At 40.7% G+C, this 1,153,433-nt stretch overlaps 6 protein-coding genes and 2 pseudogenes across 18 annotated transcripts; 5 read left to right on the top strand and 3 right to left on the bottom strand.

Moving 5' to 3' along the window:
- Window positions 1–137,795: 137,795 nt before the first annotated feature.
- Window positions 137,796–170,084, bottom strand: CAND1 (cullin associated and neddylation dissociated 1). Its single transcript, XM_004583004.3, has 15 exons — window positions 169,776–170,084; window positions 160,381–160,524; window positions 157,186–157,340; window positions 156,431–156,554; window positions 154,842–155,098; window positions 154,654–154,759; window positions 153,324–153,469; window positions 148,715–149,007; window positions 146,908–147,049; window positions 145,095–146,588; window positions 144,381–144,476; window positions 142,278–142,447; window positions 142,027–142,191; window positions 140,489–140,596; window positions 137,796–139,327 (listed from the first exon to the last, which is right to left on the bottom strand). The coding sequence occupies exons 1-15, from the start codon at window positions 169,841–169,843 to the stop codon at window positions 139,103–139,105; spliced, it is 3,693 nt and encodes a 1,230-aa protein (XP_004583061.2). The 5' UTR covers window positions 169,844–170,084; the 3' UTR covers window positions 137,796–139,102.
- Window positions 170,085–330,077: 159,993 nt separating this feature from the next.
- GRIP1 (glutamate receptor interacting protein 1) lies at window positions 330,078–937,005 on the top strand. Of its 12 annotated transcripts, none has more exons than XM_058673299.1 (25): window positions 725,045–725,085; window positions 726,101–726,400; window positions 766,345–766,425; window positions 797,075–797,210; window positions 799,875–800,020; window positions 807,673–807,756; window positions 811,104–811,179; window positions 813,464–813,609; window positions 842,739–842,886; window positions 844,552–844,721; window positions 850,278–850,433; window positions 851,053–851,205; window positions 863,237–863,423; window positions 864,003–864,148; window positions 873,584–873,664; window positions 882,735–882,804; window positions 884,355–884,500; window positions 895,472–895,616; window positions 896,702–896,841; window positions 897,008–897,202; window positions 907,331–907,487; window positions 908,700–908,811; window positions 913,390–913,623; window positions 923,199–923,345; window positions 935,636–937,005. In XM_058673299.1, exons 2-25 carry the CDS (start codon window positions 726,148–726,150, stop codon window positions 935,864–935,866), a joined length of 3,540 nt encoding a protein of 1,179 aa, XP_058529282.1. In that variant the 5' UTR covers window positions 725,045–725,085; window positions 726,101–726,147; the 3' UTR covers window positions 935,867–937,005. The 12 variants fall into 12 exon arrangements, with proteins under 12 accessions (XP_036348216.2, XP_058529286.1, XP_058529282.1 ...); XM_058673298.1 differs by having other exon boundaries at window positions 851,050–851,205; XM_058673304.1 differs by lacking the exon at window positions 935,636–937,005 and adding an exon at window positions 926,975–927,113 and having other exon boundaries at window positions 851,050–851,205.
- Window positions 937,006–944,991: 7,986 nt separating this feature from the next.
- HELB (DNA helicase B) lies at window positions 944,992–979,964 on the bottom strand. Its single transcript, XM_058673580.1, has 13 exons — window positions 979,631–979,964; window positions 978,256–978,666; window positions 977,043–977,215; window positions 973,660–974,538; window positions 966,066–966,243; window positions 964,654–964,795; window positions 962,478–962,632; window positions 959,671–959,752; window positions 959,293–959,352; window positions 957,548–957,761; window positions 956,391–956,534; window positions 949,597–950,088; window positions 944,992–945,230 (listed from the first exon to the last, which is right to left on the bottom strand). Exons 1-13 carry the CDS (start codon window positions 979,818–979,820, stop codon window positions 945,126–945,128), a joined length of 3,225 nt encoding a protein of 1,074 aa, XP_058529563.1. The 5' UTR covers window positions 979,821–979,964; the 3' UTR covers window positions 944,992–945,125.
- Window positions 969,605–969,810, top strand: LOC101516099 (DNA-directed RNA polymerases I, II, and III subunit RPABC5-like; annotated as a pseudogene).
- Window positions 979,965–1,000,462: 20,498 nt separating the features above from the next.
- Window positions 1,000,463–1,057,509, bottom strand: IRAK3 (interleukin 1 receptor associated kinase 3). The gene is made up of 13 exons (XM_058673789.1): window positions 1,057,123–1,057,509; window positions 1,042,514–1,042,696; window positions 1,037,790–1,037,891; window positions 1,037,322–1,037,323; window positions 1,037,153–1,037,207; window positions 1,035,180–1,035,331; window positions 1,030,691–1,030,755; window positions 1,021,628–1,021,742; window positions 1,020,463–1,020,581; window positions 1,002,535–1,002,733; window positions 1,002,225–1,002,287; window positions 1,001,972–1,002,136; window positions 1,000,463–1,001,050 (listed from the first exon to the last, which is right to left on the bottom strand). The coding sequence occupies exons 1-13, from the start codon at window positions 1,057,373–1,057,375 to the stop codon at window positions 1,000,577–1,000,579; spliced, it is 1,947 nt and encodes a 648-aa protein (XP_058529772.1). The 5' UTR covers window positions 1,057,376–1,057,509; the 3' UTR covers window positions 1,000,463–1,000,576.
- Window positions 1,057,510–1,067,470: 9,961 nt separating this feature from the next.
- On the top strand, window positions 1,067,471–1,081,124 carry TMBIM4 (transmembrane BAX inhibitor motif containing 4). The gene is made up of 7 exons (XM_004583001.4): window positions 1,067,471–1,067,663; window positions 1,073,334–1,073,442; window positions 1,074,381–1,074,486; window positions 1,076,959–1,076,992; window positions 1,078,508–1,078,625; window positions 1,080,304–1,080,349; window positions 1,080,857–1,081,124. The coding sequence occupies exons 1-7, from the start codon at window positions 1,067,567–1,067,569 to the stop codon at window positions 1,081,061–1,081,063; spliced, it is 717 nt and encodes a 238-aa protein (XP_004583058.2). The 5' UTR covers window positions 1,067,471–1,067,566; the 3' UTR covers window positions 1,081,064–1,081,124.
- A 4,132-nt stretch (window positions 1,081,125–1,085,256) lies between these two features.
- LLPH (LLP homolog, long-term synaptic facilitation factor) lies at window positions 1,085,257–1,091,763 on the top strand. 2 transcript variants are annotated; one of them, XM_058673788.1, is made up of 3 exons: window positions 1,085,257–1,085,270; window positions 1,086,394–1,086,605; window positions 1,091,409–1,091,763. In XM_058673788.1, exons 2-3 carry the CDS (start codon window positions 1,086,401–1,086,403, stop codon window positions 1,091,585–1,091,587), a joined length of 384 nt encoding a protein of 127 aa, XP_058529771.1. In that variant the 5' UTR covers window positions 1,085,257–1,085,270; window positions 1,086,394–1,086,400; the 3' UTR covers window positions 1,091,588–1,091,763. The 2 variants fall into 2 exon arrangements, with proteins under 2 accessions (XP_058529771.1, XP_004583057.1); XM_004583000.3 differs by having other exon boundaries at window positions 1,085,257–1,085,284.
- Window positions 1,091,764–1,095,208: 3,445 nt separating this feature from the next.
- On the top strand, window positions 1,095,209–1,095,366 carry LOC118757641 (U2 spliceosomal RNA; annotated as a pseudogene).
- The last annotated feature ends 58,067 nt before the right edge of the window (window positions 1,095,367–1,153,433 follow it).

Genomic DNA, 1,153,433 nt, shown 5'->3' with positions numbered 1-1,153,433 from the left:
TGACCTTTGGGGATTGGCTCATTTTCCTTAGCATAATGTTCTCCAGTTGGGTCCATTTGACCACAAAGAAGTGTATTTCATTTTTTAAATAGCTGAGTAGTATTCCATAAAATAGATGAATCAAAGTTTGCTTATCTAGTCTCCTGTTGATGGGCATTTTGGTTGCCTCCACGTTTTTGTGATTGTTGATTGTGCTACCATGGACATAGCAGTGCATGTTGCTTTCTCATGTAACAGATCTTTTGAATATATTCCTAGAAGTGGTATTGCTGGGTCATATGGTAGACGCATTTTCAGTTGCCTGAGTATTCTCCATACGGATTTCCATAGAGGTTGTACTACCTGAAATCCCATCAGTGGTGGAGTAGGGTTCCTTTTTCCCCACATCTTCACCAGCAGGTGTTGGTGGTGGTTTTCTGTATGCGGGCCATTCTTCCTGGAGTTAAGTGGTATCTCAGTGATGTTTTTATTTGAATTTCCCTTATTGCCAGGGAGCTTGAGCATTTTTTTCACATGCCTTTTAGCCATTTGGATTTGTTCCTTTATAAAGTGTCTGTCCATTTCCCTTGTCCATTTCTTGACTGGCTTGTTTGTTTTGTTGTTATTGTTGTTCTGGAGTTCTTTGTATTCTGGAAATTAGCCCCTTGTCTCCTGTGTAGTGTGTGAAGAACTTCTCTCTTTCTGTTGGTTGCTTCCTTTGCCGTAGTTCCATTTGTTTATTTTGGTCTTGACCTTTGCTTGCTTTTGATGATTTTTCTAGAAAGTGCCTACACCTATATCTTGCAGAGTGTTTCCAACTTTTTCTTTCAAAACTTTGATGGTTTCTGGGTATAGGTTTAGATCTTTTATCCATATCACTCAAGCCTCGCCCCTATTCCTGAATTAAACTGCTGCTGACCTCCACCTGGTATAACCACACTCAACCCATTAAAAGTATCCCTACTTAACACACCAGTTTTATTAGCTTTCAGTGTAATAGCCTCTAGTTATTGCAGGCATTTGAAGAATGACTCAGTGAAGGAAAGATCAGTCGCTCTCTCATACACCTCTCTTTTTCTCTCGTACACCTCTCTCTCTCAAATGAATAAAAAATAAAAGAAATAAAATGTTTAAAAGGACATTAGATGATGTAATTACTATTATTATTGTTGGTTTATGACACAATTCGATAGGCTCTGGGATTTCCCATACCTCTCCCCAAATTTCCTCCCCTCCTCCATTAATTCCCCCTCTAGTATTATAACGGATGTCCTTCATAAACAAGCATAAGTCCACCATTGCTGTTATTGAGGTGTTTCCTAACCTTATGGGCATGGACAATGTCGGAAAGTCCAGTATCCTACTGTCAGGATATTTTCAACTGTTCCACTGAGTGTCCGTCTTTGGTCTGTGTGCATGGAGCCATACTGCACTCTGTCTGCACATCTGAACATGTCAGTCTCCACTATACTTCTACCATACATCACCTTAAATACAGAGTCAGTGAACACATTCCACAACAGGGAGAAAAACAACATGCTTTCATAAACATGAAGTTAAAAAACATGCCACAAAAAATACCAATGCATTGCTAGAGGGATGAAAAAGAAAATCAAAAGCCATCTTGTAGAAATTGATGCTACTACATGATCCATGTGGCGCTAAAGAAATGACAATAAAACCTAGAACACCATTACCCATGAGATGTAGCAAAACACAGTATTAAAAGGGATATTTATAATCTCAGGTGTTTAGAAGCAATCAAGAAATCTCTTGTGGATCATCAACTAATGAATGATAAGAGCGTATTGAGAAAAATACAAATACATAGGAAGTGCGAAAAGGTAAAATTCACCACAAAAAGATCTGACAATGAGGTCAGTTTTTAAGGAAAGAAATCTGTGAGTATTTAATACAGGGCTTCTTAGTTAGAGAATCTCAAACAGGTTACTTAATTTTTGTATTTTTTCTCTACAAATGAGAGAGAAAACCAAATCACCGATTTCATGCAAAAGCTTTGTATGAAGCTCATACACACAATGTGCTTGAAGCTATCTGTGGGCTCACTAGGGGTTAACTACTCTTTAGGGTGGGAGAAAATTCTAGTTCACCTATTTTAGGAGATACTCTGGAGACTCCACTTAGTTCCTGGGATGGCCATAACAAACGCCACAAGCTGAGTGGCTGCCACCACAGAAATGTCTTGTCTCAGGGTGCTGAAGTTGGACGTCTGAGATATATATATCAGTTGGGCTTGAGACCAGGAGTCCCCACGTGTTCAGCTGGCAGTCCTGGTCTCCCCTTCTTTTAGTGCAGCACCCTCCACTGCCTTCATCTTCACCTGGAGTTCTGTGTGTGTGTGTGTGTGTGTGTGTGTGTGTGTGTGTGTCGCGGGAGGGAAGGTGAGGTCCAGTTTCTTCTTATGTGGACACCAGCTAGAGTGGATTAGTGCCTCCATCCCACCACCCCTGCCTCCTCACCTCCCCCGCAACAACTGGCCCATTCAAGCATGAGTGCATCTTAACTAATTATATCTACAATGATCCTGTTTCCAAATAGAGTCCCCTTCTTGAGGTCCTTGCTAAAAGGAATTCTGCATTTGGATGTGGGGCACACAATACTACTCAGTTCAGACACTAGCAGAAATAACATCTGTAAAGGGGCCTTTACACTTTTGCAAAGCATATGAAATGTAAGCCTCATGGCTCTCCCACAGAAATACTTCTTTAAGCTTTCAGCAACACACCTCTGGGTAGCACACAGCTTTTACTTGCATGGTACTCCTGACATAGTTTTGGGAAAAAATATCGAGCAGAATTGGTCCAGAAAATATTTAAAGTCTCTATTCATGTTCTCTATTCGGTTCTAAATCTGTTCCCAGTCATTTTTTCCTTTTAACCTCAGAGAATAAAGTCCATGCTGGTTTCAAAAGCTGACTCATAAAAGGAGTCACAGCAGTTTGCAGACTTTGAATACAAAGGTGTTCCAAAAATTCCATCGAAACTAGAATTAAACAATAAACTCACTTTGCTACGAAAACATTTTGAAAACTTTGAAATTTGTATTTGTTTCTTGTGACATATTTTTTCATAAATTTTTGAAGGACCCTGGTATAAGGTGCCTCAGAGGATTCTTCAAAATGTTCATGGGAATGCATATTTTAAAAGCTGTGCATGGATGTCAAATATTTTTGGAACCAAAATAAACTTAATTTTCAATTCCACTTCCCATGAATCTTTTCAAGCACTCTAGTAATTGCTTGAAGGCAGGTGCTTAATGAAATTTCCCCCAACAAGCTGAGTCATTTCGTGGTGACGCTAGTTAAGACAGAGAATCCAGCCCTTCCTCATGGGCAGGTTTGTGCTGTGTTCTCTAATCCAAAACCCAGATGTTTTCTTAAGAGGTGATGTTACTGCATTTCCCTGGACGACTCACAATGACATTAGGCTGTTCATGCCAGAACGGCCTTTAGGAAACTAAAACAGCATGGTGCGATACAACACAAACTCTGAAGTCCAACCTCACAGGTATGTCTGTGAGGTGTTAGGAGAAAGATATCAGCCATCTTCACAAGTAGCCATCCTCACCTGATAGAGTTGCTATGAAAACTGAGGAAATCTAGGAGACAGAACAGTGTAAAGAAACAGAAGCTCACAAAAAAATTACCCCAGGCAATTATTTCCTTTTGCATTGAGAAACACAAAAATCATGATACCAATGAACACAACCATTTTCAATTTAGTGTATTCAGTTCTAGCTCCTGAGGACACATATTGTGAATGTGATTTTGTGCAAGACCCTTTCAGTGTTAGCAGTTTATGGGTCCTATACAGTTGTGCTAAATGATCATATCAGATGCCATTTTGTTAACATACCAATATTACTGAGCAGTTTTCTTATAGTTAAATACTAGGATTTTATTTTGCTTTGTTTGTTTGCTGATATTTTGTCTACCACTGACTAATAATATCTTGCAAAAACTGTTTCATCATTAAGACAAACTCCCGTAAACCTCTGCCTAAAGATCTTTGCAGCAGGGTAACTGTCTTCCCTGTTGATTAAACACAAATTCCTTTCCTCATAATCTACCCCTCCACTGATATGTTCCCCAAACTTTAGCTATCGCAGGTAGATCTCCACCAATGAATCACAGCTTCCATCTGCAGATGGCAGGCTTTCACTCTGTGCCATTCATTGTCCTGCCAGTTAGGATCTATTCATTCTCCACCTGATACCCCAAAGAACTCAACATCCACTTTCAAAGATACCAGCTGAGGGGACTGCCATGACAAAATCATCGATATTCCTCAAAGAGAATCAATGTAACTCTAATCCAAGCACACTTCCCATTCTTGGCCTGCCAAACTCCTACACAACCACCAACACTCATCTCCAATGCCACCAACCCCTGGGAAACTCCACCCTTGCCCCAGGCATAGCTTACTGCTCCATTCTTACTGTTCCCTGGTGCACTTGCCATATAGCTGAGTATTCTCAACAGCTAACAGTGATTACACATCGTGTAAGCCTAAAAGGTGAGTAAGTCAGTCACGGACAGATTTGTGCTCAAGAAGCTGAGAACTGTTTCAGATATATTGAGTGGGTTGGAAAGAAGAGGAGTAGTTAGCAGCAAGGACTTTGGAGTCAGACCGATCTTTATTATTAACTCTACTGTGTACTAAATGGGAAACCTTGGGAACCATCCTATGTCAACCTCTGGGAGACTCAGTCTCGTCATCTGCACAATGAGATAATCTCTGTCATCAGTTTTCTTGGAGGATTAAAATGAAGATCAAATGGGACAATTGACATAAAGCACATTTATGTGAAAGCCAAAAAAATGCAGGAAAAAAATAACTGGCCAAAAGCATTAATCATCATTGGATTTTTGTCAATATGTTTCAGGTTCCTACCTTTTAAGATATAAATGAGGGCAGTACCACTAGCTAGCATGAGCCATTAGCCCATGCCTCCAGTGAATTTCTTATATTCGTGTTGATGACTTCCACTATACCAAGATGCCCAGTTGCCATAAACGGTCACTCAAGGCTTGCCTCTCCCTGTCCTCTGACTCTAGCCTACCTCCAGACTTTTTTAAAGTGTTCCCACTGCCTGTGATTCATCCTATTTCAATCTTCTACTGTGAGTTGAAAATAGTTTCTATCTAGTCCTACTAGAAAGTGTGAATTCAATGTGTGATCTGGAACAGTTGATATATCAAGTCGTGAATAACCATAACTAGGTGATTTTAACCAATAACTGTAACTAATCTGATAAAGAATTACTGGCCTTAGAAATTTTTATGAGAAAGAGAAACAGAAAACAGAGAGGAAAGAAGGACAATCCAGATGAAATTCCCAAAATGTGGCCCTGCACAGTCATAGGGTAATGTACTACATGCATCTTTCCAGTAAGAAAAGGAATATGCAAATGGGCATGGGCCAGAGAGACAAGAAATAGCCCATAACAAATTTTGCTAGACATCAATCTTTTGTGTATATTGACACTGATTTGCAAGATTAGTGAATGGGATGCCATCTCCAGAAAGAGCATAAAGAAGACAAGACCATCTGTGTCCAGTTCAACTCACAGCCCACCATCAGCACAGGGAACAACAGGGCTTGTGCCAAATGTCAGACTGTCCAGGGGTAGGTAAAGATGTCTTCACGGGCTTTAGGGAAGCTTTTTAAAAACTCAGCTCTGCATTTGATTAAGGCACATGAGATGTAAAACAGAGTATTAAAATATAAGAGGTTGCTAAGGAATAAAACTCAAGCAATGCCAAAGAACCTGATCTAAATGCAGAGACAAAATAAAACCACAGCTTTGTTTGCTTAGCCCAGATGTCTGGAGCATCTTGAAGAAATGCACACTTCTGCACCTGAGCAATGTTAATTTTGATTTTTAGACAGAGGTAAAATGAACATGGAGACTACTGAAAATGATTTCTGACTACTATTAAACATTCCAATGAATCAAATATTTGCTAGAAAATTGCAATTTGGAAGAGATAACCACAAAATAATGATGATGCCAGAAGCATCTAACTTCATTATTAAATAAGTGCTTTATAGCTAGCTTGAAACTTCTCACACGGTACTGGATACTGGTCTGCAAATACTGTACAGTGCGTGCCTTCTGCTTTCACAAGCTTATCGCACAGTGAGCAAAGGAAGGTAGACACACATATAACACAAAGGCTGTAACAAAGATAATAAAGGTAGAATTCTCAAGAAGAAGTACAATTTACAATGGACTTTGAACTTTTGATAGCTGGAAGTGTAAGATAGACATTTCAAGTGAAGAAAACAACATGTACAAGGGCCAGAAATAGAAAATTGCAGCATGTGCTCAAACAATAAGTAATACAGGAAGGGTGGGTTGTGGTGAACATCTGCTACTTTTTTTCCTACTCGATATTCACTCTGTTCTCTTTGTATCAACAGCTCCATTCTTTTAGAGAAATCCATCTATTTCTAGTGGAGTTGACCCCATTCCTAGATTCAGAGTAATAACACTTGATCAACTTCCACCTCCCTGAATGCAGTCAATCCTTTAAGAGTTGGGTGTATGACTCAAAAGTTACCTAATGGGACAGCATGTTGGCCCAATTAGCTAATCTTCCACCTCCAGGTGCAGAATCTCATATGGGTGCTGGTTCGTGTCCTGGTTACTCCACTTGCCATCCAGCTCCCTGCTTGTGGCCTGTGAAAGCAGTGCAGGATGGCCCAAAGCTTTGAGTCCCTGCACCCACCTGGGAGACCCAGAAGAAGCTCCTGGCTCCTGGTTTCAGATAGCTTAGTTCGGGCTGTTGTGGCCGTTTAGCGAGTGAACCAGCAGATGAAAGATCTGTCTGTCTCTCCTTTTCTCTGTAAATCTGCCTTTCCAGTTAAAACCAACTGGCATCAATTGGCTGTGTCTATGTGGATTTATTTTTTTTTTAAAATTACCAAATGCACCAAGACTAAATCCCTGGAATTCCTTTAGAATTTCCGGATGATTCATTCACTCACTTACCATGCAGTCTTTCCTTCTTTACCTATAGAGACAACTGTGAACATGACATCCAGGCCAGAAGAAGAGATGATAGCCTCTTCCCAAAGGCTATTATGAATCTTCATGGTTTGAGCAGTTGTCTGTTGGGGAAATAACAGACTTTGGACTCTGACTCCTTCCAAGTTTCAAATCCTGGTTCTGCCATTCAGAACATAGGATTTATTGAACCTGTTCTTGCCCCAATTTCACTTTCTGTAAAACTGAATACTATAAGCCTGGCATTCCAAGGGCTCTGTGACTGCCATTGAGAAAGAAATGACACAAATATACATACCTGGATCTTGTCATGCTACAGGACAGGACGTATCTGCCCTTTTCCTGAGTGGATCTGAATCAATTTCTGACATTTATAACCAAGAGAATCTTTCTGCTCTGCTGAGGCCAGCCTGGAGACAGCCTTGGGAGCGACATTATTGTATAGTTCGTGAAGATTAGCATCACAGAAGATCTTTGGAACGTCATTGATTTTGAGATATCACACCAAAAACAATTTGAAGAAAGTGTGGTAGACAGGGAATGCTATGAAGGCAAAGCCAGTGGTAAGAATTATTGATCATCTGTAAACTCCCGTGGTGAGTGACATAAACTCAAGAGTTCTCATCATTTCTGAAGCTGGCTTTGCAGTGGAGTACTTGTTTGAAGCATTGCACACACATTCATTCCCTTAGCAATCATGGCAACCCTATGAGAAGGATCCTATGATTCTCACAAGCTGCAGTAATTATTCACATTTTGCAGAAGATAAAATTGGGGCATGAGCAGTTTAGCAAATACCCAGTGTCCTACCACTAACCGAATGGCAGAGCCAGGACTTGCAACCTGGGAAGAGTCAAGATCCACAGTCCATTCCCAAAGAAGATATCTGCCAACACCATGAAGTCCCCCCAAGGTCCTGATGGCCTTTGTAAATCACCATCCTGTCCTCCACTGGACTGTATGTCCACTTGTAAAATCATTTCTTTACCTTAGAATGAGTAGCTGAGGACGTTGTTTCTACAAAACCACTAGCACATTGTTGCTTCAGTAACAATATGGGACACTACTAGCACTTTCTCTTTGAAACATCACCAGAGTCTTAAAAGGGGCAGGTAAGCTTTTCAGAAACAAGTGCAAGGGACTGAGGATACTGGGGCACTCTTCAGAAGAATGACAAATCTCCCGGGAGCTGGCAGAAGGGAACCTGATGTGGGAGTGAGAAAGAAGGGACACAAAGAGATTTTTTGCTGTACAACAAAATGTCTGTATCTCCTTCAAAATGCAAACTTTTGCCAAAATTCCCAAAAGCACATTCTTGCCATGCTGAGCATACTTCCATAAATGGCCCTTGTCTGCGTTGTTTCAGTCAGTCCTTAGATACAGGAAGATGAAGTCAGGCCTCTCAAGCACCGTCACTGTCAAGTTCCTTCTCTGTGCCAGACCTTCCCACAGCCCCAGATGGTCTAGCTTCTCCTTCCCTGTCATTTCCTGAGGGAGTGGGAGAAGATACAGAGAAAAGAAACAAGAAGCATAGAATTTGCCAGTACTAGCCCTGGCTCTCATACACCCACCAGCAGAGCTGGTGCCAAGGAGACCATTGGTTGGGATGTGGCTGAAGTGGCCCTTCCACCATGCCTCACTGCTGCCCACCTTCCACTTTGGGGCACTACCTACTCTTACACTCCTCAGGCTACCATCCTCCAAAGTGGTCATCATCACTTCTTTATTGTATTCTCAAATCATTGATTCATTGTGGGATTTTATCCTAGTGAGGAAGGCGAACAATAAACAAAGCAATAATAAATATATAAGCTGGTGCCAGATGGTAAAAGTGCTAAGAAGAGAAATCATTCTACAGAAGGGGGGCTGGAGAGTAAGGGGGTGCTAATTTGCGAAGAGCTGTCAGGAGAGTTTTCTCTGAGGAAGTGGAGGCAGCAGTGAGTCAAGTGAGAATCGGAGGAAGATCAAATCCAGCTGGAGGAAAAGGAAGAAGGCAGAGTCATTCTTGGCATGACCTGGAGACAGGAAGGCCTGTATGGCTGGGCCTGAGTGAACAAGAGAAGAGGCACAGGGAGTATGGCTGGAAAGGAGGCCGTGGGCGGATTTGGGAGTTATACCAGCAGTTTTCACAGGCATATTGACGCAAAGGCATATTGACGCAAAGGCCTTAGGAGGTGCTTGAGGCAAGTGCAGAAGCAGTGAGACCGGTTGACCCAGGTGAGAGACAAAAGTGGTAGTCTGGAACAGAATGATAATAACGATGATCGCAGAAGTAGTCAAGATCAAGTTATATTTCAGGAGCTGGCTCCCTGGTGTAGTAAGTTAAGCTTCCACCTGTGGTGCCAGCATCCCATGTAGGCACTGGTTCATGTCTCAGCTATTCCACTCACGATCCAGCTTGCTGCTTATGGTCTGGGAAAGCAGCAGTGGATGGCTCAAGTGCTTGGGCCCCTGTTTCCACATGGGAGACTCAGAAGAATTTCCAGACTCCTGACTTCAGCTCAACTCCAGCCATTTTTGGCCATTTGGAGAGTGAACTAGTAGATGGAAGATCTCTCTCTCTCTCTGTCTTTCTTTCTCTCTGTCTCCCCTTTTCTCTCTGTAACTCTGCCTTTCTAACAAAAATAAAATAAATTTTTTTTTTTAAAAGGATGTATTTGAAAATAGAGCCTTCAATCTTATTTTTTGTGGCCATGTAATGGAAACACCCAACCCTTGCATAATCTATCTTTGGTTCACCTCTGATTTCAGCCACATTTCCTAATAAGCAATCTCAAGGTGCTGACGTGTGCATTTTCTCCAGTAATAAAGTTAGCACCCTAATCCTGCCAGCAAGACAGCCAAAAGTACAGATTGCCAACATCATTATGCCAGGAGTGTTCTTCAACCATCAGGGAAGTAGGTCTCAAGGCATATGTGCTCCAGCCTCCTGTTTTGCAAGTAGAAGATTCTGGAAGTTATGCCATGTGCTTTGAGGACAGCCAGCTCCTCTCATTGACTTGTCCTCTTTCCCCACCTCACTATTTCCATGCTCCCCCACTAACTTCACTCAATTCCTCCCCTTAATCTCTGCTTTTAAAAAATTTGACTAAGGTGAAGAACCTGCCCATTCTACCTCATTGTAATTTGCCATAATTCACTCTCCATGCCTGAGGTTATTGAGGGAAGTATACAAGAGATAAAATCCTCAAGGACCTATTGACCTTAAAAACAGAAACTGACCTTACCTTCTCCAAAACAGCCGTCATCAGCCACAATTCAATGATTGGTATCTTCAACCCACTTCATGGAAATTCAACTGGAAAACAGTTGTACAACAAAGAAAAAAGTCATCTGAGACTTCTTTCAGGCAATGGACCATGGGATACTATTAATAAGTTATAATCTCAATGTAGTAGAGGGCCTTGTAATGGGACCTGAACGGACATATGGCTAAGTTTATAAATGATGAAAAGACAAGGCTCAGTGTAGAATAATGATTCAGCTGGAAGATAATACTCTTAACTGAGACTTGGCAAGAATCAAAGTGCTTAGGCTGGTAGGTGCTGAATGTTCTTTATTTGAAATAACAATAGATTAAAGAGATATAAGACAAGTGAATAATACAAAGCAGAAGAAATCCTTAAATTGCAATAGACATTTTAATAACTGTGCTCTAAATAAATTCCCCCAATGAAGTCTTCTGATTTTAACAGCTGCAAATAAATATGACACCATGAGAAACTAATCATAAAGTTTAATAATGCAGGAACACAAAGAGCAAAAGGCAATTTACAACAGCCTGTCTTCAGTCCCTCCAGTCCTCTGGCTTCTCATGCATCAGCACTCTGACTTTCTGCAGGCTAGACAGCCTTCTAGCTAGACCAACGGAACCAGCCAGTCTGGGTTTGAACCTCAGCCCTGTTGTATTTCATCTATGTGGAGCCTTCCAAATATTAGTGTTCTTGGCTATATAGTGGAACTAATCCACCTGATGGACCTGTTGCAAGAATTAAAGGTGTTCATCTAGTACATAAGAAGACAGAGCGGACACTCAAGACAAGGCCAGCTCTTTGTTCTTGCTAGATTGCTAAAGGGACAGCAGAGAGGTAGAGGAAAAGAAGAGAGAAGAAAGTTCTCTGCCAGAACACAAAGGGGAAGCATGCCCTGGGGACGACTTAAAGTTTTCTGTCTGAATAGGACCAAAATTCAGGCAGTGTGCCCAGACAGGTTCACCAGTTGGTCTTGGTATAGATTTGTGAGTGTTCATGACCCAGCTAGTTGATAAACTGTGAGTTTCACCTCTGCCTTGGCTTATGTATTCTTCAGCCTCAGAGAATGCACAGAATGCAAATCTTGATGATCCTTATAGAAATCAATATGGCAGCACATATCAATGAAACTGTTAATATGTTATCTCATTCCTGGGCATTTACTCAAACACATCAAAATAGTAAGCTGCAAACAGACTGCTGCCTATGGAAATGTTACCTAAAGATCAAAATCCCATAATTAGGCAAAATGAACAGCAGTGGAAAGGTAGCTAAATAGTTGTCATCCATTTCCTCAGTGGAACCAGTATCCTATTAAAATTATAGTTGACAATGGAAGCCCTTAGGAACATGTTTATGGTACAATGCTCAACAAAAATTTCCCATAGAAAACTGTGCTTTTGGAGAGAAGTGATTAGCCCAGTAGTTAAGGCACCAGTTAGAATGCCTGCATTCCACATGGGAACACCTGCTACTATCAACCCCAGGAGGCAGTGGTGATAGCCCAAGCAGTTGGGTTTTTGCTACCTACATGCGAGACCTGAGGTGATTTCTCAGCTCCTAGCTTTGGCCTGGCCCAGCCACTGTGCCAGGAAGTAAATTAGTGGATAGGAGTTCTCTCTGTGTTTATCTTTCCCTCTGTTTTTGAATAAATACTTTTAATTAAAAATTTAAAAATTGAAATAAGTATTCTGATGTGGTCCTGACAAATTTCCATATGATATATAAAAATCACAGGTGAGTAGGAATATGTACAAATGACCAAAATTACTACTTTTCTCTGTTGTCAAGCTATTAAGGTTTATTACAAGATTTTAAATATTAAAAGGGGCTTAAAGGGGCAGGCATTTGGCTTAATAGTTAGATATTAGTAAAGACATCTGTGTTCCACATCAAAATGCCTGGGTTTGATATCCGTCTCCAAATCCCAACACTAGCCTCTCGCTTATACAGACCCTGGCAGTTGGTGATGGCTTATTAGGTTCCTGCCATCGATACTATGTGGGAGACCTGGAAGGAGTTGCTAGCTCCTGGCTTTAACCTCAGCCCCATGCCAGCTGTAGCAGGCATTTGGGGAGTGACTCAAAGGATTAAAGCTTTCTCTCTGTGCCCCATTTCTCTCTTCCTCTGATTCTCAAATAAATTATAATCTCTTTAAAGAGGTGGTAGTGCTAGGAGTTAAAGTCCATGCTGAGAGACAGGAAAGCATTCACCTTGCAGTTATCTTTCTCCTAGACACCATTTAACCACGGGGTGAGGAGGTGGCTTTTGGACAAATAAAGAAAAACCTCTTCTCTCCAAGCACACCTTCCCTAGGATGCAGACATTCTCTTTACATTGAGTGCTTCTCAGAGCCCTCTCATCTTCTAGGGGAAGCCCAGGAGGACAGGATTATTCAAGGAATATGGTAACAGGATTGCCATAGGGCAATTACTATAGATCCAGGGATTGATTAATCTAGGAAGCATGCAGATGAGAATTAGAACAACACCAGTTGAATAAACAAATATGGCTAGCAAAAAAAAAAAAAAAAAGCTGAATTAGATAGTAATATCTCTCACCCTGACACCAGTAAATCATGTATTTCTAAGCATTCCTCTCTTGACTACTAAAACTACTTCTAGGCTAAACCAAGAAGGACATTGCACTCCAGATCCCACAGAAATCTCATGATCTGCATCTCAGAGGTAGAACAAAGTAAACTTTACAAATCATACTATTGTTTTACCAGAGACAAGAATTTTCTAGGGCTCTGACGAAAGGGAAAAGACTCTAAGACGCTGTGTTGAGCATTGGAACCAGGAGGCCTGGGTCTGTTGCAGTTGGCGGCCCATGAGATCCCTTCATGGCCACATGCATTGAAGGAACACCACACACATCAGGGTGCCTGTGCCTTCCCAAGGAGGCTGGAATGTGGGAGCATGCTCAGAAATACACAAACGTTTTCAATCAGAAGGAGCTTTGATACTTAGCCCCCAGTAGTCAGGCACTAAGTTTCTTTTTTTTTTTTTTTTTCTTAAAAGATTTATTTTATTTTTATTACAAAGTCAGATATACTGAGAGGAGGAGAGATAGAGAGGAAGTGGAGCTGCCGGGACAAGAACCAGTGGCCATATGGGATCAAGGCGAGGACCTTAGCCACCAGGCCACGCCGCCAAGCCCCCCAGGCACTAAGTTTCTAAAGCTGTGCTCCAAAAACACTTGAGCAGCGAAACCACTCCTGTGTCCTAAAGAGAACTGTGTCAAGCTTATTTCTGCTACAAGTAGAGTAGTTGAAGTTCTTTCCTCCTGGTATGGTTATCACACATCCTGGTGTCATGGGAATTTGCTGAGAAAGCTATGCGGACGCTCGTGTGGAAGCCACTCCACCAGAGTCCAGTGAAGCTGCTCTGGGACTTGAGTTCAGAACAAGTGCTCACAACCCAAATCATCTCTTCACACCCTTCTGCTGGGACGTAAGAGCAATGACCTCCCCTGAACCCGAAGCTGTGATTCTCTTGGGTGACTTGGGGTTCATGCCAAGCAAAGCCCATGAGCCCCAAGGCAGAGCAGTGCAGCCCTGGGGAGAGGCTGCTTTAGTTGAGTTGCTGGTTTCTGAAACCAGCAATGCAGGATCATCCAGACTTCCCTGTGATCTGCTCTGCTCCAGCTCAGGTTACAGTGGCACTGCCCCTGCTGACAGGCAGAGTCTCTCTCTGTGCCTCCCAAGCTGCACCATGCCCAAACACAAGGCTAGGAGGGTTGCTGGAGGGCAGGCTCTGTTCCAGCAGCCACAGGCCATGTGTCACAAACCTGGTGAGTTCTTTCACTTTGGCACACCTACGTTTTAGATGTTCTGGAATAAGCCCACCTCTGTGTTATGGTTTGGTAAACAGAAGGCAGTCTTCAGGAAGGCATTAATATAAATGTCAATGTGCACGTCACTCCCCCAAACCAACAGCAAGCCTGCTCAAATGCCAGAGGATATCGAGAAATTGGTGAGGAGATGCTGGAGAGAGAAGCCTTGTTCCTTCCTCCAGTCATGCTGCAGATAGCTTACTGTTCTGGCTGCTCTCCACTTCAGATTCCATTTCTGAATGCACTAGGTGGCCAGGCTGCAAAGCTGTGCTCTCTGCTCATTTGGAACACGTTTGCTCCCTGCTTTGAAGGGGGCAGCTGTAAATAGAGGCCTGGCTGGCACTTCCTGAGCAGACTTCAACACATTCACCACTCCTGCTGTGAAAGAGGGAGCTGTGCTCTGAGAGGTGCTTGTGGCTGGTGGTTTAACGGTAAATGTGTCATCACTAACTGACCCAAAGGTTTTATTCACCATAATCCCCAACTTAGATGGAGCTGCACAAGGCACTGGCGGGGAGTCGGAAGATGTGCTGGTGATAGGGACGACTCAACTAATTTCTGTTCCCCAGAGGACATGTACGTACCTATCCTCATGGCCAAGTCCAACTCTCCCTCTAAATTTCATAGTTTTATGTTGGTCAACTGTCGACTGGGAGACCCCTTGTGATCCTAAGAGACTCTGTGTCATCACTGGACAATCAGCCCATGTGGGAAGAGGACAAGTAAGACGGGGAAATTACACAGCCCAAGGATGGCACTACCATGGAAGCAATTTCACCTGGGGGGGTGGTTCAAGCAGGTCACTAAGGCTGTTACACCAACCAAATCCTTCCTGGCTTTCCCTGGGCATCATAATCGTTCCATGTTGTGTTGTCTCAAAGCCACCTAACGCAGCAGCTCACTCTATGATACTCCCCACAGAATGCTCGTTTCCCTTTCCCACCATCCCTCCTGTTTTATTAACAGGTCTCCAAGGTTACAGACTTCCTATGAATCAGTGACCTAGTAAGTGTGGAGTGACTGAACTGAATATATTTTTACAAAAGTGACTATTGTCTACCTGACACCAAGTGATCAATATGCAGTTAAAAATCTCCTTCGGACAATCACAGAAGCCAGAACATACTTACTATTTTATTAACCTATTTGCACAGAATGCAAAAGCACTGTGTCCTGACAGTAACTAGCAAAGCCAACACAGTCATGAAATGACCAGCTCTAAGTACTGTGAGGCGGTGCTCCTCAACTGCTCACTGTATTCCAGTCACCTGGGAGGTACCCTGAGAACATTCCAGCTCTGACAGAGCAGTGCAGGACAGAGGTGCTGTGTTGCAGAGTTCCCAGCTTCTGTTGCTGCATAGACTTCCTGTACAGGAGCCAAGACTCTGAGGGGAATGAGCTGGGATTTTGGCAGAAAGCACTATGAGAAGACTTTCAGAAGAGAATATGAAAATAAGTTTACTCTGATAACAAAACCTTTAGAATCTCTGCATTAAAGGGATTTTCTGAAACTGTGTGAAGGGCGAGCAATGTGGCACAGAGGGTTAAGCCGCCTTTTGTGATGCCAACAGTCCACATTACAGACACCTTAGCAGGGAAGCTGGGTGGCTAGTGGAGCAGCCAGAAGTGGAACCAGTGGAATTCCTTGCCTGATGGCACGGCAAGGGCTTAATGCACAGTGCCACAGGGCTGGGCCAGATTTTACAGACATTTCTCTGATGATTTTGTTCTCATTTTTAAAAAGCCTATAAGGCTTTGGATTTCTAAGTTAATCAATGGGTCTTGTTCAAAACAGATTTACACTTTGTTTAAGTCAGGAACATCCCCTCAAAAGTAAGATCAGAAAAAGAAAGGTCTACATTTCCTTCATGTTGTGAAAAATCTTACATCATGCAAAAATGGCAGTGTTTTAGGAACTATCCCCTCTAATGGCACCATGTTCAGAAAACAGGTTGTGTGGCCAATCTGCCACACAAAAGCAGGCACTGGGAGTCACAGAAGGATGACATGTTTCACGTCAAGCACATGAGTGACGTGAGTGTGGCGCCAGTTTGTCTTCATTTCATTAGCGCACACTTCTGGACATGCATGGGGAATACCAGGAGACTGTCATCTGTGGTTCACATATATGACAGACAGAATGCTGCCCCTGCCTCCAGATGCCTACTTGCAAATCCTGAACCTTGTGAATATGTTGCTTTCTATAGCAATGGGAGATATTGTTACATGAAAGATCTTGAGAAGGGACAGTAGTCTGGGCAAATTGGTGAGCCATCAAAATAGTTCTTATAATAGGAAAGAGTGGGAATCAGGATGAGAAGGCCGGGAGAAACAACCAGAAGAGAAAGAGGAAGAGAGAGAAAGAGAGAGAGGAAGTGTGTGATGTATGAAGGCAGGGGAAGGAATGTGGGTGCCTCTAGGGGAGACCAGGACACACAAACATCCCCAGAGCATCCATAAGGTAGCGCTGCCCACACCCAAACCGTAAGAAAATATACCCATGTACATTCAAATCATTAAGTTTATGGTCATTTATTATAGTATCACCAGGAAAAGGACACAAAGGCAACCAATTACAAGGTAACTCTGTAGGAGTTTGGGGATACAGTTGTTTCACAGCCTATCTCCAACTGAACAGGCTGCCATTAGGGTTATTGAAATAAAGTTATGATTAGTTCAAGATCCCAGAGTACTAGTATCTTATAAATCAAGATACAGCTGGAATTTTGTGCCTGAAAGTTAAATATGGGGATAGCACTGATGCATCCCACCTGTAGCGCTGGCATCCTGTATGGGCACTGGTTCATGTTCTGGCTGCTCTACTTCCGATCCAGCTCCCTGCTTATGGCCTAGGAAGGTGGCAGAGAATGGCTCAAGCCCTCGGGTCCCTGCACCTGTGTGGCAGATCCAAAACAGGCTCTTGGCTCCTGGCTGCAGACTGGCTCTGCTCTAGTTAATTTTTCTCTGATTCTCCTTCTCCCCATAAAATTGCCTTTCAAATAAAAATAAATAAATCTTTTAAAAAATTTTCATCTTACCCTGCCATGCAGATATTGATGAAGTATAGCACTAAATACGTTCTTAGTGGCAAGATAAGCAAGCTCCCTCATTCCCAAAGAAATTTTGAGTATTCTTTGGTCAACTTCTTCCCAAAAATTCAGTATGAATATGATATTAATCCAATAGTATGCCTTAAAAAGTATCTATCTTTCCCTTAAGAAATTTGGCATTGGGCACAGCGGCGTGGCCTAGCAGTTAAAGTCCTCACCTTGAACGTCCCGGGATCCCATATGGGCGCCGGTTCTAATACCGGCAGCTCCACTTCCCATCCAGCTCCCTGCTTGTGGCCTGGGAAAGCAGTGGAGGACGGCCCAAAGCATTTGGGACACTGCACCCGCGTGGGAGACCCGGAAGAGGTTCCAGATTCCCGATTTCAGATCAGCGCAGCACCGGCCATTGTGGTCACTTGGGGAGTGAATCATCGAATGGAAGATCTTCCTCTCTGTCTCTCCTCTCTGTATATCTGACTTTGTAATAAAAATAAATAAATCTTTCAAAGAAAAAAGAAATTTGGCATTGCCTTTGCTTTTTTTTTTTATTTCTTACCAATCTTCTGTCCTTATAAATCTCTTCAAACAAAGCAAAACACCTTTCCAGAGGATGAATAACCAGCTATTATTCACCAGAAGTGCCCCATCAATACCATGTCCCTTTAAGCCATTCTGTGCTAGGAATCAGTTCTATTTTACTTGACAAGTGGAAATTTACTTCTTCAAAGGCGTCATGATGTGGATACTTCTCCTGTACCATTAGCTGGATAGGCTGTTTGTGCTTCATGTGTTCTTGTATAACACAACTGAAACAAACAAACATGGAAAATGTGTGGTTGGCTGAAACAAATTCAGGTTTGGGCCTGGGTGGTCTTCATGAAGACAGTCTAGAGTTGAAGGCCTGTCTTCAAGGGACTGAGCTGCCAACCAGAACCCAACGCGTCTTCTCTTTCAAAGTGACTGGCAGTAGACCAAAACTTCTGACTCATAATGGAGAGAAGGGAGCTGTCTGTCTGCTTCCATCTCTGCCCGGCAGGTGGCCAAGATGATGATGTACTGCTTTTCCACACTGTAGTCTCTGAACAGACTGCAACATGGGTCCAGCACTCTTAGAGGCCACATTCTATGCTTGAGTTTTTTTTTTTTAAGACTTATTTATTCTTATTGGAAAGTCAGATATACATAGAGGAAGAGAGACAGAGGAAGATCTTCCGTCCAATGATTCACTCTCCAAGAGACCGCAACAGCTAGAGCTGAGCCAATCCGAAGACAGGAGCTGCTTCTGGGTCTCCCACATGGGTGCAGGGTCCCAAGGTTTTGGGCAGTCCTTGACTGCTTTCCCGGGCCACAGGCAGGGAGCTGGATGGGAAGCAGGGCTGCAGGTTCATAAGTCAGCAGCCATATGAGATCCCAGCGTGTGCAAGGTGAGGACTTTAACCACTAGACTGCTGCACCAGGCCCAAGCTTCTATATAGTTAACTCTCCTTTGGATTTCTAGTGACAGATGTTCAATGGAGCCAGATACCTGAAAAATATTATTTTATTCAACACTGTGTAAAGGATATTCTAGGAGACACTAACTCCTCTCCTCAGATTCAACAAGTTTTCCAGGAGAAAAATAAATACTCTGTCTTCACACAGATTTGGGGAAATGAGGGTTAAAATTCAACTAGTTTCAGCAAAAAAAAAAAAAAAAAAAAAAAAAAAAAAAAAAAAAAAAAACCTGTAATAAAATGGGTAAAAGAAATGAACAGACATTTCTCAAAAGAACAGATTCAAATGGCTAACAGACCTATGAAAAGATGCTCAGGCTCCCTAGCCATAAGAGAGATACAAATGAAAACTACATTGAGGTACCACCTAACTCCAGTGAGACTGGCCTACATTCAGAACTCAACTAACAACACCTGCTGGTGTGGATGTGGGGAGAAAGGCACCCTCCTTCACTGCTGCTGGGAGTATAGACTAGTACAACCACTATGGAAATCAGTATGGAGAGTGCTTGGAAAATTGCAAATAAACCTGCCATATGACCCAGCTGTCCTGCTCCTAGGAATATACCCAAAAAAAGTGAAATCTGCATGTGAGAAGGGGACCTGTAATCCTATATTTATAGCAGCACAATCTACAATAGCAAAGACATGGAAACAATCCAGATGTGTGTCCCACATTGATGCAAGGACCTGAGGTTTTGGGCCTGGCTGCTTTCCCCAGACTATTAGCAGGGAGCTGGTTTGGAATTGGCACAGCCAGGACATAAACTGGTACCTATATGGGATGCCAAGCTGCAAGCAGAGGTTTACCCTGCAACTTGATAACACCGGCTACTATGGCTTATAAATCTTAATTTGCATCCAAATATGTTTCCAAAGCCTTTGCGCTTAACCAGTAAGCTTCATTTGTTGTAGTCCCAATGCACTTTAAAATATTGATCTTATAGGACAATACATTGTACCCCAGCATGAATATATACTTTCCATATCCTATGAACTGTCATTTTTCTCTCATTCTTGACAGTGAACATTGTCACACTAGGTTGCGGCCACTATCAACCAAAAAGCAGGTAGGATGAAAAGCAGGTGATGTATGTTGTTTTAACCTTGCAGCTTCTTTGTTCCACACATGTGTACGTATCAAGGGAATCCCAGTACCTATGAAATTGTGTCATGTAATGCAATGTAATTAATGAATAAATGAATATTAAAAAAAAAAAGAAGAAGTGCCCAAGTAATGATGGTGGATCCTCAGTAAAGAAATCACAAAGGGAACCAGGCTGGGTGTCAAGATGCAAATCTCACACTGTCTTTCTAGTGAAGAAAACAGAGAGTAATGTCCCAGGTCATTAGACCATGGTAGAAATCCCTCTACACATGAAGAGTATTGCTGTGGTCTGGGAGAAGTGCCTGATCCTTCTGGAATTCTGGTCAGAACCTGGACACGGCCCAAGGCCTTACGAAGGTGGGAATTGCTAATGCTCCTCCACAGAAAGTCCCCTGCACTTCCGGAATGGCTCCCTTTTAAGGGTTTTATCTCAAGCATTCATGAGTCATCCCCATGCTGCCACATGTCTCTATCCAGTACCAGCACTTGTCCATCTCTGCTCCACTGCAACCTTCTACATAGAGAAGCTGGCAGTGCCCACCTCTAACTTATTCAAAGAGGAACTTCTGCTAGAACCAACCTAGAGCCATGATATCATGCTTCATGGAATGCATGCCCAGCCAAGAAATGGTCCATCTTAGGAAATCTTGAAAGAAAAATTGGTGACCATGGAAAATATAGTTTGGGGAACTCCAGCTCATCCAGATTCTTCTCTAAAATGCCCCCACCTCATTTCTATTCAAAGGAGTTAGGACTTTCCCATACATACGTGAGTATTGTCATGTAACAAGCCAGCCTTAATATTTATTATTTATTATTTATTATTTATTATTTATTATTTATTATTTATTATTTATTATTAAGTTTGTGGGTTGACTGGGTTGTTCTGCTGATTTGACTAGGAGCTAACTGCTGTTAGCTGGTCAATGTTCTGGCTGCTGCCTCTTCTAAAATGGCCTGGTCTTGGATGACTCATCTGCACCCCAGGTGGCCCATCTGCCTCCAGCACAGCCTGGAACTCATTCTCTTAGTGGTTTCACGGGTCAGAAGACAGGAAAGAAAGCAAAAGTCCATGTTTGAGCCCTTTTAAAGTCTCTGGGTGTGGCATATTTGCTAGCATTTCCATGGCCAAAGCAATTCTCATGGATGAGCTCATGATCAGATTGGGAGGGAAAACAAAGATACAGGGAAAAGTCAAGGGCCAATAAAGGTGATGATGTCATCAGTACACTGGAAATGCAGCTCAATTGGCTCATGAATCAGGTCATGGCAGGTGCACAGGTCAAAATATGGACCACTTCTACTATATTGGGTGCTGAAATAAGTCAAAATGTCTCTTATCTTTTATTTCAATGCCATGAAAAGGTGGAGTGAGAAGTGGCAGCTAGGTTAAACAGAAAAAGAATTATAGCTTAGGTCCTTTGGCAACTCATCATTTGAAAAATAATCCTAGGACCAGGCCAAAGTTCTGGAATCTCTTTGTCCTACCTTGAGCAACTGAAAGAATGCAGAATAATGCTATTCACAATGGCCAAGAATATGCACACAGTCAAGTACCGGTCATCTGGTGAATGGATAAAGAGAATGTGATACATACACACAACAGAATGTCATTTAGCTCTAACGAAGGATGAAACTCTGTTATTTGCAACAATGTGGAGGTTATTACATGAAGTGACGTAACACAGGCACAGAAAGACAAATAGTTCATGTTGTCACTCACACATGAAAAGCTGATCTCATTCTGAGAAAAGAGCAGTGGATACCGGAGGTTGGAGAGAGCACAGGCTGGGAAAATGTTGCCTAATAGATCGTAAGTTATAGTCAGATAGGCAAAAGAAGTTGTGGTATTTTATTACACAGTATTGATAACAGTTATTACACACACACACACAACATTCAAAGCTAAAAGAAAACAGGAAAGTTGGGGCTCAATTCTCAGATTTGTTCCCAGGTTCTGATTTCCTGTCACCAAACTAGGAGACCTGGATTGAGTTCCTGGCTCCCAGCTCTAGCCCTGGCGTCTATGGGCATTTGTTGAGTTGGTGGATGGGAGATCTGCATGTTTGTCTCCAATAACGACAACAACATCAAGAAAAGGGTTTTTTGGGGGGAGGGGGTGTCTAGAAGAGAGGATTTTGAATGTTTTCATCAGAAAGAAATGACAAACACTTGAGGAGATAGATGTTTAGCCTGGTTTGAACATTGCATAATACATCTATCAAAACATCACATGGTACCTCATAAATATGTGCAATTTTTATGTAATGGTTAAAAATTTATTAAGTTAAAAAGAAACAGCCTGAAGGGGATCAGGATATGCCACCCCCAAAATATGTGAATTTGGCACAAGAGTTATTATATGCTGAAGACATTTGAAATTCAACAGATACAGAAAGAAACCTTCTTGGAATTTTCTTTATCTGAATAAAAGCAGAGATTTCTGAGAGATGAAACAGCCATAAACTGCCATTTTGAAGCCGGTCTGATGCCAGGAAAGACAAAAATAAACCCATCATAAATCCTTTCAATGAGGGAGCTTTATGATCCTGAAGGAGAGAGGGAATACTCATACCTGCATAGACAAACATCAGCACAAATCATATCTCTTGTTCTTTTTTTCTCCCAGAAACTTCTTTGTCTTTTAGAAAAATACCTGTTTTTTATTTCCACAGAAGTCCCCCGTATAACCTTTCCCCCTGCTTTGTTCCCCTATCCGTTGATGTTATTAAGCTCCAAATTCTACTCATCCTTTTGGAATTACTTGTCACTGAATGCTCCATACTGTATATATGAGCATTACATACACAAATATTTTTTTGTTCAATTAATCTGCCTTAATCTAACTCACAGTTCCCAGCCACTCAAGGATAGAAGAAGGGTTGGTTCTGTTCTTTGTTCCTGCCCAATAGTCCATCCCCATGAGGAACCACATGCTAAGTATGATCTTATTAGTTAAGCCATTTAATCTTTGTTTACAACCAATGGCATTCTAACAAAATAATTGAGCATTGTGCTTGAACTGCCCATTAAATAGCCAAAAAATAAATAGACACACAAGTCTGCCTTAGGGGTGAAAGGTCAGGACAGGGAGCAAGGACATAGTGAAGCCACAGGCTTGATGAAATCACTTTGTCAATGCAAAGGAAGCAGGAAAGAGGGTCCAGCACTGAGTCTTGATGAATCTCAATATGTAAAACATTAAACAGGGGGGAAAGGAGACTGAGAGGTAATGGAAGCAAGAGAAGGAAAATAAGAAAACTTCGTGTTACGAAAGTCCAAGTAACGAGCGGGTTTTCAAGAGAAAGGGGTAGCCGCATTGTGCTGGATTCCTTGAAGGAACGATGCTCCTCTCTTGCCAGCCCTCATTCCTTTGACCTCCCTGCTCCCAGTTCCTAGGTTTGCCTCTGTCCTTTATCTCTAGGCAGTGCATTCCTGTGCCTCTGTGGCTTCACCATCATCTAGCTCACTCTCCTCTTCACTCCAGGTGTCAGCTCACATACTGCTACTCCAGACTTCATGGTAAGGCCTGTTCCCTGTCAAAACACCAACTTGATGACAATTCTTTCAACCCTCATTTGGCTATAAATTTCACAAGGTATAACCTAAGCAATGTGTGTGCTGCATCTCCCATTATCTTCAGCACACAGTGCACAGCAGCAAGTGGTTCTGGGCTAAATGGATGAGAATGCACATGCAGGGTCTCCCTCTGCTGTGTCAGGCTAAAGTGCTGAGTGAGACAAGACTAACCACCCACTAGAAATTCTCCTCCCAGGAGTGTTCCTGTTGGGAAGATTAATAATTTCTCATCCACAGGAGAGAAGCATAGTGTAAATGAAATTATAGTGTAAATGAAATTATAGCCTTAAAAATAGTTTCAGTATTTTCAACAGAGGCCAAAAAATACCATTGTTATCTAATCTACAGCTTAGTAATTAATTCACTAATCATTTGTCTTGAAATGATGCTAAAATAGTTATGAAAATGATGAAACTCCAGTCCTGAGAAAACGAAGAAACTAATAAATGGAATTCTATTGCTGCTTTGTTTAGCAAATTCCACTTGTACACACAGCCTCCAAATAAAAAGGAAAGAAGCTGTTGAATTGTTTAAATCATGGGTCACGATTCTGAATTTCCCATTCTTTAGGAAAAACAAAAGGCCTTGTGTTAAGACACTGTCTTTTGATGTACGTGTAATACTCCAGCAGAGTATGATTTATAGATTTGAAAATGCTATCTTTGGAAATAGGAAGTCAGCAGTGATCTAAATATATATTCTTCCCCTTCCTCCCTGAAGATCACACATACACATGTTTCTAAAGACACAAAAATGACTTAGAAATATAGAAAGAAACTTGCTTTTTTTAGGCATTTCATTTCTAGGTTTTCCTAAACTTTAAAATGTGTTAGGAGGGGGGAAAAATATCAGCTTCCAACTGTTCACTGGTGTTAACCCTTCAAGGGTGAATTTCACGTTTAAGAATTTAAAAATACTAGCAGTATATGTAAGGGAAGGAGGCATGGGGTGTGAACGACAAGGGCCAGTGAGAGCACCACCATGCAGGAGTTCCCAGCTCACATGTTCCCAGATGGCTGCCTGGGGCGGGATTTGGAGACTGTTCCCTGAGGGTGGCCTGAGTGAGGCTCCGGAATGTGTAAGAAATGGGCTGACAGCAGTCCTGGCTGGCCTAGACTGCATTAACCGTAATGCTCAAACAGACCCACCCCAGGCTGTTCCTCTTTCCAATGCTAGGCGTGTCCAGTGGAAAAAATAGTTCTCAGAGGCAGTACAGACAATAGCTCTGGCTCAAGAAGCAATGCAAGGAGCCAATTCCCAATACAACCGAGAGTGTATGAACAGACAGATGCAGGAAAAGAAGAGAAAGCTCTGATCATTGTTTCAGTTTTTTTCTTTTTTTAAGATTAATTTATTGCAAAGGCAAAGTTCCACAAATACAGAGGCAGACAAAGAAAGAGGAGAGAGATCTTCCTTCTGCTGATTCATTCCCCAAGCAGTGACAGTGGCTGAGATTTGGCAAAGCCAAGTCCAAGAGCCTAGAAAGCTATCTGTGTCACCTCTGTGTGTGACAGAAGCCCAAATGCTCCCACAAGCTATCCTTCACTGTTTTCCAGGCCTATAAGCAAGGAGCTGGATCAAAAGCAGAGCAGATGGGTCTCAAAGCAGTGCTCAGATAAGTTGCCAGTGTCCTAGGCAGTAGCTTAACCCATTCTGCCACAGGTGATCATTTCACTTTCAGAATAGCCTTAAGGCACCATTACTTAGACTCCTTTAGCCCTTGACACATGTGGAGATTTGTGGATGCAGGCTGTTGTGTCAGTGAGCTCTTATGATACTGTATAAAGAAATAAATGAGACTCCAAGCTGTGACAGGAGCCTAAAGTCAGTCATTTCCAAAAGGAAAATGGGCATGTACAAATGGAGCCCTGGGCACTTTGGGTGTAGCTGCTTTCTTCAGATTTGTTGATAACAGGCCCCAAGGAAAAATCCCTGGTGAAAGTCAACGGGTAACAAATATTTCTCCTTTTGGCTGCTAGTCGTTCTTTAAAGTAGTACCGCCTGCAGTCCCTGAATTAAGGTGTGTGTGGCAGGAAGCATGGGGGATTCAATTTTGTTATACCACTGACACTGATGATGGGCATGATGCCATCCATGAGTTGAGAATGAATGAAGAAGCAATTTGAAGGCTCTGTAGTTGTAGAAACAGAGGAAAGGACATGGGAAAGCAATGAAGACAATGGTGTAGTGTTGCAGTGACCAGATAACCCAGTCAGTGAGCGGCAAACTGAGGTCCACCGGTGGCCAGAGCTCTACCAGCGGCCAGATGGGAAGGGGAGTTCCTCAGGAGCTCAGCAGGTAAACCCAGGCAAAGAACTGCCTATCCTGCTGATTTGTTTGATTCAACCAGGAGCAGAGAGCAGCAGATCCCAAAAAAAACTGTGTGCAGACAGGGTGGATTTCCCAGCCCACATCACCACCAGAACCACTTGGGTACCATTTTGTGTAGGGAGGCAAAGGCTATTGGACAGAACTGCTCATGCACTAAGCTGGGTTGCAAACTCATTTCTGGCTCAGTGCACTACACCAATGAAACATCCTACAGGTTCCATCCAAAATAAGTCCAGGCAGGCTCCAGACCTAATGGCCAACAGATCCAGAACTTTACCAATGGCACATAAACACCATTTTGTACAGGATGGCAAAGGCTATGAGACTCCAGGGATAACACTGAGCTGCGCATGTGCTGTGCTGGGAGCAAATTCACTTCCAACTCAGTGCATTGCACTGATCCCACAGGGAAAATAATGCTGACTTTGACAAAATAGAGGTCAAAATAGGTCCAGGTTGCCCTTAGATCTAATGGCCAACAGATTCCAGCAAGATCAGCACCACCAACAATTTCACTATTTAGTACTCCTAGTATCTCTTTAATCCTGGAAACTGCTTGAACCAGAAGTGGCAGAAAGTTTGTACAAACAATAGTAAAGTCTCAGCAAGGCATCACAGGAAGTAGAGAGTCATGAGCCAGGAGTTGGGGCTACAGAGACCATGGTAGAAGTCTAACACAAGAGCCCAGAACTGAAACTCACTGGAGGGAGTGGCACAAATGACTGCAAAGAACCAAGTACCAAAGGCAATCAGTAAAATCAAACCATAGACCTGTTGGTGACACAGCTTAGAAACCTGCCCCAAGGAGAAGAATTTGATGACCAAAAGTACAATGACCAAGAGCAAAAGAAGAGACAGAAGCACAATGAATATTACCGAAGACTCCCCTACAAAGGAGCAAAAGCTTTTGCCAATCTCAGAGTTGACTAAGGATTACATCGCGAATATGGGGTTTACAGAATTCAGAAAACTAATTATAAAGCTGCTTCTCAACAAGAAGCACATAAAGCAGGTGTTCACGGAATTTAAGGAATAATTCACACAAGAAATAGCAACACTGACAAAATCAAGCTGAATTATTGGAAATGAAGGGTGCAATACAGCAAATAAAAATTCAGTGAAAAATCTCAACAATAGAATGAAGGAGGCAGAAGAAACAATCTCAGATTTGGAAGATATTTCTTGTCACCATGGGGAAACAATCGAAAAAGCTGGAAACAGAGCTGAGTCAAGCTAAAAAAAAGTGTTCAAGAATTAAGAGACAATAGTAAAAGGCCAAAATGTAGGAATTGGGAAATAACATCCAGGAGGGGCACAAAACTCCCACCGGGGCTGACCAAAAGCAATCTTCACCACAACACATGATGATCAAGCTCTCTTCAGTCGAACATAAGGAAAAGATCTTTAAATGTGTGCACAAAAGAAGACCAATTCATACAGGAATGGCAATCAGACTCACAGCTGACCATTCAGAGGAAACTGAGAGAATGGAGTAACATATTTCAGATTCTACAAGCAAAAAAATGTAGGCCCAGAATAACGTACCCAGTAAAGCTTTCCTCTGTCTTTGAAAATAAACTCTTCCTCAGTAAAGAAAAGTTGTAAGAATATGCCTCTTTCAAACCTGCCCTACAAATGATACTTAAACATGTTCTCTCAACAGAGAAAATGTGAAGAACATCCCATTAAAATAACTACAGAAGATTAAATCGAACAATGAGCAATCCATGGCTGCATGACAGGACCAAATCACCACTTTTTCATATCAACCCTGAATGTAAACTTGAACTCATCAATCAAATGTCGTAGATTTTTTGACTGGATCAAAAAATAAAACACACCCATCTATCTGTTGCCTACAAGAGACACATCTCATCAATAAAGATCAGTGGAAACTGTATCTCATGGATGTTGATGTTTTTATTTTTAGTTTTTCAATAGTTTTTCCCCTCATTAAATTCTTCACTTACTCATCTGTCATACAGCAGCATAATTTTCTTCAAGAAGATTCTTGATTTTCTTTTTCATTTCTTCAGCGACACATTAGTCATTCTGTAGCATGTTATTTAACTTCATGGCATTGTAAATTTCTATTTTTCTTCCTGTTGTTGATTTTTTTGTTATTTTATGGCTTTTCATTTAAGGGGATGCATAGTAACTGTGTAATGGAGACTATCATATCCAGATGTGAGGATACAATGCAGTATGCATCTCTACTTCCAGATCAAAGATGGACTCCCAATCAAACTGTTGAATATATCTTGACAGTAGGATGCTGGACTCTCTGCCATTGTTCATGTCTGCAATAATGGACTTATGACTAATTGTGAGGAAATATACAACTGTGATAATATGGGGGAAATCAGTGGGAGGAGGAGGGGATTTGGAGAGGAGGTACGGAAAGTTCCAGAGCGTATGGAACTGTATAAAAAATAATAATAATAATTTTTAAAAATTATTAAATGTCATCTACAGGGGCCTGCACAGTGACAATGTTGTAGCTTAAATGCCTGACATAAGAGACAAGGTTCAAGCTAGCCCCTTAAAAGGAGGCTTGTACAGGGATCCTGTTACATAAGCTTAGACAACAAGAAACACACTTAGGTCCTGACCCTAACCCGTAGGTGGCATGACCTTTCCTTCCCTGCACTGGATAAGGACCCTTAGCATTCCTCAGGCACCTGCAGGCTACCAGTGTGTGTGCACATACTCTCTGTTTTGCTCTCTCCTGTGTTGCATTCTCTCTCTCTCTCTCTCTCTCTCTCTCACACACACACACACACACACACACACACACACACACACACACACACCAGGCTTCAGTGTCAGTGTAGTACATTGACCACAGTTGATAAAAAACAGTGATCTTTACTCTTCTGTAATCTGGGCCCTCTGCCTTCTCCTCATGCATTGAGATTATTACTTATTTGGCTTTTGCTTATGTCTGATAAAAAAGAATTCTGAGAGACTGGATCCTGCTCAGCTAATTCCCCTTAGGAAATGAATCACAGTTTCTCATTACAGCACTTCAACAACAGTCTGCAGTTTTGACTTGCTCTCAGTGCTTCCCCATGGTGGGCCTCAATGTCTCCTTCTCTGTGGGATGAGAATACAGTGACCTAACACAGAATTGTGAACTCTGAATGAGAAGAAACGAGGTATGTAACAATGTTCTGTGGACTGGAATGTATCACATCAAGGACCAGTCACTACCTAGATTTATTGAATAAGAGCAAATGGACACACATAGTCATGATAGAACACATCAAGCCACTGCCTACAATACCAGTGTTACATCTGAGCTCAGTTTCAAGTCCTGCTGCCTCACTTCTGAGCTAGCCCCTGCTAACACATCTGGGAAAGCCTTGGGCTCCTTCCACCCATAAGAAAGACCCAGATGGAGTTTCAGGTTTCTGGCTTCAGCGTGGTTCAACCCCAGCCCTGCATCCATTTGAGGAGTAAACAAACAGATAGAAAATCTCTCTCCTTCTCTCTCTCTCTCTCTCTCTCTCTCTCTCTCTCTCTCTCTCTCCCTTCCTCTATCTCTCACCCTGTGTGTAGTTCTCCCTCACAAATAAATAAATACATAAATCTTTTTTCAAAGGCAGGGGAGAGTCAGGAACATGCAGTTTTAGCCATTTTGTAGTTTTTCTAGTTGTGTTAGTTAACGTCTTCCAGTCTTAATTTTTTTTTAGCTATAGGATTAGAAAATAGTACCTATCCTTACAAGGCTGTGACAAACACTAAAATTATACCATATCACTCTTAGCATGGTGCTTGACATAAAGTAGGTGCTTTTAAAATGAGAGTTATGCTGTTGGGTTTACCCAGAGAACATACTTACCACTGGGTTACCTCCTTCTTCCCCAACTCAATTAAGTGTTCTTTCTTGCTGTAGAGTTGAATACCTCCCTCCGGTATTGTTAAGAAGGAGCAAAGGTGGCATTAATTGGACTGATGGCCTGAGCGCAAAAATAAACGGACTGCACTTTGTATGCTTGGCTTGAATTTCTGTAGGTTATTATTGCAATTTCCTATGGTGAAAAGCAAAATTATCAAAGAAAGCTAAGAACCAACCAAACAACTGGACATCCTACTAGGGTACTGGAAGTTTTTCTATTAGTTCAGTAAAAGGTTGGGGTTTTTATTGACTCACAGGAAAATAGAAAGAAAAAAAATACTAGATTGAGGCCTACCAGGTAGCCACCTTAACTTTCAAATTTTAATAAAGGAGACATAAGATGATTTTTAGATCCATAGTCTCATCTGTTATGAGACGGCAAAACAAAACAAAAGAAATAGAGAGTGAGAGAGAGCAAGATTGAAGAGAACTGAAAGAGACAAGGGAGTAATCCTCACCTAGGGAACTTGTAGAATACAGTCACATGGCAGGTGTTAGTCAGGTGAGCTTCCCTTGGCACTCCACACAGGAATAGTCTGCAGGAGGCACATCCTCACCAGACAACCACATTAGGGCTTGGGTGAAAGCGGTTAAATACATTTCTGCTTGCATTGAGGATCGCAAAGAAGATCACAGATTCCAAAAGCAGAGTCAGTCATCTGTGACTGGCAATAGATTCAACTGTATCCTCCAAAGGAAAGGCAGCTGGTTTTGTCGTGAACTAGCAGAAGGCAAAGGAAACAGGAATTAGAGTACCAAAGGGTTAGAAAAAGCTGTGTGTCTTATCCAATCCTAACAGGCACAATCTGTCTCTCTTTCTGCCTCTTTCTCTCCCTCTCTGAAACATACAATGCACACTTAAACATTACATAAGAGGAGACTTTAAAAAATTTGTGGCAAATGCATGCGAAAAGCACACATGGATATCAAAAACTTTTGCAACACAATAAACTTCTTTTCTCATCTTATTTTCCACAAACATTTGATAGTATCCTCATACACTCACTCTTCCCTGCAGTGTCTTATTTGTGTGCTCTTTCATAACCCTAGGTAATATAGCAAAGCTGGAGAGAAATTGGACAGTTGGTCATCAACTCTAATTTTATCAACTGGTGGGGTGCTGCCAAAGCTTGTCCCCAGGACCTGGTGACTCCATGCCCAATTTAAGTGTTTCTATTTTAAAAGCTTCGAATGGAGCTTTCTTGCTTGGTAGTTTGCAAACAAATGTATTGAAGAGATACTGCATATACATCTCGCCTCTCATTCCAATTTTGGCCAGTTGGATTCTTGAGTTGGAAAAGGTTTCCAAGTTTGGCAGCAACATGATCTAGAAGAGATGCCTACAGAAGCATCTGAAAGCGGGAACAGTGAGACACAGGAAAAGTATTTGCCGTCTCTGAGCTAAAATTGTATTAAATAGACATGCATGAAATAATCACAAATGGATCGCACTGGAGTTAGTTTCACCTAAGCATGTTGCCGTCTGTCACATGTGCTTTTTCAAGCATCAACCGCTCCTTGGGTCACACGTTTGTCTATGTTCAAAAAGATACTGCCTATATCTTTTTTCACATTAGCCCTGCCTTAGTTCTGGTTTCTGCACTATTTTATTTGGATGCTGTTACATTTTCCATCATTCTCTGGGTCTTTGTATAATCCTACTTGAATTACAGTGCTGGGTTGGGAACACATCTCAGACTAATTGGGAAAACCAATGATGTTCTTAAAATCTCATGTCGTACTTTGCTTTGTTCTTTAGTCATGTATTCATTATATTTGAAAGGCAGAAAGATGATGGAGAGCTCTCTCATCTGCTGGTTCATCCCCCAAATGAACCGTGACTTGCCACATCCCCAGCCAGGCCTGAGTGAACCCAGGAGCCAGAGACTCCACGTGGGCCTCCCACATGGCTGACAAGGACTCTGCTGCCAGGGCCATCTTCTGCCACCTCTCGGGATTTGCATTAGCAGAAAGTATGAATTGAGTATGAAACCAACACTCAAATTCAAACTCTCTGAGATCTGGGGTGTGAACAAGCCAAGTGGTGCCCCTGTGCCATCGCCACACTTGGCATTTCTTATCAGCCATTTAACTTCACTTGGTTCAATTTATCCTTTGCAAACTTAACCTACTAAACAACCTTAAACCTCTGCCCCAGTGCTCCTTGCTGCCTCCATTCCTCACAGTAGTGATTTCTTTTAGGTCCCTGCCATTAAAATAGTTCTGCGGCCTTTAAGTCCTTTAAGAGCACAGACATGCCCAAACAGATGCTAAATCTGTGGCCTTGCTGACTAGAGAACACTGGCCATCTGGCTCCTATAGGCACAGCAGCTGCCCTGGCCATCAAATCCCTCTGATGTCTTCTTACGTCTACCCTGCTTTCCCATGATGAGAGTCAGAACACACCAACCTCCATACAGTCCATAGATGTCCTTCAGAAACTGACCTATTTCAAACACTCCCCCTACCTTCATTATAACCACTACTACCTCTGCAGGAAAATCCCCTGTGGACTTTCAGTTTTTCTTCATGCCCTTGCCTTCCTTTGGACAGAAAATGGGCCGCATGCAGCTTCAGCCCCTTGCTAAGGCTCCCACAAATACAAGGAGCCAAAGAGGAAACAGAACAGAGATCTGACAGGTGATGAAACACCTCCCTTTGTGCCAGAGTCGTGCCTGCTTTCCATCTGCTGTGCTGCTTGGCCACGGGCATCAACCACACGCTGCCCCTTGCACACAGCAGGCCCTCAAGGGATAGATGCTATTCTTCCTGGAAACTAGAAAGCAGATGTAGTGCATGCATTTGAAATGGTAGAGGTGAAAATAAAGTAGTTTAGGGACATCAACCTGTTCCTTCACAGAGATCTAACTGCTAGGATACTCCCTTTTTGGCTCTTTCTGGTACTTCTATTATGAAAAATGGTCACAACCACCTGGATCATCACTACCGCCAGAAAAAATTAGGGAATTTCATGAATGTAAGAGATAATGTAGGCACTGGCATTGTGGCTCAACAGGTGGAGCTGCCACTTATGACAACAGCAATCCATATGGGAGTGCCAACTCATGTCTCGGCTGCTCCCCTTCAGAGCCAGCTCCCTGTTTCTGCATCTGGGAAAGCAGCAGAGGGCAGCGCAATGCACCCAGAGGCATCTGGCAGGCAACACGGACAGTGTGTTCTCACATCCAAGATAAAACAGACTGAAGACCCACAGAGATACAATTTGGAAGTGGTAAGAAATCTGATACTGGGAGAGAAATTAGATGGGTTTCTCCCACCAAATGCATGCGTACTCCAGCTTGTCGTATAATATCTTACTTCTCTTTCATTCTTTCAGCCAATATGGTGAAGTCTTCAATCCCCATGACTGGGTTAAGTCACTATAAATAGACCTTGGAAAATCTACTCTGACTTTTAGACCCTGGCACTTACATTCAGGAATTTCCTTTCCGAAATTCAAAGAAGAAAGAAAAAAGCTTTGCATTTTTGGTCTCTGGGTTTCTGAGTTAGACTTTCCCTTTTACATAATTTCCAGGACATGTGAGGGAAAATCTGTAGGGAAAAAAAAAGGCGAAAGCAGAATGGGATCTAGTTTATTAAACTGAACAGAAGTGAGAAATGCTAGGACACAGAACTACTGAGGGACCCGGAAGCCGACCAACAATTTTGGGCACCAGCAGGCAGCAAACCTCGGGAAGTCCTCTCCTAATGACTGTCTCTTTAAATTCATCTGTGGTATGCTTAATTGGGCTTTCAAGAAACATCTTATTCAAGTCACAAACGAATAAATGTAGAAGCTTCATCGACCCTCTCACAGGAGGCACCTGGGGGTTTTTGGGAAACACAACTGATTTTAAATGCCGCAGAGAGCTACCTGGATATGTTGCTTCCATGCAAAGGAATGCAATCCAAATACCACCGTCCTACAGCCTGGTTCTAGAGATGCCCAAACTGATTTTGAAGGAAGAGTGACATCTCAGAAGACACCACTACTAAACCAGAATTCAGATCATGAAACCTGAATTTTAAATACAGCCACTTCCTCAAACTGGTAATGAATTATAATTTTCTTTATAGGCAGTAAAACTTACTGCTTCCACTTGGTAATCTTAGTCGAAGGAACGCTGCAGTTAGACAGTCATGTGTGGACCGTATGTAGAGATAGAATTATACTCCAGGATTCCTAAACTCAGAGCCTCACTGAAAGCATGAGGTCCTGTTTAGCACAAGGTAATTGATTTAGTGAGATTTAGCCATGTTTGTGTGTGAGTGATTGAGTGCTAGACTGTCAACTCAATGAAGGTAAAATATAATTTACATTATACAATCTGGACGCAAAGTTTCTCTTTTTTGATGCTAACTGGAGTATCTTCAATATCTTCCGTACTTCTCCAAGTAAAATCTTTATTAAGAGTTGTCAGGATGTGGACAAAATATCTTAGCTTTCTTTTCATTTCAGCAATTACTAGTAGCAAGATAATCAAGGTTAGTCAGTGGAACAAGCTCTGGATTAAGCAATAAAGATTGGAAAGCAATTCTTGGGGATGATATAAAGTGATGCTCAATACAGTAATGGACCCAAGGTTGGTAGAGCACAGGAGTGGTGTTTTGCAATAAGGCTGAACTACAACCACAACTCCAGGATGGGATATATATATGAATTAATTTTGTGTCTGAAATGAAAGTGAGTCTCCACTGAGGATGGTCACCAAGCTCTAGGATAACACAAGAAATGTCTATGTGCTTATGCACAAAGAATGCTAACTGCACACTCCCTTGAATACTCAAGTCTCAGACTTGTGAATGGAATGAGATACTTCCATGCCACCAGACCTACAGCCATAACTGTAATTGCTACCCTCGTCACAGCTTGTGAAGTATATGATCATGCTCTCTCCAAATACAGGCTGTCCTCTTCCTGTTTGTTCAGATCATGTCCGACAGGGTACACTGCTCAGCAGCAGATCTCTGCCATGATCTCCTGTCTGTCCTTGGACTCCAAGGGACTTGAAGTCAAACTGGGCAGTGGCTTCTCTTGGCAAGTCTTGCTAAACAGGAAGAACGAGTCAAGCAAAATAAATAATGTTCCCCCTTTCCAGGGACCACTTTAAAAAAAAGAAGAAGAAGAAGCATTTACTTCAAAGGAGGCCAAGCCTCCTTCCTTCACTCTCTCCCAACCCCACTCCAACCACAGTGATTTCAAGTCTACACAAATAGCCTGTAAAGAGCAGTTGGGAAATGACTGTGATGCCTAGCATTGTGGGCTGGGACCCACTCATTCTGCAGAGCTGGGAAAGTCCTGGTGGTTGGAAGGTTCTCAAAAAATCTCATGGATCGTGCTGTTGCCACCAACATTCTATTTTAAGCTAACAAAGAGCCACTACCTCAATTCGCATCAACCATCATTACTGAAGTCCAACCCTCACCTCTCATTTAATATTTCATCCCAGTGACATCATGTCAGAAATCAAATTCTCGCAAATTCCCTTTTAAATGTCAGTACCACAATGCACTTACAAAGTAATTCAAGTCAATCAAATCTTGAACAAATACATACGTTCCCCACTGCAGACATATTCTGTAACAGCTAAAATTTTATTTATAAAAATGTGAAGTTGTCATATACCTAAAAGCTAGTATTCACATCAGAATCCTTTCTTAAATACGGAAATTCAACAACACCCCCACCAACAAAATAAGTGACTTGCTCAGATCAATTATCTCCAAAATTAATAAAAATTGAGAATCTGGGTTCCTATATTCCAATTATTCTTTTTTGTGAATAGGTGAAAACAGCCTCACTGTGAGTTCTTAGCTTCGTATGACAGTTGAGGGAGTGGACAGTCTTCTCACATAGGGAATTGTCCTGCTGTAGAAAGAGAACCAAGAGAAGCTCAAGCGTTTCTGGAAATCCATGAATCAGAGAAAAATTGGAACCAGCCCAGTAGAGCGATTCTTACCCAATGTTAAACGTGTGCATCTCACAGTCCAGAAACTCTTGACTGTGGAGCCAGTCAACTACCAACCTCGTCTTGCTCAAAGTGACTCCCGTCTCAACCGTGATGGTTTCTGGGTTCTTACAGGACTTGGGAAGCAAAAAAGGAGTGTAAAATTACTCTGGGGACACTGAGCATGTGAAGAAGGTAAGAGTGCCATCCTGGCCGCTGCTCTCCCACCCCAGTCCCCTCCCCCACTCCCAGAACCTGGCCTGCTAATTGAATGGTCTGCATTCAGAGATAGGTGCAAAGAGCACTACCAGTGGTGATTTTTTCCTCTCATTCCCAGCAGCCACACGGAAGAAGAAAAGCTTCTCATTGCAAAAGAGGAGATAAAATCTGTAAGTAGGAATCACTGTGCTTTTTCTTCTTGGAACTTCCTGACCTTTCCCCCAGTGGGCAGAGGTATCCACTTTGTCGGAAAAAGAATTAGCGTTGTTATGACTGGAAGGCCAAGAGAAAGGAAAGGTTCTTTTTCAGAATGTTTATTTTCACCAGCTCAAAACAAAGAGCAGATCAGAGAATTTATGGTAAAACAAAGCACCATAGGCGGCCAGCACCAGGGGAGGCCTGCTGCAGGTCTGACTAGCTCCTGTTGAAGGCACCTTCGCGTGGGTAAGAGGCCTCCCTGACTTGATTCCTTGCATCACCTGGTTGTCATGACAACACGCCAGCCCTGCCTCCCACTCCTGGAAAAAGAAGGTTGAACCCTTGCCCCAGCAGAAGCGGGTGTTCCTGGAGAGGGAAGACCCAGGAGTAGCAGGTGACTGGAGCTGGCAGTGGGAGTAGTAGGAGTTTCCCTTCTCATCCCAACAACAGCAGTATTTCTTCGTTAGTATCCCAGGATTCCAGAAAGAGGTTGGCTGAGTTGCAGTCAGGATGGTGTGATGTTTGGTGGTGGCCTCCATGAGCCAATCTGTCCAAGACAGACCCTGCAAAGTTCCATAACATAAATTCGTTTCATTTTTACATTAATCCAGCAGGGTAGATATTATTTCATGGATGAAGAAGCAGATTCCAGTGCTTTTGACCTTAACCGCCAGGACTGCACCACTCACAAGAAGACAGGACAACGAAGAACAAATGCAATAAATGTCTTCAAATAGTCTATTTTCTAAAATACACCTGTGTTTAGAAGAGGTTCTATTTTTAAACAAAAATAAGAATCCTAGTTTCTTTTTCTTTGGAACTTCCATTTATTTATTCATTTTCAATTTATTTGAGAGGCAGTTCACTCCCCAAATGCTTGCAACAGCTGGGACTGGGTCAGGAGAAAGCCAGAAGTAATGAATTCAATTCAAGTCACCTACAACCATGACATAGATCCCAGTACTTGGGCCCTCACCATTCGCTGTCATTAGGTCATTAACAGGAAGCAGACATCATGAGAAAGTGCAGATTAAATTCATACACTCCTATGCAGTTGTCCCTCCACCTGCTACACCAAACACCCACCCCTAGAAAGCTGTATATTTGAGACTTCAAAGTCTAAGCCAGCTGAGCTCTCTCACTAAGAAAAACATAAAAGCTAACCATATTCAGTTCCTAAATTGGCTGATATGAGAATTTCATCCAACTTTGGCCCAGGAAGTGTCTCCATGGTTACTCAAAGACAAGTTATGTGTGAAAAGACAGTCAAAAACCTTTCTTTCAGAGAGTGGTCAGAGACCAACAGCCCTAGGTCCTGACCTCACTTGCAGGACTCAGGGGAGCTGCTTTTGTATCCCCTAGCCCGCTGGCCCCTGCTCTCCTCCTCAATGCCCACTGGAGCCTAGGATGAAGATAAAATGAGGTTTTAGAGAGCTTTGCCCAGTGCCAGAGAGTTGCAAGATTTGCACCCTCCTTGGTGTTTAGGTTCTTTCTTTTCCAGGGGATTTTGCAGGGGAATTCCCTGTACATTCCATAAGTAAAAAGGGGAGTTCTTCATGGGACTCCCTCGCATTTCAACACAGTGCAACAGAACAAACCAGTCAACAAACTGACTGGATTCTAAAGGCTGATTTTAGGAGGTTTGGGGTCTTTTCAGATTAGGTTAATCAGTTCATCCCCCACCTCTGGCTTTCCACGTATGTGAAGCATCATTTTTCTGCACCATTTAAGAGAAAATGAAATAAGTCCACATGAGCTGCCAACAGCTGGCTGACAACCTTGAGCCATGGGTGTATTGGATTCAGTCCAGACTTTGCATAAGGAGTTCATTTGGGGTTAGTCAAATAAGAGAAGGACTTGGCCCAGACCCTGCTCCACAAATTCAGGAACGAGGCGTTGAGATTCCCTGCAGAAAATGCCAGGGGTGGCTCTGCAGGTCCATTTGTCAAGCACTGTTTGACATCCGCTCATTGCCCTGCCTGATCCAAGAGGCCCTGTTAGCGATACAGCTTTCCCCTCTGACAATCAATAGTTCAAGGCAGCAGTGAGATAGCACAAGGGCGAATTCCCCTCTTTACCATTGCCATTCCATAAAGATCTATTATTTCTGCAGATGCCGGATTCTTTCAGGTATCCTTTTCTTTTCTATCATGAATCCTATTCATCTTTGCTTTGAGTCTGATTAGACTGAAGCTAAGTTTACCAGCATCGCAAAGAGCCTAATATCTGTTAAAGAATGACATATTCTTGTTTTCCTAGCCTGGTTCTATTTTTCACAGTAATAGAAGTTTTCATGCTTCAAAATACTAACAGCCATTTCTTATTTCAAAGCAAACAATCCATGCAAAAGACAATGCAGAAAAGTATAGAGAAAAAATAGCATGATACCCTCCAGTTCTAACCATTCTGATTGGCATCAGGTTGGATGAAATAAGCCAAGCACAGAAACACAAACAGATATTTTCCCTTGGATGTGGGAGCTAAAATTTAAAAGATAATCATTTTCAAAATGCAAAATCTATCAGTTTTGCTCCAAGTACATTGTTTTACCAAACTTTGCTTCGCATTTTCATCAAAAAATTATACTGCCATATTTTTAATGATTTTGTTAGTTTCGAATTTGAAGTTGAATATCTTTTTATTTAATCATTGTCCATAACCCTTGCCTGTTTTTCTGATATGCTATACCCATTTTAGTTTTTGTCAAACTATTTAGTAGAGTCATTAAGTTTTTGACTATCTGTAAGTTAAAAATGTCACAATAGCTCGACAGGCTAGTTCTCTACCTTCAAGCACTGACATCTCATGTGCTCACTCGTTCCTGTCCCAGCCGCTCCACTTCCAATCCGGCTCCCTGCTTGTGGCCTGGGAAAGCAGCTGAGGATAGCCCAGATCCTTGGGCCCCTGCACCCATATGGGAAACCCAGAAGAAACTCCTAGCTTCAGATCAGCTCAGCTTCGGCTGGTTCAACTATTTGGGAAGTGATCCAGTGGATGGAAAATGTCTCTTTCTGTCTCTCCTTCTCTGTAAATCTGCCTTTCAAAATAAAAGTAGTAAGTCTTTAATCAAAAAAATTATATAGCAAACTAATTTTTTCTTACTTACATTTTGAATACATATTCATGGGAACATAGTAGACCATGTCACTGCTTTAAGAGGGGCACAGTGTCACAGTGCAAATGCACATGACTAATTTGTTCTAATAGGGCATTTTTGATGAGGAAAATAATAGGACAATGAACTGTTTTGTTCATACCTTATACTCTACTTCTCCAAGTTCCTCATTGTGGTAAATTGTGCTTGATCAAACCACTACGTTCTTTCAACACCTTTCCTAGTATTACCAAATTCTTTCAGAGAAGTTGTAATTTTCAAATTAAGTCTTTTTTGTTTTAACCTCACTGACTTTGTAAGGGTATGTGACAAACCCCCTATTTTCCTATTTAGCAGATTACAAATTGCTAGCACCTTGTTATTTTCCCTCCCCTTGACTACTAACCAAGTAGAATGTGTTTTCACACGCATGTAGTTGCTGGAGTCTTTTATTCTTTAAGTTTTCTCCTGTGTTCATGTTTCACTCAAACTCACCTTCATCTCCCTGATTTGTAAGAACTCATCTCATACGAAGATGACTTCTAGACTGGATTTATTGCCCGAGGAGTGTTCATGGGCATGCTAAGTGTGGGGGCAGGGAACAGAAAGAGGGCTCTGGTCAGCTATAACATGGCATTTCCTAAACTTAATTGACCACCGAGACTTCTTTTTGTGTGTGTGCACAGCATCAGCATCATTCAGCACCCTGGTGCTCGGGCGATGATTTGAGATGCAGTTCTGTAACGGACATCAGTGCTTTATCTGTGGCCTGTTGGGCATGATTTTTCTGCTCATAGCCATTTCTTTTCTGTTCTACCAGATTGCTTCCCACGCATCTTTTACATCTCCCAGTGTTTTCCTTTGCAGTTCAGTGATCCAGAAGTAGGGCAACTGTAAGTGGTTGGTTTTGGATTCTGTTATGACCACTGTGGGAATCGCTCAGGGTCTCAGTTGTGTCACCTGGGAAATGGGGTAGGTAGTAGAAGAGCAGAACGTTGTCATGAGACTCACACTGCTTCCTGCTGGGAAAACACCAGGTCTGAGCATGACACAAAGTATCAATGTTGATGATGACAATGATGATGGTTACTTTTGGAGGATACTAAGATCTTCTTATGTTGTAAAAAATAACATTGCCCAATTTTTCTTCTGGTATTTTTGTGGAAATTCATATTGATATTAGTGACAGAGTAAAGGTTTGGTTTTCCTAAAGCCTTAGTTGGGTTTTTCCAGCACAAATTATTAATGGATACTCCCTTTTTCATATTCCTAGGTTTTGCTCTTCTGCTCAATCTATTCTAACTGCAAGATCCCACTCTCCTGTTCCTCTTCAGGAACCTCACAGCTGTATTTTCCTGAATCAAGAGCACATGTCCGGTGCTGCCATTACAGCATAACCTGTAAGACCAACCCTGCGACCCTGGCATCTCATGTAGACTTCACTTCTGATCTGGTTCCCTGATAATAACTGGGGAAAAGTGGCAGAAGATGGCCACATCCTTGAGCCCCTGCACATATCGGAGGAGACCTGGATGAAGCTGCTGGTTCCAGGCTCTCAGCTTTGACCTGGCCTGCCCGAGCTGTTACAGACATCCCGGGAGTGAACCAGCAGATGGAAGATTCAGTTCGTCTCTTCCCTCCCTCTGACTATGACTTTTTAAGATTTTTTTAAGATTTACTTTATTGTTTGATTGGAAAGTCAGAATCACAGAGAGAAGGAGAAGCAAAGAAAAGGATCTTCCACCTACTGGTTCACTCCCCAGGTGGTCGCAAGGGCCAGAGCTGAGCTGATCCAAAACCATTAGCCAGGAACTTCTTCCGGGTCTTCCATAAGGGTACAGGGTCCCAAGGTTTTGGGTTGTGTTTGACTGCTTTCCCAGGCCACAAGCAGGGAGTTGTTTGGGAAGCGGAGTAGTCAGGATACAAACTGGCGCCCATATGGGGTCCTGGCACTTGCAAGGTGAGGACTTTCACCAAGCTACCATGCTGCACCCAAATAAATAAAGCCTTTACAAAAAAAAAAAAAAAAAAAAAAAAAAAAAAAAAAGCACATGTCAGAGCTCCCACTTGAGTTGCCTCAAAAGACACATGGTGGAGCTGAAGGGCCTCCAAGATGCAGTTCATCTCCCTTTCTGCTGCTGGTGGGAAATTCAGAGCCACAGACTGGCTTCTGGCCATCACTGCGTCCAGTTCTTGCCCGCATGCTGATGTCTGGGGATTCCCTCAGGGACATGTGAACCCTGGTGGTGCTCACTGTATCACAAAACACTGTGTCATCAAAAGCCATCTGGCCCCTCCACTCTAAGCCACATCAATTAACTGACCTTTAAATTACTAGAAAAGATCAGTGGCCAGATGGACGGAGTGGTGAGCCGACTTGTCACAAACTGTGGGAGGCAAGTCAACAGGCCACAGCTGACAAGAAAGTGCAGGATCTGTGAAAGAAGGAAGGGCAGGAAAAACATTTTGTTGTTGTTGTTGTCTTTTCAAGATGTATCTATTTGGGCTCAGGGTGATAGCCTAGTGACTAAAGTCCTCTGCTTGCAAGGCCAGGATCCCATATGGGCACCAGTTCAAGTCCCGGCTGCTCCACTTCCCATCCAGTTCCCTGCTTGTGGCCTGGGAAAGCAGTCGAGGATGGCCCAAAGCCTTGGGACACTGTACCCATGTGAAAGATCTAGATGAAGCCCCTGGCTTTGGATCTGCTCAGCTCTGGCCCTTGCAGCCACTTGGGGAGTGGACCAGTAGGTGGAAGATCCTTCTCTCTGCTTCTCCTTTTCTCTGTAAATCTAACTTTCCAATAAAAATAAATAAGCCCTTAAAAAAAAGATTTATCTGTTTAAAATGTTGAATGGGAGAGAAATAAGAGATCTCCCATTCACTGTTCACTCTCCAAATGACCACAGCAGTCAGGGCAGAGCCAAGCTGAAATCAAAAGGCAGTAACTTCATCTGGGTCTCCCACATGAGTGGTAGGAATTCAAGTGCTTGAGTCTTGAGCTTCTGCTTCCCAGGTGCTTTGGCAGGGCACCGAGCTGGAAGCAGAGCAGCTGGGGCTCAAACTTGCGTTCTCATATGGCAACTAAATTCACCGTGTCACAGCACTCACCCCTAGAGCCACCTTTAAATTTCTTTTTTTTTTTTTGTTAATTTATTTACTTTACAGATTTTTTGTTTTTAATTTTTATTGGAAAGTCAGATATACAGAGAGGAGGAGAGGCAGAGGGGAAGAGCTTTCATCTGTTGATTTACTCCCCAAGTGGCCACAATAACTGGAGCTGAGCTGATCCAAAGCCAAAAGCCAGGAGCCTCTTTCGGGTCTCACATGCGGGTGCAGGGTTCCAAGGCTTTGGGCTGTCCTCAACTGCTTTCCCAGGCCACAAGCAGGGAGCTGGACGGAAAGTGGAGCCACCGGGACTAGAACTGGCACCCATGTGGATCCTGGTGCATGCAAGGTGAGGACTTTAGCCCCTAGGCTACTGCACTACTAGGCCTCCTTAATTTATTTTTATTTGAGATGGAGAGACAACTTCAATCCAAACATTCAATCCAAGTCTCTCCCTTGAGGTGTGGGACCCAATAGTCTAAGCTATTATGTGTTTTATCCCAGTGTGTGCATCAGAAGAAATCAACAATCAGAAATGGGATTTAGACTCAAACCCAGGCACTCCAGCATGGCATGTGGGGTCCCCACTGTTGTCTTAACTGCTCCATCCAATACTCACCCCCTAGAGCAGCTTTAAGGGTGTAAGCTTGGAAAAACAAGGAAGCCATGGAGCTGAAAGTATTTGTGAGGCTCAACCCAGTCTTCGCCTCCTCTGCACCCCTTTCTCTTGTTCACTGTTTCAAGCACACAGACCTCCAGGGTGTTTCTCAAATATGCTCCCACCTCAGGACCTTTGCGTGTGTTTCTTCTAATCAGGTAAAAGACTTGGTTTGAATGTCACTCTGTGATGTCATCCCTGACTGATCTACTTAAAGATAAGGCCAACCCTCCCTGCCCTTTTCCTGCAGGATTTTCTCTGTACGACTTACCACTGGTGAGTTGTCTTATTTACTTTGTTAAATTATTGTCTCCACCCTAGAGCATGAGTTTCCTATGGACCTACATGCTATTTTGTTATGCTAGCACCTTGAACCCTGCCTGGCATATATAAGACCCCACTGTTTGTAACGAAACCTCAAGTGAGTGCATCAGTCATTTTACATGCCTTATGTAATACTTTTTAATACTTTTTTTAATATGTCAAGGTCTGTTAACAATAGCACATTACCTGAGAAAAGTGGACAGAAGGAATGGATTTTCTGGCCAGCTTCTTCACTTGATCTTAGCCAAAAGGCTGAGAAGTGATAAGGCCAGCTTCTTCAAAGACAATTTCCTTGTAGAGGGGAGAAAAGCCACCTTTGTTAAAATGAACACAAATGCAATAACTTCCTGCATTGGGCACCCTAGCTCTCCACCTAGGCTAACCCAGAGCTACTCATAATGAAACACACATTAAAACCGCAGTGAGATGCCAGTACACGCCCATCAGGAGGGCTAAAATGAAACTATAGAAAACACAAAGGTGGGCCAAGATGAGGGAGCTGCAGCTGCCATGTACTTTGTAAAACTGGCAGCACCTACCAAAGCCGAGCACACTACCTATGGCTCAGTATGCCTACTCACGCGTGACCCAACAGAAACACCTGCCTGCCTCCACACAGAAGACAAGTAACACAACACCCACAACCACACTGCATGGAGTGGCTTTTGATTTTGTTAGAGCCAAAATAGTAAAATCGAGTTTTTATTGTGGTACATTCATAGCTATTTTTTTAAAGAAGCAAAAATGGAGCTGTATAATAAAATAGATCTTTTAGAACGTTGCATGTTCACACATATATAACAAAGTACCTGACATACACAGCCTGCAATCACACACATGACATGAATGAATTGCACAAATATAATGACAAACAAAAATGAGCTACAAGACAGTGTGTCCTGGGCACTTCCATCAGTGTGAAATGGACAAGCAGATCAAATCAGTCCACATGGCTAGACACTTTGACAGTTATTCCAGAGTATCCTGCAGAAGCTCTGGGCTCCTGGCCACACAGGAATAGCTACCTTTTGAAACGTCATCCAGCCGCATGTGTGTATGTTGCCTTTTCTGTGTGTAACAATTTCTGGAGGCCAAGTCCGTGCCAAAACGACTGGTCATTAAAAGCCAACACTCTTCAGGAAGTACTGACCAGCATACAGGAACAGGATGGATACAGGGAGGAAAGGCCAGGCATCTTATCATGTCCACAGTGCACCTCCTAGAAGCTGCAAGAATGATGAGTGAGATGCAGTGTGGAGGGCAGAAAGGGGCTGGTAAAGTCTCAAGCACCTGCTAGCTGAGATCTTTGATGGCTTGCAGGTAAACATGGCCTCTTCTGTCAAGAGCAAACAGAAGCAAGTTCCCAAACCAACCTTTCAGGTACCACAACTGCAGCATTGTGTAGGTCCCACTTCTAACCAGCTGGCAAGGACAGGCACTCCACTCACAAACCAAATCTGGAAACTTTGTCGGAGAAATCAGCCAGAGTCTAAGACAGTGGGGAGGCAAGACACAGACGACATGGATCTTCAGTGATATTCTGAGCACCTCTGGCTGACAGATGAGAGATGACCCCCTTATTTCCTTCGATTAATAAAACTAAGCAGGAAATGAACCGAGGGAAATTCAGGAATTCCAAGGCCTGGAGAAGGTGCTGACTGCATCCTGACCTGCAGGCTTTGCAACACATGTGTCTGTGGCTCCAATAAGCTATAAAGACCACGCTGCTAAGATTGGGGAGGGTGGGGTGTCCAGAGTGGTGGTTCTTGAAGAGAGACTATTCCACAGCATTTCATTGCTGGGGAAGGAAAGGAAAAGGCAAACATCGATGGTTGGAGAACAGCCTGTCTTTGGAATTCCAGAGATAGAGATCATTTGAAAAAGGTGGGAAAATAATGAGTCAGCCAAGTGTCTGTGTTGTTTCTGGCATTCCAGAAGGGAGCTCATGCTAGCGGAAAACTCCAGCCCTCCGCCTTTGGGAGAAACCTCCCTCAGTATCGCTGGGATGGAGGACCTTGGCTCCAGAACTTCCGAGAGTACAAAATCCATGGTTGCTCAAATCTCTTGCATCCAGTGGTATGGGAGTTGTGAATGAACTTTGTACATTTTAAATTATCTCTAAATGACAAATGTGATGTTATTATAGTGCAGTATTGAAGAGGTAATGACAAGGAACAAATCCGCACATGTTTGATATGAGCAAAGTTTTAAAAATTGGCTGAATTCACAAGTGCAGACTGTATGCAGCTGGTTGAATCTGTAGGCACAGACCGTATTTGGAGAGGCTGAAGCACAAGAAACCATGAGGGGAGGAGAAATGTTGAGCTACGCAGTACTTGTTATAGAGTCTTTAGCAACATTCTAGAGCCAACACCTGCAAACTCATCCTGACATGAGATGCTGGGGCCTCCCGGTTCCCCTTCCACATGAGAGAGAGCTGAGGAGAAAACAGGGTTTAATATGGGGAGGCAGTTGAGAACACAGAAGACTTGAATGAATTTATTTATTTGAGAGGCAGGGTTATAGAGAGAGGAAGAGAGACAGATGGAGAGACCCTTCATCTTAGTTCACTCTCCAAATGGCTGCAATAGCCAGAGCTGGATCCTGGAGCCAGGATCACCATCCAGGTCTTCCAAATGGGTGGCAGTGGCCAAAGGATTCAGGCCATCTTCTTCCGGTTTCCTAGGTACATTAGCAGGGAGCTGGACTGAAAGTGAAGCAGCCGGCACTGAAACCATATGGGGTGCTGGCTTTGCAGACAGCCAACTTAACCCAGTATGCCACATTGCTACCCTCTCTTGCATTTCCATTCTTGAGATTATCCCAAGCAGTTTTGTCCCTGAGTACAAGAATCTGAGACTAGGGAGAACATTCCAAGCCAGGAGTCAATTGTGTGCCCTCTGAGAGAGCCATGTGCACTGTTGATGGGCTAAGAATCTTCTTCTAAGCAGAGAACTGTCTAGAATGGAGATGCAAGCTATGCAAAGAAAATCTAAACTGTGCTATGACTTCTGAGCTTCAGAGCACATGAATCCTGAAAAAAAAAAATTCCCAATGAAATTTAGAATTGGGACGATTGAGAATTCCCAATTCTAAATTGACATCATCAGAAGCCTAAACCCAAATCCCAGGTTCATTGAGCCCAACTATTTACTAAAGACATCATTTCTCAGTTATCAGTTCAAGAAGCAAATCTATCAGACCCCTACTGTAAAGGAACTCACAGAGACACCTCTGCTGCTCGGTGAATTCCCAGCTTTAGACCATGACCACAAGGCATCTTGGGAGTCCTAGATAGTGTGTAGTATTTAATGGAAAGGATGGTTGTTGATTTGAAGTACCCAGTGTACAAATTTCCTTAGATAAACCACATTGTACTTTATAAAACCCCAGGGCACATGAAACACTCTTGTTCAAAGGTCAGAACTGACTGAAAGAATCAGGACCAACATTATTCACTTTCAAGTGTAGGTTATACTAGATATACAGCATCATCGTGGGATAAAAATAGAACCAAAATAGATCTTATTCAGTGCCTGTTAGATGATTCCCCCAAAATCTTACAGAACCAAAAACCTGTGGGTTCAGGGGACAGTAAAGGAGATTCAATGACAACCACGACAACAGGACAAGCCCCTTCTCTGACTTGACCAAGGTTATCAAACCCAAGATAACGAGAAAGGGCCCAGCAAAGCCACTCCATGGACAAAGGAGCTCCTCAGGCCCTCCACCTTGTCAATAACGTTGGAAACTGATCAGGCAAGCTCTGTAAGCTGGCACATTAGACCCCACTGACTCCTTTCCTGCGGTTCATGCTTTTGGTGCCAGCTGATGCCAGCCAGACCTCTAGGCTGAGCATGCTGACTCCTCTATTTTGAGTATGGTGCTGTGCTGTATCAGGAAAATGTCGCTAATTTAGCACAATACTGCTGGCAGGAGCTTGAACTATGTGTGTTCCCAGTACCCTGTTGGTAGAATATAGCTGTTAGTTCTAAGTTAAGCAGGGAAACAAAAATTCTGAGTGGCGTGCACACTTCAAAAAGTGCATGTGAAAAATGTGCGTTCAGAAAAACCTCAGCATGCATTTTTAAATCGCCTGCACCAAAATAATCAATCTTTCGATTCCACTTTTTCCATGAAGTTTTCAAAATACCTTCAAAAACAAAATTCAAAGGATGATCAATAAGAGCCCTCTACCTCAGGGCTACCTATTGCCATGTGAGATACAGCAAAGCAGTAGCAGGTGGCACTTGAGGTCATGATGGGTGGTAATAACGGCTGTTGATGGACTCAGAGCTGCATGTGGCTCTTAGGGTCTATAGGAGCAGAATACTTAGAGCTTCCCAAGATGAAGCCAGTGACAGCTGTCAAATCTGTGGCTCTGGTGAATACAACTACTCCGCCCGAGAGGGACCCAAGGGAAGCTCAGAATAGGATGTGGTCAATGGAAGAAATCTAGGATTTCCTGTTGGACTGGAACTGACTTTTCTCCAAGTGAATATGACATTCTTGTTGGCATTAGTGAATGTTGCTTAGTGGAATATTATGAAATGCTTACTTAATAATAATTCAGTGATTGTTTCATAATAACTTAATAATATCTAATTATGATCATTTAATAGCTATCAAATGTAGAATGTTTTCTACAAAAAAAAACACATTTTTCCTGGAAAGTAATGCAGTGTGGCTTTCAGAACCTTCCAAAGCTCTAGGTGAGAAATATGAATATGAGAACACTCCTACCTATTGGAAATCCTTAACTAGAGGACAGAACATTGATGGGGTGTCCACTGACAAATCCCACTCTGACTTCAAGGATACTTTAAAAATGAATTTAAAATCATATTCAGTTCTCCAAACTCAAATCTTAAAAGTCTGAGACCATTCTTATCTAGGAATGTGATCCCTGGGCCTGTTGGTTGTACTTCCTGGGAGCCATAGAGAAGCCTGCTGGTTTCCAGGTGAGGGTTACAGTAGTTTAGTCCCTAACAGCTGCTTCCATAGCCTGCCTCCCACCTGCCCATCTTTCCCAATAATGATCTTCTATTCCCATCAAACTCCAGCTTTCCATCTCATCAGTGTTTCTTGCCAAACACGCTTCTAGATCTCCAAAAATATCTTACCAAGAACACATGACCAAATTTTTAAAATTTATTTTCATCCTCCAGCTCATTCCCCAAATTCCCACTTCAGCTAAGGATGGACGAGTTCAAAGCCAGGATTCTGGAACCTCATCTGGATCTCCCACATGTGTGCCAGGGAATCCACGTACTTGGACCACCACCCAGTACTTCCTAGAGTGTGCCTGAGCAGGACACCAGAATTGGAACTGGATGCGAGATTTGAATCCAAGCCTTCTGATAAAGCATGTGGATGTCCCAAGTGGGGTATTAAGAGCTCCTCCCAGTCGCATCATTTGAAAACTCTAATTCCCTCTTCATTTCCACATTCTGCTTTTGACTCTAAGGGTGAATCTAACTTGCACATAACCTGTGTTTCCTAGAATCTCTCTAGCTTGGGGTTTTAAAAGGATTATCCACAGTTCTCCTTTCTTGCTCCCCCTCCCTACCCTAATCCAAGAAGAGGAAGCATGGTGGGAGGTGGCTCAGGAACAAGAGGCTGCCCTCTGGCTGTTGTAGAGCTCTCCTGCTGTATTACAATCACGTCAAATCAAGCTTTCAAATAGAATGGATGACACAGGGAACTTTTTTAAAATAATGACACTCCCTGCCAAACAGCAGTGGAAGATGCCCAAGTGTTTGGGCCTCTGATATCCATGTGGGAGGAATTGTGGATGAAGCTCTTGGCTTTGTACTGGCCCCACTGTAGCTATCGCAGCCATTTGAAGAATGTGCTAGCAGGTGGAAACTCTCTGTCTCTCATCCCCTCTCTGTAACTCCACACTTCAAATGAACAAATAAATCTGTAAGAGAAAATACAGATACTAGTAAGACACTTAGATGCAGCAAGTTGCCACTTGGGACTCCCACATCCCATGCTGTAGTGCTTGGGATACAGCCCGGTCTCTACCCAGCTTCAGCAGATTGTGAACTGATTAATTGGGTTCTTGACACTTACATAGGAGACCCAGATGGAGATCCTGGCTCTTAGCTTTGGCCTGGGCCAGTCCCAGCTATTGGTAACATTTGGGGAATGAACCGGTGTATGAAAAATTTTGCCTTCTCTGTCATTCTGCCTTTCAAACAAATACATGAAACTTAAAAAAAAAAAAAAAAAAAGATTGATACCTGGATGCTATCCCACACCAAAGTAGTCAAAATCTTTGGATGAAGCACTAGGGCTGGAGTGTTTTAAAACTCTGTAGATTGTTTTATTGTGCACTCATGGTTGCCAGAGTTAGTGGTGGGCTTTCAGGAAGCAGTTCTTTGTGGCCAGCCCACACAAGCACGGTGTGATAGAACAGCACAAGGCTTCTCCAGCCAAATCATTCCAACTGTCCCACTCGCGGCATTTGCTTTGCCTCCACCTTGAAGCAGCACTTTTCTTGTAAAACAGCTCCTGACAGCACATGGCTGTTCTCCACCCCTCCCATGAACTTTTGTGCAAATCTCTTAGGAGGTAGCACTTTGATCACTCTCACTCATTCAGAACATGCAAATTAACTTTGCATTGTGAATTCATCATTTCCCATTTTCCCCAAGGTGATTCAGAAATGTAGAGCTCACTGCCAGGCAGTAGGCAGGTATGTGGGCCAGTGGAATTGTCTCCCCGTCCATTAATGGCAGAACACACTTCACAAGGCAACTGACAATTCCAACAACCAAAATCAGTATTCGTGCCATTTTAAAGAAATAAAGAGGCTTGTTTTGGAAAACACAGCTTGGCTTATTGAGATTTCAAGCAGTGTTGAAACGCACAGTCACAGCTAAACTCGCACCAATCCCTCTTTCCAGAAATCACACACTTGTTTGCAAAGCACTGGGTTGGAGCATTCTGCTGCTACATGGAGACCTTGTCAACTGTTAGACTCGGGTCAGGAAATGCACAGGCACATGAAGCCCAGGCCATTTTAACTTCTGCTAACCAACTGATAAGTACATAGGAAGGACTGTGCAAGAACAGGACAGAAAACCATCGTGTTGACAAATGTTCACTTTCTGAGGATCCTCACCTTTTGAGGTTATTTCCAGCCATTTAAACTGAAGCGCACTCACTCATTCATGCGTTCAACTCACATTTTCTTGTCCTCTAACTGTTCCAGGTACTAGACTGAGTTGGGGCTAGACTAAAGAATAAATTGTAGTCCCACATCTTAAAATCTACAGTCTGCAGCCAATCATATATAAGCAGATAATGATCTTTGCAAATAGCATTTCTCTCCAAGTTCTCTTCTCTCATCTTTCTGTCTGGTCAAATTCTATCCAACTCCTTAGATCTTGGGCAAGATATCTCACCTGGAACCCCTCTTTGACACTTCAAGTTAGAGTTAAGTGTTCTTCCCTTGGACTTTCATACCACACAATACTTACTTCCACCCTAAGGCTTTGAACTTGGCATGTCATGCCCATCCAGGTATCTCCAATGGCTAACAAGGTGCAAAGCACATGGCAGTGACTCAGTAGATAACAATTAACTAAATAAGTGAATCCATGATACAAGTCTGCACAGGAAGTGAAGAAAACCCAGGAAGGAAACAGCTAAAGAGACTTCCTGCAAGAGGTGGCTACTGCGTAAAATCATAAATGTAATGTCTGAGTTATCCAGGCTCATGCTAATTAGTGAGAAAGACATTTCAAGAGAAAGCGCTAAAAGAAGTCTGGAGAGCACAAGAGGCAGGGTGTATGCCAGAAAGCCACCAACAGCACTGAGTTGATAGAGTACAAGGAGGAAGACTAAACTGGAGAAAAGTCACTAGGGATCAGAAATCTTTCCAAGCCATGCACGCCCATTCTCTGCCCTACTCCCATCTAAATAAAAGGACACAGCAGCCCCAGAAACTTATCTTCAAAGGAGAATTAGACCGATTCCCAACCTGTGTGTTTGTCTCTAACTCACAAATCGTGCTGAACTGTCCTGATCCAGGCACCACTCCTCACACTGCACTGTGAGGTCTCGTGTATGGAGTCTCAGGGGAAGCTTCCAGTTACCGCATCATTCACTCCTTGCAGAAAGTTGATTACAAATGATGGGTGACACATCTTGTTTAGTGTGGGAGGCCCAACCTCTCCCATGACCAGCCTCTTCTTCTTCTACCTGAACAGAATATTGCCTCATTTCTCCCTCCTCCTCTGTTGTGTTTTTTTCAGTCTGAATTTCAGTGGTTCCATCATTTTCATCCATTATGACCAATATCCATCACATGAAGGTCACCTCATTGCTGGCATTGTAGCATAGCACACTAGGACGACTGGCTGAGAGAGGTCTATGGAGGGTCATCGGCCACCCCTAACCTTCTTGTCTACAGTCTCCCTCCCTCTGGAGAACTATTAAAATTAATGAGAAGCAGCAATCTAAGGTGTAAAATACTATTGAACACCACACTTCTCTCCCTAGAACCATAAGAAGGACTTCATAAGGATCAGTGTGGTGCGGGGTAGACTGGCCCGAACCATTTCTGTGGCTACAAATAAGGGAAGAGACCAACACGTATGGAACAGAAAAGGGGTGAACCGAAGAATGAACCCGAGCATTTAGGAAAATGGGGAGCAAGCTCACAATTTCAGTGTGTGAGTCCTGCAACACGATGATGGCTTTAAACAAATTAAAGCAAGGCACTTTCAGGAGTTCTAGTAACAAACATCTAGCCACTAACCGGCAGAGCATTCAGGGTTCCTGGCCATGGCTTTTGGCTGGCCACCACGTGTCATTAGTGACCTATTTTCACTGCAGTGAGATCAGCCACGACTGAAGGTCCCTGAATCAGCAGTTTCCCCTGTGCTTGCTGGCTGCAGGCTGCCGGAGCTGACACCAGCATCACAGAGCATGCCACCCCCTGCACTCTCCCCAGAGGTACAGAGAGCACCGCTTTGCAAGAAAGATGTTGGCTCTGACCCGAGCTTCCTTGAGATCCCAGCTGTCATGCCTCCTCCATATAAGCTGCTGAACTCAGAATTATCTTAGCTGAATAATTAATCAGGACTAAAAATAGCTCCAAACTTCCTGGGTTTTGCTTAAATGCTACTCAGGTGGAAGAGGTAGTTACAAAAGAAATCTAATTACAAAACCGTATTTTACATCAAATATGGAAATAACTGCAATATTGCAGTTGGAGAGACAATTTGCAATTAATTTTGCTCTCACGTTTTTTTTTAATATGAAACATCCTTCTGCATTGAAAGTCGATTTGAAATGCTCAATTCTTAGTGAGTGTTTAAATAAGCTAGGAATTGTACTCAAAATCTAAGAATACCTTCCAACCCAAATCCGTAAGGAAAAAAATTATATAGCCATTGGTTTCAAGAGCTACAGGACAGCCAGTTGTTACTAGGCAGGTTAGACACGGACCAGAGTCCCACGAGAGGGCGCTCTCTCCACCCCTGGTCCTCCAAGCTGAGCCCTCAGCCTTCCCTGCAGCCCTGGCTGCCCCCCTTGCTTTGCTCTCCTGCAAACAGCGAATGCGTGTTTTCCTGGGCAACACCGCTCCGTGAATGCTTCCTGCCTGAGATCATCAGGCCAGGGTTACCACTAGTGCGTAAGAGATGCAACTTTGAATGAAGGGAAATTCAACAAAACATAAAGAATGAAGGGGGGAAAAAACACACATGCATCTCAATTGACTTCTCAGTGGTTTGTCCTGGTGTGTCCACTTTCATAATACATTCATGAAAAGAAAGTGTAGAAGGGAATGAAAACACGTTCATCATGCTAATTCATGTCCAGCCCCAGGTCTCACGAAAGTTGCACCAACAGGCACAACACCAACCACACAGTGGCAATGTCAGAGCCAGGGGTGTGTTAGGAAGCCTTAGACGCTCACTGCTATTTCTTGTCTTCACTGGGCACAGCCCCCCTCATAGTCGGCGACCCACCGAGCAACCTCCTTGAAGCTGTCTCCCTGCTCAGACCCTCTCCCCTGCATTCAGACTCCTGCCTCCTGTTTTCACCCCTTTAAAGTCATTCAGGGAGCACCAGCTAGTGAACAAAAGAATAAATTTGCTCTATGTGAACATGAAGGAAGAATTATAACAGAGAGGAAGAACTGATGCTTGACTTGAATTCAACACAGAACACTGAGCAGACGCCAGAACCTAAAGAAAGGACTTCTACTCCCGCCTCCGACACATGCACAGCCTATGATCCAGGTCAGAGACCAAGTCCCCACAGGATGACAGCGGTCATGCAACCAGTCATGCAACCCTGTGGGGCACAAGCTTCTCATCCAAAATAAAGGCTATATCAAACTATCAGCTCCACTGCATGGGGCTGAAGTAAGTTGAATGTGATCCTATTTCCACGATCCTACTTCTGCATGAATATCACGGAGCTATAGCAATGCAGCCTGTGCTATCCCAGGAGCTGCTCAAGTGTGGATAGCACGCTTGTGGCACACAAGGGAGATAAGAACAGTGAAATTAGGTATTACTACTAGCTTCACTGTCACTATTTACTGATCCTATCTTAGCCAGTGGTGATCAGTACACTTCCTTCTGAAGTGACTCTAGAATTCTCCGAATCTGTCTCTTCTCTGGACCCAAACTGTCCTGGAACCAGAGCAACATTGCCTATCGGAACCGCTTATGGACTCCTTGCAAACATTTTACTATGAGAGCTGTTCAATGCATTATTTTTTTTTTAAGATTTATTCATTTTTATTACAAAGTAAGATATTCAGAGAGGAGAAGAGACAGAGAGGAAGATCTTCCGTTCGATGATTCACTCCCCAAGTGAGCCGCAACGGCCAGTGCTGTGCCGATCTGAAGCCGGGAACCTGGAACCTCTTCCAGGTCTCCCGCACGGGTGCAGGGTCCCAAAGCTTTGGACCATCCTCGACTGCTTTCCCAGGCCACAAGCAGGGAGCTGGATGGGAAGTGGAGCTGTCGGGATTAGAACCAGCACCCACATGGGATCCCGGCGCATTCAAGGCGAGGACTTTAGCCGCTAGGCCACACCGCCGGACCTTGTTCAATGCATTATTATGAGAGATTAGAAATGTTAAATATCCTACACAGTGAGGTTTAATGGTAATGGGTTGTTAGGCACCCATTAAAATAGCATTGAACGTATAATAGTGTGACAGTAAACACCATGGAGAAGAGAAAAACAGTATATCGATCATACGCATTTGGTGGACTGACATTAAAACACATTCACACTGCACATAGCATGCATGTTGACGAGCCCGGAAGAACACGGGACAGCAAGCATGGCTACAGGAGGGTCACTGAGTCAGTGTTCAAGACAGAGTTGACCTCATTTTATCCTTTTGGCTTTTATTTACATCTCATCGTTCTATAGGGAATGCATGCTATATGGGGTGATAATTTCCCAGTTTGTGCGATAACTTCCCTCTTTGGGGGAAACTTATGGGAGGAATCTGTGGCCAGGGGTTTTCTAAGATGCCCTCATCACAGCTACAGAAGAGGAGGGTCTGGGCCCAGAGCTCTGACCCAGCAGGGTCTTAGTGGGAACTTGAGCACAGCACTTAAGAAGACACTGCTTACCTAAGTTTCCCAATCCCAGGTCCAATTCCACTCCCTCTTCCGGCTTTCTGCCAGAGCAGCTCCTGGGAGGCAGTTCAGGTGACTGTATTCCTGCCAGCCCAGTCTGAGTTCTAGGTTCCTGGTTTTTCCAGTTGTTGTGGGCATTCAATCTCTCTCTCCTCTCTCTTTCTCTCCCCCTCGTTTCCTCCTCCCTCTAAAAAAGTTAAATAAATAAACAAGCAATACTAAGGTGACACAGGACCTTTCTAATCAGTGAACACTATTGTACTGACTTGTCAATGAGAGGTCTGAGTCAAGACAGAATTGACCTGTGTGGCCTGTGTGTGAAAGCAGAAATTGTCCCGAAGCCTGGCAAATCTTTGGTGTCAAGTCAATAGGGGACCCGTGAGTTACCCAGCACTGCACTGGTTCCCTGAGAGAGGGCCCATAGAATACAGCCAATTCATTCACTCCCCATGACATGAGCTGGCCGCAAAGCGCAAAGATCAAGAGCTGAGCCACAGCAGCTGGTGCTGACACAAACTCTACTCAACTTGTAACTCTCACCTCCTCCCCATAAATATTCAATAGGCTTTTATGAAAGCATTTTTGCTATTCAGTATCACTGGTCAGTGTGTAATGAAAGTGCTGAAGATCACAGCATGAATTATTAAAATTCTAGCAGGTATGCCATGTCCCGGGCTTGGAAATGCATGCAAATTTCTTCATTTGAATAATTGATTTAATATTGTTAGTTCCACCCCATATGATCTGGTTAGAGCTTGGATCTGTGGAAGGCTCACAGCTAATTTTATTCCTTATGGATTTATTAGCTTCAGAGGAAGGCTATTCCCACAGCCTTTTCCTAGGTTCTCAACCTAGATGCATACAGGACTATGGGATATCCTAGCTTCCAAGAAAAACACCTTAAATCCTTATCTCTCTGTAATAGTAGCTCATATTCCTGTAAACACAAAGTCCTGGTCATCTTTTATAGAAGTATCCAAGAAAGGCTACTAATCTTAATTTGGCAAAAGTGATGAAGAACAGGAGAGGTGGCGGGGGAGTCTGATGTCTCACTGGCTACATGACTGAGGATCGACTCAACAGGCAGTGACAATCCATGAGCTAGGGCTCTCCAAGAGGCAGGAGAGAAAGAAAAGGCAGTGGAGACACCTCAAAATGAGACCAGAGGTTTTGAAGGAGTAGCTTTCCAGCTTCCTTCCACTCGGTTCCCCTACACCTTCTGTTTCATTCCTATCTAAATACTTGTCACCAATGTCATTCCTGCCCACTTATCTCTACCCCGAGGTAGATTTCAAGTGCCACATGGGCCACAGCCATGGTTAGCTGGTCGACAATGGTGAATGGACTCATTACATCCCCTCAAATCTGTTACACTGTAGGTTTACAATAAATACTTCCTAACATAAGCCTTTAATGGGTAAAACCTGATGCATACAGAGATATTCCCAGAAGGGAAGACCAATATGCGATGCATATGACCCAGAATGTGGAGCTCAGAGTCAGGCCCTTGGGAGGACTTCACAGAGAGGCTGAAACCCAAGAGGCAGGAAGAATCAAGGCATTGCCAGCCATGAGACAAATACGTTTCTGTGATCGAATCAGCTCAGAAACCTTGTTTGTAGACACCCACTTAGCGGATGTGTTTCAGTGTATTTTCGTCTTTGTACTCATCTTTGAAATTAATTACATGATAAATGTGATCCTGTGTATCTGGAACACTTCCAGAGGTGGTGCATATATGAGGAGGACAGGACTGTGGAAAGCCATGCTTCTAGGCAATTCCTTCTAGGAGAATAAAATGCACTCTTGGTGTTCTACTGCCAGAATAAGGGTAACTCTTAATGGTTAGGAAATTCCTTCCCTATCTGAAGCCTGCCTCTCTTTTTCCTGCGTCACTGACTTGCAAAGGCTCTTTACTCTACTTCCTACTCCTGTCAGTTAAGCACATCCATTAAAACCCAGGAACCTGGGGGCAGACATTTAGCACAGAAAACAATGCTTGGGACTCCCAAGTCCCATATTGTAGCGCCTTGTTCAAGTTCTGGGTACTCTACTTCTGATCCAGCTCCCTGTGCATCCTCAGAGGCAGCAGATCCAGCAGTTAGATTCCTGTCACCCATCTTGGAGATCTACATGGAGTTCCAGGTTCCTGACTTCAGCCTGACCCATCCCTGGCTGCTTGGGGGAGCATTTGGGGAGTGAATTAGTGGATAAGTGATATCTTTCCATATGTGTTTCTCTGTGTTTCAAATAAGATGAAAATAAAGAAATTAAAACAGATGAAACCAGGAGTCTGTTCCCATATACCCAGATCCACTGGGTTGTTCCAAACCAGGAGTCTGTTCCCACGTACCCAGATCCCCTGGGCTGTTCCCAGTCACAGAACCCAGAGGGCCAGATTTCCTTGTTTCCAAATGCACTACCCAAGGCAGCTTTCTGGAGAAATGACCAACATAGACACCCTCTTTTGTCAGCAATTGAGTTGTTGACACATAAAGTTTTCTGAAGATACAAGAAAAACTTAATTTTAGATTTTGTTGTGTTAGATCGGGGTCAGCATCAAAAGCTACACAGACTCTGTATAGCATGAGGCACTGGAGACAGCTACTGCAGAGTGTAAAGAAAGCAGAAAAACAAGACAGGGAGGGAAGAAGGTCGACTGTGTAGTACACACAGTTCCTCCTTACAGTGCAGACCTGAATGTTAGTTGACCATTGCTTGTTAAGTAATATGAACATCAAATTTTTGAAATTCACAGGGTCGTGGAGGTCATTACAAGTCATATTGCCTTGTTTGTGTTCCTTATACCTCTGTGCAGACAGCTCTCTACCCCTAATCCCATGTCAGCGAATCTTAATTTGGATTCCCACACACAAATATCAAAAGCAAATACTTCCTGAACTAAAAATAGTGTACACATGAAAAAGTTTGTTTAAACAAATCAGTCTTCCTTGGAAGCTGAAATGGAGCAATGGACTATGGGGCTGGTGGCAAAGTGGAGCCTCTCTTTGATCCTCTGAGAATTACTACTGAATGACATCTCTCTCATATAACTCTGCCTTTCAAAGAAACAAATACATTTTTTAAAGGTCCCTTTCTGATCATCATTGCAATAGAAAAGGAGAAAGAGAAAATAAACTCTGGCATTCACGACCCTGTGTGTGAAGGTGGCCCAAGTAAAATGAAAAAAAAAATGTGCTCCTGAGAAGCAGGGCTGCCCACGGCCCAGGGAGAAAGCCATTGGATGACCGAGACTCCAGCTCCTGAGAGGAAATGCAGTGACTGTCCCCGCATGTAGAACTAAGTGAGCTCCTGGGAGCTATGAGAGTGCCCATTTTTAACAAATTTTATTTTTCACTTCTTAGAGGTTAAATGCCACAATGATGCTGGATTTTGACCCAGAGATGCGAGGGAAGGAAGCAACAGAACAACACAACAACAACAACAAAAGCAGCAAACAAAAACAACTTGCAAGTGGCTTGCATTGTCCCCAGGGCTCAGTCCAGAGAAGTGAGTTGGAAAAGCCTCTGCAGCATGCGGCAGGGAACAGTTTTCTGATCTATTCAGTGCAATCCCATCGAATTCCTGACCCTACTCAACCAAGGTCATGAACAAGCTGGTCCTTTTAAAATGTTCATGAAAGAAACTGCTGTGTGTTTTTCTCCCTGGACTCTTTCTCACTCAGAATGCAGATGCAGTCTGGCCCCTCTGGGATTGCGTTCACAGACTCCAGGCATGAGCACGGGGCTGCATTCCCGATGAGCTGCTGCCTCCATCAGGATGAGTAAAGAACACCGCTCTGCAAATTTCAACAAATACAATCCTGCCGGGATGCAGTGACTTCAGCTCAAATTGTGGCACAGAGGAGATGGAGAGGGCCACGTTTCTTCTGCTACAAATTTTGATGAATGTAACATTTCTCAAATTGAAACAATATATAGAAGCAAGGTAGATGGAGCTGTCTTTGGGGTCAGGTAGATATTGGATGTTAGACATTAGATGTTAGTCTGCCACCTGCAGAAGCCGCTGTGCTCATTGACCTTAGCTAGAAAATGACAACGGTGCTCTCTACCTCCTAGGCTAAAGTGCCCCAGCCTCAGTCATAGCATAGTCCTCTTTAGTCACATCAGGCTACTCAGGACTTACTCTAAATTCTCACCCAAGGTCAGGTTCCTACACCCAAGAAGAGTCCCCACCCATGCCCCAAGCCCATTATCCAGGCTTACAGTCTCAAATCCTTACAGGCATCCCTTTAGAAAATACTACTTCCACAGCACGGGGGTTGGGGGTCTCTGACAGCACCACCTCTACTTAAAGTCTAGGTGGTGTCCCCTCGCATGAGGCCAGAGACTAGCACACATCCCATCAATGCAATGGGCCAGATGACACCCAAGAGTGCAAACTCTGGGCAGAGGTCTCTGTCAGGTTCTAATTGCAGGATGTCGTCAGGGTTTGTTACAAGATCAAACACACACGAAACACCCTACTGTTAAATCAACTGGTCAAGGTTGCTGCTGAGACAGTATCCAGATGAATGTTACTGCACTACCTGAGAAACAGGTCATGATAAAGCACTATGTCAGCTGCTCTTCCCAGCAGCCGGGTCTGACCCTCACTGTTGTGCCGTTGTCTTGCCCCATTTATTCCAGACCCTGCTTTTCTATGCAGCAGAAATTCCAGATTTCCTTGCTGCCCACTCCAGCTGGAGTCCCAAGCAAAGCTTTATGCCTGCACCCTTCGAGTCATCACAGATCCAGCAGGCCACTTCATCCTGTTTCTACCAGGTTTCACTTAATACAGTGCACAAGATTCACACTAACTTGCCATCTTTGAAACCATACAGGAAGTGATAGTCTTATTGGTCTTTAATGAAGAAACATTTAACCCAATTATTTTTTGTTCCTTTTTCCTGAAACAAGCCTGATTTCTGAAGGGTTCTTTTGGAAGGGGACAATGTATTCACAGCACCTCCCTAAACTGAAATCATCCCATGCCTTCGTGTCATTTCACTGTGTGATAGGTCCCTGTCTCTTCCTGTTGGTCATCATCCAGACAAACCCCTTGAATGGGGACTTGTCCCTTCTCGTGGCTCTAATAAGAGATTCTGTGCAATTGACCACATTTTAATCAAGTTTTTAGATCCTTTATTCTTCAATGTGTCCTCACAAAGGAGTCGAAGTGCCCTGGTCTTGTCTGAGCAACTGCAGTAACTCAAAGACCCAACAACCAGTTTGCCTCTTACTAAACTTCAGTATGTGCCTTGCTTCTGATTTTTTCTTTTTTTTTATTAAATAAAGCAAACATTTATTAAATTGTGATAAAAACATTCCATCAAATTACAAAACCTGAGTAAGAAAAACAAACGGCACATGCTTAACTGTAGTTGACATTCAAATAAAATTTGCATTCCCAAAATATTATACAGTAATTAGAAAATACCAGCCAAAGTAATATTAGGATACTTTTACGTGCAGTCTCAACAAATTTGAACAGAAGCAAGTTTTAACATTAGCGTGAGAGAACTATCCTAAAACATGAACTTTCCTCAGAGGGCTCCTATTATGAGTATAAGCTTACTTCTAAAAACTATCATCTTTTCACAACAACTCCATAGAGCAAGGACATCAAGTTTTTGAAACCTCATTTCCACAAACGAAAGACTTGATCTTGGTCAAGGAGTCCTCCCCTTCCCTCCCCAGGGGAATCTGGGCCATTTGGCTAAGGGATCATAAAGGGGCTTCCTGGAGAAGTTAGCAATGAGAAAAGCACTGTTTCCTTGAGTAGTCCAGCCCCCATGATAGGGGAACGCAATGTCACGACAAGTGCTCTGGGCCTGGGGGCTGGAGTACGGCTCCTCTTCCCTCAACTTTTCTTCACCTCAGTATTCTGATTTGTGCTATAACAATGACAACAGTGAAGTTATAGAAGAGTTAAAACACACAGAGTGGAACTCAGCAAGTATCTCATATAGTTTTGCTACAGCTACACTTGGTTTTCCCACCAAGATAGATAGCTCTATTATTTTTCTACTTATATAACAAATAATTGTTGAAGTAAACAAATACACACTGGCAGACATCTCTGGAGAGCAAATCCCAAGATAGCACAGCCTGGAAATATTTTTTCTAAATGACTCATGAGGAAGCCCCAAAGTAGAGTCCAAAAGAAAGTTGACTCCTCAGGAACTTTCAGGCCACATGTGTCCAGCAGGTGCAAAGGATACTTCTACTGCTGTCTCAGCATCGTAGCTAAAGTTCCTCCAGCGCACTTTCCCAGTTTTCTATTGACCTCCTGGACACCAAAACTCATCTTTTAAAAGTCCAACCTAGTCTTCCAACTTCAGAACATGCAGAAGATAACCTGAAATTCTTTTACAACTTATTGAAAGGAATTCCTGAGTAAAATGAGCACTTACCTATTCTCCCATTTTCATGGAATAACCTCACATGTGTCCTTGAAACCTTGAGGACAAGCTGAACAGAGCGCATCATATACCTCCTACTGTGACTCTGTAAAGATAGAAGACTTTCCAAGAAGGCAGATGAAAACAAAGGGTGCGTTTTCTTGGTGTGGTGGAGCCTGAAGCGTACATCCCCATGAGTTTGGTGGGTACCATGAAGTGTCTCCAACACTAGAAGCAGAAAGTGGGTCACACACAGAAAGGCTAATGGCCTACTTGGGAAGGAGGACAGCAGAAAGTCCCAGTGCAGAGGATCCACAAACACACACGATGGAAAAGTGCAGCCCACAGTCTACCACCTTGGCCATGCTAGTCAAAAGGGAACCACAGACAGCACAGCTTCCTGCCCCCCACTCTCAGTCCTGAAGAAACCAACGGCTTCAAGGAGGAGTAAATCAAGGAAAAGCAAACAGACCCCACGGCCGGACACTCCTGTCCTGGTTTTGGATGCTCAGAAGGGTGAGAACACCACTGAAGTGAAAGAGGCTATGACTCAGAGTTGAAGTACTAACTATGCTTTAGGTGTCCGTCAATCATGGACTGCCCTGAGGCCTGAGACCACTGCTATCAGTGACACCCATGGCTCAGTCGATTCAATCTGCTTCTACTTCGAAGGAGCAACAGCGACATTTTTATTTTTGTTTTTATGTTTCTAGTCCCAGAGAGCTTGGATTTTTTTTTTTAATATTGAGTAATAAAGACATAAAACCTGGCTGGGAAAGAAAGTCATTTAAATACCTTTCTCTCAAAATATAAAGCCTTCTCTCAGAGAAGCACTTTTAGAGTGCTTTCTAGAGGACCCAAGAAAGAAAAAGAATAATCCCTCCTTCCTCCAAACACTGGAAGTAACCATGATAGACACCTGATATACTTAGAAATATTTGTGAAAATGAAATTGAAAGATAAGTTTGAGTGGACATTCTCTGGCATAATGGTTAAGACACCACTTGGGGGCTGCCGTTGTGGCATAGCAAGCTAAGAAGCAGACTGTGATGCAGCATTCAATATGGTCATTTGTTCAAGTCCCGCTTCCAATCCAGCTTCCTGCTAGTGCACCTGGGAAAGCAAAGACTTTGTCCTCTGTAGCCACCTGAGAGACCCAGAAGAAGCTTCTGGCTGCTAGCTTTGGCCTGGCCCAGCTCTAGCCATTCTAGCCTTTTGGAAAATAACTTTTTCCTTCTTTCTCTGTGACTTTGCTTTTCAAATAAATAAATGAATATCAAAGGGAAAAAAAGATGCCTTAGAAATGACCACATCCTGTATCAGCATGCTTGGATTTGAGTCCCAACTCCACTTCTGCTCCAGCTTCTTGCTAATGTGCATCATGGTGGCAGCCACTAAGGATTCGAATAGTTGTATTCCTCTCTGCTGGAGTCCTCACTCCTGGTTTTGGTCTGGCCCAGCACTTGCTGTTGCAGTCATCTGAGGACTGAGCTGGTGCATTGACGATCTCTGTCTCTATCTCTTTGCCTTTTGTAAATACACGTATTTTTAATTAGCTTATTTGGGTTCAAACAACTTATGAAACACAATTTTCACAAACGTATTTTCTACTAACATTTTGAAGATCTTTTGTATGTATGAATTTCAAAATTTTTGAACAAAATAAGCCCATCTTTTAACTGCATGTCTCTGTAAACTTTCTGCAGTATCCCTGCACATGGCAGTAAATGCCAGGCACTCGCTAATTGGATGAGGACGCCCGTTTCACCTCCTTTCTGCTCTCCTACTCTCCCTTTCTGCCTCCAGGACAAACTCCAGTCCTTTCTCATCATTTTTTCCATCTTGTTATTCATCTCACCATGCTTTGAAAGCAAACCCTTGTGTCAGCCACTTCTCTCTTTCACAAAGACCCAGGGAAACAAACAAATGCAAATTCCAGGTGGATGGCAGAGGAGTCACGTGGAAAGCCCTAGTCATTTTCTTCCAATTTTCCACTCTCTTGAAAGCTTACGGTTTGAGAGAAATTCTGACTTCTCTTGAAGTCACTAGGAAAAGCACAGCTGGAATAGCAATATCTAAATTAAAATGTTGCTGACCTGCTAATATTAACCAGTCTAAAAATACCACAAAGCATGTGGTTTTCATCATAGCAACAAAGCCACTACAGTAAGGCAGGCAGACTCTTTCCCTCATTTACATGCTATTATGTTACACATGGAGTTGGACTCTTGGGTTTAAAGAAAAATAAGAGTTTGACACCAAGAGGTGAAAGGAAGATTTAGGCATTCGGCCAATGGTTGAGACTACACAGACATGATTTGAACTAACGGTCACGCGATCCCTCTCAATTCAGCACTCCAGTCACGCAATGGTTTGTCCACTGTCCTGGAGTTTTTTTTACTTGGTTCTCACAGGAAATTTTCAAAGAATTGGGAATTTTTCTTGATCAAGATCACATCTCAGGCAATACTTTTGTTAGGACCTTCAGCATCCATGGAACTCTTACTGGTTCCAATGGGAAGAAGGCAGACTGTCCATCACAGAGCTGGGATTCAAGCCCAGCTGCTCTCTCCTGAAGCTGTTTAATCATGGGTGATTTTTCTGCTTGCCACACCTCGATTTGCTAGTCTGTGAAAAGGGTCCTAGGTATTAGGAAGATTTCTTACTAGCATTGTATTCAAAGCTAGCCTGTGTTGCATGCTGGTGACAGGCCAGGGATTCTACTCGATGCTATTCTGTGCATTCTTCTATTTAATACCTGAAACACCTTGACAAGAAAAGTACTGCTGTTCTCTTCGGTACTCATCTGAGGACACTGTCCAAGAATCTAAGTAACCTGTGAAAGTTACGTGATGAAGAGGGGCTGAACTGAGGTTTGAATCTGCATCTGACTCAAGTCAAGAATTGTGTTCTCACCTTCTGGAGTTCACAATCAACACCACAACATAAAAAAGAGCTAACTGTATCGAGACACGGGCTTTGAATTCCATGACTTCATTGTTGACCCCTCTTTGGACCCGATTTTTCTCATCTGTAAAAAGGGCATGATAACAGCCCCTGCCAAACAGAATAGCTGTAAGGTTAATGGGTTTCTGTGTGATTGGCCTGTAGATGAATGACCAGCATGCGGTAGTTACTCTGCAGATGCTTGCTATATTTACTACTCTAAAAGAGCTGAAATCGAGGGAGCTGCAGTAAGAGATAGAGGCTAGGAGGCTGCCAAATGACCAACTACTCTGTGGGCTTGTGTCAAACTCTCATAGGGAACTTGCAGAGGTGACCAGTGACACTTTCAAAAGGGTTCCTGCAGATGGAGATGGCGGGATCTCAGAGACAGCCGAACTTTACCATATTCTTCATGGTTTTAGGTATGTAGCTGATAAAATAGAAAAACATGATTAAGAAATGTAAAGCCAAGCATCAGGCCTCTTCACAGTAGCCTTGCCTTTTGAGGAGTGAAGAAGCAGGTTAGAGCTGGCTCCCTATAATAAGGCCCAGTCACCCTAGGAGGCACGCTTCCTCTCTGATGACATCACTGTTTGATGACATCATTTCACTACATGAAGTCACATGCTGGTCCTGGCAGACAAGCCAGCTGGTGCACAGGGATTGAACAGACATGATTGTTGACAACTTTATAAAGTCATTTTCACATTATACCTATTTTTAGAAGGTTCAAATACAATTTTTGAAAAGCTCAATGTGTTACACCTTTGTATCAGAACTGAGACTTTGTAGTATGGTTTACAAATTAGAGAGTGACATTGCAGGGCAGCTGCTGGACAAAGTGTTCAGGATGCTTCCTGAGACACCTGCTTCTCCTGTCACAGTGTCTGGACTTCTTCTCCAGTTCTGGCTCCTGACTCCAGCTTTCTGCTAATGCAAACCCTGAGAGGCAGTGGTGATGATGCTACCAGCTGGGTCTCCATCACCTACCTGGGAGACCTGGACTTGAATTCCCAGCTCATGGAATTTGTCCCCTTGCCCTCCTCTGAGAGTCATTGCAGGTGTTTGGGGAGTGAATCTGTGAATAGAAACACTCAAAATCTTTCTATTCCTTTTCTCCCTTCCAAATAAATAAATACAAGTCTAGAAAAATAGAAAAGAACATTGACCCAAGGAGATATATAAGAATAATGAAGTATCAGATAGAAAACGCAATTCACTTCCAAATGCCTTTGGAGTTACTGTCAAAGTTGAAAATGTGAGGGTTTATCGATTCTCTTTTCCCAAGTAAGATCGGTAGCTTCAAGAAATGATGGAAGAACAAGAGGGAATGTGTAGGATACACAGGCAGAGACAATTTCATCCTGAGTGGGTCCTGAATTCCATTTCCAAGTGTTAGCTTCTGTGGGCAGCAAGCATCTTCTTCCAAACTCTTCACTCCTTCCACATATTGGATGCTTACTGTTGTAGTATTAATGTCTGACTCCACTTTGCCCACAATTTCCTGGGAGTTAACACCTATGGTACTTAAAATATTGTCTTTTTTCAGAAAGCAGAGTAATAAAGCTGTGTGGGGGAAAGGATCTTTTCCTCATGAAGAAGGAATATATAGTGATTTACCAGAAAGGTTGCAAAGAGTGTCCAGGTAATTTTGCCATAGTGAGACTTATATGTCTTCAGTCCAAGATTTTTTTAAAAATATAAGCTTACTTGGCAGTGCTACTAAAATAATGCTGATTTGTTACTAAAATCCACATATGATGCATGCTTTAATATAGCAAAACATTTTATGTTAAAAAGTGTTGATGGTGTTTCTCTTAATAGAATGGTGTTATTTGCTTAGCCCTGTGCCTGAAGGACCATCTGTATGCAAAAAAAAAAAAAAAAAGAAAAATTCTGAGATATTGTTCAGAAAAAAAACCTCATCCGAGGTAAACCAAAGGGATGCGTAGTTGTTTGCATCAGAATAAAAAAGAAAATCACAGACAAGATTGAGACATTAGGGATGGGACAATTTGGGAGGCAAGAAACAGCAATAGAGTAAAAGGGTCCGGGAAAATTAAATCTGGAAATCCAGGAGAAGAAAGCTACAGTGACATTATCCTTAACAAAAATTGAAGCAATTATCTTCATTTAGAAATCGGTCAAAATATCCCATATTTAGTTTTAAAGAATTTGCTATGTTCTACAACAAGATACTCCCATGTTTTATCAAACCAACTATATAAATGCTTTTTCTAAGGGAAAGTTAAGAAAAATGAAGGGAAATAAACCAAATGATTTCATGTTTGAGTGAAGAAAAGCGCAGAATGCTAGATAGAAGTGGTATGAAAATGTTGCTAATGAGACCCAGCGTGATGGCTCAATGAATAAATCCTTGACTTGCATGTTCCAGAATCCCAGCTGTTTCACTTCCCATCCAGCTTCCTGCCTGTGGCCTGTGAAAGCAGTAGAGGATGGCCCACAGCATTGAGACCCTTCACCCGTGTAGGAGACCCGGAAGAAGCTCCTGGCTCCTTGCTTTGGATCAGCTCAGCTCTGACTATTGCTGACATGTGGAGAGTGGACCAGTAGATGAAAGATCTCTGTCGCTCCTCACCATAACTCTGATCTGCCTTTCCAATAAAAATAAGCAAATCTTTAAAAATGCTTCTAATAGGAGAAAATCTTCACATCTAGTCTTCCTTGGTTCCTGGAAGCTTCCACAGTGAATGGATACCCTGGTACTCTGGGTTTCCATTTGCAGATGGAGTGGAATATGAAGCCCTTTGTATTTGAATATCAACAATTGAAGTGATCAATAAGGTCAAAACAATTGGGAAGCTCTCAGAAAGAAGAAACTTGGGTATGTTAAACTAATGTTAAAAATAAGCATCACCTTCCCTGATGGAAGATTAGGAATCATCACCACCTTTTCTGAAACCACCACAGCAATTGGAATAGTCTCTAATCATTCAGAAAGCAGCTGATAGAACACAAAGAGAGCCTTTACAGCTGGAAAAGCCGTTCTGTCTGAGAAGGAATTGCTGAGGATACAGCTGTTGGTGGACAATTTCCTCCTTGGTATACAGAGAGAAATTTCTTATCAAATTTTGCAGTAGTGATGCAAACAGGAGGAACTCCATAATGCTTGGAAGTCCACAGAATCTTGACAACAATTTGACTTTAAAGGGGTGCTTGACTTCCTCTTCATATTCGCCTTCATGTTCTGGGAGGGACACCCTTGAAAGCCAGAAGTTTTAAAGACTCAGGAAACACGACCACCAGCGCTCAGCTTCAGGGCTTGGGTAACTGGGAAAAATATGTTTCCTTGGGGTTTCTAATGAAGGGATGGTAGGGTTGCTACAAAAATTCTGAAAGCAACCGTGTGCCAAGTGGCTCAGCTACTGTCTCAAGCAGACAATTGTAAAGAATTGCTTTTCAATATGCTCTTGAACCGAGCTCTGCATCCGTCCTCCAAAAAGCTTGCCTTAGCTCTCGCCAGGAACTTCGCTTACAATATATCTACAGAGGCATGAATAAGAGACTGGGCAAAATGCCTCCCCACCTTACTGTCCACCACCCACACACACACCCACACACACCCACACACACACCACACACACACCCCCCCCACACACACACACACAATATGAATGTGCACATTGAACCTGATAATCACAGGGACTGTACCCTCCACAGGGTCATCCTAAAAACATCACATCGGGTCTTGCTTGGATTATCTCAAGGAATGTCCCTGAGATGCCATATTCACTTAGTCATTTGTGATTTCATTTTCATAGGAAACCACAGCTTTGGATGGAGCCTCTCTTGATGTTGTTTTAGCAGATTCCACTAGGTGATGAGGAGTTCTGAGTAGGGCCTCACCAACCTTCTCTGCCCCAGTTACAACACCCAGAATAGGCAGTATAATTAAAGTTTTGAAGATTTATTTATTTGTTTGATAGGCAGAAACACACATGGAGATAGAGACAGAGATACAGGAAAAGAAAATGTATTTCCTATCTACTGACTCACCCCCCCTCCACAAAAGCGTGCAGTGGCCATGGGAAGCTGGGGCCAAGCACCCAATCCACATCTCCCATGGGAGTGACAGGAGCCCAGTTACCTGCACCATCACCTGCTATTTCCCAGGGTTTGCATTAACAGTCAGCTAGAGCCAGGAACTTCAACAGGGACTCAAAACCAGAAACTCCAATGTGGGACACGGACAGCCTAGCCAACATTTCAACTACTAAGCCAGAAGTTGCCCTGGCATAAATAATTTGTGTTATCAAAAAGAGGAAACCATGCTTCTTGCATTGGACATCTTTCACAGCAACACGCCATGCTGCACTCCCCACAGCACTTCCACATGCCCTTCATGCTGCAGTTGCTCTGTGGAAATGCTGAGTCAATTTTTCCTCGAATACCTGGGAGTTGGCAGGTAGCAAGTACAACAGGCTGGCCAGTGGTTTCAATAGTGTTCCTGTGGGATCCTATTAACATAATCCGTGAGATATATATTAGTCTATCATAATGTGTCATCATAATGGCCTGAGAGTTGAATATTTTCACTCTTGTTGACCGAACTGCAGGTTCCTGGAAAGCAGAAACCATATGTCATCCAACTTTGTATCTCACTGAATTGTACTGGGTGAATAATCAATAAACATTGGTGAAGAGATGAAGATAATTTGAAGGAGATCAGAGCATGCCACTCCAATAGATGCCACTTTGGCATAAAGAATAATTATTTTAAGCTGAAGACCTAGACGTTCAATAGATGGACAGAGTAGGCTTTTTAAAGATCCCTTATCTGACTAAAAGCAAGAACTTCTTAGAAATAATGACTTCAGGAAATATCCTCTTGTCAAGAATTTTTAAGGCCAAGAAGAAGGTGGGAAATTGGCACCAGGGTGGACCCAGAAGAATAAATCTTGCCAAGACAACTCTTCTAGCCCTTAGGGCCCTCAAACCTTTTTCAAAACCCTGTCTTTTTGGCTCCGGAGTTTCTGGATCTTTGTGGAAAATGGTAATATAAACTCACAGGCCAGGAGGATCCTGGAACCAGTGCCTCACAGATATCAAGGAACATGCAATACAATATTATGAAACTCCTAACAGAAAGCAGAACATTTACCTTGGATTGCTGTTCACAGCAGACATCTTATCAGTTCAGGGTATAAATGTTGATATTATAAAGTGATAAACACATGTCACTGCCTTCTTTCTTGACTTAACCCCTATGGTTAAAAACAAAGTCATGGTTGTTAAGCAAGTGTGATATTTCTGTAAACAAAATCTTCCATGTAGAACATAAGATGTGTTCCAGATGATAAATAGTTTGGGGATTAAGGCAGTGCAACTCAAAGAACTACTGTCACTAGTATTCATTTTATCAAAAGCTATGGTCAGAATAGCTGTGTTCTTAATTATATAGAAGTGGCTTGTACTTTGTTGGGTGAAGAGGAATCAGAAGGCTGACAAAGCATCCCCCTCAGTTATTCCACACAGATTGTAAAAGAATTACTGATTCATTCCTAGTTAATAGGAGCAGACCATTCACCCACGCTGGTAAGGTGCCTGATGGAAGAAGACCAATGTGGAGGGTAAAGAAATCCTCTTTCTCTCACCATGTGAGAGAATTGTTGTGTGTATGTCCATTACAGGACATTTTCAGTTTCGAGTGACAAAAACCCAATTCTAACAGAGTCCCTCGTCCAGCGAGTGAAGCTCCAACACAGGTGCTTGCTCTTATGAGGATTTATTGAAGGACAAACTAATTATATAACATAACAAAACAAGAAATCCACGTATAATACAGAAGGGCAGTAACTACAGCATATTTACAGGCTTCCTCTTCTACTACTACTACTACCACTACTACCACTACTCCTCTTTGTTCTTCTTCTCTCCTTTGTTCTCTCTCAAACTTAGGTTAAAACCCTATCAACAGCCAATTGCAACAGGGCTGCTTGGCCACGCATCAAACACACCAATCACAGCCTTGATCACGCACACACACACATACCAATCACAACTCTGATCACGCGCACACCATGCAGACTGCATGAGACCTTGAACCAATCCTCTACAACTTCCTAAAACTTGTTTACTACCTTTTTGCCATGAGAAGACAATAACAAGCGCCATCTTGGGGCATAGTCCCGCTCTCCACACAATTCAAGTTAGTTTGAGCCAAGTGGAAATGTATTGACTCTTGGAACTGAAAGTAGAATAGGTTTCTAGTTTAGTTATGGCCAAATACCAGATATCAGATGCATTAAATTGCAATTGCTTCATCTTCACCTTCACCTCCAGGCCCTAATTTCCTCTTCCTTAAACAAGTTTTATCTATTGAGCAACACAAATATATTGGTTTAGATTTATTTATTTATTTGAAAGACAGAGTGACAGAGAAAGAGAGGCAGAGACAGAAGCATCTTTCATCTGCTAATTCACTCTCCAAACAAGAGCAATGAGCAAGACTGGGAGCCAGGAACTCCATCCTGCTCTCCCACAGGAGTGGCAGGAGCCCAAACATTTGAACCATAATCTGTTACCTTCCCAAACACATTATCTGGAAGCTGGATTAGAAGAGGAGTAGCCAGGATTCAAACCCCAGCAATCATATATGGAATGCTAGCGTCACACAGAGCTAAACCTGTTGATCACAACACTGGCTCCTACAATTTCAGATTTAAGTTGTTCTTTAATATTGAATCTTCAGAAGGCCCCACACCATTGCTGCCAGAATGACTTTGAATGGCTGTGTTGAGGTTAAGTGCCCACCCTGGCATAGATCATTCTGTCAGGGAGGGTGGGGTGTGACTGTTCAGCCTGGCCCAGACACTCAGACATCATGGGAAGTGGCCCCATGCTCAGCCACTCCAACCGACACTGGAGGAGGATTTTACCCTAAGCACAACTGTATGTAGTATCTTATCCACCACCCCAACCTACCACTTGTCACTTGTGGCCTAATCTCATACTTTTTCCTGAAAAGGCTGAAACTTTGTGTCCTAGATCTCTTAGCTCAAAAATGAAGTAAAACAAAGCCAATAGAGGTCCCCGAAAGACAAAAGAAAATATTTATGGTTGGAGAAGCCATGAGGTTCCAGGCCCTGTACTTTTGGATGTTCAACTCTCGCAAATGACTCACTTGACCTCCGTGTCTTGCTTTTGCAAAAGTGTATTTTTTAACAGATTCACCTCTTCAAAAAAGGTGGAGAGTCTAAGACAGGATAATGTAAGAGTTGCAAAAAGCCAAATAACAATTGTCATCAGGACAATAGAATAGCATCCATTCTCTGGTTTGGACATCACCCAAGGAAAACCATTCCCAAGCAGTGACGTGTGAAATAGCTGCTTCAATTTCCTGTGGGAGATCATTTAACAGTGTCAAGACAAAGCATGCCAGTTCCCACTGGTTGTCAAAATGTCATCATAAATACAACCCTGGCAAACACAACCAACTCCCATCGCACATGTCCCCACACCTCTGCTGGAAAATGGACACGTCTGTTAGCTTAGCAGAATAAAGAAAAGGCTATTAATGAGTATAAAGATTCTTCCCCTCACCCAAAGAAAAAGCAAAGATTAACATGAGAAAAGCATACAAATCTAATGTGATACAAGTTCTGTATAAAACAGAAGTGCTTATAAGGAAATCAAGAGGAGACAAACCTGTGTATTTTGATGCAGGGTTTGAGAGAGAATCGGATGATTGTGAGGAAGTACAATCATGGGAAATTGTGATAAAACTTGAACAAGTTCAGAAGAACTGAACAAGGCCTGTTCTGATTCTACTCATGTTCCTGTGGTCATAAGGACGTCCTTTTTCTCCAGAAACAGGAAGGGCATCTTTCAAATGAAGGGGTGTGACTTTTTTCAGGAGAAAATAAAAGAATTTGAAAGCCCGGCCCAGCGTGACGGCTCAGTAATTAAACCTTGCCTTGCATGCACTGGGATCCCATGTGAGCACCAGTTCATGTCTCACTGAAGTTATGAAAAAGAATAAATAAGTCTTTTAAAACAGTATTTTCTAAGAGCCATCCTCCAGCCTCCACTGTTTCCTTTAATGTCAAAGGACCTTGTTTCTGTAGTAGGGACTCAACTCTATCAGTGGAATAAAGAAAAGACAGAAGGGAGAAGAAACAGAAAAAAGAGAAAGGTGACTCTAGCCTCAGCTAGAAGATAATAGTTAAGAATACGAGTATTTTGTAAATGTACAACCTGGTAGGAAGTAGGTGACGAGTCAAACGCCGAGCTCCTGCTACCTACATGGGAAGCCAGGATGGAGTTCCTGGCTCCTGGCTTCAGCCAGACCCTGTTCATGCTGTTGAAGTGAATTGACATATGGAAAAATTTCTATCACTTTCCTGTTAAGTAAACAATTGTTATTTTTTACATTTTGGAATCAAGGGTGCAAGACCAACATCAGGCCCTGTCACCTGGCAGTTATCTGTGTTTGACCCCTCACCTTCCCCATGTCAGAGCTTTCGTGGGAAACACAGCAAAAATTTACTAGTCCCAGCCTGCAAGAAGTGCTCTGGAAGGAAAGTCTGCTGTCTTCATAGATTGCTCAGTTTTATTCCTTTGATTTCCATTTGTCAGCTTTAAAACAGCCTGAGAGAAGTCCTCAGAAGCCTCTGTCTCTCTTGTGCATAACAAGGTGAACTGGGATCACAGCGCATCCTGGTCTGACACAGGGCGAAAGGGAGCAGGCGTCAGCTGCATCCCAGTTTCCGGAGTCTGGAATTTCACAGAACACTAGAGGTCCCTCTTGGCACTGAATCTCCAAGCCCTGATGCTGTAGGATTCACAGTGACAATTTTTCTTCTTCAGCCCCGCTAGATGTCTCTTCAATAAAGTGTAAAGAAAATCCATCCCAGCATCCATTCTATGTCAAGAATCTTAACACAAAAAGGGCCATGGTTTTAAATAACAATTCGCCTCCCATACGTAATAGTATAAAATCTACCCTCTACTGTCATAAACACACACACACCCCCCTAAACCAAAATGTCCTCTGGCTTTCAGAACATTATCTGCTGTCAGTATAATATGATAAGGTAGTAGTGATACTATTATTTTTTTTTTAAAAAGATTTATCTTATTTTTATTGGAAAGTCAAATATACAGAGAGGAAGATCTTCCGAATGCTGATTCACTCCCTAGAAGCCTCAGTGGCCAGAGCTGAGGCAACCTGAAGCCAGGAGCCAGGAACTTCCTCCAGGTCTCCCACAAGAGTGCAGGGTCCCAAGGCCTTGGGTCGTCCTCAACTGCTTTCCCAGGCCACAAGCAGGGAGCTGGATGGGAAGCGGGGCTGCCAGGATTAGAACCAGCGCCCACATGGGATCCTGGCATGTGCAAGGCGAGGACTTTAGCTGCTAGGCTACCACACTGGGCCCAACAGTGATACTATTTTGATTAATTAGGAGCCATACATGGTACTCAGAAGCCTTTGCAATGCTGTCTTTTAAGATTTTTTTTTAAGATTGCACTCTCAATGTTAAATCACCAATAGAGGTGTTAGAAACATGAATTATTATAATGAACAGATAAATCAGGTAGGGGCCAGAGCAAGACCTAGCTCCATGCTGTGGAAGAAGCGGAGCACTCAGAGGAAAGTGCTGTTTCTGTTGACACTCCATTCAATCTGCAAGGGAGGAAGAGGGAGGCGTGGTGGCTAGTGCTCACCCAGCAGATAAAGGGGTTCCCAGCCCTGGTCCTGGGCAAAAAAATCCCCAGCAAAGGGTTGGAGCATGGCAGAAGGGGTACTTTTTCTCTGCCAAGGATCATTTAAATATTTGTAACCTCATTTGCAGGCCATACACAATTATCAACTTGAAAATGAGCCTGCTATAGATCGAATTTGGAGTCCCATCTAAGTTGCCTTGGTAGGCCAGGACCAAATGATTTGATGGGTTTCATACTCCCCACAGATTGGCTGTTCCCCACTCCTGCAAGGGAACCTGAAGGGCCTGAGAAGCCACATCACCAGGTTCCACGCCTGCCTGCAAGGCTGTGAGTATTCCTGGAACCGTAGCTCTCGCCCGCCAAGAAGCAGAGAAGACAGCACTCAAACCACACGGGGAAGTCCTCTGCCCTACAGCAGGTCGATTTCTCATGCTGAACTTTATGTCTCCTGTTCTGGCATGCTCTTCAATCTTTCCTAAATCATAAAATGTGAGTCAGCTTTCCCTAAATTCGTGAGCTCCTGGATATTGACAAGACAGAGAATCTGCACCCACCCCCACCTCCATGAGGCTCAAAATCACAGCCCATCCTCGGGTGCATGCCCTAAACTGGTTCTTCCTGTGAGACATTTCTGTAGCTGTGAGCTAGCTCCAGCAAACGTCTCCTGGAAACAAGTGACCTCCATGTATTGGTTTCCAATCTACCAGAGTCCTGCATGTATTTTGTTGCTATTTAATTGTTTTTTCAGCTTAAGCAAAGTCTGTGCGTTGTTAGGCACCAGGTCTCCATGACAGTATTAACTGAAGAACTTTCTTGGAAAGAAATTCTAAGGAAGTATACAATCCATGTAATCCATGTAATTCAGGGCTTTCTTTTTATTGAACTCTGAGCAAGTGCCAATGCTTAAATAGTGATGACCAAGTTGACCATTACTTGGAGTCTTTGTTTCAGATGTTGTTGAATTACGGATGACGCAGTGAATTACAATGCAGGTTTCTGGAGACTCTCTCTCTCTCTCTCTCTCTCTCTCTCTCTCTGTGAATATATATAAAAAATAACTAAAGTGCAGAATGTGCCCCATCAGTTTGCGTGCACTGTAGAAAAACCAGCAAGGAAGGAACCCTGGAACTACAGGTGGCGATGGAGTGATGAAGGTGAGCCATGCTGAGACGGTGACAGCAGGATTTCCACTTGCAGGCAGTAAGAGTATCAGCCATGTGCTTTTCTGGGAGAAGAAAATTCCAGGCAGAGAGGAGAACAAGCAGAAAAGCCCCAGATAGAAAGAATATAAGGAGAGGAGGAACTCGACCAAATACTCCAGCATGGCTGCAGTAAACAAGCATGGTACACACAGACGTGGGGCTGGCAGTGGAAATTTGACCAAGGAGGATATTTTTAAAATGAAAACATAACTTCTACTAAATAATGTACACACTAAGGTGTGCATTGAGTATAATGGTTAGGATGCTAGCTCAGGAGCTCAAACCCACACCTGCAGTATCTAGGTTCGAGTTGTAGCTTTGGTTCCTGATTGCATGTGGGAGAACTGGATTGAGTTCCTGGCTTCTAGCTTCAGCTAGGCCGACTGAGCCACTCCCAGTGTTTGGAGAATAAACCAGCAGACGTGGAACTTTCTCACTCTCGCTTTCATCTTTACTTTCTCTCTATTCGTCCCTCAAGAGGAAAACAAGTGTTTTTCTTACTTCACAAAAAAGCTTGACTTTTTAAAGATTCATTTATTTATTTATTTTATTATCGGAAAGGCAGATATACAGAGAGGAGGAGAAACAGACAGGAAGATCTTCCGTCTGATGGTTCACTCCCCAAGTGGCCACAGTGGCCAGAGTTGAGCCAATCTGAAGCCGGGAACCAGGAACTTCTTCCAGGTCTCCCATATGGGTGCGGGGTCCCATTGCCTTGGCCTGTCCTCAACTGCTTTCCCAGGCCTAAAGCAGGGAGTTGGAAGAGAAGAGGGGCAGCTGAGACACAAACCAGTGCCCATATGGGATCCCAACGTGTGTATGGCGAGGACTTTAGCCACTAGGCTACCACGCCAGGCCTGATACTGGGATCCCATTATTAGAGTGCTTGCTTGAGTCTGCACTGCTCTACTTGCAGTCCAGCTCCCTGCTAACATGGTACTGGGGAGGCAGCAGACAATGGTCCACATACTTGGACCCCTGCCACCCATGTGGGAGACTCCATGAGAGCCATTTGGGAAGTGGACAATAGACGGAAGGTCCCTCTATCTACCTTCACCCCTATCTGTCTATGTGTGTATGTGCATTTGCTTTTCAAATTTAAAATATCTTTAAAAAACAAAGAAAGCATGATCATTCATGTTAATAGAGCCATAAGTACTAGTAAGAGTTCACTGAGGAATGTCCACTTGTACACATTAGGAGACCATATCATACACCGTATCTATGTGGAATGGGGTCATCGCTGCAGTGACAAGCTCTCTTCTGTGGCTCCCCCTCCAAGTGCTTCACTGCACATCCCGGCCAGGCTCTTTGCCCACTGTCCTATAATTACTTGTCTGCTGGTCTGCTTTGCCTCAAACTGTGAATGCTTTTAGGGCAAGGATTGCACTTATAATTGTGATTTCAGCTCAGAGGAGAGGAATCTGATCTATTTCTTCTCACTTAAACTGAGCCAAATGATTATTTTGTATTTTGGCAGTATCTACTCATTCCCTTAGAAGCCCTTAGTATATTTTTTAAAACTTTGAATTTTGTGTCTATAGCTACCTTTAGGGAAAAAAAGGCATAAATAACTGAATCACTTTAACAAGCACAATACCCAATACTCTAACACAGTAATAACATGTAATAAGTAAAGCAGACTTTGGATTCATGAACTGGCCAGAATGTTGAAGACTGAAGTTAGAATACCAAGGTGATCGGTGATCTGGTTTTATTTCAGGATGGCTGATGACATTCCAAGACACTAATGGGTTCCTAGGGTTTACTACATGTCCAAGCAAAATCAACAAAATTTGCTTACCAATAGCATTTGCTTGAATACCAAAACATCACTGCCATGCCTCTCTGCACTCCAACCAGCCTGGGTTTCATCCCAGGTCTGTTATTTATTAATTTAACTCAACTTTGTGCAAGTTACTGAACCTCAGTTTCTGCATCTGTAAAAAAGTGGTAATAATGGCAACATTCTGACAATGCTCTTGAGTGTAAAATGACGCAACCAATGGCGCCTGGCACGATATCTAACAAAGCATCCACCAGGAGCTATCATAATAGATGCACAAACCAGTATTTTTCTGTGCTCTCCTCAGTGCACAATGTTGATTTCCAACTTCCTTTTGCCTTTCTCAATTTTGATAACTGTAACTGTTCTTTGAAAATTTGTTTTAAGGAGCCCTGTAGATGAAAATATAGAGAAACATTCTCCTGCAGGTCCATTATGCCTTAGCAGTTCTAAAAACATAGAAATCCTTATAAACTCCTATCTCCTTCTTCAATTATATGAAACACAACATAAATCACGAGGCAATAAACTCAAACCAGAAATCATGGGAAGAAAACAATGTGATTAATCTCAATGTGTCCCACATTTTGTGAACATCCATCATTTGGCTACAGAAATTTTCATGAATGCAATGATGAGTTGTGGTTTTGACATTACTCATGGTGTTGCATGGTGGAAAGTCAAAACTCTGATCTTGAAATACATCTGGTCTCAGGGTGTCATATAAGAACTTGTGGCCTGAAGACTGGCAAAACAGAGAGGTGTGTGCTGTGCAGTCCTCACGTGTTAGGATTGACAAGAGTTGCTGCTGCGGGTTAAGCAAAATTCAGCTCCTGAACTCATGCAAGTTTAAATCCCAATGTCATAATATTAACAGGGAAGAAAAACTACCCAGGATGATGTGTAGAAAGAGAGCGTCGAGGCAGGTTGTTAGGGAACTGCATCCAGCGCACACTCAGACGGCAGTTTTTGTCCTAAAGCCCAGGTGGGGCCAGCCTCTCTGCTTCCTGTCTCATCATGTGATCCCTCTCCTTCATCGTCTGCCACCCTCATCAGAAGCCAAACCAGCGGGATCATCAAATCATTGAGGCAAATCATCAAAACCGTGAGTGGAATAACCCTTTCTTTGTTACAAGGCTGGTTTTCCTGGGTACTCCCCTATAGTGATAAAAAGCTGACAAACACAGCCCTCATTTTTCAAACTGTGAATTTAAAGGCCCAGATTCCAAATTAGCAAAAAAAGTTAGACTTTTGACTTATTGTTAGCAAAAGCTCAGATGCTGTCCACAGTTGCCAATCCAAGTAAAGAGAACAAGGTTGAGGATAAAGGTGCGGGGGAATGGTAAAGGTATTGATAGATGAGAGAGAGAATAGGCTTTCTGAGTCTCAAGAACTAACACCCTGTTTAATGATAGTGCTTTGGGGATTTTAAGGAGACTACAAGAAAGGGAGAGTCAGGAATCAGAGGACCAAAGAATAGAAACTGCTACCTGTTGGCCTCTGGCCAGGCAATAAACTGGTGATTGGAGGCACAACGGTTATTTGGTCTGGTCACATGTTCAATTAATGCCCCAGTTCCTTGTTGGTCAGCATTGCCATGGTCTTCCAACAACTCTTATATTGGCCAAGTGGACTTCAGTACTTTCTTCCCTGGGCCATAAATTCCTCTGACTGGACCTGGAAGTCCCCATATAGTTCCATTTGGGATAATGCCAGTCATCACGGTACTGTCTACTAGAGAAGAAAATGACCTCATTATTCCAACGATGAAAGCTTTGTAGGGCTGGTTGTATATCCCCTTCACGTAGTTTATTTTAATGTTATCATAAGGTAGAGCCAAGAGAGGGAGGCTAGCATTTTGGACCTGATGGCAACTGGCATCTGCATTGAAGACACTGTTCAAAGGCTTGCCTTCAGTCTGAACAGCCAACTTCCTCCAAATACAGAGGCAGGAGGCCTTTCTAAAGGAGGGCAGGTTGTTATAATCACGCCTAATCAGATCCACATCATATGGATACCAGTTGATTTTCCCAGGAGATATTGAATACTGGGTGACCCCTACAGGAGCGGCTTCTTAAATTCTCTGGGTGTAATCCTTGACATAAACCAGATCAACAACCTCCCAGCAGATAGTTTTAAAAGTAATATGCTGTATAAGGAGCTTGGAAGCTCACAAACCCACCTGGCATGTATAATCAGCAGTTACCCATTTGCCTAAATGGATTATGCATTACCTTGTGGGCGTAATAATACATTATGGTTGTCTTGCCTGAAAAAGAGGAGTATTCCAGTAAGAGAATAAAGGTCATCATAGATGTGCAAAATGAATGCTTTGAATACCCATCTTATTGCTTGCTATTGTCTTAGACCTGAGCTCATTTGATAATGTTAAAATCCTGACCCTTTTGTCCTGAGACAAAATTTTTCAAGGGGAGGAAGGATGTATTATAAAGAAAATCATTGAGACACTAGATAACACTACTATAAGAAGGTTAATTTGTTGATTTTGAGAACTGCTCTGTGGCTGTGTGAGAGCTGCCTTACTTTTAGGGAGTAGACACTGAAGTATGTGATGGTGAAGGGGTGTCTTACTGAAGAATGTGTCAACAGCAGAGATTGATTTGGCTCATGGTTCAGCAAGCCAGGAAACCCAAGGCTGAGGAACAGACATCTGGCAAGGGAATCCTTGCTGGGCTATCTGAGAGAAAGAGAGAGAGAGACAAAGAGAGAGAGAATATTAGCCTTGCTGTCTCAAATCCTTTTTAAAACCAGCATTGGTCTATTCATAAGATGATTTGCTCAGGATGCAAAGACCTCCTCTCACAGGTCCAGTGGAAGGTAAGTTTCTAACACATGCTTTGGAGGGAACATATTCACACTATAGCAACAGACAAAGATTTTTTTAAAAAGTAAGCAGATTACTGTGTTTTGCTCCAATCTGTGAAATAAACATCCTAGTAGTAGGTCCTGGGAAAATATGCATTTGTAGGAAATAAGTTAAGGGACTGTCAGACACATTAACACTTTGACAACTTTGTTCCTCAAAAGGGGGGTCTGCACAGGGCAGCCCCACCCAGGAGCTCGTTAGAAATAAGTGTCTACGGCCCCACACAGACATAGAGTCCCAAGCCTGCATGTTTAGCATGATTCTCAGGTAGCTGCATCTTCAAGCACATCTTCTCTTGCACACCTGCTGATCAATGACATCCATTTCCAAAATAAAGAACGCTTTTCCTCACTGCTCCCTTTGTTTTCCCTCAAAGGTCAGAACAAGCACGGTGGATGGAGAGAGCTGAGCCTTTGCAGACAGAGCCCCTGTTTCTGGTTTCTGCTGTGCCCCAGTCAGCTACAAAGGCAACATTGCCACTCTGCCAGAGATGCCGCTGAAGTCCGTCAGAGCGGCACACCCTGTTCTTCCTTTCTGATGCACTGCCTGAGCAGGGCATGTTGCCCCAGACAAATCCAAAGCACCGCTTCTCACAAGGACACTCAGAGCTGGCGCTGCCAGTCTCAGCGCAGAGCTGGGACTGTGTGCTCTGTCGGGTACAAGGGCTGCTGATCCTGATTGCAGAAACGCACTTAACATTACAGCAAAATCATCTTCTGGAGAGGAACACAGTATTCCAGGACTCAAAGCAACACAAAACACTTTCTCTTACTCTGAAATAGGGGAAGCAGATCCTACCTCTCCATGCTGGTAGGAATTTCCCAAAGAATGTGTGCTGGAGGCTGTGAGGCTGTGAGGCTTCTCTGGGCATAAAGGAACCCGACACTGAATAAATTTAGGAGTCACTATATTTTATCTCCCCTCTTGGAAACTGAATTTGCATGTTAGCATCTTAAATGCTCTGAGAAGCTCTGTACTGGAGATAAAGCAAATCTTATTGCTGTCTAGTCCCATGTTTCACATATCAAATATTCTTTGATAAGTTCTTTTTTCATTGAGTATCTCCTAATATTTTTCTAGCATTAAAATATTAAGCATGGGGGGGGGGTGAGGAAACACCACAGAGAAGAATTTGTTTTCTAATGGAGAACTCATTTAGTTCCACAAACGGAAAGCTAAATGGAGAAAGAAGGGCAGTTGGAAAGGGTGTCTAAAAATATCAGCGGGGCCTCCATTATCTGCCAGGAATCTGTTGGGGGAGAAAGAGCCTCCTCTGGTCCTGAACAGCACAGCAGCAGCATTCTTTGTCTTCCCCAGTGTGCGATGTTGGGGTGATTCAAAGATCTCAGTAGTCACTGTTCCTTTCTTCCCTCCCTTTACAAGAAATTCCACTTTCCATCCTCAATCGCTCATTTCTTAGCCTCAAGAATCCCCCCTCCCAGACTCAAGTTACCTTAGCTACAACAGTCTACCAACTGGTGCTGCTCTACGTGAGTCTGAACATTTATTTGCCCATAAAGTCCATGTATTAAAAGTCCTAACCCCCAGGTGACAGCATTAGGAGGTGGACTTGGGTGGTGATTGGACCATGAATGTGGCACTCTCCTGATTGACGTTAATGCCCTACATAAGAGGCCCCCAAAGGGTCCTCTTCCCCTTCTTGCCTTTGATGGTGCAGGAGAAGATTGTCAATGAACCTTGAAGCAAGACTTCATCTGATCCACCTGATTTAATCTTGGACTGCCCAACTCCCAGAACTGTTCTTTATGAGCCACTCAACCTATGGAAATTTCATTACAACAGCCAGAATGGAGTAAGACATGCCCCACCATGTATCACCCACACCGCAGCAAGGTGATCTGGAATCAACCAATTCACACTGCTTAAATTAAAACCTTCTGAAAGCTGGCCCTTGCCCGACAATGTCTGCCTAGCCTGATATCTCCCACCTCACTCATCTTAATTCATCTCCCAATCCATACAGTCTGCTGATGTATGCCTGGACTTCTTTCCTTAACTTTGCTTATTTGTCCTTCATATCACTTGGCAAAAATGATCGCTGGGAAGCTTTCTCTGAAGGTCATAGCTATTTAAAGCGTAGTCACAATCCAGTGATGACCTACGCACTATCTGCAATGTAGTAGGTGCTAAAGTTAAAAGATAAACACCCATAATATTTGCTTGGCATGCAAACTTGAGATGAGGAGACTCCTCTAGCTGTACAGTGTAAGGAACAGTGCAGGTGTCATCAGACTCCTAAAACTAGTCCCACAGAGCATGATCTGCGTGCTAGGATCAACCTGCAGCAGACAACGGGGAGGGTTGTCTTCCAGCCTCACCAGTGTGAGACCTAGCTGATCTAGGTCCTGTGGTTGTGTTACACACACTCAAAGCACTTATTACAAGTGGTAACTTTTCTTACATTCTTGTGAATAAGTTTGGGAAACAATATATTTTTAATTCTACACAAGACTCCTAGCTCCTTGAGAGCGGAGACCAAGCTTGTGGTTCTGCCATGTTGTGTTCCCCTAACCTAGCACAGTACCCAGGCCCTAATTGGTATTCACCCTGTCTAGTTAATAATTATGTGGGAGAAGAATATGTACTGACATGTGTTACCAGTGCTAATCCTGAGTCATCTTACACCTTTTTCAGTACTTACTAAGTCACCTGTGATTTATATGAAAGGCTGGGTGTGGCCACCTAAGAGATGAGGAAATAATTACTCCATTTCATGAACTCTCTACCAAACCTTTTTGGATCACAATGCTGTGATCTAAATGGGTCTGTGATGAAAAGTAGCTAACGTGTGAAAAAAACAAAGGAACTTTTTTACTTGGGGAATGTATAGTCAATACCTTCTGTCACACACCTCAGGTGTTTTGTTTGATGTTGATGCCAGACTCTAATTAGACATCATCAACTATAACTGCCCTTACAGGAACAGAGCTGACCCAACAATGTTCAGCAATGTGACGTTCCCTTGCCCAGCTCTACCCCACGTCTTTGTTCCCAGCTGTTTTGCTGATAAAATGGAAAGAAAGAGAGCTGGTATTAAGCTGACAGCTTGGCTTCTGGCAGCTGCTGGGCCCCAGAGCCTCATTTCTTCCCTGTAGGTTATCAGAATCAAACACCCTCAACTAATCAGAATTTCAAAGGATGCAGATATCGAGTTTAATTTAAGAGGATTATTCCAAAACAGCTCTGATGAGGGCCTGTGGATTCTCAGCCCCCTGTTTGCTCAAGCAGGCATCAGAGGCATCTGGCGTCTTGAAGTCCTTTTTTTTTTTAAGAGAAGAAATTTTAATATAGTGAAAAGAGCAAGCGATGGTGTTAGGAGTTTTCAGCTCCAGCTCTGGGAAAAGCAGCTCCTTGCTTGCTTTCTTCGCATGTTGGAAAAGAGGATTTGACCAAATGACCCCTTAGATCTCATTCAGCTCTGAAAATGCTGCTACTGGAATCTCCAAGGCTCCATCCATCCCCAAAATTAGAAGCGAAGAATGCACATTCTTCTAGAACACCAAGGAACTCAGGACCTGTGCTCTGGCCTGTTTGGTGCTGAAAGAGATGGCAAAGAACTTTCCACCTGCTGCTTTTTTTTTTTTTTTTTTTTTTTTTGCAAAGTCCACAGTACAAAGTTTGCCTCCTGCTCAATATTAAAACATTCACGGAAAATAGAATTTCAAAGTTTATTGGGCCTGGCATGATAACCTTGTGGCTAAATCCTCACCTTGCATCCACCAACATCCCATATAATAGCTGGTTTGAATTCCAACTGCTCTACTTCCCATCCAGCTCCCTGTTTGTGGCTTGGGAAAGCAGTAGGCTTTGGAACCCTGCACCCATATGGGAGACCTAGGAAGAAGCTCAGGTTCCTGGCTTTGGATCAGCTCAGCCCCAGCCACTGCTCAGCTCCAGTCATTGTGGCCACTTGGGGAGTGAAGCAACAGAAGGAAGATCTTTTTCTCCATCTCTCCTCTCTATATATCTGTCTTGCCAATATTATAAATAAATAAATGAATCTTTTTTAAAAATCAAAACTTTTTTGAAAAAAATGCAAATTCTGCAGCCTTAGCCCAGATGAACTGCATCCAAATCCTTGGGAAGTGGAGTCCAGGAATCTGAACTTTACCAACCCCTCCCTCCAGGCAGGATTGGGGAACCCCCACTGGACAGGTTATTAACATTCCAGGAATATTAGGAATCTGTGAGGCAGATGATGTCATATTGGCAGGCTGAAATTGGCTGTGGTGCAAGTATTTACACCATGGAAAGTGGCAAATGCTACAGTTTCAGGACTTTTTGTTTTGCCCCAGAAATCTGCCCATAAACCATCACGTCCAGGTGATCCTTACATGGCAGAGTTTGGAAACTACTGATAATCTAAGTGTAATAGCAGAAAGTATTATGTGTGAAAAACGTGAAAAAATTCTAACCACTAGTTTCATCATAATTATCATGATCTCAAGAAAAATGTGTGTATAAAAAATTCCTTGCATTTTCTCCTTAAAATTAGGTAGGAATTATCTAAGAACATAAAATAATTAAGCAGTATCTGATTATGAAGTGGAAACTTTTCCTTTATAGAATGGTTGCTTTCAGTAAAGTTTTTATTTTTGACAATGTTTTAAAAACGGGCATTTTGCTTGCAAAATTAATATTATGTTTTATTCAAATGATTTTAAATGTACCTGTACTTTTACATCATGCAATAATCACCACCGCTGAGATAATTAACATATGCAGCACCTCACCCAGATACCAGTTTGTGTATGTGTGCTGAGAGCACGTAAGATCATCCTCCTCACAAATTTCAAGTACACAAACTCAGGATTAGCTGTACTCTCGGTCCTGAGCATCGGATATCCAGAACTCGCATCTAAAACATTGCACCATTTGGCCAACATCCTTCCTTTTCTATCTTCCAATATCCCGGCAGCTACTATTATACTTTTGTGTGTCTCTAACTATTTCAGATTCCACATACATATGAGCTCATGCAGTGTTTGTCCTGCATCTGGCTTCTTTCACTGAGCATAATGTCTTCCAGGCCCACTATCTTTGTCTCAAACAGCAGGGTTTCCTTAGTCTTTAAAAACTGAACTCCTTCCATGATATTTTCCTTTCGTATAACCTTTGTGAACAGTAATATTGAAAGGCCAAGCTGACAGGAACAGCTTTATTATGATCCATTCTTTTGCCGCCTGGAAATATAAACTTAGAGGTGTGAAAATATTTTTTAACATACGAACTCATCTTCTCTGCCCCATTTCAACCTGAAAAGAAACACCTCTGGGACTCGGTGTGATTTGGGCCAGGCCCTTTGTCCCTGGGGTGCCATTAGGTAGATTAATACATTGTTTCTTTCTTCCAGGGGGCTCCTTGCTCAGATCTGATCGCAGGTCTGATTTCATGTTTAATAGGAAACACAGATCCCGGTGTGATCCTGCAATCCTTTCTTTATTTCCCTAGTTCCAGCGAAGTGCAAAGCCTAGTGACAACCAGAGACTCAAGTTAGAGTTTGCACTTAACGTTTGTCCATCTGTTCCCTCCAAGGGTAGACATTGTCAAGGTCACTGCTGGATTACGTGCGGTTTTGCTTGAAGGGTTTATCTGGCTTGGACACACATCACCGTGTTCTACCTCAGGTCACCGAAATCCTGACCCACCAACAAGAAGAGCTTAATCTTTTGAGTTTAGCAGTGACCTCTGACAGCCAAACGTTATCACGTTGCCTGTCTCTTCTGCGCAATGCCAGGTGACAGATGCTCAAAGTCACATCCCTTTCCTTCCCACTGCAAAGTTAAGGTGTGTACCTGAGGGCAAACAGGGACTGTGGGAAGACAAGAGGGACTCTCAACGTTTATTGAATCCTGACATTGTCAAGTCCTAGCCAAGCAATCTCTCCATTATGTGAAGCCAATTTCGCAGCATCCCTGAGAGATGACCTTCCCCATCCATTCTTTTCCTCTCTTGTAAGCTGAAGGTCAGAAACCAAACGACTTTGGGTTAAAATTGATAGGATAAGCAAATGAAGTAAAATGACATTGGAGTGCTGTAGTGTATGTTTGTGTTCTTCCGAAACTCATAGGTTGACTCTGACACCCCAGTGTGGTGACATTAAGAAGCTGGAAACTTTGGAAAATCATTAGTTCTTGAGGACTCTGCCCTCATGAATGGGGTGAGTGACCTTGTACATGAGGGTGCAATGACAAGACGGCATCTGTGGAGTCAAGCCCAAGCCCTCACCAGATCCTGACTAGCTGCTGGAATGGTGAGCAGCAAAATCCTATCGTTTATAAATTACCAAGTCCTTGGTAGTTTTGTAATAGCAGCCCAGACTGAGACAAGGCACAACCATAGCTTGCCTCAAAGACAGGAAGGAATGGCACAGGCTGTGTCAACTAATGAGCAAACATGCTGCGTTCCAAGAGGAACCTGGCCTTGGTTGCTGTGTGAAATTAAAGCCTAATGTATCATTTTTAAAGAAGACTTGAAATCTAATCTTCATGATAATATCTTAAAGTTTTAAATACAGGTAAGCAGTTCAGATAAGAATAAAATTCTGTAGGCTAAGGAGCATACACAGTTAGTTGGATCAGATCCACAAACTATGCTTGTGATGGAGTCCACCCAACCATCCACCACTTCTTGGAGCCATAGAAGAGCAGGCCACAAGCAGTGTCTGTTCTAGCCTGGGACCCTCAACTAGCCCCATTTGCAGTTTATACCATAGCTTGGCTATTTTTACAACTGTTTATTTAGTTTTGTTTATTTGAAAGGCAGAACAACAGAGAATCTTCCATGTGCTGATTCATTCCCCAAATTCCACAACACTGAAACTGAGCCAGGTCAAAGCTAGAAGCCAGGAGTCCCATGTGGGTCTCCCATGTGGGTGGCAGAAGCCAAAGTGCTTGAGTCATCAGCTGCCGCCTACCAGGGTGCTCATTGTCAGGAAGCTGGCCTCAGAAGCAGAGCTGAGACTCCAAGCCATGCCCAGCTCTCCCAGAAGGCTGGCCTCGCAAGTTTCCTTCCGCCACCAGCACTGGCCAGCTCCTCCCCAACTTAGCGGGCTGATGTTCCTCATCAAGATGACCGTCTTCAACCTGGGTCTTATGCGACTTCTCCAGACTTCATGGTGGTGCAGACAAAAATAAGCTCTACACACATTCCCATTTTTAAGAAGTCAATAAATATAATAATTTGTTTCAATTTTGCCTGCCTTTAAAAAACCAATGGTTAGCCTCTGAATGTGAATTATGTAGGCATAATCTTCAGTTTATTTCTTCAGCTTAGATGAGTAGGCTCAAGACTCAACGAATGGGCTGTGTTGTTGGCGGATATTTGCACATCCCAAACCACCACTGCCATGAACTTCAACACTGTACACTTTCACATTGTGTCTATTTTTAGTCACAATGTCTATTTTTATTTATGCAATCTTTTTTTTTTAAAGATTTATTTTATTTTTATTACAAAGTCAGATATACTGAGAGGAGGAGAGATAGAGAGGAAGTGGAGCTGCCGGGATTAGAACCAGCGGCCATATGGGATCAAGGCGAGGACCTTAGCCACTAGGCCACGCCACCGAGCCCTATTTATGCAATCTTAATGAATCATTGGTTGAAAAAAAGAGACTTGAAATTGACGTAAAAGTGGAGCTATAACATTGTATTTTGTGACCCATAATACATATATGTTTAATACACGTTATAGAATGTTTGATTTGATCAAAACATTAAACACTGCATCAAGATGTCTCTAATACATTAAAATATAAATGTTAAAAAATAAAATATAGTAACTATTACATGCAATTTGACTTTTATTTCAAGGGAATAGAGATCTTGCATTTCTGTAACCAATTCTTTACAAACACATGCTTATAAATGACAGCCAGAGACTTTCTCTCGTCAGATAATTAAGGGCGGGTTAGAAGGGGAAGAACTTATTTTAAAAATACCATCAACCTCCAAATTTAAAATGTTAAGAAACTGATTATAATATTTTAAAAGAACATTTTGTCTATCTCATGTCATAGGTTAAATTTAAATTCAAACTTTAAAAAATGTTTGCTCCTTAAAACATAAAATTACTTTAAAATAGATAGACCTCCCATTATATTTTTACATAAGTTGAAGAAAATTAAACATCTGTGTCACTTACAAAATTGGAAAAATAAACTATTTTTGTGTAAACGAACATTATGGGTTATTTAAAATTCACTTCAAAACACGGTCTCTCAAATAGTTTATAGGAAATACTTTATGATATGCTACACAAAATAATTTCTTTCAATATTTAAAAGACATTCTCAAGATTAAAAATTAACTTAAAACGGATTTAGGACTTCAAACCATTTCCAACTGCTTTTGTGTAAATTCCTGTGACATGAAACATGTTCTTTAAAAGCTTGCAACGTTGAAATAAGAACCCAAAGAAATGATTCCTAAATGATAAACAATTCATAATATGAAACTCTATAGGGCATTGTAAGCCTTATTAAGTTTCATCCAACTATATGGATTTCATAAATGTTAACAGTGAAGTTGGAACTGACTTACCCATATTGTAAACATAGGATGCCAAAGAAAATACAACCTATTTGTGTATGGGGTTTACAAAGCAAATATCAAAAACTATGATGTTTAGATGCTTCACCAGTTGAGATAGGAAAATAAAGGATTTATAGAGAAACATTTTTGAAAGAGAAGTACTGCCATATCATAACTGTCATTCCCACTCTCCACCCCTGTCCTCAAGGCTCCACCCGACCCTGACAACCTGTGCTCAGCTCATCAGGGAGGCAGGCAGGGGAGGCATAGAGGAGGCATAGAGGAGGCTTCTGGAGAAAGCCGATAGGAAACCATCCCTAGGACTTCTGCAAAGAATCCAACAACAACAACAAGAAGAGGGGCAAGTGTAGTGTCTACTGGTTCCAGAAGGAGTGGAAAATGACTACTCAGATCCTGAGAGAGGTCAGCAAGTTGTTTCCAAACAGGGCCAGAGAGTATATGTTTCCAGTTTTAAAGGCAATGTGGCCTATATAGCAACCACTCAACTCTGCCTACAGCACCAAAGTAGCCCTAAGCAATCTATAACCAACAGAGTTGGCTATGCTCCAGCACCACTTTATTTACCAGAACAGATGGTGGGTTGGATGTGGCCTTCAGACTGGACTTTCCAAATTGTGTTCCTGGTGTGTCAGCCTAAGGTAAAGGAGAGGGAGAGTGGAGCAGCGTCCAGCTATGGAGGGTCCATTAAGGTCAAATTCACTGTTTACATCCTGCCAAGCCTACCAAACGTGACTCGAAAGCCATCTTCATTTCTCTCTCCTGTTTTTTCTCCCTCTATGACCTCTGCTCATTTCAAAGAGAGGTAAGAAGTCAGACAGTGAGTGGAGTGGGAGGGAAATGAACCAGCAGCAGCCACAAACCACCGCACACTCTTTCCCAGCAGCAAGTCTCCAGCCAGAGCAAGACAGAGGACAAGACAGAATATTCACATTAATTCCAGTTCTGTGTCCCTGGACCAGAAAGGCTCAGTTTCTGAACCGAGGCTATATCTCTCAACTTTAAATGACCACAGATAGAAATGTTTATTACCCAATAGAAAAACAAGCAGGAGAAGAGTGAAACTCTTTCTATTAAATCAAGCTTGCTTTTTCCAAATACTGGTTACACACACCGCTCTGAACATCATCATTTTCTTTTCTTATCTGAAGACACAGGCCATAATGGACAAATAAGTGATGTCATGTGCTTCCACCCCTTTTGGGCAACTCTGGACACAAGCAGCTTGCCCGGAAGACAACTGAGCCATGCTGGGGTCCCTGACTCATTTGTCATATCCAGTGGTCCTTAACAGGTATTTAATTATAGAGAAAGATTGAGATTCAGTTTTGCTTCTGCAAACATCATGACTAATGTGTGCCTTCCCGTAACATGCACACACCCACTCAGAGGCATTAATTCTCTAGCAGAGAAGGGCACAGCTCGGATGGGAAAGGAGCAAGGCAGACCTCTGAAAAGCTTATATCCGAGGCTTACACAGGTCACAGTCAATGCTTAATTATGAGGAAAGCTGGCGAGTTCATTAGGCGCTCTTGAACCACTGCCTGTTGAAGGTCAAGTGAACCAGCAATTTCTCTTACTCTAGGCCAAATAGTTCCTGTGGAGCTTTTCACAGAAATCAGCTGGGACTACTCAAGCAGAAAGTCTTACTCATTCACAGTTTTAAGACCACAACAGCTGACATTATGAGAATATAACTATCCTTTGTTGAAGAGGCAAAGTTTTGTGAGTTTGTTCTTGCTTTCTAAGCTGAAAAAAGATCCCGCTGATCTTAAGGATTTTGTGCTGGGTTATGATCCAAGGCAATCTCACTCTTGCTGTGCCTGCACTCTCCAAAGTGGGGGACCTGTCCAACTTCCTAGTTTCCAACTGCTGTCATATGGTAAATGGTGGTGCCACAGACATCAGAGAAAGGAAGTGTTCTTAGAAGAAAGGAATAGCCAGTTTTGTGGAGACACCAAGGAAGATACTGTAATCCATAGCACCAAGGTCACTGTTGAGTAACACAAGTCTTAACAGAGAAATGGGGTCAAAAATTCATTAAATGAATGGAGTCTGAGAACTTGAGTCACTTAAGGCATTTCGCTAAGACTAGAGGCTGAGTAAGCTGAAAGGAGTTGGAGGGTAATTATTTTTTCCAAAACTCTTCATTGGGCAACTACTTAGTTGAAGGATATCACATTAAGGACTACTGAGGAATAGAAATACAACATGGTATCGCACATTCTAGAGAGCTCACAAAATGTGACGAAGCTCTGGCAGATTCACCCTACTTACACGCATTAGATATCTATTGCCATACTAATGCGGCAAACAGCCCTGCTGTGGGTTGGATGTTGAATATCCCTCAAAGGGATTAGACCCTGTCAAAGGTTTAGACCCTGTGGTAATGTCACTGGGAGGTGGTGGACCCTCAGGAGACAGAGCCTAATCAGGATGTCTTAGCATTTTTGGAGACATGCCCTTGCAAGGGGTATGATAAAAGTTGCCTTTCCCACCTTCCCATTCTCTCCTCTTTGGCTCATCATGTGATCATTCTTTCATACACACTCCGCTATCCACCACGAGCCTCTGCCATGGCCTGCATCATGCCAGAGTTTCAGCCTCCAAAATTGTGAGCTATGTAACTGTTTTAAAAGTTAGTCTCCTAGGCATTCTGCTGTGGCAATGAGAGTAAGTTCCAATACAGAAGCATAAGGATTTGTGATTGCCTGTGAATTTGTTGGGCAGCCCGGTTGATCAGTTTGGCTTAGATAATTCAAACAGGGCTGCTCACTTTTTGCCGGAAGTCTTCAGTACAGAATCTTGGGGAGGGAAGGCTCTTGTCTACTACAGTTGAGGAGAACAGAGACCATCTATCCATAAAGAGAATGAAGCCAGCATAGAAAGAGAGATAGAGACCATTAGTAAAGAGACTGAACAATACTGTTAAACTTGAACCCAGACAGACCAGGAGTCTTCCAATCTTTGGCTTCCAGTCATGTAAACCAAGATCTCCCATTATGTTTTTGGTAGTCTTGGGTGGCTTTTGTTACTTACAACACAAAAAATTCTGATGAATATATCCATGGTAGAAATTTGGGACCTTAGTGAAAAAAAACAGATATCCATTGATGATGTAATCCAAGAGGGCTTTTAAAAGGAATTTGGGAAGATTGGTACTCACAGAGGAGAAGACATAAGAATTTGCTGAAATGAAATCCAGCTGGCCATCATTTCAAAATTCAGTTTTCATGGAAAAAAAAGGAGGAAAATTCCGTTTCCCTGTGGCCCGAATGATGCTTCACAGATCCACATGGTCCGTGCCAGCAGCCATTCTGATCGATGATACCCACTCCTTTTGATGGTTAAGTCTTCCGGTTATCATGCCTGCACACATCTGTATTGCAATATATTGCCAATAAAGTGAAATGGTTAGAAGTATTTTAGAATTCTGTTTTTTGCCTGCCTAGGATATGTGACCTCAATTTCTTCCACGAGAGATATCAAGATACAAGAGAATCAATTTGCCGGGGGCTTGACTGAACTTACTTCCTAGGAGAGCTCCTGACTGCCTTAACTCTTCTCCTTCAACCTGGCCAAGCTGAAATCATCAGAGCCCAGCCAGCCAGAATGCAAATGGAAAGAACACAGACTGTCACCCACAGGAAGCTGACCTCTGGTCACAGATGCCAGACGCAGGCAGGCAGGGAAGGAGCCAGAGACATGCCATAGGGAAAACGAGAATCTGAGAAATTAACAATCTCTCTAGAAACATGTAATGTGTCACTAGACCTATCTGAATTATCAACAAACCCAGGAGGCCAGTGTGTGAGAAATACGCAGGACAGGAAAGTGGCTGCTCCCTGACCCTACACACCTCCCATACCCACTGGCCTCTGCTCACAATTCCCCCAGACCAAAATTTTTTTTCATGTCTAAGGAAAACAGCAAGCAGATGGGAAGTGATTGAAGCTTATTTTATAATAACAATAAACCAAAAACAGCCTCCAGGGCCAAATGTAAGCAGTTTGTTCTCACTGGCTATAGCAATTAGGCTGCAGTGCACAACAATAGGGTTCTATAATTCCATTAGGCCCCAGCTGTGTCACATGTCACCCCTATCCGCCAGGGGACCCGTGGGACATTATCAGATTTAACTGTGCATATTGCTTATTTTGAACAAAGTCAGTATTGTCTCCATCAGGAAGAAATAGAAATGGATACACAGAAGCAACTTACTGCATCTACCACAAGAGTTAAACAGCTTGCCATGAGAGAGTGTAGGGGTCAGGAATGGTGTAGCCATGGAATAGAATACTTTGCATCTGTCTGTTGCTATGATGAAATTCTACATGGGGCTATAATAAATGATATGCTTACACTGTAGGTGGCTGCATATCTGCGTGTGTCCGTGCATCTCTGGTTAAATGCATAGACAAATCTATGGAAGAATATATAACAAAGCATTCTGTATAGCTATTTCTGGAAGATGAGACTGAGGAGTGTCAAATTCTACTTTGTGATCTACTTTTCACTTAAATCCATTGCACTGAAATCACAGACTTACTGGTATGAAAATACTAAGGAGTGCTAGTATGATAAGTTGGTTAGTTGTTTCCAGATACTCTAAATAGAACCACACTCCAGACAAATTCATCAAGAGCCTCATTAAAAAGTCTGCCCACCATGATTTCACTTTAGCAAGGAAAACCCATCAAAATGCGGAAGCTGTTCTCCAGTGACCAGTTTTTCTCTTGTTAAATTGAATTTTTAAATACTAATCCCTGGCTTGAAATGAGCCTAATGTGGTAAACTTCAGAGTTTATCTAATCACTTTATAGCAATTCTTCCTTCTCTAAAATCATCCCAGTCTCTAGGGGTGGCATCCAGCAGATCTTTATCTCAGGATACAACCCAACACTGGCCCTCAGTTTAGTGGTCTGGGAATGATGAAAGCTGAGTAAGCTAGAAAAGTTGCCTCTCTACAAATTTGTAATTGCAGTAAGAAATAGTTCATTCGTGAGTTCAGCTAAATAGTGAATCTGGAAGCTGATGTCTACCATATTCCACTAAAAGAGGACACGGTTGTGTTAATGAAACAATAGAGCAGATGCAGGTACAGAGGAAGAGCAAGAGACCACAGAAAGCATCTCCTAGAACCCCAAAGCTTTCCAGTTGTTCCTTGTGGTTTTCCTATGGCCCAACAATGTTTTATTTTGTTTAAAGATTTATTTATTTTTATTGGAAAGTAAGATTTACAAAGACAAGGAGGGACATAGAGAAAGATCTTCCATCCGCTGGTTCATTCCCCAAATGGCCACAATGGCTGGAGTTGAACCAATCTGAAGGCAGGAGCTTCCTCTAGGTCGGTGCAGGGTCCCAAAGCCTTTGAACCATTCTCTGTTGCTTTCCCAAACCATAAGCAACGAACCAAACAGGAAGTGAGGCTGCTGCAACACAAATTGGTGCCCACATGGGATCGCAATGCTTGCAAAGTGAGGATTTGGCCATTGAGTCAATGCACCAGGCCCAACCCAGCAGCATTTTAGTCTTGGATTCCTAAAGTCACTCCCTTCCTGGTATTAATTTTATTTTTAAACTAGCTCAATACATAACTTGCAATAAAGTTTTTATCTACTTGCTTTACTTGGTAATGGCATACTATAGAGATGAGTATTCAAGGCCCTCAGCGATGAATGAAGTCATTCTTTTTCCGCCTGCCATAGTTCAGGCACATATAACAGCTTTCTTTGCATAAAGGAATCCATGGCACACAATGCATTTACACATGCAGATACATTAAATTTTTTTCTTTATTAAAATGAGGAAAAATTTCCCAAACCCACTCTGGGGAAAGAAAAAAAAAAACACTTTGTAAGATTATTTACAACTTCCTTCTGGGAAGAAAAATTGCCATTTCTGAACAGAAATGCTTAAGTAATTTTCTGATAAACTTAATTAGATTAAGACCTCTTCTGGGAACTTATTATCTACACCCTCAGCCCTGTCATGAGCCTAATGGTCCTTAAGCAGACATAGCTTTTTACTATTTCCAGTCAAATCAAGATTTTCCAACCATACCCAGCCATCCTCCTTTCCTATAAGCCATCCTCTCCACCTTTAAATGGATTTGTGAATTCTCTTTACTTGTAACAAGTATAAAATAAAATTTTAAAACAGTGAAATTGCTTGGCATTTGTAAATGACTGTTGATTTTATAAAGACCAATTTTGGTTGCTACTCAAGTTTACATCAGCCACCCGATCTTGACATTGACTTACACTGTTTTCACAAGTTGTTTGTAGATATAATCAAAAACATTCAATTTAGCTTTGGTAAAGATTAGGGTGTCTGCTGAACATTGAGAACTGTTCAAAATCTCTTTTCTAGATCATTTTAAATGCTTCAGTATCATGTTTAAAAATGTTCCCATCTGTAGCTCTTTCTCACCTGGAATTTAGTTTGCATCTGATATAAATCACATGTTTCTCTTAGAAAAATCCTTTGATAGTGTCTCTTAATGACATGTGTTTTTAAAGAATTGACAGAGACAGGGAGACAGAAATTTCCATCCACTGGCTCATTTTCCAAATGTCCACAACAGCCAGGGCTGCTCCAAATCAAAGCCAAAATCTAAGAACTCCCTCCTGATGCTGGTCCCCCACATGGGTGACAATGGATCAAGGACTTGAGCCATCATCTGCTTTCTTCCCAGGAACGTTAACAGTAAGCTGGATCGTAGAGAAGCTGGGACTCAATCCTACACTCTGAAATGGGAAGTTGGCATTTCAGGCAGAGGTGTAACTTAATGTGCCACCAAGCCCACTCTCTCTAATGCTTCTTAATTCTGATTGGCAGACATATTCAGAACTACTATTCTCATCGTTCTCTTTGGTCAATTCATGTACATGCATGGCCATTCCTTAGCTCAGCTCCTCATGAGTGTTGACTGTGGACAAAGTATTCCGTACTTCCCCCATGTGCAGAAACATGCTTGGTGATGCAGAAAGTCAAGCAAATCAGTAAGTCAACAAATCCTGGTTAACAGGTCCCAGAATTAGAATGCACCTAATCAGACCAGATGACATTGGAAAGAAATTTATACATTCATTAAAAATTTTCAAAATAGTTCTGGTGTGTCTGAAGTTCCTTTCCTCATCATTCCAATTTTTATGCATATCTTTTTTTCCCTTCATATCTTTTTTTCCTGAAGGAATTCACTCTTTTTTGATCTCTCCCAACACCTTTTCCTGAAATCAACATCCCACCTGAACCAGCTCTTTCAGGAGTAGCTCCAGGTCCTACCCAGTGCCCAAGGTTCTTTTGAGCCCTCGTAGCTGTGTTATCCTGCTCAGCACAAGCCAAGGTCTGGAAGCTGTTCCCCAGCCTCGTGTCCTGTCTGTTTATTAGGGCACCAAGGAGAAAAATTGTTGACAGCCATGTAACAAAAATTACTTCAGTATTGCTGGCAGTACCGTGATGCAACATGGGAGAAGGACCCTGCTTGCTCATGGTGAAAACTTAGATTCTGACAAGGTAACTCTCTGTCAACTTAGCTCAGGAAGCTCTATCCCTGGTGACCCTCTCTTTTTACTTACTTCGGAGAGTTATGAAACAAAGGCCTACTATTGAAAAATAAAATTAAAATGTTAAATTTAGATTTCAAACAACAATCACTTTAGAACATAGCAAAATAATGATGCCAAACTATGAAACATTGAGAAGTATGAACGGTCTCCTAAGTGACTTGTTTTCATCCAGTAGCTCTTGGTTCATCTGAAGAACCCGGATCTATCATCTGGAATCTCTTTCTTCTGTCAGATTAAAAGCAGAGGAGGTCAAAGACACAGCTTCCTCAGAGACACATTGCCCTTAGAGGAACCTTTCATCAGCAGAGTCCAACTCAAGAAGACTTGAGTGAAATCCGGCGAGTCATCCGGCCACCCAGAAGAAAGCTCAGTTTGCAAGGAAGGGTGTGTAGCATAGAGAGAGGGAGAGGCCTGACCTTGCCTTGCACTTGGCTAACAGGAACAAGAAGAAATCTGCTAGAAAAGCTTGTATGTTGTCTTCAGCACTGCTTTGACCTTAACCTGATCCATTTTGATCTTTGAAGTTGCACTATTAGCACTTCCATACTATACCTTAAACTCGCACGTTGGTATCTTAAACTCACATGTTGGTATCTTTACAGTTGCTCAAGAATGAGCTCTTCAAAAAATTCATGAAAAAAATGTGTATTAGAAAAAGGACAATGCGTAGACTTAAAATTTTTGCACCAAAACAAAATTTCCTAATTCAACATTTCTACAAATACTTCGAAGCCTCCTCATAAATGTCAAGCCCCTTGGAATCTCTAGGTCTTATTTGCATCTGGGTGTGCCATTTGCATGGCAGGGACCCAAGCATGTAAGCCATCTTCTGCTCTCACAGGCACATTAGCAGAGAGCTGAATCAAAAACAGAGCAGCTAGTTTCACCATTCAAAGCACGATGAAATTGCTCCAGAATCCACTGGCTGACATAGTCCACCTTAGAGTCTTTGTTTGCCCAGATTTTCACTGCCAACACATGGCTGGGGTAGATGATCGATTTGTTCTGTTTTCTGTCCTCTATTGTGGTACTGGGTGTGGCGAGACTGGCAGCAATTCAGAACTGTTGATCTATCAAAACCATTTGAGCAGTGCCCTTGGAGCATGCCCCACATCGGGGACCCTGGGATGGGTGGGAAGCTGGATGGGGGTTCTCCCTTTATCTCCCCATTTATCCCAGATACAGAAAATAAATAAAAAAAAGAGAGAGAACGTGGAAACAATGGTCTTGCCCACTTTCCTGTCGCCCTTGACCCTTTGTGCCTTAATCAATTATGTAAAGATTATCAAAATAAAATAATAAAAAAACATAGATAAATTTTTAAAACAAAAGCAGAATAGCTGGGACTTTGTGTAACACAGGATGCTGACTTAGCTTGCTGCACTACAATACCTTCCCCATGTCTTCTTAAATTAGTGATTCACTCTCCTATGCCTCTGTTACCTCTTGAAGAGATCTTGGTCACGGCAGTTAGGATTTATGTCTTAATTATTTGTGTGTCTTTCTGGTCTGTGGGTTCTTTGAGGCAGCCGCTTCATTCATCTTTGTGTCTTTACAGGTTGTGAGTTTTGTAAGGGCTGATCAATCAACTGAAGCTTCAAAAGAAAGACTACAGATTTCTGCCTCCAACTATTAACCTGTGGACCATCGAGATAAGGAAAACTAGATGTAATATGACATGACATGTTGCAGTTTTTTCCATCTACCGCATTCTTAAGAGTCTATAACAAAAATTTGTAAGGAATTTGTGCACCAATAGAAATATCATTGGTGTCTTATTTTCCATTTAATACAGAGAGACTATAAAAATCAAAAATTTTCTTTCCTTGAAGGGTATTTGAGCGGACTTAAACTCCATAAGCAACATTCAGAACCCTCCAGAGTCCACTCATCCAAGCTGTGTGTTCTGGGAGGTCTCATACAGCATGAGAACAGTGATGTACAAGGTTTATACATAATTGGCAGTGTAAAAATTAAGAAATGAAGCCCAGAACCACACGAATGGAATTAGGGTCCATGAAGCTACCTATTTCTGTGAACATTCACTAGCTAACCCGAAGAGACATGTTGCAGTGTGATGGGAATTTATTTACAGTTCAAACCTGACCTTTTTCTGTGTTAAAGGCAACACTTTAGTGGGCAATTTAGAGATTCATCACCCCTGTTCAGTAACAATGACATTTCCTGACCCTGGGCTGTAGAGATCCTTCTAAACTCAAACACAGAAACCCTGACCCTCTTATTGCTCCTCTGCCTTGGGGTGGATATCTCAGGGCAAAATATTAATAGGTTTAAAGGAGGTGGCTTATTGGAGGAGAATGAAAGCTTAGGAGCCAGTCTCATAACAAACACATGGGCTGCCTTGTCACGCCCCCATAAACATCAAAACATGAAGTCCAAGTAGACGTGGGTCCCTGAGCCCCTGCACTGTTAAAAGGCAAGTTACAACTACAAGGAAGAGAAGTCACAGCAGAGTGAAGCAGGGTAGCGCCCTTCCCCGCTGCTTCCTTTGGTGTCCCTACACTCCACATCTAGCTCACAACACTACAGTCTGCACACGAGACAAGTGACTCTCAAATTGGCTTCTGCAACTCTGCTACAGTCTCGGGTCATCTTAAGCACACACTGAGCAAAGCACTAAACAGTTCTAAATTTCCTAGGTGAATTTTAAACTTCCTTTCGTGAAATCGTTTTTTCTTAGTTCTTTCATCTTCACCATTTCTTTTTTTTTTTAAAGATTTATTCATTTTTATTACAGCCAGATATGCAGAGAGGAAGAGAGACAAAGAGGAAGATCTTCCGTCCGATGATTCATTCCCCAAGTGAGCCGCAACTGGCCGGTGCGTGCTGATCCGATGCCAGGAACCAGGAACCTCTTCTGGGTCTCCCACGCTGGTGCAGGGTTCCCAATGCATTGGGCCGTCCTCAACTGCTTTCCCAGGCCACAAGCAGGGAGCTGGATGGGAAGTGGAGCTGCTGGGATTAGAACCGGCATCCATATGGGATCCCGGGGCTTTCAAGGCGAGGACTTTAGCCACTAGGCCACACCGCCGGGCCCCATCTTCACCATTTCAATAAACTCTGGGATTTTCTTAAAGTATGATTTTTATTTGTAATAGAAACATAAAAACTGCATATTTGTGGGGCACCACCTGATATCACAACAAAAATATACACTTCATAATGTTCAAAGCAAGATTAAATGTATATATCTTCAAACATTTTTATGGAGAAAAATCCTAAAATTTTCTCGCCTAGCTTTTACAAATATGCCTTATTATGATTGTGAATTGTTGAAAATATTCTTATCTATAAATATCTCTAAGAAAACTTAAACTTTTCAAAATTTAAGCTAAGATAACATGAGTTGATAATTGTGATTACCAAAGCCAAACGTGCCCATTAAATATTGAAACTGAAAGGAACACTTTAACTGAAATAGCCATTTGCATCAAATTCAGCATAAGTCATTTTAAGCCACAAGTCTGTTTGGCTTCATTAGATTCAGAGATAAACATCATATACAGCAATTAATTGAAAGAATGTCAAATTTTGCTATTGAAATGTCTCCCATCTGCAATGTGTATCATTTATCATGGATATATATAAAGCTCTGAGATACAAATGGACAAGAGTTACTGTGGTCTTCCAACCATTTTTATTCATCTTACAAGCTACTTCTAGTGCTTTCAATTATAAAATGAGAAAAGTGGAAGGAAACCTAGATACCAAACTGAATGCAGCTCTTGAACCATTTTAAATTAGAGAACCCAAAGAGAAGCCCAATCACCAAAACAAGTAGGCATGGACTATCTTACTGGAAGGTCATGGCGATCCCTTTTTGTGGCACCAGCTCCCTACTTTGTTCTTGCCCTGACCCCCAGTTCAGGCATCAAGAAGGATATAGAACAGAATCTTTATTTGTAACAGCTTGAAAGCTACTAGTCTAGAAAGAACATCTCATCTTACTATTGAGAAAAATAAATTCAGTATGTTACATGGTGTAGTGGGTGAAGGCATGGGCTTGCAGCTCCTGGATCCCATATGGGCGCTGGTTCAAGTCCCAGTTGCTCTACTTCTGATCCAACTCCTTGCTAATGCACCTGGAAAATCAATGGGAAATGGATCAAGTGCTTGGGCTCCCACACCCACATGAAAATCCCAGAAAAGCTCCCAGCTCCTGGCTCCTGGCTTTGGACTGCCCAATTCCAACTGTTACAGTCATTTGGGGAGTGAACCAGCATATGGAGGGTATCTCTCTGTCTCTTCCTCTCTCTGTAACTCTGCCTCTTTATCTCATCATCTGATATAACAGATAATGAATATCAGTTTCCTAGCAAACTGCAATCAAGGGGGTTCTTCTCTTTAAAATGGCACTCCTAGCTTTATAGTGAACCACTGGCTAGAAGACTGCTCTCTCTCTCTTACTTCCTCTTTCTCTGCTCTCTGTCATTCTGCCTTTCAAATAAACCAATCAAACTTTGACAAAGAAATATAACAAAACTTCTACATATTTTAATTATTATATATGTAATTACGTGTGTGTGTGTGTGTGGGTGTGTGTGTGTAGAGAGAGAGCGCCATGTATTTTAGAAGCAAGAACCCGAAGATAGTCTCCCTGAAAATATGGGAACCCATGATTTTTACTATCTGAACACTATGTGCTCTGTAGGCATTCCTATCTCAGAATATCATCAATGCAATGTCATGGATCAAACAGGACAGCAACGATTATTTTGGGGCGAGGTGTGGAGGAGAATACAGATATACAGAGAGGAAGATCTTCCATTTGTTGATTCACTCTCCAAGTGGCCGCAACGGCCAGAGCTGAACCAGTCCAAAACCAGGAGCCTGGAGCTTCTTCCGGGTCTCCCATGAGGATGCAGGGCCCCAAGGCTTTGGGCCATCCTCAACTGTTTTCCCAGGCCACAAGCAGGGAGCTGGATGGGAAGCAAGTCACCAGAATACGAATCAATGTCCAAATGGGATCCCAGCGGACACAAGGCGAAGACATTAACTACTATAGGAAGTTTATTTTTCCATTTCCATTAACCCTGCTACTGTTCAATTCAACTTGTCTTAGGGAAAAGAGAAAAGAGAGAAGTTATTTCCAGAGTGGCGTAAAGGGACTTAGGCTAATTAAGTGAGGGAAGAGCTAACTGATGGATTAGCCTTTCATCCCATTAGGCCACAGGCATAAACCAAAGTTATAAACAATGAGTAAGTTCTTTGTCATTTATTTTAATGCTTTTTAAATGTGCTAAGGAGAAAAAAATTTATGATATGTTTCTACAGTATTCTGGTTATGAGAGTTCTATTCATCAATAACTAATTTATTTTTATAATGGCATGCCAGTTTACAAAGAATGCTTCATGTAACAAATGTGAGAAATTAATGCAGAAGCCTCTAATTATTGACTAATTCAGTCAAGAATATAAGTAGCTGCTGAAAATATATGTACTGAATCCACAAAAAGGAAGAAAAGCATTTTAGGTATTATAGGGGGAAAGATTACACACACATAAACACACACACGCACACACACACACGCACGAGGAGCAGGCATTTTCCCTGGCACTTAAGCCACTAGGTAGGATGCCTCTATCTCACATTGGGGTGCTTGGGTTTAATACCTGGGTCTGATTCCTGATCCCAATTTGTCAGTGAGGCAATGAGGATGGCTCAGGTAACTGACTCCTGCCACCCACATAGGAGACCATATAGATTGAGTGTCCGACTCCTGGATTTGGATCCGCAGTCCTGGCCCACGTAAGTATTTGTACAAAGAACTAGCGGATGGGAACTCTCCTTCTCCCTGTCTCTCTCAACCTCTGGCTCACTTTCCCGCTCTGTTGCTCATGAAAAGCACACAGATTCAAAATGTCTCTCTGAAGATAGAGTTTCAAAGTTCACCATTCACTTACTAAAAATTTAAATTCCAGTCCAAAAAAAATCTCACACTGAAATCATTGTAACAGAATTTAAACATTACTAAAACCTACTTATTATGTAGAAATAAGTAACTCTATTTGGCCTAACCATTAAGCCATTGTTTTTCCTTAGAAAACCTATTAAGTCAAACATACTCACTTCACTATAACATTATAGTTCTAATAAATCTGAATTTTCAATATCACCAATAATTTGCCTAAAGTGGTGATTAATCCAAAGCTCAATTGTTGAAAGTACTCAGAGATAGAAATTACAAATAATTTCAAATAATTTGCCTATCTCTCCTTGAGTATGTTGCCTTAGCTTGGCCCCGATTAAGCTCCTCTGTTTAGCTTATGCTGGCTGCCCTTGCCTGAACTCAGGTGTAGCAGATAGCTGAGCCTGGCAAACATTTTTCTTCTCAGTGACAAATGGGTGACCCTTAAGCCTGAGCACACAATGTCTTTGCCATTAACATCTAGCTCACTTTTGTTACAGAATTTATATGGCCAATATATCCTGACCAAAGAAAGAAATGTAGAAGTGAAAAGTTTTAGATTTTTACTGGGAAGTGCTATAAGTACATATAAGTTTACTGCTCAACATTCCTTTATCGCACAGGGCTTCCAGTCTCTGACCTCCCACTCCAGGCAACATAAAACACCCTAGCAATGCCATGAAGCAAGACACTCCTTTCTCGATGTTTGCTAAATTGGATATATGGATGGTTTCTGGTTAAAGATGGCTCAGTTTACAGTATCCTGACTTTACAATGGTATAAGCATAAGGTGCATTCAGTAGGAGTCATACTTTGAATTTTGAATTGTGACCTTTACCTAAACGAGCACCAGGTGTTATGATAATCTCGACATTGGGTAGCAGCAGGGAGCACAGTTCTCAGTGGGCTTGAACGACGGCAAACTGACGGTACCATACAGAATGTTGTATCACTAAGCTATGATACTCATAGCTTAGGTGTATTGAGCAGGTCTATGAGTTATCAAAGGTCATCTTCCTCTTGTGATAAAGCTAAAATTCTATAGAACAGTCTGAAATAATATCTACAGTTGGTGGTTGCTACAAGAAGTTTGCAACAGGTAGAGCTGGGACAAATTATGAAGGAATGTTAACTTTTTATTTTCAGCACTTCTGTGTTTAATGATTTTTTACAATAGGTTGCATTAATACATCACTTACAAACATTTAAAAATTATTTCTTAAAGGAAAATTTTAATTGCTTTGTCTCATTTTTTTTATTCCATTTTCAGAAAGTTTATTAACCACGATTAGTTCCTATTTCTCATGGCATTTTCTTGGTTTTTTTATATACATATATTTTTTAATTCATTAATTACATTGTATTATGTGACACAGTTTCATAGGTACTTGGGTTCTCCCCACCTCTCCTCAAACCCTCCCACCATGGTGGATTCCTCCACCTTGTTGCATAACCACAGTTCAAGTTCGGTTGAGATTCCCCCATTGCAAGCATATACCAAACACAGAGTCCAGCATCTTATTGTCCAGTCAAGTTCAACGGCTTCTTAGGTATACCCTCTCTGCTCTGAAGACAGAGCCAGCAGAGTATCATCCCGATCAATTAAAAGCTCCAACATACCATCAGCAAAAATTTACATCATTATGGAATTAATTGACATAGTAATGAGTAACCAATATGTTAAAAGTAAATGCGAGTTCTTAACCACCTTCTGTGACCACCTCACTTACATTTCAATTTTAGTTTATACACAACATATAACATACATAACATAACATGTTATACATAACATCATATCATCTTAAATTAAGGCAAACATGTGGTATTTAACCTTTTGGGATTGGCTCATTTCCCTTAGCATTGTGGTTTCCAGTTTGGCCCATTTGGCCACAAAGAACTGCATTTTTTATTCTCTATTCATTTATTCATTAATTACAGTGTATTACATGACACAATTTCATAGGTACTGGGATTCTCCCCCCTTCACCCCAAACCCCTCCCCCATGGTGAGTTCCTTCACCTTGATGCATAACCACAGCTCAAGTTCCATTGAGATTCAGCAACAATCCAGGTACGATGAGGCTGGTGCAGAGTCCACTGATTGACATAGTCCATCTTAGAGTTTCCCCTTGTCCAGTTTTTCGCTGCAAACATATAGCTGAGGTGGTTGATTGATCTACTCCATCTTCTATCTTTTCTTGGTTAATGTTTTGATTCCTCCATTTTGTTCAGGGGAATCCCCAAAGAAACTTTGAGGTGTTCCCAGTCCAGGCTCCTACATGCACTACTAGTAAGCACAGTGCCCGCCACAGTCCATCACTCCGATCAGCTGGTGGTTGTAATCCCTGGGTTGGTTCTATTCTGAGCCCCGACCACCATTGGAACCAATGAGTATTGCAGCTCCTCCCGGCTCTGCCCATCACACACTCGTCCCTCACCTAAACCAGTGGGAGGTGTGTTGGTTGGGTGCTGCATTCCCTATTGGCACAGGCCATTTCACCTTGGCATTTGGTGTTTTGTACTGTTTTTTTTTATCGCAACCAAACCTGGCCAGGCCCCCACACAGTTCCAGTACTCGGATTTGCCAGTGGATGACGTGAACCGACTCAGCCTGGTCTGCCCCCAACCCGAGCCAAATGTATGCCAGTGGGTCACTTTCCAAAGCCTCTTCTGGGTTGTTTACCTCCATACTTCCTGCGTTTATTTCTAGGGTCAGTGTCCTGTCAGAGGAACTGTTCAGATTCCTCCATCAGACCCTGAACAATAGCTTTCTTATCCAATCCTCTGTTGATGGGCATTTTGGCTGCTTCCATGTTTTTGCAATTACTGATTGTGCTGCTATGAACATAGGAGTGCATGTTGGTTTCTCATAAAACAAGTATTCTGGATATATTCCTAGGAGTGCTATTGCTGGATCATACGGTATGTTGATTTTGAGTTGTTCGAGTGTTCTCCATACTGATTTCCATAGGGGCTGTACCAGCCTGCAGCCCCACCAGCAGTGGAGTAGGGTTCCCTTTCCCCCCCCGGCCCCCGCAATCTCGCCAACAAGTGTTGTTGGTGCTTTTATTCATATGGGCCAGTCTTACTGGCATTAGGTGGTACCTCATTGATGTTTTAATTTGGATTTCCCTTATTGCCAGGGAACTTGAGCATTTTTTCGTATGTTTATTTGCCATTTGGGTTTGTTCCTTTGTGAAGTGTCTGCCCATTTCCCGTGCCCATTTCTTGAGTGGCTTTGTTTTGACATTTTGGTTGTTTTGTAGCTCTTTGTATATTCTGGAGATTAGCCCTCTATCACCTACGTAGTGCGCGAAGATCTTCTCCCATTCTGTGGGTTGCTTTTTTACTTTGTTGATTATGTCCCTTGCTGTACAGAAGCTTCTTAGTTTGATGAGGTCCCATTTGTTTATTCTGATCTTGATTTCTATTGCTTTTGGTGTCCTTCTTAGGAAGTAGGGACCTACCCCTAGATCTTGCAGAGTATTTCCAACATTTTCTTCCAAAAGTTTGAAGGTTTCTGGATGTAGGTTTAGATCTGTTATCCATTTAGATTTGATCTTAGTGTATGGTGAGACATGTGGGTCTATCTTTTTGTTTCTGCAGGCTATTAACCAGTTGTCCCAACAGCATTTATTGAACAGACCTTCCCATTTGCCTGGATTGTCGTTTGTCTTTTTGTCAAAGATTATTTGGCTGTATCTGTGTGGGTGTTTCTATTCTGGTGTTTCTATTCTGGTGTCTATTCTGCTCCATTGATCTTCCTCTCTATCTTTGTGCCAGTACCAGGCTGTTTTGATAACCACTGCCCTGTAGTATGTCCAGAGGTCCGGAACTGTGATTCTCCCTGCTAACTTCCTGTTCTTCAGGATGATTCTAGCTATCCATGGTTTTTTGTGTTTCCAGATGAACCTTTGGATCATTGTTTCCAGTTCCATGAAGAATGTTTTGGGCAATTTTAAACTAAAACATAGTTAAAACTTGAAACTACCTTTTTGGTTTAAAAAAAACAGTAAAATACAATATTAACTTACTTAGCACAGTCTTTGCTGATTACAACTTTGTCATATTAACTTTTGATGAGCTAAAAGAAAGTGCTTCCTGAGATGAAATCATGTATTAAAAGAAAAAACAAAACTTACATTCACAAGAATAGCAATCTACAAGAATTAAGAAGTCTAAATTTCAGAGCAAATCTGCCATTTCCACTGTCAACATAGAACCCTTGCTTCAGAGTTTGAGACATGATGAAAAACTAGCCAGGAATATGGACTTCAAACTGTTCATTGGAGCTGACATTTTATTGGATACCAAACCTCAAAGTAGGTTCACTGTTTTTCCTCTGATTTAACAATGAGTACCAGATACATGGAGAGTTATATGACTAGCCCCAGATCACACAATCCTTGCTGGTGAACCCAGATCACTTGGTGTCTTAGCTCTAATGACATGTTGCCAGGATCAATTTTAGATCAGAACTCTCACCAGTTCCATAAGCCTGGATACAACACTTAATCTCTAAGCTGCAGCTTCTCATCCATTAGAAGACAAATGAAATGAAGTAACACACAAGAATTATTCAAAAAGTTCATGGAAAACAAAACCAAAAGATAAGTTTCTTTGGGTGAAAAAAAAAACCTGTGAAATTTAATCAAGGGGACCTTCAAAAAGTTCATGAGAAATGCTTGTGATGAACCAGGAAGCATGAGAGGAGGAGAAAGTTCAACAACCAGCATCTGTGGAGGGTCTGTATGAGGTTATCAACAAAAGATGGAAACATTTTAGGCAATGCTCAAAATATTGACTGAACAATGAGGATGATTCTCTAGGGATATATACAGATATAGATATCTTAGATATAGATATATAGATAGATCTAGATAGATAGATATCTTCTTAAAATATAAAATGGGTAAATTTTTGAAAATGCAAATTATACCACCATAAATATTCCAACTTCCTGTGACATACCATAATGTGACAGAATAGACTGGGCTGGAGGGAACGATCAGGATGTTTTGCTCCTAGTGCAGATCAATATTGTCTCATGAAATTTTTCAATCAAAAATGTGTAACTTTTAGCAATACTACCCAAACTGATCTAGAGATTAGTGCAATCACTATTAAAATCCCATGTGCTCTTTTGGGCATAGATTGATACACTGATCCCGAATTTCATATAGAAATATACAGGATTCAGGATGGGCAAAATAATCTTTAGAAAGACCAACACTACAGGAATTTATTTCCCAACTGCAAAACAATACAAAATGACAGTAATTAAGACAGTGTGTTGAGATATGTGATATTTTTTAACAGAGCTTGTACGTCGGATAGCATTACCTAAGGCAGCAACAAAAATCAAAATTCTGCCAGTGCAGTTATATAACTATTCTAGAAAGCAATTGGCATTCCATCTTCAACTACTATCAATCATGTTCAGATGATATAACAAATTTATTAGACAATAAATGGTCCAAGTATATAATAGTGAAAGTAGTCAAAGAGATTACATACAATTAATACTTCAGTTATGAATACAATAAAGCTAGAACTATCTAAAACACAAGTAGTTTTGGAAAGCAATGCTAATGAGAATTGAAATTCTTCATTTTAGAGACATACTACCAAAGAACAACTTAGTATTCAAAGCTGGGATGTGTAGAAGTGGTTGGAAAGACAATGTGCAAAAACATCTTGTATGGCTTTTTACTTTAGTCCCCATTTCAATCCTCCCTCCTCTCTGCCTCTGTTTTATACATAAGCTTTGTTTTCACTACCAGCAAACAGCATCGCATCTGGTATACACCAGGTCTTCAGAAGAATATTTTTTGGGTAAACCTTGCCTTACCATGTATGTTTACTTAGCACAAGCTTACGGCTTACTATAGACAGGAGTCTGATAGCGACCTGCTAAGATTCCATTTACATACCAGTACGTCTTAATCTGTTGCTTTTAGGACAAGGGCCAAGCTCTCTGATTCCCTAGCAGCAAGCATAGCACGTACAAAATGAGAGCTACAATGACTTGTCAAGGTCAATAGTCTAGACTCTGAAACTGATTTTGCTGCCTATTACCACTGATAATATCAAGGAAAAGTGAAAATCGTCTTAAATCAAAACTTTCCTTTGAAGAATTCATGTAATAACAATGATTAAGACACTACCTGATCTACTAGATGCTACCTATATAGTATTTCTCATCCTAAAAACATGTTTCTAACAATAAAAGCCACAAACCAGGAGAAAATAACTGTAAAACATATATCTAACACAGACTGGTGACAAGAATGCCTAAGAACTGTGATGCCTATAACAAGAAAACAATTCCATTTTTAAAGTGGGCAGGAGGTTTGAGCAGACATTTCATCAAAGAAGATACACAGGCAGTAAATAAACACATGGAAAATATTTAATATCTTTAATCATTAGGGGGATACTAATTAAAACCACATTGAAATACTATTACACTCTCACTATAATGTTAAAATTTAAAAGACTGATCTTATGGACAAGAAAACAGAGCAACTGAGATTCTTCCACACAATCAGTGGAAATACTCTTTATAAAACAATCGTTTGTAAAACAATTGTTACATTAGATATATGAGGGACCTTCAAACTGCTCATGGAAAATGTTCATTATCTTTTTGCTTTGGGAAGACAGAAACAGAGAGACCGTCAGAGCTCTCATCTGCTGCTACTCTCTCGGAATGCACCCAACAGCTGAATCTGGGCCACGGCCAAAGACAGGAGCCGGGAAGTAACCTGGGTCTCCCAGCAGGGCAGCAGGAACCCAAGCACTGCTGCCTCTGAGTCAATGACTGGAGTCAAAGGCTATAGTCGGGATTTGAACCCAGGCACACCGATGGAGAATGTGGACACCGGAACTGCTGTGCTGAACACCTGCTCTTCATGTTTGTAATTCTTTTTTTCTGTGGATTTTTTTGAAGTTATTTTGTGTACCTACTATGACCTAGCCATCCCACTTATAGGCATGTAACCAATGATACATTTCTACAAAGACTTATACATGATGATTTCATTCATAATAGCTGAAAGCTGGAAACAGACCAAGTGTCCATTAAAATTTTTTAAAAGCAGATTGTGATATATTAATAAAATATATTTGACAATAGGAAGAAGTGAGTCACTGATGCACACAAAATGGAGAAACTTCAAAATAATGGTTCTAAGAGAAGCCAGATTTAAAAAAAAAACACAAACTGCATGATTCCATTTCTATGAAATGTTAAAATACAAACTTATCTACAGTAATATGAAGCAGATTACTGACTGCCTGAGGATAGGCCTAGAAGAAGAGGAGACAAGAAGGGACAGATGGCGGATATTACACAGGAACAGCAGAAAACTCAAACGGAGAATGAAAATTAACTTCTGGGTGTGTAATAAATCCTTCCACAATACCAGGGGCACAATACAGACTCAAGTAATGTTTGCTAAATGAATAAATTAAGAAATGGCAAGTATAAGTGGTTCTTCCAGAACTTGATTGTTAAGGTGAAAGAAATCATAGAATGATAACTAAAAATAAAGATGTATTATTTATGCATTAGCTTTTAAAACTGCAATGAAATACTTGCGGCATGTTACTTACGAAAAAGAGAAATTTATTAGCCCACAGTTTTGGAGGGTCAAGGATGCGGTGCTGGGGTCCAGCACAATGGCTTAGTGGCTAAATCTTTACCTTGAATGCACTGCCAGGATCCTATATGGGCACCGTTTGTGTACCAGCTGCTCTACTTTCCATCCAGCTCCCTGCTTGTGGCCTGGGAAAGCAGTTGAGGACAGCCCAAAGCCTTGGGACCCTGCACTTACATGGGAGACCTGGAAGACGCTCCTGGCACCTGGCTTCGGATCAGCTCAGCTCTGGCTTTTGTGGCCTCTTAGGGAGTGAACCAGCAGACAGAAGATTTTTCTCTCTGTTTCTCCTTCTCTCCACAAATCTTTCAATATATAAGTAAATAAATAAATCTAAAAAAGAAAAGGATGAGATGGTATCTTAAGTCTCTTGGGGAGCAGGGGTGCTTCATGGCTGCATTATATGGTGCACATGCATGTGGCTGCAAGAGATTACATCTTGATCCAGGATGTAAGACAGGGCTAGCTAAGAGTGTTTAGAAGAACACTCTCTCAAGAACTACCAAGGGAACATGTAATCATTCCCTTAAATCTTTCTGAAGAAGGCTCTTAATGACATGAGGACCTCCCATTAGCTCCCGCTTCTTAAAGGTCCACGCCTTCTCCCAACATCATCACCCTAGGAACTAAACTTCCACACAAGATGTCCTGGAGAATACCAACCCGCATATAAACCAGACAGATACATTTGTGTGCTCGCTCATGTGTGTGCATATATGTTAGGTAGTGGTAAATATTTCATTATACTCTCAAATGAAGGAGAAGTAAAGATGTTGAAAAAGTGAGAGAATAGATAACAGAATTCAAGAAGAAAAACATTTTGGATCATAATTTTGGACAGAGGCACTATAAGAAGCATACTTTTAAAACAAGCAGAAGATTTGAATATGAACTGTTATTCAACAATATCAACAAATCATTCATTTTGTTTAAATGTATTAATGATATTGAATGAGTCACTTTTTAAGATATAAAAACTGAAATACACAAGATGAGGGCCCAGCAAGGTGGCACAGCGCCGAGATCCCACATGGGCGCTGGTTCTAATTCCGGCAGCTCCACTTCCCATCCAGCTCCCTGCTTGTGGCCTGGGAAAGCAGTGGAGGACGGCCCAAAGGCTTGGGACTTGTGGGAGACCTGGAAGAAGTTCCTGGCTCCTGGCTTTGGATCAGCGCAGCTCCAGTTGTTGTGGTCACTTGAGGAGTGAATCATCAGATGGAAGATCTTCCTCTCTGTCTCTCCTCCTCTCTGTATTTCTGATTTTCCAATTTAAAAAAAAAAAAGTCTTAAAAAAAAAAAGAAATACATAAGATGAGAAGACTTTGTGATCTGGCCAAATTTAGTCACTGTTGAGTCTGAGTACTATATCGGTTCTCTCTATGTATTCAAACATATCTGTACAGTTTCATAATGGTTTTTGACATATTATTATTTATTCCTATCTCGCTAGAAATAGATTCCAACAAAGAGACAATAGAAAGAACAATGGACATAACATCACAAGAACAGGGTTCAAGATCAAATCTCACAACTTAGAAATGTATGATTCAACAGGAATCTCATCTTCCTTACTGCACAGCAGAGATAAATAACCGTGGACCTACCTTAAGTCATTAGGCTACTGCAGTTTCAGTGAAAATTGTTGATTTTCTTAAATTGTTTATTCATTTGGGAAGAGAATGTTTGGCTCTCAACTAATTCATTCCCCAAATTTCTGCAACAGCTGACAGATAAGCATGAGCAGGAAGGCAAAGCGAGGAGCCAGGAGTGCAACCCAAGTCTCTCGTGAGAGTGGCAGGAGCCCAACTTCCAAACCCAATCTCCACTACCTCCTACGGCGACCGTTAGCAGGTGTCAGGAGCTGAAGCCAGATAGGAAACCCAGGTACTCTGATGTGATGTACGAGCAGCTTGACCACCAGGCCCATCTCCCATCTTCATTGTAATTTTTAAATGAGATAATGCCTCTAAGGAAATAAAAGATATAAAGGACTGTGTCCCTGCTATACTAAGCTAGACAAAGATGCCACCATCTTCATGGTGTCTCTGCAGAGCAGAAAAGGGGACTCCATTCAGGCAGATGATTACAAAATGCCCCCCTCTGGGCTGTCAGAGCCCACAGTCTTCAGACTGGGGACAATAGGAGCCACGAGCAAAGACAGCAGCAGGGCATTGTGGATCAAGTTCAGCAGTACTTCTGCACGCCCAGTCTGTGACTCTAGATTTAATCCGGTCCTTTTCTCCTACCCAGATGGAAACAGCCTCTTTGAGTGGGAGAGCATCTGAATGAAAGAAAACAGGAAGGGACAAACTTGAGTCAGTACCTTTCTACTTGGAGTCTTCCAAAGAGCTTCAAATGGCAAACTCATGGATTTCTTGAGGGTTCCTCCTAAAGGATTTGAAAGGAAGCATCAGTTGATGGGACGGGTCCTGCAAGGGGACCAGTGCCTCCTTTCCTTGGCCTGTCTTGGGCAGCTGCACTCTTACTCCACTCTGTGCAGAGCTTCTCAGACTGTGGGGAATAAACCTTGTGGAGCTGAACCCGAGGCAAGCCAGTGAAACAGGCCAGACAGGTTTCTGTTTCCCCCCTAAATTAAATCTCTCCAAATCACTAAACCAAAGGCCATTATCTCGACATCATAAACCTTTATTCTAATTAAGATGATCTATGCCTCTTTCAAAATTACATATTCCAATTAGCAGAGAATACGGTTATTCCTAATGTGCACTGTTACACTGAAAGTATCATAGAAAAAAATAAAATATTACCTCAATTATACGAAAGTATTGCTCTCTTTGCAGCCTTGTTCTGACATATGAGCCCTTCATATCCCACTTAATGGAAGCACAGCTTCATTAAATGTGTTTGCTTATAAAAAATACATTCTCCAAAATTTTGACAAACCCATCTTTTTGTAAGATTTGTTTATTTTTATTTGAAAAGTAGATTTTTACAGAGAGAGAAGAAGAAAAATGGAGAGGTCTTCTATCTGCTGATTGGTTTCCCAAATGGTTGCAATGGCCAGAGGTGAGTTGATCCAAAGCAGAGAGCCACAGGCTTCTTCCCAGCCTCCTACGTGGGTTCAGGTGTCCAAGGGCTTGAGCCATCTTCCACTGCTTTCACACACCATATACAGAGAGCCTCATCAGAAGTAGAGCATCCAGGATACAAACCAACACCCATATGGGATATCAACTCCTGCAGGCAGAGGATTAGCAGGATGTGCCTCCGCAGCAGTCCCTTCTTTGTTGTTAAACAGCATCAAATATATACACTGATTATGAGTACAGCCTGTCCTATCCCACATGCATCTAAGGAATCTCCCTGGCATTGTTACACAAGATAATTTTGCCCCAAGAAAGACACACAATACTTAATATCAGATATTCTTTAATATGTCTCAATCAAGTAATTAGCACAGTGTTCTATAGAAAGATGAACTTATGACATCATACTAGCAGTATTTTTCTAGACACAGGCTAGATGAAACTCAAAACCACAGTATCTAAAAATATAGAACTCATAGAAGATGCAGAGAACAAGAGGTAGAACCCAACGTCTCCGCTTACTACCTAATAATCCAACTACTATGGATTTAGGCTTCATTATGACAAAACAGGTTGATAAGGAGATCAAGAAAAGAATAAAAAAATAGAATAAAAAATTTGATCACCTAACAGGTGCTCAATAAATGACATCAGCTTATGACCAGCACAGTATAGTGGCTTAATAAATATCCACTCCGTTAGTTGCGAATGTAGTTGCAGGGATGTTTTTACAAGTTTTGCAAATCTGGGATGGTCTTTCCAGAAGCAGTTAAGGTTCAGTCAGCAACTGGAAATGATCTGGGCAACATTCCCAGTAAGCCAAGTTGGCCTTTGTGCCTTCCTAGCAATGTCATGCTGCTTGCATGTACCTTGGCACTTCTCCCACCACTCCACAGAGACTGGGGAACACTGGCCTTTGCTGCGTTGTGTTGTAATACCCGAGAAAGTTTAGGTTCCCCAGAAAGCAATCTGATTAATTTAATTCTCATTTGGCAGAAGCTGTCTAACCTACCCAGAGATACTTGCATTTTAAAAGGAAACCCAGAGTGTTAGTTCAAAAGAAGGACAATTTGGCAGAATTTCAGGCAGCAGATCAAACAGCAGAAATTCTTTTGTATGAGAAAGATATCAAGGCATGGGGAGAAATTTACAAACAAGACCCCTTTAAATGATTGCATTGAGGGTGTTCCTGGAGTGCCCGTTGGCCCAACAGGCAATTAACGTGTGTGGCTTCTCCCATTGGAGGGACATTGCTTGTTTTTCAAATTTTTTACTTATTATTTTTGTTTATTTCAAAGGTAGAGAGAAAGAAAGACGTCGTCCATCCACTGGTTCACTTCCCATGTGCCTGCAACAGCCAGAGTGCAATAGGCATCCAGGATCTGAATCTAGGTCTCCCCTGTGGATGGGAGGAACCCAAGGACTAGAGTCATCATCTGTACCTCCGCAGGTGCACACTGGCAGGAAGCTAAAATCAGAAACAGAGCTTGAGGCTCAAATTCAGGCACTACAGTATGGGATGTAAATGTATCAACCACTATGCCAAATCCTAACCCTAAGAAATGCCTGCCTAACCCTAACCCTAAGAAAGAAATTATTCTATCAGAGCCCTTCTTTGGAAACCTTTTGGCTTGATAGTCCTGTGCTGCAACACCACATTTCAGCCAATGATGGGCTTTGGTCCCATGTGGTTATAGTAGTGGTGGGGTAGGCTTCTTGGCATAGCAAGTTAAGCACCCAGTTATGTCACCTGCATCCCCTTTCAGAGTGTTTCTTCAGGTCTTGTCTACTCCGCGTTCTAATCCAGATCCATGCTGATGTGCCTGGGAGGCAGCAAATAAAGATTCAAGTACTTGGGCCTGCTGCCAGGTAGGAGATTTAGATGAAGTTCTTAGATTCTGGCTTTTTGTCAAGTCCTGCCCTTGCCGCTGTGACCAGTTGGGAAATGAACCAGCAGATGTGAGATTCTCTCTCTCTCTCTCTCTCTCTCATTCTGCTAGTCACATGAATTAATAAATTCTTTTTAAAAAAAAATAAGGGCAGATTGAAATGGAGCTGGAAACTTCCTGCTGTTAAGTGTATCTTCTGAGGACTGTGGCTGTGGAAATGTTGCAACACCACGCCATACTCACATGCTTGTGTTGATCCTGGAGTAGACAAACGTGCCTCGCCAACAATCTCATAAAAGCCCCAGAGGACTTTTGGTCAGGGTCAGAGGACCTGAATCCCTTTAGATGAAGTCAGATGAGGCCTTCTTCTTTTCACTTCAGAAGTTCTTCCAGGGACATTCCCAGTGAGTAATCATTAACTCCTCTGAAGCCCAGGGAGAATTTGTCCACAAGTCACCTGATCATAGCCTCACCGACGCCCTCTGACACAAAGGGTTCTGGAGATCTACCACTTGTCCACACCCAGAGTGCCACCAGCAGTGCTGGTGCCAGACCCTGTAGACAGTGTTAACGGCAAGAATGACCTCCCTGAGAGCTTGATCTCCCAGAAATATGAATTAAACACAGCAGGTTTGAGGCAGCCAGAGCCTTTCACAACCAAGCGAATGAAGGGGACTCTCAGAGGAATACCCCTGGGCTGTTTTCCTCACCATGTTTCCCCACACTCCTATGACAGTCCTGACTTAACCATCAGGGCCAGACTTGTCTCACTTGTTTGATAACACTCCTTGATTTCTATCTCGCTGTCTACACACAAATCCATGATGGAAAGAAATACCGAGCAATTGGGTTGGGGCATTGGGCCGGGGGTGGGGGGTCTTCACTCGACGGCTTGTGGAGGCTCAGGAGTGGTGGTGGTGGCCTCCTGACTTTGTTAATACCAAAACTGCCTCTTTTTGCCCCATTCTTCACTCTCCCCACACATCTCTGACCAGTTTCAGTAATACATACCCTCTTCTTCTTGGCATGGGTTCTGTTTTCTTTACTGGACCATGACTAATGGAAAAATAAATCATAACAAAGGGTACATGAGTATTTTATAAATATTTGCTGGTGTTTGAAGACTAGATAGTCCCTTCCTGCTGCAATAACAAAATTAACTTTAAACTGTATAATTAAGAAACTTATTATTTTATTTGAAATGCAGAAAAATGATGATCTACCTATTGGTTCATTCCCCAAATGGCCACAACAGTGAAGAGAGGTGATGCTGAAGACAGGAGCTAGGAACTCAATTCAAGTCCCGCAGGTCAGTGGCAGGGACCCAACTACCTGCTGTCTCAATTATCAAGAAACTAGAAATAGAAGAACAAGCCAGGACTCGAACCCAGGTCCTTCAATATGGGATATGAACAACCGATGTGTCATCTTAATAGCTTGTGCCAGACACCTGCACCACAGACACCTGCATAACAGAAATGTGTTTCTCCCAGTTCTAAAGCTTGGGCAGTCCAATATCAAGGCCCAGAATTCAGTGTGTGACGTCAAGAGAGGCACTTGTTGTAGCATCATCCGCATGGCCAAAGAAACAAACAACTTCCTCTCAACCCTAATCTTACTCATGAGATGACTGCCCGCATGATTGAACCATCTTGCAAAGGTCCTCCTATGGGGAAACCTGGCAGGAATAAGTGAGCTACACTCACAATTTCTGCACAGGCCTCGAGTTACACTGCATTATGCTCACTACCCCATGATGCACCTGTGTCTTACCCAGGAGGGAAGAGCTCCACAATGGCCAAGCGGAAGTTAAGCACTATGTGGAGATGGCGTGAAATTCCCAGGAAGCCTCATACACCAGCCTCTACCTGTTCAGGTCTAAAATGAGAGTATGCCCCTCCATCTCATAGAAGAGACTAATAATATGACAGCAGTCCATTTTTTTTGCTTTTGGTTTGACAGACTCCTAATGGATCCTTCTCCAGTCTCTTCTTTCTCTCTTCCCCAAAGACAACCAACCCTCTGGCCCTTCATGACAGGTGTCTGTCTGTAGGGGGCAGCCCATCCTCACCAGTGAATGTATATTCACTCTCCCTTTTGAATAAATCCTGCTGTCATATACGCACTGCATGTATGCCTCTGCTTCAAATTCTGTAAGAAGCTGCAATACAATTAATGCATACATGTCCATAACAGCCCCACATCCTAATTGTTAGGCTCAGCGGCAGCAGGATGCTGGCCTGAGGCAGTAAGAGTGGGTCCTTATTCCCTCAGCAATATCTGGAATGCCCTACAGGAACCACTCAGATTTTTGTCTCAGCCCACCCTGCTGAGTACTCTGTGCCACAGGTCTCCTGTTACATGTCACGAGCTTGCAGGAACCTAGGAGCTGTTGCCTTCTCGCATCCCCCATGCCTACGATGTATTAATGGCCCAGTGCTGTATATCCTCATGCAGCCACTCTGCCATGTGGAAGTGGTCCGCAGTCCGTCAGACTCTGATTAATAAAAATCTTCGCCCGAAATAAACACCTCTCTTTAACCTAACACTGATACTGTCACATTCTTAAGTTTTATCATATGAATGTGAGGGAGTGGGGACATATCTGACATTGGCTACTATAATCTGGGATCCCAACAATCTCTATCAAATCCCCAGATTCTCCACTTACTTCTTTTGGTCTAAAGCCTGTGCTACTTTTCCGGCCTCAAAGTGCCTCCAGATTCCCCTCCGGGGGCACATAGTGACTGGGACCTCTAACACCTCTCTCCCTACCACCAAACCACACTTCGTATCCACTCAAGTGCCCTCTCATCTTTTGGAGTGGTACCAATTTAAACACAAACTACCTGGAAGCCTGCAGTCTTCCCCGGGTACTTGTCTGGCGGGAGATGAAAACCTTTTTCTACCCATGTAGGGTCCTCTGATGAGGCCCAATAATTGGTCTTGCAAAAAATTAATAAGAGAAAAACAAACAGCATTTTACTATGCACATGGGACCACACAGTGAGGGGAGCTCATCAGAGACAGAACTTGGGTTTGTGTAAAATCTTAGACTAAACAAAGGAAAGAGGATTTGAGATCCTGGGTTGGAAAGCTGGTTATGGTAAAGTAGTCAAGCAAAGTATAGTAAACAAGGGTTGTTTGTAAATGTTTGTTATGAAGAGTTAAGCCTGCTCCAATGAAATGAGTCAAGAGTCCTCCTTGACTGCTATGGGGGAGAGCCTTTCCCCACTGACTCTCTGTCATGGGTTGAATTGCATTTCCCAAATTTCCTATGCCAAAGTGCCAACCTCAAATGTAACTTCATGTGGAAGTGGGGTGAATGCAGACTTAATTAATTAAGAAGAGGTCACGCTGGTGGAGTGGGGAATCATTATTCAATAGGTCTGCCATTCCTATGAAAACAGGAAGGTTGGAGACAGAGAGCTATGACAGATGTCCACGTGAAGATGAACGAAAAGAAATCAAGGAGCGGGCCTGGTGCAATGCCTCAACTATCTAATCCTCCCTTTGCAAGCACCAGGATTCCATATGGATGCCAATTTGTACCCCAGCTACTTTACTTCCATTCAGATCCCTGCTTTTGGCCTGGGAAAGCAGTAGAGCATGGCCCAAAGCCTTGGGAACCTGCACCCACATGGGAATCCCTGAAGAAGCTCCTGGCTCTGGGCTGCAGATCAGCTCAGCTCCATCCAGTTGCAGCCCTTTGGGGAGTGAACCGGTGGATGGAAGATCTTTCTCTTTGCCTTTCCTTCTCCATAAATCTGCCTTTCCAATAAAAATAACTAAATAAGAAAGAAATGGACCCGGCGGCGTGGCCTAGCAGCTAAAGTCCTCGCCTTGAACGCACCGGGCTCCCATATGGGCGCTGGTTCTAATCCCGGCAGCTCCACTTCCCATCAAGCTCCCTGCTTGTGGCCTGGGAAAGCAGTCGAGGACGGCCCAAGACTTTGGGACCCTGCACCCACGTGGGAGACCTGGAAGAGGTTCCTGGTTCCCGGCTTCGGATTGGCACGCACCAGCCCATTGCGGCCACTTGGGGAGTGAAACATCGGATGGAAGATCTTTTTCTCTGTCTCTCCTCCTCTCTGTATATCCAGCTTTCCAATAATAATAAATCTTTAAAAAAAGAAAAAAGAAAAAAAGGAAGGAACGAACGAAGGAAGAGAAAGAAAGAAAGAAAGAAAGAAAGAAAGAAAGAAAGAAAGAGAGAGAAGAAGGAAGAGGAAAGAAGAGAGAGAGAAGAGAATAGAAGAAGAAAAAAAGAAACGCAGGAGCAACAAAGTCTGCAAACACCAGGAGTTAACTAGGAGGGAGGCATGAAGCACACCTGAGAAGGAACCAAACCTGCCAACAAGGTGAACACACCAGTCTAGTGCCTCAAATCTACAAACAATGCGTTTCTATTGCTTAAGCCACCCAGCTATATGGCACTTTCTCTCGGTAGCTCATCAAATTAACACACTCCCCTAATCTACATTAGATTTCTAGTTCTCTCTCACATTACATCCTTTGTGCTAGTTAAAATTGTAAACATTTTTCCTGTTCATCTGTCTGTATAATATCGGTGTCCTCACATTTTCCAACTTCAGTGAGACACCACTGTCTGTTTAATCCACTACTGTCAATCCAATGCCTTGATATACACAGCCATTCTGTGAGCACTTGCTGACCAGTACATGGGCTGTCCTGGTATAGGAAACAGAAATGTGACCACCTAGAATCACACACATTATACCGAAGAGGAAAAATCAGAATGTCTCATGGTATACTAATAGCAGCCCTCCATAAACAAAGTTAAAGGTAATAGTTTTCTACCACCTCTTTGGAACTACCGTCTACCTTTTTGGCATGGACTTGTTGTGGCATTAACTGGCTGCTACTGAGCAGAGAGAAGCCTGAGTTAAACTGTACATTTGAACCATGTATCCTGCAGACAGCAAGCCTAGAGAGAGATCCCTGTGTGTATTTGTGAAGACAGTACACGTTGTTCTTGCACCAAGCCCTAGGCAGTGGATAGAGCCAAGCAGAAAAGTGAAGGAAAACAGGCAGAAATGACCACAGCAGCTCCCACTTACTCTGGGCTAAGCGCTATACTGGAGGCTTTCCTTACATTCTCTCATAAAATCCCCACAACACACTCCCCGGTAATTATTTATTATTCCCCTCTTGCACAAGAAAACTTAAGTGCAAGGAGTTTAAACAAGTTGTCCAAAGCCATCCAATTCATCAGTGATAAACCAGAAGTTAAAATTAGGGATATTTTACGAGAATACTTTCCCAATTTTGTAATCTTGCATACAGCTGACCTTGAGGGGTTTCTTTCATGCTGTGATTACTAAAAACTGAAAACCCACATGATTTAGAAAACATTCTTTGCGCGCACTGAATGCCTACTTGCCTATCTCTAACAACTAGAGAACAAGCATCCTGAGATAGCAGGACTGACTCCTCTGCACCTGCACAGCAAACACTACACTTTGCATCTGTCCAAACTGATGCAGGACCTTCAAGAGCAGGGGTCAAAATGTTTGTACTAGGAATTAAACAAGCAATAATAAACACCCATAGGGCCATCAAAAGAAAGGAACATTAGAAACCTTTAAGTCTGAGAAAGAATAATTCCTAAATATTTACAAAGTTCCTGCCTGGAAATAAACACTTCCTCTACTCCACTTTCCAAGCGTGCAATGCTGTGGTATACTTATCTTTTGTGACTAAAGAAGTATTTAGTGCTTCCTATGAGAAATTCACATCCCATATTACTAAGCTATCCTTCTCTAAATGTTTGGTTTTTCCCTTCCTTTAGCATGTCAGCTCACCTCAATCCTCCATTGGAGTTTATCTACATACTTACTCTAACTTTGCTTTGGGATACTTATGCTAAATCAATAACTTTTTATTTTAATAAAACCTTTCATCCAACAACAAATGTTCTCAAATTAGATTACTCTGAAAGGTCACTAATCCTAGGATGGCAGCTATTGACGAAACTCAAAAATTACTTCCTCTCTTTGCTAATAAGGAAGTCAGAAATCAACTGGTGGGTAGACGAACAGGATACCAAATTCCCATTACCCAATGGAGATACTATGAAACATTTTTTGCCAAATGATCTTTCATTAATTTTTCTTGATCTTATCCTACATGGAGAGGTAATTGCTCCCCTCCCCCAAAAAAGCCATTTGAAGAGCATTATACAAAACGCTAAGCATAAATTAATGAGGAATTTCAGGGGATATTTTAGCAGTCTCTAATGCAGCCTACCATATAGTCACATTTCTAGAAAACAAAATAGCTGTTACATTGGCTTATGGGAAAAGTAACAATCCTAGGTTGAAAAATCTCACCTACAAGAAAGTTAGCAAATCACAGCATCTTTCAACTGAAGGCCAATCTGTTTAATGTTTCCTTTACCCCATGACATAAATCCAGAAAATGAGACACTCGGTAGAAAATAAATATGCAACTGACCTGAAAGTACTTCTGTCCTCCCTTCACACATGACATAATAGTCAAATATTGCACTGAAATACCTATTCATGACTCAGCAACTCACATTGGTCATGGGCTCTTTACCAGGACACCTTGAGGAGCAAAAACACTTGCATTTTGTCTTTAATATTCATGATGTTATATCGCCATCTCCTGGAAGAAATGGCCAAGAATACCACAAGAGGTGCTAGGATTTCATGCCTCAAGAGGAAACAATCCTCTTCAGATCTCAAGAATGATAAAGATATTCTGCAGCCCCTGTATCCATCACATCCAGGAAGAATTAGCATAATGTTGGGCAAACAGAAAAGCTAAATGGCAAATGTTCGGAACTCTAGCCTGTTACCCAGGAGCAAACAGTAGGATTAACCTAATGGGTGAAGAACCTGTAGAGTCTCCACGGAAGATCTAAGCTCTCACTTATGAACAGACAGGAGTTTCCGTTTTCAGTTGTTGATGGGTCTGCAGGAGAATGGGGAGATACCAAAGAAGAATGTCCACATTTAGCTTTGAAAAACCATCTTCATTAGTTGAAGTTGCAGAATTTGGCAAAGGATTTCTAAAGATTTTAAGATTAGTTTCCTAGGCTGTCATCGTGGAGTTAGTTACAAATGTGGTACAAGTACAGCCAAATGCATTGAAATTTTTTTTTTTTCTGCACAAGATTCTGTGTCTTTACTTCTCAAGCTTTGGTTTGCATAACAGCAAAGGAACACTGTACAACACTTTAAACATTAAAATGCTTTTATTTTGACTTTTCACTATGACGCTGTCTGTCCTACCGGCGTCCTCATGCAAAGAATCAAAAAACAAAATCATAAACTTTGGAGTAGGAAACATTTCCACATTTCCATCCAACACATTTCCATTTCACACTCCCAAATCACACAGTGAGGAGGAGAAACTGCGGAAATCAACCGCCGATAATCCTCTACTCCCTTCCAGGGACCTTCTGCACAATCTGTCCTCCCTAACCATGTCACCACCTCTCGCCTCACTGCACAGCACAACAACCACCAATGCCCCAAACTAGCCCGGGATTTTCGACTTCCTTTCTAAGTACCCTGTTCTTATTCATAAAGCATTGACCACAGAACACAGAACTCAGGGTTCCAGAAGTGAATGTCACCTTTTATCACTGATGAGCAGTACTTGGCGATACCGTGGTTGAGCAGGGCTCTCCGACATACGTGGAAACCAGTAACACACAGTGACTTTTGAGAAAGGAAGTGCTACCTTGTGAGGTCCATCAGAAAGAAGACGAGAGGTGAGAGCTTGTCTCCCTGCTGCCAACCGGAAAGGCTGGCAAGGTTTGAAAAAAATTCATCTGTCTACCTATTTATATAAGGTAGACAAATATCACATGTTTCTCAACACAAATTGAGGAGCATAGTGATGCTTCCCATCCCACTCTGTCTTACCCACAATCCCTGCCCACCCTCCTCCTTCCTTATTTCTTTTTCTTTTTTTTTATTTTTTTAAAGATTTATTTCATTTTTATTGGAAAGGCAGATATACAGAGAAGAGGAGAAACAAAGCGCAATTTCTTCTGTCCCTTGATTCACTCCCCAAGTGTCCGCAATGGCCGAGTCTGAGCCAATCCAAAGCCAGGAGCCTGCGGCCTCTTCCAAGTCTCCCATGTAGATGCAGGGTCCCAAGGCTTTGGGCCATCCTCAACTGGTTTCCCGGGCCACAAGCAGGGAGCTGGATGGGAAGCCGGATCACCAGGATTAGAACCAGCGTCCATATGGGATCCCGGCACATGCAAGATAAGAATTTTAGCTGCTAGCATACTGCACCGGGTCCTTTTTTGAATTTTTACAATGGCATACTTTCATTTCACTTTGGAATCACAAGCTTAGCAATCCATTAGGTAAAGATATAGACACACAACAAGTTTAAATTTTTTTAAACTGTTATTCCTCAGGAGTGTGGACAAAGGCTATATGTGGAGAGCGGGACTATGCCCCAAGATGGCGCTTGTTATTGTCTTCTCATGGCACAAAGGCAGTAAACAAGTTTTAGGAAGTTGTAGAGGATTGGTTCAAGGTCTCATGCAGTCTGCATGGTGTGCGCGTGATCAGAGCTGTGATTGGTGTGTGTGTGCGTGATCAAGGCTGTGATTGGTGTGTTTGATGCGTGGCCAAGCAGCCCTGTTGCAATTGGCTGTTGATAGGGTTTTAACCTAAGTTTGAGAGAGAACAAAGGAGAGAAGAAGAACAAAGAGGAGTAGTGGTAGAGTAGTAGTAGTAGTAGTAGAAGAGGAAGCCTGTAAATATGCTGTAGTTACTGTCCTTCTGTATTATACCTGGATTTCTTGTTTTGTTATGTTATGTAATTAGTTTGTCCTTCAATAAATCCTCATAAGAGCAAGCACCTGTGTTGGAGCTTCACTCGCTGGACGAGGGACCCCGTTAGCTATAAACAATAATCAAATCACAGATGTCATACTTGTGCATGTAGATTGCATTTTTGTACTCTCTTTTATTTCACCAAGCAATATGGTTTCTAATTGTATCCATTTAGTTGCAAAACACCATATTTCATTCATTTTTATGGTTCCACAGCATATAAATGTCCCATTTTCTTTATGCAGTCATCCACTGAGGGGTCTCTGGGTTAATACTACATCTTAACTATTGCTGGTGAGGCTTTAGCACCAGATCTTCTAGGTCAATGGACCAGTCAAGTCAGTTGCTAAGAGCTCTGGTCAGAGGGATCCGTCTGGTCACGCCCTGGTCTCTTGGGTTCCACAGAGGAAATATTGATCCTTTAAGGCTGAAGGCTTCCTTCTCTGAGCAGGCTCAAGTTCTGTGAGTAAAAGGCCTGTTTTGGGAAGTTTTCTCACAATCACAATGCCTCAGGTACTTGATCCCACTAGATATTTCTGATCTATGATGATGGAGCCTTAATCTGTGTGCTTCTAGAGATGGAGAAGGAGTCACACAAAAAATGGCCTGCCTGCAATCACAGTGCCCGATAGCCTGTTTCGGAAGGTGGGAAGCTGGAATTCAGCATTGAAATACGTAGGAGCTATTGTTTCAATTTTTCCAGCTTCCCCTGAGGCCCTCCTCTGGAACCTGAAAGTTAACAATTCCTATCGCCCAAAAAGTCAACTACAGTGTGAGAATTTGGCATCCTAAGCCAGCCACAAAGTAGAAGGAAAAGCATGGTGGCTAAAGAATACAGGATGTGTGCTCCCTGATGTGTGCCCCCAAGCCACCTTCAGCCCTAGGCTCCACCTCTCCACAATGTCCCTCATGTAGCATGACCTATGACCTTCAACAGAGCCGACTCAGTAAACCCCTCAGCGCTCTGGGAACATTTTTCAAAGCTGAAGGCGCTTTTATTTCTGGAACTCTTCTAACTACATAATAGCCAAAATGGTACCGCTAAACCCACATTGTGTGTGAAAAGTTCGTTTTTCATATATACCCTGAAACTCAGAAGGCTGTACTGACTAACAATCAAACGCTGGAAGTCCCTTAAGTGTCTCCTCTGCTCCCCTGCACGCTGCTTCCTCACCAAGGATCCTGCTTGCTTGAATGCTGTTGCAGTGACAGAAAATTTTTCAGTTCTTTGCCAACTAAATGATAAATTCGTGTCGCTAAGACCAAGACTTGGATGCATAGGATTTGATAGTCAATGGCGCAATCATCTTTGAAGCTCCTGAAATCTCCTATCAAAGTGAATAGCCATGTTACAACCTGTCCATAAGAGTACATAAGAGAAAATCAGGCTGTTGATATAAACACTCACAGATTGGCCATTTTTCATGAAATGTATTTCAGAAATTTCAAAAACATATCTACGTTGCCACTCATCCTTTCACTGTGGCTTCACAAGTTTCTAATGAGTTGGTTTGGGGATAGGTTGTTACCTCTCACACTCCCAACCCAGATTCAGTTGCCAGCACACAGACAATTTCTCTAAAAGTGCCTCAGTCTCCACGCTCCACTGATGTTCTTTCTTCTACGCCAAATTCCTTTTCATGGTCTAGGGGACACCTACTTGTCCTCCAACTTCAGCTCACAGGTTTCCTTCTCCTATCTCCTCAGGTATCCCATAGCTCCCTGCCCCTACAAGGTGCTGTTTATAACTCCATCAAGTGTGTATCATGTGCTAGTCAAGATTTATCCTCTCTCCAGCCCTAGATCAAGCTCAGCAGGAATGCAGACTGGGCCACATGCTTGCCAGGTGGCTGACCCTTCTGATGGTCAGACTTCAAACAAGGTGCTGTCTGCCAGTGGCACATGCGGCACTATGAGCAATCAGGCCATGGTTTCTGTTCCAGAGTACTAGGGGACAGACGGACACCTGTTCACTTTGTCCCCACCCTTTCCGGATATCTATCTGATGTTCTAGCAGCCCCACCTCCCCACTAATCAATGTTTTGGGTCTATCAAGAATCAGCTTTGAGAATTAAGATGGCAAAATAGGGTACGGACACGTTTAAACAGACAAAGAAATATTAGCCAGTGTGAAGTAGAGAGGGCACATTCCAGGAAATAGGAGAGGACAGAACAACAGCAGAGGGGTACCTGGAGACTGACAGACCCAGCAAAGCAGCTGACAAAAACAGCGTGGTGTTGCAGTGACTGATACCCCAGTGGCATTCTGCTAACAGCATTCTGAACTCCACCAGCAGCCGAAACTCCGCCAGCAACAAGGTGGAAAGGGACGTTACCTGGGAGTTCCAGAGGTGAACCCAGACAAAAAACTGCTCGTCCTGCTAGTCTGATTTGACCAGGAGCAGGCACAGTGTGGCAAGTTCCAGATGGGCAGTGCAGGAACAGGGTGGATTTGGGTCACTTTTTCATCTACATTATGCCCATAGTACAAGGGTATTCGCAGCAGCATTCTTTAAAGTGACATGTTGAAAAAAACTTCAATGTAGGACTAACCACACAAATTATAGAAAATCTATGCAGTGAAACATTATGGAACACTTTTTTTAAAATGAAGCATTGGTACTTCTAGTAACATGCAAGATTCTCCAAGCTACATTACTAAAACAAAAACAACAAAAAGGCAGCATGTTACCATCTGGGTAAGACACTGTCTACAGACATATTTGCATATGTTTAAATAATTTCTTCAATGATACCCAAGAAGCTTTAGATCAATGCTGCGAGAAGAGAAACTAGGAGATACTAAAGGAGTGATATTCTTTTTGTTATATGCCCCCTTTGAAATGCACACTTTGAGTTTTCCATGTATATGTTACTGATTCAAAAGAAAATTTCAAACTTTTTTGCTGCTTTAAAAACAGGAGCCTCAGGTGGGGCTGTCACAGGTTTCTAACAACAAAAGGACTATGAAAATAACTCTGTCCAATATCCAAATATTCCACTTTTGGAATATCCAAAAGCACTGAAGTTCTTCACTCGGCAAATATTTATTGAGTATATAGCATATGCTTACTATAGGCTAATTATGTAACAGTGAATTGTTGGATAAAATTCTTGCCCACACAAATCTTATACTATATGGAGGAAAGCAGTTAAGGAACATAGACTACGTGAATTATATCATACATTTGAAGATATCACATGATAATATTTGGAAAATAAAAGGCAATGGGGACTAGGAAGGGAAAGATGGGTGGCGTTTGAGCAAACCCTGGAAAAGCAAAAAAAAGTGATCCATGTGATTGTCTGGCAGAGTCAAAAGACTCTGGTGCACAATGGTTTATGCAAGAAGAGTCCATGTCAGTGTCTAAATCAAGTGATCAAGTGACAAGGCACGCTGTAGCAGAATGAACAAGGCAGGAAGAAGTTGAAGATGAAGTCAGAGACCAGAGCGTTGAGCATCTTCTAGGCTGTCTGTAAGAACTTTGGCTGTTCTAGGAAAAATAGAAGGTCAGTGCAGAGTTTCCAGTATGGAATGGCATGACCATCTTTCTTCTAGCAAGAATTCTGTTTGTCCTGGTGAGATGAGACTAAAGGAGAGCAAATAAGGAGTCGGTGAGGATAGTTGTGAGTTTACTGACACATTCCATATAGGCAAGGGAATATGACAAACCAAACTAGACTGGTAGCTTAGATACCCAAAAGTGATCAGAGCTATGGATATATTTTGAAGATAGAATCAAAGGAATTTGCTCACAAACTATGCCTGGTGGATAAAAGGAAAAAGAATCAAGAACACCTTGGAAGCTCTGGATGAAGTTATTGGAGCTTCAGATTTCAGTGTTAGATCATTCAAATCTGAGATGCTTATGAGAGCTCTAGCTAGAATTCCAAATAAGCAGTTCGATATATAGACTTCAGGTTTAGGAGAGACGTTCTGACTAGAAATATTAGAGCTATCAGTATATAGATATTTTAATCATCAGGACTTGTTGCCTCCACTGATGGAGTGAATGAATGTAACTTATGGAAATCCAAGGTCTTCTGGCGTACGCTAATGATTTGGACATAGTTTGGGTATTCCTTAAAGGTTTGTGTGTTCAAGGCTTGGCCCCAGTGTCCTGGAAATTTAATCTCATTGAGGTATATGAAGGTGGAGACTCTCAGGAATGGTTAGGTTTAGGTTGATCAAACAGTGGCTTTATAAGCAGAAGCCACAAACATGTCAACAACGGTGTGCTCCACTCTGTCGCTTGACTCTCCGTGTGATCCTGTTAAGCTGCACTCTGCCGTTGCTGTCACCTCTCCTTACCCATGGGACCTGCTTAATCCTAAAACTGTGAACCTCCAAAACCATGAGCCAAAATAAATTTCCTTGCTACTAGAATATCTTGTCTATAGTGCTTAGCATAGTAATAAAACTCTAACAGAGGTATTCCCATATTAGCAAATCACAGGAGAGTAACAACAAATACTCTTTCTTAAGTGGGTGTAGTTACTTTTTGACAGTCCAGAGTCATATACTTATGACTTTTCTTTGCCCTAATTATGGTATTCTTCAATAATCTTTAGCCCTCTTCCTACTGTCCTGGATTAAAAAAAAAATTTAGAGGCTATACTGAATCTTCCGTCAAACATACAATGTTTGCTTGGGGAAATCAAGGCATTTTAAAATGTGTTTTGGATAAGAGTAAATGTAGAAATTATTTTTAGATAACAGGGCTTTTCAACAGATACTTTCTGTCCAAGCCTATGCTGTCCGTTCCTCTGAAGAGCTAAAAAACAAACAAAAACTTCCCAAGCTTGTAAGGCATAAAACTCATAAGCAGATAGAAATACCATTCAGAATTCTGGGTATCAGATAGGAATAAAGCCATCTTGCTTTCAGTAGTTGGTAAATGTTCCACTTCCTTTAGTCAGTCACTTGTTCTTTCCCCAACTTCTACCCGCTTGTTTCCTCCAATATATTCCTAGAGCCCATCTTTCCCTGTCCTGTTTGCTAAAACACTAACAGTAAATCCCAAGACTCATAATAGGTAAGGTAATAAAACCCAGACAGAGAATACAAAGATTCAGATATTTGTGAAGGATGAGGAAAGCAAAAATCCTTATTTTCAGTTTTTGAATTTTGGTCTGTAGGCTCTGCTCTCCTCGGACAGATCAGCTACCTGTCGGAGAATTGTGTCATTTATGCAGCCAAATGGGCCCTTTCTTAACTTTGATCTAGTGAGGTTAGGCAAATTGGGTCCCAGAATAAAGAGTCCTAGGCACCACTTTGATCTGCTGCCATCCCGAGAGACTCTTCTGGCAAGGGATTTTAAGCTGATTTTAGTTTTCTATCTTTTTTACCATATTGTGTTGGTTTTCTAGGTGTCTAATTATGTCATCCACAGAAACGTAGCTTTATTTATTTCCTAATTCATATCATTCATTACATTGTTTTCATTTTATTAAAAGCTCAAAGATAATGTCATACAATAATATTGAATGTTAGTCTAGTTTCTGGCATTAAATTTTTTCTTAATTAATGATACTATTTGCTAATGGGTTCTGATAACTAATCATCTTAACATTTTTATTTATTTAACTTACTGATAAATCGTTGTTCTATTTTTTTCTAATATCAATCCATTCAATGATTCTCAAAATACAGTGTAAGCCCTTCCCCTCAGTCTACATTTTAGCATCTCTACTCCTCTCAGACAAACCAAGAAATCACCAATGGGAACATAGCATGCAAAATGTAAGATGGGCAATTAAGCTTTTATAGATAACCACTTATGAATGAAAACTATTTTTGTTCATATTACCCTTCTTAGCAATCCTTTGAAGTTATCATACATAACTATTTTACTAACAAAGAAACAACCTAGACTACATTAATTATTTGTCCTATGTTCCATTCCAAAGAAGTTGTACACCAGACTTGAGCAAAGATTTAAAGCTTGAGTTTTTAAGATCATATTACAATATTCTCAGTAAAGCATTACAGAAGACCAAGAAACAACAGAAGCTTCAAGATGGTGGACCACTCTCATGTGCTTATATTTATTCAATCTCAACATTTTACTGAAATGACAATAAGCATTTGTAAAAAGAAACAAATCCAAAACAATATATAGAGCAGGAGGAAACCCCAAAGAATGGCAAATATTCTGACACATTTCTAGACAAAAAGCAAGAGTCTTCAGATAAAGGTTATCAAGCAAAAGAGGTGGTGTTGTTTTCAGTCCAGCCAAGGCCTAAGATAAGACTTCAAACAGCCTTTAGACACCAAAGGTGAGACTGCAAGCATTCAGTATCTTGAAGCACTTGCTATAGCTGATTCAGTCAGACTTACCCACACCTTTTCCTCTTCCATAACCAGACAATGGCACGGGTAACAAGTGAGCAGTGGCAGTATCTACTCTAAGGCTATGTTACTCTGACAAGAAATTTCATCACGTTACATGTTTGGGAATATAATCAGGCTCTCAACATGAAGTTGGCCTCAAAATTACCCTCTTCACTTGGCAGCAGTGTGGCTTCCTGGACTCTATCGCCCAGCCTACAAGACAAATGACAGGCAGCCAAGAAAAGAGATGTCAAGGCATTCCATGCTGAAGGCAGACCTTGACTTTGAGCAGATATGAAGGCAAAGAACAGAAAGGACATGTTTGTGACCACAGAATAAAGGCCAACCAATAAAGACAGATACTGCAGCATACAGTAACCCAATCTGCAGCTACTGTAGGGATGAGAAATCCAGATAGCCATCTTGGCAGTCGTGTCGTTCAGTGACTTGGGGGTAGAAGCTTTCTGGGTAACCCAATGTAGTGCTTGGCAAAGTGTGGTCTTGAGTCAGTAGCAGGACCGAGGAACTTCTTGGAAACACAAATTAGTCATCCTACCAAAAGCTAGGAGCCAGAACCTCTAGGACCAAGGACCAGAAATTTAATAGACCACCCAGATGACTGTGATGCCTTCCCATTTAAAATCTATTCCTCAAAAACCTCATTTCTCCAAACATTTCATCAACTCCATAAAGTGTTTCTGTACCATGTAGTATGACCATGCCCTCAATTATCATCCCTACATATACTTCTCATATAATCTACACTGGTTCCTTACAGCAGTGTCTTCATGGGAACCAAGTTTCTTTACACCAGGTACTGGCTCTTAACCTGTTTTTGTACCCCAGCAGCAACTGATTTGCTACATGAATGAACACAGAAATAACAATTAGAAGGAATCTGCTGCAGTTCAGTCAGTAAAAAATGAAAAGAGGTCTTGAGGCAACAGTAGGGATGAATATAAGAGGTATTTATGAAATAAAATGGGCAGAATGCTAGTAACAGCTAACAACTATAAACAGTACTTGGTATATACCTGGTATCAGCTTGTTACTAACAAATATTTCTACTTAATTTTTCCAATGACCCTACGAGGTAGCTACTTATTTATTCCCATTTTGCAGACAAGGAAACAAATAAAGTAGTTCACTCAAGACAAATGAGTAATAGCCAGAATTTAAATCCACGTGATGTCTGGCAGCAGTTAGAGTGCTTGTTCTTTATCCTATTCTGTTTTCTAACTCATGCTAAGTGGGGCTGTCGAATAATTTCCAACTTGAATGGGTGGGCAAATATGGCAGCATTAGCAAAGACACCAATTCAGGAATAACTAGGGGGAAAAGTCCATGAGTCCAGCAGTAGATATGCTACAATTCAGCCTTTGTCTCCTGTTCAGATATAGTAGTCTAAAACATGGGTATAGGCTGGGGGCAGATAAATATTAAGAAAGCCAAAACACACAAGCCACCAGAAAGGATGAGCTGAAAGGATTACATATGAGGTGTGTGGCCCGGAGGATATAATCAATACTTAAGGGAAACTTAAAAACAATAGTGACTTTTCGCAGCTAGGGTGCTAGAAACTAAGGTAGTAGGTTGCTTCAACAGCATTGATAACATGAGCTCAAGAAAAAGAAGACTGATTCAAGTACAAAAGGAAAAGAAAAAGTCATGTTCTAATCTCGAAGACTTGACAAAATTGTTCTACAGCACAATAAGAGGATGAAAGCCAGGTTAGGTTATTTAAACATTTAATCTCTTCAGAAAGAAAGCATCTTGACAAAGATACACAAAGTATATTTTCAGAGGCCAGGCTATCTCATAACACTAATCTGTCCACCTGTGGCATGGACAGCCCACATGGGGACTGGTTCCCGTCCCAGCTGATCCACTTCCCATCCAGCTCCCAGCTCACATGTCTGGGAAAGCAGCAGAAGACGGCCCAAATCCTTGGGCACCTGCGCCCACATGAGAGCGCCAGAAGTTGTTCCTGGATTCAAATCTGCCCACGTCTGCTGTTTGGGGAGTAAACCAACAGATGGAAGATCTGTCCCTCCCTCCTGTGTAATTCTTTCCAAAACAAACTTTTAAATAAGATTTCAGCCTTTAAAAAAAATTTTTGAGTGCAATAATTGCAATGAATGAAGCATTACTAAAAACAGCTGTAAACAGACCAGTTTAACCAAGACCTGGAACAGGTGAAAAAGAAACACTAAGATAAAAAGGTTGATTTTGAGCTAAGTAAACACAACTTAGCTTGAGACAGGCTCATACAGTTGAGAACAGACTTAAGCTTTTAGGTAGAACAGAAATAAAAGTTTAACAATTACTGATAACAGTGAGTTACTATTATCATTTAAATATACAGGGAATGGAAGTAACCTGAAAGGCAGCGAAAGGACAGATCATGGTATGAGTAAGTCATAGTATTAACCTGGTGTTGAGGAGAGAAAACACTGAGAAATAGAGACTGTAGCATACAGGAATTTAATTTCTGGATAAAATTATTCCAGCCATAGCCCTCAATGTGGTTGGTTGAAATAGTGGGTATAAAATTTGTTAGCTGTGAGGATTAAGTCTTTTTGCAATCTATTGCACAGCATGGCAATTATTAGCTTAATAATATGTACTCCTAAAACTCTAAAGCTGCTGAGTAAATTTGAAATGTCATAAAACAAATTGAGGTGACAGATTTAACCATGTTGCATCACAAGGGGATTTCAAAGAATTCGTGGAAGAATGGAATTAAACCGTTAATTTACAACAAAAAGCGATTTTTAAACAAGAGGGACAGACTTATGGAAACCAGAATTCTGGGGCTGAGCTACCAATATGAGCATCTACCAAAATCCATGTAACAAGCATCTAAACTGCTGGCACCTTCAGGGATACTGGCATTTTTAAAAATACACTTGATATGTGCTAAAAACAAGTGCTTGAGGTAGATGATCCATTTCCTGCAGCCCTTGGTGCCAAAGCTTCAAGCGGAAACAACTCTTGTTACTCTGGGAGAGGGTGTTGCTGACCACAGGGAAGAAAAAGTAAGGAGGTGGACAGACGGGGATAGTTAGGCAGGCATTTGGCACAGACACTAAGCCATTATTTGGAACACCCACACCCTCTATGAGAGTGACTGGGGCTGAGTGCTTGCTCTGTTTTCAAGTGCATACCCTGGGAAGTAGGTGATGACTTGAAACGGGTTGGGTTGCTGCCACTCACATTATTGAATTGCAAGCTCCTGGCTCCATCCTGGACCACTGAAGGCATTTGTGGAGGGAATCTACAGATGAAAGACCTATCTCTCCTCCCTGAAAAAGATTTAACAGCAAGCAATTTGAAAATTTGAAAAACCTGCCAGCAGGGTGACTGAAAATAACCTGAGTCCTTTGTAGCAGTGTGCAATGTGACCTCTTCTTCTACTTCACCCCAAAGCAAAATCACTCAGCCCCACTGGGAGCTAACTGTGTTAAGTACAGCGGTTACTGTCTTCGTGCATTTCAGGTAAAAGAATCAATAGCCAGATACAGTTCACTGCTCACTTGCCCTCTGCCACAGTGACCACCAATGTTCCAAATGGTGGCTCCGTCACCCTGGGTCCCAGGTAAGATGCTGGGAAGCTGATACTCCCCATGGACATACAGACTCAATCTTGTCCTAAGCCATCTACTTTACAGCCTGTGTTATTGTATAATCACATATTCTTTCAGTAAGTTTTTTTGCTGCATCCTGCTCACTTTATCTCAAACCGGACTTCCACGCCAAACTTATGTTGGTTTAGCTGATCAACTTCTTGCCTGTATTATCCTATTAGTACCTTAACTCATTAGCAATGTATAACCTTATTTCCAATCCATTTTCTGAACTGCAGGTGCTTCCAAAAATACAAACCTGATCACACCACTACCTTGCTACACTCAAACTCAAAGTATCAGACTCAGATGTGCCCTTCCCAGCTTCTGATTACTTTTTATAGTCTAAACCACAGCCTTGTTCAGCTAAACATAGCAAGCACCCCTGCCTCTCTGCTGCCAGTTCTGTTGCTGCTACAAAGAATGCCCATTTTATTTGATTATCCTGAATCCTAGAACAGGAATCTCTGCATTACACTTATTACAATACCCCAGTGTCAAGTACTAAAGAAGAGTTAAGTTAGCAAGGGAAGGAATGAACATGTAATTGATGATCTACTTACAGAAGTGGAAAAGTGGTAGTAAGTTTTGGGTAGTTTTTTGTTTGCTTGGTTTTTTGTTTGGTTTGGTTTTTGCCAGGCTTGCCCTCATACGCAGAAGTCGGTGAGGGCTATGGCACTCTACAGGTTAGCAGCAATGTTCTGAGGCAAGAGACCACCTGTGGTCCTCTGATTATTTAGGATTGCATTTGGAAGAAAACTGATGCCAAAAGACCTTGCTGTTACTCTGTTGGATCTAAAATCTATGCACACAGATTTTTTAGCCACATGGAAAATCTTTTACCAAACTCAGTTTTCCAGTCTTACTCAAACTTCTATTCCTAAGCCTTATTAATATTCAAGTAACATTATTTGAAAGGTAATTAACTCATCGTCGCTTATGCTTTTCTCCCATTGGGACCCACAGGGTTCAGAAGCTTGAGACACTACACTCATTCAATGGTCATTTCAAAGAATGGACAACTGGTGGTAGACTATCTGCAGCCTACCTACTACTAATCTTTGAAACCCCACAAACGGAATCAAGATCACACAGCGGTATTTTATTGTCTCCAGTCACAAATTAATCCTAGAAAAATAGCAAAAATTTGTGATAGCTTACCTTTAATAGTTATTTGCTGATATATGTTTTAAAAGTATAGAGAATACTACTGCCTGGCTTATCGTTAAACACCACAGTTAACAATCATCTCTATTGGGAAAGAAGCCATTAATTCAAGTAAAATGCTTGGTTGCTCATGGCTATTGCTCCTGAATTTTCTGCAGTACAGATTTCAAAGCATGCAAACTGCCTCATACTCTTCTTTATAAACAGCTCCTTTATAATCACATTTTGCCAGAGAAAAATAGGCTAAGGGATTTATTAAAGACCATCCATTAAATCAGTTATGGTAATATAGAGGCCTATATTCACTAAAATGATAGTAGCTTTAATCATACATTAGAAGAAATTTAGTTGCTTAAAAGCATTATTTAGGAACATGAAAAACTCAAAGGTCTGAAAACTTCTTGGCATGTAAACAAAATATTTATCTTTATTTCTTCCAATGAGATCCCTGTAATATAAAACTTAGCTGCTAAAAACAAAATTCTTCCTAAAAAATGGTGGCTCTTACCTGGGACAACCCTCACCCCCTTCACTCACATGGGGACACTGGGCAATGTCTGGAACATTGCTGCTTGTCACCACCAGGGAGGAGGGAAGGTACCAGCAGCATCTAATGGATAGGGGGCAGGGTTGTTGCTATTATCTCACACCCAAATGACACACACAAGAAAAAGTACCCAGTCCAAGATGTCAACAGTGTCCAGATCTCAAGTCCTAATCCAAAACCATGAACATAAATTTCTACACAGGAGGGAATCTCAGACCCTATGGAACTATACCATAAAATTCAAACTTAGAAAAAAATTATATGCTGAAGTACAAATTCTGGAGGGAAACATGGGTTTGATTTTCAGAATAATCATCTAGGAGTTTATTTCTAGCCCTCTTAGGAAAGCCTAACATAATTCACGCAGGGTAATGACTACAAGCAAACACGTGTGTTTTGAAAGTACAAGACTAGGATTACACTCACTAGCACCACACTCATTTGCTGCCCTTATCTAAGCAAGCAGTGGGCTTTATCAAGTTTGCAAGTGAAATATCTGTAAAACAAATAAACAGCTTTTCAGAATAAAGGATTATTACAAACTACTAAAATATGGGACTAACACAGTATGTTATATGGTTAACCAGTTTTGATGCACAATTTTTTATAGATTTTTGAAAAGTACTCTAGAGTTAAAAAAAAAAGTCACACAATGTGCATCAACCATTCATTACTGACGATGGCTACATACAATAGTTCTAATGCTTCTGATTCTAGAAAAAAAATCCATCTTAAATGATGTAAGCTTTTTCTCTTCTGTGACCTCAGCAAAACCAACACTGATAAGTCACCTGCGGCCAAAAACACACAAAGAGGCCAAGGTTTTAAGATTTCAAAAAGAGAAATCCAGCTACCAAAACTCTTTCTGAAATCTGATACACTGAAATTATTGGGGTCATCACACAAAATTACATGCATGACTAACTACCCTGCCTCGGTCCTTTATTAATTGGTTTTCTGAATACCCTTTGAAAAGTAAATTCCATTTTGGATTCAGAGCTAAATTTTCCAAGTTAAAACAAGCAAAGCCATGTTACTAAATCTTAAAATTATCATACAGGTGGCTCTCAGCTTTTTCTGGTATTAACAGAAAACAAAACCCAACTCCTTACTGTATCAGAAAAGAAAACTTATTTTCATTTAGCATTTTTCATAACAGAACAGCTTTGTCTAGTGAGCTTTTGGTAAGTTATAGCCAAATAGTTCCAGTATGTTCCATTTTTACAACCTAACATAGAGGAATTTTATCTAATTGGAAAAGACCAGCAAAAAAATCAGAATCTTTTCTAAACAGTAAATGAGCTGCTCACTGTACCGTCAATTTTCCATTCCATTGAAGATTAAACAAAATCTCTAAAAACATGTAGGAATCTGGATCTGGCAGTGCTGTAAAAATTAGGTTCAATTTAAAAGAGCTAGAACTCAAAACTTTCAGACTCTTCAGCATCAAAACACTCACCAGATAAGACACTGGCAGTTGATTTTACTGCATTTTCAGAAACATTGAAAGTGGGCAGAAAATGTTACTTCAGTTAGTAAGTATGACTGTATACTTTATCACATGACCCTCTGAAGTTTATTAATAAGTACAAGTAAAATTCTTCAAGGGCTAAGGATTTTGTAAACTACATCATTTTGAATCTTAATCATGACTATACTTTATATATCCTATATCTGAGAGACTGAGCTAAATATAAAGGTTTCATTGGTAAACATAGCCCTACTTTTTCACAATTGCCAAGATAAAAAGACTAATTTGGCTGCCTAATTACAGCTACATAAAAACTATTAAGATACACAAAACACTTGATGAATTCACCATATTCCAACATTTTAAGAATTGTAATCCCTAATGGTTAGGCAAATTTCAGACACCATTAAAACATATGACTAATATTTTTGAATTGCCATTTAGTGCTATTGATTCTAGAAGTAACTAGCTTAGGCTCAGCCATATTGATTTCTACTTTGTAAAATTTTAAAACGCAACCCCACACTGGGCGCTTGTTTAAAATAAACTAGGTAGATCTACACTAACTTAAACGTCCTTGTGACAGTCAGCAAACAGCACGTTTGTACTACTGACTTGGAGATGTTACAAAGGATCCTCTGTGTGGGAACTTGCTAAGCACAACATACCAAGCAGCAAGCATGAAGGGAGGAACAGATCTGGGACTCCATGCCTCCCTTGCTCCTTCCACTCCAGAATGTGGTTCACAACACCACCATGGAGTTCATCTGCTTGATTCGGTACTTAAATATGGAAAACTGTTCGGCTACTCGTTTTCATAAGGATGCGTATGCACATAAACACTGAAAGTAAAGTTATCCCTTCAGTAACAAGAGAACACAGTTGTATCAACAAAATGATCTAGCTTGCAAGTCAAAACGAAAACATGCATTTTTGAAGTTAAAAACAAAACAAAAAATCCAACCCAAGAAAAGTACTTGGATTTAACTAGGCAATTAACTAAGACAGTCACAACATAGCACATCAGGCTCCTACTCCGTCCTAGAACCTGCAGTATTGTCATTTATTGTGAAACCAAGGAATTGAACTTAAATATATCCACAACATCTATACCACAGTAATCCATAGTACATATACTAACAGCTTAAAATAAATTTCTATTAACAGTTTTATGTGCATTGTAGTATAAGATTATTACCTGCCATATTCTGAAATGGCACCAAATTCAGGTAATGTTTCATCTCAAATGTACTAATGTCTTTACTAGTAGCAATGTCTTCTGCATTATCTGAATTAGAAATCAAGCCAACTACAATGTTATCAATTAAAATCGCTGCAGATTTGGATGTTAAAGCAGGTGAGTAGTACAGCAGAAAAAGTCTAATTCACAGTTTCAATAATAAAGGGTGCAGTTTCCCAGTATCTGACTCTTGCAATTGGTCGCTCAGTTTAACAACTGCCTCCTCCAACATGTAAACTCTACTTGCACAGCATTAGGAGATGTCTTTTATTTCAGAAGTTAGTTCTCACTGTTACAGGAGCACCACAAATTTGAAGGAAGAGGCTACAGTGAAAAATGAGCTCACTCAGATATGTTAAATAAAATTTTAACCACAATAGAAGGTACTGCAAAAGCTTTGTTCCAAGCACAGATCCCTTAATCGGGAGTAGTTCACACTTACCAAACACAATAGGCAAATCCGTTCTACAAGAGGTAAGGAAAAACCTAACTTAATTAAAAGATACCAGCAAATGGAACTGTGAAGGCTAACTTAAAAACCTTCCTAAAAATAAAATTCAAAAGCATACACACAGTATCTGTATCCCTTGACAGGGAATGCAGACATCCATAGGAAATGAGAGAAAAACCCGGCTTTAGGAGTTCGCAGGTGGAAACGGGCACACACAGCTGGGCAACTCAGGAAAACTAATCAAACTTTGACATTTTAAATATGTAAGAAAATTTATAATAGAAAAAAAAGTGGCAAATTGTTATTGTGACTTGATTTGCTTAAAGCATCTGCAAATTCACACTGGCATTAAGAAAACCAAAATTTCAAAAATTTACTCCTCTCTCTCCAAATATGTGTTTTCTGTGCAAAAATAAATCTCAAAATTGCACTAATACTTGTTTTAACTTTTGTATTATGAATTATCTGCACATGCTGCTTACAGACAATACTTATTTGTAAATTTGCTCATGCAAAAATTAGTGTGTGCAACAGGGAAACTGTTAATCCCCATACTTTTAAAAATGAGACCTTATTTTTTAAAACCGTTAAACCCTCTGAAATGTAACAAATCTTACATGAATATTCTTGTCTGTCAGCTAAAAATCTACTTATGTCATTGAGACTAAAAGATATACAAGAAAAAGAAACATGGTTTTTGTCTTGCAGAATTTTTGATTTTTAAAATGAGAAAATTTATAAAATAAAGAAATTCATGGTCACAAAATTTTTAACATTTTAATCCTAAACATTACAGGGTAGATAGATATTGGACCCTAACTTGACACTCCATAAATCCTAACTTTTTCAGTTTTCATCTTAAATGTTGCCCCAACCACTAAGACATTAGTGGTTTTACAACCTTTGGATTATGTAAATACATATTTCTGGAATAAATGCTACAAAAACAACAATGGAAGAAAGCCAACAAACTGCCTCTGTGAAGGAAAAGAAAGTGGAACATTCTGAAGCTTTTCGACACTTCTCTCTCCGTGTCTTATGAAGAACCTGTCAATTCAGTGCATCATGTGGTCAAATCCAATGGTCCCCATGCTGAATGAAAGTCTAACTAGTGTCCATTGATTCCAAGTTAGTGGACGTTGTATCTTTTTGGATACTTTCAAAGATGGCCGCCAACTCAGGGTTAGAACTGATCTGTGACTGGAATTCACTCATCAGTGGACTCTTTTCTGCTTCTGGAATGGTTAGCAGTGCTGCTACTGCTCTCATGGCCGATCGCTTTAATTCATCTTGCTTTTCAAATTCCTGCTTTACTGAGTTTGCCTTTACCTATAATGGAGTAAATTCAGATTACATGCTGTAAAAGACAACTCTTACGTAAAAAAATGACCACACGGGACTTTCTGGTAAAGAAAACAAAGTCACTCTCACACACCAAAAGAACATTAAAAAGATAATTTTAAAAACTGGTGAAATGAAAGCATTTCTGAAATCTTGATAGCTTTTTCCATATTACATGTTTTATATACACTTTTTGAAGATAACCACTCCCTTTCCAGCACCATATATGCTAGGTTCAACTGTTTAAAAGTAATAGCTGTCTCCTTTAAAGGGAAAGTTTTACACAATGATCTGCAGTAAATCACAAACTCCAGACCTACAGGTCGACACGCACACAGGGGCCCAGGGTGTTGTCTGCTTACCAATTCTGCCTCCAGCCCCCACCAAGAAACCAATCCCCTAGCTCCTGTTTATTTCTCATTCTTCAAGCATATTCACACCTTTACTCATGTAGTTACTTTGGTATGAAATCCCTTTTTCACTTCCTTGGCCTAAAAAATCCTTGATTTTTTTATCACCTTCACTTGAAACATTCCATGCCTCCCTTCCTAACTGGGCCCTTAAATTTTTATTTTTGGGCCCAACATGGTAGCCTAGTTGCTGAAGTCCTCACCTTGCTGGGATCCCATATAGGCAGCAGTCCTAAGCCCAGTGACCCTGCTTCCACTTCCCATCCAGCTCCCTGCTTGTGGCCTGGGAAAGCAGTCGAGGATAGCCCAAAGCCTTGGGACCCTGCACCCATGTGGGAGACCCGGAAGAGGCTCCTGGTTTCGGATCAGCGCAGCTCCAGCTGTTCCATCCACTTGGACAGTGATTCAGCGGACGAAGGTCTTCCTCTCTGTCTCTCCTCCTCTCTGTATATCTGACTTTCCAATCGGGAAAAAAAATAAATCTTTATAAAAAAATTTCTTTTTGTGGCTCACATGTTATGCTGAAGCAGTACTTCAAGACTCATATTGTTAGAGTGAAGCAAAGACTTCAAAACAGGAATAAGTTTTGTAACATATTATTATTCAACAAATTAACTTTTAAAAAACCGACCACTACTCATCATACTGGCATGAATAGATTTGGAAAACTAGAAAACACAACGGGAAACAATCCTGCACACACCAAGTCTGACCTAAAACAAGAGTAATCATTGATTACCTTAGTTGTACAAGTGGCACGTAATGGTTCAACAAGTCGGTCCAACCTCTGTAGTACTGCACTCGGACAAAGAGTAGACAGTCTCACCAACATCAAAAATGTTAGCATCTGTTAGGAACCAAGAAAAAAAAAATCAAATTTTCTAGAGATAAAACCCCAAATTCCTTTAAAGAGGAAAGACTGGCATAGAAAATAAAACCTTATCTAACCTTAAGACTACAAAGATTCCTCTGTAACATGGTCCAAGATTACAAATTCAGAAAAGCAATTTTTTATTCTGAGCTTTGCTTTGTAATTACCAAGGGGGCTTCAGAAATATAACCATTCCTCAGTCCAATCCCCAAAGATGCTGTATTTTTCAAAAAGCTTACGTGCACCAGTAATGTGGCATAGCAAGCCAAGTGCCACCTGCGACACGAGCATCTCACATGGATGCCAGTTTGTGCCCTGACTGTGCCACTTAAGATCCAACTCAGCTGAATGCCTGCAAAGGCAGCATTTGGGCCCCTAACACCCACGTGGATGACCCAGGTGAGGCCCCTGGCTTTGGTCTGGTCCAGCATCAGCCACTGAGCATCTGGGGAATGAACCAGAAGATGGAATACCTCTTTTGTCTCTCCCTGTCTGTAGCTTTCAATAAACAAGTAAAAATCTCATGTATACCAGAACTGAATCATCATGACACCAGAAAAACATCCAACTAGAAGAAAAGCTTTAGAGTAAGTTCTTACTATTTTAGTAAACTTCTTGGGGGGAAAGAAACCCACTATTCAGATTAACCCATAACTCCTTATCTTGGACCACAAAACTCACAGAACTAAACAGGGTATTTACTATCATTGTCATGTGGAGCGCTCTTTGAATTCAATATGGCTAAATTACTGTTTAACAACTACTATTGTATAAAACAGTGAATGAGGAAAAAAATGCAATTATTATCTTTCAAACTATCCTTGTACTGAGTTAAAATGGAAATGAGCAAACAAAAAAAACCCCAACAATTATAAGCATATTAATGGTTTTAAACCTAAAAAATCATCTTAGGTTTAGAAATCACTTCTTTTTACAGACTGCCTTGCATATCTGAAAATAGCTTTTCAATGGCGTCCTCTAACATGATTCTTAACATCAGATACTGGAAAACAAAAATCCGTCATTCACAGTCCAAGAGGCTTAACACTGAGAAACTCAAGAAATTCCACAAGTAGCACCTAAAAATCCCAAATCAACAGAAGCAGAAAAGAGCACAGATTTCGACTCCCAACATAAACCCTGACTAGACAGCTTCAAGGGAAAGGACTCCAGGATGGGATGATTGCCCAGCAAGCCAGCACAGTACCCTTCCATTGTTGTCTCCAATGAAAAGGGTTTTGGAATTTTCAACGTAGGTCAAAGATGTTAAACTGCCTCATCACTAATTTTCAATACTATATAATACTGAAATTCTGACAATACAATTTTTTCCTCACTTATAAATTCAAGGTCGCAAGGTGCCATGGAAAAGTCTTTAAAATATTCCATAAACAGTCACATCTTACCTTAATATCATAATGATCCTTCAAGCCATCTTCAACATGATTTAGAAATTCAAAGATATCTAGCCTATCAAGACAACTGTCTAGGAGTGTATACATACACTCAAAAGCTGCCTTTCTGATATCCAGACCGTCATCAACTGTGTGTTTAAATGGACCCATTTCTACCTGTTAAAGCAAAAAAGATAAGTAGGTATATAATTCTACAACAGTAACGTCTGACAAGCTTAGGTATAAACTGTAGTCGACTTCACCTCTCTTATGAGTTCCTTTCTAACTTTTGTTTCATTGTAAAGATGTGGAAGAACAGTATCCAAAAGATCCCTGATTAACGATGGCTTGTTATGCGCTGCTGAATTGAATGTGACCAAGGCAACTCTTCGTACATTCAAATCTGGATCTTCCAACGTTTTGAGGAAATCTCCTGAAAAAATGCAACATGTAAATTTAAAATATATTTTTTTTCCTAAATGCCTTTTTCCTAAGTGAATCGTAAAGTTTCTACCACCAGCAGCACAACTACCACTCATGAAGCGGAGTAGATTTTCCACTGAAAGCACCTTGATGCAGTGGATACACAAGTGCAACCATACAGTTCTTCAATATTACTTTTACAGATACTATAAAAGGAAGTTAGTTGCACAAAGAAGTAATGGGACCAGTAGCCAGTCTAACAACTTGCACGATTTTGTTTAGAGTTCACTAAAAGCAACAAAAAATTTTCCCATCAAATTCAAAACGACATAAGGTGCATAAGAGAGATGGAATATTATTAAAAAAATATTTACAATTCATCAAATAGCAAAGAGAACTGTACCTCCTAAAGCTCTATTTTATTTCTATATTCACCAAGAAATACACAAATTTGTGCCAGGATAATAATATAAAAGGAAACCACAATCAAAAATAGAGCAAACGCCAAAGAAGGTATCTAGGTATTCTTCAAAACAGATTTAAACCTGCTTGTTTCTTGCAAATATGGAGGAAAAACTGTAGTGCAAAGCACCTTTGAAATAATATAGATGGTGACTCAAATCGTGCCAACAGTTAAAAACATAACTTTGGGTTAGTTTAGGCAAGAGTCTGTATTTTTCAGCCACTGTAACTGGAGTCATACTCCGCAGTCTGTACCATGTTAAAGTGTTTATATCACACGCCAGATGTGCACATACAGCATTCATCATTATGTCATCTCAATTCAACCCCGAACAATCTTTTACCAAAGGCAGACAATGAAGGAGAGGTGACGGAAGACTTCAGTGTGAAGTTAAAATCATTTAAATGCACAGACTCATCGTCCCCATCCCTTTACACAGCATTACTAAAATGGCAGGTTAGAATTAGAGTGTGTATCTGCTTTTTAGTAAGGCACTTAAAATGTAAAATACTCTTAATATCAGACAAAATGGTATCAGATACAAACATCAGAGGTCTGGTATTCCTTAGTCCAGGAAGACAAACTTTTAAAAAGCTGCATGGGTGTAGAAAAATAAAAACTAGAATGATAACCTAATCAGATTATTTAGCTAATGATGTGATTGTATGAACTGGCTAACTGTTGCAAACTCGGAAAGATCTCACGTAACACTCCTGTTCTATCCTTTTTTGTAGAATACCAAAACAAAAATAAATATATCAAAGCAAAAAGTTAGGAAGGAAATGGAGGCAAGAATCTTCTCATGGAAATTTCAGTTACATTATTTATTTCTAGGTCCCAGCAATCTTTCTACAGTCCCAATTAAAAAAAAAAAAAATTATCATCTAATACAATGCAGAATGGCGAGAATTACAGTTCCTTTGCTATGAACCATCCCGAGCTCCTTCTGTGACGCTGGACTCAGATTTCCATCCCCAAAAAAGCACCACACTAAATTCTGATAGTTTTTGGCTTCCACAAACCAATGATGCAGACAATAAAACACAAAGTTATAAAAGCATAAATAATCCTAAAACTAACAGAGCGCAGTTTTTCTTGATTACTTCCTCTTAGTTCTGAGAATAAGCTCTATTTAACATTTTCCTTCTGCAGTTATGACTCTCTTAACACATGGCAGTCTTCTCAGACCCTGGAAGGTGATGTGCTGTAAGCAGTAATTGAAACCTAAGACCCCAGCGTCTCAAGGTAGATTCATTTACATCTGGAATCAAACTTCTGACTGGACAAATCTATAATTACCACTTAAATTTATCCATTTATCCTAGGTCAACACGAAACCTGACCATACACAAGCAGTTGACTTTAAAGACATTCTGGTGTATTTACTAACTCCAATTATCTGCAAAATCATCTTGGTGAACTTGAGTTTGATAGTAAATCGATCTTCCCACAAATACTCAGTGCATTTGTTTCCACTTACCTATGCAATTTTTTAATAGTGGATCAATAGGTTGAGGATGGTCAGAAATAGTAAATTTAACAGCTGTAACCACCGAGCTTCGAGCATATGATGAGCCTAGTTAAAAATAAATTGCAACACTATTGGTATGTAGTCCACTTAAACCCTAACATCATTTCCAAACCATTTTACATTAACAGCAGTGTTTTCAACTCTTTAAAATTCACAGATTTCTTAATTGTTCTCAGAATACTAAAGGAACAAAGTTTACTCACCACTCACTTTACAAAAACAAATCCCACTGGATTTCAAGAGAAAGTGTCTTCTAGGAAGGATGGAATCAGGGCAAAGGCAGTAGAGGACCTAGCCCTCATAACCAGGAATTAATTAAACCCACAAAAAGTTTATAAAATCCTCAAATTTTGTAAACTAACAAATTCTAAGTACTTCCACAAGGTCTTCAGACTGCAGTAATTTAAAAGTCATCCCTTCTCCACGTTTTAACACAAACCAGTAACATTAAAATGTAGTCATTATGAGGAAACAGATTTAACCATTACCTCGTCACTCTATCCTTCTAAACAAAACACCACTTTAATACAGCTCCACATTGTAACACAAGGTTCTACAATTTTCCTCATATACGTTAAAGAAAACACAAAACATGGTTTGGCTTCCTCATTAAACATCTTTCAAAAAAACCAAATGCCAATTAAAAAACATGTAGATACTCACCTGATATTAAATACCCCTTCAGGCGTGGAAGGAGAGTTTCCGGATCAATGAGAGTGAGTTTTCCTAGACATTCAGCAACAACATTTCTGGTTCCTTCCTCTGCACACTCACAGTGCTTTAACAATAAGGCCCATATGTTTTCAACATATGGTTTAAGGCCCAGCACTGATGCAGAGCTAATAATCTCCTTCAAGGAATGAAGCAGAAGGTACTGCCGCTTGGGTTGACTGGTTATTTCTTGCAGGACGAATGGCAGGTACTCGGGGAGGCTGCCCACACTAATGCTGCCTAAGGCATGGGATGCGGCTGATTTTACTTCCTCACTAGGAGACGAAAAGGCTTCTAATATTACAGATTTCAGTTCCAACTGCCCACTTAAGTCAATATGATGCCCAACTTCTCCAAGAGAAAGCAGAGCTAAGAGACGAATGGAATCTGTAGATCTTGAGTTCTTGACATCTTGAATGAACTGACCTACGACAGCTGGTCCCTCCTTAGGGCACGCTCGAGTAAGGGCAGCTACACATTTGGCAATGGAATAATAAGACTGCTTGTGAGTAAGAGCCGTGCTCTGAGAGTAAACTGGACCAGTCAGCATGCGCAACAAATCCATGTATCCTAAATTATTTGTTCCAGTGACAACCAGAGCTTGGAAAAAGTCTAACATGGCACTGAGAGCTCCCCCCTGCAACAAGGGTGATCTCACTAGTCCAATAAGTTCATTGAGGATAGATCCACTTATCTTTGAAAGGGAAGAGGGATATACTTTTGCCAGGGTAGTAAGAAAACTGATAGCCATCTGAGAAACATGCATATCACTTTCACTGATAAGAGGCGGGAGCTCGTCCAGCACTGCGTCAATCATGGCAGCTGTCAAGCTGTCACTGTAGTTTTTAATTAGAATATCTAGGGCAGAAAGGGTACCCAGTTTCAAAGCTCTCTGGTTTTTCCTGAGAAATGAAGCAAGGATAGGAACCCCTTCTCCCAGGACAGGCCTCAAATCTATCTTTAGTGGTGACCCAGCAATCAGTGTCAACGCTTTCACCGTAGTTAAACGGGTAATTTCATTCTTTAGTCTCTCCAAGAAAATCTGAAGTGTGTTAGGCAAGTCAGAACCCAAGTTGTCTCCAAGGTTGCAAATAATTTGTCCCATACAGGAAATAGCCCTTTCCTTGACTTCCTGATCAATGTCGGCTGCTTTTAACCTCTTAATGGTACAGGTAAACAGATCTTTGATGTAAGGAGTTGCATCAAACGAGGAAGGCTGATCTAACGGACGGATTACTTTGACAAGCTGTTGAGTAACAAGAAGTGCTTCTGAAGTAATCTTATAAAATGGGTCTCCAACACACGCCACCACAGGAGGGACCAGAGCCTGAACATGAGGATGGAAGACTTGAGGAGAGTGGTTACACAGGATTACATAAAGGCATGACAAAGCATCAATCTTCAAATTTGATGAACTTGATTTATCATTCAGTGAGAAAATGATTCCTAAAAAGTAGACAAAAATTAATTATTTCATGCAGTTTCAAGGAAGGGGAAAAAAATTAAAAACTGTCTCCTCCACCCTAATACACATTATCGCAAAGGCAACAGATTTCACAATCTGTAATAAATATTAAGGCCAAAGATTTGGCCTCATTTTTTAAGTTGCTTTCTACCTAAAGGTACCCTCAAGACAGATAAAAACATTAGTTCAATGTACAAATTAAGTAGTCACAAATTTCTCCTTTAAAGGAAATGATCATTTAAGCTTAGTCTTAACAAAAGACCTTTAAATCCCTAAAGAAATACACCACTTCTTTCATACCTGGCACAAGTACTGGAATGTGCTGTGTTAGAGCCCCAGGTAACACATTCACCAGCTCCGTTAACATGTTAAAGCAGCACTGCCGCGTCTTCACACTCTTCTCTTTCATCTGCTTATGCAGAGCTCTCACAATGTTGGGAACCTGAAATTACACCACACTCATTACTATGGCTGCATCAGTACACTTAACACGATTACTAGCAATGACAGAAAAGGAGAAATTTACTTCTTCACTACATCTTTTCCTGTTGGGTATTGTGAACACAAATAAGGTTGCTGAACACAAAATAAGTCTGTTGTATATTCTCATATATAGAGAAAAGCTATCATCTATACAGAGAAGCAACAAAATCAGCTTTTTCTTTGTTAACTTCGATTAGAAAACGTATGGGCTGACACCAGGGTGTGGCAAACTGGCCCTCTGCTTGCAGTGCCAGCACCCCGTTTGGGCTCTGGTTTGGGTCCTGGCAGCTCCACTTCTAACCAAGCTCCCTGCTGGTAGTCTAGCAAGGCAGCAGAGGATTCAAGTCCTTAGATCTCTCCACCCATTTGGGAAACACAGAGGAAGCACTTGGCTCCTGGCTTTAAGACAGGCTCAGCTCCAGCTGCCACAGCTAATTGGGGAGTGAACCAGCGCATGGGCAATCTCCATCTCTCTGCAACTCTGCTTTTCAAATAAAAATAAATGAATCATATGAAAAAAGATGCAGTTTGAAAATACATCCCTCCATCTTATTTCATGGCTGTGGACATCTCCAGCCCGAGTAATTTAAAGTACACTAAAAACAAACAAAAACAATCTTATAAGGAGTATGACAAACGAAAAACAGCAAACATGAGCAAAAAGGAAATAAAGACACAGGAGAACAAGTATAAACCAGACCTGTTTGCTTTCAGTTTGTTGTTAAAATCAATCACATAAAATACAGCTTTCAGCAAAAGGGATATGATTCAGATACTTGCTCTAAACTTCTAATGTCTTGTTAGAAAAATCTAAATAGATTGTCTACTGAAAAATCTCATGGACAGATGCCTGGCAATAGAGCTTCTAAAATTATTCTAGAGCAAAACAAATTAAAAAGCAAAACAAAACAAGAAAAGCTGAAAGTATAGACAAAGCAGTAAAAACCTCCAGCAACAATCCTGCACAGATAGGGCTAATAATCACAGAACAATGACTCAGTGTCATGTATACATACTACTTCAAGACAAGATAATATGGTATATGTACATCTTTGCTTTAGTTCAATCCTTTTGAAAATCTGGTAATGATTAAAAAATGGACATAATAAATGTGTACTTAATACATATAGAGTAGACTGAATATTAAATAAATGGAGATATGTTTAGGCCAGGTCTAATACGCAGGAACAAAGGAAAAATGCCTTTAGGTGAAAAATATGGGTTTCACTAAGAAGCGGCACTTATGAAGTACTTAGTAAACAGTAGGGAATACCCAAATACATAGATAACTGTATCCCTCCCTATCCTTGATGTGCTATTACTGAGCAAACCCCACTTGCAAACGAGACTGGCTTTAACGAAACAACCAATGAACGCAAGTGGTCACATTCTGCACTTTGAAGACTTCTCCATTAATCTTAAAGATAAAAAAAAAATGAATGAATCTTAAAAATCATCTAACATTGCTCATCAAAAATAACCTTGATTAAATGCATTAACTTCTACACAACCATACCCTAAGATTTTCTACAGATTCACCTAAAGACATTTTAGAACTCATATTTCCAAATAAAACCAATTGTTTTTCAAACATCACATTTATCATCACAACTTCCAACCCCACCTGACTCTGAAGCATGGTGAGAGGTGTTTCTCCCTGTTCCATTGCATCAGGGTCACACAGCCAACTTTGCACAGGACGGGTTTGCTTCAAAAGAGAAAGGTATGCATGAAAAACGTCGGCTTTCACATTCTCTTCACGCTCCTTAAATCTGGATATCAGTGCAGGAGACACGGTCTTGTAGAATTCTGGGAGCATTTCATGTCTTGTGCTAACCACAGCATCCAAGCACTTGGCAGCAGCTCGTCTCACTTTCCAGCTCATGTCATCATCGTCACTGTATTCATCATCACTCCCTAAAGGGAAATAATTTCACACAGAAGGTAAACTCTAATATTTCACTAACATATACATACACAGGAACAGTTAAGATTAGAAAGGGCTACAACTTAAATGTATACAGAATTTCTCACACAAATTAATCCCTAGAGGAAAATGAGCATGACTGCAGTTTCAACAGTGGATAGAGATCTGCTACTTACTTATATCCCTTTAAAATGAATACATTAAACTTATTTATAATATAAACTCTCACAAAATCGTCAATTCTTCAGCCAGCCTTAAAGAAAAATTCAAAGGACTCACAACACTACAGGAAAATAAGCAGCAGGGGAGTTTATAAGGTAAACTATGAAATGGATTTGTAGTTACAGATGGCACGGTAACAAGAGCGGGCGCCAATCCCAGGACATGCTGGAGAGCTAATTTTCTGGGGGCCAACAGAATCCTAATAACAGTTTTGTAGTAGTGCTTTTTAATAGGTTAAATGGAACATCCATAACTCTACCTTTTCCCATTCTGTCTTAAAGAACTGTGTAACAAGAAAGTGCTGCCTACATAACACATTACCATTTTCTCCAAACTCATAATGGTAAATCTCAAATACTGTAAACACCACTACTAAGAACCACATCCCACTGATACCCAACAGCTAAACTGCGTAGAGCTGTATGTGTTTGTACTCTCTAAATACTTCCTGCTACAACACTAATCAAGCTGAAGCACTTGAATAATACAAAATTAGGAAAGTATAAAAGATAGTTTAAAATTACTTAATAAATTATGCTTAAATAATATAACCCAAAGATGTTTCAGTGGGTGGAGCTGGAAGTACGATGGGATGATAGGTCTTTACTCACTTATATTCCCATTAATTATTATAACTGCTAAAATAACCAGACAGACCTTAGAAAATCCTAAAATACAGATTTTCCAATCTCAAAATGGTTCACTTAATTTCATTCACATCAGTACATTACACAGGAAAAATCCAACAAAAACTAATCACAACACTTAAGTTAAAAATAAAAGATACGAGAGAGCCTTCACCTTTTTTTTTTTTAATATTCACTTATTTATTTGAAAGGCAGGATTAGAGAGAGAGAAAGAGGGAGAATGCTTCTACCTGCTGTTTTACTTGCTAGATGGCTGTAATGGGGCTAAGATTGGGCCAGGCTGAAGCCAGGTCTGGTCCTACATGGTCCTACGTGGTCCTACTTAGGCCATCTTCCATTGTTCTCCCGGCCACATTAGCAGGCAACTGGATCAGAACTGCAACAGCCAAGCCTCGAAGGCAACCTATGTGGGATGCCAGCACTGTAGGTAGTGGTTTTACCAGGTACAACATAACACTGGCCTCAAGGGCCTTCATTTAAAACAGATCAAATACAGAACTGCAGGGATACAAGCTGAGGCCATCACCCATTTGGGAGACACAGGTCAGAGTACCAGACTTCTAACTTGGCCTAAGTCAACCCTGGTTGTTGGGGGACATTCAACATATTTTAGAAACTGCTTCTCAGAAATTTAAGCTTTTCCTCCTCGCTGCCTCTCCTCCTCTCTGCATATCTGACTTTGTAATAAAAATAAATAAGTCTTTAAAAAAAAAAGAAATTTAAGCTTTATTGAAAATAAGATTATAAGAAAATGAACAAACGTTCCAATCAGTACAATTACATTGATTTTTATAATTTTAATTCATATAACTTAGAACAGCTGGAGGACTTATTCTATTAGCACAGCAAAAACCACCATTCACTGCCACTTATATTAAAAACAGAAGTTTTTGGTTTTGTTTGGTGCTATTCCTCTTCTTCAAGAAAACATCTTGAAGTATCATTTGCAGGGCAGGTTTGGAAGAGGTAAATTCTTTTAACTTTTCTTTACTGTGGAAGAATTGTATTTCATTTTCAAAGACAAAACAAAGTTTTGCTGGGTATGTTATCCTAGGCCATCTATTTGTTGTCTAGAAGAGACACATTTCACCAACAAAAATCAGTCGAAACTATAATGTATGGGTTTTGTTGTTTTCTGTTCGTTTCATCTCTTCAAAACACTTTCCTCTGATTAAATTCTTCAATGACTCATAAATCATACAGTAGCATCATTTTATGCAAGAAGGTTCTTGATTTTTTTTTCATTTCTTCAGCGACACATTAGTCATTTAGTAGCATGTCATTTAACTTCATAGTGTTGTTAATTTCTTTTTTCTCCCTGATGCTGATTTTGTTTTGTAGCTTTTCATTTAAGGGGATGTATAGTAGCTGTGTAATGGAGACTGTCATATCTAGTAACATGTTATTTAACTTCATGGCATTGTAAATTTCTATTTTCTTTCTATTGCTGATTTTGTTATGACTTTTCATTTGAGGGGATGTACAGTAGCTGTGAAATGGAGACTAACATATCCAGATGTGAGGATGCAGTGTAGTATGCATTTCTGCTTCCAGACAAAGATGGACTTACAATGAAACTGCTTCTATATCTTGACAATAGGATGCTGGACTCTGCCATTGTCCATGCCCTCAATGATGGACATATGACTGTGTATGAAGAAATATATTTTAGTAATGATATAGAGGAACTAGGTGGGCGGGGGGGATTTGGGGCGGGGATAAGGGAAATGCCAGGAGCCTATGGAACTGTATCATAAAATGATAATAATAATAAAATATATAATGTAAAAAAAAACCCAAAAAACAGAAGCTAAGGTTTCCCTTCATTAATGGCATACATTGAGTCCACTACATGTCAGGCACTGTTTTAGGCAGTGGTAACGAAAATTGCTAGGTTTCACAACGCTTACATTTCAGTAAGCAGAAAATACTCATTTATAACAGGTCAGTAAGTAATTAAGCATCATAAGTAAACAATGCTGGAAGTGAGGGAAGAGCTCTGGTGTGGAAGAGAAAGGAATCAGGTATCTCCTTAAAGTTGTGGCCTCAGAAACTAAGATGGAACTATTCTGAGATGGCTTTAACAGGCTGTAAGAAACAGTTATTTTGGGTTGCTAGTACATTGCAATTAAAGCAGAAACCAAAAAGAAAACTATGGGTATTACAGAATAAGTCCAAGGACTGAGTCCAGTGGCCACATATATGAAGAATCACCACGGCAAGCCAACAAACAGTAATCACAATGACAGGGCTAGACTCAGACAAGCAAGGTATCCTGGAAGCTAAACAAAAAAGGGTGTTGCTGGAACCGACTAACAGAGCCAATCATTTGCAGTCATTTGTAACCCTGTACATTAATGGGAGCAATGGGCTTAAAATAGAAGGAACTCAACAGCACTGTTTAATGGAGTCCTACCATACTAAAGACATTTAGCTAAAACAGCACATCCTTTAACGAACTCCTGTAGTAGTTTTTCAAAACACATAAAATTAGACATACAAAATATTCCTTACACAAATTCATTCAAGAGTCAAACTGAAAATAGAGAAAAAAACAATAGGAAATTTACAACTCATACTTATCCATCTAAATATCTCTATTATGATTCTCCCAACACAAAAACAAACAAAACGCTGTTCTTTTCCAGGATAACCACCACAAATGATAATGTGATAACATAATTTCAGGAGCCTCAGAAATATTGAAGCTTAAGGAGCTGGTGATGCAGCATTTCGGGTTAAGCTGCTGCCTGTAATGCCAACATCCCATGAGAACACCAGTTGCTCTGCTTCCTGCCCAGCTCCTGCTAATGACCTTGGACAGGCAGCAGAGGACAGTCCAAGTACTGGGCCCCAACCATTCATGTGAGAGACCTGCCCGGAGTTCAGGGTTCCTGCACTGCCTGGCCCAACTCTGATCCTATCTCTCCCTCCCTGGCTCCACCCAGTGCCCCCAACTTTCAGTCATTCTGCCTTTCAAATAAACAAAAAATAAAATCTTTATTCATGAATGTCAAAAAGGATTACAGACAATATTTAAAATTTTTGTGAACTTTGAGTATAAGCAAACTTTTAACTAAACTACTGTGAATATACAAATCCACACATGAACAAATTATATACAATTTCTATCCAAGAAAAAATGTCTAGCAATTTTTTTATTAAAAATAAAACAGACATAGAAACCAATTTTTGTCATCAAAACAGTATTAATGTATTTTTTAGGTATTCTGAAGTGTTGCATTACTATAGTTTAAAATACACCAACACTTGCCTAATTTACTTAACCAATTTGCTATGATTAATTACTGAAGGTCATTTTCATTTTTATTATTACTGATTAAAAAATTAGATTTTGTGGTAAGAATCACCTCCATTTATAACACTAGGTCTTTTATGAAAATTTAATGGATTCCCTTCTACTTAATTTGAAATACCTTGATCATCGTCATCACCACCATCGGCATCCATAGCATTTTCATCTTCATCTTCATCATCATAATTATAATTTGGATCATAGGTAAGATATTTTAGACAAATATTTATAATAGTAGAAACATGAGGATATACTTCCTTCGGACATCTGAAAACAAAAACTGCTTTGAATATTTTTCTCCTTGATTCAGAGTGGCCATAATTTTCCTCATTTATCAGCTGTTACCATAACAATGACCCTTGATAATTTTTCTACCAAGGACCTCAGACTTTACACATCCTAAATCAATATTAAGAACCCCTTCCCGCACAATGGTTTAGCTATATTCTGGTTAATGTGGGACAGCATAGATGAAAATCAGTCTATGTTCTATCTTCTCAAGGTGTTACCAGAAGATCAAGTCCAAATGAAACGTGTGCTTCCAGCAACCAGAATTATCTGTGACAGTGCCAGTGCCCATTTCCCAGGGATGGGCTTCCAGGTATACGTGGAAAAGACAGAACAAATAAATGCTCACAGGGAGAATAAAGGAATCTTTTTTTCCAACTAAATGGAAAGAAATGAATCCCACAATTGATTTTAAAAAACTGACATTATAAATCTTCTCAAAATTATGGCTGCAAGAGATAATAACCAGTTATAACAGTTGCATAAAATAACCAATGCCTAAGACACTGTACTACCACACTCACCAAAGTCAAAACCAACCAAAAAGCAAGCAAAATCACCCCCCCCCAAAAAAACCCTGTTATTCAAATCTATACTGCCTTTTAGTGTATTTCAGAATATTTCAAAAAGTTCATGGGAAAATTGAGTTAAAACTTTATTGTGACACAGAAAAACAAATTCACACATAAATTTTTCATATGTACTTTTCAAGAACTTTTTGAAGAATCCTATATATACACAATTTTTATTAACTATGAAATAACACATTAGAACCAAGTTCCGAAGTTGAGAACCATTGTTCTAGCAAAAGTACACGAAAACCTGAAACACTACTAAAAAGACAAGCTCACTCTATATTTGTGACCAAGATAAACATTATAATGCTAGCATCTCTTCCCTTCTAAAGAGGCAAAAGTAAACTGAAAGTAATTCTAAATATCTTTCCCAAGTTGTTTGTTTGACATAGGAACACAATAAAGTGATCACAATATTTCTACAATGACAGTACTTCCAAATATTGTACTGGTTATCAATTATTGCTTAATAATTGAAATGCTGGAATTAAAAAAGGTCATTTATTTTAAAAGGCCTAATCTAGATGTCAGTTATTATTCTAAAGGAGAAACATTAAAAGCCAAAAGACAGAGATCTAAAAAACTTACCTTCTCACAAATGATTCAAAGGCTTGAATGCAATACTCTCTTAATTCATCATCATCTACATTACAAAATTTTACCACCAAAGGAATTATCTTCTCAAGGTATTCACCTGAGAAAAGCATACTGGTTGTTAAAAACATGTATCAGGGTTTTTAATCAAAGGAAATTTCAAAACAGTTTAAATGTCTTACCTATTCTATGGCCAGCCTGCCTACTAATAGCAGCAATACACTGTATGTAGGTTCTTGTTGTTGACATGGAATCATTTTTGGACAACTCTGATAACAGATGTTCGATAAGATCTACAAAGACTATATTTCCACAGCTCATAACCAGATGACCAAGAGCAATAATGGTTCTTTTCCTCACTGCAAGTCTAGGGCTGGTCAACTGGGGGAGCAGACAGGTCAGGATTGAAGGATGGAAATTAACAAGAAGTCCTCCTTGCCTTAAAATAAAATAAAGAAAAAAGAAACAAATGAATTAAAGATGTCTGAGTACTGCTAAAATGCCTGTCCTCTCACCTCAATGTAAATATTCATTTGAGATTAATCCAAACTTAAAATGAAAAGAAAATTTGTACTATCCCAACCAATCCAACTGGAAAGCTAATCTAAGTGAATGCTGCTTTCAATCAGAAACGCGGCTCCTGGAATCTCAATATGTCATCAATAATTACAGGATATTCTACCAACAGGTTTGGAAAAGCAACAAGCAATGATCTTGTCATTTTTGAGATATTTAAATCATATTTGTTAAGTATAGTTTCTTCAAAGTTTCTCAACATTCAGAAGCTTAGCACCTCTTCATTATCTACTAAATTTCACTAGCCCTGTTGTCTCAACATATCTTTTAAACTATCTCACAAGTACAGTTCAGTAATTCAACAGCACTCAAACATCCATACTGGCCTAGAACAACACCAGTGATCAAATCACACAGGACAGAAAGTCTGATTAGATTTCACTGCCGATCAAATTAAGTTTCCAATTCATCAAATCATGACGATAACCTATCATAATGATTTTCCATTACTTTCTATTCATACTACTTATGCAAAAGACACTAGGCATATTCACCTATTTAAGTGCTACTCTTTCTTTAAAAATATTCAAAGCCATATTGTCATTAAACAACTTCCTTTGTTCTTTTCCACTATAAACTCCAAAATATACTATGTTCTTAGTTATTCAAGTCTGCATGTCTTATAACCATCTTTCTTATTCATACAGAAAAAGTATTTTGTGTGGTCGGCGTTTCTGATAGTTTTTCACTTCTCACACACTCAACAAAAGCATCTGATTAAAGAGGAGCTAAATTAGTCACCAATAATACATATACGAATTGTGACAATCTATAATTTTTTTAACGACCAAGATCAACAATTTTAGTTGAAACGTCCTTTGTCTTCTAGAAGTTGCTCAACCTTCCAAAGTCTCAATTTCAAAGCAAGTGAGATGGCGTGTGAACCACAGGCTTTTTGCTTTCTCAATACGTATGATAAACATGGCTACTCAAATTGCCAGCAGTTTTTTGAACTGTAAACCATGTAGCTCCAAACTGGCACATATCCATATCTAAGCAGATCATGCAGAATATAAAACAAAATAAACCATTGAAAATTCTTAAATCGTAAATCTTACTGCTTTTCAGATCTACAAAATACATATCTGTAACACAATATTACTGCTAGCAGGCTTATTTCTTCCTTCACTCAACCATACACCTTCATAAAGCATTTTTAGGAATTTTTCAAGTAATAGAACACAGGCACATTTACCTGCTCAACATATCTGCCATAATATCCAAGGCTTCTAGCTGCACAGACACGTCCTCCTGCTTTGCTATTGCACTGGTAAGCCGTCCAGTAATCTTTTTACAAACATTAGCAGCTAATGCAGAACCTACATGAATAACAAATCAATAGTAATTTCAAGGCAAACATGCTGAGTTCCACCATGGTAGTTACTAAACACTCAACAGTTCTACACTTGATACCAAGAATCAAGAGATTAGTGCCAGGAAAATGTATTTCAAAACAGGCTGCTTTTCAATAAAATAATTTATCAGAGAAAAACATGAATTGCAAAGAGTTATAAAGAGTAAGAGAGAAAGTGAAAACAATGTAGATTCAGCCAATTTTACTGGGTAACTATTTCCATGCATTAGAATGAATACTGGCCACAGAACTGTGGTAGCCATGGTACCAGAAAAATCCTTCAGAATTGGCATTGCATAGATATATAATAAAAATATTATAACATATTGTGTAACCATTATGGAAATATATTTATATAGTATATTCTATATAGTGAGATAATATATATGAGATAATAATGTTCCCATATATGGTAATATTACTTTACTAAATTTATTTTAAAAATAATTTTCCTAAGTTTTTAAGAGAGATATCAACAAAGATATCTTCTAGCACAGACACTTCTCCCTTTCCCTGGCCAGGAGAAAAAAAAAAAAGATCAGAAAGAAATATCTCCATTTAAAAGAAAACAGGAAGAAAACAACACTCCTGCTTACCACTAGAAGCTGGAGGAAGCTCTCCAATGACTGTTTTAAGGCCAATACTTGAAATATCTCGAAGCTGTTCTTTGTCAGAAAGCATATTAGTACAGAGTGTGTCCACAATTGTCTCGACTTGGTATTCTTTTACTTTACTCACTAAAGGGCCAAGACTATAATAAAGAAAAAATTCTTAAAACCCAGATAAGCACAAAAACAGAAAAATGCATAAGGAGTAACATTAAACATTTTAGCAACTACCAACATCATGTATATGCCACATCCTGCATCTAATAATATACAAATAGGGACATGCAAGAAATTCTTGATGATGGATAAACTCCTTAGTTTTCAAGTATCTCCCACTGATGTCCAACACAGTGAAAACAACACCATACTCCTAATGCCTGATGTAGCTGGATTATCAGGCCCCAGTTTCCTTCCCTTGGTTTGCAGTTCCTCCACCACTAATTGTGACAATTACCAGTCAACTCCCTACTAAAGATTAACTCACTAAATTAACACTAGTACATGGGTCAGGACAGCACCAGATATCTCAAATCACAATTATGTGTAGTAGAGTTGACATCCTAAAACCAGAGTCCATTTTGAGACACTTCACAGGAACCAGACACTCTGATGAAACAAAGCAGTAACAATCTACCCAGAGACTGCAGACAGAATGAAGCCCAGGCTGCCATCACAGCATGTTCAGAACATGCCTTGAGCATTGTAGACTAGAGAACTCTACACAAGATGACCACAAGCTTCAACTCTAATCAGTGAGAATCAATGCTCTTTACTCTTCAACATGTTTAGGAATACAGCAATAGCTGGCCCAGTGCGGTAGCCTAGTGGTTAAAGACCTCGCCTTGCATGCACCAGGATCCCATATGGGACCTGGTTTATATTCCGGATGCTCCATTTCCCATCCAGCTCCCTGCTTGTGGCCTGGGAAAGCAGCAGAAGATGGCCTTGGGACCCTACACCCACATGGAAGACCCAGAGGAAGCTCCTTGGCTTCAGCCCAGCTCCAGCCATTGCAGCCACTTGGGGAGTGAACCAGCAGACAGAAGATCTTCCTCTCTGTCTCTCTTTCTCTCTATAAATCTGACTTTCCAATAAAAATGAATAAAATAGTTTTTTAAACAATAGCTGCCCAACTGCCTGCTCCAAGCATTGCATCATAAACTATTTTCCTCCACCACCCACTGTGATTCGTCTGCTGCACATCAGATGAGCAGGCCCAATTTAAGGGCCCTAGAACAGTATAAGGAATCAAAGACACTTTGCATTTCTCACTCTTTACCCTTAAATACCACAGAACTTTTGATAACAAAAATGCTACTTAGCAATATGCTTACAACACAAGCTGCATCCAATAACAAGAGTTCGATGACAAGAGGAAGAACTGGGACTGAAAGGGTCCGTCAGTCCTCAAAATGATTCATACTGGATGAAACCATGAACAATGAAAGACAAAAGAAATTCCAAAAATGAGTCTGAAAAATTCCAGGTTCTAGAAATGACAGAATAGCTTTGCTGACCTAACATTTCTGAAGATATCAACTCTAAAACAGATCAAACTGGGGCCAGAATCACGGAGCAGCAAGTCACATCATTGTGCCACTAGCATCGTATATGAGCAATGCTTCGCATCCCAGCTGCTCCACTTACGATCCAAATCCTGTTGGCACATCTGGGGAAGCAGTACCAAGTGCTGGTTTCTGCCACCCACATCTGACCCTGGGGTGGAGTTCTGGGCTCCTGGCTTCAGCCTGGGCCAGAAGTAACTGTTGTAGCCATTTGGGAAATGAACCAGCAGATTTCATCCCCTCTCCCTTTGCAATTCTACCTTTCAAATAAATAAATAAACCTTTAGAATAAATAAATAAATAAATAAATAAATAAATAAATAAATAAGTAAGTAAGTAATTAAGTAAGTAAAGTCTCTAAACCCATGTTTTAGAAAATTTAGTAGCAGGGGCCTGGCATGCACAGGATCCAATATGGGCACCGGTCCAACTCCCTGCTTGTGGCCTGGGAAAGTAGTCAAGGATGGCCCAAGGCCTTGGGACCCTACACCAACGTGGGAGACCCTGAGGGGGCTCCTGGCTCCTGGCTTCAGATTGGCTCAGCTCCAGCCATTGTGGTTACACAGAGTGAATAATCAGACGGAAGATATTCTCTGTATGTCTGACTTTGCAATAAAAATAAACAAATCTTTTTAAAAAAATTTATGATTATTGGAAAGGCAACTTTTTATAGAGAGAAGGAAAGACAGAGAAAGATCTTCATTCACTGGTTAATTCCGCAAAAGACTGGAGTGGCCAGAGCTGAGCTGATCCAAGCCAGCAACCAGTAGCCTGGAGCTATGGCCATGTGGGATGGTGACATAGCAGTAGCTCTCTAGCCACTACGTCATAGCACCGGTGTCAAGATAAACAAAATCTGAAAGAATTTTTTTATTATCAGACCTATACTATAAGAACTGCCATAGAAGTCCTGTAAAGAAAAATTAAACCAGATAACTTAGATCAATGCCAGGAATAAAGAATACCAGAAACAGTAACTGGGTGCATACATGAAAAGCTACTATAAAGGACTACGTTTTCCCCTCACAACAGTAAATACTACCATATTTGGAAACACATATACACCTACATAATGGTACCGCAGAAAATGATAATAACAATAAAAATACACCCCCCCAAAAAAAAAAAACAAAAAGAAACCCAACTGCCAACATCATTACTAATAAGCTTCTATCGTTTTTATCACATGATACAGGCATTCGAATTTCTATAATTCTTAGGAAAAATTCTTAATAACCACCGTATGATCAGTGTTGCTTTGAGTTACCTATGGTTTTGACTTGCTATTCTTCAGGAGTTTTATTTTAAGTTTTTATTTTTCTTAATCTCACTACAATATGGAACACAGGCAAAAAGGCCTTTCAATATAGCTTAATAGTCAAGCAATGCCAAGCCAGGAACAGAACCACTGATTCTAGTTCTATACATACGACACAAAAAATACTATGTAGGGGTACATTTAGTCATGGATATGCTATCACAAAGTATATCTACTTAAATACAAGCACTAAACATTCACTAATAACCTAAACGTTCTAATCCAAAACTCTACACAGTATTATCAGTTTTTAAAAAAGGGTGGAGGGTTGGGAAGGAATCAGCAAATAAAAAAACTTACCATTTCACAGCTAAATTTTGTACCTCACCATTTTTATCTTCCAATAACTTCAAAATCATTTTCACTACTTTCCTTTCACTATCATCATCCAATTTAATGGAGTCTTTCTGCAGTTCTGTCATCAAATCATTTGTAGCCATAAACCTAAGAGGAAAAAATTCAATTCTGTCAATAATTTAACGAAAACATAGTATTTCAAACTCAATACTACAGCATTTACACAACAGAAATATACTATATTATATAATTTATTCACTCTTTAAGTGATCATAGATTTAAACTAAAAGCTACCAATGGAAAGGGTAATAGAATGTGCTTAAAATGCACTATATTCACACAGACAGGTACTTTTAAAGTCCTGATAAGTGCTTTTATAAGATACCATTAACTAAGTCATCTTTCCCAGGTTGGTCTTGATCTCAAATTTACTGACAAGGTCTCAGTAGCACTTGCACGTGCCCTTAAAGGAGAGAGCACCTCTTCTGCACTCGTGCTCTGCACTTCTACTTAGGAAGCCCACAAGCACAAATGTTTCAGAACATCATTCTCGTATGGGGGTTGGTGTCCACATTCCAACTGTCACCACCACTTCTAGCTCCCATTACTAGGTATCTAATGAATTCTGAAAATGGTGGCTGTTTTACACTTTATCTCACTTCCCTGTTAAGCCACTGCCAAAGGAAGGTTCAACACTGGCTGGCCTGAAAAAATCTTCATTGACTGTCTAATTTCAGTTTTGAATGAAAGGGTTCAATACAGGATAAGAACAGTCCTGTCTTTCCCAACCTCCCAGCTGGATCCATTCTTGCCTCCCAGGACACTGTTTTACAAGTAATTTCTCAGACACAAGACGTAAGCACATTCAAATAAAGATATACTTAAAAGCAAACAGTTTTCCAATATTTCTTGGCTCCTTTCCACCTACGGAAATAATCCAACTTAAATAATTATTCAATGCCTTTTTTTCCACTTCACTAGAACTATATCTAGTTGGGTAAAAATCTAATCTCATATTTTATTCAGAAATGTCAAAACCATTAATTAAATTAAATCAAAGGCACAACTATTGACAAAACCAATCCTGTAACATCAGCAACACACCATGTGGTGAAGATCAGCAAGACAACTGAATAATCTAGAAATTCATTATTTATAAGGCAACCTGAAGGATAATTCCCAATAACTCGTGTTTTCATTTAATGCTGACATGACAACGTTTTGAACCTCAAACATGCAGTTCAACTCTTACCAAGTTCTGTTAAACTGTTTAGAAAGCAAAGCTTATATTCATGTTAGGGAAATACGTAACAAATTAAACATGTACTCAGTGTAGATAGTTTTCTTAATGGGAAGGTCCCGTTTGACGACAAAAATTCCACTAATATTCTGAAATGTGGAAAAAACACTGCCTGGTATATGTGTACAGGCCCTTCCACATACACAAAACACTGAAAAACTTTTCACCATCATACTTGAGTAAAATTCATTATTAGCTATTAGTGTCATAACCTTTACAATGTTAGCTACTTCAAGAGATTGTCAATTCAAATTTTTTAAATCCCAAATAAAAGGTTGTTGTTTTATGGTTCTGAAGTAATTCAACTAGCACATGGATTCATTCTTGTGTTCTTACTTGCTTGAAGCCTGCACTAGGAACTAAGGAAGCATTAAGATGAATCATCTTTGGTTGCTGACCTCAAAGGGCTTTCATTGCAATTAAGAGGTCTACTGACTTTCAAAAAATCTATGATTAATAGCCAGATTGTTTTTAAGTTGAAATGAGAACCCAGAAAAATTAGCAAGAGGTAGTTTTACAAATCAGGAAAACTGAGTTGAGACCTTTGCTACTAAGGGTTTTCGATGGGGACCCTGAAACAAAAAGTCCTAAGAACAACTGCTAATTTGATACGAAAATTTGTACTATAAATCTGCTTATAAAAAAAAGTTGTTTGACCATTTTGAAAGCTCTCCACACCAGATTTAAAAGCTCATTTGAAAATGTCTCTGTAACATTTACTATTTCAGGTAGGGAGGTAAGGCCTGAGATGATCTACTGGGGCAGACAAGTGAATAATCTCCATCTTGTAAGGTTTGTTTGGATCGTTTTTTTTTATATTCAAGAACATATGGAAATGCGCACATCAAAGAACTGACCGTTGAACAGGAAACTGCATGGGGACATTAGCTTGGGATTTAATTTTTGTTCTCTTCTTTTAGTGGCAGGGCATCTTACAGAACTGTGTAGCTGGAGTATAGAAACCTAATAGAAAGTGTAAGCTGAGGTCAAATGGGAAACAGCTCAGACCATTATCTAATGAGAAACTACTACGTACAAGGCATCCTACTAGCTGCTCCGGATACAAAGGTTAGTCAATGCAGACACAATTCCCACCTTCTTAGATCTTACATGATGCTGCATTAAAGCATATTTTTAAATATATTTTTAAAGATTTATTTATTTTTATTGCAAAGTCAGATATATACAGAGAGGAGGAGAGACAGAGAGAAAGCTCTTCCATCCGATGGTTCATTCCCCAAGTGACCGCAATGGCCTGTGCTGCGCCGATCCGAAGCCAGGAGCCTGGAACTTCTTCTGGGTCTCCCATGCGGGTGCAGGGTCCCAATGCATTGGGCCGTCCTCGACTGCTTTCCCAGGCCACAAGCAGGGAGCTGGATGGGAAGTGGAGCTGCCGGGATTAGAACCGGCACCCATATGGGATCCCGGTGCGTTCAAGGCGAGGACTTTAGCCGTTAGGCCATGGCACTGGGCCCGAGCATATTAATTTTTAAGACTATATAGACAGGCATCTATTTAAATATGAACTGTGATAAACACTGCTAAGAAAAAGAACGTGCCATGAAGAAAATACAATCATGTTAACAAGGAATTCTAGTCTGGATTCCTAAACTGGATTGGGTTCTGTGCTTTAGAGAGGAATAGGCAGATCAGAGGTGAACTATGGACCCCATACCAGGAGCAAGGGCCTGGACTTGGAGATCAGTCAGTGATACCATGATCTTACCATAGGAGCTACTGAGAAGAATCTGGGGCAGAGATGAGGAGTAAATGGGAGGCAGATTTGTATCACACAAACATTACTCCAGCTACACATGGACAGCACTATGAAAAGAACCAATCTCCATGTGGCCAGACTGCATGGAGATCAACCAGTAGAATTCCTGCAACAGTCTTGGGGTAATGGCCAACAGTGGAGTGGACGGGGGTAGGGGGAATGGGACACAAAGTTAATCCTCACTGTTTACAGATTTACTGACTCATTAACATTTATCTGTAACTTAAACATGAATACTCTCAATTTTGCACTTTTTTGGCAAGTACGTCAGTCTAAAGCGATAAAATATTTGAGTCACCCAAAACCCAATTCCCAGCTGCAACAGCTCTGCCTCCGGCCTCCTCTTGGAATACAGGCCATGCCATCTTCTTCTTGTTTATCTTTTCTGCTGCTTAATATTGCCCTCAACAGTTTTGCTAAAGTGCTTTTTTAAGTACAAGAAGGCTGTATTGTGCCTTCTGGAAAAAAACACACGTGCTAGAAGATCTTCCTTCAAGCAGGGGCATAGCACTACTGACTGGGACTTTAATGTTAATGAACATACACCTTAAATACGTTATCTTGTAAACTGGATCAACCACCGAAAATGCTGTAAGTCAAGAGACTCACAGGAACTTAGCCTTGTAATTCCCCTGGACGTAATGGTTCAGCATTTGCTAATTCAGTGTTTAAGATGACTTCATAGAATGTAATCGCTAGAAATAATTAGAATTTACTCTATTTCACTCTCAAGGAGTAAAATGAACAATTTCTCAAAATGAATTAAATGTGGAATGACCAGGGATGCGCTAGCAGGAAAGCCCTTGGCGTGCAAGTCAACTGATGCCTTCGGCAAGAGTCCTAATCTTATTGTAGATATGGTTCAACCACTTATCTGACGCCAGGAGACAAAATTCAGGTTCAACTACAAACAACACTAGATGAATACTCTTCTCTATCTAATCAACAAAACCTCAGTTACTATAGTAAAGATAATGCGTCATAAATCAATTTCCTATAGACCAATTTCATGTGCTCTTGGTCAAAGTGGGGACCAAGAATGAAACAAAAAAATCATTGGGGTTAACATAAGTCCTGACAGGTAAGACTGCTGCCTGCAACACCAGCTTCCATACAGGTGCAGGGCCAGCTTCTCATCCAGCCCCTTGCTAACGGCCTGGGAAAAGCAGCAGCAGGTGCTCCCCCCCACCCCTGCTTGCAACCCTGCCACCCACAAGGGGGACCTGAAAGGAGCTCCTGGATCCTGGCTTTGCCTGGCCCAGGCCTGGCCATTGGGGCCATCTGGGGAGTAAACCAGCAGATTAGCAATCTCATCTCACTCACTGTCTTTCCCTCTACCTGCGACTTCCAAATAATCCATACATAAACCTTTAAAAAGAATTTTTCAGCTGACCCAAACCTCAGCTGTCACCACAAGTTGATCTGAGCTTCCAGCTATAGCACTTCGTTGGATAATAATTTCGTATGTATGGCCTTCTGTCAGTGAGCAACACCAAACACCAGGTACTATCCCCCTTATTAATTACGTGAATGCTACTTTTTTTTTAATCAATAACAACTTTCACGTGCTTAGGTCTGCCCTTCCCATAAAATCTATTAATTCAATAAATCATAGGACTTTCCTCACTTCCCATCAACATCTAATGTAATGCAAAGTACTGCCTCATTAGCCCCATTTCCCGAGACACCCTTACAGTAACGATAATCAACCCAACTGTGCCAGGGACGACCACATTAGAGAAGTTCAAGAAAAACATGTTAAGCAGTGCTTAAACAGTAGATAAACGAGCAAATAAAATAACCACTAGATCATTTATGCCAAGAGATTGTTAAGGATTTTAGGGAGAGCAGTTTCAGTGAGCTCAGGCAATTGCTAAGAAGTTTGGAACTTGTCTTGCAGTTAATGGAATGAGCAGGCAATGACCATGTATAACATTCAGGAAAAAACTAACACCAAGAGTGTAAGCAGCCGACTGCATCAGGATGAGGCCTGTGACAGAGGAACCCATTGGACAAATTCTCATGGCAAACTAAAGAAGAAAAGGAAGGTAGCTTAGGACTGACATCAGATAACAGGCCAAAAGTAAGACTAAAGAACAAGCTAAGAGAAGGGGAAGACAAAAACTCTAACTTCCAGATGCCTAGGGATGCAAACTAGAGACAGAGCCACCTCACTCATTTACTCGATAACGAACTCTGGGGTACCAGAACAAGGAACTGTGTAAACTCTGCACAGTCATTAACAGGACAGCCACATCCAGAATTTGCATTCCTGGTTTATTCTAGTGGACTAAAATTTCTTGAGGGGAGTACTTTCCATCTTCAATAAGTCCAACATAGAAAAGCAGAAACAACGGTATAAGCCAACACACTGCCTGTACTGAACACCAACTTCTCCCACAAAAGCACAACTGTACCCTTGCCTCCACCAGAATCCGGATGAGCCAACTGCATTAAAAACCCTGAACACACACCACTGCTTTCTCACTTTCCTCATGTATTCCTCACAGCGTCATGATCTGCACTACTCTTAACATTACCCATACAAGTAAAAAATAATCTGTACTCGTCTTTCTTCCCAGGTTCCTCAGTGGGGTCCCTTTCCCATTTTCAGTGGTCACGTGACCAGCATCAACTTGTCAAAGCACTTAACAAGTACTCAGAAGTCACCTTCTTAATCTCCACAAATTTCTTTCTTCTGATTAAACAAGCTTTTCTCCAAGCACAACTGATCAAAATAATTTCACCTATTCTTTCCCGTTATGTGATTGAAAGAGCTTCCAATGCTTCCGCGTTGCAACAGGACCCCTAAGCTCTGAAAGAGCACGGTGCCCTAACAGCCGACGATTTACATTCTAAACAGTTTCGAGGAAAAAATGTGGCACATTATCCAAAACACCTAAATAAATCCAGTATCAGAAACTACCCTCCAGTTAGGAAGGTCCTGCCTCCTGCAATGTTGTAAATTATTTCTCCATGTCCCTCTCTTTCAAGTAAAATTGTTTTAAATAAAAACATAAACATGCTGAAACTTCAATAAACTATGAAGCCTGCACTCATTTTTTTTTTAAAGATCTATTTATTTTTTTTAATTGAAAAGGTGGATATACAGAGAGGAGGAGAGACAGAGAGAAAGCTCTTCCGTCCAATGGTTCACTCCCCAAGTGAGCGCAACAGCCGGCGCTGCGCCAATCCGAAGCCAGGAGCCTGGAACTTCTTCCAGGTCTCCCACATGGATGCAGGGTCCCAAGGCCTTGGGCCGTCCTCAACTGCTTTCCCAGGCCACAAGCAGGGAGCTGGATGGGAAGTGGAGCTGCCGGGATTAGAACCGGCACCCAAATGGGATCCTGGTGCGTTCAAGGCGAGGACTTTAACCACAATGCTATTGTGCCGGGCCCCTGCACTCATTTCTTTACAGTCCCCATGACTATGTATAATCTGCAGCCCCAAAACATTAGGCTTTTAAGACTTTTTGTAATGACCCATTCACAAGCTTCTTACAAGTAAATACACAATCGCAAAGGAAGTAACCTGGTCCAGATCTCACTGTTCATGCTGAAGAGACACTCAGCACTGGAACCCAGAGCTGTGATCAGGGCAAATTCTCTTTGGTTTCTACCTTCTACCAATATTTTTATTTTTGGTAACACCATTTTCTTCTTCTCTTCTCCAGACAACACAAAGTCCTTTTCAAGTTAAGACTTTCCATTACGGTAATTAACTTTGCCCTCAAGATCCTTTTTGATCTTTAAAATATGTTATCACCAATTATGCTATTTATAGCAAATGAATTTCTAACAAAAACCATTTGTTAAAAGGAATATATTAAGCATACTGAAAATATGCAGAAAAATCTACAAAACTGTTTATTTCAAATGTTCACTACTTTAATACTTAAATCTACAACTTAACACAAAGTTCTCCCAAAATCCTATCTGTGATCTGAGCCACTATAACACATTTAAAAAATTAGCCATTTACGGGCCCAGTGCAATAGTGTAGTGGCTAAAGTCCTCACCTTGCACATGCCAGGATCTCATACGGGCATCAGTTCTAATCCCAGTGGCCCTGCTTCCCATTCACCTCCCTGCTTGTGGCCTGGGAAAGCAGTGAAGGACCGCCCAAGGCCTTGGGACTTTGCACTCATGTGAGAGACCCAAATGAAGCTCCTGGCTCCTGGCTTTGGATTGGCGCAGCTCTGGCCATTACGGCCGCTTGGGCAGTGAATCATTGGACGGAAGATCTTTCTCTCTGTCTCTCCTCCTCTCAGTGTATCTGACTTTGCAATAAAAACAAATAAATGTTTTTTTAAAATAGTATTTACAAAAGAATTAAACTAAAAAGATCTCAATGGTGCCAAGTTGTTGCAAGTTGCTCACTATTCCTTCATAAGGCTTCTATAACATTCACCAAAAAGCAAACCATCAACGTCCTGCTACTCAGTCAAGCAATGTCTTCATTCACTCCAACTCAGATCAGTGCAGAATTCTTAGAAAGTTCAGCCGTGACTACAGATCAGCATCAGATCACTTTCTTCACTTAGTTTAAAAAATAAAATGAAACCAACCAAAAGACCAAACCCATGCACATAATACCTACCTACAGGTATTCAAAAAGTCAAACCACGGAGGATGCAGATTTTGGAAAGAACTATGCACGTATTTAAAAAAAATTTTTTTTGCAGAATAAAACTGCATTTTAATTGTTTTCCAGGAACTTGAAAGTATCCTGATACTGTTTCCTTTGCAAAAATTGAAGCGAGGAGGTGCCAATCAATACTACCTGTACAGTACCATCACCACAGGACATGGCCTCTTAGCATTTCTAAACAGATTATCTGCTCAGGATTTGGTAAAGGTTAACTGCACAGGGAAGCGTTACCTTCCACTGCAACTAGAAACAATCAGAAGCAGCCCGACTGTGGGGAGTGCGAGGAGCTGCAGGCCGTGGCTGCAACCGGGAGCCGGCAGAGTGCCAAAGGGAACCAGGCCGCATCCCAGGGCTACCTCTTAAAACACAAAACACTTATTTTCCCCCAAGAATCCTGACTTTGCCCTGAGAAATACACATTTCAAAACCCAAAATGCCCCAAGCAAACACCTTATTTCAAAAGAGTGGCAACACTAAAACCTTTCAGATTAACAAACCCACGTGTAAGTTTCAAACACAACACACTCTGCAGGCAACAAAACTTTTTATCACGTGGTTTTTTTAAACTCTCAGAACCAGAAATGTACTCGAGTGACCATTTTCACTTGACAGTACATCAATTCAGCAGGAACAAGAGCCTTCTTTCCCATGGTTCTCCTACCGCAAGTCAGAGTCTGGGTATACTTTAATGTGTTCAGCTATACTGTTCAGAACACACACAAACTAGCCACCAATCAATTGAAGACTACTGTTCTTTCGAATGGACGCAAACTACAAAAATAAAACTTAAGGTGCAAAGAAATAAAAAGCTTTTTGGTTACATCCAGAGCATTTATTTTTTTAATTTGTAAAGGAATGGGAGGAGGGAAATAACAAACGCTGTAGAGTGCGAAGGGGAGAAAAAAAAGTCAAGTAAGATGACCGATCTGTGAAGACACAACAAATCTTGCAACCCGCACAGCACCAGCATCGGAAACCGCGAGCTCCAGTCTCCCTGCTGCAGTCAAACTTGGCATGCACCGGCTCCGTGTACCACAGAACTCGCTTTACTGGCTCGGTTTAAGGCTCAGCCACCCACCCCTCTGGCCAGAAGGCTGAGAAGGCACCCGAGGCCCCGCGTCGGTTTCACCAGACACGGGGAAACTGACAAGAGATGCTGGCGGGAAAACCCTCCCGAGCCAAGTTTCCACCCCTCCCCCTCCGCCCTCCAACACCCAGAAGAGAAAAATGCAAAAAAAATTAAAAAAAAAAAAAAAGTAATGTGACCCAATCAGCCAAGGGCTGAACCCCTCTTGCACACGGCCAGGTCCCCTCGCACCTGCGGCCCAGGAGGAGAGCGCGGGGTCCCCGAAAGGGGCAGCTCGGGCCGCGACCAGCAGCACGGCGTGGCTCGGTCCACACAATGGGGGTGCCTCGGCCCCTTCTCGCTCTCCGGGGACCAGGGCGTGTGGCCGGGGAGCGGGCAGCGGAGAGACCCGGGAAGCCAGAGGCCCGGGGGCCCAGGCCTGGAGCAGAGGCGGAGGAAGCAGGGGCACGGCAAGATGGGCGCGGGGCTCGGGGGCCCAGCCGGGAGCCGGCCGAGGCACGAGGGGTGGGGCCGGGCCTGCGCGAGGGCCGGGACCGCGGGCGGAGGGCCCCGCGACGGCGCGGGGCTGGGATCTCGGGCCTCACCTGAAGTCCTTGTCGCTGGATGTCATTTTTTCCAGCAAATTGGAAATGTGGTACGAGGCGCTCGCCATGTTGACGGCCGCAATGCCCGCCCGCCGGCGCCGCGGGTGCTGCTGCCTGCTGCCGGGGCTCCTCCTCCTCCTCCTCCCCGGGGGACAGGCCTGGCCTGACGACGCCGAGGCTTGGCCGAGCGCGCACTCACGGCCGGGCCTCCCCGGGAGCCCAGGCACTCGGAAGCGGGCCGTTCAGCTCCCGCTCGCTCCGCGCTCGCTCGCCGGGGCCCGCGGCCAAAACCCGCCTCCTCGGCTCCCCGGGCGGGGCGGCGGACCGAGAGCCGGGGTCAGAGTTCGCCGAGGCCGCCCCACGCACGCTGCAGGGACGCCCGGGAAGGGGCCGCTCTGTTGGCTGAAGCCCCCGTCACTCTCCCACACGCCGCCTCTCGGAGGCATGACAACGCCTGCCACTCTCGCGAGACTTTCAGTGACGGTTAAAGGACTCGGAGAGAAAGCGACAGAAGGGCCTCCATCTGGAGCTAATTGGATTTCCTGGTCTGTGTGGCGTGAAGAGAAAAAGCTTTCTATTTTCAAGACGTCTAGTTCTTGGAAGTGATGATCGTGAAGGGGTTAGTCCGGAGAGGGAGTGTTCGTTTTGAATCGGACGCGTGGCCTAGTGCCTTAACCACCATGGAGCGCCCTCGCCAGGTGAGAACTACAAGTCCCAGAATTCAACGTGCGGGCCACTGAGTCGGGATGCGATTGGCTGCGGGAACCTGTAGCGTTCTCATTGGTTCCCGCGGGAGGAGGGGCTGCTGGGATGTGCAGGCTGGCAAGGCCGCGTTGCTTTAGTCAGCAGGTAGTGGGTGCGTGTGTCCGCGCACAGGCTCCTGCGGAGCGGAGTGTGCTGCGGCTTGGACAGGCGCATTGCGGAACGGCCCGAGGTCCTGGCCGGGGCCCAGTGGCGGTGTCTCCCGGGAAGGCAGCGCCGCGTCCTTGAAGGCTCCTTCTCGGGGGGGTCGGGGAACTCGCTCGCTCTGACCGCTCCCGGGTCTGTGAAGGGCTGACGGGGCCGCCTCGTACTGTCCAGAATAGACAAAGAACCTCCTTCTGTCAGTTCCTGTGGACGTACGAACCGATCAGAGCTTTGTATACTCAAGTTTTCCGTCAGCTTCCTGTTTGGTGTTTTTCACTCGCGTTTTGCCTGCGAGGAACCCACGCATGAAAGTTGGCCACGAGTGGTGGGAGGGGTCGGAGATGGCTGGCAGGCCTTTTCTAAAAGGAAAGAGCACAAGAGACAAGGAACGTTCGGATGCTCCTGTCAACAGCCTTTAGCGAATTCCCTATTCCCCAAAACCTCCAACCTGAATTTGTCATATTTCTTTACCATTGTTTCTGACTTTCAGCAAGTGCCACCCAGTATCTTTCAGGTTGGGCACTGTTAGACGTAACAACAGTTAATAAAGCATCAGTTATGTGCTCTTGCACCTCAGGTGCCCTTCAGTGTTCTTGCCTGCCTCATGTATACAATATTTATTCCAGATGTGTATAATAGGTAAAGTAAATGCAATATTTTTCCTGCTTGGACTGCCATATCGCTTACTGTATTGTAAGCTGCCATTGTTAGGACCTCCTTCATCAGGCTTGTCTGGAGCACTCCACTTACAGTCAGTTCCCTTCTGCTTCGAATCACTTTTCCGTGAAATTTAATGCATCACACACATCACGCAGGTCATTTTCTTAGGCGGCCTCAAGACTGGAAACCTCAGACATCTGGTAATAATCTTTTCTGTTAGCCTGTGTTCGACCTGACAACAGATCATGGTTTGTCTTTTTAAATGTGTCAATCCTTCTATTTCTCTCTTTCTGACTGAACTGTAGCATTCAGTGTAACTTATCCTGATGACAGATCATGTATACGCCATTGACTAGCTATCTCAGGCAGTTCATTCTAGTCCTGGAGAACCTCAATGTCTGTGGGTCAAATGATCATCAGATCATTAACCATGTAGAGGGGTTTTTAAAAAATTATTATTGCTGTTTTGTTGTCTTTGTTTTAAAGATTTATTTTTATTAGAAAGTCAGGGTATAAGAGAGGAGGAGAGACAGAGGAAGAGCTTCCATCTGATAATTCACTCCCCCAAGCAGCCACAACAGCCAGAGCTGAGCCAATCTGAAGCCAGGAGCCTTTTCTAGATCTCCCAGGTGGGTGCAGGGTTCCAAGGCTTTGGGCCATCATCGACTGCTTTCCCAAGCCATGAGCAGAGAGCTGGATGGGAATTGGGGCCACTGGGATTAGAACCTGTACACATATGGGATCCTGGCTCATGCAAGGCAAGGAGTTTAGTCAGTAGGCTATCGTGCTGGGCCCTGTTTGTTTTTACAGAGCTATTTGTTGTTGACTTGAAATAACAACAGAGACAGAAATCTTTCATCTGCAGGTTCACTCCCCAAAGAGGAACAATGACTAGACCAAGTCCAGGCCAAAGTCAGGAGCCCAGATCACCCTCCAGAGCCCACATGTGGGTGCCATCATCTGTTGTCTTCCCAGGAGTTGGATCAGAAGGGACTTGAACAGACAGAGGCTTAATCTGTGCCACAGTGCCAACCCCATTAGGGTTTTTGGAAGAGTTGTATTAGATATGCCACTTGAGTATGCTTAGTATATTCCAGCAGAAGTGAGGAATATATTTTTCCGCCAAGGGCATCTGAATGAAAAATCATTTTCAGGTCATACAAAATTACCAACTTAAATATTAACTTGTTATGGGGGCTGACGCTGTGACATAATGGGGAAAGCCATTGCCTGCACTGCTGATAGCAACACCAATTCAAGTCCTAGATGCTGCACTTCCTGTAGAGCTCGCTGCTGATGTGCCTGGGAAGGCAGCAGAGCTTGGCCCAAACACTAGGTTCCCTGAACCCACATGGGAGACTCAGAGGAAGTTCCTGTGTCCTGGTTTCAAATTGGCCCAGTCCTAGCCGTTGCAGCCATTTGGGAAGGGAACCAGTGGATGGAAGGGTCTGTCTCTTTCTCTCTGCTTCTACATTTCTCCCTCTTTCTGTAATTCTTTCAAGTAAAATAAATCTTTTTTTTTTCAAAAAGGCACAGTTTTTTCAATGCTAATATGGGTGTGTCAAGTGTTGTGTCCCATCTGAGGTTACCTTTGGCAGAGCCAGATGACGCGATGTCATAGGCAAGGCATTCCCATCCTGACCTGGAGCATAACATAACTGGGTTTTTTTGCATACTTACAAAGGTGCAGAAAAGGACCTAATAAAAGTTATCTATCATTACTATGAATATTTATTTGTCCCTATTTTATTTGTGCAAATTGTTCAATCCAGCCACTTTAGTGCTACTTACCTATTTGAAACCCTCAATGACTTATTGGTAGAGAACAGAGTCAGTGTTTTGTCTGAGTGATCCCTTTCCTCTGTCCCTAATCTTTCTGATCTTTCTGTCACTGCCCTCATATAGAAGAGCTCCCATGAAAACTTCAAGTTCTTAGAAGTAGCTTCGCCATGTCAATGTAAATAATAATGTTAGTAACAATAATATAGATGTCCTTTGGCTTACAAGGGGGCCACATCCCTTCAGACTCCTCATACACTGAAAATGTTATTCCCCCAGCTGTGAACAATTGCCTAGATTACGTTGTACCTAGGCTAGTGCTACCTTGCTGGAAGAAAAGCAACTAATAGCAGGCAGGCATCCTGTACTTGGTTAATGCCATATTTGTGTTACTGACACCAGTATGCTAGCATAGTTGTTTGTTACACATATATATTTAAGATATGTAGAGGGTAGATGCCTGAGCACTGGCAGACAAGATCTAGGGAGCCACACGTGAGTGTGTGGGGCCCTGGATAGTCAGGCAGGGCCCCAGACTGGCACGGCACATCTCCAGAGGACCAGCTTGGGGATCTGTGTGCTGTGGATTGCTCGGGGAATTCGAGGTGTGTGGAAGAGAGCTGCTAATGGAGAACGTGACAGGCAAGGAGCCACTTCTGAGGGACTTGAACCAACCAGGCTACTACATTTGCAGGAAAACAATGGGGCTGAGACTAGATGATTTAGAGGAGGGAAACTGGAGTACCTTTTGGGGCCAAACCAAAAACACCTGCCCACGGGGGAGACCTGTGCTGGGCTAGATGTTATTGACCACTGCACACAAAACCAGGGCTGGGGGCCTAATTGGCAGGAGTCGACCACAATACCTGCCAGTAAGTGTCAGGGCAGAGTGTGGGTCATGTTAGGTTGGGCCATACATTAGCCAGCTCACAAGACAACTGGTCTGGGAGCAGATTATATGGGGAATATTGTGGCTCACCTCTGTGGACTGCCATACCAGCTGGTTTGCTCAAGGGCTAGGGGTGATGATGGGCTGAGGCAGGCATGACCACGGAATTCAGCAACACTCATGGACACTTGGGAATAGACCAGGCCGATGCAGGATGCAACACCCCATGGGCACACCCAAGCACTGGGTGTGGGGTGGGCCTGGCCACAACATCCACCAGTTCACACAGAGGCTGGGGAGCACACTGTGCTGGGTAAGGGCTTAGCACCTGCTGGCACAGGTGAAATCTGGGTCTGGGAGTGGGCCTGGTGGGGGACTCCCCTGGTGAGCTGTCCACTCAGTAATGGAGAAATGCTTTCCTTTAATGATATGTCAGTGCTGAATTAGTTCTGAGTGTTAAAGGATATAAGTCTAACTAAAGACACTTTAGAGTTTTCTTTCTGATCAGTGAACAGAATAGATAGTTGGAATAAGGGATCTGAGAAATTTTAAAATGAAGTTCTTCAATCTGCTTTTAAATTCTCCAACATTAACTAGTAGTTTAGTTCACAAACACACTATGCACCTACACTGTGAGACACAAAGATGAGCAAGGCATGTTCCTGAACCTTAAGAAACAACCTTGTTGATCACATTCTAAATTTCATGTAAAAAGTGCTGCATTTTAGGCAAAATCAAAGAAAAAGTACACTATGGATATGGAATGAAAATAGTTATATATGTATATTTTTGCAAAATAAAGGATAGGTCCTAAAATTGTCTTTAAAGTGCTTAAATGTAGTAGAACTGATATATTAAAAGCTAAATGTCCATAAAAGGATGGGCAATGAAAATTTTGTATAGCTGATATGTTAAATATCAGTTGTTGGGTTGCCAGCCTGAAATATTACTTTTCATTTTTCAAACACATTCTGTGACAACTTTCCATGACCTTTAGTGGCATCCTGAGACATAACTTCCCGGATCGTTTGAACTATCAGAGGTTCAATCTAGTTGCTCTGACTTGAATGCCCCCTCCAAAACTCATGTTAAAATTTAGTGACCTTTAAGATGGAAAGTGAGGTGGGACCTTTAAGAGGTGACTGGATCACAAAGGCATTTGCACCATTATCGTGAGAGTGGCTTCCTGACAAAAAGGAAGGATATGCTAGACCTGAGTTCCTTCATGCACATACATTGATTTACTCGTCTTCCATGTCATGTAGTAGCACAAAACTCTTACCAGGGATAAGAACTTTTTTTTTAACATGATGTTGAAACATGAGCTGAGTAAGCTTTCATTTTTTTTAACCCAGACAGTGGCATTCTGTTATAGCAACAGAAAATAAATTAGGACAATAATTTACTCCAATGTCTATTCAAACATCCCATTCTGCCACTAGGTCTTTTAGGGCTGGGCAGACAGCAAAAAGGAAGAGGAAAGCTTCCTTTGTTTTGTTGCGCTGTGGTTATTACCTCTTTACTGCTCATGCCCTCTGTGGAACAGTTCAAAATGGACTCTTGTGAGGGATGAGGCTGTTGGCTCCTTGACACAGCTGTCAGAGGCTTCAGCACACCTGACGTCTCCACAGCCTTCCCAGTGCACTCAAGCCCAACTGACGTCAAATGAATGTGTCCATGTTACCCACTCAAAGCCCACACATCTCCACCACCAGTGGCGTCACCCCTACACCGGAGTGCTGCCGCTTCTTCCCTCCTCCCTTCTCAAGTAAGTAGAGATCAATGGATGGCCACCCAAAGAGTCAGTGGTGTAAAGTTGCCCCGCCATTAGGAAAGATCTCTGGTGTTTCAATCACTGCTTTCAAAAACACTCTGGCAGGTCCTTTTCTTAGCTGTCACATTTCTAGAATGTCATTCTTCCTGACATCTAAGGCAGCCTCTGAAGCTTTCCAGGGCTTTCCCTTCCTAGAGAGGCTCTCATTTTTTTCCAAGTGCTGGCTTTCTGTTTACTTTTGTTCTGGAAGTGAGTATAGGAGGAAAGCCCCAGAACTTCCTGCAACATTCTATCAGAACTCTCTCCCCATAGTTCTCTTAAATAGATTGGAGGACCTTGGAAAGATGGCAACAAGTCACTTCGAGGAGTTTTATCTGCCTCTCCTTGGATTAGTCTCTTTAAACATATGAGCCTATTTTATGTTTGGAGCTGTTAGGACCATGGGGATCATTTCACACATGCGTGGAGGGGATGTGAAGAGAATGTGCAATCTCAAGGAAGAAGAGCAGCTGGGGAGTGAGGACTCCGCTGTAGGATGACAGGAGCTCTGAAGTAATATGTAAAAGAGAACGCAATTTTTTCTCATTGGTGGTTGGTTTTGATCAGCATTAGGTAGCCCAAAGCAGTGGGAGAGGGATGCTATTGAGTGCAAATTCACCCCTGTGCTTAACTTTATTGGATCTCAACCAGTAAACCCTAAATGCTGTGTTTCATATATTTGTCTCATTATTATATGTAGTGCAAATGTGTAATGCTTGAAAGGTCCTGTTGTGCATGTACATTGCATGTTGATATGTAACATCTGTGACAGTTTTAAAGGAAACAGTAAAAGTGAACTTAGCTATAGATTATTCAACCTCTAACTAACTTTCTCATTTGCTTGTCTGCCTCATTAGGCATTCAATTATTCATTAGCACCTCTACTAGAAAGTAAACATGTAAAATAGAAGTAACCAGAATTGAAACCCTCCAAATTTTCACAAAATCAGTTCTAATATGGCACAGGAAATGAAAATATCAAAACTTTTCAAGGGGGAAAAGACATGTAAGGGCTTTATTTGGGTTTCTGACTTTCTCCCCTGTTATAATAAGGAGACTCCTCCAACAGCATTTCCCAAGTTATGAACTGCAAAACACAACTCCAAGTAAGGTAGTGATAGATATAAGTAAAAACAGATAATAAGATAATAGAAACTAGATAATAAGATTAATAGAAATGAGACTCTTGAATCTGGGACTGTGTGCATGTTTGGGTGGGTATGTTTTACAGAGAGGAAGTTTGGACCAGTGTTGTGACACAGCAAGCTAAACTGCCTGCTTGTACACAAGAATTGCATACTGGAGCACTGGTTGGAATCTTGGTCACACTGCCTCCAATCCAGCTCTCTGCTAAACCTCTTGGTAAAGTAACAGAGAATGCTCCCCAGAATTGCTCCAATACCACCAATCTAGGGGACTCTGGTGGTGCTACAGGCTCCTGACTTTGACTAGAGTCATCTGCACAGTGAGCTAGGAGATAGAAGATATCATTCTCTCTCTCTGCTCTATCACTCTGCCTTTCAAGTAGAAAGAGATGGAGAAACAGACAGCAAGAGAAGAGGAAACAGAAATATGCCTTCTACTCACTGGCTCACTCCTTAGTGGCCAAAATGACCAGAACTAGACCAAGACAAAACCAGGAGGCAGGAGCTTCTTCTGAGTCTCCCACGAGGGTAGCAGTACCAAGTACTTGGGCCATCCTGCACAACTTTTTCAAGCCATTAGCAGGAAGCTGGATCAGAAATGGAGCTCCTGGAACTTGAACTGGTGCACATATGTGATGCTGGCATCGCAGAGGTAGGTAGGCTTTACCCACTACACCACACAATGCCAGCTCCAACTCTCTGAAATGAATTAATGGTTAGAAGAGAGAAAAAATGCAAAAAAATATTTTCTAGCTGTAGTATGTCTCAAAAACTTTTAAATGTTAGATATATTGTGGTCCCAATGAAGATTATGTAATTTTTTTGATACATTACACAGATCATCCTAGAACTTAAAGTCATAACTACCAAAATCTAAAGGAAAGATGGTACCATAAAATAAATTGGAGACTGTGGGCCTAGAACTGTAGCCTAGTAACTAAAGTCCTTGCCTTGCAAAAGCCAAGATCCCATATGGACGCCAGTTCACATCCCAGAGGCCCTGCTTCCCTTCCAGCTCCCTACCTATAGCCTGGGAAAGCAGTAGAAATTGGCCCAAGGCCTTGGGACCCTGCACCTGTGTGGGAGGTCTGGAGGAAGCTCCTGGCCCCTGGCTTTGGATTAGTTCAGTTCTGGTTGGCTGGTGCAGCCGTTTGGGGAGTGAACCAGCAGATGAAAGATTTTTCTCTGTGTCTTTCCTATTCTCTGTGTATCTAGCTTGCCAATGAAATAAATAAATCTTTAAAAAAAAAAACACTGGATACTGTTACTCTATCGATAATTTGTTTAAATTGAATGCTCAATTGATGATGGGGAGGAGGAGAGATTTGGTAGGAAAGAAGTTTGATATTTATTTTACAATTAGCCTCCTGCCAAAAAAAGTGTGGAGTGTGCCCAATTTTGGCATTTGCTGTAAATTAAATTAAAAGGAAATAAAGAAAATGGTGCTATATATAGGCATCCCGTTATTAATATTTGAAGCATAATGAAGTCTGTTGAATGTCAAAGCTGATGTGTTGGGAGGGAAGGCAAAGGGCAGTTCTGATCTGTGTTTCAGGGTAGACAGCTTCACACGAATCAACAGACACACCTTGCTTCCTGTTCAGGACCATTTGTCAATACTGCATTCTGCTGACTTGCAAAAAGAAGTAACTGCTAAATAAGGCTAATATCAAGCAGTTTTATTTCAAGTTGATGAGAAACAGCCAAGCAGTTGCAGTTTTTCATATGATTTTCTCTGAACAACTGCAAGAAGTTCTTTGTTAATTTCTAGTGATGTTCTAAATCAGATTTAATTGTCATCTTGTGAAGGGATTATTCTTTTAGAGTTAGAAACACGTTTGCAGCACATTAGGGAAAATTACAAAGATTATTTATGTCATAGAGGTGCTTCCTTTGGTATGTCTACCATTTAAATCTCACCTTTGACATTTGCAATAACATTAGCCATGATCTAGCATTTAAAAAGCATGGCATTTCTGATGTATATTGACAGGAGGACTATCAGAATTTTTCAGGCAACTAAAAATATCACTTTATAGATGTAAAGCTGGTTATCGGTTTTGGCAGAAGGATGAGGAAATGCTAGAATTCAGCAAGAGCTTTATATAAAAATGCTGTGCTGAGCAAGCCGTATCATGTCATCGGAAAGGTGTTCTGCTAACTACCAGCTGCAAGTTTTGATTTTTAACAAAAGATGTTCAAAAGTAATTGAAAAGAAATTATGAGCCCACAGGATCAGGGATTCAAAACAACAAATACAATGATACTGGGAAAAACAATGATTTTGATCAAAATAAATGTAATGAAATGAAGATGAGATTTTTTTTTAATTTAAGATTTATTTATTTATTATTGGAAAGTCAAATTTACAGAGAGAAGGAGAGACAGAAAGAAAGATCTTTGATCTGCTGCTTCACTCGCCAAATGACCAGAAAGACTAGAACTGTGCTGAACCAAAGCCAGGAGTTTCCTCTAAGCAGGGGAGATAGTAAGAGTACCTACTTTATTATTTTTTTGTAAATATTTTATTTTTTATTACAAAGTCAGATATACAGAGAAGAGGAGAGACAGAGGGGAAGATCTTCCATCCGATGATTCACTCCCCAAGTGAGCCGCAATGGCCGGTGCTGCGCCGATCCGAAGCCGGGAACCAGGAACCTCTTCCAGGTCTCCCACGCGGGTGCAGGGTCCCAAGGCTTTGGGCCGTCCTCAACTGCTTTCCCAGGCCACAAGCAGGGAGCTGGATGGGAAGTGGAGCTGCCGGGACTAGAACCGGTGCTAATATGGGATCCCAGTGCGTTCAAGGCGAGGACTTTAGCCACTAGGCCTCACCGCCGGGCCCAAGAGTACCTACTTTAAAGAGTTTTACAAGACTTACCTGAGACAAACAGAAAAGAACTGGAAATTATCTTGCAAATATCCCCTTTATTACTGAAAATCAAAACTATTTTTCTCTGAATAAATTTTTTTCTTCCCTTCTAGAACCTTTCTTTTCATACAAATATCCTTAGGTTTGGAAATCTTGGGAGAATATTTGAACTTTATGTTTCCTTTATTATCTATATTCACCTCAACCTAACCGCATCAATACCTGGGGATGGGGATGGGGATGGCCACCTGATAGCAACCTGGGGTCAATGATGTGGCGCATGCTCCAAGGGTTCTGTTCAAGTGGTTTCAGTAGTTCTCAAATGCTGTTGATTGTGTCACTGGAAGGATGAGGAAATCCTTCCAAGGTCCATTGGCTGACATAGCCCACCTTTGATCTCCATTCACACAGATATTTGCTGTCAACACTTCACTGGGGGTGATTGACCAATTTGTTCAGACTTCCATCCTCTGCTGTGGTAGTAGCTGTCCTCTGCGGGCCCCAAGGGACTGTCATATCTTCCATGTGCATCTGGGCATGCCATTTATTGCACTGTCTTCAGCAGCTGAGGAGGTCCAATTCTGACACATGCACCCTACGGTCAGACCACAGATGCTGCGATTCTCCCCATGTGTGGAGTTCTGAGTCCAGTGGTTCAGTTGGGGGGAATCCCCAAAGAAACTTCCTCTGAGATGAACTCAGACCTGACTTTTGTGTGCTAACTAGCGCGGGGTCCAGCTCAGCTCATTACCTACATCAGCCTACACACACACACTGGTGGTTGCAGTTTTCAGGTCAGTTCTGTCTCCAGTCCTGTCTCTTATGTAAACCAGTGGATGCTGCAGCGCGACTCTGCCCACCACACACTTGGCCCTCATGTACACCAGTGGGAACTTGAGCCCATTGGGAGTGACCCCCACAACCTCCACCAGGCTTGCCTCCAGCCATGGTTCCTGTGCATGCTGGCATGTACAGCAGCTTGCTCCAATCTGTTTTACATCCCATTCAGCTTTTGTGTACACCAATGGATGCTACAACCTAGTTCAGCCCAACTGACTCCACGCTGCAGCCCATACTTAAGTTAGCAGGTGTTACCACCTGTCCAGCCAGGTCCACCCACAGACCTGGTTCTGCTACTCACTGGTGAGCTGTAGTCCATCAGAGAGGTGCCCACAATTTCCCTACTAAGCCCATTCCCAGCCCCGGACCTTATACTTTCCAAGTGGTTCTGCAGTCCTGGACAGGTCTTGCCCCATGCCCAGTACTTGCCAGCTGATACTGCAGCAAAGCCCAACAAGCCTGCACTTGCTCTGATACATGCATGCACCAGTGGATACAGTCACTTAGCCTAGCCTGGCTCTCCCCATAAACCAGCTCATGTGCAGGCCAGTGGGTATTGTAGTTCTGTGTACCCTAATCTGCCCTTAGTCCCAGTTCTGTTGTTCACCAACAGAAGCAGTGACCCAGCAGGGGAGTCTGTGCTGCCCATTAACAGGCTTCATCTTCCCACCAGGGTCTTACATGTGCTGGTGGGTACTGCGGCCCAATCTGGCAGGACCTTCCTCAACTTGGGATTTGCCAGTGGGTGCTGTACCCTAGCCTAGTACAGTCCTGGCCCTAATGTTAACTGGCTGGTGCTGCAGCACTACCTGGCCTGTCCTCACCCCATCCTGGTTCTCAAATCTACCAGTGGGTATTATGAACTGGGCCAGCCTGGCCTGCCCCAGACCTGACCCACATGTTTGCCAGCAGGTACTGTAATCTGGCCTGGTCTGGGCTGCTCTCAATCTTGATTCTTGTGCTTACCTGCAGGGACTTCATCCTGATAGAGGAGTTCCCCAAACTCTTCTATCAGGTCACCACCCAATGGCAGATCTCATGTATACCAGTGGGTCATTGGCCCAGCCTGGCTTGGCCCACCTGCCATCCTGGCAGGAACAACAGCCTTACCCTACCAACCCATACCCATTCTGGCTTTTAGTGTTGGATGCCACAGCCCAGCCTTGCCTGGTCCAACCCTAAACCCAACTCTCACGTGGTTCAGTAGGTACTGAGATCTAGCCCAACCCATTCAACACCCACCATTGCTCTCATAAAGACCAGGGGAAGATAGAGTCTAGCCCAGTCTAGCACACCTATGCCAAGGGATATTGTAGCCAGTCCAGCCCAGTTCATTGACCCCATTTCAGCTTTCATGCTCGTCAGCATCCCCTTAGCTCCCTAACCAGGCTTGCTCCCAGTCACAGATCTTGTGTGTGCCAGAGGTTGCTCTGACCCAGCTCAGCATAACCAGCTCTGTCTTGGCCTTTGCCATTGGATGCTGCAGCCTAGCCTGTTACAGCCTGCCCCCAGTCTTGCTCTCACTGGTGGGTGCTGCAGCCTTGCCTGCTCAGTTTGCCCATCCCTGGCTTTCATGCAAACAGGTAAGGGTGATTGCCTAGCCTAACCTGGAATAGATCACACCCCGACTTGGTTCCTGCACATGGCAGTGTACTAAGATTTGACCTAACCCTATCTGGTGTACCCCTGAGAACCAACCCACACACTTGCCAACAAGTAGAACTGTCTTGCCTGGCCTGAACAATACCCAACTGACCAATGTGCTCAATAGAGGGAGTGGCAGCCCACCAGTGAGAGCAAGAATTCCCCACACCAGGCCCACTCAAAGACCCAGATTTCACATGTTCCAGGGGATGCTAAGCTTTTACTCAAAACAGTCTGCCCCCCTCTGTCTTGGTGTTTATGAACTGGTGGATGTTGCGGCCTGGCCCACCTCACACCCAATTTTTGGGTATGCCTACTGGTGCTATAACCTGTACCAGCCCGGTCTGTTTCCAACTCCAGTATTCATGAATGTTAGGAGGTTCCATTGCCATGTGTAGTATAGCCATCCCCATTCCTTAGGTCCCCTGTGAGCCTACATCCCCAGGCCACTACGAGCCTGGTCACACCATGGTAGAAGCCAGCTAAAAGGTTATTTATTTATTTATTTGAAAGACTGAGCAACAGAAAGAGGGAGAGAGAGAAAGAGCTCTTCCATGCACTAGTTCACCCCTCTAATGGCCTCAAAAGCTTGATTATTAGGCTGAAGCCAGAAGTCAGGAAATCCATCCTTTCTCCAGCAATTGTGACAGGGGCCATCATTTACTGCCTTGCCAGGTGCAGTCCCAGGAAGCTGGATTGAAAACAAAGTAGCCATGACTCAAACTCATTTGTGCCACAATGCTGATCTTTTTAAGGTTGCTGTAAGAGTAACTGACAGACAGGAGGTAACCCTTTTACCCACCTAGTTCTCCAGGTGGTGTTTGCAACTTAAAACCCTTTAAATGTTTTCAGTTGCCATGTCTGGTAGAATCATTGGTTCTACTTTGTTTCTTCAACAAATGCTGTTGGGACAATTGGATGGCAGCCTGCAGAGGTAACAAGCAAAACCCCCCACCTGTCAGCTTATATGAAAAACAGCTCTAAATGGATCAGGGACCTAAATCTGCACTGAGAAACCATTTAACTATAAGAGGAAAACATAGGAAGCACTCTGCAAGATATAGGAATTGGAAAAAACTTCTTAGAAAAGTTACCAAAAACATAGGCAGTCAAAGCAAATAAACAAATGGGACTGTATCAAACTAAAAAGCTTCTGTACAGCAAAGGAGATGATCAACAAAGTGAAGAAACAACCAACAGAATGGGAGAAAATGTTTGCACACAACACAACTGATACAGGACTAATACCCAGAATTTACAAAGAGCTTAGAAACTCAGCAACTGCAAAATTAACAAAAATGTGAAGAAATCAGTGAAGGAAATGAACAGACATTTTTCAAAAGAACAAATTCAAATGAACTAATAGACAAATGAAAAAATGCTCAGGCTCCCTACCTGTCAGGGAAATACAAATGAAAACCACATTGAGGCTTCACCTAACTCCACTGAGATTGGCCTAGATTCAGAACTCCACTTAACAATACCTGCTAGAGTGGATGTGAGGAGAAAGGCACCCTCCTTCACTGCTGGTGGGAGTGCAGGTTAGTGCAACCACTATGGAAGTCAGTATAGAAAGTGCTAAGAGAACTGAAAATTGATCTGCTCTGCGACCCAGCGATCCCACTTCTGGGAACATATCCAAAGGAAATGAGATCTGCATATGAGAAAGGGATCTTTAGTCATGTACTTACAGCAGCACAATCGGTAGTAACAAAAATATGGAATCCTGATGCCCGTCAAAAGAAGAATGGATAAAGAAACAGTGCCACATCTACTCCATGGAATATTACTTAGCCCTTATAAAGAATGAAATTCTATCATTTGCAACCAAATGGTCCCAACTAGAGACCATTATGCTCAGTGAAATAAGTCAATCCCCAAAGGACAAATACTCTTAACATTGCCATACATGTCCTAAACTTTGGTTTTTATTGGTTTGCTACTGCCTCCTCTACCTTCAAAATATATTGAGTGATACCAATTGAACTTGAAATCATCTAAAATGCCTTGTTAACATGTGCATCGCCAGGTTGTATCTCAGGCTAATTAGATTTTAATGTTCAACTGGCACTGAGAACCCCAATTGTATTTTTTTTTGTTTGATTTGATTTTGTTGTTCTTTTTGGCCCTGTTTTGTTTGAGATCCAAGGGTAGATTTTTGTTTCCGTATTTTATGATCTTTTCAGATCTTGATTTTTATGTTGAGACAGGCTAACTACTGAGTTTCTGCAAATTTCAGCATCATGTCTGAAATGCCCTTAACCAAATCACTTGTTTAAAAAGGTAGCAAAAAAAGACAGTAGCATACTCCTGAGAAAATCTCCATAATTTCACATTAATTCATTCATCAGCACTTTGAGGTATATCATTAATCAAATAGTCTGATTACAAATCCACAAAATTGTACTTAATGATACTTCTTACTTTGCAACATCACCTCTTGTAAATTTTCTACAGAGACAGAGAAACTGTCAAAGCATCAAAATCAAGATATTCCCTGCAGTCCTATCTAAAAATATAAAGTTTATGTGGCATATTTTTCTCTGTAAACCTGTCTGTTTTCTTCTGGTCACAGATCACTTTCTCAGGTCCTAAATACTTCACTCATCAGCTTAAAGTTTTACTAGGAGTCATTCCAAACTCTCAGTCCCACAGTTTGGAGCAAACATTACAAAAATGCACTTATTTTCCAACTCTGGACTTTAAGTAACTTTTCATTCTCTCCAAACTCTCAAAGATTATCAGTAGACTGTGTAACATCATCAGCTTTTTGATAGATTAAGATGCTTGTATCTGTTTAATATCTTGAGATGCTATTCATTCAACCCTTGAGATAAACTAGAAAAGGCAATTTTAAAAAAACTATTTTATTCTCATGGGCTCCAGTTTCTTCTCAAAAGTATTTGTTTTTCTCTTCCTAAATGATGATGAATCTTACCAGAGTAGATGTGAATTTACTAAAAAAATTAGCTGAGTATAAATGTTGTGTACAGATTTTGACAACCCCAGAAATCACCAGGAGTCTGAAGTCGATCCTTGTGCAGGATGGTTTATTCAAGCTCAGCACATCCGAGCCTGGGTTCTTGGTTGAGAGCAGGCAGCTGGCTGACTGACTGGCCAGTCAGCTGGCCAGGACCAACACCATTACCAGAATGTGGCCTTGAACAGCACATTCACAGGGTTTTTACAGGGGCAGTCCACAATAGCTTGAAAAGGGGCAATTCACAATGGACTGCAAGGTGATGGAGAAATACCACACATTCCCTACCTATCTTGGTTGGACAGCCCATGCCTCCAACAACTAAGGGAAGCACCCACTTAATTACTTGGAGCCACTTGTGAGATAACCAGACTTAGGGGGCCCTTGATTCATAAGAATTGGGGCCCATGAGTGCTAAAGGTCACATAGGCCACTAATGGTCACATAGGCTGTTTGGCCTGCAAGTTCACACAGTTTCTTAGTAGCAATGAGCCAGGAACAAATGGCTGGGATTTTGATACTTGAGGTTTTTCAAAAAGAGTAATCAAATTTCTCTTAATTTCTTGTATCCAGTAGCATTATGCTGTTCACCACAAACAGTAACCTTATCCACCGTTCTTGTGTTCTTGTTTCCTTAACTCATAAATGGGTAATTTTTCTTGATATTAATACTTTTCACAGGCTTCAGAATCTTTTGAGCTTTTAGCCTCACAGACAATTTTTCCATATATTCCTCACTATTGCCACAAGTTGTGAGAAACAAAAACTCAAAATTTTCAATACTTTTGCACATGAACCTGCTGGTGAATTCTTCATGATGTTACATCGTCATTGTATGTACCTTCCTCTTTTTCCTTCATCACTGATGGCTGCCCAGGGCACTGGAGGTGAGGGGCTGGATCTGCTCCAGACCCGGCTGGTCTCCCAGGCTTCAGTCTGGAACGGGAGGGGCCACAGGAGCCAGTTATGTCATCAGCCTGGTGGGATTCCAGCCGACCAATGGCACACCTAAATGGGCACAGGAAATAAAAAGTAAATAAATACATAAATAATTATAATAATAATAAGTAATACAATTAGAGAAAAAGTAAAGGCAAACCTTGGAATAGCAGTTAAGACTCTGGTTAAAATGCCCACATCTCTGGGACTGGCATCACAACGTAGCATTTTAAGCCTCTGCCTGCAGCCCTGGCATCCCGTATCCACGGAGACCTTGAAGAAGCTCCAGGTTCCTGGCTTGGAGGGACCCAGCTCTGGCCATTGTGGCCATTTGGGGAGTGAACCAGAAGATGGAAGGTCTCTTTCTCTCTTTCTTTCCTCCTTCCTCTGTAATTCTTACAAATAAAATAAATAGCAATAAATATTATATTCATTGTATTTATTCTGTGATAATAAATAAATAGATATATCTTTTTAAAAAATGCCTACATCCTTTTTATAGTATCTGTTTTTCAGTCTTGGCTCCATTCCTGATTTTAGCTTCCTATTGATGCAGCTTTTTAGGAAGTTTTAGGTAACAGCTCATGTATTTGGGTCAATGTCTTCCACAAGAATTGAAACTAATCTGAAAATGAAAAATGTGAAATGCTCCAATATCCAAAATGGTACCAACATGTGCCACAAGTGCAAAATTCCACATCATGAGACTTTGTCCATGCACGAACTTTTAGGGACGGATGTTATAATGCAGCAGAGTAAGCTGCCATGGGAACACACCTGTCTCGTGATGGAATACCTCGAATTGAGCCCTGCCTCTGCTTCGGATGCAGCTCCTTGCTAATGTGTAACCCTGGCTGAGGTCCTGGGATCACTACCACCTGCATGGGAGACCCTAGATGATACTTCTGGCTCCTGGCTCTGGCTTGGCTCTGCCTCAGCTGTCCCAGGCATTTGGGAAGTGAACCCAGTGGATGGACTCTCTCTCTTGCTCTCTCAAATAAATACAAGTAAATAAACTTGTGTGTACATGAAACACAAATTAATTTTCTGTTTAGACTTTGGTCCCACCCTTGGTGCCCAAGTATCTCATTTTGTAGAAGCAAATATTTCAAAATCCCCAAAATCTGGCATCTGAGACACTTCTAGTTACAAACCTTTTGGATGAAAATACTCAGCCTGTAACACAAATGTTATTTTTATGGCTACACAAGGAATTTTATACATTATACATCATTTGTACCGTGTCAGCCACGAAGTTGAAAGTTTTTACTAAGTTTATTGACTTCAGTAAAGCTTGCTTTAATTTCATTTTAAGTGTCATACTTGAAGATATGATCAATCGCTTAGGTTGCGGAGAAATTGTTACTGACCTGTGCATACAGTCGCCAGGAAAGATTTAAAATGTTCTGTTTCCAAGAATTAAGTTTATTGAAATAATTGCTGTTTAGGGAATTTATAGACTTCAGTGTAAGGCCAAGCCAGCCTGTGCTGGCAAGTCTGCACCAATCACATGCTATGCACGTGTGTGGCAGAAGGGGCAGTGGGCTGTGCACTCCAGGAATCAGCTGTCCAAGACAATCTGCGAGAATGAGCAAGCAAATAAGAACTTTTATTTATGTTTCTTTTCTAAAGCCTATCTGGTAATTCACATTTTTATTAGTTGAATTACATATAAGGATACTTTATAAAGTTCATGGAAAATGAAGTTAAAAGACACATCCTTTGCTGTAAAAAATTTGAAATTCATGTATATGAACGGTCTTCAGGATATTAATGAAAATTTTATTATAAAAGAAATATATATTCACAAACTTTTATATTTTCAATTTTCCACTAATATATTGGACTATTGCCATATGTGACAATTTATAAGTAAATAAATCAGCAAATGTTTAAAAATATTTTTTAAAAGACTAATTTATTTTATTTGAAAGGCTGCATGACAGAGAGACAAGGAAAGAGTAAGAGAGAAAGCTCTTCCATTTGCTAGTTCACTCCCCAAATGCTAGGCTGCAGTCAGTTGCCAGGAATTCTGTATTAGTTCATTTTCATTATTTTAACTAAAATACCTGAGTAGGAGCATCTTTGGGAAAGAAAAATATTATTTCAACTTAGAGTTGGAGGTTACAGAATTGGATGGTTCTTTAGTCCAGTTTTTGACTGAAGCTAGTTATGATGGTTGTAGTGGTATGATCTCCTAATGGGACAAGAGAGAGAGAGAGATCTCACCTAGTCTGAATTTGAACTCAAACAATAAAATCTCTTGTGAGGCCTGACTCAAGGACAAAAACCACTGGTCTCACCTCTTGTATTGTAAACTAAATCTCCACCCTTGATCAATCAATCATTAATGTTAAGACACAGAATTTAAATACCTTGCATGAGTTTTTGGGAAATAAGTCCTAGTCAGTTCATAACAAACTCCACTGGTGTCTTCCATAGGAATCCAAGCACTTGGCCCATCGTCCAGCAGGCAGTTTGATTGGAAGCATAAAGTAGCTGTGATTCAACCCAGCACAGCAATATAGGGTACAGGCATCCCAAGAAGCACTTCAGCTTGCTGTGCCACAGCACTTGGCCTTTTCAACTATTTTAACTCCTAGCAGGGCATTTAAGCAGCTAAAAATACATGAAAGCACTGTTTTGGAGTGAAACAGCTCAACGTCCCCCTTCTCAGCTCCTACAGGCTAGGATTGCTCAGAGGCCATTTCAATCCAGTGTCCTTGGAGACCTGCACCCTAGGCATCATGTCAGGGTCTAATATAAAACAGGGGTCATCCAAGCCTGTCTGCCATTCGGCATGGCCAGGTACTACACAGACTTTTGACCAGATTAAGACTTTGGTATATACATACCAAATATGTAGATATAGATACAGATATAGATATAGATATATGTACCTATATATAATGGTAAAGCAAATAGCACCCAGGAAGGGTATATAGTGTACTTCATTATACTAAGGGTGAGGCAATCTCTTTTTTCCTATGTAGATATATTTTATTTTTTTTCTATTGAATTTTTTTTTATTCATTGATTACATTGTATTATGTGATACAGTTTCGTTGGAACTGGGAATCACCCCACCCCTCCCCCCGCCCTCCCCCCATGTGCAATATTCCACCTTGTTGCATATCCACTGATCAAGTACAGTTGAGATTCCCTCTTTGCAAGCATAAACTAAACATAGAGTCCAACATCTTAGAGTCCAGTCTAGTTCCTCAGCTTCTTGGGGAGACCCTGTCCGGTACGAGGGCAGAACCATCAGATTATCAACCCAATCAATTAAAGGCTCCAACATACCATCAGCAACAATTAGCTTCGTTGTGTAACTAATAGTTATAGTATTGAGTAACCAATATGTTAAAAACAATTGCGATTTCTTAACCATCTTCTGTGATCACCTCATTGTCAATTCAGTTTTAGTTTATACACAACATATAACATAACTATGTAGATATATTTTAAAAAACAAGAACTGCTCTCTATATTTGTTGGCCCTGGTTTCTAAAGGGAAACACTTGCGATTGAAGATAACATGTAATTAAGAATAGCTCCATAATAAAGGTAAGTGTTCTACTGTCGTCTATAGAACAATTATGATTCTCACAGGCAACACGATAGAGAGTGAAGGCCATGCCGACTGACTGCTGCAGCTCCCGATGGACAGGAGCATCAGCTCAGAGGCAGAAGCTTTTCACATGCAGAGCCCCAGAACCTTCCCACCTGCCTCTCCTGCCAAACCCATCTGCGTCTTAGCACGAGACCCTGTCAATTACAGAGCTACTTGGTTTGATTTTTCACTTTTCCTGGCTGAGTTCTCATGAATCTTTCAAGAAAATGCTTAACCAATCCTTATTTTAAAGATGACTTTGGGTGCTCTAGTGTACTTCATTATACTAAGGGTGAGGCAATCTCTTTTTTTTTCCTAATAAAGACTCTTGTATGGATACAGGGTTACCATTCTTAGCAACTTCCAGTATCTAGAAGTGTAGCAGTAGGAGATTAAGCAGTAGGAGATTAAGGTCTATTGACCTAAAAAAAAAAAAAAAAAAAAAAGAACCTGACCATTGGGAACAATTCTCACAAAATACTTAAATTGACATCACATGCTTGTCATCTATCCCTGCTCTGAAAGTAGGACAGTGGCAGAACTTTCTGGTTAAATTGAGGACTCTTCATCCACTGATGAAAGGGAGCAAATTGCTTTTAGTCTAAGCAGTGCTTTGAGTAACCAGTGCCCTAAGAAGTAATTCCAAGAGAAACAATTTTTTTTTTCCCAATGAAGCATTTTATACTCTTCCTGATCCTATTTTCTAATTTTTCTCTGGAAATTTAGCACTGAGGATTCTCAATCAGTGGACTCTGCACCAGCCTCATTGCACCTGGATTGTTGCTGATGGTATGTTGGAGCTTTTAATTGATCGGGATGATACTCTGCTGGCTCTGCCTTCAGACCAGAGAGGGCCTCCCTAAGAAGCCGTTGAACTTGATTGGACAATAAGATGCTGGACTCTATGTATGGTATATGCTTGCAATGAGGGAATCCCAACTGAACTTGAGCTGTGGTTATGCATCAAGATGGAGGAATCCACCATGGGGGGAGGGTTTGGGGAGGGGTAGGGAGAATCCCAGTACCTATGAAACTGTGTCACGTAATACAATGTAATTAATGAATAAATTTAAAAAATTTTTCATCACCAGAGAGAATATGTGTCGCTAATACAAAAAGTAGCAAAAGATCTTACAGGCTCAGGGGTCTGGACAGTGTCCATGCAAAGGAAATTGGTTTTCTTCCTGGTTTCCAGTTTCTACCAACAGATGCTGTCGGCTTTGTTTTCCCTAAAGACCTCACTGCTATGGTCTGTTTGATCTGCTAGATGGAAGGGTTGATCATTCATTCCCAGTAAGACACCTAGTACCTGCTTAGGTCTGTTCTCAGAGCTGTGACACTCGCTTCTAGTCTTTTCAGAAACACTTGTACTTTGAGCCATAAAATCTCAGGTTGCAGTTTCAGTACTGCTACGGCACTGTTTGAGAGTTAACTGACACTAATCTTCCCTAAAATTGTTTCTTGAAGAGGGAGTCAAATCTCAGCATGAACAAATCACCTGAAAGTATTTTTCTAAGAGTGGGCACTAGTGGAACGGTAAGACAATACTAGCGTGAGAATATGAGGTACATCCTAAAGATTTTGAGCACTGTTAAATCTATGATACATATTTCAAAGACCGGAAGAAAGAGAGAGTCCATATACTGTTTCCTCCAAAGTTGCCTCCCCAGTAAGCAAGGCCATAGCTAACATCCAGGAGTTTAATATAGGTTTCCCACATGGGTGACAGTAAGCCAACTACTTAGTGTATCACTTCCTGCTCCCTGGGGTGTGCATTAACAAGAGGCAGAACTGAGCCAAGCCCTAATCCAAGGTACCCAGGACACAGGTAAACCACAGGAAAATTGCTGTGCCAAACACCCCCAACACTGCATGCATTTTGTGTACCCTACGAGTAATATGTACAAGACAGTTTTTTAACGAGTCCATAATTAAATTTAGGAATGTCATGACTTTTAGGTAAAAATTAAAAATGTCAGTTTGTCTTTAATTTACTTTGCAATTTCCAACCTTATTTTGATAGTTCAGTGTCTTATAGAAATAAAGCACTGAATCACTGCAGGGTTGAGTAGTGTGACAGTATTAAAACTTTGGAGTGGAATAGAAATTCATGAATTAGAAAACAGGTCCAGTGGCAGCACCTGCAGGTTAAGCTTCTGCTTCAAGTCCCAGCTATCCCACTTCTGACCCAGCTCCCTGTTCATGGCCAGAGAAAGCAGCAAAGATGGATGGTCCCGACCTTGGGCTTCTGCACCCCAATGGGAGACACAGAAGAAGCTGCAGGTTCCTGGTTTCAGAGCAGCCTAGTTCTAGCCGTTGGAGTGAACTAGCAGATAGAAGATCTTTCCTTCTCTTTCTGTAACTCTGTATTTCAAATAAACATAAATCAATCTATTTTTTAAAGAAAGAAAGAAAACAGGTCCTAAAGATTGGACTTATTTAAAGATAACAGACACCAGTTCCTAGTTTTGTTGAAAGACAAATTGGAAGCGTGTTTGCGTAGGCCCTCGCCCAGCTCATTATGGGTGAATAAGCCTTGTATTGGAGAGAGCTGTGCGCTGTGAGTCTTTGCTAAACTGCACTGTCTTCTCCAACAGTGAGAGACGCTTTGTGCGGAACTAATGATACCATTTGTATTTTGAACAAAGCAGCTAATTTTCCTTTCAAATATGTGCTTGCTTATCGGTAGGAATGTTCAGTCCCAGAAATGGAACAAACCATTCTTCAGAAGCTAAAAATGTTTTATTACTGTCATTTTACAGAACCTCTGAGAAGTCATACTAAGCAAGGTTGATTCACTATGTTGAATCAGTTGCAGAATTCATCTCTCATAGGTTTTCAGTCTCTCCCAGCCTCTGTCCAGGGTTTAGCCCATTCATTGCTTTCTCTATCATAACTCATGGTAAAATTATAAAGACACCTAGCCTATTTGTGTTCACATTCAGCGTGTCTTTATTCCTATCCCTACCAAACGATTTCACAATCTCCATAACAATGCATTTACACTTATAATAAAATAATTCATCTACCAAACTTGTATTTAAATGTAACCTGTCAGGAAGGATTATCTCTTGATAATCCTGTATCTCTATTTACTTGCTTCATTAGTGATAAAGGATTTTTTACATATTCCAAATAATTCAGTGTGTAAATAAGAGAAAGAATTGGACAATGATGTCCAAAAGAGGAACAGTTGAGATGTCGTTATCATCTCTTTTGTACATGAAAGGAATTTAATTCCTGTCCAACTAAAGATACTGGTAAACTTAAGACATGGAAACAGGAGGTATAGTATAAGAGGAGCAGTATTTACAAGAGGAAATTTCTGCTGCAACACAGGTGTTTAAATTGACATTTAGAGTTGAAGGTCAGTAACATGAGTGGTTCCAAAGTCTTTAAAGTTAGGATCAGTTAGACATGAGTATCAGTGATGGACTTAGCTGTGCTTCAATTTGTTGTTTTGGGCCAGATAAAAAGCAGTATGAGATAATTGCTTCTTGACTTAGCTTAATAATGTCGTAGAATTTACTATTCTTTGCTTCTGGACCAATACCAAGTTACTGAGTCCTATAAATCAAGTCAGCTGCAACGACATCTTAGATACCTCAACATTTCCATTTTATTTAAAAAAAAACCCTGAATTATCAGAAAAGTGCACTACATGCCTTTAACATGAATAAAGAATTGAAATCATGTTTGTCCAGATACATTGGTAGTGTGACTCTATTAAGGAAAACATTTTAGGGCAGACATCTCCTGCGTGGAGTGCTGGCACTACACCGGTTCAGGTTCCAGCTACCCTGTGTTTCTGATGCCGCTTCCTGTTACTGCATCTGGGAAGCACAGATTGATGGCTGAAGTACTTATGATCATCTTCATGGGACACCCAGTTGGAGTTCCTGGCTCCTGGCTTCAGCCTAGCCTGCTCTTGACTGTAGTAGACATTTGAGTAACGAACCAAAAGATGGAATGTTCTCTCTCTCTCCCTGCCTCTCTTTCTCTCCCATTCTCTCTCATTCCCCCACCCTTTCTGTCACTCTATTTTTGAAATAAATCTTTTTTTAAAAAGCAAGCTATTTTATAACATAACCCAGCTCAGGTAATTTTATAAATACATGAGAAATCTTTTAAAGGTCATGGAAAATGTATATTATGAAACTGTGCGTGGGTTTATACTTTTTACACCAAAATAAACTTTAATTTTTAAAAAAAGGCTTATTTTATGGGGCCGAGGAAGTACAACCATTTGGAGAGTGAAACAGTAGATGGAAAACATCTCTGTCTCCTTCTCTCTGTCAATCTGCCTCTCAGATAAAAATAAATAAATCTTCTAAAAAATTTATTTATTTATCACAGAGAGAAAGACAAAAATTTTTGATCTGTTTGTTCACTCCCTGAGTGGTCGCAATGTTGGGGCTGGTCCAGGCAGAGGCCTGGGTCTCTCACATGTTGGTCCAGTACCCAAGCTGTCAGGCCATCTTCTGCTGCTTTTCCTGGGACATCAGCATGGGACTGGAAGGGAAGTGGAGCATCTGAAAATTGAACCAGTGCCCATATGAGACACCAGCATTGCAGGTGGCAAGTTAATTCAGTATGCCACAGTGCTTGCCCCTAATTTCATTTTTACATGAGACTTTGGAAACAACCTTGTATAAATCACAATGGAAATACGCACAAGCATTTGGAAGACATTTTCCAGTTCCCATTAGATCAAAATGTCTTCTACTGGGCAGGGTAGGGCAAGATGATGAGAAAAATGAGCAGTGTGAATTGTATTTCAAACAGAAATGACATTCAAAGCATTGAATGAATTTGAAAGTCCGTAGAAAAATGGGCAGATTTTCCATGAGTTTTACAAATGCTGTATTTACTTAAAAGACAGAAGCAGACATTTGCTAATTTACTTCCTAAACACCCACAATGTTTGTGGTTAGACCAAGCTGAACCAGTAGCCTAAAATTCAATCGAGGTCTCTCACTTGGGTGACAAGGTCCCAGTCATTTGAGCAACCAACTGCTCCCTCAAAGGATATGTATGAGCAGAAAGTTGAAAGCAGAGCTGGGATACAGGTTTGACAAGCAACATCTTTATCACTGTGCCAATGCCCATCCGTCCTTGAATCTCAAAAGCCACTGTGTATGGGCACAGATTTGTGAGCACAGTTATATCTGCTTACACACTCACATACAATGTGAAACAAACATTTAAAGCAGCAGCTCTTACTGTGAGCCACGCAACTATTGTTTTCTCTTTTTTTAAGGTTTATTTTATTTTTATTGGAAAGTCATATACAGAGAGGAGGAGGAGAGACAGAGAGACAGAGAGGAAAGATCTTCCATCCATTGATTCACTTTCCAGTTGGCCGCAATGCCCAGAGCTGCACCACCAATCTGAAGCCAGGAGCCTGGGGCTTCATCCGGATTTCCCACATGAGTGCAGGGACCTACGGCTTTGGGCTGTCCTCGACTGCTTTCCCAGGCCGCAAGCAGGGAGCTGGATGGGAAGTGGGGCTGCCAAGATTAGAACCAGCACCCATATGGGATCCTGGTGCATGCAAGGTAAGGGCTTTAACTGCTCTAACTTACTTTATTTCATATTTCCCAAGTGCTGGGGTTCTCTCATGGATTGTGACCTACAGTTTGAAACACCCCCTCATGAGACTCCCTGGAACTTCTTCCTCTTTCCGAGAGGGTGCAGAGTCTGTCCCTGTCACACACAGGGCCAGGCCACACCTTCTTCTAGCGGGGCTTTCCTGTAATTTTCGTCTCTCAGATATAGGAAGCAACTTTTTTGTTACTTCAACAAGGACAAACAGGCTTGGGAAATTAGATCTGAGGTCCATTAAACTTTCTTCACACAATCTTTGCATCAATACTTGACCACATTCTGATGTAGTTGAACCTAATGTGAGTTACAGAAGACAGTTGGGGGTGGATTCAAAATCCAATTGCCCTGTAGTATCCATAGGAGTTTGACTTCAGGAGCCCCAATATGAGACACCAAAAACCAGCATGTGCAAGTCTTTTACATGAATGGCATAGTATTTACATATAGCTGTGATTGTCCTCCTGTGTACAACACTAATGCACTGCATATTATATGTGAGTAGTTGTTATACTTCATGGTTTAGGATAGAAATAGCAAAAAGAACATCCTGAATATATTCACGCCAAGAGCCAGGAAATCATTTGGAGTTTCTCTTGTGAGTGAAAAGAACTCAATCACTGGAGCCATCAAGTGCTGTCTCCCAGAGTAACAACAGCAGGCAGCTGGCCGGGAAGTAGAGTGGCTGGGACTCAAACGAGGCACTCCAATGTGAGAAGTAGGCTTAGCCTACTTACCAGTGACTTAGCCTGGTGTACCACGTCACCCACCCCACAGATCTGTGGTTGGTTGAATTCACAGCACAAAATTCCCTGGTAGGGAGGGCTAAAGTTATGTGTTGAAAATCGATTATTAACTCTGATCCTTCCAGAGTAAGAACTTCAATATTATGTTCATGGCAAAAGAAAAATGTCTGTAACGTGGAGGAAAGGATTCTGGTCCTTTGTTTGATGTCAGCTTCACAGAACAGTAAAAAGTGCACAATTTTTATTTTGTCTTTCCATAGGCAGGTTCTGCAGTAAGGCTTGTTTTTTAAAAAAAAAATTCTTAGTTGTACTTTAATCTTGCAATCTATTTGCAGCCCATCGTTGGAAATAGATATTTTTTCTTTTAGCTGTGTATGCAGTTGGCAACCAGAACTGAGGAAGAGCTTCTGTCTGCCACAGCAGAATTATGGAGAGACAGATGTTGTAGGCCTGGGGCAGCTTAGACTGAGGAAAATCTGGTTTTCAGGTTCCATTCCTTGTGAATTACAATCCCTGAGGGGGGAAAAGTTTTAGCTTCTCTAAGACCAAGTTTAACATCAAGCATATTGAGTAACTATTGAATGTCAGTCTATATGCCTAATTTCAAAAGGCAAAGATGACTAAAACATAGCCCATACCTCTGGGATGGAAATAATAATACCAAAGTGTATGCTCATGGAGTATTGTTATCAGAATGAAGAGAATAAGAACTATCCAGCATGTTGTTGCAGCCACGTTAGGATTGTCAATGTTTGTATTCCTAGCTATTTGATTATGAAACGTAATACAACTTTAGAATAGCACAAAAGCATGTATGCTCACCTAACTGAATTCTAAGAAGGAAACATTTATATAACTCACTCAGATAGACAATTGATAATTACCATGATTTTATTAAAGAAAAACCTGAGATGACCTCAATTTAACAAAGTTTATTTGAGCTAGATGAAAGTTCTAGAATGACATGGGATCCTACTCCACCACGTGAGCAGGTTGTAGGAGGTCACTCCCAAGTGTGGGAGAGCTGAGTAGTGTCGAGGGGTGTAGCCGTTAAAATGCTGCTTGGGATGCAGGCGTCCCATATTATTCAAGCCTAGATTCCAGTCTCAGCCCTGCTCCTGGTAGCAGGTGTTGACTCAGTGGCTGGGTTCCTGCCACCGATGTGGGAGATCCTGGATTGAATTCCCATTTCCTGGTTGTACCATGGCAGGCATTTTGAGAAGGAAAGATGGAAGATTTTTCTCCTTCCCTCTGTCTTTCTATTTCTCTCTGCCTCTCAAATTAAGCAAATAAATACAATCCTAAGGCTTGTGGACAAGGAAAATAAAAGGTAAGCTTATTTCAATGCAAAAATTGCAATCCATGCACAGTTTTTAAAAAAATAATATGCATTTCTATGAACTTTTAGACATTTCATACATGCACAAGCTTTAAATTATTTTGCACCAGAATAAATGTACCTTTTAATTCCATTGTCCACAAACTTTTTTGTTTGTTTGTTTGTTTTTTATATTTACCTGTTGGCATTTTTTTGCAGTCATTGATTTTTTTTATTGTTCATGAATTTTTAAAAATATTTTATTATTGCTATCATTTTATGATACAGCTCCATATTCCCTTATCCCCTCCCCAATTCCCTCCCCCTCAACCAAGTTCCTCTATATCATTACTAACATATAGTTCTTCATACTCAGTCATATGTCCATCATTGCAGGCTTGGACAATTGCAGAGAGTCCAGCATCCTATTGTCAAGATATGGTAAACAGTTTCATTGTAAGTCCATCCTTGTCTGGAAGCAGAACTGCATACCACATTGCATCCTCACATCTGGATGTTAGTCTCCATTTCACAGATACTGTACACCCCCTTAAATGAAAAGTCATGATACAAAATCAACAATAGAAAGAAAAATAGAAATTTATAAAGCCATGACGTTAAATGACATGTTACTAGATATGGCAGTCTCCATACACAGCTACTATACAACAAAATCAGACGTTTCATACATGCACAAGCTTTAAATTATTTTGCACCAGAATAAATGTACCTTTTAATTCCATTGTCCACAAACTTTTTAAAGTATCTCCTATCTATAGCAAGAGAAAAAGAAGTGACATGCAGAAATAACCTGATAGGCTGCAGCCTGTACTTGCCAAGGATACGGGCATGTAGTAATAGTACTGTGTGGACATGGTCTGATCAGTGGACATACTATTCATGACTGGATCTCAGCTGCCATAATAGGCTGAGACTCAACTGCTACTACAATAAATTAATGTTTATTTGCACTTGACTTATATACTAAGCTACGTTGCAGTTTGCTACACATGGAACAGTTTGGAGCCAAATTTTATATCCCAAGTACAAAAATGGATTTAGACTAATTTTTTTTCATTGGAAAGTCAGATATACAGAGAGAGGAGGAGAGACAGGGAGGAAGATCTTCCATCCGATGATTCACTCCCCAAGCAGCCTCTACAGTTGGTGCTGTGCCAATCCGAAGCCAGGAGTCAGGAACTTCTTCCAGGTTTCCCACGTGGGTGCAGGGTCCCAAGGCTTTGGGCTATCCTGGACTGCTTTCCCAGGCCACAAGCAGGGAGCTGGATGGGAAGTCGGGTCACCGGGACATGAACCAGCACCCATATGGGATCCTGGCACTTTTAAGGCAAGGACTTTAGCTGCTAGGCCATGGTGCTGGGCCCAAGACCAATCTTATTAACATCCCCCAAATTCCTACTTGCCCTACCCAAAGACAACTCCCTTTCTATATAAAGGTAGTCACTGTCTAAGCTTGTATACTACCACTTTGTTGCACAAGTGTACAAACCACACACACAATATATGCAATCACATAAATATGCATCCTAAACATCTGTTTCATTTAGCCTGACATTGAAGTATGTATCAATTTGTCCTAACATCTCCTACTTATTTAAAAAATTATCCACATTGTAACTAGACTTGTGTGCTTAATCCATTTCTATTGCTTCATAACATTCAATGAAGAGATATGCCATTTTTTCCTTAATCCTCACTACAGTTGATAGACATTGGTTTATTTCCACTATTTGGCTACTTCACAAAATAATGTCATAAAAAAATTCTTGTGTCTGTCTTCTTGTATTTCTAAGTTTGCTTTTCTGTAGAGTAGACAAGAGAAAAATAATCAGGGAATATAATATGGGTATCTTCATTTCTGTTGTTTCGTGTTAACTTACAATATAATCACCAGTGCAAAAAAGAGTTTCTTTTGTATAACATCTATTTGCTTTTCATGTGCATTTTGAAACACGTGTATGCTGTAGGCTGTCCATAACAAAGCAACAAGCATATGTAGCCCCTCATATACTGTATACTTTATTTACGTTTTTTTGTGCAGAGAATACTTAAAATTTTTTCTTCCAGCAATTTTCAAGAACACAATGCATTGTTATTATAATCACCATGTTGTACAATAAATCTCTTGAACAGATTCTCTCTAATTTAAATTTTCTAGCTTTTCACCAATATTCCCCAACTCACTCCCTCAACCCCTGGAATCCACTATTCTACCTCACACTTCTGTGGGTTCAACTATTTTTTAGATTCCACATACATGGTATTTGTGTTCTGTACTTATTTCACATAGTGTGATACCCTCTAGTTCATCCATATTGTTGCAGGATTTCCTTTTAAGATTTTTTCCTTTGTCTTTACTGTGATGTGTCAGGAATAAATTTGTTTTTATTGTCATAGTCCTTTGGGTTCATTAAACTTTGAAAACATTTGACTTGATGTCTTTATAAGGTTTGCAAACATTCTAAAATTTCTTTGTAGAAATTGCTCCTGTCTAGTTTTCTATGTTCATTTTTCCTAGGACTCTAATTATTTGTACATCATACTGCTCACTGTAGTTCTTGACTGCATTTTCTACTTATACATTTTTGATGCTTCATTCTAAGTATTGTTTTCTGATAAATCTTCAGTTTACTATTTATTTTCTAAGATATATTTTAAAGATTTATACACTTTTACTGGAAAGGCAGGTTTGCAGAGAAAAGGAGAAACAGAGGGAAAAATCTTCCATCTACTTGTTCACTCTAAAAATAGCCACAATGGCCAGCACTCAGCTGATGTGAAGCTGAGAGCCAGGAGCTTCTTTTGGGTCTCCCACTTCGGTGTAGGGGCCTAATGCTTTGGCCCATCCTTCCCTGCTGTCCCAGGCCGGGATATGAACCTCTACCCACGTGTAGTGCTACTGTTTACACACAGAGGTTTTGCCAATTAAATCATCACGCTGGCCCCTCAGTTTATTATTTTTCTCTGCAGGTTTATTTTATCTGCAATTAAATCTATGAGAAGTTTTTTTTTCAGTTCTTTGGAAAAATTCAAACATTATTTTGTATCTCTCTGGACATATCATACACAGCTATTATGAAGATTATAATGGATGACTATTAACATTTTTCTCTGTGGATGTTTCTGTTGCTATTATTTATCTTGTTTCTGGTTTTCCTGTCTTGCATCTTCAGGGGTTTACTTATATTTTATGATTTGCAGAATGTTATACATGTTAGTCATAAAAATATGACGTTTAGAAAAATACTATCTTTCAAATGTAGAGGGAGGAAAGGAAGGGGGTGGGGAATCCCTATAGCTTCAAAACTGTATCATGGGAAGTAATAACAATTTAACATTTTTTATTTAAAAAGAAAAATATTCCTTAAGAATTGAAATGCATTTGGTTCTGTGGGCAGTTAGACATGAACAAGACGGATCATCCTAAGCCAGTTTCAAAAGTCTGGATAATTTTAACTTGGCCTTTAGTCCCATGGAGGATTCATCTACTTCTAGCTTATCCTTATGCCTACAAAATTGCCTTGCTGAGTTTAGACCTTGCGTTTAGATATTTCTTCTTCCAATTCCAAGAATTGTCAAAATGGTGCTCAAGGTCTTAGAATCCCTGCCAGAACTGGTAGAAACACTTCCAGGTTAAGCAGCACCAAATGTGAAGTTTAACTGGATTTCTGTCTTGTGAATAAATATTGTTTCTAAAATTTTTGCTCTTTGATAAGCCCTCTGATGCTTTAAAGAAAACACTTTTGAAATATTTTATCCATGACTCCCATATCTGTTCACTGTGAAGACTCTACTGAGTTGTATTATTATAGCTTTCCTCATTCTCCATTCCTGTCTACATTTTATCTTCCATCCAAGATTGATTTTCTTCTTACTGGAGAATTTTCTTTAGAATTTGCATAAACAGAGCTCAATTACTTGTGGGTTTTTGTTGTTGTTGTTGTTGTTTGTTAATTTACAATGAGCTCACCAGCAAGAGCACTGGGGTGAGACCAGTGTGGTGGTCAGTGTGTAGCATACAAGGAGGCCCTCACTCAGAGGGCAGTGCTCTGGCTGGACCAGCATCACGGAGTGAGACCCCTTGTACAGTGTGTCCCCCGCAGCCTTGCTTGCTTGCCTCCCCGAGGCTGTGGCCCTGCATTTTGTTTTCATTCTTCAAAGTGATTTTACTGGGTATCAGTTGTAATCTAGCAGCTTTGTTCTATGCAGATATTATTATATTGCTGTAGTTTTTCTTGTTGCTGAGAAGACAGCTGTCTATACAGTTGTCATTTTAAGGCCATCTTTCTCTCTGGATAAGGTAGGGTTTTTCTTTGTTGTTTTAGCTGTGTTTAGTATGCTCAAAGCAATACTAGACAAGAATGACTCAGGGAACTAAAACAAAGCATTAATAGAAAATAAAAAATTAATGACAGCTTCATTATAATACAGCTATATGTGAGTCTCCTTTCATTTATGTTGCCTGTTATTGGCTAGACTTGCTAAATCCGTGAAACTCTGCTTTTCACTAATTTTGAACATTTTTATGGTATATCTATCCACTAGGTGTCTTATCTTTACTTTCTCTAAAATTTTTTCCATTTGTGATCAATTTTTGATACTTTTATGTTTTTCAGTCCACTAGTTCTGTTTTTTGTTGAAGTCAGTCTACTTTCTTTGAGTTCATAATTTTTGTTAGCATATGTTTAGGTTCTGTAAATCTTAAAAAAATGTTTTTGCTACATCTTCAGTACAACTTTTTACAGTTTCAAGTTTTCAGCTGAAATTTTCTAACATGGTTTCCATGCGTTTGAACATGGTAGACATACTTGGTTTTTGGCTTTGATGGTTCTAGTATGTAGAGGGTTTTTTTTCCCCTGCATTTACCTCAATTATAGTGTATTGTCCCTTTTTTATGTTTTTTTTAGCCTTAATGACGAATTATTCATTCGATTTGAAAATTGGTTTATAACAAGATTTTTCAAGACTGGGATAACCACATCTTCCATCAGAGATAAAGAACTAGCAGGCAGTAATACCCTTCATCTATTTTTACATCTCAAGACACTGAGCAACACCTAGAAAACCAATACCAGACTTTTCATTTCATGTGAGGGCTATTTGATTTCCATTTCATTTTTACACAGAGAGGAAGACCCAGATAAAGAGAGGACAGTAGCTGTGTCTGCAGCCCTGAGGGCCTTGGGTTCCCAATTTTGTTCACATAGATTGTCCAAAGCACTACCCAGAAGGTAAGCCACCGTCTCACATTAGCAATACTTTCAGAAGACCAGACTCAAATCCCAGGGGTATAGTTCAGAATTCCTTCAATGCTGAGAAATTGGCCCAGTGGTCCATCACTATCTGATTACCTTGTTAAAGCCACTAAGTAGAAATAATCAAAAATGTCCTCTGGCTCATATTAGCTGTATCCAGTAATTACCACGTCTGTAATTAGCAAAAGTGGAATCACACTGGTAAATTTGCTTTAAAAGGGTTTAAATAACACTATGTTTCAGACACTATTCTAACTACATAAGAAATTCTGGTTTCAGTTGTGGTAACAGTTCTAAAAGAGCAGTATTATTGCCCCTCAAGTTTACCAAATTAAGAGAGAGAGAGAGAGAGAAAGAGAGAGAGAGAGAGAGAGAGAAAGAGACAGAGAGAGAGAGAGAGAGAGAGTTTACATAATTTTTTAAAAGTCTCACAGCAATCTGGCACCCGATCCTGCCGCACTACAGTCACCGTGCTTGACTCCTTTTCCCGATATTTGTTATCTTGGGATGTTCACTTTTGGTCTTCAATCTGATTGGATTAATGAATAACAGGAAAAGCGTTCTTTTTATTATTCAGCATGTTTCCAGAGGAGGTGAGCATATGATTCACAGTGGACTGGGCGGGAAGATTTGCTTCCAGTTGAAATGGGCACCATTCATCTGCTGACCCAGAGGTCAGAATGTGACTCGAAGTCTCCTCCCTTAGCTATCAGAATTCTGGACTTTCTGGTGTCTGGACTGTAAGATTTACACTGGTAACCACTTCACTATGCTTTCTGCCTAGAACTGGAAATTAACATGATTAATTTCTTTGTTGTTTTGGTTTTCATACATGGCCCAAGACATAGTTCCACAACCTCTATGGACCAACCTGAAAATTATCTGGCATGAAACTTCTCAGCCACCATAACCACATGAGCCAATTTCCTAATAAATTCTCACTCATCTGTTTATACATAAATGGTATTGGTTCTGTCTCAAGAGATCTCAAATACAATTGATTTAAGTCTCTCACTCTCTCCCCATCTTTATCTCCCTCACTTAAAGATGTGTTTATTTGAAAGGTTGAGTGATAAGGAAAGAGAGGGACAGAGAATCTTCCATCTATTGGCAAAATCCTCAAATGTTCACAACAGCAAGGACTGGGCCAAGCTGAAGCCAGGAGCCAGGGCTCCCACCCTGGTCTACTACACAGGTGGCAGGGACCCAAGTATTTGAATGATGTTCTGCCTTCCCAAGTGCACTAGCAGGAAACTGCATCAAAATTGGAGTAGCTGGAGTTCTACTGACCCTCCAGTAGGGGATGTCAGAGTGCAAGCAGGAATCTAACCTTTTGCACCACAATGCTGATCCTAAATAAGCCTTACTGTTCTTGAAAATGCAATGTACTCTAAAAAGGATGTAGATATAACGACCTCAGCCCTGAGGATTCTACTCCAGTCTCCAGGACTAATCTGACCACAAGCAGAATTTCAGCATCAAAAGAGACTTGTTACTAGAAAGGGGAGATGAGAAAACAAATTTACTTAATTAGTAATTGTGCTTGGATGGACCTTTGGTTTAGAAAGAGACAAATTTGGGCCCGGCAGTGTGGCCTAGCGGCTAAAGTCCTCGCCTTGAAAGCCCTGGGATCCCATATGGGCGCCGGTTCTAATCCCGGCAGCTCCACTTCCCATCCAGCTCCCTGCTTGTGGCCTGGGAAAGCAGTCGAGGATGGCCCAATGCATTGGGACCCTGCACCCGCGTGGGAGACCCGGAAGAGGTTCCTGGTTCCCGGCATCAGATCAGCGCGCACCGGCCCGTTGCGGCTCACTTGGGGAGTGAATCATTGGATGGAAGATCTTCCTCTCTGTCTCTCCTCCTCTCTGTATATCTGGCTGTAATAAAATGAATAAATCTTAAAAAAAAAAAAAAAGAAAGAGACAAATTTAAGAAAGGTGTTAAATGTCAATGCTAATAAATCCAGGAGAATTCAATGTTTGTTTTTGTTTGTTTGATTTGGTTTGGTTTGGTTTGCTAACACTACAACTTTGTTTTCTTTAGATTGAATTATTATATGAGTAGGGGACTTTCAGTTTCAGTAAAAGATCATCTGAGTACAGGGGCATTTTTAGGAATCAAGGCAGTCTGAAATATGCATTTGTGGTAGAATTATTTGCATGAAAAATAGAGAAACTGGAACCAGTGGAAATCTGCGTTATTGAGTTACACTGAGACACTAAACGTAACCTCACCTTGCTGGAGCATACTTCTTGTACGCTGTTAGTCTGTAGGATGAATTTCCATTGATGATGTTCAATAGTGTCCAGGCAAAGTTAAGAATTTCCACTTGGGATCAGATTTTTTTCTTTTTGGTTTTTACAAGCTGAAAAACAAAATTTAAGAGGCCAGTGCTGTTATGTATCAGGCTAATCCTCCACTGGGTGTGTCAACATCCCATATGGGCACCAGTTTATGTCTCAGATGCTCTACTTTGGATTCAACATCTTGCTTATAGCCTGAGAAGACAGCAGGGGATGGCTCAAGGCCTTAGGCACCTGCACCCGTAAGGGAGACCCAGAGGAAGCACCTGAGCCCTGGTTCAATTCTGGCTGTTACGGCCATTTTGGGGAGCAAACAAGCAGATGCAAGACCTCTGTCTGACTCTCTTTCTCTCTGTAACTCTGCCTTTCAAATAAAATTAAAATAAACCTTAAAAAAAGAAAAATGATATTTAATTCCTCTTTAAAGTAGCTTACCCTTAAAATATTTTTGTAATAAAAACTCATTCTTTTTATAAGATTTATTTATTTTTGATGATTTTTACTATTTGAGTAGGGTGCCAAGAGTCAAGGGCTACAGGCAGGTGGGTGAGACCATTATTTACACATTCTCTTTTTTTTCCTTCCTATGTCTGGGGGGAACAGGGCCCCCAGTCCCGACCCTCAAGTGAACTGCCTTGTGTTGTGCCCCAACCAGGCCCAACTTTCACTCTGTTCTAGTGCTCGGATTTGCCAGCAGGTGACATGAACAGGCCCGGTCTGGTTTGCCCCTAACCTGTGCCAAATATATGCCAGTAGGTACCATAACCTGGCCTGGGCTGGGCTGCTCCCTATTGTGGTTCTTGCACTCACCTGCAGGGACTGTGTCCCAACAGAGTAGTTCCCCAAGCTCCTCCATCAGAACCAGATTTTGTGCCCATCGGTGGCTCCATGGGCCAGTCCTACTTAGTCCACCTCCTGTCCTAGCAGAAACAATGGCCTTTCCTGACTGGCCTTCGTCCACTGTCGCTCTTGTTGTTGGGTGCTACAACCCAGCCAAGTCTGGTCCACACCCAGACACAGCTCACATATGGCTCAGCAGGGGCAGAGACCTAGCCCAGCCCATTCTACACCAACCCTGATTCTCATGAGCACCAGTGGGTACTGAGTTTACCCAGTTTAGTGCACCTTAGACCCAGTCTACACTTGTGCCAAGGGAGACTGCGGCCATGTCCAAACCAAATCACAGCCCCCAATCTGACCCTCACACACACCAGTGGGAACCACAACCCAGGCAGGCTGTCCTCTTTGCTCCCCAGCCAAGCCTGTTCCCAGGCATAGACCTTGCATGTGTCAGTGGTTGCTTTGACCCAGCTTGGCATAGCCGCTAACCTGTCTTGGCCTTTGCCTTTGGATGTTGTAGCCTGCCCCCAGTCCCAACTCTCACTCGTGGGTGCTGGAACATGGCTCTGCTCAGCCTGCTCCCATCCCTGCCTCATGCAAACTGTTAGGTATGACAGCCTAGTTCAGCATGACCTGCACTACAGCCTGGATCCTGCACTTGCCGGTGAGCTAAGGTTTGCTCAGCCCTTCCTGGTCTGCTCCCTTCCAAAACCAGCCCACACATTTGCCAACAGTTGCAGCTACCTTGCCCAGCCAGCCCAACCCCCAGGCCTGTGCTATGACCCATTAGAGGAGTTTTCAAGTTCCCTGACTCGGCCCACTCCCAGACCCAGCTCTCACGTATACCAGTGGATGCTAGGCCCTTGCCCCTCCATCTTGGCCTAGTATGACTAGGGAATGGTGCAATCCGGCCCACTTCACACCCTGTTTTAGGCTGCACATGCGGGTGCTGGAAGCTGAACCTGCACAGACTATTCTCTGTCCCTGTATGCATGAGTGTTGGCAATTTCCATGGTCACACCTAGCTCAGCCCATCACCAGCCCAACTCCTGAGCTAACCAGTGGGACTTGTATTTCCACAGGGTTTTGCCCACATATCCCCCACAAAATCCACACCCAGACCTGGTTCTCTTGTGTGCTGGTTAGTATCATGGTCCTATCTGATGTGACCCATTCCCTGTTCCGACATTCAGTCAGGTACTAGTATCTAGTCCTGCTAGACAGGCTCCCAGCCTTAGCTTTCATGTGGACTGGTGTCTGGTGGTCAGCAATGTTCCATGCTAACAAATCCAACTCAAGACTTCCATGTGGGCCGGTTCATGAGTCTGACCCATACAAATCTTCCAGTTTCTCCCCTCCAAACCACTAGGTCGCAGTCCCCTTGCTTACCTGCAAGTGCAGTGGCCCTGTTGTTGGCTGTCCCTCAGTATTCATTCCTCACTTACACGTATAGTGGCCATACCCATGGATGTACCTAAGCAGTAATTACATACCCCCAATATCCTAGAGCTCGCTGCTGCCCAGCCTCAAGGCCAGGATTCGCCTACCACGTGGCAGCGGTGGACAGGGAGCTAGGATCCCCAGCAGGAAACCTGGCTTGGCAAGGGTTCTCCCAGCCACAGCCACATGGCTGCGAGATTCAGACACCCACGCCTTTGAGCAAACTTACCTGGACTCCCTGAAAAACTCATTCTTAAATACTGCTGCTCATCATCTGTTTTTTGCACTTAATGTCCATTAATCACTGAAAGCACAGTAGGAATAACTAATATGCAGTGTTTGTCCAGCCACTGTTTCTGCATGCTGTCGTATTTTAATCATACCCTTCTCTATGTTCTCTAATGCTAGCTCTCCACATTGTGTTATACTTTATCTAGGTGTCTCACTGCCTATGCTCCTGGAACATATGATCCTGAGGAACAGGGTCTATGTGGCAGGTATCTGGTGCAAGAGTGCTTCTGAAGTGCATATCACTTCTCAGGGTGTTCATTTCCTGGTTCTCTTTCTCATTCTAGCTTGCTGAGATGCGCTACCCTATGAGGAAGCAGGCAAGGCTTGAGTCATTGGACCTCACCGCTCATGGGAGAGACCCACACGGAGTCCTTGGCTCCTGGCTCCAGCCTGGCCCTGCCTTGTCATGGGTATCTGAAGAAATCAGTGGTCAGAAGATCTGTCCATTCTGTGTCCTTCTGTCTCTTCGCCTTTCATAAAAAACTGATTTTTAATCTTATTTTTAAAAATAGAGTATGCATTTATTATCTCTACTCCACAGTTGTTGTACCAGTAAATGACATGATTGAATTTTGAACACAGATCTCTTTACTTTGTTCTGTATTCATGAAGACATAAGAAAGCAGTATGCCAAAATGGTTGTTGCTATTCTTGGTGCTCAGAGTAGAATCCTTTGTTGAATTTGGGCTTCACAGCTTGAAACGAGGAAGTCTCATATGGCACTAGCTAGGTGCCAAGCACTTTGCATATATTCATACAGTTTATACTTATGAAGTTGATATTGTTATCTGCATGTTGCAGAATGATGCTGGGGCCCAAAGGTTCTAAGTACAGTTTCTCAAATCACATAGACTGTGGGTAGTAGAGACAGACTCCAGACCCAGTTGGTCAGGTTCTTGAGTCTAAGCTCTTGAACATTAATGTCCTGAATGCTAAAAAAAAAAAAAAAAACTTTAAAAAGGCAAGGTGAGTAAAATAACAAATATTCATATGTCTACTATAAGAATAAAACATTGACAAGTAATGGTCTCATTCTCTTTCATCTTCCTTCCACTTCTCAAAAGGAATCATTCTCCTGCACTTGGTGGTTATAATTCCTGAGCATATTTTTAAATTTTCCGTGCATGCAAGGTCATTTCAAAAATTCATGGAAAAATGGAATTGAAAGGGTAAATACTGGAGTTGGCACTTGAGTGTCACACATCAAGCTGCCACTTGTCAACATTCATTATCAGATTGAGTTCCAACTGCTGTGGTTCCAATTCAGCTCCTTATCCAAGGATTCTGCAGAAGATGACCCAACTACTTGGGCTTCTGCAACCTTTGTAGTGTCCAGGATGAAGTCCTGGCTCCTGTCTTTGTCCTGGCCTGTCCCTGGTTAGTGTGCCATTTGGGGAGTAAACCAGTAGATATCTAATCTCATTCTTTCTTTCTCTCTTTTACTCTCTCTCTTTTCTCTCTATTTTGTTCTCATTTTCTCACTGTCTTTAAGATACGTAAATGTACTTTATTTGTTTTGATACAAAACATTTAATGCATGATCTTTTCATAATACATATTCCCATGAATTTTCGATGACCATTTTTAGATACAAAAAGTGCATAAAATATAAATGTATATGTCCCATCAAGATACAGTAATTTTCCATGCTATTATCCAAATGGTATCCCCCCAGAAAATATTAGAGTGTTTAGTAGTATATGTCAACCACTCTTTCAAATGCAAAGAAAACAACAGCAACAAAGTAAAATCCTGCTCTTATGCAATTTAATTCTTGACTGGGGAAACAGACAATACAGCATAAAGAGTGCGATACATATTATACCAAGTAATATCAAGTGAAGCAAAATAATGCACAGTCAGGGATGGAGTTATGGTGCTATTGAAAAAGGTGAAGATTTTCCTTTTTATGAAGAGATAGTCAGAAATTTAAATGTATTTAGAGAGGAATGTCTTACATTAGAGCAAAACCAAAAATATCTGCTCTTAACTTTTGCCTCTATGGAGAAGAGATGGCAGTGAACCAAGAGGGGAAATAGCAAGCTGTCTTGTGAGAAATCTAGATGAACAATAACAGTGGCTCCAGCTGCTAAGGGAGGGGATGGGTGGTCTGATTCTGCTGGTATCTTGAAGGCATCGTTTATACTTAGGAGAGAAATGCTCTATAGTTTTCTAATATTGCCTCTATATTTCTTGGAATAAAAAATTTCTTTGGTTTCTATCTGAGCAGCTTTTGCCCCACTGTTGAGACAGTGATTCTCACAGGGAACTACTTCTCCATGACACACTGATAGGACTCCACAGAGAGCTTTGCAAGTCTGAGATGATCTGAGAACAAAAGGAGAAAGAAGTGCTGTTTCTTTTTCAGTGTTTTCTTCAAATTATTTTTTTTTACCATTTCATCTAAGTTCTCAAATCTATTAGCACATGTATATATTTGTTAATAATATTGTATCTATATTTTTAAAAAAATATTTAAGAGAGACAAACAGATGGACAGACAGGGTTTGTTTCCTCTGGTTTACTCCCTAAACTCCCACAGTGGTCAGTATGAGGCCAGGTCCAAGCCAAGAGCTAGAAATTCAGTTCAGGTCTCCCGTCCGGGTAATAGGAATCCAGATACTTAACTCATCATTGTTGTCTCCTGGGGTCTGCATGAACAGGAAGCTGGAGTGGAGGTGGAGCTAGGAATTGAATCCAGACACTCTGGTGTGGGATGTGGACTTCTTATTTTTATGTTTTTATCCATGATACAGTTTCATAGGCTCAGGGATTTTGAACCTTTCCCTTCTCCACCCCCCTCTGGCCCCTGATTTCCCCTATATTATTATGTTAGTATAGTTCTTCAACAACAGTCACAAGTCCCTCATCCTGCTATTTAAGTGTATCATGACAGGATGCGGATATTTTATTTGATTTTTTCGTAGCAAGTTCACGTTATCATTTACTTCCATTTCCCACAAGTTTTTGAAGCTCCATCCACATAACAATGCTTGCTCTAGATCCATCCTTGCTATAGGCCACTGCTACCATGGTGGTCCCATAAGATTCTATTGATGTGTAGCCTTCTTAGCTTGAGTAAGTGCATTCTTTGATGCTTGCACAATAATGAAATTGCACAGAACACATCCTCATTTTTTTAATGATGTTTATACAGTTGATCAGGGTGGGAAGGATCCAGGGTTAGGGAAAAGTGAGTGTGATCATTCTTTCCAAACTTTCTATTTCTTCTTCCCATTTCTGGGGGTGGAGGGGAGATAAGGGGACAAGCCACATCCAGCCTCCCAAACACCCCAATACCCGGGGATGGGGAACAGCCACCCGAAATCAACCCATGGTCCCAATGTGGCACATGCTGTAAGAGTTCTGCCCAGGTGACTGCAATAGTTCTGAAATGTCGATCTCACCCATCTGTGAAGGAGGAAACCCTTCCAGTGTCCATTGGCTGAAGGAGTCGACCTTAGAGTCTCCATGCATCCAGATGTTTGCAGTCATGGTTTGGCTGGGGTAGTTGTCTGCTTGTTCTGTTCTCTGTTTTCTGTTATGGTACCAGATGTCCTCTGCAGACCCCAGTATCCTCCATGTGCGCCAGGGCCTGCCGTCGGCATCATAGCCACTAGGACAAATACCAGTCTTGTGGCTGCATTTGTATTCCTTTTCCCATTCTTATTTTACTTATTTTTTCTGTATTTTTCTTTTTTGTTTATTAGTCTTGTATTATTGTTTTTTTAAAAAAAACTGCTCTAGAAGAGTTTTTTAACCTAATTTTAATTATCTCCATCACTTTTGTGTTCCATAGCTTTCTTTGCCTGTGAGAACATAAGCAGCATTTCCTGACTCTTCTTAGTGTTGTAGAATACTTCATACTTTCTCCTTCTTCCATCTTCTTATGTCTGATATGCTCACATGGCTCAAAAAAACAAAACTATGAAATGATTTGTGGTGCAAACCCCAACTTGTCCTCCTGTGCTCAGTTTCCACCTCTGAGTTTCACGTTCTTCATTCCAAAGTTTCTTTCATAAGAACTAATCCAGTTTTAGCTTCCCACGTTTTTGTGCTAGTTTGCATAAAAGTCCTCATCTATACCTTCCTTGTTCAGTTCATATATTTTATAGATTTGTCATTAGTACACAAATCGCTTTATAGAATTTTAACACATAATCGTTTGTGCTTTGTTTAGTTGTTCTCCATTTTTGGGGGGTTTCTTCTGAGCTTTCATTGATATAAATATTTGTAACAGATGCCACTTGGATATTGTCAGCCTCACCAGTGTCTTTCACACTGTCTCTCCACGAGCTGTGGCTCTAATCACCAGCCCAGCATGGGCTCGGTGCAACCAGAGGCTGCCTCAGGGCTTCCTCGGTGCTACTGCAGAATCAGATGCCCCAGAAAACACTTAGCACCTGTGCAGAATTACAGTAATTTTGATTATTGTAAAGTGAATGTTAGAGAATAACAGAGAGTGAATCTTAGAACAAGGAGACATAGGAGAAGTCGTTTTTTCTGCCCTCACCACCCAGCATATATGGAAACAGTGGATTATAGGCTCCTAGGATCCTGCTTGATGAATTTATGATTTGTCCCTGAGATCAGATGGCAGCCCGCACAGCAGTGTTCTTTGAAACAGCTTTCCCTAGTTTCCTGCCTCTTTCCCTCCTTCTTCACTCCTATCTCCTTAGACCTAGACTCTTGAGTTAAGTAGCAACATCAGCTTAGGTTCTACAGTCTGGAGAATCCAGAGGAAGAGAGCTGGAACTGAAGATAACCCTTTACTATGGGCATCTCAGGATGAGCTCCTGGAGTGTTGTTTCCCTCCAGTCTGATGCTGACAGAGAACCTGCTGCTGGCAGAAAGTAAGAGTGGAAATAAGTCCTGCTTGTAGTAGCATAAAATAATTAGGGATTTTCATCTGCAGTTTGTGGGACAAAGAACAAGGGGAAACTTACATGTACTGCAGTTATAACACCTCTCGCATCTCAAGGGACATGGGATATTTATAAACATAAAGGTATATGTTCTGTTAATGGTATTGGGAGACCTATATAAGGCCCTATGGAGCCCACTGCCCATGTAATAGTCTGAGAGACATCATGCTGATTATTCAGTCGTTGTTTCTCTACTCCAGTACTGCTTTTCTAGACATCCCTTTGTGAATGCCTACAAACAATAGCTGTGTTTGGCAACTGGCTCTTTGTTGGGCTTTTCCAAAAGAGAACACTGGAGCGAGACTGAAAGCCTGGAGGAGAAGAAACAGCCATTTCCTTGTCTCTTCCAAGAGACTGGTTTCCAGCAGCATCCTGCTCAGGGACCCACATTCCTGCTATGTGGAAGCTCTCCAAGCTCTCAAACAAGTCCAACTTCTTTTACTGCCATACCCCTGGGATGGTAACCTCTTTCTACGGTGTTATTTATGTAACATATCAAGCTTTTCCTTTTTCTTTTTGCTTTCTGTTTAACAAATTCTTTGTAATATACTGTCTCCGCTACAAAACCAGATCGAATTTAATATGTTGACATGGTCGTTCTTTTCAGAGGTGATATATGAAACATGGTGCTATCTTGCACATATAAAATGGTTCTCAATTGGTAGGAGGACTTGGATTCGATGGTGGCCCACATTCTTTGAGACACATATGTGAAGCTTTCTCCACATGCTGCAGAGGGAGACATTTAGCGGTTTCAGAAAGGGGGATGGCAAAGTGGATTGAATCATAAGATGCCTGTACATTAACCCTGGAGATGCATCCCCATCCTATCACCGTGGATCCTCAGTGAATACTTCCTTTAGTGAGGGAAGCATCAGGATCATAGAAAAGCCCGGTGGCTGTTGTCCTCTGTAGGTCAGGCAGGATGGAGTTCGATGCTTCCATGTCATTGGATTCCCTGGTCTCAGTGGAGGAAGTTGGAACCTTGTCGTGGCAGAACCACATGGCAAGAGAACAGTGTAGATGCATGTCCAGTAGTAGGCATCAGACATGAGGAGGTAATCAGAATGCTTGGCCAACAGCTTCTGAAATGAAATAAACATTCTAATAGAATGATACCTTATCCCTATCACAGGATTAAAAAAAAAAAAAAAACCGGTCTTAGGGCCAATATTGTGGTGCAGTGACTGAAACCACCACCTGCAATGCTGGCATCCCAGCACTGGTTTGAGTTCCAGCTGTTTCACTTCTGATCCAGTTCTCTGCTAGCATGTCTAGGGAAGTATAGGTGATGGCCCAAGTACTTTGGACCCTGCATGCACAGGGGAAACCCAGATGTAATTCCAGGCTCCTGGCTTCAGCCCAGAATAGTGCTGGACATCTTAGCCATTTAGGATGTCAACAACGAACTGAAGATCTCTTTCTCCTTCCCTCTTCCTCGGTAACTCTGCCTTTCAAATCAATAAGTCTTCACTTGATCTTAGCCAAAAGGTCAAAAAGCGATCAAATCAATAAGTCTTAACAACAACAATAAAAAAAACCCTCAAATCTCACGAAAAAAAGCTAATCTAAGTCACCACAATGGAGAGCTCAAGCTTCTCATCTAGTCAAAAAGCAACAAAGAGGGCCTGAAGCAGTGGCCTAGTGGCTAAAGTCCTCACGTTGAACAAACCAGGATCCCATATGGGCATCGGTTCTAATCCCGGCAGCTCCACTTCCCAACCAGTTCCCTGCTTGTGGCCTGGGAAAGCAGTCAAGGATGGCCCAATACCTTGGGACCCTGCACCCGAGTGGGAAACCTGGAAGAAGTTCCTGGCTCCTGGCTTTGGAACGGTACAGCACTGGCCGTTGCGGTCACTTTGGGAGTGAATCATTGGATGTAAGATCTTCCTATCTCTGTATATCTGACTTTCCCAATAAAAATTAAATAAATCTTTTTTAAAAAAGCAACAAAGAAAAACAAACTAAATCAGTTGATGAACTCAAGTCTCTTAAAAAGTATTCTTCAACTTGACCTCAAGAATGTAATGCAAACCTTCTTCATAGAGAATGTACCTGGCCCAGCGTGGTAGCCTAGTGACGAAAGTCCTTGTGCTGAATGTGCTGGGATCCCATATGGGTTCCAGTTCTAATGCTGGCTGCTGCACTTCCCATCCAGCTCCCTGCTTGTGTCCTGGGAAAGTGGTAGAGGACAGCCCAAATCTTAGGACCCTGCAACCAGGTGGGAGACCTGGAGGAAGCTGCTGGCTCCTGGCTTTGGATTGGCTCAGCTCCAGCCATTGTGGCCATTTGGGGAGTGAATCAGTGGACAAAAGCTCTTCCTCTCTGACTCTCCTCCTCTCTGTTTAAATAAATCATGTATAAATAAATCATAAAAATTATAAAAAGGAGAATGTACTGTCACTTACCATCATAGCTATTAACAAAGGGAAAGCAAATATCCGTTGTATAACATAATATATTCATTGTATTATATAGTCTCTATGGTAGCTTTTAGGAAAATTCTCAACTCCTATAGTTACAATGAAGAGTGTGCTAAAAGCCAGGGCCTGGCTCTGATTTTAAGGGTGACTTACTGTGCACACTAACAGATATTCAATGTAAAAGACAAAGGCCTTAAAAGAAAAAGGATGGAGACATGAAATCCTGGAACTGAAACACATAGGTAAATGAGACTGGGAGTTTGTAATATTTAAATTATTCCAGAACCCCTTATTAGCAAAGGCAAATCTTTTCATATGCCATGAAAAGGGGTCTTCCTGAATACGGAGACTATGCAGGAATTCCAACTGTAACAAGCATCTCATTAGATGAAACTTACAATTAGCTTAGTCTCCTCACTTTTCATTGGTTCAGGCTGAAAACTATGGTTGGAATTCATGTCTAGTATAACATGAATGAAAAGGTACTCTGCTTCTGTTAGGGGAATTAAATTGTGTGGATCATACATACAAGAATGAAGCAGAAGAATATGAATGGGCCTGGATTCTGAGAATACTGTGCAAGGGAAGGATGTGAAAAGCAATATTAGGTAGGGTAGGATCTGAGGACACTCATCTATGGCTCAAACCTTCACAGTCTTCTGGGTTGGCTTTTGGGAATTTGGCTATAGTGGTATCTTGCAGTAGATAAAGCAATGCTGTCCCAAATATCCTGCACATGATATTGGAAAAGGTTTGGAATCCTAAAGAATATTGGAGTGTTAAAATAAGGATCCATCACCTACCAGATCCTGAGAAGCCCCAAAGGACACTCCCTTTCTAAAGACAAGCAACGAATCTGTGAAGGTGTCACCTGCATCTTTAATAAGGTTTGTGCTTGCTCTCCTGTTTAGACTAGAGCTCATGGTGAAAGAAGCTGCCATGCAACTTTCATCTTTGAATTCACGAGGATGAAGGATTTAAGAAATGCCAGAAGCCAGGTGGCAGCACCGAATCATCAGAGGGAAGTAGATCCTATTACCATAATGAATAAGGTCAACATATGTCATAGTTTTCCCAGGGCAGTTTTGCCTGTCATCTTGGCATAATTATTAATAGTACCAGGTTTCACACTCAAAAGTGTCCTGGTTTTGACAAGAAATCTTTGGTCGTCCTCATAATGGACAGAAAGAGTGCAGTGACAATAAGGTTGTCTTGATCCACAGGGATCTAAGATGATTATTATTAGCTTATGTTGTTTCTATGATCAGAGTAGGACAGTGGACTAGGACGTTACCTGATTTATTTAACAATGACAACAACAATGTTTGTATCAAATGAGAGCTGCAGAGTAGTGTGCCAATGTTAGCCATGATAATAAGACTTGAAATTGTTCATTTACTTTTCACGTTCAGGTTAGTTCCCATACCCAGAGCCAAATGATTAAAGCAGAGACTGAATGTCCTTGAGGAAGTGTCCACAAAGTGAACATTTCTCTAGCCTTTTCTCAAAGAGGCCCATGAATTTTTTGGGTTTTTGCTTTGTTTGTTTGTTTCACTTTTTGAGGGGCAGTGCACACTTGTTGATAAATGCAGCCATGACTCATATCATCTCCTAGAGAAACCAACCAATGAGTCTGTAGATTCATGTGATTATTTTCCTGGTTCTCACTACATTGTTGGGATAAATATTCTTGGCACCAGAAGGCTTTTACATTTGTTCATAGATTTGTGAAGTAATGTCTGAAATGGAAATACATCAGGTGAAAGTCCTTGAGACTGCCACCCTTCCTTAACCAAGGTAGCGAATCAGATTAATGTCATCTGAGAAACATATCAAGTTTAATTCTCACATCTGCAAAACACACACACATATGAACAATGGATATAATTATCATATAACATAGCATAATATGATACAATATAATGTTAGGATGCTATATATGTCAGAAGATGCAGCCCTAGTTGCAGTCACCATGCCGAACATGGGAGCCTTGTTGGAGCAGATCAACCTGAATAGATGTACCTAAATATATAGGCAATATGCAAATGTATAGTGCTTCAACTTTTCTCCATCTTGAATTCAAAACCAGAGACTAACATCTAAGACTAACATCCCATCATTCAACTCTATTTTTCTTTCAGATTTGTTTCTAAAAGTGTAATATATAATTTTGGCATCTATTGTGACCATTAAGTTTCCTGCTTGTTAAAACTCTCTCTACACAGATTGCTGTTGACTTACATTCTTTTAACTTTACAGCAGTGCATTATCGATAAGAATCTGGTTTTGTTTCTTTTTGAGTGTTGATGTCTCACAGATGAGTGTAAGTGCAGCTCTAAGTCAGGTTTGCAATCAGAGGGGAAATAACTGTTTCTCCTCAGTGGACTCTGCTGCTAAGCTATGAAATTTAGTCGATGTATGGTAAATGCCAATGGGCATACTAGTTCTAACTGTAGTCCCACTTAAAGTCAAGGAGCATCCTTACTCCTGGACACTGATCTGCTTTGGGAAGTTGATACTCTTCAGTGACTAGACCAGTTAACCACACACCCAGGTCCTGTTGACCTATTTGCAGGTAACCAGTCAGAGGTAGAGGCATGATCAGTATGCCTTTCATTTGCAAGCTTCTGAACTCTTTTATTTATTCAACTTCTCAATGTCACCTCTACATTTCACTTTGAATATAGTTTTCTCAGCTTCCAAGTGGGAAAGATTCATGTAGGGTGTATTATTTTGATCAATTTTCTTCTTTATGGTATTTGTGGCTCTAGCAGCAATTGCTTACTATATGCTAGAGAAAAAGTACAAGGATGATAAAATAATCCCTTTCCCCTCCTTGGGGGATTCATTTAAGACTATAATTTTGTACAGTTGGCAGAAACTCCATGAGATTTCTTAGCCCTTGGGACATGTGTAATTCTTGGACCTAGTAAACAAACTCATTCATAACTCATATGTATACACTTTAATAGGACTGCCAAGGAGTGTTTGCCTGGTTATGAATTTATGCACACAAATGACAGATACACAATACAATTTTTTAAATTAGGAAAATGCACTGAGGATTTTATACTCTCACTTGTTTAGCAAATGGGGACAGCAACTGAAATGGAAATTTTAAAAATACTGTACTGTAGATTGCAGAGTAGTCAATGAAATACTGCTAATCAACGTATGACATTAATTCATTCATCTATAAAACATACATTTATTAAAGGATTCAAGGCCTTGGGACTTGCTTTTTCTTCTGTCTAGAATACTGTTTCAAGAATATCTCCTTTCTCTCTGTAGGCGTTAGCATGGAGTCTAGTACCTCACAGAGGCTCCATGTAGTGCCGTAGCTTGACAAGTGAAACAGCCTGAGTTCCTACAACGTGCCAGGCATCACCTAGCTAAGTACTCTTGGTTTACTCAGAATCTGACTCAAAGATAGACAGACTTATACATAGCAAATATTAATGACATAATAACAAATAAATAACAATAAAGTTAATTGTGATGAATATTAACAATGCAACATACAAAGGTGTGTGCATGGTGCTTTCAGAACACGCACACAGAGATCACCTGTCTCAAGTATCTCAGTACTCACTCTACTATTACTGTAGGTCAGGTAACTCTTTGTGACAGGAGGCTGTCCTGAGCATTGTGCAGCACGCAGCAGAATCTATGGCTTCTGAAAACCAGATGGGATAGGACTCAGCCAGTCCTAGGTGGACACCTAGCAATGTTTCTAGACATTGTCAAATGTCTCCTGGGTGCACTATTGCCCTAGGTTGATAACTGACTCAACTTAGTCTGCAAAGTAAGGGCTTGAAGAAAATTTATTTTCCCAATTATCAGCATATAATAGAAAAATTCGAACGGTACAGGAGCAAACAAAAAATTTCTAATTTTATCTGATTTCTCTTGATAACCATTGTTTCAGCATATTAACTTATTTATTTTGTCTTGTTTAGCTCTGTATTTTTTTCTTTTCCATAGATGAGAACACACTCTAGATACTCACTCTTGTGTAATATAACATTGGTCTAACATCACTGTCTTATAATTTGAAAAATCTCTCTCTTTTCCTTTCAAGTAGAAATTTTGGATGTTTTGTCTTTTCCCTAAAACTAAATCCATTGCAAAAGATATTTGACTTGAAGGTTCAGATGGCCACATTCCACCAGGCTCTGGCTCCTCTCCCAAGCTCTGTGCTAAAGCAGGACCTGCCTTCTTGCTAGGTCAGTCAGAATAACTCAAGTGACTGTGCTCCTGCCACCCACACAAGAGACCTGGATTGAGTTCCTTCCTCCCAGCTCTGGCGAGACTCAGCCCCAGCCATTGCGGGCATTTGTGGAGTGAATCAAAGAGTGGAAGCCGTCTCTCTCCCCCTGACTCAACTAAAAATAAATAAATAAATAAACAAGAGAACACAAATCACTGTCCAGCTTTAGTCTGAGCACACTCCCCGTTCCTATCTGTAAAAGAATCAAAGTCTTAATTTTGATTTTAAAATATATTCCTTTTCTATATCCCTCTTTGCTTCTCACTTTAAAAACTAAATATTTGTGGGTAAGGGACAATTTCAGTTTTCTCAGTGGTTTGACTATGTCATTATAAGATAAAAAGGCAAGTATCTTTCAGTTCTGTGATAGCATGGTAAATTATTTTTAGAAAGCAAATTGAAAATCAGTACAAGGAAAGAAAGCCGAGTGATGGTAGCATTTTTAAGACTCAAAAATTCTCAATAACAGGAAAGCAGAGCGCTGAGCTGGCTGCACTGGCATCCACCTGGATGTTCTTGATAAATAATTCACAACTAATTTGCCTGTTTGAAAGATTAAAAATGTATTCGAAGGGCCATTTACACTCAATCTGCCTGGTGTTGATCTAAGCAGTAAAGATAACAATGGAAAATCTCTCAAGAGATCATACTCTGCAGGAGGAATTTTGGGAACTGGCATGAGACCAGCTTTTGTCCAGGAACTTAAAGTGTTTCCAAAATGGAGCCAGTGGAGTGTTACAACTGTTCCCAGTTTCTTTCTTGATGTGTTCAATATAAAATTGCTCTCGGTACTTTCATCCAAAAGATGTATACATCTGCCTCTCCAAGATTAAATGATGTCTGTTGACAAGAAACAGGCATTGTAGAAGCACATTTAATGTGAAAAGACATGTTTTCTTTTCATGGGCTGCTAAGGGAAGGGCATAGCATTAGCATTCTCCTGACTTGTGTGAAGCTATAAAGCAAATTTTTGTCCTTCAATCCAAATCACAGGAGACAGGATGCTTTGATTAACAGGAGAGCAGAAGATCAAGGAAAATATCTACCCTGCTGGTCCAGTCACCTACTTAGAGCCATTGCAGTGATGAAACAATATTTGATCTAAAACCACACAGTGCTTCTAAACAAGCAGTAGATAAGATGCATATTTCTCAAGGGATATTTCACTCCTTTGTCCATTCCCAACTAAAATCCCTACACCATCTCAAGCCAGGAAGACAGACAACACTGGAAGTAATTAACAAGACATTTCAATCAGCAATTCCTCTTATTTCAGGCATGTCTTTAAATTATTCAAACGGATTTGCCTTGTTTTTTTTTTCTATTTTCTAATTACATATCACTTCACTTTTTCATTTCTTAATTGTTGGAGAAAATATAAATATTGATAAAATTGGAATGAATGTTTTATTTATATCTTTAATCATAAGAATTGTGAGATGATTTTAATTCACTTAAGTATTAATAACATCGAACATTTCAGCAAAAGCCTCATTAAAGGTGACTCTAACGTCCTACACTGGGGAGGTGGAAAACAACAAGTAGCAGGAAAATGTTCGTATATGAAAACAGTTGCTTTTGGGCAGCAAGACTGTTTATTTCTTTATGTTTCAGAACCCTGCAGGAAAGGAAGCCATTGCTTAGTTTTATTTATAATGTACTTACTTAACTCAATGGAACCATCGAGTATCAGGAAAGAATTCTCAACAGAATGTGCTCATTCTGCGAAAGGTTTTTCTGATAAGATAGTTTCTGGTTAATTTCATTACAAAATAGGAGTTCTCTGTGTGTGTGGTGGTGGTGTGGCATGCTAATCCTCCACTCTATGGTGTTGGTATACCATATGAGCAGTGGCTCATGGCCCAGCTGCTGCACTTCCAGCTCTGTGCCTATGGACTGAGAAAGCAGCAGAGGACGGTCCACATCCTTAGGATCCTGTACCCATGTAGAAAACCTGGAAGAGGCTCCAGGCTCCCAGCTTCAGAGGAGGTCGGCTCTAGCTGTTGGGGCTATCTGGTGAGTCATCAGCATATGGAAGTTCTTCTTTCTCTGTCTCTCCCTCTCCCTTTGTAAAATCTGCCTTTCATATAGAAATAATATACAAAAATAAGTATCCAGTTGAGTCTGTGTATCTTAGTTATCATCATCAGTCAACAAGTATAATATGGTGGGCATTTGGTTCAGCAGTTAAGATGCTACTTAGCGTGTTCATATCTCCTACAGAGGTACCTGGATGTACTTACTATTCTAATTTCATGCTAATGTGCACCCTGGACAGCACCAGGTGATGGCAAGTACTGGGATTCCCACCACAGGACAGCGATCCTAGTTGAATTTCACTCCTGACTTGGGTTTGACTCAGCACTGACTCTTGTAGGCATTTATGAAGTGAATCGGAGGATAGCTTATTTTCTTTATCTCTTTCTGGCTGTTTTTTTTAAATAAACAAACAATAAAGTAGTGAAGTTTTGAATAATATTAAGTGTTACTATCCTGAAAATACTAGTTAAAATTGACTACCAAAATAAATAATAGAATCAAATTTGAGATCATGAGATGGGTAGGTGATACAATCTATTCTAAAACTTTTTTTTTTGGTAAATTTTGTGATTTGTTTATTTGATTAGTAGTATTTTTTTCTTTTGCTGTTTATATCAGGTTCATTAAGTTGTTCCATTTTTATGATTTGAATATTGCTATGGCAAGTTATTTATATTTATCCACATTTATATTCTCATCCATTTTTCTTAATTTTATCCATTTCTGGTTACTTTTTGAAACAGAATATGGATACATTTGTCAACTCAGAAAATTCTCTTGATGCTTTACAATTTTATTGTTTCCAGTACATTTGTTATTGAGTCATCTAGACTATTTGTTTTTAACCTAGCATACTTTTTCTCTGCTTATATTTTCTTATTTTATTTTCCTGGTTTTAAATAGTCAAGACTCCCCCCCCCCCCATGTTCATTCAATAAATATATTCATTCATTAAATAATTATGGTTCCACTTACATTTTATTACTGTTGACTCAAAATTTTAGTGCTCAGATATATAGATATATACATTTTTAAACCAAGTTGAGAATTAGTCTTTCTTTTCTTCTTTACCTTCTAAAGGTATTAATTGGGGCAAACATTGTGACATAGCTGGTACAACCACTGCCTGCAGTCACAGCATCCGATGTAGGCAACAGCTTGTGTCCCAGCTGCTCCACTTCTGACCCAGCTCCCTGCTAATGAGGGGCCCAAGCACTTAGAACATCTTCCTCTGTTTTTCCAGTCATTTTGGCAGGAAGTTGCATCAGCAGTGGAGCAGATGGGAATGGAACCAGCACCCATAGGGGATTTGGGTGTCACAGGCTGAGGCTAAGCATGCTATACCACAACACCAGAACTTTTGGCTTAAAATTGTAAAAATACGATGTTACTAAACACGATAAGGTTGTTTTGCTTTCATTTCTAAACAGCATGCATTTCATCTTTCTGTAGAGTTTCCTGACTCCTTGCTCACTCTTGATTCTTGTATATCAGCGCTTCCAGTTCTATAAATGTATGTGTTTACTTAATTGGCTGTAGAATTATAATTTAGTTGTTTCTGCTTCAGAACTTTACAGATTTCAATCTATTTTCCTGAACAGGAACAATTTTTAAAGAATTATTTATTTTTATTTGCAAAGTCAGATATACAGAGAGGAAGATCTTACGTCTGATGATTCACTCCCCAAGTGACCGCAATGGCCAGTGCTGCGCCAATCCAAAGCCAGGAGCCAGGAACTTCTTCCAGGTCTCCCACATGGATGTAGGGTCCCAAGGCTTTGGGCCATCCTCAACTGTTTTCCCAGGCCACAAGCAGGGAGCTGGATGGGAAGTGGAGCTACCAGGATTAGAACCAGTGCCCATATGGGATCCCAGCGTGTGCAAGGTAAGGACTTTAGTCGCTAGGCTACTGCGCTGGGCCCCGTGAACAGGAATAATTTTTAGGGATGATTTTGTAGAATTTCCTCTTTATTTTATGTTCTATAATCTTGTTGCAATGTGTCTGGATTTGAACATTTAATGTACATGAATATTGATTCCTTTTGATACATCACAGATGACAAATTTTGCCTGAGTGTCTTTAGCACTGAGGAATTTCAGGAACCACCTCTTGTAATATTACTCTGTACCTATTTCTCTGTTCCTCATTGTGGTGCACCCATTACAATCTAATAACTACATTATATTAGTGCCACAGCTTTAGGTATACAGAGGTACATCGGTGCAGTATTTTTCTCAATGATTTTGCTTCACTTTGTGATTTTTAGTTGATGTCTTGGCTTCTGAAGCATATATTTCCCTTCCTGTATTTTTCAATTAATAAAATATACTTGAGCAAAATGTGGGAGTTTGACTATCGACACAATTCACTAGCCTAATCTGGAAGTTGTCAGAATTTTTTTTTAAAGACACTGGAAAAAGAAACAGAAGTAAAATTAAGAATTTCAAAATGTTACATTTCTACAAACACATACTCAAACCCAATTTCTATTTATTTCTCTTCAGTCCTAAAAGGAGAAAACAAAAATTTTAGTTAAGTCATTCTATCAGTCATCTTTGTATTACATGGAGTAATTCCCTAAGCTTCAACTGCCTACTTGTAATGAATGAAAAAGAAAGCTTCGTTATGATCCTCCTCAAGCAAGCTATTCTACTTAACTCACCCCCCTTTTCTAATACAGTACATGTTTCTACTTTGTCATGTCAAGAGAAGGAAAAAAGCACAATCTTATAATAGCATTGGCCTGTGTAACCAACATGGCTTTGGATAAGAACAACACAAGGTAACGGGTGGCTTTGGATGTGACAGAAAGCAGGAGACTAGAAGGGTGTATGCCTGAGAGCTGGGAATTCCAGCCAAGGATAGGAGAAAGATTTTTAAATTATTGCCATACTTTTGGATCCTCCCAGGTAGACTGGTAATAACAGAGATTGTTGCCATGACAACCTACAAATGATGTTAGAGTCGTCTAACTCATGAAGCACTTACATCGTCAATAACAAAGCTTCAAGGAGGCAAATTCTAGTCTTTTAGTTCTCTTAACTAACTTTTATCTTACATTGTCCCCTGGGCCATGGGCGTATGCACTCATATAGTAGTTTAACTCCAGGACAGAAACAAAATATATTCAAACAGAAACTAGGTGACTCACGAAAATCTCAGAGGGAGTTGGAATAAACCCAGAAAGGGAATTTGATGGAATGGAATCTTATAGCACTTAGACCTTCCCCATTCCTGGTCCCAAGATTAAGTTCCGGACCTAAGACTCTTGTGTCATTCTAGCTAAATGTACTTTTTAATTATCCCTGAAGTCAGCAAATTCAGACCCCTAAAATTGAATATTCCTTAGCAGAAGAAAATAGGTGATTGATTAGCTGCCCTTCTGTTCAGATAATTTTCAACAGATAACTAAATTAAGCTAATAACCCAGACAGCACTGAGTGAAGTACATATTTAAAATCCTAGTAACACATTCCTGGAAGATAATTTTTAGTAGGATGGTAGAAGTTGTAGAATCAAAGATAAAATCCAAGGTCAGGGGCAGGCATTTAGCCTAGTAGTGCCTGTTAGGATGCCTACCTTTTGTATTGTTGAGTTTGATTCCTGGCTCCAGTTCCTGATTCCAGGCTTCTGCCAATGCAGACTCCCGAGGTAGTGATGATACATGAAGGTAGATGACCCCCCCCCCCCGCCAAAAAAAGGAGCCTTGGATTGGGTTCCAGGTTCCCAGGTTTAGCTAGACCCAGTCTTGGCTGTGGCAGGTACATGGGAGAATAAACCAGTGGATAGAAGAGATATCTTTTTCTATCAAATTTTAAAAACACAAAACCCAGTATCTTACTCTAGTTTAACATCCATTTAGATGAGCATTTAAAGATCAGAGATTTGAAATGATTTATCCAAGTTCTAGCAATTTGTGGGCTGTGCCAAGAACAGAAAACCTGTGCTCTCTGCTCCTAGAGCAGTGGTCCTTGAATTGTATGACACTGAATGGGATAATTTCTTCCCCTGGTACAATCAACAGAGCTTCATGGATCATTATGTGGGTGGGAGTGAGTAATTTGCTGTAGTAGTCATCCTCTTCCTGTTGTCATATACAGAACACAAAGTTCAACTTTCCTGTACTAAAAGTAACATAATAATTAAAATGAACTCCAGTGAACATTTGACACATGCTTAGTTTCATTGTGGCAAGTCATTTCATAATCTTAAAATTCAGACTCTAAGGGAAATAGAAAATAAACTATTGGAGTGACTTGAATATTATTTCTCAAGAGGTTAAATGAAAATCCGAGAACATAGCCAAAACTATTACCTCCAAGTGACCTTGGGCATTGGCAGAGCCGTCAGCCCCATGTGGGGGATGCTCCTCTGGCAGCAGAAGCCCGGGCTGCGGCAGCTGAAGTCTATGATCTGACTCAGCTCTTGATGATGCTCTCTTGCAGCAAATATCTCATTTCCCGAGGATGATCAACAAGTAAGAGACGCCGCCTTGCAAAGCTGTTCCTCATTTTTGCAGCTTTTGTTTTTCCCATTGCTGGCTTTCAGTAAACAATTTAAAGAGACAGATTTAGCCTTTGCACTTCACTCTGATCACCTGATGAGTCATGGCACATCGAGAAAGGAAAGATGTCAAGGATGTTTAATTAGTGATGATTTAAACAGGAGACTTATTTGTGGGAATTAACAAAATCAGCATGCTCATTGCTCACGTGTGATTTTCCTTGCTGGTAGGACTAAATGAAAATCAAAACCCAAAGCAGTGGAAGTCTTTCAGGTTCAACTCATGCTGCCAAAGTGAAGAGGCTGCCAGAATATGAGGCTGAATCACCTCCTATGCCAGTTACAGCTGTGTTTTTTAGATTTATGATGTATTTCTTCATTCCAATTTTTTTTTCTTGTCATCTGAAGCTTTATTCTTATCTCCAATCCTCCACCCCTTCCCTTTCTCTCCCTCTGTCTTCATTCTTAGGTCCTGACTGCCAGGCAGTGAAAGCATTTGGTATCACATCAATTGGGCCTGTCCTAATTTAGCCTTATGTAAACATCCTGGGGTAAAATATTCTGAAAGAGGACTGAATCAATGCCCAGTGATTCTTAGGGAAGTCATCAAAGACAAGTGGGCCAGAAAAAGTACTTAAAACTATTAAGACAAAATATGTTTGGGAATAGCTATAAAATTAAAGTGTGGATTTTTTAAATCACTGGTAAAAGTACAGATGATACAAGAACTGACTTAACTTCCCTTCATGGAAGAAAAGCCGGGCAATTTTATTGACTAAAAGTTTGGCTCAAGCTGCAGGCACAGTGCTGCAAACTTGGGCTGCATGATAAGAAGCATTGGGTCCATGACTAGGGTGTTAACAATCTAATTCTCCTTTGTGGTCATCATGATATCTGGATCATTGTATTCGGTTCTGAGAGCCAGATTTTTGAGTAATTCATGTTTCCTGCTGGTGTTCTTGGTTAATTCTATGTGCATTTAATAATCATACGGTGTGTCTATATTTCAACCCATCTACTAAAAACTAGTAGTACTAAATATGCATGAGGAAAACATCAAACAGAATGTGAACAGTATTCCATGGATTAGATGTACCACAGTTTCTTTAACCACTCTTTCTTGGACGCACATCTGGATTGTTTGCATGTTTTTGCTATTGTAGATTGTGCTGCTGCAAATAAAGCATTACAGATCCCCTTCTCATATGCAGATTTCATTTCAATTGGGTATATTCCTGGGAGCGGGATAGCTGGGTCACATGGAAGATTTATTGGTAATTCTCCAAGCACTGTCCATACTGATTTCCACAGTGGCTGTATTAGCCTACACTCCCACCAGCACACTTCCCCACATCCATGCCAGCAGGTGTTGTTAGTTGATTTCTGAATGTAGGCTAGTGTCACTGGAGTTAGGGGGTTTTTTTTGTTTGTTTTGTTTTCGGTGTTTTTTGTTTGTTTGTTTTATTTATTTTTTTACTGTCTCTGGGTTTCTGAAGCTCTTTGTATTTTTTTCTGTATATTATTTTGTATATTATGTATATGATTCAGCTATTAAGAAGAATAAAATTATACTATTAACAACAGGGTGGTCCCAACTAAAGACCATTATGCTCAGTGGAATGAGTCAACCACAAAAAAACAAATACCATATGTTCTCTCTTATATAAGAAAATCAGCATGGAAAGAGTAGCTTCAATAATCCCATCCATACTGGTTTTTTTTTTTTTTTTTTTTGGCTGCATCCCATGTGTTTTAATGATTTTTATTTAAGTTTTGCTTATTCCAAATAATTTCTTTTCTCTTGTTCATCACTGGTTCATGGATTACACAGTGGCATCATTTTTCCCAAGACTCTTTTGTGTTTCCTTTTTATGACCCATGTGTTGGTTACTCAATGGCATGTTTTTTCATGGTGCTGTAATTTGTTTTTGTCGTTGTTGTTGTTGTTGTTGTAGTAGTTGTTCTAACTCATACCAGTTGTTGACCTTGTTTCATGGCTTCTCATTTGTGGAAATGTATAATGATAGAGAACTGGGGTGTACCATATCCAGATGTGGGGGTACAATGGAACATGCATCCCTGCTTCCAGACGAAAAATGGATTCCCAATGAAACCGTTGGAAATGTATAGACAATGGGATGCTGGACAGTCTGACATTGTCTGTACCAGCAATGTTGGGGTACACTTAAATAAGAGACTGATGGAAATGTGATTCTTTATGAAGGACTACACCATTGTAGTAAAATGGAGAAAATCTGTCAGGGGTGGGAGTCTGGGGGGAAATCCCAGTCTATATGAAATTGTACCACATAATTCAAAAATTCAAAATAATAAAAAAGAAAAAAACAAAATGTAAAGAGGAATCTTATGATAGAAAGGTGGGCCTACCTCAGCTCTGATGCAATGAAGCCTGTGATGTCTCAGAACTATCAAAACTACTCAAGTAACACCCTCAGAACACTCTTTCCCACATCAGGGTCTCTAAGATGTCAACAAATGGTCATTCTCCCATCCTTGGGTGCGGTTGCATGACAGCGAGGAGCAGCCCCCTCTCCTTCCCCACCAATGGACACAGAAGAAAAAAAGAGAAGAACTGAACATTTGTCCCTCCCACCTCCCTCCATGTCTCCACCCTTGCACCCTAATCAGAGACCAGCATAAGTGTGCATCCCTTGCAACTAGGTAAACAATATTAAAAATAAAGTTAAAGGGCCTGGCATGATAGGCTAGTGGCTAAAGTCCTCGCCTTGCATGCGCCGGGATCCCATATGAACACCAGTTTTAACCCAGTGGTCCCACTTCCCATCCAGCTCCCTGCTTGTGGCCTGGGAAAGCAGTTGAGGATGACCCAACACCTTGGGACCCTGCACCCACGTGGGAGACTCAGAAGAAGTTCCTGGCTTCGGATCAGCTCGGCTCCAGCCGTTGCAGCTACTTAGGGAATGTATCAATGGACAGAAAATCTTCCTGTCTCTCCTCCTCTGTATATCTGACTTTACAATTAAAAATAATAAAAATAAACTTAAAATAAAATTCAAATTAAGAAAGAAAACCCCAGTGTAAATTATAGATAGCCAATTTCTTCTCAAGCAAATGTCTCCTTCAAGATCACTGAGAAAAATTGTAGTGGAAATGAAGTTCACCTTTAGTGTCTCGAGTAATGCTTCAGACGTGACTTCTGATCTCATGAATACAAACAACATTCATTTGTTGATTAGGATGGAAACAATGTGAGAATATCAGAGGGATAAAACACAGGTATAGAACACCTTGGTTGGAATGCTCTTTCAGTATGTGTAGGCACAGCTAACTGTGTGTTGTGGTGGCTGGAAGAAGTGAAAGAGAGAATACTAGATCAAATCATTTGTTGTGTGCTACTATTTATCAGAGCCACTACACTTTGGACAGCATTTGGCCTTGCAGTTAAGGTGCTGGCTAATGCACCTGCATCCTATACTGTACTATTTGGATCTGAGTCTTGCCTCTGGCTCCCAGTTCCAGCCTCCTGCCATTGCAGACCCTTTGAGGCAGCAGTAGGGCTCAAGCAGTTGAGTCTCTGGATTCACCTAGGTCACTTGGATTGAGATCCTGGCTCCTGGCTTCAGGCAGGAAATTTCTTTAAACAGAAGAAAAGAGAGGGAAAAGAGAATGTGGCATTTTGAGAGTTTCAAATGAATGGGGGGGTGCAAAGGTAAGTGCCAAGTGATGAAGCTGGACAGAAAGAGAGGCAGACGTTGGGGCTTCATTGGCTTTGCTGAGGAAAATGGGCTTTTAGCTTGATGATTATGGAAACCATGTATGTGTTTAGGCAATTAAGTGATTTGAATTAGAGTTGCAACTTAGGAACACCATGTTCATTTGAATACGGGGGAGTGGGCAGGACTGGGCAAGCAACATAGGAAGCACAGAAGGAAACAGAAAATCCTTCTAGCAGTGCGGTAAGTGTATTGGACGTTGCCCGAGTTAGTAACAATGGTGACATAAAGTAGTGGAGAGAACCCAGAGAGTTTGGTGATATATCCCACAGAAATGGGTGAATAAACTGACTTTTGGAAAAGGAAAAGAGAGTTAAGGTTCCCATCCTAGTACCACCTGTCTCGGACAGTGAGGCAGAAGTTGGCTTTACAGAGAATTGAATAAACATGGCTAGGGGAAGAGGCAAGTTTGGAATGGGAAGACAAAGAAGATAAGTTTTGTGTTGGATGTGCTGAGTTTGAGGTGCCGAAGGACTTTAAGTGGAGATGTCTGATAGACACTTGAAAATATGCACCTGGGGCTAATATTGTGGTGCAACAGATTAAGCTGCTGCCTGCAGCACTGGCATCCCCTAGTAGCACCAGTTTGAGTCCCAGCTGCTCCACTTTCAGTTCAGCTCCCTGTTAATGCATCTGAGAAAGCAGTAGAGAATGATCCAAGTGCCTAGTGCTTTCTCATGAGAGACCCAGAAGAAGCTTCTATGTCCCGACCTGCAGGACACGACGCTCAAACCCTGAGGGTGGACTGGGAATGCCAGGTTGCTAGCCCCCGGGCTGCTGGCCCAAGAAACACAGCTACACACGGACTTGGTGGAAAAGAGTGCCTCATGCTCTTTATTTAACTCCTCATATATATATATATACCATCTTCTCTAGGGAAAGAGGAGAAGGGGAGGGGTTTCCTGGAACTAATTATCTTCATTGAAGCAGGGAAGGAACTAATCATCTATATTGAAACAGGGGAGGAACTAATCATCTATATTGAAACAGGGGAGGAACTAATTATTTGAACAGGAATAAAGGTGGAGGTTCTGTTCCGATTGCTTTGCACGGGATGAACTGGCCACAATATCCTGCTTGCTGTGGTCCTGCTTGCCCAAGGTAGGTTTTGCAATGCAACAGGTTGCCAGGTAGGCCAAGTCTAAGGCTCGTAAGTCTGTGGCTCCTAACACTCCTGACTCCAGGATTTGGCCTTGCCTTGCCGCTGCTACAATGGCCATTTAGGGAACCAACCAGTGGATGGAAGATGTCTTTCTCTGTCTCTCTCTTGCTAAGACTTTGCCATCCAAACAAATAATAAATCCTTAAAAAAAAAGAAGGAAAAAAAGAAAAGAAAATATACACACAGAGGTCAAAAGAGAGAATGGGCATATGGAAGTTCTCAGTATATATCGGTGTCAGTGAGAGCTAGTAGAATAGGTCAATTTACTTCTGCATCATAATATAGAACGAATAGAAAAGAAAGAAGTGAGCTTATCCCTGGGGAAGTCAATTCCTTAGGGTTATCAGATGAAGGAGCCCATGAAGGAATCGAAGCAGGTGCAACTCGAGACAGAATTAGCTGAGTATGCCAAATACAGGAAACAAGGTCAGCAGCAGAGGAAGAAGGAAGTAGAAACCAAGACCAGACATTTCTGAGAGAGTAAGATATGGGTTAACAGGGAGAGAAAGGGAAGAAGGAACAGATGAAGGGAATATCATTGTTGAATTGTGTCTATGAATCATATTGAACCTGTATAAAATTACAATAAATATGAGGGCTAAAATGGTTACATTGTCAGATACCAGTGCAACACAGCAACGGCTTCACCCGCAGGCTGCTTACCCTTTATGTGGAACTGCCAGAAAACTGAATATAACAAATACATGGGAAGAATTAATAGAAGCATATGAATATGGAAATTATGATATAAATATGTATACATATAAAATTGCAGTGGTTTCTGTTCATTATGATGGAAAGGCTTAAAAACAGAACGTCAATAGAGTTTGATTAGAGGGTAACAATTTGTCTTGATATTTCTCTTATGGGAGAAATGGAAAATTGTTTCTATTTTATAAAGTTTTGTGGGGTTCTGAATTTGCTTTGCATATTTCATATATTCAAGGTAAAAATCGAAACTGGCCATTTTATAGTGACAATTTATCATATTTATAATTTGGATTCATTGGCATGTTTATATGCAAGAGTTTTCTCCCACTGCTCGTTGTTTTCAAGCTTAAGGTTTTTATCTTATTCTTCATCATTGGAAAAACAGGAGAGAAAATTTACTGATGGAGGATTTTAATTCCAATAAACCCCTGTGGAGAGAACATTATTATTCCCCTTTTACAGGTGAAAAGTTAAGGTTTTAGGAGGTTAAATAAATTGGCCAAAGCCATAATGAAGTCAGGCTCTTTCTAACAGGTATTACTATTGTGCATGATCTCCTTATCAGGATTCATATTTTGAAAAATTGCTACTAAAATGTGGGTATACTGCCACACTTTCTTCCTGAAAGTTTGCTGATATTTCCTTATTCAATTACCATCATAAATCACTGCATTGAAAATATTACATGTCGGACCCGGCAGATAGTTTAGTGTCTAAAAGTCCTCGCTTTGCACAGTGAGGATCCCATATAGGCGCTGGTTCTGATCCCGGTGACCCTGATTCCCATCCAGCTCCCTGCTTGTGGCCTGGGAATGCAGTTGAGGACGGCCCAAAGCCTTGGGACCCTGCACCTCCATGGGAGACCTGGAAGAAGCTCCTGGCTCCTGGCTTTGGATCAGCTCTGCTCTGATCGTTGTGGTCACTTGGGGAGTGAATCATCGGATGGAAGATTTTTCTCTCTGTCTCTCCTCTTTTCAGTGTATCTGACTTTCTAATAAAAATAAATAAATCTTTTCAAAAATTGTATTTAATATATCATGAAAAACATGAATTTCAGAGTCCTTTGCTTGATGGTAATGTAAATAATTAGGATAATTATCATCATTATTATTACCCCTATCATTGCTAATACTATCATGCTGGAAAATTTGCTCATTCACCCAGAAAACATAAAATCAAAAAGGATGTCCTTGCAAAAAAACAGTAGGGGCAGGTTTTTGGCCTAATAGAATAGATGTCTGTATCAGACTTCAGAGTACTTGGTTCAGTTCCAAGATCCATATCTGAACTCCAGGTTTCTGATATTTTAGAACCTTGGAGGCAGTAGTTATGACTCAAGTAATCAGGTTCCTAGTACTCAGTTGGCCGATCTGAATTGAGTTCCTGGCTCCTGACTTCAGGGGCCATCTGGGCACTTGGGGAGTGAACACAGCGAATTCTCTCCCTTTGCTTGTCTTTGTCTCTTTGCTTCTCAAATTAAGAATAATCATAATAAAAAAGGTACAGTCTATGTTCTGTACTGTAAGTGGCTCATGACAGCATGTTTATTCCTCAAATAGCACTCCAACCTTCATGTTTATGTACTAGTGTTTAAATTTCTATTAACAGGAAATGAAGGCTTTCATTTCCCAAGAGATAAGACTTCAAGAACACATGCCCTTGGACAGGTAGGAACTTCATAGATAAAGTTTAAAAAGAAACTGTAAGGCGTAAAGTACTGTTGTGGTTAGATACAGATGACGGGACTAGACACACGATGTCACCTCACAACTCAAGTGTTGACAGTTCCAGGATGCTACACAAGAGGGCTAGGAAATGAGAGACAGAGGTGACCCCAGTGCTCAGCTGTGTACTTTTGCTTAAAGGCCTCCATTAGAAAGATTAATGTGTATAATTCTTTCTTCCAACACTTTCTAAGTGGTGGAGGTGGTGCTTTTCTATAATTCTGAAGCACACCGCTTCTTTAGCAGCTTGCCTGTGGCGTCTGCCTTCTGATTGATCATGTGTTTCCCTGCTGGTTGACGTATGCTTCAGCGTGTTACCTTCACTGATGGTTTAAAGTAGAAGTGCTTGAAGCCAGGAGCTAGCCACCATAGCGGAAAAGAGTTGGTGTATAATAATTATAATAATTATCTCCTGATGCAGTGTGAAAAATGGAAGCATCGGTCTCTTGATTTCCTCTCAAACAGGTTTCAAAGGTTGGGAATATAATGTAGCACTTTAAGCTATTTCAAACAAGGAGCAAAGAAACAAAAAATAAGGGGGGATAGGTCTTGGATGAGCTCAGAGGATTGAGATGAGTGATATGAGGACCCAAATTCTTTTTAAGTAGGAGACATGGTGTTGCTGTTGTTTTCACTTCTAGAATTGCCAATGTTTGGACTTTACCCATTTAAATTTTTTTCTTTTTATACAATATTTGATGTGCTTTGTATATTCACTTCTGAATTATGAACATTTTATTTATCATTAAGTTATTAACTCAAAAAATGTCATTTGAAATGTTCCCTGAATGAAAGCAACCAGTATATTGCAGAAAGGATTTTTAATCAGCACATATCAAAAACCAGTGTTTTTACGTTTTCCAACTTTAGAGACACCTTAATAGAATTCATTAGATTTATGATAAGGTACTGGAGCTGTATTTCCATTTGTCTTGGTCAAATGAACACAGTCACTGGTTCACCAGCCATAAGAGATGCTCTCTTGTTTGGAATTTCTCCAAGGAGAACTTTTTGCAGTCAGCCCAAATAGGGCTTGCAAGAGAAATAAGCATAAAATAACATGGCCTTGTTTCAAACCAAACCCGCCATATCCCATTGCTATTTCTATTCCTCCACCATTTTACTTCATCTTCCATTTTTTCCTGGTTACTATTTGCTCTACAACTGGGTCTTAACATCAGATTTGGAAAGCTGTTTTTTTATGGAGAAAGGAATGAATGAGTAGACAGCTTAAGGCCACTTACATGTGGAATTGAAAGTCTTTAAAACTTCAGGAATTTCAACTCAGCCCAGGGTTATTTGGTACATATTATGGAAGGAACTGTAACCGTTTTTAAGTCATTATGTTCCTATTGATACAGCCAACCTTAAGCTAGTTCAATAGTGGATGAGGTTCAGAAAATACATATAAATGAAATATAGCATATTATTTCTCTGTTAGGAGCAGAATTTTGAAATAACAAATTGCCTTGTTAAACATGTTATGAACCAAGATTACTGAAAAAAAAACTTAGTTAAGAAAAGAATCTGAGATGATGCATTTTCACAAACAGTAATGAACATCATGGAATTTAAAGGCTTCTACTAAGAATAACCTTTGACACAGAGTAGGGAATTGAAATGAAATGTTGAATCTGAAACACAGGCCTGGGAGTAACTGACATGACCCAAGCATAATTGGCTAAAGCTGACAAGTACTTTTTAAATTCAAGAATCAGGGAAAAAATAAGAGGTGAAGGAAGATAAATTGCAGGTCATTTTGACCATCTGAAGAATAACATTCATTTTGAAGAAAACATTCTATTAAAACAACTGCAAAATAGATTCATGAATTGAACAGCTGTGCCTCACTTCTGAAAGATTCCATGGAGAATTTATTAGTATGCATCACATCTAAAAGCTTGGAGTTTAATTATACAAAATTATTAAAGAGGAAACTTGTGGTTTTTTTCTCTTTCTTTCAATGCTTAGTTGGAAATCTTCAGTGTTTTTCCACACCGAGTTGGTCTTGGCCTGTGCGCCAACACCAACCTCCACCTTTCAGGAGCAAAAATATAGGATGCTAAAATGCAATACAGCATGAGAGTGGTCAACAATCTCCATATCCACTCAATCCCAGTTAACATAACATTGGCCCTATGATGCTGGAGCCTCAATCAGATCAGAATTCAAACTCCCCATTGTAAATATAACAACTAGATGGAATCCACCCTTTGTTATCCTCTGCATAAAGGAAAAAATAAATATCAAAACTATGACATTATAACTCCACAGTTAAAAGTAACTCCTATGAATGAGTTGCTTTCATACTTCCAAAATGTCAAAGTGAATTCAGCAGATCAAAATGTTCAGAGCTGTCCAGGGTGCTGACCCCATTTATCAACAGCTCTGGTCCTCTGCCCCTTCCTAGTGTTTCTCTTCTATTTTTAATTTTTAAAAAGATTTATTCACTTTTATTGGAAAGGATGATTTATGTAAAGAAAAGACAGAGAAAGGGAGAGTGAGAAGAGACAGAGAGCTCTTCAGTTTGCTGGTTCACTCCCCAAATGGCTGCAACGGCTGGAGCTGAGTCAGTCTGAAACCAGGAATCTTCTGAGTCTTTCACATGACTTCAGGGTTTTAAGGACTTGGACCATCCCCCACTACTTTTATAGACCCTAACAAGGGAGCTGGATTGGAAATGGAGCAGCCAGAACCAGACCAGCGCCTATATGGGATTCTGACACTTGCAGGTGGAGGCACCTGTTGAGCCCATGAGGCACTGTGCTGGCCTCCTAGTGCTTCTCTTTTAAATAATTATCAGGAAGTGGGTATTGTGGCATAGTAGGTTAAGTTATTTGGAATGGCCGCTACCCACATGTGAGATGAGGATGGAATTTTGAACTTCTGCTTTTGGTGTGTCCTAGCTCTGGTTGTTACAGTCATTTGGGAAGTGAACCAGGAGGTACAATATCTCTCTCTGCATCATTCTGTCTATCAAATAAATGAAACTTTAAAAAATTAAACATAATCAAGGGGTAGATGTTTGGTACCACAGTTAGGATTCCATTTAGAGGGCCTGGCATGGTGGCCTAGCAGCTGAAGTCCTTGCCTTAAAAGCGCCAGGATCCCATAAGGGTGCTGGTTCTAATCCTGGTGGCCCCACTTTTCATCCAGCTCCCTGCTTGTGGCCTGGGAAAGCGGTCGAGGACAGCCTAAAGCCTTGGGACCCTATGCCCATGTGGGAGACTTGGAAGAAGCTCCTGGCTCCTGGCTTTGGAATTGGCACAGCACTGGCTGTTGCGGTCACTTGGGGAGTGAATCATCGGATGGAAGATCTTCCTCTCTGTCTCTCCTTCTCTGTATATCTGACTTTGCAATAAAAATAAATAAAACTTTTTTAAAAAAAGATTCCATTTAGGGTGCCTGGTACACTAGCCTAGTAGTTAAAACTCTCACCTTGTACATGCCAGGATCCCTTGTTAGGCACTGGTTCAAGTCCCTGTGGGCCCCACTTCCCATCCAGCTCCCTGCCTGTGGTCTAGGATGGCCCAAAGCCTTGGAACCCTGCACCCACATGGGAGACCCAGAAGAGCTCCTGGCTCCTGGCTTTGGTTTGGCTCAGCTCCAGCCATTGTGGCCACTTGGGGAGTGAATCAGGAGACAGAAGATCTTCCTCTCTGTCTTTTCTTCTCTCTGACTTTCCAACAAAAATACATAAATCTTAGAAAAAAGATTGCACTTAGGAAACCCATGACCCATATCCTATATCAGATTGCCTGGCTTACTACTCAGTTCTGCTTCTCATTCCAGCTTCCTGCTACCTGCTGTTGTACAATGGAGGAGAGAAAAAGAGGCAATGGCTCAAGTACCTGGCTCCCTGCCAACCGTGTGGGCAACTTGGATTGAGTTCTTGACTCCTGGGTCAGCCTGGTGCACCCCAGCTGCTGGGGCATTTGAGGGAGCAAACCAATTGATAGATATCTCTATCTTGCTCTCTTTATCGTCCTGCCTTTCAATTAATAAAATGAATAAGCACAAGTTTAATATCTATCACAAATTTGTCCATAAGTCTTTCTCTTTAAATTACAAATGCTAATAAATCTTCATATTTCTGTGGTAAATGTGATGGTTTATAATGATTTTTAAACTCTGGATATTTAGATTATTATTAAAAATGATTTACATTCACACAGCTAATTTTGCAGAAGTTGTTTTTTTAAATTCTGTAACTTTATTCTTAAATAATGCAACTTCTGACCTGCTTAGTATTCAAAACCAAAAACTGAAATTCTCTTCGCTCTTTGCAGTCTATTGATTTGAGAACTACAGCTGCTGAAATTAAACTTTATTGTTAGCATAGAGCTTTCAGCTGAGGAAGCAATTTCAAATTGGTTTCTTTTCTAGCTGAGCTTAATATTAAATAAATATGTGCCTATAAGTGTCTCTAGCAGATTATTACCTAAAGTGGGACATTCAACTTTGCAGGTGCAGTTCTGACGAATTAAAATCTACTTTGGTGATGGATCTTCCTACCTAGTGTGTAAACATCAGTTTTGAAACAGAATGCACCGTCAGTCTCAGAGTTACAAGAATGAGTGAGATCGCTTCATGTTTAATACACCACACTTTTTTAGAACCCTAAGCTATGCTCATACAGCAGTACAATTCTCACAATCCTGTCCTTGAAAGGATCCCTGCTTAAAGAGAAGACAGAAGCAGGTATTATGATATAACACAGACATGAGTAATTATAGAGATTTGCACAATGTATAATGGGAAAGGATTCTTATGTTTAGGGGCAGAATCATGATTCCAGGGGAAATCAAATAGCAACTGGTGAGATGGTCATCTTTGCTTTATTTTTTAGAACAGAAAGTTCAATTTCCAGGTTCAAGAAAAAGCTCCTATTCTCTAAAAATACTAAACTAATGTTCCCCCTGCTGGCATAAACACTAACTGAAGTAGCGGAAATAATAACCCATCATTTCATAGACATTCCAAAAGACAAGGGAACTGATGAATAGAAGAAAATCTGAGAAATCACACATTTTGAATAACAAGATCAGTAAAGATGTTACCTATTTTGACTTTAAATCCAAAATCAGTGAAATTTTTGAAACTAGAGGAAAGAAATGCAAAGTCTTTTTGTGACCAGAGCATTCTTTAGAAAACATGGTGACTTGCAAAGTTATCCCTTGAAATGGGAGAAGAAAAAGATGCAGAAATTTCTCTCAGGAATTAATGAAACGACTTGGTTTGACATTGTGATGATATAAACTTATGCCTAAAATCAATCAGATCTTCCTAATAGAAAAAAAATGGCTTATACTCTAAACAAAGAAAAATCTGTACCCAAAAAATATGTCAACTCACCTGCTGTTATACAATTTTTTTCCAAAGAGGTGAGACTGAGGGCTTTGAATGAAGCTGTTTGTCAAAGACACTTTTATCCATCAATGATGAAGTACAAGGAAAGTGAGTATAAATTACATCCTCTATTTATAAAGCAAAAATATGAATGACAGTTTGTCATTTTGCCATGTGGTTTGACCAAACAAAATAGTAATCTGAATACTTGAGTTCAAAAGGCTTGACGGGGGGCGGGGGGCTGAGACTTGGTTCCATAGAGCCAAGTTCATGTTCAAGAGTATAGAGTAAGAAGGAAAAGCAATGGTGCTCCCCACAGACCAAGGAGGAAAATAGTAAATGGTGAAAAAATCCAGGGATGATTTCATCCTCTAAAAAATATCCATGGTTATGCCTCACATATATTCATATTTAGATACAAGGTAACCATCACTACCACCACCACTACAATGAATATTCTGTGCCAAATGTTATTCTGAAGTTCACAATTTTATTATTTTATTATCCTAAATTATGCACTTTTATTATTTCTCTGCAACACCGCGCAGATAAAATCTGCTTCCTTATTTCATTGCATCTGAGACTCATGCCTTTAATTTATGTACCGCCAAAGGAAAAAAAGCATTAACTATAATGTCATTTCCATTTTAAGCACATTTTTCTGAAGTTTTAAGAGAAGAGGAAAAGAAAGGAGAAGAGAAAAAAGGAGAGGAGAGCAGAGGAGAGGAGAACAGGGGAGCGGACAGGAGAAGAAAGGAGGGGAGTTGGGAAGGGAGGCAAGGAAAAGAAACAGATTTTTCTAAACACCCATAATGGCCAAGCCTGGCCTGGGCTGAAGTGGGGAACTCAATACCCATTTTCCCAGGAATTGGGTCATGTAAGTCATCACTCCTGCCTCCAGGGTCTGCATAGCAAAGAAAACAGTCAGGAGCCAGAATCAGAAACCACATACAGGCCCTCTGATACGAGATATGTGCATCCTCAGCAGCATCTTAACACTCCCTGCACCTGGGCCTTGAGCCAAACTTGGATTTCAGAGTGAGTGTGAAGTAAGTTGTACTTTGGTCTCAACTAAATTGAAGAAAATTACCTTGTTTAATAAAGGAAAAAATGATTGTTCAAAGGCATTCAATAACTTACCTAGCATCTAGGCCAACAGAGTCATGGAATGAACCTTGGTCCAACAAGCGCCTGGAAATCAAGGGGCTTCTCCGGAATCACAGCTTACCTGTATTTCCTGCAACAACCAATGCTTGTCTGTGCACCAGCCTCCTCACCTTTTGAGAAAAAGTCTTCAGTGTTCAACTAGATTATTTCTAAGGCCCCGTTTAGTGTTCACATTCTCAGATTATCTGTCTTCACAAACAGGCAGTTGTTTGGAATGTAATGAAAAAAAATGACACTGCATAGCCTAATTTTATTACCATGGAAATGAGAATGGGCCCTGAGAAATAAATCATGACTGGGTGCAGCACAGCATAGTGACAGCAGGAAAGACTTTTGAGTCAGAAAGATCTAGTTTCTTGTGTCAACATGGATTCCCTGTTAACCAGGATACCGGGTGATATGTTTAATCTCTTTGAAGAAAAATTTCTTTCTTTAAAAGAGAATATGCATACTTCAAAGGGCTGTTGGGCAGATGAACCATAATAATAGAAGAACAACCCATGGCATGGAATAGTTGTTCCACAAATACTACTTATCCATACTCCATCCAAATTAGTCTAAAATAAAAGTAGGTCTAAGTTCTTGCATTGGATATTTCCTGACTCTAAGTGTTCTCTTCTTAAAGATGTCATGTGACAAGGGAAGTGTTGAAGCATGGAAAGTTGAAAAGGATAGAGTTAACTGTACAGTGCACCACTAAGAGATGGGCATTTTACAATGTCACAGTTATAGACGTTTGCTGTTCTACACCTGCCCAGAATTTTCTGCAGAAATGTCAGGATAATCACCCTTTTCTGCTTTCAGTCCATTGCTTTGAGTGAGATTGACAAAACACCAAACTAAATAGAAGAGCAAGAGATTCAGGCTTGGGAAGTCAATTATACCATCAGATCTGCTGAGATTCAATCTGGGAACTGAAGCCATAGATTTCCATCATGCTGGCATAAGTCTAAGAAATCATAGACTTTTGTTGAGAGTTGAGAGATGGAGACAATGTCCTCATAACTGCAGTCTATGCCAAAGCCATCAAGGACCCCCATGAGGCCGTATCCTTATTTGGTTGTACGTGAGCTACTTAGTTCCTTTCTTGTTTAAGTTACTAGAAATACTAAAATGTTCTAAGCAATTGCAAATAAGACAAAACAATGTGTTTACTTGAAGGAATTTGTCAGGAAGAAAAATGATTTTTAACCCCATCACCTAATTTTTTTCCTTGGAAAGATTCAAGACAATCATTGTCACTTTGCAACCTGTTTCACTTGCCAGACTCAATGTCAGGAAGGAAAGAATCATGACATCTCTTCCTCTTTCCTTACATGTGGAAAAACCACACCTATGCTGCCCCTAGAGCCACCATTTGGTTTCTTGGATGCTATCCTTTAAAAATCGAAAGACACATTCAAGAGATCACTTTGAGGTTTCTTCTCCCAGTCTTCTGGAAGAACTGGTAAGCGGGTTAGTGTCAGTTCCCTTTCCACTTTGTAAGTGTGCTGACACAAGGGACCAAAGCAAATGAAAAGCAGGCTGCAGGAGAAGGACAAGCCACAGGACTGGAGTCAGTTAATGTCAGATCAGGAAAAACGTCCTGAGGTGGGGAGGATTGGTTATCCAGAATGCAGTGTGAACTGACTTAGAGGTAGTGCTTTAAAATCAGACACTTTAAATTGTTTCTACAAGAAAATACCTGAAGCAGTTAATTTTATAAAGAAAGACATTTATTTTGGCTCACAGATCTCTGAGTTCACAGTCAAGGATTGGGTAAGCCTCGTTGTTTTGAACCTTGCGACAGTGTTCCTGCTGGCAGCTCCCCAGGGTATTACAGACCGCCACATGGCAAGAAACATGCAGATGTCTGAGTTTGTCTAAGTGGTTCATTATAAAACCCACCACAATTTAATCACGAGGGCCCACTTGAATGCATTTAGTGCAATATGATTACTGTACCCCTAAGGTTCCACGCTCTCTGCACTATAAACACAAGACTTTGGGGACCAAACTCCTTAGTTTGAGAAAGGAAAAATATTCCAACGACATTCAAGCAATAGCACAGGACATTCATTTAGTGCTGCTGTAAATCCTACTTAACAGTTTGGATAAACTCTACATTCCTTAACTTGGAATATAAGGCTCTCCATCATTTGACACCAAACGGGTTTTGGAATTCCTTGCTGCCTGCTTGCCTGTACTAAGCAAATATTTTAGCTAGACCTACTCACCCCCACATATTGAGCACATTCAATGGTTTCCCACTGCTGTGGTTTTCATCTGACCATTTCCTCTCCTAAAAAAAAACTTTTATTTGCTTTCAACGTTTCTAAAGTACCACAGGAAGCAAATCTGTTCTCTCATGTCATGAATCTTCCCGACTTCCTCAGTCAAAAGAGGCTTTTTTCCTTCTTAATTCTTCAAGCCTTCGTTGTCCATTTCTCATTCTAGCTACACTTTCATCCTGCCTTGCACTACTAGCTGTTATTAGATGTGCCTGCATTTCATTTCCCATCTAAATTATATGTTCCTTGAGGTCAAGCATAATTTTACCCCATGTTTCACAGTAAATGTAGTAGCACCTGGTACAGTGATTTGTACAAAGTGTTCAAAAAGCAATTTGTTTGTAGATTGAAGATTGAGGCTAAATAAAATGCTGCCCTGGGCATGCTTCTGCTAATAATTCCTATTGAGAACAGAATTAGTAACCGGATGTCATCTGAAAAGAGCAGAAATGCAATGTTTGGGAAAGAAAGACAGATGCCAAAATATGAAATGAGAGCAGATGAAGGAAGAGATTAGGTTACTAGAGTTGAAATGAAGTGTATATGATAACAGAGAAGAAGTCTGTGGAGATGCTGGAGAGCCACAAGTTCCCCAAACAACACCCAGAGATATTGCAACATGGGCAAGATCAGTCCCAACATTTATGAGCGGAAAATTGTTTAGTCCCAAATTCCCTGTCCTCTTAATGTACCACAACTCTCTATAGCGCAGAAGGGATAGTGAAACACTTATGAGCAGAACAATAGTTCAACTTTTAAAAGATAAAGTATGAGACCAACATTGAGGACATAGAGCACAAACTTATTTTAGGCACAAACACTGCCTGGAGTGAGGGGAAGAACTGAGCTGTCAGCTGTGGGACTGGCGGTAGTTTACAGAACATTTGGAGATTCCATTTCTGCAGCTGTAGAATCTAAGACATTCTTAACAGAGATTGTTGACAGCTCAGGCAATGCATACTCTTCTCTCCCTAAAAACCGAAATCTCTGTATTGTTGGAAGCAGAATATGCTGAGTCAAAAGCCCATTTCCCATCCTTCCTTATAGAGAAAGATGATATCACAGTTCCAAAGCCCCCCAATTTTTTTTAATTATCATGAAACAGAACTGACTCAGCTCTGATGTGCGCGTTTTTGCAGTTCAGCTTCTTGCTTCCTCTTCCAACCTATACCCGCTAGACATGTTGTCTTCAGGTAAGACAGCCATAAAGTAATCATGAGATTGAAAGCCATTCACTAAGTCTGATAGAGAAGTTGAGAGAAGTGTGGATCGCTGACAGCCATGGAGCTGACCTGGAACCCACTACCATGAACTTCTTTTTAACTTGAGGGAAAAGTAAACTCCCTGCTTATTTAATCCCCCTTTTCGTGTGTCACTTTTACCAATAGCCGAGTGCAATCCCTAGAACACAGATTGAAAGTACATTAAATGAAACAATATGTATGAACTGTCTTTATATATATGCTGTCATTTCTTCGTATCATTCATAAATTACCTAACCCTTGATACTACTATGTACAAATGGATTAGCAAGTCATTTTTGTTACTTTAGAAGCAGTCTAAGGCTCCTGCCCTCTGTCCTCCAGCTGCAATAATGTCTAGCACAACCTCACGACATCAGGCACAGAGATCTCTGATTCCTGCATGCTTCATGGAATTTAAAACTATTTTGTTTTATTTAGAGCAGAAAAAAACAGTCAACTAGTTTTTAATAAAGAATTTTCATCTGAAAACTAGAAGTGCTTGTCCGATGAGCCTGATACACTAGAACAAATAAATACAATTCAGAAGAACCCAGAGCCAATGTGGAAAAAAATTACTAGGCTGGTCAAGAGCCATTTTCAAATTCTTGGTTTCCATGAATGAGCAAAGAATTCATTCAATCTAATCAAGGAGCCAGATCATTGAAAGCCAGTTCTTTCATACCTGTCAAAGGCAAAGGCTGAGCTACTCAGCCTGGAACAATCCTACATGTGTATGTTTAAAATGATCTCAGGACATCCAAGCCAGAACAATGACTATTTCTGCCAATCACAATTCTCAATTTCCACTTTCCTTTGCAATCTTGAAGCAAAATTACTTTCATTACAATATGAGTGGAAGATCACAACAAAATGGAATACGAGTGTTTAAACAATTTTTTTTAAGATTTATTTTTATTGGAAAGGCAAACACAGAGAGGAGGAAAGACAGAGAGGAAGATCTTTGTCCAATGGTTCTCTCCCCAAGCGGCCACAATGGCCGGAGCTGAGCAAATCCAAAGCCAGGAGCCAGGAGCTCTTCTGGGTCGCGTGCAGGGTCCCAAGGCTTTGGGCCATCCTCGACTGTTTTCCCGGGCCACAAGCAGGGAGCTGGATGGGAAGTGGAGCTGCCGGGATTAGAACCGGCGCCCTTATGGGATCCCGGCATGTGCAAGGCAAAGACTTAAACCACTACGCTATTGTGCTGGGCCCTAGTGTTTAAAATTTAAGGATGTATAAGTAAATAAATAGTAAGAGAGATTCAAAGGAAAGAAATCTATTTCTAAATCTTATAATTAAATAAAATTGGCAGTAAGCTAAAAGGTAACTGGTATAGGTTGAGATTTCTCATTTAAAAATCTGAAATTCTAAATGGTTCCTGGCTCCTGTCTTCAGACATGTCCAGGTCTGACCATTGCAGCCATTTGGGAAGTGAAATAGCAGATGGAAAACCTCTCTCTCTGCCACTCTAGCTTTCAAATACAAATAAATAAATCTTTTTTAAAAATAACTTTCAACAGATTTCTATACATAGCAAAATAATCTTTAAAGAGGGATGAAAAAACAGACATTTTCAACCCAAGAAAAACTGTCTTCAAGAAAATATTTAAAGCGGTAGTTAAAGCAGAAAAAACATTTCTAATAATAATAATAAACAATTTGAGGTGCTAGAAGAAGTGGAGAATAAGAAAAGAATCAACTGTAGGAGTTTTATAAATGACCGCTAAATGTTCTTAACTACAATAATAACTTTGCAGAGTTGAATAAAGTGGAAGAACTGAAATATATTAAAAACAGAATAGAATCACAGTAAGCATAAGTGGAACTGAGGCATTTCAAGGGTCATTGACAAACGTGAAAGTGCCTTTATGTTTTTATAGACGCAGGTTGCAAGAAATCTACTATAACAATTAAATGAACCAAAATAAATAACATTACAACCTTGTAGAAAAAAAAGATTACAATAAAGCAATATAGAGTGAAATGCCAAATAGGCAGGATAGTTTTTTTAAAGAATAAAAAAGCCCTAATTTATCTGTAAATGCTCTAAGGGACAAAGATTGACAAAAAATGTAATTATGTGTTGATTACTGGAAAAATAGCTGAGACATAAAGCACAGAAAGGTTAAAAGTAAAATAATTTTAAAATGACATGCTGTGTGCTCACTTCAGCAGCACATATATTAAAATGGCATGCTGTGTGATGGCTCAGTGGCCAAATACTCACCTTGCAAGTGCTGGGATTTCATATCGGTATTGGTTCAAATCCTGGCTGCTCCACTTCCCACCCAGCTCCCTGCTCATGACCTGGGAAAGCAGCCGAGGACGGCCCAAAGCCTTGGGGCTCTGCATCCACTGAGAAACCTGGAAGAAACTCCAAGCTCCTGGCTGCAAGTAAGCTCAGCTCCAGTCGTGGCCATTTGGGGAGTGATCCAGCGAATGGAAGATCTCTTTTTCTGTCTCTCCTTCTCTCCATAAATCTGGTCTGTCTATCCAATAAAAATAAATATTTTTTAAAAAGTGATACGTTGCTAAGATCCCATGTCCTATTTCCCCTCCACAGTGTTATCAGGATAATAACATAATACTACATGACTATTTTAAATTTGTATGAAATATATAGCATGTGAAAATTCATGAATCAAAAATTGATTCACGAAAATGGATTCAGTTATGCTAATGATCTGAGTTTTTCAACACTTTTAGTTTTTCATTCCAGAAAAAAGCAAGAAATAATATAATATGGAAATAAAAAATGTGAACAATGTTTGAAAAAATGTGAACTCTTGACTTATACATAGAACACAGCATCAACATCTGCTGAATACATGTTTTTTAGGCACAGAAAGTTCATGAAACTGATTACTATACTATCAAATTACAAATATTACAAATCATATAATGATCTGACTACATTCTAATTCATCTAGAAATAAACCAAGAAGAGAACTAGAAAATCTTTGGAAATTTAAACAAATGTTTCAAAACACTATATTGATGAAAGTGGCAATCTTAATAGAAAATAGAACATATTTTAACTAAGTGACAATAAAAATGCCATATATCAAAAATTGTGGCATATAGCTTAAACATTATGAAAGAGAAAATTTATATTCATTAAATACAAGTATTAGAAAAGAAGATTTTCTGATACAGTAGCGTGCTAGCTCAAAGCTGCCTACTGGAATACCGGCAACCGACATGAGTCCCTGGTTTAAGTTCAAACTGCTCCACTGGAATTCTGTGCCCTTTTAATACACCTGGGAAGGCAGTGGAAGACGGCTCAAATGCTTGGACTCCGGCACCCATGCAGGTGACATGGATAGAGACCCTGGCTTTGGCCTGGTCCAGACTTGGTTTTTGAGGCCATTTTGAGTAAAGCAGTAAATAGTAGATCTCTCTTCATCTGCTCAACCCATGTCTTTCCCTTCCAAATAAGCAAATTAACAAATTCATGAAAGGTAAGTTTACTTTGGTGCAAAAAATTGAAATGCAGGGCCCGGCGGCGTGGCCTAGCGGCTGAAGTTCTCGCCTTGAAAGCCCCGGGATCCCATATGGGCGCTGGTTCTAATCCCGGCAGCTCCACTTCCCATCCAGCTCCCTGCTTGTGGCCTGGGAAAGCAGTCGAGGACGGCCCAAACCTTTGGGACACTGCACCTGCGTGGGAGACCTGAAAGAGGTTCCTGGTTCCCGGCATTGGATCGGCGTGCACCGGCCGTTGTGGACAGAAGATCTTCCTCTCTGTCTCTCCTCCTCTCTGTATATCTGACTTTGTAATAAAAATAAATCTTAAAAAAAATTGAAATGCATGTGTTCTTATATGTGTATATGGGAAAATTGGCAAGGTGATGTGAAATTGATAGGAAAGTGAAAAGCACTAAAGCTGTCATGACATTTTGAAGAAGAAACACACAGTAGGACTTGCTCTTTCAGATAGCATGACAGCATGCAAGGAGAAAGACAGACCAGTGGATAAAATAGAGCCCCCAAAGAGTTCAAGTATATAAGGATATGCACTCCTGATGTATGGCATGTAGTACTGTAAATTGGAGGGCATGGGTGGAATAGTGAATGAATGTTACTGCAATATGTTACTGGGAAAAAATACAATTAAACTTCTACTTCAAATCATATGTAAATTAGACTGGTAAAAATGATATCACTTTTTTTTAAAGATTTATTCATTTTATTACAAAGTCAGATATACACAGAGGAGGAGAGACAGAGAGGAAGATCTTCTGTCCGATGATTCACTCCCCAAGTGAGCCGCAACGACCAGTGCACGCCGATCCGAAGCCGGGAACCAGGAACCTCCTCCGGGTCTCCCATGCGGGTGCAGGGTCTCAATGCATTGGGCCGTCCTCCACTGCTTTCCCAGGCCACAAGCAGGGAGCTGGATGGGAAGTGGGGCAGCCGGGATTAGAACCGGCGCCCATATGGGATCCCGGGGCTTTTAAGGGGAGGACTTTAGCCGCTAGGCCACGCCGCCGGGCCCCAAAATGATATCACTTTAAACTTTTGAATGACTTCTTTAAGTATATACAAATAGTTAACAATCATCATAAAAGAAAATAAATGCAACTGTACTAAACTTAACTTCTATTGCCAAAACCCCATAAAACAATTAAAAAGACTGCAGAGTAGGAAAATACAATTACAAGACACATAATGGAGGAAGATATAAGCACAGATTACTAATCATAAAACCAGTTCAGAAATATTGGACAGGCTTCTATGGTGTGCAATTTACTAGAGTAGGCTATAAAAATACAGTGAACACAGACAATAGGTGGACAAGTAGAGGTAAAATACGTGTAGCATATTAAACAGTGATTGGTACCTTAGAGAAAAACAGCAGACATATGCTCTACTTGTCATCTGTAACAATCTATCGTGTCATTCATTGATTGGTGTGTGTTCTGAACCCAAGGGAACTCTGGCCACCCCTAACACTTACATAGGTTTCTTCTTCCCTCCACCATACACTCCCTTGTAAATACACGTAATATACTCCATACTCGTGACTATATGAAACTTTTACAACAAAGATGAAGCTTTTACTTTTAAAATGCAAAAAAAAAAATGTCTTACAGAGGCGACACCGTATTGGATTTAATTTCGAATTCCACATCTTAGGCTTCCTCTTGAGAATATATGGAGAGAGACAAGTAAGAACTGATTTCAGGAATTGCCAGCAGCAGTGGAGAGTGAAGAATGAGGGTCTGTAAAAAGCAAATGCACATGCACTTATCTTACAGTTCCTAGATACTCAGCAAATAAATGTTTGTCTCATGGCTGGGAGAATATGGTGTGTTCTTAGGGGTAGGATTGAGCTCGAGCTGAAGTGTGGCATACAAATTCCCACCAAGATCATCTGAAATGAGAGCTTAAAAGACACTGTTGGGAACAAATGGGCAGAGTGGGAGAGTGTCTTAAGCCATTTTGGCTACTATAATAAAATACTGTTACAGGCTGGGTGGTTTGTTAAGCAATAGAAATTTACTTCTCACGGTCTGGAAGGCTAGAGACCCAATGGCAAGGAGCCAGCAGGTTTGGGGTCTGCTGATGGCCTTCTTCATAAACTGACATCTTTTCACTGGGTCCTCACATGGTGGAAGATTTCAGGAATATCTCTGGGGCCTCTTTTCCAAGGGTAATAACCCCACTCACCTAATCATCCCCAAAGCCTCCCTCCCTGCACAACTCTAACAGTGAGAATTCTACCACAGGGCCTTGGGAGAGTGGTGGAAGCATTCAATCCACAGGAAGCTTTTCTGCAGCCCATTCATGTTCACAGTAAGGAAAACCTCAGACTTGCCTCCTGCCACTAGCTCATATGCTAGTCATTCTCCATGAGGATGGATTACAAAGCGATCATCTCACGAAAATAGTCTGCATGATGCAGAACAGGCTCAGCTGGGGCTGGAATTGAGAAGTCTCTACCATGAAGCTGGGAAGAACTCGATTTTTCAACAATTTCATTTAATCTTCTCAATAAAACACTATTTTTATAAATAAACCAGAATTGGTGTAGTTAGTTCCCTCCAATTTCCAAGAGATCCAGAATGTAGAGTTAACAAGAATGTAAAGTTGCAAGTGAGCAACCAAAATGTGCAGAGGCCAGGAAGCCAGAAACAGGGGATCTTACTGAGGCAGGGAAATTCTCATTAGAGAAATTTTGGAGCTTAACATTGGCTTAGTAACCACTCCTTGGTCTTGGAAATGTTCCCCATTTTCCTGTATTATGTTATAAAAATTTTTGTAAGCCATGCATTACAAAGGATTCTTTAAAAGTTCATGTAGGAGCCGACCTCGTATTGCAGCTGTTTAAGCTGTGGCTTAGGAATCCCAAATCCTACAGTGGAGTTAGTGGTTCAAGTGCTAGCTACTCCAGGCTTCCAATTCAGCTTCTTACTAATGTGCCTGGGAGGAAGCAAGTGATGGGCCATATACCTCAAATTGGATTCCTGGCTCCTGGCTTCAGTCTGGCCCAGTCCTGGCTGTTGTGATCATTCAGGGAGTGAACCAGCAGATGGAAGATATCTCTTCTTTTTCTTGTACTCTTTCCTTGTCCCCATCCCTCTACCTTACAAATAAAAAATCTTTTTGAAAGTTCATTAAAAATATTAAGAAAAGACTAAGTATAAATTAAAAAAATTTTTTTCTTTAGGCTTTTTTCCCTAAGATTTATTCATTTTTATTGGAAAGTCAAATTTACAAAGAAAATGAGACAGAAAGATCTTCCATCCACTCCCCAAGGGGCTACATCTGCTGGCCAGAGCTGAGCTGATCCAAAGCCAGGAGCCAGGAGTTTCTTCTGGGTCTTCCACGCAGGTGCAGGATCCCAAGGCTTTGGGTCATCCTTTACTGCTTTCCCAGGTGGTAAGCAGGGAGCTGGATGGGAAGTGGAGCAGCTGGGATACAAACCAGTGCCCATAAGGGATCCCAGCACACCCAAGGAGAGGACTTCAGTCATTAGTCTACAACGCCGGGCCCTTCTATAAGCTTTTAAAGTATTTTCCAAATAATTCCAACTCCAAATGAAGGTAAATATGTGAGATTGGCATTGTGGAAAGTTGAAATAATTGGGAGCATCCTGTGTTTCCCCCTACTTCTTATAACTGCGCCATCACTCTTCATTTCTGGCAGGAGCAAGATCACCCAAGTGGATGCTGACACCAACTGGCTGGAAATCCCTAACTCAGACAATTCGTCATCATAAACCTTCTGTTTTCTTGAAACAAGAAACTGTGTGACAACTGGTTCTGAAAAATCTGAGAGCTTGTAACACCTGGTACCTTTCCCTCTTGCGTTACTGTAAGTACATGAACGTGGTTGCAAGCTCAGCACAGGGTGTTCACATTTCCTTGGTATCAAGCTGATATATTTTCTTCTGTTTGTAAAATCACTCTACTGGATAACTGAATTGTTCTGTGTAAACATTCGGCCTTCTCAAAACAAATTCAGTAATAGGAAGTGGACATATAACAATAAAAAATCTGCAATTATTTTTAATTATTTTTCCTATAAATTTGTAGCTTATGATGGAGAGCACTGGCTTATCTGGATAGCTTTTAGTAAATCCTTGTTTTTCAATCTCGTATCATTCCTTCATCATAGGCATAAAAAATAAAACCCAGTTTTGGGGATGGATAAGCCAACATTACGGCAATCTTTCTCTGTGATTGTTTCAAATCTTTGATCTCTACAATCCTTTCATTTGGAATTTTTATAGAAAACTGTCATTGACCTTGGAAGTGCCAGCCGTCCTTTTGAAATATGAGAGTGGTAATGATGACATACGGCACTGATAATAACAAATGGTGGTTCATATTTCAGCCAAGTGGGGTTTTTGTGTTCTGCTTTCAGAGTCCAAGTATTCAGTATGAATAGAAAATACAAAAATGTAATTCATCTGGCTGGTATCTTTCTGTCCCTATTTTTTTTCTCTTACTTTTCTAATGTGTTTGTATATTTTGTTGCTACCAAGAAGGATATCTGGAATTAAAACCTACACTATATGTGTCCAAAAATCAGGACAGTTCTGGCATCGTGGTTAGTAGACTATTTTATTTGTTTATTTTTTCTAAACAGTCTGAATTACACTTTTAGTTTCCCTGTGTTTGGTTAGTTACTTCTTTTTTAATAATTTATTTCATTTCATTTCTTTAAAAAATTTATGTTTAGGGCTCAGCAGTGTGGCCTAGTGGCTAAGGTCCTCGCCTTGATCCCATATGACCGCTGGTTCTAATCCCGGCAGCTCCACTTCCTCTCTATCTCTCCTCCTCTCAGTATATCTGACTTTGTAATGAAAATAAAATAAATCTTTAAAAAAAAATTTATGTTTATTGGAAAGGCAGATTGACAGAGAGGGCGAGATAGAGAGGAAATATATCCACCTGTTGATTTACTCCCCAGTGGCCACAATGGCCACAGCTGAGCCAATATGAAACCAGGAGCCAGGAGATCCTTCCAAATCTGCCACATGGATGCAGAGAGCGGCCCAAGGACTTGGGCCATCCTCCACTGCTTTCCCAGGCCATAAGCAGAGAAATGGGAAATGAAACATCTAGTGCCGGTATGGAATGCTGGCACTTGCAATGGAGGATTAGCCAATTGAGCTATTGTGCCAGCCCCTATTCTTTCTTTCTTTCTTATTTATTTATTTAAAGATTTCTCTGTTTTTGTTTGAAAGACAAAATTACAGAGGAAGGACAGAAATCTTTCTGCTCCCGATTCACTTCCCAGATGGCCGCAATGGCTAGAGCTGGGCCAATCAGAAGCCAGGAGCTTCCTCCACTTTCCCGGAGTAGATGCAGGTGTCCAACGCTCTCCTGTATTCCCAGGCCACCAGCTGGGAGCTGAATTTAAAGAAGAGCAGCCAGGATTCTATCCGGAACCCATAAAGGATGCTGATGCTGCAGGCAGAAGCTTAAGCTGCCATGCCATGGTGCCAGCCCTAGAATTCTTTTAAAGTGAAGATTTGATGCCCTTATGCAGGGATATGAGAATTTTTATCCATGATGCAGACAGTTCTTCCAGAATATTCTTTGTGTCATAAACTGTAGTGTAAATTCACAAAAGCCTGAACTCTTACAGATAAGAGACATAAACAAAGTCATGAGGTATATTGATGTGTGGGGGGATTTAGGATTAGGCAGTAGATATTGTGGATAGGAGAATATGATGGTTAATATTATACATAAACTAGACTGGCCGTGGGATGCACAGAATTTGGTAAGATATTCTTGGTGTTCCTCTGAGGACATTTTTGGATAATAGTAACACTGAAATCTGAGACTTAATGAATCAGATTGCACTCCCTAGTGTGAATGGGCCTCAGGGAGCCATATGAAGTCTTGATTAGAACAAAATTGATTCTTTCCCAGGTGAAAAGGGGTCTTTCCTATCCGAGTGCCTTCAAACTAGGGCTTTAGCTTCTGCCAATTCAGTGTGGAACATTATTGCTTTCCCATCTCACATCTGTTGTCTTAGGGCTGAGAACTAACCTGCTGGTTGCCAGCTCAGGCTATAGAGCTCAAAACTTGAAACTTGAGAATTGGCACCTGCCATAACCATGTGATCCAGTTTCTTATAATGTCATGTATCATGAACATGTCCTGTTGAACGTGTTTCTCCGGAGACCGCCGACTAATGTGCCAGGGACTGGGCAGGGATGGGGAAGTGATCTCAGAGAGCCTTGGAAGAAGTGAGATTCCAAAGACTCCAAAATTGACAGGCAGATGGATGAGAGAAGTCAACTCACCTGGGTGCATAAGCGCCTATGGGTCAGCAGTGGGAAACAGTAAGAAACAGAACTTTCTTTTTAAGCCCTTCCTTTTGTCAAAGTGGCTCTTTCATTGCTCTTGTGTTGAAGAGCCTTACTAACCATGCTTTCTGCTGCAGTTATGAGAGCCCTCCACTGACTCTTGCTCTGCAGTATCTCCGTGTTCACCTGCAAGCATTCCTTTTCTAGCAGCTGAAGTCTTCAGTAAATTCACCCCATCTGAGAATGCCCTTGGGCCATTGCAGTAGCATAGCATGTTGATCCTCTGTCTTAGCTAACATCCTGTGTGGTCACCAATTCTAGTCCCAACTGCTCAGCTTCTCATTCAGCTCCCTACTAGGGGCATGGGAAATTGGAGGATGGCTCAAGTTCTTGGGAGCTTCATCCATACAGGAGACCTGGAAGAAACTCCTGGTTTCAAGATTCAGAGCAGCTCAGGTCCAGCTGTTGTGACCATTTGGAGAGAGAACCAATGGAAGGAAGATTCTGCCTCTGAAACTTTGCCTTTCAAATAAAATCAAAATAAACTAAAAATAAAAAAAAAACAGAGAAAAAGAAAAAAAGAATGGTCTTTGACAGACGTATGAGAGTAACTTGGCAGCAGCGTATGCCTCTTGTTGTATTCCATGTCCTGGTAGTTCTTAAACCTGCATTTTCCTATTAACATATTAGTTAATCAATACCATGTCAATTAATGCCATAATGTTGTAAATGGTTGGAAATATTATGTTGGGGCTTTTAATTGATTGGGATGATACTCTGCCGGCTCTGCCTTCAGACCAGAGATGGTCTCACCAAGAAACCATTGAACTTACCAGGACAATAAGATGCTGGACTTTATGCTTGGTAAATACCTCCAATGAAAGAATCTCAACTGAATTTGAACTATGGAAATGCAACAAAGTGGAGCAATCCGCCGTGGGGAGAGGGTTTGGGGAGGGGCAGGGGGAATCCCAGTGCATAAAAAAATGTATCACATAATGCAATGTAATTAATTTTTTAAAAAAGGAAATGCAATAAAAATATATGTTTAAAAAAAAATAAGTCACCTCCTTACTATTGGATCAATGACTGATCGGCTGCAAAAGCTAACATTCATGTTTCTTCAGATGTACTCCAATTTAGGGAAAAACCCCATGGCATCATCATTAGAAACAATTGACTTTTCAGTTACCAATTATCTGAGAAAGAAAGAATACAGGAAGTCTTCAACCAATTTACAGGGAATGTGTATTATGGATGGCAGACTTTCTTGCAACAGAATAAACTGATGTTCGATTCCATTTTCCTCTAGCTTTTTAAAATACACTCACACAGCATGGGTTACCCCACAAATATAAAACACCTTTGATCTTGTATGTTGAAATAACTGATTAATGTTTCAATGAGAGGATATAGTCCATTAAAATTTTTTTAAGGTATTTATTTATGTGAAAGGCAGCCTTACAGACAAAAGGAGAGATTGATCTTGCATCTGCTGGTTCACTTTGCAAATGGCAAACAGTGGTTAGTGCTGCATCAGGGTGCCAGGAATTCCATCAGGGTTCCCCCCACCCCGGCACTCCATGGATTCAAGGGTTCAAGCACTTGGGCCATCTTCTGCCTGCCCTGCCTGGTCTGCCCCTAGTTCCAGCTCTCACATTCACCAGCAGGAGCAGTGGCTCAGCAGTGGAGCCCCAGAACTCCCCTCCTACCAGGCTCAAACCCTCTGGTCTCCCACGTGCTGGTGAATGCTATGGCCCAGTCTGGCGTGGCCTGCCTCACCTTGGCATTTGCTGACAGGTGCTGTAGCCTGGTCTGGCCTAGTCTGTCGTTGTTCCAGCTTGCATTGTATTCTGGAAGATGATGTGGACATTCTAACCAGCTTCTTAATAGCCAGGTCAAAGGCTTCCCCACCCCCACTCCTGCACACAATTGCATAATTTAAATATTATATAAAATAATAAGATAAAAATGAGAAGAGCCATTGATATGAAAAATGAATGATTTAGAAACTGCTCATAAAGCCAAGCCACTAAAAGACCTTTTTAAATAGGTGTAAACAACACAACTATGAAAAAACTGAATGAGGAAATGAAACCGACTCCTGCACTCAGGTTAAGAATAAGTAACTTAAAAAAAAAAAAAGAATAAGTAACTTAACTTTCTGTGTTTTTTTTTCTTCGCATTTGCATGATGTATTCTTTTGTTTTTAGTTTGTTATTTTTTTTTAATTTTCATTATCATAAAGAGAACAGTTTTGATGTATTGTAAATTATATTCTGCACTGCTTCAAAATTTTTTATTTATATATCAAATGATTGACTTACACTTCTGACTTCACTTCAAAGTATTGGAGAATTAAGGCATGTTCATTTGTATTAAATGAGAAAAAAATCATTGATATATGCACATCATGCATTGAAATTTCCTTTATTTTCCATCAGCTGAGTTGCCAGTGCCAATCATAGGTAAGAAGTCTAACACGGTGATTACTAATTGACAAGCTACTGTGTGACTGAGCCAACTGCTCAAGGTTGCAGGTCAGTACTGGTCCATAAATGTAAGAAGACTGGCTCTTGGATTTTCTTTTAAATATACTACTATTTAATATCATTCAAAAGTCTTTATATTACTCTATTTTGTAACTTTATCTCCAGGCTTCATTCAAACTGTGTGCCAACTCAAAGGTTAGAATTTTTGAGCTCCTGGAATAGATGATTGAGTCATGCAGTGCTTCTAGAATTGAGTGATCTATTTTTTTTCATTCTAAAGTAAAAGCCAGACTCACAGTGATCCACCCCCTGCACTTTGTCTTATATTATGTTATTACAATGCAAAAGAAATGTTCACATGCTGTATTTAAGTGTGTACAAATTCAATAATCTAATAAAAAGCAAATTCATAAATTAAACACTAACAAAATTGCAAAACCACTGAAATTCAACTTAACAGTGGCGCTGCAATGTAACATATGACATTGTGTTACTGGAATTCCATTGCTGATATTAGGCTTACCACACAAGGATGCAGGTTCAGAGCAGATTCAGCATGTAACTATGAACAGCTTTTACATTTTTACTTCCACGATACTAATGGTAGAGAAAATAAATTTTCTCCTAAGTGGGATTTTATTTCCTAACTTAGGTTAGCTAGACTTTGTATAAAAGCAAAACTTTTCCTGTGAATAATTTTCTTACAGATTTTCATGAAATGTCAACTCTGAGAATTATTAAAATTTAATACTGTTGAATTTACGAAATCTATGCACAGGCATTTAATCCAATTACCAAGGCAAGGAATACGTCAGAGCATATTTATTGTTAATGATTTATTGCTTGCCAGAACCTGAGCAATAAACCTTCTTGGAAAATAACCAGCATGCAGATGTTGTGAATAACAAGATTTCTTCTTTCAGTTCTTTATTTGGAGGCCAAAAAGATAAGAGGTAGACAGAGAAAAAGGAAGACAGCTGCCACCTGTTGGTTCATTTCCCAAATGTCCGCAATGGTCTGGTATAGACTTCTTCAAAGATGGGAGCTGGGAATTCAAAAGAGGCCTCCCTTGCGGATGGCAGGAGTCCACTACCTACACCATCACCTGGGCCTACCAGGACATGCAGCAGCAGGAAACTGGAATGAGTAGCCGCGCTGCAACTTGAAACCAGGCACTCTGATATGGGTACAGGTGCCCAGAACGCCATTTTTTTTAAGATTTATTGATTTTCATTGGAAAGGCAGATTTGCAGAGAAAATGGGAGACAGAGAAAAAGATCTTTCCTGAGCTGGGGAGTGAAATCAGGTGGCCACAACAGCTGAACTGAGCTGATCCGAAGCCAGGAACTTCTTCCGGGCCTCCCATGTGTAGGGTCCCAAGGCTTTGAGGCATTCTCTGTTGCTTTTCCAGGCCACAAGCAGAGGGCTGGATGGGAAGGGGAGCACCCAGGACACAAACCAGTGCCCATATGGGATCCTGGTGCTTGAAAGAGGAGAATTAGCCAGTTCAGTCATTGCACCAGACCCCAGGGCAGCATTTTAAACCTTATTGCAAACACCCTTCCTGAACATTTACTGTTAAATCTCAAGTCTTCTGATGGTGGACACCAAATCGCTAATTATTTTGATGCAATACTGTACGTCCAAAATTTTTGAAGTTATTAGTGAAACTACTAATTTTCCAGTAGTTTTTTTTTAATATGCAAGAGAGACACCATGGCAGAGATTACTTACTATCCACAAAGAAGATCTTATTTCCGTTTCTGTAATATTGATTTTTGAACAGTGGCATAGTGGCTGCCTGAGTTGGATCACATTTCTTAGCTCCACTTTATATCTTGTTGAGTCCATGTGAGTACGGGATATGAATGGGAGTCTGTGTGATGCTTCTGGACCAGGACTTTGAGACACAATACATTTCCTACTCTCACTTCCCCCATCTTCCAGCTGCATTAAATGACAATGGTATGATAGCGGAAGATGTGTCAGCAAGCTTTTTCTGTAAGGGTCAAATAAATTTGAGGTCATAATATTTCTATGGAAACCATTCAAGTCTAATATTACAATGCAAAAGCAGCCATAAACAGAACATACACGAATAAGCATAGCTATGTTTCAAAGAGACATTTGTTTACAAAAATGAGCAGCAGGCCAGATTGGGTTACGGGCTGCAGAAAATTATGAAGCCTCAATAGTGAAGGACACCATTTGGAACAGAAGACCCTGTCAAACAGGAAATCCACCTTGGACAGCTATTGAGTGAGGAATACATTGCATCTATGTTTTTTAGGGACAGGTATGTGGTACACACGTAAAGTTCCTGCTTAGAAAGCATAATAATTACCCATTTTTCCTATATTGTGCTAGCTTCATATTGTTTAAAGATCTACGATACTGTTATCTAAGTGTTGTCACAGATTGTTAACAGATTGTTATGTTTATAAATATATATATATATATTTGCAGAATTTGTGAAACTTTATAAGCCATTTGTGCATGTACAATGGAATTCCTGTTTATAGACAGGAAAAATATATGTATCACCCCCCAAAAAAGCATATGTGAGAATGTCTGGAGTGGGGTCCTAGCTACTCCGCTTCCAATTCAACTTCCTGTAAATGCCCACTTGGATAAGCAGGAGGTGATAGCTCAGGTGCTTGGATCCCTGCCACCTGTGTGGGATACAAGGATTGAGTTACAGCTCCTTCACTTGTGTTTGGCCCAACTGTGGCTTCTATGCATATTTGGGGAATTAATAAGCAGATAGAAGAACTCTCTCGCTCTCTCTTTTATCCTGACTCCTCACCTTAAAATAAAATGAAAGCAAGAAATGAGAAGTTTTAAAATGTATGCTTTAGGGCCCGGCGGCGTGGTCTAGCGGCTAAAGTCCTCGCCTTGAAAGCCCCGGGATCCCATATGGGCGCCGGTTCTAATCCCGGCTGCTCCACTTCCCATCCAGCTCCCTGCTTGTGGCCTGGGAAAGCAGTTGAGGACGACCCAATGCATTGGGACACTGCACCCACGTGGGAGACCCGGAAGAGGTTCCAGGTTCCCAGCTTCGGATCGACGCGCACCGGCCCGTTGCGGCTCACTTGGGGAGTGAATCATCGGATGGAAGATCTTCCTCTCTGTCTCTCCTCCTCTGTGTATATCTGGCTGTAATAAAATGAATAAATCTTTAAAAAAAAAAAATGTATGCTTTAAAAAAATCTACTTCGTTGCAGCATTGAGCATCATCCTATCCAAGAATAATCGGTAGAAATGAGTATTGTGGCACAATGGGTTAAGCCACTGCCAGCACCCCTTATCAGAGTGCTTATTTGAGTCCTGGCTTCCCTGTTTGCGATTCAGCTCCCTGCTGATGTGCCTGGAAAGCAACAAATAATGGCTCAAGCACTTGACTCCCCACCATTTATGGGAAATACCTGGCTAGAACACATGTACCCCGGCGTCAGCTGGGCATTTCTCAGGATATTGCAGCCATGGGGGGGTGAAGCATCAGATGGACAATTTCAAATCTCTTTCTCTCTTTCACTCTCTCTTTGTCTCTTTCAGACTGTCTTTGAAATGAATAAATAAGTAAATGTAGGAAAAAATTGGGAAATTGGCCTGTAGTGTTACCACATCAAAAAGAAAGGTGTAATATATGGTACTGGCTTAGAGAGCAGACTGTGGACAAGAGGGAAGCTGATTTCTGACACTAGATTAATAAATCTATGAGGACAAAACATTTGATAAAAACCATCTTCTGCAATAGCTTGAAAAGAAAAGCTTGAGTCTGCAGCTCTTGGTGGAGACTGAAGAGGAGAGGAGAATTGGAAAAAAAAAAAAAAAGCAGAATCTTATTATGTGTTTGCAGTTGCTCGCTGCTGCATCCAGGAAGATACTGCAAGAAAATGATGAGCTCAGGCAAACAGTGTCTAATTGGAGAACAAGACGTAAAAGGGAATGGGAAGAATCCAGAGATGCTGGGCTTTTCAGTGAGTGCATCTGGATTCTAAACAACAGAAAATATTCAAACAAGACTGCAGTGACAAAGGTCCAATGAGGTTCCCCAGTCAACGTGATTTGGTCTATAGCAAAGATACAGTTGAGTGTGGCATCCTTTCACACAAGCCTGTGGCTTTGCAAGATCCCATTAAATTAGGAAAGAGAGGCCTAAGGGTAAGAAGTAAAGAACTCAAATAGGACGGAATCTCGATGTGGTTATACATGGAACTGATTGGAAGTAAATTGGTCAAAGCCTGGTTAGTTCCTGAGTAACACATATTGCCTAAGGTAATTTTATTATTATTCCATCCCTGTAAAATGACTATTCTACTATGTTTACTGTCTTCAGACTTGCAATACTTCCATGGGAGAGCAATGAACCGCTCTTCGCTAATGATAATAGATGTTGCCCAGGAGCAAGTAAGCAGAAGTGAATGTCATCGTGTCCTGTCCAATGAGTACAGAAGCCCTAGCATGATTGCACTGATTCTAGGTAGCAGTTGACCCTTCACCCTGGACTCCAGAATCAAGAAATAAAATTGCAAAACTGTTTCTGGGTTCTGTATAGTCGACAACTAATGCAAGCAAAAAACAAACTTTTCATTACTGTAAGCCACTGAGATTTTGGTGCTGAACTTAACAGCTGAGTATTATGTTAAGAAATTATACTATTGATCCAGAATATGTGACAATGTACGCTTTTAAGATGCCAGACCATAAATTCAATGAATAGAAAGAGGACAGTGGAAGTTACACGACTCCAAACATGGTATCCTCCCAAAAATGGTTTGTTTGTTTTTAAAGATTTATGTCTTTATTTATTTATTTATTGGAAAGGAAGATTTACAGAGGAAGATCTTCCATCTGCCGATACAGTCCCCAAGTGGCCACAATAGCCACAGCTGAGTTGATCTGAAGCCAGGAGCTTCTTTGGGGTCTCCCACGGGGGTGAAGGTCCCAAGGCTTGACTGCTTTCCTAGACCACAAGCAGGGAGCTGGAAGGGAAGTGGAGCAGCTGGGATATGAACCAGTGCCCATATGGGATCCTGGTGCATGTAAGGCAAGGACTTTAGCCATTAAGCTGTGCTGCCGGGTTCCCCAGCATGTATTTGGATGTGACCAAGAGGACAATAGACAGAATCTCTAGAAGAGAGCCCAAAAGATGAATGAGGGAGCTTCGGCAGAAGAATAGAAGCAGGACTGATAGAGCAAGTTCCCCATTTTTCAAGTATAGCTTCTTTTTTAAAGATTTATTTATTTTATTGGAAAGGCAGATATACAGAGAGGAGTAGAGACAGAGATGAAGATCTTCCATCCATTGATTTACTCCCCAGGTGGCCGCAATGGCTGGAGCTGAGCCAATTCAAAGCCAGGAGCCTGGAGCTTCCTCCAGGTCTCTCACATGGGTGCAGAGTCCCAAGGCTTTGGGCCGTCCTCAACTGCTTTCCCAGGCCACAAGCAGGGAGCTGGATAGGAAGTGGGGCTGCCAGGTTAGAACCAGTGCCCATATAGGATCCTGGCACGTTCAAGGAGAGGACTTTTAGCCACTAAGCTATCATGCTGGACCTAAGATACAGCTTCTTAAGAAATAGCTGCCTACTAGCATTTCTTACTGTTGTGGTCCTGTGACTGCTACACATTTTCCACTCTTTATGCAAAATAGAGCTAATTGCACATAACTGGTCTCTGCTCTTCCATTTCATGCTTTTTTTTTTCCAGTTTACTGGTTTCCATACTGAGAGACCTTACAGATATGGTAAAGAGGGCCAAGAGATCATGCAGCTTAAGGTGGCTGCAGAAAGTGGATGATTCTTACACTCAATTTTCCTGGTGTGCCACATGTTTGCTAATAATGGTGAGCATAGAAACCTAGCGTTTAGGGGTAGCCCATTTACAGAGTAGGCTGAATGTGGAAGTTTTCACTCCCCCTTCCTGGATATAAAGATATTCCCAGGAAGTTACAATATTTCCTCATCTCTCCCTTGTTACAAGGTGTGGTTGTTCTCATCAAAGCAATGCTTGTGAGATAGTTCTTACATCAAGGTGACTACTTTCCAACAAAGGAATGTTTATGAAAACCACATTTGTCATTTCTGGGTCAGAACTTTTAAGAATTGAATGTGTGTTCTTTTCCTTTCTACTAGCTGGAAGTGGATAAAACACTATGAACACTTAGAGAATGCTGGGATCAAGGAGAGAAGGAGTTGCGCGCTGATCTGAAACCCTGCCTCGCATTGATCCATGAGTGAGAAATAATCTTCTATTGTATGTAAGCCATTTTTCACCATTAAGACTTTTTTTAACAATAGCAAAGTTATGCTTGTTCTAAGCTTCTACATCACTGGAAGGATTAACTGAGATAAAGCAGTTAGTACAGCTGAAGAATACATCAACGGCTCAATAAATACACATTCATTTATTTCTTAGTGTAGAAGTGACATTGTCTTCTTTACTGCTCTCTTACTTCTGCATGCTTTTATTTCTAGTAATTGAGTCAGAGAATATTTGCTCCAATCTAGTTTCTTTACAGATACTCCCTGCACACATAATAATACACTAAAAACTTATTCTAACTCACCTCAGCTCTTTGCTTTTGACTCTGGAATTCATCCAGAACATATTACGGTGCATCGATCCCCATGCACAAATCTTTATTGTCAATTTGCGTCACTTTGAAAGTTCCACTGGGTACTCTACAGCTCGGCTCCTGCTTTTTACTTCAATTTTTGGTTTTTCATGTTGACATACATTGCACCTCTTGGACATGTTCATGATATTAGTCCACTGGTACCATGTGTCTCCACTCCAACCCTGTTCCACACTGCAGCCCTGCATCCCATGTCCAGTTGAATTCCTCAGGAAAAGGAGATTTGAGGATTTCAATGGATTTAAAACTGATGCTCTCCTAATTTTAGGTTTTTAATGGTATATTCAGGTACATTATGCAGCTTTGTGAATCATGCCCTTTTCCAGAGAACACAAATGCATGTTTGACCCAGTGCCACTACTGCACAAATGAATAACCACCCTCTGCTGAGTTGTATATTGGGAAACCTGTCCAGATTTGAAGAAATTAATGGAGTCTTTTATTCACTTCCTTATTCATTATCCTCAGCCTTTCCTCTTGAAAATATTAGACACTTGAGGGCAGAGACTTCGGCTTGCTTGTTCTTTGTTTCTAGAAAAAAAATAGCCTGGCACATAAATATTTGTTAAATAAGTCACTGAAGAGCCATGTATTCCCTATTTCCTCTAGCATGAAATTCTACTACTGGCAGAGCACAGACTTTCTGTAATCTCTATGTTCCTCCTTCGTCATTCATGAAATGCTATGCAAGGTTCAAATCAAAGAGGCAGGAAACCTTCTGAATATAAAATACAGTGAATAGTTAAACTCACTTGCTCTTCTTCTTCTTTTAATACCTGGCTTCCAGGAGAGCAAACATACTCACTCTCATCACTCAAATCCACAGCCTCCCAAGAATTCAAGTGTGGTAGTGGTCCCTTGAGTCCTTTGCCTACTCTCACAAGTAACTTGGGGCTTGCTTAGGACTACTGTGATCTGGCATGAATGTCATTCAAGATAACTAACTACTCTTAGTAATCTTTACTATAGATTAGTTTTGTGAAACTTTGGCCTTGTAAAGGTATAATTCAGAACATCTTGAACCATAGGTAACAAAGAGTAGTGCGTGAAGATGGCTTCATGGAGACAACTCAGTGAATTGATATTCAGTTATGGCAATATCCCTGTCCCCTTCCAGTGAATTCTAAGTGGGATAATCCGTGATTGCTATATGAGAAAATTTCTCTATGTGTATCATGTTCAAGGAATCCTTGATTTGTAGGATTTTTACCGTGGTGTCATCTCACCAAAAATGAAAAGCACAGTTTAAAGAACTTCTTGGTAATACTGCTGCAAATAAAACAAATTGTCCAAAGAAGACAGTTCAATTGTGTCAGAGAAAATGGTTGAAATTTTAATGTGTGAACGTCCTACAAACTCAAGATCTTCAAGTTATCCCAATACTGTTTTGGTTATAGGTGATTTCTGAAATCTCATGACCATTTACCTCTCATCTCTCTAAGCCAATTGACAGAATACTCAATCCCTTTATCCCGAGCCCATTTAAAATGGGCTCAAATTAACTACATAAGTAAGCAACCTGAGAACAGGAGTCCATTAGTTTAAACTGTCGGAATTTCTTAGACTTGGTCTTATGTCACCCATTCAGATCAACGATTCAATTTTATTCCTTAGCTGCTGCTTGAATTTATATCATTTCAATAGAATAATCCAGTCTGGCTAAACCAATGTTTCCCTCAAATCTTGAAATTTATCTTCAGGCACTAGGCACCTTGGTAGCAACTAAATCATATTTTCAGAACTTCATGGTGTGAATACTCTATCTTTAGATAATATTCCCATCAAGGAAGGTGCTGACCAGATGAAAACTTTATATAATTTATCATTTCCAAAAAATGTGTTGGAAATTCTGGTGTAGCTAATCTTTGTTTAGATTCCATCTCTGAGCATTGGATAGTCCTCCAGGCACAGACTTCACCAGCCCCGCATGGAAACACTGACCCTTCCTTCCATCTCCGAACAGCTCTTCCTTAGACTGGTCCTACTAAGTCATAGGATGGGGAGGAGGGAAGAGGGGAAGAGAAAGGAAGACAGTCTTTCTATAGCTCAAATAAATGAAGTAAAAGATGTTGGAATAAATTTCTGTATGCCTGCCATCAAGTTTCAATGTAGCGAAATCCAATAGAGGGAAGATCCTGTATAATCTTCCTTAGCTTCTTCTCCCCAACCCTCAGAGGTGGTCACTGCAGGATATCAACACCATCATGAACAGACTGTAATCACTGCTTATTGTCCCAATGTATTTTTATGGCACTAAACACCAGTTTCTATTATCCTTGATGCTTCCCATGCAATCTCAAGCTGACAGCCATCACTCTTGTTTTACAAACCTGTCAGAATAGTTAGTGTAAAAAAATCGTTGTTTTTCTCCTTTTCATTCTCATTCCTCCTAGTGATTTGTTTAATCCCTAATTCTTACTGTTTCTTATTAATCTGAAGCATAACAGCAGATATGAAAAAAAGGCTTTCTTCATATCTGTAGTAATTCTTTCATGTAATTTGAAGACATGCTTAAAATTTTCTAAGCAAATATCTCTTCATCAGTCTAGGTAAGTAATAAATATGATCACTCTGTGTTTTATAAAAATGGAATGCAAATCAAATTAATTATATGACTACAATATTCATAATAAAATCATGTGCTTTATTCATCCAAAAGAGAAGTCTATGTGACAGAATAAAATGCTAAGTTAACAGAAATATGAAACTCAAATACTGTAGCTAAAAAATAATTGAAATAATTAAATAATTTAGTAATAAAATTAATACAAAACTTAAAACATAATCATTTAAATAATTAAATAGAAAAGTTCCCCCCTCTGGGAAAATAATGTGGAAAAAACATCTAAGTCTCATGTACGCATCATCAAAAATCAACAAATACTGTTAATGTTTAAGTATTTTTGCTCCTGTCATAAATTTAATAAAGGAAATCAAGGGTCTGAAATGAAGGTGACGTTCTGCTTGTCTTTCCTGCCAGTTCAAATCTCTTTCTCTTTCCAACTTCTGGATCAATGATAGTGAATGTGATGCGCATCCATTATGCTTTTGCTTTCACTGCATTTACATGCTCTGTTTTGTTTTGTTTGTGACATACATAACTGCACTAAAATGGGTTGTAACTTCTTGGATGCCTTTTCTTTGCCGTCATGTTATGGAGGTCATTGATTTGACTGGTGTAGATCATTGTCACTCACTTTAATTGTTGCATGGTTTTTCACTTCATAAAATTCTTACTCACTGATGGGAAGTTAGGTTGTTTCTAACAGGCGGTTTTGAAAACTAGCAGTTGACATACTTGACATATCTTCTTGCACTCCTATGCTAGAATTTCTTCAAAATATATATCTCAGAGAAATTAGATATCAAGCTATTCTGGATATTACCAAAGTACTATCCATACCAGGTTTGTCAGTGACAACTCCACCACAGAACTCTTCTCTCTTTGTATCCTCTGATGTGGTGGGAAGCTTTTCTTCTGCCAAGGGCTATTTGTACAATCATAACATCACTTGTGGGGGCAGCACGGTGGCATGGCAAGCTAATGATCTATCTGCAGTGCTGGTGTCTCATAGGGGTACCGATTCATGTACCAGCTGCTCCACCCCTTATCCACCTGCTTGCTTATGGCATGGGAAAGCGGTGTGGAGGATGACTCAGTCCTTGGGATCCCTCACCAATGTGGGAGACCCAGAAGAAGCTCCTGACTCCTGGCTTTGAATCAGCTTAGATCTGGCCATCACAGCCATTTGGAGAGTAAAACAGGATAGAAGATTCTCTCCCCCGTCACTCCTTTTCCCTATAAGTTTGCCTTTCAAATAAAAACAAATAAATCTTTTAAAAAGTCATTTGTAGGCTATAAAAGCTAACATATAAGATTATCCTCTAGGGCCCGGCGTGATAGCTTAGTGATTAATGTCCTCATCTTGCACGTGCTGGGATCCCATATGGGTACCTGTTCTAATCCTCGCAGCCCCGCTTCCCATCCAGCTCCCTGCTTGTGGCCTGAGAAAGCAGTCGAGGATGGCGCAAAGCCTTGGGACTCTACACCTGCATGGGAGACCTGGAAGAAGCTCCTGGCTCCTGGCTCCTGGCTCCTGGCTCCTGGCTTTGGATTGGCTCAGCTCCAGCCATTGTGGCTGCTCGGGGAGTGAATCTTCACATGGAACTGTTGGACTCAGAACTCCAACCATGAGAACTGCAGAATCAGGGGACTGATCATAGAGTGCATTTGTCAGAACTGGGCCTCCTTGATGGCTTACATGGAACAGTGGCTGGCATTCCCAGATGCACATGGAGGAGATGGCAGCCCACTGGCACCTGTAGAGGACATCTGGTGCCAGAGTAGAGGCAGGAGGACAGAACAAATTGAAGAACCGCAGCAACCAAGCGATGACAGCAAATATCTGGGTAAATAGAGACTCTAAGATGGGCTATGTCAGCCAATATGCCTGGGAAGGATTTCTTATCAGGCTGTGAGATCAACAGCATCTCAGGGCCATTGAAACCACCTAAGCAGATCCCTTTGAGCATGCTTCACATTGGAGACCCTGGGTTGATAACGGGTAGCTGTTTCCCATCCCCAGGTACTGGGTGATTGGGAGGCTGGGTGCAGTTTCTCCACTTGTCGCTCGCTTTCCCCAGATACGGGAGGAAGAAAAAGAAACTTTGGAAACAATGATCTCACCCACTTTCCCCTGACCCTTGGTCCTTCCCATCCTGGTCAACTATGTAAATATCATCAATCATCATCATCATCATCATCATAGATATGTAAGTAAGCAAGTATATACACATATATTCATGGATGAACTGCACAATGGATACTAGTATACCAGGAAATGAAGATACATTGCAGTATGCATTTCTACTCCTGAATAAATGGAGAACTCACAATGAAACTGTTATTTATCAATTTGATATTAGATTTTGACAGTTTGACAAGTTGATACTAGAATTTCTACCTTTGCCTATACCTACAGTGCCATGATACACTCAAATAGCAAGATGTTAAACTTATAACTGTTATGAAAGGACTGCACTACTATAATAAAATGGGGGGCGTAATAGTAGAGAAAATGAGAAGGAAGGAAGGCGGGGGATTCCCTAGTCCTACAAAACTGTACCATGGAAAAAAAATAATAGCAATTCAAAGAAATAATTGTGTCCACCCTACAGTGTTGTTATACAGATTAAATGAGGAAATACTCCCAAAGTATGTTTGGATTGTGCCTGGCCTATAGTAATGAGTAAATGTTAGCTATTATAATCTACAACAATTCTACAATCTTTTTCTGCTTAAACTGCATTGATTTCTATAGGTTGCAATTATAAAATTATGTCTGATCCATTAAAATAACTTTATTTTTCTTAATTTGATGGATGAGAAATAGTATCTTACAAATTTTATTGCATTTCCTTCAATACCAGTGAGTCTGAGTCTTTTTCTTTTCAAATATCTATGGATCATTTGAATTCCATTTTCTGTGAATTGCTTGTTAGTATTTTTTGCCTATTTTGTATTGGGTTCTCTTCTCCTTGTTGTATTGTGTGCTGTTTCATATGTATTTAGATACTAATCCTTTGGCTGCTTTATGCATTGTAAATAGCTTCCCCAAGTCTGTCAATTACCTTTAACTTATTATTTCTTTTTTCATACTGAAGTCTTAAATTTTGATGTGATTCAATTTATTAAGCTTTTTCTGTACCAGTTAGGCTTGTTGCACCTCATTGAAATTCCTATCCTGAGGTCATAAAAATATTACCCTATTTTTTCTAAGAGATATAAAGTATTCTTTTTAACATTTCCATGTTTATTCTGTGTTGAACTGCGATTTTTAAAAATAAATTAGGAAAAGAACTATAGCAAGAATAACTTCTCATTATTTCCCAGCTGCCAGCTTACCAACAATGAGTACAGCAGAGCTGCCGGTAAGAAATTGGAGAGCCATTTCACTAAGACACGGGAAGCAAAGGAACAACTGATGATACAAGATGCCGCATCTAATTTTGCGGGGTCTGATCAAAGCGCTTCTTAGATGCAACATCCTGCTTGTTTTACCCAAATTGTTTCTAATCACAGACATACACAACCAATACATTTTGCACACCTCTGTGTAGCTAGGCATCAGCAACTCAGAAGATGACATTTTTGTCATACTAAGGTTGGCTTTCATTTTACCTAAGCAAGTTCAAGGCTGCAAGGGTTAATACGGGTTGAAAGAGCAGCACAACAAATCCGCAGGAGCTCAAAGCTGCCAGGCTCTCCTCCCAGGCAGTGTGGTGATGTTCTCTAGCCAATGCATCAGTGCTCTCGGCTGAGACTCGAAATGGATTGTGTCATTTTAAATTAATCATTTCCTACTTTCCATATCTGTTTTGGCCCAGAATAGAAGCCTGGCTTTGCAGATTCTTTCTATCACTCAAATAAAAAGACTATTTTCATTTGCTCCCACATTTCTCCCCAGGGAGTCCATATAAAATTGGATTTTGTGCATATACCATATAAATATTCATTTGCTTAAAAAGACATTAGTTTTGCTTGGTAGGGGTTTTGAAACTGGTGGAGGTTCTGTGGTGTCAGAGGAGAGGCACAGCCGGGACACTTGGATCCCTCTGCATGTGTGTTGGGCCAGTCTGCCCTGGGCTTGAAGTCTTTTAAAGCTTCAGTTTTCAAAATCCATGGTCTACAAGAAACAGCTGGAAAACTTCTGAAAGTTTAGATTCTGAGCCTCATTCCCAGCGATTCAGACTCGGTGCATCGGGAACAGAGATGCCAGGGTGTGCACTTTGACATACACCCCGGACAACAGCCTATCCGCATTTCTTTGAGAAAATGTAGGTTGCAGTATTTTGTTTCTAGGAACTTTCTTTTGAATCCTAAAAATCCCAGAGTAAGATAGCACATTATACATTAATATGGATCAATGACCAGTTTTCTAGTCATCTAAGAACCATGAGGAAGAAGAATATGGGCTAATATATCTTTTGTTGAAACACAAAGCAAAGATTGCCTGGAAAGCAAACATCAAAGTGGATTAAAAAGGTGAAAATTCTAAATAACTGCACGAGTTACACGTGGTCCTTGTACCCAGAAGCAGAATTGTGCCACTGCACAGCACTCAATACTCACTTGCTAATTCAGACTTTCCATATATACTTAAGCATGACTTGGCCTTGAACTCCCACTTTAAAATGAGTGAGTTCTATGATATATGAATTATATCTTTATAAAATTATTCAGTGTTTGTAAGAAAACATTCTAGTGTGTAAAACATGACATTAGGAACTCATAAATCACACCAACAGAAAATGCACAAAATAAAGCACAAAGAAATTTTTAGAATAGATGTGAGTACAAGAGCTATATGGGAGTAAGGCACACTTAATATACATATAATTAGAGTCTTACAAAAAGCAAAGTGAGGGACTGTGGCATATTCTGAGAATAACTAAAACCAATAATTTATAGATTCAGAAATCTCATTGAAGCAAAAGCAATGCAAATACAAAGACAACTACACTATGGCACATCATCATCAAGCTGAAGAAGACTTTAAAAACTCAAAAATACTTAAATGTCCACATGTTCATTTGGGACTTGTCTGGATTTTGCACATTGGTTTTAACAGCAAACGAAAGGAGAAGAAAAGGTATGCAAGCTGTTTTTAATGAAGTGTTGACATTCTTTTCATGGCTGGTGACAGGTCTGGATCTGTCCTGTTTGAATAGAGGTTGGAGCAATGAGAGCAGAAGAGCAGAGCCAAATTGGCATTTTCCCACCTGTCCTCTGTAACAGCCAGCCTCAAGGGCCTTGTGGATGTGAGCTTACACTGCGTGTATCCTATGGACATTGGAATTCAGTATAAGGTCTACTACTAATGATGGGGTAAGTAGCCACAGGAGTGGAGGTAAGGTTTAGCTCCTCAAGGTTGCTACCTGACATACTTTAATAAAACTGCTGCCTTAAACGTGGAAGGCAAGGGAATACAGGGGGACACACCAAAGCTTGAATTTTAGTTCTATCACTGATTATTTATGAGACCAAACTCTGTTTTCTTCATCCAGTAAATGAGTAGAGGGATATTCGTTTTGTATATAATAATATGTTGAACTATCCCTGAGAATATTAGAGAATATGTATAAAAGCACCTGTATATAGACCAAAACAGCTTAAAATATATATTATCCTGGTGAATGGATGGTTTATAACATTAGTTTCCCTTCAACTAGAAAAATAGCAGTGTCTACATTCTCAGACTCCAATTTCTACAACTGTACCATGATGACAGAGCTGTTAACATACATAATAATCACTATTTTTTGCTTTGCTTTGTTTTCCAAAGATACATTCATTCTTATTGGAAAGGCAGATTTACAGAGAGACACAATGACAGAAAGAAAGCTCTTCCATCTGCTGGCTCACTCTCCAGGTGTTGGTAACAGCCTGGGCTGACAAGATCTGAAGCCAGGAGCCTGGAGCTTCTGGGTCTCCCACGCGAGTACAGGGTCCCAAGGCTTTGGGTCATTCTTTACTGCTTTCCCAGGCCACAAATAGGGAACTGGATGGGAAACTAAAGCAACCAGGACATGAACCAGCACCCATATGGGATGCTGGTGCTTGAAGGGTAAAGGATTAGCCAACCAGGCTGCTGCGTCAGGCCCATCACTTCTGTTTTAAAAGCGTTGGTGTTTTTTGGTTTTTGTTTTGTTTTGGTTTGGTTTTTGCATGGTTAGGTATTTCATATTCATCCTATCTCCCAGAGACAAAACTTTTTTCCAAGTTAATTTAAAATTGTTGGTTCTATAACCATTGTCATGCTTAAGGGTATTATTTAGGAGGATAATTTTAATTTTGGGCATAGCCACTGAAGCAGAATAAAGGCCACTTGAAAAATTATTTCTAATTACTTCTTTTTCAAAAGAGCAAGGAGAAAGCAAAATGATAAAAACATGTAATCAAGAGTGGATTACCTTCTGGGGTTTGATTTATATGATAGAACTTGACCATCACTTACTGTCATTTCAGTTTGGTGCATAATATAGAGTTGCTCAAGACTTTTACTTGCAAACTCAAGTTTAAACACCAATAATATTCCTAACTCAATAGAAATTCAAATAGTGCTTCTGAGAGCTGAACTTCATTCATTATAAATAATGTTTAGGTCCATTTCAGAGTTATAGATACTTTGGATACGGTCTCCACATCATTTCAAGAAAATGCAAATCTGAATGAGTTTCTCTTAGATGACTCAAAGATAGTTCCAGGTCACAGGAGCTATCCCCGTGGCATTTTCTATGTGTTAGATGTTATCACTTTCCTCTTAATATATTATTGGATTTGAGAATTGATTTCCAAGGATGTGAATTTTCTTTTATATGTTTCTTTTTTAAGATTTTTTTTTTAAATGATCTTCCATCCACTGGTTCACTTCTCAAGGGGCCACAGCAAGTAAAGCTGAGCCAATCCAAAGCCAGGAGCCAGGAGCTCTTCCGGGTCTCCCATGCGGGTGCAGAGTCCCAAGGCTTTGGGCTATCCTTCACTGTTTTCCCAGGCCACAGGCAGGGAGCTGGATGGAAGTGGAGTGGCCAGGGCATAAACTGGAGCCCACATGGGATCCTAGCATATGCACGGTGAAGATTTGGTCACTAAGCCACTGCACCAGACCCTCTTTATATGCCTTTTAATAAAGTTGTCATCAGATTAAGAAACCATTAGAGGTAAAAATAAACATGTAAGATTAGCTTTTATACTTCCTGGATTTAGGAAATTATTGAGTCCTTAAGCTCACTCAACAATACTTTTCCAAAATTTCCTTCGCAAAATTTGGTTCAGACACTAACTGCATAATTGTACCTGGTTGATTTTTTTCACCTGTAATATGTTCTCTATAGTTAACAAAGCAAGGGCTAGTTGGATTTTTTAAAAAAAATTCTTAATATTGTAGGATTAATGATCAGCTTTTTTTCTTTGTCATCACCATGGAAGATCCCATCGTGATACATGATTCAGCAAACATATCAACCATCATGGTATTTAACAGTCATACAATATCTTCCTCCTGGGGAATGTTCCAATCACTCTAGAAAGTTAAGAGAAGTAATAAACAAACCTCAAAGATAACAGCACTCACTCTTGAAATGCTGTGACCACCTGGGGTGAAATTGCCACTGCTTAATAGTACAATGCTATTTCTTGTTGTTTAGAGGAAAGAAGCAAGAAGAGGCCAAGGCAACCGAAGAAGAATTTCTTATATTTCATTAGTATCTAAGGTATCAGGCTATGGCTCAGGTCTTTGTCATTATGTTCAGTTGACATGGCACGGTAGCTCGAGCTAGCAGAACAACAAAGCTATAGATAAGCAGGCTTTTCCTAATACATGAAAGCTGAAGTATAGTCAGTATCCAGAACAGCAAAACAAGGTTCATTTCCCAAGATGAACAGAAAGGATAATTTGCATATGAAAATAAAATTCCAAGTAAACATTTTCTTGATCTAGTAAGTCCGAAGACAAAACACTGTCCCAACATAAAATGAAATTATAGCACAAAACCAACATACACTTACCACACCAGGCAAAAATTTATGGTGACTTCTAATGACGCCTACTTCTTGATGTTAATTCTTTTGTATAACCTCCTTTCTGACTAGTCAGGATTTGAAACATGCTTCTAACTGATAGAGTATAATAGAGGTGATGGGATGTCACTCCTGTTCTACATTGTGTTGTAATGCTATGCAATAACACAGTGGTGCTAGACTCTATTGCTTTGAGCTGGAAGAAGCGGATTTGGGAGAATCTCATACATCAAAAAACTGAAGGTATCTAGCTAACAGCACCTGCACCCAGACTCTAGGCAGGGGCCTGTGAAAAGCTGGGGTCCTCATTCATAAAGTAAACTGAATGATTCTGGAAATAGATGCTGTCCCAGTCAAGCCTCAAAGAACAACTCAGTGAAATCTTACTGCAACCTTGGAAGGGTGAGAAGAGGACTGAGATACATTGAACATTTACAACATAGAAACAGTGTATAATACATTCATATTGCTTTCACACCTCTAGGTTCCTGATGCCTTGTTATGCAGCTGAAGAATACTAATATTTTGGATGAGTGCAATGGCATAGGGAATATCTGTGGTGGCTACATGCCGTTTGGATGTCTTCATAAGTCCTGGCTGCTCCGCTTCTTCACCTGCAGAGGATGGGAAAGCAACAAAGGATGGCCCAAGTTCTTGGGCACCTGTACTCAGTTGAGAGATCAGAAGAGGCTCCTGGTTCCTGACTCCTGAATTTGGCCTAGGCCAGAATTAGTCATTGTAGCTATTTGAGGAGTGAACCAGTGACTGGTAGATCTCTCTAGCTTCCCTTCACTCTCGATAACTCTGTTCTTCAAATAAGTAAAAATAAATAATTAAAAAAATAAATCTAGTATCCCTACAAAACTGAAAAAAATAAAAGACAATACTAAGTGTTATCAACAATGTGGAACTACTAACATTTCCATATAATGTCAGAGAGGGTGGAAGAAGGCTTCAACTTTGAAACACCATTTGGCAATATCTTGCAAAATTTGTATCTGTAGCTGCATAACCTCTGACTCAGCAACTTTACTCCTAGATATGTAAGTGTAAGGAATACATACTTTCAACTGGACAGCCTAAGAAAGTCCTTTGTCATGCTACTTGTGACAATCTTCAAATGGAAATAACTGAAATATCTGTTATCAGCAAGATGAAGGCTAAGTTGTGACTCATGCATAAATAGAATGATTTTATACCATAATGAAAGAAATGAATCATAGGTTCATCTTTAAACAGCTGATAGTTCATTATTAGCCTTAGTTTGACATTCAGTTTCACCAGAATTGGGCAGTGGAAATCTCTTCATGCTGCCTGTGACTTTTCGACAAGCTTCATAATTTATTCAGCACTTCTTAGCTTTCTCACACAAGGTGAAGCATATTGAATTTCTCCAAATTCAGTCATTTCTTCAAGCTATCTTGGTTTCTCTTAATGGAACTAACATTTGGATCCAGGAGGTCATGTATTAGCTATGTGCTATGGTTTGAATGTGTGCATCCATTCAAAGTTCACAATGACTGTTCACTGCCAATGTAATGCTGCTAAGAAACAGAGCATATAGAATGTGAGTTTTGAGGGCTTTTCATTATGTGAAGGACTAGTGCTCCTGAAAGACTTGAGCGAGAAGTTTGTCCCTTTCACCCTTCCACCACGTGTTAACACAACACTCATCCCTTCCTCCATACAACAATGTGGTATGAAGGCATCATTTGGAAGCCAACATCAAGACCTTACCAAATACCAAATGTACCAAGGCCTTGATCTTAGATTTCCCACCCTCCAGAGCTCTCAGAAATAAATCCCTTTCCATGCTTCCTCCGACTAAGGTATTTTTTTAAGAGCAGCCCAAATAGACTAAGGTCTTCACTATGTGTATAAATGACACCTAGAAATTAGAGTACAGTTATTATCAAACAAGAGGAGTTGTACTCGGTGCCAAAGCCTCAGTGGCTGAGTGCCTGAGTCCTTAACTTTGTTCCAGCCAAGTCCTCCCGCCATACAATAATGCATTTATGTAGCAGTTAATGTAGGAATTTTTATTCCATGAGACACTTTCACAGGCATTATTCCCATTGATATATAAACCTCCCTCTGCTACTGCAAAGGCATTATCATTATCACCAGTTTGCTGATGACAGAACTCTTAAATGACAGATGAGTATTTCAGGGTCCCACTGCTACATCCAGACCTGAGATTTCCCAATCTGGTAGTATTCTTATTGTTCCTCTCTTTGCATTGGTGAACATGGCCAGACACTTCTCCCCACTCAGCTAGCGCAGAGAGAAGTCTGGGTTTCCCTCCCTTCAGGTTGGTGTGACTATTCAATCCCCAGCTTGCCTCACATCTTTATGTGTGATGTGCGAGGACTGAGCTGTTGGATTGCCTTGTTTATTGAACACTGTAGCCTCTCTGCCTTGATTACTGTTGAAAATAATGTGGCAAGTAACACTCTGAAACCCATCATTTTGAAGATAAATTACTTTGGGTTTAATGAAAACATGACATAAGCGTATATGAAAACAGTATGCATCTTTACATAATTGAATCAGAAAACTTTCAAGTCTAATCATTTATCAACTTGAAAAAAAACTGGCCAGAACATTCAAATTATGAAAGTGTTATATTTTGAGCATATTGTCTGATATTTAGGAACAATAATTTCAGAACACACTGCTCTTACAAAAAGTGCATGTATCTGTCTTACCTAACACCATTCTCTGTATACAAGTCATATAGAATAAAGTCATCTCTATATCCATATTTAGCTGTACTTTTATAACCTTGACATGTCTATGAAAGATAGAATTTTATGTGACAGTTGTGAAAAACTATGCTTCTTACATTTGCATCACATTTCACTTAGGAAAAGATCTTCCAGGAGCATAGAAAATTGATTTGATTTATCTAAATTATGGGGCAACCACAAAACCCCTCTGAGCTTCTTTTACAGAGTAGCTTTGTTACAGGAGTGATACTCTGTTCTAGAGAAAAAACCCGTCCCTTTAATAACCCACATACCTGTGCTCCATGAATGTAGTCTGGTCTGTGACATTGTGGATTGGCTGTTCTTCCCACCTCTAGTCTACAGGGCATGTGTCACTACTTTCTTACTCTGCAGCTGTGACAGACATTAATAATAACTTTTTTCCTACCATTGATCATCCTTTCCATCACTGTTAGCTCGCCGTGCCCTCTTAGTTTATAGAGGCAGGATTGTTCACGAGGAAACGTATGGTATTAGGAGTCTGGACACCTGGATGATGTATCAATTTTATCTGGAAATGTGTCTGTGACTGTGAGCTAGTCATTTCATTTTTCTGGGCTTTAGTTATTCTCCAGCAGCAGCAGCAGCAGCAGCATCCTCTTCATCATGATAATGTAATCCTTAAAGTTCCTTTCAATTCAAGTTCCTAAATTCTGGCTTCTACTTCAGATGCAAAAGCATGTGCTCTTTTAGCAGAAAGTTGGAGTCAAGATCTCACCTTTTAGATTATTTTACTACAAAAACACAGGGCACAATGGGCAGAAGCGAGCGAGGGAGACAGTGAGAAAGAGGAAGCCCTATGCCTGCAAAATTGTAAAACAGAGTAAAAACAAACAAAAAAAGTGTTCTTTCAATAGCAATAGTTTAACAAGAGGAATGAATCCTCCTCTTTACTTGATTCTCGCATGTGCCATTGTGAACACAATGATGGTACTCAAATAAGGCCAGATATTACTATTTCCACTAAAGTGGCCAGGGAGTACAAATAGGAGCTCAATTCATTTAGTCATCAAATATTTATTGAGATCTTCCAAGGGTAATTTACTCTTCTAAGCACTGCAGATCCAGCAGTGAGCAAGACCACTAAAAGCCCTGTTCTTGTGAGGCTTTCCGTTTCAAAATGTGTGATAGGATAAAAAATAAGCATGTAACAAATAAAAAGTGAGGGGCATGCATTGTAGCACAGTAGGTTAAGCCTATGCCTATATTGCTGGCATCCTCTATGGATACTGGTTCAGGTCCTGGCTACTCCACTTCTAATCCAACTCCTTGCTAATGTTCCTGGGAAAACAGTGGAGGATGATCCAAGTCCTGGGCCGCTCTACCCATGTGGGAGACCCAGAAGAAGTTTCTAGTTCCTGGCTTTGGACCAGGCGAGATCCAGTCATTATGGCCATTTGGGAAGGGAACCAGAAATGGAAGATCTCTCTTTGTCTCTCCCCTCTCTGTAACTCAGCCTTTCCAATAAAAATGAATGAATTTTTTTTAAAATGGGCAAAAAGGTAAAGCAGACCCTTGGGATGGTGTGTGGCCATGTACTTTGAGACGAACCATCAAGTAAGGCTTCTTTGGGAAGACAACAGCTGAACTGAAACCTCGGGCCAGCCAAATCAAGGACCTGCAGCAGGGCTTTCACACCAAGGCACAGTAGGTGAGACAAAAGGTTTGCCAAGATTGCTTCATTCAGCCAAGGAGGAGAACCAAGGCCATGGTCACTGCAGTGTAGTGAGCAGTGGGAGAATTATATTAGTGTACATGAGGTCAGAGAGGCAAACTGGGCCGACGAGGCGTCCATCTCAGCAGAATACGTTTGGCAGGAGGCAGGAAAAACTCTTTCCGGTCAGGGTCTATCTCCTTCAGAGGCAGACAAGTGCATTTTTAATGTAAAATCACAAGATAGCTACCATCAGATCAGATGGGAAAATCATTAATTTAGGACTTTTTTTCCCCCAAAATCCATTATGGCTTAGTCGAAGACATTCACCATATTTTTGTTCTGAAAAGACCAATTAAATTCAGCAAAGAATACCTCATGAGAGATTGATTGATGATGATGATGATGGTATATAATTAATAATGACTGGTGGATAGATATGACAGAGGAGAGAGAGAATACTAACAGGATAGTTGATGAAGAATTCAATCCTGCAGGCCACTGGAAGGCTGGGGGAGGTACTTTACCTCTTTTGACACATGTTTTGACAACCATAAAATGAAGATTTAGACAAGGTAATCTTTGTGATCCCTTGCCTACTCTAAAATGGAACTGTGTGTAATCCTAGCAGATTTCTAAGATAATTTTTCTTGCATATTATAATTATTCTGGTATATTATACTTGATCAAAACCAAGTAGGAGCTTTTATTTTAAAAAGTATATGTACTTACTTGAAGGTGCAGAGAGAAATAGAGACAGAGAGATCTTCCAGCCGTTGGCTCACTCCCCAGATGGCTTCAAAAGCCATGGTTGAGCCAGGTTGAATCCAGGAGTCAGAAACTCCTGTCAGGCTTCCATGTAAGTGCAGGGGCCTCTTTTGGTGCTTTTTCCAGGCCATCAGCAGGGAGCTGGATCAGAAGCAGAGCATCTGAGACAGGAAGGAGTTCTCATTTAGGATACAAGGTGTCACGGGGCTGACTTTACCTGCTATGCCACAACACCTGCCCCTGGGCAAGAGTTTTTCTAAAGCAAATTACACTGTTCCCAATCTTTTACATAAACAACTGACATTATTTAGATGACTTTTTTTCCATTAGCACATACATTCTTTAAATTTCATGGTGTTTTCTTGAAATCCGTATTTTTCAACATGTTTAATTGAAGATTGCATCCTATAGGATTTCACATTACAGGATTCTATGGGATGTTGACACTTACATATGCAGAGCTGAGAAACCATTTTTCTTTCCAGGGCCATTTGGATATTTATAACATCATTCGTGGACCATATAAAATTACTGCTTTAAAAAATAACCTGCTGGGCCGGTGCAAAACTTCAGTAGCCAAATTCCATTCTTGCACTTGCTGGGTTCTCATATGGGTGCCATTTTGTGTCCTGGCAGCTACATTTCCCATCCTGCTCCCTGCTTGTGGCCTGGGAAAGCAGTCGAGGATGGCCAGAAGCTTTGGGACCCTGCACCCGTGTGGGAGACCTGGAAGAAGCTTCTGACGCCTGGCCTCAGATCGGCTCAGCAGTGGCTGTTGCAGCCACTTAGGGAATAAACCAGCCGAAGGATCTTTGACTCTGCTTCTCTCTGTAAATCTGCCTTTCCAATAAAAATAAAGATTTATTTTTATATGAATTTTGAAATTTGAATACATTGAATTTTGAAATTCAATAAACTTATTGAATTTCAAGTCGTAGCTATGATTCCCTTGGACAATCCAAGTAATTTTGCAGGCCTTATGTGCCCTGCAGGTAAATGGAATCTATAGCTCATTTATTACTAGTGTTCAGGAATCGTTTGGATTTAACTCTTCTTGCCCTCTCACTTTTAAAGCTGAAACATTTACCAGATTGCAGCTATCCAGGAACGTGCATTCTGTAAAATTCGTTCTAGATCAGTAATCTTGCCCATAGTTGTAGTACCTTAACAATTCAATGAGTCTTTGGGGATCAAACCCACCTGAAAGGAAGCTCTGTGAAAACTGTGACTCTACATGGGATTTCAGACTTCCTACCAATTTATAATTTACCTATACAGTCTGGTCATCAGTCTGAATCTCAGGGGATACGAAGCCAAATCAAATATTCCCACTTTCTCTGTCAGATCTAATAAGAATGTCCATTATGATTTTTTTACGAACTTCAACTGTTTCTGGCCATTTACCTTCCTCATAGTGCAATTTGGCTCATGCCATTCTTTATTGCTTCTTAAATATTTGTTTTTCTGTTAATTGTGTGCATTTCAGTGCTGTGTTTGGGGAGGCGAAGGGTATTGAAAAGGCAATTCACAAAAGGAAACGACAAATATGGCAACTATGGGAATGTGTGGTTCACCCAATGCTAGTGAAAATAATGCAAAATAAAGACAATAATAATACAAAATAGTGTGTATAGATAAGGACAGGGGAGGAAGCTCCTTTCTTATTCTGCTAGTGGGAAAATAAAACTTACATAATCTGGCTGGGAGGCAACATTTGAGCTATATCTTTAATTTAACTCTTCCCTTTTAAATAATGTATCCAAAGAAAACAATCAACGAAGTGTTCAAAGTTATGTCTAGAAAGATATTTGTCAGAAGACTTAATTCAAAACAGTGAAATTTGCTCAACATCAAGGATTATAAATTAAGTGAATTATGGTGTATTCACTTTGTAGAATTTGACAAACTTGTTAAGCTTCTTCACTTATTTATTTGTAAGGCAGAGAGACATGCAGACAGACTTCTCATCTTGTGATTGCACAAGGGCCTACAGTAGCTGGGGCTACGCCCAGCTGACGCAGGCTGCAGGAAACAGGCCAGGTCTCCCACAGGGGACCTCTGCACTTGAGTCATCACCTACTGCCCCATGCGAAGGAGACTGGAACTGGGAGTGGAACCTGAACTTGAACCAGGCGCTTGTAGAGCTTGCAAGCATCACAAATGGCATTTCAATGCTTATGGCATAAAACTATCCTGCCAAATAAGTTTAAGAAGTTGTTATAGATAAGTATCTAATGATGGGAAGATGTTCATGGCATATGAAACACAGATTGTAAATCTACATTTATAGTAATATCCAGTTTTATGTATCTTTCATACATGTATAAATCATCATGCATACACGCATGACCTACACTTATGGATGTTTATGAGCACACACATGCACATGAGGGTACTTCAGACGGCCATGAAAAGTTGCTCATCTTCTTTTAATTTCATTTAATCAAAAAATTCATGGACAATATGAAAAAACATGCACGGATTTCAAAATCCTATTGTACTAAAACAAACTTATCATTCAAATACGTTTCTACAGCATGCTTCTGCAGTGCCTTCGTATCAGTCACAGCCTTTGTAGTAGATGATTTTATTCGCCCATAACACCCACTTTCCTTTTTCTTATCATAGAATCCTCACTTCGCTTAATTTTCCTTCTTTTTCCACATAACTACAGTAACTCTCAATTTTTGTCAGTCACAGGAGCCCTATTCTCTCAGTTCTGGACAGTGTCTGTGAGTATGCAAAGGGGTGCATCTAGGAAAGAATTTCTATACTTAAAGAATAATTGTGGGCCCAGTGCAAGAGCCTAGTGGCTCTAAATCCTCACCTTGAATGTGCCAGAATCCCATATGGGCACAGATTCTAATCCCAGCAGCCTGCTTCCTATCCAGCTCCCTGCTTGTGGCCTGGAAAAGCAGTTGAGGACAGCCCAAAGCCTTAGGACCCTGAACCCATGTGGGAGACCGAGAAGAGGCTACGGGCTCCTGACTCCAGGCTCCTGGCTTTGGATTGGCTCAGCTTTGGCCATTGCAGCCACTTGGGGAGTGAATCATCGGACGGAAGATATTTGTCTCTCCTCCTCCTTTCTGTATATCTGACTTTGAAATAAAAATAAATTAATCTTTTTTTTTAAAGAATAATGGGATAGGATGGAGCCTTTCCAGTATATTTTGTCCCTGTAGATAGTCAACATTTTGTAATAATTTATATGTAAATCCACATTTCTGTCTAGAATTACTATGTTTTGCCCCCCCCAAGTAGTTTCTTTAGCATTGTTAATACTGTAGGTTTGCTAGAGATGAATTCTAAATTTTGTGACTCTGAAAATGCTTTATTCCGACACAAATAAGTCGCTTCTCAGCCTGTTGGCTAAGATTAAGTGCACACACTAATAAAAGATATTTTTGTTGAATGTAGAATTCTGTGTTGCAATTCTCCTTTAAAAACTTTTACCCCCATCTCCTCACATACATTGTTTTTTATTAAGTAATCTGTCATTCTTTTTTTTTTTTTTAAAGATTTATTTTATTTCATTTTTATTACAAAGTCAGATATACTGAGAGGAGGAGAGATAGAGAGGAAGTGGAGCCGCCGGGATTAGAACCAGCAGCCATATGGGTTCAAGGCGAGGACCTTAGCCACTAGGCCACACTGCCAAGCCCGTAATCTGTCATTCTTATCTTTCTTCATCTGTACATACTGTGTATTTTTCCTAGGATTGTTTTTAAGATTTCCTTTTTATCACTGGTGTCGTACAAATTCGTAATGATGTCTGAGACTGCTTATTTTATTGAATCTGAAAATCCACAGTTTTCATGAAATTTGGAAAATTTGGCACCTGTACAAGAAGTAGACCTCGGACAGATAGAGTTTTTTTTCCAGCCAAGTTGAAGTTGTGTCGATAAATAAAGAACTCTCCTGGAGAAGTTTCAACATGATACATCAAGCTATGGATAGTTGATGAGCTAAGATAAGAGCAATGGTGGACTGTAACGCTAAGTGTTAAATGATACATTGAACAGTGTACTTTCCACAGTGGTCTAGCCCACAATGTTATTGAAAGTTAACTAACAATAATTCCTTTAGTAAAATGCTCTATAAACAGTAGACCACAAAACAAAATACAAGGTGGTTATGATGTGTTGTGAACGGATGAAAGCAGGTTGAAAATTCTTACATAAAGTATGGTGTAAATTGTGTAACCAGCGAAGCACAGTACTTGCATTAAAAGGGCAGAAAGATGTACATCAACCAACTAACCGTGCTATCTGCAGATTATTTTCTTTTGTGATTTTCCTTGCTTTCTACATTCATCTGCAATGAGCATCTACTTTGTAATAAAAATAAAAAATAAAAATAATTACCATATATAGTCACGATTGAATATGTCCTATTTTCCCCTTCCTTGATTATCACAAAATAATTTTATTGCTGAAAAGTTGTAGCACTTCTATTTTTAAAATTTTTGTTTTGTTTACATACTTGTGAGGGAACTGTGCTCACATGGGTCTCAAATTATGGTGGGAGGGTTCAGGCATAAAGGAAGGTGCGTGGGACAATGTTTCACATTTTTTTTTCTGTGGCCATTGGTGAGGAAGGAGAGGGAATCATCCTTTGCGGTCAACTCCATCAGCACTTGGGTCAGTCATTTCATGGTGCTCTGGCTAGTGAGTGTTGCAGCCTGGATCAGTCAGGCATGCCCCGACCCTATCTTGGCTTTTGTTTGTGCCAGCAGGTGCCGTGGTCTTCTATGTCTAACTGATGTTTATAGACTTTTTTTTCCCCTAAAATGTCTTATAACCGTCTCTTTCCTTTTATTTACATTGTAGCTACCTAGACATTTATGGATCATCAGCATATTAGCTCTAGAGACAATAATCTCCCTGCTTATGTTATTTGCTCCTTAAATCCATTCTGTACAAACAACTTTATGATATGAATCCTCCTAATGAGTCACATAAAGGCAAGAAACAAGAACTCTTGGATGAAAATTTGAAATTTGGGAACTAGTTTCCGCTTTGGTGCTTACAATTGTGTAACCTAATGAAAATCACAAATTACTTTGATATTCAATTTCCTCCGCTATGACTTTAAGACCAAGGCAAGATATGACTACACTCAAGTAGTGAAGAGTAGAAGTAGCATGGCTGGTAACTTTCTCTTGCTCCCTTTGATCCTAGAATCTGAAGTAGCAAGCACCATCATCAGTGACTGAATCCATGTGAGACACACTCCTATCCCAACACTTGTGAGAGTGAGCCAGTCTTACTGCCTGTGTGCTGCAGCTTACTGCCACGTGATTCTTCTGAATCACTTGCTTCCCCAACTTCGAGGCCATCTAACTCTTCCCATTGTCCATTCACTCATTTACTTAACAAATATGTATTGCGCGCACGTGCATGCATCACAGGCTTTGCAGGGTGATTAGAGAGAAGTGAACAAGACTGACATGCTTCCTACCTAAAAAGAACTTAACAAGGAAGAAACACAATTGAAGAAACATAAACCTGTCTCAATCACCTGCCCACTCACAGTTGCCTTTCCAATACGAACTATAAATTGAAGCTGGAGGAAGGTGATGTGCCAACCAGATTGTCCATGAAATTTCTCAAATGACTTGATTAGATTATGTAATTCAAGCTCATTAATAGTGATATTAATCAGCCTCTTATTCTGATACATTATTCATGTCAATTAATTAATATAATTAGTAGTTCAAAAGTTTGTCTTTCCACAATGAACTCAATGTCTCTTTTGACTTTATTCTTTTTACTTATTTGCATATATCCTCTTATTTGTAAATAATTATCCATGCCTACTTTACTCATGGACAAAACAGCACGTTAATCTTCACTGGTCATTAAGTGGACTCTTGTTTTATAAACACTCCCCCCAAATAATCTCTACTCTTTGCCATGCTCTAATACATTGGCTATTTTGGCAATTATTCTTGATATTTCTTCCTACAAAATGCCGATAGTCTGAAAGTCAACATTTGGTTATTTTTCCTTTCCTTGTGCAAGAATTCATCCACCTTGAAAGCATTTCAACTGGTCTCAGTAATAGACTGAACATTCTCTTTGGTAGAAAGCTAGACATTGACCCAGCCTGAGGCAATTTCAGAATTTGATTTTGAATTTATATCAAACTGTGACTCCATCACTGTGTTAGCTGGAAGTCAGAGAAATGTTTAACCCACCTAAGTCTAGAATCATAGAAACTAAAATCCGCTTTGAATGCCATTGTCCTTCCCTCTATTTTTCATATATCTCAGCAGTATGCTATCTATAGTTCCCTTTTTCTTCCCAAGTCTATTTCTGCTTTCGCTTTTTCCCTCCCTTACAAAGGTTCTTTCATTCCAACATTACCTAGTGCCCTGTAATCTCAGACTTCTGTAGTCCATCTGGTTTAAACTTCTGTCCAGGGCATCAATTTTGCCTCCACAAGTTATCAAAGTATTTTACGGTCTTTGCTTGGAATGTTCTAAAATGAGAAATGCATGGCCTCATTACAAAATATCTAAATACTTCCATAGAATCCAAATCTGTTGTGAACTCCAACTTCTGAAATTTTTTCTCATTTGTCAGTTTATTGAGGATGGGGACCAATAGTAAGAACCTTTGTGAGATTCTGGAAGAGAGGTTGAGTTAAGCAACCTTCCCCCAGGACGGGTGAACCAACAGGGAAAAAAAGGAAGAAAGGAAATTGTGAGAAAAAGCACAGCAAACTTAGCTGCTGGTAGTGTGCGGAGCACATGCCTTGCTCCTCTACCAATGACCCAAACATGTGTGTCTCCCAGAATTCACATGTTGAAGGGAGTAGGGCGTTTGAGAAGTAATTAAACCTAAAGGACAGAGTCTCTACAGTGGGACTAGAGCTCTCACGGAAGAAGCCCACAAGGAACTTGCTAGTCCCTCACACCATGTGAGCACCCAGCGAGAAGCACCATCTCTGAACTAAACGAAGGATTTAAATGAACATATCAACTTGGATTTCTTTTTCTGGGGGGGAGGGTTTGGAGTTCAACAATCTGATTTAAGAGCTTGCTTGGAGGTTAAAACAGGGATGCACAGCTATTCCTACATCCTTGACTGACGACTGACCCTCTTCTAGTGGGGTAGATTGTCCTCTTCAACTGAGCATGCTGCTTCAGCAGGGACACGTATGGAATGGTAAGGGAGGAAAGGGACACCCAACTAGCTAGCAAAATGGATCGAATCAATCTAGAAATTAATAGGTGACAAGTTGTAACAGCCGAATCACCCTTGCATACATCCTGATTTGTTCATTAGCAAAGTTATTCAGGATTTGCAACATAGATACAAAGAAGATGCAAAATGATTATTTAAAAGTTAATGTGGGGGGCGTGGTAGGGTCCTAGCTGCGGCTTAGTGGATAAACCTACCATTTGCAATACCTGCATCCTGTATGAGCATCAGTTTGTGTCCTTACTGTTCCAAGTGCAATACAGCTCCCTGCTAACGGCCTGGGAAAGGCAGTGAGAGATGGTCCAGGTGCTTAGGCCTTTGCTTCCCACATGGGAAACCTGGATGCAGCTCCAGGCTTCTGGCTTTGGCATGGCCCAGTACTGCCCCTTGAAGCCATCTGGGAAATGAACCAGCAGAAGAAATATCTCTCTCTGCCCCCCTCCAGAATTCTGACTTGCAAAATAAATAACTTTTCAATAAAAGTAAAGCTCAGAAATTAAATTTAACTTTAATTTAGCAGTCATTTAAATATTTCAAGATAGCAAATGGGGAGTTACAGATTCCCAATCTAGATATACATGAAACATGTCTACTTAATCATACTTAAGAGTATTTATTAGAAAGATAAAATATTAAGCTACAATTAATGAAATACAAACATGATAAAGACGAATGACAAAATCTATGGAAATTATTCTGAGACTGTCTTGTGGATATTGTTTGATAGTCCAATTAAAGAGGAGTGAAGTATGTGGATAAAGTCTTGCTGATCTGACATAAAGTGACTGACATCAAGGAAGAGATAAAATGAAACTCATGATATGCTACCATAATGAAAACATTAATGACAACAGGCTAATGATGACATTAATTCAGAGAGAACTGAAGATTAGCCACTGCCAGAAAAAGCTGGAAATGCTCTAAACTCTCACAGCTTAAGCATAAAAGTTAGTCTATAGACAGTCTTCAATTCTCTGACATTAGCATTTCTAAAAACGTACCTGGTATTGTTCACAAAGTATTTTAAAATGGAATATGTGCTTCTAAACTGTGATAATGCAAACTTAATTTTATTAACCCAGTTGTTGCTATATGAATAGGCGATCAAGGCTGAGCTCTTGGTCTAGTTGTCAGTTAGGAATCCACAGCTCACATCAGAGTACTCGAGCTAAGTTTCCAGCTCCAGTTCCTGATTGCAGCTTCCTGCTAATGTAGCAATGCTCTCTCAATATCTTTCCCTTCTCCCTGCCTCTCAAATTAAATACATATTAAATGTATTAAATATATTAGCAAAATGTAATATAGCATATAGTACCCAATTAATAAAATAGATAATTAATTAAATATATATACACAGCTCTTGGTTGCTCCAAGTGAAGCCGATGACCTATCCCTGGTCCAGAAGGAGACAAAATGTTCTAGAGTTGAGGCACAGGAGAATAACTGCCTTCCAGAAAGATTCTTCTGGGCAAGTCAGGAAATATTCAATTCCCTGAGTTCTTGTATTTCCTGTAACAACACACTGTTGTCTCCGCCTCATTTGGTGGTTAGATAAACATCTGCTACTAAGTGTAGGACTACAAATGCATTGAGTGCTTTACATTGCCTAGATGCCTTGCAAGATTGTGTGTGTGTTCCATCTTCACACGTGTCATTATTGCTGTTTTAATGACAAGAAAATCAAGTTCAGGGAAATGATAAGTAACTTCTCCATGTCACACACAGGAAAACTTGGACTTAGACCTGGCTGTCTGACTCGCATAGCTAGGCTGCTTGCGGTTTCCACTTTGTAGGGGCTCAGCTTTTACAAAATGAATCCTGGAAGAATATTGGGCCTGCTTCCCTCTTCACGTTGCCTCTGAGATTTCAGTATGGGCACTTCATGCTTATATGGCTGTTGTTTTGTTTGTCATCTCCTGAGGATGGCAAAGGTGTATGGATTGTACTCTGGGGATTTGCCGTAAGTGCTGCTCTATGACCTTGCCCCACTTGAGATAACACCTGTTTTTATTGTGTGTGTGGGTGTGCATACCTGATGCTTGAGCTCACACATATACACCTCTGACTTGCTGTCTGAACTGACATTGCATGGGGTGGCTGAGATTTCTGTCACAAGTCGAAACAGAAAAGCATTCTTCTACACTGTTTGCATTACCTCATTTCTTCCAAGAAACCCTCCTGAATAAATCCAATGGATTTGTTCATTGCAACACGGTGGCTAAGCAGGATGCTTTATCTTAATTTGTAGTTATTGTTTTATTCTTCTTATTTTATATAAACACATGTTGTCTCCCTAAGTGAATTAAACAGTCCAGAAGTAAAAGTCATTTTTTCATGTTGTTGGCATCCACTCTGAATCCTAGAGGAGCTCATTAAATGCTGTCACTTTTGAAGTTCTATGTTGGTGGTTGGGGAAGGCAGTGTGGGGAGAAAAAGTGATTAGAGAGCTGGGGCTTCTGAATGCAGGCAGTGAAGCACAAAACCTGTGTTTCTGTAGGCTACAGCAACAGCCTAAGGGAGACTAGGAAAAAAAAACAGAATCGAGAGGCTTCTTTTTGTATTGAGAAGAAGAGAGACAGAGAGCTCCTATCTGCTGACTCATTTCCAAATGTCCGCAAGGGCTATGGGCTATGCCAGGTCAAACCTGGCAGCCGGTAACTCCGTCAAGGCCTCCCACAAGAATGGCAAGGCTCCAACTGCTTGAATTATTGCCACTAATTTCCAGTGTCTGCATTATCAGGAAACAAGGCTTTGAAACCAGGCACTCCAATATAGGATGTGGATACCTTAATCCATGACTTAACCATTTAGTCAAATGATTGTCCCAAGATAATTGTGTAAAACCACACATGTGTGATCTGATTTCTCCAGAGAAATCAGGCAGAACCTGTTCGTCTTCACAGATCTCTGTGATGGCTGAGACAAATCCTCAGAAAGTGTATTGCAACTTGTGCTCTCAGATTCCCACCTCCTGGCCATGACATGGCACCTTTGACCCAGGTTCCCCAGAGAACTTGCTCAGGTATCAGATTGTTGTGATAACCTGACAAGTGATCATGATTCACATAACCTTGGCCACGGGCATCCCAGGTAGCCATCCTGCTTGGCATCACCAGCGTGTAAGGTGCCAACTGCCTTCAAGCTAAATTGCAGCACTCAATCTACCTCCCACTTGGTTTGTGTTCTGTTACAGGACCAGGGGCACACCTGTGTCTTTCAGTGTTGATGACTAAGATCATGTAGGACACTCCCCCTTTCCACCTCTGGCACTGGTTTTGGATGCAACCAGCGCCAAAGGGAAATCTGAGCAATATAAGCCCTTGTCAACCTCAGCATTGCCCCTCCCCTCTGACAATGACTCATTGCCCCTAGACTAAGTTTGCACATCTCAACCAGCTTTATGGGATGAATTGCTTCCCATTCATCTTCAAGTTTCTGGTAGAAACTGCCTGCTTGTGGAATATCTGGATTTGCAGACTTTCAAACCTTTAGGCCTTGCTCGAGAGCCGTGCCACATACAGGCTCCTTTGCACAGTGAATTCTAGTGAATGCTTCTGTGTACACCTGCTGCTGCTCCTCAAAGATTACTACTCACTCCCTTAGCCCATATCAAATTCCAAACCTGGGTTTAGAATTTTTTACAGGTTAGAGTAACAGGGTTCCTACTTAGAAAAATACTTCATTCCTTGATTTTTTTTTAAGATCCTAATTTTTAACTTAAAAATTATGTTAAAATTAAATTATATAAGCATCCAAATTTCCACATTGAATCTATTGGGTCCGTTTTAACTATTTCATTCCCAATACATGTAAAATTGAAGTGTATCTCATTTCTAAGAAATTTGCTAAAGAATTGGGAATTTAGAAGTCAGGAATCATCAGAAAATTTTCATTTTTTAGCTTTTCTCTTTGGGAATTGATTCCTTAGCGCCTATTTGCAAACCTTGCACATTTCTCACAGCTCAACTTATGCAGATTGATTGAATTCTTTCTTTATTAAGGTCAAAATAAAAATTGGGCAGAAGACAGTTATTCTTCAGAAGTTTTTTTTAAGAAAATCTCCATTTTAGGAACTCTATTGATAGAAAAAACTAGATTTCAATTGTTTCTTCCATATGCTTATATCAATCTCAACCGAAAAAAAGTATTTAGAATTGTTTCATTGATTAAAGTTTGTTTGTTGTTCACTTTGGGGTATTTAGAGAAATTTGCTTCAACTTCTAGGATACTGAAATTAGTTTGTTGGAATCTTGAATGCATAATCTCAGCTGTTATAATGTGGCTGATTTTGGTTAAGCTTGTAATGTGTTGTTCAGACAAAGACAATCTTGTCCGTTCTTATCCCCAAAGAGAAGTGTGTCATCAGAACAGTCCTGACCGATCACCAAACCAGGGGCCATCCAGCCTCCCAGGGCTTTGAATTTCCTCACTACTCTCTTTCTGACTCCTGCAGCTCTCTGGATTTGGATTTTGTCTCTTTATTTTAGATCTTGAAATAGTACATAAAAGTGAATTATCATTTTTCTCATTTTTAAAAATCATTTGATATTTTTATTGACCTAAATGCAACAGACCAAGAGAAAAATATGCAGGTTGTGTTTGTTCCAATGGCTTAGAAGATATTACCCCATAAAACAGTGGAGCAGGACGACTGCCACACGGTTGTGACATTGTAAAACAGTGGAAAAACAGGAATGTGAAGGTCTGATGATCACTCAGGCCGACAGAGTGAGATGGAGGCATGCTGATAGCAGTTGATGAAATCTAAGAACTGAGACTGCTAGGTGGAGGAGCATTTCATTAAGCAGTTATTTTAAATAATTTATGCAAATTTGACTGTGCTTCCTTAAGAAAGAAATAGAGCAACGTTAAAATAACACTTGTCTGCCATTCCCTGAAATGAACCAGGAGTGAGACAAGAGGCATATCTACTGTGACCCAAGTTTAGCTTAGTTCTCTTGGGAGCATCCTGCCCTATTAAAACATTTAGGGAGCAAGCGTTTGGTGCAAGAGGGTAAGATGCCACTTGGGTCACCTGCATGACATATCAGCGTGCTTGGTTGGAGATCTGGCTCCTCTTCAGATATTTATATACATTTATATACATTCTAGAAGGCAGTAGATGGCAGTTCAAGTACTTGGGTTCCTGCCAATACTATAGGACACTCAAACTGGGTCCTGGGATTCTAGCTAGGGCCTGACCCAACCTCAGTTGTTACAGTTATTTAGGAGAATGAAACAGTGGTTGATAGTTGCCTCTCTTAAGCAAAGTAAAAATAAATAAATAATTTAATGCATTGAAAAAGAAATAACCATTGTGCCCCCTACAATGCAAATCAAATGTGTTATCTTGTATTTAACTGGATTGAAAGAGAGAGAGAGAGAGAGAGAGAGAGAGAGAGAGAGAGAGAGAGAGATGTACTCCAAGCTAAAAGAGAAGCTGGTAATATGAGAAGCTTCACTGACATGGCTGGTTGGTCAAAAAGAGCTGTCCCTCCAGAAGAACTTGGAAACATGATTTTAAACATCTTCACTTTTTTAGACTGATTTCAAAATATCACCCCTGAAAAATTAGCTGCCTATGTGCAGTCACCTTTTTCTGTTACCCCATTGGTGTCCCCTTCATCTTGAAGAGAAAGAGGTCAATAGCCCCTTAATCTCTGCTCCAAACACATTTGCTGTAAAACACAAGGCTACATTGGAAGGAGTGGGTGAGTGTGGAATGTATGTCACCAGAACTCTTCTCGGTTGGGCCTTGGTTCTACATCCCCTTAGAATCAGGGTCCACATCTACAATGTGCATGCACTGGATACTTCCTGGTCCTGCTGAATGTCATCCGGTTGGAAACGCAACTCCAACTTCTCTAGTCAGACTCTATATAGTGTCACTTGAAACTTTATAATGCCTCTTAATTGATTCTGCTTTTCTTCTTTTTTCCTCATGACACTGAACTTCTTACTTGTTTGACAGCTTCATCCCTACAGTATGATACTGTTATTATGTTTATCATTAGGTTTATGGTATGCAACCTGTTTCCCCTTCTATTACATAATCTCCACAACACAGAGATCTTTTTTTTATTATTAATTACATTGCATTATGTGACACAGTTTTTTAGGTACTGGGACTCCCCCCACCACTCCCCAAACCCTCCCCCCATGGTGGATTCCTCCACCTTGTTGCATTACCACAGTTCACGTTCAGTTGAGATTCTTTCATTGCAAGCATATACCAAGCATAGAGTCCAGCATCTTATTGTCCAGATAAGTTCAACAACTTGTTGGGGAGACCATCTCTGGTCTGAAGGAAGAGCCAGCAGAGTATCATACCAATCAATTAAAAGCCCCAACATAACATCAGCAACAATTTATAACATTTCAGAATTAATTGACATAGTATTGAGTAACCAATATGTTTAAAAAATGCAAGTTCTCTATCTGGACAATAAGATGCTGGACTCTATGCTTGGTAAATGCTTGCAATGAAAGAACAGAAATTGTTCTAGAGATAGTTCTGGCTTGCAGTAAGCATTAAGTCTGTGACTTGATGGCCACTTCCTACATCAGGCAGCCCGATTGTAAGTCCCAGTTCTGATTCCTGATAGTGCACACCTTGGGAGGTGCAGTGGACGGTTCAAGTACGTGGCTCCTGCCATTCACTGGGCTCCTTGTTACAGCTGTTGTGGGCTTCGGGGAGTGAACCAACAAATGGAAGATCTCTCACTATTTCTGCGTGTGTGTGTGTGTCTTCCATACAAATAAAATACAAAACATATCAAGAGTCATTTGTAAGATTTCCAGAAGTTATGCATCAATTGCTAGAATACCATAGAGAGAAGCACAATGTCCAAAACAATTGATCTTTTGACAATGGTCAAAATTCATTACTGCAATTAGATTTGAAGCAGAAAACTATATGATGGAAATCCCTAAATCTAGCCAGCGGCCCATTTATTTTAAATTAGGTTCTTATCCACAAAATTCAGCTACAACAGAGTGATTTAAGGAGATTCTTCATTTTCTTGTTAATGTGACTGAGTATTAAGCGGGTCTCAATTAAATCATTTGATGAGAAATCTGCATCTTTTAGACCAGAAGAGTCACTTAAATAAATGACACCTTCTTAAAGTCTGCTATTATAAAACTCCTAATATTGTTTTTCTTCTTCTAAAGTGTTTTAAGTAGTGAGGTAGACAAGACTTGAAATTTTTGCTCTTTAATTAAAATGTATAAAATTTACTTATGACTGGGAGAGAGCAAGAGTAGACAAGCTCTCGTATTCTTGTTCACTTTCCAAAGTGACACATTGCCAGCAGTGACTAGGACCAAGCTAAACCCAAGTCAAGACACAGGAACTCAATCCAAGTCTTTCACAAGGACAGCAGTGACGTAACTACTCAAGCCATCATCTCTGCCTCTTAAGATACACATCTGTGAAAGGTGGAATTGGACTGTGGAGCAGCTCAGGCACACTGACATGCAATGTAGGCATCTCAACCAGTGGTGTAACTGTAAAGCAAAATGTCCATCCCATGCCTCCTTAACTTTTATCTGCTGGTGTCCTCAAAAGACAAAAATATAAAGTTTCAAAGACTTAATTAAAACATCCATTCTCTTTTTCTTTATGCTTTGAAACTTACCAGTACCTGTTGTATGCAGGTTTAACCATGCTGCTGTATCTGTTGACTTGAATACCAACAAATCAATGAAAGGCTATTTCAGCACCATAGGTTTTATGTTCAACATTCTTGTGGAAAAACCCAGCTAGTCCAGATTTTTTTCATGCTCAACCATTATAATTCATAAAGATTATTTGAATCAGAAAGACACGGAGAGCATATTTTCTGTGGCAGAAAAGAGGTAGTCTACTAATATTTTCGTGACTCAAACAGCATTAGAAGCCTGAATGTGTCCCTTCCAAGCTGAGCCTGACTTTAGGCACAGTCTAAATATCCTGAGCCCCTCCGTTTATACACAAGCACTCTGGGTAAACTTCCAGGATGGAAGGAAGTCTTCTATTTGTGTTTGACATGAAGACACAAAAGTGCCTATGTGTTATGATAAATATGCATGAAGGTATATTACACCATAAATCATAACTATAATTGTAACCATTAATTTTTCTGCCTTGACTGTTTATTCAGAAATTTCATAAGGATACAAAGCCTAAATCTCTTCTAAATTTGCTGCTTCCATTGCAAATATTATGTGGAGTCAGTGGTGTTCTCAGAAATCTAGGTAATAGAGTGATTGTCCTTGTAGGTCCTTCTTGCCTGACATCCCAGAGGTAACCTTGACGTTTTAGGAGGCCCAAAATCACTATTTGTCTTTGCTTATGCAAAGAGATATGTAGGGCCCGGCGGCGTGGCCTAGCAGCTAAAGTCCTCGCCTTGAACGCCCCAGGATACCATATGGGCGCCGATTCTAATCCTGGCAGCTCCACTTCCCATCCAGCTCCCTGCTTGTGGCCTGGGAAAGCAATCGAGGACGGCCCAATGCATTGGGACACTGCACCCGCGTGGGAGACCTGGAAGAGGTTCCAGGTTCCCGGCTTTGGATCGGCGCGCCGGCCGTTGCGGCTCACTTGGGGAGTGAATCATCGGACGGAAGATCTTCCTCTCTGTCTTTCCTCCTCTCTGTATATCTGACTTTGTGATAAAAATAAATCTTAAAAAAAAAAAAAAAAAAAGAGAGATGTAGTGGTTTCTATCTGATAAAGAGTTGTATTATACAGCCCGGTGCAGTAGCCTAGCAGCTGAAGTCCTCACCTTGCATGTGCTGGGATCTCACATGGGTGCCAGTTCATGTCCCAGCCACCCTTCTTCCCATCCTGCTCCCTGCTTGTGGCCTGGGAAAGCAGTCAAGGACAGCCCAAAGCCTTGGGACCCTGCACCTGTGTGGGAGACCAGGAAGAAGCTCCTGGCTCCTGGCTTCAGATCAGCTCAGCTCAGGTCGTTGTGGCCACCTAAGGAGTGAATCAGCAAACAGAAGATTTTCTTCTCTGTTTCTCCTTCTCTCTGTATATCTGACTTTGCAATATAAATAAATAAATCTTTTTTAAAAGACTTGCATTATACGCCTCAGAAAGCATGTTGAAGTCCTAACCCCAAACTTCTACATGTGACCTTATTTGGAAATAAGACCTTCACAGTTGCTTTAAGACAGATAAAGTTGTTAGGATGGGCCCTAATCCAGTGTGATCCTGACTTTACAAAAAGAGAGAAATTTGAACACACACACACAGACGCACAATTCCATGTGTGTAGCTTGTTGTGATGATGAATATGAATATGCTTGCCAAGGAATGTCAAAAGTTGCTGGAAAAAAGCTAGAAGCTGGGAGAGAGATATGTAGCAACTTCTCCTTCACAGCCTTCAGAAGGTAGCGAACATGCTATTACCTGTAGGTCTGGAGGGCTCTGAGCTTGGACTCTGTCCTTATTTGGCAATTTAAATAAGCTAGGACCTCGTTTATTGGCCCCAATTGGGGAAGAAAAGTATGTGGAAGTTCGAGAAGTCTGTGGAAATGCTGCCAAGAAAGGGAATGGTGACAAAGAGACTTACACTTCTTTCCCCACCTCAGCCCATGCAGCCAAGTTGTGTCATCCTTGGGCAGGAATTTGTTTTTTTCACTTCTCACAGAAAGCAAGCTTCAAGCATTGGTCTTGCCCACAAGTTGTGTAATCTGAGCTGCACAGGTGGTCTTTGATCAATTAACACACTGGTCCCTCTGGGTAGCCTTAGCGAGCCAAGCACCAGGGGCGCTAGAACGAAATCCTTGCTTTCTACCTCCTCACCCCAGAATGTACCTCATTCAGACCTTTTTTTTTTTTTTAACGCAAATGGGAAGTCTTTTTTTTTTTAATTTATTCATTTTATTACAGTCAGATATACAGAGAGGAGGAGAGACAGAGAGGAAGATCTTCCGTCCGATGATTCACTCCCCAAGTGAGCCGCAACGGCCGGCGCGCCGATCCAAAGCCGGGAACCTGGAACCTCTTCCAGGTCTCCCACGCGGGTGCAGTGTCCCAATGCATTGGGCCATCCTCGACTGCCTTCCCAGGCCACAAGCAGGGAGCTGGATGGGAAGTGGAGCTGCCGGGATTAGAACCAGCACCCATATGGTATCCTGGGGCGTTCAAGGCGAGGACTTTAGCTGCTAGGCCACGCCGCCGGGCCCTATACCTTTCTTGGTTATGGGGCCAGCAGAGTCACCAGCTCTTCCTGCTTGTCCTTGAGTTGGCCAAAGCAGTGCATCCATATGATACATGCACACATAAATGTATAGTTTCTAGATCATGTCTGTTACCAGTAGTCATAACGTATCGATGGCCTAGTATGTATTAAGCACTTCAAAAAAGGTTGTTTAGTTATTTGTAAAGCAGGGAAAGAGAGAGGGAGAGAGAGAGGGAGGGAGAGAGAACTACCTCTTTCATTTGCTGATTTCATTCCCCAAATGCCCAAACTGAGGATCCAGAAACTTCTTTCAAGACTCCCACATGGCGGGCAGGGCCCCAACACTTGAGCCTTCACGTGCTGGCTTCCCAGGAGCATTAGCAGGAAGCTGGGTCCTAAGCACAGCAGCCAGGATTCCAATTGACATTTTGATATGGTATGCTGGCCTTGCAAGTGGCAACTTTATTTGCCTCACTGCAAGATAGGCCACTTTTCGAGGAATTTTATATGTACTATTTAACACACACTCATTCAAGAATAAATGAAAGACTACTATGAAACTACTGAACTGGATGCTGGAGTAAAGATGATGAACAAACTGGATACCATACCTTTATTGAACACCATTTCATACTTATCAATCATCCACACTATCTTTCTTCCTTAACATATATTATGCTAAAATTACACTCTCAGTCTCTTGTGCAGCTGGGAATTGCGAGTAGCCCATTTATGGGTTGACATATATGAATGCTTTCCTAATAAGATTATACAGATGAGGAGCAGGCATTTTTTTAAAAATAGAGTTTATTTATTTGAAAGGCAGAGTTTCAGAAGAAAGGAAGAGATATATAGAACATTTTCCATCTGTTGGTTCACTTCTCAGATGTCCACCAAGGCCAGAGATAGATCAGCCAAAGCCAGGAGAGCAGGAGCCCAAGCACTTGGGTCATTTTCCACTACTTTTCCTAGGCCATTAGCAGCAAAAAGGATTGGAAGCGGAGCAAGTGAGACATGAACCAATGCCCACATGCAATGTTGGCACCACAGGTAGCAGCTTTACCTGCTGCTACACACGTGAAGGTCAAGAACGTTTTGACACAGCTTAAACTGCCGTTTGAGACACTGACAGCTGCTACTGGAAACCACCTGGAATCTTCTCTCTTCCAGCTTCCTAGCCTCGGCTGTTGCGAGCACTTGCATGGTAAACTAACAGAAGGAAAATCTCTTTCTCTCCTTGTCGAGCTATATAAAAGCTAACAAAATTACATTTCAAAAATAAGTAAAAATACAGTCTTTTATCTTGATCTCTCCTTTTTTTTCCAACTTTGATTTACATGTGATGGGTGAAGCTACATCAGTCACCTTGAGCCCAGGAAGTAAAAACTAAAGGATTCAGGGAGAAAGCTACTACCAGCAACCACTACCTCTGAACTTCTCATTTAGATAAGGAAAGTGAATTTCTGTTTGTTTAAGCCGCTGTGTGTCAAGTCTTCTATCACTTCTAAGTGAACACACTTCAGAATGATGTAAGCACCTTCATGAAGTTTATATCTTTCTGGGGAGACAGGTGTGGCCAATTTATTTCACAGTAACTATTTAATTGAAATTGTGACAAGTGCTATCAAGAATTATATGATAGTGGAACCATGTACAGCAGCTGTGTGTAGTAGCCAAGTTCACACTACCTAGAAATAGACTTGGGTAGAATTTAACCTTTTTATTTTGAGAGCAAATTATCTCTTTAAATCTGTGAAATAAGGACTATAGTATGCATTGTCTTTCATTGGGTTTATCATGAAAATTAAATGACAAAATGCTTATAAAATGCCTTTCAAGTTCTTGGTACATAGCAATCACTAAGCAACTCATCAATATTGTATTATATTTATTATTTATGTATTATTGTATATGACATATATTAATATCACACATGTGTATTATTTTATGATTATGGTAGGCATAATTGTAACATTATCCCACAAATTCCTATCCCTTCAGTTATAAGCCACACATAATCTTTTTCCAGGAATGTCAGCAGAACTTGTGAAAACAATAATTTATCCCTCCAAGTCATACTGTCTAAAATGGGAAAAGGGAGTTTACCCATGGTATGCCTAGGTAAACTACACAAGGCATTTTCTTCAGATACTAATAGAGAAATAAGCCAGTGATGTACTTCTATTGATTTTTTAAAATATTTTTTTATTGGAAAGGCAGATTTATAGAGAGAAGGAAAGACAAAGATCTTCCGTCCACTGGAAGTCCCCAAGTGGCTGCCACAAGCTGGGAGCTGGAAGGGAAATGAAGCGGCTGGGACACGAACTGGTACCCATATGGGACCCCAGCACATTCAAAGCAAGGACTTTAGTCACTAGGCTATGGCACCAGGTGCTCTATTAGTTCTTAAGAAGAAATAACAGTGCCTGGTGAGGTAGCCTAGTAGCTAAAGTCCTTACCTTGTACGCGCCAGGATCCCATATGAACCAGTTCATGCCCCTGGAGGCCCTACGTCCCATCCAGCTCCCTACTTGTGGCCTGGGAAAGAGGTAAAGGATGGCCCAAAGCCTTGGGACCTGGCATCTGCATGGGAGATGGGGAAAACAGGCTCCTGGCTTCAGATTGGCGCAGCTCTGGCCATTGCAGCCACTTGGGGAGTGAATCAACCGGTGGAAGATCTGCCTCTCCGTCTCTCTTCCTACCTGTATATCTGACTTTGTAATAAAAATAAAATAAATCTTTTTTTAAAGGAGAAATAACACTAGTGTTACAAGCTACCTCTTAGGATCACAACACAAGGAACCAGAAGTGATCACTGACCCACAGCTAGCAAGAATACAGGAATTGTGCCCGTCTGTAGCAGCAAAGAATCCCCTATGCCAAAAAGATACACACTTAGAAGACCCTGACTCTTCCGTGAGATTACAAGCCTGGCTGACAATTTGATTTCTGCCTAGAGATATCCTTGGCAGACAACTCATCAGAGCTTGCCCTTCAGAACTGTGAGATAGCAAGCAAGGCTTATTCGAGAGGACTATGTATTGTTACTTGTTATACAGCTACAGAAAACAAATATAATTTTGTATCTACTACATAGAATGATATATAATAGTATCTTGCATTAAGGCAAAGTCCCAAACAGATCCAAAACTGTAGTGGATAAAAACAATTTCATATGTGAGGAATTTAGCTCCCTCCCTGACTATGGTCTTAAAATGAGCGGGATGGGTTCAAGGACGAGTGAAATTTATGCCAGTGTTCAGTTGCTCAAGGTTCTCCTATTTTGTTATCAGGCAAATCCATAAATGAGCTCTGTCCTCATCTGTGTGGTCAAAGATAGGTCCTGGAGACCCCGGGAAATGAGAGAAAGGCCAGGTCCCACAGAATCAATTTCATTTTAGCAAATGGTTCAGAAGCAGTATCCATTGTTTTATTCAGATGTTACCTACAGGAGTTGTGTCCCATGAGCACACCTAGTTCAAAGTAATTAGGGAAAGACAATTGTAGGGTGAAGTGCAGCATAGGCCCAGAAAATGAGAGTGAATTTTGGTCAACGATTAGTCGTTTCCCCAGCAAAGATTTTGTAGTAATAGGACTCGCTATGATATGTTGCCAGATTAGCCTCCAACCTCGCTCTCCCACTAAGCACTTTGTTCTGATTATTTCAGAGCAGGCCAAACCTAATTGCAGAGGAAGCACTTCACAATTTTGTAATGCTGACTCACTCATTCACCAGGCACCGTTGACCTCTGCCAGGAGCAGAGGTAATATTAATGGTTATGATGCTCACTGCTAATTGTTGCAATTCATAATCAGATGTCCTTTCCTTTGTGCTTTGAAACCAGCTACACATATGTTCCCACTGGGGGATTTACTCACCTACACGTCTTTTACCGTGACATGGTACTGAACAGGTTGTGGATCATTGAAAGGCAGAAGACCGAGCATGGCTTACACACAATCTGCCTTGCGCTACCCGCGTCTTTCCCTTTAAAGGACTATGGGAGAAAGCATTGTGCGGAATACGGGCCTTTTCTTTTTTTTTTTTTAAGATGTATTTATGCTATTTGTAAGTCAAAATAACAGAGAGAAAAAGAATCTTCCATCTGCTGTTTCATGACCCCAAAAGGGCCACACTGTCTGATTGCTTTGGGCAGAATTCAGGAGCCCAGAACTCCACTAGGACTCTTGCACGAGCCCAGACCACCTGGGCTGTCTTCTGCTGCTTTCTCAGGTGTAGTATCAGAGAGTTGAGTCAGACACAAGGACCTAGCACAAGATTCCACCCTCTGGGACAGGATGTTAATATCACAAGCAGCAGCTTAGCTTACTGTGCCACAGTACTGGCTCCAGAATATGGGCTGTTTTTGCTGGGATTTACTCAAGGAGTAAAGATAGATGTGTAGCACTGAGAGCTGTCTTTCCTGTGCGCAAAGGCCATGAGGACAAACTGATTTATTCTGAGGATTAGGTTGACTGAAAGGTCCCTTTGCTCTGACTCCTCCAACATTACAGGAAGACAGATGTTTTATAGGGATATATAGAACAGTGAATTTTACATTGTTGACTGAATAATTACTCAACATGTATTTGCTTTTAAAATTCTAGTTGCCCATTTGAGAAGCAGAGACAGCTTCTATCTGCTGCTTCAGGCCCAAAATGCCTGTCATAACTGGGCTTGGTAACACTGAAACCAGGAGCATGAAACAGTCCAGATCACCCACATGTGTAGTTAACTTGAGCCATTGCATGATCCTTCTAGGGTCTGCAATGACAGGAAACTGGAACTCAACACAGGTAATGGGATAATGTCTGTGCAAACTCCTGGGACTAACCCATTCCTCAACAACTATTGAATAATGGCTACAAGAGCATATGCATACAAAATTACTCATTTTAAGAGAAAAACATATTCTTACCACAGAAATCTTACTCATTGTTAGTTTACTTTCCTGTGATACCAGAACTCAGCTTCTGAGGCTCTTTTCAAAGTATTGTACATTTTGCTAAATCCATAATGCCATACCATACAAAATTAAAAGCCTATCACTAATTCTTTTTTTCTCAAAAATATAATCTGGCAATACGCCAGGCCTTGGGGAAAATGAACCTTCTAATACGATTTCTATTGAGCAGAAAAAGTTCTTAGATGTTGACTTTTTTTAAGAGGAATTCAAAGTATATCCCATCTTTCAAGTTTCTTCTTTAATGCTGTTCTACATAGCAAATAGCAGTGTTTAGTGTCTTTCCCTTCCAAGTATCTTTCTCGAGTAGCAAAATTCATCCATTTCAAATCGACACACCACGGTAAGTTATCAATTCTGCACTAGCTTCCATCCTACAGAGACAGAGAGCCGGCCTTCATAATCACGGACCGGAGTGTCCTTACATAACATGGACCCATGCAATGATTCAAGAATAAATGGACTCAGGATGGGGAGCCTATAAGGTTTGTAAGAAGGAAGTATGAAATGTTTTTCTGATTTCTATCTCCTTCCTACTATATCTATTCCAAGGGCTAGTGATGTATCTGTGTTTTATTAAGCTAATAGTAATGATTCTGGCTAGGAGGATTTGCTGCCATCCAAGTTAGGCAGATACACACAAAGAAGAAACATTCTAAAACACAGGACTCAGTACTCTCCAGGACTTAGTATATTTCCCATCACACTTCGGATTTCATCCAAATCTCTGATGAACTATGGAGGTAGGTCTACTTTCGAATTAAACTAGCAATGATTTGAATTTGGGGGCTGCATGTAGTCTTCATAGTTTTTTCATGTATTTTATCTCAAATGTTTATGCAGTAATTAATGAGAATAATAATAGTAATGAGAGCTCTGTTACTGAGCATACACTGTGTGCCAAGTATCTCATGTACTCATTTATTGACCCTTCACAGAAATCCTAGGAGTTCATTTTAGGCTGAATTCACAGAGGTTTAAGAAGTTGAGATAGCCAGGTTTGCACAGTGGTGAGTGATTGAATGCTAGACATGGAACCTACCTGACACCAGAATCTAAATGCTAAGTCACTGTAATTTGAATGACCAGGAACCAGTACCATTGGAATTAAGAGCTATTTGCTTTGCTTCTTTCTAATTCCAGCATCCTGCTGTTGAAGACACTCAAAGATTTTTATCCTCTGGATGACCTTTCTTGCCTTGGTCCAGGGTGGCTACGTTTTGCTCCACTGTTGTTAATCAGGAATCAACGTTTGTCCAAGATCAAGCTCAGTACTTGAAATCTTTCATTTCCTGCAAGCTGACATTTTACGGTTTCATAGTTCCCAAGCCTCCTGTGGCTTTTAAAAGAGTGAGTTCAGATATCCACTCCTCACAGCTCAAAGAACAATTCATTTCAATCTTGGGATATTGCCCAGAATTCAGGAAAACTAGCATGATACCTCCAGCCTGGTGTTTCACTGCATTTATTGTCTGAAGCTCTATCTACAAGCACCAACTTCTGTGTAGGGGCAGGAAGGCGTTTGGTGTTTTAGATGAAATCTATGTGGTATTTTGTGTTGGGAAAATGAATAGCACAGGCCTCTATGTGTTTCCTATTTATCTTGATGCTTGGGGACCATGCAAACCCATATGATTTTGTCACCATGTAAAGGACAGTACTGCAAATTCACCCAGTAGTTTAATCGTAGTTTTAAAAATGGCTCCATAAATCTAAAATAATTATTTCCATCAGAGGAAAACTTTATTTGAAAAAATATTTATTCATTTCTATTGGAAAGGCATATTATATCAACAGAGAGAAGGAGAGACAGAAAGACCTTCTACTCACTGGGTCACTTCCCAAAAAGCCACAGCCGTCAGAACTGATCTGATCTGAAGCCTGGAACCAGGAACCCAGAGCTTCTTCTATGTCTTGCAGATGGATTCAGGGTCCCAAGGCTTTGAGCCATCCTCTAGTGCTTTCTCAGGCCATAAACAGGGAGCTGGATTGAAATTGGAGGAGTCAGGACATGAATGGTGCCCATAAAGGATCTCGCACTTGCAAGGTGAGGATTTAACCTTTGAGCCATCACACCAGGCTCAGAGCTCAACTTTAGAACATCAATTTTAGAGCCCGGCATGATAGCATAGTGGTTAAGGTCTTCGCCTTGCACGCCCGGGATCCCGTATGGGTGCTGGTTCTAATCCCGGCAGCTCCATTTCCCATCCAGCTCCCTGCTTGTGGTCTGGAAAAGCAGTCAAGGATGGCCCCAAACCTTGGGACCCTGCACCTGCATTGGAAACCCAGAAGAGCTCCTGGTTCCTGGCTTCAGATTGGCTCAGCTCCCGCCGTTGTGGCTGCTTGGGGAGTGAACCATAGGAGGGAAGATCTTCCTCTCTGTCTCTCCTTCTCTCTATATATCTGCCTTTCCAATACAAATAAATAAATCTTTTTTTTAAAAAACAGAACATCAATTTTATGAAAGAGTCTGCAGTGATCTTTTGAAAGCCTAAAAGTATTTGTAAATTGAAAAGAAACAGAATCGTCTGTGGCAACTTGGCTTGAAATGAACAAAATCTACAAATTCTCTTGGAAACTTATTCTTAATGTGATAACTAAAAACCACTTTGAAAAAAAAATGCTGAAGGGGTTACAGAAATGAACATTTATTTCTCCTAATTTGTAAAACTCTGTGACAATGGGTTGGGATTATGACTGGGAAGAGACTGGGTAAGGTATTATAAAACTTTGACTCATAAACTTTTCATGAAAATAGCTCTTTCCCAATGTAGTTTGCACAGGTTCAGGACATGTTTTTCTTGGTGTGTGAATGCCACATGCTATTAAAACCCTAGGGTTCTATGCCCTGTGATAGCTGGCTCCTGTTTTCCTAGGACCCCAGATGAACACAGGCAGCTTGGAAGGGAGCTGTCCCTGCTTATTTTAAACATTATAGTCTACAGTTCCTTTTAGATGGCATTTTCACAATAATGCTTGAAGTTATGTAAGACTCTGCTCATTTTGTAGATAATCAATGTCCAAACACTTGCCAGAAGCAAGCAAATTAGGAAGACACAAAGCAAGGACTTAATCCAGATGAGCTTGTCTCTGGAGTCCAAGGCTTTCCCGCTGAATTCTGCCTCTTCTTCTTTCTGCAACATGCTTGGTCTCTTCTGCTGCTACCGGGACAAGGGATTAGCAGTTAAGCCAGAGTTGGGAGGGATGCCAAGGCGAGAACACGAAGAGAGTAGAACAGAGGCATTTGCCTAAAGACTCACCCCAATTCCTCGTTAGTTCAATGAACTGGCAAACAGAATCATATGAGAAAAACAAAAGGTCTTGAATCCAGAGTAGGGTTCAAATTCCATCTCATCCATTACTGAATGGTGTCTACTGCAGGGATTATGCGATTACAAGCAACATTGAACTCCCAGCAGACCACATAATCAATGAGCCACATCGTTTGCCCTAAGTCTACTGCATTGTCACCTCTGTGCTGAGTATATGCTATGACACATAGACTTCATCCCAGCTCTAGCTCTTCTGCACACCTGGCTGGTTGCGAGTGACTTCTGACCCTTCCTTGCCTTGCCAGCCATAACAAGTTTTTTTGGGAGTAGTCTACCATAAATTACTCAGTTTTCATTTTCACTCTTTTGAACTGCCTGATTGGGACTGCAGACTCCTCTCAGGAATCTCAGGTTCTTGGCCTCTCTGGTTCTTGGTCCTTGGTCTCTGCTTCTTCTACAACAGCTTTTCTCCCTTCTCGCTGATACACCAAGGAACCACCATCATGTGCCAGGGCTGTGCGTCTCTTGCTGGTTTCCACGAGGCATTAACAGTACTCTTCATTTTAACATCTATTATCATATTTTCTGGAGTTTTGCAGGCATCGGGAGAAGAAAGGTAGGTTAAGAGCATCACTAAGATCCTATGCAGATATGCCATGTAATAAACTACAATTTCCAGAGCGAGTTCCTGTTTTGACACTGGGATTCCCATTGAATTTTTGAAGAAGTTGTTAGAATTATAGACTCCTCTGAACATTTTATTGTGATTATCTAAAATACATATAGCAGTGTACACTAAAATATAATAAGCTACCATGTAAGTGTCACAACTTCACTAATTGTTTAATGTTGGATAATTTTCTTTTGTCTATATCCCATCCATATCCCCAAGTCCTGGTGACCCAAGGTTTATTTCACTTGATACACAAATATTTCATTATAAATAAATAAATAAATATATATATATTTATATATATAAGACAAACACACTTAAAGCACACTTTCCCTAAAACAAAAACAAAAAACTCTGGAATTGGCGTTGTGGTGCAGTGGGTTAAGCTGCAGCTTGTAACTGCGGTCCTGCCACTCATTTAGGAAACCGGAATGGAATTTCTGATTCTTGCTTCCACCTGGCCAAGACCTACCTGCTGCGGCCACATAGGAAGTCAATTTGTAGAAACAAGATCTCTCTCTTTTTTTCAAATAAATAAATATTTTTTTAAATTAAAGCCTCTGATTGCTATTAAACCTAAAATTAATAATACTTGAATTTTACCAAATTTTACTACATCCTCAACTTTCAGATTTCTCTAATAATTTCATAAGATAAAATCTGTTAACAACCAGTAGCCAAAATTTATATGGTATCCATTAATATGTCTCTAAAATCTCTTGTTTCATATACATATATAAACATATATATATATATAAAAGGAAAAGCAAATATAAATACATATCTATAGATACAGATACTACGTAAGTTTTCCTTCTTTGTTTTTGTTGCAATTTGTCAAGAAAAGCAAATAATTTGCCTTGTGGGATTTCCCACATTCTAAATTTTTGTGTTTGCCTTCCTGTGACATCTTCCATCTCCTATAAAGTTGAGAATTAGATCTAGAGACCATGGTAAGAATCCCATTCCATTTTTATAAGAATATATCATAATGTTGCAGATTTTCTTTTATGTCGTTTGAGGAGACTCAAAGTATGTGGCTGTTTCCTTTGTGTGATATTAAATCTGATCACTGGGTTTAATATTGTCAACTTGATCCAATATTTAGAAATGAAGTGTTTTAACCCAATGGTGTAAAAGTTACAGGTGGAATATGACACAACGGCTCAGTTGGCTCATCCTATCCCTGCAAGTACTGGGATCCCATGGGAGCAGTAGTTCATGTCCCAGTTGTTCCACTTCCCATCCAGATCCCTGCTTTTGACCTGGGAAAGCAGTAGAGGATGGCCCAACGCCTTGGGACCCTACGCCCGTGTGGGAGACTAGGAAGAATCTCCTGGTTGCTGGCTTTGAATCAGCACGGGCCATTGCTGCCTCTTGGAGTGAACCAGCAGAGGGAAGATCTTTTTCTTTGTCTCTCTTTCTCTCTGTAAATCTGCCTTTCCAATGAATATTAATAAATCTTTTTTTTAAAGTCACTGATGATTATTACCCAGAATTTTTACTTCATTAGGGATTGCAAAATGATATTTAGAGTCTATTATTCCCTCCTTTATTTTTAGCTGCAATTCATTACAAATAAAGGTTGTCATCAACTAGTTTGTAACTGAAATACGATTCTTAGAGGCAATCATGTTAAATGCTCAGCCTCTTCTTCTGTTCCTTTTTTTGTTATCAGTTTGCAATAGTTACTAGTAGATATTTTAAGTGTCATTATGAACATTACAATACACAGTTAATACGTTTCATCAAACTGAATGTTAGACTACAGATATGGAGAAGCAAATATGAGGAGACTTAAATGGTTCCTGAAAAATCAAACTAAAGATAAAGCATACTTTCCATGAAATGTTTGAAGTATACTAGGAAGACCATGGAAAGGCAGAGCCTATGTGCTAATCTAATTAGGAAATTTATGAGAAACCAGTGGCACAAATTTTATCAAGCTACAAAGGATAACCAGAAATACACTGAAAACATTGAAGAACAGCATAAAGACCTTTAACTCTTCAGGGAAAAAAGGGACCCATTCAAGGGACAACGGAATCTTATGATTGATGGGCATACTGAAGAGAAGGCAGAACCACTGAGTTGGATTTTAGTAACTGCAGTAAGGGCATTTAAAAACTGGAAATAAAGTAGATCTGAGATCCAGAGATGAAGGCCTGAATAAGTTGAGTATCAGAGATGTGAATTTAAGGCCACTGTGTCTGCAAGGCATGTGAGAGCCAGGCTCTAGGAAAACCTAGAATGCCTCCCCAGGTCAGGTTGCTACATGCCCTATGAGATTGAGAGCAGGGACTGGGGATGGGTCAGACCAGGGACCTAAACAGCCAGTGTTTGGGGGCTCTTTGATTCAGGTCGCAGCACCTTCTGTGGTGAGATACTACTCTGTTTTGACATGAGCATGTACTTTCACCTTACAGCCTCGGGCACATCAGGATCTCCCCGCCTCAGGTACAGCAACCTGTGCGTGTGTAGTCTGGTCTCAACACACATGTCACATGATCAGGCCATCTAGGTTGCTGACCTTCGTGAGAGGGAACTATTAGAGTTCTGAACCCGAGATAGGAAAACCCTATGTCCCTAATCAGTAAGAAACAACTACAGAAGAGATAATGAATCTACACCCCTCAGTAACAGAGTAAGAGTCAAAAGTCTTTAAGGGAGGAATGACGGGACAGGTAAGCAGCTAGCTCAGGGTCACATCATATGCCAGAAGCTGCACTCCTCCTGCTCTTGGTAAATCTGACCTGCTTATCTATCAGTCAATGACCCCTTCCCCAAGACATACTTCCCCCTCACATGGGATCTTGGGTGGTATCATGAAACCATTCTCTTTCCCAAGATCAGATGAAGACTGGCAATGTGGAGGAACAATCTCTCTCTGCCTGTGGACACAGATTGGAAGGCGAACACATTCCCCCTCTCTCACCCTTCCACTCCCGATCCCCTCCACCCTCAAAGATGCCCCACATGCACCTGTGAGCTCTTTCCCTTTTTAAAAGGGGGAAAAGATGTGGGTTTAGTTAATAGTTAAGATTCCCATGACCCTTTTTGGAGTACCCATCTTTGATTCCTGATTCCCTCTTCCTGGTAGTGCAGAATCATCAAGTACCAGTGATGTCGCATGTAATAGGTGTCTGTCATTCATGCGACAAATCTGGGTGATTCACAGGCTTCCAAGTTTTCCCCAGTCTATTGCCAGTCACTAGGGGACATTTAGGCAGTGAATCAGAGGATGGGAGGTCTCTCTTCTCTCCTCCAAGCACATGAGTGAAAACAAACCTAGAATCAAAAAAAGGAATGTGAGCTGGCAAACTCACAAAGAACATTCAGGGACAGCTTTTGCACCAAAGCAGGGAGTTAAACCGCAGCAACCCAATTTAAACAAGAACTACTCTGCTTCTGTATGTTGACACACCACACAACTTGTGTGTGCTAACATGTTCTCACTTCTGTTTTTATTCAGTCTTGTTGGTACCAATCTTTTCTCAGGGGTATTAAAAGAAGGGAGAGCAATACACAGAAAAAAGGTGATTCCTTGGGTTTAGGGATATAACACGGAGCAGGAATTTTTCAGTGCTTTCTTTGTCTCAGGTACCATTTCAAAGATACTAGGAAACATCCTTAGAAACACCCTGAGATCTGCACTACCCCTCCAGGAAGGCATCACGCAGGTAAATATTTCTGTATTCTGTCTTAGGCTGAAATAACACTGTATATTACTTAATCATTCCTAAAAATTTTCCCATTAATTGAAAAGAATGCCATTAAAAAAAACCACCAGAGATTGTAAAATGGGAAAGGATCTTAAAGGCCATATAGTTGTAGTTCAAAATGAGAATATTGAGACGACACTCTCATTCCATTAAAGAAAAGTTGACATTTAGTTGAAAAAAATCAACAGAAGACCGAGTACTTTCACCTCCTGGGCATAGAAGTAAATAATAGTTTTATGACAGAGTTTTAGTTCTAAAAAGTAATGAGAAAAACAAACAACTAGCAACCATTGTAAATGTCTCTTGCAAAGGGACATTCTCATGTTTGATGAAATTGGAGCTTGCCTACTGCAGTGTTGGTAGTTATAAGCCAACTTGCAAAATATTGACACAAAGACCAGGACTTAGCACAAACATGGAAGTATTTTCTTTAACTGAAATAAAAAAAATTAAACATGAATTGGAATAAGGTGATATTTCCTTGGTAATTTTTCTTTTTATCAAATATGGTTTTATTTATCTTTAAAGGGAAATATTTTAAACAGCTTATTATGTTTTACCTTCTTTTTTCTTTTTTCTTTATGTTGAAAGTACAAATCAAGGAGATTACCAGACATAGTATATTTCCATTTAAAACATTGTGAACATGTGTGACATGCACTGTGACAGAATGGTCTTAGCCTTCATTTCAGCCTGTCATTTCGACTTTTGAGCTGAAAAAGGGAGTACCTCTTCCAATACTGCCTCCATAAAAGTCATATTTTATGCTTAAAAATAGAACTTTATCTTGAAAGTGCTTTCACTTTCCCAGCAAGGTAAATTCTCCCCAAGAAATATGGAGTATTTTAGCAAGAATTCACATATGACTTTGGAGTTTGCATTTCACCAAGATTTTTAAGGTATTGTTCTTCAAGGAAAAACTATAGAAGATCAATAAAAATGCACAAATTTGAAGACAAAAAGAATTAATTTGAGACAACCATTTTGATGAGTATCTCTCTCTTTTTTTTTTAAAGATTTATTTTTATTACAAAGTCAGATATACAGAGAGGAGGAGAGACAGAGAGGAAGATCTTCCGTCCGATGATTCACGACCAGTGTCTCTTAAACAATGTTATCTTTTCATACTTGGGGTGTGTTTGTGTGTGTGTGTGTGTGTGTGTGTGTGTGTGTGTGTGTGTGTTTGCCCCAGGTGACTCCAAAGTAACCATTAAATAATTCTTGGAGTATTATTTTCAGAAAACAAAGGTAAAAGTTTATAATTAGTCTCTCTAAAACTTCCATTTAAAACTCTTTTCTTCCTTACAATAATTTTAAAATATAGTTATAATATCCTAGGGAAATATGTATGAGCTTAAATGCTCTGCATAGTATGTCCTTGAATTATGTGTCAGAAGATTAAGCCACAAATACTAAATATTCCTTCCAAAAAGAAATAATACTCAAATTTTGAATACCTCATTGTCCTTATTTTAACAGCAATAATAATATGTTTAACCAATGCATGGGAATGGTGAGTCTCAATGGATGTTCATTTGAGTTTACTCTCACATCTAAAGTATATGACATATTTATACATTAAATATTTGATTTCATTGTTGATTTTTTGAAAGGCACACCCATGTGGTGGGTTAGGGAATGAGAGTCAGAGAGAGAGAGAATTTCATCTGCCTGTGAATCTACAACAGCTGGGGCTGGGTGAAACTAAATTCAGAAGCCAGATCAATCCATGTCTCCCACTTGAGTGACAAGAACCCAACTGCTTGAGACATCTCTCCCATCTAGAGCAAGCGGTAGCAGGAAACTAGAATCTGGGCTGAATTCCAGACTCACCCAACACTGACTTGGACATTCCAAGTGGTGTTTTAAATACTGAACCAAACATCCTTCACTATATACAAAATACTTTAAGTGTTGTAGGGTTTATTTATAGAAGAAATGACTACTAATTACCTGAATTCCATCAGTGAGTTTTGCAAGCATGTCTTGATACTGTGGCCACAGTTCTTCTAAAGACTTTAGTTACATTGTAACCACCAACCTTCCTATATGCTAAGGGAGGGAGCTAGCACTCATTATACATTGCTTACTCTTGGGACAAAAAATAGTTACATTCTTTTTCAAAATAGAACTGATGTGGAAAACTTGACTGACCTGATTTAAATAAGACACATTAATTGTTCCAAAATGTTCTGAAATTTTTGAAGTCAAACAAAATAGGTAGACAGGGACAGGTGTGCATGTGTGTGTGTGTGTGTCCTGAAAGTTTACTTTGTACCATAGGGTTAGCCATTCTAAAGAAAATAGCTTTGTGTTTCTGCATAGGTCAGTGATACAGTCATATTTGACTTCTTGCAGCACACTCACAATACTAAAAAAAAATCCAAGTTAAACTTGCCATTCATTCCTAAGTAAAACTGACATTCAGATTATTATCAGAACAAAAGCTCAGTAAAAAAGTTTTTGAACCATGGAACAAATAACTCCCAATATCCAAGTTGATAATGATTTGTTTTTTTTAAAGTGAATGATAGTTGTTTGCCATTATAACTTGTTGCCATAAAAGCCATTATATCAAAAAGTAAATTGCATTGAAACAATATGTAATTGTAAAAATCTAATGACACTTAGCAGATGAATATTTTTATGCTCTATGAAGTGAGTTCTGATGTTATATCTTTTTTACAGTTTAGGAAACTGAGATCAACAAAGTTCCCTGAGGTTTCACGGGCAGTAAATGATGGAATTTGAGTCCAATCTAGTTCTACCTGGTTCTACGCTGTTAACTGCCATGCTGTTTCTTCAATGCTTCATGTAAGAATTCCAAAGGTAAGTTTTTATTCCCTGCCTTTACGCTTTTTCAATTTATTAAAAACAGTTTGGGAAAAGGGTAACGTATTGTGGGGCAGGATTTATTATGGGCAAGTGAGATGGCTGTCAATTTTCCTTGATCCCTTAAACTGTTTACCCTCAAGGTATTCCTCTCTGTTACTCTGTGAACTTTCAAGGAAAATAAAATCTTGTCATTAGAGATGTCAGCAGATACCAAAAATGATCAGGTTACTAATTTTCAGCATGATCCAGATCCTAGCAAATGCCAATAACCTTTATCAGATTAAGAAGTCAGACAGTTTACTGATATCGTTCTTGGAATCAAATCCAACTTCAGTTTAAAATAACATTGCAGGGGAAAAAAAAGCAATGTAACGCTGTCAGTGTGAATATTTGGTCCTTTTTGGTGCAGACTTCAGCCATTGTGTTTCAAAGTTGGTTGGCAACAGGAAGCTCAGAAGAGTCGTAAGAGATGGGGTTAGCCTCCTGAGATACCCTTCAGCAAATGGTGCTTTCTCATTGCCAGACTGGTAAGTGCCTTACAGCTTTTTCATATGTAGATTTCATTTCCTTTGGATGTATTCCAAAAAGTGGGATTGCAGGTTATACAGTAGATCAATTTTCTGTTGTCTCAGTACTCTCTATACTGACTTTCAAAGTGTCTGTACCAGCTTACACTCCCACCAACAGTGAAAAGGGTTACTTTTCTTTCCATGTTCATGCCAGCAGGTGTTAGTAGAGTTCTGAACGTAGTTCAATCTGACTGCACTTAAGTAGAAATCTGCAGATGAGAAAGTAGCTTGTAATCTTATGTTTACAGCATCACAGTCTACAATAGTGAAAACATGGAAACAGCCCAAACAGAAAAGGATAAAGAAACTGTGGTGTATCTACTCTATGGAATATTATTCAGCCATTAAAAAGAATGAGGTTCAATCCTTTTTAACAAAATGGTCCCAACTACAGATCATTATGCTCAGTGAAATAAGCCAATCCCAAAAGGACAAATATCGTATGTCCTCTCTGAAATAAGGCAATCTTCATGCAAAACACAAGATCAATAGATATGTAGGTAAACATGTATGTACATATATTTATCTAGAGGAACTATATCATAGAGGCAAGTATGCTGTGAAGTAGAGATACATTGCAGCATGGGTCTCTACTTCTGAATAAAAAATGGACACCCAATGAAACTATTAACTATATCTTGACAACAGGATTCTGGACTCTATCATTCTCCATATCTACAATATCAGGATATACTTAAATAGAAGAACGATAGACTTGTGACTGCTGTTAAAGGACTATACTATTGTTATAATACAGGGGAAAAACAGTTGGAGGGGGAAAGTGGGGAAAGATAGAAGGAGAAATCCCTGAGCCTATGGAACTGTATCATGAAAAGTAATACATATATTTAATTTTTGAAGTGCCTTCTAGCTGCTTATCTTGGACCTTCTTATCCTTCATTGTAAGTGCACTTGCAGAAGAACAGCTCCATGTCTGGCTTCTACCACTGCCCTAAACTCTTGCCAACTTTTGCCATCTGAACTGGTTACTAGTTGGTTAAAATGTGAATAAAGCATCTTTGATTATGCAATGACAGATAGTAAAGAATTAGAGTATTGTATACTCCAACTGTATTTTAGTGTGAACTGCAGGGACACCACGGCTTGTCTCAATAACTCTTTCAGAAGCAAAAATGTAATCTCTTTAATACAATAAAGAATAACACCGCAGTGACTGAACAGCTTGCAAAGGTAAATGTAGGTGCAGAAAAAATATTGCTCATAAAAGAGCACCAGTTCAGTGCTTAGGTCAGATGGCTGGGATTAATGAACATGTAGGCACAAAAACCAGAACAAGACTTACATCTCCTGACTCTACGCTTGGGTTGTTTTCCGCCTTTAAAGAATGCAAACTACTGTGAATCTTTTGAAAAAGTTCTTCCCCCCTGTTTTGATGGCTCCATAAATCTATATTTGTAGTAATATCATAAATAAGAAATGCTTATTCTTGGCTTAGCAGATATAGCTTAATAAATTATATTCCTAATGAGCAACCATTGTTGCAGTAAACGTTGCTAGTCTTCCATTTCCACTGAAAGCCGTCCTCCAAACAAGTTGTTATAACATGTTCAGAAATGTCTACTATGGGAAAAGAATAATAGGACGAACTGTGGGAAAGGAAGGTGGAGGTTAAGGTAAAGGGCTATACCTCAGGCTGGCAAAACCACAAAATGAACTGGCATCCTGCCTTGGTTTGGGTGGGTATTTATTTTGCATTATATTCCTGAGTTTTCCACAGACTTTGATAATAAAACTGAAACAGCAAAGAAAGAAGTTTACAAGTTTAAAGGAGAGTTGGAGAGTTTCTTATCTGTGGTATCTCCCTTTAGGATGACTAGGTTCTCAGTAAGAATGCAATAATCAATTCAATTAGATAACATATGCATGGAACTGTATTCCACACAAAATGCTGACTTCATGAGATCACTCATGTTCTATTACAGAACAGCTTGTTGACCTAAAAAATGTACTATGTAGTGTATACTCTTATCAGACAACCATACTGATTTTCAGTGATAGCCAAGACAATCAATTTGCCAACTGTATGACCATTTAATTTACTTAGTGCTTCCAAGGTAAGACTTGCTAACAAATGTTTCAGCAGCAACAATTTCTCACTGTCCTATGCTTCCAGAGGACTGCTGTGCATAAGACTGGCTAGCAGCATGGTATACTGGAAATAAGTTTTGCAACACCATGAAGGTAAGGATCAGTCTAAAGTAAAAGAATTCAGAATTCAGAATCAGCCATGAATATTCAAAGAAGAAAATATGCTATCTCTTTGGAGTAGCAGTAGTAGATGAAGATAATACAGAAGTGGCTATTCTTTTTTTCTTTTCTAAAAGATTCACGTATTTTTATTCGAAAGGCAGAATTACAGAGTGAGAAGGAGATAAACAGAATCTTCCATCCACGGGTTCACTGCTCCTCCCTGCTGCCCATATGACTGCAACCGCCAGAGCTGAGCAGATCAGAAGCCAGGAGCCAGGAATTTCTTCCGGATCTCCTACAGGTATGCAGAGACCCAAGGACTTAGATCTGCTTCCCCTGCTTTCCCAGCCACAGGAGAGCTGGATTGGAAATGGGGCTGCTGCAACTTGAAATGGCGCCCATATGGGATGCTGGCTCCATGGGCAGAGGATTATTAGCCATGAGGCGGCACCGGCTCCAGACTGGCTATTATTAAAATCTCAATGTTCACAAGACTTGAACAAGAGAAAATTCTCAATGAATTATCAATGGGTATAATCAGCAGGACATAGAGATTTATTTAAAAAACTTGACAAAGACAAATCATGTGATGATGTTTTTTATTGCCAGTATTTGCCCTTTTTTTCAGTTTTAGCATCATTTTGTCTTACAAAAGATATTTCTTTTAAAAAATCTATTTTCAGTATTATTTTCCATGGTACAGTTTTATAGGTAAATGGATTACCTCCTCCACCACCCTTCCTCGCCCACACCCTACTATTTCCTCCCCACCCCATATTATTACAATAGTATAGTCCTTCAACAACAGCCATAAAATAGGCTTCTCACCCTTGCTGGCGGAGTCAGCTGCTACCCCCGCCTCACTGCCCATTATTTGCCACAAGCACGATGGTTTTCTCTATAATGAATGCAAGTCTGATATAAAAGACTTGAAGTCATTTCCATTGCCCCTAAAGTTAATCAAGTTACAAGTTGTCAGTTAAAGATTGTTGCAAAACATGCAAACCTATCTAAATAACTCTGACATTTTGTGTTATGTCCTTAATTTTTTTAGGAGAAAAAAATCCCAGAAAAGAGCAGATTCTAAAATGCAGTGGTTCAGCTCTCAGATCTCATTATTCTGTCCTCACAACGTGCCTCACAGTGAAATGACTAAGAACTTTGAATACAAGTAAATATAGAAGCTCTATGTAAATGTGCCCATCAAATCAGGAGAGAGCAAGACAGAGCTCTGAAGAACTGTTTATGCTTTCCTTCATTTGAAGTGCCATTTTCACTGTACATCAGATAACTTATTGATTTTGGTGTACTTCAATTCTCAATTTTCCATAAGGCATAAAAACCTTAATGACTTCTCCAAAGCTCAAGTGAGAAACAATCTATTAATTTTCCCAGTAGTTCAATGCTATCAAAATTAAAGTACTATTTTAATGAATTTTTCAGATATTTAGGCTCCACGTGGCAGCAGCATAATATTAAAAATGCTTCTTTTTCCACTGTAAAAATTTTAAATATATACCAATTAAATTGAGAGTTCAAACATTTTGACCTTTATTACAGGCACAAAAATGCAAGTCGTTTTCCATGGCATTTTTTCTAGGGCTTAACCTAAGGTAGATTTTACTGCAGTTCAGAAAAAAGCAGTTACAGCGTCATCCATAATATAATAGTCAACGCATAAGCTACTACTCATGTGACACCATTTCTCCATGTTTTCTTTTGAGAAGTAGAGAAGAGAGAGAGAGAGAGAGAAAGAGAGAAAGCTGTCTTATTTCTTTCTTACTTTTCTTAGAATTCCCTCTACTACTGTCATCTCTTTGGGGCAGAGTTGTTTGGAAGCCAGAGTAACAATTCCAGAAAGGAAAAAGAGGCCTGTTCACTAACATCCTTTCATTTGCAAAATAGTGACTAACCATTCATTGGCTTCAGCACCCATTGGTGCATCAGGTTAGTTAACTGTCTCTTAGCAAGCAGAGATTACAGTTGGGGCAGGTGTAATTTAGGGATGGTGAAGTGGTGGGAAGGACTGTATGTTGAAATGACACTCAGCAGAGAGCAAATACTGATGAAAGGAAGTCTTGAGAAGGGGTTGGATTTGAAAAGGCTGGAGGGAACTTCAAAGCTGAGAAATGAGTTAAAAATAGAACTAAATAGCAGGCAGATAGGTCATCCTAGTCTACATTTCCAAAGTGGAATGTCTTGGACTGACTTTGGGTAGAAGCTCAGGCAGACTGCTAGCTTGATGACTTTGACTTTGGGGCCTGAGAGAATCCACTGTGATTCTGAGACCCCCTCCCAGGCGTTTCATGCTGAGCCGGCTCAGGCTGTTCTGTTCTGTTTTTGTTTGGGATTCTCTGCTTTGTTTTTCTTTACTTGGAGCATAATGTGAAATTGACTTAATGACTTCATGAATTTAGGGAAGCTGTCTTGAATCTTCTTTGGCTTGTTTCTAATTTTCTCAAAAGACTGGCTCTGTTACAGTTGCTTCAGGAGAAGGGGGCATTTTCTCTCACACCATTAAACACAGTAAGTTGCCATTTGGCCTATTTCTCCCTAGATTTTAAGGAAGCTGTAGATTATCACATTTCTTCATGTTTACATATGCATAAATCCAAACAAGTTCATGGAAAATGAATTTTAAAAATAAGTTAATTTGTGGGGGAGGGGGCAGCACGGTGGCCTAGTGGCTAAAGTCCTTGCCTTGCATGTGCCAGGATCCCATATGGGCACCGATTCGTGTTCCCTGTGACATCACTTCCCAGCCAGCTCCCTGCTTGTGGTTTGGGAAAGCATTGGAGGACAGTCCAAACCTTGGGACTCAGCACCCGCATGGGAGACCTGGAAGAGGTTCTGGGCTCCTGGCTTCAGATTGGCACAGCTCCAGCTGTTGCAGCCACTTGGGGAGTGAATCAACAGATGAAAGATCTGGGCCCGGCGGCGTGGCCTAGCGGCTAAAGTCCTCACCTTGAAAGCCCCGGGATCCCATATGGGTGCCGGTTCTAATCCCGGCAGCTCCACTTCCCATCTAGCTCCCTGCTTGTGGCCTGGGAAAGCAGTTGAGGACGGCCCAGTGCATTGGGACACTGCACCCGCGTGGGAGACCGGAAGAGGTTCCAGGTTCCCAGCTTCGGATTGGCGCGCACCGGCCCGTTGTGGCTCACTTGGGGAATGAATCATCGGACGGAAGATCTTCCTCTCTGTCTCTCCTCCTCTCTGTATATCTGGCTGTAGTAAATGAATAAATCTTTTAAAAAAAAAACAGATGAAAGCTCTTCCTCTCTGTCTCTCTTCCTCTCTGTATATCTGACTGCAATAAAAAATAAAATAAATCTTTAAGAAAAAGTTAATTTTAGGAGCTGGCACAGTGGTTGAACAGGCTGATCCTCCTCCTGCAATCCTATCATCCTAAATGGGTTCTGGTTCTAGTCCCAGATGCCTCACTTCCGATTCAGCTCTCTGCTTATGGCCTAGAAAGCGGCAGAGGATGGTCCAAGTCTTTGCACCCAAGTGGGAGATCTGGGAGTTCCTGGCTCCTGGCTTCAGCTGCAACCATTGTGGCCACTTCAGGAGTTAAGTAGTGAACAGAAGATCTTTCTTTTTATCTCTCCTTCTCTCTGTAGATCCGCCTTTCCAATAAAGCATAAATAAACACATCTTCAAAAAGAGTTCATTTTGATGTACCCCCAATTTGACATTGTACATAATTTTTCATAAAAATTCATTTTCCATTTTAATTTTTGGAGACTTTTGTACGCATGGATTTCATACTTTCTGTCACAAAAAAAATACGTATCTTTTAATTTTGCTTTCCATAAATTTTGTAGCCCCAATGTAGTCTATTATTACCTATAGTTTGGAGTTAATTTCTCTGCCTACCTGCTAATACCCATTGATGAGCAGAGGCTTTTGTGGTCTTTCTTTCTTTCTTTTTAAAGAGAAGGACAGACAGAGGAAAAAAGTCTTCTTTCGGCTGATTCACTCCCCAACTGGCCACAATAGCTGGAGTTGAATTGTTCTGAAGCCAGAGGCCTGGAGCCTCCTCTGGGTCGGCCACAGGGAGGCAGGGTCCCAACACTATGGGCCTTCCTCCCCTGTTTTCCCAGTGAGCTGGATGAGAAGTGAGGCAGCCAGGACACAAGTGGCACCCATGTGGAATCCACGTGCATGCAATGTGAGGATTTAACCATCAGGCTATTGCATCGGTTCCTCTTTTCAAATCTTTAATAGATTGGAACACAAGAACACCAAGTGCACTGCTAGGGAAGCTTTCAGGTGAAGCCCTGGGACGACTTCTCTTTACAGAAGGCAGATTGGTGCTTTGACGAGGAGGCTGACCTGCCTCATGGCTTCTGGGCTGGCTCTTACCATTCTAACCTGGTGCAGTTGTTTCTCCCACCACCTTCATTCCCAATACATCTAAAGCTCAGGCGACTGCGTGGGTGGGAGAGTGGAAGAGGCTGATTATCATTCAGGGCATAAATAAAAATCAGGAGGCAATCCAGTCACCAAGTGCAAAAAAGAAAATCACATCATAAATCTTGCAAGTTTTTTTCCATTTACATAACCAGCAGCAAATATCACTTGTAGTGCTTAAACGATGTAAATACAAACCAGGACTGACTATATCCATGGATCTTCATGAAACGTCGTATATAATAAGTATGGAATAAAAAGGCTCATTGAACAGATTTTTTAAAGTCAAAGAGAATGTAAACAAATGCTCATACATGCATAATATGTATGTGTCAGGCACATTGCATTCATTGCTGGGACTATGTTTTTAGGATATAAAAATAAATAAGCTTACAAATCCCATTGGGACATTTTGTTTTTTAATATATCTTTTGGTATATGAGAAAAAAAACTTTTTTGAGGTTGGGGTTCGTGGATAGCGCAATGGATTACCTGGCCTTGGGCTCCCAGCTAGTGTGGAAATAAACCCTGCCTTGTGGAAAGTTAAAAGCGGATGGTTCTGTCTTCACAGAGTCCCTTGTTCTTACTTCTTATTTAGACTGTGTGCAATTATGATATCATCTTTGTATTTCATTTCAGATGCTCATGCACTGCTACTTTGAAGTAGGCAAGAGAACGTTATCGTGTATTTCTTACACAAGGCTGTGGGATGGTTCCAGAAAGACCATACCAATTACAAACTGCCAGGTTGGCAGAAACATGAGTTAGAATCAAACAACTCTACTTCAGTTTTTAGCCTATCCACAGTAAAACTGCTCAAAGATAAATCAATTCCAGGGTAGCTCAAAAATATTCCCATCCTTGTTTTCAACATCGTTTTTAAAAGCAACATTTCCTAATATTTTTCCTGTTACAAACCTCATGGGGTGATCATTTGGTCTAGCATTTATGACACTATTTATGATGCCTAACTTTGTCTCACATTGTACCTGGGTTCAACCCATGGTCCGGCATTTGATCGCGTATTCCTGCCCATTCTGCAGTCCCTGGGAGGCAGCCGTGGTGGCTGCAATAATTGGATTTCCGGCAACCTGCATTAAGAAGTGGACGGAGCTCTGTGCTCCCTGCTTCGGCATCCAGCACTGGCCCTTGCAAGCATTAGCAGTGCTCTTGGTGCCCCGATTGGGGTCCTTCTACAAACATGTTTTATCTTTCATTAGGCTTCAACGTGTATTCTGCTCATATGTGTTATAACAAACTAGTATGAATTAATTTTGGTGGAAAAATTTACATTCATGTGTAATTTTTTAGAATATGCATTTTCCACAAACATCTTGAAGAAGTATACATATGGCCACATACTGTATAATTATATCTGGTTAAAAACAAGCTAATACATAATTCTGGTCTAAGAAGGTTATAATGAAGCTAAAAATTTCTCTTGCCTAGTAATGACATAGCCTCATAGTGCTGAAGTGCAATGCAATATTAGCATGCGCTATGCACATTTGTAGTGATGTCAATGTAAACAAACCTACTGTATTGTCACATGAAAGCATCACCTTTAGCATACTTACCTATAGCACACAATACTGGAAAATGATAGTAAAGAGTGTATTAGTGCTTTATATATTTGTCATATCACACTTTTGATGATTGCTTTAGAACAGATTCCTTCTATTTACAAAAGGTTTGCAGTAAAAGAATATGTCATGTTACACATGCAGCAGCTTCATGTGTCTCATATGAACCAAGTCTCTTGACTGCATATTTTCTTTTATGCGTGATTTAATCTTACCTTGTTTTCTTCACCCTAGCACTAGAAGCAATATATAATCATATACACATATCATATATTCAGTTTCTGTCTAAGGATAATCTGTGACGTTCACAGAATGTCAAAATCAACTGTCAATGTAATCCTCAACACATATCCCCCCAGCTTCATTGTTTAAAAAAAATTGAAAATATAAAAATGCATGAAAAGAGAAGGCAATAGCACACAATGGTAATACAAGATGTTGAGATCTATTTTCTTCCCTCAGAGGTTTTAGACTACACATCCATGTTGTTTTTCATTAATCTAGAGTAATATCTGTGTCAACACCAATGGTTATTTCGTACTCTATAAAAAATAAACAGGAGAAGGGCAAAAAGAAAAGGAAGATAGAAAGGAGGGAAGGAGGGAAGGAGGGAAGGAAGGAAGACAGGCAGGAAGGAAGGAAAGAAGGAAAGATGGAAGGAAAGAAAGAATTTTGAACCACCAAGAATTGTTATTTTACAGTTGTTGGAAGAAATCCTTCAGACACAGGCAGTATTAAATATATTGAGCTTACATGAGGAGAAGATAAGCAAGATTGATTGGCTAGGAATTACCAAAACTTTCTCACATTCAAGTTTCAATTCTTATGATTCATTCTATGATTCAGAGTTTCTGACATTATTGTTTTTTGAACAATACATGCTGTTTCGGCTAGAGTATGGATAATGCAGACTTTGTCTGTTATTCTGCTATTGTCTCAAAAAGTTGCCTACAACTTGATATCCCCTATTTCCAAATATGAATAAACATTATAATGCAATGAAAACAGAAAAACATGATTTTATACACATAAGAATATTAAAAATTATGCTTAGAACCTATAAAATACAAAATATAGTATATATATTTCTTACTGGAAATTATATCATGCAAAATTGCTATTGTTTTTTAAAATTGCAATACTTAGGGGTAGTTACTGATAGTGTGGCAGATAAATCCACCACCTTCGATGGCGGCATCCCCTGTGGGCACCAGTTCAAGTCCCAGCTTCTCCATTTCCGATCCATGCTAAGATGCCTAGGAAAGCAGCTGAAGATGGCCCAACTATTCTGCTCCTGCACTCACATAGTATTCTTGGAACAGTTTCCTGGCTTCAGATTGGCCCAGCACCTGTCAATAGGGAGTGAACCAGTGGATGAAAGATTTTTTTCTCTGTCTCTCCTTTTCTCTTCACAAATAATAAACAAATCTTTAAAAAATTAAATTGTGATCTTTAATGGCTATATAATCGTCAATATTTAAAAATCTGCTGGGGACAGTGCAGGATAGCACCCTAACCCGCTGTTTGCAGTGCCGGCATCCCAAACGGGTACTGGTTCAATTTCTGGCTGCTCCACTTATGACCCAGCTCCCTATTTATGGCATGAGAAAATAATGGAGGATGACTCAAGTCCTTGGTACCCTGCATCCACGTGGGTGACCAAGAAGAAGCTCCTGGCTTCTCATCAGCACAGCTTTGCCCATTATGATCATCTGGAAAGTGAACAAGCAAATGGAAGGCCTCATTCTCTGTCTCTCCTCTTCTGTAAAATCTCCCCTTTAAAAATAAATAAGTAGGGCTCAGCAGTGTGGCCTAATGGCTAAGGTCCTCGCCTTGATCCCATATGGCCACTGGTTCTAATCCCGGCAGCTCCACTTCCTCTCTGTCTCTCCTCCTCTCAGTATATCTGACTTTGTAATAAAAATAAAATAAATCTTTAAAAAATAAATAACTAAGTAAAAATCCTTCTTGAAAAAGTCATTGTCCTGCCATTGGACATTTAGAACCTTGCTAAATCATTACCATCAGGAATAAATATGTGCCAAATATCATTGGATATATATCTTTGACCTAATATTCAATAGTTTTCTAAAGACAGAGATCCAAAACCAACACAAACAGGTGGAATGATTTATAGTTCAGTTTCTTCATATTGCCCAGTTGCCTCCCAAATGATTATATGAATCTGTACACTAACAACCTGAAAATGTGCACAGAGTTTTCTAACTAATATTTTTTGCTACACATTGCCAGATAATAAAAGCTAAATTTTGCCTCTTGACCAACCTATACTTTCCTGCTGTTTCTTTCTTTATTTTTACTTATCATTTGCCAACATGATAAATAATTCCTTTTACTGTTTGGTATTTGCTTCTGAACTGATCCTTTGAATTTTCACCAGGAAATCATTGTAGCCAATCTATACTAGATATAACCAGCTATTTTAAATATTCCATCTGAAGTCAGGTTCCTTAATCACTTCATTGCTCTAATTTTTTAGACTCTCATGAGACTAAACCTGAATTCATTAATAGTAGGTTTTTGTCATCAAAGTAGAATCCACCGATTTAATTTTCCTGATGAAATGCTTATTTGTGTCTATATTCTAGTCAATTACTTTTTTTTTGCTCCTGTTAATAACAGTCATTTCTGTCTATTCTGACCTAGAAGGTTTCGTTTAGAAATATTATCAGGTGTTGTTGAATCAAGTGGCACTTCCTTCTCTAATTTATTAATAGACCACATCTTCCTAATACCCAGAGATTTATTTAGGGAATGAAAACTATTCATAATATTTAACCTTTTACCAAAACTATATCAGGCATTCTGGATGGCTATACCAATGTCAAGTAGCACAGGGGACACCCTTGACCTTGTGATAATAATAACAAGAACATTCATTTTTTTCTCTCTTATGTAAGACTCAGGTTGAAATGCTGACATGAGCGCCTGGTGCAAGAGCCTACTGACTAAACCCTCTCCCTGCATTTGCCAGGATCCCATACAGATGCTGGTTCATGTCCTGCTGCTCCACTTCTCACTCAGTTCCAGGCTTGTGGCCTGGAAAAGCTGTAGGGGACGGCCCAAAACCTTGGGATCCTGCACCCACGTCGGCGACCCAGAAGAAGCTCCTGGCTCCTGGCTTTAGACTGACCCAGTTCTGACTGTTGCAGCCACTTAGGAAATGAACCAGTGAACAGAAGATTCTTCACTGTCTTGCCCTCTCTCTGTATCTCTGCCTTTCCAATAAAATAAAATAAATCTTTTAAAAAAAAGAAATGTATTCATGGACTCATTGAACTCACTTAACAATGTGAGATTTGTTCTTTATTACAATCATGGTAGAGACAAGGAGATAAAGGCAGAAAAAAAGCCCATTATGATTTGTAATAATAATGCAGAATTTAAACCTCAATGATGTGACTCCAGAACTGTCTTATTTATACATACATTGCTCCAGAACTTTGATAGGGTAGATAGGACTAAACATAAGCGACAACAAAATATTGTCAACAAGGAGATATGGTAGTTCAGGAAGGTAGGCAAACAAGAAAAATCAAGATCATGGATGAGGTAGAATAAGATTCTTGGGTAGAAATGAAAGAATGTTGTGCATAAATGCAAGTGGTTGGTTCAGTGCAGAGTAGAAAAATAGTACATTTTAGAATCCAACACTTCTGGGTTCAAACTATTGGTCTAACATAATGTAAGGCAGCTTCTCTTAGTCTCAAGGACTCAATCTATTTCTGTTCTGAAGAATAGTTAGACAAATATGTGAACAGTGTTATTTAGCAAATAGAAGTAATAGACAATGGGGAGGTCTCACAAGGAAATTGAAAATGGTTCAAGGGAGAGAGGAATGGTTTGCTTATGTGGGGAGAAATTGTGACAGAAGACACAATGGAATATGCATGAAAAAATGTGGAAGAATTAAAGACAACAGAAGTGTAATTAGAACTTTTACTTGAAGAGAAACAATGATGAAATTGATTACAGTGGTGCAGTTTGGAGTCAGGACAGAACAAACTGGTGGACCCGGGGAGTCTGATGGGATTATTCAGGTGAAGACTAGTAAGTGGACAGATTCGAGCAACGCCCCGGGAGGTAAGGGGAGAGATCCCAGGGTTATTGCAAAGGTAGATTTGAGAGAATCTGGTAATCAGTTGAAGATCTGGGACTGAATCAAAATCTTCCTTTCACCTAGGAAAACAAAATGCTTATCTTTGTCTTTGCAGCTAGGTTAGATGCGAATCAGAGTTGAAATCTTAGATGTCAACAGAAAGATGACTTTGTGAAAAGTTCAAATGCAAACTAAAGTGAGAGCAAGGAGTTTGAGTATCAGTCATCTTAAACTTCAATTAGGAAGTACAGCCCTTTTAGATTAAACCTTAGTTTTACCTAAATCAAAATCTAATTATATATTACACAGTCTTTTTCTCATATTTGTCAGAGATTTTTATTCTCTCTTTGGATTAAGTGTCCTTTTCAGAATGGATGAAAACTAAGAACTTTGCTTTATCATCATCAAGTGTGTACATTGGGGGATTATAAGCACACATACAAAATTTTACATACAGTTTTAGGGTGTTCTTGTATATTGAGGAGCCCACGAATCCCAAAAGCCTTCTCTGCATAATTTCATTAGAAGTCAATGTATTTTCCATATTTAATTAACTACACATCAGGTACTGTGCTAAGTGCCTTGCCTGTATTAGATTCCTTAATCCTCACGCAACATTGCCATGCAGGTACTACATTGTATCTTTTTACCTTTAAAACAGGATATTTTATTTGAGAGGCAGAGAGAGGGGAAACAGGGGCAGAGACAGAGAAATCATCAACCTCTTATCGAAACCTGAACTGTCCATAACAGCCAGGAACGGGCCAGCACCAGGAGCTCAGAATTCAGTCCAGGTCACCCATGTAGCTGGAGACTTGAGTTATGCACAAGAGTGCATAAGAGTCATGTCTGGAACCCAGACACTCTTGTTAGGGAATGTAGGTGTACTGAGAACCATTGCATACGTTGTACCAATCATCTACTCCATTATTACGGTTTAAGTAAGGTGAACGGAGTCCTCCAGAGAAACACATCACTTGGATGGATATATACAGAAAGATCGTATGTATAAGGAATCAGGCTGGGGTTGTGGAGTCTGACAAGCCTCACACTCTGCTGGTAAGTCTCAGGAGGGCTGAAGGTACATTTCCTGTGTCAGTCCTGAGAACAGAGGCTTGAGAGCAGGAAAGCTAATGGTATAGTTCTAGTTCAAAGGAAACAGACTTAACAGCCGGAAGAATGGGTGCCCTATTCATGTCTAGAAGCAGGAAAAAGTGTATGGCCCATTCCGAAGGCAGTCAGGCAGGAGGATTCTCACCTCCTTTAAAGATAGTCAACCTTTTGTTCCACTGGGTTCTTTAATGGATGGGAGAAGGTTCATTCACATTGGAAACAGCAGCCTGCCTTACTCATGCAAATGATTTAAGTGTTAATTTCTTTCAAAAGCATTCTCACAGACGTAACTAGAATAAGGTTTGACCAAATATGTGGGTGCCTGGTTGGCCCAGTCAGAATAGACGCATAAAATTCACCACCACATCCTCTTGGACTCCAAGTGCTATGCCCTGTACTGTCATTTTAAAACACAGCTTAGGGATGGACAAATCACCTAGTAGGTAAAACTTCCACAGCTCGTTGTGGAACATCTAGGTTTGATACATGCCTCAAGATCCTGACTCTGATTTTATGTCACATAGATTTTGGGAGAAGCTTTTAGGCCCTAAAGCAAAATTCAAATGTCATTGTCTCCCTATCACCCATGTGGGAGACCTGGATTTTGTGCCTGGCTCTTCAAGTCAGCCCCGGCCCGCGCTTCTGAAATAAAAGAAAAATGTAGAAAACCACACTGGGTGGTTTTTAGCTGAGCTTCGCTGATTTGTTTTCTTCGACACTGTCTATTTGAATTATTCCTGTTGGAGCTGCTTTCCACATCACCTCTTTCTCCAGTCAGGGTTTCTTAATAGAAGCATTAGTAAAAACAACTTGGAGTCATTCTGTTTGTTTTCTGTTCTCTTCATTTTTTTCCCCCCAAGAAGGTAAACTATCCAAGGAAGCGGTTTCTTCTTTCATTTTAGATGTTCAAAGATTTTGCAGGTAAAAATAAGTGAACAACATCTGAAAGAATCCATGGTTTCCCAGTATGAGTGCATGCCAGGTGTTAAAAGAGTTTCCAAATTCGCTGAATGCCATTGAAAACATGTGCTAGGTTTTGGTTGTGCTACTGAAACTCTCAGATGCCTGTTTAGTATGCAGCGTGTATGTTCATAAAAAGTCAATGCACAATTAAAAAAATATATTGTGGATGTTTTTAGGCCCTGGAGCAAATCCAAAATAACAGCTGGGATTTTACGTCTCCTGGGGGAGTCCTGCAACTGGTGAAATTCAGTCCCAAGAAGGCATACCGTTCTGTTCTGTTAGAGTGAAGGCCCTGCGAGCTGCAGTTTGGAAGCTCAGTTGTCAGAACACAAAGCAAATGAATGGAACGCTGCTTCTGCCACACACACTTCCAATGCTTTAATGGACTGACAGTAACCATGCAAGTCTGAAAAATAAAATTACAACTTTTAGTTTTCAGGATATTTTCTTTTCTACCAGGTGAGGGAGGCACTCGTGGTAAGAGAACTACATCTTATTTCTCTTTAATTTTGAAAACTGCACATGGAAGAGGACATCAAGAGCAGCCACATTTAGAGTTTGTCCCTAGCTTTTGCAATCAATGATGTATACTGATTAAGACAAGCAAAATTAAAATTTGAATTTCCTACATCCTGGTTATAGAGCCACTGAAACTTGGACGACTTTATGTTCAAATAAGAGCCACACATTCTTATTCCAAGCGAGATGATGTGCAAAGATAGTGATTTCAGTTCGAGTTGCAATCTTTAAAGGAAATTGACTTTAAATTTAGCAAAGTAGCAAAATATATCTTATCTACTGGTGGGTAGACATTTTCCTCTTTCATGTCCATATGCAATTTTCTTAGAATAGATGTTTATATATAATGCTTTGAATATTAGATGACAACAATGAGATTGAACATTTTGACTCAATTCAAAAAAAGATTACTTGAAAGAGTGAAAGAGAGGGGAGAGAGAACGAGAGTGATAATGAGCGAGCTTTTCTGTCTGCTGGTTCCTTCCCCAAATGCCGACCAATAACCATGTTCATGCCAGGGCAAAGCCAGAAATCAGGAATTCCATCCTGGTCTCCACATGGGTAGCAAAGGCCCAGGTACTTAAATCGTCCTTAACTGCCTTTCCAGGCATAGCAGGAAGCTGGATCAACAGGGAATTACTGGGGGATTCAAACAGGCATTCAGATATGGAAGTATTGGCATTTCAAGTGGTGATTTAAGCCATTGGGCCCTGACAGGCCTCTGAACTCATGAGTTTAAAATGATTATTTTGGGGGGTTGATTTCATTCATTAGTATCATGGAAAGTCTTCATCAAGGGCCAATTTTCTTGCAGTAATTAGATGGGGCAGTCCAAGAGAGGTTTAATGCCATCTTTGCCAATCATCATGAGTGCTTACCTCCACTTGCACAGGGGATATGAAAGGGTGAGCCACATATTTCCTCCATACAGCTCAGCACCTATTGGTGAGTTAAATGTACACATAGATATGTGCTATTGGGCCCAGTGTGATGGCTCAGTGGCTAAATCCTCCCCTTGCATTTGCTGGGATTCCATATGGGTGCCAGTTAATGTCCCAACTGCTCCACTTCCCATCCAGCTCCCTGCTTGTGGCCTGGGAACCCAGTAAAGGATGGTCCAAAGCCTTGGACCTCTATACCTGCATGGGAGACCTGGAAGAAGTTCCTGGCTTCAGACTGGCTCAGCTCCAGTCATTGTGGCCACTTAGGCAGTGAACCAATGGACAGATCATTCTGTCTCTCCTTTTCTAGGCAAATCTGCCTTTCCAATTAAGAAAAAAAGATGATATGTGGTGTTTTGTGGAACAAGTTTACACAATAAGTATGTTAAGGTGGAAAGATATGAATTCATGCTTAAGCATTCCTTTATCAATCTTAGTTGTATAATTAAACATACAATAACATACGAGAGAATTAGTGATTTGATCTTTTACTACTAAGCAATGATTTTTAAAATCTTGATCCTTTGCTTTTGGCCCTGAGCCTAACACATGGTAGTGATTTTGTCTCCCCAAGTTAAAAAAAAAAAAAACAACAACAAAAACAAAGCCTATGAACAGGTGTGAGCTAGAACTCCTTGTCCACCCATAATCTTGGCAGGACAGCTGCACCATGGATTGCAACTAAACTGCTTACGTTTCAGTACATATAAGGCATTTATTGAGTAAACCTTCCAAAAGTTTTCTTGAAGGAGTAACCATCACATATGTACCTAAGATGCTGTTAAGGTAGTACCTTGTCAGGACCTAGCTTGTTAGTTGCATATGTATACCCACCATCGTGGGTAGGGCTGCACTGGCTTCTGTTTTTGGAGAATCAATAACACATGCCTTTCTCCACCTACAGTAGATGAGACTAGACCTTGAAACAAGCTTAGAAAAGATGAGAGTACCTGAGAAACGCTGCTTATTTTAGGGTAGAGGGAATGACACTAAAGGGAAATGGGTGCATTGTTAATTTTGATTTTTTTGGTTTTACTCTTCAAAGAGTCTACAGAAAGGTTTGGGGCCAGGTTTGGTGGTTTAGCCTGCTAATCCTCAGCCCGCTAGTGCTGGTATCCCACATAGGTATCAGTTCATGCCCTTGCTGCTTTGCTTCGGATTCAGCTCTCTGCTTATGGCCTGGGAAAGCAGCAGAGGATGGCGCAAACCCCTGGGTCCCTGAACCCACGTGGGAGGGTGAGAGGCAGTTCCTGGCTCCTGGTTTCAGATCAGCTCAGCTCCAGCCATTGCAGCCATTTGGGGAGTGGAAGACCACCTCTCTGTTTCTCCCCCCCCTGTAAAATCTGCTTTTCCAATAAAAATTAAAATCTTAAAAAAGAGGCTTGAGATTGGATTGCCCCTGGTAATGCTTGGGATGGTTTGCCCTTCACTGGGCCCCTCAGCTCCTCTCACCCTGAAGCTTCTGCACCTGTGCCTGTCCCCTGCTTGGAAACAGGCACCATTCGTGACAGCTGGGAAGCCCTGCAATGACAGACAGCTGCCCTGACAAGGGGCCGCAGCAGGAGCACACATCTCTGCCTGATAAGGCGCTTATGCAGTGGCGGAGGAAGAAAGATTCTATCTTCAGTTATTACATTTCTTTGGCAGTATTATTGTTTCTAAGAGAAGGCTTGGCATGGGTCAATGTCCTCAGTTTGCACCAGCCAACTGCAGTTTCTTTGGAGGCCAAAATAAACTGCAGGACACGCAGAGAGCCCTAACATTGTAGTGCCTGGTTCCCAACAACTACAAACCAGTAGTCACAACCGCAGGGGCCGCAAATTCTGCAGGCCACCTCAGTTCAGAGGGGGAGGACACATGCAGTCATGCAGTCAGAGCGGCAGAGCCTAGAGGTGGGTGTATGCCATCCTCCTGCAGGGCAGGCAGGTGCCAAGTGTCATCTCAAGTCTTCTGGCAGCATCGACAGCACCAGCAAGAGCCCCTACATAAGGGCAGAATCTTCTAGGCTCCACTGCAAAGCAGTCTCCCTCCCTCTCCTAGTCATCCCCCTCCCCCATTTTCCACGAGCCTACAATGAGAGGAAGAAACTAATCATAAAACCTTATCATAAAATCCCTCTTACTCTTGAAGGCAGCGATTAAATATTCACTCAACCAAGGTCTCCTTGCATGATTTAAAACAAAAGAGCTCTGCTCCTGCCTTCCCCACCCTAGTCGGAAGCGTGTCCCCGGGACCCACCCGCGCTGACCAACGCGAAAGTTGCCATCGCCTTCCACCGAGGGCGAAGTTAGCGAATCGGAGGCTGTGACTCTCAACTCGGGGGAGGGGGCGGCAGCCGAGGAGGGGGGCGCGCGGCGAGGAGGAGGGACTAGAGGGAAGGACACTGCCCCCTACTCTATCGAGGTCGTCGCCCAAGCCGGGGAACCGCCAGTTGGGGCTTGGAGAGGGAGCGGTGGCCGTGGAGGAGCAGGGGTGGGCTCCGCACCGCGGCCGGGCGCCAGGCTCGGTACCTGGCGGGCCGGGTGCACCTCGCAGGCCGACGGCCCGGGGCGCGGAGGGTGTGAGCGCGCGCGCCCCCTCCGTGCCCGCTCAGCCTCGCGCGCGTCTCGGGGGAGGCTCCGGCGAGCTGCGCCTGGGGAGCCGGCAGCCTCAGTCCTGCCGCCAGCCGAGCTTTGTGAGGCGGCGGCAGCGGCGGCGGCGGCGGCTCCTCTCAGTCCCACCTGCTGGTGGCGAAGACGAGGAAGGGGAAGCAGGACGCCGAGGAGAGGAAAGAGGCGGCGGCGCCAGCCCGCTGCTCCCGCCGGCGCCCACCTCGCGGGCGCTCCGCAGTGCCCCGCTCTCGGCCTGCGCCGGCCCCCGCCCCCCGGCCGGCCTCGCCGCCGCACGAGGCCGCCGCAGCTGCAGCCCCTCAGCCCTCCCCGGCGCGGCCGCCCCTGCCGCCCCGAGCGCGGGCGAGTTTGAGGAGAGCGCGGGGCGCGCGGCGCCGCCTCGATGCTCCCGGGAGCCGCCTCGGCGCCCCAGCCCCGCTGAAGAAGCCCTGAAGTGCGAGGCGGGAGAGGAGGCGCGGCGAATCCCGGAGAAAGCGAGCGAGCGAGCGAGCGAGCGAGCCCCGGAGCCGACACCATGCCAGGCTGGAAGAAGAATATCCCCATCTGCCTGCAGGCGGAAGAGCAGGAGCGAGGTGAGTGGGGCGCCGCGCGGGGCGAGGCAGGGCCGGGGGTCCGCGCCGGGCCGTCCCCGGTCCCACCAAAGGCCGGCTGCCGCCGGAGCTGGCCCACGGCTGCGGGGGAGGAGCGCCGCGCCCTCGGGGCCAGCGTTCGAGTCCAGGTGGCGTCGCACGAACACGGTGAGGCTTGGGGGGGGGGGGGGGGGCTGGAGTGTAGGGCCGAGGGGCCGGGGAGCTGTGCCGCAGCGGGGAACTTTGCGCCTGGCCAGGACCCGGGGCGAACTCGGGTTTCTCCCGGGCCCGCTCGCACGTGGAGCCCGGGCGGCCGTGCGTGCGGTGGGCATTGGCGGTGCAGGTGTGCTGTGCCTCTCTGTCAGGAGTGGGGTGGGGGCAGGGGCCCTGCCTTGCTTAAAAGTGACTTTTCAAACTTTCCTGCTCCTCCCGCGGCCGCCTTCGCGGTGTCCCCGCCTCTGGCTGGGCTGCGGTGGTGCTGCCAAGCCCAAAGTTGCTGGTGGTTCCTTAAAGGGGCTTGGAGGTGGGGCAAGGGGACGCGGCCGCGGGTTTCTGGAGGAGGAGGCTGACCCCGGGCTCAGGGTCTGAGGCCGGGAATTACTACCTGGAAGATGAGTTATGCCCGGGCGCAGTCCCAGCTGCCTAGTGCATTCCGCAGGACTGCGGGCTTTTTGTAATTACTGTCTGTTTTCTTTGTGAAAGGTGCTTCTCCTTGCCAGGTGGCTTGGAAACGTTTTGTGCTTCAGCCTCACAAGTGTTCTGGACACGTTGTTCTTAAGAGAGTTGCGGCAGGGTAAAGTTGAAGGCCTTTTGCACCTGCGAGACTTGGTTCTGTGGAGGTCATTTCCTGGCGTTTGGGTTGTGCGGAGGTTGGCCAGGAGTTCAGCTCGGTAACCTGGATATGCCGTGCACAGTGCACCAGAATTTCCTATATAGGCCCAGTGGGGCTGGAGGTTGTGGGTGTGTGGGTGCGCGGTGCGGCGCTCTGCCAGCCTTTGGAGGTACTCTTGCTGCCCCTCGACCCTGGGGTTGGACCAGCTTCGAAGTAAAGGCGTTAAAGGATTGGATGGCTTCAGGATTCTGGGTCGGCCTGGATTGTGGCAAAGAGTCGCTGCTGCGTGGAGGTTCGGTACTGCTGGTGGGTGCAGGAGACCCAGTTGTCAGGTGAGCATACTACAGCCGCCTGGTGAGCTGGTGGTGAACGCAGGGGCTTGGCTCTTGGGCATGCCAAAAGTTTCAGGCTTTTGAAGTAATGTGCACCATGGAAAAGCCAATGTACAGTTTCCAGTTTTTCTCTAGGTGGCACAACCTGTCTTTGGTTTATATCCTGTTTAATGACTCAGGGAATTTATCCCTTTTAAGCTACTTCCTTATTAGATTTGTGCATTCATTTCTGCAGCACACTTTCTGGTCGGTGACCTCACATTTACCCACTCACAAAGGCAGCTCTGCTTCGGAAATGCTATTTTTTCCCTTCAGTAAATAGTATTTTAAAAGTTGCAAATAGTGGTACCCATCATTTATAACCAGGTAAAGCACTAAATGAAAGCATTTTGCCAAACATGGAGTGTTTGTTCTACCAACTAAATGTCACGAGGCACTTTACTGGGGGGTGGGGGAGGGAGAGACCACAGTGCTGCCATCATGTTTTATAGGAGTGTTAATATGGGGAGATTTTGGGTTGTAACGACGTGCACTTGTATGCCTTTCAGAAATATATGGTAATTTTGAAAGATGATCGCCTAATCTGTTTGGCAGAGATAAGACCAAAATTCCACTGAACATAACAACCAGAAGTAGTTTTCTGCCTTTGCTCATCCAGTAGGGAAACGGGGACGGCTGATTGCTTAGTGGCTTTTTTCATACTAAAGGTTCTTAGCCTCTTGCTTGTATTAGGAGATACTTTTCCAAATATCAATGTGTTTTGTGACATTTATTTTCAAGAACTTTCTTTTAACATGTGTGTGATAGCTGTGTTGTGTTGTGTGTGTGTCCAAGTACATTTAAAGGATCTGTGATGACTACATGACTTCTCATGTGTAGGTCAGAGGAGACTGCTGAGGTTTGGCAAGTCCTTTTGCAAGAATTTTATTGCAAAAGGAAGAACAGTTTCTTATTTGCATCTGAAGCCATCTAGTATATAGCTTTTTCTTCTGTGGAATTTAAAACTTGAGGTGATTCATGTAGTGTTGACTTGGGTCCTTTTAAAATATAAACAGAATGAATAAGCTGTAGATTGGTTAGGAAAATAATAAATGTGAAACAAATACGTTTTTAATTTTGTCTGGGGATAGCATGGACCAAAAGGTCAATTTCTAGTATCTTACTATTAGATTCTAGGGTTGATTATGCACAAAAACTATTATTCTGTACACACACACACACACCATTCCCAATTTACATTTAAACATTGTAAAATCCATTATGAAGACTACTCTAGCATAAAATTTTTCATGTATGCTTTATTGAGTTAAGCCTTTTTGAAATGTAATGCAAATTAGCACAAGATGCCAGAGCTTTAGTGACCACATATTTGAAAAGTATATGTATGTCTTAGCGTAATTCTTTAATAAAATTACTGATCTCAGCTCAGAGGTTGAGGGAACAATGCTTATTTAGTGATGGTGTTATAATGTACAGCAAGCCTTAGCTAATCTGTACAGTTTCCTGCGGTATCAGCACAGCATTCATAACTTGGGCTCGTCTCTGAGGTCTTCTGACAAGATGGTACCTAGTGAACTGCTGCTATTGTAGGCACTGCTGAGTGGAGGAAGTATAATATACACTTGTAGAATGGCATATGAAGAATTGCCTGTGTGAGATGTCATACTGCTAAAATTCAGTTTTTTCTCTGTCTTCCCTCTGAGTTTTTGCTTGAACTGATGCACTCAATTCATGTAGACACCATGTCATAACTTGGGTAAATGTTTAGGAGAGGTATGTTTCTGAAGATTCTTCTGTTTAATATTCCTCCCCACCTAATCAGATTAATTTTTTTTATCTTATTGGCTGATTGTGTGTATGAAGAATATTTTTTGAAGAAAATTTCAGTGTGAAAGAATAGTGCGTTTGAAATTAAGACTGCATTTCTTTGGGCTTGTAAGTTTCTCTTATTTGTGCAGCTTTTATTAGTAAGTTTTCACTGTAGGTTTAATGTGTAGTTACAGCGTGAAATCAAATATACAGCTTAGGAAGACTGCCCATCTATTTCTGCAGACACATTTTTGATTTTTTTTGAGGAACACATGAAGTGATATTTTCTCTTATTGTTATATGGGCTTAATATGAGTGTTACCTAATTCAATAGATATGATAACTGAATCTCGCCTTACCACGTATAGTCACCAGGGAAGATTTATGTATTTATAACCCTCTGCATCCTTTTCCTTTTGCTGTTCTTGTGAGATTTGAAGATCAACCAGTGGACTTGAAAATGTCCTATTTTTACTTCTCTTGTAGAAATTATTATGTCTTAATGTTTGCTTACATTCTGGCATGTGAGACTATGTGGATAGCCTCAGATTTAAAGAATTAGCTTCTGTAAAATAGCCATGAGAAAGCATAGATGTTACAGTGAGTTCGCATTGCATGCTTGATCTGTCATTTTCGTCATGACCAAATCTGATGACTGTATCCTACAACCTGCTGAACACAAATTTCCATTTGGAGTTAGAGGTTTGATCAGGGTACATTATGGGGAGAGCAGAAGAGGTGCAGCCCATCAGTGGTCAGCCTTAGGCCCTGCAGGAGATGTCTTGTAAGGGTTGGTCCGGATGGTGCTCACCGCAGGTGAGTGGTGTTATCAGAAAAGACTGAGAATCTGATTCACAGGTGTGCTTGGGGTTGCAAAGCCGAGGACACCACACAGCAAGTCCTGAGCTGAATGTCATTGCACTTTATTGACATTAAAGTCTTAATGTGTTTTTGGCAGAATTTTAATCAACTGCCAGAAAAATCCTTATTTATTCACTTATGTTAGTTAAATGTACTGGGAAAACGCTTCTAAGGTGAATTTTGAGGTTTTGACTTTGTCAGATCATTGTATTAACTCACAGTAAAGGATTGAAACGTCAACGTGTTTCAGTAGAACTATTTAACTAAAGGAACTCATTTAAGTGAATGACTCTTTCCACTAAGACATTATTACATGGTGTTCCTGCTTTCCAAAGAGTATTTACCATAAAAGCAAGAAAGAACAAGAATTGGCTGTTTTCCTCACTGTGATGGACTGGAGACTATTGCAGTTGTTAATGGCCATTGTGTGTTTGCTCCTTTGCCAACATTTTATTTAATTAAAGTCATATATCGAGCCTTCAGTCTGGCTACCTGACAGATGGCCCAGTAGCCAAAGAAAGGGAGCTCAGATAATGCTTTGTTCTGCAGCAACCAGATTGGTTACTTTCCTTCAACTTTAGCGTTTTGTATTTGAGAGAGGGAAAGAGAGACAGACAGGATGAGCTCTCTCATCCACTGGTTCACTCCTCAGATTCTGCCATAGCCCCCCTGGCAGGGCCAAAGCCAGGAGTCTAACTTGGTCCAGATTTCCCACATGGGAATCAATTACTTGAGCCATGATTGTTGCCTCCTGAGGTCTACATTAGCATAAAGCTAAACTGAGGAGTGGAACCAGGATTTGCACCCAGGAACTTCTGTGCAGGATTCAGGAGGCCCAACTGTTGGAAAAGGCTTCTTTGATGAAGAAAAAGGAATACCAGTTTATATTAAAGAAAATTGAAAATTGAATATCGTGGATTATAAAATGATTGAATTGAATGATATATGATGGTAAGCTTTAAGGCCTTTGAGTCTTAGTGCTCTCAGGCACTATAATGTACAAAAGTAACAATGATACAAAGTAACATGCCTTGACAGAACACTGCTCGACCACAAAGCTAAAACTTGGCATTTAATTTCATCTTTCATTAAAGTTTATGTATTTTTAAAAATAGGGGCATGTGTTGTTACATAGTGAGTAAAGGCTGCTACCTAAAAATGACAACATCCCATCTAGACTCTGCTTTAAGTCTTGGCTGTTCCACTTCTGGTTCAGCTGTCTGCTAAGGCTTGGGAAAATGACAGGTCATGACCCACCCACAACCTTGGGCCTCTGCTCCCCTTGTGGGAGACCTAGAGGAGGTCCCAAACACTGGCCTGGCCCTGCCCTGAAAGTGGTGGCCATCTGGGGAGTGAACTAACGGATGGAGGATTTCTCTCTCCCCCTTATTCTCTCTGTTACTCTTTCAATTAAATAAAATAAAATGCAGTATATATGTACTTGAAAGAAAAAGCAACATAGAAGTTTAGTTTTCTTAAATTAAAAATCTGTGCATCAAAAATTTGATACAAATTTCCTTATTCAAAAACCCTGCTGTTATAAGTAAATCAGTGGCCACTGGTAGTGGTGTTATCAGTTTTATTGGAATGTTAACATTTGCTGAATGTATTTGCCCATTAAAATGGGCTTGTTTAATTTCTTCCCCCCTTTGAATAATGATTAAATGTTAGGCACCAAATCAATTGATGAGTAGAATGTGAAGAAGATATAGCTTGCGTCCTAAACAGATCTCCCAGCCTCTGTGCAGTGGGTTGATAACCAAGTTTTGGATTCAGACACATTGGGTTTAAATTCCCTTCAACACCTGGCAACTCTGACTTTTTAACCCCTCAAAACCCTTAACTCTCTTACTAAAGAAGAGGACAAACAACATTTGTCTCCTGCAAGGATTAAGTGAAATGAGCAAATGTGTAAGAATGTAGGGTAAGATGTGTGATTCAGTGCTCAATAATGCCAACTGTATTTTATGGTGTCTAGATCTGTCAACAGTACAGGGTAGCCTGATGATAAAATGATTCATCTTTATTCTTTAAACATCTCATAAACTAACTTTGAAAAAGTTCTGTTTTGTGAAAACCTGCAGTGACACAGTGCTTTATGAGGCCAAAGTCTGATATAGTCTACTCTGACTTGCTCATGAAGATGAAGAAGCTCCCGTGTGGGGGTAAATGCGCCCAAGGAGACACTTAGCCAAGTTCACTGAGCACTGACCGCCAGCATGACTGTGGGGATGCTCACAGCGTGTGTCCAGTTGTAGTTATGGTTGTATCAGTGTGTCCAGTACCACCTCCTTATACTCTGCAAAACGCTGGTGTCAGGGAGTAGAGAGGAGGGATGGGCTGTGCTGGGAGTTGGAGTGAAAGAAGTGCCTGACAACAGCTGTCCAGAGTGCCAGAAAGTGATGGATGGGGAGAAGATTAGGAAGCTGTGAGGGGCTGTTATTTCATCAGAGAACATGGTGTGTTCCAAAGCATTTTGGGATATGATACTTCAAGAATATGAACACAAATATGGAGGATAGAATATAAGTATTCATATCTCCCATGATATGGGAAAATTAGATGAACATGAGACTGGACAGGGCCAGATTTGGAACTTTGTATGCCTGTGTAAAGAGTTCAGAGTGTATCCAGCAGGGGATGAGGCATTAATTAAAGGACTTCCAGCAGAGGAAGGAAAGGAGCAGATTTTTGGGAGGATTTTGTATTTATTATTTTCCATGATATGGTTTTATCAGCGTAGAGTTCTTTCCCTTCCCTTCCTCTATTCATCCCCAAGTTATCACAGAAGCACACTCAGTTCATTGTTACAAGCTTTATTTTCTGATATATAAATGTATCATGACATGGTAAGCATAGCAAAAGGTAGGAAACATAGTATTGTAGTATAAAGGTATTTTTAGAAGAATTAATTCCAGTCCTATTATTAGCCGGAGTAGAGATTCATGCTGTATACATCCATTACTTCCCAGTATGCTAATCTCTCTTGCACAATATACTTCACACACACACACATACTAGTTTGTGTGTTGTTGTGTGTTAGAACATATGAAGGACAGGGAGGCTGTGGAGAGAGATGGAAGGAGGACAGGTGACTAGGTGAAAGCCGGGAAAATGGAGGCTGTGTGTGTATTGGGTCAGGTGCAGACTCTTGGTGCTTACAGTTCTCAGGTAACTGCAAGTCAAAACAGATTTTACAAATGAAGCACAAGCAACACTACTCACATAATTAAAAACATCCAAATGAACTAATTTTATTGATATCATTTACCTGAAACTAAATTCTCTCTTACAGCATGAATACTGTTCTTGTTGTTAGAGAAGACAACAGCACTACTTCCTTCTAGTGAAACTCGAGTGGGCAATTGGCTTTAATGTGCTGATGTTTCTTCGGTGTGTCCTGGGCCTTCATCATTTACATGTGAAGTCTTCAGTTTTCATTGGTCTGTTTTTGTCTCATTGTGATCCTAAATGCTAAATGTAGAATCGGCAGTGAAATTAGTGACACACTGAGCTACATTGGCGCTTCTTGGACTGTTAGTGGTAAAAGGCTGTTTTTGCCATCTGTCACAGGCTGATAGGCGGTTTGAAGGCACAGTGCACTGTGTGAAACTCACTGCCTGAGTTGGACCACACCTGTTCTTATCTATACCATATCCAATGAGATGAGCTCACTAATCACAGATGTGGATATCAAATTATCAGATTGTTACAAGAATTTGTAAACATCTATCATCGTTATCTAACCATGGGGAAGTGATAAATGGTTTCCTGACTGGCACAATCTACAGACCACACTTAGAATAGTGCTAGGTAGAATCCATATTAGCTGGGATTGAGAAGAGCTCAGAAGGATGTTTGTGCAAAAATTTGGACACTATTTGAAAAAATATTTATTTGGAAAGCGGAGTTACAGAGAGAAAAGGGAAAGAGATGAGAGAGAAAGAGACAGTGATAGACAGACAGATATGGTGGGTGGAGAGACAGAGAGCGAGAGGGCGAGCGAGCAAGCCCATCCATCCACTGGTTCACTTGCCAAATGGCCGCAACTGCTGAAAGCTGTGGGTCAGGACAAAGCCAGGAGCCAGGAGCTTCTGGGATTTTCACGTGGATTTACAGGCCCAAGGACTTGGACTGTCTTCCCTGGCTTTCTCAGCCCAATAGCAGGGAATTGGATTAGAATTGGAGCATCTGGGACTTGAACCAGTGTCCATATGGGACTCTGATGCTGCAAGTGATGGCTTTACTTACTGTGCCACAGCCCTGAACTTTGCACTTTAAATAAATATTTGCTTATTTCAAAGACAACATAACAGAGTGGGAGAAACAAAGAGAAAGATCTGGGAAAGTTTTGCCTCCCAGTTGCTTGCTGGGCAAAGCCTAGAGTCAGGAATTCCGCCCAGGTCTCCCACATGGGTGATAGGGGCCCAGCAGTTTCCATTGCTTTTCCACGTACGGTAACAGCCATATCTGGCATTCTGATGTGGGTGTCGGGGATTGCAAGCAATGCATTAACTTGCTGGACATGGAACCATCTCCTGCAGATTATCTGAGATAGACAAATGAAGCAACTTATTTCCTGTAATTACGTTTGACTTTATTCAAGCTTAGATTCTAACTGAAAATGGAAAACATCAATCTTCAAGAGCACCTTTTTCTGTGGTTTAAACGTTTTTTGATTATTTTTGTAATTTCTCAAGTGTATTTTTTCCTTGTTTCCAAGATGAAGGGGCAAGCTTGGTTTCCTCATGGTACTGGGTAAAGGATGTTTTATTCATTGTGTGACTTTCCTTTTGAGCCCTGCTGTGGACTTGGCGTGGTTGGTGACTGGGCATTATGCCCTGTTACCCACTGGTATTAGAATGTTCCCATTTGGTCATTTGAATGTCATCCTGGCAGCTTAATGGGACTTCTTGGACCTTGACTTTGTCTATTGTGTGATTCTTGCAGTCAGTGACTGCCTACCCAGATTTATTCTGGGTACCAGTCTTATCAATGTATCTCTGACTTCCTGGGAGTCAGAGAATGCTTCATTGTTTGTGGGTTCTTGAATGGTATCCTGAGCTCCACCTGTCTTAACCACCTCTTGTGAAAGTTGTCACCCTTTTGGTCCTGAGAACCGATGTATTTCTTCTCACTGTTGGTAGTGTAATTGTAGTGTGCATTTTTTATTAGATGTTGGAGTGTTTTAAAGGGTTGTTTGAGTTTTGAATGAAGATGCTAACAATAGGTCACTAGATGTACTCTGCTGCCTATGTGAATGGATGTTAGGGTTAGTCAATCTTTTCTGTTGAAGTGTTAATTTCCTTCGTTTTTATAGCTGTTGAATTAAACAGAGAACATGAAAATCTTAGACACAGGCCGGAAACATAAATTACTAGAATTTATGTCTGTAAGTATAACTCATCATTTAAGAAAGATAATGATTTCAGTTTTTACCTGTATGTACATCAAAGAAACAACACAGCAGTATGAAATAATATAGACGAACAGATAATGATGTGGTAGGAATTTATTTTCCTTGATATAGTCTGATATCTAGTATTTATGTTTCAAGAATTCTGTGGAAAAAATTGATGTGAATATGTTATGAAATCAATCAGTCATCCTGATATCTACATTGCTCTCCTCAGAAGTTTCAAGATTGTTGACTAAAAGATAATGGCATTTAAAATTTTTTTTCAGATGAATTCAAGTGTTGCTTTTAAATGTCTAATTTTCCAGTATGTGCATGGCACATTTTCATTAAGTGAACACCTTGAACAAGGCGATATAATTTTATTTCTTTGTTACCATTTCACTTCCCTCCCCTCCTGTAGTTTTAGTTATGAAGATAAAAATTTGCCAGGCAGGAGTCAGACGCTCAGTAGTGCTGTTTCTGCAGAGAAAGCCCCTCATCTGGCTTTGTTAGCAAACTCAAATGCTAATACTCATGTGAGAATCTTACTTCCAAAAAAGAGCCCTAGTTTTTCTTGGCCAATAATCACATAAAATTATTGTATACTTTAGCTGTGTATTCAGTGACTGTGTTTACTTAAACTCCCACCCTCCCAGATTCTAATGATCATAATAAAAAAAAAAGATAAAGAAAAAGGGCCGTATATTATTCTTCTCAGCTACTGTAACAGAATACTGTAGACTGGGTCCCCTAAATAGTAGAAGCTCATTTTCTTACAGTTCTGGAAGCCGTGAGGTCATTATCAAGGTGCCAGCATGATTGGTTGCTGGTGAGAGATATCCCCCTTGGGTAGCAGGTGGATTTTGGTGGTGCATGTGCATGGATGTGCACACATACATACAGAGAGTGAGAGAAAATGTGTGCTCTAGTGTCTCTTATATGAACAGTAATCTTGTTGGACCAGGGACCAACCTTATAGCTTCACTTAGCCTACATTACTTCCAAAGAGAAACCCCCCACCCCACCCCAATCTTCAAATATAGTCTAGCTGGGGTTTAAGACTTCCGTATGAATTTTGGTGTGAACTGAAACATTCAGTGTATAACAGACAGGAATAGAAAGCCACTCAATGTTTTGCTTATATATTTAATTTCGTCTTTCAGATTTTGAAAATCAGTCATTTTGAACAAAAGTTGATCTTGTTTTAAAATAATTGTTGATAGTTTTCCCATTGAGTATCCATGTCCCATGCATTTGAACCCAGGTAGATTTGTGGCTGTCTTAGCCCAAATGTATAATAGAAGGGATATGTGAGTTCTGAGCTGTGATACAAAAATCATTCTGGTTTTCTACTTTTTAGCTGAAATACTTGCATCTGGACTCCTGAGCCAGCATGCAGCTCTTTTTTTTTCCAACTACCCAGATGTCACCATCCTGGAAGGAAGTCGGTTCACATGAGATGATTGTGCGTTAGAACTCTGATGGGAGGCCTGGTCTTCTAGTCTTCCTTAATTGGGCACCAGGCTTGTAGGAAATGAAGCTTGAGCTATCTTAGCCCCCAGCTGTTATGTCATCCCCAGTTTTGGGTCTGCATAGATGATGTGACAGACATACCATGGAACAGAGAGAAGCCATTTTCATTGTATCTGAATTCCTGACTGTAGAGTCCATGAGCATGAAAAAATGGTCCTTACCATAGATTTGGTTTATTATATAGCAGTGGAACTTGCAGCATATCATATGGCCTCTGTATTAGCTTGTGGTTCCTACAACTAAATGTGTAGATATGTCACAAAGAAAATAGGCTTGTTTTGGCTCATGATTTGGGGGATTTTTAGTTGAAGATTTGGCAGATCCCATGTTCATCTCTAGTGAAGCATTCATGGAGTGTAAAGCAAAGATCACTAAGGCAAACGAGGAAGCAGAGAGAGAGACATGAAGCATGTTTATCCATATCTATGGGATCTCTTTTAAAGCCAACCTGATTTGGTTATGAGGGCTCCATCCCAGAAAGCTAAACCAATCTAATCAATTCCCAAAGGACCCACCTCCAGATACCATAATTGAATTACGTTTCTACCCTTAACTCATTAACTATTAACTTTAATCTTTCAATCATCAACATAAGACTTTTGGGACAAAGCTCTTAACAGAGGCCATTATATATATCCAAAGTAATATTTAAAGCACGGCAGCCCATTTTGAATGTTTTATATTTCTCTCTTGGTCACTTCATGCTGTTGTATCAAAATACCTTTAACTGGGTAGTGTATAAACTATAGAAACATGTCCTCATGTGACCCAAGAGCAGAAGGGCACAGTGCACTTGGGATCCCGCTGAACTCCCTTTAAAGACCATTAATCCACTCATGACTGCTTTCTTATCGCAAGGTCCCACCTTTTAAGACTATCATGTTGGGTATTAGGTTCTAGCATTGAGATTTTGGAGGTACATCTACACTGAATCTATAATAGCTCCCTTCCACTCTACTCTGTGGAACTTGTGGTCTCTTATCAGAAAAATACATTATATACTCAATCTCCTCTGTTAACTTCCACCTCACTTTCTGGCTCTTAGTGAAGCTTGACTCTCACTTGGATCTATCAGTTTCTTGGCTTCTCATTTGATGTTGGCCATATCCTTAACAGTTGTTGCATCTGTCATTGTGTGTAGGGGACTTAGTTACATTGCAACAGCCCAGAACAGGAGTTCTCAAAGTGTGGGAAGAATTGTAGGTGTTTTCAGAAGGTCTGTGAGATCAATACTACTTCCATAATAATGCCAAGACATCGTTTACCTTCCTTTTCCATTAGTGTGCACTCCTGTTTAACAGAGGCTGTGCAAAATGTTCTGATATCTTCATTCCGGCAGCTAAAGGAATATGGACTTGGTGTCTGTCCTTATCTTCCTGTAACTGCCCCTTCACCCCCTCCAAATGTTCTGACACAGAAACTCCCACGTTGCTTCTGCTGCTTAGTCCATTCTTTGCTTATAGGACTTGCTGTCTCACTTTTTTCAAGTGTCTCCATAAATGTATCTTTCTTGTTAGTGTGGACTTCCTGTTCTTTTTTGAAGTTGTAAACTCCATAACATTCCTCCCCTTTCCAGCTGTGTGTGTTTAAGATTTATCCAAAAGGTCGAGTTACAGTGGTGTGGGGAGGGGAGAGAGGATGAGAAAGATCGTGGGTGAGAAAGAGAGAAGGAGAGAGATCCTCCATCTACTGGTTCATTCCCCAGATGCTTGCAGTGGCTGGTGCTGGACCAGGCTGGATCCAGGAGCCAAGAACCTCCTCCGGTTTCCATCATGGGTGCAGTGGTTCAAACACTTAGGCCATGAGCTAGTGCTTTTCTCAGGCCATTAGCAGGGAGCTGGGTTGGAATTTGGAGCAGCCAGGACTTGAACTAGTCCCTATCTATATGAGATGCTGGTGTTACAGATGTTTAACATACTATTCCATTTTTGTCCTTATGTGTTTTTTTTTTTTTGAGAGGCAGTGTCACACAAACACATGCATACACATACACACAGCTGGATCTGAAGCATGGAGCAGCTGAGATGAGCCAGACACTCCCAACGGGGGGTGTGGATGTCACAGCAGGTATATCAATAGGCAAATTAGGCCCTGCTGTACCACAGCACCCACATCATATTCTTTTTTCACAGCACCATATGACATACTATTTATTTTGTGATTGTATTTGTTTAGTATGCCTGTTGTTTATTGTTAGGGGAAGATCCTTGAGAACAGGATTGCTAGCTGTTTGGTATTGCTATATTGCAGATACAGAGTCAGTTGACTCATAGTAGGTGCTCAGTGGTGATCTTTTCAGTGAGGCTCTTGGGTAATGTTACGTAAGAGCAGCAGTTATGATTTGCAGATGATGGAATGGTTATATTACGATATACATTTTCTTTTGTTTTCAAGGATTATGTTGAGTAAACCCTGATTTGAGAGAAGGTAGAACCAGCAGTACATTAGCACAATATCATTCTTGGTCTCCCCTTTAGTTCTGGATAAGTATTGAGAACGTGAATCAGCTTTGTCCCAGAGGCAGAGAATGGCCGAGCAACAGGGACTTTCCCTGCTACCACACACCATTTTTTAAAATGTTTATTAATTTGAAATACAGAGATAGAGACAGTGCTTCCTGGAACTGGCTCATTTCCCAAATGTGTACAACAGCTGTGGCTTGAAGCTAAAACTGGGAAACTGGGAATGCAATCCGTCTCTCCCATGGAGGTGGCATGGAGCCAGGTAGTTGAACCATCACTGGTGCCTCTTAGGGTGCTGGACTCATCACCGAGCCAGGACTTGAACCGGTTGCTCCGATGTGGGCTACAGGCAACCCAAGCAATTCTTTACCATGAGACCAGCTGCCTTTGCGAAAAACTGCCTTTTACTGTCTAAAGCCATGCATGCTGTCTGCCACGTTATAACTGTTGATTGCACAGTTGGATTTAAAGCAGAAAAATAGTTTACATATTTCCTTATCTATACTTTTTCACTCTTGATTCTTAGAACTCAAAAAACTATCTTTCCAATAGCCATCTTTCAGTCTTCAGATTGGTTTTAGCAGTGTATAATGTCAGAGAAATAGATGGTTAGTATGTTTGCCCCATTATTTTCTAAGCGAATTAATTAGATTTTAATGTGGTGAAATAAAAAAAATTACCTTTATGTGAGTAATTTATTGTGGTATTTGTCTTTTCCCAAGTATCAAACATGAGGAACAAATAATCAGCTTCTTCCTTATTATGGAAATCAAAGAACAGCATAGTTACATGATAATACTATTAAATAGTTTTTATATATCTGTTTTTAGGAAAGCATTTAGGATGTGATATAGCATTGTCACTTTATCTTACAGCCTGTTTCAAATGTGAACCATGCTAGCCACCTCATACTTTGTTTCTGTACGTTTGAATGATGGATCATCTCAAACCTCATTACAACCACATATCATACTTAGGGTAAAGCACATAGTTTCGTATACTAGTGGTTTCCTCTCAAAGCAGAACTTTAACAAGTCTTTTTTTTTTTTCTAGACAATTAGCACACGCAAACTGTCATTTGCATGTGTCCCAGTGCTTTTTTTACCCTCAAAGATTGCTTCCCTATTTAATTTTAATGTCCTACCTTATTTCCTTGCCAGTTTCTAGGGACCACTCCCATCTCCTAGCTTCTAAGATTAGAATAATAATCCTACTGAACTGTTTCTGGTGGGGTGGTGGGGCCGGTGGGGGGAACTGCTTGGTACTAGTGTCAGATAGTCAGGTGATCCTTGCTGATTGATCGAGCTGAGCCCCTATCCCTCTAGCAAATTGTTTAATCATGTAACTAGTTTAATTCTCTTCATCATGTAACTAGTCAGAACGTATGCAGTGGATGAGCAATGATTATTCATTGATAAAATTTTTACATTCTGTTATGGGAAAACAGTCTAGGAAACTGGATACTGCTGCAAGATAGAGATTTAGGCTTTTAGAATCAGAATTGTTTTTAAATGCTAACTTCTTCACTAAGGGGACCTATGGCCTTGGACAAACTCTTCAAGCTCTTGATTGATGCCTTAGTGAAAGAATCTTAATATCGCCTGCTTTATGGCTGTAAGGAAGAATTTAAGATTTCTGTATCTATAAAAATACCTGTCAATGGTGAGTCCTTAGCAATGCTCTAAATATAGAGCAGTGGAATTTAGATGAGAGTGCACTAATTACAAAATTACATAGCAGATGTAGACTGAATTTTCATGTTATTGTTTGGGATGCTGCTACCTGAGGTGGGTGGGTGTTCAGAATAAAGGGAGGGAACTCATAAATATCTGTAGCATGGTAACTAATTGATAAAAGTATTTGCAAAATAATTATGAGCATAACCCAGAAATGCGTGCTAATTCATGTCAGAGTTAAGGCCCCTTCTTGCTGTAAACTACATTTCTACATAGGAGGGTTGATTTTCAAGCCATAGGCCTCCCTTCGTTTGGTTGCTGCTACTTGATTCAGCCTGATACTGACTTTTCAATCACAGTGTTCCAGTTCTTTTCCTGTCAGTGATTTCGTTTGAAGATAGCTTTGTTCAATGTGAAGCTTTTAGTGTGTTACGCCAAAATATAACAATGCCAGCTAAATTATTATCTTTCAGTTTTGAAAATCTGTAAAGTTGTGATGATTGGATTTAGTTTCAGTAGTTCAGTCAGTGGTGTCCAGGTAACAACAAAACAAGGCAACAACACAAAGTCTAGCAACCTTAAATCTAAGGTTATGGCAAACCAAAGACATTACGAATCTGCTTTAGCATCCGAACCTTGTGTTCTTTACGGCAGTCAGGCACTGCCTTGCTTTCCAACCCACTGCACCTAGTCTGCCTTTGTGATCTCACTGTGCTCAGGGTTAGCCCGTTTCAGCTGTCTCTCCACATTCAGCATATCTCGAACCCCTGCCTAGGAGAATGGAAGAAGTTGATTTGTTGCTGAAATCAGCGCTGATGGCCTCGTGCAATTGGAACTTACTTCTAATCAGAATGATTAAGGAATCTGCTGCCAAGGTAGCAGCCTGGAGAAGTGCTATAGTTCTCTGAAACATGTCAGGAACATGCTGGGGTTTGGCTTAGATCTTGGAGGCTGGTATTGGTGTAGCTGTCCTGACCCTGTATTCCATCTTCAGGTTCTGTTTGCATCCCCGTTTTGCGTACCTATTCCTGTGCTTGATTTTCCAGGATTTTTGACATTTGACCATGCCTTTATGCAGGCTGTCATGCCACATCCTTCAGTAGCTTTGCTTTGTCTACTTTTCCTGTTCTCTCTGTGTGCTTTATGCATTACATGCCTGGATCATGAATGCTGACGTTAGTTCATTACAAGGATCCGGCCTTTCAGTAGGACTCGCCAATGTGTCAGAATACTGTAGACAGACTCTGATCTTAGCTTCTTTCCTGCCTTCTGTGAAAGCGGGTAACTGGAATTTCTCAGTGTTTATTGCAACAGTTCACTGCTGTGTATTTAAGCTGAAAAGGAGCAGTGTTAGCACGTTGACTTGCTCACAGGCCTGCTTTGCAGTTGGACACTTAGAGGAAAGTTCAGAACACACTCAAGAGAAATGCTGGAGGGCCCAGTGCGGTGGCCTCGTGGCTAAAGTCCTCACTTTGAACGCCCCGGGATCCCATATGGGCGCCGGTTCTAATCCCAGCAGCTCCACTTCCCATCCAGCTCCCTGTTTGTGGCCTGGGAAAGCAGTTGAGGACGGCCCAAAGCCTTGGGACCCTGCACCTGCGTGGGAAACCTGGAGAAAGTTCCTGGCTCTGGCTTCGGATAGGCGCGCACCGGCCGTTGTGGTCACTTGGGGAGTGAATCATCGGATGGAAGATCTTCCTCTCTGTCTCTCCTCCTCTCTGTATATCTGACTTTGTAGTAAAAATAAAATCTTTAAAAAAAAAGAGAGAGAAATGCTGCAGAAGAGATGGTGATGTTGGGGCTCGAAAAATGCCTTGAGATCAGGTGTTACTCTCAATAGGGCATCAGTATTGTGGAATGTTTGATTCTGAACTTCCTTGATGTTTTCTTGATGGTTTTGTAGTACCATTCTAATTAAAATAGTTCCTATCAAGTGTGATAGTTGCTGAGCTTGCCTTTCTTGATAACTCTGTTTTACTCAGCAAATTCAGCTTTTCTGTAGGATCTACTCTATGTTATATGCTATGATACTTGATAGAAATACAAATATAAATATATAAATATAAATTATTTATAAATATATATAAATATAAAGCTGGAGCATAAGTGGAGCAGCCGGGATATAGGCCGTCACCTGTATGGGATGCTGGCATTGTAAGGTGGAGGATTAGCTAGTTGAGCTATCATGCTGGCTCCTGGATAGGTTTTAAAAAGCATTTTTATGTCCAAATTTTGTGTAATAAAAATTTATTTCTGGTTTAAGTTAAAAAGAAGAAACCATGAAATTTAATTGCTATTATTTATTATATGTTTGCGATATTCTCTTTAAACAGGAAAATAGGAGTTTATGTTTGAACAATGATGAGAATTTAATGGATCTAATTATAACTACCAGACTTGTGGTTTTATTGAGCTCCTAAAACATCTTTGGCTTTACTGGTATGTTTAAAGCCTTTAAGATGCTGCTTTCATTAGAACACTTGTGCAGTAAATGGTAATTGTATATTGAACAGATAAAAACTTACACGCTGCAGATCAAGAAGTGCTGCACAATGTCACTTTGATTAGGTAAATGCAGATTTAACAGCTTAGTAATTCTTTAGATTTCCTATTTTAAATGCCATAGAGTGCAATAATATAATTAAAATTTTGTAAGTGGTTATTTAGGATAATGGTAATTTTTTTCTCTTTTCCTTTTTTAAGGCTAGATGAGGGAATTAAAATTTCCACACGTGCATTATATCCTAGAGCAAAGGATCCCACTACTGTGATTCTAAGTAAACTTTAATTATATTTCTTCATATATTTATTTTGTGTAATTGGGTTGTGGTTTGAAATGTTATATACATTCCCTTAACTTTAGGAATTGTTTTTATATTTTGTATTTGGATAGTTGGTTTAAATGTAAAGATTTCAGTAAGTGGAATATGTTGAACACTGGTCTGAAAATTCTGTTTAAGTTGTATCCTAGGTAATTTTGTTTTATGTAAATGTACTTCAGAATTTAATACTGGGCCTGGCTGAATCCTGGAAAATTTAAAAACCAAGGCTCAAAATCATTCAAAGAGCAAGAGATAGGTGATGTCAGTGTTACCAGTAGAACAAAAAGCCCAGCCAGAGAACTGGAGCAATGCCAAGAATCTCTTGCCAAGCAGCTTCCCTGTCAGTCAGGTGCCATCACAATCACTTTCCCAGGAACGTTTGTCGTAGAGATCATTGGATTTTCCCATAGGCATGAGCTGGGCTGGAGTTGGGTGAGGAGCAGCTAAGACTCTTCTGCCTCCACGCTTGCTACTGTTTGCACCAGACTGTGCCTATTTCTGGCCATTCCAAGTGGGGCAGGAGTGAGGAGCTGTTGGCTGGTGAGTTCAGTCTGGAAGTGCAGGTCAACCAAAGAGGACTTCTTTTGGTTCTGGTTTTATTGGAAAATAAAATAGTGGCGATCCACCACCACCCCACCCCTCTTCTCATGAGAATCGTGTTTTTGTAAAGCTGGTCTCATCCCTGTGGTGTGCTTCTCTTATGCATGTTTAAATATTTATATGGAAGGCAAGCATACAGAGGGAGGAAGGACAGAGGCACACACAGCTTCCATCCACTGTTCGTACTCCAAACGGCTACAGCAGCCAGGGCATGGAGCCCTATACTAGGACCATCTTCTGCTTTCTTCATACATTAACAGGGGGATCGTTTGGAAGCAGAATAGCTAGGACTCAAATCAGTGCTCTGGTATGGAACGCTGGTGTTGTAGGTGGAGGTTTAACAATTGTGGCACAGTGCCAGCCCATGGAATATGCTTGTGACATAATTTGTATCTCAGAACTGGTAAGATTTATTCTCTGTGTTTTCTACTTTTAAGGAGTTCACCTCTCTTCAGACCTAGCAAGTGAGATTTGTTCCTCTAATGGTTGCAGGTGTATTTGCTGTCATGTTTTGTGGTTGAAGTGTGAACACTCTGGTGCTGATCTAGTATTTGAATGGAGCTGGTGTCATGGACAAAGCACTAAGTCTATAAGAGCTATCTAACAGAGTGACCTAGGCTGCTTTATGGGCACTTCAGGGCTCTTTCAACTCAGGCATTTTCTTACGTTGAGTCCAGCTGTGAATTGAGACATGTTACTACTTCCTTAGCTTGTGTCAAATTTCCTTGTCTTATGTTTCTTTCCTCTGATACTATCAGTGTATTGTTTTCCCCAGATTCAGAAAGGGTGCAGATAGCTTCCTTACTCCTCAGGAGCTAACATGAAGGGATGAGGCAAGCCTTCATTATGGCCTTTATAGGAAAGCTGCCAACTTAAACAACTATGCCATTGGGTTGGAAGGACAACACACACAACCCAGCAGAAAGGAATTGTTCTCAAAGGATAGAGCATTTCCTGTTAGCTTATTTTGGTTCTAAGCTGTATGTATAGTGATCAGGATTTTCTTTTATTGAAGACTCAACAAAAGTAGAAGTAGAATCTCATTCTTTCTTCTTTCTCCCCTTTCTCTTCCCCTTCCCCGTCTCACTCTCTCCTCCCTTTCCCGCGGTCCTCCTCCACGCCCTCCCCATTCCTTCTCCCTTTCTCTGCCCCCCACACGCCCCTCACTTTATATCCCTACCTTTAACATGACACGGAATAAATATTGTTTTACTTGAAAATTAACCATTTTAATTTTGCTATTGGAAAATCAGTGAGATAGACACACACATACACAGAGATTATGAAAGGGAGAATGAACAAATGCTTCCTTCTATTGGTTTGCTTCCCAAATGCCTGCTACAGCCAGAGTTGGGTCAGGCTGAGCTGGAAGCTAGGCACTCATATGGGTGGCAGAGACCCACGCACTTAAGCTATCACTTGCTGTCTCCTAGAGTGCACGTTAGCAGGAAGATGAAATTGAAAAGACAATGGGACTGGAATTCACTGCCCCTGCTAATTAATTTTTAAGGCTTATTTATTTTAAAAATCACAGAGAGACAGAAAACAAGAGAACGTGTTTCTATCCAAAGGTTCACTACTCAAATGGCTTTAACGACCAGAGCTGGGTCAGGCCAGAGTCATGAGCCTGAAACTGCATTTTAATCCCCCACATGGGTGCAGGGGTCCAGGCACTTAGGCCATCTTTTGAAGCATTTGCAGGCCCAATAATTCACAATGGAATGTCTGGGATGTGAACCAGCACCCATGCGGAATGCTGACATCCAGGTGGCAGCTTAATTCACTATGCCACAATGACATGTCCTGCTACCTAATTTAAACAAAAAGAAATGAGAATAAAATCACCCGCTCTGCATAGTGTAAACACCTCTTGATTGTTTCTTAACAGCATGGTTTTAATGTGCTTTCTGCTGTGGGGCTGTGAGCACAGGCTCTGCAGACAACCTGTTTCCACTCTGATTCTGGCCCTGCCACTTATCGCCAGCTTAGGGAAGTGTTTGATGCCTCTGCACCTTGCTTGGTGAGTGTTTAAGTGCAGACAGTTATTTTACCTTCTTCTTTGGGTGATTGTGAGGATTAAGTGAACTGATATTCCTACAAGTCTTAATGCATAGTTTAGAGCTCAATAAGCATTACCAAGGTGCTTGCCATCTCAGTCTTTTTTCCTGAAATTGTTTGTTGCAAAAAGCAGAGACAAATTACCGGTATGTGAATTGTTTGTATAGTTCTTTGATTTTTTTTTCTTCAAGGCAAAGAACATGTGATATAACTCCAGGTCAGAATCTGTTTAAATTCAGAAACAGAAATATATTTGTTGCCAGAGAGAATTAGAATTAGCTGGTATCACTTGAGCATATCCCAGTGAGATCAAGAGAAATTGTGAAATGTAATACATCCTGGGAATCAATGGACATTTTACACTAATTAATATTATGACAACTGTTTTACTGAATTTTCACAGCAGCTTTTTGTTTGAAAGATTTTCAAGGGAAATGTATAGACACTTAACAAAAATCTGTAAAATGTAATTTTAATCACTTTTGTTGTCTGTAGAAGGTGAAAGTGAGCAAGAAAATGGTTTAATAGTTTTCCCTGGGGGATAATAGCAGGTCAGTGAATGGCAAACCCAAGCATCTTAATTTCTGATTTGCTATTTTAGTATCTACAAATCCTAGTTCTCTCAAGGTAGGAGCAATTTACATGTGAAATTTAGACAAAAAATTCTTAGTATACTCTGTAGCTGAATGTCACATGGTTTCTTTCTGCAAAGATATTTGATAGAGAATATGCCCATACCACCCACATACTCGACCATATCTCCCCCAGGAATAGAGTAATGGAAATAGCTCTTGGGAGAAATTGAAAGCACCATTAACTTTTCTTTAAGCATTAGTGTGTTTTTCTAGTTCTTTTAGAATTGAATATTTAGAATTAATAGGCAAATCTCTGAAGATTAAAACTCATCACTCTATTACAAAAAGTTATTTCAGGGTCAGCTTTACCTCTGGGTGAAGTGGGCTCTAAATAAGTTATTTCAATTCAACTGCTGAGAAATGCCTTTGAATTCCCTCCAAATAGCTTCTTTATCTGGTCAGTGATTGAAACTCCATGCTAGAAATTCGCTTTAAAAAAAAAAAAAACCTTCAGGTTTTGAATGGTTTGTACAAATGCAGATATCCTAGGTACAACTGAGTAATAACATTCAGCAGCGGCTCAGTACTGGGCAATGATATTCTAGCTATAAATTAGTAGTAAACATACTCAGTAGTATCAGTAACTTGCTACAATGTTTCAGTGGATTTATAACCTCTTGTGTATTATGGGGTTTTTATTTGGGTTTAAATGGTACTAAAAAGGGAGAGAACACCATGAATTTTGGTTATTGGGAGACAGTGGAAGAGTAAGATGATAACTTTCCAGGTGTGAGAATGAAAAGCTGTGTGACAGGAAGCCTAATGTCACTGCATCTCCCTTTGGAATATACATACACCTTTCATGCCCCTCCCCTCATGCCTGCAGTAAAATGGTGCAGAAGCCAGGAGCTGTGAACTTAATCCAGGTCTCCTGTATGGGTAGAGTGCCTAATTATTGAGCCATCACTATAGCTTTCCAGGGTCTGCATTAGCAGCAGGTTGGAGTCAGGAGCTGGCGCCTGTAGTTAAATCCAGGCACCTCCAAGTAGAATGGCGGTGTTTTAAATACTCTATGAAACCCAATATCCACTCCTTAGCTACCTTTCTTAAACTTTGAGTAAATGGAGAAAAAAAATCTTAGACTTTAAACCTCACGACTTTTACTGGTATTTTCAGAAAAGGCGTATTACTTTCCTTTGATTTGGAACTTAGAAAATATTTGGGAACTGCCAAGTTGTAACTTTAGTGAAACAGAGGATTAAAAAAAAAATTTTTTTTTTTCCCAAAGTCTTTCTAGCAGGCATTAGGGCTTTTTCCAGAGGCTAGCTATTCCTTTTATCAGCAGGCTCAGAATGATCTGTAATGAAGATGAATACTTAATTTATGGTTCTTGGAGGATGAAAACCAAAGGCAGAGTTCAGACTGTATCCATTTCAAGTATGGCAATAGAACTGCCAGGGCTCCCCAGAGAACCTGGCTCTCACCTGCTGCCGTTTGCACCTGCAGAGCCAGGCTTGGCTTCTGCCACTGAAGAACACACCTGCCAAACCTTATCTACCCACACTAGCCAGAGCATTTAAGACCTGGATAGTAGGCAGATGGTGCTACCCTGGGATCCTTTGTCATTCCAAATTGTGCTGTGGTGTGAACAAGTCCATTTGTCCTGTGGAAGGCTCTTTGCCCTCTTGCTTGCAGCTTGCGAGGAACCTGCTCCTGCCCACACTGTTCCTTGAAGTTCGGTCTTTCTTCTCACTTTCAGTTAGATTCTGATACTGTGCTTCGCTCCATTTCAGCTCCTGCTGCTTCGGTTCTCGCTCAGATTCATGACTTGTAGTCATGGTACACCTCCTGCCATTCACATTGCTCGCTGCAGCTTTTGCTGCCTACCTGGTGCTGTCCGCACATGGTTCTCACTCCTAATTTGTCTTCAGGCTTGGCACCCTGATGACTTCCTTCGTGGCCCTCTCGGAAAATTGTATTTCTGGTAATTAAATAAACTATTTAAAGCCCAACACCAGATAAGAGATGAAAAATTTAGGACATGAACAAGTAAAGAGATAAAATGCTTAGCAGAGAAATACAGATATTTATAGCCTGTGACTTGAAATAGATGAAATTATAGGGTTTTGATATCTCCTTTGACCTTCTGCTAAAGAAAAGCATGGAAAGAGATTGTGGAAAATTTCATGTTTCAAAAACTTGAAGCTGCTGTATTACCTTGTATAGAAAAAGGATTTTCATTTTCTTATGGCTTCATAAGCAAAATCCAGTATTATAAATATATACCTACTAGATCAGCAGGCAATGGATGAGTAATCATGTAGTTAATGTACTGTAGGTTGCAGGTGTTTGTTCTCAAGTAGCTTGTAGTCAAATACATGAAGAATTATAAAACAGGGCCCAGCACTGTGGCCTAGCAGCTAACAGTCCTTGCCTTGAATGTGCTGGGATCCCATATGGGTGTTGGTTCTAATCCCGGCAGCTCCACTTTCCATCCAGCTCCCTGCTTGTGGCCTGGGAAGGCAGTCGAGGACGGCCCAAAGCTTTGGAACCCTGCACCCTGTGTGGGAGACCTGGAGGAAGTTCCTGGCTCTGGCTTCGGATTGGCCAGCACTGGCTGTTGCGGTCACTTCGGGAGTGAACCATGGGAGGGAAGATCATCTTCTCTGTCTCTCCTCCCCTCTATATATCTGCCTTTCCAGTAAAAATAAAATAAACCTTAAAAAGAAGAAATATAAAACAGTTTGCAAACTGCAGATTTCTGGCTGTGGCCTTTATGCTTAATAATGCAGACTGAAGGGCCCCATGCAGTGGCTCAGTGGCTAAATCCTCACATGACCTGGGATTCCAGGATTCCATATGGGCACCAGTTTGTGTCCTGTTTTCTTTGCTTCAATCCAGCTCCCTGATTGTGACCTGGGAGAGCAATGGAGGGTGGCTGAAAGCCTTGAGACCCTTCACCTGCATGGCAGACCAAAAGCAGCCCTCTGGCTCCTGGGTTCAGATTGACTCAGCTCTGGCCATTGTAGCCATTTAGGGAATGAATCAATGGATGGAAGATCCTTCTCTCTTCCTTTCTTTTGCTTTGTAAATCTGCCTTTCCAATAAAAATAAATAAATCTTAAAAAAAGACTGAATAAGTTGTCGTTGGTTTATGATACTTATGAATGTGTCTGGGGTTAAAGTTTTATAAGAAGATATACCTGTCTTCCCTCTGATGTCCTTTGGGGCTGTTATATGTTTTTTGTTGTTTGCTTGATTTTTTATTATTTCATCTTATGACACAGTTTCATAGGCTCTGGGATTCCCCCAACCCCTCCAAAAAGCCCTCCCCCTATATTGAATTCCTCCATATAGTTATAATAGTACAGTTCATAACCAGTCATGATTCCTTCATTGCGGGCATGGACTATAGGTAATTGATTTTGTTGTGAGTCACATGTCTGTCTTGATGAAAGAAGTTTAGGGAAAATGAAGCTTTTAATCCTAGCTCTTTGGTGGTTGAAATTAGAGCAAGATCAGTGCATTGGGTTTAATAGAGCAAGAATGATGAGGATTTAAATGATAATAGAAGTAACCTTAATAGAGTTCCCCATAGTAATAAAAGGATATTCCAAAAAACTTAATGAAAAAATAAAAAATTTATTTTGATACAAAAAAGTTTTGAAATAATTTCAGAGGTCCAAATGTCAATGAGGTGGTCACAGAAGGTGGTTAAGAACTAGCATTTATTTTTAACATATTGGCTACTCATTACTATGTCAATTAATTCCATAATGATGTAAATTTTTGCTGATGGTACGTTGGAGCTTTTAATTGATCGGGATGATACTCTGCTGGCTCTGTCTTCAAACCAGAGAGGGTATACCTAAGAAGCCATTGAACTTGACTGGACAATAAGATGCTGGACTCTATGTTTGGTATATGCTTGCAATGAGGGAATCTCAACTGAACTTGAACTGTGGTTATGCAACAAGGTGGAGGAATCCACCATGGTGGGAGGGTTTGGGGAGGGTTGGGGAGAACCCAAGGACCTATGAAACTGTGTCACATAATACAATGTAATTAATGAATAAAAAAAAATTTCAGAGGTCCTCAGAAAGCTACTTGAAATGTCCTACAGGAAAAAAGTAAGGATTTAAAAAAATTTTGCACCAAAATGGAAATATCCTTTAATTTAATTTTCCCCACAAAATGTGTTTGTGTTGTATGTTATTTGTCCATCTAAAGAGATTGATTTTTGAGGAATTGAGTTACAGTAGATTGTGGAGACCTGGTGACTTCATGAGTGAAAAATCTAATGGGCCAGGCCTTCAGATAGAAAGCCAGCTCCTGTCAGATCCAGTCTTGGCTCTTAAAGTGTTCAGTAGATTGGCCGAAGCCATCTGCATTAGGGAGGGTGACCTGTTTTCCTCCAAGTCCAACAGCTTAAATGCTAGTTTCTACCAAAAACACCTTTACAGTAACACCCAGAAAAATACTGACCAAACACCCAGGCACCATGGCTCAGCCAAGTTGATTGAATTAACCACCATAGTAATCAGTCTTCACTGAGCATATTCTGAGCACCAGGCCTTTTGTTAAGTTCTTTCTTAACATTATTTTATTCCATTTTCCTATGATGTCTGTCAATTGTGTGTCCCCATTCCACAGCTGAGGGGAGCCTTAGAAGTGAAAGAAATCAAGTTACCAACTCAAGATCCTAAGGGTGATAAGTGGTTGAGCTAGAATTCTTATCTCTAATTTAAAAGTGAAAATGACAGCTTGCTGTGGGCTGTTGAAAGTGCCTCGAAAAGGATATGCTTCATGCTCAGGTATGTTTGTTTATTGAAATTGTTTTATTCCACAATAGTGACTATGATAGGGGTTTATGTCATTGTGGAAAGGATTTCAGGGCAAGGCTCAGAAAAAAATGACAAGAAGCAAAAGTATAAGGATGTATTTTGTGTGTGAGAATGAAGCAAATGCTTTCTCTCAATCAGGAGTTCTTTCAGCTTCCTGGAGTAGGGATTGGCCACATGCCATTGGAGTCCACTCATTGTGCCTTTCTGGAAACTACAGTAACAAGGAGTAGCATCTTTGTTCCCCATAATTATTTCAACTCTCTGAAGTTCAGCTCAGAACACGAGTGTGTGGAAAGTGCACACAGATGACATGAAATTCATGGATTGCTGACCCTGGCTTCTGAGGGTGTAGCTGTGTGAGAAGCCTTCAGGAGGGAGTGAGCTGAGCAGCAGTGTTTGATTGTCAGTGGAAAACTTGAGAGCTGTTAGCAATGGTAGCTGATTGGCTGAACTTGGAGGGAAAAGAAGCTGAATAAAAGCTAATACAAACCCAAAATATACCACAACCAGCATCCATTCTCATAAATTAAAACATCTATTCATACCAAAGACCGTTTGACACAAATGATAAGATTTGTTTATAATGAGCTGCTGGAAGAGCAGGCTGGATTTTTAAGCACTCTAATGAAGAAAGTTCAGAATTATGTAGTTATTTTAAAAGGTCTGCTTGGAAAATCAACAAGATGTTTCAGTGTTTAAAGATTAACCCTTCATTTACCATGAAGTTTTTCCCATAAACATTCCAGGCTCCTAGGGGTCAGGTTAGGTGTTTTTATGAAGCAATAGTTACTATTATGGGCCCTTTCAAAGTCCTCCCCTTGATACAGAACCAGAGCTGCTCTTGGAAACAGAGGTTTTGAATTTCATTGACTTTTGACTGACACTCACATTGCTTGTGATTTAAACAGAAATAGAGTCCAGCCATGCAGATTTCATTTCGAAGGATAGGGCTAAAATTCTGAGAGAGTGGCTAAACTGTTTTTTATTCTGCTTGAAATAAACTTATTTTCATTTTACATTCTTTCAATGGAAGAATCATGTTTAATGTAATTTTTTTGCCCATATCTGATAGTATGTCACATGTCAAATACGCAAGCAAGACCTGCTTCCTTTTAGCTAAACATGTTCCCCCAGTGTCTGGGAATAAGCAGTGTGACTTCATTAAAATGGTGTGTTTATCATTTGTGTCTTTTGATGAACTTATCAAAGAGTCAAAAATGTAAAATCCTACCTGACCCTAAATACAAATCTTTTTTAAAAAAATATTTATTTTGATTGGAAAGGAAGATCAGATTTACAGAGAGAAAGAGAAACAGAAAGATCTGCTCACTGCTTTACTCCCCAAGGGGCTGCAATGGCTGGAACTGAGTCAATTTGAAGTTATGAGCCAAAAGTTTCTTCTGGGTCTCCCAAGTGGAGCAGGGTTCCAAGGCTTTGGGCCATTTTGTTGCTTTCCCAGGTCTTAATCAGAGAACTGAATTGGAGTTGGAGCATCTGGAACACAAACCAGTGACAATAAGGGATCCCAGCTCTTGCAAGGCAGGAATTTAACCACTGAGCCATTGTGACAGGCTCTCTAAATACAAATCTTAGACCTCTGACTTCTACTTTATACTAGAGTTATTTCTAAGGTGTAAGTTTGGGGGACTTGTGGCTTTTATTTTAAAATTGCTTGTGAAATAATTGTTAAGAATATAAAAATGTGATTACCTTTGCAGTTATTTCTTGTTACATGTTTATGGGGATTTTTGAGTTGAGTCATACTGCTGTTGTATGTATGAAAGCCTTGCATGGGACTTTAGGGTATGTGTGTATAGAGCCATTCTACATGACTGTGAGTATAGAGTCATTCTACATTAAAGTATTGATTTGACTGTATTTTTTAAGTCTATAGAATTAGCCGAGTTAATGTGTATTAATAGGAATTGAACTAACACCAAAGGGAAGAATGCCCTTTGTATTTGTATAATATTTGCTAAGATAGAATGGTCAGCTGAGTAGTATAATTTCCAGTATATTCTCTCCTAAACCTTCTCTTTCAGAGTTGTCTTTTGAGATTGCATAAAGTGCTTTGGCAGAGAAAACACATTGGGCTCGTATATGCTTATAGAAATGTGTATATGATTGTTTTTGAAAAATGGGCTCTGTGGAAAACTAATTCAAATGCTGTTTAGTAGACATTTTACTAAAGCAAAAACAAAAGCCTAAAAAGCCCTCCTCTATTGGTATAATATGTTTCAATAGTTCTTGATCATTTTATATTAGTGTGAACTGTGAAATGCTAAGGAATGGGTCTGTTCTTTTAAAAAGTAAAAGTCTTTATCCCAAGCTACAGTTACCAACAGGAATTAAGTTTAAAAGAGGGCATTTATTGTAGGACAGTACCGTAGGATTGGCTTGGGAAACCTTCGTGATCGTGGCCCGTGGTCTTGCCTTGGCCTCTGTCAGTGCTTCTGCTCTTGCTCTTTGCTGCCTCCCTTGTCGACCTTTTGTGGTGACTCTCCTTGGAAGCCCTGCTATTAAGCAATATTGGAAATTTTGAGAGTCATTAGCCATTAATGAGTCAGGTTCCATATTAGATAGTCAGAGACAGCAGTCATAGACATCAGGCGGCCAGTGTGGATTGTACTGATGAGTTTATATTTGTCTTCAGCTTAAGGATTTAGAGTTGCTGCTTAGCTTTTAATACTGTTATGATGCATTAGCTTCTCATCACCATCAGTAAGATGGCTGAGAGAAGCAACTTAGAGGCAGAACGTTTGTTTTAGCTGAAGATTTTGGAGGTTTGCAATCTAATATGGGCAACAGTGGCCTCTGAAGAGGGTGGTGGTTGATGGGCTGCCTGAGAAGGACCTCATGGTGAGCCAGGGAGCAGAGAGACAAAGAGCTCCCTCATGATTCAATCTTGAGGCTCTACCCTTCCAGCCTAGCTCCTTGCAATCACTTCTCAAAGGCCCTCCTTTAAGGCACCATACTTGGATTATTTTTTCCTTTAATCTATTAGCCTGTGACTTTGGGGTTTATGTATCTTCAGGAGTTGGGGAGCCAAACAATGTTAAAACTACAGAACGGTATATTTAAAACAGTGTATATTTAAAATTATTTAAAAAGTTTGCAGAAGATTTGTTTATTAACTTGGCAGAGTAAGAGAGACTGATTGATTGATTGATTGATTGATTCAATATGCTGGAATTGGACTAACCAAAGCTGGAAAGCCTGAAACTCCATCTTGGTCCTCCATATGGGTGACAGAGCCCAAGTACTTGAGCTGTAAACTGCTGCTTTCCGAAGCACGTTAGCAGGGAGCCACAAGAGAAATAGAGTAGACAAGACTCAAATCAGCACTTTTATATGGGATGCAGGCATTAGAACTGGTTACCTAACCCACTGTGCCACAACGGTGACTCGTTAAAAGGTTAAGAAAAGCATGTGTTCTGTTGTGAGTAGCCTAATGCCTAGTGACCTATATCAAGTACATGTCAGTGTAGGTTAATGTTCCACTGAAAAACTGAAGTATTATCCACAATAACTTTTATAACTCTAACATTTTGTTTGAGAATAAACGGTTGAACAAACTTGCCTGATTATAAGCCATAATAGATGTAATTGTGGATATAAACCCCTGTGATATAATTTCATCTTTCATACATAAAGCAATGCTGAGTATCTAATTTAACTCATTTTTGCTGGAGATAGATTATAATATGTCTACTTTGGTTTACTTTGCATATCATAGCTCCTATTTATCAAATGTAATAAAGTTCTGTTCATTCAGAACTCAAGAACTTAAGCAATCATATTCTCTTTCTATGGAAATCTACATAGAAAATCAGTGCTGAAAGTAATGCCCTCTGGGCACCGCAGGAATTGCTTGGGAATCTCCAAAGGAAGATCATATTAAGTTGGTTACACTGTTATATTCTTTTTCATAGAACATGGATACATTATTGAAGTATGTGTTCATATTACTGAAGCCATGCTGGTTTACACGTTCATTGAATTTCTACAGGCTTTCATGCTTCCAGAACTAAATAATGGTGTTTACGTAGTTTGCTTATACATATAGTTTTGTATTTTTATGACTTAGAAGAAATGTAAGAGGCTCTGGCATGGTAGCCTAGTGGCTGAAGTCCTTGCCTTGAATGCTCCAGGATCCCATATGAGCACCGATTCTAATCCCAGTGGCCCTGCTTCACATCCAGTTCCCTGATTGTAGCCTGTGAAAGCAGTTGAGGATGGTCCGAAGCCTTGGGACCCTGCACACACATGGGAGACCCGGAAGAAGCTCTGGGCTCCTGGCTTGAGATTGGCTCAGCTTCAGTCCTTGCGGCCACTTGGGGAGTGAATCAGTGGATGGAAGATCTTCCTCTCTTCCTCTCTGTATATCTGACTTTGCAATAAAAATAAATAAAAGAAGTGTAAGACCAGGAGCAGGAGATGTGGGGAGGCAGTTTGAAAACCTTATCAAGAAGTCAAATCTTTGAGACTTAAGGTAAAAGGAGAAGCCTGGATTGGCATGTGGAGCAAGTAACTGTCTTCAGTAGGTGGAGGAGATGATGTTAGAAAAGATATTTAATTATCTGACTTTGTAATAAAAATAAATAAATCTTTAAAAAATATTAAATTTACAAAAGATTCTTAAAAATATGTTTTTAAAAAAACTTTGATACAAAATATATTTATAAAGGTTTATAAAAGATATTTAATTTTGATGCCACAGTGGTGGTATTGTAAGGTAGAAAATGTTGATATCTTTATTTTATATTATGATTCTGTCTATTAGAATATAACATAAGCCTGATAAAAGAGTAATACCATTGCATAATACTTACTCTCAAAGAAGTAAGAAATACATTGAAATGTGTAGTTGTTACTGTTTTTCATTAGTATATACTAGCTCTGTATAAGCTTTTGGAAATGTCACTTAGACATACCGAGCCTTCACTTCCACTGAAGAAGTGATAATGAACTTGATGTCATTCAACTGTAAATAGTGATTTTAAGTGAAAATTTTAATTGAGAATTCATATTTATGTTAACTGCAGTGTGTACTGTAATTTATTTCTAAGCATTTATTCATTCAGAAAATAATGTTTGAAACCCTGTCATATGGGTGAATTTGGCACTGTTCCAGCATTAAGGACACAGCAGTATTTATGGTCTTTTACAACTTGCACACACACTGTTGGTGTTTTAAATATTATATATATTTGTCAGTGTGAGTGCTGTGTGGCAGACAGACTGAGGCTATACTGTAGGAGTGGTTAAAGAAGCTAGTTTCTAAATTCTAATTGGAATCCAATTTATTCACTCTTTCATTTTTATGATATTTTTGGTGCCTCCTTGGCAGCCTCACATTGTTGCTAACCTCTTTGCTCTGTGGAATCATTTTTTTCTAGCATACACACCACGAGCACTTATTTAAATGCCTAATCATTGGCAGAAATGCAGCTGTGTTCATCATTGTCAATTCTGATTTGTATGATGTTCCCATCCAAACATACCTCCGGGTACATTTGCACATTTAATTACAACATTAAAACTAATAATAGGCTGATAAAGCACCACTGAGACAAATGTCTAAGCAAACAGCTGGCTGTTTCATTGTGTTCTGAAGGACAGCAGCGCAATCAGACTTTGTTCCCTAACTCAGGGCTGAATTCTAACTGCAGAGTTTCCTTTGTGAGAGCCCTGCACAGAGAGAGAGAGAAAAAGAGAGAAAGAGAATATGAATGAATACGGAAGTATCCATTTCAAAAGTGTGCCCACGGATAAACGGGCCGTCCCACACCTGCCTTTTGTGTGGTCACAAATGTAGACTGTGACTAACATCAGGTTGATCCACAATACGTCACAGTACTGATGCAGGATGCCATTAAAATACCAGTGTTTTTCTAGAGCTCAGAAAATTTGTGTAAAAACTTTTTGAGGAAATGAGGCTGGAAAGTAATTTAATGATACTATTGAAGGGGTCATTATTGTTATGTGGAAAACAATGACAAACTATTTGCTGGAGTGCTTCTCTTGTGTTTCTTTTGAGAGAGAAGAAATTTAGTAAAATTGGTTTCATTTTACTGACACAGCGAGCCATCCTATTATCCAAATCAGGAAAGGAGTAATATTTAGGAAATAGACATCTGTCCTTCTTCCCATGATAGGTTTCACTGCAGGGAGAAGGCTGAAACTGACCTAGATGGTAGGGAATTCTTTGTCTAGGAGTGAAGTTCTAGCAGTTTCTGTTTGGTCAGGCGGATTGAAGCTAATAATTAAGTCAATGTTTCAAGAACCAACGGAGCTTAAGAAGAAGTACACCTCTAGGAAAACCTAGGAATTGTAAGAGTTGTCCTTGTTTGAAACGTGTTAGAGATGCCACAGTCTCCTCTTTAAATTCTTTAAATAACAATTTAAATTCTTATGAGCTTTGATAGATTAGGCATAACACTATTGAGAGGTAAATGGATTAAAATAAATATTATAGTTGATTCTTAACTTCTTCCAGTTCTATAATATGCTACACTTTGAGATTAAAAAAAAAAAACTACAAAATGCCAGGCATTTTGTATGTTTCAATTCATTGAAGGCAATTGTCATAGAAATGTTACGAGGAATTCAGTGGTTTCACTTCAGCTGTCAATCATTGAAAGTCAGAGCTGGTAGAGCTTTGTAGATTGGGTTTTGGAACCAAAATTTGGAGAACTTGAATTCTGCCTCAGTGTAATGGATTGACCAAGGAAAACTTGAAATCAGTATTTAATGAACATAGCTTTGTTTCCATGTACACATGAGAGTTTGTTGTGTGGAGTATCAATGTGCAGTATTACTGTGGTGAAAATTTTGGGTGTGGGCAATAAATAAAGCTGGCATCTCCATGTATGATCTGTATAATCTAATGATCAGATGTACACTGAATTAGCCCAGGGCATACAATAATTATCTTAATCATTTCTCAATTTTCCTAGTTTCCCCACCCCATTCCATCTTATAGTTTTGCTGTTGTTGTTACCACAGATCTTCTGTCATCCATCTTTTAGAATTTTCTCAGTTTGATTCTGAATGTTGCCATGTTTGGTAATATCTATAAATGAAAAACAGACAAAAGTTTTTGTTCATCTCAAAAATGACTTTTTCAGCCCAGGGAAAATTGTCTAGATTTTAATTGTTTGGTACTGGAACCACTAGTCATGTGCTGTTAAGAAATTGAAATGCAATTGGTTTGTGAGCAGATTGTTGTTCCTAGGAAAAAATACCAGGTTTCAAAGACTAGTAAAAATAATAATTCAAACTATTTAATCATTTTTGAATATTGATTACTTCTTAAAAAGATTTACTTATTTCGTACTGCTGAAGTTGAGAACTCTTGGTGTATAATGTCAGAAAACAGAAGTAGGAAAGGCAGATTAGATTTATGGAGAGGAGGAGAGAAGAAGATCTTTGATCTGTTGGTTCACTCCCCAAACAGCTACAATGGTTGGAGCCGGGAGCTTCTTCCTGGTCTCCCACATGGGTGCAGGGTCCCAGGCCATAAGCAGGGAACAAGATGGGAAGTGGCCATAAGCAGGGAGCTGGATGGGAAGTAGAGCAGCCACTACTTGAACTGGTGCCCGCATGGGATCCTGGTGCTTGCGGAGTAAGGATCCAGCCATTTAGCTATTGCACTGGGCCCTTGATTACTTCTTGAAATGCTATTTGGTGTATATGGATATGCCAATATATTTGGATTACTGGGTCAAACAAAATATATTGGTAAAACTAAAAAATTTAGTTTTTCATGTTTTTAATATTGCATGTGTTGCTTGTGTCTGGTTTTCATTGTGTGCTATATGATAGTGCAAGTTGAGATCAATGGTTCTCAGAGGCAATCCCTCAACAGCTGTTTCCATCCCCCACTGCTTGTGTTTGGCAGTGTGTGGAGACATTCTTGGCTGTTGTACCTGAGCATGTTGCTGCATGTGGTGGGGAGAGGCCAGAGATGCTGTTAAATGTCATATAGTCCAAAGGACGACATCTACACTATCAGCTGAGAAATATGTGCTTCAAAATGCAAGTGATGGACCTGGCGACGTGGCCTAGCAGCTAAAGTCCTCGCCTTGAATGCCCCGGGATCCCCTATGGGCGCCGGTTCTAATCCTGGCCGCTCCACTTCCCATCCAACCCCCTGCTTGTGGCCTGGGAAAGCAGTTGAGGACGGCCCAAAGCTTTGGGACACTGCACCCACGTGGGAGACCCGGAAGAGGTTCCAGGTTCCCGGCATCGGATCGGCACGCACCGGCCCATTGCGGCTCACTTGGGGAGTGAAACATCGGATGGAAGATCTTCCTCTCTGTCTCTCCTCTCTGTATATCCGGCTTTACAATAACAATAATAAAAAAAAATCTTAAAAAAAATGCAAGTGATGCTGAAGTTGAGAACTCTTGGTGTAGAATGTCAGAAAACAGAAGTAGGGAAAATGGAAAGTAAAACTCATTTCAGATTTGATTTGAAATATCAAACACACCTTTAGAAGCATTAAAAAGAGCTTTTGTAGGGACCAGTGTTGTGGTTTTGTGAGTAGAGCAGCTGTCTGCAATCGTGGCTACTGCACTTCCATTCCAGCTCTTTGTTAATGTGCCTGGGAAAGCAGCAGTTGATGGCCCAAGAGCTTGATCCCTGCACAAACACTGGGGTCTGGAAGTAGCTCCTAGCTCCATTGGTGACACAGGACAAGGTAGAACTTGAATGCTTAGTCTCTGGGTTTCACCATTAGGTTATTGACGGCCTTTTGTTTCTTGTTGGAAAACAATGTGAGGATGTAACAGACTGCTTCATGTGGTCCCCGACTGCCCCAGAGCCTCTACTGAAAGATCAGGCTTACTCCTGTGACATTCTTTCTCCTGGATCATTCATTTATTCAGCAAATGATCATCAAACATGAATGCACTCATTGCATTCTTTCTGCATGATGTGGTGGTGAAATATATACAAAGAAAAATAATCTCTGTCATTTCTAGTCTTGGCTCAGAACACAGAGCTAACAAAGCCATTGTTTGAAACAAACAAAAGACAGGAGGAGGTTGTTGGTAATTATGTTCCTAACCTAGAACTGTGCTGCTCCCTGTGTTTCTTTCTATTTCTTTCTAGTTTCTCACAGACTGAGTTGGCAACCTGAATCAGAACTCTGGTTTCATTCTATTCATGCTTTTGTATTACAGCCCAAGGGAGAGTGTTTTTGATAGAACAAACATAATAGAAATGATGGAGGTGAATAGAGCTAAAAGCTGACCCCAACATGACCACTTTTTCATCCTTACCAGCAAAGTATTTTTAAAATTTAATTTTATGTGCCGATTTCTGAAGATTTGGTGATGGAAGAAACTTAAGTATTTCCTTTTAATATTTACTATTGAGGTGATCTGGGAACTAGCTAAGTAGATATTTGCAAATGAAACGGAGAAGTTAGTACCTTTAAAGTACCATTCCGCACTGGAAACTTTTTGCCATGGGATGTAAGAACCATACTAAATGGTTATTTTTCATGTTTCCTACATGTGTCTCAGTGCTCCAGTTGTGGTACCACAGAGATATGGGTACTTCTGTTTCTGTGCAGGATGGAGATGTTTGTGGGATCTTCCTAAAGCCTGTGGAAAATTTGTGTTGTAAAGAAATTTTGCAAGAATTTCATATTTTTGCACCCAAATGAACATTAAATTTTGGAATACACTCATATTTTCAATTTGTCATAACTTTGTCAATGTTATTGAGGATAATTTTTATTTCCGTACAACAGTTACATCTTGAGGGCTTAGGGAAAGTTTATGGTGAAATTCTAGGTAAGAGTATTAGCTTCGCTATAATATTTTTATAGGAAATAAGTAACTGACAACTTATAAGCAGTTCACATTTGGAGAGCTTGAATGTCATAAAACACAGATGTTCAAAAATGCCAAAGTGGAAACACTGTTGTCAGATATTGCCAGTGGTAGAAACAGCTCAGGTTTCAGTCAGCTTGACTGGCATACCTCAGCTATGGCTTGCTTTTGAAGAAAAAAAAAAGCTCTAAAATGGGCGATAAAAGAAAAAAATAAAAAGCTAGTGATCTTAGATAACCACAAAAAAAAAAAAAAAAAAAGATAAATGGAAAAGTCAAAGCAATGCTGTATGGTTGCCAGAATTTTAGTCTGGTAATGCAAATATCTACTTTTGGATGTGCTAAAAAACTCCACATTTTGCCTTAATTAAATTTTATGTAAACTTATTTGTACTGAAGTTTAAGCTTTTATGTGTATGAAATGACAATTCCAATGTATCATTATTAACTTCATTTTGAGTAAGTCTTTAGCACTAACATGATGCAGTAATAACAAGTATGGAAATTTAACGCAATTTACCGCTACTATTTTTCATGAATGCTAGGGCTGGATCAGGCTCAATCCAGAAAATAAAAATTCAATCTGGGTCTGTCACGGGGTGGCAGGAATTGAACTGCTTGAGCCATGATGTGCTGTTTATAGTGGGTGGTAGAATCAAAAGGGAATGAGGACTTACATCCAAGCATATCAGTGTGGAATGTGGGCTTCCTGAGCAGTGTCCTAACTGCTATGCGGAGCACTGGACCCCAGCTTATTAATTTAAAACTAGAGAGATAATAAACCACAGTTTTCCTAAAGTTTCAAAGTTGTTTCCTCCATAGTAGATTGACCATAAGGTATGAGATAATCTTAGAAAATATGTTGTTTGCTTTCTGTAACACTTGAGGGGGTGTTGCATGTGTGAAACTACAGCTTGCTAAACAGGCTGTCAAGAAGGATGAAGAGTTAGTATTACAGAGTTGAAAACCTGAAAAGCCAAGTGCAATAAAAGTATGGAGGGGCTTTGGTTCAGTTTATGATTTTCAGCCTTTCAGTGGTTAAAAAAAGTAATATGTATTCAGTATAAACCATACTTAAGAGTTTGAGTAACTTATAGTTTATTTTATTTGAGAGTTATTATACATACATACATACACATATACAAAGAGAGGGTGCTGCTGTTTACTGGTTCATTCCCCAGATGCCAAATATCCCAAGTAGCCAGGAATAGATTGGGACCAAACCTGGAAGCCAGGAGCTCAATCTAGGTTTTCCACATGGGTCACAGGCACCTAGTTACTTGAGCCATCCATACATCTTCCCAGGGTTTGCATTGGCAAGTAGCTCTGGGTATCAGTATTAAACCCAGCGCCTGGTATGAGACGTAGATATCCTAAGAGGAAACATCTTAACTGCTAGGCCAATTGCCTGCTTCCAGAGTTTGAATTTTGACCTGTTTCCTGGCTAGTGCTGTGTGGTACAGTACTCTTTCAGTGTTGGGCAGCTGCAGCCACAGCTTCATTAGCTGAGTCACCATGAGGGAAAATAACTGACACCGTCCAGTATACTGTGTTGCTCAGCTCTGATTTCTGTAGATGACTAGTTTTAGAAACATTACAATTGTGTATCTATTTTAAAGGCAGGAAAAATCAGATACATGGAAAGAAAGATTGAGATCCTGTGCTAATTCACTTTCCAAATGCCTGCAGGAGCCAGAGTGGGTCCAGGCTGGAGCCAGTTTGGAGCCAGGAGCTTTGTCCAGGTCTTCCATGTGAATGCAGGGTCCAAGTCTTTGGGCTGTTTGCATTGATTCCTCAGGCACAGTAAAAGGGAGCTGGATCAGATGGAACAGCCAGGACATGAACTGGGATCCATGTGGGATGTGGAGTTACACGAGACAACTTTACCTTGTGTGTCACGGTGCTTGCCCCTGTTAATAATTTTTTAAAAATTACTTATTTCGAAGACGGCGTGGCCTAGCGGCTAAAGTCCTCGCCTTGAACGCCCCGGGATCCCATATGGGCGCCGGTTCTAATCCCGGCAGCTCCACTTCCCATCCAGCTCCCTGCTTGTGGCCTGGGAAAGCAGTTGAGGACGGCCCAATGCATTGGGACACTGCACCCGCGTGGGAGACCCGGAAGAGGTTCCTGGTTCCCGGCTTCGGATCGGCGCGCATCGGCCCGTTGCGGCTCACTTGGGGAGTGAAACATCGGACGGAAGATCTTCCTCTCTGTCTCTCCTCCTCTGTGTATATCTGGCTGTAATAAAATGAATAAAATCTTTAAAAAAAAAAAAAAAAAAAAGAGTAAGATAGGGGAAAGGGGAAAGAGACAATGATTGATTTATTGTTTGTCCTCAGGTTCTTCCCCAAAATGTCCATAACGCCTGAGGCTGTGCCAGAAATCCAAAAACTGTCTGGGTCTCTCATGTGGATCATAGAGACTTGAGTACTCGGACCGTTTTCTCTTGCCTCCCAGGTGCATTAGCCGGAAGCTGGATCAGAATGAGAGAAACCAAGATTGGAGCTTGCACTATAATGCCAAAGTTTTCAAAGCAGAAAATGAACCTGACAACAAAAATTCAAACAAAAGAAAGTGTGTGAAATAGAAAACAAAAATTTTGGGGAAAAATGACAGAAAAGACTTTTAATGGTGTTCTTTGGATAGTGAAACACGGCATGGCTTTTATTTTTTCTTGTGTATCTTTCAATATTTTAGAAAAAATAGAAACAAAAACCACTTTTTAACAAAGCGCATAGTTGACAGAGTTTCTAAGGTTTCCAGTAAATGATCCTAAAACAAATAATGGAAGTTAAATGATATTAGAAGAAGTATTCAGGGAGTTAGACAAGAGTCAAGTAGTCTAGGCCAGAAGTCATAATTTGGAAAGCAGAGCCGAGAGGTTGAAGCCGCTGAAGAAGTTCTATGACTGTCCTTTCAATCTTTGAGTTGGGGGGAGAGTGAAAGGGAAGAACAACATTAACATGTTTAAAAAATATTTTTGAGAATTCGGATTACAGTGGTGAGAAAGCACTGTCAGATACAGTAATTACAAGTTGCTTAATGATTAAGGCTTATAATTTTAATAACTCGTTAGTTTTCGGTAGAATGTACACAGTTATCTAGATGAGATGCTCCTTCATTTACCTATACTTGGTGGTCAGCTTGGCTGACGGTCCTTTCCTTTGGGTTCCAAGATACCACCTGGTAGCAGGGGTATTAATTTCAAATTAAACCCTGGGAAAAATAAATCTGTGATAGTCCAGTCTTAGAAATCAAGTCCATGTGGAGTCACTAAAAGGCTCGAACTGACTGCGATTCACATTTGTTTATTCCTCATTTTAACAGAAATAGAATGCTAAAGCTTGCCTAGAAGATGGCATAATTATAAATTCAGATGGGTATGGAATTTTTAATTCCTTGTTGTTTTGATTTTATGTTTCAGGAATTGCAGATATTTTCTGTAGACTTGTGATTGCTTTACTTTCCTAATATGTTTCCATCGTCTTTGGAAGAGAGAGAGTGCAGAGAGACATCTTGCTCTGCTAGCTCATTCCCCGATGGCTCAGCCAGCAACTATTGGTTGTCTATTGATTCTGTTGGTTTGTCTCCAGAGTCAGGTTAATGCCAATCAGTCCTAGCAGAGTTCTCTGCCCCGCCCACTCTGTAGAATTTGACAGATTCTAAAGTTCATATCCTAATGTAAAGAACTTAGAATAGCAGCAGATAATGTTAAATGACTAACATTAACTAATTCTAGCATTTATAATAGCCCTGTAGTAATCTAGGTATATCAATATACAGAAATATATCAGCAAAACAGAATGGGGAATCCTGAAATTAGCTCATACCTTCATAGAAAATTTCTTATTGCTAAGGGTGCATAAAGGCAATTTGGTAGAAGAGATAATATTTTTAACAAGTGTTGCTGAAATTCAGATATCTGTATCAACATCTGTCAGATGTGTTCAACTAATGTTTTTAAAAAGATTTATTTATATATTTGAAAGGCAGAGTTGCAAAGAGAGGGAGAGACAAAGAAATATTCCATCTGCTGTTTCATACTCCAGGTGGTTATAACAGGACTGGACCAGACTTTTCCGGGTGCAGGGGTCCAAGAACTTGAGTCATCCTCTGTTGCTTTCCTAGGCACTTTGACAGAAAGCTGAATCCATTTAGGTCTCTTGAATGTGTCAGGAATGCAGATACTGTAGCGTTGTCCCTTCCCAGGTACGTTAGCAGGAAGTTAGATCAGAAGCACAGAATAGCCAGAGCTTAAGCCAGGTACTCTGACAGTGGAGTATGGGAATCCTAAATGGTGGTTTCAATGCTGTCTACAAAGCTTATTTTAAATAGGTACAGCCTATTATCTGTCAGTAATACTTCATAAAATTGAGAAAAAAATATATATTTAGTTTAACCCCTGAATATCATCTTACTCATACTCGTTTAAAATATGCTTAAGTGTCTGCCCTTAGAGGAATACCTTCTGACAATATAACTTAACAACTCCTTTAGTGTTAATGACATTTAAGTGTTTTTAGACATCAAATGTTGTATGCAGGTTTAAAATGACACAGACGTTTAAGGATCAAAATTCCTGAAATACAGCAAGAAGGATGAGTTAATAAATAGCGTTTCTCTGTGCCTTATAGAAAATACATTATATATGGTTGAAATAGCTTATACATTACAAATTACAAAATACATTGTATTTTTTATACTGTTGTCAAAAACTTCCATGTTTTTATTTATTCCTGAAATATGTATTAAACATGTTTTTCACTTAATGTATAAGCACAGAAAATGGTAAAATGAGAAATGACTTCTGGGGGAGTTCGCGTCTTGTTTGCAAAGATAAGGTCTGTGTATTTAATCAAATTAGTAACTATTTAAAACAACCTAAAACTGAGATCCAGAGCATTTATTTTTTCCTAGAGCTTTCAACTTTTTAGGTATTAATTCAGGAATTCAATTTCTTCTGCAGAAAATAATGATATTTTCTTTTTTTCCCCCAGGTCTTTGTACTTTCTGTCTCTCTCTCTGTCTCTCTCACACACACACAAATCTTATGATCCACCCATGTCTTTATTTCAATAATTCCATGTAAGAATTACAGGAGAATTTCCTCATGCTTTGATGCTCCTTTTGAACATACTTACTGAGACTTGATTTGAAAATTGCTAACACTATTTCTGGCCTAGTCATTGTCGCTTGAATGACAGTGACAGTGTTCAGGATTATTGGCATTTTTTCTAGGCGTTAGCTCTGGCTGTGAAGAGTTCCTAGACGACTCCTGTGCTGCTTAGACACTGAAGGGACTTTCTGGAGAAGCATGTGCCTTTCCTATTTTCCTTAGAGTGGCTTTGCAGTGGTGGCTTTGCCTGCTGTGTGTCTTCTTACTTGCCTTCTTCCTGTTTCCATTTTTCGGTATGCAGCTCTGTATCATGAGGACCAGACAAGGTGCTCAGTAAGCCTTGTGTGCCTGGGGCTCCCAGTGGAGCTGGTTGCGAAGGAAGGAAGCAAAGACGGGTCTGTCTGTCTTTCTTTCCATCACTCAGGCTTCCTGGGGTAACTGACAGTGGATACTTGCAGTGTGTAACTGCTGACCGGATTCCCAGACTGGCTGCTTTCCCTGAAGGTGTGGGTAGTGGGTGTCAGCCAGTTGTGGGCAGAACTGAGAGGAGGACATATGCCTTCTGAGCCTGAACCTTCGTTTTTCAAATCATATCTCTCTCTCCAGCCTAGAGTCCTTTTTTGCTCATTTCCAGGTTTATGTGTTTTGTGTTCTGTTTGCTTTATTAAAACCTGCTTTGAAGTGGGTAGGTAACTCTTATTAGCTCTGCTGAAAGTGAATTTAAGTTAATGCTCCCTTGAGGTATCTGCATTGTAAATTTTATCTGAGTATGATGTGAAAAGCTTTTCTTTCCTTGGATGGATTTTACATTTTGGAAAATAAAGGGAGAGGAGGTCTGTTTGGCGGGGCGGGTAGAGAGCTGGGGGTCAGGGACTTTCCATCATTTTTGATCATGTATTCCTTTCTGTTGAATCTCAGTACATAAAATTGGTTTTCAACACTGAGGCTGAGGGAATGGCCCTTTAGCCTGTGAATAAGCACCCACATCTTAGGCTTTTGTCTGGGTTCAATTCTGACTCTGGTCCTGACAATAGCTTTCTGCTAAAGCAGGTCCTGGGAGGCAGTGGTCATGGCTCACATAGCTGTGTCCCTGCTAACTACACAAAAGACCTGGATTGCATCCCCAGATCTTGGCTTTGGCCATGGTCCAGCCCTGGCTTTTACAGATATTGGGCAGTAAACCAGTGGCGGGAAAACTCTGTATTTGTCTCTGCTTGATCTTTCAAATAATAAATACCAATTTTTTTGCAAACAGAGCTTGTTGTCTGAGACAGTAAGGAAGGTTTCAGGGATTCATTCATTCACTTTGCTGCTGTCTTGCCTTCAGGGCACTCTGCGAACCTTCTGTAGTTCCCTGGCTGACAGTTTAAAAACTGACCATGTGCTTCTGACTTCTGCCTAATATGTAGAAATGTGATCCAAAGGGAAATATCAAAGAGCTTAGCTCTTCTTGAATGACTGGGAAGCTGAGCTTGCAGGAAAAGAAGCTTAAAATCCAGGAAAACTGGGATCCTCCAAAGACAGATTAAATGCAGGTTGCCTAGACTTATCAGCTGCTGAGAGAAAATCAGGGCCGCCCTAGAGACAGGTAAGCGGAGTTCCCATAAGTTTGTTAATAAATTGCTAATTGCAGAATGTAGGACAGCTTGAAAATGCAAGTCCCATTGAAGTTGCAGACAGAGGGAAGTTTGTACCCACTCAAGGCTTTCCTCCATACACTCACCAGGAAGCCTGCGGAAACGGCAAGAAACCCCAGGAAGTCTTTTTTGTTGGCATAGGCCTTTAGGAAAGGAGAGAACTGTCTTGGGCCCAGACTTCTGGGTCTCTACCACCACTAGAAATGGACTGAATCTCCAGGAAACCACTCCCACCCTGCCCTCAGCTCCAAGACCCAAGAGCAGGGTTTTCTTAAGGCCGAGGTTGAATAGCCGAGAGGGCAGACAGCAAAATATTCTCTCAGAGTTTGGCAACCTAGGCAGCCTGGGCTGTTGTGCTTTATGTATTGTCTCTTGATACTAAAATAGCCACAATGGCAGCCACTTAATGGTGATGGCTGAGTTGGGGATGCTTGGAGTCTTGCCTCTTTTGTTAGCTTTTGGGGTTCTTTTCAAGAGCAGAAGCAGGTACTTATAGGCCATTAAGATCAGATCTGGAACTGGCATGGCCATGTTATCTCCAGTGCATTCTACTGGCCGAGGTAAATTACAGGGCTAGCCCAGTTTCTAGGAAAAGGGAGTCTGTGTCTTGAAGGATTGAACAGCATACATACAGAGGGAAGTGAAAAATCAATGGCAACCAACTTTGTAATTGCAGATATTGACCATACTTATTTTTTTGGTGCCATTTCCCTGCCCCTATCTTTGAGTTTCATGTTCCTCTCTCTGTTTCTTCCAAAATCTCTATTTTTTATACTCCATCTTTCATGGCCAACCCTAATCCACCATCTTCGTGGAATAGATGATTATATAATGAGGGCCCGGTGGCATGGCCTAGCAGCTAAAGTCCTCACCTTGAAAGCCCCGGGATCCCATATGGGCGCCAGTTCTAATCCCGGCAGCTCCGCTTCCCATTCAGCTCCCTGCTTGTGGCCTGGGAAAGCAGTCGAGGACGGTCCCAATGCATTGGGACACTGTACCCGCATGGGAGACCCGGAAGAGGTTCCAGGTTCCCGGCTTCGGATAGGCGCGCACCGGCCCGTTGCGGCTCACTTGGGGAGTGAGTCATCGGATGGAAGATCTTCCTCTCTGTCTCTCCTCCTCTCTGTATATCTGAATTTGTAATAAAAGTAAATCTTTAAAAAAAATATAATGAATCATCCAGTGTAGGACACTTCTGAGTAAAGAAGTCACTGAGAAGACAACAGGCAAATGTGGGATTTTTTTGGACAAACCAGGGCATGAAACAATTCTGCATGATGCTCTCTCTGGTATTTCCATTCATGAGTGATCTTTCTCTTAATTTGTTCATATTTCTGATTGAGCGCATTCCATTCTTCCTCGTATCAAGAGTGCACCCAATAACTATCGAAGCTCTTTTCAATTGCAGATTCCAAGAAAACATTTGTATTGTCTTAGTCATCTTTTCCAGAGCCTTTGACACACTGTGTATGTAGTAAGCACTCAATTGTGAATTGAAGAAGAGAGTGGAGTGGCAGATGTTGTGGTGCTAGTTAAGCTGCCTCTTTGGAGTGCTTGCATCCTGTGTCAGAGTGCCTGGGATTAGTTCTTGCTGCTGCTTGCCATCCGGCTTCTTGTTAACATATGCTGAAAGGCACACAGAGATAGTGATTCAAATACTTGAGTCCCTTCTGTGTGTGGGACACCCAGGGTGAGTTCCCTTCTCTTACCTTCAGCCTGGCCCAATCCTAGTTTTTTGGACATGTGGAGAGTGAACCAGTAGATGCTTTCTCTCTCTTGCTGTCACTTTAGCTTCCAAATAAACATAAATAATTTTTAGAAATCTAGCTTATTTAGATTGCTTCATATCGGAAAATTATACCTGGGCTATGTCCAAAGGAGGCCAAAGGACGTGGTATAGGGAAAAGTGCTTTGAAATACTGTATGTTGAAGTGCCTCTAATCCAAGGAAATACTGTTGTTTTAATTTATGTCTAAAAAGGGCAACAGTTTAGTGGCTGGAAAACCACTTCATTCATTGTTATGTCATTCTTTTCTGTGAAAGCTCAGACTTTGATTTTCTTTTTGTGAGGCACTTAACTTTGGTTAAGATAAGATAGAAGGAACAGTAGGTTAAGAATAACCAGAGGCAAGTCTCAGGCTAGCCATTTCCATCTGTTGAGCTTGTGAGGAAGTCACTTGGCTTCTGTAAATGTGTTACCATGTTTGTAAAACGAAAGAAAAACATCTCTGTTCTAAGGCTCAAATTAAGTGCATGTGAAAATGCTGCTTAAAAGGATTCGAAGGGTCCTGCCTCAGTGATCTCAGAACACTGTTTTGTTCTGTGGCTTCCTGGCTGATACCTGTTTACCTGCTGCTTTCTGCAGTGCCCATTTGCTTGGTCTCTTTTTCAACCTTGGAATGTCTCAATGCTTTTATCTCCTGTGCTTGGGAATCTCTTTTATCTTCTTTAGAGCAAGGAATCATTTTAACCTAATTTCTTTTTCCCTAAACACAAGCTGTGAAACAATATTTTCCTTGTCTTCCCTTAAAGGATAGTATCATACACATCTCAAACAAATATGACAACAGTAACTACTATAGTAGTGCTAATGGCATGAAAGGCCTGAGACCTACATGTAACAGATCTAAATGGCATCGGATTTAAGTAGAATACTTCAGTGTCCTTAACTCCTTGCCCCAGCTACTTGGGATTTCTCAGAGGCACATAACAGCGGCAGTACTACTGGTTGAGGGGTAGAGGGAGGCCAACATTAAACTACAGCCAGGTCTCACTGTGATTGTCCGGTCAGTTGTATATCTTGCTCTAATGCAACTTCATTGTTGCCTCTATCTAGAGGATAATATGGTTTTGGAGACCCCAGCAATGTTTTCTGGGTTCAAGCCACATCTGCTGTGTTCAGCTGCTAAAAATCGTACTGAATGATGTGTCCATCCTCCTGGAGAAATGGAAGCCAGGGTGCTCCCTTGCCTTTCCAGCCTGGCTGAAGCTGTAATCTGGATGGCTTCCTTTCAGCATACATCCCTAAACTGTTTCTCCTCTCCTGTGGCTTTTGGTATTTGATGCCCTGGTCAAGCCATGCCATCACCCTCCTCCTTTTTCTCAGTTTCAGATGCCGAACATGGAATTGCTGTCAAAAATCTTTTAAGAGTGCTTCTTGAAAACTCCAAGGACTTCCCGTGTTATATGAATTCACTAGACCTCACTGTAGTGAAGGTGCCAGTCTGTTGGCTGTAAGCAGGATTTATTTTAGGGCACCTCTGAAGTTTTTTGTTTTATTCCACTCAGAGTCAAGAGAACTCCTCTTGGGGACAGTGAAATATGCCCTGGCACATTTCTCTTGAGTACGTGGTTATATTTCAGCCTGAAAGAGCCCCTTAGCTTGCTGAGAATTTATATACCACAGGTTGCAGTTTCTCAAGTCCCCTGTAAAGTCATTATGGTTGATATGACCTCTGGGAGAAAGCGCTTCTTAAAGTGCTGCAGAATGCCAGCTCTACACATTTCATGATCAGTGTAGGGTTCCACTAAGATGTGATTACTGATGTGCTCCTGGGCATTCTTTCCTAGCTTTTGTTGTCTCCTACATGATGCAGTCATACTCAAAAACTCATGGTGCCTTAGAAAGTGCTATTTGCCATAGCAAAGTGTTTTCTGTATTCATGAGTTTAATTAGTCACTAGGAAAGGTGAGTTTTGTTTATTCATTGAAATTATTTCTCATGTAACAGTTTTAACTGTCCTGGGAGAAAATTTTTCTAGAATGTGTTAAACGGTTTTCAACTTTTTAAATCAAAGGCGTTAAATATCAATTGATATTTTTTGTTGAGAGTCATTAGTTATTGACTTTGGCTTTTCCCCAATTAATGTTGTAGAATAATTGACTATTATGAGGTATCTTCTAGAAAAAAATGATTCTATGTGAACAAGTAAGGTGGGAAAGTGCTGGGTGAATACAGTCAAGCCATTTTGTTAGTTACTTGGTGTCTTTACTGTGTTAGTATATATTTTATATCTGAGGGAAATTTTAGAATGGAACTTTTCTCAAATACAATGGGCTGGAGAACTTTTATTACAGTTTTCCTATTTCCTAAAGTTCTCAAAACTTTTTGGAAGCAAAAACAAGAACTCCTTTGGTGTTAACAGCCTCTAGAGCTGTATATATACACAGCTGCACCCACATGATCTCCCTCACTCAGGCTGTTGCTTGAATTTTTGTCTGTTTTAAAAATAGGATTTCTGTTTGTTTTTGTTTTTATTCATTTTCAGTGTCGTATTGTGTATGTTTTGGTCATTCCTGTTTACCTGAGGCTCTCCTCTTATCCCACACTGGTTATGATAAGTGTGTTCACTTATCATTCATGCTAAAATACTTTCAGAACGGAAAGGGAAATTCGGTTTATTGTTACATTGGGGCCGTAGTTGTAAACTGTGACTCTCCAGGTTCAACCAACGTTTTTATGGATAATATAACATCCAATACAAACTAATGTAAACAATACAAGAGCTTTATTGTGCTATGTCACCTCAGAGGCTGAGGTGCCATTCAGTGTAGCTTAAGCTGGCTTTATTGACCTGTATTCATATCTAAGGATTATTCTTTGGGCTTTCCTTCATCATCTGAACTGATTGCATTATTTTCAGGTTCTATTCTGGTATCCAGTTGCATAATTTGTTATTAGGGAAGAGGTCATCAGGTGTTGGTGTTGTGGTATACCTGATAGAACTGCCACCTGTGTCATTGGCATGCTGTGTGGGCACGTGGGTGCTGATGCATGTCCCAGCTGCCCCACATCAGCTGCTTGCTAACGGCCCAGGAAAACCACAAAGGAAAGCACAAGTATTTTGGATCTTGCTCACCCATGTGGGAAGTTTCTGACTCCTAGATTCACACTGGCCCAGCACTGGCCATTGTGACCATTGGGGAAACGACTTAACAGGTGTGATCTGTCTGTCGTCTGTCTGTCTCCCTCCCTCCCTCTCCTCCCCCATCTTCCCCACTCTACAATTGAGTTTTAAAATAAATATTTTTAAAGGGCTTACTGACTTGGAGGTGTTGCGGCAATACTATGTATTCTAACGATATTACTATGGGTGCCAGAAAATATTCCTGGAGGTGGGACTCAATCCCAGCCAGATGAACAGTTCTGGTGCGTTGGAAGGTGGATAGAAAAGCTGTTGGGAGAGTTTACTACATTTGTCTAATAGATATGTTGTCTTGTTGTTGTTGTTGTTGTTTTTCCTAACTCTGTAGGAGACTTGGCAACCAGCTGTTAAAGTTTACTGGAATTCCCTATAAAGTGATAACAGGTGCTCAAAGGGCCCTGTCATAATGAATGTGTGCAAATTCTGGATGTCACATCTATCTGGATGATTCAGAATTTTTGGTTTATTTGTATTTGTTGTTTTGCTTTCTTCCCAAGTCTTGGCTGTGCTTTAGATAGATGAAACTGAATGAGCACATAGATGGAGTGGTTAAGAATAACTTAGCCCAAGATTTATCGAAAAAATATAAACAAAATATAGCACCCAATCAGGTTTTTTTTTAATATTAATTACATTGGACTATGTGACACAGCTTTATAGGCACTGAGATTCCTCCAAACCCTTCCCCCATGGTGGATTCCTCCACCTTGTTGCGTTACCACAGTTCAAGTTCAGTTGAGATTCTTTATGCTTGGTATATGCTTGCATTGAGAGTCCAGCATCTTACTGTCCAGATAAGTTCAACGGCTTGTTGGGGAGAACATCTCTGGTCTGAAGGTAGATCCGGCAGAGTATCACCCTGATCAATTAAAAGCCCCAACATAACATCAGCAACAATTTACAACGTTATGGAGTTAATTGATATAGTATTGAGTAACCAATATGTTAAAAAAAAGATTGTTTTTGATCAGTAGTAGAATGTTATTGTGCACATACTGTGTAAGTTCACCATTAAATAATAGAAAAATTCGAGGGAATAAAGAGTATGTGTAATTCTACAGCTATGACTTTAAAACTGAATGAATTTTTAATGATGTTTTGAAGTAGTAATTGCTTATTTTTTGTAAGCGTTTTTGTATAAAATCAGAACATCTACTACCTTTGAAAATCAGAAGAAGCATTGTTTATTCTATATTGCGCCTGGTATTTTCTTTCCCTAAAACTGTTAGCCAAATTATGTGATTTAGTAATTTATAATGTTGTTTGAGTAGTATTTCAACTACCAGTTTCCCTTCTGTGAAATACAAATTGGAAAATAATAGGTTTTTGCACAAAGGTGAAAAATTCTTCTTTTAGATGTAAATTATTTTCTATTTACAAAGCTGTTACATTTATTGTGCACATCTCAAAAGAAAATTATTTAAAAAATGACTGTCTCAAGGCACACATTTGTTCGTTCTATAAGAGCCGTATAATAAATTTGATGCAAATTGCTTTTTATGAGAGTATTATCCTTCAGTCCTAAATATGTAGGCATTGGGAAGGGAGAACTTTGTTTACCTTCTAAGACGTTATGATTCAATTTATAAGATAACGTGACAGAGGATAGATTAATAGGAGAAAAATTGCAAATTTATCATGTGGGTGAGACCATCCAGTGAAGCAAAAGTGAATGTTCAAAGACCTGTTAATCTAGAAATTTAAATACACTCTTCGTATCTGAGAGGCAGGGAGATGCAGGAAGGATGGCTGGGCCTTCAGGCGGATGAGTGGCATGCTGTGGCAAAGACTGTGGGCATCCGGTTCTTCCTGAGTTATAGGTTCATCTTCCTTGATTGGCGGATTCCTAGTGAGGAAATTTGAGAGAGTCCTTTTGGAGGATTTTTCTGTAGGGCAATAAGGGAAGTTGAGAAAAAGCCCTTGTGTGCTGCGGCTGTTCTCCAAATATCCTTATATTGAAATCCAAAGTGGCGTATTTTGGATTAATGTTTCCTGAACTCTTTTGAAGATCATGTTAGGAATTGAGTGTATTTAACTTTGGGGCTTCCAAGTGTGATTGAGAAGAGTCTGGTGTGGCTGAGCCGGACTCTGGACTGCTGGGTTCTTACCATTTGGCTTTCTGTTTGGTTCCGCTTTTTCACCATCACATCTCTAGTGTCCTAGCTTCATCAGCGGCAGAATGAGGATGGTGCCATGTAAGCATGAAGGATTGTTTCAGCAACTAAAGAAGTGATGGGATACAAACCTTTTTGTCACAGGGTAGCAACTTTATACATATTCAATCACTCTTCCTGGGCACAAAAGTATGATCTGGATTTTTGGAAGGCATCTTGGAGGTCTTTTGGTGTTTCCTCCTTTCAGTGCAGAAATCCGTTATGGATCATTCTTGGTACATGGATGATTGTGTCTCATTAAATACTCCAGACTTCGCTACTTCAGAAAGCAACAGCTAATGCTTATTTATGGCCTAATTCTAAATAACAGTATTTTGCTTATGGTTCACAAAATGTTTTCCTGTGTATTATTTTAGCTCTGGTATAATAATCCTGAAGAACTAGAAGGACTTTAGGCTTTTTTTTTTTTTTTGCCTTATGTTGGACCCAAATCTGTTCATAACTTACTGGCCTATAGAACTGCATGGGGAAATTTTTGTTATGACAGTCCTTCAAATTATATTGAGTCAACAACTACATATTTTGCAGCTAGCATATGCCAGGCACTGTCTAGCAAAGATAAACAGTAAAATTGTCTTGTGCCTTTTTTTTCTGGCACTTAGAGTCTAACTTAGAGGTCTGTAAAATGGCAGTTTTTGCTTCATATCTGGCATACTATTTTTGCCGATGAAATTTTATTGGAATGTGGATGTGCCCATTCTTTTGTACTGCAATAGCAGAATTGGATAGTTACAACACAGATTGTATGACATGTTAAGACTAATGCTGTTTTGGTCTTTTACAGAAAAATTTAGCTGCTCCTTGGCATGGTGAATAAGTTAAATATTCCCCAATGCATCAATAAATGTGTGTCATTTCAAATTTCTATAGTGCAGGAGCTATGAAAGAGAATAGAGAGCCTAATCTTAATTGAGCATTGCCTGAGGTCTCTTTGAGTAATACTTTGCCTGGGCCTTGAAGAGTAGAAAAGCAGGGAAATTGCAAAACCATGAAGGGCAAAAAGAAGGGCAATTTGCATGAGGTCTTGCAAAAAGAGAAGAGATTGGCATGTTTGATAGACTGAAGGAAGAATAGAAATGTGACTGGAGCCATGTGAGGAGTAAAGGTGGGTGGTTTGAGAATAAGCTGTGACATAGGCGGGCAAAGGCCAGGTTAGACAGGGCCTTCTAAAAATACTGCTTTCTTCCCCCCAGGACATCATTAGGGACAACACTAGGACATTTCCGAGGGACATCACTTAAAGTAGATTTGTATTTTTAAAGCAGATACTTGCAGGTGGAAAAGAGTGACTACATTAACTGTTTACATTAACTGTTTGCTGGACCCCTTGCTTCCATGTCTGAGTAAAGCAGGCAGGACGTTTATGAAAACTTCCAGTATTCTAGTTTAAGAAATAAGATGAGTGGAGTTGCCATTTTTTGTGATAGAAAGCCTTGTGGAAACAGGATTAGTTGTGATGATGACGGTTGAGATTTCGAAGTTGAATTTGAGAAGCCAGTGCGATATCTTAGTAAGAATGTCAACAAGCCCAATTGAATATGCACACCTGGAACCTAGGGAAGAGATAGGCGGTCAGGATAGTTTGGAATTCATCAGCTGTTACAATTCTTTGAAGCCATGTTCCTGAGAGAGGTTGCCTAGGGATATAGTAGAGGGAAGAAAGGGTACTTGGCCCAAGTTTTCAGGACTCAGATAATTAGAATCTGGTAGTAGGATGGGGAGAGAATCCATCAGTAGAAACAAACAAACAAACAAACGAAAAAACCCTAGGGGAATATAGAGAACTGAAAGACTTGCTGGCTCATGCTAAGGAGAGAGCGTTTTGAGAAGGAAGGATGGTTTCATATGCCCCATGCTGCTGCTGATATAAAGTAAACATTGAATAACTGTTAGAGTAGGAACCACACAGCTCACTGGTGACCTTACTTAGCAAGAGGAGATTCCATCAGGTGGTGATGGCAGAACCCATTATAGGGGTGGTTGGGAGGTACATGAATAAGAGATGAGATAAAGGAGCAGTTTTCTTCAAGATGTTTAGTTGTGGAACATAGGAGAGAGGAGCATCAATTGGAGAGGAGAGGATACACAGAAGAGTTGTTTTATTTGTTTTTAAGAAGTTTGAGCATAGCTAGAAAGAATAGTGAGAGGAGTGAAGAATTACATGGTAGTTGATTATGCCTGTAAGAATACTAGAGAAAAGTCTTGAGCTTATATAACAGGAGGGCACTTAAAATATATATATATATATAATTTTTTATTGGAAAGGCAGATTAGGTTTATGGAAAGGAGATCTTCCATTCACTGGTTCACTCCCCAAATGGCCACAATAGCCGGAGCTGAGCTGATCCAAAGCAAGGAGCCAAGATCTTCTAGGTTTCCCACGTGAGTGCAGAGTCCCAAGACTTTGGGCTGTCCTCTACTGCTTTCCCAGGCCATAAGCAGGAAGCTGGATGGGAAGTGGAGCAGCTGAACATAGCTGGCATCTATTTGGGATCCCGGCACATGCAAGGTGAGGATTTAAACACTGAGCTATCATGCAGGGCCTGTGGCACTTCTTGTGTTATAACAGAAAGAAAAACAGCCAAGAGACAGGCAAACACCATCAGTAGGTTTGCCCATGCATTGGTAGCAAACAGAGTATTCCATGGGTGGTTTCTGTTTTCTCTGGGAAGTGTGAAATAAGGTCACCTGCCACATGTGGGAGAAGAAACATGTCAGGAATAAAATAAGAAAACAGAGAATGTGTGACATAATTTTTAGTTGTTACTGAGAGAAGGAAAAAGAAAGTAGTAGTATTAGTCATTGAGGTTGATGATTATAACTTTAATATAAGCTAATTTCTGAGTTTGTGGTGTTTTTTCTATAGGTGAGCTCAGATATTTGACCTCGTTGGTTAAAGAACAAATGGGTAGGTTAGAAAGCTAAGACAGGAAGACAAAGGACAAGACAACTTGTGGTGTCTCCTAGGGAGCTGTAATGATGAACAAGGACTCTGAGTAAGAAGGCTAAGGAATATAAGAGACAGATAAGGAAAGGGTGATCGCTGGACTAAAGGTGACTGTGAGATAGACACAAATAAGAAAATACATTTACACGCATCTCTACCCCCCGAATCAAAGATGAACTCCCAATAGAACTGTTAAATATATCGTGAGAATAGGATGTTGAACTTTATACCATTCTTTATACGTACGTCAGTATACATATACACGCTAGACATGTGACCTGTAGTGACTTATGAGCTAGCAAGTTGGAAGAGTAGTAGCCTGGGCAGAATAGGGTGTTTGGATTGCTGATTTCAGTCTTGATGTGAGTAGAGTCACTGTTCCAAGGTGAATGGTGACTGACTTTATTAGAAAATATGGCAGTGCCAACCCAAGGCCAAACTACTCTCTGTGCAAGCCCTCGGGAGCACCAGAGGTGTTGCTTGTCCTCCTAGCGAGAGGAGGTGGAGAGACCACAGAAATTACACATGAAGGAGAACCTCTAAGCCCTGAATAAGAGGAGAGGATTCTTTTTAAGCTCATTTGCTTTGAAATAATTTATTAGCAGTAGATGGCTGTCTAGAGTGTTTCACTGGAGAGGCTTGCATCTAGGAAGTAAACCAAGAAAGCATAGGATGAAAGGCATCTTGTTGGACTTGGAGGTCATGTTCTCCTTAAGAGAGTGAACACTAGGACATCATGTGAGTCACATAAAAAGTTAGGATTTTTGCTTTGGGATCGCATATTGTCCATTTTTGTCCTCAATTCATGGATTAGTTACGGTTAAGAGGTGACCTCACCACCACTGTCTGTTGTTCTGAAGCGTTTTCTTCTGGCTAGACACTTTGATATCCTTCAGTCGTTTCCCTGACGTGCTTGTCACCTTCCCTAGGTGCATTCCAGCTTGTCGCTGGCATTTTTACATGTGGCTATGCTCACAGATTCCTTGTGTGGTGATAGCTGGGGCCTAATACAAAATGACTATTATGTTTTCTCGCTCTCGGCATTATTCTTTCAAATGTAACTTCAGATTGCTTTAGCCTTTGTGGGGAGCCACAACGCTGTTGACTCGCATTTAGCTTGAAGGCAACTGAAATGCCTATGTCTGTTAGTCGCTCATTTTTGAAAATGCAAGTTACTGTCATGTCAGATTGTATACTTGTGCAGTCAGTTTTTTGGAGCTGGAATGGAAGTCTGTGTTTTTGGCTTATTTGTCTAACTTGCAGTTGCCATTTTGGATTTTTTTTCTTTGTAGTATTCTCTTAGCTTTGTGTTCTCTACAGTTTTGATAAGTGTACGTTCTTTTACCTTTCTCTGAATCCCTGATAAAAAGTATGGAGAAGGAGACAGCCCTGTGGCATGCCCACGGATGCCTTGTTTATGTTGACAGCAAGTCATGGCAAAACACCCTCTGAGAGCGCAATTCACCTGCCTGGAAATATGTCATTGCATTCATTACATCCCACTCTTTAGTGAAAAATTGAAAGGAGATATTCTTTGAAAGTCAGGAGAGAAATAACCTGGATATACTGAGAACTGGTGAGATGCCCTTCCCATCATGGCCCTGGTGTGTGTGTTGCTTAGCTAACATTTGTTCAGTATGACTTCAAAATGTGGCCTCAACTGTTTTCAAAGAGGATAGCATTCAGTTTCCCCAGGCCTTATATGTTTCCTTTTAATGGTCATTCTTTCAAAATATGCAACCTTCATGGAGTCCTATAGTATGTCTTGAACAAGGGTCAGCCTTTTTGATAGGATGTTCAGAATAAGGAAGGACCTTACAGCAGTCTTTGAATGTATGTATGTCAGTCTTTGAATCCATAAGGAGGGATCATTTTAGTAATCAAATGATCAAGTGTAATTGAGCATGGATCACAGATGATGCTGCTTTGTTAATGGTGAGTAGAATTCTGGGGTGACAGTAAGCAGGAATACAAACTTGGTGGAATGAATTCCATTCCTGTACAACGCAGCTGTCTTTTAGCCATTTTGTCTTTTAGCAGCATCAAATAACCAGTGCAAGTTTGAGATGAGCTCATGCATGCCCTGCTGTCAACGTTAATTGAAAGATAAGCATCTTTCTCTACACTGTTGGCAAAGCAGGTGAGACCTTGACTAATTAACATCAGAAAGAAACATAAATAATCCCCTCTGTCAAAATCTTTCACAGATAGGTATGCAATATCAATTTTTTTCTTGATTCCCAAGGAAAAGAACTTGTGGCTAATTCACTCTGGGAGCACAAATGGTTGCAATTTTTTAAAAAAATTAAAACTATAACTAAAAATTGTCAGCTGGTCTTGTTTCAGTTCTTAAAATACTTCAGATTTTAGGAGCTTATAATCACTATGCTTGTTTTTGCATATTAAATCAGATTATTTTTTAGAGTAGTCAGAATGTGAATAGTGATGTATTGAGTGATCCACTGTTAAAACGAATTCCTAGTCTTATTGTTGGATTTCTTTAAGTCTTTGTATGTAGCTTGGTGAATGGACTTGAGATTTTTTTTTCCGAATTCTACATTTTCCCCCCAATGTTTGACTATTTCTCCATATTTCCTTTGCTTCCATTTATTTCTGCATATTAAACCGTACTTCAAACCTTGAAAGGGCAGTGTCTCTGTTTTACTCCCATGCCCTGCCACGCATAGGAGAGGTAGTGGCAAGTGTCAGTAGTTAGACTGGCAGTCACTTGCCAATGAATATGGAGGGATTTGATGGTTTTCTGTTAAAAGTTTAAATACATACATATTATCCTATGTCATGGAGGCCTTTTTTGTGATTGATTTGTTCTGAAGCAGTATACTCTGCAGATGTTTAATTCATGATTTGCTATTTCTGCAAAAACTCTGTGAGCTCCTATTTCTTTTGCCTCAGCTGAATATGCCATGATTTAGGTTTTTTGTTGTTGTTAAATTCATTCCTAAAAAGGCAATATTATTTCTGAGATGCTGCTGCTCGTTGCAGACCTAGAACACAGCTGTTTCTAAAATGTAATGACTATTGACTGCAGTTAAATTCCCATGAGTTGATGGTGTGTGCATCAGAAGCATTGGTTTGCAAGAGAATTCTCTTTGACTTACATGAAATGACTGCTCCCATGTCATGACTGTAATTTTCCTGTGGTAGCAGGGGTATGTGTAGGTAAGGCCCTGGAAATAAGTGGCCTGTGACCAATGATGATGGCAAGAACAAGGTCGTATTGTAAATTCAACTAATACATTATAAAACATTTCCTAGTGGTGTAAACAATTGCTTATGGAAATCTTTGCACCAAGATATTTACCCATTATTTGTGTTTTATTTGCCTCATTTTTTGGCAAGGATGGGCGGTGTCTTTTCATTATGCTTTTTTCTCAGACAAGAAAAGTGATGGAATATTGCAAATAGTGGAAGAGGACTGTCGGTTGTTTTTACTTTTCATAAATATTTGATATCACTTTCCCAGTTAAGTGCTTAGTAAATTTCCCTTTCTCCCCCATATGAATTTTGCATTGGATTTTGACATTTTATTGAACACTGGTATGATATGTTTATAGATTTTGTGTATGTGTGTGTGAAAGAGAGTGAAAGATGAAAGGAAACATCATAATGATCTATTTAGAAATATAAGGCATGTTTGCCCTTCACCTCCACCCTGTCACCATTGTGTTTCCCCACTAGGGTTTTATTTTCCACTCTACATGTTCAAAAGGAACCAAAGGTGAGTAGAGGTTCATCTAATGTTACTGGAGCTCTGAAGTCACAAGAATAGATGGGATATTGCATATGTGTATTCAAAGACATTTCAAAGTTTTGAAAATGGAATTATAAAATAAGTTGATTTTTTTTTGGCTCAAGAAAAGTTAAAACCATGCATATGAGGAGTCTTCAAACTAGTTCAAGACTTTTGTTTATAGGACTCTTTTTAATTGGGCCCAGTGTGGTAGCGTAGTGGCTTAAGTCCTTGCCTTGCACACGCTGGGATCCCCTGGGTGCCTGTTTATGTCGTGCCTGTTCTACTTTCCTTTCAGCTCCTTGATTGTGGCCTGGGAAAGCAGTTAAGGATGGATCAAAGCCTTGGGACCCTGTACCCATGTGGGAGACCTAGAAGAAGCTCCTGGCTCTTGGCTTTGGATCAGCTCAGTTGCAGCTGTTGTGGTTCCTTTGGGAGTGAGCCAGCAGATGGAAGATCCCTTTTGTCTGTCTTGCCTTCTCTCTGTGATTCTGACTTTCCACTAAAAAGTAAAACAAATACACTCTTACAATAAAAGATTTTTTAAATTTTAAAACAGGGAGGAAGAGACAGAGACATTTCCAACCAGCTGTTTCATTCCAAAATGGCTGCAAAGCTAGGAGCCAGAAGCTTCTTCCAGGTCTTCTGCATTGGTACAGGGACCCAAGGACTTTTCCAAGGCCATTAGCAAGGAGCAGGATCTAAAGCGGAGCACCCAGGACTCCAACTAACACCCTTATGGGATGCTGACATTGTAGAGGGTGACTTAATCCACTACACTGCAGTAGCAGCCCCAAGTCTTCAAAATTTTATGGAAAATGCATATTATAGAAACCCATGCATGACTTTCAAAACTTTTTGTACCAAAATGAACTTCTTGTAATTCATTTTCTACCATCTTTTAAAGTCCTTTCATATTTTCTGTGGAAATCAAGGGGACAGGTTGTCTTTAATAAGTTACAGATGGTATATGAAAAAAAACACATACATTCACTTTTTTGTTTACCTCTGCGTTGGGCTAAATTACTTCTTCACTTCTTCTATTCTGTTTTTGGATGCTTCTCTCTCTCCTCTAGGTTTGCTCCAGTCAGTAGCTCAGAAGCACCGGAAGGTCCATCCAACAGAGGCTGCCAGTGTGGCTTTGTCTGATGCTGGTGCATGGGAATTATATTAAGTAAGATGTAATTATTACATTAATAAATGTGCTCTATCTTAGATGAAGTCTGATGAAATTTATCACATAGTTCGTGTTCAGTTGATTTTCTTAAAAGACAATTTCATTGGAGACTCAAGATGGTGCAATAGGGTAAGGACATGCTTGAGCAGATGGAGAAACATCTGTCAAAGTGAAGCAGAGAAGGCACATTGCAGGAAATAGGAAAGGACAGATGGACAGCAGAGGGGCACCTGGAGGCTGATGGACACAGGAAAGCAGTAACAGTGTAACAGGCTTTGTAACAGTGTAACTTTATCCCATTCACCAAATGCCTTAGTTCTGAAGTACTCATTCTGAGAGGCTTAGTTTTATCCATTGATGAATTTGTTATTTTTATCAATCCACTTTGCTATGTAGATGATTTTCTGGGTAAAGAATATTGATTCAGCTTCTAAATTCTAGGGCAACTGGTACACATGGGGTCTCCCCCTGTCAGTGGGAATGTGGTAGCAGCAATATGCTGATGAATTGAAATATGGCCAGTAGCTTGTTGGTGCTTTTCAGCTAATTAAGACATTTTACATGTAGTACTCTATTCATCTTGCAGTACATTGGATAATGGCCTCACTAAGAGATCAGATCTTTATTCCTGTAACTGTAAATGGTACCCTGCTTGGAGAGGTCTTTGAAGGTATAACCAAATTCAGGCTCTTGAGCTGAGATTACTGTGGATTAGCCAGGTGAGCCCTACATAGCATTCACAAATTTTCTTAGAGAATAAAAGAGAGATTGCATCAAAGCAGAAGAGAGGAAATGTGAAGATGAAGGCATACATTAGGATGATGTAGCTAGAAGCCCAGGAGTGCTAGGGTAGCTACTAGGAACTGGCAGGAGCAAGAAAGATCTCTTTCACAAAGCGTCTGGAGAGATTGGTTCCTGCTTGGTTTCAATCACCCAGCCTTCAAAATCGAGAGAAAAAAATTAACAGGTGGAAGATGAGGAAGAAATGTAAGAAATGATCATTCTTGTTATGTCAGCACTTATTACAGAATTAACAGCGTGGGTTGGTATACTCTAATCAGAATATTATAAATAAAATGTCACAATCTAAGTACAGTATATCTGCTAGCGGTAGTTGGACATCTAGAATATAAAACTGTTTAAGAAAATTGGTGTTTTGGGTTTGCGGCAGAAAGATGGGATTAGCTGAGGAGGAAAGAGTGAGATGATACATAAGTAGTATAGGTTACTGAAGGCTGGTGTTTACATTTAGAATTTGACTCTTTAAATTTAGAATTTGACTGCTTTTTTCAGAGTTTAGCACTCAGGGGCAACAAGCATAGGTGCTGCCCTGCCAGAACCTAGCTGCCACTTGCTCATAGTACACAGCCTCTAGAAGGACCCAGCGCCTCCCCTGAAACAGCTGGAAAGACAGAAGGCAGAGAGTGACAAAATCCAGGGTGCCAGGAGCAGAGGGGATGTCAGAGCCATGCTTGGCCTGCTTTTCCAAACACACTTACCTTTAATGGCAAAAACCCGCTGTCATTCTGACTTACCCTGAAAAGGACCAAGGGTGCTCTGCTTGAAGTTAAATATTAAAAGCAAAGGGAAATAGAGAAAGAAAAGAAGGAAGAAAAGCATAATAATATGGTTCTACAAAATACCTGTTGTTGTAACAATAACTCCATGTCTCTAAAATGGGACAAGGAAATTGTCCTGAATCATGAGCTCATTTAACCCTATGTGGCTGTTACAAAAGAAAATATCTTTTGTTTCTTTAAATCGTTTAGAGAAGTTTAATCTGTTTGCACAGTTGTCTTGTGGAAACATTCAGTATCCTGTCTGATTTAGCACCTTGGACAACAGGACCTTGGTGGGAAGCTGTGGAATAAATGTGAGAGGATGTGCTGCAGTTGCCTTGGATGCTCCATTCTCTTCTGTTGCTGCTGTGCAGTGTTTACCGCTCCTTCCATGGGTGTATTCTGTGTTGTGTCTCATTTGCATTCTCTAATATGTAGGTCAGTGAATTTCAACATAAGTATTTGCTGATTTGAACACTTCGCTTCAGGTTATCTTAAATTTTTGACAGATTGTACAATGCACAAACATTGTATTTTCAGCAGGGAAAATAGTTCTGCTGTTAAATGAGAATTGGTTGAATCTATTATTGCTAAAATAATAGAGAAGCTATCACATTTGTTCCAGATGAATCTGAGTCTAATGTTGCTCATTTAATATGCAGTACTTCCAGAATTGGAAACTGCAATTTTTTTTCTTGATTTATAGCTTGGTACAATTTTTCCTTGGGATAGTTTTTGCTCCCCTTGTGTGTGTAACATTCTCTGTATTATATCGGGATGTGGGTAAGACAGGAGCCCATGTGGAGTCTTTGAGGCTTTCAGAAACACATGGATGCTTTCTCTAGACAGCTGCTGCTATTGGCTCTGGTTCATAGAATAGAAATGTGCAGAGTTTCAGAGGTGCTGGATCCTGGTTGTTGTTCAGGTGATTAATTGAAGACATTGTTAAAAACCACCAAGGATTGCGCTGTGTGGACATATCATCCTGTGACATTGAAACTTAATGGAGCAAATGGACAACTCCATGGTGCCACAGGAAAGATTCATGCCTTACATTTATTGCTGTCTCCTCAGTGACTGCTCATGTATTTTGCTTTATTCCCTTCTCTTTCACTCCTAGATCCTGCAAATTTAGATTATTTAGATTCTAAAGAATAAATGAAGAATCTAAAGAATCTTTAGATTATTCACAAGCTCTCGGGGGAAACACTAATTGGAGCCGTGGATCTTTAAGTCAAAGAATGTTGCTGATCAAAATCTGGCAGGAGCTCAAGTATGGAGTTGCCGTTTGATTGCAGAGTAGTTAACAGGGCACACTCTGTAGGAGACGGAGTAGCTGGAACTTAAACCCACATTTGATTTGGGGTGTGGGCATCTGATGAAGTAACTTCACTTGATCTTAGCCAAAAGGCCGAGAAGCAGTGTCCATGTGCAGTTTGACCTGAAGCACAGTCCCTTTAATTTCAATTTCCGTGATCTTTCCAAAGTCCCCTTGTATTTCTTCTTTCTCAAGTTTATCCTTCATCCCTATCGTATTTTCTTTTGAGTAAAACCCCTTTTATATTGCTTCTGCTACAAATTTAATTTGTTCTGCACTTTCATTTTCCTGTCCACTTCTCTTATTCTGCCTGTTCGTATTTGATAGAGATAATATGTCCTTGAATCTTGGTGGGAGCAGAAAATAAATGCCCTGTGTACCCATTTATTTGCCCTCTTTTGAAAGTGCCTGAGAAGAATTTTGTATTAAATTGCTAAAGAGACCTCATTCCTATAGAGCAGACTTTTTCAAGAGTTTTCTTTCTTTAAAAATTATGAGTGCTGGCTGAACCCATGAGGCCTGTGCTGGAAGTTTAAGGATTGCCTCTTTTCTCTGTCAGACTGCCTGACTAGGAACTGCCAAGTTTATCTTTGTAGGGTCTCTGAAGAAATTTCCACACTCCTGGGATGTGAGAAGTTAGGCTACTTTCACTTTTTAGCATCAATTTAGCAGCCTCCATCAATTCCTTTTCAAATGTAAGAGGGCTTTCTCAGGGTTTGGAATGAAGTGTGTGTTGGGGGTAGTAGAAACCACTTTTACTGAAATTTATAGAAAACGTGAAACAAGGCAGAGATGATTTCTGGAGAAATACTCATCTCACTGTACTCTTTCTTCCAGGATGAATCAGTCACTTGTTAGTTTTTGCCTCTGTGGTTTCATAAGAAAATTCCAGGAATTTAGATTTTTGGGGGGCTGGAGAGTAGGAGGAGTATAAATATTTATTTGAAAGGCTGGCTTATAGTGAAAGAAGAAACACACACACACACACACACACACACGTACACACATGCGTGCGCATGCCTCCCCTTCCTCTCCATCCCTATCTCCAGAGGGAGAGCAAGAGTGAGACAGGTTGATTGATTAATCTTATGTTCACTGGTTCCCTCTCCCAGTGGCGGCAGTAGTTGGGGCTCAGCAAAGCCAAACTGAGCCTTGAGCTCCTTCTTGTCCTGATGTGTGTGCCTGGGACCCAAGCACTTAGGCTGTTATCCACTGATTTCCCAGGTGCACTAGTGGGAAGCTGGATTGGAATTGGATCAACTGGAACTTGAGCTAACACTCATAGAGGAAACTGGCATTGCCCATAATGGCTTAACATATTACACCACAATGCCAGCTCCTGCTTTTGGCTTTTCTGTTCACTCATGTATTAAAGAAACTATGAATGAGTTTGGGGTGGTAGTGGTATAGAACTGGTGATCTTGTTATTCCGAGGCCTTACATGTTTCACCTTTTAATTATTAGAGTTTCAGATCAGTTACTCATATTTTCTGTAACTTTATTGAAGTATTTGATAACCCATGTATCATACAATTAACTTAAAAGTGTGCCTACTCAATGAATTTTAGTGTATTACGAGTTATATAATGATCATCCACGATGTTTTAGAATGGTAGTTTAGTTGTTTCTCAATTAAAGAAGACCATGCCTGTTGGGTCATGCCATCATCGAGGCTGTTTGAGCCTGGAGAGTTTTTAAATTAGTAACCAAATTTCTTGTTATAAATCAACAGGATTTTCTTTCTTTTTTTTTTTTTGAGATTTATTTTTTTAAATATCAGATTTAGAGAGGAAAAGACAGAGAGAGAGAGAGAGAGAGAGAAAGAGATTGATCCATCTTCATCTGCTAAGTCACTTACCAGATGGCCACAGTGGCGAGGGCTGAGCTAGTCTGAAGCCAGGAGCTTCCTCTGGCTCTTCTCCCAAGGCTGACAGGAGAAAATGCTTGGACCATATTCTACTGCTTTTTCCAAGGCCATTGGCAGGGGGCTGTATTAGAAGTAGAGCAGTTGGGACACAAACTGTCACACATTGCAGCTTAACCACTATGCCACAACACCAGCTCCAAATCTGCTTCATAAATCAGTTTTGATATCTTTTTAAGAATTTGTCTATTTTGTCTACATTCTGTGATTTGTTGTCATATAGGTCCCCAAACCCAACCGTGTATCATTTGAAAGGCAGAGAGAGACAAAAATCTTGGATCTGCTAGTTCACTCTGCAATAGCCTTCATTAGCCAGGGTTGGACCAGGCTAATGCCAGAGGGCCAGGACTCAATCCAGACCTCCCACATGTGTGGTAGGAACCCAGATACTTATGTCATCATTTGCTCCTTCCAAAAGGGTATATTGGGAAGCTGAATAGGGAGTGTGCCAGGACCTAACCCAGGTCCTGTAATATGGAGTATGAGCCTCTCAGTTTAAGTGATACTTGGTATACATAGCTTTTATATTTTTTCTTCATAATCCATTTTATTTTGGTGTTGGTAGCATGCTTCCTCATTCAGATATTTCAAGGATTTGAGTCTCCTCCTATGCCTTGATCAGTCTAACAAAACTGTGAATTTTGTTAATATTTCCAAAGATAAGTTTGATTCTGTTGATTGTTTTAAAAAATTTTATCAATGTCTCTGCTAATCTTTATTTTCTTCCTATACTTTCTATGGTTGTACTTTTCTATTGTCTTGAAGTGAAACATTGAATTATTGATGAAATATTGCTCTTTTGACATAGATAATTCTAGCTATAATTTTTCCTGTAAGCACTGCTTTTGCTGTGTTTAAATTTGTTGCATTTTCATTCCTTTCAGAGTATTTTGTAATTTCCCTTGTGAGTTATTTTTAATTCATTAACTTGAAAATGTGTTTTTAGAAATTTATTCATATTTGTGAAATCCCCAAATTTCTTTTTGTTACTGATTTCAAATATCATTCTCTTGGTCAGAAAAATATTTTGCATAATTTCAGTTTTTTTATATTTTAGCCTTGTTTTAAGGCCTAACATATGATCTGGGCTGAAGAATATTCTTTGAGCCCTTTAGATTATGTATTCTAGTGTTACTGGCTGAACTGTTATAAATGTGGGTTAGGAACCATTAGTTTAGTTTATACATGTGTCTTGTCTTAAATATTTGTTGAATAGATTTGTCAAGCTATTTAATTAGGACTTGTAGGTATTTTTGTGTTTCTGAATGAACTGCCTATTGATTGTACTTTTCTGAGTTAATGACATGTATCTAAACAGATTAAAATTAAACTTATTTGAAAAGGAAAGCTGTATTTTGCCTGAGAGGCAGGTAAGGGGGCGGAGGCCACTTTCCAAATGTCTCCACTAGCCAGGCCTGGATGAGACCAAGCCAGGAGCCAGGGACACAATCTAGGTCTCACATGGGAGACCTGTGAGCCATCACTTGCCGCTTCCTAGTGTGTATGTATCCAGGAAGCTGGAACTGGGAGCAGAGCCAGGGACAGTGATACTCAATACAGCACCTTAATTGGTAACGCACTTACCTCCAAATTTTTTTTTCTTTTAAGAATATTTAAAATTATTGTTCATTGTAAGCTGTAAATATCTATTGCAGCCTGCTTATTTATATTCTGTATTGAATTACATCGAAATCAGTAGTCTCACTGCTTTTCTAAGCACCAGGAATATAAATTCATAGCTGTACAAGAGATTCACAGATTTTGGTGAATGTGAATCACACTTTGAGTTTCTGCAATTTTTCCAGATTTCCACATTGGCAAAATACTGCCATTCATGTGGATGGGATTCAGAATTAAGTGCAAAAATCCATGTGTTTTGAGAAAACATACCCACATATTTTGAGAAAAAATACCTGCATTATTCTTGGAAATTTGAAGATTAGTAGCAGTATCTTAGCACTACCTTAAATTTCTGTGTAATCAGCTTTGAGTGGTGTTTGAATGCATCCTGTTCTGTTGGAAGCATTTTCTGAGTCATGAAATGCTTAAATTGAGGCCAGTATTTTCCATTATTGTTGTTAACATGGAATCCAAATTGAGATGGTCTCTGGATATGTAGGTACACTGTGGGAAATTTAAGAATTGTTCAGTCTGGGGCCTGGCTCATGGCTGAATGCTTGTATTGTGTCCGAGTGCTCCAGTTCCCTTTCAGTTCCTTGTTTTGGGCCTGGGAAGGCAGTCGAAGGTGGTGCAGAGCATTGGGTGCCTGCACCTGCATGGGAGACCCGGGGGAAGCTCCTGGCTGCTGGCTTCAGACAATGCTCAGCTTTGGTCGTTGCGGCCATCTGGAGAGTGAACCAGTGGATGGAAGATCTTTCTTTTTGACTCTTCTTCTCTCTGTAAATCTGCCTTTCCAATAAAAATAAATAAAACTTTAAAAATATCATTCAGTTTGACAAATACCAATATTCTTGCTCACTGATAGATTCCAACAATTAGAATGTACTTATTGGAGTCAGCACAGTGGTGTAGCAGGTGCCTTCTCCACATTGTGACACTAGCATCCCATAAATGGGCTGATATGGATGTGCGTCCAGGGAGATAGCAGGGATGGTTGAAGTACTTGGGTTGCTGTCACACATAGAGATCTGGTTAGAGTTCCTGACTCATGACTGGTCTTATCCAGCTCCAGTTATTCCAGTATTAAGGGAGTGAAGCAGAGGATGGAAGAACCAATGAAAGAGGGATTTCTCTGTTTCTTTCTCCCTCCATCTCTATCATTCTTTCAAATAAGTAAATAAGCATTGAAACAAAAAGTTCATGGGAGGGGCTGGAAGAGTGGTATAGCAGGCTAATTCTCAGTCTGCAAGTGCTGGCATTTCATAAGGGTGCTGGTTTGTGTTCTGGCTGCTTCACTTCCAGTGCAGCTCTCTGCTTATGGTTTGGGGAAGCAGAGGAACATGTCTCAAGTTCTTGAAATTTGCAGTGATGAGGTAGACCTGGAAGAAGCTCCTGGCTCCAAGCCTCAGATCAGGGGAGTAAGGGAGTGAATTAGTAAATCAAAGATATTTCTCTCTCTCTCTCTCTCTCTCTATGTAAAAAATCTACTTTTCCAATAAGGATAGATAACTCTTTTACAACTATTCTTTTTATCACTAAGTACGTTTTGGAATGGATTCAGTTATTTTGGCATATGAATCACCATTAAATAGTCAACTGACTCTACATTGTTGTTAATAAATCATTTGCCTTTCCCAATATGAATTCAAGAATATGTTGCCCATTACTGAAAAATTTGTTTTGCCCCAGTTGTTTTCACCTTTTTCAGCACTCTTTGAAATAGTGATTATTTGGAGAAACACATGGTATTTTGATTAATAATTCCATATTTTGGTTTTACCGTTGACATTATGTATAGCTATCTGATTTCCCTTAACTCAGCTATGTGGAAGAAACGCTTCTCTTCTCCCCTGTTCCTGTGTCCTGCATTCTCCCTAATTTACAAATGAAGTCACTTTTCTCCATTCATATTGACTTCCTCTTATAACTTCTTTTCATACTCTACATAATTTAAGTTAAAGTTGATTATTTTAGAATTGTCTTTTAATCAACCGTGTTGTCTAGGTTGTGTTGTCTTCAGAGAATAGACATAGTGGTTTTAAATTGCAGCTAACCATGTTACTATGTGATATTGGGCAAAGTATACATTTCTTTCTGTGCCATAATGAGCTCTCTGTGAAAAGGGACAAATGCTGCTGTCACCAGGTAGAGGTGGACATTTCATCAACCCCATGGTGACAAAGTGCCCCCGAGGTGCCTGGTAGGCAAAATACTCAAGATTGTTAGCGTCCCTTTTCCTACCTTTGTTTTTTGTCCAGTGGCAGATAAGCTTCTCTTTAGTAATAACTTTTTAATTACCTCTGTATCTTTCTAATCTGGCTGCATTCCAGTTAATATTAAATATATTATTATTTTTTTAAAGATTTTATTGTTATTGGAAAGCCGGATATACAGAGAGGAAGAGAGAGAGGAAGATCTTCCATCCGATGTTTTTACTCCCCAAGTGAGCCGCAACGGGCCGGTGCGCGCCAATCTGAAGCCGGGAACCAGGAACCTCTTCCAGGTCTCCCACGTGGGTGCAGGGTCCCAAAGCTTTGGGCCATCCTCGACTGCTTTCCCAGGCCACAAGCAGGGAGCTGGATGGGAAGTGGAGCTTCCGGGATTAGAACCGGCGCCCATATGGGATCCCGGGGCTTTCAAGGCGAGGACTTTAGCTGCTAGGCCACGCCGCCGGGCCTAAATATTTTATTTTTACAACTGTTCTCTATGTAGTCAAAAGTCCCATCACACTTTTTAGATTTTGAGGCAATATTTCCCTCATTGTTTTATGGGAGAGGCTTTTGAAGTTTTTTTTTTTATTAATATCTTTTAGAAATAATTTTAGTGATAAATATGATCTAGGACGGAGAAGAGAAGGGAAAGGGGGAGAGAGAAAGACATCTCACTGATCCTAGAGTTGCGACCCAAGTACTGACAACAGCCAGGGCCAGGTGAAGCCCTGAGATGAGGTTAGGAGCCCGGAAGTCAGTCTGGGTCTCCCACATGGATGCAGGAACCCAGACACTTGAACCTTTGCTTGGTGAAACAAGGAGCACAGGTGAGAGAGACTCAAACCAGGCACTCTCATACAGCGTGTGAGCGTTCCAAGCAGCAGCTTAGCCGCTGTGCTCAACTTCAGCCGCTAGGGCCTGCCTCTTACTGAAGTGTCCTTAATCTGTTGCTTGTCAGGAATAGACATAGAAATCTTAGAAGCAGTATTAATACTTTCCTGTGTCTTATTTCTGCAAAATTTCACCAAGCATTTAGATGTTTGGAGCTTTACTGTTTTCCTTTGGAATTTATAATTTCCTTTAAATCATTTACACATTTCCTCTCTGCGTCCCACACTGTAGCAATCAATATAACTGACTGTATGTATTTCTTGGTTATAACTCAAATGCTGTGAAAGATTTTGGTGCTATCAGCCATATCAGGTTGGAACCAGGGATTGCATTCCTAGTAACAAGCTAATACATCCAGTTACTCTGTTTCTTGCATAGTGACAGTTTTTACTGCTGTTGCAAAGCAAATCTGAAATCTACCTTCAGAAACACTGTATTTTAATCTGCCTATATTTGGTTTAGTAAAAACTCTGTAAGTTATCTAAAAGTTTCGTATGTAATGCTGATTAATACCCTAGGTATGCGTTTATCCCAGGAACTGAAGATAATTCTGCCATCAGATTACTTGTAAAAGGATACAGACAGATGGATGTTACTGCAAACCCAGAAGACAAACAGACCAGGTACCCCTTTTGTTGCCTGGGGGAAGATTTCTATAGCCTTGGTTCCTCCAAAGGACACTTTGATCTTTACTTAGGAAACAACTACACTGGATAACTTTTCAATAAGGCATAAGTAAATAAGCGACCCTCACTGCATTCCTTCAGTAAAATCTTCCTAGATTGTACCTAGATGTACCAATCTTACCTAGATGCAAAGACAGATTCTCCAGTCATTATGATTGTGCTTAAAAAAAAGATTTGTTATTTTTTATTTGAAAATTGGATTTGCAGAGATGAGATTTACAGAGAGGAGAGCGAGAGCGAGAGAATGAATGAATCTTCTATTTAGTTGATCACGCCCCAAATGGTTGCAGTGACCAGAATGAAGTCTAAACAAAGCTGGAAGCAAGGAACGATTTCCAGGTCTCCCACATGGTAGAGAGGCCCAAGGATTTGAGCCATCCTCTGCTGCTTTTCCAGGTCATAAGTACGGAGCTGGATCAAAAGTAGAGCTGCCGGGACATGAATTGGTGTCAGTATGGGCTGTTGAAGCAGCATGCAGAGCCTGGTAAACCATCATGCAAGCCCCACAATTGTTTATTAAAAATATTGTTTCATCATCATTTTGTTTAAGAGGCAAAGAGTCAGAGCTCCGATTTGCTGATTTATTTTTCAAATGCTAGGAGTGGCTGGTACTGGGTCTTGGTCAGGCAGAAGCTGGGAGCTGAATTCTGGACTCCCGTTGGAAGTGACAGGACCCTAACTACTTGAACCATTACTAGTTTCACAGGGTCTACAATAACAGGAAGTTGGGATTGACAGCACAGCCAGGGCTTGACCCCAGGCATTCCAATTTGGAATATTGGCAATCTGTTGAGCCTACACTCAACATTGTATTTGCATTTTTGATGTGGAACTGCATCAAGTGTATACTTAAGGTACCAGGTTAACAAAGAAAGTTATAAATATTAGAATGTTTACTGGAAATTGATTATGACTATTGAACGGTGCCATATCTAGGATTTTGTGATTCACAACATGGTCTTCTATAGCATCCTGTCTCCATCATTTTAGTTCCTAGAGTTAAGTATGTTAACAAATATCACAAACTATAGGGCTTGTGGTGGTGGTCTAACGGCTAAAGTCCTCGCCTTACACACACCAGGGTCCCATATGGGTGCTGGTTCGTGTCCTGGCAGCCTCAATTCCCATCCAGCTCCCTGCTTGTGGGCTGTGAAAGCAGTGAAGGGCAACCTAAAGCCATGGGACCTGAACCCACATGGGAGACCCAAAAGAAGCTTCTGGCTCCTGGCTTCTAATCGGCGCAGCTCCAGCCATTGTGGTCACTTAGAGAGTGAATCAATGTATGGAAGATCTTCCTCTCTCTCTCCTCCTCTCTGTATATCTGACTTTGCAATAAAAATAAATAAATCTTTAAAAAAATCACAAATTTAAACCTGTTATTATTAAGTAGCCAAATCAATCTGTGCTTATTGAGAGTATATCAATAAGTGCTTAGCTACTTGAACTGTCTCTTGAATAACCTGGATAAATGAAGCCTAGAATCCACCAGAATTTGAAATGAGACCCTAAAATGCACAACTCAGAGGTCAAGACTGAAGCAGATATAATTCAAAAACTTAAGTTCTGGAGCATTGGAGAAGTAGTCCAACTTTATGCTTATGGTGATGTCTAGTAAATATTTATTTATTGATCAAAGAAATAAGTGGCACTATTAGTTTACAAGAGAGAATTAACTGGCACCATTATTTTTACCATCAAGAAAGATTATAGCTTGAGTCCATTCTTAATTACTTATTGATTCAAAGAATTTGTGTCTAGAAGAGGCTATTAAATTTATCTGTTTTTAAGATTTAGTTTTATAAATGAGGAAACACAGGCCTTGAGATGTAAGTAGATCCTTAGTGACTGAGATAGGCTGGAAATCAGATTAGACTTGCCAAGGGCGTAAGAGAAGAGAAAATGTCCGTTGCATACCCTTTCATGATTTAAGTGCAGCAAGTGTTATTGACTGGGCATTCCTGAAAGCAGTGATGGTTGTAAGACTGGGGTCTAGGAGGGGCTGTTTTCTTACATAAAATATTTTATTAATATTTTTCTGCAAATCTAATTGCTTGTTCCCTTGAAGTCAAAATGTCAGAACTCAATTTCTTAAGAAGAAAAAATGACTTCCAAAGTTTTGCTTTGTGATCTACCTCAGTATGGATTTTTCCTAGGTAATCTGAAACTCCATGATTAAAAAATAATTACTTTGGATGAAGGAAAAACTTCCTCACTTGTTTTCACTGGGCCCAGTAAAGGTAGCAGATGAAAAAGTAATACTTTTTGGTGTTCATTTTGATTCTGTTAAGGAAAATCAGCTAACACCCAAGTTGTTTAAATGGCCAGGCTTGGTGCAGGTATTGTGGCACAGTGAATAAGATGTATGAAACTGGCATCCCTTATGGATGCCTGTTCATGTCTCAGCTGCTCCTGCCATCCACATGGGAGACCTGAAAGAGGTTCCTGGCTTCAGCCTGGCCAAGCCCAAGATGATGTTTTGACCATCTCCGGAGAGAACCAGTAGATGGAAGATCCTGTCTCCAAAATCTCCCTCTCCCCGTTTCTTCTTCCCTTCATCTGTGTAAGTCTTTCAGTTAAATAAATCTTTAAAAATTTGTTTTAAAAATAAATAAAATGGCTAGAATTCTATAAATGCTTCTTTCAAGATGAGGGGAGGTGGAGGATGTGGAGGTACACAAGCAGTTGCACTGTAAAGTACTCCTAAATGTCCTGTGAATACACTTTTCTCTCAGGCTGAAGGGCCCGTGTTCCTTCACATTTTCACCTTGGAGACACAACTGTACCTTGTAGTTTTACAGAGCTGACATTTGTGCAGGAGAGAGAATGAGTAGGTTGATAGGAAAGCAACATTTTCAAGGACAGTGTTTGCTGTTGGAAGAGTAAAAGCCTGAATCTCATTGTATTTTACCCTCAAGCAGTATCATTCATTCACTGAACAAATACTGCTTGAATGTCTGCTCCCTTTCAGGTTCTGTTCTAGGTGTCCGCCTTATCACAGTGCACAAACCAATGATCATTGTCCTCCAGAGCTTTCATTCTGGCAGGATGAGGCAGAATGTCAGATTTCTCCATTCCCTTAAATGCTCCCTTGGGATCATATTCTCTAGATTTTTTCATCATTCTTTCTTAAAATCTTCCTCTGGCTTCCATTGAATTTCACCAAAAGCCAGGGCTCCCAGTATCATTTTGAACCTTTTATTTGCCCAAGAGTTCCTATTTGATAAAGCTCTTGTAGAGTATGAATTTGATTTGCATGTGTCTGAGCTTCTTGGAATGTTTCATTAGAAATTCCAAGTATCTCCAGATCATTTTCCAGTAAGATTTTGCCAACATATATGTATCACCTATTTGCATTGTGTGTGTGTTTCTTTGTTGGGAGTATAGAAATCAAGATTTGTGATTGAGTGAAGAAATTTGCAAGATTTGCATCAGTTAGAGGATTGACATTTTAGCCTGGGAAAGAGTGAATGAATCTCAGAGGTTAAAGGGATGAGGAAGAGAAAAAGAAAGAGCACTTAGAAATCACCCAGTGTTAGATACTGAACGTACTGAGTGCTTCTAATCACAGTGAAATCAATAACTGTTTCTGAGCATTGACCTGAAGCACACGGATGGAGCTGTTTTCTAGTGTCCTGAGTGAAGATCTACAAATGCCATGCAATTTGATAAAATAAACCAAGATTTTTATTCACAATGCTTTTTTAGGACTGGGTGAAATGTCTCAGAAGTAGTGGGTATTATTGAAATATTTTTCTTTGAAAGCCTGTGTGGTAGTGCTAATGCTTCTACTTTAACAGAGGAATTTAATCTTTAATGATATTCCTCTAATCATTCCCTTTAAAAGGTCAATTTAGCCTCAATTTTAGTACCCAGGAAGTTGAAATGGGATCAACATGTTGTAAATCAAAATGTCTTAGAGCTCTATGACAGAAGGAAATTATAAAGTGAAAATTTTACTTTATGTGTAACTGTATCATGAAAAATAAAAATTAAAAAAATGTTACTGGCTTCTAATCCTCCCAGCTCCAGCTACTCTGGCCATTTGGGGAGTGACCAGTGGATGGACAGACTGTTTCTGACTTTCAAATGAATAAATACATCTTGGTTTTAGGAAAGAGTATACTCTGGGCCATAGCCTCGTAGCTAAAGTCCTTGCCTTGGATGTGCCGGAATCCCATATGGACCCTGGTTCTAATCCCGGCAGCTCTGCTTCCCATCCAGCTCCCTGCTTGTGGCCTGGGAAAGCAGTTGAGGATGGCCCAGAGCATTGGGACCCTGCACCCACATGGAGAATCTTGAAGAGGTTCTTTGCTCCTGGCTTCAGATTGGCTCAGCTTTGATCATTGTGGCCACTTGGAGAGTGAACAAGCAGATGGAAGATCTTTCTGTCTCTCCTTGTTTCTGTAAATCCGCATTTCCAATAAAAATAAGTAAATCTTTTAAGAAAAAGAGTATACTTTTAAGGACAAATAGAATATATTAAATGTAAAGCATGAGAATATTAGTTTAACATAAATTCCCAGATTGCTTTCCAAAAACAATGCACTGAAATTTATTTTCATTTTACATGCACTAACATTTTTCATTTAGTATTTTTGCCACTATTTATAACACAAATGAGGGGAAGAGAAAATTTAAATACTCCTGAGCTGTATCGAGTCAGAAGTATATTCACACTACTGTACAACCATTCTCCAGAATATTTTTAATCTAGCAAAACTCGACCTTGATATTCTTTTTTTTTTTTTTTGTTTATTCTGAGTTTTTTTTTAATGTTGCATCCGCATCTTTTTTTTTCTTTAATATTCATTTATTCATTAATTACATTGCATTACATGACTGGGATTCCCCCCCTTCACCCCAAACCCTTTCCCCATCATGAATTCCTTCACCTTGATGCATAACCACAGCTCAAGTTCCGTTGAGATTCCCTAATTAAAAGTTTACACCATACAGAGTCCAGCATCCCACTTGTCCAGTTCAAGTTCAACGGCCTCTTAGGGAGGACCTCTCAGGTTTGTAGGCAGAGCCAGCAGAGCGTCACCTCGATCAATTAGAAGCTCCAACATATCATCAGCAACAGTCCAGGTATGATGAGGCTGGTGCAGAGTCCACTGATTGACATAGTCCGTCTTAGGGTTTCCCCTTGTCCAGTTTTCCGCTGCAAGCATAAAGCTGAGGTGGTTGATTCATCTACTCCATTTTCCATCTTTTGGGAGGCTGAGTTTTGGTCGGGTCACAGTTGTAATCCCTTGGCACAAATATCAATTCGGTTTTGACGCACCATGCCGGATTAGACCACAGCACAGTTTGGTGCTCCGGAGGACCAGGATAGACGTTGGACGGGCTCGGCCAGGCCTCAACCCCATCTGAGCCATATATGAGATATGCGTGGGTATGGACGAGCCGTGGCTGGGCTGAAACTCTCAACAACAGGAACCAGAATGGATTGAAGAGCGGAACTGGCCGAAGGACCTTGATATTCTTTAAACAACTTCTTGTCATTCCCTCCCGAGTCTCTGACATCTTTAATCTACTGTCTCCATCCTTGAGTTACCTCATGCAAGCAGCATTAAGTATTCGTCTTTTTGGTGGACTTTTCCACCTAGTATGGTGTCCTCAAAGCTCACCCAAATACAGCCTGTCAGGATTTCCTTCCTGTATTATAAGGCTGAATAACAATCCATTATATGGATGTTGTTTATCCATCCACAGCTTGATGGATGTTTGGGTTGGTTCTGCCTGCTGTGAACAGGGATTACAGATAATCTGTAAGACCATACTGTTCAGCCTTTTTTCTTAAAGACGAATTTATTTGAAAGAGAGAGAGCGCGTGAGCGGGAGAAAGAGATTCCATCTGCTGCTTCACTGCTCTAAGGCCTCAGTGACTGGGGCTGTGTCAGACAGAAGCCAGGAGCTGGAAGTTTCCTCAAGATCTCGCAAAATAAATAAAGCAATAAAATAACTCATGAAGTAGTTATTTACATTAGAATATTTTTGACAACCCTTAGTTTCTTTATCTTGCAGATATATAGCTCTAATGCCATAATGTGATAACATGTCTTCCAAAGATAGCTTCCCCAGTATACTTAAACCATAATCTCTGGACAATACAGCATTCTTCTGATTTATTCTTGGACTTTGTGTCTTCTATTTAAACATGGGCCTTGTTTGCCACAGCCTTGACTGGTAGTTTTAACTGCTGCTGTGCAACTTCTGAGGCTTAGTGATATACAAATGCTGTGTACAGCATGCTATGAGGAAATGTACAAAGATATTGGCTGGGAACCCAGATAACTAATATCAACTGAAAGAGTGAGGATTTTTTTTTGTAATTCAGTCATTTTTATTGGAAAGGCAGATATATATTGAGAGGGAGATACAGAGAGAAACACCTTTTCATCTGCTGGTTCACTCCCCAAGTGGCTGCAATGGCTGGAGCTGAGCCAATCTGAAGCCAGGAGCCTGGAGCTTCTTCAAGGCTTTGGCGATTCTGTACTGCTTTTCCAGGCCACAAGCAGGAGCTGAATGGAAAGTGGAGTATCCAGGAGTTGAACTTGTGCCTATGGGATCCTGGGGCATGCAAAGAGAGGACTTTAGCCACTAGGCTACCACACTGGGCCGGGAGTGAGTTTTTAGATGATCTTCACCTTCAGGCATTGAACTGCCTTCCTCCCAACAACAACTGATCATACATGCAGGAAAGAGGAGCTTTTCTCAGATTACAGACTCATAAGCAAAATAAAATGATTATGGTATTTTTAAGATAAGTTTGGAATAGTTTGCTTCACAGTCGTGGATAACCAGAACATATAATAGTAGAAAACTGATATACTCTTTTTTTAATTAATATTTTGCATTATGTGACAGTTTCATAGGCTCTGGGAATCCCCTCACCCCTCTCCCTCCCCTCCCCCCTGGTGGATTCCTCCACCTTGATGCAGTATTACAGATAACTGATATACTCTTACCTACATAAGTCTGATTTTAAAATTAAGAGGCGTTGCTTACTTATTTTGCCCACACTTACACTCTAACACCCACACAGTCCGTGAGTTTTTATCCATGTGTTGTGGATGTGTTTGTAATGGTGTTGAGAATAAAACTGTCTTCTCAGCTCTTAGATCTCCTAGTTTATGGGCAAGCTATTTTAGAGCATTTGAACCCACAACAGATTATCACTGCTAAAAACACGCAGAAAGCTGTGAATTAAATTGTGTGGGTCATCCAGTGGCCTTTGCTACAGCCTATGATTTTTCTTAGTAAGACGTTCTGATGGCAGCACTTAGCCAAAGGGGAGATGGAGATCATTATAGTTCAGGCTGGATCTTTCTCCCTTTGCCTTGCCTGCCGCTGGGGTGTCTGAGTTACGTTGTAGGTGCGGTAGAGCTGTGTTCCTCTGCTGATACTCCTGTAATGCCGTCTTTAGGTAGAGACTAGAGGCTTGATTTTCAGTGGATTCCTAAGCTTTGCTTCTCTTGGTTTTGTTCTGCAGATTGCTGGCCATGGTCACACAATGCCATGTCTCTAACTTGATATCCTTGTCTGTGTTCTCTTTGTGCGGTAAAGATAGGAGTAGAATTTTAGATCTCCCCTCGTGGGAAGAGGGGCTTCCGTCCCTGTTTGAAAACAGCTGCATCATTGTGCAAACACAGATACTATGATGTTTCTTGGGCACCGCCATTCAGGTAGCCTTCACCACAGCAGTGACAAGGGTACTGTTTAATCATATAATGCACAAAACCTAGTAGGTTCCATAAATGACATTGGCTGAGCAGATGTAGGCATTCGATTTAACTTGCTTCTTATGGGATTTATATTTTAGTTTGTGTGTAAATTATTTCAAAAGTAGACACAGCTCTTATCAATTCCATATAAAGCATAGGAAAATGTTTTAAATTTTATATTGATTTTATTGTTGAGTTAGCATAAAAGAAAAAAGCTTCCTTAAGAAATTATTAAAATAATCACCTATAGATACTTTTAAAGCTTAGTTTATTTTTTTGGTACAAAAAGGTTGTGAGGACTTAAAGTTACAGAAACATGTCTGTTGTCCATCATGACTCCTGATATCACTGTTAAATAACAATACTTTGAGTTCTTTAAAAAATATTGATTGATTTTGTATTTCAATTTCTTTTTAAAAATGTACTTCATTACACCTCAATAGATGGAAAAGAAGAATGCTTTTAACTTCCTATTTTATAGAGAAAGCTGGAAAGACATATTAATTAGAATCACATTTAGCAATAGATTACAGGACTCGGGTTTTTTTTGTACCAGAAATATCATGATGAAGGCAGTGCAGGGCTGGAATGGCAGCTGCCTACAGGAAGGTCCTGGCTGCCTGTAGGCTTAATGCTCCTGGTTGCATAATGACACCTCCAACTTGAGACAGCTCATTCACATTTCAGAAAGCAAGAAGGGGGAAGTGCTAAATGCTGCTGAAAGCTGATTTTGTCCCCCCCCTTTTTTAAGTCAGGAAGTAGTAGCGTTTCCAGTAGTTGTTTCACTGAGCTTCTGCCTCCATTTCGTAAGTCATATGACTCCTGCTAACATCAAAGGCATTGTGTTGGTGATTGCTGCATAACAAATTATTCTCTCTTAGAGGCTTAAAAACACGAACATTTATTATTTTGACTTTCCTGTGTGTAGGTCAGGAATTCAGGCACAGCCTTACTGGGTGCTTCAGGGTCAAAAGTCGCTCACAAGGTTGCAGTTAGAGCCTCAGTAGGGGCTGAAACTTCACCTGGACGCCTAGGAGACAATCCATTTTTTTTAAAAAATTATTTTATTGAGAAGGCAGATTTACAGAGATAAGGAGAGAGAGAAAGATCTTTATTTGCTGGTTCATCCCTCAATTGACCCACAGTGCTAGAGCTGAGCTAATTGAAAGCCAGGAGCTTCCTATGGATCTTCCATTTAGCTGCAGGGTCCCGAGGTTTTGGGCCATCTTGAACTGCTTTCCTAAGCCACAAGCATGGAGCTGGATGGGAAGTGGAGATGCTGCAGCCAGGACATGAACAGAAGCCAATATGGGATGCGGCGCTAGCCAGTTGAGCCATCATGCCAGTCCTGAGAATCCATTTTTAAAAAGACTTCTTTATTTGTAACCCAGAGTTAACAGCAAGAAACAGAAAGTAATAGATACCTTCCCTCTGCTAATTCACACCCTGGATGGCTGCACATCAAGGGGTGAGCCAATCCAAAGGCAGGAGTGAGGAACTCGATGGGATTCTCTCATGTGGGCAAGAAGCCTGGGCCATCTCTGCTGATTTTCCTGGGTCATTAGGGAACTGAATCAGACGAGAGGCAACTGGAACACAAACCAGCACCTATTGGGGATGCCAACATCACAGTAGTTCGTAATGCTAGGCTTAGGAGAATCCATTTCTACTCACTTCTGTAGTTGCTGGAAGGATGAAGTTCCAAAAGGGTTATTGTAATTATAGGTTTAGTTCCTGGCTAGCTGTTACCCAGGCTTCTCTGTTCCCACCAGCAGGGCCTTTTTGCTCTTCATGGGAAAAGCCGTATCTTCAGTATGAGCACAAGGGAGTAGAACAAAGTGGAAGCTACAGGATTCTTTAAACCTGCCTTTGGAAAATGCTGTCACAGTGTGTTTTCCTTGTGCTCGCTGCTGCGTGTATCACAGGATCTGGCCTGTAACTCATGGACTAGGATCACAGAGGGACGTGAATAATAGGAAAGGGGGAGCAGGGGAGTCCAGAAAGGTGCAACTTACCATTGCACATGAAATCAAGAAAAGGGGGATGAATATTGGGTGTGTAACTAGTCATTGTTTCAGAGAATGGATACACAGTACCGAGTTGGGAGATAGAAGGAATTGAATTTGAGTCATAGGATTGGCAAATGTTAAATGAGTTAATTTACTTCTTCCAATTTGGACAAAGTCACAAGATCATTGTCTAAATTAAATGAAATAGGATAGCATAAAAGTGGGCTTTGTAAGTATTAAATGAGCTGTGGCTCTTCTATTGCAATGGAATGGAGCTGGAGCTACTATTCAGTTTTTCTAAAGGGAGTAGCCATGGTTTTCAGCACTATGACAATTTGTAGCCCAAGCATAATGAATCCTCACATCTAGGCTATTTAATTTTTTATTTAGAAATTACCTTTTTTTTTTGAGTAGGCTATCTTACCATTTGAGCAAATGTTAAGGAGCTATGTACAGCAAAGCTGAGTCTTTGCAGCTATGCTGTTCGAATACCAGCGCCAATGTGATGGTGTTGCAAGCTAGTCTTCTCCCTGTGGCGCTGGCATACCATACCAGCCCTGGTTTGTGTTTCTGTTTTCCAATTCTGGTCCAGCTCCCTGCTTGTGGCCTGGCAAACAGTGGAGGATGGTTTAAGTTTTTGGGCCCCTGCACCCACATGGGAGACCTGAAAGAAGCTCCTGGCACCTGACTTCAGATTGGCCCAGTTCCAGCTGTTGTAGCCAGCAGAGGAAGACCTCTCTCTCTCTCTGTCTCTCCTTCTTTCTGTCACTCTGCATTTCAAATAAAAATAAATATATTCTTTTTTTTTTTTTAAAGATTTATTCAGTTTATTACAAAGTCAGATATACAGAGAGGAGGAGAGACAGAGAGGAAGATCTTCTGTCTGATGATTCACTCCCCAAGTGAGCCGCAACAGGCCGGTGCTGCGCCGATCCGAAGCCGGGAACCCGGAACCTCTTCTGGGTCTCCCACACAGGTGCAGGGTCCCAATGCATTGGGCCGTCCTCGACTGCTTTCCCAGGCCACAAGCAGGGAGCTGGATGGGAAGTGGAGCTGCCGGGACTAGAACCGGCGCCCATATGGGATCCCGGGGTATTCAAGGTGAGGACTTTAGCTGCTAGGCCCTAAATATATTCTTTTAAAAAGCATTGAAACACCAAAGTACATGCTCCCTAGATCTTTGAAAAAAGCTTTTGTTTCTAAAAGGAGACTTTATTTATTTATTTAGCCTTTCTTTGGGTTAGATGAAGGTATGTTAAGAACTTGTTGCAAAACTACATTTGTTTTGTTGTTGTTCAATCATTAGGGTAAGTTACAGTTTTTGTGCTAGATGGAAACTGATTCTTTAGGTGAAAATCATTTATGTTGAATAGGCAGGGAGTGGGGGGTGGGGAAGGGCTACATTCAGATGCAGCTTTGGGAGCAGGGCTTTTCCTTAACTTTCACTATTGAAGCTATAGAAATGGTGTACAAATGAACTCTTACCCAGAACCCAAACATGTGAAACAGATGTGTTGCTCGTTTTCTTACTATTAATTTTGTTTCTAAGTCTAATGAGCAAAATTTATAATAAAAAATTTAAAAGTTCTTTTATGTCACTTTGAGTGGATGAAATAATCTCATTCTAGAATTCAGTATATTATTATAGTATAATCACTTGCTTAATAATACAATCATTGGGCCCGCTCTGTGGCCTAGCAGCTAAGTCCTTGCCTTGAACACACCAGGATCCAATATGGGTGCCACTTCTAATCCTGGAAAACCTGCTTCCTGTCCAGCTCCCTGCTGGTGGCCTGGGAAAGCAGTCAAGGACAGCCCAAAGGCTTGGGAACCTGCACCCTGTGGGAGACCTGCATGAAGCACCAGGCTCCTGGCTTCAGATTGGTGCAGCATCGGCTGTTGTAGTCACTTGGGGAATGAATTATCGGACGAAAGATCTTCCTCTCTGTCTCTCCTCTCTGTGTATCTGACTTTGCAATAAAAAAGTAAAATAAGTCTTTAAAAAGTATAGTCATATATTTCTTATTCTTTCGACAATTATATGATGAATATTTGCAATGTGCACGGCAGCAGTGAATTTACTGTGGGGTAGTCAGACCTAAAATGCAGTTTTGACCTCAACGAATTTATAATGCAAAAGGAGAAAGCATCATATGAACATATATCATTGTAGCCAAAAATCCTGAAAAAATCACAAGAAAGTGAATGGTAAAGAACATGCCAGGGAGGGTGATCCCTTCTAGCTAATGGATCCTGGGCAAGCCACTCTAGGGCATGGCCGAGTCCTGATCAGAGATGGTGCGCACTAAGCATTTAAAGGAAGACCTGCTGACATTGTCACCTTGTCTGCTTAAGTGCTTGGTTGACATAAATAGGAGCTTTGTTTCCTATAATATAATTGGAATAGAAGGCCTTCTGAATCAAAATACTTAACCTTGCTGCCCTAGGAAAAGTAAGAAGCATTGCATTTGCAGGAAGGACTTGGCCCTGCTCTCTGTGGGCCCTTTATATTGCCTGTTGGTAATTTAGCTAATGCCCCAAATGCGGTCATGAAGAACAAGTCAGGAAGAAGAGAGGAGGGTGAAAGACCCCGAGTGGAAGCAGTACCATGGATAAGCTGAATAGTGGAAACCTCATCGAGTATGAGTCTATGGTAGAGACACTACTGAATGCTAGTTAAGCACCATGGTCCTGGAGTTAATCTGCCTGTAATTGTTAAGCTGTTCTGTTGCTTCCTTCTACATATGAATTCTTAAAGGAATTAGCTGGTACATAATGAGCCTTTAGTATTTGTTGGCTATTATTGTTGTGGGAAGTGTGACAGATTTCCAGGATGTCAATTTTTGGCAAATAGAAGTTTAGGGTTGGGCATTTGGCTGGCCTAGCAGTGAACTCTACTTGAGAATATGTATCTCTCATCCCAGTACTTGAATTTAAGTCCTGGGGGGGTCTATTCCTGATTTCAGCTGCCTTCTGGTGTGTACCCTAGGATTCAGATATTCAGTTGAGGTTATTAGGATGGGCTGTGACTCAGGTACTTGACTCTGTCACCTGTTTAGGAGACCTTGATTAAGTTCTTGGTTCCCAGTTTTTGCCCGGCCCAGGGTGGGTCTGTTGCAGGCATTATTTGAGTGAGGGAGCTGTTACGTCTGTCTCTCAAATTAACAAAAAAGAAAGAAAGAAAAGGTTCTCAGAGGCAAATCAGTGAGTTCTTTGTTTGTAGCATAGTATTTCCAGGGTAGCTGAAAATTGAAGTTTCAGTGCATGATATTAGATTGTGATTATTCTGATTTCCTAATCTTATAGGAGAAGGAGACAGGGTCCTATCAAGGCCTTTTTGGTACTCTACTTAATTTAGCCCTCTTAGAGTATTTTTTCCCCTAAGGCTGTAATCTGGGTGAATTAGAATAATGAACGTGTAGGCCTTTTAAATCATGGAATTAGAATTCTATAGTCCATCTTTCCTCTGATTCTGGACAGAATCTTCCCTTAGCTCTTTCTCTTATTTCGGCTCTCCGCCCTCAGTATCCCTTGGCTTGCATCTGCATTATGGCAAGCTCTGCCTCTGTTTTAACATGGGGTGTGTGTGTGTGTGTGTGTGTGTGTGTGTGTGTGTGTGTTTTACTTTTAAAAAATAAGATTTATGTATTTCTTTGCTTGAAAAGCAGAGCGAAAGAGGAAAGAGACCGGGAGAAGGAGCTAGCTAGCTAGCCATGTTCCATCCAATGGTAACTCCCCAAATGGATACAACATCCAGTTTTGTGCCTGGCTAAAGCTAGGAGCCAGCAACTCCACTAAGGTCTCCCTTGTGGTTGGCAGGGGTTCAGGTATTTAGGCTGAGTTTTCTGCTTTCCTAGCAGGTAACCAGGGAGTGGATTTAAAGCAGAGAAGCTGACACTTAAACTAGCACAATGATATGGGATGTGGGCCTTGCAAGTGGCAGTTTCCCGTGCTGCTCCGTGACACCAATCCAGAGTTTCGTGTAGCTTTTTATTCTTTAAAGACATAAGTCATATTGGATCGTATCAGATGATGCATCCTAATGACTTCATATTAACTTGATTGAGTCTGCCAAAACCCTGTTTACAAACAAGCTTACATTCTCACTTTATGTATGGGTATGTGTCACTTGGGAGGACATAACTCAGTCATAACACAGCTTTCAACACTGAGGTTTGAAACTCAAAGGGGCTCCAGAAATGTTTAAAAGTTTATTAATACAGCAGCTTTAGAGCCCTGACAAACATTGTAGTATGGCTGTATAAGCTTTGCCCTGTATGTTAGGTTGCTAAGTCATTTCTCTCTCCAGGATGGATTCATTGAGCTTGTTTCCATTTTGTAAGTATCTATGATTTCATGTCAAAGCAAGAGTAATTCTGGAATTCCCTAGTGGTTGACAGTTGGCTCTTTCATTTTCTTTCTTTTTCATTTATAGAAGCTTTATGGCCTAGAGATATTGCATGTATCCTCAGTTAGAGTCCTGGGGATCAAATTGTTTCAGATTTATTGCTGTACAAGAAGGGTAATGTATTTTCTGTTTAATTCCTTGGGAAGAGTCACACATGGCATCCCAGCAGGTTCAGTAAATCATATGTCCTGGGGGAGGAACCCAGATGGCATGAAGCTACTGACCTAGTGCAGAGGGTTGAGGCTGCTGAAGGCATAAAGCTTGGCCGCCTCCTGTTAGCTTGAGCTGGGGTTGTGTCACGGTCTGCCACTTTGCCATTTGTCTCTTTGGATCCTGAAAGCTGAAGATAAAAGTTTCAAAGGTTTAGCTGCCTGTAATTCACGAGTGAACTTGGTTAGAAGTCAGATCAAGTAAAAGAAAATGAAAATGTCATTGCACAAGAGAAAAATGAAGAGTCTGGTAGAAGTGCAGTATTTTCAAATAGAGCTTTTTGTTTTCCTTTAGTTACTTTTGTTTTCTGTCTAGCTTTTTAAGACAGTGCGTTTCATTTTAGAACTGATCCAGTAACATTTACTGTTTGGGACAAAAAATAGAAAATAGCTAATCTGAAGCTTCTGAAAGAAAGGAATGCTGCACGGGGCACCATCGTATTCATCATAGTGATTCCTTCTTGGAAAATTATGTTTGTAGAAAACAGACTGTTGTAATAAGCCAAACAGGATGATGGGGGGAAAATTACATAGTTCTAAGACAATAGAGACGTCAAAGTCATGTTCTTTTGATGTGATAAGCAGTTCACATTACTTATACCTTGTTTCTATAGAATTGCTCTTAAATAAAACTTCCCCAGAATTTATAGTGTAGAATCATGCATCACAAACTTCACAAAGGTGAAATTGATAATTTTAAATAATTTTAAGGGACAGACATGGTGATACTGACTATATCACCTAACAGAGTGCTGGTTAGACTTCAAGTAACTACCACTTCCAATCCAGTTCTAAGACCCCTGGGATGCAGTGGGTGATGGCTCAAGTGGCTGGGCAGCTATTCCTCATGTGGCAGAGCCAAATAGAGTGCTGGGCATTGATGTCAGCCTGGTTCAGCAGTAACTGTTGAGTCATTTTTAGGGAATTATTCAGCACATGAAAATTGGGTTTTTCTCTTTTTTCTTTGTATATGTTTCTCTGTCATTGCCTTTTAGGTAGGTAAAAACAGTTTTGTAAAAGAAATAATATAAGATATCCATGTTTTTATTTACAATACACATCTATGAATTTTTTGAAGACCCTGATATGCGTTGATTTCAGGTTGTTTTTGCATGAAAATAGGCTTATATTTTCCCAACATTTATTTAATTCTTTGAAGTACTTTCCAAGAGCATTTGTGTAGTTACTGTAATAGAATTATTTTCTTGCATGTGGGTGAATATACATGTTATTCTACCCAAAATCCCCTGAGCTGAATTGTTTATTGATTCTTGCTGCGATGCATTCTAGGTTTGGGTTGAAAGTCTAAAATGTAAAACTTTTTGAAAAGAAAACCCCAAATATGAAGCTGACTTTAGTGACTGAAGTAAGTCAATCCTAAGTGGTATATTAAAAAATTAAGATGTTTGAGTTATTCTTATTACACGTAACAACATAATAATGAGGAAAAAAACAGTAAAATTTTCAGCATCATAGTAATCAAAGAATCACAAATTAAAATTTCACATTTCAGATTGGCAAAGCAAAAAATTATGGTAAATAATGCTGATAAATCTTTATGAACTGGGAAACAACAGGTGATGGTCTGAAGTCATCTCACCTTTGCCACTTCTGTGGGAGAGCTAGATGAAGATTTGTTCTGCTGCCTTTGCCATGGCCAATCCTGGCCACTGCAGGCATTTGGGGAGTGAACCAGTGATGAAGGATCTCTACTTTTCAAACAAATCAAAGTAATAAAACTAATGAAAATATATGTAGAGAAAAATGGACAAGGAAAGTGAAAAAAAATACAGCATTGTTTTAATTCCACTTATACCAAAATGTCTTTTCCTATAGTTTTAATGCCTGGTTTACTATCATTGGGATGATAGTAAAGAGAAACCACAACTGCCAATAGCTGATCCACTCTTAGTTGATACATTGTCTTGGGAAAGTCAGTAGGGTACTTCAAAAATTATTTCAATGTGATGTTATCCTTGTTCTTTTATTGAATGTTAGAGTGAATTGCTTTTTAAGGTAATGTAATTATCTTTCCTGGAGTTATTTAAAAATAGGACAAATGCTTGCAGGTCTGTCATGTTTTGATTTAGGCCAACAGAGGTCAAATGATTTGACAGACCACAGGGCCTTTGATTTAGTAGTATAAAGTCATTCAGCTTCAAAAATCTCAAAAAATACTTGCTGTTTGGAGACCAGAGTTTCTGAATCAAGGGAGGTCCAAATGGTTTACCAGTGTGTAAGAAGGATTTTGAAGTATAGTTTCTTTTTTCCCTAAGTTTTCATCTCAGAGAAGGAAAAAAAAAACAACCTTAAAAAATGAATGAATACTCCTGAATACCTTCAGAGTATTTTTTGATAATGAGGAAATGCTTTATGTTTTTTAAAAAAATACTTTTTAGGAATGGTTCTGTTGAAGAAAAGCAATTGCATATGACACGTAAATTATGAAGTCTTCCCATTGTTCATAACAGGAATCTAGAAGACTTATGCTGTGTTATAGAAAGAAATTGAAGCAACTTTTATCTGTTAATGCATAGGTAAGATTGAAGTAGAAACATGACAAGGTGGCAGGGGTTAGCTTTCATCTCAGCATCTAATTTGTTGTGTGATGTTTCAGAGCTCACCTTAACACAACTTTTGTGTCCTGTTTCCTTTTATCTTCTCTCACCAAGCCCTCTTTTGGGGATCAGGAATTTGAGAATCTGAAGGCCAGTTATGTGACCTCAAAATGTGCAAATATAGAAACGATTTGCATAAAAGTTGAATTACATGGTTCTAGAAATCTTCTGTGGACCTCAGCTGTGTGTGAATCAATGTGAATGTGTCAGTAAGAACATGGAAACTACAGGATATGTTGAGTGAACAGTGGGTCCAGCATCTCAGCATGACTAGCTGGACCACAAACACTGTGAGAGCAGCCCAGTAATGAGCTGTCAGACATAACTGAGCAACTGTTACCTGGAAGAGTCAGTTTATTCCAGCTTGTTTCAGAGCTAGGTTGTCTGAGCCACCACAGGATGCAGGTGGATATATGTTAAAATTTAATGAAAATAAAGATGTAGTGATGCAGTCAGATGCATTTCAGGTGCTCTGCAGCTCCATGTGGCTAGTCAGTGGCTGCTGGCTGGGACAGCACAGACATGGAAGACTTCATCATTGTAGAAATTTCAGTTAGACCAAGCTGCTCCAAAGTTCGAATTTTAAGAGGAGTGAATTACAGGAAGAAAGGTTTCAGCTCATTGTGAAGAAAAGTGTTCTATCAATCTTTAACAGTCTGGGACCTATTCTGTTGATCTGGCTTTGAGCAGTGAGCTTTCTGCCATTGAAAGGGCTCCTGCAGAGATGGAAGCCTCCCTGTTTGTCATGTTGGAAAAGAGAGTCTACACATGGAACCTGGGGTGTTTATGTAGGAAGAGGACTCTGCAACTCAACAATTCTCTTAAGATGGATGTGGACAGTGACTCAAAGCGAAATGATTTTGCCCGAAGTTTTACCATTGTTTAGGGAGAAAAATGAGGTACAATAAATCCTAGTTTAATACCTTGTCCATTCCACTTAGTGACTAATGTTTTAACAACAAGGCCCTTTAGGTTTCTTTTGAATAACATATTTCTAATTCTGGTATGTGCCAATTTTTCCATTATTCTTACTATTCTTCAACAGCTACATCACTACAGATACGCTGGATTGGCTACCAGTGGAAGACATTAATTTTATTCCCACCTGCATATCTTTGCCATTGTTATATACTTTATCAAAGTGACACTTCCTAATTCTACTTGTTTCCAAACTTCTGCTCAGCCCAGAGTACTCAAACCATACTATACCATTCCTTCTCTTTACTGAAATATCTTGTCACGTGTATGTATGTGTGTGTGTGTATCTATGTATCTCTCTCTATTACATTTTGTCTTGTTGCCCTAAATGACCATATTGGTATGTATGCTTTTTCTGTCTCCCTCACTAGAATACAAAGTCGGTGAGGGCAGGGGCCTTACCTGTCTTACTAAACACCATATCCTTACTGTCCAGCACATGTCGTAGTACTGTAATAGGAGCTCATTAGACATCAGTTGAATGAATGATAAATCAAGTTTCATCTTCCAAAATTCTTGGTGCTATGATAGGCTTTTTATGAGTTCTTAATATTTTTTTTAGGCAAACATTTGTTTTTCTAAATAGCATCATTGGCCAGGGCTGTACCAGGCTGAAGCTTGGAGTAAGGAGCTTCTTCCAAGTCTCCCATGTGGGTCAGGGGCCAAGCAACTGGGTTATGCTCTTCTGCTTTCTCGGGTGCATTATTAGGCAGCTGGATTGATAGTGGAGCAGCTGTGACTCAAACCAGAGTCCATATGGGATGCTGACACTGTGGGTGGTCGCTAACGTGTCTCACTGTGGCCCGGACACCAACAGTGGATTCTTGGTACGAACAGAAGAGAGGCCTTAGGACAATTAGAAGGTGATAATGGAGACAAAAGGAGACACCTTTTTGGGGAAGCCTCTGGCACCTACATTTGCAGTAAATGTTAAATACCCAGCACAGCATGTCTGGCTTTCAACATATAACTCCAGGCATGCTTAAAAGTCAAGGGAAAAGCACAGTGTAAAGACACAAAGCATCAAAATCAGACTCCAGTATGACACAGATCTGAAATTACCAGACATAGAATTTAAAATAACTGTGATTCATATGTTAAGTGATCTAATAGAAAAATACAGAAGGAAGAACAGATGGATAATATAAGCAAAGAGATAGAAAAATCCAAGAAAAAAGTGAAAAGGAAATGCTAGAACTAATAGACATTAGCAAAAATGAAAAAAAAAAATGCCAGGAGATTGGGCATGGCTCAGGAAAGGCACAGTAAGGTTGAACTTAAGTCTGGAGAAACATTGCAAATCAAAATGCAAAGATAAAATGTAGTGGAAAAAAAAAAGAAGGATATGAGTAGAACATTCAAAAATCCTGGCATAGTTTCAGAAGGGCAAAAATATATTTGAAGACTAGAAGTTGAAAACAAAGGTGGGATGAAATGAAAGATGTTTGGGGATGTGCGTGAAGGAGCGGTTCCTGATACTTTCTCCAAATTAATGACGAATAACTAACCTTGAGTCCGGGAAATTCAAGGAAAACCAAGGAAGATGAATATCCCCCTCCCCTCCAATCTATCGGTATAGGATAGTCAGACTACAGGCTGAACAGAAAATGTTGAAATTAGCTGGGGGGATATGTTACTTTATCTACTGGGAAATGAGAGTAAGAATTAACCTGGATTTTTTCATCAACAAACCATGGAGGTTAAGTGACACATTTAAACTCTTGAAAGGATAACATTCCCACAAACTTTGGATCTTTTATCTGTGTAAGTGATCCTTTAAAAATGAAGACAAATAAACCTGAGGAAATTCATTATGAAAGAAAAATACATAATTCAGTTTCTGAATTCTATATTGAAGAAGTACATCAGAGAAGAAAAAGTAAATCCTTTTTCTCAGTATTAATTGATCTGAATGAAAACTATTTGAAGCATCAATTATTGTAGCCTATAGGTGATAACATAGAGAAGTGAAATAAATGAGAGCAGTGGGACAGTGTTATTTGAAGCTGAGTCTGGATTAGTTTAAATGTGTATTACAAACTCAAGTAGAACCACTAATATATTAGAAAAAATATAACTGATGTTCAGAGGAAAAATGTTATTACATAAAATGTTCAATTAAAGTAAAAGAGGACAGAATCGGGGAGAAAAATAGAAAGCGTTACAAACACGATAGGTATTAATTCAACTAAAATAGTCACTTTGTGATGTTTAAATATACAGTCATTAAAACAGAGATTATCAAAGTAAGTTAAAAAATATCTAACTATGTTGTGTATAGGAAACCTAGTTTGTATATGAAGTCTCAGGTTCAATGAAGAGAAATAGAAAGAAATATATACTATGTTGATAATTGAAGAAAGCTAATATCACTACCATAATTTACAATAAGTAAACTTCCATAGAAGATAAGTTATTAGGAGGAAAGAGTGACGTTCTAGAATGATACAGAGGTCAGTTCTCCAAGAGGTAATAAAAGTCTTAAGCTTTGATAGACCCAATAACAGCATCAGAATATGTGGGGGAAAAATGCTGATGACTTGCATAAGGATATAAATACATTTGCTATTGTAGCTGTATGATTTAATACCTCTGTTTCAATACATGGTCAGACTACCAGAAAACTGATCTGAACAGTACTCTCAGTCAACTTGACCTAACAATTACATAACACTCCATTCAACAAAGGAGGAATCCATATTCTTAAAGTTGCATGGAAAATCACAAAGATAGAATGAATAAACTTAGTGTATCTATACAAAAATGATTTAAGTAAATGGAAGAGAAGAGATAAACTTCCTTTTATGTTCCAAGTATTTTATGTAGATACCTCATTCTCAAGAGGGTGGAACATAATATTCCACTCCTTAAGTGTGGGCTGTGTGTAGTGACTTGGCTGCAAAGATTGTAGTATGAAAAGGGGGAAGAATGTAATTTTACCACACTGTGTCACAGAAGGTAGAGTATTTCCAAACGGACCTCAGCCGGATAATCAAGAGTGATATCCACAATGAGAAGGGATATTTAGATTAAGTGTATGATGGGATAAAAATTGTACCTTGCCTGTTCTTCTTTCCACAAACACATTATCCAATCTAATTGTTCAAAGCCACAATCATAATGTGGACAGGCTGCCAGCACAAGGACTCACAAATGTCAAAGTTGTAAGAAAATGAAGAAATTCCATGGAACTGTGAAAGTATAGAGGAGCCCAGAGAAACATGATAGCTAGTGAAATATGTTATCTTTGACGGAGTATTAGAACAGAATAGAAAACTAGGTGATGCTGAAAGAATATTTAGTTAGTGGAAGCAGACATTGTGAGCCAGTAAGTTAAGTCACCATTTGATGAAGAAAGTCACAACTTGTGACTGCTGCATGCTAAATTGAGTGCTAGTTTGAGGTCCAGCTACTCTGCTTCTGATCCAGCTCCCTGCTAATATATCTTGGAAGCAGCAGGTCTTGGCCCGAATGATGCAATTGCTGCCTGCCCTGCAGGAGACAGGAAAGGAGGTGCCAGCTCCTGATTTTGCCCTGGCCCAGCCCTGGCTGTTACAACCATTTGGTGAGAGAACCAGCGAATGGAGGATCTCTTTCTCCCTCTTGGTCACTATGCCTTTCTGATAAATATTTTTTTTAAAAAATGATGTCCATTAAATTGTGGAGAATGCATGCTTATGGCACTAATAAAAGGGGAAACTTTCCAGGGCTATGGGAACTCATTATACTGTCTTTGCAATTTTTCTATCTATAACTTTCCTAAAAATATATTTAAAAAAATCAAAAAAACCTTACATATACAGTCATTTGTAGAATTTCTACCCAAGGCCATATGTTGCAGGTTTCAGTATTTCTGCTGAATAAAAATTTGATTTTTGGGCCCAGCGGCGTGGCCTAGTGGCTAAAGTCCTCGCCTTGAACGCCCTGGGATCCCATATGCGTGCCGGTTCTAATCCCAGCAGCTCCCCTTCCCATCCAGCTCCCTGCTTGTGGCCTGGGAAAGCAGTTGAGGACGGCCCAAAGCTTTGGGACCCTGCAGCCGTGTGGGAGACCTGGAAGAGGTTCCAGGTTCCCGGCTTCAGATTGGCGCGCACCAGCCCGTTGCGGCTCACTTGGGGAGTGAATCATCGGACGGAAGATCTTCTTCTCTGTCTCTCCTCCTTTCTGTATATCTGACTTTGTAATAAAATAAATAAATCTTTAAAAAATTTTTTTTATGCTATTCATTTCTGCAGCACATCAGTTCTTTTATTTTCTCTTTAAACATATATAAAACACAAAATATCATTTAATTGTTAAAATCCCATATCTTCAATATATTTTTGTTTCAATTGTTATATTGTTGTTTTAGAAGTTGTTGTTTACAAAATTTAGATTCACAAAAAAAATAGAGAAGGAATGTCTTTCATCTGTTCCCCATTTCATCATCATGAAGTGCCAGTGTAGAAAAGGCATCACTTTGGTTGCTTGCCAGAAACTGCAAAACTGCATTTTGCAACAGTGTCGTCCAAACTCTGGGCAGCTCTGTGATTCAGAAGTCTCCCTGGTTCATTCATGCATTAAGGCGATGAGCTTGCCACTTCCTCATCCTGATATGAGCATGTTGCTATGACAGCTGTTAGAAGATGTGGAGATGCAGTTAAGGGCATCCATCATGAAAAGAGAAAACAGCCTAGATGTTTACATCTCATGATAATGTACGGCATAACATGTACGCATTCTCAGAATGCGTCTTGGAAATCTGTTAGCATCAGTTTAGATAATGCTTCACACACACACGGGATATTCTGGAAGTTCTTGAAAATGTATGGTATAAAAAACACTGTATTTCAGTGTTTTGCACCTAAATATACTTGTTTCTATAATTTCTTTGTTCATGAACCTTTTGAAGTCATCTCGTACAAATATAGTGCTCCATTTTTAATAACCCAGAGCAACATGCAGAAAGATTCGCTGAGTAAAACCAATCATAAAGTTTTCTGTCAAAATTTTTAAGTGTGTGTTTTAGAAGGGGTTACTATAAAGAAAAGAATTTCCAAAAAGGGAGATTATTTGTTAAAAGGTGATTTTTCCTCAAAACCAGTGAAGATGACTCAGAATTCAGAAAGACTCATCTCTTGTTCCAGAGGAAAAAATAGATTGTTTCCATTTAAAGATGTTGATAGAATACTTACTGATTGCTAAAGGATATAATAACTTAAAAGTTTCAGATAATGTGAGAGTGGCGGTGGCTAGGGCCATAGGTAGAACAAGATTGGAGGTGAGTTGATACAGAAAATGAAGATTGCTTTGACCCAAATTGTGCCCTTTCAGAATTCTTGTGTTGAGCCCTCATAATGTGACGGTACGTAGAGGCAGGGCCTTTGAGGAGCTGATGAAGTTCTAATGAGGTCATTAGGCTGGTCCTCCATTCGACCTGGTGTCCTCATAAGAAGAGGCAATGTGGACACACAGAAAACTAGGGTGAAGAGGATGGGAGCATTGAAAACCAAAGGAGAGTGCTCGTTTACTGGCCAGGAAGAGAGGCATGGGAAGGAACCAGCCCTGGAGTACCGTGGTCTCACACTCCAGCCTGCACGTGCTTGAGCCACTTGGTTTGTGGTGGTTGGTTGTGGCAGCCCTAGCAAACTGAATCACAGAGTTGTAGCAGAGATAATGTGCTTGTTTTCTGTTGTCTTATAGTTTAGAAAGAAATACAGATAAGTGATTAGAGAACAACAGTGAACTCTATTAGTGCTCTACAGAAAAGTTGAAATTGTTGCAGAAAGCTGGAAGTGATGGGTAACGAAACTGTGTCTGAGAGGATTGAGAGAAGTTGTAGGGCAGGTGACGGTGGTATCCCAGTGAGAAGGTAGTGGGAAGCAAATTTTAGTGGACAGCGTGTACAGAGACCTGAATATTAAGTATGGGATCATGGCATGTTTAGGAAATTAAAAATAATTCAATAGAGATGATGCCTGGATTATGTTTGAATGAGGAAGTAGTAGGATTTGCATCACAATAGTAAACTCTTACAACTCTTACCGTTGTCTAATATACAAACACACATATATGTGTATATGCATTTTGTGTAAGGTCAGTCAGTTGTTTAATTACCTAGAATACTGCCTGGCGAGTATAATGTGTTCAGTATCAATGAAAAATTGCTGAGTAAATCACATGATTTGGGGGCTGGCTTAGCAAGCTAAGCCTCTGTGGTGCCAGCATCCCATGTGGGCACTGGTCCCAGCCCTGCCCGCTCCAACTCTGATGTAGCTCCCTGTTAATGGCCTAGGAAAGCAGTGGAGGATATTTCAAGTTCTTGGGCCTTTGTACCCATCTGGAAGAAGCTCCTGGCTTCCAGCTGGCCCAGCTTTAGCCCTTTGCAGCCATCGGGGGAGTGAATCAGAGGATGGAAGAGTCTCTCTCTCTCTTTCTCCCCTCTCTGCTCTCCTTTCATCCTCCCTGTCCTCTTTCTGTGAAACTCTGCCTTTTGAATTAAAAACATTTAAGAAGTAAGAAAAGCTTGTATGATTTGTTCTTTAAAAGTGTCTGTGACAGTGACAACAGGAGCCCAAGCACTTGAGCCATCCTTTACCACCTTTCTTTCCCAGGCCATTAGCATGGAGCTGCATCAAGATGGAATAGACAGGGTCCAGCACGGTAGCCTATTGGCTAACATCTTTGCCTTGCTCATGCTGGGATCCCATCTGGGCGTGAGTTCATGTACCGGCTTTTTCTCTTCCCATCTGCTCCCTGTTTGTGGCCTGGGAAGGCAGTAGAGAATGGCCCAAAGCCTTGGGACCCTGCACCCGCGTGGGAGAAGCGGAAGAAGCTTCTGGCTCCTGGCTTCAGATCAGCTCAGCTCAGGTGAAGATCCCTCTCTGTCTTTCCTTTTCCCTGCAAATCTTCCTTTCCAACAAAAATAAATAAGTCTTATATATTAAAACACTTTGCTTTTAAAACTTGAAAATCGTAAACACTAATCTTCCAAACAAGAAATTTTAAAAATGTATATTTAAACTTAAAAACCAAAGTTTAGGCGGCAGTGTTGTGGTACAGTAGGCAAAGCTCCCTACAATGCTAGCATTGTATACAGGCTCCAGATTAAGTTCTGCCTGTCCTATTGCCTTTTTAAAAAAAGATATGTTCATTGTTATTGGAAAGGCAGATATACAGAGAGGAGGACAGAGAGGAAGATCTTTCGTCCAATGGTTCACTCTCCAAGTGGCCTCAACAGCTGGAGCTGCACCAATCTGAAGCCAGGAGCCAGAGGCTTCTTCCAGTCTCCCATGTGGGTGCAGGGTCCCAAGGTTTGGGCCATCCTTGATTGCTTTCCCAGGCCACAAGAAGGGAGCTGGATGGGAGGTGGAGCAACCAGGACAGGAACCAGTTGGCGCTCATATGGGATCTTGGCACTTGCAAGGTGAGGATTTAGCCACTGAGCCATTGCATTGGGCTGGCAAAATTAAATACATGTGAGAATCACAATTATTAATACAGCATCTGATTACTGATTCTAAATTGTAAACAAAAGGATGCCCAACTTTAAAGTATTATTAATAAAATACAAGAGTGAAAGTATGTTTGCAATTGAATAATCCTGTTGTTCCAGTCTTTACTGTGGCTGTGTTGGCAGCTTGAATTTATCGAAGTCCTGACATGTGTTCACTGGCTCGTTAAAGTATGTGTTTGTAGTTTTTAATCTGTTGTTTCCTTTAATCAACATCTGCATGATACATGCTAACTGTGGTGGTGTCCAGTCCTAGCAGTTTCACCTCTTTTCAGTACAGAATCTGTTTTACGTTCCGGTAGCCTTCTTGGGTCTAAACACCACTGTTGAGCTGAAAGACGGGCATGTTGCAGAGACCTCTTGCTTGAATTCCTTGTGAAGCACTCCCCTGTGAATATGTTTTCCTAAGCAGAAACATCCCCTCTGCTTGGCCCACTTTTGCTGTCTTAATTCCAGTCCCTTTTGAAGCCTATTGTGGAGATGTCTTTGCATGAAATTGCATACTGTAATGTAGTAATCCTGTTAGTGAGTTTCTGTGCATTTCAAAAATTCCGCACTTCGGTAGATTTCCTTCTATTATCAAAGGAGAGTGGCTGTTTTCTTTTTAAGTTCTAAAGCTTGGTTTATTTTCATCATCCACCATCACACCCATGGCAAAAACAGAGGTATTTTAATATCCCAAAGGGAGGAAGAAAAGTTTAACTGCAACTGTATACTCACAGAGGACGTTAAAATGTTAAGACAGAATCAAAAAATAAGTTTATTTGGCACAGAACTTTAAAAATCTCAGTTTTTTCTGGACAACATTTTTCATGAACTTTGTGAACCTGAATATGTGTGTGTGTGTGCATACACACACATGTGCTTATATTTTAGTGTACTGTATCTGTAAGAAAATCCCAAGGGTAAGCTCTTAAGCAACGTTGGCCTTTATACACATGACCTTTCTCATTTAAAATACCATATTTTTGCCAGGCTTTTTTTGAAATGTGTGCATGGTGATTCTGCATAGAAATTCACTTTTGAAATACATTAAGTATGTAATCCTCGTTCACCCAATAGTTGGTAGTTTTGGATGCCAGAGTAGCAGTTGTAGTTTCTTACTATGCACAAGACTTAGTGTTTGAGGGGGATAAACACAAAAGAAACAGTATGTATTCATAAATATTTGATTAACAAATGAGCTTCAAAAACATTGAGGTTAAAGGTTATTTCCAAGAAACAGGAAAACAGTTTATTTTTAAAATACTCTACCAGAACCTTCAAGAACCTTCTGGATTCATGGTCTTTTACAACTTGGACTGTCTTTAGTTCCAAAGATGCTACAGGTTAAGTCGGTTTTGTCTTTTTCTTTTAACTTCGCTACCTCTCTTAACATTGTCTCATAGGAAAGATACACAGAAAATTCCAGATGACAAAATTTCTGTGATTATTTCGGGTACTGTATATTTTTAATATGACTTTCTGTTTTCTTCTTTAATTTTTACTTACCTAGTTATTTTTTAATTTTTGAGGTGAAACTTGATTTACATTAATCAAAGGCTTAATGCTCTAATACATGAAGAGTTCAACAAATTAAAAGTCTGTAGTTAGTACGGATATTAGGCAATGGCTACAGACAATAATCGACTGAAAAAACGTTTGATTTATATACAGTAAATTAGTCTATGGCCATGCCACCCTGAACGCACCCGATCTTGTCTGATTTATATACAGTAAATTAAAATATTCCCAAATCACTAAGGCATCTTGGCATATAATTCTTAATTTATTTGACAGAGATTTGAAACAGAGTTTGACAGCGCTATATTTTAAGGAAAACAGAAGTATCCAATTCTTTTTTCGTCCTTTTTTGATGAAAAATATTAGCTCCCACATTTAGCATTCGTGTCTGTATCTGCCTGGAGGAAAACGGGCTTTCTTCTTTTTCTGGAGGGTCACTCTTCCTTTTTGCTACCCAGGTTTCCTGCCTCTCACAGTTCTCCTCCTCCACCATTAGCCCCATGAAGCATGAGGGACTCCAGAAAGCTCATGGGAAAATGAAATACAAAGATTGAATTTTCTGCTGAAAACATGCTATTTTGATATTCATGTATGTTTTTTTCCTAGTATGTAGTGTTGGTAAGCTTTTTGAAAACACCATATATGTGTGACTTTCCAAATGCTTTGTGCTGCAACAGGCTCATGTTTTCCTTGAATTTGTATGTGAAAATTTGAAGTGCCTTGTAGAGATTTTCGGGGTTGTGACTAGAGCTAGGTATTATTAAGAAGCAGTAAGTGTTCACTGTCTGCTTGTATAAACAGATGCCTGTTTTGTAGCCTGTTAAAAGCTAGAAGAGGTAGGAAAGTATTATTAGCAGAAGTGATGAAAAGTGTTTCCTGTATGAATTAGACTTGCAGCCACTTGGATATTCACTACTTTGTTCTGTAATAGCAACCTGAAAGCACTGTTACTTACTGTTTCGTTTTTCAAGCCGTTACTCGTGTTTTCTTTGAAATCTCTCTTTCCTGAGTATTGGTGACACCAGGCTGTGCTGCAAGTGTTCCATCTGGGGTCCTGGTTCTTCCTCCCAGGCTCTGTGTCTCACTCAAGCAGAGTTCCGCAGAGTCCTCATTTCATCGCACTCCAGATTTGCTTTCTCAGCACTAGCACCACTTTCTTTTTTGCCTGGGTCATCTTTGCATCAATGCCTGTCTTATGCTTTTGAGATGTTAGGTGGCTTCCCTGGCTTTTCTTTGTCAGATGTCCCTAGTTGTGACAATTAAAATTGTTTCTAACATTGTCAGATATCCTCTTAGGGGTCACTGCACTCTCTACTCCCAATTAACAACTTTGGTTGGAACTCTCTCCCTGAGTAGCTCATTCCTACACTTGGAGTCTGTTATGTCTTACTTATTAATCACGGTCGTTATATGGCCTCAAGTGAGATGTTGTTCTGAGCTGCAGTGACATGTGTCCTTGGATGCTTTAAAGGAACAGCAGAGCCGGGATCCAGAGCTGATCTTCCTACCACTTGGCTGCTCCTGATAAGACTATCATCCACACATTTCCTTTAGGAAATACTTCTGATTAGTCCTGAGGGAATGATCATTTTGCATTTTGCATTTCAGTTGCACCCCAGATCTGTTCCCTGTCCTGCAGTATTCAGCCCTACAGATAAAATCAATGAGCCTCACCCTGAACATTAGCAACTTTTGCTTCCCATAAATCTATTCTCTGTATCACTCAGGAGCTTATGAAACAGTACCTTTGAACTAGTCAGCTTACATATGCTTCCATCTGCCTTAGGGTTAAGCACCCTGTGTGATCTGACCCCTGCCTGCCTGCCTTCCATTTCCTAAACCATCTTTCCATCTCCTATGAATTTGTATAATAGTCTAACAGTTCGTTTCTTTAATAATAGTTACTCTTTCTTGTTTTTAAAAAAGATTTATTAATTTTTATTGGAAAGGCAAATCTACAGAGAGGACAAGACACAGAGAAGAAGATCTTCTGTCCATTGATTCACTCCTCGAGTGGACACAACAGCTGGAGCTGTGACCATCCAGAGCCAGGAACTTCCTCCAGGTCTCCCATGTGGGTGCAGGGTCCCAAGGCTTTGGGCCGTCCTCGACTGCTTTCCCAGGCCACAAGCAGGGAGCTTGATGGGAAGTGGGGCTGCCGGTACTGGACTATAAGATGTTGGACTCTATGCTTGGCATATGCTTACAAAGAGGGAATCTCAACTGAACTTGAACTGTGGTGATGCAACAAGGTGGAGGAACCCACCATGGGGAGGGGGTGTGGGAAGAATCCCAGTTCCTATGAAATTAGAACACAATGTAATTAATGAATAAATTTAATAATAAAAAAAAGAACCAGCTCCATGTGTGATCCTGGTGTGTGCAAGGCAAGGACGTTAGCCACAGGGCTACCATGCATGGCTCAATACAGTTAAATTGCTGTTTAAAAAAGTATACTGACATACCATGGAATAATAAAGTACTAATAGAAAAAGGCATTCTGTTCATGGCTATGATATTCATAGACCGCTCCTTCTCCGCTTCACCATTCTGGCTATTTCCTATCAATAGGGCTATATAGGTATGCATTTCTCTCCTCATTTGCAGTTCCCTTAGTGCTACTGTAATGAAGATAGTACTGTCAGTTCCATTTCCTGTGTGTGTTTCTTTATGATAAGGAAATTAAGCCTGACAGCACAAGTATATAGGTACATTCTTTTCTAAAAATGAGAAAATTGCATTGGCAAAGCTATGAAACCAGCATGAGGAATCAGAAAGTGGAGACTGGATTATACATACATATATATTAAATTTCTAAAAAATGATATTTCCTGTTTATCAACTTTTGGTATGTACTTTCTGCTTTTTTTTTTTTTTTTAGAATATATCAAGATGTTTGAAGAAATGCTGTGGTACCAAAATGTACAATATCATAAAGATTCAAAAGAAGATAATTTTTGGCTAGTGAGCCAGAGATGTGTATGAGTCATAAATTAAACCCGACAAACCTGTCATAAAATATAAGTTTTAATAAAAGCATAATCTGGGCTTTCATGACTATGTCAGAATAAATAATATATCATCAGTTTTTTTCTTGCATTGGCTCACATAATGCTGGAATGTGAAAGTAAACAAATTTTACTCTGTGACCAAAACTGTAAAATGTAAGTATGACTTAGAAAAAAAACTATAAATTAGGACAGATTTTAGAATATGAAACATGGAAAACCATTGTTAAAAAAGAAGTCGGTTGGGCCTGGCATGGTAGCCTACTGGCCAAAGTCCTCGCCTTGCACACTCCAGGATCCCACATAGGCACTGGTGCATGTCCCAGGTGCTCCACTTCCCTTCCAGCTCCCTGCTCATGGCCTGGGAAAGCAGTGGTGGACTGTCCAAAGGCTTGGGACCCTGAACCCACGTGGGAGACCCGGAAGAAGCTCCTGGCTTCAGACGGGCTCAGTACCAGACTTTCTGACCACTTGGGGAGTGAATCAGTGGATGGAAGATCTTCCTCTCTGTGTCTTGTTCTCTCTGTAGATTTGCCTTCCCAATAAAAAGAAGTAAATCCTTAAAAAACAAAAAGGAAATCAGTCTTAAACTAAGTCAGACAACAAGTGATGAAGTGAAGTTACAACTGAGAGTAGGGAGACAGATCTTTTGTCTGCTGGTTCACTCCCCAAATAGTGGCCACAGCCTGAGCTGGGCTGATCTGGTGCTGAGAGCCAAGAACTTCCTCTTGGTTTCCCACATGGGTGTAGAGGCCCAAGCACTGGGACCATCTTTCTTTTCCCTGGGAGCTGAATCGGTAGTGGAGTACCCAAAACTCAAATGGATGCCCACATGGAATACCACATGGAATAGCTTAGGCTGCTATTCCACCAGTGTCCTCTATGTAGCACTTTTTAAAAAGTATACCAATAGAAAAGTGAACAAAGAAAAAAAATGAAAAAGGACATTAAAATGGAGAAGAAATATTTGAAACATTGTTCAGTGTACCTAGGAATCAGTTATAACTACGAGGAATGTATTATCCTTTATATTGGAAATTATGAAAAATTAACAATGGAACTGAAGTTGGGGAGCTTTTGAGGTAATGGACACTCAGACTGTGCAAGTGGAACTTCACAGATCCCTTCAGACCAAGCATCAAAGGCCTTAGACACGTTATTCTCAGTCTAGGAATGCAACCCCAGGAAGCAGTTTGTATGATTTTATATCAAAAAGTTCAAAATAGTTTGTGTTCACTTTGGCAGCACACATACTAAACAGTTTAAAATAGTTCTATTTAATGTCCAAACATATAGAAGCAGTATCATAAATATCCGCCAATAGATAGTAAGAGTGTTTATCCACATAATGGAATATTATGTGGTTCCAAAAATGATCATTCAAAATGTTTATTCACATTGAGGAAACCTGTAAGATGAATTGTTTGGCCAAAAATGTAGGATAAATCTAAGATTCAAATCTTTGTTCCTGATACTGTTTACTTACGAAAGGACCCAGGTTTGCCTTAGAGAAATAGTTGATTGTGTTACTGGTGGGGAATTGTATGCCTGGTGGGAGCATCTTGTAGTGCCAGAAAGAAAATTATAAAAAGTTAAAACAAAACCACAACGAAACCTATGACGACACAGTATTTCATTCAGAGGCACAAGAACCAAATTGAGAGAACTCCCAGTGACCCAGGCTAGGAAAATTTGAGCAACAGAATGTACTGATACTGATTTTAACCCAAAGTATGAAGCAAATATTCATGAACATGTGACTTACTAGTAAATGATTGAAACAGTAAGTAGATGAGAGACAAGAGGCACATTTTGCCCTGTAGAAAGATTCCAAATACTGTTATGTGGATACGGTTCTCTGAAGCAGGTGGAGTGTAGCTTTGCACTAGTGTGTTGCTTCCAGAGCATGCATTATGGAAGGCAGAGTACTTTTACACTGGAGATGGCTGATAAACACAGGCATAGCGTGTGTTCAGGATCACCGTGTTGGTTTTATGTACCCTTGACATACAAGCAAAGAGATGCTGAACCTCTGGCTTTTCTCAGTGAACCCAATCTAACCGTGAGAAAACCCCTATACAAGTCTCAGTGGTGGGGCTTTCTGCAAAATGCATGGTTGGTAATCTTTGAAATGATTTAGATCATTAATATCAAAGACATGTAAGAAACTGTCATAGCCATGAGCAGCCTATTGAGATACACACACACAGACACACACACACTGTATAATGTGTCAAGTGGGTGGAGTATTGAACCAGAAACAAAACAAAACAAAACAAACCACCTTAGGTGAAAACTAAGTCTGGATCAACTATTGACTTTAGTTAATAATGTATAAATATTTGTGATTTTATTGTAATTGTTGGAAGTCTGAGGTCAAGGAGCAGCAAGATTCTGGCTGAGGACCACAAGATCTGTCCCAGACTTCCTCCTTGGTTTATGACTGGTTGTGTTCTTCTGTCTTTGCATTGTACATATTTGCATCCCAATAACTTCTTCGAAGGACATCATATGGGATTAGGGACAACTTAATGACTTCATTTTAGTAAATGCTTCTTTAAAGACTGTACCAAATATGATTAGTCAGCTACTGAGGATTAAAACTTCAACATACAAATTTTGATGGTGACAAAATTCAGCTCCTGACATCAGATTTCTCAATGCCAGGGGAGGAGCTGAAAAAACACAGAGTTGTGCGATTACTGTGTGGGAGATATTGGGGTCATTGTTCATGTGTATGCACACACACAGTACATACATGCAATGGATAAAACCGATTCTGTTTTTAACCTGTGCAGGACTTTTTACTAGCAATTAATCCTTTATTGTTAAAAAAAAAGATATATCTGTAAGTACACTTCTACAATCTAAAGTGTAATAGAAATTTTGCCTTTAAGGTTTAATTAGATGGTAAGTGGAAATATTTGGATGGGGTGCTGTTATTTGAAAGAGGAAGCTTATAATTTAGACCGTAAATTGGGGACTTGGAGACAGAAAGGTCTTTCAGAAATTACCGTGGACCTTAAACTTGGCGATTCTTAAAAAGGGCTTCATGGTAGCAGCAGCAGCATGGCCTAAGAACTTGTTTTCAAGGCGGATTTTCAGGCTTAACCTGTCTTGCCAAATGAGAATGTTTGGTGATCAAACCTAGCAACCCGTTTTAAAAAGCTTTTCTGTCTCGATTCACAGCATCCTTACCTGTCAGATGTGAACAGTTGCAGCATCAGCTTCTGCCGACTTATGCAGCAATGTGCGTGGCACAAGCCAGTTTATCAATTTTTTTGAACATTATAAATGATTCAGTACAAGGTTTTTGTGAAGAACAGATGTCATCATTCTTACCTTTGAGTATCTTTTTGGCCAGTTCTTTCACTTCTTTTGGGGTTTTGCTAGAATGGCACTTTGTCAAGGAGGTCCTTCATGACTGCCCTCTTTGTAATTAAAACAGTCTGTTCCACTCCAGACCATAGCACTTATCTTCTGATAGATTACATATTCATTATTTACATTTTAAAATGCTGGCACCCTTTGATGCACTGGATCTTCCCAAGATCAGGGCATCTTTGTACCCCCTGTTGTAGACCAAGTGCCAGAGTCAGGGCCTGGTACACAGGAGGTGCTTAGCTAATGTGTCCACAGTAAGTGGTGGATACTGCTTTCTAATGAAAATGGATTACACATTTTTGTTCAAGTACTTTAGAGATTTGCATTTATTTAACTTAATTTGGTAGAAATTTCCATAATTTGATTGTGCTTTTGGTACTGACTGCTAGTCACATCTCCCAGACAACCACCCAAGTGGTACTGCTGTGATTGCGGCAGGAAAGGGGTCCTACTCCATTTGACCATACCAGACATTAACCCTTCTCCTGGACGACTGATCCTAAGCGGCTGAATTTTGAGAGAAATTCCATTCCCAATGGACTGGGAAGCCAAGAGTTTGAAACTCACTTTTCTATACCATTAAGTTAGAACGTTTGTTTTCCCAAATATTGCTCAATGCTACAGCCATTTATTATTGGTTAGAGTGGCAGATAAGAGCATAAGAGCTGTTCCTGGCAGAAGAAACGATGTTTAGATGTCAGGAAGAAAGAATTATAAGAGAGGAGACAATACAGAGGGGATTTAGATGGACCAGGAAGATGGGCAGAGAGTGGTAAATGAAGCAGCAGAGATGGGAGAGGCCAGTCACCCATGGAAACCCAGCAAGAGAAATGTTAACTTTCTTCAGGCCAGCTAACAGAGAATTCTAAAAGAGTTGTTGTGACAGCTACGAACGAGATGGATTGGGGCAATTTTAAAAACTGTTTTAGGTGTCTGGAAGCACTCCTGTCACCAGCAGAGCTAGAAACCAGATTTTTGAGTTGGAAGTTTTGCTATAGGAGTAGACAGAAGTCAGATCCTCACTGTGTTGTAGATTGTGTGTGTGTGTGTGTGTGCGTGTATCTCTGTCTCTGTTTGGTCTGCTGTTTAGTAGGTAATGCAGGGTTACCAGGTGCTATTCAATGTTTGCTCTTATTCTTGCCTCTGTTTCTTTTCTGATCCATCTTAGTTTTGCCTTTTTAATCTGTCATCCTCAGTGAAAAGGGTCTTTACAGGAAATCACTGATACCTGTGAGCATCAGAGCAGGGACCAAATTGTATTCCCAGTTTGGTGATGGCATTGCTTTTTTTCTTTTAAGATTTATGTATTTGGAAGGCAGAATTGGGGGTGAGGAGAGAGAGAGAGGGAAGAGGGGAGAAGGAAGGGGAGGGGAGAAGAGTAGGGAGAGAGAGAACAAACGAGAGTGGAGAGTGGTCTTCCATCTGCTGGTTTACTCCCAAAATGGCCACAGTGGCTGAAGCTGGAGTGTCCAAAGACAGATTTCAGGACCTTCTTCCTGGTCTCCCATATGGGAGAAGGGGCCCAAAACCTTGAGCTTCAGCTTGAACAGGATGCTGATGCTGCAGGTAGCAGGTTAAGCCACCATGTCACAATGCCAGGCCTGTGATAGAGTTTCTAAAAGTTTTCCTTTTGTATTATTTTGCTCAGTAGAATTTAAATTTTCTTGAACTCTCAGGCTAACCAGTGTGAACATTGTGATTTATGTGAAAAATGACTAAACCAAAATCAAAACATCTTGTTAAGCTTTGACTTCCTTGTCTTAAAATGAGTCACTGCAAAAACTATTGAGATAATCCCACTGGAGCACATCGCCTGGGCCTGGGACAGTAATCATCCCTGAATGAGTGACACCTGCTGGTGTCCCTGCTTCCGTGTGCATCCTCTGACTTGCCTGGGCTGTTAGGCAGCTCTGCTCTAGTGGTTCTTCTCATTCACGTCGTCTTGGCCTGATCGCCGTTTTCCTCTCTCATAGAGTGTATTTGTCCTGTTCTGTCCCAAATACCCCCACAAGTGGTAGATGCTACACAAATACTGACAAAGTCAATCACCAAGTATGCAGTTATTTTGAATTTAAGGTTAAAAGACATTCTCCATTCATTGGTGCCTAAATGGTCTCTGTGGAGATATGATTGAATTTCTGTGCTTTGAAAATGTATTCTGGTGTAACATTTCCCCTTGTGACTTGAGTTATGGCTATGCTCTACTGACTTTGGAATTTAGACATCTATCTGTGACCACAGTGAAGCAGATTATTTATAAAACTCCTCATGCAACTCTAATCATAAACTTGAATAGTTTTGCAAGTATGCACAATAAAAATGAGCTAAAAACAGCATATGTTTACTCATCAGAATCATGGTTCTTTCAGTATTTGAGGGCCTGTATCATGTATGCAATTTATGAAATCATTCATCCAGCAGCAAATAGAGAATGTTTTTTAATGAGATGTCAAATCAGATTGAATTGTGGTCATAAAAGATATTGAATGTATTGAATCATAAAAATCTGAAGTCTACTGAGATGAAACATGATATTTTGTATCAAAAGGTGAAACTAAATGCTTATCTGCCATCTATAATTTTGGTTTCAATCCTTGTTTTACTATACTTAAGCATAAGATGGTATGTGTGATTGTGGGAGAAATGAATATATTCTGGTGATGGTGTATTTATTTTTATTGTAAGAAGAGATTATTGTTTACTTTGTCACTGATCCTCAATTTTTTTTTACAAAGAATTATGCATTTGAAAGGCAGTGTGACAGAAAGAAGTGAGCCTGAAGTTCTATCCAGTGATTCACGGCCCAAATGGCCACAGCATCTGGGGTTGGGTCAAAGCAAAGCCAGGAGCTTTAGCTGAATCTCCCACAGGGGTTCAGAGGTGCAGACTCCTGGGCAGTCCCCTGCTGTCTCCCATGTGTATTTGCAGCAGACTGCTGGATGGGAATTGGAGCAGCCAGGACTCACACCAGCTGCTGGCATTGCAAGGCAGCCGTTTAACCTGTAATTTAACCTCAATTCTAAAGCATTTGTAAATAATAATAATAGATGTGATGTTCATTTGTAATCTGGGGTTTTGAAAAACTCAACATTTATACCTGAGAAACATGGTACTTTAATATTTCTTTCTTGATCACTGGAATCTGACACTATCAGTATTCAAGGTCTAGACGATGTTTTAATCCTCTTAGTACTAGAATCGAACATTCTGCCTGCTGGCTTCTTGAAACTGTCACTACGTCTTGGCCAAGAGTTTTCCTTCACATGTGCTGCTGTGCTTGGCTAGTCATCCCTGAGTTCCTCAAGGCCGAGTTTGACCTTTGCCTCTTCTCTCCTTTTTGCCTCCTTCGCCTTCTGCCTTCTTTCCTCTGCTGTCTCTTCTGTGCTGCTGTCACCCATTTCTTGCACTTTGTGTTAATTCCAACATTTGAATATCCTGCTCAGACCTTTGTGTTAATTCCAACATTTGAATATCCTGCTCAGACCTCTGCTCTGAACATCAGGTTGACCTATCCTACTCTTCGCCTCTGAGATATTTCTCTTGCTTAATTTGAAGCCTTTTTCCACATTCATTTGGATCCGTAGCAACCTGAATGACATTCTGGCAACACCTGTTTTATTCGTGTTTTCCTGTCTACTCAGTTACCTGTTTATTCCCTAATAGCTGTTGAATCTGCCAGCTGCATCCCTAGTGCACCTAGCCAGGCACTGGGTTAAGGCAGCAGAATTTTTCACATGGGCTGAAATCGGGGTTGCTGAGATACACTACAATATGTATGCTTCCTCATACTCATTAATGTTCCCTATGTAACCGCTAACTACATTGCAGCTGAAGTAATCATTTTTAAAACAGAAATTTGATTATGCTGTCCTCCTTGACAAATAGTCAGTTGTGGGCATTTGAGGCAGCAGTAAGATTTCTTGGGACAGGTCCTGGCGCAGTAGCCTAGTGGCTAAACTCCTTGCCTTATACAAGCCAGGATCCCATATTGATGCCGCTACTAGCCCTAGCAGCCCCACTTCCCATCCAACTCTCTGCTTGTGGCCTGGGAAAGCAGTCAAAGACAGCCCAAACCCTTGGAACCCTGAACCCGTGTGGGAGACCTGGAAGAGGCTCCTGGCTCTTGGCTTCGGATTGGCTTAGCTAGCTCCTACTGTTGTGGCTGCTTGAGGCGTGAATCATTGGACAAAAAAATCTTGCTCTCAACCTCTCCTCCTCTCTGTATATATGACTTTGCAATAAAATAAACATTTTTAAAAAATTAACTGCATTATTGCATTCTTAAAGAAACAAACTGTTAGAATTTTATACAAACTCATAGGAGATGATCTGGGTTTAGACTCCACCTTTCTGATAATGTAGACCTTAGAAGACAAGCAGTAATGGCCCAAGAAATTGTGTCCATGTCACCCAACTTGGGCGTTTTGGGTTAAATTCCCAACTGTTGGCTTTGACCTATTCAGCCATTACCATTGAATGATTCTGGGCAGTGGACCCGTGGATGGAGTATTCTTTTTCTTTTTTTTTTTCCATTCTTTTCAAATAAGGAATAAAACTTATTTTTAAAAAAAAGTTTATTGAAAATGGAGTTAAAAGATAAGTGTGTGCATTAAAAAGTCCATGGAAAATGTTAACTATAAGGAAGCTACTGAGATTTTAAATTTTTTGGAGCACAGTATCTCATCTTTTAAGTCCATCTTTTTTGAAGAGATTTATTTGTGTTTGACTTTAGCCACTAGTCTACTGTGCCCTGGCCAAGGTTTATTTGTATTTGAAAGATTTACAGAGAGAGAGAGAGAGAGAGATCTTCCACCACCTGCTAATTCAGTCCTCAAATGGCCATAATGGCTGGAGCTGAGCTAATCCAGTGCCAGGAGCCAGGAGCCAAGATGAAGAGACAGGGAGACACAGAGGTTCGTTCACTGGTCTGCTTCCCAAGTTGTCATAACATTCAGGGCTGGGCCAGGCTAAGGTCAGACACCTGCACTAGGTGATCCATTCTGGCTTTCCACATGGGTGACAGAACCAGGGGCTTGGGCCATCTGTTGCTGCTGTCCCAGGGGCATTAGCAGGAAGCTGGATTGGAGGCAGAGCAGCCAGGACTTCACCTGGCACCCTCATCTAGGATATTCGCATTTCAAGCAGCAGCTTACCCTCTGTGCTATACTGGCATCCCTAAATAATGATGTTGTTGAAATAGTGTTTTTACAAATTTTGAGACATGACCCACTGTAAACACAGACATACACTCCTCAGGAATCAATATTTTCCATTGCTTTGGGCAGTTTGTTGTATTGGTTTTTATTCTGTCTCCTCCGATCTTTTCAATATTATGATGTTCTGCTTATTAAAACTGACTAGAACTCAATTGAGTATTTCAGTTTGGAAAAGCTTTCTTTTAATAAAATGTTTTATTGTTTTGGAGTTATGGATTCCAATAGATAAAAAGGTTAAAATTAAATGGTTTAGATTGGAGATATGTTTTATTTCTAGTCAAAAAATCATTTTGAATACAGAAGGGAAATGAGTTTTAATTGAATCGCTTCATGTTTTTTTCAATTTTTTCTTTTGTAAAAGATGTTACTGTTTATTGTTATTTTGCACGATACAATTTGTAGGTATGGGGTCCCTTCTTTTTCCCTCCTCCCCATTTACCCTCCCCACCACTTCCCCATATATTATTACAATAGTATAGTCCTTTAGGAGTAGTTACAAGTTTAACATTCTTGTATTTGATTGTATCATGGCATTGTAGCTACAGAGAGTGGTGGAAATTTCAGTGTCAAATTGTTAAGATATATTTAACAGTTTCATTGGGAGTCCTCCTTTTATTCAGGAGTAAGAGGTACATGTTGTGATGTGTCTTGAATTCCTGGTATGCTAGTCTCCATGATACAGTTCATCTATGAGGAAAAATGCACACACACACACGTTTACATCTGGTTTTGCATTTTGTATGAATGTTGCCTAAAGTCAGAAGATATGATGTTTGTCCTATTGGAATTGGCTTATTTCACTGAGCGCAGTAGTCTACAGTTGGGACCATTGTGTTGCAAATGGTAGAATTTCATTCCTTCTGTGTTTATGTAGTGTTCCGTGGAGTAGATGGACCACAGCTTCTTTATCCATTCCTGTTTTCATTGCTTCTATTCTATTGCACATATCAAGGATTTACTCTGTTATGGGCAAGTAATAGTTCATTCTGTATACTAAACAGTCCATTTTCTTATTCCAAGTATCAGCTAATGGACATATCAGTTGCTTCCCTATTTTATTTAGCAAGTGTGACTTGAGCTGCTGTGAACATGGGAGTGCTGATGTCTCTTTGACATGCTGATTTTACTTTCATGCAGTTTTAGCTTTTGCTGGTTCTCTGCAACTATTATCTGTAAAGTGTGGGAGGTCCCATCTTAGCCAGAGATGTGCACTTACCCATGTAGGGGTTCAGAGCTGATGGTAGGCAGAATCCCTAGTTCACTTTTCAACCTAGTTGTTCTGAGTATAACTGTAACTGCAGAATAACAATTTTATGATTCTTCCAACTGGAATATTTATACTTTTTCTGTTGTTTCAAGAGTCATTCGTTTTTATTGAAAAGGTGGACTTGGAGAGAAAGAGCCTGCATCTGCTGATTCATTTCCCAAATGGCTGCAACAGATGGTGCTGAGCTGATGCAAAGCCAGGAGCCAGGAGCCTCCTCCAGCTCTCTCATGCAGTTGCAGGGCCCAAAGGCCAACTTCTACTGCTTTCCGAGGCCATCAGTGGGGAGCTAGATGGGATGTGGAGCAGCTGGGACATGAACAGGCATCCATATGGGATTCCAGCACTTGCAAGGGGAGAACTGGCCAACCGAGCCATCATGCCACACCATGTCCAGGTTGTTCGTTCGTTCGTTCTTTCTTTCTTTCTTTCTTTCTTTCTTTCTTTCTTTCTTTCTTTCTTTCTTTCTTTCTTTCTTTCTTGATTGGTGGTGTTCTTGTTGTTTGCTTCCTTTATACAATACTGCAAAGAAATTTTCTCTGGCAACCAGGTGCAACTAGGTTAATGTATTAATGTTTTTGCACTTTCTTTTTAATAGTAAATTATGGTTTGATGGACCTATGTGTCTCCAAATATCTGTCTTAAAGCTCCAAAACACACTATACAAAAAGATTTTCAACAAAACTTTAGTAGCATTTTAATTAGTTTAAAACACTTTAGTTTTTTTCTTTTCTTTTTATTTATTTTTTTTTACCCCGCTCAAAACACTTTAGTTTCAATGAAAGATGACTGACTTGAAGAGAAGTGTCTTTTGCCCTTTTTATTAATTTCTTCTCCCTGTGAGGTCCATTGTGTTTTATTTTATGCTTAACAGCTGCAGCATTTTTATTTATTTATGTTTTGTTGAAAGACATAGATAGTTTTCTGCTGGTTTTCTTTCTTAAAGTCCAAACTGCAGCAAAAGTGGCTGCTTGTAATTCAAGATTTTCCAAATAGGTTACAGGGACCCCAAGTGCTTGAACCCATGGTGTTTTGCAGGGACCCCGCGTGCTTGAACCCATTGTTTGTTGCTTCTCACAGTGCTCTCTGGAAGTGACACTGACAGGAAGCTGGGATGGGGAGTGGAACCGGGCGTGGAACTCAGGCATTCTGATGTGGGTGTCTCAAGTGCATCATAACCGCTATGCCAAACATGTGCGCATTACAACAGTTTCCCTAGCACAGGCTTAATGTAGAGGTGAAAATAGACATAAAAGGGAATTTTAAAATCTGAACAGTTTCTGATAGGAAGTTAGGAATTCGTATTGGTGGAAACTGAAGAAAAGGTAGAACTTGGAGCTGTTTCCTTTTCTTTCCTTCCTCCACCTAGTGAGGTGTCCTGGACAGCCAGCTCTAGGTTTTTGTTGTGGCCGTCTTCATTTCCCTAATGCTTGCCCTTCTTGACATTCCCAGTATGTCATATTTTTCTTCTGTCTCTGAGGCCTGTTCTGAGGTAGCTGATTAGTCATGTATCTCTCTCACCCAAGAACGTAACTTCATTGCAGACACCATCACTTACTCATTTTATGGCTCTTTTGTTGTTGCTGTTGTTGTCTTGCAATACTGTCCTTCAGATGCATTATCTGCCCTAAAATTTGATGAACTTTCATGTCAAGAGTTCTGAAATATGATCATGTCCCACCCAGCCCATTTAAGTAAATGAAGTGGAGAGGAATGAAGAGGAGAAAAAACAAATAAATTCCTTGTAAACTCAGTGTCTGAGGAACTGGCTAAAGCCAGTTCCACCAGAAAGACTAAACATTGCAAATTGAAGTGACAGAATATTTGTAAAATACTAGAAAATTTGGTTTTTAAAAATCATTCTTTTTAATGAAAACAAATGTGACCGTGGGAATGAACAGATCGCCTACTTTTGTAGTTTTTAGCTTCCTGTGCGACAGTGAGAGCCTTGTATCTATGTGATCTGATATGGTCACTGAGCAGGTGAATCCACTTTATAAAGGGGTCTTATAAGCTCTCCGGTCCTGTACCCTTAGAGATGTCTCAGAATTATTAAATATATGATGGAGGCAACTGAAAAGAGGAAACTCTAGGCACACTTCCTTTTTCTACACTGAAACTTGAGGATTTTTTTAAGATTTATTTTTATTGGAAAGGCAGGTATACAGAGAGGAGGAGAGACAGAGAGGAAGATCTTCCGTCCGATGATTCACTCCCCCAGTGATTCCAACAGCCAGAGCTGAGCCAATTTGAAGCCAGGAGCCCAGAGCCTCTTCCAGGTCTCCCATGCAGGTGCAGGGTTCTAAGGGTTTGGGCCGTCCTTGACTGTTTTCCCAGGCCACAAGCAGGGAGCTGGATGGGAAGCAGGGCTTTTGGGATTAGAACCGACACCCACATGGGATGCTGGTGTGTCCAAGGCGAGGACTTTAGCTGCTAGGCTACTGCGCTGTGCCCATGAGGATGGTTTTTTATTTTCACCTACAAATGTTTACCAATCCTGTAACTGTATATGGGGCTTTGTGTGTCATTCTCAGTTATTGATAAAGTTAGCAAATTAAGGAATCCTGCAGAAACAGTCTGTGTCAGGAGAAATTTCAGCCGTAAAATGCTAACAGTGGCTGAAATTTTGGTTGCAGTTCTCATTCACAGTGACTTGTTGATGGAGTTCTGGAAGCAGCCATCAAATCAGAACATCAATCTTTTCAGTGCCAGAAGTCACCCATCTGCCACCTGCTCAGAAGAATATGAAAATCATTGTCACATCTAAGCCTAAACATATGAGCTGCGTTTGCCCTATCAACTGTTTCCATCCCCTCAAACTTTACAGAGTCGGTCCCTCCAGCATTCTGGAGTAATCAGCAACAATCACTGTGATTAAAGGGAAACCATGAGGCTGGAAAATGAGCGTCATCCTCTGAACTGCTTCACATTTATAATGTAGGGCCTGAGCATTTCCTTACAGTTATATGATGGCAGGGGCCTGGAGGGGATGATTAATATGCAGACCATAGGAGCTCTCGCTCGGTAGTTCTTACAGGAAATAGAAGTAGAATCTGTGGGAACAGAATGATTCATCACCATGTGTGGGCTGAAAGGGGACAGGTGAAAGTATTTACTACCTGTACCTTCAGCAGAACGCTCCGGCCATTATGTTACTGAAAGCACTGAGATGCTCTTCCTGCCTTCCTAGCTGGAGGGGAGGGGAACTTGTGTTAAGCTTTGGTTCTTAAAGAGGCAGAATATTGGCAGCCCCTGGGGTGTGTGTGAACTGTGCATTTCCAAACTGCAACCAGAATCCTGGAGACAGAGCTCAGAAATCTGAGCTACTCTGCTCTTCCGCTGGTTCTGAAGCTGAAGTTTGTGAGATTCACTGTATTAAAGTGTATAAGGAATAATGCAATGCTGGAAATCATGACAATGCAATTATTATTTATGATTGATGTCCATCATTTACACAATATATGTTACAGAATATGAGAGAGATCACACCAGACAAATTGGAGATATATTAAGAAGTCTTTATTGACCAAGCTTGGTGGTGGCAGACCCACTAAACATTAGCAAATGAAGTCACTGTGACAATCCAATCTGAATAGAAACTCTGAGAGGTCATTATTGTGAAATCTGTCTGTTGAACTGAAGACCTATGTTCCAGATTCTCCAGCAATGTAAATTATCCTAAGAGATATGCAGTGAACAACCTGACGCCTTACAAAGCTGCAAACATTGACCCTTTCCTGGCGTCTCTGTTCATATTCCATTACTGCTAGGCTTCACCTCTTCTGGAACTCTGGAAAATACATACATTAGAAACACAAAACATCTTCACTGACTTGCCCAAGCAGTGAACAGAATGTGTGGAATACAGGCATACAGGGCCCATGTTCAGAGGCTGCCTCTATCCTCAGAATCTGTCCACAGGAAGCAAGAGAAAAAGGGAGTACTGGGGAAGACCAAGAACCAAGGAAGCATGAGACAGAGAGTGAGCTCCTCCCTGTCTGGGGCCTTTGTGGGGGGCTTGAAAGAGGAGTGGTTATGTAACACTGCAGTGCCACCCCTCTCAGGTTCCAGCTGATGATAGGTGCCACTGACTCACAGATGGGCAGAAAGGACCACGCTGTTGGGGAAAGTGTGGCTTCCAAGCTTGTGAGCCTGAATTAGCTGCCTAAGACCACAACATGCGTTTGTAACAGAAAAGTGACAGTATCTCAAACTACAACCACTATATAAAAATTGCTGATCATTTTTAAGGAAATGATCTGTAATCTCAGTCTTGGGTTTTTGTCAAGCTGAGCCTGGAATTGATTTTATAAAACAAGCCTTAAGAGAACTGAGTTGCTCTAAATGATGGGGTGAGATTATTTAGAATTTTCCTGGATGTTACGGGAGTAAAAGGGGAAAGGAAGGAGAAAGGAGTAAATAATAGTACCCAGGTGAAATGATTCAGTGAGAGTTCTTGGCAAGGAGAGACACGGGAAGGCTTCCTAGGAAAAGGTTAAGGTGTTGGTGGGTCGTGCTGGGCAGTAGCCATTCCTGTTGCCTGTCAGTGTTTTCTAATTGCTCTGCCAAAGCAAACTCTGTGACTCATTGTGTGGCAGGAAGAAGGGTGAGAATTCAAGTTCCACCTTTGGATCTGTGCTGAGATTGGGGAAAAGAATAGTTATTGGGTATTGAATATTAGAACTCAGCAGAACTTACAACTAGGAGCAGAACAAGTAAGCCTCCAGAGTTTGTTGAAGTATAGATGAGGCTATTCATTTTTTTTAATGGATCTGGACTGAGAGGTTAACTCAGACTTTCCTGGAATTTTAGAGTGTTGTGGTTAAAAGTGGCATTTGTACTCCATTTTCATTATTAACAGTTTGGTGAATGTTTTGGTAGTAAAGTTTGAAAAAAATCACCTTTACCTTATTTAAAATTGGTGTGATTTGACTTTGAAGCTTTAGATGAGAAAAAGTTATGTGAAGCTCAGTCATGGCCTTCTGACCTCCTAGGTCATGACCTTTTCTTTCCAGATCCTTTTTATCACTCTTCTTTCCTCTTTGACCCAGCCCCTCACATCCTCTGCTCATCAGACCACAGCACTCCCTCATACACCTTGGTTCTCTAACTACCATCTTGTTATTCAAATTCAGCCCCTCTCTTTTCCCTTCTTGCTTCCAGTGAATACTCACAGATTGACATTCTGTTCAGCCAAGTGCCTGTCAAAAATGCAAAGTGCTCTAACAAAAATGAATCAGTATTCCACTTTATCAACTTGAGTTTCAAACTGCATGTCACATTTACTTAAAAGGATACAGGTTAGCACAGAAAGGGTACACTTGATATAGTAGCCTCAGGCACAGGTTTATGGTCATGCTGTTCCTCTGTAAAGAAGGAAACCAAGTCATCCACAGTGCACAGAATCAGAGCCTATGAGAACCAGAGTGAGGAGGGCCTGTGGGATGAGAGTTCCTTCAACCACACATCAAAAGCCACAGGGGTAAATGAGCTGCCTTGGCTTCACTGAATGCATTCCGCAACTCAGTAGTCTCTCAAGGTCTTTTCCTGTCAGAAGCATTAAGAGTAGCATAGAACCCTTGCCCACAGATGTTTGGCTTGAAAGAAACCGTGGCAATATCAGAGTAATTCAGAAGCCTTTGCTTGAAACACCTGCATATTAGAGGATCTGGGTTCAGGTACTGGCTCTGTTGCTGCCTCCTGCTAATACTTGGCAGGTAGCATGTGATGGCTAAGGTAGGAGAATCCGTGACGCTTGGGAGACCAGGACTGAATTCCTAGCTCCGAAATTCAACTTGGTCCAATCCCAGCTGCTGCAGACATTTTGAAAGAAAATCAGTGGGTAGAACGTTCTGTATTTGTCTCTCTGCATTTCATATAAATAAAGTGAACATGAATTTTTGAGTTAATGAAAAATGGAACTAAAATTAAGTTAATATAGAGCAAATTGAAATCCATGCATGGTTTCAATTTATGCATTTCTGTGGACATTTTGCAGGCCCCTCAGTGCATGGATTCCAATTTTATTATTTTTCTAAGAAGAACTTTTCATTGTGTTTTCGCATTTTGGGGGGGTATTTTTTAATTTATTTCCATTTTTATTTAATAGGCAGTGATGGAAGGGGGAGGGAGGTAGGGAGGTAGAGAGGGAGGGAGACAGGGAAGGGGGAGGAAGAGACAACATGAGAATTGGTACACAAGCCAGCCACAAGGATATTCCACTCACTGGTTCCTGGGTCCCAGCTGCCCTAAAAGCTGGGATTAGGCTGTGTCAAACCAGTAGCCTAGAACTGAATCTGGGTCTCTCATGGGGGTAAGGAGGCAACCACTTGAAGCATTATGTAATTCCTCCCAGGATGTGAAGTGAGAAACTGGGTCAGAAACCAGGATTCCTCCCAGCTTCCCCATCTCTGGCCTTTTGCTATGAGGGGTCTCTCCTGTGAAAGGATCTTTTGCTGTGTAATGTGTTTTATTTCCTCTCTGGGATAACTCTTAAGTGTCTTTCAGCTGTTACCCAGAGAAACCCAGGATGGATTCATTTTAGATATGCCAACAAGGATAATGGTTTGAATCCAGAGTTAGGAAACAAAATTATTGGGAAAGGCATGTCCCAGAATTTCATATTTGTGCCTGTCTTGATCTGTTTGGGCTGAAGCTTATTTAAAATTGATGTGATTTCACTTTAAAGTTCAGTAGTGGCCCTCTGACTTCTCCATCAGACCACAAAACTCCCTGATACACCTCGTTTCTCTAACCACCTTCTTGGTCTCCAAATTCAGCTCCTCTGTTTTCCTCTTTGCTTTCAGTGAGTACTCAGAGACTGGCTGAGTGGGAGTACTAGACTGAACAACTTAAACAACCAGTGTTTACTTTTCATAATTCTGGAGGCTAGGAAGCACAAGGTCAAGGTGATGATAGATCTAGTTTGTGATGAGCATCCCGCTCCTAGAACGTGTCTTCTTGTTAAGGGCATGATTGTGTTGGTGGGGCTACATCCTCCTGACTTAACCACATCCAATTTTGGTTCCATATGGGGTTAGTGTTTTAGTCTAGGAACATAAACAGCCAGTGTAAAGTATTGCACTCACTGCACATTTATGTGCCCACAATGCACCAGCAGCATTGTTATGACACATTGCTTATCCTGATATGTCCTTCATTCCCTACAGGAAATAAATGAAATACAGCTTAGCAGCCATAATTAGTAACAGATGCTTTGAAGTCACATAACCTCCCTGTCCTCTGAGCTATTTTAAATATACCTCATTGTTTGGGTCAGGTGTCAGATTAAAGTTACAGTGCCCATTTGCTGACCATGGTAATTAAGTATACAATGGAGAGGTAAAGGATCAAAGAAAATGGAAACAGGCAAAACCAGCAGTGTTTAACCTAGCAGTCATTGACGTACTAGTATGAACTTGTGCATGAAGGAAACCTCACATTAGCTAGCCAAACAGCAAGAAAAAGAACAGAATAAAAGGTTGAATCTAGAAACTTCTTGCTTTGGAATAAATCTCTGATTCCCTGGTAGCTGTTATAATGAGCTCGAAGCTCTTGCAAAGGTTTCTTGGATACTGTGGGACTCCTTGTCTCCTTATCAGAAAGTGCTGATCACAATAGCACCTACCTCAGGTGATTGTGAGGACTAAGTGAATCCAGATGTGCAGAGCACCTCCTGCTGTTCCAGAACACCATCAGAGGTACCGCAGCTGCTCATGTGCAGAGTAGACTTCTCAGCATAGTGCCTGCCACGGACCCACTCTAGGACAGAATATATCATTGATGTTCCATAAAGATTTTTTGTATAATTGGATAAATTGGCCTTTGAATGTAAAAGATGAAGGGGTTGAATAACTTTATTGACCCTTTCATACGCACACTCTAAATAATCTTCATGGAATAGTGCTGGATGTTTCAGAAACATGTATAAGTCAGGAAGAACATGGTTATATTTCTGGCTGTCCTTTAATCTTTCAAATTAGCAGTAGGTGTGTGATTCAATGTTGGATACATTAGGGGTGATGTGAAACGAAAATCAAAAGATGACATGGAGCAGTGGAAAAAAACGAACAAGTTTTTGGAGATGATACCTTGCTGACACCTGAGGCAGCGCCTCATAGTAAAAATTGAATGGCATGAAGGAGCTTGTAGATTGGAGTAGAGAAAACTGTGTAGGGGACCCATTCTTTTGTGGCAGGTGATTAGATATCTGCTGTGGCTCTGGTTGTGGCCTAGCGGCTAAAGTCCTTGCCTTGAATGTGCTGGGATCCCATATGGGTACCGGTTCTAATCCTGGCCGCTCCACTTTCCATCCAGCTCCCAGATTGTGGCATGGGAAAGCAGTTGAGGATGGCCCCAAAGCTTTGGTATCCTGCACCCATGTGGGAGACCTGGAGGAAGTTCCTGGCTCTTGGCTTCAGATTGGCGCAGCACTGGCTGTTGCGGTCACTTGGGGAGTGGATCATCAAAAGATCTTCCTCTCTGTATATCTGACTTAGCAATAAAAAATAAATAAATCTTAAAAAAAAAACTGCAGAGAATATTTAGACTGGTGGTAAAGAGGGTATTTCTGAAATGGGAATGGTGACCTCAGGAAAGGGGTGAGTCACTGGGACTGTTGGACATGAAATACGTTCATGTTGTGGATGCTGTTGATTGGATTCTGGTGTGTTGCAGTCTGGCACTGTGTAGTCTCCATGGGGACTTTCAACATTGCTATGTTAAAGGCAGGGAGATGACTCTACTGATTTGAGACTAATGTAGCTTGGACACTTGGGGAAATTCACTGCTAGGCCACAGCTCCGGCTGTAAAGCACAAGAGCTGGGGCTGGGGCTGGACTGGGCCAGAAAAGGCTGCAGCACCAATAGGCATAGTCTCGGCTTTCACTGGCAGGTGTTATAGCTTGGCCCAGTTGGGCACAGCCCGTACCCCGTCCTGGTCCTCGTGTATGTCAGCAAGTGCTGTGGCCTGGCCCAGCCTGGCTTTTCCTCTAACCAAGGTGAGTCTCAGAGATGAAAAATCCTTCCTTCAAACACACACACCGGTTGGTGTCATTGTCATCTTTCCCTTTCCTGGGGTGCCTTTGAAGAAATGGTTAAAAAAAGCCTGAAAAGTATACATACACTGTTTTTCTGCCACTGAGATTTTTGTGTTTCATGTTTTGGAAAATAATCATTCCAAACATACCATAAGATATTTTTGAAGAGAATCAGAAAAATCTAATAAATGTCAGTCTCTTACAGCCATCAAGCACTTAAAGACTGAATGTATGTAGCATTTTATGAACCTTTTGTTTGCCACAAAGATGTGTAAAATCTTTTTTCAAAAAAAGATTTTTTTTTTTAATTGGAAAGGCAGATTTATGGAAAGGAGAGAAAGTTCTTCCATCCATTGTTTCATTCCACAAATGGCTGCAGAGCAGACCTGATTGTGAGCTGGGAGCCTCTTCTGGTTTCCTCACGTGGGTGCAGGTTCCTAAGGCTTTGGACCATCCTCCACTGCTTTCTCAGGCCATAATCAGAGAACTGGCTGAGAAGTGGAGCAGCCAGGACATGAAGCTGCACCCGAATGGTGCTAGCAGGCATAGGATTAGCCAATTGAACTGTTGTGCTGGCCCCAAGATATCTAAAATCCTGTCACAGAATATTTGCCGGTATTTTTTAAGCATTTGAGTGATATATCTTTATACTTGGAATGCAAGATTGGAGTATGTTTATAAGCTCAAGGTTATTTTCCTTGATACCTAGAAAGTTCTTAGGGTTTCATGGCAAATACATTTGTTTGCCATACAAAAGCTCTAATGAAGGCATGGCGCTTTTCAGAGCTAGACTTGAAGCTGTGCTGAGTGCTGTGTTTCTACAAGTCATGCTGCAGTTGGACTGGTAAAGTGTGTGTCTAATTCTTTGCTCTGACCTCAAGGTCAAACCTCTAGTCAGCTATGGTATTTGTCAGGATATATGCTGGAATGTATCCTTTTTTATAGACTTATCTTTTTTACCAGTCTAAGAATAATTTGAAGGCAAAACTTATTTTGTTTTGTCCCTTGAGATGATTTATGGAGTCTCTAGTAAATATTTGTTGAATGAGTACAATTGATAATAAAAATAAAACTATTTTTTGACGATTTTTTTGAGACCTAGAGATAGCAAGGAAGAGACAGAGGGTGGGTTTCTATCTGCTGATTCACTTGCAAAAGGCCCACAATGCGTGGGCCTGGGCTGACACCCGAAACAGCATAATCAGTGGGAGACAAATTGCTTGGGCCGTGACTGTTACCTCTCAGGGTGTGCAGGAAGCTGAAGTCAGAACTCAGAGGTGAGGCGGGAACCCGGGTGTTCCAGCAGGAGATGCAGGCCTTAGCTTGTGTCCTAACCACTAGGTTAAATGTCTGTTTTTAGTTAACATTACTTCACCTCATCTCCCAGAATTAAGTTAACCTTCATTGGAGGAATTGCTCTTAGATTCGGAGCCAGTTGGGAGACTGGCAGTCTGCCTCTGACAGCTGAACGATACCGTGTTCCGCACCAACTGCGCACCTCTGGTTACTTCTGAGACGGCTTTCTTGAATGCGGGCTGTGGCTCCTGGTTTTTGTTTTACTTTGTTTTGTTTTTTAAGTCCTGAGGATGCTGATAATCAAACCTGCAGAAATCTTTCTGTACCCCTTGAATTCTTCTGTGTCTGCATTGCCAACAGAAAGTGAATGTTGTGCTCATTTGTTGTTTAAAATTTTTTCATAGCCACTTCGAAAGAGCAAAGAGAAACAGATGAAAATTTTAATTATGTTTAGTTGGGCCTAACATACCCTCAAATGATCTCTTTAATGCATAATTAATATAAAATAGTTAGGAAAACATGCCTCATTTATTTGTTTTAAAGCTTTGAAATCTGGAATGAACTATACACTTTCATAACATGACTCACACTAGTCACATTTCAAGTGCTCAGTTGTTCCTTGTGCCTTGTGGCTGCTGTATTGGAGAGCTTATTGCACTCCTTTGTCCTCAGAAATTTCTCAGTATTTCATAGTCTTTCTCCTTTTCCAATTGTTCCTTATAATATTTGCTATAGTCGATAAGATATATTTTTCACATTGCTGAATTACTGTAGCATCCATCTGCTGTACGGTCTTCTCCTGACCGCTTTATCTGCTGTCATATTTGAAAGCCCTGTGAGAATCTGTGATCTTACTATCTCTTAAGTGTCTTATCCACATCTCCACTGAACCCATCGTCACTGTCTTTATTCTTTGATCCCAATTATCACTTTAGACTCTCTTAAGCTTCCTGGTTCCTTTTTTTGGACTACAAGTCCTCACATTATGTTATTATTTATCCTTACAATATTTCTCTTAATTATTTTGTTAAATTTTGTGGAAATAATTTTTTAAAAATTATTCCAAGTATGGTGAATTATCATTGGTAATTCCATGAGATATTTACTACAGACCTACTGTGGTTCATGTACTTTGCAAAGTGCTAAGGAGAAAGCAGTGAGTGGACAGATAGCACAAATTCCTGTCTTGTGAATCCCATTTTGTACTGGTGGAACAGATGAGGAATAACCATTGCCATATGGAATGTGTCAGGCAATGATGAATGTCATGGAATAAAATATAGCGGAGAAGGGATATACAACTTTATACAGCTGGTAAAGGATGCAAATTTGAAATTACAATTATAAGGTAATGTGACCAGTAAACATAAAAAAAAAGAAGTGAATTTTTTTTCTTTAAACTCTGAAGGAAGTTAGCCACATATCGCCTAGGTGAGGGGTGTCCTGGGGAGAGGAAACAGCAAGTACAAGGTCTTCAACCCTGTGTGCTAATCGAGTTGGTAGTAAAAGAAGCTGTTGTGAACGCGAAGATTATAGGGGAAGATCATCTGGGGCAGGAGGTAAACATTAATTTTTCCAAGTTGAGGATCAATGAGAGCAGTATGAAAAAGGGGAATTATAGAAAACACCGAGGTTATCCTTATTAAATTGACAATCAGAACAGATATGTGACTTTCTCAAGATCATAACTAAAGCATGTTGAATATGACCCTGGATCCAAGTTCCCTGATTCTAAACCTGCTGGGTTTCTTTAAAATGATTATTCATGTTGAATAAACATGATGATTGGTTACCAGGGGAGAGTAGAAAATGCAATTCTGCAATATCGTCCTCATGGTAACCATCCCCTATAGTTGGCACAGAGTTCCACAGAATAAATGGAGTCCCCATAAGAGATACTTTTTAAAAAAAGGTTTATTTATTATTATTGCAAAGTCAACAATAGAGAGAGAGGAGGAGGAGAGACAGAAATATCTTCTGTCCAATGATTCACTGCCCAAGTGATCGCAATGGCTGGTGCTGGACCAAACCGAAGCTAGGAGCCAGGAACTTCCTCCATGTCTCCCACACAGGTGCAGGATCCCAAGGCTTTGGGCCGTCTTTGACTGCTTTCCCATGCCACAAGCAGGGAGCTGGATGGGAAGTGTAGCTGTCGGAATTAGACTGGCGCCCATAAAGGATCCTGGCGCATTCAAGGCAAGAACTTTAACTGCTAAACTATCACACTGGGTCCTGGAGACTGGAAACTCAATCTGGGAGTCTCATATAGGAGGTGAAGACCCAACTAATTCAGCCATCCTCTGCTGCCTCCCAGGTTCCACACTGGCAGGAAACGAAAGGCAGGAGTCAGCTCTAGGCATACGCCCCAGGTCCTCCACCAAGGGAAATGGGCTAGAGTACCTAGCAGGGAGCTGGATGGAAAGTGGAGCATCTGGAATACGAACTGCTGCCCATATGGGATCCTGGCGCATTCAAGGCGAGGACTTTAGCCGTTAGCCCACCGCCCTGGGCCCCACAAGAGACATTGTTACTTTTTCTATATATTTGTGATTTCTCAGCCAGCTGCTCTTCTGATGAACTCTACAAATTCAAGGATTCTCACAATCACATCAGGTTTGATGATTGAACAGAATGACTCCCAGAACTCAGGAATGCATTATGGTTATGGTGGTCCTTTTTATAAAGAATGAAAAGCCTAAACGTACAAAATGAAAACAGAGGATCAGGCCTAAAAGGGTCTTAAGCAGATAGCTTTCAAGTGTTTCCCTTTGGATTCACTGCCCTCTGGGTACATTAATGTGTTCACCTGACTACAAGGGAGCTTGCCTGAGGTTACCATTCAGAGCTTTTGTTGGGGGTTTTAATTACATAATGTGATGAATGAATCATTGGCCACATAATTGATCTTGATCTTTAGCACTTCTGCTTTTCTTAGAAGTCCGGTAAATATCATCTGGCCAAAGCCTCTCTGTTTACATAGTTGATCTTTGGGGCTTGGCCAGCCTGAAGTTATCTGGAAATCCAACACCAGTGGTTCCATTAACATATACTTATTGGTGATCTAAGGCTGTACCGTGAATCACAAAGACACTTCCATCAGTTGGAAATTCCAAGAGTTTAAAAGTTCCAATCTGGGACTTATAGGACAAAGACCATACTCATTGTTCACACAGTAGAAATTTAAAAACTGCTTGGCTTATGAACATTATTGCAAGATGGTTATCAATTAATTGTGATAGGAAAATAGCAGTTATTTGAGGCAACTAAGTCCTGAGTATGGAGAAATTCTGTACAGTCAAAGCTCAAGTTCATCTCTCTGTGAGGGGCAGCTACTAAGAATACAAAAGAACCATAAATGAAAACGTGTTTAACTCATCTTTTTCACCCAAGATTCTTCTGGAGGACATGGCCTTGTAGACAGATTTAAATAGTTCAGGATACAGTTGATGTCACCCAGTCCTTAGCTTAAGGGCTTTGGCAATTCCCTTCGCATGACTTCATAGGTGAAGAAAGATCTTTGCTAATGAAGTTCTTTCTGGAGTCTCCTGGGCAGAGGGTAAATCTCAACAGATATTTATTCATTTGCTTACCATGTTTCCTCCATCATCTCCCATGATCCCTGCAGTACTTTGCAACTTTAAGCGAGTGCTTACTTGTGTTTGATATATAGTTAAAATGCTAAATGACTGTGTAGAATATGCTGAGAAAGAAGAAAAGCATTGGGCTGAATCAAAAAATATTCCTTGGTTCAGAACATTTAATAATTTCATGTCATTTTTACTCTAAAAACTGTTGCTATATATGTACATAACTCATTCACATTTTATTCAGCAGACATGGTTTTGAATATTTTGGATTACGCAAACATGATCTAGAATAATATCATCTTAGATCTGCAAGCACATAATTGCAATGCAATGAGGTAAGTTGTTGCTTACATACTGTGAAGCACAGAGATAGATCATTTAGAATGCCCTCAGGGAATAGAGATACAGTGGTCAGGGAAAGTTTCTTGGTGTGGTGAACATCTGAGCTAAGTTTTAAAGGATGAATAGATAGATGTTTGCCTGGGAGAAGATGGTCCAGTATTGTTGCTGACAATGGGCAAAATCTGAGTCAAGCCTGGTGACGAGGTATAGGTACTGTCACAGGGGAAAAAAGAAAACAATTCTTACGGAATATAATGGGAGTTATAAGGCTGACCTGAAAAAAATTGCAACTGATCACATCTTATGCCATGTGAGTAGACCTTGGAGGTCTATTGAAAGAGAAAGACAAGGACAAGAATATGCCATTCAAAACAAGTGCTCTCATACAGGAGAGAGAATGTTTTTCATTCTCTAGGAGAATGAGTAATGCTGTTGTAGAGGTTGGTAGGCTTAAGGATAAATATAAAAAGCCTTTGTTAAATATAAAAAGGTTGTGATTCTACTAAGTAAAATAACTTGTAGGTACAAAACTTCTACAGAATATATAGATCTGAGTTATAGTTTAATAAGGAGATTACAAGTTTCAAAGTACTGTGTTGGGCCTGATGTAATGACTCAGTTGGCTAATCCTCCCCCTGCAAGTGCCGGAATTCCATGTGGGTGCGGATTTGTGTCCCAGGTGCTCCACTTTCCATCCAGCTCTGTGTTTATGTCCCAGGGAAGCAGTGGAGAATGACCCAAAGCCTTGAACCTTACACCCATTTGGGAGACCTGGAAGAAGCTCCTGGGTCTTCTCTGTGGTTTGGCTCAGCTCTAGCCCTTGCGGTCATTTGAGGAGTGAACCAGTGAGCAGAAGCTCTTTCTGTCTCTCCGCTGTCTTTCTAATAAATATGAATAAATCTTTTTTAAAAAATGAAAAAGTGATGTGTTTAGATCTCTGATACCACTTAAATAGATCCATTTTGAAAAGGGAAGGTGATTCCACTTTGAAGTTAATAAACGTTTTTTTTGCAGTGCAAATGAGGAATCTATGGGACTCGGGGGAAATGCATGTTAGGAAAAATATGCATGAATTTCAAGAATATTTTACACTAAAATCTCTTAGTTCTATTTCTTCATAAACTCATGTATGTGGGTTGTATATCTGTGGGCATGGTTTGTATTTATACAGCTATCCACTAAAATCTGAATTCCTTAAGGGAGCTTTGTTATTGGGTCCATTGAACCTAGAACAGTGATTAATATAGATTAGCCTCTCCACAAAATTTTATTGGATGAATTAAAGAAGAATTTAAACCCACTAACATATTTGCCTGGGTTAAATTATGTAGAGGAATAAATTTACTAATAGATTTTATACATTTTAAATAGTAAATCAGTCTCAAGTCAACAAAATAATGAACTGATTTCACCCTAAGCCTAGAGTTATGTTTGGGGAAAATGTCAGCAGTGTCTTTCACATAAGACTTTATTTTTAGTTCAATTACGCAGAATGAGCTCATCTTTTAATGTAAATTTCTCTGGAGAATTAATGTGTTGATGATCCTGAACTCTTGTGCAGCTCCTCTGGGGAGATAGCTACCCAGTCAAGCCTTTATAATGGCATAAGCCTAGAAGACTAGTGCTGGGTACAAACTGCTCAGTTTACTCAAGGAAAAACTTAGGTCATACCAACAATTTGCTTTGGGAAGTGTATGTTTAGCTAATAAGTCAAGTGTCTAGGAGAAAAATTACATCAAAGACTGAAAGGAATCATGGAAAACATTAATAAACGTAGAAGTTTCTACTTACAGAAATGGCATCATCTCTTGCTAAATTCACTGTCATTCAGCTGCACTCATGATTTGTGAGTCTGTTTCTCCCACTGATTTTGACTGCTTGAGCCAAATGTGTTGGCCATAGTCTATGCAGTCCTTATCCTCCTGCTCACTAAGGTACTTGAGGTGAGTGAGATGAGGTTTCTAAGATACTAAGAGGTGATTGCCAACTAAGTCTAAAAGTCTGGTAAAGAGGGACCATCAGCAAATTCTTGTTTTAGGAGCAGATATTAGGCAAAATAGTTGAAATACTGATACATTGGGTGCCTGTGTTTGAGTCCTGGTTCCACTTAGGATTTCAGCTCCGTGGTGAGGCACATGCTGGGAGGCAGCGGGTGATAGTTCAGTGTTTGGGTTCCTGCCATACGTGTGGGAGACCTGACTTGTCAGCTCCTGGCTTCAGACTGTGCAGCCATGACTCCTGCAGGCATCGGGAAGTGAACCAGTGAATAGAGGATATCTCTTTACTTTTTTGCCTCTCTTTCAAATACATGGATAAAATTCAGGAAATAAATTTTTTAAAAAATATTTATTTTCATTCCAAAGTCAGATCTATAGAGAGGAGGAGAGACAGAGAGGAAGATCTTCCATCCATTGACTCACTCCCTAAGTGACCGCAAAGGCCAGAGCTGAACCAAGGTGAAGCCAAGAGCCAGGAGCCTCTTCCTCCAGGTCTCCCACGTGGGTGCAGGGTCCCAAAGCTTTGGGCCGTCCTCCACTGCTTTCCCAGGCCATAAGCAGGAAGCTGGATGGGAAGTGGAGCTTCCAGGATTAGAGCCGGTCCCCATATGGGATCCTGGTCTTTCAAGGCAAGGACTTTAGTCCACTGTGCTGGGCCCAGGAAATAAATATTTTAAACAATCCTATTTTCTGTTTAAAAAAGTTAAAATATGGAAGCAGTAGGTGTGTAATTCTGGTCTTTATGGGGCAGAAAGTAGTTGTTAGAATGGTAAACTTTCTAATTCATTCTGTTTCTCACATGGCTGATGATATAAAAACGCAATCAGACGGATAATAATGGTTGGAATAAGAGTGATGGGGTATCTGCTTATTTAATCTTTTTAATTTTTGCTTCTCTTTTTGGGGGGTTATAACTTCGAACTAAGACAGATGCCTGATATACAAGATTTGCTTATGGTCAGGATCATCACTATTTAAGTTATTTTCTTATGAAGATTTATTTTTAAAACTATGGAAGAATTTCAGCTTTATTTTCTTGTAATCTGTATGTTAAGTGAGTGTTCCAATGTCTAGCCATTAAAACATCTACTTCATTGTTTTATTTATTTGTGATACCTTCAGCATTTGGTGTAAATCTTGTGGTCAGTTTTGGGGCCATATGATAATTCAATAAAATATTAAGAACAGGCAAAAATTCTGTGGTGATTTTGCACAGTTAAGAAAGAAATATTTGGTTATAGTATTCAAAAGATCATGGCTCTTGAGGCATAATGTTTCTTTTCTGAGACTTTATGCATCTTGATTTCTCTTTGCTGGTCTTGAATTACTGTCTGTTCATTCCTCTTGTGCCTTGTTTAAGAGAATTTACTCAATGGTCACTCTCCATATTTTTAAACCCTGAGATAGTTTTTCCAAATTGAAAAAGCAATTATACCTATTTCACTTAGAGGATTAAATAGTGCTTGCCAATTTTAATATCTGCAAGGAATTTAATAGAGGAGTACTATCTATTTCTGCCATGCATTTCACTGTCAATCTTCCTCAACAAGCCTGCCCTGCTTTTTCATTCTTCATCATTCTACTCACTGCTTAATCACCTGCCAGAATGATATTTTTATCATCCTCCCGCAATTCCAAGAACACCAGGGGCCTCCTAATCATGCAATATTCATTCTTCCTCCTTGATGAAATCATTGACATTGTTGGTCACCCCTTTGCAGTGTTTTAGTCTTCACTGCCTGAGGTCGTCCTGCGACAGGACATGGTTATCATTTAGCTTTTACATAATTGCTTCTCTCTTCTTCTCATCCTTAAAGTTGACAATTTTTAGGTTTAGTTCTTGGCCTCTTGCCTTTTCTTCCTTTTCATTCTGTGAAAAGACTTTAATTTTATCCTCCTGACTTTCAGTGTCCATGTGGATGTAATAAATCCAGGAAACAGCAGGGCAGAACATAGTGTAGAGGAACTTGGGGAATAGTTCATTGCATCTCAGTAAAAATTTTGCCCTGGGATGGAATTTCAAAGTGTAGCATGAACTTTCGATAGATTGAGGAGATCCTGGCTCCGTCCACCTACACTGCTTGAAGTAAGGCTGGATTCTGACAGCCAGGATGGATTTGGCACAACAGCCTTCCCTTTGTCTTATGTTAGTGGTTAGTCTGCTCCTTGGTCAACAGGGCTGAGAACTCTTTTCAGTCACCCATTCAGGCAGCCCCATGAGTCTGTATAGCACTCCTTTTTCTCTAGAATAAGAACAGGGTATCCTACATTGGGGACCCAGGAGATGGAAAAGAAACACCAAGCCCAAAGATAAAAGAAAAAGAGTACTTTCAAATATTATTTATTGCAAGAAATAGTATGTTGCTCCAAATAGCGTGTAGGTGTCCTAAGTTGATTACAAAGAAGCAAAGGTTCAAAGGCAAATGAAAGCATGCATTGAAGTAGAAAAGAGAACCTGAATGACTTGAGCAAAAGATGGTAAGCAAAACAAGGCCTAGGAAATGTCCAAAGTAAAATTTGCATTTGATGTTTAAGAGACAGAATTGACAAATGTAAAAGAACTCAGTCATGGATAGAATGGTCTCAGAAATGTCCTTTGGCATGTGGAGGAAGGATGCTGAACAGAGCAAGGCAGAGGAATGCGTGATGGGTCTGAAAGCCTGGGGTCAAAAGTCCACCTCTGTTGTTATCTGGGAGTGTGAGTGTCATTAAGGCAAGTTTCCGGTTGTCAGTGTCCTCACTGGTGAGTTAGGTACTTAGATCTCAGAGAGACCTGGAAGACATGAGGTGTGCACTCCCCATAGCATGCATAGTGCTGGAGCGGGTGAATGTGGAGGAAAGTTATTCTAGGGGAGTACCCCCTGGAGACAGATAAATGCAGTGTGAAGGATTCACTACTATTCGGAAATATTTCTCAAAGTCCTATGTGTGAGCCTTCAGTCTTGGTGTGAGCCATGAACAGGAAAGGAGATCCGTTGTTCTGTGGAGATTATTTTCAATAGAAAGAAAGCTGGACCATACATGAGTCAAGGAATTCATCAGTAAGGTAATTTTGCATTGTAACATGCTGTACACGGAAAACATGCCAGAGATACTGTGAAGAAACGGATTGGAATGGGCCACTTTAGATAGGGTGGTCAGGGAAGGACACTTCTCTGAAGTAGTGATATTGAAGAAGGAATGCAAATGATAGCATGAAAAAGAGGAGCCTTCTAGAGAGAGGGAAGAGTAGGAAGTAGGAAGGTGCTGAGAATGGGCATGTTCAGGGGATGACCCATAGCCTGGAGTATTTTTTAAATTTTAGGTTTTTTTGTTTGTTTGAAAGAGTTTCCATCTGCTAGTTCACTCCCCCAAACAACTCCAAGCGCTGAGGCTGAGCCCAGCTGATGCCAGGAATGAGAAATTCAATCTGAGTGTCTCATGTTGGTGGAATTGACCCAGATCCTTGAGTTATTACTGCCTCTCCCAGTGTACACGTTATCAGGATGCTAGAATGCAGGCAGAACCAGGACTAGAATGTGGTCACTCAGACTGGGTGTGCATGTCCCAACTAGAGTCTTAGTCACAGTCCCAGACACCGACCTCAGCGTCCTGTATTTGATTAGAGCTGTAATTGTATTTCTAGTGTGGGTTGTTCTTACAAAGACTTGAAAGATGCACTTGGAAGGAGTACTGGGTTTGAGAGAGAAGGATTTGGGTTCTGTTTTCAGTGCTGCCAAGAGCTACCTTCAGAACTTTAAGTTAACCTCAGTTCTCAAATCTGACTTGAGGGTAATGATCTGCAGCTGTGTGTTTGTATGGGCTTAACTGCCCATCCCAGGGGATTCACAGTGGCTTGTCAGTAGAGGTCAACCCAGAGCCACTGTACTGATAAGCGCTGTGCAACTTATTGGGCTATTAATTTGACTTAACAGTTAAATAAAATTATTTGTTAATACTGTTGCACATTAAATGCAAAGGCTTCCTTGCATTTTTAAGGTTAGAAACATCAAATGCCAACATATTTTTGATTTTGACAAGTCACTGCAGACATTCATGAAAATACTTCCCACATGAATTTTGGCGGGAATATTTCAAAAACATTAATCTTCATACTCTCTAAGGTTTTTATCCCAGCCAGGACTCTGATTCATGATTCTTTTGAAGGTTTTTGATTCTTGGATTATTTATTACAAACCTCGTAACCTCTGTGAATGAGTGAATTATCCAAAGTAGTGGTCTGTGTTGCTTTTATTTTGAGGGAACTCCAAAGCAAGAATTTTAAAACAAACATACTTGTAAATCTTCTGGAGGGTAGCAGACAGCAAGTTTAGCAAGTGGGAAAAGGACTTTACAGCTATTTGTGATAGAGTTGTTTTCCCTTCTAACAGCCATCACAGATGCCTTGCTCTACAACTGGATCTGAAAGAGCTGTGCAATCCTCCTGACCAGAATTAGCATGTAAAAGGTATTAGCATGTAAAAAGGTATTTTTCCTTTCTCTTAATTTGCATTTAAACCATGATCTTCTAGAGGCTCGTGTGCTAATGTACTTTTAGCCCTAAGTAGTAAAAATGCTCTCCCAAAGTGGCATAAACAGTAAATAAGTCTGTTGCTACATGTGACTGAAGATCTGAGGTTGATCAGTAACAGATTTCTCTTTCTCTGGAGCCTCAGCTCTGTGCTCTTCCGTGAGTTAACATGTTCCTCAAGTTGGTCTCCATCCTTTGAGGAGATAATTGCCACCAGCAACAGCAATTGTCCCTAACTGTGGTGGGAGGAAGAGTTTATGCTTCATTTACAGGCTAGAAATCCTCTCCTCCTCTTTTGGGTCAGAGATTTACTTCTGAGCAGGTGAGAATGATTGACTCTCTGGATACAGTGCTGGGTGTGGCGATAGTATTGTTTTCCTAAGGATGTATTGTATAGGAGAGGGAAATCTGAACTGGAACCAAATCATGGCTCCATTAGGAAAGAGAGGGAAGATGGATACTAGGCAGGCAGTCTGTCCATGGAGTAGGAATCTAGAAACTACCAGAGAAAGCTTAGTGAAGAAGTGTAATTTGTCCTTTGCTGACTGCACCCACAGTCCATGGAGTGGTGTCCTTCTTGTTAGGGGAAACAGGTGCTGCGATTTTTTTTTTACATTTTATTATTATTGCTATCATTTATGATACAGCTTCATATTCCCTTATCCCCTCCCCAATTCCCTCCCTCCCCACCAAGTTCCTCTATATCATTACTAATATATAGCGATTTTTAATGTAGAAAATATTTACTGAATTTCAGTATGTTTCAAGAGATTAAATTCACAGTCTGGTTGAATAATAGCAAGATAATGAGAGCAGTTGTGATGGACCAATGCTTAACACAAGATACAGTACTGATCTTACTCATCTTTATATTTGTTTGGCTTAACTTTCTAATCATGGTGATATTGTTCACGGCTTTGTTCATTATATATTTTTAACACCTACCACATTGCCTGGCATGTACCAAGCCTGTCACACATGCTGGTTAAAATAATGGTTCTTGGGGGCAAAATCAGTGATTTTCTGAAGGAATAGTGGAAGCAGGTGCAACAAACTCAGTAACTGGCTTGAATACTTGGTTGGTTCTGTAAAGTAAGAAGCCTGAAGAGATAAGTTAACTCCTTTCCCTTGGCGGGTATAAGGAGGTAATAAAGGACTTTTGATGTTAGAAAGCCTGTGAAACCTTGCAGAATGTGACAAGTTGGAGTGTTGTCTATGTCGGAGAGGCTGTTTTACTCAATGAGAATATTTCGCAGAGGACCTAACACAGAACATGTTCAATAAATAATTGATGAATGAGTGAATGAATGGTGAGCTTTTTAATTAGATTTGGTACAGTATCATGATTAAATAGTTCATATCCCACTGTGCCAGCATGCGTTTATTTTTCTTTGCCTTTAGTGGTATGATTTGTGATAATATTAGTGCTTTGTTATTTTAATTGAGTGCTGTATTTCTGATGGGAAAATGTAACCTAAGGAAATGTGCTTTGACTCGATATTGCATGCCACATGGAAGTAGGCTTATTTATAGTGTAGAGGCATACATAGATTTTGAACCTGACTAAATTGGCTTCTTAATGTCTTAAAGGAAGTAACTTCAAACCTAACAACCAAAATTGCAGATAGTAGCTACAAGTGTAAAGAATAAGTTGATGGCATATTTGAAAAGGACTTGAAAGATTCTCTTCTTGTGGATGAGAAAACATGAGACTAGAGACTGGTTTGGATATGATTTGAATTTGTTCCCTAAGGATCATGTGTTGGGAGGTTAGTCTGCCATGTGGTGCTGTTCAGAGGTGAGGCCTCTGGGAGGTCCTTGGGCCACTGAGGGTGTGCCCTCAGAAGGACCCTGAGTTGTTGCAAAAAGAACAAACCTAGCCTTATAAGGCCCTCTCGCTTCCTGGTTCTTAAGGATGTAATGTCCACTTCCTGCATGTGCTTCTTGAGTTGTGTTGCCGCGTGACGTGAGGGCCTCTCCACAGCCAACAGGTGCTGACATGTCCTTGAACCACCATACCCTTGAGCCGAATAAATCTTTTTATATATACAGTTACCAAGCCTTGTATTTTTCGTTATAGTAAGAAAAAGTGCAAGGAAGCAATTTGCTAATTCAATTCTGGCTGTGGGAGAGACAGAATTCAAACCCTGATTTCTCAACAGCAGTACTTCACCATGTGAAGAAATAAAGGATGATTGAGAGCAACAAGCTTATTTTAAAAGTTTGATTTTAGGCAATAACTAGCTTTCAGTTATGGGTGTCTTGCAAGCCCTGAATAGACCTTTATTTCACTAATGGGCCATTTGGAATAAGAAAAAAGTGAAGTAACAATTGCCTTAGGTGGCACAGAACATTATTACATGTTAAAAAAAAAAAACCCTGAAGTTATTATTAGAGGAACTGGTAACATTGATTGTAGATGCTAAGAATTTTAAACAAAAACTCGTTAGTGACTCCTTTGAAGTATGCTGCAGGGTAATGACTTTGCTCACACTGAGAAGAGGAGCATTCCTCTAAGGATGCTTTGTTAGCTGCCTATGTTGAGGGAAATCTTATGTGTTCAATACTTCGAATTTACCATTATTCCTGTGTTAAAATGCCTAATAAACACGGTCTGTGTATTATCTATCACTGCCTATATTTAGTGTTGCTCCTCTTTATTCAGAAACTTTATTAGAAATTTATTTTCAGGCTGGAATATCCCTGAACTGTGTCCCTCTGTAACTTTTCAGAAAGAAGGATACTGAATCTTTCCCCCTTTGCACTGTGTGCAGTGCGAGGGGTGTTTGGTTAGACCGCTCATGGGCCATGCCTGTTCAGGCAGGTGTTTTCATTTCTCTTTAGCCTGCTCAGCACATTGTTCTCCTGAACTAATTCATGAAAGGTTAGAGTCATTTGCATGTTGTTTGGCAGACTGTGATAGCCCCATTTCATTGGTACATCTACATTTTGTTTTGCATATAGATTTTAGTATGTATGTGTGTAGGTCTTTATTTATCTAGTAAAAAAAACTCCAGCTTCTATATATAGGATGCATTATAAAAGTTCTTTTGGAATTATTCTTTAACTTCTCTTTGGAGTTCTGTGGAATTTATTTACTTATACTTTCTGCCTATGAATATTATCTTCCCAAGTGCTGTTAGAAGAGTAAGTCTTATTATTTATTTAAAAATGACATCCAACTAATCATTTGTCTCTGTTGGTGATAACATCTTGTATCAACTTTTTTTTGAAGATTTATTTTTATTGCAAAGTCATATATATATAGAGAGAGAGAGAAAGAAAGAGAGAGAGAGAGAGAGGGAGAGGGAGAGAGAGGAGAGACAGAGAGGAAGATCCTCTGTCTGCTGATTCACTCCCCAGGCTGCCACAATGGCCGGAGCTGAGCCGATTGCAAGCCAGGAACCTGGAGCTTCTTCCGGGTCTCCCATGCAGGTGCATGGTCCCCAGATTTTGTGCCATCCTCGACTGCCTTTCCAGGCCACAAGCAATGAATTGAATGGGAAGCAGAGCTTCCGGGGTTAGGACTGGCACCCTATAGGATCCCGGCGTATACAAGGCAAGGAGTTAGCTGTGAGGCTGATGCGCTGGGCCCTTGTATTATTTTCTTTTGTGAAATCTTTCAATATTTTCTTCATTAACCAGTGCAGCCCAAACTCACTGTTTAAATTAGGTGCATTTCTGTACCCAGTGTTCAATGCTTATACTGTTGTGTGTTGATATACCTAGAAAGGCAGAAAGGATTGGAGGGGCGTGATGTCTCTTTTAACTGTTAGTGCAACTCAAGAGCAGACACATAGTCACATCTGTGTCTCAGGCTTGATGCAATCTGTCAATACTGTGTTTCTAAAAGTTTTTCCTAGGTGGGGAACTTGTTTAAAGTATTAGTCATTCAGAAAAAAAAATTCTCTGCCCACTGCCTGCCAAGCTGTCTGCCCTGTGTTGAACGTGACAGCTATGGTATGGAGTTAATTATAGCATGCACTGCCATTGTTGCACTGCTTCCTGGGTTTCAGGCATTGTGTTGCATAGACTAAGAAGTATCTCATTCAATTTTTTCAAACCTTATGAAGTGAAGATTTAATAATTACGTTTGCAGCTTGGGAAATAAAACTCTGGGCAGGGGATTTCTCTGCATGAATAGCAGAGCTGACTGTCAACCAGGTCCTCCTGCGTCAAGTGAGGGCTCTTAAACCACACCAAGGCAAAGAAGGGTTGTGGAGAGAGCTGTGGCGTTTCCTGCCTGGTGGGTTTTATGTGTTTTTCTGAAGCGGAGGATGAGCCCCTCTTCTGCAGGTGGCTGGGAGCGCTGGAGGCTTGGGGAGCTCTGAAGGGTTCTTTCAGGGTAGGTGAGTGAGGCGGTGACCAAGTGGGGATGCTCCTTGCTTGCAATGCCTGAGTTGATGCTGCAGACCATGAATTAGTGGAAGATAAAACTGCCAAATAACGTTCAATGTTGCAAGACATTTTTGTAAAAGAAGTCCAACAGCCTACTTATTTTTAACAAGAGGAATTAGGTTCAACTGCTGGCAATAGACATCACAGGTTTTCTCAAGTTTAAAAGAAGTCATGGATTAGAGAGTGAAGGGGTTTTTTTTTTTTAGCCTCTTTATGATTATCTTTGGATCCGCTGTTTGTGTTTTAATGAACTACTTTGAGAGGGAGAACAGAGTGAATGAGAGCACTGTGATGGGCCAAAATCAGGAGGCAGGAACCTGACTCAGCTTTCTTTGCATGGGAACAGGAACCCAGTCACTTGAGACATCACCTGCTGCTTTCTTAGGTGCGCATTAGCAGGAAGTTGGAGTCAGGAACAGAGCTGATGCTCAAACCTTGTCATTCCGGTATGGGATGTGGCCATCTCAATTGGTGGGCACTCTTTAGTATGAGGGAATTCAGCTGTTGTGGTCTTGTTCTTTAACCTTGTTATCTTCTAGTGTTTTGCAATATAGGAGCTTGCAGCAAATAAATAAATAAAAGCAAAAGCAACACCTCCCCCAAAACCCTTGATACTGAGTAGAACAACAAAACTGCCGTCTCTACAGCTTCCTGCTCGAATCTGCTGCTCACCAGCATGTGGAAGCAGATGGAGAGTAGATGGCATTTGCTCACGAGCCCAGAAACCATGCCACTGCTGTCTACTTGAAAGGAGAATGAAGCCTCCTCTCCCAAGGTCCCCAGGGCAAGTCTTACATGGCATAGGTTGGCTCGGGTCTGCTAGTGTGATCTATAGGCGGGAAAACTGGGTGTGTTAAACCAGTGTTAGCTGTTGATTGTTTTGTATATTTGTTAGTAGGTTCTATTCATTCTTAATCTCAAAGAGAATTTAGCAGTTGTTAGTCCTTGTGAGGAAATCATGAGTGCAGGAGCAGTTCTGTCAGTGGGCCAGAGTATAGTAAGAGCCTGGCATAACGACCCCAGGAAACTGAGGTTTTCATAGTTGATGCAGATTAATCCACGTCTGGCATTTTTGGAGAGCTTTATTTTTTTCTTGTGTCATCCAAATTGTAATAATCCTCATATTTCATGATTCAAATCAATTTGCAGTTGCAAAAAACTGCATTAGCAATCTTTCACATATATTTCTTTGATTTGTTTGTTAAATATCATCTCCCTTATACTATTGATACTTGTTTTTTAATAATTCTAGTTAATTACATTTCTTATATGAATTTATTTATATTCATTGTACAAATACATATTCCTACTTATAAATCTTTTAATTTTATCAAGGTAAAGCCTAAATCTGTTTTGTATATAAGACTTAAAAATCCCCTGTTATGTTTTCTGAACGTGCCTGCAGCACTTCATGTGTTTGGAGGCCCACTGTATGCACCTTGTTGGTTGTGAACTCCACCCATTGCACAATCTTCTGATTTGTCTCACACTTTTATTCATTGGAAGGGATCACTGAGATGATTTGCAAGTGGGAAATCAAGACCAAGCTGCATATTCACTTCATTTCTCTGATGTCATTGGCTGCCTCCCTTTGTTTCATTAGGAAGCAGACAACAGTCCATTATGTAAGGTCATGATACAGAATGATGTCATAGTGAGTGCCAGCAAGTCCCTGTGTTGGCAAGGAAAATAAGGTTGCAGAGTTTTTCTCCAGCCCTGCCCAGACAGCAGGTGATCTGGTTGTTTTTGATTCTTCCTGCCCTAGACAAGAAAGTATCTCAGGAAAGAGTGGAGCAGTTCCTGGGCTGATTTCTTCCTGCACGCTTCTGTTAGCACTAGGCCAGCAGCCAGTTCCTAACTTTGCTTGCAGGGGAACTTTGTCCTCCCAACCTCCTGGAAGGACAGGCCTAGTGCAGATATCTCCCAGATCCTTTAGTGAGACAGGATTTTCCACTTACACAGCTGCTGATTTGGGCTTTAAAGATTTCTTTGTTAGGTTGTAGTGATTCTGGTGTACTAACGGAACTGCTTTTCTGAAACTCTTGATGGGTATTCAGTACGTGTTTTCCTTTTTGTATGTTTAAAATTCTTTCTAACCCACTCAGGAAAATTTAAATGATAAAATTCTGTGACATTTATATTAGTTTATTCATGTAGCTTTCATTTTCATAAACCATCTTTACCTCGTGGAATTAACAGTGTTGGGGGATGGTTGCCAAATGATGTTGGTATTTTTTTTTAAGTGATCTTACTTAGTTGATTAGGGTACAAAGGGTCAAAGGCTACAGGAAAGTGGGCAATGCCATTGTTTCCACACTAATATTTTTTCCCTGTATCTGGGGTCAGGGGAGAAACAAAGGGAAAAGCCCCACCCAGCCTCCTACCCATCCCAGGTCCTTGATGTGAGGCACACTCCGAGGGTCCTGCTCAAGCAGTTTTGATAGTTTAACAGGTCTGAATTGCTGCCAATCTTCCCGCCAATTGTGATGAAACCTATTCAGAATCCACTAGCTGACATAGTCTCTTCATGGTTGGGGTTCTGAGATCAGCAGTTCAGTTGGAGGGATCTCCAAAGAAACTTCATCTGAGATGATCCCAAACCTGATTCTTTCGTGAGTTTGCCAGTACAGGGTCTGGCACAGTCTGTAGCGCAGTCGGCTTATGCACATGCTGGTTGTTGCTATTGCTGGGTCAGTTCTGTTTCCAGCCCTGTCATCCACTTGAACCAATGGGTGTTGTAGTCCAGCTCGATCCTACCCACTGCATACTTGGCCCTCACGCAAACCAGTGGGAGCTGCAGCCTAGTTGGGGTGACTCCCCATAACGCCCACCAGGCCTGTTCCCTACCATGGTTCCATGCATGTCAGTATGTACTGCAGGCTTGTTCAGTCTGTCCCACAGCCCATTTAGCTCTCATACTTGTCAGTAGGCATTGAAGCCTAGTTCAACCCAACCAACCTACTATCCAGCCCACACATATACTGGCAGGTGCCTTTCTGTGTAGCCACCCCTTCCCTGTGTTGGTTTTCGTGCTCTCCAGTGGGAGTGGTAACCTAAGAGGGAGGTGCCCACTATCTCCCAACTAGGCCACTCCAACTTCTGGATTATGTACTCTCCAGGTGGTTCTGGCATTTAACTTAACAGAATTGGCCCCCAGTGCCAGCCTCTGCCATCTGATGATGTGGCAAAGCCCAACCAACCCTCACCCACTCTAATTTTTGCCTGTACCAGTTGAAACAGTTGCCAATCTGGCCTTTCCCCAGTCTAGTTCACCTGAGGCCCACAGGTGTTGTAGCGCTGCCTGGTCTGGTCTGCCACCATCCTAACTCATGTTCTCCAGTGGGAGTGGTTGTCCAGCAGGGGACCCCACATTCCCCTGCCAGCTTTGCCTCCTCCCCCCCCCCCCCCCCCCCCGGTTTTCACGAGTGCTGTTTGGGCACTGCAACCACATCTGGTACGGCTCACCTCACTTTGGCATTCCTTAATCTGCACTGGTATGTGTTGCGACCGAAACTGGCCTGACCCACACTCTATGCTGATGCTCGTATTTGCCTGCAGTGGCTTTCTCCAGGCCCAAGAGATGTTGGTATTTCAATGTAGCTTTAAAATTTCTATTTAATGTGTCTTGGTGATAGTACTGGTTTTTTTTGGGACAGAATTTACATAATTGGGAACCCTAGAGAAGGATCAGCAATCTTTGACCTGAGAAGAAAACTGATTCCTGAGGATTTTTTTAAAAAATGTTTAGAAACACTTTAATTCTCTAAAATTTAGATTGGCAAATGAGAGGAAAACTTAGAGGAACGCGAGTATTTCAGAATCACATTTACTGCTGAGGTCGTTATTGTCATTTGCCTCTTTAGCTGGGACACAGGGTGGCATTTTAGTCTGTGTTGTTTTTGAGGAGCGGAAGATGCCCTGTGTAAAATGTAGCTGATTGAGGTCCTGAATGCAGGGGTAGGAATGACACTCCCCCAAGTCAAATAGACATGCTCTTACCTTCCTCTTTATTTCCTGCCTTCAACTCTGTATCAGACACTGTCTGCTTGGATCTCAAATGCACTGGCCATTGGACGGGAACCACTTCATTCACTCTTCTGGTTCACTGGGCCTTTGACTAAACTGAGACTAAGCCATCAGCCCTCCAGGAGCTGCATCTAGGGACTTGCAGCTTCTGACGCTTGTCATCCTCTGTAATTATATTGAAGGTCAATCTTTCTCTGTGGCTGTCTCCCTCTCTTTCTGTAATTCTGCCTTTCAAATAAATAAAAATAAATGTTTAAAACTCACAGTTAAAACTGTAAAATAGACTTTAACTATATGGAACGCAAAAATAGCCTTTAACTATATGGAATGCAGTTTAAGGGTAGGCTTATTAAGCCCTCTGCACTTTAAATTTAGTAAAGTCCCAGAATGTGTTAGGGACCACTGGGAAATAGATTGTACAATTTTGAGCATTTCTAAGGAAAGATTACTTTCTGGGTTACTTCCCTTATGAGAATAGCTTCCTAATATAGTGGAGATATCTACCTTGTATTGAGCAAAGTTAAACTTTTACAAAGCAATGGGAATACAAGCAATTTCTCTAGGAAACTAAGCCTAGAGGTAGCGTAAATGCCTTTTGGTCCTAGGCAAAAGGGCAGAGTTCAACAAATGATCTTTGTCTTAATTGTGTTTCCTTGCTCAGAGCTTCATTTGATGGATTTTCTTGCCTCTTTTTTCTTACTCTGGCTCCTTTAAATATTTTTATGAAAAGAAAAAAAATGTGGACAATTTTGCTTATTTTGAAAAACAGTTCTAAAACTTTGCATTGGAAGATCTGCTGTTTTTTTTTTTTTTTTTTAATGTGAAAGGCACTTCCCAGCATGCTGGCAGCGTCTGAAGGGGCTGCTGGGAGGGGAAGTGCTCCGACTGTTGTCCTGTTGTCTGTACAGTCAGGACTCCCCGGGGGAGTTGAGCTCTGCATGCCTAAACCTGATTAGCTCTAAATGTGTGTGGGTGGAGGGGAGCATGAAAGCAGGCTTCTCCCCTCTGAGCTTCCAAGTAGGAACATCTCATTCTCTCAGCCTGACACTCCTGTTACCTGCAGGGCCACTGCCTCAAGTAGCAACGTGAGACTCTTTGGCCTTTAATAATGCCTTTTATAAAAACTGTTTCATTTATCATTTTTCTTTTTAGCAGGCTTTCTTATAAAACCAATTTGGATTTCAGGCAGTGGTAGCCATAGTTAGGTCTCCTGGGTTCCACGGTGTTCACCGTCTTATGTGTGCAGACCTGCACACACCCATGGTATCACAATGTTGTACTGAAGCTTCATAGATCCAAAATACACCTGGTCTTGCCCCCTACAAAACTTGTTCCAGCTTTTCTCCAGGGGACTTTTGGCACATCAGTTTTTCACAGAGCACACCTGTGAGAATAGACTTCTTATCCTATCCTGTTGCCTTACCTCCAGTTTTTATTCAACAGCGCAGGGATCTTCAGGGTCGACCTCTTTTATCCTTGGTCTTGTCTCCAAAGTCTCAGCCAATGTCTGGCCCCATTCCCACCTTGCTCATTAGGTTAGGTTAATGAGATGCAGAGAATAATCCTGAATAATCCTGAGAGGTTAAGCTGGAAGCTTTGTGAGTTGTTACTCAGCCTGTGATGTAGCCCATCCTCATTCATGACACCGGGCAGTTTTCTCCTCAGCTGAAACCCCAGGTGAAGCAGCTTCCCAGTGTTGAGGGTGGGTAAGTGCTATGCCGCTCTGGAACCTAGCTAGCAACAGAACACCATGACTCATGCTGGAGACCGCATTCATTCTGTGTCACTGTTAGATTCCCATCCACATCAGATGCCTGCTGAGCACACAGGAGTTGTGCATGAGGCCCACCTCACTCTTCTGAAGTGAGCTGGCTCCCTGTCTAGACAGGTCCTCTCCATCGCCAGATGGCTTTGTCTGGGAAGCCCATAGACTCCCACTATCACTCTAGGATGCATTGGCAGTGATGCTAGTCTAACTCTCATGGACTGACTGAAGTTAATAGGCATTTGCCAAGTAAGAAGACATGTGCTAAAAAGAAAATGACACAATTTTTCTCACTTCAGGAATTCTCTGGATTCTTTATTCCTTTCAGTGGCAAAACACTTTGACATGGGATGTTGGGATAGACATCTCAAAAATAAGATTCTCAGATGCTAATTTTCTTGCTGGACTTTAGTTATCTGCAGGGTACCTGGGTTTTAGAGATAAATTTTCCCCAAATGACATATATTAGGAGACACAAAACTGGGGCATTTTGTTGTGGAATTTATGTCTCATAAGCTAGGAAAGCTTGTTTCTGTCTTTGCTTTAGTCTGATTTTAGTCCAGCTTTCTGATTAGACTCACCTGAAGTGTGTTCATATTTATCTTTCTCCTTACAGGAATCTTCCAAATTCTTTGATTTTAAGGAATCAGGTTCTTTAAAACTTCATGTACTCTGTGGAGAGCAGATCTCTCATCAGAGAAAAGCTGGACTGAGAAGGTTTGTCTCCTAATGGCAATTTTTTTTTAAGATTTATTTATTTTTTATTACAAAGTCAAATATATAGAGAGGAGGAGAGACAGAGAGGAAGATATTCAGTCTGATGATTCACTCCCCAAGTGACCGCAATGGCCGGTGCTGTGCCGAGCCAAAGCCGGGAACCAGGAACCTCTTCCGGGTCTCCCACGTGGATGCAGGGTCCCAAAGCTTTGGGCCGTCCTCGACTGCCTTCCCAGGCCACAAGCAGGGAGCTGGATGGGAAATGGAGCTGCCATTAGAACTGGCGCCCATATGGGATCCCGGTGTGTTCAAGGCAAGGACTTTAGCTGCTAGGCCACGCCACCGGGCCCGTAATGGGAAAATTTTTAACAGGCAGTGTTAACAAACTGTAAGGATTAATTAATTCTGTCGTGTACTAAATGCAGTAACAGGTGCCCTCCGATTTTCTAGTAATTTCCTTTATATAGTTTAGATTCATATCTATCCCTGTAATCACGCTTACTTTGCTGTATACTTCCATAGATGGAAGGGAAGGAAGAAAAGTGGAAATGAGCATGTTCTATATGACTAATGAATCTACTCTGGTCACTGCTGATGAGCTAGTAAAGTTTTTGGCAATTGACATCTATGTTACTATGTACATCACTGTTGTGATGAACAAAATCAATTAGAAAGTATACTATGAACATGATGTAGGTAAAATCCATGATAATATGTTTTTCCATTAAAATTTAGAAGCCTATAAGTTATATATTGCCATTTGAAATAAAATAATGTATGATGCTTGTTCTTCAATCATTATGCGTTTTGCTTAATTAACTTTTCTTGTGGAATGGCATTTAGGGAAGAGACAGGTTTTTAATTCTTTAAAATAACAGCTGCGTATATATTTTCATATAAGATGACAACTTAAGGTCTTTTCATTTGTAGCTTCAGGATCCATATGCTTATGAAGTGGTTTTATAAATATCACAGAAAAACTCCTGTAGCACTCTTTGTTTGCTTCATCACACTTTAGCTTTATCAAAAACTTTTAGAACCTGTTATATGTGAGCCTCATCTCCCAAATGTGTTGTGAAAATCAAACTAAAAACCATGAGTACACAGTTTGAGTGAATCAAACAGATAAATACCTGACCAAGAGTATTTGCCTTTTTTGTAATGTATCTAGAGTAAGTTACTTTTTTGATAACAAAAAAAGGGTGATTTGGATATTTGAAAAAGCTGGAAGGATTTCTCTAGTTAATCTTGCATTATTGATTACTTGATAACCACAATATTTAGAGATGGGTATCTTAGAGCAAAATAAAAACTATTTCTAAGAATTTGCTGCTTCCTCAGTGGAAAAGTGTTTAAAACTCAGAGATACTGTTTTTCTATGGATTGTAAATCTTTCCTCATTGGTTAAATGAGGGTGGCAATGCCAACTTCATCAGGTTGTTGTAAGAATACAGTGAATTTACGTGAGTTGACCATGACATACAGCACAGTATGTATTGGTGATTATCATTATTGAACCCAGGCTAGCAATAATTTTTCGAAACTAGAATTAAAAAGTTCTTTGATGACAGGAATGAAAAGGAATTATCTTCTGACAGTAGTTTTCACTATCAAATGGTATAGTTTAAAACTCTCCTTTCAAATTATTTAATCTGATTATTGTAACTTTCAGATTTGTGACTTGGATAACCTAATAGAAAAACATTTTTCTTTGAACTGAAAACATTGAATTTCTGTCTTTGGATCCATAAAGCAGCTGTTCTTATTGTCACATTATTGTCTTATGGAGAAAGCTAATAATGAGCTCCGCCAAGGCCGTTATTATTTCGTTAATAATCCTCCAACGGTGATATGCCATGCCATCCCAGAGCCTGATTCCTTCAGCAGTCTGGGGGTATCTCTTAATGTTAATTTCCCTGGGAGATCTTTGAGGAGTCAGATGTGTTAATGGAATAGCTCTGAGGATTTGTTTTTGGCTGAGCTGGTGATACTTGTTTCTAGAATATTCAGATTTATGTCATCTCTGGTTATGTTTTCCAAACTACGTCCCATGCAGCTTCGGTTTTTCAAGATGCTCCAAGGAATGGAGGCATTTTAGTTAAGTTCACTGCATACTCCAGATCCACTTTGGCAGTTGCATTTTATATATTAGCTACCTAAAAGCTCTGAGTTTTTCAGAAAAGACAACCATGGGGAAAAAGTATTCTCATTTATGACATTTGAGGTTTCCACCAAGCACCCTGTTCAGATATTACAGTAGACCCAGTGCTGTGGCCTGCAGGACCAGAATCCCAGATAGGTGTTGCTTCGTGTTCCAGATCTTCTTTTTCCAGTCCAGCTCCTTGTGTATGTCCTGGACAAGGAGCAGAAGATGGCGCAAGTGCTTGGGCTCCTGTCCCTACCTGCATGGGAGGTCTGGAAGAACTCCTGGCTTCAGATCAGCTCAGCTAGTGCCTCTGTGGCTATTTAGGAAGTTGATGAGCAGATGGAAGATCTCTGTCCCTCTCTTCCTCTCCTTCTCTCTGTAACTCTTGCCTTTAAAATTAAAAATAAATCTTTCTTTTTTTAAAAAGTGTACCAATTTCTTATGGCTGATTTCCAGCCTAGGTGCTGCTGTGTCTGCCTTATGTAAGAAAAGATCTCTTATCTCAGTGAGGATTATAGGAGGTTGTTCAAGTTCTGTAAGGGAATTCTAATTTTACATTTCAATGTTTGGTACCTAACATTGTTGCTGCAGGCAAAAACACAGGAGTGTCTGCACTTTAGACTTTTTGCTTGAAGATTAAACTTGAAGTACATTAAACTTCTACTTACATATATCCTGTTACAACCATGGATGAGGAGGGGAAATAGTAGACATGCATTTTCTCTCTCTTTTTAAAAGATTTCCTTATTTGTATTGGAAAGTCAGATATATAGAGAGAGGAGGCGAGACAGAGAGGAAGATCTTACGTCCATTGATTCACTCCCCTAGTGACTGTAGTGGCCGGAGCTGCACTGAACCAAAGCCAGGAGCCAGGAGCCTCTTCCAGGTCTCCCAAATGGGTGCAGGGTCCCAAGGCTTTGGGCCAAACTTGACTTCTTTCCCAGGCCACAAGCAGGGAGCTGGATGGGAAGCGGGACAGGTGGAATTAGAACCAGTGCCTGTATGGGATCCCAGTGTGTGCAAGGTGAGGACTTTAGCCACTAGGCTATTGCACTGGGCGTCATGCATTTTCTCTTAAGTCCTGTTAATTAATTAATGATCATGGCCTGTGAGAAAGCTATATTCCTTAGCCTGCTAAGAATACTCCCCTTATAAATACCCTTACTGTGGGGTGAATGTTTGGAACAGCAGTTAAGTTGCTGTTAGAATGCTTGCCTCCCGTTATTAGAGCACCTGATTCAGTTCCTGGCTGTTGTACTTTGAGTTTGTCTTCCTGCTGATACATATCCTGTGATGTAGCAGGTGATGGCTAAGATAACTTGAGTCCCTACCACTCCTGAGAGATTTGTATTGAGTTCTGGCCTCAACTTGACTGTTACGGGCAGTTGAGGATTTCTCTACATCTTTCTTTGTATCTTTCAAATAAAAATGAAAATTAAAAAAAGTGTCCTAAATGACATTCATATTATTATTATTATTATTATTATTTAAAGATTTATTTATTTTTATTACAAAGTCAGATATACAGAGAGGAGAGACAGAGAGGAAGATATTCAGTCTGATGATTCACTCCCCAAGTGACCGCAATGGCCGGTGCTGTGCCGAGCCAAAGCCGGGAACCAGGAACCTCTTCCGGGTCTCCCACGTGGATGCAGGGTCCCAAAGCTTTGGGCCATCCTCGACTGCCTTCCCAGGCCACAAGCAGGGAGCTGAATGGGAATGGAGCTGCCGGGATTAGAACCGGCGCCCAAATGGGATCCCGGTGTGTTCAAGGCAAGGAATTTAGCCACTACGCCACGCTGCCGGCCCGACATTCATATTATTATACCTAATTTTATTGAAAGTCTATGCAATACATAATTATTAGTATTATTTTTCAGTCTTCCATTGATTATTTTTGCTGAAGGCTTGGTATTACTAAATGTCCCTTGTTTAATTTTTCTTGATTAGTTCTTGATAAATTCCATTTATAATTTAGTAGTAAGATGTTTGGTGTTTTTCTATAAGCATGAATATTTTATCTCATCAGATGAATCAAATACAATTAAGTATCCTTTCATGTTTTCCTTTTTTTGTTTAGGCTGCCAGAACATCAAAGTCAAAGTTAGTATACATCATAATAATAGCTACGCATGCATTTCTTTGAAAAGAAAATAGGCTTAAATATTATTTTAATTCCATTGGAAGCAGGTGGTGCTTTGGATTTTATATTGAGAGTGAGATACTTTTATGCAATGGTATGTTCTGAAAATTAATCTTCACACCATTTCTTTAAAAAGAATTTACTTGTTTATGTGAAAGAGTGACAAAGAGATGGAGCCCAGTAGAGAGTTCTCCCCTCTGCTAGGTTTCACCTCAGATGGCTCAGTAGGCATGTCTGAGCCAGGTGAGGCCAAGAACTCTGTCCTGGTCTCCTAAATGGGTGGCTCAGGTCAGGGGCTTGGTCCGTTCTCCACTTCTTTTCAGGAGTGTTAACAGGAAGCTCAGTGGGAAGCGTAGCAGTCAGGTAAAAGTGGAACTCTGACATGAGATGCCAGTGTCCTAAGTGATAACTTAACCGCTGTACCACAGGGCTGACTTTTCATTTTCACAGTTTTAAATATTCCCATGAAATGGGAATTATACTTAATCATGTGGGGGGATTATAGTTTCTTAGCCCATTATATAACTAAAATCCTGTATTTCTAAAAATTCTGGCTAAAATATTCAATTTTTTCTTACAAAATTAGTATGTAAAGCATTTTACAATGTTTTAAAACTTTTTAAAAGCTTCCATATTTGAAAGGTGAAATGGCAAAATGTAATAAAATAGGCACTAGTCATTAAATCTAAAAATGTGGATAATTTTACTTTAAAAATATATCATTACTTTTTATGGAATATGGTGAACATGGAGTTTTATTCAGAGGAAACTAAGAATACTTTCAAAAATTCAAGGAAAAATGAATTTAAGTGACTCATGTATTTTGGTTCCAAAGAAATGAAGCATCAGATTTCATGTTGTCCATAAACTGAAGATTCCTTATGGTTGTGGGCAACCTGTCTGTGATGATGTACCAGGGGTTGATGGAAGGTTATGGTACACCATGTTTCCTAGTTTTGTACAGTGCATTGAAATGTGTATTGTTAATGAGAAAGAACACATCAAACATGTCATGTATTGTAACATCAGTAAATGAGTTTTATGTGTTCCTGTATGTTTTTGAGCATCTTCTAGAATTAATTTTAAGCATTACTAATACAGAAAAATAAGCTTTAATGATCTGTGGTCACATTTTGTTATTTGTCATTTCACTTATATATTTTTCTTAATTCAAGCATAACACCAAAGGTGCTGTTTAATTATCCACATAAAGCAAGATTCTGATGTAGGAGGAGCTGTTTCTTCGAATATGTCTCCCAGAAATTATTACACACAGTTGGAGTAAATAACCATGCACTTAACCATACGGCTAGCCATATAGCTGTATAAGTGAAGTCTGCATTCCCAGAAACTGAAAAGCTAATAAGGAAAGGGAATGATGACTGAATTCAGATCTTTTTCAAGGATTTACTTTTATGTATTTCAATAAATGCAGAGAGCGAGGAGAAAGAGATATCTTTCATCTTCTGGTTCACTCCCTAATGGGTTGCAGTCGTCAGTGCTAGACCAGGCAGAAGTTAAGAACTAGGAACTTCTTTGGGTCTTCCATGAGGGTGCAAGGACCTAAGCACTTGGGCATTTTCTGTTGGAACGCAAACCAGTACTCAAATGGGATACTAGCATTGTATGCAAAGGTTCAACATGATATGCTACATTGCTGGCCCCTAGTTTTTTTTTTTTAACTCTGTTTATTTGAAAGGCAGTATGATAGGTATTGTTCATCCACTGGTTCACTCTCCAAATGGCTTCAACATCTGGTCTGTACTAGGCTAGCACAAGAGCCTGAAACTCTATCCTGATGTGCCACATGAGTGGCAGGGAATCAAGAACTTGTTCTTTCATCTGCTGCCTTCCCAGGTGCATTTGCAGGAAGCTGGATTGAAAGTAGAGCAGCTGGGATTCAAATTGGCACTCCATTTGTATAGCATGCCACCATCACAAGGAAAGGATTAATTTGTATTACAACACTGGCCTTAAATTCAAATCTTAAAACGTGATCTTTGCCAGGAAGGTTAGAAGACTAACTCTGTATACGTAATTAGAGCCAGTGAGCTAAAGTGTTAAAACATGGATTTCAGCTAGGGTACAAATAAAGTATATAAACAGGGATTGGCGTTTTGAGATTTGATTGTTGTTTCTACTCTGTAGGAACACGGGTTTTTCTAGTTATTACTTTTTGAATGTTTTAGTGAAGGGATGAGCTTATGACTATAAATACATTGAAAGTATGTTACTATAAAAATGAAAGGAAAAATAAGTAGAAAGAAGAAACATTGAAGTGATGGAAGGCAGGTTGTAGGTTGGGAAGTATTCTTTTTAAACTGTATATATGAAATACACAAAATTTATTCCCTTTATGTTAGAAAGTAAATAAAAATAAGTTTTAAAAAGAATGATAAGTATTACAAGTAGATTGAATTACCTTGTAGAATTCCCTGATATTGGATATATGTAAAAGAGTTACAAAGCCAGTTTGCAGATTGTAAAGCTCTTACTTTACAGCCTTTGGCTGTCTCCACATGTCCAGGGAGCACACAGCGTGGTGCTTAACCACCTAGCACACTGCAGGGCCCATAGGTTGGTAAATGTTGAATGGATACATGCATGAACACCTGCATGGAAGTATTTGTGTTCAGATCTTTAAAATGTTGTTTTCAGGTCATGCACTCTGACCTATCGAAGTCTGTCACAGAGACCCAGTATGGAAAGTTTAAACCTGGAGATGCTCTGATTGACTAGAGTTCTAAGACCTGGAGACTCACAGACACTGTCTTGCAGTACCTCTGATGAGACTCTGGGCTGCTGTTTCAGACTCTGTTGTTGACACTGCGATTAGATGAGCAGTTCACTTTTTGATTTAATCATCACTTCTTTCAGGTGTTCTGTGTGTCATTTGCCTACAAATTGTTGTGCTTCCATTCAAAGTGCTTTATGTGGTTAAGCATTAGATACCAAGTTAAGAGTGATCAGTGCTTGTCTTTACTCTCATATAACTGGATAAATGAACAAATGAATGAATTAATTCAGCAGGCACTCAGAAAACACTATTTGGCACAAAAAGGAAAAAAACATAGTAGTGTAGAGGTATGTCTTTCACTGTTGGCAGTAATGTTGGGAAAAATAAGCCTCCACATCAAACATGTGATCCTCTGACGGAACATCCTTGTTGCATTGTCTTTAAGCAAAGTTTTAGAGTGAAACTAGTTAGACATAGGAAATGATTTTCAAGTTCCGTAGTAGTCTTGAGCAGGTGAACAACCTATTTTCTGAAGCATCCTAAATATAGCATCCACCCCAAATTGTCTGCTGTACCTCCATTGCCCTGTCTCTCATAGGTCATAGAAGAGCATTGGAACGGTTTAATGACTGGTGTTAAAGGAAGAAGGGTGTAATAATTGGTGTTAAAGAGGCCATTTGAGGTAGAGGTGAGGACAGTACCATGAACTAATGCCATTCAAAGCTAATGATTTATCATGTGCTAACAGGGCAAAACAGTCAAAGAAAATTAAAGATCAGGACAGACAGAATAAAATAAGAATAAAATAATGTAACATGGGAAGCAAAAGTAAAATATCTCAGTAAACAGTTAAAAATCTAAATGAAAGAAAAATGAAAACATTGAGAATTGTGCTCATTAGGAATGGTGGTTAGCACTGGTGCTGTGTGAAGGCTAAAGAAGGCAGCAGAGAAACAGAGTCCTGTGTCCCTGGCAGCCTTGATGGCATCCCATGCTTCTCCCGACTTCTCTTAGATTTCTGTTTGCAGGAAAGAAATTTGAGGTGAAGCAACTGCAGACAGACATCCTGTAACCACTTCTCTTGGGTCTGCAGTAGAGACATTACAGAGCTGAAAATGATTGTAGCTCCTCTCATCATGAGAGGAAAGACCCCTTCTTATGACTTCACATCCCTGCCAGGGACCCAGGGCCCTCCCTAGAAATATCCTCTACTCCCTGTGTGTGGCATCTGCTTTCTGAACTCACTGCTTGGCCACACACACAGAAGAGGGTTTCCATATGGAACACTGGTGCCCAGATCACGTGTGTTTGTCAGTATATTTTTATATAGTGTTGATCCCATTACTGTTTTGAATAGAACTCTTAGTTTCCATAATGCTAGTGAATTTGGGAAAAAATGCTAAGTCTGTATTTTCAAAGATCTGTTATTTTTGTGACGTAGTTTGGCTGAGGCCCTAAGCTTGTCGATGTGCAAGTAACTCAACACTGTTACTGTCACCATGCATCCCTGATGCTCATGTAGCTCTCTCAGGGGCTGGCATGGCCTCTTGCTCCAGCCACCTTCCCACCAAGTAACTCAAACTAGGGGGAATTTGTTACAATACAAATGGTGCAGGAATCTCAATCTACTGAAGTTTCTCATCTTGAGGGCAATGGGCAGCTCCTTCCCTTTCTCTTACACTGCCATCACGTGTAGGGAGTCAGCATTTGAGATGCTAGAATGTGACCCATTCGCAGTTTTGACTCTGAGTCTTGGCAGGTGCTTTTTGCCGTGACAGCACACTGTTGCTGTTGCTCCCCCTTTCACGTGGCCACTCATGACGATCACTTGTACTCCAGCTTATCCCATGTCCTTTGAAGAATCTTCCAGATCGCCATGCATGAACTCACATACTGAATGTACATTCTAGTTCTCAGGATGCATTTGCCGTGGTCTGTTCAATATCTTATGGAACACTGAAAGGCAGAAGCCATTTCTGTCTTGTTCAGACCTGTATTCCCCTTGCCTAACATTCTTCACATTACTATAAATGTACGAGAAACTGAACAGATGAGATAAAAAATTGGCGTAAAGCCCATTTTGTTGTTCTTGATCCAGTTTGAACATTATCTTTTTAAGAAGCCCCCTCACCTTGGACAAAAATGTAAGTCCCAAACTTACACATTTGGCTAAAGTTCTTTGAAAGTTCACTAGCAAATTGTCAAGGTCATGAAGCCGAGGACGTGGATTCCTAGCCCCTGGCAGTGTTAGTCTATTGGTTGCTCAGTAAATAGCAAATTAATTTGTCGTCGTTTGCTCCCTGTTTGACTCTTTGCAGTTTGTGTTTCCTGCCTTCCCTTCCTGCCTTCCCTTCCTGCCTTCTCTAGCCACAGCTTGGCTGCCGCAGGGAGGGCCTGGTCCCTCAGTGGGTGTGCTCCAGAGGCCGCGGACGCTGTGCTGCAGACCACCTGTGCTGATGGTTTGTTTTCATCCTGACAGAGTAATAGAGAAGAGAAGCTATAGAGAAAAGGGAACTGAATGGGAAATCTGACCTCTTTCTAGCTTAAATTGAAAGTTTTGCTTTACCTTTGGATTTAAACTTTTTATTGATATTTTCATGCCAAGATATTCCTGTCAGTTTTGCAACTGAGGATCCTTTTCACTACCTGCCCCCTCCCCTACCTTATTTGATGTATTAAGTGCTCATCATCTTTTTACTAATGACATTTCAAGGTTTGTTCAGAAAATGGCCCTACAACATTTCTTAAAGAGGTGAGACATTTCTATCCTAATGCTCTATGGGAGAAGTAATCCATATTATGACTTTTATAAAGATAGCTTGAAAAGCTTGGCAGTCCTTATGAAGCACCGCCCCCCTCAACATTCCCTGGAGCACTCTAAACTTAGTTCATCACTTTAAAATGACTAATATCACATGTAATTAGTAAGAGCTGTAATGAGACCTTCAGCCTATTTTCCTTTTTACTGTGGAGGTATAAAATTACATTGAAAGAATGAAAGCCATCCAAATATTTCCAGTGTGAGCACAGATGAATGGTGTGCTGATTTATAATCGAAAGTAACACAATAAGGGTTCTGGTCAAAATTTAAGTTATAAAGATTGTGCCTCAAAGATATATTCAACCAGGGCTGTCCACTTCAGGTTTTTATATATGGCATATGTAGTGGGTTGAAATGTTTGGTCACTAACTGAGGTGTTACAGAAAGATTGAGGGCCTCTCCATGGAGATTCTACTGCAGTGCCCTCTAGCCTAGGAGTGGGAAGAAAGATGTCGCCCTGCTATTGTGTTCATTTCCGCTGGCGCCTTGTTAGTTTTGTAAAGGGCATTTATCTTCAATACCATGCAAGTACTTTTCCTTACAGAAGACATAAAGCTGCTTTCTCAAGGAGTTGCTGCCTTTATGTAGAAGAAATGTCCAGTATCTCAAAGTGTCAGCAGGGGTAGAACCCCCTCCCCCCACTGCCCACTGCTGTGTCCAGGAGTTACCTTGATTGGTTGAAAAAAAAAAAAGTAGAGATGAACTCAGCTCCTCATCTTGCTTCCTCATCTCCCACTGAAATGCAGTAATCCATAAATCCTATTCTTGAGTGTGATAAAGACAGGCTTCTTAGAGTTCTAATTGTCATTGATTCCTCACTCGTTCTTGTCTGTCTTCCTTTGTATCATTTTGGGAAGGAAAATGATCTATAGATTTGAGTCTTCTTGTCCATAGTAAGTTCAACAAATAGACTTTAATATTTACTACTTCCTAGAATCTTCCTTGGATTCCTCCTCCCTGTGCTTTCCTTCCCATCTCTCCTTCAAAGCAAAACTATGGAAAAATAAAAACTTAACCCCAAGAATTTGACCAAGCAAGGTCTACCATATATTATTTTCAGAGACTGCTTGTGAAAGGTTCTTTATCTTTCTTTAAGAGCTCTGAATTGTAGGAGTAGGTGAACAATAGAACGTAATTTATTCTGTTCTGTTACTAAATAACCTTGATATATTTTTAAAAGAAGGCAACCTTTTCTTGATAATAGAAAACATTTACTGGAGAAAAGTACTTCAGAGGTATTGTGGAAACAGACTTTTTAATTTAAAAAAGAAAGTGCAACCCATTAGCACAATGCCGTAAAGTACAGTAATGAATAATTAAAACAGAACTAGAATTGTCAAAATAAATGATAATCTTGGATTAGAGTACAGTGCTTTTATTTTCATGCTTGTTCTTATGCTTTTTTTTCTGGTTGATTTGCATAGATAGTAATAAGCAAAAAAACTTTTGGGCTTTAAGCAAAAACAAAACTATTTAGGCACTAAGTATTTTAATGGCTATGTTGGTCCTCAGAATATTTCCGGTTATTTTAATACCTTTGTTTTACATTCATTATGGACAAAATATGGAAGCATTTGTCTAATAGTATTTGAAGATAAACAGATCAAAACTGCATGGTTTGAAAAGTAAAATGGTGATTTTTTAGAGATGCAAAGCTTTCCCCAGTGCTCAATCCTGAGTATTGAAAAATGAACATTTCAGATGGAATGTATATCTTGACTGTGGCACATAATTCAAGAGCAATAACCATATATACTTCATATACACTTATGAGTCTATATTTTATTTTGAAATACAGACTTTTAAAACAACATTAATATTTCTGTGTCTATATCCAGATATATATATAAATGATTTCTAAATGTTCAGAAAACTGCCACCATTTCCTGTTAGGTTGTTGGTCTGGAAAATTCCAGTTCACTTTCAGTTTCTCCCTGTATCTCTTTTGCAACACAACAGAACGCCCTTACCTGGTGATTTTAGCGATGAACTGATGAGGAGATTTGATGATTTTCCCAATTTATCTCTTGGCCTAGAGAAAGGATGGGGCACAGACTGCCGCCCAAATTAGGGAGTGTGCTCAGGTGACCCGAGCGTGAATGATGGTGCCGATCATATATCCCTGCGCTGTCCTGAGCTTGATATCTGTGAAGCTGGCTGTTCCTTAGAGGTCTGTGTGTAATGTCACACTGTGAAAGAACAAAGTTTTTGTTCATGTTTGCGATGTTATTGACTTGCATTAAACTTACAATGTACCAATGTGATTAAATTGTATTATAAATGTAAACTTAAATTCAAAATAACTGCACAGAGGGGAAAAGAGGGATAGCGTAGGATGGTAGGAGAGAATGAAAGAGCCCAGCATTGTTTGAAAACCCACTTTGTGCCAGGTTTAAGATGATATTATCGCCCACCGCCAACTAAGTTGTATCAAAAAACAATAAAAATTATTTTTGAAAAATGATGGCATTATCTTCTTGGATCACAACATCATTATGAAGAACTAGTTTCACAGTTTGTGTGGTGATAATGCTGATTAGTTTACTAGTATACCCTTGTCTAGCAAATCAGTTTCTGAATTCCTGATATTATGATTTTATTTCTGACATCCAAACGTTTTGACTTTAAACCTTAGACCTTTTTCATATGTGTACATGCTCAAGAGGTTAGCTCTGCAAGAAAAGAAATGCTTTTTTTTGGTCATCAAACGAATTGCAGCTTTGAGAAAGTTTCATGTAGAGCAATAGTCTCCCGGTGTTGTCCATACAGTGATGAATCTTCATGTGGACTTTTTCATTGTTGTGATAAATTGGCAAGGAATAAGGGTCTTTGCCTATTTCTCCATCTCTTGTACAATGCCAGATTATTCTGACATCAGCTGTGAGACTTGGATTCATGGATTAGATGTTCTTTGCAGAGCAATAATTTTTAGGGAGAATGAATCTTATACTGCTTTGTGTGTTTGTAACAAAATCCTTCAAGCTGGTAATTTAAAAAAATTTTTTTACTTTATTTGAAAGGCAGAATTTAAGGGGCTGAGGGATAGAGAGATAGAAAGAAGGGGAGGGAGAAAAAAAAAGAAAGAGCTGTTCTATCTACTGGTTTTCACCCCAGAAGGCTGTAATGGCTGGGACTGAACCAGGCTGCGGCCAGGAACCAGGTGCTTGTGAATTTCCCATGTTGGTACAGGGACCCTAGCACTTAGGACGTCCTCCACGGCTTTCCCAGGTGCATCAGCAGGGAGCTGGATCAGAAGTGTGATCAGAAGTGGAGCAGCATGGATGCAGAACAGGCACCGCAATGGGAAGCCAGTACTAAAGTTGGTTGCTTAACCAAAGATGTGTAGTTAATAGTGACAGGTTACTTAGCTTATATTACCAGAGGGGCAAGACCTTGGTGTTGGCATCTACTCAGCTCCACGTGAAGGGTGCATGCTTTCATACTTTATGTATGGTGGGAAAGAATAAGAGCATGCAGGCCTTGTAAAGAGTACACATGGCAAGAAAGAAAGAGAGCGAGCCAGCCGAGGAAGCCAGCCTGCTCTCGGAGTAACACCCTGAGTCTCTTACATTAATTTCTTTTTGACAGTGGATCCACCATGATCTGAGTATGCCTGGAAGTCCTACCCCTTTTCCAGTCCACTAAATTGTGGTTCAAGCCTCAGCATGATACTGGCAAAGAAAAATCTTGTTCAAACCATAGCAGGATGTCAGCTCCTAGTTGTAACGTTTAATTCAGGTTCATTAAAACTAGTGTATATCCCAGGCTTCCTGAGATAGTCTTGTTAAATGCTTTTAGTCTTGGCTGGAGAGGTGGTATCTTAAACGTGTGCCATGTTACTTTTAAAAGACTGTTCTAAATGTTTTCACTAGAGAAAACTCATTGTCAAACTATATAATCCGAATTTTATATTTGGATATTTAATGTACTCATAGGGTACCAGGAGGCATACTCATAATATTGAGAGTTGCCCTTTCCACCCAATATGCCACATGTAGGGTTGAATCTAACAATCAGTTGTGTCAGTAAGAGTGTCAAATCTTAGGCTTCATTCTGTTTTCATTTTTTCTTTTGCTTATTGTTTAAAAAAAAAAGCCACTGAGCCTTTTGTTGTTTTCTTTCACTATGTGAAATTGCAGCTACTTATTGGTTCCATTCATGAGTTAGCTACTCCTCTAATGGATGACTTTTATTTTTAAAATGAAGAAGTACATTGCAATTTAAATCACTCCCTCTGATACAATAGAGCTGCTATTTTGTTCATACAATCAAGATTTCTTCTTATTTTAAACTTCAAAATAACCTGAAAGGTATGAGTGATCAACAAATTCTCATGCAACTGATTTAGATGTCCTGGTGTTTTTGATCGATGTCCCTTCATTCCCCGTGGAGAAGTGGGAAATTAGGCAAATATTGATTCCTTGCCTTCCTGCCTTCAAAAAATGCAGGATTTAAGGGCCAGGATGAAAAATATTTTGTTTTAGCTTTAATATGGAAACTGCTAGTTAACTGTCCGATATCCTTTCCTCCCTTTACTCATGGAAACTTGTTTTGCATCTGCCCTTGTGTCCACATTAGGACTCATTTCAGTGACATTAAGCTGAAAATCTTGGGTGGATTTTCAGAAGGCTTTGCAGAGCAGGCTGACTCAACTGGGAGACGCAGCTTTTGACCTTTCTTCCCTTATTTCTCTTCTTTTTACTTGTAATATCTGCTTTAGCTCTTGAGGATAGAAGTTGTGTACGCAGAAAGGAAGGATTTGTTGTCCCTGATGACCATGGAATTGTGACAACAACATGTAATTGTGTATTAGTTCCAGCAAAGACTAGGTAGCTTCAACAACAGAAGTTACTTTTATTGTTTGGGGGAACGGAAAGAAGTCCCAGATGGAGCCACCAGCAGATTCCATCTGTTGAAGGTCCATTTCCTGATTGATCATGGTAACGTTGTTCCCGTGTCTTCACACCAAAAAGCAGAGTGGACATGGATCCAAAGGCTGTGTCACAGTGGAAATTGTGATTTCAACATTTGCATTTTGAAAGGACATCAAACCATTCAGCCAACAACGAATTTTTATATCTATGTCTTACTTATCTGAATGGGGCGATAAACTTTTATCTTGTTTAAGCCACATATTTGTGGTTTCCTTAATACGTAGGCAAGCTCAATTATAACTGGTACCTTTTATTCAGCTTTCTCATGCCAGGAGACCTATTCCTCTTCCATCAGTCTCTGATTTCTTCTAACTTCCTCCTTTTCTACCTTTCACTCGAATTTAAAAGGACTGAAATGCTTCCCTCAACATCACATCTACAGGCTGCTTCTTCCCAGCAGTGTAGAGATTTTTCACAGTGGCACTCAATGCAGGTGTGTGGGAATGTAGGATAGGGCAGCTGTGTTGCAGGCATAAACAGTTGAGGTTTATAGAGCATTTCCTGCAGCTGAAGATGAGCTGGGACTGGTTAGACTCTCATGTGAGACAAGAACATGATTTCTTTGCAATGATGTCTGTAGGAAGTATGCTTTCTTGTGCCAGTGTTTTAGGAACCATTGAACGAAGGAGTATTCTGTGAGTCCTTTTGGGATCTGGGGACCCTTACCTGTCTTCCTGGAAATTTTCTGTGGTCAAATTCAGCCAGGGGTAAATTAAAAGGGTTATCAGGTGGGGTGTACATGGACATAAATCAATAGAGTGGGAGTGTGTTATTGAGGCATGAACCCAAAGAGATGAACAGGGATGCAACATATCAGAAAAGGAAGACAACCTGATTGCTTTCCGTGACACATGCCCTTGCTGAAGGGAAAAATACCGATGCTAGGTTTGTTGCTGTCTCACCCGATGCTGTCAGGATCCTCGATATGCAAATCATGCATAAACTTTCCTCCTCAGCAGCCCACTGCACACCAGTACAGTGTTACTGCACCGTGCATCAAGGCACTTGGCATGCTTTTAGGAAGTAATTTCAAGGTACGTTATAATTGTTGACAATAAGCAACACTACGCTAGGAACAAGCTGGACTAAAAGAATGTCATAAAGAAATTTGTAGTGATAGCGGATTTTAAGTTTATAATGAGTATCCTAACAAGATAACACTTAATAAAATGATGTATCTTCCTCTCATAAGAGAACTGAAAGGAATTATTTCAGCTTTACCAGGCATGAGAATGTACACGTGTAATATATATATATACTGTGAGAGCAGCCTCAAGGATTTGAAATAGGTCCCAAAGAGAGCAAATGCAATTCTCAATAGGTTGCAAAAGTGAGCTTTTAACAAAAGCTTAAGAGTTGATGCATTGAGCCTGGAATAGAAGTGATTTAGTAGCTGTTAAGAGCTGTTACTAAAGAGGACACTGACCATATTCTCTCTCCTCACAGGGTACCTGCATAAAAGGAATTGTTGAAGTAGAAGAGAAAGGAGGAGTTTAGGCTTAATATTGGGAAGAATTCCTTGAAAGAGAGGATCACTTATGAAATATTTCCACAAGTTATAACCAGTTACTGAGCAAGGCTGGGGATTTTGTATTCTGTGCTGTTAATGTTAACTGAAGCTCTAAGAGCACATTATGAAAAACTAGTTCTTGCCTCAACTTATGAGCAAAATGGTCTATACAATTTTTTCACTTTGTAGGTATTCTAGGGGTTGTGACACATGGCATTTGAGGGAGTAATGAGGAAGTAAAGGTAATAAGTAAAAATTACTTTTTTACTCAGACATTATTGGTTATTTTACTTCATTTGGGAAGGGTTGGACTTGACGATCACTGTTTGGCTTTGCAAAGCTATGACTGACTGGTGTGTGAGTGTGTGTCTGTGTTGAATTCAGACAATGAACAAAGCAGTATAAGAAAGAAGCTTCAAAATCAAAGGAAAATGGATTGTTACAACAGACACACACACAATCACTGGCCCAAACACTGTATGCCTGAGGCACAACATTAATTTCCCTGTTTTGCCGTAACTGAATCCGTTCAATTTACCAGGTTGTTTGTCATTTTGTCAACTGTTGGTGAAAAACTGTGTAGGGAAAACCATGCTCCATTTCCTCTCACGTACCTCCCATCACTGACTCACTCTCATGCCTTCCTGTTGGCCTTTGTAGCCTGTTTTCTGAGTGGCTGCTTGCCTGCCCGGGCAACTCTCTCTGGGTGTTAATTAATTGGACTGATGGAATTTTTTTCTCGCCCACATGCTAAATAAGTATGTGTATTTCTCTTTTTAAAAAAAGAGTTATTTATTTGAAAGAGTTATAGGGGATAGTGGGGAGATAATTCTGTCTTCTGGTTCACTAGCCTCAGTAACAAGGGCTGAGACATGTCAAATCCAGAATCAAAAGCTTCCTCAGGTTTTATGTGGGAGTGCGGGGGCTCAAGTACTTGCACCATCTTCTGCTGCCGCCCCAGGATAATAGCAGGGTGCTGCATTGGAAATGGAACATCTTGGGATGTTGGCATCCCTGGCAGCAACTTTACTTACTATGCCACAACGCTTCCCTTTTGTGCAGTTCTTAAAGTAATGTTGATTTTCCAAATTGCCAGTGGCTAATAAGAAAAAAGCAGAAGCTCAAAGTTGTTCTGCTTTGACTCTGAGCTCCTTGATAGACTCACAGCTTTCTTTCTTTTTATGGGAGGGAGTGTGGTTCCTAGTTCTCTGGGTAGAGCTGTGGGGTGCTTTCTTTTATTAAAGAGAATGTTAGCACATACTGAGTGCCTGATGGGTACTTGGTGTCAACCTAAGTACAAATTCTTGCCATCTTCATATTGTGAAGCTGTTACTGTTGTTCACGTTTTACAAATAAGAAGACAGACTCAATACAACGGATCTCTACAAAGTTTGTAGACAAATATTCTTTGGCATGAAATATTTTGGAATCTGTGCATTTTCCCCTAGTATTAATTTGCTAGGAAATATTTGAGGAATTCTTATGTAAGAAACATATCCAAGATTATGCAGCAGGCAGACGACCAAGCTAGTATTTGGTATCAAGTGAGCTGGTTTCAGAGACTCCCCCAGTAAACACCATGCTGCCCTACCTATCCCTTTGAACAGTTTTGTAGTAGAGCAGGAAGTATCTGAAAAAATGACACAACACATTCTAGCTGTTTCTTTGTGGTAGGAATGTTTTTGAAATTTTGGAACCTGAAAACTGAGCTACCTCCTTAATCCTTGTTTCTTGACACTTAAATTGGAATACAAAACTTATTGTGGCTGGTTAACATGGAACTCTTGATTGTAGCACAGCTCTGACTGAACTCAGCCAGAGCTGTTCTTTATAGCTGTCTTTAACCCCTACACGTCTTTCTATGCTTCACCAAGCCATTAGTTTACACTACCTCTTTGCAAGGGATATCCATTCACATGCAAATGCATGCCACAGCAGACAGTTTAGAAACCTTTCTTTGTTTGGATTCACAAAACACTGCTTAAACAGCCAGTTCAACATCTAGTGAGGAACCCAGCCCACCACAGGCTTCCCCTCCCCCCAAAAAATTCCTAATAGGTAACTATGGGCCTGAGCTTTAACTTCCACTGAAAGATTGTCCTCGCTTGTTGTTCTTTCTGCTCTGTTACAGACCTGTATGTGGTCCCCCAGTGTCCTACCTCCAGCTTACAGATGAGTCATACAAGGCATGGTTAGTTTCAACGACTTTAATGAATGTTTGGGATTACAGGGGACAGTTAGTCAATATGTCACTGCAACACAAATAACCTTGAGCTGATTTAGATGTCATTGTTCTTAAATGTTCCTCCGAGCACATTCTGATGTTACCCTTGGAAGTAAGCTGTACCTCACCCCATCCAGTCCTTCTTGCAATTTAAATTGTTTCTTTTTTCACCTGTTGCAGAGTTGTTCCTATTCAAAATAACATCATTATAGTCATAGAGAACAGAGCAGTGATTGACTGGGGTTGGGGTTGGGGTAGGCTGTACTCACAAAGTAATAACATAGTGAGCGCTTTTGTGGTGATGGGACAGTTCTGTATCCTGAAAGTGTGTGTGTGTGTGTGTGTATTTATTTATATAATAGCATTTCATGAAATTATATAGCAGAATTGGTTTTCTAAATGATTTCATTAGAAATGAGACTACTACACTTAATCAGTATAAAAGCTGATGATTCCTGAGACCGTGCTGGGATTGATGGCTTTGCAATGGAGCAAAATTCAGAGAGCTGGAACCCCCCACCCATGACCACCGGTTTCCCCACTGTGAGCCCAGACCAGAGAAAAATGACCACTGTAAAGCCAAGTTTTCGGAAACATTTTTGAGACATGTCCATAACCTGACCTTTGCCGTACCCTTGGGTTCTTGAAAAGTCCTGAAAGGGGAGTGAAGCCACTTGTCGTTGCAAGATGGTGTCTTATTCTGGGATGAGATCTTGCTTTTCTTTTATAGCTCAGGCAGTTAGCCAGTGGCTTCAAATTGGTTTCTGTGCATACAATTAGAAGGACCTGTTTGCCTGGTTCTGTTGTTCCCTACTAGGCAGGGTCTGGACCTTACCAATTGAATAGTTTAAAATGCATGATGCTTAAACTGGGTATCTGTGTTCCAAGTTGATTGGAAAATTTTGTATCGTGCACTGATACAAATTTGGTTGGTTAGTAGGTTGGTTTATAGCATGTGCTAGGGCACTCTTAGTTGATTGCATGATTGAATGCAGCTGATCAGAGCTACTTCCCTCTTCCTCGTGGAAGGGACAGTCCACTGGCTGTTGCTGACCCATGAATAAAGTCTGAGCTTCTGAGAGTCCGCCTCCTACTCATGTGTGAGACAGACTTGGACAGCTCGCAAACATTGCTGTGTTGCAGCCTGCTCTGCATCTTTTATTTGGTGCTGATCTTGGTGTCTGCTGCCACTGTGACTGCTCCATAGTGAATCAGCGTGCTAACCTCCCCTGGTGACGTCATAGATTTCCTCCTCTTTGTTGTTAGGCTTGTCCTGAGCCTCTGCAGATCTTCACTTTGGCAGTTTGAGCTGTGTTCCGCCACCCATCAGGAAGGATGGTCATGTGCACCATGTGATTTGAACTAGAATTTCCCACTATTTGCCTCTGGAGGTGGAACAGGTCCTGTTCTGCTGCTGCCTGCATTTTCCAGACACATAATGGAACCTTTGTGGAAGTTTCTAATTCATTCATTTATTCACTCATTCATCTTCCACTCTTTTCTTTCTCTTTTTAAAAAAAGACTTATTTTTATAAGAAAGGCAATAAAAATAAATTTTTACAAAGAGGAGTAGAAAGAGAGGTTGCTCCCAAGTGGCCACACTGGCTAGAGCTGAGCTGATATGAAGCCAGGAGCCTGGAGCTTCTTCTGTGTCTCCCACATGGGTGCAGGGTCCCAGAGTTTTGAGCCATCCTCTGCTGCTGGGACATGAACTGGTGCCCATGTGGTATCGTGGTGTGTGCAAGGCAAGGCCTTTACCACCAGACTGTTGGACCGGGCCCCTGCTTTCTTTCTTTCTTTTTTTTTTTTAAGTGAAGATGTACTTATAGATTTGTTTGAAAGGCAGTTTGAGAGAGAGGGAGAGAATAGAAAAGGGAGAGAGAATCCTTGTTCTGCTGGCTCATTCTCCAAAAGGTTGCAGCAGACAGTGTTGGAACAGGCTGAAGACAGGAGCCTGAAACTCAGCACAGATCTCCTATACGATGGCAGAAATCAGCATCCGTGGCCTTTCCAGATGCATTGGCAGAAAGGCAGATTGGAAGTGAGTGCTCCAGCACAGGAGCAACATTTTGGTATGAGATGTGGGCATCCAAAATGACAGCTCTGAGTTGTATGCTAACATCTGTACTTCTAATCCTAGTTCTCCATTCATGGGAGAAGAATTCACTGCCAGCATGTTTTGCAATGGGATTTTCTCACCTTCTAGCTCTTTCCTGAGGCACATTTGCATATGAGAGAAAGAAGTAAGATTCTCAACATCAAAATATTTCCCTTCAGAGGGATCCAACTTTATGATAACATTGATCTCTATTATGTCACAGGAATGTGCCTGGCTCATTAATCTGCAGGGAAAGTACCAGACAAGTCAAAGTCCCTCAATTTCCATCCCCTGAGATGTACAAAATGAACATTCATTTCTGGCTGCCCACTCTGAGTTATTCTATGAGCACACCAGCCCACACGCTTCCAGTGCATACTTCTAGTGGGAGATCAGTCCCTTCTTGTTGGGTCCTGACTACAGCCAGACCCTCTTACAAAGTTCTCACAGTTCAAGATTCTGTAGCCAGTTTATTTCACAGCTCAAGATTCTGTAGCCAGTTTAACTGTTTCAGCATGTAACTTGTAGCTGGCAGACACAAAGACATGCAACAGTTTACAACGTTGTTAACAACAATGTTACAATGTTATAACGTTGTTACAACGTTGTTAACAACAGTTAGCAAGGTAGGGCTACTAAAAGAAAAATCATTTGGAGGGAACACACCTACTCCTCCTTAGCAAAAAGGTGCCTGACCTGGAGAGGCCTGCGTGCCCACTTACCATGCATAAATGCTTAACACATTCAGGGCTTCCTGCCCCTATACTGGGCGCAAAAACAAATTCCAGCTGAAAAAGGCAACAGGTCAGAATGAAAAAGGAAAAATATGACAAAATTAGCTGGCAAAGAAAAGTTAGGTGACACCACATGCGCCCTTAGTCTGATGACCTAGGGATCCCGGACAGATGAGCCCCCAGATGTCGTGCCGGATTTTGATATCCCCAGAAAATCATTGAGTCTGAAGTCAGTGCTAATGCATAAAGGTGGTTTATTCAGGTTGCCTAGGTCTTCCAGAGGGGTGGCTGCAGCCGAGGCTGCTGCAGGATCAGCAGGGTGGGCAAAAGAGAAGGAGAGATTCCCCCAGGTTGAACAGCGCAGGATCCATTTCAGGCAATTAATTATGCAGTCATGATTTAGCAGGCTTCTATTGGTGGGTTTGAAGCAAGCAACTTTCAAAAAGTACAAATGATGAGCCATAGGGTAGTGGGTCTTATCAAACAGCAGGTACTTCCTTCCTGAGGAGTGTCCTGCCTAGGTGACCTGCCAGGTGTCCTGCCTGGTGTCAGGTAGGCTGTCAGGCCTGGAGTTCACACAGCCCCCAAGCCAAGCAGTTAAGGCAGAACCACAAAAGCAGAAAACATCTAGGTTCTTCACCAGGACCCTCCAATGTTGCATTTTCTCAAATGTTGATGATGACTCTGTGGCCACTCAGATGTGAACGGTTTTCCAGGGCTGACATATCTACTTTGTCCTTGATACACGAAATTTACACTAGGTCCTTGGATGGTTCTGGACCAGAGAGTCACAACTGTAACCTATTTCTTAGTAACATTATTGAAAGCCTTGGATGACTTTTGAGTTCATTGTTGGTGTTATTTCAGAAAAATGGTAGGGACTTTTGTGACTTATTCTTTTCCAAATGTAGTTTTTAACCTCTACATGGGGAAATATAAATGTTTTAACTTTCTTTGAGATCTTTTTTGGCTTTGTTTCATCACAATAAATTCTCAAAGTATACATGGTTTCTAGATGTATTGTAATAAAACAGTGCATCAGAAAAGCAACTATGTGATTTTTTTTAGAGCACCACAAGCACATAGCAGCACTTTATTGTTTTTCCATCTCTCTGCTACCACCAATCCATAAATTTTCTATAATATTTATTTTTCCCCCATATGTCTTTGTAATTTAACTATTGTTTAATGCTGATTTGAGTCTGTTGTCTATGAATTACCTGTTATGTTTCTGACAGGTTATACTTTACGTATTTAATATACTTTACGTATTTAATATACTTTACGTATTTAATATACTTTACGTATATTTTTTATGTGTGTGAGGGATACACCATAGTATCATCAAGCATCCACTGGTAATTCTGCTCGATGAATGATCTAAAGCCTTTGTTTCAGTTCTGGCACAGATGTGGTCCTTTCTTGATGTGACACACTATTACTCTGGCATATTCTATGTCCTCTTACTAAAATTTCTCTTTACGTAATATCTTTTCTGATATAAAGATGCTTGACCCATTGACATATCTAATAAACTCATTTGTATTCCAGTTATAATCTTCTGAATTATTTGCATTTATTAAATATCCTTTCAGTGCTGCTTTATCTTATTTTATATTCTCTGGTGTTCAAACACAAACATAGAATTTAGTTCTAGGTGTATAAAAATGATGGGTGTCTCTTCTTTTGTCACTCAGATAAATTTAGGTTTCTCATGGCAAATCCACTCAGCCTGCCATTTTGTTTTCTTTTTAATTCCATTTTTTCATGAACATTTCAAAATGTCCTTGTAAATATACGTATGGCTTTCTGTATCCCTGGGTTCCACATCCATGGACTTCACCAAACATAGAGGAGAAATTATTTCACTCAAAATTGCATCTGCGATGAATTCATTGTGCAGCATTAGCACTAGTGAGGACCTTTAGCCATATTAAGATTTTCACTGTAGTTTTTGAAGTCTAAATTATATTTAAATTTGATTTACCTAAACATTTTACTATGAATTATTTTTATAGTGTAAATGAAATTGAAGTTAGGTTTCAAATAAATTAATATATACTGAATGTTTGCATTCTTGGATAAAATATTTTTTAAAAGATTTATTTTTAAAATTAAAATTGTGGGGTTTTGGTTTGTTTCCTAGATTGTTTTTAAAAAATTATTTTATGATCCAGTTCCATAGGCTCTCAAATTTCCCCTCCTCCTCTTCAAATCCACCCTCCCCACTGATTTCCTCTATTATTACAATAGCATAGTTCTTCATAAACAGTTAAAAGTCCATCATTCTATTTAAGTGTATCCTTGTAGGTATGGACAATGACAGAGAGTACCCTTCCAAATCAAGGAAGATTTACTTATTTTGATTGGAAAGACAGATTTACAGAGAGAAGGAGAGACAGAGAGAAAGGTCTTTCTCCACTGATTCACCCCCCAAAAGGCTGCAAATGATTTGAAACCAAGAGAGAGGAGCTTTTGCAGGGTCTCAAGGCTTTGGGCCATGCTCTACTGCTTTCCTGGGCCACAAGCAGTGAGTGGAATGAGAAAAGGAGCAGCCAGAACGGTTTTACAAATGCCCATTTGGGATCCCAGTGTGTGCAAGGCAGAGATTTAGCCACTGGACTGCTGCTCCAGGCCCTAAAACTGAATTCTTATATTGCCATCAAATGTCTGTGTTTATGAACACTTAAGTTCTTAATCTCAGTTTACTATCTGTGAAATGTATATTGTAAATGTGAAGACCATATATGTAAAACAGTAGAGTGCGTGGTGGAATTAGACACCAGATAAATAAGTGGTAGTATTGCCAGAAATCTAGTCCCAAATTTAATGATTGGAAATAAAACATTATTATACTTGAAGACATTTATATTACACATTAAAGCCTTAAAATTAAATAAATTAGGTTAATTATAAGCTTATAAAATTAGTATTTTTATGAATACTTGAGAATCAACTGTTTTTCTGTCCAATGCAAAGGATATATTTAACTTAGTTGACTAGTTAATTTGTTATAGACATATTTTTAAATATCAGGTGTTTCAATACTTACATCGTGTGCATTTTTAAAGTATAGTTCCACAATAACTGTGAAACTCCTAAAAAAGCAAAGAATACTTATGTGCACCACAGCGACATAGATCATCTCTTTCCAATAGGGAAAATACAGCTTGTTAGATCTGAGACTGGCTTATTCTCTGAAGTTAGTATCTTTATAAGTTTTATTTTATGATTTTTTTTGAGAGGTGGAGGAGAATTATGCCAAGAGAGGGAGACAGAAGAGAGAGTGAGCGAGTTTCTGTCTGCTGGTTCACTCCCCAGATGGCTACAACAGCCAGGGCTTGGCCAGAATGAAGCCAAGAGCCAGAAGCATCTTCCAGGTCTCTCATGTGGGTAGCAGGGATTGAAACTTTTGAATCATTTTCTGCTGCTTTTCCTAGTCCATTAACAGGAAGCTAGGTGGATGTGGAGCAGCTGTGACTGAATTCTTACAAACTAGTGCTTATATGTGATGCAAGCTAGTAGCTTCACTCACTATACCGCAATGCCAGCCCCTCCGCAGTCACATATTTAGAGCTTGAACTTTTTTTAGATCAACTGTTTTCTAGTATTTTTAAATTGATGACCCATTGTAATTACCGAAGACTGACTTGTTTACTCAGATGTAGTCTTTAAGCAAGTTTAGAGCACTCTTACTCAGATCAGAAGTTATTTTGATTTACTTAATATTTGATTTATTTGAATATGCATGTGAAATTTGATGATAACTAGGTTGTTCATTTGAAAATACTGTAGACATATTATACAATTTTAGGTAGAAAACACCAACTGGAAATCTTTAGGCCTTTGATTCTTTTAAAAAAATTAGTTATTTGAACATCAGAGAAACAAAGATGAGCAGAGGTCTTTTATCTGTAGGGTCATTTCTTAAATGCATGAAACAGCTGGAGCTGGGTTGGGTGGAAGCCAGGAGCCTGGAGCTTAATCCAAGTCTTCCATGTGGATGGCAAGGACTCAGGCACTAGGGCCATACCTGCTACCTCCTAGGAGGTGCATATTAGCAGGAAGGCAGGATTGGTTGCAGAGCCAGGACTGGATATTTTACTGCTAGCTCCAAATGCAGAGCTCTAGCCAATGATTGTTAATTCTATGCAGTCCCATAAACTAGACAGTCTTTTACATACGTCACTTCTTGGGCTCATACTCTGATCAGTTGAATCAGAATCAGGGTGTGGAGTCTGGGCTTGTGCTTGTTAAAAGCTCTTCAAATCCTAGCTTATTCTCATGCACATAGAGGACAGAAAACAGCTGACTTGGGTCTATCTTTATCTAAATTAAATTCAGTTTTAATTAATGTAACATTATTCTCCTCTGGCAGAGAGGAGCATCTGGGAATAGGTATCACCGTGATTCCAGACAAGCATTAGGATATGGCAGTCACCTCTGTGCATCTTTCAGTAAAGTGAACTTGAAAGTTTACAGTCATAGTCCTATCTTGGTAGTCAGTTTTTCAAGAGACTTTGTATCTTTTTTTTTTTAGGATTTATTTTATTTTTATTACAAAGTCAGATATACTGAGAGGAGGAGAGACAGAGAGGAAGTGGAGCTGCCGGGACTAGAACCAGCGGCCATATGGGATCAAGGCGAGGACCTTAGCCACCAGGCCACGCTGCCAAGCCCGAGACTTTGTATCTTAAAATAGCAGTCCATAAAACGTAATAGTCCAACGCACTGTCATAACCTGTATAGGATTTTAAAATTATTTAAAAGGAAAAAAATACCTGTTGCAAATATTTTTTACATCTAGGGAAAAAATATCTAGATGTGAGATATCTGTGGAGTTTATTGTTTTATCATTAAACATTGTATTGCTACTAACATTAGTGAACCCTTTGGGTAACAGGCAGTATACTAACTACCTTATGGTAGAATCTTTTTCAATCCTCAAAATTTGCCAAGTGGATAATATTCCACTCCATTGACATCGAGGCACAGTGAGAAATTTTACTTTTGTACATCAGAATTAATCATGATTTGAACTCTTAAGTTAAACTTTAGCAGTTTTTATTTCCAAATACTGCTAGCATTTAGCATGCTGACTTTTATTAAATATATTCACTCCTAAGGCAAAGCCTGAAGGCAGAATCTTCAAACAATTGATTTTCTTATGCTGACATAGCTAACCGGGACAGAAAAGCAAAGGATAAACTCAAGTTGTTCTCACATTGTTATATTAATTTATTTGATTTCTCAATTCCCTAGCTTTTCAGATTTAGTATTCATGTAGTTTCTCCGGAGTGAAATGGGGGAGATAGTGGAGTAGAAAAGGAAGAGCCCAGGGAGACATAGGACTCTAGCTTAGATGTGTGATCTTCGAAAAAGCTCAAACCTGTTGAGACTTTGTGTACAGTATAAAACAGAAATAGCAGTAGATATTCACAGAATATATAGCAACAGTACTATCCACCATTACTTCTTGGCAGTATTATTGTCACAATCAAGTGAGATATTTGTCAGCATGTTATTTGCTGTAGCATGTTATGTAAGTATTGGTTTTTATTATTGCCCCTCACCTGTTACTATGACTATTGTTATTAATTTGTTTTTGCTTATTATTATCCTAACTGAAAGTGGTCTCATTCATCCACATGACGGAATAGGATGAATGGGAATCCCTCCAACTGAACTGCTGATCTCAGAACTCCAATCATGAAGAGAAGTGCAGGTTCCATGGTCTGACCATGGAGTGCATGTGTCAAAGCTGAGTCTCCTCAGAGGCTCAGACGGAGAAGTGGGCAACATATCCAAGTGCATGTAGAGGAAATGGTGGTCCCATTGGAGCCTGCAGAGGACACTTGGTACCACAACAGAGGATGGAGGACAGAACAAATCAATCAACTACCCCAACCATGGGTTGGCAGTGAATATCTGGGCAAATGGAGACGCTGAAGTGGACTTTGTCAGCCAGTGGGTTCTAAGAGATTTCATTGTGCTTGGAATGGTGAGATTGGCAGCAATTCAGAACTGTTGAACTATCACAACCAATTGAGCAGGACCCTCAGAGCATGCTCCCAGGGTCGGGGACCCTGGGATTGTCGAGAGGCTGGGTAGAGATTCTCCCTCTATCTCCCCATTTACCCCAGATACAGAAAAAAAAAATATTAGTGATGTGGAAACAATAGTTTTACCCACTATCCTGTAGTCCCTGACCCTGTGTGCCCTAATCAACTATGTAAAGATTATCAAAATAAAATAATAAAAAAAACCCTCTATTATATAAGACTTGGGAAGAATATTTTCAGGACCAGCTTGGCTGCATATCAGGCTGGTCCTCTGCCTGTGACATATATGGGCACCAGTTTTTGTCCTGGCTGCTCCACTTCCAGTCTTACTCCCAGCTCCTGTTTTGGAAAGCAGGAGAGGGTGGTGCAGGAATTGGGCCTTTTTACCCACGTGGGAAATCTTCAAGAAGCTCTTGGTTCTCAGCTTTGGACCAGTTCAGCCCTGACCATTGTAGTCACTTGGGGAGTGAACCAGCAGATGGAAGATCTTTTTCTCTGTCTTTCCCTGTCTTTCTCTGTAAGCCCAACTTTCAATTGAAATAAATAAATCCTTAAAATTGTTTTCTTACCAAAGTGATTCTGTATCAAAATTTATATTCAGTTAAGAAATTAATTCAGATTATTCACTTAAGCGTATTTTCAGTCCACTTGAAAGAAAAAATCTGCTAGAATATCAGTTATAATATCTTGTATTTATATAGGCTAAATACCTACACAGAGGATGCAGCAAATGCTAAACCTTGAAAATAGAAATAATCTTACCTCCCAATATCTATATATTCCTCCTATATCCCAGAAACTTAGTTTCTTAGGTATTATGAGATATTAGTTAGGGACTTGCATGTTCTTAGTATCCATCATATCCCTGATTCCATTCTTAACTCTCTGATTCAGATGTGGCTGGGACTCAGTCTCAGTTCTGCCATTGTTAGCTATATTTCTTTGTACAATTTCATTTAACTCTGTGAACTTGGATAATAGTATCTATGCTTTAAGATTATTGTGAGAATTGAATAAAGCATGGGTTATGGTAGAGGGAGGTGTAGGAAGTCCTTTGTATATTTAGCTACCTCCTTTCTCCAATTTTTCCTTTTTTAGTAAAGAATTAGAATTTTCCTAGTAAGGTAGGAGTGGAAGTAAATTTTGCTCTATGTTGAATCAAACTGTGTTTCTGATGTTAACTTTGATAACAAACATGCCTATCCATCAAGTTTTTGTAGATTGGATATGTAGTGCAATGGAGGATTTCAAATTTAGAGTCACATTTGTAACTTTTTCTCCTGAGTCCCATGTGGCCCTTGAATCTCCTAGTAATTTTTTCATGCAAAATAACAAGATCAGTTTTATTCAACTCTATCTTCTCTCATATAAAGACATAGCTTTTCAGCATTCTTTTTGCTCCCATGTGGTAACCAATCCTCTGTTGGAGACAGTGAGACCCAGAGGGTTGGAGAAAAGGCAGCTAACAGACCCAGCGACTTTCTCCTGGTTCTTCTGCCCTTTTCAGATGTCTCTCCTTGCTTGAGCTTTGGGCACAAGTCTTGCCTTGCCGCAGACCACCTGCCTGGATGCATGTGATCTGGTCATGGCACAGGTCTGACTGCAGACCATACCATCAGTCCTGGTGCTGTTTTCCTCGCTGAGGACCAGGCACATCCTTCATCAAGCCCTGATTTTGTTCTTTTCAAAGCCTTTGTTGTAGATTGTTTCTATCGTCAGTAACTCCTGAAGGTAAAGAAAGAATGATGTATTCAGTGGGCCCAACTTAGGTCTTTTTCAAAGACCCCAGAATATTCCGGCTCTCCTGCATCCTCTACTGGTGCCATGGAGAACTAGCATCAAGGCAAGTAGGAGCAAGTTGGCCTCTCTCTGACTCTAAATCTGTGCACTGCCAATTCTACTGTGTTGTAGCATCTGTGAGTTTATGTGTGGCACTTTAAGCATTTTCACTGCAAAAGGACCATGGGTTTTTTCAGCTTATGAATTCTAAATCTCTTTGAAGATTCCCTGTATATGCTTCTGAGGTTTGATCTCAGCGGGTCGAATTCACCAGGCTAATTGTAGAATGTGTTATCAAGTTGTGATACTTATTTTTTTTCCCTTTAAAAAACGTAAAAGAAGTATTAGAAAAAGAGATACAGCGTTTCCACCTGCTGGTACACTCCCCAAATGGCTGCATTGGCCAGAGCTGAGCGGATCTGGAGTCGGGTGCTTCTTCCAGGTCTCCCATGTGGAGGGGCGGTGGTTTCCCAGTCTGTAAGCTGGGACATGGAGCAGAGGTGGAGCATTTAGGACTAGAACTAGTGCTCACATGGGATGCGGAGATTCCGGCTCAAGATCAACCTGCTGAGCTACCCCAGGAGTTGTGATGTGTAAGGCACATCTTTAGAGTCCAGGGAAAAATATAATTTTTAAGGGAGTATTAAGATTTACATGATCTTTTAAAAAAGCAGGTTCACATGAAAATCCAAAGTAGGCAGCAGTTTATGTTTCTTGCTTTGCTGTGCTGTCTCTGTTACAGCACAGCTGCCTCCGTTTAAAGGGTGATTAACTTAGAGACAAGAATTGACAGGAATAACATTTTAGAGGATATTTAAAAATATTCTGTCTGCCCAATATTCTGCTTTTTTTCTTCCATTTTTCAGTTGCTTTCTGCTTTTCCTTTCTGTACAAGCAATTTTAGATTAGTATAATCACTGGGCAAGCATTCATTTTAAGACTTAGTTTTTACTTTGTGAAATTTTCAACTTTTTTAAAAATCCATTCACATTTTTAGAAACCGTTTGCTTCTTGGAACTTCTCCGTTGTTATTCATTCCAGTTGGTGTCAATTCTGTTAAATAGTAATATTTCAAGCTGCCTTTTATGTTCAAAGACATTTCTTTCCTCCATTCTTTATTCTTGAGTATTCTTATTCTGAGTTTTCTAAAAGAAACATATCATTTATCCTAAGATGATTCTGGAGAGTAATAGGCTCATTTTCTACTCTTGCCTTCCTGTACAAATTATAGATCCTCAATGATATGCTTGATGTAATTGTTAGAGTTGGAGAGAGGCAATTTCTCACATAGCACATTATTCCTTGTGGCTGGAAAATGTTGTAGTACAGCAGTGGGAGGTGTGGCTCTCAGGTCCCTGTTGGCAGAAGCACCAAGTGGTCTCAGTTAAATTATTAACAAAATATACATGTCAAGCAGGCTCCCTTTTACCTGCTGTTTTTCATTTTTTTCTACCCTTTTTTGGCACGTATTTTTTTCTTTTAAATTTTATTTTAATTTCTTTTTAAATTATTATCATCATTCTATGATATAGTTCCATAGGCCCTGGGATTTCCCCTGCCCCCACTCCCCCACTGCATTCCCCTATATTATTATATAATATAGCCCTTCAGAAACAATCACATGTGCATCATTGCTGGCATGGACAATGGTAGAGTCCAGCATCCTATTGTCAAGATGCAGCTAATGGTTTCATTAGTAGTCCATCTTTGATCTGGAAGTAGAGAGGCACACTGTACTGCATCCTCACATGTGGACATGATAGTGTCATTCTTTCCCTGTTTATTCTGATACTACACAAAAGGCATTCATGTATGGTTTGATTGAAAAATCTTAGACTAATTTGTTTGCCAGAATGTGTTAAGAGAGATAACAGTAACTTTAGTTTTTTTTTCTTCACAAATATGTGTGAGCTGGAATGATCAGTTTCTCTGTTTTTGATGATTTGAGAAGCTAACATAGTTGTGTGTGTCTCAGTATGCAAATGACTTGCATGCGTCATGTCGTTGAGTCTTCCTAAGTAGATGCCCATTTTGCAGGTGGAAGAAAAAATTTTAGAGAAGTTGAAACAACTAAAGCTGGAAGATATAAGCTTAGATAGCATCTGTATTTACTCTACAATGTGTTGTGTTATCTAAACGGAGATGGCTTTTCACATACACATACATACTCACAAAGAGACTCACGGAGAAAATGGACACTTCCATCCTCTGGTTCACTCTACAAATGCCTGCAGTAACTGGCTTGGATCTGGCCAATGCCAGGAGCACTTAATCCAGGGATCCCATGTGCATGGCAGAGCCCCATGTACCATCACTTGGTATCCCCCTAGATCTGCACCAGAAAGAAGGTGAAACTGGGAACAGAATCTGGATGGGCCCTGGGCACTCCTGTTTGGACATAGGCATTGTGACTGCGACACCAGGAACCTGCCACAGGATTTCTCCTGAAGTGATGTAGACACTGTTGCTATTCACAATAGGAAAACAGTTAAGGCCAAGATTACTATGTGCAAAGACACAGGTTCACCCTGACAATAACCCTTCTTGATGAAGATCTTTCTGTAATTGAGATACCAAAACACGACTGAGAATTTCATGTAAGATCGGAGAGTCCTGACCTTGAGTCAGATTGAATTTTGTCCCAAAGAATGCAGTTTTCCATGAATATGTCCACTGAGGTAGTTCTATTTACAGGCAGGGCTAGCGTTTCTCGGCCTTTTTGGCTAAAATCAGGTGTAAGCAGGCAGGGCTGTACCCTGGTCTCTCCATGTTTAAATGAAGGGGTTTCTGTTGGTTTACCGGGTGTGTATTTATTGAGAATTTGTCATAGGTTTGGTATTTTGAGGGATTATTGGGGGGAAAAAAAGGATGAAAGACACAGTGCATGCTCATGCAATTTATAAGCAAGTGTGAAGTCTGAAAGCAGCAATGAAGACTAGGATGAGCATTGTTGCAAAGGGACAAGGCTGCATGGATTCAGTGGAATCATGACTGCCACCATCTGTCAGGGCCACCCAAGGGGAGCCCATGGAGGAGAGAGACACAGTAGACTATTTTTTTTAAAGATTTATTTATTTTTATTGGAAAGGCAGATATATAGAGAGAAGAGGAGACAGAGAGGAAAATCTCTGTTGTTTCACTCCCCAAGTGGCTGCAATGGCTGGAGCTGTGCCGAACTGAAGCCAGGAGCCTGGAGCCTGGAGCCTGGAGTTTACTCTGGGTCTCCCAAGGGGCACAGGGTTCCAAGGCCTTGGGCCTCCTCAACTGCTTTCCCAGGCCGCAAGCACGGAACTGAATGGGACGTGGGACCACCAGGATTAGAACCGGCACCCATATGGGATCCCGGTGCATGCAAGGTGAGGACCTTACCCACTAGGCTGCTGTGCTGGGCCCCACATTAGATTATTAAATGGAGAATGTCCATGAAGGATGAGACCCTAAATACAGGGTGAACATTAATTAATTATTGCAGTTCTCCAAATGAGAAGTGATGGAGGCAGTGACAGTAAGAATGAGGTGGAGAGAACAGAAATGGGTGAAAAAAGAGAAGACTCATGCAGTGTTAAGGTGAGAAGAAAAGATCCTGCCTCCTAGCTTTTGTTTTTTTTGGCTGTTTGCAATTTTTTTCTTTCCCATTTGTGGAGTAAATGTCACTGATGAACGTCACAGGGAATGGCAGAGTGGAACAGGTATTTAAAGAATCCTGAGATCCTTTGTCTGTGAGGTGGAAACATGTGAAACCAAAAGGAGAGTGTGAGGAAGGTCCCTGCGGAGCCGAAAAGCCAGCTACGAATGAAGCATAATGCCATTATTCTGATCAGTATTCATGAGTCTAAAATTTGCTCGGATTGTATCTTGAAAAATGCAGTGATCATCATGGTAGCAGTGGTGGATCCTACCTTAACACTGAGTGTGTTCCTGACACTGGTCTCCGCATCAGGTTTAGCGACACATTGACTTCTCCAGATAGCCTCGTTGTACGTACAAGAGAAGTGAGTTACAGGGAACTTAGTTATCCAAGGTCACAGTTATTTAGAGGATAAAATGGGCTCTGGCCTAGGTCTGCTGAATCTGCTTGCTTCTTGTTCCCTCAATACCACAGTTGTCAGATTTCAAGCACAAAATAGACACAAATTGCATTTAGTTTGTCTCTGATGGTTTTGGTGGTTTCCTGCTCAGGTATCCTGTCAAAGTTACTAGCACGGTGGTGTCTTAAATGCTCCGCCATCTGTGACAGAGTGCTCTTTAGATGATGCCTGCCTGGAGTTGTGTTTGCCTAGAGAGCACAGGCAATAGGAACCATTGTTCATTTTTAATTTTTAAAGGGATTATTTGTTTTCGTTTATTTGAAAGGCACAGAGAAAGAGCTTCCCTCTGGTGTTTCATGCTCCAACTGACTTTGAGCTATAGTGAAGCCATTAGCTGAGAACTCAATTGGGGTTTCTCATGTGGATGACTGGGACTCAAGCAGTGGATGCATCACCGGCTGCCCTCCCAGCTTGTGTGTTAGCAAGAATCAGGACTTGGAAAGGAAACTAAGGCCTGAATGCAGGCACTCTAATGTGGAATGCCAGCATCCCAAGTGGTGTCTCAGCTGCTGCTCTCAACACCCTCTGCTCCAGTGGTAGGTAGTGGTGAGGGTCAGGGTCTGTCTGCTCTTTCTGCAAGTTCCCAGAGGAAGTGTTCACCCGTGTGTTGCTAGGATGCATAAGAAGAAGAGAGTAGAGAAGGGAAAGAAAGGATACGCACATGGCAAAAAGAAACATACAAAAAGGAAGAGAAGAATAAAGTGAAAGAATAGGAACTGAAAATAGAAGTTAGCACTTTTGTGATGGGTGAAGGAATCAGTGGATGCAAAATTAAGTCTTTGATGTGTACCAACCATTCTTTAAGGCCTTTTGTCATTAACTATCCCTGTTAATCCTGGCAGCCACTCCACTTTTAGTTGAAGAAAATGAAACCTGACCATTTTGTTTCCATTGAGTTCTTACTTGCTTTTTATTACTGATGGCTCATGGCCACACTTTGTGATTTAAAATTTTTATTCTTGCTGGTTCCAAGGCTTCTTGAGTAGAAAATTTTGCTGGAAATTTTCAGGTTACTCAGCCGTCCATAACTTGTGCTTGTATCTTGCCGCCCCCCCCCCCCCCCCCCCCGCGTTGTAATAATGTCTGAGTTTTGTTTGGGCAATCCTTGGATTTTCTTAACAAGACCTTCAAAGGTTGTAAAGCACGTGATGGATGAGGCAGGAATGGCAATAAAAAGGTGAAAAAAACACACAAAAAACTCAACCCTAACTGGTTTTATAAAGGAAAAGGTACAAAATAATGGGTTAAATGGAACTCTTCAAGTTTTTAAAGTCACAGTTACATATGCATGTAATTTTTAGCACAGGGACTAATTTGCATTCAGATCATTAGAGCCAATTAGCAGCTTCAGCTTCCCCAGCTATGCTTTTACCCTTTATATCTGATGAATCCCAGATCACAATTGTATAAACTGAGGCTCACAATTGATCTCTGCTATTAGTGTCCAGAGAAAAGGCAGTTCTATTTTGCACCCACCTTTCCCCGAGCCCAACTTACCCCTAACCAAAATATTTTCTCTCTTTTGCAGTGCTGTAATGCAGTATAAACTTTCATCTTGTTTTTTTTTTAATTCATTAATTACATTGTATTATGTGACACAGTTTCATAGGTACTTGGGTTCTCCCCAACCCTCCCCAAACCCTCCCACCATGGTGGATTCCTCCACCTTGTTGCATAACCACAGTTCAAGTTCAGTTGAGATTCCCCCATTGCAAGCATATACCAAACATAGAGTCCAGCATCTTATTGTCCAGTCAAGTTCAACGGCTTCTTAGGTATACCCTCTCTGGTCTGAAGACAGAGCCAGCAGAGTGTCATCCCGATCAATTAAAAGCTCCAACATACCATCAGCAAACATTTACATCATTATGGAATTAATTGACATAGTAATGAGTAACCAATATGTTAAAAGTAAATGCAAGTTCTTAACCACCTTCTGTGACCACCTCATTGACATTTCAATTTTAGTTTATTTTTTGTACTTTATTTTAATTTTTATTGGAAAGTCAGATATACAGAGAGGAGGAGAGGCAGAGAGGAAGATCTTCCGTCCTTTGATTCACCCCAAGTGGACACAATGGTTGGAGCTGAGCCAGTCTGAAGCGAGGAGCTTCGTGCAGGTCTCCCACAGGAGTGTAGGGACCCAAGGTTTTGGGCCGTCCTTAACTGTTTTCCCTGGCCACAAGCAGGGGGCTGGAAGGGAAGTGGAGCTGCCGGGATTAGAATTAGACACATATTGGATCCTGGTGGATGCAAGGCAAGGATTTACCCACTAGACTATTGCGCCAGGCTCAAGAGTGTTTATTTCTTATGGGTTTGCCTATGTAATCATACAGGTAGGATAATCAGCTCATCTTTTTTTTTTAATTCTACTTGGCTAATAATAATTGGGTATACATATTTTGCCATGTCCCCACAATTCATTTTCAGTCACAGGTGTTTTCCTGTTCTTCTGTTGTCCGGTTGCATCATAAACTCTGAGTTGGAGGTAGTACTATCATTTTTCTTAATATTAGCCATTAAATCTTTGCAAGTATTTTAAATCTACTCAAAGTAGTCCATCATGTCAACTCTGGTTGTCTTCATTCTCTGCCTATTCCTGCAATCTCTGTATTTCCATATCCAAGTACTGAGCTTACTGGAAACCTCCCAGTCATGATGGTGAGCCCTTGGGAGCTCTGACTAATAAACTCAAAGATTTGCCCCAATTGCCTCTTCAGTTTTGTCTTGATATGGATTCTACCATTCATTTTCATGGGTTCTTAATTAACCAACACTATTTGCATTCTTCTCAGCCTGTCTCTTAGCAATGATGTTACTAACCACAGTCCTAAAAAATGTGAGATTTTCATTTGGATATTTATCCTAACAGTTAAGGTGTTTATTAGGATGCCTCTGTCGCATGCTGGAGTGCTTAGGTTTGAGTCCTGGCTTATCTGCTGATTCTAGTTTCTTACTAATGTAGACACTGTGAAACAGTGGTAATAGCTCAAATAGTTGGATCCCTAATGCCATTATAGCAGATCTGGGTTGAATTCCTGCTGTCTGGCTTTCACCTGGTCTGGCTCTGACCATTGTGGATATTTGACAGGTGAACCAGCAGATGGAAACTGTATCTTTCCCCCTGTCCTCTCCTTTCCCAGTGCATCCTCCTCTTTTTCTCCCCACTGTTCCTCTAACCCCCAGTTGTTTCTCTCTGTGCCTCACAAATGACCAACAATTTTAAAAACCAGAATATGTGAAGATCTTAGAATCTCCTTGCCTCTTTACACTCTGGATTCTTGGTTTCTCTATTCTTTGCCTGGCTGATCATTCTACATTGATGCCCAACTTTTGCTTTGCCTCAAGTTCTGTGGCCTTGTCCAAATGACCTAGTGTCTCTATCTTTTTAAATAATGTGTAAATAAAAGATAACACTCGTTTCCATGGAGTGGTTGGTTGTGCGGATTAATGCAGCTCTTGCGCAGAACTTATGAGTGAACTCCATGGAAAATGGAATAACATAAGTTTAGGACAAACATTTGCCCTAATGATTAAGACACTAGGTAAAGGTACCTGCATGGGAAGAGAGAATGCTTGGGTTCATGAGACGCAGCAGTGGATGACTGTGAGAAGGGACTACAGGAAGGTCACTCATAGCTCTTGGTAAAGAGTTCACAGCTCTCTTAATAACTGTTAACTAACAGACACTTCAGTTGGCAAAGCCCTGAGGAAACTTTAAGATCGTCTGTAGTTAAAATTATGGTGCTTTGTTGTAATTTTCTGAATTTCTACAATCTTGACACTCCAGTGAAGAGTAATCATTTTAATTGCATACAATTTCACACATTTTCATTTTATTGTTTCTGTTGTAACTTCATTCATTTTCTATAGATAAGCTTGGTTTTCATTTAAAATGGATTTATAAGCATAGCCTCACTCAATTCTCTAATCCAGCTGACTTTCTGCCAGGTGTGTGCTATATGTGAGTTAGGAGGAAAGGGGTATATGTGAATTGCCATTTTCTGCCTCACAGATTGGGAGAGATGTTTCCTATTATAAAATGTGCAAATTAAAGTATATCTAGAAACATATATGTGTTCTGTGAGTAGTAATGCTGAGTAATAGTAGCATATAAATAACTTATGATTTGTGGCTATAACCACTTTTGTAAAGAAAAATCACTGATTATGGCTTTATTTTATAGGATTAAGTAGTGTCTTCAAATCATACAAAACCTGATGGCTCACGAAATCCCGAAACACATTTTTTAGACACATCAGAACTACTTCAGCCTTTTCTGACAGATATATCATCTTTAATAGTTCAAAAAATATTTCGCTGTACCTGGTGTGGTAGCCTACCTAAAGTTCTTGCCTTGCATGCCCCGGGATCCCATATGGGCACTGGTTCATGTCCCAGCTGCTCCATTTCCCTTCCAGTTCTCTGCTTGTGGCCTGGGAAAGGAGGTGAGCAAGGCCCCAAGCCTTGGGACCCCTCACCCACGTGGGAGTCTCAGAAGAAGCTCCTGCTCCTAGCTTCGGATAGGCTCAACTCTAGCTGTTGTGGCCATTTTGGGAAGGGAACCAGAAGACAGAAGATTTTTGTCTCTGTCTCTCCTTCTCTCTGTATATCTGACTTTCCAATCAAAATAAAATTAATTTTTTAAAAAAAAGAAACAATTTTTGAACAGCTGAAGTTTAGGTAGTAATTATGAGTAAAACATGGAACAGCTTCTCTTTTGGTGAGAGGGTCCCACTTCTTTCCACTTCTGTGTCCGAAACTTGCCTACCAAATATCCACAATCATGGCCCAACTTTCTCACAAACACCTAGGCTGCTCTGTAGTGGTTGGTGCTACAGTTGCAAATTTGTCTCTTGTTTCTATCACCTCCTTAAGGAATTTAAGAACCTAGAAGTTTCAGTCGGCTAAAACTTTTAACATAACTAGCTACACCTCTAGATACTGAGTGATCTGACAGCTTAGTTATATATTTAGCACCTAAGAGCTATTGTCAGAAATGTCTAGATAGCTAATTACAAGGGAAGGTGGAATTAGGTGACTAGGGCTGGAACCTGTCCCTTACCAGGTACAAGCAAAAAAAAATCTGCAATAGTTAACCTTTCTTAGCCTCAGTTTTTTCACCACTAATCACGGGCAATAGAATCAGCTAACTTGGTGGATTCTTTTGAGGATTAAAATGTGTGTGTGTGCATGTGTACACTTGGAATGTGGTGTTTGTACTTTTAAAAAACGTTTGATGGGCCTGGTGCCGTGGCCTAGCAGCTAAAGCCCTCGATTTGAACGCACCAGGATCCCATTTGGGTGCCAGGTCTAATCCCGGCAGCTCCACTTCCCATCCCGGCAGCTCCCTGCTTGTGGCTTGGGAAAGCAGTCGAGGACGGCCCAAAGCCTTGGGACCCTGCACCCGCGTGGGAGAGACCTGGAGGAAGTTCCCGGCTCCTGGCTTTGGATTGGTGCAGCACTAGGCTGTTGTGGTCACTTAGGGAGTGAATCATCGGACAGAAGATCTTCCTCTCTGTCTCTCCTCTATGTATATCTGACTTTGTATTAAAAATAAATAAATCTTGATAAAAATATTTGATATATTTGGACTTTTATTGAAAAAAATATGTATTTAGAAAGCAAGCTTGCAAAGAGAGGACTAGAGAGGGAAAGAGAAATGGAGATAGAAAGGGTAGGGGGAGAGAGGGAAAGAGAAAGCAAAGGAGCGAGAGAGGGAGGGAGAGATTGATTGGTTTTCCATCTGCTCATTCACCCTGAAATGGTCACAGCAATGACTGGGGCTGGGTCAGAGCAAAGCCAGGAGCCTGTAATTCCATCCAGGTCTCTCTTGTGGGTAGAAGCGACCCAGACACATCTGGACAGTTTTCTCTTGCCTTCCCAGCACATTAACCTGTAGCTGCAATAAAGCGGAGCGGACAGCACTCAAATAAACACCCGCATATGTAGGATGCTAGAGTCATAAGCATAACCCACTACACCACGCTGCTGGACCCCAAAGAAAGCATTTCTTAAGAACAGCTGTGCAGGGCCCGGCGCCGTGGCCTAGCAGCTAAAGTCCTCTCCTTGAAAACACCAGTATCCCATATGGGCGCCGGTTCTAATCCCGGCAGCCCCACTTCCTATCCAGCTCCCTGCTTGTGGCCTGGGAAAGCAGTTGAGGACGGCCCAATGCATTGGGACCCTGCACCCGCGTGGGAGACCTGGAAGAGGTTCCTGGCTCCTGGCTTTGGATCGGCACACACTAGGCTGTTGCGGCTCACTTGGGGAGTGAGTCATCGGATGGAAGATCTTTCTCACTGTCTCTCCTCCTCTCTGTATATCTGACTTTCTAATAAAAATAAATAAATCCTTAAAAAAAGAACAGCTGTGCAGATAATGATAAAATTCATGACAACAATGAATAGTTAAACTTGACATAAAATCTAACTTCTTTAGTTTTAAGTTGCTGAATCTTCTAGTGTTCTTTTTAGTTTGATGCTCCAACACAAATATTTCAGTGTTCATGCTTCTCCTGTTACCTGAAGTTTAGATTGTTTACCAGTTGGATATTGGTCTTCACTGATACACTAGAGGGAGCATACATGACTTTAAATGAAATTGTGTTAATAAAATTCTTTTTTCCCCCCATTGGGAAAGAATAAATATCTAAATTTTGTTACATTGCTGTTTTTTTTTTTAAAGATTTTATTCATTTTATTACAGCCAGATATACACAGAGGAGGAGAGACAGAGAGGAAGATCTTCCATCCGATGATTCACTCCCCAAGTGAGCTGCAACGGGCTGGTGCGCGCCAATCCGATGCCGGGAACCTGGAACCTCTTCCAGGTCTCCCACGCGGGTGCAGGGTCCCAATGCATTTGGGCTGTCCTCAGCTGCTTTCCCAGGCGACAAGCAGGGAGCTGGATGGGAAGTGGAGCTGCCGGGATTAGAACCGGCGTCCATATGGGATCCCGGGGCTTTCTAGACGAGGACTTTAGCCACTAGGCCACGCCGCCGGGCCCTACATTGCTGTTCTTAAAATAAGATATTCCCCTGAACTTTTGAAGCAACTGTTTTCTGAGAACTTAGCTGCCGTGACAATATTTGCAGTAACACATACATTCTGTATTAATCTCTCAGTAGTTTTCTAAGTTAAATGCATTTTCATGCTTGATAGGATTAGAGTAGTCTAGGAAAATTAGTTTTCTTTCCTTATTACTTTTCCTGTTTAATTTGTAACCAGTTAAAGTAGCACAATATGATGGATGACTGATCCTAGCAAAACTACAAAGTTAAGGAATAATTGGCAGACTTTAGTGGAGCAATGAAGTCTTCCACTACCTTTCAACAGCCTTGAAGACAACCTCATTATTAAAGTGTACATAAAAGTAAATTTCTGGATGTGCATGGAATTTAATTACTGACTAAGTAGCACCAATACTCAAGCTTTCTCTCTGTGGCAGTTGTCTGGTTTTTGCGAAACAGCCTGTGGGCTGGGTGAACTCTGCAGAGAATCTTGAGTGACAGTGAGATTTTGTAGCTGTTCACTACTTTCACTTAATTCTGGCTCCTGTAACTGGCCGCTTACACTGCGGAGCTTCCATTTGTTCAGTATCATCAGGAATTATTCCTGTAAGTCTAGCTTGGATTCAGATATTTTGGTGGTAGAAATGAAATAATTTCTGATGATTATAAGACAGATGTAAACAGTTTGTTTTTAAAGGAATTAGAATTCTGTTTTTATCAAAGTGTGGATATTATTTTATTTATTTTTAGGATGAGCCTGGTGAAGTGTATGAGATAGTGAATGAACAAGACAAAGTGACTAAAGAATCTTGTCGTTCTTTCATGTGTTCAACCATTGCAGCATTTTATAATTTATTATTGGATATCTGTTCTATGCACGGCACTGTGATAGGTGAAGGAAATGTCAAAGACATGGCCCCACCTTCATGCACCTTAATACCGATTCTGATGGGGTTTGCCTGTTTTTTAAGCACATGAACAAGAAATGTAATGTCTTAGATTATGAATGCAATGACCATACACTGGAACAGAATTTTGAAAGCCTAAAATCCCAGTTAAAGAGAATCAGCACTGTAACACATGAACTGTGTGTTTGTGTATGTGATATGTAGTCCTAAGCCTCTGGTCAGTAGACATTTGTACCGGACTGGGGATCAGCGCGTATGAGGTCAGCTCGCGCATTCTGTTCACAGTACACCATATGTCTTCCTGTGAAAGAAAGAGTATTTCTAAGGGTACTAGCTTTCAGATGTTGTCTTTGCAGTCATATAGTGAAAACTTTTAAATTTGACACACACACACACACACACACACACCACTGATGTGCTTGTATCTTGAGACAGTGTTTATCTGTGTGAAATCACATACTGATGAGTACAAATGACCTTCAAGAATCTAAAGAGAATCTTTGTAGCAAAACTTGTTTCTGCCTAAAAAAAAGATTTCAGTGCATCTTTTGTTGGTGGTGTTGAAATGTAGACAAAAGTAATTGAATCTTTCAAGGAAATCTCGGCTGCAATGATCTGCTCCGTGAGTATGATATAAATTACCATGCCGTCATCAGCTCAATCTTGTGTCTATAAAAACAGAGAAAATGCATGAGCATCATAAAAACCCTTTTATCAGAATGGCTTTATGTTCATGTTAGTGCTCTGAGAACAAAAATGTTTTTTTCAAGTGATCTTTATTTTGTAGGGGAATTATAACACCATGGACTTATGATAAGCTGGAAGAAACTAACAACTGTTTATTAATGAGAACTATACTCAGAGATTTTGTGCTCAAGGTTTAAGTAGCTACCAGATTTTTCTGGATAGATATTTTATAGTCAAATTATGTACAGACAGAAGAAAAATAGAAAGCAAAATTGAGAGTTTCAGCGTATCTTTTTGAGATCTGTATCAGATATAGAGTATTAAAATAGCATCAAGTCCCAAAGTATTCTAGCAATCTCAGTTACCAACATGGATACTAGAAATCTTTAGGATAAATATTTTGTTTCAAAATCCATTTTGTCAGAGCCAACATGATGGCTCAGCTGGCTAATCCTCCACCCTCAAGTGCGGGCATGTTATATCAATGCCTGTTCATCTCCTGGCTTACTCTACTTCCCAACGAGGTCCCTGCTTATAATTTGAAAAAGCAGTAGAGCATGGACAAAGCCTTGGGACCTTGTACCCATGTGTAAGCTCCTGGATCCTGGCTTCTGATCAGCTCACCTCCAGCTATTGTGGCCATTTGAGGAGTGACCCCACAGATGGAAGATCTTTCTTTCTGTCTCTCCTTTCTGTAAATCTGCCTTTCCAGTAATAAAAAAAAAAACCCAGAAGCTAAAACAAACACACACACACACACACACACACACACACACACACACACACCCACCCACCCACCCACCCACCCCCCCAGCTTCCTGCTTTTGGACAGGAAAAACAGCAGAGAATGGACTTAAGTCCTTGGAATCTTGCGCCCACTTGGGAGACTCAGAAGTGGCTCCTGACTTCAGACTGGCTTAGCTCTGGATGTTGTGGTCAATTGGGGTATGAATCAGCAGATGAAAGATTTATCTCTCTCTGTCATTCTTTGTATAAATCTGCCTTTCCAATAAAAATAAACACACCTTTAATAAAGAACAGAATCCAATTTGTGTAACTGTATTTTCCAAAGATGGACACAATAGTAACTATCACCTCACATGCTTTTTTATGATGAGATTTGCTAGTTCTTCCTTAGGAGGTAGAATCAAAACCTTATCTTCTTGGACTGTTCTTGTAGCTGCCTTGACCAATAGAGTATGTTAGATTGAGTTATCACCTTGTGACTTTAAAGAGGAGTCATGAAAAGTAATGTGGCCCTTTGGCTTAGTGGCTGAGATGCTGTTTGTAGAGGCTAGCCTTTGTGCTCCAGGGGATTGAGCTGCTGCTTGCGATGCCAACATGCTGTTGCGTCCCAGCTGCTCCCCTTTCCATTCAGTTTCCTTCTAACACACCTGAAAATGCTCCAGCAGATGGTTCAGGTACGTGAGCCTCTGCCACCCGTGTGGAAGAACTGGATGGAGTTCTTGGCTCTGGCTGTGGCTTGGCCCAGTTTCTGCCACTGTGATCCTTTGGGGTGTGTGCCACTAGATAGCTTGGGTATAGGGGCTCAAGCACTTGGATGTCTTCCACTGCTTTTGTAGGTCAACAACAGCCGGATGGAAGTAAAATGGGTGGGACTCGAACTGGTGCCCATATGAGATGCTGGCACTGCAGCCGAAGCTTAATTTGCTATACCATGGCAGCATTCCCTAAGATTAATTTTTTAAAATATTAATCTACCTTCTCTTTTACTGACTGAGATGCTTGATCTTGGCCTTGAACTGCCACAGAATAAATCTGATTATATTGTGAGGAAGCCAAGATACATGAAAAAGCCACCTGCAGCTGCTGTAGATCTGTTTTTTTAATCTTGTCAGTAAGGTAGCAGAGTTGATCAAATAACATGGATTTGCTAGGTGATCACCCACCCTCAGTTATACCTCACCCTTCAGGTCTTCCCTGCCGAGATCCCAGATGTTGAAGGAGAAAGAAGACATTGTCATTCCCTAACTTTCAGGCCCACTGTATTTGAGACCATAATAAAATGACTTTTAGGTCTCAAGGTTTGTGATAGTTTATTTTATAGGATAGTCAACTGGAAAAATTACTCTGAAGTTGAACTTGACAGCATAATGACATTATGGCATTATTGTTAATTGCATAATCATGTCTAAAAACAAAGTCATTCCTGCTCTGTAGAAGTGGCATTTGCTAAAGAATTAGGAAGCTTGCATGTTTAGATGTAATTATAATAGTAAGTGTTATTTTTAGGTACTATATATATAAATGTTACTAAAAGAGTAATATATCTATATATTTAAGTATGTGCTTATATATGTTGCCTAGAGTGTTTGAAGCCTGTACCTTCTTTACTAGTAGTTGTGTTGTGCTGGATTTTGAGATCCCCAGAAAATCATTGAGTCTGAAGTCAGTGCTAACACATAAAGGGCAGTTTATTCAGGTTAACCTAGGTCTCACAGCCATCTCCTCACTCCCAGCCCAGCAGGAACAGCAGGACTTAAACAGGAATAGCAGGGCAGAAAAAGAGCGAGGTTGAACAGCACAGGGATCTTACATTTCAGGCCAATTGCATGTAGTTATGCAGTCATGATTGGTCAGTTTATCTGTTAGAAGAGCAAGTTGGCAGGCTTCTGTTGTTTGAAGCTTCTATTGTTGAAGGCTTCTATTGGGTTTGAAGCAAGCAACTTTCAAAAAGTACAAACTGATGGGCTATAGGACGGTGAATCTTATCTAACACCAGGGACCTCCTTCCTGAGGAGTGGTCTGCCTACATGACCTGCCAGGTGTCCTGCTGGGTGTCAGGTAGGCTGCCAGGCCTGGAGTTCACAGAGCCAAGCAAGTAAGGCACAAATCACAAAAGCAGAAAACACTTGGGTTCTTCAGTTGCAGCTCTTTTGTTTACTAGGATGTAGCAGGCAAGATTTTTAGCTGAAAGGAATGCAAAATGTTGGCTGATTAACCAGAAAAGGATTTTGCTGCAGGGATGTCGGGTAGCTCACAGAGTTGTGAGGAGATCTAGAGTCAAAGCAAGCAAGAACAATCAAGTCTATCTAGCCTTGAAGAATCAGATCCGGCCTGATGAGAAACTTAACTGCTGCTTTTACGTGATGAAGGCTGGAGGAAATGCCTGTGCTGATGGCCTCTGTGTTGAATGCCTTTGCTGCCACCAGTGCAGCATGATGGAGTCATCCTAAAGCTTATCCTAAGTTGTTTCCAGCTCAAAAATTGAGGGACCGTGACTGACTGATAAAACTAACTCCAGGACCCTAGCTTTAAGGGAATCTGTAAATTTGAGTTTTCTATATTTTGCACTGAGGAAGCCAGAATCATAAGACTGAAAATTTCCCAAGCATGGAGCAAGGTTTGATAAGCTCTTGGCAGCTTGAAGCTATTATAATTGCGCATGATATGAAATGCACTTAAGATAAACAAAAGTCTGACTGACCATAATTAAGTTCTGTTGTTACACTGATGGTGCTGAGAAGGAAAACTAGAGATAGCTGGAGGAGTACTCCGGTTTGCCTCTAGGCTAAAAAGTTAAACCTTTAACCAGATCATATAGGTCAAGAAAATGCTTTGCTCCAGCACAACATTGCTTGACCTTATTTTAGGTATCTCTCAGCAGAACAGCCTCTTGGCATAACATGAAGATGGAGGAGTGGAAGGGGATACTATCAGATAAGATTAGATCAGTTACCTTTGTTCTGCAGTCGTTACACTTTTGTTTGGGAGGGGGTGTCCACTGTTCATCTGATCCGGGTTCTGGGGGTAATGGAATCCTGTAGAAATGATGATGATGTTGATAGCAACATTTATTGGCTATGTGTATCAGCAACTTTTTCAAGTGTTTTATGGCTAATATCTTACATTCTTTTAACAACTTTATGAAGCTAGTAATATTACTATCCAATTTTAACATTTAAGAAACTGAGGCAGATACTGACCACACAAGTGTTTACTGAAATTTGAATCTAGGAAGTCTGACACGAATTCCTTCTTAATCATTGGTGGGAATTTTCTTAGGTTTGTTGGTGTTTCTGTTTTCCTTCCATGTCCAGTTGTATGCTGGGAATATATAGCTCTTTAACTAGAGGAAAGTGTTTTCAAACATCCTGTTTTAGATTTTCATTAAGTGCTCATATTTGAAATGGAATCAGACAAGAAAACTGCAACATTGACTAATGCTTTAAAATTCTGCTGTCCAAACCCTAGTGGCCCAATGTTTTATCTGTAAGATTTAGAGTAGTTATTTTTTTCACCCCATAACCTGCATGAGGGATTGGCCGTGAAAACCTCTGTTTCAGGCCCAGCACAGAAGCCTGCCAGCTAATGTCCTCACCTCGCACTTGCCAGGATCCCATATGGGCTCTGATTCTACTCCCGGAGGCCCCGCCTCCCATCCAGATTCCTGCTTGTGGCCTGGGAAAGACTGGAGGATGGCCCAAAGCCTTGGGACCCTGCACCCAAGTGGATTGGCTCAGCTGTGGCTGTTGTGGCCACTTGGGGAGTGAGTCAGCAGATGGGAGATCTTCCTCTCTCTATATCTGACTTTCCAGTAAAAATAAAATAAATCTTTTTTTTTTAAAAAAAAAACCCTCTGTGGGCTCGGCGGCGTGACCTAGTGGCTAAGGTCCTCGCCTTGATTCCATATGGCTGCTGGTTCTAATCCCGGCAGCTCCACTTCCTCTCTATCTCTCCTCCTCTCAGTATATCTGACTTTGTAATAAAAATAAAATAAATCTTTAAAAAAAAAAAAGAAAAAAATGTCAAAAAAAAACCCCTCTGTTTCACGCATGAAATCATAAGTATCAGAAATTTAAGGCTTTGAGTACAAATCCCATGTTATCAGCTATTGTGTAATTTGTAATGTTAAAATTTCAAGGGAAATATATACAGTGCAACATAGCCTAAAAGGCTGTAATACAACAGTAGCACAGAGATCAAATTCTTGTGTAGTCTTTGGAAGTAGAATGGCTCTTCATGAAATGCCAGCATACACAGGTCACTGATGAACAGTTCCCAACCTATTGATCATGCATTGATCTTTCTAGCCAGATACTGCTTGTTGCCAATAAATGCTATTAGAACCCAGTCTCTACCCCTTTTCCATCTCCGTGTATATATCCCACATGGGCTAACCTTGTGTGAGAAACAATTCCTGTAGTCATTCTTAGATGCATTTGGTGAAGATAAGTAGGAATAGAAGTTTCATTTCAGAACCAGAACTGAGACATACATCTGATTTCAGCTTAGTGTGCTGTATTGTTGCACCAGATGTTGTCATGTAATGGAACAACATTGGCCTCCAAGAGGCTCAAAAAGACAATACGTGGTGTTGGGGATAAATTTGTCCACACTTGATTTGGCCAGACATTCCTTCAGGCTGTTTTCCTTAGCCCTGATCTGTAGCCTGAAATGAAATGAAATTTACAGGTTGGCAACCTGTTTAATGATAGTTATGTATATTTTTGTCTCAAAAACATATCTTCCTCTAAGCCTCTTCTGTAATTCCGTGGTTTGCAAAGATCTGCATCTTTGTAGTGGTTATCTCATAGAATGCTTCTTTCCACCATCTGCTTATCTGATTCTACCTTTAGCTGCAGTCTGTTGAGCTTTTTTAAAGCAGTGTTTCTCAGCCAGTTTTGTATCTCAGGACATTCACTATCTGGAGACATTTTTGCCTGTCACAATTGGTACAGTATCATTGGCATCTGGTAGGGGAAGGTCAGGGATGGTGTTAAATACCATGTAGTAAATCAGACAGCCACTCTGACTAAGAATGATTTGGCTCCTATGCCAGCAGTGCAGAGTTGAGGACCCTGCCTCGAGGATCTCTGTGGATCCTTTCTTGTTCATGTGTTGTTCTTCAGGAACAGTGACAGAATATGGATTCAATACAAATAGAAAATAATAGATACTGTTTTTCCAACCCTTGCTTGATACTGAAGTATCTTAAAAATGTCCGAGTTTGATACCTACATGGCTTCCTTAAGTCATTACTAATGGCTTGGATTCCTTCCTCATGTGATGCTTCATGATTAAGTCGTACTCATATTCAGTGTCATACATCTAGCACCTTTCACTCCATTCAGCCTTTTGCCATTTACCTCTCCATTATGCTCATCAACTGGTACTTTCTTCTCTATAATTTGGAAAACCTTATGGCTTCATCACATAAATGATTCATATATATTTTAAATGTTAATTGTAGTGGAGAACTTGCTCACTCCTTTTCATTTAGAGATATGATACATTTATCCTTTCCTTTTCTTTATAGGTTTAAACCAGTTTTCTTCCCTTCATAAGTCATTTCCCTAACCAAGTGCAGTCCACTTGGCAAGGTATTGCTCACAAGTCTTAGCTACATACTGATCTCGCCATCTCAACGACTTTTAGTAGATTAAGTGAAACAGTATTTCCTCCAACAGAAACCACAGTTGCCTTTCTGCCCAAGAGTAGTGCTTGATTATGTGATCAGAGGGTGAGCATTGTAAGTACTGGTCAGTGGACAGGTTGCCAGTGAGTATAGATGGATAAGAAATAACTTGTGCTAACCATCGTAAAATCTTGTTAAGGGTGATAACATATGTGCATAAATCACTACGGTGAAGTGTACAAGAGATACAGTCTTTATGGTGCTTTTTGAGCGTGACACTTGTAGTACCTGCCTTCCAGGCAGCAGTGACAGTTAGGCTTACTGATCTAGATCTCCAGGGCCTGTATGCTGCAAGGAGTCATGATGACGACCCTTAGACTCTGCCTAAGGAGCAGTTCATAGATGACAAGTTGTGTGTTTCGGCTCTGTATTCCACTGTTCTATCCTGAAGTTCCTCAAGGCTATGCGATGTCTTACAACCGTTCCTGGTGATTTATTTATGTCCAACGTGTCAGGCCCTGAACATCATGTTCTCTTTACATTAATTCAACTTGTCTACTTCAAAAGATCCTTTTTTCATCAAAATTTTTTCTAATAATGTCTGTAGAAGGGATTCAAATACATTCTTTCTCTTTCTTTTTCAATTTCCATGTCCTTTAGTTTCACTACCCTAGCTATTTTGCAGGCTTTTTTAGAGGTGATGTGATAGAAACATAAACTTTTAGACCAAACTTGATAGCATTTTGGAGCCATACAAAACTGGATCTGAACCCTCACTATAATTTTGTGTCTTTGGGTGGCTTTTCTAACTTCACAGCCCTGTGATTTCCTCATCGGTACAGGATAGACAGGATAATAATGTCTACATTTCATAGTTTGAAGAGGCTTATCTAAGATCATGTACAAAGTAGTCACTGAAAGCTGCTTCCGGAAGTCGTTTCCCGTCCTGATTATCTGAGAGAATGGCTGCCCTCCTTCCCTGTCTCAGTAGTGCCTCTGCTGCCTCACTGGTTGTTGGTACAAACATTTCCCTTGTCACTGCTTGGTCTTTCTGATTAGTAGCGTATAATCTTGTTCCTCTCCCACCTACTACCAATTTCTGGTAAGACATATTTAAATGTAAAATGTTGATCTGTTTCATATTTTACCACCATCTCCTTTGCAGAAGTTAAGTGAATGGTGTGTTCGATTTTTAAATAGTTTTCCTTCAGTACTCCATGTGTGGAGGTAAGGTACAAGATAACAGTTGGCCTCCATATGCTATGGTTTGAATATCTCCTCCAAAACTCAGGTTGAAGCGTCATTGCTGCTGTTGAGTGGTGGGAGCTCTGAGCAGTGATTGGGTTCATAGGACCCCGTCCTCACTCGTGGGTAGCTGCTGCTGTCTAGGGATGGGGGTAGTATCCTGGCAGGGTTATGTTAAAACAGACATTTCCCTGTTGTGTTTATCCTCTTGCTTTCTTACCACATGATGTCCTCACCATAATGTTCTCTTCCTTTACCCAACGCTGCCCTCATGATCTTTGGCTCCTTACTTTTTTCTTTCTTTTTTTTTTTTTATTAAAAAAATTTTATATGGATGAGTTGCAGAGGGGAGAGAGAGCAAGAGCAAAAGTTAGAGTGAGTGAGCGAGCGAGCAAGAGGTTGAGATTTCCATTCACTACTTCGCCCCCCAAATGGCCCCATTGACCAGAGATGGGCATGTCCAAAAGCAGGAGCTTCTTCAGGGTCTCTCGTGTGGGTCCAGGGTCCCAAGTACTTGGGTCGGCCTTTGCTGCTTTTACAGGCCATTAGCAGGGAGCTGGGGGGAAAGTGATGAGCTGGAACTTGAAATGGTGCCCACACGGGATGCAGCTCTGCTAGCAGAGGCTTAACTTGCATGTCACAGTGCCCAACCCAATCTTTGACTTCTAACACATGTGTGAGGTACAAAGAATAAAATAGCACTGTGAACCCATAGAATTTTAAGATGTAAACATAACAAAAAAAACTTGCGGATGGTAGATCTTTCTGTATCTCCTTCTCTGTAAATCTGCCTTTACAATAAAACATAAATGTTTTCAAGAAAACCATTGTGGTCATTGGAAAGAAAGTTTCATTGTGAGGATTTTAAGCAGGAGATGAAAAGAGCTAAGAGAATGTAGATGATGGACGAATAGCTGGATGGACATAATGAATAGAATGAGCTGTGGCCTTTTTAAAAGTGTGTGCAATGTGGCAGGTGTTTGGCTAAGTGGGTAAAATGCTGCTTGTTATACCTGCAGTCCATATCAGAGTGTTGCGTTTGAGTTTTAGCTCCTCCACTGCGTATCCAGCCTCCTGCTATGCTGTATCCTGGGGGACAATGTTATAATAGCTCAAGTAGTTCGATCCCTGCCACCCATGTGGGACAACTAGAACGACAGATTCCTGGATTTAATTTGGTCCAGCCCTTGCCATTGTAGGCTTTTAGGAGTGTATCAATACAAGAAAAATCTTTCCCCTGCATGTTTTTGTCTGTCATCTCTGCCTTTCAAATAAAATAAAAATTAATAAAAATGTTAAAACTTGTATAATCAAGTGAAGGGTGTCTTTTGACCCAAGAAATGAATGCAGGTCTGTGCGGTAGCAGCAGATCCAGTGGACGTGTGCAGGTAGGAGGCACTTGGGATGACTGCACCCAGCATTATTGAGTGTATGTTCTGTCAAGTCCTGGCTTCACTGTGCATTCCAGCTTCCTGCAAATGTACATCCTGAGAGGTGGCCTGGGCCAGCTGTGGCTCTTACAGGTGTTTGGGGATTGAACTAATAGATGGAAACTAGTGAGTGAATGTGTTCTCTGTGTGTCTCATTACTCTTCAAATAAAAAAATTATTATTTTTATTAGAAAAGGAGATCAGGCTTATAGAGAGGAGGAGAAACAGGTCTTCCACCCACTGATTCACTCCCCAAATGTCTGTAATGGCCAGAGCTGATGTGATCTGAAGGCAGGAGTCAGATGCTCCTGCTAGGCTCCCAATGGGTACAATGTCCCAAAACTTTGAGCCACCATGTACTGCTTTCCCAGACCACAGACAGGGAGCTGGAACATGAACCGGTGCCCATATGGTAACATGGCACTTGAAAAGTGAGGATTTAGACATTGAGCCCTTTGCCAGGCTCTCAAATGTATTAAAAAGTTACAACAGAGGCCAGCGTTACAGCACAGAGGGTGAAGCTCTTGTTTATGATACCAGCATCTCTCATGGGTGCAGGTTTGAGACATGGCTGCTCCACTTCCCAGTCCAGCTGCTTGTTAATGCACTTGGGAGAGCAGCAGAAGACAGCACAAGTTCTAGTTTTCTGAACCCATGAGGGAGATCCAGAAAAACTTCCAGATTCCTGGCTTTGGCTTGGCTTACACGATACCCTTCCTCCATTTCGGGGGTGGACCAGCGGATGGATCTTTATTTCTTTGTCTCTCCCTTTGAACTTTTCAAATAAACAAGTAAGTCTTTAAAACAAAAACAAACTCACTTCAAATTTCTACTCCAAATAGTCCTAGGATTTTTCAACTTCAAGGCATTTCTCCCCCACCCCCTTTCTTTTTTCTTATAAAGGAGAAAATTACTTTGAGAAAATACTAACATTTGGTGATCAGAACTGTGCTTGTTAAATTTTGTGTTGTTATTTATTTTAAAGGCAGATTAGAAACTTCTTCAATCTGTTGGTGTGCTCCCTAAATGCCAGCAATTGCCAGGGCCATCCTGAAGGCAGGAGGGAGCCTGAAACTCTGTTTGGGTTTCCCACATGGGTGGCGAGGACCTAAGCGTGGAGTGATCCCCTGCTGCCTCCCAGAGTGTACGTTAGCAGGAAGCTGGAGTTGGAAGCACCCTGGCACTCTGACGTGGGCTGTGGCATCTGCAGTGGTGTCTTAAATGCTGTGCAAGACACCTGCCCCAGAAACTGGTTTTCTTTCTTTAAGAAATTTCATGAAAATAAATCCTGGTTCTCTTCAGAAATATAAATGCTCAAGAATATGCTTCTAACTCTGTTCATAGAAATAAAGTTAATGTCTTTATAAACTTTTTCATTTTGGATTTCAGAGCATTAAAGTTCCTTCTATGCTTCCTTGAACTGCGATTTTTAAAGCCAAACATATCAAGTTGCTGCTGGCTTTTTTCTTATAGTTCCCAATTCCAGATGTTTAATTATTCTCTTACTGATTTAGCATAGCAGATCATTACTTTTAATTTGAAAATTAATTATAAGTTTGGAAAATATACAAACAATGCAGTTACTTGGTCCCTGATGTTTTAAGGGAGCATTTGGATGTTTCAGTTCCATAGATTTAATTGTATCTCAGCACATTTCATTATGAAAGAGATCTGCAAAGCAGTAAAATGGTAACAGCTGTAGCCAATAAGAATTAAAAATCTGAAAGTTTTGAGGCAATAATATTTTTCTGGATTTGATCTGTGTAATAACAGGGTACTTGGTCAAGGTTATCAGTTTCGAAAACGTCATAAATATTGCCTTTTAAAATTGTTTTTACATACTCAGATCATATTATTGATACTTGATCTTACTATCATGTTTTAAAGTAAGTTCAAGAATAGTTTATTCAGTGTCAAGGTAAGATGATAAGGATAGCATTTTACAGAACAGTTATCCGATATCTAGGAATTTAGCTATTGGGAGAGATGAGGCATGTGTCAAAATCATAAGAGAGCGTAGACTAATACTATGAAGAGTGTATGAGAGAGAAAGGAGTAAAGAGAAAGGAAGACAATAAGGGAGATGGGAAGGGAGAAGGGAAAAGGGAACAATGGAAAGAGGAAGGGTATGAGGGAAGGAGAAGGAAGGTTGGGAAGGAAGGCAGGTGGGCAGGAAGGAAAAGCTCAGTTGCGGTAGAGCGGAAGCCGTGGCAAAGGCTCCTGGTTGAAGATTTTCTGAATGGTGGTGTGGTTCATGTCCCTGAGCAGGATCCTGTCCAGCTGTGGAGGAGACGGGCACTCCAGTGCAAAGGAAGCATGTGGCCTTTGCTCAAAGCTTTTAGGTGATTGCACAGCTCCCTTAGGAGGAGAAAAAGCCAGCGCTGTGGTGTAGCATGTTAATCCTCCTTCAATGCTGACATCAATATGGGCACTGTTTCATGTCCAGGCTGCTCTGCTTCCAAACCAATTTCCTATCTATGGCCTGAGAAAACACTAGCATATAACGCAAGTCCTTGGGACCCTGAACTCACGTGGGAGACCCAGAAGAGACTCCTGGCTTCAGATAAGCTCTGCTCTGGCTGTTGTGGCCCCTTGGGGAGTGAACCCGTGAATGGGAGACTTTCTGTGTATCTTCTTCTCTCTCTTAAATCTGTCTTTCATATAAAAAGAAATAAATCGGGCCCGGCGACGTAGCCTGCTAGGCTAAAGTCCTCGCCTTGAACGCCCTGGGATCCAATATGGGTGCCGGTTCTAATCCTGGCAGCTCCACTTCCCATCCAGCTCCCTGCTTGTGGCCTGGGAAAGCAGTCGAGGATGGCCCAAAGATTTGGGACCCTGCACCCGTGTGGGAGACCTGGAAGAGGTTCCAGGTTCCCGGCATTGGATCGGCACGCACCGGCCCGTTGCGGCTCACTTGGGGAGTGAATCATCGGATGGAAGATCTTCCTCTCTGTCTCTCCTCCTCTCTGTATATCCGGCTTTCCAATAATAATAAAATCTTTTAAAAAAAATAAAATAAAAGAAATAAATCTCTTTAAAAACTCATCGGACTGAGTGGGATGTAATGGAGCCCCTCCTGCATGATATTCAGTGTGTTTTGTAAGTCCGCACTGGGACTTACATGTATTGGGTTAAGCCTCAAAAACAATGATTTAAATCATTGTTTTTCCTTTCAAAGTTGGTTCATTTGGGTATTTCATTAAAGTCACACAGGGTTCACCAATACTAACGTTCTTGTTTGGAATCCGCCTTGATACCATATGGTCATGAAGAATTCTTTTCCTAACCAATTTCAGATACTGTTTTTACTGGTATTTCAATCACAGTGCGCATTTTGTCTTTTAATTTTTGTCATCATGTGGTTTAAGAGTTTGTCAGATATTCTGTTTACCTCCCTTGAAGCTGCAGTCCACTGGAAATTCCTACAGATGTGCATGTGACAAAGAGTCAGCCTTAACCACTGTAGGTCTGGAATCCAGGGTACAGGCTCCCGTCCCTCACAGCTGGGCCCCCTCAGACAATACACAGCTCATGAAATTTTAAAGACAGGGTCATCCCTCTGGGTGAGGAAGGGTGGGGGGGTGGGGAACAGCTTGGTAAAGGAAAGGAAGGTCAATTAGCCTGGGCTACTGAGGATACCCTGGCAGATGAACTGGCTGGAAAATCTGCCTCCGCCTGCCCTGAGCTCCCATTCCTGTTGGCACCTGAATGTAACTGAGGGGGAATGTCTCGCTCAGGGAACCATTTTCTTCTTTTGGCGCATCCTAGTGTGGAGAACTTACATAATTAATGTGCCCCAGAAAGCTGCTTAAATTAATTATGAAATTGACCCCCAAGAACTATCCCAAGGGAGGAAGTGTTTAGGTATTTTAAGCTTGGGTCTGGGAATTCCAGATTCTTTTCTTCCTCACCATTAGGACTTTGTGACCAAAGGCAATCCACTTAATGTTCTTCTAAAATGCGTATGAAGTACCTTATTGATTTATATTTTATTCATACCTTCCAGTTCTGAATCTTAGAAGAGCCTCAGTGGAGCCACTCTTAGAGTCACTGAGTAGAAATGAATGCTGTCCTTTGAGACCCAGCTGCTGACAAGAACAAGATTATATTTATTTTCTAACATCTCAGAGTAGATACTTTATAACATTGGTAATCAGTATTGAATGTCAGGTGCAATCCATATGTCTACTTAATTTTTTTAAGTTGAAAGTTTACCAAAATCTAAAAAATCTAGTTCTTAAAACTAGACTGAGTGCTAATGCCAGTGCTATAATACCATAATTATAGTGTACATTTTCCTTGAAGGGTATCAGTGAGAATGATTTACCTAGCCTAGTGTCTTTCTTACTTAACCTTTGTTGTCAGTTTACGCTAATGAATTTTGACCAGTTTTGAGGATTCCAAAGTGAACAAGTTTAGGCATCTGTTTAAGTGAACATCTGTTCAAGTGAACTATATTAGGAATTTGTAGTTTTACCTTGGTTATAGCTATTTCATGTTAGTGAGGAATGCTAAAAAATTATATATACTAATATTTTACTGAGAAGACTCATGCAGAATCTGGTTTTGGCTCCAAACCAGGTTTTTCTTTGGGAAAAAGAATCAGGGTTTTGTTCTCCACAGTCCAGGTGGGATTTCTGTGTTGTCTTTGGTTATGCAATGAAGAGCCAGTTTTGATCAAACTGTGCTGCTTTTCTAAACAAAGGAGCATAGGAGTTATAAAATCATCTTGTCTGCAAACAAGCTAGCACAGAAAGGTAGTAAGTTGCCTTTGTTTGTGTAAATCTTCTTGAAACATTGCAGAAGTGTTCATGTTGTTATTCCTGGAAGGCATCTTGGGTATTTTTCCTCTTGCATGTCAGCAGCTGGTCAGCAGATGGCACTGTGTAGTAACTGGATGATATAGCATACTTTCATTAATGTCTACATTTCTGTGTATATTCTATATATTTTCTGTATTTATAAATAAGCATAGTAGTAACATTGTCGTAGAAGGTTGACTCTTTTAAATGCAAGTTATTAAATGTCATTCATAAATCTGTATCATATATATTACTGTGTACTGTTATTTCTCTAGATATTTAGTGAAATAGTTAACAGAGAAAGAGAAAACTCCTTAAGAAATAGTTGATATTGGATTTTACTTACCAGCTTGCCCTAATAACACAGAAATAGATAAGTTAATAATTCTCATGCCTGATGTGATGGTGTGTTCCCCTACCCTTTGTGTTCTAGAAGGGACATGGTTTAACTTGGTGTATTCATTCTCAAACTGTTGGTCACAAACAGCTTGTTATTGTCACTTCCTGGAATATTGTGGTCAACACAAACCATGGATTGGAAAAGATACTGGCACCCAGTCACTCCCAAGTGTGGTTGAGGAAGCATGAATCAACTGGTGCTTGTCAGAGGTGGAATATCCAGGGACTCACTCTAGACTTAACGTATTAGAGTACACTTCTAAGTAAGATTCTCAAGTGATTTGAATGCACATTAAAGATTGAGAAGCGGGCCCGGCGGCGTGGCCTAGCGGCTAAAGTCCTCGCCTTGAAAGCCCCGGGATCCCATATGGGCGCCGGTTCTAATCCCGGCAGCTCCACTTCCCATCCAGCAACCTGCTTGTGGCCTGGGAAAGCAGTTGAGGACGGCCCAAAGATTTGGGACTCTGCACCCGCGTGGGAGACCCAGAAGAGGTTCCAGGTTCCCGGCATTGGATCGGCGCGCATCGGCCCGTTGTGGCTCACTTGGGGAGTGAATCATCGGACGGAAGATCTTCCTCTCTGTCTCTCCTCTCTGTATATCTGGCTGTAATAAAAAAAAAAAAAAAGATTGAGAAGCACTGACAAGCAAGTGTCCCTGCTCTCTACCACACATCAAGGATTGCACTCAGTTCTTGGGTTGCACAGATGGTCAAGTTAAAGCACCTGCCATCAGAGAGCTTGTATTAGTGAATGGACAGAGTGTTTATAATTGTGCAATTCAGCACTATTGGTGCTAAGAGAGGCATGTGCTGTGTGCATTTGTACGTTTGGTGGCATTCTGCTGAGGTTCACAGTTAATCGTTGAAACAATTCACACGAGAGATGTTACTGTCCCAGAAGATCAAACTGCAGTCATTCGCACAGCCAGGAAATGGTGACTTAAAGCTTAAACCCAGCTGTCATTCTGAAGCCCAAGTCATTTCAGAAGTTGCCTCCTGTAAACCCAGGAGTTATCTGACTTTATAACCCCTGGGGAGGATAGCAAAACAACGAGTTGATTTCCAGACCAAGAATCGAAGACTTTCCTTTAAAAAGTGCTTTTTGCAAAGTTTGTAAATGAACTTCCTAAGCTGAATTCCCAAATGAGGGTCATGATCACTTTGGTATTGAGTAGGCATCTTATGTACTTCTGTATCAGGATGTCTGGGAACCACAGGGAACACTGCCTTTATGAAAAGATGGAAAGTGAGTGCAGATTGGAGACCTTTAGAAAAAGATTTACAGTTAGAATGGGATTACCATAGGGGCCAGTGGAGTGACAGCACACTCAGCCTCTGCCTGCTGCACTGGCATTCCATGTGCCAGTTTGAATCCCACCTGCTTTGTCAGTGGCCTAGGTTTGCAGTTTGAGGTTGGCCTAAATCCATGGAACCTTGCATCCTTGTGGGAGACCTGGAAGAGGCTACTGGGTTTGGAACAGCTCAGCTCCAGCTGTTGAAGCCATTTGGGGAGTGAACCAGCAGATAAAAGATCTCCCCCTCTACCTCTGTGTCTGTTTCTTCCTCCCCCTCCCTGAAACTCTTTCAAATAAAATAAGTAAAATGTTACAAGAGAACAGTATTATAGCCAGTATTCCATAACTATAAATTGCATATCCATAGCTATAGGCATTTAGTCAACCACTAACAGAATATGTAGCTAGGTGTATGTTGATTTTGTCTGAACTGAACAAGTGAAATTTTGTTGTTGTTGTTGTTGTTGTTGTTGTTCTCATTCATTGCTTCCTAAACAATAAAACATCTATTTAAATGGCATTTAGATTGTACTAGGTTTTATAAATAATATTATTTAAAGTATATGGTAGCATTATATAGGCTATACTCAACAAATACACAGCACACATTACCAGGAAGTGGAGCAACTGGCATCCGAAGCAGCACCTGTATAGCATGCTGGCATGCCAGGCAGCAGCTTCACTTACTATACTACAGTGTTGACACTTTGCTCATTAATGTTTTGTTAGTATTTATTTTCATCTACATCAAAAGCAGTATGACATGGAAGGCTTTCATCTGTCACTTTCCTCACAAAATACACAAAACAGGCAAGGCTAGGATTGGATTGAAAAACCAAGGCTAGGGTGGATTGAAAGCAGGAGCTTAGAAATTCATCTGGGTCTCCCATAGGGGCAAAAAGGTTCATATATTTGAATCATTACTGTTGTTTTCCAAGTTGCCTTAGCAAGAGGCTGGAGTGGAAGTGAAGTTGCCACACACTGCTTTATAGGATGCTGGTGTCCGAAGCAGCAGCTTGGCTTGTTACAACATGGCACCCATCACTGGACCAGTTTATGTAGGGGGATTTTGAGCATCTATGACAAGGGAGTCCTGTTATCAGGCCCTTGTGGATTGTCAGGACCAGCTATGTATTAATGCTGAGCTCAAGAAAAGTAAGCATGTATTCTTTCCCAAATATTACTAGATATTGCCTGCAAGACATCATTCATCAGGGTGTTGAGTGACACTGAGCTATGCATGGCCCATGAGGCCTATTTTTAGGACTTGCCAGGACTGACACAAAATTCTTCAAAATGATTTTCAGGGTTTAATGTAGTTATAATTGCCTACACTTACATGATCTAGTTTCTGTCTAGTTTCCCATAGGGAATGCAATTGGATATTTCACTTAAAGAAAATTGTATCTACTTTCTGTTTCTGAGTTAAAATGTACAAGGATTGTTGCTCAATCTGACAGTTATTTCACTTAGAGTGTTTTCCTCTATTTGTATAATCATTTATTAATTTACGTGTTGTACATATCTTGAATCATGTTTTAGAAACAGAATTATTTGTGTTGAATGTTCTCTCTAATATAAGGAAACTTCCTTGCAAAATACAAGGTCAGTATCCTTTTCAATACATTTTTTCCCTGCATCTCATGGGTTTTGATAGTTTTGTTTTTATTTTCATTTCTTAAAAGTTTTATTCTCTTATTAAATTCTTCACTAATAGGTCATACAGTAGCATCATTTTCTTCAAGAAGATTTTTTATTTATTTTTTTAAATTATTTATTATTTAACTTCATTAATTACATTGTATTATGTGACACAGTTACATAGATACTTGGGTTCTCCCACCCCTCCCCAAACCCTCCCACCATGGTGGATTCCTCCACCTTGTTGCATAACCACAGCTCAAGTTCAGTTGAGATTCCCCCATTGCCAGCGTATACCAAACATAGAGTCCAGCATCTTATTGTCCAGTCAAGTTCAACGGCTTCTTAGGTATACCCTCTCTGGTCTGAAGACAGAGCCAGCAGAGTATCATCCCAGTCAATTGAAAGCTCCAACATACCATCAGCAAAAATTTACATCATTATGGAATTAATTGACATAGTAATGAGTAACCAATATGTTAAAAGTAAATGCGAGTTCCCAGCCACCTTCTGTGACCACCTCACCTACACTTCAATTTTAGTTTATACACAACATATAACATTCATAACATAACATGTTATACATAACATCATATCATCTTAAATTAAGGCAAACATGTGGTATTTAACCTTTTGTGATTGGCTCATTTCCCTTAGCATTATGGTTTCCAGTTTGGCCCATTTGGCCACAAAGCAAGTTATTTAACTTCATGACATTGTAAATTTTCTGTTTTCTTCCTGTTTTTGATTTTGTTTTATGGCTTTTCATTTAAGCAGATATATAGTAACTGTGTAATAGAGACTGTCATATCCAGATATGAAGATACAATGCAGTATGCATCTCTATTTCCAGATCAAAGATGGGCTTCCAATGAAACTGTTAAATTAATTTTGACAATAGAATGTTGGACTCTGCACCATTGTCCATACCTAAAATACCAGGATACACTTAAATAGTAGAATGATGGAATTGGTGTAGTTTTGAGTCAAAATTTTTTCAAAACTATATAAGTAGAAAAGTAGTTGTAGTTCAATTTTTGTGACAAATTCTAAAAATCTTCTAATGTTTCTAGATTAAAGTTTAAAAGAATAAATAAAAGTCATGTCAAGGCATGCATTTAAAATACAGGATATTTATTTAAAATTGTACTTGAAAGTCATTTTTTCACTTTAAAATTGCAAGTTAAAAATGCTCACCTTAAAAACTCTACGTTAAGTTAGGTGTTTTGCTAGACCAGTGGTAGCAATAAAGTTGAAAGTACTGTGTCAAACACAACAAATTGATAGTTTGCTCAGAAATATAATAGATATGGGTAACGATAGAAAGGAAGTATGGTGATTGATTGACAAGATCAGTTTACTGAGATGCAGAATAGAGGAGTGGAGGTGTTTGTACCATTAATTTTCTATCCCTGAGTCAGAGATCAAGGATAGATAATGCATTACGGTTGATGACCACATTGGGAAAGTTGTAGGGGTATCTCTTGGAAAAGGAGCAGTAGGTGGAGAGGCCTACTATCTAAACTCAGCGTCTTGAGAAAAGACTGAAGAAGGAGATTATCCAAGAAAGAGGAGTGATGAGTTAGTAGCAAAGACTAGAGGACATTTGAGCTGAGCCTTCAAGGACAGGAACGAGTTCAGTGAGTGTGCAGAGACTAGTACTGGGTAGTCAGTGTGAATATATTTCACAAACTTATTAGAAGAATGCAGAAATAATCTTACGATACTAGCATACCCTGGAACTCACTTTGAAAAACACTGTTGTTGCAAAATTTTATGGTTCTGTTCATGTCTCCAGCACACTTAGAATCACTTACGAGTATTGGGGTTAATGAAATTCTATTTTCTTAGAAGGATATGGTATAATCTATGTTGAAACGATAACTACCTCAGATTCCTTGATGTGTAAATGTTTTGACCATTGAAAATATGCTGTTAATGTTTCCTATTTTTAAAGACAAGAAGGCAAAGAATTAAGTGATGTGAATCAATGGGCTTAGACCGCATGGGACTCAAAATTTCTTTGACAGTGTAACCGTCATGTCTTTGCTAGAAAAGGGGGTTAATGAACTCTTGAAGTGGGAACAGAGGCATAGAACAAATGAATAATGGAAAGGCATGGTTCTGTTCTGCCTGCTTATAGACATAACAATCTCAGAGCTATATTTTTTCTTTAAAAAATAAAGATGTATTTATTTTTGTTGCAAAGGCAGATTTATGGAGAGTAGGAATGACAGAAAGATCTTCAGTGTGCTGGTTCAGTCCCCAAATGCCCACAATGGCCAGAGCTAAGCCAATTTGAAACCAGGAGCCAGTTCTTTTGGATCTCCCACATGGGACAGGGTTTAAAGACTTTGGACCATCCTCCACTGCTCTTCTGGAGTAGGTGGGACATGAATTGATACCCATATGGGATCCCAGTACTTGGAGGTAGAGAATTTGCCAATTGAGCCATTGTGCTATATCCAAGCTTTTTTTTTTTTTTTAAAGATTTGTTTTTATTACAAAGCCGGATATACAGAGAGGAGGAGAGACAGAGAGGAAGATCTTCCGTCCGATGATTTACTCCCCAAGTGAGCCGCAACGGGCCGATGCGCACCGATCTGAAGCCGGGAACCAGGAACCTCTTCAGGGTCTCCCACGTGGATGCAAGGTCCCAAATCTTTGGGCTGTCCTCGACTGCTTTCCCAGGCCACAAGCAGGGAGCTGGATGGGAAGTGGAGCTGCCGGGATTAGAACTGGCGCCCATATGGGATCCCGGGGCTTTCAAGGCGAGGACTTTAGCCGCTAGGCCACGCCGCCGAGCCCCTATATCCAAGCTTTTTTAAACCAAGAAGATAGAGATGTTCTTAAAAATAATTGATGCCCCAACGAAGATAAGCAGAAAATGAAAGTAAAAGAAAGGAGAAAGATATTCCAGGCTAATGGAAAGGAAAAATGAGCTGGTGTAACCATTTTTATATCAGATAAAATAGACTTCAGTGTAAAAAACATTGAGATGAAGTGGGACACCATATAATGATCAAAAGTCCATCCAGCAAGAAGAGATCTATATAATAAATGTAAATGAACCAACTGCAAAGGCACCTAGCTACATGACACAAATATTAATGGACTTAAAGGAAGAAATAATAATGGGCAATAATAATGGGCACCCTTAATACCCCATTAACATCAGTGGTCAGATTGAGGAAACATAGCAGTGAAACAACAGAGCTCACCAAGACACTAGAGCAAATGCACTTAATTGATGTCTTCAGAATCTTTTATCCTACAGACAGAAAATACACTTTTGTCTTATCAGTTCATGGAACATTCTCTAGGATAAACCATGTTTTAGGCCACAAAACAAGCCTCAGCAAATTAAAAAAAATCAAAACCATGCATCTTCTCAGACCATCATGAAGTAAAACTGGAGACCAGTAAGTCCAAGTACCGCAGAAGACCTGAAAATACCTGGAGACTGCATAATATGCTGTTGCATGAACAATGGGTTATAGAAGAAATCAAAGAGGAAATAAAGCTGCTTGTAAAACAGCATATAAAACTTATGGGACACAATCAAGGCAGTGATAAGAGGAATTTAAATCAATGCTTATGTCAAGAAGTTAGAAAAGCACCAAGTAAATCAGCTAACCATATGTTTGAAGGAGCTACAAAAACAGCAAAGCAATCCCAAGATTAGCAGGAAAAAAAGCAATAACCAAAAAAGGGAGGAAATAAGCCAAGTAGAGACCAAAAGAATAATATATAAGATCAGTGAACCAAAGAGCTGGTTCTCTGAGAAAAATCAACAAAATAGGTTCCCTACTAGCCCAACTAAGTAAAAAGAGAGGGAGAAATCAGAGATAAAAAGAAATATAATAATGAATACCTTGGACATACATGGAAGAATCAGGAACTATTACATACAACTGTATGCCAACAAATCAGAAGACCTAGAATAAATGGATAGATTTTTGGACACATTCAATTTACAAAAATTGAATCATGAGGCAGTTAATCATCTAAATAGAACTATAATAAGGATGGAGATTAAATCAGTAGTTAAATCCCTGCCAACGAAGAAAAACCCTGGGCCAGGTGGCTTCAAGGAAGAATTTTAGCAAATGTTTCAAGAAGAACTTACCCCAATTCTGCACAAGCTTTTCCAAACAGTAATAGAAAGGCAATCCTTCCAAACTCTTTGAAGCTAGTATCACTTTATTACCAAAGCCAGACAGAGATAGAACAGAAAGAGATAGCTACAGACCAATATTCCTGATGAACATAGATACAAAGATTCTCAGTAAAACACTAGCCAACGGGATCCAACAGTACATCAGGCAGACTGTTCCCAAGGACCAGGTTGGATTTATTCCTGGCATTCAGGAATGACTTAAGGTTTGCAAATCAATACATGTGATTCAGCACATTAACAAGGTGAAAAATATCTCAGTAGATGCAGAGAAGGCATTTGATAAAATTCGAAATCACTTCATGCTAAAAGTGATTGAAGCCAAGTAACTGTATAATTGGACCTGTTGGTGCCTTAGTAATAGGCAAAGCCTAATACTTCCAACTCACGCTTAATGACTTAGTAACACAGTTTGGGACATTGATCTATCAGTGTGGTTTATGCTCTAGACAACCTCCCCCATTTTTGCCCACCCTCCCACAACATGCAGATGGAGATGAAAGAATGATCCCAACAATTCATTTAAAGTTGTTGTAATGTTGACAGATCTTGTAATTTAGGAGTTACCAACTTGATTGAACAAAGAACTATGGAGCATAAAGTCCATAGTGAAGGTATTTTGGAGTTTTTCACACCATCTGCCTTACAGGGCAGTGAAGGTGGTGATGTGTCTGCACTTGGCCCCATTTCACATCCCTCTTGCATCAACTCTGACTTCTGTTTTAACTTCTGATGCTATCCAGCTGTGCAGTTGTTACTATATGATTTAATTTCTCTTAGTCTTTGTTCCTTTGCGGTGAGATACAGATAACACTATCTAGGATCACGTATGAGCCTGGTGCATCATGGCCATTTAATAAATGCTAGTTCCTATAAAACCTTTGCTCAACTTGCTCCTAGAATAACTCATCTAAAATTTTCATATGGCTCTTCCATGGCTTGTAGCACTCCACTACCAGCTCACAACTCCTTATTGCATCATACCAGTCCTTCCTATGCTGGCTGGTTTCTAGCTTAATCCTGTTGTCTTCTTGACACTTTGTTACCTATGATCCTGTGCTCCTCAGCTGTCCTCTTACCACTCTGCCCTTGATTGTGCTGTTCATAGTGCCTTAGTTCACCAGGAAATCTTGTTTCATTTAAGTCTATTGCATGTCTGTCTTACTTGGTCTCTATCTTGTTGGGCTTGTCATTTTAATACAACCTATGTTTCTGTGTGTGCCCTCACACGCCACATATTAAGAGTTAAAACTGGCCTTATCTATATTTATATTGCCAGAGCACAATATCTCGCATTTAATAAGTGCTCTATAAATCTATGGTTCATGAGCTTTCCTTCACCTTTTTTTTTCCCACTCAAGCCTATCAACCAAAAGAATGTGAGAATGTTGTTCATTATTTATTAAGCCTAATAGAGCTGGTATACTTTCATGATTTTGTAAACCAGAAAAATACTTACTGCTTTTTAAATCTATTTTTTTAGAAAAGCAGTTGGGTGTATATTTAAAAATATCCAATGGCAGGATCCAATCCTGTTTGTCAATTATCAAATTATATCCTTATAGAATTTAGTGAGCTTTAGGTAGTATTTAAATCTTATAGTGTCAACATAGTACTTGTCTTGGTAATAGTTCTGTTGTTTGGAATGCACGTGAGTAAATACTGTTTTAGGAATCAAAGAAGGCAAATGCTTGATTTTGCATTTAACTCTGACCCGTGATTTACAAATATATATGAAAAAGACATTTGGGGATATGTATTTGGCACACTGGTTAAAGTACTTCTTGGGGTAGTCACATCCCATATCAGAATGCTGGGATTCCAGTCCTGGTTCTGCTTCCAATCCAGCTTCCTGCAAAAGTGACTCTGGGAACCTGGATCTTTGCCACCCGAATGGAGTCCTGGATCCACTTCCTGACTTCAAGTGGCCCAGTCCTGGCTGCTGTGTTTTTGTGAATGAATCAGTGGAAGAAAGATCTCACTGTGTCTCCCTCTCTGCCTTTCAAACGAGATGAAAAAGCTAAGAAATTAGAAAAAAAAAAGATAAGAAAGAACAAGACGGTTCAGTCCTTTACGTTTTGCTGGGTGTGGTGTTAGTTCTGCTGAGGAGCAGTTGGGTCTGTGGAAGTGAGATGATGGTTCTGAAATGCTGTACTCAGGTGCACTGCACCTTTAGTTATTACTGATGAGCAGAGTGGTTAAGGTAACTGGTTCCTTCAGACAACTGAACTTGTGTAGAAAGAGGAAAAAGATGAATTAGAAAAAATGAGATTCAGATAGTTTATGCTGCTGTTTCACTGTGTAATTCATTTTGGTTATGGGTTTTACTTTTGTTCCAGAAGTAAAGCCAAGTATTATGTGTGTCAAAGACAGGTAATGGTGAGTGCGGGGATGTAAGAGCTGGAGATATTTACAAAACTGATTGTCTTCAGAGTTCATGAACGACTACAACTACTGAGAGGTTTAAAATCTTTTTTTTTTCTGTTGTGTAGATGAAGGTGCTTATTTGAGAATTCTTTCGGAAGAAAAAGCCATGTATACTCCCTCCCTGTTCCAAGCTTGGTACCTGAAACAAGGGCTTCAAGATAAAAGCTTCTTAGCTGTCTGTTACTTCTCAGGTTTAATAAGGGGAATTTAAACAAGGAGCATAGCTGCCTGAGAGGGTTAAATGCATTCTGCTAGCTTGGCATGTTTTACTTACTCTTGTGCTGGCAATAAATGGAGATTGGTCTGTGTTAGGATGTGAGTCTATTCTCCAAAGGCATGAATGCTGATAGCACTAATGATTTGCAATATTTAACAGTAAAACTGTTTTACTTGCAGTGACTCCAGGTTTTGAATTATAAATGGAATCCTTTTATATCTCTTGGCATTAGGAGAAATACATGGGAATTGGTCCAGATTTCCTATTAATAATGTAACAAGTAAATGTTTTGGAATTATTACAGTTGATATCTCTATTTAATTGGCATTTGGAAAATCTAATTGGCATCTGGAAAATAATTGTATTTATTGAAATATGTATTTCTCAAATGTACAAAAATTTACACAGAATTGAAAAAAATCCAGATTTAATGGGTATATTATCCTACACACACACACACACACACACACACACACACACACACACTGTTATGTGTATATATGGTATACTTTTGTTTATTTTTTGGAGTAATAAAAATTCTACTTAAACTCAGGTGGTGTTAAGCGATTTCTCTCTCCTGTGGTCTTGCTGCAAAGGATACCTCCTTTTTATCTGGCCTCAATTTAACTTTTTGAGAGGGCTTCTAATTAAGCTCACTGGGCAAGTCTTGGCTTCTTTTCTGATTTAAAACAGATCTTGTGCAATTTTGGAATGATACCAAGTTTACTTTTGAAAAAACCTTTCCTAGCTCAGCTTATGTGAAGTATAATCTTCATGACTAAAATAAGTACAAAAATTATCCAAGAACTGCAAAATGAATTTGTGTTTTTACAGGCAACATTTTGACCCAGTCTTCTTTGACTATATTTCAGACTTCAAATACCCTTAAAATGCGAATCAGTATTTAACTTTAGGTTTTACTTCATTTGTGTATAAATTTTGATTATAATGCATGATAATGTGAAAAGGAAAAGGAATGTTAATTATATCAAAGCCTAAATTATAATTTTGATGTGTGGCCTTTTGATAATTTTAAATTTATGTATCTTTAAAAACAGAGTCAGCCTAAAAATTGCAAGTATTTTGGGATTGAGGGCTGCTCAGTATTTTTAATACGTTGCTTGTTTACAATGAAAAATCTGTAAAAAGGAAATAGAATTCAGAGAAGTAACAAGTTTCAAAAGTCTTGCATATCCCTGCAATATCTGGGATTTAGTAAGTTACTCAGTTTCTGTGGCTCAAAATAGTAACATGTAGGATTTTTGAGCCAAAAAGGAGCTTAAATTGGTCACTTTTACATATGGAAAAACTGAATCCAGAGAGGTGAGTTTAACTGTCCCAGGTCACCAAGTGGTTTTGTGATGGTGGCCATCTCTCACTTTTTCTTCTGATTTTAGTTTGTATAACATTCATTTCTAGGAAGTTCTTGCAGATAAAAGCTGCTAAGAATCCGTAAACAGGCTGCACAGGGAAGATCTGGCGGTCGTCTGCAGTATAAAAAATGCTGCCTGCATTTCAAATGCAATTATAACACAGCTCTCTGTCTTGGCTGTGAGCTGTTGAGCTGCTGGAAGGATGGCCAGGTGCACCAGCCAAGAACACACTCTGCTGTGACTTGTCTTTTACAGCAGTGGTTCGCCAGGGTTGCTGCGTTGAGTGCTGCTTTTAACCTCCTGTTTCCAAGTCCTCCTATGCATGGGATCATGGCCTTGTGAGAGGTGTCTTGCTTTCAGATGGAGCCACATTTTAAAAGGATTGCCAGCTAATGTTTATCCTCTGTGATTGGTATTTCTAAATTCTCCTTGATTTTCAACTTACCTTTCCTCATGAAGAAAATTAGAGATAGTCTGAATCCTGGAAGAAGGGCATAGAGACCAGCACTTTTTTCCCCAGTATCTGCCATTTGCCAAGTTTTCACCCTCAGATATCTCTTGGAATGAGGTCAGTATGAGTGAATAAATCAATAAAAGATTCCAGATAGCATGCTAGATAGATACCTCACCTACATTATTAATTACTGAGTAATTCAAGTCCCAAGATGTTAAATAAATCAGTGAGGGAACTTAAAAAAAATCCAAAAAAAGGGGAAAAAGTAGAGCTTGTAGTTATTTTCTCACTCTGCCCCGCCCTCCTTTCCTTCCTCTCTCTCTCTCTCTCTCTCCGCTTCTTCATCTCTCTCTTCCTCCCTCCATTTCTTTCTCTCTTACTTTATATCATTTATCTTTCTGCCTAGAGTTACTGGATGATACCTGTTTAAAAATAATAAATATATTTGCTTTTGTTACCAGTAAGATATTTTTTCCAAATGTGCTCAGAAATTTCTTTGTAGTTCTATTCAGTTGCTCTTGAAGGAGTGTTTGCATTGTCCCAGACATCTAATATGCTCCTCTAGGTGTGTTTAAAAATGTCCTGTGGCTTTACTGAAAATCTTTATTAATTTCTGTTGCATCGGGTTTTCAGCAAAGCTAATTTTATATCAAGTTCTGTGATTTCAAAAGCTTGAAATCCATTTTCATGGAATTAAGGCAAAAATAATAAAACTGTAAAAACTGCAACCTCCAAGTAGAGTGCTTGTAATAGAGAAGATTGTTCTAACTGTAAATCTGTTATTCTGAAATCTTGAAAACTGGGTCCCTCTTTAACTCTGATATGTGTTCTTAGGAAAAACTTCAGGAAAGTACCAAAGTTTATCCTGCTTGCTGATTTACCACATTTTGTTAGGAAATTTTCTCTTGGCATACTGTGTTCTTTGAACATAAAGAAGAAGGATATATTGAAGATGCTGGAACTGTTTTGTTACTTGCAAGTCATAGGGATATCCCAGATACCTTTTAGTTGATAAATAAAAATTGTTGTTTATTTCATTTGCTACAGGAAGTAGTATGGGCTTAATACTGCTACATGGAGATTAGCAAAAAGGAATTTTTAAGATCTAGCAGAATTTGCTTTATCATAAGGAAAATAAAAACAGATGGAAGCATTAAATAATAAATAGAAGCTTCAGAAAGTGGCACAGTAGATACGTTGTGGGAAAGACTTAGTGCAAACTGTGGTGGCCTGAACAGCCTTCATGGAAGAGGTTAGTAATGTGAGATGAGTTTTCTAGAACTTGGGAGAAGTGGCCACATGAGAGAATTGGATCAAGGGTTAGTGAACAAGGAGCAGCATGTCTCAGAAATCCCAGCACTGAGGTAGGAACTGTAGCCTGTCCACAGTAGAAGGCTGGTCCTTGGTAGATTAAGTAGGACTAGCTGGATGAAATGTTAACAGTGCCTCAGGAAGATGAATCTGGCAGTGTGTGCAGGATTGCAGTGCGTGCAGGACTGGAGTGATCTAGATGGGCAAAAGGCAAGAGATTATGCAAAGTAAGATTACCTTTACCCAGAGGCCAAGTGAGAATCCCAGCCTGGAAAGCAGCTCAGAAAAAGCAATCCTTCCATTATAGGTGTGAGACCGAAGCCAAGGAAGATGAGGTGAGTTCTTCATAACAGAATCCTGGTGCTGAAATAGGTGGAATGGGGCACAGAAGACCCATGGTATAACTCGGTGTTCAGAATTCTGTTGAACAAAATTCAAAATAGTGGGCCTGGTAGAGGAAGTTCCCTTGAAATGAGTTTGGAGATTTGTGTGGGAATTCATTATAGAAAGGGACGATGGATTCAATTTCATGTTTAGTTGAAGTTTGATTGATTAAATTAAAATGTCAAGGCTAGCATTGTGCCATAGCATGTTACCTCCTGCAATACCAGCACATGCTTTGAATCCTGGATCCTCCACTTCTGTTTCAGCTCTTTGCTAATGGGTCTAGGAGAACAGTAAAAGATGACCCAAATCCCTGGGTCTCAGCCACCTTGGTTTCTGACTGTGGCCTCGCCCAGTCCCAGCCTTTCAGGACATTCGGATAGAAGAACTCTGTGTTCTCCCCGTATCTCTGTGTAAATGTAGTTCTGAATTTCAAATGAACAAATAAACCTTTAAAAAATTGAAATGTCTAAACTTAGCCACCATCTGTGTCTCCCAGGATGTGCATTAACAGGAAGTAGAACCAGTAATTGAATGGATACAGTGTGCTGTGCAGGTGTTGCACATGGCTGCTTAAACTGCTGCACCACAGTGTCAACTCCAAATGTTGATTTAAAGTTATGTTGGTATCATATCCTTTGAAAACTGAATGTGATGCAAATCATGCAATTTATGATTTACTCCATCTTCTATTAAAATAATTTAAAATTAATGAGAGAAATTATTGCAAATCGAAGTATCATATAAACTCACCTGCCACTCTTTAATAAACATTTTATCAAAAACAGCAATAGTACATGAAAATAGTCAAATAATAAACTCACATTTGTTTCCTGTATTTAAGTGCTGTGAGAAGAATGCTTCATCTTGAAATGATTTTTTAATATGTGAACATTGAATCTTAGTGGAGTTTATGTATCTAGGTATATCAAATTCATTTTATAGCACATTTTATAGGTATATTCACTCACGAAGTTTGTAAAACCAACAATTTTTGAACACAGAACTTTATAATTCAGTATCTGGTGCCTACATGATGCATATAAATAAATTTACCCTTTTCATCTTAAATATTCATGTTAATAATGCAAATAAGTATGACAAATAAATAGTAACATCTGATTAAAGCTAGGTAAAATTACTTAACTTGCCAAACAAAATTAAATCGTATTACTCAAGTTGATTTAAGACATTCATCAAGCTCCTGACAAATGGGTATCTTCTCAGTAGAAATTCCTTTTGTTGAAGCAAAAGGCAAGTTACACATATGCGTTGAGGAGAGCTAAGGAAGTTGTGAGAACCAACAGTCTAGGTTGAGATGCTTATAGATTGGCCATATGTTAATTTGCTTTTCTTCAATTTTATTTATTTGAGAGGCAGAGTTACATAGAGGGAAGATGAGATTGAGAGAGAGAGAGAGATCTTCCATCTGCTGGTTAACTAACCAAGTAGCTGTATTGGTTGGGCATGGACCATTCTGAAGCCAGGGGCTTCATCCCAGCCTCACATGTGGGTGCAGCGATAGTGGGGATTTGGGAGTTCAATCAATGATTGGAAAATCTTTTTGTCTATCTCAGGCTGTCTTTCAAACAAATGAGCAAGTCTTTTATTAAAACTGAAGTTAGTAAATGCAGAGATGTTGAAGAGGTAAATCAGCAGAATTCCATGAAATCAACAGAATTCCATGAAAGATTGATACTGGGGATGAGAGGAAAGTCAGCACACAAGATGGCTTCTCTGTCTCTGAGTTGTATGGCAAAAACTGAGAAAACAGGATGGTCTGGTTTCTGGGATAGTGATGAAGTCTTGACTTCTGTTCTGACAGTTGTTAAGGAGCAGCTGAGATAGAAGTGGAAACATCAAGGAGACAGGCACGCTTTAGAGTAGATGACTGTCTTAGTGAGAAACAGGGGCACGTGGATTGTTCTCTTTGAAAGTTCCTAGAAGCGGGAATTACAGATATTACTAATCACCATAGGGGAAGTCTTCAAAGGCTGCTGCTGAGGAACACTGGGCTGAGGCAAGACAGCAGTAGGCAGGAGAATGGGTGTGAAACAAAAGGTGCATTGTGGATTTGGACAGTGATGGATAGTATAGCTTAACAAAAGTGTACACTTTGTATGGGAGAGGAATACAAATAGGAGTTAAGATGCAGATTACTGAGGTCTGAAATTGTTCCTTCAAAGGTCTACTAGGTAGGAAGTTTACTAAATGTCAGTAGTCCTTGGGTACCTTATTAAATGAATTAAATAGAGTTCCTCTTGTTTAGGCTTTTTATTTCTTTTAGAATGAATGCTGTTGCAGGAAACAAATTTTCCTTTGTCTGTTGATTATACTTAACTCAGAGGGCATTAATGTTTGGCATTCAAAAGATTAACCAAATATTTTTATGTTAATTTTGTCAACAGTAATATGTTCATTAAAAATTTACTCTTTGCCCAAATCACATGTCTGATTGCTTGGAAATTAATAGTTTTATGAAGTTGACAGATTTATATCATTTTTTTATTATTATTTATTATTTTTAATTCATTAATTACATTGTATTATGTGACACAGTTACATAGATACTTGGGTTCTCCCCACCCCTCCCCAAACCCTCCCACCATGGTGGATTCCTCCACCTTGTTGCATAACCACAGCTCAAGTTCAGTTGAGATTCCCCCATTGCCAGCGTATACCAAACATAGAGTCCAGCATCTTATTGTCCAGTCAAGTTCAACGGCTTCTTAGGTATACCCTCTCTGGTCTGAAGACAGAGCCAGCAGAGTATCATCCCAGTCAATTGAAAGCTCCAACATACCATCAGCAAAAATTTACATCATTATGGAATTAATTGACATAGTAATGAGTAACCAATATGTTAAAAGTAAATGCGAGTTCCTAGCCACCTTATGTGACCACCTCACTTACATTTCAATTTTAGTTTATACACAACATATAACATTCATAACATAACATGTTATAGACAGATTTATATTATTTTTAAAGAGAGAACTAGAATTCCCAAATTAATGCCAGAATGCACATAGTATAAAATATTTTGTATATTTATCCTTAAAAACTTCTTTGTATTCAGTGAAACACAAATGACAAAAGTTATCATCTTAAGCATTTTTAAGATATGATAAATTTCTAAATGTGGTATATTCATACTTTTCGTGTAGCCATTCTCCTAAAATCTTCATCTTGCGAAATTGTAGCTACAAACCCATTAAAGAATAGCTATTTCCTTTCCCTTTCCCAGCCCCTGGCAACACCACTATATTTTCTGTCTCTATGAATTTAAATATCCTAGGTGCCTCATATCAGTGGAATCAGAGTATTTGCCTTTTGCCACTGGCTTATTTCACCTAATACGATGCTCTAGAGGTTCATCCATGTTTTACCATGTGTCTGAAATGTTCTTCCGCTTCAAGTTTGAATGATGTTCTGTCTATGCTTTTAGTGGTACAATCAATAAACTTGCCAAATTTAATGTCATGAAGCATTAACCTTGCTTTCTTGTAAAAGTTCTATAGTGTTAGCTGTTACATGTAAGTGATTGTTCTATTTTAGTTACTTTTAAATGTAGGGTGTAAGGTAAGGATCCAATTTCATTCCTTTACCTTTAGATATCAAGTTCCAAAGCCAAAATTGATAATGCCTTTTGTGTAAACCATCAGGTCCCAGTACCTCTGCCTCATTTTGCAGTTCTTTAAGGATTAAGTCATTAAGGGACTGGTCTGAGTATTAAGCCAGAGCCAAGACTGTGAATTGGAAAGACTCAGATCACCTTTACAGTTAATATCTCAATGCTAGCCTCTATTTGGAGAGCCTCAGGAACTTCAGACTGAGATTAAACAAAATGGTACCTAGTCTAGCTATAGCCCTACCTTTTTTTTTAAACACATTTTTATTGCATTTCATTTTTTCAAAAATTAATTGCATTGCATTATGTTATACATTGTTTATGCACTGGGATTCCCCCCACCCCTCCCAAAACCCTCCCCCCACAGTGGATTGCTCCACCTTGTTGCATTTCCATAGTTCAAAATTCAGTTGACATTCTTTCATTGGAGGTATTTACCAAGCATAAAGTCCAGCGTCTTATTGTCCTGGTAAGTTCAATGGTTTCTTGGTGAGACCATCTCTGGTCTGAAGGTAGAGCCGGCAGAGTATCATCCCAATCAATTAAAAGCCCCAACATAATATTTCCAACCATTTACAATATTGTGGCATTAATTGACATGGTATTGATTGACCAATATGTTAATAGGAAAATGCAGGTTCTCAACCACAACCTGTGACTTCTTCATATACATTTCAATTTTGGTTTATATTCAACCGTGTTCTATACACCTTAAAATGGCTTAGATTGTTATTCAGCTGTCTCATGCCTATTTTAATTTTAGTCTTTAGCAGTTTATAGCATTGAAGCATGTTTTCGCTGAACCTGGCTGTTTTTCAGGTGGTCTAACTCTATAATTCTAACAGGATATATGTCAACAGTTTAGGTGAGAATGTTTAGGAGGGGTGTGCAGAGAAATCTTCCATACCCCAGTGAGGAGTAACTAATCTTTGTGTCCCACCCAGTGAGTTATAAGTACATCCCCGCTGGCCGTTTCCTGTCTGTTTCTAAGCTTTCCTTGTTGTTCTCTGTCTATCTAGTCTAGTTTTGTTTGTTTGTTTGTTTGTTTTGAGGGGTTTCTGGAGCGCTCCTGATGGTCATTACGATAGGAGGTGGGGACCCAAAATTGGAAGCAGGCAAGGACCAGAGAAAGCTCCTCTCCCTAGTCCAGAAGGAAGTTTATTGTTCTTCTGTTTCTGCGGACCGCTCAGGGATCCTGGATGTCGCTCCAATGACCTTGGATCTTGCAAGGCAGGATTTGGGCTTCTTCCATCCCATGTGGTAGATCCAAATGGGGGTGGTTGACCTCAGAGTTCTTGGTGTCCGAAGGCACTCCATTTCCCCGTGGTCTCCTTGGCAGTAGGGATGTAGTCCTTGGTGCTCATACTGATAGTCCTTGATGAGGATCTAGGAGTCTTCAGGTTTGGGATAAAAGCCTCCTCCTGTCCGCCTGCTCCACTCTAGCCCTACCTTTTTCATTACAAAAAAAAACATGCCTCTGTTAATGACAAATAATAGAAGACTAGGAGGATTGTGGACCTATCAGAGGCCTACAAATGGATTATGTGCTGTTAATCCCCATTTTGTAAGATTCACTGCTTTTTATCACTTGAAGAGTACAGAAATTAGCAGCTGACCTATACTTTGTTCTGTGCTTTGCAGAGAAACTACTTTCTTCTGTCACCAGAGTGACAGTGATTGGCTCATCGCCAGCGGACAGTCTGATAAGAAGACCCAGTTTAGGGAATTCTAGAACAACTCCCGTCAGTTTTAGGAATGTTCTGCAATAGCTTCTCCCACATTAGTTGTTGAAAAGATTGTCCTTTTCCCAATAGAACAATTTTGACAATTATCTTCCACATGAGGGGCCAGTACCCAAACACTTGGACAATCATTTCATGTATCTCCAGGGCATTGGCAGGAAGTTGGACCTGAAGCAGAGTTGGGGCTCAATTCCAGGCACATAATAAGCTCTCAATTTCATAGATTTGAGTAAACTATTTGGAAATACAAAAATGTCATAAGTAAGTATAAAGGATGTTTATTTCTTTTCCTGGGCAAGTTCAGTCATTTAAAACTTTTCTTTCTGCAATGGTCATATATTTTCTATTTTTAGAATTTAGATTTTTAAAAAATCTACATTTTCTCAATGAGGGGACATACCTCAAAATCCTTGGAGTTAAATCCATACTTTGAAGTATGATGCAAGGGTAGAAAAAGCATTACTAACCTTATTTTAGCAAGTAAAAATAATCAGGAATATGAAGATTATAGAAATTTTGGTTCTGTACATGTATTTAAAGTTAAAATCTGGGGTACATATTTTGACTAGTAGTTGGGTCACTGCGAAGGCCTCTGCATTCCATATGGGAACACGTGGGTTTGAGTCTTCCTTCTAGATTCTAGCTTCCTGCTACTTCAGATCCAGGTGTTGTCCCCGGTGTCTGGATCTCCTACCGTGCATGTGGGAGACCCAGATTGAGTTTCCAGCTGCCGAATTTGGCCTGACCCAGCCTGCTAAGAGCATTTGGGAATGCATCAGCAAATGAGAGTTGTCTATCTTTGCCTCTCAAATAAATAAATAAAAAGATAATTTATAGTAAAGTCTGAATTTGAACAAGTGTGTTGTTTTATAATTGTGACTACTTTATATAAGGCTGTTTTTTCAGAACAGGGAAATAAAAGCTTTTCTCCCCCACCATACTTCACTGTTGCTGGGAGTGTAGGCTAGAACAACCACTGTGGAAGTCAGTATGGAGAGTGCCAAGACAAATGAAGATCGATCTACCATATGACTCAGCTACCCTACTTTTGGGGATATATCTAAAGGAAATAAAAGCAGCATATGGGGGGTAAATGCCTTGTGCCTGTCATTTGTGGATGGTCCTGGGAGACAATGGAGTCTTCTCGGCTCCAAGCAAGGCTCCCTGGTTCCTACATGCTGGCTACTTTATAATGCGGTCATCTGTGGGTTTATGACATTCTAGTTAAGAGTTGAGCTTTGAGCCCGACTTAAAAAGAAAGGAAACTGAGCTGCAACCTGCAGAGAAGTATCTAAGGAGTTGAAATGTTAGCCTCAAAAGTCATGAGATCACTTCAGAAAGTTCATGGAAAACTGGAAAAACAAACAAACGAATTCCTCTTGTTGTAGAATGGTTTTTTTTCTATTTTTTTTTTTTTAATTTTATTTGAAAGGCAGAGTTACAGATAGAAGGAACAAAAAAGAGGTTTTCTATCCACTGGTTCACTCCTTAAATAGCTGCAGTGGCCAGAGCTGAGCCAATTCAAAGTCAGAAGGCAGGCGCTTCCTCTGGATCTGCTACGTAGGGGCAGCATCCCAAGGACCTGGGCCATCCTCCCCTGATTTCCAGACCACTGCAGGGAGCTGGATGGGAAATGGAGCAGCTGGGACAGGAGCCAGCACCAAGTGGGATGCTGGCACTGCGCTGTAGGTTTAGCTTACCTACCATGGGGCTGGCCCAAGTGTGGTGTTTTTTGGAATCTTGTATTCATGAGATTTTTCACCAATTCATGGAACATGTGTATTATGAAAATGCTGCTTTTCCAGGCGCTTAACAAAGGACTGGATTTAAAAATTGGAGAAGGTTGGGCCCGGTGTACTGGTCTGGTGACTAAATCCTCACCTTGTGTCTGCTGGGATCCCATATGGATGCTGGTTTGCATCCCAACTGCTCCATTTCCCATTTAGCTCCCTGCTTGTTGCCTGGGAAAGCGGTAGACCATGGCCCAAGGCCTTGGGACGCTGTGCCATGTTGGAGACCCAGAAGAAGCTCCTGGATCCTGGCTTTGGATTGGCTCAGCTCTGTCATAGCAGCCACTTGGGGAGTGAACCAGCAGACCGAGAATCTTTCTGTATCTCCTTCTCTGTATGTCTTCCTTTCCAATAATAAACAAACCAATAAACAAATCAGTCAATCAATCAAAAAATGGATCAACTACAACCTGAACTAGCATCCTTTTGAGATGTTGGCATCACAGGCAGTGGCTTTATTTATTATGCCACAGTGCTAGCCTTCAGATATTTCTTAATGTGATTGTGATTTCTTGTATCATACATATATTCATGGACTGAGGCGCTGATGTCTGTATGACACATAGATTTAGATTGAACTCTTAAGTGACTGTTACATGCAGTTAACATGTAGAATTAATTTCTTTTGAAAGGTTTCTTCTTGTAGAATGTGTTTTATCATAGTTTGACCTCATAAGCAGGTACACAGGTGTCCTCTGGGCCTGGGTACTTGCATTGCTTTCCAAGAGCAATTGCTGAGTAGATTCATTAGGGGCTTTGGACTGTTGGGCAAGTTTGCCTGCTATGTTATTCCAAATGCCTGTTAATTGTTGGCATTGATGGGGAGGATTCCTTCTGTTTAATGAATGTGAGTTCTTCCATTTTTCTTTGCATTTTCTTTTGTATTTTTACCTCAGATGTGAGTCTATTAGGAATTAAATCCAAATTTGAGTAATTTTCTTCGAAATAATCACAGTAATTCTGATTATTGTAGCAGCAAGCTTGAATTCATTGTGATGATGCTCTTGTAGTCTTTGTGACTGAGGGGGGACTCATTGTCTAGACTTTGTCTTGCCCTTTAAAATGTCTTATTCCATGCTAAGTTTAAAATTGGTCTTTGTACACAGGAAGCTGCCCTTATCTGTGACCCCAATGTTTCACTTTGACAATTCTGCCATCCAAATGTCTCATCCTTTTTTATTCAGTGGGCTTCTCTTTGTTTCAACCTCTTCCATTTTCTCGCTTGCCCAGTCACCACTATTACCAAACCAGAAAGAATCACTTGACTCTCACCTATTTTTATCAATCCATGCCAGAGTACAGCATGCCCTTCCGTCCTTGTGCTTTTCTATCTTGTTATTCTGTCTCAGCCATTGACCCCCAAACATTCCCTGATCCAATTCTTTGGCTTTATTATGTCCAAGTTGATTTGTCCCCATGCATGAGTGCATGTGTCATGCCTCTGCTGCAGGCTGAGTTCTTGTCGGATCAGGCTTGTACATCTCCTGAATCCACGCTAGGCAACCAGAGTCCTGTCATGTTAGTGTGATTTTGATGTACCAACAGTATCTCTTCTTCTTTTAACTGTTGTACTAGTTACCCAAAAGGCCTTTCACTTGTAAATATTTGAAAATCTGTTTTTAAATCTTTAAAATAGATACTCAAAAAAGCATAGAAACATAAACGGTACCCAGGATAGATTAATAATTGAATAAGAATGTTTTAAACGTCATCTATTGCTGGTTGGACAGGAAGAAATTATTACCTCCCCCACATAGGCTCTCCTGCTGGATTCCTTTTCCCTTATTCACAAAGAAACTGTACCTTAATCTGAATCTTCATTCCTGGTGCCTTTTCTTTATTTTTTCCTATTTCCTATTTTTCCTATTACCTATTATTTTTCCTATTACCAAAGTTTTACACATTTGACTTTTCTTTTTTTAACTTTTTTGAAATTATTATTATCGTTTTATGATACAGTTCCATAGGCGCTGGGATTACCCTCCTTCCTTTCCCAAGTCCCCTCCCCTACCACCCTCCCCACTGAGTTCCCCTCTGTATTACTATAGTATAGTTCTTCATAAACAGTCGTATGTCCATCATTCCAGGCACGGACAATGGCAGAATCTAGCATCCTATTGTCAACATATAGTTAACAGTTTCATTGAGAGTCTGTCTTTGATCTGGAAGTAGGGATGAATACTACATTACATCCTCACATCTGGATATGATAGTCTCCATAAAATCAACAACAGGAAGAAAAATAGAAATTTACCATGCCATGAAGTTAAATAACATGCTACTGGATACGATAGTCTACATTACACAGTTACTTTACAGTACATCCTTTAAATGAAAAGCCACAAAACCAAATCAACAACAGGAAGAAAAAATAAATTAAAATGTCTTTAAATGTCTTTTAAATTTAGAATTTTTAATTTTTTTATTGACCTTTGTTCTTTACTACTTCTGCTATTACTGTTATTCTCATCTTTCTCTCTATACATATACAATTGTGATAAACTTAATATCCCTTCTATTGCTTTGCTGTTGCCAACTTCGAGCAAATTACAACTGTCCTCTGAGAATCAATGCCTGTTACTACAGGTGCAGGAATACCCTTCTTTTCCAAAGGTAAACTACATGTACACCAGTGTTTGGCTCAGAAACTTCCTCTGCAGTCCACCTCAGCCACCCAAATAAGGCCAGTCTCTTATCCCTTGCCTTGCCTTGCCTTGCCTTGCGTCACCCTCACCCTCACCCTCACCCTCATTTCTTTCAATATTTTACATACCTGTGTTGGAGCAATTGCTCTCTAAATCAATCAATCTCCACTTTTGTCGCAATGTAATGGGTTTCTAATGTTGAAACAATGTTCTATCTACGTTTACATCTTGTGTGCGGCTGATTATAGGTAACCAGTAAAAATGTGTTCAATAATTTTGAGTGAGAGAACGACTTTTAACTTGTTGGAAAGAGAAAAGCCATATACACCAAGTCTAAGAAAAAACAAGAGTGACAGATTCTGATGATTCAGAGCAAGATGTACATGATTTCAGACTTCAGTTGCTTGGCAGCAATTACCATTTGGATTTAAAAGCACATATTTCCTTCTCTGTAACCTCTGTTCCAGAGAAGAGCTTTGAAGATGGAATAAACATTGTGTGAGTACCCTCCCTGTTCCTTTCTTAGGAAGAGCAGTGCAGTTCTTACTGGGCCCTTCTTTACAAGCCAAGCATAAAACCTCCTCCTATTCGTATGTGCTAATCATCACCCATACTTTTGGTAGGACAGCCTGCTGTCAGCCTGCAAATTAGACCTATTATTGATACTACCCATTTCCAGTCTGTAAGCATGAACACAAGGGAAGGAGGACCCCTAAGGAGGACCCCTGGTGCTGCTGCTGTCCGTTAGTCTCTGTTGTTGATGTTACATTTTTATCAATGCCAATTTCTCATCCTTTTAATGGAGGGATTGTCATTTCATTGCTTGCAAGCTGAAAGGCATATGTTTAAAATAGAAATCATGAACAGAAGAAAAAATATTGCACTTCTGAATTTTCCTTCCAAATTTACTGAAATCAATTTGAAAGAGACTTGTTCTGGGGTCCTTCTAGTTACATTTCACCTCCAAGAACTCTGTCCTATTTGCAGATGTACAGAAGGGCATGCTAGCCCAGTCACCACTTTTTGAAAGCTCCTGTTGACTAGAAACAGGTTTGTATAAACAAGCTCAAGACCCGAAAGTATGGGAGCCAGAGAAGGCCTGAGAGTGGGCAGAAGAAGCCATGAAATTCAAGGGTCTGAATTTCAGCAATATGTAGAAATAAGGAGTTTGTGTGACATGGTTATTCATAAAAAATGATTACTTGCTTTTCAGATGCATTTACTCGTAGATCCAGAGACACATCAAAATGATCGGTCATGTCATATTTTATGGGTTTGTTTGCACAGCAGAGTTTGATAGTATTTTTGAGACTACTTTTTAGACCAGTCTTAGGTTCCTAGAAAAACTGGATGAAAGTTTCACAAAATTCGTATGTATCCCATGTCCTCACACATTCCCTAACTCCCAGCAACCACTGATTCCCTTACTCTGTCCCGAGATTTCCCCTTTTCCAGTTCTCATGCAGTTGGAATCACCTAGTAAGTAGCCTTAATAAACTGACTTCTTTCACTTAATAGTATGTGTGTAAGTTTCTTCATCTTTTCATGACTTTAAAAAAGTTTTTGTATTTTCATCTCTTTGAAAATCACAGTGACAAGAGGCTGAAACAAACAGAGATTGGGAGAGAGAGAGGTTCTCCCGCTCCTTTTTATCCCTTAAGTTCTCACAGTAGCCAAAGTAGAGGCAGGCTAAAGCAAGGGGTCCTCCGTGTGGGTAGTGAGGCCCAAGCGCTTGTTCTCATGTGCTGCCTCCCAGGATGCGTTACCAGGAAGCTGTGATGCCAGGGCTTGAACTGACACCTGGACATGGGCTCTAGGTGCCCCAGTTGCCACAAATTTCTGCCCAGCTTATTTCTTTTTTAGTATGTTAGAGCCTCAGTGTAATTACTCTTTTTTTTTTTTTAAGATTTATTCATTTTATTACAGCCAGATATACACAGAGGAGGAGAGACAGAGAGGAAGATCTTCCATCCATTGATTCATTCCCCAAGTGAGCTGCAACGGGCCAATGCGCGACGATCTGAAGCCGGGAACCTGGAAACTCTTCTGGGTCTCCCATGCGGGTGCAGGGTCCCAATGCATTGGGCCGTCCTCGACTGCTTTCCCAGGCCACAAGCAGGGAGCTGGATGGGAAGTGGAGCTGCCAGGATTAGAACCGGCGCCCATATGGGATCCCGGGGCTTTCAAGGCGAGGACTTTAGCCGCTAGGCCACGCCGCCGGGCCCAGTGTAATTACTCTTAAGTAATAATGTCTTGTCATTCATCAGTATGCAGGATTACATTATTTTTGATATCTGGTATATAATAAATCCTTGATTTTGATTTGTTATCTACTAAAGTTTTTTTTCTCCAGCTTTGAGCTTGCCTTCCTTTAAAATGTAGGTACAAGAGGGCCTGGTGTGATAACCTAGTGACTAGGGTCCTCACCTTGCACGTGCCGGGATCTCATATGGGCGCCAGTTCTAATCCTGGCAGCCCCACTTCCCATTCAACTCCCTTGTGACCTGGGAAAGCAGTCGAGAACAGCCCAAAACCGTGGGACCCCGTACCCACGTGACAGACCCCATAGAGCTCTGGCCATTGTGGCCACTTGGGGAGTGAATCATCAGACAGAGGCTCTTCCTCTCTGTCTCTCCTACTCTCTGTGTATCTGACTTTCTAATAAAAATGAAATAAATCTTTAAAAAAAATGTAGGCACTAGAAAAGTAATGTGGTTTGTTTACTTACATGCAAACAAAAGTTCACGATGACTTTTAACCTCAAGTAATAATTGTGATGATAATCAAAATAGCGAATTATGGTTTGACTTTTATGGTAAGGTTCCGCTGTTATAGTAGGGACGGGAAGGGGTACAGGTCTGCACATTAAGAGTAACCAAATCCGGAAAGACAATCCCCAGGGATCAGGAAAGATGACACAGAAATTGTGGAGACATTTCCTCTGGAGAAAGGGGGACCACCTGGGTACCCTTTCTTCTTTTAAACCTGAGGCTAAATGTAAGAAAAGAAGCAAAATTTCTGGATGCAGTCAGGATCCCCTGTGTCCACTAACTAAGGAAGGATAGAGTTCCTGTGACTTCCATTTGGAGCCCAGGCAGGAGTAGCTGGCAACATGGGATTGCTTCTGATACAAAGGAAAAACAACCCCACGTTTGTGCCATAGTAAAAGGAATTTAGAAATTTGATGTTCCAGAAAGACTGATGCAGAACAGACACCTGTTCTGGACCCCAGGCTGAAATACCTTCTTTAGCACCGAGTCTTGCAGCATCCACCACTTGACTGCAGATTCTCCCAGATTTGAGGAGGAAATTGATTTCATGATATTTGGAATTTCAGCATCAGATTCTGCCACTCATTTGGTTGGGTCCTTTTCTGTGTCTCTGTATGGCAGAAGAACAATTAAAAAGGAGCACTTCTCAAAATCAAACCCTGTTCTGCATGGGTGGAAACACTTGGGAGGCTGCGGACTTGGTCATGCTGTTAGAATCTGGATCAGGTTTTAACTTAGAAGACATCAGATCCTCTACTGGGGAGCTATGTGTTAATACAGATTCCAAAATATGTAGGTTCTACATTTGTATAATCAAAAAATATTCAGAAAATATACTGTAATTGTACTAAATATGCTTCCCCTACATTGTAACAACTGACGCAATAATATTGACCTCCCGTAAGTATTTTAACTCATTTAGAGATGATTTACTGTATATGGGAGTATGTGTACGGGTTATATGCAAACACAAAGCCTTATTTATACAAGTATGTATGAGTGTAAGTGAACCAATTTCTCTTGGATACTGAGGGAAGGCAATATGTATATATACGTGTTTACTTGTATGTCTGCCTGATTTGTATTTTGCATGAAAATTCAGTTTCATGCCTTTGCTAAATAGATGTGGACACTAAGCTCAAACATTAAGATAGACTTGGGCTTGTTAAAAATTGAAAGCAGACATTACACAAAAATGGTCAAAAGAGAATGATTTGTGTATCAAAGGATTAAGGGGCCTTTGGGAAAATTAATTAAGCTCCTGGGAGTTTTTACAAAAATGACCTCTTTTAGATTGGACTATGAAAGGCCAATATCCAGTGGAAAATATGATGTTATTTGAAAAAAAATTCTGTCCCTTCTAAAAACATAAAGAATCAATTATTGGTTATATTTGTTTATACTTTATACTATGAAACTTGGCTGCTGCTGTAAGTGGATTTACCTCAGGTGGCCTTATTTTTTTGAGTATAATCATTCTTGAGTAAGGAGTCCTCATGTGCTTGCTGTAGACAAAGCATCATTGTTCACTCTAAATGTGTGGGCTTTTCATCTTGGGGCCCATGCTGAAGCAGAAAGTGGACAGTCATTTGCCCGGGATATGCAGAGGGCAGTCAGCCCGGTGGGAAGCGAGCTGGAGTTTGGACTTGGTGACCTTGCAGTGTCAGTGCCCTACAGATCCTCAGAGCTCTGTCAGATCCAGAGGATCCAATGAAGCCTCTAGGTATTCAGTAACTACGTTCCAGGAATGGCTGATCGCATAAGGCAGTCATAGCCTAAGAGGCCTTACTGAGCCTGGCACTGGAACAGCACACGCCGTATCTTTATTCAGTTTTTGCATTGTCTAGCTTTACCTTTCAGCTGCCTAAAAGCAGTCTGTCTGACACTGACTTTCAACTACCAACTCCTATTACTACTTTGCTCCCTTAGTGTGTTTGGGGGAGAGGCATGTAGTGGGCTGGTTAGTGTGTCTGTTTTTTTGGTTGATAACTGAAATACCTCATTCTGAACCTCTGGGCATTCAAGTGTTATGCCCACCCACCTATGAAAGAAAATCTGGCCAGCTAAGAGCACCTCTACCATGATCACATTGTATCATTCCCAGTGCTGTTAACATTTGAAAACTTGTCAGGCTTATCCACAGAATGAAACATTAGGTTCTCAGGACAGCTGCAGCCTGTTTATATGTTCTTCCCTGAAAAGGACAGAGCTATTAGCAAAGTTAGAACTGGTTACACTTGGGAATCATTAAACTCCCTGTTTTTCAGTCTGAGGGTGGCACTGGACTTCTTCTTCTTCTTCTTTTTTTTTTTTTTTTAACGTAATACAATGTCCTGCTGATGAAACTTCCAGTTCAAATTAGGCAGTGTTTGCTGTTGTGCTGTGCTGTGCTGTGTTATGTCTGGGGTGGAAAGGGAAAGAATATTATACTCTGCCCACGAAATCCTTTCTAGGAATCTTGAACCTCGTGAGTGCTTACGCCAGGCTTCTCAGGTTTTGGAAAGCAAAGCGTTTGTACACACAAATGTGTTCCATGTATTCAACATAGTATTACAAGTGGTGTTTACTGAGTAAAAAGATGGTTCCCAGTATTTTTTTCAGTTAAATAGCTCTACATTTCTTAATCAGAATTTAAAAATCTTGGTTATTTTACTGTAGAGATAGGTGTGATATGTCAGGTGCAATAGTGTGTATTATATATTGCTGAACGAAAAACTGGGCAAATGGAGACTCCAAGATGGACTATGTCAATCAGTGGATTCTTCAACAATCTCATCGTGGTTGGAGTGGCGAGATTGGCAGCAATTCATAACTGTTGAACTATCAAAACCACTTGAGCAAGACCCTTGGAGCATGCCCCACATCAGGGACCTAGAGTGGGTGGGAGACTTGGTGGGGCTTCTCCCTTAAAATCCCCTTTTACATCAGATATATGAAGGAAACAATACGGAACTAATTGTCTTCCCCATCTTCCTGTAGGGATTGAAGCTTTTTGCCCTAATTATGTAAAGATTGTCAAAAAAATATTGCTGAAGTAGAAGGATGGGACCTAATGCATAATTTCCTTTTAAACAAACACTTAAGCAGGAAGGCTTCAAACAATCCTTGATCATTGTTATCATGAAGGTGTTAATGTGCAAAGCATTTGCTAAACATTATTGGAAAACTAACCAAAGAGAAACCTAGACATATGAATCCTTAAGGAATTTATTCTCCCCCAACAAAGCTACATGTACCAAATAACACAATTCTGGAAGCAATTCTTTACAACTTAGGAAATTTTGATATTCAAAAATGCTCACATGATGGATATATTATCAGAAAAATGTAGAACTATTTTAAAGATTTATTTATTTTTATTGGAAAGTCAGATATATAGAGAGGAGGAGAGACAGAGAGGAAGATCTTTGATCTACTGGTTCACTCCCTAATTAGTCGCAATGATAGGAGCTGAGCTGACCCAAAGCCACGAGTCTGGAGTTTCTTCTGGGTCTCTCAACGTGGGTACAGGACCCCAAGGCTTTTGGGCTGTCCTTGACTGCTTTCTCAGGTCACAGGTAGGGAGCTGGATGGCAAGTGGAGCTGCTGGGACATTAACTGGTGCCCATAGGTGATCCTGGCACATGCAAGACGAGGACATTAACCACTAGGCTACCATACCAGGCCTAGTTGTGAAACTTTTGAGCCCCCAAACACAATAGGGTATCTAGGGTATCATATTGTGTATTCTTCTCATTTTACAGTTCAGAAAACAAGTCTGGAGAGGTTAAGTAAATTTCCCGGGGTCATGCAGTTAGTCAGCAGACTGTACTGCAGCTAGTTGCAAGGTGTACGTTACGTAACAGCTGTTTCTGCATCAGTGGCTTTAGCTTTATAGAAGGAATGACATGCTGACCTTTGACGATTTTCACAGGGATGCTGTGAAAGTGCATGGTTTTATTTGTTACAAAGCAGCACATGTGACAATGAGAAAGTAAAATAATGTGAATTCCTTCTACCAGCCCCTTTGTTTCAGTGAATGTTGCAGTATGGCTTCGGGACTTCTTAAGTCACAGTCAGATTTTCCTTCTCCCACTGCATGTTTCTACTGCCTAGGACTTTTAAATTACAGGCTATTGAAAAGAAAGAAGTGTATGTTTATTGGCTTACCATGCACACACACATACACAGCATACACATACATTAGGAGTGGAACTGTAATTTCTGCCTTTGATGCAAGGAAAGATTTCATCAGTGACCCCAGGAAAGATTTTCTTCTGGGATGAATGTGATTGGCCAGGGACGTGACAGTCCCATTCCTCTTTGATCATGATCGGGTTGTAACACGGCCTTGATTTACTGTTTCTTGGTGAGATGCACAGAAAAGCTTTTTTAATGGTAAATCGCATATTCAGTTCCATTCTCTCAAATACTGAAGAAGAGAGGAGTTGCTGGTGATCTCACCTGTCTAATTGTCTTTAAAAATAGAAGGAAATATTTAAGAGTGATTTTATGCCAATATTGGCTCAATTTCTCCAGGGAAGGAGTAAGTACAACTGAAAGTTAAAACAGACATTGTGGCCAAGCTGCATCAAAAATGGCAATACATGTTCTTTGTCTTTGCAGACTGATGTGTTTAATCTAAGCTGAAAATTATAAACTGATTCCAAAGAGATTTTGTTTCCCTTTTGTGTCTAAAAGCAAGAGGTCAGGGGAAAAATAAAATGATGCATGTTTTGATGCTTTTCAATCCAGGACTGATGTTATCTGTTAAGATGGAATACTCATTAAAGCCTTTAATCATCTGTAGCTTTCTACATCTTCTTAATTTTCCCACATTTTTTCTGAGATGCAAAATCTTTAGTCCCATATTCATAGTGTTCATTATCTTAATGATAAAAAAAAGAATCAACTTCAAGTAAAAGTTCTGGTTAAATTTTCTTTGTCTTTACAAAGTACCAAGTTTACAGCATCAGTTACAATACTAGAAAAGAAATAGGATATTTTTTTCTTTAAATAAATTTCGTATTTTATAGCAGCTTTGGGTTCATCAGTTAACTGGGTTTGCGGTGTGGTGCAGTGAGTAAAGCCGCTGGCTCTTCCACTGGCTCTTCCACTGGCGTTCAGTATGAGCACGGGTCAGAGTCCCATCTGCTGGGCTTCTGATACAGATGCTTTCTGTAGCGGCTGAGAAGGCAGCAGCAGGAGACTCAAGTGCTTGCGCCTTGTACCCAACTGGGAGACCCAGAAGTATCTCTTTGCTCCTGACTCTAGTCCTGGCCGTTGTTGCCGGGGGCAGTGAGCCAGCATATAAAGGTCTCTCACTTTGCATCTTCTTTCCTTTGCTATCTGTAATTTTGGCTTTGAAAAAATAAGTAATTCTTAGTATAGAGTTCCCAACTGCCTCCACCATGACTCCTGCTGAGCCTCTCCGCTTATAAGCATCCCCAACTATAGTGGAATGTTTGTTTTTACTGAGGAACAAAATCTGTAATTTATAGCAGGTCCAGTCTTTTTTTGAAAAATTTCTTGAAGAGAGAAATGCGCTGAGGAGAGCTGATGGGAAGAGGGAGTGAGGTCTTCCATCTGCCCTAAAAAAATCCTTTGTTCTGCCAACTTATCCTTTTCTCCATCTAATCCTCACCAGGCATTTATCCTTTTACTGTATGCTTAGGTTTGCCTTTTCTGAATGGAATCGTATACTATATAGACTTTTAAGAGTGGTTTATTCTATTCAGTAACAGCATTTAAGTTACCTCCATGGCCTTTGTGTCATGTCAGGCTGTGTCTTTTTGGTGTTGAATAATATTCCAATATCCAAATATACCACATTTTATCCATTTACCTACTACACGTCATGTGGACAAGCTTCCCTGATTTGGTTACCACATGTTAAACCACTCTACACACTTGCATATAGACTTTCGTCTAGATTTGTTTGCAATTCTTATATGCATGTACCAAGGAATGTGATTGAACAGATGAGAGTAGGTGTAGTTTTATAAGAAAACCTTTTCCCAAAGTAGGTGTACCACTTTACATCCCGACTAGTAAAGAATGAGAATCACCTTTGTTAGTGTTTGATGTTTCAGTATTCTGAGAGTTAGCTGTGTTTCCTTTAAAAAAAAAGATGTATTTTTTTTATTTACTTGAAAGACAAACACATGTGCATGCATGTATACACACAGAGAGAGACAGAGAGAGCAAGCAAGCCACAGGAATCAGGGAGAGGGAGAAAGTTAGAGATGGACTGAAACTGAGTGTTCATCTGCTGCTTCATTCCCCAAATCTGCAAGTCAGTTATGAGGGCCTGGTGGCGTGGCCTAGCGGCTAAAATCCTCACCTTGAACGCCCTGGGATCCCATATGGGCGCCGGTTCTAATCCCGGCAGCTCCACTTCCCATCTAGCTCCCTGCTTGTGGCCTGGGAAAGCAGTCGAGGACGGCCCAAAGCTTTGGGACTCTGCACCCGCGTGGGAGACCTGGAGGAGGTTCCAGGTTCCCGGCTTCAGATCTGCGTGTTGCGCTTGGAAGATCTTCCTCTCTTTATATCTGACTTTGTAATAAAAATAAATAAATCTTTTTTAAAAAAAAAAAGTCAGTTATGAGGCCAGGCTGAGAACAGGAGCAAGGAATTCTGTCTGGTGTCCCATATGGGTGTCAGGGAAGCAAGTGAGTGGACCATCTCTGCCACCAAGGCACATCAACAGGGATACGGATTGGAAGTTTGGAATAACCACCTGGCAATCCTTTATGAATGCAGATGTCTCAAGAGGCAGCTCAACGTGCTGTGCAAAAAAGGCTTGCTCTGGACTTAAAGTGTCTTAGCCAACATGTAGTAGTATTCATATTCTTCTAATTTGTGTTTTTCTTACAGTGTATAATTTGAAGCATTTTAAAACATGGTTGTCATCTGTGTCTGTTCTTTACAAGGTGTGTTTATCAATTGCTTCTTTCATAGATTAAGGCTTTGGTATTATAACTAAAATTTAATTGTGTTTTTTTTTTTATTATTACGGCCAGATATACAGAGAGGAGGAGAGACAGAGAGGAAGATCTTCTGTCCGATGATTCACTCCCCAAGTGAGCCGCAACGGGCCGATGCACGCCGATCCGAAGCCGGGAACCTGGAACCTCTTCCGGGTCTCCCACGCGGGTGCAGGGTCCCAATTGGGCCGTCCTCAACTGCTTTCCCAGGCCACAAGCAGGGAGCTGGATGGGAAGTGGAGCTGCCGGGATTAGAACCGGCGCCCATATGGGATCCCGGGGCGTTCAAGGTGAGGACTTTAGCCGCTAGGCCACGCCGCCGGGCCCTAATTGTGTTATTTAAGGTCATCTAGATTTTTGTCTTGTTACCGTTTTGTAGCATTGCAGTTTTGCATCCTTCATTTCACTAGAGGTTTCACTCTGAGTTAATTTGTGTGATCGACATCAGCTCTGGGTCTAGGTTCATTTTTTCAACTCTGAATGTTGAGCTGTTCCAAAGGCCTTTGTTGGAAATACTGTTATTTCCACTAGTTGCCTTTTCTTTTTTCAAAAGCAGTTGAGCATATTGTCTGAGTCTATTTCTGGCTATTTCGTTTAGTTATTTGTTCTTTCATAAAGTTCATGCTGTCTTGATTAGCATAAGCTTTACAAAAAGTCTCAAAGTTAAGTAATGTTAGTCCCCTGCCTTTGTTACTCTTTGATATTGTGTTAACTATTCTGGACCTTTTGGCTTTCCATATTAGTGTCCGTACTCTTATAATCTGCGAGTAGACATCATGTGATTTATGTTCTTCAAATGTGTTAAGGGATGTTTATGGCCCGGAATGTAACTGATCTTGATGTATGTGCCGTATGAGCTTTAGCAGAAATTGTGTCCTACCACTGTTGGATGAAGACACATATAGATGCCAGTTATATCCAGTGATTGAATTAAGCTGTGTTATTGACCTCTGCCCCCGGATCTAGGTGTTGTTGACAACGGGTGTTAGTGTTTCTAACTATAATTGATGTTCAACTCTTCCTCTCACGGTTCCATTGTTTGTTGTTGTTGCTTTAGGTATATTAAGTATGTTAGGCACATACTCATCAAGGATTGTTATAGCTGCTAGGACCAGTGATTGCATTCTGTAGCACCCCTCCTTTATCCGCAAGAATTTCCTTGCTCTGAAGTCTATGCTGTCCAGAATTATTTGCCTAATCCGCTGTTATTTTGACTAGTATTAACCTAGTTTGACTAGTGTTACCTGTAGAAGTGTTTATGTTTAAAGTGAATGTTTTTTGTAGACAACATGTAGTTGGGGCTTGATGTTCATTTACTCTGACAATCTTTTTATTTCCATAATTAAAATGGTTAGTGACCCACTGGAAGTAAAGCGTGTCCTACTCAGTGGTGGGTGTTAGAGTACAGCGAGTTAGGCCAGGACTTGAGCAGACGCCTGCATCCCATGGGAGGACGGCTGGAATTTATCCTGCCTCTGCTTGCTTGCTAACAATCACCTCGAGATGCAGGAAGCTGATGGCTCAAATACTTGGGTCCATAGTACATTTTGACTTTATAAAAATTAAAAATAGGAACTTTCCACTGTAGTAAAAGCTGCATACTTGTATTTTTATATGTATTTTACTGTTTTGTAATTTTTATCCTTGTCCTTTCCCCACATTTTTGTCTTCTCTTTTTTCCCATTTGTGGTTTTGATAGATTTGTATGACTTTGTATGATTTCACGTTCTCTCCTCTCTTTGCGTATCAGTTATGCTTTTCTTTTTTTATTTTCTTTTACTAATTGTTCTAGAGTTTGCAGTGCATACTGATAGCTAATCCATGTTCACTTTCGCATAGCACCATATACTAGGTTACAGTTAGTACAGGTATTTCTTTTTCTTTTTAAAGATTTTATTTTTATTGCAAAGTCAGATATGCAGAGAGGTGGAGAGAGAGAGGAAGATCTTCCGTCCGATGATTCACTCCCCAAGTGACTGCAATGGCCAAAGCTGAGCCTATCCAAAGCCAGGAGCCTCTTTTGGGTCTCCCACATGGGTTCAGGGTCCCAAGGCTTTGGGCCGTCCTTAACTGCTTTCCCAGGCCACAAGCAGATTAGAGCTGGATGGGAAGTGGAGCTGCGGGGATTAGAACCACTGCCCGTATGGGATCCCGGCATATGCAAGGTGAGGGCTTTAGCCACTAGGCTACTGTGCTAGGCCAAGTACAGGGATTTCTTAATCAGAAAAGTTTGTAAATTCCTCACGCATGGTCCTATTTTTTCATACAAGCTGCTATGTTAGTTCACTTAAAAATAGGAAAAAATAAAGCTAGTTGATTATTTACTATCACTTATCCCTTTAGTGTGCTTCCTTTCCTTATGTTGACTGGAGTTTCAGCTTAATGTCCATTTACTTATTTCTGCATAAGTTCTTATAACATTTTTTTTCTTTTGCAAATAGGTCTACTGGCATCAAATTACGTTAATGTTTTATTACATCCTTTGTGTATGAACAATAATTGCACAATGTTGGATAAGGTTGCTAGTATTTTCTTTTCAGTACTCTATTTCACTCTACTCACTTCATGCATGGTTTATGAGGCTACCTCAGGCTAAATTCTTCTCTTAGCTCCTCTGTAGGTAAAGTATTTTCCCCCCACTTCCTCTTCACTGGTGCCCATGTAAGTTCTCCTTTGATTTGTGCTCAGGTGTTATTCTGCTCCGTGTTTCCTCTAATGAGGGGCGGTGGTTTGCTCTGTGACGTCTTTCCTCTGACAGATTGAAGAGGGTTGTTGGGATTTTTAGGTTGTTCAGCCGTTTGCTTGTTAGAATGGACTGGTGGCTCCCCTTATTGTACGTGCTCAACTGAAAACAGAAGTCTCAGGATGAATTGCAATAGTGGCTATTTAGAATTACTAGTTAAGTTTGCCATTTTTGTTGGCTTTAGCAAAGAGTTTATAGCACTGTATGTTATTTTGTAAACTTTGCCTCACTGGATGTTTTGCAGTACTCAGCCTGATTTCTAGCACATAGTAGTTGCTCAGGAAATATGTATTAGCTTGAGCAAATAGCTTCACTCATGAGTTTTTCTTCATGATTGCCCTGTGGAACTAGTGGCTTAAGAATAATATGCTGTAACTGCTTACAAGAAGGAACAAGAGGAAATGCTTCAATCACTTAACATTTTAAAATGTTGATATTTCTTATTACAGTTCAACATAACTACCAACTTATGCTATCTGTTGCTCCGTTTGATTTACAAACTTTGTAAAAATTCACATTTGCTGAGATTATTAACTGGAGGAAATTCATTTATAATCCTTGCTTAAAAATTAGCAAACAAGCCATATTTTGTCATACATTCCAGTTTGGATATTAACTACCAAAATGATTGAGGGGCCAAGAAATGGTTTTGCTGTCAGACTTGAAACAGTTACAGACAAAATTTGCACATTAGCATTTTATTCTTCCAAATGCAGCAAACTTAGTACAACTGAGTATAAAATATTTTATACTTTTGAAATCATCAAATGTTTCAGTTGCGGGAAGATTTTTGGGACACATTTCATTAGAATATGTAACAGCAGTGAGCTGTAACTAATTATTCACAAGAGGCTGTGTGAAGTAGTGCTACTACAAGTTTTTTTCATGGAATCCTAAGTCCGTGCTGTTTGCTGCTACCCAGTGGAGGATATAACTCTGGGCCTTCAGGGCCAAGCAGCAGTCTACGTTTTTGCTAGTAGTCAGTGTATTATTCATTACCATAGGCTTACAATCAAAAACAAAAAGCTGGGGTTGTGGTGTGGCATGTAGGGTAAGCCACAGTTCGCAACACCAGCGTCCCAGGTCAAGTCTCAGCCACTCTGCTTCTGATTTAGCTTTCAGCTAATATTCCTGGGGAGAAGAAATATGGCTCAAGGGCTTAGGTCATTGCCACCTGCATGAAAAACCTGGATGGCGTTCTTAGTGCCTGCCTTTGGCCTGGCCTAGCCCAAACCAGTGTGATTTTTCAGGAAGTGAACCATTACGTGGGAGAAATCTACCTCCTCCCTCCTCTGCGTTTCATATAAATAAATATTTTTAACAAAGAAAATATAAAAACCCGTAGGTTTGCCCTAAGAGTGCCATTGAAGGAGTAATAAACAAGTTTTTGATATTCTGTGCTAACAAAATAGGAAGCACTCTTGAAGTACTTCAATTGCATACTATAGTGTAATGGTTATCTCCAAAACAGTCGCTTGGCTGGAATGTCTGAGTTTTGAAATTAGTTAGCCACAGTCTCAGAAGAATAACATTTTCATTGAAAGAATAGGCAGGTTAACTGTGGTTATTCAAAGTTAGGTATTTGACAGATGTTTTCTGAAAAAAAAAAAGGTATTACTTCAAGAATAATCACAGATCATATTTGCTTCCAATGACAAAAAACAAGCTTTCAGGTGAAAATTAAAAATCTGAACAACTTATATCGACCATCACCTGCCTGACAGTCTCCCAGTGCCTAATGCCTTTTCTGATGAGATGTGTGGCAAGAATGAATGAATGTCTTGCTGTTTAATGAAATATGAATCTTATCAACATGTAGAATAACCACATAACTCAGTGAACCATTGTATTTCAAATGAGCAAAGTATGATGCTGCAAAGTCACATGTGGAGATCTGAGAGTCAGTAATATAAACTAATGGGTTTCAAAGTAAAAGAACACAAAATTTATTGACAGTGTTTTGTATCTCACTATTCAGCTAATTTTTAAGAAACCAGATCCTATTCAGTTATATCTAATGTCAAAGAAAAAGAGTAGAATTATCTGTAAAGGATATTAAAATGCTGCCTCTTTTCCTAACTACTGTGTGAAGTCAGACTTTCTTTGCATGTGTTCACCAACCAACATGTGGTAACAGATTGTTGAGTCTGATGTGAAAATTCAGCTTTTTTAAAAAATTAAGTAATCCATTGAATAGATTTGTAAAATTATTACACCGTGGTTTTTTTCTATAGATTTTAGTTTGAGAAAGCTATTTTTCATAAAATATTTATACTAACATGTCATAATAAGCTTACTTTAGTTGATGGTATTTGAAACAATGGCTAAGATGCTGTTTGGGGGCCAAGTGCGGTGTCCTAGAGGCTAAATCCTCGCCTTGCATCCTCTGGGATCCCATATGGGCACTGGTTCATGTTCCAGCTGCTCCACTTTCCGTGCATCACTCTGCTTGCGGCCTGGGGAAGCAGTGGAGGATGGACCAAGGCCTTGGAATCCTGCCCCAATGTGGAAGACCCAGAGGAGTCTCCTGACTCCTGGCTTTGGATCAGTTCAGCTCTGACCATTGCAGCCACTTGGGGAATGAGCCAGCGGATGCAAGATCTTTGTGTATCTCCTTCTCTGTGTAAATCTGCCTTTTCAATAATAATAATGAAAGAAAGGAAAGATACTGTTTGGGACACCTTCATATCAGAGTGTCTGGTTCAAGTCCCAGTTCTGCTTGTGACTTCCTGTTAAGCACACCCTGAAAAGGCAGAGATGATGACTCATGTACTGGGTCCCTGCCATTCATGCGGAAAACCCTGGTTGAGCTCTGGGCTCCTGGGTGCAGCCTGATCCGTACTAACTGGTGGGGGCATCTGGGCAGTGAATCACTGAGTTCAAGATCTGCCTCAGTACATTGGAGTCTGTGGAGGACACTGGGACCACTGCAGAGGATGGAGGCCAGAGCAAGTCAACCAACTACTCCAGCCAAGTGTTGGCAGTGAATAACAGGGCGAACAGAGACTCTAAGGTGGACTATGATAACCAGTGGATTCTGGAGAGATTTCATCATACTTAGAGTGGCGAGATTGGCAGTAATTCAGAAGTGTTGAACTGTCGAAACCTCATAAGTAAGAACCTCAGCATGCCCCACATCAGGGACCCCGGGGTGGTGTAGGGAGGCTGGCTGTGGCTTCTCTCTTTGTCTTCCCCTTACCCTCAGATACAGGAAGGAAAAAAAGAGAATGTGGAAATGGTGATCTCACTTACCTTCCTGTAGTCCTTGACTGTATTCACCCTAATCAACTGTATGAGATTCATCAAAAATAAAAATAATTAATAATTACAAAAAGTAAAAAAAGATGGATTTTGACATTGTTTGCACTAAAAGATAAAACACAGACCTGCCTCTAACAATCTCTGCATTTTGAATAAAATGAAAAATAAACGCATATTTAAAATGTACATTAAAACGTATTCTAAATTCTCAGCTTTGATTTTAATGTGGTCAGTGTCGGTGGAGTGACTCATATAAGTAAAGCATATTCATGTCCACAATAATTTCTGAGGGTAAAGGGACCTTGAGGTCATGTAGCTAAGAACTCTTATCTGAGATAGTGAGATAGTTCCATGGAGGTGAGCTATGTGTAACTTCTTTACAGAATCTTAAACACTGAGAGAGAAAAAAGGCAGATCCTTAGGCATGTGTGGTCAGTAAGTGCTTTCGTTTTATTTGGAAGGCAGAGAGAAGGATCTTCCATTTGCTCATTTCCTCCTCTTCACCACAGGTGGAGCTGGGCCTGGCCACAGCCAGGAGTCTCAGGCAGTGTCTTAGGCTTTGATGGTAGCAGCCAAAGTGTTTTCCGTTGCTTGCTGCCTGTTTGGGTGCACCTTCGCAGGAAGCTAGACTCAGGAACAGTCAGCCCTGAAATGATCTGGGATGTGGGTTTCCCGAACGATGTGTTAATCGCCAGACCTATTGCCCACACGTTCACGAAATATTGTTTGCCTCATGACTAAGGCTACTACCTTTCATATTTTATGTTAGAGAACTGTGGGATTTGTAGCATTTCAGCCTGTGCAAAGCAGAGGATCTTGGAAGCTTCATGTAATTAAAGTAGTGTTTACAAAACATTTTTCTAAAACATTCTTTTTTCAGAAAACAAACAGCATTTTATCCAAGAGTTTAAAAGACACCAGGTCTACTCAAACTCTGCTTGTTTTCCAGTTAAGTAATGTTGTGTTGTGACTCTGACAGAGTACAGACTGGTAAGCCTGTAACTACACAGACAGATACCTGCTGCTTGTCATATCAAAATGTTTCCAAGGGTCCATAAGGAAATCAGAATATTTGCCATCAGATTTCCTGTTTCTTTTTTTTTAATTAATTTATTTTTATCGGAAAGTCAGGTATACAGAGAGGAGGAGAGACGGAGAGGAAGATCTTCTGTTTGCTGGTTCACTTCCTAAGTGGCTGCTACAGCTAGAGCTGTGCAGATCTGAAGCCAGGAGTAAGGAGCTGCTTCTGGGTCTCCCACGCGGATGCAGGGTCCCAAGGCTTTGGGCTGTCCTCCACTGCTTTCCCAGGCCACAGCAGGGAGCTGAATGGAAAATGGGGCTGCTGGGATTAGAACAGGCCACCCATATGGGATCCCAGTGTGTTCAAGGTGAGGACTTAAGCCACTGGGGTACTGCACCGGGCCCAGAATTCCTATTTCTTGTAATTCAGAAAATTTTCATTGGTAGACATTAAAAATAAGACTGTTAGTCATCAGAATTTTAGCACTTTTCTAAGATTTTTTTGGCTACATTTTAAATGATATAATCTCAAGCTTTGGTATTTACTTAAAATGCATCACTGTGATTCCTTATAAATGCAAAAGATCAGAAATTAGAATCTAATTTACTGAGTTTTTAATGGGTAAGTTTATAAATTTTAAGTAGCTCACAGAATAGAAAAGAAGAAAATAAAATTTTGATTTAGTCCTTTGTGTCATCAGTACATGGGAATTGAGTGTGGGTTCACAGGCAGGGAATATACTAGGTGTCAGGAAAACAATGATGAATAATATATGAGCTGATGGCTGAACAAGCTTTGAGGCCAGTTCCAGGGAAAACCAAGAAGACCTTGACAGCAACAGAGCAATACAGAAACAAGCAACTTTGTTCATGACCTGTTCACCCCTTGTTCTGGTATTGGAAACACCCACTTTCCAGCACAATCCATGTGACAGTGCTAATGAAGACAGGTAAGCCTTTCCCAATTCTAGTAAGGTGTAGCTGTGAAATGGTGGCTTCTGAGTCATAGGTATAACTTACAGAAGCTTTGTCCCCTTGAAGCTGTGGAAAGATGAATGTCAGGCAAGATTCCCCGGGGGCAGGAGTCTTGCTGAGTCTTGGAGGATAATTGTGATTTTGGAGGGACCCAGGGGAATGGAACATCCTTTCCCGGTGACTCTTACATTCCCGTCTTACGGTTCTCCCACCATGAGAATAACTGATATATAGGCCTTATGAGATCTGGCTTGTCTTTTTTAGTTATATTCCAGCAGAACATCTATCTACATAGTAATATTTCCATTCTTTGTACAAGTTGCTATGGAGCTCTATTCATATAAACAGAGAATACAAGGATCCAGCGTGGGTCCTCTTACTGGTTGTCTTGTTTGCTTTTGTCAGCATTTATTCCCTGCTGTTGCTGCTGGTATATGAACTTCCCTATCACACAATGATTGCCTGCTTATTGTTTTTATGTTTGGGGGTTTATATTTTTTATTAATATTAATACTCAAGTGCAGCTGGAGAGAGAGTAAACATATAAGACATTGTTAGTTGAATGACCAAGGGGGAAATACAGGCTGGATACTCAGTATGTAGCAATGAAAAGGACAGTTTTGCCTTGAACTCACAGTTAAGCAGATGCTAACAAGACTTAGAGAGCAGCTGTAATAGGGCTAACAAAAATGGACAGAAGGGTCTTTTGTAAAAGAGTGCCCGGTGTCCAGAAAAGCAGCATGTTTGAATGTTTCTTGCCCCGTGCTTGTCTGTGAGAGCTTTATTGTACTTGTTTGAGTCCCACAACAGCTCTGTCAGTGCTGTTCATTTGTAGCCGCAGAATCAAGGTGTGCAGAACAATGCATTGCTCTCAGAGTGAGACAGAGGCTGAGGTGAAATTTGTAGTCTGAAGTATAATCCATAGATTATATGCCTATATATCAGTATATAGCACATAAAACATTTTAAAGCATTACCCTCATGCAAGTACTCTGCAGATATTCCTGTTATAACAAATAGTATTTTCCTTCTAGTTATTCAAAATCCAAATCAAAGAATCTTCCTTGATTTCTTTGTAACAAAAAAATCTGTAAGTTTATTCTTGCCAATTTTCTAGACAACCAGCATTTTTGTATTAAATATAAATCAGATTGTGTCACTTCCCAGTTTAAAAAAAAACATTTATTTTCTTTTGTAATGAAGATTTACAAAAGAAAGGAGAGGTGGGGGTGGTGAAGGAGAGAAAAAGAACAGAGATCAGAGGAGCGCGGAGAGGAGGAGGGAGAGAGTCCCTTCATCTGCTGATCCACCTTCTGAATAGTTGCAATGGCTGGACTGGAACTGGGTCATTTTGAAGCCAGGAAACAGAAACCTCTTCTGGATCTCCCATGTGGGTACAGGGGCCCAAGCACTTGAGCTATCCTCCACTGCTTTGCCAGGCCATAAGCAGGGAGCTGGATCCAAAGTTCAGCAGCTGGAACACGAGCCATCCAGATGGGATGCCAGCACCACAGGCAGAGTCTTTAATCTGCTACACTGTTGTGCTGGCTTCCACATCCTGATGTAAAAGGATGTGGTTCTGTAGTTTAAGCTCTGCCCTTGAATACCACGTCCCATATCAGAGTACTGGTTGCTTCTCTGGCCATCCTGTTTCCCATCTAGCTTTCTGCTAGAGCACCTGGGAAGGCAGTGGATAATACCCCGACCACTCGGGTCCCTGTCCCCGTAGCTCCCATTTTTACCTTGGGGCAGCTCTAGTGCTTGTGGGCGCTTGTGTGTGGGGTGGGGAGGAAGTGCATCTCTGTCCTCTGCATCACTGTCGCTCCTTACTCTTTACTCTGCCTTTCGAATGAATAAATGAATCTTTAGCAAACAAACGTAAGCCCTTGGGTTGTCTTCTGTGTGCTCCTACTGAATGTGGAAGTTTTTCTCAAGACCTATTCAGGTGGTTTCTGCTTGCCTGTTCGAACTGCTCCCACGTCCCTGTCCTCAGTGGCCCTCACACCAAGCTCTTCATCCTTCCTGCCCACCCTCCATTGAATGTTCTGTCTTTACATCTTTGCATAAATCCTTTTTGTCTTATTTGGGCCTCTTCTGGTGAAGCCTTCCCATTCCACTTGTCTCCGTGATTACCTTCATCTGTTTGTTTTCTGTTTCCTTCATCCCTGACTTACAGGAGAGTAGGAGTCTTTGCTGTCATGTCAACTCTCTGTCCTTTGAGTATGAGCAGTGCCTGGCTTTACAGTCACACAGAAAGCATTTGTCAGATGAATGAATAAGATTTAGTGTGAGATGAGCACCTATTATTCATGGTTCACAGAAACTTGCTGTTTAAATTATGCAAGGGCCTTTAAAGTTTCCTTCTGAAAAAGTGTGCCAAGCACAATAGTGAGTCAGTAAGGACATAAATAGGACTACGTCTAACGGCTGATCAGAGTTGGCATTGATTAAGACCCATACTGTGACAGGCACTAAGTGTGTTTTATAGAGTATATAAATGAATTCTTAAAGTCACAGACATTCTGAAAGCCTTATTTAAACTAACGGCCTTTGTGCTCACTTCAGCAGCACACATACTAAAATTGGAGTGATAAACTAACGGCCTTATGCTGTCTTCTAAACCTGTAGCTAAAGCTACTATCAAGAATGTGGTTGTGGATTTCTCCTTCCATCTCCACGTACACACCCACTGAATCATGTTGAGAGCTCAGTATGTGTGTGAGGAACAATTGAGTGAATATGTGAGCAAATGTACAAATGATTGAACCAGCCAAAAGCTCTAATAAAAACAAAGAGTAGAGGCAAGAGTACTGGTTAACCCGAATAGGATAAACAGCTCCTAAGGACTGAATATTTGAAAACGCTGAAAAATATTTTATTTCAAACCGAAGCAGTATAATTGTAATGATGGATATGACTAAACGTCTAAGAAATCCCTGAGAAACACCAAGAAGGCAGAGAGATTAATTATATTTCAAAGCAGTGATCGAGAAAAGTAAAAGAGAAATTCAAGTTAGGTTAGCCATGACAATTCATAAAAGAGGTAAGACCATAAAACATTTTGAAGAGGTCATAGCCAAACTAATCACTTAAAGACCTGAGATTTTCAAAATCTCATGCTTTTAGTCAAATTCAATTAACTGAGCAAGACATAATCATAAATAGATAAGTAAATATGTGCCATTTAAAAATAGGATTTTCTTGCTGTATGTGGTAGTTTTCACAAAAAAAATAAGGGCAAGGGGAACAGATAGAAGGAGTATGAGAGAGTGCAGAAGAAAGAAGGGGAAGGTGAGGGAAAAACGGAGCAAGGTGTGGAGAGAGAGTGAATTCCCAAGACCGTGAAACTGTTCGATAACATATTCCTTAGAAGCATCAGTGTGGCGCCAAACTAGACCCTGTGAAGTCTCGCAGTTACCTTCAAAGACCTCATAATGAGCACATGTTTTTTCGTCACTTGAAAGCATTTAGCGACATAAAAATAATAACATCTTGTAGCTAGGAGGGATTTTTTGAGTCAAAATCTTTCCTCCTAAGACAGATACACCTTCAGGGAGAAAAATACACCTTCAGGGAAAAAAATGAATTGTGATACCGTGAACGTTTTTGAAACTTTTGTAATATTCAGATGGCACACTTAGCATTTCAGATTTGGAAATAATTTTTAGGCTTTTAGAATTTATTCTGTGCTCATTCTACGCTTATTGAATGAATGTATCAATTTTCTGTGGTTGGAAAAAAAAAAAAAAAACAGAAAATCTGTTCTTGAGAAGTGAGCCAATCACCTGAGCCCTTTAAGCCTGTTATGTTTGCAGTCTCAGAATGAGTGCCTGACATTTCATTTTGTACGAAGTCTAAACAACCATAATAAATTTACAAATGCAGACATACCACAGTTAGATTTCATTTCACGCCTGGTAAGCGAACATTGTCTAAGCACTATCCTCCACTGTCTTTTTAACTCAAAATCTTGTAGCCAACGGAGGGTCAACCTTGAACTACTTCACAGATGGATGAATAGGCTTAGTTTATTTGTCAGCTTGCAGGCCAAGAAATTTAGGTTATATGCATTGCTCTTGTGCAGGTGGCTCTATGCTGTGTTTAATAAACAGCACAAATAATTAGAAATTGGAAGAATCAAATTAAAATCCCAATTAGGAATTATTCAGGGGAAACTTCTAAAAATAGAGTAATGTTTTTTCACATTTTGAGTTGTCACTGTGCTTGGAACAAGAGGGATGTGGAGAGCAGTTTTGGTGAATATAGACTGGGGTGCTAGCAATATTGGCAAAAGGAGAATTTCTTACAAAATGAAACTGAGAACTTGTTCTCCTTCCTATACAATTGCCAGCTATGCATGGTCCTATGCATGGCAACCTATGTATAAACATTTGATGCTAGAAGCCAACACTGTTCTTTAGGCATAAGGTGCTTCGCACGGTTCTAATGTAAAGTGAATATTAGCAGTTTTTGTTCTGATGTCAACTGTACTTTCTTTTCTGATCCTGGTATGGAATGGCTTCTGCTCACCTCTTATGTATAAAATCATCCACCAGAAGGACCTGTTGTAGGGGTCTAAGTACAACTATTTTTGGAGTCGTGCATGATTGTGAATTCACCTGTGTAAGCAGTTATGTATGTTATATATGCTGTTAACCCCATATTTGAATATATAGAATGTTTTGTGTTCATACTGTGTATATGACTCACATGATCGCTGAATTTCATTTAGTAAAAGAAAAGATTAGGAATGATGTTCTCAATAAAGTTACTGACGGGGTAAAGACACCATCACCGCCAGGACAGAGTATATTTCCCTGCCTGCTGTCACCAGTACATCAGTGTCTCTCTTCTGAGGGCCCTGCAAAGTTCTTGACCTCACATGCAGGCTGTCTGTAGTAGATGATATGGTCAGTAGTGCTCTTCATAAGATAGCATAATGATGATTCAATCTAAATGTCCAAGAGGGTGCTTGTTTAATCCAAGGTCTGGAGGCTATAAATTGAAGAATTAATCTCAATAGTTGGTCCATTTCTTTTTGCCTATTGGGAGATGGAGGTGTCTAACTCAAGTAAATGGAAAGTATGTTCTCACAAAAATCTAAATGAAAAAACCAAAGAATATAGGAAGCAGGGAGAGAGGGAAAAGTATCATTCTGTGCTTAAAATTTGTATGAAACACCTAAAATCTGTTGTTTTATGTAAGTTAATAAAAGAGAATGTGAAAATCATTTATAAATAAGATGCCTACTGTAAGAAATAAAACTAGTACATTTAGTAAATAATCTGTTATATATATATATATATTAACCGCCCCAGTGAGATAGATATTATCTAGTATCTAGTATCTACTATCTAGTATACTAGTATCTATCTCGTTGGGGCGGTTCATTGCTGCAATAGCTAAGATGGTGTAGAGTTGAGAAGTTGCCTGCTACAACAGCCTCTCCTATCTGAGTGCCTGGGTTTGAGTCCTAGCTTTGCATCTGAACTAGCTTGCTGCTGAAGTGCTCTCTGGGAGTCAGCAGATGATGGCTCAAGTAACTAGCTTTGTGTCATTGTAAACTTTTTTTTTTAAAGGTTTATTTTTATTACAAAGTCAGATATACAGAGAGAGGAGGAGAGACAGAGAGGAAGATCTTCCGTCCGATGATTCACTCCCCAAGTGAGCCGCAACGGGCCGGTGCGTGCCGATCCGAAGCTGGGAACCAGGAACCTCTTCCAGGTCTCCCACGTGGGTGCAGGGTCCCAAAGGTTTGGGCCGTCCTCGACTGCTTTCCCAGGCCACAAGCAGGGAGCTGGATGGGAAGTGGAGCTGCCGGGATTAGAACCGGCGCCCATATGGGATCCCGGGGCGTTCAAGGTGAGGACTTTAGCTGCTAGGCCACGCCGCTGGGCCCTGTCATTGTAAACTTTTGAGGACTGAATCAGTAGGTCTCTCTCTCGTATGTGTTTTTTACTCTGTCTTTCAAAAATAAAATAAAAAATAAATAATATACTGGGTAACATATTTGCTCTTCATGGTTATAGTGCATTTTGGTGAGTAACAATTGATTTATCTTTCATATGTGAAATTTTTTCTAATAAATTTGCTACTGTAAACATTTAACTCAGCTGAAACCAATTGGTTGTAATAGCTTGCTTTCTTAACATGAAAATGTAGGGGTATTGGCATTTCTTTAAAAGCAGTGGTTAGTCAGGGAAAATTCGTTAGTCTACTAAAGGCAACTTCCCATATTTCAAAGCTGAGATATTCTTGGCTGATGAATATTTGTCTCTCTATGTAAATTTCTCCCTAGATCATCATTAGGTTTTTCTTATCTTAAAATATAGAACTGTCTAAATCTAGAAGAGAGGCAAATTGTGAATCTAATTCCCAACAGTGTGACATTCAGTTGTTTCCTTCTGGTACAATCCTTAATATTACATAGCTATTGAATGACCTTTATATAGCAAGAAATATTTTTTAGATTCCATTTTTGTTAACATGGTGCTGTAGAGTGTCATTGGAGTACTAGGCAATATGCTGATATGCTTCATTAATTATTTTGTAAACAAACCAATTTTTTCTTGGTGATAAATCTTCCATTTACTTAAAGATGTGAATAAGAAACAAGTGTGGAGAGAAAAAGATAATTCACGATTACTACTTCTTTCCACTTGATGTGCTTCTGAGTGTTGTACTGAAAAAATGCTTTATTTAAAAAGTTCGTTATTTTAAAATGAAGGATGAATAGCGTGTTAATGTATTTCACAACTTCCTTCCCTCTGTCATCTTCAACAAGAATTCAGTTTTATCTGTTATTTAGCCTATTTGCTTTTATGCTTTTTTCAAAAGAATAACTGAGCCAGTTTTTGTTTGAGCTCAGAGTAAATAGAATTGGATTATTTGTATTTATTTTCATAAAAATCATGCAGTTTCCTTTATTTGCTGATTTTGTTATGCATTTGCTAAGCCTATGAGAAGGGTCTCTGTGAAGTGCATTTTAATATTTAGATCAAAGAATGATTGGAATACATTAAAGCCCAGTGGGTAAACGTGTCATTGGAAAGCAGCTGCAGAGCCTTCTCCCTGCTGCTCCAATTAACACATACAGCACAAGCTTGTCAGCAAGAGGGCTGTGCATATGGATGAAACCACTTTGCCATTCGTTAATATGATGTGTAGGTTACTCAGACAGCCCTTTGCAAAAACAGTAGCTTTCCAAGAAGTTTCCAAAACGCGCGCCTGGAGATGAGGGTTGTCTGGATTAGCCCTGGGATAAGCAGGAAGAGGAAAGTCGGTTCAGTGGCCAGCATTGGTTTAGTCCGCTTACTCCCCTGTTTCTCCGCCCCTCTGTTCTCCTCCACCCCCTCCCCTGATGATGGAGACCTCAGGGAGTGAAATTCTAGTGCTGGGACTCCTCACGCCTCAGCGAAATCTCTGGAACTTTGTTTGTTTTTCCTTGGAAGCTGTTTGAAGTCCAAAGCTTTCAAATGATCCTTTCTGGTAGTCTTTTTGTATCATTTCACTTTCTCTTGTCCCCTTCCACTTTTTGTTAAAATGCAATTTTGAGAGTTTCTTGAGATCAATGAGAAATCTCGTTAAGGTAAACCCATACTGCTGGAGCCTCCCCACTGCCCTCCTCCCAAGGCTGACATCTCTGCCTTGATGGTGGCGTAGAAGCAGATGGGAGAGAAGTGCGACCCGGCCCCCGGTCCTCAGCTTTGGTGTTGTCCATTCAAGCTTTACCGGCTCCCGGAGCAGCTGGGCTGCTGCTGCGCCTGCTGGTGCGGCTGAGCCAGGCTGCACGGTGAGATGGAGCGCTTCTTGGGTTTTGTCAAGCAGATCAGAAGATCCAGGAGAAGAAAGGGGAAGAAATACCGACCAGAGGAGGATTACCACGAGGGCTATGAGGATGTCTATTATTACGCGTCAGAGCACTTTCGAAGTAAGGACTCTCCACCCTCCTGCTCGCGTGCTGGGGCTGACCGAAACCCTGGTTTTGTGTTTTAGTCTTAAATGCAAAATATTTCCCAGATGGTATTCTCTGTGAGTTGTCTGTAAGTATCAAAGTGCTATGTTTCTCCAGATTTGTTGCAAGAGTAGCCACGACAGAATCCAGTTGGTATAATTAGCCAAGATCTAGGCACAGGGCTAATATTTTCCATATGATCAATTTACTATGTTATTTCAGTGAGCCTTGTGGGAAAACTGCCTTACAAGCCAGTGTCTAAGGTGTCTAGAATATATTCAGTTTGGTTACTTTTCAGCAAGTTTTGCTTTGCCTTTTAGAAAAGGAAAAATGAACTTATTTGGAAAAACTAATTGTTCGTGTTGACGCTCACGATTAATACTCCTGATACAGGCTTCCAGTTATCTGATTAATTCCAATTGCCATTTATACACATTCAAATGCTTTTTTCTGGCATGTGTTTATATTCTTGTTTTAAACTTAAGGGACCTTTTATTTGTGTCATCTAGAGGCAGCAGTACCTGTAGAATAAAATAGTATCTTCACATCAGGATATGTATAAATTAGCTTGTAAATAATAGAACTAGAATTTTTCTCGTACTTGTGATTGCTTAAAGTTCCTGGTGAGATTTACAGTTGTCTCAAAGGATTTACAATGCCCAGAAATGCCTAAGGCTAAAAAGAGAAAGCAGTTGTATTCAGACATCCCTAAGTGCCTTCAATAAGGAAAAATGACAGAGATACAATCTTGATTTTAAAAATTAAGAGTTATTAAAAAACATTCATAACCACTTGATGTGTGTGACTGCATCCCGATTATGTTTTCTGATATTAATAAATGCTTTAGATCCCAGTTTCTGTCATGTTGAAAGCCATGAGAATCAATGCTAGATATTCTGGTGTAGTTGGTAAAGGCTAAGAGTTGAAAATTCGTGTGCTGGTAATAACACAGTCATGAAAATTATAATTCTAGAATATTGACATGGGTAATATGGCTTGGTTGCTTTTGCAGAATAATTTATGAATAAATATGTTAGACATATTTTTATGTATAAAGCTTTGATGTGAACATTTTTGCTAAGGTAGTGTGACAGTCTGTGTTTCCTAAATTTAATTCCACAATATATATTAGAGTTTAAGATTTGTGCCACACATACTGTCAGTTTGCCTGGATAATTCTGAAAACTTGGACATTGAGAAAAGCAGCTTGGGAACTTTAAGTTAGGTTGATAATTATTATACAGATTTTTAGCAATCCACATCCACTAAGGCAAGTTCATCCCTGCTGAAGTTTGTGTGTGCGGATATGTTTGTATAAATGTATTGAAACAGTTACTCTTAGATACGTGCATTCTATTAATTTTTATAAAAATTATAAATAAACAGAAATACTAACTTGCCAAATATGGATGAAAATGAAAAACAGGTATAAAGGTATTTAAAAACTATTTTCAAATTGGTTTAGAGAATGATGCAACTAAGATAATAGTCTTTATATGTCAAGTGCAATAACTCAAAAAGAACAATGTCTTTTGTGATTTGTCAAGGTTATACTAAGAATAAAATGTTCACTATCCAAAAGAATTCTTCCTGTGAATTATCAGAAAACACCCACTTTGTGATATAATGTAGAACTTCCTGGAGTTAGATGAATATTTTGTCCCCAAATTCCAATTGTGTGTAACCAACAGATTGTATCACAGTGGACTCAGACACTTGGGTGTTGGGCATTTCACCAAATGTCAGCTTGCCAGGGCTGTTACAGAAAACATGTCACATAATGACCTTTCAGTGCAGGTGTCTGGCTCAGTTTCAAAGCCTCTCTGGATTGACTAGGGACCATCCACTTATATTTACATTTGTATTAAGGAGTGAAACTGAACCTTAGAACAGTCTACTCAAATGGGTCATATGGTTGAATTCAATATTGTGTAGAATATATCAATTTTAATTGTTCCTTGGCACAGTCTGAAAGTTTGTGTCTTGTGTCTGTATGACTCAAGTTCGTTTATATTAAGCTCAAAGCTTGTTGGAATTTTCACAGCTTGGTTAGTAGCGCCGTTGATATACCAGAGTGTCTTTCTTATTTTTCTTTCTACAGTGTTTATTTCGTAAAAGAAACTTAAGTCAAAGTGGTTTTTTTTTTCTATTGGTTTACAAGGACTTACCCATGTAATAGTGAAAAGTAAAGCTTGAAGGAATCCCCTGCCAAATGCCCCTGTGAGCCCACCCTTCCTTAGTAGTTTCCAACTGATTGCTAATATTTAACTATATCCAGATTCTGTGTATTTTTATTGGGTGTTCTGATTTGTATTTTACTACTGTTGCAATTGTCAGCATTCACAGCAACCTCACTATATGCCAAAATTGAAATTAAAACACTAACAGGTTCAGATACAATGAAAGGTTATTTATTCCTAAAGTGGATAGTTTTTTATACAACCCTGTCAAAATGACTTTTGGTAATGATGATGACAGCAGATTGATTTTTAAAACCTCCCTTGACTTTTTATTGACTTGATGTTTATACTTGTAGTAAGACGGCTATACTAGACAGGTGACTTGGGCAAATCACTAAGTGTTTCTTGGTTTTACTTTCATAAAATACTGACAAAATTTTTTACTTTATTTCTAATTGTTTTAGTTATAAAACTGATATTTTAAACTTTTATTAATTTCTAAAACAATTAAAATGAAAGTGTTGAATAAAAGGTGTTAAGTGGAATTTAAAACAAAAAATTGACCTACTACCCTGGGAAAATTCTTTTTCTGGGAAGAATTATTAGTAGAATAATTTCTTTGGATTTATTATCATAATCTATCATTGAGTATTAAGGAGTGTTGGAGAATTCTGATAAACCTACAGAATCCTTGGATATGTTGATAAATCCTACACACCATCATTCATTTAATTGGATCTAGCAAGAAGCACCATTTACTCTTTAAAATTCTCACCTGGATAACCCACTTGGCATTCTTCCTTAGGACTAATGTGCCTTGATGATTAATCTCTTATAAACTGTTATAAAACTTAATGTAACACAAGTCCAGAAGAGAACTTTAACATTCAGCTTTATTTTGTTTTTGCTTTGTTTTATTTTTCAGCAAATTCTGTATTGCAGTCATATCTTTGTAGAAGCTATGGCAGGTCATATTTGAATTAGTTTGTCACAAAAACCAAAATACCGGACTGTCTTGGTACTTGCATTTTTATTTAATCACAGTAGATACTATCCATATATGAAACCAATGGTGTATGTTATCAGCCTTATCTTAGCACTCATCTGTCATTAAAAAAGCAAAACAGAACAAACCTTGAACTGCCACTGTTGATGCAGTTGAATTACTACAACAGGGTAGATTTATTTATGTGGTATAAATAGGGTTATGTGGGCTCATTCACGTATGGTTCTGGCACTTTGGCACACATGTGAGGATACTGAATTATACAATTATCAATCGTCCTGACTGCTTCCTCTCTAGAGGAGGAAAGCTGCTTAGGCCAATCATTGCTGTCCCATTCGGTGTTCTTCCTGAACTCACCTCAGGGAAGCAGAAGAGGGTGGGCGAGAATGTTCTTGGTGTATTGGAATAAATCACGGTGGATTAGAAACAGGAATATTGTTTAGACCTATGTGAAAGATCATCTGTATTTAAAAATTATTTCATTATAGTTTGACTATTCTGTGTTTGATAACAATGGAGTTCTATGGTGCACATAAATATAAATATCTTTACCTAAATCACTTTTAGTAATGTTAGAAAAATATTTTCATGGTGCATATTTGGCATTTTGAGAATTTTCATGTGTTGCTGTAGATAAATACAAGAATTTTTGAAACAGTGACAACTTTAAGTAGATTTTTAATGTGTCAATCTGAATTAGCTTTTCTTTAAAAAATATTTGTGTGTTTTCAGTTACTCAAAAGGCAGGGCGAGAGAGAGGTTGACAGGGAATGTGAGAGAGTGAGAGAGAAAGAGAACCTTACATCCTATGGGGTTCTCCCCAAAATCCTGCCAAAGCCAGGCAAGGTCTGGCTGAAACCAGGAGCCAGAACTCCATCCTGATCGTCCGCATGGGCCCCAGGAGCTCAAGCACGCAGATCATCAGCTGCTGCCTCACAGGATGTGTAAATAAAACCTTGTGTGAGAAATAGAGAAGCCGGGGCTTGACCTGGCAACCTTGCACAGTATGCAGGCATCCCAGGTGGTAACTTAACCTTCTGTGCTACAACATCCTCCCTTGAATTTACTTTTTTTTTTTTAAATTGTAGAATGGATTGTATAGGATTCCCTCCTATACCTACAAGAATGTATCATGTTCCATTCTGTAATTTAAAAAAAAGAGGGACTGACACAGTAGCCTAGCAGCTAAGGTCCTTATCTCGTATATGCTGGGATTCCATATGTGCTCCAGTTCTAATCCCGACAGCCCCACTTCCATCCAGCTCCCTGCTTTCCCTGGGAAAGCAGTTGAGGATGACCCAAAAGCCTTAGGACCCTGCACCGGCGTGGGAGACCTGGAGATTCCAGGCTATGGACTCCTGACTTCAGATCAGTGCAGCTGATTAATATTCTGTCTCTTGTTAGTGTGCCAAATGGAGAGAGTGAGATGCTTAATGTATACTTTGTAACGACCTTTGATCCCTGCTGTGATTTGTGTGAGAGCTGAACACTATCAAAAGGCGCTGTTGTCTCTGTTGGCCACAGGTGGTGAGGAGGAATTTGAGGAAGAGGTAGAGGTTAGGGTAGGTAATGAGAGAATGAAGCACGTCTCAGCCGCCCACTGTACTACTCTGGAGCTTACAAGCGGAGAAGCTATTCTTCTCTGTGCTTCAACAAATGATCATCCAACTGATGGATCTTGGATGTAAGATTCTGAATGATTTGGGGCTTAGCTGCACTTATTTGGACTCAAGAAGTTCAAGGGAAATTAGAAGAAATATCATTACAAAAGTATGGGGCAAATGTGCTTTTTGAAGACTGTGTTGTTTATTTTTCTTCCCTAAGAATTTTTTGCTTCTTCAGTGTGGTTTGTTAAAAATTTTTTTCAGGTGGACTACTTGTTCAGTATTTTTTATCACCAACTGTTTTTAATCTCAAGCTGTAGTTTTTATATGTGGAGCAATTCGTATTAAAAGTGAGAGTCCAATTTAAGAACTGAATAGATTAAAATAAAAGTTAAATACCTTATGTTGGTCTGCTCAATAATTGCACAACTGAGACATAGAACCAAACTCTGTATTTAGGTCTCCTGTGAACCCCCTAACCTTTTCTTCTGGCTTAGTTCCTTGGATGACCATCGAGTGAGTTATGTAAGGTCCATTGAAATTAGAGCTGGCGATTTCCTTGATAGGTAGGTTTGGTTTATCAAACAGTATTTCTTCATTTCTTATACTAAGCCCTCAAAACAAATGATAACTTAGTGTTACAAACTAGCATAGTGTCTTATCAATAATATTAGTAACAATGACGATTAATGACTTAACTAACAGTGTTTTCTGTTTCACTTCCCCTTTGCTCCGTGCTTTCTAAATGTATGTATTTTGAGAGCTTAAAGTGGTGTTAGCGAATATTTATGTCAGGAAAGACTGAAGAGCATGAAGGAGGTCTGCCACTTGCTATAGGATGTCTGCCCTCAGTAACCCAGCTCTATGGATGTCCAGATTTGGCTTCAATTCATTCAGTGTGAACATGTTCACTTCTCAGCAAGGCAAGCACCTGAAAGTCCTGAGGATTCCCATGCCTCCTTTTAAGAAGTTGTAAATTATGTATGACGGTGTTGCAACAGTATGTGATAGTTGTTAAGCTCTGTATCTTAACCCAAATAAATATAGACTTAATTGAATTTAATGTGCAGTAAGATTTCTTGGCCCGTCTGTACTTATATTATTCTATAACAGACGTAACATATGGTATGAGGAGGTGAGTAATTCCTTTGATGCTATTTTTAACTATACAAACTCAAAAAGCATTGTGTATTGGGCCCTCATGCATGTGATAAATTTTCATTCTGTATCTTTCTTTTATTTTTTATTTCTAATATATCTGCAAATTTCCAGTTTTTAATGAAAACACATCCCAATGCTTTCTGTTTGTATGATTTAGTGACATACATTTGTCTTCTGTGAATCTCCTTGCCCTCCACGCACAGAGAACAACAATCTTCATATTTAAAATATTCCAGTTTCTACTCCAGTTCTGTCATCACTGATTGATTGAATCCATCATAATGAGAGTGTCCCATTTCCCAGCCTGTACTGATTGATCTGGTAATGGATGTTTAGACAAAGCAGTTACAGTCTGAGTTATCCTCTGGGAATTTGCAAACTCAACTCATTGTCCCCTTTCTCCTGGTACAATATTTTTGGAAGGGACAATACTAAAACCACTGTGTAGAAGAAGTGGAGATGAAGATCAAGAGAATCCTCGCAGTATTACTGTTACCAGTTCAGGCCCTGGAGGTCTCTTAAGCTGTCCAGTTAGAGTTGTTCGTAAGAGTACTGGAAGCAGAACTGAAATTTGAATGTTTCTAGTTTACTGATCCAGTTTTTCAGTTGGGAAAATATCATTTGTTTATTTTCATCTCATAGAAGTAAGTTTCAGAAATAAGAAAACAGATTCTTTATGTCAAATCCCTGCACTGGAAAATATAATTCTCTTAATGAGTCGTAGGAACTGAGGTGGCAAAGGTGAAGATGACAGATCTCCAGTAGCACATCCCGTTGCAGGGCACTAATGAGCAGGAGCGAGGACTCAGTGACAGGCTGTCTTCCAGGGTGGCACGTGGCCCAAAGTGCTGGAGGAAGAAGATAGCTTGTGAGCAGAAGGCATTTTGTTTAACAGCGTAAGTGCTGAGCACGTAACATTTGCTTTCCCTACTTTCTGTTCAGGGAGTTAAATCTCGTTTTTGACCACAGAACTTACTCATGCACCTGTCAACAGAGAATTCTCCCCGATGCCAGAGGGAAACACTCCCAGTGGTATTTTACAATATAACGCAGAATTGATCACCTGCCTGTTTTATTTGGAGTGTTAGAATTCTACCCTGCTATCTCATTAACTAATACAGAAGCTTAGAGCTTAAAAGATTTTCTGAAAATTCACTGATAAAATCCAGTTATTTGGATTTCAGGATTTAAATTAAGTATCTATTAGCAATTAGGTGTAGAGATATGTAGCAATTGCTTTGAATTTCAGTTGATAGACCAAATATTTAAAGGTCTCTATCCTAAAAATTGTTTCAGTTGTCCCAGATTATTATGATGTTATAGGTAAATGAGTTATGCAATGTATGGATTCTCTTTTTTACTTCTCTGTTGTGTCACAGTAGGATGTTGAATTTCTGGAAATCATCCACCATGTTTGTTTATTTCAGCAAATACAGCCTGAGTATTACTACCACAAAATCTAAATGTTCCAATATTTAAAATTTTGAGCACTGACATGCCACAAGTGGAAAATTACACACTTGACCTTATATGACATGACATAGTCATATTTTATTGCATAAAATAACCCTAATATTATGTGTAACCAGACTATAAAACATAAATGAACTCACCTTAGACTAGGACCCTATCCCATAGATATCTCATGATGTATGTGCAAATATTCAGAAAGAGGAAAATTCAGATTCAAAACCGTTTCTCATCCCAGATATTTTGGTAGGAGACATCCAGTGTGCATGTGATGTTGTACATATAAGGCCTTGTAATGCTTGTGAGAAACACTGAAGAAGGCAGAGAAGGCCCCTATCACGGTTGAACTCCCAAGTTGGCAGGGAAGTGAAAAGTACAGGCTATAGTGGTAAGTGCGATAGAGAAAAAAAAGTCACTGTTTTGAAAAGGCATGTCAGAGGTGGCAAGCAGGGTGAATGGTGTCTCTACAGTGATCTCCCTTGAGAATGAGCTCATTGAACTGACCCTGACCCGTCAGAACCGCTGCCTGAAGGTCTGAATAGGAGCCTGGGGCTTCTAAATGTCTTCAGTCTGATACAGGACTCCGTTCCACATCTTGCAGATGAGCTGTTTTCTCAGTGTTCATTTTTGAAATCACTTATTTGGACTTCATGATGCATTTCATGCAGGGAATAATGTGCTAAGAGCAAGAACAATGCAGATCTAAAAGCAACTCTAATCATAGAGGTCTTTGTAATATTGGGCTAATAGGTAAAATGTAGATGTGGCACAACTGGGCCGAGTTGGAGGAAAAGATTGTTATTCTCAGGGAAATAGGATGCCAGTCACATACAGGCAGTTTCCAAAATGAGGATGATGTTTGAGGGAATGAGAAAGTGGTTTGCTTTATATTTAGAGTAGTGTCAGTAAGTGGTTGTAACTTTCCTGAAACTGTCATTGAGCCCAGTTCTGAAACTTGAAGTGTACTTGCCATGTAATAGAGGATACTGAAGGATATGAATCGTTTAGAGTTTGTTTTTTTCTATGGGACAAAATATATTTCATACCTTTTTGCTAGTTTGTTAAATTTACCATGTGATAGATATTCTTAATGGCTTGTGAATGTTACAGGGAAGAGTATGCATCAAAGAAATTGTTTCCAGAGGTTGAGCAAAGCTGAACAGGGCCTTCCTGGTCAGCTTTCATTTTTAAGATGAAACTGGGCACATGTCAAATGTAGCCACCATTGACTATGAAGGCAACAGTATCATCTTGCTTATTCTAACACTGAAAGAAGTACCATCCTCTGGGCTTTGTGCAGAGTCAGGCACTTTATGTTACTATTGAAGATTATATTACTAGTGGATGACTAAGGTATTTCATGTCACTTTTTGGAATATTGGTGTTTTCTAGATGATTTACTGATTGTTAAATAGGATTTATATAATTTTTAGGTTTAGAAATGAATCCAGTATACAATTTAAAAACTTTCCATTTTCTGATGATTGTCTGAATTGCTTTTCAAGATGTGTGTTATCAGTAACATTTTTAAAGCTGTGCCTGATTTTGGTAGCCAAAATTTCGTTAAAGGAAGTGCTTGTACTGACAGCTGAGCCGGTCTTATATTTTCATGTTGTGTTTCTGTTGGCAGTGGTGTGTGGTCTGTGAATTTTCAGGTGCAGAAAATAACATTTGATTTTTGAAGCCCATTTTTAAGATGAAACTGGGCACATGTCAAATGTAGCCACCATTGAATATGAAGGCAACAGTATCATCTTGCTTATTCTAACACTTGGAAGTAGGTTAACAAATAGCCGTCATGGAGAGTTTCACAAGTGATTACAGCTCCAACACCTGTATTTGTAAACTGTGCTCTGCATGCAAAGACATAAATAATGTAAACGTATACTTTGAAAATGTTTTTTTCTGAGTTCATGATCACTTTCAGGAAGTAGCTATGAAAAGTTGGGACCAGATGTGTGGATGATTAGAGTGGTTGGTTATAATTTCTGCCTTATGGACTTATGGTAGTCTTTGTTGTCAAGTTGAATTTGAACATTGGCACCCAAGATAAGTTGTGTATTGCTCATGTTTTGTATAGCAGTATCAACTTTCCATGCTTTATAGCAACAAAAACCTATTTGATCATTTAAAATCCCAGAGCTTTTCTGCAATTGTGTTTTAAAGCCATTGGGAGAATGATTAAACATAAAGAGAATCCTAAAGCTGAGATTAGCTATTGGTACCTTCCAATGTGACATCTGATTTCATACTTGATTATAATTCCTAAAAGCATGTAATTTTTCTCACTGACTTTTACTAGGGGAGCAAATAGCTAAGTTGGGATTCAATGGTCAGCTACAATTAGAACTGACATGAGCATTTCAGTTTCTGCACTTGTGCCATTTATCTTTTATCTTCCCCTAATCCTTTCCTCTTGCTTCAAAGACTGTGTCCAGGTGAAGCCCCCTGCCATGCTGTTGGCTCACCCAAGGTCAGATCTGGGGCCTGTGCCTTTTGTCTTCTTGTTAAATTCCAGCACCTTGGCTTGGCTTCCTTAAGCCATACAGGGAAAACTCTCTCATTATTTATCTTCACATCCAAAAATGTTTAGGAATTTAGAAAAACAGTGTTCTGTGGCTGTAAATACTTTAGTTTGCCTGATTAATTTCTGATCCTGTTTCTTGTTCTTCTACTCTTCCATGTAGCATGGGAAAATACAGTTTCTATAACATATTTATAGACAGTAAATTTAAAAAGGGGGGGAGCAAATGCTTATGTTTTATAAAATATGAGAGATCTCCTTTTCTACAACATACACTTAATACAAATTTCCTAGTGCTTGGTGTGCTGAGGTTAGAGCCTGCCAGACCCTGTACTGAGCTCTTGATGTACATCATTTAATTAGCATGACACTGAGAGACAGTTATTTTATTTTCCAGATAAAACCATGGCCCTAAGAGCTTAATTAATTTTTTTATTGTCAAACAATTGTCTAATCAGTTAGAAATCCTTAGCGAGTATTTGGTAAACATGTGCTATAAGGTAGTGTAAATACAGGAAATGGAATTGAAATGTAAGTTGATTTTGGTACAAAAATGTAAAATCTGTGCATATAGAAAGCTTTCAGCAAGATCACAGAAAATGTATTTTATGAAAATCCTAAAGAGATTACAAAAATGTTTTACAAGAAAATAAGGCTTTTACTTCTGTCTGCCATGAGCCTTTGGAAGTGCGCTTCTATGTGGCGAGTGCTGTGTGCAGCCCTTCACAGCTCCCACCCGGAGGGCTGTGTGTTTGCCTTCCTTTGGGAAAGCTGGTGAAGGTTGTCTTCACAAAAACAAACTCAAGCCTCTTAAGTCAGCTGGGCTACACCGCAATTTCCAGTCTCTGAAGGTAGGAATAGGAGTGTGCCTCTATGCTGCTAGCACCAACTATTTTGTTAGGACGTAAATTTGTTTCTTAATCTTGTTCAGTTATTTTTAATTGAGTCATGATTTGAATAGTACAGTTAGCTTTACTTCTTTGTGAAACTTTGTAGGTTATCGCTCCTTGGAATCTGAGGCTAGGAACTGATGTGTGTATGTCGCAGCATATTTGGATTGGGAAAAAATTGTCAACATAGTAAGCAAATTAATCTTGTGCATGGTGGAATTCTTGACTAAGCTTAGTCCCTAAGCAACATGAAGTGGAGAGCCAGAAGGCTAGGATACTACCCTGTGTCACACCTGGACATCACAATACAAACACATTTTGCATTGGTGATACCTGAAACTCAAGTACAAAAACAATACATCTCTCTGAACAAAATGTATAAGTAGGTATAAATCTTTCATAAGTCAGAGTTCTCTTGGAAGTTGCAAATAAATCCTAGAATGAATGAGAATTAGAAGACATAACAGGAACTAATTTTCTTTATTTTTTAAAAAGATTATTATTTGAAAGAGAGAGAAAGAGAGAAATCAAGAGAGAAAGCGCTTCCATCTGCTGGTTCACACCCAAAATGGTTGCAATGGCCAGGGCTGGGCCAGACTGAAGACTGAAGCCAAGAATCTAGAGCTTCTTACAGGCCTCCCCTGTGGATATATAATCCCAGGCACTTGGGCCATCTTCTGGTGCTTTCACTGGTGCGTTAGCAGGGAGCTGAATCAGAAGAGGGGCATCCTAGTCTCTAAGCAATTCCAGTATGGAATCCCAGCACTGCAGATGGTTGTTCCACCCACTGTGCCATAGCGCCAGTCCCTAGTTTGTTTTAATAGTACTACAATTTAAAATATCATATTCTTCTCCTCTCACAAATGAAATAAAGTACTACATATCAAGTGAGGGCGTTGTTTTTCAAATAGAGTGAAATTAACTTAGTGTAAGTTACAGGCCTTTCAGTAAATATTATTCTGAGTTTTATAACAATCGTCAAAGAACTCTTAGTGTAAAGTTGTGGCATTTACATGATCCAGTTTGACTTGGGTTTGTCAAAGTATCCAAAATGGTGTGCTGTGCTTGCCAGACAATTAGCTAGTCTTCTCATTTAGATGCTTTTTGTGTTTTAAAATTTAAAAATGTTAGTTGTGTTTTAAAATTTTTCCTTCTTAATATTGGAAGTTTCCCAAATAATTAGAATTGCAGTAGTAAATGAGCACGACAGGGCTCTTTTAGTTTTTAAGATGTGGTAGGAAGATTCAGAAATGATGTGAAAAAGCTTGGAATTTTCAATGTTGTATGCAGAACACAAATTTTTAAGTTCTGTAAAGAAAAATTATTGGGAAGTATCATTTCTAAAAATGTAGATTCAGCTGTTTCCCATTAAAAGGGGTTTAGGTAACTTACGTTTATCAGATTTTTTTTTTTTACCCTTGCTCCAGTCTGTGAAATCTCTTTTCCACTTCTTCTTTACCTGAATATTTAACTCACCAAGCCATCCTGTCCCTTCGTGTGCTCTTCTGCTGTCAGGACATTGATGACTTGTGCTACTTTTGCTAGACCCCTCAGCTCCCTGAAACATCACCAGGCTCCTTAAATATTTGTCTTTTGCCTTGACATTTCAGCCTCAGGTGACTGTCCATAGTCGCCAAACCATCTGTGTCTTCAGTCTGGTTTTCAGGCTATTTGCTTTACTACAGCAGCAACAACAACAACAAATCGGTGTAACTATAGTGGTTGATCATACTACAAACGTATGAGTTCAGGTCTCAGATGGACTCTCCGCACTGGTTCCCGGTCTTTTTGTCTTTATCTCCAGTCACTTTCTTTATTTTTCCCAGTTGTTCCCAAGTCACATTTCCTTTATGAAATTCCAAACTGTTCCTTTTCACCCCTAGTCTATGCACACCTTCCATGACAGATTTGGGCTGTGTTTCAATTCTCTTGGGCCCATTTCCCCTACCTGACACCACGTATTTTATATTTAAAAAGTAGATATCTATAGCTTGTATGTTGTCCTACATGAAGCACAATGCAGTTCACCTGTCATTTTAATGATAGAACAATGCCTCATGCCTCTCAAGTCCACATCTGCTGTCCCGCCAAAAATGACCCAGCAAACATCACTGCTGATCTGAGTTTAAGTTTAATGGTCTTTCAGGCTTCCAGAATGTTGGCCATATTCTGTAGTAAAGGGCAGTTGATCATGGTCTTGATCTTGACCTTCTTTTGATCTGTGGCTCCTCATCTTCCTGCTGCTCCTCCTCTCTGGTTATCTTCTGCTCTTCACTTGCGAGTTTTCTGGAGCGCAGTACTGTTTCTTCTGCCTTTCTAGTTTGTAAAGTCTGCCTAGGCAGTCTCTGTTACTCTTGCCTTTTTCTTGTAGATGTCACAGGTGAGCTCCAGATGTGTTATTTTGCATTTGCTCTATCACCTCAGATTTCAGCTTTTAATGTGCTGAACTCAATGCTTTATCTCTTATCTCTAAGATATTAGCTCCACCTTCCTTCTCTTTTTTTGGCTTATTAAACTGTAAAAGCTAGGAATCTCAAATTCATTTTATTTCTTACAGTCTAAGTTTTCCAATTACACTTCATCTGCTTTACACTTCATCTTTAGATTCCCTCTGCACCTGGGGTAGTCCACAGTTTTAGCTTAATAAATGTTTAATTTTATTTCACACCAAACTATAGACAAGTAGAATAGTAGATTCTAAGGGACACATCTATCTTCAACTTTGATGTATATATTAATATTTAGGTCTACTGGAAAGATACTTGGGAATTTATGATGCCCTAAGGCTGAATTTTTTTCTGAGGTGTAAAGTATGCTATTAGAGTCATAGTATTTCAATTCATGATTTTGACCTTGTTCATTATAAGTGAAGTGGGCAACTTGAGTCTCAAAGACCCATATAGCTGGAAATATTAGCCTGGATCTAGAATTCAATAATCATTGATTGCTCAGTCCAAAACAGTTGTTGTTGACATCTTTTCCTGAAAATGAAATCAGTTATCTTTGCCTATGTATTACCATTAACAGATCTGCTTTTTGGACTAGAAAAATAAGTTGAAGTACACTGGCATATTGAAAATATGAAAAATAAAGTTTTTCATTGACCTCAGAATGTTGATCTAATGAATCATAAGGTACATCGGTGGATTGTTGGTAGAGAAAGAATAACGGAGATATAATTGATTCTAAATAGTAGCTGTAACCACTTTAAATTTAGCATCAGAGAAAATTGTCTTTCTCATAGGACGGAAACTTTTTCACTTAGAAAAGTTATTTATTCACTGCACTGATTACAATGTACATGTTCTTGTAATTTTGGTTTATTTTTCTGTAATAAATCCCTAGGACTGTCTTTTCATAGAGAAAAAAATTAAGTATGAGAGCTTTACATTTAGGGAGGAACAATTCAGATTATATGGTTGTGAAGGATTGTTCAACTATGTGCTTTTATAGCACCTATTTCAAATTCAAAGACATGTTTAACTAGTAATGAAAAAGAAGTTCATGCTCCAGCTATGGCGAATCAATTATAAGCCATTGTTTATTTCTTCAGTAAGGTTTATATATGATAATTTTGATAACAAGCACTGCAGTAGTTGTAGTTTCATTTCACTTTATAATTTTTGCAATCCTTTAACATAGATTTCTTTATGTTCCTTGAAGCAGCTTTGTAAGTTGATAAATCAACTTACATTTCCCATTTCACAGATGAGAAAACAAAAGCACTGGGAAGTCCAATGGCTTCTTCAGTGTCACATCACTCATTCACTAGTGAGTCACAGTCCCTTCTTGATTTCTGCTTCCAAATTTGAAGGGTTTTTCTCTTCTGAGTGGTTGGACTTTGAGGTCTTTGAGCCACATCCTGCATGTTATTAATCCTGTGCCTAAAACATAGCATATGCTCACAGTAAATGTTTAAAATAGTCTAGTCCAAGCTAAGGCCAAGTTAGAACTAACAACCTTTCTCATAAAGAATCCTAGCACTCAAATGTTATAATTTTAGCCAGCTTAATTGAATTATGCTGTGAACATGAATATTTTGAAACTGCATTTTTAAAGCTCTTTAAATAAAATCATTGAAGTTGTCTTGGAAAACATAACGGGAAGAAGGTTAATGTTTTATTAATAGTTCTTGGAGTTAATTCTGTTGTATGGATTGTTTGTTGCTGTGTGACAAATTGTTCACAAAATTTAGCAGCTGAAAACAGCAAATATTTCTTTAACAGTTTCTATGAGAAATCTTGGAGTAGCTTAGCTGGGTCTTTTGGCTCACCATTTTACAGAAGTCTGTGATCAAAATGTGGGCTTGGATTTCAATAAACGAGACTGGACTGGAGTGAAATTCTTTTGCAGGTGCACTTGGGTGGCTGCAGGCACCTCTCAGGTCCTTACTGGCTATTGGTAAGAAAGGAGACATCAGGATTTTGTTTTTGTTTTTGCTGTATGGCCCTCTCCTTTGGTCAGCTCACGCAAGGCTGTTCATGATCCTCAGAGCAAGGTGAGAAGACAGAAAAAAAATTGAAGATTTACATCATGAGATGTCTTTTTAGGGGCAGAGTGGTAAGAAAACTAGAATTCTGGAATTTATGCTGTGGAATTTTTTAAGCAACAATAAATGTGTGTCCATTGAATGCAAGTCTCCTAAACTTTTTCTGTGTGTAACCTTTCATTATTAGAGCACATCCCTAGGGCTAAATCTAGTTAATCTAACTGAAGTTCTAGCATGAAAATGAAGCCTCATTGATGTGTTGACTCACAGAAACTACAGGTGTGTGTGCATAGATAGTAGTTGGGCTCAGCTGGGGCCACTTGGGGGTCAACTACCCAAGGTCACTCGTGCGTAAAATTAAGCTAATATGCTGCAGCTAATATCCCTGCCACCCACTCCTGCCCCCGCTTTTAAATAGCTAATAGATTAGACCTGAAGGATTGGCTGCCAAAAAGAAATTAAAGTTACTGAATTGCTTTGTGATTAAATTAAACTTTATGGGGCTTGGTGTTGTGACACAGGGCATTAAGCTGCTGTGTGGGACATCCACATTCCCTATAGGAGTGCCTTGTGCAAAACCCAGATACTCTGCTCTTTGGATCCAGCTTTCTGCTGATGCTTACCGTGTGAAGCTGCAGTTGATGGCTCCAATTCTTGGGGCTCTGCTCCTGGTCCCTGGCTTTATTTTGTTCCAATTCTGGCTGTTGAGGGCATTTGAGGAGTGAATAAGAAGAGGCTTATTCCACCAAACGGTGGAAGATCTCTCCATTTTTGTCACGCCCTTTTGCACTTTCAAGTAGATGGAAACAAATGAACATTAAAAGTTGTGTGTCAGTATCACAACCAAAGATCATTTGTGAATGCTTAGTATATAGCTTTCCATCCTGTGATTTGTGCTGGGCACTTCCTGGAGGCTGATTCTGTACATTATTGTGGGCTCATGTTTTGTCCTGTGAGTTTCCACAGGAGTCAATGTGTCCCAAGGCTCTCACCACATCTCTTCATCCTGGCCCAGTGTCGGCCAATTTAAGCATTTGGGTAGTGAACCAGTAAATAGGATCTGTTTATCTGTGTGCCTCTAAAATAAATAAGATTTTAAAAATCTGTCTTCAGATGTGAAAATGAGGTAAGCCAAAACTTAAAAGTTCGGAATAGTCTTGCTGTACTCTGGGCGGGGCAGATCTCACTAGCAACTTTCTGTTTGCTTCTGGGAGACATGAACAAACCAGCTGACTCTGTATATAAAAGAGAGAGCCTGGCTGAGAAAACAGAAGCTGTGCAGTTAAGAGGAGACTTTGCAGAAAAACTAGAGTGGAGCTTGGAGCTACAGTGATGGAACCATATGTGAACACCAAGAACCTGTTTGAGTGGCCTTCACAAAGAAAACTAAGACCAACAAGCAGCTTTAGAGGAAGTTTTAGTTTTTTCCCTCTTTTTTTAATTTTTCTGTGATTATTATTCATAATGATAGAGAAGGAATTATGTATAGAGAATTAGAATAAAAGATGCTGGATTCTATGTATGGTACATGCTTGCAATGAAAGCATCTTGACTGGATTTGAACTGCAATACTGCAACAAGGTGGAGGAATCCACCATGGGGGGAGGGTACAGGGAGGGGTTGAGGGAATCCCAGAGCCTATGAAACTGTGTCATAAAATGAAATGTAATTAATTTAAAAATATTAACTGTATTAAATTATATATAAGTAATTAAAAAATAGTTTATTATGTGTTAACTCTGTAAAACTGGTGAAAGCTGGTATAGTCACTGTGAGCATAGATATCTGAGTAAAGGGAATCTGACTTTGTATGTTGAATTAAACCACCTGCAATGATATGACTTCATGTCTGATTCTCAGTGTCATCTCCAAAAGGAAAATAACAACAGTATCTGTCTCATAGGATTGCATTTGAATATAAAATGAGATGGTACATTGAAAGTGGCTAATATATTCCCTTGCTCATAACAGATGATTAATGTTTTTGGGGAAGATTGTGAGATTAGAAAAAGACTTATAAATTAGTGATGTATGCTAAGTATGCATCATATTTGTGGTCTTTTATGTTCAACCTTCATACTTTTCATGCTACGTAGTTATCTACTTAAAACTTTTTAAAAATGTTTATTTAATTATTTTTATTGTAAACACAGATATACAGAGAGGAGAGACAAAAACATCTTCCATCTGCTGGTTCACTCCCTACATGACTGCAAAGGCTGATCTGAAGTGAGAAGCCAGGAGCTTCTTCCGGGCCTCCCACGTGGATGCAGGGTCCCAAGGCTTTGGGCCGTCCTCGACCTCTTTCCCAGGCCACGAGCAGGGAGCTGGATAGAAGTGGAACAGCTGGCACATGAACTGGTGCCCGTATGGGGTCCCGGAACATGCAAGCTGAGAACTGTAGCCTTTATGCTACTGCACTGGTTGCCCTATTGTTAAAAAATAAATTAGAAGGACAAGTGTTATACAGCAAGTTAAGCCACCATTTGCAATATAGGAATACCACATAAGCATATGTTCAAGTTCTGGCTGCTATGTTTTTGATCCACTCCCTGGGAAAGCAGCAAAAGGTGACCCAGGTACTTGGCCCTGCCACCTGTGTGGGAGGTTCTGGTCTCCTGGCTTCAGTCTGACCCAAATCTAGCTGTTGCAACCACTTAGGGGAGTAAACCAGGGGATAGGAGATTTCACTATCTTTGTGTGTATGTGTTTGTATCACTCTGCCTTACAAATCTCTACAGAATAACAAAATAGGGGAAATACTGACTTAAATTAGAGATCTCATACATTTCTCCTTATGCCCATCTATCTTTCTTTGTATAAGTTAACAATTATATGGAAAGTCAACAGCATTTCTGTTCCACTGTTAACCTTGATGGTCTTGCAACAGGAATGAATTAAAAGAGAATGTACTTTGCAATGTATAATTAATGACCCCATATTTCCGTATCTTATTTTTACTATGTATTAGAAATTTGTAAAGAATGCTATGAAAATAAAGTTCAAAATATTTTTGCCAAGTCAAACATAACTATTCAAATTAAGTTTATTTTAAAAAATATTTATTTTTGTTTGAAAGGCAGATGTACAGGGAGAAGGAGAGACAGAGAAAGATCTTTCATCTGCTGATTTCTCCCCAAATGGCCACAATGGCCGGAGCTAAGCCAATGTGAAGCCAGGAGCTAGAAATTTTTTCTGAGTCTCCCAAGTTGTTGCGGAGGTCCAGGAACATGAGCTCTCCTCCTCTGCTTTCCCAAACCATGGGCAGGAAGTGGAGCAGGCGGGACTAGAACCAGTGCCCTTATGGAATGCAAGCACTGCAAGAAGATTAGTCTGTTGAGCTGCCATGCTGGCTCCCCAAATGTAGGTTTCCTTTTTTTTCTTTTTGAAGATTTATTTTTTTTTATTGGAAAGGCAGATATACAGAGAGGAAAGACAGGAAGATCTTCCATCCGCTGATTCATACCCCAAGTGACCGCAATGGCCAGAAGCTGAACCAATCCAAAGCCAGGAGCTGGAGCCTCTTCCAGGTCTCCCACGCGGATGCAGGGTCCCAAGGCTTTGGGCCATCCTCTGCCGCTGTCCCAGGCCACAAGCAGGGAGCTGGATGGGAAACAGGGCTTCCAGGATTAGAACTGACACCCACATAGAATATCAGTGCGTGCAAGGCGAGGACTTTAGCCACTAGGCTATCTTGTCCAGTCCCAAATGTATGCTTCTTAAATTTGTTTGAGCTTGAACTCAAAATACTGTTTTTAAGCACAGTAGGGCATGAATGATTGCTTAGACTCACTTGAATGACCATAGCTGCTTATGTGCCCGGAATTACTTAACAAAACTGTAGCTGAGGTGTTGGCCATGATTCTTTTTTTTTTTTTTTAAGATTTACTTATTTATTTGAGAGTCAGAATCAGAGTAAGGGAGAGACACACAGAGAAAAGACTCTTGTATCCAGTAGCTCATTGTCCAGATGACTGCAGTGGCCAGCAGTGGGCCATCACCTGCTTCTTTACCAACTCATGGCAGGGAACTGGACCCAGATTGAATGTTGGCATCACAGGCAAGGCTTTACCCGCTGTATCACAATGCTGGCTTGTGATATGAATCTTTTACCTGGTTTATAATATTTGTCAAGAACATTGCTAAGATATGAAGACTTTTTATTAAAAGAGATGATATTGGCAAGGTCATCTCACTGGATGTTGAGTAACTCCTGACCTGTACACATAGCTCTTTCACTTACAAATTGTTAACACTAGGAAAATTCTGGTACCCATTAAAAATAATCTTGGTCCAGTAGGCTCATTTTCCTCAGATATGAATAAGCAAGACTACCAAATGACACACAGAAATTAACTACTTGTTTCTATACATAGTAATGATTAAGAAATAGCACATCAGTGTATTCATTTTCCCTTCATTTGAGATGTATTGCAACATACTATTAATTCAAAGGAGCAATATTGCCCCTTGGTTAAAAATCTCAGATTCTAGAGCAAGAATTAATTGGAATCCTGGCACCTCTACTTAATTGATTTTTAACCTTGTCAAAGGATATTAACTTTCATAGGCATTTCTAGTTTACCTCCTATGAAATGTGAATAACTGTTATACCTATTGTCCCTTGTGCAGTTAAATTAGACCAGTAGGAACACCTTTATCACAGAGATTGCCCCATGGTAAGCAGTAAAGAATAACTCTCATTATTAATATGAAATGGTTTATGCAGCAAACGCTCACGGTTCTGAGTCCAGCTTTAACAAGCCCTGTAATTTGGAACTAAATATCTTGGAGAACTATGCCTTTCATTTCTTAATAGTAAAGTGAAAGAAATTGGATAATCATTAATATTATTTCCAGCTTTAGAGCGCTGTCCTGGGTAGCAGCAGTATTTAAAGCTCAAAGGAATTAAAAAATAAGCCTCCAGCATTCAGAACTGGTAGTGAACAAATACTGCTATAGGCAAGGGAAAAGACTGCTTTTTTTCCCCACCACTATTTCCCCAGCAATTTCATTGATTCCAGTTCCAGGAAGAGTGTAACACAGGAAATTAACACTTGCTATTGTGTGAACATTAATGGCTCTGAAGTGTCATCTTTAGTATAGCACTCCATTATCGGGCTGGGAAATCCCATAATAGATTGCTTTTGCATACTTCTGAAGTTTATATAAATGAAGTGATACACATCTAGCAAGTAGTTATGTCTGTGGGATGTATTCCTTGGAATGTAGTCATACGTTTGCATTTAGTGATCTCACCAGATTTTTAAAATGAGTGTACCATTGTACACACCATTCCCCCCTCAAAGGAAAACAATTCTGTTTCTGTTTCTCTATTTAAAAGCGTTATTTTCCAGTAGGCTACTGTTTCAAATTAGATTACACAGATTTCTTCTTCTGATACCTGTATCCTCTCCAGGGTAGGAATTCACTCTAGTTTGAGATGGATAGATCGTAAGTTTACCAACTTTGCACCATTGCGTTACATAATTGTTATTAGTGTTCCTTTCACTTTCCGATTGTCCTAAGAGTGACGAAAGTGTTCTAAAGTTTCATTTCTTCAAACAGACTTGACCTCCATTCCTATCAGTAGTTGCCTCCCATACAGTCTTTTACACAATTTTGAATTTTATTTTCACTATTATCATCCATTGAAATTACTGGTTTGTTTATTGTTCCCCCTCAAACACTTGAACATAATGAATCTCCTTTGCCTTGTTAAACATATTCTCAGTGAGTGGTAAATGTCTGATAGATGTTAATGGATAGAATAAATGGGTAAATGAGTGAATGAATGAATGAATGAATGAAAAGTTAATTACTAATCCGGGTTCCTTGATCATGTGATCGCTGTCGTCATGATCCCTGAGTTCCTTTGTTTTGTGGACCTAAATTTAGTATAAAGCATTTCTATCTCTAATGTTCTCTGCTACGGTACACCTGTGACATTGTGAGGGAGCATGCCCAGAGGTTCTTCTTGCATCCAAAAATTCACAAATACTGTAACAATTTTTTCCATAAAATGCAATCAAGCATAATTGAAAAATTCAAGTGACCTCTTAATATTTCTTTGAATATAGAACTAAAATCATTTAAACCATTAAAATAAATCCAGCCAGTAAAATAAATGCTGCACTACATTGCACAATAGTTTTGTTTTCTAAAGGTTCTTGTTACTCCCCTCAATGCCCTCTGACTTGGTAGATAGAGTTCAGCTTAATTTTTTTTAAAAAATTTATTTATTTTTATTACAAAGTCAGATATACAGAGAGGAGGAGAGACAGAGAGGAAGATCTTCTGTCCACTGATTCACTCCCCAAGTGAGCTGCAACAGGCCGGTGCGCACCGATCCGAAGCCGGGAACCAGGAACCTCTTCCGGGTCTCCCACACGGGTGCAGAGTCCCAAAGCTTTGGGCCGTCCTCGACTGCTTTCCCAGGCCACAAGCAGGGAGTTAGATGCAAAGTGGAGCTGCCGGGATTAGAACCAGCGCCCATATGTGATCCCGGGGCGTTCAAGGTGAGGACTTAAGCCACTAGGCCATGCTGCAGGGCCCGAGTTCAGCTTAATTTGAAGATCTGTCATATAGACTAAGAAGAGGAGAGTCAAACTGTCCTTGGGCAGTTATATCTGATTTTTCTTTTTCTTTTCTTTCTTTTTTAAAGGCATTTTCCATGTCATATTTTTTCTTTAAAATAGTTGTTCTTATTTGAAAGGTAGTTTTATACGGAGAAGGAGAGACGATCTTGCATCCACTGATTTACCTCCCCGAAGCTTGCCACAGCTGGAGTTGATCTGATCCAAAAGCCAGGAGCTTCCCTCTGGTCTCCCAGCTTGCTGCAGGGACCATCTTCTCTGGCCATCAGCAGGACGCTGGAGCAGAAGTGCAGCAGCTAGGACTGGAACTAGCACCTGCATAGGATGCTGGCACTGGAGTTAGAGGATTAGCTTGTCATGCCACCATGAGGTTTCCATATTTCCCTTTTTGAAGTTGATGTTAACAAAGGCATCGTATTTCAGCACCCTGTCTTCACGTTACAGCATTTCTGGGTTATTCCTCTTCTTTTCATGAATTCTGCTGTTTTGTAGAGGCAGAGTTGCCTCCCTAGTTGTGTGGTCCACAAATGTACTCTCCTTTCCATCTCAAATTACAAAGAGCTCTTCCTCAGTTTCTCCAGCTGGCTCTGGGTGGAGGTGAGCACACAGAGCTTCTACCTGGACAGTAGGTGCAACAGGTGCTGCTTTTAGGATTCTCATTTCGCTCTCCTTGTGTAGTCTCTGAGAATTGTGGAGCCGTTTACAGACAAACCAGAGCTTGGCTGGCTTTATTGAGTAGTAACAGGTAGTAACAGTAACTGAGGTCAGAGGAAGGAGGGCTTTGGATTCCATGTGACTTGGTCTGATTTGTAGGTTGTAGTGTTTTCATCTGCTACCAGTATCCCTTTAAGAGGGATCCTTAAGCTTGACTTGTTTTTCTTATTGGCAACGAGACTGTATTTATCCTTGAATATGCATGTGTTTGCACATATATGTGTGCTCACATGGATAATAAATTCCCAACAATGAAATAACGGGGTGAAAGGATGTTTATTTTAAATTTTCTTGAACACTACCAAGTTGCTCTCTAAAGAGGACAACATAAATTTATACGCCCATCCACTTTGTAGGAGAGTGACTGTATTCCAGTTACTGCCATGGCAGTTAATTAGAATTTTACTTTTACCTATCCATAGTCACTAAAAGTGTACTTCTTGGCTTCCCTTTTGCAGTAGTCTCTCCCCACTCCAAATCATAGTAATGTGGGTCCTACCCTAGCCTTCCTCCTCTCAGGGCTCCCAGATGGCTTTGCACTGTACATGCATTCCAACACATTTGATATATAGTTTAATTGTCTGTGTCCTTGTGTCACACTCTATTGGAAGCTTCTTTCTGCCAAAGCTAACCTGTTAGTTTCACATTTGCCCCCAGTGACTGGAACTTTGCTTAACACATCACAGGCAGTTATTAATATTTTGTAGATGAACAAGTAAATGACTTAATTCTGCTAGAATTATCCTGTAAAGTGTGTTCTTGTATTATCCGTGTTATAATTTAAATGACAGCAGGTGCTGTCAACAAAGTAATTTATTGGATTATAGGCTGTTGGCTGTTAGCACAGAGCAATTATGTGTTCTGTGTATATGGTTCAGGGTAGAAATAGTTCATTGGTTATTTCATTTTCAGTGCCCAAAGTAAGCATTTCTTTAAATATACAAGAACCTCAGTAAAACTGAATTGGACACCTATGTCGGTGACAGTAAATACAGCTAAAGCAGGTGTCTGTAGCTTTATCAGCTCTTTTTATTGTCTTGAAACTGAATAGTAATTTCTGAACTGTAGCTTTGGGCATCTGACTGTCCAGGTCAGTAGACCAATGACCAGAGCACTGCTTCATTTTGAGAATCTAAAGCTGTTATTTGAAAATGGACTTGGGCAGAAAAGTCTGTGCTAGATTGGGAAGATGACAGTGTTTCCTTGGTTGTGTTTTGCAAGGTGCTTGGGTCCCCAGAGATAACGACACATGTTCCTCTCCAAGGAAGTGAGCGTGTAAGAGGTCTTGAGACACCCTGCACTAAGGGCAATCTCTGTCCTATGTCTCAGTGGGTTTGACTGTGGAAAACTATTTTTTTTCCTTAGCAAAACCACAATCAATATGTCACAGAATACCAGTGTTCTTCAAAATGGAGTTGTAAAAATAGTAAATGCCATAGTTTTTGTTTTGTTTTGCTTTTAAAAGAAATTTTGTAGCAAGAGGCTACAAAATATATATTTTAAAGTAATTATTATTAAATATATACATTGTACCATTTTGTGTATTCATCAAATGAATGTTCACTATTTTGGTATGGGCTTATTTGTAGTCATTTGAATAGAAGTAGATCATGGATGAATTGAACATTTTTATTTAATGGTCTCATCCCTCATCAAGTGAATTCCAGGGCCTGATGAAAGATTAAAACTAACCTGAGAGTTCAGGAACTCTCAGGTTAAGGATGAAATTTGATATATGTAGTAAGTGATGATTTAAACAAAACAAAAGCAGCAACAACAACAAACCAGTTACAACATTTTCTGATACCTGGAATGGTGACAGTTACACTTTGAATTTTCTCTATGGTTTGTCATAGATGCGCACTGGTGACTGCTGTTTCATGCATTTTAAATTACGAAGATTTATTTAACAGACCTTCTGCATTAAAATTTCTTAAAAGGCCTTTGCCCTTTTGACAAGCTTGCATTTTTTAAGCTTCTCTAATGCACTCACAGTTCTTTTTCATATTCTCATTTCTCCCCCTGTTCACTGTGCTCCTTAAAAACCTCCACTAGGCTAGCAATTAAGGGGCTGAACACAGATGCATCCTTTAATTTAATTTCACATTCCATCATTTGAAACATGATCGAGAGTGCGCTGCTTTTGGCCTTCAGAGTGCTGGGAAATCAATATGTTAATTTGCCTTCATCTTTTCAAATCATCTTTGAGAGAGAGGCAGGGCTTCTTGAGTAGTGAGAGGTTCACACTGGGGAGAGGGCTGATGCTGTAAAAGCCACAGCCCCAAGTACCTGCATTTGTGTGCTGCACCCTTTGCTGATGGATTCTGTTCTGTTTGTAATTTGATTTGTACAGCTTTGAGCATTTTCCTGTGAAACGCATTGTGCATGTTGTGTGTGGTCATTAAGATGCCACAAACTCTAGAATCCTTGCACCGTTAATACATGGTGGCTGTTAAGGGACCAGTATTATCTCCTGCTACTCTTCTGTGCTACTGGGTGAGATTTCTATTGGTACAGAGCGTGGTAACATTGTTTTTTATCATCCATATCATTTTGTTGATTCATGTTCAGCTGGTGGTAAAATGCAGCTTCCTAGGGTTTTTCCTACCTGAGTTGTAACAAGGTTAGAACCACACCTCCCATATTGTCAAACCTGTGCAGTTAAAAATGTTTTGCGCTGGTGAAAGTAGATTCCTCTTACAGGCTTCATTCCTTTTGGCTTACCATCACTGGTCTTGGGGTTGCATGTTTTATCAAGCTTCATATACACACCATGGAATGCACCTTCACTCTGTTGTGTTTTTAGATTGTGTTAGTTTTATTCTTGTGTCTTTATACAGACTGTGGTGAGAAATATGAGCTGTATCAGCTTTAAGAGCTTCAGTTTTCAGAATGTTTTCACAAGTTATCACTGTTGAACCTCCCTGAAGCTTCAGGAGGTAGATTGAGTAAGATATGATCTTAATGATCTCCATTTCTATGGATTGAAAAATAGAAACAGTAAACTTGCTGCCTGGTCACACACTGTGTATGTGGTAACTCTGAATACTACTCTTCAAGCATTTGGTTTTGTCCTTTCTGAAATATACTATTCCTTATTGTTTGAGTGCAAATGCATGTTTTTACTTCCACCTTCCAGCACTATTCAGGTTTACTGTGAGCTCAGAGATTAACCACAGGAATTCTTGGATCACATCTTCATCTTTTCTGTGTTCTGATGTAAGTGAGCCATTTTAGTCTGGAAAGTTAAGTCCATTTACACCAAAGCAGTAAATGTAGCTTCATAGCTATCTGCCTAGTTAAGAGTTTCTATTTAGAGTCTTTAAAAGATTTAGTTATTTATTTGAAAGCCAGAGTTGTGCGTGCGCATGCGTACACACACACACACACACACACACACACACACACACACACACACAGATATTCCATCCACTGGTTCACTTCCCAAATGGCCAGGTGTCAGCAGCTTCATCCAGGTCCTCCATGTGGGTGCAGGGGCCCACATACTTAGCCCATATTCTGCTGCTTTCCTAAGTTAGTAGGGAGATGGATTGGAAGTGGAGCAGCCAAGACTCACCCTGGCTCCCATATGGCATGCCAGCATTGTAGGCTTATCTCATTATACTGCAATGCTGGCCCCTCATATATTCAATGTTTGAGACAGAGAGATAGAGAGCTCCCATCCGCCAGCATATACCCCAGTTGTCTATAGATGTGGAGGCTTAGCCAAGCTGAAGATGGAAGCCAGTAACTCATTCCAGGTCTCCAATGCTGGTGAAAGGGACTCAGATATTTGAACCATCACTGTTGTCTTTAGGGGTGAGCATTAGCAGAAATGTGGAATCAGGGGCAGAGCTGGGAGTCCAAGCCTGATTCTCAGGTATGGACTGAGGAGGTCCACATCAGCATGTTAACTGCTGGGTCAGATGATTGCCCAAATAAGGAAAAGGTTCGGTATATCTTTTGAAATACATTCAGCATTTGACTTACATTTGATACATTGAACATTGCAGCAATGAACCTCCATCCTCCTGAGAAGATGATGTGCTCTTCTTTGCTGTTGCCACGGCCTGATCAGCTTCTGAATTAGCTTCTGAATTTCTCCTGGACTGAGAGTAAATGAAGACTTAGTAGATTTTTAAGTGTCTTTCTATTTTCATTGAGCTGAAAGGCGTAGTGAAAGATTTAGAGATGGAGACTTTCCATTCTCACTGGTTCATTCCTCAAAGGGCAGCTATAACCAGGCCTGGGCCAGGCTGAAGCCAGGAGCCCAGAACTATAGCTGGGTCATTGAATTACATCAATATGAAATATTCTTCATGTAGGTGGCTGGGACTCAATCACCTGAACCACTATCTGCTGCCTCCCAGGGTCTATATGATAGCAAGGAACTAGATCAGAGTAGCTGAAACTAACTGTGCTTCACTATTGGAAATGAGCTTCCCAGGTGGCAACTGTTTTGTTGCAGCACCTGCCCAGATCAGTAACATGTAAAATGTCATTTCACATCTCTGCTTCCAAATCATACATTCTGTTGTATGTTCCCTGCCAGTAATAATTTTCAGGAATTCCTTTTCCTTTTAAACCTCTGTAAAGTATCAGCCTTTCAACAGTTTCTGGAAGGCTTTAGTCCACTTAGTCTAGGAAGTTCTCTTTTTGAAACTCTTCTGTTTGGAGGAATGTCTCCTCTTTTGTGCCTGTATGAGTCTCTTCCCACTGGTAATTCTGGGAGCGACCTTGTGCTCCAGTCTAATTTGGGTCTCTATCCAGTTTTCTAGAGTCATACTAATAGGAAAAATTCTATTTATGCTGTTGTCTGTCAAGGGCCTTAGAGCTCGGCTGCTCTGCGATCTCAAAACCAAAGCAGCTGTTTTAAAACAATGATGCTTTTCCATCTCCCGTCCCCAGAGCTCTGGCACGCGCCTTGGGGGAGGGGAGAATGTGCACTAACTCCAGCCCGCTGCCTTTATTGTTTTAGACCAAGCTTTGGAGTGGCGGCAGGCTATTCCCTTAGCACATGCTAGTCCCTTGGTGGTTTCTCTTCCTGCAGTCCGAGGCGTACCCCATTAACCTTTCAGACTGCCCAGCTGGGGATGAAATTTCCTGCTGACAGAATTCATGCTCTCAATCTTTGATCCCATCAATAACATTTCTTTTGTTTTCAGCAGTTTTCTTTTTTTTTTTTTTAAAGATTTTATTATTATTGGAAAGCCGGATATATACAGAGAGGAGGAGAGACAGAGACGAAGATCTTCCATCCGATGTTTCACTCCCCAAGTGAGCCGCAACGGGCCGGTGCACGCCGATCCTATGCCGGGAACCAGGAACCTCTTCCGGGTCTCCCACGCGGGTGCAGGGTCCCAAAGCATTGGGCCATCCTCGACTGCTTTCCCAGGCCACAAGCAGGGAGCTGGATGGGAAATGGAGCTGCCGGGATAAGAACCGGCGCCCATATGGGATCCCGGGGCATTCAAGGCGAGGACTTAAGCCGCTAGGCCACGCCGTCGGGCCCTGTTTTCAGCAGTTTTCTAAAGAATCCGGTTTATTTGAGGTTTTAGCTTCCTCCATTGTCCTAGTATCACACTTGAATGTTCTTTCTTATGAATTAATTATTTCATGTTTCATAATTTGCCATTTGAGATATAAACCCACTGAGCAATCCCTTGTTTTATCTCTTCCTCTCTATTCAGAGTCAGATGAGGGTGGAGTGAGGTGGACATCTTTGGTTTGTATTCTGGCTCTGACACCCATGATACATGACTTAGGGCAAGTCATTCATTCTCACTAAAACCTCAGTTCCCTCAACGTTGAATTGGGGACAGTGTTTTAGCTACTTCATGGAGCTCATAGAGGATCAGGTGGGATAACTGCCGAACACGTGTGTCTTTTTAATATATCTTCTCAGTGAATTTCAGCTATTGTGTTAACACCATTTTTAATACCATATTTATTCTAATTTCTTCTTTCCCATTAAATCCTTTTTATGAGTTGTTCATAGATTCAGTATGTCTTGGCACCTGTCATGAGCTCCTGGATTCAGGCTCCCTATTACATCTGAGACTCTTAGCTGCATGTGGCCCAAACTCTGACAACTTAAGCTCTTTCACAAAGTAGAGAAATACATTTTCTGGTTTTCTTACAATTTAAGATTTACTTTCCCCAAGCCAATGGTAATAGACTTTGTGGCATTTGAGTAGTGTTGGTAACCTAGCAAGCTCTAAATTTTCAGATCAGTTATAAAACTAAGCAAAATTCAGTGATCCATATCAAAGTGTCCGAGTTTGTGTCCTGGCTCTGTTCGCTGCCGCCCACACAGGAGACTTGGACTGAATGCCCTGTGCCTGGCTTCGGCCTGGCTCAACCTGTTACAGGCATGTGAGAGGTGAGCCAGTGAGTGGGAGCTCTTGCTTCTAGCTTCTGTCCATCCGTCTCCCTCTTCCTCTCAAATAGGTAAATGTTCTTTAAAGTAAAAAGTATATTTGAAAAAGTGAAAAAAAAATCTTCCCTGTTATATGCAAGATCTGAGTTCCTCTTGGCAAAAGTAATCTTCATGGAATAATCTTAGATGTGATGTAGCTCAAAGAAAAATGATAAGGCATATTTTTCTTTAAACTTTGTATTGCATGATATTCTCCACCATAAATTTTTTAATCTTAGGTATTATGTAGCCTGAACTCAAGTAGGGCAGACTGGTAAAGGACTTCATTTCCTGTTCTTGTGGTTAGGTGTTTGTTTCTTTGCGCTGTTGATTATTTAGCATTTGTCCAGTGTCCTCAGCATAATAATAACAAAGCAAAAACCTCAAATTTGTTGAACACCTACTACTTTGAGCACCTACTGCTTTGTGAAGTGCTTTATAAGCTTTAGTTCATTTTAACGACCTGGTAGTTGGACTTTATTATCACCACCATTATATAGGAAAAGAGAATTAGAGGCACGGTGGTCAAATATTTTCCTTCAGGGTCATCAGATGGTGAGTGGAAATTTTAGGATAGAGTCAGTATTTGAACAGCTCCAATGTTCATTCTTCAAAAGAGTTACTACTTTTTAAATTAAAAATGCATAAAACGTTCTTTTACTCATTTCCCTTATTATCCAGTTCGCAAGGATTACACTGCATGCAGTTGCAAGAAGAGGTGGGAAAGGATGGATATCTCCTTCCTAAAGCAGTTTTCAGTTATTTTTGCGAGTTCCAGAGGTTGACACAGAAACAGGAGTGGGTACAGTCAGGAAGAAACAAACACATATTGCAAAAGACATCACTGGTGGTCACAGTGAACTTGCTGACACGGGAGATTATTTTCCTTCTACATTCTGAGGGTTCACAGTGATGGGAGACTGGAGGAGCGTGTTCAGCACAACAGGAACTCTGTGTCTGAGTTAATTTCTCAGGTGCTGTTGTGCAAATAGCACCTGTTTCCTTGACCCCTGGCCCTCAGAGGATGATAGGGATCCCTTCATGGGATTCACTCTTTCACTCCCAGCAGGAACCCTTTCATACCTAAGTAGTTTTTGTTAATAGGGGAGGGCTTCCTAAACAGGCAGAAGCAGCAGGTGAATCGCTGATTGTGAAACAGAGCCTGATCATGGGGTGCAGAGCAGCAGTGGTCTGAAGTTTAAGGGGCTTCACCTGCAGTGACCCTGAACTAATACATCTGCAGGACTCCTAGGGTATTTTTAGAGCAGTGGCCTGAGCAACACATCTTCAGAAAAGCTAATGCACAGAATTTCTGGAAGCAAAGAGCTAATTGACTGCATATTGGACTTATCTGGGCCGGTAGGGAGACATACTCAGAGATTCTGATGGAGCTGATCTAAGATATGTGCTTAGTACATATATTTTTTAAAAGATTTCTTTTTATTGGAAAGGCTGATTTCCAGAGAAGGAGATACAAAGAGAAAGATCTTCCATCTGCTGGTTCGTTTCCCATGTGGCCACCGTGGCTGAAGCTGAGCTAATGTGAAGCCAGGAGCCTGGTGCTTCCTCCAGGTCTCCATGCCAGTGCAGGGTCCCAAGGCTTTGGACCATCTTCCACTACTTTCCCAGGTCACAATCAGGGAGCTGGATGGGAAGTGGGGCAGCCAGGACACACCTGGCAGATGCAAGGCAAGGATTTAGCCACTAGGCTATCATGCTGAGCCTGTAATACATATTTTTATGTGTTTTTTTAATCCCCTCGCTACTCAATTTCAGAGCCATAATCCTATAGGTCAAGTCACCTGAGTTATTGTTTTCATTATATTATGTGAAACTCTAATACAAGCATTATCTTTGTTTCTAGTCACCAAGAAAAGGGTAAACCTTATTTCACATACACAGCATCTAGCTGACATGCTTATTTTCCATAGTGCACTGAAACTTTACCATGTAAAAAGTAATGATTTGCTCCAACCCATTGGGAAAATCAGAGCTAGGCTGTCATGAGAACACACAGATCCTGATTTGATTCCCTTGGTCTGCTGGGCACACTGGGTCACACACACTCTCATATCATTAACTTCCTGAGTTCCCACAGGTGCATCATCCCCTGTGTTGGCAATTCTAGTCTTTATTGCCATGGCAGCAACTGGCAAGGTTGCAAGGCTCAGTGAGCAAGCTCAGTAGCCTCTCCAGCTGCGTGTGGACTGTGTATGATTGTACATTTGGAGCAAATAGTTCAAGGATTGGCAACAATAAAAAAATGTTTATGGGGCAGCGGGTTGCCAGCAGAATACAGGTTATATGAAATGTTAATTTCAGGAAAGTTCATTAGAAAGCATCAGTAACTGGCAAATGGTGGTTCTGGTGGAAGGTATCTTTAACCAGTTCCTCAGTGCTGCTCCTCTGAAGTACAAGCAAGCAGTCCTAACTGGTGCCCGGCCTCCACCCTCAATGAAATCTGTAGCAAATAGAGCATTTAATCAGTGTCACTCTAGCAGCTCTCCAAGTGCTTCTTCAAGGACATAGAAGTTATTACTCATTGCTGAAGCGAATTGATTCTACCTTTTATAAGCCTGCAGGATGCACACATTTGACAGAAATTGAGTTGGTTCTTAACCCTCCTTTCTTCTTGTGAGGGTTGTGGTTGTTTTAGCAAAGACACATCACAAATGAGTCTTAGAACCTGGACACTGTACAAACGTAAAACTGTTATTTTGTTAGAAAACATTGTTTCTCTGTGACACCAGATATGTATAGATGCTGTGTTTCTGGTGGACAGAGCTAAGGAGAGTCAGCCCCACATCCTGGCAGGGCTGCTGCATCCCAGTTGACTCATGTATGATTTACTTGCTTGTCCTCTGCTTCAGTGATGTGAGTTTTCTCTCATGGTAGTTGCATTTCTTCAGGCTTCTGTGAGAAATCATGCCAAGTAACCTGTGAATCCCATCAAAGGCCAGTGATACTGATTAAAGCTATCTTTTTTTCACCTGGTGATGGCTACTTGCTGAGAAGGCAATGATGATGTTGTGTTCTTCAGCCTTTCCTGTCTAATTAGGTGCAACAGAAAATTCTAGTGGCTTTAATCCTATCACAGACCCTTGCCATGGAAATAACACTTTGAACATCTCTTCATAGACTATATAAATAATAGAAGAGGTTTTGTTTTCTTAGATGCTGCTTCGGAGCACCCATTCCTGCTCTCCTCATCACCTCCGGCCCTGGTGCCGGTGTCGTTCCACTTCTCTGCACTTCCTGGTGATGTCTAATCAATGTCCAGTGCTTCTGTTGGAAAGCAATCTGAAACTTAAAAATTCTGCTTTTTGTGGCAGAATATTTTAAGCAGAATTTTCAAAGTAAGTCAAAATAAAATCAGATTCAGAAATTTAGAGAAGTTAGCATTGTGGAAGAGCAAGTTTAGTGTCAGCTTGAGGCACCAGTGTCCCCTATGGGCGCTAGTTGAGGTCTTGGCTGCGCTGCTACCAGTTCAGCTTCCTGCTGATGTGCCTGGGAATCCAGTGGAGAATGGTCCATGTCCTGGTGCCTCAGCATCCACAAGGTGATCCAAGGGAGGCTCCTGGCTCCTGACTTCAGATCAGCCCACCTCTCCAATCGTGGCTGCCCTGTGGGGAGTGAACCAGAGGATGGAAGAGCTTGCTCACTCGCTCGCTTTCTCTCTCGTCTTCTTTTTTTGTAACTCTGCATTTTAAATAAATAAATGAATCTTTAAAAAGAAAAAACAGAACTTCTCGCAAAAAGCAGTGGCCCACCCTTTAACATGTTTTTTGTTCATGAATATTACTGAGAAATACTGTGAGTGATGGAAATATATGCAGCCAGCTGCTTATTACAACATGCATTATCCCATTTATTTTGTCAAACGATCTCCTATTTTATTGATAAAAAGTCAAGGCATAAAGTTTTATGATTTATGTTTGGGTTCATGCTTTTTGTGCACAACTTGGAGTTGATTTGCTCATTGAAGGAGATAAGGGTTTTAACATTCATGTAACTTTGATTTATGCATGCATGTCTAACATAATTTGATTTAAAAACACCTTTTTAGGTGAGGTGAGTGCTGTAATTAGTGTATTGTACTTCTAATTAAAAATTTGGTTCTTAGTCATTAGATAAATTCCAATGGCTTTTTAATGTTGGTATTAAAATAATGTTTTTGTTGTTGTCAAATTAGAAGCTAATATCAGAAAGACTTTAATTCCATTTCATCCAAGTTGACTTTCAGTGCTTAGTGTTTGAGCTGCAGTCATATTTTTCTTTCTGTTTTTGGGGGGGCGGGCAATAAAAGCAATTAGGTTACCTAATCCCACTTTTCTGGTTTAAAGTCAGTTAGTTAATGCTATAGTTTAGCAAGAAGTTATCTCACATATTTACTTTTTTTTTTAAGATTTATTTTTATTACAAAGTCAGATATACAGAGAGGAGGAGAGACAGAGAGGAAGATCTTCCGTCCGATGATTCACTCCCCAAGTGAGCCGCAATGGGCCGGTGCGCGCCGATCCGAAGCTGGGAACCAGGAACCTCTTCCGGGTCTCCCACGCGGGTGCAGGGTCCCAAATCTTTGGGCCGTCCTCGACTGCTTTCCCAGGCCACAAGCAGGGAGCTGGATGGGAAGTGGAGCTGCCGGGATTAGAACTGGTGCCCATATGGGATCCCGGGGCGTTCAAGGTGAGGACTTAAGCCACTAGGCCACGCCGCCGGGCCCCACATATTTACTTTTTACCTTAAACATTTAGTTTCCTTATTTGACAGCGCGGGTGGAGGGATGGAGATACCTGCTGCTGGCCCGTTTCCCAGGTGGCTGCAGCAGCCGGGGCTGGCCCAGAGCTCCCACTTGGATGCTAGGCGCCCAGACACTGGATTCTTCTGCTTTTTTCCAAGGTACTTGAGCAGGGAGCGGGATTGGAAGTGGAATTGCTAGTACTCCAGCCAGGACCCACAGAACACTGGTGTCAGAGGCTCCTGTTTCAAATTCGATATAAATGCCTTAAGACATTGACATATAGTTTTGAGTCTCCTATAACTTAAAAGCAATGAAACCAATCTATTTTAATGGTTATAAGATTCTCACTGGAAAAAAGAGAAATAAGAATAATTATTTGAATCGCTTGTTCATTCTGTTACTCATCCGTAGTGATTGTTTGACTAATATCAGATGGATTAACCAGTAGGTATTATCCCAAACTTTCCTTGCTGTAGATATCCCTGCAAGGGATTAAATTAAGAAGAGGAAGTTGGAATTTCATTTAATAAAAACCTCAGATAAGCTATTAAAATTTAATGAAACTATTAATCTTGGCCCTGCTGATCATTCAGACAAAGCCTTTTTCAATACCTTGAAAACGTCCTGTACTGTTTTTGCATCTCCCTAAGTCTAAGACTGCACATGCAAAGTGGTTCCGGGCACATTTGATGCCTCACAGGGCAAACGTGGAAGGAACAGGTGACCATGCATTGTCCCAAATGACAGTGATGTCTTTTTCAATTTTTAGAGTATTTATGTCTATGAAAAGTCATCCATACATAGATGAACAGACTGAACTTGTACTTATCCCATCAGTTAGAAAGAACATGTGTTTTCAAGTGAGCACATACTTACTGCAATAAGAAACTCTGTCTACTTTCTGGTTATATATACTGTCAAAGTTCTTAGAGAGTAACCTTTGTATGAGGAAACATGTGATTATATGTCCCAATTTCCTTATCTGTTAAATAAGAGCAGTAATTTTTCCGACTTCATGAGGTGTTTTTTTGTTGTTTTTTGTTTGTTTGTTTTTAAAGAATCAGGTGAAATAGCTCCAGGACCCAGCAGGCTGCTTGAAGACCCGCCTGTGCTGGTATGGGGACTATGGATTGACCCAGGAAGAATGTTTGGGAATGTGTGGCAGTAGACCACCAAGGGAGTGCTTTACAGGTGTGAAATTACTCTGGGGGTTAAAGGAGGGAGCTGAGTCTGGGTGGCTTGGAGGGGGAAAACTGGAGGGCATGTCTGGGTCACACCAGTGCACCCACCCACATTGGAGACCTGGGCTGGACTAGGTGGCAGCACATGCCACCTGCCAGCACAAACAAAAGCTAAGGCTAGAGAGGACCAGAACACAGTACCTGCCAGCACACACAAAGGCTGGAACTGGAGCAAGACTATGCTGGATAAGGCCCTTGCACCTGCAGGGTCTGGGAGAGGGTCTGGTGGGGGAACTGAGAGAATTTCCCAGCCAGATCTTAGCTCCTATTGGTGAACATGAGAGCCAGGTCTGGGGTGGGCCTGGCAAGACAAGGCTGCACAACTCCTTGACATGTGTGTTGGCTGGCTCAGTGGTGGTGGGTTTGCAGGGGGAGGGGAAGTGTGGTGGGGTGGCAGGCAAGTCCACACTGGGCTGGGCTGGGCAAGACCAAGCCTTAGCACTCTCTGGCATGCACATGAGAGTGAGGGTTGGGGAAGGCTGGGCAGGGCTAGGCTGCAGCATCCACCAGTGACAGTTGGGACTGGGAGTTGGTTTGGACCAGTTTAGGCTGTAGCATCTGATGGCAAGTGCTGAGACTGGGGTTGGGCCATTCCAAGCTGGATCAGAGCAATCATCAGCATGGGCAAGATCTATGAGTTGGAGCGGGTTTGGTAGGGGAATTAAGGGGACTCCCCACTAGGATGTGTTTCCCATTGTTCAGCATAAGAACCAGGGACAGACCAGGCTGAACGTAACTATAGCATCTCTTGGCATACATGTGGACTGGGTCGTAGCGTGTGGCAGACTGGAATAAGCCCCAGCACCCTAAGCCAGAATGGGTGCAGAACTGGCTGGGCAATGTTGTAGTATGTGAAAGCCAGGTCTGGACATGGTTCAAGTGGGACTTGGCTGTAGCACGTGCTGGTGAAAGCTGGAATGTGTGCAGACCAGTTGTGCAAGGATGCAGTACCTGCCAATGAATGCAGGACTAGAGACAGGCCATGGCAGACTTAGCCGAACACTCTCTAGTGTGCACAAGATCCATGACTCGGAGCTGATCTTGTAGATGACCTTCGGAAACACAGCTTCTGCTGGTGAATATGAGAGTTAAGACTGAGAACAGTCCAGACCAGGCTGGGCTACAGTATGTATTGGCATATGTGTGGGCCTGGAATGAGGGTGGATTGGGCTGGCCAGTCTATAGAACCTGATGGCAGATATGAGAGCCATGTGAGGGTACAGGCCAGGCCAGTTTGGGCTGCCACACCTGCCATTTCACATGAGGGCCAGAACTGGGGCAGGCTGAGTAAAGCCCAGCTGTGGCACCCAACAAAGAGTGCCAAGGCAAGATGGGCCTTGCCAAATGGGACTGAAGCACCCACCATCATATGCAAGACCCCAGGCTGGAGGTGGCCTAGTAGGGGAGCTTCAGGGACTCCCCTGCTAGGCTACTGCTTCTACTAGTGAACATAATTGGGATTGGGGGCAGAGTAGGTTTAGCAGGGCCTGTATGTGTCAGCCTGTATGTGAGGTGGGTGTTGGGGAGGACCAAACTAGATAGTCCACCACATCCACTGGTGCATGCACAAGCCAGAGTATGGACTACTGGGACTTTGCCACAGCATCCGCTAGCAGTTACCTGGACTTGGTACAAGTTATGTCAAATTGGGCCCTCTGGCAAGTACAGAATCCAAGCTAGTAAGGGAAACTTTGGACACTCCTCTTCTAGGCTGCAGCTCTGCTGGTGAGCATGAGAGCCAAAGCTGGGGGTGGGCCAGGCTGGAAAAGGTGACAGTACCCATTGGCATGCATGTGGGCCCAGTCTTGGGGTGGATCTGGCTGAGCTAGACTGCAATACAGAGGATGGAAGGCAGAACAAGTTAGACAACAAGCTTTGGAAGCAAGTGTCTTAGTGTGTAGATGCACTGAGGTGGGCTTTGTCAACCAGTAGACTTGGAAAGGATTTCTAAACCCAAAGCAATGAAATCAACATCTCAGAACTATCAAAACTAGTTAAGTAACACCCTTGGAACATTTTTTTCCCACATCTAGGGCTGTAGGATGACATCAAGTAGCCATCAACTATCCCCTTACGCTCTTTGGTAGCAGGGAGCTGTCCCCTCTCGTTCCATACCCTTCTGGCAGAAAGAGAAGAAAAAGAAAAAAATTGAAAACATTTGTCCCACCTACCTTCCTCTGTGCTTCAACCCTCCCCGCCCTAATCAGTGGCCCAGTTGAGTGGGCATACATCCTGCTCAACTACATAAACTGCATTAAAAATGGAATAGAAAAGATTAAAATAGAATAGAATGAAAATAATTAGGTGAGTTCACAGAGTGAACTTAGAATAATATTGACAACATAGGAAATGAAATGCATTTCAAAATATTAGCTGTAAATTGTTTGTTAAATTAATGCTGTTAAAATATGACTACATTAAACTACTCTTCTCTTCAACGAAGTGGTGTCACTAGCCAGGAATGAGATAGGGGGCTTTGCTCAAGTTTAAGTGATTTTTTTAGTGCCTGATTATATTTGATCCCAGTGGGAAAGAGCACAAAACAAACTCCTTTTGTACCCCCCAGTTTTTCAAATAGCCAGGGATTTTAATAATTTTCCAATTAATAGGAAGCCTTCTAGAACCTGTTCATGTATAAAAGTCATAAATGTGTTTTTGGTAATGATAATGTATTCACTTGCTATCAACTATCAGTGAATTTATTAGGAAATATAGCACATCCTTGAAACAGTTGAACTTAAATTAGTTAATATTAAATTTTGGTCAAGGATCTTGGTGTAAATAAAATCACAAGTAATTTTTTTTTAAAGTTGTTAGGGCTCAATGTGGTGGCTGAAATGGCTAATCCTTCCCCTGCAAGTGCCAGGATCCCATATGGGCATTTGTTCTTGTTCCAGTTACTCCACTTCCCATCCAGCCCCTGCTTGTGGCATCGGAAAGCAGAGGAGGATGACCCAAAGCCTTGACATGCAGCTCCTGTGTGGAGACCTGAAAGAAGCTCCTGGCTCCTGGCTTCATTTGGGGAGTAAACCAGGGGATGGGAGATCTTTCTGTCTCTCCTCTCTGAATATTTGCCTTTCCAATGAAAATAAATCTTTTAAGAAAATCATTTATTATCTCTTCTTAAATAGCTTTGAGATTACAATTTGCTAATATGAATATGGTGATACTGTAACCAATCCAAAATGAATGCTACTTTTATGCTTAGTAGCAAATTAACTAGAGTTTGCATTTCTTATATTTTTCAGCTATTGGCTTCTGATTTTTTTCCATTCACTTTCCATTCTCTGCTAAGATTTTCAACAGCTAGAAACACAAATGGGTCCCATATTTTCCGAATGGTTGTTTATATCCAGTTTTGATTTGGACAACCAAATGGCCTCTCTGCATGGTCCACATCACTCTTGTCTTTCTTGTTCACAGCTGCACAGTCGTCTTGGCACATGGATAGTTTTGGGCAGGCAGAATGTCCCAGAAGTGTTCATGGCAGGCTGCATTTGCCTTGTTAGGCAATGTAAGTGCTTGCTGCACCACTTTGTAATTTGTGTCACTTGAATCCAAGAGGGAAGACTTCAGAGAATTTTCAGAGAAAAATATAAAACACACTCTTTGAAAATGTGAGAACATAATACATGCTTAGCAGAGAGCATTATCATTGGTGATTTGTGTATAATTATTTTTCGGTTTTAGGTGGTACTTAAGTTCTTTATCCAAGATGAGAAGATTCATTTGTATACATCATCATTATCCTTCCTGACATGTGCTTTAGTGACATTAATCTGTGTTTTAGTTCCTGCTGCAGTAATAATGGGGTTGTCTTCCGTGGCTTTATTGTGTTGTCATGTTTTTTTTCAGTGATCATCCTCACAGTACAAAAGAAATATCTCATGTGGGGATAAACTTCGAAAGAGCTGACATTTAACAGTCAGGCTGGAAAGCATCTAGTTTTCTTTCACTTCATTTGCTTTGCTTGTCAGGCTGAGAACTGAGGAATTATCATTGACTGCGGTCAAATCAATAGTTTGTGATTTTATGACTGAAAGCATTTATGAGGCAGCCTGTTTCTAAAGTGATGGTTTGTGCATGGGTAGGTGGCTGGACTATTGCGTCAAGCCTGAGAATGATTGGCTGATTTGGAGAAGTTTGAGAGCAAAATGAATCAGAGGAGTGGTTGATTTGGAGGGATAGTCACAGTCAGTGACGGGTTGTATTGTAAGGTGCTCAAACTCCAAATCTGCTGACAGAGGCACAAAGGGAAACAAATGTATAGTTTAGCAGCAGAGTGTTCATGACTTGGTGTTGGTAGAGTAGCACACTTTGAAAGAAGAGAGCATTTTATGTAACTTCTGTGTGCAGTTGGCAGCAAGGAAAGAACTGTATGGTTGTGGCTTCTATAGGAAAGAAAATCAAGAACATGATGATCAGAGACTGTTCCCTGTACTTCACCACAGGCCCTGGCAAGAGCCTAAGACACCAGACACATTAGAGCCATAGAGTGATGAAAGGAGACCAGCCAAAGTCATTTATTACTTTGAGAAGTTTTAATAAAGCGAATCCCCAAGACAAAAATCAATCTCTGTAACTGCTGCACGCTGTGTAGCTTGCATTAAGACATTTCACACATGGCTTTTCAGTCGTGTTTTCATGTCTGTTTCCTTCAAATGAATGTGAGCTCCGGGACGGCAGAGGCTTCATCTTGTTGCTCTCTGTTGTCCCAGGACAAGCACAGTGCCAGGCACTTCATTCGCTTTGCTTGTCAGGCTGAGAACTGAGGAATTATTGTCTGCGGTCAAATCAATAGTTTGTAATTTTATGACTGAAAGCATTTCTGAGGCAGCTTGTTTCTAAAGTGATGGTTATGATGTTGGAGAATTGCATTGAGCCAAGTGTTCATGAAAGAATTTGAGCAAATGTTGAATTACAAGTTTTAGGTTGTTCAGGAATACTTTAACTAAAAATAGTTTAACTTGAAAAATGAGGGGGAATCAGGGTTGGGGCTCACGGTGATGAACAGGAAAAGAAGACTAGAACAGAGAGACTGTCAGCATGCTTTGGATCCCATTGCCCTTCTTCATTGCCAGCTGCTCAGATGAGTCCTGCTCTTGCAGCTTCCTCTGACCTGGAAGAAATGAAGCCGTGCTGCAGTTGGGTAGCATGAAGCTTCCTCCAGGCCAGGTAAATTGCCTGCAGTGTAGAATCCACATGTTGACAGTAAAGCCTTGACATTCTGCATTAAATAAAAAGTATATTGAACACGAATACATTACCCGAAAGTTTCTCCATGTTCAGAAACCTGCTTCTCAGGATACACTGTGATTATCATGGAAATAGTAAAAACGTGGAGACCCAGTTTTAATACTATTTTAGTTTATTATGTGCTGGCACTGAGATAAATGCTATATAAATATCAACTCAGTGCTTTTTCCTAACTCTGTAGGATAGTTAGTTAATAGTTACTAGTTAATACAGATATCCTCATTTAATGTATGAGGAAATCATAGTCCCGGGTTGTGCACAGGAACCAGGATACACCCCAGTCACACTGGCCTTACAGTTTGTGTTCTTCGCTGATCCATGTTGGTTGCCACTCTCTTGTTTGGTTGTTTAATGAAAAACAGTGATTTGAGGAAGCTATGATTTGAATGTGTCTGGTATAATGTTCTTTAAAACTATGTTTATACAATCATACAAACTAAAAAAACCTAAAATAAATAGACAAACAACAAAGAGTAGAGCTTGGAATCTGACAGGAAAGAGCTGGCGTGGATTGGCTTATGCCTCACTGGGTGGGACACAAAGATTAGTCACTCCTCACCATGGTGTTGAGGATTTTCCTGCACACCCCCCCCCCAAAAAAAAAATGTTCTGCACCCTAATTGTCGACAAATGTCTTGTTAGAGTTACAAGCCAGTCTAGATTATTGTAAAATCTGCCAAGATCAGCAAAATTATACTTCAACACAACAAATGGCTGAATACTAAAATGAAATAGACACGAGACAGCTGAATGGTATCTTATAGCCATTTTAAGGTATATAGCAGCCGGTCCTGTATATAAACTAAAATTGAAATCTCAATGAGCTAATCAGAGGTTGTGGTTAAGAACGTGCTTTTTTTTTTTTTTTTAACATACTGGTTACTCAAAACCATGTCAATTCCATAATGTTGCAAATTGCTGTTGATGTTATATTGGGACTCTTAATTGACTGGGATGATATTCTACCAGCTCTAACTTCGGACCAGAAATGGTCTCCCCAAGAAACTGTTCAACCCATCTGGACAATAAGTAGCTGGACTCTATGCTTGGTATATGTTTGCAAGGAAAGAATCTTGATTGAATTTGAACTGTAATACTGCATCAAGGTGGAGGAATCCACCAGGGGAGAGGGGCGTGGGGAGGGGTGGGGAGATTCCCAGAGCCTATGAAACTGTCACATAATGCAAAATAATTAATAAAAAAAACTATGTTTATAAATGCCAGAGTCTTTGACATTGCTATCTTAAAGTTTCTACTTCTGGGAAAGCATAATGCACCCAGCTATGTTCGTGGTACCCTAGAAAAGGCAAATGTAGATATAACATACATGTGTTCAGAAGCCTTCCATTAAATATCAAGGAGTAATGGACAGAGTTATCTGTGTGTGTCACTGGAAAGGTCCAAACCCAATGTGGCATGGATCAAAAACAGGCAGAGATGATGCTTGGTTGAGACAGGAGATAAAGTTTTTGGGGTCTGTAACATTGTGCGATGTTTAAGGGGTTGTTGAAACTTGGAAAGCAGTGGGACTGTTTTGGAGTACAAGGAAAAGACAGGCAAAAGTGTAGGAAGAAGGTAAAGCAAAGTCCTAGTGGTAGAACCAGTACCAGGTCTGTCTTGGACCTTGACAGGTATGGGATGTGACAAAAATACCTGTACTTACACGAAAAACACATATGAGGATGCATGGTAATTATTGAGACAGAAATGACTTGTGCCCAAGAAATGTTCACTGTATTGATGGTTAAGATGGAGTAAGGACAAACTGTACGAATCTATTACAGTGATGTCAAAATGAGAAGTGATAGAGCAGATACAACTGAATAGAAAAAAAATAAACAGGAAAGTAAATGAAGCTGCATTCACAAAGAACAAAGGCAAGAAGATAGGTCATTTTTTCCAAATCACTCTAGGAGCATGGACTGAAAAGGGGCTGGCGTTGTTCCGTAGCAGGGGAACCAGATGCTTGTGATGCTGCCATCCTACATGATTGCCAGTTTAAGTCTGGGCTACTTCAGTTCTTGTCCAGCTCTCTGATAATGCACCTGAGAAAGCAGAAGATGCTAAAGTTTATGGCCTGTTCCAACCTGTGGGGACAACCTGGATGAACTTCTTAGCTCCTTCCTTCAGGATGACCATTGTAGGCATTTGAGGATGGAAGATATTCTGTGTGTGTGTGTGTGTGTGTGTGTGTGTGTGTATCTTTCTGTAACTCTGCCTTTCAAATCAAGAAAATATTTTTAAAATGGTATGCCTTGCCATGTTGCACTAGGCAATACATTGGGAGCCTCCATAGAACTCAGAGCTTTCACTGAATTATGCTGTCTGGGATTCTGGCTGGGTCACAAAAACAGGTAAAAGTGCTTCTCCAGGCTGTTTTAGGGTACAGCAAATGATACTTGCATATACTATGCAGCAGTGACATATAAACAAGCTCCAGCTCCAACTGTAGTGTACAGAATATTATAGTGTGCAGCTTCCATTGTGTATGCATTTTATCCCAAATTAATATCACAGTGCTCTTCTGTTTTCAGAATTATTCTTATTTTTATATTTATAAAAATATACTTTATTAATATGTATTATTTTTCACAGTTAAATCTTCTTTTAAAAAATATTTTTATTGGAAAGGCAGATTTACAAAGAAATAGAGACAGAGAAATTTCTTTCATCCATTGACTTTTTCCCTAAGAGGCAACAACGGCTGCAGCTGACTCAATCTGAAGCCAGGAACCAGGAGTTCCTTCCAGGTCTCCCATGCCGGTGCAGGGTCCCAGTGATTTGGACCATCTTTCACCACTTTCCCAGGCCGTAAGCATGGAACTAGATGGGAAACGGAAAAGCCAGAACATGAGCTGGTGCCCATATGGGATGCTGGTGCCTGAAGGTATAGGATTGGCTGGTTACCTAAAGTGTAGTTAGTTAATGGGTAGGTTCAAGCAGAGACGTGGTTTAAATCATAATTTTGTCACTTTTGTGTGACCTCAGACCTGTTCAGGTGGTGATAACCTCAGTTGCCCATCATCTCATGGTGATGATAAGACCTCTCGCTGGCAACAGTGACCCATGACCCCTGAATGAAAGAGCTCAACTATGGCTTTCTCTGTGACCATCCTACTGCTGCCTGGGCCACAGTTTCTGACGTTTCTGTTACTGGTTAAATATCTGCATGAAAAAAAATTGTAAGATAAAAACAATATGCTTATAAATAAAAGTTCTTTGAAGTGGAACTGTATGATGTAACACAAGTTTCTAGATGAATTCTAATACCCAGATTACACAGAGCACTGTCCTAGCCAGAGTTTTCTAGACACTATTTTCAGGCAAAGATTGAAGCACTTCATTTGGGATTTACAAATCTAGGTCAGTGAGGTGAGGAAAAGGAGAAGGAAGTCAGGAAAAGCCAACCAAGCATTATGATTTCACTCCAGTGAGATATTTAAAGCAGTCAAACTCATAAAAACAGAAAGACTGATGGTTGCAAGGGTCTGAGAGGAAGGAAAATGAGGGCTTGGTAAGCTTTTCTAGAAGAAAAAATATCCTAGAAATCTGTTTCACAATATTGTAAGTATACTTAACACTCCTCCTGGACTGCAGACTTAAGATATATCTTAAAGGATGTGTGGGTGTGTGTGGGTGTGTGTGTGTGTTTAACAAAATGTTTTCAAAGGTAGAAGGAGGCAAGGAAGGAAATGAAACAGCAAGAAGCAATGGTTTGAGTATTGGGTACCACTTCTCAGGATGACTGAAGGACGCATCAGTTGCTGCTTCTGCTTGGCTCTGAAGCTCTTCTGGATGGAGTAGAGCTGTCTGCATAGAGCAGTGCACAGGATAGGGGCATGGGCTTTTTGTGCTCAGAGCCCTCGCACCTCATCATGGATCTGAGGTTTACCACCTCGGGGAGTTAATGGCTGTGTATTTCCAGGTTGCGGACCTCTCAAGCTCTTGTGTGAAATGTCAGTTCTTGCATCTATGAGTAGCAGGAAAAGCCAAGCTCTCCAGCTGGAGAACTGATTGATCCAGCTGCCTATTAGTAGCCATAAGAGAGCATTCAGCACTCAGCACAAACAGAGCTTGCTGGTGGTGAACACTTAGTTCCCCAGGTAGGAGGAAGCATGGCTGGAAGAACATGGAGGTGTGTGTAAGATTTGTGATTGATAGACAGCTGTCTTTCTGTGACAGTGGAGTATCACTACTGCACCTCATTTTTCTTTTCACTAATCTGAGGTCTCGTTGTGAATCACCGTGTCTCATGTTCAAAAGCACTAGGTGACTGCATGACTGGGGGCAGAGCTTGATTCAAGATTGTTCTCTGCATGTTTTGTCCCCTGGGTTTGGAAAGAAAATAAAATGAGTCCTAGCTGCTTATTTGTCATGTAATGCAGTGGGAGAGAACAGTTTTAAGAGATTTTCTTTTCAATAAAAAAAGTGTTAAATGTTTGATTTTTTTCATAGCCTTTTCCGTGTTCTAAAGATCAGCAAGCATCATGGTAGCAATGTGTTTTCAGTTCCAACTTTGGGCATTTTTTTCATGGAAAGATTTCCTGATAAAGATCACAAATTCCCTTGTTTCTTTTGACCTATTTTCTTTTATTTGACTAGAATCCTCATGACATTTGGGAAGTCAGATTAGTCAGTATTTTGTAAAGAAAACCAATGAAATGTAAATGGCACTTTAGAAAATGCAAAAATCACACTTATTCGTCTCTTTATAATGTTGGTGTGCTTTTGTATGTGGGAGAATGAGTCTGTTTTATCTTCAGACCCAGGTCATACAGCACACACCTATGTGGATAGATGTAAGGATGGAGCACGCGGACTCAGGTAATGGGCTTCTCCAGGTTCTGGGATGCAGAGCCGTTTTCAGGTGCATTTGGTGTTCTCTGTTCCACTCTGTCCTCTACTTCCCATCACTCTGCATGAAACTGGGGGTGGTTCTGAAGAATCCAGTTAACTGCACACCTGGTTTCTGGAATATTAGTACTAGCCTTGAGCATTAAAGGATAGTGATTCAGAAAATCATGTGCTATCAGATCCCATGAGCCCTGACCTGGAGTGCTATGGGCTCTCATACTTTCTCAGAGTCCTGATGACCTGTGCAAGTTGCACAGACATGGACTATTATCTCTCTCTTGTTCTTTAAACGAGGCAGTCAAGCCAGTCTGCTTCTGTGTGAGCATGTGTGTGATATAAGCATGTGTGATTTCTTCCTCCCATCTAAAATCTGTAGGAACTCCTCTAGGGTGGTAACACAGCCCTTGGGAGAGAGGCAGGCAACTAATGCTCATAAATTCCTTAGGAATATAAGAGCTTTGTCTCAATTTTTTGTATTACAGACTATAAGTTAAACACTTGCAGAGTTTTCACGTTGATATTAATATTTATTTTACAGACTTCTCAAAAATTCTTGGTGGCTAGATTATTATTGAGTGAATACTTGACATACATATCCATGAGATTATTTTCCTCTGTTGAAAGGAGAAAGAAATCTGTTCTGAGAAATCACGACAGATCATCATTATTTACCAGCAGATTGTCACTTAAGCCCTCAGGTGCCATGAGGAGTCAGAGAAGAGATGCATTTGTGATGGTTGGATCTGACGCTTCCTATTGCTATGCCCTAGAAAGGGGAAAAGAAAAAGGAACCATGCTTATCCAAGGAAATGCTGTCTAGGCAGGTCATTCACTTATAAACTAAATACATTGTTGGATTCAAGAGTAACATTTTTTTCTCCCCAACCATAAAAAGAAAGATTTTTTTTTCCAAATCAAATTCATGTATAAGCATTCTAAAATTAATACAACCTTCTCAGATACCATCTGTTCAACTTTCAATAAAACTTCATTGAATACCTACCTGGTATGGAATAAATGTTAAGGATTCACAGATAAATAAAGCAGATTCTACCCTCAGGGAACTCACAAGCTAGTTAATAAATATACATAATGGAGATGGTGATTAGTTCTGCTGGAGGGAATAGAAAAGACATTTGGGGAGAAGCTTTGATCTGTGCCGGAGAGATAAGTGGATGTATTAGCTAAGGTAAATAATGCCAGCTGTTAGATAAACCCCAGATCTCATTGAAGTAGCAAGTCAGGAGTTCACAGCAAGCCAGGAGTGTAGAAGGTGCTCCACAGAGTGGTTTGGGGAGCTGAATTTTTTCTGCTGTGGCCTTAGTTTCTTCCAGCTCCTTGGAATGAGAAGTCCACAGGTGATCAGGTGTACAGCCCACAAATGGGCCCCATAACTTCTGTTCACATTATTTTCTAGGACTCAGCACAAGGTCACTTTCAACTGCTAGATTTTCAAAGGTGTTTTAGCCAAAATCAAAGAGAAGAACAGGAATATTAGTATATATTAGTAATCTCGCCTTAATATTTTGCACTGGAAACTGAGGCTGTGTAGCATTTTAACTAGAAAGACAGGAAAGAGTGTGGAAAGAAGGCTCTCTTCTGGCTGGAGTGTATAATACAATGGGCAGGGAAGACAGGAAAGACTTTCATTTACATAGTTACAAGAAGACCATCACTAATCCATGATATTAGCTGCAAATGATTCAGTTTCTAGTGGCTAGGGGACGTCATAATTATATCATTAAGTCACACATATTAATTGCCTGTCTGGACAGGCTTTAAAATGGTCACAGTAATGTGGAAAGCTTCTTACCCTGGAGGTGTTTGAAGATCTCAAACCCGGGGTGGGATTTTGGTGCAGTGGTTACCTTGGAATGCCCACATTCCGTGTTGGAGTGCCTGGATGAGTTCTGTCTTTCCTCTTGACTGCATCTTCCTGCTAATGCACGTAATAGAAAGAGGCAGTGATGGCTCAGGTACTCTGACCCCCGGGATTCATTTGGCGACCTGCATTCTGTTCCAGGCTCCTGATTTCAGTCTAGCCAAGCCAGGGCTGTCGCAGGCATTTGGAAAGGAACCAAAAGATTGGGAGGTGTGTGTTTTTTTTTTCTTTTTAAATTTCTCTTCCTCCCTTTCTCTGCCTTTCAAATAAAAATGCATAATTAAAAAACTCAAACGAAGCACATGCTTGTCTTTGGAAAATAGGCTGTTTTGGGGGGGATTACTTTATTCAATTCTTGGTCAGCATGGGCTTGCCTTATTTCATTAAAAAAAAATCTAAATGTCCTTTCCTGTTTCAAACTAAAAACATTGTAAATAAATGTGTGAAAACAGTCTGTCTGAAAATAGCTGATTAATAGAACCTTCACATGTGGGTGTTTTTGAAAAATGCTTAATATCACAACCAGTTCATTTCATTCATCAGTTCTATTTTTTATAACCATACGCTGTGTTGTGTCTTAAATGAAAGCTTGTAACCATAATAAATTGTTATGTCAGACTTTGTTATGGTTTCTAATATCGACAAATATTCTCCCTCTACTAGAAGCATTTTCATTAATGCTTGTTGGAAAATTGAGAGCCTGTCACTGAAGACAATAACTTAGTGTTCTCTCCCTCCCTGCTTCTCATGTTGGTCTCTTGGATATTCGGCATGTTTTCCTTGCTGATAATTACTTATTAGGGCTGTGTGCCTTGCTTATATTTAAAATCAAGGCAGGGTTATAAAAGTCCATTTAGATTTTACTTTGTACCATCAGGCGGTCATTAATTTGTGACACATGTTGTTAGCATTTTCAGATTATATGTGAAACTTTAAAGCAGATGTGCCACATTTGTAAGTGAGGTAAATTTAGTATAAGAGCTAAATGTGTTTATTTTAATGAAGCAAACTGAAATGTTTCTCATTGGGATTAATGAAAGTATAACCTTAAGTATACATTCTTATTTAATTCAATTTTCCGTTCATGGAGCATCTGCCTAAGAACCAGTGATGAATACCAAGACCCAGTCCTGCCCTTGAAGGCCTCATGTGGAGGAGAGTTTGGGCTTTAGAGGAGGTTAGAAGTGAAGTATAATGAACTCCGGTATTAGTAGTTTCACCGTGGGATCCACCTTGTACTTTTGGAAGGACCAATCCTGAGTATTTTTTTACATTGAGTGACGGATCTACGTGTTCCAGGTTGAGGATTTGAGTGTATATAGAAAAAAGAACATAGGAAGACAGAATAATTTTATTTTTAATTTTAGAAATATTTTAAAGATTTATTAATTTTTTTTGGAAAGGCAGATCTTCAGAGATAAGGAGAGACAGGGAGAAAGATCTTCCATCTGTTGATTCACTCCCCAAGTGGCCACAATAGCCAGAATTGGGTCGATCTGAAGCCTGAAGCCTGGAGCTTCTTCCAGGTTTCCCATGCAGGTTCAGGGTCCCAAGGGCTGTTCTCCACTGCTTTCCCAGGCCACAGTCAGAGAGCTGGATGGGAAATGAACAAGCCAGGACATGAATTGTGCCCATATGGATTTCTGTTGCTAGTAAGGACAGGATTAGCTAATTGAGCCATTGTGTTGGGCCCAGAGAATAATTTTCAATTTATGCTGGTCCTTCAGGCATCTGTTAATAATTGCATCCCTCTTAGTTTCGCTACCTGTCTCAGTGTTTTATGTGTCTTATTTTTAAAATGTTTTATCCATTGTTTTGTTCTCCTTTTCCTCTTCATTACATTTAGAGTTGAGGGAGGTAGTTTGTACAGTGGTGGAATGCAAAGTCATGTGTGGCAGCCAGTCCAGTGTCCTTACTTTAGATCTAATAAAAATTCCAGAGAGCCCCAGAAGTCACATCTATAATTCCTTCTCAGTTTCTCATTTGGACAGTATTTTTATTTTAACTTAAAACATTTTTTTAAAAAATCAATGTTATCTTCCCCAAAGCAGACTACTATAATAAACATATGAAGATGAAAGAGAATAAAGTCATAGCAACCTTAGAATATTTTAGTCATTATTGGTTTAAATCAATCTTCCTATTACTGTAGGAGATAAATTACAGTTCATTGCCTATGCTGTTTTAATGATCACATATAAAGAATGTAGATTAAATTCTCTTTGATATCTGTAGTTTTGTGACTTAACCCCTATTTCGCAAGTCTTTTGCTTATTCTATGAAACTCTTTTGTTGTCAGAATGTTCCATTTAACACTGATTTTAAGATTGTGTTCTCTTTATGATTGGTAGATATTTTGGCATGCTGTTTTCACATAACAGACTTATTTACACAAGCATATATATTTAGTTAGGATTGTACAGAGTATTGAACCTACACTGACCCTGTTGCCTCCGAGTGGACTGAGAGAAGCCAGCTGGGAGGAGGTGGGGAAGGATGAACTGACTCCTCCCAATGTGTGAGGTTGTAGCTCAGCTTAATTGCTTGCATGACCTGTAGATTCTTCCATTTGAGTGGTAGACCAGAGTGTCCAGATGTTCGCCTTTCTGACAAGTTTATATAAAACAATTGGCCCCTAACCTAGAAGCAGTCTGGCAAGAAGCACTGATAAGCTTCACATGCTTGACCTACACAGAGGAGGCATGTAGAAGATGAACTTTTCTGTTGTAACTCCGACTTGGAGTGTAGCAGATGCTTCACCCATCCCAAGCTCACTTCCTGTGGGGTGATGGAGGGATCTACAGAAACCTTGGCCTATATTCTTCATCTGTCAACTTTTTGTTACCATAACTAAAATACCTGAAAGGAGCTTTTTGTGGAGGAAATGATTTAGTTCAACTTGAAGTTTCAAGACCCATATTTTAAGACGCAGTGGCCCATTCGTGTCAATTCTATTGGAGCCTGACAGTAGTGGCGCAAAGGTGGAGGAAAGTCACATGGAGAGAGAGGAAGCAGAGAAAAGAGATAGACAGAATATGAACGTGATCTGTTTGCTTAATCAACCCTCTTTATGGGAGCGAACATGTGTAGGCAGGTCTTAAAGACCTCCTGCTATACTCACCTAGTTGAGGCCATAATTAAATGATGTCTGTACTCTTAAACCATCAACACTTAGCCTAAGACCTTCTGTTTGAAACATCTGAATATGTTTGAGTAGCCAAGTCCTGTGTAATCCGTGATATATACATTTCCATAAAAAGCCTGTTGTTCAATTCATGTTGATAGGATGAGATAGAATTATTGTGCTGACAGATGGAACTCATATAATGTGACAGTACTGGGCAAGGGGAAGCAAGCTATTGTGAGAGAAGAGTAAGACATGAACCTTTACATAAACACACAAATGTGTGTATACATATATAATACATATCTTCATTAGACATCTCTAGATTGGAGTCCATTTCCAGTTTGTTGTGGCTGACTTTGTGGATATAGTGGAATCATTTTGGGATGTTTCTGTTGGTACTTGGTTTTCAGTCTGAGAAAGGAGGAGGATATGGTAAAGGTAACTGAATAATCTGATTTCATGTCAGTTTAGATATAATGGAGTTTGAAAAGTATTCCTCTGCCAAATATATCTATATGTGCATATATGTGTGTGTGTGTGTGTGTATACTATGTGTATATATTGTGTGTATTATGTACACACAAAAGCAGTCTACCCGTCAGGAGCTGAGCAGATCTGAATCCAGGAGTTTCTTCTGGGTTTCCCACACCAGTGCAGCATCCCAAGACTTTGGGCCATCCTCAACTGCTGCCCTAGGCCATCAGCTGGGAGCTGGAAGGGAAGTGGAGCAGCCGGGACATGAACCAACACTCATATGGGATCCCAGAGCGTACGAGATGAGGACTTTAGCCACGAGGCTACCACGTTAGACCAACAGGAAGTTTTAAAAAGGAGGAAAGATGGAAGGGCCACTGACAAAATATATACATCAACTCATCAATTTTGCTCACAACCAATTCCTATTGGGCAACTCAGAAATGAGGTCATTCCCACTTATTTCTAGGTGGCAGAATTGCCAAATTGCCTACACAGAAAGTCTGAATACTAGAGACTGGTTAATGAGAAAGGTTATAGTTTTCCAAAAGCAGAATTTAAGAAGAGTTAATGAAACATAGAAAGAATGTGTAGATTACATACGGAAACCTCATTCAGGGAATATAAAAGCCTTATGATTTTTTAAAAAATAAGTCAGTGCTTAGTATACAGGTGAGAATAGGCAAGTTATCTAGGGTGAAAAGGTAAAAGGTTTTGGGTGCTGAGATGGTTTCTTTCATTTGACAGCTCGCTATCACTGGGGCTGGACCAGACCAAAGCTAGGTGTTTGACATGTGTGTCATTGAAAATATGACACTTGCCACTTCCCAGGGTACTGGTTGGCAGCAGAGTTAGGACTCAAACCCAGGCACTTCACAACAGGAAAGCCTAATCCTATCCCCAATACCAACTCCTATAATCTTTAAATTTTTTGAATAAGAAATATAACATTATATTCAAAGTGTGCATCTCTCATTCTCTTTGGAGTAAAGCAAAAGATACAATATTTGAGTCTTGTTAGAACAGACACACTGAATTTTGGCAAAGTTCTTAAAATTGAAGGAAAGTAGATATTACAAACCTCATCTTTCAGATTAAGAGATGGTATCTTAGAAAGCTTAAATCCTTTCCTGTTTTTCTCCAGATGCTTTTGCTCAAAGCTGGCTACAACTTTTCTTACATCTTTTGCTGTGTAGATCCATCTCCTATTCTCTGTTGTCCTGAAATAAATACCTTAGGAAACTGTTTCGTTTTATTGTTGTTGTTGAGCATTGACTGTCTGTTTAGTCATCTAATGAGACAGCTTGGGGAGAAATGCTTTTTGTTACCTCATGTGTCATCAGAGGTAACTTACATTTGGGGTCTCTGTTAAGAGTGTATAGCATGCTTGACTTTAGAAGCTTATGCTAAAACATTGTTTTTAAAGGAACTTATTAATACATTAGATTGTCAATGTTACAACAAATGCATGATAATCACTACACAACAATTCTTGATTTCATTATTGATTGTAACCCTTGCCTCTACTGCTGGCTCATGGTCTTTTTACTTATTGAACTCTTTATTTAGGGGAGCGCTAAGGTTTTGACTCAAATTGAGCTTTAAAAATGTTATCTAAAATTTATTCCTTTTATGTATACAATTACCTCTCAGATTGTCAGTAGTAATCCTGTGATTATTATTCTAATTCAAAATACCTTTTTTGCTACTTCTTTTTTTGTAAGCTATTTTTCCATTTTTAAGTAGTATGTATAAACAATCTGGATAAAACTGTAATTGACTCAGTTTTTTAGCCATTATAGTCTTTCTAGTAATTATCATTCAAGATAATTTCTTCATTTATTTCTCCGTTCACTTCTTCACTTTATTTATTGGAAGTTTCCAATAAATATACATTTCAACTTTTTCAAAATCCTGTGCTATTCTATCTATCCATGCTCTTTTATATAATAATATGTAGATAGGTTAACCTGCCATCATCAGGTTGTAGAATCCATAACTGGATTCTAACAATGCATTGTTCTGCTAGTAGTGGTCTGTGGTAGGCAGGGACTAAAGACACCTACAAGTTTTCCCAGCTAAAAAAGGAACTCTTTCCTGTAAACTGCCAATTAGGAATCCGTTTGGATTAACAAATCCCGCTTGAAAGTGAAAGCTTGCTGGGAAGATTAATCCAATCAGCCATTCACGCCTTTGTGTGTGAGACATATTATTTCAGTGATGTGATCGTATTGTTTTCTTCTCAGTGCATAATCCTGCTCACAGTGGTACGGCATTATAGGTAATGTGAGCACTTTGAGGCATTCCATGGAAGTGCTTGGCTATCCTTAGAGGGTGGAGAAGGCTGTGCTTCTACCAAATACCTTCAAAATAGATTCCTTGCTCTATTCTTAGCATGGGCAATTTTCTTATTTTATGAAACATTGCGATGCAAAATTCAATGTATATGAAACTTATCTAATTTTTTCAAAAATAGTTTATTTGTTGCCAAAATTTTTTTTCCGGAGGCCAGAACTGTGTTACAGCTGGTTCAGCTGCTGCCTAAGATGACTGCGTCCAATATGGGCAGATGTTGGGATCCTGGCTGCTCCCCTCTCCAGCTCCCTGTTAATGCACCTGCAGTCATATACACGGCCTCTGTCATTCCTGTTGGAAGCTCCATTGGAATCCCTAGTTCCTGGCTTCAGGCCACTGTGACCATTTGGGGGATGAACCAGCAAATGAATGTTCTCTTTCCCTCCTCTTCTCTCTGTAACTCTGCCTTTCTAATAAATCTTTGAAAATTCTGAAATTCATGCATACTTTTTCATGGTGTACATTTAAAATGTGCATTTTTGTTGTATTTGAAGGTCAGATAGGACCGGAGGGAGGGAGAGAAATTGACTGACTGACTTCATCCATTGATTCATTCCTCAGATATCTGCAACAGTCAGTGCTGCACCAGATCAAAGCCAGGTGCCAAGAATTCAATTTGGATCCCTCTGTTACTTGAACTGTCATCTTCTGCTTCCCAACATATGCATTATTAGGAAGCTGGATTGCAGTGGAGTAGCCAGGACTTGAACCAGGCACCGGGCTATTGGGCTGAGTGTCCCAAGAGTCACCCAAGCTGCTGCCACAAATGCCTTTCCCATAAATATGCATACTTACGATTTTAAAGTATTCATTAATTTTTAATTTTATATATTTTTTCTGTTTTTATTTGTATGTAGAATATTATTTTATACATTCCATAGACATGGTTCCAAGAAGATAATCCCACTTCCCTCCCTCCTCTGTTCCCTCCCAAACCTTTGCCCTCTCCTTTCCTCATCAGTTGTTGCTAAGACATAATTTTAATTTACTCTCTATTTATAGGTGTAATTCTCCACATGTAAGAACTCTGAACAAGTAAAAAGTAGGAAGACCCCACTTTCCACAGAAGTTAAACAAAGGCTGTACATAATAATAATATCCCAAAGTGACCATTTGTTCCAAGTATGTCTATATTCTAGTTTAACTGCCAAATATCAGAGACTGAGTTCACTGAGCATAATGATCTCCAGAGTTGTTGGAACTTTGTTGCAAAAGACAGAATTTCATTCTCTTTTCTGGATGAGAGTTATTCCATAGTATATACATACCACATTTCTTAATTCAGTCATCAGTTCATGATCATTTGAATTGATTCTATTTGTTCTCTGTTGTGTATTGAGCTGCAATAAACATGGAGATCCAAATGGATTTTATCTGCTGGTTTCATTTTGTTTGGATAAGTTGCCAGGAGTGGGATGACTGAGTCAGGTGGTAAATCTAATTTCAGATCTCTGAGGAACTTCCATAATGTCCTCCATATTGGTTGTACTAGTTAACCTTCCCACCAACAACAAGTTAGGGTACCATTTTGAAAGCCTGTTTTATGTATAGTTTTTTTATGAATTTTTTTTGTGTTTTTTTGAAGATTTATTTATTTTTGTTGGAAAGGCGGATATACAGAGAGGAAGATCTTCTGTTTGATGATTCACTCCCCAAGCGACCGCAACAGTTGCAGCTGAGCCTGTCTGAAGCCAGGAGCCTCTTCCAGGTCTCCCACGCGGGTGCAGGGTCCCAAGGCCTTGGACCGTCCACAACTGCTTTCCCAGGCCACAGGCAGGGAGCTGGATGGGAAGTGGGGCTGCCGGGATTAGAACCGGCCCCCATATGGGATCCTGGCACGTGCAAGGCTAGGACCTTAACCACTACGCCATTGTGCCGGGCCCTATGTATAGTTTTTTAATAGCATGAAAATAAATTATAATTTCATATTTCCACATGTTTGTAAAATACTCTTGGATTTTTCCTATGAATGGGAATATGAGCTTGAAACTCAAACATTATCCTGTTATTTCTGGAAGTCCTAATGCAACATTTGGCTTCTGCTGGGAATGGAATAAATGTTGAGGGATGGACCACATTTATTCATCAGTCTGTTTTTCCTTATTGTTTACTTCAACACCTAATTTAGCATTTACTCCATGAAACTGACATGTTTCTGTTATGTGAATTATCACTAAGTTGTTTGTATATTTTCTGTAGACTTTGGACTCCTGAATTTTGATTCTGTAAACCTGAAATTCTTTTTACTAACAGGTACACAGAGGTGAGTTGGTAGCTTGAACTACCTGGGAGCATTGAGGCTTTGCTGCTGTGTGGTATCTATGGATGTCACGTGATAGGGAGATCCTTCCCATCAGAGCTGTCAGGTGATGCATGAAATGTTTTGTCCCTGACATTCAAGTGGCCTCTGCAGTTCAGTGCTTTTTGCCACTTAACTTTTATAGGATCAAAATGTCTGCTAAAATGAGACGTTTGACTCATTAACTCTTTGTAATGCAATTCTGTGCATTTAGTAAATGTCACCAGCACTAACAGAGCTGTTTTACAATGTAACTGGGTGAGGTTTCTTTGTATGAAAATGAACTATGCTGGGTAAATTATGCGATTGAAGAAAGCGGGTAGCTGTCAGGTGGATGACACTGAGTGAACTCCTGAATCCAAATGAGGCTCTTTGAAACCTCAGTGGCTGATGAATAAGTGCCTGCGCAGGAGATACATGTGGTAGGCTTGGCCTCCAGGGAGACCTGGAGATGAAGAAGAATTGATACGGACTTTGAGGGCTGCAAGAAGTTTGAAAGTTCAGAGCAGACTGTTTCACCATCAGGGACTTTTGCGCAAATTTGAGGGGTCAGGGTGCTCAATAGGATTCAAACACAAGACCACAGATTGGAAAACAGAAATTCAGCTGAAGAAGTTCAGAGTGAAAAAAATTACGAACTCACCCAAATGTATGTGTTGAAGAGAGAGGACACCATGATTTTTAAAATCCAAACTCAAGCACTAGCATGTGTAAGAGGATAGGGTGAGGGGATAGCTGGAGGAGTGGAGGATTGATGGGGAAAGGAAGAGCCATTCTTACAGAAATATGTGATTTCCCTCCACTCCCATGGCCCCCCATTATACAGAGCCCTCTCTTTTTTTAAGATTTTATGTACAGGGTCCTCTTTACTAATGTCCTGGGAAAGAGTGAAGGGGACAAAAGATCATAAATGAAGTTAGATTTCTCATATTTCTTTTAATGTTTTTGTTTGCTTGTTTATTAACTAATTAGGCCGTTTACTCTGGAAGCTTTCCGCTCTTAGCAGCTGGAGGAATTGAAGCTAGTTAGGTCTCTGGAGTACGCTCTTGGAATGAAGATAACATTGTAATTATGACACAGGGAGCAATGGAGAAACGCTGAAGGGACCTAAGGTAAAACCATTGTTAGTACAGGTTAGTGGCAGCTGTAGGCAGAGAAGCCATATTTATGAGAGTTTGCCCTCTTATGTTAAAATATGCCACGTTTCAAGGAACAATATACAAAGATTCCATCTTTTTTCAGTGGTGGCTCTAGTGATAATACAGTAGGAAATGATGATTTTGAGTTGAAAATTGATGATTTTTGTGCACAGTAATGTTGCTACCATTGACCTTGTCCAATTTGATTGTACAAATTTTAACTTTTCTTCTCCTTCTTGTTACACTCCTAGGGTGGGGTGGGGGAAGGCTGTGACAGATTAGGATCCTGATAAAGGTCTGCAAACATCTGGCCCCAGACAGCCTGTCTCCGTTGTGACCATCCTTTACTCCACTGACTCCAGGGAGAGAGAGGCTACTCTTTCGTACTGGCTGATTGATTGACGTTTTCCAGGTCCTGGGCTCTTCTTTGACGAATCTGGCTTCTAACAGGGATCTTCTCATGATCCCAATTTTGTGATTCATAGTTAAGTTTCCTTGCTCAGCCTACCAGCTCTATCAGTACGTGGCAGAGCTCTTGCTGACATTTGCACTTAGCCCTTCCACTACTGGGCAGCTGCCATGACTCCGGTGGTCCTCAAAACTTTCTCTGCCCCAACTGACTTGGAGATTAGAATGTGCCTACTAGAAACCTAGAGTTACAAGCCATCCCCTCTAATTCTTTTTAGCCCCCATTCTGTGAGTATTTACTGTATACCATGCATTATAACCAACCTGGGGTGGATATGAGAAGCATCAATGTGGTCTGAGTATACGAGCTTTGGAGTAGTTCTCTTCCTTGCTTGTTTTTATGTCCAGTGAGATGCTGAGGGCTGCTTGTTTGCCTGGAGAAGCACACATCTCTTACTGAACTATATATTTGCAGTGTCTACTACAGAAAGGCTACCAGCACTGTGGTATGTTGAAGAGGCTCCTGATCATATGAACATGTGAAATTGTTCTAAACTATAGTGCTCTTTTTCCAACATGAATCGAATTCTTATTCTGCCAATTTTACTTCACTTTTTGCTAGATATCAACCACATTGTGGGAACTGAGTTTTAATTGTTGAAATATGTCATAAATTTGACTGACATTCTCTCCATTTTTTATTGCCTCATTATGTTTCATTTGCCCTTTTCTTTTCTCAGCCTGCAAATTCATATTATTGTCAGAGGAGATAATAGCTATGTTCACCAATGTTACTGTTTTCTGTTTCCCAATCCATGTTTCACTTGAAACAACTTATATGCCGTCTTTCTGACTGCATATAGTGCATGATACCCCAGATTGAACACAGATCCTTCTGGTCTGAGTATTGCAAATCTGTTTATCACTTTATATCCACCTAATCCTCTTTAGGAAGATGTTGAAAATGCTGTGGTTGTTTTTCCGTCACAATCTAATTAGCATCATGTGCCATACTCGTACATGCTATTTTCAATGTTGGGGTGATCCTCTGGGCAGTATGGTTAATTTTAGCAACTTCACTTCAATTCCTGGATGATTATGAATAATCCAGTGAGAGTTTCGTATTTGAACTCCCATGTCTCTGCTCTTCTCTCTTTTCTCCTTCGTGTCCTGCGTTTCACTTTTTATCCCTGCCCCCACCACAAAGGAAGAAATTTCCTTACAGATCATCAGTAGAAAATATCCCAGCTTCCTCAAGGAAAGATGAGAAAGAGGAAGCATCTAATAAAAACGCAAATATAGCAGGACACTTACGTGAGAAAGAAAGATCAGATCTCTCATAGCCGAGATTCTTTATGGAGTTTTCAGCTGTAAACTGCGGAAAAACTGGCATCTCTTGTAAATCAGACGCAAGATAATAGAAGATTAAGGACAGAGCCCAAGTACTACAGTATAAAGCAGAGAAGAGAGGGTACGATGGTGTGTAATTTTATACTTCAGTATTGTGATCTGCTGACAAAATGTTTTCTCTTGCTGAACAAAGAACTGGCAAATAGGATGGAAAACAATGAAAACAAAAAATGTCGGGCAAAGAAAAGGATGAGACAAGAGCTGTTATTTTCAAGATGGGAAGCCAGGAAGCCATGCTTTTTTCAAATCATGAAATGTACAGGTTTGGCTCTTCTGTGTCTTGCTCTGTTGAACACCATAGGCACTAGCTACTAATGCAGAGTACTTGAAAGTGGTATTAGTCTAAACAAAGCTGTGTTTTAATACCTTAGATTGATTACATTTGAAATGGGATTTTAATACATTGGATTAAGCATAGCACTGGCAAAATTATGAGCTTAGCAACCTTATGTCTTCTTTTAGTGCCTTTTCTCAACTAGATGCAGTTATTAAATAATTGAACAAATAGTTACATATGAAAATAAATGAGTACATGTATTAATATGAAAAATAGGGCGTACATATATTATATACTAATATAAGTGTATAGATTATAATTTGTATGTTATAATGTTTACACAATTAAGATGTGACATATATAGCTTTCATAAATTACATAAGCCAAAGAATACATAGCACTGCTTAAATGAATATCACTTGTAACTTTTTGTATTTTTTAAAACGTGTATCTGCAGAACATTTTAAATCGCATATATGGCTCCCGTAGTGATTTTGGTCTAACTCTGTGTTGAATTGGTGTATGTAGTTTTTCTAAGATTTTCACTTGCATGTCTTTAGCTGTTTATTTTCTCTGTACTTTCTCTGTCAGTTAGATTTTTTGAAATATTTTATCTGGTTATAAATTTTTCTTTTTAAAAAAGGAGGTAGCTATGAGTAAAGAGAATGCACAGCCTAATTGAAGAATTATTTTTACGGGCACTTTGGAGAAAAACCTCTTAAATAAATAAACCTTTTAAATACTTTTCAAGAATTTGCATCAAACCTTTGTCAATGATGAACATACAAACAACACCAACGAGGACAAAGTGATTCAGAATAATTCTCTTTTATTGGTAGTAGTAGAAGTAGATGCTACATTGTCTCTGAAAAACAAGACTGCAAACACTTTTTAAAGAGGTGAAGGGAAAGCATAATTTTTCACAGCCATGCTGCTTTCTCATGGATTTAAGAATACTTTATCAAATTGGATGTTTTCTTTGTAATTGAATTTCTTGCTTTTAAAATGCGTTTAATACATTATGATCTCTGCATCTGGCTCTTGTGACAGAACATGTTGACTCCTCCCCAGGGTGGAAAAGCAAAGTTTGTTCTGTCGATCTTGATTCCATCCTGTCCTATCTCTGATGTTAGAAAAGTCACCTCATCTCTTCCAGCTTCATTTTTGTTAAACACAATGTTTAAATAATCATGCTAACTACTCATGGGATTGTTGTGAGGAGTAAATGAGATAATTATCTAAGATATTCAAGTTTTCATTTATCTCCCCAGGTTAGCCCTATGTTTTCTAATGAGATGAATCAATAGAAGGTTGTGTGATTTCCTTTCCCCCAAGATCTTTAGTGAATGAAAAGCACTTTTGACATTCAAACTCAACGCTTCTATACCCTGGGTTAGGAGCCAGAAATTATTACCAGCCAAAAGAGTTCAGATTCTGTGACAAAATCTTGAATGAATACAGTGCTACCAGCCCATCGTTAAAGGCTAAAATCTTGACATTGGTGCTACCCTGGTGTTTGTATCACTCATGCTGTATACACACACAGGAAGGACTGTAGGATGACCCAGTTACATACAGATGCCCAGATTTAGCCAGGGGAAGTACCGCCTGGGATTAGATTCTTCTTTTTACAAAGTGAAAATGTGAATAAGAAGTCCGCACAAAGCGCAAAATCTTAGTGATCTGGGTAATAAAGAAACGTGTCAATCATCAGGAATCTAACATGCATGGTACAGTAACTGGCAGCCAGTATGCTCACATAGATCAAATCCTCGTTCTACTGAACTCACTTCAGGAGCATATTTTTAGAAGAGCTTCAGAAAAAATGACAGGACTCTGGACTGTAGAAGAGAGTCAGTAAAATAGGGTCACAGGAGACTAGGGCAGAGGCTTGGCTTCGTCCATTCAGTGGAACCCATGTGTAAGAAAGATGAACAGCCCAGTGACAGAGAAGCTGGCTCGAGGACTCTGTCTCAGTGGATCTGTAGCAAGATTAGCCTAATGCTGATTTTTCCTCAGTGAAAAATAGTGACCTAGTAATGTGAAAGGAGGATTGGCTTGTGGAATCAAAAGAGGGAATTGTGTAGAGAACTGTTAAATATCCCCTCTTTCCAAGGGAGAAGAAAGAAAAGTAATAAAGTTGTAATCATCTTGTTAGTTTGAGAACCATGGCTATGCCGAGGCATGATAACCCGCAGTTGGTGCATGGCCTTGGTGCTAAAGATTCATGTGAAATGTGTAGTACTTTAACAAACAAGTCCATCATTTGCAGTGAGACTTCTGACTTTCCCTTGTGTTCTAATTGTTTTTTGGGCTAATCACTTTGCCATTCTAAGCATCAATCTCTACCTCTAAAATTGTGGAGCACCCCAGAGGAGTTCTAGGGGGCTTAAATGACATCATCAAACTACAAGAATGCCATTGTTTTTGCAAATACTCAGTATATATTAAGGATAGTAGTCATTATATCTACATTCTAAAGTTCTCCTGTTGCCAGAAGTTACGATACACGAGAAACTCCTTAGATGACTAGAATAATCAAATCATCTTTCACAAAATCTGATCATTACCAAAGTGTATTATAGACCCAATGTTTTTGATTTGTGTTATCAAATTAGGTTATGTTCTAACTCATGAATCATGTCAATTTGTGAACAAATATCTAAAATAGTCATAGTCAGTCTTGGCACAGTAGCCTAGGGGCTAAAGTCCTGGGTGCTGGTTCATGTCCTAGCTGCTCCGGTTCCCATCCAGCAATCTGCTTGTGGCCTGGGAAAGCAGTGGACGATGGTCCACAGCCTTGGAACCCTCGCGTGTCGGGGACCCAGAGGAACTCCTAGTTGCTGGCTTCAGATTGGCTCAACTGCAGCCGTGATGGTCACTTGGAGAGTGTACCAGTGAACAAAAGATTGTTCTTTTCTGTCTCTCCTCTCTGTAAATCTGACTTGCCAATAAAAATAAACAAATCTTAAAAAAAAAAAAATACTCATGGTCAAGAATCAAAATTCCTGAGAAGCCTGTGCCCAAAATAAGGTCTAGAAAGCACAGAGAAATCAGTGCGTAGAGTTGTGAGCTTTTGGTTTTTTGTTTGTTTGTTTTTGTTTTATCTGAGTGGAGAGGTAACAGGAGAACTTCCATCCAGGGGCCATCTGTATACCTCAGTGTTACTATAGACAGTCTGTGCTGTACCACAGTAACAAGCCACGAAATGAAATCTTCAGCACAGCTTACAGGACTCCCATGTTCTGACCTCTCCCCTCCTCGCTGTCTGTCCTGCTCTGCTGCCTCGTAAGCCCCGTTTGTAGCTCTTTCCAAACCCAGAACAATTGTGCTGCTCTGTTTTGAGCTCTTTCAGTCAAAGGGTTGTGGCCACCATGAATGACTTTCCTTTGCGTTTCTCTCCTTGTGAAGCCTTCCTCTGATGAGCTCCCCTTATAAAATGTTTTTGCACTATGTCTTGTCCTTTTCACAACAATATTATCACACAATATATATTTTGTGATCACCCATTTAATGTCTTAGAACTTCGATATCATGAGAGCATAAAGTTGACTTTGTTCCTTGCAGTATCTGATTGCCTGACGTGGCACCTGGCACAGGTGGATGTTTTGAATTGTGGACAAAAGAAGAGTAAAACAGCAGGTTCAAAGCAGAACAGAGATACGGCAATATTGTTAACTGTTACAAATAAGCTCCAAGGGATACAGGGTTGCAGAGAATGAACGGAGATAGAGGTTGTGCTGGTGAACCTGGAGAGATAAGAAGTAATGGGATGATTTCATGGAGTGAGAGTGTGAAGGAAACAGACTGAGAGTTCCATGGGAATCACTCAAGGTGATACGGAGGACAATTTGCAGATCCCAGAAGGAGATAGGCAGGCAGTCATGCTGAACTGCAGCCTAAGCGAAAACACATCCTGTGTAGCTTCGGGTAATGACACAGCAACTTCTGGTACTGAAGCAAAGGAAACTGATCTTTAGTTAGCCACACATTTGATTTACTCACCAGATGCATCTGTGAATGTGGCCAACTCTGCAAACATTAGTCACTGGTGGAGCTTTGAAGCTTTCATGAAAGTCCCAGAGTAGTTGTCAGTCTGCATAGCCCAGTGAATGTTGGAACATTCATCGTTTTACACGATTCCAAAAAAAGATTTGCAGAACAACTGTATGCCAAAGCAAGCATAGATTCAATTTAAAAGCCTTCTTTTCTAGAAAATGCTATAATGCCTCTGTCTAATTCCTGTGTATCGTTACAACACCAACTTATCTACCTAGCAAAACTCCTTTCTGGTTATTTCCCTACAAATGTCATATGCAGTTGCCAGCGCCCCTTGCTGGAACTTTTAGCAGCAAAGAAGTATCACTTCAAATACTTAACATATATGCCCCCCTTCTCTCTCCTTTTTTGAAAGTTATATCACCTGTCCCAAGATCTCTCTTTTTTTAATTCAGCTGTATTATATTGAAGAGGCCATTGTTGGTTGCTAGAAAAGGCAAAGTAAGAGAATGTCTTGTTTCCTCTAATACTGAGGCATGTTCTCTATGAGATGGCTTCCAGCTGAGAATGCAATACACAGGATTGTGGAGAGATTTGTCTCGGTACCGGTAGTGTTTGAATGTGCTGTCGGTGGTTGACTGCCCTCCTCGTTTGGCCTGTCCTCTCAGACATCTTGCTCTCTCTCGCCACCTTCCTTTTCCCTATCTCACCGCTTCTGTTCTCAGGTTTGTGTGTCTCTTGTCACCTCTGTTCCTCTTATCTCCTGCTGCCACTTAAACTTTTTATCTTCCAGGTTTGATCAGGTTTTCCTTTAGTCATAAAGTAGTCTTGGAGTGACTCCAGGCAGCATGGAGTGATTCAGAAATTGATGACTAGACTGTTAGCTTACTGTCCTGCCAGGCTGCCCTGTCACTGCTGCACCTGGGCTAGAACATTTATTATTGACTTCACAGGCCTTTTAGTGGCTTTGTTCCTCTAACTTATTGTTTTTTTTTTTGTTTTTTTTTGTTTTTTTTTTTACTTAGAATTCTTCTTCTCAACCTTTCCCCTCTGTGTGTCTCAGAAAATTCTTATCACTGATTTTAACATTGCACCAATGTCTTTACTTTCTTTGTATCTTTTCTTAGAAAGCTTTATTTATTTGAAAAGCAGAGTATCGGAGAAAGAAAGAAACCTTCCATTTGTTGGTTCACTCCTCCAGATGGCTGACAAGGCCAGAGCTGGACCAGGCCGTGGCCAGGAGCCTGGAAGGCAGTATGGGTTTTCCACATGTGTCTCAGGGGCCCAAGCATTTGGACCAGCTCCTGCAGCTTTGCCAGGTGCATTACCAGAGAACCAGATCACAAGTGGAGATACTAGGGCTTGAACTTGTGGTCAGATGGGATGCGGGTATGATGTAAACATGCTGCGCCACAGTGATGGCCCCTCTGTATGAGTGTCTTAAAATCTTTCAAAAAAGCATAGAAGTGCATGATAGTTTTTGCATAAAACCCAGGACAATTTATGCTTCTTAAATAGCATTGAGAATAATGAAGGAAGCCTACTGCCCAGCTGAATTTTGAGCACAAATACTTGAAAATTTATTTGTCCTAGTTTCCAAATATTCTCTACTTCATAGGAATGTTGTTAGTTTTAACAGTTTATGCATATTAAATAGTATAGTATCAGAAGGTCTTTCTGTGATTAATATTCAATAAATTTGTTGCATTCAGTATCCTTATTATTACTGCTATAGTTGAAGCTGGCATAATTGGCAGCCTTTACCTTACCATTAGTCCTGTATATTTCACTCTTGGTTGTTTTGCTGACACTTGTTAGGGAATCATAAATTCCCTAATGCTACCTTTTTGCTATGTTTTTGTAACTATCTGACAGTCACAGAACTTAGGTGTTTATCCCTATCCATCTGTGCAGAATACTATATCTGCAACTGTCTTCTCACATTGATCTAAGACTGCACTTTATTTAAATCTCTTGTTTATTTCATACCTGACAAATCAGTCCATCATAGATTTGTATGCCAATATCTTTGTATCCCCACATCTTCATTCCACTTCCCTCTTTAAGGTACAGTTCAGGGAGGTGGCTTTAATTTTTAAACACTAATCGTTTTAAGCTGTTGTTGCCATGGAAACCACATTTCTCATCCTGAAACATGACAGTGCTGATCACCCCTGACAGTCCGCAGACCTGGATTTCAGACAATCAAAGGCAGTGCAATTTGGAGGGATGCTCCCTTAGAATTTTCTGTTTCACAGTTTCAAGAAAGCTCAGTTCAGGCTCTGTTCCAATTTGTCAGAAGCAAAAAAAAAAATCAGGTGTATTGAGAGCTGAATGCTAACTGCAGCCCAGGTATCAGTCCCAAACACATTTTTATTATTCTCTAGAAAATAAGGTTGTAAAAAAGTAACTGCTGAGACAACCTTAATGATGGTACCTTAAGCATGCTGATGTAATTAAAATTGGAATTTTATTATACTAGACCTCTGAGAGCCTTGCAGATACACCATTCAGATCTCAGGATTTACAAAGCAAGCAACTTGATACCTGCTGCTTTTGCTGTGTGGGCCACATGATTCCTCTGTGCCTCTCCTGGTTGTAGTTATGTCAACAACCACCGCTGTCCCGGCCAAAAGCAGCGAGCATCTGTGTTTAGAATGCCGCCCTGTAGTGATGGTGCCATAGCTTTCAGCATTCATACATTGGAAACATTGAGGGAGAAAGAAAGGAGCTACTCTTTCTCCTTTGATTTGTCTTGGAATAAAACTTTTATGTATTGTGCAGTGAGGTTAAAATCCTACTAGGCATATTGGTTAAAATTTGAAGAGGGCTCCCTCACTTCAGTGGAATATTGTATCTGTTTAATTCCTAATTTACCTGGTAGGTGGATTTGAAATTAGTCCTAAAGCCATAGAGAGAGTGGCTCTGAAATACTTCAGTGAGTATTGTTTTTCTCCCGTGATGAGAATTTTGAGGACTGAAAGTTCAGAAATGGTGACTCCATCAGCCTCAATGGGACCTACTTGCTTTCTGTTTTCCCTGCATGACAGTGTTTGACACATTTGTTTGCCTGAGATCCCAAGAGAGGCCCGGGGCTGCAGCATCCAGTCCCAGGGAGGAAATGGGGGAAGGGAAAGTCACCCTCACACCAAGGTAGCCTGCTGTTTTCTCCAGAAGTCACATCCAAAAACGTTCACTCACATCTGATCAGCCAGAAGTTAGTCATGTGTAAAATACGGTTTGTCAACTGGGTATTTTGCTGTGCTTATAAAAAAAATAAATCAGTGTACTGAATTAAGGAGAAGCACAGAAGGGGTATTGGTCTGGTAATGTAAATGTCTGTAATGCAGCTCAGAGTGTATGAAGCTGAGGATAAATGGCAGGTTGCAGGCTGGTGTGTGGTAAAGCAAGACACTGGCATCCAGTATAGGAGTGATGGTTCTAATGTGCTGGTCAGCTTCTGATGCAGCGCCCTGCTGGTGTGCCTGGGAAAGCAGCAGAAGATACATGGCTCGAGCGGTCAGAGACCCTGATGGGCTTCTGTGCTTCCACTTTCATCGTGGCCTGGATTCACCCATCGCAACAACTTGTGGAGCGAAGCAACAGCTGAAAGATCTTTGTCTTTCTGCTGCTACTCTCTCTGTCATTCTGCCTTTCAGACAAATATACAAATCCTTAAAATAAGCAGACAGCATATCCCATCTCTAGTATTTTGCAGTAGTAAATATTCAGCATAAAAATAATCAGAAGTTGAAATTTTTCCTGGTAGTACCAGGGTTGCCCTTCATTATTATAAAAAGTAGCTCCAAATCAAGCTGTAATGACTTTTCTGAATTACTGACTAATGTATTCCATAAATACTTTCATGTTAATATCTTAAATTATTTTTTGCTATGTCAACTGGATATGATACCTTGAAAGCCAGTTGAAAGAATGCTTGATTCTCAGTCTTAAAACCTAAAGTCTGGTGTAGTTTGTAGATACGCTGAGAGAGGTGAAGCGTCCTCAGCACATTGAACACAAGTAGACCTTGCCTCTGTTATCAGGCTGCTGGGACCCGTGGGATTCACTCTGCCAGGCAGAATATGATTTTTTAAAAAGATTGTTTCTATTTGAAACGCAGACTTTACAGAGAGAAGGAAGGAGAGAGAACGTGAGATCTTTCATGCACTGATTCACTCCCCAAGTGGCTGCAACAGCCGGAGCTGAACCAGTCCAGAGCCAGGCGCCTCTTCCCAGGTCTCCCATGAGAATACAGGGGCCCAGAGACTCAGGCCGTGCTCTGCTGCTTTGTCAGGTCACAAACAGGGAGCTGTGTTGAAGTGAGACACCCGGAGCACGAACCACCACCCATGTAGGATGTTGGTGCTGACATGTTGGTGAGGATTAGCGAGCAGTGCCACTGCTGTGGTCCCTTGTTTTATAAAGTGTGATAGAATGTACGTAGAATGAAATTTATAATTTTTACCACTTTTTAATTGATGTGCAGTTCAGGAATATTCAGTGCTTTTGTATTGCTCTGCAGTATCACTGTGGCCTAGTCCTGTCTTTGCCTGCCGTAGTTTTTGCTACCAACTAGTGTTCTGTCATTATACATGAAGATAGATTTTTCAAGTAACAGTCACTTTTCTCTGACTTTATTTGTAGTTCTGATGATTAAGGTAGTTATTTTCTATGTGGTTGGAAACAGGCCCAGTAGAGTGTTACTTAATCATGAATGTTCCTCCCCAAAACAGTGCTAAGCTGTCTCAGCTGTTACACTGCTTTTACCCCCTAGTCCTTGAAATTAAACTTGAGATGTATCAAACATCTAATGACAAAGATATTTTTGATAGCATGCATATTTTAAATGTTTCTTTTTAGTTCTATGTGATAATTGTAATTTCATCCAAATTTGTTTCTCATTTTTAACATTTTTAATGTGATGGTAGTAGTGATCCTTTATTATGTTGTCTCATTCTGTTTGCTTAGTTTGTGGAATCTATTCTTCAATAACGCAGTGCATTTTTTTTTCTTTAATAATGAGTCTACCAGTAGAGATCTCCAATGAGATCTCCTCAGTAGTAAAGATACAAAGACACATGTCTGGAGGCGCTCTTGGGATCTTTGGTACTCAAAGTTAGAAGATTAGTTTTAGAGTTTCTGGTTATTTACCAAGGATAAAAATAATTGAAACACTATCAATTTTCACACATGAATGGCCTCAATATTCCATATTGATACAGTGTCACTATTTTTTTTTTATATAATGTGTAGAGTATCTAAAGGCTGAGAGAGTGATTACACACAGAATTTTTTTCTTTTGCATGTTTGGAAAAACTGGTGACTTTTTTGCATTCCAGGTCAGTGCTATGCTCTGGCATCTTTTACCCCATAGGGTGGGAGAGTTTATTGCTTCTAGATACTTAAAAAAAGAGATTTATTTATTTGTTTATTTTATCGGAAAGTCAGATCTACAGAGAGAAGAAGAGACAGAGAGGAAGGTCTTCCATCCACTAGTTCACTCCCCAAGTGAGCCACAACGGCTGGAGCTGAAATGATCCAAAGCCAGGAGCCTGGAACTTCTTCGGGGTCTCCCACACAGGTGCAGGTGCCCAACTCTTTGGGCCATCCTCGACTGCTTTCCCAGGCCACAAGCAGGGAGCTGGTTGGAAAGCAGGGCTGCAGGGATTAGAAGCGGCAACTACATGGGATCCTGGTGCCTGCAAGGCAGAGACTTTAGCCACTATGCTGTTGCGCCAGACCCCAGAATACTTTTTGTATGGTAAGAGTAACTGCTCTTGTATGAAAGTTGTGTACGTGCATTTATATAATAAGAAAGTGTATACTTGGATGCAGTATTAAAGGTATTTTTAGTGTAAGCACAAGCAAAATTGGCAAAACATTGACAAAAAAAGAACATCTTTTCATGCTCTGATATTTAATGATCCTCTGAATTTCACATGTACATGTGATATAACAGTTTCCAAATGTATTCATAACATTAGGGCTGACCTTGCGGTGCAGTGGACTAAGCTGCTGCCTACAATAACAGCTTCGCATATTAGCACTGGTTCAAGTCTCTATTGCTTCAATTCTGATCTAGTTCCCTGATGATGAATCTGAAAAAAAGTAAACGGAATATGGCCCAGGTACTTAGACTTCTTCCATACACATGGCAGACTAAATGGAATTGCAGGCCTGTCCCACACCTGGTGCAGCTGTTTAGGGAGTGAACCAGCAGAGAGAAAATTCACATTCATTGGCTGGCTGTCTTTCTCTGTAACTCTTCCTTTCAAATAAATGGAATATTTTTTAAAGATACTCATAGTACATGTAGGAAAAAATCTGTTTTGAAAAGTAAATGTATAGGCAAATATATGTTTGTTTCTTGTGTATCTTTGTATGCATTTCGATGTATAAAATATGTATTTTTTTAGTAAAAAATTATAAAGTTAACTCTAAATTATAAAGTTAACTCTAAAGTTAACATTTTTACTTACTGAATGACGTAGAGACTGATGCAGACAGCGTGCTACGTGTACTGGCTCACTTCTCAAATGCTTTAAATGGTCAGGGGAGGGCCAGACCTAAGTGAGAGCCAGGAACTTATTGGGTCTGCAGGGTGGATGACGGGGACCTTACCAGCTCAGCCATCACCCGCTGTCTCCTGCAGTGTTCGTTAGCAGGAAGCTGGAGCCAGGAGAACTGGAACGGAAGTCCGGACACTGTCTTCTCCAATGTGGGCATCTTGAGTAGCATCTTAATGCTAACGCAGGCCAGGTCCCTGGGTGGTAGTATTAAAAATTTTGGATGGGTCCGGCGCAATAGCCTAGTGGCTAAATCCTCACCTTGCACACACTGAGATTCCATATGAGTCCCAGCTGTTCCACTTCCCATCCAGCTCTCTATACGTGGCCTGAAAAGGCAGTAGAGGATGGCCCAAAGCCTTGGGACCCTGTACTGGCACGGGAGAACCAGAAGAAGCTCCTGGCTCCTGACTTCTGATTGACTCAGCTCCTGCCATTACGGCCTCCTGGGGAGTAAGTCAGCAGATGGAAGATCTTTGTCTCGCTTTCCCTCTGTAAATCTGCTTTTCCAATTCAAATAAGTAAATCCTTAAAAAAAAAATGTGGTAGAGTTTGCCTTCACGTTTTATAATGTTCGTTATTGTAATTTTAGAAAGATGATTTTGTTTTAAAAGGAATCTCCAATTGGTGGTGTGTATGTGTATGTGTGTATATGTAGGCACGTACATGGGTATCTGGTTCATATGTGGTGAATGCATTTCATGTATCTCCCCGGACAGGTTGACGACTGCTCTCCTGCCAGTTTCCACCCTCCTTCCTTCTCCCTTGTTTTCTGTTCTTTTGTTTTTACAGTGACATACTCCCAGTTCACTTTAAAGTCACAGGCTTGACTGTTCATTTGGTAAAGAATCCAGCAAGAGCAAGTACAAACAAAAACAAAAAATACTGTTCCTCAAGGGTACAGGCAAAACCACAAACAGTGATCAAAACTCAAATTGTACATTCCGTGCATACAGATTACATTTGTTGTACTCTGTTACAACAGATTAGGAAAAACGTGTTTATTTTACTAGGCGTAATTGCTTATTTCACTTGGGTGTCCAAATTGAGAAGAAAGTTATGTGGGTTCCCACCATCAGGAGATAGAAAAGCCTGGTCTTCATGCCAACGTGGCTAACACTGCGTCGGCCCTCTGGTAGACTCACAAGTGATCCTTCCATTTCTTGTGGCAATAATTTGCTGGGATTCTGGGGTGATGTGGTGACCTGAGGGAGGCAAGTCCATTGCTTGTATGTCTGTTGCAGAAGAACATAGACAAAGCAAGGGTTTTCTAGAGGAAACTTTGTGTGCTGTGGATTACCACATTGTCATCAGACCAAGAGTCAGTGTACTTGGCCTTATGTGATAGTCAGTTACTTCCATTTGATGATGTCTCATTTGTACAGCTATGCATGTTTCATCTGCCCTTGGTCAAATCGTGAGCTAGAAATGGCTGAATTCTAAGACATTTTGGATGTTTCTTTGAAACTGTCTTGTTTACTTGAATTAAAATGTGCTAGTGTCTCAATTATTTGCAGTAAATTCTTCCTGTCAAATCATAAAGTTATGAAATGTTAGTTGGTTCTTAGAAGTCCTGGCTCATATAGCAGCCTTCTCTGATGAACAGCTGTGCCTGGGTTGGGAGGGAAGCACTCACATATCCTCAGTAGAATCCATGCCCCTTTTTTGGATGCTTCTAGTTGCTAAGTTGTTCCTTTTAACAGCGTGGGAAAATCTTCCCTCATGTCATTTGCCCTTGCTTTTATCACTGCCTTCCCCAGGAATGCAAAATTGTGCCCATGGTATGTTGCAGCATTCAGGTTAGGAATCGGTAATAATCGGTCTTTCATTCTCATTGTTATTCAGGTTGTCTTGTTTTATGTCTCTGTGTGGTAAGCATACATCCCATCATGCCTGGTCCAACCTTAGGCCTGAATCTCAGCAAAAGGCACTAAACACCTCTCTTCGGTCTCATTTCCTAATTGAACAATAAATTATCTAGTCACTCTATGTGCCTGCCATTTTTTTTCCTGCAGATTTATATAACTCAAGGTGCTCTGTGAGGAAAGAATGAACATGGTTCAGAAATATCTGTGCTTAACCACCCGCTTCCATAGATTCACGGATAGCATTAGGAAATGAAATCTGCTCTTCTTTGTATCCTACAGTTTCCTGCTATTATTTAATGATAGAAATACTTGTTTTGCAAACTCTGTATTTTTGGAATTCTCATTTAGATAATTAGCAAGGGAAGTTTTAGTTTTCATTGCACTTATTTTTTTCTAAATGTTAGAAAGATCACCCTGAATATTAGCCACTCTGGGTCTTCTTTATGTGTAAAATGATGGAGTTGGAATGGGCGTATGGATTCAAACGTCAGAAATCACCTCAACAGATGTTTCCTCATCTTATTTCTTCAGTGCTGTTACTCAGCTATGACTCAGTATCAGCAGGGTGTTAGGGGTGGTAGGAACCCTGAAGTTTCAGTATTGTGGCTGGGGAGGTCTGGCTGTGAATCTTAGTGAAAAGAATTTTCAACTGAAAGTGAGCTCAGGGGCCCAGCGCGGTGGCCTAGCGTCTAAAGTCCTTGCCTTGAACACGCCAGGATCCCATTTGAGCACCAGTTCTGATCCCAGCAGCTCCACTTCCCATCCAGCTCCCTGCTTGCGGCCTGGGAAAGCAGTCGAGGACGGCCCAAAGCCTTGGGACCCTGCACCCATTTGGGAGACCTGGAGGAAGTTCCTGGCTCCTGGTTTCAGATCAGCAAAGCACTGGCCGTTACAGTCACTTGGGGCTGTTGCGGTCACTTGGGGAGTGAATGATCAGATGGAGGATCTTCCTCTCTGTCTCTGCTCCTCTCTGTATATCTGACTTTGCAGTAAAAAATAAATAAATCTTAAAAAAAAAAAAAAAGGGAGCTCAGAAATTTGAAGATCATTGAAAAGCAATCATCAGAGTATGCCAGCGACAGATCACCTTAGAGAAGATGTGGTGTCCACGCATAGTGCTGATTCCATCCGTGCTCCCACCCGGAAGAGCCCGTCGCCCCAGGAAGCAGGGCGTTCCATTCACCAGTGTCTCCTATTCAAGAAGATGACCAGTTTTTAACCACAAAACAAAAACGAGAGAAAGACTCCCTCTGGAACATGAAATAAAACCTAAAATCAATATCTTATAAAATCCACTAATTTAATTTAGTCAATTGGACATGTTGGATTTAAGCGCAGTATCATTTATAATTAAAGAAAAGACCAACATAATTACTGTTCACTGTGCAGTACCATCTTAAGGCGCAGGCGGCCTTAAGTCAATTTTTAGATGATCTGTTGAAGATTACATTTTTAATTCTCTTTCAACTGCACTAATATAAATCATTCTGGCAATACATTTCATGGATTTGCATAATAACAGAGCATGGCAGGATCAGTTATCATTTTTAACTACCAGGTTTTCTGGCACTGCAGAAAACCGTTGCATCTGTGTGTGTATCCTTTCCAGAACGGTGGCGTGTATGTTTTCTAAACCCAGGAAATAAGCACCTTTCCAGGAGTTGCAGTGGGTTTTTTTTTTCCCTATGATGGGCAAAAATTCTAACCCATGATAAATGACTAAAGAACGTCTTGAAGTTTAAAAGAATCATTGTAGAGAGATGTCTTATGGAGAGCATTTTCTGCACAGTTGGCACATTGCTTGTGCTTAAATAGTTGGCTTGTGCATACTGCCCTCTGTCTACAAACTCCAGGAAGAAGAGTGTTCCGCCGTAAGTAGCCTCGTAGTAAAGGCAGGCTTGTGCACAGAAGCATTTGCTTTCGCTTGCTGCACTTTCCCTTCCAGGATAGCAGAGACCATGAGTCAATTATGCTTCTGAAGATCAGTAATGATTAGAGTTTTTAGAACTTGGAACTCTCCTATCAGTTGTAAACAGTAATCGGAGTCTCAGCAGGTTTATCGTGTTGTTTTGTTTTTTACCTGAGTTGTGTGTTGTAAGGAGGTTGAGAAAGGGAAACCCTTAAGAGGCAGCTGAGTTAGAATATTCAGGGCAGTCAGTGTTTCCAGTCTTGATAGGGACCATGAAGTTTATGAGGTTGTCAAAAAGATAAAAAGTGGTTGAGTTGAAATCTCCCACCTCCCTTTCCTCCTGTATGCCCATAACCTGCTGACGCAGCTCCTGTTGCTGGAGGATTTTCAAGAGGTCATGAAGGAAGGGTAAGCAGCTAGATTCTCAGTCAGTCTTTGCAAGGCCATATGTTTGTGTTCTTAACCCATTTCCATATTGAGGAATAACATTTTCTTAAGGGGTATGAAACCTTTCAAATAGTTTTCAATTTCGCTAATTACCAGCATCCAACAGGGAACATTTTAAAAGCAGATTTACGTATTTGAAAGGCAGCATGACAGGGAGAGAGTGAAAACAGGAAGAGAATCTTCCATCTGCTGTATTATTTCCCAGATGTCATGGTCAGGTCAGCACCAGGCTGGCGCCAGGAATCTGGAACTTGGATGACAAGGATCCAAGTACGCGGGCAATCCTTGCTGGTTTCTCAGGTGCTTTAGCAGAGAGCCGAATCAGGAGTGGCCAGCTCAACTCCAACAGCTGCCCTGACGTGGGATGCCAGTGTAACTTGCCCCACAACCTGCGTCATCAGCCCAGCCTCTCTCAGGAACATTTAACATGCAGATTCCCAAGGCTTCTCCCCTAGAGCCCTGACTTCCAGGACCCTGGTGGCACTTACAGCATCTGTCCCTAGGAGTTGCTAACACTTAGAGCAGGAAACCAGTAATCAAACACTGTAATCTCTTCCTTCCCAAAGCAGATTTGTCTTGTTTCCTCCAAATACTTAAATTTATGAATGAAAAACATAAATGTGTTCATGTAAATATATAGTAGAAATAAAGTGCACTAGGGTTTTTTTTCCATGTTTCTCGAAGTTGTTTTACTTTGTCATATTTGATCTTCCTAGCCGAGGAAAGGGAGTGAGGATATTATCATGTTTGAAATAAGTAAACTGACTCTATCCTCTGGCCTTCATTTTCCATAGAGAATGTTATCATCTAAAAAATGTCAACAGCAGGTTCCAGTGCGGTAGTCTAGTAGTTAAAGTCCTCAGCTTGCATGTGCTGGGATTCCATATAGGTGCTAGTTCATGTCCTGGATGCCCCAGTTCCCATCCAGCTCCCTGCTTGTGGCATGGGAAAGCAGTCAAGGATGGCCTAATACTTTGGGACCCAGCTCCTGCATGAAAGACCCAGAAGAAGCTCCTGGCTCCTGGCTTTAGATTGGCTCAGCTCCAGCACTTGCAGCCACTTGGGGAGTGAACCAGTGGATAGAAGACCTTTCTGTATGTCAGTCCTTTTCTCTATCCATCTGCCTTTCCAATAAAAACAAATAAATCTTGGAAAATTATATCAACAGCAGCAAATCCTTCTTAGCTGAAATAGGTATAAATAAACCTGAACAGCATCCTCACTAAGGGGGTTTACACATCCATGAGTGAAAGCTTCATGTTGAATTGGTGATGTTCTTTTGGTCTGAGAGGTGCCTAGAGACAGGCTGGCCCTACTGAATGGCTCCTCTTAGGGAATACTATGTTAAATTATTCTGATAGTTGCAACTCTTACTTTCTAAAGCTTACAGATCATGCAGTGTCTTCAACAAAATCCCCACTGAGGAGTCAGCAAGATCAGGAGAAAGGATGCTGTGAGCTCTGGTTACTGAAATCTGGACTGTTTATTACTCTGCCTGTATCCCTGTTTCATGTATGTTGATGTCTTTATCATTTCTGACATATATCGAAGCATGGTTGCTCTTGGGCATGGGTGATATTGACAACCATTACTTTTTCCATTCTGCTTTTACTGTCTCCTAAATGTGATGCTTCTGGTGTAGGAGCAACAAAGATGGAAAGATGCTTCTGTCCACAAGACATTTATTCTAGAGGGGAAATGGATAAAGGGGCAGAAACTTACACAAAATAAACTGCTGAAGTACAGTTGTGTCCAAGTGCAGACCTGGTGAATAATAGGAGCTGGTGAATCCAGGAAATGAAGAGAGCTGTGGACCCAAGCGTAGCATGGACACTGTCAGGAGAAGCGAGACCACATGACCCGTTCCAGGAAGTATTGGCAGAGGGGCCAGGGCTAAACATGAGTAGACTGTGGAAGGTCCTGTGAGTCTTGCTAAAATGTTTTGATCTGTATGCAGTTGACAACAGAAAATACTTGAAAGTTAGAAGGATTATTTACTGCAGCTGAAGAGGGTGGAGAAAAGGCAAAAATGAAATCATGTACTTTAGCCATGGAGGTGAGAGAAGGAAGCAGGAGGATGTGTAAGAGATGTGTCAGGAGATAGCCTGTAGCCTGATGGGATGGACAGATAGATAGATGATTGGGTTAGATGGGTTGGTGGAGTGAGGTGATTGCTGGTTAGTGAGAGAAGACAAAAAACTGATTCCTCTTTTGCTGGATTGATGACCTGGAAGATAGGGAATACATTTGACAAAGTTCATAGAGTTAGAATAACAGATGCTCATCAACTAAGATTTAAGCACAATTTTGTTATAGCTTAATTAAAGTAATGCTCAATGTAAATGGTTTATGAAAGATGCAGTGATTATTTAATAATTTTTGATAGTTCAGAAGCTATAAAAGAAGTAAATATTTATGCTGATCTCTTTCTGAATTGTTTATTCAATTCAGTGATAGAAAAGTTAAGATTATGTGATATATTTATTCCAGGCAGTTCTGATACAGACTTTCATAGTGACAGAATAAAAAGTGAAATAATTAGAGGACACATCTGGCAATCAAATTGGTAATTAAATCTGTTGGTGTTATTTACGGATCTTTGAAATCTGTAACCGCTCTCTTAGTCTCACATGCTCCTAGTGTTCCTAATAGTTAAATTGTCTTTTAAATGAAACAGCATCAGCAGAAATATTGTTGTTCACATTATTTTACATTCTGAAAATACCACATTCTAAAGTTATGAAATTGGTTCTTGCTTTATTTTCTAAAGTGCCTATTTGGTTTAAGCTAAACGAAACTGAATTGATGACTAGAGTTTTAAAATTAACCACAAATTGTTCACATTGGTTTGCAACATCGTATAGCAAACTTAGAACAACTAAAGAGGTCTTGTAGATATTTTTAATAATAATTAAAATTCTCTATCTTGCCAAAAGAACCCTGCAGCATGGGGTTTGACTGTGTATGAGCAGTGGAGTGAATTTAAATCAATTTTTTAAAAGCTTGCCTCTCCTTGGCTAACGAAATTCTGTCAGGAGACTTTTTAAATGCTTCCATTTCCAATTTAGTAAATGTTTCCCAATCATCCACTGCCTACAGGTTCCTTGCTAGGTACTGGGATGCGGAGGGGGCAGGGCCAATTTTTATTGACAGCCCCTTAAGGCAAGCAGATGTGGAAACCAATAAATTGTGCAACAGTGTAAGTTTTTTATTGGCAAAAATGGGTCAGCTTAAATAGAGAGGGAAGAAAAGCCAATAAAATTTCTTAGAAGAGAGAGCATTGCAATAAGACTATGAACGACGAGTAGAGAGCATGCGGACTTGTGGAGAAAAATGGACAGTTGTACTGAAAGTGAGAGATTTCAGGGGAAATCCCGCCAATGCAGAGTTCAAACCACTGGTTCTGCTGCTTATGGGTGGAATCCAGGAATCTATGCTTTTGACAAGCCGCTCAGGCAACTCTGAAGACTGCAGCCAATCTTAGTATAATCATGTTCGATTGCTTGATTAGAACTTGTTTTGTTTATTGCTGTCCTTTATACCTTGCTCGCCATCTGGCACTTGGTAAGTCATGCGTCAATGTGTGTTGGAGAATGAGATCAGAAGAGATAATTACTGATCTGTTTTTACATTTTTTTTTCCTGTGGTGGCTTTGATTAGATGAATTTACTGCCACACTATGTCACTTGGGCTAGCTACCATGATGACAAAAAGTAAGAAAGGGAATTTGTGGTGGAAGAGTTGTAGGTTATTTTGGCAAAGGAAAAGAGTAAGCTGATGATCTATTATCCATATTGTTTGTCTTAAAAGGTTTTAATATAGTCAAGATAAATAACCTGTGAAAATACTTGAGTATTCAATGTTCATTGATCTCATTTCAGACATGATTTATTCTGGATTCAAAAATCGTATACAGAACTAGAAATATAGAGATGCAAATGATATAACCCTTGCCCTCAGAGAGCTCACCATGTAGAGGTGAATACAGAAAAAGGAACCTCCTGGGCCCAGTGTGGAGGTCTAGCGGCTGAAGTTCTCACCTTGTACACGCTGGGGATCCCATATGGGCGCCGGTTCTAATCCTGGCTGCTCCACTTCCCATCCAGCTCCCTGCCTGTGGCCTGGGAAAGCAGTCCAAGATGGCCCAAAGCCTTGGGACTCTGCACCTGTGTGGGAGACCGGGAAGAAGCTCCTGGCTCCTGGCTTCGGATTGGTGTAGCAACGGCCATTGTGGTCACTTGGGGAGTGAATTATTGGACAGTAGATCTTCCTCTCTCTCTGTCTCCTCCTCCCTGTGTATATCAGACTTTGCAATAAAAATAAGTAAATCTAAAAAAAAGAATAAAAGAAAACTCATGACTCTACATGATAGTAGTTACAGGATTTCATCTTAAGTGTTGAACACTGGGCCAAGACTTTTCAGTTGTCATCATAATATCTAATCCTAACAGCTCAAGTCAGACCCTTAGTTTGAAATGATGAAACTGGTTTAGAAGGTAATGCTTTACCAAATGTTACCTGGTAACAAGAGATGATACTGCAATTTCATCTTGGGTCTATAAAATTCCACTTCTTTTTTTTAAAGATTTATTTATTTTATTACAAAGTCAGGTATACAGAGAGGAGCAGAGACAGAGGGGAAGATCTTCCGTCCAATAATTCACTTCCCAATGGGCTGCAATATCCAGTGCTGTGCTGATCCTAAGCCAGGAACCAGGAACTTCTTTCCGGGTCTCCCACACAGGTGCAGGGTCCCAAGGCTTTGGGCTGTCCTCAGCTGCTTTCCCAGGCCACAAGCAGGGAGCTGGATGGGAAGAGGGGCTGCCGGGATTAAAGCTGACACCCGTATGGCATCCCAGTATGTGCAAGAAAAGGACTTTAACCACGAAGCTACCATGCCGGGCCCAAGAGCAATATTTCTACCTTATATTTATATATGATCATTTATATTTACTTATTCATACATAATCATTTATGTATATGAGATCATTTGATAAATGATTGGCAAAGGGCTGCAAATGGCTTTCATAAAATAGCAGATCATTAAAAATTAGCAGTTCTTAAATATTTTGATAAACTGCATCTGTCCTCTAGCAGTTCTGCTATAAACTTTTGGGAGCTGCTGCATGCTGATGTTTACTATTTGTAGTTTTGTTGTATTTTCACCACTGACTAGCATGTCCCCAAGACAGATGTCTTCTTGGAGTATCAGCCTTCTTAGAAAGTGAAGGGTCTGGTACAGGGCCTTCCCTTAGTATTTGTATGTTACGTGTTATGCCCCACGTCCAGAAGGGCCCATGAGTAGCTCCTTGAAATGAAATCGTTAATATTAATGCAATGAGGTGTGTGAGTAGTTAGACTAAGAAACACAAAGGGATCTGCTAAGCCAAAACATGTTTTCCTAGTGAAAGGTTAAGTTTCCGCTTCCAGTGCTTTGGTTGAAAACTGGAGCAGGGAGTTACTTCAGCCAGTCCACCATGCCATCCCCCTCTCTGAAAATAATTTTGCAGCTTGTGTATGTTAGTCAAGAATGCAAGAGCAGTCTGGTGTTTTTTAAATACGCTTGAAAAATTTTCAAGTCACTGATTTAAAAACACATTAGCAGAAATATTTTAAATCTCATAGATTTCTTACTATGTTTGTTGCTTTTTGTTCATCCCTAAAAGTTGCTTATTCTTTACTAAAACCATTTGGCTAGGTACTTTTATTTGTTTCAAAATGATATGTTTTTAGTATTTTCTGTGCTATATGCTAAAAGTCCTGAGCACTTTCTTCGTATTTTTCATTTTTTAAATTAATTTTCCTTTGGTTATAAAAAACATGTTACATGGCAAGGTTTATTAGAGATAATTCATCAGATATTTTACAGATATGTTTACTTCTTGTTAAAAAAAAATCTTACAAAAATGCATATCTCATACAAATAATATTCTTGGCCAGTAGAGGGAGTCCACTACAACTAAATGTAAATAGGACAGCTATTCAAAGACAGTAAGTAAATACAGACTTAATTTTATAGATTTTAAAATGTCTAAGCATTTAATTTTAAACACATAACCTAAATCTAATTCATGTCAGCATACCTCATGTATTTTCATTGTGAATGGACTACTTATTTGTCTATTCATTTTCATAAATATATCCAGCTACGTTTTCCTGTTCTTTTGGCATACTCTACTTCCAATGAGCATGAAGTTTAAAGAGGATATGAACTGGGTCCAGTGTGATAGCCTAGTGCTAAGGTTTTTGCCTTGCAGACGCTGGGATTTATTTGGACACTGGTTCGTGTCCCAGCAGCCCCGCTTCCCATCCTTCTCCTTGCCTGTGGCCTGGCAAAGTAGTTGGGCATGGCCCAGAACCTTGGGACCCTGCACCTGTGTAGGAGACCCGGAAGAGGCTCCAGTCTTCTGGCTTCAGATCAGCGCAGCTCCGGCTGCTGTAGCTGCTTGTGGAGTGAATCAGTGGACAGAAGATCTTCCTCTCCGTCTCTCCTCTTCTCTGTATATCTGACTTTCTAATCAAAATAAACAAATAAGTCTTAGAATAAAGGATAAGAACATCGTATTAAAATAAAATGTGTTTACATTAGAGAGCTGTGTAAAAGCTAGTTTCTCTTAATATTTTTAAGTAAAAAAAATGCTGTTAGCCTTAATATATAACCATATCAAATTTTGAACTCTTAATTTTTTACTATTAAAGGAACTTCTCTACTGGCTACGCATCATAAGATGAAATGTAAATTAGATATATTATCTTCAGTTTCCTCGGAAACTAGTTGTGGATAACACACAGAGCATGTGCAATAACCACGGGCAGTTTGGGAAGCACCTGCTACCTCCTAGTTTAGTGAGAGCGAGCAGTCCTTTCTCACTGCCCCACTGATATTCCCCAGACTTGTGGCATAGCCCCCCTTAAGTCTGGCTTATTTTCCTTTGCTGCATTGATGAGGAAGTATGTGAGCAGTTTCATCAGCAAATCTGATGATCAGGCGGATCCAGGAAGACATCCCTGATCCCCTGTGGAAAGTCTGTCCAAGCAGGCATTAGATCAGATGGTGAAGCTGCAGGTCAGAACATGTGGGAGTGCCTGAGCTCAGTCCCTGGCTGATTGATGTCCTGGGAAGCAGCCGTGGTGGCTCCAGTGGTTAGGTTCCACCACTTGTCTGGGAGACTGGACTGAGTTTTTGACTCATGGCTTCTGCCCTTCCCCTGCAACTTGCCCTGCACCTCCTGTCCCTGGTATTTGGAGAGTGAACTAATGGATGGAGTCTCTCTCTCTCTCTCTTTTCTAATTCCTTCTCCCCTTCCCCCGCCCCAGCCCTTGTAAAAAGTTTAAAAGTAAACTAATAAAACACGATTTTAGTATTCTAAGTCTTTATCTTCACTTAAATTATTAGGGATGTTAAAAGAACTCCTTTCATTATATACCTAAAATTTTAATCAATACAATTTTAGACAGGGATTTTATTCCACTTGCTTTAAAAATGTTTTATTACCTCTAATTTGCTAAATCTTAAGTCTTCATAGAACGGGGTCTGAATCTGTTGATATGCACTGATGAGTGACTTCACCGTTTCCTCCCATTTGTGGGCATATACTGTGCATTCTGTGACTCCCAAGAGAGTTCTGTTCTGATAGAATCCTGGAAGTAGAATGAGCAGAGTTTGCTTTAAACACTCAAAGGTAGTAACAGAAGAGTCTGAAAGATGGTCTTTTATACATTTAGCAGCATTAATAGGAAAAGGACTGTTAACAAATAACCATTTCTTCTGTTTCTTTCTAAATGTTCTTAGTAAGGACAGGCAAGTTAAACTGCTGTCTCTCTCCAATGCCAGCATTCCTCATTGGAGCTCTAGTTCAATTCCTGGCTGCTCTGCTTCCGATCTAGTTCCCTGTTAATACACTTGGGAAAGCAGTGGATGACAGCCCAACTGTTTGGGTCCCTTCGGCCATGGAGGCGACCCAGACATCATTCCAGGATCCTAGCTTTGACTTGGCCTATTTTGAGCACTTGTAGCCATTTGGGGAGTAAAATGGCAAATGGAGGAGGAGCTGTCTCTCTTTTTCTCTCTCTAACCTCTTGCACTGTGCCCGTAAAATAAATAAATCTTTTACACTATTGAAAAATTTAAAAATAATGATAAGTTCTTAATAATCTCCCTTAAACAAGATGAATTCCAAATTGATTTACACTATTATATGGAATTAAAATAGCCCTACCTTTCTTACTTAAAAAAGGAAAAGCTTAGTAAAATATTGCAAATGTAATTTTAATAATACTGGTAATTTTTTCAGTGTTCTGTGCTGTAATAGCTAGACAGAAAATGTTAAAACAGATGGAAGCTTATTTTGTAAAAATTAAGAGTTTTCTATGCATTCGTTATAGGTCATTAAAAGGAATTTATGATTGCTTAGACTGGGAGCGGTCACCAGGTTTTAACTTGATAAACTAGAATAAGCAAAGAAACATTGCATGAGCAGTTAAAAGAGGATATTAACATTCTTGTCTCTAAATAAAACAGGACACCTTTTCACTTCAGTGAGCATTGGCTCAGGCAGTAGAACCATAGAACTGCCGGTGGCTCTGTGGAGAAGAAAAACTGAGTTCACTATCATTAATGAGGCGCTGTTGACTGAGCATAAGCAAGGTTATGTTCAGGTGGCTGATCTACATCGTGTATTTTAACTTGATAATAAGACTGTACGTGGGAAGTCACAATATGTAATTCCTTAGAGGTCAGGACCTAAGGCCAGGCCCTGGAATTGTCAGAAACCATGATTTAGAAACCATGGCTTTGGGAGGCCCACACTGGACCTCTCTTGGAACACGTGGACAGAACTCTTAGAACAGAATTGCAGAGTGAACACACGTTGCACATCTTTATGCATGGAAAGCCAGCTTGCAAGTTGAAGGTGACTGTTTTTAAAATAAGTCTGGAACACATGTATTTGTTTTAAATCCTACGTAGTAAAAATTTTGGTGTAGAGTATTCATTTTTTGTTCCATAGGAGAACTCTATGACAGAATGCTGTTTTTTATTTTTTATGACTTCTATTGCTATTCTGAATAGAAGGATCCTGCTCTGAATCTTATGATCATAGGGAAAACAGAAACTAAAGATGAATGCAGTCCTACTTTTCCAAGTTCTTCATTCATTCATGCATTCATTCAGCGATACTTGGTGTTGTATGTAGACAATTAGATGTTTATGTAACAAGGAAAAATGTGTATTAAGAGATAAAAATCTCAACAACATTAGTCTTTTTAAGAGTCTCAGGCGATAAATATTTTGGAGACATTCTTGAAAAAGCCAAACAAAAAGTTCGGGAGCAATGTAGTGGCTCAGGTGCAAATTCCCATCTCGTATGCACCAGGATCCCATATGGGTGCCAGTTCAAGTCCTGGATGCTTTATTTCCCATCCAGTTCCCTGCTTGTGGCCTGGGAAGGTAATAGAGCACGGCCCATGTGGAAGACCCAGAAGAAGCTTCTGGATTCTGGCTTCGGATCAACTCAGCTCTGGCCATTTTGCCACTTGGGGAGTGAACCAACTGATAGAAATATTTTTGTCTATCTCCACCTCTCTGTAAATCTACCTTTCCAATAAAAAATAAAATAAAAAAAAGGACTTTGATGGAGCTTACCATATAGGCCTGACTTGTAGACATAGTGAAGAAAATCATGCAAATCGTATGGACTTAATGAGAATAATGAGCCACATACAGGGCACTGCAGAATGCATGGTGATAGATAGCAGGAAGAGCAGTGGTCAGTATTCAGGGATTCTGGACAGGCATTTGGCCAAGCAATTTCGCCTCCAGATAGGACACTTCTCCCCACCTCTCTCTTCTCCATGCACTTCCGTTCTACACACGGATGGCTCTTACTCATTTAGGTCCTCACCACTGACCATGGGGTTTATTGCCTCAGTCTCCCGCAGTAGTAACTTCCTTCCTTCCCCGTTCCCTTCTTCCACCCATCTTCCACACTTGATTTTATAAAAGGGTATATACAAAATTATGCTACTTTCTGGCTTAGAATCTTTCTGATGTTTGTGACTTTCAGGTTAAAATCCCAGTTCATTGACAATGACTCTTCTTCTACTGTGATGCCACTTTCTGCTGTGTATGTATGCACCCACATATACACACAAACACAGGCAGTTGCCAGCAAGCTTATACATTATTGAGTTGCATTCGCACTCCAGAGCAATCCCTGTCAAGGTGCTACGTCTTTGCTTATGCCTGGAAACCTCACCTGTCTCTTTTCCCTGCTTCCTCCGCTTTCTGTCTGCACCACTACCCAAATTGGCAGACTTCCTCAGCTGTGCTACAAGTGCTGCGTCCACAGTACCCTCAAAGTCTCAGCTCTATGATATCATTGCCCTGCCCCCAAAGGTTTCGTGAGGGTCAGCCCTCGGTACTGTACAGAAACACAAATACTTGCTTGCATGTCATTCCTTCTTTGACATTTATTTAAAACTGATTAAAGTTAACAAGATTTGTCTGAAATGTTTTTCACAGGTTACTTTGAATTCTACGACTTTCTATTGATGACAAAAGAGATTCTCACTCTTTCCTACTCTTGTTGTTAACAAGAATGACTTATTAACTGCAAGAAAGAAATGTCCTTTTTCTACCACTCGCTCTACAGTTTTTGAATAAGCTATTAATGTGCACTGCATTATGTCACTTTTTTGCTTTATTATGCTCAGTTTTAATTGAGGCTGTCTTTATTACACTGCCTCATGGCCACTTTGTTGTAACTCATTTTCTGGTAATTGGATATGTACCTTCTCCAAAATGTAATTTTCATCGGGCTTGTAAAATTGACAGAGCAAGCCATATAGATGAACTCATTCATGGAACCTCAGCTGTCATTAAAAGTAAAAATCAAAAATTACTACCCTAGAAGTAGAAACTATAGGTATTTAAACCATGACTGAAAACTGTCACGAGAACAAAAGAAATGAATGTAGTAGAAGAAAAGCTAAATTAGGGGAGGAAAATGTGATTCCGGAGCGTTATGACGTGGAAGCATCATTATATCACAGTGAGGAGGAGATCCGCTCTTTCCCTGACAGATGATCTCAGATTCATTTCCCTGAACAGGAGATGAAATGTGTCCATTGGTCACCTTTTACTGTTGCTTATACTCATGTAATTGGTAGAAATGGCACAAATAATACTGCTGTGATGGCACAAAGGCCTCTGCACCCCCTTCCCCATCCTGTGTGGCCAACCCGCTTCAAGATAGAGTTTGTGTTGCGTGACCACTCCTGTGAGACTCGAATACCTTAAGACTTTGGTTTTTGACTGACTTCATTATGATGATATCAGAATCCATTAAGAAAAAAAAAAAAACGTTTTCAGCTACTTGGAAAATTGGAATTTGAAACGGAGATGAATGGTTATTAAACAGATAGTTATTGCAAAAGTGACCTGTAAAAGCAATGTGAATGGGTTCTGTTTGCACGATGTAAGCCATTTATGCTAATGTGGAGCAAATTCAAGGAAGGTTAATTAATCAGCAGGCGTTTATTGAACACCTACTGTGTGTCTAATACTTTGATGAGTAAGAGCCATTGCCCTGGAGCAGACACAGCGAGTATTTATGAAACAACTTGAAGTTAATGTGTGCTGAAGTCAGGGGCTGTGCAGTATGGGTAATGGGAGGAATCCAGAGGATGAGGAGCTTTCCTTTGGGCAAGCTCACCAGCAAGTGGCTATCCGTGCTGATTTATGTCTTGGGTATCTTTTTCAGAAATGCTGCATTAATTGACAACAGTCCTTGCCTCTGCAAAAAGGGTCCAGGGAAGGGGAGATTATTTGGATATATTTTCTTGTACATGTTTCCTACTGGCAAAATAAGATTCGTGTTTTTGTGACATTAAAATGAGTAAGTCAGCTTACTGTGCAATGTAAAAGGCCCGGAGTAAGCGATGGGCACATGGCAGCTGTGACAAAGTAGGGGAGTGGATCAAGGCAGAGGAGACTTGGGGACTACTTTGGAACTCATCTGACATTGGTGGGAGAGGGAGAAGAGGTGAAGGGCAGAGGTGGGAGTAGAGGAGATCTCATGACTCCATTAGAAAAGTGGAGGGTCAGTTGCTCTTTGTTGCCTCTGTGTTTTGACCAGAGGGTCTGGATATGAAATCCATCGCTAACACACACTTAGTGACTAGGTTGTCACAGACTTAGCCTCTCCAGACTTCAGGCTCCTCCGATATTAGTACCTGCATCCTGGGGTTAAGTCTGAGGACAGACATCCAGATCAGACAGGTACCTGAATGTCTGCCATGTGGTAGCCGTTAGGCAGGCCATGGGGAATTCAAACATGACAAAAGAAGACATTTTGCAGATGAACAGTATGAACTAGCAGTCAGGCGTTTCCTAATTGTGTCAGTCATTCCTCAGAAGTCTTTTTCAAATCTTGCTGTATCGTGGGTTCTGACACCAGTGTCCTAGTTTCTGGTTCCTGCCAGCTCTTACTTAAAGCATTAATAAATCCTCCTAACCAAACGATCTCGCCTTCCAACGTGTCCTTTACAGCCACCGGGGCAGTGTATCTAAAACACAGTTCCTGACAGAGTTGTCGGTGGTTCCATCCCCAGAGACTAAGTGCACACCTTCAACCTGCCACCACTGCCAACTCCTTTCCTGCCTACTCCCCTTCCCCTACCAGCTCCTGGTGTTGCAGCTGCAAACTGAACTTAAAGCTCCAACAGCATTAACTTGCTTCTTGTCCCAGGTCATTCCTCAAATCTTGGTTTCGCTCTTCCACTTGCCAAAAACATATTTTCTCCTGCTCCCTCCTACCTTTAGCACCTCCTGCTTATCCTGCAAGACCACATTAGCAGGAGGTACTGCTCTGGGCTCCCTCAATCCACACCACTGCCTGGCATGTGTTCTTAACTTTTGCTGCTAGTGCAGGCCTCTGAACCGAGCTAGTGGATCTGGGATGGTGGAGAGAAGCCTTTCCCACTAGCTGCTGGACTGCTTACCTGGGCAGCCTGCTGTATCTGATTGGTTGGTTGGTTGTGCTCGGCTCCTCCTCCCCTGGGGAGTCAGTGCTGCTAGAGTATTTCAGAGGTCTCTTTATCCTGCAGGCACAGATTCCCTGCAGAGGGCTATGATTGTGGAACGCTGCTAGTGACCTTGGCAGTGGAAGTTTGAGAACACTCTATTCATCACTTTGGACTCTCACTAAGGTACTTTTCTTCAACAATGACCTATTTAGTTACCAAAAAAAAAAAAAACCCATATTTTACTTTGCATTTGCTCAGTTTCATTATACATTCTCTCTATTGCTTCTGGTTTTGTTGAAGAAAAATATGTTACTTATTGAAGTACTCAAAACCTACCGAACTTTTGCATGTAAATGGTCTTTCCACATCTGGGACACTAGACTCAGTAAGAGCTTAGACGGTTTTATGTGTTTGTGTATCTAATATCAGTGCTCTAGTCAATGAGCATTTGCTTGTTGAGGATGTGTGGCTGTCTAGTGTGAAGTAGGCCTGCACAGAGTGGCTGATGATCATGATAACAATGAATCTTTACTGAACCTGCTACAGGGCTCAGAACATCCCTTAACCCTTGTAACAGCTTCCCAGGGTTGCTGCTGCTGTTTCCCCCAGGGATAAAAACCCAGGTTTGTTCATGGTCACATAGTGGAAATAGCTGCTCCAGGGCTTCATCTAGAATCTGCCTTTGAAGAAGTCAAAAATAAAAATAAAAATATATAAACTTGGTCAGTCATGGTACATAAGTAGATTTGTGTAGTGCTTCAACCTACTCTACCATGTAGTTCCAGAGCAACTATGTGAGACGGACAGCATAAAATTAAGCCCCTGGAGAGAACAGAGTGGTATAACCGCCAGCAGTCAGCAAAGATAGGGACCAAGACTGGTATAGACTTCCCTGCACAGGCAATCAAAGACCCTGCAATAGCTGGGTTGTCTCCAGTAGACATCTGCACGTTTTACTTTTTGTAATTCTAGTGATGACAAGGCTCTAGAGGATAAATACGGAAGAAAATAATTATGCTTCGATTGCCAGCCTAACAGGTCATCAGGCTGGGGGCCAGACTGACGTAAGGGAATGACTGACATAGTTGTAAAGCGACTGTCATAGGAAGAACTTGTGCTTTAATGCTGATGTCATAAGGCACAGTAAAATGCAACCTTAGCTATTTAATAAAAATTTTAAAAGCAGATATTCTCATATAATGTTATTTCCTAAAGTTTATACAAACCGGTTTGAAAGATTATTCTTGGCAGTCAGCATTTTGGCACAGTAGGTTAAGATGCAGCCAGTGACTCTGGCACCGTATATTGGGGCACCTGTTCAAGAGCCAGCTGCTCTGCTTCTGATCTGGCTACCATGTGCCAGATCAGTACCATGGCAAGGCAGTTGAAAATGGTCCAAGTATATGGTCCCTGGCAACACAAAGTGGGTCAGGATGGAGTTCCTGGCTCCTGGTTTTGACCTGGCCCAGCCACAACTGTCACAGTCACTTGGGGAGTGAACCAGCAGATGGAAGATCTTTTCTCTCTGTCTCTCCTCTCTTGGAAACTATACCTTTCAAGTAAAGAAAGAAATCTTTATAAGGTTGTTTTTTTTTTTCTTAAGGCAGTTCATTCAGAATTTTCCATGCTTTGTTTTTTAAATCTTTTACATAAAAAAAGATGTTGAATGCAAGTAAGATTTCTTTCCAAATTGATATAAATTGTGATCTTAATTTTCTCAGCTCACTTGTGATTATGTGTTGATGTGATTTTTCCCCAATGCGTATTCAGATCCAAGTGCATATTAATAGGACAACGATTGAAAAAAAGAACGAGACAGATTTCATTAAGCTGCGTATCTAGTGGCACAAGTCCCAATTAGCAATGTGTTTTATTCCTTTTCTAGTTCCTAATTGCTGGTTATTTTAAGTGAGGCGGAAAGCATAGCTTCTGATATTTTCTTCTGTATTTAATTCTGTTCCCATCTTCTAGTTCAGAAATATGGATAAATTACCTATATAGCCCAAATTAGCAATAAAAGAATCAATAAGGTTTTGTTGTTCTTCCACTTCTCAAGATTGAGGGGCTCTTGAATTGCAGTTAACTGATGAGAGCAGGTTGTTTGCGTGTTGAGCTGAGAAATGTATTCTGAATAGGGTCAGTACTATCTTCAAGTCCATCACTTTTCACCTTCCTTGCACTTGCCGTCCTGGAGTTTAGTTCGAAAGCAGAGCTTTCAGCAGATAGAATGTTCCTGAGTTTCATCACCTCCCCACCTAGCTCGCTGCACAGACAGCATGCTTCCCAGCCCCTCACCCTACGGCCTGCAGAGAGCTCTTCTCTTCGTGGCTGCCTCCATGTTGGGCACAGAGAGTTGAGGACAGATGGCTGTCTAGGTTTCTCTGTGACCACATAGCCAGTATCTTCTCTTTGAACATACGTGAACCTCCACCAAACATGGCTTTTTAAAGAGACAGTGAGCATGCTTTCACTAGAAGCTCATGATAAAACCTGTAAGAGCCCTCTCCAAGGAACTTCTAAAGCATTTCACATACTCATACACCATGGTTACCCTTTCCATAACTCTCTGAAATGAGAGAAATGTGTGGTCTTTCTTTATGATGGAAGAAAAGATGTGGAAAAGGTGAAGTTTGAGGTAAATTTTTTTAAGGCAGTGGCAAATGGGTCTTTGTTATTTTTTCTTTATTTTTAAAGATTTATTTATTTTTAAAATTTTTATTACTGCAAAATCAGATATACAGAGAGGAAGAGAAACAGAGAGGAAGATCTTCCTTGTACTGATTCACTCCCCAAGCGGCCACAACAGTTGGAGCTGCACCGATCCAAAGCCAGGAGTCTGGAGCTTCTTCTTCTTCTTCTTCTTCTTTTTTTTTTTTTTAAAGATTTACTATTATTACAGCCAGATATACACAGAGGAGGAGAGACAGAGAGGAAGATCTTCCATCCGATGATTCACTCCCCAAGTGAGCCACAACGGCCGGTGCGTGCCGATCCGAAGCCGGGAACCTGGAACCTCTTCCAGGTCTCCCATGTGGGTGCAGGGTCCCAAAGGTTTGGGCCGTCCTCGACTGCTTTCCTAGGCCACAAGCAGGGAGCTGGATGGGAAGTGGAGCCTCCGGGATTAGAACTGACGCCCATATGGGATCTCGGGGTCTTCAAGGTGAGGACCCCAGCTGCTAGGCCACGCCGCCGGGCCCGCCTGGAGCTTCTTCTAAGTCCCCCATACAGGTGCAGGGTCCCAAGGCTTTGGGCTGTCCTCCACTGCTTTCCCAGGCCACAAGCAGGGAGCTGGATGGGAAGCAGGGCTACCAGGATTAGAATCAGCACCCATATCGGATCCCATTGCCTGCAAGGCGAGGTCTTCAGCCACTAGGCTACCGCTCCAGGTCCCATTTTTTCTCTTTCTATGCTGATCTTTTTCTTCATTTGTTAGAGTTCAAATGATTCTATTCATTTGATTGTTAACACAGTTGCTTATTCTCACCAAATTATCTTTATGTATTTATAAACACATTTATAGACACATCTGTAGTGCACCTGTATAAACTGGGCACTCAGGTTCAACTTTGTAGCAATTTGGGACTTCCTTGTCCAGAACTGTTTCGTTGCTTTATTTATCTTAGAACCACTTCCAAGAAGTGCAGATTACAAGCCACTAGCAGAACATCCATTCAGTCATTTATTCCACAAATAATGTTTGAGGATCTGCCAAATTCTATGAAGTGCAGGCAACCTACCATCTCTCCCGGATCAACATCGCATGACTAATTGCTTTTTAAATGTCTTTTTCATACTGGGGAACTTCCTTTTCTGATGTATGCTGTTGTTGGCCTCTGGCCTTTTGACTGTTAAGAAGAAACAATTCATCAGTGTTTTTGTCTTTTATTGCTCTGTCAAAAATAATGTTGAGATTAGTGTTTTATTTTAGGCTAGTAACGTGCTCATCAGAAAACAATTTTTAAATGGTCAAGAACATACAGAAATTAATTCTGTAAAGTTAGAGGATTCGATGGATTGATTTATATTTCCAAGCATCTACTGGGATGAAGCAGCGTTATTGCGATATTGGAGTCACCTAAGCAGTTGCACAGGTGAGAAGTTGTTAGGATGAGTAGAACTCAAAAGGAAAGTGGAGTTTTATGATAATAGTAACTCTGTCAGTGGCTTCTCCCAGATGCATGGCTATATTGTAACTTGGTTTTACCTTTTCCTTTTCATTTAGTTCTCTCAGCAACTTTCAAATGTCTGTCCACAGGCTCACGCTGTTTCTTCCGCATTATGATTTTCCCTCTTCCTCCTCCCCCCATGATAGGTTTCTAAGTCCTGATTGTCTTTCAAGACCCAGTTCTGACACATTTTCCTCTGTGAAACTTCGCTGTGATTTCCTCCCTGTCTCACTTAGCTGTTTGTAGCTCCAGTTTCACCCTCCTTAATGCTACTGCACATCCTGTTGACAACACCACTGTAACGTGAATCCCCCTGAATTCTTACCTTTCCAAAGTGGTCCTGAGTGTGTAAACTACATTGCAGGAGAGTCATCAAAAAGTTCTATTTCTGTATCATTCTGTCGTCCTGGGTGACTCACTCCCCCAATAAGCTTCTTAAAGATGAAGTTCATTGTGCTCGCTTTGGTTCCTCTGGGAGATTTCCTGGTGCTTAAAACATTGGCTTTGGACTAGCTGCAGCATGCAGTAGCGTTTCTGGAGATAACCTCCCACAAGCCTAGCAGTATCACTCAGACTTCTGCCCATGGATCAGTCCTCTTAGCAAAGGACATGGACTACAGCCAAGGGCGGCCTAGAGCCAGCCACTGTCAGGACAGCAGGATCTCCTCCTCGTGTGTGGCCCCAAGCCAATGTGGTGTGTGCCAAACTCAAGCTAATCAGTCCATTGCTAGAACAGGTGTTCTCTATCCTGCATGATGTTGCTGAGAGCAGGGAGGAAGAATTTGCCACCTGGTGAGAATTTATCTAAACAGATGCCATAGAAAAAGAGCTTATACTGCATGCTGGGTCAGCAGTTGTGGAGAACTTTAAGTGTCTGTCCCCAACAGCAAGGCTCCACTTCACTCATATCCCAGCTCCGCTTCTCTGCACAGCATCAGCTGTTCTAGAGACCGACATCTTGTGCAATGCCAAAGCTACTCCTGATCCAGCTCCCTGCTAATGGCCTGGAAAAGCAGCAGAGCATGGCTCAGGTGCTTAGGCCCCTGTACCCACGTGGGAGATGGAACTGAAACTTCAAGCTCCTGGCTTCAGCCCAGCTCAGCCCTGCCAATTGCAGCCATCTGGGTGTGAACCAGGAGATTGAAGATCTTCTCACCCTGAGTCTCCCTCTCTAACGGTGACTTTCAAATAAATAAATAAATTCATATTTTTTCAAAATTGACAACCCTTTAAATTTAAAACAACCACTATAGTCATCAGTGCTAAGACAGGAGTGCTTGGGGGTGCCAGCCCTCAGATAAATAGAATGTAGGGGCTGACACTGTGGTATAGCAAAACTGGGCCCAAAGGGGTAAAATATATATTATAAGCCGAGGCACATATGGGATTCCAGCACTTGCAAGCCGAGGATTTAGGTATCGCGACATCGTTCCTGGGCCCTGTACTGAGTATATAGTAAATATAGTATGTATTTTACCTTATAAAATATATTATATATTATAATATATAATCTTACAGTAAATATATTTGTTATCTTCGTTTTAAAGCTAAGGAGACTGGGGCAGGCCTTGTGGTGCAGTAACTTAAGCTACCACTTTGCACAATATCATTATATATCAGAGCGCCCGTTTGAGTTCTAGCTACTCTTGTCTCTGATCCGTCTCCCTGTTAATGTGTCTGGGGCAACAGTGGAAGACGGCCCAAGTTCTTGGCCCCTACTGTTCATCTGGGAGACCCACGTGGAGTTCCTGGCTGCTGGCTTGGCCTGACCCAGCCTTCAATATTGTGGCGATTTGAAGAATGAGCAAGCAGACAGAAGATGTTTCTCTGTCCCTCCTACTCTGTCATTCTGCCTTTCTGTTAAATAAATAAAGTTAAGGAAATTGATGCTGTCAGATGATAATCTTAACAACCTTAATACGTATTGAGTACTCACACTGTCCTGTATTCACCTGCCAAAATCCACTCATTGTCATAATTCAGAACCATAAAGGTTATGAAACAAAATTTCCTAGAGGGAGAGGTGAAGTTATAGAAATGTTCCGTTTTCCATTCAGTCCAAAGTAAGTTGAAAAATAAAAGGATTTTGAGAACACAGTGACTGCTGTCTACTCCCTCCCCTGGACAAGGGCTGTGGGTACTAACGTTAGTGAAAATGAGGGTTGCTCACAACTGCAGTCACATAGGAGTCCCCTGAGGGCTGCAGTACTCTAGGAAGCAGGGATTCCATTTAGTGAGTATGCCGCTTTCCCCCAGTAGATGGCAGTATGCTTCGAGGAAAGGATACTTTTTTCTAATACTCCCAGTGGTAGCATCAGGCTGGCAGAGCCTCTAACAGTAAAGAGACCACAGACTTGAATTTAGGAGGTGAAATTGGAACCAAACCCTTGCGATACTTTATTTTTTTTTAGGAGGTATATATGAAACATAAATGAATATTGTGTTTATTTTTTTTTTCTTTTTTTTAATTGTTAATTATTTGCGATACTTTATTTTAAAGATTCCAAATTTGACTTTATCCGGATCAGCCATGAAAATTTATTCTTCTTAACTGCAGTATTTCATTTAGTGCATCTGCATAACTTCTACTTTGTTTCAAAATTATAATTTATCAAATTTTGGTTTTTTGCAAGGCAGAGAGTCAGAATTCTTCCATCTGCTGATTTCCCACACAAATGTCTACAATAGGTAAGGTTAACTCAAGCCAGAGCCACGAGTGTGACATAGAACCTAGGACTCCCAAGTACTTGGCCATCACCCACTGCTTCCCAGAATGAAAACCAGCAGTAAGTTGGATCAGAACCTAACAGGGATGCAGACATCAATGGCATCTGAACCCCTGTGCCAGACGCTAACCCTAGAACTGTTTTAAAATCATAGCCTCCTCTCTGCAGCAAAACTAGTTATAGAAGTCATCTAAGAAATAATGAGAACTAATGGGATTTTCTTGCATAAGAATAAACGCTTAACTCAGTGCATTTTTGTGTTCGTTGTAGTCTTTAAAAGAAGACCAATGTCCCCCCCCCCCCCCCCGCTTCCCCCCACCCCCGGGATTGTCTTGTGCTGTGAGCATTTGAACTTGTGTGCATTTTACCGAGAGTGCTCCTTTATGTTAATTAGATTTTCCAGTGTGTTCAGTCTCTTACCAAACATTCTGTTGTTGGGGGTGTGGAGGTGGGGGCACATTGCTGAAGAAGGCCTAAAATAGATTTGGGGAAGAAAGCAGTTGATTTCAAGCGCCTGCAAGGGCCAGGTGGATGGATGTCTGTGAGTGAAGGAAGCTGGCGGGGACTGGAGAACTGGAGAGTATGTGCCCCAAATACGGAAAGAGGCCACAGCTGCTCAGCACCAGCAAGGAACCCTGTGCAGCAGCACAGGCCCGGTGTGGGCGGAACTCTTTATTTTTTTTAAGAGGCGCTACAAATCTGTAATTCTAAAGGGAATGCAGAAATGCCTGAAATGTGCACAAATTCAGAACAGTTCAAAACACCTCAGACAGAAGGAAGCGTACTAGGCAGAAGTGTGTCACCCCTTTAAAAAAATGTTTACTTGATTATTTTTTTTTTTATTTGAAAGATACAGAAGGAAGACAGGGAAATAGAGATCTCTTGTCAACTGGTTCACTCCCAAAATGTCCAAAAAGTTGGGTCTAGGCTAGGTTGAAGCCAGAAACTGACTAGTCAAAGCAAGTGTCCCATGTGAGTGGCAAAGAGCTCACTCTTTGAGCCATCATTTGCTGTGTCCCAGGATGTGCATTTGCGGGCAGTTGGAATAGAGAATGGAGCTGATACTCAGAGTCATAACCACCCTTTACTTAACTCTTTGTTACGGTACTTAGTCCCCGACTAACCCCTCACCCCCACTACGCATGCTCGTATGCACGCACGCATGTTGTAGTCAGCTCCAGGCCCTCTGTGAAACCCGTCTCATTTTCATGCATCGCCAGACATGCTTTATTCAGTCCTCGGGGTTTTTTAATCTCTTCTGAAATGAGCAGAGCATAAATCCTTTACTAGATGAGATTTCCAAATAATGGTGATACATGGCCTTGTCTTTTGTCTCCTGACAAGTTTGGCCCTGTCATCACAGCAGTCGAAGGGTTATTGTGTAATAAGATCGCGTGTGGATGCAGCACCATCAAAGAAAGCAACAGCTTAATTCTCCAGATGCCTGTTTCATCTGGACTTCCTCAAAGGAGTGAGGTTTGCTAAAGGTTTGCACAAAAGCAATTCCTGCAGTAAGTGAGCAATTAGACTTGTAATGGGGAGAATTGCTCTAATCTGCAGCAGTCACCTGAAACCTGTGTCTGATGAATGAGGGTGAGACTAAGGCAGTGGGGGTGCGGGGGAGGTTTACACAGTGATTTGCAAAGTGTACCTGTTTTCCACTCCTGTCTGTGCCAATGCTGAAATCCAAACCATACCAAAAGACTGTTTAATGACGTATTGAGAGTGAAAAAAGAAAGTGAATTTTAAAAAATGAAATTAAGAGACATATAAAAATTATATATATTATGGGGTACTGTGTGATGCTTTACTGTATATATCTGCATTGTTTAAATGACCAATCAGGTAAGTATCTTTGTCCTTTCAATAATTTACCTGTATTGAAAACATTCATGTGCTATGAATTATGTCAAATGAATCGCCAGCGTTCTGTTTTTTACAAGAGAGACTTGCATCAGCTCCCCAGTTACACCATGGTTCCTGTTAAGAAACAGGTCTTAATGATTTGCGCATTTCCTTCAGCACACGCCAGGTATTTCATCCTTCTGTGACTCCCTTCTGTTCAGTTCAGCTCGTGCATTTCCCTCCCCATACAAGTTCAAAAAGAGGATCTGTGGAAAACCTTTCTTCCTGGAGACTATTTTTAGTGTCATTCCTGGAAATAAAACATTATATGTGAAGCCAAAACAAAGATAACTGTAGAATTTAAACTTCTTATAATCTTGGGCTCTGTTATTCACCATTGGCACTCACCATCAAAAAACCTGGAGGAGTGGGTGGGAAGAGAGCTTTGGAAGTATTGTGGAATCTTAGAGTAATGCTGTAGTCAAGCGTTACAAACCATGGGAGAGCTAGCTGGAAGAGGAAAAGGGGGTGGATCTCACTACCTGTTGGGAAGCATTGTATTTCTACCTTTGCATGAGAGAGAAACAGAGACAGACTGAGGAAGGTCTGTGTTTCATCTGCTGGCTTACTTCAAAAATACCAGTGTCTGCTGGGCCTGGGCCAAGTCGGAGCACAGAGCTGGGAACTCAGTCCAGGCTTCTAGTTTGGCAGGAACCCTATTTGAGCCATTACTAATTGTGTCTCCAAGGGCATGCCTTGGTCAGAAGGTGTAATTGGGAGTAGCTCCAGGAATGGAATCTAGATGGTTCAGTGAGGAATGTAGACATATTAACTGGCATCATAACTACAAATTCAAATGACCACTCAACTATTTCATTTTTAAGTAAAAGTTTTCACTTTTTTTCTGGAGTTATGGAAGAAAGTTGGGTATATATTTTCTCTTTGGGGTGCTCTGCAGTGCGTCACAAGGCTTGCTTTGACTTAATCCTACTAGTAGTCTGTACTCACATATGCTGCCGGAGCCACAGATGTAAATAATGGCAGGCACATGGCTTAGAGCAAGCCATTTTTTTTTTAAAGATTTATTTGAGAGAGAGGGCAAAGATAGAGCAACAGAGACAAGGAGAGCCAGAGCCATCCACTGGTTCGTTCCCCAAATGCTTGTAACCGTCATTGGTCATAGCCGGGACAGGATCCGGGTGGCATGAGGTCTCCTGTGTAAGTTACAGGGTCCACAGGGCTTGGACATTTTACCCAGTTGTCCCAGGCCCGTTAGCAAGGAACTGTGTCATCAGCAAAGCAGCCGAGACCCACGCTAGGACTTGGATGTGTGATGCCGAACAGCCCAGGCAGTGCATAGCATCAGCCCCAAGCAGTCAGTGTCTGTGAAGTTAGTAGTAAACATGGTGGAATTAGTATATGGGGAAAAATAAGCAAGGCAAAATCTCCTAAAGTGAAAATTACCACTGGCCAGTTCTTGTATTTCAGCCATTGAACAAATGAAGCAGCTGGCCAAAATTCAGGGATCAGTCAAAATTCAAATACAGAGTCACATATACTGTAGTAGATACAGAGATACCTGAAATCCCATGAATGAAATGTGTGTAGTTGGACTCCACTGTATTCATTTTGATACCCTCTGGTGATGCGTTTCTTTTTTTTTTAAAGAAAAATTATAAATCTTTATTTTTGTTCTTTCCTTCCACCAAAAGACATAGTGTTTCTTACCAGCAGCCCGTCTTCACTGTGTTTTACCAGTGTACGTATTGCTAGGCCATGTTTCACGATTCGTTTGCTTGAGTCCTGTCCCCACCAGAGCTTGCACTTCCTGAGCTGGATACTCATCTCTTGTTTCCCATTTGCATCTCTAACAGTCTAGAACAGTTTCCTCAAAAGACAGTATACAGGTCGATTGTTGATTGAATGGTTGTGCAAGGCTTATACTAAATGTCTTAGTTTCAGCGTGTATTTAAATTTGTCCTGCCTGCTTTGTTCTAATAAAAAATTTTCACAAAGATTTTATTCTGTATCCGATGTCATTTTAGTGACATAATTCAATTTATAGTTAACAATCATATTGGGAAACTCCTTGCCCTTAAGAAGATGGTTTGTAACAGACTTGTTCCAGAATGCAAATGATTCTTGTGTTTATCAACTTTTTAAAATAGTGGCTTAGTCATTTCTGGAGAAGATAAAGGGAATGCATGAGAGATTAGACTTGCTTGGAAATATATAGACAGACATGCTTGGTCGATAATTTAGTATTTTGGCAATAGAAATGTTAATTTTATGTAATTTCTAATATTTCATATGAATTTATATAAAATGTTATTGCCTCTGAATTGAGAGGGCAAGTATTACAATATTAAGACTGACATGTCAGGCCTGGCGCAGTAGGGGCTAAAATCCTTGCCTGGCCCGCTTGAGATCCCATATGGGTACCAGTTCTTATCCTGGCTGCTCTACTTCCCATCCAGCTCCCTGTTGGTGGCCTAGGAAAGTGGTAAAAGATGTCCTAAAGCCTTGGGACCCTGCACCCACATGTGGGAGACCTGGAAAAAGCTCCTGGCTCCTGACTTCGGATCAGCTCAGCTCCGGCTGTTGTGGCCAGTTGGGGAGTGACCCAGTGGACAGAAGATCTTCCTCTCTGTCTCTCCTCTCTATAAATCTGCCTTTCCAATAAAAAATAAATAAATCTTTAAAAAAATAAAGACTTCTGTAGGGCCATGCAGTTAGAAAATGATGATGCCACATCTAAACTTAGATCTTCTGAATTTCACTGTTAAGGCATCTGTTCATTCATTGAGTGCCTTCAGTGTTCCAATTACACATTTAGTGCTGAGAACTTAAAAACATGAAAGATGCCTGTCTTCTTTGAAGAGCACACAGACTAGAAGAAGAGACTAGCAGGTAAAGGAAAAAGAACCATGCACCTGTCACAGCCTTGCTACCACTCTATCAAGGGAGGTAGCAAGGATTCAGTGCAGACTGGGGTGTTCCATTTCATTCTGGGTGGCTGGCACTTTGCCAACAGGAGTGATGAGATAAGGCTTTTGAAGTGGGAGCCCCCTCAAGAAGACCCTTGAAGATAATACTGCAGAGATCAAAAGGGTTTGATAGGAGAATCGGCCTCATTATTATTTTGATTGAATTGTATTGATTTACGTGGGCCATAGAGAAACAAATAAAGCTTCCATCTGCTAGTTAACCAGCCATGCCTGCAATAGCTGGGGCCTGAATGGACTGAAGCCGGCAGCTCGGGATGTAATGCCTGCCACCCACTGGGTAGCAGGAACTCAGTTCTTGAGCTGCTGTTACAATGGCAGGGGCTGGAGATGGGAACCAGAGCCGGGAATTTCCTCCCATGTCATATGCTGACATATTTAACTGTTAGGCGAAGTTATGCCTCAATCTTTTTGTTTAAGCCTATATCAGAAAAATAGGTCAAAGAGGTATAAAGTAAGAATAGAGAAAGTTAATATGTAAAGTTATTGTTAATATTAATGAAAAGTTATGACAGGACCCAATGTGATTATAAATCAGGACTTGAGCTGTTGAGATATGGAGGAGTGGCTAGATAGCTGAATGCAGAGGGTGGAGGAAAAGCCCAAGATAAACTCAGGTTTGTGCATTGGGGAAACTAAATGGCTGATGTGTCACTTACCAGGAGAGGAAATACAGAGAAGCACTTTGTCCCATGATAAAATGTTGCTATGCTACTGAAAATTATTTCCTAATCATTATACCGTAGTGGCAAAAACACCAGAAATAGAGTTTTCCTCAATTAAGATGTTCTGCTAATACAAAATACACACTAAACCTCAAAGACTAAGTATGCAGAAAAAAGTAAAAATTGCATGGATGATTTCTATATTGATTATATGATCAATAATGGTATTTTAGACACATTGAGCTAAATGAGAAATATTAATATTTGATTCCTTAATTTCACCAGTCTTTTTAATTTTTTAATGTTATCTTGCGTTCATGGCTTGTGTTACAGTTAATTGAGTTGCTCTGAAAAATGAACATGTAATTGATGTTTTAAAAGTGTTAGGGCAACAGATTCCAAAGCAGTGTTTTGGAACCTGTCCCATTTCTCATCCAGGAAGCTGATTTCTTGATGCTCTTCAGTGGAATAGTGTTGAAACTTCTCCATGACCAAAGTGGCCTGGAGTGAGTTCTGAATTTTCAAATCCTTGAGGTGTTTTTGCTGCACAGTCTAAAGCACAGCTGTTTCTAAAGCTTCCTAATGAATTGACTCCCAGAGGAAGGGATGGGCAAGGCAGAAGGCATGAACCATAAGGAGCACTCAGAATGAAGAGAAGGTCTTGGACCTGACCCTGAATTTTGGAACCATCTTAGCCAGGTCCGTTGCTGACTCTCGGGTGACTTCACTCCTGAAAGCCCCACACTGTTCCAGAATGAATTATGTAAAATACATGCAGTGCCTACCTCTAGTACTTGAATAATATAGTGCTGCCTCAAATGTTTTTATTCAAGAAAATGTCCAGAGGTAGTGAGGATTTTCTGCAAGTTGACAAGGCTGCCAGCATGTTCCTCCCTGCAGTGAAGTCCTGCGTGAGGATGCTGTCTGGGCATACGAGATGGAAAACTGCAGCTCTTTGGGGCTGTGAATCAGTCGTTTACATCCACATCCGATGTATCCTGATAATATACTTTTACATGTAGATTCTTATTCTGCCAATACTCCACTCTTCTGTACCTTCAGTGTTTCATTCAAGAAAATATTGATTATCCTAGCATTCTCACATTCTAACCTCTGAGAATCCCAAAATGAGGAATTGGTCCGTGTACCTCCACGGCTTTTAGGATTTGGGAAGGTGACTGTGCAAATATCCCATCATTGCTCCACAGTGCAGTGTGCAAACAGAAAAACATTCTCTCAGCTCCAAAATGGAGATGACAGGGCTGGTATTGTGGCACAACAGGTTAAGCCATGACTTTTAACACCAATATCCCCTATCAGAGAACTTGTTTGAGTCCTGGCTGCTCTGCCTCTGATTCAGTTTCCTTTTAAGTGTCTGGGAAAACAATAGAAGGTGGCCCAAGTGTCAGCCATATCAACCATGTCAGAAACACCAGTGGAATTCCAGACTCCTGGCTTTAGCTTGGCCCCATTCTGGCTGTTGAGGCCGTTTGGGAATGAACCAGAGAATAGAAAATTGAAGGATCTCTCTCGTTCTGTTTCTCCCCCAGCCCTCTCTCTCTCCACTCTTTCAAATAAATAAAAATAAATCTTAAAGAATGGAGATAATAATAGTTCATCTCCATGAATAGATATATTACAAAAGAAGACATACACATGAACAAGAGGTACATATAAAGGTAGTTGTTGTCTAATCAAGAAAATATAAATCAAAACCACCAAGAGATATCACCTCGATCTGTTAGGTTGGCGTTTATGAAAAAGCTAAAAGTGTTAACAAGGGCATAGAAGAAAAAGGAACACTTGTACATGGTTGGTAAGTGGATAAACGATTTTAGCCATTGTATAAAACAGCATGTAGACTCCTCAAAAAATTAAATATGTGTGATTCTGTGTGATTCCGTAATTATACCTTTATGTATATAGCCAAAGGAGATGAAAAAAATAATCTGAAAAAGATTTCTGCACCTTTGTGTTCATTGCAGCATTATTCACAGTAACCAAGGAATGGAAACAACCTAAGTAATTATTGATAGAATAATTGATCAAGAAAAACTGGTATGTGTACACACACACACACACACACACACACACAAATATTCACCCACAAAAAGAAGAAAATCTAGCATTTGCAATTGCATGAGCATGGTTGAATCTAGATTGTATTATTCCAGGTTGCAATAGGTTGACATAAGAAGATAAATATTGTACAATTCTACTTATATGTAGATTCAAGGAATGGTGTTTCCTGGGTTCAGAGGCTAGAAGAAATATTAAACAAATTGTGATTATTTAACATTGTGTGTATAATAATTTTACACATCTTCAGTACACACAGTTTACTTGTAAATTATGTCATAAAAAGATGAAGGAATTTTCATTTCCTCCTATATAAGCTTTAAAATGTAATTTTAAAAAGAGATTTATGTATTTATTTGAAATGAAAAGCAACAGAGAAATAAAGAAGGGGAGAGATCAATCTTCCATCAGCTGTAGTCAGATCATCAATTGCCTACAGTAGTCAGATCTAGGTGGGCTGAAGATAAAAACCAGGAACTCCATCCCAATCTTCCACATGGTGACAAGGGCCCAAGAGCTTGAGCCACTGTTTGCTGTCTTCCCCTTCAGGAAGCTGGAGTAAAAGCAGAGCTGCTGAGTCTCAAACCAGCATTCTGATATGGGATCCTGGCATCACAACTGGAATCCTAACGCACTGTACCGTAACACTCGCCCTCTTCATAGATGTTAGGCCTTAGACCACACTCAGTGCACAGGGAGCTCCATGCAAGTGCTAACCATGTTGAGGATGAGGGTGACAGTGGCAGTGGCAGTGACTATGGAAGAGATGACAATAGTCACCATTACCAATTAACACAATGGGTTCTCTTCGTTCTGGCCGGAATGCAAGTTGCCTTTCTGTCCTCTAACTCCAAGTTTCCTGAGTTTGGTTTACTCTTGGCATTCTCCTGTTTTGCTGATGAGTTTATTGGCATTTCTCATCATCTGCTCAGATCACCAAATGTATTGGTAAGCTTGGGTTATGGCTGACACAGGCTGTAAACTATATGAGGATTTTGTGGAATCCCTTGCAAATTATTCCTCCTGTCTTAAGATGGGAACCAGGGCAAGGTTTTCTCTTGGCCTACGGCCTTATCTTGGTCACCTGGTTAGTTTCCAGCCAGTCTGCCTAGGTTTTGCACCCCAATTTCTGATTGTTTGCGGCCTTCTATGAGCTACCAATTCCACTTTGCAGCAGAACACAGAAGTGGCCTTATGTTTGCTGGAATTTAGGCATTTATTCCGGGGATGTGAAGATGCGTGATGAGGGGTTTGTGCCCCAACTTAGAATGTTCCTTGACTCTCCCTTTCCTCCCTTGTTTATTTCTTCCATCTATACAGAGTTCCTTCAACACACACCTAATGCTTTGATAAAGGGTTTCTAGAGTCAGTGATCAGTGATTGAAATTATCTATCAGGCATCCCCCAAAGAGTCCTTTTTGAATGCAAATAAAAGCAAAATATAATGGACACTTTATTTCTAAGAGAAGAGCCCTTCTGGGTAATAATAAAGAGCTTTGTTAGACAGGATATGGTTACTAGAAAAGACTTGGTAAAGTGAGAGAAGTGTAGGAGTCAGACATTGCCCTTGGTTGCTTCCTAAAAGTTTGCTTTTCATGGAACTGGATTACAAATGTGGGTTTTGGGGCCCAGCATTATGGAACTATAGGGGTTAAACTACATATTTCAACACTGGGATACTACATATTTCAACTCCTATGGGATTGCCAATTCAGGTTCCACTGCTCTACTGCCGATACAGTTTCCTGATGTTCCTGGAAAATCAGAAGATGGCTCAAGTTCTTGGAGCCCAGCACCCATTTGGGAAATGCCAATGGAGTTTCAGACTCTTATCTTTGGTTTAGACAAGCACCAGCCATGATAGCCATTTAGGGAATGAATCAATAGATGGAAGGTGTTTCTCCCTCTCTCCCTCTCCCTCTCTCCCCATCTCTATCACTGCAGAGTTTCATATAAATAAATCTCTGTTATTTTACTTGAAAGAGTTGGGGGAGGGGGAGAGACAGACAAATTTTCTATTTGCTGATTCATTCCACAGTTAGTAAAGCCAGTCCGAAGCTGGGAACCAGCAACTTCTTCCAGGTCTCCCATTGGAGTGCAAAGGTCCAAGGACTTAAGCCATCCTCCACTACTTTTCCTGTCCATAAGCATGAAGCTGGAGTAGAGGTGGAGCAGTGTACAATAGGCTGAGGGCTAGTATTGTATGCCACTGTGCTAGCCGCCCCCAAATCTATAGTTTTTTAAAACAAAAAGGACAAACAGTGTGGTCCATGGGGATTTCTAACTCCTGATAATTCTATCACCCATACATGAACATGAGCATCCACACATATGCATTTATACAGATTCTGTACATATACTCACATATTTGACTATTCATCAATTTTATACTATTTTGAAAGTGTGTGGTTCTCACAGCAACCCTAAAAAAGTCAAGTAAATTCAGTATTCCAATAAAGTGGCAAAACCGTAAAACTAGAGTCCTCTTTTTTAATTTTTTAAGATCAAGTGTCTGAAGTTTAGAGAACTCGTTAGTAAAGACTTTTTTGATCCCCAATAGTATATAGCCAATGAGATTAGCAAAATGGAGATTTTATTAACCCATATAATTAAAGTGTAGATTTTATGGCTATGTAATAGATGATTCCAGGTATGCCAGCAGTATCTTCAGATATCTGTCACTTTCCATCTCTTGGCCCCGCTTCATTCAGTATGGTTATAACATGACAACTACTGTATGATAACCAGTGAAATGACAAAGGGTTTGATATTGCGCTGTGTCAGCCTGGCATAGCTGACTGCCTGTCTAGACCAATGTCTGTAGCTGACAGGATGGAATGCTTCATTTGGACAGGCCTGAGGTACACCCTAGGAGGGGCAGCGGTGGAATTGTGCCGACCTCACTGACGCCATATGGACTGAAAGTGGGTCCCGAAAAAAAAATCAGGGTATCATTGCTCTTTGAAGGAAGGAGCTTTGATGCTGTATAAGTGTAAGTAGTTTACATGGGTCATGTGACATTTGTAAAGCATAATCCCATCATTTATGGGTTAGAATCCTGGAATCGATGCCTGGTGTTCTGAGAATTTGCTGCTCTAATTACTTTCCCAGCAAAATGATTGTATCTTTTTTTACCTTTGTGCTGGGGCCTATTATGGTAGGTAACACAATGGAGCTGTTTAGTAACTTATACCTAAGAAAAGGAACAGGCTATCTGCATCAGAAATTTAACCTGAAATTTAGGATTATAAGACATCTTTCAAATCTGTCATGTTGAACCTCAAGTTTTCCACATAGAAGTTTACATTTTCATACTTGCTAGTATTGTAATCAGTGTTATTTAATTAACATTTATTTAAATATTTCCTAGTTAATATCTGATTAACATTCTAGCATTTTTTTACCCAACACCTGTGTTTTAATTATCTATAAAATGCATTGCTTGAAGGAGGGATTTTGTCCATTTCAGTGTATCAGAAATGATCATTAACTATATACATATGTGTATGTATATCAGTCCTTTTCCCTCATTTTACTTAAATGTCTTAGATGTTTGTGAATATACAGGATACTGTACAATGTCATCAGACATATTTTATTGAAGTAAGTTTTAGAAGTGATGAAGTTTTGCTGTAGCTTATTTGTATTGCATGCTCCTTGATGTGGAGCATCCAAATTCAGTGTCATCGAAACAGCAGATTAAGTATCAGGAAGGTCAGTTGGGAGTTGACATGCTGGAGATGGAATAGAAAGCTATCTTGGCTGTGTGTTACTGGATATGCAAATTTTTAAAAGCAGACACATTGGTTAAAGACATTATATACTTTTAGGCTATAAATATTCTTATTAGACAAGATCTATATTAATCTCAGTATAAAGATTCTTCAGAAAGTTTATGGATAATGGAACCCAAATACATCAGTTTGGTGCAGAAAAGTTTTGAAATCTATCCATCCAAGTAATTGCTGCTTCCTTTATTCACAGAACCTAGTGAAAGTGAAAGTTCTTTGTATTTGGAGCAGAATGTACTTTGTTTTTTTTCCTTTGTTGCCCTTGCTGCTGCTCTGACCAGTGAGCAGCCTGCTGCGCTGTGTATTTGTTCATGTTTGAAAACAACAGGGTCCTCTTGAGTCACCTTGTCAGGAGCACCGGGCAGAGGCCTGAGAGCCTGGGAAAGGAGGGCACACGGCTCTCACTGGGCAGAGGCCTGAGAGCCTGGGAAAGGAGGGCACACGGCTCTCACCGGGCAGAGGCCTGAGAGCCTGGGAAAGGAGGGCACACGGCTCTCACCGGGCAGAGGCCTGAGAGCCTGGGAAAGGAGGGCACACGGCTCTCACCGGGCAGAGGCCTGAGAGCCTGGGAAAGGAGGGCACACGGCTCTCACCGGGCAGAGGCCTGAGAGCCTGGGAAAGGAGGGCACACGGCTCTTCCCTTTCTTCCTGTCTGCAGACCGCTCACATTCAGACTGCCTGTGTTGTGACTGGAAGGATTTCTCCTTAAAGTGGTAGAGCCTTGATGTCACTGGTTAGAATTTGTTAACCTCTGTCTTTGTAGAAGGCCTTAGATACACCATCGCATGTATCTGTTCCTCAAAAATTTATTGCACATTGGCCGTGTACTCAGTGCTGTTCCAAGCAGTGGACAAATTCAACAACAACAAAAAATCTGTCATGAAAATGAAAATGCTTTAAAGACAGTTGAAGACAAACAATATCTAAATCCATTAAAAAAATAAAGCAAGAAAAGGAGTTGAATTGGATATGAAGGGGTGTCTTAGGAGTAACTCTTTGTTCAGCCTTCCTCAAGAAAGCCCGTTTCTTCCCTCAAGCTGACTTGGCTTCTGTGTCCTACAGCACCTGGACTTCTAACTGATTTGTGTTTCTTACCACTTTCTAGGGGCTATGGAAATGCTTGTCCCTTTAAACCAGCTGTGGTGTATGTCCCTACAATTAGTCTTTATTATTTTGGTCTGGAGAGCTATTGGATTAGGATGAGGCGTTCCTCTGTGGGGTTTATTGGCTCTCTGCCTAGAACAAAGCAGTCAGTCATTCCTAAGCAAACACTCCTGAGCCTTGTAGGTCTGGACTAGGAGGATGCTGGTGGTGAGAATGGGAAGGTGCTGAGAAGGCTTGAGAGGTTACTTGAAAGGAACTGAGATTGGTAATATCAGTGGACTCAAGCAGGAGGAACAGGTATCCTGTTTGGAAGAATATGGGAACTCTGTCTAGTTCAGGTCTAGTGTGGAATAGTCATGAAGAAGAAGGTTGCTTTGGAAAAGAGAGCAGCTCTTTTCCAGCTGACAGTGGAGATTTGGGAGTCAGAGTGGAGAGCTCAGGATGAGGTGAGCAGGCTCCATCCAGTGCTAACCTGAGAGGATTCTATCAGGAGCCTCAGGAAGAAGAGTCCGAGTCACAGAGGAATTGTGGGATTGGGCAGGATTGTTTCCCGGCAGTGCAATGAAACATTTCATAGAAAAGAGTCACTGTAGTCATTAATATCAGCTCCTGCCTCCTTGCGATTTCCTTTGTGATCATTCAAACATGGATTAAAATCCATGTTAATCGTTGAGGGCAGTGCCAGTGAGTGTCCCAGCTCTACTGGTGGACTCCCCTAAGGCTTACAGTGTGCAGGCCTAGGTCCAGCCCAGAAGCTTGAAGAAATCATGATCTCCCAGATGGGTAGCAGGGATACAGGAATTTGAGCTTCACTGCTGCCTCAGCAGATCTAAATAAGCAGGAAGTTGGGGTCAGGAGTGGAGCCATGAATCAAATCCTTGTACTGTAATAGCACACGCGGGCATTCTAACAGTTACACCAAGTCTCTGCTCCTATGCTGTTTTTACGCAACCAGCTTCAATCACTAAAACAACCATGTTGCAAAGGAAGAACAAAGATATTAAGAAAGTTGCCCAAGGTTATGTAGCCATTTAGTGATAAAATCAGGATTCACATCAGGCAGCTCGGTTCTAAAGGCTGTACTTTTGGCAGGTCACCATCTTCTCTTTCTGTAATGTTTTGTGGAACAGTTGGATTTCACCTGGGCTCTTAGCAGGCATGATTTCCAGCAGGTTTCCTGCTGCACTGCCTTTTCTGCATGCTCATTTACTCTGCTCTTCGGCATTTCCCAGCAGATGCTTCTAGACGCTGATTTTCTGAAAACTTTTGAAGGAGCTTCCCTGGCTTACTCATTCTAAAGGGAGGCAGTATCCATCCTTTGTTAGTGTGAAGGGCATTAGAACCCTGATGAGATAAGCAAACATCATAGGAGTGAGCATTGTACCCAGCCTTTGATATCTCAACCCACCAGAGGCTCAGAGCCAATGAGTGCTTTTAATCACCCTGGATTTGCAAGAGTATGTTTTGATAATACTTCAGGGCGTCGTTACTGGTACAAAAATGTTTTCTCATAAAATATTTGGTTTTTTTAGAAAAGTATCTAATAAAGCCTGTTTTAGTAATTGCTCTAAATCTTCACACTTAGATCTCCGTCAGCAAATTGAGTTTTGCTTTTTTGCATTAGTTCTCGAGTGCAGCTCAAGTTCTCAGTAGGCATCTCCCTCACCTGATCCTAATATTTACTCTCACATTGACACATTCCATGAATTTAGTAGCATGCATTGATCATAGAAATTGCAACATGCTTGAGGTTCAGAGTTGCTTTCAGCATCTTTAAGAAGGAAAATAAAAAATGGGTTTCATTAGCTAAGGATGAGAGTGGGAATGTCCATAACGAACTGAGAAAGCATGACAGTTTCAGACCTCTCTAAGTACTGTGTTCTGGGGGTGACCTGCAGATTCAGGAAATGCCTAACAATTATCAACTAAGTGAAAATAAATGTAATCAGTACTAGCCAATTCATTATGATTGAAACTATTTGAATAATAACCTAAACAGGTGGAACATTTTGAAACAATTACAATCAAAGAAAAGGAAAGGTAACAGCTTAAAAAAATCAAACAAATGTGATTTATCAAGTATACTTTGTAATAGGAAGTTATGACATCAGTTGAGATATGGAAGAAAATGCAAATTATTTCAGTACTGTAATAAAATTTATTCTAATGACCTAAAATGGTGAGATCTTTATTTGTAGATTTAACTTCATTTAAAAAAAAATGGATTCCCAGGCCTAGTGTGATGGCCCAGTGGCTAAATCCTCAACTTGCATGCACTAGGATGCCCATATATATATGAGTTTATGTCCTGACTGCTCCACTTCTCATCCAGCTCCCTGCTCGTAGCCTGGGAAAGAATGAAGGGTAGCCCAAGGCCTTGGGACCCTGCACCCAAGTGGGAGACCCAGAAGAAGCTCCTGGCTCCTGGCTTCAGATCAGATCAGCTCTGGCCATTGCATGCAATTGGAGAGGGGACCAGTGCATGGAGGATCTTTCTCTTTGTATCTCTTTCTCTGTAAATCTGCCTCCCCAGTGAAAATAAATAATTCTTTAAAAATTTTTTTTGAAATATAGATTTCTAGGTGTAAGTAAACAACAGGAAACTTGTGATAAGAGAAAAATTCTTTTTTATTAAAACTTGTAAAAAGAACCTGTAAAAAGCAAAGTTTACTTAAGAGGTTGAGATATCATATAGAAGTACGGATGCAATGGAAAATAATCAGGAAGATGAGAAACAGTAGCAAAAAAGATGCTGGAGCATGTTTGCCCACTTAGTGACATACTATGGAAGGCCTGGGTTTGCAGACAAGCCCATCTGAAGTTTAGCTATGTTGTTTTTCAGTTTTGGCCACGTACTCCTGCAGCCCTATCATCTAATGATGAAATACATACCACATTGTCAGTGGGGCTGATAATCAAAGCATCTCAAACAGGTGTGGACAGCCATCCATTCTGACGATGCAACTGGTGCCAGAATACCTCTGTTTGAGGTGACTTCCGTTTCTGCTCCCTGAGGTTGCTATGAGTGCACACTGTGAGTTGCTGAGTGCACACTCTGTGCTTCGGATTAAACCTAGGGCCCAGTAAGAAGAGTCAAGAAGCTGAGGGACAGACCTGAAGGTTGCTTCCTGTCTGTTAAATTCTGCATTAATTCACTAGACTTTTATTTTAGGTAAGCCAATCTGTTAGAGAATCCCTGTTATAAAAATGATCACATTAAAAAGTTAACCTTCCCTGAATCTAGCAAGCCCATGTTTTCAGATAGACTCTATTCTTATCTTATTCTTATCTATTTTATGTATGTATTTATTTATATTTCAAAGGCAGGTCTACAGAGGGAAGGAAAGGCAGAGAGAAAGACAAAGAGAGAGAGGTGGGTAGGTTGTGTATTCACTGGTTCACTCTCCAAGTGGCCGCAGCTGAGATGATCTGAAGTCAAGACTGAGGAACTTCTGGGCATCGCATGTGGATGCAGGGTCCCAAGGCTCTGGGCCGTCCTGCACTGCTTTCCCAGGCCACAGGCAGGGAGCTGGACGGGAAGTGGAGCAGCCAGCACTGAGACTGACATCCATATAGAATGCTAATGCTTGCAGTTAGAGGATTAGCCTGTTGATTCACCATGCTAGCCCCATCTTTTTTTTTTTTTCTTAAGAGTAGCTCGCTTATTTGAAGGGCAGAGCTGGAGAGAGAGAAAGAGAGTGGGAGCTCTAAGATCTGTTAACTTACTTTCCAAATTGTCCACAAGACCTGGGACTGGAGGAACCTTAGAGTGAAAATCCAGGAGCTTCTGAGTCTCCCTTGTGAGTGCGTGGGTCCAAGCATTAAACCTTTCTGCTGCTTTGCCAGATATATTATCAGGGAGTTGGATAGGAAGTTTACCAACTGGATTCAACCAGCACCCATATGGAATGCCTGAATTGCAAGCAGCATCATAACCCACTATGGCAAATGGTCAACCCAAAGCTTTCTTTATTTTTAATATATTTTTATTTGAGTTTTTGAATTATGTGGTACAATTTCATATAGACTGGGATCTTGAAGCTTTCTTGAAGAGAAGAGACAAACCACTAGAACTCATCCTTTTCCAAGAGCCATTATTCTCCAAGACCCATTGCAGAATAACCAGAATATGTTTTGTGCTGTTTTACATGCTTTATATTTCCACAGCTCACCCAACATACCACTTTGTCGAGCTTGTTGTGTAGTTGAGCAGTATAGACACATAAGCCACCATTGTTGATGTGAATTGATTGAAAGATCCAAAGAGAAAGAATGTGCTTCTATTAAACTATGGCCAAGAGATGCAGGTCATATGCTCAGGACTGGCTCATGTTAGGGAACTCTTGGCCAGCTCTGCCAGTTGCCTTAGGCCATATGGGACTTTTGTTCTATAGGTCCTTGGGTTTTCAGACATACAACTTGCCCTGCTGGAAGGCATTTTCTAGCCCTAAAGTTAGAATCTGAGGCTCAACTTGTATGAGAGAAAAGGAAGATCAAGAGCATAGGACAGGAAGAAAACCCAGAGAAATCCCTGAGGACTGTGGAGGCCTGTAATGGAAGACAATGGGACTGCGTGACCAATTCCTTCATTTCCTGGAGAAGGGGCTGCTTCACAAGGTTCATTTCAGAACCTAAGCCTAAGCTGGGTAACACTGTATATATCGATTGGCAGCCACAATACCTAAATAGTCCCCAATCTGAAGCCTTAGGAACTTTTCAAAGTACTCCAAAGTATATTATTTCACCTGCCAGAAAAATGAAACACTTTAGTAGTTTTGAAGATCTTCTCTGAGACCTGAGAAAAGTGTTTATTTAATTTTTGTAAAAATGGGCCTACTGGGAAAATGGGGAAATATTTTATCATTTTAGCCTTAAGAGAAAAGCAAATTGGATCTGAGTCTGCATAATAATAGCACAGGGGCAAGAGATTCCCATATGAATTAGAGTTTTATTTGAATAGACATTAGTAAAATGGGCTGGAGTAGTGACGTTCCTTGGGCAAGATTTTACTAATGCTGTTTGACAGCTGCCCATTCTGAGTGCCTGGGTCTTAGGAAAGATGTGAGATTTGGAGAAGGAGCTTGAAATCTATTAGCCTTAGCTAATAATTCGTTTCTTTAGTACTGAGAAATCTCTGTTTAGAGTCAAAGGTGTCAAGGAATCGAAAGTATTTCTAGGGATGGCCTGATAACAATGAAAATCATATTGTTGTAAATTTTAAGAATAGATTCATGCTAATGGGAGTAGTTGTACAAATTAGATTCTGCATTACTATCCATTTAATGCATCTCTTTCTATTGATTGGTGGAAGCTGATTGCGATAGCCAGTCCATCCTTACTAAGGGAGTTCTTTACTCTTCAGAAATGTGTGCAGCAGCCCCCTATGATATTCAGCTGTTTCACATGCAATTATTTTTCTATTGGACACAAAATAGAAAACATTTGCATTTCAATATCAGTGCATTGAAATTGAGTTCATAGCAGATTTATGAATGAAGAGTAGAAAGCTCTGTCACTAAAATTGGAATATTGGAAGCTATTTTGAAAACCAACTTGAAAGATTTTTTTTTTAACTTACAGTCTAAATCGTAGAGAATAGGACTGTATGAATAATTCACATAGCCCTAGAAATGTTAGACAGTTTAGACACTGATGTATCATTTAATTTTGACTAATTGATTAAAAAAAAAAATTCCTGGCCAAGTGTGTGATTTTTTTTTTCCTGTTTGTTTTAAATCCTCTAGGAGATTTCTGGGCTTTAATTAAAATTCCATACCAGTGCCAGTTTGTATTGACTGTACAGTGAGTGGGCTGGTGTCGGCAGATGACGTGTGCTCCGCCCGCTTGTCACTGTGAATGGATTGTGAAGGGTTTGCTAATTTGCTCCTCACTCCACTGGAGCAGATACTCTCCAATATCTGGTGTGTCTCAGACTATTTGCATACTGAGAAGAATGGTTTGGAAGAGGGTTGTTTGGGAAACAAAATAATAAGGTGCATTAAAATAGAAATACTTGGTCTTGTCTGCTTTTGTTCTGGTATCTTCAGAAATAGTCTTGACTTTGCTGCTTTCCACACTAGTTCTTCTCTGGAAAGGGTGATTCAGGCCGGGACTCCATCTGCCTCGCCTGAGCCCTGCCTCAGCCTTTTCTCAGTCACTTCCCTAAACCTCCACGGCCTTGCCCCTCAAGCATGTATGAGTGCCAAATGGGACTTTCTCACTTTAGCTGCCCTTATGTAAGCAAAAAATATGACTCTGTCCTCAGTCTGCAGAATGAACTGCCTCCCTTTTTGCTTCTCTTTTTTATTTGGTTAGAAGAACGTGGCCAATGATACTTAAATTTCTGCCTAAAGTAAGGGCGTGAGCAATGCACTTGCATTTCCTCTTAAAGCAGTCCTATAAAGGACAGACACCTGGTACCAAGCAGGAAATGCAGGGGTAGTGATGGCTGAACTGGCTGAGATACATAGCCCTTTGCCTGAAACAGAATACGGTGCACAATGTTTATGTTGGATTTATGGAATGGCTCCTCTCCCAGCGCTGTCCCTGCTCTATACAATTTGGTGCTTTGTTGCTATCGAAACCGCCTTACTTTCTAAGCCATTGTGATTGTGCAAGGGGAGGAGGCTGTGGCGGGCAGGGTGGAAGTAGTACTGAATGACACAGCTTTGCCAGATGACATGTAGCGGACCTCTGCATCAGCCAAGAGGAATTAAGCTTTGTCACTCTCCACTGGGACTACCTTGCTCCTGGTATGTGCGCAAGGAATTCATATGCTGCTGCCGCCGCAGCCGCCAGAGCAGAGCCCTGAGTACACTTTGCCACAGAGAGCAGTGAGCAAGAATGATAGCTGTCTCTTTTAAATGCCGTTGTCAGATTCTGAGGCGACTTACTAAAGGTACGGTGCTTTGCTTGTTATTCACTCAGCGAGTCTTTTGCAGTATCCTAAAAACAGTTTAATGGTTTTTACTTTTAAATATGACCGCCTTTACAATTGATTGTCAGGCAACAAAGAACTCCGTGAAATATGTAGAGAGATCCATGCACAGGTAGAATCGGCTTTGCTTTCTCTCTTACTTACCGGCTTCGTTCATGCTGAAATCATGGAACTGACGTGTGTGTGTGTGTGTGTGTGTGTGTGTGTGTGTGTGTGACTGCATGTCTAGCTGAAAAGAATGTGTTTGAGTCTGGTGCTAAAGTTATTGTGGAAACCATCATTTTGCATGCTGATTAACTGGTCAAGAGGAGTCAAGTGTGTGTTACTGTCCTTTCTGTGAAACACGCACCGAATGCAGCTGGCAGCTTCATGACTCACACAGCTCGTGGATCCATGGAATAACTGTTTATTCTGTTCATTTCCAGCATCTTAGGAGCTTTATCCCAGGACAGCTCACGCTCTGTGTGAGTGTGTGTGTGTGTATATATTAGAATTATATATTAGAATTACATGATTAGAAATGAAGATAATTCCAGACGCCTTGGTTCTGTGTGATATTTGAAGTTTATTTGAAAGTAAAAATCATTGCTCTGCATCTTTTCAACAATTATTGTTTTGAGATGGTTATCTCCCTTAGAACTCTAAAATATTAAATTTCTGCAATTTTAAAATATGTTTTTCTTTGAAATCTCTTTGAAATGAAATATCTGTGCCAACTCATTTACTGCATGTGCATTCTGTTGCAAAGTTAGTGAATGGCTGCTTTAGAAACCCTCTTATGTCTTTCCTCTTAAAGATAGGCAAGTCCTTCCACCTTGTTTCCTTCAGATGGTATCTTCTTTGAGAAAATTCATCATGAAAAAAAAAAAAAAGAAGCTTCATTCTGAGTAGAAGTGTGCTTTTTTAGCCTGTAATATAGAGTACTGTCAAGTAATTAATGGGTGTAATTATGCCCTAGAAGCTCTGAACCTATAAATATGTTAATGGATGCTATTTCTATCAGTTTAGCTTGACATATCAGAGTTCTTTGATCACCATCAGTGCAGCTAAAACTGCAATTAATATTTTATTTGACAGAAGAATGAGCACAAAGCAAATAGTGAGACATAGATCTTGAGTTAGTAACAGGAAAGAGAATAAATACTATAGACCAACTTACCGAATGCATTTGCAAGTTGTTAGGGGAGCAGAGTGAGTCTTTTAAAACGTACTTTGGGGAAATAGAGGGAACTGTATCCGTTTTAAAGTAAGCTGTTTGTATGGGGCTGAAAATTATGTTGTGACTATATCCTATGAGGTAGGTACAAATGTGTAATTTCTGTTTATAAACCACTGTTCAGAAATTATTCATTATGTTTAATTTTGAAAGTGGTTCTTTTTTTTTTTTGTCTTGGCGGATTTTAACTTGGACTTGGCTTGGTGTTATGTGTCTGATGCTCTTACAATATCACCATGGAACATTCAATATTTTCTACTCATAAATATCAGAATTTTTAAAAATTCTTGCATTCTAGGGACAAAGTGAACTAAAGCACTTTCTGGATCTTAAAAATATTTTTTTGGTTTTTTTTGTTTGTTTGTTTTGTTTTATTTTCTGAGTCTTCAAGAAATGCTGAATTCCTGAACTGAAAGAAATGTTAAATGTTTACTTAGTTGGGGGAAAAAAAGTCTAGATACTTGAAAAAATTAGTAGTGTCTTCCTTGTAGTTCCTGCTTCACATATTTTTTTTCCAAAATCTTTATATCTGCTTTATCCGCCATTCAGTTTAAGATTGCCAATTTATCATCAAAATAAAATCTGAGTTTGGGATCACTTTGCTGTGATTGGGCTCCTCCTCATGTTTGTCTAAGTCTCCATGTCTTCGCAAAAATATAACTGAGAAATACAGGGTCTTGCCTCGCCTTTCACCTGCCCCCCTGCCCAAGTGCAAGTACAGCAATGCCACCTGTTGCTCCAAAGTGTGATGTACTGAGTTATAGAAACCCAGCCTCATCTGTGATAGTATTTTCTTAGGATGTTATAATGAAAACATGAAATAGATTTAATTACTCCCTAAATTTTCTTTCTTTGATATTTGGGTGTGAGGGCAGATATGCACTAAGTTTCTTTCATCCCATTTATCCTACCCACACCCTCGCCATCAACCCCCAATGATATGTATTTTTTATATTGATTGAACACTGCACCTAATCCTCCTCCTGAGACTTAGGACAGTGCTCAGTAGAAGGAGGTACTTACAAACTGTTAAGATGTATTAAATTTATAGGACATTTGAATTTTCTGAGAATTTCAGTACATACCTCAAGAGCTTCATTAGACTATTTGTGGCTAAAATATTGCCCAGATTTTAGGAGGGAATAGATTTACTTCATGTCTCCAAAAATTCCTTTGCTAATTGCATTTGATGTCATCCACAAGAAAATGTAGTATAATCGATGCAGTAGCTCTCTGATTGTTGCAAGGAAAAATGTAAATAAAATGAAACTATTTTCAACATGCTTCTATATTGTTAGCATCTTACTTGTATTTCATCTTCCTTATGTATCCTCCATATATTATCTATTTACAAACAATAAGTATCTAGTAAGTATCAGGAGCTGAAATTTTTGCACTAGACTGCTTAGCTGGGAAATTTTATAGGTGAATTGAGCATTTTTAAATGAATATATTGTTGATATAAGTTTTCCTTTATCTAAGGTATAATTTCACAATATCCATGAAGCATTATTCCCTGGAAAAACCTTTGACCTATCCCCCACATTGATGCACTGTTCACGTATTTGTAGTAAGAACATATTACAGTTGATTTTAGCGCTTTCACATTTGAGACTGGAGTCTTTTTCTTAATAAAAATTCAAGCAGCTATTCCTGTTGTTTTGTCTTACCAGGTTCGTACCATTATAGAGTAAAAACAGGAGAATATTATTTGCCCTAAAGCCTGTCCCTGCCGTCTGTGGCAGGAACTTTCTGTTGATAAACTATCAAGCATATCAAACACTGTCAGAAGTATCCTTTAATGGGTGGGTTTTTGGTCTAGTGATTAAGATCCCTGTGTCCCACATCAGAATGCCTGAGTCTGATGCCTGGCACCAGCTCCTGACTGCAGCTTCCTACTAATCCAGACCCTGGGAGGTACCAGACTGTGGCTCAGGTAACTGCATCCCACCACGCATATTAAGGTCTGGGATTGAGTTGCCAGAATCCAGCTTGAGCCCTGGTCTCGTCTCAGACCCAACCATCTCAAGGAATAGGGAGTTAACCAGCAGAAGGGAGCTTCCTTTGTGTATTTCTGTTTCTCTTCTTCTCAATAAATAATTAACAGTTTCCTTTTACATCTGACACACAATTTCAGCAGAGACACACCAGCCATCCTTCCATAGCTGCCTCCCCCCCCCACTTCAGAATGAGCCTGTCTACTGGAGTCAAGTCCAAAAATAATTTTTTTTTTTCAGCTCTCTGTCCGTATCTGACAAAGGGATTTTCTTCAGTAAAGCTGGGCATCCTGGTGCCTACCTGCACAGCTGCGTGCCTCTGTGGGCCCTGCTGTCTCAGCTAGAGGTTATCTGGTACCTCCGAAGGATGTTTTCAGAGAAGGGAATATATTTTCCTGACTCCTCCAGGCTTTGTTTCTTTTTCTGTTGTCATGATTAGGTTATTACTTTTCCTTGAGACAAGTTGGCTTGTATGCAAAGAATCATTTTCTTTAGTGCTAGCGGCTCTGCGTGTCTTTCTTTCTCAGGCACTACCGTTTTTAGGGAAGACACCCTGAACTATTGTGCACCACCTGCCATGGCGTTTTCTTCACTCAGCTTTACTCTACCAAAGTCAACCTCAGCCCCTTCCTACTTGCTGATATCCCACAGGGAGCACAGCTAATGTCCTTTATTTGCATTGTGTCACTCCATGTCTTCTTCCTACTGGCTCAAAAATTTGTCCAAAATCTCTGTTTTCACTTTAATGCAAATTTCAAAATTTTTCATTATAACTAGGCTACATGTCATTTAATTTCTAACTGCCTCTTTGAAACATATGTGAGAGATTCAACTCTCCCTACCCGTTACCCATTAACTTCCTTCAGGCAGCTCTGTTGGCCTTCCTCACAGTGGGGTGCTTCCAGGAGACCTGTGTAGCTGTCCTCAGCTGCTCCCTGCTGTGCGTTGGAATTTCTCCTTGTCTCTCTCCTTTATTCTTCCTCTCAACCTTCATATCCTTTCTCCAACCCAGCGTGCTTCCACATTGCCTTATCTACTGGCACAGAGCAGGATTAAAAGATGTGTTGATTACACCTACGTTTCAGTCTTGGCTCCACACACTTGCCCAGTGATGGAATCATCAGACTTGAAAAGGAAGGTCAGACATTAACATAGGATTTGTCTCCAGAGAGAACTGAAACTCAGCCAGTTTAGCTAGCCAACAGTCTATTCTTATTTCTCTCCAACATTAACCATCTCACAATTTGATAATCTTTCTAAGAATTCAGTTCAACTGAGTCCCTGTAAACTCAGAGATCCTTTGACACTCATCCCCTCTCCAGTTTTGAGAAAATATAGCTGAAAGGCAGATGACAGAAAGAGGGAAGGAGGCAGAAAGAGACGTATCTCACCTCTGCTGGTTTACTCTCCACCACCTGCAGCAACCAGGGCTGTGCCAGGCTGAAACAAGGAACCAGGAACTCCGTCCAGGTCTCATGGGTGGCAGGAACCCATTACTAAGGCAGCATCTGCTGCTTTCCAGTTGTGCTTTAGCAGGAAACTTGTTTGGAAGTAGAGGGAGGGTTCTGTTGTATGTGCCGTGGTAGGGAGTGTGGGAGTCCTGAGTGGAGACTTACTCCACTCCTCTGCAACATCCAATGCTCAAAAATCATATTATTCAGAAACCAATTTTTATCTGTAACCCCAATGAAACACAAATTTGATTATTTTTGTCTTAATAAAAAAGAAAATTAATTTCCTATCTATTCCTGTCTGCAAAATGTTTTAATCCAAGCACCTCTGTATTGGTTATTGAGTGCAGCATCATCATTCTGAACACGATTGCTCCTTTGATGAGTCTTCCGTTTTCAGCTCAGATCCCTCTGCGCTTCCCCATCTGTCCACGTCTACTCTCATGGCTCTTTGAGCATTGTCCCCTAATGGCTCCTCATTCACTCTGTGATATGATTTAGAATTGATTATCATCTGGATTAAGAAAGCTTTTTCCCTCTGCTGGCTCTCATTTCTCCTGCCTCTCCACTCTCCTCGCCTGCGGTAACCCTCACTGGCCTCCTCTGCCACTTCCTACCATCTGGAACGATTTGCCTGTGTCTCTCCACCTCATTAACTTTTCGTCCTTTCAAATATCACCTGAGAACATACCCTTTCCCTTTTGCCTCTACCTCTTAATTTTATACCATCAATGTTAGCATATTTAACTTATGTGTCCCTTCACAATTTAAATTTTAAAATAACGCTTACAATGTTTCATAGAACAAGGTTGATTTTATTGGTGTTTAATCTTTTGCAAAGGTATGGGGCATTGTTTTTACACAGAGAAAATTCATTGGAATATGTGAATTGTGCAGCCGGATCCCAGGTGTGCCTGGCATGAGTGCTGCTAATTTTGTTGGCTGTGGTGATTTTTTGTGTAGCTCTTAATATGGTATTTCCTTTTTTTTTCTAATATGTTGTTTCAAGGGATTTATATTGAATAATGACTTGGAACACTGTACTTCCAAGTGGTCTGAAATGCTTTTTTTTTTTCTTAGAGCAGATTAAGCTTAATATAGTGGTGCATTTATTTCCTCCTCATCTTTGGGATGGAAATTGCATGTTAGGAAGGCTGTGCTTCTTTCCAGAAGGCAATCATCCTTCAAAAGGAGTGTTTGGCTGAATAGGCACATAACTTCTCAAGAACGCGAAGGAGTCCACCTCCTTCTGCTAAGACTGGCTGCTGAGGGGGAAAAAAAAAAAGCTGATTGTTCACCAGGAAGGGGATGGCCAATGAGGACAGTCATTTCAATGTATCAATGAATCTACTTTGGGAAATGTCTAGAAGAAAAGAAAAACAAGCTAGCATTTATTGAGCATTACTGTGTGTCAGGCTCCTATCTAAACACTGCATGTGAACCTGCTTCATTCTGTTTTCACAGTAACACTGTTTTTACACATATTATTCCAATGGAAAATTGAGAAAGCAAAGATTCAGGAATGTTTAAGAACATCTCATGATTGCAGACTTTGGAGGACAGGTGGGGCTAAGACCCCTTGTTTCTTTGTTGTTCCCACTTATTGTATGTTAGCTGAAGGCTGAGGGAGCAAAGGCCCACCCAGCTAAAGCTATAAAGCAAACAGTCAAGAATCCCTCAGCAGTGTATGTGGCAGAAGGAGAATAGAATAACCTTGGAAGTAAGAAAGCGTATGCTCCTATCTCAGTCACTCTCATTATAATGTGTGACAAAAGCCAGAACAAAACAGGAAAATGAGGGGAAGTTTCTTATTGATAATTCAAAGTAGATTATTAAATAGAAGAATAATGAGAAGAAAATCACTGTAACATTTATACTGAGGAAATGTCTCCTCCATTTTCTTTATCCTAAAATGTGTGTGGTTGTTTTCCTTGTATTTGAAAAGATGATAGATACTGTGTAGAGGGTAGATATCTCCTACACTCTGCTCATGAAATGCCTACAACAGCTGGAGCTCATCTGGACTGAAGGTAGAATCCTGGAACTCCGTCTGAGTCTCCCACATGGGTGGCAAGAACCCAAACACTTAAGCCACCACATTCTGTTTGCCAGGAAGCTGGCATTAGGGGCAGGGCTGGAACGTCAACAGAGGCATCCTAATATAATTATGTGGACATCCCAGGCAGTGTCCTCACCACTGCACCAATGCCTGTCTACCACCTGCATTTTCTGTCTCCCTTTTTAAAGATTTATTCATTTTTATTGGAGAGTCAGATATAAAAAGAGGTGGAGACAGAGAGGAGCATCTTCCATCTGCTGATTCACTCCCCAAGTGGCCACAATGGCCAGAGCTGAGCTGATCTGAAGCCAGGAGCCAGAAGCTTCTTCCTGATCTCCCAACAGGTGCAGGATCCCAATTTTGGACCGTCCTTGACTGCTTACCCAGGCCACAAGCAGGGAGCTGGATGGGAAGTGGGGCTGCTGGGATTAGAACTGGCACCCATATTGGGATACTAGCACATTCAAGGCAAGAACTTTAGCCACTGGGCTACTGTGCCAGGCCCTTCCATCGGGGTTTTCAAAAGTGAATTAGGATCAGAGATAAAAGCTAATGTCGCTAAAGAAAGGTTACCAGTGCTATAGTAGCAACAAATGGAGAGAAATAACTTTATGATTTGTTGTATAAGCATGTTAATGTTGAATGGAGATACGCTATATTTGTGCTGCTTATTTGTGCCCTACATCTTTTTTCCCCCATTATTCTATCCATTTGTGCTCTTCCGTATACAGAACTCATAGTATTAGTGTCATTGCCTCTGTAGTCCTTCATTCTGTAGCCCACCATACTGTCTATTTCTGAATGTTCACTCTTGAATAATACATTGTTGTGTCTTTAAGAAATTCCTATACTTCCCAACATCCTAATATATATATTTCCTGAGAAAGGTAGTTAGTATACCTTGCTTCTAAGGCTTTTTTATTTCAAGATTTGAAAAATGTTTAAAGATTTATGTATATTTATTGGGAATTCAGTTATACAGAGAGACAGACAGAGAGGAGGATCTGCTATCTACTGGTTCACTCCCCAAGTGGCCGCAATGACCAGAGTTGAGTCGATCCAAAGCCAGGAGCCAGGTGCCTCTTCCAGGTCTCCCACATGGGTACAAAAGGTCCCAAGGTGTTGGGCTGTCCTCAACTGCTTTCCCAGGCCACAGGCAGGGAGCTGAATGGGAAGTGGAGCAGCTGGGATACCAACTGGCACCCTTATGGTTTCCTAGTGGATGTAAGGCAAGGATTTAGCCGCTAGGCTACTGCACTGAGCCCTCTAAGAATTTTTTTGAAGCAACTAAAGTGAAAGAGAGAAACAGAATAAAAGAGATATTTGTATTTGATAATATCCAAGAAGCAAAGTGAGAATTAAAATAAAAGAGGTGAGAAATTGTTTTTCCTAAGTAGACCATTGCTGATCTTTGAGGGAATAGTTTCTGAAGGATAGTCACATCCAAAACCAGTTTGTACAATTTAAGATGATTTCGGGCAAAGCTAAAGACTGACAGGAGAGAGCAGAGATCACATGCTAGAAAAAGACAAAGTAGAAGTAAGGTTTTTCTTTTTTTTTTTTTCATAGATGCCAAAAGTCAAGCTGTATAATTTTCAAATAATTTTATTGATGAATTACATTTATGTTAGAAGTTGTATTATAAAGAAAACACATAAATATAAACTTGATAGTCATTAAATTAATGTTTAAATAATTGGATGCATGTTTATTAGGGAACAAAAAAAACTGACATAGAAGCAAGACCACTTGCGGTCAGAGGCCTGAGGAAACAGGTGCGATACAGGAAATGAGTAGGAAAACTTTTTATAATAAAGTAGGGGTGTGTGTGTGTGAGGGCAAGGGAAGCAGAAGGAGAGAAGGTAGAAAATCAAGATGCGAAACAGAGACGTGATGAGGAATGACTACCACAAGAGCAAGGAAGAGTAAGGGAGTTGAGGCTGGATCTAGGTTGCAGCCAAGTGTGGCAAGAAACGGGTGCTCCCCTGGTACAGGGACAGGAAGCTTAGGAGACATGTTTCCGGGTTGCAATTAAGACATGAACCTGAATGGGCTTTCTTTCACTTACTTGTTTATTTGAAAATTGGAGTTTGAGAGAGAAAGCTGCTAAAGAGATTTTTCCACCCACGCGTGGCCTCAATGGCTAGGGGTGTGCCAGGCCAAAGCTAGAAGCCCAAAACTTCTTGCATGCAGGGGCCCAGGAATTTGGACCATCTTCCACCACTGTCCCAAAGTGTGTTAATAAGAAACTGGATCAGAAGTGGATCAGCTAGGTCTTCAATCAGTGTTTAGATGGGATGCCTATATTGCATATGGTAGCTTAATGTACTGTACCCCAACATCAGCGTATGAACTTTATTAATAAGTTAGGCTCAAAAAAACTCATTTTACGAGCTCCTAAATCAGCAGTTCCTAATATTCCTATGCATTCAAATAATCTGGAGAGTTTAGAAATGCAATGATATCTATGTCCACCCTACCTTCACCCCTCTCCTCCCAGGAGATTAAGTTAGCTGGTGTTGTGGCCATGCTTTGGAATTGTAACAAAGTCCCCTGGTAGTTTGGCTATGAAAAGAAGTTTGTGAGCCATGACCATTTAAATAACTGCCTGGGTTCTGCACTTACTCTGTAGAACCCCACTTGTTTCAGCCATATGCAATTCCAGCAATTTCATTTAAATCCTATTAGGAAGAAGCTGAGCAAACAGTATAACTAGAACTATTGGAGACCGTCTATGTCATAGAGAGTAGAGTAGCAAATGAAAATGAAGCCAAAAGTGAGAGACACCCAGCCCTCAGTCTCGTCGCTTGAGCCTTTAGTTAAACAGGGTGGGATGAAGGTTCTAAGCTATCATGAGGACTTCTTCAAGTGTGTTAGTATTATGTTTCTGCAGCACCCAAATGAACAGGAGCCAGATTTACTGTGAATGGTGACTGAAAGTTCTGATATTGGCTATCACACATTTACATGCCCACCTTTTTGATAAGAGATTCTAAAATTTGATTGTAAAATGACAACTGACTCAGCTATTTGTTGAGTTCAGCCAGTCACACTGGTTGAACCAGCAGGCAAGTCAGCTAATCTCATTCTCTACTGTGTGAAACAGGTCACTGCTAGTGCGTGACTCTCCAGGGCCATCACTTCCTGGATCACTGTGCAGGTTCTCAATCCTGGGCCCCTAGTAGTTCATATCAGCCTGTTACAGGCAGATAGGGCTATCACACTCTTACTCTGTTGCTCTGCCTTTCAAACAAATGTAAAATACACCTATAAACTTAAAGAAAGGTAACTAATAGTCAAATTTTACTTCATAATTACTGCTTACTGCAACTTATTATCTGTCTGTACTCAAAGTCTGTCATATCTGTGTGGTGGAAATCCTATGCACAATTTCTGACTGCACATTTCTTGTCAGTTCCACATTCAGTGATATGGTGTTTATAGTTAGAAATTGCATGATTTACACCAGAGAAATTGGTAAATGCTATTAATTTGGGCATCCTTCCCAAACCCGCCCCCTCCCCCAATCCTGTTGTTAACACTTTGTAAACAACTGTAGGCATTTGGTCTAGAGGTAGATTTGCCAGCTCAGCTGCCCGTGTCCCACATTGGGGTAGCTGGGTTCCAAGCTCTGGTTTCTGACTCCAGCTTTCTGCTTCAGGAGGCGGAGAGGCCACAGCCATCCACATGGAAGACCTCTTCATAACTGAGTTCTAGGCTTCACGCTTCAGCCCAGGGGAAGGTGGAGGAGGCAGCAGTTGGAGTTTGTTCAGTCTCAGTCGTGCTCCCTCTCTTCCTCCTCTTCTCGCTCCCTCCTTCCCCTCTCTCCCCATCCTGATCTCCTGGTCGTACTTCCATTTCTCCACCCCTGTCTCTGCTACTGTCTCTCAGGTAGCTCAAAATGTGTTTTTGATTTGTAAATATACCACAGACTATGTACGCCCAACTATTTGAATTCATAAAACCTTTGTGTCTTCATTTGTGGATTCTAAATTGGTTATTATTTAAATTGGTTATTATTTAATTAATTAAATTATTAAATTGGTAATTTGTTTATCTCTGTTGAGCTGTGGAAGTGTGAAGTCTTTGATATTGGCATCCATGCTTCATCATTGTGTCACTAGTAAATGAGAGCCTTGGGTGGCAAAGAAAATTCCCAGTACATTTCTGAGGAGTCAATAGCGTTAATTCCAAAGCTCTTCTAGATTAACGAGATGCATATATTCATTTTGCACTTGTAATGCTTCAAATAACATTTTAGATTGATTTTTGATTTTGTTTGGTTTTTGAAAATATTCTTTCAGGTTTTCATATCATGGCAGGAGGCAAGCTCTAGGAATATTCTTGCAGATCTTTAGCATCCTCAAACACCTGCTAATTTCCCTCTTAACCAGAGGGGTGTTCCATGCCCTCCTCTTCTCCCTCCTCTTCTCAATGTCTGCTCAGGGCAGTCTGGAGGAGGTACATACTGGCAGGAGGCCAGCAGCAACACCAGGGAGCTTGAGGCTGAAGGACAAACAGTTGTTAAATTCTGCATGACAAAATTCCCGATTGAATTCAGTCTGGGAAATATCTAGGATCCCACTGAGTTTCTGATTGAATTGAGTCTTTCCTATTCTATGAGGCTAGATGACTTTGTACAGATAAAAAAATGAATTTCAATTATTGTCCTTGCTTTATAAATGGCTTATTAATAAATCTGATTCATAAAGTATGAAAATTGCTTTCAGGAGTCACTAATACGTCTTTTTTTTACATAAATGCAGGTTTTTTCTTAATGCACACTTCCCAAATCTTAACATTTGTGAATTAGAGGTTCAGTCACACTGACCACAAACTGTTGCTTCTTCTGTATGTCAGACAATAACCTGGAGGTTAGAAGGGCATGCTAAAAATGAGAAGATAGGAGTTCACAAAATTAGAATTTCTCAGAAACTTCTAGAAAATGGAAAAATGGATAAATCAGAGCAGACTTTATAGCCCACGGCAAATATAAGAAAAGAAGGGGAAATATTCACACTTCATGGTAATGGAGCCACAAATAATTTGAAAACCTCTGTTATTTGCGGGGGATAAAGCTAGAGAAGAAAGCAGAAAAACATATTTTTGAAAGTTAAAACAGCTGGGAAAGTTCAAAATCACCCCATCTCTTTTTTTGCTGTGCATTACAGTATTGTTCCATGAGGTAAACCTGGGAAATCAGCAGGCTGCCTGGTGGCACAGCCAATGACGCTGCTGTTTGAGAGCACCAGTTTGAGTCCTGGCTGCTCTCCTGCCAAGCCAGCTGGTGCTAATGCACCTGAAAGGAAGTACAAGATGGTTCAAGTACCAGTGCCCCTGAGACCAAGCATAGGAGACCTGGATGTAGCACTGGCTCCTGCTTTTGGCCAAGATCAGCCACAGGGCTACTGGGGTCATCTGGGGAGTGAAGCGATAAATGGAATCTCCCTCTGTCATCTGCTCCTTTCCCTTTGTCACACAAACAAGCAAATAAGTCTTTTTCTTAAAAAAAAAAAAAAAAAACTAGGACACCAGTCTTTTAGAAATGTATTAATCCTCTGAGATGATGACTCTCATGCAAAGCCCATCCCATTTTTCTGGGGGTGGTAAAGAATAGACAAATGCACCACCTGCTTGCCTCACTGCCCATTGGCAGCCCATGACCTTCAAGGAAAGCTGGCCAATTACCATGCTCTGCCATGCTTCAAAAAATTGGTTGAGAAAATTGGAAAGTGTAACCCACACTAGCTATTGCATTGAGCAACCTACTTCTTTTTTATAAAGAGAATAAAATTTATTTTTTTCAATTCTTTTTGTTTTTAACAGATTCAGTGCAGTTTATAGATAAAATTCTAAGAACATAATGATATTCCCTTCCTCATCCCCTCCAACCCTTTTTCTTCTCTCTCTCCCACTCCATTCTTCTCTGTTTTCGGCCTCTCTCTCTCTCTTTGAGGCTTAATGCTTCACCAAGTAAGTTTTATAAGTAAAAAGAGTTTAGGGGGAATACAGACAAAGGCTGTAACTAATAATTGAATGAAAAATGACTATTTCACCCAGATACAATATATTTTCAAATAATCACTGAATATTAGAGTAGTAAAACATTCTTAACCAATGATTTGAGCAAGATATAAAGTTTTACAAAACTATATTTGCAGCAGTAATGGTATGCACAGACATTTCTTCTTTCCTTTCTTTTTTTTTTTTTTAATTGTAGCTTGCACGAGCAAGGGAGAACATGTGGTAGTTGTCTGCATCCAGCTCCTTTTATTCAACATGATGTCCTCCAGTGGAATCCATTTTACTTTATATCCAAAAGTTTCATTGTTTTTACAGCTGAGTATTATTCCAGTGTCTCTCTCCACACATACCACAGTTTATTCGTCTGATGATGGATACACGGATTGATTCAAACGTTAGCTGTTACCAACAGTGCTGCCATAAACATGGTTCTGTGGCTATCTAACACACTGTATTTTGTAGTTTGGATCACATGGCAAGTCTGTTTCTAGTTTCAAAAGAAATCTCCACACTGTTTTCCACAATGGCTGCAATATTTACATGCCTACAAAAAGTGTACAAGTGTTCCCTTTTTTCCACATCCCCATCAGCATTTGTAATTACTCTGTGTTTTGGATTTTTATCCATGTGACAACAGTGAGAAATCTCATCGTGGTTTTGATGTGCATTTCCCTAGTGGCTGGTGATGTTGAACAATTTTTTTTTGTATTTGTTGGCCATCTGTATTTCTTATGAGAACTGTTGAAGTTCTTCCCCATTTTTTCTTTAATTTTATTGATGATATTTACATAGATGTTCAGGGTGGGAAGGGTCAAAGATCAGGACAAGATCATTGTTTACACATTTTCTTCTTTCTGCATATGGGAGGAAGGGGAATACAATAGGAGAAACCACACCCAATCTCCCAACCATCGCATTACCCGGGCATGGGGAACTGTCATCCAGTGTCATCCCAAGCTCCCGTTGTGGAGCATTTTCTGAGGGATCTGCTCATGTGGTTTTGATAGTTCTGAGATGCTGCTGATATCACTGCTCCAAGGATGAGGGAATCCTTCCAGAGTCGACTGGCTGTCATGGTCCACCTCTGAGTCTCCACTGGCCCAGAAATTCATTGTCAAGCTTCACTGGAGTATCTTATCAGTTTGTTCTGCCCTCTATCCTCAGCAAACCAGTGGGTGCTGCAGCCCAGCCAGCCCCGCCCAACACATGTTCGACTTTCACTCACAAAAAGGAGAGCTGCAGCCCAGTCAGAGTGACCCCCCCCCCCCCCCCGCAATAGTCCCCACTGGCATGGTCCCCAGCCCTGGTTCCTGTGCCTTTTACCATATGCACTGGTCAATCTGCCACATCCCATTGAGATCTCGTGTACATCATTGGGTGTTGAAGCCTAACTCGACCCAACAGACTCCACCCTCCACCCCACACTCAATGCTAGCGGGTACCACCACCTCTTCAGCCGGGCCTGTCCAGCCAGGTCTGCCCAGCCAGGTCTGCCCACAGTCATGGTTCTCATTCTCACCAGTGGGGAGTTGCATCCCATCGGAGATGAGCCAATAACCTCCCTCCTGGACCTGCCCCCTACCCTAGATACTGCACTCTCCAGGTGGTTCTGCAATCTAGCTTAACAGGACTTGCACCCAGTCCCAGAACTTGCCAGCTGATGCTGCGTCAAAGTCCAACCTGCCTGCCTTTATTCTGGCTCATGCCAGTAGCAGTGAATACAGTCGGTTAGCTCAGCCTGGCTATCCTCCTAACCCAGTTAACATGTAGGCCAACAGGTGTTGTAGCCCTGCCCAGCCTGGTCTGCCCCAAGTCCCAGCTCTCATGGTTACTAGCATGAGCAGTGGCCTAGCCACTACTCCCCTACCTACGTGGCCCGTATCATCTTGATGCAATCAGCCCTCAGTCCTGGCCCTAACATGAACTGGCTGGTGATATGGGCAGGCCCAGTCTGTCCTGCACCCCATACTGGTTCCCAGATCTGCCAGTGGGTGTTATGAGCTGACCTATCCCGACCCACCTCCATAGCTCAGTCACTGTCTCAGAACGTTTTCCAACTAATTTTTATTTTTTGGAATTTTTAAAGTTGCCGATACTTTCAGGATATTAATTCTTTGTCATATAGATGGTTCACAGTTTTTTCATTCTATTAGGTATCACTCTACTTCATTTTCCATTTTTTTCCCTTTTTTCCTGTGCTTGGGAGTCTTATCCAATAAGTTACCCCTATATCAATGTCCCTGTATTTTCTTCTAGCACCTGCATAGTCTCAGGTCTTAAATTTAGGACCACCTTGAGGTGATTTTTCTATATGGTAAGAGATGTGGATCTTATCGCATTTTTTTAAATTTGCATGTGTGTGCATATGTGTGTATGTGTGAGTATGTGTGTAAATCTCAAACTGAATAATTTGTTGAAAAGATTATCATTATTCCAAATATTCCGAAATCACCAACATTTGAGTACTAATATCTGACTTGAAGAAATTAAAGGTAATTTTAGAATAAAAGATAATTTTTTAAAAATCCTGATTAGTAGCTTCTAAAGTGTTAAATATTACATTCATAAAATAAAACCAGCTATAATACAATAATGGAACAGAAGAGAAATTGTTGTAATTCTTAGAATAGTAAAATAAGATTACTAAAATATGTATTCATCGGAAAGAAAACCTGACAAAGTAAAAGCAGATAGTTGAAACAAAAGTATGTGATGGAGGATTAGTTACATAGATATACCATCCACCTTAAATGATTGAAATAATAGAAGGAAGAGCCAAGGAATTGTGACAGGATGAGGTTCAATAAATCTCTCAAATTAAAGTGTGTGTTCTGATTTAAAGGGCCCTTTGAGCCTTAAGCAAGATAACTACCAAAGGTTGTAGATGAAGTCCTTGAAATCCCAGAAAATTGGAATAGAAAGAACTCCTTTGAGCTTGTCAAGGGAGAATTTTCTTAAATAAATTTTTTTTTAGATTTATTTTATTTTTATTACAAAGTCAGATATACAGAGAGGAGGAGAGACAGAGAGGAAGTGGAACTGCCGGGATTAGAACCGGCGACCATATGGGATCCTGGCACGTTCAAGGAGAGGACCTTAGACACTAGGCCATGCCGCCAGGCCCAAGGGAGAATTTTTTAAAAATAGATTTCCTACAAAGGAATTAGAACACATTTGGTATTGGACACCATCAACACTAGATCCTAAAAAATGTTGAAAATCATTTCAAGGTTCTGATAAGAAATTATCTCTTTAGCCTGGCACTATCAGTCAAGATTGAGCATAAAATAAAAGCCATTATTTTAGGCATGCAATGATTCAGAAAAATCTATGTCAACAGATCTTTTGGAAGAAACTACTGGGGGTATACTTAAGTAAACATTTTTTGAAAGAAGTGCAGGAGAGAAGAAAACATGGGAGTTGAGAAGCAGTGTGTCTAATCGGAATGCAGTACAGTGAAAGCCCAGAATGGCAGCTGTATGATAGAAAGCAGAGCAGTTAGTTCGTCTCAGGGCACGTCGTTAGAGTCAGAGAGCATAGAATATGGTGTCTTACAAAGAACATGGATTTCTCATAATGAATTTATCCATAATTAATTATCATCATAACAATGTTTTATATATAACAAATAAAACTAATGATGAAATAAAGATTTGATTATGTTTTTGTCAACAGCAAGAAAAGCAGGAATCCTAGGAAGTATAGGACTGGTCAGAAAGTGAAAAATCCAAATGTGAATCAATGTTAAGTGCATAATTTTTTCAGTAATTCCTGATGAATAATTCTGACCTTTATATTTGGAAGGTTCTCTGTTGAGTGGTGTAGGCGAAGTAATATAGAATTGTACCTGCAGCCTTAGGAATTCTGTCATTATTTCATTCTATGGTGAATATTATTTATATAATGATTTTTGTAATTGTTGTTGGTCTTTTTGATTTTTATAATCTATACAGAGAAAGCACAAAAATCAATTGTAATTAGCAAAGGAATGTAAATGTTATGAACTTTTATGATAGACAAAGATTTATATACTCAATAAACTTGAAAGTGTATGTAGGAAAGATCAGCAGAGGGAAGTATAGGGTTACCAGTTTCTTCAGTTTATGTAGATATATGGTTTCTTCAGTTTATGTAGATATATGGGAGCTTGATTTGTTCATTTGAAAAACTTTAATCAGAGTGCTTTCTGAAAAGTTGTCTTAGATATGAAGCAATTAAAATTTCCTGTGCCACTCATGGGGATATAATTTAATACCATTACTTATGGGAGGTTGTTTAGTATTATTTAATGAAACAAAACATATACATATTGTGTAATCCAGAAGTTCCAGTTCTAATTTTAAGCTCAGCAAGAAGGCTGATTGTTGTACATGTGTGACAGTAGTTCTTTTAGCACCCAGTATCTCTTCATAGAACAGATAAATGCATTATAGTGTTAATGACAGTCTATATAAAATTCTTAAACAGTGTTATTGTTAATTGCAATAAGAGGTATGAATCTTAGACTCTTGAGTCAAATAAGCTTACCCCAGAAATGTATATAATTTTTTTAAGGTCAAGGTAGACTTAGTGATACAGTGGATTGAGTTGTCAGTTGGGACACTCCCATGCTATGTTAAGTGCCTGGGCTTGAGTCTCACTTCTGTTCCCAACCCTCTAAGACACACCAAGGGGTCAGCAGGTTCTGGGTCAGCTATTGAGCCCCTGCCACTTATGTGGGATACCTCAGTGGAATTCTGGACTCCTAGTTTTGGTCTGGCCCAAAAGAAGTTTTGTGGGAATTTGAGAAGTAAACCAGTAGTTGGAAGGGTTGTTTGTTTATTTGTTTACCTTGCTCAACCTCTGTGTGTATTGGTCTCTGTGTACTTCACTATGCTTTCAAATAAGAAAAAACAATAAGTTCAGAAATATTCAAAGCTTACATATGTAGCTGAAAGCCAAGAAGATGGTGTAGTTTGCAGAGATATGAGGGGAACTCCTAGGGTTTGTTTGTTTCTGAATCTGAGTTGTGATCGTCAGAAATGTGGATATTATCATTGTGAAAAGTCACCTAGTAGTTTCCTTTTGGTTTGTGTACTTTTCTGTGTTTATGAAAAGTTTATTTAAAAATAGAAAATTTTAAAATAACCTTTGGATATTATTTAGATTTGATAAACCTAACTAATGAAATAAATAGTAACTAGTCCAAAAGATGAGAAAGGTAAAGCTATGTTGTGTGAGAAGATTTCTTTCACAGACACATTGACATGCTGTTGACAATTAGTGACTAAATGTAACATTGATTTTAGTTTCTTCAGAAATTTATAATAGCAAATAAAAATATGTTCTGTTGAGGAATGGGAATGGGGGTATCTAGAACTGGGGAAAGAGACTTTCACTTTATATCTTCCACTCTCCTGTGCCACCTGCATAAGGGAAGGACAGGCACTGGTGTTTGGCCTGCCAAGTAGGATACTGCATCTATCTTCGAGGTGTCGGGTTCAAGGACCAGCTGAGTTTCTGACTCCAGATTCTAACATAGAAAGCAGCATATCCTGCCTGAGAGGCAGTTCAAATATTTGAATCCCCAACCCTTCCCCTAACATGGGAGACCCAAGTTGGGTTCTTGGCTCTTGCCTTTGGTCTGGCCTAGACCCAGAGGTTGCAAGCATTTGGGGGGTAAACTAATGAACACAAGAGCCATCTCTGCCTCTTTTAATCTCTCTTTCAAATTAAAAATACTCAATTTTTAAAAGAAAGATGAAATGCTTAAAGTATCGTGAATATTACTAGTAATAGGCACCATTATTCTTGCTTATGATTATTCAGATACCAGTGTTCAGTGATGCTTGCCTCAGATGCACCTGTATAGCTTCTATCTTCACTATATTTATTAAGGTGAAGTTCATTAAACCAGCTTTAACAATAGTGCAGCTAACCGATGAGATACGCAATTCTAATACAGAGGGCATAAAACGTGTGGGAAGAAAAATTTTCAGCAATCCAGAGACCATCTCTCTTTATACCAAAGATCACATTTGGGTGTGAATTCAACATGTTTCAAGGAGGTGAAAAAGCTCTTCACTGCCTATTAAAAAACTTGGGAAGATTATCAGTACATGGCAAGAAATTGTAGAAGGAATGAATGTTTGCGTAATATATGCTAGGTAGTATAATTGTGATATGGCAAAAAAGTAATGCACTTATTGTAAAAACATTTTTCTTTTGTTGACACACTGTAAAAGCCAAGGGCATGATATTATAATACAGTGAAGTAGCTTCTACAGGAAATGCAGATAGTAGAGTCTGGCCATATTGATTTTTGGAACTGTATTTTAGCATTTCCGAACCTTTGTCTGTAGAAAACTCATGCTAGATGTAATAGTTACTCTATCCAAAATGGGTTCAAATTAAACTGTTTTGGAAAATGCAATGAATTATGTCTCTCTTTTGTAGATTCAAAACTGTCTTGGAGTATCAAATATCACTAATCCAATAGAAATTTAAACTAGTAAGTTTAAACTGATTTTTTAAAAGTAAACTACTTTTAATAACTGTTATTTCATTATTGAGAAGCATAGAGTCAGGAAAGCAGAGAAGGAGATCCCATGTGTCGCCTCACTTTTCCCCAAGTGTCCATAGCAGCCAAGGCTGACCAGGCTGAAGCAGGAAACTGTGAGAAGCAATATTAATTCTGCAGAAACTGTATTTTGTTGGTTTGCCTCTAAACCAATTGGCATATAATGAACATAGATGAAACAGTTGTTTGTCGAGCCTTATACAGTGGCTTTTCAGAACTAATTACTTCAAACATGTTATAGAAAATTGAATGGAGGTGAAAATTTCAGTGCTGATAATTACCACCCAGGCCAGTAGTCTCCAGTATATTTTATAAAATCAGACTCATATTCCTTAGAGTCTGATTGTGTAGAAGGCAAAGTTTGTGCCATTCTGGTAACTTCAGATTCTGACTGATTCTTTCCTAGGCAGACTTCACACTCCTTTCCGCACATAATAAACTGTAGGGCATGATTGCAGTTGGATCAGACTCCCTCCCCTGCGTGTGTGTGTGCATACACACACACACACACCACCACCACCACCACCACCACCACCCCCCCCTCCACTGTATAGGGCTGTCTGCGCTTTGAATCTGTCAAATCAGTTTAAGGCAGTTCTGTCAAAGCACTGCATTCTGTGTCGCGAAGCACAGATCAGATGATTTGGATTCATAACATTTCTAAAGCAGCTATTGCTAATTTGCCACCAAGATGATGAATGAGACAGATGAACCTCATCCACAATCTACTTTTAAATATAGTCACTTCCTGAGGAGTCTGGCAAATTCAGTTCTCTGCACAGATAAGCCAGCACTTTGATACAGTTGGTTAAGGCATTGCTTGTGATACTGACTTCCCATTTGCGAGGACTGGTTGGAGTTCCAGCTGTTCAACTTCCAATTTACCTTCCTGTTTTGTGTACTGGGATGATGGCCCAAATATTTAAGACCATACTATACATGTGAGAGACATGTATATGGAATTCCTGACTCCTGGCTTTAGCCTGGCCCAGGCCTGGCTGTTGTGGCCATTTGGGGAGTAATTCAGCAGATGGAAAATCCGTCTCTTTGTCTCTTCCCTCTGATGTGCCTCCTTGCATATAAATCGATCTATCAATCTGTAGTTTATATATTTATTAAAATATAGTTTCTCATAATCAGAATGAGTAAACTTTTGGATAACAGTTTTATTATTTAATGATTTGTTAGAGAATTTCCCCCAAAGATAAACATTTCATCATTAGTGTATTTATGCTAAACTCTTTATGGCAACAGTTAATCACCAGGCCTTGATTAATGAAACAGTGGCATTCAAGATAGTACTAATATTTCAGTTTAACAAAGCCCGTGGACTATTCCAATTGGTCTCAAAGCAATATCAAGTTGTCTGGAGAAAGGTTAACAAGAAACGGGATGCTTCCCCATTTTAGAGTTAGAATTTGATCTGTTAAGTAAGCATTCTTATCCACACAGATTCTGACAGTTGTATTATGGAACACTGTGGAAAAAGCGTTAATGGCCTGGGCATAAGTCCAAGATTGTGCAGCTCAGCTTGACTGATGGATAGCTCCTGTTTATGAAATTAGAGGCCCAAAAGATCAATGAACACAAAAAGTCTAACATTGCCTTCATGTGATAAGGATGGATAGAATAGAAATCAACAGAGAAAACTGGCTGTTTAAGGCAAGATACAAAAGTGAGTGGCTCAGGCTTACTGTTTGTTGTCTTAGTGAATCCTAGGAAGAGGCAAATTTTTGTGCTGTACGATATAGAAATGCATCATGAGACAATCCATCCACGTATCTCAGAAAATGTGGGCCTCTTAGCTTCCACATAGAAAAGTTACCAGCCAGCACTGAGGTATGGTAGGTAAAGTACCTGTCTTGGAACCCCATATCACAGCTGCTACTCCAAGTTCTGGCATCTGCACTTCCCAGACAGCTGCCTTCTAATGGGTCTGGGAAATGAGCAGGTTATGGCTTTATTATCCAAATAGAAGATCCTGATGGAGTTCCAGACTCCTGGTTTTAACCCAGTCCAAACACAGATAGTGTGGTCACTGGGGGAGCCAGTCAACAACTGAAACTGTGTGTGTGTGTTTGTGTGTGTGTGTGTGTAGAAAAAGGGAGGGTGGCACAGAGGAAGGGAGGGTGGGGAGGAGAGAGAATGAGAGACTTTCTAGCAAGTAAATGCACTCTTTTTTTTTTTTTAAGTTAAACAGTTCACAGGAACCTTAAATCATCTTTCAAGTGGTTTTGGCAGAAATTTGGTAAATGCCCTCCCCCAACAAATACAACACTTTGAAAAGATTTGAATTTAACTGTTTCTGCATGATTTCCTTCATACTGTTCACTTTTTATAAACTTATGGGGCCCAGGGGTATATAATAGCAGAAAGGAATGAGGCCCTCATGAAGAAGAAGGAGAGGGAGGAAGCAGATTTTCTGTCTTGAGCTGATAGCAATCTGAGAAAGAAGCAATAGTCCAGATCTGTAGATATCGGGCAGCTCTGAGCAGAGGGAAAGCCTTTCCAGCAAACATTTGAACGAAATAAAACTTCATTCATATTTTGTTGGAAAGTCTGATTTACAGAGACAAGGAGAGACAGACAGAAAGATCTTCCGCATGCTGGTTTACTCCCCATGTGGCCACAATTGCTGGAGCTGAACTGATCTGAAGCCAGGAGACTCTTCCACATGTCCCACATGGGTGCAGGGTCCCAAGGCTTTGGGCCATCCTCTACTACTTTCCCAGGCCACAAGCAGGGAACTGGGTGGGAAATGGAGCAATCAGGATGCAAATCAGCAGCCGTATGGGATCCTGGTATAAGTAAGGCAAGGACTTCCGCCACTGAGCCATTGCTCAGGGCCCTTGATAAAGCTTCAACCATGAGTCTTTCTAAGTACGGCAGACAATTTGCATCATTCTATGTGCCTAGGGTGTGTAGGCCTAAGAATATTAAGGTTTAATTCCCTGATTAATCCAGATGGGCATGGCTACAATATTATTTGTTGAAAGGAAAAGAGTGATAATACACTTTAAATTTTATCTGGTGAAAATTTCACTATTATAACTGATACTTGTAGGATCTTGGAATGATGATAATAGGAGCAAAATATTGTTTCAGTGTGAGTTTATTGCTTTATTTTGAATATTTTAATCACAGAGATGGAAAGGAAAATGGATTGATATTTACATAATAGGATGTTGACCATTGTGAAAATTGGAGATGGTACTTAAATACCACTTAATGTGAAACAGAAAAAAATGTATTAGTTTTGGAAACAAAAAATGCAGAAAATATCTGATATTCTTCATCACGTTAATGAAGTTTTAGATAAAACTGATTATAGCAGATGTTTGTACCATATCTGAAATGCAAATGTGAAAGCCCTTGGGAATTCTGCATAAGATTGTGCCTGCAGGGGTTGGCATTTGGCATAAAGGTTAAGCTGCTGCTTATGCAGGCCTGCATTCCCTATTGGAGTATTGGGGTTCAAATCCTGGCTCTCCTTTTCATTCCAACTTCCTGGTCCTGTGCACTCTGGTAATCAATACTGATAAGCCCGATCCTTGAGTTCCTACCACCCTCCTAGGAAGCTGTGATGGGGTTCTGAGTTCCTGACTTCAGGCTGGCCCAGCAGAGCTATTGCTGGTGTTTGAGGAGTGAACTAGCTCTTCTGGTACCTGACTGTCTGCATTTCACATAAAATAAATCTCAAGCTGGAAGTTTTTATGTGGTTGAATGAGGTGAAGAAATGCGGAAGCAAGGCTTGGAAGCAAACCATTGTGAGCACATCGAAAGTCTTGTCCTTCCTTTTTCAGTAACCTGACTATGTGGTTCTGAACCTTCTCCCAGGAGCATCTTAGAAGACTCTTCCCCATCTCGAACCAATAATACTGTGCTATCGATGTTCTGGGGGAAGGTTTAGGAAGTCCATGCCCAAGAAGCCCTCCTCTCAGTAATAAGACGCCCGTAGGGAGAAGGAAGGAGGAGCAGTCCTGAGTGCAAGCCTGGCTCTTAGGTCTTTCCTGAGATGTCTGCCTGTTTCCTCTGGTGTATTGTCATCAGTAAAGTTGGCTAGCATGCTCACTACTTAAAAAAGGCTTGGCTGATTTTTCTAGACAGAGCGCCCCAAAGTCAAATAGGAAATAATACTCCAGCAAGCTTTGTTCTATCCCACCTTCTCAAATCAAGATTGTGTTTTATTTCCATAGGACCTTGTTCTCAGAGCTAACATTTTGTGGGGAGGGAAGAATTCACTTCCTTAGGAACTTAATTCCTAAAAGCAATTCTGCTCTCCTCGTACTGCATGGGAGCCATTCATCCAGATATTACAAATATTACTCAGCTTTTATGTGCGTCGTATGTGGATGCTTAGCGTATTTCTGATGGCTCCAGGAAAGTATATATATACTTTCAATATATCCATATTGAGTTTTTATTTTCCTGGAATGATAACTTCTATAGTTTCAATATTTTTGTACTTTTTAATTACACCTAGCTTTTTATATTGTGAAGAAATCAGATGATGTATGCATACATGATATACACTATATGCATTTTAATGTATATGCTACATATATGCATAATTTCATGTTGGTGTACACATTTGTATGACTATTAATAGAAACTCAACCAAAATGCACACACAGATTAGTTGTCCTCTGCAGTTGCATTTTTAATTTCTTTTTTTTTTATTGATTACATTGCATTATGTGACACAGTTTTATAGGCACTGGGATTCCCCCCATCCCTCCCCAAACCCTCCCACAATGGTGGATTCCTCCACCTTGTTGCATTACCACAGTTCAAATTCAGTTGAGATTTTTTTCATTGCAAGCATTTACCAAGCGTAAGGTCCAGCATCTTATTGTCCAGATAAGTTCAATGGTTTCTTGGAGAGACCATTTAATTTCTTTTAAAGATTTATTTTTGTTTATGTGAAAGGTAGAGTTACAGAGAGCGAAATGGAAAAAGAGAAACATCACTCCCTAAATGACCACAATATCCAGGGCTTTGCCAGTTGAAGCCAGGTCTCACACATGGGTGTGTGGGCCAAGCACGTAGAGCGTTTTCTGCCGGTTTTCAAAGTATGTTAACAGGGAGTGGGAATGGAAGTAGAGCATCTGTGTTCTGAAGCCGAACCCATGTGGAATGCCAGTGGAGCAGGCAGCAGCCCAACCCTTGTTATGCCAGAACACCAGCCTTTATTTTTCATACCTTAATAACTGCATGGTTATACTGTGGCCCTTATCTCATTATCCTCAGCAACTAGTCCAAAGCAGCCAATCAATAAATATAAATATTTAAACAAGGCCACTAGCTTAGCCTTCTGTTCACACATCAGCCAAAGACTGGAGACACATTAGCACATGTTACGTATGAAACTGTGTGATGAAAAAATTTTATGAGAAAGCTTTGTGAGACATTGCTCTATACAATTTTATACAAATATTATGCAATGCTCTGGTTCCATGAAATGAAATATTTGAAATGCACCAATATAATCACATAGTATTGTCTTAACAATAGATCCTAGACTAATAATAACAGATTAGCTGATTAGCTAAGAGAATGTGTTCTTGATTTAAAGTAGCAATTTGAGGATAATTCATGGATTAAATAATTTTTCCTCCTTCAAGAGCATTGCATGTTTGTGTATGACATAGGGACAATTTGATAAATATTCTAATTAGAATATTACTATTTATATGAAAATATCTAATAATAGGAATCATAATATATTGAGTCTAATAGTTAATATGTAGCTATTGTATTAGGGTACGAATGATAAAGATCATCTAAATACTAGAAGTAAGTTTGGAGGCAGAAGATAATAATTCTAATGATTATTTGATTTTGCTTCCACGGCTTCCCTAGAGAATAGTGGATCTGAGCCTGGCACTTCTAACATGGTGAAGACAACACCATGAGAATAAAACAATAGAGAGCTTAGTTTTACTGTCTGGAAACGCATACACTTTGATTTAGTTTGGTGGTAGTGTTTGTAGAGCAAACAGAATAATTTAATAGATGAACCATCCTTTGTTTACTCTGTGTGTAGAAACTGGGTGTTAACTTGAAGTATGTTTGTGGAGTATATGCTCTAAAAGACCACCTTCCCCCTGGTCCAAAAGCACAATAGATATTCTTTTCTCTTTCTGTTAGAGTCAGTTATCAGGAAAATTTCATGGAAAAAAATTCATCAAATGTTAATAGTTATTCAACCTCTGATAGGTATACATATGATTAAAAACTGTCCTTCATTAAATAGGACATTTAATGTCCATGTTGGGAAAAAAACATAATAGATATACCTGAAATACATTAGTAGATATCACTAAAATGAAAAGAACCGTTTCATTAGAGTTCAGTGTGTATGTATAGTTTATGTTAAGTTAAGATATAACAGAGATAGGTGGACATGTTCTTTTTTAGTAGCCTGTAAAGTGCAACTAGCACCTTAATATGTGTATCGTCAAGGATTATGTCATACTATATATTGCATGCACATGGAAAAGTATTTTAAAATACTCTGTTGCAATGAAATAAGACCAAGTTGTTTTCAAAATAGGATATACATTAATGAGCTCATTTATTCACATACAAGTATTTGTTGAGCACGCACTAATATGTGTAAGTAAAGCCATTGGTGTTAAGGGTTTACCATACATGCATTGTTCCTGTACCATTGAACGTCACTTCTAATGGTTGAGTAAAACAGATGGCAAATACCCAGATAACTGTGCACTATCCATATTATGCTGAGAGATAAAAGAAGTTATGGAGTTACACGGCAGACTGGAAAGGACTATTTTACATGAAGTAGTTGGAGCTGATTTCTGCTAAGATGTTTGAGCTAAGATATAAATTCTTTGTGGGAAACGTGGGCCCGGTGTGATAGTGTAATGGTTAAGGTACTCACATTGAAAGCCCCGGGATCCCATATGGGCGCTGGTTCTAATCCCGGCAGCTCCACTTCCCATCCAGCTCGCTGCTTGTGGCCTGGGAAAGCAGTCGAGGACGGCCCAAAGCCTTGGGACCCTGCACCTGCATGGGTGACCTGGAAAGAAGTTCCTGGCACCTGGCTTTGAATAAGCGCAGTAACAGGCATTGCGGCCACTTGGGGAGTGAATTATTGGACTGAAGATCTTCCCTCTGTCAAAGCCAGGAGCCAGGAACCTCCTGGGATCCTGGCATGTTCAAGGTGAGAACTTTAGCTGCTAGGCCATGCTGCCGGGCCCTCCTAAGGGTATTTAATTATGAGAGTCCAAAGCTCCAGTTTTACTTTGTATAATACTTCACTTATTATATAATTCTTTAAATTTGCAATCTTTCATACTTTCAGAAAAAATGCCTCATCCCTAACCTAGAGTTTAACCTTATATTGCATTAAGTTCTCAAAATTGTTTAATAATTAATAGTAGCAATAATATTGTGCATTTTGCATTATCTCCATAGAATTTTGTATCCTTGCTTTTTAGAGAGTTTTTACACTAATGTTTCAACTTCTCAAGCATTCCTAAAATATTCATTCATTCATTTATTTATTTATTTTTAAAAATAGAATGGCAAAGAGGGAGGATGGGGTGAAAAAGGGAGGTAGGTGGCGGGAAAGAATCAGAGACAAAGAAATTGATTTTCCACTGGTGTGGGTATTTCATCACCAAATACCTACGACAGCCAGGACTATATAAGCTAATCCAGGAACTCAGAGCTCCATCTGGGTCTTCCCTTGGGCCATCCTCCACTGCCTTCCCACACATCAGCAGGAAGTTGGATTGCAAGTGGAGTCGCCAGTACTGGAACCAGGCAATCTGCTAGGAGATGCAGGTGTTTCACTGTAGTTTAATCCACTTTTGCACAGTGATCACCCTTACACTTCATCATATGCATAGTTTATTAAAGATTGAAATAACATGGCAATATTAGTTTTACCAATAAGTACATGTTTAACTTTTCTCTCAGTGGGTTTTAGGAAACAATTATTTTCTTTGGATAAGAGCAATTAATGGCTTATAACATTTCAAACACCTGTTTTGCTTCTATAAGAAGCAACATTTAAGGCTTCCAGATTCCAGCTTCCTGCTAAAGTCCTCTGGAAAGTAGCAGGTGATGGCTTAAGTAGTTGAGTTCTGACCATACATGTGGAAGGCTTGATTTGAATTCCTAGCTCCAGCTTCAGCCTGACCCAGTCTTGGTTATTTTGGGCATTTGAGGAGTGAACCAGCAGATGGAAGCTCTTTTTGTCTCTCTGATGCTTTTTATTACTCATTCTTGTGGCACCTTTGTTAGAACCAATGAGCTTATCTTCACCCACAGACCATATATTAAGTTGTAGTTCACTTTTGGTGTTTTACGTTCTATAGGTTTGGACAAGCATAATGTTTACTTACCATGTATTTTTGCAGCTTTTTCTCAGTATTCTTTAAATGTATGTTTGTACAAGGAGAGACGGTTTGTGAAAATGCTGAAGGACAGGTGAGAGGCTGGACCTGTAGGTATTGATCTAAAGCTTGTACAAATACAGACAAGAATTGAACTTGAGAGAAGACTAGTTTTCCAGACTTTAGTACAAATAATTTTTCCAAACATTTAGGATGAAAAAATTTAACTCTCCTAAACTACATCCTGCTTTTGCCTTGAAGACACTTTGGATGTGGTGCTGTTAGGATTGTCTTTATCTTACCTACCTGGAATTATTTTTCATTTTCATGGGAGTTTGATACATGCCAGATGTGGAGGGCAGTTTGTTAAAAATCTGGTGAAAAGGAAACTCTGGCTTGTGTAGTGCTTCTAGCATCTGTTTATCCAGAAAGGGTCGGGCAGTCCCTACTTTGAAGAATGACAGACATCTCTTTCTGACCATAGGCCATCCCACCCAAAGAAATGAATCATCTTGTACTAGTGTAAAGGATCTGTAAGAACCTGTTTCATTTAAGAAGAGTAATGTGTACATAGAGAACCGTGTTCAGATGCAAGAACACGCAAGTTAGAGATAAAAAACCAGTGTGGTCCCACCACATTTTTCCCCTTTTTGTACTTTAATTTTATTTACTTTATAATGAGTTCAATGTGATTTGTAGATACAGTTTTTTTTAAAGATTTATTCATTTTATTACAGCCAGATATACAGAGAGGAGGAGAGACAGAGAGGAAGATCTTCCGTCCAATGTTTCACTCCCCAAGTGAGCCACAACAGGCCGATGCGCGCCGATCGGATGCCGGGAACCTGGAACCTCTTCCGGGTCTCCCACGCGGGTGCAGTGTCCCAGTGCACTGGGCCGTCCTCTCCTGCTTTCCCAGGCCACAAGCAGGGAGCTGGATGGGAAGTGGAGCTGCCAGGATTAGAACCGGCGCCCATATGGGATCCCGGGGCTTTCAAGGCGAGGACTTTAGCCGCTAGGCCACGCCTCTGGGCCCTGTAGATACAGTTTTAAGAAAAGTGATATACCTTCCCCATCTCCCTCCCACTTTCATCCTTCTTTTTCCTTTTTTTTCTTTTATAATGTTGTAAATTTACATTACATTAAAAAGCCTTTATATGGCATCAAATAGGTCAACAAATAAAAAGCAGAGAGACCCTAGTTTCGTGGGAATACAGATAATGGCTATAAACAATAATTGAATGGAACCGTATTTTCTGATTCTCCATTCTGACTAAGGATAGGATCCCTGAATGACTGCCTTTGCTCCTGAATACAGCAGCAGCTTACGTTTGTTTGGAGGGGCTCCTGAAGTCTATACTGGCTTCTCCCAGGAATCAGAGTGTATGCTGATAGCTTCTCATCATCTTCCTCCCTTTAGGACACTAGCTGATGCTGAATCATTGAGAAGTGGTCATTTAGAGAGCTGTCTTGCACCATTGAAAGGTAACAAATTAAGTGGACAAATCTAAACTTTAGTTAGTTTATTTCTGTTAGTGATGCGAGAATGTTAACAGGAAATACTGCTGTTTTTCTTATTTAAATCAATGTCAAGCTAATTTCAATGTTTAGAAATATTGTACATACTGGGCCTGGTGCAATGACTATAGTTAAATCCTCACCTCTCAGTGCAATCCCATGTTGGTGTCGGTTTGTGTCCCAGCTGCTCTACTTCCCATCCAGCTCCCTGCTTGTGGCCTGGGAAAACAGTGAAGGATGGCCCAAAGCCTTGGGACTCTGTACAAAGTGGAAGACCCAGAGAAGGCTGCTGGATTCAGACTGGCTCAGCTTTTACCTTTGTGGCTATTTGGGGAGTGAGTCAGAGGATGGAAGATCTTTCTCTGTCCTTCCATCTCTGCATAAATCTGATCTGCCTTTCCAAAAATAAATAAATAAATCTTAAAAAAAAATTGTACTGTGCTGATAGTATGTTCTGTCAGAGTCATCACTGGTCCAATTGGGTCAATATAATAGATAAAATGGAGATTAGGAAGATTTCTAATCTCAAGTTATTTGAGAGGGTTGTCTATGGTGATGAAAACTGCGTGAGATTGACAGTTTACAAGAAAATTCCTTTTTGTAAAGTTCTTGTAAATATTGCATCATTAGTTATCTGAGAACAGGGATTGGGCTGCAAGCAAAAATGCCTAAGTGAACTATACATTTACAACTTATTTAGTGCATACATAAATGCCATTTCCTGTGACCTAGACTATCTGACCCAGACACATTGATTGCATGTTGGACACCTAAAAATAGAACCTTCACTTTTGCAAAGAAATGCTTCTTCTAGTTTTGAATGAGATGCTGCATCCACTCAGTTCAGCGTTATATTTGTCCCTTCTTTTTTAGAGGCTAAGATATAGTGAAATATGTCTTAGGGAGGACATCGGTGTAAGTACTAGTCTATAGTAAGTGACAGTTAGTGTTAGAGTGACAATGGGAAGAGGTAAATGTCAAACCGGAAAGAGTTGCCTGAGGCCACTCACTTTGGATGTTGCCAGGGAGAAGTACAAGCTAACTATGTTCTGATATTTAGATTTTACATCAAATAGGTTAACATGTTCCTTTTTATACATGGGAAACCCACCCTCCCTTTTTGAGACATAAAAGAGATGAAAAAGCTCTCAACTTTTGATTTATTTACTCCACAGATACCAGCAATGTCTGCAGCTGGGCAAAGCCCAGGGGACCAGGAAGGTGATCCGGTGTCTTGTCTGGGTCACAGGGACATGACTAGTTAAGCCATCATCTGCTGCCCACCCCCAACACACACACAAACACACAATATGTTAAAAGCTAGAGAGTCGAGCCAGGCCTTGAAACCAGGCACTCTGATATGAGATCAGACGTCCTACTCAGTGTCTTAACTACTTGGCCAAATGCCCAGAAACCTCCCCATTTTTAACTGTTATTTCTGCTAAAAGAAAAACAATAAAGCAATCTGTTGGCTAATAAAATTCATATACAGTTCAAACTTTCCCCATAGTCTCCAGTTTCAAAGCTGTGTAGCATGCTGAAGCAAAATGCTCATTCATTCTTTCAACAAAGGTGAGCATCACACCATGATGGGTGCTATGGGCCATTCAAAGAAAAATAACATAAGGTCATTGCTCTCAAGGAGCCCTGGGTCTAGTAGATGCCTCACCCTAGCCTGGAAAATACATACTTCAAATCAATACCTATAGGTCTAATATCTCACTTGACCTTCAGAATATATGATTTCTTTAAAATATGATTGGGCTAGATAGGTGGCATTGGTGGCTAAACTTCCACCTGTAGTGCCCCACATCCAGTATGGACAGTTTACATTTGTTAAGCTCCACTTTTTGACCTAGCTCTCTGCTAACAGCCTGAGAAATCAGCAGAGGATGGCTAAAGTCCTTGAATTCCTGCACCCATGTGGGAGACCCAGAGGAAGCTCCTGTGTCCTGATTTCTGATGGACTCAGCTCTGGGCATTGTGGCTTTTGGGGAGTGAACTAGTGGATGGAAGTTTCTCTCTCTCTCAATCATATTCTCTCTCTGTAACTCTTCCGTTCAAATGAGAGGTAAAAAAAAAATCATTCTGACTCGGCATGATAGCCTAGTGGCTAAACTCTTGCCTTGCATGCACTAGGACCCATATGGGTACTGGTTCATGTCCTGGATGCTCCACTTCCTTTCTTGCTCCCTGCTTGTGGCCAGGAAAAGCAATAGAGGACAGCCTAAAGCCTTGGACTTCGCACTGGTGTGGGGAAGAGGCTCCTAGCATCAGATCGGTTCAGCTGCAGCCACTGCAGCCACTTGGGGAGTAAGGCAGCATATGGATGATCTTTCTGTCTGTCCTCGTCTTTGTAAATCTGCCTTTCCAATAGACAGAAGTAAGTCTTTTTAAAACGATATTTAAAATATGGTTATATAAATAAACTATCTCACCTTGTATAAAAATTATGGATTCAAAATACAATAGAAAGAAAAAGTTGAAAAAGTGTGGTAAACATACATGTCATTATGTGTTTGTCTAAAACTATAGAATGTTGAACACCAAGAATCAACTCCAATTTAAGGTATGATCTTTGTGTGACAATATGTAAGTTTACTGTTTATAACATATGTGCCACAGAAATGAGTAATAAAAAGAATTAGAGAGACACAGAGAAAGAGCCTCTATCTGCTGGTTCACTCCTTAGATGCCCAAAATAGGCAGTACTGGGTCATGAAGCTGAGAGCTAGGAACTTGGTTCGAGTCTCAGTCATGCAAGACCGGAAATGGAACCAATTTTGACTGGCTACGTATTGATCCTTATGGGGAAGAGATTTGTTTTTATTCCTTTTTAAATTCAGAACCTTAATCAATATAGTCTTTGGTAAATTACAGCTTGAATTCTAGCAAGGAACTCAAGGACTCAGCTCTTACCAAGAGTGGCAGAGTCATTCCTTAACAACCCTTAACTTTGCTGGTATAGTATAGTTGTGATCAAAACACAGTTCATCCTGGAATGGCCAATTGATAGACTCTTATTATTTTTTTAATATTTAATTTGATTGCATAAGCAAATTTACAGAGAGGAGAGGCAGGAAAAGATCTTTCATGCGTTGCTTCACTCCCCCCATGGCCACAAAGGCCACAGCTAAACTGGTCTGAAGCCAGGAGGAACAACTGGAACATAGACTGTTGTCCATGTGGAATGCTGGTACTTACAGGTGGAGGATTAGCTGGTTGAGCTACCGCATCAGTCCCTATTGTGCGGTTCTTAAGATGGTCTTCTCTAGCTGTGGAGTCTTCACCAAAAAAGCAGTTGGCGCTCCCATTTTACAAATCCAACTGGAGATGAAAAGCTAACGCCTGATTCATTATCTTCACTGAGGTCTTTCTGCAGTATGCAAACCACTCACAGACTGTAAAGAAAAGCCCAAATATGAGCCTCTAGAGTGAAAACATTACATCAAAATCTAGGAGGGAAAGCAAGGCTTGTTAGGCAAATCAGCATTGATCATAGAGAGAAATGGCAGGTGGAGTGATAGTCACAAGGCTCATCAGCTCTCCCCTTCTGCCTGCAAAGCCACGGTTTACTGAAAGCCACTGAATGAGTTCTTCCTGATTCTGCCCATTAGCAGCATAACACTACATGCTCATTGCTGATTGCTAACTTTCAAATACATTTCCCCCTCTTTCCCAATATAAGAATATCTATGAATTCAAAACACTATCTTCTACATTTTCTTATTTCCCGCTATAGCTTCCACTGTAGGATTATATGTAGATAGGTAGTAAAACAGTTTGTGTGATTTGATTTTTCATTAAGCAGGTTCACCTTGAAGAGAGCATTATTGTGCACGGTTAAGCCACAGTTGGGCTTGTGCCATATTTCAGTGCCTGGTTCAAGTCCTGGCTAACTGCTTCCCTATCTAGTTTCCTGCTTTTGTATACCCTGTGAAGTTAGTAGATGATGGCTCAAGCATTTGGATCCCTGCCATCCATATGGAAGACCTGAGTGGAGTTCCTGTCACATGGCTTCAATGGGACCCAGTCTTGGCTATTGCAGGCATCTGAAGAGTAATGAGCAGGCATTTCTCTCTTTGTCATTCTGCCTTTAATATTCATATATATGTGTGTGTGTGTGTGTGTGTACTATATATGTGTGTATACATACATATGCATATACATGTATGTATACATACACACTTTTTTTTTAAAAAAGAAACTCACCGTTCCTAGGGGATTGAAAGGTTTTCTTCTGTTAAGCTGATTTTAAAATTTTTACTGATTTTACTATCATTTATTTTTAAAGGCAGAGCAATGGAGAGAGAGAGGGAGAGAGAGAGAAGAGAGAGAGATTCTATCTACTGGTTATGTCCCACATGTCCATACTAGCTACATCAGTGTCAGGCAAAGCCAGGAAACCCAGAAACTCCAAGTTTCCCATATGGGTGACAGGATCCAAGTAATTGACCCATTACCTATAGTCTCCTGTGTTGTACATTATCAGGAAGCTGAATGGGAAGTAAAGACAGAACTTGCAATCTGACCACCCAATTTGGAATGTGAAAACAGTTCTGACCCCCTTCCATTAAATTTAAACCTAAAATCCAAACCCTATTTGATTCTAGTATTCACATTTTACCCCCAATAATTTCTAGATCTACCAATGTCTACCCTGAGTTTGTCACAATAGGAAATAAATTGAGAAGCTCATATGGTTCCTTCCTGATTCTACCATTTAAAACATGCCTATTAATTTTTATTGGAAAGGAAGATTTACAGAGAAAGTAAAAGCAGAAAGTTCCGCCATCCTCTGGTTCACTCCCCAAATAGCTGCAACAGCTGGAGCTGAGCCGATCTGAAGCCAGGAGCTAGAGGCAGGAGCTTCTTCTGGGTCTCCTTCATGGGTACAAAGGACGTGAGTCATCCTCTTAATTTCCCAGATCCTAGACAGGGAGCTGGATCAGAAGTGGAGCAGCTGGCACTTGAGTCAAAACCCATATGGGATGCAGGTGCAGCAAACTAAGCCTGCTACACCACCATGCCGGCCCCAATTCTAGTATTGTTAAGATTTATTTTTATTTGAAAGGCAGATTTTAGAGAGAGAAAAGGAGAGGAGAAAGGGGGAGAGGGAGGGACTTCCAACACCTAGTTCACTCCCCCAAATGGCCACAATGGCCAGAGCAGTGCTAGCCCAAATCCAGGAGCCTGGAGCTTCTTCCAGGTCTCCTACTTGGGTGCAGGGGCCCAAGTGTTTGGGCTATATTTTGCTATTTTCCCAGGCACATTAGCAGGGAGCTGGATTGAAAGTAGTAGTGTGTGTGTAAAATAATATATTCAGAGGTCATGGGTGATGTTTAGTTTAGAAAGAATGAATAAAATCTTCCATTTCTTTTCCTTCAGATTGTGCCTTAGAGATTTACATCAAGTGAAAGTTTTTTTCCTTCATTACCCAAAATTGTAAAACTCTACTTAACATGTTACCAGTATGCCAGTGAATGGTTATAGACCTACAGACATAATCCAGATGTGCTTGTTTGTTGTTTAGCCCCAATTAGTCATGGTGTGTTAAAATGAATAAAACATTTTAAAATCTTTTGGCAGCTATTTTTGCTGAAACAGTCATATCCCTGAAAAAAAGAACAGTAATTGTTAATATTCTGATTTAGAAATAAAGAGAAATTGAGAATTTGGAGGAAAAGCTAAATGATGTAGAGAGAAAAGCAGTCCCTGAAGCACAACACACCAGTTCTTAGAGCTTAAAATTTTGGAAATAGCTTAAATATGGCTGATGATTCTCTTTCAGCCTCAGGCTTTTCTAAGCTTTATAGAAGATTCTAGGATATGAAATGAATCAAGTATCCATCCTGCTTTAGAATAATCCTTTCATCTGTAGGATTTGAATTGAAAAATGTTAATGGGATTCAATGCATGGGACTGTAGGTTTCTTTATTTCTGTTTTTGGTACTTAATATTCCAAGGTTGCTATAAAATCAGAAAGCATGTGCATTCTGTTGGAAAATGAAACTTGTAGCTTAGTATTATGTTCACCAGGCTGTTTTTAATTATGTTAGATATTGTTCTGAACCTTGTAATCCTTACACTAATGCTATTGTGAGCTGTGTATTATTGCCATGCCCATTTAAAAGATGAAGAAACTTAGGTGCAATAAAGTTAAGAGTTCAGACTGTGCTTGATTCACATGGGGGAAGACGGGCAGGAAGTGGTAATGTGGTTAGATGGACCGCATATAAGCTTTGAAGCTTTAAGTGCTAGTTCTAGCACTCACCGGATGTATTCTGGTACAGGATTTCAGAGTTTTCCAGAGACTAGTTTTCTTTTCTATGAAATAAATATAATACTCACCCCTGAAACTGACCGTCTGATTTTGTAACACAGTATCTCTAGTCTCTTCTCTCTACCTGACAGTCCAGCAGAATCTGATCTGAAGAAAGCTTCTTCAAAGTTCATGAACAAAGAAATTAGACACGTGGGGCTTGGCAGCGTGGCCTAGTGGCTAAGGTCCTCGCCTTGATCCCATATGGCCGCTGGTTCTAGTCCCGGCAGCTCCACTTCCTCTCTATCTCTCCTCCTCTCAGTATATCTGACTTTGTAATCAAAATAAAAAATAAATCTTTAAAGAAAGAAAGAAATTAGACATGTGAACTTTCCATGAACTGCTTGAAGCCTTCTTGTGTTCCTACATATCTGCATGTGGTTTTCTTTTTAATGCCTTTTATTATGTTGGTCCTGCTATGTCATTTTTTCTTATTTCCATGTGGCTGAAACAGACCTATGTTGAAATGTGCTCCAACTCTAAGCAGAAGTAATTTCTCCCTTCTCAGTGTCCCAAACACTCACTGGCATTTAGAATGTCTATCCTTGGATTGTGTGTATTTAATATACCACTTTTATCTTTGCCAGTGGGCTGCAAGTTCCTTATGAGAATGTCTGTTCCATCATTGCATCCCATGCTCCTTAAATGTTGGCAGTCAGTAATTAGGCATTTAGTTGACTTGAACAAGAGAGCAGAACTGTGTAAATCTGACTCCTTCTCTCTTGAAAAAAGCTGATACTTGAGTGATTCCGCCTATTTGACTGAGTCTGATTTATCCTGAGGCGAAAAGGCATCAGAACTGAGTCTCCTCTCGTGCTCTGCTGCCAATATTCTGTGTTTCTCTGGAGTCAAGCTCCATCCTGACGGATGGACGGATGTACTCCGAGGACTTTATAGATGGAATGCATTTTAAAAAGTTCTATCAAGGAGGATTGAGTTAGACCAACTTCAAATGTGAAATTTCAAGTGGAAACATCCAAACAATCTGAAGTTGATTTGATTTACAGCTGGGAAATATAGTGATTCTTCTTTCCTTTCTTAGTTATTGCACATGCTTCTCTTGCTTTTTAAATTACATGAATGCTCATCCCCTTCCTTGCCTAACTCCCTAGGGGCTGATATAGTGAAATATCTGAAGAAAAAATTTGCAGTGAATATAACAGCATGAGAGTTGGAAAATAACTTTATGATGTTCAATTATCAGTGTCACTAGCATATTTTACCCAGTGATTTTCTAGATTGTTTAGAGATATTTAATTATCTACCTATTGGTATTCATGATACTGGAAAGATACAGGGCTGTCTCTAAATCTCCAGTAAACTATACTTTAAGCTGTGTGCAAACATTGAACGGTTTGGTCCTTAAAGAGTTTCACTTAAAACCTCAAAAAACTACTAGCAACACCAGTAAAAATGTTGCCAATTCTCTCATCCTCTAGCTCTCTTGGCATTCAGCTATTCTCTGATGAAATATTTGACTAGAATGCTTTGTGTATTAGTTTCTTGATTCTCAGCAGCTAGTAACAAAGCCAAGGATGCACCCAGCACATTTTGATGACTGCTGTTATCACCGTGGAATGCTATAGAATGAAAATAGCATTTTGGTGGAAATTTAACTCAACAAACTTGTTTTATGAAATTGACATGGGGCTGGACACTGAGGCTCTCCAACCAATCTTATTACATGTTCCCAGCTATCATGCAGGTCAAACTGTCATATTCAGCACAGCCAGGCAAAGACCAAGAGATCAGGCAAAGGTTATGGAGGGGCTAAGATATTTAGAAATCTATTTTTGTGGTAAGACACTAACCAGGCAGAGTAGACATTGGCCATAGCCTGGGACAGGGTCCTGCACAATCAGACAATGCCCCTTAATTTGCCGAGTCGTGAGCAGGCTTGACAGTTTTACATGAGGCTCGCCAGGGCCTGAGTAGAAGGAAGGTATAGGTTTGGGCGTGTGGAGTATAGGAAAGAGTGAGGTAATGGCAACAGCTTTTCCTGCTGTTTTGAAAACATTTGAATATTACCTACTTAATGCATCTCTCCTAGCACAAAACAGCAGGATCCCAACTGCAATCACCCCATTAGCTGACTATTTTTTAGCAGAATTTAAAATGCATAGATCACATGTTAAATAGGAAGATTGGGACGTGCAAGTAGAAAAAAAATGTAGCTGAGCTTAACCCTGGTCTTTGTTATTGAGGAGGCATTATTTTTTTTTACAGTAACTAATAGATACACAGAAGGAAGAGAGAAAACAGCTTCAAGAATATGTGGTGTCAGTGAGTTTGTGCCACTCTGGGCTTCTTTGCCATCCTTTCTTTTCACATCTGTTACATTCTTTACACAAAGATTTAAACCATGATGGACATGCCTGGCCTTCAGTAGTGTTAGAATTCATTGTGTCTAACAAAGTACATTTGAAGGGGGGAATGAATCTTTAATATTTTTATACTCTGAGATCTCTGTGTAACTCCAGTATATTAGAAGACACCAAGAAATATTCCATGAAGATAAAATTTAGGTATTATGATGTCACATAATATAACATTCTGAAAATACAGCACATCCACTCGAATATCAAAGAACTGAAAAGTGAGTACTTAATTTTGCTGTATGAATGGCCTCACTTTCCTCACCACCCCCACTGTACACCCACACAAAGCAGCATTAGAAACTATAAGCATTTTAGAGAAAGTAAAGGCTAAAGAGCTTGGGCACCCAAATTTTGCAAACATTGCTGAAGTATTAGCTCTGGCAAACATTTGAGGACCACAGGTCATCTAGAAGGTTCCAGAACACAAGAAGCAATGGTCAGTTGGACATACAGGCAATTTGGTTCACGCTTGAGATCCACTGCTGTGCTTCAACCATGACTGCTGCATACCTGTGCTAGAAATTTGACAAATTATTTAATCTCAATGTACCACTATTTTCTCATCGGAAAATTGAGTGTGCCAATAGTACCAACTTTGTGCACCCTTGGGTAAAAGGCAGTGATTAATATAAGGTGGTAATGAAAGAATCTGTCTTCATTGAACTTCTTAGACTAAAGTCAGAGTGTAAGATTAGACGAACCTTCCTACTCCAATAAATTCTTTTTACTTTTTTCAGTATTCATTTCTTGTTCCCTGGTTTTGTTTGACATCACTGTTGTGCCAGAGCACATTCTTCTTCTCTTCTTGTCTTGATTTATGGTTGTCCCTAACAGACCAATGGGATGAGGACGGGTACAAAGAAGTGAAAACCAGTGTGGTTCTTAAGGCTTCTCCTAGAAAGTAGCGAAGAAAAATACCTCAGCATTTCAGAACTTGCTGAGTTGAGTAATACTGAGAATAAACACAAACAGCATCTTTATTTTATGGTAGGCTCATGTTCTGAGACCCCTGATACAGTTTACACCTGTAGCCATGACAGTGAAACTCTTTGTCAATCAGTAAACAATGCTTGAACACCCAGTATACATAAAACATGGGAGAGGTGGGGGAAGTGTAGAGTAACTTTGCTTATCAAAAATAGCTATATATGATAAAAGACTAAGGATACCCTGAGTATTATCCTCTTACTGTTTAACTGAAATATTGTATACCTCTTTTGTGTGTGTGTTTAGAGTATTTTGAAAGATGAAAGGACATTGCAGCCCATTTTGAGAAAGCCATGGCAAAGTCATTTAAGAGACGCCAGTTTAGCACTTCTGAGCCTTATCTTCCAGCAACTTTAATCCTGAGCAACATCGTCTTTAATACTGATGGTTCCATCCAATACAAAGAAAAGTTGTATTTCTCTGCTTCCGAAGCCCTAGCTGCTTACATTGATGATTTTCACGTAAGCTGTGAACCTTCTGATATTAATGATACAAAGGTTAACCGGGATCAGAGTCCTCTTGAATTTCTTGCTAAGTCAAGCAGTGGTAAGCTTTCATCATTCTGAGTTCAATTTTTAATCATCTACAGAAAGCTGATGCATTGACAGGATATATGCTCTAAAACATATTTGTCCTTAAAAAATAATTATCTTGTAATTCATGAATCTTTAAAAAAAGGTTGTTATATAATTTGGGTTTCCAAAACATTTTCAGCAATGGATTCCTTTGGACTGAGAAATTACAGTTATTTGCAAAAAAAACAACATGCCTGAGTATTCGCAGAGAGGCAAACTCCAGATTTGGAGTCTAAAGCTTTAGGCTCTAAGACTGAAAGTCACTGAAATTATCCAAGTTAAAGATCACACTTGGAAAAAATGAGAATAATAATGATAATTACTTCACACAGTCATTCTGGGAACTAAATGAATGAGAAAACATTCTGTAAATTATTGCAGACATAGAGTTCTTAGGTTTTATTTGTAACACAATGGATACTGTAATACAGATGGGTGGCTTACACGATCTGGGTCCCATGTTGCTAATGACGTTGAGGTGTGAGCGTTATCTGTCTTTGGATTTTGGTTTTCTTGTCAGTTTGAATTTATGATTGAATTTATGAGCTCTATACTCTAAGAACTTCTATATTATATGGATGACACAAAAATGCAATTAGCCCAGACCAATTTTTCCTCTTTTAAATGTCATTTGCAGAAGCTGAAAAAAAAAGTTAATCATGAAGCAAAAACTGGATGAATCTGAATTTGTGATTGATTGACCCTGAGACCCCTGGGAAAATAATTTTCTCATAGTTATCTGCTCAGAAAATGCCTTCTGTTTTGTTAGACATGGTTTTAAGACCATATGTTAGTGCTCATAATAATAAAAAACAGCAAACTATGCTTTACAAAACTACAGTATCATTCACTGTTCTTGATGTCAGATTACTGTAACAACGTGCATCATATTAATTGATATATGCTAAGTACAAGGGAGTACAACAGCTTCTTAAACACAGCTACATGGGTACTTCCAAAGGTAAGCATTTGTTCACAGAGATCAGGGAGGCACGCTTTGGTGGTAGAGTATGAGCGTGTGAGTTAGTTCATCTGTGCTACTGAGGGGTAAGTCACATTGTAATATTGTCAGTTTTACTGCTGACAAGAGTTTTATTCTTCTTCTTAAGGTTTGATTGTAGAGTTTTTCCATTTTGATTTTTCTTCTTGAATCCACATACAAAAAACCACATAAATGGCATTTGTTGATAACTTAGAATGTGACAGAAGCAGTTTCTCTTTCTGCAAATCCTCTTCACAGTGGTATTGTTGACAGTTACTCAGAAAGTAGAATTCCTGTATTTTCACTGTTAATATGTTATGTACTTATGACAAGGAAATTGTAATAAAACAGAAGCCAGTCAATCTTAATTCCAGAAAAAGTTAAATTTAATAGTTTTACATAAATTTCCCTTTTGTATTTATGTATTCGTAATATAATTGAGCTATTCTAATTGTTGAATAACCTTGTTTATACAATTTTAAAAAGATCATTTTATGTCATTAGATTAGTTCTATTAGTTTCTCCCCCCCTCTCTCTCCCTCTCTCTCTCCCCCTCCCCTCTCCCTCTTTCCCCCTCTCCCTCTCTCTCCCTCTCTCTCCCTCTCTCTCTCTCCCCCCTCCCCCTCTCCCTCTTTCCCCTCTCCCTCTCTCTCCCTCTCTCTCCCCCTCCTCCCTCCCTCTTTCCCCCTCTCCCTCTCTCCCCCTCTCCCTCTCTCTCCCCCTCTCTCTCTCCCCCTCCCCCTCCCTCTTTCCCCCTCTCCCTCTCTCCCCCTCTCCCTCTCTCTCCCTCTCTCTCTCTCCCCCTCCCCCTCCCTCTTTCCCCCTCTCCCTCTCTCTCCCTCTCTCTCCCTCCCTCTCTCTCCCCCTCCCCCTCTCCCTCTTTCCCCCTCTCCCTCTCTCTCCCTCTCTCTCTCTCCCCCTCCTCCCTCCCTCTTTCCCCCTCTCCCTCTCTCCCCCTCTCCCTCTCTCTCCCCCTCTCTCTCTCCCCCTCCCCTCCCTCTCTCTTCCCCCTCTCCCTCTCTCCCCCTCTCCCTCTCTCTCTCCCCCTCTCTCTCTCCCCCTCCCCCTCCCTCTTTCCCCCTCTCCCTCTCTCTCCCTCTCTCTCTCTCCCCCTCCCCCTCCCTCTTTCCCCCTCTCCCTCTCTCTCCCTCTCTCTCTCTCCCCCTCCCCCTCCCTCTTTCCCCCTCTCCCTCTCTCTCCCTCTCTCTCTCTCCCCCTCCCCCTCCCTCTTTCCCCCTCTCCCTCTCTCTCCCTCTCTCTCTCTCCCCCTCCCCCTCCCTCTTTCCCCCTCTCCCTCTCTCTCCCTCTCTCCCTCTCTCTCCCTCTCTCTCTCTCCCCCTCCCCCTCCCTCTTTCCCCCTCTCCCTCTCTCCCTTTCACTCCTTTTCTCTCCCTTCCTCTCCAGTGCACTCAGTTCCATCCACCCTGAACGGCTTCTAACCCGTGCAGTACCCTGAGCCTCTTTCACATGCTGCTGATGCTATCTGAAGCTCTGTTCTTCCTAGCTGCTTTTCCCACCAATAAACTCTTCTATCTGACCTCAGTTTAGGTGCTGTCTGTTCCTTTATGCCTCACTCCTTCTTGACCAGTCTGTTTCAGTTACTCCTCTATTGTCTTCCTTTAATGTTTCCGCTAGGATGACATTTAACTCTCACTGTGCTGTAGAAGTCTGTCATAGGCTTTTCTCTTCACACTGGAGTAATAAGGGCACCTAAGTTCTGAGTTTTGAGAACCAGTGCACTGTACATACCAAGTTAGCACTGAGGGTGCACAGTCAATTCTGCAGATTATTGAAGCAGGAAAGTAGGCGTTGGTGCCGTGGCTAATTTGTCATTGTCTATAACATCATGGTCTTTTCTCCCCTTTGGAGACAGTATTTTCAGTTGACAGAATATGACAGTGATGATTGCTCTCGCTTACATTCTAAAATTTCTTCCTCTAACTTATGATTTACTTAGAAAGATTGATAAGATGTATTTCCACTTCAACTAGCCAGAATGAATTTGATCGGCTCCGTAACAGGTGCTAATACTACTGAGAACTTTATAAGGCCTGTCTTGAGTAAAGGAGATAGGTTACCCACAAAATAAAAACCTAAGGATCTGGGGAATCCTTTCAGCTCTTTACAAACTTTCACCTGATGCTTTCTTTGAATCGACTTCTCAGTGATCCACACTCATCCTTTCTTCACTGGATCACATTGTCTAGCCTCATACCTTAGGAGTCACTTCCCTTATTCTACATGGTTTTCACAAAGTTCCCGGTGACTGCCGGCTACCATTACTCCTGGTTGGCAGGAGAACTGAGGCAGATTTTTGCACTCACCTCATTTTACTGTGTTTGTTTCTATCAATGGTGTGAGGCAGCACACAGAGCCTGTCCCAGTTAGGTGAATGGAACTACATAGATTGTCCTAGCTTGATGTGTCCAATAAAGTTCTTAAGGACAATGTATGGGAACGCTCAGCCTACTACAGCATATTGTAGACAGTACATAGAAAATCAGAGGATTTTCGAGGCAGAATAAGTCATTAACGCTCTTTCATTGTCCAATTCACTGTCATATTCTTCTGCTGTTATTGTATAGAAAGTCCACACCCACACCCTTCCCCTCCCCCCCCCAGTGGAATTTGCAAGCCATTTTCAGGTAATATTTTTCCTCCTTTGGCTTAAAAGTCAAGTGATTTTCCTTTGAATGGAAAATGTGCTCTGGGAGAGCCAGAAAGAAGATTCTCTTGAAGGATTACATTCTCTTGAATGGTTTTTGCTTGAAACATTAATCCCTGGGATAGTCCTTTTTCAGTTTTTCTGCTCATATGTGGAGGAAGTGATCTGGCAATGCTCTAAAAGCCTATTTTGTGGATGAGAAATTTGGTCTTCTTTCTCAGTAATGAAAAACCATAACTATTGATTTGAAGGTAGGGTGATCTGGAAACAAAGTAGACTTTCAAAAGAAAACTGCTTTCCATTCTCAAAATTGGCTTTGAGAGATAATGGTTCCTTTGTCCTAACTTGTGTATCTCAGGACAGTTTGTCATACAATCAACTGGTAGTTTAAGGGTAGAGAGATAAGGAATCTATTCAGATGTCACTTATTAAATCTAATGATAACCTGTTCTTCAATTACTGTTTGTTAAATCAGAAAACTTCATATAATTACTTAGCACCACTAGGTACTAAGTTGGGTATGGTCTTTGTACTGAATAGCCATATCTTGCCTTCAAGACCTCATAATTTACTTCAATTAGACTTCCCCTCCTCCTGCTGTACAGCAGTAGCTCCCTTGACTCGTGTGTCCTACCCCACCAATCTACCACATAGTGTTTAATCCAGGCTCTGTTGTGGATGCTATCCCTCCATCCTGCAGCAGCTTCCCCACAGTGCATTCACCTACTTCATGCAGGTAACTCCTACTCACCTGTCAAAACACAGACAAGCTCGATGTTTCCTGAAAAGCTGCTGAATCTGTTTCTGCCTTTGTGTTCCCCAACCTCATCATGGCACCTGAGTATTCTAATACCAGTCTACAACCACTACTATTAATATCAGTACTAACAGTAGTAGTAATACATACCATTTATCACATGTTTGTATAAAATTTGCAATATACGTGTCTATCTGCCACTAAAAGCAATGCCTACTACCTATCAAGCTTTTAAGAGCCTTACCTTACTTTCATTATGACAATAAATCTCTATAACCAAACTATAAGATATTATCCACATGTTTAAAGAAATGCAGATACTAATAAATCATACAGCGTGTCAGAGGTCACTGAGCCAAGAGTTTTGCAGCTGAGTTTGTGGCTAGGCTATCTCTTCTGGGCTGGATTCTACAACAAGCACATTACATGTTACAAATAAAACTACAGGAGGGCTCGGCAGCATGGCCTAGTGGCTAGGGTTGTTGCCTTGATCCCATATGGCCGCTGGTTGTAATCCCGGCAGCTCCACTTCCTCTCTATCTCTCCTCCTCTCAGTATATCTGACTTTGTAATAAAAATAAAATAAATCTTTTAAAAAAAATAAATAAAACTACAGGATAAAGCTGAGACCCAAAACAGAAAATAAATCCTAAGACTCGTCTTAAACATGGTGATCTGACTTAAAGAAGTCTCTAAAATGACAGTCACAATTCTGCATTTTATTCCGTGGTTTATTTATCTTAGAATGAATTTAAAAACTGAAACACAGCAAAAAATTGATAAAACCTCTTTTAATTGAGAGGGAACAAGCAAGAGGTCTGATTGATTAGCTTTGAATCTGTTAATTATTTTGAATGTTATTATAAAAATCCTTTTAAAGCAATAAGAAAGAACCAGTAGAGTGGCTAAAGGACTACACTTAATGGGAAGACAGGATTTGAGTTCCAACACTGTCACTTATAACCCTGGGCAGGTCACTTCATTACTCACTCTCATTGTACATATATATAAAACTAGAAATTTTATACCTGTCAGACATGGCACATTGAATGTGAAATGATATATGTGAATATGCCTGAGGCATGTGGCACTTTTCAGTGCTCTGAAGTAATTTTTATACCTGACAAAATGTGAACATTTTATGTGGCATGTCTTAGTGCTTTTTAAAAAGATTTATTTATTTTTACTTGACAATCAGAATTGGAGAGAGAGAGAGAGAAATCCTCTATCCCCTGGTTCACACCGCAATGGTCAGAGCTTTGCTTGTCTGAAAGTAAGAGCCAGGAGCTTCCGCCAAGACTCCCATGTGGATACAGGGGCCCCAAATCTGGAAGCATCATCCATTGTTTTCCAAGGCTACAGTCAGGGAGCTCGATTGAAAATGGAACAGATGGCCCGAGAACCTGTGCTCATATGGGAGGTTGGTGCTACAAGCAGAATGTTAGTATGCATTGCCACTGCACTGGCCCCTTTTTAGTGATGTTGACATTCGTTTCTTAAGCTACTTGCTGTTAGTGTATATCCTTCATTCTCACCATGGTTTTAGCAGAATTGACTATTCTGTTCATAAAAACAAGTATATTCTGTGAGGAGGAATTTGTTCTTAAGTATTGTCTGTGTAAATCATTAGCATATGTTTTAATTGCCCTCCTCATTAACATTTTTGATACAGAGTCCTGGTAGATAATATAAAAAAGATTTTCCACTATCCGTAGCACATTTGGTAGCCAGAAGGGATTTTGTAGCACTTCTAATAAAATTATGACTTATAAAGCCAATTCTTTATTATAGCCAAGTAATTTATTATATCAGAATTTTACTTGATTAGTTATCTATTTCAGTTACACTCTGAAACTTGAAGTTTTATATTCTTTATGAACTTCTGTTTCACTTTCTACTATATTATCATATGATAGACATGTATGCAAGCCCAGCAGAACTGTGCTGAGCAAGAAGGCCTTGTTAGATCAGGAAGACTCTATAAGAGCATCACTTCTCAGTAAATTCAGGTATTAATGGACGAAACAAAAGGTTTAGATATTCAAAATGAGGAGAAATTTTTTAACTCTTTGTAATTTTCTATAAATGAAAAAAAAGGGCCCGGTGGCATGGCCTAGCAGCTAAAGTCCTCGCCTTGAACGCCCCGGGATCCCATATGGGCGCCAGTTCTAATCCTGGCAGCTCCACTTCCCATCCAGCTCCCTGCTTGTGGCCTGGGAAAGCAGTCGAGGACGGCCCAAACCTTTGGGACCCTGCACCCGTGTGGGAGACCTGGAAGAGGTTCCAGGTTCCCGGCTTCGGATCGGCGCTTACCGGCCCGTTGCGGCTCACTTGGGGAGTGAAACATCGAATGGAAGATCTTCCTCTCTGTCTCTCCTCCTCTCTGTATATCCGGCTTTCCAATAATAATAATAAATCTTAAAAAAAAAAAAAGAAAAAAAAAGGAACATGGCAAGAGAAGCAGATATTGTGATAGTGAGCTTAGCATGCTTGGGAGTTCTGCATCCCATATCACAGTGACAGTTTGAGTTCGGGTTGAGTTCCTACCAGCTTCTTGCAAATGCACATGGGAGCAGTGAGTGATGGTCTAGGTGCAGGCTCGTGTTGTTAGCACCCTTATGGCACCTGGCTTTGGCCTGGCTTGACCGTAGCTGTTTCAGCCATTGACCCAAGACATCTCTCTCTCTTCCTCCCTCTTTCTCTCTTTCTCTCTTCCTCTCTTCCTCTCTCCTTCTCTATCTCTTCCTCTCTCTCCTCCTCTCTCCTCTTTCTCCTTCTCTCTCTTTGTCTCTCCCCCCGCCCACAGTAAATTCACACAGGGGGTAGGAAACAGAAAGGTCTTCTGTCTACTGGCTTATTCCCCAGATAATATCCTAGTTAACTTTTCATTTTGCTCTTGATGCACACATGGAGTTCTCAAGTTTGCACCCCATGATGTGATGTACTTTTGGGTAACTGGTCCTTTCTGAAGCTTTCTTGAACCAGACTGGAGGGTCTCATACATTTGCCTATCAGCAGCTCATGACTCACATTGTTCCATTATTTCTATCTCAGTTCAGACTATTATAATGTAATGCCAGGCCTGGGCAATTTAAACAGCAAAGGTTTACTAACAGTTCTAGAGGCTGATAAGTCTGAGATTTTATTTTTCTGGAGAGGACTGTCTGGCCTGTAGCTGATGATCTTCCTGTGAACTAACAGAGTGCAGAGAGGTTGCTCTCTGGTGTCTCTCTTTTGAAGGAGTTTGACCACACTGGTTCTACTGGATCAGGTCTCTGGCTTTATGACCTCATGTAAATTTAACCAGTTCCTTCAAGGTTCTGTCTTCAGTATGGTCACATGTGGCAGGGTGAGGTTTTAACATGTGATTTGTCAAGGAATGAACAAAATTCACTCACAAGAATTATAGATATTTCTTGATTTTAGATTTGATTTTCACTGTAGTGACTATAAAATAACTGATATTTTCCCAATTTTTAAAAACTGGTGAAGTATACATACGTGAAATGTACTGTTTTGATCATCTTTTTTGTTTGTTCGTTTATGAGACAGATACAGACAGAGAGAGCTCTCATTTACTGCCTCGCTCCCCCCAATGCCTGCCACAGATTGAAGCCAACCAGGGCTGGAGTCAGCAGCTAGGAACTCCACTCAAATCTCCCTCATAAGTGGTAGAAACTCAGTTACTGGGACCAACACCACTGCCTTCCAGGTTCTGCATTAGCAGGAAACTAGAGTCAGGAGCCAGACCTGGGAATTGAATTCAAGTGCTTCAATGAAGGATGCAGGCATCTTAATGCTTAGGTGAATCATGTGACCTTGTTTTAAACCATTGTAAGTTCATTGGCATTAAACATGTTCACGTTGTTGTTCACTTTTTACCATGATTCATCACCAGATCTTCTTTCCAAGCTCAAACCTTATATGTATTATTCATCCTCCTACCGGCCTGATACTCACCTTCCCTTAATGAATTTGAGAATTCTTAATGCCTGGTATGAGTAGCATCATATAATACTTGTCCTTTTGTGCCAGGTTTATTCCACTGTTTTCCACTGTTTATTCCACTGTTTTCAAGGTTCAACCACGATGTAGCATATTACAGAGTTTCGCTGCATTTCTAAGACCAGATGTGGTATTCAATCACAAGTGTTCCATTTGTTTAAAAAACACATTTTGTTTATGATAAATATATTCCTGGACACTTGGGCTGAATTGCTTTCAGCTTTTGGCTTTTGCAAATCCTGTTCCTAAGAGCATAGGTGTAAAACTGTGTTTAAAGTCCTGCTTTCAATTACTTTGAGTATATATCATTGTGAATTTTAGTTTGCAGTTTACTGACTACTAAAGAGTTTGAATAGTCTGCTCTTACTCTTATTGGTCATTATGAGCCATTATCCATTGTATTTTCTCTATGTTAAATATATTAGTAGACTTTACAATTTCCTTATTTTTGACATATTTATTTTCCTTATTGATGTTATGAATTATTTATGTATTCTACATGCTAATCCTTTGTTTCTTATCTGTATGATACTGTTTTTCTCTTGACTTATAGCTTATGTTGTGATTTCTCTATGATCATTTCTGTTGAGTAGAAGCCCTTAATTTTAATGTGATAGAATTTATCTTTCTCAATTAAGTCTCTTCCCCTGGAAATATTGCACTATTTAAGTTTTAAAATTCCAGTTAAAGCAAACATCAGTATATCTAGAAGTAACATCTAAATTATATGAGAATGTTAAGTTTGAAACTTAATTTAACAAATAGTGTTGAGTCTTACAAGGTGCCAGTACTAGCAGAGCCCTTAGGGTCCTAGTCCTCATGGAGCTTATATTCTTTGAAGGAGAAGGACAATCATTAAATGAATATTTGTTGTGCTGTTGGTTATCTGAGAACTCTCAAGAAAAACTTAGAGCCGTTCTTACCATAGGACCCTGCAGTTCTCACACAGGAACAAGGCACCCATAGACAGGCAGGGATTCTAGTCCTGGCTCGACTAGTTCTATAAATTGTGTAAAACTCATGTTATTTCTGTTACATGTGTGAACTGATTTGGAGAACCTGGCTCCCTCCACCATGAAAACTTTCTAGGATTCTGAGAATTTAAACAGTTTCTCTATCTTAAACCTCTTTTTGGGATAAACTGTTTAGAAGGAAGGACTTTAATAAATTTTCCTAAAGCTAAAAGAATGTGGTTCATTTACTCTCCTGATTCTTAAAATCTATGTCCAAAAAGAGTAATTTTTCATCATTTCCAATAAAACCAGCTTTAGATTCCTGCTGAAACACTAGAAATAGAAAGCCATTTGTAAAGGGATATCCTTACAATTAAGATGATTCTGCAGAGAAATCTATAAGAGCAAGTCTTTCGTGATTGGCTACAAAAAGCAAAGCACTAAAATTGCTAAGTAATACTATAGATTTTGAAATTTATATGTGTCTTTAAAGCTAGTCTCATAAAAGGAATGACTTTTTAGCACTCTAAATTTCCGAAAATGGTTTTCATAGTGGCAAAAAAAATGTAGCACAGACTGCTATGCTTCCTTATCTATGGATATTAAAATGTAAATTTCACCTTGGAACTTGTGGAAGATCTTTTCATGGAATGAATGCTAAATTAACTGTGACAGGTGATTGTGATTAATCGGTGCTTATTGCTGGGAGAGGAAGAAAAGGGGTCTTAGCTGCCTAATGAAAGATACCCCAGCACAGAAAGAAAAAACTACAGCTGAACCATCCCTGTCTTCCAACATAAGCCACTTAATATCTCCTGGGAAAAAAATGAAAGAAAGCATATAAACATAGCATATAAACATTTATCTATTGGATTTTGACACTTTTGAACTTGAAGGCTTAGCTTTCATTTAAGACGATCCTCTTAATTATTCTTCAGTTACCCATCTTTGATACCACTAGCAACAGTAGTGAAAGACTGCCAGTGGAGATGGGTGAGGGCAGAGGTTGCATAGGCTATGGCCAGAGGCTGCCGTGTGAAAAAGTTTGTAAAAACACAGCCCATGGAATACAACTTCTTTGTTTCCTAACCCAAATTCTGGTTTTGTCACTTATAGCTGAAGATTTGGGGCAAGATATTTAACCTTGGGAAATCTCGCCTTTGGTAAAGCAAGCCTAGTCTGTGTCTTTATACCTTATCCATCTCCAGATATTCAAGTGTTAAACACTCATTTCCTCCTTTCTGCATTCCCTCCATCTGGCTGTGTTTTGAACCTGGGATAAAATGTTTTAAAGACTCCTCTTAAAGATTGGGAACTTTGTATTATCCGATATAATAACTAATAGATTCGTTTTATGCCCTTTTGTTTCTGGAGCCAGTTATCTGTGTTCCCTGATCTTTGTCTCAATTTTTAGTGGAATTGACCTCCAACTGTGAGCATTATGGGTTCTGTGTGTGCCTTAAGTGCTCCTCTTTCTCATTGCATCAATGGAATTAATGTATATGGAGTACAACTTACACAGTTAACTTAAACAATATCTAAGACCTTGGACTCAAGTATTTCGTTTCTAAGAATCTTGAAATCTGTCAAAACTAAATGTCACTTGTGTGTGAATGTGTATGTGCATGTGTGTCTTTTTATTCTGGAAAGCCCTTATCTTTCAAAGTACTTATTAAAGGAATGTATGACTCCAAGAAGCTAGGACCATCTTTACAACATGAGACCAATTAACTTCCTAAGAACTAAGATTGACTGTGAATTGATAAAGAAAGTGTTTAGCAGAAATAGGTTTTACCCTCCTGGGCAGTATAGGAAACAAGAGGATCACAGAAGTCATTAATTAGTACCTGACAAAGAGTAAGGGAATCTTAGTTTATGGTCTTCAAGTGTTCCAAGTTCAAAAGCTAGATCATCCCTGATAAAACAGTAGAAACGACTTGTTGAAGCCTTCCTGGGTTCCAGTTATATTGGCATCTCCAACCTCTTCTATATAGCTCCTTGATTTTTGCTTTCTTCTTATTCAGCAACCTCCTGGTTATATTTTGTCTACCATACAGTTCTGCTTACAGTGAATATTCTTGTACCTGTTAGAACAAATGCTTCCTTATGCTTCAGTCTCATTATATACCAGTCTCCTAGTTTATGATATATTTGTCACCTTTGAGGAATGATGCCACCCTTGCAAGTTTCTGCAGATGCAAGAGGCACAAAGCGAGAACCGTGAGGACATTACCGAGCAGTCATGTATCACCTTGGGAGCCCTCGGAGGACATGTGTTTCTGAGGTATTCAGTATTCTCACCTCCATCCCCTGCCATTTACACAACTGTGTATATCAATTTCCATTTTGAACCTCTGCAGAGAATACGAACTTCATCAAGTTGTACAAGAATTAAATAAGATATTTCTTGTAAAATACTTAACCAACCTTTGGTATATATTCATTGTTAAAACTGTTCTCTTCTGGTTCTGTCACTTGAAAGTGCTCATCTTGTGACAAACCCTTGCTTACACAGAAATTTGCATACCAATTGATTCAAACGGTGGGGCAACAGTACTGCAATTTGTAGTCTGTCTCCCATAACAAAAAGGAAATTATCATTTCTACTTTGTGCCGTTGTTACACGGACAGCCCAGTGACCACAGTCAGGGAGCATTATGTTTTTTTTTTTTAAAAGGTTTATTCATTTTATTACAGCCAGATATACACAGAGGAGGAGAGACAGAGAGGAAGATCTTCCGTCCGATGATTCACTCCCCAAGTGAGCCGCAACAGGCCGGTGCGCGCCGATCCAATGCTGGGAACCAGGAACCTCTTCCAGGTCTCCCACGGGGGTGCAGTGTCCCAATGCATTGGGCTGTCCTCAACTGCCTTCCCAGGCCACAAGCAGGGAGCTGGATGGGAAGTGGAGCAGCCGGGATTAGAAGCGGCGCCCATATGGGATCCCGGGGCGTTGGGCCCAGGGAGCATTATGTTAAAAAGAGAAATCTTGACTCTTACCATTCCTTACTAAATGAAAGAAAACAGCTATGACTAAAAAACAGTAATACACGACAAAGTTCTTCACTATGCAGTTAGTCATTTTAACAGGTGTTTGTTGTTGCTGACTAAATTTCCATATTCTATTTGAACACCACCTTTAATATCTGCAGTAAATCGAGTCAAATACTTATTACGTGCCTGTAACGTAGAAGATGCTATGTAGGGAACAAAAATAAATTAAAAATAGTCACTCTGCCAATGATTTTTCAACTAAGTTAAGGAAATACCATTGTTTTCATTATCTTACTATTGTTTTGTTTTGTTTTTAAGATTTTATTTATTTTTATCAGAAGGGCAGATATATAGAGAGGAGCAGAGACGGATAGGAAGATCTTCCATCCTATGATTCACTCCCCAAGTGGCCACAACGGCCAGAGCTGAGTCGATCTGAAGCCAGGAGCTAGGATCTTCTTCTGGGTCTCCCACTCGGGTGCAGGGTCCCAAGGATTTGGGCCGTCCTCCACTGCTTTCCCAGGCCACAAACAGGGAGCTGGATGGGAAGCAGGACTCTACAGGGTTCTACAGGGTTTAGAACCAGTACCCATATAGGATCCCTCTGTTAGGCTTCAGCTCTGGGCCCTTACTGTTGATTTAATGGCACATATTTTACTTTTGTCATTTAGTATTTCCAAAGTTATTTCAATAAGTACATCCACTACACATGAAGAGTTGATTTTACAGGCATGCTTTAGCACCCTTCTCTCTCAGATAGCCTTAGTAAGCTTCAATAGAAGCTTTCACTTGTTTGAGAACGTCTTTTTTTAAAAAAGATATATTTATTTTTATTTGAAAGCAGATTTCACAGAGGGAGAAGATAGCGAGAAAAGGTTTTCCATCCGTTGGTTTACTCCCCAAATGGCCATGACAGCAAGAGCTGAGCTGTTCCACTGCCACCAGGACCTACTTCCTGATCACCCACAGGTAGAGCATCCTAAAGGCTTAGACCATCCTCTGCTGCTTTGCTAGGCCATAAGCAGGAAGCTGGATGGGAAGTGGAGCAGCCAGGACATGAGCCTGTACTCATGGGATGCCAACACCACAGGGCTGAGGATTAGCCTGTAGTACTACCATACTGGCCCCTTGAGAGCATTTTTTACTACAGTAACATTGCAGAGAGATCCAGCTTGCTGCAATCTGTGATTCATAAGAGAGTAGCTGTGTGATTGTTCTGTGATTCATGAGAGAGTAGCTGCATGGTTTTCAGTCTCACTTCCCTGCTCTCATGAACTTTATATCGTCATAATAGTAAAACAAGGAAATTTGAATGTTTGACCTTAGAGGACCTTGGAAGGAATCTTTTATTTTAATGTACTTTGAGCTAAGGTCTCTAGGCTTTACTGTTTTTGTCAATGCAAATGGAATTCATTCTTTTATTCACAAACTTTTTTCATACCATGTAATTCTAATGTCTTTTTTTTTTTACCCATACAGGTTTAAGTTCATGAGAGGAGAGACCAAAAAATGTTCAGAGGGTGATGGGATTGAGTTTGAGGACAGATTCTGAGTTATTCATATCCTACTCAGTACCTAGGGTCTTGTGTATTATTGTTGGCAGATTAAAAATGAAAAACAAAAATGGAGTGTAAGGGCTCCTAAGTCCTGCTTTGTGTTTGAGAGAGTGAGAACCAGAGACTCAAGGACTTTCAGTTACAGAGAAGAAACTTTTTAAGGCTCAAATTAAGCTGTTTTGGTTTTGGTTTTGGTTTTTGTCTTTACAAAACTAGAGTCTTGAAATGTTTCCCACACAAACTTTCAATATAGAAATATAAAAGATGATTGGGTTTGCATGTTTTCAAATGACGGTCTTATGTATATTTAAAGAACTCCCTGCTCTTGGAAAAAGTAAATGTCCCTGGTTGAAGATAAATCGACTAGAGACTTGTAACACCTTCTTGAAGATGCTACATCTACATGCTAGTTCTGTTTTATTTTTATGAAATAATATATTAGGTAGATGTAGAATATAGGTTTGATTTAATAATTTACAGTGCCTTTCCCCTAAGTTTTTACATTTCATTTCTTTTGAAAATTGGCTCCTATGTAAACATCACAGTTGAATGTTAAGGCGTTAAAGCAAGTATCATTAGTCATAATTATGAACTTTAGCCCTGTGGGCCATTAAAGACACAGCTCAGTGGGATCCAAGGTTACCGTTGGTAGGGCCACAGATTTCACCCGTAAGAGTTTATATTGACTTTAGCTTCAGGGATATTTTGATGGCCACTTTGATAACTCTGTGAAATGCTGGCCGTCCCGCAGGTTAGATGTCATGTGTTCTGTGCAAACTTGTCAGCACTACATGCTGTGAGATATGGGAACCCACATAGGTAGAATCACAGTTTAGTATGCTTTTCAACTCCCCAAGAATATCCTAATATTGCTAAAGCAAGTGTTTTCATAGGTTATAGGTTTTTCTGATTTAAAACAAAATGTAACCATGCAAACCAGAATGTATTTAGAGAATAAAATAATGTGGAGTGCTGGATTTTTACCTGCTAGTGGACTTATTTCCAACAAAGAGGGAAAAATGACTTGAATACTGCCTTTTTGTTTTAGGTAATAAGATGAATATTTCTTTAATGATTATATTAAAAGTGATTATGGAACCTGTAGTACTTGGGACTCCTTAGAGATATAATGGTAAACAGTAGACTGAGTTCTTTCTATTTTGGAACTTCTGGTTTAGTGGGAAGTGAAGGGAAGTTTAATGACAAAACGTGATCATTTTTTATTTGTGTTGGTTTATGAAAATTTCTCTACCATGGCCGATAGGGTGACATTTTGTACCAGATGACTCTTTGATGTAGGACACTTCTGTGCAGGGTAATGTGTTTAACAGCATCCCCTGTCTCCTTCCTCTGGGTGCCAACATCAACATCCCTTCTAGTTGTGATGAAAAGAGAAATGTCTCCAGATGTTACAAAAAATGCATAGGAAGGAGGAATAAAGTACCCCTACTTGAGAAGCATTGATATAGATGAAGGAAAATTAGGGTGTCTTTTGAGAATATGTAATGAGAAAATCAAGCCTAATTTGGAAAGAGTTTCCGGTAAGTGTCTTGGTGACATTTTTTTTAAAATTAAGATCTGATTGGGAGATTAACTAGAGAAGTGGGGAGGAAAAGAGGGAAAAATGAGAAAACGGATAATATCTTCAGTTTTGTTTTGAAGACCGTTTTTCTGTACATGTTAGAGAAAATCCCTCAGGAACAGGGCAGCAGTCAGAGCAGTCATCAAAATTTGTTTTCACACCCAGGCTTGTTACGTAGAAGCACTCAAGAGATTTCTGCCAAAACTGTAATACATAAAATACATATTTGATCTAACAGAAACAGCACTAAGCATCAGGAGAAACAAAAATGACCCAGCCCCTGAGTTGATTTTTACACATTATATCCCACACATGTGGACAGTTAAAACAAGAAGCAGCATGTGACCACATCCTGTTCTCTAGGTTCCCAAGGCTTAGGACCATCCTCCACTGCTCTCACAGGTCACAAGCAGGGAGCTAGATGGGAAGTGGAGCAGCCAGGACAGAAACCAGTACCTAAATGGAATCCCCGGGGGCATGCAAGGCAAGGATTTAGCCAATGAGCTATCATGCAACACCCTCTTGGGAGACCTGGAAAAAGCTCCTGGCTCCTGGCTTTGGGTCAGCTCAGCTCCGGCAATTGGGCCACTTGGAGAGTGAACCAGTGGAGGGAAGGTCTTCCTCTCTGTCTCTCCTCTCTGTAGATCTGCCTTTCCAATAAAAATAAACAAGTCTTTAACAAAAAATAACACATTGAGAAAAGGTCCAGTCTCTGTATGGTGAGAATAACATTCCCTCAGAGATAACATCTGAATGATAGTGAAGGACAGGCAGGAGCCAGGTGGACAGAATTTTCCCAACCTCTCCAGGCAGAGCTGGTTGCTTCCTTCCCTGCTCTCATTTTGGGGTTTGCTAGTTTCTGTGATTGCCCCAAGGTGCTAGCTAACATTAGACCTGAATACCCAAATGTTAGAATCAATATACTTACCTTTCTGTCCTCTCTATATCTCTTCTTCCTTCCATCTGCTTTTCTCTACCCTTCCTCTCACTCCCACAGCCAAGTCTCAATCTCTTTGCTTAGGATTTCTATCTCCCATCATCCTGAATCCCAGGTGAGCATGCAAGCCCACCTATAGCCTCCTCACACCCTCTTCACTACATGTCCGGCAAGAGGAGCTTTCCTTCCTAATATCACCAACAAAAGACCCCGACTAGGAGTCATACTGCATGCAAGAGAATCACCCCTGGAGTACTGAGCCAATCATGTGTTCTGATTGTCCAGGACCTGTTGTTGCAGCTTCATCAGTTCTGCAGGTGCGGTCAGTACCATTCAGAGAATAGGGTCAAAATGGGGATAAGTATAACCCAGATGTATCCTGATAGGAGAAAAGAAAAAAGAGCCACTATTTAGTGCCATCACTTGTCCACTGCAGCAATGTAGCCTACTTATCTCTCCCTAACTACATTGTGAACCCTGCCACAGTCCAATTTGATGCTCGTTAGATATGAGCTTGACACATTAAGGATTGTCATCAAATATCATATATTGGCTTAATTAGCATATGAGCAAGTCAATTGATATTCTCCTTGGGTTTTATATGTAGGGTTCTGATTAGTGGAGTAAGAGAGAGAAACAAGTTTGAAGTCTGTTTTGTAGTCTGTGGTAGAGATGTAGACTTAGTGGTTGTGCTGAGTTTGAGGATCGCATTCTTCTTCCTGGTACAGAAAATGTAACATCTTAAAGACAAAGTAATCACCCCTTGAAACACTGATAATAATGCAGTCTTCCCAAGGCAAAGATGAACTGTCTTGATTGATGAGGGAGAATCCTGAATGCTCTTCATCAAGGAGACAGTGCAACCACCCTTATGCTCTATGGGACAGATAATGGTTGAGCGGCCAGTGGCAGGTTAGGCAAGAGGCTGATTTGTAAGCACCCGTGTGGAGAAAATAAGAAGGCACAGTACGAATTGACACTTGCAGTTTGGTGTCTGTGCAGATACATTACTTGGGCTGAGCAAAAATGGTCAGAGAGCACCAGATCATGAATCCTGGGAAAACAGCCACAGTGTCAAAGCCCCAGGTCTCATCTCCATGCCCTTTCTTCTTGACACCTCGGGAGTCACCTTTATGACAAGAAACAGACCCCTTTCTGCTTGGAGTTCATTTCCAGAACTGGTGGTGTGGAGCTTTGTCATCCATTCTAATTGAGCTAGTGAGGGCTCCTCACCTTCCCCAGCTCACCAGGGAGCAGGACAGTATAGGGAACACTGGCAGAAAGATCCAGAGAAAAAGAGGACAAGGCTGGCTTGTCAGTACTAACTGTGAGCCAATGTTGTCATGATATTCTTATCCAGATATTTCTTGCTTCTGCTATTTCATGTTCAAAACATTAAGACACTTCGCAGTTTTCTCTAGAGAAATACTGCTGATTCATGTACTCATGTTCATTATTCATAGAACTCCACCCATTAACACGCACACACATCTTAGTTATAGATACATTACTTTGTAATTGGGTTTGATTGTGTTAGTATTTCACTTTTAAAATGAAGATGCCATGACCTGTGCTCCAACCTGATTTCTGTTGTTTCTTGTGAGTTAAGGTTTGTTCAGCCCTGCCCATTCTGTCCCCTTCCAGTGGCAGCACGGCCCACCCCACATCCTGTTAAAGGATGTACTTTCAGGTGCTGCTGCCTTGACCTGTGCTGACTGTTTTGGGTTCCTGCACCCGTGTGTGATGGCAGGTGGCCTGGTCACATCTAGCTTAGTCCATCCCAACCCCAGCTTGTGAGCTAACCAGGGGAACTTGTATTTCCACAGGGTTGGGCCCACACAACCCCATAGAGTCTACCCCCAGACGAAGTTCTCTCACGTGCTGGATACAGTCTTGACCCTGCCAAATGTGACCACTCCACCACTCCACCAAACAGTAGGGTAATGGTACCCATCACTGCCAAAGAGGCCCCCATCCATAGCATTGGTATAGGCTGGTGTGTGACGATCAGTGATGTTCTAGGCAAACAGGCCGCTTCTAGTGACATTTCTGGAAAAATGCTAAAACCTAAAAAAATTCCTATATTGGCTCAAACTGTAACAGCTTTGTTCCTTAAGTTTAAATTTCTTCATTTTATGTGTATTGTCAGAAAGTAATAATTACATAGAAAACAATAATGCCAATTTTGGTTTTTCATACAATAGTATAAATGAATGTACTTCAATCTTATTTTGTGAATAGTTTATTGCTTCATTGAATTTTTCTGAAAATTGTAGCATTATAGATTTTATGAGATAATCTGATCAGTTCATATGGGAAATGATATATTTGGAAATTTTGTCCTTTTGTAAATAGACAACGCAGTTCAAGCAGTCAGATCAGTTTAGGAAGCACATAATGGAAGATTATAGACTGCAGAGACATGATTTGTACTGTCTTGGTTAATAGTAAAGGACCTTTATGTTATTTGTGACTTTGAGAATGTGGCAGCACATCTGTTCATCTGAAAACTTGTCCCCAACTGACAGATCTATGAGCATAGGGTCATGACATGTATTAACATGTATCCATTTCCTTACTGCAAGTTGAGCAAAGAATGACATTAGAAGCTCACCACTATTACTAAACCTATTTTTATAGAAAGAAAATCTGGATACATGATCTGAAAGTAAAATATAGTCTTGCTTCGATTTTCATTTGCATTTGGCTTTTAAACATGGCAAAAAACAATATTGAGTTTTCATATTGAGCTATTTATAAGTGTTATATTGGAAATTAGCTGCAAGTTTTACATCCGCAAGAACAAGTTAGATTGGAAATCCTATCCATGTTCAATGAAATATGCCCACAAATATGTTTCACTATGAATGAGATTTCTTAAAAAAATATGCTTTGCACATCATTTTAAAAGATATCCTGCATCATATGAGAAATTTCATATGGAGACAGTCAAATAGTGACCACTATCTCTTGTTAGGGATATATTCCTTGAAGAGAAATGTAAAAGGGTGAGAGTGTAGAAATGAACATATATGCTAAAAACCATTAATTTAGTACTTCCTGAAGATTTATGATATGATTTTCCTCCTGCTCAACTTTTCATCTAAGTGACTTTGAGAAGGAAACCAACTGCCTCTGAACTTTATTTTCTAAATATTTTAGCTATGATCTCACAGAATTACTTGCTTAGCATCTTGTATCCCCAAAGTGTCAGCTGTTCCTTTTCTGTGGTTACAAGGCAGGTGGTACTTCTGGCCATAACTCCTGCCCTGCTTCAAGTCCAGCCTCTATCCCCAAGCGCAGCTTAGCTTCCTGTAAGAAATGTGCCCTAAGCAATAAAACTATTCTAAAAATAATAATAATAAAATTAATATTTTAGCTATGATAATGATAATATCAGCTTATTAAATAGATGGTATAATGGATGCAAAGTTGTACAGAAGCTCTAAGTATTAGTGATTCCTATTAAAGGTTTCTGAGAGGTAGTAAATTCAACCCAAATAATCTGTTACTTTGCTCCTTCAACAGTCAATCATATACTAGTTAGCAATTTTAAAAAATTCATTCTCTTTATGCTGTGTGCCTGCAGAATTCTCTTCAGAGGCTTGCTATTTCGTTGGAGAATAAAATTAAATGTATACTGTCTAGTCAGTGACCTTTCATAACCATCTTTACGAATCTTACTCTAATTTTACTCAGTTTATTTCATCCCTCCTTTTGGTATTCCTGCACAAGGGCAGATAAGAATGGAAACACTTAAGACACTGGCCATTTAGTTGTCTTTGATTTGCTTCACTTCCAGTATTCATTGTGACTCCTTTTTCTTTTATTCCAGATTCATGCCAAATGCTAGACCCCTGATACCCTATTCTTTTTGAATGGGCCTTGAGTGCAGATATTGTAGGTGGTTAATTTTGTCAAAGCTGCCACCATAAAGGAAATAAAAGTTCCCATGGGTATATTGGTGATTCAGAGAGGCCAAGGAAAAAGAACTGCTACTACTGCTCTCTGCCTAGGCCCTTTTCCCCTGCTTTGCAGTGGCCCTTACAGCCCTGTGATTTAGTACTTAGCTTTCAATGTGACATCTTAAAAGTGCTGTATGTAGGAATTTTACTCCCCTTTTAAGAAATAAATTTCACTCTTACACTGTGGTGTTGCTTGTTCCATGGCCCCTGAACTACTTCTCTGTCCACAGTAGTTCATTTAAATGTAATGCCTACATTTGATTTTGCTTTATTTTGTTTTGTGTTTGCCTATCTTGATCCCTTAGATTTTGATTTTATACTACCCAAGCAAGACTTGAAGAAGGTGCAATAATAGCAACAACAAAAACATGTGGAAAAGATGTTTTGTATTTTCATCTATTTAAAATATCTTTGGTTTATAGCTGCCTAAATGTCATTTTTAATACCAGTAGAACAGTATGAGTTGGAACTTCCCAGTGCGAAAAACCTTGTTTCTGTGTGTATATCAAGATGATACATGATAGCCATGAACATCTCAGTGCTTACCTCTTACAGTAGATGATATATTGTTTGTCTTTTATCAGCAGGCTCCTTCTAATAAGGTTAGGTCCTGATTGCTTTTAGCAGTATGATATTCATTCAGTGATAATTCTTAGGAAACATACCCTGGTGCTTACGTTAGTAGAAACTTATCAGTGTTTCATTACACAGGTGTATTCATGAGGTGTCTGAGTGTTTAATTTTTATATTCATTAGACTTCTTCAGTATAGAAAATTGGTTTAGAATTGGCTGTATATGATGATACACATGCAGTTGACTATTGGGAAATCCGTAAATGGCGGCATACTAATTAATCATGTTTTATTTTTTTCTCTCCTTTGCGTGGTTGGGTTTAAAATAGGAATTTTTATGATTCAAAACTCATAACTTAATAAACTCTTCTAAGTCTAACCACTTTATACTATATACACAAATGAAAAGCACCTTTTTCTCAGAATTCTAATATTCTTATGTTTATATAAGAAACTATACATTTGTATCCATACTTTTCCTTTTAAAAAAGATAGCATTAAATGTACACTATTCTAAATTGTTCTTCCCCTCTCCACAAAATTTCTCATATTGTAACAACACATGGATCATCACTATTTATACCTATATGATATTTTTAGATCAGTATATCATATTTCATTTATGCAATCTCTCATTTTTGAATATTTTTGTTGTGTCCAGTCTACATTTATAAACTGAGCTATTTCTACAATCCTGCTATTATGAAATTGCTATAATGAAAATGCTTCCATAAATATTGATACATGTGAGATAAATCATTGTAGTGGAGTTCTGGGTCAAAGGGTATATGCATTTTAATATTAATACTACCAGGTTACCCTCTATAAAGTGTTTACTGTTTCATATTCCCACCTACAATATATGAGAATTTGTCTTCTCAACCTCAGAAGAATGTGAATTAATGAAATTGCAGGCTTATCCTAATCTAGAAGTTAAAGAGTCGTATTTCATTTTATAAGTGATGTCAAACATGTTTCTTGTAGGAGATATTCATATTTTCTGTAAGTTTCTATAACTTTCACAAGTCATTTTGGTATGGTATGTTAACATGTAGAGTCTGTCAACAGTAATTCCACTTTCGGGCAAATCTTGGTGATGATCCCTAATACAAATCTTACTTTCTGGGGCTTGTCCAATTCTTAGGACATGTCTGTGCTTTATAGGAAAGTGGACTTTCCAGATACTTGCTGAACTTGTACTTTCTTTATAGAATTATTCTAATTAATATTGAAAGAAATAAAGAATGTGATGAAGCATTCGTATTGCTAAAATAATTTATATGGTTATGTGAGTTCCCTGATATCATTAGCGTCGATTAAACATCATTTGTATATAAAATAATTAAGAACTAAATCATATTAGATGGATAATGTCATCAAAAAGATGACTAGGACCACCACTGCAGTAATTTACAAGCATCTGTCTTTGTGGAGAGAGCTGTTGGACCTGAGATGGAGTCTGAGTAAGTGAGGCTGTTGTCTCTCAGTCACATTCTGAAGGTGAGGTTTTCAAACTGAAGAGACATTTAGATGCACTTGCACCTTTCACATCCCCAACCGCAGCAGTTCACGCTTACACACACACACACACACACACACACACACACACACGCTTTCCTACTTCCTGCTTGCTGAATTATTTCCTTTTAAGGAAATGAGTTTGGTATCCTTTCTCCTGTGATTTTCCTCTTCACTACAGATTGAATTTTCAGAACCTTTGGGACTTATTCTTGTAAATAGACCAATTATCTATTTTTGTCTGTTGTCTGCCTAGTATGTGTACGTCAGGACCTTGGCCATGAGCAAGATTGTTCTTTTTCTGAGCTAGGCCATGCAGATTGTGGATCCTACGCAGCTGTTTACTTTACCCCTAGGAACAGGGAAGCAGTGGGCTCCGAGAGCTGTAGACAGCACCAGCACTCGGCTCTGTGTGGTTGGTTGGTTTTCAAGTTCTGAATCAGAAGAGGTTCTGCCCTTCGCCTTATGTATCTTTGGTCTCAGTCAACTTTCTATAGTATCCGTTATCTTCTCCCCAGGATGCTTGTTTTACAGTTGGAATGAGAACACTAAGCAAATTCAATCAGATGCTCTAGGTCCATTTTGGGTACTGGCAAGGCCACTTGGCTGTGTCTCACTTAGAAAGAACCTCCAGCTTAGACTCTTGCCATATTTGCATATGTATGTCACCGAGATTCAGAGTTATAAGGAATAGATAGATGGTCATAATCTTACACTATGTATCCCTACAGTAAATTCCAGAGTCTCCAATAACCTAGGAATAAATTGTTTATCTGGAGGAGGGGAGAATGCAAAGGAGAGAGAAACTCTATCGAGTTCATTCCTCGTTTGCTAGGACCAGACCAAAACTGGGAGCTGAGAATCAAATTTAGGTTTTTTCCCCATGTAGGGTGAAAGGAAACAAGCCCTTAAGCCATCACACTGCACCCCAGGATCCCCACATATGCAAGAAACTGGGGTCAGGGGCTGGAGCAGGTTATCAAACTCATGCACCATGGGAGTCTTAAGTAGTGTCAAAGCCCTCTTAACAATCAACTTTTTTATGTATCCTAAAACATAAAGTACTCTTTGGGGGAGTTAGTATACTCATTTAAAGGTAGATATTTTACTTATTCTATAATTTTGGTAACCTATTTCAACTTTTCTATAAAAGAAGAAAAAGTCTAGGGGTCAGCACTGTGGCATGTCAGTTAGGCCTCCACCCGCACTGTTGGCATCCCATATGGGTACTGGTTTGAATTCCTGATGTTCCAGTTCAAACCGGCTCCTTACTAATGTACCTAGGAAAGCAATGGAAAATGGCCCAAGTCCTTGGGCCCCTGTACTTAAGACAGATAACTGGAAGAGGTTCCATGCTCCTGCCTTCTAATAAGCCCACCTTTTTTGGCTGTTTGGGCAGTGAGCCAGCATATGGAAGATCCCACTCCCTATCTCTCCTCCTCTCTCTGTAAATGCCAATCAAATGTGTATAATAAAGAGAAGGACCAGGGAACACCAATGAAGGCTAAGAAGGTGTGGTCAGTGAGGTAGATGGGAAGCCAGGAGCAGATACTGCAGGCCATCAAAGCAGAGGTGAAACTCTGAGTTCTGTAACACTACCCAAATGAGAATGAAGAGATCAGAGGATATTCTGCAGTAACATTAATAATTATGTGTCTTTGTACAGGATTTCTAAACATTCTCAACAAAAGTGTTACCTATATGCATTTAAAGTGTGTAATATTTATAGCCTTAAACCTCAAGATGTAGACATTTTATTTTATGCTTGCAAACAACAAACCTAAATCCAGTGAAAAGTAATCGTACCCTCATAGTAATTCAAAGAAAGAGAACAAGTTGCTGTGCCATGGGCATCTTTCTACCAAGTTCTCTAACTCTTGCAGCAGGTTCTGTAGCTGGGAGGTGATTTATAATACCCAGGAGTACCTGCCTTTGCCATATTTCATTTTTTAAAATAAAATTTCATTGGAAGAAAGAAATTAGAATTTTTTTCATAGTTTTTGCTACACTGGGTATCATGCCTAGTTGCTAAATAACATCTTACACTTTGTGTTTGTTTAGCATATAAAGCAAGGTATTTGTTGCCAGCAAAGTATGAAAACATCACAGATACTTCATTCTTCAATTGTTTTTTGTTCCACTTAATTACTATTCTGAAATGAATTATAATACATCGGAAACTTTCTTTGTGCATCCAATAGTGGGTTTATATGCAAAGCGACATCTTTGAAAGTAGTTCCTGGAATAAATACAAGCTAATTTGTTGAATTAGTGATACTTATGCATTGAGAATCAGGTGAGCGAATCTCCCCTGTTCTAACTCAAAACTCACCAGAAGCATTATTTCTAGGGTCACCAGGGCCCTATTAAAGTGACAGTTTAATAAATGATATCCTACTAAATGAAAGAACATTGGCCTACTTGATGTGTCTGGTTTAAAGGACTAAGTTATACCTTTGGGAGAATTTACCATATTTTAAAGATGTGTTTTATAATTATTAGGTTTTTTAAGTATTTGGAAATTGTTTATGTTTTCAAAGAAACATTTATAGCCCACTTAAATCCATGTCTAGTTAATTCAAATCTTTAGGGTACAACATTGAGGTTACATTTGGGTTCTAACTTTTCTGCTTAATGAAATATGTAAACATGAAAATTCTAGGCTTTTAAAGATCTCTGTATAAATTTTCTCTTCTATCAAATACTTCAATGCCTGTTTATTAAATGCCCAGGGGATTCCTGAAATCATACCAGGGATGGAGATGCCAGTATTTGTTGAGGCTGTGCTTTATTCCAAGGTATTTACATCCTTTATCCCAATTCTCATACTGTGGGAAAATATACTATCCCCATTTGAGAGATTAAAAAATGAGTCTTATGGAATTTATATGACTTGCAAAGTAAATGGAGACACCAAGTTTCAGTTTGTGAATGCAAAGCTTTTGTACCTTCCACCAAATTATGCCCTCTGTATAAAACAGGCAACTAGCTTGAGATAAGCAGAAAACATTAGACAATGTGTGAGTATGATGTGATATGTACTTATATTCTAGTGGTATAAACCTTAAGAAGAAAAGTTGTAGAAAAAAAAAATTACCTGGTCCCACTTATTTTCAGTTTATATTTGCGGATGGCAGAAAAAGAAATAAATGTGATAAATGTATGCTTTCTTTACATTTATAAATTTATAATGGGCATCAATGATTAATCAAAATGAGAAGAGATTTAGTGTATGTGTATTTCACCATTAAGCTTGATAGATACTGTTTACAGAACAGCTGGTCCACAAGTGATTCTGAGGACCCATTGATCTAGATGCCAGCCTTATATCACACTTCATCTCAGTTATGCAGAATTTCCAAGACAAGAGGAAGATTTAGGGTCATCCCCCCCCAAAAAAAAGAAAGAAAAAGAAATGGGAAAAGATGTTAAATAATGCAGGTTGCTTGAGGCTTTGTGGTGTTTCTACACCAAATTTAACATGTTTGTTTTCAGTTGAGTTTGTAAATATTTAACAAAACTGGGCAAAGCCTTCTATCTAATTTCACAGTTTTCTGACCTAATATAAATTTAACTAAATCCATGAAAGGTGGAAAAGAAAGTTTTTCCTGAAATCCTTTTCTAGAGGGAAGGTACTGGCAGGAGTATCACCTGTGATATTTACATAATTCAGTTTTATGGTATATATTTACATAGAGATGATGGTTTTCAGATAATGCACACATACCTTTATTTCAAACACATTCCTAATTGTCAAAGAAGAAAATGCCTGAGCTTTGTTTTACACTCACTAGCCCTTATGTGATGCTTACTCTGTCATAATAAGTATGAAATTTTTTGTCAAGCTGAAACAATACTGGAGCCAGTAAAGGATGCAGTTATACATGGGAGGAATATGCAGGCAGGTCTCACTTATAACGGGTCTCTGGATTGTTCAGTACATTTGCACGCATATGCATAATGCCTCTAAGCTACTTCTTATGCAGTGAACATGTGGCTAGTACACACTGAACACTATTTGTGTCCACCTGGAGGTGTCTGCTGAGCTGTGCCTAAGTTTTACTTTGGACTACTGAAACAACACAGATCTCACATAGCTACTGTTCTGTTATCCAACTGGGGGTTTGCTTGTCTGTTTCCTGTTTGAGGATTCTCTATGCTGAATTACTGTTTTCCTGAAAGTATCTCTTGATATCGTGTGGCAGTACTAAATGCTACAGTAAAAAGCCTATGAATTATATACATTTAAAGATAGAAGACCATAGATTTTCTGAAACCTTGAAGTTCCTGGAAGGTTATGGAAGAATCATCTTGGTTCTTGGCATTGACTCAGATCTTGGTCTGTCTTTTCAACTTTCATCAGATATCATTGAGAGGAAGTTGATGGGCTACAGTTTGTACCACTGTATGTTGCCCTGTGGAATGGGAAAAGAGGAATATGTTGAGGTTGAAGGGGTCCTTTTGAATCTCCCAATCTTGTGTGTGTTTTATTAATAGTGCTTATAATGGTCCTGTATATAGATAATTACCTGAGAATTATCTGTGTGTGTATTCCTATTTGATTTCCTCATTTGCATCAATATATAGTTGATCTACAAAGTTATACAATGTTAACATTGATACTTTAAGTCTGTTCTAGTTCAGAGTTAAAGGTTTAGGAGTTTCTTTCTTAGGCTTTTATTTTCTGATTTTTAAAATGCTTTAAGGTGAATTACATGGCAGATGAGACGAGTCAGAGAACGCTTCAGTTACCATAAATGAGCTTCCTCTACGGTATTATTGCTAATAGAATTCAGTATAGTTTAACATGATTATTTTAATGATTGAAATGTCCCAAAGCCAACTCAACTTTCAGTAATGAAACTAACAAACAGTGAAGGAAGGAAGGTTTCTTCTATTTTAGATGTTTGTAAATGCCAGTAACTTGCAAATTGGAAAATTGAAAGAGTCCTACTGAGCATAATACTACAAAATCAGTTTAAAATTAAACATGCACATTTTGTGGGCTTAAACTGCATTTTCTTTGGTTATCCTAATTAACCATAAAAGCTGAGTCTTTTCTTTTTGAAAAGATTTTATTATTATTGGAAAGCCGGATATACAGAGAGGAGGAGAGACAGGAAGATCTTCCATCCGATGTTTCACTCCCCAAGTTAGCCGCAACGGACCGGTGTGCGCCAATCCGATGCTGGGACCAGGAATCTCTTCCGGGTCCCCCACGCGGGTGCAGTGTCCCAAAGCTTTGGGCCGTCCTTGACTGCTTTCCCAGGCCACAAGCAGGGAGCTGGATGGGAAGTGGAGCTGCCAGGATTAGAACAGGCGCCCATATGGGATCCCGGGGCTTTCAAGGCGAGGACTTTAGCCGCTAGGCCACGCCGCTGGGCCCAAGCTGAGTCTTTTTTTCACGTGAGATTTATGGTACTGAAATTGATGAGGTAGGTATAACCCAAGGAAAATTAAACAGTCAAGTGCTTCGCAAGAAAATTGTATGTCTGAATAATTTGTCTCAGAAGCAAATCAAGATAATTTAGTATTTTTTGAGTTCTTAAATCTAGGTACCATGGTTCTAATTTTTATTTTTCCACTGACAAATCAAGTCAAAATAGACCATTTAATATCAATGAACTTCTCTCACTGGAAAAATGAATAAATGTTGAATAAATGGTAGTTGATAGCTTTAAACAATTGGCCAAGTATGTTTATTTTTATTAAGACAGAAAATGAGATCCAGATTAGGACAGCATGGAGCTTGATCTATAAAGGTCAGAATCAAGTTTCCTCTTCTTTCCACAAAAGTTGTGCGTTGATCGCTATTGAGGCACTTTCACATCAGAAGAATGGTCTTTGGTGTGTCGGGCAGACTAGAGTTAGAATCCTGTCTGAATCCTTGTCAGCTGTTCAATCTTAAGACATATTTTAAGTTCCCCAGGACTCAGTGTTTTCAGTAGTAAAAACAAAAGGGGGGGAGAATAATCTATGAGTATAAGATTAAATCCTTACTCAAAATAATTCAGGTTATAAAGTTAGATGGTGAGTGGTATCAAAAACAAAAAACACTTTGACAAGGATTTTCACAGTTCATAGAAAATGGATATCATAAAAGAGACAATGCACCAGATTAACATATCTTACTTGAATATTTTCATGAACAGTTTGAAGGACCCTTGCATCTGTTGCTTTGGGATCCTTACAGGTATTATTTGTCTGTCACTCAGCTTATTCATCCACCACGTAAAAGGCTAGGACCTCTTGAACCATGGTGGTTCAAACCCACTATCTATGGTGCTACATTTTTATGCAATTTCATCCAATGCTCAAAGCAATCGTATGAGCTTGGTGCCTTTTCCATTTATAGTTGAAGAAGCTGAAGTTCAAGGAGAGGTGAGTGGTTTGCCCAAGGTCACATAACTAGTAAGTTATAAATCAGAATGAGCTGTGACAGCTGCATTATAGTGAAATTTTAGTGAGTTTAAAATGGTTTGAGTATTTTCCATTTAAAGCTCTGGTCTAACACTCCTGTAATACTTTGTATAATCACTGCCTCTCTTTCTATAACTAGAGAGTATCCAGAGTATGGATTTAAATAACAAAAAGCACACAGATTTCCTGGTTACTGACAGCCAAGATAAATCCTGCTTTAATCATGCTTAAAAACACATGTCATCTCTTTGATAAGTGATCATCTGCTACTGCTTGCCCTAACAATGAATTAACAAAGCAAAATATGTGGTAACTCCAGCATGTGTATTAAATATGTTATTCCAAAGGCATCCAACTGTGATTTCTTGACTTTTCTTCCATACTATGCAAGAAGGTGTTGTTTCTAGAACCAAAATATAGAGACACTGGTCCACACTTCAAAATTGAGTTTATAACTCAGAATTTGTAAAAACTGAAATCTATAAGCAAGTGAGTTCAGAGCTATGACTTGAAATGATTCACAGCCAGAGAAGATGACAAACTTGGAAAGAATTGCTGCTAAAGGTTGATCACACTGGTTTCAAAAAATCATCAAATTCCTAAATCTAGCAAGGAGTCCATTCTTGCGTGCCCATGGACTGTGCTGCACAAACCATGCCTGACGCAGAGTGTGCCCTGCTCTGGATCTTAGCACACAGAAAGCCTGTGAGAGTCAGCGGGACAGGCAAGAGAGACTCATCCGTCTCCCTGACAGCCTCACAAGTTGCACCACCATTCTCCTCACTGTGTTGCTAGATATGTCCTGGTCTAAGATTTATTGCCATACCTCCTCCACCCCCCTCTGGCCACATGAACTCTAAAGAGAGATTTGAAATATTGTAAGCAGCAAGCTGGGAACATTGTTATTTAGAATACTAAAAAGAAGAATAGGGACGGTCCCAGTATTTATACATTTTGAGATGATAAACCAGTTGCAGGAAGCAGTTCATAAATGCTCTGTCAGTAGAAAATGGTTGACACAAAGCAAGAGCTGGATAAATTCAACCAGATTTCATCTCCTAAAGTGCTTGCAGGTTCTTGGCTAGAAGGCATCCTTTCAAGTGATTAGTGTATATGCAGGGAAGAATCTTGAATCTTATAAGTTAAACCAGGAATTCATGTCCAGAAAGTGAGGCTATAAAATTTGTGTGTGATGATATTTTTTCTATAGTGAAATTTCTGGAGAGCTTCAGTTGCAGCCTGAGTTTCTGTATCTGTGATATTTTTCAAGAATGTTCATTAAGGACTGCTATGTATTGATGTGCATTCCACACAGAGAATTCTAGGGGAAGTTTAATCAATAGTATACCATAGTTATTAAAAGCTAAGCTTAAATAAACATAGCTGGAAAAGCGAAGACTATGAAGATGCAAGTTAAAGTCTCATTTCTGAACAGGTTAAATTTAGGCTACTGTATACTCCTATTTCAAGTAGAGTAATTGTAACTGCCCAATTACTTATTGTTAGTATTGGTAATGCATATTACAAGCATCGTACAAGGCAGGTGGTGTATCCACACTGTTCTAGGTTTTAATGTAAAAGAAGCAACATTTCAAATTCACAATGAATCTGCTATCTAGGAGAAATGATGGCAAGTTTTTCATTAAAACCTGCACTCCATTTGTAAAGTGAAGTTATTTTGTAATTTTAAATTTTATTGAATAATTGTGAGCACAAGTAAGATTATATGCACAAAGAGCTTATGTTAATGCTGGTGTAGAGTGAGTGACATGTAAATATTACTTATAATTATTTATAGAGTTAGTATTGTTGATATCCAAAAGTCCTTGGTTGAATGAAGTATGCTTGAGTACTTATGTAAATAAGCACTAAGAAGTAAAGAACTGTTAGAATCCATTTGTATCATTTTGACAGAGGAAGCCAAGGGTATGAATGTGTAATGAAAGATTGTATGCATCAAGTAATACATGATCACAACCCTATTTTCATTTTTCTTCATGCAACTTACTACCTTTTTTAAAAGATTTATTTTTTACATTTTTATTGCAAAATAAAATATACAGAAATGAGAAGAGACAGAGAGGAAGGTCTTCCATCTGATGATTCACTCCCCAAGTGACCGCAACGGCCGGTGCTAATGCCAATCTAAAGCCAGGAGCTTTCTCCTGTTTTCCCACATGGGTGCAGGGTCCCAATGCATTGGGCCGTCCTCGACTGCTTTCCCAGGCCACAACCAGGGAGCTGGATGGGAAATGGGCCCACCGGGATTAGAATCAGCACCCATGTGGCATCTCCATGTGAGCTAGGCGAGGACTTAGCCACTAGGCCATGCCGCCGGGCCCAACTTATTCCTTTTACATACAACCAATATCTTTAATCCAAAATTTGCTTTTTCTTTTGTTTACTTTTTACTCTGATAAAATCTGATATAGAATCACCAAGTTCTATCTCTTGTTTGATTTTCCTAAAAATGAAAATAGATGCCTGGAAAAACAACTTTGGGATTTTTTTTTTTTTTTTTGTCTTTTTGGCATATTAGAATGCCATTTGGAGTCCTGCTTCTAAGACCACTGCAAACGTAAGACATGAAAAGGGAGGTGAGGGTCTTGGGGTGGATTTGGGTATGTATGGACCATCATGGTTAGTCCTGGTAACCAACAGGTCAGTGATGGAGGAATGATGTGAGTTCTTAACTGCAAATGTGACTCTCACGATTTCAAATGTGTCGTACACATTTCCTCTTTTGTTTTAAGTCTACAATGTTAAAGACTGATTTTCTTGTAAAATGAGTCTAAACAGTGATTGCATAACTTTTTCAAAAAATGTTTTCACTTTCATCCAGAATTTGCAAGCAGTTATAAATATCTGACCATACTGTTTATATAATCTGCCTGCAGTTTGTGAATACTGGTTAACAAATGAACAAATACAAAAAAGAAAAATCAAAAAATTACACCAAGCCACTAAAGCAGGCTTTAAAGCTGCATTAAGTTATAACATTTGGTGTCAGTGGTTGTCAGAGCATCAGCTGAGAGCTCTGAAAGCTACTTTCTCAGTCGTTAAACCTAGACGGGAGGCTCCAGCCCACAGGTGTACGTGGATCCTTGTGTTTCCTAGTGGCATCAGTGATCATTCACACACTGCACAAGATTTAAAGCTCCTCAAATGGAGTCATCCTGAAAGTTTCATGTATCCTCTTATTTTTCATCCTTCTTGACTCATTCTAGCAATTGTCACACGGGAGATTTCTAAATACAGAAGTCTATGTAGTAATTTCATGTAAAACAACTCTTGGAAAACCCTGATTTAACAGAAAGCTGTATCTTTTGAAGTAGGTTTTACTAATGTAAATGAAAACAGACTTCCTGGACAGGGACAAAAAAATGTGATTTTAAGTAATAAAGAAATATAATGATGTAAATTATACAATTTGAAGCCTTGAATAATAATATTGTAGCTTTCTTATTTGAGAGGAGAGAGTGGGAGCTGTTTGAGAGGAGTAATAGACTGCCAGAGATCTTCCATCCACTGATTCACTTCCCAAATGCCCAAAGGTCAGAGCCTGGAGCTCAACTTAGGTCTCACATATGGATGACGAGGAACCGACTTTGAGACATGACCCTACTGCCTTCTGGGGTGTGCCTTAGCAGGAAGCTGGATTAGAAGCAGACCTGAGACACAAACCCCAGCAGTCTGGTATGGAATGGAGGTGTCTCAAGCAGTGTCCTAAACACTACACTAAGCACCTACTCAGTGTTATTCTTACACCAAGGATTATTGAATCCATGCATATTTCATAGTGTGAGAAACTGTGTCAGCCATCATATTCTACAGATAAACCACAGATTTAAAGATATAACTTTCTCTTCACGCAGAAAATGTGGATGCTGTGCTTAGTTTAAGATATAAAATTTTAAGTCAGGATCTAATGTGGCAATGAATCAATGTCAAGCCCTCAAGAAATGGTGATTCTTTGGCGATGAGGCCGGTCTCTGACTGATTTGCCTCTGTCCTTGCTGGGAACAAGAAGCAGCAGAATCATCATTTGTGAGTCAGACACATTAGCAATAGCAATGCCAGGGGCAGAAAATAAGCAATTTCATGCTCATTAATTTCAGAGTGGATTTACAAATTAACCTGGGTAGAAATAGGACTCTTCTAAAGGCCTTCAGGCAACACCAAGCAGCAGTTACCACAGCCACTTCCACAAGGTTGACCAGATGCTGTGGGCCACTGTGCTCCTTTTTTCCTATGTGTAGATCAGATGTCAGGGTCTGAAGTGGAGACCTTTCTGCTTCAAAGAGAATTTTGTAGATGGAAGAGACTTTACAGTTGCTGAGGAGAGCATTAGAAGAAGTTGTAATATGGAAAATGCTTTTCCATAGCCCTGTCACGCAGGATACACACTGCTCATACTCATGAGCCCTTTACTGCTTGTGGTAGTGACTCAACATCATTTCTTCTCTTCATTATAAGTAGAAAGTAAATTGGCTAATTATAATCTATCAATTGCTCCGGTTAATCTCAGCTTGAGTATGTACGATTACACCTTAATTTAGCTAGTTTAGGTGTGTGGAAATGTTTTTTTTAATGTAATCCACTGAAAAACCATACAATGCAGCAGTTCCCTTTTGAAAATTGTGTTTATTTCTTTATTTGTTTGAGAGCATAAGCAAGAGAGAGAGAGAGAGGAGAGGGAAGTATCTTCCATCTGCTGGGGGCAGGCCCTGGTGAAGCCGGGAACCTGTAGCTCTGTCCGAGTCTCCCACATGTGTGGTAGGACCTAAGCACTTGGCCCATCCTGCTGCATCTCAGGATTTGCATTAACTGGAAGCTGGGATCAAAAGCAGACCTGGAATGTAAATCCAGAAATTATGATATGGGAGGCAGGCATCCCAACTGGCAGCTTATCTGCTGTACTGAAATGTCTGTCCCAGGTGCATTTTCCTTAGAGGAAATAATTCCTTGATAGTTTGCTATTAGAGTTGTTTGAGTTGGAGATTCTGTTGGTGTTACTGAAATGCCTGGCATATGTCAGTCTCTAATCCAGATGAGCCATTAAGAGAGGTGTATTGTCACTACCTGTGCATATGTTGTTATCAATTGGAACAGGGCTTTGCAAACATGAATGTGCATATAAATCACCTGAAGAATTTATTGACAGCAGACTAATTTCCTAGGTCGAGCGGGGGCCCAAGGTTTTATATTCCTACAAGTTCCCAGAGGATGTTTATGCTGCCCATCATACACTATATTTTGAGAAGCCAGTAGTTATAGAAACGAGCAGTAATGTAGAAGATACTATTTTAAGATAAACCTCCATGTGTGGGCACATTGGTATGGCACAGCACACTAATCCTCTGCCTGCTGCATTGGCATTCCATATGAGCTTCAGTTCTAATCCCAGCTGCTCCATTTCTGACCCAGCTCCATGCTTATGACCTGAGAAAGCAGCGGAGGGTGGCCCAAGTCCTTGGGCTCCTATACATTCAGGAGATTAGGAAGAAGCTCCTAGATTGTTTCTTCAAATGGGCTCTCCTCTATCTATTGTGGTGCTTTAGAGTGAACCAACAAAAGGAAGACATTTCCCCTCCTTCTCTGTAAATTCTGCCTTTCAAATGAAAATAAATCTTTTGACAAAAAAATATAGACCTACAATAGTGTGATATGTACATTGACGTTCTTTTTAGCTGTTATAGGTAATCCTTAAAATGCTATGTGACTTCCTAGCATTGTTAAGAAACCACAAAGCATTTCTTTTAAAATGAAGTTATGCTCTATTTGGATGATGGTTTTTCAATGTTCAAAAGCAAAAGACCTGGTCCCTTTAAGAATATGAAGTGCATCTGTATCTGAATTTATAAAACTGTAAGAAAACCTGCAGAGTCAAATATAAGCATTAATGCCATACAGATGTAAAACAATAACAAAATACTTGGCATAGGAAAATTTCTTTCTTAATAGGAAGAAGACTGTACTGGAGCAGCATTCTGCCTCTGCCTGCCACCATTTAGCTCAGATGATTCCTGTGTCTTTCCGACTTAAACTTCGCTGTGTGAACCACTACTTAGGGTAAGAAAGATGAAATAAATTCATCTTCAATGATCATTTACAAGCAGCTATCCAGTTGATACTTTTAGCATGCCAAAGCAATAGAGCTAAACCCTATGTAGGACCGCAAGCCTCTGTCACAAAATCAAACCAGAGGGCTGAGTTTCTGCTTGGCTCTAGAAAAATGGGACTGTTTTAATCATAAAGGAAGAATGAGTTTGAATTGATGGGGGTCAGGTGTTTGGTCATTTCTTTGGATTTGCATTTCTTTAAATATGTGGGGTACTGTCGTTATAGTTTTACATCATTTTAATAAAAGGAGAAAGACATAATTAATCTTTTGTCAAAACCTTTTAGCTGGGCTGGGTAGGATGTTCCCAGGACATGAGGAATAAGACATAATGGCCCCACCAAAGAATTTTAGCTGAAAGCTTAGAATGGCTGATTTTTTTCATGATTTTTCTTGGTTTTGGCATAGTGTTTTAAATCCCCACATCCTAGTTTGGACTACCTATATCAACTCCTGCTTCAAATCCCAGTTGCAGTTTCCAGCTAATGAAGGTCCTAGAATCAGTACTGATCAATCGAGTAGTTGGATTCTGGACACTCAGTTGAGGAACCTGGAGTGAGTTTCCAGCTCCTGAGCCTCAGCCTGACCCTGACTCAGCCTCTGTAGGCATTTGAGGAGTGAATCAGGGAGGGCGGGGTTGGGGGGGTCTCACTTTCTCTGTCTCTTCTTTTTCTCACAAATAATTTTGTAAATGAACTGAGATAACTTACATTTCATATAATTTCTTTTGGTAAAGATTTATTTATTTTTACAGAAAGACCGGTACGCAAAGAGAAGGAGATACAGAAAGATCTTTTGTCCACTGGCTCACTCCCCAAGTGCCCACAATGGCTAGAGCTGAGCTGATCTGAAACCAGAAGCCCCTTCCGGGTATCCCACCCAGGCACAGGGTCCCAAGGTTTTGGGCCTTTCTCCACCACTTTCCCAGGCCACAAGCATGGAGCTAGTAGGGAAATGGAGCAGCCAAGACACAAACTGGCACCCGTATGGGATCCCGGTGTGTGCAAGGCGAGGACTTCAGCCACTAGGCTACCGTGCAGGGCCCTTTTGTACCATTTCTGAGTGCTCTTTGATTGTAATCAAATATGTGGAGCATGGGTGAAATTTTATTTGTGGAAACACAGAAAGATTTATCTATGAAGATTTGTTACATTGCTTCTCTATAGGCATTGATTGGCCTGTATGGTGTGTGCATTGACTAACTTGTATGCTGCAGCAAAAATGGACCAAATGACCTGTGAAATCTTTGTGTATCCAAGAATCAATAAGATAAACAGGAATGAGTTTGGAGATAAGAATATAAGAAATTAAGTATACGTTCAGTTTAACTGTGTGTCACTCCATGAATTTATATTTCTGGGCTCCAGTCTCAACTATAAAATTGAATAATCTTAATTGTCTTTGATAAGCATGACAGGCTAGACTATATCTACAAATCCCCACTAAGGGACATGAGAAGACCACAGTAGAAGCTTCAAGAACTCTTCACAACACTGTATCGAAAGATTAAAAATGGACTTTGTATATATTTTTCCCTTTAAGATCCTGCAAGGGGGCTATTGATCACTGATTCATGCAATATCTTGGCTTCATTTCTATTTTTAAAGTTTGAAACAAGAGTTAGAGTAACTCATATCAAGGGAGTTAATGTCCATAGTACTGGATACCTTTTATATGTTTTAAATAAAGAGTCTTAGAAAAAGTTTCCTAAAAGCCAAAGGCTAAACAGTGCCTTGTCAGTCTGTTGCTGTAATCACCTTAACTCCCATGATAAATGTTGCCAAGCTCCTGTTTCATTGCCATTATAAATTTTTGCTTTCACTCTGATTTGCTTTGGCAGGTTATTCTTAGATAATATTAAACTTCAGTCTTTTCTTTAACCAAGAATTTTTGCCTTCTCAGCAAGGACACTCACTGGCAGTGAGGTTAGTGATGGGGAATATTGCGATGTAGATGCTGGCCAGGTAGCCATCTATAATTCAGTTTCAACCTTTTAAGAATGTGCAGCACCAGACTGCATAGGCTCTAAATCAAGGAAACTGCTTTCAAATATAAATGAGGAAACCTTTTTACCAGGGCTAACTATTCCTGTAATACAGACTAGGAAAATATCTGAAGAATTGGACCCTTAAATGAAGCTTAAGTACAAATAATCCCAGTGTCTCCTGGGCGAATTTTTATTGTCCTTTAAGAAAACCCAACACAGGGCACAGTGCATGCAGCAGCCTAGTGGCTAAAGTCCTCACTTTGCATGTGCCAGGATCCAATATGGGCATGGGTTCTTTTCCCTGCTGCCCCACTTCCCATCAGGCTCCCTGTTGTGGCCTGGAAAAGCAGTTGAGGATGGCCCATATTCTTAGGACCCTGCGTCTATCCAGGTGGGAAACCTGGAATAAGTTTTTGATTCCTGACTTCAGATCAACTCAGCTCCAGCCCTTGTGGCCATTTGTTGGAGTGAACCAGCAGATAGAAGATCTTGCTCTTTGTTATCTTCTTCTCTGTGTATCTGCCTTTCCAATAAAAATAAAATCTTAAAAAAAAAAAAACCAACACTAGTTTCAACACAAGACTATAATTGGATGGACTCTTAACAAATGGAAAACTGTAGAAAACTTATAGATTCCCAAGATGTTACCCCCACACCTGGTTGTTGCTATCTGTATCACCTGACTCAGTTCTCTGTACTTATAAATATACAGTTTAATGTTTGGGATAATGAAAGAAATCTCTTTGAAGAAATAATACAAATAAGCTTAGTTTTCAACATATTGAAAGTATTTTTCATAGGATAGACATGATGTGCTTTTCCTGATTCTTAGATTAACTCTGAGAAATATCAAGCAGTGACGTGTGAATGAATGGACAGTGGAGACTTTTTGCAGGGTATGCCTGTGTTCTGTTTCATGGTTTTAGATTATATTTGAAATTGTGTATGCATGAAGGCAGAGTAAGCTACTCAAAAACAAGGTTGATGTTGATTGTGTTAGTAAATGAAAGTTGATGGTTATTCTTTGTGGTTGGAAGAATTTAAAGAATTGTGTGACAAAAGAACTGTAAAGGTGATGGCGTTATTTCCGTTTAAAGTTAGTTTTGGTTTACAGCAAATACTGCTGAATACTGAAGTCAAAGTAGACATGAGACAGCTGAATAGTAATCTATAGCCATTTTAAGGTGTATAGCACTCGGTTGTATAGAAACTAATAATTGAAATGTCAATGTAGAAATCACAGAATGTGGTAAAGAACTTGCATTCTTTTTTTTTTTCTTTTTTCTCTTTTAACATATCGGTTACTCAATACCATGTCAACCAATTCCATAACATTATAAATTGTTACTGATGTAATGTCGGGGCTTTTAACTGATCGGGATGATACTCTGCCAGCTCTACCTTCAGACCAGAGATGGTCTCCCCAAGAAATTGTTGAACTTATCTGGACAATAAGATGCTGGACTTTATGCTTGGTAGATGCTTGCAATGAAAGAATCTCAACTGAAATAGAATTGTGGTAATGCAACAAGGTGGAGGAATCCACCATGGAGAGGTTGGGGGAGGGGGGAGGGAATCCCAGTGCCTATAAAACTGTGTCACATAATGCTATGTAATCAACAATAAAAAAAAAGAAGGAATCAAAAATCCTTTCAACAAGAAGTGTATCCTAGAGAAGAAATTGGTTTCTCCATTTTGAAACACAAGCAGCTTGGTTGGGAGAATTAATGTGCTCAAATGATAAAGCCTTGTTGCTGAATTGAATGCTTGTTATCTTTAATAGTTTGCCAGGCACAATGTGGATGTTTAATGATTTCCTGTTAAAACAACATCACACACCCTTTTATATAGCATGAAGTGATATTTGAGTCATCAACTTGTTTCGGTATGCTGATAACTGTTTTACATTATGTTCACTCAGGTCATAAACATCTTATTCTTGACCTAAGGTTCTTACTCATATATCTGTTTTAATTCAGGCAAACACCCCCTATCCAAACTTGGAAGAAGTATTGCTTTGTAATTTAACCCTAATTTTAGAATCTCACATTACTACTCTTGTATTCCACATCAAATTAAATCCTTTTCCAAGTTTAAAAAAAAATCACCTAGGATTTGATGGGCCGTCACCTCTGTGACCTGGGCACCAAGTGTCATCGGTCGTTCAGCTTCTCCCCTAGGACTCACCGCTACGCCCAGCTTCATACCTTCTGTCATTTCAGTTGCTCCTTTTGTGGTTCTGTGAGTTATTTTTACCTCTTTGTGCAAGAGTTCAAATCAATTCATGGCAGTATCCATCATTTGCCAAGCTGTCATTCCTTTCTTATTCTCAGTCTCGCCTTCCGGTCTTATTTCTGAACATCGTTACTCCTCTGCTTAGCATTGGAGGGCACTTTTGGAAGAGGCTACTAACTCTGTTGTCTTTATTCCACAATACTAATACTCTGTCATCTGCTTATGTGAAATACTAATTTGTTTTTATTCCCTTTGTTCCTCCACCTGATTGTTCTTAATACCAAGTAAACCATTTTATTCTGTCATTGGCCTTCTATTACAAATGTTCATTGATATTCATTTATCAAAGAATGTAGGTGACAAGAAAATACTTATTTGCCTACTTCTTAGCCATTTGATAAATGTCTTCACATGCATGCCAGCTTCTGATCCCAACAACCCTAAGGGGTAGCATTTTATTCCTTTCACAGAGGACATCAAGCTGATGTTCAAAGCATTTTGAAAGACTTGTCCATAGCTAACTCAAGGTTAGGACTCAGATCTCCCAACTCTTTCTACTGCACCATATCACCTCTTTCTGGCAGAAGGATTGCAACCCACTGAAGATCTTCACTGCACTGGAAACTGGATGAAAATTAACCAAACCCTTCATTGTACCTTTGCAGATGAGAGTCCCTACACTAAATCCGCCAGCCAGACAAAGCCGCCTGATGGAGCGTTGGCTGTGAGGAGACAGAGCATCCCAGGTTAGACCAGACCATTGGATTTTTCGGCTGTTTTACTTTTGAATCCTATTATTTGGTGATCTGAACTAATTCCCACTTGGTAATAAAATTCATGTTATTTCCTACAACGTGGACTGCATTTTACACCAGTTGTTTGAACAATAATCACAAAAGCTAAACTTGAGAAAATCTTGCCAGCATATGTGAATTCATCTCAGAATCCATCATTGTAAAATCTTTTGTAATAAGACTTGAGTCTATATCAGCTCTTATCCATGTACTTGCTCTCACTTCTGTTTTCAGAGGGTGACTTTCACAGCAGCCTCTATTTCTTTGCTTAGACGTAGTTGGCAAAACAGAAGAGTTCAAAATTGCAGTAGCAGATCATGCATGCTGAATAAAACTTACACATTTCTTCCCATCTCTTTGAACTTGGTTTGCTTTCAATAAACTACTCTTATAAATTTCTGAGACTTCTGCTTCCTTAGAAAATCTGAATTGAATCCTTAATATAATAAATGGTATCCATGCTTCTTCAGCAAAACATTTTGAAGAAATACTTTAAAATGCCTATGCCCTAAAACTTCAATGTTTGCAAGCTTTGATCTTAAGAATGACACAAAAGCATGTAGCTTCTCAAATTAAAGGGAATGAAAATTCAAAGCTTTATCTGAGCCAGGTAATTCATGGGAAAGTCCTTTATAGAAGCAATTATGCATTAAAATGGATTAAATGTGTTAATACGTTCTTAGAAAAATAGTGTGTTTATACATTTTAAACAGGCAATCTATGCAGATAAAGCATGACTATAGGATTTTACAATACAGTACTTTTTTATCAATTCTGGAGAAATAGAATAGTGTTTCTGACATTGAGTTGAATGATTTGGCAAATCTTTCAGTGCGCATGAGAATTTTCCATTTGAATAAAGAGCAAGATGAGTTCATTTTTTGAGCAACCCTTTTGAACAGCACTTTTCATGATTATTTATTTGTATAAGAATTATGTGTGGTTATTTTTATTCTTATCCTGAAGTTTTAGATTATGAAAAATACATGGCTTACAGATGATATATGAATATGTTATACATCTTTATTTTTGTGCCTTGAAGGTGCTAAATTCACTTAAACCCTGTAGTTAGAGGGCTTCATTCAGTGTGAGAGCCTCTTTTTCCATCCCCTAAAAGGTCATTCTTAGTGCCAGGCACATTCAGAAAAAACACTTGCTGTCAACTATGGATTATATTCTCTGCTTTCTCCTTGCCAACATTAAGAAAGTTCCCAAAGATTAAAGTTGAAGTGTGTCAGTTGTCTGCCAACTTTTCTTGGCTTCTCTGTAGCAGCTGATGCTCAATATTCTTTGTTGAAAAGAGGCAAAATAATGCCCTCCAGCTTTGCTGCTTTCTGTGATTTTAGACCTACACACTATTATCAATATTTTCTTTTCGTGGGTTCTGCAATGTCACATCCTAAATGGCAGCATATCTTTGAGGGTTAGACTCTTTGTGAAAGGCATTAAATAGTATTTTTATGTAACTTGTTAGGGTCACAGAATCAGTTCATCCTAATTCTTAGTTTGTGATATACAAGTGATTCCTCACAGAATTTTTCTGTTTGTGTGTCAAATTTAAACCACTGGACTCATGGACTCACGAACAGTTTTGTAGATTGCATACATTGTTTCTCTAGAATTCAACCAGCAACAAACCATTTGGATTTTTTTTTGTTTTGTTTTCATCTTTTATAAGGTCTGGAAGGTTCAGAGATCTTCAAAGGCTTCTAAGTTATTTAGAATAGTCCAAGAAAACAGGGTACACCAGCCAGAAGGTTCAAAAGACCATGCTACTATAATAAGGATAAAATTAGTGAGCTTCTTGGAAACAGCTTCCCAAAATGTCAGTAACTCTTTGAGGTTCTGATGTTTCCTCTTGCTTCAATGTACTCAATTCTTTTTTAACAAAAAAGAAGGAAGTGTTTCCCCCAGACCTTAGGACAGGACATACTTACACAAATCTAATTCACCACTGAGCAGCTTTGACAGGTCAGCTGCCATGTCCACCTTCGTCCCAATGAAGTTCACAAGCAGTCAGCCGATGCACAGAGAAGGACATGGAAAGGCATGCTCTCCCCAGTTATTTACTGGGAGTTTCAGCTGAGAAATCCTGCAGTTGTCTCCTGGTGGACTTGCTCAACTCAGTAGAACACATAGAATTTTAAGAGCTAATTGTGATTTTATAGCCTTGGTCTCTTTCTCCTGTGCCCATGTCCCAATCTTACCTCCATCAAGATATTAGCTCTGCACTGGTAGTAAGGAAAGATGCAATCACGGAAAAGCACACCACAGAAAAGAAAGCTTGTAGACAGCTCTATTCCTTTAGCACCCCTTGATCTTTTTTTTAATTAATTAATTTTTTTAAGAAATTTATTCATTAATTACATTGTGTTGTAATTACATAGAATCTGGGATTCTCCCCCCCACCCTCCCCCCATGGTGGGTTCCTCCACCTTGTTGTATAACCATAGTTCAAGTTAGCACCCCTTGATCTTACATTTAAAATTGTATTTATTTGAGAAATAGGAAGAGAGAAAGAGACAGAGGAGCTAGTGTCCACAGATTCACTCCACAAATGCCACAACAGCCAAGCCTGGGTCAAGCTGAGGCCAGGAGCCCAGAGCCCTTTCCAGGTCTCCTAGCTGCTTCAGCAGTCAACCCTGCTTCCCAGGATCTGCAGTGGTGGGAAGCCAGAAACAGGAACAGAACTGGAACTCAAACCAAGACATTCTGATCTGAAATATGGGCATCCTAGAATCAGAATCCTAACCAAAATGCTGAATTTCCACCCTCCCAGTCCCTGACCTTCTCAGACAGATCCAGCCCCTGGACCATTAAGCACACTACTTCCTGTGGGGAGTGAGCCAGCACAAGGACACTCATCCACATCTCCCCATAGCTCTACTCAAAAGGATCCAACAGTAGTGACTGAAATTGAACATTTGTGTGAATACTTTTATTGATGAATTAGTTAGGACTGTAGGGGAGGAATAGAGGAATGAAAAACTTCTCTATTTAAATCTTATAAATGATTCTATAAATGTAGATCTGGTGTTGTTTAAACTTTATACATAGGTGAGATTCTTACCATGAGCTCCAAAAACATTTTTGTAGCCTGACAAGCAGTAGTTTTTAACAAGTTTATCCATTAGGAGTATTGAATGTAGCAGAAGCATGATTTGTTTTTCATTCATTTCTAAATTCAGTACCACTGTTTAAATTTGAAATTACTACAGTGATTATTTTATAATCATAAGTCAAATATGTGTCTTTCATTAATGCCAGATCTACCTTTAAATCCTTTCATCCCCACTCCTTTTCTCTTCCAAAAAAAGGAAAAAAGGAAATGGATTAAACATATCTTAGGAACAAAATGCATTTGGTTTGGATGAAGGGGAAATGCATTATTAATGTTATTTGGGAGCCTGTCATTTTAATCATGTCTATCATGGCATAAAATGTAAAATTAAAAAAGACATGTAGACTTTCATATGCTCCTGTAAATTTTTTTCCTGTAAATTTTTTAATGATGAAGATAGTAGAAAAATAACAGAAATTTCCCTAATTCTTCATGTGATTAAAATATTAAGGATCTCTGTGTTCAATTTTACTCCTGCCCAGTTTTAAACATAAGATGAAATCTAAGTGAAAAGATATTTTGAACTAATAGATCCTGCCACATATTTATACCCATTTAGAAAAATCTGTTGACCTCGGTCTCCTTTGTTTGGCGGTTTACCTAGTGGAATGTAGTTTGTCCCCTTGAAGTGTTTGTTCAAATTATTAGAGGAAATCTGGCTTGACAGATTTAATGGTAATATGTGACTTTGCCCTCTTACAGATGAGGCATTTAATCATAACTGTCTAATGTTTGTGAAGAGGACAGAATAGAACATTAAGCCTCAAAGCTGGGAGTCAATATTATTAACTCCTTGACTTATCTTTCTTTCCATACTGGATATCTTTCTTTGCTTATGTTAGTCTTGACCAAAAATTCTGACTAGGCGAAAAATGTAGGACAATGTGTAAAACTCATAGCTATTGAATTTCCAAACTTTGGTGTATTCAGGAAAATTATATCAAATCTGTATCCAGAATAAAGTCATGCAGTTTTCTTGTAGAATTTTCTTCCTTCCAGATCATCAATGTGATCATCATGTGCTGATGTTAGTAGCAAAACATATATATATATATTTAGCTAAGAGTTTGAAAATATCCAGTAGCCCAAAGTATGGGAGTCAATCTACTTAAAGTACATTCAGGATTGATCAGCCTGTACTGGAAAATCAGTCTGAAAATTAATAGTGTACCCTTGACAGCCATGAAGAGGCTGGTGACCTTGAATTAAGGGGAAAGGGCAGAAAATTTGAAGGTCCTTCACTCTCTATTCAGCATTTCCTTGTCTTTATGATGCACAATTTGATGCTTCATTGGTCTAAATTTTCATTATGACAGCAGATATGTGGTGTGACTTTTGCACTAGGACTTTTTTTTAGCTGTGCTGCTGTTCAGATGTGTGATGGGCAGCTACTCTGATTTTCTGACCTGTTCTGCTTCCCCTGTTAAGTTCCCATCATTGAGTCTCTCCAAAAAACAAAAAAAAAAAAAAAAAAAAAAGAATGTCAGTGATGGGAAATCAAGTTCAGTGGAACCCACCAAGTATGAAATGTCATACAAAGACGAGCGTTATGGATGCTGCGAAGTAGTTAAGTCAGACTCAGCTATTAATGAAGATCTAACCAGTGGGGAAATATAGACAAACACCTATGCTACAGGCTGGCTGGCAGGCGTCTTTATAGGTATGTAACTTGGCCAAAGTGGAGATCTTGTGGCTAAGGACTACTGTGTATGCTACCAAATCCCTCACAGTCAGCATAAAGAAAATCCAAAGCAATGGTGTTTCCCATTGTTAGAGTTTCTAAATATTTAAAAAATAGTGAAATCCCATCACTTCTGTACAGATCAGTTTCTCAGCTCAGACTGTCAGCATTATTTGTATGGCTGTGTGTCTGTCTTAGGCTTTGCCCTCTCCTTGTGTTCTTCCCCCTGGTTACTTGTTACTATGCCAAGTCGGTTGATACAAGTATTTCTTTTTTTCTTTCTCCATATTTATATCAAGTGTAAGCTACATGAAGACAGGTACTGTAGGTTTTGTTGTTGTGTTCATTACTATAACTCCAGTACATAGCATGGGGTTTATCAATCATTAGATTTCAATCAAGACATCAAACGAGTGGCTAGGCAGAAATCACCAGGCAATTTGTCCATGACTTCACGGACTGTATATATTCCTTCTGAAAAAGCTTGCATCCCCACACATGTTTTGACTTACGGTATTCTGTATCCAGGCAATACAGAATATGACATTCCTGAGGAAGATCTCTGCTGTCCAAGATTAGTGGGTCAAATAGAAGCTGGAAACTTCTACAGGGCGGAAATCTCCTCCTAGCCTCATTTGTTTCTATTTGAGAACAAAATACCCAGGCTGTCCTATAATACTTGAAGAAAAAGATTGAACAACATTTAGCAATAAAATTGACCAGCAGAAGGATAAGTTCAAATGTAAGCTATAAAAGGGGGCTTCAAAAAAGGAGGTATCTTGGGCCTGGCGCAGTAGCCTAGCGGCTAAAGTCCTCACCTTGAATGCATCAGTATCCCATGTAGGCACTGGTCCTAATCCCAATGGCCCCACTTCCCATCCAGCTCCCTGCTTGTGGCCTGGAAAAGCAGTCGAGGACGGCCCAAAGCCTTAGGACGCTGCACCAATGTGGGGAGGCCTGGAGGAGGTTCCTGGCTCCTGGCTCCTGGCTCCTGGCTTCGAATCAGCTCATTTCCTACCATTGCGGTCACTTGGAATGAATCAACAGGTGAAAGATCTCCCTCTCTGTCTCTCCTCTTTGTATATCTGACTTTCCAATAAAAATAAATCTTTTTTTTAAAAAAGAGGAGGCATCTATTAATAGTGCTATGCAAAGTAGAGCTAATTCCTTATTATGGCAGTGTGGTACACATTGAAGATCTCCCCTAGAGAATTAATCCAGTTTGCTATGTGACTGGGATACATACTGAGGTCTCCTCAGATAGCACTAGGGAAAACTAGTGGTTTGATTTGTGTTCAGTACTGTGGCTTTCATTAGTGATTCACCGAAATGATGGTCCGTTATGTTTGAGCTGCTCTCATGCCCTACTAAACATGACTGAAATATAATAAAGGGATATGCAAGAGGTGATTTTTAGGCAGCAGTTCTTCCAGCAAGCCATTTAGGGGAAGAAAATTTGTGGTGACTTAGGATGGTGCCCTGACATTTCTTGGGACACCTGTGTTGCAGGGCTGACACTTGGGGAATGTCATGCTCCAGGTCCACACAGTGATCCGAAGAAATGAGTCTGATTCCGACAACACATGTTCCCAGTGTTAGACAAAGACTTGAGGATACTTGACATGACTTGCAAGGAAACCGTCTTCCCTGCACTGCCTTTGCACCAGAGATAATCAGTTTCATCTACTCTCCAGGTTAGGAAGCTCTTTGGTCCAAGATTTCAAAAGTAGATGACTGCAGAATCAGGCTGATGAAAGTTGTTTTGCTCAACTGGCCTTGGAGAAGGGAAGAAGCACCTCAGTGTGGTTAACCACTGAGCAGTGGTGTCTTGAATGCTCTTATTTCGTCTGTCAGCCTTACATGACTCAGAACAGGTGCCTATACTTCATTCATTTGTCATGTCATGATTTTTGTTACATATATATATATTTAGATTCCTTTATACTTTAGTTAATATGACTTTAAGCAAATTTGAATTAATTTATTTTTCTTAGCTTTATCCTAAACTTATGAGTTGATGTTAATTAAGTTTTTTCTTTTTAAAGTTTATTTTTCTTGAAAGCCAGAATTACACAGAGGGGAGGGAGACAGAGAGAAAGATCTTCCAATAACTGGTTCACTCCCTAATTGGCCACAATGGTCAGAGTTGAGCCAGTCTGAAACTGGGAGCCAGAATTTTCCAGGGGTCCCACACGGGGGCAGGGACCCAAGGACCTAGGCTATCTTCTGCTGCTTTCACAGCTCCTAAGCACAGAGTTGGATAAGAAGTAGAGCATCTGGGATACAACTGGTCCCCATTTGGGATGCTGGAATAACAGGTGAAGGATTAGTCCAATATGACACTGTGCCAGCCCTGTTAATTATATTTTTCTGAAAATTGTTTTTTAAAATGTATGTCCTCTCAAATCATCTGGCATCTATTATTATTTATACATTTTTGGAAAAAATGAGTTGAATGGGAATTTTTTTCCTCAGATAAATGATATGGAGAATCCCATAACACATACTTTATTGCTCCATCAATAAATAGTTGTTGATTTATAGTGTAGAAACAAGTCAGTGAAGTGGAAATAGAAGGCATTTGGTCTAATGGTGAAAGAAATAAAAGACAAAAAAAAACTAATAAGAGAAAGAACTTGTTATTCCCTGGTTGTAGGAAGCTAAAAGAATGACATGATCACAGCCCGGTGATGAGCAGGGGGTGTAGCTGCAGCTAATCATAAATGCACTGGTCACACTAGTCGTGGTGGCATTCTAAGTTTTCGTAAATATTGTCTTATTTATCTCAATATCACCAAGGAAATGGCTTTTTTTTCTCTTAGAGACAAACAAACGAAAGTCTTGAGAGCTAAAGTCTCTTGTTCAAGGTCACAGGTCTAGAAAATAGAGGAACTTGAATAAATTCTAGGTAAATATGAAATTTCACCATAGTCTTAAGGGTAAGAGAAGGGTGAGGCTGTGAAGAGAGTTGTTACTGAGCGTGATTTCTCAAAGTTGACTTCCAGAGACCAGGTGAGCCCCTGTGCAGAAGTATCCATAAGATACTTAGCCTCTGCCTGAGACCCAGAAATCATGTCAGTTCACACTGACAGGTGTCTCTGATTGGAGATGAGTTATTTAACAACAGCTTAGGGTTATCACTTGGCTAAGTAACCAAGAGGTGGGAAGGACCAAGGAGGTGGAGCAGCAGGACGTGGGGCTGGGTTCTTACTCATTTCATACATTTACAACCTCTGCACTTCCAATTCAAGAAAAATTCAACATTCCACAAACAGGCACTGAAATACTTGTTTTAATACCGGTAATACCATAAATGAATACTGTGCTTCTCTTTTAGAATGCACGACCTAATCCGCCACCTTAAAATAACACTGAACAAACATGAAATAAGCCCCAACATTCTGGAGCAGAATACTTGAACTTGCAGGGAGGCTTCTGGAAAACACTGGACAGAAATAGAATCTCCCTCATTAGAGTCAGTAACACATGACCCCAAGCAAGGTGACTATAAATAAACATATATCTGTATTATTTTCAGTGAGATAATCCTACATCTTTCTTGAAACTATGTCCAAGGTAGGTATTAAACAAATGTTGTAAATATTTCCCCTTCAGAATTTGAATAGAGATGCCTTATAAACCCAGGGAAATCTCTGTTCTCTACAGGAGTCTGATTATATCATGTCACTTTTGTCTGCTGCTTCGGATGTAAACCACTGTATATGTACTGCGTTCCACTTGCAGATGGATGCCTCACAGAGATGCTCCTCTGGTCTCCAGTCAGCCATTTTCTAGCTTCCTAAATCTAGTATAACTAGAAGTTTCTCTCCAGTTCCACTAGCCACCCTGATACAGCTAATCAACGTATAGTTACACAGCACCTGCTACTACTAGAAGCACCTTCTACTATTTGAAGTTGGAACATGGTGGAATAAACTAGTGAAATCAATGGAAAGTAGAAGAGTGTAAAGACTCTGGCCCTGTATTTGAAGAGAACATTAAAAATGTCCTCTATGGGGCAGTGACGTTTGAGTTGAGCCTGAAATGAGAGGTGAATCATGCAACGATCTGGCAAAAGATGATTCAGCAAGTGCAGAGAAACTGTTTGAAGGCATTGTCTGTTCTCTTTCTGCACAAGCCCTGTTCTCATCTCAGCCTGCTCAATGGCTTTTGCTCTCAGGTTTCCTCTTATATGTCGGAAAATGTCAACTCTAGAGAAGTTCAGAGTGGGCACCCGTGGCTGGGGAGGAGATTGGGGAAAGAAGGTATGTAGAAAGGTTGATTAACTGGGACTGAATCTGTACGAAAGGGGTTGGGGAGGACACCCAGCAAGAGGCTGATGGGCCCACAGACTCAAGGTGGAGTAACTGAGCACAAAGGCAAGAAGGGTGGTAGAGTTCCTGCTGGGAAGACATGGGAGTCCTCTCCTGACTGCTGTCCTTCCTTGGGGAAATTGACAGTGAGGTCTTCCACAGAGAGAAGGAAATGGAAAAGACTGTCAAAGGCTGATAGAGGGAGGAGAAAATCCCATTTCAGACTGGGAGAACTTAGTATATCCAGAGGTAGATAAAACCTTTTGTTCCTTAGAAGTCCTACTTCCTCAATCAAAAAGGCCTAAAATAACTGTAACCTTCAAATATTGCTGCCCCATGATATCACCTTATGTCATATCCCATTTCCACCGATATTAGTCCTATAGTTTTCTACTTTCTATCTTGAAGAGTGCACAAAATATTGTTTTACTTAGACTTAGATTTTCCCAGTTCTGCACAGCTTTTCTAAATTCTAGACCTAATTTAAGGTTACAATCACTCAAGCTCAAGAAAACACCTTTTCATGAAATATCTTCCACGAAGTTTTGTCCAATAGGGTTCATAACTGTGTATTCCATGTTTGTGGAATTGTAGATTTCCCTTTTATCACCTACCTTAGGATCTCATAATCATATCAATCTGTACAGACTGGGAGTGTGGAGTGATAGAGTGGACATCACAGTACTTTCTCTCTTCCTTCTCTGATAAACACTTAAATCTTCCATATACACACATTGGCATGTACATACACACATCTTCTCTTCTGTATTCTATTTTTAGTATTGGAATCACCACATCTGATTTCTGATTCAATGTTTTTAGAGATGAGAAACTCACTCTCTTAAAAAAAAGTCACTTTTTAATATCTCGGCCTATTCCATGTACCAGTAAGCTGATGTTTCCCCACTTAAACCACTGATCACTGGCTCTTTTCATCATTCTAAACTACCGACAAATAAGTCATTCAGATATTTGAATACACCCATCACTTCTTTTCTGAGTTGTTGTTTAAAACCAGGTAAAACAAGTTCCATTATTCACTTTTGACCTACGTGCCGTGGCTCCCATACTCTGTCATTCTCCAATCTGTCAGTGCATTTTAGCATGTGACAGCTAAAAACTAACACTTTGCTCAATTGTGACCTAAAGATATTGGGAAAAAGAACATCATTACCTCCCCTGATCAATTGGTGAAAGATTGTGATTGTGTTTTGAAGTAACGATGTTTGTGTATATTGAACTTGCTGTCAACTATACCTTCTGGGCCATGTTCTGAATTGCTTTAAGGAACTTAGGTTTCCTTCTGTGAGTCGTGGCACTCTATGTAATACCAGACAGCATTATGCCCTTTGGTTTTCTGTACATTTATTTCTGTTACATTCAACTGATGAAATCTGAGGAGCAAAATATTCTTGGAAATGTGTAATGTATCAGAAATAATCCAATCTTATTTGTTCAAACACAGAATAGCTACAGAGGAGGAATTTTAGACTTACAGAGATGTAACTTACCCAAGTCCATCTTTCATCTTTGAGTTCTGAATACAACTCAAAAGGTGTAAAGAGTGTTGAGCATAGCAGTACCAGGGACAGAGTCCTGCAACTTGGTCTCACCGTGAACACTGGTTTGTAGCCTTCTGTACCATTCTTGGTGAGCCTCATAGCAACCAACTTAACTCACAGTACTCCAGCCTCTCTACCAGTTATTATGAGAGAGCTTTCTAAATCCCACTGAAATACTGAAAGATTGGACATATTGTATATTATTTTTTATCTATGGTGTTGGTTTACATGCCTTATTCTTCAGTAGCATAATAAGCCTTTCTGAAATTTTGCCAGGATATATCTCAGAGGGCTAGAGTTTCCAGAGTCCTTCACTGTAGAAATAGAGATGCTCAATCATTGCAGGCTTCTGGCATATCTTTCATTTTTATCTTCATTTTATGGTCACATCTCTACATTCTTTCAGTTCTCTAGGCAGTCGTTTGTCTAACTCTAGAAACCTGAATATATTACATTCAGCGAAGATATTCTTTTAATATCATTTTATGTACTATTCACATAAGTTGCTTCTTATTTTAATCTTAAATTCTATCCTTTCTATTTTAATATTGCTTTCCTTCGAAACCACAGGAGATGAGTCAGCAATTTAGATGGTAAAAGTAACTATATACCAGCTTATACAATCAGTAAACTTCTCCCCATTTTCTTTCTGCTCTTGACTAGGAAACCTGGAGGAGTTTTCCAGATGTGCTTTGACACCTCCTATTACCTAAAGCTCTTGCATGATAAAGATGTCCATAGTGAAGTATAGCAAATCCAGGAACTGCTCGATGAAGCTGATTATAACTAAAATTATAAGAACTCCTCCTTTGTTTCCCAGGAGTTTGCAAACACTAAGATGATAAATACTAAAAATGCTTATTTTGTTATTTTAATCTAGTAAAATATATGAAATCTAAGAAACACTCCTATATTGTTGGTAGGAATGTAAATTTTTCAGAAGATTGAATGGTCATACCCGTACAGTGTTTCAAATTGTGTTTTTGGCCAACATTTCTGGGAATACATCTTAAGTAGTACTCATACATACAGAAATATGTAAGTATACTTAGAAGATGTGATTATCAACTTTTGGTGAATAAATACTTTGGGGAAAGTCTGAGTAGCCACTAAGCACCTACTGCTGTCATAACTCAGTGTCTCTGGGAGAGAACATCAGGTGACTGTGGAAAACATGGCACTTGGGACAAGAAAGGACCCTCCCTAAATCTGATGACTCACAGTTGATAAATGGGAACTGAGAGACCCTTTAATCAGCTCTAAGTGGTCAGTTGGGATACAGTTGGCTAAGAAAGTGGGCAGAGCTGGATATAAAAATGTCAGGAGATTGGGCTATACAAAAATAATGAAATATTTGAAACAACCTAAAATACCCATCAACAGAGAAATAGGTAAAGAAATTAGCATTCTATATTCTAAAAAACAGCACAAAACTGTAATCTGTAATCAAGAACTATGACATCATGGAAAAGTCTGCAAGAAAACAACAAGTTAAATTGTTTAATACAACTTAAGATCAATGTTAATGTGAAAAGAAAACAGAAGGCCAGGTGTAAATTTGCCAGAGGTTTCCTCTGAAATGAGAGAATTGACGGAGGATTGAGTAAATGGATGCCTCAAGCTTTGCATGCTTTTTTGTAAAAATTGTACATATTTCGTGTTTGTGTATATAGTTTTTAAAATGTATCTTTCCTTCCTTATTCACTCTCTTTCCTTCCTTTTCTTTTTGTTTTAATTTTCAGTTTACCTTGTAATATAAACTTAATCCTCCACTAAATAAATAATTCAGGTACTAAGTAGAAAAACCACTGTTCCCCAGGAGTGTAGAAATGGGATAAACACAATAGTCTCAAGATATCATCTTCACTCCTCTATGTTGTATTTTTAAAAAATATTATAATGATCAGGATCCAGCATGATTGCTCAGTAGCTAAATCCTTGCCTTGCATGTGCTGGAATCTCATATGGACAGCAGTTCATGTCCTGGCTGCTCCACTTCCCATCCAACTCCCTGCTGGTAGCCTGAAAAAGCAGTAGAAGATGACCCAAAATCTTTGGACCCTGCACCCATGTGGGAGACTCAGAAGAAGATTCTGTTTCCTGGTTTCAGATCCATTCCGCTTCAGCCATTGTGGATACTTGGGGAAATGAACCGGCAGACAGATGATCTTTCTCTCTGTCTCTTCTCTCTATAAATTTTCCTTTCCAATAAAAATAAAAAATAAATCTTTTTTTTAATATTACTATAAAGACCAGAAGGAGTATCAGTGGGTTGGAACAGCCGGCAGAACCATATCTTGGAAAGCCCAGGGGACCCAGGCCTACACAATAAGTAGGAAAGAAGGAGGCGTCTCTGCCAGATGATGCCGCGTACAATTCACCACACTGTCAGTACTTACGTATGTGTCAAATAGGCCATCAATAGGAGTGAACAATAAAAACAATGTGAAAAATAAAAACAATAGGAATGAACAATAAAAACATGCCATCACTCGTAGTAAGTAGAAAACAGAAGATGTGAGACAAAATGATCAATGTGTTCAAGTATTTCAAGCCTCATGGGAAGAGATCAGCATGGTGTCTGTGATCTTTGAGGAAGAACTGGAACTCAAATACCAGATCACCATCAGTGTCAACTTCTGGCTGAGGGCATTTAGTTTAGCCAGTGAATACCGGGAGACAGCTCCAGTTGATTGTTCTGCCCCTATTTCAGGCTGTACCCTACTGGTCAGCTTGTCTGCAACCTGCTTGCATTTGGAAGCTTGGCTTGTGCTATCAGATAAGTTATAGGAACTCAAATTTGAAAACAAGTGAAATTTTCTCAGAAGCACAAATTTTACTGGTTGGGAACACATTGTCTGGAATGAGTCTGCCTTGTTTGAACAAGCTCTGCCACTACAACTGTGTGAAATTAAGCTGGTTGCTTAATTATCATGCTTCAGTTTCCCTATTGTGTGAAATGAGAGTCTAATGAGTATCATACGAGCTGATGCACAGAAAGCTTCTGTATTACCTGTTGTTGTATAGAAGCAATACTACAAACTTAGCAGCTCAACCAATACGCCTTGATTGTCTCATAGTTTGTTTGCATCAGAATTCCAGACACAGTTTAGCTAGGTGTATTTAGGGTCTCAAAGCTGTGATCAATGTGTCGTCTCTATTAGGGTCTCATCTGAGACTTTGCTGGGATCTGCTCCCAAGTTTACTCGGGTTATTGGCAGAATTTGGTTCAAGGCTTCACTTCCTTGCCAAAGGATGTTACTCCCTCAAAGCCCATGAGGAATGGATAGTCTCCAGAATGTTTGGGATTGCAGCATTGCATCTTTGGTACATGAATATCTGGAGCACTTTCCATATTCTACCTTAACACTCAAATCTTAAGGCATGCCCACACTCAAGTAGAGGAGACAATGCAAGGGCATTAGGCATCACAGGATTTAAAGACGGTGGAGGCGCCTGCAGCGTCCTAATAGGCCTACCACATATCCAGTGCTTCATCTGTATTAGTTCGTATTCACTGGAGTCATGGGAAGAAGACAGGATGAGTTTCTCTTACTGGCTGGAGTTGCTCACACACGCACTAGATGGTGGCTGTATGCACTTAGCAAAGAAGACCAATGGGAAGAGGCTTTGAATTGGGTGACTTTCAGGATCCTCTGCTATTTTAATCAGCTACCAGGCAAGAACGACCCTCCTTCTCAACCACCTCTTGTGTCTTTCTGGGGTCACTGCTGCTTTTCTTCTTGCTTGCTGTCTTTTCTTCCCCTATTGTTTGATTTCAACTGTTTGAACATTGGAACTGGAGCTTGTTCCATGACTTTCTTTGAAAATTCTAATTGCTGCTCTGGTCCCTCGTTGAATAGCCCAGCTTGAGATTCACATGGGAAGGAAAGAAATACATTTGACCTTCACCAGCATTTGTAGGTTTGTCTTCTGCTAATCGAAGTATGTCCTGGTCCTGTTTATTGCTCTCTGTGTCTCTTGAAAAACCTGATCATGTTTGGGTGCCACAACTGCACTCAAAAGGACTTCTAATGTCCTCTGTAGTAAGGAGAAATGAGGAGCTGGACTTCCAAGCTCGCTCTCTCAATCTTGCTGCTGACATTGGAGGGTTTCCACCTGATTCATGCCTCTCTTCTCCGGCGTCTGCATTGTTGCATAGAAGGGTCAGTCAAATCAAACTTTCTGTTTGAGTGGCCCAGCCCTGGAGAAAAACTGATACGACAGTTCCCATGGATGCCAACACAGAATCCAGAAATGCATTTCTCATGTCTGAAAAGTGGGTTTTAGACACGCATGACAGTTTCAGAATTGCATATATTTTTTCTGCATTCAGGCTCTGGAAGTTGTGATCTAGGTAGCTCATGAACCATATACACAAGCACTGAGGTGCACCTTGAGTTATATATGTTCCTGGCTAAATATTAGAAACACAGTAACCATGAAGCATTCCTGATATTTCTCTAATTCAAGCAATTTCCCAGTGGGGTATTAAGGTGTTAATTGCTTCTGTACTTCTTTAGTTGACAGATAATGTCCTTTTTCACCTAGGTAGGAGAAGCAATTATTGTATTGCTCTTGTGGGCTTGGAGAGATAGTCTTTGGTGAATTTTAAAGGCATTAGAGGGCATTGTACTTTTAAAGCTACACTGTCCTTTCTTCTGCTCAGGCTTGATAAAAAAGAGTAGACTCTGTATTCAGGCCACATAATGAATCTGCAGAAGGAAAGCATTCAATAGGAATAATGAAGACAGTAGTAATATATTTTCAGGAAATACATATCTGATTTCAGATACGGGGAAAATGTGTACTATGTGTCCCTATACATCACTGAATTAAATTAAGATTAAACAAAAACAAAACAAAAGAGAAACCTTTTAGCTAGATATTGAGCAAAGCATTTTTCCCCCAGAATTTAAATGCGAAGTTGTTATTCTTGGAGGGCTTCCAAATAAGTGTTTGGTAGGTTGCTAACTATAAAACATCAGCAAATATTCTTTTATCTATTTGTGAAAGCGGCTTTCACAATCTCCCTGAGCTACAGTTTATTTTAATGTTTTGTATTTACATTAATGAAATAAAAAAAAACCAATGGGTTTGGTATTCGGTGCTACTTGGGTCGCTTGCATCCCCTGTTTGAGTGCCTGGGTCTGAGTCCTGCTTCCTCCTCTGGTTCTGCTCCTGTTGATGTCCCGCCTAGGAGGCGGCAAGTGACGGCTCAGAGACACAATTCATGCCGCCTGAATAGGAGCTCGGTACTGCTGTGGTCATTTGGAGAGTGAACCAGCAGATGGGAAATAACTCTCTCTCTTTCTGTCTCTGTGTCTCTGTACCTTACAAAGAAATAAAGCTTTTTTTTTAATATAGAGCTGTTGATTAAAAAAAATACTAGAAAGAAATATTCACAAGTTTCTATTAGAATTTAGAACTTATAAAAGCTATATTATCGAAGATCTGTGATTTCAGTGGGAACCTGAAGCTTATAAAAAATGTAAAAACCTGTTTTTCCAATTTGACAAAACCATCTGATGGTGTGAGTCCATCACTGGAATCCTCGTCAGGACTTGGGAAGAGATCCTGCCAGTGAAGGTCTCACACTGGTCCGTCAGTGCTGCACCTGCACATCTCGTGCACCTGCAGAATCCCAGGGCCAGAGATAAGGAGAACGCACATTTGCTTCTCATTTTCCTTTTTTTTAAGATTTATTTTAATTGGAAAGGCAGATTTACAGAGAGGAGGAGAGATAGAAACAAATTCTATTTGCAGGTTCAGTTAATCTTTTTTCTTTTGTCATTGAAACCTATTTTCAAAATTCTGTCTTGAGAAAGAGAAAACAGACAAGAGTATCTAGAGATAGAACAAGAGACTTAGGAACATGCTTTCTTGGCCTCCATCTTCCTTCAGTACCTTAAGAACTTCAAGTCAGTGTAGTCTTTTTTTTAAATTTTTATTGTAAAGTCAGATATATTAAGAGAAGAGACAGAGAGGAAGATCTTCTGTCCATTAATTCATTCCCCAAGCAGCCACAACAGCTGGAGCTGAACTAATCCAAAGCCAGGAGCCTGGAGCCTCTTCTGTGTCTCCAACATGGGTACAGGGTCCCAAGTCTTTGGTCCATCCTCAACTGCTGTCCCAGGTCACAGGCAGGGAGCTGAATGGGAAGCAGGGCCACCGGGATATGAACCAGCACCCATATGGGATCCTGGCGTGTGCAATGCAAGGACTTTAGCCACTAGGCTATCATGCCAGACCCTAATGTGGTCTTTCAAGGAGCGTACGCACCCTCAGTTATCTAAGGCACACTCACCCTTCATCCGTACACATGCGTATATTAATAACAGATTGGGATGCTATGCATCTTACATTTCTTAAACCTTTAGTATCTGTGGTGTCATCATTATTACCTGGACATACTCTTGGTTGTAATTCCTGGTAATATGAATGAATAACTACATCTTCTTTTGGCTTCATGTAATTAACCAGTAGGGATCATTGGAGAAGTCTATATTGTTTTCTGAGACATTCTTTTAACACTGTCCCATAATATGTAGGAAACTCATGTGGCAAAATTTGCCAGATGAGTCTTGGAAGTTTGAAAGAATATCCAAGAGACAGTGATACATCATTCTCTAGTAAATGTTGGATACAGTGTTCTGGGTGGTCTGGAGGACAGTGGCAGACAGAACATGTGGACGTTAATGTTCTTGCTTCCAAAAGTGAATGTGCAGAAGTTGTGGGAATCCTGAACCAATTCATTTAACTGACATTTCCTTTATGTGTGTACTCGGAGTTCTTTAGTAAGTGCGAATTTTTACAAATACTTAGTGACAAGAAAACATTATGTTTTAAGTATATTATGCTGTAAGCAACAGTTCGCCTTACATGTAGTAGACTCAAAAAGCCAATACTAATTTCTAAAACCATGAGTTCAGTTCTCTAATTTTACAGTTCAAAGATTAAAGCACTGCTGGGAGTTTAGTGACTAGCCAAGGCAATATGGCTGGATTTGCAGAGCATAATGAATTTGTTCATATTTTTCAAGTGACTATTCCTATTTAACCTTTGTTTTACCAACAAATGTAATCAGATTGTTATGATTTTTAATTGCTTTAAATCTGTATTTCTTATTAGAAATTACTTGGGAACAGAAACCGTGTCTGTATCAGTTATTGCTAGGTGGCAGTATGTCTGGCATTTATCCAATTAGTCAGTAACTCATTGGAGAGTTGGATGAAGGGTAGATGGATGGAGGGGAGGGAAAAATGAAAGCACAGATGGAAAGAACCAAAACGTTTTCAATGCAGAGTGGATCTGGAAGACAGCTGTATATAAGTCAGGTAGCATTATGTGTAATGTTTGAGGTGTTAATACAACAGAGGGAGCTTAAAGCAAGCTGGTAGTTACTGGTTTTCCTTGCTCACTTCCTTGCTGCTCAACTAATTGGAGACCTTCTTCAGGACAAGAATATATAGATTTTTCTCATTTGGAGTGCAGAAACTTGGCCAGGAGAAGAGCCAAAACAGAATGCCCTCTTTGATAGAGCAGAAAAAGCCAAAACTAGATGGAAGTGCCCTGTGTCTGATGTGGGCAGCAGAACCTCCCCCAGTTCTAAATCACAGTGGGTCTCAGCAGGATTGTAATAAACTCAAACTCCCCACAGCAGGCTGCCGGACTCCTCCATGGTCTCCATAGGGTTCCCTTGATGCCTTGCCTCTTGATTATTTGTGATAACTGCACCATTGGTTTTCCATCTCTTCCTTTTTCAATTTTTTAAAATGGATCAAGTCTCATAAAACAAGGGAAAGTCAAATGCATGGCCCTGACATGTAGATATCCCTACAAAATGGGTAGGTCTGATTTATGGTTGCTGTCGTGACCTGGAGTCTTCCTCAGGCTAGCCTTGTTTTTCAGCCCTTTTCTCAATTGGATTTCATTCACAAATTCTTGTGTCCACTATTTAGCCATTGTTTTAGGATGAGTTCAAAAATGTGTGGCACTCAATTATGTGAGGAGACATTCAATTCCTTAAAACAGATACAAATTATGCTTAACAAAAGGATCCTAAACTTTAAGTTTCCATCTCCCTAACATATAAAATGGAAGTGTTACTATTTTGACACATTTATTTTGAAGATTAAATTAGGTAACAGACTTGAGAACATTTTGAAAAGTAAAATCTGTGAGATGATGGATAATCTTAAAAATGTTCAGAATGTCTTCCTTACCATTTCTATGTCAAGTTATTCAACTCTTGCCAGATACGGGTACTTGAGCATCCCTGGAAGAAAGAAGCCAAGCAAATAAAATTCTAAATCCCTTTTTCCCTGATGACTTAATGAATCCGATTTCTTATGAGGCTTATTCTCAGTCTGTTTCCCTTTCTGACAGAACAGGACCCCAAAATTGTCCTCTCAGCTACCTTTGAAGCAGTGGTCCCAAAGAGCTTAGTGCCTCAGCCTTGCACACCAGCTATGCTAAGCTGACTCACTGATAAAGAACTCTCACTTGCTATAATGCAGCTCCACCTAATATCTTCCTTCTCTTCCGGAGTTTTCCTTGCTTCCCTTCCAACTGGGCAACACACATCTCCCATCCTCTTTCAGCTGAGCTCCTAGCCAGAACATCTGATTAGTCTTCTCTTAGCTTGCTAGCTTTGTTACTTTGCCTCTAAATAATTAAGCAGAATAAGAAGATAACCCAACAACATGACATTCAAGGGCCTGATGTGGTAGCCTAGTAGGTAAAGTCTTCTCCTTGCATGTGCTAGGATCCCACATGGGCACCAGTTCATGTTCCAGCTGCTCCACTTCCCACCCAGCTCTCGCTGCTTGTAGCCTGGGAAAGCAGTTGAGGACGGCCCAAAGTCTTGGGACCCTGCACACATGTGGGAAACCTGGAGGAGGTTCCTGGGTTTGGATCAGCTTAGCTCCGACCATTGCAGCTACTTGGGGGAATGAACCAGTAGATGGAAGATCTTTTTTTCTCCTTCTCTCTGTAGATCTGCCTTTCCAATAAAAATAAATCTTTAAAAAAACATTCAAAAAAACAAGCAAAAAATAAAAGACTTCTTTCCATTAAGAACACACTAATTTGCTAAGAAACTTTGGTGCCTCCATTTCTCCTGCTATTAGGAGAATATGATACCACTTGTACTTTGATCTAAAGAAGACAATAAACTAGTAAACAAACATCTACAGGGTCACAAGTTGAGCTTTTAGCATCCTTTAGTCTTTCGTGCTCCTAGGCCATGCTGTGGACTTAGGATACTTTGTTGTGGTATTGAAGTCATTTGTCTTTTGGAGTTTAGAACACAAACTGCAGAAAGGTAGAAGCAGAGGTCTTTGACATGCTAGTGCCTCGACACAGAATCCGACAGTTTTGGGTGCTCAAAAGTAATTGAGGATGAAAACCATCCACAAGTAGCTATAAGTACATAGTTAGCTTCTCTAAGGAACATTGAAGATCAGAATAATTTCAAACTTAGCTGTGCCAATTGCTTCCATTTAATTTGAGGAATTAGTTTTCAGCTATGTCAACAACTTTTAAAATGTGATTAAAATACTTATGAGTAAAATTCACAGATGGAGAGTTTCCACAAAGGAAAAATGTCTGGGGCTCTTGAAGCAAGTAAAATTACTACATCTCCCACCTAGTGCTTTTTCTGATCCTTCGCTTTCCTGCAGTCAGGCGTTGGGCCCAGAAAGAAAGGGAATTTCATCCAGGTTACCCACTTCCTGTTTATGATATCTTAAGTCAGGCTTTAATTGAAATTATCAGATGACTGTGTGGAAATAGACGGCTGGTAGAAGTGGGTGCCCTTTGCTATTCCATGACTCATACCTAACATGCATACATTGTATGTCGTCTTAGCATATATCGTTCTTTGAATGTCATGATGTTCAAATGTGATTCCGTAGACATGGTTTCATAGGGTAGTTTGATAGATCCCAGGGAGGTGTATGCATTCTCTTGGCATTTTTCAAGTACAAGATTCTGTGCTTTCGTTAGATCTGCAAAATAGTCTTTGACTTTTTCAGTTAAATACCACTGCTCACTTTTTTTGTGTTAGACTCATAAAAATTAGAATACAGTAGAAGATTAGCAGTTTGCACATCTGGAATTTTCCAAATTTGAAATAATAACAGTGATGATAAAACACTGCAGTTAACATGCTTTGAACTCTTACGTAATAGCTGCTATCACAAAATTCTTTTTTTTTTTTTTTAAAGATTTTTATTGTTATCAGAAAGCTGGATATACAGAGAGGAGAGACAGAGAGGAAGATCTTCCATCCGATGTTTCACTCCCCAAGTGAGCTGCAACGGGCCGGTGCATGCCAATTCGATGCCAGGAACCAGGAACCTCTTCCAGGTCTCCCACGCGGGTGCAGGGTCCCAAAGCTTTGGGCCGTCCTCGACTGCTTTCCCAGGCCACAAGCAGGGAGCTGGATGGGAAGTGGAGCTGCCGGGATTAGAATCGGCGCCCATATGGGATCCCAGTGCGTTCAAGGCGAGGACTTTAGCCCCTAGGCCACGCCGCCGGGCCCTATCACAAAATTCTTGAAAGTTGTTTTAATTAATATTTAAAGTACTTTATAAGAATGTAGTTACTAACAGTGTTCCTGAAGTAAGTAAGCAAAAATCCTCAAATATTAATGATTTGGTAATCAGTTGTGACATTTGGAAACTTAATAGGAAAGTTTTACTGTTAAATAGCTGATTTTAGAGAAGACATATTCAAAAAGTGATGATCTTTTCACTTAATATTTTAGGAGGCATATGATGTCTTATCTAATTCAGTTAACTGACTAGAGTCCACATCTCTGTGTTATTTTAAAAACCCGATCTTTATATCCTGTATTTTCCATAGTCCCATATTTCTGTATTCCACATAGTATATTTGCGTATCCTTTATCTTTTTGAGATATTCCAAGAACCATAGATTTTGTTAGCCATGGATATTTGTGTTGGTGATATTTATGTGCTATAGATCCTGCTACAAATGTAATTTATGCCCACACTGCAAGATGATGAGAAAAAAATTTGGTTCAGCACTCATACCACTGAATAGCAGTCGAAAATACCAAAAGACCCTTCACTGTTAGTGTGTGGTCAGCACTGAGCATTAACACAACCGTTCATCACAGAAACCTAGCTTTAATCCTTCAAGCTTTGCTGAAACAGGAGATGTTAAGAGGAACTTAAAATCAGTATTGGAAAAGGCATCTGTTTATTTCCTGGGGGGTATAAACTTCCTAGTGGTGCCGCCGAAAGCAATACACAGATAAAACTGTAGTGTGAGCAATAATATTCTTTCCAAAAGTAGTGCACAGAATCAGCTAAAGTGTATTGGTGTGAGCCCTAATCCCCTTACTGAGGCATAGGTAAAAATAATCAACCCCATAAGCTTAGGGAAATAGCTTAGCTCTTGTTCACATTCTACTCCTTTTTCATTTTTGCTTCTGAACTAGCCTGCATTAATTCTGCTTTCACAGGCCACTGCTCATACCTCACTGCAATCCCCTGGATGGGATAGTAGAACTCATTCATTCAGCAGTTACCAGGCAGCATCTACTACCATTCCAGGCACCATTCTGGTCACTGGGGATGAAGCAGGAAACAAAACACTGCCTATGACACTAGCTTTTCAAAATGTGGGGTTTAGTATGCAGAATTTTCAGCCATGATATTTATGTTTTACTGTTTATGGTGGTTCAAATATGTCTGTATAGTTAGTGGGATGTCAAGAAATAATGAGCTTCATCAGTGTCTATGCTGCTGAACACACTCCTGGTGGTTGCTTTTAAATGTATTTTCTCTGCATGTGCTACAGCTGTGGAAAAAGAATTATATAACTGATTTAGCAGATTGATTAAAAACTGTCATATGATTGATACAAACTATCATATGACAAACTTTCCCCCTGATACTTAAGTACCATTATGTTTTTCTTATAACACTGTATCAAGTGCATGTCCCAGCTCTAATCACTACCACACAGACCTCCTCATGTCTTATAGAGTCCTTTTCTCAGTGACAGATCTCAGTACTCAGCAGTAAAGCAAGTTGGAAAGCTTTGAGTCCTCTTGACTCTCACTGTTTCTTGCTTCCAACATCCTAATTGCTCCTTGACTCATGAGAAATTCTCATTATTAATATATTTGGCATCCATGCCATCCATATAGCCATAAATATGTTTTATTCTCTCATATATTGCCTTTGTAGGGCAGAGTCAACTACCTGTCCCCAGCCCCATCCTAACTTTACTGAGTAGGAATGTCTAGACTAATTCTCAGCCTCTTGTCCAGTCAGGTGTAGACACAGATTAATTTATTCCTCTTGGGATGTGAACATAAATACACCAGTGATAAATTTTAGAGGACCGTTCTTTTTCCTTCTACCAGCAGATTGCAGAAAAGTCCCAGGTCAGAAGTTTTCAGACTTGCTCAGTTCACAGAGCCCTTGGTGTATCTCCGTAAGTTTTTTGTGGTACCTTTAGGCCAAATTAAAATACGATTAGTTCAGTCTTAAGTGGTGAGACCTCAATAACGTGATGCATATTATCCTAACAACTCATTAACCATTTTAAGAAGTATCAAGAGCAAAGAGTAGAATCTGTTTATTTAAACCCTAATAGTCAACAGTAGCTAGCAGTGATATGTGCTTCCTGGATACTATACAATGTCTCAAACCTTCAAATAGCATCAAACATTGGCAACATCATTTCCTATTCCACATTGATTTTTACCTGTTACTTTTTTTTTAAAATGTAACAACTACCATAAAATCAACTTTGGAAGAAAGAACAGCAGTGTAGGGTGAGCTAATGTTTAACTGAATTACACTAGGATAGTAGATGAGCGCAACAGATATCAAGTATGGCCATGTTTCCTTTGAAATTTTAGAATAACCCATAGAGATCGTGTGGATTTGACATGAAGTCTTAGGTACCGCTGTGCATGGTATGGGAACCACAATCCCGGGAAATTACAGAATAACAATGGCAAAGAGCACAATAAACTCCTGAATCTCCATATGCAAGTAACTTGACTGCTAAACAGCAATACCCACCTGAGACTTCTATGTGAGAAGAATGAATTCCTGTTATATTAGAGCCATTATTCATTTTCGGATTGTTGACATAGCATACCCTAATTTAATTTATACTTTATACAGAGTATAGCTGCAATGTCCTTCTGGCAGTTTTCCTTGACTTGAATCTAATGTTTTTCTTTTTCATGCGATCACTACCAAAATTATTGCATCTCACAAACAAAAGATAACTTCCTCTGAAATTCAAATCACAGTTCTTTTCGTAGGATTCGTCGTGATCTAATTTCTGCTTGCTTGCTGGTCCCTTCTCTGTCACATTGTCCTCATACACCAGATCCTAAGGCAGTGTCTTTCTATGTTGCCTGCCTTGAAACACCTGGAGAGTTTTGAAACAAAACCACTAACACCACCAACAGCAAAAACGTAAACCCATTTTCGTGTGTACCTATACCATGAAATGCTACCCAGCAGTAGAAAGAATGATCTGTTGCTACAAGTAACCATTTGATGCATTGCCAGAGAATAATGCTGTGTGTAGAGAGCCAACATCAGGGGCTTCACACTGCATTGGTTCATTTATTTAACATTTCTGAAACGACAAAACTATGAAATAAGAGACTAGGTCAGTGTTGAGGAATTAAGGAAGGAGTACAGGTAGAGGAAGTAGTATATAGTCACAACATGAGTGAGCCTTGTGGCAATAGAAATGATATGTATTCCAGTTGTGATGCTGCATGATAGTTTAGCAAGGTGTTAGCATTTTAGGGAAACAAGTTAAGAGCTACAAGGGATCTCTATTATTTTAGCATGTGAATCAGTGATTATCTCAAAACTCTTAAGTTTAAAGGCTGGCATTATGGCATAGATTAAGCCACTGCTTGCACTACCAGCATCCATATTGGAGTGCAAGTTCCAGTCCCATCTGCTCCATTTACAGTCCAGCTTTCCCTGCTAATTAACCTAGGAAAGCAGCAGAATATGCCCCCTAAAAAAAAAAAAAAACAACAACAACAAAGCAAAACCACTTCAGTTCCTGAATTCCAGAGGTTGCCAAAAATTAGGACTAACTCTTTCTCATTGCTATCAGGCCTAATGATACCTTTAAAATAAGACATGAGATGAGAATTTCCAGACACCAAGGACTTTACGCAGCAAAACAAGCTTATCATTCTATACCTTTAATCTGTATAGAATACTGTTACCAAAGAAAAAGGAAGAGGGGAGGGAGTAGAGAGGGAAGGAGGGAGAGAGGGAGAGTGGAAGGAAGGGAGGGAGGGAGGAAGGAAGGTGTCAAGGTCAGCCTACTGTGAGCTTGTATTGCCCTGTGTCTTGATACTTTATTGTTTTAATCTGTTTGCTTTGCCTGTCCAGGCAAATCCAGACTCTGATTTGGTGGGGTGGGGTGGGGCTTGGAGGGTTTGAAAACACTAGTTTCCCCATCCCTATTATCCAGGTCCTTGCTTCTGGATGTCTGGTTTTCCTATAGTTTCTCCTGGGGGAGAAAGGCTGGTGGTGTCACATCTAGTTATAACACCATCACCTCTTTCTAGGAGGCTTCCTGGAAAGGCGTGCATTGTTTTCCTTGTTACTGCATGACAGCAAGCAAATCCACCCTGGAAACAATTTCTTGCATAATTTTAATTTAATGATATATATGTGCATTTTTTGCAATAATGTAATTGTGTGCCAAAAAGATTCTTTAGGCACTTTGATTAATATTTCTAACTTTTAGACTCATATAGAAATAACTGACCTTTCTTGAGGTTGGATTATGCTGTCCAGTGAAACAGATGGCACCGATTTTATATATTTTATTCACAGCAATAGCCTCATTGGCAGTTAACACACAGCCTGACACATAGTGAGGGCTCAGGTTTTACAGAATGAGGGAGTGATTGAGATGCTTCTTTGTTTTTTCTGATCTTTTATCTGTCAAAAGTGCTTTACATTTTCTTGATAGAGATATTGCACATTTAATTTTTTTAGTAGGAATTTTACCTGTGGGCTCTTGTAAGCTCTTCTGCTGTAACTTCTAACTCACTGGCAGTCTGTGTATATAGAGGATATGGTTTTCTGCATATTAATTTGGTAACCATCTACATTCTCAAATGTCCTCATTTCTTCTTAAGGATTTTTGTAATTCTCTTGTTTTCGCTAACCATTGATGTTTCTTTTCTTAAAACATTCTGGGGTTCGGTGATTTGAAAGATAGAATTACAAGCTACATTCCATTCTATGTATGTGATATTTGTTATGGTTCAGATGTAAACCTGCAGTTTCTTTTCTATGATAATTAAATGATTAAGGACAATGTTAAACCCGGAACAATCAGTTTCCTTTACAGTTGATTATCATCTGTTCCCTGTGCTGTTTGCTAATTTGGAGAGACAAGGATGTTAGCTACAAGGTCCTCTTTATTTGAGGAAGGATATTTGAAATTTAAATCCCAGAAGAAATTATCCATACATACTAACTTGCCCACGTTGCAGAGTTTTTCTGCAGTCTGTTTAGTGAGCCTTGATGTATAAGTCATCTGTTGCAAATGAATACATCTGTCTTTATTTCTCTTTGTCGTTAGATCATTATGCAAGCATTAAACACCAAGAAAGACATAACATGATTGATTGGTTGAGTGGAGCAGGCAGGGTAGCAGAAAGGAGGCTTTAGTAGCCGACTGTTTCGTCTTCATGCTGTTTCTCTAGTTCAGAAAGCACCAAAAGCAGAATTAGTCAAGTCTTTAGGGACTAGAGATACTTATTGGTAGTTAACATACTTACCATTCCCAGCATTTTCTTGCAACAGCATTTCATCTTTACTCCTGTGAGTTGACTAATTTATATTCCTTCTTTGATCTGTTCTGCTCAGCTCATCCTGATTGATAGTTATGTAGAGCAGATTGGACAAAGACAAAATGGTGAAAAAGATGTTGATGTTGGAACCTGGACCTTTGAGTTCCCGGTGGTACCAAGATGGTATTGTCTGTGGCTGTTTTTCTCACAGACAATCCTGTAGCATAGTGGACTGTGACTTGGTGTCTGCCACTGCTTTGTAAGCATCTTGAGGAGCATGGCCATAACTTGTCCAGTGTTGAGTTCCCTGGTTTGAGTCATAGTGGACATTGAGTTCTTAAATCAATGATTTCATAATTCAGTTAGCTGCTTTATAAATATTTTGTTCACATTGCGAGAGCTAGCTCTTAGGAAAGGATATGACATATTTTTAATGAAAAGGTAATTGAATGTTGTCAGTTTAAAAGTGGATCAGTCTGTTCCTATTTTTATAGAGATCAAATTAAACTGGAGGAATTGAGCTTTCCTAGATTTTCAGGATTCAGCTTGAAGCCAGGAAAGACTGAGTTCCTTGTAGAGAAAATGTACTGCTCTGTTCCCTATACATTGGTATGAAATTTTATTCTGGAAACCTACCCTGGGAAACCTGCATAGGAATAACACTCCTAAGAACTAACAATTACTTCTCATTTGGCTGGTATTATTACTGTTTCTGATTGACCTGAGACAATTGCTTAAAAAAAAAAGCGCTTCTAATTTTTGAAGGCCTATAATTGAGTAAAGAATTACAGTGTATATTTAAAAAACATATGAATAATTTTTGGTTGAGCATGTTACATCTCTGCAATGTGAACAGTCACTTTCTACTCTGTTCTCTTGGTTTCTTGAATTATTGGTTTTACTTTTTAATAATTTATACTTAATCTTATGTGAACAGGGATTTACAGAGGTTGTTTGTTAAGTCAATCTCTTCAACTCTCAGAAGAGCCTGTGTAGTTCCCTAGAGGATGTGCAAGGTGTATTTTTGTTCTGTTTTAAGCAGGTGCAGGTAAAATGTACACAGTAATGGACTTCTGTTACAATTGCTTGTGATAAATGATGTAAAACTCCTTTGGTTCTATGCACAAGAATTTTGATTCTTGAATGTCAGTCCCTATTTCATCCCTCATATAAGATGCAGTAGATGAAGCTAACATCATACACACTTCCTTGGCTTCTTTAAAGGGCAGTAACAAGTCACATCATAATCGTGTGACTGTAATGAAAGTTTCCATCTGTGTTGTGCGGCTAAAATCACAAGACATGGTTGTCTTTTAAAAAAGTAAGAAAGAAAAACTGTCTAGTTCCACTATTGCTACCCAGAATGTGTGTTTGTAGGGAAGGGGAGAATAACATTACAGAGAGTGTGAAACAGTCTTTGCCATAATTAGCCTCTGGACAGGAAAATACTGACTCTACTTATCTTTATTTATAAAAGAAAGTATATTAAAGTGTTGCTGCCTTCTGCCTTGCTGAACATCAAGAGCTGAGGCCATGCTTGAGATATAGACATTATCCTTACAAGAATCTAAAATGTTAAAATTTGATCAAGAATATCCATTTGGTGTAGCAGTTAAATGCACTTGAAACAACCCATGTGCAAATCCTAGCCCTGCTGTGAATTCCAACCTCCTGCTAGCGCAAATCCTGCAAGACAACAGGCTTTGGTTCAAGCAGGAGAGTCCTTGCTGCCCGCCTCCTCTGGAGTCTCAGATTGAGTTCCTAGCTCCTGGCTAGGGCCTGGTCTGGCTGTAGCTGTGACGGTCATTTAGAGACAAATCGGCTGGTGAGATGTCTCTGTCTTATACACACTTGCACTCTCTCTCCTACTGTTTTTCTCTGCCTCTCAAATTATTTTTAAAATGCATTAAATAGTGTTAATGTGATTATTCAAATGTAAAAAAATCCAACAATAATAAGTAAAATGAGTTGCTAGAAAAGAAGGGTTTTTATTTTGAAGTATTTTGTTTATATCAGGTGAATAAAGTTCATGTCTTTCACTATGCAGATTTAGGAGCATGGAGATGATTCCCACCCCACCCCACCGTCCTTTCCTGCCACTTCCTGGACCCACCCTCCTTCAGCATGTTTTGGTTTTCTGGTTTTTACAATAGCGTACTTTAAATTCACTTTATAATCACAGTTTTAACACTCCTTCAGGTAAAGATTTTAACAAATGACAAGTTAGCAAGTAGAAAAATAAAACCGAAAAAGCCACTGTTCTTCAAGAGTACAAAGGCTTTAAGCAGTGATTAAATATCAGAATGCCAATTTTGCTCAAACAGGTTACTTTTTTTGTCCTTTGTGCATTAGTTATGGCAGATAAGTCATTCTTGGGAATGACTTATTCTTCTAAGTGTAATGATTTCTATCTGCAAACACTTTGCTGCAACACACAGGGTTTTATTTTTTATGCCTGAATGCTATTCCATAGTGTATATATACCATGTTATTTTTATTAGTCATCCAGTGACGGACATTTAGGTTGAATTCAATTTGCTTTTGCAAACTGAACTACAGTAAGCATGGGCATACAAATAACTCTTTCATGTGTTAATATCAGTTTGTTTGGACCCAAGCAATGGGAGGGCTGGGTCATTTGAAAGCTCTATTTTAAGATCTATGAGGAATATGCATACTGTCTTCCAGAATCGTTTTACTAGTTTGTTTTCCCACCAACATTGTATTAGGAGACCTTTTCCCCCACATCTTCACCAGTATTTATTGCTTTTTTTTAATTTCCAGGCGAGCCCTTCTAACAGGAATAAGGTGAATCCTCATTGTTGCTTTTATTTTTTTTTCTCAGATGTCTCATGATTCTGAGCATATTTTCTTGTGTTTGTTAGGCGTTTGTATTTCATCCTTTGAAAATTGCCTGTTCATGCACTTCCCCCATTTCTGAAATGAATTATTGGTTTCTTTGTTGAATTTCTGGAGTTCTTTATAAATCCTGAATATTATTTCCCATCAGTTGCTTAGTTTGCAAATATTTTTTCCCTTTCTGCTGATTGCCTCTTGAGTTTGTTGATGGTTTCTTTACACTACAGAATCTTCTTAGCTTGATGTAATTCCTTTTGTCTTTTTTTTGTTTTAATTGCCCATGCTTCTGGGATCTTTTCCAAGAAGTCTTTGCCTATGCCTGTATCTTGGGGGAATTTTCCCCTTGCTTTCCTCCAGTAATTTGATGGTATCATGTCTTGTATGAGAGAAAGATTGATTTTTCCATCTTCTGATTCACTTCCCAAATGTCGACAATGGCCAGGGCTAAACCATATATGTCTCTCACATGGATGGCAGAGACTTAGGTACCTAAACCATCACCTGCTGCCTCCTAGGTACTTTAGTAAGAATGCTGTGTCTTAAGTAAATTAGCTGGATTCAAACCAGACACTCCAATATAGGATGCCATCATTGTGATAACAAGGGATGATGCTGATGATAAGAGATTTCCAGCAGTTACTCAGAAATTATGAGAACCAGATCTGCTTTGCCATACTGTGATACACTGTGCAAGAAATGCCTTAAGTTGTTGTTAAGTCACTGCACTCTGCTATTGAAAAAGAGTAGCATCAATATATTTTTCTTGAACCCCTAAAAATCTGTTTTGTCAATTGAGTTCCTAGGCTGCTATTGCTATACTGTGTGCACTTGTATTCTTATTCTAAATTCCATTCTAACTGCTTCAACTTCCTGTTTTTTCCTTTGGAGTTACCACCAGAGAAATCATTGAAAGTCATTTGAAAACAGCAGGGAAAAAAAGGTGTAATTATCACTTCTATACAGACAATGAAGGCTGCTCATTGTCAGCCAAAAGGGAAGTAACCCCAGAGGCACCTGTTTTAATAATTCCTCATGGAATACGTGCTGAGCTTTATCTGCATGCCCTTCCTGAGATCTTCTGAAAACTGTAGCTGAAAGGAGGCCACAGGACTTTGCTCATACGAAGTATGAACATGGGGAGGCTGTGGGGAGAAGTCTCCTCACCTGGAACAACTTCAGTGGTTCTGCTCTCATTTAATAAGGCAAATGCTTTTCTTTTAACAGAGGAATTCAAGGGCTCCACCATCGTTGAACTAATGAAGAAAGAAGGCACAACCCTGGGGCTAACAGTGTCGGGAGGAATTGATAAAGATGGCAAGCCAAGGGTATCCAATCTGCGGCAAGGAGGAATTGCTGCCAGGTAACTGTCAGTTCGGTAATTGCGGAAGGAACATAGCATGTAATGAATCAAAAAGTAAAGGTTTTAGGAACATTTCACCAATAATTAAGGTACATCTGCTAGGCTGTACCTCCCCGTAGAGCAGCACAGAAAACCAGGTCCTAGACGATATTCCCAGAGTCCACCTGCACGGCTTCCCTGACCTGTGCTGAATTCTCCTGGAAATTCTTACGCATCATCTTGGGAACAGCCTTCACAAGACTTTAATATGGATGTGTCCACAAGTGTGGACTGAGCAACAGAAAGGCTGGGAAAAAGTGGAAACCAGTCATTGGTCTCAGTGCGAACTGTATAACCCACACACTGTGTCAAAGGGAAGCTGCCAAAGAGGAATGTGGCTGATCTAGACAGAGTGGAGGATCTCGCCGTGGGCTGCAGGTTATGCTTTCCATGAACTGTGTGTTGCTCCAGTTATTGCCCAAAGCAGAATGTTCTGAATGTTGAACAATGATGGGCTTCCCTTACAGGCATTATAAACCTGTCTCAGGGGCAAGTGTTTGGCATAGTGATCCAGATGCCACCCCAACACCTGCATACCAAGTTGAAGTGCCTGAGTTTGCATCCTGGCTCCACTCACAGTTCCCGCCTCCTCTGCTGGAATGTCCTGGTTCCATTGCCACCTCCTTCCTAGGAGACGGTGGCTGAGTCCCTGCCATCCCTGTGGATGACCTAGATTAAGTTCCCAGGTCTGAGATTTGACCTGGCCCGTCCTAGCTGTTGCAGGCATCTGTTTTGTGAACCAATACATTAGAGCTCTCTGTGTGTCTCTCTCCATGTTTCTGTGTGTGTGCCATTCAAACAAATGCTATCCTTTCCGTGACCAGGTTTCACTAAAATCTGGTTGACATAACTTAAGTTGTGAACACCATTGATCTTGTGCACATACTTCCAAGTTGAGTTTTCTCACCTTAAAAAGCATCTTCTAAAATAATTATTCATTTATTATTTTATGATTTAGTTCCATAGGCTTTGGGATTTCCCTTCCCTCCTTCCTAAATTCCCTCCCCTCACTGATTTCCACTATATTATTACAATAGCATAGTTCTTCATAAACAGTCATAAGTGCGTCATTCTACTATTTAAGTATATCCTGACAGTGTAGGTATGGACAATGGCAGACAGTCCTGCATCTTATTGTCAAGATATATTTAATAGTTTCATTGGGAGTCCATCTTTGATCTGGAAATAGAGATGAATACTGCATTGTATCTTCATATCTGGATATGATCATCTCTATTATATAGTTACTATAATCCCCTTAAATGAAAACCCTTAAAGCAAAATCAGCAACAGGAATAAAAATAGAAAATTTACATTGCCGTGAAGTTAAATAACATGCTACTGAATGACCAATGTGTCACTGAAGAAATGAAAAAGAAAATCAAAAACCTTCTTAAAGCAAAGAATGCTATTGTATAACCTGTGAGTCAGTGGAGAAATTAGTAAGAAAACAACTTTAAAATAATTGACTGCCTGCCTTCATGTTAGGTTTTGTTATAACATTTTCAGATCTGTTCTATTCTGTGATCTGAGATATTGTAACAAAATCTAACAGAAAAGCAGGCATCTTCAGGCTATTCAAAAAGACTTCTTTCCACCCACATATCCTCTTCTGTTTTATAATACACAGATCCTTGATGCCAGGGCTTCACCTATCTTCAGAGCCTCATTGTGTCCAGCCTTCTCAAATAAAGTTGTAAATACATGAACTCTTTCGATTTAATTTTGTTGAAAGCCCCTGACAGTGACATACATTTTAACTTCTGTCATTGCTCTTGCTGTCTGCTGTTGGCTTAGAAACCCAAGAAGAGCCAAAGCTCTATGCTGGCAGTAAAGGAAATGGGACATTACTGGAACCCAATACTTGCTTTTCTGCTTTCCCAACACTCTGGGTGTCACTCCTTCTAAATAACAAATAACAAAAATTTAAAGTAAGCAAGAAGTAGCAAAATAAGCTGATTCTCTCTTAGGCACTGGGCAAATTCTGAGTAAAGATGTTGGAATCTGTGAAATGTCCAAAAAGCAGGCAGCAAACACGAGAAGGAATAAAACCTGGAAATTCTCAGATCTCGACCAACTCTTGACAGACAAAATAAATTTTTAAAGTCTCAATTTATTTTGTTAAGTGATATATTTGAAAAGAAAAGTAAAAATAGGGAATATTCATTGATAGTGCCAGAACCAGAGTAAGATTATAAAGTACACGAGGATCTGAAAAAACTTATAGAAAATGAAATTAAAGGATAAATTTATTTGGTACCAAAAATGTTGAGGGACCCCTGTAGATTTTTTGTTGTTGTAATATAAATTTTCCATTAACATTTTGAGGATCCCTCTATGCATGGATTCCAAGCATTGTTTACACCAAAAATTATTCTTAATTCCTTTTTTCCATGAACTTTTTGAAACCCCCTCTTGGAACAGGTGTCGTGGGGAGTCAGGATTCACGGACCCTCATTGACACTCACTATTTTCCACTCTTATGAGCCAGCCATATCCCGGGAGGCAGGACATCCTGTGCTATCTACTTTCCAGGCTTGCATGTCTGTTCTCAAAGGGGGGAAATCGAGTCAACCTGGACGATGGTGAGGATGAGTCCACTGAGGGGGATTCTCTGTTTTGTAGAAGTGACCAGTTGGATGTCGGTGACTACATCAAAGCAGTGAATGGGATCAACCTGGCCAAATTCCGCCATGATGAGATCATCAGCTTGCTGAAGAACGTCGGGGAGAGAGTGGTTCTTGAAGTGGAGTATGAGCTTCCACCAGTGTGTAAGTAACCACAGGCCAGGAACATAGCAGGTGTATCAGGTGTTTTCAGTGCCAAATGGCTATTGTTTCCCTTTGCCACCAGTATTTAATTATAGAGCAGTTTCTTGATATTTAGCGATTGCTTTTGATGTTTATTTTCTCTACATGACAGACAGAATGGCACACACACACACACACACACACAGAGAAATTTTCTATCTGCCTGTTCCCTCTCCAAGGGCCGAACTGATGCCTGGAGCCCAGAACGAAACCTGAGTCTCACAGAAGGATGGGAGGGGCCCAGGCACTAGAACTGTCGTCTTCCTCCAAGGCTCATTATCAGGAAGCTGCATCAGATGCAGATTAGGCAGGACATGAAACCAGGCACTCCAATATAAGATATGGGGGTCCCAGGCTGAGGCATAACCTGTGTACTACAGAACCCACCCCTTAAGAATTATTTGAATTGAAGAATTGAATTGAATTGAATTGAATTATCTGTCTACTCAGACAGAATTTTTAAATGCATTGTGGGTGTGTTTGGCCTAGTGGCTAAGGTGCTACTTGGATACCCATGTTCCATTCTGGAATATTTGGGTTCAAGTTCTGGCTCCACCCCTATTTCTAGCTTCCTGCTAATTCATACCATGGAGAGCATCAGTGATGGCTTAAGTAGCTGGATTCCAGCCACCCAAATGAGATACCTGAAGTGAGTTTCTGGGTTTTACCTGCCCCAGGCCCAACTTGCAGGCATTTTGGAAATTGATTAGCAAAGGAAAGCCCTTTCTTTCTGCCCCCTTCCATTACCTCTTAAATGAATTTGGTAAACCGGTATAAATGTGAATAAAGTAATAGAAAATATAGTTAATGATGAAATTATGTAGTGCCCATATTCCATTAAAGTGATTTTTGGACCTCATATTGACCATTTAAGCTTTCGTAATTAAGCTATTTTAATAAACAACATGTTTATAAGTATTATGTGTTATGTAGCACTAGGCTTTATACATAGCAGTGAGGTTTAGGAAAAGTAGATTTTATATGTTTTACATAAAAATGTTCACTTCTGAAGTGTAGTATGAAAATAACTTCAGAACACGTTGGTATGTTCTAAAGTAATAATAATAGTAATAACAAGAACAGACAACACGTTTTGAGAGCTTATTAAATTCTCAACATTATGAGCAGCCTGACTTGCATTACCACATTTTATATTCAAAATAACGAAGGGCAGCATAGTAGGGATTAACTTCGTGCCAAGTAGCAGGTTGAAATCTCAGCTTCACAATTTACCAAGTATATTAAGAAAGAAAGCAACTTACACTTTCTGTGTTCCATTTGGCACAACTCAGAATGATGGCAATGTTCATTCTCATTAAAGATTTGTCATGATTAACTGAATTAATAGTTATAAAACACTTAGAACAATCCCTGGCACAGTGAAAGTTCCTGATAAATAATAAATCAACCAACACAAAACAGACATTATTATCTTTATTATGTTAATTTTCAGAGGCCTAAGTATCTTTCCCACATTAGTATCTGACCCCAAACTGCCTGACACTGAAGGGCATATGCTTCTTCATTGTGAGGTATACCCTAGGCAAGAGGCATGTTACTGGTGCTCTGCCTTTAAGTGCTGTCCAAGCACCAACACCCATGTTACTTGCTATTATCTTGGAACTACCCTGGGAAACCTCTTCTATGTTGGTGAGAACTCAGATTAGTTCTGAAGAATTGATACTAGTTCATTTATTCAGCACTGACATATTGAGCATTTACTGTGTCCCAAATGCCACTATTTACTGGGAATTTGGATTGAATCCTAGCAAGAGTTTATATCCTAGCAAGAGATGACATAATAAAATTAGACCATCAGAAGTAAATAGTAGATACAGGTTATATTAACAAGTGGAGATTAGAATGTGAGTGACTTGATTGTGGAGATGAGAACTCCATTGTTTAAATTACTACCTTTGCTGCACAAGATGAGATAAGGAAAGAACTGTAGATGGAGTTTGCAGTTTGGAAGAAAGGGCTGTACCACAAGCATAAATGTGAGAGTCATAGAGAGATAATGTTGTTTGAAGTGTGGGGACCAGGTTAGAGCTTACAGGGATTGTAGACACAGTCATAAGCCTTATTCTTGACATGAAACGTAACATTGAAAATCTAGCAGTCATTTTACAACAAAATCAATTGAATTCCAAGTTCAAAAGCCTTGCTACAGGGTTTTTCATTTTCAGCCAGAGTAGGCAGTGAAAGAGTGATAACTGCCTGGATTGTTAAATGTTAATGCTCAATAGTTAAATGTCAGCTTTGCCCATTTCTAACTTTGTTACCTCAGGCATATTATTTAAGTTCTCTGGACCTTAGGTTTATCATCTTTGAAATGACCACAGTAGTTGTAGCACTTTTGTGAACATTCAATGCAATAATCACGTAACTATTATGTAGAGCATTCTGATGCCTTTGCAAGTAATTAAAAATGCTGGCCATCAGTCTCTCCAGTATCCACCGGCAATGCCTAAAGTGTGAATCATGCTTACCCCTGTATACACTGCTTTTCTTGCACATCCATACTCAAGATAAAGCTTAATTTATAAATTAGGTGCAGAAAGAAGCTTAAGTGGTTAATAATGAAATAGTTATTATAATGATATAATGTAATAAAAGTTATTTAAATTTTGTGAATTATTGCTGGCATTTTTTCATGTTTTCAGAAATTACTGTTTCTTCATATTGCTCAAGTATTATGAGTGATTCAGTGTTTGGGATTTCTGGGAAGAATTACAGAATGTAGTTGACTGTAGGTAACTAAAACCATGGAAAGCAAACTGAGGATGGGGGATTGCTTACTGAAAGTATTGTGTTTGTTTCAACTTTGAGTTTCCCAATTCCCTCTCCAAATGTTGGCCCGCACTGGCCTAGGCTGAAGCTGAAAAGGAAAAACTCAGTCTCAGTTTCGCACAACAGTGGCGAGGACTCAACCACTTGACCCATCCACTTGCTGCTTCCCAGGATACATAAGAGCAGGAAACTCAAGAATGGAGTTAGTACTGGAGTTCAGGCATTCTGATATGGGATACAAGCATTCCAAGCAGAATCATAATTCAAGGCCCCAATACCCACCTGTATTTAGACACTTTTATTTCAGTGGAGATAGGAAGGAACTCTTAGGGTAGCTTTCATGGTGAGGCCAACAAGAGAAAACTGCCCGGTATTACAGATTTCTAGAAGGAGATAAACATGGTAGCGCAGATCAGTTAGGAAGAGGAAGGTCCCAGACAGGGAATATGACAAGGAGTAAGATGGTAGCCATGCTCAGGTGAAGTGGCAGACAGGCTGATCAGAGAGGCCTGGAGAGGGAAGAGACCAGTGAGGTATACAGGAACCAAAGAGGGCTGTACATGCTGTTAGTGAAACTGGATGACATCACTTGACAACAAGAAGCCGTAGCGGCTTTAAAACTGGAAACATCATCACATCTAAGTTTTTAGAGTTTCATTTTGAGAGACTAATGGAATCAATTAGAAGCTCTGCACCTAAGGGTTGTTAGAATTTTCCAACAGAAGGGGATTTTCTAAGTTATTTGTACATATTTAGAATTGAAGATGAGGGGATGGATACCAGAAACGTTTAGGAGTTAATACCTCCCGTGATCTTGTGATTATACCAGCCTTTACTTCCTCACATAGCCAAACTAATGGGAAAAGAGGAAAATATTTTACAATGCAAAATCAGGAAGAAGTCTATTCTGCAAGGATGATGTCTCTGTTGTCTTTAGAAAAATTAGCAAGAGTTTTGAGTTCACAGAGGTTGAAGGGATTAATAGCATTTTCAGTGACTTGGTGCATGCAGTTGGAGCACAGATCCAGCCCCCACCCTGCCTCCCTCCCACAGCTGAGGTCCCACAGGAGTGGGCTGCTCACAGATAAGCTGCCCAAAGCCAAGACTAGGAGCGCTCTGAGGATCACAACGCTTGCAGTTCAGCCAACCGGAGTTCAGAAAGAACTGGAGGAGGTGTGCATGTCTGACCTGATAGAGGAAAAATTGAAGTTTATCCTTGAGTAAGCCATGTGTCATTCCTGAGATTGTTGCTTTACGAAAATGAAATGATTGCTCTGTGTGGCCTTTAAATCTTTTTTATTGTAAGATATTATTTGAAACTGCATTTAGATGAAATAAAATGTCTGTGAACTATTTCTTAGGTGTATTAAGGGTGGTGTAGAGATGGAACGTGTGTTGTCACATAACCCATTAAGAATCTTGAAATGTTATGTAATTTTCATCCATTTTCCATTAACAAATAAAATTCTCTTCTGTAACTCTTAAATATTTCGAAATGGTGCAATTCCTGCATTTTATTCGTTTTTAAATACTTCTTCATTCAAAGTTTAAGACTGCAGGTTAACTTCCTTTAGTAAAAATGTCTGCCATGAGATCGAATTGGTGAAAGCGGTCCTCATTTTGAAGCTGTTAGAAAAGTGAAATTAGTATTTGTTGAAAGGAGTGCATTTTTAACCCAAATCAGAGCATTACATCATGTCCCTGAGCCTGCCTTCTTCCTCCTGTATCCTAAGGTACACGTGGGATACAGGATGATGATGGAGTATTGGAGGAGTAGTCTAGGACTTCCTGCATGAGGTTTATCATGGAATGGAGTCTAAAAGACAAGTTGTTCTGAGAAAGCTCATCTCATATCAATGGCAAAGGGGTAAGAGCACACGCCCCGCCACAAGAGCCCATTTCCAGCCTCTGCTTACATCTCTTAACCTGTCAAGCGCAGTAGCAAGCCACATGGACAAGAGGAACATAATGAGATGGGACAGTACATAACTCCTGTTTTCCTGTTGAGGAACTAGGTGAGGATATGGGGGAGGAGTACACAAAATTAAGATAATGTGATCTACCACAGCAAAATAACTGGTATGGAAAGACATGTATACTTATATGTCAAAACCAGCAATGGCTATACTATTAAAATACAGAAGAAAAGAGTTGTTGTTATATGAGATTGATTTCTGCTTAGCACTTTGATTCTTCTCCTAAGCCCCTTAATGGAATGTATGCATGCCCATACATATGCGTGAAATAGAGAGTAAAATTCATGTGGTAGTACAGACTTTGGAACTAAATGTGGAAACCTAGTCAGCAAGAACCAGTCATACAAAAAAAAATATATAAACCAAATCTACTTCATTAATTATAGTAATTTATAGCAAGCCTTCACATTTATCTTTGAAGCTGTGGAGAGAATAGTGTGATAATCTAAAGCTGTAGATAATCCCGTAAGTATTTGTATGGACTTCAGATTTGATTGTAAGATTTTGCTGCCAGTATGATTTAGCTAAAGCAAAATTAAAATTACTGTGTTTTTCATTCCCACAACAGACACTCAGCCAACAATGACAGGCGGTCCAAAATTAGAATTTGGTTATATATAATTAAAAGTTGATTTAATGATTAAGCAAAATAATTTTTGCAAACCACTCTGCAGAGTTCTGGACACAGAGTAAATGCTCAGTAGTTATTTTTTCCCCATATCATTTTCTTCCTTCACTTACCAGCAGAACAAAAGATCGTGTTCTCAACCAATTTATTTCACTGGGTTTCTGAGTCATGAATATAAGAATATATTTGGTTTTAACTGTTTTTTTTTCCATTTAATTAAAACTGCACCTCAACTCTTAGAGTTGTTGTATGAACTGTTCCTAGTTGATTACAAAGAAGTAAAAAATCCCCTGACAGCAGTGATCTGACATTTAATTAAATCAGTGATTGGTTCAGCTGTGAAATTTTATTTGTTTTCCTGCAGGTCCAAGTTTTTACTGTACTTTGTGTCCCAGCCAGATAATACTCCATTTTGTCAATTTAAATGTATATTTTTTCTAATTCTGTATAATATTCTTTTCAAGGTCCAACATTTCTGATCATCTAAAATAGTTGTAATTTATATTTAATTAAATCCATTTGCTATATGTGTAAATGGCAAGAAGAAACATATTTTTAAATGCCTTTAAATTATATTAATATAAACATGCTCCTTAGTGTATGACAGAATTACAGCTCACTAAACTTGTCATAAATTTAAATAACCATAAATTGAAAATGCATTCACCTACCTAGTCAGTAAAACATTACGTTTTAGCTTTGCCTCCCTTATCTGTGCTCAGGCAGTTAAGTTAGCCTATGTCTGAGCAAAATGATTTGACATAAAGCCTATTTTATAATACACCGCTGATATCTCAAGTAATATATTAAATACTACACAAAAAACAAAAAACAACGGTTGTGTGGGTATACGTTCACACCAATGCAAAGTTGAAAATTCTTACACTAATCCGCCTAAGAAATATGTATTGCTTGTTGATGGTTTTATGTAAGAAACCCTTCCAATCTAGTAACAATATAAAATGTTATCAATAATGAGCACAATAGATAAAAATTATTGAACAAATTCTAAACATGGATCTGAAACTGTCTACTTTTGTGTATTATAAGGGGTTTTGTGGTCAATCTTTATGACTAAATATCTCACTATGGGGTTGGCAGTGTGACTCTAGGTTCAATGGCATACATATAATTCAAGTCCCAGCTGTTCTACTTCCAGTCCATCTCCTTACCAATGCCTCTGGACATGCAGCAGGAGATGGCCCAAGCACTTGGGGCCCTAGCACTCGGGTGAGCTATTTGCGTGGAGGACCAGGCTCCTGCCTACAGCTTAGCCTAGTACTCACCATCACAGCCGTTTGTGGAGTCAGCCCACAGGAGACAGATGATATACTTGCTCTGTTTCCTTCCCTCTCTTACGCCTCTTCCTCCCATCTTTTTTTCTCTGTAGCTCCACCTTTAAACAAACACATAGGCTTTTAAAACTGTATTAATGACAAAATGCTAGTCTATGAAAATATCTTTTTGACAGTAGTATACTGCACAACCAGAATTATTCAGCAGTTTCTCAAAAAGAATATGGCAGAATATTTTAGTGACTGCACCTTCCTATGAATTACACCTTCATATATTTGTGCTCTAAAAATAGAGATTGTAATTTGGTGATGCAATTTCATTTTGTGATATAAGAGTGGTACACAGAGTCAAACAGCGTAAACCTGTTTGTATCAAATAACTTAAGTAGAGCTTCATTTTCTTATTCGATGTTAACATTTTGAAAATACTTAGAATGTCTTGGGTCTCGAGGTTTCATTTGGGTTCCCATTTTCTAACAGCTACTTTTGTGTCAGCCTGATCTTTGGTAACAGCTTGGAAATAATAAGTTTTCTGTGCCAGTTGCAAAAACGAAGGTAAATATACAAATTATTTTAAAAGTTTTATGAAAAGTCTTATTCGCTTGGGGCTTTGCACAGGAAAGCTATACTTGTTAAAGACTATGGAGTTTGAACTAGAAACTACCTGCACAGAAATAAAGGAATCGCTATGATTTTTATTCCACTTGTACCTATATGTCTCTTTTAAATGCTGGTGAACTACTCTGTACCATTTATATGTCAGTGCAATGATATTTTCTAACAGTTTTCTTAAAAAATTGTCATTTTCCTGCTGCTTTAGAAATTATTTGCAATAAGAATCTCTAATATTTTATGGCACATAAAAATTGAATAGTTTTACTATGACTTGAAACTTATATTTTGCTCTGTCTGTCCTGTATTCAGCGGTACAAGGATCAAGTGTTATTTTCCGAACTGTGGAGGTCACACTGCATAAAGAAGGCAATACCTTTGGCTTTGTAATACGAGGTAGGTGATGCGTAAGAAACTGGTATTGTAAGTGAATATTGGGTGTGAGTGGGAAGGCATCCTCAGAAAAACTGACATTTGCATTGCACATGGCCACTCTTGAATGATTGTACTCATCTTTTAGTAAATAAAATGGTAAATGATACTCTAGGAGAACACAGAACAATACACCACGTTTGTAAACCTTATAGTTCATAGTCATCCTACTAATTTGTTGCTTTTCAACACATCTTTTGCATTCCCTTTTGAGCTTTTCTGTATCATTGAGTCAAAAGTGTTTATGAGTATAGTTTCTTTTGCTTTAATACCGAGAAGTAACCAACTTTGTTTAAATTAATTTTGCTTGAAATATATTGTAACTTCCAAAAGATGGATTTAAAGTAATTAATTCCTGAGGAACCTTTGTGCAACAGTTTAATTCATCTTATGTTTGAATGACATTTAAACGAAAGATTTGGGGAACTTTGACTTGTCTATAAAATCATTAACTCTAAGCTATATATCTGTTCTCTTACTTTACTCTTATTATTAACAGCTTTTTTCCTGAACTTTTATCCCACATTAATTATTCTTAATCACTAGTATGACAATGAGGTTCAATATGACACTACTGAAACATCAGGATTTTGATTAACATTTTATATTTCTTGATTTTTTGTTTTACCAATGACATTTGGTATTTCATTAGTGTCAAAATTTCATAAGACTTATTAAAATATCAATTTATATTAGTAGACATGTCTTTATATGTGTGCATCAAAAAATGAAAGATACATTCACTTACGAAGTTGTGTCTCCAGTGACTGAGCTTAAACACACTGAGACGTTTTGACCAGTAGTTACCTATGTTTTTATGGGTAAAACGATAGCTTTCTGACAAGTGCCAACCTTGAGGTAAAACAGATCATTTACCCTAACTGCTCCCCAGTTTGTGTGTAAAATACTTAGCTGAAAGTGGTGACAAGTCACTGCATCAGGAATCGCAGGTTGAGAGCTGGTATGTACACATCTGTTTTTACAATATAGGCATAAAAACTGCAGGATATCTTGTATTGCATGCCAGCCTAGTGACTGAAAAAACTAACATAAAATCAACTGGTACAAGTATTCATCATACTTTATGGTTAATCAATAGCAAACCGGATTGCAAGTAGAAGAACTAAACCAACAGTAAGTTATCATTAAAAAATTGAAGGATTGAATTGTACAGCTTCCTTTAGACAACTGATGATGAGATGTTAACAAAATGTACTTCGTACAGTTTACAAGAATGTCAAGTATCTGTCCATGCAGAATTGTTGTATGAGCCTCAGAACTGCCATGGAGGAAACTTGAATGAATGAGTGACCACTTGAGATTGCCTTAATTTGTGTGAACATCAAACTTTTTAGCACTATACTGATTTTTAAAACCTGAACATTAGAAGGAAAAGAAAAAAAAACTTAGCATTAATGAAATAATTTTAGTTGATGAGTACCACATTTTATAGATTTTAATAACTTCCTTTATATGTTGGTTAAATGAAACAGTTTATGGGATTTTGTATAATTTCTGAATTATGGTCAAATAAAGGACTTTCAATTTTAGAACAGTTTGAGGTTCATATGCAGGATTAGTCCCAGCTCAATCAGTGGTCGTCACTAGGCTCATAAATAAGTCATAATGAGAAAGTATTGTGCATGATGTTAGTGTAGCAGATGAAACATTTTCATGATGATGGGAGTTGAGCTAAGCTTAGGTCAATGGAGAATTCTAGAGCAATTGGGAAATGGGAAGATAATTGTAGATAGAGCATGTATACATGTTATAACTGGAGGATTTGTTAATCTGTTAGAGCACAGCTTTGACCATTAACATGAACTTTTAGGTTATGATTGGAGCAACATTTCTAATGCTACAAGTCCTGGCATCTAAAACAGTCTTGACTCCTCAAACAGTAGAATGTTGTACCTATTGAGTAAAAAATGACTTTCTGTCCTGGACATTGGAGACTTCAATATTAGTTAATTCCTAACCAAGTTAAAGATAATTATTTTTGGGTAATAGGAAAAAAAATCTGGCACTGAGTACCTTTTCATTGTCATTCACACCTGTAAAACTGTAGGGAGTTCTACTCTTAATATATACTGCCTGGCGTTTAGACTTGCTCTGCACTGCTGAGCCTGCCATTGGGGTTTGTAAAAGCATCTTAGGGGATTCTCACGAGCATCCAGGATTGAGACTCACCATTCTCTCAGGGGCTCTCACCTCCAGAACCTCCATGAATCATACCCTTAACTTTGCTGGTAAAGCAATGACAGAATGCCGCATACCAAGAAATTTACAACTACCTCACGCTTTAACATAAAGTCACCTTTACACGTTTAAATTTTGACCTTTAAATCTGGATTTGTAAGTAAAAGTATCTTGCTGTCTTCAATCCGTGTTCTTGCCTAAATCAGTACCTCGTCAGAGGAGCTTTCCTAAAGTGATCACCTTGCAAACAGAGATCACTTGGAAAAATCTATATAGTAGTTAATAAACATTTGCTACAACCATCGGCCATTTTTTTAGTTCTTCAGGGAAAGAAGTGATTTTCCAACATTAAATAGGAATGTGTAAGATAAGGCTAAATGAAAAAACCAAATACTAAAGTGGAGCTCCAGTCAACCAGAATCAGTCCGTTGCAATAGAAATGAGCCAATAGAAAGCTGTTGCCTTCTTTAGAAAATGTGAATGCCTTTTAGTTTTTCTGATAGGTTAGACTCTGAGTTGACCATTGAATATGTGTTGAGTCTGGGGAATGTCACTCTGTCCTGCTGGGCAAACATTGAAGCAGTAATAATTGACTATAGTGTTCATATTTACTAGTCCCATTTTGCCACCAAGTAGGGTGATTTTTTTCTCTTTCCTTCTTTATTTTAAATTCTGTATATTTTTGAATTTTACTTCAGTTTCTGCTTCCTTTATGTCAGATTTTAGACCTGCTGATTCACCTGCATAATAGCCCAGGTTCATTGGCATTAGGTGTACACAGCAGTATTTGGTTTATAATTGGCTGCTGTTTTTAATTGAGTCAGGAGTTGTAATTAGTTAATCCTCCTGCCTTACAAGTTGTTAACCATTTTATATATCACCCTGCTGACAGCCAAGCATTTATTAAGAGGTGGAAGAATTATGACTGCAGGTACATATTTGATAGAAAATCAGCAAGACCTTCAGTCTGTTATGTGCCGAAGGGTAATTTTTCATACTTTTCTTCGTAAATCCACAGAGGTACTTCAATTTCTCAGGTGGTGTTTTGTGAGTGAATTTTTTCCACAGCGACAATGAAAATAATTGTAAGCTGTATTACATTTCTCTGCTAGGGGGAGCGCATGATGATAGAAATAAGTCTCGCCCAGTTGTGATAACATGTGTTCGTCCTGGAGGTCCTGCTGACAGGTAAGCTTCATCATTCTGTGTAGCTACCCAGAATAAATAGACCTGTAGATTTCTGTATAGAAAGTGATGAGGTATGCATTTTGTAGTAGAAGATGGCTACAAAGTAAGTAAGTTAGAATGTGAAAACAAAGAATTTGCGTTGTGGAATCAGAAAAATAGTTTCACTTTGAGGTTCTACACTTAGACCCCATGTCTCTGGCAGACCACTTAGCTTCTGAGTTCAGTGTGCTGCATTGTCAGTATAACGGAACTGTTCAGTTCTGCCCAAGGTTGCAGCTATCTGGTGCCTTCAGAGGGGCTTCTTATAGGAGACACTTATCAGAAGGCAGCTGACTTTCTCAAGGCCAGCATGTGAAAGCTGATACTCTTCCTCAACCTGGGAAGACAATTGGTGGTGACATGGCTCTTCCTAGTACCAGAATCCTTATATAATGGCATCCGTATTTTTTTTCTTTCGGGATTTTATTATTTTATTTATTTGAAAGAGAAACAGAAGACAGGTCAATGTTTCCTGTCCTTTGGTTCACGTTCAGAATGTCCTCCACAGCTGGGATGGGGCCAGGCTGAAGACCAGCACTAATGCAGGTCTCCCAGGTAAGTAGCAGGGACTCAGCCATTGGAGCGAGCTTCTGCTGTTCCCAGAGCGTGTGTTAGCATGACGGTGACACCCAGAGAAGGGTCACAAAACTCAACCCCAAGCACTCCAGTATGTGGGAGACCTAACATGTTTCTTAGCCACTGTACCAAACACCTGCCTCTGGTACTATCTTTGTGGAAGTGACTTTTGAGTTTTGACCTAGAATTGTCACTTCCTTGTTGAATATATGCAGGGCATGCAGTTTCAGCTTTCCTATCAAAGCCCTTCTGGATTCCCGGTAAACTCAGTTTTGATGTTTCTGGATCTACTTACCTTTATATTCGCCACCTATAGCACAAGTCAACCCCATAATAGCAGGGAGTTGGACTGCTCTGAGCTGTTGTGGGAGAGTCGTAGGAAATGCACGGATTATTTCTGCCTGTGTTTCCAGTCAAGATAGATTTTAAAATATTTTAGGAGATAATAATAATAAATTTCTAGTTATTAAATGCTTGACAGATATGATCTTACTTTATCCTTATACCAGCCCTCCAAATGAATGTTTTATATACGTTTATGTATAGAAAAATGGGCCAGTGTGGTTAAGTGACTTGCCAGTCAGTAAGAAGAACTGGATTAAGAATCCAGGTTTATTTCCCTTGAACTTTCTTATTGATAGTTCACTTTTAAGGAAAACTGTGTTTCATATAAATGGGAAAGTACAGAGGTGCTGATTTCTTACCCGGTGGATGGCTAGATAAACAGTCACGACAGAGAATGACACAAAGCCAAAACTTACAAGGAAATTTTGCCTTTATTCCCTTTTCAGGCTTCTCACGCTTCTCTTGAGAATTACTCTTTCTTAAGAAAAATAGTTCTATTTATGATTAACTGTCATATATTAATATTAATAAATGTCTATGTATTAATCACATTTAGAGGTGGGGTCTATAACACAGTCTACAAGTTTGTGAATGAGGTTTAATCAAATTAAAGATAAAATTTTAGAGTAAAATTACTTGGAGAGTTATTAAAGTAAAGGATATTTAACATGTCATTTGTAGTTTTTCCCCTTTTCTCATCTCTGCCCATACTGAGCTAGGGAGGAGCAATCTAGAGCCCTGCAGGCTGTTCTTTCACTCAGTGATGTCCTGAGCTACCTTCTCCCAGTGCCTCGAGCTCACAGCAGGAAGGACAGCGGGTGCAGGCCTCTTCCAGGCAGTGGGAGACTGGATCAATTTAATGATTGCCAGATGGCTGTGTAATTCAGTGGGGGAAGCTTACAGACTAGGGCAGTTTCCCACCAGCACCCCCTATTCTGCTTGCGTTCGCTAGCAGTAAATTAAATGAAATTACCAAGCGTCTGTGCTCACTTGACTTTGGGAAATTTGGTGAATGTTACTTCCTGGACTCTAGTAAGTCAATATTAGACATTCAGGTCAAAATATAGCAAAAGATAAGTGTGTCTTTCCCAATTTTGTACTTCAAAAGTTAAAAGTTATTTTCTCGAGACGAGTTTCATTTTAGAATAATATTCTGTTCTGAGATATCTCCCTCCACTCTTTCTGTTGCACTTGGTTTTTAAAGGGGATGCAAGCAGGACCACGAGCAGAATATGTGGGAATGAATGCCTTTGACTAAGTGATTAGCAATGCAAAGTCCCGCTGTGCTAGATTAATAAAGGCTCTACCTTTTATCTGCCTTCAGAGAGGGCACAATCAAACCTGGTGACAGGCTGCTCAGTGTGGATGGGATTCGGCTTCTGGGAACCACACATGCAGAAGCCATGAGTATTCTCAAACAGTGTGGACAAGAAGCAACACTGCTGATTGAATACGATGTCTCAGTGATGGGTAAGTCTGTGTCTTGGGGGCAGGATCCCTAAACATAAAGATTTGTCACTGTCCACTGCTGATACACCGCTTTGTATTAACTGTGTGTTGCTATGACCCCATCAATACCAAACAATTCCTCTCTGAGTTCAGGAGGAGGTGAGTGGTCCTTTTTAGAGAGACAAGTTCTGTGACTGGGATCCAAAATTGTGCTTCATTCTGTCAGTGCTATGCCTAACAATCATTCTTCAATAGGCATTCCCTTTTGGCAGAAAGCTTTTTCCTCTTGAAAGTCAGGAAAAATGGCATGATGAACTTAAGGAGTGTTTTTTTTTTTTTCACCTCAAGGAGACTGGCAGCATGGCATGTTCCTTTTCTTCTTTTGGTTGCCTCACAGTATGAAGCCAGCTACTCAGAACTAACAGAATTGACTACTTATTTTATCATCAGACTTAGTGACAAGGAAAGGAACAGGGACATGTCATGTCATTGATCACATTAAATAGAAGTTGAGAACCACGTGCTTTCTTTACATAGTAGTTCTAAAAGAAAGCTTTACATCTATACTCAATCTATAAGTAAAACTGTTAAGATATTTTCATGTGGCTTTTAAATGTTGTATGTAATGTGAACAAAGGCAGAAGAATTATGAGAGAATGAATTAGGACTTGATATTGAAACTTAATTCTTACAAGGACTCCATGCAGTGATCAGACTTGTGTTGGGTGACTTCTCTGGCCAGTTTCATGCTGATGGAATGTAGCATTCAGAGAGAGAGAATGATTCTGTGATTGCAAGCACCTTTATTGCTCACTCTGTAGAATGCATATATGACAGTGTTGTTGGGGAGCATTGTTAACATGTTTTCTGATCTGCAAAATCTCAGAGAGATAGAATTTCCTGACACATTCAAAACATGAGACTTGAGAAGTTACTGCTTAGCAGAGCAAATGTTGTGATATGCTGTTGACATTGGAAGTTTGTGTATGAATCTCATCTCCCTTGCTCCTTTCTTCTCTCTCCTCTCATACACACAGTTCTTTATCTCTCTTTTGTCATGTAGTTGTTGAAGTAGATTTTGAGTTATATTATTTGAGTTCTGTTTTCAGCTATACTAATCTCCTTCTGTTGGTTTGGATCTCCTTCTGTCTTATTTTACACCTGGTGTATAACCTTGTCTATTTTAAACGGCGTCATTGAGAATAGTTAAGAGATATTTAAATAATGAAGCAACTGGATTACTAAGACTTGAAACAGATGTTTGACATTGTTAGTACATTTAGTGTACAAATGTTATTGAGTTAAGTGACACACAGATTCAGGAGTTACAAACAAATAGCCCTAATCCCTGTCCTTAGAAAGCCCGTGGTGGAATTAAGGCAAACATGTGGTATTTAACCTTTTGGGATTGGCTCATTTCCCTTAGCATTATGGTTTCCAGTTTGGCCCATTTGGCCACAAAGAACTGCATTTGGTTTTTTTTAATAGCTGAGTAGTATTCCATGGAGTAGATGAACCATAGCTTTCTTATCCAATCCTCTGTTGATGGGCATTTTGGTTGTTTCCATGTTTTTGCAATTACTGATTGTGCTGCTATGAACATAGGAGTACATGTTGGTTTCTCATAGAACAAGTGTTCTGGATATATTCCTAGGAGTGCTATTGCTGGATCATACGGTATGTTGAATTTGAGTTGTTTGAATATTCTCCATACTGATTTCCATAGAGGCTGTACCAGCCTGCAGCCCCACCAGCAGTGGAGTAGGGTTCCCTTTTCCCCGCAACCTCGCCAACAAGTGTCGTTGGTGCTTTTATTCATGTGGGCCAGTCTTACTGGCGTTAGGTGGTACCTCATTGATGTTTTAATTTGGATTTCCCTTATTGCCAGGGAACTTGAGCATTTTTTCATATGTTTATTTGCCATTTGGGTTTGTTCCTTTGTGAAGTGTCTGCCCATTTCCCGTGCCCATTTCTTGAGTGGCTTGTTTGTTTTGACATTTTGGTTGTTTTGTAGCTCTTTGTATATTCTGGATATTAGCCCTCTATCACCTATGTCGTGTGCGAAGATCTTCTCCCATTCTTGAATGTTATATGTTGTGTATAAACTAAAATTGAAGTATAGGTGAGGTGGTCACAGAAGGTGGCTGGGAACCCGCATTTACTTTTAACATATTGGTTACTCATTACTATGTCAATTAATTCCATAATGATGTAAATTTTTGCTGATGGTATGTTGGAGCTTTCAATTGACTGGGATGATACTCTGCTGGCTCTGTCATCAGACCAGAGAGGGTATACCTAAGAAACCGTTGAACTTGACGGGACAATAAGATGCTGGACTCTATGTTTGGTATACGCTTGCAATGGGGAAATCTCAACTGAACTTGAGCTGTGGTTATGCAATAAGGTGGAGGAATCCACCATGGTGGGAGGGTTTGGGGAGGGGTGGGGAGAACCCAAGTATCTATGTAACTGTGTCACATAATACAATGTAATTAATGAAGTTAAATAATAAATAATTTAAAAAAAAAAAAAAAAAAAAAAAAAAAAAAAGAAAGCCCGTGGTGGAAAGACGAGATGATGGTAAGCAAAAGCATTACCAAAAAACATGCAGAAAGTATACTCATAGAAACTATAAGCAGGCATGTGTGAAGATTGACAGGTGCTTTATACTAGGATATCCAGTGAAGAAGTGACAGGTTAAAACTCAAAAGCTGGTGCCCAGTGCCATGGCTCAGTGGCTAAATCCTTGCCTTGCACATGCCAGGATCAAATAGGGCTGCCAATAAATGTCCCAGACACTCCACTTCCCGTCCAGCTCCCTGCCTGTAGCCTCGTTAGCAATAGAGGATGGTGCAAAGCCTTGGGACCCTGCAGTGATGTGGAAGAGCCAGAAGAAGCTCCTAGCTCCTGGCTTCCTGTCAGCTTCGCTCTGGCTATTGCAGCCTCTTGGGGAATGAATCAGTGGACATACAATCTGAAACAAACAAACAAAGCTAAGAAGAAACCAACTCTCACACTGAGGACAGCACTGTCAGTAAAGCCTTAGAAACAATGAATCCTTTGTTGCAACAGGTGCCATTTCAGCACATTGCAGCCTCCCTTGTCCTCAGTTGATAATTTTAACTCACAAGCATCCCCATTCAGCCTCCCACTATGAAAGAAAGTGGACTATCAGGCAGAAAACTCCTTGAGTTCCTCAAGGTTACTGTATTTAAGGTCAATACAAAAAATCAAAAGTGTTTTTGTATACTATGAATCCAGTCCATTTTTAAGATACGTTTATAATAGTGAAAAAACATAATATTCCCATAAGGAATAAATCTAACAAAAGTTATATGTAGTCATTTTATATACATTTGCAGATATGCATATACATTATAAATTCACAAAGGAATAAAACATGAAGATCTGTATTATTGGATAGGAAGTTTTATTATCTGATATGTCTTTCAAATATACTCGTAAATTTATTATAGTTAAAATATTAATAAATGATCTGTACATCTGTTTGAGTAAGCTGTCTTAAAATGCTAAGTGAGAAAAGCTACAAGGGAACAAGAGCCACAAATCAGCATTTTGAAAACACTGAAAAGGCAGAGAATCTTTTTCTACCCAATTTCAAGATTCATACTAAGACTTCCCATCATTGATAATATATAATATATTAAAGAAATCAAAGGAGCCCTGCAGCATAGTCTAGTGGCTAAATCCTTACTTTACTTGTGCCAGGATCACATATGGGTGCCAATTCGTGTCCCAGATGCTCCACTTCTCATCCAGCTCCCTGCCTATGGCCTGGAAGTGCAGTTGAGAATGGAGCAAAGCCTTGGGAAACTGCACCTGCATGGGAGACGTGGAAGAAGTTCCTGACTACTGGCTTCAGATCAGCTCAGCTCTGGCAGTTGTGGCTGCTTGGGGAGTGAACCAGCGGGTGGGGGATCTTTCTCTATCTCCTTCTCTCTGTATATCTGCCTTTCCAATAAAAGTAAATCTTAAAAAGAGAAGGAGAAAACGAGAGAGAGAGAGAGAGAGAGAGAGAGATAGAATCAATGGAAAATGATAGAATGCCTAAAGACAAAGCATTGAAGATATGGAAATTAAGGGACTTTAAAGTTTATGAAAGGTAGAATTATAAGATCAGTTTATTTTGATGAAAAAAACATTTGAAACCCTTGCGTAGTTTTTCATGAATGCATTTTCTGTGAACATTTGCAGTCCCCACATACACATGGTTTACAGAATGTTTACAGCAAAATAAACTCACATTGTATTCCATTGTACATGAACTTTTGAAGTAACCTTGCCTGCATTCCACTGGGAATGGATTGAACTAGTCAGCAAATGATACTTGGGAAAATTAATTAGCTACATGGGAAAAAGTAAAATTAACTTCCTGCTTCATATACCAAACCCCAAAATAAGTTCTACATTTACTTAACCTTTTCCAAATAGACTGCTGTTATAAATAAGTGGAATGAATATCTTTTACTGAATCTTTGTACTTACTTCATTAAGATAAGGACTATATTTATTTTTAAACACTTGACAAAAAATTCAAAGTGACCTTCAGAGAGGTTGTACTACATTATATTGCAACCAGCAATTTTTTAAAGTATACATACCTCACTGGTTTTTCAATACTGAGTACTATCATTTTTTCTTATTTTTATTGTTTTCCACAATACATTTCTGTATTGTACCAGTGTGCCAACCCAAGGATACTGGAGGGGAAGACTTATTCTTTCTTTAGAATGTAAATAGATTCTTACATATTTGCACAGCTGTATGAATAATCTTTACTTATGTGCATTCACTGATGAGCAAACAAACTGGTAATTTTCAGGTAATTGTTTTACCAGGCATGGATCTGAATATTAAACCATCAAGAGAAATGATTGACTCTTTCCTAATCAACAAAGTACTTGCCTATTTCCTTTCCACACTGGGAGCTTAACTATGCTGTACACTTTACTTTTTCACAAAATCAAGATCTAGCTTTAAAACTTCACCAGTGACTTTGTAGTCACTGATCCTAGGAATAAATCAGCATAATTTGCTATGTGTTTAATCTATATTTAGAGAAAATTTCAAAAGAATTGGAAGCCGAGTTCTTTAAGGGCAGCCAACAGTTTTTAACATAAGGTGGGTGTTGTGCAAACAATGAATGCGCTGTGTAGGACACCTGCAGCCCATGTCAGAGAGCCAGGCATCAAGTGAACCCTCCAGTTCTGCTTTCTACTAATGTGCACCAGGAGGCAGCAGGTAATGGTTCAAACGCCTGGATCCCTGAAGGCAGTGAGGGAGGCACAGACGGAGCCCCTGGCCTTACACTGGCACAGTCCTGACTCCTGTGGATATATTTATGTATGTTTAGGATATTACTGTGCGTATTCCTGCTTCCAGCTTCTTTCTGAAGTTGAATCACAGGCTGTCTTTCTCTTGAGCTTGTGCAAGCTCTTTCTCTATAGCAAGTCCACTTTCTGCTCATGAGTATTTTCTTTCGGCCATCCCAGAATCAGTCCTGCTTGAGCAGGTTCCCACAGGAAGGTCCCTGCTGAGATTTCCTGTCCCAGGTGGTCAACATTTGTCTTTAACTAGCTGCACATTTTACAAAGCAAGTATCAGAACTCCTGGGAAGGATGTGGAGATTTTTGACAGTGTAGCAGATAGAAGAGCTGAACTGCTGAGCTTAACTGGTTATCATTAGCGCAGCTACTTTCTCAGTCCCTCTCTCTTTTTTTAAAGATTTATTTATTTTGGGCCCGGTGTGATAGCATAGTGGTCAAAGTCCTTGCCTTGCACGTGCTGGAATCCCATATGGTCATCAGTTCTAATCCCAGTGACCCTGCTTCCCATTCAGCTCCCTGCCTGTGACCTGGGACAGCAGTTGAGGACAGCCCAAATCCTTGGGACCCTGCACCCGCGTGGGAGACCCGGAATTCTTAATGTTCCCACCAAAGATTCCATATGCTAATCCAGATTCAATCAAAGTGATGAAATGCTATAAGAAAATGGATCAAAAGACTTGAGCAGACATATCACAAATAATAAGCATTTGGTCAATAATGACCTGTATCGTTTGTCAGACTGATCTTGAAGGTTCATCTCCAACAAGTTAGTTTATAGTTTCTAGGTTTCTGAAGTTAATTGGATAGTTTAATTTTTATCATAACAAGTATCCATAATAATTTTTGAACTTTCTGAATAACATTAAAGAAAAATATAGCTTATATGGGTCGTGGACACTTAGTCTAGTAGTTGAGATCCCCAAATTCCACATTAGAATCACTGGAATTGATACCCAACAACAACTTCTGACTTCAGCCTCCTGCAAGTGCAGACCCTGGCAGGCGTTCCTGTGGTCAAGTAGCTGGGTCCCTGTCCCCATGTGACAGTCACCCAGAGTGACTTCCCAGGCCCGGTTTTTGTACCAGTCCAGCTCTAGCCGTTACAAGCACAGGAATTCAATCTGCCTCTGTGTTTTTCAACAAAATACCTAAATAAAATGCTGTGGTATATCATTTAGGAGCTCACTATTACATATATGCTAAGAATATAAATGGTAGTATCAGATAATGAGTAATGTTGACTAATAATTTAATAGCTAAAATTCCCTAAGGGCCCAGCTCACTAAGCTTTAAGTGACATTGATTGTGATAGATTCCAGAGAGTTCTTGTATGTCTGTGGAACGGACCCCTCATTTGAAACAAAAGAGCTGATTGTATCATCCGAAGTCCTTAAAGCTCTCCTGTCTCTTTAAATTTAGTAAATTCTCCGAAGTGATGAGAGATATTACAATCTCTCCACCACTGCCCCCTTTTCTTTTTTTTACCTGATGTAGCCATTAAATGCAAAAGTAAAGTAAAAAATAATCTAAAATCACACTTAAATAAAACAATTTTAAACCAATTTAAAGTAGTTCCAGTGAAAACCACTACCTCCAAAGGAAAAGCTGGTCCATTCTCTTATTAACTGCACAAAGCTCAGTAGTCCTGCTGACAGTTGTAAATCTCCCAGGGATGATTTCCCAACACTCTTAACAGCAGACAGAAGATGCGTCTGGTGCTGCCAAGTCATTATCTGCAAAGGTTTTGATCTTGGCAATCTGAGACGTTGACTAAATTAATGGAAATTTGATTAAAATCTCGACATTTGCTAATAGCATTATGATGATTCTGAAATTAAGTATGCCAATATTGGGGGGCTGTGGGACACAATAAGCCTTTTAATTTTAGCACATCTTAGAAAGATGAAAATTGAGCTTGCTGGGGCATGGGGTAATCTCACTTTCATGTAAGTTTCTCTGGGGCCATTTACATGTGTGGATTAGGCTAGAATGACTTTGCCTTTTTAGGACTGTGGCAGAGGAGTATTTCAATGGATCGTAAGGTCATTTTGGGGTCGTCTCCAGCTGCAAAGTGATTTTTCCCTGAGGTTTTAAAATTTTATGGTCTTCATTATAAAATGATCTTCAAACAGTATTTCACTGGGCAAAATTATTCTTTATACCTCCCACTAACCATTACAACATATAACTATCTGTTATAACTTCCAATATACAAGCTATAAGATTCCTTGTTGGATCAGCCATGAAACTCTACTCTGTCTTTTCTTCATGTTTTCAATTTTTCTTTGTACACAGCATTTACTGAAGAACTCTGGTATGTAGTAAGAGGATTATTTCTTAGGATAATTTCTGTTATGCTAGAGAGTGTTAAAATAATAGGTAAATCCCAGTCATCGTGCTATCAATAGAATTAACTCATCTCCTGATTTGCACACTGAAAATGGTTGCCCGATGCCCTGTCAGATCCCTTAGGGGGTGTCCAGTTGCTATGTCATAGCTCCCACAGCCGTTCTACCTCCTAGATCTCGTTATAAATCAACAGCCTTCTTTTATACTGATAGAAACTGTCCTGAACCTGCTGTGAGGTCAGGAGGTCCTTTAATTTACTTTTAAGATGAAAGGTTGAGATGGTGCTTTTAATGTAAATTTCCTGGAGAACACATTAGTCCTCAGCATCTTCATTCTGCAGTTCTCATCAGCTCAAGATGCTGTGTCGGTAGCAGCAAATAAAAAAAGCCTGATCTCTGCAATGACCCCGCAGCTCTGAGAAAACCCCACTCAGTCACTAATACAGCATCGAGCGGAATCATTCACAAGGAGCTTTGAGTGATTGACTGCTACATGGAGCCCCCGTGCAAGTAAAAGAGGGAAGACTCACTTCAAAAATCTTCTACCAACCTCTGTTCCCTTCGTGACTCTGCAAACCCTCTCTTGCAGTGTTGACGTCTCTTTGGGGGTATTTCCCTGTCAGCTGTGAAATAAAGCCCAAAGTCTTTTGTCTGCTGCTAAGACTTTGTCCGTGCTTCTCCGGGCTGCCTCTCTAAGCTTGTCTTGCTGTTGTCCTGCAGCCAGCCACACTGGACACTGACTCATGGTCTAGGTTATACAGTGCTTTCTCACGGCTGCCATCTTGCTTGAGGATATTATAGTGTAGCAGTGATAACTATCCTGGTTTGATTCCTAATTCTGCATCTCACTAGCTGTGTGGCAGTCTTTATTTATAGTCTCCATCAACCTTATCTGTACAATGGGGATTAGTCATAACAGTACCTACATCCTGTGTTGATTGGATAGTTGCAGTTGTTAATACGTTTTAAACCACATGACATAGTCCCTGCACACACACAGTAAGGAGGATGCTTGTGTTACTGTTTTGCCACAGCTTCCCGCTCTGCTTTTGCAGCGTTTCACATTCGTTCCTGTTTCTTGAGGCTGAGCTTGGTAAACCTAGCTGTAATGCTTCGGTCGTATTAGCTTTCAGATGCCTTTGTTGTATGCCTCTCATTGCCTTCGCAACATTCAGTGAAGTAGTATAGGAATGTATGTATGTGACTGTATCGTCTCTTTAAGAGTATAAACTCCTTGAGGCCAAGTGCAGTTTCCTATCTGTATTGTATTCCTTGTAGCACCCTACACACAGACGATACTAGTTATTCTTGGTTGATCGAATAACAAATGAAAAAAATTCATATTGAGCCTCTTTTTCCAACATTTATAATAACCAAAAATAATTTCTCATACGTTTAGGGTGCTTCTAGCTTGTAACACACTGTCCCATACTTTATACTTTCTATCTTCTTAATAGCCTGTTGAGGACATCAGGCTGCTTCTCTTTGTTTGCAAGGGCAGAAAGGGCTGTGTTGACAGAGGAGTCAGGCACTTATCGATTATTGAAGAAATTCACATGACTTCGAGAGTAATAGGTCAGCTCACACAGGCTAGTGAATTCGTTTGCAGCTTAAGTGAGTGAATCCTATTTCCTGAACAAAACGCTGGGTTTTATAAGATTCATGGTGATCACATAAGACCATGTCAAATTCTTATAGAGAAATGGAAGTTAAAGATAAGTTTATTTTGATACAAAAATTTTGAAATCCACGTTCATCAGAGTTTTTTTTTTAAAAAGCTCATACTATGAAAACTCTTTGTGTGGATTTCCCTCTATATATAATGTTCAGTGTTACATTTCAAGAATGTTACATAAGAACGTTGAAAATTAGCCCTTGAATGCCATAAGGAACCTGTGCTGCTTCTCAATGAGCATGCCTGGGCTGCCCTGAAACAGCACCTTTACCCTAACCCGGTTCTCTTTACGGTGGTGTTTTGCACAGAACTCCTGTGGTCACAGGCTATGTACACCCATCGGGCTCATGCTATACCATCTTTCATTCCAAAACTTCTCATCCCTTATCCATAGAGCCTAAAGGTTCATGATGAAGTCAAAGATGTTAGCATTATTGTTATTGTTTTCACAAAACTTGCATTTCAAAAAAGATTATGAGATTTTCTTGTTCTTATTTTCCATTTCACAGTTATGTAGCTGTAGGGCTTCCCCCTTTCCTCCCTGGTTTGTAAATTTAAAAAAAAACTAAAATACATTTTTCCTCAGTGACATAATTTGTCAATGTCAAAATCAACATCTAATAATCTTCTATAAGCAGATTACAATCACAGCAACTTCCGTTCACTAAGTATCTGTGATACTCAAGGCGCCTGATAAACATTATCACTCTGCATTTACCTTAAGAGGCAGGCCTAAGTGTCCCCATTTGAGCATCTGAGGAAATAAAGTAATTTGCCTAGGTAGAAAGTAGGAGAATCAGAATTGAAACTGTTATGCTTCATTCCAGAACCTTTGCTTATAAGCAGTTTAATCATTCATTTTAATGTAGAGGTTATATGATGATTCTTATTATTATTGGAAACCTGGATATACAGAGAGGAGGAGAGACAGAGAGGAAGATCTTCCATCCGATAATTCACTCCCCAAGTGAGCCGCAACGGGCCGGTGCGCGCCAATCCGATGCTGGGAACCAGGAGCCTCCTCCAGGTCTCCCACGCAGATGCAGTGTCCCAATGCATTGGGCCGTCCTCGACTGCTTTCCCAGGCCACAAGCAGGGAGCTGGATGGGAAGTGGAGCAGCCAGGATTAGAACCGGTGCCCATATGGGATCCCTGTGCGTACAAGGCGAGGACTTTAGCCGCTAGGCCACACCGCCGGGCCCTATATGATGATTCTTAAAGCTGAATGTTTAGAACTGGACCGCTTCCTTTGCCTTGGCCTGTTCCTCTCCCGTCTTCCATGCTCAGGCAGTGCTGCTTCCCTCCGTCCTGCTGTGCTTACAGGTTCTTGCAGGGGACACGTTTGTCTCTCCAGTCAACCTGCTCAGCTCCATGTTCCATCCCGCCCACTGGTCCTTGTCTTCACTTCTAGTGGCCGTCCTTCTCCCAGACAGCTAGAGTTATCTGCGCCCAAGGGAGATGTCTGCCTTCCCTTTAATCCCTGCATACCCTGAAACCTGGGTGCCTCCTCAGTTACCAGGTTTCAGTGGCCTCTGTCCTTCCAGTCTGAAGGCTGTTTGTTCCATGAACCTTCTCCCCTACACCAAGATCCAGCCCTGCATTATTTTCTAAGTTGCATTTCCTTATCAACCATTTCACATACACAAACATGGCGTTCTTTCCCGCTGGCTATTCCCGCTAGCAATTTTAGTGCCTCCTCCTTAATGTCACTTACTCAGAGGAAGATTAGTTAATTTTAATTTTATTTGGAAGACAGTGGGAGACCAACACAGAAGTGTCTACCTACTGCTTCACTCCCCAGATGCTTGCAACAGCCTGGGTTGGACCTGGCAGAAGCCAGAAACTCAATTTGGGTCTTCCACATTGGAAGCAGGAACCCAAAGTTCTTGAGTCATTCCTGTAGCTTCACAGAAGGTGCATATGGAAAGCTGGGTCAGAAGCACTGGGCTGAGCCTCACACCAGGCATTCCAGGATGACAGATAAGTGTCCCAAACAATGCTTTGCCAGCTGCCCCGATGCCTGCCTCTGACCAGGTGTGCCTGGTCCTGTCCCACAGACAACACTTTTCCTTTACAGTAATCATCACATTTTAAACACTCATATTTAGTGAGGTAATTTGCCCTTCTTCATTAAACTGTAAGTATCAGAAGAAAAAGGACAAGGACACGAATTGTTTTTAAAGATTTATTAATTTTTATTGGAAAAGCAGATTTTGCATAGAGAAGGAGTAACAGAGAGGTCTTCCATTCACTGGTTCCCTCCCCCAATGCCCGTAATGGCCAGAGCTGAGCTGGGCCAACCCTCGCAGCCAAGAGTTTGTCTCATGTTAGTGCAGCGTCCTGAGGACTTGTGTCATCCTCTGCTGCTTTCCCAGACCTTAGGCAGAGAGCTGAATTGGAAATGGAAATGGAGCAGTTGGGACACAAGCCGGTGTCAGTGTGGCACACTGGTGCTAAGAATGGAAGATTAGCCTGTTATGCCACAGAGCTGATCCCCATTACTTTTTTTAAACACTCTGTACACAGTATTTTCACGATACATGCAAGCAGATGCTTATTAAACGTTTGACCTTTAATGAATAAAATATAGAAAGATAAGAAGTGGTGTATCTCCTGTGTCTCATAAATATGTGCTCGTCCATGAAATACCCCAAAACCATAATTAAAGATACAGTGCAAGCATCGGTCAAGATTTGTGCAGTTCTTCACATTTTGGTATTGAATCTGTCCTTTATTCCACTCCCACCTCTTTGGTGAGCTCCCTTCCCCTGCCCCGCTCCACTCGCTCTCTTGCTTCTCACCCTTTTCATTCCCTGAAGGAGCATTTCCTCTAGTTTTATAGACAAAAGCATCAGGGTGCCTGAAACTCCGAGTAGAAAAGCTGGCAGTGACCTGTAGGCCCACAGTCACCACTAATTGCTGGCCCATTTGTTCATTAGCAGTTTTCAGTAATTCAGAGTCATCATGGCTACAAACTCTAACAGGAACTGTTATTCTGGAGATTCAAACTGAAAACCTGGTGTTCTGTCTGTCAGCCATTAGAGGACTCGCAGCCTCTCTAAGAGCAGCAGCAGCTGCCAACTGGGGATACCTGTTGTGTCCTCCATAGAGCCCGAGCCTGATAAAAGGGAGATGCTCTTAGACACACAGAGATGTGGTTTCATGTAAGTGTCACATGTTTGAAGAAGTTAGACTTCACATATTCATTTCCCTGAAGACTTTCATTCTGACATTGAAGCTTCTGTCTTAAGAGGTTGAGAGAAACTAGTGAGCCACAAACATACTTTGGGCGTGGCAAGGCACGATTGTGAGCCATGGATTGTTTCACATCCTAAGGTAACATCTCAGCAGCATTCATGTAAATTCCCGTGGCCTTGCTGGTGCACTTGGATTCGCCCTTTCTGGCTGCTGCTCTCTGCAACTCTTTTTTGAGGTTTTGATTCTAGTTGAAGACATCTCCCACTGTGGAGACCCACTGTGGGTATCTGCAGGGCCTCTTACTACTCTGTGGTGATTTCTTCAGGTTTAACAGATGTGCTGACGCCTTCCAGGGATAGCAGTGTCACATTCGCAGTGGTCCGTTCACCCTAAGGAGGCTTCTTCACCTCTGTCTTGCTAGTTATTGTCCAAACACAATCATCATGAAAACTTAGTAGACTTTCCAGTAGAACTCACACACTTGGGATGGAACATGGGAAGCAGAGTAAGTCTAGCTTGGTTATTCTTGTGGAAGATCCCATTTGTCAGAAAGATAAAATATGATACCTGCAAAATTTTTTAAACTAATTTGATTCTTGTAATATGTTGGTTTGTGTGGTCTGTGTGTGGCTACTATTGGAGTACCTTTCCCAAGACAGAGATTCATTAGTTGTAGATTATAAAACTCAATTGGTAGCAGTGTAGATAATCTAAAATTACAGATAGCGTAATTTTGAAATTATTCATAACACTTAAAGCTAAGTAAGTGGAATGGCACATGAAAATCTAACTAATTAGATATCTGTAGCTCTTCCCCCTCCTGCCCTGTCTTCTTCTCTTTCTCTGTTATACCTTTTTCTTGTGGCAGCTTCATGGTATTGGACAGAGAAGCAAACATGAAATGAGAGTTGTACAACATACAAATAAGTTGTTTCATTTTTTGAGTAACAGCTTTGTTTTCTCTGCCCAAGTAAAGGAAGTAATTTTTCACATCAAGTAGGAAACTAATTAAGCTTCATGGATGGAATCAATCTCTGGGATTCAGCCAAAAAGAATTAGAGAAGGAAAGAATTCCCATTGACTTGTACAGATACTGCCTACTGGGAATCTTACAATACACTTTTCACATGGCGTTAACTCTCTGCAGCCCTGTGACACATGCATGAGTGTCCTTATGATTTTACAAAGGAAGTAAAGACACCTTGAACAGCTTGCTTTTCCCAGGACAAAGAAGTTGTGTAGTACTCCCACACAGATTGTATTTGTTCACACAGAAGCCTGAGAAATGTTTCAGTACATGTAATATATACTTCAAGTACTGGTGGATATTTTAAAGGCAAGAGGTCAGGTAGTAGAGTCTGTCTTTGTATATTCTGAATTCAAGCTTCTGATTTTGAAGCATAAGCTTTAGTCATTCTTTTCAAAAAACATCTTGCGTTAGAGTTTTGATGACAGAAGTGGGACAGGCATCCAGCCCAGCAATGAAGATGTCTATGTCCTGTATCCGTGTGGGTCCAATTCCTGGCTCTGCTTCAAGACCTCAGCTTCCTGTTAGTGCGGACCCTGGGAAACAGCAGGAGATAGCTCAGGTATGGATTCCTGCCTCTGGAAGAAATACTGAGGAGGGGGTCCTTGACTCCCATTTTTGTCCTGCGCTTATTCCAGCCATCGTGAACATTTGCAGAGTCAAGCACAGTTGGAGGTCCTCTGTTCCTCCCCCCTCACACACTCTGTGCACACGCAGACATGTGTGTTTCTGCATCCATGTATCTCGCTGTGTCTTTGTCTCACTGTCATGGAAATAGATAACATTTTTAAAATAAAATGGAAACTGGGCCCAGTGCAGTAGCCTAGCAGCTAAAGTCCTCGCCTTGCATATGCCAGGATCCTGTATGGCCACTGGTTCTAATCCCGGCAACCCCGCTTCCCTTCCAGCTCCTGGCTTGTGGCCTGGGAAAACAGTAGAGGACAGCCCAAAACCTTGGGACCCTATACCCACGTGGGTGACCCAAAAGAGGCTTCTGGCTTCTGGCTTCGGATTGGCTGAGCTCTGGTTGTCGCAGCCACTTGGGGAGTGAATCAACGGATGAACGCTCTTCCTATCTCTCCTTTTCTCTGTATATCTGCCTTTCCAGTAGAAAACAAAATAAATCTGTAAAATAAATAAAACACAAACCATATCGTTTAACACTTAACAGTTGCAGGCCTTAGTAATTAGTAATTAAGCAAATCTTCCCTGGGGGGGGGAATATATATATATATGTATGTACATCCCAGAGCATCAAATATTTAACATTGAGCATAAAAGAGAGGTCTGAGTAAGAAGAAAGAAAGTGAGACAATGAATTTATTATAAACTGGTGTTTAATCATTTAGCCCTTGGTATTGATTCAAATTATGGTAAAGCTGCCCTGACTAAGGCAGTGAGACATTTTCCTGGAATCATTCTAGCACTTTTACTTATTTATTTATTTATTTAAACATGTCTCTTACACGTTGAAAACTTAGAATAATTTTTTTTAAGATTTTATTATTATTGGAAAGCCGGATATACAGAGAGGAGGAGAGACAGAGAGAAAGATCTTCCATCCAATGATTCACTCCCCAAGTGAGCCGCAACGGCCGGTGCTGTGCCGATCCGAAGCCAGGAACCAGGAACCTCTTCCAGGTCTCCCACACGGGTGCAGGGTCCCAAAGCTTTGGGCCGTCCTCGACTGCTTTCCCAGGCCACAAGCAGGGAGCTGGATGGGAAGTGGAGCAGCTGGGATTAGAACCGGCGCCCATATGGGATCCCGGGGCGTTCAAGGCGAGGAGTTTAGCCACTAGGCCACGCCACCGGGCCCCATTCTAACACCTTTTTCCTTTACTGTCTTAAAGTCTTGAATATATCCAGAGACATCTTCAGAGATTCTAGGACACTCATTGGCAGCCCAGATTTCCAGCATGACCCAAAAGTATTAGAATTCAGCCTGCCTCAGAAGAGAGAGAGCAATGAAAAGCCCAGAGAAAGAATGAAGATGTATACCTCCAAAAGGGGGAGGAGCCCCCGGGTAGAAGTGTGTGTTATGTTTGCTTCTTAACATAATAAAAACACCTTGAGTAGTCCTTTATAGCTCTCACTAAAACACCAGGTTCCTGTGAAGGCTTTAAGATGAAGTGAGCTATTAGCCTTTGCTCTTTGAGAGAAAAGTTTGCCTTCCCTAATTCTATGGACTTGTGCAAAATATACAGGATTGAAATTGAGCTCCATAGATCCTCAAATTCCCCACAATTACTTGGATCTTCCTTCTGTTTTGAGTATCAATTTAAGAAAAGGTTGTACTTTGGTCTTTGAAGTATTTCAGGAGTTAATCACAACTTTTGTGACTGTCGACATGTTTTACAGTGGTATTAGGTGCTATGTGTCATCTTCAAGTTTCTACCTCTTAACTGAAATGTAGTCAGGAACTGTTGTTGGATGGAACTTCATGCTGGTGTACGCCCCATTAGCTGTAAAAACACTGGATTCACACTCTGAGAAAGGGCGTGTTTATTTTCACTCTTGGAGAAAGAGTCAAGTCATATCAAGAGGCAATTCAATCTAGTTATTCCAAGAGGTCTGGGAATTTACAGAGTTGGGGTCCTTGTAACAGAACATGATAGTTCAGGGTAGGGGTGACAGTAATCTTATCTTTACATGGCATCATATGTTAAGGTGGCAGCCAAAGTATCATCAGAGATTTGTTATTTAATACAGTAGTGAACCAAAAGGTAACTTTACTCATTCTAAATTGATTTGCAGAGGTTCCCATTGTAGAGCTGGCTGCAGCCGATTCTGTCCAGTTTTGTTGTTGTTGTTGTTGTTGTCGCTTTTTTGACTTGGTTATTTTTGTGTGAAAGACAGATTTTTAGAGAGAGGAGAGATAGAGAGGTATTCCATCTGCTGGTCACTCCTTAAAGGGCTTCAATGATCAGAGCTGAGGCCAATCCCAAGCCAGATGCCAGTAAATTCTACCGGGTTTCCCATGTGGCTGCAGGGTCCCAAGGATTTGGGCCATTCTCCACTGCTTTCCCAGGCCATAAGAAAAGAGCTGGATCTGAAGTGGAGCAATTAGGACATGAGCTGGCACTCAAGTGATGCCAGCACTTATTGGCCTTCATTGTTTTGCTTTCCAAATTTTATTGAACACCTGTGATAATAGACAATTTATTGCCAAACAGGACTACAGGAATTCTAACCCTCAGTGGACATTGGCACCACATACAGCACATTTACAATGCCCAGTCCCATGCCAAGGGTTTTGTGAATATAAAAATGAAATATAATATATATATATAATATAAAAACACTTGTAGATTATAACTTACCAAATAAATATAAAGAATGCTAAATAGAGCTTTGAATGCTCACCCCTCAGTCAAGTGTGTCTTAACATTTTGGTTCTGACATCCATCTAATTTTCTGTCTAGTTCTGTGTCTGTAGATTATAAACTGAGTTGACTTTGTGATAAGCAGTATTTGTGGACGATCTGCTGGGATCAAGATGCCAGACATGATGCTCATTACTCCTAGGTAGCTGTCACATCGGTGTAACTCGGGGGACCCTCTCCATGCCTTTATGACCAGCTTCTGATCAGGTTCTTTTGCCTTCTCATTGACAGGGCACTGGTTGTTTTAATAAGTAATTTAAAAGCAGTTCCTTTCTTAATCATCTCATGGCATTTTTCCCAGTGTTTGTTTTTTAATGTTATGTTTATCTCCTATAAAGACTCAAGAAGGCCAGCTGGAAATGTTGATACTTTAAATATTTTGATATTGTTTTTTGGCAACTTCCACATAAATTAGCTTTCAAGATATCTATGGTTGATATTCATTTGTCTTATTTCAAGTCTGATTTTTAGAGAACTGTGATACTTCTTAAAACTGCAAACGTAAGGTCAGTTCCAGCACAGGTTGCCAGAGAGCATTTGCAGCTTGCGGTTGAGCCACGAACTCCTCCTCGCTGACCCCCATCTTCCCCGTCTCCGGAGGTTATGAATCCTGAGTAGTAAGAATTCCTTTTCAGACTGGCAGATACTTACTCCTGCTTAAGCAGTTTCTCTGCCTCAGCACAGTCTGATGGAGATTCATTCCATGTTCAGTGGGGATCACTTATCCAGCCCAGAAGGACCCAGTCGTTACTATTCTTAGACTGAAGAGAAATCAACCTTTCCAGAGAGTAGTGATAAGGAAGGTGATAAAGGTGCAGAAGCTTTATGTAATGGGGCACATCATTTTAACAGGCAGGGCAGGGATTTTTCACTCGGTGGCCATAATTCTATTTTCTCATTGATATTTATTATTTGCCAGATTTGTTTGATTACTTAAACTTTAAAAATCATTTTCCCGGGGCCAGTGCAGTGGCTCAAGAGGCTAACCTTCCACCTGCAAGCATTGATGTCCCATATGGGCACTGTGCTTATCCAGGCTCTTCCAGTTTGGATCCAGCTTTCTGATTATGGCCTGGGAAAGAGGCAAAGGATGGCTCAAGTCTTTTGTGCCCCTGCATCCACTTGGGAGACCCAGAAGAAGCTCTTGACTCCTGGTTTTGGATAGACTCAGCTGCAACCATTGTAGCCATTGGGAGAGTGAACTAGGAAATGGAAAAACTCTCTCTATGTCTCTCTGTCTCCCTGTCTCTTCTCTGTAACTTTGCCTTTCAAATAAAAATAAATAAATCTTTTAAAAAAATTGTAAAGACAGAGATGGTAACAGAAACAGACAGAAGCATGGATAGGTAGAGATCTTCTAATTGCTGATTCACTCCCCAATGCCTGCAGCAACTGGAGATGGGCCAGGTCAAATCCAGGGCTTGGGAACTCAACTCAGGCATCCCACACATGGCGCACACTGTCAGGGGGCTGGAATCCAGAATGGAGCCAGGACTTGAACCTGAGTATTCTGATATGCTTACAGACATCGTGTTTTGGGTTTTAACTACTGCACCAAAATTTAAAGCAAGGGATAATGTGAACTTTGACTTTCCTGATGACAAGTTTCTCCCTATAGACAGATCATGTAATTTTAAAAAGAATCTTTCAACTAGCAGTAATAGTGGAAATGAAAACTTATGTTACTTGGCTATAAGCTGTGTGGTTTATGCTTGAGCTCAGAAAATGCAAGAAATATTGTGACCTGGCTTTTTCTTTTCTTTTCTTTTCTTTTTTGGCTTTTTCTTTCAATACTTAAAATCTATGTGATTTGACTACATGGCACAACAAAATACTGTTAGCTATTTAAGTTTGGAAGATGTATTGATATTTTACAGAGCATGTTGATCTATAAACATTATGTCATGCTATTAGATTTAATGCTTAAACCTATCATACATGAATATGGCTATTTCACATATTATTGTTTACTTACTTCCCTCAGTAATGTTGTTCTAGTCGTCCATGAATTAAGTACATGGTGACATAGCACTACATATGGAGTCAGGAAAAGTCGAGACAGTCTTAGAAGCTATCTGAAAAACTGGCAAACACAGTTATCAAGTGTAGTATCTGTTAAATTGCTGAAGAATGGCCAACAAAACAGTATACCCACATGGTGAGTATGCATCATCTGATTTATGACATTGAAATACAATAAGCAAAAATCATCTTTCAAACAAATAATAATGAGTCAGTTTTAGATGCCTGTGACCATGCCCCACACAACGCAGAGAAATAGAAATCCATTCCAGACTCACTACCAAACTAATTATTAAATAATAAAGTCTGTAGAAAAGTATAGAACATCATTACTTCACAGTAAGCAAGAATTTTCATAAACAGGGCACAAAGCACAACCATAACAAATGAAGAGTTAAGAAGTTGTGTTCATGGAAAGACAGTTTTATGAGTCTGAAAGGGTAAGCCATAAAAGAAAAAATATATGTATTTGCAAATCTTAAAGCCAGCTATTTCTCATACCAGAAATAAAAAAAAAATTCTCACAAAATAAGCCACACAACCTAGCAGAAAATTAGGAAAAACGTGAACAGACATCTATCGAAGAGAACATTCAAAAGATCAGTAAGTATATGAGGAATTGTGCAACTGGCTTACCCATCAAGGAAATGGAAATTGAAACTGAAACATGGGCAGAATGGCCCACTGCAAGAGGTGGCACATGTGGAACAGGTGCAACTCTCACTTCCCAGTGACAGAAGGCAAGTTCAGGTGACTTCTTTGGAAACCAGGTTGACACTGTCTACAGAAGCAAAACATGAAAGAACATTATAATCTATCAATTACACTTCTAGGTGTAACTTCAACAGAAATGTACCCCAAGTCCATTAAGAGACATCCTACAGTGCTTCAGGCAGGGATATGTGTAGAAGACAAAACCCAAAAAATGTCTGAACAGTAGGATGGATAAGTTACAGCATTTTTAACTACATCAAATACTATTGAATATTAAGAAAAATAATTTAAAAGTACTCCCAACAATACACAGCCAATTCACAAGCACAATATGGAATAAGTAACACCAAAGGAATACAAACAATACTGTTAAAAGTACAAGGGTAGGAAAGCTAACCTATGCTGCTATAAATTAGGATAATGCTTACCCTTAAAATGGGGAAGTGATCAGAAAAGAATATGGAGTGGAGGATTCTTTGATGCTGGCAATGTTCTATTTCTAGGTCTAGTTATAGTTACACAGAGAAAATTTCTCAAGCTATACACTTAAGATTTTTGCATTCTTTGTTATGCTTCCATAAAAATTTTAATATGCTGTATTATAATTTAATATATTATAATGTAATAAACAGAGCAATAACATCAATAATAAAAAACTCGGTGGAAAGTGTCAAGTTATTCCTAAGTTAAACAAGTTAACAGATGAGCCTCTTGCAAAGGAGAGTCATTCACTAATCAAACTGCATCCAGGCTCAAGCTGACATGGCTCTATATTATCTTCTGGAATTTTCTTGCAATACAATAAGTGTCATGTCACCTCCTTTAATTGTTAAAAAAGATAAAAATTTAAGTGCTGAATTCAAGCCTGGAAAGTGTGTCTTTATCTGAGTATTTCACAAGTACTTTATTTCAGTAGCCAAAAACAGATTAGTGATGTTTAAAGGAAACTTTAAGAAATGGAATGGGTTTAAGGAATTGAAAAGAGTTGCAATTATTAGTAGGATGTCATTAATAAAAATGCTATTTAATTGGTAGGTTGAAAACATCTGAAAAGAACTTTTTTTTTTTTTGAAGGAAACTAAGATAGGCAAAGCTGAAATTACCATGCACAAAGCTCTTGCTTCCCTAGGAGCTCTGATCAAGTCCTGTGTCCTGATTGAAATGCAAGGTTCCAAAGAGGGAAACTGATTAACAAAATAAAAAATCCAGAGTGTTTTCCCATGCACACAGTCATCAGCGCATCGCGTGTAATTATGTAGTCCAGAAATCAACACAGCGTGCCAGGATTGCACTCACGGTGTAAATATCTTAATGACTGAGATGTCTTTAACATGATCCGTTTTCCTCAACCCTGCTGCACTTTCAGCAGGATTAACTAATGTGTCTGGGGATGAGCTCTTGATTATTTCTTCCTGATTTTCCTTCTGTTTATTTTGCTCATTTTGACACACTTCATTTTTTCTCTTGCACATTCTTAAATAAGAGTACCTCATTCATCCATAATGTCTTTTTGCTTTTATTTTTCCTGTGCATCTTATCAGACATCTTGGACTGAAGCCCAGGCTTTGGGAATCCTACTTTTCGCAAAGCCTCTGTGAATGGAGTTGGATGGCAGCAGGGGAAGTAGACTTACTACCACAAGGCAGTGTAGGCTTCTTGATGTTATTGCGGGGAGACATTTATTATGGAAAGCAATTGCCAGAAAAGGCTAATGAACAATTAAATGTGAACATTTGTAGATCCCTTCTGTGATGCAGAAAGTAACAGCCACATGGGTAATGCTGGAAAGCAGTTCTTGCTAAAATAGTTCTGTTGTTCTCCTAGGGCCCATGAAAATAAAGTCAGCTGAGAAACATTCAGATAAAATTCTGTCTCATCTAATAACTTTATCCCAGCTATGCTAGCATATCAGACACAGGCTCCTCAGATCCCAGAAGCCACTCTGTCCCTGCTATTCCCTTGGCACTTGCCATAGTTACTTGGTCATGATAATTGCTTTCTAGTGTCCATGTGGGCAAGCATTGTCAGACACCCATTGATCTTTTGCCATTTTTTATATTCTTGAGTAATTTTCCTAGAAGTCATATCCTTTTAGATAACTCAATTTCTTGACTACTTTTTGACCATTACAATAGAGAATTCGTTAGGCAGAAGGTAGCAGTTGCAAACATGCAGCCTGCAGTTATTAAAAAGAAAATAAGTAACTAAAAACTTCATGTGGTCCAACAGAATCTTTCTTCATAGTAGCTGTCAGGAATTTTACCCCAACAGCATCATCACCACCCAAGTTTTTGTCATTGCATCCTCCCTACCTTCTGATATGCCTAGCACTCAGGTGACATGTAGATCTATATTTGATATTCATGTTGTTGCATGGGTGAATCTTAGCTTACTTTCTGAGAAATCCCAGTTCTGTGGAGCTGGGAGTTGAGTGGTCTTTTATGTTGGCCACAATCTTGTTCAGCTTCTCTAACCTCCTAATAGTTCATTACTGCTGCCATTGATTTATCTGAAGACCACAGCATGGGGGTCTGGTTCTTGTTACAGATATAATGCAAGCATCCCAACGTCTTATCACAGAGGGCTTTCTTGAAGTCCACTTCTATTAGAAATCTAAGTAAAAAGGGGGAAAAAAACGCTGATTGGAAAAGAGCCCCAGAGACATTCAGTTTGTCTGCCCTTGGATCTGTCTTTAGATCAATTCAACCAACTCCTTAGCTTGTCCCATTCTAGAGACGTTATCATTGATTTTGCTTAATAATCCTGTGACTCAACCTTGATAGGAGCAGTCATTAAAAACCACCCCTGAATGCTATTACCAAAAAAATTAAAAAGTGTTGCGGGCATTAACCACTATCATTTAGTTCCATCTCTGTATGCAATCCCATAGGAGAGATATCTCTTAGAACACTCTGCTAGAATAATCTTTACTTCTAACTGTAGGAACTGGTAAACTTTCTTTTTTCCAGAAATGTGAACTACGTAAGAGTTGACCATGTTTTGGTTGTTGCCCTGGTTACCAGGAAACTGAGGATTACCTTTCTTTTTGTTGAAACAAAGTTCATGTGACATGCAGTTACCATGTTGAAGTGTGCAGTTCAGTATTACTTAGTACACATGCACCACCTCTGTCTAGCTCCCAAACCCTGTGCCCAATGAGCAATGTTCCTCTGCTCCCTCCACTACTAGTCTACTACCTGCATCTGTGTATTTGCTTATAACTGAAAGTCATTTTGCAATGGTCAAAACCCTGATCTTTTGGGGAAAGAAATTTATAGGCTCTTTTTTACTTTTCCGATTTTTCCTGTATTACATATTTGTTCGTGGGCTCTCGTGGCCTCTAGCTGCTGTTTAGATTTAGCTAATATGGGCTCATGGCAGAGACTCAGAGAATGGGAGAACAGTGGTAGAGTATCAGTCTTCTGGATTCTTCCGTTTGTACACTGAATGTCATGTCAAGTAACACACTTAGTCCTTTCTGAATCTCCAAGCTACTCACAGTCTATTGTGTGTCTTCAGGATTATTAAGGGGTGGCACTCTATTATTTGGGGCCCTAAAGTACTATACTATCCCTTGTGATTTCCCTCTGATCTCCTGCCCACACCTTTCTAATAGTTCCTTTTTATGAAACTCTCCTCAGATCATCTAAGTGTGCCATCTGCGTCTTACTGGGACTCTGACTTGAACAATTTTAACTCTACTCCTGATTTTTTTTTTCTTTTCTCAGTCAACAAGAGTTTCTGAGTTTTCTGCAAAGCACCTAGTTTGATGGATTCTCCCACACCTGACTTACAGTACAGATGCATATCTTCATGTGTTTTTACTTGTTTTATTTGAAGGCAGAGACTGAGACAAACAGAAATGCTCTGTCTACTGGTTGAATTCACAAAGGCCTCAACAGGCCATGGCTAGGCTAGGTCTAAGCTAAAGGCTGGGAGCTCAGTCCAGCACTTCACAAATGTAGCGGAGACTTCACAACTTGAATCATACTCTGCTGCCTCTCAGGATGTGCATTAGCATAAGTTAAAATCAGGGATGGACCTGGGAGTCTCATCTGATAAGGAAACAAAAGAAGCAATGGAGCAGTGTGGCTCACATGTTGTGCACGTGTGTGTGAAGTGTGTTTAAGCCCTCTCTAAAACCACCAAAAAGCATTCCAAGTAGCAACAGGATTCCAAGGAATACTTGTGTGCCAGAAACCCAGATATGGGATACAGGTGTCCCAAGAATCATCTTTTATTCTTTGTAAATGTGTTTGCTAGAAAGAGATAAGGATAGTGATATATTTTCCTCTGTTCACTCTGTGCATACTTGAAATATCCGGTATGAGGCCAGAAAAAGCCAAGAGCTAAGAACTCCATGCAGGTCTTCATGTGAGTGACAGGAATCTAACATTACTTGGGCATCAATAGCAGGCACTCCTGTGTGAGATGCAGGTGTCTTAAGCAGCATTTGATCCACCGCACCACAACACCTGATCCCCGAGCAGCTTATTAACTGCCAGACTAAAAGCTCATCCCTTACGTTTGTAAGCTGCAGGACCTTTGTGTCAACCTTGAGTTACAACAGTCTCTCTTTTTTGAAATGTTTAAATATAATCTGCTCTGGTGAGGTAAGAAGCAGCTAGGTCATGAAAGTTCTTGCTGTGTCATGAACATTTATTCTGTTACCAAAACAGCTAGGCCAAAGTTTTGGACATGGGGATAATATGATGAGATGCTCAAATAGAAAGTTATTTATTTATTTATTTATTTATTTATTTATTTAAAAGTCAATTAGAGGGAGGGAGGAAAATGTTCTACCCACTGATTTACTCTCCAAAATGAAGGCCAGACCTTCATCCAGTGTCAAACATGAATGGTATGAGCCCCAGTACTTGAACCATCTTCCACTACTTTCCCAGGAACATTAGTTGGAAGCTGGACTGAAGTGCAACTGTCAGGACCTGAACCGCCCCCTACAAGGGATGCCTACATTGTATACACCACAGTGCCAGCCCCTGTCATTTATTCTGATAAATTTACCTAACCTTTCTTAATTTATTCAGGCTGGCCACTATTTCTCTGCAGATTCCTGTATTATCAAGTTCAGAGAGCTTGAATTAAAACCACCTCTTCTTATAAATGGAGAAAATGAGATCTAAGGGAGATAAGGGCTTAGCAAGGACCACGCACATGGCCTCTAGCCCTGAGTCATACTGTCTGTTTTCCTCACCATGAGTTTACATTTACCTTACCTAAGAATTTTAAAGTTTTCTACATTGACCTGTAAGGGACTCATTAATTTCACACTTACCTCTCTGAAATAGGAATATTATGCTTGTTATCCTTTGAAGGACATATTGAGAAAGCACTAGTTGAAGAGAGATCATCCTTATGGTTCCAATCACAGAGCAGCCACGGGCACACATCCTCTATCCCTCTAAATTAATTGTGACACAGGATTTGACAGCAGTTCTTATGTATCTTGATTTTCTTCATCCTTTCATTTCTATCTACAACCCAAAAATCAGTTTTAATTTTTGACAATAGCTGGAATATTAAAACCATACAAGAATACAACTTTAATACTTTGGCCAGCAAAAAAATAAAAGAGTAATTTAAAAGATTATATTTATGCACCTTCTGAAAATCCTGATAATCTTTTTACAAACTGATATTTCACCATGACACAGATTGAGGTTCCCAGATTCAAAATATTTGGGACAGGAAGTGTTTTTGGTTTGGAATTTGGGAATATTTTCATACACAAACTGAGATACCAGAGAAATGGGACCCAAGTTTGAACTCAATGCATTTATGTTATCCATGCCTTCTATATACACAGCCTGAACCTACTGCTTTGGAATAGTTTTGATAAGTGCATGCATGAAGCAAATTTCTGGGTGTTGAATTTCCCATTAGTGACATCTTGTCAGACTGAAAAATTTGCGGCTTAGGATATTTCACACTAGGGATGCGCAGTACCTGCCATGTTACTAAGTAATGGTTGATCATAATTTTATAAAATTTACATCTACGAATACCTACTTACAAGTAACTGCTAGAATAGCAGTGCAAGAAAGACCCATTGGAGGCAACAACTCGGCTAAAAGGCCCATCACAAAATAGACCCACTCTAAAAAGATTTGCTTCAAAGCGTTAGAAGTTTATTTCTGTATAGATGAAGCAGTCTCTGGAGGTGAGGTTCCAAGCACCCAGGCTCCTCATTTTTATTGTCCTGTGCCCTTGTTTTGATGGTTGAAGATGGCCTACAAGAACGGCCTACACTGCAGTAGCAAAAAGGAGAAACGGATGAGGGAAGTTAAGCAACCATTTGACATACCCACATTCCAGTTAGGAGTTCCTGGGAGCAACACCTACCTCTGTTTTCAAACTAGCTTCCTCTTTTTTTTTCTTTTTTTTTTATTAATTATTTTGCATTATGTGACAGTTTCATAGGCTCTGGGAATCTCCCCACCCCTCCCCACGCCCTTCCACCCTGGTGGATTCCTCCACCTTGTTGCAGTATTACAGTTCAAATTCAATCAAGATTCTTTCTTTGCAAACATATACCAAGCATAGAATCCAGCTATTTATTGTCCAGATGGGTTGAACAGTTTCTTGGGGAGACTATTTCTGGTCTGAAATTAGAGCTGGTAGAATATCATCCCAGTCAATTAAGAGTCCCAATATAACATCAACAGCAATTTGCAACCTTATGGAATTGACATGGTTTTGAGTAACCAGTATGTTAAAAAAAAAATGCAAGTTCTTAACCACATCCTATGATTAGCTCATTGACATTTCAATTTTAGTTTATATACAGGACTGGCTGCTATATACCTTAAAATGGCTATAGGGTACTATTAAGCTGTCTCGTGTCTATTTCATTTTAGTATTTAGCCATTTGTTTTGTTGAAGTATGATTTTGCTGATCTTGGCAGATTTTAGGATAATCTAGACTGGCTTGTAACTCTAACAAGACATTTGTCGACAATTAAGGTGTAGAACATTTTTTTTGGGGGGGGTGTGCAGGAAAATCCTCAACACCATGGTGAGGAGTGACTAATCTTCGTGTCCCACCCAGCAAGGCATGAGCAAATCCACGCCAGCTCTTTCCTGTCAGATTCCAAGCTCTACGTTTTGTTGTTTGTCTATTTATTTTAGGTTTTTTTAGTTTGTATGATTGTTTGTTTGCTATGAGGAGTTTTCGGAGCGATCCCGATGGTCATTGCAAGGGAGAGTGGGGGTCCAGAGTCAGAACCAGCCTAGGACCAGAGAAAGCTCTCCTCCCTGGTCCCGGGGTACGTTTATTGTTCTTCTGTTTCTGCAGACCGCTCAGGGCTTCTGGTTGTCTTTCCGATGACTTTGGTTTCTGCACGGTAGTGTTTGCACTTCTTCCATCCCCTGCGGAACCTCCAGTTGGGGGTGGGTGACCTCAGAGTCAAACTAGCTTCCTCTTAAGCACTTGTGAGGCCACAGGTGCTGGTGCAAGTACTTGGTTTTGGCCACCCATAAGGCAGACCAGATGTGATGTCTAGCTCTTTGCATCAGCCTGGTCCAGCCCCAGCTGATGTGGACATTTGAGGAGTTGTAAGACTCTCTTTATATGTCCCGCCATGCTTCCCTCCTTCTTTGTCCCCTTCGCTTCATTACTTTGCCTTTTGAATAAGTATGTAAGTAAAAGAAGGGTGAAATGAGATAGAACAGAGCAAGAACCTCCTGAGACAGTCTGATTGAGCATGTCTGTTTATTGTAAAGCAAGTGCAAACTTATATAGACTAAGAAACGGGGAAGTCAAAAGGGTGTCTCCCAACAGTCTTGCCACCCAGTAATGACACTGTAATTGGCTAGAAGGCATGTCTACCTCTCTGGACCCTCCAATCACGTAGTAGGTCATTTACAACACATATGGCTGGCAGGTATGCCACAGGTCACATTCACCACAAGTGGCCATCAGTCAAACACGTACGCTGGCAGGTAATGTGGATCTCACCTGCCTTCTCAGAATTAATCATCAAGGAAGTCCCAGCACAGCTCATCTAAGGACAGAGAAGAGAAACTAGGGTACAAGCCACTGCACTCAGCTGTATAGCCAGTGATTAGGTCAGATTGAGGTCTTGGTGTGCCAAGACCATTGCCAAGGGGTTCCCCTAGGGGCATGGTATGCCACGTCCTTCTGACTTCCCACATAGGCCAAGTAGCAGAGATCCAGGGAGATCGCCTACAATTCCTCCCATTTAATTAACTGGAACCATTATTCATCCATCCATTAATCCATGAATCTATCCAACCATGCATCCATCTGTCCTTAGTTCATCTACCTATCCATCCTTCTTTCCACCATTCTTTCATACCTTCTATTCTTTATTTCTTATGTGAAATTATATATAAGTACATATATATGTATATACATATATGTTTGTTTTAAATATAGGGGTAGAGAAAAAGAGAGAGGGGCATTGACTCATTGATTCGTTGATTTTTCAATCCGCCGATTCATTCCCCAAGGCTGGGCCAGGCAGAAACCAGTGGCCTAGAGCTTCGTCCAGGTCTCCCATGTGGGCACAGGAGCCTAAGTACTTAGGCCATCTCCTCCTTTCACTGGCACGTTTGCAGGGAGCTGGATTGGAAGTGTAGCAGCTGAGACTCTGTCCCACAGTACCGACCCCATTCTTTAGTTCACCTGTAATTCCTTCCTTCTGTCCCTCTATCTACCCACCTTTCTGTGCTTCTTCCTTGCATTCCCTTCCTTTCAGGTACTAAAATAATGAATGAATTCATCTCAAAACACTTATTGAGAGACCTATGAAATGCCAGGTACTATGCCCAACAGTATCAAGGGGTTAAAGATAAATATCATCCAACTTATATATGAGGTCTAATATTTGAGTAAATAGATGAACATGTGTACATATGACCATTATAATACAAGCTGGATGGTACAGGTGCCTTGATAACTGCCTTAAGAAATTATGAGTGGGGCCCGGCGGCGTGGCCTAGCAGCTAAAGTCCTCGCCTTGAAAGCCCCGGGATCCCATATGGGTGCCGGTTCTAATCCCAGCTGCTCCACTTCCCATCCAGCTCCCTGCTTGTGGCCTGGGAAAGCAGTCGAGGACGGCCCAATGCATTGGGACACTGCATCTGCGTGGGAGACCTGGAAGAGGTTCCTGGTTTCCGGCTTCGGATCGGCACAGCACTGGCCGTTGCGGCTCACTTGGGGAGTGAATCATCAGATGGAGGATCTTCCTCTCTGTCTCTCCTCCTCTCTGTATATCCGACTTTGTAATGAAATAAATAAATCTTAAAAAAAAATAAATTATGAGTGACTATGGGAATATTATATAGAGGAAAATTTAGGTTTCAGTCATAAAATTAACATCATTTTGAACATTCTCCGTCTTTGCTCATCTTTTATCTTTTGTTTTTCTGAAATTTGTTCTTTTGTAGATTCTGTGGCAACAGCATCTGGGCCACTGCTTGTTGAAGTTGCCAAAACTCCTGGTGCCAGCCTTGGGGTTGCCCTAACTACCTCAATGTGCTGTAACAAACAGGTCATTGTCATAGACAAAATCAAATCTGCAAGTATTGCAGACAGGTGAGTTTTATGGAAAGTGCCTGCTTTCCAAAATTTTGTGTTTTTTTAACAACGGTAAGCACACATTTATTTTATGTACATGTGTAGACACGTGCACAATATAAACAAGTCTTCTGCCTTTCTTTATAGGTTTCAGGTAGGAAAACAAGTTTTTGTTGCGACTTTATCAATCTTGCTGTGAAGCAGTGTTGCCTCATCTGGATGTTTGTTTTTAGCAATGAAGAAAAAAACAAATGTCAAACAACTGAGAGATTTTTTTACTGTGTCCTTGGAGTAACAGCATATTCTTGATGTAGGATACCTGGAAAGATGTTTATTAAACCCCAGTCTGAGAAATCATATGAGTTTTCCTGAGTTATAATAGTTAAACCCTGCTATGATAAAATTTTATTCCTTTCTTCCTTAAATATATAAAACCATTTATTTTCAAAATCATACATTTTTAAGGAAAGGTCTTTTATTTTCCAGTGATTCATGACTTTTACAATTCTTGTAAGCATCATTTATTCCCTTGTCACAAAAAGAAGTTCCTGTTGAAAACCTCCCACTTTAAGTACATAAACATGGAAATATATTTTTAGGATGATTGAAGACATCTTTGCTCTGATAAACAGTACATATATGCTTGAGATCTTTTTATGGACTCAAACAACCAGTCCACTATCTGTGGTTCCAACCTTCTTTTCTACATAGAGTTTGCCTGCCCAAAAAACCAGGCTGTGGTTCTGGGACCTGCAGCAACCCGCAGTAGTTGTCAGTCTACAGCTCCACTGTCTCTTGCCCTAAGTGCAGTCTCTTAACTGTGACAGCCATTGATCTAGTTCAATGGTGCAGGATGCTTTAATTTTCTCCCTGTTTTTTCCTGTTCCACAGGGGGTAACCAGTTTAAGGAGCTGTCTACTTGACTGGTACGTTGGGATGCTGACTGCTGTGTTTGCTTTCCTCAATCCATCCAGTAGCCAGTCTCTGGGGTTCAACAAGATGTTGCAACCAGACCCTCCCTTCCCAATCCCAGATGCCCTTATGACTCCCCATGCAGGCTTGGGCTCATTACTCATTTGACTCCTGCATAGTTTCCATTGTCATCAGGAGCTTCTGTACTCATGAATATGTATCTCCAGAATGACAGACTGCGTACAGCAGTAACTGGTGACACAGGAGCCTGCATGAGAGGACTCATAGGAGAAATCAGCTGGATCTCCCCCTCCCAGGTTATACTCATTATATATGAAATAGACCCTGGTCCAGTTCTGAGAGTCACGTCTTGAGATTCTGAATAATTACCAGCTCATAGAAAAGCATAGAAGGAGAAAGAAAGACACACACACACAAAGAAGTCAGTGGAGGATTTTCCTGTTCTTCATTCCTCTCTTGCTCCTCTTGTTGTCTTCTCGACTTCCAGCATCGGTGCTCCAAAATATTTTTTCAAAGAACAACAAGAGATAAACATTTTGTTGCTTTTTTTTTTCTGTTTTCTACAAGGCACTAAAGTACCTTTCACACCCAAGGTATTGAAAATGTGACAGATGGTATTTTCTATAACATTCAAACTTTTCTTCTTTTTTAACAAATGAAAACTGTGTGAAATTCAACTCTGAAGGACATGAAGCTCACAGTCCAAAGAGGAGAGCACTTGGTTAGACTGAGTATGTCTCCTTCCCGTAGATGTGGCGCACTGCACGTGGGGGATCACATCTTGTCCATTGATGGCACCAGCATGGAGTACTGCACCCTGGCAGAAGCAACCCAGTTCCTGGCAAATACCACTGACCAGGTCAAGCTTGAGATTCTTCCGCACCATCAAACGCGCCTGGCGCTGAAGGGGCCAGACCACGGTGAGAGGATCCATCGCCAGACAGCTCCTGGGCTTACCCGGGTCACCCCCTCAGGGAGGTAGAAAGCAGGGAGATAATAGTTTTGATGTTGCTTTTATTTTTGCTTTTCACAATAGGTTACATTTGTTCATGCCTCTTTATCTTCCAAATGTCTTTCCCAGTCCCGCATAACTTATTTAAATCCTCCAAATTAAGGGAAAAAGCTCTGTTGCAAATAGAATTTTCAAACTAGCACTCTGGTTCTCTCTCTCTCTCTCTCTCTCTCTCTCTCTCTCTCTCTCTCTCTTATTTATTTATTTATTTTAGATTTTTGGCTTTGGTGTAAATTAAGTATGGAGGAAAAGGAGATAATTTGACTCCCTAGGATTCATATTGTCCTTTTTTAAAAATGTTCATTATAACTCTATTCACCATTCTCAGAAATATGGAACAATCCAGATGCCCATCACTTGAAGCCCAATTAAAGCGTTAGTAAACCTTTCATTGGCTTTGGAAAATACTTAACAAACCCTTCAACTATTGGAAGAAGAGGGAAGAAATTTTATGAAGGACTGTTTGGTCTGACCAAATAGGTTTTTTTTTTTCCCTTAGCACAATGAATAACTTTTCTACCTTCTGAACATTTTTTTGCATCTTTCCTGGCTTGAAGCTCACAGGTACATTTGCTGAGTATTTTACATGCTGCCCACCCAGGCAACTTTAAACAAAACCTAGTGCAGTAAAAAGGTACTTGGCATCCCAAATCAAATGGAGTCAGTCTCTGGAGGAAGGGCAAATCTGTTCCAATTCCAGCTCCTGCCTCTTCCTTAAACCAAATACCCTCCTTTTTCTTTTTCTTCTTTTCTTTCCTTTCCTTTTCTTTTTAATTCCTTGAAACCAGAAGCCTTGCTGATGTTGAAGGACAGCCAAAAGCAACAGACTGCTTTTCAGTATTTCTAGAAAGGGAGCAGTTTTCTCTGGAGTGGCCATTTGCTTATCCACAGGTCATTTGTACTGATACGAGTTTTCCACTTTCTAAAATGCACTGCACTTCTGTGCAGTCTGAAAAAGAAAAAGAGAGAAGAGAGAGAGGAGATAATTTCATACTGAATGAGTCAGCTGGATGCAACCTTTTTAATTAAAAGGAGCTTAGACAGCCCTGGAGCTAATGAAAATCACTAGTACAACATTACCCTTATCAGATTTTAATTTTACACATTGGAGCAAAGAAATGATGCAGCATATGCAGGTTATGAAAAGCTAATCAGCATCATTTGAACAGCAGTGCTAAGTAACGGCAAGTAGGTAAGTTAGTGGGAATGCACACGGTACCAACCAGGAGGCCCCGCAGACATCTCCCACACACTGAGTGCCAAGCAGGGTTTTCTGAAAAGTTTCATCCAAACTAACTCAGCATTAGATGTGGAGAACACTAGGCGTAAGAGCGCACACTGTGTCATGCTCTTTCAGGGTGGAATTTTGCTGGCTTAATTCTGCTTCCTATAAATTAGAGATATGTAACAAATCCTTTTGAAAATTTGCCATCTTCAGCGAATCCATTTATTCTACTTTTACTTGCCATAGACACAAATTATGAATGGTTTCCAACTCATTGATATTTATTTTTTCACCTTTCAAAACAAATTGAAAGGTTGAAGTTATATGTGAAAATGTATGGAATAAGAGAAAATTTTTTTCTTCACTATGGAAAACATCATATTTGTATTTGTGGGCTCAAAGCTCAACTCATTCTGATTTCTGCTTTTGCTGAAAGATGTTCATCATATTCCTTATCTACATGCAGATATTTCCACATAGTTTACATTAAAATCAAATTTGCATTTCCAAGGGGAAGCAAATATTGTCTCCTATACATAATATGTCACAGTGAAGAAAAAGGGTTTTTTGTTTGTTTGTTTTTTACCGTTTGCAATACTTTTTGTATTCCACCAGGGAGTTCTGTTAGTCTTTTGTTTTCCTGAGCTCAGATGCCTGAACACTGTTTTTCATCCCACGGGTGGATGAAGGTAACATTTCAAAATTTCATTGACAGTAAAGGATTTACTGGTTAAGTAAAGGATTTGGCGGGACAATGTAGAAATGGAAATAGCTACTTAGAATAAGAGATTAGTTGGCCTTTTGTTGGGACATAGCAACCCTGTGGAGACCAGCCAAAATGACCTTTCAGAAACTGAGGAAACTGAGACTTTAGGGGGAGTGGGGAAGTAGACAGGAGTCACCAGGTTTGACAAGTTTCATGCCAAGAGGACCTTTCATTTCATGAGCTCTAAGGACCACCCTGAGAGCAGCTGTTGCAAGAAGATGTAAGTTGAGTGGAAAGCAAAGGATGGTATCTCATATACCACTTAGGTCTTCAGCATGAGTGCCACCATGGATGGAATGATGTGGAAAGCATCCTACTTTAAACTCCCTGTGATCAGGGACTTGGGGACACCCATGGGAACAGGCAGGGTAGTGTGGTGGCTGAAGGCAGGCACTGTCCAGTCTGATGTATAGCCCCCTAATTCTGAGTCTACTACTCAGAATATTGAGCAAGTGACCTGGCTTTTCTGTATCTCCGATTCTTCATCTGTAAAGTGAGGGTTATGATAATACTTGCCTGATAGGAAGATGGTGAACCTTATCTGAGGTAACCCACAGAAAAGCACTTCGCATGGTGCCTTGTGTAGAGTAAGTACTGCATCACAAAAGCCATATTTGGCTTTAACAAAAGAAGGATTGTGAATGTTCTTTGCAAAAAGAAAGTGCATGCCGAAAATAGCGCATATTCTTGTTAAACTCCTGAAGTGTTTGTCTTTTGTGTGAGTCTGTACTGCATCACTCAATCAAACAATAGACTTGGAATGCATGTTCAAAATAGGCATTGACTGTTTTCTCTGACCTGCATTATTTTTGAACACCTTTGGCATTCATTTCCCATGCCATACAGTTTTGTATATTTCTACCCCTTAATTATTTCATAAGTACAAAGATTTGGCTCTTAGCTCAAAGTAAAAGTTTTGAGCTACACTTAACCTGCTGGCAACGGTTGGCACAGTACTGAGCACACAATAGGTTATGAATAATGTCTTCTTTATTGTTTTGTTAATTGGCATTGACAGTTCTAACACCTACACAGTATTTTCAAAGCACTATAAGAAAGAATTGGGTCAAAAGGTAGATTTAGAATGCTGTTTAAGCATTCACTTAACCCTGGCTTCATTTGAAAATAAACAGTCTAACAGTGGCACAACAGAGTGCTTGTAGATTACCCAGGCCCAGCAATAACTGCCTTATACTAAAACGTGTTCTCGTTCACCCCAAAGCACAACAAGGATGGTAAAAGAGAAACTGTTAGGGACTTGCTTACGGCACTCTTCTATCTCAAAGAAACGGCTGCTACAGTATATTCAGGATATTCTGGTTGATATTCCTATTCATGTATTCATGTGTCAGTCATTGTGTATTAGGTATTGTTCTAGGTGCTTGAATATGGCTAGTGAAGATTCTTACTCTTACACGATTTAAATTTAATATAAAGAGACAACTATTTCAAATACATGGCATTGACAAGGTCATTTCAGTCAGGAATAAACGTTATAAGAAATATAAAACAGCCAGGGTGTAACACATGAGAGCAAGCAGCTGCTTCAAGCTGGTATATTAACAATAACTTCTCTGATCGGGTTGCACCTGAGCTGAGAATGAGTGATGAGAAGGTGTCACCCATACAGCCGCAGTAAGGATAGCAACTGCCAGGGCCCTGAAACAGGAAGCAGCCTGCCTTGTTCTAGAAACAAGCATAAGAGCAGTGTGGATAAAATTTTTGAATGATGGTGAGAGTCATAGAGATGAAGTCATGGATAACAGGACCCACCTTTCACTTTCTTTGTAATGGTAGGTCATTTAGGTAGTTGTGACTGGATCTAACATATGCATGTCAAAGACGCATCCTCACTGTGTTGTGAGGATACTAGAAGGCAAACACATAGCAGGTTGCTTAGGCTTTGCAGTGGGCTAGGTGAAGGAGGCAGAGACTTTCAACTAGGAAAAGAGATAGGGACCCCAAACCAGAAATAGCAATGTGATAAAAGGAGAAAGCCAGCTGGCTTGTGGCTACACAATTACAGTGACTTTGAGAGTGTTAGTCCACAGATCACAGGGAATAGAATTTGTTCAGTGAGAGAGACCCATGTATGTACTTTAAATAATGCTATATTGTTGATTCGTAGTTGGAAAAATTGGCAGAACCGATGCCATTACTCACAGGTCTTATTTTGATTCTGTATCAGCACCATGCTGAATGCTATATGTACCTATTTCTCAATGTCCTGTGGTGTAGGTATTTTCATGATCTCCAGCAGATATATGGGGAAACTAAGAATTGAGAAGCTGAGCAGTATCCTGTGGTGTATGTATTTCCACCCAGGGTGGAACTTCACAGTGATCCTTCCCTCCATCCATGCTTAATACTTCTGTTCTATGTGCTAGCTCCCTCCTGAAAAGATACGAAGTGGCCAGTGAAGTTGACACCATGGATGGTGTAACTGAAGATCTTATCTAAATGATCCTCCTTTAAAAACAGTCTCCAGCTTTGCTACACAAATAATTGCTGTTACATAATTAACATACTGGACATCTAACATTAGAATCAGAAGATGGAACTTCCTGTTATCTGTAGCTATTTAAGATTATTACATGAAAAGCTTCCTATAAAACCTACTAACAACCATTGTATTGCTTATGGTTCAGAACACCGGCTAAAAAGTCAAGTCTTAACATTGAGATGAGAATGAAAATATAAATATTTTAAAATAAGGGAACATGGAGACTTTCTGAAATAAATGTTATTAAAATTTTATGGCATCTTAAGGAAATATAAAAACAGGCATTATATTTTAAAAACTTAACATTTCTTTCCAATATAAATATATTTTCTCATAAAATGAAAAGAAACCACAAAACAAGAGTTTTATCATTTTATTAGTCAAGATACGGATTATACTTTGATACTGAAAGACTGTTAGAGTGGATTATTGTGGAGGAAAACCAAATCCAAGTGATGGACCATCATGCAATTAAAATGTCAGAGCAGTAAATTGTGATGTGTGACTAGTATACCACTGAAATCATAAACCAGTGTGATTTATTCTTCCTTCTTTTCTTTTTCTCTACACAAATGCTACCAACTGGTTAAAATTTGCAAATCTTTAATTACTAATCATGCACCATACATCTTTATGGAACTGACTTTTAGGTTTTTAAAAATATATATTTTTAATCTCAAAGCACAAGGGGAGATTAGAAATTGATTCAGTAGTCACCTTAAAAGAAGAAAGAATGGGCAGCGAAAAGACATGCATTATTCCTGGGAAGATGAAAAGTTCCCATCTTTGATGTTAATCATCTGTTTTGCTGACCACTAGAAAAGGGCAAAGCCAAGTACATTTTTTTTTCTTTGCAATCAGTTTTCATTTTTGTTACATGTTTTATTTGTGCAATTCAGTTACTTTTTCCTCTTTTTTTTTTTTTGGTTCTTTATTTTTCTTATTTCTCATCATCACTTCATATGGGCAGTGAAAGTTCAGAGGAGCGACAGGCAACTTCCCTGGGACTCCTGGGCCAGCAACCACTGCGGTCTTCATAGCAGCCACCACTGTAGCCCGTGCCACCCTGACCATTGCAGAGCACCAGCCCCGCCAGCCCCGAGAGCGCCTCCTCCAAACAGCCCTCGTAATGTTCCAGGCTTTCTCTTCCATGTCTTTCATTTAATTTTAGTTTTCTCGCTGCTCTCTCCTCTCATTCATTCCATCACTGACTTTGTGGGTGTTGTGTGCCTATTGAGAAGCAATGTATCATTTTTGATATGTCCTAGCTCTTTCTCTTTGTCATTAGGAAAGGATGTAAATGTTCTGAATGACTTGTATGTTCAGAAAATGACAGTTCAGAGCGTTACACGCTGTAATGTTCTCAGCTCCTTTTGTGTCTGTGGAATCTCTTAATGACATGTATGTCAGGAAGTTTCTGTGAAGATGAGATGAGGTATCTGATGCATTGAATTGCTGTTTATGGAGAAACTTGTATTAATGTCTGTTTTTCATCGAAAGCAAAATTTAGAGTCTCTGTGTTTGTAAGTGCTTCAAGGATCCTGCTGCTCCTTGGCATCGGTGGATCCCATAGCACTAAGATGCCAAGCTGTGGCTACGGCTCCAGGCTGGTGTCTGTCTGCTGGGGTACCCACCAGACATCGCTGTGCATATGTGATGTGATGTTTCTGGGTTGTTGCTGTTTGGCGAAGACGGCAGGCTCGCCTAAGAATGCTCTGTGCCAAGTCTCCGCTCTTTTGCAGCAGCTTTGGTGTCATCGTCCTTCTCTCCTACCTCCATGAGTGCATACAGCCTGAGTTCCCTGAACATGGGAACCTTACCTCGAAGCCTCTACTCCACCAGCCCGCGTGGAACCATGATGAGGAGGAGACTCAAGAAGAAAGACTTCAAAAGCTCATGTAAGTGAAATGTCAGCCAGTGTCATTTGCCCTGAAAACACACACGGGTGTTGGGGTTCTTTAAAATCCTGAAGCCCACAGGCATAGTAGTGCCTGATTGATCAGGAAGATGCCAAGCAGCTCCATGCCAAAGGCCACTGATGGAATGCCTCTTAGTTATAGCATGTTGATTGCACTGAGTAAAAATTGAGACTGAATTACTCCATACTCAAGAATTTCCCCTAGCTTTTTTTTTTAAAGATTTATTTTTATTACAAAGTCAGATATACAGAGAGAGGAGGAGAGGCAGAGAGGAAGATCTTCCGTCCGATGATTCACTCCCCAAGTGAGCCGCAATGGCCGGTGCTGTGCCGATCCAAAGCCAGGAACCAGGAACCTCTTCCAGGTCTCCCACGCAGGTGCAGGGTCCCAAAGCTTTGGGCCGTCCTCGACTGCTTTCCCAGGCCACAAGCAGGGAGCTGGATGGGAAGTGGAGCAGCTGGGATTAGAACCGGCGCCCATATGGGATCCCTGTGCGTACAAGGCGAGGACTTTAGCCGCTAGGCCACACTGCCGGGCTCTCCCCTAGCTTTTAAAAATGGTTTTTGAGAGACAGCTAGAGCTATCATCTGTGAGTTCTCTCCCCAGATGCCCTCAACGCCAGGAGTGAGAACTCAGTCTGAGTTTTTCACATGGGTAGCAGGCACCCATTACTTGGATCATCACCACTGCATGGAAGCAGGCATCAAACTCAAGCACTCCCTCATAGGATGCAGACGTCTTAGCCTGTCCCTCTTGTTCTATTGATGTCACCTGAAGATACGGGTTCTTTCACATTCCTTTTCCATATTCCGGGTAGCTTTAGACATGAAACCTTTGTTCTTAGCTTCCTCCGCGCCCTAAAGCAAATTTGTAGAAATGATGCTCTCCTTTTGATGAAGGTAAGAATTTCATGTATTTATTCAAAGTTATTGTAAGTTTCACACTACATTGTGGTTCATGGCCCTTCGCTTCATAGGTAGTCATTTTGAATGTTCTTTTCCAAACTGTGTATCTTCCCTGTACTTTCTTTTTTGAATTTTAAAAATTCTTTTTAATGCTGTTTACATATTTGAGAGGGATGTACATCCATGTAGTCCTCTAATTAGAGTGGGGAGGATCAGGTATGGAGGATGGTAGGTGGAAGAAATTTTCTTTCTCCTTTCTATGTCCCCAAAAGATGAGGGAGAAAGAGCCACTGCCTGATGTCAAACTACATCAGCACCTGAGAGTCAGATACGTTCATTTGATGACGCCTTAGAGACTCAAGTGTGGGAAAGATTTTCCCAATGGTGTTACTTGAGTGGTTTTCATAGTTCTGATATATTATTGGTTTTGTTGAAACAGGGTTGAGAAAAATCTTTCCAAGGTTCATTGGCTGACAAATTCCACCTTAGTACTTCCACAGACCCAGTAACATATTGCAAAGCTTAGCCAGGAGAAATGTCCAGCTTGTTCTGCTTTCTATCCTCTGATGAGGCACCCAGCATACTCTGCTAGCCTACGTGAACTGGCTGTCATGTGCCCTGTATGCCACTGGATATGCTGTCCACTGCACAGGCATCAGCAATTGAGGCCCAGTCTTAATATATGCATTTCAAGGATGGACCACACATCCTGTGTTTTCCCCTGTGACCATCATCTGAGTTCAGCAGTTTAGTTGGGGAATCCCTCAAGAAACCTTGCCTGAGGTGATCTCAAGCTTGACTGTTGTGAGCACCAGCCAATATAGGGTCAGGTTTGGTCTGTCACCTGTCCCAGCCAGCATACATACCAGTGAATACAGTTGCCTGGCAAATTCTGCCCAGCCCCATATCTCATGTGACCCAATATATGCTGCATCCCACCACAGATCCAATCCTTACGCATACCAGTAGGTACCACAGCCTAGTCAGGAAGAACCCCAACAATTCCCACCTGGCCCACCCCCAGACCTGGTTCTGGCGTGACCTGGCAGATGCTGTAGCCTAGCCCATCCCATCCCATACCCTTGTGGCTACAGCCTTGCCCAGCCTGGTCTTCCCACAGGCCCAGCTCTTACACTCACTAGTGGCAGCTGCAACCCAGCTGAGAAGAACCCAGAGTTCCCCTACCAGGTCTGTTCCCAGCCCCAGGTCAGCATGTGCTAGTGAGTGCTTTGATTCAACTTTGTATGGCCCACCCACAGTCACTCCAGCCCAGCCCAGCCAGGAGTGATCCAAACGCTAGCCTGGTTCTTGTGCATGCCAGTGGTACTAAGGCCTGGCCCAGCCCGGTTTGGCCCCAGACCCACAAATGCTGAAGAGTGCTGCAGCCCTGACTGGCCTAGCTTGTCCCAGTCCTAGCTCCTGTGCTCCCCAGAGGGAGCTATACCCTAGTAGAGAAAATCCCCAAGTTCCCCTACTAGGCCTACTCCTAGCACCAGATCTCACATGTGCTGACTGGTGCAGTGGCCCTGCTTAGCATGGTCTGCCTTCAGTCCCAACCTTTGCATGTTCCAGTGAGAACTGCAACCTGGCCCCTCCCTACCTCCTCCCAGCCCCGGGTCCCATGAATGTCAGTTGGGTTCTTATTAGGTGAGTTCCATGATCCAGTTTGGCTCAGCCTCTCGCCATCCCCAGCTCTCTGCTCAAAGCAGTGGGTGCTGCAGTCCCACAAAGGCAAGCCCACAAGCAGAATCTGCCCCAAGATCCAGTTTTTTGCATTCTGGTAGGTGCTGAGGCTCAGCTCTACATGGCCCATCCCCTCTCCAACACTCACAGATGGGTACTGCAGCCTAACCCAGGCAGGCATGTCCCATAGCCCCAGGTTTTAAGTGCACCAACAGGCAGTGGGCGATGCTGGTTAGCCCAGTCCAGGTCTCCCATGTGGGAAGGTGTGTTGGCCTGACCCAGACAGGCCCTTCAGTTTACCCTCTCTACATCATTCTGTCTCAGTCCCTTGCCTACCTGTGAGTGCAGCGCCTTACTCTATGGAAGGCTCCAAAAGTCAGCCTTTCCCTGTCAGGCATGCTTTTGGCCACTCCCACTCCAGTATCTCCCTGGACTCCATTTGCTGTACAGTCTGCCTCCCCTCCCACTCAGCTGCTTGTGAGGCCGGGGTAGTGTATCTCAGCCCAGTGTTCCCTAGCCCAGAATGCCCACCAGCTACTGGCTGCTTTTCTCCCAGCAGTGTGGTGCTTGCATAGGTACAAAGCAACCTAGGCAGCTGCCTATAACTGGGGTTTCCCCAAGTTTCTAATCATTTTCCCCATGACCCTACTACTATTGTGTGTGTTTCTCTTACGCACTGCAGCCTTAGAAAGATTGGAAGGATGCTTATATTTACAACATGTATCCTAAAGCCCAAGAATTTTAATATGATTCTTGGAAATAGGATCTTCTGGGGGTAGCCAAGCACAACACAGACCTGAAAAGAGCAGAAAGGTATTGTAGGCTACTTACTCTGAGATAGAGAGATAGTATGTATGAGGGAAAGAGACATGATAATTGAATGTTTTAGCAAGTCAGAATCACCTCCCCTCAATTTTACTTCTGCTGATATGGATCTTAATAATCATAATCTCTCATCATCACCATAGAATTTTTGAGGAAAGACAATGTTCCTACCAGATCTAACCATAGTTTAGAGAAGTATATTTCTTGTCCTGTAGCCCTTTAAATAGTCATGATTATAATTCCTGGAGAGAAACTCAAAGGATAAAAGGTCTGTTCCTTTGCTTACCATGGGAACAAATATATGGAGCATCCTTAGGTTGCTAAAATATGACAGACCCAAATAATCCCAAGGCTGATACTGATAAGAGAATGTTCTTGTGAAGAGAGATTGGACTTATTTGTGCATGAACCTATTTGCCAGAAATTCATCTTCCCTTGAAGATAGTGCCTAGCTCCTAAATCCCGCTGATGCCACTTCATGCTGAGCAGCCGCCATCCCCCACCTCAGGAGAGGTCTCGTCATGGGCAGGGGCATGAAGCATTCCTTACCAAAAAAGTCATTGAAAAATAGCAGACTTCCATGGTAGACTTTCCTATCCTTTCAAACATAGATTGATATATTGGCCTTAGTATTTAATGTGACAGTAAATTTGAAATTAGGAAAATGAAACACTGAGTTTAGTCAAAATTGGAACAAATTGCTTCTGGAGTCCATGTGTCTCTGGACTGACACTAGCATAAATTCTTTGCTCTGAAAGTATTTTCTTGGAAGAAACCAGTTAAAGGCAAAATGGTGATCTGGTTATGAGCCTAGACTCTGGAACCAAACTGCTTAGGTTCTCATTTCAGCTCATTTTTTTCTAGCTACAGAACCTTGAGCAAGTTCCTTTAGCTTTCTGTATCTTGCCTGAAAAGATGGATAATAGCAGCACTTATGTGCTTGACTAGTTGTGAAGATTGTATGATATATTATGTGTGTGTACCCATATAGGAGGGTATTTCAACAACCTCATGGGAAAATGGAATTAAAAGATATTTATTATAGCACAAAGGTTGAAATTCACGTATAGCATAAGCAATAAGCGCTGTTCAACTTGGCCTGAATTTGGTGTGTGTGAAAATATGCTGACATTGCTCTCAAATTTAGACTTTTTTTTCACAGTATTTAAGCTTTGATGTAATACATAGGCTTTGAGTCTTTCGTGTAATTAATGCCTTCAAGACTTGAGATAGATATATGTATATGAAACACTTTTAATATCTATTTATTTTTGTGTACCTGAAAGACAGGGAGAGAGAGACAGAGACAGAAGTGGATATTTACCCTCCTTTACTCTTTAGTTTTCAAATGCCTGTTAACGGCTGGGCCTGCACCAGGGTTAAACCAGGAGCCTGCAAAACCATATGACTATCCCCTGGGCAGGGGCCCAATCCCTTGATTGAGCCTTCATCTGATGCTCTCCTGGGATGCATTAGCAGGAAACTAGACCTGAAGCCAAGTAGCTAAAACTCAAAGCAGTACTCTGATGTGCAATACATGCCTCTGAGTACATTCCACAATGCCCAGCCTGGATATGGGATTTTTTACACATCGTGATTTGATGTACAGTACTTATCCCTGACAGAAACGGCCTTACAGTCCTCAACAGGGAAGAGCAATTTCAGTGAATTCCCAAAGTTTGTATTGCTGCTTCCAATGCTAACAATTTGTGTTAGGTAAGACTTGCTGTGTTGGTTAATGACGTTAGCGAACACAAATGAATGACAATATGTTTGACGGTCTCAAGTTGATGTAATTACTTGTCTTGAATTTTGTAGTAGAAAACAAAGCTGAGGTGACACTGTCATGATTATCCACTGTCAACTCAAGCATTCTCTACCGAATAAGCACATTACTCTCTAAGCAGAGGAAGCACAAATGGAAATCTGGTTCAGGAAATTTCTAGTAGTTCACATGTGCTGTAGACATTAGCCACTGGATCACCATTGACCATATAATAGGAAAATGTTTATAAATGTATTAACAGATCATGTTTTATGTTTTAATCAGTTAGACCACAAATACTATGAACTTTATTTCAAACTTAAAGACACCTTAAAACATGATAGTACTCCAAATCTGGGGGGAAACAGCTAAGGTTTTCTTTTCTTTGTTTATTGCTTAAGATTGGTGCAATTACATTAGATATAAAGGTCATCTCAAATAACGTAATAAAAATGTTATTGCCACTCTCACTATACTGTGGTTTATTTCTGCCACTTTATTTATGTCTTTATTCTGTGTACCATTTACTGCCCCTTTTCTAACTCTTCAGTTTCTATAGCAACCAGGCATTTGTGTGGGTGGTGAATCACGGCAAAAGTCTCAAACACAATAAAAAGTCTTGTTGCTGTATTGGTGATGAGTGGAGGCCAAAGCTAGCAATGAAAAGTAAGCCACATGTTTTCAGAACCAAGGAAGGACAGAAGAGAGTAAAAAAACTGTAACAACATGTTCTAAGGGTTGAAATAGGAAGGTGCCCAGTTTGTTTCACAAGAGGGATAAGCATGCCCTGCCCTAGCCTTAGGGAGCATCACAAAGCCTGGGAGGACTACAGAGCCGTGTCATAGAGAGAGCCTGCCACCCCCTTTTCTGGAGTCTTCTTGGCCTTCCCCCCATGGCCCAGGGAGCCCCTTTTCTGATACACAGGCCAGGGCTCCTTCCAGAATGGCAGCCTGACTGGGTAGTGGGTTTGGCTAAATCTCCTCTTTTTTGCTTCCTGCTGCACAGAGCCACAGGAAAGCCCTGGCTTGTGTCCAATGACCCTAAATTACAGCAGAGTAGCTATCAGCACATTCCCAGAACGGTTTCTCCTTGTTTTGTCATTGTCAATTACTACTGGGAAGAGTGACGTTGAAAAGGGTTGAGAGGAAGAAAATGAAAAAACCTTACAACTCATGCAGTCCCTTCCGTAGACCCCTGAGAAAAGAACAGAAGATAAAGACAATTAATGGTAAGCTTTTACAAGTGGCTATGTGAGCAGCCAGCAAAGGGGACACTCTTTATTTACCACGGGGAGCTGTTGGACCCTCTATCTGCCCCCTGTGATGAGCTACATGATGTATAATATGTTGAGTCCATAGCAGATATACTGTAATATAGAATATGTTTGTGAGGTCACAAATTGCAGGATCAAATTATAGAAACGTTAGTATCTCTCTGAGGCCCTTTGTTCATTACACTTTTTAAATATTCCTCATATCTGAGAATAAACCTGTCAGCCTTCTAAATTAAGTAAAGGTTTGGCAGAATTTTCAACCTGTACAGCCAAATAACTACCTTTGCACCCCCCCCCCGCCCCACCCAAGCCCTATCCCTTCTCTGCCTTATGGTGTGAAAGACAAGAATGAACAAAACCACAGTCATTCATTGCAACCTGCCTGAACAGAACCCTCCAAGCATGAATGGAAATAGGCAGAGCAGATGCAAATCCCAAACACGACCTCAACACCCAGCAGTTAGCGAGATTCAGAAATAGGGTGTTAGCAATGTAATCACTGTGGATCTCAGCTTGACTGAAAATAGGCCCCCAACAAGCTAGAGCCAGCAGCTCATAGTCTTGTCACCTATAGAACTTGCAGGAGTATCCTCTGTTGCAGAGAAAATCTATGCAGATTTAAAACAGCAGGATAATAATTCATAAATCATCATTGTTTTCTGTTGCTGGTTGATCACATTCACTAAACAGGGTGATTGAGCTAATCTTTTCAGTTCTAAGTAATGTTGGTTTTGCTTTTGACTCATCATCTTTAAATCTAGGGCTTATCTTTTTATATATGTGGAAATAGTTTTTAAGGCTTTAATGTTTGTAAGTATTAAACACAATTTCAAGTAAAATGTTATTGCTTCAATGTTTCAGACTACTTTCAGAGATAATGTAAAATCCTTTATTATTTAAAATAATTCTGTACTTATTATATAAGTAATAAGTTTATATAACTATAAAAGTCAATGCATGCTGCATAAGTTTATTAAATATAAATTTAGTTTTCTGGTACTTTCTTTCACCTAAACTTGCCTCCAGGTAGAGCATATAAGTTTGATAATGCCTATAGTGAATTCGCATTTATTTCTATCTACAAAATCTCCAAGAAAATGAAATTCTTCAACTCTCTATTCTAGCAGTTATAGCAACTCTTCTTCTTTTTGGAGATCTTTATTATGTATAATCTCACCCCACCTGTTAGTAGCAAATTGACTTGGATCTCTTTGGTTCTTTCTTAACAAACGGATATGGAGCTGACTTGATGGTTCAAAGACAGTTTTTAACTTCAATTAAGTAGTTCAAAAGTCCATTCATATATGAAACCTCCAAAGGGAAAAAATATCAGTGTGAATCTATAGAATGATTCATTAGAGGTAAAGTAATGCTGTGGAAAGCCGAAGTTTTGTCTAGAGTGGGTGTAGCTTGCCAAAGAGATGAACCACTAACATTATAATCCTATCTGCTGAGTGTAATAACACGGAAGGAATACAACTCTCCAAATCGCCCTGATGGAAAATAGCAACTGCTGGTGGTTTTGTGCCACTGGTAGCAAAAAGTATGATCTCAAAAGCAATCAAAATGAAGTCACTAACCAAACCACCCTAAAAAAATGTAGCCTGAATTAGATATGATACTCCATTTGTAGCACAGACCTAGCAAATGTAGGTTACCACTGTGAAAAGTTTAGTACTAGAAGTTGTGTTCCCATTTACCCTTTTTTTGGGCTCCTATAACCTTAATCCATCCAACACAGGATGGTGATAGTGACTCACTGCTTTTCCCTCCCCTGCCCTGTCAGCTACACTGATGTATCATAGTAGAAGAGCTTGGGTCCAGGAGAACCACTTCCAGTTCCTTATGTTAGCTATGGAGCACTCAGAGTCAAATAGAGAAGCAAGCAGGTAAAAACCCAACAAATGCTGAAATAGAAGTATGTGTTATAAATGTAGTTATTTTAGAAATATGAGCACATAATTTCACCTGAATGTTGGCAAAAGGATATTGGAAAATCCAAGGGAAGTACTACAGGAGTAGATGAAGCAGTATGGACAAAGATACCTTGTTGTGCAAGCAGGGGAAGGGTCATGACATATAGGAACATGAGACTGGATGGATGCATGATGAACTAGTTAAGTATCTTCTGTGTGTCAAAAAGTTTGTTCTGTAGAAAATAGAAAACCACTAGAAGATTCTAAAGGGGGATGAGCTTTGCAAATTAGAAAAGCTACCCTGGCATGTGACATAGTGGAGGCTATTGGCATAAGACAAAATGCAGTAACACTGGATAGAGGTTAAAAAGCAGTTTCTAGTAGCAATTATGACATCCTATGTTGAAGTCTTATCTTGAAAGAAGGACTGATCTGACAGTTACACACAGACACACATAAGACTGGCCATGGATCAGAAATTCTGCATGCTGAAAAAAATTGGGCAAAAAATAATGGAAACATAATTAAGGAAAGCAGGAAGGGAGAAGAGGATTTATGGAAGGTATGTTTCAATGGTCATCCTGAGAAACCTTAGCAGCTGGTTGAATTTGAGACCACAAGGAGTTTTAAGTCTGAGGCGTCTCTCAGATTTCAAGCCTGGACAACTTGTAAACGGGATGGTTTCATTAAGAGATCATAGAGAGGCAATGAAAAGGAAAATGTTTCAAGCTGAAAATGTTGACTTCAGAAAGTTGATGAAATGTGTTTCTGGCTACTATATCTGTCAATTGAGGAATTGGAGAGAAACTAGAAGAATAGGCTTAAGAAAATCCAGGGAGGGAGTTTTCAAAATGTTTCTAAGAAAAATGATGTTATAAGATACGTCTACTTAATGCAAAAAGTAAGATTTATTGTATTTATCTTAAAGGTAGAGTTGGAGGGAGAGACAGTTTTCCATCTGCTCTTTCACAGATGATCACAATGGCCAGGACTAGATCAGGAACTTCTTCCAGGTCTCCAATATGGATGCAGAAACCCAAGCATTTGAGCCATCTCCCACTGCTTTTCCCAGGTTCAGTGATAGGGGCGGTAGATCAGAAGTGGCGCAGCCAGGACTCAAACCTGCACCTATGTGGAATACCCAGTGTCGTAGGAATAGGCTTTATCTGGCATGCCACAATGCCACAGCAATCTAAAACTTTAAAGTTTGTACATTGCTTTTCTAATACATGTTTTCCATAAATTTTCCAGACACTGTCGTTTGTGTAAAGGTCACATCACTGAGTATTTTGGAAGAGAATGAGGGAAAGTATGGGAGTAGAGTAGACTGGCATGGATGACTTTCATTGTGAGTGCAGATTAAGGTAGAGGAACCAAAAGAGACTAAAAAACAAGCAAAGCTTCATAGAAACCTAGAGAGCAATTTCAGAAAGAAATGGGTGGTCAGCTGCTACAGGGAAGGTTACAGGGATTGAGGATATTATTCACAGCAACCAGAAAGTCATTGATGAAAGCACTTTTAGCAAAGAATGATAGAGGACACAAATTTCAAAGCATTTAAGAATCCATACGACTCTCTAGACAGAGGTCAGAAAACCAGTGGAGTGAATAGAAAAGTTTGAAAAGCAACAATAGAGGTTTTTGTGGCACAAAAAATTACTGAAGAGATACAAAGGGGTGCTATGAAAAACACTAAAAGAAGCAGTTACCCTTGAAAAATAAGGGTAAAAAAGAAAAGGAAGGAAAGAGCAGTTGATGTTGTAGAGCAGTTGAAATTGAGAATAATTTTTGTTCAAAGAACTCTTATAAATCATTGGACTTTTTTCAATCTTGAAATGAAGGTTTGATGGATTAAAATGTTTGAGACAAATGCTGTAAGGAATCAAATATGATGGCAAAATATTGGTCTACAAAAGGATTCCAGGGCTAAATAGAGATAAATGTGAATTGATGGTAACTTTGTACAGCACATTACCAAACAGCATCAAATATTAAAGTATTCCATATCTTTTGAGGTTTAAAAATCTCGGGTTACTAATAGATATGTCATTGAAATGGTTACTAAAATCTCAGGTGGAATGTGTGGAGAAATGATAATAGTAAAGGCTACAGCTTACCAACTGCAGCCCCAGGAATCCCATGGGAGGCCAAGGGGAGGCCAGTGTGATGTCCCATTTCCACTCCAGTTACAATACCTCTGTTTTTATCTGTAAAAAGAAAAAAAACATTAGATACTTCTTTTTGAAGGAAAAAAGTTTATTGCTAAAAATATTTTTTGAAAATCATTAGGAGACAAGTAATAGGAAATGGGACTATAAGTCATAATTAAGGGATTGCAAAATGAGGTCTTTTTTAGGGACTTAAAGTATTGAGATTTTGGAGATCTTTCCTTTCTGAAGCAAGCTGTTGTCCAGCTCGGTTTCTGCTGGAAGAAAGCTGTGATGGGGTAGAATTGTTTATAAGTCCATTGAGATTCCTAGAAAACCAGAAAGTCAGCACGTTAAAACGTTGCCGTCATGTCAAAGATACTGATGAAAAAGTGGAGCTATAGCTTAGCAGAGGTAGACTAAGAAGCAAATCTTGAATTTACCAAGGAAATCAGAGGGATTTGTAGGTACAAAATTATGGATTTGAAGGTGAAGTAAAGCAGATGTAATTTTTAAAAAATAAAAATTTAAGTAGGTGCTGTTTGAAAGGACAGCAGGAAAGAGGGAAAGTGATGAACCTTTCTTCCTCCTTGCCATGTATTTGGAGGAAATGGGGGGAAAATGGCTTTGAGTTTCTGCTGTCAGGTTGTAGTTAAAGCAGGAGGGGACAGAAGACCCATTTGGAAGCAAGAGATAGTGTGCTGGAGGACACTGCAGGCAGAGAGCCCATGTACAGAGAGCACAGGTAGCCTGATTTAGTAGCCAGCGCTGAGAGAGAGGGGAATCCAGCAGCCCTGTCATAAAGGGATAGATGGAAACAGAGATGTCTGCCTAGAGCCTTACAGAAGTACTGGAGAAGAGATGTGGAGGAAGTAGGAGACCCAAGGGGAAAGATTAAAAAATGGAAGAGACCAAATTTAGGGTAAAAGGAATGCAGACTTTAGATGACTCCATCATGCCAACCCAGTGCAAGAGGGTGGGTAAGGATCAGCACAGCTGCACTGTGCCTAAAGCTAGGTGTAAATTAATTTCTTCTTCAAAGCTAAGTTTCAGTTTGGAGAAAGTTAGTGGTCTTCAAACACAGATGGCTAGTTCAACTAGTCCATTCCTCTTTTTCCTAGATGATATACAGACACGTAAACAAATTAAATGACTTACCCTCAAGGCAACCCCATCTGGTGCTGGTGACAAAGCCAGGGTTTAAACCTATATACCTTGACCCCAAGACCATCTTTTTCCTGCATTCCCACAACTGTTCCTGATTTGAAGAATGAGATGATAGAGATGGCTGCATTGTTATTTTGATTTAAATATAATGAATATTGGGGGCTTAATTTTGTTCAGTCCTGGCTACACTTTTTACTACAAAAGCAAGACTTAACCTCCTACCATTGCCAGGTAGTTTATGCTCGGAGACACTGTCTATTATGGAAATGCTAGAATTATGTGTGTTTGCTCCAAACTCATGTCATTGTTTTTCATGCTGCTTCCTCCAGTGTCCTTAGCCTCTAGCACAGTGGGACTGGCTGGCCAGGTTGTCCACACAGAAACTACAGAAGTTGTGCTGACAGCAGATCCTGTCACAGGATTTGGGATCCAACTGCAAGGCAGTGTGTTTGCCACAGAGACTCTTTCTTCTCCACCTCTGATTTCTTACATCGAAGCTGACAGCCCAGCAGAGAGGTGAGACATTTTTCATTGCAGCTTTTTTTTTCTGTTCTGCGTTTCTAGAACTGGCTATCTTTGAATGGCCAATAAATTATGGAACAGTGCTCAATGCAGGAAATGCACAACATAATGAACTCTCTGTTCTGACAATACAATTTTATGGTTTTGATTGAATTTGAGAATAATAAGCATAGATGCCTTTATCTAGAAAATTTTTTCTATCGGGACTAGAGGCTATCTTAATTAACAAGAAAATCCATGAGAAAAATCTGAAGTTTAAGCTTTAATAACTTCTCTGTTACACAGGAATGTACATTTATCTTTATATATAGTTTCAGCTCATTGTGTAACAAGAGCATGGTTATAAATCATTAATCACTTTTATGGAATAATTTAGGATTCCCTTATTCACAGTTTTAACCATGAAAATCAGCAAAATCACAGACGTTGACATTTACCTAGAATGATGTCCACAGCATTTGATAAGCAAGAATAAATGGTTATGCTATTTTTCAAGAATCAAACAAGACAAATTTGGCAAATTCAATTTGAAAATTATTTACATGCAACTTCTAACATGTGATTTTAAATTAGATGTGGGGTGCTACAGATTGGAGACAGAGTGATGGCCATTAATGGAATTCCAACTGAAGACAGCACCTTTGAGGAAGCCAATCAGCTCCTCCGAGACTCTTCTATCACCAGCAAGGTCACCCTGGAAATCGAGTTTGATGTCGCAGGTATAAAAATAATTTTATGTCCATGGCAGCTGGAGTGGGATGTGTGTGAATTATATTGGTTATGTGGTGGAAAGGGAATTTTTTTAATACACTGAGCGTGTTTTTGTTGAAGAGGTTTGGGTGTATTTTGATTTGAGCATTGTTTTTGTTTTATTCATTAAAATGTCACCGCAAGAGCAACTGAAAACAAATGTGACAAATTAAATAAATAATAGCTACTATAGAGGCGAGTTTAAAAACATCAGATAGTCTTTATTTTTTCTAACTTTCCCTTAATATGCTGGAGAAACCACATCCTTCAGTCACAGAGGTAGGAGGAGTCTGACACTTCTCATTGCAAAAAGAAAAAAAAAATGAAAGTTCTATAAGGAGCAATGAAAATTCATTAGATGGGTCTGTACAATCCCAGTAGGCATGTATTTGGCCTTTAATGTTCAAGAGAAATTACACCAGACATTTGTTTAAAAATGATGGAAAGGCATTATTTAATACTATTACAGTAGGGGTCAAGACTGCTTCTATAGGGGAGAGAGACTGAACTCAATCCTAGATACAGCCAGGGCAGATGAGGATTTTTATATAGCATTTGGAGAGGTCAGGACATCATTAGATTAAAAAATTAGTAAGAGGGATTACATATCAAGGGGCAGGAAAATTCTAATCTCAGAAGGAATTTTATCAAAACTCCCAGGGCCAAGGCCTAGGACAAGAAAAAGCCCAATCAACAAGAGGGCTCAGAGAAGCCCAGCTAAAGTCTGCTCATGGAGGGAGTTGTAGTCAGTGGCTGACAGGCATGTGGAATAAGGAAGTTGTCTTCCTAGAGTGAAATGTGACCCCACAGACTTAAGAACCTCTCCCAATCAATAAAAATATGGTTTTAGACTCAAGAACTAGATTATGCAAATATTTGCATAGTATTTACAAGAGTACTTCATGAAGTTTGTAGAAAGACTGAATTAAGATATAATTTATTTTAATGCAATAATTGTGAAGTCCAAGCATAGTGTTTTTGTAATATGTATTTCCATGAACATTTTGGACACCCTTCATACGATGGAACAGTTACTTCATTGAATACATACAAGTAATGGTAAACAGAAAAGACAGATCATTATAATACTATAAAAAGTATCACAGTAGTATTTATCAGGTGCTCAAGCTATGGACTGTGTTTTATTTCATAAAAGTTATAGAAGTGATAGTTTTGATGTGCTCAGAGAATTGAGGCACACACAGTGACTAGTAGGACTGTAATTTTAGTTTAAGTAAGCTAGCTTACAAAGCTGCATCCTAACCACTCTTCAACAACGTTAAAGCCTTTCAATTGGTGAGAGAAGACAATTCAGTAAAGTAACAGTGTAGTAGACTGAGATAAATTAGAGGGTTTACAAAAGTCTGTGGTTCTTGAGAAAACTGAGTATAGTGAGAGAAATGAGGTAGCAGAGCTACTGGCTGCCAGGTTGAAGTTAGAGCATCAGTTGGAAGTTTCAGAGGTCAAGTGAGTTGCCTGAGTGGAATGGGGGTTATGACCATAGGGATCTCTGGGGATTGAGAATTCAGTGTGAGGGAAGGACCACTCCCACAGTAAAATCTCTCAGAATGATAGGATAAAATTAAGTGAAAATATTTAAAGGTTACTTTCATTGGGTATTAGGATAACAGGACTTGGAGTGAGGAGGAAATGTGAAATAGCTATATCTGGTACGCCGCACACAAGGTCGTCAGGAGGTCCTAGCAGAGCTGTGTCGGCTGCCTCCTGGACGGCTCTTTCTGAGAAGTCTGGTGTTCTGCTGCTTGTATTCAGGTCTTTCCTCACGTACCGCTTGCCTTGAAAAGACTTGTCGACCCTCCATGTTTCTCTGTCTTCCTGACTCAGTTTATAACTCTTCCTGGCTCTTCTTGCGCCTCTTAGATTATTTTCTTCAGTGGAAAAGTGTGTGATGTCAACTTTTTTGTACCTGTTGTTCACAAACAGCCCATTTGCACCCCACGTAGTGCTTGGAATTACAAGAAACTGCTTGGACTTGGTACAATAATGGATGAATGGATCACTGAATTGAAGTTGGCTCAGCTGAGGGACTGAGGGACGTGAGGTGATCCCCACATTCCTTGGTGGCTCTTGGTCTCTCAGTACTGCTTGCTTGTGCAAAAATGGTCCATTTGTGTCTGTGAGTGATTTTTTTTAACATTGTTTACATAGTTGAGAGAAATACACACCCACATGAACCTCTGATTAGGTTGGGGAGGGTCATGTGTGGAAGAAGGTGGGTGGGACATATGTTTCAGTATTTGTTACTTTTTTACTCCTGTGTCCCCAAATGAGGAGGGGGAGAGGATGCACCTTGCTGTCAAACCACATCAGCATATAGGAATGGGGAATGGTACTTTAAAGACACCCTAGCGACCCCAATGTGGGGCACAGTGTTTGTAGGGTGTTGCCTGAAAGGTGCCCAGCCAGTCTACCACAGGCCGGATCCTCATGCATACCAGACTACTAGCCGTGCTCTAGTAGAGAAAACTCCCAATAACCTTTACCAGGCCTGCCCCAGCCCAGGTTTTTGCATGCGCCAATCTCTGCTATGTGCTAACCCAGCCTAGCCCACATCCAATCTGGCTTTCCTGCACACCCACGGGTGCTGTTGCCCTCATGTATTCTAACACATGCCGCTACCTTGTCGTGCTTGGCCCTCCCCCAGCCCTGATTTTTATGCTCACCAGTGATAGGTACAGTTTAGCAGGGGTATACCCACAGTTCCCCTGCCAGCCATGTTCCCAGCCTCAGATCTTGTGCCTATCTGGGGTTACTGTGGTCCAATCTGACATGACTCACATCATGTCCTGGCACTTGCCAGCTGGTACTATCGTCTAGCTTGACTGGTCTGCACCCATTAAGAGTTTGGGCATGTCAGTGGGTATAGCAGCCTAGCCCGACCTGGCCAACCCTCAGCCCTCATGTGAACTGGTGGGTATTCCAACTAGCCTGGCCTGCACTCTATCCTGGCTCTCACTCATGCCAGTGTGTGCTATAGACTGGCCTTTCCCAGCCTGCCGCCAGACCCAGGTCACACATGTACCTGGTGCTAAAGCTCAGCATGGTACAACCCTGGCTCTCATGCTCCCCAGTGGCAGCTATGGCCTAAAAGGGGAGTTCCCCACATTTCCCTACCAGGCCATCTCCCAGTCCTGTATCCTACAGGTGCCATCAGTTGCTGCTGCCCAAACTAATATGGCAAGCCCTAGTCCTGGCACTGACCAGTGGGTTCTGTGGCCTAGCCCAGCTGGCCCACACCCATTCTTGCTCTCATTGAGGGGTGCTACAGCCTAACTCAGCCTGACCCATACACAGATCTGGTTCTCGTGTGATCCAGTGGGTACCACAACAGCCTGGCCTTTCCCACACCAATTCTGTTTCTTGTGAAGATGAGCAGGTGCTGGAGCCCAGCCCAGTTGCCCATCCCCAGACCCAAGCCCACACATATGTGATGGGAGCTGGAGCCTAGTCCAGCCTAGTCCACAGCTCCAGCCCTTGCATTCATCAATGAGAACTGCATACCGCACGGAGAACGCAGAGTTCCTAGCCCTGCATCCTGCATGTGCTAGCTTGTGCTTTGACCCAGGCTGGTATGGCCTACCTATAGTATTAGCTCTTGCTGGCAGGTATTGCGGCCTAACCCAGGCCAGTCCATCTAGGCATTGCCCGAAACCTGTCTTGGTTCTCATGCATGCCAGCAGGTACTAAGGCCTAGCCTAGTACAGCCTGTTCCCAGACCCAGCCTACACAAGCACTGAAAAGTGCTGCCCCCAGCCCTGGCTCCCAGGCTCCCCAGAAGAAGCTGCATCCTAGCAGGGGAGTTGCCTACTAGATTATTTGCCTGCTAGGGTAGTTTTTCTGCCAGGCCTGCTCCCAGCTCTGAATGTCATGTGTACCAGTGGGGGCAGTGGTCCTGTTTGGCATAGGCTGCCCTCAATCCTGGCCCCTATTCGTGCCATGGGGCTTGCAGCCTGGCCCAGGCCAACATTCTCTAAGTCCCAGGCCCGATGAATGTCAGGTGGGTTCCTATCAGGTGTATTCCATGGCCCAGCAGATGCTGCATTAAACAAAGAGGCAAGCTGCAATGCCCCTACAAAATCTGCCTCCAGATCCAGTTCTCTTGTGTTCTCATGGGTTCTGAGGCCCAGCCTGACATGGCCCACTCAGTGTTCCAGCAGTCATGGGCAGGTACTGTGGACCAACCCAGCCAGCCATGCCCTCCAGCTGTAGCATTTATGAGCACCAATGGGTGGCAGATGATGCTGTTTAGCCCAGCATAAGTCTTACACATGGGTGGGTGCCTTGGACTGACACAACAAGGCCCTCCAGCTTCCCCCCATAGTGCACTGTGTCTCAGCTGCCTTACCTGCTCATGAGTGCAGTGACCCAGCCTGTGTAAGATCCCAGAAATCAATCATTCCCTTAGCTGTTCCCACTGCAACATGTCCCCAGACCCCTTCCCTAGGCAATCTGCACCACCTCCCCAACCTGGGAGTTGGGCTGGGGTACAATGTCTTGACCCAAGTCTCCTGCCTTCCCCACTTATCTTTTAAAAATAATAATAAAAGAAGGAAAGAAAAAAAAAATCATCAGCAACAATTATGCTGGCATACAGATTTGGCATCAACCAGGCCCAGATGCCAGTGAGCTATTGGCTGCTTTTCTCCCAGAAGTGTAACACTTTCCTAAGCACAAGGCAACCTAGGCAGTTGCCCACAGCTAAGGTCTGTAGATGATTTTTTAAATTTTTACATATTTATTGTTTCACTTTTAGTATATATGCTGTTGAAGTGAGCACTATTTTATGTGTTTATTTTTTTCTGCATGTTTATCACAATGACAATTTTAACAAATGGCAAGTAGAAATTGATAACAACAAAAACATAGAGATAAGCAAACAAAAAAATCAAGAAACCTGTTCCTCTCGTATAATAATAACAAAGGATGCACTAATTAAATCTCAGAGTGTCACTCCAGCACTCCAGAAAAAAGAATGTAGACAAACGTTCTCTTTTTGTTGTGTATGGTTGTTCCATACATAACAAAAAGGATGCAATTGTCCCAGTTAATGTTTGGTAGCCTCCTTTTCCAGTCCGATGGTAGTGAAGGTGTAGTTTTCAGGAAAGGCTGACTTGCGTGCCCACAACCTTCTTACTAAACTCACAGAGCATTCCTGATGAAAGTAGCCTTATAAATGCAATGCCTGAATTTAGGTATGAATGTGGAAACTGGGAAACTGAGGCTCAGTTAGGGAAACCCAAGATCTTATAGATCCTGGGTCTGTGGATTTCCGTGTTGCTTACACTGCCTCTCCAAACAGATGTTAAAACATTACAGGCCTGAAATAATTAGTTCCAATCCACTGCTGTCCTAGAATTCTTTGCTGCAGAAAGTGAGTGTCATACGCACGGCTGGACACTGAGCAGCACCTGCCCACTACATTCCGGTATCGGAATGACCAGCACAGTTTTGCCTGCTCCACTGGCAGTATCTGTGTATTTACTTGTGCTATAAATGCAGTTCTATTTTATGTGTATCCTTGAAATTGTCTCATTGTTTAGTGAATATTAATTTACATGTATATTTTATGTTTTGTTGATTGAGTATTTTAATTAAATTTAGACTCCTAAAAAATAGGAACAATATCTATTCCATACCCAGCTTACTTAATAAGGCACAGGGGAAAATCAGTTCAACATTCCTCCCTTTGCCCTTGTTGCAGGAAGCAACAAATAGATAGAAATAATCGGTAGAACAGGAAAAAATAGATTCCAATCTGTTATTACTTCCTCCTTTGCTGGTGACAGACATCACCATTTGTTATCTGCATTCTCTCTAACAACCCAGACATAACATCAGAATCCTCAATAAAATACTCTAGTTAGTCATTACTTATCTAATGGAATCTGTTGGAAATTTAGGATCAAAAAATATCTTCAGCCAGTCAAGAATTTGAGACGTCAGTGGGGTATCTCTTGAGCTGTCCCTTCTGCACTGACTCCTGAGTGTGAGCCATCCCTTTCCAAAACTCTTCCTCTGAGATGTTTATAACCAGATATTCATCCTCACATCCTTGGATCTCAGGGACTATCTCTATTTTATAAACATATGAAGTCACAGAAAATGTTTAAAGGCCTGACTGTGAGTACAATTTTGGCTGAACCTATTTGTTTAAATAGGCACTACTCTACATACATAATAACTTCAATGGAAATTATTTTGGGTTAAAGGTACTCCTAACTATATCACTTTATTTGTTAATAAATGCTTAATTTTAATATTTCTTTACCAAAATCTCTTAGTTTTATAAAGTTATCACAAGATATACACAATGTACATTTTCCTTTGTTTAATACTATTATTTCTACCTAAAATAAGTACCATCTGTACTTGCAGTTTCAACTTTAAACTCTGAAGATTATTTTTAGATAAAACACAACTTTATCTGAGACAGAAGTCTCAGTGAAAATCCTATGAGATGGTGTTTGCTGTCATTATTGGATCCACCCTAACCCCCATGCCTTTCTGAGTGGATGGGAGTTAAGCCTTGACTTTTCCCCACAAGGGAGTCCTAGTTGACGGATTATCATGTGGTGGTTATCTTGTTCTGCCAACAGTAATTGCTTTGGGCAGAAATGAAGATCTGTTGGAAGGAAAGAAATCTTTGTTTACCCGAATGTGTTTTTAATTATGGTATTAACAAGATAAAGCAAAGCCAGGGGTATGCATAATAATCTCAAGGGAGTCTAAGAAAATAAACATCATTTATTCTCAGATTCTGTTGACTTACTCTAAACCTGATGTTTTTCCAAATATTGGATGTTTTTCCCCTGTAGTAGCATTTCTTCATGAAACCCCAAATTAAATGGACCTTTGCTTTTACAGCCAAATAATCATGCAGTGAAATACTAACAAATGGAAAATAAATCATGTTGACATTTAAAGATTAAAATGAAGCCACAGCTTGATCAAAAAGATTCATTTGTTGATATTTGTTTATCATTATGAATATTTCAAATATTATGTAGTCAAAAGCGATCCATTACTGTTTTCCTGGAAGTGATAACATCTCTCCCAGTATCATTAACAGCGTTAATCTTAGTCAAGTTTCCTTGCATTAAAAGTTATAAAAGCAAAATGTTACTATGGTAACTACCATAGATTGGTGTTTTCCAGCCTTTGTAATTCAGAGACTATACTTATATAAGCATAGCTTTATGGGCAAGATGTCTCTTAGATATTTAGATACAGGTACTCATACAAGCATACAGTATGCTCCCATTCCCTTAACAGAGAACATTTCTTAAAACAGAAAACACTAAAACAGTTACACATTCACAAAATGATCTGCATGGACAGTGATGCTTCTTGCTCATTTCTGTGTGGACCAATTATGTGCTTTATCCAAAGATTCAAATTATTTATTCTTGCTGTGCCGTGAACTCTTGTCCTCCAGTGCACTCAGCTCTTTCAGTAGTTTCTGCTTTCTTCCATTTCATTTCCTTTACTGAATCAACATGTTCATCAGAGATCTTTGAGGGCAAGTAAGAGAAATATACTCCTGCTAATTTAGGTGGAGAATAGGTGTTTATGGGAAGCAAAAAAGTTGTATTTTACTGCCAAGAGAGCTTGCATCAGAGGTCAGTTTTCAAGGCCAACTGTAGACTTTCCAAGACTTCTAGCTGTCTCCTCCCACAGACTTGTTCTTTATTCCCTTTATACACTGGCTACTGTGATGTGCTTACCAAACCTTGCCACTTCCGGGACAGTCATGTTGAACACTAAGGCCAGCCTTCCCAGTTGGAAATTCAGATCTTGGTCTTATAAAAGGTTTACTGCCTGAATGCTTTATGAGAAAGGACAAGAACAACTTAAGGAAGAACAATAAAGGCATAAGCTCAATCCTAACTTTTACTTCTGCTCTGCAGAGACCCAGAATCTGTTACCTGTGTGGTTGACGTATTGGACTTGGTGCCTGAGCCCTAATAGTTCTGTCCATATCACAGCTGCTGTAGTTAGTTCTTTGGGTACTGAATGGGAGAGGCATTTTTGAGTCAGGTTAATTGAGTAGCTAAAGTACTTTAAAGTACTTTATCATTGCACAATCTTTCCCTATTACTTCCTTTGCTCTTGAGACTACTACTCACATCTTTCTGAAACCTTCAAAAATTATGATCATTTCAGTCCAGTACAAATAGGTATTATCTTTTCAGAGAATGTTTCCATTTTAACATTATCATTAACTCTTAACTGATTACAGGAATTGTATGAGTATATTTAAGAAGATGTGGTGGTTCCTTTCACAAATAGATTCTAATAAAATCAGATGAGATTCAGTCAGTACACACTGATTCCCTCACTGTTGCTACAATGTTAGCTTCCCTCTGTACTGGTTAACCATTGTCTGAACCCATCTACAGCATGTTCTGTTGTCCTCTGTCCTCTCTGGAATCTCCTGGAACTCCCCAGGATCCACAAACTAAAGGGTTACCCTTGATGCCATTAGTCTTTCTTGGATCCATGTATTACAAATTTGGTCAGCATCCAGTCTGAATGGCCTTGGCCAGCACCACACTATTGTGAAATACTATGAATATCAACCATCCTTGCTTCTACCTCTTTCATGCTCTTTTCAGCTGCTCACAAAATAAAGGTACCTTTCCTTCCCACCACCAAGCAACCACTATCCTCTCAAGCTAAAATCTCTCCTGAAGTCTATTGTGCCAGTTACTGTCCAGCAACAGATGAAACAGGCAAGAGCGGTAATTGCTGAGTAGTAAACCCTGGAAAAGTGTGGCTGGGGCAAAGTGTAACACGCTTTGAGACTGTTTGTGTTTCAGTATCCCTAAACATCTCCTGGAAAAGAGGCTTAAAACGTGGATTTCTAGGCTGCATCTTCAGATACTCCAATGTCATAAATTGGGACAATTCTGGAATCTGTACTTTTGATGTACATGATGCCTTTATCACAAGCAAAAAATAGCAAGCTCAACTATTGCTAAACATTGTACATAATGTCCTATGGATATAACATACAACTTTAAAATGTTAAAAGATGTTTATTTTGGCAGAAAACACTGAAATCTATGTATAATTTTCTCATAATGTGCATTTTCCATGAATTTTTAAAAAATCCCTTGTATACACATGGATTTCAAAAGCCTTTGTACCAAAATGTCTGTATCTTTTAATTCCATTTTTCTACAGTCTTTTCGAATTCTCCTCATGTATTATCACCAGAACCAGAGTAATGCTAGCATTATTATTTTCACAAACACTCGTGTGCTTCCTACAGATTTAACAACAGATGTTCATGATGCAAGTATTTCTGATGCAACTCGTCCTTGGTGCTCCAGTTATCTGCTTGTTCTATAAACACACTCATTTTTGTTTTGCAATTACAGAGTCTGTCATCCCCAGTAGTGGAACATTCCATGTAAAGCTCCCTAAGAAGCACAATGTGGAACTTGGAATAACCATAAGTTGTAAGTAGAAGTCTTGATTTTGTTTACAGTACGGAATTTGAGGGTGACTTTGACCAGTTAGGGCACTCCTGTCCTGTATTAGAGTCAAGTGCTTGTTCTGACTCCTGACTTCAGCTTCTTAGTCATGTGCACCCTGGGCGCTCACAGGTGATGGTTCAAACAGTTGGGTTCCTATAACACCCACAAGGGAGACCCAGGCTGAGTTCCCGTCTTTCAGCCTTGGCCCTGGCCCAACCCCAGCCATTGCAGGCATTTAGGGAGGCAGTCAGTGAATAGGAACTTTATCTCTGTGTGTCTCTGAAAATATCCCTGACTTTAAAATAAGTTAATTAACAATATAGAGAGAATTGTAAAAATATGTTAGATATGTGTTGTCAAATGGTTTTCAGATGAAACAAATCTTTGAAGTATTATTTTTGAGATTGTGTTCCATGGTAGAAAACTGGAACCAGTATGCCTCCAGTATTTACTATGTGAACTGGGAAAATTAAAAACTCTGTGATCCCATTCATTAGTAAAAATTAGTATGGCCACAAAAAGAGTTGTCTTGAATATTAAATGAAAATAATCTGCCGTGGCTGGTAAGTAGTAAATACCCATGCTCACACATCCTCAATGAATAATGAAGTGATAAATATGCAGATAAGTGCATGTAGATTGTCTACTTTTTAGTATTTTGTGGACTGTTTTCCTTGCAATTTAACTAGTAGAAATTTCATTCATTTAGTTACATTTAAGATTATCTTCCCATGTGCCCACCATATATCTTTAGCCCATTTCAGCATCATAATGAATCTTACTGTAATGAATTCCTGCATTCCTCATGGTGCGGAGTGCCTCGATAATCAAACCAAAAGGAAAACCAGAGCATATGAATGTGTTTAACTCCCCTTTCCCCCAGGCTCTAGTATCACAACTGCTTTTGTAAAACAGCTTGGAAAATTTCATCCCCCGTGGCCTTTTATAAAACAGAAATTGGGGTGGTTTTTCTATATGTGTGCTTTTAATATCCATAGACTAAGTTCATCCACTAATGCCTCAGGATAATGATGTTTAAAGACCAAAGCAGATAGGGAGGTAAATGGCTGTGACCAAGAGGTGCTCCTTTCAAGGGAAAATGATCAAGTTGTGTCAAAGTGCCTCATTGTACTGACATGACAGTGTTTATGTCAATGGTTAATGCAACAATAATCTCAGTTGAGCAGGATGAAATGGGCGGGGCTGACTCAACTTTGATATTAATTTAATACAGAAAAGTGACATTTTAGTTATATCCAGTAAGCCACATATATCTGCTTCATCACTAAGAATAGTACTATGATTCAGAAAAAACTGTGAAGAACAAGAATATGATGTATTGATTTTAATACCAGAAGTGGCAACAACCCACAAGCTGCCACAGGAATCGCTTTAGTCTTCAGCCAGCCATGAGCTCTTGCGGATGCTGAAAGTGCTGGATGTCCCTGGATAAAGAAACAATGCGTAAAGTTGTAAAAACTTTTCACCAGCCCTCTAAACCAATGGCTTAATTTATGTAATTCATTCTGACCATGCTCCTTTGTATCTTGTAGTGGAGAAGCTAGTATTTTGCCGGTTGAGAGAACAATTCATTTGAAACAAAGGAAAGGAAAGGGAGAAAGAGAGAGAGAGAAAGAAAGAAAAGAAAAGAAAAAGAAAAAGGAAAAGAAAAAAAAGGAAAGGAGGGAGGGAAGGAGAGAGAGAGAGAGAAAGAAAGAAAAAGAAAGAAAGAAAGAAGAAAAGAAAGAGAAGGAGGGAGAAAGGAAGACAAAGAGAGAGAAAAAGAAAAAAACCAAAATTTATTTCCATTGTTATTATATAGCTTCGGAAGCCTAACTCAGTTCCTGGCTCATACAAGGTGCTTATTGAATACCTGTAACTGTTGAGTGAATGAATGAGAAGTCTTATTTTGTGCTGCCAGGCACTATGTGGCCCAGGACATGTTCATGAGATGAGGGCACTTCAAAAACCTCATGGAAACTGGAATTAAATGGTGCATATTTTAGTGTAAGGGCAACTGAAATTTATATATGGTTTTTTTATAATACACATGTCCTATGCACTTTTTTAAAAAGCTTGTTAGACATACTTGTGCCAAGGTTATTCTGTGGACCAAAGAAGATTTGACTTGGAAAACAATTTTTAAAAATCAAGGATTCAGCCTTTTCTAATCTCCACTACCTCCGCCCCATTCCTGCCCTACTGGAATAAACCTCCTAAGATTTAAAAAAAAAAAAAAATCAAGGATTCAGAGCCTGCCCCACTTCCCAAACCTCTGGCTCCAGTTTTCCTCATCTAGGAAATGGCATGTATTGTTCTTTCTTCATCACATTGTGGATAAGATTAAACAAGCTAATAGATGCAAAATGCCCAGAACACACTGGAAATTCCAACACATGTTAGTGACTTTGATCATTTTTTATACATAGTCTTGTGACATATTCTAAGCACAGCTGTAGACCACAAAAGTCAGTGCCAACTGTAATTGTGCTTTTTAAGTAGGAAATCCAGAGACCGCCTTTTCAAACACAGGCTCTGTTAGTGAAGCCAAGGCTCTGGGGGGTTCATGGATTTTTCCCGCTCACTGTGCAAAGTCCCCTTTCCGCCTTCTTCACCTTGTGAAAACTCTGAGAAACAGCCTGCATCTCTGGAAGCCTCCCATCAGAGTCTTTGCTGCTCAGTCTTCAGACCTAATTGACTGAGAAATGAGACCCTCTCATCCTGATGTGGTGAGCAGTTTTAGACTAATTTTCTTAAGCTCCTTAGAAAACATTCACAGCACATTAACATCGGGCGTTACTTTTATCGATGTTACTGCTACAATATAGAGTGATTTGTTGCAGCAGATAAAGTGGAATGGCCTAGCAGAAGGATGCAGTATGGAACTGGAAATTAGATCTCACACCTCAACCAATCAAAAATGAGAGCTTGAGCCTTCCGGCAGAGTCACCCACCTTCCCAGTCCGAGAACCCTGCTTGCGTCTGTCATGTGCAGTTGTTAGTAAAGTCCTCTGGATGTTGGTGTTTTCTTCTGACATTCTATTATCGGGATTTGTGTCTAGTTTATCCTAGGCATCGCACAGTGATTTCTCTCTTGGTCCTTAAAGCAGTCCTTTGACATCTATCCCTGATTTAGAAAGAGGAAAGTACAGCTTGACTGAGTCCCCTGCCCAAAGACCCAGAGCTAATAACAGATGAAGCAGATTTCCAACCCATTCTGTCGGACTTAATGGCAGCTTTACTGTTAGTGCATCACACGTTCCTTTGCTGTCTGATTGACAAACCTCACCAGATCCTTTATCAGAAAAGCAAAAGGCCATGGTTTGAGAACGTAGTTAGTTTATTGGATTTCCTTTTAATTTGTGACTGAATAGTTTATAAGAACAAAGGCTTGCTTTATGTTTTATAAAAATCATAAAGCACCCTGTGTCAGAATCACAACTGATCTGTGATTTTTCCCTTAAGTCTTGGTTCATGGGGTAATTTTTTTTGCCAGCTTTACAAGAAAACTGCTCACTACTTCAAATCAAATAACTTGCTTTACTTGCCACATATTATGTAAATAGTTATAATTAAAGTTGATTGATTGTGTTAGTGTAGTTTGGACACTTGGTCAGATTCTGAACAAAGTACTTTATAAATAAAGTAAGTTTCATGAATGGCTGGATCCTATAGAATATTTTGGAATATTTTGTTGATTCCCATTTAACTGACTTCAAAATCCATCAGGCTTAGTGTGAAGGAACATATAAAAATCAAAAATAGAGACTATAGTTGCCTCTATAATTACTTAAAAAGATTCCAGGTTGGCTAAAGAACAGCTGCTTCTTGTTTTTTGTTTTATGGTGAAGAATGATAGGAAATTCTGAAATGGCTAAGTCAGAGGATGGTGGCTAGAGCAACAAAGGCTTTCACTGTTTTAAATGACAATACAAGACTTTTTAAATGGCAAAAATCTGAAAAAAGTAAAATAGGCAACAACAATCAAAACCGACAGTGAAACTAATTTGCTTCCTGTACTTCAGGGAGACTTGGAGATTGGTGCAGTTAGAAACTTAAGGGAAGTGAGAGTGATGATAAAGCTAACACAGAAGGACTGAAGTCCGGGGAGAGAGAGCCAGTCCCTCAGCTGCCTTTCTCTGCACCACTAAGCGGCTCCTCTCCTGCCCTGCCAGAGGGGCCATGGTCTCTAACATGAACACACAATTAAGAATAACACAGGTATCTGAAAAAAAAAAAAAAAAAAAAAAATATATATATATATATATATATATATATATATATGAAAAACTATCAACAAAAGCAAGCAGGAAACCCACAGCAATGGCTTATGTAGGAAGAAGAAAACTGGAAAACAAAATCCTACCATTAATGTTATTAGCAACATGTGTATCGCTAAGGGTGGGCAGGGAGTAAATGCTGGTAGAAAATAACATATAGCATACAACAAAGAGCTCTGGAAGTTGGAAAATACAGCAGCAGAAATTCAAAATTAATGAAATCGTTAAAATTGAAAAAATAAGATACTAGAAGAAAACAAATAAGTGAAAATCTGGACTGGAAGGGAAAAATTCACAGGCTGAGTATAAATGGCGACACATCCAACTAAGACCCATTAAAGAGAAGGGGAAAGAGAAAGAATTAATGGCTCTCTTTCCAAATTGATTGGCTGTGAACCCTTGAATGAGAACATCCCTAGGAACACCAAATGGAGAAGTAACCCTGCAGGGCTCCTGTGGTGGAGGTGAGGAGTGGGTTTCCTACGTGTCTGAATAATATCAATAATAATCAGAAAATCAGAATGACAGGCTTTTGTATGCCAGGTCTGGAAGACAGAAAGCAATAGAGTCAACGGAAGAGTAGATTTCCTTCACATTTCCAAAGGAAACAGTTCTCCAGCCTACAAATCTTTATTAAGAGATCTTTCAACCAAATGTACATCAAACATGCTATCACAAGATAACATCCACGGGGGAACAAATAATTCTTGAAAATTAAATGTGAAGTTATAAAGTTCTCCTCCTTTGTGTTCTTCCTCAGAAATCTTCCAGAAAATGAGCATCACCAAAATAGAAAATGAAAGATGTCATGTTCTCTCTGATGTAAGGCGACATTCACGCAAAATAAAAACAGGCAGATATATGGATAAACAAATATATCCATATATTCTCATAGATGAACTATAATGGAGACTAACATAGCAGGAAATGAAGATATGTTGTAGTATGCATTTCTACTCCTGAATATAAGGAAGACAGACACACAGTGAAACTGTAAATATACTCTGACAATATGATACTAGATTTTTCCAGCATTGCCCATACCTACAATGCCATGATACACTTAAATAGTGAAATGTTAGAGTAGTAACTGTAGCTGAAGGAGTATACTGTTGTAATAATATGGAGGAAAATAGTGGGGCAGGGAGAATAGAAAAGGAGGAAGGCAAGATGGGGGGGGGGGGAAATCCTTATACCTACAAAACTGCATCATGGAAAATAATAACAATAAGAAATACAAAATAAAATGAAAGAAAACAAAGCGAGAAAGAGAGAGATTTGGACTCACAGTGCATGTTGTCTGTGGATGTAAGGGAGAAAAATCCCTCTGGGTTTCCAGAACCTGTAGAAAGGAAGTTCCCAAGGTCATGTGTCAGTCCTAGAAAGAAAACAGTCCAGGGAGCTCTGCTAGAATTCCTGATGTAACTTACTGTATCAAAAGATTATTTATGGATTTCTGTGACAAATCTGTGGGGTTCAATTCATCATAGACACAAAAAAATAAGCACACTAAAACAGACCACAGACAACTATGGGAATATTCCATTCAACAGAAAAGGAAAGAAGTCACGGAAAGCTGCTTGGCTTCTCTCAGTGCTGTTGACATACATGTTTGCATCCTGCGTCCTGGTGCAGGGGTCCAGTCATTTCACATGATCCTGAGGTATTCGGAGTGTGTGCTGCTGTTACTCATCACTGCATAGCAGACGGGGAAACAGCTCCAAAGGACCGTGTGCACACATAGCTGTTACCCTGGAGGGCTGGGATTTTGAACCCAGCAATTCTGAGTGCCAAATCCTGGATCTTAGCCACTCTACTGTGATTGCCTCCATTTTTTCAGAAACAAAAAAAGAAGTTATGTGTCTACAGAGAATCCACTAATTTTTAAATGTTGACAAATAATTTGTATTTGTTTGATACCACAAACCAAGTCCATATGCCTGTTTTATGATTTTTTTCTGAAGTAAGGGAAATTTAAGATATATCGGCAGTGTGGGAAAGGTCGTAGGGTGCCTGGTGTACATGCATGGTGTGCTGGCTTCATTGCCCCAGTGAACATCGTGCTGATGTACCTTCTCAGGACATGGGTGTGGATTTGCTTAAGGATAAAGAAGAATCTAGCAAATGTGAGAATGTCCGCTTCAATAAACCATAAGAAGTTTCTAACTAGAACGCACCGTTCTTCTCCTCTGTTAAAAAATAATGGGAAGCTGGGCTTGGTGGCGTGGCCTGGTGGCTAAGGTCCTCGCCTTGATCCCATATGGCTGCTGGTTCTAATCCCGGCAGCTCCACTTCCTCTCTATCTCTCCTCCTCTCAGTATATCTGACTTTGTAATAAAAATAAAATAAATCTTTAAAAAAAAAAATAACGGGAAGGGTTTGATGTGTGCCATTGCCTCTACTGCCGCTTATGTGGTGATTGTTTTATTGGGAAGTCAGATCTACGGAGAGGAGGAGAGACAGGAAGATTTTCCACCCGTTGATTCACTCCCCAAGGGACCACAACAGCCGCAGCTGAGCCAATCCAAAGCCAGGAGCCAGGAACTCCTCCAGGTGTCCCACACAGGTGCGGGTTCCCAAGACCTTGGGCTGTCTTCTACAACTTTCCCAAGCCACAAGCGGGGAGCTGGAAGGGAAGCAGAAGAGCCGGGATGTGAACTGGGGCCCATGTGGGAGCCCTGTGCATACATATAAGCCGAGAACTTTAGCTACTATGCTGAGCCCGACTGCTATTTAGTTTTAAGACCATTTCAGTGGAACATGGATGTTTGGAAAAAAACAAAGAAAATATTGAGTGCTCTATGATGTTTACTACAGCTTGGCAACATCTTAAGAAACTTCATTAGCAGCTGCTTGGAAAGTTATATTTGCTGGTAGCTACAAAGATTTTTCTGTGCCCTATACATAGAACAATTTGTGGTTTTAAAATATGGCATGAATAAAAATGCTAGATATTTACATTTCTCTAGAGGAATTACATCAAATTGTTGAAGAACTGTTAAAATATAAATTAGTTTTGGTTACTAAAATGTTTTGTATTCTTTGCTAGATGTGAGAAATAATGTTTAAGTGAAGCATCATTAACATTTACAATGGACTAATTTAGACAGTGGATAGGTACTGATATATGTGTTTGCTTTCTCTTTAAATGTTGTATTAGAATATTAAACCATGTGTTCTTGTACATAAACATTTTCCTGGGATTATTGGATGCGATATGGTCCTGTGATTTTTATGGGATGATTCTACTATTTGTAATAAAATCATATTTTAAGAACCTTTTTAATTATCTCTTAAAGGAAAGCAATTCTGGCTTTAGGTTCGCAAACTCTCCTCTTGGAGGCAAATTGTTGTTGTTTTACAAATGTTAATATCATTCATTGTAAATATCAAACTCCTAAATTGAATGTACAAACCTTTCAAATTAAGTGATTTTTTAAACTTATGTGCACTATAAATTATTTCCAGCATTATTTATGAGTAGGTTCAATCCTAGTTGCTTTTCATTCTCATCAAGTGGACATATTCCTGAGAAAGCATACAAAGTGCAGAACTTACCACTGTGAAAAATAGTATCCTATCTATACACTCAACAGAAATTACATGTGTATGTTTAGAATATCAGTACATATAAATTTTTTTTTAAGATTTTTATTTTATTACAAAGTCAGATATACAGAGAGAGGAGGAGAGACAGAGAGGAAGATCTTCCATCCGAAGATTCACTCCCCAAGTGAGTGCAACGGGCTGGTGCGCGCCAATCCGATGCTGGGAACCAGGAACCTCTTCTGGGTCTCCCACACGGGTGCAGGGTCCCAATGCATTGGGCCGTCCTCGACTGCTTTCCCAGGCCACAAGCAGGGAGCTGGATGGGAAGTGGAGCTGCCGGGACTAGAACCGGTGCCCATATGGGATCCCGGGGCTTTCAAGGCGAGGACTTTAGCCGCTAGGCCACACCGCCAGGCCCAAAATTTTAATTAAGCGGTAATAAACTTTGCTATAGTCAATAAATAAGTCACATTCTAGAACATTACATAGCTTTTAAATATGAATCTGTAAGATTTTAAAAATTTATCATCATTCAGCTGAAGATTTCCATGTAGAAAAGAATAATTCCTTTATCTGTTATTTCCATCCACCCAACACGCTTGCATTCTGTGGCACTTTGCTGTCAGCAGTGGTATCTCCCTAGAAAGGACTGGAGAAAAGGGGTAGGAAACTGGACCACATATTGACATCACTAAGGACCCTCCCAGATGTTTTCAGTACTCTCCTCCTGAGGTGCTATTCCATATACCCTATCTGGAGTGCCTAGATTTGAGTCCTATCCCCAGTCCCAATTCCAGCTTCCTGCTAATGAGCAAAGGGAGCAAGTGATGGCTCAGTTAAAGCCTGCCCCCCTTTGGAAGATCCTGATTTGAGTTCTGAACTTCCAGCTTTAGCCTGACCCAGTCCCAGCTCTCGTGGGTATTTGGGGAGTAAACCAATGGATGGAATCAATTAGCCAATTCCTTCCCTCCCTCCCTCTCTGTCTCTTTAATAATTGCAATTAATAATATTTTAGAAAAAGATTTAAACCTTGATGACAACTTTTCAGTTACTTTCTTCAATGCAAATTTAAATTGACTTTTCCTTTGTTTTGAGTCTATAAGTACTTTAATTTTCTATATAATGTACATATTTCCTAACTCATTATTGTAATTAATCAGAAATGTACAGTGGTGGGCAGATCATCAATCATGTAAACGTATGACTCTTCCATCTTATTACAGCACCATCCAGTAGAAAACCAGGAGACCCTCTTGTCATTTCAGATATCAAGAAAGGAAGTGTAGCTCACAGGTAAGGAAAATAGACTTCTCGTTTATTCAAAATCCTCTCTTTAACTAGAAATGATTCCTTCTGAACCTAATGCAGACCTTGCTAATGGGCCACTGTATTGTCAGAATTTTTCAGTCAGCCACTACTAATGAGTCATATGTGATATCCCTAGCAGCAATGACAACATGAATCTCTCCCCTCATATCAAGTTATAAGCTCACCCAGTGCAGACAGCCATCAGCTAGAACTATTTTGAGTCTTTCACTGGTCTTGGTCTCCTTCATTGAGCATCTTTCCATCTTTGATTTCCAGTTAGGAGAGGTATCCCACCTGGAGATACTAACTCATGGAAGAATGTTCTGGTGCGCAAGCAAAATAATTCAGTCTTATATAATGTTCACATCTGCCCATTGGACCATATATGACCAAAATCAAGGCATCTCGAAATGTCTATTTCACATGTAAGAATGTTTTTCAAAGAACAGAACACTGTTACAATTCTGTTAATTTTTAATTTCCAATGAAAGACTTTAAAAAATTCCATCAATTATCATGATTTCATCAAAGAAATATTGTAGCCCTCTAAAGTAGGAAGGGGACACCACAGGTTAAGTCGCCTCCTGGGGTGTCCTTATCAGAGTGCCTGGGATTGAATCCTGCCTCCTCAGCTTCTCAGTAACATACACACTGAGAGGCGACAGTGATGGCCCAGAACTTTGATCCCTGCCAACCACACGGGAGACACAGATGGTGTTGTGTTCTCCTGGCTTTTGCCTGACCAGCAGCAGTTGTAAGCATTTGAGAAGTAAACCAATGCATGGAAAAATCTCTCTCTAAAATTAATGAATAATTTTTTTAAATGTAGGAAGGATATTGTGTGGATTTAGGGATATAAGTATAGGCTCAGCTACTGTGAGGCATTTGTGATTACAAATGCAGTGAGTCAAACAAGACAGAAGGCTTTCTTTCACATAACAGCTATTGAGTATCCCTAGTCTGGAGAGCCATTGCATGACTCATCAGTAGAGAGGATGCTGACACAGTTTGGAGAATGCATTTCGGGCATGACCCAAAAGAAGGAAAGGGATACTGGGAAATAGTATCCTCTGTCACAGACATAAGATGTAAAGGACATTTCTTACAAATATGTGTATCTGTACATAGGTTCACATAGACACACATGTGCACAGAACACTCTCATTATTTTTCCTACTTCTTGATGGACCTTGAAGACTTTTAGCATACCTGCAGTGGTCCACAGCCAGGATGAGACTACTGTGCTGACTTTCCAAATAGACCCCAGCCCACTGTCTCCATTTCTAGGAAGCTCAGGCTTGTGTCAATGTGCTGGTTTAATGAAGAAAGCATAACAATGTTTTTGTACTCTGCTATTTAATGTATGGCATCCATCTCAAACCTGGAAAATGGTAAAGGGGTTGTCAATCAGTGTCAGTTATAAAACAGTTAAGAATTTCTTCCCTAAAGACTACTGTAAAACCACATTGTCTTTAATGCCTGTCGGAGCGCCCTGTTTAGGCTTTAGTCACATATTACTGTGTGTTCACCAACAGAACCGGAACCCTGGAACTTGGGGATAAGTTACTTGCAATAGATAATATCCGGCTGGACAATTGCTCCATGGAAGATGCTGTCCAGATCCTCCAACAATGTGAAGAACTTGTGAAGCTGAAAATCCGCAAGGATGAGGACAATTCAGGTACTGATGGCCTCCCTAGTCCAGACTGATTTTCCTAACTGCCCACCTATCACCAAGTTGCAGTAGACTTGGAGGTGGCATTCCAGCAGTGTTAACATAGTCTTTGAATTGTATGTTCCACGTGGCTTGAATTTTAAATGGTACAATTTAGATGTTTTTGTTAAAGAAGTTTTATTGTAACTGTATTCAAATGTTTTAAAGATGAAAACCTAACCATCATGCGGTTCTACCCTAACAAATGAAACTGGTCATTGTCTACTTGTTGAAATTTATATCACATAATGATAACTTCAGTGGACATGTCATTTTTACATTATAAACACTTTACTATTTAATAACCCCTATTATGTTTTCCTTACTGCCTATAATTATTTGCCCTTCTGTTCTGAAATAGTTTTGTTGTTTCTGTGTCATTATTGTAGGACTATCATAGGTGTCTGTGCATTTCTGTCTTTTTTGAGCTTTTTTTTTACTTCCTTTAAATCAGAACTGAAGAATATTTTATTCTTCCAAGGGCATTTGGATATTTATAATGTCATTCATATCCCATACAAAATTATAAGCTAAGAATGCCTGCTATAGATTTAGAATTTTCAGTCCCACCTTCAGCTGCCTTAGCAGAGCCAATTGGAATGATGTTTCCCACACCCTGTTTTATATTATCTCCTTAGAAAATATGCCTAAAGGTAGGATTGCTGAGTTATAATAAAAAGTTTTTATGCATATATGCATGCATATTTTTATCCTATACCCACCTTCTTTTAAATTATCTTCTTAGAAATATTTGTAGAATTTGGATTCCAGAGTCATAATAAGAAGACTTAAGTTTAGAGCTCCTGGTCATGTCAGATCAGGCCATGTGTTTATAATTCCCATTCAAAATAAAAATCATCATTACCTTCCTCCTTAGAGTTGGTAATGATGTATTTTGTAAACAGCATTCAACAGCATACGTAGGTGTGTACTTATTATTTCCCAAGCAACTGATTTCCTCTGCCAAATGCATCCCTCTCCTTACAAGTTTGCTTCAGCTGCACTTTTTAAAGGGCATTTATTTCAAGAGCGGAATAAAGCCCCCGGCATCACTGTGGGCTCTTTCCTAGAGAAAAGACAAAGCCCTGTGGAAAAACCTGTTTTGCATGATTTGCCCAGCTAAGCAGATCTGGGTGAGGTACTTTGCAGAGTGGAAAAGCCAAGCCAGAGATGAATATGTATGGTGGGCATGATTAGGAGTGTGTCCAATGCCGAACACTGGCTGTGCAGACACATTGGCAGGAGCTCTGGAAGTCATTGAGTGCTTGGAATGTTAGATCTTATTTTCAGTTGCTGATTTTCTCTAGCTCATTTTTCCCTTTGTAGCTTTTTGTTACAACCCCTAGGCCTTAGAACTATGGCTGTTGTCATGCATATTAAGTATTTCTTTAACTTTCAGGATTCTATTTTTAAAGTACTAAATCCTTGAAAAATGTACCTACACCCAAAGTAAGACCATGTGTATCACTGTGAGAAATACATCTCCCCGTGCAAAGTTTTCTCAAATTTATATACCAAAATATCTACTAATTCAGAATTGTTTGTATGTATATAAATGGTGCATTTAATACTATCACCTGATCTTAAATATGGAAGAATCGGGGTGTGCTCTTTCATCATGAGATTGTGAATATAATTTTGTTAACTGAGTTCCTTCTTACTGCAAAGCAAGAGAGGATAGGCGGAATTCTATGACTTGGAATGTGAAGCCTAGCCAGAGATTAGTTAAAGCCAGATTGAGCTGACAGAAAGAGCACACCCTTTGAAAATCAGACCTCTTTAGAAGAAAAAAAGATTTGGCTCATTTTAAAGGTAAAGTTGTACAGAGAGAACAAGGAAGAGACAGAGAGATCTTCTTTCTGATTGTTCACCCTCCCAAATGGATGCAGCAGCTGAGGAAGAGCCAGGAGCTTCATCCAGGTCTCCCACTTCGTTACAGGGGCCAAGAACTTGGGTCATCTTCCACTGCTTTGACAGGCATATTCGCAGGCAGCTGGTTTGGAAGTGGGTTAGCTGGGGCTCAAAACGGTGCCCATAATGGAATGCCAGTATTGTAAGCAGCAGCTTAACCTAATGTGCCACAACTCCAGCCCCCAGATGACATTTCAAAGCCTAATTCTCCCATATTTGGGCTTGGGCAAGTTGTTAAACTCATCTGAATTTGGACAAGTGTTAAACTCATCTGAGATTCAATTCTGTTTTCTTTCATGTATGTGTACTAATCTATCAAAGAGCTGTTATAATTTGTTGAAGGAACATCATGCTGGCACAGTCAATGTTCAGTCAGTGGGTATTATTTTCATTACAGTTACCTCCAGAAATGCCTTCCATGCATTTGTTTTGATTCTTAAATATTTAACTGATTGCAAAGTAAGCATTTGCCATTAGGATGGTCACTGATTCTGTGTACAGTCTGAAATTGTGCTTGTGGCTATCACATTGAGTAAGTGCCATTCTCTAAGTCAGTATGTTTGAATGGTGACAGTGTATTTTCTGTACCCACTGAAATATCACTGCTACTGCAATTGGACTCTCTGTATCCCAAGACATTTTGGGTCTTTCATTAACCACCTGCTCCTCTCCTTTGGCAATGTTATCTCAACCACAGGAAATTTATAACCGCACTTGATATAGCTTCGTTGCCTAAAATAGTACTCCAGTTGGATTTAACAGATGTTGCTTCAAAAACATAAATATTTCTCCCAGTTTCTTCCATTTCATTGATTGGCCATGTGTCTTAGCCAAGGAGATGGTAAAACAATTCTCAAATGTGTGTGTCCTTCTAAAAGTCTTTTTTTCAGCTGCATTGATGTTTGCTTGGTGCCTGTAAGATGCCAGGAACTGTACCAGGGCTTACTGGTTCTTATATAAAAGGACACAATTACTACCATGGAGTTAGTTACCACAAAATAGATAAATAATCAATAGCAATATAAATGTATGTACAAAATATTAAAAGATTGTGGAGGCATTCATTTCAGCTCAGGGAGCTGAAGAAATTATTTTAACAGCCTTGGTGTTGTAAGCGTTTCGTTAATGCAGAGTTGGAGAGTGCATCGTAGAAAGTAGAGGAGGCCAATGCGTAAAGTATGTGAAAGGTCATAGGGGTAGGTGAGCTGGGAAGGTACGCTGGAGACAGGTCATGGGTCTTATACGCCATGTGGAGAAATGTGACTTTACCCCAATGCCAAATATTAAAGGACTTAAAGCAGGGAAATGAGGCCACAGTATTTTGTTACTCACCACTGGTTGCAATCCTTTTACTTCAGCATTGAATAAGACATTCAAGAGAACTTGCATTTTATCTCCATGTGTTACTTAGTCTGGAGCAGCAGTAGAACGGAATGACAGAACACTGTACTGGCTTCACAATGGGCAAAATAGTAAATAGGCAGATTCACTTCTCTGGAAATCAGTTTTTTCACCTGAAAACATCTGTTTGTTGCCTACCTTACCTGGCTGTTTTAGAACTGCATGGAGATAATATATTTAAGCACTTAGATAAGATGTTTGCACGCAGAAAGTCTTAGGAAATTTTTGCTATCAACAGTCAGGGTTAGGATATTTTAAGAGATAATTTCAGCCTTATTTTTTCAATAACCAAATTTTCTGTGATGCTTGGAGTTGTGGACGTTTTCTTCCCTCTAACTCTGGTTGCCATTCTGCCTTTAGGAACTTTTGCATTTGTTATCATTCATTACCACAGGAACCTAACCCAAGCAGAGCCAGATGGTTCTTGCATGGGTCCAAGGCTTCAGGACAATGGCTGCTACCCAATTCTCAGGTTCACAAAGATACAAACAGCTTCATGGAGATAAAATCTATTCTTTTGCCTTGATTTTATTTGAGTCCTGTGTAATAAAGACTGGAAAGTTTGAAGATTTAGCTGGGCTTCAGAAGGAAGCTTGAAGTGAAGCACTGTGATCTTTACTCTCTAGATGACTACAACATCCAAAAGCTTCATCATGTGTTGCACTGGTTTGACAGAAGCCTAAACTCTTGGGCAATCTTCCACTGCTTTTCCCAGTCTATCAACAGGGAACTAGATTGGAACTAGAGTATCTGGGACATGAATGAACTCCTGTAAGGGATGATGGCATTACAAGTGGTGGCTTTACCTGCTATGAGAATGCCAGATCCTGCAGGGATAACTAAGTTATGGGAAGAAATGGAGTTTTCTAAATCTGTCCTGTGTAGTTTAGTTTAAAGGTTTGCTTTTCTGTTAATCAGATGTACAGTCGTAAGTGGTTGCTGTTGTGACTTAGAGCATTTTCTATTAAGTAAAATGCTTTTTTTAAAAAAAGATTTATTATTATTGGAAAGCCGGATATACAGAGAGGAAGATCTTCCATCCAATGTTTCACTCTCCAAGTGAGCCGCAACGGGCCGGTGCGCGCCAATCCGATGCTGGGAACCAGGAACCTCTTCCAGGTCTCCCACGCAGGTGCAGGGTCCCAAAGCACTGGGCCGTCCTCAACTGCTTTCCCAGGCCACAAGCAGGGAGCTGGATGGGAAGTGGAGCAGCCGGGATTAGAACCGGCGCCCATATGGGATCCTGGGGCTTTCAAGGCGAGGACTTTAGCTGCTAGGCCACACCGCCGGGCCCAAGTAAAATGTTTTTAAAGACCAGAATTTCAGCTGTTTGCCTGCATAGCTCCAATGTGTATGTAGAATCATTTCCAGGCTGCAATTTGTTCCAGCTAAAGGAAACTATCTTAACAAATTTCCAGGTAGAGCTTTATGCAAATACAGCCTTATCTTTATTAAAATCTGTCCTAAGATTTGAATATGAATATATATTCATTACATTTGAATATTAATATATATCCCATACAAGTTCCCCAGAAGAATCCTAGATGTGCTAGTGGTAGTAGAAGAAAGTATTTTGAAAAGAAAATATTAAGCCAGGATAAATATAGTATTCTCTCCTTTTTCATCTTTGTTTCTCCAAATATGGTCTGCAATTTTAGTACGTCAGAATCACCAGGGGGACCTCGTAAAAATGTAGCTGATTGTGCCCCTCTCCCAGAGTTTCCAATTCTGCAGGTTTAAGGATAAAGTAAGGTGAAAATTTGCATACCTGACCACTTGTATAATGATTCCAAAGCTGCTGGTCCTAAATCCATGCTTTGAGAAGCAGTGTCACCCTAGCTTTGAAACAGAAGTTTTCACATGCAAAGACATCTGTTGCTTCTTAAACAGTCAACAACTTCTTGGAAGTTTCTTAGTATATTGTCTTGACATAAATAGGTAAAATGACCACACGATGATTAAGAAGTTGTAGGAAATATTGTTCTAATGATTTAGTCTCTCAGATTTCTCCAACTCTAGAAACTTAGCCATATTCTAAAATCAGTTTCATCACTTTTAGCTGAAGTGAACTTTGATTGACCTGCCAACATGTGCTTGCAAAGGCTGTCTCTCATATCCAGGCCTCCTATTTGGCCCCTGAAGCAGCTGCCATTGTGGATTCATGAGAGGGTTCGATTTGTTAAACAGGCTGCACTCCAGAAGGCTGAAAATAACACTGCGGATAAGTAACGCAGCAATTTTACATCTGTTCGGTGGTCCCATTAATTTTCTTAACTAGAGCTGAGCAGAACAAACAAGTAGGCTAGCCCCCTTTCCCGTCTTTGACTAAGAGTTGTAAACCTTCTGTTGTGATATAAAAGCTGCTTATAATATCGTTAACATCTGTTTAGCCTCACTTTGAAACTTAGTGGTGATTCTGTGTTTTTCTTTTCAGAAGAATTTCTCTTCTGGTTAAACACTGGAGTTGCTCCTTGCTAAGCTTTCTAAACTGTAACAGCCTTCAGAGGAAAGTATTTTGGAGCCCTTCCACCTCTTGAATGCCCTGAGCACCCCTTTGTAAATGGAAGCCACTGCCCTTCTCCCAAGTAGTAGGTTCTTCCAGATGCCAACTGGGCTAAAGCCAAGCAGGCAGATAAAACTGGAAGTTCAGCAGACTTAATACTCTTAGAATGGTGGCGGGAGAAATTTCAGGATTTGTTGGTTCCTACAGTATCAGCTCAGTTCTCATTCTCAGTCTTGAGATAATCCAGACTGACTTTGCCTACCTGTCTTAGAGAAAAGAAACCATACGGATTGATGAGGCACAGCGGCTAACTCACAGCTCCCTTGAAGATCTCTTCCTGTGGATCAGTGACTGCGTGCTAGCATTGTTGTGTCCATTTGCTCATTTCAGGCATGTGGGGAATTCTGCTAGGTAGCAGGCATAGTTCTAGATTGGTGGAGACAAGGAAATAAAAACATCTGTTTCCAAGATGACTCTATTGCTAATGAAGGAGACAAGGAGAGAGATCATAAAATCATAGAGGGAATAGTCAAGCCAGTCTATGCATTCTTAATAAGGGCACAACTAGTCTTCAGAGAGCCAAGAACTCTACATATTACCGTGGTTTGTGCCCCTCCAAAGATCAGTACGATATGAGTGACTCTAACTCCTTGGTGTTTAATTTCGTTCACTGGGGAGAATTCACGTTGATTTTTAATCTTTTCCCTTTGGTGAGAGACAAATATGAAAACGAAGTAGAAAAATACCAAAGAATTCACAGAAGTCAAAGGATCTCTTAAAAAAGTCCTCTGGCTCCTGCTGAGGTGTTGAGAAGTCTCCCTGAAGGACAAGACATTGGAGCCAAGCATGAAGTAAGAGAAGAAATTATCGAGGGGAAACAAATGGAGGGAAGACATTAGTGTACAAGAACTAACATACAAGGGTTAGAGATGTCAGAAAGGGGGAGAGTTTAGGAGACTGGAATGGCATGGGGAGAATGTGTGACCCCCCTGGAGGGAAGTGCTAGCTCAGCTCTGGGCAAGGGGTTATATTTTATCCTTGAGGAGTTAGGGAACCAACGGAAAGCTTCAAGTCTGAGAGTACGTTTTAAGATCTATGTTTTTAGAATCTTTCAGAAAGAAAAGAGAATAATGGAAATAGCTGAGGTGGGGGAAGACAAGAAACAAAGACTAGATCCAAAGTATGGAAATCTTTTGAGGAAAATGATTCCTATGAAAAAACTGACCGAGCCAAAGTAGGACTCTTCAAGAGCGAGTGGCAGCAGAAGAGCCTGGAAACTGCGCCCTGTGAGCAGACTGGCCATATGTTCTGAAAAATACCAGTGCAGGCAGCCCCTGCGACCATCATCTGTGAAGGCAAGGAGGCCAGAATAATTAAATATCTGTTTATTAAAGGCATCTATATATGGCTTTATAAGAGAATGTATATTTCCTTTTTTAAGAAATGTGTTGTGAAAATTTACATACAAATATATATAGAGAAAGAGAGACAGTTCTGTACAAAAAGATGAAACCAGTGTGATGAATTAGCATGCATCATTCAGTGTCATAGTCACTGATTCTTGAGCAATCCTGCTTTGTCCATATTCCCAGGATAATTTCTTCATCTCACCTGCACACTGGACTGTTTTAAAGAAATGCCAGACCTTGAATCTTTCCATCATGGAAATATTAATAATGTGTCCCCCCCAAAAAAACCTGCTTTTTAAAAATAAAGAACGGAACAACATCAATACATTAAAATGTATTGGCAGTAATTCTTAACATTTGCCTGATTTTCATATACATATAGGACATGAGTGGATATATGTATGAAGAACGTTCAAAGGTCAGGATACTTCTGGTGATGTAAACACCCACACTGAACGACCAGAAGAATGCCCAGCAATAACTAGTTATTAGCTATAAGAGTACTTTAAAATGTTCTTGGTAAAATGGGATTGAAAAATTTGAAGAAGATATTTGGCATAATGATTAAAATACTGCTTGGAATGCCCACATCCCATATTAGAATACTTGGGTTTGAGTCCTTACTCCACTCATTCCAGATACCTGCTAGAACATACCCTGACAGCTCCAAGTGATGGCTCCAGTACTTGGGTCCTCTGACACCCACATGGGAGACCTGGGATAAGGTCCTGGTTCTTGGATTTGGCCTGACCCTGACCCTGACCCAGCTGTCAGGCACTTAAGGAGAGATGAAGGCAACTTTATCTGTTATACCACAATACAAGTTCTGAAAGATTTTTTTCTAACAAATGAAAAAATAAACTTTAAAGGAGAAGTGATGTATTTGATTTTTACTTATGACTGCTTATGAAAGACTATACTATTGTAATAATATGGAGGGAATCAGTTGAGGGGAGGGAATTTGGGAAAGGGGTAGGGAAGATCCCAAAGTCTATGGAATTGTACCATAAAATTAAAAATAGAAGCAGAAAAATGCATAGTATGGCAAAACTATACCTGAGTTTCAAAATTTTTGCACTCAATAAAAACTTAACCTTTTAATTCAATTTTCCATGAGCCTTTTGAAGTACTGTCAATATGTTAGGGGGTTACTAATTAAATGAATTACCCAGAGTTTTATCTAGATTTTATATAATCAGTGGTGCTGGCTACAAAGTACATGTACTCTATCCAGTGAGTACTCCATTTATATCCAAGCCAGCTCTCAAGGATGACAAAATATCGTGTACTGTTGGCAAACAAGACTTTTGACTTGCATCCTTGGCACATCACTGCCAGCCTATTGGCCCCAACTTAGAAGCAGTGCAGAAGTTTGTGAACCAGACAGAGCTGTGTTAGACTTAATGTGGAACAGTCTCAGCTGCTAACATAAGTCTAACATTCAGGATTTCCATAACCCAACTGCTGATTCAAGCATCACAGAGTATGGCAGAAAGTCTTTAATTCTCAATGGTTGGAGCTTCTTTATAGAGGTGGGTGAAGGCAGTGAAAGTGATGACCACTTTCCACAACTCCCATTTATAGCCAGAAGGGAGGCAAATGCTGACAGGGAGGACATATTTCCTCCCATGGTGCTCCATCGACCCTTCATTGTGTGGTCACCCCAGTTCTTCACTGCACACACAGATAATTGAATGGTAGCTCAGGCTTTTGTTTTCTGCTTTATCTTAGGGTTTCACATTGTGAATAAACAGCTGCTCCTGGCAAAAATAGGACCATATTAGTGCTTCATTTGATTGCGTTCTGATTGTAAAAGCTAACTATTTTGTTTAAGTAGCTGTGGAAATAAAGCAGCTCCGTAACCATTGACAGCTCCTGCGCCCAAGAAGTGAAACAAGAAATGTCCACGAACCTTAAGCATATCAAAAACAAATAAATCCCTTTGAATTCTGAGGTTTCTTTCTTTTTATTTATTTATTTTCATTGGAAAGGCAGATATACAGAGCAGAGGAAAGACAGAGAGGAAGATCTTCCATCCAATAATTTACTCCCCAAGTGGTAGCAACAGCTGGCGCTAAGCTGATCCAAAGCCAGAAGCCTGGAGCTTCTTCCAGGTCTCCCAAGTGGGTGTAGAATCCCAAGAGTTTGGGCTGTCCTCAACTGTTTTCCCAGGCAACAAGCAGGGAGTTAGAAGGGAAGGAAGCAGGACCACCAGGATTAGAACCGGCATCCATATGGAATCCCAGCTAGTACAAGGTGAGGATTGTAGCCACTAAGCTATTGTGCCAGGCCCAAATTCTGAGATTTCATACTCACAACCCTGACATATTCACAGCACCCACTACTTTGATGGTGACCTGTGATATCTTTCCAGCCAATATCTTAGGCAGACACATTCACAAATACCTCGCCCTCATACCTCTGTGAAATAACCAAAATGCATAAGATGTGGAAGGTTAGCTTACAAGTCAAGAGCAGAAGAGAGAACCAGTCAGATCCCTGCCTTCGGTGGGACTTGTGATTCAGGAGATAGTCAGTGGGATGCTGCTTACTGTTTTGGTCTCCAAGCCGAGTTCTTTAGGTCTCACTCATATAAGTCTTGTAGTTCGCTCCACACCTGAACAAAATAAACTTTTCCGTATTTAAAATTAGCAATGGCAGCGATTCATAACGGGTGAACTATTAAAACCACTTGAGCAAGGATCTCAGAGCATGCCCCACATCCGGGACTTGGGGAGGGTGGGAAAATGTGTGGGGCTTCTCCCTCAGTATCCCCCTTTACCTCAGATACAAGAAGGAAACAATATGGACGTAATAGTTTTACCCACTTCCCTATAACCCCTGAACCTTTTTACCGTAACTATGTAAAGATTGTCAACAATATAAATAAAAGGAGAGTTTGATAAAAAAAAATAAAACAAATAAAAAGAAATGTCACAGGAAAATAAAATAAAATAAAATTAGCTCAGGGGCGGGCATTTGGTCTAGTGGTATAAAACATAGGTTAGGATACCCACATGTCATATCAGACAAGCTGCATTGATATGTGGGCCCTGTTCCTGACTCCAACACCTGCTGGTGAGAACCCTGGAACGCTGCAAGTAATAGCTCCATTAATGTCTACCCACATGGGATCCATTTGAGTCCCCAGTCCCTGACTTTGTTTCTGACCCATCTCAACCATCATGGGCATTTGAGGAGTGAACCCACTTAATAAACAGTATTATCTCACCTTTCTGTTTCACTGTCCATCCCTTATCAAGAAATAAATCAATTTTTAAAGTGAGTATGCTTATAAATCTTGAAAATGGAAATTACATTGCCCAATCCTTTTTGTTGCTGAGTGACTTCTCCTGTACCTCCTACTAGGCCATACGTTTATTCTACAGATATTTCTCACTTATTGTGCTTACACAATGCTAGGCAGACTCTGTCCTGGACATGGATCCAGTCCAGATCACCTAATGGGAGAATCGCTCACAGATTTAAAGATGTAATCTTTAGGCCACGTTCCCCTTCCTTTGAACTGACAGTTGCATTCCTTATTGGAATGTATAAAATCCTGTTAAGAAATTTGACTTCACCAAGTGATTATTTTTCTGAGATGTAATGCTTTAATGTTTCGAATTTCCTACCTTTGTTTATGAATGCATGTGATGTCTTGTTTTGCTTTTTCCAAAGAAATCAATTATGACACCTTGACATTTATTGCAGATGAACAAGAAAGTTCCGGAGCAATTATTTACACCGTGGAGCTTAAGCGCTATGGGGGTCCCCTTGGCATCACAATTTCAGGAACTGAAGAGCCGTTTGATCCTATAATCATTTCAAGCCTAACTAAAGGGGGATTAGCAGAAAGGTAAGATTTGAAGAAACTGCTGTAATTCCCTGTGTCAAAGAAGAGCTGCCTTCCTTACAGCCACGAAGAAAGCCTGCTCCCTCTCCTCTCTGGCTAGCTGTTGAGTTTTTCAGTTCTGCACAAAGCATTGATTTTGGAGCTTGAGAACTCTCCAGCAGAGCACTGACTTGACTCTGAGAGAGTCAGTAAAAGATGTCATGGGGCTTATCATTGATGCTCCTCTCCAGAAATGGATAAAGCGACCACTGGAGGTGGATCCATATTGTGTCCATTTTGAGAAAAGAAGACTAAAGTTCAGGAAGGTTAAAAGACTTGTTGCAAACATTGACTGTGTCTCTGCTACCTGACAGGTGCTGTGCTTAGCTGCTGTGTGTTCAGGAAGAGTTGACACAGGCTTCGGCTTCAAAGATTCCAGGGAGCAAGGCATAGTGAAGTAATACCTTCAGTTTGCAATGTCCACTGCTTTCTTGGGCAACGGTGCACGCTGCATCTCTTTCTAAGATACTGTTGAGTACATCACAGGCCCTACAACCACACTTGTTCTCCAGTAACCTAGGGGCACAAAGGCATCATGTGGCCTGATAGCTAAAGACAATGGCTTGAAAAATAGGGACATAGCATTGTAGAATTGTAGACTACAAGGTACGTTAGAAATATTTGTCCAACATCTTGTACAAATGAGGGGACTGAGGTAGCTCAGAAACTGTGGGAGTTTAATATTCTCATATTAACAGAGACCCCTATAACATGACATTCTGCTCCAGTCCCTAGATACCTTTGTTAGACAAGACGATACATCAATCCATTTGTTATTTTCCTGGGATTGTTGTGGGGCTTATCAAATGACTCAGCTTTCTTGGAGTTTAAAAAGTATACAAGTCCCTTTTCAAATCTAATTAAAATGTTATTTCTAATTTTGCTAGAAGTAACTCCCAATAGTTGCAGTTCTTTTATAAGGTGGCCCAGGAAATAGGTGGAAGTGCTTTGTGCAAGTCTTGCTGGTCTCTCTAACCCTGACTGGGTGAGGCTTATCAGGGACCGCAGGGGTTATTTCTACCTCCCTGGTATGTTTGGTGTTGTTCCAGAACTGGTGCAATTCACATAGGAGACCGAATCCTCGCCATCAACAGCAGCAGCTTGAAAGGGAAGCCTCTGAGTGAAGCCATCCACTTGTTGCAGATGGCAGGCGAGACTGTCACCCTGAAAATTAAGAAACAGACAGATGGTGAGTGGTTGAGAACCACACGGAAGAATTTCAGTGCTTTTCCTCTGTGAAAACGTATATTGGTTTCTGGGGGAATTTGTACTGAAAAACTCCTTTCATGATGTAGTTGAGGATCTTTTTATTCAAACTTAACTCTGATACTTACACTTTTTCCCTACCTTTAAAGCCCAGTCAGCCTCCAGTCCCAAGAAGTTCCCTGTTCCCAGCCACTTGAGTGATCTGGGGGATACAGAGGAGGATTCCTCTACTGCCCAGAAGCCAGGCAAGCTGTCTGACCTGTACCCCTCCACGGTGCCCAGCGTGGACAGTGCTGTGGACTCCTGGGATGGCTCTGCCATCGATGCCAGCTATGGGAGCCAAGGTATGTCCTTGCTTTGGCCTGTCAAAGGGCCTGTCATTGCTAAAGCCATTTCCTAGAGAGTCACTCTGTGCTCTGTGAGACAGCAGCTTCAGTTAACTTGTGTCTGCTTCAGTGTTTGCATATTGAACCTGTTGAGTGCTTCCACTTTTCTGGCCTTGCAGTTCCTCCTCCTTCTTGCTGTGGAGGAGTCATGGACATTTATCAAATACTAACAGGCCTGCATTAGATCTACTGATGACCAATTGATCAAACTGGAACTTGTCCTTCAAGTTCACATGAATATGGAGAAGCACTACATGAAGTAGTTCACTAGAGACAGATCCCATTGTTCTGTTTTTCAGCAGGGGTTCCACAAAGAAGAGTTGAGGAATTCTGAAGACTAGCATAGGAGATGAGCCAAAGAATTGTAACCCCACTTGTTCCTGCTGACTTCCAGCTCTAGATGGAAACTTGTAGGAGGTTCCTTGAATATTCCTTATTTTGAGAGTTGTTGGCACAATATATGAAAGTGTGTACTGGGTTTTTGTTCATAGACATCCTATTTTTGTGTGAAACATTATAACCTACATTAAACGTTAAACCTGAATCATTCACCAGTCAAGCATAAATACGCCTGAATGCAGACTGAAAACTGAAAGTTAAAAAAAAATTATTCCCAGTGGATCATAACATCAAAAGAGAAATGTATCAACACTTGTTTGTATTTCTTTGTGAGTCTCCCAAGCCTTTTGTCTATCCTGGGTTTAAGTCAGAGAATAAAATTCATAAACGTTTTGGAGAAGGCCTCTTTAGGTGAGTTACTTTGTAGCCTCATTACTTCGAGGGATCCTGTGTCTGGTTACTGTCATCCTGGCTTCTTGCAGCCGGCATGCCTGGCTTACTCTCTTTAGAGAGTTGGAAAACTCAAACTTACATGATATTTCAAAGTTGTCAAGTGGTTACTTATTAATGTTATTGGAGTTTGATGAGAAAACCTTTGAATACCTAAGATAAGATTGGACTTTGATTTTTTTCTGTTATGCCACCAATTAACAAATGTGTTATTTTTCTCTTTTAAATTTGATTTATATAAAAGGCAGACAGAGACATAGGTAGACTAAATGGAGAGAGATCTTCCATCCATTAATAAATTCATTCTCCAAATGCCTGCATGAGTCTGGAACTGAGACATCCAGAGCTGAAAGCCTAGGTTTTTTTCCAGACTTCTTCTATGGGGGAATCAGAGGCCCAAGTACTTGGTCTGTCACTGGCTTCTTTTCATGTGTTCATTAGCAGAAAGCTGGGCTGGGAGCAGGGGAATCAGAAGTTGAATTAGGCACCCCAATATGGAATACAGCCCCCACCCCAAACAGCTTCTTACCTCTGTACCAAACACCCACGCAATTTTCATTGACTAAGCACTGATGGGCCACCACAGAATATTAGATAAAATTAAGTCAAATTCCATCAAAGTATGCTGTGAGACTTATTAATATATTTTTAATTATTATAGAAACATTTCTGCCATAAATTTTTTTTGTGATTGATGTGATTGAATTCTACCCCATAGGTGACATGCAAGAACTTAGTTACTCCATCTCTTTAATACTGTAGATTCAGGATTATCAGCACACTACCAGTCCTATACTGGTCCCTCATTAATGAAAGAAAATGAACCACTTATTATTTATGAAGCATTTTAAAATTTTGAATAATAATATGAAGCTGTACTATTTGACTTTTACAATTAGAAACATTTATGAGGCTGAAGGAACTCATAAGTAGTTCTAATATCAATCGTGACAGAGTTAAAGTCATGTGAAGTAATGAAGATGCCTTATATTTGTTGAACTTAGGGTTTACAAAGCATCTTCACATAACTAACCTCAAGTGGTTCTCCCAGTGGACGGGGAAGTTGAAGGCCACTGTCACTGAGTTGGTGTTAGAAGGCTGAGAGTGAGCTAGAGTGTTGCCCTATCAGTTCCTGTCGCACAGCAACACGCTACACGCACTTGAATGCCCACAGGGACTGGTGGCTCCTCGTTGCTGGGCAGCCCTCTCATCTCCTTGTAGCCCTTCGTCTCCTTCAGCTCATGCTGAACCCTGTCTACCCAGAGTGTTCACCTGTGATCCTGGTTACCCTCAAGGTCACTGAGAGGGAGTCTGAAGCTCTGTGCACCTGACAACCTTTCAGATACTCAGACTCAACTATCAGGCCTCTTTCTAGTAAAATAGCCCCATTTCTTTTAACTGTTCCTGTCACTAACTTTTGGGTATCTTTTCTCATCCTGTGGGCCTCTCTTTTGAATATATCCAAGTTTGACACTGTATCTTTTCAAGTGTAGCACTCACCAAGGTCCTCTGACAGCCTAACAGCCCAAAGCACCACGCTGCCACCTTCTGTTCTCACGATGGTGGGACCTACAATGCAATGCAGCCTTCCTTGTCCGAAGAATTGTTGGGATCCATCATAGCCATTGCTGATCGCTCATTTGGAGCTGTTTACCAAGACCTCAAATTCTGAAATTTCCTTTCCCTGAAAAGGTGATGTTGAGTTAAACAAGTTTTGCTGTGGTGTGGGTTTTTAAAAGCAAAGGCTAGAATCATCCTTCTATTTTTTCCTTTGTATACATTCTCATTTTTAGCCTGTCCCTGCAGCCTCTCAGCTGACTATCATAGACCAGAAAGTCCTTGAACCCTTTCACTGTTGCCGTTTAGGCTGTAAAAGCTGCCCCATTCCCCTCCCTGGTGTACATCTTCCGCCTTCATCTGGGAATGTGTGTAACCACACTGCTTTTTGCTCTCTGATGCTCTTCCAAAATACCAGCACATCTGCTCACCAAGTACATGATCACTGGCAGAGGTAACACCAATGTGCAATGCGTACACACTGTTAGACAAAGCCAGTATAATCTGTTCTCACAGGAGAGGTCACCCAGCTGCAGCCCCAGACAGTTAACAAGTAAACAGCCAGTTGCCAGCAGGGCCAGGTGTTATCCAGTTAATGAAAATAGGATGGATCGATCCAGGTTGGTGAGGAAAGAGGAGTGTGCTTAAAGCAGTCGCACAGTGGGGTGACCTCAATCCCACTTCTGTAGCTGGGATGCAAACTCTCCTAGTACGCCTCTCTTGGTCTTTTTTCCATTGCTCATATGCCTCTCTGCCATGTATCTTATGCACTTAGCCCCCTTGCGTTTTATTTATCCTTCCTCTAGCTTTATGATTGCTGTGCTTGGATTTAGCAAAGGTCAGTAGGAGAGGAGACGAGCTAATTGGTGGTTCTGAGACCATACCTTTCTCTTGGATAGTGTGTACTTCTTGTGATCTCTGTAATTCCTGATTCTTAACTCAGATCATTGTTTTTGCTTTGTTTGTCTCTTGAGGTAATTTTGATCACTTGTATCCTATAAGAAAAAAATCCATTCAGGTTTTCAGATGTATTTGCAGATAATTAAATAATCTTGCTTAATTTTCATGTCATTATCTCTCACTTTCTATAATTATGTCCCCAGTATTGTTCCTTAATTTCTATATTTGTGCTTCTGTTCTTTTCCCATGATGAAATTAGTAATGGTTTTGCTTTAGTTACTATTTTTCAATAAGTAAAAAATACTGCTTCTTACATTCATCTGTTAGCTCTGCCCTGAGTTTGTTTGTTATATTGCGTAGAATTACTTTATTACAATATTTCTCATTTTTTTTCAGAAGAGGAGCAAAGGAGAACAATTAAATTTATTACATTTAATTTTAATTAATGTTTTCCATAGTAGCAGAAATTAAATCCTGAGAATTAATACATCACTGTCACCTGTTACGGTTAAGCTTTGAACAGTTGCATCAATTATAATATCTAAGGATTTTTTCTTTTGATGCCAAGCATTAGTCTTTATCTCGTGGGTAAAATATTGCCCCTGTTGAGAGTAAGGCCACTTGCATTAAGCCTCCTTTGGCCAGAAATGAAAACTTCAAAATTATATGAATTAAGTAAGACCTTAGTAGACAGCAAAGTGAGTTCATGCTGACCTTCCATGAAAACTAAATTAGGAGGCACAAGAATCATTTCAGCCGACTGCAGCAGCCTGAGCTCTGATCCCATCATGAGCCTCTGTGTACTGCTATTAACTTCTGCCACTTGGGGTTAGTTAACCTGTATTCCACCATCCCTTCTCAAATACCATTTTTTAATCAAAGACACTTCTTCAATTAGTTATTCTAGAGCATCTTGGCCTGTCATGGAGCCAGTGTCAGAAACGAGGAGCATCTGAACTGCTAGGAAACTAATATTGCAACACAAGAGCTCATGTAGCATTCCTGTCTTGTGAAGTCTTTGAACAGCGTCACACACGTTAGGTCAAAGGAGCACTGGCCTTATCATGTGTGGTGTTGCAGCTCAGCATTTGTCAGTTCATCAAATTATTAGGACCATTTTTTTCCTACTTAGTATTCTACTACCTAAGAACTATGACCACATATCCCATGTTGCCAAGGATTGTCCCTGAATACCTGTTGTCAGGGACCTTGTACAGTTCATTGTCTATTTCGATCTCAAAAAAAGTGCCATTTTGAATCATATAATGAATTATATGGTTATAGTATAACTGTATGGGTTAGCTCAGTTTGCCAAAATAAAATATTATAGATTAGGTGACTGAAACAACAGGAACTTACTTTTTCACAGTTCTGAAGCTTACAAGTCCACCATCAAGGTACCAGCTGGCATTAATTTTATATAGAATTGTGCTTTGAACTTGAGTAACTCTTATATTTATTTCTTCTTAGCTGTTGTTCCTTTTCTGACCTGGATAAATAATGTATTTGTTTGATGATTTCTTAGAATTTTCATTAAAATGGCAATAATCTATAAAAGATCCCATGTACAGTCAGAGCCCAACATCCTTTAGACGTAATGAAGGAATGCAGTCCCTGTGTGGGCTTTGCTGTAACACTAAGGACACTTGCTGGGACACCTGCTTCTCCTGTTGGGGTGCCTGGGCTCAGGTCCTGGTTCCACTCCCGAGCACAGCTTCTTGCTACTTTGTACTTTAAAAGGCTCAAGTAGTTGAGTCCCTGTCCCTTGTTTGGGACCCCAGACTTTGTTTCTGGCTCTAAACTTCAGCCTGGACCAGCCCTGGCTGTTTCAGACTTCTGGAGTGTGAACCAGCAAATAATGGGAGATTGTTTCTCCCCACCTTTCTCCCTTCCTCACCCAATATGTACTCCTTTAAAATAAATGCAAAATTTTTTTGAAAGAATACAGCACCTTATATACAAGCAAATAGCACAAAAGAACAGGCTCAACAATATCATATCCATCCATGGAACTTTTTTCTTCCATTTCTTTTCTGACCTGTATAAGCTCATGCTGCTGCTCCTCTTGTCCTGTCCATTTCCCCTGGTTCTTCCATTTCTGTTTTGGTCTCTTGTTGCATAGCATTGTGGCTCTGCTATGCTTTGTCAACATTTTGTGATGTTCTGTGTCGTCATATGTGTCAGTTATTCTGTGGCAGATTTTTTTTTCTCATGAGTATCCTTCACTTGTTACTGCTTTTCTATCCTTTGTTATTTCTTTTTCTTTTTCTTTTGGGATTAATATGGCAGACATCTGATGCCAGTCCTTCTGAATTATTGCTCTTTGCTGAATGAAGTAACTTTAACTTGTTTTTCTAAACCGAAAATATGCTAGAGAAACTGAGAAACAAACCCCGAGTTGTGTTCCAGATTAGTGAACTATCCCAGTTCACCAATGTGTACTGCAGGCAAGTTCTTCCCCAGCCAACAGGGTCAGCACCTGCAGGGACAAACAATGCAAGGTTCCTCTGTGCCATCCTGCCTTACAGAGAGCCTGCTCTTTGCGCTCTGGCTCAGCTGCAAGAGGGCACTCCAGAAACTTTGGGGAAAAGTGGGATTGAAGCATGAGTTGGTGCATGAAGTTTTAAAAACATGCATTTTTTTTCATGATACACATTACAATGAATTATGTATTTATTGATGAGACAGGGAGATAGAAAGAAAAATTTCCGCTACTAGCCCGTTTTCCCAAGTGCCCACAACTAGTGGGGAGGCCAGGAGCGGCAGGAACCCAGTCACTGGAGCTCCTTCTGTCTTCTAGGGGCTGTATTAACAGGAAGCTAGAGCCAGGAACAGGACATCTGATACAGGAAGTGCTTGTTCTAACCACTAGGCTAAACACCCACCCCTCCGTGAATTTCTTCACGATACCCATGTATGAAGAGATTCCTTTACTCTGACATTTTAAAACTAGAATCTCATTTAAACACTTTAGTTAGTTCTGGGAAAGAAATATTGCAAGTAATTACATAAGATGCAAGATATTATTCTCTTATTCTTGATAAAATTGAGTCTTAGGAACAAATTTAGGCAAGAATTGTCTGGCTCACCTTTCTGTATTAAAATTGGTTTCCAGAAACAAAAGTAATGGCAAAATATACATTCCCAGGATTGTAGAGTGGAAATCTGAATTCTAAAATCATCCATTGATTTCAAGCTTTATAGTTATAAACTAACATTGTTTAGTTTACTATTCTGAATTAATACTGAGTGTAAATGAAGAGCCATAAATAGAATATTTTAATCTGCATTGATACTGAAAGTCAGATATTACAGTGTTAGAATATTAAAGTTTCATAAACACCTAAGGTTAGGTACTCTAAAAAATAAAAGGCCCCAATTTACAATCCCATCCACTTTCAGCAGTCTCTGTATTTATGGGCATCTGTTCCCCATTTTACAAGTAAATAAAAGTAACATTGTCTATATTGGGACTCTTAATTGACTGGGATGATATTCTACCAGCTCTAACTTTGGACCAGAAATGGTCTCCCCAAGAAACTGTTCAACCCATCTGGACAATAAGTAGCTGGATTCTATGTTTGGTATATGTTTGCAAGGAAAGAATCTTGATTGAATTTGAACTGTAATACTGCACCAAGGTGGAGGAATCCACCAGGGGGGAAGGGTGTGGGGAGGGGTGGGCAGATTCCCAGAGCCTATGAAACTGTCACATAATGCATAATAATCAATAAAAAAAAAAGTAAAAAAAAAAAATAAAATAAAATAAAAAAGTAAACATTATCTTAGTGAAAGAAATCTGGACTGAATTTCTCTCTCTCATTGTAATGTAAAGTGTAAAGCCAGATACGGAAAGCCAGTTGGCAAGGAATTAAAAAAAGAGGAGTGGGAAGAGGGAAGACAGGCTTATAACTTTAGGAGTAATTATTTGGGACACATGTTATTTTAAATTATTTATTTGTTTTTTCTGTTAATTTAGATTTAGTTACTAATATCATACATGTATTTCAATTTCATGTGTTTGGGTCACCACTCAGTGAAAATGAAGCTTAATTCTATTTCTGGCAGTTGACTTCTTACACCTGGGATGTCTTATTACATTTTTCCTTGGTTTTTACACTGGACTCCCACGAGAAGGCATGTACCTCAGGCTCTGTTGTTTCTCACCTATGGCAATCAGCTTACATTTTAATCAAAGCTAGCTATTCTTATTTCCTATTGCAAATCATGGCAACCTCCACCACACCAATTAAGGATTGAGTTTAGCTACATATAAAACAAAACCCAAATAATGGTATTAAACACAGTAGGGAACTATGTTTCTCCCACTGTAGTCCTGAGCCTAGAAGAGGTGGCTACCTCCACGTTATGGTCAGGAACAATGCTTCTCTCACCTTCTTCCTAGGTTACCATTTCCCTTGTCTCTCCACTGCTGCTGCCTTTGCTGGAAGTTGCACATCATGCCTGAAATATCTGAACTTCTACTGCTACTAATATCTTCTTGCTTTCAGCATCTCATCATTCCTCATTTCTATCAATGACCTTACAAAAACCAAATCCAGGTCCCTGAGCGGTAGCCTAGTGACTAAAGTTCTCGCCTTGGTATCCTTGGTATCCTGAGAGAAGTTTCATGGCCTTTTGATCACATTTGGGATTTCATCTTGAGATGAAATCTGTCTGAGCCTTAGCACTCTCTGCTTGCTACATTTCCACTGCAGTGTGGATGCTGTAACGGTGTATGCAAAGACAAATGGAGAGAACGTGGGAAGACAGCACAGAAATGTCATGGAGACAGAGCCAGCTGCATGGTCAGGCCACTTAACTGTACTTGGAAATGAGGATCCAGGCTTATTTTGCCACACTGCTGTGTTAAACAACATAAGCAATGTGTATCACATTGCAAAGCAGCGTACTCCCATACAGGTGCGCGCACACACATGTCACAACCTGAAGTTGGTTGATAGAGCAGTAAGTGCAGTCACAGCAACAGACCTACACCCAAGTCCTTGCTCTCCCTCTTGACCCCCAAAAGGAATCCTGAAAAGACTACATACTCCCTTATATACTTAAAATTGTCATCTAGACTTTTTCTCTCAAAATTCAAATGCTTACAAAGAGTATAATTTTTAGTTTGTTGTGACTATGCATGCTTTAAGTATAATTCTGTCAAAATCTTGAAGCCACTGATTTAGCTCAAATTTATGAAAAATGCCCATTATGTAGCATAATTCACAAAGCCATTCCTCCCTCTCTGAGCCATCAAGTTAATCAGACTTAACTACTTGTCAGAAAAATGTCAGTCTTCATTTTGCATTGCAGTTAACGTAATAATGCAGCAGTTCCAACGTTGGCATCTGTCTTTTCTGTAGCTTCTAGTTCTAAGAGACACAGGAATGGATGGATGAGGAAGAGCGTAAAAGCCCAGCCATGTGTTTGTGCCTGGTAGAAATAAGGCCCTGCTCCCAAGAGTCCTTCTCAGAGAACTCAAATCATTCCTTGACTTGGCAGCTGGAAGTTTTGCTGTCCCAGAGCCAAGCCCCTCCCACAGTGGGACGTGGATGAGGAATATGCCCTTCATTTGAATCGGGCATTAGAAGAACAGTTGTGCAAGGAGAACTGGCAGGTCTCAGACTGTGGCGCTTTTCAGCTCAGTCAGTTTTGAGTAAAGTACAGATTCTACCATTAGGACTTGAACCTCCAGGAAGTTTACAAGTGGCTGTGGATTCTTGAAAACACTATTCTAAGCCTACGGTGTGCTTCATCTGAAAAAAAAAATGTACATTATAATAGTACCTTCCTTCTAAATCTTATGAAGATTTATTTGTTTATACGAATGAAGGAGCTTCCAGCTGTTGGTTTACTCTTGAAATGCTGCAAGGACCAGGCTTGTGCCAGGCTGAAGTCAGGAAACTGGAACTTCATCCTGGTCTCCATGGTGGCAAGAGCTCAAACACTTACTTAGACCTTCCGTTGCTTTCCCTGCTTTCCGGGCATGCACTAACAGGACTCCAACAGGGGCTCTCATGGGATTCTAGTACTGCAGGGGGTGGCTTAACCCATTGTACTACAACATCTGTCCTTCAAACTTGTTTTTGTGTGGTTTTGTTTGCTTTGTTCTATTTTATTTTGTATCTTCGGAGGTTCATTCCAGCGAGGCAGGAACGGGGTGGGGTGGTGGTAGAGCAGTGAGGGAAAGGGGGCCAAGGGGGAAGACTGCAAGAAGGAGTGAGACAGAGCTGCACCTGGGGGCCTTTACGCCGTTCAGGTGAACCCGCCAGGTGTGGGGGCGGGGACTGGGGGGGATTGAGGGCAGACCCTAGGGGATTGGTGCCTGAGACTGTCACAGGTGATTGCCTGAGAGTGATTGGTAAGTGGGTGGAGCTGGGGAAGGGGCTGGGAGATTGGCGGTAGGATTCTCAGGTGAAATGCCTGATTGGTGGACGGCTGGATGGGCGCGAATTTCGTGAGCTGTGAGGAAGAGGAAATGGAGCTGGGTCCAGGGTGAGATGTTTGAATAGCTCCTTACAGTTCCTCCCTTTGTCATATATAACAGCTGCTTCAAGCTGAGTTTTCCCTTGGCAGTGGTTGTAGCCTGGTGGGAGAAATGGGAGATGGAGGGACGCTCCTAGTCCTGTAAAAGAAACTTGGTTTTGCAGAGTAAATAAGATGATACAAATGAAGCACTAGTGGAATCCTTAGATGCCTGGTTAGCACTCTCTCTCTTTTTACTTTTGTGATTGTGGTTGCTATTGTTATTTAATCCCCCCCACATACACACACTGGTTAGCAGTTTCATTACTCATACATGAAGTCAACCTTGGTACCTTACTTATGTTCTAGGCCCTGGCTTTCAGGCCTCAGGATACAGCTTCAACACCTATGACTGGAGGAGTCCAAAGCAGAGAGGCAGCTTATCCCCAGTCCCGAAACCTCGAAGCCAGACTTACGCAGATGGAGGACTAAGTAATGAAGACTGGGACCGCTCCACAACCAGCGGGTAAGGTTCCAGCCTTTACTGCCCTCTCCACGACAACCTCTGGGTCATGGAGGCAAGATCTGAAGCTCTCTATTTCCAGTGGCACATACTCTTCAGACTAGCTGGCCACAGACCGGATTCTAAATCTTGTGCCTAAACACCACTACACAGTCACAACTTCTGCTGTTATCACAGTAGTTAAAATCGAGGAAAGCTAATGGCGAAAACCATATCCTTGCCCTGCGAAACTAACTCCTTCTCTTTTCTTTTAAAAGGTGATTTCACATTAAATTTCTTTTTTGTTTTAACTTGAGAGAGAGAGGCATCTGCTGATTGGCTCTCCAGATGCTCACAACAGGCAAAGCTGGGCTGGTATCAAAACCAGGAGCTGACAGCTCAGTCTCTGTCCCCTGTATTTGAGCTTTCACCTGCTGCCTCCCAGGGCTGCATTAGCAGCAAGCTGAAAGAGGGAGCAAAACATGTATACCAAGCTTTGGCGCTCCAGTGCCGGAGGTGGACATCATGACCAATGAGTTGATCACAGATCCAAATGGCTGCTTCTAAAGCAGATTTTAAAACAAAAGATGTACCAGTGGTCTTGCATTTTTAGATACTTGCACTTTGGCATTTTGTCTCTTTTCAAAGTTTTTTAAGGACATTTACAAAAAGTACAAGCATTAGGGGCTTGGCAGCGTGGCCTAGTGGCTAATGTCCTCGCCTTGATCCCATATGGCCGCTGGTTCTAATCCCGGCAGCTCCACTTCCTCTCTATCTCTCCTCCTCTCAGTATATCTGACTTTGTAATAAAAATAAAATAAATCTTAAAAAAAAAGTACAAGCATTCATTTGTAACGATTTATAGTTAAAACACATTTCTCTTTCAGATCTTTCTCTTTGTAGATACAACAGTTGAAATATAGTAACATGTCCCATTTGATCCCAGTAGGGCTGTGTTAATGCTGCTGGTTCAGCAACAGCCATGAATAAACCAAAATGCTGGGAGGAAGACCACAGACCATCCGTTCATCCTTCATGACACATTGCCTTGCTAAAGCATGCTGGACAGCACAGCTGGCTCTCCTTGGAGGCCACACTTGGAGAAAAGCCAGATCCAAAATGAACACCTTGCTGTTTTCTGTGTGTGATGAAGGACTGAGAGTCTGGACACACACACAAAAGAAAAAGCATTGTGTTTGACAAGGTGCTCACCTGCACTGTGCTTCTTGACGACAGCTTTGCAGGAACGTGTGACAGCGCGGAGGCGGAGCAAGAGGAGAACTTCTGGTCTCAAGCGCTGGAGGATCTAGAAACCTGTGGACAGTCAGGAATTCTGAGAGAACTTGAGGTAGCTCGGTCCTGTGACTTCCTCTGCTTGTTTCTACCTTCATGTTTTTTGGTCCTCTTACATTTGCCCTTATCACACCAGTTCGTTTAAAAGCTTTAACCCCTTTCCACAGGAGAAAGCTGACAGGCGTGTGTCTTTGAGAAACATGACTCTCTTGGTAGCTACCCTTTCTGTTTCTATTTTTGCTTGTGAAGCTGCCTTCCCTGCCCTCCCCCCTTGCCTTCTGGACAGCAATTTGGTTTTATATGATGCAGTTGGAAATATTTCTTTCCCGTTTCCTCCCTCGCCCTCAAGCTTACTGACTTGTGGCTTCTGCCATTGCTCCGTGCTAACCCTGACTGTACCTGTTTCCCACCAAATCGCTAAGGACGAGCTAAGTCCCCCAGCAGCGGTGCATCTCATCCTCTTAGTTGCTTTAGAAAGGTTTCTTTGGCATGTTTTCATTTGTACCTGGTATAGAAATGTATTGTTACGAGGAACATAAGAGGAAATTTCATAATTTTTTTTTGCCCTCAAAGTTGGTAATGATGCAGCTGATAGAAAGGCCAGTCTACTTGATAAGCAGGCAAAATACAACGTGAAACATTGATTCCACATTCAATGCATGTGAATTGAAGGAAGAGCAAGACAGAATGTGATGGCTGAACTCCTGCAGAGTTCTTTAATCAAAGCAGTGAATTTGCTGATGATAGTCACATTTTAGTCTGGGAAGTCCTGGACTATTTCCTTTTATGTTCTTTTAAATTTTCTGAGCTGTAAAAAATAAAGTGGCAAAAGTCTCATTTTTATTTTGATGTCATATGAGGTCCCCAAGTCACCATAAGGAATGTGAATGGCATAACTGGGTGAAACTCCTGCAATTCTCAAATGATTATTCATCTTTATATTGTTTTTGCTTCTCAACTGCATGTGTGTATACTTTATGTGACTCTAATGTTTGTGAAACCGCAAAGAAAATTATAAGGAAAAATATCAGTTTGAATTTGTAAACACCCTAGTATGATCTGGCATGAAACACAGCTTCAGAGCACAGTTAAAGGACCTGGACGTGGATAAGCCTGTATAGTTTCAATGAATGAAGATATTGACAATTGATTCTTTTTCAATACAGCTTTCAAAAGCAATCAAAATGCTTAAGCACTGGCTGGCTTATTTAAACTTTTACCACCTCCTGTATGTAGAATGAGTTAAATGCAGCCCCAACTGAATCATGAGCACGACTCATGACTCTTGAACATGCCCCGGCTTTGAAAGGGTGTGATGGCTCACTTGCCTTTTTCAGTTTGCATTTTGATAGTTCTCTTTTGAATAAATGCAGCTGCTTTTCTAATGGCTTCTATTAGGCTAAAGTATACAGGTAATAAGTAATACCTTCAAATGGTGTTTTCAGTAAGAAATTAAGCTATCTCATGGAAAAATATCAGTAAGCTAAAAGTTTTATTGCAGCAGCCTATGAATTTGCTTGACATAGTTCCAGAGAGATAGGAAGTATGAAGTTATAAATGCAGAAATGTCGCGGCTAGCTGAGCCGGCGTAGTAGGCACGGCGAATGTCCGAGCGAAAAGCACCGACACACGGAGACCAGGATGATGTTACAAGTGCTGGGAGCAGTCTCTTTCGAGCCGTCCTCCACAAGCCTCTTTATTACCATATTATCTCCTCTTTCCCCCAAGCCCATCAACAGGACAATAGGACGCCAATGAATCTGCAAAGGCTAGGTGCTACTGCCTTAGGCCTGATTCCTGAGTGATCAGCTCAAGGAGTGTAAATCAGCTCAAGGAGTGTAAATCAGCTCCACAGCCCACAACACAGAAAGAAAATGCATTGAGTTTATAAGCAATCGAGAATTAAAGCCTACATCCAAGAACAGTGATTGGCAAGTTCACAAATTAGAATCATGTCTATACTTATTACAAAGAGCATTCATGTATTGGTTTAATATAAATCCCTTGATTGAAAATATTTTTATGAAAAAATTATTAGAGCTAGATTCCACATATAAGACTTACATTCCATATTAAAAGTTCAGGCACACAATTTTCCTTTTGCTAGCAATAAATTTTATTCATCTTTAGCACTGAAAAACTCATGGTCTTAATAAAGGAGAAATTTTGAATTAAGGCTTTAGGCAAATTTTTAACCTCTGTCACCAGATTTTCTTTTATGAAATACAGGGATTATAATAAGCTAAGACTTACTTAACAAATTTTAAATTAAAATGTTTGGTTAAATATTAATCACTATTATTTTTCCAGTTCTCAGTTAATGAAAACTGCTTTAGCTATTTTTTGTTTAACACTTTCATATTAGAGATAGAGAATTTACTGAATGTCATATAAAGAACTCTAAAGTTACCTTCAAAAGAACATTTAATTATTATTAATTTTGTCATATGAAAACAAGCAATACATATTTCTGAAGCCAAAGCAAATTTTTTCTCTTCTAATTTTTAATATTTGTTTTAATTTTATAGTCCTTCTTAGATGCTAGTAATTCACTTGAAATTCACTTTAAACAAAACAGTAAAGCCACGCCTTGAAAACAGCAGCAGGAGAACCCCCTGTAAAGCCACTCTTAGCTACTGCTTAGCAGCTAAGACTCATCCCGGCAGAACTGTGGTCTCCAGGTAGAACGGTTGTTTTACATCCAGTGTGTTTTCTGTTGCTTCCATAAAATTGAATATAGAAACATAGATATTAACAAGGCAAATAACTAGTCCAAGATGGTAAATATAATATATGGATGCTGGCCACAGCAGGAAAACAGCATTGGGTGCTGTCTGTTACAGTAGACTAAACACAGAAATTATTGATATTAGGGAGAGTGTGTTCCGTTTCTGTGACATGAACAAAGCTAGCACAGAAAGGTTTAAATACACTTTAAAAGGCTATTTGCCTGAAATAAATCAGAATAGAAATGACTCCCATTTATTTAAAGCAGAAGAATCCTTGAATACTAAAAAAAACTTTCTCAGGCTTCAGTCTGATACATCACAGTGAAGCAATGCGGCCGGTGGTCCAGAACAAAGATTCTAGAATCATACTTCTGGGATTACAAGCTTACATAATTGGGCAATTTGCTTAATTTTAGTATGGATTTGTAAAGGAGTTGTTATAAAAATTGGTTATATAGCTATCCACTATTATTTCATCTCTAATTATGGAACTTCACATGCATTAATGTTGAGTGTGTTTTACAGTTATGATTTTATTTGGCAGAATTACAAGGATCATAGCTAATCTAGTGAGCAGATTGGAAAGCTTACTGGTTCTGTTTCTTTTTCAAGTCATTTGTTATATGTACTTACGTGCCACCACTCAGCTGCCAGTCAGAGACCTGGTAGGTTTTTGAATTACGAAATCTTTGAGAAATGACAACTGACAAGTTCTCACTTCTCAGGGTTCCATTCTGATCAACAGTTTCATACAGTTCGTTTTGCTCATTTAACACGTGTGAGACCTTGGATCACTCAGCTTTTTTGTCTCATCTGTAACAAAGGAGGAGTATTAGTGTATTCTTCATAGTGTTGTTCTGAGACTTAAAGACTCAACAAATCAAGTTTGTGAAGCTTTTAGCATCGGTATTGATATGAAAAAACTAGATTGTGTTGTATCCCATCACATGGCTTATGGAACTGGTTTCTGTCCCATAGTTTCTAACAGATATATTGATACTAGTTCACCCTCATGTAGCCACCTTTTCTAGGACAGCAGAATTTGCAGACCTGTTTTTTTGTTTGTTTTTTGTTTTGTCAGAGTTTTGGCAGCATGCTACCTTGAGAAATGAACATCCCTGCATGATATCGATTTTACATCGTTTTTAGTTCCAGTCCTGAGAGTCATCTTTGGGATCTAGAATTGCTTTTGCTTATATTATGCAAATAACATTTGGAACTGAACAAGCTTCCCAGTGTACTGGTTACAGCCAGTCCAATGCCGTAGCTGTTGGGCAGTGAGTTTTAATCTCTCTAAGGATCTTTCACACAGACCATAATGAAGAAATACAGGTCCATATCACTGTATTACTTGATGTGGTAACCTAGGTGATCTACCATCATCTGAGCCACAAACTTAGCCAAAGAAAAGACAGGATACAGTGCTATGTAGTGAGCATAGGGACTTAGATTTATATAGATAATCCCATCCAGTTGAAGCACTGTGAACAGAGGCAGCTTTAGAAGACTTTAGTTCATTTCCACAAGTTCTGTTGAAGATAGTTTCAAAAACCCCATCTGTGAAAACCCTCTCAGTAAAAAGTTAATGCCTAAAATGTAGTCTGTAGTAAGCAAATGTTAGAGTTTTGCAATTTGCTTCAAAACTGCCAGGGGTGGTATTTGATTAAATAAACTCAATGGCTTAAGTACTTAAATTGGATTTGCGGTGGCATTATAAATGTCACTTGCAAAGCATTTTCCAGACTTTCATAGTTCAATTAGTACATCCATTCTCCAGCCTTTGGTTATGCCCTGAAGAGACTGTATTTTGACTGGGCAGAAGAAGAAATGTGCTTAATGTTGAGCAACCAATCCCTTTCCTTAATATGTGGCTTAATTGTTTCTGAAAATTGTCAATGCCACAGGCAACAATCATGTCGGGGAGCACGATGAATTTGAATCACGAGACCCAAACACCTCGCAGTCAGCTGGGGCGACAGGCCAGCTTCCAGGAACGCGGCAGCTCTCGTCCACACTATAGCCAGACAGCTCGGAGCAACACCCTGCCTTCAGATGTGGGCAGAAAGTCTGTGACTCTGAGAAAAATGAAACAAGAAATCAAGGAGATCATGTCCCCAACTCCTGTGGAACTGCACAAGGTCAGTACCTTTCTTTCGCTCTCTCCTAGAGGAAGGTTTACTGGGCGCTTTGGGTACCAGGAAGGTCAGATGCAAGCTTTCCAATGACGATCTCCATGGAGATGCCGGAGCTCAAATGGATTTTTGGACATTTTGTTCTCAGAAAGTGTTGCCTAGATTTGCCCTGGAAATCAGGCAGAAATTGGCTTTGATGTGATGTACTTATCAAAAAAGCATTTATGGGGCCCGGCGGCGTGGCCTAGCGGCTAAAGTCCTTGCCTTGAAAGCCCCGGGATCCCATATGGGCGCCGGTTCTTATCCCGGCAGCTCCACTTCCCATCCAGCTCCCTGCTTGTGGCCTGGGAAAGCAGTCGAGGACGGCCCAAAACTTTGGGACCCTGCACCCACGTGGGAGACCTGGAAGAGGTTCCTGGTTCCCGGCATCGGATCGGCGCGCACCGGCCCGTTGCGGCTCACTTGGGGAGTAAAACATCGGATGGAAGATCGTCCTCTCTGTCTCTCCTCCTCTCTGTATATCCGGCTTTCCAATAACAATAAAATCTTTAAAAAAAAAAAAAAAAAAAAAAAAAAAAAAAAAAAAAAAAAAAAAAAAAAAAAAAAAAAAAAAGCATTTATGACCAAGAATCATAAAGATTTGAGTCTCTAAGATTACATGGATATTCTACAAAATAATCTATTATTGTGACATCAACTAAAGGGGCAAATGCTTTCTAAATTTTCTACACCCATAGCTTCACTGAAAAGGGGGTTCAAGTTGAACACTGAAAGGTTGCCCCCTTAATTACAGACTTGTAATGGATGATTACTTCTCAAGGGATGTGAGATTCTCTTTGAGATGCAATTTAAATGTCTTAGTGCAGTACAGGGTAAACCCTGGTTTTATTCTACCTCTAACCATAGAAGTTTTGACTTGGCTTCATGGAAACAAACCTAGTACTACCTGTAGAGCTGAATTCCAGACTTGCTGGAAGAGCTAAGGAGAAGGCTTGTGGTGAGTGGTAGTGTTTATAGAACCATGCATTAGGGAGCGTAATAGTAGGGCAGTACCTTTGACTCTCTTTTCTAGAACTAATATTTATTTTTTAATTAAAAAAAAATTTTATTAAACATCATGTTGATTTTTATTTGAAAGGTAGATTTACAAATAGAAGGGGAAACAGATCTTCCATCTGCTGACTCACCTCCCAAATGACTGTATCAGGAGTCAAGAACTTTTTATGGGTCTCCCACATGAGTGCAGGGTCCCAAGGCTTTGGGCCATCTTCCTCTGCTTTCCCAGGCCACAAACAGGGAGCTGAATGAGAAGTGGAGTAGCTGGAACATGAAACACCACCCACATAGGATGCTAAGTGGAGGATTAGCTTATTGAACTATCATGTTGGCTCCTTTACTTTCTTTTTTTTTTTGCAACTTACTTATTTTTTATTGGAAAGGCAGATTTACAAAGAGAAGCAGATACAAAGAGAAAAACCTGTCTGCTGGCTCGCTGCCCAAGTGACTGCAATGGCCAGAGCTGAGCCAATCAGGAACCAGGAGCTAGGGGCTTTTTCTGGGTCTCCCACATGGGTACAGGGTCCCAAAGCTTTGGGCTATTCTCTGCTGCTTTCCCAGGCCACCATCAATGAGCTGGATGGCAAGTGGAATAGCCAGGCACAAACTAACACCCCTATGGGATGCTAGGTGAGGATTTAGCTACTGAGCCATCTTACTGAGCCCATTTTTTTTTAAGCATTTATTTGAGAAGAATGGAAAGGCAGAGACACAGAAAGGCATACACAGAGCTCTCACCTGCTTAATTACTCCTTAAGTGCCTACAGCAGCCAGGGTTAGGCTAGAGGCAAAGTTGGAAGCCAGGAGCTTTGTCCAGGTCTTCCACATGTATGTCAGAAATCCGTTACATCAGCCACCACCACCACCTCCCAGGGACTCATCAACGGGAAGCTGGAATCAGAAGCCAGGGCCAGACATCAAACATAAGTAACCCAGCACAGGGCACATTATATTTGTTTAACTCATAAGGATATGTAAAATTGTAACAATATAATCCCACTTTTCTTGATAACTAAGATCCTCCATATGGTTAATAAGCTGTTGATAAGAGCTTAATTATTCATCTTATCCAAGAACAAACACATTGAGATGATGGAGTGATACACCTACTCTTTTTTTTAAAAAGATTTATTCATTTTATTGCAGCCAGATGTACAGAGAGGAGGAGAGACAGAGAGGAAGATCTTCCGTCCGATGATTCACCCCCCAAGTGAGCCGCAACCGGCCGATGCGCGCCGATCCGATGCCGGGAACCTGGAACCTCTTTCCGGGTCTCTCACGCAGGTGCAGTGTCACAATACATTGGGCCGTCCTCGACTGCTTTCCCAGGCCACAAGCAGGGAGCTGGATGGGAAGTGGAGCTGCCGGGATCAGAACCGGCGCCCATATGGGATCCTGGGGCTTTCAAGGCGAGGACTTTAGCCGCTAGGCCACGCCGCCGGGCCGATACACCTACTCTTACCTCTCCCTCCAAAGACTTTCATTTACCTAACCATCCTATAATATAGAGCTGTTTTTTTTTTTGTTTTTTTTTTTTTTTTATAGCTGACAACTGATAAGGTGAAGGAAACAGAATGGGAAGTTGTGTGCTGAAACCTTGTATTCCTGTCCAGCCATTCACCCATCCATTTAATACATTCCTCTGTATTCCTCCGCTCAAATACCCAGGGAGCACATAGTCTGATGGGAGACAGAAAAAAAAACAAGAAGAGGATGAACAAGTATAAATGATCAAGGCAGACCCCGGCAGCCGCACAGTACAACACAGGGTGGCCTCTAACCCACTTTGGGGGGTTGAATCTACAGCTGAGAGTAGAGGTTAAGAGGCCACTCCAAAGAAGTATATGCAAAGAGTTAGCAAAGACTACAGCACTGAAGGAGTGACGATATGATCAGAGCCTAGAGTTGGAGCCCTGTGCTTGAGGAAGAATTACAGATTTGAAAAAAATAATAATAACAAAAAGCATCTTTGTTTCTGACACTTCAGGACAAAGACGCAAGCTTAGCTACATCCCACAAATTAGCTTGTTTATCCAGTTATCCTGAATTGATGTGTCTGCTTGGTAAGTCACGTGTCCTAATCTCATTGCCACACGCCATTAGGCTGTAAGAACTCCCATGGTAATTTACTACAGAAGCTGCATATTCAATGCTAATTCTGCTGTACCAAAAGAGGGCAGGCTCCTTCTAGGCCCTAGGGTGTCTGAACATTCCTCACCTCCTCTGGAAAATTCTACTTGGCCAGGCAGAAACAAGAAGGCTTGATAACCCACCCTCCTAGAGCCCCAAACAAAAGCCCCCCTCCCACATGTATGGATGGCTTACTCAGTGCTGTGTGCCAGTAGTTCTGTTTTTATCCCTCACAGTGGTTCTTCTGGGCAGATAATTATCCCCATTTACAGAAAAATACCAAGAATAAAATACAGTCATTTTCCCCTCTTTACTGAAGCAGTCTCCTCAAAAGAAAATATTGATGGTCCAGGAATACAAAACTTCTGTCCCCATCCCTCCTGCACCAAAAGCATTTAGCAAAAATAACAACATTGAATTGAATGCGCAGGTTATTACAGCTAAGGCTTTGAAAAAATGCCCCCCAAAATAGATATTGTTTAAAAAAAAGACAACAAAAAGAGACCATTCACTTCCTGGCACAGTGAATGGTAGGGACAGGATTCTTGGAACATTTGTGTGGCCCTATGTGAATTGAGAGTCACAAGATCACAGCAGCAGTGGACCAGTCTAGCCCAGGAAAGGGCATCATGGCTTGTTTTTTCTGTCACTTCTGTCATTACCCCAAAAGGCCAGCAGTAAGTGCATTTCACATGTCATTTAACTTTCTTTCTAGCTTGAGCCCCAACAAAAAAAAGTGGAGTCCTGGACATTAGAACACCTCTAAAATAATGTAGTTAAGTGAAAATGGCACAGAGCTTCCTGCTGCCTGACGTTATGGTAGCCAACAGCTACTCATGGCATGGTTTGATGGAATGAACGTGAGACTGTCCCAGCTCTTCCCTCTTATGTGAAATGCTAAATGTGTGCAATGCTCTAGGACTGATCAGCACAGAGCACGGAAATCCACCATGGATCTTAAAAACAGTGGTGCTTTTTTGGTTGAAACTTGGTTTTCCAAGGGCCAAGAAAGCTGCTGACTTGCTCCTACTTAGAGCCCACATTCCTGCTCCTGACTCTGTCCTCGGCAAGTCCTGGTTTTCCCAGCCACAGAGCCGCAGGAGGGAGTGTTGCAGGCCAATGTCCCTTTCTTTACTTTGCCAATGATACTCTCCAGGTGGGAGGGCAGCGGCTGCATTTGTGACCAATTTGTCTTAAAACCCTTGAGCTTCCGGTGGCATAAGCTGAGTCTGCTTCCTCCTGGGCTGAAAGAGTACAATCAGGAAGACTGTATTTATTTTTTTCCCTCCAGCTTCACAGGTTAGAATAGCCTCATCCCCAAAACTAACATGATGTGAATTGTCCTGACGTAAGAGTACCAAATTACCCAGGGGGTAACTGCAAAGTGTAAACCAAATACCCAGTGAATTACTAGAGAACCCGCACCATCTCTCAAAAGTAGCTGCCAGTTTGCTCCCTAAGGCCATCAGAGTGTGGGATTGAGCCATAGGGAGGCTTGTAGTGGCTGTCACCTGCGGTGACTTATCAAAATAATAGACACAATTGCTTTTGAAATCCAACTGTGTTAAGTTGGCTGTGCTGCTGAAGCTTTGCCCAAGTATCAACACTGATAACACAAACAGCAGCTTCCCGATCTTTGTCTCGAGGATGCTGTTCAGACATGTGGATGGGCTCACTCGAAATACAGAACAAGCCTGAGCTTGAGTCACGGTGACCCTCTGTACCACTAGTGAAAGGTTCTATTCTCAAGTGAGTGAGAGGCGATTGCAGCATGTGCTGACAAGTAGTTAGAACTGTATCCTTGCTCGGAGCATTGTGATTCAAGATGCTAACTGAAGCTGATAGGATATAACCTTACGGTTGTGTTCTTGGCCAGGTTCCCCAGAGACATCTTCCTGTCAGCACAGAATAGAGACCCTGCAAGGAGAATGTTATTTCCCAAAGGCTAGGGAGGGATACAGAGCCCACCAGCAGGATGGGGAGATGCAGCACTGAATACTTCATGCCAGCGTTCATGGAAGTCCTCAGCGGGCAGTGGTGAAACTCTACAGGCAGCATCAGTGGCTCACCTCCAGTCTGTTGGCGAGTTGAAAAGGATAAAGGCTGCTGACTACGGAGGAAACTATAGGACCAGGAAATCAAACTCTCTCAATTTGGTGGAAGGAACAAAGCAAATGAGATCAGGTATTCTAGTAGTGGATCCTGGAGTTTAGGCATTTTTTTTTAAAGATTTATTCATTTTTATTACAGCCAGATATACAGAGAGGAGGAGAGGCAGAGAGGAAGATCTTCCATCCGAAGATTCACTCCCCAAGTGAGCCGCAACGGGCCAATGCGCGCCGATCCAGTGCTGGGAACCAGGAACCTCTTCCCGGTCTCCCACGCGGGTGCAGGGTCCCAATGCATTGGGCCGTCCTCGACTGCTTTCCCAGGCCACAAGCAGGGAGCTGGATGGGAAGTGGAGCTGCCGGGATCAGAACCGGCGCCCATATGGGATCCCGGGGCTTTCAAGGCGAGGACTTTAGCCGCTAGGCCACGCCACCGGGCCCGAGTTTAGGCATTCTTACCAGAAAAGGCACCCCATCAATTTCCTCCAGACCCGATGTCCATGTGAATAGAAAGAGAATTAATTTGCCAGGGAGTTATTGGGAGATCAGAAGCAATCATATATAACGTGGTACCTGGATAAGGGATTCATCTGCATGTGGGAAATTGAATCTCAGAATCCTAAGAATTATTTCTGATGGGCTATAAATCACAAGTAACCGCTACCAGTCTCCAGCCAGTGAGGCTGCGTGGCACACAGTTTACTGCTACTGTGTTTGGAACAGCCAGCTGTGCTCCTCATGTTTGTGTATTATCAAGTTTCTTGATGTGATTTTAAAATGATTTCATTTTTGTTGATTTGCTATTACTTAGTTGTTTTCAAAAGAATTATAGAGCTGCCTATTAAAATCGGCTACCCTCTAAGCTGAGGAAGGCTATCTGCAGAAACAGATTACTTTCCAGACTGTTTTAGTGGTCTCTGCAGAGTTGCTATCACGGTGCATCAAGCCCGGGCAAGCCAGGGCTGCTGGCCGGTAGTGTGAGTTGGGGGTTAGTGAGATGATCTGCCATCCCACTCTGGCTGGTGTAAGTCTCTAATAGCTTTGTGAAACAGTCCCTGTAGCTGCTGTTGGCAGTGCTGGGTGTTACTTTTCCTGTGTTCCCTCCCCTTCCCCTGGGGTCCAAGCAGTTGAAGCAGACACACAAGCATTACTCCTGAGCCAGTGGAGCCAGGAAGAACTTCATGTACTGCCCATACCAAGTGTTCCCAAGATAAAGGATTTCTGATTGACAGCAGTGAAACATATGTCTCAAATCTCAGACAGACCGGGGGGGTTTCTTAATAGCCATTGCAACTTAGGCTTTGAGACTCTCATGTTCAAGCACCTCACATTGGGTGTGCCTCAGGAACATGTCTGGGTATGTAAACAAGTGCGGATCCACTTTTGCAACCAACCATAAACATAGTATCTTTGGGGATTACATCCTTTAGCCTGGTTGTGGGAAAAAACAGAAATAGGTAAGACGATGCACCGCCCTCCCTGAACAGGGTCCCTGCAGCGGGTATTCTGTTTGTCATGTCAGACACCGCCATAGCTGGGAACACAGGAAAAAGAAAGGTGTCTTCTCCCTTCCAGAAGCTTGAGGGAGAGACACTTGCCACACACCCAAATCCAGGACACCAACCGACGTGCCCTTCACTCCTGATAAATTGGCACATTACCCTCTCAGTTGCAGTCCAGACCCAACCTCAAGCACCATCAGTGTGCACGTCAGATGGGGTAGCCAGTTTTACTAACCCTAATCCTACACATGCGCAAACACACACTCTCTCTTTCTCTGTCTCTCTGTCTCTCTCTCTCTCTCTCTCTCTCTCTCTCTCTCTCTCTCTCTCTCTCATGGAATCAGCTCAATACACAGTGTTACTGTAGTAAATATCAGGGCTGTGACTCTTATTCAGGTGGTTGGGCCTCAAACCTCATTTAAACAGGTTGAAACTCATGTGTTTGAAAAAACTTAGGAATTAGGAAGAAAGGTGCTTGTTTTTAATCCCTTAAAGCAACGTTGTGAGCCTTTCCTTTGAATGTGCTTGTGGGAAGGAAGGAGCAAGAAGAAATGTTTAGATGCTATTTTTCATAGGATCCAGGAATGCCACTGATTATATAATACAGTCTGAGTTCAGATTTTAAAATGTGGGGAGAAAAAAAAATGACTCACATCTTAGAATCCTGGAATCAGGCATTCTATGTGGCAGCTGAGCGCAATAGTTATGAGCACTTAGTGCAGAATCTGACAGACCAACCCAACCATTCATTACCTCTGTGGCCTTCAGTGGATTGCCAAGCCTCTATAAAATTGAATTTCCTCACCTCTGATATGACCAGAACTACTAAGGCTACCTTGTGAATAGTACTGATCCAAGCAGCATGACAGTTTAATTCTCCATCCAGTAAAATGAAAACCCACAGCCTCAACACTTTCATATTCCCATCAGTAGTTCAAACCCGCTCTGGAGAACAATAGTGCTGTAAAGGGTTTAGACCTCACATTTTGTCCTGTTAAGCCTTGACCTTCTTATTATTTCAAGAGATTATGTCATGCATTCATTATATAAAAACAAATGTACATATAAATACTTTTATAAATTATTATTTTGATAATGAAAAAGTAAGTCCAAATCACTGTTTGAAGTGTGCATCCGTTTGTTGACGGGCATCGAGAGATATAAAGTCAGTGGCCCCCGAGAGCGTGAAAGGAGCCTGAGATGCTGAGAAGAGCAGCGTCCAGCATGAGAGCTCGCCGACTGCTCTGGATTCCTGGGTTTGCCCCATGAAGGTGGCTGTTCTGCTCATTGGCTATTGGTGGAGCCCAGAATTGTGATTCAGTAAATATTTGATGGCTCTATAAATAGCTGCTTCTTTAACTTCAGACTACCTCGTTTAGGTGGGCAGGGTGGAAGAACTGAGCTGAGAGAAAGCCAGAGCTGGCAGTGGCTTTCAATGTATAGAAAACCAGTGAGGCTGCAGCATAGAAACATGATGTCTAAAGTTTCTAGTCTAATCCCTCGGCAAGTACTTAAGCAGACAATCCTAGTCCCAGAGCAAAGTTTACAGTTTAGGTATGAACCTTCATGTCTTTTAAATATGTTTTGGGAGTTCAGGTGTTGTGGCATAGCAGGTGAGGTTTTAGTAGGGTAAACCGCCACTTAGGTAGCTGGCATCCCATTCTGAAATGCCTGGGATTAAGTACCGCCTTCACTTCCCATGTGGCTTCCTGATGATATGGCTGGGAGGCAGCAGATGACGGCCTAAGTGTTCAGGTTCCTGTCCCTTATGTGGGAGACAAGAGTGGAGTTCTGGGCTCTTGTCGTCCGTCTGGCCCAGACCCAATTATTCAGGGCATTTGGGGGGAAAGCCAGTGGATGGAAGATTCATTCATATCTCTCTCTTTCTCTTACCTTTCAGATAGATAGATAATTTTTTAAAAAGCAGTGTTTTGTTACTGGTACTAATGGAGTACCATAGCAAATAAAATTACATATTTCATGAAACTTTAACCAAGGAAGTGTATATATTTTGCAGTTTTAGCACAGCACTCTGCCTGAGAAAGGTGAGACAAAAGGAAAGTCCTGGGCCTGGCATTGTAGACTGGCGGCTAGAGTCCTCACCTTGAACACGCTCTGGGATCCCATATGGGCGCCGGTTCTAATCCCAGCAGCCCTGCTTCCCATGCTTCCTGCTTGTGGCCTGGGAAAGCAGTTGAGGACAGCCCAAAACTTTGGGACCCTGCACCCACCTGGGAGACCCAAAAGAGGTTCCTGGCTCCTGGCTTTGGATAAGCGCAGTACCAGCCATTGCAGTCACTTGGGGAGTGAATAAGGGATGGAAGATCTTCCTGTCTCTCCTCCTCTCTGTATATCTGACTTTGTAATAAAAATAAATAAATATAAAAAAAGGAAAGGCCTTTGGCTTCTTCCCCAGTATCTCAGCAACCCATGGAGTCTTCTCATGCCAGTCAGGAGGTTGCTCCAGGGAAATGCTAGAAGGCAACCTGGCCTGGAGGAATTCCCCTAAATGTAATTGATGGCAAAGGCAGGGAGTAGGGGAGAAAAGATGGGCTCTCCAGTTCTCCTCCTCCTCGGTCAGTTCTGGATGGGAAGTTCATAAGCTCCGGGATGTTCTTAGAGTGTGAAAAAAACTAGAGGATGGAATGGAAGGGCTGCCTACTGCTTATCTTACAAATCCATTGTGTTATTCGTGTTAGTTTGAAAATATTGTTCATCAAGAACTTGCAGAAGCAAAAAGTCTCCAGCCCAGCTGAATTTTCCCTTCACTTTTCTCTTTTTTCAGGTGACCTTGTACAAGGACTCTGACATGGAGGACTTTGGGTTCAGTGTAGCAGATGGCTTGCTGGAAAAAGGAGTATATGTTAAAAATATTCGCCCAGCTGGGCCAGGCGATCTTGGTGGCTTAAAGCCCTACGACAGGCTCTTACAGGTAAGACCTCAGGTGAAATCTTAATTCCCTGTGGCTAACTTCCAACAGGGAATTTCTTACACAGCTTTCTGTATGCCTGGGATCCTCTGCTCCTTTTCTGCCTCAGATATTTGCACAGGACTTTGGAAATGGCAACAGTGAACAGTTGAGTACAAAAGTTCTGCCCTGTCAGTTCTTAGATTCTTATTTTTTGGCACTGAATTCAAGACCGTATTTCCCAATTGAATGCATGTTCCTCAGTTCCTGCCCAGCTGAGTCTCCCCTGTGCATGTGCTAAGCACATCGGCCTTGCGAAGTTACCCTGCTCTAAACCTCCAATCTAGTCATTCCTCTGCTCTTCAGCTGGACACACAAGTCCTTTAGGACTTGGTTTCTCCTTCCCCTTCGACACACAGATCACGGTGCCTCTGGCTTTGGTTACTCTAACTACAGCTGGTTTTGTTTCAGGAATGGTGTATTCTGCCACCTATTGGCTTTCCAAATACCTGATTTCCTAGGTAGGAGTCACTGCTGTTCCTTAACACACCAAGTACCTGTGTATCAGAGCCTTTGTATTCTCCATTACTTGGGCTGGGCAGATTCACTCTCCTGCTTCAGGTACCTGCTCACAGGCCAGCCAAAACATTCAAAATAATGTCCCCTACACACGCACACTCCTATATTATCACAGTAGTATAGTCATTTAGTAACATGGCATAATAGGTACAGGCAAAAGTAGAAAATCCAGTATCCTACTGTCAGGGTATATGATTAACTGATTCTTTGGGGAGAGTCCTTTTTTGGAAGTTGAGATGTGTACTGCAATGTATCTTCACTCTTCAGTATGCTAGTCTCCATTATACAGTTCATCTGTAAGAATATATGTATATACAAGTTTACCTATGTATGTACTGCTCTTGTATTTTGCATGAAGGTTGTCTTATGTAAGAGAACATATGATATTTGTTCTTTTGGGATAAGCTTATTTCACTGAGCAAAATAGTTTCTGGTTGGGACCATCTCATTGCAAATGGTAGAATTTCATTCTTTTAAAAGGCTGAGTAGTGTTCCATGGACTAAATGTACCACAATTTCTTTATCCATTCCTCTTTTGATGGGCATCTGGGTTGCTTCCATGTCTTTACTATTGTTGATTGTGCTGCTGTAAAAACAGGCTCATAGGTCACTTTCTCATATGCAGATTTCACTTCATTTGGATATATTCCTAGGAGTGTGATAACTGGGTCATAGGTGTATCAATTTTCAGTTGGATGAGCACTCTCCATACCGACTTCCATGGTGGCTGCACTAGCATACACTCCTACCAACAGTGGAATACGGTTCCCTTCCGCCCACATCCACACCAGCTGGTGTTATTAGTTGCTTTCTGTATGTGGGCCCATCTCACTGGAGTTAGGTGGAATTTCAAAGTGGTTTTCATTTGTATTTGTGACAGCGAGGGAGTATGAGCATTTTTTCATGTGTCTATTAGCCATCTGAATTTGTGTTGTTTTTTTTTAAACCTGCTCATTTCCTTTGCCTGTTGCTTCACAGAGTTGATTATTTTGATGTTGCTGAGTTTCTGAAGCTCTTTATAAATCCTGGATATTAGTCCCCTGTGTGTTGTTCTCCTGTTCTGTTGGTTGCCTCTTTGTTTATTGGTCATTTCCCATCATGGGTGGATGGGGGCAAGATAGGGAAGAAGATCACAGATAAGGAGACAAGGTAGGTAGGTATGGGTCACACGCCATACCTAATGTTTGTTACCTGTTTCAGACCTAGTGAATCATTAATGCCTTCCACACATCTGGCTAGAGTAGCCTGCATGGTAGCAGTTTGGATCTGTTGTGGAGGTAAAATGTTAGCAATACATCTAAAGAGTCAGGATACTGAAGGCATGGGTTTGGTTAAAGTTGCCTACAATCCGAAAAATTCTAAGGCTAGAATTCTGACATTAAAATTTGAAGGAAGCAAAACAAGAAAGAACTGAAAGCAATCAATTAAAATGATCAAATCAAAGTGATATCCCAGGAACCAAGTGCTTTGAGAGCTACCAGCTTCAGTGAGATTCCAGCACAGCTGCCAGACACGCACCCCTCAGATAATTAAGGGGCTGACATGGCTGTTCACAGTGACTCATTTACAGATACTTCCTTTACCTGGAGGATGGCTGAAAGTCAGTTGTCTGATCTCAGCCAGTGGGTCCCTCATATAAGAAGCCTGCTTATTTTAGCAGATGAGTTGATGGCTCTTGTCAGGCATCATCAAGTTCATGCCTGTGTGACCGTCACTCTGAGCTGGCAGCCAGCCCTTGTGTTCTCCATGGTGTTCAGAGAAAACAGGCCCTGGAGTGGCCCGTGGTTCATCAGATGGGAAATGTGTATTTAGTATACCACCATAACATGCACACACACATTGTCTAAATATGTGTAAGAGAAACAAAACTAACAGAAAGGGAATGAATATGGAGTTTTAAGTTCAAGGACAAATGTCTGAATGGTCCCTTTAAAGGAAGTAGCCGGAAAAGCAAGGAGTACCGTCGAGCAGACAGCCTCTCCAAAACATGTCTGACCCTTCCAACTGCACCAAGGAGAGTCTTAAAAATAGATAGATTATAGATAGGAACACACAGCAGAAAATGCTAGAGGCCAAGAGACTGCTGCTTCCCACACTTGACCATCAAGGTCACTTGCCATCAGTGCAGTATAAGTGTCATGCCCGGGTGTCAAAAGATGGAGGAAGGAATGGGAAGAAAGAATGGAAGTGGTTTGTAAATGATTTTAAAAACTTGTGTGCCTGTAAGCAGAAGAGGAGGAGACGGGCTTTCTAGGGAGAGAGCTAGTTGAGCACATGGGCTCCTGTCTCAGCCAAACAGCCTGAGGTCACACCCTAACCTGACCCTTACCAACTGCCAATCAAAAGCAAAGCACCGAACACTCTGTGCCCAGTTTTACCTCCTGAAATCCATGGATAACATTTAGCATTGGAGCATCCAGCATCCAGCGTCTGGTTGGGGATAAGATTAGGATGAGTTATTTATTTTATATTTCAACTTTTATTTTTTTTTTCACAAAGTGATTTGTAGATGCAATTCTAAGAAAATTGATATTTTCTTCCACCCCCACTTCCCTCCCAAACTCCTTCCCCTCCGCCTTTTAGTTTCTGTGATAACATTTTAAATTTACATAACAATAAATGGAGTTAATACTTTATCCAATAAGAACTTTAATAAGTAAAAAGCAAAAAGACATTAGCTTAGTGGGAACACAGACAATAGCTATAAATAATAATTGAAAAAAAGATTTCATTCACAGTGAGTTTTAGTAATCACAGATCATTAAAACTATAGTAATATAAAATTAATAACTACTGGTTTGACAAAGGTGTAAAACAAAGTTGTATAAATTGCATTTGCAGCAATACCAATTCACATAGGTGTGTACTTTTACTTTTTAGATTTTCGCTAGACTGCGCATATAGGAGAAAACACACAATATTGTCTTGCTGTGTCTGCCTTATTTAGCCCAACATGATTTCCTCTAGTTGAGTCCATTTGGCTGTAAATACAATTTCATTCTTTTTTTATAGCTGAATATCATTCCATTTTTTACATATATATATATATTTTTTTTCTTTATCCATTCATCTAGTGATACCTTGATTGATTACAAATTTTGGCTGTTCTGAATAGTGCTGCTGTAAACATGATCATTCAGGTATCTGATTCATTCCATCCATGTCTTTTGAATACATTCCAATAGAGAGATCGCTGGATCATATGGCCAGTCTATTCCAAGTCTTTTAGGATATTGCCACACTGTTCTCCGCAGTGACAGCACTAAGGGTTTCTCTTTCTGCACAACTCACACCACATTTGCGTTTTTGCCATTCTGACAGTAATATTCTGCAGTAATATCTCATGGTGGTTTTGATTTGCATTTCCCCAAAGGCTGGTGGTGATAGGCTGCTGACACAGGACATAAATCCTTTAATTGGTTTGCAGATTTTTTTTCCTAATCTGCTGGATTTCTCTTCACTCTATTGATTGTTTCCTTTGCTGTACAGAACCTTCTGAGTTTAATGTAGTACCAATTGCTGTGATGTGGTTGCTGTGATGAGGGGTCCTTATCCGTGGAGTTCCCCCTTCACCCACATCTTGGAATGTTTCCTTTTTCCAGCAACTCCATAACCTTAGGTCTTTAATCCATCTTGTGTTTAGTTTACATGTGGTAAGAGTTATGGATCTAATTTCATTCTTCTACATGTATGAATCCAGTGTTACCAGCACCATTTGTGGAGGAGGTTATCCTAACTTGCTGTATCGTCTGAGCACTTTGATTAAAAAATGAGCTATTTGTATTTCTGTGGATTATTTTCTTCATTCTCTAGTCTGTTCCATTCATCTAAGTATCAGTTTTTATGCTGGTACCCTGATGATTAATTGGTATAACTTTTTACTACAGTTTGAAATTATGTATTGGGGTTGCTTTGGGTATTCTGCTTTTGTGATTCCATATGAATTTTTTTTTCTAGCATTAAATTTTATGAAGAAAAGTTATGCAGAACACACGGATATTCTAGTGAGTTTCAGGAAGGTGGTGCTTTTTTATTTTATTTATTTATTTATTTTTGCCTTTCAGTTTCTCACTGTGGGTTTGTATGATGATTTATTTATTTGTTTTTATAATCTTGACATAATTAGGGTAAAAAGGTTCAAGCTCTATAGGAAGATGGCAAAACAATTAGTTCTGTATTGTTTCCTTAATATATCTGATGTAAAAGGGGATTTTAAGGGAGAAGCCCCACCCAGTCTCCCCCCACCCCAGGTCCCAGATTATCGGGGTCCCTCGTCCCGCGAGCAAGACCCCGATACGATGTGATCTCTTCATAAAGCTTTATTAATTAAGCAGCAGAGATAAAGTAAAAGAACAGAAAATCCAAGCGCAAAGCAAAAAGGGAGTAGCCACAGCACATTGTCCTTGAGCAGCAAAGCAAGGCTGAGCAAAGCAAAAGCCAAAGGCAGAAAGCAACCTCCCTCCCCCAAATCCTCACAGAATAGTCTCTTTTCCAGCCAATCCACTTAAAGGTCACCAAAGCACACAGTAAGCACACCAACCACAACTCAGATCACGCACGCACCACGCAGACTTCCTGAGACCTTGAACCAATCCTCTGCAACTTCCTGAAACCTGTTTACCGCCATCTTAGGGCAGGGCACTCGTGCAGTGCTCCCAACACCAGATGTGGGGCATGCTCCAAGGGTCTTGCTCAAGTGATGCCATATGAATTTTAAGATTACTTTTTCTCATTTTGTAAAGAATGTTACTGGAATTTTGATAGGGATTGTATTGAATCTATAGATTGCTTTCAGCAGTATAGATTTTATAATGTTGATTCATCCAATCCATTAGCAAAAACTATTTTTGCTTTTTTGTATCCTTGATTTTTTTTCAATGCTTGATAACTTTCACTATAGAGATTTTTCACTTTAAATTTACATCTATATATTGGATTTTTTAATGACTATTGTGAATGAGATTTATTTATTCTTTGAGTTCATCATTAGTACACAAAAAAGCTAGTACTTTTTTGTATGCTTATTTTGTAATGTGCAACGTCACTAAATTATTGCATCAATTCTTACTGCTTTTATAGCAGAGTGTTTAGGTTTTCCAGGTACAATATCGTGTCATCTGCCAACATGCATAATTTTACTTCCTCTGTTCCAATTTTGATGCACTTTCTCCTGCCTCACTGCTCCTGCCAAAACTTCCAGTACTATATTGAATAAGTGGCAGAAGCAGACATCCTTATCTTGTTCTAGAGTTGAAATTCTTTCCATTTTCTCATTCATTAGGATTTTTGATGTAGGTTTCTGATATAGCCTTTGTTAATTTTGAGGAATGTTTCTTCTATACCTAATTGGTGGAGGGTTTTTATTATGACGGGGTATGGAATCTTATCAGATACTTTCTCTGTACCTGTTGAGATGATTGTATGGTTTTTATTCTTACAACGTTTATTGATTTGTGAATGTTGAATCCACCCTTGCATTTCTGTGATAGATCCCATTTGATCGTGATATACAATCTTTTTTTATGTGGTTTTCATTCCAGTCGCTGGTATCTTGCTGAGAATCTTTGCATCTATATTCATTAGGGATTTAAGTCTGAAGTTTTTTGGTATCACAGTAGTAAGAGTTTGTGAGTCCGTTCTGCTCAGTGATTTGGAATAGTTTGAATTACTTCCTTTTTGAATGCTTTGTAGAGTTCAGTAGTACAGTCATCACATCAAATTCCATTTCCTTGATGGAAGACTTTGCTTACTACTTTAATCTTATTGCCTGCTGCAGGTCTGTAGGTTGTCTATATATCCTTGATTTAGTCTAAGTTATAATAATCTGAGAATTCATCACTTTCCTGAGGTTTTCTACCTTATTAGCATACAGTTCTTCACAGTACTTTCCTAAGAGCCTCTGTATTTCAGTGGTGTCTCTGTAATATTTTCCTTGTTAGTCTCGCTAGAGATTTATCTACTTTTTTTTCTCAAGAGAAATCATTTTTGTTGATCTTTTGTATTTTTTTATATTTCTGTTTCTATTCTGATTCTAGTTGTTTTTCACCTCCTGATGATTTGGGGTTTGGTTTGTTCTTGCTTTCTAGGTCTTCAACATGCATCACTGCATTTGTAATTTGAGAGTTTCTCTTTTTTAATGTAACCACTGACTGCCATAAACTTCACTTGTAGTGTTTTTACTGTATCCCCCAGGTGTTCACGTTGTATTTTCATTTATTTCAAAAGTTTTTTATTGCATCAGTGAGCTGTTGATTATTCAGTAGCATGTTGTTGAATTTCCAAGTATTGGTGGTTGATTGTTCTTGATTTCTGAGTTTCTTGCTTTATGGTCTGAGAAACTACACTGTTACATTTTCAGTATTTTAAATTTGCTGAGACTTGATTTGTGGCCTGCTGTTAGGCGGCTCCATGTGCTTGTGAGAGGAATGCATTTCTGCAGCTGTTACAGACTGTCCTGTGAGTGTCTGAGACAATGTTTCAACCCCAGTGTGCTTTATTGATTTTCTGTGTGGATGATCTGTCCATTAGTGAGTGGTGCGCTGAAGTCATCCACTGCTATTGTATTGGAGTCTCTGTCTTTAGGTCTAATGGTGTTTTCTGTATATATTTGGTTGGTCGTATATTAGGTACATATATATGATGGCTAATGTCTTCTTGCTGAATTGAACCTTTTATCAAAACATAGTGCTCATTTTGCAGGTTTTGATTTAAAGTCTGTTTTATACTAAATCAGAATAGTCACATCAGCTTGAGTTGTTTTCCAATCCCTCACTTTCAGTCTGTGTGCATCTTTGTGAACTTCCTTGGCAGCATATAACAGGGTCATGGTTTTTAATCAACTCAGCCAACCTAAGTCTTTTAGTTGGTGAACTTAAGCCGTTCACATTTAAAGTTAGCACTGATACAAACAAACCTGTCATTTTAGTGACTGGATAATGATTCTACCTGCTGTGCTGGTGCCATACATTTTATGTTTACCTCTACTGCAGACATCCTTCAAGGTATGGCGCTGCTAAATCCTCGATATTATTTATGTGGAAAACAATTTCTCTCACTTTTTAAAAAGATTTTATTTTTGTTAGAAAATCAGATATACAGAGAGAAGGAGAGACAAAGATATTCCATCTGTTAATTCACTTCCCAAGTGGCCTCAATGGCCGGAGCCGTGCCAATCTGAAGCCAGGACCCTGGAACCTCTTCCTGGTCTCCTATGTAGGTACAGGGTCCCAAGCACTTTGGGCTGACCTCATCTGCTATCCTGGGCCACAAGCAGGGAGCTGGATGGAAAGTGGGGCCACTGGGATTAGAACTGGTGCCCATATGGGATCCCCACACATGCAAGGCAAGGACTTTAGCTGCTAGGCTATTGCACTGGGCCCTCTTACATTTTAAAAGGTAACTTCATTGAATATAATATTCTGTATCAAGAGGTTTCATTTTTTTAAGACCATGAACATATCATCCCACTCTCTTCTGGTCTATAAGGTTGCTGCTGAGAGTTCTGATGTTAATCATTATATGTAACCTGACACTTTCCTCTTACTGGATGTGGTGTAGTGAATGCCTCTTTTGCCACCTCCTCTCCTGCCAGGTGACCGATAGCCGAGATTAGCCGCCCACGCCAGCACATGCACTGCACGGTCGATCTGTGCAGTTCCCTGTGTGCTCACAGACCCAGTTACACATGACACACTATTGTGTAGTCACCGAGTTCCCACAGGGCCAGGGTGCTGAGTCTTCCCTTGGCCACAGGAACCTCCTCCAGCTGCAGCTCTGCCTTGCCGGCTCATGCTGCCCTTCTGCTCAAGGCTCTTGGGGACAGCTGCAGCAGCAGCTAGTGAGAGGCAGACTTCTCCTCCTGACGGAATGCCCTACTTACGTGCATCTGCGCAGAATCGGGCATCCACCTAAGCTGCCACAGCTGCAGGGCCAGCCCGCCTCAAAATGCTGGCTACTTGCTGCGGCTTTAAGTGCTCTGAAGAATGGGAGAAAGGAGGGCCCGGCGGTTGGCCTAGCGGCTAAAGTCCTCGCCTTGAATGCCCCGGGATCCCATATGGGCGCCGGTTCTAATCCCGGCAGCTCCACTTCCCAACCAGCTCTCTGCTTGTGGCCTGGGAGGGCAGTTGAGGATGGCCCAAAGCTTTGGGACCCTGCACCCGTTTGGGAGACCTGGAGAGGGTTCCTGGTTCCTTCCCTGCTTCGGGTCGGCGCAACACCGGCCGTTGCGCTCACTTGGGGAGTGAATCATTGGATGGAAGATCTTCCTCTCTGTATATCTGACTTTGTAACAAAAATAAAGCAGTAGGTTTCTTCCCCATGGCAGCTCCCCAGATCTTTCCCTTGCTCTGGCTCCTGTGTGTACCTGCACAGTCAGCGTAGGTGGTTGAGATTCTATACTCGGCAATGGCTCAGGTTACTGTAACGGGTCTTCTGCAGGACTCGCAGCACAGTAACTGTTACTTGAAGTGCTGGGGAGCTACAGCTCATGCGGCCTGCTGGCTGCCCTGGGCAGACCCTTCAGGGGTTCTTCCAAGCTCTGGACTTCTGTCTCACGGAACTTCCACCATCTTCCTTCACTCTCACTAAAAATTCCCACCAGACGTCTGGAAACATAGCCCTTCATTCAGTGGATGAGTGGGCAGATGCCACTGGGGGCTGCTATAGTCACAAAAGAAAAACTTCCATGGGTTTATTATGGGCTGCTTAAAGCCTCCAGAGGCTGTGGCAGCCTCACCATGGCTCATAGTGACTGAGCGTTAACTCCCAGGCTAATGCCCGTAATACTCCCACAGCCGCAGGACGCAGGGGATCTGTATTTTCCCAGTGTCCTTCGAGTACAGTGCTGGTAATATTGTGGAAATTGACCAGCAGAGACTGGAGCCCTTCCTCTGGAGGGCATCAGCAGGAGTGCCCCAGAAAGGCTGTGCCTCTAGCACCCCATCTCTATCCTTTATGGAGCATTTGCATGAGCTATTTTTAGTCCTGGTGGGGGCAAGCAGCAGGGCCACAGAAGCAAATACACAGCAGTTAGCTGTTGGCCATTACAACCCAGAACTGCCCGAGGTGGTCCAGCCAACTTGACTGTTCCTGTGAAACCTGCCTTCTTGCTGAGTGTCCCATGTCCTGCATGTGAACTTGGTTTCTGGTTTCCGCTTCATCCCAGCCTCTTCATTTCCATAATCCCTTTGGGATTATTCATTTTATACAGTGATACTGATATTTTTGTATCACCAAGTGTAATCTGACTTGTATTCTAGACAGAATAAACCATGTGAGGAGGTTTGTAACAGTTCAGACATGAGTTCAAGTAAGACTAACTACTGAGCTGGCTAGTGGCACTACCCAGAGGTCCCAGGAAGTCCAAGTTCCCCCCATGAAGAGTCCCAGTCTGCATCGTCCCTGGTGACTGACTTGAATAGCTGCCCAAAGTCCCAGCATCCCAAGGATAGCCAGGAGGGCCTCTGTGGCCAGCCTTTCCCGTCAGCACTGGGTGAGGCATGCCGTTGAGCTGCTCTGGTTTAGTTGAGCGTATGGCTAGTTTGGAGTGAGCTTCACTCTGCACGGTGGAGGGAGCAAGGACCGTGCCCAGCTTACCTGGTCCGAAGCTGCTGTTGGCTTTGCATGGCTTTGGAAAATCCCAGGCTGGAGACGTGGAGTCCGGTCAAGTCCACCTCTAAATCTTCCAATGCGGCCAGCCTGCACTTCTGAGTCCCTAGCGTGTATGTGACACCCCTGCCTGGCCTTGTTCAGTGCACAAGTGGCATGTTGTTGGCTGGCTGTCCGAGGGAGGGAGGTCAGGTGTGAAATGACAAGCCTTGTCTTTAAGAGTTGTACGGAGCTCTCCTTTCCTGAGCCTGTTTTACCAGTCAGATGCAACAGCCTAGGCCACTCTCCTGTGCCATCCGGAATGACCTGACGTCCTGACCAGCCTTCAGACATAAATGCATAACAATTTGAACGTCTTCAAATTTAGCATTTTAATGATTTTAAGCCAGATTACCTATCAAAGATTTATTTAAGCTATGTGATTCAACAGGCATTTGGATCAAAATACTTTTTTTGAACTAACTTCATACTGGCTCACTGTGTCATAGCATCACAGACACTTGCATATATGAAACTTTCTCTTGTTTTCGTCAAGCAACTCTAGCTGGAAAAGAGTAACATAAAACAAAGACAGACTGTTCAGTGGCCACTCATTTGATTTCAAGGAGTACTGAGGTCAGGCAGTATTGTGAAGTAGTGTCTTTTCTTTCATAGGTTTAAATCAAAATATTTAATTTTGCAAAATGCACTTAGAAGTGAAGATGAGCGAAAACATTTGAAGACTGCACAGAACCACAAGCTCACTTCCACACACCAGACACTGCACTCCCAGTTTAAATTCCTAAGGTGGAATCTCCAAAACTTTGTTGAAGAAACCTTCACCATCCTGAGAGCCAGAACCGGATACCATCAACCCTGGGCAGGCCTCCGCACCACTAGTGGGGTCCCCAGCATTCTTGAGGTGCTGGCCTACCCAGTGAGCTGGAGCCAGTTCCCATCAGCTCTAGTCAGGTTGATCAAGCTTGTGTTGGCCTCTCCTGACTACCCAGGGTTTTGCCTTACCCTGTGTACATGGTCGGGTGGTCCTTTCCACTTGATGTGTCTGCTTGGCCAGGGGTCTCAGGAGCAGACCCAGGATTTTCCAGTGGGGGTGTGCATTTCTCAGTTCTGAACCTCAGCTCAGGAGCTCTCAATCCAGGAAACAGGTCGCCCTCAGCCTCCAGAGCTCAGTGGTCCACCTCCTGGGGCCTCCAGCAATGTTATGGAAGCTGACCGTGAGAGATTCCATAGCCACTTACAGGAAGGAAGTATGCTTTCTCCAGAGGGCCCCAGGATGATTGCTCCAAAAAGGCTGGGGACCCAAGCATTCCCCTCTTCATCTTCTAGGAAGTGTCTGAGCTGTTTTTAGCATTGGCAGGGGCAAGCGAATAGGGACACAAAAGCAAATGCACAAGTTAGCTTTGGGGCTGTTACAGTCCCAACAACTTGAGAATTTGTACAGCCAGCATTTCCTTATTTCCTCTTATCCTCGCATGTTTGTCTTGATCTACTTCGCTGTTCTGGGAAACCTGGTTTCTTGCTGCATGACAGTGAGCTTGGTTTCTGCCCAGGTGAGGCCAGGGCACAGCTTTTTGCTGCCAAGTACGGCCCTCTGTGCAGGATGGGGAAGGACAGCAGCAAGGCTTCCCTGCTCTGTGCCCAGTAGTGCTCAACTGCCACCCAGATCTCCAGGGTGGAGACCTGGAATTCCCGCTCAGCTGCAGTTGCGAGCAGCCAGCCGGAGGTGCAGAGCTGCTGCTCATAGCCAGTGGCTGTCCGTACTGCACAGCTGGCTACAGGTGGCTGTCTGCTCTCCTCCTCTCCCACTGAGCCACCGTCTTATTCTCCCATCAGACATCTGGAGATGGAGTCATGCCTTCCCAGACACAGCAGCTTAAATAGTGTGCCTGTCCCCTTTTCAGCCACCTTGGATCCCTAGCAGAGGTTCTTGTTCCCTGCCCCAGAAGACCTTACCATTTATTGCAGACAGCCACTATCCCTATTGTTACCGGAGTAGGGCTGGACCTCTGTACTGCATGTGTGCGTAAGCACCGTCAAGCCCACAGACAGCCTGTTACTCCTGAAATGTTACTGTGGGCTTTGGGAGTCAGGATTGCAACACTAACACAAGCTTCCTCTCGCCTTTGCAGGTCAACCATGTCCGAACCAGAGATTTCGACTGCTGCCTTGTTGTGCCACTCATAGCAGAATCTGGCAACAAGCTGGATCTGGTCATCAGTAGAAACCCCATGGCCTCCCAGAAGTCCATGGACCAACAGACTCTTCCAGAAGGAGACTGGTGTGACCAGAACACTGCTTTTTCCCAGCAGCCCATCCACGGTGGTAACCTGGAGACACGAGAACCCACTAATACATTATAGCAGCACTTTTTATAAAGCAGGACAAAAGACGTTCTCTACATGGTGCTAAAAATCCCTTTCAGATTTCTGTGATGTTTCAAGCACAGAGAATCACATGGCATTAACTGCAAGCACAGGGGTCTTTTAAATCTCTCTCATGGCTCATGTTCACATCCCTTTTCAGGTTGAAGAGGTTTCTTTTTTGGTGACCACTCTGATACAGGGCAGGTAACTCCCTGCCAAGCCCAATGGTAGAGAAAAATAGGCAGGCTGCCCCTCCCCACAATTAACATCAGAGAAAACTTTTTACTACAAGTTCATCTCACTATCACTTTTTAAAATGAGATACCTATTTGAAAAAATTCTCTATGATTGTTTCCTTACTTCACTTTCAAATCAGTTTCTTACTGTAAAGTCATTTAAGGTAAGAACTTGACCAACAAAATGGCTTTTCACCAAGCTGGCTCTACTAAGGGAACTGGTATTTGGGAAACTGTTGGAACTGTGTAATGGGAGGGGTACCGACATAAAATTATCTTGAAACGTTCCAGCAGCGGTGCACGTAGAAGACCATAATAGGTGGTGGTAAATGTTTTGCCTAAATATAGGAATGATTTAACTAAGATGTATGCTATTCCCTATGCAACAAATGACCAAACAGGATATGTCTTGTGACCTGTTTTTTTTTTTAAAGACATTTTTAATAGCTGAAAACCTCTGATAATGAATTAGAGTATGTAGTAACACTAAATAATTTCTTTTTAAATTTCAAGAGTAAGAACTTAAGAGAATGAAGAGTCTACTCAAATGAAGCTCACTTTAATGATAGGCAAATCAAACTCATACTGCTTGACATGTTTTGCAAACTGGTAATATTGAGGGGTACACAGCACATGTACTTACACACGGCACTGGACTAGCTTTTATTCTGAGCCATGCCACTTACTCAATTGTAAATACATTTTTCACAAAATGCGTTGCCAATTATTACCATCCCTCAAAGCAATAAATTGTGACAGTTGCTTTAAATGTTTGTTGGCAACTGTTTTCATTTTCATTTGTTCAGATATTTTGAATAGATACACTAATAAATGTTATTTGGTAAATATAAAAAAATAGATCTGTATATTGAAGGTAGAATCTCCATATTGCAACAATTACTTTGCAAACATTTTCATTTTGATCAGCAATTCAAACAACCACCTAGGCAAAAGCATTCACACACTGTGTCCTACATTTAAGGAAAAAGTTCACCTTTCTTTTTGTGCGAAGAACTGGATCTCAATCACATTTCAGAACCGCCAGGGCAAGAAAGTGTAAAACAGAATCATGCTAAGAAAAAAAAAATCATGAGTCACTTAAATATGTATTTTTATTTGTAACAAACAAGTATTAAGCTGTAAAGTATTTTTGTACAAATTTAATACTTTAATAGCATGGTATTTATCGTCTGTATGGTTTTGGGGAATTCAAAATTCTTGCAAATATTTGTATGAAAAAAACCCCTCTACTAAATGGAATAAACAGTGATTTTAAAAAGGAAAAAAAAAACCCAATGTGACATTTGTTTTTGTGCTTTGAAAATAAGTAGACTTTGGCCCTGAAACCAACATGATGATCATTTTTACATAATTTCCTAAAGAGGGAGAAGGCTTTGCCACAAGCTTTAAAAGCACATAGAAAAGTAGGAAAAGCATGGATTTGACATGAGATCTGGGCAGCAATGGTGTTGTGAAATTCACTCACCCCACTCGTGACAGCCAAGTTACTGTCTGCAGCACAGAACTGACGTCCACCTGCAAGGGCTCCAAACACCTGCACGCCAGGACAGCTCTAAGATCAACAGCACGTTTACATTAGGGACTCAGACAGACTTTAATCAAGATGCAGAATATCCGCCTTGGAGAATGTTACAGGTTTCTGTGAGCTACACTTACACCAACTGTGGTAATACGCAAACTCTCAGTATGCTGCCTTGAAAGAAGAAAAGCAGCCATACCTACAACCCATCTCAGGCTGTGCATCCCGTGTCCAGGGTTATATTCTTAAAAACAGCATTTCCTAGCACATGAGAATAAAAAACAACCCACAAAAACAAAGCAATTGTTCATTGTTGCTGTTTTCATCTGCTTGAAAAATCACTAGAGATAATACATCTTTATATAGCATCTAATTTATATAGAGATCTTCCATCCACTGGTTCCCTCCTCAAATACCTGCAGCATTCAGGGCTGTGTCAGACCAAAGCCAGCAACACGGAACTTTATCCAGGACGGCTACTTGAGTGGTAGGTGACAAAGTGCTCGAGTCAGCATGCATCATCAAAAAAGAGAAGCAGAGAAGCAATGCAGCTGGGATACCGGTTGGCACTCCGCTGGAGGGCATAGGTGGCCCATGGGGTGGTGTAATGCCCTGTACCACAATAACTATCCCATTTATTCGCATTTGCACTGTCGTTAATACAGTTAATACTGTATAACTTTTTAAAAAGATTTATTCATTTTATTACAGCCAGATATACACAGAGGAGGAGAGACAGAGAGGAAGATCTTCCGTCCGATGATTCACTCCCCAAGTGAGCCGCAACAGGCCGATCCGAAGCCGGGAACTAGGAACCTCTTCCGGGTCTCCCACGCGGGTGCAGTGTCACAACGCATTGGGCTGTCCTCGACTGCTTTCCCAGGCCACAAGCAGGGAGCTGGATGGGAAGTGGAGCTGCCGGGATTAGAACCAGCGCCCATATGGGATCCCGGGGCTTTCAAGGCGAGGGCTCTAGCCACTAGGCCACGCCACCGGGCCCAATACTGTATAATTAAAACAGCATGGTCTAATTTCTGCATCAGGAATGAAGCTGAAGCCAATAAAATGAAGCGTGGGTGTAACTGATGTGTGAACACAGGCAGAGGAGAAGCTGTATCTCTTGGGACAGACTCAGCTTTTTCAGTTGCAACCAACGCTGAAACAAGTCAACAGGAGGAAATGGCTGGGAAAAGCTAATAGGTAGCACCATTCAGATACGTGACAGGAAAACAGGACGACTCCCTGGTCTAAGGTCAGCTCACAGGCTGGAGGATTCCATTGCTCTAGAAAGGAAATGAAGGAATGGGGGCCATGCCACTGAATGACAGGATAAATGACAAGTGGGGCCCAAATCCAAGTTCTTTCAAAATACTAGGACAGAATCAAGACCTACTGATGCAGGGTTCAGTGGGGTAGAGTGCAGCTTATAATAAGGAAATAATTTCTAACATTAATGTTACGACATGATTCTGTCCAATCCAGTCTAACCCATTTAGTACTGCTGTTGACGGGCATCTGGAAAAGTCATAAACTGGACCAGAGTTTACTGTTGCAAAAATTCATATGCTGGGCCCAGCACAGTAGCCTAGCAGCTAAAGTCCTCGCCTTGAAAGCCCCAGAATCCCATATGGGTGCCGGTTCTAATCCCAGGAGCCCCACTTCCCATCCAGCTCCCTGCTTGTGGCCTGGGAAAGCAGTCGAGGACGGCCCAAAGCCTTGGGACCCTGCACCCACGTGGGAGACCCCGAAGAGTTTCCTGGTTCCTGGCTTCGGATCGGCGTGCACCGGCCCATTGCGGCTCACTTAGGGAGTGAATCATCGGATGGAAGATCTTCCTGTCTCTCCTCCTGTGTATCTGACTTTGTAATAAAAATAAATAAATCTTAAAAAAATTCACATGCTGTAATTCAACATGTTCATTTCAAGTCCATCATAGGCCCATAGGAAGTGTCTTCTTGTGATTAAATCCTCCGGAATTCGGGCAGGGTAAGGGATTTGTGTTCCAGCCACTAGAACATTCACACCATCAGGACTAGTGCTTTGGGAATAATCAACAGTTCTAGTTTCACCATGTTTTAAGGGAGAGGGGGTCTATTTTCAAGATCATCTTGCTAATCTTGAACTCTGCCTGAGCCCCATGCTCTGAATACAATCATTACAGAACTTTTATTTCTGTAAGGTAAGTAGCAACTGCTCCTCTCCCCTAACTTCCTCATGGGACCAGATTCATTGCTGCCACCATTCTTATTCACCAGTTAACAACATCAGATACCCCCCCCTCCTCCTCTTTGCATCGCAGATGGCTAACTACACTGATTCTAACTCCTGAAAAATCACACAAAATAAGCTTCCTCCCAGGGTAGACCTTGAACTTTGCCCAACCTTCAACCTCAACTAGCACACAACTCCTCCTTGGGGCCTCTGTTAAGAATAACAATGGATTAAGATTAATGATATAGAAAACAGACAATACAGATTGAAATTAGTTCATTAAATAAACAAACAACACTCATACCCTTCTAGCTAAAGATTGAAAAGAATAAGGTTCAAATGATTAAATTCAGAATGAACACAGTGAGGCATCAGGGAAGGCTTTAACTACCTTAAAACTATAAAGAAATACTGTGGTCATCTTCATGCCAACACATAATGTATGAAATGGAGAAATTCCGAGAGGCACACGAACTATCAAAGCTGACTCTAAAAGAATCTAGAAGGACCCTTAACAAGCAAATGTTTAATTAGCATTTTTAAAACTCTGTGCAAAGAGAAAATCTAGGCCCACATGGCTTCAGGGGTGAATGCTACCAAGCATTTAAAGAGTTACCAACATTTTGCTATGTTTTCCAAAATAAAGGGGGAGAGGACATGTTTCAGCTCACCTTGTGTGCTGAGTAGTACCCTGTTACTTAAACCAAAGACAATCAACTAAGAAAAAGTACAGACTGACATGTCTTATGAATATATAAATACAAAAATCACAGCAAAGACTAGCAAATCCAGCCGCATACAAAAAGATTTATATGACTAAATGAGATTAATTCCAGGACTTTATGGTTGCCTTAATATCAAAAATCATTGTAATATACTATGTCTGTACAATAAGGACATGATCATTCTAATTGATGTTGACAGATGTCTGACAAAATTTATTGTTCGATCGTGATTAAAAAAATGCACAAGTTAGGAACAAGAAAGGCTTTCGTTGTTTGCTTCAAAGAAAAACTCACAGCTAATATCACAGTTAATGTTAAAAGATTTAACACTGTTCACATAATACCAGGGACAACAGAAGCGCGTTCAACTTGGCACTTCCGCTTAACATCTTACCGTGGATTCCTGCAAGGTCATTAAACGGGCAAGAAAATGCAGTGAAAGGCATCCGGCTGGAAAGGAAGAATTAAAATAGTCTATTTACAGACAAAATGATTTCTTCTATAGAAAATCCTGAAGAACCCATATAAAACTTACAGGCAGTAATAAAACAGTTCAGCAAGGTTTTATATCCACATGTATTTCTATAAATTAATATTAAACAAGCCAAAAATGGATTAAGAAAACAATTTTATTTACAATAGGTTTAAAGGGAATAAAATATTTTGTAATATATTTAATTTAAAAGCAATACAAATCTAATATAAAAATATACTCTGAAAACTACAAAGAAATTAAAGACATAAATGCCTGATAAGCTATTCTATGTCTGTGGGTGATAAATTTAATTACAGCAACACACTCCTTATCTTTAGAGTTAACACAACCTTCATGAAAATCTCAGCTTGGCTTCTTAGCAGACTGCCAAGAGTATCCTAAAACCCAAATGTGAAATAACCTAAAAAATCTTTAACAACAACACTGGAGGAATCATAGTTCTTTATTTAAGAACCAGGCTGTAGTAATACAGTATGGTGTTGGCACAAGCACCAAAATACCAATCCATGGAATAGAATTTTGAGTCAACACACAAACCAATTGATTTTTGACAGGGTACTGAGACAATTCAATGAGGAAATTTCAAAAAATGCCCTAGGGTTTGGCATTGTGGCATAGTAACTTAAGCTTCCATCTGTGATGCCAGCATCTCATACCGGTACTGGATTGAGTTCCAGCTCTCTCCCCCCATCCCTTTTTTATTGGAAAGTCAGATTTACAGAGAGAAGGAAAGAGAAAAAGATCTTCCATCAGCTGGTTTACTCCTCACATGGTCGCAACGGCTGGAGCTGAGTCGATCCGAAGCCAGGAGCCAGGAACAACTTCTGGGTCTCCCATGCGGGTGCAGGGTCCCAAGGCCTTGAGCTGTCCTTGTCTGCTTTCCCAGGCCACAGGCAGGGAGCTGGATGGGAAGTGGAGCTGGTCCATTTCTTATCCCGCTCCCTGCTGATGGCCCAGGAAAGCAGCGGAAAATAAAGGGAGCCACAGATAAAGCTCCTGGCTCAACCGCAGCCATGCGGGAGTGAAGCAGCAAACGGAAAATCAGTCCTGCTCTAACCTGGAAGCCAGGGAGGGAGTGACAGCTGCATATTCACACGCAGAAGAATGAAGCAGGGTCCCCTCCCAAGAGCATACACAAAAACCGACTCCAAGTAAATACCTACATGTAGGAAATAAAACTTAGAAGAAAAATCTTTATAGTTTATTGGATTTAATACCAAGGATGCTACAAAAATAGATCTACTGGACATAATCAGAGTTCAAAACTTATGCCTCAAAGGACACTGTGTGATTTATCAGCTTGTCGTTACCTGGAGAAAGGATTTCTTTTCTCAGTGTTTTGGAGGTGCAAGTCCAGGACGGCTCCGCTCCGCTAGGTTGGTCCTTTGGGGAAGGTGGCGGACAGCAGGCAGAGCGCATGCGCAGGAAAGCTCCGCCAGCAAGCCAGGACACTGCTGGCCCAACGCCGGCTTTAGTACAAGCTCAGGGAAACTGCTAAGGGCACAACCCTTTCACCTCCCCTAGGTTTCCGCCTAAAAATACTTCTTGTAACCCTAAATGCCACCCTGGGTAGCCAGCCTTCTGTACATGGACCTCTGGAGGACAGACACCTCCAAGAAAGGAAACATATAATGCACAGAATGGCAGACAAGTATTGCAGATCACATTTTTGGCAAAGCACGTGTCGGAAGAACAAACAGAATGCTCATGTTTTGATCAGGAAAGGAAAAATAATCCAATGTTAAAGTAAGGGAAAAGATCTGTAAAGGGACATCTCCAAACAGGACAAATAACCAATTAGTGAAAGAGGCTGAGCATCATCAGCCACAGGAAAAAAGCAAATCAAAACCACAACTACGCAGCATCTTCCACGTAGCAGGGGGGCCGGCGGCAGGAAGTGGAGACACAGGCCCTGAGGCAGGCAGTGAGGAGGGCAGCTGCGCAGCTGGGTGGGGTCCTGGTGGGATGCCCAGCCCGGGTCACCTGGGTGGGGTCCTGGCTTCGATCTGATTGGGATGCCCGGCTCGGGTCACCTGGGCGGGATGCCGGGGGCAGCAGGGGAGGCTCAGCTGTGCTCCTGGCGCTCCTGGCAGTGACCTGCACTGCGTTCCCACCTGCCCTTGGCTTGGGGAGTCACTTGGGGAGCCACCAGCAGATGGGCGTGCTATGGGTCTCTTGGCCTCTTAAATAATTCATTTTTTTTCTGAAGAAACCATGTAATAATAAATACTGGGAAGAAGAGAAAAGCTACAGCCCTCACACAGTACTAGTAAAAATATAAAATGGGACGGGTGATTTGGAAAACTGTCTGGCATTTCCTCAGAAGGTTAAACATTAGATGGCAATTCCACACCTAGTTATGTACCCAGAATAAATTAAACACAAATGTAAACACAAATGTAGACATGGATGTTCAGAACAGCATTCAACAGTCACAGCTGCCAAAACAGGCAAGTCCCATGTTCCTAACTGCACAATGTAATGCTATTAGACCAAAAGAAAAATAAAATATTACCGACAGTCCACAGATGAACTCTGACAACATAATGCCAGCCAAGTCAGTGCCCAAGATCCACATGTTGTAGATTCCAGTTACAGGAAATGCAGAAAAAGATTACTGCTTGTCTATAGTTGGGGAGCAGGGCACAGATTGCGCATTTATGGCTAAGGGGTGCCTTGCTTCTTTTGAGGATATGAAAATATTCTAAAATTGATTACGCTGATGGCTGGACAACACTGAGTAAACCGGAAAGCCGGTGGACTTTAACAGAGTGGATTATATCTCCACAAAGCTAGTATAAACACTAGAGCAACAGGTCCATTTTGCTTCTGAACTTATTTGAAAGGTGGAGTTGGGGAGAGGAGGAGGGGAAAGAGGGAGAAAGAAAGAGAGCAAGAAGGGGGAGGGGGCTTCGTCCCACAGCTTACAGCCCACGTGCCTGCTGCGGCCAGGGCTGGCCAGGCCGAGGCCAGGGACAAGCCCCCCATCCAGGTCTCCCATGCAGGGGCAGAAACCGGAGCACTGGGGCCAACACCTAGCACCTTCTAGGCACCCCTATGAGACAAGTGGTACCCCAAGTGCTGGCTTAACTCTGCACCCCAGTGCTTACCCTCCTAAGCTTAGACTTTTACCATGTGTTGCCATAACAGAGTATCACATTCTGGGGAGGTTACAAAAAAATAAATTCATGTCTCACACTTCTGGAGGCTTCTGGAGGCTGGTCCAGGGTGGAGGTGCTGGCAACTGTCAGGGTACTTCTTGCTGTTTCCTCACACGGCAGGACGTGGAGGGCTGAAGAGTTTGCGAGATGACAAGGGGTGCCAAGCCTGCTTTGCTCTAACAGAAGCCTGGCATGGCGGCCTCCAGCCTGCCGGAGACCTAAGTGCGCTCCCGTTAGGGCCCTCCCCCAACATGATTGCACCGGATATTAGATTTTCAACATGTGAACTCTGGGAGATACAGTTGACGTACAGCAGCAATTAACAATAAATACAAAATGTAAAAACCAAATCCCTGTTAGAGACATTTTCCCAAAGTGGAATATATCCAAAAGAGCATGCTCCCAACCCAGAGGGCAGCCACAGGGCTAAGCCCCAGCAGTGCTGCGTGGGCAGTGGCGGGGTGGGACGGGAGCTTTGGCGAATGACCGCCGTGCTGAATGACACCGTGTCCCGGACAGTGTCACCAACATCAACAGAGGCAATCACGGCTCATCTTTGCCTTTGCTTCAACTCATTTGCAAAGACAACCTACCGTGACCACAGCAGGCATGAATAAGGCATGAATTATCCTACAAAATCAAAACTTTTTACAATGCAGTCGTAACATCTCTTTCCCTAACTTATATCCAGTACTGCAGCTTTCATAAGACACTGCAATCATTAACACTTTCTTTGATTAAATACATTTTAAACATACTTTATACGCATGTCTTAAAACTCCAGGCATAGACGTTTTCTCTTTATCCTGAAAATCTGAAACGATGTTCATTTTCGTCTTGAATGGAGAAATCAAATAGAAAATTATTTTGAGCAGTATGAAGTAAAATTATGTTTGTTGATTTTCCGTGGGTTTAAAAAGTTGTCTGCGTGCTAAACTATTTAGCTTCAAATTCCGAAATATTGAAGACACTTGTGGAGACGGCTGGTCCATCTGTTAAAACAAAATCATAGGAAAGTGAATTTTGTGATTCTAAGATGGCTGAACGGGGGAAAGACGCGCTGGTTTTGTTGAAGGGAACTTGGCAAAAAGCGAGGAGGTGGAGGAAATCGGAGGACGTTCGCAGTGGGATCTTTAGGGGAGGAGGAGGAGACAGGAGAGCAGGGTGGTACACCTGCGTGGCAGCAAGGGGGGCCAGCACCCCGACTCCGCAGTGCAGGCGGAATCCAGCGGCCCCTGTCGCTGGGGAGACCGCCCGCGGAGAATTGGAGGTCTTCGGTGGCCGGCCCAGCTCTACCAGGGGGGCAGGTACCCAGTGAATCCCACTGAATGCAAACAGCAGACCAAAGAAACTTTAACACAAACTGTTAAGAGAGGCAAGCAAGGGAACAATGTAAAGCTTAAGGGTTCAATTCCCAAGCAAGAGAAGACTTTAGTAAATGTGTATGCATCTGGTCAGGGTGCCTGGCTGTGTGAACAGATGTTAACAGGTTGAAAAGGAGACAAAGACGCCAGTGCAACAGTGACGGAGGCTTCAACACCCCACCTCATCCGTGGGAAATCAACACACAGACCTCACCCACACATGGACCACGTGGGACTAACATCAACAGAAAATTTTACCACAGTTGAAAATACACATTCTTTTCATCAGTGTGTGCAATTTTCTCCAGGGCAGAACACATGGCAGGTCATAGAGCAAGTCTCAGCAAATTGTAAAAAGAAAAAAAAAAAATTCAAACCATACCAAGCATCTTTTCTGACCACACCGAATGAAGGAAATTAACAGTTCAGGATATAAGGGAGATTATACCAGCACGTGTAAACGGAACACCGCACTCCTGCAGGAACAGTGGGTCACAGGAAAAATGGAGTACGGCTTCACTCTGAATTCCACCACTTTTAAAGAACTAATTCCAGGGTCTGGTGCGATAGCCTAGCAGGTAAAGTCCTCGCCTTGCACACACCAGGATCTCATACGGGCATCTGTTCTAATCCCGGTAGCCCTGCTTCCCATCCAGCTCTCTGCTTGTGGCCTGGGAAAGTAGTCAAGCATGGCCCAAAACCTTAGGAACATTCAAAAAGATCATTTAGTGTCTCTGAAAATCATTTCAAACGAAGTTCTCAAAGCAGGGGACACTGCAAGAATGAGAAGCACTTTGAGTACTACCTGAAAAAATCCTCTGAAAGTCTGAATCTCCTTAAAGTTCCATTGCCTTAAATTCATAACTCTTATTGTCATGACCACTTCGGAAGTATTAGCAAGTGACAAGCATTCGTGCCAGATCAGATGTTCTAGCAGATCCACAACGACAGCACACTGTCCTCAGGGGGTCTGAACGCAGTGGTTAGTGCCTGCGCAGCGGAGGCAAAGCGCGCTGCCTCCCCCAGGAGTTTGCTGAAGGGGAAGACTTCACGAACAAAACAGAAAGCAGCTGGACTCAAATACAGGAGAAAATACCGACTGCCAAGACCGACTGCCCTCGGCGAGGAGAAAGGTCCTCTGGCCCACACCCGTCTCAGTCACTGCTCCACTCCGTTTGCTACCTGGCCAACTTCAGGGCTCCCTTCCCGTAACAAGCCCCTCTGCATCCCAGTGTCTTCACTGCATTATCCAGCCACACATTAAGAAGCCTTAACATGCACACCCAAGATCGATGAAATAATAAATCCATCCTGGCCCACAGATCTTCCATCCAGACGCAACAGCACCCCCCAAGTCTTCCCCAGTACCATCCTCAGAGCTCACCCCCTCCCTCTCCTCTCACCATGCTCAGCTGCGAGCTGATCGGGCCTTCATGCCCTTCCCTCCACTCAGTTTTCTCTTACTCACAAACAGTTTCAGTGTCCCTCTGCCCCCTCCACCAGCAGACCTCACAGAGTCGGGATACCGCAGCACCGTCCTGAGGCATACAGTTCCCGAACACACACTCCCCATCCTGCTCCGACCTGGGCTGCTCCATCCCTCCAGCAGCTTCTGACTTACCCAACAAGTCCACTTACGTGTTTAATGGGCAACTTAAACACAGCCTGCCACTATCCATTTCCACAACAGGAGTTTTCACATAGTTCTCATCTCAGGGAAATGGCGCTGCTATTACCTAAATTTCTTCAGTCAAAAATCCAGGAATCATTTGAATTACTTTTCCTCTTACTCCCTCATGCAAACAGCAAGGGATATAGATCCCACTGTCAAGATGCAACAAGCACCCAAGCCCGTATCAGTCACCGATTCTCCAGGTTCGCCCAGGACCACCCCTTGCCTGGGCTCCCTGCTTTCCCAGATTACCTCCACAGAAACCAGAAGGGATTTCATTGAGTACACACTAGACGACATCACATTCCCACTTAAAGCCTTCTGTGGATTCGACTGTAAGCAGACTAACATCCCAACTCCCTCCAGTGACCCCACCCACCTCTTTCTTGCTAACCAGTGATGTGGGCTTTCCACCACTTTTACACAAAAATGATCACCTTTTCAGGTGGGTGCTTCTACATCCTTGGCCTGGCAGCATCACTGGCTGGCTCCATCACACCATTCAATGTACGGCTCCTCTGCCACCTGTGCCACAACACTCCATCCTGTAGCTAACGTAGCACCTGCTGCCTGCCCTCCCCTCCCCGTTCCCTACCTCACCGCATTTACTTCATTGCCTCATAGTCTTTCTTGATCAAGATTTTATTTTTCATTTATTGCCTATGTCACATCAATGCAACCTAATAAGTGTGAAGTTAGAAACGTATTTTCCTCCAACATTTGGATCAGTGATTGGCATGATAGTTTTTTAGTTTTGTTATTTTTTTTTTTTCAAATGCTGAGTGAGGAAAGGCAGAGAGGGGCAGGAGAGCCAGGAACACAGCAAGGATCAACAGGAAGACACTGGGAACAGTGGGACATGAAATGTTTAGAAAGCTGAAATCAAACTGAGAAAGGCCCCAAACACCAAGCTCAACAGACTGGAATTTGTGTGTAGGCACCAGGAAACCACTGATGGTCTTGAACGAAGGAGTGAACGGAGCACTACAGGACAGGTGAGCTGCTGACAATGTGGGGCTTTACCAGGAGACCGGGAGCTAGGCAGGCAGCAAAGTAGGCAGGGCCGCAGCTGGCTGACGCGAGATCAGGACCTAACCCAGGTAGACTAGCTAGAATGGAATAAATCATAGAGAGGTTTTGCAACAAAGCTAGTAACTACCTAGAGGTAGAAAATGAAAGTAACATCACCAAGATGCCAAGTATAGACTGCAATGTGGAATCCAGCGGACGCAATATGTCGTTGGTCCATGAGTCCAAAAAGACCTTTGGGGGAAAAAAATACGAGTAAGGAATTGGCTAACTGGCTCCTCTTCAGGGTGTGGGGGCACACAGAGGATCCCTACATCCCTGGCACAGCCGTCTCCACCAATGCAAGGGTGAGGACCACCACCTGTTTCTGAATCCCCAGGCCCTAGAGTGAAAGACAGCGGAAATTGTGTTGAACAAAACCACCTGTGTGAAGAGCAGGGCTGCAACCACGAGGGTCACAGGTCATGAGAAGCCAGCCTTGGAGAAAGGTCTCCAGGGAGGATGGGAAGGGGAAAAGTGCACAAGGGAGAAGACGGGGGAGACAGAGCCCGTGTTAGACAAACCCACGCTGAAGCCAGAGGAACAGCATGCTGGAGTGGCAGCGGCACTTGGGCTTCCAGCATGTGGGGGGAAGGAGGGCCACGACCCGCAGGAGGCCCTGGGAGCTGGCAAGAACGCCACAAAGGGTGTAAATGGAGCTGTGGGGATAGAAGCCAAAGCATCTGCAAAAATGGAGGCAGGTGGGCAAAGTGCTGTCAAGGAAGATAACCAGAAACAATAGGGTGACAAAGAGATTTTAGGGTTTTTATGTGCTTTGTTTTTTCTAATTTTATTTATCTGAGAGACAAAGGGTTTCCATTTGCTGGCTCACTTCCCAAATGCCTGTAAGGGCTGGGGCTCAACCCAGGCCTCGCATGTGATTGGCAGGGGCCCAGCTGCGTCATCACCCACCGACCGTCTCCTGGAGCTGGCATCAGCAAGCACATGGAGTCAGGGTTGGATGTGGACGGTGAGGCCAGGCACTCCTGTGCAGGTCGCGAGCACCTTAACCTTTCAACCAAGAGGTCAAATGCCCACCCCAACAAAGAGGTTTCTTCGGGCACATCTCTTTGCAATAACCAGCTGACGGTGCCTAAAGTGGCAGCCCCAAGCAGAGAAGAGGCATAGGAGAGGAGAAATTTCAGAGAGGACAATTGTTTTTAAGTCTTTTGGCAGAAGGCAACAGTAACAGAAGCGCACAGTCACAGCCAGGCAATCATTCGAAATACTTAAGAAAAACCCGAGCACGCCTACCATCAGGACTTTGTTTGGGCTTTCTCTCGCTTTCGCACCACAGCCTCTTTTGGATCCCCGTGATTGTCTTAAATGCTCATCTTTATCCACTTCCTCGAATGAAGGCAATTCCCATGTCTCATCGTCGTGTATCTTACAGTCAGCCAGAGAGGCGCTGCTTCTGTGGAGGTCGCTGGTCTCCACATTCCACTTCCACACAGGGAGGGGAGATGCTGCTGGCTCTGTGCTGGCCTCTCCACGGTCCCCAGTGCTCCCGCTTGGTGATGGAGAACATGGTGAAGCCAACAGGCCACCAGAGAGCTCATTTTGCAAGAAATGTTTCAAACGTGTTTTCCTGATAACGTTGTTTCTCTTGATGGCAGCTTGGAGTTGCGACTCTTCTGCAATGACATACACTCGGCAGCGGCCCCTGGTCACCGCGGTGTAGACATGCTGCCAGTGCTGGCGGCCCGCCTTCCCCACCACATACACAACCGTGTGTTCCTCAGATCCCTGCAAGGCAAAAACACGGAGGGAAGGCTTTGTGCTGCTGAAGGGGTCCCCAGGTTACAAAGACAGTAAGGAGGCACATTCACACAGTTCTCCCAAGTACCTTCTGCTGGCTAAGAGAAGTCACATAAACCCATACTATCAATTCCATTTTATTCACTTTTCAAGACCTCATGTTTGCTAAGCATGTTACCATGCTCAGGTCTGATATGTTCACAATTGGCTTGGAGAAAAACAGGCATAAGAAACGAGCACACAGTACTAGATCTTCCTTAACAAAAGACTTGGGAGAAGCTGGCATCTGGTATGATAGTTAGGATGCCAGTTAAGATACCACATCCCAAACTGAGCTCTCTGGGTCTGATACCCAGCGCTGGCTCCTGACTCCAGCTTCCTGCTGATGCGGACACCAGGAGGCAGCAGTGATGGCTCCAGGGACCGCGTTCCCGGCTCCTAACTGCGATCCTAGACAGGGGCCCTCACAGACATACGGAGGGTGCACCAGCACACAGGAGCCTGTCTCGCTCTCTCCCTCCTTCTGTTTTTTCTTTTTAAGATCCTCTGTCCTTTGGTTCACTCCCCAAGTGGCTGCAACGGCTGGTGCTGAGTCAAAAGTAGCATCTTAAGCACTGTATTAAATGTCTGGCCCAACTAACTTAAATAATTAAGTAACACTGAGAAAAAATTTGTGTTGCCTGTGAATGACATAAATACCCAAATGACCACTGGGAGAAAAAAAAGGTTCTAAACCCCAACCATCCAAGACTGTTCCCAAGAAGATCTGCTGGTGAGACAAGTTGTGAAGGAGGAAAGACAGTGACCCAGACCCCAGCACGCCTTTCATAATTAACTGTGCTTCTGTCTTTATTTTTTATTAAAAAAAAAAACAGCTTAAAAGTTAAAAATAGAAAAGAGTCTATTGAACAAAGACATAAAAACATCCATTTTGTAAGTCAGTCCTGTGGCATGGAAGGTTAAGACCACCACCTACTGCACTAACACCCCAAATGAGCTCTGATTTATGTCCCGGCTGCTCCACTTCCAATCCAGCTCCCTGCTGATGGCCTGGAAAAGCACAAAAATATGGCCAAAGTTCTTGGACCCTTGACCCCACACGGATGCCTGCATGAAGCTTCTGGTTGCTGGCTTCATGAGATGGAGGAAGAGGAGGAAGAGGAGGAAGAAGTGGAGGAAGAGGGGAGGGAGGGGGAGGGGAGGAGGAGGGGAAGAAGTAAGGGGAGAAGGAGGAAGCTGAGGAGGAAAGGAGGAAAAGGAAAGACAGAAGCAGGGGCAGCAGAAGAAATGAGAAAAACTGAAAATAGAATTCAAGCTTTATGGGATACTATCAAATGACCTATCAAATGACCAAACCTACTAGATTCTGAAGATGTGCAAAGACAGAATTGATTATAAGGCCTATTCAGTTAAATTCTATCAGAAAGGCTCCTTGATTTGGAGAAAGAGATAACCAGGTACAGGAAGTACAGAGAACTCCTAATAGACATGACAGAACAGTCTTTGCCATGACACATTATAGTCAAACTTTTCACAGTAGAATAAAGGAGGATTCAGAAATTGCACAAAAGAAATGCCAGATTACCTCCAGAGGATGTATGGTTAGATTGACAACTGATTTCTTATAAGAAACATTACAGACTAGGACAGAATAGAGAGATACAAGTCTTTAAGAAGCCTGTCAATCCAGAATACTGTGGCTTGCAAGGTTCTCATTTACAAATGAAGGTGAGATAGACTTCTCAAAACAGAAATTGAAAGAATTTGTCACACTTGTCCAGCCTTGCAAGTGATGCTTCTGGATCGTCTGTACAGAGACACACAGAGTGATAGTCATCATGGAATTTAAGGCAGAGAATCTCCTAGCAGAAATAAAAAGGAAATGTAAAAGAAACCAATAGGCATATACATAGAAAAATGGCAGGGTAAAGTCATTACTAATCAATAGTAAATATAAATGGAAATGGCCTAAATTCCACAACAAAAAGACACTGACTGACCGAATAGATAACAAAAATAAGACCCATGTATTTGCTATTTGCAAGAAACTTACCATATACCATGAAAGATATCCACATATGAAAGCTAACAGGATGAAAAAAGATATTTCACACTAAGAGAAAGCAAAAAAAAAAAAAGAGAGAGAGCAGGAATAGCCACTCCATTATCAGACAAAATAGACTTTAGCACAACTGTTAAACGAGACCAAGAAGGGCTTTATGGCATGATTAGTGGATCAATTCAGTATGAAGATCTAGCCATAGCTAATCTGTGTGCACTCAATGCCAGGGCATCAGGCTATTTTAAGCAAATGTAAAGGACCCTAAAAAAAGGCATGCTTTTTCATCAGTACATAGAACTTTCTCTGGAATAGGCTACATCTAGACCACAAAGTCTAAAAATGCAAGAAAATTGAAATCAAAACAGGTTTTTTTCTGACCAAAATGGAATGAAGCTGCAGATTAACACATGGAGACTAAATAAGACAGTCCTGAATAAATAGTGCGTCCAGGAAGAAATCAAAAGTGAAACGAAAACATTCGTGAAAGTGAATGAAGATGATAGCTTAATATATCAAAATGTGTGGCTTACAGCAAAAGCAGTGTTCAGAGGGAAAGTCATAGCAATTAGTGCCTACACCAAGAAATTAGGGAGTCAAAGAATTGATCTAGTAATGCATCTCAAGGATCTAAAAACACAACAACCCAAAGCAAAAACTGTAAGAGGAAAGAAATAATTAAGATTAAAGAAATAAAACTAAAACCAAAAATACAAAAAATCAGTGAAATGAGAAGATTAAAAAAAAATACACAAAATCTATACACCACTGGTCAACCAAACCAAAAGAAAGAAACAAGCGCCCAAATGAATAAAACTTCCGATGAAAAAGGAGATATCACAATGGATACCACAGAAACATCAGGAATTTCTACGAACAGTGGTATGCCAGCAAACTGAGAAATTAGGAAGCAACTGGTAGCTATCTGGACACAATCTACCATGAAGAAACAAAAACCAAAAGAGACCAATCACTGTGCAGAGATTGAATCAGTAATAAAGACCATATAAAGAAAAGTCCAGGACCAGATGACTTCATTGTTGAATTCGATCACACTTCTCAAGAAGAGCTGGTTACAGCTTTCTTAAACTACTCAAAACAACTGAAAGGAAGGGAATTTTCCCAAATTTCTTTTATGTGGCCAGAATCACCATCTTAATCTCAAAACTAGAAAAAGAAAATACAAAGAAAGAAAACTAAACACCCATACCTATCCCTGATGAAGATAGATGTAAAAAACTTCAGTAAAATACTAGCTAACCAAGTTCGAAAACATATCAGAAAAATCATTCACCCAGACCAAGTGGAATTTATTCCTGCGTGCAGGGATGGTACAATATATGCAAATCAATAAATGTGACACATTAACAAACTGAAGGATAAAAACCATATGATTACTCAATAGATGCAGAAAAATCAGTTGTTAAAATACAACTAACTTTCATGATAAAAATTTTAATTAAGCAAACTAGGCAAAGAAGGAACATTCCTTACGGCAATAAAGGCAACAAAGGACAAGCCCGCAGCCAGCATCAGATTGAAAGGGGAAATGTTGCAAGCATTTCTGCTAAGTCTGGAACTTTCACCACTGCAATGGCTCTACCAGTGCCATTAGGCAAGAAGAGAAATTAACGGATACTAACTGAAAAGGAGGAAGTCAAATTATCTCTGTCTGCAATTGACATGATCCTATATAGAAAGGAACCAAGATTCTACCAAGAACTACTAGAACTCGTTAGAGTTTGGCAAAGTAGCAACATATAAAATCAACACAGAAAAATAGCCTTTTATATAGAGATAGTGCTATGCCTGAGAATGAACTTGTAAGACTAATATTATTCATAGACCTGGAAAAAGTTACATACCTTGGAACAAATGTTACCAAGGATATGAAAAAGCTCTACAATGAAAATTGCAAAATATTACAGAGAAAAATAAGATGCAATAATTTGCCAAGTTCTTGAATTGCAAGAATATCATCAAAATGCTCATAACTCAATTTCTACTCAAAGTGATTAAAAATGCAATGTCAGTCCAATAAAAATACCAACAACACTCTTTTCAGGTTTAGAAAAAACTGCTAAAATTCATACGAAAACACTAGAGCAGTCAGATTGCTTTCACAAATAACAGTAACAAAGCTGGAGGCATCAAAATAACAAGATTTCAAAATATACTTTAGGGCAGTAATTAATCAAAACAGCATGGCACTGGCAGAAAAATAGACATGTTAGAACAATGGGACAGAACAGCAGCCCCAGAAATCAGTCCATGAATGTACAACCAATCTTTAACAAATAAGCAAAAACAATCATCCCTGGAAAGAGAAGCTTTGTCAAAAATGGTGCTGGGAAAGTATGAAACGAGATCTCTATCCTTCATCTTACGCAAAAATCAGCTCTAAATGGGTCAAGGATATCTAAACTTAAGACCTGATGCCATGAAATTACCAAAGGAAAATAGGAGGGGAAGTCTGCAGAGACGTTCTGGAAGAGGCCCCAGAAGCACAGACAATTAACACAAAAATAGACAGGTGGGATTGCATAGAGCTAAAAAGGTTCTGTGTTAAGAAGCAAACCCTCAACAGAGTGAAGAGGCAACCAAAAGGAGATAAAAACATCTACAAATCATGCAACTGCAGAGGATTAATAATCAGGATCTAGAAACCTCCAGAAACTCAACAAACACAACACAATCCACAGTTAAGAAATGGAAAAATGGTACAGTGACTTTTCAAATGATGAAATTCTAATGGCCAAGAGACACATGAAAAAATGCCCACAATCACTAGCCACAAGGCAAATGCAAAAGCAAATGACAAGGAAGTTTTACGTCACGTCAGGTAGAATAGATATCATACACAAGCCAGAGAACAATGGATGCTGGCAAGGGCATGAGCAAAAGGATACTCTAACCCATCGCTGGTGGGCACGTGTACCAGTACAATCGTTATGGAATACAGTATGAAGGTTCCTCAGAACTCTGAAAAGAGCTCTACCACCTAGTCCAGCCATGCCTCTCCTGGGAATTTATCTAAATAAAATAAAACCAGAATTATGAGAGTTATCTGTACTAGTCTATTATTATTATAAAGTAGAAAGAAAGATCTACAGAGGAAAGGAGATATAGAAAGATCTTCCATCCGATAGCTCACTTCCAAGTGGCCTCAATCGCCACAGCTCAGCTGAGCCTATCTGAAGCCAGGAGCCAGGAGTTTCTTCCAGGTCTCCCATGTTCGTGCAGGGTCCCAAGGCTTTGGGTCATCCTCGACTGCTTTCCCAGGCCACAAACAGGGAGGTGGATGGAAATTTGAGCAGCCGGGACACAAACTGGTGCCCATATGAGACCCCAAGCACATGCGAAGTGAAGATTTAGCCACTGAGCCATCGTGCCAGGCCCTGTACTTCCATGTTTATAGCATCTCAATTCACAATCGCTAAAATATGGAATCAACCCAGATGTTCATCCACTAATGACTGGAAAAAGGAAATGCAGTATATACACACTACAGAACACTATTCATACATTAAAAAATAAAATCCTGTCCAGTACAACCAAATGGATGTACAGAAACCATTATGCTTCGTAAAATAATCAGTCCCCAAAAAGCTTATGTGCTTTCTCTGATCCACTGTCACCAATATACAGACTATAAAAAATGCACTGCATGAGTGAAACTGACATTGAGATTTGATTATTGGTTATACCTTTTGTCTATACTTAAGGACGACAGGTGTTGGTTTTATTTGTTTTTCCTACTGGTTATTTATTAAATTCCTTGCCTAATGAGGGATTAAGCCTGTGCTACAAAGGGAGCTGAAAGCATGTCACTGTAAAACTTACAAACAGGAAGGAGAAAAAAGGGTAAAATTGCAGCTCAAAGGGTAGAGACAAGCATCAGTATGCTCCGAAACCCGCATTGTGAAATACAGGAAATGTATTCCCCTTACACGACTAAAAAGGATAAAGAAAGAACGAGCAAACTACTACTGTTCATAGGGCATTGTCTGTATTTTAAAAATTGTGTATTTTGGGGGAAGTTAAAAACAGGTCTTTCATCTTCTGGTTCATGCCCCAATTTCCACAACAGCCAGAGCTAAACAGCCACCTCTCCAAGCTTTTATAAATTCTGATTCATTTAAAAGACAGAAGCAACAGAAAGTGAAAGCAATGCAAAGTGCTCTGTGGCCTGGAAAGTGATTTAAAGTGCTTTACAAAAGTTCACTCTTACCTGAAAAGTATGAATAGTTCTTGCCCATGCATGTTTTATGTGACAATGTTTCATTAATTTTTTAAAATCCACGGTTACTTCCAAGCCAGCCATATTACGGATAGTCAAAAATCTTCTTCTGCCGAAAGTCGAATCAGTTACATCCTGTCACCAAAACAAAACAATTTTCTTCAAATATGAACGCATGAAGATATTTTAAATTTGGTTGAACATAAACACTTTATAAATAAAATATAACGTGTAATCCTTAAATTGAAAAGTTTGAAAGACTCAAAATCCAACTTCAACAAAAACCGAATATATCCACTCTCAAGTATTTTAATGTACACAAGATGTTTTTGCTCTGTGATATTCATCTTTTGTTCGATTCCCTGAAGAGCAGTCCGTGCTGTCCTAATGAAGTCTATGCGTTTTCCTTCTTCCCTGGACCACACGTGTCCGCAAAGCAAGTTCACGTTTCCTCACAGCTTTCAAGAAGATAATTTAGAAAAGTATCTGGACACCACGAAGAAACACAAAGCAACCACGTCCACAGGCTCCACACTTAAGCCACAGTCAAGGAAATGATTCTGTACAGAATAAGTGAATCGCTTGGTTTTTATTGCTGCAGCATTTCAAACTTATTAAAAATGCTTTTTCACAAAGGCTCCCAGAAAATAAAAGGAATACTCCCAAGCTCATTTTGTGGAGCCAACATTATCCTGATACCAAAACTAGATGAGACCATCCAAGAAGTCAAGATCTTCCATTGATGTAAAAATCCTTAACAATAAGCTCTGACACAAGAATGCCAACTCAGAGACAATCAGCTACTGAATCAATTCCAGGCAATAACAGAAATCAACAGGAGGGAGTGGCTGGCCGAGCAGTCGGTGGTGTCAGCTGGGAAACTTGCATCACGTATCTGAGTACTTTGTCCTGAGTCGCAGCTCCACTGTGGACTGGCTCTGCAAATGCACAGCCTGGGAGGCGGCAGGTGAGCTGCCATTCAGCTGCGGCTTCAGCCTGGTCCAGCCCCAGCTGCTGTGGGCACTGGGAGGTCAATCAGTGGGCAGGAGACTGGTCTGCCTCTATATCTCTGCCTTTCAAACTCCTAAAGAAATCTAAAGAAAAACAAACACATTGCCAATTGATATTATTTTTCTGTTGTCACTTACATTTGTTATGAAATATATTTCTCCATTACATAGTCGAATACTACTGTCAAAGTCATGCTTATTTCTTGCACCATCATGGGGAGTACCCCGGGGATCCAGATCATTATCTTGTTGACTTTTTGAGGCACTATCTGGGAGTACATCTGAGAGATACGCATTCCTGGTACAACAAATTTTATCACCAATTCCAAACACAAGTCTTTTCTGATGGTCTCTGGGTTAGAAAGTAATAATAATACATCAATAAAGTTTAGAAAAATCTCAATTTCATTTTGTTTAAGCATTACTTCCCACTGAGATCCAATCCAACTACCCAAATAACTGGCACACACCCTCCCATCACTTTCATTCTCCAAAGGTCAAAAAACAGTCAGACTCCATTATTTTCTGATTATTTACATTGACTTAGTTCCACTTCAAACTTAATTATACTGCCCAGCCAGTTTTTTTTTGTTTGTTTGTTTGGTTGGTTGGTTGGTTGGTTGGTTGGTTTTGCTTTTGTCATTCTTGTATCTTTTTTTTTTGTAAGCTGGAACTCTGGGATAAGTGTTACTGCATCTCTTTTTCCCTGTGTCCTGGAAGTTGCCAAAAATCTCACATTTAAAAAGATTATTTGTTCATTCATTCATTCATTTGAAAGACAGAGTGACAGAGAAGGACAAAGAGATTTTCATCTACTCATTCTCTCCCCAAATGGCAACACTCCTCAGGGCTGGGCTAGGCTAAAGGCAGGAGCGAGGAACTCTATCTAGTTCACCGATGTGGGTTCCAGAAGCCCAAGTACCTGTGCTACGCTCTGCTGCTTGCCCAGGCACATGAGCAGGGAACCGGGCTGGAAGTAGAGCATCCAGAAACGGAACACATGCTGATATGGGATGCCATGTCCCAAGAGTCTGCTCAGCCTTCATACCATGATGCCAACCTTAGCAAGAATCTTACTGATTTCACCTTTAAAATTCATCTCCTCCTGGTATGGCCCTGTTTCATGGCTTATAGTACTCATTTTTCTATTATAATAATTATAGCATCACATCAGCCTAATTACCAGCAAATTAAATCATAATGGCAATATATCAGTTTCTATCGTGTTTTTTGGTATAATATTCATTTTTACTGAAACTTTGCGTTAACATCTTCTACAAATGTTGAATGAGGATATTATTGCTGCAAGGTTAGTTTCTCTGGTGACAAGCCAAAGCCCTAGCTCTGTACTTTTTAACTGACAGCCTACCAAATTTAGTTTTAGAGTATGCTCCCTAAGCAGACAAGAACCCCTGCGTCTCGCGCACCTCTGGCTTCTCCACACTCCGCAGAAAGTAAACACCAGAGAAACAGATGAACTTGCCCTCTGTGTGAGCACAGTAGCTTTTCTGCACTCATTTCTCTCTGACGGAATTTATGAAGGAGTTCTCTTCTGTAAACTTGCTGCTCAGGTTCTCAGAAACACCCTCTCTCTCATAATCTTACACTCTTTCCTGAACTTCCCATACTCATCTTTGAGAAGCTGGAGGTTGCCAACCTGGGAACCACCAGGAAAAAAATTTTCATTTTTCCTTCTTTCTACATTCACTGCCGGTTCACTGAACAGCTCATCATACTTCACCAATAAGATTATTCTAAAAAGTGGCTTTTCTTGCCACATCTGCAGCAGCCATGGCCACAGATGACAAAGGCAAAGCAAACATGATGACAAGGCAGTCAGGGGAGGACTGGCCTCCAAGGGGGCAGTTCTTCGAGGTGCTCACTTGGTCAGGTGGCCAGTGTAGCGCTTGCAACAGCAGTCATTGACAAGCTCACAGTCCTGCCTGGAACAGATGGAAATGGAAGGTCACCTTAATGGTCGATCATGGTATACAGTACTCCATAAACGATGTACAGGATTTACTCCAAGAAAAATCATGCTGTCAGTTTTACTTTAATTTCATTCAGACTTTTTTGTGAGTTTCTAAACATAATCTTTGGTAGAGAGAACCCCGTTTAGAAGGGGCCTTCTGCCACCTCTGACAAAAACTGCCAGAGAGAATTTAAGATGATCATCTATGAGTCGTCAAGCAAACATTGTGTAGGAATCAGCCCTGAAATGTTAGAACTAGAGTCACAAACTTAAAATATGAATGTTTTACCTTCTAAATGCAATAAATTGTGATGTCTTTGCACTTGCAAAGTCCTTTTCTTGCAGTAAAGTTTTAACTGCAGAATAAAGATCTGGAAAGAGTGAACAAATTAACACACGAAGCAATGGAAAAATTAATTCCCCCAAAGAAACATGACGCCAAGTGGAATACAAGTTGGTAGCAGTCATGACACTCACACGCGGAGGGCCAGCAGGGTTCAGACAGCTCCGACACCCTACCCTCAACAGGTCAAACCCTGGCCAGGGCGGCTGCTGATTTGTAACTCACTCGTAAACTACAAATGCTAGAAAAATGAGCGAGAGTATGATGCGTGTAACAGAATCTTCCACTTTTAGCTTCCAAAGCAGTAGCGGTGGTGGTGTTGAAAGGTGAGCAGCCAGAGGCTCGTCACACCCACAGGAGATGGGGACCCAGAGGTGACATTCGGACAGTACACATGTCTAAAACATGAAGATACTCTGTACTGGCTGAGAAATGGCCGTGTTCCTGTCACCACTACATCTCCCCCCTTACCGGCACCTCACCTTCCCTCCAGCAGGCTAGCTGAGCAGCGGGAGCACTCACTCCACTCCCGCTCAGGCTCTCAGCTCTGCACCTGCCTCACCACTTACAACAGCCTCACCACGAGCACGAACACAAAGCGGCCCAGCACTCAAAACGGTGCACGGGGCACTCTCTCTCCAATGACTGCCAGGGAGGACGCTCATGTATAACTTTCCTACTGAGACACCAAGAAGCAGGATTCTGCTTCTCCACTATACCAAAACATTATACCCAAAACCCCCAAACCAATTATATACCAAACATACCAATTATACAAAAAAAAAAAAAATCCAAAAAAAAACAAAAATCCAAACATTTCTTGTGAGAGAGGAAGAGAAGACAGAAAATTTGGGCAGGAATGTTCTAGAATCTTGTGCATTTTCCTATCAGCAGATGAAGCCTTGGAGAATGAAAATCCCAGGCCTTGTGATGTCCTGCTCTAGGAAGAACACAGTAGTTGCTCTCTGAACCCTTCATTTTTCAGACTGATACTTATTACCAGGGAAAAAAGCGGGGGGCAAAATGTCAGCCCACTGCCTGACAACACCTGGCCAGGCAAGAGCAGGAGTTTCCAGAGGTTTCCCACACCTTGTGTTCTGTCACACGCGCTGGGTCACACTGTTCAGTACCTGTTGCTGTTGTTTTCACGCTATCTTACACATTAATATGCACATCAAATTTCACTGACGCTAGGATTTATATTTCAGTATTCCTTAAATCATAGCCTACTATGAATAGTATTTTAGGTCTTTGTATTTAGAAAAAAAGTGAGTAAAGTTTACTCAACAACTTGCTTATTATTGAAAAATTGCAACATGACTTTTTAAAGAAATTTTGTGCACAAGCTTTTAATTAAGATAGAAAACAACAATTAAGCTCTGTTACCACTCTGAATTAAACTTTTTTAAAAAGCACATTGTCATTAAGGTAAAAAATGAGTACTAAAATTAAACAGTCTGGGTAGATCTTAAGAGAATGTCAAAGAGAAATTACCTCACCATTTAAACCTCATTTTTTCCCTCTGTAACTAATGAAAACTATTATGACAATTAGCGACTGTCGGCAATCTAAATCATAAAAAAGAAATCAAAAAATGATCTACAGCTCATGTTAGAATTAACCTGAAATAATGCATGTTTGTAAATGGCTATAAAAAGATTTAAAATAAACATCAGGCTTTTAGTGTGTGTCACGGATTTGTCCTGAAGTAAAGGGAGAAGGGATTACAGGGAAGCATTAATGGCTACTTCAAATACTTCCACGTCATTTGGTGTTTCAAAGGAACAGCTGTCATTTCCACAATGAAGGTGTGATATGAACAACAGTGCATCATACCAGTTTGGTGACCCAAGGAAGGAAAGGCTTAGAGATGCTGCTGTACGCCACAATTTTAAACCCAGCAGTGGAAGTGGCAAGCAGCCAGCTGGGAAAAGACAGGCCCCGGAGCACCACGGCAACCACAATCAATCCTCAATGGCAATCATTTAAATCTTTGCTGACTCAATTTTTAGTAAGGCATTACATTACTTTTTTAAAGTTTGATCAGTTTATAATACAAATAAAGATTAACGGGATTTCATCTATTTAAGTAAATTAAGTTGTAACCGCTATTTAATAACATCTGTTATTCCCAAGAAATTAACAATTACGTAACAGTTTGCATTTAATGAATGCCTTCAGATCTCACCAGGCAATGCCACTAAGATTCACATTTTACAGAGGAGTTGAGTGGCATGAGATGTGATATGCACACATCCTGTTCCCTTCTTCTCAACTCTGTCCTGTCATCATACCACCCACAACTAGACAACACTTGTCCATTTTATAAAACAGAACTGCTATGAACTCAACATGACGACAGTTTGACATGCATTATTTTTGTCTCATGGATGCACTCAAAACAAAAGTACTTGGTTTTCTAATTGCTCAGGAAAAAAATTTTTCACTAAGATTTGTTTTCTTCTAATTGAACCTGGACTACTGGGGCTTTGCATTATTTTAAACCAAATCATTAACATCCAATTATTCACTCAATAAATGCTGGATCTTTGCTATGTATATGTTAAGAGTTTACTTTTTTACAAAAGTCTAGGGTGATCTTTGGGACAGAAAGTTAATTTATTTTCCATGCCTAATTTTCACTTAGCATTAGGTAACTCTGCCATCATATAAAACTGTAACTAGTCATTTAATTACTTATTACAAAACTGCAGCACACCTAACCCTAACATATCACACAGGTTTATACTTACAAGAATGGTGGCTACTGTTAGATAGCTGAGAACTGCCATCTTCTTCTGGGAGTTTGACAAAAATGAATGTCTTGTCTTGCACTGAGATAGGGAACGTGGGATTATCAGTAACAGGTATTTCTGCATCAAAATTTGGAAATTGGTGTCTTGAGATTCTTGAATAAAAATACATACACCAAAACATTACCATTGAAAAATGTCTTCATAAATGAGCAGAGCTAATGTCCTTACATAAATAACATCTTAATAGATAATTAATAGGAAGACCACCCAGACATGCATTATAAACAGCATATGAACAGAATTAAAGACCACACAAGACCATTTAAGATCAAGGCACTATGTTTAGTCATCTGTCCCTAGTCGATTAAAAGCATCATAGTAGGAAAAATGATCCGAGGATTTACAAAGTAGCTCTCTGACAACTTGTCCTCTCTCTCTAGACCACAAAGAACCACACAAGGCAGGTATCATCATCATCTCACCTGAGCAAGCAGGTGCCGCGAGTCCTGTGGTCCAAAGGTCACAGAAGAAAGCAGGAAGAAGGGAAGCAACTGTAAGCCCCACGGCTCAACACCCGTTTCCATCTAAATTCATTTTAGCCGGGCCTTTTCCATACATTGACACCACAATATACATTCCATCCATGCTCCAGTTTTTCAAAAATGTCCAAGTAAGCACATCTGTTTGTTTCTACTGCCTCGTCGTCCTTCTATCATGTTTATATTCCCAGATCAGCAAATCACATCAGAAAATAGTAAGGCACTGAGGCCTTGCCACAGCAGAGCTTCTCCTCGTTATCTGGAAGACGACAGACTTCCCACATGGACCTAGCACATGGCTGCTTACCAGGGAGGGCTCTGCCCAACCACTCCTCTCCAACACTTCCCAAGCAAGAGATAAAAGAAGGGCAACTGGGGAGAATAAAGCGGCCCTTGCTGTGGGTATCCCAGATTTCATCTTTAGGGATCTTAAGATTTATTAACTTCAACCAATCCCTGTTCTGCTTCTGACCAGGAACCTGTACTACAATCTCTGGAAATTCCCATGGTATCTCACGAGGAACCTGCAGAGTCAGCGACTAACCGTCCTTCCTACATCCTGACTACCCAGTCGTGGGTGGAGGGGGACATCAAGAAAGGTTTTACATGTTCTAGTTTCAGCTGCCATCCAGTGAAGGAGGTGCTCAGACAAAAACATCTGTTTAAAGACAGTCGAAATCAAAGGTAATTTTTAACCTAAAGAATGAAACAGTTTCTTGCTATTCCCATGTCCCCTAACATGCAGACATTTTAATATTTGCATAAAAATAAAAAAACAGCAGTATTTATAGTTTACTAATACATGAATTATATCAAAAGCAAATGCCTGCACCCATTGGGGATCACAAAAATTGACAAAAACTGAGGGGAAAACAACAACGATTTCTTTTCCACTTTGAGAGGGACACATCTGTACCATCATCTAGAAATAAAGTATCTCATTTAGTTTTTATGCTTTTGGCTTTGTCCTAAAAACATTAGGGGAAATTGCATTCCTAGTTCTCCCTTGAACTCAAACAAATGCATTTCCAAGTCCCTCTTCTGCTTGGATTTACTGCAATCTCTCAGTTTAATCCAACTTTAATCCATATGCTGTTGTCCCTCAGCACCTGCTGGACTGGAGGACCCAGGATCCCCACAGCTACCAACATTCACAATGCTCAATTCTCACATAAAATGATGTGGCCTTGGCCTGTAACACGCACATCCTCCCCACGCTTGAAATCATCTAGAGGTTACAAACAATCTCTAATAAAATGTAAATGATTTGTGAATAGTTGCCAAATTGTATTGCTTATGGAATAATGACAAGAAAAAAGTACATTCATGTTCAAAACAGTCATTTTTTTCCAAATATTTTCAGCCTTAGGTAAATGCAGAACTTGGGGATACAATGGGCTCGTTATGTACATGTTTTAAGAAAATGCATCCATCTTTAAATTTCTAGAATAGCTGATAGCCAGAAATAAAAAAAAAATATTATTTGATTTTTCTAACTGTGGACATAGGTATATAGCTTAAGGATAGAATGCATTTATTAAAATATACATTACACATTCTAACTTCAAAGCCAATACTTGTTGCTATCAGTTTGTACTACAACAGGGAAGAGGTGTACATTTCAGTTAGCTCACCTGGTAGCGTTCTCCACGATGAGCTGAGATTCTGCTCTGTGGTTTGTCTTCAGCTCAATAGCACAATTTCTTGACTTAAGAGTCTCAAAAATGTCTTTCAGCAAGTTACCAGGTTCAATACTGGGTAACTGCCTGACATCACCTAAGAGGAAAAAAATAGAGTTAGCAGGTTTTAAATAACTAGAAATCTATAAATTAGGATTATTGTATGCATATTCATATTTATTTCTCCCCTTCAAAGGGTACTGCAATTATAGACTTAGAGAAAAAAGACCAAAATATCTGTGAAACTATTTTAAAACATATTTAACTACTTTCTAACAAATACTTAGTTAAAAATTCATATTATACTGTATAAGACATCAACATAACAGTAATAGCACAATAAGGTAACAAGTCTAAACTGAATTGCAGGGAGATCTATTTTAAACAATATATCAACAACACAGACCTTAAATAGCTTCTTGAAGCCATTTATTCAATCTGGCTCAATATCTTACTGAAAACGAATCTATAGCATCAAATACATAAAATAACTACATAAAATTTAAACTAACTAAATGCATTTGGTAACAAATCCCAGTAACCTAATGACAACGTTTTGCTCCATTGTCTTTGCTGCGGAAGTCACTCAGCACAGTGGCTAATTTTCTACTTTGAGTAGCCACATTTCATGCTTGAGTTCCTGGACTCGAGTTCCAGTCCTGCTTCAGCTGTCACTAAGTGTGCTCTGGGAGACAGCAGGTGGCGATGCCCCGCCACCCACACCAGAGACTGGCATTACTTCCCAGCTCTGCACTTCCACCTCGGCTAGCCCAGGCTGCTGCAGGAATCAACGGAGTGAATCAGCACACAGGAGATTTCCATCTCTGCCTATCTCCGCCTTTCAGATAAAATAAACAGTACTTTTTCTTTGCTTGAAATAAACAAAAAACAGCAGAGACAAAACAAGTCCCTATGAGTGACAATACTCAAGCTATTAATAACCTCAATTGCTTATAAAATATTCTGAAAGATTTGACAAGTAGCATTTACACACAATTTCAACCTCAAATTGCAATTTTATTTTTTTCTCCATTACATCCCATGGTTTCCAGGTCATGACAACCCAACAAAACCTCATAATCTCATCTATAATCTAGTAATTTTCTCTTCCCACATTAGTCACATCCTGATTTACTCTACCAGCAGGACTCTTCACTAGCCAGCCTTTTGGTGATCCGCAGTAAACTTTCAGAGGCGATCTCACCCTCATCTTTGCATGCCAGCTGAGTGCAAGCCAGTGGAGTCCCCTTACGGGCTCTCAGCAATGCTTCTCTGCCTTCAGAAATGGTGCCATGATATGGTACGCACAATCTATGAACTATGTGCTCTGAATTAAATATCATAATCACAACAAGATTTTCACTTACCAAGGATGATAAGTTTAGATAGTTTGGAATGCTCACACAATAATTTTAAAACTGATTTGAAGATTCCTACAGATACCAAACTCCCTTCATCCACAACCAGAACTCTAACAGAAGAAAATTTCCATGGCTTGTTCTTGGATGCCGAATCTTTCTTCCATAAATAGTAGCTGTAATTGACCTAAAAGCAAAGCATGGCAGGTTCAGAAAATTTTAACAGTAAATTTTAATGCAAAACTTTTAAATGAGAGATCAGGAAAGAGAGAGAAATATAGAGGGGAAAGACTATAGTTATAGGGATAATTGGAAGAGACAGATTAAATAAACAGACCAAAACATTGCTTCCCAAAGAGAAGTATATTTAATGAGCTTCACACCTAACACTATTCACTTTTTTTCATCATCCGTGATCAAAGAGACCTTGTTATTCTTTCCTACTTACAAATAAACTTTTTTTTCTTTTGGCTTCTGAAATATCCTCTTCTCCCAATTATATGACTCCATTTTGGAAACAGAAGGCTGATTTCTCAACCTGAGAAAATACTACTCTTTCTTTCACCTATTCTAAACTTCCTTGCCACCTCAAAATTTTCAAACCACCATCTTGGGCAGTTATCTATTCTAGCCACCAAGACACAGCTTTGGAAGTTTGTATGCCAAATCAGTGTGACGTGGATAAAGTCCTGCCAGCTTTCACTTCCAGCCAATGGATGCCCTGGAAGACAGCAGGTGGCAGCTTAGGCCACTGGGTCCGCATCACTGCCATGGGAAACCCAGACCGAGTCCCCGCTCCTGGCTTTGGGCTGGCCCAGCCCTGGCTGTTGGGGGAATTCAGAGAGTAACGCAGCAAATCAGAGCTCTTTGATCTGTCTCTGTGTCTCTCAAATAAACAAGATGAACAAACACTTCAAACAAACCACCAAAATAACAACAGCTCTTTATTACAGAGGTAACACAATTTATTATCATAATTATTTCAAAGATTTATTTTACTTTTACTGGAAAGGCAGATTTAAAGAGAGCAAGATCTTTCATCATTGGTTCACTCCGCAATGGAAGCAATGGCCAGAGCTAAGCTGATTTGAAGCCAAGAGCCAGAATCTTCTTCTGAGTCTCCCATGTGGCTGCAGGGTCCCTAAGCTTTGAGCTGTCCTCTACTGCTTTCCCAGGCCACAGACAGGGAGCTGGATGGAAAGTAGAGAAGCCAGAAAATAAACCAGCACCTGTATGGGATCCCAACTCTTGCAAGCAACAGCCACTAGGCTACTGCACTGGGCCCGCAAATTTTTAAGATATAAATTAGAAAAGAATTAGCTGTAAAACTTTAGCTAGAGAATGCTAGGCATTTTAGTGTGCATGATTCCAGAAATGCTTCATCGCAGGTTGGACTTACCTATTTCTATATACAGAGACAGACAAATGTGTGTATATACACAGATTGTTAATGGTAGTGTATTATCCTCATTTAAGTTTTCTAGTAAAACTAGATTAAACACATCTCTTAAGTAAAGCCTTCATATTTCCCACCCAAATACACCAATTCTCTTCAACAAAATCTCCAAATCTCTCTGTATCCTTGTCTTACAACAGAACATCTGAAATTACCCGATTGTTTCCTTTTGCTTATTTAGTCAGGTCAGTTATCTCAGAAACGCTGGACTGACCCTTGCCACTGTATTTCTAGTGCCATCAGCTACATGAAGGCCCTCTGTGAGCACCGTGGTCACTCCTCTAGCTTCTTAGCCTGGTCTCCCCACACACCAAGTTCAAAACGGATTGCCAAATAAAACACAGGACAAGAGGAGAGAGTTCTGAGGCATGGGTGGCGGCCAGCCCGCTGTTGGCTGAGCCAGTTAACTACTCCAAGGAGGAAGTCTCCACCGTGCAGCCACTTGCAGGTTCAGTCCCAGTCACGCCCTGACTTTCACTCCACCCTGGAGGGCTGACGGGGACTGAGCACTGCCGGGACTGGAGCAGGCAGGTTGCATTGCTTTGCTTTCTTCCCCTCCCCTGCCTGTGGACAGCACAACACTTGGCATCGAAAAGCCGTACAGCGCGCCTCTATTCTGCTCCTACCAGGACACTTGTGTGGGGCAAAGGAAAGAGCTTTGCACCCTGCAGCAATGGCCGTGTGGGGGCATTAGCCCCAGCACTGCATCCACACATCATATGTGAGCAAGAAGTCACCTGAGCTTCCAGAGGCTCACACCGGAGGCCGACCATCAGACACCTCATTCCCACTCCGGGAGATCTGGGTGGTGACCCCACTACCCCTGTGACACCAGGACAATAACCATTTGTTCTGCATTTAATGATGTCACTGGGACCCGTCCAGTACACATAGCAAGGAAGCTGGCTGTATTTTACCTCTCTACGCTCATATCCTACAGAGTAAAATCTCCAGTATATCTTGTGATTTTCCTGTGGAGTTGGAATAGAGTTCACAAGTCCTCTAGTCACCGGATTCAGATGACTGGTGTTATGGGCCACAACACCAGCCGGACTCTCCTGGTGGGACATGAGGAGGGGTTTCTCATATCGCAGTGTCCTAGGGCAAAGACCTTTGGTGCCAAGAGCTCTGACATTGCCCAGGCTTGCAAGGAGGACAGGGAAGCAAGCAACCTTGCCCCTGAACACCACTCAGTGACGCAAACTCTGTGAGCTAGGGAGACACACCCAGGGGGTCCACGCACCATCTCAAAACCATACTTCTTTCCCTACAAATTGCAGCAGACGAAGCCCCAGTGTCACAGTCACAGATCACACTGGTTAAGACAAAAATCATTCAGAGATTACATTCTTGGGATCACTCAGAACCAAAGCAAAAAGCAGTGACCTAAATGACACCCTGCATTTTAGCTACACTATACACTTTTTTGATAATTTGTCTTTTTTATTGTAAGGGGAGACTTACAAAAAGGAGAGAGATTCCATCCATTGGTTCACTCCCCAAATGGCTGCACCTGCTGGAGCTGAGCTTATCCAAAGCCAGGGCTGAGAGCTTCTTCCAGATCTCCCACTTGGATGTAGGAAGCCATGGACTTGAACCCTCCTTCACTGCTTTGCTAGGCCACAAGCAGAGAGCTAGATCAGAAGCGGAACAGCCAGGACACAAACCAGTGCCCAAAAGGATACTGTGACTTACAGGCAGAGGACTAACTACTTGAGCCATTACACTAGCCCTCACACTACAAACCCTTTTACCATAAAACCTACCCCATAAAAAAGAAGGGTCATGGGGCTGGTGCAGTGGTCAAACATGCCAATCCGCCACCTGCAGTGCTGTATCCCACGTGGGCACCAGTTTTAGTCCCAACTGTTCCACTTCTGATCCAGCTCCCTGCTGGTGGCCTGGGAAGGTGATGGAGGATGGCCCAAGCCCTCGGGAATCTGAACCCAAGCTAGCTCAGCTCCTGCCACTGCAGTCATTTGGGGAGGGAATCAGCAGACGGAAGATTTCTCTTTCCGTTTCTCCTTCTCCCTGTAAATTTGCCAAACAAACAAAAAGAGGAGGAGGAGGGGGAAGAGCCGGGTGCGCCGCCATGTTCATCCAGGTAGGCTGCTTCACCTGCGGCAAGATCGTGGGCTACGAGAGGCCCACCTGGGGCTGCTGCAGGCCGAGCACTCAGAGGGACGCCTGGCACCCTGGGCCTGAAGCGCTACAGCTGCCACCACTTGCTGCTGTCCCATGTGGACCTGCTCAATTACGACTGAGAAGCTGATCAAGCACGTGCCCTTGGACAAGTGACTACTGGCTTGTGCCCCTGCTGTGCCCAGCCATGGCCCATCCCCATCCTGCCTGGAGCTCTACCCATGAGGGGTGGGGGGACACTGGTCCCCATGGGCAGTGGGTCACCTGAGACACATGCTGCCCAATAAAGTATTTGTAGAAAGAAAAAAAAGGAGGGGGGGAGGAAATTTGAGATGAAACATTTAATTCATGAAATTAACAAAATGACAGAGCTTTAACAGCAGAACAGACCAAGGAAAGAATTTCTGACCTTGAGGATAAGAATTTTGAGATAACCCAGACAAAAAATTAAAAAAAAAAAAAGAACAAGGTCTACACAAAGTATGAGATATCATTTAAAAATATTCATATTATAGGTATTACTGAAGGAGAAGGTGGCATTGAGAACCTTCTAAATGAAATAATGCTCGAGGGCCCAGCGCAAAGGTCCAGCTGTTAAGATAGCACCATCTGGGCCGGGCTTTAGCCTAGTGGCTAAAGTCCACCTTGCATGCGCCAGGATTCCATATGGGCGCCGGTTCTAATCCCGGCAGCTCCACTTCCCATCCAGCTCCCTGCTTGTGGCCTGGGAAAGCAGTCAAGGATGGCCCAAGGGCTTGCGATCCTGCACCCGGGTGGGAGATTCTGAGGAAGGTTCTGCCCCTGGCTTCAGAAGACCTCAGCTCCAGGGATTGTGGCCACTTGAGGAGTGAACCAGCAGATGAAAGATGTTTCTGTAAATCTGCCTTTCCAAGAAAAATTTAGAAAAACAAAAACAGAATAGTTAAAATTTCCCAGGTCTTGAAGTAAACATGGACATATCAACACAAATAGCTCAAAGAACTCCAACCAGGCTCAAAAATGTCTTCTCCAAAGCATATAAACAACAAATTGTCAAACGTTAAAGGAGAATCCTAAAGACAGCACAGATAAAGGTTCTAAATCATGCACAAGAGAAATGCCAGCTTAGTTGGAGGATTCTCCAGTTAGGTTTCTCATCAGAAACCATACAGGTTATAAGAGAATGGAAATAGAGTCCAGGTCCTAAAAGACAAACTATCTTATCTTTTAGGATAAAAGATAGAAACCAGAACTCTATTGAGCCAAGTACTTTTTGATAAATAATGCAAAATAAGGACCTTGCAAAACAAACAGAAATTGAAAGAGTTTTCCACCACCCATCTAGCCTTACAATGCTGCTTAAGGATGCACCACACACAGAACTGGGGAATGATAATCACCATGATGAAAGAACGTGAAGATAAACAAAAAACCTCCTAGGAAAAGCACAAAGGAAATTCAAAGCAAACAATGAAAATCTTTATGGAAAAAGTAAGACCTACTCAAAACTTTTCAGTAATAACCCTGAATGCAAATGTCAAATTCTCCAATCAAAAGGTACAAATCGGCTGAATGGTTTTTAATAACAGGGCTCATCTAATTGCTGCCTGAAAGAAACAAACCTCATCAAAAACATATACATAAACTGAAGGTTAAAGGATGGAAAGATATCTTAAGCCACCAAAAGCTAGCCATTCTAGTATTAGACAAACTTTAACACAGTAAGAGTTAAAGGAGACAAGGAAGGCCATTCCTATAACTAAGAGATCAGGTCAACAAGATGCCTGCAGTTCATGTGCAGGCACACAATGCCAGGGCATCTGGCTGTTTGAAACAAGTGTAAATAAATCTAAACAGACACAGACTCTAAGACAATAATAGTGGGGGCCTTCAACACCCCACTTTCATCAATGGACAGAGCAACTCGATAGAAAACCAACAAGTAAATGATACAGCTAATCTACACTTATGGGCCAAATAGACCTAATGTATCATTCCACAAACTACAGAACAGACTATTGTAAGCCATAAAGCAAGCCTTGGCAAATCCAAAAAAACTGAAACCATACTATGTATTTTGGTAGAATCAATAGAATCAAAATGTCAGTATTACCAAAAGCAATTTACAGATACAGTGCAATACCAATGAAAATACCCATAAAATTCTTCTCAGATCTAGGAAAAAAATGGTAAAATGCATAAGGAATCACAATAAAAATCCCAGATAAGAACCCACACATCTACAGCCAATATATTTTTCTTCTACTTTTTATTTTTAATTTTATGGTGCAATTCCATAGGTTCCCACTAATTTTTAACAAGCTGAAATCAATCCAAATAGAGGGGAGGATCTCTTCAATAAATGATATTGGAAAAATTGGATCTAGCTGCACAGATGTAAGAAGCCTTTGACACCTTACACCTTTTACAAAAATCAACACTAAATGGACCAGGAGTATATAGAAGCACAGCCGGAAACCACTGAATTACTAGAGAAAAATATCGTGACATTCTGATGACATAGAAAAGACTCCCAGGTGCACAGGTAGTCAAAACAAACAAATGGGATTACTCAAACTAAGAAGCTTCAGTATGGCGAACTGCTCACAAAGTGAAGAGACAGCCAATAGAACAGCAGAAAATATTTGCAAAGTATGCAACCAATAGAGGATTAATATTCAGAATCTATATAGCTCTCCAGAAACTCAGCAAAAACAGTCAAGAAATAGGCAAACAACATGAAGAGGCATTTCTCAAATTCAAACAGCTAACAGACATGGAAAAAAAAATGCTCAGGTTCATGAGTCATCAGGAGATGACTCAAAACCACAATGAGACTTCATCTCATCCCAGTTAGAATGGGTGTCATCCGGACCCGGCGCCCTGTCCTAGCAGTTAAAGTCCTCGCCTTGAACATGCCAGGATCCCACATGAGCACCGGTTCTAATCCCGGCAGCCCCACTTCCCATCCATCTCCCTGCCTGTGGCCTGGGAAAGCAGTCAAGGACGGCCCAAAGCCTTGGGACCCTGCACCCGTGCGGGAGACCTGGAAGAAGTTTCTGGCTCCTGGCTTCGGATCGGCGCAACACCGGCCGTTGCACTCACTTGGGGAGTGAATCATCCGACAGAAGATCTTCCTCTCTGTCTCTCCTCCTCTCTGTATATCTGACTTTGTAATAAAAATAAATAATAATAAATTTTTACTGCTATATTAATGATCTGTGATTATAATCTACACATGGATGAAATGGCCACTTTTTACTCAATTCATAGCTGTCGTCTGAATTCTAAACTTTGCTTTTCACTTAACTTTTCCAGTGAAATATTAACCCTTTTTGCTTCCGTGTAAATACAAAATGTTATCTCAAAAGAATGAGAGAAAAAGGGGAGGGTGGGAAGAAAGGAAAGAATGAATGGGAGGCCATTGTGTTCTTAGAATGGTATCTCATCTGCTAAATATTGAAAATGAAAATGAGAACTATTTCCTACAAAAATACCCAAATAACATGATTTTTAAAGAAGGAAGCATTGCGTGGATTTGCTTTCTGGCACTCGTTCCTTTCTCATTTCAAACCAGAAACATAGTCCAGGCTGGAGATTTGGACTAATGCTGCTCTACCTGACTAGGTACCACAAAGCAGGAACTAGCAAGTAACAGATCTGGCCGTCTTCCCTTTCTGTCAGGGGTGTGGTCCCAAACCCGCACGGATATTGCAGCCAATCTAACAACCAGGTGGCTACTAAATGACCACCCAGGGGACGTGTATACATCACTATGTACTGCAAAGAGGGAAAATTCTTGCTCAGGACAGCACAAGAATTCATCATACTACTCAGAACCGGCAATTTATGTTTTGCTTATTCCTAGAATTTTCTATTAAACATTTTCAGACCCCAGTTAACCGCAATCAGCAAGTGACATCTCAGACAGCAACACTGGGTAAGGGGGATACCAACGATGTAAGGGGAAAGTTTGTCTTCACGGCAAACATTTCATCTACAGGACTAAATGTCAAAGGTTTTTACCTGATACAGGGTGTAGGCAGGAAGACCAGTTTTCTCTCTGAGTAAGCCAGTCGCCTTCCCCGTCGGTGCCGTGAGCAAAACTTCTACAGCTTTGTCTGCCTTTTGTTGACTTTGCTTGGTAAATGTAATCCATTCTTCTGGGACATCCTGATCTTGCTCAAAATCTTTACAAGCATTTTTTACTTCTCTTTCTTCCAGCTGCTCTATATACTTGAAAAGACGGCTAACAATTGTGGTCTTCCCACAGCCACCTTTCCCGCTTATGACTGTCACGGCGTTGGAGCAAATCATTTCCAAAGCAGCCACCTGATCCGGATCCAGACGCACTTCGCTTGTGTCTACACTAACTTCATCCTCACCGTTATTCCAAATACAGCAATCACTGTCCTGTCTCTCCACCGTGTCCACAGAATTTTCCGGTCGTGTGTCATCAGGTTTGCGTTCATCTGTTGCATCACCACTTTCAGAATCCTCAGGTTTTATGGTGTGAATAGACGCAAGGACCTTCCTGACATCGACATCCAAACACCATGGAGGTCTCGCCATCAGCTCACATATTGAAAAGGCAATGCCTTTTTCCGCCTGGTAAAGGTCATAAAGAAAGACACAGCCCTTCTCACAGACCACCACACCGATATCCTTCAAGAACTTCAGAGACTCCCAAACATCATGAAAAGACATCTGCTTGGACAATTCCAAATTTAAATCCGCTTCGTTAACACACGTGTGCCCGTGTTCTTGACATATCTGCTTCAGCTTAGAGTATATGATCAATGCGTTCTTCTGCAAATCAGTCATCAGCCGAAGAAGAGAGCTGCATTGACGAAACGCCGTCCAACTTGCTTCACATTGCAGAAGCCTCAATTCCAGGTAGGTTATCTTAAAATAAAAAAAGTCAATTTAACATAATATTTGTAAATGTTGGTGGGTGTTGCTAGAATTGCATTCAGAATTACCTTATTTGATAATAATGTTTTCAAAGGTTTATTAATTTGTTTGAAAGGAAGAGCGGGACAATGAGTTCTTCCATCTGCTGGATCACTCCCGAAATGGCTGCAATGGTTGGGGTTGGGTCAGGCCAAGCCAGGAGCCGTGACCTTCTTCTGGGTCTCCCATGGATGTGGAGACCCAAGCACATGGGCCATACTCTGCTGGTGCTCTCCCAGGCACATCAGCAGAGGCTGAATTAGAAGTGGTGAAGTTGGGGTGTGAGTGGCACCCACATGGGATACTGGCATCGCAAGCAGTGGTTTAGTCCATTGTACCACAATGCCAGCCCCAATAAAAATTAAATTCCACAAGGTAAGTATTGCAACTACACTTACGGAGAAAAACTACATGCCTAACACACCCAAATTTTTAGTTTGTTGAGCTATGATAGAGATCTACAAAAATTTTAAATTACATTTTATTAAAGCAAGTTTTTAATATTTATTTTTGCTTATGTGAAAGTCACAGTGACAGAAAAGAGGGAGGGGGGAAGACGTGAAGAAAGAGATTTTTCCATTTGCTGATTCACTCCCCGATGACCACAATAGCTAACGCAAGGCCAGTTTGATACCAGGAACCAGAAACTCTATCCTGGGTAGCAGGAGCCCAAGTGTTTGGGCCGCCTTCCACTGCTTCCCTGGGAGGAGGAACAGGGAAGGGAGCTGGATCGCAAGTGAAAACAGCTGAGGACTAGAACGGAAGTAGTTACTCCAATATACGATGCCAGCTTCCCAAGCACTAGCTTAAACTGCTGTCGCACTGCCAGCCCCCACCTAGAAGTTCAAAAGTTAAGTAACAGAGGTGGGCATTAGGCCTCGTGGTTGAGACGCCAGGTAGGAGGATCATGTTCTACACTGAAGTGCCCAGGTTGGAGTCCTGACTCCACTCCAGACCCCATCTTCCTGCTAATGCAGATCCTGGGGGAGGCAGACGATGAGCTGCAGTGGTTGTGCTGCTCCTACGTGACACCTGGGTTGCGTTTCTAGCCCCCAGTTGTAGCCTGACCCCACTCCAGCTTGTGCGGGCGTTCAAGGGGATGGAACTGTTTCTCTCTACCTCTCTCCACAAACATTTAAAAATGAAACAGTTAAATAATAACACAAGGCTTACCATAAAGAGGAACCTCACACTTTATCCTTTTCCAGCCCTTCTACAGTCACCATCTCAACACTTCAGTTATTTCTTTCAGAATTCATCTTATTTCAAAATACTGTTTATATCATTCCTCGTTAAAAAAAAAAAAAGCAAAACTAAATCCTTATTATCAACTCCCAAATTATGGGAGTCTTTCCCTATGAATTCGCTCTCCCTCTCTCTTTTTAAAGATTTCATTTTTATTCAATAGGCAGATTGACAGAAAAGAGGATAAAGAGAGAAAGACATTCCATCTGCTGATTCACTCCCAGCTGGCTGCAATCCCTGAGGCTGAGCCAATCTGAAGCCAGCACTCTTCCAGGTCTCCCACACGGGTGCAGGGTCCCAAGGCTTTGGGCCGTCCTCTACTGCTTTCCATGATCACAAGCAGGGAGCTGGATGGGAAGTGGAGCAGCCTGGACACAAACTGGAGCGCCCAGTGCATGCAAGGTAAGGCCACTGAACCAGTGCACCGGGCCTGCATCATTTCCTATCACTTTGACACATTTCTCCTCCATCCATCTTTTGTGTGTGCATGGATATATATATATATATATTTCTGCTAATCTGTTTTGGCTAGACAGGCACTTACTCTTCTTACATCAACAGGGTACACGGTGACATGAAGAAACAAGTGACATGATGAACAGTGACGATTTTTTGTGCTAAATGACGCATGCACCAGGAAATTTACGTCTGCCTATCTTTCTGGCTTGTTTAGATTTCTAGGTGTCTGTCAACAATTACACTCAAGGACTAGAGAAGAGGTGCGGAACTCCATGGCCCTAATCCTCTCACAGGTCAGTCATTTTGCTTCCGGGAAGCAGTCTTCCTGAACCCTCTATTCCTTGTATGCTCTGAACTGCAACCCCTCAAAATTCATACGCTAAAATCCTAAACCCCAGTACCTCAGAGTATGACTAGATACGGAACTAGGGTTTTTAAAGAGGTAATTAAGGCCAGGTGAGATTATCACTTCATGAACGAGATCTGAGGGGCCTTCATCCAATGTAAGCAATATTTTCATAAAGAGGAAGATAGGACAGTCATTTTGTTGTATTCGTTCCCATTTATTAACTTACTAACTTCATTCTTGAATAAACACTTGACAAGCAGAGTTTACTTTCTAACACAAAAAGAACAATACATCAACACTGCGGCCTACACAAAATTTCTTCCTCTTACAGAGATGCAAAAATGTTGAGGTTGTTCAGTGCAAGATTGGTAATTGGTAAATGTTGAGCAATTGTCTTACTTACTCTTCGAAATCCAAGCTTCCATGGATTGGAACCCAAAATCTCTTCTATCTTTTCCAACACTTCTTCTTTATAGTGTGAGCTTATCAGCTGTTTAAAATGTCGAGGCAAAAGAACCGGGAGGAATTCCATTATTTTTGGAAATTGCAAAGCTGTCGTCATATATTTAAAGGGATCTACAAAATATCACCAAAAAAAATAAGACATAAAATTAGCCCATAGGATGTCTGATAAGATTTTCTCAGCACAATTATCTCAAAAATTCAAATCAGATTAGTAAGTCTATTACAAAGAGAAATTGGCACTTTGACAATTATTTTTGTACACAACTGGTTCTCATTGAATTTAACACTAAACATATTTCTTAAATGCTTATATAACAAGTTCTAAGTCTTATTTTCACTTGCAATAAAAATTTTCAGAATACTATAAAGGTACATTTAAAGTTCAGCACTAACACATCATTCACATATTAACCTTTTTAAGATTTATTTTATTTTTATCACAAAGTCAGATATACAGAGAGGAGGAGACAGAAAGGAAGATCTTCCATCCGATGATTCACTCCCCAAAGCCAGGAGCCAGAAACTTCTTCCAGGTCTCCCACATGGGTACAGGGTCCCAAGGCTTTGGGCCGTCCTTGACTGTTTTCCCAGGCCACAAGCAGGAAGCTGGATGGAAAGCAGAGCTGCCGGAATTTGAACTGGCACCCATGTGGGATCCTGGCGCATTCAAGGTGAGGACTTTAGACGTTAAGCCATGACCCCGGGACCCAAATTGTTTCTTCTGACTAGAACGGTTACTCCAGGGCCAAGTGTCCAGTGCAGCAGCAAGCATGCCACTTGGGATGTGACAATTATATCAGAAGGGCTAGGTTGGGGTCCTGGCTTTGCGTCCAGATCCACCTCACCACTAACGTGCGCCCTCGAAGGCTGTAAGTGGCGGTCCAGGTGCTCGGGCCCTTCCTTCCCTGACTTCATCATAATAAGCAACTGCCTAATGGCTTCAGGTGATCCCCATAAATACAAAAGTTAGAGAAACAGAATCACAATTTGACTTGGGAAGTGACCAAAAGAATCTTACTCAACCCTTTCATCACACTGCTTATAAAAAAAATAAAATACACGCTAACATACAATACTCCTAATATTTTAAACAGCCCAATCACTAAATACCACAATTTCACTCAAATGCAATGATAAAAATCACACTTCACCTGTCTCTTCCACAGGAAGACGCAGCTCATGGTCTGATGGTAGCTCTTCCTCCTCGCTCTGCACAGGCTCGTTTTTTTCTTTCCTTTCCACTTTCCTTTCGAAAGTTCTTAGTTTTTCCGTAAGATTTTCAAAGTTTAAGTCTTCAACACTTGAGTCTTCCTCTACCCACTTCAGAAATCTACCTATCTTCTCACTGGTTACCTGACACTCAGTGAGAAAGAGGGAACATATTTCTTTTTGATATGGTGGGGACATATCAGTCTGTAGAAAGTAAGATGGAAGTCCCTGAACTCTGTAGTTCACTGATCCCACAGGCTTTGCCTGCACCTTCACTCGCCACCAAGCACCTGTAATTGGAAAACGTCCAAAGGCTTTGCATTCTTCCTGTGTGTTTTCATCTAAAATTTTAACTAAAAGAGAGAGAGAGAGAGAGAGAAATAGAAAAAAGTCAGCTATTTCAAACATGTTGCAATGTTTTACCAAACCCCAGTTCAGTGCCGCTGCCCCTCATGGCCCCACAGCATGCTGCCTTTCTGTGTATCTTCTACTCCGCCATAAGCTCTCTGCGACAGGACAGCCTTTCCAGTCGTTGGTCTATTCCACACAGAAGAGGTCGGCTATTCCACCTCTAAAACCAGCTTTCTCTTGACCTCTCTCCCTCTCTGCCTCTCCAGCTCAACTACTGCTTTCCTTCAGGCAGGCTTTTAAAAATGCCTGGGGCCCTCCCAGCACGGGCCATCTGCACAAGTCCTTCCACCTGGCTTAAAGGGGCTCTTTGATGTTTACTGCATTGACTACCGAACTCAGCTTTATTTCCCCGCCTGCAGAAACTTACCACCATCTTCTGAGGTTCTGGCTCTTCCTTTAAGCGCGAAGTAACATTGTAGCTACTTCTGGGATACTTTGGTTTTAAATGGCAAACTGGCCCAAGACAGCAAACCCTCCACAAACCACGTGAGCGTGTTTTATTTAAACCTACACAGTCCAACTACACGTAGCTATTTAAACGTAACTTCAACTCTAGCCCCTCGGTTGCTCTAAGCCTCCACGTGTGGCCAATGGCTGCTGTGCCGGTAAGAACAGAAACACAACACTGCCGTCAGTCCCAAAACCAGTCTGCACATTACCCAGATACCAGCCACAACGTATACAGAAGAAACTGAGCAACGTCAATTCGAACCGAAAGGTTCCCGAATCAATCAAGTATCGGCACGTGACTATGAGAACTTGAAAAGGGGAATGCTATTTTATCATGAATTTTGTTGACCACCCCTCTGTTAGCAGCAACGGGACGCTTGCTCAAGAACAAGCAAAGTGAGAAGCATTTCCTTCAATCCTCCAAACCCTCCTCCCCAGAGTACCGCGCTCCCTCACCGTGGAGGCCCCCGGGCAGGCTGCCGGCCTTGACGCCTCCGCCGCAGAGCTCCTCGGCGTCCACAAAGCCCTGGTCCTCCTCCTCCTCCGCCACCTCCAGCAGAAAATCATCGTCTACCTCCACGAGGTCCTTGACCGGCCGCAGAGGGCCCTGCAGTTCGCGCAGGTGCTGCCCATTCACCCCGGCCATTTTCACCTGTCGGAGCTCAACCCAAACAATTCCAGGCGCATAGCGGGAACCGCCAATCAGCCCCGCGTCCGGGAGACTGGACGCTTCCGGGCACGCCCCGGCATCGTGCGCCCGGCGCGCAGGGGCGGAGCGGCGGCCGAGCTCCAGCCGGAGCTCCAGGCACCGGGCCCGGCGAAGGGAGAGGGCGGGCCGGGCCGCATCTCCGCCCAGTGCCCCGCAGCAGGACTCTGAGACCCGCCTCCGGGGAGCTCCGGTGGCGCCAGCTCCAGAAGCGCAACGCACAGGGTCCACGAGGAAGGAAAGCCGTGTCTGCTTTAAACTCTGCAAAAACGAAAGCGTAGCAGGTGCCCTTCGGAAGCACACCGTTCGCCCCCGCAAGCACGGAGCAGTGAAGTTCCAATCCGGAGACCACCTACCTTGGTAGCTCTGGGACTCTAAAGGATACTAGAGCAGAGGATGGCCCCCCAGAGCCTTAGGACCTGCAAGGGCCTGGGAGATCCACAAGGAGCTCCTGGCTTCAGATCATTGCAGATCATTCAGATCATGACTCTGGCCATTGCAGCCACTTGGGGAGTGAACCAGAGGATGGAAGATCTTTCTCTGTCTCTCCTTCTCTCTGTGGGTCTGACTTTCCAATAAATAAATAAATAAATAAATAAATCTTTAATAAAATAAAAAAAATACTCACAAGCAAGCTTGAAGGGCCTCCCATTTAACCAAATGTAGGGAAATCTGAAGAGTCATGGCTGCACTTGACTATTATACGTTGAATTAATAAAGATCGATATCTCCAGTACGCTACTCACTAAAAAAATAATAATAAGGAACGGCAGAAAAGTGCCCATTAATAAATTTATGAAGCAATTCCTAAGTGGAAAATACCATTTGTAACCCCTTCTGTAATACCTGATTGATCAGAATGAACAAGCTGAGCCCCCATCATCAGGATCCTGGGTTCAAGCAAGGATAAGGGAAGACTCCAAACACCGTGCAGTGAACAGCCACACAGGAGCTGATCACCTGGCAATAGCACATTACAAAACTGCAAAGGTCAGACCTACCTGTACAGCAGACACACAGTTAGGTAGCCCCTGCATCAGGTCACCAAACAGTGGGATTGATCATGGGGCCCAGATAATAATGGTGTGTTCCCTGCTAAGATGCACTAAGGTGTACAGCTACATAAAGTCAACTATGAAAGAGTCTTGGCAGAAAGAAAAAAAAATGTTGAACCTGATCAAGACTGTAGAGCAGTATTGTGCACTAGACACATAATGTGTTCCTATTAAAAAAAAATGGTGTGGGCCCGGCAGAGTGGCCTAGCAGCTAAAGTCCTCGCCTTGAACGCTCCACGATCCCACATGGGCGCTGGTTCTAATCCCAGCAGCTCCATTTCCCATCCAGCTTCCTGCTTGTGGCCTGGGAAAGCAATCGAGGACGGCCCAAAGCTCTGGGACCCTGCACCTGCGTGGGAGACCTGGAAGAGGTTCCTGGTTCCCGGCTTCGGATCAGCGAAGCACCGGCCGTTGTGGTCACTTGGGGAGTGAATCATCGGACAGAAGATCTTCCTCTCTGTCTCTCCTCTCTGTATATCTGACTTTGTAATAAAAATAAAATAAATCTTTAAAAAAAATGGTGTGAGCCACAAACATAATTTGCAACAAGATAGATGCAATTAGAGATCATGATGCTTAGTGAAATACACCAATCCCCAAAAGACAAATGTCATGTTTTTTTCCACACTTTTACTATGTGGTAGCTAATACAGAGAGAACAAAATTAATATGTGCAAGTGAAATTAACATCTTGGGATTCGACTCTTGTTTGTAGCCCGTGCGTATATTCATGAGAAACAGGGGTTGTTTCACTGTCTACATGTTGAATACTTTAGCATTTAGTGTAGCATGCATCTGGTGACTGTAAAGGAAATTGAAAGAACATTATCATTAAAGTTAAAAGGAAAATAAGAAAGGAGAGAAGGAAGAGAGGCTGGGGTGTATCATGACATTGCTATCATTTGGTGTAAGAAATGCACGAGATATTATCTATATAAATAAATAAATGCATTTAAAATTACTCTTGAGTTGGAATGAGTAAGCTATAACTGTTTCTATGATGATTAAGGATTTATAAAATAAAAAATACAATAAAATGTTTTCGTTGAAAAAACAAAGATTTCTAGTGGCTACATTAAAAGAAAAAGAGAGAGAGAGAGAGAGGTGGAGCCGGCATCGTGGTAAGCGGGTAAAGCCTGAGAGGGTGTGACAGGTGCTGCCCCTCCAATCATCTCCTTCCTCATCGCTGGGAAAGCACCAGAAGATCGCCCAAGATCCTGGGCTCCTGCCAACCATGTGGGAGAACCAGAAGAAGCTCTCGGCTTCAGCCTGGCCCAAGCCCCACTGCTGCAACCATCTGGGGAATCAGTGGATAGAATCAATTTCTCTCTCTCTCTGTCTAGCTCTTAAAATAACAACTAGAAGGGCCTGGGATGTTGGCTCAATTGGCCAGTCTCTGCCTTGCAAGCAACAGAATGCCATATGAGCACCAGTTCAGCTGCTCCACTTCCCATCCAGCTCCCTGATTGTGGCCTGGGAAAGCAGTGGAGGACGGCCCAAAGCCTTGGGACCCCCGCACATGCATGGGAGACCCAGAAGGAGCTGCTGGCTCCTGACTCCTGGCTTCAGATCAGCTCAGTTCTGGCTATTGCCCCATTTGGGAAGTGAACCAGCAGATGGAAGATCTTTTTCTCTGTCTCTCCTTCTCTTTGTAAATCTGCCTTTCCACTATAAATAACAACTATAATATAACAGGCAACATTTTAAAATATTATCAAAACACTATCAAAATGTTAAAATATAGCAGTCAATAAAAAATTATTAATGAAGTATTTTATATTTTTCTTCAATCATAAAATTTGGAAATCCAGTGAGCATTTTGACCTGATAGCATTCTTAATTTGGGCTGGTCACATTTCAAGTGTTCAGTAGCCACAGTACCTAGTGACAACACAGTGGTAGACCTAATTTTTTATTTTCCCAAATGAAGGAACTAAGGAACAAAGTACATTATGACATAATGAAGCAGAATCTTCTTGAACAAAGTGAGAAAACCTTTTGTGCAAAGGACCAGATAGTAAGTATTTTGGCTTGGCAGGCCACTTGCGGTTTGCATCACATACCTCTTCCTTCTTTTTCCCTTTTTCTTTCTTAACTATCAACACCTTAAAAAGACAGAAACCATTCTTAGTTTTACTAAAACAAGCCATGGTACATCTCTAACTGGTCTGCATTATGGAGCATTCTGTGAAATTCCTCAAAGTTAATGCAGTGTAGAGTCAAGGCCAGAAAACCAGAACCATTCCAGGACGGCCAGCGTCCAGGCACCAGAGTTGAGAGGGGACGGGGAGGAGCTGAGCAGAGGAGGCAGTGAACTGGAGGCCCATATTTCTGTGGTTCAGGAGGCCATGGTAAGATCACTAAGAAGCCACTGGAAGCTTTACACAAAAGTATTTTTTCTACTAAACACATGATTATTTATCTCACATGATCCAAGCTGTCATTTCACACCCCCTAGAGGGACCCGTGTTTGCCATAGGGATTGGGTCAGAATGTGGGAGACCCACACCCTCTGCTGGGAGTTCTCAGCTCAAGCCCTGACTCTACTTCCAATCTCAGCTTCCTGGTAACGTACACTCTGGGAGACAGCTGATGTTGGCTCAAGAAGTTGGGTCTCTACCACTCATGTGGGACTCATGTGGGAGACTTGGATTGGGGTCCTAACTCTTAGCTCCATCCTGGCCCAGCCCCAGTTGTGGAGGACATTTGAGAAGTCAATTCGCTGATGGAACTGTGTGTGTCTATCTTTCAAATAAGATAAAAATAAATAATAACTTTAAAAGTCCCCCTTAAAATCTATCCCAGGCAATCTCATTAAGTAAATCAATGAGCTTGAATCATAAAACAAAATTATACGCTATAATGTCTCATATACCTTGTTTGTATTTACAAGACTTTTTTTTTCCTGTGTGGCTTCATAATGAGTTTTCTGGTTATGTGTGAAATGTAATTGTTTTAGTGTATCTGTATGGCAAGCAGGTAGCACACTGTGGAAGAGATATCATTAGTAAAAACCTAAACATGTTATGCAGAAAGTGAGGAGTGAATAAGGTTTAGTAGTCTGCTTAATCAATGAGATGAGGTAAAGGATGTAATTAAGGTATAGCTATGAAAAGGTGATTTCACGGTAATATGAAAAGCACTTCACATTAATTTGTCATGATGAATTGTTAAACTAGAATTTTGTCTTTTTGGTCTATAGAACCAAAAGGGGAAGGATAAAGTTAAGATAAAACTGAGTCAATAGCAGCATTACCATATAAAATAGAAATTACATACAGAGCAGAAATGACAAGACATGGTAGGTTTCATTCAGTAAATAGATATGCAGATGCCTGGCATATAGGACTGTCTACTGATAATGTCCCCATTGATTTGAAGTTCATTGTGGCCATCTGACCTGCTTTGACCAGTGAAGTGCAACTAACACATCACTTTACAATGAAGGTCTTTAGTTGCGAGTGCTCAATTCATTCCTGATCGTTCCTTACATGCAATGACGAGGCATTACGTAATGGGCAAGTACCCCAGAAGGTCATATGAGCCTGTAGCAGCTTTTGAATAAGTGAAAATAAATCTTTGTTGTTCATCTAAAGTTGTGGTGCTGTTTCTCATATCATCAAAACTAGCCCATCCTTCCTGATGCAATATAGATCATGTGCCAAATGGTTATGTTTGGTGTATACAATGAGAGACACAAGGAAACAGTTAGAAAGGCCTTATCACCAACTTTCTGTAATTTAAGTAAGTAGGTACAGATAGTGGCACAAGAGAGTGGAAAGTGCCTGGTGGGGGGACACTGCTTCAGATAATCATAGAATGCAGAAATACCACAATGGAATGTGTTATCACATATTTTTTAGATGTCTGAAGTTCAGTGGGACTGTTTTCAACACTTTACGTGCCATTTTGCTCCTTACCTTGCTGCTCCAACTTCTGCTTCCATGATGACACCTCATTCTCTGACCCTGGCTCCGCTCCTCTTGCCAGGACACTTGTGGTTCCACGGAGCCCACGGGGACAATCCAGCGCCACCTCTCTGTTTCAAGAACCTTAGCAGCTCCCAAAGTTCTTTGTCCATGCAAGGTTATTCATACACCAATTCTGGGCACATCTTAGGATGTAGCAGGGGATTCAGCTAATCATGGTTAATTCTCAGTTAATTTATTACTTGATCTATCTGCAGTAGAAGGTACTTGAAAAACATAAATGAAATATAAGCATATATGAGTGTAAAATTATTTTTGAAATTCATGCATAGCTATTCTAAAACACACACTTCCCTTGAGCTTTTCAGAAACTCTTTGTACAATGTGTTCTCCATCGGAGAAGACTTGTTTGCTGTTCACTCCTTTTTTCATGACACTCTGCCCTTCTTCTTCCCTATCTAGATTTTCCATTCTTGTCGCTTTAAATGTCACCTACATGCTATACCTTCCTATGCCTCTGTGTTGGAATACAATCTTGTATTTGCAACTACTCAGCATCTCCAGTTGTATGTGTAATATTTAAAACTTCACAGGACCAATTATGAATACCTGACCTTACCCCCTCTCCAGCACTGCACCATCTCAGTTAATGGGCACTTCATCCTTCAGGTTGCTCTATCCAACATTCAGAGTGATCTCTGACTCTCCTCTCTATGCTTTGTATTGCATATCCAATCTACCAGATCCTATTGGCTCTGTCCAAAACGCACCCATATCTCATCTAACAGCCTAATCTAATCTAATCTCATTGGTTTTATCCAAAACACACCATATCCTACCCACCAACAAACCTCCTTGGCTGTACCACAAAACACACAGAGAACATACCCAGAACTCTCACAGTTATAGTCTCTTCACTTCCAACCTATCTTCCTGCAGATGTTTTTTTTTTTTTTTTCCCAATGAATCTTCCATGGACTTCCTTTGAAAACAGGTCAGACTCCTTCCCTCAGTGTGTGGCTCCACTTCACAAGCATGGTGAAAGCAAAAGCCAGCAAGGCCCTGCCCATCCACTCATCTCTCATCCTCCTCACTACTTTCCCTTTGCTCATTTAGTTGTGGCTACACTGGCCCCTTCATGTTCCTTCTGCTTCATGGACCTTGCCTTCATTGATGATTCCTTCTGGAATAATCTTCACCAGGGAATGAACTGCATGGCTAACTCACCATCTTTGTCTTTGCTCAATCACCATCTCTTCTATGAAATTTATCCTGTCCTCTCTGTCAAAGACCCTTCTCAGACTGCAAGAAACTTTTTAAAGTAGTTTCATGATGTTTCCAAAAATACAACAACTTTGGTATAGTGATTAAGATATTGTTTAGAACACTTGCATCCCACAGTAAACTCGGGTTTCAAGTATCTGCTCCACATTCCATTCCAGCTTCCTGTTAATGCATACCCCAGGAGGCAGCATGATGGCTCAAGTGGCTGAATGTCTGTCACCCACATGGGAGAACATATAAGTTCCAACATTCTGGCCTTATTCTAGCCCAGCTCCAGCTGTTATAGGTTTTTAGAAAGCAAATCAGAGGATGGAAAATATGTATCACTCTCTGTCCCTTCCTCTCTGTCTCTCGGGCTTAGTGTGATGGCTCAATTGGCAAACTCTCCTAGCATCCCACATGGGCACCAGTTTGTGTCCTAGCTGTTCTACTTCCTATCCAGCTGTCTGCTTACAGCTTGGGAATGCAGTGGAGGATATCTCAAAGCCTTAGGACCCTGCACCCACATGGGAGACCCACAAGAAACTCCTGGCTCTTGGCTTTGGATTATCTCAGCTCTGGCCATTGTGGTTATTTGAGAAGTGAACTAGTAGATGAAAGATCTTCCTCTCTGTCTCTCCCTCTCTCTATAAATCTGCCTTTCCAACAAAAAGAAATAAAGCTAAAACATTAAATACTTAATTATAAATAAATCAACATGTTCTGCCCTTCAGTAAAAGTAATCCCAATTTTGGTAATCTCTTTTGTAGAAATAAGAACACCAATGCATTAGGACAAATACATAAGTATATTTATGACACCATTTTCACAGGCCAAAAAGCAACAGAAAAATAATCTGGTTGCTTATCAATAGGAAAACAGTTGTTTGTCAGGAGGAAACCTGATGAATGCATAATGCTAAATCAAAGAGCATTATGCAACCATTAGAAAGAATGAAATTATAAACACACGGATGTCACTGCTGTCTAAGTGACACTGGCATGTTGTGAAGTAACGTGTAAATGCGTATTATGGGAGCCAGCACAGTGGCATACCAGGCTAATCCTCTGCTTGCAGTGCTGGCACCTGCCTTTCAAACAAAAATAAATCTTTTACAAATGTGTAATATTGTTTATGCCTACCGTGTCATAATACACTTAAATAGCAGAATGATGGACTTGTGACCGTTTCTGAAGGACTACGTTATTTTAATAATATAGGAGAAAACTTTGGGGGTAGGGGCAATAAAGAGGGTGGGAGGCGAAATTCCTGAGCCTCAGGAACTGTATCATGAAAAGTAAAAAAAAAAAAAAAAAAAAAAGAAATCATGTGTACAATGCACCAGACAGAAAGTTGGGAACATAATAACAACTCAACAAATATTTTCCGTCATAAAAATATGTGTACTACTACATTTTGAAAAGCAAAAGTTTGCACAAATGAATTTTAGCACACGGAGATGTTGCACACCTTCTTTAAACTGTCACCATCATTTTCTTTAAGCTGTTGCACTGTGTGTGTGCACAGTGGACCACACCTCACAGCAGGTGCCAGGCAACAGGCTTGTCACTCCAATCACTACAGCTTCCACGGTAGAGCCCTTTCCTCAAGGACCAGCTCTGACACTGGCTGGCCCTGAGCTAGTCCAGCCCCTGTGTGAAGAGCACCCATTTTCAGTTTTTGCTAAGTTTGCCATACACCATCCCGTCAAATCCCTCCCCATATGTTCCTGCTAAGGAACGATGCTGCTTCCTGAATGTACAGCTTGTGTGTAGTAACACTCACTGCAGGTAAAATATAGGACACTCAGATGATTTGAATTTCATATAACAAAAAATTTTAATATAGCAGCATCCCGAAGTATCATGCATTTTGATTTTCTAAATTTGACAACCCCACACTTGGTATCCCGTGATGTTCCTGGCTTTGACTTGGCAACAATCCAGAGGATTGGCTTTTACACCTCTGCTGCCCTCTACTGGTTATTGTTGGCCACTTGCAGGGAGAGAAAGGCTGGGGAGCCTGAGCCTGAAAGGTTACGGAGCATGTCCAGTCCAGCAAGTATTCCTGAGACATAAGCTTACAATGTTCCAGTCGCTAGAATATGCTAGATGACAACTCCATGTCCGCAAGGACTTTCCACAGTATAAGAGGAGATTCATACAGAAAATATCTTGGAAAAGAAGTGACATGTCTCAGAAAATTATGTTCCAAAAATATTTTTACTGACACTTGGACTTGGGCGCTTTCTGGGATTTTTTTTTTCCCTTCAAAAATAGATCATACATAGCAGGAATAAAAAAACTAACATCTAAAAAGGCAAAGAGGAGCTTATCTTGGGCAGTAGAAGCTTTGGGGACCCTCTTGGTTAGACAAAAGGCGGCTCAAATTTCAATCAGGTTGAGAAAATTTAAATGCATTAAATAAAGCTGTTGTCGATCAAACAGAAAAAGGAATTGTATTAGGAGGGCTGCTTTGACAAGGGAGGTTTGAGGAAGCAGCTGGGGCAGAGGGTTGGAGCCTCAGGGCAGCCAAGACAGGAGCCTGTTGAAGAGCAGTTGGGGACGGGGGGTGGGCTGTGGTGAGTGAAGATGAAGGGGAAGTTTGCCATCTGGCTCTCAAGTTTCTTACTTTTCACTTCATTTCTTTCCAGCATCTTTTAAAAAACAGATTATTTATTTTCATCTACTGAAAGGCAGAGCAAGTGCAAGACCTCCCATGTACTGATTCAATGACCAAATGAGCATGATCGCCAGGGATGGACCAGTGGGAAGCCAGCAGCCTGGAACTCCATCTGGGTTCTTGAGCCATCAACTTCTTCTGCCTCATAGGATGCACAGGAAGGAAGCTGCATCGGGATGTAGAGGTACCACAGCTTGAACTGCTGTTTCAGGTGAGGCATAAGCATTCCAAACGGGGGGTTAACCCACTGTATCACAACTTCTGCCTTATCTTTCCAGCCTTTTTTTTTTTTTAAATAAAGAAAAGTACAGACAGCAGTTCTTGGTTCATAGAATTTAAGAGATGCAAGGGCGTGTCTGTGTAGCCAAAATAGAGTGGTACTGTGAGTACAGAGTCATTGTAGAGGCAGGGAAGCAACAGATGAAGGGCTACGCAGAAAGCAAGCACACCAGCTGACGGGTGACAACGGGGAGTGGAAGCAGCGTCTCCAGAATATTTCATTTCAGAGACTTTCCTGCCATTATATAGTACGGGGGCCTGAGACAGTTTATCTGTTCCAAGGGTCGCCAGAAAGGCTGGAGAATTTCATAACTTCAGAAGGACATACAAAGTGAGGAGGAATTGCTAATCTCTGCGAACCTCAACAGATCCATTGGTTCTGAGTCCAAAGTTGTGTTGAACAGACATGGGAATGAAACGGTAAGCCCAGAGAAAGGGGCTTTGTCAACTGCTGAGGTCGTAGTGAGAGTTCAAGACAGATGTATGATACTTGCCGCTCTAACAGAGTTCCTTGGCTTGTTAAGCTGTACTGGCCCTCAGCCAGATCAACCCATCAGAATCTCAGCGGCACCCTCCCCTCCTGACCCATTGCATCCGGGCCATCGTTACGTCTCCTGAAAGATCTTGCTGCCTTCTTTCTGAATTGCTTGGATCCATTCTCTGCAGTGAAGTGATCCTAAGAATGATTGCCATCCAAACCTTCCCGTGACTATACACAGGACTGAAATGTTCTTTCTGGGCTGGGCGTGTTGTGTGGCAGCTAAGATACTGATTGATACACCTACATCTAGTGTCACAATACCTGAGTTCAAGTTCCAGCTGCATTCCCCATTTCAAATCCCTGCTAGTAAGCAGCCTGGGAGACAGCAGAGATGGCACAGAGTTGATCCTGACCCATCCATATGGGAGGCGGGGACTGAAGTGCCAGCTTCGGCCTGAACCAGTACCAGCTGTTGCAGGCATCTGAGAGAATGGTGGGTGGGAGCATGCGGGCTCTCTCTCTCTCTCTCTCTCTCTCTCTCATTGTACTTCAATTAGTTAATGAATTAGTTTAAATTTAAAAGATATTTTTTCTGAGTTTACTTGCACCAATTTTTTTATTTTGTCTTCTCCTACCACTTTCCTTTTACATGTCACCTTAAACTCCAGCCATGGGTTCAGCTTTCCCTTCATTCAGCTATAAATTCCTCTGTGGAGTCTTCCTTAAGCCCTCTGGAGGAAAGATGTGCCATTCTGTGCAGACATTCCCGACAATGACAGCAATGAAAATTATAGTGCCAAGCCCCACATTTTTCTGTACTCTACATGAGCAGTAAGACATAAATGTTCCCATACCCTAGTTTGCCTATCAAAGTACTTATTACATTTTATTTAAAAATGCTTTCAGAATGACTTAATTCCTTTATTATACTGTGGATTCCAAGAAGAGAGAAACTCTGTCTTGTTCTGTCTTGAGATCATAGTATCTAGCACAGATACACCAATCTTTGAAGCTGAACCTTGACAAGAGTTAGACTTTTAACACAGAAAAACAAGGAAAGTGCATTCCAAGGAGTCAAAATTAGAGGGTAGGAAGGACAAGATGCATGTAGACAGTGGAAAACTATTCACCATAACTGAAATGTACAGTAAACAGATGCAAGCTTAGAAATTATACAGATGACAGGTTATGGAGGACCACTGGTAAGGTGTCTTCATCCACAGACATGTTGAAGTGTTACCTATTTAGCTTGGTTTATTTGAAAGTCAGAGTGACAGAGACAGAGGAAGAGAGAGAGAAACATAGAGATCCAGGCCCAGAGCAATGGCTCAATGGCTAAACCCTCTCCCTGCATGCATGGGGGTCCCCTATGGTGCCAGCTCATGTCCTAGCTGCTTTACTTCCCACCCAGCTCCCTGCCTGTGGCCTGGGAAAGCAAGGCCTTGGGACCATACACCCAAAAGGAGACCTTGAAGAAGCTCCTGGCTCCTGGCTTCAGATCGGGTCAGCTCATCTCTGACTATGGCAGTCACTTGGGGAGTGAACCAGCGGATGGAAGATCCTTCTCTGTCTCTTCTTCTCTCTGTAAATCTGCCCTACCGATAAGGATAAATAAATCCTGAAAACTAAAAATAACAAAATAGAGCTCCAAATCTTCCGCATGGGTGTCAGGAACTCAAATACTTGAGTCATTACCAGTATCTCTCTGGGTGTGCATCAGCAGCAGACTGAATGGGAAGCAGAGCAAGGACTCACACCCAGGCACGTCAGTCTGCAACCTGAGCACACCAAATGGTGTCTCAGCAAACACCAACCTTACAAAATCTTACATGTTATGCACTTACATTTCTCAACATCCGCCAATCAAAAAGCACCATGATGTGAACTGTGTTCTAAATTGGTGAGAACCCCTCCAATCACACACACACGGCATCTGTTCCACGTGAATGGTTTTCTGATGTGCCATGGATAAATGACCCACACCTGCGCAGTCAAAAACAAAAGCTTCTGTTGTAGATGCAGAGATGCAGAGGTTTTGCGGGCTTTTCCACAAAACACTTCTGGGAAATACTCAGGGCCCATCCATCAAGCAATCATCGTCTGGGTGCTTTTCCTATTGCCTCCACAGCCCTGGCTGCACGTCCTGTACATGCAGTTATCTTCTGGCATCAAATCATTTGTGTTTAACGACTAGCCGTGCCTTTACATCAATGCTCAGTGGTGCTAAAAAAAAAAAAGTAATTTCCTATAAAAGCAAATTCTCGGTCCCATGGTTGCTTTGGAGGCCATGAAGGATATTATGTTGGAGAATGCAACGAAAGCAGTAAAACATTATGTCCATGTGTATTTGTAGTGCATTTAAGTGGCTAACAAGCGCTAGCAAAAAGCAGCTTCTCGATGTTTCAGAAGTACCGTTTTTAAGATCTCTGTGCTATTAAGCACATCCAGATGATCCATGCTGACACAGCATTTTCAGCTGAGGGTAACAGAGTAAGGGTTGGAATGGAATAGTCTAGAAGAAGGGAATCTTTGTGATAATCCTATAGGCTAATTTAAATGAACTACTTAAATATTAACACGATTGGAAGATATTAACCTGGAAACATAGAAGAACTTCTCATATGAATTCAGTGATCTGAAATCTTAATATGCAACATTAAATAATGCTCAGGTTCTTTCTTCACATGCTTGAATTTTGACAATACCCCCCTGCCCCACCCGCCCAAAAAAAGAGATGGCAGTTTTATGGTGCTTCAGGGCTTGCACAGCATGGCACAATTTATTTCCAGTAAATAAACAAGTGATTTGAAAAATTAAAACACAAGTTGAATTTTTCATAGTGGGTTGATTTACCTAGTGCCTGCAGTTTCTGCCTATAACGTAGAGATGGCTCCCCCTAGTGGCATTCCGGCGGAACAGTTCTCCAGCAGCTCTTAAATGTTTCAGAGACACGTACTAAAGGTCCGCTGTGTTCAGGCAGGCGTTGTGCTGTGCTCTGGGGACAGAACTGTCATTGAAAATGAAGGTCAGTATGGTTTAGAACCAAGTCTCTTCAAAAGAGGTGGACCAGAAAGAGTGGAAGTATCTACTTTGGCAGTGGAATGACAGAAAACCAGTTGGGGAGTCAGGGGGTGGAAGTAGAGAACGGACGTTACACAGAGAAGCATGATACCTCGTGGAAATTTCCAGTGATTTCATCTGATAAGGCATGAGCATGCAGATTAGAGTGAACACAGCTGGAAAAACATACAAGGGCCGGAGCAGGACCTGCTACAGGGTATGGACCTTATCCTGTTGGATAATCTCCCCCAAACTGTGCTCCCCGCGGAGTCACTCACATATGCCAGGGCCTCTGCTTTCCTCGCAACACTTTAAGCCACACCATAAAACCCATCACTTGTGCACTGAAATTAGAAGAATTCACTCAGCTGGTACGCTCTGCGGGTGTCCAACGCCGAATCCTTGCGATTCTCAGAGATATGCCAGAGACGCAGCATTTGGGGAGCCAACGGAACGCAGAAAATTGTTACAGTCACAAAAGTGAATGAGTTAGTCATGGGAGGCCATGAGAGTGAGAGGCGGAAGTGCAAGGTCAGAAGATGGCAAAGCCACAGAGCAGCAGCGGAGGGAGGGCTGAGGCGGGAGGCGGAGAGAGGGACAAGGTAGAGGCAACATATCCAAAGGAGGGCCATCTCCTGAAGGGGCGGGGGGAGAAAGAGACGGAGAGGGAGATGCAGAGAGAGAACTTCTCAGAAGAAAATATAGAACAAAGTCAAATACAGCTGAGAACTGAGCTAAGCCCTAAATATGAATTATTAGGATTGGCAGTTAGAAGCTCATTGATTGAGAGAGAGAAATGATAGGGGATTTGGAGAGGGACAAACCCATTGTTTAAAAGCGCTGTGAAAGGAATGAGCGTCACGGTTTGCCTTACCAAACAGCCACGCTGAGCGAGAAAGAAGTCGGAAGAAGATACATGATTTCAGAATCTCCTAAATGTGGATTTTTCCTAAACCCTGAAAAATCTGTAATCAGGTTTGCAAGTTGAAGAGCAGCACACATGGGAAGCAAGAGGTTGAAAGCAAAGCAGGAAGTAGCTGTTTAAAGAAGGGATCCAGAGCACAGAATAGAAGATGTGGGCTGGCCAAGAAGACAGGTGCAGGGAGAGAGGAAAAAGGGCGGGATGCGCATGAGCTAGGTTAGAAAGCAAAGTAAGCAACGCACGGTCCAACACATTGTTTCATTCCCTTTACTGTTGACAGCAAGGACGGTGACTGGGAATCGCAGGGATCCAACGGCAAGCGGACCTGAGAGAAACCTTTCAGCGACTGCTGTGCGGTGACTGAGTGGCAGGTGGTCTAACACGAGCCAAGACTAAGCAGCAGGGCAGGACTGGTCCAAGCTGGCGATCGTCACTGCGTGGCTTCCTGGGTGACCTCACCCTGCTCAGGGCCAGCACATCACAGGGCTGCCATTTTATCAGAACAGATAAAGCCAAGAGGAAGCTGAGGACACTGCCAAGATTTTTTTTTAAAGACGATTTCAGTTAGAGTTGCAGGTTCCAGACAGAGGGGGGAAAGAGAGAGAATGTGCCATCCTCTGGTTCACCTCCCACATGGCCCCAAAGAACAGGGCTGGACCAGGCCAAAGCCAGGAACGAGGAGATTCATCTGGGCTCTCTTGTCGGGGACAGGGCCCCAGACCCCTGAGCCTTTTGCTTCCCGCTGCTTTTCCTAGGCCATCAGCAGACAGCCGCATAGGAAGTAGAATGCCCATACAAGATGCAGGCATTGTGGGAGGTAGCTTTACTCACTAGGTCACAATGCTGACTCCAAGATTTTTTTAAAGGTTTATTTATTTTTATTGCAAAGTCAGATATACAGAAAGAGAGACAGAGAGGAAGATCTTCCATCTGATTCACTCCCCAAGTGGCTGCAACGGCTGAAGCTGAGCCAATCTGAAGCCAGGAGCCAGTAACCTCTTCCAGGTTTCCCGTGTAGGTGCAGGGTCCCAAGGCTTTGAGCTGTCCTCTACTGCTTTCCCAGACCACAAGCAGGGAGCTGGATGGGAAGTGGGGCCACTGGAATTAGAACTGGCAGCCATATGGGATCCTAGTGCGTGCAAGGACTTTAGCTGCTAGGCTACTGCACTGGGCCCAACTCCAACTTCTTAAAAAATTATATGCATTTTTTAATCAGCACATATTAATAATACATATTTATAGGGAACAGTGTGAAATTTCAAAACATGTTTGCAACTTGCAATGGTTTAAAACAATGTAATTAATGTATCTATTCCCTCAGACATTTGCTAATTTACTTTTTCTTGGAAACATTCAAATGCTGTGGTGTAGTGGGTAAAGTCACCTGGCCTTCTCCATTTCCTATGCAGGTCCCTGTTAATGCACCTGGGAAAGCAGTAGAGGATGGCCCAAGTCCCCGGGGTCCTAGCACCCACGTGGGAGATCTGGAAGAAGCTCCCAGCTTCGGCCTGTCCCGACCTCAGCTACTGCAATTGTCTTAGGCTGAGCCAGCAGATGGAAGATTTCTCTTTCTTTCTCTGTGTAATTCTGTCCTTCAAAAAGCTGAAGAAAAAAAAAAGATTCATTTATTTGCATTCTCACCAACATTTTGTCTTTTTCAGATTAGCCAACTTGGGCGGGGTGCTAACTCACTGTCATACTGATTTGTGTGACTATAGGACGTTGAGCATTTTTTTATACGGTTGTTGGATATTTTTTTATTTAAATTTCTTATATGTTCTGCATATTTGTCTGATGAATGGCTCACAAATATTTTTCTCATTCTCTTCATGCATTCCAATTCCCATTCTGTCGAGTTTCTCCTGCATTTTAGAATCTTTAGATTGATGGGATCTAATTGTTCATTTTTACTTTTGTTGCCTGTGCTTTTGGAGTTATATCCAGAAAAACATGTCCAAACCAATGCCCTCAAGTACTGTCTATGCTTTCTTCTGCTAGTTTCATGATTTCACATCTTTTAAGTATTTGATCCATTTTGAGTTGGTTGTTGCACATTCCAAAAGGACCTATTTTCTTTCTCCTGTCTATAGTTTTCACAACAACGTATGTTGAGAATCAACTGACTTATAAATATGTGCATTGAATTCTGACCTCTATTCTGTTCCAAATCGTAGAAGTAATTTTTTCTATTTCTATGAAGAATTTAATTAAATCTGCATAGCATTTTAGCTAGCATGGATGTTCCAGAAATATTAATTTCAATTCATGAATAACTGTGATGCCTCTCCATATGTTCGTGCCTTTTCATTTTCCTTAATCAGTGTTTTGTAATTTCTGTTGTAGAGGGTACTCAGTTCTTTCATTACATTTATTCCTAACCTTTTAATTTTTGCACTTACTGCGAATGGGACTGCTTTCCTGATTTAGATTTTGACGTATTTGAAGGGTAAGTAACAGAGAGGGAGAGACAGAGAGCAGGAGAAGTCCTCCACCTGCTGCTTCACCAGCTAAACAGCCACGGCCGCACGGCTGCTGCAGGGCAAAGCCAGGCTCAGGAGTGCTTCTGGTCTCCCACACGGGTGCAGGAGCTTAATCACTCGGGCATCTCCCACTGCCTTCCACAGTTTATTAACAAGGAGCTGGATAAGAAGTGGATCGGACACCTCGGTTTCAAACCAAGACCTGCAAGGGATGCCGGCATCACAGATGGAAGCTTAACTCACTATGCCACAGTTTTTTTTCCTAAAGACTGCCAATCCTAACAGTCTTTAATAATAATAATAAAGATTTACATATTTGAAGGGCAGAGATACAGAGAGGGAACAGATAGAGAATGGAAGAGAGAGAGAAAGTGATGACTCAGTATAGGGTTACAGCTATACAATAGGACAAGCAGGAAACTTGCTGACTCCTTCCCCAACTGTGGAAGAACCATCAGAGAAGCTGAGACCTATGACCCGAGGATGTTTAAGATTTAGTCATTCAAATATTGGCTTTGTGAGAGCAGCAATCTTTGTTGGTTATGAACTTCATTGTACTCCTAGATACTAGAACTCCACCTGAAACTAAGAAGGCTGTTGACAAACATTTATTCGGTGAGTGGATGGACAGATAATGAATTCACATCTAATGGCTACCGAAACATGTGGGTGCCTATAGCAGAGAAGCAGGATAGCACAAAGGGCAGAAGGCATGGTGTATCTACTAAAATTTGTGAAATCTACATATATCTTTTTAGGAGCTTGAACTTAAAATGAATCTGAATAGTGCTTCAATGATCTTTTGTTTCTCTTAATCCATTCTACAAGAAACTTCTCCAAGAAGCCTTCTTCACCTGTTCAAAAACACTCAATCATCTCTCCCTTCTCGATTTTCAGCATTTCCTTCCAGTTCCCTTACTGTGTGTTTCAACTAGCAGAGGCCATGGAACTTGGAACATGGAACATGGCTAACACAGTAACTTGGTCAAGGCAGATGCCTAATAAGTGCAAATTTAGCCTAGTGGCTAAGATACCTGTATCCCACACAGGAGTACCTGGGTTTGAGTCCCAGCCTTGGCTCCTGACTCCAGCTTCCTGCTAGCGCAGTTCCTGGGAGGCAGCAGTGGTGAAGGGTCCTGCTGCCCGTGTGGAAGAGCTGAACTGAATTTCTGGTTCCTTGGCTTTGGCCCGATTTCAAGCACTGGATGTTACAGACATCTGAGGATGGGAACAACAAAAGTTAAAAGGATATCTTACAGCTGATCACCTCACTCCTATATTCTCCTGACCTCCAACCCTAAGAGTTGTTCTGCAGAGGCTGATGGGCCATTCCAAGGAGCCATACTATTATACAGTGACTCACAGTTCATTGCAATGTTCAAAAATTCTACAGAATTTATTGCCAGAAATTCCATACATATTTTAGAAAACATCATAATATTTTATGTTTTGAGACTTGTAAGATGGGACAGAAGCCCCAGCAAGCATTCGAAATAGAATCTTCTTGGAGGATTGTTCCATGGTACCTCGTAAGATGGAGGTAAGTCACAGTCTTCACTAATTCATGGTTTCTGATCCAGGGGAACACCTGGAGGCTCATTTTCATTTCTTCCTGTAGCTTAGTCTCCATATAATGAAACCATGAATGTATTCTCTTATCACCGAGAGACACAATATTGCATTCCTACCAATCAGCAGTGCTTACTGCAGCAAATCTGGCCTGCAGGACTGCAGCATCCAAGAGATTGTAGCACTTTCCAGCCATGGTGGCCTCTGTACAAAATCACTAATCATGTCATCTCCAGTTAATCAAATGTTGTCTTTGAGATCTCCGAAACAGCCACACCCTAGGAAGTAGGGTCTAGCCAACACCCTCAGTGTCCAACAGTATTCCAGAGCTCTTATTTTATGCCCATCAACAATCGGTGTATTAGCATAAATGTAAAAAAATGAGATGAAATGGATTGTCTTATACAAAAGAGACATACAACGTAGATGGAAACGCAGAATCTACCATTTGAAAGCATGTCCCAAGTGGACATTTCAGTTGCACAAGCATCATCAGAGAACTTGTTGGAAATCAAGATTTGTAACTCCTGACCCACGGCATCAGAAACTGGGGGGTATGGATGGGGTTTTTTAAATAAGCCTTTAAAGTCATTCTGACTCATGTTCCCATTTGAGAAATCCTGCCGTAAGGCAAGTGGGCAAATTCAGATCAACATAATCCCAAGGGATTTCACAAGGAAAACTGTATGGGCTCGGTGTCAGTCACAGCCCCCCTAACGGCCCTCCTTTAAAGGCGTGGGAGAAGACCACAGATTCCAAGCAAAAAACAGCTCAAGAGAGCATCAGTACTTGGTGATCTCTTTTGTGAATTATTAGTGGCAACTTCATAAGATTTCAGGCTAATTTTCCTAATTTAATAAATAAAAATACTTTCAGATGACATCTCTATGAAAAAGGAGGTCAGACCCAGAACAGTTTGCAGTAAGTACTCTAAGTGACAAAGACTGGCTACTTCCTTTCATCGATATGTATATACAAGAGTTGTCAAACTAGAACAGGTCACAAGAATCAAATTAAAGTTCAACCTGCCCCCATCAGTCCCAGTGTGTGGCAATCCGTGCACATTGTGGGCACTGATGTGGTATGATGATCAGCTGGGATGGCAGCATGGGCAGACAGGTGTCACACACACCTGCCTTTGAGTCTGGATGCTCCCAGGGGGCCTCTAGGGACTGATAACCCTGTCAACTCACTTCATGCCTTTCTGAACAATTATTCCTCTATGTTCTGCTAACCTGTCCCTGATTCCTAAAGATTTCCTTCTCTGATTAGTTGTTCTTGGACCCAGATTCCTCCTCAACTACAACTACGTACTCCCCACCCCCAATCTAGAAAGCATGAGCCCAATCCTAGAGGTCTACCCTTTTATTACAAGCTTCCTGTGGGGGAGATTATTTTTATCTTCTAGAAATGGTTTTATTCCATTATTTCTATGCAGTATAAAGAGAATCATTAACCCTACTTTGCTAATTTACTCAGCAATGATTATAACAGGTTTTTTTTTTTTTATTACACAGGTTCATAGAGATTGTTCAACTTAATTTTCAAGGAAACACCTTCTCTAAGTAGTACAACATGATAGGCCCGGAAGAAATGCACTCAGGGATTGTGATGGAGTAATGGCTCCTCAAGACATTCATGTCATAATTTCACACCTGTGAACATGTGATTTTACAAATGATCAGATTAAGCATCATCATGAGCTGGGGAGGTTTTTCTGGATTAGATGAGTGGACCCAATGCAACCACAAGAGGCCTTTATAAAAGACAAGCCAGAAGGTCAAAGTAAAATAAGAAAATATAAAGAAGATGCCAGAGAGGCGGGGGGGGGGGGAGAAATTTCAATATGTTATATTATAGGATTTGCAGATGGAGGGAGAGGCTGTGAGTAGAGCAGAAAACTTGTAAAAACTGGAGAAGTCAAGGTAGTGAATTCTCCCCTAGAGCTTCCAGAAAGATGACAAAGACTTTTGATCTCTACACATGAAAAATCATTCATTTGTGATACTTGAAGTCATTAATGTGTGGTAATTTGCTAGACCAACGATAGGGAGTTTACAATCTAGTAAACTGATACAAGCAACTTCAGTATGGTTTAGAAAAGTGACAAGTACGAAACAGACATACTAAGACGTTTCTGTGGAAATTCTGGCAAAGTGAGGACTGGTAGCTTTGCAGAGCACCAGTGATGGGGTAGGACTTTCTATGGGGCAGGTTCAGGAAACTGAAGGAGTGAACGCACAAAGTTGGAGGGCATTAAAAAACCAAAGAGCTAACACAGGCACCTGTGGTCAGGTGATTTGTCAGGCACAAGCATTCCTCGAACAGAATTTCATGTATTAGATACAGGATATAATAGCTATTCAAGTTTGCAAAAAGAAAAAAAAACAATACAACCATAATAATAACCAATAGCTTCACTGTATGTGCTAAGGGACCCTAAGAGTTTAAACACAGAAATACAGATCTTAGGCAGAAATCCCTTTTCTTCACAGACTATGTCATCGACAAGGGGGAATCTGGCCCATCTTCAGAGAACTGACGACCAACCAAACACAAAAGCAATTCTTTCAAAAGAGATCTGTTAGCATTCACAAATTAGACATTTCCCACAACCCAGGCAGAAAACCTACACTAGATACCAACAAAATGTACTCAGCACATAGAGGCTCTGAGAAGGCAATGAAATCCAGTCCCTTTCTGGTCGTTTTTGATCATATCGTTGGGTTGAAGTCAGAAGTGACGATCTTGAATGGTGCTGAATGGCTCACATTTAGCCTGGGTTTGATTTTGGAGGCAATTCTCCTGATAGAAGCTTTTGAAAGTAACTCTGTTGTAATGGTTGAGAAGAATGGAATATATAGATTTATATTCATATATATATTCATATGTATCTGCAGCATCTTCCCAAGCCTCCAGCACCTGTATTCAAAGAGCGTAGGCAACAATTGCTTTTTCTTTATCTTTTGGTGACCTTTATTGCTTTTTATACTCTTCATGTTTGGTCCAGAAAATCTCAGAGGAACAGCTGGTCTCCACTGGCCTGCTCCTCCAACAACGGTCTGCACCATCTGCGGAGGAGTGCGCGGGGCTCCCACAGGCCCCCGAGTCCTGGGAGGGCACTGCAAGCTCCGGGAGCCAGTTTTCTTCACAGGAACCGGGTGCGGTGCAAGCACCTTCTATAATTTTGTTCCCTGGTTTTCTGTCCAAGCCCAGAAAGGTAACCTCAGACTGGCTGCACTCAAAAGGAGTCTCCTGAGTCATTCTGTTTTCCCTCAAACCTTTAGCACGAGGTGGTGAATAACGATTCTGGTTTTCATCATCTTCTACGGGAATACTTGGTACATTATTCAAGAACAGAGGAGAGGGACACCGGAAGGACTTCAGAGATGTGGGGGGGTCATCGGCAAAATACAAGCTGGCTTGGGCACTTTCCAGCGTGCTCAGGACCTAAGGAGCGAAGATGCAAACCCACACTGAGTTCAGCTTGAATAACTTCCCTCTCTGTACCAGTTAAATGATCATCTCATTTCCATAAAAGTTAAATATAAGATTTTAAAATAGAAAGGATTTTTTCAAAGTTACTTATTTTTATTGGTAAGTCATATATACAGAGAGAAGGAGAGACAGAGAGGAAGATCTTTGATCTGTTGATTCATTCCCCAAGTGGTTGCAATGGCTGGAGTTGAGTCAATCCGAAGCCAGGAGCCAGGAGCTCTTCCGGGTCTCCCACGTGGGTGCAGGGTCCCAAGGCTTTGAGCCGTCCCCGACTACTTTCCCAGACCGCAAGCAGGGAGCTGGATGGGAAGCAGTGCCACTGGGATTAGAATCGGCAACCATATGGGATCCTAGTGCATTCAAAGCGAGGACTTTAGCCACTAAGTTATCGCACCAGGCCCATGAAAAGGTTTTAAAATACAGGTGTCTGAGTCCTTATTTCCTTATTTTTTGAATGCCAATACTCAGGTGGGGGCCAGAAACTGTGTTTTAACAGAGGTCCCCGAGGCACATGCCATATGGAAAGGTCAGTTCCAGCCTTGCTTGTCCACTTCTGAGCCAGTTTCCTACCAATGCACCTGAAAAAGCAACAGATTGTAGCCCAAGTGCTTAAGACCCTGCCAAGCATGTAGGAGATTAGCATGGAATTCTTGGGTTCTGGTGTCAGCCTAGCCCAGCCTTGGTTGTTGCAGCCATTTGGAGAGTGAATCAGCGAGTGGAGGGTATTTTTTTTTTTTTTTGGTGTCTCCTTCTTCCTCTCTGACTTCCAAATAAGTAAGTCAATATTTTGAAAATATTTTAACAATCAGTTCGATGCACAATTCATTCAGTTTATTGTCCCATTGTTCTGACTAAACCTATGCATACACACACCTCATCCATCGATGGTCTTAACTTGGCTCGCGTTGCAGCACACTGAACTGCCAGAGAGAACAGCTTGGCAGAGAAATTCCTAGGACAGGGAGATACTTTCTTATCCAGAAGTGAGAGACACGAGTCAAGGCCCCTCTTCTCCATCAATTCCATAAGGAGATCCCGCTACGAAGAGAAGCAGACAACCCTGTCATATTGAATCTCATCAGAAAAGTAACCAAAAGATAGACACCAACATGAAGGCAGCTCTTACCAGCTGAATATGTTTGGGATCATCTAACACCACTCTACAACCTGTTAAAACTTCCATTATGACCTACAAGAAATGTACAGAAAGTGAATGGATGGCATATGGTAAATTTAAAAACACAACTTGTTACAACAGTTAATGATAAAGATTATTTTGTATTTTATTTCTTCATCGATCATGTAAAATTAATACATATGACGGTGAATAAGTTAAGTCTAAACTTTACAAGTTTTTTTTTAAAGATGTATCTTAGAATTTAGAATCTTCTTGGCAGTCACTTCTGCTGCTTTGCTAACTGGTGGTTGGTACTTACAATCCCAAAGCTGTAGACGTCTGTCTTCACTGAGAGTCTCCCTTGCCTGATGTACTCTTCCGGCATGTACCAGAGATGTCTGCTATTGCTGCTGGCCATGCTGATGGCAGAATTCTGATGTTCAAGGTGGCATCGGAAGTGTGCCATGGCAAAGTCAGTTAGTTTGGCTTCACAGTGATCATCCAAAAGTATGTTTGCACTAAAATTGTGATCAATGAGAAACAAGATCAAACATCAGAAGGCATTTCCACGAAAGATAAAATGGTAATCCCACCTTCTTATGTGGTAAATTAGAAATGACAAAATAAAGCTAAAAATAGTTCCCCTGAAACACAGAACATTTCTTTTTCATTTTTATTAAGGCTCAAGTATTGTATAAAACCTAAAGCAAAACCTTGACATATTCACAATGAATATTTCAAACTTATAGACATACATAAGGACATGGTGAATAAACCCAATGATCTGTCAAAACAAAAAACAATAGACAACCAAAGTTCATGCTTTCACACTTAAATGAAATGTCAATTAAGTTTTAACTCACTAATAAGTGTGTGGTGCATAGAGTTTAAGCTGTAGAGTGCTTGGCATAGAGCTATTCACTTGGAATAATCTCAGAACTATTTTGTAGGCCCTGCCTTAAAAAGCCTTGCCCATTTATTTCATCTTGAGGGCTTTATTTATTGTCTGTGGATCTTATTTAAAGTCTAAGCATCTACAGAAGCAAAGAAAAAGTGCTTCTAATCAATGATTACATACAAATTTTAGTCATCATGGCAGGAGTAAGTGTTAGTGCCTTTTCGACTTCCAAAGACCATCAGAGCAGGGACAGAGGAGGAGCCAAGGAGAGGCAGCATTCCACATGGGGCACACTGAGGGGTAGGTCGGGTCGTCTTCCCTCACCTACGTGAGACCACTGGCCATATAAAACTACTTCAGCCCATAAGACTCAGTGCCCTCTTTCCCCACGTGTGAAAGGAGGAGAGCAGTAGTATGTACAGACATACAGGGAATAAAAACTGCACCACCTGGCCTACGGTAATGCTAAATTAATAGTAACTAAAATTAAGTGTATTAACGACTTAAAAGAAAGCAGACAAATGTAGGCACATATCAAACTGCCTGGATTCAAGTCCCGACTCACTCCTCACTTCTTTACTAAGCCAAACTGATGAGAATACCAGAGCATTTGTGAGACACCTAAGAATCTCTGAATTTTTTTCTGAGTAGAAAAGAAAAAAAAATAAAAGCAACAAGAAAATTGTAATTGAATCCATTTCTTGGACCCTCAGTGGAACTGGGAAACCACCTTCGGCAGTTAATGAGTCACACTGATGTGAAAGTCAGGCAGGGGTGAGCTGGGAAGCCACTGCCAACATGCCGCACACCAGCAAACCACAGATGACCTCGGCTCCGTGAGAGCTCATCGGCAGGATGCGAAATTATTTGAGAGAATGTATTTACACACTGGCCAGTGATATCTGATGGAAAACCAATTCATTTACCAGCAGACTTTAGTGTTCAACCTACATTTTGAGCCCAGTGATTTACTTGGTTCTAAATAAAGGTTAATAGTAGCTGAGAAAGAAGGATGTCCCGATTTAGGGAAGTGGAAATTGCAAACAGCACAGGAACAATCAATTTCTAACCTAATTTGTCTCCCCGTTTCAACACAAAGTATGTTTGGCTACCACAGAGGTTTAACTGAACAGACTTACCCTGTGGTGTGAAAACAGACTAACAAAATCAAAACAAAATGGGGCTGGAGTGGTGGACACAGCAAGCTAATGCCTTCCCTACAGTGCTAGCATCCCTTATGGGTGCCAGTTCATGTCCTGGATGCTCCACTTCTGCCTGCTTTCTGCTTATAACCTAGGAAAGCAGCAGACAATGGCCCAAGTCCTTGGGCTCCTGCACCCACATGGGTTAGTTCCTTGCTCCTGGCTTCAGTTTGGCTCAGCTATAGCTGTTGTGGCCATGTGGGCAGTCAATTAGCAGATCTCTCTCTCTCTCTGTAATTCTGTTAAATAAAAATAAATACATCTTAAGAAAAATAAAGACAAAACAACTAGAACCACAACAATACAACACAAAGAGGCAGACTGTTAACTACGATAGCCATCAGAGCCAGCTACACACACACACACACACACACACACACGCTAACGTGGGTCCACACCTTGGATTTAATATCCCCATATTCTTTTTTAATAGATGCATTTATTTTATTTTTATTGGAAAGACAGACTAACAGAGAGAGGAGGAGCTAGAAAGATCTTCCATTCACTGGCTCACTCACCAAGTGGCTGCAATGACCAAAGTTGAGCCAGTCCAAAACCAGGAGCCAGGAGCCTCCTTTGGGTCTCCCACGTGGGCGCAGGGTCCCAAGGCTTTGAGTCACTCTCTAATGCTTTCTTAGGCCACAATCAGGAAGCTGGATGGGAAGCAGAGCAGCCAGAACACAAACTGGCGCCCATATGGGATCCTGGCGCATGCAAGGCGAGGATTTAGCCCCTGAGCTGTTACGCCGAGGCCAATATTCCTAGATTCTGAATGTCCTACTATTTTCATAAGATTTTTACTGTAAGAGAGGCTATCACCTCTCTAGAGTATTCTTTCAACAGGGAGATCCCAGGTTGTTCACTGAATAAGTGAAAAAATCCTAAACCGGCGGTGAGATGGTATCCTGACTCTGGGGAGATTGATTAAGAGGGATTTCTAGGACAATTATTTTTGGGAAGGGAGGGAGGTAGGGAGGTTTGTTCTTTTTGCTCACCATTTTTGTCTTCTTGCACTGAAACTCCTTGTCCTTAAACCTAAGATTAAATACCTATAGCTTGTTCCCCAGCTTACAACTTTGTAACTACATGATGATACAAAAGTGATACACATTTAGCGGAAATATCACTTCCAGTTTTGAATGCTGATCTCTTCCTGTGCCTCCAAGACATGGTCCCATGTTCTCTCATGACGTGAGGCCGCAGCAGCGAGCACAGCAGCCAGTCAGCCCATGCCCATTGGGGGAAAACCACCTGTGCTCCACAGTGCTCTATGTTGTTGGCAGTTTCTGGATTCTGGTACTCAGTAAAAGATATCTACACTTTAGATGATTTTTCCCAGTTGTAGGCCAATGTAGGTGTTAAAGTATGTGTAAGTAGGCAAGGTGAAGCTATGATATTTGGTAGATGGACATACTAAATACATTTTAACTTAGGATATTTTCAGCTTCACAACGGGTTTACCAGGACACAGCCTAGGATGTAAAAGAGAATCTACAGATGCTAATGCGTGATTTGAATTTAAATGAGAAAAATGCTCACCATGTAAGAGCACATCTAGTTTGTGTGTGCGTGTGTTTTCCTTTTTGGAGAAGCAGAGACAGGCAGACAAAAAGGGATTCCATCTTCCAGTTCATTCCTCAAATGCCCACAATGGTTGTCCTGTGCTGGGACTAAAGCCATGAGCTAGGGATTCAATCCAGGTAGGTGCAGGAGTTGCTTGACCCATCACTTACTGCCTCCAAGCGTCTGTATTAGCTGGAAGCCAGATTCAGGAGCAGGAGTGGGGAATACAATCCACAGGCATTATAACAGGCTACATACCTGCTTCCTAAAGATAATGCAATTTTACAGGAGGTTATTGGTGTACCCTTGCCTAGCTCCTCATTGTCTGACAATTCTTGGGAAAAGTGAGAACTTTACCTGATTTATCCCAGAGACAAATAAGACTCACTGGCCTCTCTGGCACATCCTGAATAACAAGACACCTGTGCTGTCTGCTTCACAGCTGCTGCAACACCTAGGTGCCCCCTGCTAGATACCCTGCCTCCCCTCACCAGATAAAACAAGACCCAGCATCACCAAGGCCTGCAAATTATGGGAAAATTTGCACTCACTTCTGCACTTCTGTTTGCATTGCCTCCTCCAGGATTAATATGAAGCTAACGCTCTTGACTCCTATATCGGATTACAGAATTTTTATCTTTCTTCCCCCATTAAAGTTAGGTAGGACCTCTGGGCCCAGCGCGGTAGTCTAGCTGCTAAAGTCCTTGCCTTGAATGTGCCGGTTCTAATCCTGGCAGTCCCGCTTCCCATCCAGCTCCCTGCTTGTGGCCTGGGAAAGTAGTTGAGGATGGCCCAAAGCCTTGGGATCCTGCACCCGTGTGGGAGACCTGGAAGAGGTTCCTGGTTCCCAGCTTCGGATCAGTGCAGCACCGGCTGTTGCGGCTGCTTGAGGAGTGAATCATTGGATGGAAGATCTTCCTCTCTGTCTCTCCTCCTCTTTGTATATCTGACTTTGCAATAAAAATAAATAAATATATATATATATATAAAAAAATACTTAGGTAGGACCTAGTGACTATAAAAGAGTTTGTTTGCCTGATAAGTTTAAACTCACTCTGTAAAGGAGCAGTCACTGGACAAGAGCCAAGGCTTGGGAGCAGCCCACACCATGCCAGGTTACGATACTCACCGACATTGCATGGGTCAGGTCTTGGGGTGGGCCAGCCTGGGCTAGCTCACAATACCCACTGGCAGATCTGAAAACCAGGATGAGGTGCAGGACAGGCCAGGACAGGCCAGGTCAGGCTGCAATACCAGCCAGCTCACATTAGAGCCGGGACTGGGGCCTGGTTGGGCTGGGCCAGGCTACAGTACCTGCTGGCAAATGTTGAGATGAGGCGGGCCACCCCAGACTGAGCCACAGCACTCATCAAACCCATGTCAGACCCTGGGCAGGGGGAGGGTATGAACCCCGTTGTGGGGCTGCAGGGCTTCCCCCTACTGGCCTCCTGCTCCCACTGGCAAGTGTGGGAACCTGGATCAGGGGCAGACCAGGACAGGCAGAGCCACAACACCTGTTGGTCTGCATGTGAACTGGGCTGAGGGAGAGCCAGGTTGGGCTAACCAACTGTACCTACTGTTGTATACACAGGTCAGAGTTAAAGCAGGCTGGTTGGGCTTGGCCACCGCATCAGCTGGCAAGTGCTGGGAATGGGACAAATCCTGTCATACTAGACTGCAGAAAACCTGCAGAGTACAAGATCCAGGACTGGGAGTGGGCCCAGTAGGGAAACTGGGCATTTCTCTGATGGGTTATAATTCCCACTGTAAGCATGGGAACCAGGGCTGGGGACAGGTCTGCCTAGAGAGGCAGTGGCACCTGCTTACATGAGTGTGGGCTGGATAGTGGGGTCGGTTTAGTTGAGTTAGGTTTCAATGCCCATTGACACGTATGAGAGCTGAATGGGATGTGAAACAGACTAAACCAGTCTGCTGTATTTACTGGCAAGCACAGGAACCAGGGCTGGGGGTAGGTCCAGTGGGAGTTATTAGAGGTTACTGACTAGGTTGAAACCCCACTGGGGTATGTGAGAGCTGAGTGTGTGGTGAGCACAATTGGGTTGAGCCACAGCATCCATTGGTTTACATAAGAAATGGGGCTGGAGGCAAAACTGACCCAGCTATTGTAATTACCAGTATGTGTATAGGTAGATGTAGGTGATGGACTGAACCAGACCCTGTACTGGCAAGCGCACATAAGATTCAGGTTTGGGATTGTTTCAGAGGATGTTTCCTTGGTGATCTCCCCAACTGAACCACTGGACTCAGAAATCCAACCATGGGGAGAATTGCAGGATTTGTTGTCTGATTGTGGAGCGCATGTTTCAGAACTGAGCCTTCTCAATGGCTCAGATGGACAGTGGACAGCATACAAAGATGCACATAAAGGATATGGCAGTCCACTGGGGTCAGAGGACATCTGGTACCATAACAGAGGAGCGGTCAATTATCCCAGCCAAACACTGACAGCAAATATCTAGGTGAATGGAGATCAAAGACAGACTACGTCAGCCATGGACCTTGGAAGAATTTCCTCATCCTTGGAGCATGAAGATTAACAGCATTTCAGAACTGCTGAAACCATTTGAGTAAAAAGCTTGGAACATGCACCACATCGGGGATCCCGGGATGACATTGGTGGTCATTCCCCATCCTCAGGTACTGAGGCAGCTGGAAGGCTGGGTGAGGCTTCTCCCTTTATCTCCCCCCCCCTTGTCCCAGATACAGAAAATAAAAACAGAAAATTTGGAAACAGTGTTCTCACCCACTTTCCCCTAATCCTTGACCCTTCCCACCCTAATCAATTACATAAACATCATCAAAAACAAAATAAAACAAAAAGGATCAGTCACTAATCAGTGTTCTTTTTTTGTCTGTCAACTACTCTCAAGATTAAATAGCTTAAAAGTTCCCCAATTGCCCAAAGGAAATGTAGGGCTGTGACCAACATTAGCTTCTAATATTTGGGAGCAGGAAATAAGTACATTTTTACTATTTTATATATTTCTTCAGCGCACTGAACTCATTTGAATGTACATTTTAAAATACACCATCTTGTGCCGATTTTAGCATGACATTGCTTTCTGCTAACGTAGTTTAACATACATTTATACTTACATACTTTCTCTGATTACTTAGATTTGTTGAAGCAGGCCAACTGTTGGGAAGATGTAAATATCCACCCACTCTCCTCTCTGCATATGACTGAACTGATCCCACCAGATGCAGATCAGTGGGATGGAGCTGGACACTGAACACTGAACTAATTAGGGCAGCATGAACTCCTAAACATACTTCACAGTGGGAAAAACCAAGCCTGAGGACGACAGGCAAGCGTTTTTAGAGAGAAATCAGTGGTGCATACAGTGGTGGTCTGAGCACTGTAATAATAGCAATCCTTAAATCTCAATTTTCCAGTGACCGGCACCTACTATGCAGTCAACAAACATCAACTGATGAATGAATCAGTGAATGAATACTAACTCTGAGTAATAGTAAATGAAAGAATTTGGGAGCAAGGGCCATGATCTAAATACAGAATCAAATTGGAAATTTCAGATGCTCTTGTGGGAGTCACAAGGATGAGCTCCTTTCCCTGGCCTGTGTGTTGTGTCATTGTGCTTAAAGGTAGGGGGCCAATGTAACTACATTACACTTGCTTCTTTTACTTTTTTTTGGTGGGGGATGTTGTTTCAAAACAGACAGGCACTGGAAGACACTTTGTGACATAACTATGACATTATCAGATAGACTGTCCTAAGTAGTTCAGTGCTGTAACAACAGCTCATTAAAATATGGATGCTGCTATGACTTAAAAAACACACTTGTTTACAGGATTACCAAAAAACCAGAGAGAGGTGTTCCTTTTAAAATGTGGAACTTCAGCTCTAACCACACAAGCACACTACTACACTAATCCTGTCTCCTTATAGGTAAAAAGAGCTGGTAATGGGTACTTAATTATGTTCTTTTTATTTTAAATCTTTATTTACTTGAAAGGCTGAGAGACAGAGGTCTATTTCCATCTACTGAGCAGCTTTCCAAATAGTGGTAACAGCTAGGAGTGGGCCAGGACAAAACCCGGAGCCTGGCACTCCATCAGGTTCTCCCTTGTGCATAGCAGGGACTCAGATACTTAAGGCATTACCTGCTGCCTCCCAACGTGTACATTACCAAGAAACTGGGATTGAATCCATTCAGATACTCAGGTATGGGATGTGGGAGTCTTAACCTCTGTACCAAATGTCTTCTATCTCCCCTTTAGCTTCTTATAAGCACTAAATTTAGAAAAGTAAGTAGGGGGCTCAATAGGCTAATCCTCTGCCTGCAAGCGCTGGCATTCCATATGGACACAAGTTCATGTACTAGCTGTTCCACTTCTCATCCAACTCTCTGCTTACGGCTTGGGGAAGCAGTACAGGATGGTTCAAATCCTTTGGACCCTTCACCCATGTGACAGACCTTAAAGAGGCTGCTGGCTCCCAAGTGACTTATCTTCGATTGCTGCAACCACAAGGGAAGTGAACCAGCAAATAAAAGGTTTTTCTTTGTTTCTCCTTCTCTCTGAAAATATGCTTTTCCAATAACAATAAAAAATAAAGAAATTAAAAAAGGAAGGAAGGAAGGAAAAGAAAAGAAAAAAGTAAAAGAAAGGAAAGAAAAGGAAAGAAAAGAAAAAAGAAAAAGAAAGAAAGGTAATGGCCCCTGCATGATAGCCTAGTGGCTAATGTCCTCGCCTTGCACACGCTGGGATCCAAAATGGGTGCCTGTTCATGTCCCAGCTACCCCTCATCCCATCCAGCTCCCTGCTTGTGACCTGAGAAAGCAGTCAAGAATGACCCAAAGCCTTGGGACCCTGCACACGCATGCGAGACCTGGAGGAAGCTCCTGGCTTCTGGCTTCGGACTGGCTCAACTCAGCCATTGTGGCCACTTGGGGAATGAACCAGTGGATAGATCTTTCTCTCTGTCTCTCCTTTCTGTAAATCTGACTTTGCAATAAAAATAAATAATCCTTAAAAAAAGTAAAGTAAATAGGGATTATGATACATAGAGAGGACCTTAAAATGAGCCATAAAGATGAGTGTTAATCATAGTTTTTCGTACCTCCCCTATCCAACCTATAAATTTTAAGAGGCTATGTATCTCTAAAAGAGACACCAACTTAAATGACACAAGTACTGGGAGTTGCAGGATCACCCTGGAGATCTGAAGACTCTTGGGTTAATAGGTTTCAAGGAGTCAGCTAAATTTCAAAATAGTTCCAGAGAGCATCTTAGAGTAAGTGATTTTAAGCTAATGAAGGGAAAAGGAAACTATTTGGCATGGATTGGACATGCACATATATTTCTCTGTGCATAAACAACTGCTTTGGGGGATTACAGCACAGTGATGGTGATCAGAATAAACAGGGGACGTTTCCATTTACTTGTGTGCAATATTTAATTGCCTTGGCATCCCTTGGGAAAATGAATATACTTGGATTTTAAGAAGAAGGAAGGCACTTGGTCAGGCGGGTGGAATAGGAAACTGAAGGGTAAGAACTGTTTACATCTAGAATGTTTCTGAAAAATATAAATGGATTTGGGGGGGAGGGAAGTGGTAGGAGGAGACCTGCTAATGAAATCATCAATCAGTCAAATCCATGTATTCCCAGAGGCTTGGATATCCTCAGAACCATCTTCTAAGCTCAGAGTTGCAGCCCAGTGTGGCCAGCATGTGGCCCACCAGGAGCAGGGGCACTTCTTCTGGGTATGGAGAGGTGGTAAAGGTAAGAGGAACCTGGGTGTCCTGGCTGTTGGGTCATTCTGTGATGGCTCTCTACCCCCTCTTCCCAACCATGCCATCTATCTAGTCCCTCACAAAGGGAACTCCCCATGCGTCCGTCCACTCACTCTGATCCTGCCTGATAAACTCTTTTCTTTCTTTTCTTTTCTTTTCTTTTCTTTTCTTTTCTTTTCTTTTCTTTTCTTTCTTTCTTTTCTTTCTTTTTCTTTCTTTCTTTCTTTCTTTCTTTTCTTTCTATCTTTCTTTCTTTTCCTTCCTTCCTTCCTTCCTTCCTTCCTTCCTTTCTGTCTTTCTGTCTTTGTCTGTCTTTCTTTCCTTCCTTCCTTCCTTCTTTCTTTCTTTTCTTTCTTTTTTTAAAGAAACCCCATTTCAAATGGCTTCCTTCCTTCCTTTCTTTTCTAGACCACCTCCCTTGTAAGCAAGATTGTTTCACTTGGCAGGAGACAAATGGTAATACCGATTAAACAACATGATTTTATGGGAAACATTAGAAATGTTCCCCAAGATTATCTCCTTGCTTTGGAAACATTAGCAGGGATGAATGTCTGGGATAAAAAATGCTGAGGATAAAATGCGTTTCATTTTGGAATCATTCACAAATGTGAAAACAATTAAGCTTGCTAAGGTATCGGATGGGAGTAACAAGGAGGTTTACTGCTTTCAGATGCTTTTATGAGATCCTGTAATTCAAAAACATCTTCGTTTCCCAAATAAAAATGTGAGGGAATCTTGCCAGCAGTACAGACTGTAACTCTTCAAGATTCTTTTCTTTAAATCCTTTCCTCCTCAAATTCCACCATCTGGAAGTGAATTTTGTTTTTATAATGTTCTCTTTGAAGGGTTCAAATTACTAAGACATTTTTGGGCTAAATAAACCACCAGACTTGTTGAAAATACCTTTGAAATGTGGGCTTTGCTTCCTCCTGTGGGTGTTCCTCAGCTCTGTCCTCCACAATTTCTTCCTCATAAAGCCATTTACTCTCACTGCTTGAATACGTGAAGAATACCAGTGCATCAGCGGCCCACTAAGTGCCAACTGGCATCTTCACTAAGGGCCCAATGTCAACATTTCAGAATATGCACACACTAATTATGCTCTGCTTTCCAGTTTCCCTTCTCTTCCAAGGAAGCCAACATGATCTCGTAATCCCCGACCTTTAATTCCCTAACAAGTGCATGATGGTTGGACTCATACAAACATATGGCTGCATCTCCCTTTCCCCATTTACAGCCTTGCAACTCAGGCCTGTTACAAACTCTCTATAACTCTGCTTTCTCCATGGCAAAGTAAGGTAAGGACAGTTCGTAAATTCAGGGTTGGAGGATTAATAATAGGTAATTCAGTGGGCATTTGATCAAATCTAAAATCCCTTGGCTTTGGCTGAGTTCCCTAATTCTTCTGCAGTCTATCGGCTACCTTTAACACACCAGTGTTCATCAATGCAATCCAGGCAAACAGCTTTCTGGCATTGTGGAGTTCCCTTTATGTCAAGAGCATTCCCTTTCACGTATGTTCACCCGAATTCTTCATGTGACTCCAAGATTCACTTCCTCTGTGAAGCTTTCATTCAGTGACTCTGAATTCTGGTTCTTCTCCTTTCTTGAAGATCAAACTGAACACTCTGAACCATGCCATTTGCCAGTTACACGGAAACCAACTAGTGTTGGTTTCATAAGCATAATGTTGAGACTGCAGAAGAGCATAGTGGTTGATATAATCAAACTATTAAGAGGATTTGAAACCATTAAGTAGACTTAGACCATACAGTGCAGGAATGACAAATATGTAGCCCAAATGTTGACAAAACATTTTCCAGTGTTCTTGGCAGACATCACAAATTGAGCTCAGAAAGCACCCACTGTAGTTTCCCTTTCAACACTGCCTTTGGGAAGTTATTACCTATCAATCAAAGATGGAATGTGAAGTGAAACTGATTTGTCATCACTGCCACAGAATAGTGGCTTTTTTTCAGATGCCATAAATGAGGCCCACATGGCTGACATGATTTGTTCTATGGCTTTATTTAACAGCAAAGTCAAAACTAAACCCTAGCTCTGCCATTTCTTTGTTCAGTACTTTCTTTCAGTTTATAGTGGACCTTATATAGTATCAAGTGCTGCACCTGTGCATTCAGCTACCCACGGATTAAACTTTTTTGAAAACAAATTCCAGACAGTTCCACGCCATAAATGAATGTGATGTGAACCTAGCATTACAATCAATTCACGCCCACAAAGTGATGTGTACGCACATTCTGCTGCAGCCTCCGCCACTGCATGCATCCTACATTTCTCTGCAGTACACATTTTGGAGTCCTTTCCACCTCATCTCACTGAGTACTGGGCCTACACTGAACAGATACAATTTTTTTCCTTGTTGGTATTCGCTAAACAACACAGCACAGCAACATAGCCTGTATGTTGTTTTAGGCATTATAAATAGTGAAGAGAAGATTTGCGGTATAGGGCAGAACGTGCAGCTCACATGTAAGCACTATGCCATTTTACATGGAGGACTTTACCAGCCCCTGATTTGGCTACCATGGGAGTCTTGGAATATGCCCTCATGGATTCCGAGGGGTGACTGTGGCACATTTAATGGAAAGAAATGTGCTTTTATTCAGTTATTCATATAGATTAAGAAACTGTTACAAAACAGAAATAAGATAAACTTTCATCTCTATGTTTTATTTCATTATATATACATAATTCTAGTGGCAAAATGAAGTCATGAGTGAGTCATGTGACTTTTTGCTTGACTTTAAAAAGAGTTTCAATACTTGAAGCTGCTCTCAAACAGAGCTGGCACACACAGCATGCAGAGCCGCCCGTTAAGGAGAAGAGTTGGAGGATGGGGTAGATACAGCACTCAGAGGCAGAGAGAGTGGATCAGACAGGGATTTATACGGGTTCCCACCAGGCCCTCGGCAGTCCTTTACATGTATTCTCTCACAAGGAGGTAGGAGGAGGGGCACTGGTATCACACGCAGTCCCAGATGAACAAGAGGTTAAGTGACTCACCCAAGGTAACAGTGCTAGAGAGGACTGGAGTAGAACTCTACAGAGAGTGTGTGACATCCAACAGCCACACACTCAACCAGAGACAAAGGCCAGGGAGAACAAGATCCCTTAGACATTTTCCAAAAAGTGGGAAGGACAGAGAAAAAACTGAGAGAAGGTGTTCTGGAAAGAAAGCTTTCCAGGACTTAGCCTGAGACCAACTGCAGGGTGGACAGGGTGCTGTAGGCACCTCCCAGAACCTTTCCACTTTAAACTGGAGGCTGCTCAGGACAAAGTCTGGCCAGGACTGAAGAGAAGGTGAGGTTTTCTTCATCCTCGTGTCACAACCTCCAGATATGTGATTAACTGCACAGTACAACACACACATAGAGTTAGAGAACTGAAAGGCAACATGAAGTCAACTTGAGTTCCTCCTGGATGGCTCTTAGTGTCCAGTTGATCAAAGTGTGACACGTGGCCCTGAAAGCCTAGGGTTCTCCCAAGCCATCATCCTTCCCCAACTCTAGGGACAGTGCAGACATTACTTTATTCTGCTAAGACACAACGGGACGCTCACACCTGGGCATAAGGCTGCTGCAGCGTAGTCTTACAATTTTCACATTTACGAAAGGCTTAATCATGAAGGTATATGATTGCCCAGATTCTGCAGATAGAATTAATTACAGAGAATGATGAAAATGATAACTCCAGGGTTTCATTTAGTAACATGTAATTCTCCATAACATGTTACAGGTATTTGGTTTGAGGTAGAAATGTCTGATGCCAAGTATTTTTCCTAATAAATCATATTTTATCATGAGAACATATTCTTCAAATAAACCTTTAAAAACACAAAATAGAGGTTTAAAAAAAAAGGCACTAAAGTAAATAAGCCACAGTCTCTCTCTCCAAGTACAGCCTTACTGCCATTTTAAAGTAAGATTTACTTATTGGACAGGAAGCATGCCAGAGACAGATGCAGGCAGAGATCTTCCATCTGCTGGAACTTCATCTTGGTCTCCCACATGGGGGGTAGGGGTACTTGGTCATTTTTCATTGCTCTCTCAGGCACATTAGCAGGGAGCTGGATGAAAAGCAGTGCAGCCAGTCTTGAACTGCCTTTCCACCATGAGATGGCAGCATCGCAAGCAGCAGCTTAACTTGCTATGCCACCATACTAGCTCCCCATTGATATTTTTAAATGCCTTCTCTTTTTTTAAAAAACATGAATTTATAGCACTACAAACTCATATGATGCTTACGACTTCAACTTGGCTTTTTTCTTTTCACTTTATAACCATGGAGCAATGTTGTTTCATACAATCAAAAACATTATTTAATAATGGCAAGTGATTTATGATACATTCTTCTGTGACTCACTGATCTGAAGCCTAAATTTTAAACAGAAAAGAAAGGTAAACAAACAAACAAAAACCTTCCATTTCTCACTTTCTCAACAAAAGTTTAACCCCAGTGTATTCACAGAAAAGGTTACTGTTTGGCACACATTTTGAGACGCTCTTTTCTGAGCCAAGTATCAGAGCTGTACAATGTAACAGTATTCCCTCCCAGAAGCTGCCTTTCCTTGCAAAGATTCAGCAAATTAGTATGACAAAGGCAGCAAAAGCAGGATTTCACTCCTGAAACACTCTTGACAGCACAGAGAGGTACCAAGAATCAATGAAGTCCAGGTTTAGAGCAAAGTGAAAGACTTATTTAGAAGAGATTTGAGAGGGTGAACTGTGTCAGCGAATTCAATTTCACAGAGCCCTCTGGGGAGCAAATGTCATTACCATCTGACAGCTGTCTAGGGCCTTAAATGAACTGACTTGGTTTCACTCCAGTCTCTAGAGAACAGGTGCACACATCACCAATTATGAGGGGGTATACCTATGGTTATATTTGGCATTAATTAACATCTTTGCAGGCAGCTCCTCAAAAGACAGACTCAGAGTTCAACTGCTGTGGAGGAGGCTGACTGTACTGGATCAGGCAGGTTCACAATTGTGCAGCCTTGTGCGGCCACGATTCTCAAACAGACGCAGACAGCCTTGGCATGTCACATGATGACACTTGTAGGCACATGTGTGGATAGATTATATATGAATCTTCAAACTTTGAAAAACCCAGAGGGGCATTAAGTTGTATAATCAGGATTTGGCTCCCTAAGTTCAGGCAGATATTTAAACCTGAAAGTCTTGCATTAATGGCTAGTAGATTGGGGTGGAGACTTGACCTCATTATAGCATCTCAGAAGTGAGCACAGTGGGGGATGCCCATGGAGAAAGTTCTTGAGGGAGGCTGGGTGTCTAAACTGAATTTAGCTCAGCTTCCCTCGTGTGACTGTCCCTCCACCTTCATCTAACTTCACCAGATGACTGAACCAATGAAGCCACTGTCCTTGAACTGTGAGTGTACAAACCACAAGCTGAAACAAATCTTTTTTCCTAAGAAGCTCCTCTTGGATATTTTAGTGGCAATAATCATCATCATCCTCTGTCAACTGAAAAAGTAAAATGTCTCTGTAATTGAATTTCTTGCTTGAACCCTGTCTTTTCCACATCATTGTCTCTGATTAGATCTCCTTTGGTAGTCTGTACTTTTACTATCTCTTGGGTGTCTGTTTGCCTAGCAGTATAGCTTTAAAAGATTTTATACGTTGGCAAATCCAGGTAAGTCACTGGGACACTGGATTGGAACAACTGGTCTCCTTTTAAGTTTCAAGAAGAACGATATGACTTCAGAACATTTCTGAACTCATCTACACCCCACACATTCCTCAGAGTCTCGCATTAGAGCCCAGCTTATCAAATGTGGTTCCCTGGCCTTGTTTGTGTTCAAGGCCCCGTATGACCCCATCACCACTACCACCTTCTCAAGCTTCCTCGAACCTTCTCCAGTCTTTTCCTTTCCTCCCTATCCAAGCATTCCTTTTCTTTCTTTTGTTAAATAAGTGGCAGATCTTAGCTCTCCTTCTACCAGGAATACTATCTGCCCTGCTTTCAGCCAGTCCATTGCCATGATTCACTCTATCCAGGACTTGTCTTGGAATTCTCCAAAAAGCAGCAGCCTTCTCAGGCCAACCATGTGTTTGGCATCCTTACTGTTAGGTATATTGTTCTCGTGTGTGTTGTACCCTGGCCAGCAGCTTGAATCTTCAAGAATGAGATTATTAATATGCACATCTCCCTTGCCATTGTCTAATGTAATTTTCTACAGTCAATTGGTATTCCATAAACATTTGAACTAAAATAATGTGATTCTCAAAATATTCAATAGACATATTAATGCACAAGTACTATGTCTTAAAACAGGGTCTGGTTTGTGGATCTACTTCCAAACACAGTAAAATGACGATGCAGGTAAATGAGAAGAGTTAAAAGTAAAACAGACTGATGAGCCAGCATGTTGCTTAGCCTGTCCCTGCTAATCCTACAGCTTCTTGACTAGTAGTGGGAGGAGTTGCCATGGTGTAAGTATGCACGGTTTGCTAATGGGTCATTTATCCTGAAAGATGGAAGCTAATGTTTGTTAGTAGCATTCTGCAGAGAAAAATAAGACTTCTAAATACTAGATTCTAGAGTCACATCTCAAGTGGAATATCTGCTTTGTAAAAACAAAGGATGGGAGAAGGGTGAGAGGAAAGCATGTGAAAGCATGTGAAAAAGAAAAATCATTGAGTCACATTTTTCAGAGCTCCATCCAACAAAGTCTTCCTCCGTGATTGTGCAGCTGTGTGGTGCCTCTCTGTCCCTCCACCGCCACTGCCCAGTGCTCTCCTCAGCTCCCTGGGAGGCTCCTGTTCCATTGGAAAGGAAGGCTAGGCTGATAATGGCCCACACTGGAATCCCAGACTGGGGAATGTCCTTGGTAGCTGAGTTGTTTCACCTATATTACATCCCTGGTCACAACTGGAGCTGACATAGGGGAGCCAAGCCTAGAGTACTCTGCCTACCTTTTGTATGAGGAATACTGTTGGAGGGCACTCCAGCTTCACAGCTGCCTCATGGCATCCGTAGAGGCTTCTTTTACAAGAGCCCAGCTCATGCTCCCCAGCTTCCTTTCTTCTTCCCTTCTTCACCACTGTTGTTACTGAAAACTCTCACCCCAAAAATCTACATGTGAATCTCTGTCCCTGAGGCTGCAGCACCTTCCCTGCTCCCCGCCCAGATGTCCCCGCTGCTCTAAATGATGGTCCTCCTTCCCCTTCACTCTTCTGTTTTAAAAGCTTTGATCATTTATTTTGAAAGACAGAAAGACATGTGGAGGGAGATCTTCTACCTGCTGAGTCACATCCTAACTGCTGTAAAGGCCCAGGTTACGCCAGCTTAAAGCTGGAAACTTGAAACTCCATCCTGATCTCCCATGTGGGTGACAAGGGGCCCAAACACTTGGGGCATCTTCCACTGCCTTCGTAGGCACATTAGCAGGGAACTGGATCAGAAGTGAAGCAGCACTGCCAGAGGGATGCAGACATTGTAAGCAGTAGCTTAACATGTGCCACAACAACTCTCATCTCTCACCCCATTAAAAATCCAAAATCTAGGTAGCTTCTCCCTTCCTCTCCTCTCTGTCACACTCAGCTTTCAGGAAAGAACTTGATAAATGTAGTCATGAAAAGGAAACAACAAAATTAATATATTGACACCTGAGATTTAAAAATAAGCTAAGGGTTACTTTGAGCCAAAGGAAGGATATGAACAGCAAATTCCAGATAGTTTTTACTTAGTAAAACCTATATCCTTAGTGTTGGTTGCAAGCTGGGGAGAAGACAGATGGTGTTCAGTGAGGGGGTGATGTTAATGAAGGATTTCAGCAACCCCTGGGATCTTTGCTGTCTCCCTGTCCAGAACTCATAAGGGTGTGTCGGCTTTGAGCTGATTTTAGTGAATACATCTCCATACCACAACATGAATTCCCTCCACTTCTCCAGGAGCAAATAAAATTCTAATCTCTTCATATGGAGCTCATTTCCCCAGGAAACTTACAAGAAGAAGCAATCAGTCCCTCTGCTACCAAAGTCAAATGCACACCAAAAGCTTTTTGAAGACAACAGGGAATGGTTTGGGGGAGGAAGTAGCCTTTTCAAGTCAGGCTGCCCTGATAGTTACCAAAGGTGTACTGGTTTACCTTGGGATGGGTACAAGACAAAGGACACAGGGAAACATTCACTGGAGGGCTTTTTGCCACAGAATACCCACTCAATCTGCAAGATTCTTTATATAAACTGAAGAAAGAAAAGAGATTTAAGATGCTGTTTCCAGTTTTATCATATCACAAAACCACATACTGGGGTTGCTGTTTGCCTCGTCACAGATAAGAACTTAGAGTTACGAGGCATAGGCTCTGGGGGATAAACAAGACATCAGAGACTCAAGGACAGAGAATCTTCCTCTCCACTTACTTGTGTTATCTTTCTAGGAATCCCAGTACAAGTTACTTAACCTTTCCTTAAGCCTCAGTTAAAAGTGTGAGATGAATCAATACAAGTTCATTCTCCAGTCTGCAAACAGGTGTAATCAATAAGATACACAAAACTATCTACCTACGTTGTTCATTAATAATTCCCAAAGATATTAATTCTCTCTTTGGCAACACAAATGTAGCTTTTCAAAATTCAGCAGATGCATTTTTATTAATGAAAAAATCATATGTGAAATATTGAGGAGAGAGTTCTGAATACATACATGCATGCATACGTGCATACATACCAGAAAAGCTAAGTTCAGAAAATAGTGACTTACTTGAAATGATGCAAGGGGCTTTCAGGTGTGACCTAAAGATCTGGGGTCATTTACCTTGATATACTGCCGCAGATGACTGAGCATGGTTGAGTGTTGTGCAAGTACTGAATGGCTCTGGATATGCCTATTAATATACTGGTTCGAACATCCCAAGAGAGTGGAGTCATGCCATCCTAAAAAAAATGACAGAGGTTGGTTTGCTTGCGCTTTGTGAGTAAAAGTAATTGAAGCATTCATTGTATAGAAGTATCCCAAAACAGAAACAGGTGGCAAGTTAAACCTGCTGAAAATATGTCTTGGCTTGTCACTGTCTACTTTTTCAAATTCGAGATGTAGAGTGATAACTAGACACAGATATATCCCGCATCTGCTGGTTTATCTCCAAATGCCTGTAATAGCTGAGACTGGCCAGGCTGAAGCTGAGAGACAAGAACTCAGTGCAGGTCTCCCATGTTGGGTTGCAGCTGTTCAGCTACTTGGACCATCACTTCTGCCTCCTAGGGTCTACACTGGCAGAAACTGGAGTCAGGAGCTAGCACCAGGTATTGAACCCAGACTCTCCAATGCACAATGGGATCTCTTAGCTCAGTGTTCTAATGCCTAGGCTAATATCTGCCCTTCCACCATCAACTTTTAATTCCAAACGGGCTTCTCTGTATCACCAGCTACTCTTCTAGGCTTCTTGATAGCAATGGCTAGCAAGGTGACATTATTTAAAATTTCATTAAGTAAGATTTTGAAATTACCAGTGGCAGAATAGTGTGGGTGACTGAAAAAAATCTGGTTTATTGTCATTTGGAACTGAAAGTTCATTTTTTGAAAACAATTTTGAAATATACTCGTCAAAAACATTTTACAAAAAATCATAGACTTTTCGTTTCTGTCCTTCATATTAAATGATACACTGTATAAAGTTACACAATTTAAAATTATCTGAAAAATAAGGGCAGATGATGTGAACCCAGTAGAAGAATGAAATCAATAAGGAATAGAACCTAATAAATCTTTTGATAATGTTGTTGTATAGAACTCTATAATTCTGGTTTTAATGTAACCTCCTACTGGTAAGAAATTATTTCACAGACAGCGTTTCTACTTCCTTGGGAAAGCCACTCCTGGACATCCCCTCATGCCCTCTCAGCTCTCTCAAAGGGCTTCAGCAGCTCCCTTGGAGTGTCAGAGGGTCAAAGGATGGGGCAGAACAACAGGCATGACTTACCATACAGTGTAATCTGCCCAGAAGTGTTCCGTTTCTCATGTATGGATATACCAGACAGAACTGATCAGCTTCTGCAAAATATGCAGCCAACTCCAGTATGTTTGGGTGACGAAACCTTGAACAAGAAGATTGATAAAGCCACCACATTGTTTGATCAAGTTCAAAACACACAACGTCTTCGGGGATTACAAGATGGGTGTAAGCAAAAGACTGGCATACAAGATAAATTTGGCCAGGGGGGTCCAGCAGCGTGGCCTAGCGGCTAAAGTCCTTGCCTTGAATGCGCCGGGATCCCATATGGGCGCTGGTTCTAATCCCAGCTGCTCCACTTCCCATCCAGCTTCCTGCTTGTGGCCTGGGAAAGCAGTCGAGGACGGCCCAATGCATTGGGACCCTGCAACCGCATGGGAGACCTGGAAGAGGTTCCTGGTTCCCGGCTTAGGATCGGCATAGCACCGGCTGTTGCGCTCACATGGGGAGTGAATCATCGGATGGAAGATCTTCCTGTCTCTCCTCTCTGTATATCTGACTTTGTAAAAAAAAAAAAAATAAATCTTTAAAAAAAAATTTGGTAAGGACACTGTCATTGGACAGGTGATGCAGTTTTGTTTTCACACTACTATAAAGAATTCTAACAAATACTTGTTACTCTTTTTGATCTTGACCATATAAAGATAAATAAAATACACAAATATAAGACATAAAATTTAAGAAAGTAAAGACTTTTAAAGGTTTGGGCAGTTGGGAACCTTATTAAATATAGGCAATGCTATTTGATGTTAACTTATTATTATCATTATAAAACAAAATGATTTGTATATTAAAGATAAAATATCTGAAATTGTCCATTTGATGAACTGAGGTGTACATGTTTAAGTGAAGTGAAAAATATCTGCAGACTGAATGCTGCTTCCATTCAACAACGTACTGAGCACTATTATGTCAGGTACTGCAAGAGGCACCAGTCACACAGCAGAAAACATCAGTATCTTTACAAAGATTGAGCTGACAGATTTAATCTATATGGTTAGTCAAGTCTGACATGGAAACACCTATCACTAATTTTCTATTTTAAAAAAACTATATTTTTGGGACGAGCATTATGGCACAATAGGCTCAGCTTCAACCAACAACACTGGTATCTCATATGAGCACCAGTTCAAATCCTGGCTGCTCTGCTTTCAATCCAGCTGCTTTCAAACACACCTGGAAAAGAAGCATAAAACCTCCAAAGTTTGTGGGATCCTGTCATCCACGTGGAAGATGAAGTCCCAGGTTCCTGGTTTTGAACTGACCTAGACCTGGCTCTTGCAGCCATTTGTAGACCAGTGGATGAACATCAATCAATCAATCCAATCAATCTCTGTCTCTCAAACATACACAATCACCCTCTCCCTCTCTCTCTCCCTGCAACTCTCCCTGCAAATATTTTTTTAAAAAGACAACTAAACATCTGGCCAGAATTGTGGCATAATGGGTTAAGCTGATGTCTGAATTGCCATCACCCCATACCAGCACTAGTTCAAGTCCCTGCTATTCTACTTGTGGCCCAGCTCTCTGCTAGTGTGTCTGGGAAAATAATGGAATAAGACCCTAGTGCCTGGGCTTCTGAGGCCAATATGAAAGATCCGGATCAGGCTCCAGGCTTCTGGTGGCCCAGCCTTGGCCACTGTGGCCATTTGGGGAGTGAGCCAATGGATGGAATCTCTCTCTCTCTCTCTCTTTTTCTCTCTCTCTCCCTTCCTCCCTCTCCCCCATAACTCTTTATTTCAAATAAATAAAATAAACAATAACAAACCCCTATATTTTGTTTGGAAGGTAGAGAGACACACAGAGAGTTCCTTCTGCTGGTTTACCCTGAAATAACAAGGACTGGCACAGAACCAGGAGACTGGAACTCAAGCCCATGTGAGTGGCAGAGTCCCTGAACCATCAACCTGCTGCCTCCCAGGGTGTATAACGGTAGGAGCCTGGAGTCGGAAGCAGAGCAGGGATTCCAACCTAAGTACTCCCATACAAGATGTGGGCATCCCAAGTAGCATCTTAATTGCTGAGCTACACACCTGCTCCATTATCAACTTACTTTAAACTGCAGATACCCATGTCAATATAACATACATTTCTCAGGCTCCTTTCCTAATCTTCATTTATTAACAAAAATCCTATTCCTTGAATGTGTGTCATCATTATGAAGACCAATAGAGCCCAAGTGACAACCATGAAGTAAAAATTATGAAATAAGTGCATATTGTGAAATCAAATAAAGACAATAATCATTTAGTGTACATCTATTATGTCCTGGGTATAGTTGTGGGTATTAAAATTAATAAATATGTCAAATATAATACTTATAAAGTTCTATTGTTTCTTTAGTAGTAAAACTGATCACTGATCATCACACATCAGCCCACACCAATACTATGGATGGGGGCCTCTTTGGCAGTGATGGGTATCATTACCCAACTGTTTGGTGGAGTGGTGGAGTGGTCACATTTGGCAGGGTCAAGACTGTATCCAGCATGCAAGAGAACTTGGTCTGGGGGTAGACTCTATGGGGTTGTGTGGGCCCAACCCTGTGGAAATACAAGTTCCCCTAGTTGGACACCTAACAGGGTTGAGGTTCCCACCAAGGGGCGCGAGTGCTGGAATGGGGGCTGCGTTCTATCTAGGAAACAGCTGGAGTCACCCGAGGCACTAGTGTGGGCTGGGATTGGATGCACCAGGCCAGTTCAGACCCCAACACCATCTGGTGTCATGGAGAACCACAGGGTAGATGTGGGACTGACTAGGTTGGGTCTCAACCCCCTACTGAGCCATGTGTGAGCTGTATGTGGGTATGGACGAGCCATGGCTGGGCTGAAACATCCAACAACAAGAACCAGAATGGGGTGAAAGCCAGCCGGGAAAAGCCACTGTTTCTGCTAGGACAGGAGGTGAACTGAGTAGGGTTGGCTCAAGGACCCCCTGGTATGTGCAAAATCTGGCATTGGGAGGGGTTCTGATGGAGGAGCCTGGGCAACTCCTCTGGCAGGACACAGTCCCTGCAGGTAAGCACAAGAAGCATGTTAGGAAACGCCCAGAATAGGCCATGGAAAGTTTCCCACTGGCACACATTCGGCATGGGTCAGGAGCAGACCAGGCTGAATCAGTTCATGTCATCCACTGGCAAATCCGAACACCAGAACAGAGTGTGGGTTGAGCCGGGTTTGGTTGCAACAAAACCAGTACACATTATGGAATGCCAGGGTGAGGTTGCCTGTACTGGATTTGACTGCAGCACCCAACCAGCACACGTGAGATCCAGGAAGGGAGGGACAGAGCTGGCAGGGGGATCAAGGGGCTGGTCCCCTTGCCGGACAGCTACTCCCACTGGAGAGCGTGGGCTGGGATGAGGGCAGACCAGACTAAGCAAGGCTGCAACACCTGTGCGCTGCATGTGGACTAGATTAGGGAAAAGCCAGGCTGGGCTGATTATTCCTGTGGGTGCAAGCATAAATTGGAGCGGGTGAGGGATGTTTGGGCTTGGCCGCAGCATCAGCTGGCAGAAACTGGCACTGGGAACTAATTCTGTCAAGTCAAATCACAGAACCACCTAAAGAGTGCATAAACCATGACTGATAGAGACCTGGGAGGGAAAAAGTGGGTTCCCCCTTCCTGGGTCACTAGTCCCACGGAAGGGCATGAAAACTAGGACGGGGGCTGGGGTGGCTAGACAGAGAGGCACTCAACAACATCCGTGAGGGCTGGATGGTTGAGTTGGTTAGATGGAAATAAGCTTTAATACCCATTGACAAGTACAAGAGCCTAATGGGATGGGGGACAGACTGGTCTACTGCTACACATTCTGGCAAACCAGGGTAGGGGGTGGGCCTGACGGGGGTTATTGTGGGTCGCCCCGACTAGGCTGCAGCTCCCACTGGTTTATGTAAGGGCCGAGTATGTGCTGGGCAGAACCAGACTGGACTACAACACCCATTGGTTCCAGTGCAACTCGGGACTGAAAACAGAACCAACCCAGCAATTGCAACCACCAGCTGATGGGGGTGATGGACTGTGCCAGGCCCTGTGCGTGCTAGAACAAACAAGAATCTGGTCTGGGAATACCTCAAGGTTTCTTTGGAGATCTCCCCAATCGAACTGCTGGACTCAGAACTCTAACCAGGAAAGGACAGAAGACAGAACAGGTCAATCATTCATCTCAGCTATATGTTGGCAGCGAAATATGGGGCAAACGGAGACTTTATGATGGACCATATCAATCAGTGGACGACCTCATCCAGCGAAACTGGCAGCGATTCATAACTGGAGAACTATTAAAACCACTTGAGCAAATATCTCAGAGCATGCTCTACATCCGGGACTTGGGGTGGGCGGGAAACCGGGTGGAGCTTCTCCCTCAATATCCCCCTTTACCTCAGATACAAGATGGAAACAATATGGACATAATAGTATTACCCACTTCCCTATACCCCCTGAACCTTTTTTTTTTTAACCGCAATTAACTATGTAAAGATTGTCAACAACAATACAATAAAATAAAAACAAACAAAAAAAACCTTTATTCTACCTTTATGCGTATGTGTGCTTTCCAAGTATTTATGTGTTTATGCATGTGCGTGTGTGTGCGTGTGTGTGTGTGTGTGTGTGTGTGTATACTTTAGAAAGTTTCTGAGAAAATGAAATTGGTATGTCTGTTCTGATGCAAAAAAGCTTGGCTTTTATGCATGTGTATATGTACTCATACATGTGTGCATGAACACGTGAGGACGCCTCCAAAGGTTTGTGGGAAAATGGATCTACAAGCCATGCTAAATTATTTTCAAATAAGCAAATTTTTATTAATATTAATTTCCATGAACTTTCTGAAGACCCTTCTACATACATGTACAAATACATTGATAGACTTTTAGCTTTAAATAGACAAAAATGGTGTCTTGGGAGGTTAGGCAGCAGAATAGGCTTTTTAAAAACAGTAACATCTAACCTGACACCTGAAGCGCAATGTTTTTGCTTAACATTAAGGATACTACCTGAAGAATTCTAAGTTTCTTACACTATGGCTTCTTTTTTTTTTTAAAAAAAGTGATATTTATTTATTTATTTACTTACTGATTTTTCATGATACAGTTCCTTTCCCACCCTCAGGGATTTCCTCTTCCTCCAACTCCAATTACCCCCCCAACTGTTTTCCCCTATATCAATACAATTATACAGTTCTTCAGCAATAGCCACAAGTCCATCATGCTTCTATTTAAATGTATCATGACACTGCAGGTATAGACAACGGTAGTAATTACGGCTTCGGACTTTTTCCCCTTCTTCCTCAGGAAAGAGAAGCTAACAATTCCTGAGGATCTGGTGCTTGGCTATAGATTTAATCTTTTATTTCATTTTTCAACAAGAACCTCAGAAAGCAGGTGTTTTAATTCCTGCTTTCCTGCTCAGGGAAAAGAGCTAACTTGCCCATATTCACACAGTTAATAGAACAACCAGAGATTCCAACCAAAATCTGTCCTAGCTCCACTTTGTCTGCTCTACCACCTGTGCGTTGCATTGTTCATCTGCAGCAGGGACTTATAAATGCTTGCTGAACCAACTTTAAGAGGCACCACATCTGTCTAACTCTTCAGCTTTTTATTATGCAAAATCCTGCTGATTTAACAGGTTGTAGCCAAAGAAAAGTTGGTATGGGTTCCTAGGTTTACCAATATTTTTACTTCATGTTCCTCTGTTCCCTACCACAGTAACTTCTAAAGTACCCATTGTTGTACTAGATCAGTTTCATTTAAAAATAGGGGAGGGGTGGGAGAACCCAAGTGTCTATGTAACTGTGTCACATAATACAATGTAATTAATGAAGTTAAATAATAAATAATTTAAAAAAAATAGGCAAATGGTCATTTTTGCTCAATGAGCCACAGAGCAGAGTACCAGAAATAGATGTGTATAGACGATATCTGTTTTTTCTGTTTTTGAATTATTTTTCCCAGAAAAACCAACCAGACAGTGAAGTAGGTCAACTGTTTGAGAAGCTGAAGACAGCATCTTGATATAATTTCCATCCGCTGCTTTTCATTTTACAGATATGGTCTGAATCAGAGTAGGTGAGGGATTTTGCATCACAGCTTTTGGTATATTTCCATCCTACCATTTGACTAATTTACTGAAACTGCCTGCGTATCGTTGCACTTCTCTCCTCCTCTCACTTCAGGAAGCATCTTCTGAGAGAAGGCTGTGTCTACCATATACCTGGATGTCTAAGAAGCAAGAAAGTGGCCACAAGACAGGTAACATGTGTAAAAAGAATATAACATCTGCATCTTCATCTTCAAAGTGAGGAAAACACAGAACTTACTTCATGTGATTACATAGAGGATAAACAAATTAAAACATGTAATACATTTTGGGACATATTTAATAGTAAATTAATAGTAGCACAACAGATAATAATAATGGTATTCCAGGAACCATTAATATCATGAAGCTGCTGGCTCCCTAACTAACACATAAAGTAAATTCAACACTATGAAAAATATCAACAAGATGGATCCTGCACAGTAGTCTAGTAGCTAAAGTCCTTGCCTTGCATGTGCCTGGATCCCATGTGGGTGCCAGTTCATGTCCCGGCTGTCCCACTTTCCATCTGGCTCCCTGCTTGTGGTCTGAGAAAGCAGTTGAGGATGGCCCAGGGTCTTGGGACTCTGCACCCTCTGTGGGAGACCCAAAAGATGCTCCTGGCTTTGGATTGGCTCAGCTATATCAGACTTTCCAATTTTTAAAAAAAGAAATGTATTTCTTATTTTAAAAAAAATTTCCAATCTGTTGCTGTTATTCATATGAAAAACGCCTCACTAGATAAAACAATCTGATCAGATGCACAAATGTCAAAGATAAAACCATAAAAGTATCAATCATGACAGAATGTTGAATTATAGCCAAATGCTTTGTCCGCACCTATTGAGATGATCATGTGATTTTTTTTTTTATAAAAGATCTATTTACCCTTATCTGAAAGGCAGATTTACAGAGAGGAGAGATAGAAACAGAAATATCTTGTACCTGCTGGTTCACTCCTCAAATTGCCACAACAGCCAGAGCTACTGATCTAAACGCAGGAACTTTGTACTCTCACATCTGACAGGTCTAAATATAAAACTGGCATTAGAGTACCAATCTGGATTACGGATGCAAATAAACATCTGATGCAACAATTTCATTTCTAAGAATTTATCTTGAGCCCGGCGGCGTGGCCTAGTGGCTAAAGTCCTCATCTTTAATGCCCCAGGATCCCATATGGACGCCGGTTCTAATCCCAGCAGCCCCACTTCCCATCCAGCTCCCTGCTTGTGGCCTGGGAAAGCAGTCGAGGATGGCCCAAAGCCTTGGGAATCCTGCAAACGCATGGGAGACGTGGAGGATGTTCCTGGCTCCTGGCTTCAGATCGGCATAGCACAGGCCGTTGCACTCACTTGGGGAGTGAATCATCGGATGGAAGATATTCTCTCTGTCTCTCCTCCTCTCTGTATATCTGACTTTCCAATAAAAACAAATAAATCTTTAAAAAAAATTATCTTACACATGCATTCAAACAGGTACAAATTCAGTCACAAAATTTTCATGTTGCTGTATTTTTTAAAAAGAACAGAAAAATCTAAAAATTCTTTAATCAGTCCAGTAAATAACAATAAAATATAGAAAGCAAAAAGTGGAGAAAGTTTATGCTACTTTACACATAAAAGAAGCACAATCAGAGAATAAAATACACACTGTCCTATGCAGAAACTATCTGTAAATACAGACCAGAACCTGATAACAAGTCAGCTCGGAGACTGGATGACAGCAGTGGCAGAAAACATTTCCTTGGCTTATCTTCCTATACTTTTGGGATTTTGAAATATCTGAATTGTACTTTTCCAAGCAAAACCAAAAACAAACAAACAAACAAAAAAACAAAAAAACAAACCCTTAAATGTAAAACTTCTATTACAATTTTGGATTTAGTTTACTATTGCCTGATAAGATGTTTTTATGATTAGCTTCTAATATTTTGACTTCTGATCCTGCATATATGAGCAATGATATTCAGCTTGGTGGTATAATGCCTGCTCTCCCCATCTCTCTCCTCCTCTTCCTTACATATCAGTCCAGAAAACATCTGAAGAGAACGTTTTCTATTTGTAAAGGGTGATGAGTGATCTCCACTGGCTTAGGGCCCTTCAACGAGGAAGACTGCACAGCTGCACATATGAGTACAGATGAAAGGGAAGTCATTTTAATTTGTCTCCAAGGACTCTCAGACTCACGAATGAATTCCCAAAAAATAATGTACACATCAAAAGCACTTGATTTTTGTCTAAAACTCTCTTCCTGGGGAGAGGTGAACAGATGAAGCGGTTTCTAGACTGGAAGTTCTCTAAGGAAGGGGGGATACAGTGAAATACATATACTCCTAATGTTCATCCACATTAGTCTCCCTGATTTCACCCACTTCCTTGTGACAGCTTCTTGTAAAAATATGTCCAAGAGGGGCCGGCGCCATGGCCTAGTGGCTAAAGTCCTCGCCTTGAACACCCCGGGATCCCATATGGGTGCCAGTTCTAATCCCGGCAGCTCCACTTCCCATCCAGCTCCCTGCTTGTGGCCTGGGAAAGCAGTTGAGGACGGGCTAAAGCCTTGGGACCCTGTACCTGCGTGGGAGACGTGGAGGATGTTCCTGGCTCCTGGCTTCAGGTCAGCATAGCACTGGCCGTTGTACTCACCTGGGGAGTGAATCATCAGATGGAAGATCTTCCTCTCTGTCTCTCCTCCTCTATGTATATCAGACTTTCCAAAAAAAATAAACTTTTAAAAATTATGTCCTAGTGAATTGCATAAATGGTCTATTTTAAAATATACTTTAAAGAGTACACCAGAGCAGATGTCAAAAAATGTACCCAGGGTTCTAAGATTCAACCCACATTTATTAAATGCTAGCCATGCCAAGTGCTGTCTCACAAAATCAAAAATGAACAAAGATGAAGCAGAAGAACAAAGGAGGGGAAACTGCAGATAAAATATACTTACAATAGTAAAACTTCCAGCTCAGATAAAAACTTTTTCCACTGTTTCTTGCATTGCATCTTTTTCTCCTAAATACACAAAATGAAAAGGAAAAAAAAAAAAACAATTAAGGACTTGTATTTCTAGAATTTTTAACAAGGTATGTATAGTCTTTCCAAAATTAAATTAATTCTTTCTTAGAAATGCATATGAACATTTTCCTAGGAAAAGGACCCTCAGCTTTCAAAAGGTTTTTAAAAATTCTATTAGTCTCTGGCCTGGCACAATGGCCCAGTCGCTAAATCTTCATGTTGCACACATGCATATGGGCACTGGTCCCAGCTGCTCCACTTCCCCTCCAGCTCCCTGTTTGTGACCAGGGAAAGCAGTAGAGGATGGCCCAAAGCCTTGGGGTCCTGCAGCCACATGGCAGACCTGGAAGAGGTTCCTGTCTCCTGACTTCGGATCAGCTTAACTTCAGCCATCGTGGCTACTTAGGGACTGAACCAGCGGACAGAGGATCATTGTCCCTGTCTCCTCTCCCTGCAAATCTGCCTTTCCAAAAAAGATAGATAAATCTTTAAAAAAGAAAAAAATCCATTAGCCTCAAAGTACATTTATAGTTAGGGCTTTTAAGTAAAAAAGATTTTCATTCTACACATCAGGTTGTCAAATTTCATTTTCAAGCTTTCATCATATTTTCACACATATTCAGTGAAACCCTTGAAAAATTGCCTACTTGATCTCACAGATAATCCAATTTGTGTTTTCTCTATTTTCCTACAAATTTTCACTAATTTGGCTAGAGTCATACTGACATGTTTCCAGTTCATCTTGTATTAAGTTTGAACAGATGGGCTTCTTCAGCAAATGAAATTGAACTCTTCACATCAGGGAAGCTTTGGAAATTAACCAACAGCCCGACACGTGAATATGGAATGGACTCCATATTCTACTGAGCATCTACACTCTTCCTAATACTATTCTTGATGCTTTCACACAGTTTATGTCATTGTATGTCCCTTGATCTTAAGTTTCTAACTTATACCAGGAAGGAGTTAAAGTATATTCCTAGGTCTATCAGCTGCAAGATTCTGTCATTTGCTCTGAGGGCAGTGTGCTTAGAGTTTGGTTCTCAGGAATAAAAAAAAGAGAAATTCTGGAAGTTATTGTCCAAGTTAAGCCAGAAAGAGATAATAAATCAGGCTAAAAAATCATTTTCCAGGAGCTACTCTGCTAGAAGTTACATTCCACAAGATCACAACTCTTGCACACGAGTAAGCTGGGTCTCACGTCCATTTCTAATACTTGCTATTTGTGCCTCATTATCAGTTATTCAATTTCCCTAAAGTTACAGTATTCTTAATGTGAAAAGGGGGTGCTTTTATGCTAACCTAGTACCCTAACACCTGGTGGTTAAAGTGTGGGCTTTGCACAAACAACTCCAGCCATCCTGGAGCTGGTGAGAAATGCTGCGCCTTCTCTGCACTCTGCTCAGATCTGCGGAGTCAGAATGTGCACTGTGAAAGGACAGCCAGGCGATGAGGCACACAGCAAAGCTCCAGCGCTGCACATCGCCTCTCTTCATCTCCTCAACAAAGTTAACTCAAGACAATGTCCCAATGTTCCAAGATCATTTCTCCCCTTGTGGCTAAGGCTCCATTAAACAATCTCTTCTTTAAAGTGTATGTGTCTTTGTGTGTGTGCACGTTCATGTACACATATGTTGGACTGGAAAAGGAGGAGACAAAGCCTAAGGACACAAATCCAATCACATTTCATCACCTTAAGAGACAGTTAAAATGCAGAGTGGGGCCAAGACAGTAGGACTAGGACATTGTACATTCCTCTGTTGTTTCCAGGCATTTTTATGCCTAGTGAATAGCAGCCAAATTCTTGAAAAGGGAAGGTACGAATCATTCAATTTGTCTAACAAACATGTACTGAGCAATAACTAAGGACCTAGCCTCAGAATAAGACATTAGGAAACCAAGCTAAGTCACAGCTCTTCAAAGACAGACATCCAGTGTGCTGGTGGAAGCAAATGAGGGAACCAAGGTCTTGTGGTAACTCAGAGTCTGCTGGTACATGCAGGAGGGTCTCAAGGTTAGGTCAGAGCGGCCAGAGATAGTCAGGGGAATAATACTCATCTTGGGACAAATGGGGAAGGAGATCAAGAAGCAATGATGCCTCATTCTAAAGCTAGACTCAAGGAAATAAAATTCTGAAATGGATTATGATCTGGGGGCAGCTTCAAAGAGAAGTGGAAAGTAGGTTATGTAGGCCTTCTGAAGAAGTGACAGATCATAACAGGCTGTACAAACAGGTCCAGGAGCATGTGGGCACAGATTTCCATTCAGTCACCTCTAGAGCAACAGCACTTCATTTGTTGAATGGTTTGGCCAGTATACTGCTTCTTTTATAGACTATTCATCTCAGGAATACAGAGATGTGGCATAAGATGCAATATGGGGGGCCTGGCGGCATGGCCTAGTGGCTGGGGTCCTCGCCTTGGGGGCCCCGGGATCCCATATGGGCGCCGGTTCTAAGCCCGGCAGCTCCACTTCCCATCCAGCTCCCTGCTTGTGGCCTGGGAAAGCAGTAAAGGACAGCCCAGGACTTTGGGACCCTGCACCCGCGTGGGAGACCCGGAGGAGGTTCCTGGTCCCGGCATCGGATCGGCGCTTACCGGCCCGTTGCAGCTCACTTGGGGAGTGAAGCATCGGATGGAGGATCTTCCTCTCTGTCTCTCCTCTTCTCTGTATATCTGGCTTTCCAATAATAATAAAATCTTTAAAAAAAAAGATGCAATATGGGGACATGGAAAGGTCACATTACTCATTTTATAGGCTCTGTAACATAAGCTATAAATGAGGAATCACTTTAGATCCCTCTCTCTCCTCCACTTCCCCATCATGGCCAACAAGACATTAGATTTGGATCCTTACAAATCAGCTCCTGAGTTTTCCTCCTTAATTCCACACTAACCTGTTTATAGCTAAAGTTCCCAACACTAACTATACACATGAATCCCTGGGAAACTTTAAAAATTACTGATGTCTTCCATCACCATTCTGACTTAGCAAGTTGGTATGAAGCTAGTTTTTGGTTGTTTTTATTTGCAAGGCATAGCGGAGAGCACGCACTCCCATTCACTGGATTACTCTTCAGATGTCCACAACGTGCAGGGCTGAGCCAGGCCACAATGAGTCAGGAACTCGATCAAGGTCTCCATGTGGATGGCAGGAACTCAATCACTTGACTAATCACTGCTACATTAGCAGGAAGATGGAATAAGGAATGGAGTTAGGTACACTCACGTGGGATGCAGGCATCTTAAATTCTTCGCCAAATGTCTGCCTTTGAGGTTAGTTTTTAAAAAGATCCCTCAATGATTCCAATACACAGTTAAGAGTTGAAACCATAATTTAAGCTTCCTCATTCCCTAGACTACATGGCTGAAATACTCCTGTACTAAGTCTTTCTGCTCAGTTTAGTTCTTTTCCCCAAACTCTGCCAAATTCCAATCCATCTTCCAACCTTGTCATCAAAATTGCACTTAAAAAAAAAAACAAAACTAAGACTTCCAGTCTCCTACTAAGACTTCCAGTCTCCTACTTAAAAATCTTCCCCATATTTAACCTACCTTTCTATCATCTACAACTGCTCCACTCACTTCACTGGATGAACTGGCATTCATGAGCAAGACCACGTTTCACACATGTACCCTCACGCCTTTGTACCCACTACCAGTTCTAAGCAGAAGATACTTCTGGTCCTTAACTATTGATCAATACTCTCATTCACCAAAACCCAGTGGAAAGGTCACTTTCTTCTATTAATTTTCCCATTGGCTTTCAAGAAATGTTTATTGATGTGATACTTTGTGGCAGATATTCTTCTGGGAGCCAGACACACTCTTCCTCTGGAGGAAGAGTGCTGTTATCATGTACATGCTCCCTTGACTTTCACACCAATCTCTGATAAAGCATTTTTCTCATGACAGTTTAATCTTTAGTTCATCTGACTATTCCTCCTGATGACTATTAGCTACTGGGGATGCAATTATGGCTTATTCATGTCACCCACGCTCAGATGCCCAGCCAGTAGGAATTTAGTAAATACTCTTTGTTGACTAACAAAGAGGAAAATTAAAAGTAGCTCTTTTGTCTCTGAGTGGTTACCTATCTCTTACCGATTCCTGAGTAAAAGCACTCCAGCACAACCAGACCCTCACAAGCAAAGTTTCAGAGGTCGAAAAGGCTTTTCTTAAAAATCTTTCTCATGTTAATGCATTATGGATGGGTGGGATTTAATTTCTACATCCTGTAAAACAGACCTTTCTATCTCAGCCACTTTTCCACTCACTTGAAATTGCACATCTTATGTCCATTCACGAAGTTTTATTTTCATATATACCTATTTTCAAGGATGATGAAAAATGATACATTTTAATATGGACTATGACCAAATAAATGAAATTGACATCCTTTGATAGTAATTTTTTCCATACCTGTTTAAATAATTTCACAGCATATGTTCGGCTCTGAATCTCCACTCTATATACTTTGAAAATCTCTCCTTCTCCAATTAGGAAATCCTTATGGAAATTTTTGGTTCCTTCTACAACATTCTGAAAGCTGATGGAGGATTTAAGCAATATTCCTTAGGAAGGAAAACAGAGGCAAGGTAAGTTAACTTTTCTCTTTGTAAGCATCAACACCACTATTATAACCAGGACTTCCACATTACATTTTCAAACACATCTGAGAGGCCGAACTTTGGTGCAGGGGTTAAGCTGCCGCATTGGATGTCTGCATCCCATATCAGAAGCCCTACTTTGAGTTCTAGTTCTACTCCAGATCCTGTCTTTATGCTAATGCACCTTCTAGAAGGTAGGGAGACAGGGTCAAGAATTTGAATCCCTATCCCCCAAATGCAGATTCAGATAGAACTCCAGCTTCTAAGGATTGGCTTGGCCCAAGCCATGGCTACTGCGTATTTGGGGAGTGAACATCTGCATAGAAGATATCTATCTATCTCTATTCCTATAATTTCTAAGAAGAAAGACATCGGAGTCCAGTGGAACATCAATAGAGGAAGGTCCAAGAGCCCAAATGGAAGTCCAACACATGTTTTTGGTATTTACTTGGGTTAGACTTTCACTGTTACACAGAGCAAATGATCCCTTAAATTCTTAAACAATAGCATGTAATATGAAAAATTACTTGGGGAAATTATCTTAAGATTCTGCTCCTTATTATTAGGCCAACATGTTACTGTTGACCCATTTTTGAACCTAAAACCACTAAAATACTATGGAAATGGAAATCCTGGTATAATTAAACAAAATTCTCCAAGCCTGCCTAATAGAACCATTTTTCATTAGCTTAGGTTGAATTCTTCTTCATAGTAAATTAGAAAGATATTTCAGCTTGAAAAACAAGCAAAAAGAAAAACATCCTAAGCAGAAATTTGAAGAAAACAAATGCTAACCACGAAGGAAAAGCTTGGTTAAATCCTTGCGAGACTAATTTTGACTGTAATGCCACAGCAGATAAGAAACATTCTAAGATATTTAATGTCTTATTACTGAAGCAACAAAAGCTTATCTAACTTTTAATTGTCTTTTCAATCAAAGAAGTATCAGATCTACTGACAGAGATTGGGCAAGGCAGCCTGAAATCGTCTTTAGAATTTATAGAGAGATTACCAGGCAGTAGTTCTTCCTTTAAAAACTAAACCAAACCAAACCAAACCAATCCAAACCAAAACAAAACAAAACAAAAAGTTAATTTGCAAAATAACTACTTTTATAATGACTCAGCATTTTTCTATAATCATCTTGAAATATTTCTGCTGCTGTTGCTATGACAATTTTTGATGTTCTATAAAACCTGACAAAATTTTAAAAATATTTTCTTAAGACATATATAAATTGCAAATTTTATTAATCACAACAAAAATGTTATTTATGTGAAAAGACCACAATTATGATCTTCATTAACCAATTTTTTTTTTTAATTTTGGAGAAGTAGAAAGACAGAGCTCCTGCCTATTGTTAGATCACTCCCCAGATACCCACAGTGCCCAGGACTGAAGCCAGGAGCTGGGAACTCAACCCATGTCTCTCCCCGGTGTAACAGGAACACAATCACCTGGGTTGTCACTGTTCCGTTTCAAGGTTTGGGCTGACAGGAAGATGGACTCAGTTTGTGCAGCCAGGAAATGAACCCAGGTACAAGGAATACTTTAACTGGCATCTCAGCCATCAAGCCAAAACCCCACCCCCTACCCGACGAATTCTTACCATAGTAATAATACATCATCTATCAGCACTATGAGTATCAATCAAAATTGAAAATGCTTTGACATCTATGAAAATTTTGTTCTAAACAGGAATAGAAATGATTAGTGTGTTAATCAGAGAGTTCCTCCCTTAACTTTACTTAAATAAAAGCAAGATTTTTAAGTCATTATTTTTACCTTTTTTATTAAGCTCAGGAATAAGAACATTATCCACTGTGACACTGGTTGCTTCCTGAGAGAAGAAATACATGTACTAAAGTAATTCCATTTTGTAAGTCTAGAAGGAACACAGCTTCAAGAGAAATCCAAAGCTCTCCCTGCGACTACGGAGTGAGACAGAGCAAACTACTTTAGGAGAAACCTAGCAGAAAGTAAAATTATTTCACTATACTTAATAGCATTTACTGCTACTTATACATGCATACTTACAGCCTCAAATCAACCATAAAAGCCCAAATATCAATGCCATAGTTAGTGTTAGCCAATTTAAATGATTTCTAATGCTATAAAAATGATCATTGCTAATTTGCTCTAATAAAAACGAACAGCAACACCCAAAAGACCAACCAGAAAAGTTGAGTTAGGACAAATGCATAATGTATATCACCCTTAGCTATAATTTTCATCTCCTGACAGGTCACTGAGAAGAAAAGCCATAGCTTTTTAAATAGCTACAAATCTCTAATTTCCTAAAACCTTAACTACATAAAGAAAAAAGAGAACTGAAGCTTTTTCAGTTTTTAAAAAACGTTTTGGCAAGTCCAGCATTTTCTCTTGGATAATATTACTCATTATGCTCAAATCCATAAGCAACAGGGTCCCACGGTATTATCGATGCACACGTGTTCTACCTTGGCTGGCATGTTTGCAAATCCCTCTTTCTGATGACCTTGCTTTGAGGGATGTGAGGCTGTGCCTGAAAGAAAAATAAAGGGAGCTAAACACAAAAAAACTTTCATGTTCCTAATAAGCATGATTCCCCCACTTTGTGACACTGAAAATAAATCCCTTGGTAGTAACATTCATTTCCAAAGCTTAGCGTCATTTCAATGGACTGATTACAAAATTACATATATGAAACAGGTTCCTAGTGATGAAATATAAAACAAATTCGTTCATTTAAAACATGAATGGCTCCTTTAAGTTACTAAAAATATTAAAGTACAAGGCAGAAAATTGAAATGATCATACAAGTATTCTCAACTTTTTGCAACTACATTTTAATTTTCTCCATGAAAAGACTGTTACCTCCTCAGTTTAATTAATTGTTTAATTTTTTTTTATTTGAAAGGCAGAATTACAGAGGGAATGAAAGACAGAGACACATCTGCTGTCTGCTGGTTCACTCCCCAGAGGCTGCAGTGGCTGGAGACAGACCAGCCAAAACCCAGGAGCCAAGAGCATCTTTCAGGTCTCCTACATGGGTGCAGGGTTATAAAGACTGCTGCTTTCCCAGGCCACAAGCAGAGGGCTGGATTGAAAGAGGAAAAGCCAAGACTTGAACGGGAGCCCATATAGGATGTTGGCACCTTATGCTATGGCTTTACACACTATGCTATGACATTGGCCCCAACTTATTTATTAATTTTTATTTATTCACTTATTCACCTATTTATTTTTCGTGTGTGAGACATTTATTTCTATATTCTCTTTTTTCATTGTGTCTGGGGGAGATAAGGAGAGAAGCCATACCCAGCTTCCCAAACACCCCTGTACCCTGGAATGGAAGACAGTAACCTGAAACCATGCCACAGTCCCCAATGTGGGGCATGCTCCGAGGGACCTGCTCTAACGGTTTTGATAGTTCAACAGTTCTGAATTACTGCCAATATCGCCACTCCAAGCATGATGAAATCTCTCCAGAATCCACAGGACAGAACAAATCAATCAACTACCCCAGCAAACCAAACACAGTAATGTGTAAGAAGGATTAGACACCATAACCATGATTAACAAGATTTATCCCAGGAATCCAAGTTTTGTTTATCTGAAAACTAATCAATGTAACACTCCATGTTAATAAAGTGAAAGACAAAAACCACATGTTTATCTCAATAGGTTAGTGGGAAAGCATTTGAAAAAATTCAGTACCCTGTAGTGATTTTTGAAAACCTTAGGATCATAAGGTAATTTGATTTTTTTCACAGTAAGAGATGTATTTTACATTATCTATTGCATATATATCCCAAAAAAGTTTTACAAAGAGCTATTGCTTTTGCAGTAATCACATTATTGATACTTTACTTTTTCCTTTTCTATTCATTTTTATTGAGATAATCCTTCCTCTATTTTAAAAAAATTATTTATTTTCTGATACAGTTCCATAGGCTCTAGGACATCCTCTTCCCAAGCCCCTCCTCTCCACTGATTTCCCCTATATTACTGCAATAGCACAGTCTTTCCTAAACAGTATGAAAAATCCACAGTTAACATTATATTTAAAGGTGAAAGATCAAATGTTTCCCATTTATAAGCAGAAACATTATAGAGTCTAGTCTCACCACTTTTCCTTAATATTACAGTGAGTGACACAGCCAGAGTAATTAGGCAAGAAAAATTATAAGTGTCCCAAATATTATCATGTAGAAGAAAATTTGAAATTCAGGATTTGTAAGGTCATTAAAACTCAAAAGTCTTTAAAAGAGAGAGATGAAATCTCATTGTCATAAAATGGGACATCAATATAGCTCTTCCCACAAGACAACAGAAAGCTGTACCTTCATGTCAAAACTGGAAAGCAATTCCTAATCATTGGAATACAGACATAGAGTGTAGCTAAATCTAAGAACAATTTGCTCCTCTCTTAAAATTTGAGGGTCTGTTTTATAGATTTGAAGAAGCCTGCTACTGGCAGTCATCTGAATGGCAGAAATAATATCTTGGAGTCCTGAAAATCTAAATCTATGTTGTGATACGTGGAGGTTGATAAATGTAAGGTTAAAATGAAATCACCCACCAATGATAACAAAGTTTTAACCAAAAATTGCATTATTTGGATAACTGATTCATCTGTCCATGGTAACAGTAAGAAACACTAAATCTATTTATATATTTTTACTTGGGAGCTTCAATTAATAATTTAGCAATGAATTTCCACAGAAAATACTTGTTCAGCACTTAACTATTTCCAAGGAATCATATCTTACTTTAATAACCTTTGTAATCTTACAAAAATAACTTAATTCAAGGCGTCAAGTCAATAAGTTACAATTAAAAGCTTATTTCCTTTAATAAAAGACAAAGAATATGGCATTATTTTCTTCATCTCAGAGTTACTCATCTCCTTCTAAAAGGTACTTTAAACATTTAAGAAAATTGAAATTAAAAGCTAAGTTTATGTTGGTTCCAACAGTTTTTTTTTTAAGAGATAGGACACTTTTTTTAAAGATTTATTTTTTTCTATTACAAAATCAGATATACAGAGAGGAGAGACAGAGAGAAAGATCCTCCATCCGATGCTTCACTCCCCAAGTGGCCGCAATGGCCGGTGCTGCACTGATCCGAAGCCAGGAGCCAGGAACCTCTTCCGGGTCTCCTATGCAGGTGCAGGGTCCTAAAGTTTTTGGCCGTCCTCGATTGCTTTCCCAGGCCACAATCAGGGAGCTGGATGGGAAGTAGAGCTGCTGGGATTAGAACCAGCACCCATATGGGATCCCGGGGCACGTTCAAGGTGAGGACTTTAGCCCCGAGGCCATGGCGCCGGGCCCTGTTCCAAAAGTTTTTAAAATCCATGTAACTTTTTATGTAAAACTAATTATTCAAGAGTAATCTGAAGACTTTTAAAGTTTTTGCACCAAAACAAACTTACTTTTGAATTCCATTTTTCTACAGACTTTCTTATGGGTCTTCATTCAAATGAAGTAAATAACTGTCTTTCCACCATTCAGCTAATCTCATAATTTAAAAGAATGAAATCAATTTTGCATGTGCGACAGACTGGGAGTCAACCAAATATGTGAAATTTTTGTCCACTTAAAGTACAAAACATTCTGTTACATAAACAAATGGAGAGTGTAAATATACCCCCAAATCTATTCCAGAACACTGAAGCATAAAACATTACTCATATGTCCCATTAACCTGGTGTGCGTTTATACTGTGAACAGTAAGCCATGTGGGTGGTTCTGTGGTTGGAAAGGGCTCAGATAGTAAAAAGGCACTGCATATACAGTTCCCAGGGATTTATCAGTCTGCTTCAGAGTGAAGCATTCTACTGCAGTAAGCCAAGTAAAAAAAATAATATACAGAGGACAAAGGGGATTAGCCAAATTGCACAGTTAATATGATGGAAGCCTACTGGAAACTAATATCTCACTAATAAGAAAAATCGACAAAGTAAAAGCCAATCTGAATATATAGTTTTCTGACATAAATCTCTCAGGTTTTCTTCTTTGTATATAAAAGGTTTCTTTGGGTGTTACGGGAGAAGTTCATTTGTGCTAAGTATACTACATAAACCACATGTGTACAAACACACAGAATGAGAAGTACACCCAGTCTAGGGTGGGCATCTGGGCCAGCAGCTAAGTCAGCCCTTGGGATGTGGGCACTCCACACTGGAGAACCTGGATTCCAGTTTCGGCTCTGTTCTCAATACCAGCTTCCTGATAATGCAGTCCAGGGAGGCAGCAGGTGCTGGTTGCCCTACACGGGTGTCTGCCACATACACAATGGAGTTCCTTTCCTGGCTTTGGCTTGGCCCCACCCCTAGCTGTGTCAGACATTTGGGAAGTAAACCAGTGGACATTAGACTGGTTTTTTTTCTCTCTTTCTGCTTCTAAAAATAAACAACTAAATACATATAGAGAGATAACAACTGATATTAAGAGTTTATTTTACTGGAAAAGAAGAAATAAAGAAGACTTTGTGATCTTTATCAGATTTCTCTAAATGCTAGTCATGACATAAAAACAAGAACGACAAAGTGGAAGAGTGTTGGAGAATGGAAGGTCAGCAAGCAGGGCTGAGCTACGCCGGCAGCAGTGAGAGACCAACTCCAGGCTTGTTCTGCACAGATCATTTGCACTAAATTGCAAAGAGGAAGCCCAATTATAGGTTTACTTCTAATTGTTGAACAAAGGGTAGCATTCTCTACCTAACATAAATATTCTGTTTTAGACTATGTTTAGGGTTCAAAGTGATTTAGAATTTTCTCAAAAAGCTGATTCTTACTGGTTAATAAAAATAAAATATTTTTAAAGTACAGTTTTAGTAAACATTTTAATTAAAAAAAAAGCTATTAAGTTAGAATCTGCAAAAATGTGAAATTCCAAAGTCTCCTCCCAACAAGTGACAGGTGAGGAATCACAGATGTAGCTCAATAAGTCATTAGCCTGGGTGAAAAACAATGCTTGCATTTACAAATGACAATGCCTTCAAGACGGACTGCAAGTCACAGTGTAAGAGTAAAGGCTTACCGCCTATGAAACTGTCACATAATGCAAAATAATTAATAAAAATATAAAAAAAATTGTATCACATAATTCAAAATTCAAAATAAAATATATTAAAAAAAAAAAAAAAAGAGTAAAGGCTTACCGTGGCTTGTGATCAAGTGGATTGCTCGATAATGGCCCATCTCCTGAAGAATCTGCAAGAGGTCTCCAATAGTCTTGTTTTTCTGGGCACAGGACCAAAGTAGCTCTCTTGTCCCACTTTTGCCTTGGTCTACATATTTCTCAATGAGACGAACATCTAGCCAATTGTTTGAAAGCCGTTCCGCTGTGGAAATTGCAATAGGAAGAAGCACAGTTTATTTTTTATTTTATTTTATTTTTTAAAGAAGGAAACACAGAAAGAAAGATCTTCCATCCGCTGGTTCACTCCCCAAGCACCCACAAGGACCAGAGCTGAGTTGATCCAAAGCCAGGAGCCAGGAGCTTCTTCCAGGACTCCCACATGGATAAAGGGACCCAAGGTTTTGGGCTATCCTCTACTGCTTTTCCAGGCCACAGGCTGGGAACTGGATGGGAAGCTGGGTGGTTGGGATATGAATCGGCGCCCATAAGGGATCCTGGGTGTGTGCAAGGTGAGGACTTTAGCCTCTAGGCTACCACGCCTGGCCCAACACAGTTTATTTTTATTGAAATGTTTGTTGTGTATCAGATATTTTACTTAATTTTATTGGTAACTTTCTATTTTGAGCTAATTTAGTATATACTTCTCATCCACCTTCTGCAAATATGAACATTTACTATCCATAGTACATGGATCAGAACCAGTGATAACTACACAAGGCCATAATGTAATCTCACTAATTTTTTTCACTAATGTACTTCTCTAGTTCTAATATTCTATTCAGTTTCCAATTTTGCATTTAATTGTTTCTTCTTCTCAATTTCCTCCAATCTCTGATCGCTCCTCTGGCCATGTTTATCAAAACAATGAGATGGTATCCCGTCCCTTTTAGTGCATAATATTAGCAAGGAGTCTGTAATGTCAATGTCTTACCACCAGTAACATTTATCTGATTTAAGAAAGCCTTGCAGAATTCATCTTCTCTGAAACTATCTATCCAGGTCTCCCATGTAGGCACAGGGTCCCAAGGCTTTGGGCAATCCTCCACTGCTTTCCAAAGCCATTAGCAGAGAGCTGGTTGGAAGTAGAGCAGCCAGGACATGAACTGGCACCCATATGGGATCTTGGCACATGCAAGCTGGGGATTTAGCCAATGAGTAAGGGTCTGCTATCTCTCCTTTTATCACAAATAGTAGCAATTGGAACTAGGTCTTGATCATGGAAACACTCTGCCTCTTCTCAAATTGGGCCCACTAGTGTCTGTATCTACCAATTAGCCTCATTTATCACACTTATTACTGTAGTGCTTGCTTAATGATCTTCTATTTTCTTCCTGTGCTCATTTAACTGTAAGTCTTCTGTAATAAAGAACTGACCCTTTTCCCACCTCCATTTACTTTATTCAAGTTTTTACTTATATAAACATGGACTTATACAATCACTTAGTGATTTTATTCTCTAGGTTGAAGTTCAATACTAAGATTCTTTGGCGTTAAAATTGTAACAGCTTTCTTCACTTTGGTGCTTGTATTTATGAGTTCTATGGGTATTTTATTTTTTCTTTTTTGACCACTTCCCTATTTGCTGAGTCTACAAGGTTCTCTGGGTTCATTCTGTTTCCCCTTCCCAGCACTATAATTACTTGTTTAAGGACTTCAGTCTTTTTTATTGAACAATACTGCTGGACGTGCTCAGCTTTTGGAGCTTCTAGGCATTTCAACTAGAGCTAGTTAGCAAACGGATGCACAGGTACTAATTCATGCATCTGTATTTCTCAATCTCCAATGCACATGTTAAAAAACCAAGAGTTTATTCTGATACTTCTGATTCCAATCCAAGAACACAAGCTGTAGTCTGTTTTTCCTTCATTTCTTACTCCATTTTTGATCAATAAGAAACTGTTCTTGCTATAAACAATGTATTTAATTGTTTAATTCTACTAAACATAGAAAGAAATAGTGGCATTCCTAACCCATATCCCTGTGAAAAACACATGAACTGAATTAGAGCGCAATGATTGTTTTTGTCCTTAGCTCCCGAACAGCCAGTTAAGTTGTGGTTTTCTGAAGTTTCTGAAATCAATTCTTTTTTTCCTCATTCCCTTCAGGGTTGTTGTTACTCATTTGTAGTACAGTTAGACTCAGCTGTTGATGCTTCCATGGAATGGTGTTTAAAATGTTTGTTCCACAGTTTACTAACGTACATTTGGAGCAGCTAAAAGCTGGTATCTGGTAGGAATGGAAATACCTCATTAGGACACTGGGTTTTTAATTGCTCAAAAGCAGTGCATGTGGTTCATTTATGGTCTGGTAGAAGCATATTAGAGATGTAGTCCAAGAAAATTAAATGAAAACGTTAAGTTTATTTTGAAGCAAAAACAACTGGGTCTTCAAAAAGTTCAAGGAAATGCATATTATGAAAAAGTTTGCATGCATTTCAAAATCTCTTCGTGCTGATATGAGCTGTTTATTCCATTTTCTATGTATGTTTTGAAGTATCCTTTGTATACTAAAGTTAGTGGTTCTCCTCTCATCTGCTGATTATATCAACATTGATTTTAAAATACTTCCTCTTTTCCAAGTAAACAATGCAATGAAAGCTTGTTAAATATTAAATTTCACCAAAGAAAATGTTTAGGTTTCAACTTTTTCCTGTTAGAAAATTGATAGGGGAATCCAGCACTATGGGCATAGCAGGTTTAACCTCTTCCTGTGGCACCAACACCCCATATGCCATTGGTTCGAATCACAGCTGACCTTCCGATTTAGCTCCTGGCTGATAGTATAAGAAAGCAGTGGAGGATGGCCCACGTCCTCAGGCCTCCAGGCACTCATTAGGGAGACACAGAAGAAGCTTCTGGCTTTCGAATGGTCCAGCTCTAGCCACTGAAGCTAGGAATGAACTAGACTTAATGTTTGAATTAACTAGTCCCTTCTTTATTTTAATAAAGCTTCTTAAAAACATGTATTGAGGGCCTGGCGTGATGGCCTAGCATCTAAAGTACTCACCTTGAACGCCCCAGGATCCCATATGGGCACCGGTTCTAATCCTGGCAGCTCCATTTCCCATCCAGCTCCCTACCTGGGGCTGGGGAAAGCAGTTGAGGACAGCCCAAAGTCTTGGGACCCTGCACCTGTGTGGGAGACCTGGAGGAAGCTCCTGGCTCCTGGCTTCAGATCGGCATAGCACCGGCCGTTGCGCTCACTTGAGGAGTGAATCATTGGACGAAGAGCTTTCTCTCTGTCTCTCCTCCTCTCTAGATATGACTTTCCAATAAAAATAAAATAAATCTTAAAAAAAATTTATTAAATTTATTTCAGCACAGAGACATCGAGACAGACAGAAATGTCTCAACCATTGGTTCTCCTTTCAAATGCTACGACAGCTGAGGCAGTGCCAGGGGAGGTCAAACCAAGCCTCTTGCATGGGTGGCAGGGACCCATCTATGAGTCATCATCTGCTTCCTCCTAGGGTGTGCATTAACAAGAAGCTGGGACCAAGAGAGGAGCTGTGACTTGAGCCCAGGTATTCAAGATGGGACAAGTGTGTTAAGACATTAAACAATGAGGAACTGCTCTTGCTATGGATAAGATATTTACTTGTTTAAGATACCAAACGGTGGCTTAACTCCTGGACCAAACATTGACACTTCTCTATGTTTTAAATTTCTGGGGTAAGCCATGTGGGTGTGATTTCTCAGGGGTGCAGGGGGAAGACACTCCCTGGGCTATCACAGCGAAGGAAATGAGGTGACCAGATAGCTGCTACCTCCACAAGAGAGGTGGAGCAGAGCAAGGTTTAAACCAAGCAGAGAGAAGAGTGAAGGAAGTGAAATTGTTTCAGAAACGTGGAAGAAGACAGGAGGGAGGAAAGAAGAGACTGGTGTGCTTAAAGAGAAGGTTCATGTTAAAGAAAGGGCAAAGACACCCTATGCAGCTTCTGTCTCCAGGAACACGCTGGGCATGTAGTAGCTATTTACTGAATAATACACCCAGGCCCTGAATGTTCGCACAAGAACTGAAACTTCCTTCTGACACCATGGGACCCAACTAAGATGTCCAACAACGTGATATAAAAATCAAAGGTTTAGGGGAGATTCCCAGAGCCTATGAAACTGTCACATAATGCAAAATAATTGCTAAAAAAAAAAAAATCAAAGGTTTACTTTCTTTGCCAGTTCCATCTGGTGGCAGAAGCAGCAGTAATCTCATAGACAATATTTACACTTTTATAGCTCCTATAGTTTCCTATTAGGAAAGGAAGAGCCTATAACTATCCATGAAATACCAAATTAACTTTCTAACTTTCTAAGTTCCTAGGGATGGCAGTTTTCCTGCTTAATTCCATTTCCCATTCCCTAATTTATTACTTTATTTTGGAATTTCCCTTTCAAAAGTGCAGTAGGACATGATCCTGTACTCTTCCATCCTATGACTTGGTTCAGAAACTGTTAATAAGACCCTGGCATGAAGGTCCTTGCCTTGAGCACACTGGAGTCCCACGTGGGTGCCGGTTCTAATCCCAGCGGCCCTGATTCCCCTCCAGCTCCCTCCCTGTGGCCTGGGAAAGCAGTCGAGGATGGCCTAATGCCTTGGGAACCTGCCCATGTGGGAGACCTGGAGGAAGCTCCTGGCTCCTGGCTTTGGACTGGCTCAGCTCCAGCTGTTGCGGCCACTTGGGGAGTGAATCATCAGACGGAAGATCTTCCTCTCTGTCTCTCCTCCTCTATCTTTGCCTTTCCAATAAAAATTAAAAAAATCTTAAAAAAAAAGGAAACTGCTAATACAAGACAAGGCACTTACCCTTAAGCATGTTTCCAAGAGTCAGTATAACAGGAATGAATATATGTCAAAAGAAATAGGGCTTTTAGTTTGCTAACACTATCGTTTCTTGGCCTTTTGGCTAAGATCAAGTGTAGTTTCCTAACGTTGATGAGGGGAGCAAAGGGTTTTGAGTTTGCACTAAATACCAAAAAGGCAAGATCAGGTAAAGTGTTTTTGTAAATGCTCATGGTGATGAATTGACCTAGCTGAATATCAAAAGATACTGCCTGTATGCATGGATTGCTTCTAGTCTAGAAATATGTTTTCATGTCTTCATCTACTCTCATCGTGATCCACAGTGCAACTTGATAGTTCTTCTCTAATGATGATATATTCTGAATAGGAAAGCTACTAAGGAGCATTAGTAACATCCACAAAATGTATAATTCATTCAGATCCAATTATACAAAGTAGCTCCAACCTGATATGACAGGAATGCCAACTCTTTTAACATGTTAATTACACATCCCTTAATATTTATAATTTTCTCTGATCCTTGCTTACTTGCCTCCTTCCAGAACACACAACTTTGTCTATGCACAACAGAAATCAAATAAAACTGAAGACAAAAGTACTAAATCATTTAATTGTATTGCTAAAGTGGAGAGCATTCTCCGCTGAAAAGATAAATTAAGAAAAATATAGTCTGCTAAATACTGTTTAAAACCATTTTTTTTGGAAGGCAAGCGTTTTGTTTGAAGATGTCTTGGAATTGTATAAGCTAAACAAGAAAAAAATCAATCTGAGTTTAGAAATCAGTTATCTAAAGACCCTGCTTACTTAATAATCATTCAATGCTCAAAGGTTATTGTAGGCTGTTTTCACAGTGCAGGACTGTCTAGCAGTGCTAACCACTGGGGAATTCAGTCACAGAAATCACATCTCTGTATGCAAATATGTCCTGAAGGGGTTTTTCAGAATAATGCAACACAACCCTATTTGAACTCTGTATTTGCCTATGACCACATGCTAAAACCTCTCGGAAATGAAGACTGGATTCTTGCAAAGCTTGTTTTCAAACAGAATAGTGGGAAAAATGAAGATAACTTTTTCTATAAAGCACACAAAGAAACTAAGCAATTCTTCAAGAATCTTAAAGTTAGTTTTGATTCCAAAATAAAGTGAAACAAAACTCAAAAGCTAGGTTTATTCCTCCTATTAAACTGAAAGGATTAATACTTATTACCTAATATATATATTTTTATCAGAAATGACACTCATTTGCACTTAAGCTTGTGAACTTTTTACCCCATACCCAAGTAAGAGTCCAATTTTGTAACAGGGGAGATCTGTGCATGGTTTTTTCCAGCACCCTCCACAGACCCAGGGAAGGATCCAACACTAACTGTCTCAGGGCATACCTTAAGAACAGTTCATCCTCAACACAGGCAGTTCTGTCTGCAGACGTGGGTGAATATCATTTGCTCATGCATTATTTGTACAGGCCTGCTTGCCTACCTAAAATAAGAAAATCCTCAGAGGCAGGAACCATGGTAGTGCATGTCATACAGTGCTCTATGATTCTGCCCATGGTTTTAGATGTTTAATAGATGTCTGTTTGTTCATTAACTTATGCAAAACAAGTATTTGCCCAATTTATGCTCTGTTCCAGGCACAATTTCAGATGCTATGAGAGCAGGAAATAACGCAAGCCAAAATTCCTGCCCTCATGAAGCACACACACATGCGGGTGCACACGCGCGGCGCACACACACGAGACAGACGGTGAGTTGCACAAGAAAAACAAAATAGGAAAGGTACGTAAGGGAATGACAGGGTGCCATTTTTTAAAGTAGTCAGGGTAGGTAATAATTGTAACTAAACAATAATATGAAGGAAGTGAAAAAGCAAGCTTCAAGGTGACTAACAACAAATATTCTATGTTCCAGGAGGCTAATATAGTTCGTTAATCCAACAACAGGGAGAAGAAAGCAGCAAAAAAAAAATCCTCATATTTCAGTGTTTACTTCTTTTCTTTAAATCTATTTACCGGAGAGACACACAGAGAAGAGAGTGAGCTCCCATCTGCTGGTTCACTCCAAAAATACAATGGACTGAACTGAGACAGGATGAGAGCTAGAGCCAGAGCCAGAAATCAGGAACACAATCTGGACCTCTGATATCACAGGGCTCCTACCACCTATTCGTAGGGATTGCACTGGGCAGGAAGCTGGAGTGAGGAGCAGGGAGCTGGGGATCAAACTGAGGCACTTTGATAGGGAATATGAACACCTTAACCGTTAGGTTAATGTCCACCCCTAGCAGGTAGGTCTGATGCAGACACTAGATACTGCTAGGTCACCGGTTCCCTTCCTTATATTAGAGTTTCTTTCCAAAACAACCTCTTAATAAATTAACTCACTAATCTCAGGAAGTGATAGAGTGAGTTCCAGTGTTCCTGGTCACAAAACTCATGAGGGAGGTCATTACATTTCAAGATTTGATCTTACATTGAAAATTTTCCAGAAATCTCGGGCTCTAAACAAAAAGTAAATTTCACTTGATTAATTCCCAGTTTGCTATCATCAAAATCCCCCTTACAAATGTTATCACTGAAGAATGAAAGAAGTGTCGCAAGCACTGTGAACCAACCAGAGACCTGCATGTGAAACGGAAATGCATCTCTAAATTGCAACTTCAATCTGTTTGAGTCATTAGCCCTCAATCCTCTTGGGACAGCTACCCAACCTCTATGTCTCACTAACACACACACACTTTCTTGGCAATGACCTTGATGTCAGTATTTGGCTTGCTATGCATCAGGAAAGCAGCCACAGAGATGGGAGCTCTACAACACTGTGATGGGAAGCTAATAGACAGTTCTGAATAGAGTAGTGAAATAACATACCCAATATGTGTATGAGGCTCATTGATTCCTGTGTTGTAGTGAAACACAGGAGCTGGTATTTAGCTTAGTAGTTAGGATGCCATTTCCATAGCAGTGTGCTTGAGTTTAAGTCCTGACTCTGCTTCCAGTTCTGACTTCCTGCTCATGCAGACCCCGAGAATCAGCAGGTGATGACTTCATTCTGGCTCAATCTCAGCTGCTACACATATATGGGAATACAAGGAGGGCAAATAGAGTAGCAAGGCTTCCAGTTAGCAGACTGCTAGAATAATCCAGGTGGAATCTGATGGTGGTTTGTACTCAGGTGGCTGTGGTAGCAGTGGTCAGATTATTAGATAAGAGCCTGAAGGCAGAGTCAGCAATATCCTTTGCTGGGAGACAGGATGTGGTTTGTGAGAGAAGGTGAGAAACTAAAAACACTAATATTTTTGGCCTGAAGAAAGGATGGAGTTACCATTAACTAAGATAGGAAATCTTTTTGCATTGTGTTGAGGGAGGTGCAATTCCAAAGATGTCTGTTCAGTAGACAATTACATGGACAATGTTGACATTCAAGGGAGTGGCCCATGTTGGAAATTTGGAGAGATTAGCATAAAAAATAGTAACTACAGCAAATAAACAAAGAAGCAGAGTATGGACTAAGCCCAGAGGCACTGTGAAGGATAAAGAGGGATCTGTGAGAGGAACATGAAGGAATGCAGTGTTCCAGAAGTAGAGAAAGTGCCTTAAGGAGATTGCTGTTAGTGACTAATTGTGTCAACTGAGATGGAGATCAAGAAATGATCACTGGATTCAGCCAGGATGATCTCCGGGAAGAGAAATCCAGAGGGGAACACAGATACAGGGTGGTGCTTAGAGTAGAGGTGAGAACACAGATAGATGGGGAAAATAAGAGTGGGGGCAAAAATAGGTACTACTGCATCTTCAGCAATGGGAAGCATTACTTCTCTATTGCTTAAGTGGACACTGTGCAGTAACGTCCTTCCAAAAAGTAAAACGGGTTGAGGGGAGGGAGTCATTGTACAGTACAGACACCTGTCAGACAAGACCTCAGCTACAGTTAACAACAACAGTGGTGGTTCACGTATGTGATACAGTGATGTGATGGAATTAAAATGCATTTCACGCCTATGGTCTTCCTCACCAAAATCCATAACCTCAGTCTGAGCACAAGAAAAACATCAGACAAAGGCACTTAAGGAACATCCAACAACAGTCAACAAGTACTCCTCCATACTGTCAAGGTCATCAGAAATAAGAAATCTGAGAAACCATCACTGTCAAGAGAAGCTGAAGGACACACAGCTATGAAATACAATACTCTGCTGTTAAGATTCCTATATATCATTGGGAGATATTAGGGTTCAATGTCCAGCCCCACCTGTTGATTCCAGCTGCTGTGGCCCCTGAAAGGCAGCAAGTTTGGCTCAAGTGGTAGGATTGCAACTTCTGAGATGGAAGTCCTAACAGGGTTTCCAGCTTCTGGATTTTGTGGGCATTTGGAGACTGATCTAGCAAGCAAGTTTTCCTCCGTGTGTCTGTCTCTTTCTCCCTCCACAACTTCCTTTCTTAAATAAATACATTCTAAAACCAAATTAAATAAGTGCAATGTGCTATCCTAAATTTTAGCTTGAATATAAAGGATGTCAGGTAAAAAAAATGGGAATGAGGTATGAATTTCAGGTAATGATAATGTATTAACACTGCAGCAAATGCACCCAAAGACGTTATTCATTGGAGAACCAGGGTGCAGAGCATAGGGGAAGCATGTTGCCGCAGGCAGCTTGTAAAAAAAAAAAAAAAAAAAACTGCATGACTTGACTTGATAAAGCAGAGCAGATCAGATTATGTCTGAGATCTTGAGTTCACAGACTGCTGGTGCCCAAGATCAAGTTCAAACTCCGTGGGCAATGGTCCTTGAGTGGCCAAAAGTCTGAGACGAAAGTTAAAGCCTACAGATGGGGGTCCACAGTTGGGCAAGGGTTCAAGGCCACAGGACTGTGAGCTTTAAGCTATCCTTGAGACAGTCATGCATTGACTAGTATACTTGGGTCACACTGTTGCTTCCTGATCATCCAGCACTGGCTTGGTAACATCCATATGGGACAAAGCTATCAAGGACCGGAGCTCATCAACTCCTGTAATTTGACTCCCCTAGCAAGTCAATAAAATCCTGGGGTGGTGAGCCTTCTACCTTGACCTCTTTCTTCAGAGAAGGGGCTCCCCTCTGTCTACCTGCTTTCCTAGTCTTTATCTTGTGTCTGTCTCTTTAGCAGCATCAGCTGTAGAGAAGACATTTCTACTTTCTGAATTTTTCAGTAAACTTGTAACACTTCTAAAAAGTAAAGATCACTTAAAGTATAAAATGCTGGGCCTGGTGGAGTGCTTAAAGTAAGCTAATCGCCTGTCTGCAGCGCCAGCATCCCATATGGGTGCCAGTTCAAGTCCTAGCTGCTCCACTTCCAGCTCCCTCCTAATGGCCTGAGAAAGCAGCAGAGCATTACCCAAGGCTTTGGACCTCTGCACTCACATGGGAAACCCTGAGGAAGATACTGGCTACCAAATTTGGATCAATTCAGTGGCAGCCAAGGTGGCCATTTGGGAGAATCAATCAACAGATGAAAGACTTCTCTCTTTCTGTTTCTCCCTCCCTCCCTCCCTCTCTCTCTCTGTAATTCCAACTTTCAAGTAAAATAAATAATTATTTTAAAAATAAAATTTAGGGCCCGGCATGGTAGCCCAGTGGCTGAAGTGCTCGCCTTGCATGTGCCAGGATCCCACATGGGGCCCAGGTTCTAATCCCGGCAGTCCCAATTCCCATCCAGCTCCTTGTTTATGGCCTGGGAAAGCAGTTGAGGATGGCCCAGCACCTTGGGACCCTGCACCTGTGTGAGAGACCTGGAGGAAAGAGGCTCCAGGCTCCTGGCTTTGGATTGGCTCAGCTCCTGTTGTTGTGGCTCCTTGGGGAGTAAACCATTGCATGGAAGATCTTCTTCTCTTTCTTCCTCTCTGTATATCTGCCTTTCCAATAAAAATCAGTAAATCTTTAAAAATTAATAAAATAAATTTAAATCATAAATTTTAAATGTAAAATACTTAACACAACATAGGCCTTGGAGTCCAACCATTTATTCAAATTCCTAGTCAGTCATTTAGTAGACTGTGACTTAAGGCAAATATTTAAAATCTCTCAGATCAGTCCCTCCATCTATAAAATGTAAATAAAAAGAGTAATTGCCTCACTGAATTGTTGTGATAAGTAAATAATATCACTCGTGTAATTCACAGCGTCTGACAAAAATGGAGCACTCAAGAGGGGGAGATTATTATTAATTACTGCTATTATTTTGAACGCACAAATGCACATTTAGTGTGATTTTGTTTTAAAACAACTTGTAATTTATATAACAACTTCCATTCCATTTTTTAGAGGAAGAAAATTGCATCTGGTCTATGGCAAAGTGTCCAGAAACAGGGTTTCTCACTCAGCATAAACGTTACACAGGGTGAGTCACTCCAGTGTAATTTGAATACATATCATCAATCTATGGTAACATAATGAAATGAGTTATCAACAGAGATTCTGTCTATACTTAATCATGTGTATAAAGTAAATAATGTTTTCCAGTTTGGGTTCCTGCTTTCACTATAGAACCATAAAGTCAACAGGACAGCCTACCCTGTGGAGATAACACTTTTTACTAACACACTTGGCAAAAACTATCTGAAGAATAATACGCAGAATATGTTTAATGGCAAAAAGAATCCAGTAGTGAAAAGAATGTAGTAAAAGGACTATACTACGCAGATACTATGAAGAAGGAAATTTGATTCAACTGACGGTTCCCAAATCAATATGAGAATCACATTCACTTGGAGAGCTTGGCAGACAAACAAAGATGCCAGACACTGGCCAAGACTAACTCAGAAGCTCCAGGCCTGGGGCCTGGGCACTTGTGCATTTAAAAGACTGCATGGGGTGGGCAACTGGTACAGCAGTTAAGACACCACCTGGGACACCAGCATCCCATCCAAGTCCCGGGTTCGAGTCCTGGCTCCACTTCTGATCCAGATTCCTGCTGATGTATATACTGTGAGACACCGGATCATGGCTCAAACACTAAATTCTCTAGCTCCTGGCTTTGGGGTTGGCCTACTCCCAGGTGTTGTGGGCATTTGAGAAGTAAATCAATGGACAGAAGATCTGTTTCTCTCTCCCTGTGCGTTTCAAACAAATAATCTAAAAATTTTAACAAAAAACAATTGTACAGGTGATTCCAGTTTGTGAAGGACTGGCTTACATTATCCCACACACACTGACCGTATAATGAAGGCTGCTATATGATCTGCCTCAGTCTGAGCTTCCTTTGTAAATGTAGCCTGATACGCAACATCACCATCAGCTTCAGACAGTCGTGCCTATAACCATTACAGTTGTGTTTTATTTGGAATCGTGGACCCTACGTACCCTCAGGCGCCCAGCTGTCCTAAGCACAGAAGGACCTGTCTCTTTGGCTTAGTTTTCTATCACTCCTCTCTCGTCAAAGGTTTTCCTTTTCTGCATCCCTTCCCCAGACCCACAGGCAAATTCAACACTTTAACACAGGCAGTTGATCTCCACACTGGGCCAGCCTTCTCTTCCTGCTGAACCAACAATCTGTGAAGCAGTTTGTACCTACTGAGAAGAAGTCAGTAGGTAGAGCTCCCTGTTCAATCAATAAAAATCAACATGGAAGAGGACAATGAGCAGACCATCTATAAGAAAGAAAACTCTGGTTATAACACCCACTGACCAGCCCATGAAGCTAACCTACTTTCTACAGTAACCCATCTAAGAAGTCAAACTGCTACATGTACGTGACAAGTCCAGAAAGCCAAATAGTAATCCCAGCAGCAATTGGCCCCGAATCATCAAGAGTTGATTAATAACTGACAACTTCCTTAATTTTAAATTAACCTGTCAACTTCCAACTTAGGGCCAAGCAGATAAACACTAAACAATTACATAGCATTGTCTGTTTCTAGTTAACCCACTTGCTGTGCAAACAATCTGCAATCATATATACCCAAATACCCAAAGTCCTGCCACTCCTCTGCCTACCTTCTGAATCTGTCAAAGGTTCAGAAATGACGGCTAACCCTCCAGCTTCGAAAAAAACAGCCTTTGCTTCTTCTCATTTATGTGGTCTTTGCTGATTTCCACAACTAGGAAAACAAGGTGACTAGAGGTGGTTGTATCTTACTGAGGCTCTGAGGCGCAGCAAAACAGGGCACAGCAGTGAGGGGAATGTTCAAATGGGTTTGAATTGCTGTGATTCGGGTCCTGGTGCTGCCATTCCCAGCAGTGTGAACATGAGCAAGTTATTCATCCGTAATAGCCTCCTAACTTATTCAAAGGTGGGTAGCAATACCAGCACCTGACTTGCACAGGATGATAACAGTCTTCTGAGATAAGCCGTGTGATTTCATTCCCAGAGAAGAATGTGGAGAGAGATCTTCCATTCATTTCTTCACTACCCAAATACTTGCAACAGCTGTGGATGTACCAGGCTGAAGTCAGGAGCCAGACACTCAAGCCAGGACTCCCCACCTGGGTGTAATGGACTGAGGCACTTAAGCCAGCACCTGCTGCCTTCTGGGCTCTGCACTGGCAGGACGCTGGAATGGGGAGCTAGAGCAAGCACTCAAAGGCTATGGGACGTGGGCCTCACAACTACTAGACCGACTGGCGCTCTGTCCCTCTCAGGTGACAGAAATGTTCTATTTTCACCATCTCCACCAGTGTGCTTCAGGCACTGACAATACCTACCTAGCTCCAATCAAACCATGCATCATAAAACTTTTTCTTTCACAAAATTTAGTAATTCTAAGAAATATACGGGTACAAATGCAGACCATGCTCCAATCCACCTCAGAGAGATCTGGTGAATGGGGGGGTCTTATCAATTAAATGTAAGCCAAAAATTTATGTTGTCCAGAAAACAGAGTAAAGTACACGTCTCTGAGATTTTTACTTCGGGGCTACAAGTTCACATTACAGAATGTAAAGTATGACAATTTTTATGTTACTAGAGCTCATGGCAGGTGTTGTGGCTCACATGCTTAGGCCACTTCTGGGAATTCCAGGGTCCCATATCAAAGTCGAATCCCAGCTGCTCAGTTTCTGATCTCACTGTTGATGCGCCTGGGATGGGAAAGCAGAGCAAGACAGTCCATGTGCGTGAGCCCCTGCTATCCAAGCAGGAGACCTGGATGGAGTTCCTGGCTCCTGCCTTCATCCTGGCCTAGTCCTGGCTGCTGTGGGCGTTGGGGAATGAACCAGTGGATGGAAGACGCACACATATTCTCTCCACACACTTCTCTCTTTCTCTCTCTCTCTCTCTCTCACACACACACACACACACTGCCTTTCAAATCAAAGGACAAATAAATCTTCAAAACAGAAGTAACCTGGAGCCCCATGACACAAGTCCATGAAGAGTGGCTATAGTGTTTATCAACAACAAAGAAAACTTCCTCCTTCGTAAGATCACTATTTCAGACAATTAGAACTAAACTTGTTTAAATGCTACATCATTGGATTATCAACTTTAACTCCGAACATCCGTGCTTAACAAGTACAAACTTGTCCCACTTGAAGCTTGTGAACCGGGCAAGCCAGGAGCACCTGGTAAACATAAGAGGCTTTACAGTGGGTTTGTCTTACTCAAGCCCAGTCTCACTAGACAGTCCTGCAGGGAGACTCACAGGTTTCTCTGAAAGAGAAGAGAGGGGGCGCTCACGTCGGGGTCCTTGGGAATATCTGGGTCTTTCCCAGGCCGAGGGCAGGGCAGTCCCGCTCACCGCAAGCTGCCCCAGCGCCCGGCGCCCAGGGCGTCCAGGGCGGCGTCCAGCGGGCCTGCCGGACGCGCTGCTCCCCCGCCCCGCGATCGCCGCCCCGCAGCCCAGGCCGCACTCACCCAGGCCGCGCCAGCCCAGCGCGCCGTCGCAGCTGTCCAGGATGGCGCACAGCTCGCCCAGCAGCGTGGGCGGCATGTCAAAGAGCGGCGTGTGCGGTGACAGTGCGCCGCGGGCCCCGTCGCGCGCCGCCATGGCTCGGCCGCCGGACACCCGGGCCTCTCCCCACGCCCGTCCGCCGGCCCGCGAGGCGCCGTTAGCCAACCGCGGAAGTCTGGCTCCCACCTCGGCGGCCGAGCCCTCGGAACACACCATGCCCGCGCCCTCGAAGGGGCGGGCCCCACATGACGCAGAGCGCGGCTTGCTTCAGATGCCTCTGAAGGACGCCGGCCCGCCGCCGCGATGGGGTCTCCCTGCCTTTGGCCCGCCCGCCCTTTGGAGGCTCTTGGTGATCAACAGGCCTCCATAGTTCTGGATGTGGGATGGTGTCTGGGGAGACTGCAAAGCTGGAGAGAGGCCCCAAGTGCAGAACCCGGGGAGAACCTGCCACCCCCTTACCGTGGCCGTGACGGGTCCGGGATGCGTGATTTTGTTTTACCCGCAATTGGGAAACCCAGATAAGCGGAAAAGAGAGAGGACAATCACCAGCCTACACGTTTTAGTGCACTTTCCTCCCTGCTTTTACGGAATTTAAACTTGAAAGCGTACCTACGTGGTGTACCCGTGGGAAAAGACAAGCATAGCTGTCAGTTGTGGCAAAACAGGAGCGCTCAGCAACAGGAAAGTAAAATTCTCTTTCTCCTCTGGGCAATCCCTCCTCCCCTCTGCTCCGGTTTTATTGCTTATGTTTCCTCCGGAGCTATCCTGATGCAATGGTGTTATATCACATTTTCCTTCCTCAAAGCACCTCACAGACTCTTCCGCTGTCGTTCAATAAGGAGTTTCAGTAAAGCTGTTTTTGAATCGTCAACCGTTTATGCTGTAACCCTGCATGTTAGGCATGGTGCAAATGCTAGCACTTGGTCTCGTTGTGAGGGATGCCCTCATCCCACATCCTGGTACCAGGATTCTAGTCTCGCCTCTCCCGACTCCAGCTTCGTGCTCATGCAGACCCTGGGAGGCCGCAGTGATGGGTCCCTTCCCTCTCTCCTTGGGGGCCTGGATTGATTTCCTGGCTCCTGGCTTTTACCTCTGCCCAGACCTGGCCAATGAGAGCATTTGACTAGGAGTAAGCCAGGAGATGGGAGCCCGTCAATTTAAATAATAATAAATAAAATTGTAATGTGAGATGCCTCCAAGAGTCTCCCTCTCCCCCTCCTGGCCAGAATCCCATATGGGCACTGGTCCAATTCCCTGCTAATAGCGTGGGAAGGCAGTGGAGGATGGGCCAAGTCCTTGGGATCCTGCATCCACAAGGAGACCAAGAAGAAGCTCCTGGATCCTGGCTTTAAATCACCTCAGCTCCCATTGTTACAGCCATTTGGGGAGAGAAGTAGTGGGTGGAAAACCATTCTTTCTCTCTCTGTAACTCTGCCTTTCAAAAAAAAAAAGTTGTGTGTTTTGTTTGTTTGTTTTAATGAGATGCTTCCAAAGAGGTGAGAAAAATCCCAACCCTCAAGACTGGAAGAGTGGACAGCAGCGGTCAGTTGAGAAGTTCCAGTCACTGTTTGGGACCTTTGCAGTTGTATTCTTTGGGGATAGCACTCCCTAGAGATAAACAGTGGTGCTACACTGTAGTTTGGCTCCTCTACCTGAATTTCCAAAAGTGGTTCTTAGCAAAGGTATTCCACAAAAATATTCTTGAAAATTGGTGCAGCCAATATTTTTGGGAGAAGAGCTTTGCTATCTTTTTGTTCAATGACTGAAGGATTTTTTCTTTGTTTTTGCCTTTGCTTGAAAGTCTACCTTAATAATCCAGATTTGGGTCAGCCTACATTGGCACATCTGGAGACCATCAGGGGGATGGGAGGTTCCCTGAGCCCTTAATCAGTTGGGGAATTTTTGTTGTTGTTTATTTTAAATTCTTTATTTTTCGTTATACAGTCCCTTCCTCCTACTCCCACCCCTTTCCCTCGCCCTCATCAGCTGGGGAATTGTGACCTAGAGAAGCAGTAATACAGAACTCCTTCAGTGGGACCTTGTCATCCTTGGTCACTCGCCATTCATGATTTTGGAAACCACTACAGAGTGAAAGCATTCCTGCCTGCTCACAGTAGCAACTGTATTCTTAGGCAGGAAGAGCGAGAGCTTGCCCCTGTGTGTGTCCCAGAATGACTGAGGGCCCATTGCCACTCATTGTGTTTTATGCAGCTCCACACCTCTAGCAGGGACTACTTGAAGAAGGTGAGCGACTAAGGCAAGATGTGATCAAACACTGAGCAACTCTTGACTTGCTAGAACAGAATGAGCAAACTCAGACACACAGAGAACCAGGCAACCACTGTGAATGATGGGAGCAGTTAGGTCCAATTCTCTGGATGTTCTAATTTACCGAGGCACAATGATTTTATGTGAAAATTAGATTTGGAGGCCCAGCACGGTAGCCTAGTAGCTAAAGTCCTCAATTTGCATGAACCAGGATCCCATATGGGGGCTGGTTCATGTCCCGGCTGCTCCACTTCCCTTCCACTTCCCTGCTTGTGGCTTGGGGAAGCACCAGAGGACGACCCAAAGCCTTGGGACCCTGCACCCATGTGGGAGACCTGGAAAAAGCTCCTGGCTCCGGATTGGCTCAGCTCTGGCTGTTGCAGCCACTTGGGGAGTGAACCAGTGGATGGAAGATCTTCCTCTCTGACTCTCCTTCTCTCTGTAACTCTGATTTTTCATCTACTTACACGATTATCTCCTAGAACTTAGAAATATTAATAACTATATCCCTTCTATGTTAAAAGATTTATTTTTTTAATTTAATTTTAAAAATGTTAATCCACCCATTGGATTACTCCCCAAATGGCCACAATTGCCAGAGTTGAGCCATTGCAAAGCCAGGAACCAGGAGTTCCCCCAGGTCTCCCACATGGGCGCAGGCTCCCATGGACTGGGACCATTTTCTACAGCTTTCCCAGACTACAAGCAGGGAGCTGGATGAGCCGGGACATGAACCAGCACCCATATGGGAACCCAGCATTTGCAAGGGGAGGATTAGCCAATGAGTCATTGTACTACACCCCTTCTATTTCAATTTAATGAGTCCACTCTCTTACTCCAACTCCTCCCTTCACCCAAGGATCTAATCCCAAATCTTGCTGCCTGTTCCCTGGCCCCCTCTTTCCCCCAACTCTCACTTTTCTCATTCATACAGGCAACAGTCAATTATTACCATCATTGCCTTTGTTTTCTTAATTTTCTTTCTCTATGATGAATTCTGTTGTAAAGCATGCCATCCTGGGCTCAATGTGATAGCCTGGTGACTAAATCCTTACATTGCATGTGCTGAGATTCCGTATGGGTGCTGGTTTGTCCCAGCTGCTCCACTTCCCATCCAGCTCCCTACTTGTGGCCTGGGAAAGCAGTAGAGAATGGCCCAAAGCCTTGAGACCCTACACCTGTGTGGGAGACCTGGAGGAGGCTCCTGGTTCCTGCCTTCAGACTGGCTCGGTTCTGGCCATTGCAGCCACTTGGACAGTGAACCAGTAGTTGGAAAATCTTTCTCTCTGTATCTCCTGCTCTCTGTAATGTCTTTCCAATAAAATAAATAGATCTTAAAGAAAAAATAATATCCTGTTGAAATCCAATTTTCAAGTTTTTAGCTCTATACACATGCATCTGAGTGTAGCTGGAAAGAAAAATAACCCCATTAATTGGATTCAGTGTAAAATCAAGGCCATGTTTCTCAAGTAATCCCTTTATGGTGCTAGCCAATTATATTATGTATTTTTGGTACACTTTGGTCTCCTCAAAAACTATTTTATGCTTTCTCTTTCCTTCTCAACTCCCGTCTCTTGTTGCTCAGCTAATGACCCTAAGATTATGAATGTTTTTTGAGAATACTGCTGTATCAGAAAATACTTGCAGAATCTCATTACCATGTCTTCCTACCCACTATTTTAATTTTCCCATAAATCTATTGAAGTCTCTCATGCTACACATCCAGAATCTGACCACTGTCCTCCAGTTTTAATACTGCCATTCTGGCTCGAGTCACCATCATATCCACTCCCATGAATAGTTTACACTTTTGCTTCCTACAGACTTTTTACAATATTATTACCATATTGACTGTTTCAAATCACATTTATTTCTCTCCCTTATTCAGAAAACAGAAATGTCTACTAAATTCAGCCAGTGAAAGGCAAATGCTTGGGGCCAGTGTTGTGGCACAGTAGATTAAGCTGACATTTGCATTTTGGAGTATCTGAGTCCTGGCTATTCCATTTCCAATCCAGCTCCCTGCTGATGTACCCAGAAATGCAATGGAAAATGGGACAGGTATTTGAGCCGTTGGCACCCACATGGGAAATCCAGATGCAGTTCCAGCATGCTGGCTTTGGTCTTACCCATCCCTGGTCACTGAGACCACTTGAGGAGTGAATGAACCAATGCAGTAAAGACCTTTTTTCTCTGTCTCTCTCTCTCTTTATCACTCTGCCTCTCTCTGTGTGCCACTCTGCTTTACAAATAAATTTAAAAAATTTTTTTTTTAAGTTTAAAATTAAACCTGCCTTTCCCCAATACTATATGGCTTGGTACAATTCTATCTCATTCAGATCCTTTCTTCTTCATATTCCTCCAATTTGAATGAGAACACATATCATCTCTAGGTGGACCTCTCCCTTCACTGCGTTCTCAGCTCTAACTTTCCTTACAGGTTCCCTTTTCAGTTCCTGTCTCCAGTATTTAATGAATAATTCTGCTCAGATTTCTTGTGTTCATCTCAAGTCAATACGCCCAAAACTGATCCTTTCCTAGAAAATTGACTTCCTTGTTGCTGGTCACATGTGCCAAGGTGATCTGAATTATCCTAAGTGATTACTATATTCAGAAGGATTTTTTCTGAGCCCTCCCTGTAACAGCCATCGTGCAAATGACTGTTTCTAGTTAGTCACTAACTCTTGTTCTTCTTAATGTCTTTCATATGTGCCTGAGTCTTTCCTAATATGGCAATGTTAATTTCTTCATGCTTGGATGTCTGTGGTATCTTCCAACTGGTGAGCCTTAATTATCTTTTACGACTCAATTGAAAATTCACTTTTTCTGTGTTGTAGGTTGAATCGTGCACTCCCAAATTAGATTTAAGTCCCAACCTTCAGCACCCTTGAGGATAAGCTTCATTTGCAGATACAGTTAAGATCTGAAAACAATGATTAGTATCCTTGTAAGAAGAAATTTGGAATTTCCTTATAAGAGGAAGGATCTTATAAAAAGAAGGACATTTGGAATTGGAGACACAAAATTAAGGTCCTCTGATTCTATTCACAGTTAAGGGCAAAGGCTAGGATTCTGACACTACCCAGTTACTACAGACCCCATAAGTAACAGGCTCAGTTCCACAACACATTTTAGATGCCAGCTGCAAGACTCAGGGATCCTTAAGCTATTTGCCTTTCTTCCTGGGCACCTACAGATGTTGAGGTTCCCATGCTTCACCCCAAATTTCCTGACTCACTAGACAATTCCACAGGATTCAGAAAAGTACTGTACTGATCATGGTGATTTAGTATAAAGGACAAAAGGAATGACAGGAGACATACACAATGGCAAGATTTGAAAGGATCCTGAGTTCAGAGTTTCTGTGCCTCTCTGGGTACACAAACCTTCTAGAATATCAAAGTATTGGAATGCACTGATGTTCCAAGCAGCATCTTAACCATTGTGCCAAACATCAATCTCCTCCCAATCCATTTGATCCCTTGATGAATGCCATGAAACAGTTTTCAGGATTGAGCACTGAAGCACATCAGATTATGTTGCTGCCTGGGAAGCCCACACAATACACAGGACTGCTTGGGTTCAAGCCTCACGTCTGTTTCCTATCCATGCTCTTGCTAATGTACATCCTGAGTGCAGCAGATGTGCTCAACTACTTGGATCCCTACCACATGTGGCAGACCAGGATGGAGTTTCTGGCTGCTGGCATTGGCTTGGCCCAGCCCAATGTACTGTGGGCATTTGGAGAGTGAACCAACAAGAAATGTCTGCTATCTTCCCGTCCATTCTCTTCTTCTCCTCTCCTTCTTCATTCTATCTCCTCTCTGCCTTTCACATAAACGTAAACACACACAAACACACACACACACGCACACACACACACACAAAGTTTTCATCATACCGTTTTCACTCTGTCACTCTGGCTTTCAAATATGCTTTTAAAGGTTTTCATCATATCATTTTCTCAACAACAACAACAAAGACTCAAAGACTTCGGTGTCTCTCCATTACATAACAGGCTCTCTGAAGTTGTATTCATTCCTATCTCTAGTCATTCTTCTTCCCACTTTCTCCTCCTTTCCTTTAATATTTTTCCCTTTTCATCTATGGTCATACCACCCTAAATGCACCCAATCTCATCTAATATTCTTCCCTTTTCTTAATGGCTATCTGTCTTTTAAAAAAAATACTTGGGAGAGGAGTCATAAAGCTATTCATTTCATTTGAGGTTCTAGAGGCAGGAAGTTCAGTAGAGTGAGGAAGAACATCATGCTCCACCAGTCTGGAAGAAGGCATCACACGGCAGGACTGTGTAAGAGTGCAGGGGGTGGATGCAGAAGAGACCAAGGTGCCATGGGTTAGTCATGCTTTATATCACCCTACTGCTTGGTAATTGAGGCAGTCTCTCAAGACCCACCTCATTCCCGAAAGATGTAATTTAATTCCAAGTGACTGAATTCAGTCTACCAAGGAAGACACTAATCTCTGACCTAGTTATCATTTAAAGGTTAGGCTGCCTCTCAACACCATTACATTGGCAATCAGATAACTGTTTATGAGCTTTGGTAGAGACAAACCATACAACCACAACATTAAATCCTATGAGCCAATAGCGTTGAATGAGGAAGAAAAGAGAATCCTTATTGAGCAACTACTAACCAGGAGCGGAGTGCTTTATGTATTGTTGCATTTAATTTCCATTAATTCCATAGTTTAGCTAATCTAATTTTTATTTTACTACAGAGAAAACATAGGCCTGAAGATAACTGTTTATGTTTGGGAAATCAAGTGAATTATGATTCAAACTGCAAAATGCATGTTCTTTTAGTAATCCAAAGACTTTGAAACCTCCACGATTTTGATCCCTAAAGTTGATATGTAGATAAAACATCATTAATAAATTGAAAAAATTTAACTATAGTTGCAACTTAAATTTATACTGCCTTTTAAAAAAATTGTGAAAAGATTTATTCATTTTTATTGGAAAGTCAGATTTACAGAGAGGAGATTTACACTCTCCAAGCAGCTGCAATGGCCGGAGCCGAGCTGATCTGAAGACAGGAGCCAAGCACTTCTTCCAGGTCTTCCATGTGAGTACAGGATCCCATGGCTGTGGGCAGTTCTCAACTGCTTTCCCAGGCCACAAGCAGGGAACTGGAAGGGAAGTAGAGTAGTCATGATACAAACCGGCACCCAGATGGGTTCCCGGCACGTTTAAGGCAAGGACTTCAGCCACTGGGCTACTGCGCCAGGCCCTATACTGCCTTTAATACTGAGTGCATATTATTATTCGAAAGCCAAAAAAAAAAAATGTGTTCAAATCAAGCCAGGAATAACAGCAGAATTGTGGTCTGAGGATAGAAAATATATATGATAGGACTTTTAAATAATGACATTAGACAAAAAGAATGGGAGAAAGATAAAGATATAGAAGAAAAAGGTAAGCCCTCAAAACCACCATTACTTTGACTTCGCAATTTCATTCACAAAGAATTACGAAGAATTGGGCCTGGTGTGGTAGCCCAGCAGCTAAAGTCTTCACCCTGAACGCGCCGGGATCCCTTATGGGTGCTGGTTCTAATCCTAGTGGCCCCACTTCCCATCCAACTCCCTGCTTGTGGTCTGGGAAAGCAGTTGAGCATGGCCCAAAGTCTTGGCACCCTGCACCATGTGAGAGACCCGCAGGAGGCTCTGGGCTCCTGGCTTTGGATTGGCTCAGCTCCAGCATTGTGACCGCTTGAGGAGCAAATCAACGGATAGAAGGTCTTGCTCTCTGTCTCTCCTCCTCTTTGTATATCTGACTTTGCAAAAAGAATAAAACAAATCTTAAAAAAAATTACAAAGAATTGTAAAAGTTTTAAAAGAAACGAGGAACAATACAGGAGTTGTTAAATTCTACATCTGTAAGTATACAGCTAATAATCATAAGGTAACAACAGTCTTAACAGAGAGAGAGCTTTTTTTTTTTCCACTTTTGAAAAAACAGTTCCAGGGGCAGACACATTGGCTTAACCAGCTAATCCTCTACCTCCACATGTAAGGATCCCATATGGGTGTTGATTTGTGTCCCAGTTGTTCCACTTCCCACCTAGCTCCCTGCTTGTGGCCTGGGAAAACAATGGACAACGGCCCAAGTTCTTGGGACCCTGCACCAACGTGGGAGGCCTGGTGGAAGCTCTTGGCACCTGGTTTTGGAATGGCTCAACGCTGGCCACTGCAGTCATTTGGGGCATGAACCAGCAGATGGAATATCTTTCTCTCTGTTTCTCCTTCTCTCTCTAAATCTGCCTTTCAATGAAAGTAAGTAAAATTTTTAAAAAGCTTTAAAACTCTCTAAAATTTTAAGTGTAATATTCAGCTTAGCATATCAATTCTAAGTAGAAATATCACATAGTAAAGAGAATATCATTAGCAGAAAACAGTACATTGTCAGAATTCTGGAAGTCCTTTTAAGTGTCCCTTCCCAATGATCCTCCCTTCCTTCTCCACAGAGAATAATTTTCTGATCGTTTGGTTTGCTCTTCAAACTTACACGATGTCCTATACATATATATACTTACATATTATACTATAAACATACCAACATACATACCTACATACATGTATGTAACATGCGCATGGGTATACATGTACACATGCATGTGTTTATACACATGCGCATATACATGTGCATGTATGTGTGCACACATGTGCATATCAATACATATATGCATGTATGTGTATGTATGTGATTGTATTTGTACCTAATAATGTACATGTATATATGATTTTTGGGGCTTCTTCGGTTCAACATTATGATATAAGGTTCATCCATGTCGTGTATAAAATAAATTTACTCTTTTAATTTCTCAGTCTTTTCCTTTAAGGTTAAGTTCTATTTTATACCTTGTTTCAGAAGACTTTGCCTTCCTAAAATTTTAGAGATGCTTATCATTTTCTTCACATTTTCTTGTTTTGCCTTTCACATTTAGATCCATAATCCAGCTGGAATTCAGTTTTGTAATTACTAAGAGGTGATAGATTAAGTTATATTAATGTTGTCTTCAGTCAATAAAAAGCTTAGTTCCCAGTTCATCCTCATATTATCTTCTAGAATAGATTCTATTATGATGGCTTTGTATTAAAACGAATAATATGTTTATATTTGCAACATTTTAAAAGATACGGAGTTTTGTTCATGCAGTTATGAAAACCAAGTTGATTTTTTCAAAAAGGCTTCTGTTAACATCCAGTTTGAGGATTTGGGTCCAGAATAGGCTTTACCACAACTACTGTGTTTCACTTGCCAAGTGTTTTAGGTACGATGATTAAAGTCAGGACTAGGCAGTGTGATGGATCAAAGAAAATGGCCTGAAGCAGTGCCCAGGGTCCCAGGAGGACATGACCTTATGCAAGTCTACAGCTCATCTTTGTATTGGAAGGACAACAATGTCTCAAATATTCTCCTGGAGACACTGTATTTGCCACAATCAACCATCTCTTGGATGGACTCAGTATCCCCTCTTCCACTCTTGATCACGCCTGCCCCAGGATCGTATTGGCTATCCGACCCTGGCTTATCCAACCAGCCTCTTTCCTGGCCACGAGAATTCTGTTCTGCCGCTGCAGATGCTGTGGTTGGGAACCTATCCACTGCACGCCACTCATGTCTGGGGGGCTCCTGCTTGCCTTTCAGGATGCGGCATTCCTTCATTCATAAAGCTTAGCTCCTGGGAAGTGCTCAACAAATGTAGGAATTTTTGAAATTGTTATAACCAGTAGAATCAAAAGTACATTATATTGAAAAACTGATGGTTGAGATATGCATTCGTTGAACAGATAGATGAATGGGACACTGTCACTTTTATTTATCTGTCACTTTTAGCAGCTCTCCCCTTGAGAGGGTTTAGAACGTTATTGACGAAATCCTGGAGAAAGTTTCACTTTAGATGACGCTGGAAGTAACCACCCGTTTTGTCTGCTATCTTCACCTTCTTCCTGGGCAGGGAGTGAAGTAATCGAGTAGCTCGGGGTTCGCTCCGCCGAGGCAGATCAGCTAGTTTGGGCTGGACGGCTTCACCCCGGAAGTGCGTTGAAGGCCGTTGTGGTCAGTGGTTTTCTCTGTCCGCGGCCAGGACGGGTGTGGGTCCTGCTGCCGACATGGCCGACCCGGACCCCCGCTACCCGCGCTCCTCGATCGAGGATGACTTCAACTACGGCAGCTGCGTGGCCTCTGCCAGCGTGCACATCCGGATGGGTAGGTGGCGGCCGGCCGCGCTGCAGGCCTGTGCAGGTGCAGGGAGGGCTCCCCGCTGGCTGCCCTGTCCCCTCTGTCCACTTTGTTCACCCGGGCGCAGGGAGGACCGGCTGCGGGGAGCGCCTCTCCGGACGGCAGGAAGGGGCCGGGCAGGAAGTTAGGTTTGTGTTGGAAGCTAAGTGTGGGCTGTGGTCGTTGTGCGCGTCCGGGGGTCGCCCGCTCGCTCTTTTGGGATCCACGTCGTTTTGTCTGTGGGGCGCCCGCCGTGGGCTCTGTGAAGGCGCAGCGGCTTCCATCCATCCTGTGCACGGAGGCGTGGGCTGGACTTGGAAGCTTCCCCAGTCAGTCAGAATTTCATGTCACAGATTCCTGTGCAGTTCCTAAGAACGACGGTGGCGTTTTTGCCAGGGTAATTCATTGCCCACACTTCTTCAGCCGTTTGATTATTTTCAGTCTCTGTGGCATTTGGAATTGGTTCTGGGAATGGAATTGTAATGATCATTTTGATACCTTAAGCATCTTGAGGGGCCACTGCAATGTTATTAACAGACTAAACCTCTTTCTGCAGCACCAGCATCCCATATGGGTGCTGGTTCATGTCCTACTCCTCTGCTTCCCCGATACAGATCCCTGCCAATGGCCTGCAAGAGCAGTGGGCCATGGCCCAAGGCCTTTGCCCCTGCCACAAAGATGGGAAACCCGGAAGAAGCTCCTGGCATCGGATCAGCTCAGCTTCGCGGCCACTTTGGGAATGAACCAGAGAATGGAAAATCTCTCTTTCCCTCTCTGCAACTCTGACTTTCCAAGTAAAATAAATAAATCTTAAAACAAACAACAAAAAACTTGATGCCTACCATCAATATTGATGAAACTGAATTCTGAAATTATTTTAGTCAAGTGAGCTCAGCTCTTCAAAAAATATACAGTTTGTTTATTTCTTTGAAAGGCAGAATTACAGAAGAGAGAGATTTTCTATTCGCTGGCTCACTGCCCAGATGGCTGCACCTGGAGCTGAGCTGAAGGAAGCCAGGAGCTTCTTGCAGGTCTCCCACATGGGTGCAGGGTCCCAAGGAGTTGGGGCATCTTCCACTGCTTTCCCAGGCACACTACCTACCAGGGAGTCGGAATTTGAACTGGTGCTCAAATGGGATGCAGGCATTGCAGGTGGAGGCTTAGCGTGCTATTCCAAAGCACTGTTCCCAAGTGATAAAATATATACAACAAAAAATGGATCATTTAAACAAATTTCCAAAGGTTTATTTATTTGAAAACCAGCGTTACAGACAGAGGGATAAATACAGGTCTTCATTCACTGGTTCACTCCCAGTTGGCTGCAACCACCAGGGCTGAGCCAGGAGCCAGGAGCTTCTTTCCTGTCTCCATGTGGGTTCAGGAGCCCAAGCACTGTGGCTGCCCTGCACTACTTTCCCAGCCATACTAGCAAGGAGCTAGATCAGAAGTGGAGTAACTGGAAACGGTGCCCATGTGGGATGCCAGTGCCAAAGGTGGCAGCTTAACCCATGCCACACCACTGGCCCCGATTTTAACTATTTTAAAGTGCAGAGTTCAGTAATGTTAACATATATTCATATTGTTGTGCCTCCAATCTCCAGTTTTTAAGTTATTTTTATTTATTTGAAAGGCAGAGAAAGAGACATCTCCCATTGCTGGTTCATTCCCCAAACGTCCACAGGACCTGGCCTGGGACTACAGTGAAGCCAGGAGCGGGACTCTGACCCATGTACTCTGAGATACGACACAGGTGCCTTGACTGCTGAGTCAGGTGCCTGGCTCACTCTAAAACTTTCTCATTTTGTGAAGTCAAATTCTATATCCACTCAATAATAAATCTCCATTCCTTCTTCCCCAGCTCCAACTTTTTGTCTCTGTGAATTTGATTTCTCAAGATGCAAGTGAAACAAGTTATTTGCTTTCTTGTATGATTGGCTTATTCCAATTAACATTTCTTCAAGTTGCATCCATGTTGTAGCATGTGCCAAAATTTCCTGTTTAAGGATAAATAACATCATGTTTTTGTATATGACAAATTTGGTTAGACATTCCTCTCTAGGTGAAATATTTGCATGGCTTATTTCTCTTGGTGAATGTTTATGAATATCAGTGTGCAAATATCTCTTCAAAACCCCATCTTAATTCTTTTTTGAGTATGTCCCTAACAACACCATTGTATTGTAATCCTGTTTTTACATTTTTTAAAGCTTTATTTGAAAGGTAGAATTACAGAGAGAAAAGGAGAGACAGAAGGAAGGGTCTTCCATCTACTGGTTCACTCTCCAAAAGACTGCAACAGCCAGAACTATTCCAGGCCAAAGCCAGGAGCCTGGAGATTCTTCTGGGTCTCCCATGTGGGTGTAGGGCACAATGTCTTGAGCCATCTTCTGTTGCTTTCCTCGGCAGGAAGCTGGATTGGAAGTGGAGCAGCCAGGACTCCAGGCAGTACCAATAGGGGATGCCAATACTATGCCAAATACCTGTCCTTATACCTTGGGTTTAAGAATACCAACAAATATAGTTTTCTCATATGTTTAAAGTGCAGTTTCCACAGTATGTACCTAAACATTTATTTAGCCATTCTCACTTGACGGTTATTGCCTTTGTTTCTTTGTGTTTAGTCAAGTAGTCCTTCAGACAACATCCTTATCTTCATGTTTTTCCAAGTATTGCTGTTGGATGAATTTTTAGAAGTGACTTTATAGGGTCAAAAGAAAGTGTGAATTTTGATGTCAGTATTCACTCTCCAAAGCATACATTATATGAGAGTACCTTTTCTCTAATTCTCAATGATATTGGGTATCCTCTCTCTCTCTCTCTCTTTTTTTAATCTTTGGGAATCTGATAGATCAGAGGGTAGCAGATATTCTTTACAAAAGGCAAGTGCTATGTATTTTTAGCTTGGTAAACCATATGGTCTCTGTCACAACTTAACTTGGCCGCTGTGCACAAATCCCCTTAGAGGGTACATTTACAGGAATGAATGTGACTGTGCTCCAAAAACACTTTATATAGAAATTCAGCTAGTGCGCTGAATTTGGGCCCAGGGGCCACAGTTTACTGACTCTTGCAACAGGTAAAATATGTTATCTTCCTTTCATTTGCGTCTTTTTGGCTCTGTGAGTGAAGGTGGACATTTTCCTTCATTTACAAAGCTTGATTGTGGTCTGTACAAACAGTAGGAGTGTAGCCCAAGCAGTGTCTCAGCCCTCTGGGTCAGGATTTTGAGATCAGGCCGATTAGGTGTTTCTGGAGGATTCCAGTGAAGACTTTGGTCAGAACTGCAGCCCTCTGAAGGGTCTCCTTCCAGAATGTCATGCACCTGTTCTTGACAGGCGGTTCGTTCCTTACTCAATGGATCTTTGCATGTGGAGATTTGAGTTTCCTCATAACATGGCAGCTGGGTTTCCCCAAAGAACCAAGGCAACAGCTGCAGCAGCACCTCTGAGGACCAGCTGTGCAGATCACACATCACATCTTCTAAATGCTGTTTATTAGAAACAAGCCCTTCACCTGGTCAGTACTGAAGGGCAGGGATTTAGGCTTCAAATTCTGAAAAATGAAGTCATTTGTAGCATATTTTAAAAAAGAATTATTTGCTTATTTCGAAGGCAGAGAAATAGAGTGTGTATTGCCATCCACTGGTTTACTTCCCCATGTCCACAGCCACCAGGGCTGTGCCAGGCTGAGGTCAGGAGCTTAGAACTCAATCCTGATCTCCCACGTTGGTGGTGGACACTCAAACAATTGAGGCACCCACTGCCTCCCAGCAAGCATGAGCAAGAAGCTGACGCAGAAGCAAGAGCAGAGAGGCTGGACTCAGGCAGGCGCTCCGACACTGAATATGGGCACCCCAAGGGGTGGCTTAATGCACCATGCCACAGTACCTACCAAGAACAGAGCACTGCTGATTCACTTCGGAAGTGACTTCCAAAGGAACAATTACCCCAAGAATATAGTTAGGATAGGCCAAAGACAATGTCACGTTTTCTTTCACTGGATAAAAATACTTTAGGAACTTTTACTGTCTGCTTAGATACACTATTCTGTTTGTGTCTCATGTATTCTGCTTCAGCATAATAATTTCTTTTTGAACAAAATTTACCACTCATTAATCCAATATAAATTTTTTAAAAAGCAAATAAAGTTTAATGACTTTTTAATCTGTGCCATCCACTAGGCTGGGTGCCAAGTCAATATTAAAAAAAAAAAAAGAACAAAAGCATCTTGCGTCTTGCTCCCTGTTGGGATTAGGAAGCGTTTACACTTTGTGACCTAATGGAATGGAGACCAGAGTAGCTTACTGGTTTAAAGTGACCAGAGTTATGTTTAAGGTCCTTTGAGAACATGGAGGAAGAACTCATTCAGGCTGGGGAACTGAGCAAGGCCGAATTTTGAGAGAGAAGCAGTAGTTAGCTAACAGTGTGAGGGAAGGAATGTGGGTTAGTGTGTGCACATAGAGAGAAGGTGAGAACAGTTATTAATGTTTTATTTCTGAAAGTAGTGTGGGTTCTTGGGAGGTCATTTTATTATTTATACCATCTGTATATCAGAAAACTTTAATAATTATTTTAAATGATTAACTATGTATTATTTGATAATAAATATTTAAAAATTATTCCGCCTTGGCATTCCAGATGTGGGTAATATTCTTGGAGAATTTTCTATTGTATAGTAACTGGAGGCACAGATACTATAAGTGAGACATAAAAAGTAATTGAATGAAAATCTTATTTGCTTCTTAAGAAACACTTTTACTATTATGGAAATTAAAACTTAAAAAAAAAATATTTAGGGGTATTTGGCAAAGCAATTAAGAAGGTGGTATCTCATATTGGAATGCCTGGTTTGAGTCGTGGCTCCACTAATTTCATCTGAGTGCCAATGTGTGTCCTGGGAGGTAGCAGGTGAATCCTGAAGGACTTGGGACTCTGCTACCCCGTGGGAGACCTGGATGGAGTTCTGGGCCACCAGCTTCAGCATACCCCCCACTGGCTGTTGTAGGCCTTTGGGGAGTTGCCTCTCTTTCAAATCAATGAAAGTTCACTCCCCTAATGAACTCAATGGCCAGAGCCTGGCCAGTCTGAAACTGGGAGCAAGTAGCTTCTTCAAGTTCTTCTACATGGTTGCAGGGGCCAACGACTTGCAGCATCCTCTGCTGCTTTCCCAGGCCATTAGCTGGGAGCTGGATCAGAATGGAGCAGCTGGGACTAGAACTGGTGCCTATGTGGGATGCTGGCACCACAAGTGGCAGTTTAGTTTGTTATGCCACTATACCAGCCCATAAAATAAAATATTTTTAAATGTATGAAAAATTTTTATATCTACCTGTACGCCTTCTGTTTGCTTTTAAGGGTGGATACAATAATTTATTTAAAATGTTTTCTTTTTTATTTTTTGCTTTGATGTATATTCTGTGTATAAGTAGAAACCTAATAATTTCCTTTTATTCTGATAAGAAAGCATTTACCTTCCAGCCCATTAACTTAATTTTTTAAGCTGTCTTGGGAGATTAGATCTCTAACAAAGTTTTAAATTACTTTGGAAGATTTTTATCTAGTATAAGTGCAGGTCACATTATTTGGATTAAGAAATTTCACTTTGCTGTTTGAAGGTAAATGTTAAAGAATATAAATAACATATTTTTTTCTTTTTTAGCCTTTCTAAGAAAAGTGTACAGCATCCTTTCCCTGCAAGTCCTTTTAACTACAGTGACCTCTGCGATCTTCTTATACTGTGAATCCATAAGGGTATTTGTTCATGCAAGGTAAGGGATGAGACGATTATGAATCATTTTCAGACATGGTGTGTGATCAGAAAGTCATATAAAAAAAAACAACTCACTTTTTCTATCAAACTTTGAGGTTGAAATGTAGAAATGTTTCATTATCTAACCAGATTAGCTTTTTTTGTTTTTTTTTTTTTTTTTGATGAAGAAAAATGTTCCACAACACAGCCTTTACCTCTCAGTTGTTTAGCATAGGGTAAACCTCCATCTCTTGGAATAGGATTAAGAGTGTTAATTCATCAAGTTTTTCCAATTATGCCTTGTCTCCAAAGCCTAAGAGAGGCACTCAAAAAACAAAGGCACTTAAAAACTGTGAATTACTTTTAATTTCAATTTAGCTTAGGAAATTTCATTGAGAAACTTTCAAAAGAACTCTAATTGATTCATGCCTAATTGTAGATCATCACCTTCAACATAATTACTTTTGTGGCTAAAAATACTAGTTTCTTTATATTAAAGAAAAAGAAAAATAAAGAATGAATATTTTGTTAGACATTGAGAATTTCTCTTCTTGATCCTCCCATCCAAAGGAGAATCTTAAATTGATAGTTTGCTATTTGTAGTAAATGCTCTAAAAATGTTGTTAAATTTAACATTCATTACTTCATTTCTGAATTGTACTTTAGTTATAAAAATAGTATGCTAATAACTGTAGTATTCTAATTATAAACATTGTTCAAATTGGTAGAAGTTCAGAAGACAAAGGGAAGTCTTTGCTCACTCTGTGCTTTCCGCTCTGTCCTGCTGCTGCGTCACACCAGGCACATTTTCTAGGTACCAAAGTAATCTCTTTTGACAGTTTGGTGTGAATCAGCCTAGTTTTTCCTCTGTACTTGAAATTAACACATAGAATAAACATGTTTTATATGATTCAAGTATTTTTAAACTTGAAATATTTTTACTATTATGTCTTTCAGTCCTGCCTTAATTTTGGTGTTTGCTCTTGGATCTCTGGGTATGATATTTGCATTGACTTTAAACAGACACAAGCATCCCCTGAACCTGTATCTTCTTTTTGGATTTGTGAGTACTTCGGCAATGCCTGATCTGAATATTAAATGTATTTATTTAACTGAATGCATATTTGATGGAATGACAGCAACATTAAGAGGTTTTTTATGAGTATTTTAGGAAATCACTTGTGATTTTGTAGTCTTTAGAATTTTAACTTGCTTGATAGCTTTAAAGGTGTTAGTTTAATATTAGAATATAGTACAAAAAACACTGAAGTAGAATTATTGACCTGGCTTTGATTCTGTGACATTTGACAAGGCATTTAGCCTTTCTGTACCTAAGTTTTCTCATATGTAAAATGATGCAAAAGGAGATAACCCTTGTGTAAGGTTTCTTCTCTAATTTTCATCTGTTAAAATCTAAACTACCACCTCTAAAAACTCAGTTCTAGAATATGACCAACATAGCTATGTATTTTTTTTTAAATTATATTTTTCTTCCTATATCCATTACGACTTTGGGTACTGACCTAAAATTTTACTTCAAAACACTTGAAACTGATAAGAATATCTGTAGTCAAATAAGCAAAAAAGCTGTTGATCCGACTGAAATGCTAACATGACCAGATTTAAGCAAAGTTGGTGAATTCTGATAATGAGCTTTTTTGGCTTTAGGAAAGAAAAAGTTTCAACTACTGTAAAGATGAATTATTCAACTAAAGTGTAAGCTCTTTTGCTTACAAAGTTAGTAATACTAACACAAGTTATTTCAAATAATGGGAATTTTTTAAAGAGCCCATCCTCAAACTCAACAGGCTTCATGAAGAGGAACAGCAGGAAGGTTCTGGAAAAGATGCTGCTGTAGGAAATGCAGAGGCAGGAATCTGTGATCCCGCTTTCCCTTATTCTGTTATCCCTCTTCTCTGCCTCACTCCTGCCCTTATGTAGTGTTCTCCTTTATCCATCTCTTAATTTTAATGTGGTGCATTGTTGGCTCCAAAGAACTTAGAGTTCATTCCCTTTTAGCTTTAACTTTTGCTGTCATTATTTCATTCTTTGAATTCAAATCCCTGAGTGAGAAAGAATCTGACTAGCACAGGGTTTCTTTAATCATATTACAAATATCAAGAATTGTATAAACATGTTGCCCATGTCTGTTGGGGTGGGTGTTGGAGGCTGCTGCTTGTGCTGGCAGTTCTGTATCAGTGCCGGGTTTGTTTTTGCTTTTGTTTCTAAGCAGTGTTTCTACCATGTTGAGGCAGGTAGGTTTGTTTATTTAGGTATGGTGAATGTAGCAGAAAAAAAAATTTTTAAAGCACACTGAGGTCATCAATCTTACCTGTTCTGGTTCCTCTGCTGGTCCTCAGAAGCAGTGCATAAAGTGCTCCCTGGGCTATCTGGGTGGAGTTCTGGGTTCCGGGTTTCTGTTGACCAAGCCCTGGCTGTTGCAGGCATTTGGGAAGTAAACCAGCAGATGGCAGATTGATTCTCTTGCTCTTGCTCTCTCTGCCCTTCAAGTAAAATAAATAATGTATTGAAATACATTTCTATTATCTCTACCAACCCATTAAAACATTCATATCACTTTGCTCTAATTCTGGTAATTTCTTGATTTCAAGTAGAACGGGGTGCAGGAAATGTTTCTCCTGGGTGTGTGACTGTGCAGCCACTGTTCTTACTTCTGGCTTTATTTTTGTCTTAGAGTCTATCAAATGGTTGAAAAATCCAACTAGAGTAGGCATATTACACAAAATAAAGATAATGTTATTAAGAGGACAAAGGACAAGGCTCAATGTCTTCAAATATTCAAATATGGATTCTGCTATTTGTAACATGGCTATAAGGACAGGCTAAACAAGATAGTTTCTCTTTTCTATGAAATTTGATTGACTAGTGAAATTGTCAAGGGCACAGGCTTCTGTATGGTTTAGGCATTTCTAAAGTATGCCACAGTGTGATACAGCCCAGCATTATGTTCACATAGCAGCCAGTTAGAGAGAGGAGAAAAACAGCAAGCTTTTTGCTTCTACAGCATTGTCTGGAAAGTATATTCCTTTCTACTCACCTTCACTTAGCTCAGTAGAGTCAAATGATCAGCCCTAGTTACAAGAGAGTCTAAAAAAGTATAACATTTAATCTTAATAGCCAGGTGGTCAGCTGAAAGTTCTGTTACTGCAGAAGATAGATTGAACATTGGGAGACAATTTTAAGACTCCATCACACCAGTGTACCACCTAAATATTTCATTCTTCCTATGTTTGTATGAGATACTGATTTTTTCTAAATGTGTACATGATTTATAAAATGAGTCTTCCTGCCATAAATCTGACTAGGTCTTAAAGACTCATGGAGTCACAGGATCCACATATTCTTGCCCAATACAATGAGGTCTTATTTTCTATTTGGTGAGCTTGGTAACTGTCTCATATACTTCATAATCTAAAAGGGGATTACATATTAGGGATCATATTGAACTGCTAAAAATTAGAAAAGGTACATAAGCTAGTGTTTTACATGAATTCATTCCATACTGTGTTTTTAGACGCTGTTGGAAGCTCTGACTGTGGGCATTGTTGGTAAGCCATCATTGCATTTCTTTGTGTTGTAACAATGGGAAAATGTTCTTGGTAAAAAAGCATTGGGGCTTAATATGTAAAACTGTGTTTTCAGCCATGTATTTCATCACTTAGCTTAGCCCCTCTAAAATCACCCTCATTGAACCATGTTTTAATACTGTCTCCTACCAAATTGTATGACAGAAGTAATAATTTCTCTTTTTGTGTTTCATTTTAATGATATATTTGAAGGCCAAGTATCTGTTATTATTTGATGTGCTCTATGTAATGCCTCAAGTAAGAAACTTCAAGAAACTAACAATAAAAATTCTGTTTTAAAATGGCTAACTGTGGCTACTAAATGTTCATCTGTGTAGCTAATATAATTATTCTTTCCTATCTTGTCAGTTTTTAACTATTCTATGCATTTTAAAAATCTTAAATATGTACCCTTATTTTGTTAATCTTTACCTGTTTTTTTAAATACTGAAACAGGCAGGATTAAAGCTTTTAAACATAGACAGGAAGCAGTACTCTTTACTTATTATTAGAATAATCTATTAATGTTCCTGTTAATGTTATCAAGTCTACCTCACCACTCGCCAACTCCCCACATCATCATCAGCACCACTTACAAGGGATGTAGAAGAGCTGCATTTTAAGACTTTTAGAAGTATAGGTAGAAATTCATGAGTGAAGTAATCTCAGAACGTTAGTTATATGAACTTTTCCATCTGGAAGCAAAAATAAGTTTTTATATTTTCTGCGTTTATTTTTTATGTGTTTAATCCTGCAATGGCATAAATGGAAAAATCCAACCTGTAGCATTTAGGAATAAAAGTAATGTGGATAATTAATTCCTGGAAAAATAAAAACTGCTTACTAGACCTCCTTTAAATAGGTTAAAATTTAGCAAGCTGTTAAAATGTTAGGAAGTTTCATATTAATAGTTATGGTCAATCTGGTGATCATTCTACAGTTACAGAAGGGAACTTGCTACACATCCAGCAAAGCCCACAACTCTGTTTCAGTTCTCTATAATAGCATGTGAGATTCCTGTCAGCCCCAATATTTTTGCCCAATTGCCTTGGATTGGGCTGAAGAATTGAGTGCAGCCTACCATGTAATTGCTAGAATTGGTACTATTCTTCAGGAATTGTCAGTTAGCTACAATACCCAGAATCATAATCTGCAATGAACAATCCGCATGGATGATGAGAAACTATAGTTGAGATAGAAATGAATGAGAGTCACTCCCAGAGCCCAAAAACTCCTAACTACCTACCACTAGTCATCTCACTAACATTTGTAATAATAGATGTTATTTTGTGTGAATGAAGTTTTGGAGCTTGCTTATTGCATTATGGATATAGTTTAACTCAATTACACATATTCAAGGCTAGCTAAGGACTCTTTTTATGATTATTTTTATTGGTATGTTGTAAAGGAGAAAATAAATCATTTCTGTTTATAGTACTAGAATCAGCTATTTTATACAGAGTACATGAATTTTAATCAAATGTTTTAATTTTACAGTTGCTTTCTATGATGTATATATTATTCTGCAAGCCTTTATACTGACTACTGCAGTATTTCTTGGTCTAACTGCATATACCCTGCAATCCAAGAGAGATTTCAGCAAATTTGGAGCAGGGTAAGTATTATATTCTTGGATATAATGCATGTCTTTAATATTAAGGTGGTTTTGAGAGAAGTGCTATTCTGTTAGCCTGGAGGACTGCTTTTCCAAATAGAGGATAGATTATTCTCTGAATACTAATTCTGGGCCCTCCACTTCCAGAGGATTCAAGGAGATGGCAAGTGGCTTTGTGACATTTGCTTCTCTTGTACAGTGAAAAGGAAGTGATGAAGAAAGAGTAGGAAGCGGGAGAGGAAGGAGGGAAAGGGAAGGGAAAGGAAAAGTAAACATTGACGAAAGCTTGCCCTTTAAATGTTTGATAAGAAGTAACAATTTAGAATGTACTTGCAAGATTAGAGTTTTACATTTTTACCTGGTACTGTAGTTACAAAAGATAGTTTCATAAATTGAAAACCCCAAGTTCTTACCAGAAACTTATAAAACATGCCTCTGAATTTAAATAGCCGTTTACTGTATGTATACTCAAGTTCCTAAGCGAGGTCATGTCTCATATTTGATAGCAGAACACTGACTCCCATATTTAATAACCAGTGATTATCTTTTAAAAAAAGCTTTATTTTATGTATTTGAATGAGTTATAAAGAGAGGCAGCAAGAGAGTATTCTTCCAACCTCTGGTTTATACCCCAGATGGCCACAATGGCTGGGCTGGACTAGGCCAAAGCCAGGATCCAGGCGCTTCTTCCAAAGCTCCCACATAAACACATGGGCCCGAACACTGGGCCATCCTCCACTGCTTTCCCAGGTGTAGCAGGGAGCTGGATCAGAAGCAGACCAGAGAGGGCTCAAAGAACCTGTGTCTAGATTGGATGCCAGCATCACAGGCTGAGTCTTAATCCATTGTGCCACAACACTGGCCCCCTAGGACTGACTTCTTACATGTTCTTTTTAATATAATTATACTTTACAGAAAAAAATTGGATAGTGACTTACAAAATTGTGGCAGCAGCAAATTTACATGCATAAATTCTTTTGCATATAAAAATAGAAAGTACTGTTAATTAACAGATACGTCTGTTGGCATGCTAATATCATGCTTTCTTAATGCAGATTTAAAATAATTCTCAAAATCACATAAGTTCTGAAACTTTGTGCTGATTTTCAAAATTGTTTTGGCTATTCTATTTTACTGATATTTCCCTGTGCAATTTAGAATCTATTTGACAATTTCTATCCAAAGAAGAAACCCTGCTGAAGTTTTGGTTGGGATTGTGTTAAATCTGTAGATAAATGTGGGGGGACTGACATTTTATACTTATATTTATATATATAAATATATATATATTACTCAGTTCTTTAATTTCAGAAGTAAGGTTTGGTTGTTTGCTGTGTACTAATCTTGGAATTTGGTTAAATATGCCCATAAGTATTTTATAGTTTTTGGTACTATCAGCATTTTTAAACACTATATTTTATACATTTAATTTCCCAGTATAGTATTAACTAATATGGAAAAATACATTTTCATATATTCACCATGCTAAATAAAATCAGCTCATTTAAAAGAACAGAACATACTCAAATAACTTGCTACCGTTTTAAATATGAAATTGTTTCTCTAGTGTATATACATATATACACACACATATATATATTGTAGAAGGTTTGATAATGACTTATAAAGTTTATGGTAAGAGAATATATTCTAAATTATTAAAATTTTGGTTTTATAGGCTGTTTGCTGCTTTGTGGATTTTATGCTTGGTGGGAATCTTAAAGGTAAGCTGTTTTAAAATGGTTAACTTGAACCACAATTCTGGTAATGTCAATATAAATAGCATCAGACACCATAACAGTTATTTTTATGATAGAACACTTAGTTATAATTTTCTAGAACATTTATATACAGAATGTTTTTGCCTTCATTGCTTTAAAATCAAATTGTTATATTGATAACTTTCGGTCACTGAAAGAAAATGAATCCACAAGCGAGTTACATCATTTAGACAAAGGTCTTCGCTTTCAAATGGCAGCTTCTAAGTGATACATTTAAATTTGAAAAGAAATACAGTTTAAAATACTTTATATTTGGAATGCTACTGTTCAAAGTCAAGTAAGTAATTTAATTAAATGGAAACCACCCATCTATTAATGTATTCATTCGTCCACCCAGCCAAAGCAAGCTTAGATCTGATTTGGTTTGGTGTACTTTTATCCTCTGTGTATAAAGTTGTACACCATTACTTACAGTGTATGTAAATGTACTTCTTTATTTTCTTGCTACAGTCATTCTTTCACAGTGAGACAGTGGAGCTGGTCGTGGCTGCTGGAGGAGCCCTTCTTTTCTGTGGCTTCATCATCTACGACACCCACTCACTGATGCATAAACTCTCACCAGAAGAGTATGTGTTGGCTGCCATCAGCCTCTACTTGGATATTATCAATCTGTTTCTGCACCTGCTACGTTTTCTGGAAGCAGTTAACAAAAAGTAACTGAAGGCCATCTCTAAAAACTGTTTCATGATGTAATAAAGCTCAAGATATAATTAAAAATATTAAGTACGTTCATGGTCCTTTATTTGTTTCTGTGTATTTCTTAGCTGTAACCTCTTATTATTCTTTATGGTATCTCACTTCTAAATACTCGATTTAGGCACTCATGTAAGAAAAAAGGAGCTGGCCTTGCTGTATGTTGGATAAATCCACCACTTGCAATGCCAGCATATCATGTGGACACCAGTTCATGTCCTGGCTGCTCCACTTCCAATCCAGCTCCCTGCTAATGAATGTTGGAAAGCAGTGGAAGATGACTCAAGTGCTTGGCGGTGCTTTACCCACATGGGAAACTCAGAAGCAGCTCTGCGTTCCCTGCTTTGGCCTGGCACAGTCCCAGCCATTATGGCCATTTGGGAAGGGAGGGGAATGAGTGGATTATTCAAGTTCTCTCTCTTGCCCTCTTGCCCTCAGCCCTTCTCCCTCTGTCTCTGTAACTCTTTCTTTTAAATAAATATACACCTTTAAAAAATACCAACATTGTATTTAAAGTTTTTTTTAAATCTCAGACTAGTATATAAAGGTATTCGTTTGAAATTCAAAAGTAATTTTATGAACAATTAGATTAAAATATAAACCAGTTTTTGATCATTTTAGCTAAGTGTTTCCTATATTAATGTGTTTTTGATTCTGATAACCTTTGATTATAAAGTATTATTGTCTTTGCCATTAAAAGTATATCTTTTAGAAGTAAAAAATGTAAGATTCCATAGGTATTTAATATTATATTAAAATCATTAAATGTTAATGACATTTAATTGTAAAATGATATATTATGATTTAAATATTTCAATTTCAATATTGTATTAAAATTATATTAAATGTTAATGACATTTAATTGTAAAATGATGTATTATGATTTAAACCAATTAATATTTAATGCATAAGCATCATTTAAAAATTAGATTATGTTGTTAGAAGGCCCTAAAGACACGGGTTCATCTTTTATTAGGTATACTTAATTAAAAATAAAAGCATTTGGAAAATGGTGCCTTGTGGTTTTATGTTGGTCTACACAGCATGTTAGGTTTGTATATCAGTGAACAATGAAACATTAGCAAATTTTCTCATTGTACAGTATTCTCCCTTTATCTATGATTTCAATTTCTTCAATTTCAGTTACCCTCAGGCAATTATGTCCTGAAAATATTTAAATGGAAAGTTCCATAAATAGGTCATATGTTTTAAGTTGCAAGTCATTATAGGAGTGAAATCCTGCATTGTTCTTTCTGTCATATCTGGGACACAACATCCCTTGATCCAATGTATAGATGCTAGTATACAAGTTACAGATGCAGCAAATGGTATCGTGATCCAGGAACACGTGAAGTAGATGACCCTCCTTTGATGTGTCCTCAGAGGACCAGTAGTAGCCTAACTCCCTGTCATAATGCCAAATGCCATTCATCTCACTCCTGCTATCACTGCATGAGAGGGGTGAGTACAACAGTCATATTACAGTATACTGTTTTTCTTGTTCCCTTACTGTACTTCATTTATACATTTTCCAAGATTTATTTAAAAGTTAGAAAGCTATTTCCACACTCTGATTGGCTCCTCAGATGACCAAATGGCTAGGCTGGGCCAGGCCAAAGCTAGGACTCCCACATGGGTGCAGGGTCTCGAACACTTGAGCCAGTTTCTGCTACTTTTCCCAAGCCATTAGAAGGGCATTGGACTAAAGTGGGAGTAGCCAGGCTTGCAGCTGGCATCCATGTGGAAGGCTGGAGGTAGCGTAATACATTGTACCACATCAGCTCCTTAATTTATAAATGAAATTTTATTATAAGTATGTATGTATGTTCAGTAAAAACAGAGTGTAAGTAGGATTTTGTGCTGTCTTCAATTTATGTCATCCATGGGAGGTTTTATGATGTATAACCCCGATTATTACTGAACTGTCTACTGTCTTAGAGGGTAGCTATAACCAAGTAGGACAGAAATTGATTGTCTCACAGTTTTGGAGACTAAAGATCCAACACCAAATAACTGGCACTGGTTTCTTCCGAGACCTCTCTCCTGGGTTTTGATGTGGCAGTATCTTGGCAGTCTTCATACAGTCTTCCCTCCCTGAAATTAGAGGGGCTACCCCAATGGCCTTACTTTTCCTTAATTATAGTAGTATATTAGATTTGCTTTTTTACCTTCTGGTAAGAAATATAAGTGAAGCAGTTTCTTAAAAAATGCAGTCCACAATTTAGCTTTGGTAATGTTAAATTATGACATATTTTAACACCACCACATTTTCATAACAGGTTCCTTTTTTCTCAGGCCAAATTTCTACTTAAAGTCTTGACCTTAATCCCAGTGTTTTGGATAGCATGTTAAGCTACTGATGCCAGCATCCCATATTGGCACTAGTTGGTTCAATCCCCAGCTGTTCCACTTTTAATCCAGATCCATGTTGACATTCCTGAAAGCAAAAAAGATGGCCCAAATGCCACTTTTTTTTTTTGTGAGTGAGATACCACGTGAAGTCCTAGTTGAAGCTCCTGGCTTCTGCCTGCCCATACCCGGCTGTTTTGGCTATCTAAGAGTGGACCAGAGGATGCAAGATCTCTCTCCTTCTCTAAATGTGACTTTCAAATAAATACATTTTTCAAAAAGGGGAGGCGGTGAGGAGGGGCTGGCTGGATATAGTAAGCAGGATGTAGTTAATTTGAACTATCTGAATGTCAGCTTTCTCTTATTTAAAGCATCTACAATGTATCTCTGGAAAGGTGGCTAAATTATAATTTGAAAGGCTAGGTATATCTGCGATTGGCTTTGCAGCGCAGTGGGTTAAGTTGTGGCGTTGGCATATCATGAGCCCTGTTCCAAACCCTGCTGCTCCTCTTCTGATCCCGTTCCCTGCTAACGTGCCAGGGGGGTGTAGGGCAGACAGCCCAGGTGCTTGGCCTTGGCCACCAGCCTGGAAGACCCAGATGGAGTTCAGGGCTCCGGAGTTCAGCCTGACCTCAACCTGACCGCTGTAGTCATTTAGGGATGGAACCAGTGGATGCAAGATCTCTCCCTCTCTCTCTAGCTTTGCCGTTTAGATAAACAAATATAAAAGAAAAAATTCAATTGCTCCATGAGAAGCTCTTCTCCCAAAGAAACTTGATTTTTTAGGACATGTTTCTTTTGTCTTAAGACATTGTAAGTTTTTTTTGTCTTTGCTTAAAAAAAAAAAAACCTTGCTGTAATTTAATCTAGTTCTTTCCACTCACTGCAGTTGCATAAGGGAGTTAGAAAGAAGGTATGCACAAACTGAGCAGGAACTCCGCTTTCCCAGCAGCCAATAAAGCTAGGGATGAACCAGGCCATCAGTGAAAACAATACTGTGCAACCATATATTTAACACTATAAAGGATTTTGGGGGGGGTGAGATGATCATTTGTTGAGATTTTATTACCTATGTGCAATCAATTAGACTGCATTGTTTTCACTTTAGGGAGGAAATCTAAGACAATCACTCCACCTGTATTAGTCACAAGTGCTTAAACCGAGAATTCAGCAAAGCTGTCTGCTTCCAAGGCCTTTGCTGCTGGAAGCCAACCCGAGAGGCAGCTGCTGCTGCGGACTTAGGCGGGAGCTTAGTCCTAAGGCTGGAGCGGAAGCGACCAGACAGGTAAACCCTGGTTGGTCCGAAACGATTTGATCATTGTACCCTCTAAACTCTTATTTAGTATGGGAAATTTGTTTTCAACTTTGGCAAGAGCTTTGGAATATAACTGACCACCCTAAACCGCATGTACTTAAAAGTGTAATTTGATGCGTTCTGTCACGTTTGTATATATCACCCGGGATTGGGAAAATCTACAAGTTCATCTGGATACGCCCTGTGAAGGGACGCGTGATCTGGGATGACAATCTAAAATAATCCTTAAGAATCCTGAGACCCTGGGCTTCAGACCCCCTACCTGACAGACACGGTCCTCTGGTGGGTGCCCAGGGTTGGAGTCCCAGAGCTACCGCGCCTCGTCCGAGAGGCTGACCCGCGGGCGGCCCGAGCCTCGCCCGGACACCACAGGCAATCCGCCCCAAGCTACTCGCTTCCCCGGCAGGCTCCTGGCCCGCTTCCCGGCCGCTGGCTCCCGGCATGCCGCGCGCCGGGCCCGGAAGGCGGAAGTGCGGGCGCTTCCGGCGGGCGCGGGCGGCGTGCTCGGTGCGGAGCGTGGGGTGAGTGGGGGCCGCTGGGCGCGGAGGGCCGTGGGGCTTGGGGCTGGTGGACAGTTCTGCCTCAGGCGCCGGCAGTCTGTGGGCCTGTGGCGTGGAGTCTGAGGTGTTGGTGGCGACCCCCTGGCCTCCTCACACTCAGCCTGGTGTTTTCTGGAGGTTCGCTCTCAGGCATCAGGTTGTTGCACACAGGGATACGCAGGACTTTGCGATTGCTGATGTTCATAATAAAAGGAGGTTTCATGTAACTTACTGTGTACAAAACGCTGCGCGCTGGGGACCTACGGTGGACAGAATCGGCTGCTGTCTCTTGGCGGAGCCAGTGACAGGAAAACAATAGCAGCAAACACTTTGGGGTTTGTGTTTGCAGGGAGGAGGAGCCTCGGAATCAGGGGCCCTTTCCGAGGTCCTTGAAGGAGCAAGCTGTAGGGAGACCGTTCACAGGCAGAGGAGCGACAGGTGTCACCGCGCTCACGTGATTCGGACGCTTTAAAATAAAATTATTTGCTCTTATTGGAAAGATAAATTTACAGAGAGGAGAGACAGGTTTTCCATGCACTGGTTCACTTCCTAAGTGGCTACGGCGATCCAGGGTTCATGCCCCAAATGAACCGATCTGAAATCAGGAGCCAGGAGCTTCTTCTAGGTCTCCCACCCGGGTACAGGGTCCCAAGGCTGTGGGCCGTTCTCTGCTGCTTTCCCAGACCACTAGCAGGGAGCTGGGTGGGAAGTGAAGATGCTGGCACTTAAAGGTGGAGGATTAGCCAGTTGAACCATGGCCGGGAGAGCTAGCTCCATTTGGGCAGTTGTCAGATCTGATTGGAGCTTAGCAGCTCTGGGAGTGGGGCGTGAGATGGAACGCAGGGGATGGATCACAAATGACCTTGCAGGTATGGAGTGTGTGAGGGTGAAAGTCACTAAGGAGTTCAGAGTCTGTCTCAGGGCCCGACAATGGCTCAGTGGCCAAATCCTTGCCTTGCCAGCGCAGGGATCCTGTCTGGGGGGAGGTTTTACTTTCCATTGGTTCTTGTTTTGTGGAGATCTTCGAACTTGCCTTTTTCCAAAAATAGTGACTCTTTTGCTTTTGACTGTGTATCTTTGCTAACTTCTAGGTAAAACATGGCTAAGAGCTTACGGAGTAAGTGGAAAAGGAAGATGCGTGCTGAAAAGAGAAGGAAGAATGCTCCAAAGGAGCTCAGCCGGCTTAAAAGTATCCTGCGAGTAGACGGCGATGTTCTAATGAAAGATATTAAAGACATAGCAACCGTGGTTGCACCCAAACATCATCAAGAGAAAATGGAATGTCAGGTGACAGAGGAGAAGGGTGAGTCTGTGCACTTAATTGTTTTTCTTTTTTTTAGATTTTTACTTACTTGTTGAAAGGCATAGAGGAAGATCTTCCTTGCACTGGTTCACTCCTCAGGTAGAGCAGTCAAGGCTGGATGGGGCCAAAGGAACTCTGTATTGGGCTTCCACAGGAAGGCAGGTGGCGGGAGTGTCAGGCCGTCTTCTAGCCGTGGTCCCCTGTTCTCCAGGTGTGTTAGCAGGAAGCTGAGCAGCCAAGCCAGCGCTGTTACCTAGGGTGCCCCTGTGGGAAGCATGACCCAAACCATCTGTCCCGGAAACGGCCCCGCTTTTTCCTGTTGAAGCTCCTCTGGGCATCCCCGTACCAGCTTCCCTGCAGATCTGCCGTGCTACATTTTTGTGTTTTAAAGGTTTGGAATTGTACGCTGAACTGCTGTTGAGCCAGACCATTTGAATAGGCATGTTTTGGATGGTTCAGGGCTGGTCTTTGGTACTGACACAACAGCCTGAGCGTCTTGGGTAGACATAGCTAGATGTGTTCTGACTGGGACAACAAGCAGTTCAGTCAGGGTCTCTAGACAGGATGGAAACAGAACTTTATTTTGCTTCTTGTAAGTCTTAGTTCCCTTTCCGTGAGTCTTCCACCCTGATAATTAGGAAAGTTACAACATTTCATTGTAAATCATTTTGACAGATTCTGGGGACTTCTGTGTTTTAATCAGAGCAAAAATTGGAAACTTTCTATAATACTACTTTCAGTAAAAGAAAAGGGTCTCTTTTTTACATCCTGATGGGCCAAACTAAATTAAGCTCTCAGAACAGCCGCACTGTGCAGGTAGAAGTATACTTATTTGGTATCAGATTTTGCAGAGAAGAGAGCTGATGGTTCACGCCCCAGATGGCTGCCATGGTCAGAGCTGAGCTCATCTAAAGCGTGGAGGTTCTTTCTTGTCTTCCATGTGGGTGCAAGGGCTCAATAAGTGGGACCATCCTCTACTGCTCTCCCAGGCCGTAAGTAGGGAGCTGGATCAGAAGTGGAGCAGCTGCGACTCAAACTGGTGACCATATGGGATGCCAGCACTATAGGTACAAGATTGGCATATGTGCCACCATGCCGGGCCCCATCCTGAACCTTTTAGTCCTCGAAATTTCTGTTCCAGTTCTTCAGAATGACCGTTTTACTTGTTTTTCTTCCTGTTCCATCCTTCTTCCAATCCACCCAAATTTATAAGTTTTAAAAAAGCTTGTTACCTTAGCTTTTTGGAAAAAGATGGCCAATCACGAAATACTGTAATTTCCCACTACCCAGGTCTGTGAGACTTTGAATGTTCAGTCTTTCCTTGCTCCTGCTGTCTGGTACACTGCTTCTGGCTCACAGCCTGAGTCATTTTTCCCTTTGCTTTTGGCAGAGCATGCTTATCAGCCTCCCTCGCCGAGTGCGTCCCACATGTGTTCTCAGATGTCCTACTGAATCCACATTTGTATCATTCTGCTGGTGTATTCTCCTTGAAACTTTAAAAAGGGGGATTTTTAGAGGCGGGGAGAAAGAGCTTCTTCTGTTGGCTCATTTCCCCAGATCTCCACCATGGCCTGCGCTGGGCCTGTCCAAAGCGCCAGGAACACCATCTGGCTCACCCACATGGGGGACAGAAACCCAGTTACCAAAGCAGTTACTGCTGTATCCCAGTGCCAGCCTTGTCTGGCAGCTAAACTCGAGGGCCAGGGCTGGACATTGGATCCAGCACTCTTGTGTGGATTATAGGTGTCTTAATGGCTACTTCAGGTTCCCATGCCAACTATTTAAAATGTTGAAGAACTTGCCTTCAGTTGCTGTCTCCAGTTCCTATCATGTATGCAACCCATTCTATAATTTTTGTTGCTGAGGCAAAATTCAGATAATGTAAAATCATTTAACAGATTGTACCATACAGTTCAGTGTTTAGTACACTTACAAGATGCACATATCAGTTCTAGTTACAAAATGTTTTCATCACTCTCAGAAGAAATACAGATTTCAAGTAGTCAGTCCCTTCTCTTTAAGCCCCAGTCTAGCGACTGCTGAAGTTATTTCTGTTTCAGTGAATTCTGCCTTGCTTCTTAAACCTAGCATAATGATTTTGAGATATATCCACATTGTAACATATATCAGTACAAGTTAAGTATCTTACATGTTTGGAATCAAAAGTGTTCCAGGTTTTGAGATATTTACATAGAATTTATTGGTTAAGTATTCCTAATTCTAAAATCTGAAATCCCCATTCACTCGAGCATTGTGTCAGGCATTGGCAAACTTTGGGATTTCTGATTTTCAGATAAATACTCAACCTGTTCTTTTCTGTTTTGAGGTAAGCAGTGGTGATGTCTGTGCCCCTGTAGTTTGTCCGTTCATCTGTTGATAAGCTTTGGGGTTGCCTCCGATGCTGGCTATCGAGTAATGCCGCTGTGAACATTCGGGTACACGTTTTTGAAGTACCTGTTTTCACTTCTTTTGGAGGTCTGTGCATGAGTGGATCATGTCATTTATATAATCATTTTTGCTGACTGGGCTTTCCATTAGCTGCACCACTTTACGCTTCCAGCAGCAGTGGGTGAGGATTTATGTCCTTACTTAGTTTCCATATTGTTAGTTGTCCTAGTGGCTGTGCAGCAGTAGCTCGTTGATTTTGATTTGTATTTTCCTAATTAAATCTGTTGAACATCTTTTCATAAGCTTATTGATCATTTGTACATCTTATTTGAAAACATTGTGTCCCCATCCCGCTTACCCTGCCAAAGCCTCACTTTAAAAAAGTACATTGTACTTTTATTGGTGGATTGAGAGAGTTCTTTGTATATTCTGGACTGTTGTGTCTTAGATTGATACTCCAATTTTCTTCTTTTCTATTTCACATTTTTCTTTTGTAATAACTTCTGATTTCCTCAACTTTCGTTTCTGCTTCTTGTGCTGAGTTAGTTTGATAGTTAATAGTTTTACTTCGTAGCATCCTGTTCTTAATGGCTTTCCGTATCTGTGTATGTGTGCATGGTTGTGTGCATATGCATAAGACATATATATATAACATATAGTATACGTATCTTAATCTCCTGATCTCACTTAGCTGTTACAGTCTGTTTAAGTCTTTTTTTCATCTTCAGAGAGGGATTTTTGTACCTGTCTGGGGTATGTCTTGATACCCTCATTTTTAAAGTGTTTAGGGATTAAAGGAGCCAAATGGGGATGGATCACAGACAGAGGAGCCTTCCCATTTGGTAATATGTTTTCTCCAGTATGGTTCTTCACTTGTCTTCAACTTCATGTTTTCTTATTTTCACTCTTGCAACTGTCTACTTTTTTTTTTAAAGATTCATTTATTTTTATTACAAAGTCAGATATACAGAGAGGAGAAAACAGAGAGGAAGATCTTCCGTCCGATGATTCACTCCCCAAGTGGCCGCAATGGCCAGTGCTGCGCCAACCCGAAGCCGGGAACCTGGAACCTCTTCCGGGTCTCCCACGTGGGTGCAGAGTCCCAAAGCTTTGGGCTGTCCTCGACTGCTTTCCCAGGCCACAAGCAGGGAGCTGGATGGGAAGTGGAGCTGCCGGGATTACAACCGGCGGCCATATGGGATCCCGGGGTGCTCAAGGCAAGGACTTTAGCCACTAGGCCACTCTGCCGGGCCCGCAACTGTCTAATTTTTTAAAAAGGTGTATTTTATTTGAAAGGCATAGTTGCAGAGAGAGAGAGAGAATCTTCCATCTGCTGGTTCGCTCCTGAAAAGGCCACAGCAGCAGTGTCCGTCCAGGCTAAAGCCGGGAGCTTCAACCTAGTCTCCTATATGGGTGCAAAGGCCATCCTCTGCTGCTTTTCCAGGTGCACATTAGTAGGGAGCTGGATTGGAAGTAGAGCTGCTGGGCCTTTGGCTGGCACTTTAACTCCTGGTTCAACTGGCTATTAGTGTAGACCCTGGGAGGCAGTGGCAATCATGTACGTTGTTGGGTTGCTGTCGCTCATGTTTGAGACCTGCCTTGAGTTCCTGGCTTCAACAGCAATCTTAGGCATCTGGAGAGTAGCCTGTTAGATAGGAACACCCTTCTTTGTGTCCGCCTCTCAAATAACAAAAAAGGTTGTAAAAGATGGGTGTGCTTATTCACTGGCTCAGTTGTCCCATGCTCTTCTTCCCCACCAAAGTAGCAGTTCAAAGCCATGTATACTAAAGGTTTTCTGTTTAACTTTGCTAGGCAAAAGGTCAATCAGTCATGACAGCATTCTTTAGAAAGCTTCTCAGTAAGAAATTATATCTAGTTGCTCACGGATACTCGTCCTATATTCACAGTTGTACAGTGACAGTGTGTGTCTGGATTTGATTGAATTTGCAATCAGGAAATTTCAGAGTATTAAAGAGCATATTGCAAATGAGGGATTTGGGATTTCTTTAGTCTGTTTTTGTTTTAAAGATTTATTTATGTTGGAAAGGCAGATTTGCAGAGAAGGAGAGACAGAGAAAGATTTTTTATCCACTGGTTCACTCCCCAGGTGGCCACAATGGCTGGAACCAAACTGATCCGAAGTCAGGAGCCAGGAGCTTCTGCTGGGTCTCCCACCTGCGTGCAGGGTCCCAAGGCTTTGGGCTGTCCTTGACTTCTTTCCCAGGCCATAAGCAGGGAGCTGGATGGGAAGTGGAGCAGCTGGGACACGAGCTGGTACTTAACAGGTGGAGGGTTAGCCAGTTGAGCCCTTTTGCTGGCACAGACGGATTTGTTTTTCTTCTGTAATCTCATATTATTAGTTCTTTTGTTTTCATCTTATTAATATGTTTTAACAATTCCTCTTTTTAAATGCAGATGACATGAAAATGGAGACTGAAACAAAGAGAAACAGAAAGACTCTCCTAGATGAGCATGGGCAGTACCCAATATGGATGAACCAGAGGCAAAGAAAAAGGCTGAAGGCAAAGCGAGAGAAGGCAAAGGGGAAGAGCAGAGCCAAAGCGGTGAAGGCAGCCAAGGGCTTGGCTTGGTGAACAGGCCCAACCGGACAGATGTTTGGTGAGAGTGTGCATTGATTTCAGCTCTCACCAGGTGAAAAACAGTTATTTTCATAGTTCAAGTTACCTTTATTTTCTTCAATTCAAACCCAGTGTAACTCCTCCAAGTTTTTGGAAAAACTAAAATAAAGGAATTTGGGTGGTGAATGAAAGCTGTATTCGTATTTTAAATTTGGTGCTACCTGATTTCTAGGTATTGACAGACATTAAAATGTGGTTAGAGTTTTCTTAAAACCTGTATAATTAGGAGCTGGTGTGATGGCTGAACTGGCTAATCTTACACCTTGCAGCACTAGCATCCCATATGGGCTCTAGTTCATAACTCGTCTTCTGCTCTTTGATCCAGCTCCCTGCTTATTGCCTGGGACCCTGCACCTGCATGGGAGAACCGGAGGATGCTCTTGGCTTCAGCTTGGCTCAGCTTTGGCAGTTGCAGCCATTGGCGGTGAAGCAGTTGGATGGAAAATATTTTACTTATTTATTTATTTCCTTTTATTATTATCATTTTATGATACATTTCTGTAGGTCCTGGGATTTTCCTTATCCACTCCCCAAACTCCCTCCCCCCTCCGTCCCACTGAGTTTCCCTATATTGCTACTATAGTATAGTTCTTTATATAAATAGTCATATGTACATCATTGTGGGCATAGACAGTGGCAGAGTCCAGCATTCTATTGTCAAGATATAGTTAACAGTTTCATTGGCAGTCCATCTGATCTGGACGTAGAGATGGTCAACCCTGTTGGGAGTTCTGTGTCCTTCCTGAATGTTGTTTACCAATTTTTTGTCTAGATTAGGGAAATTTTCCCTTATTATTTTGTTGAATGTACCTTTAAACCCAGTTTTTCTTTCTGCACCTTCTGGGACTCCCATAACTCTTACATTTGGCCTTTTAATAGTGTCTTTCAATTCTTGAATACTTTTTTAGCTTGACCCAGAGTTGCTACCAGCTTTTTGATTGTTTCATCCTGATGACAGGAATTATCTTCCAATTCTGAGATTCTTTCTTCTGCTTCCTTCATTCTATTTTGGAGACTCTCCACTGTACTTTTAATTTGCTCCATTGTATTCTTCGTTTTTGATATATCATCCTTGATTTGGTTCATTTCCATTGTGACATGTTCCTTAAATTTCTTGAATGCCTGCTTTACATGCTTCTCATTGTTGATAAGAAGTTTTATAACAAGTGTTTTGAATTCTGTATCTCCCATTTTCTCAATGCCTTTCTCAGTGAACTCTGGGGCTTTTGCTCCTTTGCAAGGGAGTCTTCAGTAATATTCATTGTGCCTCTGTCTCTACTTTTGTTCTTGGTCATTGCACTTCTGGTTATCAGTTTCTTCTCCTTAGGCCAGGTTTCTAAGCTGTGTTACTCACAGGTCTACGGTTTAATTTTACTTATTGCAGTTGGTACACGGCCCTTTGTTTGCAGCCAATTGTGCCACTCCTTCCAGCGAGTTCCAGGTCTGGGTTCTTATGTTAGACTTCCATCATGGTCTTCGTAGCCCCAGCTCCTGGCTCATCAGTCTCCACCTCCTGTGATACTGTGCTGAATTTGAAAGGTTGTCTGTACAACCTTTCTCCCACTTCCTGTTGTAGCAGTTCCAGGATTTGGGAGACACCAGGTATCCTATATAGCTAGGTTGTTGATGCTGTTGATCTTGCCAGAACCTGTTGGCTGTTAGGTCTGAGGGCCACATGGACCTGTTTTGATCCATACTATGCCACAGTTGGTATTATTTTCCTTGTGGGACTCAGATGTAAAGAAAACTGTTACGTGAGCATTTTTAAAAAAGAAGTATCATAGGGCCCAGTTTAGTAACCTAGCCACTAAAGTCCTCGTCTTGTATGCCCTGGAATCCCATATGGGCACCAGTTCTAATCCTGCTTCTCATCCATTTCCTTGCTTGTGGCCTGGGAAAACACTCGAGGATGGCCCAAAGCCTTGGGACCCTGCACCCACGTGGGATACCTGGAAGAGGCTCCTGGCTTCAGATTGGCTCAGCTTTGGCTGTTGCGGCCACTTGGGGGAGTGAATCATTGGATGGAAGATCTTCCTGTCTGTCCTCTCTGTGTGTCTTAACTTTCCAATAAAAATAAATAAATCTTAAATCAAATATTGTTTGTAATTTTGGTTTTGTATGAACCAATGAAACCAGTTTGAGTGCAGATCTTGGAATTTGATCTTTCATACATGTTTACTGTTTTCTTATACTAAAAGAACAAATTCTGTCAATTTTAGAAGTTTAACATGTACAGATCAACATGCTTGCTAGGAGATTAGGATAGCTCATTCATTTAACAGCCTGATATAACGTTTTTCTGAATCAGTTCTCCAGATACATGGTTTAAAAAGGTCACATCTGGGAAATGCTGCGTATTTGAAAATTCACAAAAGATTTTACCTTAATATTGTGCCATGGTGATCTATTGGATCTTTATAGGAGATTGAGCCTTTACTCTTTGAACTAGTTTTCCAAAAAATAAAATTCAAGAAAGGCTAGTTTGCTGATTTCACTCGTATTCATTTTTAGTTAAGTAACCTAGTTGAATAAACTTGCTTAGCCATGAGGTCACAGATGTCACCAAGCATACCGGCAAGTGGGACACAATACGGAGATAATAGAACATGACCCACATCTTCAAGAGATTTCATTCTATACCGTTTAATGCTAGTGAAATTTCAAAATCACAGTCATATGTTTGTTTAATTACAGGGATCCTGTCTGAGAAATGCGTTGTAGGCCATTTTGTCTCCCCAAAGCATCAGAGTGCACGTGCACCTCACCAGATGACACGAATGGCCCTACAGAATCATCCTTGTGTATGCTGTCCAAAGTTGACCAGAATACCCTTAGGTAGTACATAACTATAACATAATACGATCCCACTGAATTTACCCAAAAACTCATTGCTAAGTTGTGGGTAAGGTTAAAATATTGACTCAGTTTTTAAAAGAGAAGCTTTGAAAGGTAATGAGTTGAAAAGTGGCTATCAGTTGTTCATGGCCTTTCTTGCATTCTGGTAAAGTTGTGAATAGCTGGGAGAAGCGAGTAAATACTCAAGAAGCTGTAGATGTTATTCAGTTAAACCACTGACAACCCTGATGAGATGAATTATTTCCTCTCATTGCAGGAATTGTCCATGTTAGTAATGGGCATTGTGCGCTTATTTAGATTTTTGCGGAATTATTGTTTTCTAAGCAGATTTTCTTTGACTATTGGCAGAAATTTGTTTACATCTTCTGTGGCTTCTAACTTGTAGTACCTGTCCCATGGTAGTAAGCTTTGAGTTTTCACGCATGGCCTCTCCGATAGAATGTTCATTTGCTTTGTTTTGTTGTGAAATGTGTCCGTTCAGGATTTACCTTGTTAAGAAAAAGTCAAGGACTATTACCAAAACAGCTTATTTTCTAGTGTCATGAGGCTTTTGGAAGGATGGCTGTTGGGAAATTGCCTTACAGCCTATTGTGAGTGACCTCTAAGGCACTTGAATTCCCAAGCTGGATTCTTGGCAGGAAATTTAGTTTGGCATTTCCAAAATTAGTTCAGGAGTGTATTTGTGATTTTATTCTTTAAAGTTGTGAATTAAGAAGTAGTATCGCTTCTCGGTCTTTTGGCTAAGATCAAGTGTAGTATGAATGAAGAAGTATAGCATAATCCTTTAATCTTCTAAATAATTATATTTTTGAACTTTGTCATTTTGAGTAGTTTTTTCAGAGGATTGCTGTAAAACCACCAGATGGAGCTCAAGCTAAGCACCAAATCATTTTCTGAATTTGAGTGATCTGAGTCACTTTAGGAATTGGGTGTATTATAAACTGTTGAAGTGTAATCAAAACTGCTTATTAAAGTGTTATCTTATTTAATCTATGTAGCAAGCCTATGAAATAGAAATATTTATGTTAATATTTCTATTTATATTAATGGAAATTGAGGCATACAGACCATAACTAAATCTAGAAAGGCTGAAATTCACTTCAGGTAGCATAACCCCAAAGCCTGTTTTTTAAGAAGCCTCTTCCGGGTCTTCCACATGGGTGCAGGATCCCAAGGACTTGGCCCATCCTCGACTGCTTTCCCAGACCGTAAGCATGGAAAGCGGGGCCACTGGGATTAGAACCGTTGCTCATATGGAATCCTGGTGCATGCAAGGCGAGGACTTTAGCCGCTAGGCCAGCGTGCCAGGCCCTGCTCATAACTTTTTATCTACTGTCATATCAATATAGATATGCCTCTTTTCCCACTACTTCTCAGGTTATGTAAAATAAGCATGTAGCAGCATAAAGTTGTTTACTATGAAATTTTTGGATGTTTTCAAAAAATCGTGTCTATATCTGAAATAGAGTTCTTGAGAGTAAGAGAAGGAAAAATAATTGGCTGTAAGTGACTTGATTTAAATAACTGGTGGTGATGATAGACTGTGATATGTAGTTTAGACTAAGTGCTGGCCACAAAATAAAATTGGGAGGAAAGGATCTAAAAAAAACTTCAAAGAAATGCCAAATATAAATACAATGGGAATGCAGATGCTGGGTTGTTGGTTAATCTTACTAAGTCAGTAACATCTGACAGGACCTGGCAGAGTGATTCAAATTTTTGCTAAGCACACAATTTAACTATTTTATCTGTATTTGCAGGCATATGAAAATATGAGTGGAAGGAAGTATTTGGGAGTATTGGGGTGGGGGGCTGTCAAATCCTTACAGCATCTCAGCAGCCACTCTGCTGTTCCCAGAGGTCCTTTAGGGAGCCAGGAGCACCAGGCCCAGGTTTGGAACCAAAAGAATCCTAACTTTCACAAGACTGAATGTCGAGGATCTTTTGCATGTATTTTAGAACAAGAGAGAAATAAAACTCATTTGGTGGGATGATAGTAAAAGTAACGACAAACAACATTTGGAGAATGTTTACTCTGCTAACTGCTTTATGTATGTTATTAATCCTTAAAACGAGGCCATCCATAGCTGTAGGCACTGCCTAGTTTGCCTCGTATCTGGGAAAGTGTTCTGCTGGGAGAAAAGCACCTAATAGCCAATGGGCATTCTGGGCCAGGTTAATGACCAATCTGTGGTAATTATACTAGTGTGTCAGCATAGCTGCTTATTTTATTTTCTTATTCTGGGGAAGACGGGGGACTTGTGGCAGGGATATGCCACCTCAGCCCCCAGGGGAATGTTGCAGATTGTCCAGAGAAGGGGGTCTGGGGATGTATTGGAGTGGGAGCAGATGAGGGCAGGTTGGACAGGGAAAGAATGACTTCTGGGGTCTTCAACAGACTGGGCCAATGTACTCAGCAGGTAGATAAGGGAGCTGAGACAGAGTAGTTTAGAGAGGGGAAACTGGAAGATGTCTGGGTCAGGTCAAGGCATCTTGTGCACATGGGAGACCTGAACTGGGATAAATGGCATCTCACTGGCACTTAACAGAAGCTGGGGTTGGGGGTAGCGCATGACTAGCTGGGCTAGGTCCAGTACCCACTTGTGAGTGTAGGAGCAGAGGGTAGGCCATGCCAGGATGGGCTGTTGTACTTATCAGAATATGAGAGAACTGAATCTGGGGGTATATACAGGGGAATTGTGGGCTTGCTCTGTGGGACTACAGCACCTGCCAGTTTATACAGAGAGCTGTGGGTGGTGATGGGCCAAGCTAGGCTGGATCACAGAACTCACCTAACAGGAGCGCATATGACACTTGCAGGAGCTGGGGCTGGAGGAGGCCAGGCGGGATCAGGCTGCAGCAGCTGCCAGCACATGCAAGAGCCGGGACTAAAGGTAGACCATGCCAAGCAGGGTTGCTGTCTTCTCTGGCACTTGTGAGATGTAGGACTAGGAGCAGGCCTGGGAGGGGAACTTGGGGAACTGCCCTACTAGGTTGCAGCTCCCACTGGTGAGCATAAGAGCCAGGGCTGGAGACAGGCCAGGCAAATTTGTAGCACTTGTCAGCCTTTGTATGGCCAGGTCTGGGGATAGGCAGAGCTCAGCACCTGCTGGCTTGTAGGAGAGGTAGGGCAAAGTGTGGGCTGTGTCTGGCTAGGGTAGACTGCAACTCCCACAAGCTAGAGCTGAAACTATAGGTGGGCCACACCAGGCTGGTTCAAAGCACCCACCACACAAAAACCAGGGCTGGGAATGGGCCTGAAGTGGAACTATGGGAACTCCCGTTTGGCTGCAATACTCGCTGGTGAATGTGATACTTGGGGCTGTGTGCAGATCAGGCTCGGCAAGGCCACAGCACCTATTGGTATGCATGTGGTCTGGGTCTGGTGTTGGGCATGACTAGGTTGGGCACCAGCACCTGCTCTGGTGCTGGTGAGAGCCAGAATGGGTGTGAGACAGGCTGGACTTGGTCCTCTGGAGCATATGAGAGCTGGGTCTTGGGGTGGGCCAGTCTGGGCTAGGTTGTAGTACCTATCAGAGCCAGAATCAGTGCAGGCTAGCCAGGCTAGGTTACAATACCTGCCAGTGAGTGCCAGGACTTGGAACTAGCCATATCAGGCTGGGTTGCAGCACTCACCAACACAAGCAAGATCTGTTGCTGGGAGCAAGCCTACTAGAACTTGGGGAACTCCTCTGCTGGATTGTGGTTTCTACTGGTGAGCATAAGAGCTGGGGATGTGAGCAGGCTAGGGCAGGCTGGACTGCAGCACCTATTAGCATACCTATGAGCTGGGTCTGGGGACAGGCCAGAAAGCATCACTCCATAGCACACACTGCCAATGAGTGAGAATCAGGACAGGTTGCAGGCCAGGCCATGTTGGACAAAAACATCACCAGCTCACATGAGGGCTGATGATGGCCCAGGCTGGGCTAGGCTGCTGCATCTGTCAGCAAGAGCTGGTAGTTGGGGCAGGCTGGGATGAGCCAGGTTATAGCACCTGCTGGTGAATTTCAAGATTGGGGATGGGCCATCTCAGATGGAGTCTGCAGCACCTACTGGCACACGCAAGACCTGGGGCTGGGAGCAGACTTGGTAGGAGAACTTCATGAACTCCTTTGCTGGGTTACTGCTTCCACTGGTGAGTGTGAGAACTGGAACTGGGGGCAGGTCAGACCAGGGATGGGGCAGGCTGGGCTAGGCTGGGCTAGGCTGCTGCAACCAGTGGCACACACAAGAGCCAGAATGAAATGCAGGCCAGCAGGGCTGGGCCACAGAACCAGTTGGCAGGTACTTGACTATATGCGAGTCATGTCAGGCTAGTCCACAGTACCCCCTGTCAGGGACAAGATCCAGATCTGGGAACATGCCTGGTAGGGAAAATGTGGAGACTCCCCTGCTGGGCTGTACCTATCTCTGGTGAGCACAGAACCAGGGCTGGGGATGGGACAGGCTGGACAAGATTGTGGCACCTATCAGCATACATGAGGACTGGGTCTAGGGATGGATTGGGCTGAGCTGAGCCACAACGCTCACGAGTATGCGTGAGAGCCAGATGGGATATGGGTTGGGCTAGGGTAGGCTACAGCACATGATGGCACATACAAAAATTAGGGTTGTGGGTGGGCCTAGTGGGGTTTTTTTGGGGTTGCCCTAGCTAAACCGAGCACCCACTAGTATGTGTGAGGACTTAGACTGTGGTGGGCTGGCTGAGCTGGGCTGCAGCATCTGTTGATTTACATGAGATACGGGGCTGAGGCAAAGCTCACCATGCAGGTGCATCCACAGGTTTGTGCTTTGCCTGGTGCACGTAAAAGACTGAACCTGACCATGCACTGACTGGTACACAAAAGAGTCAAGTCTGAGGTCATTCTAGGTGAGGCTTCTTGGCGGACTCTCTAACTAAACCCCTGGACTCAGACCTTGGCCAACGGGAAAATTATAGGATGTGTTGTCCGACCTTGGAGTGCATGTATCAGGACTGTGGCCTCCTTGGATGCTGATGACTATATTAGACGGAATGTACAAGGGACATGATGGCCGGCCTAGGTAGACCAGTATGGGACATTAACTGCCTTGTCAGAGGATGAAAAGCAAAACAGGCTGGACAATTCTCTTGACGAAGCTTTGTGGCATGTTCTTGGGGTTTTGGATGCACTAAGGTGGACTTTGTCAACCAATAGACCTTTGAAAATTTTCTTAACCCTGGAGCAACAAAACCAATTTCTCAGAACTGTCAAAACCATTCAAGTAACACCTTGGAACACTCTTCCCCACTTCGGGATCTCTAAGGTGTCATCAAATGACTAGTCCATCCCCAGGTACTGATGTAGTGTGACAGCAAGGAATGCTCCTTCCTTCTCTTCCCCTGTAGATACAGGAGAGAAAAAAAAAAAACACCTTGAAACATTTGTCCCACCCACCTTCCTCTGTCCCTGACTCTCCCTGCCCTAATCAGAGATCCCGCCCGAGCATGCATTCCTCTCAAACATGTAAACAATATTAAAGATAAAAATTTTTAAAAATTAAAAATAAAAAACAAGGTTATGAGATCAATGCTCTTCTATCTGTATTTCCAGTTTAAAGACGTGTGAAAACTTGCCCAAAGTCATGAAACGGTAAACAGTGAGTAAGGGCTGCCCCATAGTATAGACTGAATAAGTAAAGAGTCACACTTCAATTCAGTTTAAAAAGGAATCTTCTGGGCCCGGCGGCGTGGCCTAGCGGCTAAAGTCCTCACCTTGAAAGCCCCGGGGTCCCATATGGGCACCGGTTCTAATCCCGGCAGCTCCACTTCCCATCCAGCTCCTTGCTTGTGGCCTGGGAAAGCAGTCGAGGACGGCCCAATGCATTGGGACACTGCGCCCGCATGGGAGACCCGGAAGAGGTTCCTGGTTCCCTGCATCGGATTGGCGCGCATCGGCCCGTTGCGGCTCACTTGGGGAGTGAATCATCGGACGGAAGATCTTCCTCTCTGTCTCTCCTCCTCTGTGTATATCTGGCTGTAATAAAATGAATAAATCTTTAAAAAAAAAAAAAGGAATCTTCTAACCAAGATGTTGGAAGATATTGGCAAGTCTTAGCAGTCTTGGGTATACAACACATTGAATTAAGGTTGGGCAGCCACTTAATTGGAATGCAGCAGAATGGATTTAAACATAGTATTTGGAATTTTGGTTGAAAGCTGTTAAAGTCCTTTCTAGCCAAGATATGTCTGAAGAAGTTGTCATAATGAAAATAAATTATGTGTATCTTTCTGTGTATCTGTGTGTGTGTTGTGTGTGTGTGTGTGTACTCTACACACTGTTGACACCATATGATTATAGACCTAAATATGTTTCTGGTGGAAATAACAAAATCCAAAAACTTAATTTTGTTAATATTGTTAAGTCTGATATTTATTCCCTTAAGTTTCTCTTTAAAAGTATAAGAAAATCTTATAAACATCTGCTTTAAACAATGAATAGGGTAAAGTTCTTAAAATTTTAATTTAAAGAAAAGCTCTGCTTTGCAAAACTTTAAGTCTATAATTTGCAGAACATATTTTTATTTCCTAAAGTGATGAATTGTATTGGCACTATGCTATCTTATGAAACACTTTCTCACTCTCACTTTGTGACTTTATAGTTTTCAATATTGGCAAAACCTTTAAATGGTCTTAGTTGGGTGTTGTGTATCATTGTACGGTAACTGCTAGTACATATGGTATTTCTGAGCCGTGTAATAAAGTACATTTGTCATGTATCTTGTGATCTGCGTACCTTTCAGCTGTTACTTCATAAATCTGTTCCATCGGAAAACTTCTTTGTACAGCAATGGTTGAAGCTGCTTTTAATAAACTAATATTTTGTGTCTTTTATATGTAATCAACAGGGAGTATTATAGACTTGTGTCTCTGTGGAGAAACATTCTCTTCAACTTTTCTCTTGACAATAATGGAAAAAAATAGCTTGGGAAAAGCACAGATGTTCAAGAACATATGTTGTTTACTTCTGAAAGCTGAAAATCTTTCGTATAGCTCAAGAGGTTTCTTCAAATTTTGTTGTGTTTTGTTTTAATGCTTTAGACACAAGATAGTTTGAGATATGTGATGGAGAGAAGACAGTTCTAAATTTCATTGAGAGACCAACATTGGGTGTTATTTGTCAGATTTCTGAAATGCTTTGACATGTGCATTCTTGAGATGCAAGTAGTCAGGTGGCCAAAGATCATCTTCCCTACTCAGACACAAGCACTGGGCTTCAGTTTTAGCCTTTGTTCTGTTGCAAACTTCAAATTAGCAATACCTTCAAAAAATCGTATGTTTAACAACTCAGGTTAAACAAAAAAAAAGATTGTTCTTATATATTGCCCCTTCCTCCTCAAGTTTATGAATATCAGTTGTTGTCTTTCTTGAGCTGTAGAAATGTTGCATGAGCCAGAACTCCAAAGAACAGGCGATTGATTAGCAATAAGAGAAAAGGAAGATATGTTGGGGAAATATTTAAATAAAGGGAACTGGATGCCTTGGGAGAGGGTGGTATGGGCGTGCTTTGTAAAGAGATGGATTTGTAAGCAGAGTTGCCATAAAGAGAATGGGAACCAGCTGTTCCAAATCTCCACTGAGGAAATGGGTTTAACTGTAGCAGAAAGGATTTGGGTTAAATATAAAGAAGAACTTCCTGAATGTGAGTGTTAGTTAAAGCCAGGCAGGTATGGATGGAAAAGAGATTGTTGAATTGTCTCTGGAGGAGCGGGCGAGAGAAAGAAATGGAAGGGACACGGAGAGATCAACCCCCATTAAATCAAGATGGCTCAAATGAAATTCTATTCAGTGATGCTGAGGCTTTATCCTCATACACACACACATCTCAGGTACACATTAGTCATTAGAACCAAAGTGATACAGGACCCCTGGATCTGGAGGCCCTTGCTGATGGACCTCCATCAGAAATGCCAAGTTATGACCAATAGATGAGAAAACTGATCCCTGGTGAATTTTCCACCCTTACTATTAAACAGCCAAGTCTACACTTAGCTCACAGTGCAGGGAGGACTGTGACACTGAGACACTTCTGGATGGGCAAGTGGCTGATATCGTTTTGGCTCAGGATGGGGGAAAGGCTGGAGGAAGAGTGCACCTGTTATGGCTGGGCGTGTCTCACTGACTGTTTTGACGAGGAAATTTCCAGCAAGACCAAGGTCAGACATGTCATTGGATCCCAGGAAGCAAAAACTTGGAAGACAGAAAAGAAATGATTCGTTTTCTTTCCTCCCCCTGTGGCTATCACTGTTTTGTCTCTGCTCTCTTGTTCTGTTCTCATTTCATTTCCCTTTTCTTTACATCTTTATGCTTTCAGCCTTTCTCCTGCAGCCTGTTTTTATTACATGTTATTCTTTTTAAATTTTACTTTATTTGAAAGATGCAGAGACAGAGACAGACCCAGAGATCTACCATCTGCTGGTTCACTTCCCAAATGCTCACAACTGCGTGGGCCAGACCAGGCAGAAGTCAGAAGCTGGAAACTCAGTCAGGGTCTGTTACAAAGATGGCAGGGAACCAAGGACTGGAGCCGTGTGCAGGGGTGTGTGTGTGTGTGTGTACAGGTGTGTGTGTGTGTGTGTGTGTGTGTATAATCCAGTGGCTGTTTTCTACTTCTATGCTGCTTTTCTTCATCACTTGTATCTCTTTCTTCCTCTGTATTTTCTCTCTGTATTGGCTTCCTCTGTAAAAGCATTACTTTAATATCCTTGAGTTTAGACCATTATTTCCTCACATGTTGCTGCACCTCAGTATTTGCACCATTACCTAACATTCACTAGACATGAGAAGATTAGAAAATATGATTTCCAACAGGGATAGGCTAATCATTGGCCATCTGTATTTGCAAATAGTTTTATTGGCACATAGGTGTATTTACTCGTTCATGCGTTGTCTAGGGTTATGTTGGTGCTGCAAGGGCAGATTTCAGTAACAGTGAAAGAGACCTTTGTGTGGCCCACAAACCTGACATTCTGAATTTAGAGAAAAAAGCTTGTTGGACCTCTCATCCTGTGTGGAAGCCAGTTCAAGTCCCTGCTGCTCTTCCTCCTTCTTTTTTAGAGATTTATCTATTTTTTTTTTAATTGAAAAAGCAAACCAGATTTATGGAGAGAAAGACAGAAAGAAAGATAGCTTTCCCAGGTGTAAACCAGCAACCATATGGGATCCTGGAGCTTGCAAGCTGAGGATTTAGTCATTGAGTCATTGCTGCAGGCCCAACTGCTCCACTTCCCATCCAGCTCCCTGCCTGTGGCCTGGGAAGGCAGTCGAGGACAACCCAAAGCCTTGGGACCCTGCACCCGTGTGGGAGACCAGGAAGAGGTTCCTGGATCTTGACTTTGGTCTGGCCCAGCTTCAGTCATTGCCGGCATTTGGAGAGTGAGCCAGTGGATTGAAGATATTCTCTCTCTCTCTCTCTCTCTCTCTCTCTCTCTCTCTCTCTCTCTCTCTCGCTGTCTCTACCTCTTCTCTCTGTAACTCTGCTTCTCAAATACAGAATTAAAGAGAATTTTTGTATTAGGTTTTGCCATTTCTTCTTCTTTTAAAAATATTTATTTTTATTGGAAAACCAAATTCTACAAAGAGAGAAAAAGAGGCAGAGAGACAGATCTCCCATTGCTGGTTCACTCTCCAGCTGGAGCTAAGCCAATTTGAAGCTAGAAGTAAGAGTTTCTGCTGGGTGTCACACATGGGTTCAAAATCCCAAGGCTTTGTGTCATCCTTCACTGCTTTCCCAGGCCATAAACAAGGAGCTGGAAGGGAAGTGGAGCAGCCAGGACATGAGCTGGTGCCCACATGGGATGCAGGCATTCGCACACATGGGATTAGCCAGTTAAGCTACGATGCTGTCTCCTGCCCTTTCTTGTGTATTAAAAACAGTATCTGTTTTAAGTCTTCACTCTGTTGCATTTTGTATTTGGAAGTTCCCCTAACTTTCGTTTTACTTGATGGCAGTTGTATTCAAAGGAAAAACACAACCAACATCATTGTTGCTATATACAGCAACACCTGTGTGTTCAAAAGTGTTCCTTCTCTGCCACCTCCCACCAGACTTCTTTTAGTCTTTGGACTGGAAAAAAAATGTTGATTCTATTATAAACCTTTTCATAAATTACGTAGGTAACTTTTCCTTTATGTTTACAAACCATTTTTTAAACTGTTAAAAGCTGGAGAAAGGACTCAGTTTTAATTTAACATGGCACCTAGAAAACTGGCATATACAAAGGCATTCCAATGTAGTTTGATTTGGTGGGTGGTCTAGCTGAAAATATTTTACACAAATACACTGACAGGTTGGTTTCATTACCATGAAATTAATACAGACTAAAATAGTCCTAGCGTTGAAGCCTGCACAATGTTCTAGAGGTCACTTAGGTTAACGCTGTGCTTTCGAACTGGGAGGAAACTGAGGCTAGCTTCCCCAGATGTTGGTCGCCCATGGCAGAATCTGGGAGCCCCAGGTCTCTGTGACAAAACAGTGGCATTCAAACACCCCAACTTTGTTTTTTCTACAAAAAAGGGGGGGATTGCTAAGTAGAAATCTGTTGTATGACTAGGAGTTTCTTCTGCATCTCTGTTTCTGCTGTAGTTAGGAGTCAAGCCCTTCCTGCACAAGGGAGCTCCGGACTTGGCCCTTTGCTGTTTCTGTTCCGATGTGTTCCGCAGCTGCAACTTCCAGCCAATGCTATGTTGTCTTTGGATTTAACAGCCTCCATGCCTCCTAGGTGCCTCAGCCTTTCTCAGTTGACAACAAAGCAACAGTAAGGGATCTCTTCCCCTTCTCTCTGCTCCTCCTGCTTTATTGTGCAATTTATTTTATCTCTACTTTCTTCTTTCTAGTTCACACTATGTGATTGTCAATTTCTTTTGTTTTGCGATTTTTCATTTTTTTTCTCATGTATGTTCTAGAAAATTTAAAAGCCTGGATAAGTCTAAATGAAACAAAATCATTCATAATGCAACCACCTACACAATGTATAACTGTGTGTATATTTTCGTAATTGCTTTGACACTATATAATTCTATATCCCGCTTTCTTAACTATACAAAATGAAGGGTTTTTTTCCCCTATGCCACTGGAAATTCTTTAGAAGTGTTGTTTGAAAAGTTCCTTCACAAAAAAAAAAAAAAGAAAAGTTCCTTCACACTCTGTCTTGTTCATAAATAATATAGTTCTTTGCTTTATTTTGGTCATTAAATTTGCTCTGAAAAATATTTCTTTTTGTTATTAAAATACTTCTCTGTAATATTAATGGCCTGACATACAAGTCTAATCCTTATCTGATTATGTTCTTGTTAGAGCATTCTAGAAGTATATGAACTTTTCATAAGAAGACTCCCGTTCTGTTTTTGCAAACCACTGTCCTCAAAGGCTGAACAAAAACTAATAGTTTTTCCAGGAGTATGAATACTGGGCTGGGGTACCCTTCTAAAGCATTCCATTCAAGGTGCTGCTCTATTACTAGGCTGCAAGCTCAAAACTCAAATCTAAACTTCTTGGTGAACTCTCTTGCATTTCTTCCCTGCTATTGCAGTCTGGCATCTACCCTCTTCTGTCTGCCCAAAGGCATGAATAAAACAGTCTAAGACCTGACTTAGCGTCAGGGGACACAGGTTCAAACCCCATGCCTGCCACCTAATAGTACTTGACTTCAACTAAGTCCCTTTATTCCATTGAGCCTACTTCATTAGCTTTAAATTGTAAATAATAAAAGCAGACCTTTATTTGTGAGGCTCCTGTGAGATAATAGGTGTAAGGAATGTCATTAGTCTGTAGAGTACTATGTAAACTTTATAGGATCAATTGGTGCTGAGATTACACTTGAAGGTAGTGTGATAATTATTAGTTCTGTCTAACACATATTTCTGATTCCTTTAAGTCTATGGCAGAATTTCACTTCCACAATTCCTTCATTTGGCTATAGGCACACCACCTGCTTTTCCCAATGTGATAGAATGGAAATAGCTGTGTACACTGAACGGATGGACTCTGGGAAACTAAAGCTTTGGCAGCCACTCTCTCCCATGATGAGGGGTAGTGCTGCAGGTGGTCCTTGCTCCATGAGTCAGGATCCTGGGGATAAAACATCACTGTGGGGAGGAATGCCTAGCTGACCAGTGACAGAAATGCATATCTTGAACAAATTTTTTAGATTTTGCTTCCTTCAAGCCCAAGACTTTGGGACTGTTTCTTGTTGCATGTAACCAGAATTTGGTGTTGAAAGTCTTGTGTTTTGTTTTTTATTTTTTTAAATTTATTTGAAAGGCAGAGTAACAGAGAGAGAGAGGGAGAGAGAGAGAGAGAGATTCCATCCATTGGTGCAGTTTCTAAATGGACATAAGAACCAGAGTTGGGCCAGCTGAAAGCCAGGAGTCATGTGAGTGAAGGAGATTGGGGATGACTTGGGCCTTTTTCCACTACTTTCCCCAAGCATATAATAGTGAGTTGGAACAGCCAGGACTCAAACTGGAGCCCATATGGGATGCTGGCACTGCAGACCATGGCTTAACGTGCACCAGACCCTGGAAAAATATTTAAATCTATATGAGAGCAAAATGGGCAAAAACCATGAATGGATAATTTGCAAAAGAAGAAATACAGATAACCAATGAACAATATGTTTAGTTTCACCGGTAAAAGTTTAAATTAAAACAAAATACCACTTTTGTTTAATGATGCTATGAAGATTAAATGGATTATTTGAGAATTATGCACTTTTAAACTTTTACATTTCTTAGCTCTCTTCCTCCCTTCTCACATTCTACATCTGCCTTATGCTAGAATATGCTTAAAAACAGACACCTCATAATAAATGTAAGTAATTAAAAAAATCATAGTTATGTACATTGTCCTTTTAATTCCAGTTTTCTTGCACTTCTTGAAGACCCCTCCCATTTGTTGCAGATCTAAGAACGTACTGGTGTCTAACAGCAACAATGAAAACTTGCTACCCTCATGCTTAAAGCTACTTGTCCTGTAGTATTTACTATTTAAAATTTTTTGTCTGAGAGTCAGAGAAATAGGGAAAAAGACAAAGAGAGAGGGAGAGCAGGAAAGAGAGGGAGAAGAATTCTCATTCATTGGCCCACTGCTTAAATGCTCCCAAGCACAAGGACTGGGCCTGGATGAAGGTGGGAGCGCAGAACCCAATCAGGGTGTCTCCTGTGAGTGGTAAGGACTCTCATACATTAGTTACCACTGGGGCCTCCTGGTCTCTGTGTTACCAACAAGCTGCAATTAGAAGTGGAGGGAGGACTGAAATCTAGGTGCTCTAGTATGAACATCTCAAGTGATAGCTTACCTACCAGGCTAAGTGCCTGCTTATGCTTTGGTTTTGATTGGGTGTTTGCCTGGAGGTGGGAAGGTCACTGTTAAATTCTCACAGTTATCCCCCTCCCTTTGTCTTTTTTTTTCCCTTCTATTTTATTTTTAACTTTTTTTTTTTTAAGATTTATTCATTTTGTTACAGCCAGATATACACAGAGGAGGAGAGACAGAGAGGAAGATCCTCCGTCCGATGATTCACTCCCCAAGTGAGCCGCAATGGGCTGATGCGCGCCGATCCGAAGCCGGGAACCTGGAACCTCTTCCGGGTCTCCCATGCGGTGCAGGGTCCCAATGCATTGGGCCGTCCTCAACTGCTTTCCCAGGCCACAAGCAGGGAGCTGGATGGGAAGTGGAGCAGCCAGGATTAGAACCGGTGCCCATATGGGACCCCGGGGCTTTCAAGGCGAGGACTTTAGCCGCTAGGTCAAGCCGCCGGGCCCTATTTTTAAATTTTTATATCAAGATTTATTTATTTTTATTGCAAAGTCAGTTATACAGAGAGTAGGAGAGACAGAGAGAAAGATCTTCTGTCCTATCATTCACTGCCCAAGTGACCTCAATGGCTGGAGCTGTGCAGATCCAAAGCCAGGAGCCTGGAACCTCCTCTGGGTCTCCCACCTGGGTGCAGGGTCCCAAGACTTTGGGCCGTCCTCGACTGCTTTCCCAGGCCATAAGCAGGGAGCTGGATGGGAAGCGGGGATACTGGAATTAGAACCAGTGCCCATATGGGATCCTGGAGTGTTCAAGGTGAGGACTTTAACCACTAGGCCACTCTGCCGGGCCCTTATTTTTAATTTTGTGATACGATTCTATAGGCTCTGGGATTTCTCTTGCCCCCTCCCCAAATTACCTACTTCCAATTGATTTCCCTCATATTGTCACAATAGTATAGTCATTCATAAGCAATCATAAGTCCATCATTTTACTGTTTAAGTGTGTCCTGACATTGCTCTACAGACAATGGCAGACCAGCATCCTATTGTCAAGGTATATCCAACAGTCTCTTTGGGAGTTCATCTTTGATTTGGAAGAAGAAACGCATAGTGCATCTTATCTTCACATCTGGCTAGTACAACCACTATGGAAGTCAGTATGGAGAGTGCTAAGAGAACTCTAAATAAGCCTGCCATATGACACAGCTGTCCCATTTCTGGGAAATATCGAAGGGAAATGAAATCTACATATGAGAAAGGGATCTGTAACCCTATATTTACAGCAGTACAATGTACAATAGCAAAGACATGGAAACAGCTCAGATGCCTATCCAAAGAAGAGTGGTTAAAGAAACCGTGGGACATCTACTCAGTGGTACATCTCCATGGAATACTACTCAGCCATTAAAAAGAATGAAATTCTACCATTTGCAACCAAACAGTCCCAACTAGAAATCATTATGCTCAGTGAAATATTCAATCCCCAAGTGACAAAATCCATATGTTTTCTTTGAAATAAGGCAGCCTTCATGCAAAACCTAATATTTCAATATTGTTTTTGCTCCCTTTGGCTTTATACACTCACCTGCCTGATGCTGTGGTGTAGCGTGCTTGAAGAACACCTGCTGTTCCAAAACCTTATTCAGTTCTTCCTCCCACACTTTGGTACTGTCACTGCCTGGGTATCTAGGCTGTGTTGTTCTCCCCTGAGAGTATACTGCCTAAAATTTGCCAATTTTGTCAAAAATTACAAGTCAGTGGCATTAAGTACATTTAAAACCTTGTACAAGCATCATTGTTTTTTTCTAAACGTTCATCATTTCATAGAAACTCTGTGTCCATTAAACAGTAAACCCCCAATACCTATTCCCCTCTGAGTCCAGGGATCACTTTTCTCCTTGTTGTTCCTTGATTTGCCTATCCTCGGTACCTTGTGTAAAAGGAATCATCATTTGACCTTCCGTGTCTGGCTTCTTCACTCAACAAATCCGCAAGGTGCGTTCACTTTTCATGTGCAGATGTTTCATTCCTTTTGAAGGTTGAAGAAGAACCCGTTGTGTATGACTTCCGAAAGAGTATAGTGTGCTTTAAAATATTCATGTGGAATGCAATAGAAAGGTATGTTTATTTTTGTGCAAAAAGGTTTTGAAATCCATACAGATATTTTATAATATGCATTTCTACGAGCTTTAAAAAAACCTTTTTAATTAATGAGAGGGACACACACATGCACAAGAGAGCGAGCTGAGCCTTGAACCCACGCAGGTCTCCCACATACATGAGAGAAGGAGACTCCCCTGAGCCATCGATGCTGTGTCCCAGGGTCTAGGAAGCTGAAGTCAGAAGCCTGAACCAAAACTCAATCCCAGGTATTGTGTTATGGGACATGAGTCTACCCGAACCATAAGCATTTTGAATAATTTACGCATGCATGGTTTTCCAAATTTTTTGCAACAAAATTAACTTCACTTTTGATTCTGTATTTCATGAACTTTTGTAGATCCCTCAAATGTACCACATCATTTCATCCACTGACCTGACAGTGGATGTTCGAATTGTTCCTTTGTGGTGCACAGCATGAACTCATCTGAGCTTTCCATCTAAGACTAGTTTTTCACTCTCTTCTCGCACCTCTATTTCCTGCTATTCCTTGCCTCACAGTCACAAACCTGATGATGAAAACACCGAGGCCAGGCCTGGCGAAGAAAAGCAGAGAGGTCACAGACTGGATGAAGGGGAGAGTCATAGGTTTTAATTTCCTTTTGAAAATAACTCAGTGATATATTTTTTTGAGTGCTTGTGAACAATCATGACACAGGTTTCACATTTAGGGGTAGCTGATATCATGTGTTTTTAATACTTTTAAGCTGCTACAGAGAGCTTCTTGCATTTGGAACGCTGATGGTAGGTGACACAAAGAAAATTTCAATGCTATGTGCCTGCTGACTTGTGGTATGGATTGTTTTCTTGGGTGATTTCATGTCTGAATTTTGGAGGCTATTTATTTCACATCTTCAATGAGGTGTGGCCATTTTCTCTGGGGAGATCATGTTGTGATTTAGGACATCCAACATTAAAGTCTGATAAAGAACATACATTTCTTACAGGACGTGATGCATATTTGGCACTCCTGAAAACATTTCTTTTTACTTTCTATGTCTTCTAGCATCATCCAACAAAATATGTAGGTTGTAGTCATGCCATAGTTTAGTACTTAACAAATTGGTTCATCTATTGAGTACAGATTTCCAAAAGACTTTTTTTAAAAAAAAAATTTGACACAAGAGTATTGGAAATAGTTCTCTTCTAACCATTGACATCCTAATGATGATATATTCAATACTGTTCTTGAATTATAAGGTTACCAATTTGCATCAATTCTACAGACAGAAAAAAGTTTCAGGGACAGAAGAAAGAGTTTCTTCCCACTATATTTAGTCTTTCTCTGTGGACCTATGTTAGTTTGCATCCCTGGTTTACATAGGAAAATATTTTAGTGTGTGCTTTTTACAATATCTTAACTCCCCAAGACTTACTAAGGACAAATGTGATCTTAATATTATACTGTATTTCATTTCACAGGTTTGTTTCATATCCTCAATAGTTATTTCTAGTTGCAATTCTGTTTCCTTTCTAAATGTGTTAATAAAATGCTTGCATTAACATTGGCTTGAGTCCAGCACCTGATATAGTTATGCTTCAATAAGTGATAAAACTTGTGACAATATAGCACTTGGAGATCTTTGGATGCATCCTAACTATCCAAGTGGGGAAACTCTTAGTTCCTTATAGAGTTAAATTAAGGTCAGACCTGGTTTCCGACACGAAGTTCAGATGTATTGGCAGATCCCCATGCTTGCATTTATTATACTGTAATTTGGGGCTTAAAGAGTTATATCCAGTCCATCCCCAACATCTGGATAGTGTTTATAACGATCACATTTGATCCTAATGTAATTTTGTTGGGAATTCACTAGAATTCCTCTGTTGGCTACATTACAACTGAACATGAGATCTGCTAAAATATTACTAAAAAAAAAAGAATAAATATCCACAGAGAATACAAAAATAGATAGATTTCATCCCCTTCTCCCTTCCCCCACACTAGCCACCAACTCATCATGTTCATATTTCTGGGCCTCCTTGTCTCCATTGATAAAATTGGGGGGGACACTTTAGCAGCAGCCAATATTTGTCAAGGGGTTTGAACCTTGACAAGTAGAACAGGCACAAAGCTCTTTCATGCATGATTATTGCACACGTGCAACCACAGCGGTAGTGTCAGAGACCCAATCGAGGTGGAGGACATGGCTTTTCCTTTCGTTTCCACTTTGATTTAGATGCTATTCCTGAGAGTTAGGAAGACATTATTTGGAAAGTAGAACCAAAGGCTTGGTTTTAACAACCCTTCCCCCATCAATGGAATCCCTGAATGAATCAAACTGAACCTTTTAAGGGCTGAAAAGGGACCCTTTAATTATGTGAGACTGACAAAGGGGACATTCGAGGAGTTTGGCAATGCACTTTCTGGACCTCCCAGCCCTGCCAGCAGGAAGATTATTAGCATATTTCATATAATTTGTGCATAGCAATGCACCCTTCCCATGAAATAATTTTAATGTTCAAAAAGAGACAGATGGGAAGAGAAAAAGACAGATAGGGGAGGACAGAGACTCTGCGTCTTTGGAGAGGAACCATTATTTCATTAAATCTAAAACGCATATGCTTTTCTGATGTATAGCATATGCAAGTGTATGCAAATTATTTAATAGCAGTGCACTCAGAGTAATTTCCATTTCCTCCCTAGCTTGTGATGGGAATATTCCTTTTAATCAGATTAGATGACATCCTCCGCAAACTTTTGGGGGTTTCAACTTAATTTACCATGCTAAGTAGTTGGGGTAATTTGAAATAAAGCAATCAGTGGGCTGAAAAAGAATGAAGCCAAACCTCATTTCTGCCTTTGAATTGAGGGGCTGGCCGACTGTGGGAGCCCCACAGGACTCTCTTCCCCTGCTCTCCTAGAACCCAGGAGCTCAGCGGAGTCTCCAGTGGCCAGAGTATTGTTGTAGTGGCACCTGGTCAGATCTGTTTCCCATCCACCGAGCTTGCCTGTGATGCTGCATTCCTTCAGGCCCCTCTTGACGGTCACAATTTATAATGCTGCCATGAGCAATGATAGAAAGATGAATTCACACTCTTTAAAAACTTTTTCACCTGGGAAGGTCATGGACTCCAAAAAGGGACTTTGGAGTGATCTGCAAGGGCCCTGCCGATATTTCACTCTAGAAATTCTGGCAGAAGGTCTCGAGGCCCCCTCCCATCACTAGGATGGGAGTCTACTTTCTCAACTTTTTCTAATAAATCTTGCTTTAAAACTAAAAAAAAAAAAGAAAAATTCTGGGGAGTAGAAGCCACTGTTAGTCGAGCACTAGACAGGCAAGTGTGCTACGTGCCTGCAGGGACGAATTGTGCAGAACACATGCCTGTAGGGCACAGCCAAACTTTTCCCTGGTTCCAGTGCTGTAGGAGTAGAGCCAGCCCTGGGCAAAACTGTGAGGTTTGTGTTAAGCCCATTTTTTGTTGCACCATTTCAGGGGGCCTATATTGTCTTTCCTGAAGGGGATGTCTGCAGGTTAGTACCTACAACTTCCAGCAGATGGCAGGAAAGGGTCTCTACTAAAATTGCATCATTGCAATTTGGAATAGGGGAGAAGCTGTTGGCTTCCTCTTTCACAGTCCCTCTGTTTTAAGGGTGGTGGTCTGGAGGGAATGGGGAGATTTTAATTGCTTGTATTAATTCCAGGCAAAGTGTTAGCAGATGAGATTTAAATATCGCCAATATAGAGGCTGCTAGGAATTTCCAGCCACTAACATGATAGGAAAGAGAGATACTGAATGGTGAAAAAACAGCATTTTCCCTTTTCTTTTCCCCTCAAATGCTCTTTTCTTTTAAGGCAAGAACCTTGGTCTAGAATCTACTTCTAAGATGTATTCCCTGTGGCACAGCAAGGCCGCTGTTGCTCATCCAAAGTTCATCCAGAGCATCTTGAAGATCAGGCTGTCAGTAAAATGACTGAGAACAGCATATAATCATAGCCGACTGTGATTCTTTGAGTGCCCACTCTATCTTCCTATTCACTGCTAACATTCATTTCCTTTTTAAAAAAGATTTATTTATTTTTATTGCAAAGTTAGATTTACAGAGAGAAGGAAATTCTTTTCATCATTTGTGTGTACCATAACTGCATTTAACTAAAATTTGTGTCTTTAACTTATTTATTTATTAAATATGTATTCATTTTCTTGCAAAAACAGATTTACAGAGAGAAGGAGAGACAGAGAGAAAGACCTTCATCTATTGGTTCATTCCCCAGGTGGCTGCAACCACCAGAGCCCAGCTGACCTGATCTGAAGCCAGGAGCTGTTTCCCGATCTCCCACACAGGTGCAGGATCCCAAGGCTTTGGGCCATCCTCTGCTACTTTCCCAAGCCACAAGCAGGGATCTGAATGGAAGGTGGAGCTTGAAAGGGGTAGATTAACCAACTGGACCATTGTGCTGGACCCAGAAAACTTCATGGGGAACAATGGCTCGAAGCTAAAATAATATACAGCCTTCTAGTGTGATTTAATTTTTGAAGAACTTTGTCTTGCCCTTTAAAAATATAGTATCACTTCTAACAGATGTGCCCTTTCCACCACCCCCAATATGTGTGTGTATCTTTTGAACTAGAATTAAAGATCAGCAAAGAAAGACAGCAGGGTCTCAAGATGTCCAACGGAAGTCAGTAGGGTTTATAGGATTCTTATGTCTCTTTTATAGAAGTTAGATGATGAAACATAGACTGTGGAATTGTCTAAATCTCAACTACTTTGGAGTAGGAGAAGATGCATAAATAAGAATAAAGTAAAAATGTATCAGGCTTCCAGGAGAGAAAAAAGAAGGCTTTTATAATCTCTTGTGGATAAAGAGGGAAATTCCTTGTTAATCCAGTAAACTTCAAGCTCTTTGGACAGAAAAGAATTCTTTAGGGAGCTGGTGTGAATACTTAGTCTGCATTCTGTGTTGACACCTTATTAAAGTGAATTATAACTCTGAAAGTACTCAGGACTACCCCAAAGATGGGATTTATGTCCCTTTAGCTTTATGTGCTCCCCTGAAGTTATAGGACAAGAAAGAGAATTACCCTGATGTCTGTGAGTCATCGTTGATGATGAGAATTTTAAATATTCTACATAGTCTACCCCCTGCCTTTCCTGCCCTCCCAATCTTACCATGTCTATGCAGGTGATGAATCTGGTAACTATTAATAATGATTTTCAGTATGTCTAGTGTGTTTATTTTCTAATTTGTGGAAATAAATGGGATTTCCCCCCTGTAACAATAAACATTTCTGTCTTATATTCACAGTTTTGTAGATCCTAAGGAGTGGACACACCAGCTGACAAATTGGGTTCAAGTGGGCTCCATAGCTCTTTCATTCTCCTTCACCCAGCAACATCAGTGTTGGTGATGGAGCCATCATGGACTTCTCTAGTTCTGTCACTTATTCTCATGGATGATGTCGGAATGCAAGAGATCAAACCAACCATGTGAGTGCACTCTCAGATTTTGCTTCATTCACACCGGCTAATCTAGTTATAGCTCAAGTCTTGTGGGAGTTGGAGTCAGACAATATTTCCACCCACAGTGAGGAGGCAACTGTACAACTACTTGACTAATGATACAGATGTATAGCCTTACTGCTCTGTCACTGTAAGAGCTCATTCAGATTTTCACAGCAAAGACTCTAAATCAGGGATATACATGATGTTTTATTGTGTCTTCATCATGAAAAAGATTTGCAGTGTTTTCATGAAGTATTATATATCTGCTGTTTGGTAGAATGTGCTTCACTTTTGTATTTTTTTAATTTTTGAAATTTTCTCATGATTAGATTCTGGTATACATTTTTGGATAAGATGTTGTGGTTGGTGTGTTCTTTCTGTTGCATCTTATTGATAGACTTATGGTGTCTCTTTGTCCTGTTTATGGTGGTGTGAATTACTGTTTATGGTGGTGTGAATTACTGTTTATGGTGGTGTGAACTTTGACCTCTAGATTAAGATTGGGGTGTATTCTTGGTCTCTTTACTATAAAATCATCTTGTCCATTGTAATTAATAGCTATTTTATAGGGAAACACTTTGGGACTACATAAAATGTCATTTCTCAGTTCACGTCTGCTTATTTTTTAAAAAGGATATATTTATTTATTTGAAAGGCAGAGTTAGAGAGAGGAGGAGACAGAGAGGAATACTAATTCACTCCCTGAATGACCGTAACAGGGCTCGGCTGGGCTGAAGCTGCAAACTGGGAATCTTCACTGGGATCTCCTACATGGTGCAGGAGCTCAACAGCTTGGATCATCTTCTACTTTTCCACATGCATTAGCAAGGAGCTAGATCAGAAGTGGAGTAGAAGGGTCTTGAACCACACCTGCTGGCATCACAGGTGGTAGTTAAACCTGATGTACTGCAATGTGAGACCCCACTTTCATTTACTGATATTTCTTGCCAGACTTTAACAATTACTGTGGTGATAAACCACGTGGTGATGTTTTGGTTTCATCATTCCTGTGCATTGGGTGCCTTTCTTTTTTAAGCAAGCACTTTTTCTTGCCCTCTATCATTCACTTATTCATATCCATGAAAATTCACTGACTTATTTATCCAACAGAGAAGTTCATTATAGTTATTTTTCACTTAAATGCCCAAATTTAGGAATCTCTTTAAAGTAGCTTTGAATGAATGATTTCTAGATCTGGAATTCTTTCACACTGTTCGTTACTAGAAATAGAAACAAGGGAAGACTGGGGCAAGATTGGAAATCAATGAAGTAGATAACATTCCCAGCCTGGGTTAAGTGCTGCTGCCTTGAAGTCACCAGATTCTCAGTTAAAATTCTAACTCTTTCTTGTATTAGTTGAATGCCATTGGACACGTTGTATGCCTTGCTCTTCCCTCATTTACTTGTAAAGAAGAGAGGCTAAGATTTGTTTTAAGAATTAGCAAAGACACTGCCCTACGTATAAGATACATGATACAGTTCCTGGCATGCAATCCAAATGCAGTGAGTGGCAGCTATTGCACACTGCTTACACTCGCAATTTTGAGCCACATGTCTCTCTCCATTAAAACAAAGACAAAACTATCTCACAGAACTGCTCAACAGATCAAATGAAATAGCATATGTAAAAAACCACTTAGCACTTAAATGCGGTCAAACAATGTAAGTGTATTATCATTCTCCAAGCTTCGGTTTTATCGTCTTTAAAGGCAACAATAGCCACATCACACATTTGTTGAGGAGATTAAGTGAAATGACATATGTAAGACTCCAGCCCTGTGCCTGGCATTTCCAAAGTGCACCATAGATAGGAATTGCTCTTATTGAGAAGCAGACAAAAGGACATCTGGAGAAGTTTTACAGAGGCAAAATCTCTCTCCGGTGGAGGAAAAATGATGCATGTAGTGTGGGCCTGTGAATGTATGTGCACACGTGTGTCCTGAGTGTTTGTGTCTACGTGAAAAACCGATGACTATTGCTTGCCACTTTTTGGGTCTGTTTTTATCCTGGATTTCTCCTCACTGCTCTGGTCTGAAGGAGAACGTATACTTAAATATAATTGGTTTGGTCAAGTGCAGTGATTTAAAGATGCACTCACATTCCCTAATCTCATTTTTATCCACTTGCCTCTAACGGGGATTCGAATCAGCCTCCCCACTGATTTACTTCACTTCCTGTAATCGCAGAGCACTCAGAAGGGACATGACGCCATGGAGGCGCTGGCGGAGGGATCGGCACCTCCGAAAGAAGCAGGCTTTCCTAGAAAAAGCAACAGGTCGGCCTTGATGCTTTTCAGTGAATAAGTTCTGCCTTAGTTTAAATTTTCTGTTTCGTTTCAGAACAAATCACGTTTACCAAGTCTGCAGCCAAGCAAGTGGAATTTCAAGTTAAGCTTCTCCTTCATGAGTAAGACGGGGCGCTTTGGATTGTTAAGTTTCAAAACAGGTAAATAGGCTTTGAAAACCTCACCGAGTGGTCGTCTTAGTAAGCCGTGGCTCCGTGCCAGCTGACTTCCATCCCTGCTGCGGCATTCATAATAAATGCTCAAGCATTTTACAAAAATGAAATGGTTTGATGTGCTACACACTGCTGGTGTAGTGCTGATGTTAAAGCAATCCAACAGGACACCGAGAAACGTTTTGTATTGGCCGTGCCAGGGACTTGAACACACGACAGGGATCATTTTATTTAATGCTCCCCCCAAATATTAGGTGCTAAATACTATTATTATCTCAATTTACAGACTAGGAAACCGAGGGAAAGGAAAAGCTGCCGCAGGGTCACCCACCAGAGCTTCGGTGCGGTTTCCCACTGAGGCAGCCTGACCCTGGGGTTCAAGCTCTCATTCTCCTCTAAATACCAGCGGGATTAGATTTTTGTTATTCCTGCTCTTTTGTTTTTGATACTTCTATTTGATTATGTAGCTGTCAGTTGCACTGGGAATTCACTCAGAGCCAAGTAATGACATCAGTCGCCGCTGAGTCACGCTTGCTTCCGAATTCTTTCTGGACGTGGACGGATTCCTGACACCCTCTGCACATCCCAAGCCCTCAGACCTGCAGGGTGCAGCAGCCTAACACAGGGGCGCAGGGCGAGCATTTCAGTTTCCAAAAGCTGCCCTGAAGCGCCGGTTTGTTTCCTCGCTCTGAGGTTTTTTTTCCCCAATGCCTGGGTCCAGCTAGGAAGCTTCCGTGTGGTTCTTTGACCTCTTTAAGCCTCCTCTGAGAGCTTAGATGAGATGATCTGTAATGTTCCTTCCAGTGACCTCCTGGGTTTCCAAAAGGCTGGGTAATATTTTTATTATTTCTGTTCCTCCAACGCTGCGGGAATTTCCTCACTGCAGTTGCCCCCTCCCTGCCCCAGCAACCTGCCGTTTGAATTTCTTTTCCTCTTGTACTCTCTCTTTCTCTCCCTCATTTTCTTTCTTTCAGTTTTTCTCTTTCTTGTCTCTGTTCTTTTCTCTCTTCTTCATTCCATAGTCTGTTTCTGTCCTTTGTACGTCTTTGCGCTGGACCTGGTCTCTTACCTATCTCTTCCTCTTTCTCTCCTCCTCCTCCATCTTTTTTTGTCTAGATAGCTTCTACTTCCCCTTTCGTCATCACTCCTTTCCATGTCTTTCTTTCATTGAATTCTACACGCTACATGTTTCTTTTGCTGCAGTATTCAAACAGGAAGAGATCCTTGGCAGCTTTGCCAAAGCAATTCCTAATGGATCAGACCTTTCTTTCATAAAAGGTGAACAAACACTGGGGACTTAGGAAGTCTGGATGCTGACAGTAAGCTGCCCTAGTGTTTCTGCGATGCACAGTAGCCTTGGCATCCTTGCACATACACCTGCAGTGCTACCTCCGTGGCAGTACTCTGTCCTGTGTGTGCAGTACTTCTGCTTCTCCTCTGGGATCTTCCTGGCTCCTGCTTGTGGGAAGGACAGCTTTTTCTGGGTGCCAGTTTCATTTAGAGAACTGCAAACAAGAGAATGATTCTGAAAACCCAGACCTAAACCCACACCCATGTTTTGTTAGGATAAAAATGTGAAAAAAATAGAGATCACATCAGCCGTATTCGGGTTATTAATGGAAGTTGTTGGAGAAGTCAGCATTTTTTGTCTTGCATTCTTCCTCTGGACTTTAAAAATCAGATTTGTATCCCTTTCTTTTTGGTTAAATGATTAAAGACTTACCCCTTTGAAAAGGCTTTTCTTTTTTTCCCCCCGGATAGGTAGAAAAATCACTGTTTCATTGAACACGTCTTTCATTCACTCCTGAGCACATGAGGCATTGGTTTGACCATAGCAGAGTGTGTTTAAAGTCACAACATCTTTCAGGACACAACCATTTGTTCTTCTAGGCCCCGCTTCTGGACCAACTGAAGTGAGACTGGCTTTTACAATAAAACAATGTTTGCATTAAACCTTTCTTTTAAGAATCACTCATGCTTATAGAACTTGTTTACAATGCTTTTGGGGTCTTGGACTCTGTGCTCTGTGTCCTTGGCTACCTCTAGCTCCATGTTTCCATGTTTCCCTCCTTCCTTGTTGTAGGAGACTGATTGCTACAATGGTCTGTTTTCTTAACTCTGAGGAGTATTTTTAAGGAAATGCAAATAGATCTGTGTTTGATATAAAAGAATAAAGACATTGAATTTTGCTTCTACCATTTTTTTTCCTTTTTGTTCCAGATAATCGAGGTAACAGCAGCATGTTGGAGGGGCTAAGCTGATATCTGGCTCAAGAGGGACCCTACTCTCCTCCTGAAGCTTTGAATTCTGGGTTTGGAATTTAATTCTTGGGAAGATTTCAGGGGTACGATCAGGTGGTCTTCACACAGGGATCTACAAGACACTTCCTAATTCGTGGATAACCTCCATGTGTGGAAGGACTGTGGTTGCTTAGTCCTCAGCCTCAACAACAGCTGGGGCGGCTCAGCAGCCCTCCCACCATGGTTGAGGTGGGCTGACCCTCCCCAGCTGCCACGCCCAGGAAGCTGACTACAGAGCAGCTCTACAGGGCAAGGCAGGATGAGCACCAGGCCGGTCAGTGATGTGTAGAGTATCCATAAGGAGACCCAAAGCACATGCAAAAGGTGGTGGGCGCGACGGGGGTTTGTGGGGGAGCGCTTAGCGCCGTTCCCGGAAGCTGAGTGAAGTTAACAAGATGCCACAGAGAGAATAGGCACTGACAGGTAGATGAGGAAGGAAGAGGTATTGGCCTTGATCCAGAGGAATGGCCCCCAGGAGAGAGCTTGCCAAAAAGTTGCTGGTGGACGGGGGCCATTTCCTGTAGCCAGCGGTAACCTCATGGTCCCCGCGAAAAAGGACGAAGGTCTTTTTACTTTAGTCTTTCAGGAGAAAGGGAGGTTGGATATCGACACCCAACACTTCGCCTCTTTCTCACTCCTGGGAATGTTCTCTGCTTGGGGGTGGTATTTCCGTAAAGACACAGTAGGCCATGAGACTCAGACAACGTGCTGCTGCAAGCCAGACACGCTAAGGCATCTGGCAGCAGTTAAACGACAGCCTGCCGCTCTGGGTGCAGAATGTAGCTCAGGCGTTGTTCGAAAGACTGCTGCTCAAACACGAGATGCGATTTGAATATCCTGTTGTGGAAAAGGAAATCGACACAGCTGGTGTTGTCTTAGAATTGGGCCACCGTCAGAGCTGTGGATAAATGGCAACATGGAGTTTTCTTTGCAGAGAAAACAAAACATTGCAAATCCGGATCTCCCAATCAGGGGCCATTTACACAATGACCAGTAGATGGCACCATGAGCACCTGGTATAAGATCCAAGGCTGAGAATATTTATCTTCACAAAGCTCTTCTCAAAATATTAAGCAAAACTTTGACTGCAACTCAACCGTATTTGGACAAGCAGATTTATTTTACTTTAGTGCCTTGTTTTTAGAAACATACATATGTGTGTGTATATATTTTACTATCAAACCCTAAAGTTATGGAAAATATCCTGATGGTTAGGATGGGCTATAAACTTTTACAATATTATTTGCGGGCAGATTTTTCAATTTCTCATTTAAGCTAGCTTTTTCTTAATATGAGGTTTAGTGGTTATGTGTCAAGCTATCACTCAGTAAAACTCAAGAGAATATTTGTGTTGATGTAAATATCCCATGAGAGAAATACATTCAGATAGGACGAAGTAGAAACAATGTTATGCATTTGGTGTAAACTTTTAAGGAATAGTTTAATACGAATTTTTATTTCAGTGATGTATGCATGCATATGGAATCTGCACACTAACACATACGCCTGTTTATCAGGATTAATCAGTAGTTGGATGTATTATAATACAGAATGTCATTCCATCTCTGATTTCACTCCACCCTCAAATCCAAAGCTTTTAGAGTAGAAATCAACTCTAAGAATTATGTGGCAGGTTTAGAATCTTGCAGAGATGCAAATTCTCAGCTGAACATGCCGTTGCTGTGGAAGGGAAGTCCGAACAAAACTTCCTATGATTTCTGCAGCTATTCTGATTTCCGGTAAGAAGTCAAGCAAGATGTGTTGGAGAACAAACAAAAGCTAAAGTCGGCAGACACTTGGCCAATCAGTGAAATCATTGGTTGAAATGCCCACATTCCAGGGTTGACACGATGGCTCAATTGGCTAACCCTTCGCCTACAGTGCCCATATCCAATCTGGGTGCCAGTTCATGTCCCAGCTGCTACGCTTCCCATCCAATTCCCTACTTGGGGTCTGGGAAAGCAGTAGAGGATAGCCCTAAGCCTTGGAATGCAGTACCCGCATGGGAGAAACTTGAAAGAAACTATTGGCTCCTGGTTTTGGACTGGCTCAGCCTATTTACAGTCACTTGAGGGAGTGAACCAACAGATGGAAGATACTTCGGTCTGTCTCTCCTTCTCTCTGTGAATCTGTCTTTCCAATAATAAATAAATAAAAATCTACCCCCTCCCCCAGCTAAGAAAGAAATGCCCACATTCCAATTGGGACCTGGGCTTTAATGGTTGGCTTCACCCTTCTGATGCAGAGCCTGCGAGGCAGTGATGTTTGTTGCAATAGCTGGGTGCCTGCATGCATGAGTGATCTGAAATGTGGTTTTGGCTCCTAGCTTTGTCTTGACCAAGCCTTAGCTAGCTGTTGCATACATTTGGAGTGTAAACCTGCATGTAAGAGCTCTCTCCCCGCTCTCTTTCTCTATGTCTTCCTTCTGTATATCTCTGTGTGTTTCTCAAGCAAATAATTCAAAAACATCTAAGGACATTAGACATATTAGAGAATTAGAGACCCAAGTCGAATCCCCAAACTGTATTTTAGGTCAGATGCAAAAGTAGGAGGCCCACAATAAGCAGGATGTTAATGAGAGACACTCAAACTCCAAAAACACCTGTAAGGGGAGAAGCCATGGTGCCTTTTAGACTCAAAACTAAGAGGGAATACAATGTGGTGACTTATAGCTTGTGAGCAGAGAACGCCATGAGCTTTCTGGAATGATGGCTGTTTGCTGGTGCTTCTGTTCTATTTGAAAATGCAGTTTGTCTTCAGAGCTGCCTCTTGGCCTTTCTTAGAGGTACTCTTTTCTGTTTTTTTGTTTGTTTTATGCGTGCAACCTCTGACATTCTTACTGGTATCTTTGAAATCACAAATCCTGACTCTCAGTCAGTTTATTTACACTCTCTGTCTTTAATACAGAGTTAGTCTTGTAGAAAATAAGTCATCTTCAGGGGGCAATTAGATGGTGAAAGAGAAGAGTTGTCCTGGGACTGATTCAGAGCAGGTGAGCCAGTGTTGAGTGTCCATAGGAATCTTAAGCTTAGATGCTGCAAGTTGTTTGCAGGAAATCCCCCAGAAAGCTGAGTGGACGGAAAGGTAAGCTGGAGTTGCAGAGGGAGGGAAATAAGTCCTGTCAATGGCACCTGCGCACAAGGCTGGTGGAGATGGAGCTCTCTAGTCTCTTGGACTGCTGGCTTACACGGGCATTGGGAGAAAACCCACGTCAGTAGAGGAGTCTCTGCATGTCCCTTCCTGGTGGCAGGCTCTGCTTTCCTGAGTCTGTTTGTTGGCCTTCCTGTTGCAAAGGATGAAAACAGTCAAAAGGAGGCTAAAAACAAAGCCACTTTGACTCCAATTGACTTGGATATGTGAAGACAAAGAAATATTAACCTTTACCAATTGGAAAAGAAAACTTGTCTGTGTGAAAAACAATTTTATTCCCATTCTTCTACACAGATAGTTCAAATGACAAACCATGAGCGGTAAATGTGAAGATGAGTAAGCAATTGCTTGGAATGCACAAAAAGGGACCAGGCCATTGCTAAAAGCAACTTGTCGCTGATGGGTGATGTTATTGTGGTGTCCACGGGAATGTTGAAGATTTTTGAGGGAAAGAAAGTACGGGGAGAAAAATATACCTGACTGCTTCTAAAGCACAAAAGCATCTAGTCTTATTCTTTCCTGCTCACAAGAGAAGCAGATATTAGAAATTCCGGGAGTTTATTTAGCTCAATAGATAAAGAAGGTGATGGTATAATACTGGCTTTGTTTGGTTTTGAGTTGACGCTGCAATATATATGAATTGTGTGATTTTTTCAGCAAGTTGATGAATTACCTTTCAAGATTATATCTGTCTTGAAGATTAAATGAAAGCATGTTAGTAATGAACATAGAAGCATTGTTAATTTAATATAGACTTATTGAATGTCTATTATATCCTAAACACAGCTCTTTCTTTTTTTCTTTCTAAAAAAAATTCGTAATTACTTGTGCCCTAGATGCCAGTGCAGGTTTTGTGTCAAAAAGGGGAAATTATCTCGAAGATGAAGGGAGCCAGAGCTAACCTAGAGTCCTCTGAAAATAAGATTTATTCCGCTTTAGTAAAAACATGAAAAAGTAAATGATTATTATTCCAAAGAGAAGCAAAAAGGGAGACACGTTGTTAGATTTTTTTCCTTGTATCTGTATTGTCACTATTTTAAAACTTTTTGCTACATTCTGGTACAAATTGTCTTGCATTCACCAACATTTGCAGAGGCTGTTGTAACGGGGAATTGCTTGTGAAATGATTATACATGTAGATACAAGCCAAATCGAAGATAGATTTGCAATGAAACTGTTAAATCTGTCTTGAAAATAGGATACTGGACTCTGCCGTTTTTTATACCTACAATGTCAGGAAACACTCAAATAGCAGAACAATGGACTTGTGACTGTTTTCTGAAGGGCTATACTATAGTCATAAAAAAGGAGAAAGCAGTGGGGGTAGAGGGAAGTCCCAGAGCCTATGGGACTGTATCATAAAATAACTAACTAACTAACTAACTAACTAAATAAATAAATATTTAAAAAGTTAAAAAACGCAGCTATTCAATGGTTGAATAATCCAACTCAAGAATTAATACTAAATCCTTATTTTACACACTAATTTTAAAACAAGCTTACTTCTCTCTAAATATATATAATATAATATATAATATAAATATATGTGAATATACATAATATATACATATGCATATATACAATATATAATATATATCACACACATAACATCATATATATGATATATATATAATATCATATATACATGTATGTATACATATGAATTTCTTTTTTGGCTGCAAGAATTATTGATGTAGAAGCTTCCCAACATTGAAAGAAGGGTACTACCACAGCATCTGATTTAATTTCTTATATTTGTCTGATATCATGTTTTTCATATTTTGATTTATATCTTTTTGAATTAGTGAAATTTTGTTTCATTCTGAAACCTACTCTGTCAGCTTTTATGTTTCTACTCTCCAATGTTATTTCCAGGCCTAATTTTTGCTTCTTTATAAAAAATATAATTGTTTTGTGATTGCATCTGATCGTTTTTATGTCTCAAATATTCATGGGTCTGTTATCTGTTACTTCTTCTACTTGTCATTGACAATGCCTTATTTTCTTGTGTGTCTTGGTATTTTTGGCTGTGTGTTGGACATTGCATTTAGGAAAATTTATTAGTTTAGTTACTGTGAGGCCTAAAAAAAAAAATCTGTCTTCCTCAGGGCAAGCACTGTAGCATGGGTAAGGCTACCACCTATAGTGTTAACATCCCAGCTGATCCATTTCTGATCCACTTCCTACTAATGACCTGGGGAAGCTGTGGAGGATGGCCCAAGTGCTTGGGTCCTTGTACCCATGTGGGAGACCTGGATGAAGCTATTGGCTCCTGGTGGTGGCCTGGCCCAGCCTTGACCAATATGTCTACTTGGAAGTGATCCAGCAGTTGAAAGATCTTCCTCTCTTTTCTCTCTTTCCATCTCTCTCACTTTTTCTTTCTCTCTCTCTTAAATAAATAAAATAAACCTTCCTGTTTTTTAGTCTATCTTTCCCTGGTACATGTTATTTTGCATAGGTTGGGAGCCTGAGAAACAACTAATCTGGAACTATCTTAATCGACATTCTCAGCTTAAAGTTTTCTGAAAGACCCAAATAATGCTAGAATAAATCCATGTGAAGATTGGGTTACTTCCACTTCATCTTTATCCTGATATTAACGTTAAGGAGACTTTATCAGTTTTTGACTTTGCTAGGTCCCAGGTTTTTAGTTTCATCCTCTCAATCCTTTGAAGCCCACTCAAAGCACAGTTTAATGTTAGAACTGCTTCTTATGGATCATCAAATGGCCTCAGGCAAAAGAGTTTTGAATGCTGAGCTTAACTCTCAGGGGGTACTGTCTTCTGGATTTTTGCCCGGTGATTCTTCATTATTGTTGATTTTTTTTAACTTTTTAAGAAAATGGTTCTGCTGTTTTAGCTTGTTTCAGTGGGAAGATTCATCTAAATGACTTAGTTACTCCATGTCGGAAAGATTGCTTTTGTTATGGTTTGTAAAAATGGGATGCTGAAAGTGTGTAGGAATACCTACTCAGTTGAGAAAATGATAACTATAAAACTAAAACCAAAAATAAATGAGGAATAAGAATATCACTGTAGAAGGGAGCTTGAGGTCTGAACTTTTACATGTAGCTTCCAAACAGTGTGATTTTTGGTTGTCTTCCAAAGAAAATTTAGAAAAATCCCTTCAAATAACATCTTCCAACGTACTGGATTAGTTTTGCTCTGCAGTAACCAACCACAGTGCACCCAAAATAAGCATATATATAATACATATACCCAAACATGTATATGTATATATATATACAAACATGTATGTATATGTATACATGTATATATAACTTACATGCTTTTTGAAAGGGTCTGTGAATTGGCTAAGCTGCAGATGGAGCTTAAAGCTGCTTATTTCATTGTGGCCTTAAGTTGGAGGAACAGCACTTAAATAATTAACTGATAAATTAATCTTTTTCCCATGACAGGAATCAGATGCTGTCAGAGCAATGAGTGAAAAAGTGATATATTGTAAAGCTTGAGCTAAGAACTTCTGCCCTATTATTCCAGCCCATATTCCATTTACCCATGCAAATCATATGTCCAAACCCAACATAAGTAGGATGGAAACAGGATCAGAAATAAATAAGTGTTCTGGGTGCTATGAGGTAATGATGGCCAATTGTCAAATATCTGATATATATAATTGAATATTGATATGGTAATATAAAATCATACTTTCAGTTACTAGCATTCAGTGAACACGCTTCCATAGCTTTTTCCAAGTGCTACATAGATAGTTATTGGACATTCAAATTTTTCCCAAATCAACTCCATCTTGCTAACAAGTATCTCAACATGAACAGATATCCACTTAAGCATTTGTAATATATTACATACTCTCAAAGACATGAAAAATAATAAATATTCTAATAGTGTTAACATTTAGAATGTAACTGAATTTTCTTAATTTAGCTTTAATTTCTGATGGTATATATATATATATATATATATATATAAGCCCTCTTTTTAACCTCTCCGCACACTTAAAAGTTCCCCTTTTTTTGTGTCATGAGTATATTCCCTTAATCATAAACATCAGTTTTGGACAGTACCCTTTGGTCAGTGGTGCTACCTCTGGTACTTCTTCCTCCACCTGTTCTCTAGCAACGAAGATCTCAGCTTGATGTTCAACTCAAGGACTTCTCAGTTTAATCTTTGGTGAACACAAACAACAGACTACATTTTATTCCTCATCCTGAGTGAAGGTTGGTTATAAGAGTGCTGAGGAACACTATTATTATAAGGTCAACTGATAAACATAGAAATTCAATAGAGTGCTCTTTTTTCTGAGATGACAAAGAAGAGGTTAACATATTTGTTCATATTCATTCACATCATTAGAATTTTGGTGGCCTTCTCTTTTCTCACCTTTTGATCCTTACAATGGGCTCTTACTAAATTTACTGAGTCATTCCTTCTGTCATGCTGAGCCCAAAACATTGACTGTTATAATCACTCCAAGGTGGTTATAGACTATTTCTATCACTGGGTCAGGGTTGGGGTGGGGGAGAACAATCATTCTGTCACAGCTGGATTCAGTGGTGAGAAGCCATGGTTTGTGATGTGAGACATTCCTAAAATGGAAGCTATCATTGTAATTTTAACATGCCAGTCCAGGATGTATGAATAATCAACACAGAAAAAGAACCTCCAAAATGGAAAAAGAAGAGGCTTGGAAGCCAGGTAGATCTCTTTCATATTTTACAAATTCTGATTTTAGGCAAGTAAGTTTCCCCATCTTTATAACAAAGGGTGAACTGCATACTTGCTAAGAGGCTGAAGTAAACACAGTACAATTTGCAACAGAAGCAGTCTAGCATTTTCTTCTTTTTGTATCATGGAGTGCTTGTGTGTGCTCAAGGACCTGGGGGCAAATTTCTTTTTAAAGATTTATTTTTATCAGATAATCAGATATACAGAGAGAAGGAGAGACAGAGAGGAAGATCTTCCATCCATTGATTCACTCCCTAATGACTGCAACAGCCGGAGCTGAGTTGAAGTGAAGCCAGGAGCCAGGAACCTCTTCTAGGTTTCCCACATGGGTGCAGGGTCTCAAGAACTTTGGGCCATCCTCAGCTGCTTTCCCAGGCCACAAGCAGGGATCTGGAAGGGAAGCAGGGCTGCCAGGATTAGAACCGGTGCCCATATGGGATTCTGGAGCATGCAAGGTGAGGAGGACTTTAGCCATTAGGCTATCGCACTGGGCCTGGGAGCAGATTTTTTATATATTGATACCCTTTGCATTAAGCTTTGAACCTACTAATGCTACAAAACATAGATAAATCAGCCCATAAGAATAAAGAAATCGGGGCTGCCATGGTGGCTCATGGCTAATCCTCCGCCTTTCACCAATGGCATCCCATATGGGCGCCAGTTTGTTTTCTGGCTTCTCCACTTCCAAAAAGCTCCTTGCTTGCGGCATTGGAAAGCAGTGAAGAATGACTCAAGTGCTTGGGCCCTTGTATCCTGTGGGAGACCCAGGAGAAACCCCTGGCGCCTGGCTTCAGATTGGCTAAGTTCTCTCCATTTGGAGAGTAAACCAATGGATGGAAGATCCTTTCTTTTGTCTCTTTTTCTGTCTGTAAATCTGCATTTCAAATACATAAACAAACAAACAAACAAATATTTTTAAAAACAGAATAAAGAAATTATCTTGTAACTACTCTGTCCCTACAAAGTTATCTCATATTGAGCTTTTTTTTTTTTAAAGATTTATTTACTTTATTACAAAGTCAGATATACACAGAGGAGGAGAGACAGAGAGGATGATCTTCCGTCCGATGATTCACTCCCCAAGTGAGCCGCAACGGCCGGTGCGCGCCGATCCGAAGCCGGGAACCAGGAACCTCTTCCGGGTCTCCCACGCGGGTGCAGGGTCCCAATGCATTGGGCCGTCCTCAACTGCTTTCCCAGGCCACAAGCAGGGAGCTGGATGGGAAGTGGAGCTGCCGGGATTAGAACCGGTGCCCATATGGGACCCCGGGGCTTTCAAGGCGAGGACTTTAGCCACTAGGCCACGCCGCCGGGCTCCTCATATTGAGCTTTATAAAAAATTCTCCTTCAACTTCAAGGTTTCTCAGTGATAAATATGCTGGCACTAAAGAACGTACTAGGAGTGGATCATTGCCCTAGCTGTTAGAATGCCAGCTGGGACACCAGCATCCCACAGTGGAGAATCATCCACTGCTGATTTCAGTTTCCCATTAATGTGGCTTCAGGGAGGTTGTGGGATTGTCTCAAAGAGCGGGGTCCCCTGCCATCTGTGGGGACCCCAGATTGATTTCCCAGCTTCTGGCTTTGACTCTGGCACTGTCCCGGTGATTGGGGATATCTAGGGAGTGAATCAGAGGGTGGCAGCGCTTTGTCTGTCTGTCTCTCTTCTTCTCAAATAACATTTTCAAAAGAGAGGAGTCTTTTTTTTTGGTAGCTCCTACAGCTCTTAAAAGGAGGCTACTGGGTCTGGCATTGTGGCATAGCACGTTCAGCCTCTTCCTGCAGCACCAGAATACCTTATGGGTGCTGGTGCAAATCCTGGCTGCTCCACTTGCATCCAGCTTCCTGCTAATGTGCCTGGGAAAGCAGCAGAAGATGGCCCAAATGCTTGTACCCCTGCTTCTACATAGGAGATCTGGAAGAAACTGTGCTCCCGTGGCTTCTACCTGATTCAGACCTGGCTGTTACAGCCATTTGGGGAGTGAACACACAGCTTTTCTTTCTGTGTCTTCTCCTCTCTGTAACTCTTTCAAATTAGAGAGAGAGCGAGAGAGCGAGAGTGCAAGGGCTCATACAAGGAATGCTTGAGTGCTGGTACAAGTCACATCTTGGTCCTGAACTCCCTTGGGAACATTTCTGTCACCTGGAAAAGGATCAAACTGTACCTCTTGTCTGTCTAGAATCTCAAACACACACTACCAGGACTGCAGGAAAGTGATTTGCCGGATCATTGGAGTAAGTCACAATTTATGCCAAAAAGATAGACTAAGTTGTTGGTTTCACTCAGCTGATTTAAACTTCAGTGTTGGAAGTGAAATACAGGAACCGCGAGACTGGTAAAATGTCAAGGCTTATATTTAAATCAAAATATGCAGTCATCTCCCTGAAGTGCTCTCAGGAGCAGAACTCTCACAAACGTGCCTGTGTAGACAGCACTGGTGGGGAGGAAGCCGCGGAGGCCAGGGAGCACGGCTGGGGGCCTGCAGCCCTCACCTTGCAGGGGTTTCTTCCCTTTTGTTCTTAGGCTGCCACAGTCTCGAAGGGCCTGCCAATCATGTTCCTTCCTCTTCTAATTCCCTTTGGAAAACTTCTTGAGGAATGCCTTGTAGCCAGGGTCTTCCACTGAGGAAACAGAAAACTTTGGAGCCAGGCCCTGCAACTAAAATGTAAATCCAGGTGCCCCAGTAATACCCTTTTTTCCTATGTGGGTGGGAAGCTTCAGCTATTAATCTTAGCGTATGTTCCAGGGATAGATAGACAAAGTGCTATAATTGCCATGACTTGGTGGGGCTGAGGCTCATCATCCTTCACCCATTTCCCCCCCTGGTTGTGCCACAGGTAGTCTCTGGAGTGAGTGGGAGTAGCAGGAGAACATGGAGCCACCAGGTAATCACAGAAAGTCAGGGTGGTGACCCAAGATGGGGTTTCTCCTTTGCCTCTTTGTAACTTCTACCCGTTGGTTCTGGTTTTATTCTGTGAACATAGGTTGGTGCTTCAAATTTCAGACTCTCTTCTTTCTTCTGCTCTTCCTGACTCCTAGTATGGAGTTACTCAGAATGTGGGGAACAGGTCTCCACCCTCCAGTGCTGTTGCACTCCTCCCTGTTTGCACCTGTAATGACTTTGATTTGACCTCCTTCTTATAGCTCTTTACTCCTAGTACACCTAGCCTTGCTGCATCCAAGTCCTAGTGTCACTTATACTGCCTCTTCCAAAACAGATACAACTTTTAATAGCCATGTGTTATTTTCTGAGTTAAGTGTAAATTTTTGAGGCTTTCCAGAAATATATTTTCATTGGTTTTTCTTTTGCTTTCCAATTCTTTTCCTAACCCTATTCTCTGGTTCAAGAAATCTCTTTATACAGATCCAAGAAATTATTCTGTTTTCCCATTTCTAGGCTTTTTGCTCTTAAGGTTCATTCTTTGTAAAATCTGTGCCTCTCCTCCCCCACTTTGGCCTGTTACCAACCTTTCTTGAATGTATCCGTTTATTTTTTCCATGTAGATGCTGTTTCATAATCTCCATTTTACTGTCAGTGGTCATCCTTGATAGCAGGTTTGTCTTACCCAGTACATATCACAGGTTCTGAATATACAGCTATTGCAAAGAACTAAGTTAGATACACTAATTTTTTAGGGTAACAGCAGATATGGAGTAGTGTAAGGCATGGTTGATGTTCTGGTTAATATTAGAGAAAAAGTTGGATTTTGTTATTCTTGCAAATATGGCAGTCTTCCTTCTAATTGAAATCTTTAGATGATTGTGTTTATTATTGATATTGTTGATTGAGGTGAGATTCACAAATATGTATTTGCTTTTTGTACCATTTGCTCTTTTCTTTTTTATTGCTCTTGGAAACTAGCGCACTGGAGAGAGAGAGAGAGAAAGAGAAAGAGAGAGAGAGAGAGAGAGAGAACAGTTTTGCATCTGCTGGTTCACCCCACAAGCAGCCACAATGACTAGGGCTTGTACAGGCTGAAGTTGAGAGCCCTGATCATCATTCAGATCTCCCACAGGCACAAGCCCAAGCACTTGTGACATCTTCCACTGTCTTCCCAGGCACATTAATAGCAAACTGAATAGGACGTGGAGCAACTGGAACTTCAGCTGGCACTTGTATATGGAATACCAGCATTGCAAGTGACAGCCTAACCATTTATGCACAAAGCCAGCCCTATTTTTTAAAACTTATTTCATTGTAGTAAGAATATTTAACAAGGATCTACCCCTCTTAGCTTTTGTCAAAATGTACATTACAATACTATTACATATAGAAACAATAGTGTCCAGCTGATCTCTAGAAACAATTCATTTTGCCTTGCTCATATTTTATACTCATTACTGGCAAACCAAACTTATTCCTCATTAACACTTGGCTGAATACTTTAAATATTTTATGGGAAAGTCAGGATACATAGAAGTAAACCAACCAACAAAATAGTTGCCACCTACATGGTATTTTGGAAGCACGCTGTGAGTAAAATGATATAGATGAATTCTTTACATGTGTGAGCTGATTTATATTGGAAAATAGGTTTCTTAGAGTTTGTGAATGGGAAAAAATATGTTGCAAAATGCAACAGAGAGGTCTTCCATCTGCCGTTTCACTCCCCAAATGGTTAGAATGGCCAGAGTTGAGCTGAGCTGATCAGAAGCTGGGAGCCAGGAGATTCTTCCAGGCCTCTCACATTGTGCAGTGTCCTGAGGACTTGGGCCATCCTCTGCTGCTTTCCCAGAATACAAAGGAAGCTGGGTTGGAAGTGGAGCAGCCAGGACACAAACTGGCCCCCATAGGGGCTGCCAGTGCTTGTAGGCAGAGGATTAGGCTGAAATGCCATTGTGCTAGCCACTGCAGCAGTCCCCACTCCCCTCCAATTTTTAATCTTTACTCTAACTTCCTTCCTTCCTTCTTGGCTACCCCATCCCTGTCTAACTAGCTCTGCTACCACATCATTTCTCCATCCTACTTAATTTTGGTGGCCTCCTAGGACATGCTCTGCTTGAAAGAGGTGCATCCTTTAAATGCATCTCCAGCACTGAATATGCTACCCCGGACAGATTACTTTCACATTGGAGGGCGTGTGTGGTGGGAATCTTTGTCCTTTACTCTGAACTTGTACTTCCATGAAAGCCATCACTGGTCACCCTGACAGTTGGTTCCTGCAGAGACAGATGTATACGTGAGTACACCTCCTACTTTGCATATAAAGGACACTTATACTTTGAGATTTCTGCAAGTTTTTCTGAACGCTAATGAGCGAAGCGTCACCGATTTATGGTGGGGACCCGGCAACCTTTCTTCCAGCGTGGCATCTCAGGCTGCTCGGGTGTGGAATGTGCGCCACATCGCCAGGCTACATTGTGAGACTCGGGGCCAGACTATCGGATTCAACGGAAACTGCAGGGGAGTTTCAGGGAGGCAGAGTGTAATTACTTGAGTTGGACTCGGGCCAGGATTCTGGAGTTAACACAACTGCTCTTAGAAAGTCTGCCATTAGATCTCTGGTGACCACAAATGGTTAGGTCTGTGGTTTTAAGTTTCATCTGAAGGGTAAACAGCTCCGTGCAGCACAGCGCCCTTAACACTGTGCGGGGGCATCGATTCACACGGACCCAGGGTGGAGAGGCCACCTACTGAATCAGAAACCCCATTTCCTGAAGTACCTACTTGTTCCTGGGAGGTCTCTCATCCTCCTACCAAAGCGGGCCAGCCCTTACTTAGCTAGTAAGAACTGACAGGCTCACAGCACAAAGTGGTACGGCTGCCAGGCTAAATTATGTGCTTGTCATTTTTCCCTGTGTTGTCTAAGATTCCAGCAACAAAACAGTAGGGAATTCCCCATCCACATTTTTTCCCCCTCCAAACACATTCATTTCTCCTCTCTGTAAAGTTCCCGGATCCCACAGTCCAAGTTAAACACAACTGGAATTTCCCTATAAGTCAAAAACAATATTAATTCTGAGACCACATATTTTTCTTCTTGTAGGGTATGTACGCAAACACAGCACATGTTGCAGACAGTCTGCAAATGGTACAGAGCTCTGGAGGAACAAACAAAAAGGAAAAAAAGAAGAAACGCAAGGAAACTTAAAAACAAACAAACAAACAAACAAAAAACAGGAGAACCAAGATTTGATGGGTTGTCTGACCCAGCAATGAGAATTTTCCTCTGTGGTCTATTGAAAGAAAAGCAAACGCTGGCAGGGATCTGAGGAGTGACAGTTGGAGGTTTCTCTACCGCACAACTCCTCAATGGGGGCTACTCTTCCGTGGGAAGCAAGGAGGACTGGGAGGCTCAGCATGGCACATGGGGGAACTAACCAAGAGCTTGGCTCTGGTTGGAGAGGGGGCAGTGATGGCCCTGTTTACCTGCGGCCTCAAGATCATTTTAACCATCTTTTCCAGATTACAATGACCATAGAAAGTTCTGTCAATGTTAGCTCTTCTAATTGACAGTGGCTTCTATAATTACAATAATGTCTCTGATATTTTCTCCTGTTTTCATTTTTATCACTGGGCATTCATTTTTCACTAACTCAGACAAGGTCTTCATTTTTATGAAGACCCATGTTGACCCCTTAAAATATCTGATTTTTTTTTCCAGTTAATGTTTGTGCCCATCTGGTTTGAATTTAGCATTCTTATGAGTCATTTCACTGTGATAGGAACACTCCACTATAGAAAACTTCTGCTAATATTTTAACATTTTAAATCAAACACTGCATAGAGCATTACCTAAGTCTCCTTGCAATTATGGGAAACCAGGCCCTCTATTTGTTCATGGTTCATACCTCAAGATTTGTTTTTTCTCAGTTGAACACTGTACATGGTAAATAAATGCATACCCAATCTGCATGTTCAAACACTTCCCCTTTTTTGGGCTGACAGATCCTTCTGTAGCTCCAAACTCTTTCAAGGCAGTATTTGCTTGAAGAAGGATGAATAACTCTATAGGAAGTTGGATGGTCTTTCCTTCTCATAGCTGACACTTAACTCATTTAGAAGAACTCGATTTATTTTTTGATCAACATTGACTTTACAACTTACATTTTACTACCCAAATTTCCTGATTTGGAAGCTTGAACTCATTTTCCTTTTACTGCTGGGCAACTTTTCTCAAGGTAGTCTTTAAGGCAAAACGAAGGAGGAAAAAAATGCCAGGAATCTCTTTAAGAAAATACAGCAGTGTCTCCTCTGCCTTCTTAAGCAAATGGATGGTTCCCAGGGAGGCTAGACGTGGTTGTGTACTTAGCCAGTAAATTGAATCCGCACATGGGGTGGGCATAACTTAAGTTAAAAAAAAAATAAAAGGAGGGTTTTGAAGTATTATTTGTCTATATTAAAAGTGAAGGAAGCATACCTTAACAAGCCCAGCCATTTTGTCTTTTCTTTACTGAATGTGAAATATTTCATCTTAATTTTTGGAGGAAAAAAAAATATCAGTGGTTTAAATCAAGTGCTTCCGTAAGGAGCAGGCCATTTGTAAGGGACGTATGAGTTCCACACTTCAACAAAGACACAAATGAGCTCCCGCTTGGAATGAATAATAGGGTTTTGCTCCCCAATTCCCCCATTAAAGTTTCTTGAGTTTATTTCCTAATCTGCAGGAACAAAACTTAACAAAACATAGCCTCTTACCTGGGCTCTGGGCACCAATTCCTTAAGACAACTTTCTATTCTAATTCTCATTACATTTTAGTTCACTGAGGGCGCTGGGAGAGGTTTAAATCAAAATAGGAAAAATAATAACCGTTGACTCACAGAGGTGGGGCTCAGTTTCTTAGTCTTTGTTCAGGCAAAACATGTGTTGGAGGCTATGAAAGCTTTGCAAGATCCAAATGTGGCGATTTGAGCAGCCGCATGCCGTAACTGCAGATCCTGGCTCCGGGCATGACGGATACGTTCATACTTCCCCTTAGCCATATTGTTGTGACTGAATAAAAAATGTCGTCTTTTTCACACAATTTAATTAGAAGCACCAGATGTGGTGTTGTATGACTGATGTCAAAATATGACACTTTTATGTAAACACTTTAACTTAATCAATCAAGTAAATAGCTTTCACTATTTTAAAGCGTTTCAAGTCTGCTTGGTACAAATACATTATTTTTGTGTTATGCTAAATAGATCATGGCCAGCTGCAGCATTATTAAGAGATTAAGGGAATAAAGTTAGATTTTACTATATTATTTTTCAAGGGCTGACCTTTACAATTTCCTCCTCTGGGAAAGACCAAAAGAAGACAGGGTTACAAAATCCTTTAATTTTTGGTGCCAAAGAAAGTTCTTCTTGGGAGATCCTATCAAGTATTGCTATTAAAATGCATCTTTATGTTCTCTAGTGTTATTTGGGAAAGTTGCATTACTGTTGCTCCCCATCCAGTAAAGAGTGAGAAGTGAGACACCCTCATCCAATGTATTAAGTGTTCTAGAAGTGTGATACTCCTGGGAGCATGGTCGAGACACAGCGTTCAAAAGCTAAGCCAGCCATTTGTTTCCAAGCACATCTCCTTATCCTAATTTTTTGAATTCCTGGCCAGTTCAAATTGCCCTGTATCACTGGGGTCCATTAAATTGTAGGAGTGAACATGTGCTGCCTCCCTGAGATGTCCCGTCTTGAGGACTAAAACCTTGGGGAAAGCAGCCGAACACCAAGCTGCTGTCAGGAGCTCCAGGCTTTGACTGGAACTTCAGCCACAGTAACATGTGCTGGGAGTCCTATGAATCTCTGTTCCGTGTTCACAGTGAGGGTGGCCGAACTCACACTCAGTGGGACATGCTTCAGTTTCAGAAGATGTTCAAACCACATGGATTGGGAGGCTTTTTCCAGGCAATAGTGGATTAGAAGGATGATTTGAATGTGTTTCTAATCAACCTGCTTCTTCCTTGGCCCTGCTTTCGCTGCTGTTTGTGTTTCTCCCTTGCACAGGGCTTTGTGACAAAAAGAGTTATTTTGGGAGGAAAGTGGTTTGGAGAAGCATTATGTAAATGTAGGCATGGATGGACAACAGGCCAGAGTTTTGTAACACTGATCTGGATGTTGACCTGGATGTTGTGTTTAGAATAGTTCTTACACACTGTACCATTCACACTGCGACTAATAAACAAACCAGTGTTGCCTGCAGTAGGCCACTGTGCAATTCACTTTTGTGGGAATGAATGATGATATGGGGGAGGGAGGCAGGAAGATGAGGTAGGAGTAAATGAGCTGGAATTTTGGTCTGCCCTGCATTGGAACTGCACTCCCTTACTTGTCAGTCTGGCATGTTCACTTTCCCATGATGAGTCTGTGTCTGATCTAATATAAGGAAAGAGAAAAGGTGTCGCAACAGTCATGTGGAGGCTGAACTCCAGGTGGATGTGATGTGAGACTCCTCATTAACCTCATGCTCACTAAATTACGCCCTCTCTCATTTGTATGTTTAATTTTGACACTACCTGTTATTGTATTAAACAGACCAACAATGTGAAAGGACCCTTCTTTGTGGGCTTCTGGATGGTGCTTAGGGCCCTTCTGTGGCCTTCCATGCTCCTTCCATAGGCAACTCCGACCCACTCACAATGAGAAGCTCTCTGTGTGGGATGGGTTCACCCACAAGGGAATGAATGTTCACTCTCCCATTTAAATAAATTCATTCCTCACTGGTGCCTCTACTTTGAATTCTTCTCTCTGCGGAACCAAGAGCCTGGAATAAAGATGAACATACCTATGACCCTAGCAAGGGGAGAACAAAATGAAAATGACATTTCCCAGGAGGTTCTTTTTTTTTATGAGAGAAAATCTGAAAACGAGAGAACTAGAGCTGTAGCAGGTACGTGCTTGTCCCTGCAGATTATCTTCATTTATTTTGTTGACGTTTGGCCACCACTTGGGACGCCCACATCTCACATCAGAGTTCCAGGTTCAAGTCTCAGCTACTTTGTTTCTACTCTAGCTTTCTGAGAATGAGGACCTGGGGAGGCAGAAGATTGCTTGGGTTTCTGCCAGTCATGTGGGAGACTCAGATGGAGTATAACTGGGCTCCTGGATTTAGCCAGATCCGATCCAAGCTGTTATGGCATTTGGGAAACGAAACAGTGGAAAGTAGATCCCTTTCTTTGTCTCTCTACTGCTTTCTCTGCCTTCCAAATAAGAAATAACTAAATCTTTTTAAAAAAATTAGAAAGTCAGAATTACAAAGAGAAGGTTCTCTGACCATTGCTTCACTCCCCAAGTGAATGCAACTGCCAGAGCTGAGCTGATCCAAAGTCAGAAGCCAGGAGCCTCTTTCAGGTTCTCCTATGTGGGTACAGGGTCCCAAGGCCTCGGGCCATTATCCACTGCTTTCCCAGGCCATAAACAAGAAGCTGGATGGGAAGTGGAGGAGCCAGGACACAAACCAGCACCCATAAGGGATCCAGGGCGTGCAAGGCAAGGACTTTAGTCACTAGGTTACCCCGCCAGGCCCAAAAGTTACTAAATCTTTAAAAATATGTTTATTTGAGACAATAGGAAAGTTTTAACAGCCAATAATGAGCTAAGAGTAATGTAAACAACTTATAGTTGTTTATTTCAGAATGAACTTCTAAAACCACTTACCAACTGTGAGTGACTCTGGGTAAAAGTGAACCTTTAAGAAAGGGTTGAGACTGCTGAAAAAGCCTGTGGATACTGGAAAGCCAGCTGCTGCACTGCAAAACCACTGGGTCTGTCTTAGTGCAATCTCTAGGGACACAAAATTAGGAAAGAACCTAGCGACCTGTGATTCAGTTTTATGACTGTTGCTTTAAATATATCGCAATTCCTGTCTCTATGCTATGTTATCCTTACTTTGAGTGTACCTGTAAGCATGAGAAACCTTTGGTTGGACTTGTCTTAGGGTCGTGGGACAAAGCAGGCTTCCTTCCTAAGCACTGCCCTTCATTCTTTCCCACCCTCCTAGTTTCCTGTACCTTATCAAGGGTTATTTACTTCACTGACCCTGCTTAGGTTACAGGCATTACCTGGAGAAAACAGTAAGTAAGAAACAAGTGAACTCGCCAGGAAGAGGTGTGGGCTTTGTTCTCTGACTGGATTGGTTTTCTAGACCACACACCTTGAAAGCAATCAAATGCTTTTCGTGCCACTTAAGCTGGCGGATGGATTGTTGTGTCCCTGAAAAAGCTATGGAGTCAGGTTGGCATGCAGATCATTTTGCTGCATGAATCCCAAAGTATAAGGAATCCAGGAGGGCTATGCTTCCCCCTTCTCTCCTTTTTCCTCTTCTTACTTTTTCTCTCCTTAAGGCATCTCTGTTTACATTGGCAGATGGGAAGTCTAAGTTAAAGGTGGGTGGAGGCATTCAAGGAAGGAAGTGTGTGGGGGAAGAAATGGAAATGTGGTGGGTCCAGCTGCCACCCTGTTTTGCTTTGCTGGAATAGCTGAAGAATCCTCAGCTGAGTGTTTTGAAGAGATTCTTTTTAAATGCCAGAGAGTGTAACACTTTCTCTTTATGCCCTCTCTTGCTGGATTTTGTAGGGCAGCAGATGGGGAGGCAGAACCTGAGAGAGGTTGCAAAATCTTCATGATGCACTCACAAATACTTTGGAACTTGTTCCTAGAGCAAAAACTGCCACAGAATTTCCTGCATCATGGCCAAACATGTCAGTGGTGAGGATTTAAAAGCTTTTGGGGACTGTTTTGCAGTATCCTATTTTCTCGTGCTCAGCTTAATATGGACGTTTCTAGAACATACCACTCTGCCTACCAGTGACAATTATTTAGCATTCTTATAATTTTATATTTATTAATTTATTTGCTAATTTTATATATTATTACACATTAATTGTTTGATATTCAAAACTAATACTCCATTATATCCAGCATCTTCCTACCTTGGGGTCTTTGTATATTTCTTTGCCACGAACATTTTCACTTCTCATTCCACAGCCTGCTTACCAAATTTCCATTCATTTTCCGTTCAAAGTCCCCACTTAAACACAGTGTTAATGAAGACTTCCCTGACTCACCCAGGCTGGGTGGATACAACTCTTAACACATGATGTGTCTCTCTTTGAAAACATATATATCATCTGTGATTTATTAACTCTTGGACAATTATATGCTTACCACTAGGCTTCCCTTCTGGATTGCAAGATTCTAAAAGTAGGACAGTATCCAATTCGTTAGCATATCCCTCAGGCTTGATGTGCAATGGATTTCCTATGGATATTTGTAGGAGGAATGAATGAGTTCCTTTACTATTAATAACTGTTACTGCAAGGCAGTTGCTACATGTATGGAAGACCAATCACCTGCTAGCTTTAAACAAAACAACAGTAATGGCAGCGGTGCTTCACAGCAGCCCAAAGCTAGTGTAAACACATTCATGACAAATTCAGAAACAACAGAAAATGAGGAGGAGGAGAATGGTGTGTGATGACGACTTTTTTTTTCTCTGCAATATGCAGTGAATGTTTCTCCATTATGTTGAACTGTGCTGGTAATTTTCAAAGACCTTCATTTATGGTGCTCTTCTCTAGTAACACATGGCTACCTGTTAAGTCTGTGTGTTAAGAAACCAAGTTCTGACTTTGAAATACATTCAGTTACTTCATCATCTATCCAAACGCATGTTGAATGCTGATTGTGCAAAGTCATCAATGCCAAGGGATGACATGTGCTGAAACACTTGACCCCTGCAAGCCTGTTTTCTTAAGTATAAAATGGAATTCTTTTTTTTCCATTTTTAAATTATATTTTTGACAATCTTTATATAGTTAATTAGGGCACAAAGGTTCAAGGGCTACAGGAAAGTGGGTAAGGCTATCATTTCCACACATTTTTTTTTTCTATATCTGGAGTAAAGGCAGAGGTAAAGGGAGAAGCCCCACTCAGTCTCTCACCCATCCCAGGTCCCCGATGTGGGGCATTAAAATGGGATTCTTAAGATTCAATGAGATGGCCCTTGTACAGCTTTTAGTACATGGTCTGTCATAAAATGACCTTTCAATAACATTAGGGACTATCATTATTTTTATGTGTCAGGAACTAGGTTAGGATTTAACCTTAACCATCCACAGATAAGAGAGAGGTGATCCTGGTTTTCCAGGAGTTCATAACTTGAGAGAATGATTGGCACCACAGGGCTTGAGAGCAACTTTCCCTTTCTACACGCAGCCAAGTTGATAGCATGACCATCAGCAGTTTCTCACTGTGCTATATTTGATGACTCCCAGCTTCAAAGCTCTTTTGGCAGAGCTGCAGCGTGTTCACGTGGCATCACTTCCTGCAGTGTTTTGTTTCCTGACTCTTTGAGCAAGTGTTGCACAAAATGCTGTCTTTCATAACCTGTGGCACTGGGATGGTAGCACAGATGGCATAATGGGCATTTGCTGTGGTGCTCATGTTCTATTGCACTCGGGTGCTGCTGGATACGGGGCCGAGGGTTCAGAGAGAAATTGTTCATAACCTGTGAAGCATGTGAATTGTATTCCTATGATGTTTAAAAAATTCTTGGCAGAGAGAGAAGTGTTGAGTGAAAGGTAATAATGCACTGTTACCTTCCCCTTCTTTTGACTGTTGTAATAGCTGTTGGAAAGGCCTTCGAGAAATTGGTTGAATTGGACTCTTGTTGTTCTGCTTTCTATTTAGTAAGAGAACCTCCTTATTCTTCTGCACCGTCTCCCACGAGTAGTCTGTGATTAAAAAATATTTTGGACACAGACATGTTCTGTTCCCAAAAGATTTAATTCTTAACACAATGGGTTCTAAGCAAAATTGAGAACAAGTCTTGGCTATCGCTTGTATGGGTAAAAATGTCTGATTTTTTTTTTTAATGCAATCTCAGCCTTCTGGGAGGTGGGTATTTGTTTATGATAAATTTTGAATGGTATCCTAGAACTTCTCATTCAAGTTTCCTGGAGACTTTCACTAAGATGGGAAACTCCCAAACTACATAGCTCACACCATACATATAATTTGTAGTTCAAAGATGATTTTCTCTGTACACTTTGGTAATTGTTCTTTCTTTCTTTTTGATTTTTCTCATTTGTATCTTTATGGTGATTGTACTTGTGAATGTAGTTAATGCTTATAGACACCTTACTATGTATTAGACATTGCTTTAAGAGCTTTACATGAATCAACTTCATTGATACTTTACAACAACTTTGTAAACTTGTAGACCAGAGAGGATATCCCTCCAGCCCAAGGACTGAGCCAGTGATAGGCAGCCTGAAGTCCTGGGTCTCAGTGTTAGAAAACAATTGACTAATGTGTGCTTCGTTGAAGTGAGTTTGGCTACCTAAGATCAATCCTTAAATAATTGCAATGTACGTCAGTGAAACTGACATCCTGAGACCTGATTATTGCCACAATCCTTGTCTACAATCCTGCATAACAGTGGTCTTTCTACCTTCTCTTTCCTAAATTCATAGTGGAAGATTAAGCCTGTGACTACAGAGCAAATTGTAACTATGCTAGCACAAAATTAATAGGAGAAAAAAAAGAAAGGAAGGAAGTAGGAATGTAAGAAGTATTATTATGTACTTACAAGTTGTATTTATGAGGGCCCAGTACAATGGTTCAATGGCTCAATCCTCACCTTGCAGACACTTGGATCCCATATGGGCGCTGTGTCCCAGCTGCTCCACTTGCCATCCAGCTGGTCTGGGAGAGTAGCACTCATGTGGGAGACCCGGACTCCTCCGAACCCGGACTCCTCCTGGCTCCTGGTTTAGGATCAGTGGCCACTATGGATCAGGTGGATGGAAGATCTTTCTGTCGATTCCCCCCTCTCTTCATAGGTCTGACCTACCTTTCCAATAAAAACAAATGTTTTAAAAAAGAGTGTATATATGAGATACATTAAATAAATAATTACAAAAAAGATCAATCACCTTTATGTATAAAGTTGTGAAAAGAAAGAAGTGTTGAGAAAGCTTTGTTCTCAGGGATGCCCACATGTAAGATATTTATCCTTGGATGGAGTTAAAGCATATAATATGCTTTGGGCTCATAAATCCGGATCTGGTAAATTAAAACAGACTGTCAAGTGTCTCTCTGTTCTGGTTGCAGAATTTTAAGTGTTGCATTCTTAAACAGTGTTTTCAGTGTAAAGATCACCTGTAAATGGAAGCACAGACATTTTCTGACGAGTTTGCTCAAAGTAAACCTCCAATGGACAGTGCTATCCTTGATCTTTCTCTGTTTGTTTGCTTCATGGCTGTTTGTTTACTTGAAGTCAATTTCCTAAACCTCTATCAGGCCCAGTGGGATGGTAAGTTAGACACAGACTGAGGTTACCAGCTTCAACATCTGGTTTTAGGACCTCCAGTACTTGTCACCTGTAGCTGGAAGCTGCTAAGCTCCATCCCTAGAAGGAGCACATACTTTGAACAGTGAAGGTGAAGATTTTATCAGGCCCTCTTATGCCTTCCTAAGTAGAGCTCTGGGGACACAGCAATGTGGTCTCAGCTCTTAAAGGCAGTGGACCAGCAACACCCAAGCATAATAAATATGGGCCCCTTCTTCCAGCCATCTCTGTGGTCTTAAAAGGAATCTACAAATTTAAAAATTTGTCATTTTCAGGACTATGATGATGCTAGGTAATGAGACAGTTTTGCAAGTCCCACATTATAAATCTGATGTTTGCTTATTTAAGAGGTCATATTAAAACAAGATTGAGTTCATTAATTGTGCAGTTTCTTGAATTCTATTCATCTTAATACCAAAGAGACTTAAAAACCAAGAATATTCATAAGATATATAAACATAAAATAACAAAAGCATAAAAATTCATTAAATGCTATTTTAAGAAATCGCTCATCACAAGGAAAGTAGTTTTAGGGAAATTCTTGAAACATATGTGTTTATATATGTGTACAAATACATATAATGGAAAAACCTCAATATCTATGGACTTCACTAAGTCTAAAATCATTCTGAATAGTCACATTTACTGATATATTTATTTTAAAAAATCTTTTATTTATTTATTTATTATTATTTAATGATACAGTTCCACAGGCCTCTGGGATTTCCCTTATCCCCTCTGCAACCTTCTTCCCCTCCCACCAAGTTCCCCGATGTCATTACTGAAGTATAATTCTTCATACACAGTCATATGTCCATTATTGCGGGCATGGGCATTGGCAGAGAGTCCAGCATCCTATTGTGAAGATCAGTAAACAGTTTCATTGGAAGTCCATCTTTAGTCTGGAAGTAGAGATGCATACTGCCTTGTATCCTCACATCTGGATATGACAGTCTCCATTTCACAGTTACTGTACATCCCCTTAAATGAAAAGCCACAACGCAAAATCAACTGTAGGAAGGAAAATAGAAATTTACAATGCCGTGAAGTTAAATAACATGTTACTAGACATGAGAGTCTCCATTACACAGCTACTATATATCTCCTTAAATGAAAACCCACAAAACAAAATCAACAACATGAAGAAGAAAGAAATTAACAACACCACGAAGTTAAAGAACATGCTAGTGAATGACTAATGTGTTGCTGAAGAAATGAAAAAGAAAATCAAGAACCTTCTTGAAGAAAATGCTGCTACTGTATGATCATTGAAGAATTTGATCAGAAGTGTTTTGAAGAGATGAAATTAACCAAAAAAAATTAAAATCCGTGAGATACAGTTTCTGCTGATCCTTGTTTGTGAAAAATGTCTCCTGTAGGTAACAGACAGATGGGTTTTGTTTTTTAATTCAGTCTACTAATCTATGATGTTTGATTAATGAGTTTAAGCCATTTACATTCAGGTTAATGTGAATAGGTGGTAATTTGGTCCTGTCATTTTAGCAATGGGTTGTTCATTGGTTTACTCTTCTGTTGTCTTTTTGCTGGGATGTTCATCCCGTTTGCCTCTGGTTTTGGTGAGTGCTATACCTCTTCTCTGTCAAGAGAATATCTTTAGGTATCCTTTGTAGGGCAGGTTTGGAAGAGGCAAATTCTTTTAAATTTTTTTTTTTTTTTTTACTGTGGAAGAATTTTATTTCATTTTCGAAGACAAAAGAAAGCTTTGCTGGATATGTTATCCTGGGCCAACAATTTTTTTCTCTTAGAATCTGGAATATGTTGTTCCATTCTCTTCTTGCCTGTAGTTTCCTGTGAGAGGTCTCCTGTGAGTTTAATTGGCATTCCTTTATATGTCAATTAATTTTTTTCACTTGCACATTTAAGAATCTTTTCCTTATGTTCGATTGAACAAAGCTTGATAATCATGTGTCGTGGTGAAGTTCGCTTTTGGTCAACCCTGTTGGGAGTTCTGTGCCTGTCCCGGATGTTGTTTCCCAATTCTTTGTCTAGATTAGGGAAAATTTCCCTTGTTATTTCATTGAATATACCTTTAATCCCAGCTTCTCTTTCTGTACCTTCTGGGTCTCCCATAACTCTTACATTAGGCCTTTTAATAGTGTCTTTCAATTCTTGAATACTTTTTTGGCCTGATCCAGCTCTGTTGCCAGATTTTTGTTTTGCTTCTCCCTGGTGACAGGAAATATCTTCTGATTTTGAGATTCTTTCTTCTGCCTCCTTCATTCTATTTTGGATACTCTCCTCTGTACTTATAATTTGCCCCGTTGTATTCTTCATTTATGATATATCAGCTTTCGTTTGGTTCATTTCCATTGTGACATATTCCTTAAATTTCTTGAATGCCTGCTTTACATGCTTCTCATTGTTGATAAGAAGCTTAAGAGAAGTGTTTTGAATTCTGTATCCCCCATTTTCTCAATGTCTTCCTCAGTTAACTCTGAGGTTGGGATAGGGTTTTGCTCCTTTGCAGGGGAGTCTTCAGTAATATTCATTGTGCCTCTGTCTCTACTTTTGCTCTTGGTCATTGTACTTCTGGTTATCAGATTCTTCTCCTTGGGGCAGGTTTCTAAGCTCCATCACCCACAGGTCTACAGTTCGATTTTACTTATTGCAGTTGGTACACGGCTGCTAGTATATTTCTAATTATAAGTTATTTATGCTCATTTTGGAAAACATGGAGGAAAAAGAAAATAAAGCCATCTTCAGTCTCACTAATGTTTGAAATTTTGACAGCCACAAAAAAGGCATTTGAGTATTTTGTTAACAGTCCTTTACCAAAGCAAATATATTGGAGAACTTAATATGCATTTGAATTTCAAATACAAATAATATCTGATAACAGCACCAGTTACAATGGCTCTATGCCATATATATTTTTTAATTTTATAAAAAGAATTTGTTTTGTTTATTTGAAAGACAGAGTAACAGAGAGAAAGGAAAGACAGAGAGAGACATCTTCCATCTGCTGGTTCACTCCCATATGGGTGAAAGTGCTAGGACTGGGCCAAGCTAAAACCAGGAGATTGGAATTCCATCTGAGTTGCCCACATGGGTTGTAGGGACCCAAGTACTCATAACAACTTCTGCTGCTTTTCCTAGGCATATCAACAGGAAGCTGGATCAGAAGTGGAGCAGATACAGCTTGAACCAGAGTTCATATGGGATGACAGCCCAAATTTTATTTATTATTTGATAGGTAACACACGCAGAGAGAGAGAGAGAAAGAGAGAGCGGAGGGAGGGAGGGAGGGAGAGAGAGTTTTCTCATCTTTTGGTTTACTTTCCAAGTGGCCTGAATAGCAGGAGCTATATCAGGACAAAACCAGAAGCTGGGAACTAAATGAGATCTACCACGTGTATCGCAGGGAAGTACTTCAGGTATCACCTGTTGCCTCTCAGGTCCCCAATGGAAGGAGCAGGCAAGGGAGCCTATTTTTAAACCTAGGCACTCCAATATAAGATGAAGGTATTGCAAATGATATCAGCTGCTGTTAAAAATGCTCACCAACTAACATATTTTATACTAGTACATCTCTTCTATTTAAGGTTATAAATTTATTCTTATTCTCCTTTTAAAGGTCACTTTCTTAAATTACGAAGATATACTATAATGGTGGAAAATTTAGAGAGTAGAAAAATAATCCCAGTTAATCATTCCTGCTTTTCCTCAGGATAAGCAATAATATTGGTATACTTTCATCTAGACTCAAAGCTTCTCTTTTTCTTTTTTCAGCAGGTGCTATCTTGGAAAAGGATAGACTCATGTCCTCTCAGAAAGACAAGCCATTGCTTATTGGATCAAATGCAGAAAACAAAATTTATAGCAATATCACTTAAGAATATCCTCTATTATCGTGAAAGATCTTTAATTGAATGTAGTATCTTATAATCCAGTGTACAGGAAAGCTAGCATGCCATGAACGAAATGATGACGATAATGACAGCAGAAAGGGAGATAAAATAAGAAAACGTAAAGCCAGGAAGTTACTGAATCAACAAAGCATTATACTTAAGGAACAAATCTGTATCTATCATTTGATATGTGCAAATGAAAATTTTACCAAAAAAATTGTCACGCTAGAGTCAATGTTTGGTCCACTGATGAAGACGCTGGTTTAGGTGTCCTGTTTTCCCATGCCAGAGTGTCTGGGTTCTGTTTTCAGCTTTGGTTCTCAACTCTTTGCTCAGGTTCCTGATTTCAGCTTCCTGTCAAGGCAGACCCTGGGAGGCTGCCACACAGTCCTGCCACACAGAAGGGAGATCCAGCTTGCTGTTCCAGGTCAGGATTCTTGCCCTAGCCCAGCCCTAACTATGAGGGGCAAGTGAACCCACAGGTGTTAGCGTGTTCACTCTTTTTCTGCCTTTCAAGTAAATGAAACTGGAGTGAGAGAAGGCATACGGCATAGTGAAATCTGTCAGTGTGTCCATGCCTTACAAAGCAATCAATCAAATTTCAGATCTTGGGCTGTAGATCTAATGTAATTATTTTTAGAGGAAAAAAGGAACTGAAAATTCCAAAGAATAGAGAATGTCAGATGCCAAGAAACATGCTCAAGAAGGAGAAAAACATAATGAGAAAAATATTACATTTATACATTCATAGGGATCTTATTTTTGCTTTCATGAATTTTAAAGTTGCATTGATTTGACTGCACCAATTTCATTAGCATCTCATTTCTGCTTTGGGTTTTTAATGATGTACAAATGATCCATTTGAAATGAAGGCCAGCAACCCATATGTGTTGGAGAATTTTCTTTTTAATTCCTTGGAAAATTTCTTTAATGTTTGGAAAGTGTCAGCTGTGAATGGCAGCAAATTAGAGTAGGAGATCCAATCAGTAGATGTTCTTCTTCAACAGATGTTCTTCATAAGCGCTAAGGTCCTGTGATTCAGAGCATGGTTCAGAAAGGGTGGCCCAGAGAGCACCTGGGTCAGGGTACCCTGGGTGGTGATTCCAAGCTGACTCTGTAGGAGGGTATGTGGATTCCTGGGCCCAATCCCACACCACCTGAAAGGGATATTTAGGTATAGGGCTCCAGGATTTGGGTAATTTTTATGTGCATCAAAGTTGGGAAACATTATGTAGAATACTTGTTCAGGGGTACTTGCTCAAAATCCCCAGATTATATAAATCCAGAAAATAGAAAGGATGGAATGCATGGTTCTTTCTCATCCTTTAGTCTGAAATTTGGTTTGAACAGGCTGGGAGGCAGATAAAATCCATTTGAGAATGGTGAATGGTATTAAAGAGAGAAGAAAACCAGGAAATGGAATAATAATAAATGTCACTTAAAAATTATTGTTTTTTTGTTCAGTACTTCCTGTAGATAACCACAAGGCATCTTATGTAATCTTCTCAATAACCCAGTGAAACTGACTCATTTTTAGTTTATGTTGGAACCACTGAGGCACAGAGAGATTAAGTAACTAAAATTGGACCTCCCTGCTACTAGTTGTAATGATGCTGCACCTGTTTAATTGTAGAACCTGGGACCTGGCATCTAGTTTATTGTGTATTCAGAAATTTCTGTATTTTTTTTAAAAAGCATTTCATTTATTTTATTTGAAAGTCAGAATTACAGAGGGAGAGAGATTCAGATCTTTCATATGCTGGTTCACTTCCTATATGGGTGTTATAGCCAGAACTGGGTCAGTCCTAGGTTAGGAGCCAAGAGCCAGAAGCCATCAGCTTCTTTCTGGTCTTCCACATGGATGCAAGGGCCCAAGAACTCGGACCACCCTCTACTGCTTTCTCAGGGAGTTAGATTTGAAGTGTAGCAACTAGGACTAGAACCGATATCCATACGAGTTGCCACTGCCACAGTTATAGAATTAGCTTGCTATATACCATCATGCTGACCCCTAACAACTTTTATAAACCACAGCTTTGAGTGCACTTCTTGGAAAAAGTTTTTGGTGAGGTGATTTCCTTTCTTTTTCTCTTCTTTTCTTGGATCCAGCTTGAGCAGTTGACATCACACATGCGTGTTGAACCCCATGCTGTAAGAACTCAGAGATGTAAGAACCAGAAGCTGTAAGAACTCAGAGCTCTCAGCTATTATTCTCTATTGCTTTTCACATTCATAGCTTAGTTATCCTTTCAAATCATATATAGGGCAAGGCCTAAATGTCTGTTGTGTGTTAAGATACAAGGGAAGTTCCAAACGTTCATGGAAAGTAGAGTTAAAAGATATGTCAATTTTGGTGAAAAACATGCTTGAAATCCATGCATAATGTTTTCATGATATGAATTTTCCATGAACTTGTAACTTGAGAAAGCTCAGGACATAATCTAGGGCTCTTCTTAGCATGGCAGAAATTCAATTGTTTGAGCTATTGCAATTGACACTTCTCATGGTCCACGTTAGCTGGAATCAAAAGTTGAAGCCAGGAATTGAAGCCAGGTACTCCAATGTGAGTGACTTACCTGCTAGGCTAAAATGGCCACTGTATTATCTGTTTGAAGACTCCCTCATATACTTCCAAGTTAAATATATATCTATATATATGTGTATATATATATAGATATATATTTATTTATGTTGCCTAACATATATATGGATACATGAGTATTCTCTTTCTTTTTGGTGCTAGTTACACTGATAGATTCAGTTTTGAAAATCCAGCAAACTGTACATTCATGAGTTATTTAGATTTCTGTATGTACATTACATACTGATAAAAATGTAAAAATAAAGCGTTAGTCTTCTTTTTTTTTTTAAAGATGTTATTATTATTGTTGGAAAGCCGGATATACACAGAGGAGGAGAGACAGAGAGGAAGATCTTCCGTCCGATGTTTCACTCCCCAAGTGAGCCGCAACGGGCCGGTACGTGCCAATCCGATGTCAGGACCAGGAACCTCTTCCAGGTCTCCCACGCGGGTGCAGGGTCCCAAGGCTTTGGGCCATCCTCGACTGCTTTCCCAGGCCACAAGCAGGGAGCTGGATGGGAAGTGGAGCTGCCGGGATTAGAACCGGCGCCCATATGGGATCCAGGGGCTTTCAAGGCAAGGACTTTAGCCACGAGGCCACGCCGCCGGGCCCAGCATTAGTCTTTAATTGAAATATGTAACTGAGCTGATGAAACACACCTCCGTTGTGTCATCTTCACTGATTCCACAGCCCTCTTTCATTTCCAAATCAACAAACATTTTCTTGGAGAGAAAACGGTAAAGTAATTGTTCCAACAACTGCATGGATAATAACTATTTGTTAGACTGGAGACCCAGAGTGGAAGTTAAACCCTGGTGAGGGAAATGGGCTGCTTCCCTGTTAAATTCTTTTCATCTGTTCGTTTCAGTCATCCTAAAAGTTTAGCACATTTTTCTACTATGTTAACACATTGTGTACTGAATAGACAGACCAAAAGCATCTTGAATGTACTTTAAAAATTTTTTGCTTAAGTAACCTCACAAGACTCCCACATTCTTTCGTTTTGCCTGCATTGAGAATCAGCAGTTACTTTTAAGTTTTAATAAGTTTCACATGTTTTGTAGTGAAACTGTGTTTGGTTAATTCCAGCCTTTAATTAGTAGCCTCTGGATTGGTGTATACCAGACACAGGGATGTTATTAGTGCGAACTGAAAGTTATGTGTGTTACTCCGTAACAGATCAAAACAAACCTTGTGCGCTCTGACAGCATTAAACCCCACTGAGACCTGACCAGGATATGGTTTTCAGTTGTAAAAGAAAATTGTAATTCACAAGTTCTTGCCAGATGTTGTACCCCGATACCTCAAATTCATTGCACTTATCCAGAGTAGGTGGTCATTTGGGGTTCAGCCAAGGGAAGGACATAGTTTAGTTTTTTTTTCAATCATTTAAAAATGAGATTCTTTTAAAGTATTGTATCTTGGTTTTTGAACATTGAAACTTTTGGTAAAATGAATGATGGTAAATTTGGGAGGATGTAAGACACACCTTTGAAATCCTCACATCTTGTGTAAATTTTCTGTACAATGTTAAGAAGAAAATTTGTATCTGCAAAATGTAAAAAGATGCTAAGATTCAATAACTGCATATGAGCAGATTTGAATGATAACACAGGCAAAGGAGATGGTATCTGTTTTAAAAAGCAAATAGAGAATTTTAAGATTGTTCTCATTCTCCAGTCCGTATCATGTTATGAGTATTACCAAGTGCAAAATTACAAAAACAAAGCAACAACAAAAACAAAGAAAAAAAGCTTGACTGGACTGACGAAAAAAAAAAAGCTCTAATGTATTTTTAGAAGCTAGTTTGATTGGCAGTAACCACTGGAGTGTTGAAAGGTATTAGATAAAGTTCAAATACTAATGTACATGGTATATTTACAAGTGGTTCGTGTGGTTATATGAGGACAAGATTCTACACAACTTGGAGTTTAACACACAACTGTGAACTTCTGGACTTCTAGGCAATTTATATACTCACTCCCCCATCACCCCTCAATTATTCTGTTACATGATTTTAGTAAAACGCATATTTTGTACCTTACATTTTTAATATCCTTTCTTAAACTATAGATTTGCAAATGTTTTTCTTTGGTTAGACAATTGGTCTTATTCTAACGCTTATTTCAGTACAACCTCAATATAATTTTACAGTAATATATAATGCAGATGGTAGGATATAGTAGTAGCTTTCACCCTACAGGCAAATCATATTTTATCTGGCTATAACTATAAAAAGTGATTCCTAAGGGAATGGTGTAGCAAGACTTTTCCCCAAAAACTGAATTTTAATGTCCAAAAGGTCAGTACTAAATCCCAATGATTTAAAATGTAAATTATTACATTAGTTTTCCCTAGAAGTGAGTAACTGTAGAAATTAACTCCGTGGTATTCTGATTATACACATAATTTGACACTAAGTTCCCTGTTGACTAATCTGGAAGATTCCATTATAGTTCTTTGCTTTTAGAAGCCCCCGATTGCCCATTGTTGATGAAAGAGCAACATTTTAAAATGCGGTGGAAGGAAACCCTCTTAAACTGGAAAAGTCCTCATCCTCTTCTCACCTTGGGGGACATTCTGTGTGTTTAGAGTCTCTCAAACTCCCCTCTCTCTTTTCACATATCTTGAATTGGAAACAAATAGTCATTTCAGAAAGAGGGTTTTCTTTTATCAATACCAAGAGCCAAAGTGTTGTTTTTTTTTTTTTAATGGGCGTTTAGGATCTCTGGTGATAATTTGTGTATGTGAACTAAGCAATAAAATCACACAGGCAAGCCTGAACTAACCTCTGAGGCTGGAGAATAAATTTGAACCTTCTTTGGAATTTTTTCCTTTTGACTTATTTTCTGCTGCAGACACAAACCACAGAGGCGGAATTTGTTGCTCTTCATGCTGCCTATAAATTGCTGTTGGCACTTCATAGGAATAGATTTTGACTCTTTACTTTCCATTTTTATATATTCTTTTAAAAAATATTTTTATGTATTTGTTGGAAAGACTGAGTGACACACGGAGAGAGAGAATCTTTTATCTGCTCATTCAATTTCTAGATGTCCACAAAAGTTGGGGTTCGGTTCAGATCAAAAGTTAGGAGTCTGGAATTTCTTCATGATCTTTCATGTTGCTTTCAGGAACCCAAGTGCTCTGGCCATCATGTGCTACCTCCCACGCACATTTAGAGAATGCAAGATCAGAAAAAGAGTAGCTGGGACCTGAGCTAGGCAGTTCGAAATGGTGCCTCAAGCCACAGCCCAACCTGTTATGCCACAATGCGCACCCTTTTTCTCCATTTTAAATTTGAAACTTTCTACTTCAATAGTTAACAAGATGTGAAGGTTTCATTTCGTTCATTATTTTTTCAGAGTTGTCATTAATGACTTGTTTTGGAAAATTCCTCCATTGCAGATAAAAATAGGTTACTGAGTTACTTTCCCGGTAACTTGTGGACAGTATGTAGTCAGAGGGAGACACTGGGCTGCAATGAGGCAACCTTCTGCTCGAGATGCCCCTTTCCCACGTGGGCAAGCCTGGGGTTGTGTCCTGCCTCTGCTGAAAGTATCTGTTTCCCGTGGGAAGGACCCAGGTGGAGGCCGGCCCTGACCGTGGCTGCCATTTAGGTCAGACAATCTTTTTTTTTCTTCTCTCTCTGTCACTCTACCTTTCAAATGGGTAAAAATTAACTTGCAAAAATCTCTAGTCCTTGAAAGGTTGTCT

Source organism: Ochotona princeps, chromosome 15 (assembly GCF_030435755.1).
Source record: "Ochotona princeps isolate mOchPri1 chromosome 15, mOchPri1.hap1, whole genome shotgun sequence".
NCBI classification, from domain to species: Eukaryota; Metazoa; Chordata; class Mammalia; order Lagomorpha; family Ochotonidae; genus Ochotona; species Ochotona princeps.
The sequence above is the reverse complement of the archived record's forward strand: the minus strand, read 5'-3'. Positions and strand labels throughout refer to the sequence as shown.

Bases quoted from the DNA above. Each gene is read 5' to 3' on its own strand.
- CAND1 (XM_004583004.3), bottom strand. From the start codon at position 169,843: ATGGCGAGCGCCTCGTACCACATTTCCAATTTGCTGGAAAAAATGACA. The intron at 154,760-154,841 runs GTAAGACATTTA...TGCTTTTCTCAG, and splicing joins GCAGGCTGGCCATAGAATAG to GTGAATACCTTGAGAAGATA. The intron at 142,448-144,380 runs GTAAGTGGAAAC...GCATTTTTTCAG, and splicing joins ACTATTAAAAAATTGCATAG to GAGATTTCCTCAAAACGTTG.
- GRIP1 (XM_058673298.1), top strand. From the start codon at position 726,148: ATGGCAAAGTCATTTAAGAGACGCCAGTTTAGCACTTCTGAGCCTTAT. The intron at 844,722-850,277 runs GTGAGAGGATCC...TCATATGGGCAG, and splicing joins GCTGAAGGGGCCAGACCACG to TGAAAGTTCAGAGGAGCGAC. The intron at 873,665-882,734 runs GTAAGTAGAAGT...ATCTTATTACAG, and splicing joins ACTTGGAATAACCATAAGTT to CACCATCCAGTAGAAAACCA.
- HELB (XM_058673580.1), bottom strand. From the start codon at position 979,820: ATGGCCGGGGTGAATGGGCAGCACCTGCGCGAACTGCAGGGCCCTCTG. The intron at 977,216-978,255 runs GTGAAGTGTGAT...GATATTTTGTAG, and splicing joins TCTTCCTGTGGAAGAGACAG to ATCCCTTTAAATATATGACG. The intron at 962,633-964,653 runs GTGAGCTAACTG...TTTTTATTCAAG, and splicing joins ATCGTGGAGAACGCTACCAG to AATCTCAAGACACCAATTTC.
- IRAK3 (XM_058673789.1), bottom strand. From the start codon at position 1,057,375: ATGGTGTGTTCCGAGGGCTCGGCCGCCGAGGTGGGAGCCAGACTTCCG. The intron at 1,037,892-1,042,513 runs GTAAGCCTTTAC...TTTTTCTTTCAG, and splicing joins CCACTTGATCACAAGCCACG to GCACAGCCTCACATCCCTCA. The intron at 1,021,743-1,030,690 runs GTAAGTATATTT...TTCTTGTTCAAG, and splicing joins GAGCTGGAAGTTTTACTATT to GTTTCGTCACCCAAACATAC.
- TMBIM4 (XM_004583001.4), top strand. From the start codon at position 1,067,567: ATGGCCGACCCGGACCCCCGCTACCCGCGCTCCTCGATCGAGGATGAC. The intron at 1,073,443-1,074,380 runs GTAAGGGATGAG...TATGTCTTTCAG, and splicing joins AGGGTATTTGTTCATGCAAG to TCCTGCCTTAATTTTGGTGT. The intron at 1,074,487-1,076,958 runs GTGAGTACTTCG...CTGTGTTTTTAG, and splicing joins TGTATCTTCTTTTTGGATTT to ACGCTGTTGGAAGCTCTGAC.
- LLPH (XM_058673788.1), top strand. From the start codon at position 1,086,401: ATGGCTAAGAGCTTACGGAGTAAGTGGAAAAGGAAGATGCGTGCTGAA. The intron at 1,086,606-1,091,408 runs GTGAGTCTGTGC...TTTTAAATGCAG, and splicing joins TCAGGTGACAGAGGAGAAGG to ATGACATGAAAATGGAGACT.